The sequence below is a fragment of the Amblyraja radiata genome, chromosome 13 (assembly GCF_010909765.2).
Source record: "Amblyraja radiata isolate CabotCenter1 chromosome 13, sAmbRad1.1.pri, whole genome shotgun sequence".
NCBI lineage: Eukaryota > Metazoa > Chordata > Chondrichthyes > Rajiformes > Rajidae > Amblyraja > Amblyraja radiata.
The window spans coordinates 13,214,649-14,368,081 of NC_045968.1; the positions used below are offsets into that span (position 1 = coordinate 13,214,649).

Below are 1,153,433 nucleotides of genomic sequence, written 5' to 3' on the forward strand. Positions count from 1 at the left end.
TTGGGTTGAGGACCTATCAATCTGAAGAAGGGACGCGACCCAAAGCGTCACCAAGTGTTCTCCAGAGATGTTGCCTGACCTGCTGAGTTACTCCAGCACTTTGTGCCCTTTCTCGGACAAATATTCACTATGTTGACTTTAAAATTTTTCGCGTTTACTCTTAAATTTCCCTGCTTCTGCTTTGTTGCCACAGGATTCCTGAGCACTGGGGACCAAGCCGCGAAAGGAAACTATGGGCTTCTTGATCAAATACAAGCTTTACGATGGATTAGTGAAAATATAGCTTTCTTCAGCGGCGATCCATTAAGAATAACTGTTTTTGGATCTGGTGCTGGGGGCTCTTGCGTCAATTTGTTGACTTTGTCCCATTATTCTGAAGGTAACCGTTGGAGCAATTCAACCAAAGGTATTAAGCAGGTTGAAAATTTTGACAATTTTGGTGTCTGCATGCCACCGCCATTAGTATCCTGTGACACTCTGTATATATTTATATATAATTGTTGACCGAAACTCAGAAAAGAGCAATCTTTTTGGCTGTATTAGATGTTTTTTTTATTCTGAGTCAATTCTTATGTGCATGCTCACATTTTGAGTGACACATTTTCTCTAGCCTATTGATCTTAATAAATAACAGCAAAATAAATTTTCCAGTGGACTTCTGAACAGCACACCAGCACATCAAAGTAGCTGATGCTTTTGGTTATTTCCCCTTCTTATAAAGTGGTTGTTTGTCAAAATAAACCCACTCTTGAAATATATGCTGCCAATGATATTACTAATGATGGCAGATATATTAAAGTCCTTTTGTCATGCCACTCCACTCTCTACTTTCATTCTTCCATCAGTGATGTTATTGGATTGTAGAATTTCAAATAAAATGAAGGAAAAAAAATTTTCAGTGCCTGGTTCAGAAATCTTTTGTTTGAGAATGCATGACCCGCTTGCTGTCATTTGAAAAATGTTTGAATGTTTTGCATGCATGATCCAAAATTGTCAAAGCATCGAGGTCACAAGCAGATGTTTATGTGCGTGAGTATCTGTTTACCCCATTAGCCTACCACTACAAGAGAAGATTAGTTCTGAGGTAGAAGCTAGTCAACCTGGTCATCCATTCATTCATAAGATTTCTATTCTGCATCTTGCTCCACATACATCTCTCACTCTTTTGCATGCTCATTGCCTGCCAATCAGTTCTGTTTGTTCACTGTCATTAATGTTGTGCGATTTCTTTACATTTTAAATTTGAACAACAAACTTAATTAGGAGACAATCTCCTGAAAGAGTCACGCAAATGCAAATTTGTGGCTTTCACCAATAATTACCTGGCAAATTTACTCCTTGCTTTTTCATATTTTACTATCTATGGAATACACCATATCAAAAGAGGCAAGGCACAAGCCTGTTGTGCTGAGGCTTACATGTTTCAAAATATATGGGAACATTTGAAAGGAGTCTCCTGTCTCAAAATCCTTGCTGTCTATTTCAACAATCTTCCTGCACAGTGCTGAAAGTGCTGCAAAAATGATCAGATAAAATGTTTTATGATCACATTTTTGTTGACATTGAAAGCTATTTTATGAATTGAACCCCACCTTAAACCATTGTAAAGGGAGTCCATCGATGTCCTAATCAATTTGTGTATTTTAAGTTTTGAATACTTCATCTTTCTTCAGTTATCATCTGTCATGCAGATGCACAGAACCATTGTCACACAATGCAAAAGTTGAGTCAAAAGATCTGAAGCTGCTTTTCATTTTATCCTAATGTGTAGATTGCAGTTTAGTGCTAATTGTTTTTCAGCAATTGAAATACTTTTATCATGTGTGTATATTAGAGATACTATGTAGTTTAGCAAATGTAAATAATTTATTATGGACAAAGTCAAACTGAACGTTTCTGAAATGTTTTCTTCTTTCGTGTGTTTAACTTGATGGTGGCTTACAAGGTTCAAAATAATTCTCTTGGTTTCCTCTTTGTTTAAACATATTCTCAATGAATGAAATATGTTCTTTAAAGTGCAACAGATTTTTGTGTTTTAAAACTAATCTCAAGTATATTTTACACTTGAAACATTTTGAGTTAAAGAGAACTTCATTTAGTTTTTCAGAAATCCATTTTAATTGGTGTTTCAGTGGATCCTCCTGTGAAGATTTTTTAAAACCATACTGTGCACTTATTTGCTGAAAAATGTGCAATACTTCTCTTCTGCAGCAAACTGGCACTGAGTAATTGCCTTAACCTGAGGTTTTGCTAAAACTCAAGAGTAGTCAACATATACCTGTAGTTTAAAACCTATTTGGGACTAGTGTAGATGAGACATGTTGGTCAGTGTGGGCACATTGGGCCGAAGGGTCAGTTGCCTCTGTAAAATACTGTTTATTTTTTACCATTGCTCACTCTGAAGCATAATACCCCAATACATTTTCTTTGGTATAGAAGTTGGGAGGTTATGTTGCAGTTGTGTAAGACTTTGGTGAGACCGCATTTAGAGTATTGTGTTCAGTTCTGGGCACCATGTTATAGAAAATATATTGTCAAGCTTGAAAGGATTCAGAGAAGATTTACGAGGATGTTGCCAGGACTAGAGGGTCTGAGTTATAGGGAGAGGTTGAGTAGGCTGGGTCTCTATTCCTTGGAGCGCAGGAGGATGAGGGATGATCTTCTTGAGGTGTATAAAATCATGAGAGGAATAGATCGGGTAGATGCACAGAATCTCTTGCCTAGAGTAGGGGGATCGAGGACCAGAGAACATAGGTTCAAGGTGAGTGGGAAAAGATTTAATAGGAATCTGAGGGGTAACTTTTTCACACAAAGGGTGATGGGTGTATGGAACAAGCTGCCAGAGGAGGTAGTTGAGGCTGGGATTATCCCAACGTTTAAGAAACAGGTGGACAGGTACATGGATAGGACAGGTTTGGAGGGATATGGACCAAGCGCAGACAGGTGGGACTAGTGTAGCTGGGACATGTTGGCCAGTGTGGGCAAGTTGGGCCGAAGGGCCTGTTTCCACACTGTATCACTCTATGATTCTATTTTATAGACAATTTTTCCTTTTTCCTATAATATACTTTTCAGCAGTTGTTGGAGCTGGTGAACAACGATGAGTACGTTAAGTACTCTTTTCAATTATTATTACTGTATATCATTTATAACGCTTTAAATAATCTTGTAACAGGCACTAAAACAGTGAAAATAATCATGACATTTTACAGAACACTTCTGTCATTGTTTACGACAAAGGATTAGGTGATGATGAGTTTGTTAATGTGGTAGGTTATAGATCTTGCTAGTTCTTAATATGCTGATACATAATATAATGTTCTTAACATTGTTATATTGGACAGCATATTCTTAATATGCTGTCCAAAATATAAAGTAAGAAAATAATGAAGAGATAAATGCTTCAACACCTGCAAAGAGAAAAGACAGGTGATAAAATTTCAGCAGAATTCATGGATGAAAAATGTTGTGCATTTTAAATATGTTACGATATAATTCAAAGCTATGTCCTCTGGTAAAATAGAATGCTTATGTGTGTGATAATGTCAGAATTCTATTATAACATGTGACCATAAATATATTGTAGTAGCATATGGAACTTTTTGCTTAACAATTCCTAGCTATGCCAATTCAACTGTGATGGGATTAGCAACTCCAAAACTGACAGGAAATTTGATAGTCACCATCAAACATTAAATGAATGCACCAAATAATCCAAAAATTGAATGTGAAATTAAGTGTAAAGTATTGTAAAGTATAAATAACTATAAATCCTTTAATTTTCCTGATTTACCTCAATTTTATCTCAATTTTAGTGTCCTCAAGTGCTGTGGATTGGAGTGTTCTCAAGTGCAGTTAATTAAATCACTATGCAATTTTGTGTTTTAAAGGGAATAATACAATTGAAGCTACACAAAGAACACAACGTGCTGGAGTAACTCAGCGGTTCAGGCAGCATCTCTGGAGAACATGAATAGGTGACGTTTCGGGACGGAAACCTTCTTCAGACTGATTCAGACAGTCTGACCTGAAACGTCACCTCTGCATGTTCTCCAGAGATGTTGCCTTACCTGCTGAGTTACTCCAGCACCTGTGTCCCTGTGCGTGTAAACCAGCATCTGCAGTTCCTTGTTTCAACAATACTATTGAACCACTTTGATGATCAAGTGCCACCACTAGTTCTGATTAAAGTGTGACAATTAAATGTTATCATAAACTTTGATGACTTTCTTAGTACCTTTTGTGATATCTATCCACAGGCCTTTTTCAGAGAGCAATAGCACAAAGTGGTACTGCTTTGTCCAGCTGGGCAGTCAGCTATCAGCCAGCAAAGTTCGCAAGGCAGTTGGCCACAAAAGTTGGCTGCAACATGATAGATACCATTGAGTTGATTGAATGTTTACGTTCTAAACAGTACAAGGAACTTGTTGAACAAGACATACAACCTGCAAGATACCATATTGCCTTTGGACCAGTCATTGACGGAGATGTTATACCAGATGATCCTCAGATTCTCATGGAACAGGGGGAATTCCTTAATTACGACATCATGCTGGGAGTAAATCAAGGTGAGGGATATAAATTTGTTGAAAGCATAGTGGACAACGAGGATGGAGTATCAGCCAGTGATTTCGACTTTGCTGTGTCTAATTTTGTGGATAACTTGTATGGTTATCCTGAAGGCAAGGATGTCCTGAGGGAGACCATCAAATTCATGTACACAGATTGGGCGGACCGGCATAATCCCGAAACACGGAGGAAAACATTGCTGGCTTTGTTTACTGACCATCAGTGGGTGGCACCAGCAGTGGCTACAGCTGACCTACATTCAGGGTTTGGTTCACCCACTTTCTTCTATGCCTTTTATCATCACTGCCAGAGTGACATGATGCCAGCTTGGGCTGATGCATCTCACGGAGATGAAATTCCTTATGTCTTTGGGGTCCCAATGATTGGTGCAACTGAACTTTTCCCTTGTAATTTCTCCAAAAATGATGTCATGCTAAGTGCTGTTGTGATGACCTACTGGACTAACTTTGCAAAAACAGGGTAAGTCAAGGGTAAGAACTATTCTACTACTACAAATGCTACCAAAAATTGTTCATTCATAAATGTTGATATTAAACGCAGTATTTCTAAGATTAACTATTATCTGTATCTATGCTCTGTCTAGTTATATTGCTTTCTAATCCAGAGACGATAGCAATGATGTTTTCATTTCATTCAGATATGTAACTTATTGTTGATGTGATTTACTTTTACTGAAATAACCACTTTTTCCCCAGTGCAGTACTTTGGCTCAAGCCTTACATTTGGGTTTATAAAGAGTCATCATACCTCCTTTTCTTTAGGCTACTCTACAAAGCAAAGGATTTGTTTGTCTTTACTAACTCTTTAGTGTACAGGCAACTCCCGCAACAAGATGGCATTGCATTCCATATCGCAATTTTCCCCAATGCAAATAAATATCATCTGCACATATGTCAAGAAATAGGAGTCGGAAATTTTTTTTGTGTTTATATATTTACCCTTTTCACATAAATTTTGCAAGAGCAAATTTTGGGAGTTTTGACATGGACAAATTTCCACGACCCAAGTTGGCTTAATGTAGGGATTGCTTGCACACAGGACCAGACATCACTGTTCCTGGACCCCCTTCAAAATTACATGAACTGTGCAGGCTGCTACACCTTGCGTTTCCTCACAAAACATATCACTCTGCATCAGATTTCAAATCAGTCTATCCGATGTATCCAGTCTGAAAAAGGGTCTCGACCCCAAACGTCACCCATTCCTGTCCCACTGAGTTACTCCAGCATTTATGTCTATCTTCGATTTAAACCAGCATCTGCAGTTCTTTCCTACACGTATCCATGTATTACCCAGTTTATTCGTTTGTTAAATTTTTAAATGTTGTATAATTTGCACTTGAAGTACAGGTGCAAGATGCTAATGAAGAATAGCAATTATTCTAAAGATAGACACACAATACTGAAGTAAATCAACGGGTCAAGCAGCATCTCTGGAGAAAATCTCTGGAGAGCATTTATTCTAACACGGCTCAGTGAAATACTGTTTATACTTCCCTCTACTGAGGAATAAAATCATTCACCTCTGCTTTGCAATCCTTAATTACCTTTACACCTTGGGGGTATAATTTTGTTAAAATCCTATTGCGTTAGTTTTCAAATTTCATTTGAAGATCCAGGTTAACCACATTTCCGCTTTTCACTGTACCTTAATTGGTACATGTGACAATAAAATACCTTTGAACTTTTGATCCTTCTTTGTTACATGAACACATCTGTGCAGACTTTAATTTATAACCCGTACCTTTGTAAACGACACTTAATATTGTCCTGGATTATTGCCCCAAAGTTTTCCACAAAACGGATGATCTCTTAATAGGCCCTTAGTTGGCATGGTTACATTTCTGTGCTTTCTTCAAACAAAAATATACCACTTGATCCTCTGATGTCACCTCCATATCCAAGGACAGTTGATACAGTATGGTCCCTGGATCGGGAGATTCCATACTTCCCACAAAAATCAAATTTTCATGCAATCCCATCAGGTGCCTTTTCGCCCTCAAGGACTACAATCTTTAAACTACTACCTCTTTATTCATATCCAATTAGAAATCATTCTTGTCTTATTTACTGTTCCAGTAGATTCTGTATTCTGGAGATACTGTAGATGCAAAATATTCGCTACTTCCTCAAATTTATTTTATTTTACCTTCCAAGGATCTTTTCTGTGGTGATGGGGGATTTCAATATGCAGGTAGACTGGGAAAATCAGGTTGGTTCAGGACCCCAAGAAAGAGAGTTTGTAGAGTGCCTCCGAGATGGATTCTTAGAGCAGCTTGTAATGGAGCCGACCAGAGAAAAGGCAATTCTGGATTTAGTGTTGTCCAATGAACCAAATTTGATAAGAGAACTCGAGGTAAAGGAACAGCTTGGAGGTAGTGATCATAATATGATTAGTTTTAATCTGCAATTTGAGAAGGAGAAGGTTAAATCGGAAGTGTCAGTGATGCAGTTGAACAAAGGGGACTTTGAAGGCAGGAGCTGGCCAAGGTTGACTGGAAAGGGATTCTAGCAGGAATGACGGTGGAACAGCAATGGCAGGAATTTCTGGGCATAATCCGGAAGACGCAGGATCATTTCATTCCAAAAAGGAAGAAAGAATCTAAGGGGAGTAGGAGGCAACCGTGGCTGACAAGAGAAGTTAGGGATAGAATAAAACTAAAAGAAAAGATGTATAATACAGCAAAGAGTAGCCGGAAGCCAGAGGATTGGGAAACTTTCATAGGACAACAGAAGGAAATAAAACGGGCATTACGGGCTGAAAAGATGAAGTACGAGGAGAAGCTGACCAGGAATATAAAGATTGACAGTAAAAGCTTCTTTAGATATGTTAAGGGTAAAAGAGTAGCAAAGTCAAATGTGGGTCCCTTGAAGGCAGACACGGGTGAAATTATTATGGGTAACAAGGAAATGGCAGAAGAGTTGAACAGGTACTTCGGATCTGTCTTCACTGAGGAAGACACAAACAATCTCCCAGATGTACTGGAGGACAGAGGATCTAAGGGGGTAGAGGAACTGAAATAAATGTTCATTAGGCGAGAAATAGTATTAGGTAGGCTAATGGGACTGAAGGATGATAAATCCCCTGGGCCTGATGGTCTGCATCCCAGGGTCCTCAGGGAGGTGGCTCTAGAAATAGTGGACGCATTGGTGATCATTTTCCAATGTTCAATAGATTCAGGATCAGTTACTGTGGATTGGAGGATAGCTAATGTTATCCCATTTTTCAAGAAAGGAGTGAGAGAGAAAACGGGGAATTACAGACCAGTTAGCCTGACTCTTGGTGGTGGGAAAGATGCTGGAGTCAATTATTAAAGAGGTAATAATGGGGCATGATAGCAATAAAAGGATTAGTCCAATTCAACATGGATTTATGGAAAGGAAATCATGCTTGACTAATCTTCTGGAATTTTTTGAGGATGTGACAAGTAAAATGGATGAAGGGGAGCCAGTGGATGTAGTGTATCTAGACTTTCAGAAAGCCTTTGATAAGATCCCGCATGGGAGACAGTCCCATTAGCCTACCCAATACTATTAATTAAAAATTAGAGCCCATGGTATTGGGGATAGGGTGTTGACATATTGAAAATTAGAAAATAGAAAATTGGTAGGCAGACAGGAAGCAAAGAGTAGAAGTGAACGGGTCCTTTTCAGAATGGCAGGCAGTGGCGAGTGGAGTGCCGCAAGGCTCGGTGTTGGGACCGCAACTGTTTACCATATATATTAATAATTTGGAAGAGGGAATTAGGAGCAACACTAGCAAGTTGGTGGATGACACAAAGCTGGGTGGCAGCGTGAACTGTGAAGAGGATGTTAGGGGGTTGCAGGGTGACCTGGACAGGTTGAGTGAGTGGGCAGATGCGTGGCAGATGCAGTATAATATAGATAAATGTGAGGTTATCCACTTTGGCAGCAAAAACAAGGGGGCAGATTATTATCTCAATGGGGTTAGGTTAGGTATGGGGGAGGTACAGTGAGACCTGGGCGTCGTTGTACACCGGTCAATGAAAGTTGGCGTGCAGGTACAGCAGGCAGTGAAGAAAGCTAATGGAATGTTGTCCTTCATAACAAGAGCATTTCAGTATAGGAGTAAAGAGGTTCTTCTGCAGTTGTATAGGGCTCAGGTAAGACCACATCTGGAGTATTGTGTACAGTTTTGGTCTCCTAATTTGAGGAAGGACATCCTTGTGATTGAGGCAGTGCAGCGTAGGTTCACGAGATTGATCCCTGGGATGGCGGGACTGTCATATGAGGAAAGATTGAAAAGACTAGGCTTGTATTCACTGGAGCTTAGAAGGATGAGGGGGTATCTTATAGAAACATATAAAATTATAAAAGGACTGTTCAAGCTAGATGCAGGAAAAATGTTCCCAATGTTGGGCGAGTCCAGAACCAGGAGCCACAGTCTTAGAATAAAGGAGAGCCCATTTAAGACTGAGGTAAGAAAAAACTTTTTCACCCAGAGAGTTGTGAATTAGTGGTATTCCCTGCCACAGAGGGCAGTGGAGGCCAAATCACTGGATGGATTTATGAAAGAGTTTGATAGAGCTCTAGGGGCTAGTGGAATCAAGGGGTATTGGGAGAAGGCAGGCACGGGTTATTGATTGGGGACGATCAGCCATGATCACAATGAATGGCGGTGCTGGCTCGAAGGGCCGAATGGCCTCCTCCTGCACCTATTTTCTATATTTCTATGTTTCTATGTTTTCTTGCATTCCTTCACAGTAATTACCTAGAATCTGTTCCTGTACTGTTTTCTTGTTAATTGACCAAGAATGTTCCCTGCCATGTTCAGGAATTCTCCCATTCTCTCCTTCTCTTCAAGTTTATATTAGAGTCAGAGCAATGCAGCCGAAAACTGGCCCTTTGGCTCAACTTGTCCATACCCGACCACGATGCCCCATCTAAGCCAGTCCCATTTGCCTGCATTTGGCCCGTGTCCCTCTGCACCTTTCCCATCCATGTACCTGTGTAAATATATTTTAAATGTTGTCATTGAACCTGCCTCAACTAGTTTCTTATAGTGTGAATTCTGTGCATCTTTCTGTAATTTTCCAACGTGCTTGTTCATCAATATTCTGCTCACTATTTGGTGGCCATTGATACACAAGCAACGTAGTAACTGAAGAAGGGTCCTGACCCAAAACGTTTCTTATCCATGTTCTCCTGAAATGCTGCTTGACGCGCTGAGTTACTCAAGCACTTAGTGTTTCTTTTTTGGTAAACCAGCATCAGCAAATCCTGGTTTCTACATAATGTAGTAGCCTCTCACTTGGTCCCTAGTTTAAATGCTATTCAAATCTCTCTTTAACTCTTTAATTGCCAAATCTTTCATTGCCTTCATAATTTCTTTACTTTATTCCCTCTATTTCTTTCCTTGCACCCAGAATTGTTAGATTACCAGTCCTTGTTTGTGCTGTATTTCCATTCTTACCACCATATCATTCATTGCACCATGTACTGTATAGCATATTGTGCTTGCAGCTCTGTGATCTTGTTTGACATATTACTTATATTTACATGTGAGCACTGCAACACTTGAATTGGTTTGTTTTTGCCCATTCACTGATCCCAGTTTAAAACTACAGAGGGAATTTTACATATGAGCGTGAACAAAAATGAAAATTATTTCTGGGAAAATATGATTGTAAATAAATTTCCACAAAGTGCCGACTTACTTTCAGCATTGCTGTTCACTTCATTAACAATCATTTCTCCAAAAAAGCATCAGTGATATTTATTTCCAAGTCCACGCAGGGAAGATTAATTAGTAAAACAACAGAATATCTGGAAAATGTATGATTCTTTTGTTGCTTTTTTGTGCGATTCCATCATGATCTGTTAAATCCAAATGTATTCCCCTCTGCAGTGACCCAAATCAACCGGTCCCTCAGGATACCAAATTTATCCACACCAAACCAAACCGCTTTGAAGAGGTTGCCTGGTCAAGATATACTCAGAAAGATCAACTCTACCTGCACATTGGACTGAAACCGCGCGTTAAAGAGCATTACAGAGCCAATAAAGTCAACTTATGGTTAGAGCTGGTTCCTCACTTACATAGTTTGAATGACATTTCCCAGTATACGTCTACAACTACTAAAGTCCCGTCTGAAATTACAAACAGACCATCAAAGAAGTGGTCTGTCACCACGAAACGTCCTGTGACCTCGGTCTTTCCCACTGTCAAGCAAGACGACCAGAAGCATTCTGCGGGCCCTTTCTTGGTTGATCAAAGGGACTACTCAACGGAGTTAAGTGTTACCATTGCGGTTGGAGCTTCCCTTTTGTTCTTAAATATCCTTGCCTTTGCAGCGTTGTATTATAAGAAGGATAAAAGGAGGCACGATGTTCACAGAAGATGCAGCCCTCAACGCAACACCGCCAATGACCTAACTCATGCACAAGAAGAAGAAATTATGTCCCTGCAGATGAAGCACACTGATCTTGATCACGAATGTGACTCCATCCATCCACACGAGGTTGTTCTGCGGACAGCCTGCCCTCCGGATTACACATTAGCAATGAGGCGATCCCCAGACGATATACCTTTAATGACACCGAAGACCATTACTATGATTCCAAATACTATACCTGGTATGCAGCCGCTCCACACGTTCAACACATTTACAGGAGGACAAAACAACACTCTTCCTCATCCTCATCCCCACTCACATTCAACAACTAGGGTATAGCCAGGCAAGATCTGAAGATAACAACAACTCAAAAAGTGTGAGATTGCGAGTGAAGATCATATTTGAATTGGTGTTCATGGTGCATGACCATTACTAAATATTAAGAGGAAACAATCTGTGGTAATTGTCTTTAATACAGTTGGATAAATTCCTAAAAGGCAAGTAAGTTTGGACCCGTCTGATCAATTAAACAAATTCTAGTAGATGGCAATATTTTGCAGTTCTCTTGGGAAAGGAGAAGTATTTTTCTCTGAAGACTTTGAACTACATGTTCTGCTTTGGTGCCAAAGCAATGTTGTCCCGTTAGGCATGTGTTGCACTAATGAAGAAGGATTTAAAACAATAACTTTGAAGACTGCACAAATGCACAAGGAGCAAGTTCCTAGAATGAAACAAATTCTGTCTATTTTCTTTTTGGAACAATGCCATTGTTCAAATTTGCTAATGAAATGTACATTCAGTACATGCTGTTAAGTTTTGTGTAGAGTATTCATGCACAAGGATATGACTGCTTTCTTTCAATGAGACAGAAGAATAGACCAATTACTGCCATGAACAGCTTTTTGCAAAGTGCTTTCAACACAATTTCGGCAAACATGCGACAGGACATTTTTAGCACGATGCGCATGATTATTTATCTGCTTTGTGACTGTGCTGCTCAATAAGCTGTGATAAGAACATACTTTGCTTCCCCATAAAAATTAGTATTAAAAACACTTCCTTCACCAGATGACAACCTGAGGAAGAGTTTGATGCAAATCCAATCAATAAGTTCTTGGTAGTTTCAATAAACAGATCAAAGAAAGTAGTTTTGTACAAAAATGTGCTAGAATAATTGTTGACGTAAACACAGTCATAAATTCTAGAAAAGGGAATTTTCGGTGTTGTAATTTTTCTTCATCAAATTCCAGTCCTTTTCTAATTATTTAGTGCCAGCTTATCAAACAGCAGTAAAAGGAATCTAGTTTGCTCTCGTTCGCAAGTATCATTGACAGTGTGGTTGACAGCAGTATGTTCATTCTAACAATGTGCTATTGAGAAATGAGACCCTATGCCAAAATAAATAAAGATTTAAGTAAAGTTAAAGTTAGTTTTATTAAATAACAAGTTGATCAGAAATTCTCAGAATGCGAATGCATTGGGAAGGATATTGAATTCAGATTATTTTGCAATAACATTGGCATAAAATGTATAACAAAATAGCAGAATGTGATTAACCATCCTTCTTTCAATTAGTTATGTGAATTGAAAAGTTTACAACCTGCTTAATGTCATGTTACCATTGATTGGATATAACACCACTGCCACTTTTAGGAGGACATCAAAATTGCCAGACGAACTTTCGCCAAATTATTTTTATTTTCTGTTGTATAAATGACTCACAACATTTGATTTTGTTATGCATGCCCCAAAACACTTTTCGTTTATCTGAAAGCATGTTAAAAATTCATAGTTTTTCCCTTTAAAAAAAAATATTTGTTGCGGGCATCTTTATATGACAGCCATTGAATTACTCCTGATCATCTGCTCCACGTATACAAGCAGTGTGTAACAGATTTCATATGGTTCATCGTAAATCATGCAAACCTAAATGAAATCAATTAAATTAAATAACTTAGTGCTGCATAGATATTTGCTGTTTATTAAACTATTTCCTAATAAGCACGAGTATCAGAACTGATTTGGAATTGTTTTACTCAAGAAAGCTTTTGATTAATAATCTGGAAAAAAATGAGTAATAGGAAGAGATTTCTCCAAGTAGTTTTGCGACATGCGAGGCAATTTATGATGTGAATGGATAATGCTCATTAATTACTTAATGCAGTGTTAAAACTTAGAATAAAACTTTTGAGTTTTATGGTTTCCCTAGACTCCTAGCAATTAATTAATTCTCATATAAATGATTGTGGTTTGTAAAGCAGTTGTTTACTTAATTTCATTAAGTGATTTTTTTTTTTGGAAAGTCTGGACCTTTTTTGCATAAGTTTGCATTTGGTAACAACATGCTAATTTGATTTGAAATACATTAAAAATGAAGGAACAGAAATGTTCTTTATTGTGCTGTGCTTTCTGTAAATGATTTACCTTGGAATTGCTGTAATTTACATGCGCATTGCTTCTGTTGTGTTAAATATCGAAAAGATGCTGCGCAGTTACTATTCGCTAATAGACATTAGAACTGTAACCACCTGTAAAAACATTTTTTTTTATATTTTGTTCACAAAGAAAAGTCCGGTTCGGTTTATTCTCGAGGAACCTCAACATGAGAAATCTACATATTTTGTAAATATTTGCAAATGAGTATTCTGCTCTGAGAGCTCCTGGTGACATTATCTGTAAAATGTATGTAGAAGGTTTTAAAATTGTTCATAGTTGACGGCATGCAGTATAGCATCGGTTGTGATCCCTTATACATTCAGTATGGACATGCTATTTATGAAATCTGACAAGAAAGAAGGATTAGAATGGGAATGAATACTTAAAAACGTTTTACTCCAATTTTATAACTTCACAATTTTGCTAATTTGGATTTTTTTGAATTAAATTACAAGATATCATGAACTTAAACTGAATTTATGACATATTGCGGCTTTAATTGTTGTAAGAAGGCAGAACATGAGATTTATTGCGTGTATTTCACATGAATATTGTGACACAACTGGGGAAATTAAAATAATAAGGGCTGTCAAAAGTGCCCTGACAGTTTGTTGCTTGTAAATTGTTTCTCCTGTGCTGTTTGAGGTAATTTGCCCTTTTCATTTTCCAGTGATAAGTTGTATTTGAGTATTGCTACTTAACGTAAGCGACATTAGATAGTTTGAGTGAACATTTGCCAAAAACCATTTGATTGTTGAAGTGCACAAAAAGCATTTGTTCAGGATCGTTTCCCAAACAAAGTTCATGGTATATTGCACAGCCTGTATATGTTTCTAAGTTTTTGTTTTCACAAATCGAATGATTTTTGTCATCAAATATTTCCCTGCCATTTGTCACTTGCAGAAACAATCATTTAATTTTATTTGCAAAGGCATAATACCCTCAAATGACTGTGAAATTTATGTCTGAACAACCATGACTCAAACATTTCCTAATATCATTAATAAATATAATATTTTTTAACTTGTCCAGGCTGTTCCTCATTGTTATCTAGTTTCTTGTACTCTGTGACTGGAGTCCCTGTTAGATATTTTATCAAGCTAAATTTATTTCCAGAATTTTATGGAAGGATTTTTTTTACTTTAGAGTATATTTATTTTCCATTTAGTATGCAATAAATCCTTCCAATATTCTCTGTTTCTCCCAAAAATGGCAATTTGTAATAAAAGATTGTATAATGTATATCCTCACAACCTCCTGGCATTCTATACCAGATGGTGCGAAGTCATCTGCAAGTCCAGGTAGCAGCAGCCTGTTTGATTAAGGATATCAATCATAACTAACCCGAATACCTTTCTCATTCCATTCACATACATCCCTACTTACACACACATGCACTCAAACACATACTCACTAATATCATTTGCCAACAGCAGCCACTGGTTAGCAAGACCATCAACCCTGGTTAAGTTTACAGCACTTCCACTGTCAATAGGGACCATGAATCAAAACTCTACTTTTCCTGGTCTGTTTGATGCGCCACTGCAGTATAAATAGTAAACCATTACGACCTCAAAACATAACAGGCGGCTGCCATTATTGAATTGTGATTTTGCAGGAGACTCTCTCTCGCTCTCTTTCTCTCTCTATCTCTCTCTCCATCTTCCCTTTCTCTACCTGTCTGTCTGTCTCCCCTCTTAGAAAAGAGGAAGCGCTAGGGAGAGGTAGTATGGTGGGAGAGTACAGCGAGAGAGGAGTAGATGTAGAGAGAGTGAGAGAGAGAGAGAGAGAGAGAGAGGAGAGAGAGAGAGACAGAGAGAGAGAGAGAGAGTGGAGAGAGAAGGAGAGAGAGAGAGAGAGAGGAGAAGGAGAGAGCTCGAGCCTCTCCTTATATCTATCTCTCTCTACTCTTCTCTCTCTCTCTCTCTCTCACTCTCTCTCTCTCTCTCTCTCTCTCTCTCTCTATCTCTCTCTCTCTCTCTCTCTCTCTCTCTCTCTCTCTCTCTCTCTCGCTCTCTCTCTCTCTCTCTCTCTCTCTCTCTCTCCCTCTCTCCCACTCTCTCTGGTCCCAAACTGCAAAACTGACACGGGGTAAAATATAAAATATTAATTTTCGGAAGCAAGGGAATGGTCTTCTGATGTGGGATAAAAATGCAATATTGGAACGATATAGCAAATATTCTATTCTAACTTCCAGGTTGGCAATTAGTTCTGTAGTCTGGCCTGCTTGATTTTCCTTTCCATGGAAGCAGAAAGAAGTTCTTCGCATAGTACTTCTAACCTGAAGTGCATGTTGATTGAATCCAAACAGCAGATACAAAATGCACAATTTCCCAGTCCCACGTTGAACAACTCTCAACTATAAGAGCACATTATAAATCTAAAATTTTTTATGAAAAGATGTTATTGTGTATTCAGTTGTCCTACACGTTGATGTCTTTGCTAATGCTGCCGAGCCTGATAAACAGTGCAGTTTAAAACTCTGTACCGTATTATACTGTCAATTTACAGTGTTTATATCTGTATATAGTTTTATTATTGTATAAATAAAATTTCTAAAAACAATTTGAAGCTTCATCTTTTGATTAATATAGTATAGTATGTTGTTTTATTGGGTGTTAACCACAATCCTTCAAGGCAAGCTGTAGTAGAATTTGAAGAAAGGTCCCAACCCAAAACATCTTCTGTCCATTCCCTCCGCAGATACTGCCTGACCCGCTAAGGTCCACCAACACTTTCTGTTTTGCTCAAGATTCCAGCCTCTGTAGTTCGTTGTGTCTCCAAGTATTTATATAATGGGGATAAACACAAAAAGCTGGAATAACTCAAGGAGTCGGGCAGCATCTCTGGAGAAAAGGAATAGGTGACGTTTCAGGTCGAGACACTTCTTCAGACTCTATCTTTGGTGTAAATCATACTTTATATAATGGGTTTCTTTATTAAAATTAGATGTCTACTTGCGTTATACTTGTAAAACACTAACAAAACAATATAACATCAAATCACATTTTTCTTAGTTATCATTGCTCAGTATATATTTGAGTCATTTTGTGCCATTTAGTTTTATATTTATATAAGATGCTTAACATATTTAAATACTTCAACATTGTAATTAACATATTGTTTACAGAACAGAAGAAAATTAAGAAAACTGTCTAAAATCTAACCGAGGCATGGATTTTAAACTTGATGTTCATAGAAAAGAGGAAGGGTGAGAGACAGCAGTTTGAGATGGAACTCAAGAACTTGAGATCTGGCCAGGTGAAGCTGTCACTGTGAAGTCAAAGGAGAGGTTTGCATAGATTGCAAAGAAACTGAAGTCAGAAGTGTAGGAAATTCAGTGAGAAGATCACAACGTCTGGAGCAAATCACGGAGAAACTAAGGAGTGCAGTCATGGATTAAATGCAACAAAGAACGTTCAGACTAATTTAATTTAATAAGGACGGGAGTAATGGTAGGTTGGGACTGTAGTAACTAAGGCTTACAGAGCTCGAAGTCAATGGAACTGAGGTAATTCACCCTGGAGGTGACAACAACTCGAGTTTGGCAATAAACACAGAAGATGGATGGTCTCTGTGATAGAGGATGCAAATCAAAAATCTGATGCAAAGGCAGACAGTGCTGGAAATACTCTGTAAGTGTTAATATTTTAGGTCAAGACCCTTCATCAGATAGATAAGATGCTGTGTAGAGGAATTAGCGTCAGAAAATTAATTTATCGTTGAAACGGGCAAGTTAAACTTTGTGATTTTGTCTGAGATGGAGGATATGGAGGTGAAGGTATAAATACTGGGGAACCAAAGAAATTGTTTTTTGTGAGTTGTAGGAGCAGAATTAGGCCTTTCGGCCCATCAATTCTATACCGCCATTTAATCATGGCAGATCTATCGTTCTCTCTCAACCCCATTCTCCTGCCTTCTCCCTGCAACCCCTGACACCCATACTAATCAAGAATCTATTAATCTCCCCTTTAAACATATCCATTGACTTGGCCTCCACAACGTTCAGTGGCAAAGAATTCCACAGATTGACCACCCTCTGACTGAAGAAATTCCTCCTCATCTCCTTTCTAAAGGTAAAGATATTTGTCTGCCCAATGTTTAAAAAGATTCAAGGTTTCTCTGGGAATTGGTCAGAGACAGATCACAACAGGACATATAATATCAGAGACTCTGGCCTGTAACATAATCATAATTCACATTTTTTTGTTATTTAAAAAATATATTTTTGGCTTTTTGAGGGGAAATGATTAATAGACAGCCAGGAACACATGGATGTGTCCAGTGTTTTGATTTGGGGGGTCAGTATTTTCCCAAAAATCCAAGGTATAATTGCTGACCATCATATGCCAACACACATTCTATGCTATCCCATTTTCTCAACTATATTCCCCATATACTGAGGGCAATTTACAGAGGTCCAATTAACCTACAAACCTCCACATCTTTGGGATGTGGGATAAATCAAAACACCCGGAGGAAACCCATGTAGGCACACAAAGAATGTGCAAACTCCACATAGATAGCATCCGAGGTCAGGATCAAACCCAGTTCTCTGCCACTGTGAGGCAGTGACTCTACCAAGTACGCCACTGTGCCGCCCCTGCACGGATGTATAAATACTTCACAGAACTGAATATTCTAAGCTTGTGTAAATACTATAGAAATATCTTTTGTGAGGGATGAGTTTCTGAAGCTCACCTGCATGTTTAGTAAGTACAGACCAAAGAATATTCCTCAGCCTTCCAAAAAAAAATGAAGACTCATTTTTTTCATTTGTGGTGGCACAGTGGCGCATCAGTAAACCTGCTGCCTTACAGCGCCAGAGACACGGGATCTCTGGTGCTGTCTGTGCAGAGTTTGCACATTCCCGCTATGACCGTGTGGGTTTTCTCCGGGTACTCTGGTTTCCTCCCGCCTCCAAAGATGTACAGGTTTGTAGGTGAAATGGCTTCTGTAAATTGTACATTTTTCCCTAGTATGTAGGATAGCGCTAGTGTACTGGGTCGGCACAGATTCGGTGGGTCGAAGGGCCTGTTTTCCTGTTGTATCTCTAAAGTCCACTTCCAATTCACTTGCATCAGATAACATCAGTTAACAACAGTTGACAGCAATCAGGTACATTTGATGATCTGATCAATGTATCTCACATAGCAGCAGAAGGGCAAATTACTTAGCATTTCCTGGAAGAATGCCATGGTACAATAACTAATAACTTCCCACTGGATGCCAGCAGAGTGCAGATCTCCAGACTGCTTACAATCTCCATCCCCCTTACACAACTATTCTCGGTTCACAATGCAAGTTTCGTTGGCCACCTGTTCTGTCAACGTTTGCCCACCTGATGTGTGACTTTGATGCCTGATAGCAGCACGTACAATTCTCTGTCAAAGGTCAACGCTGTTGCAGATGTTGCAAATGTTGTAGATATTCTCTGGTGGCCTATTTCTGTAATGCATCAATGACGAAGTGTGGACGGCAATTTACCATGTCGAGCAGTGACCCGGATTTTCAGTCTTCGCAATGAATTGTTAATTCAGCTTAACTATAGGGTTTTTTTAAGTTACAAAGTGGTGGAGTAAATCAGTGGGTGATTGTGGAAGGGGGGGGAGAAAGCTGGAAAAGAGATGTGGGACATTTCTGTGTCTTTACTGTAAATTGGCATCTGCAGATTTTTTATGTCTATGGTTTGGTTTTTTCATTGTAGTTTAACTTAGCTTATTGTTACATGTACCGAGGTACAGTAAAAAGCTGCTGTGACTTGCTAACTGCACTCTAGTGTGACAGGATGGTTCAGTTGCCTGATAACAGCTGGGAAGAAACTGTCCCTGAATCTGGAGGTGTGCGTTTTCTGATCTAAAATCGATGTGAATATAGCACCTCAGGACATCACAAATCATTTCACATCAAGAGAAGTGCACATGAGGTGTATTCACTTTGTCTGTGGAGCCAGCAGATAGAACATAGAATGTGGAACAGTACAACATAGGAACTGACCCTTTGACTCACAATGTCCATGCCGAACAAGATGCCAAGTTAAGCTAATCTCCGCCGTCTGCATGTGATCCATATCCCTCCACTCCCTACATATCCATGTGTCCATCTACAACCCTCTTGATTTCCAAACACAGAGGGGTTTTTTTTATAAATTGAAAAAAATGACCAGAGAAATAAGTGTAAGAAGTGCTGGACAAAACTCCTGGTGTACAGAGTGAAGACAGTAAATTGGTGAATATGTTGCTAAGAATTTACCTGCGAACTGTGGGGAAATAGCTCAGATGGTCTCAGTTTTCAAACTGAATCTTAATCATGTTTCCCTGCCATAAAGTTTCATTTTAAACCTGCAAATTGGTGCAGGTGGCAATCCATCAGCTCAGTGAGCCTCAGACAAATTATGAATTAAATTGTTTTCAGTTCTGGTGTTAGTACATTCACTTGAAGCATAACTTTTTCTCTATTAATGTTTGCCCATCTGATATTTTCTTTAGAAATGCAGCATGGAAACAGGCCCTTCGGCCTATAGAGTCGACCATCGATCACTTGTTCACACTAGTTCTATGTTATTCCACTCTCTACACACTAGGGGCAATTTACAGTGGCCTAACAGCCTACAAACCCGGACATCTTTGGGATGTGGAGGAAACCGGAGCACCCGGAGGAAACCCACTTGATCACAGGCAGAACATGCAAACTCCACACAGACAGCATCCAAGATCATGATCAAACCTGGGCCTCTGGGGCTATGAAATAGCAGCATTAACATTGAACGCTTCCAATCCTCTGTCAAAGATCTGCAGATGTTACAATCGGTGGATGTCAGCTATGCCTTTTCTCCAGAGATGCTGTTTGACCCACTGAGTTACTCCAGCTTTTTGTGCCTATCTTCTCTGGAGTAAGCTTGTAGATATTCATTGGTGGACTAACGGATATCTGGCCTACAATGTCTGTTCCAGCATGGGCCCAGCTAGAGATGCGGACTCCAGGCACCGGGCACCTGTTTGATTCTGCAGCAAACTAGGCCCAGCCTCTGCACTCACCTGGGGAGGGAGTGTTTTGGGTGAGAAGGGATGAGTGAATTGAGGAGTTGGATCACTCACACATGTCTCCTCTATGTCCTGTAGTTCTGCTCTTGCTTCCCCTCGCCCCCAGACAGAACAAGGATAGAGTTACCCTGGTCCCAACCCACCAGCCTCCGCATCCAACACATCATTCTCCGTCATCTCTGTCATCTTCAATGAGATCCTGCCACCAGTCACATTTTCACATCCTCACCCCTTTCCATCTTCTTCCTTTCCAAAGTTTCAGTGAATAACACTTAGCTCCTGTTAAACAATAATAGTTTAAATATTTCAAATTGGTAATTACATTTTAAACACTGCAATGCTAAATTAACCCGAGTAAGTAATATTGAAAATGAACAGCATGGATCTTGTCTGGCATTCATTTGACTGATGACCTCCCTTACTTGAGCCAGGTCATACCTACAGCACAACAGGCCAACAGAGGTCCTATTGCCTTGGTGTCTTTCTGAGCCTCAGCTGAGCTGCACTTGGTGCCAACACTGGGATCATGATTGAAGATCTTTCCCACTCAAGATAAACACACAGTCATAGAATCATACAGCAGAGTAACATGCCATTCTGCCCAAAATGTCCCATCTAAGCTGGTCCCGTTTGCCTGAATTTGGCACATATCCCTCTAAATCTTTCCTACCTATGTACCTGTCCAAGTGACTGCTAAACTCTGTTTCATACCTGTCTCAACTATCACCTACGGCATCTTGCCTAAGCAACAGAATATCCCTCGTCTGTCCAACCAGTTCAGAAGGTTCCAGGTAGCTCCATCCATCAAGCTCACTCACTCGTAGAGTCATACAGCATGGAAAAAGGCCCTTTAGCCCGACTCATCCATGCTGACCAAGATGCCCCATCTAAGTGGGTCACATTTGCCCCTTTTTTGTCCACATCACTCTAAACCTGTCCCATGCATGTACCTGTCCATATATAGTACCTGCCTCAACTATATTCTCTGCCAGCTCGTTCCATATACCCACCCCTCTATTTGTGAAAACGTTGCCCCTCAGGTTCCAATCTTTCCTCTTTCACCTAAATCCTATGCTCGATAGTTCTTGATTCCCCTACCCTGTGAAAAAGACTGTCCATTCACCCTATCTGTTCCCCTCATGTCTGTGATATGTTTACAAGTTCACAAGCGACAGGAGCAGAATTAGGCCATTCGGCCCTTCAAGTCCACCACACCATTCAATCATGGCTAATCTATCTTTCCCTCACAACCCCATTCTCCTGCCATCTCCCCATAACCCCTGACACCCTCACTAATCAAGAATTTGTCAAACTGCGCCTTAAAAATACCCACTGCATTGGCCTCCACAGCCGTCTGTGGCAATGAATTCCACAGATTCACCACCATCTGACTAACAAAATTCCTCATCTCCTTTCTAATGGTATGTCCTTTTATTTTGAGACTATAGCCTCTGGTCCTAGACTCTTCCACAAATGTAAAGTGGTAGTCCACCAACGATATGTGTGACAACTCTTCATCATTTAGCATCAGGAATATACAGATGCAACAACACAGCATCATTAACTGCAAGATATTGCAAAAGCAAAGGCAATGAATTCAATGTCAATGCCAGCATTCAGATAGTCAGAAAGCTGTATTTTTTGAGGATGGTGATCAAACTTCCACCCGAAACCGTTTCCTTGTTACAATTGAACCAATGAAGAAATAAAATCTTCCAGCAAAATGTCAATAAAAATCAGATTTTCAGATTGTAGTTAGAGAACTGCAAGTTCTCAGGAATAATGCATAAACTAAATGGTACCATTAAGATGACCAAAAGCAAAAATAAAAAATAACTAGATGATAGAGTCATACAGAACTGAACCAGACCCTTCGGTTCTCGATAAGCATCGAACACCCATTTCTGCTAATTCCATTTTAATCTTGCCACATTCACGAACAAGGTAGAGGCAAGTTACAGAGGCCAAGTAACCTACCAATTTTGGGGTGTGGAAGTAAACCAGAGCACCCTGATGAGCCCACACAGTCATTCAATATTGTGAAAACTCCACACACATAGCACTGTGGGTCAGGATTGAACCAGGGTCTGCTCGCTACACAATTGCACCACCTCTGCATTTAATTGGATTTTTGGTGAACTTTAGCTGTAGTCACTTTCACCTGATTTTTTTAATATAGAATCGATCTTGACGAACAATATGTGGAAATTCCCAATGTATCCGTGGACAGTGCAGAATATTGATGATGGCCAGAAGGAAATTTGTAAGTTGGAATTCTCTGCATGTGTTTCAACAAATCAGGTAAAGGACTGGGTTGTGAGTTCTGTCCCTCAACATATATTATCTTTGAATGATCTTGAATTAGATTCTTCGGGATGTCTTCAATGTTTAATCTGATGAATAATAAAATGTTAATATCCTTTTGATCACAGCTTTTAATGCACCTATTCTTACAAAATCTGCTTCATCTCCATTCTCTCTATTATAGACCTATTTATCCACATACAATTACAGTGCATTCCATAATGTTTGGGAATTTAGAAACTCATTTAACTTTTCAATATTTCACATGAAGTAGAATAGAAGATGGAGAATCAAAAGTTATTTGTCTTGAAAACAATAGAATTCTCATTGTTTCTCAAATTAATTGGTATTCCATTTACATGTAGTTGTTATGCTTTGAATTGCCTACACCCACCTCTCTCCATATAAAAACCGTGTCCTGTACATCACCTTTAAGCTTTGCCCCCTCATCTTAAAGATATATTCTTTAATCTTTGACATTTCTACTCCGGGAAAAAATATTCTGACTGTCTACCCTATCTATGCCTCTCATAATTTTATATACATTTATCAGCACGGCCATCTGCTGATTATAGGATCCACCCACTGGGAGTTTGTTTTATAACCAATAAACCCGTGTTATAATGGACTATGAGGGGGGGGGGGGGAGAGAAGGAAGGGATGGTGTCCGATGTTGCCGATTGTCTGCTATAACCGAATATGATAATTGTTCCTACTTTGTAGGATAGTGCTAGTGTACGGGGGTCGCTGGTCGGTGCAGACTCGCTGGGCTGAAGGGCCTATTTCCATGCTGTATCTCTAAAACTAAAATACTAAATCTAAAATCTTCATGCTTCTTCCTAAATAAATCTCTTGGAGATTTTGCCAGAGACAAAATGTTTAGGTTTTATACAATGGGAAGTTAAAAGTAGTGGGACAATATTATCAGAACCTGTGAATAAAGAAGGTATTTCTAAGTCTGGAGTTCAGATATCGGCTGTTTGATAAAACACTCTTGGTAGTCTACTGCCAAGACATTAATTGGCCCTTAACATCCAAAATAATATAACGTGTGTGGTGATTCACTTAATGCTACCAACAGGTACAAAATGGAAAGTCCTAAAAATATTTTGTATTTCCAGAGAATTTTTATAAAGAAAGGATAACACGTTAACAATTTAAGAATCACCCTTCAATAGAATGCCTCACCTGACCTGCTGAGTGCTTTACCTTTTTTTTTCTTCTTTGAGAACTCCTGTTTTAGCATTAATGAGACTTTTGTCAAAGTACTGGGTCTTGGTCAAGCATGAAAAGTCTCGTTTTCAGTATTCTAGTAACTGGATCATATTTAAATCTCAGATGTATTCTATTCATTGACATTAATGCATCAGCTATTCCCAGAACTCCAAGTCTGCCAGAGACTTACTTAACCCAACATAATGACCCTCGAATACACTTCATTGCGCGAGTTATTAGGTAACATTAATATTCTGTCGATGAAAGCAGATTCTGGCTCATTGAAACTGGAAAGTTTGCAAAATGGATACATCAGTATCTGATACACCAAAGCCTACTTAAATACTTATTTGATAATTATTTTGATGAAACAAACATTAGCAGTTTGAACTGAAGCTAATAAACGAAAATAAGATTTAAGGCGAAGTTGGGTGGAGGAGAAGATTCCGAATTTGAAGTCACATATGACGAGTGAAAACGTTTCATGAAAAATATTTAGAGCGGCCATTCAGCCCATCTAGTCAATGCTGATTCTGGCTCGTCCCATTCCCTCACCCTCTCTCCAAAACCCTGCAAATCCATTCATTTCTGATGCATATCCAGCTGCCTTTTGAGTGCCACAGTTGAACTGCACCATTCCTACACCTGGGCGGGCATATCAGATCTTGATTAGTAACTGAATATAATAGTTTTTTTTCCTTTATCCTTTATTCCTTTATTTGTGTCAAGTGGAAAACTTTCACTGTTTGCATCTTCATGATTTTAAATATCTCTATTAGAGCCACTTGTAACCTTCGCTGTGCCAAGGAGAGCAAATTCATCTTCGCCATTCTATCACCATAACTAAATACTGGAATAATTTTTAGTAAATCTTAGTACCCTCTCTAAAGCCTTTATAAATTAGAACTTTCCAACTGAACACATTCTGTACCTCCATTTGTGGTGAAATAATTGCATTGTAGAGGTTCACAGGGGCTTATTGCTTGAATTCCCTGTCACTACTTATAAACTCATCAAGATTCCACCTGTTCATTTTACCACTTTCCTTGTCTCAACAAAAGATGCATACATTCCCACATATGCACATAAAATTTGAATTAGTCTGAAGATGGATCCTGACCCAAGGCGTTGCCTGTCCATGTTCTCCAGAGATGTTGCCTGACCCGCTGAGTTACTCCAGCACTTTGTGTCCTTTTGTGTTTTAACCAGCATCTGCAGTTCCTTATTTCTACAACATAAAAGATTCATTTGGTCCCTCAGCCATGCCCTCTCACTCGATGAGCAGATTTTTGTTTTTAGTCTCTTATGACTTTTGCTGTTCACATGCTTTTGGAAAATCTATTGTTTTGACAATCCATAAAGTATAAAGTATCTCTGACCCGAAACGTGAAGTAATTTTCTCTTCCCTCAGATACTGCTCGAGCTACTGGGTGTTTTCAGCATGTTGGAGTCATACAGCATGGAAACAGGCCCTTCGGCCCACTGAGTTTATGCCAATAGTCAATAGTCAATAGACAATAGACAATAGGTGCAGGAGTAGGCCATTCAATGTGATCATGGCTGATCATCCCCAATCAGTACCCCGTTCCTACCTTCTCCCCATATCCCTTGACTCCGCTATCTTTAAGAGCCCTATCTAGCTCTCTCTTGAAAGTATCCAAAGAACCGGCCTCCACCGCCCTCTGAGGCAGAGAATTCCACAGACTCACAACTCTCTGTGAGAAAAAGTGTTTCCTCATCTCCGTTCTAAATGGCTTATTCTTAAACTGTGATCCCTGGTTCTGGACCCCCCCCCCCCCAACATTGGGAACATGTTTCCTGCCTCTAGCGTGTCCAAACCCTTAATAATCTTATATGTTTCAATAAGATCGCCTCTCATCCTTCTAAACTCCAGAGTATACAAGCCCAGCCGCTCCATTCTCTAAGCATATGACAGTCCTGCCATCCTGGGAATTAACCTTGTAAACCTATGTTGCACTCCCTCAATAGCAAGAATGTCCTTCCTCAAATTAGGGGATCAAAATTGCACACAATACTCCAGGTACCACCCATTCCCACACCACGATGCCCAGGATCACCCATTGATCACTAGGTAATTGTGATGCCACTTTCTCATCAACTCCCCACTCACTAGGGGCAATTTACAATGGCTAAATAACATACTAACATTTTCTGTTTTTATTTCAAACCTTAGTGTACTCTCTCTTGTTAAACAAAACATGCTATTTCTTGTTCTGATGGCATTTCTTTCTCCTATTCCATGTCCTAACGTTTTGCTTCTTTCTGATACAACTCTTGTGCACAGTTGGTTTAAACCTCCTCTCCCTGCACCACAATGGCAAACCTCTCCTCAGGAACATTGGCTTTAGCTTCCTTTCCCATAAGTGAAAACAGTGCCCCAGCAAGCTAACATTCCCCTTCCCACGTCATGTCTTAAGCCATGCAATTACCTGTATTTCCTCCAATTCCCGCATTCATTGGTGCATGGCCCAGGGACTAATCTGGGAATAACCACCTTTGAGGTTCTGCTCCTTACTCTCTTTCCTAACTCCTTTCAATCTGCCCACAGAATTTGAACCCTTTTTCCACCTGTCACTGGTGTTGGCACGGCCCATGACCACTGGCTATTTACTGGCTTTCCAAAGCTCTCTGCAGTTACTCCATAATATCCTTAGGCTGCCTCCTCGAACCAGGTTTAAAATGCTACTAAATTACTGCCTTCCTTCCAGTATATAAAACGACTCTGGGTATATCAATATCTTACTGTAACTGCTTGCAATAGAAACATCCATATGTATGTCGTTCTGTTAAAAGAGAATACAAGATTTCAGCACATTGAATGTTAGAGTATTTTAAAGTAACCTTTAAGGATATCTTAAATTGATTTATTTTTCTACTGCAGCTCTATCCCTGCATTTTGAATTGTACTTTGGTTGTGACTTATAATGCTTCCCCTTTTATCTCTCCCCCCACTGCCTGTCTTTATTCAGGTTATTTGATCTTTTTCCCTGCTGTATCGATGCAACCACAGTTCCTCTATCTCTTTACTTGCGGTTTTATTCTGTCCATCGTTCTAATTCATGTCCTGGATGTCTCCAGCAGCTTTCAACATTATCATTTCTATTTTAGGTTTGCCAAACCCCTGATACTTTTGCTGCAAGGATGCCGGTGATAGCAAGTGGTTCAATGTCAGCACTCCAGATCATTTGAGAAAAAAAATCAAAGAGGTGTAAGGGAGTGGAGGAGACAAAGGAAATTGAGGAAGAATGTAGAAACAAGGAACTGCTGACATTGGTTAATAGACAAAAATAAATAAAGTGCTAGAGTAACTCAGCAGGCCAGGCAGCATTTTTGGAGAACATAGGTGATGTTTTGGGTCAAGACCCTTCTTCAGACTGATTGTGGGGGGGGGGGGGGGATACTAGGAAATTGACATTTTTTATGAAAGCTAAAGTAGCAAACCCCATTATCAGAATCATTCAGTTGCTATCAATGAGTAGATACAACCCTGGTACCTATTTGCCAGTTTGTATAAAAAAAAGACACAAAGTGCTGGAGTAATTCAATGTGTCTGGCAGCATCTCTGGAGAACATGAATAGGTGACGTTTCGGGTCGGGACCTTTCTTCAGACTGATTGTGATGGGGGAAGAAAAAGCTGGAAGAGAAATGGGGTCCAGGAATAAGCCTTGTGGGTGATAGATGGATACAGGTGATGGGGTGAGGTTTGGTGGAAAGCTGAAAAGAAGATAAGCATCGAAGAGGTGTGAAATGTGAAGCCAGAGGAAGGTATCTCGGTGGAAGGGGACTTTGTTGTCATGCTGTAAAAACTGCTATAACCCTGGTGAAGAGAGGTTATCTTTAAGAGAACATTCCAATGGCCTGTTCATTCTTTAATTGTGCTGTTTTCTAGCTCAGCTGCAGAGAATAAGGATGATATTAGGGGACAGAACTGACTTTATCTGTCAATATATTTTTTCATTATGATATGCAAGCTAACTTTACACATCACTACAGTGAGTATGATTTTAATTGAAGATTCTGTCATAAGATAAAGATATAAGCAGATCTTTGGATATTTATCTTCAGCAGTTTATCTGACAACCAGTATGGAATCCAGTCATCTCAGAATGAGGAATTAATGGGAATCCAAATTTAGGTCACAGCCTAACAATGTCTACGTGATAAGTGTTGGGTGTGGTGTTCAAATAACAAAATGCAGAAGAGCAGAATAGATTCTGATTCTGGTGAAGCTTCCAGGCCAGAGGTGGGGAACCTTTTCATGTTGGAATGCCGCATTAAGTTAGCTGTGATCTAATAAGGCCGCATCCAAGAAACTTCAATTAGATATACTTCAAAATGTACATTATTTTGTTAAAATAGCCCTCATGACTTACTAATGTTTTAATTGTGGCCGTCAGTCGGGGAGGATCATTTCGTTGAATCTTCTTTTACTCTTTGGTATTTTAAATATGTTCATTTTAAGATTAAAATAAAAAAAATAAAAAAACGAACAAAAACATATTAATGAAAATAAAAGGATTTGTTCTACAAAATTTGGATTAATTCAAAGGGCTGCACATAATGGCCTAGAAGGCCGCATACGGCCTTAGGGGGCCGCAAGTTCCCCACCCCTGATCCAAGCAATGAGGGTAAGACGGTTCACTGCTTTCCATGTAACCTATGAATGGGCAATCCACTGAAGGGCACGGCGAGAAGTTCAAATATAAAGTAATTAATATGATAACGCAGGGTTTTATCCCTTGGCGTTAACATCTAGAATGACCTGTCCTGGCCCCAGCATATAGATGGATAGGAAAGGTTTAGAGGGACATGGGCCAAATGTGGGCAGCTGGGACTAGTGTAGATGGAGCATTGATCAGCATGGGCAAGTTGGGCCGAAGAGCCTATTTCCGTGCTGTAAGACTCTACGCCTCCATATAATCACAGAGAAAGTGAATTGCACCTCTATTTTCTGAGACGTTTAAAGAGATTCGACACATCACTGAAACTCTACAGATGCATTATAGAAAGTATCCTGACTGGATACATCGTGGCCTGTTACGACACACAGGAATGCGAGAGTCTGCAGACAGTAGTGGACACAGCCCAACTCATCGCGGGCACACCCTCGCCACTATTGAAAGCTTCTGCATGAGGCACTGTCTCAAGGAGTTGGCACCTATCATCAAGGCTTCCCAATATTTGGGCCATACCCTCTTCTCACTGCTACCATCAGGCAGGAGATGCAGATTGGGGAGGAAAATGCTTTATCTTCATCCTATGTTGCATGTTCACTGAAGGATCGGATGAAGGAAATAAAGATACCAAAATGGGACGTTTGGAGATTCGGGCTCGGAAGGTTTGAAACCAGACAGAGTTATGGAGATGCTAGAAACTGTAGATACTAGAATATTGTGGGGGGAAAAAGCAAAGTGCTTGAGGATCTCAGTAGGTCAGGCACCAACTGTGGAAGGAGTGGACTGATGACAATTTGGGAAGGGACATCTCTTCAGACTGATCAGTCATGTATCCATCCCTCCACAGACACTGCCTGACGTTCTGAGTTTCACCAGCGTTTTTCTTCTTTTGCATCAGAGTTACATTTATCGTACAGATTATCATGACACCTGCCTTCATTGCATGATAGGCCAATTCATGTTTTGCCAGTTGTAGTCAATAATCAGTGGATTAGGATATTTGTACACTTCAACTGTGAAGAAGATGCGTATGTTTCCAAAAATGAACTAATATTTTCTCTGCATTTAGAGTGGTATTCATAGATATGTGTCGCAACGTCGGTGGCTTGATGCGGTAGATGCAATAAGCAATGAGTAGTGAAGTTTCCACATTGTAAGTTAAACAGAAACTGAATTTGTTATAAAAACTACTTATTCATGAAGATTTGATGACTTTGTAGGTCAACATCTAGCAGGACATATCCCTGGCATTATTATATTTTGCAGTGTAATATTGCTGAAGAAGTTCTTCTTGTACTAAGATTGTCATCAGCTGTCCAACTGTTCCACATTATGAGATTATAGACGGAACATTCAGTGGGAAAATGGACTCGGATGTTGGATCTGAAACTATCTGCCAAAATCAACTCTAAATATTGAAACTGTAAGCACAAATTCCCTAATGCAGATAGTCCTGGGGATTTTTTTGAAAAAATATTAAAATCCTCCAATCTCGAGCACCTGGCAGCACAAATTAAATCGACTGAACATCTGGTTTGTGTTTTGTTAGCAACTGAATATGAAATATGATTAGTTATTCAAGTAATTCAAACAAAGTAAAAGAGGACCTTTCATCGTATTGACATTTTATTAAACGCAGAAGTAAAGAAGGTTGACTGAATCAAATCAATGACACAGTTTGTGGCCTCCCTGCCGCTTGATTTATAGTGAACGTAACAGGGTGAAAACCGTGCAGGAAATTAAACATCAACCTCTGAATATACAGCCAGTCAGTTCCTCTGGCAGGTGGTTAGTTTATCAACTGTTGGACATTTAGCTTTTCCACTTCTGGAATGGACGGATGTGTGGGTGGTCGGTGTTACTGCTGATGGTGCAAAGGGCCTTGATAACATAAGCAAGACAGGGTCATGCAATGTTACTGCAACTCAGTGCAATTTTCATTTCCACCCACATTGCTACCTCAGCTATGGACCACCTCATACAAACATTGAACATAGAACAGTACTGCACAAAAACAGGGCCTTTGGCTCACAAAATCTGAACATGATGCCAAGACCAACTCTTATCTGCCAGCTCATAATCCATATCCCTCCATTTCCTGCATACCTACAGTATATCCATGTCTCCTAAATGCCACTATTGCATCTGCCTCGACCACCGCACCCGGGCCACACGTTCCAGGCACTCACCAACTTTTTGTGTAAATAACTCATTAGACAATAGACAATGGGTGCAGGAGTAGGCCATTTGGCTCTTCGAGCCAGCACCGCCATTCAATGTGATCATGGCTGATCATCCCCAATCAGTACCCCGTTCCTGCCTTCTCCCCATAGCCCCTGACCCCGCTATCTTTAAGAGCCCTATCTAGCTCTCTCTTGAAAGCATCCAGAGAACCGGCCTCCACCGCCCTCTGAGGCAGAAAATGCCACAGACTCACAACTCTCTGTGAGAAAAAGTGTTTCCTCGTCTCTGTTCTAAATGGCCTACCCCTTATTCAGAGATTGTGGCCCCTGGTCTGGACTCCCCCAACATCGGGAAAATGTTTCCTGCCTCTAGCATGTCCAAGCCCTTAACAATCTTATATGTCTCAATAAAATCCACACATCTCCTTTAATTCAACTCTCCCCACACATCTCCTTTAATCTTTGCCCCTCTCACCTTAAAGCTACGTTCCCTAGTATTTGTTTTTTTTTATCCTGGGAAAAAAGGTTCTGACTGTCTACCTTATTTATGCCTCTCATAATTTTAGATACTTCTATCAGGTCTCCCAACAACCTTTGTCGTTCCAAAGAAAACAATCCAAGTCTGTCCAACCTCTCCCTGCATCATTCTGGTAAAGGGCGTGTTGTTTGCCATAAAGGCAGGGCCACATAACTGGGAAAAGACCATCTCCATTGTATTTTTTCAGGGATTCTCACCAGCTTTCAGATAAAATGTTGCAAAAGTTTGCAAGACATTCTGTGTCAGAGAAGACATCATTTGCACTCGGACAAATTTAAATTGGTTGGTATTACCGTATAACATACTGCCCATCTAAGAATCATACGATAATCAAATGTCTTGTTCAGATGGATGATGTGGACTGAGTTCAGTTCAGTTTAGTTTATTGTCACGTGTACTGAGGTACAGCGAAAAGCCGTTGTTGCGTGCTAACCAGTCAGCAGAAAGACAATATATGATTACAACTGAGCCATTTACAGTATGCAGATACATGATAAAGGAATACCGTTTAGTGCAAGGTAAATCCAGAAACGTCCGATCAAAGATAGTCTGAGGGTCATCAAACAGGTGGACCCCTGGTTGTGATAGGATGATTCAGTTACCTGCTAATTGCTGGGAATAAACTATCCCTGAATCTGGTGGTGCGTGTTTTCACACCTTTTGCCTGATGGGTGTGGGGAGAAGAGGGAGTGGCCAGGGTACGCCTCGTCCTTGATAATGCTGCTGGCTTTGCCGAGGTTAGCATGAGGTGTAAATTGAGTCAATTGAAGGGAGGTTGGTTTATGTGATGGTCTGGGCTGCAAACAATTTGCTGCAATTTCTTGCTGTCTTGGATGGATCTGTTCCCAAATCAAGCTGTGACGCATCCCGATAAAATGCTTTCTGTGGTAGAAGTTGGTGAACGTTGTAGGGGACATGCCAAACTTCCTAAGCCTTCTCATGAAGTAGAGGCGCTGAACAAGAACGTAAGCAATAGAAACAAGAGTAACTCCGGGAGTCCAGGACTTAAAAATACATCTAAAACAATACTCCACAGGGGACCCACCAATTCATGTTACACCAGGAAAGAATTTTCATTTGTGCTAGGAATGTGCTTAAGCAGTATGCGTCATGATAATTCAGCTGCTAATTTTGACAGTCACTATATTCATTCATAGCTTGAGTTCATAAGTGGTCGTTTTCAACTGGAATTGGAAATTGTGACATCAGAAATAAGCACAGAGGACAGATTGGAGCTGTTCTCTGAGGTGTTGAGGTGTTTTAGTTTTAGAGATACAGCATAGAAACATGCCCTTCGGGCCACTGAGTCCATTGATCACCAATTCACGCTGTTTCTATATTATCCCACTTTCTCGTCGACTCCCTATTGACAGAGGCTAACTAATTTACAAACCCACATGTCTTTGGGATGTGGGAGGAAACTGGAGCAATCCACGCGGTCACAGGGAGAACGTGTTATCACCACACAGACAGCACCCAAGGTCAAGATGGAACCAGGGTATCTGGTGCTGTGGGACAGCAGCTCTAGCAGCTGTGCCACTGCACCATTCCCACCACAAGTATAAAACAAACTCACCTAATTAATGCTCAGAGCACATTGCATCCAAGATTTCTGTACTGAGCTTATCAACAAAAGTTACCAGTAAATCTCTCAATTACAGTCTCTCCAAGGGCAACGTATTCTTCATAGAACATGTACAACATTTGGAGATGAGTTGCTATTCCCACCTTAACTTCATCTGATGCCTTACACTGTGACATTTATGTTGATTCTGTATCACCACTGATCTACAGGAATGGAGACTTAATGATATTAATAGATTCAGTAAAGCCCTTGTCAGCAACTAACCTATTTAATTCCGAAGTGACAGCACTTTACATTATCCCCAGGACTCCAGTACTAATTCTGAACAGTCATGGACAAAGTGTTGACTTTTATTTGGGTTCTAATGCAAAGAGCTCCTAGAACTAGCTCACAACACAGTAGATGATATTGGTATTACATTGTCCTCCAATGTCCTGGTCAAGCTTTTGATGTATTCAAGCTTTCAACATGATTAATTATTTAATATGCTCAAGGTACAATAAAATAGTCTGCATTATGAGTATGTGCAGGGAAAATGCTAAAGAGGCTCGTGATCAACAATCAAATAGAACTTGGAATTGAATTGGCATCTGACCAACATGCAAATGATTAAGTAACTATACTATATTTAGATGTAAATTACACGAGTGGCATTAGTTTTAATTGCAGGAAATATGCATGATTTGTGGAATCAGGTTCAGAGTCATTGAAAGAATTTGCAGTGCCTTGCAATTATGACCTTTCGTTAGGAATCATCGGCTGTGGAGGCCAAGTCAATGGATATTTTTAAGGCAGAGATAGATAGATCTTGATTTGTCTGGGTGTCAGGGGTTATGGGGAGGGGGCAGGGGAATGGGGTTGAGAGAGAAAAATAGATCAGCCATGATTGAATGGTGGAGTAGACAATGGGCCGAATGGCCTAATTCTGCTTCTATCACTAACAAAATTTATGACCACTTAACACATAGGATAATTTATTTTTGCTGCTGGATTGAGCTCTACATATTCATGCAGGCCATTTTGTTTAAAGTTTGCAGAACACATACGGTATTCACAGTTAATATTGCATTGCAGTCGGATAAGACTGGATTTATGTTATATTGGAGAAGGAGTACAGACATTGCAAGTGAAAATAATGCGTCTTGTGAATTTCGTGAGTCATGAAATTCTCCAGTAATTCAGAGTTGATTGCTATGAATTTGCATTGTACATTCTGCACACTCAGTAGATTCCAGCTTTGGAATTTATCACATTCATATATTCAATACAGTGAGTGGTTTACAGTGTTTTGTCACAATGGCAGATAGGAATAAATATTCACAAAACTAAATGTTGGAAATATTATTTTTCAGCCTTCTTCATTTCGGGCTCCAGGTTAAGTTAATGAGATCATTAAACTTACTATCTTCTGGTGTCTTAGAAACAGAACTCAAACTAACATTCAGCTTCTTGGGATACACAGGGGCTCCTTGGGTTATGAGTCACATGGCTTACAGAAATCCAAATTTGTGCAATTTTTTCTACACGTTTTTGAAGCTAATAATAATATAATGTTTCATGGTATTCATTAATGAGAAGATGCGGTACATATTCCATTTGTTTAATTATGGTGAACATTAGGGTGATTATTCAATGTAGTGAAAGAATTATAACAAGTGTGGGTAGAACGATGCAGTTTGGGTAGTTATGGAAAATGGATGCTTCCGGTTTACGGAAAAAAAACGTAGTTCTCACAGTCCTCAGTTGAAGGAGAGTCTTGTTCCGAAACGCCACCTATCCCTGTTCGCCGGAGATGCTGCCTGACCCGCTGAGTTACTCCAACACTGTGTCCTTTTGTGTATAAACCAGAATCTGCTGTTCCTTGTTTATGCCTCAAGAACAAAACCATATGTAACCCGTATGACATGTGCTTGCTTTCCATAAGCTGTGTTAAACCAATTAGTATTGTTGCTGCTATCATTTGTTTCAACTGCCGAATTCTGACAATTGCATGCTTTAAAATCCTCACTTATTCATTGCAGTGTGTTGACAGAACCACAGAACTGCCAGGGTTTTAAGCCACTAGCACATACAGCAAGAATGTTATTGATCTTCCCCCTTCATTACACCCTAATCATTCCCTCTCTGTGCAGGTACCAAGGCTCTGAAGACTATTCTGAATGATTCCAATTGAGAACAAATATTGAATTTTATAAAGTGAGGTCTCTATGGTGCTGTGCTTTCACTTGTTCAAACACCCTGTACTGTTCAGGATGAACAGTCAGTTTATGTGTGGCAAGTAAGTGGATATGTCTTCTTCCTGCATTAAGTTAATTTGGATGAAATGGTCTAAGTGTTGAAAGAAGCTCATACAAGATGGCATCAGAGCCAAGTGACTCTTTGTGCTGGTCTCAGAAGTGGAACTGCTGTCAATCATAACAGTTGCTCCACTCTTGTAGTCTTTATCTGTACAATGTGGGCCAGTTGATTGGGTCTGAAGAAGGGTCTCGACCCGAAATGTCACCTATCCTTTCTCTCCAGAGATGCTGCCGGTCCCGCTCAGTTACTCCAGCGTTTTGTGTCTATCCTCGGCTTGATTGTAATCATGTACACTTTTCTTTGACTGAATAACGCGCGACAAAAAGCTTTTCACTGTACCTCAGTACACATGACAATAATAAACAATAATAAAGTGCCAGAGGCCCGGGTTCGATCCTGACTATGGGTGTTTGTCTGTACGGAGTTTGTACGCACTCCCCGTAATCTGCGTGGGTTTTCTCAGAGATCTTTGGTTTCCTCCCACACTCCAAAGACGTACAGGTTTGTAGGTTAATTGGCTTGGTGTAAATGTAAATTGTCCCTAGTGTGTAGGATAGTGTTAGTGTGCAGGGGGATCCCTGGTCGGTGCGGACTCGGTGGGCTAAAGGGCCTGTTTCCATGTTGTATCTCTAAACTAAACTAAACTAAACTAAACTAAACTATAAGTAAAACCTTAATGAGGAAATGGACAGAAAGTGTTCTGAAGTAGGAAGGAAGCAAGGGTTAGGAGGGTGGTTTGGAGTGAACAACAGAAGATGGAAAATGGGGCTGAAGAGGAGAGGCAAGAGTTATGAGAGGACATCAGGTCAGATTTTATCACACTCAGCTGGGGATACAACCCATGGCTCTGAGATCTCTTTTCAATAACACATCATACAACATTAAAGACAAAAAAGAGGCAAGGGGGAGCAAATTAGAGAGAGTGGATTTAAACAGAAAGATAACAAAATTGACCATTCTATATGCCACAAAGTTCTACTATTCTTTTAGATTACGCCCAATCTTTTTCTCATCGTCACCTAATTGCCTTTTGATTTCTATTGATACTTACAACAGCAAAAATCTGAGCCTCAAATTTAACATCAACGGAAAGCAGGTTCCTGTTTCCCTTGTAAAAAACAATGCCACCTCTTCCTAATCCTTCTTGATTTGGGCATCATGCTCCTCCAATTTGCTGTCAACTTTCCACAAAACAGCAGTTGTGCTGTGACTTTTCACACGGTTAGTCGGTGGTATACATTGTGTCGTGAAGCCTTGATTTTCTTTGCATTTCTGATGAACCTGAAAATGAAGAAGAATAAATCTTTTCCGCAACAAGATAAAATAATGTCCTTTGCTAAAAGAATGATACATCATTATTTTTCACGATAGGCTTAATTTACTTTAGTTTAAGCATTCAGCATTAAAAGAAGCCCTTTGGCTCACCGAGACTGCGCCGACCAGCGATCCCCATACACTAGTTCTACCCGATACACCAAGGACAATTTACAGAAGCCAATTAACCTACATACCTGCACGTCTTTGGAATGTGAGAGGAAACTGGAGCACCCGGAAGAAACCCACGTGGTCACAAGGAGAATGTACAACCTCCATACAGACAGCACCCATTGTCAGGATCGAACCCTTGTCTCTGGTGCTGTAAGGCAGCAAGTCTATCATTGCACCACGGTGCTGCCCACAGCATCATGCAACATGGAAGGCCCAACTCATCCATGCCGACCAAGATTCCCCATCTAAGCCGGTCCCACCTGCCCACATTTGGTCCATCTAAACATTTCCTATCCCTGTAAAGGATAGATTTATTGGATGGCATTGGGAGTATCAAGTTCAAGTGAGTTTATTGTCATGTGCCCCTGTATAGGACAATGAAATACTTGCTTTGCTTAAGCACACAGAAAATAGTAGGCATTTACTACAGGTGATATCAGCCTTCCCAACTTTGCAGTCACCTACTTCCTCAATACTTTCTCTGCCCTGAATCTGCAATGAAGTCTCCTGAAATATAATAAGCGCAGAGTGACTGCAACAATCATTTCCCCCTGTGGCCTTTCTCCCCGATTGTTATGCACAGCATGGTGCTACAAAAACCATAGGAGGGATTGCTTAATTGAGTTTGCCTTAAGGACATGCATGGAAGCCCATCTATCAGAGTACTACCCACAGGGAGTATGCTACCAGGATCATGCATCACGTAAGTACAATACATGGAAGGAATTGACAGAAGGAACAGCAGTTAAGGATGTTAAAAAAAGTGCTATTAGTGGGGAAAGAACTGATGAGAAATGTGCCTATGCATGAAATGGGCAATCATGAGAAGCTAACTATCAGACTGTGTGGATGGGAGGAAGCAATTCATGCATGCATATTTAATACAGGCCATTAATGTAATGTTATGGACAAATCTCTTCGCTCTAACGAAGACAGTAAGCTTCCTATAGCATTTTAACCAGGGTCACTGAATAGGATTGTTTGTGTTGGAATGTCAAACATCATTCACCCGATCTTCTGACCATCTAGGAAAAGAAATAATATCTCCATTCTGAAGAATAATTCATCGTACCATTTCTACAGCTCCAGCTGAAATTAGTAACATTTATATTTGTATTTGATATCATTATAGATATGTCCATTCAGAAAATAAATGAGATTTTATGCAACATGACAAAAAAGCTGAGCCATTACTGAATCTCTATATGTACAGCAGCACCTAAGTGCATTAAAATAAAATGTTGCCTTGCTTCATTCAAATTAACGAGATCTATAAAATATAAATCAAATACTGCGGGGCATAGCAGTAAGGTGAGTGGGGGATAGTTTATAGAAAATGTGTAGGGCAAGTGATTTACACAGAGGGTGGTGAGTGCTTAGAATGCGCTGCCAGGGATGGTGGTGGAGGCAGATATGATAATGGCATTTAAGAGGCTTTTAGATAGGCACATGGATATACAGGGAATGGGTTATGTGCAGATAGATAAGAGATGGTTTTGGCATCATGTTTGCCACAGGCAATGTGGGGTGAGGGGCCTGTATTTGTGCTGTACTGTTCCATGTTCTATATGTTCTATAAAGTTACTGGTAGCAGGAACGTGGTTTAACAATGACCATAGTTCCTCATGATGGACAAAAATTCCAGAGTAGAAACAGAAGGTTTTCAATTTCCTGTCTAAATTTGGTCTTTTTCGGTGTGTGAGCTGTAATTGCAGATTATATTCATGTAGCAGATGTTCTAAATGTATTTAAGATGTTTCATTACATTCAGAAGTCTCAATTGAATAGATGTGGAGCAATGCTTCTTGCATAAAACAGAAATAGTCAGCAGGTCGGGCATCATCTGTAGAGAGTAAGGTACACAAAAAAAGCTGGAGAAACTCAGCGGGTGCAGCAGCATCTATGGAGCGAAGGAAATAGGCAACGTTTCGGGCCGAAACGTTGCCTATTTCCTTCGCTCCATAGATGCTGCTGCACCCACTGAGTTTCTCCAGCTTTTTTGTGTACCTTCGATTTTCCAGCATCTGCAGTTCCTTCTTAAACAACCTGTAGAGAGTAAAACAGTTAACAATTCGGCTCAATACCATTGACATTTTCTGTATGTATTTCAGCTTCCCAATAACTGCTACTTTTGATTATCAGCAAAGGAATTATTATTCATTGAATACGTTCGGGACCACTCAATGGATGAGTCTTTATTCTAAGTAATTCACTGCATCTTGTTGCAAGTGTCCATGTTTGCTAAAATGTTTCCTGTCTCCCACTGTAGGAAAATATAACTATTGCTTTCTGACTCAGATGTAATCCCATATTTATGTGAGATTGTAATACCAGAGCAATTCAACTTTGTATTGCAGTGAGGCTTATTTAATGGACGCTGCCTTAAGGGACTGTCCCATTTGGGCGACCTAATTGGCGAGTTTAGAAGAGTTTCAAAAAATGACATGTTGAAGACCTCCTTCGACTATGTAGAAGACCTCCTTCGACTATGTTGAAGACCAGCTTCGACTAACTACGAATAGCTATGACTAACTTCGGGAAAATTGGACCCTGAATAGTGGAGAGTGAAGACGACCTCCTTCAATCTCCTTCGACCTCCCTTCGACTATGATGAAGACTATCTACGACTACCTTCGACTACCCTCGATTACCTACGACTAACATGCCGACCTACTACGACTAAACCTATGAGTAAAAAAAGTATCGATTTTTTTCCATGGCACCGTGTTTTATTCGCAGGTATTTTGTTAACATATTGAAAAAAACGGCACGACCTAGCTGAGGCCTCGAGTACGCGGAGACCACTCTCGAGCATGAAGAAGAGTTACGAAGACCTCCTACGACCTCCTCGAGGGCAAACTCGCCAGAACTTGCGGATTAGGTCGCCCAAGTGGGACAGGCCCTTTAGATTTTAAATTAAAGTACCAGAGAGTTTTTGAAGCCACTTGGACTGTTGCAGTTGTGCTGGTTTAGAGTTATCAAGTCAAACAGCAGAGAAACCTGCCCTGCAGCCCATCTCGTCCATGCTGACCAGGATGCCCTGACTAAGCAAGTCCCATTTACCCGTGTTTGGCCCATATCCCTCAAAAACCCTTCTTATTCTAACTAGCCTTTCTGCATTATTCATCTGCTGGAAAGCATACAAAAATCTTGGGAATATCTCTGCACTGAAAACATAGAATTAGTGTCAATTTATCTTTATCCCAACTTCAAGTAAGTACCATATTTATATATACACTATATCTTGATATTCGCTGGATGATATTGTGAGTTGGTACAGTGATAAACTAACAGACTTCATGGCAAAGAATGTGTTGTTTGTAGACAGAAGGATAGTATTGTTCTTCAACTAACTGAGAAAACCGGTTTGCTTAATAGTTTGGCTCTTTCAGACTTCTGACTTGATTCCATAGATTTGTTTCCATCTCCCTGGCGTGGAGATTTGGTTTCAAAACGAATTTACAAAGTCAATTATCTCAGAATATAATGTACCATCTGAAAAAAAGAACAGCAGAAAATGTTCTTAGTTAATTCAGTTCTTAGTTAATGGAGCAATTACATTACTCATTCATTTTATTCCATGAGGGATTGTTTTCCCCTTGTTTATGCAACTGTGTTCTGGAACTTGTCTTTAGAGATACTGCACGGAAACAGGCCCTTCGGCCCACTGATTCTGTGCTGACAAGCGATCGCTCTGTACACTAATGCCCCTGTCCCACTTAGGAAACCTGAACGGAAGCCTCTGGAGACTTTGCGCCCCACCCAAGGTTTCCGTGCGGTTCCCGGAGGTTCCCAGAGTTTTTTGTCAGTCTCCCTACCTGCTTCCACTACCTACAACCTCCGGCAACCACCTGCAACCTCCGGGAACCGCACGGAAACCTTGGGTGGGACGCAAAGTCTCCAGAGGTTTCCGTTCAGGTTTCCTAAGTGGGACAGGGGCTTAACACTTTCCTACACACTAGGGACAATTTACAATTTTACCGAAGCCAATTAACCTACATGTGTAGGAAAAAACTGCAGATGCTGGTTTAAATCGAAGGTGGACACAAAATGCTGGAGTAACTCAGCGGGACAGGCAGCATCTCTGGAGAGAAGGAATGGGTCACCCACCCGAAACATCACCCATTCCTTCTCTCCAGAGATGCTGCCTGACCCACTGAGTTACTCCAGCATTTTGTGCCTACCTCCAATTAACCTACAGACCTGCATGTCTTTAGAGTGTGAGAAAACCCTTGTGCTCACAGGGAGAACATACAAACTCCATATAGACAGCACCCATTGTCAAGATCAAACCAGTGCTGTAAGGCAGCAACTCTACCACTGTGCAGCCCCCTATGCAAAAACCTTACAAACAGCATCCATAAAGATACAGTGGACTCCAGCATTGGAAACTCTGATGCTGATATGATTTTCACTCTGACACCATCTACATGAGAATTTGTGGCATCTAGAAATGACGAGGTTAACAAGCAGGCTATCCAATAAATCAGATAGAAGAATTCTCACAGGGAATGAATTGATAAGGAAAAGGCTAGGATTACTGTTAACCTTTTACTCAAGTTATCAAAACGAAATGAAAATTGGCAAGAGCAATTGGGTTCACGATAGAAACTGAAATATCATAAATTTGACAAAAAAAGTAAATTTCATGCCTCTGAAAATTAATATATTTATGGTTTAGAGATAAGGATAAACTATTTTTTTTACAAAACAAGGAGGTTCTTGCGCGGTAATAATGAGATAGGACACCATTTTAAATCGCAGTTACAATTTATCCACAAGATTTAGCTTTCTCAATGGATTTTACGAAGAGAAAATGGGAAAAACGTTAACATCTGCATCACAACACTGTCTCTAAGACAGCATCTGAAAAAAAAACTTCAACAAATTCTACAAGAGCAGCATTTCACTAACAAAATTATCCGGACTTCCAAACTTGTATGTGTGTGGATGGCAGAAGTTGTCAGTTATACGCTGTAATGATGGCGAACAGTGACAGTTCCACAGTGATCACCACCTCAAATTCTGAGACAATGTACCAAAGGTTATGCCGGCTGCAGTTTCAGAGCTTGTGCAGAGGACCAGTTAGTAGTCGAGTTGCATGTGTGCCTGCAAGACAAGACAGCTGTCAGCCTCTTTCACAGTGAAACATCTTCTATTGTCTCCCAGATTTGGTAGCTATCCATCTATTCAGTTGCTTAATCCATCTTGTTAGATGAGAAATGCTATTTTGCTCACTATCTCATTATATGCATTGTGCACTGAGGAAAATAAATCTTCGGCATCTCTTGCACAATAAATGATTTGTAACTTACTTTATCAAATGCACTGGAATTTATTTTTTAAATAAAACAGGCTATAAAATCATTATAGAACAGGAGGCCACTCAGCCACTCTAGGCTGTGCTGGCAATCTTCAAGAGTATTCGAGTCAATCATATTGTCTGTATCCCTGCAAATATCGCTACCTCGTGATTTATCCAGTTTGCTGTTGAAAGTGACAATCGAATATGATTCTACCATCCATTTGGCAGTGAATTCAATAAGTGAGAAAAAAATCCTCGACTCAACCTCAGCTCTGTGGCCAATCACTTAAATCCATGCTCTCACTATTTTCTCTAATGGGAACATTTTCCCATTTTTTCATTCTGTCTGAGTCCTTCGTGACTTTGAACAACTAAATCAAATGACCCTTCAGCCTTCTCTGCTCTAAAGAGAAGTGCAATTTCTCAAACTTGGAACCAATTCTCTCTCTCTCATTCTCTCTCTCTCTCTCTCTCTCTCTCTCTCTCTCTCTCTCTCTCTCTCTCTCTCTCTCTCTCTCTCTCTCTCTCTCTCTCTCTCTCTCTCTCTCTCTCCCTCCCTCTCTCCCCTGTAGTGTGGTGACCGCAGCCAAATGTTGATCTGTAGTTGCAATCAAACCAATGTTTTACAGCTGTTCAGAATAACCTTCTTGCTATAATCACGTATGTCTACCTATAAAGTACAGGATTCGAATGCTTTTTCAATCTTTCTCAACCTGTCCTGTCATATTCAATAATTTTGATATACGTACGAGACTTTCTCTGACTCCGCATCCCCTTTAGAACTAATTCACTTTTAGATTACATTGCTTTAACTCAGTCCTCCAAGCAAGATATATCACTTCATGCTTCCCTGTATTACATTTTATCTGCTGTGCATTATTCTATTTCACAGGTTTTCTGCATCCTCATAAATTCCACTATTTCCCTCTTTTCCCTTTTCCCTTTTCCCAGATTTCTAGGTTTTGTGCCATCTCCAGATTTTGAAAAAATTCCCTGTGCAACTGAGTCAATGACATTATGTTCCACTTCTTGAGAAATGTGGCAAGTTTAAGGATGGCATAGTTGATCGGGCTGCCGCATCACAGCTTCAGAGACCCAGGTTCAATCCTGACCACGGGTGCTGTCTAGGTGGAGTTTGTACGTTCTCCCTGTGACCGCATGGGCTTCCTCCAGGTTCTCCGTTTTCCTCCCACATCCCAAAGACGTGTGGGTTTGTAGGTTAATTTGGCTCTGTAAATTGTCCTCTATGTGTATGGAGTGGATGATAATGTGGAATAACATAGAACAAGTGTGAACGGGTGATCGATGGTCTGTGTGGTCTCGGTGATATCCATGTGGTGTCACTAACCTAAACCAAACTATACCAAACTAAACTAAACTTAATTAAACCAAACTAACCTAAACTAATCTAAACTAAACTAAACCAAACTAAACCAAACTAAACTAAACTAACCTAAACTAAACTAAACTAAACTAAACTAAACTAAACTAAACTAACCTAAACTAAACTAAACTAAACTAAACTAACCTAAACTAAACTAAACTAAACTAAACTAATCTAAACTAAACTAATCTAAACTAAACTAAACTAAACTAAACTTAATTAAACCAAACTAACCTAAACTAATCTAAACCAAACTAAACTAAACTAACCTAACCTAAACTAAACTAAACTAAACTAAACTAACCTACACTAACCTACACTAATGAACACTCTGTCGGACTGTTACTTGAGTGTCTCAACGACATAAAGGCCTGGATGGCTCTGAACTTTTTAAAATGTAATGATAAAAAGACGGACGTAATGGTTTTTGGTGGCACCACTGGGGCCCCCCCTGTAGATCTGGGCTCCCTGGCCCAGTATATCAAACCAAGCATCACAAACCTAGGGGTTAAAATGGACCATGAGCTTAAATTTGACAGTCAGATCAAGGCTGTTGTTAAATCAAGCTTTTTCCATTTGAGGCAGCTGGCCAAAATAAAGCCAATTCTGTCAAGGCAGCACTTTGAGACGGTAATCCACGCCTTCGTTACCACTCGGCTGGATTACTGCAACGCACTGTATGTGGGGGTTAGTGGGTCCTCCATCGCCCGTCTCCAGATGGTACAGAATGCAGCTGTACGTCTTTTAACTGGCACACGTAAACATGAGCACATTTCGCACATTTTAGCCTCACTCCACTGGTTGCCTATTCAGTTTAGGATCGATTTTACAATTATTTTATTTGCTTTTAAATCCCTGAATGGTCTTGCCCCGCCCTACCTATCTGAGCTTCTACACCCTTATACACCCGCCTGCTCTCTCAGGTCAGATAATCAGCTGCTCCTGAGTGGGCCTAAAACTAAGCGGAAGCTCAGAGGGGACCGTGCCTTTGCTGTGTCGGCACTCAAATTATGGAACGATCTGCCTCTCCACATTAAACAGGCCTCTTCTCTGTCTGTTTTTAAATCACTTCTTAAAACCCATCTCTTCTCCGTGGCCTTTGATACCCAGTAAGATGTCGACTTTATTTACTTGATTTAATTTCTTATTTTGATTGTTTTTATTGCGTGGCTATTATTTTTACTCATGTTTTATGTCTTTTAATTTATTGTTGTATTTCATATGTAATTTTTGCGCCTTATGTGAGCTGTTATGTTATGTTCTGTTATGTTGCCTGTTTATGATGTCTTGTTTATTCTTCTGTACAGCACTTTGGTCAACATTGGTTGTTTTAAAGTGTTTAACAAATAAAGTTGGATTGGATTGGATAAACTAAACTAAACTAAACTAAACTAAACTAAACGAAACTAAACTAACCTAAACTAACCTAAACTAAACTAAACTAACCTAAACTAAACTAAACTAACCTAAACTAAACTAAACTAACCTAAACTAACCTAAACTAAACTAAACTAACCTAAACTAACCTAAACTAAACTAAACTAAAATCTGGATATCTAACTTTACCCTCTGCAATGCGCTCATGAAGCAAGGGTTTCCCACAAAGGCAAGGGTGAAAGAGGAAAGCTCGGACTTCCTCATACCTGACTGTTGGTGATTTCCACACAGCTCTCCGATGTTGGGCTTTTCATGGATTGTGGGGGTAACACACCAGCTTTCCAGCAATTACAATGAGAAATCAATCTAGTGAACTTCCAGCACATCAAACTTTGCATACGATCACTATCTTCATTCTTTCAAAGCAGTGAATATAGAGAGGTAAGGTTTAATGATTTCGATTTTTTTTGAATGAATAAAGTATACTTACATCTTTTATCCTTTAAAAAAATATATATTTTAATATTTAACAGTGTGTTGATTTTTTGTTGGTTTTTAAATGTCTATGAATACTAGAGAAATAATCAATTTGACTGCTGGTTCAACGCAAGGATATGACTTGAGCAATCACTGTCACATTTCTGTGAGTGATATCTGTTATGAATGCAGTGGATCTCAATGGCAAGTTCAGTAGTAACTTCCTGGACTATTTTCCACTTAAAGTCTGCACAATGTAACCTTCTTTCAGACTGAGAAATGACCATTCACCGTGACTTTGCTTCTAGCCCAGTTGTCGCCAGGCTGCATCTTTCCCCATGTTCTTCAATCTTGCAGATAGCTTATTATACGGCACCTTATCAAAATCTCTTTTGAAAGTCCATCCATAGTATCACTTTCAACAGTTCTGTATTAGCTCATCAAAACACTAAATGAAGTTAGTGAAGCAGAATTTAATCTTAAAAAATTATGCTGGCTATGTTTTCTTAATCTGTACATATCCATGTGGCTATTTACTTTATTCTTGTTTATGGTAGCCATGGTTGTCAAGTCTAGTCAAGTCAAGTTTATTTGTCACATACACATACAAGATGTGCAGTGAAATGAAAAGTGGCAATGCTCGCGGACTTTGTGCAAAAAGACAAACAAACAAACAACCAAACAAACTACAAACAGAATGGAACAGAATCACATATTCTTTTACATATTAAATATTGTGGGCGGAAGGAAAAAGGAAAAAAAAACACAAAAAACCCCAGCAATTTTAAAAGCAAAAGCAGTAGAGTGGCACAGTAAAGTTAGTCCCTGGTGAGATAGGAGTTTACAGTCCTAATGGCCTCTGGGAAGAAACTCCTTCTCAACCTCTCCGTTCTCACAGCATGGCAACGGAGGCGTTTGCCTGACCGTAGCCGCTGGAACAGTCCGTTGCCGGGGTGGAAGGGGTCTCCCATGATCTTATTGGCTCTGGAGTTGCACCTCCTGATGTATAGTTCCTGCAGATGGGCGAGTGAAGTTCCCATAGTGCGTTCGGCCGAACGCACTTCTCTCTGCAGAGCCTACTTATCCTGGGCAGAGCAATTCCCAAACCAGATTGTAATATTTCCGGACAAGATGCTTTCAACAGCCGCTGAGTAGAAGCACTGAGTCCAACACGAAGGTTAAACTGACTGCCCTACTGTGGCTGGGTTTATCTTCATGTCCTTTGTTTTACATGTAATGTTTGCATTATACTAGCCCTGTGGTCTTAATACTCAGGGAGAATTGAAAGAAGACAACTCCTCTGCAATTTCAAAGCTTCAGCAACATAGGATGTTGTAATACATCCACATATTATCACTTGAAACTGTCAGCTTCTTGCAATGACTCCTTTATCAAATCCAGTTTCCCAATTACCTAACAACATTTAAAAGACATGTGGACAGGTATAGTCAAGTCAAGTTTATTTGTCACATACACATACCAGATGTGCAGTGAAATGAAAGTGGCAATGTCTGCGGATTGTGCAAAAACAGCAGAACAACAGAACAGAGCAGAACCAGTATTTACATTTCAGAATTATTTTTTTTAAAAGACACAACACAACAGTAAATTAGTCCCTGGTCAGATTAGAGTTTACAGTCCTGATGGCCTGTGGGAAGAAACTCCGTCTCATCTTCTCTGTTTTCACAGAGTGACAGCGGAGGCGCTTGCCTGACCAAAGCAGCTGGAACAGTCCATTGCTGGGGTGGTAGGGGTCCCCCATTATGTGGCTGGCTCTGGATCTGCACCTCCTGGTGTATAGGTCCTGCAGGGGGGTGAGTGTAGTTCCCATAGTGCATTCGGCTGAACGCAGTACTCTCTGCAGAGCCTTCCTGTCCTGGGCAGAGCAGTTCTCAAACCAGATTGACATGTTGCCGGACAAGATGCTTTCTACAACCCCAGAGTAGAAGCACTGTTTGGTTGTTTGTTCGTTTGTCTTTTTGCACAAAGTCCGCGAGCATTGCCACTTTTCATTTCACTGCACATCTCGTATGTGTATGTGACGAATAAACTTGACTTGACTTGACTTGACTTGAAGGATCCTCAGAGAGACTCTGAATTTTCTCAGCTGCCTGAGGTGGTAAAGGCGCTGCCTTGCCTTTATCACCAGTGCGGCAGTGTGTGTTGTCCATGTCAGATCCTCTGTGATGTGGACTCCCGGGTATTTAAAAGGTTTGGAGGGATATGGGCCAGGTGCGGGCCTAATGGGACTCACTTACATGGAGCATCTTGGTCAGCATAGATAGGTTGGGCCAAGGGCCTGTTTATGTATGGTTTGATTCAATAATTCTATGGCGTTACCTCCTCATTTACTAGAAGTGTCATCTTCTCTATCAGTAACAGATGAAAAGTCATCTTACTTATAACCATCCCAAATGTCTCTGGAATCCAAAGCCCTCCTTCCTGCACCATTTTCTCAGACAAGTATTCACCTGAATTAAACTCTTATTCTAATACAACTTCATGTCTGGAAACATGGTAAGCCTGAGATTGCTACCTTCTGTGGCCGCAATTTTGTAACCTGTGTCTTGTGTCCTAAATTCCGACTGTAGAATCTCATTGTCCTTTCTACATTCATGAATGGTTCCGATACTCCATGTCTCAGAATTTACAGTGTTAATTTGGTTATATTTTATCTGTACCAGAATTTTTGTTTTAACTTAGAATTGTACCTACATTCACAGGATGAACTTTCACTATAGCTTTTCTGACCTCCCACCTCCGCTGCTGTTCCCTCTACCTTTGCACCCCCCGGTACAGCGAAACCACTCAAGCTTCCTTGTACTGTCTGAAGAATTCCTAGCTGATTGTAGAGGAGTTGAAACTACTGCAATACATGCTTGCTCGGTTTTGATTATCAAGCAATCACCCTTTCCCTATCTGCTAGTAGACACTTAACATAAGGGAGAGCCAGCTCTGAAAAGATGCTATCCATGTAGCTCTCAAACTTGTTACGTTGCCAACTGCTGCTCAAAGCTCAAGCAGCATTTCTCACTTGGTTCATGGATCATTATATGAGAGGCTCCATGGATTGCCAACGTCTTAAGATGTGTGTTCACTGAGAATGATTTGCCCAGTCATGCCTCTGTTAAATAAAATAAAAATAAAAAATCTAACATCTGTTCTGACACCAGCTTGACATAGAGTCATACAGCGCAGAAACGGGCTCTTCAGCTCAATTCCTCCATGCCAACCTACAAGCCCAATCAAAGCCAGCCCCACCTGCCCACATTTGGCCCATATCCATCTTAACCTCTCCTGTCCATGTACCTGTTCAAGTATTTTTTAAATGTCGTTATAGTACCTGCTTCAACTACCTCCTCTGGCAGCTCGTTCCATACGCCCACCACCTTCTGAGTGAACAAGTTGCCCCTCAGGTTCCTATTAAATTTTACCCCTCTCACCTTAAACTTCTGTCCTTTGGTTCTTGATTTCCTTACCCTGGGTGAAACTGTTTTATTTATTTAAGAAGAATTATATTCTTAATTTATCTCAATTAATGTTACTTTATTTTTAATTTTTATCAGTTCTCATTTTCCATCTTCATAACTTGAACCACGGCATTTCTCTCGCTGGATTCTAGAAGGATGAAGGGGATGTAATTGAAACCTAGCAAATAATGAAGTGCCTAGATAGAGTGGATGTGGAGAGGATATTTCCAGTTGTGGGAGAGTCTTGGACCAGAGGACACAGTCTCAGAATAAATGGGCGTACCTTTAGAATAGAAATAAGGAGGAATTTCTTTAGTCAGAGGGTGGTGAGTCTGTGGAATTCATTGTCACAAATGGCTGTGGAGCGCAGGTCATTGGGTGTTTTTTAAAGTGGAGATTAATATATTCTTAAGTAGTAAGGGTGTCAAAGGTTTTGGGGAGAAGGGAGGAGAATGGGGTTGAGAGGGAAAGATAGATCAGCCATGATTAAATGGCATAGCAGTCTTGATGGGCCATATGGTCTAATTCTGTTTCTATGACATATGGGCTTATGGTCTTTCATTGAAAACCAGAAAACCCTGTGGTGCACACATACGTTTAGTTTAGTTTAATTTAACAATACCGCGCAGAAACAGGCCCTCCGGCCCACCGAGTCCGCACCGACCAGCGATCCCCGCACATTAACACCAGCCTACACACACTAGGGACAATTTACACTTATACCAAGCCAATTAGCCTACAAACCTGTACGTCTTTGGAGTGTGGGAGGAAACCGAAGATCTCGGAGATCTCGGAGAAAACCCACGCAAGTCACGGGGAGAACGTACAGTACAAACTCCGTACAGACAGCGCCCGTAGCCAGGATCGAACCCGGGTCTCCGGTGCTGTAAGCGCTGTAAGGCGGCAACCGCGCTGTAAGGCGGCAACCGCTGTGCCATCGTGCTGATGCAAACGAATAATTTTTATTCAAACTATTTTACAGTGACAGAATAAATAGACCTGCAGGGTCCATTTTGGCTCCTGCCCTCAGCAAGTTCGTGAAAAGTATTGAGCCATTTGCTTCATTAATGTTCTCCAATCCCAATTGTTCCTATCCATGCCCTCACTCCCAGTATATGTGTTCAGGAAGGTCAGTCCAGCTCTTAGAGTTAATTTAACAAATTTCAAGGGAACTGTACGACGTTCTGCATCCCTTTTAAAAGATTCTAGTTGCTTGAGGAAGTACAAGTACATAAACCTCCCCTTGACCTGGAAAACCAACATGGAGGATCCCAATTGAAAAAAGCACTGGGCCTTAGCTCCAATGTATTCATGGATATCTTGAAATGCTTTCTAAATCCTTCACCAACATATGTGAATGGAGAGCAATTAAAACATGGTAATGAGTATAACCTTTTTGTCACTTGCCCTACTGAAGAAACTGCAACTACCTAATCTCTCTGCTCTGTACCGGTGATTCAATCTTCTTCAGTCAGATTTGGAGACAGCAATTTTCAAGATACCAATAATTCCACAGCTAGCAAGACCCCCAGAATGCATTAAAAATTAATCATCATAAAAATGTATAATTTCAACTGGAGGTCTGACATCATATAACTGTTAAAAGTACTTTATTTTTACATGTTTTCGGAGATGTCTGGCGTCTTTGTTCATTTCATTTCAAGCCTACGCAATAGTAATGCATAATGATCTGGAGGCTTTCTACAGGTATACAATTGTGACACAGTTGCACAGCTGGTAGAACCACTGCCTCGCAGTGCCAGAGACCCCGGGTCTATCCTGACCTCGGGTGGTGTCTGTGTGGGTTTTGCATGTTCTCCCGTGGGTTTCCTCTGGGTGCTCCAGTTTCCTCCCACATCCCAAAGACATGCGGGTCTGAAAGTTAATTGACCTCTGTAAAATTGCCCCAAGAGAGTGGATGAAAAAGTGAGATAACCTGGAACTAGTATAGATAGACACAAAAAATGCTAGAGTAACTCAGCGGGATGAGCAGCTCATTCATTCTCTCCAGAGATGCTGCCTGTCTTGCTGCGTTACTCCAGCATTTTGTATCTATCTTTGGAATAAAAGCATCTGCAGTTCCTTCCTACATAGAACTAGTGCGGTGTGGAGTTGGTGGGCCAAACGTTTCCATGTTTCCAAGCTGCATCTTTCAATTAATCAACAATACAGACCTGTAACACTGTGCTCTTGCTGCCCAGAAGTGAGAAACAAGGCCAAGAACTCTGTTCATTCAAAACAAGTGAATCACAGAAGTGATAACAAGCAGATATTTTTCCACCATGTTAAAAGGAACATTGCGATGGAAATGCAACCACCGAGGTACATTCAATTATTAAAACTTACAACCAAACTGAAAATAATTGCATTTGTTGCAGTGGGTGTGTTTTAAGGCACAATAGGCTTTATTTGTTTAAAAAACAATTGCGCCTACAGGAACACTAAGTCAGCATTGTAGCATATTACCAATAAAACAACAGTTTGAGACAGAGTGAAAGGAGTTTAGAGACAAAAGAGGCTGTAGATTCTGGGACCTTGAGCAAAACACACCCATGGAGAAATTCAATGAAGGTACACAAAATTGCTGGGGAAACTCAGCGGGTGCAGCAAGGCAGGCATCATCTTGGGAGAGAATGGACAGACAACTTCTTCAGATGGGTACCCCGATGTCTTTACCATCATAGCTGGGGACTTCAACAAAGTCAACTTGATAAAATCACTCCCGAACTACCACCACCAACATGTCTCCTGCAGCACCAGAGGATTAAACGCCCTCGATCACTGCTTTACGACCATCAGAGATGCCCATCGCTCCATCCCTCGCCCTCACTTCGATAAATCCGACCATTCAGCGGTGCTGCTTCTTCCTGCATACACGCAGCAACTGAAGAGCGCACACCCAGAGGTGAGGACTGCACAGGTCAGGGGAGGCAGAGGAACAACTGTGGCACCCCTTGGAGCCAGTAAGCTAGGCAATGTTCAAAGACTCGGCAACGGACCTGAATGAATACGCCACAGTCGTTACAGACTTCATAAGGAAATGTGTGGGGGACTGTGTTCCTCCAAAAAAATATCTGAGTGTTTCCTAACCAGAAGCCTTGGATGAACCAGGAGACCCACATTTTTCTGAGGACAAGACCCCGGGCATTCATGTCTGGTAACGCACAGGTGTACAAGAAGTCCAGATTTGATCTTGACAAGTCCATCAAAAATGCCAAAGGGGACTTTCTCTCTAAACTGGAGGATGAGAGAGAAAGTGGCAGGGCTTGAATGCCATCACTTCCTACAAGGAGAAATCAGGAGGCAGCTCATGTGACAGCGAAGCATCACTCCCTGACGAGCTCAATGCGTTCTGTGCACGCTTTGATAGGGAGAACACTGATGTGCCTTCCTGAGCGCCCATACGCCCTGATGGTATTACAGTCACAGTTACAGAGGCCGACGTCAGAAGATCCTTCAGGGGTGTGAACCCTTGGAAAGTGTCTGGATCTGATGGTATACCCGGTCAAGTTCTCAAAACCTGTGCAGACCAACTGGCTGGAGTTTTTGTGGACATTTTGAACCTCTCATGGCTGAGGTCTGAGGTTCCCATCTGCTTTAAGAGGGCATCAAGAAGAGTAAGGTGACGTGCCTCAATAACTATCGACCGGTGGTACTAACGTCCGTGGTGATGAAGTGCTTTGAGAGGTTGGTTATGGCGCATATCAACTCCTAGCTCAACAAGAACCTCAACCCAATACAATTTGCCTACCGCCACAAAAGGTCAACGTAGGATGCAATCTCACTGGCCCTCCACTCTGCTCTGGACCACTTGGACAATAAAAACACATAAGTCATGCTGTTGCATATAGACTACAGCTCGGCGTTCAATACCATCATCCCCAAGCTGGTTACCCAGCTCACGGACCTGGGTCTCTGCACATCCCTCTGCAACTGGATCCGCGACTTCATCATCAACAGACCACAGTCTGTTATAATTGACAGAAACACTTATTCCTCAATAACAATCAGTACGGGGGCACCTCAAGGCTGCTCTACTCACTCTATACTCATAACTGTATAGCCGGACATAGTGCGAACTTCATCTTCAAGTTCTCCAATGACACTATCATTGTTGGACGAATTACAGATGGTGATGAGTCATTTGTCAATCGACCGATTGACAAAATGGTGCCAGCACAACAACCTGGCTCTCAATACCAGTAAGACCCATGAACTGATTGTGGACTTTGGAAGAGGAAGGACCAGGACCAGGACCTATTTACATCAATGGGATGATGGTGGAGAGTCAAAAACTTCAAATTCCTGGGTGTGCATATTTCCGAAGATCTTTCTTGGACCCAGCACTGATGCAATTATAAAGAAAGCACATCAACGCACCTACTTCCTGTGAGTATTACGGAGATTCAGTATGTCTGAGAGGATTCTCATGAACTTCTACAGGTGTACAGTAGAGAGCATACTGACTGGTTGCATCGGAGGGAGCGAAGAAGACTGCAAAAGGTTGTGAACACTGTCCAGTCCATCAACGGTTCTAACCTCCCCACCATCAAAGGGATTTACCTAAATGTGTAGGAAGGAACTGCAGATGCTGGTTTAAACGGAAGATAGACACAAAAAGCCGGAGTAACTCAGTGGGACAGGCAGCATCTCTGAAGAGGAATGGGTGACATTTTGGGTCAAAACCCTTCTTCAGACTAGTTAGGGAAAAGGGAACCGAGAGATATAGACGGTGATGTAGAGAGATAAGGAACAATGAATGAAAGATATGCAAAAAAGTAACGATGATAAAAGAAACAGTCCATTGTTAACTGTTTGCCGGATGGAAACATGAAGCTGGTGTGACTTGGGGAGGGATAGAGAGAGAGGGAATGCCGAGGTTACTTGGTTAGAAAAATCTATATTCATACCACTGGGCTGCAAGCTGCCCGAGCGAAATATGAGATGCTGTTCCTTCAATTTGCATTTATCCTCACTCTGACAGTGGAGGAGACCTAGGTCAGCGTGGGAATGGGAAGGACTATTAAAGTGTTCAGCAACTGAGATATTAATATTTTTACTGCAGAAAATGCAAATATTCTGCAAGTAGAATGGTTGTAATAAATTAAGATGATTGCAATTGGATAATGCAAATCATATAATTAGCTTTCCAAAGACATAGAACAAAAATAAACAGGCACAAGTCAAGCAATAACCTTCTCAAACCAGGTTAAAATATAGACAAGGTAATTACTGTTCTGTTTCAATGGAAATTTTCCAAATTCAATTTGCTTTTCAATCGAAAAAAACGTATTGGAAGAAGGTATACTAGGATAATAAACACAAATATATCACTAAAGAGATTAAATGTGTTTCTCCAGTAACCATCATAGAGGTCCTCTCTCTCTCTCTCTCTCTCTCTCTCTCTCTCTTAGAATGTGGATGTTTTTTCACTGGAGTTTCCACAATTCTCCTGTTCGTTTAGGTTCAGAAGATCAGCAAGAAGGGTGGCATAGTGGCGTGTCAGGTAGATCTGCAGCCTCATAGTACCAGAGACCAGGGTTCGATCCTGACCTTGGGTGCTGCCTGTGTGGAGTTTGTACGTTTTCCCTGTGACAGTGTTGGTTTCCTCCGGGTGCTCTGGTTTCCCCCCACACTCCAAAGCCATGCGGGTTTGTAGGTTAATTGGCCTCTGTAAATTGCTGTTAATGTATAAGGAGTACATGAGAAAGTGGGATAACATAGAACTAGAGTGAACAGGTGATCGATGGTCAGCTTGGACTGTTTCAATTAGGTCCCCCCTAGTTCAAAGCAACAGCATGAAGCCAAGCTCACCAAGTCCAAGCTGACCATCGATCACCTGTTCACTCTGGTTCTGGTTCTAGTGAAAGGCTTGGATAGAGTGGATGTGGAGAGGATGTTTCCACTTGTGGGAGAGTCTAGGACTGGAGGTCGTAGCCTCAGAATTACAGGACATTATTTTAGGAAGGAAATTAGGAGAAATTTCTTTAGTCAGAGGGTGGTGAATTTGTGGAATTCTTTGCCACAGAAAGCTGTGGAGGCCAAGTCAGTGGATATTTTTTAGGCAGATATAGATAGATTCTTGATTTGTACAAGTGTCAGAGGTTACGGGGAAAAGGCAGGAGAATGGGGTTAGGAGGGAGAGATAGATCTGCCATGATTAAATGGCAGAGTAGACTCGATGAGCCAAATGGTCTAACTCTACTCCTATCCCTTATGACCTTATAACTAAACCTATTCCACCTAGTTTACAGTATTGGAAATGCACGGGTCCTCCTCCGTCTCAAGACCTTGAACGCAGCCACAGCTCCGCCGACGAGTATGTCCAAATAATCCAGCGAGTGAGAGAAATCCGGAACGATGTTTGGAGGTACTGTATGTCCGATGTTTATGAGAACCTCTCTTGTAAAACCTAGAGCTCAATGCTCTTAAGACAGTGGAATTGATTGTAGACTTTAAGAGAGCTCCCCCTCCCCTCACCCCACTCACCATCAACAACACCACAGTCATATCTGTGGAGTCTTTTAGGTTTCTGGGAACCATCGACAAAAATGTACAACAGAGGATGTACTTCCTACGGCAGCTGAGGAAGCACAATCTGCCACAGGCAATGATGGTCCAATTCTACACGGCCTTCATAGAGTCTGTCCTCACCTTCTCCATCATGGTCTGGTTTGGCTCAGCCACCAAGCACGACACCTGGAGGCTGCAGCGAATCGTCCGATCAGCAGAGAAGGTTATTGGCTGCAACCTTCCCTCCATTGATGAACTGTACACTGCAAGGGCCAGGAAGCAAGCGGGCAAGATCATCTCTGACCCCTCTCACCCTGGCCACAGACTCTTTGAATCACTTCCCTCTGGAAGGCGACTTTGGATTGTCAAAGCTGCCACAGTCAGACATAAAAACAGTTTTTATCTACGAGTAGTTGCTCTACTCAACAGCCAAAAATCTGAGCCTCCCTTTGATCTGGTATTTTGTTGGTTCACATGCTTGATCAACGGTGTTTTATCATTAATGTTTTATTATTATTAATGTTTAGTGTTTTCTGAGTCATTCGTAACTGTCACTGTATGTCATGATGTTACTTGTGGGCGGAGCACCAAGGCAAATTCCTTGTATGTGAATACTTGGCCAATAAACTTACTTACTTACTTATTTACTTACAATGCTATTCCCTTATTGCAACGTCAATGTCATCCCATAACTCCCAAACTAACAGAAACATGAATGTATATTCAGCTCAGATACTGCACAGTTCGAAAACATGACTTATCAAGATCTTCTCCTGGATAATTAAGCATAGGTATGTATACAACATATTGTTAACAATGACCATATCTCGTGAAAGAATGAAAATACATCCTTTCCTTATTTAAAACCTAATTATTTGGCAGTGGTTTGAATGGGAATGCTTATCTAAATGTAATGTTTAAAGACTTTCAAGTCGGGAATGTTATTGAATGTTCTCTGACAGGAGATATTTATTGCTTGCCACTTGTAGGCAGCGAATATATTATTTTTTAGCTCAAGTCAAAATGTTATCCAAATCTTCCTTTACGAATTGTTTTATTCACTCAGTCATGTGGGTGCTGCTTAGGTTCAATGTCAAGAAAGCTGAATGCTGGGGCCGTCTACTGCTCTTGACCCAAGGAGAAAGGAAATTAATTTCTAATGTACAAATTCTCTGGCACCTTACCAGCAACGTGTTGCAACTTAAGAGATGTGGCTGGCATTGTGACAGCTTTGTGGAATGGTCTGGGGGAAAAGTGAGAGGCATAGGCGTCTTTCTCATGGTAAACTCTTTGTGGTGGTCCTGTCCCAATTCCTGCCCTTCGCGCCTGGAACATCTGGCGGTCAAGTGCCGACCCTTCTGCCTCTCAAGGTAATTCACTTCCATCATCGTGCCCATGGTCTACCACCCATCACAGACAGGCATTCATGTAGCGCTAGAGGGGCTGCAGGCCGTGGTCAACAAAAACCAGACAGCGCACCCCAACACCTTTCCCATCATAACTAGGGATAATGACATAATAAGGCCAATTTGAAGATGTCTCTTCCAAACTACCACCAGCAAGTGTCCTGCAGCACCAGAGCATCGGACACCCTTGATCATTGCTATTCCGCCATCAAAGATGCCTATCGCTCCATCTCTCACCATCACTTTGGGAAATCAGAACACCTGGCTTTGGTCCTTCTTCCTGCATGTAGGCAGCGACTGTAGAGACCAGCTCTTGAAATGACAACTGCACAGAGCTGGTCAGGGAAGGCAGAGGAACAACTCCGAGATAGGGCTCTTAAAGAAAGCGGAGTCAGGGGATATGGGGAGAAGGCAGGAACGGGGTATTGATTGGGGATGATCAGCCATGATCACATTGAATGGCGGTGCTGGCTTGAAGGGCCGAATGGCCTACTCCTGCACCTATTGTTGATTGTCTATTGTCTATTGTATGGAGTTACGAATACTTGACTTAACGATAGCCTGCACATATAAATAAGTGTTTTGGGAATAAGTTATAAATTTGAAGATTATGCCGAAACAAATGCTCACCCTAACAACATTTTAGATGCAATAGGTACTTTGGTCTTACTTAGCTTTTCAGGAAGTGGCTTCCAGACCCCTACCATTAAACATTTTCTCCGCATTACTCCTTTTACCAATAACGTCAAGTCCATGGTTATTGATCCGTGAGAAATAGTTTTTCATATTTGTTTTTTTCTGGTTCTCTTCTTATTGACTGTTCATGACAACCAAATTGACCATTCACCCTCTGTCCAAAGTGAGGCAATGTCAACTTAGCCAAATTTTACTTATAACTTAATGAATGCACTGACAGAGGTCCACAGATGTTCTAAACCACTGGAAGTCTTCATCTTCTTTATATGGTCATGCATGGGATAGATTTTGCCATTGCCATTTTTGGTTTTCCCTGCAGTAAACAACGACAGCAATAAAAGCAATGGGCCAATTGTTCCAAAATTTCAAGTTTGGAGTTTCCTACTTTCTTGGGAGGAGTTGGTTATTGATTAATGTGAACCTTTTCCTAGGCATCCAATTCTATCACTCCGTTGTCCAGGCCAATGCTGGAGAAACACTGTGCTTATTCCTGTCACAACTTGGTATTTTTCACAGCTGGTTACCAATTGCATCCATTCTAGCATCAAATCCAGTAACTGACTCATGTTTATGAAAATGGAACAGTTTCCAGCTAAGCTTGTGCTTAGTATAACTTCAAATTTACAAAAGGTGAGAAAAGGCAGATGATGGAAATGCGAAATAAACCAGAGAATGTTGGAAATACTCAGCAGGTTAGGCAATGCAATTTTTTTACTTTTTAGTTTTAGAGACTACTGTCCGCACTGACCAGTGATCCCCACACATTAACACTATCCTACACACACTAGAGACGATTTACATATACACCAAGCCATTTAACCTACAAACCTGTATGTGTTTGGAGTGTGGGATGAAATCGAAGATCTCGGAGAAAACCAATGTGGCCATGGGGAGACCGTACAAACTCTGTAGTCAGGATCAAAGCTGGGTCTCCAGCACTACAAGCACTGTAACATAGAAACATAGAAAATAGGTGAATGGAGTAGGCCATTCGGCCCTTCGAGACAGCACCGCCATTCAATATGATCATGGCTGATCATTCAAAATCAGTACCCCATACTGGCTTTTTTCCCCATATCCCTTGATTCCCTTAACCATAAGAGTTAAATCTAACTCTCTCTTGAAAACATCTAGTGAATCGGCCTCCACTGCCTACAGAGAATTCCACAGATTCACAACTCTCTGGGTGAAAATTACAACTCTCTGGGTGAAAAGGCGTAAGGCTGCAACTCAACCGCTGTACCCTCTGTTTTATTTCTTCAAAAATCACATACTCAAAAAAGGCCCACAAATCACCACTAAAGTTTATTGCTTTTGACACATTGTTTGCATACTAAAATCACTCCATGTGGCTGTAAGTGAAATTGTGGGGTGTAACCAACGGGATCTGTGCTCTGCTAATCACTGACCCACATATTAGCTATCAGTTCAAATCTGGTGAAGTTCTGATGTAGAGATCAGGCATGTATATATTTAAAATGGGAATAAGTCAGTGCCTGGGAATTCTAGACTAATTACTTTGATATAATTTTGGTCAGAATTAAAAGAGAGGCTCTTTAAAATCATTTGCGAAGGTTATTATGGAATCCCAACATAGCTTTTGGAAATGGGGTCTTGTCTCATCAGTTTAGTTTAATTGATAGATGATGTTAGTGTAGCGGATATTATACATCCTGATACCCAAAAAGCCTTCAATAATATGGCAATTGGAAAACTGTTAGGTGAGGTGGCTTTCAACGTGACAGGCAGTCAAGTTTTAAGCTTGGCAATAAATTGGTAGGATTGGTGTAAGGTGATTATAGGTAATAGGACATGGTGTTAAAATGGATGTACAGTAATGAGGAGTTCCATGATAAAAGCACATACAAGAAATAGGTGTTTACATAAAATGAACATAGTCCAATCTGATTTCCTTTGGATTCCACATGACAAATATTTTTTTATGGGGAATAACTGTAATATGATGTGTGTATAATGAAGGGTTATTTGGTTAAGCCTGCAAAGCGGGTGAGGATTATGAGGTTATAAATGATGATACATTGAAAATTGATAACCAATTTTGCAAGGCTTTAGAAAAAGCCTGCTTTTCTACTGAAGGTATAAAATGTACTCTTTCTGTTACGTGGGTGGCCCTTAAAGATAAGCACTTGAGAGTGTCTGAGAAGTTTCTTGATCGACCGTAGGCAAACTGTTGAAGCTATTTCTATATTAATGATCAGTAGGGAGTTCCAGTATTTTAACCTTTTAAAATCATGATGGAGGAATTCCCTTCTCATTAGAGAAGATCTTGCAAGTGGTGATTTTACCCATGTACAGTACCTGCTTTCTTCAAGGTGATGGTGTTGTGAAATGCTGGCAACAAATTCCTTGCAGAGCTGCTGCAATGTCCTTTGGACACTCTCCATCCATTGGTGAAGGAAGTGAATGTTTAGAATAATGGATCAAATGGGGTGTTTTGTTGTTGGTGAAACGTTGGTTCCTTAAGTGTTTTTGGAACGGAAGTCACCCAAGCAAGTGAAGGGTATTCCATCATATTCTTATTGAGCATTATAGATGGTGAACTGACTTTGGGCACTTGGAAGATAAATTGTTCATCACAAAATAGCTGGCATCTGACCAGTAAGAACCCAAGCCTTTGGTCAATGCTATAACCACCTACATACACCCTGCAATCATCCATCTTCCTGGGATTGCCATGGTTAGGCTTCAATAATGATTATGCTGTTTAATTGCATCTCATGTATTGCATGCAGTGCACACAATAAAACTTTAGTTTGGTCACAGCTGGAATGTTACATGCAGTTCTGGTTAGCATACGGTAGCGGGGGCAAGGGGGGGGGGCAGGAATACCCTCGAGAGGATACAGAGGGTTGTTCACAAGGTTGTTGTGTCACTAAAGATGGATTGTCAGAGCTTTGAGGAAAGACTGGAGAGGCTAAGGGTGTTTCCCTTGGGATACAGGAGATAGATGGAGGACTTGAAAGAAGCAACAAGATAACGAGGCCTTCGGTAAGATGGCTGGTGGGAAGCCTATCTGCAGGATGGAGATGTCTAAAACTAGGGGCGTATGTTTATGGTGAGGGGTAAGAGGGATTGAGGAGTCCAAATACTTTTTCTCTGCCCCTAAAGGTGACAGTTGTCTGTAACGCACTGCCTGAGAAGGTGATGTAGGCAAGTACTCTTACAACGTTGAAGAAGTATCTGGATGTGCACTTGAATCGCCGAAGCATAGAAGGCTATGGTTAATGGGATTAGTAAAAATGGGAAGGATGACAGCATGAACATGATGGACTAAAGGTCTTGTTTCTCTGCTACATGCATCTACTTCAGGTGGTCTCCTCTTGTCACTGGAGAAAACAAATACAGATTGTGTGATTGCTTTGTGGATCACCTGCATTCAGCTCAAAGGGCCAAATGACCTAATCCTGCAACTGTATGTTATGTTCTTATGACTGTATCTCTCTGTGTTTTTTTCTTTCTCCCAGTTCTGATGCAGAATCTTCAACCTGAAACGTTAAATCTGGTTGAGATGCAAGGAACTGCAGATGCTGGAATCTAGATTAAAATGAACACGGTGTGATGGAGTAACTCAGCAGGTCAGGCAGCATTGGTGGATGGAATGGATACATGACATTTCAGGCTAGGACACTTCTACTGATGCTGAGTGTTTGCAGTAATTTCTGTTCTTAGGGTATAGTCTGAATGAAGGTCTGCACAATTTGATCATTATTTGCTCTGAATTGTGTGCCGTTTTGGTAGTGCGGTTGAAGATTTGTCGCTGTTGGCCGCGTTTTCTGACAGATGACACATCTGAGTTCAGAAGTCAGAGAAGAATTTCCCAGCAAGTCTTGCATGAATGTTCTGCCTGTCCCAGAAGGTTACAGGATGTGTTAAATCTGCACACAAACAGCTCCATGCCTGAATGAAACACAGTGGAAAATAAATTGTCATTTCTTTTCTTGTGTGTTGTAATATTCCTGACTAAATTAGAAACCGGTGTTCAACCACAGAAGTGATCTCAATACTCGTAGCTGCTTAAAATTTACACTCCAAGTCAGATTAGGTTCTGTTACCATAGCAACGTGCATTGTTATCCTTTGGCATTGGATTTAAAGACATACATTTTACTTTGCAAAATTGAGTCTAATGTTTTGAAATTTATGATATGATTGTTTTCCTGAATTTTTGTTACATATTGTATACTATAATTGCAATTTACCAGGAATTAAATTAGTAAGAAAGATTGGAAAACATAATTAGAAATAAATGCCTAATCTGCAATGAAATTGCATGAGGCAAATGGTAGATAATACTCACGTACAATAAACGACAAAACAAAAATTAAAGAGTTAAACATATCTTGACAAATATTACAATCCAAACTGAATTGTATCTAATTGTGTTTTGAAGCCTTATGAGGAATAGTCACAGAATAATCATATAGCACAGAAACAGGCCATCCTGCCCAACTTGTCAATAGAAAATAGGTACAGGTGTCGTCCATGCCAACCAGGATGCCCCATCTAAGTTAGTCCCATTTGCCAGTGTTTGAAATACTTTGTCCAAACCTGCTTTCAAATGGAGTCCTATTGTGACTTAAATGCTAAATTATGCACTTGATTTTACAACATATGTTCATTCTTAATATTGTTCATCACCAGCAATTCAGCCTTCCAAAGCAGACCTCTCAGTCCTGGCAATATTTTCTTTGAGTTTATATTTGAAGGTTTAGAAAGTTCATTGACCTGCCAGTGATAATGTGAAATTGCAGGTGTACCACTATGATATTCCACTCAGATAGTAATTGGTTCAGGGACATGTTTACAGTCATCTGAGTGGGTATTATTGAGGTTTAGAAACAGCATTGCCTGAGGGAGAGAATTTATGTTATTCCATTTCCTTTCAGTTCTACAATATTTTGTATTGCTTTTTCACAGCTTCAGAAATGATAGAAACACGTTTAATTCGGGGTTACCTTCCGATATTCCAAAAATGATCCATTCTGCTTTTGGTACAAGTTTTATTTTAAATAATTTTGTGAAGATTTCAAATATTTTGCTCCAGAATTTTTGGATTTTTATACAAAAAACATAAGAGTGCGCTATGGTAGCTTCTTGTGACTGACATTTATCACAAATGGGTGAGACATTGGGGAAAAGTTTATTTATTTTAGTTTTTGAATAATATAGTCTATGTAATGTTTTATATTGAATTAGAGTATGTCGTACGTTGATCGAGCATTTATGCACATATAGTAAGTGTTTATCCCAACTCTCTTTTGAAATTTTTATAGCTAGTTCTTGTTCCCAGTCTCTTCTAATACCATCGGTTGTATTTCTATATTTAAAATAATGTTGTATAAGTATGATATTAGATTTGCTGATTCAGCCTTTGTCTTCATGGCTTCATCCAATAAGTCTGGGGACATGTTATGATAGTCTTTTGTGTATTTTTTCAGATAGTCACGGATTTGAAGATATTTAAAATATTGATTATTTTTCAAATTATATTTCAGTTGTAATTGTTGAAATGATAATAATTTTCCTAATTCATATAAGTCTCCGAGCGTTTTGATTCCCATTCTTTCCCATTGTGTAAATGATTTATCTATAATTGAAGGTTTAAACGACGGGTTATTGACTATTGGCATTAAAAGAGATTGATTTCTTAATTTTAGATTCTGTTTTATTTGTTTCCAAGTTCTAATTGTACTATGTATCATTGGATTTTTATTATAATTTTTGTTATTCAGATTCATTGGTGAGAGGAGAGTCGCTCCTGTATTACACGGAGAGCAGTCCTCTCTCTCCATTACAATCCAGTCCACCTGCTGGGCAGAGTTGTCCAGCAGGTGAATCATATTTTTAATATTTACTGCCCAATTATAGTACATAAAGTTAGGGAGCCCGAATTAAACGTGTTTCAAAAGAACTTACTTAATTACGGGCTAATAATGGGAAAAAAGCTTATACTCAAATTTTGGAAAAATGCTCCAATACCAACAATAAAAATGTGGATTTCAAACATGTTCGAAACACTACACTTGGAAGAGATGAGACTCCTCCTAGCAGGCAAAGCAGACCACTTCCAAAAGACGTGGTCTGCATTTATGGAACTATTACAAGCATAAGGTGCAATAGTAATTTAAAATATAAATGGTACCAGGATCTGGTAACGGGGGGTATAAAATATATATTTTTTTTAAACACGGTTGGTATATCCTTTTTTGCGAGTTTTGTGTTACAATAGAGCGATTGTTTTTCCTTTTTTTTCTTTTCTTTCTAGGGTCTTATTTTCTTTCTTTACTTCCTTCTCTAACTTCTTCCCTAAGGGGCTTTCTTTTCCCAACACTTTCCTGCACCTTCACGATTCTTGCTCACTTTCCTTACTTCTTTTATTTCTGTCTTTTTTAAAGCTCGAAAAATGAAGTGGTACAACAAATGTAATAAGATATATCTGATGTGTATTATTGTAATTTACTGTACTTCTAATAAAAAAAATAAAATTAAAAAAAAAGAAACGATAGAAACTTGCTTTTTGCAAATGTCAGGTCTTTCCTGGATATTTTCTCAGATTTAGTCTTATCCATGCACAGATCTAATGTCATTTATTATTAGGATGTACTTTCACTATTCAATCACCAAATGTGTGGCAATATGATCCTGGGGTGTAATAGTGAAACTTGACTCCTTCTAGAATACAGATTGATTTGTATTATAGTGAGTTAAAATCAAATACAAACCATCAAGCTGCCTTATTTTACAATTAGCAAACAAATATCTGAAGGAACAAATCAGCAAATTCTTGTACTTTGGAGAGAAAAAAAATCTTCACACTGATGCTACTTGATGGTGAAGTCTTTCAGTCTTATAGTAAGATAGCACAGAAACAGACCCTTATACTCTTTGGTCAAATTTATGAATGGAATCTGATGGTATCCCTGTGCTCAATCTCCTTGCTAGGTTTCTGAATGGTCCTTTCATAACCAAGGGTACTGTCTGATTTACCTCTACCCCATTGTGAACGTCAATGCAACTGCTGCACAACAATGCTGAGAACTAAATACTGCACTCTGTATCTTCCCCTTTGCTCTATCTATTTTACTTGAGTTTGACTTGATTGCATTTATGTATCATATTATCTGATCTGATTCAACAGTATTGCAAATCAAGTTTCCAATTTGCTATCACTCGTAATGCATGATCAGTATTATCCCTCCCCACTCCCCTTCCACAAGTCTGATGGAACTATGCGAACAATGTTACTATGTGCTTTAATTTCACTCTGTTCAGTCTAAATAAATAGGAAGTTGTTTGTAAAATCAAGAGTATCCGTGATAAATGATAGTGACAACCACCTTTCAATAGCAATGAACGTTAGAACTCATTAAATTGGATCGGTGACCATTTTTCAGCACAAAATGACCTTCTATGCTTATGTACATCATTATTAGTACATTGCCAAGGAATTTATTTCTGTTATTAAACAGGGGCCAAATCTAATAAGTTTTAAATGGCAAGTAATCCCTACCCTCTGTGAACTAATGTTCTCCCCTGTTTGACTGCAAATCATTTCAAACTAATAAGCCCATTGCTGGATGATATTCTGCGTAGCGTTAAACCTGTAAGCTTGAAAATGATAATACTCTTCTCTGGCTGATACACTTCATGAATAATTGGACCAGCTTCAAAATAGACCCTTGACTATTGTGGAATGGTGTTATATGGCTGTATAAAAATATATTTTAATTTAAGATGCCATAGATGGAAGTCACAAAGGGAGATAGTGGAAAATGCATGTGGTGAGATCTACCATAGCCACCGGCTGGAAGTTTTCCTCCCCTCCCCCACCGCCCCTAACCTATTATTGCTACTGGTTAAATCTTCCTCAACCACAACCACTGGTTACACCTTCCTCAACCTTCCTGCAAACCTGTACGGTCCCTGCCCTGCTTTAAAGTCTACACTATTGTCCCTGTACCCAAAAAGACAACTATTACTGGTCTTAATGAATACAGGCCTGTCACACTGACCTCTGTAGTCATGAAGACCCTTGAAAGGCTTGTGCTGGCCAAGCTGAAAAATATCGCAAACCCCCTGCTGGACCCTCTGCAGTTTGCATACCGGACCAATAGATCAGTGGATGATGCAGTCAACCTAGGCGTGCACTTCATCCTCCAGCACCTAGACCGCCAGGGAATTATTTGTGGATTTTAGCTCTGTATTCAACACCATTGTGCCAGAGCTACTACACTCCAAACTCTCCCAGTTGACTGTTTCTGAACCCCTCTGTCAGTGTGGATCACCAACTTCCTGACAGACAGGAAGCAGCATGTGAGGCTGGGAAAGCACATCTCGGACCCGCAGACCCTCATCATAGGAGCACAGTAAGGCTGCGTACTCTCCCCTCTCCTTTACTCTCTCTACACCAATGACAGGTGTAGATGGATAGAAAATAGGTTGGCAGACAGGAAACAAAGTGTAGGGATTAACGGGTCCCTTTCAGAATGACAGGCAGTGATTAATGGGGTACCACAAGGCTCGGTGCTGGGACCGCAGCTATTTACAATGTACATCAATGATTTGGATGAAGGGATTCAAAGTAACATTAGCAAATTTGCAGATGACACAGGGTGGCAGTGTGAACTGTGAGGAGGATGCTATGAGAATGCAGGGTGACTTGGACAGGTTGGGGGAGTGGGCAGATGCATGGCAGATGAAGTTTAATGTGGATAAATGTGAGGTTATCCACTTTGGTAGCAAAAACAGGAAGGCAGATTACTATCTAAATGGTGTCAAGTTGGGAAAAGGGGAAGTACAACGGGATCTGGGGGTCCTTGTTCATCAGTCTATGAAAGTAGGCCTGCAGGTACAGCAGGCAGTGAAGAAAGTGAATGGCATGTTGGCCTTTATAACAAGAGTAGTTGAGTATAGGAGCAAAGAGGTCCTTCTGCAGTTGTACAGAGCCCTAGCGAGACCACGCCTGAAGTATTGTGTGCAGTTTTGGTCCCTTAATTTGAGGAAGGACATTCTTGCTATTGAGGGAGTGCAGCGTAAGTTTACAAGGTAAATTCCCGGGATGGCGGGACTGTCATATGCTGAGAGAATGGAGCTGCTGTGCTTGTACACTCTGGAGTTTAGAAGGATGAGAGGATATCTTATTGATACATATAAGATTTTTATGGATAATTTTATGGTTCTCTGGATACTTTCAAGTGTGAGCTAGATAGGGCTCTTAAAGATAGCGGAGTCAGGGGATATGGGGAGAAGGCAGGAACGGGGTACTGATTGGGGATGATCAGCCATGATCACATTGAATGGCGGTGCTGGCTCGAAGGGCCAAATGGCCTACTCCTGCACCTATTGTCTATTGACTTCTCTGTCAAGCTTCTCAAATTTGCGGACGCCACAGCCATTGTAGAGTTTGACTTACCTTCTCCATCATGGTCTGGTTTCGCTCAGCCCCCAAGCACGACATCCGGAGGCTGCAGCGAATTGTCCGATCAGCTGAGAAGGTTATTGGCTGAAATCTTCCCCTCCCCCATTGACGAACTGTACACTGCAAGGGCCAGGAAGCGAGCGGGTAAGATCATCTCTGACCCCTCTCGCCCTGGCCACAGACTCTATGAAGCACTTCCCTCTGGAAGGCGACTCCGGTCTGTCATAGCTGCCACAGCCAGACATATAAACAGCTTTTTTTCCATGAGCAGTAGCTCTACTCAATAATCAAAAGTCTGAAGCCTCCTTTTGCTCTGGTATTTTATGTCATTCACATGTTTAAACTATAATGTTTTGTTCTTAATGTTTTAATGTTTTATGTTTTATTCTTAATTATTTACTGTATATCGTGTTGTTACTTGCGAGCGGAGCACCAAGGCAAATTCCTTGTATGTGTACATACTTGGCCAATAAACGTATTCAACTTATTCTTTCATCTTCCTCAACCACAAGACGCTAATGGAGCCACATAATCTGTGAGGCTGGAGTGATGAAGTAGAGTAGAGGGACCACAGCAGTCCTTCCAGGTGACACAGAGGTTCACGTGCACCATCTCTGACCTCATCTACTGTGCCTGATGTTCCCAATGTACATCAGCGAGACCAAGCGTAGACTCGGCGACCGTTTCTCCATCCGCCAAGGCCTACTGGATCTCCCAGTTACCGACCATTTTAACTTCTACCCATTACTTTACTGACCTTTCAGTCCTGGGCAGTGCACTCCATAGCCCTACATACCTTTGGACTTTTTAACACTATTCTTGACTGTTCAATTTTGCAGAGGTTTAGAAATTATTTTGATTGGGGTATGAACTAGACCGGTGTTCACTGCGCAAAGAGAAACACCGACAGAAGATAAAATATATGTGGGGGAATTGTAAACAGAACTCGAATTTCAATGAGCCAGGAGAAATGTACAGATTTTGTCTTATAGTCAGCAACAGATTCCCTCTGTTCCTTCAAGTATATGTTCCTCTTTTGACTGATCCTCCATTGACTTTGTCCTTCCACTTCTGCCTTACAGCACCAGAGACTTGGATTCGATCCTGACTTCGGGTGCTGTCTCTATGGAGTTTGTACGTTCTTCCTGTGACTCCATGGGTCTCCTCTGGGTGCTCAGGTTTCCTCCCATATTCCAAAGATTGGCTTCTGTATGTTGTCCCTAGTGTGCGTAGGATAGAACTAGTGTACAGGTGATCGTGGTCGGCACAGACTCGATGGGCCGAAGGACCCGTTTCCACGTCATATCTCTCAAACTAAAACTAAAGTTGTACAGGGTCTTGGTGAGACCACACCTGAAGTATTGCGTACAGTTTTGGTCTCCTAATCTGAGGAAAGACATTCTTACCATAGAGGGAGTGCAGAGAAGGTTCACCAGACTGATTCCTGGGATGTCAGGATTTTCATATGAAGAAAGACTGGATAGACTCGGCTTGTACTCGCTAGAATTTAGAAGATTGAGGGGGGATCTTATAGAAACTTACAAAATTCTTAAGTGGTTGGACAGGCTAGATGCAGGAAGATTGTTCCCGATGTTGGGAAAGTCCAGAACAAGGGGTCACAGTTTAAGGATAAGGGGGAACTCTTTTAGGACCGAGATGAGAAAAACCTTTTTCACACAGAGAATGGTGAATCTGTGGAATTCTCTACCACAGAAGGTAGTTGAGGCCAGTACATTGGCTATATTTTAGAGGGAGTTAGATGTGGCCCTTGTGGCTAAAGGGATCAGGGGATATGGAGAGAAGGCAGGTACAGGATACTGAGTTGGATGATCAGCCATGATCATATTGAATGGCGGTGCAGGCTCGAAGGGCCGAATGGCCTACTCCTATTTTTCTATGTAAAAACTTCTGCGAATTACTGCATCGGGCAGTTTCATAACCTGGAGATTTTGGCAAATGGACCTTGACTATTTTTCAAGATTTAGGTAAATGAAGCATGATTTGAGAATATCAGTGTTGCATCCTCTGAGTGTTGTACACATCTCATTATACCAACACGTAGGTTGTGTCCTGGACCACCACATTGGTGTCATTAGCTGTGATCTCCTGAGTTCCCAGGAGCCACTCCAATGCTTTCTTCATGGTGAGATTGAGATGTGGCAGCTGACAAAGAAGTGAGTGTAAATATGCAGGTTTTGATGCTGATGGTGAGAAACAAATGGGCAATTTGATATGGGAATAATTCCTTGTTGATACTAGCGTTTTTAATTAAGCAAAGGATGTAGACAAAACCTATGTAGCCTTGGCAATCCCATGAGTGTACGCAGTTCATTGACTTCTCCTGCTGCTGCCAGCTGAAGTGAATTAAATGGCTTGCTTACACAAATTGTAATTGTGACATTAGATATCTCCGCACACCTGTTTGGCTCATGTTATAGATATCATCAACAGTAACCTTAAAACATTAGAAACATTAAGAGCACTTCCAGTCTCTACATTTTCTTCTTCTCCGGGCAAGCAAGTTGTGCAATTTCCACAGGGTAACCCCTTCTTCTCTATGTGGGATGGGATGAGACAATGGAAACTCCTCACTTTGGGAAAATGGGATTATTTTAGATTAGACATTTTAGGTAACATGGATTACTTGGGCCAAAGGACCTGTGTCCCTCCAATATGATTATATGATTCATCGAAAAGACCAAAAGCAAATCCTGAAGGCACCTAAAAGGACTTTGTATCCATTGCTCTCTCTAGATACATTTTTCTCTTTGGTAATTCATAACTTTGGACACTTTCTCCTTTTCTTATCCTGCTACTTCTTCGAGCTCCTTCCTCACCAACCTCAATGTAAATTTAAGGCTATTGTAGTTCACGACAAAGATCGTGAATTGATCATCATCACCATGAAGGAGCTCAAATTCAAGAGGATCCTGCCACACATTGCAGCAATCATACTTCCTGGATAGTCTTGGACAACTGTTTTACTGGCCTAGGCATGAATAGGCTGACTGAATGTCACCCTGAGAAAATTGGATTGGTTTCCTTTATTGTCATTCAGACCTTTCGGTCTGAACGAAATTTCGTTGCCTGCAGTCATACATATAATAATAAATAACAAAACATACAATAAACACAAATTAACATCCACCACAGTGAGTTCACCAGGCACCTCCTCACTGTGATGGAGGCAAAAGTCTTAAAGTCTCTGTCTCTTCCCTTTTTATTCTCCCTCTGCGCCGAGGCGATCCAGGCTTCCGTTGTTGTGACCCCGCCGGATGATGGTGAGTAAGTCCCGCGGCTCAACCGAACTCCGCGAACGACAACGTGTCCATGTTCATTGAAGTGATGTTCCTGTTAAAAGACGGTGGCTGAGGATTTCCTCACCAGTTCTTAGTTTCCCTTTGAAGGCTTTTGAAGATATTTGCGGCAGCTTACATTGTGTGCAGCATTTGTTCATGAGAGTAAGTGTGAGAATAGCAGCAGATGGTAAGTGGGAGTGTGCAGTCAGAAATAGTGTGGTGAAATCTCTTGGAGTTGAAACTGAACTCAAAGAAAAATGTAAGAAGCTGCACATCGGCCCACATGCAGTTATAGAACTGTACATCAGAGAAACTGGCCCTTCATCCTAGTGTGTACTCCTTTTTGTCCATCTGCACGGTTGCTATTTGCCAACATTAGGATGTATCTGCAGATGCTGGTTTAAATCAAAGCGAGACAGTTAATTGAGGACTTTGGATCCTTCTCAGGATATAGAATAAACTGGAACAAAAGTGAAATTATGTCGATAAAACCAAAAGACTCAACACACCTCCAGAAATTCCCCTTTAAAATAGCCACAGAAAAATTCAAATATTTGGGAATTGAAATTACTAGAAACTACCATGATATGTTTAAAGCCAATTATAATCCCTTACTTAAGAAACTAAATAATTTGATTAAATTCTGGAAAACACTTCCGATGTCCCTAATAGGCAGAATAAACGCTATAAAAATGATATTTTTACCACAAATCCTATACCTATTTCAATCAATACCTATATATCTCCCAAAAAAGTTTTTCAAAAAATTGGACTCAGACATTACAAATTTTATATGGGATTATAAATCCCATAGAATACAAAGAGCACACCTTAATAAATGAAAAGAGTTGGGTGGTCTAGCGCTCCCTAACTTTATGTATTATAATTGGGCAGTAAATATTAAAAATATGATTCACCTGCTGGACAATTCTGCCCAGCAGGTGGACTGGATTGTAATGGAAAGAGAGGACTGCTCTCCGTGTAATATAGGAGCGACTCTCCTCTCACCAATACATCTGAATAACAAAAATTATAATAAATATCCAATTATACATAGCACAATTAGAACATGGAAACAAATAAAACAGAATCTAAAATTAAGAAACCTATCTCTTTTAATACCAATAGTTAATAATCCATCGTTTAAACCATCAATTATAGACAAATCATTTATACAATGGGAAAGAATGGGAATCAAAACACTCGGAGATCTGTATGAATTGGGAAAATTACTATCATTTCAACAACTACAACTGAAATATAATTTGAAAAATAATCAATATTTTAAATATCTTTAAATTCGTGATTATCTGAAAAAATACACAAAAGACTATCATAATATGCCTACAGACTTACTGGATGAAGCAATGAAGACAAAGGCGGAATCAGCGAATCTAATATCGCACTTATATAACATCATCTTAAACATAGAAATACCCACAACTGATGGAATTAGAAGAGACTGGGAACAAGAATTAGCTATAAAAATTTCAAAAGAGAGCTGGGATAATCACTTACTACAGGTGCATAAATGTTCGATCAACGTACGACATACTCTCATCCAATTCAAAACATTACATAGACTATATTATTCAAAAACTAAAATAAATAAACTCTTCCCTAATGTCTCACCCATCTGTGATAAATGTCTGTGTCAAGAAGCTACCATAGCGCATTCTTTTGTTTTTTGTACAAAAATCCAAAAATTCTGGAATGAAATATTTGACATCTTTACAAAATTAATTAAAATAAAACTGGTACCAAAACCAGAATGGATCATTTTTGGAATATCGGAAGGTAACCCTGAACTAAACGTGTTTCAGAAGAATTTACTCAATTACGGGCTAATAATGGGAAAAAAGCTCATACATAAATTCTGGAAAAATGCGCCTACACCAACAATAAAAATGTGGATATCAAATATGTTTGAAACACTACATCTGGAAGAGATGAGATTCCTCTTAGCAGGCAAAGCAGACCACTTCCAAAAGACGTGGTCTACGTTTTTGGAACTATTACAAGCATAAGGTGCAATAGTAATCCAAAAAAATAAATAAATAAATAAATAAATAAAAGGCACCAGGATCTGGCAACGGGGGGTAAAACCCCGCCCAACAAAAACAGACTTGGTTGGTAGTCCCCTTTCTGCGGAGTTTAATGTTATAATAGAGCGATTGTTTCTCCTTTCTTTTTCCTTCTTTTCTAGGGTCTACTTTCTTTCTTTACTTCCTTCTCTAACTTCTTTTCTAAGGGGCTTTCTTTTCTCAACACTCTCCTGCACCTTCACGACTCTTGCGCACTTTCCTTACTTCCTTTACTTCTATCTTTTTTTTAAAGCTCAAAAAATGAAGCGGTACAAAAAATGTATTAAGACATATGTGTTGTGTATTATTGTAACTTACCGTACTTCTAATAAAAATAAAATAAAAAAAACAATTTTTTTTTAAATAAATAAATAAATAAATCAAAGCGAGACAGAAAATGCTGGAGTAACTCAGCAGGTGAGGCAGCATCTCTGGTGAGAAGGAATGTATACTTTTTTTTGTCTTGTAGACGTAAAGAACTGCAGGTGCTGGTATACAAAAAGAGATAAAAAAGTGCTGGAGTAACTCTACTGATCAGGTAGCATCCCTGGAGATGCTGTGCAAATCAGTGCAAATAGGTGAAGTTTTGGATCGGGACCCTTCTTCCGACATATTCACCTATTCATGTGTGAGAAAGAACTGCAGATGCTGGTTTAAATCAAAGCGAGACAGAAAATGCTGGAGTAACTCAGCGGGTGAGGCAGCATCTCTGGTGAGAAGGAATGAGCGACGTTTCGGGTCGGGTCTGAAGAAGGGTCTCGACCCGTAAAATGTCGCCCATTCCTTCCTGCCTCACCCGCTGAGTTACTCCAGCATTTTGTGTTCACCTCTCCATGTTCTCCAGAGAGGCTGCCGGACCAACTAAGTCAATCCATCACTTTATGTCCTTATTTGTCTTGCCTTTTTGAACATCTCTTAAACATAGGGATTGTATCTGATTCCACCACCTCCACTTGCATCAAATCCAGATATTAACTACTCCGTGTAAAAAAACTTACCCTTCAGATATCCTTTAAAAGTTCTTTCTCTCACTTTAAACCTACACCCTCTTGTTTTTGATACCTCTATCATGGAAAAAAAAGATTTTGATTATCTGCTCTATTTATGCCTCATAATTTTCTATGTATCCATCAGGTCCTCCCACAACTTTATTGACTTGGTCTTTCTGACCTTGCAAAGGCATTCACCTCTGTCAACTGAGCAGAATCTTTCCTAAATTTAACTATCATCAGAAATTCACCTCTGTCTTACTTCTGTGTAGGAAGGAACTGCAGATGCTGGTTTAAACCAAAGATAGACATAAAAAGCTGGAGTGACAGTGGGACAGGCAGCATCTATGGAGAGAAGGAATGGGTGACGTTTAAGTAACCCCGGCATTCCCTCTCTCTCCATCCCTCCCCCACCCAAGTCGCACCAGCTTCTCGTTTTCACCCAACAAACAGCTAACAATGGCCTGTTTCCTTTACCATCGTTACTTTTTTGCATATCTTTCATTCATTGTTCTTTATCTCTCTATATCATCGCCTATATATCTCGTTTCCCTTTCCCGTGACTTTCAGTCTGAAGAAGGGGCTTGACCGGGAAAAAACGTCACTTCTCTCCAGAGATGCTGCATGTCCCATTGTTACTCCAGTTTTTTGTGTCTATCTTCTGATCTATGATGACCTGATAACCTCTACAACCTATCCTCATGGCAAACCCATACCACACACTATCAGAGATGTTTCATTTTTCTTACATTTCCCTTCCCCACATCTTTCTACTTCAACCTACCTTGATTTCTCTCTTCCCCTGTTCACTTGAAGAATCTTATTTTCTCTGGTGCTGCCTAACTTGCTGAGTGTTTCCAGCATTTTCTGTTGTTATTACAGCTAACAGTTAAATGCCACAAACATATCATTGCTTCATTTCACATATCTGCACCGATTTTTACAACACATATTTTTCACAACCAGTGCCATCTCCTCATTGCTATTTTCAGCCTTGAATTTCTGCAGTGATTAAAAAACATTAGCTACAAAATATTACGACAGCATCCGCGAGTGAGAATTAAGACACCAAATGGAATTAGATTTTGTTTCTACAGATTCCATATGCAGTGAAGAATTTAACTGTGTTTCTACATGCCCACTTTTCCAAAGAGTGAAAATTAATTACAATTCTATTTTTGCAATCCCCATTAGTCTGAAGGGCCAAAGACAGTTCCAATTAAATTGAAAGAGGTATCTTCAACCAGTCTTATTTAAATTGGGTAGTCAGTCTGAGACCATTGGGGAGAAAAAGAAAGGCCAGAAAGAGACTTCATGAATGGTCGAAGATTTTTAATGTGCTCCAATTTGCATCACACTTGAGTGCAGAAAATGCAGCATTTATGATCTTTTGCCCAAGGAATGATTCTTTAGCCTGAACTCACACACAAAAAAAAGATAAAGGCTTCAAAAGCTTGGCTGAACAGGAGTAATAGTATCCTTGTTATAGTATCTTCCTGGCCATTTAACTGCGAAAGAACTTGGGACATTAAGAAGGCTGTATTTCTAATACATTAAAACCCATGCCAAGACATAGTGCAGCAAAATAATTATTTAAGAAGCCAAAATAAATGAGACAAATCAACAAATATAATGAAGTGATTACTGGACCAAAGCAGCTTGAGTATTGGAATGGAGCAATTAGAATCTGTGAACCAAAAGGGACTTTGTAGGATATCTATGAGACGCCACTAAATTATAGAAAGGTGATTAATTTGTTATTCAATTTAGATTGCTGAACCAAAATTTGAGAGAAATTTAATTTGTTATCCTTACAAAATTACTAAATTGGAGTCTGAGGTGAGCTTGATGAATTCTTCAGTATTGACTGGGATTGAAAAAAAATGAGTTAGCTCCACAGAAGTAACTTATCAAGGGGAGCAGAGAACTAACAATTATTTTGTTCAAGACTGAGTTATTACTAAGATTGTAGCAGAAGGGCTAGTGGGTGCAATGTAATTTGGTGAGAGCAAATGGTAAATTGATTTAAGGAGAGGGGTGAGCGTGAGGCATGAGAATGAGTAAATAAGGTGAGCATGAGAATGGATGAAACAAAATCAGGTGACTGCATTCAACCTGCATTTCTGTCTAAGCAATGACGGCATGCAATTTAAAATTATTTATGAAATAAACAATTTGTTGCTATGGCAGCACCGTTCAACAAATTAATTTCTGAGAATCTAATCATGGGGGTATAAATTATTCTGGGAATGTGATATTAGTGGAATTGAGAATCATGAAAATGTTGATTTATCTAGTTATTTATTTACTCCGTCGAGCAATAAAAGGAATATGCTTTGATTTGTTCCAGTCATAGTGGCAGGATGAAAGCAATGACATGTAGAACTTCATACGTCATCAGCATTGGTGGCAGGTTCAACTGAAGACACAAACATGTATTGCAGAGAGTTGTAGATGCATCCCAGTCCATCACCCAAACCAACCTCCCTTCCACTGACTCCATCTACACTTCACGCTGCCTCGGCAAGGCCACCAGCATAATCAAAGATCAGTGGCACCCTGGTCACTCCCTCTTCTCCCCTTTTAAAACTGTGAATTTATTTTTCTGATGAGTCCTTGGACAGTAGCTTTTAGTTGCCTGAAATAAGCTGCCAGACTTTACTCCTGCCCTTCCTCTCTTCCAGCAGTCAGCCTGAAGATGGATCCTGACCCGAAATGTTTCCACGCCATGTTCTCCAGAGATGCTGCCTGATCTGCTGAGTTACTCCAGCACTTTGTGTCTCTTTTGAATTATCGTGACATTGCCTGACTGTCTAAAAGCAAAATAATGATCATAACCAAATCATGATCTAAATTTTCATTTAACATATGCTGACTGACAGACTGATTATTTTTCATGTTTTCTATTTTATTATTTCATTACTATATATGCCTAGAAAAAAACTTGAATTTGGGTTTAGTTATGAAATTACATTGCTTTCCTTTCACTAAGCTTGTTAAGTTACAGTTTAAAGCTATCATGAAAACTGTGTTAGTTTGATCCTATAACAATGGTTTTCAATCACACATGATCCATTGCTTTCAAGTTTCTTGTTAGTTAAATAGAAAACCCAGGAACAATATTAGCAGATTAAATAAGTACAGCGTGTTGCAACCATCGTACTGTGTTTTGTGTTAACCTATAATTCTGCTCCTTTAACAGTTTTGCTTTAAGAAGATGGGAACAGGAAAACTCACTTAGTTCCTCAAACTTGTTCTGTCATTTAATTAAAGGTGGTTGACTTGTATCTCAGCTCATTTTACCCATCATTATTTCATATCCATTACACATATACCTATCAAAATATATCTCCAGTTTGATTAAAAGAAAGATATCTCAATAGCTTGGAGCCACAAGAAACTGCAGATAATAGACAATAGACAATATGTTCAGGAGTAGGCCATTCGGCCCTTGGAGCCAGCACCATTCAGCCATTCAATGTGATCATGGCTGATCATCCACAATCAGTACTCCGTTCCTGCCTTCTCCCCATATCCCCTGACTCTGCTATCTTTAAGAGCCCTATCTAGCTCTTTCTTGAAAGTATCCAGAGAAACGGCCTCCACCGCCCTCTGAGGCACAGAATTCCACAGACTCACAACTCTCTGTGTGAAAAAATGTTTCCTCATCTCCGTTCTAAATGGCTTACCCCTTATTCTTAACCTGTGGCCCCTGGTTCTGGACTCCCCCAACACCGGGAACATGTTTCCTGCCTCTAGCGTGTCCAAACCCTTAATAATCTTATATGATTCAATAAGATTCCCTCTCATCCCTCTAAATTCCAGAGTATACAAGCCCAGCCACTCCATTCTCTCAGCATTTGACAATCCCGCCGTCCCGGGAATTAACCTCGTGAACCTACGCTGCACTCCCTCCATAGCAAGAATGTCCGTCCTCAAATTTGGTGATCAAAACTGCACACAATACTTCAGGTGTGGTCTCACTAAGGCCCTGTACAACTGCTGAAGAACCTCTTTGCTCCTATACTCAACTCCTCTTGCAATGAAGGCCAACATGCCATTTGCTTTCTTCACTGCCTGCTGTACCTGCTGCTTAGTTTCATTGACTGATGAACAAGGACCCCTAGATCCCATTGTACTTCCCCTTTTCCCAACTTGACACCATTTAGATAATAATCTTCCTTCCTGATTTTGCTGGAATAAAAGATCCAGATATTTTTTTAATCTAGGAGGAACTCAGCAGGTCATGCAGCATCTGAGGAGAGAATAGACAAACAGCGTTTCAGATCAGGATCCTTCTTCATACTCCATTAGATGCAATGTCCCAAACTGAATGTATTACATGAGATGTGATCTAAAAGGAGCTTTATACAGCTGGTGGCATCTATCTATATTCCAGCCTTCGTAAAGTAATATCTCAAATTCCATTAGTCCTTTTAATTACTTTTGTTCCTGGCCACTGGGTTTTAGTGATTTCTGCTCCTCCACAGTTTTTAGTTTCTTCCCATTAATAAAATATTTTAATCTAACTTTCCTCCCTCCAATGTGGATGAAATCACATTACCTCACATTGAACTCTCAAGTGCTGCTGAGGTTTTTGGTCTATGTTTAACCTAGCAATGTTCCTTTGCAATATTCTGTTCCCGTCAATGCTATTTATTGTGCTGACATTATGCCACCAGGAAACATGAATAAAGCACAAAGGTAGATAGTTATGATTTTTATTTCATCAGCACGTTGTCCAATGCAGTGTCCTAGGCTATACTATTTTCAACGACTTAATCACTGAATTTACTCTGCACAGTGGCGCAGCAGTAGTGTTGTTGCCTCACAGCGCCAGAGACCCTGGTTCAATGCTAACTATGGGTGCTGTCTGTACGGAATATGTACATTCTCCCTGTGACCGCGTGGATTTTCTATGGATGCTCCAGTTTCATAGAAACATAGAAAACTGGTACAGGAGGAGGCCATTTGGTCCTTCGAGCCAGCACCGCCATTCACAGTGATCGTGGCTGATCATCCACAATCATTAACCCGTGCGTGCCTTCTCCCCATATCCCTTGATTACGCTAGCCCCTAGAGCTCTATTTAACTCTCTTTTAAATTCATCAAGTGAATTGGCCTCTACTGCCTTCTGTGATAGAAAATACCACAAATTCACAACTCTCTGGGTTAAAATGTTTTTTCTCATCTCGGTGTTAAATGGCCTCCCCTTTATTCTTAGAATGTGGCCCCTGGTTCTGAACTCCCCCAACATTGGGAACATTTTTCCTGCATCTAGCTTGTTCAGTCCTTTTATAATGTTATATGTTTCTATAAGATTCCCTCTCATCCTTCTAAATTACAGTGAATACAAGCCCAGTCTTTCCAATCTTTCCTCATATGACAGTCCCACCATCCCGGGGATTAACTTTGTGAACCTACGCTGCACTGCCTCAATAACAAGGATGTCCTTCCTCAAATTAGGAGACCAAAACTGCACACAATACTCCAGATGTGGTCTCACCAGGGCCCTGTACAACTGCAGAAGGATCTCTTTACTCCTATACTCAAATCCTCTTGTTTTGAAAGCCAACATGCCATTAGCTTTCTTCACTGCCTGCTGCACCTGCATGTTTACTTTCAGTGACTGGTGTACCCAGGTCTCATTGCACTTCCCTTTTTCCTAATCTGACACCATTGAGATATTAATCTGCCTCCTTGTTCTTGTCTCCCAAACTCCCAAGACATGCAGGTTTGTAGGTTAATTGGCTTCTGTTAATTTTCACCAGTGCGCAGGATAGAACTAGTGTACAGGTGATATCTGGTCGGAATGGACTCGGTGAGCCAAAGGGTCTGTTTCCACGCTGCATAACTAAAACTAAAACTAAAACCGTAAGCTGGAAAGAGAGGATATTCATGGATGATAAAACTGTACTCAACCCCTTTCCAATTCCTCAGGTAATGAGGCAGTACTGCCTGCATGGATGATATATTGAAATGACTCGATAAATCACAAGCAATATTCATGCATTACAAGTGAAAGCATTGATCATCTCAAACAAGGGAGAGACTAGCCATCTATTCCTGAGATGTAACAGCATATCCATTACAAAATCTTCCACCATCAATATCCTGAAAGATGTCTTGACAGGCACATAATAACTGTGGTTAAAGATGCACTGCAACAATTAGCCAAATTTGTGATCCCTACCACATAATAGAGACATTACTGCTTTATAGTAGTGTTGTCTGTTCATTGTTGGGCACTGTCCTTCTCTCAACAGTGGCCCAACCAGTTCCCTTTCACTAATATACCCTTTGTATGACTGAACGTGTTCTTATATTGAGGAACAACAAATGTACAATCCCCCTATAACTCTAGTCTGCAGCAGGGTCACCCTCCAATCTTCTTTCCTCAAGGAGTGAACCAACCAGTTCTTCTCCACCAACCCACGCATTTGTCTGCCGAACCTGTTCTCGATTTGAACAACTTTCTTTAGGCAGCACAGGAATATCTTTAGCCAGAGAGTGGCAAATCTATGGAATTCATTGCCATGGTGGACTGTGGAGGTGAAATCTTTCGGCATTTTTAAAACAGAGAATGAAAGGTACTTGATTAGTAAGGGTGTCAAAGGTTATGGGGAGAAGGCAGGAGAATGAAAGTTGAAAGGGAAAGATAGATTGGCCATGATTGAATAGTAGAGTAGACTCGATGTGCTGAATAGCCTAATTCTGCTCCTATGAAGTATGAACATAGAACTCTGCGACTCTTTATCTAACAGGATCACCATAGCAAGTCAACCTCCATGTGGTCTGCCCTGTTTCGACGAATGCAATCAACCCGGCGTGCACAATCAAATAAGATAAAATAGAACTTTGTCAAATTGAACTTTAGGCTGTGCACGCCATACGCAAGAAGAAGACCATAGCAGGTTAAAGAGGGGATTCGTAATCAAGTGCTTTGCAAAGTAAAAGATGGATAATAAATGCTGGCCTTGTCAGAGCCGCCCACGTTGTATGAAATAATTCATATTATAGGAACTTGATTTAATGTAGCCGAGTCCATAAGTCAGGTGCCCATAACCTGCAGCAGCCTGTACCCACTATTTGTATTAATTTTGACAATATCTGAGAACACTATTAATGCCTCACACCAGTCCAAAACAAAGCACAATATATTGAGTGTGGGGAGAAACTGCAGATGCTGGAGTTACTCAGCAGGTCAGGCAGCATCTCTGGAGAAAAGGAATAGGTAACGTTTCGGATCTGAAGAAGGATCTCGACCCGAAACATCAACTATTCCTTTTCTCCAGAGACGCTGAGTTAGTCCAGTTATATGTGTCTGTCTTCACTATGTATTGAGGTGCTTGCACCCACTAAGTATGTACATCAATGCAGACTACAGCTCTATATCACTTTCTTTTTAGCAAATCTACAGGTGGTCCTGCTAAAACACGTGTTTCCCGAATGCTAATTGGATGGAACGATAGTGATGCATTGTGGAATGATATCCGCATTATGCGGGCCACATTTATTATATCTCAATTTCGAGCGGGAACGGGAGATCCACTCAAAAGTTACTTTAGAATTGACAAAGCAGAAAAAAATGCTGCCAATCTCTCCCTGTAATTTCCCCGGAGTAATCAGACACAATTGTCCCCTAAGAACACAGCTGCTACTTTAACCACGGGTGGCCACTGAAATTGACGAGCAAACTCAAGAATTTCCAGTTGATTAACATGGGTCTTGTTTGCAACCATTTGCACAACTAAACTTCTGCTTTCCAGGTGGCAAATTAAGCTTCCTTTCCATGACAATTTATTGTGATCACAATCTTTGCAGGGGAAAATAATCTTTCAAGGTGTAATTAGGAGAGGATTCCCTGAGTCAGTCTGAAAACTTCAGAAACGAAGAAATGCAGATGTTGGTTTACAAACAAAGACACAAATAGACAATAGGTGCAGGAGTAGGCCATTCGGCCCTTCGAGCAAGGACCGCCATTCAATATGACCATGGCTGATCATCCCCAATCAGTACCCGTTCTTTACTTCTCGCCATATCCCCTGATTCCGCTATCTTTAAGGGTTCTATCTAACTCGTTCTTGAAAGCATCCAGAGAATTGGCCTCCATTGCCTGAGACAGAGAATTCCACAGATTCACAACTCTCTGGGTGAAAAAGTTTTTTTTCCTCTCCGTTGATCCGGGGGGGGGGGGGGGAGGCTTTCTGGAGCGCTAGTATGGGTGTTGTGGGCCGAAGGGACTGGTTTCCAGAGGGCTAGTATGGACATTGTGGGCTGAATATGGCTTGGACCGATCCTGTTACTGCGATCCAAATGTGCCATCTTTTATAATTGACTCTAGCATCTTCCCCACCATCATTAGTGGAAAAATCTAGAGCACACTAGACTAAGTGGGACCTGTTGGGTCCCAGTCACATGGGGGGGCAGGACTTAAAGCCCCTGTCCCACTTAGGAAACCTGAATGGAAACCTCTGGTGACCTTGCGTCCCACCCAAGGTTTCCATGAGTCGCCAGAGGTTTTGGTCACTCGCCTGGAAAGCCTCGACCGAAGCGTGAGCTGCATCTACTGACCAAAGATCCTACAGGATCTTTGCTACCGACCACACACACACGTCGTGAAGGTGGGGGCCAAGGATAGCAGAGGAGCACTGTCTGTGCGATGAAGAGGAAGGTAAACGGCTGCCAGAGCACGGTAAGTCCTTTAGAGAGCGCGGGAGGGAGGGAGAGAAGGGGAGAGAAGGACAGAGAAGGGGAGCGAGAAGGGGGGGAGAAGGGGAGAGAGAAGGGGGGAGAGAAGGGGAGAGATAAGGGGATAGAAGGTGGAGAGAAGGGAAGAGATAAGGGGATAGAAGGGGGGGGGTGGGAGAAGGAGTGGAGATAGTTTTAAGAAGTTTAATAAAGTTAGCGGGTATTTTACCTTCCGGCGGATCTTCTAGGTCCTGAAAACCAAAGGATCTTTGCTGAAAACTCCAATGAGCCAATCAAAATGGCCGGTCAGCGAAGGAGATTGCCTTCGACTGCCTGTAAGTAAATAGCAACCCCACTCCACTGGCTTCGACGAAACGGCAACCTATTTTTAGTTGAGGCCGGTTTTGGTTTTGTTTAAATAATCGCAGGAACATAGAAGAAGCCTCGCCTACGCGGAAACCACTTTCGACCTTTAGGGAGAGTGACCAAAACCTCCAGGAACCTCACGGAAACCTTGGGTGGTGCGCAAGGGGCATAAGTGTGACAGGGGCTTAACTCAGCAGGTCAGACAGCATCTCTGGAGAACATGGATAGGTGACGCTATGGGTCGGGACCCTTCTTCAGACTGGTCAGAAAGGAATCAGTCTGAAGAAGGGTCCCGACCCGAAACGCCACCTCTCCATGTTTTCCAGAGATGCTGCCTAACCTGCTGAGTAATTTTAGCATATCTTTTTTAGAACTTCAAGGGTTAGCCATTAAACACGTTTCATGTGTGGATTGAGGCTGTCTTGAAATTATCAGCTTATTTTTTTATAACCTGCTTCCTAACAATTTTCACATATTCAGTAACATGATTTTATCAGCGGAATTAGAAATTCACTTTCAAAGACACACTACTTTTACCATCTACCAATAACTTGCACATTAGATACTGAAGTACTGTATTGTGGGTAAAGTAATTCTAATTCTCTCAAAAGCTCTTTATTTATGAGGTTATTTCCGATAGTAAATTGCCACCAGTATTTCTTCATTCCTTCTGTAGAACGTAATTATAATTAATCGGTGCAATACAACATAAATGCCAATGGGGAATCTGAAATTAACAATGCTATCGAGGATTCACTGCACGGTGGCTCTATCTGCTTAAAAATTGAAGATTACTGTATTTAGGTGCTTGGATTGTACTTTTGTTGCATATTTGCGACGCGATATATTGATGATTATTTTTGTAATTAACAGATAATCTAACTTTCTCAAAGAATACACAATTGATTATATTTTTTACGTTGTGATTTAGAGCCATCTTTGGTAATAATTTAGAGTTTCTATAATATGAATTCGTTGCTAAAACTGGAGCTGGAGTAATTCCTGCAACTTCTTAGAAGTTAGAGCGCTAGAAGTTTGTTGCATGCGTGTGCGCTGCCACTCCTGTTGTTAACAAGTGAGGTAGGAGGGGAGCGAGTTTGGGAACCTGCTGCAGGGAATGAAGCAAATTGAAGGGGTGTGTCGGACTGTAACCGAGAGAAAGGCGGAAAATAAAAGAAATGGCATCGGCACTTTGTTGCAAGGCAGAAGGTGGGTGATTGTTTCTTACAAACAAACAAGCAAGCAAGCAAGCGGGTGGGTGGGTGCAGAGTGGGAGCTGGGGCTGGGCGGGCGCCCGGTCCAGGCGCGACCTCTCCCGTCCCCGGGGGCTCGCGGGGATGGAGGGAGCCCCTCTGTTGCCCCGGGATACGGCGGCCGTGTTCTCCGCCCCCCTCCCTTCAGTTCCCGCTCTCGGCGCGAGCCTCCTGCCCGGCCGGCGTTGCCCCGGTGACCACCAACGGTCCCCCGGGCGCAGTCAGCGCGGCGGCGCGGGGCTCGCCTCGGACGGAGGGGAGTCAGGCCGCCGGCCTGCGCTAGGCCCGGCACGGCGTTCCAGCTCAGTCAGTCAGTCAGTCACCCGGCGTTGTCAGGAGACTGCTGCCGGAAAAGAATGAAGCCCCTTGAAGAGAGAGTGTGTGTTTGATCATGGTGAGACAATGTCAACAAGTAAAACAGCTTTAAATCACAAGGAGTCAGGTAGCTTTCGCTGGGCACTGAAATACTTTCTGCAAACTGTGAAAACTTGCACCTCAGCATAACTTTATGTTTCAGCAAGGGTATTGTGGGGACCGTTCACAATGCCAGAGGCATTTTCACTGATACTCTGTGATCTCACGCGTGGGAAATAAAAGTTGTTGAAAATCTAAAGCTGTTTACTGGATGGGGTTTCTTAAAATAAAAATATTTTTCCTTTAGGGCCATCAATTAAGCATTCCACAGTTAAATCTCTGCCTTGTGACTTCTTACTTTCTTCTAATCTGTTTACAGATCAATTTTGACTCGCAATATCTCTTCACTGTCTCATATTATCAAGTCCCAAAACTAGTTTAAATAGTATTAGCAAGGAAATCTGCAAAAAAACAGTATTGTTGACATTTGTCATTCCCAGTTATACGTTTAGACTTTTTGGGCTTTTACTTTGGTTGCTGTGGTGATTTGTTGGCAGTGGTGATTGAAAATAATTTGAAAGTGCTCAAATTTTTATACTTCAACAGAGAGACCAATACCAAGGGTAAGGAATTGCTGATAAGGAAACCACAAATTGAGTCTGCTCTGTCAACAATAATCTACTGCTGTCTCATAACAAATGTACTGAAGCAAAATAATGTTTCTTTCCTTCTCTCCAGAGATGTTGCCTGTTACTCCAGATTTTTGTGTCCATCTAATGTTTCATAATTTTCTGTTGTTGAAAGATGGTGGAATGTTTGTATGTTCATGATAGTCAAGTCAAGTCAAGTTAAGTTTATTTGTCACATACACATACGAGATGTGCAGTGAAATGAAAGTGGCAATGCTCGCGGACTTTTGTGCAAAAGACAAACAACCAAACAAACTATAAACACAATCATAACACACATATTCTTTTACATAATAAATAATGGAAGGAAAAACGTTCAGTAGAGTTAGTCCCTGGTGAGATAGGCGTTTACAGTCCGAATGGCCTCTGGGAAGAAACTCCTTCTCAACCTCTCCGTTCTCACCGCATGGCAACGGAGGCGTTTGCCTGACCGTAGCAGCTGGAACAGTTCGTTGCAGGGGTGGAAGGGGTCTCTCATGATATTGTTGGCTCTGGAGTTGCACCTCCTGATGTATAGCTCCTGCAGGGGAGCAAGTGAAGTTCCCATAGTGCGTTCGGCCGAACGCACTACTCTCTGCAGAGCCTTCTTGTCCTTGGCAGAGCAATTCCCAAACCAGATGGTAATGTTCCCGGACAAGATGCTTTCCACCGCCGCTGCGTAGAAGCACTGGAGGATCCTCGGAGACACTCTGAATTTCCTCAATTGCCTGAGGTGGTAAAGGCGCTGCCTTGCCTTACTCACGAGTGCTGTGGCGTGTGATGCCCATGTCATATCCTCGGAGATGTGGACTCCCAGATATTTAAAACAGTTCACCCTATCCACACCATCCCCATTTATCCTCAATGGAGTGTACGTCCTCGGATGATGTGCCCTCCTAAAGTCCATGATCAGCTCCTTCGTTTTTTTGATGTTCAAGAGGAGGCTGTTATCCTGGTACCAGAGTGCTAGACCAGCCACCTCCTCCCGGTAGGCCTTCTCGTCGTTGTCTGAGATCAGGCCCACCACCACAGTGTCATCAGCAAACTTAATTATTGAGTTGGAGCTGAACCTAGCCACACAGTCATGTGTGTACAGGGAGTACAATAGGGGGCTGAGGACGCAACCCTGGGGCGATCCTGTGCTCAGGGTGAGGGACTTCGATGTATTCCCTCCCATCTTGACTACCTGGGGCCTGGCGGTGAGCAAGTCCAGGACCCAGTCACACAGGGAGGTGTTGAGCCCCAATTCTATTAGCTTCCCGGCCAGTCTGGTGGGGACTATCGTGTTGAAGGCTGAACTGTAGTCTATGAACAGCATCCTCACGTAGCCCCCCCTTCTGGCTGTCCAGATGGGAGAGAGCGGTGTGCAAGACCTGGGAGACCGCATCGTCCGTGGATCTGTTCGGACGGTATGCGAACTGCAACGGGTCCATGTTCCGAGGGAGGAAGGCACAGATGTGTTTCTTCACCAGCCTCTCAAAGCATTTCATGACTACCGAGGTAAGGGCCACCGGACGGTAGCCATTCAGACAGGCTGGGGAGGCATTTTTTGGTACCGGTACAATGATGGATTTTTTGAAGCAGGCAGGGACCACGGACTTGTCCACGGAGAGGTTGAATAATGTAGTGAGCACTGGAGCTAGCTGCGTAGCACAGGACTTAAGTACTCGCCCCGAGATGCCATCGGGGCCTGCAGCTTTTCTCGTGTTCACCCGTGTCAGAGCCCTCCTCACGTCGTGCTCGGACAGCGAGAATGTGCACATTCCTCCCTTCAGCTTCGGTAGCCAGCCCGCTGGCGGTATTGTCGATAGTCGGCAGACCTGGAGTGGTGTTGCCCCTCTCGAAACGAGTGTAAAAGGAGTTCAGGTCATCAGCTAGGGAGGTGCCGGCACTTGCGGATGAGGGAGGGGTGCTCCGGTAGTTGGTTACAATCCGTAGCCCCTGCCACAGGCTTCTGGTGTCCTGCTGCTCCATCTGTAACTCCATCTTGTCTCTGTACCTTCTCTTTGCGTCCTTCACCGCTCTTCGCAGTCGGTAGGACTCTGCCTTGTAGACGTCCATGTTTCCTGATGCCAGGCCTGAGTTGTAGGCAGCGGTGCGAGCATTCAGGGCCACACGAACAGACCTGTCTACCCAGGGTTTTTGGTTCGGAAAGGTGCTTACCCTTACCGTGGGGACGATGTTGTCGGTTACTGTTGCGATGAAGTCCGTGACTGCTTCCGCGAACTCACTGACGTCACTGGAACTTGCTTCGAACATATTCCAGTCGACATCACTCAATGCATCTTGCAGCATGGCCTCTGACTGGTTGGACCACCGCTTTACGTCCCTCGTCTCTACCGCTTCCCGAACTATCCTCGATAAACGATATTTACTAAATACAAAACTGTAGTGTATTTTGGGTACTTGGATCTGACTCAGAAGAACTCTCAGATACAGGAGTAAACTAGCAAGCTTCTTTATTACAGGACGCCACCATGAGTCTCCCCCAGCGCATGCGTCCCCTCGCACAAGACATAACATATGCTAATTACATTATATACATTACACTGCTCCCCCTTTTACTTGGAGGCAGGTAACACCATTTACATTATATACATTACACTGCTCCCCCTTTAGCTTGGAGGCGAATAACACCATTTCTACTACATTAAATATAATTGATTAACACACAGTTGCAAAATTATATTATTACAGTCATCTGACATTACATCATAACTGTAAACTGTATCTAAACTTAGCACTTATAATGGTTCATTCCACTCATCTTTCTAATCACTCTAGCTCTACCTGTATCTCTGCCTCTTCCCTTTTTACATATCCTAATGTAATTTGCAGATTTCTTCCTGTTCTTGATATTCTGCTAAAGTTAACATTTCCTCTGTTTCTGTTCCTTATTTGTAGGTGGGATCTGACACATGACTGCAGGTTTTCGTTTTTCAGTCGCTCTCTGTCGCTCAATTTCCTGGCGCTACGTATTTATCTGCTCTTGTTGTATAATGACATTCTGCAATGCATAAACATTTGTCCATTGCTCAGTGAAGGAAGCTCCATGCTGGACTATACTGAAGTGTCCTAATCGCAATCGGTCCTGCATACTTTGGTCTCGACCGACAAGCCTCTCTTCTTTAGACTTTTCTGTTAACAGCTTTTTGCTCATCGTCACACATTTGTTTAACCGTTCTTTGCAACGTTTAAGCCTTTTCTGCTGTTCGTCTATTTGTCTTCTTAAATCACCTTTCTGGTTATTCATCAAGAAGTAGGATCAATACTGTCCTTGCAATACAGCAGTGGCTTTGATTTGCACTCTGTATATTTCTCTTACTACATAAGCACGGTAGTGATACTGCACTACAACTGCTGTATAAATCGGTTTGAGGAAGTCTTTCCTATATCGTTTAAGCCTTTTGTATCGTTTGAGCCTTTTCTGTTGTGCGTCTATTTGTCTCCTTAGGTCTTTCCTATACCAACTCATACGGAGTACTGACTGCACTTTTACAGTAGCTCTCTTTTGCATAACCACCATACTCTTGTAGGCAGTTTGAATGGTAATAGTTGCATCCCTCATTGACTGATATTGCACAAACGGGGAATGCCCTATTTTACATGCTTTGTACCATCTCTGGATCGAAATGACTGCTTGTCGCATAGCTCTGTACTGTACCCTTAATCGGTAACCACGGTATGCAGCTTGCAGAGTGACTACAGCCGCCTTTTGCATCAAGAAATGCTTTCTTGTAATGCACATTCTTATGAATGACTTAATACAGCGTGCTGCCTTGGTTTTCTCTACCAATACTCTGGCTTTGATCCCGCGGTATAAGGCCTGAATACACACCACTGCTTCTCTCAAACTCTTATACTGTCTCACTTGGACATCTCTTATCTGGCATGCTCTGTATCGTTGCTGTACCGCAATGGCAGACCAGCGTAGTTTCTTAAAATACTGACGCTGTTTATACATCTGATAATAAGTCTGTATGACCGTGACAGATTTATGCATGCCCCGCAGTTGCCTTCGAACAAGCATTCCACGGTAGGCTGAAGAAGGGTTTCGGCCTGAAACGTCGCCTATCTCCTTCGCTCCATAGATGCTGCTGCACCCGCTGAGTTTCTCCAGCATTTTGTGTACCTTCCACGGTAGGCTGCCTGAAGCAGTACAACGCTTCTGCGTACCTTCATGTAAGTTTTGCGATCACTTTCCATTTGAAGGTGTGTCCTATACTGGGTTTGTACTATTATAGCTGCCAATCTCATTGCCTTGTATTGACGGTATACTCTGTGCCTTCTAAATGCTGCTTGTATTACCGTTGCTGCCTTCTGTTTGTTCCGGATTTCTCTCCATACCTTCATACCCCTGAATGCAGCTTGAATAGCTAGGGTTAGGCTGCAGAGCGACCGGAGATACGATCTGGAAAACAATCGCATCTCCGGCAAGGTAAGAGACTGAAAAAAGTTTTCCCCGACTCCCTCCCCCACCCCCCATCCCCCACATAAAACAAACCAGAGAACATTAACACAAACTTTTAAAACACACTTAAAACAACAACAAAAAAGAAAAAACAGACAGACTGTTGGCAAGGCTGCCATTGTGCAGCACCCCTTGGCCCTTTGTACTCAGCTTTGTGTTTATTGTTGTATTTATCAATGCCATATAAATGTTTACATTCTGATCTTCATGTGAATGAGGAATTTCATCATATCCTGGTGTATATGACAATAAACAAATTTGAATCTGATACCCCCTCCCCTCCCTCCTCCTTTTAATTACCACAACAATTTTTGGATCTACAGACTTCTGTTATAATAGAATCTATCCGTTACCATGAATTTTGACCTTTTACCATGCGGACCACAGCCCTAAGTGAAACGTAACTGTTTCTCTCAAGCTTTGACCTCAATGGGCTCCCAAAAACCAAAAGCAAGCCTAATAATTTCAAATCTGGACACAGTAGTTAAAACTTCATGTTTTATTTTTGCACACTTGAAGTTCTGAACAGTTCAGGCTATTATAGGGTAGCGTACTGATAGATATGCTGTCTTAGACTCTAATGACTCAAGTTCAATCTTTACCTCTGTGTTTTCATATTCTCCCCCAGTTCCAGTTTTCTTTCACATAAAAAGATGTGCTGGTTAATTGACAGTTGTAAATTGCCCCTAGGGTAAATGGATGAGAAATTAATGTGGGTGTATGTTTAGTGAAAATAAATGTGGGAATGGGGTTTCTGTGAAAGCCAACATAGACTTGATGGGTCACCTATTTCATAGAGGTCATAAGGATTTTACAGCATAATTGGTGGTGAATAGTTGGTCTAGAATTGATGGATGGAAAAGCCTGTATCCATGCCGTGACTATGTGAGGTTCACCTCTTATCTTAAAACTACTGTCTCTTGTTTTTGATGCCACTACCACGGGAAAAGGGTTTTTGGCTAGCCATACCTCATAATGGGACTTTATTACTCCAGGGAACCATGAAGTATCATTACCCCAGATTCGGACTCTCCATGACCAATGATAGCTTGCTCTCACGTTGATGTGTTAGAATGGATTATTTTCCAAATTAGCTACATGAGTATAGTAATATAGATTGTCATGTTACTCAGTAATTCAGACACACCATAGATGGTGTGCGTAAGAAGGAACTGCAGATGCTGGTTTCAACTAAAGATAGACTGAAGAAGGGTCTCGACCTGAAATGTCACCCATTCCTTCTCTTCAGAGATGCTGCCTGGCTCGCTGAGTTACTCCAGCTTTTTGTGTCTATCTACGCATATTGATACAATTGATTGGGAAATGGTCTGGAAATCCTTAACTATGAAAGTCGTAGATTTTCATAAAACACATTCACTAATGTAATTTAAAGAAGTGTATTTGCCATTTGTCTTCCTTTTGGCTAATGTGATTGGAGTAATACAAGAATATGTTCATCTTTTAACAGCTCTGACTCCTGACAAAGTAAAATAAAAGATGAATTAGGGCTTTGATTTAATATGGTTCTGATGTCAGCTTTTGAAATTGGCCTTGCTCCAAATGTTACTCTGCTCTTATTCCTGCTTTCATCAGGTTTAGACACTGGCCAATGGTTCTTTGTATGTTTTCAATATTTAAAAAAAAAGGACTTTAAAATAGACGGAAAGGAGGCCTTTGCCAATTTGCGTGATTTAACAATAGCTTGTAATACAGCTTTGTAATCATGATGTCAGGGTTATGGAGAGAAGGCAGAAGAATAGGGTTAAGAGGGAAAGATAGATCCACCTCCAGTTTAAATTCCATTTGGAATATTTTGTAGGACCAAGAAACCATGAACCGAGCCATGATTGAATGGCGGAGTAGATTTGATGGGCCGAATGGCCTCATACTGCTCTTATCACTTTTGAACATGAATATTTAGTTATCATCAAGGCTATTGCTATACAAAACTAATACATCCAAACCTGAATTCTGTTTATAACACATGACTACTCTGACTTTGTTAACTGGCACTTGTCATGTCATAGTACACAAAAACATAAAGAAACAAGGCAACACTTCAGGATCATATAATTTGTAAATCACATTGCCTAAGTGCCTTGGTGCAATTTGAATAAACTTGCATTCTTAAAGATTATTAAACTTTGTAGCCTTAAAGTCCTGTCCCATTGTACGAGTTCATTCAAGAGCTCTCCCGAGTTTAAAAAAAAAATCAAACTCGTGGAAGCACGTAGAATGTACGTCGGAGCTCGGGGATGTCTCTTAACGGCTCGTAACACTAACGGTTGGTACTCGGGAAACGCGGTAAGCTCGGGAAGACTCGTGAACATTTTACAACATGTTGAAAAATGGTCACGAGAGCCCCGAGTACCTGTGAGCGGCCATTACTGTAATTCTCCGAGTTCGAATCAGGGCAAACTCAGGAGAATGAACTTGTACAGTAGGACAGGGCTTTTAAGGTAATGGTCATTGACTTGGGTCACCTGTACTGATCTATCCTTTATATTCTGATCTTAGAAAGCAGCAGTCTGATTTACTTGTCACACCAGAGAGGGTTTGCGAACCCTTGTATGTACAAGAAACCTTGCGTTTAGGAGGGTTTCTTATAAAAGTCCTACTTTCTACTTGAGATATCACATTTTATTGACCGTTCTTTATTACGAAGGAAGACAGCAGTAAATTATTCTCCGTATAAGTAGGAGTTATGGAGCAAAGCATGTGGAAGAAAAGTTCAAAGACTCCGTGTCATTTGTGACAACCAACAGTCAAGAACAAAAAATTAAACCAAATGAATCATTTTAAGCACTTCGAATGCTGCATATCTTGCTTTTCTTAAGAAAGTGTATTTTTTTTTAAATTGGCTGTGTAACACAATATGTTATAATGCTCCACTTAACAATAATTTCGTGAATTTAACTCTCTGATTATTTGTGTCTTTCGGTCTTTTTATTTTTGATTTTGCTTGGCAATTTTAGCTTTTACAAAATTGCCCTGAACTTGGTTTTGAGTTTTGTGTCAGAATGTGACTTTCTGGGTTAAGTCAGACCCTGCAGTCAGAGCAAGTGTAATTTGTTTAATTTCTGTTGATCCAATGGAATGTTGTTATTGAAATTGTTAAATCACTTTCTCTTTGACTTTTTAATGGTATCTGGTTGGTTGGGTTTCCAGAATTATTGTCTCCTGCTAATGGTTTTACATTGAGTTCTTGCAATTTAACTAGCACTCTGTGTTCTGGAAGAAGGCTATCCACTTAGCAATGAATAGATCTAATCATATCCCGGTGTACCTTTATAATTTGGATGAAAAAAATCATTTGCGAGTGATTTAAATGCTAACAGTAAATTTTGGAAGCTGTATGAATTTTTTAAAAATATTCATTTTTAATCCAAAATTTGTTCAATTTATTCAGAGTGGGGAAAAAAACAAGTTAATTTTTGACGGTTTTACGATGGATTGAGTGAAGCGTGCCTATTTGGTTGCATGATGTACATTTGTCTTGCATGAGTTACAAAGTCATCCCAGTTTTGCAGAATAACTGCAAATATTACTCAAGTAATATGTTTTCAAGAGAGGGTTATATTTAGCTCTAGGGGCTAAATGAATCAGGGGACACGGGAAAAAGCAGCAATGGTGTACTGATTTTGCATGATCAGCCATGATCATATTGAATGGCGGTGCAGGCTCGAAGGGCCGAATGGTCTACTCCAGCACCTATGTTTCTAAGTAGATAATGAGTTCACTTCGCATTCTTCATTTTCTCATAACCATGGTATCCTCTCCAGGAATTGCAAGTTCTTGGAGTACACTTTTTTAAATGAACACTGAAAGAGTGTAATCATACCCTTGGCTTCTCTTTGCTAGCAAGTCCTATTTCCGGCAAATTAGGGTCCCTGGTAATAATTACAGGCAAAACCTCTGATTCACCCCAAGCAAGACTATTAAAAATATGCATAATTTAAAATACTGTATATTGTAATTTTTCAAAAATGTGTAATATTTACCCATTTTTCATTTTGTATAGAATTTGCTGAATAGAAACCGAGTTAACGTAAGTTGCTAACTAAGTAAATCAGGAAATGTTGATAGGAAGTGTGTAAATTATTCAGTTTTACAGCTTTTCCCTACTTGAATACGTTTCAGTGCTAATAATAGATTTTATGGATTCACTTTTAAATGCAGGGATATGTTAATGAATTAAAAAAAATGCAAGCTCAATTGAAATAATGACTAAAGTACTGATCAGCAAACCTATTGTCTCAACCGACATGTCACCTGTTCCTTTTCTCCAGAAATGCTGCCTGACCCACTGTGACTGCAGCATTTTGTGCCTCTCTTGAATGTAAACAAGTTTTGAGCAGTTTGACGATTTGTCCTTGAAGTCAGTTACTAACAGAAATGTAAAGAGCTGATAACATCATAGATTGGACAAAATAAAGTTGGTGACGGCCTGAGAAGTTGGAACTGCTCCCAAATCAGGCATGGTTTAATCAATCTTAGGCATTTTCCCTCGCTGTTTGCAGAGCTTTCTGCTTGCATGGTGCTTTCTAAATGTTATTAGCTGACCCAACACTGAATGTTCACTTGAATAATTTTCAGTATTGGCATAAATTCCGAGCTGAAAGAAAATAGGCTGATCTTTCTGTTGCATAGAATTTATTTGGATCGGAACTGAGAGACGGTTGCAGATGGATTTACATAATGTGGAGAATTTTGCATAAAGAAGCTTATTGTCATTCTACTAATTTGCATTAAATAGGTTAGTGTATCCTTTTTGACTTCTTGTAATGTTTGCAGACTAGGTACATAAATATTGATCCTACTTTAAAAAGCAAAAATTTCAACCCTAATTTAAGTTACTGAATTTAATTTAAAAGCATATTTGAAACTTAAGATGGAATATATTGAAATCTTTACTTTAGATTGCATTAAAATAACTTCATGCTCTCCTGAAAGTGGGATTGTGCATTCTAGTGGATAAAGCAGTTTTATGAATATGTACAAAAGCAAAATACTTAAGATTTCAGATCTAAAATAGACAGAAAATGCTGAAAAAAATCATGCAAGCAGCACCTTTGGAGAGAGAAATGGTGTTAATATTTCAGATTGAGGCTTTTTTAGAATCTTGTTTTCCCTCTTGTGAATAAACGGCTGAGGTTGATGGGATAGAAGTACTTTAGGAAAAGGATTAGTAAAAGGACAGGTAGTGTAGATGGTCAACTTATTTTCCAATAGAGATATCCAAAACAAAAGAGCATAGGTTTAAGATGAGAGAAATACGTTTTAAAGAGGATTTGAGGGATGGGTCTTTTCACAGAGAGTGGTTGATATTTGGAATATGCCACCAGAAGAAGTGGTGGCATTGGATACAATTACTGTAGTAGGTTTAGAGGCATTTAGAGAGATACTTAAATTGGCAAGCATAAAAGGACACAGCGGTTAATGCAGGCAAATGGGATAAATGTGGACAGGCAGAACGGTCGACGTGGAACTGATGGCGAAATACATTGTTTGTGCTGTACGACTCAGACTTTAAAAGAAGGAATGGTTGTTGTGCCAGTCAGATAAGAAGAGTTTCTGTGAACTGAGGAATTTTATTGTTTTGAACTAATTCCCATACAAAGATAATTTGATCAAAAATGATTGAAAACATTTATTAAGATGCCCAAACTTTCTTAACAATGCAGTAGGTGGTCAAAAGATGAAGTTCAAGTAAATGTATTGGAGGAATTGCACTATTTCAGTTCTTAATTGCACTATTTCAGTCTGAAGAAGAGTCTCGACCTGAAACGTCACCAATTCCTTATCTCCAGAGATGCTGCCTGTCCCGCTGAGTTACTCCAGCATTTTGTGTCCATCTTCAGTTCTTAAAAGGTTTGTTAGATGTTAGACTATCTGGAAAACCTATGGTCTCATGTGGAATTATCTAATGTGAAGCCTGCAGTTTGCATCTCGTTACATTAAATATATTTAAAGTTATGTAATATATATACGGTAATTAGAATTTGAACAAGTGGACCAATTCCTTAATTTTCCTGACATTTCTGAGCAGAAACTGATTGTCAAAAATTAACTGCAGGGCATTACTAATACCCACATCTCAAGGATATGACTGACCATTTGACTATTAATATACAGCATCTAAAGACAACACTGACATTTTTAGGAGGTTTGTTCCTATTGTAATGCAGAATTTGAAATGAAAAAAACATTTGCAGCATTTTTCCCTGTTTGCTGAAATACTTTCTGACCTTGATGAATCTGTTTTCTGTCTTAAAGGAAGTTCATGTATATTGGTGCAATCATGTCTTTCAAGAAAGCAAATTACTTAAGTTATGTGTAGACGGATGATTGCATTTTAATGTTGAATTGGGAGCTACATATGTTCAGAAACATGAGATATAGTATCAGTCTGAAAAGGTTGCTGAGAAATAGTTTTTACTTTGTGGATTACTTTATGAATGAAAGCATATGCCTAGATGCCAGCAGCATTAGCAAATGTTAACAATTGTATTTAAGTGTGTGTGCAGTGGAGGGGGTGTATGTCAGAGGCGGGAGGGGTGTGGGTGGTAGGGGGTAGTGTGGTGGATGGGGGTGTGTGGGGGAGAGGGTGTGGGTTGTATGTGTGGTAGGGGGGGTTGTGGGGGTAGGGGAGGGCGTGTATGTGGGAGGGGGGAGGGGTGTTGGTGGTAGGTGGGAGTGTGGGGAAGGGGGGTGTGGGTGTGTGGGCTCACCGCTTGCCGGTCCCAGCTCAAACCGCACTGCTGGCTCCAGGACCCGGCTCCGGACTCACTCAGCTGCTCCCATCCCCAGCGCCTGTCGCACTCACTGCCCCCGCCCGCGAACACAGCCCGCCCCCGCCCGCAAACACAGCCTGCCCCCACGAGCCTGGATAGAAATTGGCCAAAGGACTAAAGAACAGAAAAATAAAATTATTATTATTTTCCTGAATAGCAGACGATCAATAATGATGATCCACAAGAATCAAATGCTAGATTCTCAGTTATTTAAAATCCAGGCATTGCAGTATCTATAAAGGGATATAGACTTAAAACTATGTTTAAGAAGGAACTGCAGATGCTGGACAATCGAAGGTAGACAAAAATGCTGGAGAAACTCAGCCAGTGTGGCAGCATCTATGGAGCGAAGGAAATAGGCGACGTTTCGGGTCGAGACCCTTCTTCAGACTCATGTGAGAGTGGGGGGGGGGGGGGGGGGGGCAGGAGGAAGAAAGGAAGAGGCGGAAACAGTGGGCTGAGGAAGAGCTGCGAAGGGGAGGGGAAAGAAGGAGTAAGCAGGGACTACCTGAAATAGGAAAAGTCAATGTTCATACCGCTGGGTGTAAACTACCCAAGCAAAATATAAGGTGCTTCTCCTCCAATTTACGGTGGTCCTCACTCTGGCCATGGAGGAGGCACAGGACAGAAAGGTCGGATTTGGAATGGGAGGGGGAGTTGAAGTGCTGAGCCACCGGGAGATCAGGTTGGTTATTGCGAACCGAGCGTAGGTGTTGGGTGAAGCAATCGCCAAGCCTACGCTCTGTCTCACCTATGTAGAGCAGCTGACATCTAGAGCAGCGGATGCAATAGATGAGGTTGGAGGAGGTGCAGGTGAACCTGTGCCGCAACTGGAAAGACTGCTTGGATACTTGATGAATGGAGTCAAGGGGGGAGGTAAAACACCTCCACTCGGTTCGCAATAACCAACCTGATCTCCCGGTGGCTCAGCACTTCAACTCCCCCTCCCATTCCGAATCCGATTTAAGACTATGGGTAAGTTATTTAACACCTCTTTGTATTGGAGACCAGGGTTTATTTTTTTTAGTTTACCCCTGCTTCTTAGATGGATGAAAGGTGGAGAAAGACAAAAAAAATCCACCTGGCTCAATCATCCATATCCCCTCCTCAACCTGGCGCCATCTGCCTATTCTCCTTCACCCCTTCTCGGTCCAGCAGTCACCTAATGGTACCTGTCGCACAATTACCTTTTTTTATACTGGGTGTTTCCCCACTCTTTCTCAGTCCTGATGCAGGGATTCAGTCCAAAACATCATCAATTCCTTTTTCCGCCCATCAATATGATTCTAGATCTGCTGATTTCCTCCGGCAAGTTGTTGCTCCAGATTCCAACATCTGCAGTCTCTTGTGTCTCTAATGAATGGGAGTAGTTTATCTGTAGCTATCACAATTTTTAGTTGTTGAAACTTCAGTCAATGCACCTTAATTTTCAAAGCTCCATGGAATATATGCCTAGATTATATAATCCTTCCTCATAATTTATTCCTGCCCAAGTAATTAAAAAAACAATGAGAAACTGCTAATTATTATTCTGAGGGATTTGGATATTACAATAGACAAAAGAACTTGACTTAAAGGTGCTGCAAGCAAGTAGGATGGCAAATGACAAGATAGTTTGGGTACTTGAGGGAAGTCTCACAAAAAATTGTGCAGGGCATTGGTGAGACCACACCTGGACTACTGCATGTGACTTTGGCTTCTCTACTGAATGAAGAAACGCATGTCCCAGAGGATCTGTAATGAATGCTCACTGTCCGAGATGGAGTTATTGATGATTTCAGGAGTTTAGAGCAATGTGACATGATCTCATTAAAACTTGTATGTCTAGAAATCAAAAGATACTGCTTAGGCACTTTAAACAGCTTGTGGTCAATGTTACACTTGAGGGCCAGATGCTGGGAATTTGTAGCAAACAAGGCACACAGTTTTAAACTGCACTTAATTGATTTAATATAGTGAAAGGCCTTTCTTTTGCATGGTCTGCCATTATGAAGCACAGGAAAGGAGTCAGATGGGGTTGGATCTGAGGGTGGCAGAGATATGGAAAGGGAATGGAGGGAAGGGCTAAGAATATGAGGTGGCAGAGGGTTGGTCAGTAGGTAGTAGAGTCAGGCCTAATTGGTGGTAAAGGTTTTGGAGCTGGGTTAAGTAATTAGTTGTGGCAAATGGTTGACAAAAGGATTGCGTTGAAGGTTGGCTGCTGGAGATTTTGGTTGTTGGGATGGTTTGGATAGTTAGGAGGGAATGAGAATCAGTTTGGGAGGTGGTGCTGATTTTGAGGGTGAGGCTGATATTCGAGTGAAGGTTGGTAATTCAGCATTTGGTGGTATGTGAGATAGCAGAACGTTGTTAGGTTTTTGGTGTCTGGTCAGCAGATTGATGGTGGGGGTGCAGTTTCCGACAGTTTCAGATAAGAGTTACCATCTCAGGAAGGGGTGTGGGAGGCCACTGGCAGACAGGCATCAAATCGTGAATGCCATTATGTTAATCCCTTTGTTCAGATGGATGGAGATCCTGTAAGGAAAATCATGGATTGCTGCTTGATGTCCTGTTTTATTTTTCATTGTGATTGTGTCCAGTGTAACACAGAAACATGGCACGACAGTTGAATTTCTAAGTAGTCAAATTCTAAGATAATTTCACAAGGACGAGGTGAGAAAGCTGTTTCTTCTGGCTCAAGACCAGAACAAAGATCTTCAGGAACGGAAAATACATGCATATAAATGCCTGAAAGCAGAAATTAGCCAAGGGAATCTTTTTGTTGTAATCCAGATGAATTATAGTGGAGTTCTGGAGAGAGTACTTTAGATGTGTTTCTGAAATTAATTATTTGAAATATGTATGACATCTGAACTAGCAATGTCTTCTTTAAATACAGTCAAGAAAATTATTATTGTCTCTTTTTATTAACGCAAGGATAATAGTCTGAAATAAATGTTGAATATGGGAAATACTATTGCTCACAATTTGTCATTTATTACATGTATAACTTTTCATAAAGGGTACAATGAATTTTGTTCATGTTGACAGGTTTATCGCTTGAGCATTAAATGCCCCAAGCTGATGAGAATCAAAGCGTAAAATTAATTCTCTCTTTGAGTGAAGTTTGCCTCTGCCAGCAGAGATGTTTGTGGTTATTTAAGGTCCATCGTCAGCTTCAGGACGTTGCTGCTGAAGTTTCTCAAAGCATTTGCTTAGCTCCAACCACCTTCAAGTAGTTTGCTTTGTTCTGAATGCAGTTGTATCTGAGGATTATTGGAACTGCTCATATCCAACATGTGAAGGGTTTTCTGTCACACTTTCATTTCCACAAATGAAACTTCTGGGTATGCATGCTGAAAGTTCTGGATAATATTTAAGTAAGTGGCAGATAACATTCAATGAAAAGCAATGATCATCTCCTGAAAGGTGGAATGTGACGTTAGTATTAGTTGTCAAGGGCTTAATTGGCTGTCAAGGGCTTAATTGTGTTCCATCTATCAACATTAAGTGGGCTGCCACGAATCTGTAACTTGGTTATACATGTATAAAAGTACCTGTATTGAGTAACTCAATTCCTGATTCCTCCAAATAGAGAGAGAGAGAGAGTCGTAGTCAGTGTGGAAACATGCCCTATGGGAAACTTGCCCACACAGGCAAACATGTCCTAGCTACACTAGTCCCATCTGACTGCGTTTGGCCCGTATCCCTCAAAACCTGTCCTATCCATGTACCTGTCTAAATTATTCTTAAATTTTGGGATAGTCCCTGCCTCAACTTCCTCCTCTGGCAGCTTGTTCCATACTCCCGCCGCCCTCTGTGTGAAAATATTTCCATTGTTTATTTCCAAGGCAAACCTGAGCTGTGACAGAATATGCTCCACTAGCTGAATAAGAGCAGTGCCAATAACCCTCGCATCCAACCGCTTTCAGAATAAGATAACATGTTTAATTCTCATTCTTCATATTAGTTTTGTAAAACACTTTGTTTGTAGATCTTCAGTTTAGTGCCAACCATTTGCCAAGGCTAGTGTATTAAGAACAACCCCATTGAAATGAATGAGGTCACCAACCTGAATGGGGAAAACAAATTTTTTTGCTCTATTTGTATTCATTGTAATGTTTTAAATTAATTCTGTCGGTTTAAAGTTATCTTTAAATTCATTTTTAATTATTTAATTCTATTTAATCTGTTTTTAATTGTCTCTGATAGCAGACATCTGGAAACATTTGAAAAGGCCTTTGACAGCATAAGCTGAGGCCTATTTGCTGCTAGTGGTTGTTTGTTTTTTTTTTCAATTTTCTGTTTTTTTTCAGTTGTGTTTGTTGGTTAATCAACTAATTAACTATCTCACATTCACATAACTTACTATGGTTATTTTATTTTCTCTTGCTCTAAGCTGCATCAATACCAATTTTGAGATTTGATGCTGAAGGAGGGCATGCTTGTTTTTCAGTTCAAATAATGGACTTTTATTTTAATTAATCTTTTCATCAGTTGGATGTGAACATCTAATTTCTAGCATTTCTGTCCTGGTTTCATATGACCAAAATTTGAATCAACTAAAATGTGTCCTGGATGTAGGAAATTATTTGAATGTGTTCTTTCTGACACTCCAAGGAACAGTAACCTCAGGGCACCAAAACAAATGCAATGCATTTGCAGCATGAAATGTTAGAACCTCAGATTGGAGGGGAGGCAACGTGGCAGGTGGTGGATGTATATGAAGAATCTAAGTGGTAGAGTCAAAATACAACAAAATACAAGGCTGTGAATCAAGGTTTTCCTTTGCTATGTGCTCTTTGGCCAAGAAGACAATGGATAGGTCAGGTATGTTTTCACATGACTTATGAAGTGTGATTTTTAGGAAATGTACAAGAGCTACAATGGATTTTCCTCCAATTCATAACTCTCAATGTCATGTTTCTACCTCCTGTAGATGACTCAACTGAGAGCAGTTAGACTGATAATGCATCTGAAGTTTGATCGAATTTGTAGCTGTAAACAGATTTATAAAGTTCAGAAGTAATACATAATCTGCTTGAAAGCAAACTCCTTTACTTTAGTTGATTACACAATACATTAACTTCACTACATCGAGATATATTTTCAGTGTAACATTAAAATGCTCTACATTGGTTTTGTCTTTTTAGCCATAGAGCCATTGAGTTGTATAGCACAGGTGTGCCCTTCGTCCAGGCTGACCTTTTGCCATTCTACACTAATTTGCTGATATCCCGCCAGCCTTGCCTATTTGAACGTCTATCGCAAGGTGCTTCACCAGCACCTCTGGCAGCATTTTTTATACCTCTCATATCACTCTTAAAAGTCCAAACAAAACTCTGCCCTCTTGTTTTCATAGACTGAGCATTGGAAAAATATTTTGACTCTTTCCTAATACTTCTCTTTCCTTATACTTCTTTCACTTCGAAGGTAGACAAAAGTGCTGGAGAAACTCAGCGGGTGAGGCAGCATCGATGGAGCAAAGGAATAGGTGACTTTTGGGTCGAGACCCTTCTTCGGACTGGTGTGGGGGTGGGGGGGGGGGGAGGGAAGAGGAAAGAGGAAGGAGAGGCGGAGACAGTGGGCTGTGGGAGAGCTGGGAAGGGGAGGAGAAAGAGGGAGAACGCAAAGACTACCTGAAATTGGAGAAGTCGATGTTCATACCGCTGGGGTGTAAACTACCCAATCGAAATATGAGGTGCTGCTCCTCCAATTTGTAGTGGGAGTCACTCTGGCCGTTGAGGAGACCCAGGACAGAAAGGTCGGATTCGGAATGGGAGGGTAAGTTGAAGTGCTGAGCCACGGGGAGATCAGGTTGGTTATTGCGAACTGAGTGGAGGTGTTAGGCGAAGCGATCGCCAAGCCTACGCTTGGTCTCACCGATGTAGAGCAGCAGACACCTAGAGCAGCGGATGCAATAGATGAGGGTGGAGGAGGTGCAGGTGAACCTCTGTCGCACCTGGAAAGACTGCTTAGGTCCTTGGATGGAGTCAAGGGGGGAGATAAAGCGACAAGTGTAGCATTTCCTGCGGTTGCAAGGGAAAGTACCAGGGGAGGGGGTGGTTTGGGTGGGAAGGGGCGAATTGACCAGGGAGTTACTGATGGAGCGGTCTCTGCGGAAAGCCGAAAGGGGAGGAGATGGGAAGATGTGGCCAGAGGTGGGATCCCGTTGGATTATCTGTTGTATGTGATGGTTGGTAGGGTGCAAGGTGAGGACAAGGGGGACTCTGCCCTTGTTAGCCTCATCTATAGTCGAAGAGGTGAACCCCCGTTCCCTAAAGAATGAGGACATCTGCGATGCCCTGGTTTGGAACACCTCATCTTGGGTGCAGATGCGGCGTAGACGGAAAACCTTCTTTGCTTCAGGGAAAACAAACTCAGATTATCCAATCTCTTCTCATTGCTAACGTCCTCCAATCCAGGCATCATTTTGTTTAATCCCCTCTGCACTTTATCCACTGCAACTACATCCTTCATATACTGTGGCTGTCAAAACTTGTCTAAATGTTCCACAAGTGGTCGACCCAGTGTTTTGTAAAGTTGTAATATAACATCCTGATTTTTATGATCTGTGTCCTTAACTATGAGGGCAAGCATGAGGTTCAAAGGTTCAAAGATTATTTATTAGTCACATACACCTAGGTGTAGTGAAATGCTTTTTGCCAATGCAGCACATGAAGAAGGAATACAGACATAACATCAATAAGCGTTTTAAACACAAAGAACATCCCCCACAATGGCTCCCACCATGAGGGAAGGCACAATGTCCAGTCTCCAACCCCAGTTCACCCATAGTCGGGCCTATTGAGGCCTCCACAGTTGCCTCTACGGAGGCCCGATGTTCCTGGCCGTTCTCGCCGGGTGATGTTGCTCTGGCGTCGGGAGAATCCTCGCAGCGGCTTGGGAACCCTGGAACGGCCGCTTCCGTACTGGAGGCCGCGGCTTCCGAAGCCAACAAGGCCGCGCCGGTTGGAGCTCCACAACTGGCGATCTCATCGAGAGATCCCAGGCTCCCGGTGTAAAGTTCAGCGCCGCCGCCCGCAGCTGGTCGCTCCACAGTCCCGCAGCTCCGTGATGTTGTTCCCGGCGGTCTCAGCTCACCGGAGCTCCAGCGCGGCGACCCGGACAAGGCATCGCCCGCTCCACGATAGCGCTCCAGCGCTGTGCCGCTGCCGAAGCCGTGGTTCTGGGCAGTGCCCGACAGGAAACGCCGCTCCAGGCCCGCTGGTAGGCCGCGAGGACGGGTCGAAGCTGCAGCCCGGAGAAAAGCTGCCTCTCCGACCAGGTAGGGACCCTGAAAGATAGTTTCCCCCTTCCCCCCCCCCCCCCCACATAAAAAAAGTCTAGAACTCCAGAAACAAAAACACTTTAACTAACTAAAAATAAAAAAAAAGATGACATATGCCTTCTTCACCACTATATCATAGAAACCTAGAAAATAGGTGCAGGAGGAGGCTATTCGGCCCTTCGAGCCATCACCGCCATTCATTGTGATAACCCGTGCCTGCCTTGTCCCCATATCCCTTGACTGCACTAGCCCCTAGAGCTCTATCTAACTCTCTCTTAAATCCATCCAGTGATTTGGCATCCACTGCCCCCTGTGGCAGGGAATTCCATAAATTCACAACTCTCTGGGTGAAAAAGTTTTTTCTCACCTCAGTCTTAAATGACCTCCCCTTTATTCTAAGACTGGCCCCTGGTTCTGGACTCGCCCAACATTGGGAACATTTTTCCTGCATCTAGCTTGTCCAGTCCTTATATAATTTTATATGTTTCTATAAGATTTCCCCTCATCCTTCGAAACTCCAGTGAATACAAGCCTAGCCTTTTCAATCTTTCCTCATATGACAGTCCAGCCATCCCAGGGATCAATCTCGTGAACCTACGCTGCACTGCCTCTATCACAAATTAGGAGACCAAAACTGTATGCAATACTCCAGATGTGGTCCCACCAGAGCCCAATACAACTGCAGAAGAACCTCTTTACTCCTATACTGAAGGCCAACATTCCATTAGCTTTCTTCACTGCCTGCTGTACCTGCTCGCCAACTTTCAGTGACCGGTGTACAAGGGCACCCAGGTCTTGCTGTACCTCCCCCTTACCAGCCTAACCCCATTGAGATAATAATCTGCCCCCTTGTTTTTTCCGCCAAAGTGGATAACCTCACATTTATCTATATTATACTGCATCTGCCACGCATCTGCCCACACACTCAACCTGTCCAGGTCACTCTGCAACCTCCTAACATCCTCTTCACAATTCTCACTGCCACCCAGCTTTGTGTCATCCGCAAACTTGCTAGTGTTGCTCCTAATTCCCTCTTCCAAATCATTAATATATATGGTAAACAGTTGCGGCCCCAACACTGCGCCTTGCGGCATTCCACTCGCCACTGCCTGCCATTCTGAAAAGGACTCGTTTACTCCTACTCTTTGCTTCCGGTCTGCCAAACAATTTTTTATCCTTGTCAACACCCTACCCCCAATACCATGTGCTCTAATTTTAGTCACCAGTCTCCCGTGCGGGACCTTATCAAATGCTTTCTGAAAGTCTAGATACACTACATCCACTGGCACCCCTTCATCCATTTTACTTGTCACATCCTCAAATAATTCCAGATGTCAAGCATGATTTCCCTTTCATAAATCCATGTTGACTTGGACTAATCCTTTTACTGCTATCCAAATGCCCCATTATTACCTCTTTAATAATTGACTCCAGCATCTTTCACACCACCGAAGTCAGGCTAACTGGTCTGTAATTCCCCGTTTTCTCTCTCGCTCCTTTCTTGAAAAGTGGGATAATATTAGCTATCCTCCAATCCACAGGAACTGATCCTGAATCTATTGAACATTGGAAAATGATCACCAATGCATCCACTATTTCTAGAACCACCTCCCTGAGGACCCTGGGATGCAGACCATCAGGCCCAGGGGATTTATCATCCTTCAGCCCCATTAGCCTACCCAATACTATTTCTCGCCTAATGAACATTTCCTCTACCCCCTTAGATCCTCTGTCCTCCAGTACATCTGGGAGATTGTTTGTGTCTTCCTGTTGCCCATAATAATTTCACCCGTGTCTACCTTCAAGGGACCCACATTTGACTTTGCTACTCTTTTTCCCTTAACATATCTAAAGAAGCTTTTACTGTCCTTCTTTATATTCCTGGCCAGCTTCCCCTCGTACTTCATCTCGCAGCCCGTATTGCCCGTTTTGTTTCCTTCTGTTGTCCTATCAACTCGACTTAGCACTCTACCATTAACTGTACATACCAAACGCTGTTTGATATCCACAAATCTATCACCACACATTTGTTGGGATTAAATTCAGTTGTCAATTTTCCAGTTGATCTAACTCCTGCTGACTCCTGTACCAGACCGAAATGACCTTCATCACTATTCACAACACCAGCACTTTAGTTTTTAAATATATTTACATTTGTTCTGAATTTAGTATTTACGAATGCATATCAAATTTAAACCAAATTAAAACCTTGTCATCTTTGTCCAGGACGCAATCCTGCTCCTGTTGAACCCACAGGTCTCGGGACATATCCTGAGAACAGGAGCAGCCTGTTGGCTCTTGGTCCCGGTTAAGGGACGAGTGATCTCCTTAGCCAGGCCTAATGGTAGAGGACTTTTATAACAGTGACCTCTTCTCTTTCTCTTGTTGAAATATAATATCTCAATTGTTCCTTTGTGTTTGAAACAAAATATGTTGCCTACTTGGAAATTGTGGTTCAATGGCCAAACTTGCACTGTTCACTGTCATTGCTCTGTGAAGCTGACAGCAACTTTGGCAACTGTCAATGTGCAGTTAAAATTAGAAATTCAAGTTTTACTATCAGTGATATCCTGATGCATTCATCAGCAGATACCGTTGACACAGAATCAGGGATTTATGTTTCCGTGCAATACCCAGTTTACATATATTCAAAGCGTTAATGATGTATAGACCAAAATGGTTCTGTGGTCCTTTATTGTCACGTGTACCAAGGTACAGTGAAATTTGATTTACCATACAGTCATACAAAAAAGCAACAAGATACAAAATGACATAAAGATTAAACATAACCAGACACCCCAGCGGCGTGTGAGAATCCCCAGGGCACACAGCATAAGCGGAGACCCAGAGCCATCAGTTCAATGTCCGGGTCACACACATGCTCCTTCACCGTGATGTGACTAGATTTGTACCGACCTCTGTCACTCTCTCTGCAGTCTGTCCGCCCGAACAGTCAGAATGCCGTCCACACTCACACCAGACTCCAGCATGTTCTCATGGCGCGATGTCTCCCCAAACACCGAGATCACTGCACTCATGGCACTCCCTCTGAGTCCCCACCAGCGCAGGCAGCACTTCCATTTTGTTTTCGACGACCTCACATTCCCCATTGTGATGGAAGTCAAATAATGTTTACCTTCTTTCCTCCTTTTCTCCCGCGGTCGGGGCAATCGAAATATCCGCAGTCGGGGGCGATCGAAGCTCCTGCAATCGGCGATCGAAGCCCCTGCATCAGGGCAAACAAAGCTCCTGTGATCGGGGTGGTCGAAGCTCCTGCGGTTGGAGTTCCCGAAGTCGATCCCTAACAAAGGGACAGCCAGCTCCACGATGTTAAGGCCGCAGTGCGGACGGAGATACGATACGGAAAAAGTTGCATCTCCATCGAGGGAAGGGATAAAAACAGTTTGCTCAACCCTTCCACACCCCCACTGGGGCCCCACATAATACAAAAATTAAAGATACACTAAAACATACAAGTAAAAACAGACTAAAACCATCAAAAGAGGAAAGGGACGAGATAGGCTGTGGAAAGGTTGCCTCGTAGTGGCATTCTAAGACATTGTTGCCTGTTAACTTCTCTGACAATAGACAATAGGTGCAGGAGTAGGCCATTCGGCCCTTCGAGCCCCGGACTCTGCTATTTTTAAGAGCCCTATCTAGCTCTCTCTTGAAAGCATCCAGAGAACCTGCCTTTTATGTGTGTAATTAGTGAGTAAAATTAGAGCACACTGTATTGGGGGTATTGACATGGATAGAGAATTGGTTGGCACAGGAAACAAAGAGTAGGAATAAACTGGTCCCTGTCAGAATGCCAGGCAGTGGCGAGTGGAGTTCCGCAAGGTTCGGTGCTGGCGCCGTAACTATTTACGATATATATTAATGATTTATGACGGAATTAAAAGTAACACTAGCAAATTTTCAGATGACACAAAGATGGGTGGCAGTGTGAACTGCAATGAGGATGCTAGGAGGTTGCAGGGTGACTTGGACAGGTTGGGTGAGTGGGCAGATGCATGGCAGATGCAGTATAATGTAAATAAATGTGAGGCTATCCATTTTGGCGGAAAGAACAAGGAGGCAGATTATTATCTCAGTGGTGTCAGATTAGGAAAAAGGGAAATGCAACGGGACCTGAGTGTCCTTGTACACCAGTCACTGAAAGTAAACATGCAGGCACAGCAGGCAGTGAAGAAATCTAATGGCATGTTGGCCTTCATAACGAGAGGATTTGAGTATGGGAGTAAAGAGGTCCTTCTGCAGTTGTACAGGGCCCTGGTGAGACCATATCTGGAGTATTGTGTACAGTTTTGGTCTCCTAATTTGAGGAAGGACATCCTTACTATTGAGGCAGTGCGGCGTAGGTTCACGGGGTCAATCCCTGGGATGGCGGGACTGTCATATGAGGAAAGATTGGGCTCGTATTCACTGGAATTTAGGAAGAGAGGGTATCTTATAGAAACGTGTAAAATTATAAAAGGACTGGATAAGCTGGATGCAGGAAAAATGTTATGAAGGGGAGGCCATTTAAAAGTGAGATGAGAACCCAGACAGTTGTGAATTTGTGGAATTCTCTGCCACAGAAAGCATTAGAGGCCAATTCACTGGATGAATTTAAAAGAGAAAAGATGAATTTAGATAGAGCTCCAGGGGCTAGCTGAATCATGGGATATGGGGAGATGGCAGGCACTGGTTACTGATTGTGGATAATCAACCATGATCACAATGATCTCGAAGGGCCAAATGGCCTCCTCCTGCACCTATTTCTCTGTTTATTGCATTTAGTTCATTTCAGTATAGTTTATTGTCACGTGTACCGGGGTACAGTAAAAAGCTTTTGCTGATAAAATGCATTAAATTATTTAAATAACATTTAATGGTTAAAGCTATAAGGATTTAATTCTCTGAATAACTGCATCAAAATGATAGAAAATAAACATAGAAACATAGAAAATAGGTGCAGGAGGAGGCCATTCGGCCCTTCGAGCCAGCACCACCATTCATTGTGATCAAGGCTGATCGTCCCCAATCAATAAATAGAAACATAAAAAATAGGAATGAAGCCAGTACTCAATGGGTTAATTTGGCTTTGTCTGGTGATAATCCTTGCTGAATTATCAGGTTATACGGGTGAAAGTGAAGGCTTTGATTTTTGTTGGTAGAAAGTATTAGATGGTGGTCCTAATGCAGAATCTCATTAAAGAACCTGTCAGGACTTGTCCACTTCGTCATCACCTGGGTTATCCTGCAAGAGGCAACTGTCGCTTCTTGTCAGTGCGTTATAAAAGAGGCATTTACAAATAAATGAAAAATGTCACATTTGATATCAGTCTTTAAAGCTTATCGTATGTCAACTTTGCCACAAACTGCCCCTGTTGCTCTATTACAGGTTTTGCCGTCTTCAGCAGTCAATAGTTTTAGGATGGGTGGAGTCTCCTCCATTTTATTAGAGGTAAGCACTATAAGAATTGCCTATATTGAAATACCAGAATTGTTTGGATTGCTGCTTCTATTGCCAACAAAAAACAGTAGGAGCTTCGTGCGGATGGTATGGTAATGCTAAAATCTGAAAGAAGTTACGGAAAGATGTGTTTTTTTAAATGGATTCAATTCCAAAAAGTAATCTATAAAAGTAATTTATAAACAAGTACAATGGTGGACTTGATTGCTTGTACAGTATTGTTCTACTTTAACATAGCTTTTCCTTTATATTCATCCCTTCCAAAAGCAGAGCTTCCAAAGGCACTTCACTAATTTCTCTTTTCAAGTGCCTTAGACCGATATGTTTGAGATCTCACATGCCTATTAGTTACGCAGAAAATAACGGCTTTTATTGAATATGTTGATCTGAAGAAGGGTTTAAATTCTCAGTCACAATATTTTCTGGCATGGTTAATTTGCACCAATTTCAGTAACTATTGATTTGCACATAGTGAGCTTTATGTATATTTATACATGTGAGTACTAGGCGGTGTGATGAGAGTAGGGCAACGTATCCAGTTTTTATTTGAAAATAATGTGGTTCATCCCCTTGCATTTATGTGGACTGTGGAAATACCATTCTTGTAAATTGTACCTCAGTCTTCTGTAATAAATAAGGCAATATTCCAAATCATTGCAATTATCACAAACAATGATGCTTAAATATTTGCTTTTCTTTAGTTGCATTCTTAAAATATTACTGTTTCCCAGGCTTAAGCATTATGTTTGCCTTGGTTCAGATTTGCTTGTGGTGTCCAATGAAACATTATCTAAATTCAAATTGAACTCCAAAATGCCTTTAAATGGATTTTACTTCCCACACTAGAGAATTTAATTTTAAGGAGGTTCCCAAAATTGAGGGATGACCATCAGTTTGGTTGAATCATCCGTCTTCTCCAGAGATGATGCCTGAACTGCAGAGTTACTGCTGCGCGTAGTGGCTTTTTTTGGTTGAATCGTACGTTGGTATTGACCAAAGAACAATGATGAGCAGAACATGGTGCAATAAATAATACAGCAACATTTTGCCGGTACCTGTAATGATAAAATGGTTTAGAAAGAGTAGGCAATATGGACATTTTGGATACACATATTGTGCTGATAGTTGAAAAGTGACCATCAAATATATCTATATTATTAAAAGTCTCATCTTTACCACTTCCTGTCTGCGCTGTATATTAATTTTAGAAAAATGCTACCATATATCGCTATGATTTTTGGCCATCTTACAGTCCTTCTCTGCTGAGCGGGTCCCGAGGATTTTTCCCATCGATGAAAAATAAAAAAGTTATGAGTGTTTAAAAAACCTTGAGATCCTCTCGCCTGTCAATCACTGTAATGTAGGTAACGCCGCTTCCCGTGGCGGGGAGGGGGGGGGAAGGACTATAAAACCCCGGATGCCTGAACATGACTCAGTCACTCTGCAAGATCGCGAGAGAGAGGCCACGACTCAATCTAGGCTGTGAATCAACTGAACTGTGAGTCTGCAATGTACTTGCAATAAATGATTTGTCAGCCCTTAATGAAAATGAAATGAGTTGTTTGGCCTGCCTGTGCTTGAAACTGCAATTGAATAGAAATGAAAATGCAATGAGCTGTTGTATAATATGCTATACGTCCGTAACAGATAGGTAAATAAATTACAATTTCTAGCAATAGACCTTTATGGAGAAGATCAGTTGCTAGCTGGTACATTGGCATATCATAATCAGTAGCATCATCATACTCCTCAGATTGTAATCAATAAGCAACTCTGTACACCTTGTTTTTCCTCAACGTTACAATTTTGGCATTGTAAACTACGAGTTTTTGCTCTTCAAACCACACATGACATGCCTTTCTGCCCACTAATTTCCCATTAACAATGTCCTGTAGCTTCCATTTCTTAAGAAAAGGATTAAAAAAAAAAAATAGCCGGTATCCAAATAACAAACTAATCCCATTCACACAAGAATTCACAATATAACATGATTTTTAAATCTCACTGTCATGAATTTATATCCCAGGTGGAAGGAATTTAATGTTTAATTCCCATAAATTAATCTAGAAACATCCACCCAAAATATAATCAAATTATTGTTTTTTGCACAATACATGCGACTCAAACTGTTGTGAATATTTAGTTTAAAAATAATGATCATGGAGATAGAGAATAAGACAAAATATAGACTATTTGGATGGCTAATCTCCCCAAAAAATGGGCATTTTAATCATCTTGCTTCTGGAACGCGATCGATTGGAACATTGCATTTGCGGTGAAATTGAACCCCATATCGGCAGGAAAAACACTGCTGGTTCGTATGGGGCCCAAATCACATTTTCGCAACGTAAAATTAGATTAAAGCCATCCCAAGAAGCAAGATTATATGTAAAATATCCGACTTACACTTTGTTTCGTCCCGTTCTTGCGATCCATCACGTTGTAGGCGTTGAGGGCATTCAAAGTCACTTTTTATTTTAATCCAAATATTAAATTGTCCAGCGTTTAAATTGTTTTTTTTAAAAATATAGCGCGAACGGGAGGCGAATCGATTATTCTTCAGCAGCTAGCAGCCCGAGGAAGTCTGCCTCCGATGGGCAGTACAAAACGGCATTGTAACATCGCTACTAATATTTGTAGGTTCTGATGGTCTTACTTACTTAGACTTCGTTCCTCCCACTGTTGAGTGCATAGGGCAGCAAGCTTTTGCCATTCTGTTCGGTCATGTGCGACGTGATGGTCAGGGCACACAATTCACATACCTGATATCAGACCTTTGAAACTGATACAATGCTGAGGTCTGCAATGAGAAGTGATCATAGGATGGACTAGGTTACAAAGTTAGAGAGACAAAATAAGTTGATAATATCATGTTGATAATTTAGAGTTGTGATGATTGGGATTTCTAATAGGCTGTGGGCCGAGCATCGAAAATGTGTCAAGAAATCAACTTTCGTGACCCATGTCTCGGAGCTACATGAAATTTTGCACAGATTTAGATCAAATATAATTGAGAAGGAAGTCATAACTCGTCAATGCCAAAAGCTGCACATTAATTAATTAAACTAATTAGAAAATGAGATTGAAAAAGTAAACGCCATCTTGTGTCCAATGCCCATATTACACCATGGGGAGCCTATTTCTGTTGCCGTCTATTTAAACCAAATATTATTATCCCATATATATATAATGTGTATATGACTGTAATCATGTATGATTATGTATAATTATATTATATAAAAATAATATCAATATTAAAAAAAAAATGTTTTAATTGTTTTTTGTAGAAGCGTAAACACATAATAGCAACACGGTTTGTTTATCAATTACATTCATACAAAGCTTCTGTTCTTTATAGATTTAAAAAAAAGATAGAACTGAAAAGAAAGATCTATAAACTAATAGAAGGGAAGAGATAAAGAGAAAAAAAAGGAGAGAAAGAAAAAACAAAAAAAACAAACAAAGAAAATTACCAATAACAGTTTTGGAGATATTGTGGCATCAGCCTATACACGAGCCACTTATGCTCGAACCCTCGACAGGAGGTATGAGGGCGGGCATGTGACGTCATGGGCTAGAGGGAGTGTCCTGGTACTTAAGGTCATCTCACCTCGAGACCTTAAGGAGTCAACCGGTAGCTGAGCCCAAGTGAACAACCTCGCTCAGCTACAGCAACACTGTTATTATAGTTAGCGCACCAACCTAACGTGTCACCACTGAATAAACGACTGTTTGAACCGGCCTGACGTCTCACCTTTATTCACCACGTTTGGTGCCGCTACAATATGTCCATAGATTGTAAGGCGTAGTTATTCATCCAATCCTGAGCTTGGGTTTCAGTCCAGCTTCTGTGTTGAACCAGTTTACCTCTTTAAAAAATCAATAAATGGAGACCATATTCTAACAAATAATTCTGGTTTGTCAATTAAAACAAATCTAATTTTTTCCAAGTGTAAAGTCTCAGACATTTCTGTAATCCACATTTTAATTGTGGGGTTTGTTGGATTTTTCTGAAATCTTAGTATTCAATTTTCCCCAGTAATTATACTGTAATCAAGAAAATTTCTTTGATTTGTTGTAAGTTTTATACTTTGTTCTGATATTCCCAATATTATTAACTTTGGATTGGAATCCAGTTGAATTGGTCGGGTGGCCAGACGGCCCGACAGCCCGACCGATCCTCCACAGCACCCATCGGCCTACCGACTAGCCCGAATGACAGACTGACCAACTGACCCTAACCCTAGCCCTAGCTCTACATTTGTTATATATCATTTTTATTTAACAGTTCACATCATAAACTGCGTAGCGAACCACAGTGCGAACTCCATCATCAAGTTCGCTGACGACACCACTATTGTGGGGCGTATCACTGATGGGGATGAGTCAGAGTACAGAAGAGAGATCGAGCAACTGTCCATATGGTGCCAGCGCAATAACCTGGCCCTCAACACCAGCAAAACCAAGGAACTGATTGTGGACTTTGGAAGGAGTAGGAGGGGGACCCACAGCCCCATTTATAGCAACGGGTCGATGGTTGAAAGGGTCAAGAGCTTCAAATTCCTGGGCGTGCACATCTCTGAAGATCTTTCCTGGTCCGAGAACACTAATGCAATCATCAAAAAAGCACATCAGCGCCTCTACTTTCTGAGAAGATTACGGAGAGTCGGATTGTCAAGGAAGACTCTCTCTAACTTCTACAGGTGCACAGTCGAGAGCATGCTGACCGGTTGCATCGTGGCTTGGTTCGGCAATTTGAGCGCCCTGGAGAGGAAAAGACTACAAAAAGTAGTAAACACTGCCCAGTCCATCATTGGCTCTGACCTTCCTTCCATCGAGGGGATTTATCGCAGTCGCTGCCTCAAAAAGGCTGGCAGTATCATCAAAGACCCACACCATCCTGGCCACACACTCATCTCCCTGCTACCTTCAGGTAGAAGGTACACGAGCCTGAAGACTGCAACAACCAGGTTCAGGAATAGTTACTTCCCCTCAGCCATCAGGCTATTAAACCTGGCTCGGACAAAACTCTGATTATTACCAACCACTTTCTGTTATTTGCACTATCAGTTTATTTATTCATGTGTGTATATATTTATATCATGGTATATGGACACATTTATCTGTTTTGTAGTAAATGCCTACTATTTTCTGTGTGCTTAAGCAAAGCAAGAATTTCATTGTCCTATACAGGGACACATGACAATAAACTCACTTGAACTTGAACTTAAATTTATAAATATAAATCAATTGAAAAACAAAATGATCAGCAAGGTTAGCATTACCTTTATTCCTTGGAAACCTTGCTATTGTTTTGATGTAATGTAGAGGCAGCCATGATCCCAGGGTCCTCGCTGCCTAGCGACCATAAAACAAAGCGCGGGATTGGTCAATTTGTGTCCGACCTCAATGTCAAACGTGCATTGATTGGACAATTACTACTCTGAAAATTGGAAGCTTTTGTCATATTTTTAAAAAATGTGCAGGTTTTGTTCTTGACGAGTTTCAGGTATGATTTATATAATATGATTTATATAATATTTTCGAACCTGAATGAAAAAGCTCCTCGGCCCACAGCCTATAATAGAAAATAAATAGTAAACTTTGTTGCATCTGTTCTTATGAAAAAAAGACTATCTTTTAATTGTAGTCAGTTGATGTGAAAGGCGGAATATTTATCTCTCATTCTATAGTTTATACAATAATTAGTGGTGCAACTAAGATATGCAGATATGCATCATCATTGACTCCAGCCATTAAACATAAATAATGAGATTAACACAATACAATTATATTGAAGCCCTATTGTTTCCAACCCATTCTGAGATGCTTTGCACAAAATTTGTTGATTTTTCTTTTCAACGCCTAATTATATTTTAATTTAATGAAGATTTATTTTCAGTTTCAAACTAAGCAATAATTAGTACCACTGGCAAATCATCTCTGTAAATTAATTTATGCAGCCAAATTTTAATGGAAAATATTCAGGCTATTCTCTAAATGGGGAAAGGATTCAGAAATCTGAGGTGCAGAGGGACTTGGGAGTGCTGGTGCAAAATTCCTAAAAGGGTAATTTGCAGGTTGAATCGGTAGTAGGGAAGGCAAATGCAATGTTAGCATTCATTTTGAAAGCACTAGAATAAAAAAAACAGGGATGTAATGCTGAGGCTTAATAAAACACTGGTCAGACCACATTTGGGGTATTGTGAGCAGTTTATGGGCCCCATATCTGAGGAGGGATGTGCTGGCATTGGAGAGGGTTCAGCTGAATTGAAAATATCACTCCACCATAACCAAAATCATAATTGATTGGTATGTGGACTATATTTCTAGTGGCTGACATGATCTTCTAATCTGTGGTGGTCGTCTAAGACCATCTGAGTGGGAAGGCAGAGGTTTCAATAGTGCAGTAGTCCTTCAATATTTCAATGTTAGCTGAAATTTTGTGGTTAACTCGCAAGTTAACTTGGGCTTTGCATCACATTTTTAAAGTGAAAATTAGCACGTAGCCATGACTAAGAGATGTTATGTTTTAATTACTGTTGCCATTGCATGTGACTGCAATTGAGTCATTGTTCAAACAACTATCGTGTCAACTCAGTGGGACTTTCATACTTGCTGAAATTTAGTATTCAATTGAAAATATTCTGAGAAGTTTTATCAAAGTGACAAGATACGTTCCCCCATTCTGTTTGTGGACTGTGTAGAAATAAATGATCCTAATTTAAAATTGTGATATTAATGCTGAAATTGGTCTGGGGTGAGCAACAAGTGTGATAGAGGAAGATTCGGGTAGGATTTCGGTTTTGTGTTATTATCCAGTGATATTGGTTGGAAGATGACCGTGTATAAAGTGAGAATGGAATGGGGATTGGCTAAGTTCTCCCTCCATTTAAATAACATACTATTGTTTTCTCTTTAATAATAAAAATGGAAACTGATGTTTTGGGCCATTTTGATGGAGTTAGCAGAGCAAAGTAGTTGGTGCAGCAGTGGTCAGTGCCCATTATCAGCCCAGGTTACATGGGCTTCCTTGCAGTTGCACAATTGGACAGTAAAATGATCTACCAAGTGGCAGTGCTTGGACCAGGGTGTTGCTTGTCCCTCTGATGCACCAGTGTGTTTGTTATGATGCACATGAATAATTTTGTCGGGCGAAGACTGCATTGGCGTTAGCTTTCCCCATATCTTGTAATCACACCTTATCTCGGGTGCTATTTCTTCTCCAGAATATAGTTGTTCAGGAGGATCAATTTATCTTACTTTAGTGATAGGGAGTAGAATTTTGTTTTCATTCTTGGCCTCGCCTAAAGTTTCTAGGGTTGGGATATATGCACTGATAACTGCAATGTTTTGATTCTGTTTAGAATGAACCAAAGGTTTAGTTTTGTGGGAGAGTTGCTCATTTTGAGAAGGTGGAATTCTGATTCTGGTTTGCCTCACTTGGAGAAGGAGTTCTTTAAAATTGCTCTCTCCTGCCTATCATGTCTCGCTTATTATGGCGATGTTCTTGTTTGAAATCCCTACCCATGAGAAAAGAGCGTTCATGACTCGAGTTATTGGGATTGTTAAGGATCCAGTTGAAGATCTAAAAGTGGTGAAGAGCTTCTGCAACTTTAGATACTTCATATGGATAGAGGGTGACGATCCAGACACCTTCTTCAAAAAAGGAGTATTCAAAAGACTGACTCAAAATTATGAGTAGAATACAAAGTACTGGAGTAACTCAGTGGATCAGACTGCTTATCTAGGGGACATGGACAGGTGATGTTTCGAGTCGGGACCGTCTGATTGTAGATGCCTGACCCGCTAAGTTACTCAAGCAATTTGTGTTAGAACATAGAATAAAGAACTTAGAACAATACAGCACAAGAACAGGCCCTTTACTGTGAGAGAATGATGCCAAGACCAATTCTTATTTGCCTGAACATAATCTATATCCCTCCATTCACAACATGTTCATATGCCTATTAAAAGGTCTCTTAAATGCCACTATTGTATCTGCCTCAGCCACCTCCCCCGATAGCGTGTTCCAGGCGCTCGCCACCCTCTGTAAAAAAAAAAAAACTTGTCCCGCGCATCTCCTTTAAACTTTGCTCCTCTCACGTTAAAGCTATGTCCTCTAGGATGGATGAATCCATCCTGCGAAAAAGGGTCTGACATCATGCCTATGTTCTGCACCTGCAGTTCCTTGTGTCTCAAAACTATGAGTACTGTTCTTTCCGCAATCAGCGTGACCTCTGCACTTACCGGAAATTATGCAATCAGCGTGACCTCTGCACTCACCGGAATTTACGCGATAATCGCGACCTGTCCACTAAGCGGAAGTCACAAAATGAGCGGGACTTTTGGACTAAACACAGTCGCACGTAATAAAGTATTTATTCCTTCCAAACACAGTCGGACCCAATAAAGCATTTATTCCTTCCAAACACAGTCGGACCTATTAAAGCATTTATTCCTTCCAAACACAGTCGGACCTAATAAAACATTGCAGTTTCAAGCACAGGCAGGGCAGCAGGCCAAACAACTCATGGCATTGTCATTAAGGGCTGACAAATCATTTATTGCAAATACATTGTTGATTCACTGCTTAGAATGACAGTCAGTTGGTTCACAGCTTAGAATGACAGTCATGGCCTCTCCCTCGCGATTTTGCAGAGTGACTGACTCACATCCAGACATCTGGGGTTTTATAGTCCTGTCCCCCCCGGAAGGGGCGTTACCTTCATCACGGTGATTGACAAGCGAGAGGACCAATCAGCTGATCTCAAGGTTTTTTAAACACTCATAACTTTTTTATTTTTCATCGATGGGAAAAATCCTCAAGGCTGGCTCAGCGGAGGTGGACTGTGAGTAAGATGGCCAAAAATCACAGCAATACAGGGTAGCGTTTTTTCTAAAATCAATATACAGCGCAGACAGGAAGTGGTCAAGATGAGACATTTAATTATATAGATGATGAAATGACTAGTGGAACAAGAAAAAGAATCAGGAGTGAGGTTTTAGGGCCATCCAGTTTCCTCCATCATTCAATAACATCATAGCCAATTTGGTTAATTCTAATAGATAAACTAATTAGTCGGAGTTTCGATCATCCCGGCGAGAGGGCCTGAACATTGGGCCGCCGTGGCATCGACTGCGGAGGGCTCGAGGCCCCGACCACGGGTGAACAACGAGGAAGGAAGATGACTGAACTTTATTGCCTTCCCTCATAGTGGAAACGCTGATTCAGCTGTGTGGGGATGTTCATGTTAAATTCTATTGTGTGTTGTGTTCTTTTTATTCGTATGGCTGTATGGTAACCCAAATTTCACTGTACCAATTGGTTCAGTGACAATAAATGAAAACTTGAACTTGAACTAGTTGAAAACTAGTTAAATATCAAATGAATAGAGATTTTCAACGAATTGGATATATAAAACAAAAATGCTTAACGATGGCATGGCAAGTGATGTGTTATAATAGCTGCAGAGATGGCCGATGCTTCACTGTTGGAGAAGGAATCAATCAAGAAATGAGATCTTAGCAAAGTTAATACAATCTTTTTAGAATCTTTCATCTTCAAATAGACTGCGCAAATCAAATTAGTGAAGATAATTTGAAGTATAAATTCATTCAGAATAGCTTCCTGGATCAGTACATTTATTGAAATAACAAGAGAGCAGGCAAGTTTGGACTTTGTTTTTTATGGTGAGACAGGATTAGTTAATAATCCCAAAGAAATGAATCTATTGCAGAAAAGTGAGCACATTTAGAGAAGTTAATTGCCATTAAAGTATATAATTAAAATTAATGTAAATGGAAAAAATCAATCAGGTACATTATTGGGAGCCAATTGTAACAATTGCCAAAAAACCTTCCCCCCTGCCTCGTGGACACAGCTGTCACTGTGGTAACTAGCATAAGATTCAGGAGTGAAACTGACAAAGTATCTCATCTCCTACCTGTCCGGCAGGTACTGAACTCCAGGTAATGGGTGTTTGGGTCTTATCCCTGCTACCGTAGAATCAATTGGGCATTAGGGATCTCTGTGTGAGAGAAGGGCGATGGAAGGGTATGGAGAGATGAAGATGAGTTGGAGAGCATTGGGGAGGGGTGAGAATAATGGAAAGGTAATCCATGAGGCTTGCAAATGAGAAAGGACAACACTGGGTTCAATAGCAAACGTTGGAAGCAATTAAAGTTGCAGTCCTACAACCAAAATGATTATTTGAATTTGTAAAGGCAATCTGCAAGTATGCTTATTTTAACCTGTCTCCCAGGAATCGTGGAAGTTAAAATGTAATGATCGAGCAGACCAGGTAGATTTTAATGTCTCACTACTTTGTAACAGTGATGTACCATTATATTTAATGTCTCTTGTTCTTAAAAATGTGAAATGACGATTCATGTGGAGCAATTCTTTATTTTATCCTTCATTAGTTAAGTCTGGGTATAAAACTTAATGTGGCAGATTTCTCAATTACTGTTTATGATAATTTAATTAGCAGTTTTTGATTTAATCAATTGATATTTGTGTGTACAGGCAAGCTGTGATTCCAATCATTCAATCCAATATTTCTGAGTCTTGCAGTATGATTTCACAACACAACTGGTATTATGCTGTATAATTGTACAAGATCCGGTTAGCTAGCCTAACATGACAAATAATTTGACAAATTCTGTCAAAGATGACAGCTAAGGCTTTTCCTTCAGTACCTTGATGTTGTCTGCATTAAATAGCTAGAGCATTGTGCTCCATTAAACTTTCCAACATGAACTGCCAGCCACTTGCTGTCTTAGTGGTACTGAATGGCATTTCCAGTTAACATCAAAACATGTGTTTCTTCTGAGCATGTACACTCAACAGGTGGTTACAAATTATTGATGTGAAGCTGAGTTTCTTTGGTCAGGCTAACATGTTCTGGAAAATTAAGCCTACCATTTATTGCTGGATTGTTTAAATATGTATGTAAATCAGCATCTGCAGTTCCATGTGTCGATGTTTAAATATGCTGTTTGACTGTGTTGAAAGAAATCTGCTGATAGGAATCACTGTTAATGATTGTGCTTTGGATCTGCACAATTTGTGTTGATGCACCTGACAAATTCTGCAGGAATTGATGTGATAAACATGAAATTTCAATCCTGCAATTAATTCTGCACATCATCATCAAAGGCCCCCCTCGGTCATGACTGACCATGGGTGATGCATCCTAGTTGTTGGCACCTCGGCTGGAGCAGCGTCGCTTGTGGCTGAAGAGACCAATGTGGGAGTGGCAGTCTCTGTCGCAACGGTCACATTCGTGTGTGATCTCTGGTTTGTTAAAGTTGCTGCGCACCTTTCTGTGTGCCCGCTTGTCTGCCGCTGCGTTCAACAGTTTCTCTTCCCCCGTTTTGAGATGTTGGTTCAGGGTACCTCTCCACCTCGTGCGGTCAGCTGCAAGGCTCTCCCAGGATTCCACATCGATGTCGAGGGCCTTCATATCTCTCTTGCAGACATCCTTGTAACGTAGCTGGGGGCGGCCGATGGTTCTCCTCCCAGATGTCGGCTCCCCACAGAGGATGTCTTTTGGAATACGGCCATCCTCCATGCGGTGTACATGGCCCAGCCACCGCAGTCTGCGCTGCCTGAGTAGAGTGTACATACTGGGAAGGCCAGCACGAGACAGGATCTCGGCGTTGACACTCTGTCTTGCCAGGATATGGCGGATGCTTCTCAGGTGGAAGGTGTTGAGTCTTCTCTCCTGCCTGGCATATGTAGTCCATGTCTCACAGCCGTACAGCAGCATGCTGTTGACACAGGCGTTGTAGAATGCTATCTATGTCTTCACTGTCGGCTTTGGGTTGGTCCACACTCGAGTTGTGAGGCGAGTGAGGGTTGTAGCTGCCTTCCTGATCCTCTTATCAATCTCTGTGTCCAAGGAGAGGTTGTCGGTGATGGTGGAGCCGAGGTACGTGAACTGATGGACGGCATCAAGTTTGTAGTAGTCTTCTTCAGGCTGATGGTCAGCCCGAAGTCCTTGCATGCCCGATAGAAGCGATCCATCAGTGTCTAGTTCCTGCAGGGTGTGGGACACAACTGCGGCGTCCTCGGCAAACAACATGTCTCTGATGAGAGCTTCACGTACTTTTGTCTTTGCTCTGAGGCGGGTGAGGTTGAAAAGCCTGCCATCTGATCCAGTACACAGGTAGATCCCCTCTGTTGCAGTGCCGAAGGCATGTTTCAGGAGCAGAGCGAAGAAAATCCCAAAGAGTGTGGGAGCGAGGACACAGCCTTGTTTGACGCCACTGCGGAAGGATTCTATCATGCTCTGCCAAAGATCGGCTGCCCACCAAAACTGCAGAGCCTTAAATAGGCCATCTCTGCTGAAGAGGTCGAAAGCCTTGGTGACGTCAATGAAAGCAACATACAGGGGCATCCGCTGCTCTCTGCACTTCTCCTGGAGCTGGCGAAGGGAGAAGACCATGTCTACTGTTGACCTTCCAGCTCGGAAACTGCACTGTGACTCTGCACGTTCTGCCAGCTTCTGCATGCGGATCAAGATGACCCGAGCAAAGACCTTGCCGACGATGTTGAGGAGGGAGATGCCTCTGTAGTTGTTGCAGTCACTTCTCTCGCCCTTGTTCTTGTAGAGGGTAATGATCGTGGCATCCTTCATGTCCTGCAGCACAACTCCTTCTTGCCAGCTCTGGCAGAGGACTTAATACAAAGGAAGCAGTAAGGTAGTCTTGCAATGCTTGATCGGGTCAGGGGGACTCCCGTCGCTGCCTGGGGCCTTGCTTGGGGCCTTGCCTGGGGCCAGGCTGTCAATGGCCTTGCTGAGCTCTTCCACTGTCGGCTCTGCGTCTAACTCATCCATGGTCGGCAGGCACTCGATGGCATCAAGGGCTGAGGGGGACACAGTGTTCTCTCTCGAGTAGAGGTCGGAGTAGTGTTCCACCCATTTCTCCATCTGCTGGCATTCGTCTGTGATTACTTCCCCAGTGAAGGATTTGAGGGGGGCTGTCTTGCTCTGGACTGGTCCTAATGCCTTCTTAATGCCATCGTACATTCCCCTGATGTTCCCTGTTATGGCGGCCGTCTGGATGTCCTCACTATGGTACTGTGGTAGGAGCGTGCGTGGAGAACGTTCTTGATGGCGGCACGACTGACTAGGATCAGATCCAGTTGATGCCAATGCTTTGAGCGTGGGTATCTCCAAGAAACCTTGTGCTGGAGCTTTGTCTGGAAATACGAGTTGGCGATGCAGAGGTCATGGTTAGTGCACAGCTCAAGCAGCCACTGTCCGTTCTCATTCATTTTGCCCACACCAAATTGCCCAAGGCAGGAAGACCCACTGGCGTTGAAGTCGCCCAGGAGTACAAGTTCTTCCTTACAATACAATACAATTTATTGTCATTTGAGCCTCAGTGAGGCTCAAACGAAATTCCGTTTCCACAGCCATACAAACAAAGACAATTCCTAGACATACACACAATTTAGTTCACACAAACATCCATCACAGTGAACCTACTGTGATGGAAGGCAAAGTCTTTTCTCTCCCCTGTTCTCCATGTCTCTCTCGATGTCCAAGCCCCAGGCGAGCGATGATAAGTCCCACGGCCATTTTAGGCCGTTCCGGGCGATTTACGGCCCCGCTCCCGGTCCAAATGTCACAAAGTTGGAGCCCCCGGCGGGCGCTGGAATGTCCCACGGCCATGAAGCCGTGCTGGGCGATGTACGACCCCGCTCCAGGTCGTTCCAACCCCACGACACCGGCTGGAGAAGTCGCGTTGCGGGAGCTCCGGGAAGCGGTCTCTCTCTCCCCCCGGACCCGTGAGCTCCCGATGTCCCGACAGTCCACCGGACCTGCAGCTGCGTTGCTGGAGCCTCCGAGCCCCAGGAGTCGAGTCGCAGCAGCGAGTCACCACCGCTCCGCACGCCCCGAGGCCGGCCAGCCCCACGATGGTGAGTAGTCCGCAGCTCCGCAGTCTCCCGAGCCCCCGGGTCGTTCAGGTTGGAGGCCGCTCCACGGTGCTAGGCCCCAACGACAACGGAGACCCGACAGGGAAAAGGTCGGGTCTCCCGGACAGGGAGATGGGGATGCTGCTGATGATGAATGCGAGATTCTCATAAAACCCGTCCTTTGTGCGTGATGTGGAGGACAGTGGCGGGGCATACACGCTGACAAGAGTGACTGGGCCTGCGGTGGTGTTCAGGCGGAGAGTCAGGAGTCGCTCTGAGCCATTACTGCCTGGTTCCACCGTATTCAACAGGCTGTTCCTTACTGTGAAGGCTACTCCGTGCTCTCTGGGCTTCTCAGGAGTCCTTCCCCTGCCAGTAAAACGTGTATTCCTTCTTCAGTGTGCCCCAGTCTGCCAGCCTTGTTTCCTGAAGGGTGGCTATGTCTACGTTGAGTCTCTCGAGCTCGTCGTTTATGACAGATGTTTTCCTGCAATCGCTGATGTCCTGTAGGTTTTCAGAGAGGCCGGACATTCCTAGTTCCCAGTTTTAGAGCTGGTCTCTTTTGATGTGTTCTTTTGTTGTTAGGTGCGAAGGTTGCGATCTGCTGTTCGGATGGTTCCTAATCCCCATGCACCCAGTGAGGATAGCAGACCGTGGCGGGACAGCACCTTATTGGCTGGTGGCTGGCCAGCTTGAGGCGGGCAGTAGCTGTCCAGTGAGATCCGAAAATGCCTCCCACCGTTGGGAGCAATCCCTGGCGCCTCACTTTACGCCAATTTAGCGATGACTTATAACCGGTAACTGTTGCTCCCCGTGTTGTGTCGATGCTGCAGGCGAAGCTGGAGTGTCCTCTCCAGATTGTAGGTGTAGGTTTGCAGGTGATGTATGGTCGGATGCAAGCCTGGGCGATGTCATATGGAGGACAGGCTGTTGCCCAAGCAGCACGTCCCCCCTCTCCACGTTGCTGATCGATCCAAAGGAACAGCAGGGCCGTTACAGTTTGGCACCAGCGCCGTCGCCAGAGCGAGGTTGTGGCCAACGACAAACTGCCTTAGGGGCTCCGACTCCGGATTTTCTTGAGGTTTACTCCCCAGCCTTTTCCATGACTGGATATAGCCATAAGGCAGTGGAGGTTTTAAATCAGAGTTTTCCCTCTCCTAGATGGACTGCCTTTCCCTTGGCTGACGAGCCCCATCTGCCCGAGACTCATGGGGGTGGGAGCGTCTACCTTCCTGTGCAGGCCTATAGCACCTGCCCACTGCCCTAATTCTGCACAACTGTGGTGTAAATTGGGGTAGATTCTACCTGACTGACAAGTTCATACTCTTGAATTTTTAACCAGAAATTGCCTTTCCTTTTATTGCTACTAAGGATCTCTTGTGGCTTTGCTCACACTGTTTTGGAGGCCAAGCTGTAACAAGAAAGAAGGGCTGGATAAGAGAGGGTTATTCTTGTGAATTAAAGATGAAGGTAAAATTGTATGGAACATTGCATAGACAAAAAAAGCAGTTGTTTTTCATTGTTTCCTAAAACAAATATACCCTGTTGCTCATTTATCAAAGTTGCATTGAATAAATCTATGTTTAGTATAGTTTAGTTTAGTTTAGAGATGCAGCGCGGAAACAGGCCCTTCGGCTCACCAGGTCCGCGCCGACCAGTGATCCCCGCACAATAACACTGCGCCACCGTGACCGTATGATGGATGAGAAACTTCCACACACAAAACAAGACTGTCTTCATCCTGCCTCAGTCTTGCAGTAATCTAATTTATTTATTTTCAGTTTTTAACATGTAGTATTCAGTGATTGGAATTGGCCTGTGGTTTCTCAATTTTTCTATTTTTATTCAGCCTCAAAGGTGTTTTCATCTCTGCCAGCTGGATTAGCAAATGGGCCATTGCCCAGAAAATTAGCATTTTTTTTCATAAATGCCTTAAGTCACATGTATATCTATTTCACGGTTTCAGATTCTTCCTTTCTCAGCCAAAAAGACCAATCTATCCAGTATTTCCTCAAAACCAAGGCAGCTGACATTCTTTCTGCAATGCCTGAAAATATCTGTAATGTAGACCTACATATCATCGCACTGTTTGAGATGCTGGTTTTGGATGAAATATTAACTGAAGCTCCCATCTGCTCTAGATTGTCATTTGAGATTCCATGAAACAATTTGAAGAATAGGGTATTCTTCAGCCTGGGCAACATTTATCTCTCAACCAACAATATAAAAAATTACTGTTAGACATTTTTCTTTATCTTTTCTTGTTATCTCATTATAGGAACATTATCCACTTACTCTTCACTGTAATATATACCACATTTCAACATGTACAATTGGCTGGGATGTGCTTTGGTGTATTCAGTGATAGTGTACCTGGCCACCTTCTTAAAACCTGCACAGACTAACTGGCTGATGTTTTTGTGGATATCTTCAACCTATCACTACTATGGTCCGAACATCTACAGGGGACGAAGAAGGCGTTGTGCCCAGAAGAGGGTGGAACAAGGACGGTCCCTCTGACAACAACTCCAGCGACACCAGAGGAGACCCTCCTCCTTGAGGATGCCGGCACCCAGTACCTGAGCCCCGAAACGGTGCTGCAATTCACCAAAGCGGTGGGCATGAGAGGACAAGATGACGGTCAGTGACATTTTAAGGACAATGGAGCTAAAACTGGTATCGCTAAACTTGCGCAGTGAAGAACACTGCACGATGTGTAAACGCCTTGCAGTACTTGGCCAAGGTCAAGGCGGATTTGACTTTTCTGCAGGAGTGCGGGCTGCCGCACCTCCGCGGCTATCGGAGGTGGGCACGATGGTGGCCCCTTCGGACTGTCACATCAAATCAAATCAAATTTATTTATAAAGCACATTTAAAAACAATCCACGTTGACCAAAGTGCTGTACAGACCAGAGCAGGTAGCTAAAATCACAAAAAGAAACGGACATACACAGGAATGCGCACAGCACATAGGTACAAATAATCAGCTCAAAGACCCAAAACAAAGATCAGCCTGTTGGTTTGGTCTGGGGGCAATAACTGTCGCGCTTCCAGTCGGGATCTTGCTGCGTGGAAGGAGCTTCGCCATCACTGAGGGTGAACCGGCGGAGAAGCGAGGCCATGCTCTTTGGCTACTGGCCCGACTGATCTTCCGTCCCCTTCACCATCAAGCCTGACTCCTTGAAGGTACTGAGGATCTGGTTCAGGGGGGCTGAGGCGTGTGACAAGAATTGGCTGGAGCGGATAGCCAAGGTGGGGAAGAAACTGGAGCTGTGGAAGCAGTGTTCCCTCTCTATAACTTGGCGCAAGTGTGGCCTGTCCCTCCCTCCTATGCTACAGGGATCACCCGGGCCGACTTCCAGTTCATCTGGGGGTCGAGGATGGACCGGGAGCGACAGGCCACAATGCACAAGTCGGCAGACAACGGGGGTAAAAGCGTCCCCAACGTCGCCCTCACCATGATGGCCACCTTCGTGTGTGGCTGCATCAGGCGGAGCGTAGGGCCAAGGCACGTGGGCACCAAGTGTCACTACCTGCTGCGGTTCTACCTGTCCCCGATGTTGCGAAGGATGGGCCTGGTGCAGATGCCACGCAATGCGCCAGTCAGCTGGACATTGCCGTATCATCTGTCATTCGTGGAAAGGTTCTTCTGGCCCAACACCTTTGACCACGTACATTGGGGAGTGATCAGCACGGAACGTACTGCAGGGAAAGGACTCGATGGATCAGGTGGCGTGGCTCCCAGAGCAGACTGCCTAGCTTGTCTAACTCAGACCCTCGTATCCTGGCAACATCCTCATGAATCCACTATGCATCCTTTCCAGCTTAATAACATCTTTCCTATAACAGGATGACCAAAACTGAACCCAATAGTCCAAATATGCCCTCACCATTGTCTTGTTCAAGCCTAACCATCTTCACGCATCTGCAAGACGCAAGTAATTCTGAACAGTTTTAAGTATTTTGTATTAAGTATTGCTTCATATAACTTTCTTTTGTCATCATTTTGATTAATACTTTTTATGTAAACACTTGCATTTCAACATAAATGATTACCTATACTCCGTCCATCATCAGGGGTGTGGTGAAACCCCTCAATTTATATTTATGAATTCCATCCCTTTTTGCCTCAATTTTGGACCCTGTTCCGTGGCCTAATGTTCTGGTCACAACCCTGCTTTTCTGCACTACACTTTTTCGACATGGTGTTGGCCATCTGGGTGTAGGTCCAATACAGATCATCAGAGAAGCACAACCAAAATCTTGAAGTTGTTGAATATAATTATAATTCGTAAGGCTCAAAAAAAAGTAACAACTTGAAAGTTCATCAATTTAAATTTTAAATTGCCTCCCTTTATATTGTAATGTTTTTTTTACAAAGATATGTTTTGGATATCCTATACACTGTATTTGGTTTATGACAGCATGATTTAATGATATAAATAGCTTAACAAATTAGTGGGGAGCTTTTTAATTTTCTTTCCTATCACAGTCGAGTCTTCTGCCTGATTATTCCAGTGAAGCTCTCTTTACCAGAAAATCTTACAGTTAATGTACAATGTGCAGAGTAGATTAACAGGATTCAAATTAACCTCTTTACTGAGCGATCATTTGGAATTGAGCATCTTGGACAGTTCCATTTTGGATCAGTTGTACAACACAGCATGGCTGCAATGCGCAGTCTTGTTAATGATTTTTAAGCAAATTTTTGTGGAAAAGCTGGGAGTAATGGATGTTTTAATTAAAATATCTGGGAGAATAGGCAGTCAATCTTTGGCAAATAGGTTGTTTAAACAAAACACTTTCCATTCGTGTTGGTTAAACTCATTCTGTCCATTTGCGTACTTGCTTGAGGATATTTTTGTTTGGATCAATCTTTTTTTAATTTCAAATGTTTAAGAAAGAACTGCAGATGCTGGAAAAATCAAAGTAGACAAAAATGCTGGAGAAACTCAGCGGGTAAGGCAGCATCTATGGAGCGAAGGAATTAAAACAATTTCAGCTAAATTTAGGCAGGAGGCTGTGTTAAGTAATGGGAGTGAATGAGCAGAAATTCTGCAAATCACTTTAAAACAGCATGCCTTTGAGCAATTGGAATTGATGCTTCTTTAACTTCTTTGGGGATTGATGTCCTTGAAATGTCCTTGTTTTGATTCTGTTATGGATCAAATGATTGAAGGTAAGGAACAATATTGTCATGTGAGATATATTTTAAAGTTAATAAGAACATGCAGATGTTACTTTCAATTCCTATACTGAAATCGTAGAAAAGAATTGGAGGTGAATACTCCTATTTTACCATTTTATGGCCCTTGGCAAGTCTTATTCATTGATGGTCCCTTGAGTTTAAGCATAACGTGTTTCCATTTGATTTTTATGGGTTCTGAAGGTGCCCTATGAACAGAGCTAAAGAGTGTTCCACAGCAAGGGCATGAGGTGCGTGGGACGATGGACTGTGAAATGATTTAAACTACTCAACATTGCTTCATTGTTTCTGTTTGGTTTCTGTGCAGTTTCATTGAAGCAGTCTCAGTGCTCAAATATATCTCTCCTAGTTTAAGTAGTTTTTGGCATGGGTCCTGCGTGGATTTGTGTTGATGATGTACTTTTCAGAGGTTCTCTGAACTTCTTTGAAGCATTCTGAAGATCACTTGCTGTGGTAGAATTCTGATGAAGTATCTTTGACCTGAAACAAAAACTCTTGTGCCATTTTCTTGAGATGCTGCCTGACATATTGAATGTTTCCAGCTTTTTCCATTTTGGTTTTGAATAGAATGTTTGCTTCACAGTCTAGTATCATGTTTATGGACAACGTGGCCTGCTCAACAGAGGTGTTTAATCACGGCCTCCTTGTGTGCATTGTCTGTCTAAGGGAGGACACTAACATTGGTTACCTGTTCTCCAACTACATTAGGAGGATTTTTATGAGATTGAGTTAGTTGTGTCTCCCAAATATTTTCTGCCTGGTACTGTAAGTTGTTCACATCTGAAGCATGCAGCAGTTTGGGTTTGCTGCTGCTGTGGAAATTGTAAGATTGGCTATAGTTTGAGGTCTTGGTCTTTGAACATTGTCTGACATCAGATAGCTGAAAGCTACCCCAGCTCACTGGAAACTAGCAATTTTCACCATCAGTGTCATCATCAGCATCGTTCATGCTGAGGAATGGCTTCTGAGATTTGGAAACTGCTCTTCATTTTCCAAAGATTTGTCATGGATCTTTAACAGAGGTGTGGGTTTGATGTGAGGTGGTTAGTGAAGGACTTTTGTCTTCTGGGTGATTTGTGTGTGACACTTCAGTAAAGATGCAGACAATGCCGACGAGACTCTGGCTGAATGTGCGCACTAATGTCATTTGGGTAATCTTGGCTCTGGAGGTGGTAATGGAAGTTGAAGAGTCTTCTGTTTAATCTCAAGATCAACTCCTCCAGAAAGAAGCTTGTTCATGGTGATATGAAGTGTTGTGGCAATGAACATTAGAAAAAGATTCATGCAATAACACTGGCTTGCTCTACCCTAGTCTTAAAAGGCATTATGTCTTTGGGGGGAGTCACTGGCCTTATGAAGAATAAAAATGAATTTTTGATCATCTTGATAATACACATTAGGCTGTGGGCTAAGCATCAAAAATGTGTCTAGAAATCAACTTCCGTGACCCATGTCTCGGAACTACACAACATTTTGCACAGATTTAGATAAAATATAATTGAGAAGGAAGTCATAACTCGTCAATGCCAAAAGTTGCACATTAATTAATTAAACTAATTAGAAAATGGGATTGAAAATGTAAGCGCCATCTAGTGTCCAATGCCCATATTACACTATGGGGAGCGTATTTCCGTATTGCAGTCTCTTTAAACCATATATCATTATACCATCTATATGTATATATATATGACTTGTGAATATGACTGTAATCATATATAATTATGTATAATTATATTATATAAAAATAATATAATGAATATAATTGTGAGGTTTTTTTTAATGAGACTGCTGCAGAGGTCCTCTTGAACCAGCCTGATTAATGGGTGAGTGCAGTTCCTGTGGGTTCCCCCGTTTACTGAACCCACTGACTGCCAGTGTGCAAAGTGGGGGACATGATCATAGTGGGACTGGGGCAGTGCCAGGCTTGGGGAAGGCTAAGGCAGGAAAATGCCTAACCTTAACTCGCCCCCCATCCAGAGCTGCCCAAGGCTGGAGCTGGAGCCGTTTTGGGACCGGCTGTGGGGTCCATACATGCGGCCCCCCAGCTCGTCCACCTCGGCCAGCATGCCCTTCTGGATCATCATGATGATGGTGGGGAGCAGCACTGTCCTGCACGCCGCCCTGGCCGCCTTCAGCACCCCATAGCGCCAGCTCCGTCAGACCGCCCGCTCGCTTGCTGCAACACCGGTAGCCTGACAGCCCGACTGACTGCTCGCCGCACCCACTGGAGGCCCGGCCAGACGCTCACCAACCCGACGGAGGCCTGGCCCAACGCTCACCAACCCGGCGGAGGCCCGGCCCAACTCTCACCAACCCGGCGGAGGCCCGGCCCAACTCTCACCACCCACCGACGTCCCGACAGCCCGACTGTTCCACGACAGCATCCATCGGCCTACCGACAAGCCCGACTGACTGACTGCCCCTAACCCTAACCCTAGCTGTACATTTGTTATATATCATTTTTATTTAAGAGTTTACATTATAACTTTATAAAGATAAATCAATTGAGAAACAAAATGAACAGCAAGGTGAGCATTATCTTTATTCCTTGGAAACCTTGCTATTGCTATTGATGTAATGAGGAGGCAGCCATGATCCCAGGGTCCTCGCTACCTAGCGACCATAAAACAACGCGTGGGATTGGTCAATTTGCGTCCGACCTCAATGTCAAATGTGCATGGATTGGGCAATTACCACTCAGAAAATACGAGGTTTTTCTCATATTTCTTAAAAATGTGCAGGTTTTGTTCTTGACGAGTTTCAGGTATGATTTACATAATATTTTTACACAATATGTTATAAATTTAGGTAGTTCCGTGAGTTGGGTCACGAATCTGAACGAAAAAGCTCCTCGGCCCACAGCCTACATTTGCTGACGAAGTTTGAATGCCTTTGTGAGGTCAAAAATTGGCCAAGTATGGTGTTATTTTTTGTTCTTCATATTTTTCTTGGATTATTTATGCTATTTAGATTAAGCTGCTGGATGTGATTCTAGGTGGTGTCCTTCACCCACTGGGAAGAGTCCTTAGAGTGGGATTCTTGTAGCTTTTCCCCGATGCCTTTTTTTAAAAGAAAGTCATAATCACAGGTTTTTTTGAGAGACCCCTTGCATGGTCTCTCTCCACTTCTCAGATGATGGAAGTAATATTATGGATTTATTCAAGGATAATATTACGATGTGTTTTCATGGACAATCGACAATAAGGGCCATTCGGCCCTTCGAGCCAGCACCGCCATTCACTGTCTTCTTCTTGCGTATGGCATGCAGAGCCTAAAGTTGTAGGTCAACTTGTTCTATTTGATCTTGTTTGTGCATGTCGGGTCGAAACAGTGTGGACCATGTGAAGGTTGCAATCACCCACCCCGCCATTCACTGTGATCATGGCTGATCACCCCCAATCAGTACCCCGTTCCTGCTTTTCCCAATATCCCTTGACTCCGCTATCTTTAGGAGCTCTATCTAACTCTCTCTTGAAAGCATCCAGAGAATTGTCCTCCACAGCCTTCTGAGGCAAAGAATTCCACAGATTCACAACTATCTGGGTGAAAATGTTTTTCCTCATCTCTGTTTTAAATGGTCTACTTATTCTTAAACTGTGGCCCCTGGTTCTGTACTTCCCCAACATCGGGAACATGTTTCCAGTGTATACAAGCCCAGTCACTGCATTCTTTCAACATATGACAGTCCCGCCTTCCCGGGAATTAACCTTGTGAACCTACGCTACACTCCCTCAATAGCAAGAATGTCCTTCCTCAAATTTGGAGACCAAAACTGCACACAGTACTCCAGGTGTGGTCTCACAAGGGTCCTGTACAACTGCATAAGGACCTCTTTGCTCCTATACTAAACTCCTCTTGTTATGAAGGCCAACATGCCATTTGCTTTCTTCACTGCCTGCTGTACTTGCATGCTTAATTTCAGTGACTGATGAACCCAGATCTCATTGAACTTTCCCTTTTCCTAACTAGACACCATTCAGATAATAATCTGCCTTCCAGTTTTTGATACCTAAGTGGATAACCTCACATTTATCCTCATTAAACTGCATCTTTTATGCATCTGCCCACTCACCCAACCTGTCCAAGTCACCCTGCATCCTCCTCACAGTTCACACTGCCACCCAGTTTTGTGTCATCTGCAAATTTGGTAGTTACTTTTAATCCCTTGATCTAAATCATTAATGTATATTGTAAATAGCTGCAGACCCAATCCCTACTCTTTGTTTCCTGTCTGCCAACCAATTTTCTATCCATGACAGTACCCTACCCCAATACCATGTGCTCTAATTTTGCCCACTAATCTCCTATGTGGGACCTTATCAAAGGCAAGGCCATAAGGATAGTAGAATTAGGCCATTCGGCCCATCAAGTCTACTCCGCCATTCAATCATGGCTGATCTATCTCTCCCTCCTAATCCCATTCTCCTGCTTTCTCCCCATAACCTCTGATACCTGTACTAATCAAGAATCTATCTATCTCTGCCTTTAAAAATATCCACCGATGACCTCTACAGCCTTCTGTGGCAAAGAATTCCAAAGATTCACCACCCTCTGACTGAAGAAATGTATCATCATCTCCTTCGTAAAAGAATGTCCTTTATTTCTGAGACTATGACCATCTCTGTCTAGACTCTTCCACTCATGGAAAGGTCCCACTAATGGAAGCATTTTCATACTCCATGGATTAAATCTGTTCCAAAGGTTTGGGAGTATGGAGAGAGAGTTTTGAGAGACACAGTATGGAAACAGCCTCTTAAGGCCACTTAATCTACATCAACCATCAACCTTTCACTTTAAACTAATCCTACCCAAACCCTTTTTATTCTCTCCCCAGAATCTGTCATTAGCCTACACACTGGGGGCAATTTACAGTGACCAATTAATCAACCAGTCCACAAACCATTTGGGACATGGGGAACCAAAGCACCTGGTGGGCACCCATGTGGCTAGGATTGAGCCCAGGCATCTTCAGCTGTGAGGCACGGGTTTTACCACAGCACCACTGTGCTACCCTTTGTTGACTTTTAGTTTTTGAGAGATGAGTTGAGAGCACTGATCAGTACCTTACAGCAAATGCTCAACCAACAGCACTTGTCCACAATATCAGTTCTGTCTTGAAGTCCATCATAATCAACACTTGTGAAGAAATGCTTGTTTCTCCACCAGAGAATGCGGAGGGTTATTTGGTGGAAACAACCAAAATATCCAGCAACTAATAAATTGTAAATGCAAGGCTATCGTGAAGCACCGTTATTAATCAAGGAACGACCCTGCTTAGAGCCAAGAATGGAAGGAAGTTCATCTGTCCTGAAGCAGTCACTGCACGCTGGCAGGAGCCTCCAAAAGTAAGACTGATAAAAACATTACATTTGTTTTAGCAACACAACAACTATTGTGTAAAATTGATGGGCTATAATTTCAATGACAAGGAAGATTAAAAATCAGCAGAGACTTATTTTCACCACCTGCCATTTTCAGTCATCCAATATCACAGAAGGGGTTATTAATGTCCTGATATACATTTGAGAATTCTAATTTATTGTATCTGAAAATCAGATGCTGCTTGCTGCATCTGTAAATTGCATAATTCCTGTACAGCTCTGATAATTTATTGAGAATCCCTCTGCTTTTTAAATCATATTGTAATAAACCATGTGGATGCCAATCTTTTGTCATGAAGCACTCGTTAAAAAGCATGTAGATTTGCCGAGAGACAGTAGGCTCTTTGCTCTTTGACAGGGACATCATTCCTTTCTCCATTTTATTTTCATATGATTTGATGTAAATATTCAAACAAAAATGTAATTAATCTGTGTTTTAAAAAAATGTAGTTTAAAAGTTCTAAGGTGATAGTTTTAACAGAGCATTTTGTTTGCAATTATTGTACTTGCATTTGTGAAAGGTCAAGTCGGGGGGAGTTCCCCCCCGCCACGGGTATGATGTAATCCCATGCTACCAGCTCCATGGTTGGATAGTCGGCGACTAAACCGTCTCCCCCACCTGGTTTGCCAGGTGAGGAGGGGCCTGTGGACCCCTGCAGGACCAAAAACAAGACCTGTCAAAGGGCGGATGAGCTTCCAGCGAGCCAACGGCCACCCACACTTCAGTAGAACATAGAAACATAAAAAATAGGTGCAGGAGGAGGCCATTCGCCCCCTCGAGCCAGCACCGCAATTCATTGTGATCATGGCTGATCGTCCCCATTCAATAACCCATGCCTGCCTTCTCCCCATATCCCTTGATTCCACTAGCCTATCTAACTCTCTCTTAAATCCATCCAGTGACTTGGCCTCCACTGCCCTCTGTGGCAGGGAATTCCACAAATTCACAACTCTCTGGGTGAAAACGTTTTTTCTCGCAGTCTTAAATGGCTTCCCATTTATTCTAAGACTGTGGCCCCTGGTTCTGGACTCTGAAGTTGCGATTACTGTCGTACATAGCATTGCAGGTAATAATGATAAAGCACACACGCCAAAATACTATACTTCTAGCGGCGGAAGTCCGCAGGAGCTAGAGGACAGAGATGTGTGGTGCGTCCATCACCGTTCCTGTCGGAAGCCAGCACTATTGTGTCGCTAATGTTTTCAACGATGATAAATTTGTAAAAAGTTTGTTTGCTGCTCTAGCTATTTCTTGGCTACAATCACTCCTCATTGAAACAGAGTAAAAGGGCAAAAAACCTGGTTTGGTATAAGACACAAAACTAAGAAAGATGATTAGTGGCAGTCAGAAACAATTTGGAACAGAAGATCAGAGCTCGAAAACAATTTATCATCTGCACTAAACTCAATTTTCAGCATTTTTTGTACAATAAGCATACTTGGCATAAAATCAACTTCAAGAAAGCATAAAATAGAGGGTAACAGATGGGCTGACTATTTTATACACTTGTCAAATCCATGGGGATTTTCTTTCCATTCATTTAAATAGTTAACTAGGCATAATTTTCACCAGTCTCTCATCTTCATCATATTCATCTTTGACTCAAATTCTCCTTCATTCCGATTCTGTTGATGGGTCTTATGCATTAATTTAATGCAACTCCCGCAAGCACCTAAATCATTCCCCTCCACCTCCTCCAGATCATTGTTCACTCGTAGCTGCAGTCCTTCTGTTTCTGAATGACAAATGCCGTAAGAAAATCGAAGTTTCCTTCCATCATGGTTAAAAGAACACAGTTTCAGCAGTTTAATTTTAGCTTTTTGTACATCTTGGGAAAGACTTCTAAGATTTTACCATGTTTCGAAGGTCAGGAGAAAATGATGCAACCGAGTAGAGAACCACGGAGACTCCATTCAGGGGAAAACAATTATGTTAGAAATAAGATTTAAGGGTCAAAGATGTGAGTTGGGGCAAGCTAGATTTTTCTTCTGAGAACAAAGAATGAGAATCAAATAAAATTATACTTGGGTCATGCATTTCAAGATTAAATAAATTATTAGAGGCTCTTCAGCTTGAAAATTTTGAATTTGTTGAACATGCTTGGTAGCATATTGTTTAATGATTTATGAATAATGTACTGATTGGATGTGTGTTTGGGAAGTATGTGCAAGAAGTAGCAAATTTCCAGAGTAAGTGGTCTTTAACACTGAAAATATAGATCCGTCCAGACGATCATAAAGTAATATAACAGAGGTCATTCAGCCATTATGCCTAACATCAATCTCTTTGTAAGGCTCCTGCACTTGCCCTGTACATGCGTATATGTTTTTTATACTTTCAATAATTTACCTGTTTCTGACTGGAAAGGTATACTAAATCTGCTTCTACCAATAACCTACTTGGGGTGTTGCAAATCATATAAATTCATCGTTTTTCAAAAAGACATCTGGTTCTTTTGCTATATTCCTCTTAATTCTCTGTAGCCATCTGCCACTGGAGAGTTCCTCCTCATTTACTTTATCAAAAACATATTTGTTTTTGAAAATTTCCATAACATTTCTTAATTGTCTCTCAACAAATATTCCATGCACCTGAATAATTTTTACTGTACCTCCACCATTTAAAAAATGGAACCACTTAGTTTGTGTTTCAGCATCCCTATTAACTGAATCTCTTCTTGATCATGTGGTAAATTCTATCTGCTGTTTGTCATTCCTTTTCATTAATCTGTCTGTGCGCTCCTGAAGTTCTTCACTATACTTCCTCAAAACTTTGAAGAAATTTGGCATGTCACCGAATATTTCATCTAAGTTCTTCATGTGCCACTGCATCACATCAAGCATCCTGACCATGCTTTCTTCTCAATGTCTCCATTGAGAAGGAAGCATAGGAGTCTTTGAGTACCTTTACCTCCAGGTTCAAGGACAACTTCCTTCAACTACAGACTCTACACCACTATGTGTTTGTACTTCAGTTTTTGCATTATCATGATCTCGTTTACTTAAAATATTTGTTAATTTATTGTATATTTCAAGATTCAAGATTCAATTTAATTGTCACATGTACCAATTAAGGTACAGTGAAATTTGATGTATTTGAAATATTTATTTTTGTTGCTGCATCAAATGTATTTGTAAAGTTGCAGCAAGTGAGAATTTCATTGTTCTTGTTCACATCTGGTGCAAGTGACAAATGGACACTCGGGGCTCTTGACTATTCACTTCACTGTTTATTAGTTTGTTGTGATCTGATCACATTGAAATTATATCTGTATGCTCAAACCGAGATCAGTGTGGTTAATATATTTCTATCTTTTCTTCAAGCTTTAATGCCAACCTCGGGGGATATCACTGCATACTTTCTTGAAATCTGAAACCAACTGTTCTATACTTGTTATTTCCCCGAGCTAATCTTTCCATGCAGCCACTGCACGTTTAATCTTGGGGTCAATCAATTTTGATACCGATAATGTAACATTTTAGCAACTGCAATTAGAAAGTCAATGCCATATAACTTTAACTACTAAACCGCAACAAAAGTCTCTGTAATTTTTGTTGTTGCATTATTAATGAAAAATAGCCACCAAATCAAAGAGGAGCCTTAGTTTCTTGATAGCTAAAGTTATTCGTACTTGGGAACCTTACTGCCCTAATCTCCACATTATGTATAAAATAAACCATGCATCCTTTGAATTTGATCCATACAGATTAGTGTTCAGTGTCCTTAATTCCTATTTCCCTGATTAAACTCGTATTAATCATATGAATATTGAAAATCTGAATTAAAACCAGATGCTTTAAACACATCAACGGGGAAAACAATCGAGTTAATGTGTCAAGTTGATGACCTGGGAAAAGTTAAGCAGATCCTCAACTCCGTGGCATATGACTCACTTCTAAGCTTCCAACATCATATGAGATTTACAAAATAGAAATAAGCTATTTGGCCCATTGATTCTATACCACCTCTTACGTAGAGCAATATAATCAGTTCCATTATCCTGCTTATTTCTTCTTGACCTACAAACTGGAAGAACTAGGGGGAGGTGGTTGAGGCAGATATGATAGTAGCAATTAGAGAGACTTTTGGATAGGCATATATAGATATGCAGTAAATGGAGGGATCTGAATTATGAGCAGGCAGTTAAGAGTTGGTCTCAGCATCATGTTTGGCACAGACATTGTGGGCCGAGGGACTTGTACTTGTGCTAGACTTATCTATATTTGATTTCCCCTTAATTGCCTACCAGTTACTTTATAAAAGGCCTGTTATGACTGTGTCCTTCCTCCTTATTAGCAGTAAGCTCCATGTCATTGGCTTTCTGCTCCCCAAAATGTTTTTACTAATTTCCAACTCTGCCCTGAATCTATAGCTCATCACTTATTATTCCGTGTCTCATGTTCCTATTAAATATTCATTAATTAGAAGAAATTCTATCCATCCCATCGAAACACCACTATCAAAACTTCTTTGAACTTTTTTGCTTAATGGAAAACAACTCGAGCTTCTCCAGTTAAACCTTGTAGTTAAAAATTACAGTAATCCTTCTCTGTGCACTTTAGGATTCCCACACTCCTCCTAGTGTGGTGTACAGAATGGGACACTGTTTTCAAGCTGGAGCCTAACTTGTATTGAATCAAAGTTCAACATAACCTTAAACCTTTTGTTCTCTTGCCTATGTAAAGCCCATCATTCCCTTTGTGTTAACAGTGAGACAAAAGGAACGGCAGATGCTAGAATTTGTGTAGAGTATACGTGCAAAAGTTTATCAAGCATGCCCTTATCTAAATCATCAACATAAACAAAAAATACCTTGGTTTGGGTTCACCATAGTGCACCATTCATATACCATTTCTGATGACACTACCTGATTTTTGTCCATATTCCAGTGATTATTTTATTCTATGGACTCAATTTTGCTATTGCACATTCTTTCTCCTCAGCTAGGTGCCAGTGCAGACTCATTGAGAAGAAGTAATCTCCATCCATGCCGTAGGTAGACAAAAATGCTGGATAAACTCAGCGGGTGAGGCAGCATCTATGGAGAGAAGGTATAGACGACGTTTCGGGTCGAGATCCTTCTTCAGACTGATGTCGGTGGAGGGGGGCGGGAAAAAGAAAGGAAAAGGCCGAGGTAGTAGGCTTGTGGGAGAGCTGGGAAGGGGAGGGGAAGGAGGGAGAAAGCAAGGACTACCTGAAATTGGAGAAGTCAATGTTCATACTGCTGGAGTGTAAATTACCCAAGCGAAATATGAGGTGCTGTTCCTCCAATTTGCGCTGTGCCTCACTCTGGCAATGGAGGAGGCCCAGGACAGAAAGGTCGTAATGGTTTTGAAATTCTGTATTTCTTTCCATTGTGATGAGATAATATCCCCGGGGTGGGAGATTGCAACCTTCACGTGGTCCGCCCTGTTTCGACAAATGCAATCAACCCGGCGTGCACAATCAAATAAGATCAAATAGAACAAGTTGTCCGACAACCTTAGGCTGTACACGCCATTCGCAAGAAGAAGAAGAAGAAGAAGATAATATCCCCCATTTCCTCAACTTCCATGCAAAGAACCACCATTTGTAACAAATCACTTATTGAACAGCACTCTGATAATCCGATAGCCTCAGAACTTTCTTGGTGCCAAATAGTTTTTTTTAGATTATTGAATATTACTTCTATTAATAGCTGCAATGCACTTTTAATTCACCTTTTTTGCATATTACACTTTAGTGTGCAAATTTTCCAGTGAACCGTGAGTTTACATAGAAACATAGAAACATAGAAAATAGGTGCAGGAGTAGGCCATTCGGCCCTTTGAGCCTGCACCGCCATTCAATATGATCATGGTTGATCATCCAACTCAATATCCTGTACCTGCCTTCTCTCCATACCCCCTGATCCCTTTAGCTACAAGGGTCACATCTACCTCCCTCTTAAATATAGTCAATGAACTGGCCTCAACTACCTTCTGTGGCAGAGAATTCCACAGATTCACCACTCTCTGTGTAAAAAATGTTTTTCTCATCTCTTAGATTTAGTTTAGAGAAGCAGCGTGGAAACAGGCCCTTCGGCCCACCGAGTCCAGGCCGACCACCAATCCCCGCAAACTAACATTAGGGTTAATTTTACATTTTTATACCAAGCCAATTAACAGACAAACCTGTACGTCTTTGGAGTGTGGGAGGAAACCGGAGCAACCGGGGAAAACCCACACGCTCACAGGGAGAGCGTACAAACTCCGTACAGTCAGCACCCATGGTCAGGATCGAACCTGCGTTCCTGGCGCTATGAGGCAGTGACTCTACCACTGCGCCACCGTGCCAGTAATGGGAATGGAGCCCCTATGAGCATGGGGAAAAAATGATGCAGTGAATTTCTGATTTGCTTGGGATTAACTTTCTTCATCAGATGAGTACATGTTTAAAAAAAATTGAAGCTCTCTTGCATGCGAGTTTTACCTGTCTTTTCCGATTGTGGTCATTATTTTAATGTGTAACTGGGTACTATTGTTCTAATCTCCTGGATGCTGATGTTGGAGGTGTTCGTGTGAAGAAAATCAGGTAAAGCTCTGTGCTTGGGTATAGGTAATGAATTTTGCAGCCATTAAATGAAATTAATTCAGACAAGTTGTTTAATATAGATGGCCCTACTGGTTGGCCAAGGCGCATTGGGACAACGGGCCTGTTTCTAGGCTGTGCAAGTGTAATTCGAACCATCTGGCAATGGCTTGTTGAAGTGCGAAGTTTTCACCAATACTGGTGGTGAGCGACTCCAGGAGGTCTCCAAAGGTCTCCAGGAGGGAGATAACTTTAAAAAAATCTTTCTCTGGCAGCAGATTTTCATATAATTATTACTTACGCATTTTAACTAAGCAGGGAATGCTGAATGGCAGAAAAGATTTTCAGAGGGCAAATCTGCAAACTATTTTTTAAATTGACCAATAAAGGTCAATCTGGAAAAAAAATGGCTAATTGATATTCCCATATCTGGTAAATTCTTCGCCCGTAGTTGAATGTTCCCAATGAGGTGCTGAAATCATTCTTATCTGTGAAACTTGAAAATCACTTCAAACAGATCTATGCATTCTACAGCCTGCCAATCATTGTAAACCAAGATATTTGCACTGAGACAAATAGGAATTGGATTTGAACTAAGATTTGATTTCTATTTAATGCTCATTCCACGTATTGCCATGTAAAGTCAAATTCCGTAATATCAAAAATGATTTATACCTTAAGGCTTTAATGCTTCCTTCCTCCAAAGTTGCTAAAAGTACAGACTGATAGTACACTATTAGTAGATTATATGTATGGCCTAACTCTGATCCTCCAAGACTTCAATGCCATGACCCACCAAATAGCTCCTGACTTTGTTATTTTATTTTACTTATCCAACACTCCTCTAAATCCCAGGTACTGTACTTTGGTGTCTGGCTGGTGACTCTCCTGAACCTGAAATAAATTCATAATTTGAATGATGAAAGACTTCTGAGAATTTTTGCACTGTTTTATTATCAACTAGACCAAGTGTGACCCGTTGGGTCGCTAGTCACACGGGAGGCCTGATCCCTCAACGCAACCCCGTTCCCCCAACGCAATATTCCACCACTCACCCATAGCCTCCACGGGAGTCGTGGTCCCCCAACGCAGCCCGTTCCCCAACACAATATTCCACCACTCACCCGTACCCCAACGTAACCCGTTCCCTCAACACAATATTCCACCACTCACCCATAGCTCAGGGGCAGCTCATTTCCCCTCATCTCCCAGCACTCCCTCTCCTCCTCTTAAAAATCCAATTGCACTTGCTGCCCTTGCCCTTTACAAAGTTACAAATGACAGGACTCGGTGTCCTGTAATTTGCAACATTGTGATGGGCTGGGGCAGCAATTGGATTTGGCTTTTTTACAGTGAGAAGTTAAGTGAAAAGTTAAATCTGTAAAGTTTAAAATGAGAATAACTTGTAAAATATACCATCAATTTGAATCCCTCTGCTTTTTAAATCATATTGTAATAAACCATGTGGATGCCAATCTTTTGTCATGAAGCACTCGTTAAAAAGCATGTAGATTTGCCGAGAGACAGTAGGCTCTTTGCTCTTTGACAGGGACATCATTCCTTTCTCCATTTTATTTTCATATGATTTGATGTAAATATTCAAACAAAAATGTAATTAATCTGTGTTTTAAAAAAATGTAGTTTAAAAGTTCTAAGGTGATAGTTTTAACAGAGCATTTTGTTTGCAATTATTGTACTTGCATTTGTGAAAGGTCAAGTCGGGGGGAGTTCCCCCCCGCCACGGGTATGATGTAATCCCATGCTACCAGCTCCATGGTTGGATAGTCGGCGACTAAACCGTCTCCCCCACCTGGTTTGCCAGGTGAGGAGGGGCCTGTGGACCCCTGCAGGACCAAAAACAAGACCTGTCAAAGGGCGGATGAGCTTCCAGCGAGCCAACGGCCACCCACACTTCAGTAGAACATAGAAACATAAAAAATAGGTGCAGGAGGAGGCCATTCGCCCCCTCGAGCCAGCACCGCAATTCATTGTGATCATGGCTGATCGTCCCCATTCAATAACCCATGCCTGCCTTCTCCCCATATCCCTTGATTCCACTAGCCTATCTAACTCTCTCTTAAATCCATCCAGTGACTTGGCCTCCACTGCCCTCTGTGGCAGGGAATTCCACAAATTCACAACTCTCTGGGTGAAAACGTTTTTTCTCGCAGTCTTAAATGGCTTCCCATTTATTCTAAGACTGTGGCCCCTGGTTCTGGACTCTGAAGTTGCGATTACTGTCGTACATAGCATTGCAGGTAATAATGATAAAGCACACACGCCAAAATACTATACTTCTAGCGGCGGAAGTCCGCAGGAGCTAGAGGACAGAGATGTGTGGTGCGTCCATCACCGTTCCTGTCGGAAGCCAGCACTATTGTGTCGCTAATGTTTTCAACGATGATAAATTTGTAAAAAGTTTGTTTGCTGCTCTAGCTATTTCTTGGCTACAATCACTCCTCATTGAAACAGAGTAAAAGGGCAAAAAACCTGGTTTGGTATAAGACACAAAACTAAGAAAGATGATTAGTGGCAGTCAGAAACAATTTGGAACAGAAGATCAGAGCTCGAAAACAATTTATCATCTGCACTAAACTCAATTTTCAGCATTTTTTGTACAATAAGCATACTTGGCATAAAATCAACTTCAAGAAAGCATAAAATAGAGGGTAACAGATGGGCTGACTATTTTATACACTTGTCAAATCCATGGGGATTTTCTTTCCATTCATTTAAATAGTTAACTAGGCATAATTTTCACCAGTCTCTCATCTTCATCATATTCATCTTTGACTCAAATTCTCCTTCATTCCGATTCTGTTGATGGGTCTTATGCATTAATTTAATGCAACTCCCGCAAGCACCTAAATCATTCCCCTCCACCTCCTCCAGATCATTGTTCACTCGTAGCTGCAGTCCTTCTGTTTCTGAATGACAAATGCCGTAAGAAAATCGAAGTTTCCTTCCATCATGGTTAAAAGAACACAGTTTCAGCAGTTTAATTTTAGCTTTTTGTACATCTTGGGAAAGACTTCTAAGATTTTACCATGTTTCGAAGGTCAGGAGAAAATGATGCAACCGAGTAGAGAACCACGGAGACTCCATTCAGGGGAAAACAATTATGTTAGAAATAAGATTTAAGGGTCAAAGATGTGAGTTGGGGCAAGCTAGATTTTTCTTCTGAGAACAAAGAATGAGAATCAAATAAAATTATACTTGGGTCATGCATTTCAAGATTAAATAAATTATTAGAGGCTCTTCAGCTTGAAAATTTTGAATTTGTTGAACATGCTTGGTAGCATATTGTTTAATGATTTATGAATAATGTACTGATTGGATGTGTGTTTGGGAAGTATGTGCAAGAAGTAGCAAATTTCCAGAGTAAGTGGTCTTTAACACTGAAAATATAGATCCGTCCAGACGATCATAAAGTAATATAACAGAGGTCATTCAGCCATTATGCCTAACATCAATCTCTTTGTAAGGCTCCTGCACTTGCCCTGTACATGCGTATATGTTTTTTATACTTTCAATAATTTACCTGTTTCTGACTGGAAAGGTATACTAAATCTGCTTCTACCAATAACCTACTTGGGGTGTTGCAAATCATATAAATTCATCGTTTTTCAAAAAGACATCTGGTTCTTTTGCTATATTCCTCTTAATTCTCTGTAGCCATCTGCCACTGGAGAGTTCCTCCTCATTTACTTTATCAAAAACATATTTGTTTTTGAAAATTTCCATAACATTTCTTAATTGTCTCTCAACAAATATTCCATGCACCTGAATAATTTTTACTGTACCTCCACCATTTAAAAAATGGAACCACTTAGTTTGTGTTTCAGCATCCCTATTAACTGAATCTCTTCTTGATCATGTGGTAAATTCTATCTGCTGTTTGTCATTCCTTTTCATTAATCTGTCTGTGCGCTCCTGAAGTTCTTCACTATACTTCCTCAAAACTTTGAAGAAATTTGGCATGTCACCGAATATTTCATCTAAGTTCTTCATGTGCCACTGCATCACATCAAGCATCCTGACCATGCTTTCTTCTCAATGTCTCCATTGAGAAGGAAGCATAGGAGTCTTTGAGTACCTTTACCTCCAGGTTCAAGGACAACTTCCTTCAACTACAGACTCTACACCACTATGTGTTTGTACTTCAGTTTTTGCATTATCATGATCTCGTTTACTTAAAATATTTGTTAATTTATTGTATATTTCAAGATTCAAGATTCAATTTAATTGTCACATGTACCAATTAAGGTACAGTGAAATTTGATGTATTTGAAATATTTATTTTTGTTGCTGCATCAAATGTATTTGTAAAGTTGCAGCAAGTGAGAATTTCATTGTTCTTGTTCACATCTGGTGCAAGTGACAAATGGGCACTCGGGGCTCTTGACTATTCACTTCACTGTTTATTAGTTTGTTGTGATCTGATCACATTGAAATTATATCTGTATGCTCAAACCGAGATCAGTGTGGTTAATATATTTCTATCTTTTCTTCAAGCTTTAATGCCAACCTCGGGGGATATCACTGCATACTTTCTTGAAATCTGAAACCAACTGTTCTATACTTGTTATTTCCCCGAGCTAATCTTTCCATGCAGCCACTGCACGTTTAATCTTGGGGTCAATCAATTTTGATACCGATAATGTAACATTTTAGCAACTGCAATTAGAAAGTCAATGCCATATAACTTTAACTACTAAACCGCAACAAAAGTCTCTGTAATTTTTGTTGTTGCATTATTAATGAAAAATAGCCACCAAATCAAAGAGGAGCCTTAGTTTCTTGATAGCTAAAGTTATTCGTACTTGGGAACCTTACTGCCCTAATCTCCACATTATGTATAAAATAAACCATGCATCCTTTGAATTTGATCCATACAGATTAGTGTTCAGTGTCCTTAATTCCTATTTCCCTGATTAAACTCGTATTAATCATATGAATATTGAAAATCTGAATTAAAACCAGATGCTTTAAACACATCAACGGGGAAAACAATCGAGTTAATGTGTCAAGTTGATGACCTGGGAAAAGTTAAGCAGATCCTCAACTCCGTGGCATATGACTCACTTCTAAGCTTCCAACATCATATGAGATTTACAAAATAGAAATAAGCTATTTGGCCCATTGATTCTATACCACCTCTTACGTAGAGCAATATAATCAGTTCCATTATCCTGCTTATTTCTTCTTGACCTACAAACTGGAAGAACTAGGGGGAGGTGGTTGAGGCAGATATGATAGTAGCAATTAGAGAGACTTTTGGATAGGCATATATAGATATGCAGTAAATGGAGGGATCTGAATTATGAGCAGGCAGTTAAGAGTTGGTCTCAGCATCATGTTTGGCACAGACATTGTGGGCCGAGGGACTTGTACTTGTGCTAGACTTATCTATATTTGATTTCCCCTTAATTGCCTACCAGTTACTTTATAAAAGGCCTGTTATGACTGTGTCCTTCCTCCTTATTAGCAGTAAGCTCCATGTCATTGGCTTTCTGCTCCCCAAAATGTTTTTACTAATTTCCAACTCTGCCCTGAATCTATAGCTCATCACTTATTATTCCGTGTCTCATGTTCCTATTAAATATTCATTAATTAGAAGAAATTCTATCCATCCCATCGAAACACCACTATCAAAACTTCTTTGAACTTTTTTGCTTAATGGAAAACAACTCGAGCTTCTCCAGTTAAACCTTGTAGTTAAAAATTACAGTAATCCTTCTCTGTGCACTTTAGGATTCCCACACTCCTCCTAGTGTGGTGTACAGAATGGGACACTGTTTTCAAGCTGGAGCCTAACTTGTATTGAATCAAAGTTCAACATAACCTTAAACCTTTTGTTCTCTTGCCTATGTAAAGCCCATCATTCCCTTTGTGTTAACAGTGAGACAAAAGGAACGGCAGATGCTAGAATTTGTGTAGAGTATACGTGCAAAAGTTTATCAAGCATGCCCTTATCTAAATCATCAACATAAACAAAAAATACCTTGGTTTGGGTTCACCATAGTGCACCATTCATATACCATTTCTGATGACACTACCTGATTTTTGTCCATATTCCAGTGATTATTTTATTCTATGGACTCAATTTTGCTATTGCACATTCTTTCTCCTCAGCTAGGTGCCAGTGCAGACTCATTGAGAAGAAGTAATCTCCATCCATGCCGTAGGTAGACAAAAATGCTGGATAAACTCAGCGGGTGAGGCAGCATCTATGGAGAGAAGGTATAGACGACGTTTCGGGTCGAGATCCTTCTTCAGACTGATGTCGGTGGAGGGGGGCGGGAAAAAGAAAGGAAAAGGCCGAGGTAGTAGGCTTGTGGGAGAGCTGGGAAGGGGAGGGGAAGGAGGGAGAAAGCAAGGACTACCTGAAATTGGAGAAGTCAATGTTCATACTGCTGGAGTGTAAATTACCCAAGCGAAATATGAGGTGCTGTTCCTCCAATTTGCGCTGTGCCTCACTCTGGCAATGGAGGAGGCCCAGGACAGAAAGGTCGTAATGGTTTTGAAATTCTGTATTTCTTTCCATTGTGATGAGATAATATCCCCGGGGTGGGAGATTGCAACCTTCACGTGGTCCGCCCTGTTTCGACAAATGCAATCAACCCGGCGTGCACAATCAAATAAGATCAAATAGAACAAGTTGTCCGACAACCTTAGGCTGTACACGCCATTCGCAAGAAGAAGAAGAAGAAGAAGATAATATCCCCCATTTCCTCAACTTCCATGCAAAGAACCACCATTTGTAACAAATCACTTATTGAACAGCACTCTGATAATCCGATAGCCTCAGAACTTTCTTGGTGCCAAATAGTTTTTTTTAGATTATTGAATATTACTTCTATTAATAGCTGCAATGCACTTTTAATTCACCTTTTTTGCATATTACACTTTAGTGTGCAAATTTTCCAGTGAACCGTGAGTTTACATAGAAACATAGAAACATAGAAAATAGGTGCAGGAGTAGGCCATTCGGCCCTTTGAGCCTGCACCGCCATTCAATATGATCATGGTTGATCATCCAACTCAATATCCTGTACCTGCCTTCTCTCCATACCCCCTGATCCCTTTAGCTACAAGGGTCACATCTACCTCCCTCTTAAATATAGTCAATGAACTGGCCTCAACTACCTTCTGTGGCAGAGAATTCCACAGATTCACCACTCTCTGTGTAAAAAATGTTTTTCTCATCTCTTAGATTTAGTTTAGAGAAGCAGCGTGGAAACAGGCCCTTCGGCCCACCGAGTCCAGGCCGACCACCAATCCCCGCAAACTAACATTAGGGTTAATTTTACATTTTTATACCAAGCCAATTAACAGACAAACCTGTACGTCTTTGGAGTGTGGGAGGAAACCGGAGCAACCGGGGAAAACCCACACGCTCACAGGGAGAGCGTACAAACTCCGTACAGTCAGCACCCATGGTCAGGATCGAACCTGCGTTCCTGGCGCTATGAGGCAGTGACTCTACCACTGCGCCACCGTGCCAGTAATGGGAATGGAGCCCCTATGAGCATGGGGAAAAAATGATGCAGTGAATTTCTGATTTGCTTGGGATTAACTTTCTTCATCAGATGAGTACATGTTTAAAAAAAATTGAAGCTCTCTTGCATGCGAGTTTTACCTGTCTTTTCCGATTGTGGTCATTATTTTAATGTGTAACTGGGTACTATTGTTCTAATCTCCTGGATGCTGATGTTGGAGGTGTTCGTGTGAAGAAAATCAGGTAAAGCTCTGTGCTTGGGTATAGGTAATGAATTTTGCAGCCATTAAATGAAATTAATTCAGACAAGTTGTTTAATATAGATGGCCCTACTGGTTGGCCAAGGCGCATTGGGACAACGGGCCTGTTTCTAGGCTGTGCAAGTGTAATTCGAACCATCTGGCAATGGCTTGTTGAAGTGCGAAGTTTTCACCAATACTGGTGGTGAGCGACTCCAGGAGGTCTCCAAAGGTCTCCAGGAGGGAGATAACTTTAAAAAAATCTTTCTCTGGCAGCAGATTTTCATATAATTATTACTTACGCATTTTAACTAAGCAGGGAATGCTGAATGGCAGAAAAGATTTTCAGAGGGCAAATCTGCAAACTATTTTTTAAATTGACCAATAAAGGTCAATCTGGAAAAAAAATGGCTAATTGATATTCCCATATCTGGTAAATTCTTCGCCCGTAGTTGAATGTTCCCAATGAGGTGCTGAAATCATTCTTATCTGTGAAACTTGAAAATCACTTCAAACAGATCTATGCATTCTACAGCCTGCCAATCATTGTAAACCAAGATATTTGCACTGAGACAAATAGGAATTGGATTTGAACTAAGATTTGATTTCTATTTAATGCTCATTCCACGTATTGCCATGTAAAGTCAAATTCCGTAATATCAAAAATGATTTATACCTTAAGGCTTTAATGCTTCCTTCCTCCAAAGTTGCTAAAAGTACAGACTGATAGTACACTATTAGTAGATTATATGTATGGCCTAACTCTGATCCTCCAAGACTTCAATGCCATGACCCACCAAATAGCTCCTGACTTTGTTATTTTATTTTACTTATCCAACACTCCTCTAAATCCCAGGTACTGTACTTTGGTGTCTGGCTGGTGACTCTCCTGAACCTGAAATAAATTCATAATTTGAATGATGAAAGACTTCTGAGAATTTTTGCACTGTTTTATTATCAACTAGACCAAGTGTGACCCGTTGGGTCGCTAGTCACACGGGAGGCCTGATCCCTCAACGCAACCCCGTTCCCCCAACGCAATATTCCACCACTCACCCATAGCCTCCACGGGAGTCGTGGTCCCCCAACGCAGCCCGTTCCCCAACACAATATTCCACCACTCACCCGTACCCCAACGTAACCCGTTCCCTCAACACAATATTCCACCACTCACCCATAGCTCAGGGGCAGCTCATTTCCCCTCATCTCCCAGCACTCCCTCTCCTCCTCTTAAAAATCCAATTGCACTTGCTGCCCTTGCCCTTTACAAAGTTACAAATGACAGGACTCGGTGTCCTGTAATTTGCAACATTGTGATGGGCTGGGGCAGCAATTGGATTTGGCTTTTTTACAGTGAGAAGTTAAGTGAAAAGTTAAATCTGTAAAGTTTAAAATGAGAATAACTTGTAAAATATACCATCAATTTGAATGAAACTTGATGCACCACACACAGGTAAATGGTGAGTAAGGTGGTCCAAATGGGAGGCCTGCTCCCCCAACGCAACCTGTTCCCCCAATGCAATATTCGACCACTCACCCATAGCCCCATGGGAGGCCTGGTCCCCCATTGCAACCTGTTCCCCAACGCAATATTCCACCACTCACCCGTTCCCCCAACACAATACTCCACCACTCACCCGTTCCCCCAACGCAACCCTTTCCCCCAAAGCAATATTCCACCACTCATCCATAGCCCCCAACTGCGCAGGGGTGGCTCATTTCCCCCACGGGAGTTGGCGCGGAAATGTGAAATTTTCAGATAAGGTGTTTTTGGACTCGACGGGAAAAATGTCAATCGGAATATGTAAATATTTTATCGTTACCGCATAGATTTTTCACAAAGATGTAATCACACACACACACACACACACACACACACACACACACACACACACACACACACACACACACACACACACACACACACACACAAGATCAGAGTTTTAATCGTTACTAGACCCTCCTCCAAAGCACCCGTCCCTTACACGTAGCCCCCACGGGAGGCGTGGTCCTCCAACTCAACCCGTTGCCGAAAGTAAGATTCGAGCACTCCTCAACAAAGATCATAGCTCCTGAGCCTCCCCCAGCACTGGAGTTGACAAAAAAATCCCAATTGCACTTCCCCAATTGCAATACCAATTGACCCTCCCCCTCTTGTCCTGCCAGGAGCTATGATGGCAACATTGTTGCAAATGTCGGGTGCATTTGCTGTGAGATGCCATTGAGCTGAAAAGTTCAGAGTGTTCCTGCCAGTGTTCCTGTCTTGCAACTTTGTATCGAAGTGTGTTGGAAGCTGTGAGGAATGATTGTAACAGTAAAAACCATTTTAAATTCAAAGTATTTTTGAACATTTTCAGTAATAAGTTGAGAAATAAAGCATGACATTTTTAGATAAGGAGTTTGGACATGACGGAAAAAATGTCAACCGGAATATGTAAATATTTCATCGTTATCACATAGATTTTTTGCTAAGATGTGATAACACACACACACACACACACACACACACACACACACACACACACACACACACACACACACACACACACACACACACATCCACATACATGACCAGACTTTAAATAGTTACTAGACCAAGTGGGACCCGTTGGATCCCATCCCCGCAGGGGGAAGGGGGGGGGGGGCTGCTGCGTCACTCCCCACACACACACACTAACCACGCCCCTTGATATTATATCAATATTATTCCTTCGCTCCTTTTACCCAATCACCCGCCCTATCCCCAACTCGCAGGCATGGCTAGGGAGGGAGGGGGGTAGAGAGAGAGGGCAGAGGCACAGAGAGGGCAGAGGCACATAGAGGGACACAGAGGCAGGCGTCGACCCGAGGGAACGACTCGAGAGAGCGACCCCAGTACAGGGCCCAACTTGCTCGTTCTTTCTGTGTCTTTTGAATAATGGGGGGGGGGGAGGAAAACGGACGTGACATCACTCGCAGCGCGGAGCAGACCCATTGTGACGTCATCAGCAAAAGGCGGTCGTTTTTAAATTCAAAGTTTTGTCATTTTTAAACATTTTCAGTAATAAGTCTGGAAATAGAGCATGTCATTTTCAGATAAGTAGCTTTTGGACTCGATAGGAAAAATGTCAACCGAAATTTTATCGTTACCGCGTCGTTTCTTCGCGAAGACGTGATAACACACAAACACACATCCAAGATCAGACTTTTAATAGTTACTAGACCAAGTGCAGACCCGTTGGGTCTGTTTCCCCAACGGCGTTTGCGGAGGGGTGGGGGGGGGGGGGGAGTGAGAAGAGGGGAGGGAGGGGAGAGGAGGAGGAGGAAACGGGATAGATTTGGTAGGGAAAGGAGAGCAGGGTAGGGGGTGAGAGATGGGGAGAGAGATGGGGAGAGAGATGTGGGGGAGGGGGGATGGGGAGGGAGGGGAGGAGGGAGGGATGGGGAGAGGGGTGGGGGGAGAGAGGGGAAAGAGTGGGGAGGGAGAGTGGAGGGGAGAGAAGTGGAAGAGTGGGGAGGGAGGAGGAGAGGGGTAGCGGGAGTGATGGAAGAGGGACAGAGGGATAGGGGGAAGGGGGTGGGGGGAGAGAGGGAAGGGGGTGGGGGAGAGAGGGATGGGAGAGGGGTGAGGAGAGAGTGGGAGAGAAGTGGAAGAGTGGGGAGGGAGGGAGGGGTAGAGGGGTAGCGGGAGTGGTAGAAGAGGGACGGGGAGTGGTTGGAAAAGGGACAGAGGGGAAGGGGTGGGGGAGATGTCTACCTTCGATTTTCCAGCATCTGTAGTTCCTTCTTAAAGACAGAGACTGCACGGTAAGGGAATTAGGAGGGAGAGGGGGAAGAGTGTGGAGGGAGGGGGAGAGTGGGATGGGAGGGGGAGAGGGGTGGGGGGAGAGAGAAGTGGAAGAGGGGGGAGGGAGCGAGGGAGGGGGAGAGGGGTAGCAGGAGTGGTGGAAGAGGGACAGGGGGAGTGGTGGACCCCTAAAGAATTTTGTAAGTTTCTATAAGTTACCCCCTCAATCTTCGAAAATCTAGCCAGTACAAACCGAGTCTGGGGCTGATTCTATGGGTGAGATGCCAGTATTTTTTTTAATATTTGGTGTGGGGGGGGGGGGGGGGGGGGGGGTTTTGATTAAAAATGTGTACATAAACACGACGAAATGTAATCAGGAGTTTCTATAAGATCCCCCCCCCCCCAATCTTGTGAAATCTGGCGAGTACAAGCCGAGTCTATCCAGTCTTTCTTCATATGAAAGTCCTGACATCCCAGTAATCAGTCTGGTGAACCTTCTCTGTACTCCCTCTATGGCAACAATGTATTTGAGCATTGGGCATTGTGACATCACACAATGGAACGTTCACCATGGGCTGGGGCTCCTGCAAAGGCATATGTAAATGGATCCATTCCGATTGGACATCTGTGAGCATCGGGCATTGTGACATCACACGATGGAACGTTCAGCAGGTGCTGGGGCTGGTGCTGAGTCTATGGGTGTGAAGCCAGTTTATTTTTGAAATATTGGGGGGGGGGGAGGATTTGATTAAAAACGTGTACTTAAACACGACGAAATGTAATGATGAGCGGATACTTAGAAAGAAAAGTGAAATCTCTACCGAAATGGAAAAGATGTCGGCGATTCTGCTTTCCCCCTTATCCTTAAACTTTGACCCCTTGTTCTGGTCTTCTCCAACATCCGGAACAATTTTTTTTGCATCTAGCCCATCCAACCCCTTAAGAATGTTATACGTTTCTATAAGATACCACCTTAATCTTCTAAAATCTAGCGAGTACAAGGCGAGTCTATTCAGTTTTTCTTCATATGAAAGTTCTGACATCCCAGGAATCAGTCTGGTGAACCTTCTCTGTACTCCCTCTCTATGGCAACGATGTCTTTGAGCATTGGGCATTGTGACATAACACGATGGAACGTTCACCATTGGCTGGGGCTCCTGCATAGGCATATGTAAATGAATCCATTCCGATTGGACATATGTGAACATTGGGCATTGTGACATCACACGATGGAACGTTCAGCTGGGGCTGGTGCAGCTTCTGTGGGTGAAAAGCCAGTTTAGTTTTGAAATTTTGGGGGGGGGGGGGGGGAAGGATTTGATTAAAAACGTGTACTTAAACACGACGAAATGTAATGAGGAGCGGATACTTAGAAAGAAAAGTGAAATCTCTACCGAAATGGAAAAGACGTCGGCGAATCTGCGTCTGGTTTCGGAGTTGCAGGGAATCAAAGGAAGAAATGCGGCCGGAAGCCATACATGTAAATGATCCATTCCGATTGGACGTCTGCGAGCGTAGGGCATCGCGATTGGACGTCTGCGAGCATCGGGCATTGTGACATCGCACGGCGGGAACGAATCGGAAGGCAGAAAGGTAGCCGGACGGATGTCGGACGGCTGGGGCGAGAGTTTTATATAATAACTAGACCAAGTGCAGACCCGATGGGTCTGCTCCCCCAATGGTCTGATCCCCCAACCCAATATTCCACCATGCAACCGTCTCCTCCAATGGAACTGAAGCCGTTCCCAAATGTAAGATTCCAGCACTCCCCTGCCTCCCTCAGCAGTGGATTTAAAAAAAAATCAAATTGCACCTCCCCTGCCTGCTGCAGCAGTGAAAAGTTCAAAGTGTTCCTGTCTAGCAACTTTGTTTCGAAGTGTGTTGGAAGCTGAAATGGCTGCTTGTGTGAGAAGCCAGTTTATTTGTGAAATACTGGGGGGGGGGGGGGGAGAAGAATGTGATTAAAAACGTGTACTTAAAGACGACGAAATATAATGAGGAGCGGATACTTAGAAAGAAAAGCGAAATCTCTACCGAAATGGAAAAGATCTCGGAGATTGAGCGTCTGGATCCGGCGTGGCAAGGAATCAAAGGAAGAAATGCAGCTGGCAGCCGTACATGTAAATGGATCCATTCCGATTGGACATCTGCGAGCATCGGCCATTCCGATTGGACTTCTGCGAGTATCGGGCACGAATCGAAAGGCAGGCAGGCAGCCGGACGGATGTCGGACGGATGGGGCGAGAGTTTTATAGAATAATAGATAGATAGATAGATAGATAGACTAGACCAAGTGGGACCCGTTGGGTCCCGTCCCCTCAACACACGGTTGCGGGGGGGGGGGGGGGGGGGGGGCCTGTGGCGTCACACACACACTGACCATCCCACACACACACACACACACACACTAACCACCCCCCACACAGACACACTATCCACCCCCCTTGATATTGTATTAATATTATTCATTCGCTCCTTTTACCCCATCATCCGCCCTATCCGCTGGCCAAAATAAAGCCAATTCTGTCAAGGTAGAACTTTGAGACGATAATCCACGCCTTTGTTACCACTCGGCTGGATTACTGCAATGCACTGTATGTGGGGGTTAGTGGGTCCTCCATCGCCCGTCTCCAGATGGTACAGAATGCAGCTGTACGTCTTTTAACTGGCACACGTAAACATGAGCACATTTCGCACATTTTAGCCTCACTCCACTGGTTGCCTATTCAGTTTAGGATCCATTTAAAAATTCTTTTATTTGCTTTTAAATCCCTGAATGGTCTTGCCCCGCCCTACCTATCTGAGCTTCTACACCCTTATACACCCGCCCGCTCTCTCAGGTCAGATAATCAGCTGCTCCTGAGTGGGCCTAAAACTAAGCGGAAGCTCAGAGGGGACCGTGCCTTTGCTGTGTCGGCACCCAAATTATGGAACGATCTGCCTCTCCACATTAAACAGGCCTCTTCTCTGGTACACAAAATTGCTGGGGAAACTCAGCGGGTGCAGTAGCATCTATGGAGCGAAGGAAATAGGCGACGTTTCGGGCCGAAACCCTTCTTCAGACCTCTTCTCTGTCTGTTTTTAAATCACTTCTTAAAACCCATCTCTTCTCCGTGGCCTTTGATACCCAGTAAGATGTCGACTTTATTTATTTACTTGATTTAATTTCTTATTTTGATTGCTTTTATTGCGTGGCTATTATTTTTACTCATGTTTTATGTCTTTTAATTTATTGTTGTATTTCATATGTAATTTTTGCGCCTTATGTGAGCTGTTATGTTATGTTATGTTCTGTTATGTTGTCTGTTTATGATGTCTTGTTTATTCTTCTGTACAGCACTTTGGTCAACATTGGTTGTTTTAAAGTGCTTAACAAATAAAGTTGGATTGGATTGGATCCATTCACGCATAGCCCCCAACTCGCAGGCGCTGCTAGAGAGGGAGGGGGGGTAGAGAGAGAGGGCAGAGAAAGGGGCAGAGAGAGAGAAGGAGAGGGCAGAGAGAGAGAGAGGGGGGGGCAGAGAGAGAGAGGGGCAGAGGGAGAGAGATAGGGGCAGAGAGAGAGAGGGGCTGAGAGAGAGAGAGAGTGAGGGGCAGAGAGAGCGAGAGGGGCAGAGAGGGAGAGAGAGAGTGGGGCAGAGGGAGAGAGGGGCAGAGAGAGTCTAAGAGTCCAGAGATCTTTGGACCAGTGCACAACAAAATCTTGCTAGTCTTTGGATAAAGCAAGACATTTGTTCAAAACAAACTATGTTCCTTGTTCTATTTGCTAGATTTCAAGAGTCAAGTCAAGTCAAGAGAGTTTATTGTCATGTGACCCTGATAGGACAATGAAATTCTTGCTTTGCTTCAGCACAACAGAACATAGTAGGCATTGACTACAAAACAGATCAGTGTGTCCATATACCATTATATACGTAAATACACACATGAATAAATAAACTGATAAAGTGCAAATAACAGATAATGGGCTATTAATGTTCAGAGTTTTGTCCGAGCCAAGTTTAATAGCCTGATGGCTGTGGGGAAGTAGCTATTCCTGAACCTGGTGTTTCCTTAAACTACTGAATTAACATATTTTTAATAGAAAGTAATTGATGCAAATTACTTTTTTTATTGGAAAGACTGGAAGAACATGTATTAAATTTGGTCTGGGTTTATGATTGCATTCATTCATTTGGTGATAGTTAATTTAACAGCTGTGCTGACCTTAAGCCATAATATCGTGAGTGCAGGTGGCTTCCTTAAGAGAAATTTAAAGAGGAAAAATAATCATAAAGAAAGAGTGCAACAAATATTTCAAATGGCTCAGTGTTAATTTAATCTTATACATGTTTTTATAGACACAAAAAGAAACAAAAAGCTGGTGTATCTCAGCGGGACAGGCAGCATCTCTGGAGAGTAGCAACGGGTGATGTTTCGTGCCGAGGCCCTTAGAAGGGTCTCGACCCAAAACATCACACATTCTTCTTCAGAAGAATGGGCTCGACCTGAAACGTCACCCAGTCCTACTGCTGCCTGTCATAGATGCTGCCTGTTCCGATGAGTTACTCCAGTATTATGTGTCTATCTTTGGTTTAAGCCAGCATCTGCAGTTCCTTCCTACCCATGTTTTAATTATATTGGTTGTTTTTGTTCTACAATGTTGTTGTCTTCACAAAAGCTTTTTTAGACTGACGCTGTTAGCCATAGTTACAGTCACATCATCAGAGCTGGCAGAATTTTGTATAATTTACAAGTTGTCGCCTTTAGGCACACAGAAGACTGATGAACCGCTGCTGATCTTGTGTTCTGTGTGAAATGCAAAAATGGATGTGAGTTTGCCAAGTAATTTTAAGTTTCTCCCATCTTAGTAGCAGCAGGAGTGCAGCCATTTGATCATATCCCCTTGGATTTTCATAATTTTAATAAACCTTTAGTGACTAACTGCTTGTAGCCCCTCATTTGAAAATTGCTCCAAAAGGGAAAACTATGTTGACCATGTCAAATAGTTTAGGAATCCTATCAGATCACCTCACAGCGTTCATGTTATTCAAAGAGACCCAGCCTATTCAACTTTCTGTGAAAGGAAATATCTGTCGGGTATTGTTTTGGAAAATCTTATTTATTTTTTCTACTGCTTACATATCTTTTTTGTATTGTTGGAAGCATAAATATATGAGCCATATGAGCTGAAGTAAATTGAGTCTACTCTGCCATTCAATCATGGCTGTTCTATCTTTCCATCTCAACCCCAATCTCCTGCTTTCTTCCCATAACCCTTGAAACCGTGGCCAATAAAGTATGTGTCAATCTCTGCTTTAAAAATACCCGATGACATTGTCACCACAGCCATTTGTCGCAATGAATTCCACAAATTCGCCACCTCCTGACTAAAGAAATTCCTTCTCATCTCCTTTCTAAAGGTGTGTCCATTTATTCTGAGGCTATGGCTTCTGGTCCTAGACTCTCCCACTAGTGAAAACATCCTCTCCACATCCACTCTATCCAGACCTCTCACTATCAGGTAAGCGACAATGAGGTCCCCCCTGATCATTGCCGAATGGCCTACTCCTGCACTTATTTTTCTATGTTTCTATTTGTTTTCCTTACTACCGATTTAGCTTGCAAATTAACCTTTTGGGAATCCTGCACCAGCACTCCCAAGCCCATTTGCACCTCCAATTTCTGAATCCCCTCCCTATTTAGAAAATAGTCTATGCCTTTATTCCTATCACTGACAATGCATGACAGCACATTTTTCTATATTCCATCTTCTACTTCTTTGCCCATTCTCCCAACTTGTCCAAGTCCTTCTGCAGAGTCCCTGTATTCTCCACAGTAACTGCCCCTCCAACTATCTTCATATCATCCGGAAACATGGTCACAAAACCTTCAATTCCCGCATCCAAATCATTGATACACAATGTGAAGAGTAACGGCCCCAGCACCGACCTTTGCGGGACAACGATAGTCACTGGAAGCCCCGACCCTTGCAGTACACTCCTACTCACTCGCAGCCAACCAGAAAAAACATAGAAAATAGGTGCAGGCGTAGGCCACTTGGCCCTTCGAGCCAGCATCGCCATTCAATATCATGGCTGATCATCCAAAATCAGTACCCCGTTCCTGCTTTCCCCCCAATATCCCTTGATTCCATTAGCCCTAAGAGCTAAATGTAACATTGTCTTGAAAACATCCAGTGAATTGGCCTCCACTACCTTTTGTGGCAGAGAATCCCACAGATTCACAACTCTCTGTGTGAAAAAGTTTTTTTCTCATCTCAGTCCTAAATGGCCAACCCCTTATTCTTAAACTGTGACCCCTAGTTCTGGACTCCTCCAACATCAGGGAACATTTTTCCTGCATCTAGCCTGACCAATCCCTTAAGAATTTTATGTTTCTATAAGATATCCTCTCATCCTTCTAAATTCCTGTGAATACGAGCCCAGTTGACCCATTCTTTCATCATATGTCAGTCCCGCCATCCTGGGAATTAACCTGGTGAACCAACTCTGCACTCCCTCAATAGCAAGAATGTCCTTCCTCAAATTAGAAGAGCAAAACTGCACAACTGTGTGGTCTCACCAGAGGCCTGTACAACTGCAGTAGGACCTCCTTGCTCTGATACTCAAATCCTCTCGCTATGAAGGCCAACATGCCATTTGCTTTCTTCCCTGCCTGCTGTACCTGCATGCTTACTTTCAGTGACTGATGTACAAGGACACCCAGGTCTCCCCCCCCCCCCCCCCCCTTTTCCTGATCTGACACAATTCAGATAATAATCTGCCTTCTTGTTCTTGCCACCAAAGTGGATAACCTCACATTTATCCACATTATACTGCATCTGCCATGCATCTTCCCATTCACTCAACCTATCCAAGTCATCCTGCAGCCTCATAGCATCCTCCTCGCAGGTCACACTGCCACCCAGCTTTGTGCCATCCGCGAACTTGGAGGTGTTACATTTAATTCCCTCATCTAAATCGTTAATATATATTGTAAATAACTGGGGACCCAGCACTGAGCCTTGCGGCACTCCACTAGTCACTGCCTGCCATTCGGAAAATAACCTGTTAATTCCTACTCTTTGCTTCCTGTCTCCCAATCTGTTCTCTATCCATGTCAATACCCTACCCCCAATACCACGTGCTCTAATTTTGCACACTAATCTCTTGTGTGGGACCTAGCCAAAGGCTTTTTAAAAGTCCAGATACACCACATTCACTGGGTCTCCCTTATCCATTCTACTTGTTACATCGTCAAAAAATCCAGAAGATTAGCCAAGCATGATTTCCTCTTCATAGATCCATCCTGTCATTGCTTTCCAAATGCGCTGCTATTATATTTTAATAATCGATTCAAGCATCTTCTCCATTACCGATGTAAGGTTAACTGGTCTTTAATTCCCCGCTTTTTCTCTCCCTCTCTTTCATTAGTTACCCTCCAGTCCACAGGAACTGATGCAGAGTCGAGAGAACATTGGAAAATGATCACCAATGCATCCACGATTTCTAGGGCCACCTCCTTGAGTACTCTGGGATGCAGAACATCAGGCCCTGGGGATTTACCTGTCTTCAGTCCCAACAGTTTACCTATCACCATTTCCTGACTAATGTGGATACCCTTCAGCTCCTCCCTCTCACTAGAACCTCAGTCGCCAAGTATTTCTGGGAGATTGTTTGTGTCATCCTTAGTGAAGACAGAACCAAAATACTGTCTGCATTTCCTTGTTTCCCATTATGAATTCACCTGTTTCTGACATTAAGGGACCAACATTTGTCTTCACTGATCTTTTCCTCTTCACATATCTAAAGAAGCTTTTACAGTCAGTTTTAATAGTCCCTGCAAGCTTTCTTTCATGCTCTATTTTCCTCCCTTTAATTAACCCCTTTGTCCTCCTCTGTTGAATTCAAAATTTCTCCCAGTCCTCCGGTTTGCTGCATCCTCTGGCCAATTTATTTGCCTTTTCTTGGATTTAACACTATCCTTAATTTCCCTCATTAGCCACGGTTGAATCGCCTTCCCCGTTTTATTTTATAGTCCAGACGGGGATCAACAATTGTAGTTCATCCATGCGATCTTTAAATCTCTGCCATTGCATCTCCACCGTCAACCGTTTATGTATCATTTGCCAGTCTATCCTAGACAATTCCCATCTCATACCATCAAAATCTCCTTTCTTTAAGTTCACGATCCTTGTCTCTGAATTAATCGTGTCACTCCATCTTAATGCTGAATTCCACTATATTATGGTCACTGTTGCCCAAGGGGCTTTGCACAACAAGATTGCTATCTAATCCTTTCTCATTGCACAATACCCAGTCTAGGATGGCCTGCCCTCTAGTCGGTTCCTTTACATATTGGCTTAGAAAACCATCCCATATACACTGCAGGAAATCCTCCTCCTCAGCGTTGTTACCAATTTGGTTAGCCCAATCTATACGTAGTTTAAAGTCACCCATGATAACTGCTGTACCTTTGCTACACACATCCCTAATTTCCTGTTTGATGCTATCCCCAACCTCCTTGCTGCTGTTTGGTGGCCTGTACTCAACCTTGCGGTAATCTATCCATTCTTGTATTTGTTGCTGATTCCATGTGCTTTGAAAGTTACATGCATAGTTTTATGTGGGGGAGGGGGGTGCATTTTCAACCAGACTCAAGTAATTTGGGAAATCCACTGGCCTGATGTTTCACATCCTGCCTAATTTGCTTTCTGTTCATTTCAATGGAGAATGAATCGACCAGGCAGTACAGACAGCACCATAACCCTTCATTTTTCTGCCGAGTGAGGCGGAGAAACATTTTGCCCCAAATCAATATAAATCTTTAGAGAGATGAAAAAGCAACAATGGTCAAAAAGTGAACGGACTGTCTTAAAACATAGGGCATATGGATAGCAGTAAAAGGATTAGTCCAAGTCAACATGGATTTATGAAAGGGAAATCATGCTTGACTAATCTTCTGGAATTTTTTGAGGATGTGACAAGTAAAATGGATGAAGGGGTGCCAGTGGATGTTGTGTATCTAGACTTTCAGAAAGCCTTTGATAAGGTCCCGCACGGGAGACTGGTGACTAAAATTAGAGCACATGGTATTGGGGGTAGGGTGTTGACATGGATAGAAAATTGGTTGGCAGACCGGAAGCAAAGAGTAGGAGTGAACAGGTCCTTTTCAGAATGGCAGGCAGTGGCGAGTGGAGTGCCGCAAGGCTCGGTGTTGGGGCCGCAACAGTTTACCATATATATTAATGATTTGGAAGAGGGAATTAGGAGCAACACTAGCAAGTTTGCGGATGACACAAGGCTGGATGGCAGTGTGAACTGTGAAGATGATGCTAGGAGGTTGCAGGGTGACCTGGACAGGTTGAGTGAGTGGGCAGATGCGTGGCAGATGCAGTATAATATATATAAATGTGAGGTTATCCACTTTGGTGGCAAAAACAAGGTGGCAGATTATTATCTCAATGGGGTTAGGTTAGGTAAGGGGGAGGTGCAGCGAGACCTGGCTGTCCTTGTACACCAGTCACTGAAAGTTGGCGTGCAGGTACAGCAGGCAGTGAAGAAAGCTAATGGAATGTTAGCCTTCATTACAAGAGGATTTCAGTATAGGAGTAAAGAGGTTCTTCTGCAGTTGTATAAGGCTCTGGTGAGACCACATCTGGAGTATTGTGTACAATTTTGGTCTCCTAATTTGAGGAAGGACATTTTGTTCAGTTTTAGTCCATACTGCTTGGCCCTTCATCACTTGCCTATGGGAATATTAAATAAAACTGAAAATATTGAGAATACTCATTCGGTCAAGTAACATGTGTAACAAATGCAGAAGTCACTTACATTAGTGCTGCCCAGTCTGACATCCAGTAACACTTGGCAATTTAGTTCCTTTCATTTCAAGTTTCTTTCCTCTTTCCTCCTTCTGACATTTTCCACAACTTTGAACAGCTGAAAGCAGGCAGTAGTTGTTATCAACTTAGGTTAAGGTAGAGGAATGGATTTGGAGGGAAGGGCTATGGAAGAATGTATAAGGAATGTGTGTTACCTTGTTTGTGTGTGTGCACCTGTACAGATCCGGTGCATCAGTGTGCAGAAAATGTGTGTCATATCTGTATGCTCATGTACGTGTAACACTACAACAGAACATGAAGTCCAATCATCTTGGACTTCATTGACAATGGACCATCCTTTGCAATGACTAGAGCGAATAAAGAATTCATGCTCTGGCTTGTTACACTCTGGCTTAAGTGTCTTTTATTTGTGTGTGGAACAACATTCCTAGAGTTTAATGTTTGTATGTCGTTGGGTAAGTCGTTTGTCGTTGTATGTCGTTTGTTAGAGTTACTCTTAAACGACATACAATGTTTGTATGTCGTTTAAGAGTATATTTTGTTGTTTAATCCTCCTTCACCCTACATTTGCAAGAGTTTGTTATGCCATTTTTATATTAAGTGCTTGGAGCATGTTTTTCTGTTTGGATTATTTTCAGAGGATGGAAGATGTCAGCTTTTTTTTGCAGCCTTTCTTGTTATGAGTGCCATTCAAGTGGTATGCTGGAGATGAAACATCAAGTAAAGATATTCTGGTCAAGAGAGCAACTTGCTTCAATGTGATGCCATATGAGCATCTTTCTGCTGCTTATTATCTTCATAAGATATTCGCACATGACATATTGGAAGTTATAAATGGTACAATAGATGAAGGAATGAAAGTAGCAGCAGAATTCTATCTTTGGGCCCACCAGCCTGTGACTTTTCTGTCTTTTAAAATGAATGGGTGAAAAATCATGGCTGGTGATCCCAGAAGTGAAAAAACCTAACCAATGCCTTCAAGAGAAAAGAGGAAATTCCATTTGCAATAAATTAACCTGAAAGAATTCAGATCAGTACCTTTCTCTGCAAGTTCCATTAACGTATGTCTTGATCCATGACCAGTAGTTATTGTAGATCTCTGTAGGTGGAACAGGTATATGAAGAAATGATGCAGTGCATTGTAGATAATTTATATTTCTCAATGCCAAGGCCAACCTGGAGTTCAATTTGAAATGTAATTTGATGGCTATGGCCTTTAACCTGCCGGTAGTTGGTTATGTGGATAGTCAATGAATACTTCTCCAACCACTGACTTTTCTCTACACTCATTTTTGTTTTTCTAATTTCAACTTTCTGTTTTTTCTTTTTGTTCTTTTACTGATTTATTTATTTTTCTCCACAATTTCTCCATGTATGTGTCTCTTTCTCATATTTATTTTCATTATTCCCTCTCACCATTCCTAATTTCCTGTCATCTCTTGCCCTCTGCACTTATTTCCTCTCCATCTCTTTTTCTCCTTTGTTTACTGCTCCTTTTTTCAAATGGTTTCATTTGTTAATTCTTCTTCTTCTTGCGTATGGCGTGCACAGCCGAAAGTTGTCGGACAACTTGTTCTATTTGATCTTATTTGATTGTGCATGCCGGGTTGATTGCATTCGTTGAAACAGGGCGGACCACGTGAAGGTTGCAATCTCCCACGCCATTTGTTTATCCAAAGTCCTCAAACTTGTGGCTCTTTATGTGCAAGTTTTGAAGGAGTAATATTGCTCCATCATAGGTTGCTGGTTACTTTGACATCAGTGCTTTTGTACTGTATGTCATGAAACAAAAACAATTATTTGATTTATTTAATAAGCCATTTGTTTTTTTTTCCTGTAACCACTGGTGCTTTTGAATCATTACTTACTGAGATGCCAGGCATTCCACATAGTGTTATAAATGTCATGGGTTTAACATTTTTCAGTGATGCAAAGAATTATTATTTTCTTCTTATGGATTTTCATTGAAGGAAGAATAAGTTATGGTTTTTGTACTAATCTCATTCAGACTGAGTTTAATTATTTTCTGAGCATTCTGATTATCAGATTTTGTATGGTTTTTTTTAATTTTGTGTTGAGTTTGCATGCAATGTCTGCTAGCATTTATTCCTTTTAAATAGATATGTGGTGAAATATTTATTGAATATCCCATTCTCAACACCGGTTCCCCGCAAAAATGCGTTCTCAGTCTTCTTCTATATCCCCTATACACTCATGACTGTGCAGCCAAATTCAACCCCAATTCCAACTATAAGTTTGTAGACAGCAACAGTGAGGTGGGTCGAATCATGAACATTGACGAGGAGTACAGGAAGGAGGTAGAGAACTTTGAACTTAAAACTCACTGCCATACAAAGAATGCGATGAGTGTAACACACTTAGGAATGCTACTTCAGGGACAGAGTATGACAGAAAATGTTCATCTTAAATTCCTCAATCGATTGATTTTCTGTGGAAAATATGATATTGGTACTGCATTTGAAGGTCATAATGCTCTCATTTATTATCTATTAACTGGAAGCATATTGGACTTAATATGTATCACTGAATCATTACAATTCAAGGCACCTGAAAACATTTCCATGAATGTAATATGTTTTTGGATATGATGAGAATTTCAACAATCCAGCATGGACTTATAAAATGTGAACTGTTGATGCAAATTTGCATTCTAGACTCATTTTTATGGCATGTAATGAATTCATTCAGCCCTGAAGTTGATGTCATAGATTGATAAAGTAATGAATTTATTTTTGAATTTTCATTGAAGGAGGAAAGTTCGATAACTAAAGTAATGAACTGCATAGATTCAATATTTTATACCTGGGGAAATGTTATTGTTAAAACTAGACCTTAAAGCTCAGTGCAGTTCTGTGATATATTTGACAATCATTTTGCTATCCATGTTTCTCTTAAAAGTTGTCAGAAGCTCAATTTTTACAATACATTCTAGGAAGCTAGATTATTGTTTTAGTTTAGTTTAGAGATACATGCCCTTAGAGGACCTGTTATATAGGTGCAGTCCTGGGGAATAGTCTCTCATTCCTATGGGCCATTCTTTGGAAAGTGAACCAAAATGTCACACACGTTACCTTGTGTCACATAAAGTAATACATAAAAAAATTATTGTAAGAGATTAATCTTATTCATTGTTATTTTCCTACCTACAGAACTATAATGCATGTCTGCTAAAGATATGAACATTCTAGCTTTTTTTTAAATTCGCAAGTTTGTAAGACACGTGACCAGTCATATTTGACCTCTGACCATTAAACAAACATTGTCAGCATAACATAAATATTTCACTTGATGAAACTTAAAGAAAATATGAATCATATATACAGTACGAATCAATATACATGTAATGCTTTCAGAATTGGAAGAGTTGTATTCCACAACTTTTCATATGTTTGGTCACTAAGAATTTTTTTGGGGGGGGGGGGGCTGTTGTGCTGTCATAGTGAACAGGACAATTGTGCTGTACTGGCAGCTTTTGCCACAAATCTGGCAATTTATTTTATGAAGGCATAATTGAAAATACTCTCAGCAAACATTTTTTTTATTTGTAAGCATTTAATATGCTAATGGATAAAAAGAGCACAAAAAATCTAGTTTTTTAATCATTGCAGACAATAAACTTGATTATCAAACTACGATAATGCTAAAGTAGTATTGCCATTTCTGAATCAGCGCAAAATCATTTTGGGAAGTATCAGCTCAAATATAATGGGAATATGTGGTTATTGATTTGTTATGAAACTGCACTTAAGTGGGTGGTAAGACTGATTCCAGATACTCATCATATATATTTGGTTGATACCAAGCACATTACAAACAATATAAAACTGCTAGGTGAATTTGTTAGAGGACCTGAATATTTAAAAAATGTGTAGGATCATTTCATTGCTGACAGAAGACCAAAATATCCACCTTCCTTTTTTAAACAGTAATTAGTTAACCGAGGAACAACGCTGTGCAAATATATGTAACTGTACAAATGTAGGGCTCCTTTGTGGTTATCAATCTTGTGACTTTCAGTCAGGTGCAGTTAGCTGTCTAAGTCTTTTCTATCTTTTCAACACTTGATTGGAAGCTGAAGTATAATTGGAGCTTTAAAGTTGAGACCACCAAATGTAATCTTACCAAATCCCCTCTGCTTAATCCATTTATTCCTACTGAACGGATCTCAGAGAATACGAGGCATGAATGCATTTTCATCATTAAATGTTCACTATGATGGCATGTACTACAATTATATGCATAAAAATAACTTGCTTTAATCCTAGTGATTGCACTTATTTATTTGAGGATTTTGTTCAAGCAAGTATGAATTTTTACCATTTATATTTTATTAAGGGTCTACAAACATTTTTTAAATCCTTATCGGGGTAATTAATATTCCATGATTGTTGAATGAGTTGAGAGCGTGTGCCATTTCAGTCCTATTTCAATATTCTCTCTATAGTAAAGAAGGCAGTTACTTTCAAGGTTTTATTCATTCCTTCTTTGGAAAATGAAATTTTAAATCATTACTGACATTTGTTATATGTTTCTATTTGGAATCTTGAAATTGATGGAAGTTTTTCATGAAACATAGTGTTTGGCTTGCATGATGTATGAAATCTTAATAGTGATCATGAGGTTAAAGGGAAATTCAGATAAAACTTCTTTACCTAAAGAATGATCAACAATATAAATTGCTTCAGAAGGAACTGCGGATGCTGAAAAATGGAAGGTAGACGAAAATGCTGGAGAAACTCGGCGGGTGAGGCAGCATCAATGGAGCGAAGGAAATAGGCAACGTTTTGGGTGGAGACCCTTCTTCAGACTGATGTGGGGGTGGGGGGGGGGGGGGGGGGGGGGGGGGAGGGAATGTAGAGTTATGGTTATAAAGTTCAGAAAAAATGATGGGAGGAGGCTCAAATTTGGTGTAAATGTCAACCTGGATTAGTTGGGCAGAATGATCCATTTTACTTTGAAAAGTAAATACTGGAGTAAGTCAGCGGATCTGGCAACATCTCTGGAGGAAATAGATTGGTGACATTTTGGTTTGTTTCAGGCTACTACATTTTGTATTTCTAATTGGTCACCTTCTGAACTCAGCACCCACTGTAGGAGGAAACACATTTCCGATTAACCTGTGCATCACACTTCATAATTGGCAAACGTATGGTTACATTGGTATATTTTGTTTGCCATCAGTTGAAAGTTTGGGCTGATAACCATACCAAATAACTTGGATGTTCTGTGTGGAGGCACTACATCAGGATTTAAGTCCCCCAAACTATGTAGATACATTGTTGTAATGCAACGACAATAGTTTATAGAAGAAATACTGAACAGAGAATCAGCTTTGCTTGCTCAATTGAATTGCATGATGTATAACATCACTTGAGATGAGCAGAGATGTTCCTTTACTATAATCAAAATTCACACTTTGGCCAAAAACTACTTATGGTCAATGTACTCCTTGAACTGTTCCTAAGATTTGGTTGCAGGAGAGCAAGTGGAAGGTGTGATTGTCACTGCTATTATAGACAATAGGTGCAGGTGTTAAACTGAGTTATTTTGTCAATCTAAATTCAAGAAAACTTGAATCAAACACTTGTTGCTGTCGAAACCGATTCTTTATTCAGCGCTGAGACATTTCTTTGAACCTTCCAACACAGAGCGGAAAGCTCCGGGGCAGGTCCAAAGAATTAGTGACTTTGGTACAAACTCAAGGCATTATATAGGCATTAGACATTTCTGATACAGAGGGTATGACAAACTAGTAACCAATCATCTGAGTCCTTCTGGTGATTTACAACAGCAGTCACATGACTCCCCTTCTCTGGCCTCATTTTACAACCTTCATTTGCCTGTGGTTTAACTTTGTTTAGAATTATTTTATTTCAACAAAGCAAACCCCTCCATTATCGAAGACCACTCCTCAAAATATAAGATACACATATAATACAATGATCACACAAGTCATACAAACAAAACACATTTTCCATACCAAGAAGAAAGATATCTTTATAAATCTAAACAAGGTCTAATGTTTACAATCTTACTTAGACACAATACATTTCATAAATGGTTTCACTACAATTTCACACAGTTTAAAATACTATTACCTATGTATTACAAACATTAATTGTATGAGTTTGCCGAATTACACAGCTTGTAAGTTAAATTCCAAACCCTCACACACCTCCCAACTCCAAGCATACATGGGTCGTAAATCTGTCAACTTAATTGATGATAAGTGTTTTGTGCCAGGATACAGCTTCATTCAACTTACAGCATCACCTTTTCCTGCTATCTCTGGGAAATGGAATTTCAATCTCATCTGCAAGGCCTCTTACAAATATTACAGAACTAAGGGTAAATTTACAACTTTAGACCATTGCCTCAAAAGTACAGCCGCTTCTTCTACTTTCTATAAACATAGGAAGGTCACAAATCCATCAATCTGATTCTTCCCTTTCCAAATGTACTCCTCTTCACACACACATCCTACCCCTTATCTCAATCTCGTTATAATTTAACATAGCCAAAGCTAAACTACAGAGTCTATTGTATTTCAGCCTTGAAGTCTGTCTCGAACTCAGCATAAACAGCAATAAACCTCCATCTATATGTCACACCCGGAGCTCAGGAATGTGCCATAGAGAAAGAGCAAATGACCTCTGGCCTGAGAAGAGGCCCCATTCAACAAGCCACTCTTCAACACAAAATTATACCAAATACAATTTCCTACAGTGTTATAATTGCCTCAAAATAATAAACAAAGCTCTGCAGGTTCAGATTAGAGTTTCTATGTTTTGATTCATCTGTTCCCTGTATGTGTTTCTTTGTACTTTATTTCTTGCAGAGACATGTGTTTCTTTTTTTTTTTCACTTAAATTTTTATTGATTTTTAAGAGATATTTTCAAACCAGTGCAACACCATCACCATAAATAAAACAAAGTAAGAAAAACATAATCAAAATTAAAAAATAAGTAGATGGAGGAAAAAAAAAAAAAGAAGTAAATTAAAAAAAAATTTGGAATAAGACCGTGTGGTTCACTTACCAAATTAAAATAAGAAAAAACATTACATTGATTAGTTATCTGGAGATAATTCAACATTCATACAAACATACCATCTAGTTCTATATAAAGCAATCTTCCCATATCTAGCTCGGAATTTATCTAATTGGTGTCATGGCTCAAATAAACAGTTCATTTTTCCCAGATCTTCTCAAATGAATTCTCCTTGACTCTCAAGGAATATGTCAATTTCTTCATATTAAAGATGTCTCGCACAATTTCTAACCACTGTTCCTGTTTTGGACTTTTCTCATTAAGCCACTGCCTGGTAATGGCCTTCTTACTTGCTGCAAGCAAAACTTTAATCAAATATGTATCTTCTATTTTTACACTATCTTTAATACGCCCCAGATACATCACAGGGCAGGTATTTGGGATTTTATAACCCAAGATATTATTTACAGCTGCATTAACATTTTCCCAGTATGGCCTTATCTTTACACAGTTCCAGAAAATATGCGAGTGGTCTGCCTCCGTACTCCCACACAAAACCTTAAGCTTTTCTCTTACAAATTACCTAGCTTATATAAAAGTCACTATCCGAGCGGTTCTATTTTATAATATTTCCCCACAGGAGTAGGCTATTCTGTGGTAGCAATGCAGGTGGACTGTTTTATCAACTTTACAATGTATTTCAGTATGCGCTATATATGTATTAAATATCTAATTTCAAGGCTGTAACATTAATTCTAACCAATTCAAAGCCATTTCAAAAATCAAAATCTTGTGTGAATCTATATTTTGTGTGAAAAGGCTTAAAATGTTAATCAGGTCAAGAGAGGAACAATGTTCCTCCTACACTCATTCCTTTGCCATCCTCTTTCAGCTGGCATTGCTGACATCTGTCATTGATTCTTTCCTGGCTTCCATCCCATCTCAAACCTTCTCATTTGTGAAGGTCACCCCCTTTCTGCATATTTAAAAATTGTTTTTAATACTGACTTTTATCAGTTCTGATTTAAAAAAAAGCTATTGACCTGAAATGGTACTTCTGTTCCTAACTCCACAAATGCAAAATGACCTCCTGAATACTTCCAGCATTTCTGTTTTTATTTCAGATTTTCAACATTTGTAGCAGTTTATCTAAACATATTACAATACTTAATACCTAAATCCTGGACGATTGTGTCTACCAAGTATGAATGTATGGGTTTTGTTTTCCTTGGAGCAGAGAAGGCTGAGAGAGATCTTGAGAGAAATCTCCAAAATTGTGAGCAGTGTAGTGAGTAGAAATCTTCCTCAAAGCAGAGGTGTCTGTAACCAGAGGGCATAGGTTTGTGGTAAGGCATAAGGGTTTCAGAGGGGATAGATGGAAAAGTATTTCACTAATTTGGTGGTTGGAGTTTAGAATGTACAATCGAAGAGGGCGGTTGAGAAAGAGATTTTCATACTAACAAGTATCTAGATGAGGTCAAAGCATGCAAAGCTACTGACCAATGGTAAATCCAATTGGCGGGGTGGGCTGAAGGTCCTGGTTCTGAGCTGTATGACTCAATGGGAACACGTCTAATTGCAAATAGTGAACAGACAAAGTTATACTGAAGTACCAGTTAATTGCAACAAATCAGGGAACTCATTTTCGAATGTTCAGAAATGTATATTCGATATCTATGCATAGGACAAGGTGTAATACAAATACAGGGCGGCACAGTAATGTAGCGGTAGAGCCCAGGTTTGATCCTGACTATGGGTGCTGTCTGTATGGAGTTTGCATGTTCTCCCTGTGACCGCATGGGTTTCCTCTGGGTGTTCTGGTTTAAACCCACATTCCAAAGACATGGAGGTCTGTAGGTTGATTCACTTCTGTAAATTGTCCCTGGTGTGTAGGAAAGAACAAGTGTATGGGTGATTGCTGGTCGGTGTGGGCTAAAGCGCCTGTTTCCAAGCTGTATCTCTGAACTAAAGTAAACAAGAGCAATCATTTGAATATATCAGAATGCACAGCCTGTTATTTTTAAATTCCACTGTACAAATGCTGAATATTTTCTCGTGATGTAATTATGTGTTAGCTTAATAGGGATTATATTACACAGAATTTTGCTTTGTATACACAGAAGCGTTGCCCAAATGTAATAGGAATTAGTTCAATTACAAACTGTAGCATTAGTCCTGCAGTCCTTAAAACCGTAACAAGCACTTCCCTCGTGTGGTGAGACGAGCAGGAGAAGGGACTTGGATATGGTGAGGGAGGCCATTGAAGGAGGAGTAATAGTTACTAGGGTTGATAGCAATTGAGGGTGTGGACAGCAACAAGAGATGGAGGTAGCAGCAGCAGTAGCAGAGTCCGTGTAGAAAAAAACTATAAGGAAATGAGTTGATTCAAATTCAATGTAGAAATATCCAGGTAAATATTTACATTACAGAATCATTCTCTTGCGATAACACGTTAGTAAGAAACAGGAAGCAAGTCGAGAGGGCTCCTTGGCACACATTAAGGTATGATTTTCGAACAATTCATTTTAATTGTGGACATTTATTTCTTAACTGAAATAATTAGATTACATTGGGAAAATTGCAAATTATATTAAAAATACAGATTCATTAAAGGAAAGTGAGATGGTATATTTACACACATTTTTGAAGGCTGAATGTTGATTTGAAAATATTTGAAGTGAGTTGATCCAATTATGTAATTGGTGTGGGAATACACCATTCAGTTCCTTGAGTTGTGAAACATTCATCACATTTTCATTTCCTTTAGACTTGACTTTTTCAACCCTATCCTGACTGACCACTCATCTACTTACTAACGTAACATGAGATCATGCAAAACTGTACTGATGGTATCTTTACATGCATCATCCAGCTTTATCCTATCACCATTGTACTTGCAGGCATATTGGATCTCAGTTAAATTTTAAAAATCTCATCCTTGTTCAGATCCTTCCAAGGCCTTCCCTTCCCAATCTTCACAGTCTCTTCCAATCCATAACCCTCGCTACGTTAAATTATGCATCCATAAATTTAAATAAAATTCTATTCTCCTACAGATTACGATAAATTGTGACCTGATAACATTCTGTGAAATTTTTATTTAAATAAGATATTTATTTATTCAGACTCATGGAAAAACTTGATCAGCACCAATATCTCATATTATTAAAAAGGATTTCGGCCCGAAACGTTGCCTTTTTCCTTCGCTCCATAGATGCTGCTGCACCCGCTGAGTTTCTCCAGCTTTTTTGTGTTCCTCCCATATTATTAATTTCATTTTGACTACTGCCACGAAGGGGGAATCCTACAGGAATTAATATTTTGATATTTAGAAAAAAAATATTACATGAATATACCTTTCATAGCCGTGAAATATCTTAAAGGACACCAGTTAAATATTTTTGTGGTGTAATTACTTATACAATGTAGGTAATTGTCACCCGTATAGAAACATAGAAACATAGAAACATAGAAATTAGGTGCAGGAGTAGGCCATTCGGCCCTTCGCGCCTGCACCGCCATTCAATATGATCATGGCTGATCATCCAAATCAGTATCCCGTACCTGCCTTCTCTCCATACCCTCTGATCCCCTTAGCCACAAGGGCCACATCTAACTCCCTCTTAAATATAGCCAATGAACTGGCCTCGACTACCCTCTGTGGCAGGGAGTTCCAGAGATTCACCACTCTCTGTGTGAAAAAAGTTCTTCTCATCTCGGTTTTAAAGGATTTCCCCCTTATCCTTAAGCTGTGACCCCTTGTCCTGGACTTCACCAACATCGGGAGCAATCTTCCTGCATCTAGCCTGTCCAACCCCTTAAGAATTTTGTAAGTTTCTATAAGATCCCCTCTCAATCTCCTAAATTCTAGAGAGTATAAACCAAGTCTATCCAGTCTTTCTTCATAAGACAGTCCTGACATCCCAGGAATCAGTCTGGTGAACCTTCTCTGCACTCCCTCTATGGCAATAATGTCCTTCCTCAGATTTGGAGACCAAAATTGTACGCAATACTCCAGGTGTGGTCTCACCAAGACCCTGTACAACTGCAGTAGAACCTCCCTGCTCCTATACTCAAATCCTTTTGCTATGAAAGCTAACATACCATTCGCTTTCTTCACTGCCTGCTGCACCTGCATGCCCACTTTCAATGACTGGTGTACCATGACACCCAGGTCTCGCTGCATCTCCCCTTTTCCTAGTCGGCCACCATTTAGATAATAGTCTGCTTTCCTGTTTTTGCCACCAAAATGGATAACCTCACATTTATCCACATTATACTGCATCTGCCAAACATTTGCCCATTCACCCAGCCTATCCAAGTCACCTTGCAGTCTCCTAGCATCCTCCTCACAGCTAACACTGCCCCCCAGCTTAGTGTCATCCGCAAACTTGGAGATATTGCCTTCAATTCCCTCATCCATATCATTAATATATATTGTAAATAGCTGGGGTCCCAGCACTGAGCCTTGCGGTACCCCACTAGTCACTGCCTGCCATTGTGAAAAGGACCCGTTTACTCCTACTCTTTGCTTCCTGTTTGCCAGCCAGTTCTCTATCCACATCAATACTGAACCCCCAATGCCGTGTGCTTTAAGTTTGTAAACTAATCTCTTATGTGGGACCTTGTCGAAAGCCTTCTGGAAGTCCAGATACACCACATCCACTGGTTCTCCCCTATCCACGCTACTAGTTACATCCTCGAAAAATTCTATAAGATTCGTCAGACATGATTTACCTTTTGTAAATCCATGCTGACTTTGTCCAATGATTTCACCACTTTCCAAATGTGCTGCTATCCCATCTTTAATAACTGACTCTAGCAGTTTCCCCACTACCGATGTTAGACTAACTGGTCTGTAATTCCCCGTTTTCTCTCTCCCTCCCTTCTTAAAAAGTGGGGTTACGTTTGCTACCCGCCCTTGTATCTTGCACGCCGTGATCTCAAACATCAATGGAAAAAGTGACTAAATAACTAGATAACTTGTTCCCAGTGACATTGGCTGAATGAATAATTCTCACTCAGAATTAACTCTCCTATTGCTTTTCAAATTAAAATGATACTTTCCACGCAACAGTGGGTCTCGATTTAATGTGGCTTTTGAAGAATGTCGACATAGCTGTTGAAACACCCTATTAGCACTTGACCAAAATATTGACCAAAAGTTTGAACACGTGATCTTCTTATCAGAAGTAGAATATAACCTTGTTCCAGTCTTGATCAATTATTTTATTTAAATATGTCCAAACTCAGTTATTTATTTTCCAAATGTTATTGTTTTTGTGGAAAACAGAAAACGTGCATTCATACGAAATGGGTTATGACAATTTACTTTCCCAAATGGGTGTACTTTATCTCAATTATGTCAGAATGATTATTTGTTAAATTTTTGCTAGTTTTCTCTGAATCCAACTTTGAAATAATGAGATTGTTTGCCCGAGGAAGCGATAGTTTTCATTCTGTTAATGGAACATTTAGTTATTTTTCCCAACTGGCTTTCAGCCAGGGGCTACTTCGTCACCAATTTAATGGATGGATGCAACCAATTGCAATGTTGCATACATAAAGCCACCATCTTGACCTGTCTCTGGGAAATTATTATTCTGGTAGCCTTTACATTCTTGCCAAATATGAACGTAGTGGTAAACCATATAAATATGGGGAATGTATGATTGTATTTGTTACACAGAGGATATACTCTGCTGTAGTTGTAAAAAAGGCGCAACAGAGACTTTACTTCCTCAGAACACTGAGGAAGGCCCATCTGTCTGCTAAACTGCTGGAGTCTTTCTACCGCTGTTCGGTAGAAAGCATACTGACTTACTGCATAACTGCCTTGTTTGGGAACTGTTCAGCAGCTGACAGAGCAGCTCTCCAGAGGGTGATAAAAATTGCCCAGGGTATCATTGGACTCCCCCTGCCCCCTCTGGAGGACATTTACCACTCCAGATGCCGCAGCAGGACCTGTAATATTGTGAAAGACATTACACATCCTTGTCACCACCTTTTCACACTGCTGCCCTCAGGAAAAAGGTACAGGTCGCTAAAGTCACGCACTGCCAGACTCAAGAACAGCTTTTACCCATCAGCAATCTTGGAACTGAACTCTGTCTCGGGAGCGGGTTATGGGGAAGGAGGGGGGGGGGGGGGGTGGGGGTGGGAGACAGTGTTAATTTATGTAAATGTGAATCCATGGGTGGATTTGGGGAGGGAGGGAGTGTAAAAAGTATGAGTATGTGAATGTTTGAAGTTCTTTTAAATGGAGAGACACAATAATCTCGTTGTATGTGACACATGCAATGACAATAAAGCATTCTGATTCTGATTCTGATGGTGAGTGCCTGGAACACTCTGCCAAGAGGGTGGTGGGGGAGGGGGGATTGATAGCAGCGGGGGATTGATAGCGGCACTGGGCATGTATTCGCTGGTTTAGAAGGATGATGGGGTAAACCTCATTGGAACTTACCGAACAAGGTCATAAGTGATAGGAGTAAAATTAGGCTATTTGGCGCATCAAGTCTACTCCGCCATTCAATCATGACTGATCTATCTCTCTCTCCTAACCTCATTCTCCTGCCTTCTCCCCATAACTCACACCTGTACTAATCAAGAATCTATCTATGTCTGCCTCAGAAATATCCACTGACTTGGGCTCCACAGCTTTTTGTGGCAAAGAATTCCACAAATTCACCACCCTATGACTAAAGAATAGTGAAAATGTTCAAGACGGAACTGCAGATGCTGGAAAATCGAAGGTAAAGTGCTGAAGTGGTGAAGTGCACCCGCTGAGTTTCTCCAGCACTTTTGTCTACCTAAAGAATAGTGAAAGGCCTGGATAGAGTGGATGTGAAGAGTATGTTTCCACTGGTGGGAGAGTCTACGACCAGAGGCCATAGCCTCAGAATAAAAGGACGTACCTTTAGGAAGATGAGGAATTTCTTTAGTCAGAGGGTGGTGAATCTGTGAAATTAATTGCCACAGAACGTTGTGGAGGCCATTAATGGATATTTTTAAGGCAGAGATTGATAGATTCTTGATTAGTACGGGTGTCAGGGCTTATGGGGAGAAGGCACGAGAATGAGGTTGAGAGGGAAAGATATATAAGCCATGATTGAATGGTGACGTAGACTTGATGGGACAAATGACCTAATTCTGCATCGAATTGATAAGCCAAATGACCTAATTCTGCTCCTGTCACATGAATTTATTAACATGAATTGGAGGACTTACTGTGTTGTCAATAAAAGGGAGTCCAGGAAATTGTTCAAATGATATTCTCATCAAATACACTGCTCCGAACATGTTGGTCAGAATTTAACAACTTTTTAAAATAGAATCTCAAATCTTTTTGCACCTCCATTTCTTTTAATTTAAAAGTTGTTTTAAGAACAGTGCAAAGAGCATGAAAAATGGAAGGGGTGCAAAAAATTGAGAGGTAACTTGATTGAAACATATTAGATATATTGGATGTAGAAAAGAGAATTTAGAATCCAAGGCCCCTTGTTTTAAAAAAATGTGTTGGCATTTGAGACAGAAATGAGGCGTATTCTTTTCTAACAGCAAGTGTTTGGAATTCTCTTCCTCAAAGTACAATTGAAGCAGACTTTCAAAAAAATAGATAAGTAAGTAATTTTATTGGCCAAGTATTCACATACAAGGAATTTGCCTTGTTGCTCTGCCCACAAGTAACAACATGACATACAGTGACAGTTACGAATGACTTGGAAAACACTAAATATTAATAATAAAACATTAATGATAAAACACCATTGATCAAGCATGTGAACCAACAAAATACCAGATCAAAGGGAGGCTACAGATTTTTGGCTGTTGAGTAGAGCAACTACTCGTGGATAAAAACTGTTTTTATGTCTGGCTGTGGCAGCTTTGACAATCCGGAGTCGCCTTCCAGAGGGAAGTGATTCAAAGAGTTTGTGGCCAGGGTGAGATGGGTCAGAGATGATCTTGCCCGCTCGCTTCCTGGCCCTTGCAGTGTACAGTTCATCAATGGAGGGAAGGTTGCAGCCAATAATCTTATCAGCTGATCGGACAATTCGCTGCAGCCTCCAGGTGTCGTGCTTGGTGGCTGAGCCAAACCAGACCATGATGGAGAAGGTGAGAACAGACTCTACGATGGCCGTGTAGAATTAGACCATCATTGCCTGTGGCAGATTGTGCTTCCTCAGCTGCCGTAGGAAGTACATCCTCTGTTGTGCCTTTTTGACTGTGGAGTCAATGGTAGCCCCCCACTTAAGGTCCTTGGAGATGATGGTTCCCAAGAACATATAAGACTCCACAGATGTGACTGTAGTGTTGTTGATGGTGAGTGGGGTGAGGGGAGGGGGAGATCTCCTAAAGTCTACAATCAATTCCACTGTCTTAAGAACATTGAGCTCTAGGTTGTTGCGATGGCACCAGGACGCCAGCTGTGACACTTCCTGTCTGTAGGCAGATTCCTCCCCATCCTGGATCAGTCCAATCAGGGATGTGTCATCCGCAAACTTGAGAAGCTTGACAGAGGTGTCTGTGGAGGTGCAGTCGTTGGTGTAGAGAGAGTAGAGGAGAGGAGAGAGTACGCAGCCTTGTGGTGCTCCTATGCTGAGCATTTGCGGGTCCGATATGTGCTTTCCCAGCCTCACATACTTGGTAAGCAAGGACATAAAAGGTTATTGTAGATGGATAGGAATGTAGAATTAAGGTTGCAATCAGATTAGCCGTGTTGTTCTTGAATAGCAGAACAGGCTCAGGGGGTCAAGTGGTCTACTCCTGTGCCAAATTGCTTTGATCAAAATCTTGGTAGTTTAGGTTACTAGAATTGACTGTTAATTGGTTTATATCCAAGATTCGAAAGACTGAAACAATATACCTAATGTTCTGAAGACTTTATAGTCTTACAAACTTTAGCTTTTGGTAATGTGAGAATGTTTCTTTTTAATGCTTTTGCTAATTTAATATATACATTCTGAATAACTATTATAGGCCTTGGAAATGAGTATGTCAGGTCATTGTTGATTCGGTTGTTAGCTGACCAATATAGACTTCATTGGCAACTTAAGTAAGATCTGAGATTTGGGACTGAGGATGGAGGCCAGGAAATGAGTTGGTGAATAATGGTGGTATGTGGATGTCCAAGAGACAGCTGGGACTGGGTGTTGAGGTTATTGACATGAAAGGTTGAATACGGGATTGGGCTGGCATTGGGGGTTGAGATCAGGTAAGTGGCCATCACAGCAGGTCTGGAGATTGAGTACATAGTAGAGGGCTTGGGCCTGAATTTGACATTGGGATCAGATACGTGGCTGATGATTTGTTTTGTAGTCATATGTGATTAGATGATTGTTAAAGAATTGGTGTATATGGTTGGTGATGTTGATCTGACAAGTGGCTAAGGATTTGGGTTCTGGATCTTGGGAGATTAGAGGGTTGGGAGATGAGGAACATTTTGGTTTTGTGAGTTCAAACCCAGGCGTTGTGAGGTTGGGAAAGAGATTGGAGAATATAATAGTGTTGGGTGGTTTATGCAGCTGGCCTATTGAATTAAAGGAAAGTAGGAAATTTAGCTGACAAGCATTCCAATTGCATTGCCAGTCCCCGTCCCAGTTGCATGACTTGAGAGTGCATATTGATGATCACTCACAAGACAAAGTGGACTAATACAATCAAACTAAGCACTGCAGGGAAAATAACAACGTCCCGTTCACAACTGATGTGGAAATCGGGCCAAGAATACAAAACCAAGGATGTAATGCTGAAGCTCTATAAGGTGCTGGTCAGTCTGCATTTGGAGTATTGTGAGCAATTTTGGAACCATATCTACTGGCTCTGGAAAGGGTCCAGATGAGTTTTACAAGAATGAGTTTACATTAATGAGTGGGTTAACATATGAGTGTTTCACGGCACTTGGCATGTACTCGCTGGAGTTTAGAAGGATGAGGGGGACCTCATTGAAACTTACCGAATAGTAAAAGGCTTGGATAGAGTGGATGTGGAGAGGATGTTTCCATGAGTGGGAGAGTCTAGGACCAGAGGTCATGGTCTCAGATTTAAAGGACGTTCCTTTAGGAAGGAGATGAGGAATTTCTTGAGTAAGAGGGAGATGAATCTGTGGAATTATTTGCCGCAGAGACTGTGGAGGCCGTCAATGTATATATTTAGGCAGAGTTAGATAGATTCTTGATTAGTATGGGTGTCAAGGGTTATGGGGATAAGGCAGGAGAATGGGGTTAGGAGGGAGAGATAGATCAGCCATGATTTAATGATGGACATGATGGGCTGAATGGCCTAATTCTGCTCCTATCACTTATGACCTTATGATCCAAGAATTCCAATCAAAAATCTAGTGACTAAAAATGATTTAGAAAAAGTTGTAATCACATTTGCCTAACAGTGAAAAAAAAAATCAATATCATATTAATGAATTGTTTGGCAGTATTGTTTCATCAAGGTCAATGTAGATTTACATAATAAATATCACAGCTTGTCACATTCTTTTACCCTGAGAAAGTACAGTCGGCGAATATCCTATGCTTTTAAGGATTACAAATGGTGTATAACATCGTCTTGTATTCAACCAACCTAAGTATCTTCTGGTCTGAAATTATTCCACGTAATTTTGTGTTTGAATTGCTTTGCATTTATGCATTTCTTTTCCTCATTTCCAAAACACTCTTTTTTTGCGAAAAACATTTAATGACTTCCAAATTATCATATTCCATGTAATACGTAATCTTCAATTTTTCTTTCAAACATTGTTTGTTTACCTTGCTTTTTTACCTTGTTGAATCTAGGGTTATTTTTGAAAAGCGGGCTAAATTTCATGTAACAGACTTCAATAAATATCAGTTGATTGTTTATGCATTTTGGTAAATTTCAATGATAAATTAATTACTTTTGTTTTCTGGTGCTGGCCAGCAGAATTGAATTTACAATCCACGCTCCTTATAATATATTTTTTCTCCAGCAAATTTAATTATTTTAGTTCCAATATACTGTGCATTGCTGAAGGGAAAGAAAACTAGAACATAATTCACCAATATCAGAAAATAATATTTGGTAAATAAATATTTTGGAGCTTCACATTTATGGCTTTAAAAAAAAAGTCACACCTGAAGGTTAGTTTGTCCACTTTTATGGAGTGAAATATGTTTCTAAATATCTTGTTTATAATTCATTGCATATCACATTCCAAATAACTTTTCTCTGACTGTGTACATAAATTTGAAATGATTACCTGTATTACCAATTTTTGCTGTTTGCCATTCTGAATAAACTTTGATGACATAAGTTATAATTTGTAAATCTATATACTTTGAGTGTGCAAATGGTTTCCAATAGAGTGTAATGCAGTAACATTTAGTTTATTTTCTAAAAGCTCCCTATTTGATCAGCACTGTGGAATGATCCTTATTGATACTTCTGCCTTGCTCCTTTTTCCTTATCTCTCAACAGGCGGATTAAAACCAATTTATTTTGATCTTGTCTATTGACACGGACCTTTTTGATTGTAGTTCTATGACCACTTATTGTAACCTTGTTGCAATAATTTTAGACATTAAATTAAACAATGAGCTACTATTTTGATGGCATCTAATCCTGACCTGAAGACATTGAAAGCATATTAGTGTTTGCTAATATAACTATATTTTACATCATTGGTGAACCAATTGATTAAAGCAATTCTATATATAAAATGCATTTAATTGCAATTATACTTTGCTGCACATTTGTGTTCTGCACCAGTGAAGTATGTTGGAAAGAAAAAGCTGAGAATCTGAGGTATATCTTGCTATTTCTTTGTAGCTAGTTCAGCAAATTATCTTATGAATAGAGGGTCATTGATGAATAATGATTTAGTCAGGCCATTGTAAACAATTATAAATTAATGATGGTTGAGCAAGATTGACACTTACAGCAGGATTGAACTATTGAATGTGGCACTGCTTGGAACATACTTGGTTATGGCCATTTTGCAGTGCAGTATATCTTTTTTCTCCTCCTTTTCTTCTAATATTCAGAATTTCTCTGTGCATTTTTCATTGTTCTCTTTATTTCTCTCTTAGCCCCCACATTTCTCAAGCTCACTTGTTAGAAATGCTCTTAATCTCTCTCACTTTTACCATTATTTAATGTAATTTCTAGTACATTTAATTTTACAGACTTTAATGCACTTGTGCATAATTGTGGATACGTTAAAAAGTCGGATATTTTATCAAATTGAAATATTCTGCGTACATCATGGAAATAATGATTGATTTTCTTTATTTACAGAACAGTGTGTATGATAATTTTGTTGTTACTTCTCCTGAGCTAAGCATCGTATTTAATTTTGGAGTTCAGCACATTAAATATTTTCTAGTTTTAGGAATTTAGGTTGGCTGTGCTTAGAATAAAGGTGGAGTGCAGGTTCCAAAAACCATTTGCTGCCTCTGTCAGAAAACCTGTGAATATTTGGTATATTAGTTTTCAGTTGAATGTTATGAAAATGATCCTCTAATGCACATTTATGAAATATAAGAATGTTGGAACCTAAAATCTATATATATAACTAAAACTCTCATCTTGTTGGCTTGTGAGTCTGTCTGTGTGTCTGTCTGTCTGTCTGTCTGTCTGTGAGCCATGCCCTGAATTACGCCAAAATGGTACACGATAGCGCTATTGGATTTTTTTTTTTAAGTTTAAAAAAGGGAGGGTGAATAAGGGGAAATGAGCCGTCTCTATGCAGTTGGGGACTATGGGTGAGTGGTGCAATATTGTGTTGGGGGAACGGGTTGCGTTGGGGGAACGGGTGAGTGGTGGAGTATTGCGTTGGGGAATGGGTTGCGTTTGAAGACCCGGCCCCCCGTGGGAGCTATGGGTGAGTGGTCGAATATTGCGTTGGGGGAACGGGCTGCGTTGGGGGACCAGGCCTCCCGTGTGACAGGTTGGTCTAGTATAATTTTAAAATACTAGTTTTAAAGACATTTCTTTGATGAGGGGAAGTAAAAACAGGATTAAGATTTGCTTTCACAACTATAGCTACACATTTTTTAATCCTGACTAGGATCTCAACATTTCCCCCTAATCTCTTGATTCCCAAAGAGACTCATTAGAGAAATACGACTGAAATAATTAATTAGTGCATTCAGATTGGTTATCGTATTGATGCACCAGAGACCGAATGTTGGTCCATTGGAGCATGAAGAATAATGCGGTGTGTTTCAGATCTAAAGGACATAGTGACAGGGATGTGGTGGGAGCTGTGTTTTATTTTGCAAGTCCAATCCATTTTTTTAAATCTGTTGGTATATCTTATGCATATATAGGTTGATTGTTCCGAATTATTCATCCTTCATTGTTCAAATAACCCAGGTAACTATTTGAGAAAAAAATATTTTGTCATTAGATACACTCTTCCATAACATTATCTTTCATTTTTTGTTGTCCAGCAGAAATTTGCCATTATCTTTGAAATGCTTGACAGGAAGAGTCTTTCTGTCGTTTACAGTTTTCTCAACACTACTAGTACCAGAATTTTTTTAAATAAAAGCAACTTCAGCCCAAGGGAGCTAAGGAAGATGGTTGGACAAACTTTTGGTTTGAGGCAATGTGTAGCATATGAAAAGTTTGTCATGTTGTCTGCATGCAGAATCTTGAAAATAAAGGATATGTGTGTTTGCTGCGGAGCTCTGTACTGAGGTAGAATGTAAAATCTTCAATGGTTTTTATTTGGCAGATGATAGTTAGTTTACGCAATGAATCTAAATGGGACTTTGCAAGTGAACATATTTATATGTTAAAACACTTGATCGAGTTCTATTTATACATCTGAAGAGTTGAACTTTTACCAGACCATAATTTAAAAATGGCAAAGACTGAAAACGATATAGAATTAGTTAATCCAATTTGGTAACATTCCTGAATCTTCTAAAATTTGAAACTTGGGTCAAGATGTAGAACTAATTTGAAATACTTAATATGCCTAGCATGAATGCTGCTTTTAAAACAACTTATCTATACATAACTAAAACTCTGATCTTGTGCTCTTCTGGTTTGCGCGGTTTTTCTATTTGCGCAAAAACGGTAGGCGATAGCGCTATGATTTTCCGTCAGCTCACTCACCGTTCCCATGTGCTGCGAGTGCAACAGATTTCGTTCTGATCGGTAGTATAATGTAAAAGTTAGCAAGGTTTAAAAATCGTAAAAACCGCGCATGCGCAGATCGATGTCTCCTGCCAGTAAGCGCCGCGCGGATTGGTCTCATCTCCTGTCACACCCAGGGACGATCCTCCCCTTCCTGCGCCATCACGTCTTTACTGGAGATGTATACTGCGGGTGGCCGGTAGCGGTCTCCAACCGGACACAATTTTCGGAGGGACAGGAAGCGGCCCAGCCCAGCGCGGGAGATGTCACCAAACGGAAAGCAGAGAATTTGATCCCAGCGGAGGAGAGCGCCTAGCGCCCGCTGTGAGTCCCAAATGCACCGCCATCGCAACGCCCTGCAGCTCCAGCCATATAACCATATAACCATATAACAATTACAGCACGGAAACAGGCCATCTCGGCCCTACAAGTCCGCGCCGAACAATTTTTTTCCCTTAGTCCCACCTGCCTGCACTCATACCATAACCCTCCATTCCCTTCTCATCCATATGCCTATCCAATTTATTCTTAAATGATACCAACGAACCTGCCGCCACCACTTCCACTGGAAGCTCATTCCACACCGCTACCACTCTCTGAGTAAAGAAATTCCCCCTCATGTTACCCCTAAACTTCTGTCCCTTAATTCTGAAGTCATGTCCTCTTGTTTGAATCTTCCCTATTCTCAAATGGAAAAGCTTGATCACATCAACTCTGTCTATCCCTCTCATCATTTTAAAGACCTCTATCAAGTCCCCCCTTAACCTTCTGCGCTCCAGAGAATAAAGACCTAACTTATTCAACCTATCTCTGTAACTTAGTTGTTGAAACCCAGGCAACATTCTAGTAAATCTCCTCTGTACTCTCTCTATTTTGTTGACATCCTTCCTATAATTGGGCGACCAAAATTGTACACCATACTCCAGATTTGGTCTCACCAATGCCTTGTACAATTTTAACATTACATCCCAGCTTCTATACTCAATGCTCTGATTTATAAAGGCTAGCATACCAAAAGCTTTCTTTACTACCCTATCTATATGAGATTCCACCTTCAAGGAACTATGCACGGTTATTCCCAGATCCCTCTGTTCAACTGTATTCTTCAATTCCCTACCATTTATCATGTACGTCCTATTTTGATTTGTCCTGCCAAGGTGTAACACCTCACATTTATCAGCATTAAACTCCATCTGCCATCTTTCAGCCCATTTTTCCAAATGGCCTAAATCACTCTGTAGACTTTGGAAATCCTCTTCATTATCCACAACACCCCCTATCTTGGTATCATCTGCATACTTACTAATCCAATTTACCACCCCTTCATCCAGATCATTGATGTACATGACAAACAACAAAGGACCCAACACAGATCCCTGAGGCACCCCACTAGTCACCTGCCTCCAACCCGACAAACAGCCATCCACCATTACCCTCTGGCTTCTCCCATTCAGCCACTGCTGAATCCATCTTGCTATTCCTGCATTTATACCCAACAGTTTAACCTTCTTAACCAACCTTCCATGAGGAACCTTGTCAAAGGCCTTACTAAAGTCCATATAGACAACATCCACTGCTTTACCCTCGTCAATTTCCCTAGTAACCTCTTCAATAAATTCAAGAAGATTAGTCAAACATGACCTTCCAGGCACAAATCCATGTTGACTGTTCCTAATCAGACCCTGTTTATCCAGATGCTTATATATATTATCTCTAAGTATCTTTTCCATTAATTTGCCCACCACTGAAGTCAAACTAACAGGTCTATAATTGCTAGGTTTACTCTTAGAACCCTTTTTAAACAATGGAACAACATGCGCAGTACGCCAATCTTCCTCTTCCTCTCTGGTCCCCCTCGCTGGTTCCTGTCCCCCTCCTCCGTGATACCCCCCTCTCCCCCATGGCTCTTCCGCTGTCTTTTCTCCGAGCTCGCCCACACGCCAGCGGGCCCTCGCTGCTGGTGCTTCCGGGCCGAGCCGAGGACCCGAGGCCTGGCTCTAAGGGATCAGACGGCTGATGCTCCTCCTGGGCACGTAGGAAGGGAGAGGAGCAGCAACCTCGAGAATCTGGGGAGGGGAGAGGAGTTATGGAGGGAGGGAGTGTGACTGAGGGTAGGGGAAAGGAGAGGGAGAGAGAGATTGGGGAGGGGAGAAGGAGAGGGGAAATAAGAGGGAGGGTGAAGAGGAGGGGGAGAGAGTGCTAGGGATGAGGGGAAATGAGCTGCATCTGTGCAGTTGGGGGCTATGGGTGAGTTGTGGAATATTGCCTTTAGGGACCAAGCCTCCTGTGTGACAGGGCCCACTTAGTCTAGTTTCCTATTATACAGGGGAAAATTCTAAATTTCCTCAGTAAGTTAATATCAAAGTTTTAAAAGACTTAGGATTTAATCAATAATGTTTTATATCTCCTTGAGCATGCAATGTATAACGATGTAAATTTAAGTTAATTTTAATTGAGGGCGTCTTTTAAATCTCATCAGTATGGTTAGCTTTTCCGAGCTGCTTTCTTCCTCGGGCATTTATATTTTACACCAGCACAAAAGACAGTTACCCCCTGTGTGATAAACAACCCTAAAGATCATTCTTTTAGCAACTTTGTACTGAGAATTTTCAGATTTTTGTTTTAATCTCACTGTGCTTGGAAATAATTCAACCCATTGTTGATCCTTCCAGTTATCCTTTCCTTCACCAGCATTGCTGACCTATTTATTTGAAAAAAAAAGTGAACAGTAAAAGCTATGGATGGACATTTGCAAATTGCACATTTATTTTGGTTGGTTTGCATTGCAATTTGGTTTCAAAACAGCACCTGATCCCCAAGCCCTTTGATGGTGAAGGCATGCTAGATGTTTTATTGTTGGAGTTAGTACGCATATGCTGCTAACTGGTAGGTGGAGTGGTCAGATCAATAATACACTTAAATATAAATATTGTGTTACGATAAAAAGGTAATTAATAATATAGAAATTAAGGAGGTTTTAGGACAGCTTAAATTGATAGCTTTCAAATGTTATTTAGTTCAACCTCAAAGCAAGATTGGAACAAAGCAAATGCTGCAGCTATGAAATATGGGTTGGTTTTAATAAATCGCAAAACTACATAAAAAGGCATGACAGTAACTGAGCAAAGGTCAACACAAAGAATGGCTTTATACAGTGATTTACAGAATAATTAATACATGGTTTTTCTAAATTCAATCGAGAAAATGGTCTAACAGTAGATATCAAAAGAAGTTAAAGATAACATGAGATTGAAGGAAAAGGTACATAATGTCACCACAAAAAACATTAAACTTGAGGAAAAGGAAAATTAAAGAAATTAGCAAAGGAGGTCCAAAACCTTGACAATGTATGGGAAAGTAGAATTTGAGGGTGAACTTGAAAAAGTATAAGAAACGATCATGTAAATACGTGAACGGGAAACTATTAGCCATACCTAAAGTGGGTACATTATAGAGTGAAACAGGTGAAAATATTTTGATCAGTCTAAAGAAGGGTCTCGACCCGAAATGTCACCAATTCCTTTGCTCCATAGATGCTGCCTCACCCGCTGAGTTTCTCCAGCATTTTTTTCTACCTTCAAAACATTTTGAGAAGTAAGGCAATGGTAGTATTAAAGCATTAATAAAAAGATTAGTATTGGAGAAATTATAGGGACAGAAAAGCCCAGGAATTACTGGTCTGCATCCTAGTGTTTGGATAGCTTTAATCCCATTGTTTTGGCCGTTAATCCCATTGTTTTGGCCTTTAATCCAATTGTCTTGGCCTTTAATCCCATTGCCTTGGCTTTTAAAGGATGGTTACAACCAATCTCGGTGAGTGTAGCAATCATTACAGCTCAATTGAAATGAGTATTCACTTGCAGAGATAGATGTGGCATAGCTGCCGCAAACTAATTTTCAATTGTGCCATTGATTTATGCACGGGCACCATATGGCTCCTTGTATTGTAATAGTTTGCTTGATATTACCTGGAGTGATTATCTTGCATGCAGATATTTAAGCTACAATTTATTTCTCTCTAGCGGCATCTAGATTTACTGCCATCACATGGCCTATTCTCTTTTCTACGTTATTTGAGTATTCACTCTCTTATGCTTTACTACTCTGGGATGCTCCTTTGCATTAAATATCCCTCTGTTACTCACTTGATGTATTTTGAATTCCTCTGATGTTACTGGTTAAGATTTGCTAATATGCATTCAAATTCTTGATAACCATGTGCATTACTTAAATTTAATTATTCTCTCTTGTTTGGGACTCTTTAAGTTTACTCAATGCTCAGGTATCCTTTGGAATTAGCTGAAGATTTAGGTTGTTTGAAGGGCACGGGAGGATAGAGCTATTGCACTCTACCCAGTTCATACTCATAGCTTCTAATGCAATCTAACACTCGCGTATCTCCCTTTGCCAATTATGTGCCGTTATTTTTGTGTCCCCATTTGCTTCTAGATATATTTGCAGATCACAGGAGATCTCCAGAACAGATGTCATAATAATTTATCAATTAGCTCTCAATCAACAGCACCTTGGAATTCTGCATCACATTGTTCAAGTTCAAATCTGTGCAAGGTATTCATTACATTTAGTATATGTGAGCTTACATCTGCAACATTCATCATGCAAGCTGCTGGATTGTCATAAAATCCCAGCAGGCTGGCTGAAGCTTTTAAAATACATTGATAATAGTAGGACGGTGTATTCCTTTGTCCAAATAAATCAATGCAAACAGAGTAGGTACACAAAATTGCTGGAGGAACTCAGCGGGTGCAGCAGCATCTATGGAGCGAAGGAAATAGGCGACGTTTCGGGCCGAAACCCTTCTTCAGACAATGCAAACTAATGCAAACAGTCTTCAGACTAATGCAAACAGAGTAGTTTGCTCATTGAGCGCTCTCGGCTAGGTTTGGAGTGTTATTTACTTCTTAATTGCTTTATTTGCAACTTGAATTTTGAGATCACGTTGTTCATATTTAATTCTTGGACTTGGAGGTGAATGGAGATAGCGACAACTGCTTTGCAGAGCTTAAACTTTGACGGGTTGGGACTGTTTTGGGAATGAAAGAGCATGTGATGGCAGAGACAGCAACAGCAGTAACTGGGAAAGTGATAAATGCAAGCAATAGTATGTAAAAAAAAGTTTATTAAAGTTACAAATTGAAATAAGCATGAATGGATGAATGAATGAATTAATTAATACGTTTATTGGCCAAGTATTCACATACAAGGAATTTGCCTTGGTGCTCTGCCCGCAAGTGACAACATGATATACAGTGACAGTAAGGAATGACACATAAAACATTAAACATTAATAATAAAACATTATCGATTAAACATGTGAATTAAATCAAATACCAGAGCAAAAGGAGGCTACGGATTTTTGGTTATTGAGTAGAGATACTACTCGTGAAAAAAAGCTGTTTTTATGTCTGGCTGTGGCGGCTTTGACAGTCCGGAGTCGCCTTCCAGAAGGAAGTGATTCAAAGAGTTGTGGCCAGGGTGAGAAGGGTCAGAGATGGCTCATTCTTAAATTTTAATTTCACTTTTTTACATATTTTCAAACTCTTCTTTTAATGTTAACTTTTAACCTTTCCCATAACTAATTCAAACAACCTGATCTCCCGGTTGCTGGACAGTTTAATTCTCCTTCCCATTCCCACACTGACCTTTCTGTCCTGGGTCTCCTCCATTGTCAGAGTGAGGCTAAACGCAAATTGGAGGAACAGCATCTCATATTTTGCTTGGGCAGCTTACAGCCCAGTGGTATGAATATTGATTTTTCTCACTTCATGTAGCCCTGGCATTCTCTCTCTCTCTCTCTCTCTCTCTCTACTCTCTCTCTCTACTCCAGCGCCCCGCGGGCTTCAACCAGCAACTCCGCCGACCCTTGCCTCTCAATCTCCCACCGGAGGGCCAGAGCCGTCGTCTCACCTGAGTTCCAGGCTCAGCACCAGGCCCACAGCCTCCACGATGCAGACTCCCACGCCACGTGGTCTGACTCTGCTGGGCCCTATTGCTCCCACCCCTCTCCCACAGGGGACCTCTGTAGTGATGGGTCTTCCCCTTCCCCTTCCCCGTCTTTTAACCAGGTTACCCCGACCACACCCCACCCATACAATAGTGCTCTCTGAACACCCACCATCCCCCCCCCCCCCCACCAGATCTCGCCTCTGCCTTTGTCCACTCCTCAGCCCTCCTCCACCACAACCCCCACCTTTGTCGTGCCTTCACCATCCAAACTGACCTTCCCCTTTCTGATACGGAACGATCTGCCCTCAACAGAGGCCTCACCTTCGCTCCCCTCCGCCCCGACCTCAACGCCTTCCGGGTCTGCCACAATGTAGAGCTCTTCTTCCGTCGCCTCCACCTCTGTGCCTTTTCCTATGAGAAGGTGAACTCACCACCCAGGCTGACTGACCCCCTTCTCCCGTCTTCACCAGGGTCCCTCTTGGACTTCCCAGAACGGCCTTCTACTCTCTAGACCTCTTTACTTGTACATGCCTTTATTACTAGTAGGCTAGATTATTGTAACGGTCTCCTTGCAGGTCTTCCAAAAAAAACTGTCAGGCAGCTACAGCTTGTTCAGAACGCTGTTGCTAGAGTTCTAACAAAGACCAAAAAATTTGAACACATTACACCAATTCTTAAATCCTTACATTGGCTCCCTGTATGTCAGAGAATTGATTTCAAAATCCTGCTGCTCACCTATAAATCACTACATGGTTTAGGACCAAAGTATATCACTGACATGCTTCCACTATATAAGCCTTCTAGACCGCTAAGATCTTCTGAAACCAATCTGTTAGTGATTCCCAGAGTAAATACAAAACATGGGAAAGCAGGATTTAGTTACTATGCAACAAATAGCTGGAATAAACTTCCTGAAGATTTAAGACTTGCCTCAACTTTGACCACTTTTAAAACAAGACTGAAAACTTTTATGTTTACTTTAGCTTTCAGCTAAATCTTAACTACATTGCACTTTTAACTTTTGCACTTTTTATAATGCATTTTTAATTTTGCTTTACTTTTCTTTTAATTCTTCTATTTTATTTAATTTTATTATTTCATTTTATTGTATGACATGTTTTTATGTGAAGCACTTTGACTGCCTCGTGTATGAAATGTGCTATATAAATAAAGTTGCCTTGCCTTGCCTTTATTTCTAACTACCGGTGTGACATCAACCGTCTCAACTTTTTCTCTCCCGTTAGCTACTCTATCCTCACCCCCTGTGAATGTACAGCCCTTAACTCATTCTGCAGCAACCCTGACATTATAATCAAGCCCGCCGACAAGGGAGGTGCTGTGGTAGTCTGGCGCGCTGACCTCTTTCGGCTGAGGCCAGGCGACAACTCTCAGACATCTTCTACCTATCCTTGGACCATGATCCCACAGATCACTTTAATCTCCTTCCCATTCCCAGACTCCGCCCCTCCCTCTTCAAAGACAATACAAAAGTCCTCATCCACGCTCTGGTCACATCCCGCATCGATTACTGCAACGCCCTCCTCACTTGCACCTCCAATAAACTTCTTCATCGCCTCCAATGCATTCAGAACTCTGCAGCCCGGATCATCACCCGCACCAGATCATCGGACCACATCACACCCATCCTCACTCAGCTCCACTGGCTCCCTGTGCACCACCGGATTAACTACAAGATTTTACTGCTGACCTTCAAAGTCCTACACCACCTTGCTCCCCAATACCTCTCTGACCTGCTGCTACCATACACTCCTTCCCGGTCACTTCGTTCCTCCTCAGCTGCAATTTTAACTGTCCCCACATTTAGACTCAGCATCATGGGTGCCAGAGCCTTCAGCTGCTCTGCCCCACGTTTCTGGAACACTCTTCCACCTCCCATCCGTCACCTGGACACTATCGATCAATTCAAATCACAACTCAAAACACACCTGTTTAGATTAGCATACCCGACATAACTTCCACCATGTTCACCCTGATTTTAATGACTTAAAATGTTTTGTGTATTTTTTGTTGTTTTTTGTTGTTTTTGTTTTTAATCAACTTGATTTTAATATTGATAAATGTATTGTGATTTTATGTCCTGTAAGGTGTCCTTGGGTGTCCAGAAAGGCGCCAGCAAATAAAATGCATTCTTATTCCTACACAGACCTTTCTGTCCTAGGTCTCCTCCATTGTCAGTGAGGCTAAACGCAAATTGGAGGCACAGCATCTTATATTTCGCTTCAGCAGCTTGCAGCCCAGTGGTATGAATATTGATTTTTCTCTCTTCAGGCAGTCCACCCCCACCCAAGCCGCACTAGCATATCATTTTCATCCAACAAACAGCTCACAATGGCCTGTTTCCTTTATCATCGTAACTTTTTTGCATATCTTTCATTCATTGTTTAGTTTAGTTTAGAGATACAACGCGGAAACAGGCCCTTCGGCCCACCGGGTCCGCGCCGATCAATGATCCCCGCAAACTAACACTATCCTACTTCCACTAGGGACAATTTTTACATTCACCAAGCCAATTAACCCACATATCTGTACGTCTTTGGAATGTGGAAGGAAACAAAAGATCCTGGAGAAAACCCACGCAGGTCCACGTACAAACTCCGTCCAGACAGCACCCGTAGTCGGGATCGAACCCGGGTCTCCAGTGCTGCATTCGCTGTGGGGCAGCAACTCCACTGCTGCGCCACCGTGCCCATTGTTCTTTATCTATCCACATCACACCGAGAAGATGATGTGGGTCATTGATGATAGATGCCGTCTTCTTGAAGCAGAGCCTCGAGTAGACGCTCAGGCGGTCATGTTTACGCAAAAGCAGAGATCTTTGTGTGAGAAGAGTTCTTGGGCTGTTTATCACAGTTAGTGAAGGGAAGATCATGAAGGGAATGATTATGATCATGTAACTATGGAGTAGGTAGGACCACTAAAAGGATAAAGATAATTTATGTAGAAACCAGGAACTGCAGATGCTGGTTGGCACAAAAGGATGCAAAGTGCGAGACTAACTTAGTGGGTCAGGGATCATCTCTGGAGAATATGGATAGGTGATGTATTAGTTTGGCAGCATCAGGAGTCTGTAGGAGGGTCTGACCCGGAATATCGTCTGTCTATGTTCTCTAGAGATGCTGCCTGACCTGTTGCATTACTTCAGCATGTTCTGTCCATTAGAGAGAATCTATGTTTGGAGTCAGCGGACTCCTAAACGTACGAAATGAGTACTTTAATTTTGATTTCACAAAGGAAATCTATGCCTCCCCCCCCCCCCCAGCTTCCTTTGTTCCTGGAACAAGGGCAGGCTTTCCAATCTCTCCCCTTTAACTGATGTTTTCCAAACTGGGCAGCATCCTGGTAAATTTAATTTGTCTTCAGCACTACTGCATTGTGGAGACAAATATAAGAAAAATGATAAAGTGGTGCCGTGATCATTGGAGCAGGGGCTGCTAAATAAATAGATGTATTTAAAAATGGAGAGCTAAAAATAATATTTTGCTGTGGTGGGCTCAGTGTGTTTGGTGCAAGCTCTTGTGATCCAGCTTTGAAATATGATTATATTTTTTTGCAGCTTTGTTAGGATTTTTCACAGCAAGGTGTAATGGGCATAAGGTGCAACTTGTGAAACTGCTAGATGTTTAAATGTTGGTTTATTTTAACAGTAACAATACCAATCCTTGTATCATGATATTGAACTTCAGATGGGCTTAAAAATGTTTGTAAAATTTGAAATTAAAATGATCATCATACACCATTTTGACAAAGAACAAAGCAAGATTTTGGTAGGTTAAACAACACTCCAATATATAACAATATCTGTTTTAGATTATTTAAGCGTTTGTCTAACCACTCCTGACTCTACAAATATTGTAAAACTTCCATAGCCTAGAAATGTATAAAGCAAATATTTGGAGGTAGACAAAAATGCTGGAGAAACTCAGCGGGTGAGGCAGCATCTATGGAGCGAAGGAACAGGTGACGTTTCGGGTCGAAACCCTTCTTCAGACTGATGTGGGGGTGGGTCTCGACCTGAAACGTCACCTATTCCTTCGCTCCATAGATGCTGCCTCACCCGCTGAGTGTCTCCAGCAATTTTGTCTACCTTCGATTTTTCCAGCTTCTACAGTTCTTCTTTAAGTAAATATTTGGAATGATTTTACACTTTAGCCTTGTTTTGCAATGCAAAAACTGGGTGGGTGGGATTGAGTTGATAATTTATGCATTTTATTACAACACTACAGTTATTTATTATATGATAGATAATTGCCACTTCTCATTTTGGACAAATGTAGTTTTATTTCTGAACTGTTCGTATTCACACTTCCATCTGCTGTTATATTTTTCTTGTATATTTTTTAAACTGTGTTATAAAATGCCTTTGTTTATAAAAGTCAAAAAGTGTATTGATTGCATTATCAGAATGAGAAGCCATCTATCACCATGGTTCCAAACCTATGAAAGCTTAGTTTATTCCATCACTGTAAACTGTATAGATTAGCTGGATAAATAGACGATATCTGTTGAAATTGATATATGAGTGACAATACAAGCATGGGGGAAGATCAAGTCATGAAACGGTACATGAAATGGATTCTTCAGAATGTTCATCAATCGCATTACAACAGTCTGTAATGACAGGATTTTTAAAAGATGAAGGGATTTACCAGAGTCAATGCAGAGAGATTATTGCCTCTCAAGAGTAATCCCAAACAAAGGGATCTCAGTTTTTATGTTTAGTTACTTAGGAATGAAAGTGGGAGTCACTTTTTTGATACAATAGATATTGAAAATCTTGGATATTCTCTGCGAAAGGCTGAGTTGATAGAAATTTAGAAGAATGAAGCCAGTAGATTTTTATTGGGTAAACATGGAACAAAGTGGGAAATTGGAACTAAACCACATATCAACCATGATCTGATTGACTGGGGACCAGTCTGCAATTAGCAGAAGTGGCTTAATGTTATCCATGATGTTCAGATAGATTATGGATATACACTGATAACAAGAACATCTATGAAGCAGGAAATGTACCACAAGTGAAAAATGTACATTAACATTGTGGTACTCTTGTTGTAGGGTTTCATGAAATGCCTTTTGGGCAGCAATATTCTATCACTCATGAGGTCCAAGGGCTAAAATGTACATCTATGCTTCTCTTCTTTCAACTCTGCCACGGTTCATGGCGAAATTGCTGATATGGGTGAGACATGGGAAGAATTGTTGAGCTGTTGACTAGTTGTTTGAAAGCAGCATGTTCCAGGTGAAGTTGATCAGAGGTTGGAGAGAATAGGAAAACTCAGCAGGTGAGGCAGCATCTATGGAGCGAAGGAATAGGTGACGTCACTCTTCTTCAGACTGATGTGGGGGTGAGGGGGCTGGAAGAAGATAGGAAGAGGCGGAGACAGTGGGCTGTGGGAGATCTGGGAAGGGGAGGGATGGGAGGGAGAAATCAAGGACTACCTGAAATTGGAGAAGTCAATGTTCATACCGCTGGGGTGTAAACTACCCAAGCGAAATATGAGGTGCAGCTCCTCCAATTTGCAGTGGGACTCGCTCTGGCCATGGAGGAGGCCCAGGACATATAGGTCGGATACAGAATGGGAGGAGGAGTTGAAGTGCTGAGCCACCGGATCGGGTTGGTTAATGCAAACTGTGCGGAGGTGTTAGGCGAAGCGATCGCCAAGCCTGCGCTTGGTCTCACCGATGTACAGCAGTTGACACCTAGAGCATCGGATGCAATAGATGAGGTTGGAGAAGGTGCAGGTGAACCTCTGCCTCACCTGGAAAGACTGTTTGGGTTCTTGGATGGAGTCGAGGGAGGAGGTAAAGCGACAAGTGTAGCATTTCCTGCGGTTTCAAGGGAAAGTACCAGGGGAGGGGGTGGTTTGGGTGGGAAGGGACAAATTGACCAGGGAGTTATGGAGGGAGCGGTCTCTACGGAAAGCCGAAAGGGGAGGAGATGGGAAGATGTGGCCAGTGGTGGGATCCCGTTGGAGGTGGCGAAAATGTTGGAGGATTATCTGTTGTATGTGACGGCTGGTAGGGTGGAAGGTGAGGACAAGGGGGACTCTGTCCTTGTTATGAGTGGGGGGACGGGGCGTGAGAGCGGAGCTACAGGATTTAGAGGAGACCCTGGTGAGAGCCTCATCTATAGTCGAAAAGGGGAACCCCCGTTCCCTAAAGAATGAGGACTTCTCCGATGCCCTGGCTTGGAACACTTCATCCTGAGTGCAGATGCGGCACAGACGGAGGAATTGGGAGTAGGGGGATAGAGTCCTTACAGGAAGCAGGGTGGGAAGAAGCGTAGTCCAGATAGCCATGGGAGTGGGTTTGTAGTAGATGTTGGTTAGTAGTCTGTTACCTGCGATGGAGATACTGAGGTCAAGAACCGGTAGGGAGATGTCCGAAATGGTCCAGGTGAATTTTAGTGCCGGATGGAAGTTAGTGGTGAATTGGATGAAGTCAGTGAGTTCTGCATGGGTGCAGGAGGTAGCACCAATGCAGTCGTCAATGTAACAGAGGTAGAATTCGGGGATAGGGCCATGGTACGCCTTGGACAAAGATTGTTCGACGTACCCTACAAAGAGGCAGGCATTGCTGGGGCCCATGCATGTGCCCATAGCTATGCCTTGGATTTAGAGGAAATGGGAGGAGTCAAAGGGAAAGTTGTTGAGGGTAAGGACCAGCTCCGCTAGGCGGAGGAGAGTATCTGTAGATAGTGATTGGTTGGTTCTGCGCTCGAGGAAGAAACGGAGGGCTTTAAGACCCTGCTGGTGGGGGATGGAGGTGTAGAGTGACTGGACATCCATGGTGAAGATGAGGGAATGGGGGCCTAGAGAACGGAAGTCATGGAGGAGACGAAGAGCGTGTGAGGTGTCTTGGACATAGGTGGGGAGGGTTTTGACCAGGAGGGATAGGATGGAGTCGAGGTATGTGGAAATAAGTTCGGTGGGACAAGAACACGCAGAAACAATGGATCTGCCAGGACAGTCAGGCTTATGGATTTTGGGGAGAACGATGAGGTTGGAGGCTTGGGAGGGCAGGGAGCCGGACGTGATGATGCCAGTGATAGTGTTTGAGATAATGGCCTGGTGCTCGTCTGTGGGGTCATGGTCCAAGGATAAGTAGGAGGAGGTGTCTGAGAGTTAGCGCCTGGCCTCAGACCGGTAGAGATCAGCGCACCAGACTACCAGGGCACCTCCCTTGTCGCCAAGTTTGATCACCCAGTCTGGGTTGTTGCAGAGTGAGCGGAGGGATGTACATTCAGGGGGGGAGAGGTTAGAGTGAGAAAGGGGAGTGGAAAAATTGAGGCGGTTGATGTCCCGCTGACAGTTTAAAATAAAAATGTCCAAAGCAGGTAGATGGCCATGAGGGGGAGTCCAAGAGGAAGGGGTTTGTTGCAGACGGGAGAAAGGGTCCTCTCTATGGGGTGAGAGGACGCACAAAAGCGGTTGGTATTAGTTTTGAGATTCTCGTTATCCCTATTTTTGACCTGGCTCGGAGACCGGACAGTGAGGGGACCAGCTCAAGAGCAAAGATCATAGAGCGGAGCGGGTCAGCGGGCGATGGATAACAAGACTGCGGGTGGTGGAGCTTACTCCTGTGTCGGCGCGAGTAACCTCAATTGGTCCCTTGAACTAGTATTGTCATTCAATAAGATCACAACTGATTCAACTTGTCCTGGTGTGCTCCCGTTTTTCCCACCATCTCTCCACCTGCTGTCTAAATGTCTTTAAAACATCGTGATTGTATCTGACTCTTCTGCAAAACATGTTCCAGATATGAAACACTCTCTCCCTTTAAAATTCCTATGTTCTCTTGATTTTTTAATGTCCCCTGGTGAAAAGATTCAATTTACCCTATCTACGTCTCTTACAATTTTTTTATATACCTCTATCATGTTATCCCTCAGCCCCCCATTGTTCCAGGAAAAACAAACTCCATCCAATCTCTCTCCATAACTAAAGTTCTCCAATCCAGGCAACAATCTCCTCTGTACTCTACCTAGCGCTACTACATCCTTCTTGTGTGTTGACCAGAATACTCCAAGTTCAGTCTAATCAGTGTGTGTAAAGTTACAACATAACATCTCCACTTTTATATCCTGTGCCCCAATCTATGAAGACGAGCAAACCATATGTCCATTGACATAATCTTTAATTATATATCACAAACCGCAAGGCTTCCAGCACTGATCCCTCTGGTACACCACTACTTCTGACTTCTAGTCAAGAAAACATCCTTCCACAACTATCTGCCTCCTATCACCAAGCCAGTTTTGAGTTCAATTAGCTAACAGGCCTAGGATCCCATGGGTCTTAACCTCCAGCTCTCGTCTGCTATCTGAGACCTTACTTAAATCCACATCGGCAATGTCCAATCTTCAAAATATTTGCAGTGAGAGAGGCTGTCCCGAACCGAGTCAGCAGTGCTGGCTTGAAGGTCCGAATGGCCTCCTCCTGCACCTATTTTCTATGTTTTATTTTCTATGAACCATCACCTATCCATGTTCCTGACCGACTGCCTGACCCGCTGAGTTACTCCAGCACTTTGTGTTCAATCTTCTTCGTTATCTCTATCAAATTACTGAGGCAGGATTTTCCATGAGCCATGCTGACTATCCCTGATCAGTTCCTTTTTTCCAAATAATCGTAAGTCTTATGCCGTTGGATTTTCTTCATTAATTTCTCTACCAGTGGCATATGGCTTATTGGTTTGCAATTACCTCGCTTATTCTTGCTGCCCACCCTAATTGAAGGATTAATATTAGCTATCCTCCATTCATCTGGCACCCAACATTTGGCCAATAAAGATACAAAATTCTCTGTCAGGACAACACTTGTCTCCTCCCTTACTTGTCATAGCATAAGAGACTGATCTGGGATAAATCTCTTCCTCCTTACAACTGATTTGATCCAGGTGGTCTTCCTTGCCGTTTTCTGTGGTGAATACAGATAAAGTGTTCATTTAAATTCTTGTCCCATGTATTCTCCATTTCACACAATTCATGCCTTGGCTCACACCTCCATGCCTCCCTCCCTAGACAGAATATGGATAGAAATCTCTGATCCTTACCTTTGATCCAACCAATCTCTTCATCCAGTACCTCTGATATTTTTGCCAGTTTCAATGGGATCCCACAACCAGTCTCATCTTCCATTCTCCACCCCTTTCTGATTTTCAAGATTCAAGATTCAAGAGAGTTTATTGTCATGTGTCCCTGATAGAACAATTAAATTCTTGCTTTGCTTCAGCACAACAGAACATAGTAGGCATGACTCAGAGAGAGCATTCTCTTTGTGATTCCTTCCTATCCACTCTTAGAGTCATAGAGTGATAGTGTGGAAACAGGCCCTTAGGCCCAACTTACCCACACTGGCCAACATGTCCCAGCTGCACTACTCCCACCTGTCCACGTTTGATCCATATCCCTCCAAACCTGTCCTATCCTTGTACCCGTCTAACTGTTTCTTAAATTTTGGGATAGTCCCTGCCTTAACTACCTCCTCTGGCAGCTTGTTCCATACACCTTTAATACGAAAAACACCTAAAATACAAAAAACACTTGTTGCATTTTGTGTTTTCAATTTAGCATAAAGCTACAGCTGATGCATAATTTTGTTTTTAGTTTAATGCTGTCTTACACTTTTTCCCCATGACTTGAATATATTTTTAACTTCTGCTTTTCAAGCTTGCAGAAGAACTGGCATGAGCTGAATATTATTTATTGTGTACAAACCGTGACATTTTCTTCAAGACAATGGCCATGAAACAAATCAGATTTTATAGACTAAAGCAACAACCACTGTATACGTAATATGCAGCACAAAGGGACATTACTAATGAAGTATAATTGTATTATTTAAATGCAATGACAAAGCATTTATTGTTTCAATTATCTCCATGCTTTTCTAACTTTGTGTTACAGCTATTTGTATTGCTTGTGACATGAAGAACATTGAAGGACCATTTTTGATCCATTCAATAATCCGTAGCTAATGAAGTGTCAACAAAAGACCATGTGTTTGTTACAGGACTGTGTCTATTTGTTGGGATCAGTTTAGAGTCACTCAGTTCACCACTGATGGTTACCACATTTTGCAGGTTTTATGGTATTGTTAGGTCCTTAAATCACGGTGATTGACTGCTCAAGGTCCCGTTATGCCTACTTTGAAACCAGTAGCCTATATTTAATTCTAACTTTGTGCTACATTAGGTTTTTAAAATTGGTTTCTTTGAGGGATTTAGTACAGGTTGAAAAAACCTTATCAGAGATATAAAATCAGAAGATACTTACAAATTTTGCTTTTCACTTAAAATCTTAAATATTTTCTGGCAAATTGTATGCAATTGTCTAACTTTCTTGTGAGTTAATGTAGTTAAATCTGTGTATAAAACAATGTACATAATTAAGGGAAGCAGGAAATGGCATTTCAGTTTTGAAAATGTAAAAGCTGCATTGATCTCAAAGGCAAGTATTTTATATGTCATCCATCAACATTTTGAACACCAATCCAGTTGCTCTTGGCTGTGAAGGTGCATGATTGCCATTTAATATGCATATAACATTTCTACAAAAGGTCATTCCACTTCACTATGGTACTCTTTTTCTTGTGGAATGCATTACGTTGCAGAAGGAGGTCTGGGGAGGTTTTATTATCCCATGGTATTTCTATGAAGCACACAGTTACATTTCCAGTTGAATTTTATTAACTTGAAGAACAGATTGAATGTAGTGATGTTCCTAAAGCACTGCATAAAATGTTTAAATTGATATATTTTCCATGAGGAAAAGTGCTTTCTGTTCAAATATTGTAAAGCCACTTGTAAGGGACTGTTGCAGATAAATATGGTTCCGTTTACAGTAAGCAAAAGGCTTTGTTGAACTTTCATCCTTGTGGGAATCTGCTATTGCATTTTGAAGTTGTGTTTGTTTAATGCAACTATTAAACATCCAGCTGGCATAGTCGTCTCATGTGTAAGGAACCAATGGCAAAGCCAGCAATCGGAATGAGGATTCACAAGAGCAAAGATCAAATGAATAAGCAAATTACTCTAGATTACCATTAAATGTCTGAAGAAGGGTTTCCACCCGAAACGTTGCCTATTTCCTTCGCTCCATAGATGCTGCTGCACACGCTGAGTTTCTCCAGCAATTTTGTCTACATTAAATTACCATGGTTATTTGATGTAGTATTAGGTGGATAAGGCATTTGAAAGAATGGCTCTGTATAGAATACATAATATTAGTTTATGAACTGTTAGCAAAGATGGTTTCCCACTGGAATAGAGTGCAGTTATTTCAGGCCTGGATCTGGGTCTTGGATAAATGAATAACAAGGGCTTTAAAAGGGCTGAGATAAAACAGAAGGGGGAGAATGAAAGGGCATTTATAAATCTGACGAGGAAGCAAATGAGAAATAGTGATTTTGGTATACGGAGTGATGAATGTCTATTTAGTTGCAAAACACTGTACAAAGCAGCATACCAATAAATTGATATGATGGGCCTATGATTATTATGGTTGTGCAGCCATGTTGGGTGGCACTGAAAGTTTCATGTCTTTGGTTTGACCCATAAGAAATTGAATACATTTGGGGTGGCGATAATACGAGAATTAATACGTCCAGGCGCATCACTATTTGAGATAAGTGGTGGCGGTAGTGGGTTTGACAGATGTGGGAAAAGTGATTGGAGGTTCAGGAGGTACTGAAAGTAGATGAGATAAGGTTTTGTTGACATTGAGGGCTTTGAGTGGGGTTGTATGTGCCATGGGGGCTTTGAGTGATGAAGGTGCGGATATAATTGATTGGCTTTTATGATAAAAATCTCTGGAGTGTCAGTATAAGTTGGAACGGAGTGTTCAAGGCTGTGCAGTAGGACTACGGATGGAGCTGGGGGTGAGATTCTGAATTGGAGAGGTTTGGGGAAAGTTATTGAAGTAGCGATAGTGACCATGATTTAGAATGCTGATCAGATCTTAATAAAATATAAGTATAGACTCTTAAATATAGCATTACTTAAATGTGGATGCTCTGGGGTGATATTATACTTTAATTAACAATCATATTAGCCAAAACGATTACATGAGATAACATCATCAAACCATGCCGATGATATATGATTGGTGCAAGGTTTGTATGATGATTGGAAATGCTCAGACAGATTTCTGTCACAGTGTTTGAGAGTGATAATAAATGTTGCAGCTGCCTTTTTATGACATCGCCTATATAGGATTTCATAGCCCTGAAAGAAACAGCCTGCCAGGCAGGCTCCAATATCTAAGCCGTAGTACAATAATTAATGGGAGTTCGATGAAACTCTCAAATCAGGAAAAAATATTTAAAAAGTTACAACTGTCAAGAAATATTTCCTGAATGTTTGATGCATTTGTAACAAATGAAATGAATTAATTACACAAATGCAAATATATGAGTGCTCTATTGTACAGATGTGGTTGCATGATCACCATGTTGAATAACCGTCAATAGTAAAAGAATAGGTAACTGATAACTGAGATGATTATGTTTGCAGTAAAGACCCTTAACTTAACTTAGAAAGGATGGAAAGTTGGTATGGATGGAGATATGAAATGTTAAGGGATAGCGAACACGATTGGAAGCAATTTGTAGTCCCCTAATAGTTGCAGTTGTACAAATAATTAATCAAAAATAAGTGGAGGATGTCATTAAGGATAGTGTAATAATCATGCAAAACTTTAAACTTGGACTGGATAAATTAGATTGATGGTAGTAGTTTGGAGGATGAGTTCATGGAATAAATTTGAGACAATTAATACTCCACATTGTGGAGCCAACCAGGGAACAACTCTTTATCATCTTGAATCGTCTAATCTGACAGGGTTAATTAGTAATCTAATAGTAAGCGACCCTCCAGGGAAGAATGGTCATAATATTACATTAACTTAAAATCGACCTGAGTGTGAAACCAGTGTCTTCAATTTAAATAAAGCCAGTGTGTAGGAATGAAGAATGAGTAGAAGTAAGATGTTGGAAAGGCAACAGAAAATATTAAAAGAGTATTTCATAGTTTATAATGGATATGCATTCCATAGGGAAATAAAGGCAATCTATTGGAGATATAAACCCATCTGCAACTAACTGAGGAGATTTAAGGATGCCACTAGATTTAATATGCTACTGGACCAAGTGGGACCCGTTGTGCCCCGTCCCCCAACGCAGATTGTGGGGGGGAGGCGCGGTGTCACATGGTAGGGCTGGCCCCCAAAAGTGGCGCGTTGCTCACCCCGGTGACAGGCGCCCCCCGGAGCCAATAACCCCATCACCCGTTCCCCCGACGAAACCAGTTCGCCCAACGCAATATTCCACCACTCACCCATAAGCCCCAACTGCGCAGGCGCGGCTCATTTCCCCTCATCCCCTAACACTCCCTCCCCCTCCTCTTCACCCTCCCTCTTCTCCCCTTTACCTACTCCCCTCCTCCACTCACCTCCTCCATTCCTTACTTCACCTTTCCCTCCCTCCCTTTTCCCCTACCCTCAGTCACTCCCTACCCTCAGTCACTCCCTCCCCTCAGTCACTCCCTCCCACCCTCCATAACCCCTCTCCCCTCCCTACCCCCCTATCCTGTTGGGCCTCGTTTCCCCAATGCAATATTCCACTACTCACCCGTTCCCCCAAAGCAATCAATCCTTCCCATGTATCGGGGGGGGGGGGGGGGGGGGGGGTAGTCGGCGCTTCCCGGAACCAATTAATGGACTCGACTTTTAGGTCAGCATCGGCGATCCCTTGAGCCAATCAATCCTTCCCACCTGGGGGGGGGGGGGGAAATCACACTCTCTTCTTAATCCCCTTGAAGCTGCTGATCCCGTTGTCCCTCTGTCACCATCTCCCTCTCTCTCCTTTTCCCTACCCTCAGTCACTCCGTCCCTCACCTCTCCCCTTTTGCGCTCCCCCATGTTTAAATAACATTTCTTCTCCTCCCATTCCCCACTCCGTCTACTCTCATAGCTTCTGTATTGGCAGCAGAGATCACATTATGATGTCATTTTCGGTTGTCGAAATGTTCACTGCCACGTGTGTAAATGAGATCCCATGGTGATTGGACGACTGTGAGATGCCATTGTGACATCATCACTGGAAGCTGCTAGAAATGTTTCACCCTCACAGGCAGTTATAATTTTGAAAGTTGGCTTTTTTTAAACTTTAAATATCAATAACTTGTGAAATATAACATCAAGTGTGAAGAAACTGGATACTAACGACGACGGGAAAAAGTTGAGTAAGATTTTGCAAACATTTTTCGCGCTATTGTGTATCATTTTGGCATAGTTCCTTGATCTCACAGACAGACAGACAAACAAGACGAGACCTTTAGTACAATATACTAGACTAAGTGCAGACCCCCTAACGCAATATTCCACCATTCACCCGTTCCCCCAACACAACCCATTCCTCCAACGCAATATTCCACCACTCACTCACTGCACAGGCGCGGCTCATTTCCCCTCATCCCCCCCGTGCTCCCACCCCCTCTTCATCCTCCATCTTCTTTCCCCACTCCTCCTCCCCTCCCCAATCCATCCCTCACCTCCCCTTTCCCCTACCCTCAGTCACTCTCTGCCTCCATAACTACTCTCCCTTCCCTACCCCTCCTATCCCTCTATCCTCCATTCCTCACCTCCCTCTATCCCCCCAATATCCTTCCTGACCTCCCCCACCGCTTTCCTCTCCCTCTATTCCCCACTACCTACCTCCCCCACTCCCCCCTCCTTTCCCTCTATTCCTCTTCCTCCCCCACTCTCCCACCTCATCTCGCCCACTTTCCCCCCTCTCCCTCCCTATCCCCTCTTCTCCCTCAATCCTCCATGCTCCCTCCTCACCTCCCCTCACTTTCCCTTGTCCTCCCCTCCTCCAATCCCTCCCTCACCTCTCTCTCCCTCTCCTTTCCTCTACCACCGCCGCGGGCTCATCGTCGCGAGGCCTCACTGCCGCCGAGCCCCCTCAGCTCTCTGATCTCGATGCCTCCTGGATTGCCGTGTAGAACTCCATCGGGGCCTCGCGGGTAGAAGCCCGGGTCAGACGAAGTGGCCGACAGCGCCCGCAGCTGGGCACCACAATACAAAATACAAAGGAAAAAGCACTTTCTTGCTTGCAAAAGGACATTAAAAATAAAAGCTAAGAACTTGAGCTATTTAAATCAAATGCATAGAAATTCCAATTTTGTAAAGCGGCAACAAAATGCCCCATAAAAATCAAAGAGAATATTGAACGGTGATAGGTTATTTTAGAATGCGCATCTGTAGAGGTTTGAGGGAATCCTCATGGACAAGCCAAACATTCACAGGTACCTAGTAAAGTAAATACTCTGTGTTTACTTGATCACTGCATCAGGGTGAGGGGACCAGGTTAGGATGCTGGTAAAGTGGATGCTCTGGAACTTGAAGCATGCAACCATCTCTATAGCAGCTCCATTGCTGAGGATTGGATTGTGTTCACTCTCTTTGCTTTCTTGACATTTTTCTGTACTCCGTCTCATTGATTTTGATCTGGTCGATGATAGTGGCATCACAGGCAAAATTAAAGATTGAGTTGGCACTACATTTGGCCACACAGCCATGGGAGTAGAGCACACAATCCCAAGGGGCACCTGCATTGAGGGTCAGGTTGGGGGAATTGTTATGATCAATTCTAACTGACTCAGGGAGTCCAAAAGACAGCTGCAGATCGAAGCCCAGAGTTCCGGGAGGTGAGAATGAGCTGTTCAGTATTATGGTGTTGAAGGCTGAGCTGTTGTCAATGAATAACATTGTGACTTAGGTGTTTTTGTTGTCATGGTCATTCAGAGTTGAATGTAGTGCAAGGGAAATGGCGTTCTCGGTAGACCTATTTTTGCTGTATGCAAATTGCTTTGGCATTGTTAGGATTTTCAGGAGAAAACTGGGATGATTCTTCTCATTGGAATTTGTAATTGAACATAGTTATAAATGGTGTATGCTTTGGGGAATCCAGTGGCAACGTTTTGTGGCAGATTTGGCTCCAAAAAAACACAGCAAATTACAACATGAAATAATACAAGTAAAATATGTAATGTCATGAGCGTTACCTTAAAAAATAGTTTAAAATCAATATATATTCAATCTGAAATGAAAACCATAATTTCTGAGAGATTAATAAAGATGTGATTGAATACTTTCTCTACCCATAATGGCTTATGGACATAATGGCCTAAGGAGCACAATTTTTAAACCTCTTTCTTGGGTTCTGGTCAATATTAGTAAGGTCAAGATTTCAAGATGTTGAATTCCTCTTGAAATGAGTGTATTTCAGAGGATCATTCATAGTCAGGTGACTTGCTGTGAATCTGGAGTTGCATGCTGGCAGTCCAATTAAAATAAACTAAGTTAACGAATCAGATGTGTTTTTAATGTCAATTTGGATGCTTCATTTCCAGCACTTAATTCCAGACGTATTCAATTACCTGAATTCAATTCTCCAGATGTGTGGTGAGATTTCAACTTGTTTCCTTGGTTTGTTACTTTTCAGGCCCAGGGATTATTATCCCAGTAATAAAGTCACAGTGCTACTGTAATGCACTTGATGCAGCCCAGGGTCAATGTTGGAACTGTGCAAGCAAAGCAGTAAGCTTGTTTCAGCTACGTTTATATTGCTTTCTGTGCCCCTGCAGATTCGTTCTTCACTGATCAGTTCAGACTTTACTTTAGACTTTAGAGATACAACGGAAACAGGCCCTTCAGCCCATCAAGTCCGCGCTGACCAGTGATCATCCTGTAGACGAGAGCTATCCTACACACTAGGGACAAATTACAGTATTTACTGAAGTCAATTATTGTATGGCTTTGGAGTGTGGGAAGAAATCGGATCACCCAGAGAAAACCCATGTACATACAAACTCTATACAGTCAGCACCCATTGTCATGATCAAACCCTGGTCTCTGTTGGCCACAGCTCTACCGTTGGCCACTGTGCTGGCATGATACATTTATAGAAACATAGAAACATAGAAATTAGGTGCAGGAGTAGGCCATTCGGCCCTTCGAGCCTGCACCGCCATTCAATATGATCATGGCTGATCATCCAACTCAGTATCCCGTACCTGCCTTCTCTCCATACCCTCTGACCCCCTTAGCCACAAGGGCCACATCTAACTCCCTCTTAAATATAGCCAATGAACTGGCCTCGACTACCCTCTGTGGCAGGGAGTTCCAGAGATTCACCACTCTCTGTGTGAAAAAAGTTCTTCTCATCTCGGTTTTAAAGGATTTCCCCCTTATCCTTAAGCTGTCACCCCTTGTCCTGGACTTCCCCAACATCGGGAGCAATCTTCCTGCATCTAGCCTGTCCAACCCCTTAAGAATTTTGTAAGTTTCTATAAGATCCCCTCTCAATCTCCTAAATTCTAGAGAGTATAAACCAAGTCTATCCAGTCTTTCTTCATAAGACAGTCCTGACATCCCAGGAATCAGTCTGGTGAACCTCCTCTGCACTCCCTCTATGGCAATAATGTCCTTCCTCAGATTTGGAGACCAAAACTGTACGCAATACTCCAGGTGTGGTCTCACCAAGACCCTGTACAACTGCAGTAGAACCTCCCTGCTCCTATACTCAAATCCCTTTGCTATGAAAGCTAACATACCATTCGCTTTCTTATGAATCTTGGAAAATGTAAATTACTGGATTTCAGTGTCTGGTTTTCGACCAAAGTTGTTATTTTTGATTGGGTTAAAATGTATTTCCTGTTAAACCCTTTCAAACGAAAATAGCATTAGCTGCTGGAAGCAGCACACCAATTCTGCTCAGCTTTATGGGTCTGGTCGGACTTGCCTTGCATATGAACAGCATGCAAGCTAGTTTCACTCTTGGCATTTATTGATCTTGCAAGTTTGTACAGTTTAAATGATTTACACTTATCTTTCCCTGAATGCCATATGAGAAATTCTTTAATATAGGCCCTACCTTTCTAAATGGAAGTATTTCATATTTGTAATCATCCTTTATATCAAATAAGTGGAACGTATAGTAGAAATGTCATAATTTAACAGCTAGTACAGTATCCTCCATAATGTTTGAGAGAAAGATCCATCATTTATTTATTTGCCTCTGCACTCCACAATTTGAGATTTGTAATAGAAAAAAAATCACATGTGGTTAAAGTGCACAATGTCAGATTTTATTAAAGGCTATTTTTATACATATTGATTTCACCATGTAGAAATTACAGCTGTCCCCCCATTTCAGGGCACCATAATGTTTGGGACACATTGGTTCACAGGTGTTTGTAATTGCTCAGGTGTGTTTAATTGCCCCTTTAATGCAGGTACAAGAGAGCTCTCAGCACCTGGTTTTCCTCCAACCTTTCCATCACCTTTGGACACTTTTATTGCTGTTTATAAACATGAGGACCAAAGTTGTACCAATGAAAGTCAAATAAGCCATTATGAGACAGAGAAACAAGAATAAAACTGTTAGAGACATCAGCCAGACCTTAGGCTAAAAGGGCTGTCCCACTTGGGCGACCTAATCTGCGAGTTTAGAAGAGTATCTTTGACCTTCAAACTCGCAGCATGGTCGACACGTGGTCCTAGGAGGTCGCTGGAACTCTCCTTCATGCTCGAGGGAAGTTCCCGAATACTCGTGGCCTCAGCTAGGTCGCGGAACATTTTACAGCATGTTGAAAAATTTTCCGCGAGTAAAATTTGGTCGGCATGGCTCTTTTGAATTCGTAGTGCAGTGGAGTGGGGTCGCTATTTAGTTACAGGCAGTCGAGGGCAGCCGTAGGCAATCTCCTTCGCTGACCGGGCATTTTGATTGGCTCATTGAAGTTTGCAGTACCAAGGAAAACCTGGTAGGTAAAATGCTTGCTAAACGTTTTAAATTATTTTTAAAAAAAATTTTTTTATTAGAAGCAATTGTACAAGGATAAAACACTTGGCATCTACAATTATACAATTATTGTACAACTTCATTTTTAACCTTATAACCTAAATTTAAAAAAAAGGAAAAAAAGGGAAAGCAAGAAAAGAAGAAATGAAAATATGAAGAGATGAAATAGAAAAGAACAAGAAAAAGACCCGAAAGCTACCAAAGCAGTGCAGCGCAAAGAAAAAAAGATGGAGATATACCTTCCCCCCCCCCTCATCCTCCTCGTAGCATCGGATTTAAATTTAAATTTGTGTTTCACAATACTTTTGTTGTAAAAATTCAGTAAAGGGTATCCATGTCTTAAGAAATTGATCTGTTTTTTTCCACCGACAAGCCTAATGTTTTCCAAGTGTAGTGTCTCGGACATATCTGTAATCCACATTTTCACTGTGGGGACTGTTGTCTGTTTCTAAAATGTAAGTATTAATTTTTTCGCCATTATTAGGCCGTAATTGAGGAATATCGTTAGCTTAGAACAGGCCTCTGACATACCTAATGTAATCAGTTTTATATCTGAGTCCAATTTAGTTTTAAGTATTTTGGAAAAGGTATCAAATATTCCCCTCCAGAAGTTTTGTAACTTTGTGCAGGAAGCAAAAGAATGGGTTGTAGTCGCTTCTTGGAGAAGACATTTAACACAAATAGGAGAGACATTTGGGAAGATCTTGTTCAATTTGGACTTTGAGTAATAGAGTCTGTGCAGTATTTTAAATTGTATCAGGGATTGCCTAACATTAAGAGAGCAGTAATGTATGTATAAAAGGCTTTACTCCCAACTATCCTTTGAGATTAGTAAACCCAATTCATCTTCCCATGCTCGCCTAATCATTTCAGAAGATGGGATGTGTGCAGTTAAAAGGGTGTTGTAAATGTAGGATATTAACTTACTTGTATCTGCCTTTCTATTCATGCATTCATCTAATATATCTGGGCCCATAGAATGACAGTCTTGTGTGTGTAGTTGGAACATAATATATGTCATGTCTCATGACCGTGTCCGACACAGACATTATGGGCCGAATGGCCTGTTCTTGTGCTGCAGTGACTTATGTTCTAAAATATCTTCTTTATGATTTTTTAAGGATACATATTGCACAAATAAAAGAGCTGTCATGATTGGGAACATTGTTCACTTTCTACATCTCTGAATTGAAAACATAGAGGGAGAATTGTTGTGTTCTTACTGGAATCTGAACTTTGTTTAAAAAATTGTTTTTACCTCGTTGAGCAATTATTTTGGTTGCTTGTGGATTGCTATTATTCTGAGGTTTTTAGGTCAATTGCAGAATGCAACATCTTTCTGAACATCAAACATACAAAACGAGATGTCAAACTGTTTGATATTTCATTATGTCATTGTATGTAGCACCATTTGCAGCAACAGAGAAGCAGTGTTAGAATGGTCCCAGAGAGATCTATATATTTTTTTTAAATCCACATCCCGTTGCATGCATGGCTGATAAATTGGGTTTTACAATACTGTAAATGTTGAACTTGGCGTACCGCAGATGTTTTGTGAGTGGGGAAGCAGAATAAAAGATTTCCCAACCCAGCCTTCATTGTGGAATTTTAGTGGAAGCCTACATAATTTATTGGTACAGGTATTATTTAGGAAAATTGTCTGAATACTACCAATAAATTATATAGGTTCCGATAAAAATATTTTTTGTTTGAATGAAAATTTTCATAACTTCTCTTTTCATAGCTATGATTTTATAAATCGGTTTAGTTTTAATAATGCCTTTTTCCAAAATGCTCATTAACATAAAAGCTTCTGCCAAAACAAATAAAAAATGTTGCATTAATACATTTTATTCCTGGGAAAGATAAAATGAGCGAAGTTAAAGGCAGCTCTATATAAAGTTGTGATATGATGGATGTGATTTTTTGATGTATTTTCGATGGACATTTTTGCTAGTGCTTAAAAACTTATTTCAGCGGGCTTAGAGCGGTGACACTCTCGTCTGTGATGGGCGGAAAGGTCATCAGGTACTGTACATGTGGACACAAAGAACTGCAAATGCTGGAATCTTGTGTAGAACATAAAGTGATGGAGTAACTCATCGGGTCAATCAGCATCTCTGGAGGACAAAGGCAACATATCGTGTCAGGATCTTTCTCCGGTCTCTGGTCCCTTCTATGGTTTGAAGAAGGGTCCTGTCACCTATCCATGACCTCCAAAGAAGCTTCTTGACCCGCCGAGTTACTCCAGCTCATTGCGTTTAGTTTAGTTTAGAGATACAGCGCGGAAACGGGCCCTTCGGCCCACCGAGTCCGCACCGGCCAGCGATCCCCACACGTTAACATAAGCCTACAGACACTAGGGACAATATGCACTTATACCAAGTGTACAAACCCAAGCCAATTAACCTAAAATCTTGTACTTCTTTGGAGTGTGGGAGGAAACAGAAGATCTCGGCGAAATCCCACGTGGTCACGGGGAGAACATACAAACTTCGTACAGACAGCACCCGCAGTCTAGATCGAATCCGGATCTCTGGTGCTGCAAGCGGTGTAAAGCAGCAACTCTACCGCTGCGCACTGTGTTGCGTTCTGCATGAGATTTCAGCCTTTAGTTCTTTGTATCTGCTTTTCGGAAAATAAATTCCATCCATTTGCTACATAATGCATGCAAGCCTTGGCTCTGACCAGAGCGTCCATAGAAGATGCATATTTTTTGAGATTCCATAGATAGCTGAAACATCTTAATTCTTAGTGAATAAGGTATTTTAATGTTAAATTTTAAAACATCTTGAGTTATTAGCAAGTGAATATGTTTCATTTCTGGAAAAATTGCATCAGATCTACGATTATCATTTTTCTTCATTGCTTTTTTTCCGGAGGATAGAATTGATGGACCTTTGGAAAGATACCTTGAAAGAGTGGCCAGAAGGCATCTTATTACTGATGCTTACTAATTCAACTTAAATTATACAGCTGAATTTTCTCAACACTTTTTTTAATCATCTTTAGCGCTCTGCTGTCTTGGCAGAATTTCAAGTAGCAGTAATTACTTGTAGTGTCGTTCTTTGCTACAATTCCGATTTTGACAGTTTCACTCAACACAATAACTTGCATTTACATGCATCAAAATTAACTAAGAATTTCAAATTTGAAGTAGCACTCTAATTTTTACAGGGGTTAAATGTGTATATTTTATAGAATCATCATAAGAAGCTATTGACCTTTCTATATCTGCGCGTTCTTTTTTTGCGGAATCCCAATTATATCATGTTACTTTGCCCACCCCTGTAGAACTACATTTTTTCCCGATTGTTCCGATATAATGTTAAGTGAGCACTGACTAATTTATATCCATTGCCAAGGCCTTCCGTACTTCCTTGATTGTATATGTCACATTTTTCTCCTTAAATTGGTCAATTATTCCATAACTAGGTAATCTCCTCCAACCTAATAAAACAACTAGTGACATGCAAACAAAAAATTGCAGATGCTGAAGATAAAAAATAAAAATGTAAAATGCCACACTTATTCATCATGTCAGGCAGCTTCGGTGGAGAAACAAATCAAATTTTCAGGTCAATAAAGCATTTAGATTCTACTCCGGTTTGGGCTCTTGACCATATACATACCTGTATATTTGTGAACAGTTGTGCTTTCCTGAATATTACACTGCTCCTACACTCCAATCTCATTGAAACGTGAACAGTGGCACATTTTCTGCCAATGTCCATGTTTGCACAGGACTGGTAGCTGTTGACATTGAAATAATACAGACGGCAACTTAATTACTTCAGTTATCAGGTTTCTGAACGGTCTTTCCATTAGCTAGAGTACTGCCTGATTTCCTCAATCCCAAAATGGACGTTGGATTTTGTCTATGGAACTGAAGAAATGGGAGACGTTTTGAGTCGAGACCCTTCTTCAGACTGACTGAAGAAGGGTCTCGACTCGAAACGTCACCCATTCCTTTTCTCCAGAGATGCTGCCTGTCCCGCTGAGTTACTCCAGCGTTTTGTGTCTATCCATAGAGTCTAGCTACTTTCCATTTAGGCTGAAGTCTGTAGAAGTATGCATCAAAGAAACCCTATCAAAATAAAATAAGCACACTGACTTTTACTGCTAATTTGCTGAAGAATAATATATATTTTTCTTGATAAGGTCAAGGTGTAGATGAAATTGAATTGTTTTAATAATACTCATTTTCTATGTTTATCATTGGTGTTAACATTTGGAGCAATGTGAGAATGAAATCTGCCATATCCCTCTGAAGAACAACATTTCAATGGCGACAGTAAGGCTGGCAATGATACTGTGGAAGCAAAATCTGGGTGATACAGGAAAGGCTCTTTCAAGCTATCCAGGAAGGGAAATTGTTGCTTATGTTTCCAGTGGCACCATAACTTTTGTGTGTTTACTGCAGTGGTCAGTTTCCTGACTGGAACCGTAGTCCTTTGACATCCCATAAGCATCTAATGACCTGACAATTACATTTGAATAAAGTTAACACAGTGGATTGCAAAGTTGAATGAATCCTGTTCAGTGGAAGGAGGTGGTGATGCTGCTTTTTTTTTTTTTTTTTTTAAATGTTTTTAATTTTTAATTTTAATTTTTAACTTAACTTGACTCTCTGAATAGCCGCACAAGAGTTCCTATGTGTGTAATCACAAATGGCAAATAAAGTTTTTGACCTTTGACCTTTGACCTTGATTCACTGCCTTTATTTGCAAATTAACTGCATTTTAGGCGAATGCCATACTGGTAATGGAAGATGATGTTTGACAAATTTATTGCCCAGTTGCCAGCAAATCATCTGAAATGACTGCTGTCTTTGCTGCCACAACATTAGCGTTTGTTCCCACATATATGGTTTTGGGCCCTTCGTATTGTCACCTACATATTGCCTCTGTTTCTAGATGTTGTCACTAAGTGTCAGATTTGGTATTGTTCACATAATCCATCCAGGTCACATGACACGACCTCTGTTGGTACCTTAACTACTTTAACATTTTCAAACATTTATTCAACATCCAGAACAAATTAGCATCAATTTTATGCAATTAAATATTGGGAAGAAAGAAAGATATGTCTTCTGTCTCCACAAATTCTCACCTAATGGCCCCATCCCGTTATTTTTGAAATTATGAGAAATGTAGGAATAGGTCTTTTCAGTTTGCATTACTATTTAAAAATGATCATGGCTGATCATTTAAATTCCGTCCTCTGTTCCTGCTTTCTCGTCATATCCATTGTTTTCCTTCGGCATAAGAACTGTATATAATAATTTTCTTAAATATATTTAAATATATGGCCTCAATTATCTTCTGTATCAAATAATTCCACAGGCTCACCATCATTTGGAAAAAATAAATCTTCTCATCTCAATCCTGAATGGCTTACCCTGTATCCTGATTATAGATGGACTTCCCCATCATTCCACAATCTTATCTGTCAGGATTTAGATTCATAAAGTTATACAGTATGAAAATAGGTTATTTGGCCCAACTCCTCTGTACTACCAAGTTGCTGATCTAAACAACTCCCATTTGCCTAATGGGACTAATAGGTTGATAATTTACTCTTTTTTTCTTTCTCCCTCATTTTTTAAAAAATAGTGCAGTTACACCAGCTACCCTTCAGTGTGCAGCATCTGATTCAGAATAAAAGAAAATGTCAGGAAAAAGAATCACCAATTCTTTCACTATTTCCAGGGCCACTTCTTTAAATACTCTGGGATGCAGGCTAACAGGCCATGGAGATTAATTGGCATCATTTTCTCACTGATACTAATTATCTTCAGTTCTTACATCTCACATGATCCAAAGTTCCATAACATCTCTGGTAGGTTATTTCCCTCCTTGTGAATGCAGACCAAACAATTCATGCAATTAATATAACTTTTTTTTGTTTTCCATAAAAACTCCTCTGTTTCTTAATGTAAAGGGTTGAATTTGATTTTGATCTTTTTCTTTACATTTATAGAAACATTTACAGTCAATTTGTATGTTTCCTGCAAGCTTACTTTCATATCATATCCCCACTCCCACCCACAATTTCTTGGTTCTCAGCTGTCAGGATTGCTGGGGATTTTTTGGGATCACTGTATATGTCTCCTTCCTGGATCTAAGATCAATCCTTTTTCCCCATGTTAACCATATTAACTACTCTTCCTGCTTTATTTTTGTGCCGGACAGGAATGAACTACCGCAGTTCATCCATACTCAAATGTTTGTTGATCCAAAATAAACCCCATTGGTATTGTTCCTCGTTGGATTCTGCTCAACTATTGTCTCAAACAATTGTTGTTTCCATTATTTAGATTCAGGACCCTACCACCAGTTGCAACTATGTTACTCTCTACATTCACAAACTTTCTAATTAATCCCTTCTAATTACACAATACCCAGTAAATGATGCCTGCTCTCCATTTAGTATGTTTCGCAATGTATTTGAGAAACATCCCACATGCGTTATATGGTTATATGCATTCTTGGAATACCTCCTTGTGATTTGAACAACAAATAGATGTGTCAATTAAATTTGCCTTTATTGTACCTACCTTTAATTTCCTGTTTAATGATTTTTGTGCACATTACCAATTTTTGGAGGGATGTGCAGTTTCTGCTTTGAGCTATTTATTTGCTCTACCCAAGCATATTTCACCTGTATCTATGCTCATTTTCTTCCTCACTATTGTATTGATCTCTTTAACCAGCAGTGCTACCCCACCTCCTTTTTGTTTTTTGTCTGCTAGTTTGAAATTGAACCAAACGTTTGTGATTTTAGTGCTGCACTTGACCCCGAGAATAGCCTCCCAACTAAACTGTACTGTTACTAAAATCCCATACCTCTATCTCTGCAACTCTGCCTCGAGTATAGTTTGTCTCCAGATGAAGCCTCATCTGTACATTTGTTACTTCCAGAGGTAACTATTTTCCTGCCTTCCTGGCTGACCTTAATAAACCTGAGGTTATATAACGCACTGCTGCCTGTCTACTTCTCACCATTTTCTCCACTATGTTTTTGTGAACCTATGCTGGGTCCTGGTTTCAATGTTTTAAATTGTCATCCTTGTTTTCAGATACCTAGCCTATCTCTATCTCTACAATCACCTCTCCCCAATAATGATCTGCATTCTTCTAATTCAGGCAATTTAAGAATCTCTGGTTTTATTTACCCTGTGTTGGTGGCAGCAGGGCTTTGAATTTCCAAGGCCTCCTGGTCTGCAATTCCCTTATTAAACAAATCTGTCTCTCTTTAAGATTGAATCTTAAAACCTGCCTCTTTAATCAAGCCAGTTATCTGCCATGATTACTTATTATATGCCTTGAGTTGCATTCTATTTAATAACACTTCTGTGAGGTGCCAATGATAACATTTCTGCTCTAATGGTATTGTATGAATATAAGTTCGCACAATTAGCATGGACTTGAGCAGTTTGCTTGTATTTCATGTTTGTAAGTGTTAACTCTTCTGCAACGACAATATTTGCAGTGACAGCTACATGTCTGGAGGCCAAAGGTATCTCATTCTTGGATGTAGCTTCAGCTGAACTGATTTCTGTTCACATGTTTCATCTTATCTTTGAAGCTTTGCTTGTCAGAGAGTAGAACAAAGGGATTATTTTTCACATTTCAGCAATAGGAGACCTTTGAATTAATTTAACAATTTGAAGTAAGTAGCTATCTTTATTCGAACTTTAAAGGGGAAATTATGTTATTTTTATTATGCAATTCAAAAATATTGTGAATAAAATTTAAATTGACAGATTATTTTCCACTTCCCCTTGCCATTAAAATAATTGAGCCAAATTGTGAAGATGTGAAACTGGTTTCTCCCTATTTTAAATCCCTGTGAAGTACATTTTTTCTTGAAGGCAAAGAGTTTCATTAGTATTATTGTGTCAAACGGGGATGAATGGTGCTTTGAGCATACTGATCAACAGAAGCTCTGTCTGACATGGAGAAAATGAATTGGATATTCTTTAAAGGTCATTGACAGTATCTAGATTATTTTCAGTGCAGAAGAATACAGATAGAATTGTATGTCATGTATTCTCCAGAGCAGAAATTTTAATTCTGTAATGATAATTGTAAAGTTCAAAGAGAATGAGGACAAAGTGAAATAAGCTTAAATGCTCCTATAATGGTGTGAGCAATATTAGTTTAGTGTAGAGATACAGCATTGAAACAGGTCCTTCGAATCCCTAAGTCCACACTGACCATCAATGTCATGCTCACTCTTGTTCATAGCTATCCCATTTTCTCATTCACTCCCTGCACACAAGGGGCAATTTACAGAGGCCAATTAACATACAATGTCTGGGATGTGGGAGGAAACCCGAGCTCTCAGAGGAATCCCACATGGTCACAGGCAAAATGTGCAAACTCCCCATAGACAGCACCCGAGGTCAGGATCAAACTTCGATCTCTGTTACTGAGGAGGAGCAGCTCAACAAAGTGTGCCTCTGTGAAGCCTAATGGTAAGCATTGTGGCTGTGAGGTAACATGAGGCAGGAAATAGTTATGAATCCCTTTGTTATCTCTGTAACTTCATATATTTAAGAAAACATCCCAACCACAAAATAATCCCAGATTGATGTACTCCTCTGTGTTGGTTGGAAAACAAACTACTTTGCATAGCCTTGTTTGCACGCGTTACATATGAGAGTTTTGAACTGAATGAAACAGATTAGCTAATTCACCAGTTGGAAGTTTTGTTTACCACTGGTGGTGACTTGATGGTCTTTGTTAAAGCTAAAACACAGATTTTATTTCAAGGCCTATGGAACCATCCTAAGCCTGGGCCTGGAAATGGATAGAGAAGCAATGAAAAGATGTATGCACAGTTGGATAAGTGTTTTTAAATGGATGTGGTCACAAAATAATTGAACAATCGGGATAATACAGTCATAGCATTTGTAAAATGAATGGAGATGTTTTGCACTGCAAACTACATTGTTCATGGTGGCCCAGAGCTCTGTGGATAAATATTGGGCAATCTTTTTGACAAAAGCAGTCCTTAAAATTTATGAAGATACCAGAGACTGCAGATGCTGGAATATAGTACAATAGTCAGCTGTGAAACTCAGCAGCTCAATCAGCATCTGTGAGCGGAAGGCAATTGCCGTGATTTGGGGTAAAAACCCGACATCTGAGAGTAGAGAGGAGAGACGGCCAGTATAAAGAGAAGAGGAAGAGTGGTGAGATGGAGCCAGAGGTAATTGGTGAACTGAGGAAGGGTAATGGATGATGGGCATATGGAGTTAGGTACGGGGAGGTAATTATGAAGTTGGAGACAGCTTCTGGAGGGTAATAAGCAGCAAAAGAAGGTTACCAGTGCTGAAATATAGTACGTAAGGATGGTGATAATCGAATCGTTAGGGGAAAGGTGAATGGCATCATCCACCAATTCATCTTCCAACCTTTCCCTGATGTTACCTTGATCCATCTGCTTGTCACCCTTCACATTCCTCCAATCACTTCCAGCTCGTATCTCACACTTTCCCTCTCCTCTTTACAATGGTTGTCCCCCTCTGTCTCCCGAGACCCTCTGAAGAGTAATTCTAGGTCTCTATTCGTATGGATGGTAAAATGTTAGGAGCAACATATTAAAATAAGAACATTCATGTTAACCATCAATGGTTTTGTGGAGCAGGCAGATCAAAGTAGTTTATTGTAAATGACATAATTAAAAAAGACACACGGATGTATCCCTGTTAGTTTTGTACTTCCAGCAGTTTCTTGTATTTTTCATATGCACTCTTTTCACGAGCGTTTAATGTACTCTCCTGAATAAAAATGCTTTTGAATTGGTTTCAAAAATAGTAATGAACATTACATCGTGCCAAATAAATTACTGAAATTATAAAAACTAAAATAACAGGACAGTTACAGATTTTATCCATGGGTTTCTTTGTGTGGTAGCTGATTGCATGCCAGTCAGTACGAAGATTTAGATCCATAGCTGCTGTGTTTTGCAGTTTACACTTAGGGTGTCAGCAGCACATCAATTGGGGCCAGAGGTGATGCAGCACTTAATATGTTCAGTCAACCGCAGGCATGAATGAAGGAAGGATGGATGCCAGATTTGAGCTGAAGATCATGCAGAATTGTCCCATAAATGGGCCATATACAGAACTGCAATATCCTATCTATAGTTTCAGTTCTTCTATTTTACCATCTGTAATTCATGTTTGGTCGTGTTTCCTTCTCCAGAATCAAATGTTAACAATGGAGTCAACATTAACATCTCTGCATTGAGAACAACTGAAGGAGGAGTCAAAGTGCAAATAACTTCTTAGAAGTAAGAACTGACTTTCTTTTTTTACCATTTTTCTTTAAATAGTGGAGTATTCAATGAATCAATCAAATATGATATATTCATATTGGAAGTAGTTGTTAGAAAGAACATTCTCAATATATGTATCCTGCGTCAATGATTGTATTTTAAATCTGCCATGCTGAAATATAAATCTTAAGAAAATTAATCTCTGGTTATTCACATCCTGCTGAAAGTTTGGTGAGGGAAAAAAATAATTGTCAGCTGTACTGGAGACATGTTTGACAGAAAATGCACTTTGTGGGTTACACAATTTGCCCCACTACTCTATTATAGTTATGAACTTATTGGTCCATGTAATATTTACAAAACCTGCTAATTTTCGCTGTTGGCTTGTCCAATCCAAGTTTTTTCGTTTGTTTTTTTGCATGTATACCCTGACATGCATATTTTTCTCAGTAATTTATATTTTACATATTTATAGTTACATTGATCTCTCAATTTATAATCTGTAGCATTCGCTTTTGTCATCTGTGATTTGCTGGGTCAAATTTTATCTTCTCAGATATAAATTGTAATTGATATTGAGAAGCAATATATTTAAAAAATATGTGTTGCATCCTAAATGTGATTTAGGCAAATCAGCATGGTTCATCGAGATTTCCTCTCACCAATCAATCTGACAACTGACATTTGGCTCGTGTGTTATAATATATTTATTATGATTATGATGGTGGCATAATAATAAAAAGTGTAATCAAATTTGGTTTGAACATTTGCATGTAATCAACATTTTGAGCATTTGTATCAGATTTGTACCAGATTGTCAGTGGATGGCTCTTCTGGAGACTGCTGGATTCTTGCCAATAGTGTCTTAGCATGTTTCAGACTTAAATACATGCTCTTCAAATGTACGTGTCTGAGGTGAGCTGTATATAAATGCTGATGCATTTAGACTCTTGATGTGCCAACAGACCTGCTTTTGGCTCAAGCATGGAGCACCACTGTACTGATGGGAAGAGTAGGGTGCCCTTTGTGTTGCGTCCCCTCAGCTTCCACAAGTTGGGCAGGGTTTATTGGCCCTATGCGTAAAGGAAGTCTTGTTTAGTTTATTTTTTAACAGATGCAGCATGGAATCTGGCCCTTCGGCCCACCAATTCCACACTGATCATCGATCACCCATTCGCACACTAGTTCTATGTTATCCCACTTTCTCATCCACTACCGACCCACTAGGAGCAATTTACAGAGGCCAATTAGCATGGAATCCGGAGCACCTAGAGGAAATCCACGTGCACACAGGGAGAAGATAGGCAGTTGAGGCAGCGGCTCTACCAGCTGCGCTATTGTGCCAGAAATCATGCTGGATATTACGTCCAACTTAGTATTTGTTATATTTTTTGTGTTATTCATTATTTAATAGGCAATACTTTTTAAAGTTTTATTTATTTAACACTTGAAAGGTAGTAGATTTAATAGTTGGAATGAGCCGAACGTACCTCTAATCTGTTCTTTCATATGAAGAAAGACTGGAAAGACTCGGCTTGTACTCGCTAGAATTTAGAAGATTGAGGGGGGATCTTATAGAAACTTACAAAATGCTTAAGGGGTTGGACAGGCTAGATGCAGGAAGATTGTTCCCGATGTTGGGGAAGTCCAGAACAAGGGGTCACAGTTTAAGGATAAAGGGGAAATCTTTTAGGACCGAGATGAGAAAAACATTTTTTACACAGAGTGTGGTGAATCTCTGGAATTCTCTGCCACAGAATGTAGTTGAGGCCAGTTCATTGGCTATATTTAAAATGGAGTTAGATGTGGCCCTTGTGGCTAAGGGGATCAGGGGGTATGGAGAGAAAGCAGGTACAGGGTACTAAGTTGGATGATCAGCAATGATCATATTGAACGGCGGTGCAGTCTCGAAGGGCCGAATGGCCTACTCCTGCACCTATTTTCTATGTTTCTATGTTCCATTATTCAAAGGATGATCTTGGGCCATTTTCTTGCCTGATACCCATATCTTCTGATTCGCTCGGTGCTCAAAAATATGCCCTTCATCTTCAATGTACTCGATCATTATAACCTATAGTTCTCTGAGGTAGGTGCAACTAATATTTAAGATCTCTGTGCAAGGTTATTTTCCTCCCCTTACAGGTCTAACTGCAGCTGTGAAACATAACTTGCAAGGCAGTTCTCAAGATCAAAGCAATGCTGAAATTGGAAGAAACTGCTTTTGCCTTTTCACTTTTGTTCAGAAGAATTTGAGATTGTTAATTATTAATTTATGATGCCCAGTGAAATGAATCTGAGCAAATTCAACTATTCCCAGTTGGATAAGGGAGAAGTGGGGGTCACAGCCTGGACATATCTCAAAACTATGAATTTCACTTAATGATGTTTGAGAAACTGAAGGTGGCTGTGCTATAGTGTCACAGTCAAACAGCATGAAAACGGCCTCTTGGGCCCAATTTGTCCAAGTTTTCTACCTGTGCTAGTCCCATTTGTGTATGTTTGGCCCAAATCCCTCTCAACCTTTTCTATGCATGTACCAATCTAAATGTCTTTTAACCTTGATCGTTCCCACCTCCAGCACTCCATCTGGCAGCTCATGCTACAAACCCACTGCCCTACACGTGAAAAAATGCCCTTCGTACTCCATTTAGATCTTGCCCCTCTCACATATCTATGCCCTCTAATCTTCGACTTCCTATCGAGGGAAAAATACAGTGACCATTCATTCACCTGAGCTATGATGTTCATTATTTTTTATACCTTCATATGGTCACCCCTCAGCCGCCTACGCTCCAGGCAAAACGGACTCCACCTATCCAGTTTCTTATAATTCAAGCCCTCCACTCCTGATATAATCCTTGTGAATCTTTACTGCTCCATTTCAAGTTTAGACTATCCTTCCCATAGCATGACAACCAGAACTGCACACAATACTCTAGTGTGGCCAAACTCACAATTTCTAAAAGTGTAACATGACGTCCTATATTCAGAATAGTATATTCCTATACTCATTATCTTGACTCATAAAGGCAAACATATACCTTCTTCATCATCCTGTCTACCTTTGTGGCCATTTTCAGGCAACCATGTACTTGTACCCCAAGGCCTCCCTGTTCTACAACACTCTTAAAGGCCCTGTCATTTATTGTGCAAGTCCTGCCTTGGTTTAACCTCCCAATGTGCAATACTTTATACTTGTCCAAGTTAAATTCCATCAACCAATTCTTGGTCCACTTTCCCAGTTCATTTAGATCCTTTTGTAATCTTTATTACAGTCTACAATACCATCAATTTTAGTTTCACCTGCAAACTTGCTAATCATGCCAATACATGGTTATCCTAATCATAAATATAGATGATGAGCAACAGTGGGCCCAACACTGATCCGTGCGGCACATCACTGGTCAGATTAGATTATTCCTTTTGTTGAAGTTTATACCCTTCATTTTGAGCACTGCCTTTTTCAGAGTATCGACAGTACTTTAATTTTGCATTTGAATTAAAAAAAAAAAAAATTATAAATCTATTTTTGTCATGTAAATGTTGTTTAAAGTAGGCTGACAATATCAGTAATTTTTGTAGATAGTGGTGAATAATTATGCACAGTTAGTTGATGATTAAGGGAGCACTGAGCTTGCTTTCCATGTGCACAGCATTAAAGCTGTGTTTTTGTCCTTGTCTCAAAAGTGTGATCACAATTCTATTTCACCTTTCAAGGACGTTTTGATAGTAGGTCAGAAATGGAAGGTACAGGCCTGTGCATGTCAAGGACATGCCACAATTGCAACAGAAAGTTATAGCAGCCATCAATCAGACACAGTTTTTTTCCTTAAATAGTCGGGCTAGAGCAGGAATTGTGCACATTTGGTGAACTGTGGAAGTAATTACTGCTGCCCTGCTTAACCAACTTTCTGAGCTATCTTTGGACTTACAAGCCATTTCAAAACTGATGACATGCTGGCTTTGAAAGATGATTTGCTTTCTTTGGGTTCTCTCACATAAGTGAAGTGCCTGGGCATTTCACAGAGATGAAATAAAATTTTAGAAATTTCAGTGTGACTGATAAAAGTGACTGTGGGAGCAATTATTAGTGTTCACATTGGGGATTAATTAACCTTGGGTATTTTGACTTTTTTGACACTTCAGTCATTTAGAAATATTGTTCATTAATTTTGAATTTTGCAAAGCATGTGGCAATTGATGCTCTGTAGTCCTTATAGTAAAATGATATGAAATAGCAAATGAAAAAGTAAAAGCTTTATTTTTGAGCTTTGAATCTTAATCAAATGCCAACGCTGAAAATGTGGAATATTGTCTTGGAACTACATTATTCAGGGTGTATTTCCAAGATGTAGAATTCATGTTGGGCTATTTCCATATTTCCAATGAATCCTCGCTGTTCTTCAGACCTCATGCTGTTATCACTCCATAGAAAGACATTTTAGATTATTTTACAAAGCAGTTCTCAAGCAGTCTTCAACAGATAGCATTTCCACCTTCATCAAAAGTTGGAAGTGAATGGACCTTAGAGATCAGAGGACAGTGGCATGATGCGCTTCACTTTCCTATTGGTGAGTATTTGGATTGTAAAAATATTCTACATTTGTAAAAGAGATTTGCATAAAACAAGCAGGGATGGGCCAAACAATCCTTTGGGGTTACAGTCCATGACTTACCCTCAGCTCCATTCGTATTTCATTACCCAGAGTTTCAATTCCCATTTTGTCTAAAAATCTTTCTCAGCCCTTGATATCCTTAAGATGCTTTGACATCAAACTTCTGTAGTTCTTTAATTTTCCTTTTACATCCAACATCCTAAGATAGAGAATTTTTAAATTTCACAACTTTTGAACAAAGAAATTCAAAGGTTTCAAAAGTATTTTATTGTCACGTGTACCAATTAAGGTACAGTAATATGCAAATTACCATACAGCCCTATGAAACAAAAGGGGAAAAAAAGGAAAATAACTTGCCCGCACCAGCCAACAATGTCCCAGCTACACCAGTCCCACTTGCCTGCGCTTGGTTCATATCCCTCCAAACCTGTCGATGGGATAGTCCCAGCCACAACTACCCCCTCTGGCAGCTTGCCCCATACACCCACCACCCTTTGTGTGGAAAAAGTTCATAATCATCATAATCATAATCATACAGTATTAGCCAAGAATGTTTTGCAACATACGAGGAATTTGATTTGTCATACAGTCATACCAATGAAAAGCAACAAGACACACAAAATACATTTTAACATGAACATCCACCACAGTGATTCCTCCACATTCCTCACTGTGATGGAAGGCAAAAAAAAAGTTCAATTTCTTCCCTTCTTCGTTCCCCCGCGGTCGGGGGCCTCAAGCCTTCCATTGACCGGACGATCTTGGCTCCCGTAGCCGGCGGTCAGGCCCTCCGCGTCGGGGCCATCAAGCTCTTGCATCAGGGAGATGTCAGCTCCCCGCGCCGGGCGATCGACCCCAGATAGGGGCTGGTCGAACATCTTACGACTTTGGAGCTTCCCGACATCTGTCTCTACCCGAGACTGCGAGCTCCTCGATGTTGAGATCCACAGGCCGTGGTTGGAGCGTTACTACCAGGCAAGGGATCGGTTCCGATGGTAAGTCCACGTCCCCGCGGTGGGGCTCAAAGTCAGTCCCAAGCAAGGCCTCCAGCTCCATGATGTTAGGCCACAAAGCGACCGGAGATACAATCCGGAAAACAATTGCATCTCCAGCAAGGTCAGAGAATGAAAAAAAGTTTCCCCCCCGACTCCCTCCCCCACCCCCCCATATAAAACAAACCAGAGAACAAACTTTCAAAACATACTAAAAATAACAGAAAAGACAAAAAGACAGACAGACCGTTGGCAAGGCTGCCATCGCTGACCAGGTGGAATAATACCCCTTTACCTTGAACCTATGTCCTCTGGTCCTCGATACCCCTACTCTATCGAAGACCAAGAGACGTGCAAGAAACTGCATTTACTCGATCTATTCCTCTCATGATTTTGTACACCTCTATAAGATCACCATGAGATCCCTCCCTTATCAAACAAAAAGGATATCTGTATCATTGCATTGTAAACTGAACATTCCAACACCATTTAGGATTCGTTACATTGATTATGCATCATTTTCACATATCAATACATCTCATAGTCCTCATATCTCTTGGTTGGTCTTCCCTGACGTTTTGGTCTGACCGCTGCCTCTGTCTGCACCGGTACTGGATTCTGATCTATCATGTCTTGTTCCACCAGTTCATCATCTCGATTCTGGTTTTGCATGGGGCAGGTGGGGTTGTGGGGGGGAGGGAGGGGCGGTTTTGTGGAAGGGAGCGGCGTGGAGGCTGAGAAGAGTGTTGGGGTTGTGGGGGTGGGAGGGTTTGTGGGGAAGGGGGGGTGTGTGGGCAGGGGGGGGGGGGTTGTGGGGTGAGGGGGTGTATGGGCGGGGAGCGTTGTGGGGAACGGGGTGGTTGTGGGAGGGGAGAGGAGTGTGTGGGAGGGGGCTGTGGGGGTGGGGGGTTGGTTATGGGGTGAGGAAGGGGGGGTGGGGCAGGTGGGAGGGGAGTGTGTGGGTGGGGGGAGGGGGTGTGTTCGCGGGAGGGAGCGGGGGTGTTGTGGGGAGGGAGTAGGGCAGAGGGGTTGTGGGGTGAGGGGTTGTGGGGTGAGGGGGTGTGTGGGCGGGAGGTGTGTGTGAGTGGGGATTTAGGGTAGGGGAGGGGGTTGTGGGGGGGGATTTAGGGGAGGGGCGGGGTTGTGGGGGGAGGGGAGTTTGGGGGCTGGGGGAGGGGGGTGTGTAGGCGGGGATGATTGTGGGGGGAAGGAATGTGGGGGTGGGGGAGGGAAGGGAGTGTGTGGGGGGGTGGGGGTGGTTGTTGGGGAGGGGGTGTGTGAGCGGGAGAGGTTTTGGGGGGAGGGGAGTGTGGGGGAGGGGGGTGTGTTGGCGGGAGGTGGTTGTGGGGGGGCAAGTTTGTGGGGGAGGGGGGTGTGAGCGGGGAGGGTTGTGGGGGAGAGAGGTGTGCAGGGGGGAGGAGGGAGAGCTCGGAACAAAGACGGGGAAGAGCTATGGGGAAGAGGGGGGCAGGAGCCAGCGAGGAGAACCAGAGGGGAAGGGGCTGGAGCTGGAGGTGCAATGGGGTCTCACAGCGGGCACTGGTCGCTGGTCGTTCTCCGCCGGGATCATAGTCTCCGCTTTCTTTTGGCGACATCTCTGACTCCGCGCCGCTTCCGGTCCCTCTGAAAATTTGTATCCGGTTATAGACCTCCGCTGGCCATCCACAGCGTCCCTCATTGAAGATGAGATGGTGCATGAAGGGCCAGACCAACCCGGGGAGTGACAGGAGAAAAGACTAATCCACATGGCGCTGACTGGCAGGAGAGGATATCGATCTGCGCACAAACGGTTTTTAAGATTTTTAAACCTCGCTAACTTTTACAATATACCACCGATCTGAATGAAACTTGTTGCACTTGCAGCACAGGAGAACGGTGAGTGAGCTGGCGAAAAATCGCAGCGCTATCGCGTACCGTTTTTGCACAAACCAGAAGAACACAAGATCAGAGTTTTAGTTATGTATATAGATACATAGATATATAGATATAGAGATATAGAGATAGAGATATAGATATAGTTATAGATAGATAGGCAGATAGATGTAGCACACCTAATGCTTGAGCAGTCTCTCTACTCATGAGTGGCTCTCCTTTCTTCTCTATGACCGCAAATTCTGCCATAGTGTGCTTATCACCTGTTTGGACACCTGCCGTGAAACATCCAACCGTCAGAAGTGGTTTTGATGATGTATCAGGATACAATTCCTTCTCACACTTTAAGTTCATTTTATCTTATTCCATTTTAAGTCTTCCCACAGTGCTCTCTCAATAACATTGCTGTCACTTCCCGAGTCAACTATAATGTCTACTTCCACACCTCCAATTCCCCCTGGCACCTTTGCATGCTTATTATTGATAGCAAAAGCATATCCTGCATCTATCCTTGTTTCGTCAAGTTTACATTCACTTGAACATTCATCAACGGCGTAAATTTTGATAGTATCCATCTCTCAGCACCTCTTCCTCCAAATGTATTTGTTTTTCCATCATCTCTTTTTGGTTTGCCTGGGGTTCGACGCTTCTTTGCAAAATTGTACTTTTTTCCCCACTCCTTCTGCACGTTTGACACCTGGCAGGGCAACATGAATCCTTGGCAAAATGGCCAAAATTCCCACATCGAAAACACTCACAGTCATCTTCAGCTTTGGAATGACCCTTACCATGTCCATGTCCCTTGCGACTGCCAGTAGATGTGATCTTGGCTTCCTCCATCCAATCTCATGGTCTTAAACTGGGTTTTTAAGGCTTCAAATGAACATGCAATTTTTAGTGTTTCCCCTAATGTTAGCGTGTCATCTTTCTCCAACAACTTGCGCCTTAAGCCATTTGATTTGCGACTTTGTGCAACCTGATCCCTGATTTGATTCTCCAGCTCAGCTCCATAGTTGCAGCCCTCAGAAACTTGACATAATTTTGTGACAAACTGAGCAATGCTTTCCTCCTCTCTCTGGGTTGATTGCCAGAATACATGTCATTGAAATGTAGCATTTGTTTGCACTACATAATACTTCTTCAAAGCAGCAACTGCCATCACATAATCTGCTTTTCCACCCGTCTCTGAAAGTGTTTTGAGAGTCTCTCGGTGAAGCTCCAGCATTGTACAATAACAATGCTCTCCGTCATGTGAGCTCCGGCTTTGCTCCTTCAACAAGCAGACCTCAGACCTTGGCGTCAAGTTGGGAAAAGGGGAAGTATAACGGGATCTGGCGGTTCTTGTACATCAGTCTATGAAAGTAAGCATGCAGGTACAGCAGGCAGTGAAGAAAGCGAATGGCATGTTGGCCTTTATAACAAGAGGAATCGAATATAGGAGCAAAGAGGTCCTTCTGCAGTTGTACAGAGCCCAAGTGAGACCACACCTGGAGTATTGTGTTCAGTTTTGGTCCCCTAATTTGAGGAAGGACATTCTTGCTATTGAGGGAGTGCAGCGTAGGTTTACAAGGTTAATTCCCGGGATGGCGGGACTGTCATATGCTGAGTGAATGGAGCAGCTGGGTTTGTACACTCTAGAGTTTAGAAGGAGGGAGTCTCATTGAAACGTATAAGATTGTTACGGGCTTGGACACGCTAGAGGCAGGAAACATTTTCCCGATGTTGGGGGAGTCCAGTACCAGGGGCCACAGTTTAAGAATAAGGAGTAAGCCATTTAGAACGGAGACGAGGAAACAATTTTTCTCACAGAGAGTGGCGAGTCTGTGGAATTCTCTGCCTCAGAGGGTGTTGGAGGCCGGTTCTCTGGATGCTTTCAAGAGACAGCTAGATAGGGCTCTTAAAAATAGCGGAGTCAGGGGATATGGGGAGAAGGCAGGAACGGGGTACTGATTGGGGATGATCAGCCATGACCACATTGAATGGCTCGAAGTGTCAAATGGCCTCCTCCTGCACCTATTGTCTATTATCTATTGTCTATTGACCTAAGCTATCTGCTTTGAGTAAAATTCCTCTAGCCATGCCTCAAAATATGCACTCACAACACTCGCCTCCCCATTTGGGTCGAATGAATTCAAACTTCTAATCCAGATGCTTCGATAAATGCCATATCTGCTTCAAAAGTTGAACTAAACATCACTAGTTCATCCTCGTCGCCAATGTCAGATCCTCGCCTGATTCCGAATGTAATAAACATGCATCAAGGACACTGAACATAAATGCTTTGTTTTATTCATCTGCCATTCATTTACATCCCGGCAACATGTGTCCTCTGACCTATCTGACTCATAGTAAGACGTGATACATTTAAATGCAACATCCGTTACCATGACAAACAAGTGTGCCACTTCAGGGTTAAACAGTGCATCAGCGAGAAGAGCCACTGCTCACAACATCTGAAATGCCCTAGTTTTTCAGGAAATGGGTTCTCCCTCTGCTGCGGTTGATGGAGCCTGACCTGCATCTCCTCCATTTCTTGCACTTCTGCTTTCTCTCCAACTCCCGTCAGGCAGAATTTCCTTTGTGCTTGCTTTTCATCCTACCTGCCTCTACTTCCAGCACTCTTTCTTTGTAATTTCTGCCAGATGCTCTTCATTCCCACACCAGTCGCATCTTTCCCTCTCTCACCCCTTTCTGGTTTCTGCTAGGACTAATCAAAGATTCCCAGGCTCACATATGTCTCTCCACCCACTTTTCCCTCACAACTGTAGATGGTGCAACAGTTGTCCCTGCACCTCCTCCTTCAACACCATCCAGTGACCTAAATTACTCTTCCATGTGTGAAGAGATCCACATACATCTCCTGTTCATACTTCTTCTGTTACATTCACTGAATCACAGTTCCAGATGGAGAACTCTATTGTAACTTGATTCCACCACTTGATGCCATGTGGGGTAGCTGAGACAGCTAATTGATTCAATCTTCCAAATCAGTTAGTAAACCCTGGATTTCACATTTTGTAATATGTCGTGGAAGTCCAGGACTGATTCCCGGTCAAGTCGGGGGGGAGTTCCTGCCCGCCACGGTTACCATGTAATCCCGTGCTACTTGCTCCATGGTCGGATAGTCGGCGACTAAACTGTCTCCCCCACCTGGTTTGCAAGGTGAGGAGGGGGCTGTGGACCCCCAGCAGGACCAAAAACAAGACCTGTCAAAGAGCGGATGAGCTTCTAGCGAGCCAACGGCCATCCACACTTCGGTAGAAGTTGCGATCACTGTTGTACATGGCATTGTAAGGAATGATGTGAAAGCACGCACACCAAAATCCGATACTTCCAGCGGCGGAAGTCCACAGGAACTGGAGGACAGAGATGGGTGGTGCGTCCATCACTATTCCCATCGGAAACCAGCACCACTGTCGCTAATGTTTTCAACAATGATGAATGAAGAACTGATTTCAGTTTGCAGTTGCTGTTAAATCTAAGACTAAACATGAAATAAATCTAAGACTAAACATGAAATAGATTTAATTTGCAAATTTGTGTGCACTTTAGATCATTTTCACTTCCCTTGACAACTGAGTGCACTCATGCACTCTATTTTATTGGATTGTTATATTCCTTTTAATCATCTTGATTTCAATGGGAGTTCGATAGAGTAAAATCAACATCTCATTGTGAAGAGTATCTTAAATGAGATTTGTAATCAAGGAATCGTTATCAATAGATTGTGGCGCCTTGAGTCTGTCACCGCTGGTGACTTGCCAGCAACCACACGAGAAGGTCACCCACAAGAGCTCAATAACAACTCCAAGGTCAGATGCACTAATTGGCCTTTTCTTCACACTGGTTATGATTGGTGAGAATGTTGGTAAAAAGGGCTATAACCGTGACACAAGGTTTCTGGCTCATCTAAACGTCGTTTGTTCTTTGCTTTCTGTCTGGGATTTAGTACATCCTACAACTGGTGACCCCGGCCGTGGGCGGAAATCCCGGAGGGGATGGAGGACACGTCCCCCCCATGGTTTGAGAGATGGGGGACGATCCCCCCCCCCCCCCCCATGTTTTTTAATCCGGATTTTAAAACTCGTTAATAAAAAAAGCTATTCAAAATCTCCGCTTTCCGCGTGACAGTGGGGGTGGGACTGATGATCGAGGGCGCCGATTGGACAAGAGAGACGTCGGTCAGAGGCGGAAGTAGGGGGGTGGGACTGAAGATATAGCGCGATGATTGGAGGAGGGAGACGTCCTGGTGGAGCAAAGATCATAGAGCAGAGCTAGAATCGGCCCGTTCGCGGGGCTTTTCATCGCCCGGCCTTAAAATCAGCCGCGGGATCTTCCACCGCCCCGCGGTCAAATTGCTGCATCGAGGCTCCTGATGTTGAAGCCCCCACCGGGCGATGAAAGACCCCGCGAACGGGCCGATTGAAGCCCCACGATTTGGGGCGGACGAAGCTGCTGTTGCTGGAGTTCGGAGTCAGTCACCAACCAGGTCAGCTTCCGATGTTACCGTCCAACCTTGTGTCACGGTTATAGCCCTTTTTACCAACATTCTCACCAATCATAACCGTTCACAGGGCCCACGGCTGAAACCTCGCGTGTGTGCGCGCACGCGGCCGCCAAGAAATTGTGCCCCCCCCATGTTTTGATAGCGATTTACGTGCCTGCCCTTTGCTACACGCATCCTTCCACTTACGAAATGCATGACGATAAAAGTGACACGGTGGCAGGCGATCAAGTAAAATTCGGGTTCCTAGCAGCTCGTCTTCCAAAGCAGATCGCATGGGAAGTAGAGGACGTGCTTAATCCTGAAGAAATTACGCCATACAACGTGCTTAAATCTGCTATCTTGGAGCGAATGCAGCCCTCGAAGCAAGCCCGCATTTCGGAGCTGCTGGGAGATGATAATCTCGGCGATAGGATGCCATCACAAATGCTGTGGAGATGACGCAGGCTGGCGGGAGACGAAAAGATTGACGGCGATGTCTGGAAACAGAAGTTTCTCCGCTGCATGCCGACTCAGGTGCAGGGGCACTTGATAGGTATGTTTCAATTGGCCAGCATAGATGAGCTCGCAAAACAGGCCAACGTAGTCGTGGAGACAACCAATGCGCTGCAGGTGACTGTGGTTAATGCAACACCAGTAAAGCCCGAAAATGCACAGCAGGAACAGCAAATTGCAGCGCTCACTGCGCAAGTTGAGGCTCTGGCAGCCCAGCAGAACCATCCCCGTTCAGCGCAAACCTTGCGGGTCAGGGACGGGGCCAAGGCGACGCCCAATGCATTTGCTGGAAACACAGGAAATATGGTGTAGCGTCCTGGTCGTGTCAACCTCCTTGCTCTTTCCACAAACATCAACACCCGGGAAACGACAAGGCCCAGCAGTAGAAGCGACTGCTGTCCATGGGCAAACTAGCCACCACCTTTTTCCCAGCAACCGCCTCTTGGGTATGCAACATCTCATTGACTCCTGTGCCGAGTTATCAATCGTTCCGACCAGTTCCCAAGAGCGTTTTCACCCTAACCCCGGATGTGTTCTCACTGCCGCCAACAATTCTAGCATACAGGCATTTGGTCAGAAATCAATCACACTCGACTTCGGTCTGCAGAAAACGTTTTGTTGGATTTTCACAATCACTAACGTATCAAAAACCAGTATCGGAGCGGATATTCTTTCACACTTTTCTTTGCTAGTGGATTTTAAAATTTGACGCTTAAGTGATTATTGCACCCGTGCACAGGTGAACTGCATCTGCTGTCCGGCAATGACCAGCCTCCAACCCAGCACCGGCCCATATCAGGAGTTACTTAAACAATTTCCATGACTAATAACTCCATCTTACTGACACAACGATATCAAACACTCTGTCATGCATCATATTCAGTCCCCCGGCCCTCTATTTTCGGCAAGAGCGCGCAGGTTACCCGTAGATCGCGTCAAAGTCGCAAAGGCCAAATTTGACCATAATGTTGGAGCTGGGGATCATCCACAGGTCTAATAGGCATCACCTCTTCACATCTGATAGGCATCACCTCTTCACATGATTCCGAAGAAGTCTCCCCGAGATTGGCGACCCTGCGGCGACTACCGTTCACTAAACAATGCCACTATTCCAGATCGATACAGCATCCCGCATTTGCAGGATTTCTCTGCAAGCCTACAGGGCAAGCGGGTGTTCGCAAGAATCTATCTCATGTGCGCGTATTATCACATTTCCGGTCGAGCCTGCCGATATACCCAAGATAGCCGTGGTCACTCCATTCAAGACGTTCGAATTTCTACGGATGCCGTTTGGTTTACGGAACTCACCACAATCGTTCCAGCGTTTCATGGATCACGTACTCTCCGGCCTCGATTTTGTCTATGTATACATCGACAACATGTTGATAGAGAGTTCCAGCGAAGACGAACACAAGAAACACCTCGGATTACTGTTCCAGCGTCTCGACAAATATGGTATTGTCCTTAACACAAACAAATGCTTGTGAACTCACTTTCCTCGGGTATCAAGTGACGGAGAACGGCATCCTGCCCGGCGAAGCAAAGGTGCAGGAAATCCGAAACTACCCAGTGCCAAATTCGTTAAATCAATTACGGTGATTTTTGGGGATGATGAATTTCTACTGAACACTGCAGGTTCGTTGTTATGATGCAGTTCAAGCCTTCAACGCCGTTAAGAGGATTTTCGCTGTCGCAACTATGCTGGTCCATCAGAAGCCCAATGCCATATTTTCACTCAGCACTGATGCCTCTGTCATTGTCGTGGGAGCCGTCGTGGAGAAGTGAGTCAATGGCAGGTGGGAGCCTCTCGCATTCTTTTCGACAAAATTATCACCCACTCAGATGAGGTACAGTACTTTTGGGAGAGAACTTTTCGCTATGTACCTCGCCATTAAGCATTTCCACCATCTGATGGAAGGCCGTCCCTTCACTATTTGTACGGATCACCAACCGCTCACATGCACTACTCGTACAAGTGCGGGGGGCTATTCACCGCGGGAAATCCGGCACTTGGATTTCGTTCTGCAATTCTCCAGTGACATCAGGCACATTCAAGGAAAAGCAAATCTGGTTGCCGACGCCCTATCAAGACTGGAGGTGGATGCTCTGAATGCGGCCACACTCATCGATTTTTATGCCATGGCTCGTGCGCAGCATACTGATCACGATCTTATCCATTACCACCGGACACATACAGCCCTAAAATTGTACCTATGTTGCACTTCCACTGGCAAACCAAGGCCATTTGTGTCTAGGACGATGCGTCGAGAAGCTTTCAGCAAGAAGGCTAATCTAATCTCCGAACGTTTCATCTGGCCTTTCATCAAACGTGACGTTGGATTATAGGCAAAGACTTGTCTACCGTGTCAACAATCCAAGATCTCCAGGCACACTAGGACCCCTTTCGGTGAGTTTCCTGTACCGAACACCCGTTTCGAGCACGTGCACCTGGACTTGGTCGGCCCACTCCCACTGTCAAGAATATCTGCTCACTTGTGAAGACCGGTTCACAAGATGACAAGATGCCAGCCCAGTCATCAACATTTCAGCGGAAACAATAGTCGGCGCTTTTGTTGACCGATGGGTTTGAGACTTTGGGGTCCCAAGTATGATCACAACGGACTGAGGACCGTAATTCGAGTCTGCGCTGTTTCAAACACCTCTTGGGTATGAACCTGATCCAAACGACTGCGTACACGAGCGAACGGCCTGAATGAACGGTTCCATCGCCAGTTGAAAGCCACTCTGGCAGCCGGAAGAGACGCTTCGCACTGAGTGAATGGTTGCCTCTGGTTCTGCTGGCATTCGTACGGTGGTGAAAGCAGACCTAGGATGTTCGTCGGTGGAAATGGTTTACGGCACAACTCTGAATCTGCCCGGTGAATTTGTCGAACCAATCCCCATAGACAGATCCTATGACCCAAACAGAACATACGGCGAACTATGCAGCGACTCAGGCTGACACTGACGCAGCGAACACCTGCAGTGGTATACGTGCCTGCTGACCTCCAATGTTGCACACATGTTTTGGTTTGATACAACGCCATCTGCCGACCTCTTCAGCAAGCATACGATGGCCCTTACCAAGTCATCCAACGCCTACCCAAAAGTTTTGTGATCTATCGGAACGGAAAAACGGACACCGAATCCATCGACCAGTTAAAGCCAGCATACGTCGAGAACCAACCGACTGCCTCACCCAGCGAACCGGCGAAGTCACAGGACACGAATGCTTCCTGTCAAAGACATCGCATACTGCAGTATGATCAGGCCGTAAAATCAACCCGCCAGACCGGTACGGGGAAGGGCAAAGCCAGGCAGTCGCCACCTTGTAGGACTCAGTGGCTGAGGGGAGAGCAGTGGCGCCTTCACGCCCACGTTGGTTTTGCATATAGTCTGTCACTGCTGGCGACTTGCCAGCAGCCACACGAGAAGGTCCAGCCACAAGAGCTCAATAACAACTCCAAGGTCAGATGCACGAATTGGCCTTATAGGCACGCTGGTTGTGATTGGTGAGAATGTAGGTAAAAGGGGCTTCCAGAATAAACGTGATACAAGGTGTCTGGCTCAACTAAACATCGTTTGTTCTTTGCTTTCTGCGTGGGATTTAGTAGATCCCACAAGATAAAGATAAATCCATTAAATAAGTAAATTGTTGATTTTAAAGCATAAAGTGTTCAGCAGAAATGACATTTTTGCACTACATGAGTGGGAGCTGAAGATTCTTGTCAAAAGTTAATCTAAAGTATTTCAAATATAATTGTCTTCCTGTTTTTAGTTCAATTAAAAAGACAAGTGAAAAATTATAACCATTGAAAGCATTTATTTAAAAATATTGGGGAATGTAAGAATGTTGAAGTGCCAGAGTGCAAAGTTCTAGACGTTTATTAACCAATTGAGCCTCTTCCAAATGTGTGTCAAATTCCCTTTACAATTGCTGGTGTTATCATCTCAACATAACATTTCAAACATTTATATTTTATCATCAACATATATTGTCTATACTTATTGTTTTCAAGCTTTATAATAGATAGTTCATTAGTTTTCAACGTTGCAGGATCTTGAAAAATTCTGTTAGTTTGTATTGATTTCTCTGGTGCTTCTTCCTTAAACTCTCACCGTTATGGAAGCCAGTCTCAAACCAATTTGATTTATTCCTGAGAGAACTGGATAGAACAAAGGCCACATGATGGGACCACCAGCTGACAGTGCTACTTAATATTGGATTGACCATCACAGCATGGTTTAACCACAGAACCAAGAGCGCTAATTCAGTAGTGAGATAAGAGTGATAGAAACAAAAAAACAATAGGTGCAGGAGAAGGCCATTCGGCCCTTCGAACCAGCAACGCCATTCACTGTGATCATGGCAGATCATCCACAATCAGTACCCCGTTCATGCCTTCTCACTATATCCCCATGACTCCACTATCTTTAAGAGCCCTATCTAAAGGGCCTGTCCCACTTACGCGACCTTTACAGGCGACTGCCGGTACCCATGATAGGTTGCCGAAATTTTCAACATGTTGAAAATTCGGTGGCGACCAGAAAGACGCTACGACTCTTTGGAGACCTCTCAACCATAGGAGACCTCTCACGACCGTACAGCCTAACATTTTGGTTAGATTTCTTTTGGCTAGAATTCACCTTTTTTTTTTTTTTGGAGTAATGAACAGGAGGAAGGTATCTAATCTTGATTTGGTTTAAGTGTTCTGTTGCACAGTTAACAAAACATTAATACTGCTATTCGGTTTACTATATCTTGCTGAATAGGAACATTAATCTCCAAGAGATTACTATAAAACACATGTTCAGGTTGAGCAGTTTATATCATCAGATGTGTTTGAATTGAATAGTGAAATAAGATTTCATTTGAATAATTTTTGTTTGTTCCCAATAACATGTGATCCTGCAAGATTTGATTTACAGCAATATGTATTTCAATTTGTCTGTTATGTTGGTTATTTTTTTCATGCGGTTCAGTCAGTGTATGTTCTGTTATCTTTCAAAAGCATTAGTCATTGTAGATAGGGGTGTTTGTAATAAGTAGTTAAATATTCTATGGGTCATTCAGCAAGTTGATATGACCTTGGAATAAAGTATGTTAAATTATTTTGGAGAGTGCATTATAATTTTAAGATCTAACCTACATTTCACTGTTTTATAATATGCCACTGGTGAATTTGTAAAACCACAAGGAACTTGATCTTATATACGTTAGTCATTAATTAATACGCTTTGTTATTCCTGGATGGCCCACGGTGTCTCATTAACTTACTGCTCCAATTACAAATGAGTTCGGGAATTTTGTCAGCTAGTGACCCATAGCTTGGACGGTCTGATGAACATATGTATGCAAAATTAGCACTAGCTAAAACAAAGAATTATTCACACTTCACCCCTGAATGCTGCAGATGCACACTAAAAAAACTATGCATTGGAAAAAGTAATCACAGCAGTCATATTCTCAGTTCCTGAAATATTGTGGGACCTTCAATATCCCAGTGGGTACTAACATTGGATGAGATTTCCAGTGAAGAATACCCATTATGTAAACCAGGACATGTATACACCTATAGTTCAAAATCCCTTTAGTATCATCATATCTTATGCAATTGTCTATAAAACATTGGTGACACTTACTTAGCTTAGATAATTACAGTAATAGCATCAACCAAACTGAATCAGAAATTCCCACAAAACCAATAAAGGCCCAGATGGTGTGATACAAATTTTTGCAAGACCACAAAATTTTCTTAACTGTTGACAGATCCAAACTCATCTCTCATTAAACACCCTCTATATGAGAACTATCAAGGTTTGTTGCCCCAGGCTCACCGCACATTATGTTCATGGGTCTATCTCATTAGAGCTGCTGCTTATTATCTATGCATCATATCCTGGGCACAACTTCTTGCACTTTCTTTTGCATCATCCTTTTGTTCCAATCTTTGCTTCTCGTTTGCAGTTGTCCTCATACAACGCTGAATTCAAGCTCTGTGTGTCCTAATATTCACTCTTAGTTTACATTGATAACGAGAGATTTCAGAAATGTTGAGTATCATTGCGGATCCTTTAGAGTCATACAGCATGGAAACAGGCTTGCCCATGCCGTCCAAGATGCCCCATCTACATATCCCTCTAAACATTTCCTATCCATGTACCTGTCCAAACATCTTTTATATGTTGTTATAGTACTTGCCTCAACTACCTCCACTGGCAGTTCCTATTAAATTTTTCCCTTCTCACTTTAAACGTTAAAAAATCTGCAGATTGGCTGAATGTTGCTAGGGACAGATGTGAGCTGTTAACTAACTTTTAGTGGAGGATGGGGAGGAGGGAGGGGTTGTGGGGTGGGGGAAGACGTAAGGGGGGGGGGGGGGGTGAGACATGTTTGTAATCGTTACCTAACATTGGAGAATTCAACGTTCATGCTGCTGGTTTGCAAGCTACCCATGCGGTATATAAGTGCTATTCCTCCAATTTATGTGGACTTCACTCTGGCAGTGGAGGAGGCCCAGGACAGAAATATCAGTTTGGGACTGGGAAGGGGAGTGGTTAGCAACTGGGAGATCTTGTAGACATTGGCGGACCGAGAGCAAGAGTTAAGCGAAACCATCACAGAGTCTATGCTTAGTCCCACTGATGCACAGGGGTTTCTATGCTTGGTCTTGCTGATGTGCAGGCGTAAACTTCCCCTCTCTACCCCTTCCTCCACTATAAGTCGGTTAACTAGTTCCACATTTTGCAAGTATGCATCCCTTGGTTCTTGATTCACCTACTCTGGGTCAAAGATTCTGTGCATTTGCTCTATCTATTCCAAGATAGGGTAAATGGAAAGAGGACCTGTACATTGTACAGTGATAATGTGAACTGCAGAAAAGGAAATAAAAGATTGAGAAAGGTGGATATGGTTTAATATGAAGGAAAATGTATCAAGCTGAGAAATCTTTGTGATCTGCCTGTAATTCAAGAGGGAGAGAAGGAATGGAACTGAACACAATCAGACAGAATATCACAATGAATTAGAAGTATCAAGGCAACAGGAAAATAGTTGAAGAAACTAACACAATGGTTTTAATAACCATTTGAAAAGAGACTTTATTTTTGGTATTTGATAACCAGGCTATGGGCTGTGCATCTGGCACTCAATAGCCTGGATTTCGTAAGAAATTCTAGCAACATAATGTTACAATGATTTATTATTGTTCCTGTCAAAATAAGTGGTTTTCCTGTGCAGCAAATGATTTGACCATCTTGCCACCTTTGACAATTTTTTTCTAAACATACATACTTCTTGAAGTGATGTATTTATTCAAAAAGGGATTTCTCAAGTGCTTTTTTCTCTGGTGACTGTCTTTTTAATATCTTAGTTATTTATTTTAGTACTTGGTATCTTTTTTGTACAGGAAATATGAATAAATGTTACATTTTGTAGTGTCCTTATCGAAAAGAACTGCTGCAATGGAAAATACTATTTTTTAAAGTTTTAAAATATCAAAGCATGTTCTGCTTTAAGTGACATGATAGAGGTGACCTGTTCAGCATTATGAATTACTTTGTTAAAAGTACGTGAGAAACTGTAATTACCGAAGAGTTAAATTGATTTCACAAAAAATACTCTCAATTATATCTTCACTCCTTTTACCTCACCACTGCATAAATTATTAAAGAGAATCCAACCCTCTTAAATTTCAAGGGCACAACGGCTTTGTTCTTCAATGATTGACGGGCGGCTGGAGCGTGCTTTGTATGTCCCAGTACAAGGTTCCAAAATATTCATCTCTTTACAGATAGTTGTCCTTTCCTTTTATTTATGTACTTGGCTGCAAATGTATTTAAAATCAGATTTGAGGAATTTAAAATAAAAGCAACTCCAAAAAAGTTGTTGTTATTCAGGGAGAGACTGACCTGGTTTGGTATTGTAGTCAGTTCTATTATGTTTCCCAGTCAGTCATGACCATTTAACTTTGATAAAACTGTGATGCAATGCATAATATGCAATTCCTATTCTACTACATAATGTTGATGTTATATTCAGGTGCTCTGCATTGCTGAATTCTCCTTCATTTTCTGTGCACATTTAATTTATATTTCACTAGATTTCAGAATACGTTAATGCAGTATATATCAATCTTTATTATTGACACAACCTTATAATCACACAATAAAAAGGTGAAGGAGACTGACTTTATGTGGCTTAGAGTTTTGAAAATAGCTTTGAGGGAGGAGAGAAGCCCAACAGTGGAACTGCCGTTGGTTTTCCACCAAGCTGATCTTAAACAAAATGGTTAATTGAAAGAGTTTTGCAGTCTATTACATTTGATACTCAAACGACAAAAAACAAGAAATTCCCCCCTCATACTTGAAAGTAAGTGAACTTATTATTGGCTTTTTAAAATTTAAATATCAGTTTGAAACTAATATATGAATGGTAATGCATCGCTTCTCGTAATTATCATTTGTGCAGTCTAGTTAACAGAACTTTATTATTGTTGGTGAGAATAATGTGGTTACATTCTTACAGTGATATGTTTGCTTATTAAAAAAGCTTTCATACAGGAAGTTAAGCAGAAAATGCTGGAAACCAGCAACAGGTCAGGCAGCTCCTGTAGAAAAAACATAGTTTCAGGTCAAAGGCACTTCGATAGAACTAAGTTAGCAGTGCACAGGTCAAAAGAGGATATGGAGTGAAAGGTAGGCTGTTCAATGGAGCTGTACTTCTGAAAATTAGAAAAAAAGTTCACAATCTTGCTTTGTAAATGTTCATTCAGAAAATTGTTCGTTTAAAAGATCCATTATTTAGCTTGGCCTTTGAATCTTGACTCTTCATCCATTTTATTTTGGAGATGCTTTCCTTTTTGGCTTCTGATAAGCTATTGAATTTCAAAAAACATAGAGGGATATATGTGAGTTCCTACTGAGAGTGCATATTTCATCTTTCAAAATCACTTCTGTCCAGAGGATGTGACTTTAAAAGAAGACAACATATTTAATTATTAAATATAAAAGCAAATTACCAAAACTACTGATCTACAGAGGGTGCAGTAATGAAAAACTGTTAATTCCTGGTTGGCCCTTTGCAGTCTTTTGCCAGTCAGCTAGGTTTAATTATGGTTCATTTAGAAGAGAAGAAATAATTATGGCACTGGTACATTTGGGCTGCTTCACAAGCTTGGTCCAGGAATCTGTGTTGGGGTAGATTGTAGATGTCCGTTTTGCATAAAACTAACCTGGTCAGTTTTAGATGCTGTCATAGTGGTGTAAGTTATAGATTTTATTTCTACTGGTTCACAGATATAACTTGAACGCATTTATGGAAATTTGTTAGCTTCATCTTTTCTGGCTGTAACATCCTGTGGGTACTTGGCAAAGCAGAAATTAGTACTAGGGTCTTGCTTGATGTAGTACGAGCCTGCCCACAAAACTGTTTTGAAATCTTGACTGAATGTTCCTGATGTTCAGAAATATTTGTGAAGTATTATAAAGTAAGTTAAAAATGTGAAATAAAATTAGCTGAATGGACTTAAAAACATACTACAAACACAAATAAATAAATGTAATATCTTATTCTTACTTTTCTTCCTTATAGCTATAAAATTTAAATGAATGAGCCTGGAAACTCCATGCTTGTTACAGATCCAGATTTGATGCAGGTTTTGGGAGATCATTTAACGTGTTGTGGGCAATTCTAGCAAGTTCCTACTCCGCTGTTGAACTCTGCAAAGTCAAGTTTGGAGCACAGCTGAAAGTCACAGACAAAGCCGGGCTTTCTTCTCAATTCTGGATGTCCTTCTCAATTTATGCAGGCATCCCACTCTTGCAAGCATCCAGAAGGCTAAATTTTGGAAGATCTTTTGTAGAAAGGTCTGCGAAAGGTCTGCACAACCCAGCAAAATCCAGGCCATTGTGTGACAGATGGTAGACACAAAATGCTGGAGTAACTCAGCGGGACAGGCAGCATCGACCCGAAACGTCACCCATTCCTTCTAACCAGAGATGCCGCCTATCCCGCTGTGTCTACCTTTGATTAAACCTACATCTACAGTTCTTTCCTACACGTGTAACAGATGGTTGTGGACTTTGCAAAAAAAGCTAAGGGTACATATGTTGATAGCCATATTACTTTAATGTATAGGAAAATGAACGTCTGCCTCTTACACCTGCAATACTCTATAACAATATATTAATACTCTGTAATAGGCCTTTAGGTTTGAGATTAAAACATCTGTAAATTACATTTCTCAGAAATCATGTGTAAATCTATCATAGAATGTTCCTGTATTGATTAATTATTAAACCAAAATATTCAACTAAGTATGTGTGCTAACTTTATCGTAGATATTGACTTTATTAATAGCGATTTGTAAGCAACAGTACGATGTAGGTCATTCACAATTAATATTCCATAATTTTTAATTGCATAGAAATCTCAACACAAAACATGGATTTTCATCATGACCATTCCCTTTGTCAAATCTTGTTGCAACACTTATTTTAGTCACCCTTGTTTGCTCCTAGCTGATTCACAGTCTGGTTCAATACTCTTAATGTATTTTACAAGTTGGAGTTAACTGAGTGAGATGGCTTGTGAGTGACATAATTGTGAACAAAATGCATTTCTTGTATTAAATTTGTTTTGTAGTTCAGTATACAGCCTGTATTTTGGTGCTCTTATCATGAATGCCGACGAAAGTATAATTCATCATATATTCATGGATGTCTTTGCTCTCTGGCCTTTTTCACAGTGTCTCATCATTTGTCGTTTAATAGGCATTATTTACCCTCTTGCATTTGGAGTAGGTGGCTGAGATTCACGTAAGAGTCTTAACATTAAGTGTTGACATGCTGTTCACAAATAGTCGACATAAAGGCCATATTATAAATAGACACAAAATGCTGGAGTAACTCAACGGGTCAGGCAGCATAGCATATCTGGAGAAAATGGATAGTTGACACTTCGGGTCAGGACACTTCATCAGATTCCTGAAGAAGGGTTCTGATCCGAAACGTCACCTGTCCAATTTCTCCAGAGATTGAGTCTGAAGAAGGGTCTCAACCCGAAACGTTACCCATTCTTTTTCTCCAGAGATGCTGACTGTCCCACTGAGTTACTCCAGCATTTTGTGTCTATCTCCAGAGATTCTGCCTGATTCGCTATTACTCCAGCATTTAGTGTCTATCTGTAGTATAAACCAGCACCTGCAGTTCCTTTTTATCACATTAATGCAATGTTAGCTCTTGCTATCTTTTGCCATTGGTATACATTTTAGAGTTTTGGAATTGATTATTATACCTGATTATTAACCCAGCTAATATCAAATAACTCTGCATAGACAGTGAATTTGACACATATGTATAATTCTCCTACTGGTATATCTAAATATATTGACTTAATGGGAAATAAACCTTTGTTTTCTTATTCCTATTGGAATTAAATTTATAACATAATTTACCACAACAAATAAATGTATCTCTGGCATAAGCTGCTTTTCTCATCACCTCACTGTCTCCTCAAGAAATCACTAAGGATTTATCTTTGGAATACAACTTGTTATCTGGATAAGCTCTTGAAGAGATCGTTGAAATGAAATTGCTTAACCTGCTTTCTTCCATGAAAATGGATGTACTTCTATTGATCTTTTTGTAGTTCAGTGAGATGGTTCATTACTGGATCCCCCACTCTCGTCTTACAATTTGTAGATTATACCATGCTGGGGTATGTATGTTATCTTGAAACATAAAGTCACACTAAGTGATTGGGCACAACTGAGATGAACAGAGTGGAAGGGAAAGATCTCCACCTTGCACATGTTAAGTTTCTGAATTGCAGGAAACCAAGGGGATAGGCTATGACTCTTATTCTAGATCCCCCAAAGTTGACACACCAACAGCTTAACTTTGTGAGCTGGGGCCACAAACTAATGATTCAGACACAAACTGAAGGGTGTCAATGCTCAATGTAAGGGAACTGTCCACATGAAACCGATGGCCAGTCTTTTGTACTAGCCTAGGATTGATCACGACAAGGGAGATAGAGGGAAGGACAGGAAGGTCTCCTCACAAATCCCATCCCTGCTGAAATGAATGTCGTAAAGGCATATCCAAAGGAAGATTGTTACTGGAGACTCTGGCAATCTCTTTGACTGTCATTGGAACATCATCATCAACGACTGAAGACCAGCCACCATTTGATACATTCCCAATCAACCATTGCCTCTTCCTAAGTCTTCTGTGATAGCACTTTCTACCTAAGTGCGATGCAAGGCCAGCCTAACCTTGTAGTTTTATCATCCCTGTTATGGAATGACCAATATTGTTCTAATGATTAGCAATACTTTATGGTGCACAGTCAGAAGATTGTGATACCTGACCAGAAACATCTGAGATAATTTTTCTAATTGGAGGCTAGGGTGCCTGAAGCATATGTGACTGGTAGCTTGTGGCCATATTCAATAATATGGATCATGACTGTACTCATCCCTTAGCTGGAGGCATCACGTATGTGCCAGGATGGTTTTCACAGGAAATAATGGACTAGGCAAGTTTCACAAATTTTGGATAAAGCTTATATGTTTTCCATTGCTCTTCAGTCCAGAGCCAGGGCTCGTCTTTATGTTTTAACGTGAAGAAGACTCGGTGTAGTTCTTCTCCTAGACCACCCATATTGAAACAACAACCAAGAAAGCACACCAACGCCTCTACGTAGAAGGCTTAGGAAGTTCAGCATGTTCCCAACAACTCTTACCAACTTCCGCAGATGCACCATAGAAAGCATGCTATCAGGATGTATCACAGCTTGGTTTGGAAACAGCTCCATCCAAGACCGCAAGAAATTGCAGCGAATTGTGGATGCAGCCCAGACCATCACACAAACCAACCTCCCTTCCATTGACTCAATTTATATCTCATGCTGCCTTGGCAAGGCCAGCCGCATAATCAAGAACGAGTCACACCCTGCCCACTCCCTCTTCTCCCCTCTTCCATCTGGCAAAAACGCATACCTCCAGATTCAGGGACAGTTTCTTCCAAGCTGTAATCGAGATTGCTTGATGCACCAATGTATTTTGTGTTTCAAGACCTAGTAGAGCAATAATTTATTACCCCTTGTATAACTCTGTGTCTCTAATATGACTTATTTCCCTCAACTTTGACAAATTATTCATCCTCGGGAACATTTTTACTTGTTGAACATGCAGTTCAAATGACTGTAACTCATCTCCTGATGAGCATCATTCGTTACCTGCCATAATTATTATTCTGGTTCGAGAATCATGTTCTTTCTTTGCTCTGAATAATTTTCCAGCCACTGCCTAATGATGTCAACTCAAAGCCAGTACTGTGCTGTTGGTTCTTTCGTGTTGCCGCTTGAGAAGGAAAATGACTGAAGTAAAGCGTTCAACAGGTCATCCTGTATTCAAAAATTTCAACTAAACAGCAGAGACCTGAACAATTACATATGTTTTTTCCCCCAAAACGCGGATTAATTTATTACTAACTAGACTAAATGGGATCCCATGTTCACACGGGTGGTTGGTCCCCCAACGTAATATTCCACCAATTCCAATATTGGTGGCCAGTGGGGGAGGGGGGGGGGGGCTTTCTGGAGCGCTAGTACGGGTGTTGTGGGCCGAATGCACTGGTTTCCAGAGGGCTAGTATGGACATTGTGGGCCGAATGGATTCTTGGGCTGGCAGCTCAGTCACTCAGGCCTGGTGGGCTGGCAGCTCAGTCACTCAGACCTGGTGGCTGGCAGCTCAGTCACTCAGGCCTGGTGGGCTGGCAGCTCAGTCACTCAAGCCTGGTGGGCTGGCAGCTCAGTCACTCAGGCCTGGTGGGCTGGCAGCTCAGTCACTCAGGCCTGGTTGTCTGGCAGCTCAGTCACTCGGGCCTGGTGGGCTGGAAGCTCAGTCACTTTTCCTGGCCTGGCATGTGTCTTTTGGGCAAAAATGCTCCTCCTAGGCTAATATGGGCATTTTGGGCAAATGGGACTGGTTTCTCAGCTAATTGGGGCCTCATGGGCCGAAATTAGTGGTTTCAGGCAGGCCAAACAACTCATTTCATTTCCATTTTAATTTCAAGCACAGGGCAGGCCAAACAACTCATTTCATTTCCATTTCCATTTCAATTTCAAGCACGGGGCAGGCCAAACAGCTCATCGTATTTTCATTTCCATTTCTATTGCAGTTTCAAGTACGGGGCAGGCCAAACAGCACATTGTATTTTCATTTCATTTCATTTCCATTTCTACTGCAGTTTCAAGCACGGGGCAGGCCAAACAGCTCATTGAATTTTCATTTCATTTTCATTTCCATTGCAGTTTCAAGCACGAGGCAGGCCAAACAACTCATTGCATTTTCATTTCATTTCCTTTGCGGTTTCATGCACAGGGCAGGCCAAACAATTCATTGAATTTTCATTTCCATTTCCATTGCAGTTTCAAGCTGGGCAGGCCAAACAACTCATTGCATTTTCATTTCATTTCCATTCCATTTTCAAGCACAGGGTAGGCCAAACAACTAATTGAATTTTTATTTCATTGCCATTTCCATTCCAGTTTCAAGCACAGGGCAGGCGAAACAACTCATTGCATTTTCATTTCAATTTCCATTGCCGTTTCAAGCACAGGGCAGGCCAAACAGCTCATTACATTTTCATTTCATTTCCATTTCCATTGCAGTTTCAAGCACTGGGCAGGCCAAACAGCTCATTGCATTTTCATTTCCATTTCCATTGCAGTTTCAAGCTGGGCAGGCCAAACAACTCATTGCATTTTCATTTCATTTCCATTCCATTTTCAAGCACAGGGTAGGCCAAACAACTCATTGAATTTTCATTTCATTGCCATTTCCATTCCAGTTTCAAGCACAGGGCAGGCGAAACAACTCATTGCATTTTCATTTCAATTTCCATTGCAGTTTCAAGCACAGGGCAGGCCAAACAGCTCATTGCATTTTCATTTCCATTGCAGTTTCAAGCACAGGGCAGGCCAAACAGCTCATTGCATTTTCATTTCCATTTCAATCAACCTTTATTGTCATCTTGCAAGCAACAGTTGTACAGTGCAAAATGAAAAGACGTTTCCCAGGGAATAGCGGAGCATCGCACATGAAATTTAAAACATTTCACACATAATAACACTAAAAACAATCCAGTCCCTGATGGAACAGTATAAATAGTTAAAAGCAGGTAAAACACAACGTTAACATACAATAAACCAATCATAAAAATGTCCGGGGCAGCTGATTTGAGTGGCCAGTGCCAGTTATTAAAGTGGCCAGTGCCAGTTATTAAAGTGGCCAGTGCCAGTTATTAAAGTGTCCGTGCCAGCCGCAGAATCAAGTGACTGTGTGTACAGAGTGACTGTTTAGCAGCCTCACAGCCTGTGGTAGGAAGCTGTTTAGCAGTCTTGTAGTCCGGGCTTTGATGCTTCGATATCTCTTGCCTGATGGCAGGAGATCCAGGTGTATGTGGAGGGGGTGCAGTTTGTCCTTAGCAATTCTCTGAGCTTTTTTCAGACAGCGGCTCTGGAACAGTTCTTGTACCGAGGGTAGGAAGACGCCAATGATCCTCTCTGCTCCCCTCACTACCCTCTGCAGAGCCTTCCTGTCCGAGCAGTTGCAGGTGGAGTACCACGTATCTATGCAGTACGTGAGTACAGACTCCACCGTACCCCTGTAGAAAGTCCTGAGGATGTTGGTGGGGAGTGAGGCCTGTTTTAGTTTCCTCAGGAAGTGCAGTCGCTGATGGGCCCGTTTGACGGTCCCAGTGGTGTTCCTGGACCAGGTGAGGCTGTCTGTAATTTGCACACCGAGGAACTTTATGCTCTCCACTCTCTCCACTGTGGTGCCACTGATGTTGAGGGGTGTTCATTTCCATTGCAGTTTCAAGCACTGGGCAGGCCAAACAGCTCATTGCATTTTCATTTCCATTTCCATTGCAGATTCAAGCACTGGGCAGGCCAAACAGCTCATTGCATTTTCATTTCCATTTCCATTGCAGATTCAAGTACAGGGCAGGCCAAACAGCTCATTACATTTTCATTTCATTTCCATTTCCATTGCATTTTCAAGCACGGGGCAGGCCAAACAGCTCATTGCATTTTCATTTCATTTCCATTTCTATTGCAGCTTCAAGCATGGGGCGGGCCAGACAACTCATTTCATTTTCATTTAGGGCTAACAAATTGTTTATTGCAAGTACGTTGCAGACTCACAGTTCAGTTGATTCACAGCTTATAATCACATTTGTGGCCATCGCGATCTTCCAGAGTGACTGACTCATGTCCAGGCATCCTGGGTTTTATAGTCCTGCCCCCACCCCCCCCAGAAGGGGCGTTACCTTCATCATGGTGATTGACAGGCGAAAGGACCAATCAGCTGATCTCAAGATTTTTTAAACACTCATAACTTTTTTATTTTTCATCGATCAGAAAAATCCTCAGGGCTGCCTCAGCAGAGGAGGGCTGTGAGTAAGATGGCCAAAAATCATAACGATAGTTTTTTCTAAAATCAATATACAGCGCAGCCAGGAAGTGGTCAGGATGAGACTTTTAGTTATATAGATGCCATTGACAGAAAACTAATTTAAAATCTCCTGCCACTCTTTAAATCTTGCAACTTCATTTGCTGACTGTCAGTTCTCTGCTCTAAGAGTTAAATACCTACACAGCCCAACCTATTTTGCATGTATCATCTTGCCCAGTCACACAGGAATTCTGTTTGACCTAATACACCCTGATACAACCATTAACCGGTTTTAATCCAGTAGCTTTTTACATTTCTTCCATTTCCACATATGCTCCATGAAGGAATTATGCTTGATGCCTGAACATTTGGCTTTGTTTATTGTGATAGCTTGTTATTTTCAGATTTTCCACGTAATTTCATTAAACTCCCTCGTATGATATTCTGAAACAACTTGCATACTGTCTGAACATTTTATTAACATTTAATGTTAAACTGTATTTGAGATTCACCGTGTTACAAATCTACCTATGTTCACAAAACTATTATGAACATTGCAATGATGTGATTTTTAAATTTGATCAAGAATATTAGATATTGGAGTAGGTGCTGCTAAGTTAATCAGATTTGAAAATTGACACAATTTCAAACTCTGTATTAAAAATGTGTTCTGTATTCTGCTGCAGCTGTTTTTGTGGAACCAAGTATAGCCTTCTTGTGCTGGCGTCTATCTTTAATGTTGAGGGAATACAAACTAAAAATAAACTTGTTGATTAAAATTGATGCAAAACCTGCATGCATATGATTAGCCAGACACAGAATTAAATGAAGGTTAAGGGTGCCATCTTGAAAGTAGAATTTTTGAATTTTGAGTGTCCAGTAGGCTTAAGTGAGCCCTTCTGACTTTAGTTCATAATGTGCAATGAACAGGCCTTCATACTAATTCCTGCACTTGCACCATCTTTATTACTGCAATTCCTCATTTAGGAAAGGGGCTGGACTAAAACCTGAAAGTACATTTCTTTTGCCAAATTAACACATGACTGATGTTGCTAAGTAGCAGTGAGAGCGATGCCTACTTTAACGAATAGAATAACTTGGGTAAAATTTTATGTACGTTGTTTTTTTTTTAAATGTGCAATCGAAAATTACGTTTATTTTTCTAAAAACGGAACCATAATCACAATGATTGTAAGATTCAAATTCCAGCATGGCAACTGGAGAATTTCAGTTTGAGTAATGAAGTAAAAGTAGCTGAGTACTAAACTACCATCTGTTGACTCTGAGATCCACCATCATGAAATGCCTTGAGTGGCTGGTCATGGCGCACATCAACTCCAGCCTCCCAGAAAGTCTTGATCCACTGCAGTTTCCCTACTGCTGCAGCAGGTCCATGGCAGATACTATATCCATGGTCCAACAACACTCATACCTGGAATATCTGATAACAAGGACACCTTTTATTGACTCTGCCTTCATCAGCATAATTCCAATCTCTAATCCTCTTTTTCACAATCCCACACCTCTTACCCCAATTCCCTTAACCATTCATGCCCTTTTTTTTTCCCCTTCCATCAAGATATCGTTGGCCCCTCAGATCACACATAACTGACTAGAAGCATTAATCTTTATCCAGAAGAATTGCTGAAGAAGAAAATGTTAGCACCCAAACCATATTCAACTTACCGTGCCTCTTCACACAGTTTTAATCCCACTTCTCTGCTCTTACCCCAAAGAGTTAAACATTTCCCTTTCCAATTGTACAACACCAAACATGTGCGGGAACCTCTTCATTACTTCTCAGGATTGATGTAACAAGTTTCAGAAAACAAAATATTGCAGAAAGGTTACTTTTGAATGTATTCTATTGCAGGATAATCTCAGTTTTTAAACTGAAAACATACAATTTGTTTCAGTACACAAATTAAATTAAGGAGCACTTTAATTATGTTATAATTGCTACATTACTGTTAGTTGTGTCAGAAGTTGAAAGAGTAGGCCATTCAGCCCTTCGAGCCTGCACCGCCATTCAATGTGATCCTGGCTGATCATCCACAATCAGTACCCCATTCCTGCCTTCTCCCCTTACAAGAGGATCTAGAAAATTATTTCACTGGACAGCTGTATCTATCAGGATTGTTTGGGAGCTGTTCTTTAATTAGAATCTCAACGTGGAATCAAGCATAATGGCAGTAAGCATGTCTTTAGTGAAACATGCCTCTAGTGAAACATGCCTCAATTCCAACAATAAATAAAACCTCAAAATGTGAATAAGATTGTTCTGCCATAGCTGTCAAGGTCATTGTGGCTAATTACCAACAGAGAGGTCTGCCATATACCAGCTAGAGCTGGAAATATGTTGCAGTTGCTATCCATGGTTGCTTCAGGGTGCTCTCAGTAACAAGAAGACTGAATAGATTTAATTTTGTCCTGCCAGAAAGCTGCAGGTGAAACATTTATAAAGCTTTATAAATATAGTAGGCATCTCTATGGCATAGATGCCATAATGAGTGGCCACACCATGCTGTGGCACCATATATCAACTCAGAGGTGCATTGTGATCATAAAAGGAGTTTCCTCTCTGCACAGCACATCATGCAATTCAATTCCAATATCCTGACATCAAATACAATAACTTAATTCTGTGACATTCTGTTGTGCAGTCTGTGTTAAGCCAGCATGATAAAGAAAAGGAAGCCACTGAGAAACAAGGACTTTCAGTTAAGAAGGAGCCTCAACACCGAATGAGCCACCAAATCAGTTAAGATTGAGCAAGGAAGTGGTAGAGTGTGAAGAGGCACATTGGCACAACGGTAGAGTCGGCGCCTTAAGGGCCTGTCCCACTCGGCGATTTTTTTCGGCGACTGCCGGCATCATATCAGTGTTGCGAAAAGATTTTGAACATTTCAAAATCCAGCGGCGACAAAAAAATGTTGCGACACTTGAAAAAACACCGCGCGTCGTATGTCATCACGCCGTGTCACACTGCATCACGCCGCAAATTCTTCGGTGACCTGATACGTCGGTCAATGATGCCGGCAGTTGCCGAAAAAATCGCCAAGTGGGACAGGCCCTTTACAGTGCCAGAGACCCTGGTTTCGATCTTGACTATGGGTGCTGTCTGTACAGAGATTACACATTCTCCCTGTGACTGTGTGGGTTTTCTCCAGGTGCTCCGGTTTCTTCCCACATTCCAAAAGGTGTGCAGACATTCAACAATTAAAACGTTACTTGTCTTTCTGTATATTGTCCTTTTCTGTAAAGTGTTAGATAGAACTAGTGCACGGGGTGATTGTTTGTTGGCACGGACTCGGTGGGCAGAAGGGCCTGTTTCTAGGCTGTGTCTCTAAAAACAGTGTGGAGGTCATGTGCACTTGGATAGTGTGTATGTAACAAATCCATTTTGACATGTAATTTTTTAAAGCTGGCATTGAACAAATAGAGAAATATCTTTGATCTCTCTCAAAGAACCTGTAGCAGTCAGTCATTTCAGATTCCAAAACATCTCCAAGTTGATATATAATGCCTGTAACGGTTGGTTTATTGCATTTTCTTTTCATCAGTCACTATCTGTGTGGCAAATAAGTGCTGAGTAAAAGGAACGAGGGAGGAAATAACCTTGGCAGCCACTGTTCTGTCAGGTTTTCCATGACTGATTCATCCATTTTGTGTTATCAAAAAATGCAAACCCAATTTCTCATTTTATCTCTGCTGTTTTCCTTCACTGGGTCACTAGCGCAATAAAAGCCATCAAGAAAGTCAACATTCCAAACTAAACTTCTAAATCAGTATATATGAAAATGTGGACCATTGTCAACTTATTATCGGTGGGGATTCCTTTAGTGCCAGTTTTCCCACTTGACTTTGCCTGTCCAAGAGCTTCTATACATACATTAGCAACCAAGTATTTTCAGTGCAGCTGGTGAGTTGTGACCTTCAGACGAGGGGACTACAGATGAACAGTGTTGCACCCAGAAGATGGAAGAAATATAGCATGGAAGAAGTATGGGTGTCTTCAGTCTGGGTTGGCAGGGTGCTCAACGGGCAAGGACACCTGGTAAGTAAAAGTGGTGGAGTTAATTTTAATTATATGCTGGATTGTCTTTGAACACTGGTGTCAACAAGTGTGAGAAATGCAAGGTGTGTTGGCATGACAGAACAGCCAGATGTCGGAATACTTCTGTTTGTGTTGCAATTGAAGATAAGGCATCAGTCATCACATGTCATTTGATCCTGCAAGTGACCACATGGCATGCCCACTTTTTCCCACATGTTCCTGGCAGATCTGCCAATACATCAAGCCTGTGGCTGCCAAATGTTGTGATAGTTTCTTTTTTCCAGTGGTGTTTGAAGAATCCCTGAACTGCTGCCAGCTTTGGTTAGTATTTTCTTTTTGGTCCACTTCCGCAGAGCCAAAACTCCTCGATAGAAACACAATATTTGCAGTGAAACTACTTTGTAAAGTGCAATCACATGCACAAGTTCTGATAATGGAGCAATAAGAATTTTATTTGAAACACATTAATACTTTAAAGCAGACAAAATACCTTTTGGCAGCACAATTGAACATAGTTCATTATTGTTAAAGAGGAAAGAAAGACACAAAATGCTGGAGTAACTGAGCGGATTAGGTAGCATCTCCGGACAACAGGGACAGGTAACATGTTTAAGAAGGAACTGCAGATGCTGGAAAATCGAAGGTACACAAAAATGCTGGAGAAACTCAGCGGGTGCAGCAGCATCTATGGAGCGAAGGAAATGTCTGAGGAAGGGATTCGGCCCGAAACGTTGCCTATTTCAGTCTGAAGAAGGGTTTTGGCCCGAAACGTTGCCTATTTCAGTCTGAAGAAGGGTTTCGGCCTGAAACGTTGTCTATTTCCTTCTCTCCATAGATGCTGCTGCACCCGCTGAGTTGCTCCAGCATTTTTGTGTACCTAGTGGCAGGTAACATTTTGGGCCGGGACCCTTCTTTGGTAAACCAGCACCTGCGATTCCTTGTTATTTCAATTATGTTATATTTTAATAAAACTTGAAATTAGAATAAATTCGAAAACTTATTGCAGTTTTAATTGGGTCAAAATACTTGATATTAACAAGGATCTCCCATTTTGATTTGTTTTTATTGTAGCTGGACTGATTGTATTACAGGTCCCATGTTGATATATTGCTGCAATAATTAGCTGACAAAAATACGAGCTCTGCCAAGGTGTTTCATGCTTTACTGTGTGCATAGTTAACAATAATTATTCAAGCTGGTACTTTGATGAAGGTTTGTTAAACATTCTGAGTGCAAGGGGAAAGTGTAACGTGATTGTTATTTATAGTTATAGAGAAATTCAATTTCACAAAATCACGGCAGCAATTCTTCATGATGGTGTTTTATATTTTTATTGGAAGAAGAAAATAGCTTTTTTCAGTCAGTATAACCACTTCCATTTCAGTTCTGGCAGTAGATTTATGAAAGGTTATATTTACTCAACTTATTGGACAATATATGTAACTTATTGTGCAATAAATGTGTGGTTTTAAACGCATAAAACAAAGGAATTTACTTTATTCAAGCATGGAGAATTCATAACTGCAGAGATGTTGAAACTCCAAGGCAGTTTTATCACCAAATATTTTCTTTTATTCAGCAGATGTTCAATTGTCTTGTTGAAATCAGACATTAATATTGATTATTCTGTCAAATTGGGAGATAAAAATGATAGTTTTAATAATGGTTCTGTATGAACAATATTCAGGGAATAGTCAAACTGATGTTCTGCTCAGTTGTATTGTCTTGTTAATTATACCTGTACTGTGTGTCTGGATTGGAACAAGGCAATTGTTAACTCCAAGAGAGTGATTTAGGTTTTTAGCATTCTTCTGAGAGCTACTTGGAATACTTGACCAAGAACTTACCTTTTTGTCTCAAATGTTGGATAAATACAAGTTCATGTCATTTGTAATCATTTGATTAGAGAGAAGGAATTGTTTTTCAAATTTGAAATATCAGTAAAACATTAATTGGAACCAACAATTCAAATCTATTTGGGTTTAAAGTTGTTAGTCTCTGTTGGTAGTATTTTTTTTATCTGCATAGAACAATGATTTGGAATACACAATGGGAGGTTATTAAAATCTTTGAGTACTTTGCAGTACAGTCTCCTGATCGTTCATTTTCCTGAATTTATATGATGTTTAATTGGCGTGCACAAGTTAGAGTATTGGGATCAGACAAGTAGTTCATTTAACAATATCATAAACAATAGTTTCACAGCCATAGATATTGCACCTCCAGGCGGTATTGTGAGCATAAATTACATCATGGCTCTTAAAGCAGAAATAATTAGTCCGTGTTTGGAATTACACAGGGGAGAAAAAAAAGGTTTAAAACGGAAAAGATCGTTTGAAGGAGCAAAGAATATAATAATATATTTTATATCTATTTTTTTTAATACAAATTCAGTGCTTTGCAGAGAATATGTTGAGCTGCTTAAAGAAAAAACAAAAATAAGTTGCAACTCAAAATAGTGTAATGCTTTTATGGCTGTAATTGGGCAACAACAAATATACAGTAAATGTGCTATAGATCTTATTTTTGTTTTCCGTTTTGCGCAAAAGTTGAACAGGGAGTCCCAACTCAATGTTTTTATAAGACTATTTCAGAAATCTATAACTAGCTATTACCACCACTTTAGTCCATCTCTTTTACATTTCTAAGTCTATGTACCAGACTTTCTCTTCTCCTCCTATCCACTTGGTTCCCTCTTTTCCCCTTCAGCTGACCCGCTTCTTTCCTCCCGAGTAGCCCAGAGAAAAACATTAAGTCCATCAAAATCAAGCTGGCCACAAATGAAAGCAGTTTTTCCCATTTGCCAGCTCTTGATCCATAGCCTTGGAGTTGCTCCACCAGATCCTTTTCAAGGCAGTGAGGATTTCTGCCTGCATCACCCTTTCAGGCATCGAGTTCTAAGTCCTCACCAAGTGAAATAACATTTTTCTCAGCTCCCTGTAATTCTTCTATCAATTATATTAAATCTATGCTCTCTGGTTACTGTTCTCTCTGCTAAGAGTTACTTCCTATCTGTTTACCTTGTTCAGTCCTCTCATCCCTGTATACATGTGCAATGCAACATGCAGCACTAACTCTAGGTCTTTAGACGGCGACTATTTTGTTTCAGAATTAGAGACCACACAGGCACGGTATTAATCAATGCAAGCTTTATTGTGGACAAAACATCTATACATACCAACTTATACTTAACAATGTCTGGTGGACCCCCAGTCAGTGGCAGGCGGCTCCAACTATAGCATAGCTCGCAGTTTCCATTGGTACAGTCTGAGGACTGTCCCAACCACAGAGCGCCACCTCCAAATTATTTAGACATGTTAATAAAATGGAAGGGCCCAGCACTAAGGATGGAACCCGACTTGATGTGGGTCTCGGTAACTAAAAATTTGAATGACATTACCTTTTTGCATTCTGGCATTAAAGTAATTTTCAATCCAACTTGTCACTTCCTTTTGAATGTCAAAGAGTTTTTATTTTCTTATCAATCTGCCAAATAGGGCTTTGTCAGAGACCTTGCTCAAATCAATGTTCACTGCATTAAATATTTTGTCCCCATCAACACACCTTGTTATTTAAACAGAAAATTGGATACTAACTTCTAAAAACTGCATGCTTATTGACTATATTTTAAAATGTAAGGGGAATTTTAACAAGATTTCAGCATTAAAGACTTATCCCTTTGTAGTATGTGTTTTTTTTAAACCAAATGATTTTCTGTGAATTCATGATTGTAGAAACAGTTATTGAACCAACGTACCTGGTGTTACTTTTTTTTATTTGTTTTTTTATACTGCACTAATATTTTGTGCTTTGCCATCAGAAATAGGAAGTTATCATTCTTAATTTTCATAGACAATAATTTTAGAAATAAAAATGATCTAATACATGCGCTGACTTTTAGCCCTGTCCCACGGTACGAATTCATTCCAAGAGCTCTCCCGAGTTTAAAAAAAAAATCAAACTCGTGGTAAGCACGGAGAATGAACGTAGCGGGTACATCGGAGCTCGGGGACGTCTCTTAGCGCTAAAGGCAGGTACTCGGGAAGACTCACCAACGGCAGGTAAGCACGGGAAGACTCGTGAAGATTTTTCAACATGATGAAAAATGTCCACGAGAGCCCCGGGTACCGACGAGTAGCCATTACCATAAATTTCCGAGTTCGGTACAGTTTGAAAATTATTAGTGTCCCGAATGGCCCTTTGAAGCTGTTGCACATGGAATAGTTGAATCTGTGGTAAATAAAATTATCCTGTAGTATTTAAGTAACATCCATGTGCCTGTACAGTACAAGACATTGATTTTATATGATGGATGGTTATTTATCCATACAGATAAATTGCTGCAATTTTATGAACAATACAATTTAAAATTTCTGTAAGATGCATTTTTGATCTAAAAGATTTATGTACATAATTTATGTATAGGAAAGAACTGAAGATGCTGGTTTAAATCGAAGGTAGACATAAAATGCTGGAGTAACTCAGCGGGACAGGCAGTATCTCTGGAGAGAAGGAATGGGTGACTATTCAGGTCGAGACCCTTCTTCAGACTGGTGTCAAGGGAGTGGGTGGGACAAAGCTAGAATGTAGTCGGAGACAGTAAGACTGGTGGGAGAACTGGAAAGGGGGAGGGGATGGAGAGAGAGGGAAAGCAAGGGCTATTTGAAGTTAGAGAAGTCAATGTTCATACCTCTGGGGTGTAAGCTACCCAAGCGAAATATGAGGTGCTATTCCTCCAATTTGCGTTGGGCCTCACTCTGACAATGGAGGAGGCCCAGGACAGAAAAGTCAGATTGGGAATGGGAGGGGGAGTTAAATTGCTGAGCAACAGGGAGATCAGGTAGGTTAAGACGGACTGAACGGAGGTGTTCAGCGAAACGATCACCTAGCCTCCGATCCAGTAGATGAGTTTGGAGGAGGTGCAAGTGAACCTCTGCCTCACCTGAAAAGACTGTCGGGGTCCTTGGATGAAGTAGAGGGAGGAGCATTATGTGCATCAACAACTTCTCATTTGACTCCTCCCATTTCTTCCAAATCCAAGGCATAGTTATAGGCACTCGCTTGAGCCCCAGCTATGCCTGCCTCTTTGTATGGTACCTCGAACAATCACTGTTCCAGGCATACACTGGCCCTATCCTCGAACTCTACCTCCGCTACATTCACGACTGCATCGGTGCTACCTCCTGCACCCATGCAGAACTCACTGACTTCATCAACTTCACCACTAATTTCCATCCTGCACATAAATTCACTTGGACCATCTCAGACATCTCTGACCGTTTCTGGATCGCACGAACTTGCTGTAATAACTGGATGTCATTGGAGACAGAATATTGACCAACATCTACTACAAACCTACTAACTCCCATAGCTATCTAGACTACACTTCTTCACACCCTGTTTCCTGTAAAGACTCCATCCCCTACTCCCAATTCCTCCGTCCACGTCGCATTTGCACCCAGGATGAGGTTTTCCATACTAGATCATCGGACATGTCCTCATTCTTTAGGAAACGGGGATTCCCCTCTTCCATTATAGATGAGGCTCTCTCTAGGGTCTCCTCGAAATCCCGCAGTTCCACTCTTGCTCCCTCTTCCCCATTCTCAGCTAGGACAGAGTCCTCCTTGTCCTCACCTTCCACCCCATCAGCCATCGCATACACCATCACTTTCGCCACCAACGGCATACCACTACTGGCCACATCTTCCCATCTCCACCCCTTTCTGCTTTCCGCAGAGACCGTTCCCTATATAAAAGTATATATATATATAAAAGTGTAAATGTGTGTATATATATATATAAAAGTGTATATATATATATATATTAAAAAGGGTTCAGTATATATATATATATATATATATATATATATACACTGAACTTTTTTTTTCCTCGTTTATTATATTGTTTACAGTGTACTGTTCACATATTCTGCAAGTAAGAATTTCATTGTTCTATCTGGGACGTGACAATAAAACACTCTTGACTATTGACTAAACAATGTATTTCAATCATTAAGAGAGGGTTTAAACACTCTTCATTGGCATTGAATGGAAAAACCTCCCCCATCAAAATTCTCAGGATCATGGTCAACCAGACCAGCCACACAGTTACATTAGCTACAAAAGCAGAACAGGAGTTATGTGGAGGTACGCCACAATCAGCAATTTGCTTTTAATGACCCAAAGCCTTCGTACTATCTATAAGACATGCGGTGGTGATGGGGAAGGGGATGAGAGAGATTGAATGCTATGCATTTGATTGATGCTGGACTCCAATCAAACTGTGTGCATTAGCTTTCCACTCTCAAATTTTTATCATTTAATTAAGGTGTGGATAGACCCCTATTTGGTCCAAAATCGATGTCCTCACATTTTCCAGGGTTGAAATTCATTGCATGTTTGCCATTCACATCATCTCTCACCGTCTCTTTATAATCTTATACTTCTGTCTACAATATTTACTATACCCATCAATCTGTGTCATTGGCAAGCTTGGACACATAATTCTATAGCTAAGTTATTAATAAAGTATATGAATGATTGAGTTCCCTGTAAAGGTTCTTTTGGAATGCTATAAGATTCCTTCCTTCCTTCCAATTTAAATGTATGCCAATAATTTGTATACTCTGTATCCATTCACCTAAGATTTATTTTTCCCTTTTTACAATTTTTTTCCATTCCATTAGAATTATTCGAGCATTCTCATTTTTGGAACATCATGGACTACTTTCCTCACCTCGGAGGATTATGTATGGAATGCTGAACTTCTTGACAGGATTAGACAATAGACAATAGGTGCAGGAATAGGCCATTCGGCCTATCGAGCCAGCACCGCCATTCAATGTGATCATGGCTGATCACCACTATCAGTACCCCGTTTCTGCCTTCTCCCCATATCCCCTGACTGCTGTCGTTGAGCCCTATCAAGCTCTCTCTTGAAAGTATCCAGAGAACCGGCCTCCACCACCCTCTGAGGCAGAGAATTCCAGACTCACAACTCTTTGTGTGAAAGATTCTGTCAGAGTTTTGGCAATTTATCTCCCTCACTGCACTCGTGAAACATTCACTGGCAAGATTCAGTGCAATTTGCAATCAGTTATACTGGCCACTGAACTTACACTAGGACAGACCCACTTCAGAAGCAGCAACTCCATTCACCCAACTCAATCAAGGGAATGTGACTATACCAGTGAGAGTGCAGAGGAGATTAACCAGGATGTTGCCTGAGTTTAGTTATGTGTAGCAGTTGGATAGGCTTGTTTTCTCTGAAGAAAAGGCCGAGGGGTGACCGCACAGAAGTATATAAAATGATGAGAGACAAAGAGAGAATAGATAGTCAAATTTTTTCCCATGGTAGGGGTCATCGGCGGCCAATCGAAACGAGTATGACTGTCCTCTCCTATCCACAGGGTCGTCTACTTGTGGGTCTGCAGATGTCTGTAGAGTCCGATCCGCGATCTACACACCTTGATGCAATGTGGGCAGTGGAGACTGGCGGTGGTTGGTAGTCATTGAGCCCCCTTCTCTCTCTCCTTACGGTGCTATCGCTTTGTCTCTGCGACATGGCGTAGTTCCATTTTGTGAATGGTAGCCGATTAGGAAAAGGGGAGAGGCAACGAGACCTGGGTGTCATGGTACACCAGTCATTGAAAGTAGGCATGCAGGTGCAGCAGGCAGTGAAGAAAGCGAATGGTATGTTAGCATTCATAGCAAAAGGATTTGAGTATAGGAGCAGGGAGGTTCTACTGCAGTTGTACAGTGTCTTGGTGAGACCACACCTGGAGTATTGCGTACAGTTTTGGTCTCCTAATCTGAGGAAAGACATTCTTGCCATAGAGGGAGTACAGAGAAGGTTCACCAGACTGATTCCTGGGATGTCAGGACTTTCATATGAAGAAAGACAGTGGAGGTCTTCACTGGATGCATTCAAAAGTGAGTTAGATAGAACTCTTAGGGCTAGCGCAATCAAAGGGTATGGGGAGATGGCAGGAACGGGGTACTGATTGTGGATGATCAGCTATGATGTCATTGAATGGCGGTGCTGGCTCAAAGGGCCGAATGGCCTCCTCCTGCACCTATTGTCTATGTATCTATACAGAACAGATTACAGGTTCATGGTACATCCTTTCAAATGACAGTGGAAAATTCCTGAATATAAAGGACAATCTATCCTAATTTGTGTGTGTTCCTTTGTGGAATGCTTTAGTGCGAGATGGATTTCTGGATGCTGTATTGCTTTGCACTTATTGCAACATTTGTGCAACGGTGAATTACTGAACTGTCGAAAAATGTTAAAAGAGAAACTCGAGACTGCAGATTCTGGGACCTGGAACTAAATGCAAACTGCTGAAGGCACTCAACTGGTCGAGCAGCATCTGTGGGGAGGAATGGAATCATCAATATTTCAGATCAAGACCCTGCATGAGGACTGCTTTTGAAAGAATTCGATACAGGGCAGACTATTATACAGTAATGGTCTCTGCTTCATAAGAACCTTTCTCTGTATCTGTTGATATGTATGTTTTATTTCTCCTTTCCTACATCTATGGCAATTACTGCCAGTTCCCATTCTTCCTTCTGAATTTCAATAGGTAAGATCGTTCACAGCACTTAACTCTTGCCCTTGATGCCCATAAGATCTAAAAGTCTGTCAATCTCTGTCTTGAATGTACTCAGCGACTGAGCTGCCATTTTGGGTAACAAATTGTAAAGATTTGCCACTTTTTGGATGAAGTCACTTCCTCTCATCGCTTGAAGGAGCTCTTGATACGAGACTGATCCCTGGTAGTAGACATCCCCAGCTGCATTAAACATCAAGTCTGTATTACCCTGGCAAGCTTGGAAGAAATTTGCACATAGCCATGCCATTCTAAGCTTAAATCCCCATAAAGTGACACTTTGGAAGAGCTAGTGTGGTATTTGTTGTTACATTCTTATGAGCAGCCTTGTCAGTTCCTCCATCATCCTTTCTTGTTGATTTGCCAACCAGCCTTTGAACGTAAGAAACTTCTCATCCCTTTCATGATACACATTCGTATTATCTCAGTTTCATCAGGGGGGTCAGTTTCTGTTCTTCTCCCACTCCTGTCTAGAATGTTTGTTTACTTGTGAATAAGGCTTTGCCATCCAAGACTTAAAATGGATGATTACATTAATATCTTACATACAACTTTATTACAATCGTGAGAGAAAGTGTTACATTCTTTCTGGTTTTTCGTTTATCAATACCGCCACCATATCCTTTTGATAAAGCATATTACATTCTTAATCCTGTACATAAGGTGGCATGCTCAATCTAAGGTGTGAGCTAACTTATTTTATTAGGTTGACAAGAGGCACGCTGAAAAAATACACAAAGTGCTGGATTAACATAGAAACATAGAAACATAGAAATTAGGTGCAGGAGTAGGCCATTCGGCCCTTCGAGCCTGCACCGCCATTCAATATGATCATGGCTGATCATCCAACTCAGTATCCCGTACCTGCCTTCTCTCCATACCCTCTGATCCCCTTAGCCACAAGGGCCACATCTAACTCCCTCTTAAATATAGCCAATGAACTGGCCTCGACTACCCTCTGTGGCAGGGAGTTCCAGAGATTCACCACTCTCTGTGTGAAAAAGGTTCTTCTCATCTCAGTTTTAAACTCACCTGTCAGGCAGTATCTCTGGAGAACATGAATAGGTAATGTTTTGGGTCGAAATCCTTCTTCAGACTGATTGTGGTAGGAGGGGAGAAAGCTGGGAGAGAATTGAGGACAAAGCCTGTGAAGTGATAGGTGGATCCAGGTGGTGGTGGGGGGGGGGGGGGAGGTTGATTGACAGATTGTTGGACAAAGGCCAGAAATGAAAAAGCAAAGTGAGGTAAGAATAGAAGAACTGCAAATTGTGAAAGGATGTGGAAAAAATGGGTGTGAATCCAGGTGGACACTGGGAAGAGAAGAGGAGGGGCGGGGACATTATTTGTAGGTTTGTTACCTAAAATTGGAGAATTCAATGTTCATACCAAGCTACCCAAGCAGAATACGAGGGACTGTTCCTCTAATTTGCATGTGGCCTCAGTCTGGTAATAGAGGATTCCAGCTTTCTCTCCCCCCTACTCTCCACTGCAACCAGACTGGTGAAAGGTCCCGACCTTAAACGTCACATACTCATGTTTTCCAGAGACTAGCTCTTTGTATCTTTCTTTGTAAACTAGCATTTGCAGTTCATTGTGTCTCCAATGTTAACTTAGGTTTCCCAGTTAATGAAAAGAGATAGATTGTAGTTGTGATCAATTTTCATTAAACCCCGCCAGAAATCCAGATGTGAACATTGGATGCAAACAGATTAAGATAGCACTCTGATGTTTCTAAAAAGAGATCTCAGAGTTCATAAATGAAGGACTTGTGCAAGCAGTTGGAAAGCACTGAATTGCAGCTCAGCAAGTAGCCAATAGTTGCAGTGGGAAAGGAGATAAAGCTAAAGAAGCAGCAATGCGTCTGCTGTTAGCTTATTGGAGGCCCTTTGTCATAAATGTAGCGCTTCTTTGCCCTCTACATGAGCTGCGCCCCAAGTTCGTAAACTTTAATTCCCTTATAGGTGTTTTACTGGTGTTTCTCACACAGATATTAAAAAAAACCCAACACTCAATAAATCAATCTTTTATAGTACCTTTAAGTATTAATTACTATGTGGGCCCACACATTCACTCACACAAGCCGGCAACATTAAAAACAAAACAAGAATAACCCCACGTTGCAGGCCTGGTCGAAGCTGGAGAGCGTCGCGGCCAAATACAGTGGAAGCCGACAAGTGCACAGTGCAGAAGCTCACAAGATGGCGGGGAGTTGGCTGACCAGAGAGGACCCCATGTGGCAGAAATCTTCCTTCTCCCTCGTTGTCTCCAGGGCTCAGCTAACCGCTGCTCTCACTCTCCTCGTAATCACAAAGTCCAAACAGCGACAGTCTTTAATCCACACCTCCGAGCTGAAGGGGTAGCAGTTAGCCTAGGCTTCTTCTGTCTTCTTCTGGACTTCCCTCTCTCTCTCCTGGACTTCGATTACCCACAATTCCCAGCTCCCGCCCCCAAACCAATCACCACACAGGAAAAATGATCTAACTCATTAACAACAAATCAAAATGCAGAACACATATTCACAGCAAAACTTATATACATTTCTTAATAAGAAAAACTAATATGAAGTTACACAGGGCTACATAAATGTTAATCCCATTTTATGCCCTGCTTTTCCAACTGTTCAAATAGTAGAAACTGAATTGACAAGCGGGAAGGTAAGGAAGTCTTCAAAGTGAAAATAACTAATGGCTAGAAGGAAAAACATGAAGTGATTTTCAGTTGGTGGAATCCACCGGAGGAGAATAAGTCTATGAAGGCATTTTAGCAAATGTAACTAGCATTCACATTGTAAATGTCGAACTAAAGGTCTGCAGTTTAGCTCGAGATGCATTAAATCCTGAAATACCTTTATGGATATTTGCATTAAGAATTTACATATCCTTTATGATTCAGTATTCCTGTCGTGCAACATGCAAACATTTTCACGTTGACAAATTATTTATAGATTAGTTAAGCTATTAGTGTTCTGATTGAAATTCTGAGTTCCTATTAACAACTAATTAGTCTACAGAAGCATGTATACTGTTTATCAAACTTATTGGAGCCACTGACAAGAGTGTTTTATCAAAATGTTAGGATAATTAGCCAGGGGATAATTACAACTTTTCAGTGTGAATATACAGAGCCCTCCAGAATGTTTGGTACAAAGACCCATAATTTATTTATTTGCCTCTGTACTCCACAATTTGAGATTTGTAATAGAAAAAAAAAATCACATGTGGTTAAAGTGCACATTGTCAGATTTTAATGAAGGCCATTTTTATACATTTTGGTTTCACCATGTAGAAATTACAGCAGTGTTTATACATATTTCCCCCCCCCCCCCCCCCCCACATTTCAGGGCACCTTATTGGGACACAGCAATGTCATGTAAATGAAAGTAATCATGTTTTGTATTTTGTTACATATCCTTTGCGTGCAATGATTTCTTGAAGTCTGCGATTCATGGACATCACCAGTTGCTGGATGTCTTCTCTGGTGATGTTCTGCCAGGCCTGTATTGCAGCCATCTTTAGCTTATGCTTGTTTTGGGGGCTAGTCCCCTTCAATTTTGTCTTCAGCATATAAAAGGCATGCTCAATTGGGTTCAAGAAAGAACTGTAGATGCTGGAAAAATCGAAGGTAGTCAAAAATGCTGGAGAAACTCAGCAGGTGAGGCAGCATCTATGGAGCGAAAGAATAGGTGACGTTTCGAATCGAGACCCCCTCTTCAGACTAATGTGTGGGGGGGGGGGGGGGTAGGGGGAGGGGTGGAAAGAAGAAAGGAAGAGGCGGAGACAGTAGGGTGTGGGAGAGCTGTGAAGGGGAAGGGAAGGAGGGAGAAATCAAGGACTACCTGAAATTGGAGAAGTCAATGTTCATACTGCTTTGGTGTAAACTACCAAAGCAAAATATGAGGTGCCGTTCCTCCAATTTGTGGTGGGACTCATTCTGGCCATGGAGGGGGCCCAGGACAGAAAGGTTGGATTCGGAATGGGAGGGGGAGTTGAAGTGCTGAGCGACCGGGAGATCAGGTAGGGTAAGGCGGACCGAGCGGACGTGTTCAGCGAAACGATGGCCGAGCCTACCTTTGGTCTCGCCGATGTACAAAAGTTGACATCTGGAACCGCGGATACAGTAGATGAGGTTGGAGGAGGTGCAAGTGAACCTCTGCCTCACCGGAAAAGACTGTAGGGGTCCTTGGATGGAGTCGAGGGGGGAAGTAAAGGGACAGGTGTTGCATTTCCTGGGGTTGCAGGGGAAAGTACCTGGGGTGGGGGTGGGGGGGGCGGATGATTGGCAGACAGTTCTGGCTATTGGGATAAAAATTCAACATAAATGATAAGCTTTAATTTCATAGTTGCAGACTGAATTGCCGATTGGATTGCAAATTAATCAAGGCAGTGCGCACACCCATTCTGTGTTTAACTTTTCATTGACTATATGTTGCCTAATTAACATAATAATTATATGTTTCAATGGAAACATGTATAATTGCAAATAGTGAACAGATAATGTAACACTGAAGTACCAGTTAGTTGCTACAAATTAGGGAACTAGTTTTCCAATGTGCCTAAATGTACATTCGATATCTGTGCAAAGGATAAATTGTAATCCAAATTGTAATCGGTGGAGCAGCGGTAGAGTTGCTGTCTTACAGCGCCAGAGACCCGGGTTCGATCCTGACTACGGGTGCTGTCTGTATGGAGTTTGTATGTTCTCCCTGTGACCCGTGTGGGTTTTCTCCGGGATCTCCAGTTTCCTCCCATACTCCAAAGACATACAGGTTTGTAGGCTAATTGACTTTGGCAAAAATTGTAAATTGGCCCTACAGCGTAGGACCGTTTTAGTGTGCAGGGATCGCTGGTCGGCGTCAACTCGGTGGGCCAAATGGGCTGTTTCTGCGCTGTATCTCTAAACTAATTATCTTTTTTAATTTTGATTTGAAGTCCTATAGTTTTAGTTACAGTAAATATTATTGGAACAGATAGCAAGCATTTTCACAGGAACATGAACGCTTATCACGATATATCCAAAAGGCCTTTACATTTCTGACAAGGTAAAGGAAATTATGGAGGCAGAAGGAACTGCAGATGTTGGAAACTTGAGCAAAGTGCAAAGTGCTGAAGAACTCTGGGGCAGGCAGCATCTATGGAGGGAATGGACAGACAATGTTTCGGGTTTTGGACCCTTCACCATATAAAATAAGTTGTGGACTCAATTAATTATGCTATCATTTACCGTGATCCAGATTTTCTGAAAGCATTTGCATTGAAGCAGTTACCTATGCAAGGAGCATTCGTAATAAGGTGGATGAGTTGAATGTGCAGATAGCTATTAATGACTATGATATAGTTGGGATCACGGAGACATGGCTCCAGGGTGACCAAGGCTGGGAGCTGAACATCCAGGGATATTCAATATTCAGGAGGGATAGAGAGAAAGGAAAAGGAGGAGATTAACGCAATGGAAAGGAAGGACATTAGTTTGGAGGATGTGGAATCGGTATGGGTAGAGCTGCGAAACACTAAGGGGCAGAAAACGCTGGTGGGTGTTGTGTACAGGCCACCTAACAGTAGTAGTGAAGTTGGAGATGGTATCAAACAGGAAATTAGAAATGCGTGCGACAAAGGCAAAACCGTTATAATGGGTGACTTCAATCTACATATAGATTGGGTGAATCAAATTGGCTGGGGTGCTGAGGAAGAGGATTTCTTGGAATGTATGCGGGATAGTTATCTAAATCAACATGTAGAGGAACCAACGAGAGAGCAGGCTATTTTAGACTGGGTATTGAGTAATGAGGAAGGGTTAGTTAGCAGTCTTGTTGTACGTGCCCCCTTGGGCAAGAGTGACCATAATATGGTTGAGTTCTTCATTAGGATGGAGAGTGACATTGTTAATTCAGAAACAATGGTTCTGAACTTAAAGAAAGGTAACTTTGAGGGTATGAGACGTGAATTGGCCAAGATTGACTGGCAATTAATTCTAAAAGGGTTGACGGTGGATATGCAATGGAAGACATTTAAAGACTGCATGGATGAACTACAAAAATTGTTCATCCCAGTTTGGCAAAATAATAAATCAGGGAAGGTAGTACATCTGTGGATAACAAGGGAAATCAGGGATAGTATCAAAGCGAAGGATGATGCGTACAAATTAGCCAGAAAAAGCAGCATACCGGAGGACTGGGAGAAATTCAGAGACCAGCAGAGGAGGACAAAGGACTTAATTAGGAAACGAAAAATAGATTATGAAAGAAAACTGGCAGGGAACATAAAAACTGACTGCAAAAGTTTTTATAGATATGTGAAAAGAAAGAGATTAGTTAAAACAAATGTAGGTCCCTTGCAGTCAGAAACAGGTGAGTTGATCATGGGGAACAAGGATATGGCGGACCAATTGAATAACTACTTTGGTTCCGTCTTCACTAAGGAAGACATAAATAATCTGCCGGAAATAGTAGGGGTCAAAGGAGTTGGAGGAATTGAGTGAAATCCAGGTTAGCCGGGAAGTGGTGTTGGGTAAATTGAATGGATTAAAGGCCGATAAATCCCCAGGGCCAGATAGGCTGCATCCCAGAGTACTTAAGGAAGTAGCTCCAGAAATAGTGGATGCATTAGTAATAATCTTTCAAAACTCTTTAGATTCTGGAGTAGTTCCTGAGGATTGGCGGGTAGCAAACGTAACCCCACTTTTTAAGAAGGGAGGGAGAGAGAAAACGGGGAATTACAGACCAGTTAGTCTAACATCGGTAGTGGGGAAACTGCTAGAGTCAGTTATTAAAGATGGGATAGCATCACATTTGGAAAGTGGTGAAATCATTGGACAAAGTCAGCATGGATTTACAAAAGGTAAATCATGTCTGACGAATCTTATAGAATTCTTCGAGGATGTAACTAGTAGCGTGGATAGGGGAGAACCAGTGGATGTGGTGTATCTGGACTTCCAGAAGGCTTTCGACAAGGTCCCACATAAGAGATTAGTATACAAACTTAAAGCACACGGCATTGGGGGTTCAGTATTGATGTGGATAGAGAACTGGCTGGCAAACAGGAAGCAAAGAGTAGGAGTAAACGGGTCCTTTTCACAATGGCAGGCAGTGACTAGTGGGGTACCGCAAGGCTCAGTGCTGGGACCCCAGCTATTTACAATATATATTAATGATCTGGATGAGGGAATTGAAGGCAATATCTCCAAGTTTGCGGATGACACTAAGCTGGGGGGCAGTGTTAGCTGTGAGGAGGATGCTAGGAGACTGCAAGGTGACTTGGATAGGCTGGGTGAGTGGGCAAATGTTTGGCAGATGCAGTATAATGTGGATAAATGTGAGGTTATCCATTTTGGTGGCAAAAACAGGAAAGCAGACTATTATCTAAATGGTGGCCGACTAGGAAAAGGTGAGATGCAGCGAGACCTGGGTGTCATGGTACACCAGTCATTGAAAGTAGGCATGCAGGTGCAGCAGGCAGTGAAGAAAGCGAATGGTATGTTAGCTTTCATAGCAAAAGGATTTGAGTATAGGAGCAGGGAGGTTCTACTGCAGTTGTACAGGGTCTTGGTGAGACCACATCTGGAGTATTGCGGACAGTTTTGGTCTCCAAATCTGAGGAAGGACATTATTGCCATAGAGGGAGTGCAGAGAAGGTTCACCAGACTGATTCCTGGGATGTCAGGACTGTCTTATGAAGAAAGACTGGAGAGACTTGATTTATACTCTCTAGAATTTAGGAGATTGAGAGGGGATCTTATAGAAACTTATAAAATTCTTAAGGGGTTGGACAGGCTAGATGCAGGAAGATTGCTCCCGATGTTGGGGAAGTCCAGGACAAGGGGTCACAGCTTTAGGATAAGGGGGAAATCCTTTAAAACCGAGATGAGAAGAACTTTTTTCACACAGAGAGTGGTGAATCTTTGGAACTCTCTGCCACAGAGGGTAGACGAGGCCAGTTCATTGGCTATATTTAAGAGGGAGTTAGATGTGGCCCTTGTGGCTAAGGGGATCAGAGGGTATGGAGAGAAGGCAGGTACGGGATACTGAGTTGGATGATCAGCCATGATCATATTGAATGGCGGTGCAGGCTCGAAGGGCCGAATGGCCTACTCCTGCACCTAATTTCTATGTTTCTATGTTTCTATTGCCAAAAATAGTGAAAAGAATAATTTTCATAAGATTGGCCTCTGTGAAAAACGATGGGAATTATTGTTTTGCTAGATAATTGATGCTACTCACAATGCTGCCACGTAGGCAAAGTGGTCTTTATAATTTTCTTTGTAAGTTGCTCACACTATTGGAATATGACATTGCATGAGCTGCACTGTAGTCAGAAGCCATATTTACAGATTTTATAGGATTTCTCTACTCAAGTATTGAACAGTTAAACAATGCAATCTAAATAGTAGCAAGCCCACCAATTCCATCAATAGAAGGTTACATTTTCACATTGCTAATATTTTGAATGTGTTAACTGAATTTTGGGGGGAAGAAATGGCAACCCATCTTCCAATTTATATGGACTCTAATTGTACAGAACAGCTTCTTCCCCTTTTCCCCTCTGCTCTCCAGTTTCTGAACGGTCCTTCCATATGCTAGGATACCGTCCAATTCGCCTCTACCCCATTGCAGAACTTGGACATTGTCTATGGAACTGACCTGCCACAATGCTGAGAACTATATTCTGCAATCTGTATCTTAGCCTTTACTCCATCTATGTTGTTGAGTTTGACTTGATTATATTTGTCTATAGTGTATCTGATCTGTTTAGAAAACAGAGTATTAAATGTTAACTTCGATGACATTGTTGCAAAATTGTGAACAGTATTGGCCAGATTAAATAAATGCCAGGAGACTGATCTATGACAATGTATACTTGGATAATTGATTGTTTATAACATTCTAAAATATCTGTGATCTCCAACGTTTAGTTTAGTTTAGAGATACATCTCGGAAACATGCCCTTCGACCCACCGAGTCCGCACAGACCAGTGATCCCCGCACTTTAATATTATCCTACACACCAGGGACAATTTACACACACACACACCAGCCAATTAACCTACATACTTGTACGTCTTTGGAGTGTGGGAGGAAACCGAAGATCTCTGAGAAAACCCACGCGCACGGTGAGAATGTACAAACTCCATACAGACAGCACCCGTAGTTGGGTCACTGGCGCTGCAAGTGCTGTAAGGCAGCAACTCTACTGCTGCGCCATCGTGGCCACCTACAACTTTGAACAAAGGAAATGAGGGATTTGTGAGCTGCGCTTTCAGCCATCATCATAGAGTCACAAGTTCCAAGGAGGAAGGTGTTTGGCTTCTCACACTTATACAGGACCCTACATGTTCGGCTGTAGCTAACTTGTATCAGCTGCCTGCCCCTTTTTCCTTTTTGTATGAATTTTCAATTGCATCCAAATCTCTCTCACCTGCTATCAGTCTGTCCCAGTAGCGGCTGGTGAAAATCTGAATAAGAATTGCTTTTGTAACTTCCAATTTGATGCTGGATTGTGGCCAAGTGGTGCTAACTAACTGGAAGAAACTGTCTTGCGATTTAGTCTTTATAAACCAGCTGAAAAGCCAGTGATAAATAATTGTGTGGTCAAGGATGAGTACAATTAATTTAAGGCATATTGTGGACTTGATTTACATGGTGTGGGGATATGCAGTGGTTGTAATATTCCTGGTCCCATTGCAGTGTTTAAAGGTTAGCAGGTTTATAGTTTATGTGTAGGAAGGAACTGCAGATGCTGGTTTAAACCGAAGATAGACACAAAAAGCTGGAGTAACTCAGCAGGACAGGCAGCATCTCTGGAGAGAACGTTTTGGGTCGTGACTCATCTTCAGACAGTTTATGCTATTTCCGGAATGTCATTAATCTAATGACTCTTCATTTTGTTTTATTTTTCTTTATTATTCTAATTATAATGCCATGCATGAGTCAGTATATACTCTTAGACTGTGGCTACATTATCCAATTAAAGTTTAAAAAATAATCAGCTGGCAGAACTCAGTGGGTCATGCAGCATTTATAAAGGCAGAGAATAGTCACTGCCTCGTGTCCACAAATGGTGTCTGACCAACTGAGTCCCCCCTAAAAGTTTTTATTTCCCTCCAGATTCCAGTATCTGCAGAATCCTGTGTCACCCAAAGTTGAAGGATATAATTCATGTAAATGGCACAAGCCTGCATCTAATGCTGTTTGGATCAGTCTTAAAATGTAGCTCACCAAATTACAGTATATTTATTGTGTACTGTTTTGAAAATTATTCAGTAAGTCTGTCTACCGGAAGTGGTGGCGCTGCCCTGGCAGCAGCGGCTCACCTGCAGTCCGTTTGTTTTTGCTTTTTTTGTGTTGTTTATTTCGTTTTGGCTAGTCCAGTTTTTGGTTTTTTAGTTTGTGTTTTGGGGGGGGGGGGGGGGGGTTGAAACGGGGCTTGCTGTCTCTCCCTGCGGGGGAATGCGACTTTTTTGTCGTATTCCCCTTCTCTGCCTCCGTCTGTGCTGAGGCCTAATGGCGGAGCTGGCGACCTCGAGGCTCAGGAGGCAGAGCCCGTCAGGACTTGCACTGAGCTCGCTCTCGTGAGGGCGGCCCGGCTCGGGGCTGGAACAGGGCTTCCGTGAGGGGCTGTGACGCTCCCGTGAGGACGGCCGACCCGAGGAAGAAACGGTGCTCCCGTCGGAGTGGCCGAGCTCGGGGAGGTACGGCGTTCCCAGCCCGAGGGAGGAGCGGCGCCCAGTCGGGGCGGCCCAGCCCGAGGGAGGAGCGGTGCCCAGTCGGGGCGGCCCAGCCTGAGGGAGGAGCGGTGCCCAGTCGGGGCGGCCCAGCCCGAGGGAGGAGCGGTGCCCAGTCGGGGCGGCCCAGCCCGAGGGAGGAGCGGCGCCCAGTCGGGGCGGCCCAGCCCAAGGGAGAAGCAGCGGCCTGGCGCGAGGCTGAGACAGTAACGGCACTCACGTGAGGGCGATCCGGCTCGGGGCTGGAACGATGCTCCGGTGGCTGGGACTGTGTTCTGGCGGCGGTGACCTGAGTCCGGGGTTCGGCCGCGGGCCAGCGGCTGTGTCAGCAGGACTGGTGGACGGCAGCTTCGACCACCCCGGGGCCGCGGTGTTTGAGCCGCGGGACTGTTTGCTACATCGCCCGGTGGGGTATCGCCTCAGCGCAGAGAGAGAAGAGGAGGGGAGAGACTGCAGCCCTAAGACTTTTGCCTCCATCACAGTGAGAAGGTGCTATGTGGACTCACTGTGGTGGATGTTAATATGTGTTTATTGTTGTTTTTTTTATTGTATTGTATGTATGTATGACTGCAGGCACGAAATTTCGTTCAGACTTCGGTCTGAATGACAATAAAGGAAACCCTGTAACCCTGTACCTTGAGATATATTGCCAGATGATTACAATAAAGAGGAACATGAGGTTGAAAATTTGAAATACAACCTTTGGTATTATTGGTTTTGCTAATGACATATTAACGATGTTCAAACCTTCAAAACTCAACAGTCCTCCAATTACACGTGCAGTCGATGCTAACAAAAAATAAATAATATTTGAAGACATTGATTATATTTTTTTGCTACTTGATAGCCATACTTGCCATATTTGAAAGAACAGCAAATGCTGGTGAATAATGAAGCAATAAAGTCACATGTTTAAACTTTAAATATTAAAATAAAATGTTTTTGTGTATTTTATTGGACATTCCAGCATTCTCTCAATGCAATTTCAGATGAGATCATTCTGGGAAATTATGGGGTCTTTGTTGTCCATCACTTCTAACCTTTGGATGAGTTTATGTATGGACAAGTGTATTTTTCCCAGTTTCTTACAAGGTGACTATTAGCAGACAGGCAAACACACCCACTGGAGAAGTTACCTTCCGAATTTGTTCAAGGGGGGATGTCAAGATTATGCAACATATCCTTTCGATTTAATCTTTTTAAAATTCAGTATTTTTTCTGGCAAGTCTGTGCCATATCCTCCATAAGGTCACTGCATTTTCCTTTGGATGCTAGAAGCATATGTGGCTTTTTACAATACTAGAGAGTTTTTGATGAACAAGATTAATATTCAAAGGTACACAAAAATGCTGGAGAAACTCAGCGGGTGCAGCAGTATCTATGGTGTGAAGGAAATAGGCAACGTTTTGGGCCGAAACCCTTCTTCAGACTAATTATTTTTAATTATTAATTATTAAATAATAATTAAGATTAATATTCACTTTTTTACACCAATACACTGTTCTTATCAAAAATCTACCCATCATATGAAACCTAAGGGCCTGACCCACGAGCATGCGACTGCATGCGGCAAGCAAGACCAAACCGGAAGCGGGGGCCGCGCGGGAGCCATGCGGAGGTCGAGTGATCCCCGTACAGGGCCGGTCCCACCAGCATGCGACTGCACGCGGCGAGCGTGACCAAACCAGAAGCGGGGGCCGCGTGGAGGTCGAGTGAGTGACGTGAAGTTCGAGCGAAGTCCGCGGGAAGTTTGAGCGTGACGTACGGCGCCAAGACGGTGCGTATAGCGTCAAGACGCTGCATATGCCCGTCGAGGCGGTGCGTATGGCGTCGAGGCAGCTGCGGGCCGGCAGGCCGTTGCCGTGCGGAAAATTTGAACACTGTCAGTTTTCCGGAGCCCCGCGCGATGTCGGGACCAGCTCCGCACAACTCCATACGGCTCCGGCGATCGAAGTGGGACCGGCCCCGCGAAGCCGTACGGCTCAAGCGACCACGTTAGGTCGCACTTGCCGCATGCAGTCGCATGCTCGTGGGACAGGCCGTTTATAAATAGCAGATATAAATTAGATAACTTCAAGGCCAAAAGTCAAAAAAATTTCATTAAAAATTCTCATCGTTTTCCCACCATTTTGGACATTAAAAGTTTGACATTAAAAACTCTGCCACATTTAGTCAAGAATATTTAATTCATAAATAAACTTCATATGGCTCCTCATACATCTACGTTTTGATAATGATCCAGGGAAATATCTTCATCAATAGGAGAAAAATACAGTAACATAAAGGTAATACAGTACAGTAACGATCCCGTAACGGTCATTGTGCTTAGTGTCCATTGTCTCAACGGCCATTATCGGGGTCAGTGCGTCCGCAAGTTAAACCATGGACTCTCCAAACCTCTAATGCTTTTCAAACAACCAACGAGGTATCCTATGGTACTAGCGATCTTTGGATGAGTTCATTATTTTTTCTTATTTTCCAATTTAATGTATCGTAAACATTGTGTCAAAAACACAACGACCGTTTACGATATATTTTCCGACTTTTTAAAATCAATAAAAACATTTTTTTTTACTTAAATCGGTCGGTCATCAAAACTAAGAAACTTCTTCAAGCCAATCTTCAATTTGGCAACACACTGTCCCTTGTTTACCTGTCGTACGGACCAAGTCGCCAACTTCATTCCTTCGTGTCAACTTCGGGAAGCTCCGCAACCACCGTTACGGAGACATTATACTTACATAAAAATCAGAGAGAGAGGGACAGAGAGAGAGAGACACACAAAGTTTTGTCAGAATTCTGGTTACACTTGCACCAATGCATTCGCATTTAGCCATTGTGCATGGACTGCCAAATCCATTTACTGCTCCACAGTTCCAAGTCTTGGCTGTTTGCAACATTATTTTTTAGATATGAAGTTGATAACTTCACAAATTAAACCCCATCTGCCTGTTGTGACGTGAACTAAGCCAATCGGAGGCTGAAGCCAGTTGATATAAAAGCCTTAATTCACCTGGAGAAGCAGACATTCTCTTGGAGACTCTTGGAGCATTTCAAAACCTCAAAATACGTAAAGTTTTTATATTCCTAAGATTAAAGATAACAACAGGTGATTTAATGTGATTTCAATAGCTACAATGAAATTGTTTACTTTGATATTTTGAGTCTGAAATAAGGTTCCATTAAATTACACATTTACAATGTGAGCACGCTGCAACCGACACGACAGCTCTGAATGTTCAAACACCTCTACCTGAACAAAGTAATTCACATAGATGGTCTAAAAGATTCTGGAGGCAGGTTCTGTAACCAATCACCCCACATAAGTGTTGTGAAAACTGACTCTCTTGAGCACACAAACACCCCAAATGTTGATAGACAGAACAATATGCTTATGGTCATGTTTGATGTGCCAAGTGTCAGGTGAGTTTAGTTTAGAGATACAGCACGAAAACAGACCCTTAGGCCCACCGGGTCTGCGCCGACCAGCGATCCCCGCACATTAACGCTATCCTACAAACACTAGGAACTATTTTTACAATTTTACCAGGCCAATTAACCTGCAAACCTATACTTCTTTGGAATGTGGGAGGAAGCCAAAGCTCCCGGGGAAAACTAGGGCAGGCCATGGGGAGAGCATGCAAACACTGTCCAGATAGCACCCATAGTCAGGATTGAACCCAGGCCTCTAGCGCTGTAAGGCAACAAATCTACCGCTGCGCCATCGTGCTGCCCAAGTCTGGTCTGGAAGTTTCCTTCATTTCTATCATAATGGTGTGGGGATGGGGAGATTGACTGGTGTAGGGGGTCACATTTAAAATGGTGGAAATGTTGGAGAATGAGATGTTCAATGGGGTGAATGTCGAAGACCCCAGGAGCACTCTATCCTTGCTCCGTCTAGGGAGAGAGGGTAGTGAGAGCAGACATGCAGTATACAAGGGAGGCACAGGTGAGGGTTCCATCAACAACAATGGGTGGGAGGGGAATTAGCGATCTGAAGAATGAGGAAATCTCAAATGTCCTAGAGTGGAAAGTCTAATCTTGGGAGCAGATGTGGCGTAGACGGAAAATTGAGAGTCAGAGCTGATGTCCTTGCAGGAGGCAGGATGGGAGGATGTGTAGTCAAGTTAACTGGGAAACTGTGGGTTTGTAGAAGATGTCAGTATGTTAAAGGTAGACAAAAGTGCTGGAGAAACTCAGCGGGTGAGGCAGCATCTATGTTTCGTGTCGAGACCCTTCTTCAGACTGTCCACAGTGTGTTCTACATGATCCCACCAGCAGTCCCATCTTCTGCCCCCACCCCTTTCTGCTTTGCATTCAGACCACTCACACCGCAACTCTTTCGTTCTCTTACCCCTTCCCACCCAGCTTGTTCCCTCCCTGGATACTTACCCCTGCAACTGCAGGAAATCTAGCACCTGTCCCTCCACCTCCTCTCTCACTTCCATCCAAGGATCCCAGTAGCCCTTCTGGCATTTTGTATTTTTCTCATAATTTAGCACCTGCAGTTTCTTGTGTCCCGATTAAGATGAAGATTATTGGTTTGATGTAAGCCATAAACATAACCCTTTGCCTTATTAGCTGATGTATATGAGAACGTGTCATGGTCATATCAGTAGACAGCCTGTAATGTAGAAACAAAGAACTGTAGATGCTGGTTTATACCAAAGACAAACACTAAAAGTGCTGGAGTAACTCAACGGGTCATGCAGCATCACTGGAGAAAAATGATGGGTGATGTTTCTGGTTGGGACCTTTCTTCAGACTGAAGGTAGGGGGGGGGGGGGGGGGGTGAGGTGAAGAGCTGGGGTGAAGTCCTTATTCCAGGCATACATTGGCCCTATCCCCCAAATCTTTCTTCGCTACATTGACGACTGGATCAAGGGTACCTCCAGTACCCGTACAAATATAATGGACTTTGCTAACTTTACCATTAAATTTCACCTTGTCTTTAAATTCTCCTGGACTATCTCAGACACTTCTCTCCCCTTTCTCAATTTCTGTTTCTATCACAGGGGACAGACTGTTGACAGACATCAATTACAAACCTATTGACTCCCATAGCTATCTAAGCTGTTTAGTTTATTGTCACGTATACTGAGGCACAGTGAAAAGCTTTTTGTTGCGTGCTATCCGGTCAGAGGCAAGACTATACATGATTACAATCAAGCCGTCCACAGTGTACAGATACAGGATAAAGGTAATAACGTTTTGTGTGAGATAAGGTCCAGTATAGTCTGATTAAGTATAGATCGAGGGGCTATGTTCCCTTCATTATGAACATAGTCATGAGGTATATGGTAGCTCAAGACCTCTCTCTAGTAGGTGAGGTGGTAGGAAAGTCAGGAAGGAGTTAATGGGCCTGTGTGAGAGAATCACTTGTAAGGAAACAGGTGGGAGAATGAGACTAAAGGGGATGTTTCTGAGAGCTAGCATTGACTTGATATGCCAAATGGCCTCAATATATATTGTAAGGAAATATGAGAAATAATTGTCAATCCTGTAATCCCGTGGTAACAATTCTGTAGTTCCTTCTTAAACAGGTTAATCAGATCTGATGTTCAAGGCGGATTAAGGCGAGGACCTGACAGGGCTGTTGCTATATTTCTTATGATGCTGCATCATTATCTTCAGGTTTCTTAAATATGCTGAATCATATTTTTTCAGTTAATTTCCATCAGTCTTTGGAAAACATCCAACATGTTATTCTCAGAACGATATTTTAGAGTAAAACCCTGGATAAGTAGTTCATCCTTTCATTATCTCTCTCAGAAAGCAGCAGGGGCCGAAATATAATATTGTTCCTCTCTTTTTTTAAACATTCATTTATCATCCAATATGTGTCTTTTGAGCATGGGGATTTAAGAACAGAAAAAACGCCACAAGAAATGGAATAGAAATAGGCCACTCAGGCTCTCAAACACAGTTTCCCGTCTTCATCCTCAAAGAGCACTTTATGTGGCAGGCACGGTTTACTGATTGTGGATGATCAGCCATGATCACATTGAATGGCAGTGCAGGCTCGAAGGGCCAAATGTCTTCTTCCTGCATCTATTTTCTATGTTTATGCCTTATCCTCATGATCCAGAAATCTATCATTCCCTGCTTTGAACACCATCAATGACTGGGCCTCCACACCCGTTGGGTGAAGAGAATTTGAAAGACTCAACACCCTTTGAGTTTCTCCTTTCAGTCCAAAATGGCCGACCCATTATTTTGCATCTGTGATGGCTAGTTTAAACTTTTTAGCCAGAAGAAACATCCTCACAGTGTCTATTCTATTGAGTGCTACAACATTTTATATTTTTGAATTTAGTCACTACTTGTAAGAAAGGTGAGGGAAAGAGGAAGAAATGGTAGACCATATCAGAATATGCTGCAAGATTGTGAACAAGGATGAGTGATAATTCCTTATGGTTATAGAGTATACTCTCTGTATTGCCTTTGATGATGATACTGCAACATAAATTTGATGTTCAATGTGTTAATACATGGACGATTGAGATCAACAATTGGTTCCCTTCATTATGAAAGTGATTTTGTCGAATTGGTAGTGTTCTCCTCTTTTTTCGTTTAAGTATTTCTAATCTATGAGCAGGAGCTAGGAGTGAGGAAAAACATTTTGGGCTTAATGCTGCGAGACTGACAGTGACTTTGAAAATATTAACTATGAATATCTCCCATTGATTTCTTTTTAATTTAAGACAGTTTCACTGGGCTTAAGTCTGTATTTTTTTTGTGTTATAAGTCAACTGAGTGACATTTTAAACTAAAATGAGAAGTAAAATCTGATGGTATAAATAATTTATTTTCAAGTCACAACAGTGGGTGTATATCGGATAGGAAGTTCAGGAAGTAATCTGATGTGAAGTTTTTTTACTGAGAATGGGTCTGGATATATAGTAATAGACCACTTTTTAACAGTACTTTTTGAATCATTTAAATGCATTCGTGAGGCAGCAGGGAACAGTTCTTTATAAAATATTTGTTACATATAGCAGGCTTCGTGCTACCTTGAATTTATTGAGTTTGACGAAGCACAAGAGGCAGTGGAGACAATTTTTATGCCTTGTCGCTTACAGGTAGCCTTATGAGCCTGATAGAAATCATGACTTTTAAAAACCTCTGATTCAGCCCAACGGAAGTTTAAAAAGAACATCTTTCATTGGCTTGTGACATTGGACACTATCATATGTCCATCATTCAGTGTGGTCTTTACTCATAGGATTGAAATCCTTGTGTTATTTCAACTAATCAATGCAGAGAATGTTCTTTTTAATTTTATTTTGCATTGATTTAAAGTTGCAAAGGTTAAATCAATATAGTGATAAATATGGTTGGAAATCTTTTGCAATTAACATCTGCCAGTCTGTTGCACAGTAAGCTTATTTATCTTTATTCATTTAAGTGGGAGCAAAAAGAATGCACTGTCATATATTATGCCACTTTGTGGGAATTTTGGTTTAGTTTGATAGCCTGAGATAGCCCCCCAAAAATCTGATGAATTAAAAGAATTTCCCTCCAATAATTACATTGAAAACAGGCCATATATATTTGAAATACTGTGACCTACTCTTGGATAAGTCTCTTGGGAATATCTTATATAAACATAATAATCCTATTTACATATTTTTTCGATGGAGCTAATCTTCAATTGATTTAGTAAAGCAAACATTAAATGATCCATTCCAACATGTTTACTAAATAACTCGCATGATATATATTTTTAATTTGGTTATCTTGATAACATTAAAATGGATAAATCCCCAGGATTTGATTAAATTTGTCCTTGGGAGCCAAGGAAATTAAGGGATGATATTGTTTGGGCCTTAACATAGATATTTGAATCCTCTTTAGCCACAGGAATGGACCTATTAGATCACAATCAATAACAATAATACTTTATTAGCCAATCATGTTTTGCAACATACGAGGAATTTAATTTGCCAGTCATACAAATTAAAAGCAACGGAACACACAAAATACATTTTATACATCCACCACAATAACTTCTCCACATTCCTCACTGTGATGGAAGGCGAAAAAAAGTTAAAATCTCTTCCCTTCTTTGCTCTCCCGCGGTCGGGGGCCTCGAGCCCTCCGTTGACGGGACGATCTTGACTCCCCTAGCCGGCGGCGTTTTGGCCCTCCGCATCTGGGTGATCAGCTCCTGCATCGGGGGGCTGTCAGCTCCCCCGCGCCGGCGATCGGACCCCGGGTCGGGGCTGGTCGAGCCTCTGCGTCGTTGGAGCTTCCCGACTCTGCCTCTCCTGAGACTGCGAGCTCTTGATGGTATGTCCGCAAGCTGCGGTTGGAGCGATCCCAGGCAAGGGATCAAGCTTTGACATTAAGTCCACGCCCCGCCGTGGGGCTCAAGTTAGTCCGAGGAGGCATACAGCTCCATCGATGGTAGGCTGCAGAGCGACCGGAGATGCGACCCGGAAAATAATCGCATCTCCGGCAAGGTAAGAAACTGAAAAAAAAGCTTCCCCCGACACCCTCCCCCTCCCCCTAGATAAAACAAACCAGAGAACATTTACACGAACTTTTAACACACACTAAAAATTAAAAAAGATGAAAAAAGACAGACTATTGGCGAGGCTTCCAATCGTGCGGCGCCCCTGGTGGTTGGAGAATTGCCAATGTTGCTACTTTATTTAAGAAGGGTATTGGCATAACACAGGAAATTATAGGCCAGTGAGCCTTACACCAGTGGTAAGGAAATTATTGGGGAATTATTTGGACAAGATTTAGTCGTATTTGAAAAAGCATGGACTTAACAGGACAGTCAAACTTGCTTGCACTCCCGGAATGTAAAAATGATCGTTATGGCCAATTGCATCATTCATTCAATTTTCACCCACAAATTGTTGTTGGGGAGGTTACAAACACCAGTAGTGACAGCAGCTGCCCAAGTCAACTGAACAGCAACACTCCAAAATTTTGTGTAAATTATTTTGTTTGTCTCCTTATAATGCCATATTGAAAGAAAAGTGATAAGCTTTGAAACATTTGTATGTACAGTGCCCTCCATAATGTTTGGGACAAAGACTCATCATTTATTTATTTGCCTCTGTACTCCACAATTTCAGATTTGTAATAGAAAAAAATCACATGTGGTTCAAGTGCACATTGTCAGGTTTTATTAAAGGGTATTTTTATACATTTTTGGTTTCACCATGTACAAAATTACAACTGTGTTTATACATAGTCCCACATTTCAGCGCACCATAATGTTTGGGACACATGGCTTCACAGGTGTTTGTAATTGCTCAGGTGTGTTTAAATACCTCCTTAATACAGGTATAAGAGAGCACCTAGTCTCTCTATAATAAAGAAAAATCCCTAAACACCTGTCCAACAGACCAGAAACACTCTTCAGGAGTCAGGTGTGGATTTGTCAATGACCACTGTCCGCAGAAGACTTCATGTACAGAAATACAGAGACTACACTGCAAGATGCAAACCACTGGTTAGCCACAAAAATAGGATGGCCAGGTTACAGTTTGCCAAGAAGTACTTAAAAAGCAACCACAGTTCTGGAAAAAGGTCTCACGGACAGATAAGACGAAGATTAACTTATATCAGAGTGATGGCAAAAGCAAAGTATGGAGTAGAGAAGGAACTGCCCAAGATCCAAAGCATGCCACCTCATCTGTGAAACACGGTGATGGGGGTGTTATGGCCTGGGCATGTATGGCTGCTGAAGGTACTGACTCACTTATCTTCATTGGTGATACAACTGCTGATGCTCATAGCATAATGAATTCTGAAATGTATAGACACATCCTATCTGCTCAAGTTCAAACAAATGCCTCAAAACTCATTGGCCAGCAGTTCATTCTCCAGCAAAACAATGATCCCAAACATGCTGCTACGAAGGAGTTTTTCAAAGCTAAAAAATGGTAAATTCTTGAGTGGCCAAGTCAATCACCCAATCTGTACCCAATTGAGCATGCCTTTTATATGCTGAAGAAAAAACTGAGGGTGACTAGCCCCCAAAACAAGCATAAGCTAAAGATGACTGCAATACAGGCCTGGCAGAGCATCACCAGAGAAGACACCCAGCAACTGCTGATGTCCATGAATCGCAGACTTTGCATGCAAAGGATATGCAACAAAATACCAAACATGACTACTTTCATTTACATGACATAGCTGTGTCCCAAATATTATGATGCCCTGAAATGGGGCTCTATGTATAAACACTGTTGTAATTTCTACATGGTGAAACCAAAATGTATAAAGATACACAAAATTGCTGGAGAAACTCAGCGGGTGCAGCAGCATCTATGGAGCGAAGGAAATAGGCGACGTTTCGGGCCGAAACCCTTCTTCAGACTCTGAATAAAGATAGCCTTTATTAAAATCTGACATTGTGCACTTTAACCGCATGTGAATTTCTATTACAAATCCCAAATTGGGGAGTACAGAGGCAAATAAATAAATGATGGGTCTTTGTCCCAAACATTATGCAGGGCACTCTATGAATACAGCTTGCTTGTTGATATTTATTGAATGCCACTACCATCTTTGTGATCCAATAGCAGCTATTTTTAGCCACGACCTTCACATTTTATATCCACAAACAAGAACTACTAACTATACCAAATATGAAAGAGATACATTCTTGCTTCACTATTGCTCTCAAAAGTGATTGTTCAGCCTAACTACCCAGTAATTTAGCTTGGCTGGAAGCTCGAAGAGAATAAAGCATGAAAATACATAAATAGCTAAACGTAGCAAGCGGTCTCTACCATCAAGCAGTGACGGGCATCCCCAATGGTCCATGGACCCCAGCCTACCTGCCATTAATACACCCTGGGGGGTTCTGTGTTCCTTGTATATATGGAACGGGAGAGGTTACAATCCCATTTGAGTATCTGAGGGGGTAGCTTCTCCTGTTCTGGCTGCAATTTAGCCCACTCTCCTGACCCTTGTGACCTGGGGAGTAGATGGGTGAGCCAGTCAGAGGCCTCCTCCTTGATCTGCTCCTGGATCTGGCTAAGGTGGGCAATCACAGCTCCTGGCAGCAGGCCTTCAAGGGTTCCACCGAAGGCAACTGTTTTATCCCACCCATCCGAACATACATCCTTGTCCTGGTGTCTCAGGAGAGAGAGCATGTGGCGTCCATTCACTCTCTGAGAGCTTTTTAGGACCAAAGGGCACATGCAGGGCTGGAATGTTTCCTCAACATGAATGATCATACTTAAATTTGAATCTTGTGTATATTCTAATGGCAATGTATATATGGACATGTACATAAGGACATGAGCTTTTTTACGTATAAAAAGAACAAAAATTGATATAGCCATAAGGAGTGTAAAGAAAGAAACATGGTTGAACTGTAGTGAAATAGAATACAAGTGCTGGGAGATAATTTTAAAGGTAAGAATTTAGATATTTTCTGGTGGTACTGCCCTTGGAGAAAGTATGGATAATCTGTCCTGATATTAAAGGGAGTCTGCTTTCTGCAATCATTGAGCAAGTAGGACTCTCCACTGAAAATAAAAGACAGAAAGAAGATATAAGAGAGATCTTGAAAACCATGGATGGTAGACAAAAATGCTGGAGAAACTCAGCGGGTGAGGCAGCATCTATGGAGCGAAGAAATAGGTGACGTTTCGGGTCGAGACCCTTCTTCAGACTGATGTGAGGTTGGCGGGGGGGGCGGGAAGAAGAAAGGAAGAGGCGGAGACAGTGGGCTGTGGGAGAGCTGGGAAGGGGAGGGGAAAGAGGGAGAAAGCAAGGACTACCTGAAATTGGAGAAGTCAATGTTCATACCGCTGGGGGTGTAAACTACCCAAACAAAATATGATGTGCTGCTCCTCCAATTTGCGGTAGGACTCACTCTGGCCATCGAGGAGGCCCAGGACAGAAAGGGCGGATTCGGAAGTGGAGGGGGAGTTGAACTGCTGAGCCACCGGGAGATCAGGTTGGTTATTGCGAACTGAGCGGAGGTGTTGGGCGAAATGATCGCCAAGCCCACGCTTGGTCTCACCGATGTAGAACAGCTGACACATAGAGCAATAGGTGAGGTTGGAGGAGGTGCAGGTGAACCTCTGCCGCACCTGGAAAGAATGCTTGGATCCTTGGATGGAGTCAAGGGGGGGGGGGGGGTAAAGCGACAAGTGTAGCATTTCCTGCGGTTGCAAGGGAAAGGACCAGGGGAGGGGGTGGTTTTGGTGGGAAGGGACGAATTGACCAGGGAGTTACGGAGGGAGCGGCCTCTGCGGAAAGTCGAAAGGGAAGGAGATGGGAAGATGTGGCCAGTGGTGGGATCCCGTTGGAGGTGGCAAAAATGTTGGAGGATTATCTGTTGTGTGTGACGACTGGTAGGGTGGAAGGTGAGGACAACGGAGACTGGTGCACAGACAGCCACCACACAGTTCCTGACAGATCTGCCCTTGTTACGAGTGGGGGGATGGGGAGTGATAGCGGAGCTACGGGGTATAGAAGAGATCCAGGTGAGAGCCTCATCTATAGTCGAAGAGGGGAACCCCCGATCCCTAAAGAATGAGGACATCTCTGATGCCCTGGTTTGGAACACCTCATCCTGGGTGCAGATGCGGCATAGACGGAGGAATTGGGAGTAGGGGATAGAGTCCTTACAGGAACCAGGGTGGTAAGAAGTGTAGTCCAGATAGCCATGGGAGTCAGTGGGTTCGTAGTAGACAAACAATGGAAACCATGGAGGTTTGATAAGGTGTTTGAGGAGAAATTGTTTATAATTGTTTTGCTGGGTAGGGGGAGGCAAACAAATATAATATAACCATTAACAAATCAAATGCAGGTAACCCCAACGTTACTGTCCTTATGGAATTCGTCCTTATGGAATTCACAGATTGCTGATCAAAAGTTTTAGATACGGAAAAAAATTCACTCTATGTGAAGATAGTAAAAAAGCACCAAATGTTTTTTTTTACCTTGTGTTTCTTGACGCATGTGCCAATGGTGCAGTTTTACGTTACGGCAAATCGCGCTACAGACTGTTGTCTAGGGATTCAAACCCCCTGCACACTCCACCCTTAACGTGGTGGGGAGGGGTGGGAGTGGTGGGGTTACCTGTGTTGAATTAGTTAGGGTTAAGCTTGTTGCCACATGGAATGGCGAAGCAGAAACAATCCATGCATGTTAGAGAAAGCCTAGGAAATAAATATAGAGAGCAGGGGAATCATGCTGCATCTTTATAAAACTTTGGTTTGGCCATTATTTTGTGCACTTCTTCTTAGGCCCCCTTCGGTCGTGGCTGACCATGGGTGTCCCCAGGGTTGGAGGACGCACGTGCGTGACTTTGTTTAACGTGGGGAGACTGATGCACAGACAGCCACAGTTCGTGACAGATCTGGGTCAGGATCCAGTGTCATGGAGTCCAAGACGACCGGAGACCCTTTTCTGCTGCAGCCTTCATCCGCCTTCCCAGCCGTTGTGATGCTCCACTAAGGTCAGCCATGTTCCACCGTTGAGGTCTTGGTTGGATTGCTCTTTGTCAGAGTCCTCCCCCACAACCTTACCGCCATGGGTGGCCCTACCAGGAGCATAGCTCCAGATGGCATCGCTCTCAGGATCTCAGGACCACACAAGCTTCTCCACCACGACAAGGTGACAATCCACGGAGAACTGGGCACTTCACTTGAGAAAAGATACAAATGTCTGTGTGTTAGTGCAAAAGACATTTTCTGGAATGATGCCAGCAATGGGAAACATTAGTTGGGTAGATGGATTGTAGGACCTGCACTTTTTCTTTATTGAATAAGGTTGAGAGGGTATCTGACACGGAGGATGTTGAATGAAGGTAATCAACCAAAACAATGACACGGGGATAAACATTTAACAGAGCAAGCGATAGGGATCTGGAATGCACTGCCAAACAGAGCAGTGACAAAAAAATTAAAAGTGGTTTTCAAGAGTGAACTGGACATGTACTTGAAATGGAAAAAATATGTACGACACTGGGGAGAGGCTGATGGAATGAGACCAGCTAGATTTTTTTTAAACCTAGCAAGCATTGACACAAAGGGCTGAATGACCTAATTTCACACTGCAATTTTTCAGTGAATATGTAGAGAGGATTGAAAGAGAGAAGGATAGATTATGGTTGAAGGAGGCTCATTTTGCATGTGGTCATCAACGCAGTCCATAAGAGCAGATCAAGATTTGTGCGATAGATTTTATATAATACTATGTAAATTGCGAGTAGCGATCCTTTAAAAATTATTTTAGGTTTCAAATGTTTGTAATCTTTCTTTTGTGGAACCCAATGGGTATTTCATATATAGATTTTGATAATGCTTCCCAAGTGATATGAGGTGAGTGCAAATCTACTAATGTTTTGAAGAATTATATCTAAAATTGTACAGTCAGCAGAAAAGAGATCTTTCTGATCTTTGACAGATATCTTTGTTGAATTTCAAAAGTGTGACGTTTAAATAAAAAAATTCAAGCAAAGCTCTCAATCATAGAATTTTCAGAAACATCTCTGTTTTAAAGTCACTTGAGAATTGTAGATTTTTCTTTAGTAGAAACTTGTGACAATGGATTGGCGCAGCACTTGAGCAAGATTCTTTTCATGTGTTTCAGTTTTCTTATGCAGATATATATTTATTTTTTTGAGCTGCATTTGTTACACAGCTTACTTTTGGATACTTACTTCTTAAGAACTATTGATCTAGAAATTCATTAGTGCCATACCTACTATGCAGGTGTGAAATAATATGCTTCAGATTCATTCCATATTCAAAATGACTTCCTACTCACCCCCCGCTTTCAGCCAATCGGGCACATTTTAAAAACTGGCTTTGATATTGGTTTGACCCTCCTTGGAGGGCAAAAATGGGGCAGGTGATAGTTTTGACAGATGATTATCGAGAATCCATTGAGATTTTACGTATCTTAAGAGATATGGTGCAAATTGCCCAAATAGGTGGTAGAGACAGGTACAATAACAATGTTTAAACAACGTTTGGACAGGTAAGAAAGGTTTAAAGGAATGTAGGTCCATGGTTGGATAAGTTCAAGTTCAAGTTCAATTGAGTTTATTGTCATGTGTCCCTGTATAGGACAATGAAATTCTTGCTTTGCTTAAGCACACAGAAAATAGTAGGCATTTACTACAAAACAGATAAATGTGTCCATATACCATGATATAAATATATACACACATGAATAAATAAACTGATAGTGCAAATAACAGAAAGTGGTTGGTAATAATCAGAGTTTTGTCCGAGCCAGGTTTAATAGCCTGATGGCTGAGGGGAAGTAACTATTCCTGAACCTGGTTGTTGCAGTCTTCAGGCTCCTGTACCTTCTACCCGAAGGTAGCATGGAGATGAGTGTGTGGCCAGGATGGTGTGGGTCTTTGATGATACTGCCAGCCTTTTTGAGGCAGCGATAATGGGACTAGTTTAGATGCGCACCTTGTTTGGCTTGGCTGAGTTGGGCCACAGGGCCTATTTCTACGCTGTATAATTCTGTGACTCAACTATTTGCTATTTGTTTCAGAACTGGTCAGTTCTGCTGTAAAACTATCGATCTGTAATATTAATTCAGCTTTTCTCTTTCTGCAGAAGAGCAACCATAGCCCGCCCTATCAGAAATATTATTTTTTTCCAGTCCATTCACCCACCCTCCAATCATTCTGCAACTTAATAACTTCAACTTCTCAGTTCAAATGAGGGGTCTGTAACCTGAACATTAACTGTTTCTTTTTCCATTGATGAATTCTAAACTCTTGATTATTACCAGCATTTTTTCAATTTTATTTCTGACATGTAAAAACGACAATGTTATTTTCCCTTTTGGATATTGGCATGCTAAATAGGGGGGTTGCACGTAAGATTGTAAGGTGGACGTGATGCATGGAGCAGCTCAAGCCTTCTGGATTAAGCAGCTGACGGAGCGGATCCCTCGGGACAGCCCCCACTCTCCCCCCGGGGTCAGCACTGTCTGGCCATGGCCGCCCTCCGCCCTGTCTCCCCCTGTGTGGCCGCACTGTCACGGGCTGTGGGTCGGCAGCGCCCACATACACAGGGCCAGGTGGAGCGGGGCCGTGGCTCCGGGCAACGGACACACGGGGCTATAAACCTAGCAACACCGCCGTCAGCTGCAGCAGAGTTGGGGACAGTCTGGTCCCTCCGCCCACCCAGAGTCACTGCACCGGACCCCGACCCCCACACCAGGGTGATTCAACCCTCCGACCCTGACCCACACACGACACACGGGGTGATTCACCCCCCCTGACCCCCACCACCACACGGGGTGATACAAGCCCACCGTCACCCACCACCACATGGGTAATTTACCCCCCCGACACCCACACCGCGTAATTCAACCCGCCCGACCCCCAGACTCCAACCCACACATGACACATGGGGTGATTCACCCCCGCGTCCCCCACCACCACATGGGTGATTCTATCCCCCGACCCCAGACTGGGTGATTCACCTCCTATAACCCATACACCGATTCACCGGGGGGGGGGGGGTGGGGGGCCTCGACCCCCACATGGGAGGGACAGACGGCCCGGGGTCCGCGAGTGTTGAACCAGTCAGCGTGGAGTCCGGATGCAGGGACAGAAGACGGGCTCGCTGTACTGGCAGCCATATTAAGTGTTTTCCTGATGTTCACCGCTTGTACTCCAGAAGGCGTTGCGTGGCAACAGTACGGGTCATGGGTCGTGACCTCGACTGCCCTGCAACCTCCCTATAACAACATTTAACGTGATAAATCATCACTGTGTACACGGTTTGCCTATTCTTCTGTCAAAGAACCCTTATGTAAGTTCATACTGTTTAATGTGAGCTATTTCAAGGCAGTGTTTTACATAAACTAGTATGTTCCTGTTGATTCCAACAACGTGTCTGTACCTAATTCTTCAGGTGAACAGCTGCTGTTTGCTCGTGTGTCATGGCATGGCACAATTTGTGTTTAACTCCTTCATAGAAAACAAACTCACTGAAACAAAACATTGATTCTGGTGAACATTGACTGCATCAATGTGGTGCTGGTTCATGGAACTGCCACTAATTTGAATATGGTGATGTGACATTAAACCTCCCTGTTTCACAATGTTTAACAAGTTGGGAGACATAATCACTATTACATTAGAAGTCAGATTGTTGGATAGTTCTTTTCCCTGAAGGTGTACTGGTCATTTGATTTTTTTTTGTTAACATCTTTTTCTGTGCAAACTAGTTTTTGGTAAACCTGCCGCAAGTGAAAGTGCCCTAAAGGGCCTGTCCCAATTTCACGACTTAATTCAAAACCTCTGCCGAGTTTAAAGGACCTAAAAAAAAATCAAGATCGTGGTAATCTACGAACTCCTACGACCTTCCACGACTATGTTCACCAACTTCTACGAACTCTTACTAGTATGTCTACGAATTCCCACGACTATTTCTAATTTATGCATGCCAGAAGTAATTGATATTCATCCTTGTCCTGCCAAAATTAAACAATGTTACATGTACCAGATTTTGTTTTACTGTATGAATTATTAGCATAGAGTTTCTTGTGTGCTCAGAAGAGGTCAGTAAATATGTTTTGTGATCTATTGAGATCTTCTTCTTCTTGCGAATGAAACATAAACCAAAGCAATAGTTAGATCTCAAGCCGGGTGTTGAGCAGCCAGGTTGTTATCTCTGTTGGCGTCAATGTCTGCCAGGCCCTGAGCTCCATTTGGAGGGTGGTAGAGCGGGCACCCAGAGATGACATGGTTGGCTGTCTGTTGTTCTGCTCCGCATTCACAGCCTGGGCTCTGGCGGAGCCCCCATCTCCACATGCTGGCATTGAAACGCCCAACTCCAGTACCAAGTCTGTTGAGCTTCACCCACGCTCCTCTGGGGAGGTCAGACCCTGGACAGCTTTTATCTGGTGAAGAAATGTAGCTGTGTAATGGAGATGAGGTTGTCTCCCACTCATGTGACCTCTTGGTGGCTATCCAGTGTGCTTTTGATGATGGTAGATCAGAATATGAGAGGAAGAACGATCAGAACTGAACCTTGATCCACAGATGGGGGTGGAAGGGTTGAAAGGGATTTGAGTTTTTTGCGTTACTTCCGAGAGGTTGAGAGTAGGGAAAGGAATCAGATCTTTGTTCTGTGGCAGGGAAAAGTAGTGAGAATGGAGATTTATACCTTGGATCAGAGGAGACAAGAATCTGTGAGATTGGTAATGAGATAATTGAGAGCCCAAACCTTGGGGATCGTAGAGTCAGGACACTGAAGGAATAGGCCTTTGGGCTGATGGGTTGGTAAGTTGGGGTTTGGGGATAATAGTGTAGGGGGTTGGAGGATAGGACAGTGAGCATATCAGGAGTGGAAGCGCAGCTAGTAGGATTATTGATGCAATATAAGGGAAGGGAATGGGCGGTACCAGAAAGGCTAAAGTAAGTAAGGACTAGCCTAATCTCAGTCCAGCATATAATGGGAAGGTCTATTTGCTCCAATTTAGGCCCCCTTCGGTCATGTCTGACCATGGGTATCTCCAGGGTGCTATTCCCTGTATGGAGGACGCCTGTGCATGACTTTATTTAACGTGGGGAGACTGGTGCACAGACAGCCACCCCATGGTCCTTGACAGATCTGGGTCAGGATCCAGTGGCGTGGAGTCCAAGACAACCGGAGACCCTTTTCTGCTGCAGCCTTCATCCGCCTTCCCAGCCGTTGTGATGCTCCACTAAGGTCAGCCATCGTCCTCCGCCTGTTCCACCGTTGAGGTCTTGCTCCAATATTGGTTGTTTAAGGGTGACATAGCCCAACTGCCCTTGTAGTAAAAAAATGCTGCACAGTGCATGTTTTTACCCCCAGCATCCCTGATATAGAAATTTTCAGGAAAATAGGTCATTTGTGCTCTTCTGTCTATTTAAATTTATGGAGTGACCCAGAAATGATCTTTACCTATCACACCAGAAAACATTGATTTTCAAATCCTGACAAAAATATTGCTGTGCTATCAAAGTTGGAAGTAATTTTTTTAACATGTCTCACGATTCACCTTCATTTGCCCAAACTTGTATGAAATATTGGAGGGAACTGTCAAGTTAGTTCCCTGTCAAGTGTCTCTGAAGTAGAATGACATAACAAGACAAGAAAAAAATAGTTTGATAACTTTGCTTTATAGTTGAGCTAAGAGCACTGGAGAATACAAGTTAAAAGAAAGTCCAGAGGCATTAAAATCGATTTTATCTTTTAGTAAGATCATCAACTTTGAATCAAAATCTAGTAGCTGTATGTATGATCTCCTAAATTACTCTAAAATAAATAGGAAGAATGAAATTGCAGGCATGAATATGGATACCTGTAAACGTGTTAATAATAATAATTTATTCTCTTTTAGGAGATGAACTGAGATCCATAGAAATAAAGAATTGCAGATGCTGGTGAATACACAAAAGGACACAAAGTGCTGGAGTAACTCAGCAGGTTAGGCTGTAACCCTGGAGAACTTAGATAGGTGATGTTTTGCATCAAGACTGTCTGAAGTAGGGTCTCGACCCGAAACATCACCTATCCATGTTCTGCAGGGATGCTGCCTGACCTGCTGCGTTACTCCAGCACTTTGTGCCCTGTTCCCAGATCCCTTTGCTTTGAGGTGGTTTCATTTAAAGATCATATCATTCTCATGGCTTGGTCAATGTAATGAATAATGCTTGAGCATTACAAATATATTTTTCTGTGTGCTGCTTATCAATTATTAGTCAGCTTGGGTCGCATGGAAATATGGGGAGAGAGGCCTGCCAATTCTTGAAAGCTGTGATTCTTTTCACTTGCCTTGAGATGTCCCTACAAACTAGCAAGTTAATATGTAGTGACATCCTAGCTTGACAAATACTGAGCAGCGTGCCTTTATCCTGCTTTCACAGGATTTAGGATTTTAATTATTCAAAAATAATGCCACTGCCAGAATTTCCAAACAGAACGATCTTCCTTCACTTGTAAGGATATCTCTTCAGAACCATTGTAATGATTGTCAAGAACAAAAGGACAAACCAAACAGCTATGCTTTGTGTGAGCACAATTTTTGAAGCTCTGGGATTCCATGAATAGTGGAACCACACGTAGTCCGGGCGCTGATGGAAGTGTTACACATGCTTGTCTTTATTGATCACGGTATTGAGCTCATGTTACAGCTGTCCAAGAAATTGGTAAGGCCACATCTCGAGTGCTGATTGCAGCTTTGGTCGTCGTGACGTAGGAAAGATGTAATTAAATTGGAAAGGGTGCAAAAGAATTTACGAAGATAACTTGAGGCCTAATCCTGTGCTCTGGTCGAACTCTCAGCGCATGGTGTATTTTGTGGAGCTCACAGTCCCTTGGGAGGATGCTGTGCAGGAAGCCTTCGAAAGAAAGAAACTGCGATATACAGAGCTTGCAGCGGAGGCAGAACAGCGGGGCTAGAGAGCTGAGATCTGCCCGGTAAAAGTTGGATGTCGAGAATTCGTGGCAACATCTACCTTAAGACTGATGAAGGACCTGGGGATCAGCGGACAAGCCCTACGCCAGGCCATCAAAGAAACATCACGGGTGGCAGAGCAGAGTAGCCAGTGGCTTTGGCTGAAGAGGAAAGCCCCATTTGGTCTCCCAAATAACCGACTGTACAGATGCAGAGGGGGGTGGTTCTGGGACGGCAGAATGCACCACTGAGCCTACTGGAGACGTCTTGGGTTCAATCAGCGAAACGTCGATGAAAGTAGGTGCCCACTTGATAACCCCAATAACGTGTCTGCCTAGCCTTTCTCAACATCGGAGGAGCATAGGTGAGTGCAGAAAGCTCCCATCAGCACCGGGAGCAAGTTGATATTTGGCACTTTGGACTTTTAACATCTAGTCCTGTGTATTTGTAAACAAACCTGGACTGCAGGGACTGATTTACAAGGAGAGTTCGGGCAGGATGTTACTTCATTCCTTGGATTGTAAGAGATGAGGGGGGATCTCAGAGGTTCACAAAATCATGAGGGTCAGAGGTAAGGTCAGTCCTTTTCCCAGGGTTAGGGGAATCTAAAACTAGACGGCATAGGTTTATGGTGAGAGGCGAAAGATTTAAAAGGGACCTGTGGGGCAACAGTTTCACAAGAGGATGGTGGGTATATGGAGTAAGGTGCCAGAGGAAGTGGAAGAGGTGGGTACAATTATGACATTTAGAAGACAGTTAGATATGAAGCGACAAGTGGGACAAGCTTGGTTAGTCAGCATGGAACAGTTGGACTGAAGTGCCTCTCTGTGCTGTATGACTTTATTAATAGGTTTAGACATTCACGTGTACTGAATTGTAAATGAGCATTGAAAAGGTGATCATTGTTAGTTTGGATCTCCAAAATGGAGAACTAAGGTCCCCAGGAGAAATTATGAAATAAATCAGTAGAAACGAAGAACTACAGATGCTGATTTATTCCAAAAAAATAGACTCATGGTGTTGGAGTAACTCCATGGGTCAGGCAGCAACTCTGGAGAAAAATATAGGTGACATTTCAGGTCGGGACCCTTCTTCAGACTGCAAATAAGTAAGAATAAATAAGACTGTATCCGGTTTTTTTTAAACTACCAGATAAGTTAAAGTCTGAAAAATCATGATGATCAGAATATGATGAATCAGAAAATCAGAATATGATGATCTATATCTGAGAAGTGGTTAAAAAGATAATGAATGGATACACTGGTTAACACATTTCAAAATTAGATTCTGGAAAGTTTCCTGCAGATCAGATGATTAAGAACATTTAGCAAATAATAATAGGTTGAGCAAGGTCAACGGGGATTTATCAAACACAAATCATGTTTGGTCATTCTGTTGGAGTTCTTTCAGAATGTACCAAGTGGGTAGACTGGAAAGACCAGTAGATTTAGTGTATTTATATTTAGTTTAGTTTAGTTTAATTTAGAGATACAGTGCGAAAACAGGCCCTTCGGCCTACCGAGTCCGCACCGACCAGCGATCCCCGCACATTAACACTATCCTACTCACAATAGGGACAATTCACACTTATACCAAGCCAATTTACCTACATACCTGCACGTCTTTGGAGTGTGGGAGGAAACCGAAGATGTCGGAGAAAACCCACGCGGTCATGGGGATAACGTACCAACTCCATACATAGAGCACCTGTGGTCGGGATCGAACCCGGGTCTCCCTACAAATTTTGATAATGTTCCACTAAACAGATTGATGAACCGGATTAGAGTATACGGAATAGGAAATGATACACTCGTATGGATTGAGAGCTAACAGAGAGAAAGCTCTATGAAAATGTTTCTGTCGCACTGCAAGTTAGAGCATTAGATACTACTATGTATAAACCTTGCTGGCTGATAGGAGATGGCTTTGTTCCAGAATCTGCCACCAGACAAGTCTGTGATGAGAGCTGAGCTAGCAGCTGAGGGAATTCCAGAATGAAAGTAAATTCTAGTTTTATATTCATTTATACTTGCATCATTTCAAAAGGAGCCCGCCAAAATCATGCATCCAAAAGATGCAAATTATTTTTTGGAATCACTTGCTAAGTTTGTGTGATGTTTTGCAATGTCAAGCAAATTACGCTGACATAAATGAAATTGAGTAGAAACTGCTTGACAGATATGGCTGAAGAAAGTGGTTAACATTGTTTTGATAAACAGTAGACACAGAATCCAAGGTAATGGAATCACATTTCACTTCAAATATGAGTATACTGTATAGATTTTTTAACATATGTTTGCTTTCTCACTGCGTATTTAAATTTCTGAAGCCCAGTCATTTTTTATAAATATGTATCTCAGCCTATCTTGCTGTCTGTGAATACAGTTAATATTTCATTCACATTTCAGTATAATGTAGCAGGTGTGACCTACTTTTTTTCCGACCTTCTGAGAAGGAATAGTTGAGCCCTTAGCTACAGTTTGTCAATGCTAGGTTCACCTAGCATATATAATTTAATAAATTAGCTTGGAATATGTCATGCCAGGAACTGATCATTTAGGACTGTCTTTTCTATTGTTTAAATTGAGCATTGAATATCTTTATTTACCCACCTTTTCTTCATGGTCCTGATACCAGGACAAGATTAAAGCATCAATCTGTCTCTAAAATTCTATCTGCAAATTTCCACATCATGCCACCTCTCCCTAATTCCAAACGTCCTCAAAACATTTTAATTCCCAAATTCATATTTGATTTTACACTTTTTTCTCTTGATGTTTACTTCCACTGAAATGTTCTTCTGTTCATATGTCATGGAGCCATAAAGCCATAGAATTATCCAGTGGGAGAGTCTAGAACTCATAGCCTCAGAATTAACGGACGTTCTTTTTGTAAAGGGCCTGTCCCACTTGGGGGACCTAATCTGCGAATTCTGGCGAGTTTGCCTTCGACTCGTACTCGCAGCATGGTCGACACGAGGTCGTAGGAGGTCTTCGTAACTCTCCATCATGCTCGAGAGTGGTCTCCGCGTACTCGAGGCCTCAGCTAGGTCGCAGCGTTTTTTTCAATATGTTAAAAAATGCCCGCGAGTAAAAAAAGGTCGCCATGGAAAAAATCGATACTTTTTTTACTTGTAGGTTTAGTCGTAGTAGGTCGTAGTAGGTTGGCATGTTAGTCGTAGGTAATCAAGGGTAGTCGAAGGTAGTCGAAGATATTCATCAAAGTCGAAGGGAGGTCGAAGGAGACCGAAGGAGACTATTCGGTGTCCAATTTTCCCGAAGTTAGTCGTAGCTAGTCATAGCTAGTCGAAGCTGGTCTTCAACATAGTTGAAGGAGGTCTTCTACATAGTCGAAGGAGGTCTTCTACATAGTCGAATGAGGTCTTCAACATGTCATTTTTTCAAACTCTTCTAAACTCGCCAATTAGGTCGCCCAAGTGGGACAGCCCCTTAAGGACATTCCTTTAGTCAGAGGGTGGCGAACCTGTGGAATTCTATGCCACAGAAGGCTGTGGAGGCCAAGTCAGTGGATATTTGTAAGGCAATTAGTAAAGGTGTCAGTGGTTATGGGGAGAAGGCAGGATAATGGGATTAGGAGGGAGAGATAGATCAACCATGATTGAATGGTGGAGTAGACTTGATGAGCCGAATGACCTAATTCTACTCCGATCCTTTATGACCTTTTGAGCATGGAAACAGATCCTTTGGCCCAACTTGTTCCTGCCAACCGAGATGTTCATATGAGCGAGTTCCATTCACCTACGTTTAACCCATATCCCCCTATTCTATTCATGTATCTACCCTAATTATATATGATTAAATACATTGGGAGTTAAGTGCTTTAATATAAGAACACCATTTTTTGCTATCATGTGGCTCATACCATGTGGCCATGGTCGTTTATTGATGGAAAACAACAGCAGTATTGGAGGATCAGGATGCCTATGTAATTTAACAGAATGAGAGTTTTCCAATAAGGAGCGATAACTCATGAGGCAATGTCGAAATTCATTGTGTAGTCCAGCTTCATCTGAAACAAGTTTAGGTGGCATTATTTTTCCTTCAAGATGTTTCTATTTACATGTATCGTATTAAAATGTTTATTCATAACTAAGAGCAGAATACACAGCAGTATCATTATTTCTACATTTAAAGATGCAGAGGTAATATACCATAGCGTAAGAAAGGAAATAAGAACTATAGACAGTAATTGCTGTGGGCCCATGAAGTGCAAAATTGCGCAGGTTGCCATGGCAATGCAGGATAGTTCCCTGAGCAATGAGTAGTGGATTGATCCATGGAGATTTGTTTGTGATGGGAAAGAAAGGGGAATTAAAACCAACTCTGGAGGCACAGTACAGTATCAGTGAAGGTTTGCCAACATCAAAGAATGTACAGCTGCTTTCCTTGGCTGATAAGCTGGTTGATCTAAAAATAATTAAACTAGAATCTTAAAGTTCATTTTTATAAGCATTGTCATTTTTATTGAAAAATTATTTGGCTTTTCAAAATAGTCATTTAAAAACAGAAGACATTTTTATTTTTTAAACTGAGAATTCCTGATTAAAATTCATGCACAGGGTATACATCGTGTTATTAAATAAAGAAAGGAGGAATTAAAAAAGATATATTCATCTTCCATTCCTGTTTCCAACCTAATTAGGGTAGCGGAGGACCATATGTATCAGTACAGCCCTCCTCCCTTCAGCTACGAAGGGCAATTTTCCAGGAATGACAGCTCTTTAAATCAGTAACTGCCCTGTATTCCCGTTTCTTTCTGACAGTCTAATCAGTACGGAAAGATCATTAATTGGTTTCAGGAATTGAGTGCAGTAGTTGAGGGATGTTATTGAGGGCACAACCTCGATGGGTGGGCTGAAGTAAAAGTACAACGATTTTCACTTTTTAGTTTATCAATTTTACAATCAATTAGCTTTGTTCAAAGGCATTTTTCACAGGGATTATTTCTTTCACCTTTTCAATTCAATCTCATACTTAGTCTTCAGTGAAGCTCTTAAGGGCCTGTCCCACTTAGGCGATTTTTAAAGCGACTACAGGCAACTAGGCTGTCGCCGGGATGTGTCGCCTGTATGGCCGTGAGTCGTCTCCTCAGTCGCCCAAAGAGTCGTAGCGTCTTTCTGGTGGCCGCTGGATTTTCAACATGTTCAAAAAATTTTGGCGACAGTGGGTATGACACCAATGAGCGTAGCTTGACTCTCCTGACGTAGGTGCTGTCGTAGGTTGTCGCCAGGTGACATAGGTTGTCGCCGGTGCTGACTTCGGTGAATTCCATTGGCGACTACCTACGTCAACCGGCGACAGGTACCGCCGACTGAATTGTCTTCAGTTGTCACTGACAGGGTGGACGTAGGTTGTCGTAGGTTGCCTGTGTGGTCGTAGGTTGTCGTAGGTGGACGTCCCAATGGGTCACCGGTTGTCGGTAGCTTGACGTCGACTAAGTGGTAGGTTGTTGTAGCTTGTCGTAGACATTGTCGTAGAGGGGGTCCAGGCTCCGGGTTTTCGGCGACCTGCTACGACTGTGACAGTCGCCGGCAGTCGCCTAAAAAATCACCTAAGTGGGACAGGCCCTTTATTAAGTACTTTACATAAGCATTTGTAGCAACCTTATAGAAAATGATACAGCCAGATATCTACTCCAAGAAATAAACGGTTCAAGGTCTGTTCTTACTGCCAAGCTTTGACGGACGTTGCAACTGATTTGATTTTCATGGGGGCATTATATTCACTGCTAGAAATAGATAAAATCTTATGAATATATTCAACGTGGTCACTTATAACGTTATTAAAAGCCCCAAACCATTTTATAACCTCACACCCTGTCAAAGGCTACTTCCTGTTCCCTGGTCATCAAGCATTGGAAAGACATGTCTTTAGGCAGAAATTTAAAACATCAATTTAAAAAGACCTTGAGCTGAATTCCAGTAAAGTTAACAGAGTTTTGGACAGTTTCAGCACAGTTAGCGGTGGTCTCACTTTTAGGTTAGGAAAGTGTCGAAGATTCAGATTTGTTGAACCACTTCGGGCATTGTATTCATTTTGGAAAGAAATTCCTTCCAAGCACATCTTCTTTAATGGAGAAAGAAGAGCTGTATTTGAACATGACAAAAACGAATGCCTCAACATTAACTGGCACTCATAGAGCCAAGTTAATTAGTTTAAGATTGAAGTTCATCAGTCTGACGAAGGGTTTTGGTCCGAAACGTTGCCTATTTCCTTCGCTCCATAGATGCTGCCTCACCCGCTGAGTTTCTCCAGCATTTTTGTCTACCTTAGTTTAAGATTAACTTGGTCATGGACCTCCCACATGAAAATTTAACAGAACACGAGTCAAAGTATTGGGCACTACCGAATCAACCAAATGCACAGATGCATTTTCTTCATTCTTGGTATCAGTGCAGGCCATGAAAGGAAAACAGTAAATGTCATGGGGTCATGGAGAAAAAAGGCTTGAGTTTGCCTGGGATTAGAATCGTGAATGTGAAGGGGAGTGGGTCAAACAGTGGATATTGCAAAGCAATGTCAGCAATTTGCGATTGTCCATTAAAACTAGGTTTGTGGAGGGAAAGGTCAGGGCTGGGGCATTGTGAGATTAGGATATCAGACATGAACCCTGAATCTGTTGTGGTGTGGGTACCGATGCTGCCTAAAACAAAACAAGTAAGTCAATAAATTGAATGGGACCAACTTGAGTCACATTCCCAGTACTGGCTTCGTGACCGCCCCCTATAAATCACGTTGCTGCATTGATGATCTTGTCCATTAGATGAACCATTCCATCTTCATTACAATCAATAGTTCATGACAAAAAGTGCATGGTTGAATTTCTAGAGTCCCACAGTTTGATCTCGTAATCATCTTATGACAATCTATTCCACACACACACACACACACACACACAACATTTGGATATTAGCACTGAAAAATCTCTGCAATCAAAATTCTACACTCTAGTATTTTCAAAAATGCTTTCCCTTCCTACAGAGTTTAGAGCTGTGAAACAACAAAATGGCAATTATCAGAGAAACATTGTTCAGGGAATCTTTATTCTCCAAGGGAAACAATCGCAAGATTGTCACACCCTACGGTGTTTTCTGCTTCTAGTATCAATAGTTTATACGGCATTGCTTGGTACACTTCATGTTCCTGCTTTCCAGAAATATTTTGCCTTCAGCTCAGTCAGTCTGCTAACTGTACATATGTTCATCAGCTTACTGGTGTCTTGTTTGCTGGAGTAGGCACATCCGTCATTTTCCACTGAGCATTTGAAATAAGAATAAAACTATGGTATTCACATAGTTTGCAGGAATTCTTAAAGTGTCAGGCATCATTGACTGCTCTTCAATGTCTATGAGAGGCTTGCCTCAAGGTGATAATCTCCATAACTTGCAATCATTAGCATTCTATCAATGGGCATTTGGTGTGTGCCGAGCTGATTTTAATGCTGCATCAATTGACCCATTGTTGCAAATCGAGGACTGAATTATTTTGAGACATAGTCTATTGCTTACATGGCTTGGGAAACAGACTTGTAATTGAACAAAATATTGGAATTTTTCAGAAAAAGATAGCTGTATCGAGAATGGTTTCCTGCAAAACAATGGAGAAAGTGGTGTGCTGTATGCTCCATTAAGGGCCTGTCATACTTAGGCTATTTGTAGACGACTGCCGGCGACTGTCATAGTCGTAGCAGGTCGCCGATAAAAACAGCGACAGGACCCCCCCTTCGACATAAAATTTGAAATTGAATCATTACTTTAACAAAAAAAAAAACGAAGTCAGCACCAGCGACAACCTACGTTAACCTGGCAACAACCTACGTTAACCTGGCAACAAGTACGACAGCAGCTACGTCAGGAGAAGTCAAGCTACGCTCATTGGTGTCAAACCCACTGTCGCCGACTGTGAAAAATGTTGAACATGTTGAAAATCCAGCGGTGACCAGAAAGACACTACAATTCTTTGGGCGACTGAGGAGACTACTCACGACCAAACAGGTGACCATGTGGCGACAGCCTAGTCGCCTGTAGTTGCCTAAAAAATTGCCTAAGTGGGACAGGCCTTTAATTTGTTTTAGTACATGTACACATGACATGACTAGTAGAGGTAAAGAAAGGATCTTGAAGACCATGGATGGCCTAGTTGCAAATGCCTCAGTGCAAGCAGCTGGCATTTTTGTGGGCAACTCATTGAAAAACTCTTGAGTTGAATAAGCCATGCTTCCCTACTTTCATAGTTGTGTCTATTATATGGGAACTACAATCAATAGCAATTTCCAAATATCACTACAGGTGCACAACCTTTTATCCGAAAGCCTTGGGACCAGACACTTTTCGTAATTCGGAATTTGTCGGTCTTCGGAATGGAAATTTTTTAGCGTAGATTTTAATGGCTATCTCAGTGGTAGTGCTCGGCTCATATCCGCAAGGTCGCGAGTTTGCGCCTTGATCCCGGCAGTTCCTCGGTCGCAAGTTTGAGTCTTCAATGTAGTTTTTTCTTGCAGAATAAATGTCTGTATGAAATGCAGTGTGTTGAATGAATTCCTGAATTTATAAATGTGACCGCAGCATTGAATCACCTCTCGCACTCATGTCACCCTAGCGGGGCTACATGCCCTTAGGCGGCCTAAGGCGACATTTTCACACTCTTATATCCGTGTGCAGCAGAGGCGACGTGCGTTTGACGCCAAACGTGAGCTTTGGTGAGCTTTGGTGTGCAGACGACATCCTGGAAAAAAATGTCCGGTTTCTTCCAGGTAGGCGATATACCCTCCCGGGCAATATACCCTCCACTTCTCTTTTATGAAGGGGATTTAGTTCCCCTTTCTTCCAGGACCGACCGGAGGTTCCGCTGTCACCTCTGCGGGCCACCCTCGGTGAACGCTCACTCAACTTTGTCTTGGGATTCCTACTCTCCCGCGCAATGTATCCTCACCTTCTCTTTTATGAATGGGGATTTAGTTCCCCTTTCTTCGAGGACCGACCGGAGGTTCCGCTGTCACCTCTGCGGGCCGCCCTCGGTGAACGTCCTGTCTCCCTGTCCCTGGGATAGCAGGGGGCGATCAAACAGCACAATACCCCCCTCCCCCTCCAACTCCAGAGGAATCCGCTCCCCGATGGGCCGCTACGGCGACAAGTGGCAGTTCGCCCACAGCCCGAGCTGCGCGACCCCAAGAACAAGACGTACCTTGCACACCATCAGCTTCTGCCCATACGGGGAGCGTGTTCCTCTGGAGTTGGAGCGGGGCTGGGCTGGAGTTGCTGATCTGGGATCTCCGTGCTTGCAATGGGCCTGGGGGTCGGTGTCCTGATGAGGGGGCTGTGGGCGAACTGCCACTTGTCGCCGTAGCCGTCCATCGGGGAGCGGCTTCTGGTGGTCCTGATGTCTCTGGCCAGTTTGCAGTTTTCCTCTGGAGTTGGAACGGGGCTGGGCTGCTGGTGGCTGTGAGTCTCTGCGATCTCCGTGCTTGCAGTGGGCCTGGGGGTCGGTGTCCCGTTGGTCCTGACGTCTCCGGTGACTGGCACTGACCTGCTAGCATCGCCGACATGAAGACAGTGCAAAGCCCCCGCGGCGGTGCAATGGGCGGGGAGCTGGAGAGGGGAGGGAAGGGGGCACACACATGGCCGGGAAGCAGAGGGGTGTAGGTGGGGTGAAACTGAAGGCAGCGACAATCTGCTGCTGCTGCCTGCCCGCTGAGTTAAAAAGTTCCCACGCAAGACTCGCGATACACTATGTATCGTGCTACCGTGGGAACTTTTTAACTCAGCGGGCAGGCAGCAGCATATTGTCAATTATTAACCCTCCCGCGCAATATACCCTCACCTTCTCTTTTATGAATGGGGATTTAGTTCCCCTTTCTTCGAGGACCGACCGGAGGTTCCGCTGTTAACTCTGCGGGCCGCCCTCGGTGAACGTTTTCAAGGACCTTTCTTCAAGGACCGAAAAAATGTCCGCTATTCGGAGGTTTTCGTTATTTGGATCTTCGGATAAAAGGTTGTGCACCTGTATTGATAATATACCACTTATTATAACATTACTACTTGTTATAGGAACATTCCCTGCATAAAACGATTTCAAACAGTATTTTTTTCTGGCTTACAACAGTTCCTACCATGGCCTGTAGAAATTGTGCTTCCCTGAGGCTATAACATTGCAGAAAGGAGACTACTGTGGTATAATAAAGAGCTTAAAAGAGATGCTTGCTGTTGGAGATCAAAAGCTCAGAACTAAGTGGGTCCAACAGCAGATTGTAACAACTTTGCCTGCATAATCTGGTCAAGCTTTCCTTTTGGCACTGCAGAGGACATTGATTTAGAAGTTCACTAGTATACAAAGATCTGGTGGTTGACACTCCAAATACTGGAATCTTAAGCAAAGTACAAACTGATGGAGGAACTCAGTGGGCCAAGCAGCATCTGTGGAGGGAAAATAGGCAGATTACATTTTCGGTTGGGATCCTTCTTCGTTCATCGACTGGAGTAATGCGGCTTTTTCACGGGGCGACTTGACGCAAGAGTTAACCAGAGTGTAACATCGTGGGAACCTCGTGCGATAACAGTACGGCATTCGTGGACCACCGTGGACCACCGTGGCGCTAACGGCAGGTAATCGTGTAACTTGGTGACTCGGGAGAAAATTCAAGAAAGTTTGAATTTCTCCAAGAGTGACTTGTACACTTGTGGTTGAGTATTGCAACATTATATGAACGTAGTGGCCAGTGCGATATCCGTGCGATATCCGTATTAACTCTTGCGTTTACCGTGGGAACTCCTGCGAACGGTGAACCCGGAAGCTGGACAGAGGGGACAGAAGGTGAGTAAAAATTGTCTTCTGTGGGATTGAATTTAAAAAATAAAGATTTGCATCCGCATATGGACATCAACTTATTCATGAATTATGTTAATGAGATTCAAGAAAATAACTATAATCTTTAAAAGGGACTTTAAAAGGGACTTTACTGAAAGGTCCCGCATTTTTATGGTCCGTGAGAAATTTTTCACATGTACTTCTTTGAGAGATACAGCTCGGAGTCCTCGCCGACTAGCGAACGATGCCTTTCCGAAGCAGGGTCCGGAACGCTACCAATCAATGTCCTCCAGAGACCCGTGTAAGGAATGAACTGCACATGCTGGTTTAAACCGAAGACAGACACAAAAAGCTGGAATAACTCAGCGAGTCAAGCAGCATCTCTGGAGCAAAATAGCTGATGTTTCGGGACGAGACACATCTTCAGACTCAATTCCGATTAGGCTGTCTGAAGAAGGGTTCCGATTCGAATCACCACCTATTCTTTTTCTCCAGAGATGCTGCCTGACCCGCTGACTTACTCCAGCTTTTTATGTTTTTCTTCCCAGATCTGAATTACCTGCTGAGTTACACCAACATTTTGTGTCCTTTTGTGCGTATTAACCAGCATCTGCAGTTCCTTTAGACATTACCTAACTTCAGATTTTAGAGATATAGCGCGAAAACAGGCCCTTCGGCCCACCGAGTCCGCCCCGACCACCTATTCTTATCCGGCTTCAGAACGGTTCTTCCTTCCATTCGTTTGGGCACTGACCCGACCTACCAACCTACCTCAATGCGGACATTGGACTTTTTCCCCCTGGAACTGTCCTGAAAACATATATTCTGAACTCTGGTATTTTCCTCTTCGCTCTACCTGGTGTTCTTGTGCATGTGTCGGAAGGAACAGCAGATGCCGGTTTAAAGAGAATGCTGGAGTAACTCGACGGTTCAAAATGCTGGAGTAACTCAACGGGACATGCAGCATCTCTAAAGAGAAGGAACGGGTGACGTTTCGGGTCGAGGCCCTTCTTCAGACTGTACGTGGCTTGGTTATATTCATGTATAGCATTATCTGATATGATTGTATAGCACGCAAACAAAAGTTTATTCCCTGCATAGAATCATACAGCGTAGAAACAGGCCCTTCGACCCAACTTGCCCACACCGACCAATATGTCCCATCTACACTAGTCCCACTTGCCCGCGTTTGGCCCATAACCATCTAAACCTATCCTATCCATGCTTCAGTCTAATGCGTCTTAAACATTGCGACAGTACCTGCCTCAACTACCTTAACGGATTGCTCATTCCATACACCCACCACCCTTTGCGTAAAATAGTTACCCCTTAGGCTCTCATTAAATCATTCCCCCCGAACCTAAACCTGTATCTGCTGGTTCTCGATATGAGACAATAATAACAAACCAAAGCGAGTTAGGACATCAACGGGGAGATCCTGGATAAACCCAAGGTAGCCACAAAATGGAGGAACTCAGCGCAACAGGCAGCATCTCTGGCGAGAAGGAATAGGTGACATTTCGGGTCGAGACCCTTCTGATATGCTGCCTGTCCCGCTGAGCTACAGGTTGTGTCTATCTTCGTTTTAATCCGGCATCTGCAGTTCCTTCCTGGCCGAGCCCGATTGAAAGATGAGAGGCTGGGCGATAGAGCACTGGGTGTGACAAGGATCAGGCTTCAGTAAGCAAAGTAAAGAGAGGTGGCAACGTTATGGAAATGAAGCGGGTAATCCGAGTGATGAGACGGTATCCTCTAATGTGTCGGAAAGAACTGTAGATGTTGGTTTGCGCCGATGATAGACACAGTAATACTGGAGACAGACATAAAATACTGGACGGGCAGCATCTGGATAAAAGGAATGGGTGACGTTTCGGGACGAGACTCTGAAGAAGGGTCTCGAACCGAAACGTCACACATTCCTTCTCTCCAGAGATGCTGCCCGTCCCGCTGTGTTACTCCAGCATTTCGTGTCTATCTTCCGTATGCTCTGTGATGGTCATCTCGGAGTCAAGTGGCAACTCTGGTCTGTAGACACGAGGAACTGCAGATGCAGGAATCACGAGCAAAACACAGAGCGTTGGACGAGCCTGACCCTTTGAGTTCCTCCATCACTTTGTGTGGAAGTCAGGTCTGGACATTGCTTGGCTCAGTCTCAGGCGCCGGCTAACTAGGAAGGTCGAGTCAAAGTCCAGCACTAACACTCAAGAAATAACGTTTGCGGCCTGATGTTCCCAATAATTAATTGAAATCATTAATAAAGTAAATAAATAGATACCGGTCTAATCAGTATCTACGGGATTGGACAGGCTAGATGCAGGAAGAATGTTCCCGATGTTGGGGGAGTCCAGAACCAGGGTCCCAGTTTTACAGTCTACCGTGGGAACTCTTTAACTCAGTAAAGTAAAGTAAAGTAAAGTAAAGTAAAGTAGCCTTTATTGTCATATCAGCGCACAGGCAGCAGTTGATTGTTGCTCTATTCAGTTTCCCAGGGGGTCGGGATGGGACTGGAGTTGGGAGGGAAAGGTGGGGGAGTCGAGGGAGAGGAGGGGGAGACAGATGGGGGTGTCTTCATTTACTGGCGGCGGGTGTCTGTCACTGAAACAGGCAGGTGAGATTTCACATCCACCTTGTGTGTGCCTCTCTCTCTCTCTCCCTCCCTCCCTCTTACACAGGCTGAGAGACTCTGCCTCTGTGAGTGTACGTCTCTTTCTCCCCCTCTCCCACACACAGTAAGACCGAGGTGCTGTGCTCAGTCCATCTGTGTCTCCCACATACACAGTAAAACATGTCTCCAAATGAGCCAATTCAACCATTTATAGTGTGTGAAAAAAAAGTGACATCATTTGTGCCACGTGATGATTTAACAACACTTCACAATGTTCATTCAAGATTTAACGGGAAAGCTCGGGAGACGGACAAGTCACTCGCACAAATAACAGAAATGCCGAGTACCGTGGGAACTCTTTATCTACCCCCCGTTATATCGTGTGATATCGTGCTAGACCACGACCACTTCACTCTGGTTATATCTTGCGTCAAGTCGCCCCGTGAAAAAGCCGCTTAAAGGGTTAGCTGTTATAATGAGATGAAAGGAAGAGGTGCAACAAAAGCCGGTAAATGATAGGTGGATCGAGGTAAGAAAGGGCTGATTGGCAGATGAGTCAGGTGGGGGAAGATTGGGTAGAGGTAGTCAAAGGCTTGAGGTGATGTGGAGAAGACAAAGGGCTGTAGGAATCTGATAAGAAAGGAAGGGAGGAGTGAAATATAGAACAAGAGGGAGGGATGATTGGTAAATGAGAGCATGGGTGTATATGTGGATGGGGTCATGTGGAAATCATCTCTACATCGGTGAGACCAAGCGCAAGCTTGGCGATCGCTTCGCCCCGCACCTCCACTCAGTTCGCAATAACCAACCCGGATCTCCTGGTGGCTCAGCACTTCAACCCCCCCCCCTCCCATTCCGAATCTGTCCTGGGCCTCTGTCATTGCCAGAGTGAGGCCCAGTGCAAATTGGAGGAGCAGCACCTCATATTTCACTTGGGTAGTTTACACCCTGGCGGTATGAACATTGACCTCCAATTTCAGGTAGTCCTTACTTTCTCCCTCCTTATCCTCCCCTTCCCAGCTCTCCCACAAGCCTGCTGTCTCCGCTTCCTTTCTTTTTCCCGCCATCGACATCAGTCTGAAGAAGGGTTTCGACCCGAAACATCGCCTAGTCCTTCTCTCCATAGATGCTGCCTCACTCGCGGGAGTGGGTTTCTCCAGCATTTTTGTCTACCTAGGAAGAACAGCACCTTTTATTCCACCTTGGTAGCCTACAACATATTCGAGTTTGATGCATTGGTTGCATTGAAGCGTACTGTATATAATATTATCAGATTTTGAGATTTGATAATTTTTGTAAATAATCTGTTAAAAGAGGCGTTAAAAAAGGCACATATTTCAAAAATGAATTTGGCACATTAACTAATACAAATCTAGTATCGCTCATGAAGGTCATAAGTGGTAGGAGCCAAGTAGGCCATTCGGCCCATCAAGTCTACCCCGCCAGTCAATCATGGCTGATCTATGTCACCCATTCCTGTTCTCCAGAGATGCTGCTTGTCCCGCTGAGTTACTCTAGCTTTTTGTATCCATCTGCCATCTTCTCCCCATAACCTCTGACATCCGTACTAATCAAGAATCTATCTATCTCTGCCTTAAGAAAAATATCCATTGACTTGGCCTTCATAGCCTTCAGTGCAAAGAATTCCACAGATTCACCACCCTCTGACTAAAGAAATTCCTCCTTATCTCCTTCCTTAAGGAACATCCTTTAATTCTGAGGCTATTATCTCTAGTCCTAGACTCTTCCCACGAGTGGAAACATCCTCTCCACGTCCACTCTTTCCAAGCCTTTCAATATTCGCTACGTTTCAATGAGGTCCCCCCTCACTCTTCTGAACATCAGTGAGTAAAGGTCCAGTGCTGTCAAATGAAATGTGATATAATGTAACTCTCTTGCTGAAAGAAGTGTCCAGGTATATGATTTTCCCAATATTCTGAACTTCAGATCTGGATAATATGAGGACCTTTAGCAGAGGGCCAATATTCAGTTTTCAGTTAAGAAATTGTTTTCTTTCTTTTGCAAAATACCTTTTAATTACAAAACACAAAGGGTTGGAATAACTCAGTAGGCCAGGCAGCATCTGTACATAGAAACATAGAAAATAGGTGTAGGAGGAGGCCATTCGGTCCTTCGAGCCAGCACCGCCATAAATTGTGATCATGGCTGATCGTCCCCAATCAATAACCCGTGCCTGCCTTCTCCCCATATCCCTTGATTCCACTAACCCCTAGAGCTCTATCTAACTCTCTCTTAAATCCATCCAGTGACTTGGCCTCCACTGCCTTCTGTGGCAGGGAATTCCACAAATTCACAACTCTCTGGGTGAAAATGTTTTTTCTCACCTCAGTCTTAAATGGCTTCCCCTTTATTCTAAGACTGTGGCCCCTGGTTCTGGACTCGCCCAACATTGGGAACATTTTTCCTGCATCTAACTTGTCCAGTCATTTTATAATTTTATATGTTTCTATAAGATCCCCCCTCACCCTTCTAAGCTCCAGTGAATACAAGCCTAGTCTTTTCAATCTTTCCTCATATGACAGTCCTGCCATCCTAGCGATCAATCTCATGAACCTACGCTGCACGGCCTCAATCACAAGGATGTCCTTCTTCAAATTCGGAGACCAAAACTGGACACAATACTCCAGATGTGGTCTTACCAGAGCCCTATACAACAGCAGCTATTTACTCCTATACTGAAATCCTCTTGTTATGAAGGCAGTAGAGGAAGTGTGCCCTCCATTTCCTCCATGGTTTCTGCCTGACCTGCTGAGTTGCTCCAGCATTTGGTGTTTTACTCAAGATTCCAGTATCTGCAGTCTCCTTTGGCTCTTAGTTGCAGGTGACCCGTGCTCTCACTCCTGGATATATTCACTCATATATTCACAATTTATACACTCATGTGCCAAAGTCTGAGGTTTTCATGCATTAACCATGTGTAAGATCTTGATTCTTATTGCTATTCTTCTGGCACACTTCTGTTCATGTAGATTTTGATGAATTCAAATCATCATAGTTATAATAAAATTACTTAAATTCATTACTCTGTAATTACACAACCTGGCCACTAAGTGGCTTTCTTTACAAATCGCTTAACTATTTCCTGAAATTGTATTTTGCCATCTCAAATACCATTGGCCGGTATACAAATTTGAATCCAGATTTTACAGCCCAAACACGAGTAATGTACCCAATTATCGTGAATATAGATGGAATATTTTTTGTTGATAAGTTATTTCTAAAGTTAGAGAACAAATTTCAAAAAGGTTTGTGTGCAAACAGATCCTACTCAAATTATACCTAAATAGAGTTATTGTAACAAGCTTATTGATAACAACTTAAGAAAAACGAGCATACTGCTGCAAGAAGAAAAATTAACATTAAAATTAGAACTTTGGAGCAGATGATAACGTGTTCCATGGAATCAGAGAATGGTTATATCAGAGAAAGAAGCTTTTCAGCCCATCTTATCTGCTCACTTCACTACCAACTCAACTCTTGAATTCCATCCCCAACGTTTTGCATTTTTTCTATCACCATATCCTACTTTGGCCAAAGGAAATCTTCCTCCCCTGTATCTGCACACAGTTATTTCAGATTTTAACCAAAAGCTGTGTGAAAAAAAACCTCACTCTTAATTTTCTTTCCCTTTAATTAATTGCTGTGACTTCTGGTCCTTGATCCCAAAGGGACGGTTTCCAATTGTCCAATCTGTCCATTCCCTTCTTTATTTTATCTATGCATTTGAAATATCATCTTGGCTTTTTCTTGGAAATCACTGCCATCCCCTTTGTAATTTTTTGACACTCATCTCAGGAAGCATTCTCATAAATCTTTTCTGGACCTTTTCTAACACCTTTGAATTCTTACTACAAAGTAATGCAACAATATTGTGCACAGTTTTCCGTGTGAAGCCAGCCAAGTGTTTTATGAAGCATCAGCATGACATCTCTTTATACTCTGTGCCTCTGTCAATAAAGCCAGGATTGTGGTTGCTGGTTTCTCAACCTGCCCCGCCACTTTCAGTGATTTGTGCATGAATAGCCCAGGGTCTGAAGAACGGTCTTGACCGGAAATGTCACCCATTCCTTGTCTCCAGAGATGCTGCCTGATCTGCTGAGTTATTCCAACATTTAGTGTCTATTCAAGGTTCCCACTGCTCCTTTGTTCTATTTGGCTCACTGCATTCTTCCTACCAAAGTCAGCTATTGGGAGAAGGCAGGAGAATGGGGTTAGGAGGGAGATATAGATCATCCAGGATTGAATGGCACAGTAGACTTGATGGGCCGAATGGCCTACTGCCACTTCTATCTCTTATGATCTTATGCAAGTCTGTCACCTGACATTTCTCCGCATTAAGTTTCATTTGCCATGCGTCAACCCATTGCAACAAACTATTTTATATTTGCTCAAGTCTATCACTATCCTCTTTGCAGAAGACAAGACTGCCATGCTTAATGTCATCTGCAAACTTAGAAATTGTGCCTTGCAATCCCAAGTCTAGATTGTTAATATCGATCGAATAAAGCAATGTGCCTACCATTGTTCCTTGGGGAACGCCATGATTCACATTCCTCCAGTGTGAAAAATTATTCACCAGTACTCTCTGGTACTGTCTGCTGCTTTGCCTAGTTAGTATCCATGTTATTGCCTTGTTTGCATCACACGTTTCAATGTTACTGGTAGGTCTGCTATGTATCAACTTATGTAAAGCCTTCTGAAAGTCCACAGGTTGATCACGTTATCTTTATCAATTCTATCTGCTCTTTCATCAGAAAATTCCGTTGTGGAATGAGAGGATTTCTTCAAGTACCTTCCGGTAGATTTAAGAATGTGGAAGACATTTGAAATGGCTAAATTGTGCCAGATTCCTCTATAGATGATAAGGAGGAATGACAAACCTCATGGGGTTTTTGCTAAAGTTGAAACTGTCAAATTGGATCTGATTAAATTCCTGGCTGGAATAACAAATCAGGCTGCTGACTGGCTTTCATTCAAAGGTGCTCAAAGAAATGATGTCTCTGCTTTGTGAATCTCTCTCTGGTACATGCACTTTGAAAAAGAAAAATATCTGCAAATTTGCTGTTTTCATTGCTATTATCAACTTCAGTAATTTCTAATCTATGTTGCTCTTCTAAAACTGTCAGATTGACAATGCAATCATTATAATGGAATCATTTGCAAAATAATATCTTAAAATGCCTGAAAGTATAATTTCAAGGAACAAAGAGAGGCAGCATAAGGAATGAACATGACAAACGACTTTAGAAGTGAGATCTATTATGAATTTTTATTTCATTCCTTATATTCAATTGTGGATGTTAATTATTGTAGATAGATTTTTTTTTTCTTTTGTTGGCACTTGGTAAAAAGCAAATGTAAAAACATATTATAAATAGTCCACAAATTTACACAATTGAACCAGGTGCAGCACCTGCACACAATAAACTCAGTGGTCTAGACCATGGTAATAACAAGATAATTACCAATGAGATGTACCATCTGGCTCACGGTTCACCCATTTGGAGAGATTCTAATATCCCACCATTGTAACATCTAATTGTTTTTTAAATGATTCCAAGGTTTCTAGCTGCATTACACCACAAGGAATCACCGTCAGAAAATGCTGGAAGCATTCAGCGGTTAAAATGCGTGTCTGCCCTGGATTACGAATGCCCGATTTACGGACACCGCATGCATACAGTGAGCGATTAGGAAACTGCATAGGGTAGATAGTCAAAAGATTTCACCCTGGGGTGGAAATGTCATAGACCACAGGGCTATTAAGAAGATGTGCGGGGCAAGGTATTTTTACATAGGGGATGCTGGGTGCCTGGAAGGCGCTGCCAGGGATGGTGGTGGAATCAATAATGTTAATGGATTTTAAGAGACTTTTAAATAGACACGTGAAACATAGAAACATAGAAAATAGGTGCAGCAGTAGGCCATTCGGCCCTTTGAGCCTGCACCGCCATTCAATATGATCATGGCTGATCATCAATATGATCATGGCTGAACATACAGGGAATGGAGGAATATGGATGATGTGCAGAGATGATTTGTTTAATTTGGCATTATTTTTGACACAGACATCCTGGGTCGAGGAGCCTATTCCTATGTTGTTCTATATCATTACGTAAAATGCTGGCTAGGAAAAGCATGGGTATCAGCATGGCATGGGTTCAGCATTCAATCAGCATGGGTATCTACGGATGGAGCCGCAGGGATGGGTGAAATTTTAAATGTATATTCTTGTTTGATTTTACTGTGGCGAATGTCATGGAAGCTGAGAAATTCAGGTAAATGGATTGTGCCCTCTTGGACCATATGCAAGTTTAAAAAAAGGTGGTGTTTGCGGTCGTAAAACACATTAAGGTAGATAAGAACCCAGGCCTGAACAAGGGCATCCTTGATCCTTGTGGGAAGCTTGGGAAGAAATTGCAGACGCTCTTGCAGATATATTTGCATCATTTATAGCATCTGGAAGACGGGAGGTTGCCGAATGTGGTATCATTGTTTAAGGAGGGCAGCCAAGACAAGCCAGAGTAATGCAGGCTGGTGAGCCTGACAGCAGTGGAGGGGATTGTGTGGGACAGGATCTATCAGTAGTTCAATAAGTATGTACTGGTTGGGGATAATCAGCATTGCTTTGTGAAATAAGAAACTGTGCCTCACAAATCTGTCTGAGATATTTGACGAGGTCACCAAGCAAAACTTTAAAATTAGCTCTTTAAAAATCATAATGTATAATTCTGTCCTTAACCACAGCACATTTTGTATTGTTTCTTGTTCAAAACAAGGTATTTTGAAGCAATTAATCAGACAGGATTAATACAATGTGAAATAGAGGAATGAAGAATGGAACGGCAGTAACATATGTCTGCTTTGCCAGTCTCTTTGAGTGTTGACAGATTATACTGTGTAGAATCAATTGGTACCTGCCCATTTTGCATTGACTCTCACAATTCTCCTCCCTGAATTCTCCAGTACTCTGGGATTTATGTCATTTATTCCAAGTGGCATTTTAAAAAGCCCCATTGAGCTTGTTGAAGAGTTTTATTTGTTAAACTTGGGAGAGTAAGTTGGGAGAATATTTTCCTCATATCATTTCTTGGAAATAATGAATAAGCTTGGATAAATGGTATTTTCAATGAAATGAATTATGTTATTCTACGGTAGACAAAAATGCTGGAGAAACTCAGCAGGTGAGGCAGCATCTATAGAGCGAAGGAATAGGTGACGTTTCGGGTCGAGACCCTTCTTCAGCCATTTGGTTTCTAAGTAATTCCATTATCAGATACAATTAAAAATCCCAAATTTAAAAAAAATGTTAATTATCTATAAAGTAGGTAAATCGTCAAATAATATAACAAATGGGCATAGTTAAAATCACAAAATGCTCTATTTTGTTAGGCTACAACATTTATTCTATTGTGCTCTGAAATGCTGTCTCATGATAACAAACTGGAGATAGAAGTTGATGCCTTAGACTCCACATTCCTTTTGGCCTTCTGAACAAGGGATCTTGCCAATTAGAGCACTTTGAAAATAAATTTCTCTTCAGATTCCAGCAAATCCTCTGGGCTGGAACATACTACAACGGGCCATAATTGTCAAGTAGTAAGTCTTGCCTGTTGGGAATACCTGTCTCCATTGATGCACTAGACCTTGACTTAGGCATTGAAGTGAGAATGCTCAAATCGTGGGAACTTGCTCATCTCTCCCTGAGACTGAAGATATTTTGCTTCTAAACAAAGATCAAGACAAATTGAGGATGCTAAAAATGACAGATAGCTAACCTAGTTGAGGAAAGAGACTGGCAGAACACTTAAACAATTTCCACATCAAGACCATAAAAATTATTGTTAATCCAATTGTCGTGCAATTTTTGTGTGTAATTTATGCTCTCACTATTTTTTACCATGAAGGCATCAAAGATCCTTCCTGGTATTCTGTATTTATTACAGACTGTGGTTTATTCACAACCACACTGCCCTCAAATATCCAACACAAACTCCAGCAATTAATTAATCCAACCTTGAATACAAGGCAGAAATTAGCAATTCATGTATTATTTAAAAAATGGCATTGAATGTAATTCAGGAGGCTCATTTATATATTCAACTATCACCAAATATTTGACAGTACTGTAACGGGAGGCCCTTGGGATATGCGAGTATGTTGGTTTTGCCAGTCAACTGGTTTCGAACTGGCAGGCGGATTTCCTTTCTGTTTTTGACTGCGAGATAATTAATCTGCCCTGGAGACTTTTGTTTCTTTCCTTGTTAATGAGATGTTTACAGCTAAGCCTGCTTTTGACAAATGGATCTCTGCAGGGCTCCATTCCTGCCATAGATGACAAAAGGAAAGTCTTATATTTGTCAGTTGATTGTAACATGTACAGGTTTATTGAAACTGATGGTATTTCAGTTTGAAAAATGTGATGACATTTTTATATATCGTTTTATATATTGTCGTGCTAAACAAAAAAAGGTCCCGACACGAAACATCCCCTCCAGGGATGCTGCCGGACTTGCTCAGTTACTACAGCACTTTGTATCTTTTTTTTGTATACCAGCATTTGAGTGAGAGCACTATTACAAACCAGTGCTAAGAGGTTGGCTATTTTCATGAGGAATGGTTTTCTGTAACACGGCATCATCTGAGTGGAATATTCATTAATTCATTTAGCTGATGTGCATGCTGCAAACAATGGCAACCAAAAGTAGAAAATGTACACAATCCAGCATTCCTAAGGTTCACAAAAATGGATTGGAAAAAAGTGATGACATTGAAATGACAATGAAAATATGATCAATTTCCAGAGATGAGATAAGCTTAAAAAGCTGTAAGTGAGGAATTAATACAACTGTGTGTGTTGTGGTCATATCTTCAAGTCTATGCTGCCTTTGAGTGCAGAATTGCTGAGTTTTCCCTCTGGTGTTTATTGCTGCATTTTCCCATTTCAATCAATGGAAACTTGAGAGTAGCCTCTCGAGGTAGTCATAACTGTCGTATCATTATATCAACTACATTATAATGGTCATTCTAAAAAGACAGAAATAGTAATATCAGATAATACTTTTGCATTCTCCAGATCAACAATTAGCCACTTGCATTCAGAAAAAAATAGGTCTATGGAGGATACCATCCCCCTTCAAACTACATTCTGTGCTGGATTACCTTAACAATAAAACCACCTATGTCACGGTGCTATTCATTGACTACAACTCAACCTTCAACACCATAATACCGAATAAGCTCATCTGTAAACTCCTGGACCTTGGCAACTCCATCTTCAACTGGCTTCAGTCCTTGTTGATTGGCATATCTCAGTCAATTCGAATTGGTCTCAACATTTTCTCCACACTGACCCTCTTCACTGGTGCTAATCAGGGTTGTGTGCTCAGTCCCTTGCTCTTCTCAATATATATTTATGATTGTACGACCAAGTACAGTGACAACTCAATCTTTAAGTTCGCTGATAATGCCACTTCAACACTTCAGCCAAATCAACAACTATGATGAGATGGAGTAGAGGCATGGTATCATGAACCTTGAGTCATGGTGACAGAAAAATAGCCTTTAAACCTAGCAAGACAAAAGAGTTGGCTGTTGACTTAAAGAAGCGGAGACATGACCTTTCCTTTTCAACAAAGCAGCCATAGAGATGGTTGACAGTATCAGGTTGCTGGGCATCCATATTACCAGCAACTTAACCTTGCCGTATTTACTTTCTTAGGCGTCAGAGAAGATTCAGCATGCCCACGAGGATTCCACGGATGCACATTAGAATAAATTCTGATGGGTTGCATCTTAACCTTTTATGGAAACGTCTCATCTCTTGATCAGCTGAACACAGCCCAGTCCATCACAGGCTCGTCACTTCCTTCCACCCAGTCCATCTTAAAGTTGTGTTGCATCAATAAGGCTGGAAGCATCATCAAGCATGCCTGCCACTTTTCGCCATTCTGCCTTCAGAGAGAAGGTCATCAACTCAGTGAAAGATGCTCTTTGGTCTGCCCGAGCGTTGTTGACCACCCAGTGGAGCGAGATGTCCATCAGGGACTGTTGCCGACTGGCTCGCTACAGACTGCAGCAGTACGTGCTGAGGGACGCACTGGTACAGCCAACGCCAAGGCTGGGTGGGGGAGGACCACAGTTTAGGGTCCTTCCGCTGCTGGACATGGGGGGCCGGGTGTGGTGGAGACGCCCCTCAAAATAAGGGAAGGGATTCCACGCCAGTGGGCGACATGAGTGGCAAGGGTTGGGGGGATACATTTGTGATTTGGGGAAACTGTATCGTATGTATGTATAGCCTCCGAGAATGTCGGATGGAGTTTTGTTAGGATCATGTATTGTATATATTTATTTCTCAAATAAAGTCTACTTTGAAATAAAAAACAAGATGGAGAGCTCAGGCATCCAGACTGATGAACTTCCCCACTGATATCAGACTTCATAACCACTCATCTCATCCACATTTCCCCTCCTGGATACTATTAATACTATTAATCTCAACCTCATTCGGTTATTCCATTGTTGCACTGTAGATTTTTTTTGGAGTACTTCTGATTGCATTACAATCTTTGCACCATTCTGCTGCTTCTTCTTTCGTGTGGCGTGCACAGCCTAAAGTCGTTGGACAACTTGTTCTCTTTGATCTTCCGTTTGTGCACGTCGAGTTGATTGCATTAGTCGAAACAGGGCGGACCATGTGAAGGTTGCAATCTTCCACCCCACTATTCTGTTGTTTTGTACCTGTTTTTATTGTATTTATTATTACTGTGAGTATGCTGTATAATCTGATAGCTTCACGTGAACAAGGTATAGAGGTCCAGCAGGGGCTCCGCACCATTGAAATGAATAAAGTTATTAAACATACACTACATTTTCCAGGTCATTTTCCCTATTTAACAATGATCAACTGTGAGGAAGTCTGCCATTTCCAATTGATGGAATTGATCACACATTTTATGATTTCCACTGTGAAAATGAAGCCGGCGGTTCAGAAATGTGTATTTGCATATATTTTGGAATTAAGGGTTTTTTAACTGTCAGTGGGTTAGGTGTGTCAGTAGTCAACTCCCTGAACATTAGTAGGTAAACATGGGATTGTCCTGATATTTCGTGGTTTCATTCAACACTAAATTCTGCATTTAATAATGTTGCATGGTATGAATAAAAGCACTTTACTGATTGCTGCTACAGAAAAAATGATTGGCATTCTGCATTGCCCCGAGATTAATGTGGAGATTGGTTGCTGATGGAGGTAAATGGTGACAGCTGTGTTCTGTTCTAGGTTGCTATCCATTTAACCTGCAGTATATTACTGGAAAATCATAATTAGTCTTAAACCTGAAATTGAATTCTATTTAACTATGACTGTTGTATTGACCTCTATCATCCACCATATCATTTTTCATCATTTACTGTTATTTCAACATTAAATGGAATATATTCAGTAGAATGTTCGTTTGAGGATTTGTCAGTCATTCTTGTTTAGATTTTTGTATTGCTGTCTCTTTACTTTTTCTTTCATTTCTGATATCACCTGATTTCTACTTTACCTCAATTTGTGTCCCATTTATCATGTAGTTAAACACAGTCCTCTGCAATTATCATCTAATTTACTGCAAGAGCTGTGTAATGTTGGAGTGCATTGAACTGCAGAGCCATGGGTGCAACCAATATCTTTGTGATTAGTGGAGAATGCATTTCTAGAATCAGCAGAATATTATACCAAGAAGCATATCTTCCTACAAACAGTACATAAATTAATAGTGTGTTGTTTTGCAGCAACCATTTGCCCTATTTAGTGGGCCAATAATAAAGATGAAAGCTTCAAAGAAACATATTGACAGTTTGAACTAATGTATGGTAAAGCCCCGTCCCACTTTCACGACCTAATTGGCGACCTCTGCCGAGTTTGCCCTTGACTCATACTCGCAGCATGGTCGCCACGAGGTCGTAGGAGGTCGTAACTCTTCCTCATGCTCATGAGTGGTCTACGCATACTCGTGGCCTCAAGTAGGTCGCGGCGTTTTTTCCAGCCTGATAAAAAATGCCCACGAGTAAAAACAAGGTCGGCATGGAAAAAATCGATACTTTTTACTCGTAGGTAGGTCGTAGTAGGTCGTGGTGGTAGTCGTAGGTAGTCGCAGGTAGTCGTAGGTCGGTAACTGGCCCGAGAAAAAAATTGCAAACATGACATCATTTTATCATGTGATCATTTTCCACTCGTAGCTAGTCGTAGTTGGTCTTAGGTGTGGAAGACTGAGGTCGAGGGGGGTTGTAGGAGGCCAGAGACATAGTCGTAGGAGGTCGTGGACATAATCATAGGAGGTTGTAGACATAGTTGTAGGAGGTCTTAGACATAGTCATAGGAGGTCTTTTACTTTGGCGAGTCAACACGACCTTGACATTTTTTTCAACTCGTCCAGGGTCTTCTAAACTCGTGGATTAGGTCGTCCAAGTGGGACAGGCCCTTTACAGTACTTCAGGGAGCATGAAATCAGCACTAGTCATATTTTCAAAATGGCGAAACCAAGATAAAATTTCAAATTTTGAGTTGTTGGCAATATCATAACTATCTTGACAAAACACAGCGCTGGAGTAATTCAGCGGATTAGGCAGTATCCAGGCATATTGTGTCTTTTTTTTGTAAACACATGCAGTTTCTTGTTTCTTCATAAATAATAGCCCTGGATTTTGTTGGTAAATGCCAGCATATGCAGAAATTCCATGTCTTTCTAACATACATGGGAATGATTGGCTCAGAATGTATGAGCTCTATCACTGAACTCCCCATATGGTCCAGCAATGGGGCTGTATCTTACTGAGTTTCTTTTGCATTTATACTGGGGAATTAGTGCTTAGATCTTGTGTCAAGTTGTCCTTGGCTCAGCAATCATGAGCTCATTGATTTTATTGAGGATTGTAGAGCTGGGGAAGAAAGTTAAAAGTTCCTATTTAAAATTTTGTGGTCGTATTTTATATGTTCAATTATGTAAGTTTTCTTTACGTTAGATCGATAGTTTTTAAAAGGTACCATTTAAATATTTCTTTTTAAAATACATGTCAAAGACATTTGGAAACATTTAAAATCCATAGCATTGATAGCCAGCAAAGGTGGATGTCGGCCTTGAATGACAAAACTGAAATTCTCAACAAAAACAGAAACCTAATTTGAAGGAAACAGTAACTCTGCTTGTCTTTGGTTTAAACCATTTAATCTGCCTCACTCTCTTAATGCTACCGTTTTAACCTGAAGTTTCAGATTTCTAATATCCTATATCATTTTATTTTTGTCAATTTGAAATTCTTGCCCTGGTTAATGGTTTGGTAGTGAAGGGCCTGTCACACTTTCACGACCTAATTCACGACCTCTGCCGAGTTTTCCCTCGACTCATACTCGCAGCATGGTCGTCACAAGGTCGTAGGAGGTCTTAGGTAGGTCGTAGCAGGCCGTGATGCTAGTTGTGGGTACTCGTGGCATCAAGTAGGTTGGGGCGTTTTTCTAGCATGATGAAAAATGTCCACGAGTAAAAAAGGTCATGAATTAGGTCGTGAAAGTGGGACAGGCCCTTAACAGTTTGCAAGGGTCTTCTTGTACCAGGACGACTTGAATTAATAATGTGTGTGGATATAATATGAAATTGAAACATTGTTTTGAATGGCTGAATCCTATTTTGTAGATGTAATTTCTAGTCATATACACTCTAGACAGGGGAAACATCAATTTTATTCCATAGTTGCCTGCATCTTGAGAAATTTGTAGTTAGTGTTCGTCTTGGTATATAATAATATGTTGACTTTGCAGCGAAGTGAAAAAAATTATGGATTATTTGCATTCTAATTGTGTATCCTCTTAGCTGTTGCCAAGACCTGCAGGTTGAAAATTCTGCAGATTTTTTTCAACAGTTCTGATACCTGCAGGTGTTTTAAACAATTTTGTCCCCAATGTTTGCATTGGTGGAAGTGCAATTAAGCAAGAAACCTACATTCAGCTTCCTTGGTGCAGATAGTTTCCTCAAAGCTCTAACAGTGATTTAATTGCACCGAGGAAATTCTAGGCCAAGCTGAGGACTAATTAATTAGACTATTAAAACAAATGTACATTTGTCTGCCTAGAATTTTCTCTATCCATGCATTTCAGCAGGAGTACATGAAGAACAAATGTAAAGAGATAATTCATTCCATTCATTCATGCTAAAGCCCCTGTCCCACTGTGCGAGGTAATTCACGAGTTCTCCCGAGTTTTCCTCTGATTCAAACTCGGAGAATGTCCGTAGCGGGTCCGTAGGAGTTCATGGATGTCTCGTAGCAGCTCGTAATGCTAACGGTAGGTATTCTGGACATCCAGTAACTTATGTTTTTTCATCCCTGCAAAAAATGTCCACAAGTAAAAAAATACTCGTGATGAAAAAATTGTTACTTTTTATACCTACCGTTAGCATTATGAGCCGCTATAACCATATAACCATATAACAATTACAGCACGGAAACAGGCCATCTCGGCCCTACAAGTCCGTGCCGAACAACATTTTTCCCTTAGTCCCACCTGCCTGCACTCATACCATAACCCTCCATTCCCTTCTCATCCATATGCCTATCCAATTTATTTTTAAATGATACCAACGAACCTGCCTCCACCACTTCCACTGGAAGCTCATTCCACACCGCTACCACTCTCTGAGTAAAGAAGTTCCACCTCATGTTACCCCTAAACTTCTGTCCCTTAATTCTGAAGTCATGTCCTCTTGTTTGAATCTTCCCTATTCTCAAAGGGAAAAGCTTGTCCACATCAACTCTGTCTATCCCTCTCATCATTTTAAAGACCTCTATCAAGTCCCCCCTTAACCTTCTGCGCTCCAGAGAATAAAGACCTAACTTATTCAACCTTTCTCTGTAACTTAGTTGCTGAAACCCAGGCAACATTCTAGTAAATCTCCTCTCTACCCTCTCTATTTTGTTGACATCCTTCCTATAATTAGGCGACCAAAATTGTACCCCATACTCCAGAATTGGCCTCACCAATGCCTTGTACAATTTTAACATTACATCCCAACTTCTATACTCAATGCTCTGATTTATAAAGGCCAGCACACCAAAAGCTTTCTTTACCACCCTATCTACATGAGATTCCACTTTCAGGGAACTGTGCACAGTTATTCCCAGATCCCTCTGTTCACCTGCATTCTTCAATTCCCTACCATTTACCATGTACGTCCTATTTTGATTTGTCCTGCCAAGGTGTAGCACCTCACATTTATCAGCATTAAACTCCATCTGCCATCTTTCAGCCCATTCTTCCAAATGGCCTAAATCACTCTGACATCCACGAACTCCCCCGCTACGGACATTCTCCAAGTTCGAATCAGGGGAAAACGCGGAAGAACTCGTGAATGACCTCGTACAGTGGGACAGAGGCTTAATGCATTTTCACTTTTAATGTATGCTAGACCATGCGTGGACCCGTTGGGTCCTGTTCCCCCAACGCAAAATTCCACCAAACGGCGCATGTGTGGCGCAGGCACGACTGCTGCATTCAAAGTTGTGGCATTGACGGCATAAATTAAGTTAAAGTTAATAAAGTGAATAGAGGACCCATGGAGCCGTTTGTAAAATAGAAGGAAACTTACCTGTGGAGCCGTGGGGTACCCGTTGTGAGGCCAGGCATGTACACGCGCAAAAAAAAAGGTGATCTGAAAATTGGCAAAGGTCCCAACTGCGCACGCGCGGATACCGGACCCACCGCGCACGTGCAGGGAGACGGTGTAATTTTGCGTCACTGCTGTGCCACCAGCGCCATTTTCAATTGTGACGCGGTTGACGGGCCTCCCCCAACTGTGCAGGTGCGGCTGGCAAGTGATGGCGTTGTATAAAGTTAATTTAAGTTTTAAATGTCAATAACTTGTAAAATATAACATCAATCTGAATGAAACTTGCTACTGCACACCGCGGGACAATAGTGAGTAAGGTGGGCCTAAAATTGTGGCGCTATCGTGTACCATTTTGGCAGGGTTTAGAACTAAAATAGAATATATTTATTGTAAGTTTCTCTATGGGCATGAGCACTATCCTAGTGCCTGCAAACTAACCTCTTTAATAGTACAGATTTGCAGATGCTCAGTGTTCGGGGGAAATAGGGGGCTGTTTGGCTCATCAAATACATTTGAGTTGAACGTAAGGGCCAGCCTCTCCCCTAAGCCTGGAAAATTATTTTCTTAAGAGCATTTGTGTCAGTACAGATGCAACAACCTCCCTGTATGTTTCACTGGAAACATTGCACAATTGTAACTGAGCTGTTAATCTTTTGCCTTTAAATTTTGTGCAGTAACCTACTTCAGAGAGACTCTATTGAATTAATATGGTTTTGTGATGGTGCCCAGGTATAAAATGAAAAACCTGGATTGGATTATGCAGAGTAATGTGAAGATCTATTTTAAAAGTGTTCTATAAAAGGTAAATTATTAATAAAGGTAACCATTGGAGAATTGATTCACTGAGACTGCAATGTTGCGTTTGAAAGAAACAGTTTATGTTTCAGGTCCGGGATCTTTAATTAGAAAAATATACCTTTTTGATCGCATTTGCTGCCAACGGGAGTAACTTTCAACTCCCTGCACCAGGTAATGAGATGGCTCTTTATGAGAAATGGAGGAAAGGAAAAGTCCAATTTAGTTCATTTGCTTTCTGTGAGTAAACCAATAATCCGTCATGGGGCGGGTTCCTAGAGGAATGGAATCTAATAGCTATATGTGACCTTGACAATGTGCAAGAATTTGCTAACAAAGCAGTACAGTCAGACAAAGCAGCAGCAGCACATGAACAGGCAGGTAATCGAGGGATTTCGACCATGTGCAGGCAGATGGAATTACTATCGATTGGCATCATGGTCGGCACAGACATCATTGGCCAAGGTTCCTGTGCTGTACTGTTATATATTCTGCGATCTATCAATCGCAGGCTGTTCCACTCCCTCATGGGGCTGGTGGCTATTCACACTATACGCTCACTCGCTGAAACGCTATTTTAGGCAGACACTGTACTGGACAGTAATTGAAATTGTTGCAATCTGAATTATGCACTTTTTTCAGTAAGAGCTTGCTGCCTGTAAGAGTTGCAATCCTTGCTAATAATATTTGGAACACTGGGAGCAAGGGTTCCCAACCTGGGGTAAATTCCATATCATTAATAGGAATGATGCTTTATGTCAATACATTTGGTGTGTCAAAATCCAAGCCCAAGTTGATACTGGGTTGTCAGTCTAATTTTAAACAGAAGATAGACACAAATTGCTAAAGTAACTCAGCAGGACACGCAGCATCTCTGGAGAGACGGAATGGGTGACGCTTCGGGTCGAGTCCATTTTGTGCAGCATTTTGTGTCTATCTTCGGTGTAAACCAGCATCTACAGTTGCAACATGCATTTGGCATTCATATTCCCAATAACTCTGCAGTTACCAAAAACTTGAACCTGCTGTTTGAAAGCATTCTGAAACTGATCGGCGAGACTTTTCACATGTCAGGCGTTGAGTGAGGTGATCGTCAGATGACTTGTTCATAACAAAATCTTGTCCACTGAGAATATAGTTAACAGAAAGCAGAGACACATTGCAATCTTTGTTCTCTGCTAAAAATGTCAAGCTTTAAAAGAGTGATTTATTGTCATATGTACCAAAACAGAACAATGAAATTCTTGCAGCAGCAAAACTCAAAGTACTCAGAAAATGCCGTAATAAACAACAAAAAAGTTCAGTATATAAAAACCAAACAAACAATGATAGTGCAAAACCAAAAACAATAAAAGCAATGCCCCCCAAGTCTGTGTAGTTCGGTGCTTAATGGAGGTGGTTGTGTTTAAAAGCCTGATAGGTGTTGGGAAGAAGCTGGTACTGAAGCTGGACATTCGGTTTTCAAGTTCCTATACCTTCTTTCCAATGACAGGAGTGAAATGTGTGCGTGGCCAGGGTGGTGTAGGTCCGTGAGGCAGCGACTCCTGTAGCTCCCTTAAAAGACGGTGGAGAGCTCAGTCCTCATGATGGACTGGGCAGTATTCACCACTTTTGACAATCTTCTGTGTTCCTTTTCAAATTCAAACACAATTCTTTCTAAAAATACTCCTCACACAAATAATTAATGACAATTCTGCTCACCTTATCTCTTTCTTCCCTGCAGTATTTCAATCTTTGTTGAAAAAATTGGCTTCTGGGATCCTGCGCTATATTAGATCTGGTGCAAGATTAGAGAACAGTGTTAAGTGGTGGAGAGTTATAGCAAGTTTGTAGCCCACCAGCAGACTCCCAAGTGGAGTCTATTACTGAAGTGTGCCGTGTAGCGGTGGATTGTACTGACAGATTTATCATCTACAATAAATTCATCTGTTATGAAATTCAGAATTTCTGCCTTTAGGAATTTAGGAATGTGCTGAAGTACTAGTCTTGTTTACATTTCCATGTGGAACTATTGACATTTACCAGTGCAGTTTAGGCCAATGTCTTGGTCTTAAGACCTCCAAGGCTGTGGCAGAAGTTAATTAAGATTTAACCACACTGTTGTGCTGTTGATGTCACATTTCGGGCAGACTGATAAAGGACAACAGATTTCCTTCCTAAAGGAAAGAGATTACCTCTCCTAAAGGGCAGGAGCAAATTATTTTTGTGAGGCAGTCCAATTGATATGTGGCCCTGTTGCAGGCATAGGCTTTGTTGCAGATTATTTCATTAAAATGTTCAATTCCACAACTGCAATCATGGGATTTGATCTCTTGCTTCCAGATCATTATTAGTTTATTAACATCGCTGCATTCAATTGAAGACGTGATGCCCCGTCAAATAGCCAAACCATTGCTTTTGTTTTCTTCTGGAGGTATTGAGGTACAAAATGGTGTAATTTCTCTTCCATTCTCCAGCAACTATCCTCTGTTGTGTATAAGTAATTAGTTTGACCTTGGAAAAACCCTTGAGATTTCAGTGAATGATACGTTCAATACCACATTACAATTTGAGTTTATTGCCCAAAGCAACTAATTTATTTATATGTTTCAAGCCTAACCAATTGTATCAACTGGTCATTAGCACAATTGGAAATATCTACTCTGCACCTCATTATCAGAAAATTGACAACATACCAAGAGTAACAATACATCTATGAAATAGTGCAATATATTGCAATTTACCCATTTTAAGAGACTCACTTGATTTTAAAGCCAATTGCACCAAGATAACATTAAAAGTAATCATTATTTTCCTTTTCCCTTATCCTGTTCTCACACAAGAAAAGTACCTTAATTTCTTTTCCTTTTTACCTGTGCTCCATTGCATTGTAGGCACCGTGTGGTGAGAGATATGGTTAATATAATACATGTTCATCTTAAGTGATGGATTAACTACTCATAGGAAGTCACTTCTCAGGAAGAGTAGCTATGTGCACCAAATAGGGCTAGATTTCTGTATGAAAGATGTGTTCAAGAAATCCAGAAATTACCCAAAAAGTGTGAATACTGCATCCCATGATAGAACATAGACTCTGTAAATGTACAAGTAGTGAGAAGAGACGCAGAGGGTAGGTTAATGTGTATTTGATGACATTCAACTATCTCCTTTCTTCTCTGAATCCGTTTCTTTTTCATTTGTTACGTAGTATATTCACAATACTTTCATTAGTGGGGGGTGTTTCATAGCCAGAGGCTATTTTGTTGAAAAGTAAAGCCTTCAGAAAGTGTGACCCGGTGAAGCAAACAGGCTGCAATTGAAACCCATTTGTTTCTGCCTGAAGGACATTTTTAATTCAAAAAGGCACAAAGTGCTGGAGTAACACAGTAGATCAGGCAGCATCACTGGAGAACCTGAATAGGTGATATTTTTGGGTTGGTACCCTTCTTCATACTGATTGCAGGGTCCCAACCCGAAACCTCACTTATCCATGTTTCCCAAAGTTGCTTCCTGACCAGCTGAGTTACTCTGTTTAAGTAAGAACTGCAGATGCTGGAAAAATTGAAGGTAGACAAAAATGCTGGAGAAACTCAGCGGGTGAGGCAGCATCTATGAAACGAAGGTGGACTTTTCATAGGCGGCATTTCGGGTCAAGACCCTTCTTCAGACCTGAAACGTTTTGATTTTGATGGTTTTGATGCGTTGGGGGGGGGGGGGGGGGGGGGGGGACCAGGCCTCCTGTGCGACTGGGACCCAACGTGTCCACTTAGTGTCGTAATATATTAAAATTATATCAAAGAGCAGATACAAACCAGGTAGGATGAGGGGAAGAGGGATGAAGATGTATTTCTTCAGGTCAGAATGGGATGAGGAAGCGAAAAACTTAGTGTTAGATCAAAGTGGAAGTTACAATTTCAGCTTTTAATGACCAACCTTAAAAGTAAGACCTCACAACTGTGTGGGTACTGCTGGTGAGGAAGGGGGATATACCAGAAGCTGTACCTCATTGGAGTGTCAGAGGATTGATTCTTGGATGATCATACACATTAGGAGCACAGTTAATAAGGCAGAGGGGGTAGCAACAAAAGCATAAGGGATCATGGTGGTGGCTGGAACATTAAGATTGCTGTAATCGCTCACCTTCCGATAAATGTATTTCATCGTAGTGTACGAAATTCTAGTCATGGAGGCATACAACATGTTAACAGGCCCTTTGGCCCAACTTGCCCATGTCAGCCAAGATGCCCCATCTACACTAGTCCAACCTGCCTGCGTTTGGTCTATATCGCTCTAAACCTTTCCAATCCATGTCCTAGTCTTTTATTATTTATTAAAATCTGCACCAAATGAATAATTAATGATAATTGGCTCAGTGTAAACATAGACCAGCTTGGCGGGATGCAATTCCAACATCTTGTAGGTATTTCGAGACCTGGGAAGTTTAATTGATCACTGTAAATTTCCTCTTTCTCCAGAGATGCTGCCTGACCACTGAGTTATTCCAGCACTTTGTATATATCTTCACTGTAAATTCCCCTCGGTGTGTAGGTGACTCATACAGTTTGGGAGAGTTGGCTGGAATATGGGGAGAATACAATCAAAATGATGTAGGATTCATGTAAAAGGCTGATTGACAGTCAGTACAGTGTGGGTAGGACGAAGAGACTGTTACAAAGTAAAATAGTTTAGCACTGTGATACTGCTGGAGTTGATGGGAATTTGGGGAGAGCAAAATGGGATTAATATTACTGCGTACTTGATAATTCAGTTTCGAAGGATCTATTTCTATGATGTATCTCCCTAGGACTCAGTGACTCCACATCCAAGTAATTGTAACATCCATTCTTTAAAGAAAAAATGGCTTTGTTAATAGGTGATTTCAAATGGAGTTTGTGATTTGAAATCGAGCTGCCAGGTAATTTCTTGCTATGTGGTAGAATTTCTGCTCTTGTTTTACTCGTTGTTTGAAGAATTGTAATGCTGAACATGAGAAATATGCAAATAGGTCCAAGTTAACTGATATGTCAAAACAGCTGTTGCTGCGCAGTTGAGTTTTCTACATTTGACCGAATTAGTTTTGCATTAACCTCAGACTGGCATGATGGCCAAAAACAAGCAATTTGTTGAGATTTGTGTAGAATATGACACAATTAAACAACAGTTACTCATATTTGTGCCATTGACCTTTGAGATTCAGCTGCTTGCATTCTGTTGGATCTGCCGATTGGCAGATAAGTGCCGTTTTACTCATTCTGAGCATGTCCAATGCATCTCTTGACAGAGTAATGAAACCCTAGATTATTGTGTGCAAGATGGGGGCATTTTTAGATTGAGTGATTCCTTTGAGTGGGAAAAAGATTGAAATCTGGATGAATTTTGACATTTGTTGTGTATACTTAGGTGTGTTATTTGATCAATGTGGAGAGCTGCAATAGAAAATAGATTTAGTTGCTGAAAATGAATACCTGCCTCGATGACATCATCATATTGCAGTGAAGGAACTCCATTCACAGAACTATGGTTAACCATTTGAAATATTTCATTTTCAATTTGGTATCAGAATACAGTTCAATCTATCTATAGTATTTATGCTGCAAAATTGTTTTTTTAAATGCTTCAGTACATTGTTGTCCAGGACGATTAAATCATTAAAGGAAAGCTCAAATGATTCTTGATACATTCATAACTTGATTTTCTCCAGGTTCCCTGTACACTCCATTTGCCCATGAGATTTGGCTTAATCCATTCTCACTAAATTGCTTTTCCAGTCCCAGACTTGCCAACTTTATTCTCTTGTTTTGCTATCCCCATCTCTTTAAAAGTCATCATTCTAATCCCATCCCATTCCTCAAACACCCAAGATTTTACTATTCGTTTTTACCCCCTCAAGTCCTTGAATGCATTGTTATACGACCAATCCAGGGCCATCCCGTGAACCGTCACCATTATTCTAACTGATTTTCTCCAATCAGAATGATGACACAGCACCATAATGGTCTTAACTAAAATCATCAGTGGCATCCATTATGAATATGACCATGAACCACATAGAGTCTTTGACATGATCTAACAAACCATAGCATAAAGACACAGTTTTGTTATCCAACTCTTTCCACTCTTAGTCAACTGACAATCTCTATCTAAACATTCGAAACGTTGATGTGTAGGAAGGGACTGCAGATGCTGGTTTAAACTGAAGATAGACACAAAATGCTGGAGTAACTCAGCAGGGCAGGCAGCATTTATGGAGAGAAGGAATGGGTGACGTTTTGGGTCGAGACCCTTCTTAAGGGGTCTAGACCCAAAACGTCACCCATACCTTCTCTCCAGAGATGCTGCCTGTCCTACTGAGATACACCAGCATTTTGTGTCTATCTTCTATTAGAAACACTGAATTCATTAAACTCTGTCCTATTACTTATTCTGTATTCTCACCATCAGCTCCATCTTCTCCACATATATATCATAATTGTCTTTGGATGATATATATTTTTGCATCCTCAGCACCTCTTCACCAGGTGGAACTGTGTTTATTATAGAAACAAAAGAATGGGGCACAGTTAATAACATTCTTACCCAGTTTCTATGAGAGGTTATGAACTAAAAATGTTATCACTGTATTTTACTCTACATGACCTGCTGAGTAAGTTTTTAAATTTCAACTTCTTCCACTATTTTGTCAATCACAACATTTATGCTGAATCTGACAGAACCATCATCATTATCTCAAAAGCACCTTCCATCTATGTGTTTTTATTCTTTAAAATTAAATACAGAATTGCATCTCTCTTGTTGGGCTTCCAGCATACTGGCTAAAAAGCATTCCCATGAATGTCATTTTGTTTTTAACAGTTTTCTGTCCTCTGAATTGATTTGTTAATATTGGGACAGTTGAAATCTTGCACTGTTACAGCTCTTTTTTTTCATTCTCATTCCAATTGCTCGCAGGCCTATAATACACTCTGAGCTATGTGATCATTCCGTTTTTGTTCTTTAGTTCAATCCCTAGCAGCCTCATTTGCTGATCCTCCAAACACATCATCCCTTTTCACAGCTGTAATTGTTTCTTTAACCAATATATTGCCACCGCTTTCATATATGAAAACCCTGAACAGTAAAGGGCCTGTCCCACGAGCATGCGACTCCATGCGGCAAGCGCGACCTAAAGGGCCTGTCACACGAGCATGCGACTCCATGCGGCAAGCGCGACGTAACGTGGTCGCTAGAGCTGTACGGCCTCACGGGGCCGGTCCCACTTCGATCGCCGGAGCCGCATGGAGTTGTGTGGTGCTGGTCCCGACATCGCGCGGGGCTCCGAAAAACTGACCGTGTTCAAAAATTCCGCGCGGCAACGGCCTGCCGGCCCGCAGCCATCTCGACGCCGTACGCACCGTCTCGACGCCATACGTCACGCGCGAACCTCCCGCGGACTTCAAACAAACTTCTTGTCACTCACTCAACCTCCTCGCGGCCCCCACTTCTGGTTTGGCCATTTCAGGGCTTGCCGGGTGATGTTTGTGGCAGGTTTCCTGAGGGTGTCCAATCCAACTCCATTTTCTCCTTTGAATTTGTAAGTCAATGGGCTCCTGGCTTGTACTTTTCCACAGGTCCACATTCCTTACTTTGTCTCTCCACCAAATGTTAAGTATTCTCCTAAGGCAGGTGTTAATGAATGTTTGCAGCCTGTTTGTAGTGTGTTTTGTTGTTTTCCATGTCTCTGATCCATACAGCATCACCTGTTTCACATTTGAGTTAAATATGCGTATTGTTTGTTGATTGACACGTGTTTCGAGTTCCAGATCTTCCTGAGCATGTTAAACACCACCTTAGCCTTATTGATTCTACTTGTTTTACTTTTTTTGTACATTTTCTGTCTGCCTCTGCCCCTCCGGTGATGTCCACAACACTGCCTAGGTATGTGAATGTTTCTACCTCCTCTAGAGCAGTGCTGTGCATAAGGATAGGGTTGCTGGTTTTGGAGTGGATCCTCATCACCTGTGTCTTTGCTGTATTGGGTTTTGTTGCAGCTTGTGAGAGTCTGTCTGTCTTCTCCTGCATTTGTATCTGTGTGTGTGAAAGGACAGCTATGTCATCTGCAAAGTCAAGATCATCTTGCTGCTCCCACATTGTCCACTGAATTCCATTTATTTTCCCTTCCGTTGTTTCCATCATGATCCATTCAATTGCCAGGAGGAACAGGAATGGTGACAATAGACATCCGTGCTTGACGCCCATCCTGACTAAAGCTCTGAGAGAGCTGGCCTGCATGCATAACTTTGCATGAGGTTCCATCATACGAGTTCTTGATTAAGTTTATGATCTTGGTGGGAATTCCATAGTGGTCCATTAGGCGCCATAGTGTTGTTCTGTCTAAGCTGTTAAACGCTTTCTCAAAGTCGATGAAGTTGATGTGCAGGGACGTGTTCCATTCAATAGAGTGCTCAATGATGATGTGTAATGTTGCTATGTGGTCTGTGCATGAGCGATCCTTCCTGAATCCTGCTTGCTGGTCCAGTAGCCTCTTGTCTACAGCTTCCTGAAGACGGTTGAGTATGACCCGGTTGAGAATTTTACTGGGTACAGAAAGTAGGGTGATCCCTCGGTAGTTGTCACATTTTCTTAGGTCACCTTTTTTTGGCAGTTTCACGATGTATCCCTCTGCCCATTCTGTGGGTGTCTTTTCCTCTTCCCAAATTCTCCCAATGAAGCCATAGAGCTTGTCTGTTGATGAGTCTATATCTACTTTCAGGGCTTCAGGTGGAATATTGTCAGGGCCAGCAACCTTGCCAGTTTTCTGTTGCTTGATTGCAGCCTGTATTTCTGATTTTGTTGGCCTGTCACACTTAATTTGTAGTGGTATCTTGGCTTTGGGAATGTGTGTCTGTACTGCTGGTGGTGGCCTCTTTAGGACTTCTTCGAAATGTTCTACCCATCTGTTGAGCTGCGCCTCCTGGGTTGAAAGCAGTTGTCTGTTCTTGTCTGTAATTGGTTTATTACTGTGCAGATATGTCCCGGACAATTTCCTTGTGATGGTATATAACTCCCTCATGTTCATTTGAGTCGCCGCAATTTCTGTCTCTTTGGCTAGCTAGTTGTGACCTTATGACATAACTTTATTATTTGCCCAATTTCTCTGCTCTGTTTTAATTACTTTTCTGCCTTCCATTTCTAGTCCTGCTTTCTCTCCCATATAGATGTTTATACGGCTTTGCATCCTCATGCCATGCTACCTTAACCCCTTTTCAACAGTAGCATATCTGTGAGGATATTGTTTGCAGCCTTGTTGACTTCCAATTTACCTAGTCTGCAGAGTCCAAGCTTTCCCAGTATAGTTCAAAACGCTCCAAGAACCTAGTTTTCATTTGCCAGCTCTCCAGCCAATGCATGGATCTGCACTGTTCTGTTTCTGTACTCACCGGCACATGGCAGCAGAAGTAAATCAAAAATGAAAACCTTTGAGACCTTAATCCTTAATCTCCTTGCTAAATCTTCCATATCTGTCTGCAGGACGTCAACTCTTTTATATCCTTTGTAGAACACAAAGTGCTGGAGTAACTCAGCAGGTCAGGCAGCATCTCTGGAGGGCATGAATAGGTGATGTTTCGGGTCGGTTCCTTTTATATTCTTGTTGTTGGTACTAATGTGGAAGATGACTTCTGGCTGTTTAAGATATAAAAACATGAAAAAACATAGGAGTTTTTAGCCCTTCAAGGCTGCTCTTCCAGACCTCATAACAAAAATATATTTTTAAGATACTTCACCAATAGTCATCTAATTTAGAAGAAGAAAGTGATCTTATTTTGTGATAATCTCCCACTTTCTTACCATGCACCACTGAGCAAAATATGTACAATGATGTTCATTATTACATGTAGAAATATGAAAATGTGGTCTGAAATGTTCTCCAGGAAAGAGATCTTGTTGAGAATTCTGAGGAAGTCTATATCTATATATCTTAGGTTTAGGTTTATTATTAACACGCATAACACGTGTTGTTTTCATGCTATCTAATCAAATCAGATATTACTTTACATTAATACAATTAGGCCAAAATCAAGTATCAATTTTGAGATATTTTAGGGCCAGATTGCAATCATCCTTTTAGGTTCAGGTTTAGGTTCATTGTTGATACGTGAACCCTGGAACCTTGAGCAAAACACACAGTACCGGAGAAACTCAGTGGGCCAGGCAGCATCTGAGGAGGGAATGGATAGACGGGGAGGTACTGTGAAAAGTTTTGAGTTGCATGCACAATTTCAAGAGATTTCCTTGATGGGTTCCTTCAATGGGTATATTTAAGGCAGAGACCGATAGATTCTTGATTAGTACGGGTGTCAAGGGTTATGGGGAGCAGGCAGGGAGATGAGGAAGAATCTCTTGTCAGAGGGTGGTGAATCTGTGGAATTCTTTGCCACAGAAGGCTGTGGAGGTCGTCAGTGGATATATTTAAGGCAGAGATAGCCAAATTCTTGATTAGTACAGGTCAGGGGTTATGGGGAGAAGGCAGGAGAACGGGGTTAGGAGGGAGAGATAGATCAGCCATGAGTGAATGGCAGAGTAGACTTGATGGGACGAATGGCCTAATTCTGCTCCTATCACTTATGACCTTATGGCATGATTTCACTGGAGGCTTTTCACTGTGCCTCGGTACATATGTCAAGAATAAACTAAACATCAGAGACTTTGTAAAATAAAACATTCGGACTAAAACAAATGATTTTTCTTCATTAAAAAATAAATTTAGTTAAAAGTACTTTAAAAAACTAAAAAACTTAATCTACAGCAAAATTACCTTTTTTAAAAAAATGTAACCATGGTCAAACCCTCTACTGAAATCAATGGAGCCTCAGACCTTTGGCCGGTTCATTATTCAAGCATCTCTCTGTCGTTTGGTTTCACCTTTCCATATTCTGTGGCATTTAAGTAGCTTGATCTTGGTTGGTCCTTTTGAATCTTCGGTCGGCTCCCATATCAAGCATCTCTGTCATTTGGCCACCATTCTTTATTTTTTCTGTAAGGCAATTGTTGCCATGGTTTCTAGTCTTATGCCTTTATAGTTGCTTTTTTTCGGAAGAGAAAACCTACACAACTCAGTGGCATTGGCCTGTGCATTAATGTTGACAGTGTAGTGGCCATTTTGCTTGTTTTGTGTGTCATTAATTATGGCATGTGTCTTTAAATTTTAGACTGCCCGTTATTATGTGGGTGGGATTTATGATGTATTTTAGGGCGTGTTTGGAGCTAGGTTTCTGGCGCAGAAGCTTAGGTTTTAGTTTAGTTTTGCACTTGCATGAGGAAGGCATACCCTTTAGACCATGCGAAGCGTAACGGAGACACGAGGAGTTTTCTTACCTTTAAAGCGATATGCTGGAGTTCGATGAAGATTATAGTGTACGAGTCGGAAGAAGGTTGGATGTACCTTATTGTTATACATCAACAATAAAGAATCTATGAATCAAAAGACTATGCTATGAAGATTTATCTGTGAAGAAGCTCTGAAGGTCTCTGACGGAGAGCTCACATGCGTATTACGACATTCTCCTTAATCATGTAGTCCACTTAGTGGCTAGAGGGAGTAATCTCTTGAACGATATAAAAATCAGCCGCTACATTAAGTCAAAGGTTACCTCTGAAACCCAGTCCCAGAGAGTGAGACAGAAGATTTGGCTAAGATCTCGATTGAGGTTTTGGCCAGAAAACTGGTTTCAGCCGAGGAACTGAGGATAATAGATCTCGGCCAGAGATTGCTTCGAGGTTTATCGACAATGGCACTTCTTATCTGAAGATCTGGACATTTTAACGAACGTGAGTAGATATCAATAGACAATAGACAATAGGTGCAGGAGGAGGCCATTCGCCCCTTCAAGCCAGCACCGCCATTCAATGTGATCATGGCTGATCATCCCCAATCAGTACCCCGTTCCTGCCTTCGCCCCATATCCCCTGACTCCGCTATCTTTAAGAGCCCTATCTAGCTCTCTCTTGAAAGCATCCAGAGAACCTGCCTCCATCGCCCTCTGAGGCAGATAATTCCACAGACTCACAACTCTCTGTGTGAAAAAGGGTTTCCTCATCTTCGTTCTAAATGGCTTACCCCTTATTCTTAAACTGTGGCCCCTGGATGGAGTCGAGGGGGGAGGTAAAGCGATAAGTGTAACATTTCCTGTGGTTGCAAGGGAAAGTACCCGAGTAGGGACTAATTGACCAGGGAGTTATGGAGGGAACGGCCTCTGCGGAAAGCAGAAAGGGGAGGAGATGGGAAGATGGGAGGAGGTGGGATCCCATTGGAGGCTGCAAAAATGTTGGAGGATTATATGTTGTATGCGACGGCTGATGGGGTGGAAGGCGAGGACAAGGGGGACTGTCCTTGTTACAAGTAGGGGATGGGGAGTAAGAGCGGAGCTGCAGGATATAGAGGAGATCCTGGTGAGAGCCTCATCTATAATAGAAGATGGGAAACCCCCGTTCCCTAGAAAATTAGGACATGGTCTGGAACACCTGCAGGGTGGGAAGAAGTGCAATCCAGATAGCTATGGGAGTCAGTGGGTTTGTAGTAGATGTCGGTCAGTAGTGTTCACCACTAATTTCCATCTGCCTCTCAATTTCACCTGGACCATTTCCGACATCTCCTTACTGTTTCTAGATCTCACCATCTCCATCGCAGGCAACAGACTACTGACCGACATCAACTACAAACCCACGACAAACTACAATCCACTACAAACTACAAATCTTCAGTTCCTTCCTACACATTAGATCAGCTTGGTTATGCTGTTGGTATTCTGTTTTGGTATACAATCTAAACGTTTCACGTTCAAAATGTAATGTGTAACTGTATCGTTAATAGATTAGATACCTATATCAACATGCCTTGGATTGGAATAGAGTTTCAGTGGAAGTATCGAGTTTTGCATTATTTACTTATCATGTTGTGTGGGTAACATGAATCCAGAAGGGTTAATATTGATTCTTAGTCACTGAATTAACCATGTGCAGTTTCCTGGGGCGAATATGCCAGTTGTCTGGACCATTTGTGGGAAGAGAGGAAATGTTGGAAAGATTTATTCTTGAATTATAAATGATTATCCTGAAAGCTATGGAGTAGTGTTTAGATATGTTTTGTTTATCTTTTGCATATAAATTGAATGCCAGGAGATGAATATTTAAAACAAACAAGGCAAGCTCTTGTGATGATATTCATGCGGTGTTTGTGTTCAGGAATGCAGGATTCCGTTTTATCTTTTAAGGCAGCACACATTCTGTGCAACAAAATGGCGCATACAAAGGAGATTTGGTGTGCGGTTGCTTTTCTTTCCTTAAGGGAAGGCCAGGTTTACCTTGAAACACTATGGATTTTTTTTTGTTTTCATTGTATTTTTCTATAACTATTTAAGAGATAGATACCATTGTTCCTTCCATTCTATGTGGCAATGGAATATCAATAAAAAATATATAATTCCCAGCCCTCAAATTCCAAAGAGTTCTATGTTATTTTTTTCTAAATACGTCACAACTGCATTGTAAGAAATTACATTGAAAGGCTGCTTATTATTTAAATTCCACCATCTGCAGTTTCTTGAGGTCTGTCCATTACCTCCATAGATGCTGCCTAAACCTCTGAGTTCCTCCCGCACTTAGCGTTTTACACAAAATTCCAGTATCCGCAGTTCCTTGAGTTTAGTTTAGTTTAGAAATACAGCATGGAAACAGGGCCTTCGGCCCATTGAGTCCTTTCTAACCAACGATCATTCGTACATTAGTCCTATCCTACACATTAGAGATAATTTATACATGCTAATTAACCTACAAACCTGCACATCTTTCGCCGTTATTTGTTATGATAGATTGAGAATTGTTGATGTATAATGAGATCTCAGCATCTTTGCGTATCTGTCACTGAAAGCAAATGTTCAGGTACAGTTAGCAGCTAACAAGGTAAATGGTAAATTACAAGACGTTTTGAGAACAGGCGACAAGGATTTTTCATTGAAAACTCCCAGTCTGGAGGACCTGCTGAATTTCCTGCCACGGAAGGCTGCAGAGGTCAAGTTATTGATTACGTTTGGGAAGGAATGGGATTTATCAATGTAAAAGACATCAAAGGTTATAGGGAGAGAAATTGGAATATGGTATAATAGTGTGTCGTGGTGAAGCATTCTCAAAGGCCCTTCTACTGCAATTTTTCTGTTGATGCATTATGATGCCAGTTGATGAAAGCCATCGTAGCATGTGCACACACTATTTTCCAATATAAAAGCTGGCAGGCTAAGAGCCTTTCCTATATGAACATTTCTAAAGTCTCTATTCATATAACCCGATTTGTCAGTAAAACAAATGACATGGTAGCAATATGAAACCATTGGACTAAAGATTAGTGGCCTGCACTCTTGCACTGGAGAAATTGGTTTGAATCACATGAAGAAGTAAACAAAACAGATTGGAAACGATCATTTAGGAAAGAACTGCAGATGCTGGTAAAATCGAAGGTAGACACAAAATGCTGGAGTAACTCAGCGGATGAGGCAGCATCTATGGAGATAAGGAATTCCTCTAAACGTGACACCAAGATCAAATATTGCAAAACTGAAATAGCACAGTCAAGCCAGTAAAATGAACTTTGATATTATATGGTCTAGTCTTCCTTAGTCTTAAGATTTAGTGCATGCTACATACAAATGGTATTTAAGAAGAATAATTTGTTTGGAATTTGCAGAGAATTGGTTGGCAGGACATGTAGCAAACATAGTTGGAAAGCATTTGCAAGTGATGCTCCATGACAGGTTTTACCATGAGAATTACAAATGATATAGGCTGTGTCAATTTGGTCTGGAATGTAAACTGTCCATCATTGTTGAACATGTACTGAATACATTTTCAGCACGTGGCCTTGAATGAGCAAGTGATCAGCCACAGCAGATTAGATAATTGATTCACTCCAATCGTGAACACTCAGCAAACTACTACACAGCTTGCACTGGGAAAGGTCAAGAATTGAGGTACCACAAACATTAGCACTTTAGAACTACGGACTAAGAAATTACCTAGAACTACTTTAATTTGCCTCTCGCCACAACAGGTCAAGAGCAGATGCTATCTCATTGGCTCGCCAATCTGCTCTGTTCAATCTGGATAATAAAATAGATATGTCAGGCTGCTGTATACCATTCAACACTATCATCCCCTCTAAAATCCTCACTGATCTTCAAGACCTGAGCTTCTTTATCTCCCTTTACAAATGGATGCTTGACTTCCCATCGGTAGACCTCAATCAGTGTCTACTTTAACTCACTGACCATCTACACAGGTGCACCTCAATACCACGTGCTCTACTCTCTTTACACCCACGACTGTGTACACAGCTCCAATGCCATCTGTAAATTCGCTGATGTCAGCACCATTGTCGGCCAAATCATGGGCGGCGATGAGTCAAGTGAATAAGAGAGAAAGGACACCTGGTTAAGTGTAGCCACAACAACGTCTTGTTTGATGTCAACAAACCTAAGGAACTGATTGTTGGCTTCAGAAAGGGGAGATTAGTAGACCAAGTGCCAATTTTCATTGGTGGGTTGGTGGTGGAGAGAGATAGTATCTTCATATTTCTGGGTGTTAACATTTTAGATTGCCTGTCCAGTGCTCAGCACATAGACGTAATCACAAAGAAGCAATGTCAGCACATCTACTTTCTTGGAAGTTTCTAGAGATTTAGCATATTTCGAATACTTTCACAAACCTCTACAGGTGCAATACAGAAAATATTCTGAGAGGTTGCAAAATGATAATTCCACACACAGGAGTGTAAGAGGCAGCAGAGAGTGATGGATCTAGCCCATGCTGCCTCAAGAAGTTGGCATCTATCATCAATGATCCCCATCATCTGGTCCATGCCCTCGTCTCGCTGCTACCATGGGCTGAAGGTCCAGAAACCTGAAATCACACACCACCAGATTCAGGATCAGCTTCTTTCCCACAATTATCCGGTTCTTGAACCGATAACTTGGTGGTTTTATATTCCATAATCACAAAATAATGTAATCCATATTCAAAATATAAATAAAATATCTTGTCATCTTTCCTATTTATCTCTTGACCGTATTTTATTATTAACTCTCTTTTATTTTTCATCCCATGGTGCATTCTTGGGTTTTTTTATTTTTTTTAATTCAGTTCCTCAGGGAACTTTGCTGAACCCAAATTTGAATAAAAACCTGGCCTGTTATCCCAAGTCTTCAGTCCTGGGAAATATGGCTACATTAAATTTGAAGTAAGCACCATCTGGTGCTTGTTCTTAGGAGAACTGATAGAAATGGCAGGGGACATAGATACATGGACAATAGGTGCATATGTTGGCCATTCAATGTGATCATGGCTGATCATCCACGATCAGTACCCCGTTCCTGCCTTCTCCCCATACCCCTTGTTTCTGCTAGCCCCAAGAGCTCTATCTAACTCTTTCTTGAATGCATCCAGTGAATCGGCCTCAACTGCCTTCTGAGACAAATTCACAACTGAGATGAGAAAAAGTTTTTCCTCATCTCAGTTCTAAATGGCCTACCCCTTATTCTTAAACTGTGGCCCCTGGTTCTGGACTCCCCCAACATCGGGAACATGTTTCCTGCATCTAGCCTATCCAATCCCTTAATAATTTTATATATTTCTATAATCCTAAATTCCTGTGAATACAAGCCCAGTCGCTCCATTCTTTCATCATATGACAGTCTCGCCATCCTGGGAATTAACCTCGTGAACCTACGCTGTACTCCCTCAATAGCAAGAATATCCTTCCTCAAATTAGGAGACCAAAACTGCACACAATAATCCAGGTGTGGTCTCACCAGGGCCCTGTACAAATGCAGAAGGACCTCTTTGCTCCTATACTCAACTCCTCTTGTTATGAAGGCCACATACCATTAGCTTTCTTCACTGCTTGCTGTACCTACATGCTTACTGTATGGAGAATAGGTGAAACTTACAGAACTGGGAGAAAGATGATCCCAAGTGAAGAGATGTGAAAATGAATCAAAAGCAATTAAGGAACGTAAGGATGAAAAGCCAGGACAAAAAAACCCACTGAGATGTACAAGCATAGATGTCAGAGTAAGCTTATGTTTAGGTGCGTTAGGACGGAGAAGTAAATAAATATAGAGAAGTCACGGCAACAAAAAAAGGGTAAACCTTAAGGGCCTGTCCCACCAGCATGCGATTGCATGCGTCTAGTGCGACCAAACGTGGTGGCTTGAAGCGTACGGTCTCGCGGGGCCGGGCCACATTTGAACAGCGGAGGCGTCTGGAGTTGTGTGGGGCCCGTCCCGACATCATACTCACCAATCAGCTGGGCAGGAGGCGGGCCGACTGAATTTGGACGTCGTACGGCGTCGGGCGGTGACGTCATCACGCAATGGCACGCCGGGCGGTGACGTCATCGCGCAACGCCACGCGCTAGGCGTAGGACGTCAAGACGCTGCGTACGACGTCGAGACGCTGTGTACGCCTGTCGAGGCGCTGCGTTCGGCCTCAATGTGGCTGCGGGCCGACAGGCCGTTGTCGCGCGGGATTTTCGGACTGTGCAAGATTATTGGAGCCCCGTGCGATGTTGGAACCAGCCCCGCACAACTCCATACGCCTCCGCCGATCGAAGTGGGACCGGCCCCACGAGGCCGTACACCTCAAGCGACCACATTTGCTATCGCATGCTAGTGGGGCAGGCCCTTTATGGTCAAGTACAGAATGGACTCAAGCTATGCAGGGCCAGCTTTTATTCCCCTCCCCAAACCCTCATTACTGCTGAACTTGATTGGGTATTTAGAGGCAAATTATAAATGAATCATATTGCTGAGGATCTTGAGTCACATTTAAGAAGGGATAGGTAAGAATAGTATTAGAGATTCAAATAGATTTTGAAATAATCTATCGCAGTGGATTGCTGATGTTAACTTCTTAACCCAGTGGTATTTCATTACTTCAGTTCTCTTTCCCAGCTCCCATAGCGCAGTTCACACCAATGTGCCCAGAACATAGTAATGCAGCTAATGGAGTTGTTACCTTATAGTTGGTGAAATCTGGGCTCAATCCTGAACTCTGGCACAGTTTGTGTGGAGTGCACACATTCTCCCCATGCCCATCTGGGTTTCCTCTGTGTGTTCTGGTTTCCTCCCATATTCTAAAGCCATGCAGGTTGGTAAATAAAATGTCCTATGTAAGTTAAGTGATGGGAGAATAAAATGAGAGTAGTGTAAGTAGGCACTTGACGGTCATTGCAAACCTGGTGGGCCAAAGGTCTGTTTCTGGTCTACGTAGACTACTCATTTCAATAATGTTGTTCAGGAAAGGAAGCCTGTCATCCCATCTTGGTCTGGCCTGTCATGTGATAGCATTGTGGTTGACATTTCAAATTTCCTTTGGAATGGTTACCAACTTCTTCTCAACAGGCTATAAATGCTGCACTCGCCTGTGACATCCAGATGAACTAATTAACACTATGACAGCTTTTGATTTGCTTGTACTGGCTAACTAATTGTAACACCAAGTAAAGCTGAAATCTAGTGCACCGAAAAGGATTTGTGCAAGACTTTTTCTGATCATAAGAAAACAAGAAATGTTTGTTACAGAGTGTTGCAGAAGCAGCAGAACGTGAATGTTCTTCTTGGCTGTTTTTGTTTTGAACAACCTATCAAGAGTGTACAACTGCAACATTGGAAATGATACTTCACTTGGCTTCATAGGAAGGTCTTTTTAAAGCTTTATGGTCCTTTCTGCCTTATCAACCTATAAGTTGAACTAGAAATACAAAAAGGTGTACGAAGATTATGAACTATTTGATGTTTTACTTTTTAACATGTAATCTTCTGACTGGCTGGCATGATGCCACTGAACATTATTTTGATTTCAAATTGTCTCAAATTTTCAAATGACCATAGTCTTAAATTGCACAGTGTGCTTATTGCATCTTGTTCACAATTGTGGTTGATTTCTGGAGATTCTATTTCAATTTGGTCCAACAAATCATTAAGGAGAGCAGAACAGATGAATCGTGTTGTTAAGATGAAGTTTGATGTGGTTTCCTCTCTAAGCTGAGGCATAAATTATAAAAGCAGAGAATTTCTGCTGAAACTTGTAGATGGTCCACAGCTTGGACACTGTGTACTGTTCAGGTGAAGATGCAGAGAATTTTCAAAGGAAGTTACCAAGACTGGAAATGTGTAACTATCAGAACGATTAGATAAGCAGAGTTTGATTCTTTTAGAACAGAGGAAATTGAGGGCAGAATTAGTCGAGGAGCATCAAGCTATGAGGGATTCATACAGATGAAATAGCCTGAAATGGGTCAAAACATTATGGTGAATGAACATCTAACTCTTGGAGCGAGCAAGCAGTTGGCATCTAATGAGTGGGAGAGGCAAGGAGAGGCAACAGTGGTGAGGGTGAAGCAGGTAAATCGAGAGGGACAGGAGGGGGTTAAGTGAAGACGAAGGATTCAAGGAGAGTGTGGATGGTGGGAGGGAATGGGAGTGGATTCTGAGGAGGATTTGACACAAAGGAAGTAGGGAGACTGAAGGAATTGGTCAGTGGAATGTTTGCAGAGGTTTGGAAAGAGGGAGGAAATTGGGAGGGGGATGCTGTAAGAGATGGGCGGTCAAGGAACTGAGCTAGTAGATGAAGTCCTCCCTTTGTCAAATCTGCATAGTTGCTCATGCACATTGATCATCCCACCTAAAAAGGAATTCACACATTGGTGGATTCTATTTCTCAGAACTGGAACACAAGCAAGTCACCTGAGAGCCCGATGTGAATCAAAAAGAAGAGTAATTGTGAAACTGTTCTTTATAATGGGCTCTATAACATGTTTTAGTTTGAAACCTGAAAGTATAATTTTGACTGAATTGTGGCAAAATATTATTAAAGTCTGTGTCATGACAACCTTATTTGCAAGGTTTAGTGAGAGAGTAGTTGATGCTACTTTGCTAACATGCTATTTTGTTGGAATGAATTATATTTATATATTCTAAGTACAGATGTGTATGTCAAATAGATGACAAATCAGACATATATGCCACATGCTGTGCCGTCACACTATAATTAATGTCTAAAGCTTCATTTGATGTTGTTTAAAAAAATGTCATAATAATTTCAATTTTAATCTTTTGAATGCAGGTGGAGAAATGGCTTATCGGAAAGTAGGTCAGAGATTTCCAGTACATAGTCAGGATCTGGATACTGAAGAACTTCCAGTCACTGCTCTGGAATTAGAATGGGACATGGAAAAGGAGTTGGAAGAACATGAATTTGAAGGCTTTGAGCCAGATGATTCTAGGCAACACCATTTGGGGAACTCGACTGGAAATACTGATCTTGATATGGAATTTGTACAACCTTCAGCATCACCACGGGGGAGATTTGAACGTCTGGAAGAAGAGTGTGATTACGTGGCACAAGCAAGAGCAGCACCAAAAAATCAGCAGAGCAACTTTCCAACAAAGGCAAAACTCTTTGCTGCAGGGATTATTATATTTATTAGTGGTCTTCTAATAGGTTACTATGGGCGGAAAGGCACCTCAAAAAATGTATTGGAAAACAATGTAACAACACCAACACCACCTGCATCCTCAGCTGCTGCACCTGATGACAGCAAAATCTTTCAGGATGTCCTTCAGGCAATCGAGGGTGACAGTATCAGAAACTTTTCTAGGTGAGTGTAATTGTGATGCAAAATATTAGGCATGATAACCTTGAAGCCAACGTAAAGACAAGAAAAAGTAGCCATATTTCTCTGAACATTTTCCAAGAATAGCAGAGTCATTGATGAATTATTATTTTCCTTATATTTGCAAGTTGTGCTCGAGATTAAAACTGAAGGTTTTTTTAAGATTAAGAAATGACATTTAAACGTACTACATTTAATTCAGAAATGCATTTAGCATTACATTATAACATTTGGAATTATAAATAAAGATTGCACCAATAATTTTCAGACCAGAGCAAGAGCTACTATGTCACCATTTCATTTGCAGGTTCCCAGTAAATTCATGGTGAGAAACACTTGAGCTGCATGATTAATTCATGCCTGTGACGAGAAGTGACCATGAAATTTTCTTCTCATTTTTAAACAGGTTTTATGTATGTGATCTTGGGAAGTAGGTGTTACTGACAACTTGGATTTATTGCACATTTCATAATTGCCCTGAAAGCAGATGTAAGTTTACCTTTGGGAATGGTTGGAGGATTTTAACCATGCAGTAATAAAGGAATGGCATTATATATCCATGTTTGTGTTTAACGGAAAAAAGCTTGAAGATTATGCTATTGCCATGACCTTGTTGCTCTTATATTCCTCAATGATGCACATCTAGCAGGTATGATCTCGTATATCTCGTATAAAGTACACAAACAACATCAACCATGGTAGTGGGCTTGGATATAAGGGGCCATTACTGTTCTGTCATTTGTTTTGGTGAGTTCAATGAATATGTTGCAGATTCACCACTCTCTAGAGGTGCATTGAGTTTTCATCTCCTTATTTAGCCCTGAAATTATTGGTGTTTAGCAATTACCTACACATTGGCAACCAATGCCCTAACTTTAATTAATTATTGATTACTCCCTACTGCAACCAGGATGTCAATGGCAGGAATTTGATGATGGTAATGCTGTTGTAAGGCCCAGAGGAGTGAGTTGCACATGGATTTGTTCTTGTCTTTTCCTGAAGATGTGACAATATATCATGGCAGAGCAACTCTGATGGAAAGTTGGCATTTATTAATGTATTTATTAATGTAATAAAAGATTAGCATTAAAACGAAAATGTAAATGCATGTCTGCTATATTAACAGTTGCTGATATTTGCCCACTATTGTCTGAATGTGCCAAAGCAATATGAGGATCCATTGGTCTAAAGCAACAATACACTTGACTTCATACAATGCTTGTGATATTTGAAAGACTTTAGAGTAGAAGCCTAAAATATTATGCATGGATTCTAGATTTTTTAAATACTCTTTGTATGGCTGCAAAGTAGTGGTGTAGTTACAGTTCCGAAGGTTGAAGCATAGAATTTGATTACACAAAGGAAGCAGTTCAGCCATTTTGCTACTCTAAAGTTATCTGACTTCACAATTTACACTTCTATCCTTGTCTCCCACCTTGTGTCTGTTCATCTCCTGCCTTTGTCCAACCATCTGCTTATCAAAGACCCTCCTCGCCTGTATCTACACATCACTCACCAGACTTTGTCTTCCCCCTCCTTGTTCTCTTCCTCCCCCCCCCCCCCCTTCTCCCCCACAACAATCAATCTGAAGAAGGGTCCCAACCTGAAACATCACCAATCAATGTTCTCCAGAGGTGCTGCCTGACCCGCTGTTTCTCCAGCACTTTTTTGAAGTCTGTCACCTTGCCCTGAAACAGTTGATAGTAATTTCAAAGGCATAACATCCAGTCGTGGACTATTTAAAAAAATGTGCCTTCTCATAATTTCTAATATCAATTAGGAGTTATCATAGAACATAGAACAGCTCAACACAAGAACAAGCCCTTTGGCATTCAGTATCTGTGCTGAACATGATGTCAAGATAAATTATTCTCATCTGTCTACACATGATCTATACCCCTCCATTCTCAGCATATCCATGTGCCTATCTAATAGTCTCTTAAATGCCACTATTGTATTTGCCCCAATCACCAACCCTGGCAGCATGTTCGAGGCATTCATCATCCTCAATGTAAAGACTTTGCTGTATATATCCTTTCGGAACACATGTTCTGAACCTCAGTTTCTTTTTCTAATGACAGAAATAAGGTTTTGTTTATTTTTCATCCTCGTTACTACAGTGAAGTTCTTTAGGTCCCTCCATTTATTCTTCCAAAAAGAAAGCACTCAATCTGGGCAGAATAATCTATCTGCAGCACATCCATTGATCTATGTAATCTTTTCATGCTCGTGCTTAATTCATGTGTTTACAATACCTAGCTTATTCCACCTTATTTTGTATTTGCGAATCCCCAGTGCACTTCTGCTGTAATGTACTTTATAATATGTTGTCATAAATTGATGGCTTCATCCCCTCATAAATTTTACTTCTTGTCATGTAAAAGATCTGAAGTCACCAGGCTCTGACTGCTAATCGGATTGCATCCACCTGAAGTTGTTTACAGTTTCAAATGACACCTGATAGTTTTGTACCATTTCGAGATGCTGCAATTGTATTATAACATCCCTAGATGATGTTGGATAACAATGATCCTGGATACTGATCTGCAAAGAATACTGTTGTTCACATCTATCAGTTTAACCAGGGACGCCGAATGATTGGCAGCCCCGCCAACAGTCTATTTTTCGTCTTTTTTTCTTTTTGTCTTTTTTTACATTTTTAATGTGTGTTATAAGCTGGTGTAAATGTTCTCTGGTTTGTTTGATGTGGGGGGAGGGGGAGGGGGAAACTTATTTTTCAGTTTCCTATCTTGCCGGAGATGCGATTAATTTTCGGATCGCAATCTCCGGTCGCTCTGCAGCCTACCATCGATGGAGCTGGAGGCCTCCTCGGACTGACCTTGGGCCCCACCGCGGGGCGTGGACTTACATTGAAGTCGATCCCTTGCATGGGATTGCTCCGACCTCGGCCTGTGGCCTTTACATCGGGAGCTCGCAGTCTCGGGAGAGGCCGTGGATGTTGGGAGCTCCAATGTCGCGGAAGGTTCGACCAGCCCCGACGCAAGGTTCGATTGTCCAGTGCGGGGGAGCTGACATCGATGCAGGAGCAGATCGCCTCGACACGGAGGGTCCACTGTCAGCTACGGGAGTCAAGATAATAATAATAATAATAATAATATCTTTTATTGTCATTGCACGTCAGTGCAACGAGATTTAGTATGCAGCTCCAACCGATGAAAAAGAAAAGTAAAATAAATAAATAAGCTGTGTGTCGTGACGATCCGAGGGAGACAGTCCAGGGGGGGTGGGGGGCACTCAGCAGGGCCAGTTCAGAGCCGCTATAGCTCTTGGAATAAAGCTGTTTCTGAGTCTGGAGGTACGGGCGTACCATCAGTACGGGCAGATGATCCCGTCAGCGGAGGGCTCGAGGGTGGTGGGTGTATGGAACAAGCTGCCAGAGGAGGTAGTTGAGGCTGGGACTATCCCAACGTTTAAGAAACGTAGACAGCTACATGGATAGGACAAGCTTGGAGGAATATGGACCAAGTGCAGACAAGTGGGACTAGTGTCGCTGGGACATTCCTCAATTCACCAATTCCCACGCCCTGCCCGACCAAGCTTCCAACCTCATCGTTCCCCAGCCCCGCACGGCCCGTTTTTACCTTCTCCCCAAAATCCACAAACCCGGCTCTCCCGGCAGACCCATTGTCTCTGCTTGTTCGTGCCCCACCGAACTCATCTCCACATACCTTGACTCCATACTATCCCCCTTGGTCAAATCCCTTCCCACCTATGTTCTAGACACCTCAGACACTCTCCGCCACCTCCGCGCATTCCACTCTCTAGGCCCTCACCCCCTCATCTTCACCATGGACGTCCAGTCACTCTACACCTCCATCCCCCACCAGGATGGCCTCAAAGCCCTCCGGTTCTTCCTCAACCAGAGGAGCAACCTATACCCAGCCACTGACACTCTCCTCCGCCTAGCGGAGTTGGTCCTCACCCTCAACAACTTTACGTTTGACTCCTCCCATTTCCTCCAAACACAAGGCGTAGCTATGGGCACACGCATGGGCCCCAGCTACGCCTGCCTCTTTGTCGGGTACGTTGAACAATCCTTGTTCAATACGTACCAGGGCCCCATCCCCGACCTCAACCTCTGCTACATTGATAATTGCTTTGGTGCTACCTCCTGCACCCACACACAACTGACTGACTTCATCCACTTCACCACCAACTTCCATCCGGCACTCAAATACACCTTGATCATTTCCAACACTTCCCTACCATTTCTTAACCTCACTATCTCCATTGCAGGTGATAGACTTCTGACCGACATCCACTATAAACCCACTGACTCCCATGGCTATCTTGACTACTCTTCTTCCCACCCTGCCCCCTGTAAAGACTCCATCCCCTACTCCCAATTCCTCCGTCTACGCTGCATCTGCTCCCAGGATGAGGTGTTTCACACCAGGGCATCGGAAATGTCCTCATTCTTCAGGGAACGGGGATTCCCCTCTCCTACTATAGATGAGGCTCTCACCAGGGTCTCTTCCATACCCCGTAACACTGCTCTCTCTCCCCATCCCCCCACTCGTAACAAGGGCAGAGTCCCCCTAGTTCTCACCTTTCACCCCACTAACAGTCACATACAACAAATAGTCCTCCGTCATTTTCGCCAGCTCCAACATGACCCCACCATTCGCCACATCTTCCCATCTCCCCCCCTGTCTGCTTTCCGCAAAGACCGCTCCCTCCGTAACTCCCTGGTCAATTCTTCCCTTCCCTCCCGCACCACCCCCTCCCCGGGCACTTTCCCTTGTAACCGCAAGAGATGCTACACTTGTCGCTGTACCTCCCCCCTTGAATTGAATTGAATTGATTTTATTAGGGACAGTGCATATTAATAAACATTTGCATGTAACATGCAAGATTGTAGCCAGTAGCTAATTTCCATCTTTAGTCTCACACTAGGTAAACACATCCCAAACAAGGTAAAAACAAAAGACAAAAACAAAACAAAACAAACAATAAAGTAAAAAAGTAGCAATAAAAGAGTACCATAGGATAATTTTAAGGTAGATTATGATTGCAATTTTGATTTTGCAGTAACCATGTTTTTAGATGTTTGGTAAATGAGGTAAGGGTTGGCAGATCCCGTATGACGCATGGTATCGCGTTCCAGGTCTGCGACGCTCGATATGAAAATACTGACTGCCCAAAGACACTTTTCCTAAACGGGACTATACAATCACCCCTGGAGGCTACTCTTGTCGACCTATTTGTGTTTTTCTTTATGAAGTCCTTTAACGGAGGTGGGGCTAGTCCACGGAAGATTTTGTAAACCAAAATCGAGTCCGAATATTTTATTACGTTTTCCCAGCTCAGCAGATCAAATTTCTTCAGGATGCTACAGTGATGGTACATTCTGGGCTTTTTGTCAAGAGTTTTTAGGGCTTGTTTATAAGCAATTTCAACAGGCTTTAGTGTGGACTTACATGCCAGTGACCAAGTTGTTATACAGTAGGTCATGTATGGCACAATCATTGCATTAAAGTATAGTTTGGCTGAATCAATAGTTAAATTATTTCTAATATATCTAAAGTTGGACAAATTAAAGGACGCAAGCAGTCGTTCCAGGTGCGACAGAGGTCCAACCTCATCTATTGCATCCGCTGCTCTAGATGTCAGCTGATCTACATCGGTGAGACCAAGCGTAGGCTTGACGATCGTTTTGCCGAACACCTCCGCCCGGTCCGCCTTAACCAACCTGATCTCCTGGAGGCTCAGCACTTCAACTCTCCCTCCCATTCCGAATCCGACCTCTCTATCCTGGGCGTCCTCCATGGCCAGAGTGAGCACCACCAGAAATTGGAGGAGCAGCACCTCATATTCCGTTTGGGCAGTCTGCACCCTAGCAGCATAAACATTGAATTCGCCAATTTCCGGTAGCCCTTGCTGTCTCCTCCCCTTCTCAGCTCTCCTTCAGCCCTCGGGCTCCTCCTCTTCCTTTTTCCTTTCTTCTCCCCCCCCCCTCCCCCCCACCCTACATCAGTCTGAAGAAGGGTTTCGGCCCAAAACGTTGCCTATTTCCTTCGCTCCATACATGCTGCTGCACCCGCTGAGTTTCTACAGCACTTTTATCTACGTTGTGAAGTTTTCCTTCTGTATGAGTTATCCAAACAGAACAGATGTGCAAGTGAGATCCAGACTTAAGTATATTTTAGGACCTTTCTGCAGTTGTAAAACTACTGTGAAATAGCATATATTAGCACCAATACTACTGGAGAATAGCAGATAACTTCCTGTCTTCAAACAGGAAAAGTTTAAGCAGTTAGGGATATGCAGATTTAGTCCGATTTTGGAGCTAGGGTGCATGGGCAAATTGTTGGAGGCTATTTTGTTCCAAGGAAGAAATAAAAGCTGAGATTGTTTTTATTTATTTATTCATTTGTGGAATGTCTGCATCATGGGGAAGGCCATCTTCCATTGTTCCTTCCTCAACCCCCTTGAGAAGTTGGTCGTGAGCTGCCACTTTGAACGTGTTTGATGAAGAAACTCTCAGCGTTATTGGGGTTGGGTTGGTCATGATAATGTCATTGATAAGAGATTCTCAGGGCAATGGTCTTCCCATGCAAACTGTGCCCTTGTCCTCCATGTTGGTTTGTAGCTGTTGGAGGTGCTGTTGGGATAGCCTTGCTGAGTAATTGCATTATATTTTGTAGGTTAACCAGACTTAAGCCAATGTACGTTAATAATGAGGGGGTAAATATGTATGGTAGGGAGTGAGATATCATTTAAGTGAACTACTTTGTCCTGAATAGTGCATCTTGTTCTGGCTGCACTCATCAAAATAAAGAGTGTGCTGTCATATCTGTGTATTGGCTATGGAAAAGCATTGAGGTATCTGGAGGTGAATTCCTGTCTGCAGAATACCCAGCCTCCCGAGCTGGTTTATCTATTGTATTAGCTGACATTTGCATGGCACACATAATAATTGTCACTTATTTGACCAGTAATATGCCTGAATGTTATCCAGGTCTTGCTGCTTGCCGTCATGCTTGGTTCACTTTTGGAGGAGGTGAAAATTGAATTGAAGTTTTTGCAAAGAGAGAACATCTAATTCTGACCTCGGATCAGAAGAAGGGAATGAACACTATTTTGATCTTTAATCTGTATCAAAATGTCATTGTAAACTGTGCCAATGGTCATAGCTTAGGCGAGGCAACAACGGTCTCCTTTAACCTCGAAGAAAGTTGCCATGAAATATCTATTGAGTCTGTAGAAAAATTCTGCTCTTGTCTAATATCAGCTACAGTTAGATGTTAATTCAAGGATCTCTGGTGCCAGGGCCCGCAGCAAATCGGCCATCCAGCCTCTCAAGTTAAAGAGTTTTTACGCAAAACAAACCAGGAGAAAAATAGTTTTCAGCAAATATTTAAATAAAACAGCATGGAGCATAAATAAATGTTGGAATGCCCACACATGATTCAGATAGAAACTGAAATACAACATTTATTTCTAAATTAAAGTCATTGCATTAAAAGACATGTTGAATTAATTGCCTTAAATGCACAATAGTACGGAATGCCTTTGATTCATTGCATTACAGAATTTTCCAGTGGTAGACTCTTGAATGAAAGCTTATTTGAAGCACCTTGTGGGAGATGGGGGGAACGTGGGGGGAAGGTGAGGAGGGAGAGTGGGGGAGGAGGGGGAATGGAAGGAGAGGGGGGGAGTGAGGGAGGTAGGGAGTGTGGAATAGAGGGAGAGGAGGGCAGTGGGGGAGATAGAGGGATAGTGGGGGGGGGGGATAGGGGGAGGTGAGGAGTGGGGGAGATGGGGGATAGAGGGATACGAGGGGGGTAGGGAGGGGAGAGGAGTGACTGAGGGTAGGGAAAAAAAGGAGGAAGAGGTGAGGGAGAGATTTGGGGAGGGGAGGAGGAGAGGGGAAAGAAGAGGGTGTGCTGGTTGATGAGGGGAAATGAGCCGCGCGTGAGCAGTTAGGGGCTATGGGTGAGTGGTGGAATATTGCATTGGGGGAACGGGTTGCGTTGGGGGACCAGGCCTCCCGTGTGACAGGGACCCAATGGGTCCCACTTAGTCTAGTAATCTGATAAAGGGCTTGTTCCACTTAGGTGATTTTTCAGCGGACTCCCAGCGAATGTCAAGTTCCTGGCAGTCGCTTGAAAAGCCGGGAACTGGAACAGCGATTGTCAGAGTGGAACACACACACACACACACACACACACACACACACACACACACACACACACACACACACACACACACACACACACACACACACACTCACGCGCACACACACACACACACGGAAAAGCAAGGGAGCACTGTCTGAAATTCACACGGTGCAAAGCCAAGGTGATACAGACACACACCGCGATGAACAGGAAGGTTAAGACGGCTAGCACAGTGGTAAGTCCTTTAAAAGAAGGGGGGGGGGGGAAGGATGGAGAAGGAGTGGAGACACTTTTAAGAAGCCAGACAACTTTTAATAAGCCAGAGATACACAGCTGTGAAGTTTGGCGGACATTGAACATTACCGGTCGGTTATCCTTGGTTCTGAAAACGCGTGCTTACTTTTTTTCCCCTCGATAAGCCAATGAAAATGACCGGTCAGCAAAGGCGATTAACTAAAAATAACTACGACTTCCTCGACTACCCATAACTACATGGCGACCCCACTACAACTGCACCTACGAATACAGGATTATCGATTTTCTCTGTGGCGACCAATTTCTGGTCACAGAAAATGTTTCAACATGTTGAAAAATTTGCGGCGACCATACTGGGGCCGCGACTAGTTCCCAGAATGCGGGAACTCCTCACGACCATGAAGGAGACTCACCAGAGACCACCAGCGAACATGTGGCGAGCGCAGAGTCTCCTGCACGCGCCTAAAAAGTCGCCTAAGTGGGACAAGCCCTTAAAGTTCACAGATAATGAAGGATATTTGGAGAAATGCTGAAGGTGAATTGTGTCAGTGGAGCGGGGCCTATGGGTGAGTGGTCCAATATTGCGTCGGGGGAACGGGTTGCGTTGGGGGGGGGGGGGGGGCAAGGTCTCCTATGTGACAGGAACCCAACGGGTCCCACTTGGTCTAGTGTCCTCTTAAACATACTGTAAAAAAGTAAGGTTTCTAATTTTCTATTTTCATTTTGTGAATAATTTGTTCCACGTACATTTATTAAATTTAATTAAGGAGCTTCATGCAAGGCTACAGTTGAAGGGTAATTCATTATTCTGTTGATGAGAAAATATTTTCTCTCTTATGTACACATTTAAAGAATCCTGGGGTGAATGTTTGTACAATTCTGTCACTAGAAAGATATTGCTAATCCGGAGATCTTTGCATCTTTTTTTAACAATTAAGGCAAATAAAGTCATAACATAACTAAATAGTCATAATTTATTTAGTGATTTATTTAGTTATTAATATTATTAACAAATAATTATTTAGTTATTATTGATTCTAAAGAAATCTGTACAAAACAAAAAAAAAAGATCTTGTGCTCTTCTGGTTTGCGCGTTTTTTCTATTTGCGCAAAAACGGAATGCGATAGCGCTATGATTTTTCGCCAGCTCACTCACCGTTCACCTGCGCTACGAGTGCAATACGTTTTGTTCCGATTGGTGGTATATTGTAAAAGTTAGCGATGTTTAAAAATCGTAAAAACCGCGCATGCACAGATCGATCTCTCCTGCCAGACAGCGCCGCACGGATTAGTCTCTTCTGTCAATCCCCGGGACGGTCCTCCCCTTCCTGCGCCATCGCATCTTTACTGGAGCTGAGGGAGGCCGGCGGAGGTCACCAACCGGACCCAATTTTCGGAGGGACCGGAAGCAGCGCGGTCCGGCCCGGCGATGTCGCCAAACGGAAATCAGTGAATCTGATCCTGGTGGAGAAGAGCGTTCAACGCTGGCTCCTGCCCCCTCGTGCTACCCCACTCTCCCCATGGCTCTTTCCCCGTCTTTTCTCCGAACACTCCCCCCCCCCCCCCACGCCCACAAACCGGCATGGCCGCAGCTGCTGTTTTTTCCGGGCCGAGCCGAGCTGAGGACCAGCGCCGACTGCTGACGCTCCTCCGCGGCATGCAAGAACAGAGAGGAGCAGCAAACTTGTGATCCTGGGGAGGGAGAGTAGGGGATGAAAGGGGATAGACGGAGAGGAGGGGGGAGTAGAGGAGGAGTTGTGTGGGGGAGGCAGGGAGTGGGGAATGGAGGTAGAGGAGGGCAGTGGGGGAGGTGAGGAGTGATATGGGGGGGGCTAGGGGGAGGTGAGGAGTGGGGAGGTGGGGGTTAGAGGGATAGGAGGGGGGTAGGGAGGGGAGAGGAGTTATGGACGGATGGAGGGAGTGACTGAGGATAGGGGAAAGGAGAGGGAGAGAGGTGAGGGAGGGATTGGGAGGGGAGAAGAAGAGGAGAGGGAGAGTGTTAGGGATGAGGGGAAATGAGCTGCACCTGTGTAGTTGGAGGCTATGGATTAGTGGTGGAATATTGCGTTGGGAAGACCAAGCCTCCAGTGTGACAGGGATCCAATGGGTCCCACTTAGTCCAGTAGTTCTTTGAAATCTGGATTACATTTAGTATTGATTTTGGATTAATGTGTTATAGACAATAGACAATATGTGCAGGAGTAGGCCATTCGGCCCTTCGAGCCAGCACCGCCATTCAATGTGATCATGGCTGATCATCCCCAATCAGTACCCCGTTCCTGCTTTCTCCCCTTATCCCTGACTCCACTACTTTCGATTCGATTCGATTCGATCCGATTCGATTAGATTCGATTCGATTCCTTTATTTGTCATTCAGACCTTTTGGTCTGAACAAAATTTCGTTGCCTGCAGTCATACATACAATAATAAATAACAAAACACACAATAAACACAAATTAACATCCACCACAGTGAGTTCACCAGGCACCTCCTCACTGTGATGGAGGCAAAAGTCTTAAAGTCACTGTCTCTTCCCTCCTTATTCTCCCTCTGCGCTGAGGCAATCCAGGCTTCCGATGTTGTTACCCCACCGGGCGATGGTAAGTCAATCCCGCGGCTCAACCGAGCTCCGCGAACGGGCCGGTTCAAGCTCCGCGGCCCGGGGTGGTCGAAGCTGCCGAAGATGCCGCCCTCCAGTCCAGCGGATGAAGCTGTTGCCGCGGGAGCTCCCTAAAAACAGGTCGCCAACCTGTAACCTGCGAGCTCCCGACGATGTCATCCACTGGCCCGCGGCTGGGCCCCGGACTCAGGTCCTGGCTGGCTCTGCTTTCGGAGCTCGAGGTCGGTCGCCAGCTCCGCCATTAGGCCTCAGCGCAGACGGAGGCAGAGAAGGGGGGATACGACAAAAAGAGTCGCATTCCCCCGAACGAAGAGACAGAAAAACATGTTTCACCCCCCCCCCCCACACACACAACATAACCTAATAAACAAAAATTTAACTAAAACAAGACAGAAAAAAACAACAAAAAAAGTAAAAACAGACAGACTGCAGCTGTTCAACAGCGCCGCCACTTCCGGTAGACTGATGTACAAGGACCCCTAGATCCCGTTGTACTTCCACTTTTCCCAACTTGATGCCATTTAGATAGTAATCTGCCTTTGTGTTTTCGCTACCAAAGTGGATAACCTCACATTTATCCGCATTAAACTTCATCTGCCATGCATCTGCCCCACTCCCCCAACCTGTCCAAGTCACCCTGCATTCTCATAGCATCCTCAATTATTGTTGTTATTTTGTTTTATTTTTTATTAACTTCATTAGTTTCTATTTGTTATTCACATATGTCAACTTGGCTACCATGTAAAGACAGTTTGCAATATATGACACTCAGTTAAGTTACTGTAAAACCCATTGCAATCTTCTTCCATGTCTTCCCATACTGATGGCTAAATAAATGATTGCAATTGCTCATTGGTTTGCAGTAGTACACAAGACAACCGGAAGCTCTCTCCGCAACTGAGATTTTAAAAAACTTTGTTGGACGCAAGTAAGATGAAATGGGAGGACAGTAAACATTTCAAGAAAGACCCCAAGATAAAGCCATGTAATCATGGACCTGTGAGCCTGAAATAGATGGTTGGGAAAATACTTGAGGGAGATGATTAATGATCACTTGGAAAGAGAGGGATTAATTGGAGATTTCCAACATGGCTTTGTCAGGGGCAGATCTTGTCTGACTAATTTGATTGAATTGGTTGTAAAGGTAACCGTTGTGATGTGATTTAGATGGCTTTTAATAAGGCATTCAACAAGGTCCCTCGTGGGAGATTGGTTTAAAAGGGTCATGGGATTCAAAGGTTCATGGTTACATTGGCTCAGGGGATCTAGGGCAAGTTGGCAACTGGATCCTAACTTGGCTTGGTAAAGGAGACAGAGGGAATGGTTGAAGACTATTTTTGCAATAGCATGTGATGTCCCACAACATTTGGTGTTGCGACCGTTGTAGTTTTAAATATATGTGAATTATTTGTATGTGGGGTACATGCTCAGGACGTTTGTGAATGAGACGAAGATTGGTGGAGTTGTTGATGGTGCTGAAATAAATCTTGGGCGGCAGAAAGATATTCATGTTTTTGAAATGGGTTAAAAAATGGCAGATGGATGTCATTCCAGCCGATATGGGGTGATGAATTTTGGGAGCATAACTCTTTCCTATTGGCGATGCCTGTCTTTCATGAAATTAGATACCGCCTACTCACAACATTGATTGGGTGGAAGATTGCAACCTTCACGTGGTCCGCCCTGTTTCGACGAATGCAATCAACCCGGCGTGCACAATCAAATAAGATCAAATAGAACAAGTTGTCTAGGACAACTTTAGGCTGTGAAGACAACATTGATTCAGTGTTCACTCTCCTATCTCCATATCATCACTATTTAGTTGATCAGTGTAGTGATCAGTTCACCCAAATCTCACAAAGCCGTATGCTTAAAGTAGGTATGTTACAATACTTACCTTCAGCGGCGCTGCAGTTCTGCCACTGGCCGTGCACGCGACTTTGGTGCCTTTGAGGGGGTGGTGGGGGGGCGGGATTAAAATGCCGTTTTCTCCTGCCTGTCCGAGATATATTTTCTCGGGCTACTACCTGATGCTGAAAAATCATTCCGACTTCTGTTCTCGGAGGTTTTTGAAAAGAAACGCTGGGCAATTTAATCACCGGAGTAAAATAAAAAAGCGACTTCTAATGCCGTCAACGCCGACAACAGGACGGATCTCACGTAGGGGACAAAACATAAGGTAAGTCGTGTATTTTACAGATAAACTTGCTTTTTAGGATTACTTTAATCAAAGTTTCATCGGCGAAAATGGGATTAAGGCCCCATACGAACCAGCAGTGACTTTCCTGCCGATATGGGGTTTAAATTCACTGCAACCGCAACGTTCCACAAAATCTCACTCACAAGATGATTTAAATGCCCATTAATTTACGGGAATTAAACACTAAATTCCTTCCATTTGGCCTATAAATTCATGACAATGAGATTTTAAAATCATGTTATATTTTGAATTCTTGTGTGAATGTTATTTGGATGCTTAGGCTATTTAAAAATGTTAACCTTTTATTAAGAAATGGATAGATGTTTAGATCGAGCAATTGTATTTTGTAATTAGCTACAATTAGGTAAGTAACTAATTATATGCTTTCATTTCAGGTCAACCAAGTAAGATTGTTTCATATTTGTTAGAGAATGCTTCAATCTATAATAACTGAAAATTTCATTCAGTTCTCTTAATTTTTAAGAAAGTTATGGGCTTTTGACTGTCCTCAATCACAGCCTTTGAGTTAAGGCAATGGAAAAGCAATAGGGAACACGATGCTAAGTTCAGAGTATGAAAATTGGCATAACTTTTTTAATACTGAAGATATGAAAGTGAATTAGGTGTCAAATTAAACTTCTTTTTATGCTTTATCTGATGGGATAAATTGCAGACTTGATTTTAAAAATCTCAAAATTTTGTGACTGTGCTTTTGTGAATACAGGGTACAACTTTTGAAACTGACAGGTTACCACTACGCTATTGTTTTCTAACCACAATACTAAGGTACTACTTACACACTATGTACTTACATTGAGTGCTGCTGCTTTGTACTTTTCAAACAAAAATAAGCTAGGTTAATTTTCAGCAAAATAAAAATCTACTGTTTATTCAGCTCACCCATTACTAGAACATCTCCTCCCTGCTTCACAGATCCCCATGACTCCCACCCCTTGACTTGTGCTTAAAGCTTTCTGCATGAAAGGATTGCATGATAATTGCGTTTTTCTGGTGTCGGCACAGATAAGTGATTTGTTTGCAAATAAAAATATTTGTTTTGACTTTTGCAATTATATTTATGGAAACTTATTAATAACTTACATGCGAAGCTCTGACTAAATCTATTTACAACAAAGAATGTGATGTATGGGAATTGAGCTGTTACTGTGTAATCATGGCAACATTGTGAATTCACAGTTTATATCATACGGTGGACCACTAAATCATAGGTTGTGGGATCAGTAAATACTGGGAAAGTTGCAAGTTGTGATGATAATCTTTAGGCTGATCAAACCCTTTTATAAGTTTTATGGCTGGATTGTATGACCCTGTGCACTGAGAAGATTAAGAACTTCAGTCTAGCAACAGTTCTGCAGATGAGATGAAATGGTTTGTGCACCCTAAATACTGCTGCATGTTACAAATCTATCTGATGACCATGACTACTTCACAGCCTTTATTGTGCTTCATCATTGATGGATTTTAAATAAAAATGAATGAAGATAGCCATAGTAACAAAACTATACGGAGTGGAGTGTTGTTATGCTAATTGGGTACATTTTTAAAAGCAACGGGGAAATGATGTAGAAATAATCAAAAAAAAAGAAGCTGCTCTTGAAGTTGCTGAGATGCATTGCAAATGAAAACAGTAAATTTGTTGCTGGACCAAATTGATGGTTCCCAAGGGAAGTGATTTCAAATGAAAATCTCTTGCTTTGCCAGATAGATTGCCACGACCGAGGTCCAGTAACGTGAAAATTTACTATTTGGGCATAATTTCTGTTCACCTTAGTACAGGTGCACAACCTTTTATCCGAAGGTCCAAATAACGAAAACCTCCGAATAGCGGACACTTTTTTGGTCCTTGAAGAAAGGTCCTTGAAAACGTTCACCGAGGGCGGCCCGCAGAGGTGACAGCGGAACCTCCGGTCGGTCCTCGAAGAAAGGGGAACTAAATCCCCATTCATAAAAGAGAAGGTGAGGGTATATTGCGCGGGAGGGTTAATAATTGACAATATGCTGCTGCCTGCCTGCTGAGTTAAAAAGTTCCCATGGTAGACTCACGATACACAGTGTATCGTGAGTCTTGCGTGGGAACTTTTTAACTCAGCGGGCAGGCAGCAGCAGATTGTCGCTCCCTTCAGTTTCACCCCACCTACACCCCTCTGCTTCCCGGCCATGTGTGTGACCCCTTCCCTCCCCTCTCCAGCTCCCCGCTCATTGCACCGGCGCGGGGGCTTTGCACTGTCTTCACGTCGGCGATGCCAGCAGGTCAGTGCCAGTCACCGGAGACGTCAGGACCAACGGGACACCGACCCCCAGGCCCACTGCAAGCACGGAGATCCCAGAGACCTACAGCCAGCAGCAGCCCAGCCCCGTTCCAACTCCAGAGGAAAACTGCAAACTGGCCGGAGACGTCAGGACCACCAGAAGCCGTTCCCCGAGCTGCGCCCCCTCATCGGGACACCGACCCCCAGGCCCACTGCAAGCACGGAGATCCCAGAGACCCACAGCCAACAGCAGCCCAGCCCAGCCCCGCTCCAACTACAGAGGAACCTGGGTTGCGGATGACGGGGCGCAGCTCGGGGCGTCGTAGGGGCCCATCGGGGAGCGGGTTCCTGTTGGTCCTGACGTCTCCGGCCACCTGCCATCCTCCGGGAACTGCAGGAGAGTGGGGTTGTTTGCAGTTGCAGAGGGAGGGGGCAAGGGCGGTACAGTTCCCAGTCTCAGCTCCAGTCCAGGGGGGTGGCCGGAGACGTCTGGACCAACGGGACACCGACCCCCAGGCCCACTGCAAGCACGGAGATCCCAGAGACCCACAGCCAGCAACAACTCCAGCCCAGCCCCGCTCCAACTCCAGAGGAACATGTAGGGGCAGAAGCTGATGGTGTGCAAGGTACGTCTAGTTCTTGGGAAGGCGGATGAGGGGGCGCAGCTCGGGCTGTGGCAAGTGGGCAAACTGCCACTTGTCGCCGTAGCGGCCCATCGGGGAGCGGATTCCTCTGGAGTTGGAGGGGGGTATATACGCTAATAAATTTCCATTCCGAAGGCCGACAAATTCTGAATTACGAAAAGTGTCTGGTCCCAAGGCTTTCGGATAAAAGGTTGTGCACCTGTAGTATATTTGCTTCAACACAACACGTGCTTATGAAATAATTAAATAATTGTAATGTGGTTATAAATTGCACTTTAAATTGCATACTTGATTAATGCAATAGTATATTAAATGGTTTTAGAGGTGTACTTTAGGGTAACGGCGTTGATTTATTTCAGACTAAAATGGATTACCTTTAAACTAACTGGTGTTTCATGATATGACATGTGATTTAATTATTGTGGGTTCCACTATCAACTCTGTATACAGCCAATGGCCATTGCTATTTTTTATATTATAGATTGCCTCGAGTTTATCTGTTATAATATCCAACTGGAATATCGCTGCGGTGCTAATGCATTCAAAAGGATAGACACTATTTTATTAATACACACACAAGCTGTGAATGCATCATTGTGAATGCCACATTTGCTTTCTTATCAGATTGCTTCACCACTCACTAGCTTTGAGTAGCCAAAGCCATTGTGACATTAGAATTGGCCTTCTGTAGGATTTCCCAGTCTATTTCTGACTTGGGAATTGCTTTGGAAGTCATCTATTTTAATTTATTGTAATCAATAAAGATTTGGATATTGACTACAGAAAATATCCATATTTGAGAACATTCTCTAAATACAGCAGGTCAGGCAGCATCTGTGGAAAGGGAAACAGAGTTAACATTACAGGTTGAAGATCCATCATCACACCAAACGAAACATTAGCTCCATTCCCTCCGCAATTCCCTGGTTCTTTCTCCCTTCCCACCCAAACCACCCCCTCCCCCGGTACCTTCCTCTGCAACCGCAGAAGATGCAACATCTGTCGCTATTCCTCCTCCCATGACTCTGTCTAGGGACCCCGACAGTCCTTTCAGGTTCGGCAGAGGTTCACTTGCACCTCCTCCGACCTCATCTACTGTATCCATTGTTCAAGATGTGGACTCTTATACATAGGTGAAACCAAATGCAGACTGGGCGATCGTTTCGCGGAACACCTTTGCTCAGCCCGCCTTAACCTACCCGATCTCCCGGTTGCTGGACACTTTATGTCTTCTTCCCATTCCTCCACAGACCTTTCTGTCCTCGGTCTCCTCCATTGTCAGTGAGGCTAAATGCAAATTGGAGGAGCAGCATCTCATATTTTGCTTGGGCAGCTTGCAGCCCAGTGGTATGAATATTGATTTCTCCCACTTCAGGTAGCCCCGGCATTCCCTCTCTCTCTATCCCTCCCCCACCCAAGTCGCACTAGCTTCACATTTTCACCCTAACAAACAGCTCACAATGGCCTGTTTCCTTTATCATCGTTACTTTTTTGTTTATAACCACATAACAATTACAGCACGGAAACAGGCCATCTCGACCCTTCTAGTCCGTGCCAAACACGTATTCTCCCCTAGTCCCATATACCTGCGCTCAGACCATAACCCTCCATTCCTTTCCCGTCCATATAACTATCCAATTTATTTTTAAATGATAAAAACGAACCTGCCTCCACCACCTTCACTGGAAGCTCATTCCACACAGCCACCACTCTCTGAGTAAAGAAGTTCCCCCTCATGTTACCCCTAAACTTCTGTCCCTTAATTCTCAAGTCATGTCCCCTTGTTTGAATCTTCCCTACTCTCAGTGGGAAAAGCTTATCCACGTCAACTCTGTCTATCCCTCTCATCATTTTAAAGACCTCTATCAAGTCCCCCCTTAACCTTCTGCGCTCCAAAGAATAAAGCCCTAACTTGTTCAACCTTTCTCTGTAACTTAGTTGCTGAAACCCAGGCAACATTCTAGTAAATCTCCTCTGTACTCTCTCTATTTTGTTGACATCCTTCCTATAATTAGGCGACCAAAATTGTACACCATACTCCAGAATTGGCCTCACCAATGCCTTGTACAATTTTAACATTACATCCCAACTTCTATACGTTTATCTTTCATTCATTGTTCTTTATCTCTCCACATCGTCGTCTATATCTCTTGTTTCCCTTATCCCTAAACAGTCTGAAGAAGGGTTTCAACCTGAAACGTCACCCATTCCTTCTCTCCAGGGATGTTGCCTGTCCCACTGAGGTCCTCCAGTTTTTGTGCCTACCTTTCTCTCCCGTTTCTCTTTCCACAGACATTGCCTGACCTGCTGAGTGTTTCTAGTATTTTGCATTTTTATTTTAGCTTTGGAACCTGCAGTTCTTTGATTCTATCCATAGGTCTGAGATAGACTCAGTCGTATTATGTTAGTGTGCTCCAGATGTTGATGCTGGAATTTTTGAAATATCCAGTTGTAATTAGTTGTAACCTATTTGCAATAACATTATTTTTTAAAAAGCAGGAGTAGGCCACTTGGTCTCTCCAGCCTGCGGCTTAACTAATGTCTTATGGAGTTACATTATGATTTCCTAACACTAATACTCAACACCCCAACCAAGGAAGGCCAGCATACCATGTGCCTTCTTTAGCACTCCATCTTCTTGTGATGACACCTTCAGGCGGCTATGGACTTGGACCCCCATGGAAAATGCAGAAAGTATCATTTAGATTCCAGACCCAAATCAATTTCAGGGGAATGGCAGAGCAGAGAGGATTGTTTAAGAAAGGACTGCAGATGCTGGAAAAATCAAAGGTAGACAAAAATGCTGGAAAAACTCAGCGGGTGAGGCAGCATCTATGGAGAGAAGGAATAGGCGACGTTTCGGGTCCAGACCTTTCTTCAGACTGATGGTGGGTGGGGGGCGCGGGAAAAAGAAAGGAAGAAGCGGAGACAGCGGGCTCCTGGGAGAGGGGAAGGGGGAGGGTAAGGAGGGAGAAAGCAAGGACTATCTGAAATTGGAGAAGTCAATGTTCATACCGCTGTGGTGTAAACTACCCAAGCGAAATATGAGGTGCTGTTCCTCCAATTTCCACTGGACCTCACTCTGGCAATGGAGGAGGCCCAGGACAAAAAGGTCGGATTCGAATGGGAGGGGGAGTTGAAGTGCTGAACCACCGGGAGATCAGGTTGGTTATTGCGAACTGAGCAGAGGTGTTGGGCGAAGTGATCGCCAAGCCTGAGCTTGGTCTTGCTGATGTAGAGAAGTTGACACCTGAAACAGCGGATGCAGTAGATGAGGTTGGAGGAGGTGCAGGTGAACCTCTGCTGCACCTGGAAAGACTGCTTGGGTCCTTGGATGGAGTCGAGGGGGGAGGTAAATTGTGGTTTGGGTGCTTCTCCGGTCGAGGAAGAAACAGAGGGCTTAGAGACCCTCCTGGTGGGGGTGAAGGTGTAGAGTGACTGGACATCCATGGTGAAGATGAGGGAATGGGGGCTTGGAAAACGGAAGTCATGAAGAAGACGAAGAGCGTGTGAGGTGTCTTGGACATAGGTGGGGAGGGATTTGACTAGGAGGGATAGGATGGAGTCGAGGTATGTGGAAATAGGTTCTGTGGGACAAGAACACGCAGAAACAATGGATCTGCCAGGACAGTCAGGTTTGTGCATTTTAGGGAGAAGATAAAATCGGGCCATGCGGGGCTGGGGAACGATGAGGTTGGAGGCTTGGGAGGGCAGGGAGCCGGAAGTGATGAAGCCAGTGATAGTGTTTGAGATAATGGCCTGGTGCTCGTCTGTGGGGTCATGGTCCAAGGATAAGTAGGAGGAGGTGTCTGAGAGTTGGCGCCTGGCCTCAGGCTCATAGGGGTCAGCGCGCCAGACTACCACCGCACCTCTCTTGTCGGCAAGTTTGATCACCCAGTCGGGATTGTTGCAGAGTGAGCAAAGGGCTGTACATTAGGGGGGGGAGAGGTTAGAGTGAGTAAGGGAAGTGGAGAAGTTGAGCGGTTGATGTCCCACTGGCAGTTTAAAATGAAAAAGTGCAAAGCAGGTAAATGGCCATGAGGGGGAGTCCAAGAGGAGGGGGTCCGTTGGAGACGGGAGAAGCGGCCATCACTAGGGGGTGAGGACTCCTTCCCATGCAAAAAAGCTTGGATGCAGAGGCGACGGAAAAATAGCTCCATATTGTGGCGGACAAGGAACTCATTGAGGTGGGGAAGGAGGGGAACAAAGGTGAGGCCTCTGCTGAGGACAGACTGTTCGGTATCGGAAAGGGGGAGGTCAAGGGGTTTGGTGAACACACGGCGCCGCAGGAAGGCAGGCGAGTAGACAGAGGTCGAGGCGATGTCTGGTAAAGGGGTGGTGGGTGTTCAGGGAGGAGGGGGGTATGAGGACTATAGTGTGGGTGGAGAGTAACTGGGGTCACATGGTACAATGGGGAAAGGAAAGACCCGGTGGAACCCCCACTGCGGTTCCCTGTGTGTGTGTGGGTGGGGGGGGGGGGGAGCATTAGGACCCAGCACAGTCAGACCACGTGTTGTGAGAGTCTGCAGTGTGGAGGCTTCAGGCCCGGTGCTGAGCCTGGGACTCAGGTAAGGCGACGGCTGTGGCCTGCTGGTGGGCGGTGGAGTGGCGAGGGTCAGTAGAGTCACTGATGGAGGCCCGCGGGGAGTGGAGTCCAGGTCAGCTGGCGAAGGGTTGGAAGTCCCGGTCAGCGGATGGCCAGGGAGGCAGCGATCAGACATCAGCAGTCAGACATCAAGTTGGATCAGAAGCGGAGTCTTTAAATACAGCATGTTTGGTACTCATCGTTCTTCATCGTACTCATCGGCCTCAACTTCAATCACCCACTTGGATCTCAGAATGTAACTTTCTCTCCCAAACCTATCTATGCATCCTTTTCTTCAAAGAGTGTCCAAAATACCCATCTTTTCAAAATATTTTCTTACCCTGGCCAACCATGTGGATTATATCAGAATAATCACCACACCAACATCTACATGACAAATTGGAAAACATTCTGAGATATGTCTCCTCCACAAAAGGCAGGATAAATCCAACCGTGCTTGTTGACAAGACTCTTGACAATCAATAAAGTGGGAGAAAGTGCTGTCAACAGTTTTTTTCTCCCTCTCTCTTTTATCAAATGGCACTTGCTCATTAAAAAATATGTTAATTGAAGCTCTGTTTCAATTTTGCCAGGAGTGCTCAGCTCGAGAGCTTTTTTCAAACATTGGCAAATGAGCTGAAATCCAAGGATGAAGTGAGATAATCTGCCCTTGATGTAAAGAGCATTTAACAGAATGTAATATTAATGTCCTTGGTAAAACTGAACAGTGCGAATCAAGGAGATATTTCATTGTTAGCCAAATCCCTGCATCATACAAAGATATGTGATTGTGGTTGTTCAAGATTAGTAATCCCATTTTAGGCAGAGTTCATGAGCTGTACCCAGAACACCTCAGATGGTTGATCATTTCAGCCATCTTCATCTGTTTCATCAATTTCTTCCTGACTATCATAAAATCAGACATGTCTCTCCTGAAAATAAGGATATTTGATCATCATTCTGCTCACACTTCATATGCTATAATTTTTCTACTTTAATGAAGCACTTTGCGATTACATAATGTTTCCGATTATTTACTTCTGAATAAATGTGAGATCAATTGCCATGGCCTACGTCCTAAATAACAAACACATTTTTGACAGATTTATTTGGCATTATGGCACATTTATACCAAAACATTACTCTAATGTTTAAGACCACTTTAAAAGACTTTGCAAGATCAACCAAAGCATGAAGATGCATCTGCCATTCCCATGATTAGCTACATTTGAGATACTGAAGGTCAATTGTCTAGCTCATTGCGTATCAGAATTATAACTAGAGTTAAATAAAATCTAGTAGTAATAGTAATTTTCTTCAAATTCATTTAAATTCTACGTGCATGTAACATTGATAATTGTCCTCTTATATTTTTGAGCCAGTTCTGAGTTACAAATTTCTGTTAGACAAGTGGCGTGGCGAACAATGTTCATCCACTGTTGTTAGGAGGAATAAGATCAGATCGCTGTATGTTCTCCGGTGTTGCTGTCAGGAGGAGTAGTTATGGCCCCTCATCATTCTGGAGCACTGAAGCGTGTGGGCCTCACTCCAAACATGTTCACTTGAGTGTGGTTCTGGTGGCAATGAAATTATACCCTTGCATAAGTCAGTGCTTTTTGGAGAAGTAAGAAAAATTGGCCATGGATACCAAAGAGAAAAGGTTATTAATCTCATACTAAGTTGGAATGCATGAACACACAAGGCATGTAGTCAGCATTTGCAGCAAAGTATTCGATGAAAAATAAGGTGCAGAGCCCACAAGCCACAAAATAATTGGTTAAGAGAAAATGATATAAATGGAAGCAAATATATAAATCATCTCATCAAAAATTTGCCAGAAATTAAGTCGTACAAATGCAAGATAAAAGTTAAATGCAGGATTAATCATTTGTATCTTTTGATAGTAATGTACTACACAGTTCCTGAGCAGTTTCTAATTATGTTGGTTTTATCTCATGACAAAGATTCACATCCCACATGACAAATAAAACCACAGTGCTGGAGGAACTCAGTATCTCAGGCAACATCACTGGAGAACGCAGACCCCTCCTCACACAGCATTTGGAAATGGGAATGAAGACATATTAAAATAAAGAATATCGAAACAAAGCACTGCCAATGCTGGTTCATACACAAAAGGGCACAAAGTCCCTTTGGATCTTATAGAAACATATAAAATTATAAAAAGGACTGGACAAGCTAGATGCAGGAAAAATGTTCCCAATGTTGGGCGAGTCCAGAACCAGGGGCCACAGTCTAATGCCCCTGTCCCACTTAGGAAACCTGAACGGAAACCACTGGAGACTTTGCGGCCCACACAAGGTTTCCGTGCAGTTCCCGGAGGTTGCAGGTAGTGGAAGCAGGTAGGGAGACTGACAAAAACCTCCGGGAACCGCACGGAAACCTCGGGTGTGGCGCAAAGTCTCCAGTGGTTTCTGTTCAGGTTTCCTAAGTGGGACATGGGGCATTAGTATAAAGGGGAGGCCATTTAAGACTGAGGTGAGAAAAAACTTTTTCACCCAGAGAGTTGTGAATTTGTGGAATTCCCTGCCACAGATGGCAGTGGAGGCTAAATCAATGGATGGATTTAAGAGAGAGTTAGATAGAGCTCTTGGGGCTGGTGGGATCAAGGGATATGGGTAGAAGGCAGGCACGGGTTATTGATTGGGGACGATCAGCCATGATCACAATGAATGGCGGTGCTAGCTCGAATGGCCGAATGGCCTCCTCCTGCACCTATTTTCTATGTTTCTAAAGTGTTGGAGTAACTCAGTGGGTCAGGTAGCATCTCTGCAGAAAATGGATAGATTACGTTTTAGGTCGAGATCCTTATAGGCCATTCTCACGTTACGAGCTGACACAAGAGGTAACCCGAGTTAAACCTCGTGGTAATAACGTACGATTAACGTACGGCATTCGTGGACGCAACGTATTGCATCGTGGCGCTAACGGCAGGTTCTCGTGTAACTTGTCTACTCTTGCAAAAAATCAAACATGTATGAAATTTTCCATGAGTTAATTTTACGCTTGTGGTTAATAATTGAAACATTTTAACTCGAATTAAGAACGTAGTGGCCCGTGCGTTTACCTTAGTGTATCGTGAGTCTACCGTGGGAACTCTTTAACACAGCGGGCAGGCAGCAGCAGATTGTCGCTCCCTTCAGTTTCCCAGCGACAGTCACCTGCCACGCGAGAGAGATCATGCACTGTTGTAGGTCTCCTTTGCACGTCGGTGTTTCTGTCTTTCTCCACTCATTGTTGGCCCCATCTGTCACCACCCCCACCTACACCCCTCTGCTTCCCGGCCATGTGTGTGACCCCTTCCCTCCCCTCTCCAGCTCCCCGCCCATTGCACCGGCGCGGGGGCTTTGCACTGTCTTCACGTCGGCGATGCCAGCAGGGCCGTGCCAGTCACCGGAGACGTCAGGACCAATGGGACATCGACCCCCAAGCCCACTGCAAGCACGGAGAACCCAGAGACCCACAGCCAACAGCAACTCCAGCCCAGCCCCGCTCCAACTCCAGAGGAACCCGGGTTGCGGATGAGGGGGCGCAGCTCGGGCTGTGGGCGAACTGCCATTTGTCGCCGTAGCGGCCCATCGGGGAGCGGGTTCCTGTTGGTCCTGACGTCTCCGGCCACCCCCCTGTACAGGAGCTGAGACTGGGAACTGTACCGCCCTTACAGGTGAGCAGGAGAGTGTGGTTGTTTGCAGTTGCAGAGGGAGGGGGCAAGGGCGGTACAGTTCCCAGTCTCAGCTCCTGTCCAGGGGGGTGGCCGGAGACGTCAGGACCAACGGGACACCGACCCCCAGGCCCACTGCAAGCACGGAGATCCCAGAGACCCACAGCCAGCAGCAACTCCAGCCCAGCCCCGCTCCAACTCCAGAGGAACACGCTCCCCGTAGGGGCAGAAGCTGATGGTGTGCAACGTACGTCTTGTTCTTGGGATGGCGGATGAGGGGGCGCAGCTCGGGCTGTGGGCGAACTGCCACTTGTCGCCGTAGCGGCCCATCGGGGAGCGGATTCCTCTGGAGTTGGAGGGGGAGGGGGGTATTGTGCTGTTTGATCGCCCCCTGCTATCCCAGGGACAGGGAGACACAGCGGCTTTTGAGACTGGTGGGCAATCACTTCCAAAGTTCTGCCCACACAGTCAGTACACCTCTCCTACACTTGTCTCCCGCACTAAGATCACCCCGCAGAGAATGATCCCAGCCTAACCCAAGAGCCATGTCACCCCAGACAGATTAATGACCCCCCCCCCCCCCCCCCCCCCCCACAACCTCTCTCCATCTCAACTCACGCCTGGGCACCAAAGCAACTCAGGAGGCGAACCTTGAGCTCCGTCTCACAACAATCTGATGTGCACATCCGTCCACATTCAAAGATTTAATCTCCCGTCTCCCCGCAGTGTGTAGACATGGCAGTAAATTCAATTAAAACATATCAAACCTGTGTGTTTCAAACAAATCATATATAACTGCTCTGGTACTGGATGGTGCGCATTTTCCCTTTGTAGGTCACATCAATAGATGCGGCCGCTCTGAATTATATCTTTAAAACAAAGCCACAGGATGGAGAGGTCTTCTTTAACACTGTTGCTTATTAAAACATAACACTTGCTTATTAAAACAAAACTTCAATCAGGATTGGCTCAAGAGTAACTCGGGTGACGAACTGGGAACATCGCAGAAATGACAAGTAAACGGGAAACTGCCGTCTACCCGTGGGAACTCGGTTAACCTCTTGATCTTTCACTTGTTATATCGCGCTCAACCACGACCCCTTCACTCGGGTTACCTCTTGCGTCAGCTCGTAACGTGAGAATGGCCTATTATTCACTCTCAACCCAAAATGTCACCCACCCAGGTTCTCCAACGATGTTGCCTGACCTGCTGAGTTACTCCAGCACTTATTTAAATAAACTCACTGTTCCAGTGAAATCAACATTGCAGTTTAATCTTTAATTTTAAACGACTGCATTTTAGTATTTGTGGGTTCTGGTGAATAACTTGGTCTTGTTTTGATATTACCTCCAACAACAGAACAAAATAAATCATCGGCCTGGATTGAATTCTTCTGTTTTACACTAAAATTTGACATGGCCGCAGTTTATCTTTGTCAGTAGTTGTGGTCACAGGCGGCACAAATTCTTCTGCAGAAAGAAGTTATTGTAAAAAGTAATTGAGACAGCAAGTGGACAAATATGACTCCTGTGCGGTGGATGTCTGTACTTTTGGCACCAACCTGTGATTCTGACAGGAGAAGCTAGACCATGAAAGTGATAATGTCTTCGGCAGCCTTTGCTAAAATTCTGAGTTTGCATGTGCAATTATGCACAACAAATTGACATTAATGCTGTGAGCCATTGCAATAGGTGAGCTGTGTAGAACAGTGTGCTGACAGTGCTGGTTGCACAGATATTTGCAATGTCACAATAATTTAATTAATTTTAATATGTTATGAGGATGAATTTCCTTTTCATTTTACTGTGGAGAAATGGGTTAGAACTGTTCTATGTGGTATATGTCAGCATAATTCCCCTGTCCCACTTAGGAAACCTGAATGGAAACCTCTGGAGACTTTGCGTCCCACCCAAGGTTTCCGTGTGGTTCCCGGAGGTTGCAGGTGGTTGCCGGAGGTTGCAGGAAGTGGAAACAGGTAGGGAGACTGGCAAAAACCTCCGGGGACCTCTGGGAACCGCACGGAAACCTTGGGTGGGGCGCAAAGTATCCAGAGGTTTCCGTTCAGGTTTTCTAAGTGGGACAGGGGCATAATGATTCTCTTAAACTGCTTCCTCAAAGTTGACCATTGGATTATAAACTATGTGTTTAGGCCTTGAGAATACAGCAAATTGTATTTGCCCACAGGTTTTGTGCATCAAAAGATCGGAAGCCCTACTGGCATTCACTGTTGGAATATATTTCCTCCTTAATCCTATGAGACCTACAAAGACATATAATTATAGCATTTAAATCAGAGATACGTCAAAGTTACCACAATGTTTATAGAGTAGAGTGAAAACAATATTCATTGGTGTCTCAATGTTTAAAAATCTGTTATCTGTGTGTGCTGTAGGACAGCTTTGTCCAAACCCATGCTAAGTATTTTTTTTTTAATTTAAAATGAATTATTGCTTAAAATCAAATCAACAAAGATTTGGGAAATGTTTATATTGATAGCATATTAATATGTACCTCAACACAAGGTTCTTCATACACAAATTTCTGTGCTAATAATATTTTGGAAAAAGCAATAAAAAATGCCCCAAATATAAGTTCTTATCACGTCTGTGCAACCTATATATTTTCAGATTCTCCATGATGTGTTTCAATCCTCTTTGGAGATGGCATATTTTCCAGTGCATAGTTGATTCAGTCAAGGACTTTTGAAGATGCCCCCAACATAATGAATGCCTAATGTCCAATGAAAAGTCCACTGAAGAGAAAAGTTACAAATATCAATCATTATTATCTGAATGGTGGCCGATTAGGAAAAGGGGAGATGCAACGAGACCTGGGTGTCATGGTACACCAGTCATTGAAAGTAGGCATGCAGGTGCAACAGGCAGTGAAGAAAGCGAATGGTATGTTAGCATTCATAGCAAAAGGATTTGAGTATAGGAGCAGGGAGATTCTACTGCAGTTGTACAGGATCTTGGTGAGACCACACCGGGAGCGAGCGTACAGTTTTGGTCTCCTAATCTGAGGAAAGACATTCTTGCCATAGATGGAGTACAGAGAAGGTTCACCAGACTGGGATGTCAGGACTTTCATATGAAGAAAGACTGGATAGACTCGGCTTGTACTCGCTAGAATTTAGAAGATTGAGGGGGGATCTTATAGAAACTTACAAAATTCTTAAGGGGTTGGACAGGCTAGATGCAGGAAAATTGTTCCCGATGTTGGGGAAGTCCAGAACAAGGGGTCACAGTTAAAGGATAAAGGGGAAATCTTTTAGGACTGAGATGAGAAAAACATTTTTTACACAGAGAGTGGTGAATCTCTGGAATTCTCTGCCACAGAATGTAGTTGAGGCCTATATTTAAGAGGGAGTTAGATGTGGCCCTTGTGGCTAAAGGGATCAGGGGGTATGGAGAGAAGGCAGGCACATGATACCGAGTTGGATGATCAGCCATGATCATATTGAATGGTGGTGCAGGCTCGAAGGGCCGAATGGCCTACTCCTGCACCTATTTTCTATGTTTCTATGTCACACAATACACAATAAATAATATTCCTGTTCAATAATGCCGGGTTTCACTCATTACAACTGCATATACTCACTACATGGCGCATAATATAAATGTCAGTGGGCTCAACTAAAATTTTTCATTGTTAGCAATCATTCTAAACTTGGGCATGGTTTGTTGTTTCTCATTTTGTACTAGTTTTGAGAACTTTTTTCCTAAATTTCTGTTCTGGAAAAAAGCTTATTTGTATTACCACCAAATATAAAATTGTCTTGAGAGCATAACAAAAAAAAGGAATACATTTTGCTTCTCCCAAGTGCCTGTTATTCAATATAGGTGCCTTAAAGACTCTTTACTGTACCAGCCCCTTACCGCTAGATCTCTTCTAATACCTAAGAAAACGATCAACTTTATCTTTAATATACTAAAAAAACTGAGCTTTCACTGCCCTATTTAGGCAGATGGCTTCAAAGATTCATCCACTGTGGGTGAAGACATTTCTCCTTCTTGCTAGATGGCGAACTAGTTGTTTTGTAGCTGTTGAACCACAGTATAAAACACCACAATTAGCAGAAACATCATTCTGCTCTCAACCCTTTTAAGCCCCACAAGTATGTGTGTTTTGATGAGGTCTGGAGAGTGGAGGCCTGGTCTGTCAAAGGACAATCCCACCATCCCAGGAACAGTCTAGTGAAAGTACACAGTTCAATTGGCCAGCACTTCAGAATGTAATTTTTATTAGCAATATGCTTAAAAAAATATTTGATAAATTTGTGAGTGGTAATCAAATTTGAAGGTAATTTGAGTGAAATGGTAATTTTCCTGGAAAAATGCAACAAAAAAAAAATTCAAAATACTTTAAAACTGTGTACATTAGTGCCCTGATGCCAAAAGTAGCTAAATTTGTAAGGCTTTCTAAAAAGCCAGCAAGTGATTCAATTAGCTGACACACATAATGGTAATTATATTGATTTGGAGTTGTGCCAGTTGCCAACAAAAACGGATATATTTTCACAAGATTCGGGAAACTGGAGGTATGCTGAATATAATTTGCACGATAAATTCAACGTTATTTTGTGATGCATTTGACAGTTTTGGCATGCACAATGTTGGCAAGATGAATCTTTTATGTAAAGCTTTCTTGGTCTCAGAAATGTAAGACAAGTGAAATCAGAACGTGCAATTTATTCATGTCCATGACTTACTCGAAACCTGCTGATACAAAATGCCAGCATCGATTGAAGCAAGCTACATAATCATCACATCAAATAGCGATGAATGTTCTTATTCAATAAGATCAGTTGCTTTCTTTCTGCAAGTAACTAATGACATTTTTTGACAAAATGAAATTCATGGCATGAAATAGGTGAGATCTTGCATCAGGTGAAGTAGTAAAAAAAAAGACAACTTTTAGAACATTTGAGACTACCCACTCTATATATTTATGTGTTTTTTTTTTAAACCCTGTGTTCCTATATTAATCTTTAGTTCATGCCAACATTCTGCATGTATGAAAGTATGCCAATGGGAAAAAGAATCCTTTGTTTCCTTTGCATGGAATGCTTGGAGACGGTATGCCATAGTTAAGTTGTCATGAACAGTTGCCTGGTGCGAGTGATGGAAGCTCCGACAAGATGTGATTTGCAATTTCCCAATGTTTATTTGTTTTGTTCAAATCCAACTGAGATACAAAGTACTTTGCACATGGCAGGAAGATAACTGAAGGAGGAAACATATGGAGATTGTCAGCATTATGTGTAGCAAGCAGGGACTTGAGAACAAGAGAAAAATAGAATGTCAGTTATGTTGCTGCATTCTTTTTAAACTTGTGACATTGTAGGTTTACTGCTGCTGAAAATAGGTTGCCAAATTTATGGCATCCATCAGTGAGATCGGGACTGTGTTCCATCAGCTTACACTTCTTTTTTTGATGATCATGGATTACGTTTTACAGTTATTAGATCATCATTATATGAATCCTTTTAAATAAAGAAATGCGTATATATATATAGCCTCTGTAAGCATTGTTGCCCATTGATACAACACTAATTTATTTTAGACAGGAACACAGAAGAGGAATTTGCCGTTTGCCTTACTATAGTTTTAAAACATTTAGCATAATGGAAGGGAACATTTCTTCAGTAAAATGTGATTTTCTGCGGCATAGCATAGTTATGTTGCAGGATATCAGCTTATTTTTAAATTGTAAACATGCACTTCATTCAATTTCGGGATTTATAGAATGTCTGACAAGAACAGCATTTAATGCACATCCCTTATTATCCTTGAAAACATATAGCATAGCACAGGAACAGGCCTTTGGCCCAGGGTGACTATACTGAATATGATGCCTACTTAATCTGATCCCATTTGCCCACATGTGCTCCTTATCCATCCATTCCCTGCGTATGCATGTGTCTGTGTGAAAGCCTCGTTAACACCACTATCATATCTGCTTCCACCGCCATCCTTGGCAGTGTATTCCAGGCACCTGTCAGTCTGAGTGTACAAAAAAACTTATCTTTTAAACTTTCCCCTCTGACCTTAAAGCTATGCCCCCCCCCAGGTTCTGACTGTCCAATTAATATGATTATACTTGTCAGTAAAGAGAACCATTTCATTCTTCTGTTCACAAAACTGCAATCCAGGCTGAAACGAAATCTACAGCCAATGAAAGCAAAATAAATAAGTAATATGTGATAGCTACTTGATAGACACCGCATGCTCTCGTGACCTTGTATAATAATAGGACGTTTCTCATAAATGTTTAAGGCATAGTCCATGATAAACGGAACACTGTGAGGTCAGAGGGTATCAGCAGCTATAACAAAACTCCGAATCATCCTCAAAACTGTCTTGTTCAATAGATTATATTGTGACTGGTTTTGTTAGAAACAGCAGAAACATTGCTCTTTTGTGTTTGGAAGACTTACAGAGAAAAGTGTATCATTTTGAAATGAGGCAAGACTGTAATGAAAGTCAGCACTAGGGCAGTATGGATGAGCTTATAAATCCTGTTTCTCTGTTGCCTGAGCCTGAGGTGATGTACAAGGTTTGTAAAGTAACTGTTACAATTTATAGCTTCATTTTGGGATTGTTTCAACAAACTGAATACAAGTGTGAAAACTTTGTTTCCCATGTATCTTTCTCTTCCATTTTTAGACTTTGGCCATAGTTAAATAGAGATTTAAGGTGACACCAAACCTATTCCCAGTGAGTTCATTGAATTAAACCCAACACAACATGTGCAGAATTGATCAGGAGATAACAGAATCAAAGTTTATTCGCATTTTACCCTCAAGGTTAGACAGACAGGAGATGTCAAATATTGTGCAATGCTTCATCCATCTCTGATCAGAATTTCTCAGATCTGTGTTTGTGGACAGAAATATCTCTACTTTTAATTAACACTCAGTTATCTGGTTATGGGGGAATCTGTACAAAGGCAGACCATTAACTGAGATTCTGGCTTGGAAACATATCCATCCCCATATATCCTGGGTGCCCCCGTGCATTATTTTATAATACCCCAGCCCTGAAGCTCTTGTGAATTAATTGCTATGTTTTAGCTATTGTGTTTCCTGATATTTTCCAAGGCAGTAGCAGTTGATGCAGTTTCAAGGAAACAAACTGTTGCAATTTCTTGTACATTCTGAGTTTAGGGCAAGTAGAGGGATTTGTGGGGATTGGGTGGAGAGAGTGCAATGGTCATGTGGTCCAATAAAGGCTCAATAGGTTTGGCCGGGAGCAATTAAGCCTGAGATTTATGTGATCAATATTTGGGGCATCTTGATGGAGAATGCTTAAGATTAGGGCCTCTGGGAAGGTTGGAATGTGCCTGACAACCCTTGCTCAGGCTTAACATTTCATTCTTCTCTCATTATTTCACAGCCTTTTCACTTATTTTCATCTCTGGCCTTTGTCCACCAATCTTTGTCTGCCATTCAAATCCCCCTCGCGTGTCACTTGCCAGGCTTTGTTCCGCCCCAAATCTGAAGCTTCTCTAGCTTTCTTTCCCCTTCTACAATCAATCTGAAGAAGGTTCTGACCCGAAACGTCACCTACCATGTCCTCCAGAGATGCTGCCTGAGCCACTGAGTTACTCTAGCACTTTCTGTCTCATTTTGTAAAGCAGCAACCCAGCAGTTCTTTGTGTCTCAAGTTTTTTTCTTTCTGTTGCTGCCCAGAGTACAGTTCCTTATTTCAATCCAGAGAGTTATAATCTCTTGCCATGTATGGATGTATCCAAAGGCATCTTACTCTCAGCACAATACAAAGATTTTTGTTTAATTCTTTGTAATTATAAAAATCTTCTGAATTCTGCAATTTTGATAAAAAAAACATTTGTTATTCCGATAAATTAAAAATGTCTTCAATTTTAGTGTTATACCCACTAAAGTCACTTTCGGGAAGCATTTGCAAACTTTAACAGTTCAAGTTTCTCCATAACCAAAGGTGACATGAACTTAGATTTGAATTTAACACTAAACCTAAATATTGAAATGTTACTGTGCAGTATTTCAGAAAGTATATTTTCAGCTAATTATGACATTGATGTTGGAATTTCATTCATGGACACAGTGAAACAACCAATTTAAAATGGCAGTTATGTCACAGCAATATCTCTACTTTTCCCATATTTGTCAAGCTGTCAAATATTAAATATGTGTGCCAACTATTTGCCAGGTATTTGATATAATATGTATTATTGAGGATTATTTTGATGCTTCTGGGAGGATCTTCTTTCATTGGGAGTACTATTAATTCTCGATATACCTGCAATCTGTTCTTTTCTATTTTTTACTGAGAAAATAAAGTAACTGGACAATAACTCAAGTTTAACAAATTTATTCAGGGCCTCAAACAATGTCAATTAATGATTTTTTTTTATTGGGCACGATAGATTAAGAGATTCTGAAAGGCTGTGGAAGCCAAGTCAGTGGATATTTTTAAGGCAGAGATAGATAAATTCTTGATTAGTATGCGTGTACTTAGTACAATTAGTATGGGAGTGGGGAGAAAGTTGTGCCGAGTTGACCATCATTAAGATGAAACTCTGTGGAGGCAGCGGGTGCCTCGATGATATTGGGAGCCTCGGCTGTAGTGGGACCTCAGTGGCAACGGGAGCCTCGGTGACTGTGGGGCCTCCTTGTTGATGAGCATGAGGGGGGAGGAGAAGACAATGAGGACCTGGTGCTGGGGGATCGCCGTGAGCGACGGTGGGAGAACAAAGGGGGACTCGGTGTGGGGGAGGGGGGACACTAGGTTAGAATCCTCTGCCCAGGGGATAGTCTGTGTTTGTTTGTTCATTTGTTCTGGTGAAGGCGCTGTGACCACAGTCGCTTGTCTTTTTCTTTTTGTTTTCACTTTTAATTTCAGGTTTCTCGTGTACCTTATTGTGTGTTATGACTGTCGGCAGACCAATTTCCCTCTGAGGATGAGTAAAGTTGTATTGTATCGTGTCGGGGATAATCGGGAGAAGGCAGGAGAATGGAGTTAGGAGGGAGAGATAGATCAGCCATGATTGAATGGCGAAGTACACTCAGTTATAGAGTGATACCATGTGGAAATAGGCACCAGCCCCACTCGCCCACACTGGCCAACAATGTCCCATCTATACTTGTCCCACTTGCCTACGCTTGGTCCATTTCCCTCCAAACCTGTCCTACCCATGTACCTGTCTAACTAGTTTCTTAAACGATGGGATAGTCTCAGCCTCAACTACCTCCTCTGGCAGCTTGTTCCATACACCCACCACCCTTTGTGTGAAAATGTTACCTCTCGGATTCCTATTAAATCTTTTCCCCTTCACCTTCATCCAATGTGTTCTGGTCTTCGATTCCTCTACTCTGGGCAAAAGACTCTGTCCATCTACCCAATCCATTCCTCTCATGATTTTGTGTACCACTATAAGATCTCCCCTCATCCTCCTGTGCTCCATGGAATAGAAACCCAGCCTACTCAACCTCTTCCTATAGCTCACACCCTTTAGTCCTGGCAACATCCTCGTAAAGCTTTTCTGAACCAAACTTTCCTATAACATGGTGCCGAGAACTGAACACAATATCCTAAATGTGGTCTCACCAAAGTCTTATACAACTGCAACATGACCTCTCAGATTCTATACTCAATTGACTGATGAAGGCCAAAGTGCCAAAAGCCTTTTTGACCACCTTATCTACATGGTCGACCTTCAAGGAACCATGCACCTGTACTCCTAGATCCCTCTGCTCTATAACAGAGGTCTACCATTCACTGTGTAGGTCCTGCCCTTGTTCTATGCCCCAAAATGCAACCCTCACACTTTTCTGTATTAAATTCCATCAACCATTCCTCCGCCCACCTGGGCAATCGATCCAGATCCTGCTACAATCTTTCACAACTATCTTCGCTATCTGCAAAACCACTCACTTTTGTATCATCAGCAAACTTGCTAATGTTGCCCTGTATGTTCTCATCCAAATCATTGATGTGGATGACAAACAGTAACGGGTCCAGCACCGAATCCTGAGGCATACCACTGGTCACAGGCCTCCAGTCCGAGACGCAACCTTCCACCGTCACCCTCTGCTTCCTTTTATCCTATCCATTCAGCTATCTCTCCTTGGATCCCATGCAATCTAACCTACCTTGTCGAATGCCTTACTGAAGTCCACGTACACAACATCTGCAGCTCTGCCCTCATCAACCGTTTTGGTTACGTCTTCAAGAAAATCAATCAGATTTGTGAGACATGACCTCCCACGAAGAAAACCATGCTGATTATCCCTAATCAGCCCTTGCCCATCCAAATGCCTGTATAACCTATCCCTCAGAAAACTCTCTAGTAATGTTCCAACTACTAATATGGTTGGATGGTTTGCCCTGTCCACCCGCAGACTCCATCATTGGCATATCCTTATTTATAAGACTATCCTCGGTGTTCTTCCTTCATACCTGCAGAAGTATGTAATTCGAAAAAGCACAGGAACTTATCAGCTCCGCTCTGAGGACTTGTTCTTACTAACTGTACCTAAAGTCCGTACTGAACTGGGGAAAAGGGCATTTAGTTATGCTGCTCCCTTCGCATGGAACCAGCTGCAGAATGAACTGAAACTTAAGGAGCTGGTTTCTATAAACAGATTTAAATCCCTTCTTAATGATGTTGAAGCAGGCTCTTCTGTCTGTACATGCTTTGTTTGATGATGTTCTGACTGTGACTCTATTTATATGTTCTCTGTTGTTTTTAAATTATTGTCTGTAACTGTGGAACTGTGCTGCTGCCTGTCTTGGCCAGGACTCTCTTGTAAAAGAGATTTTTAATCTCAATGAGACTTCTGGTTAAATAAAGGTTAAAAAAAATTAAAAAAAATAAAAATATTAAGCTCACCGGCCTATAGTTCCCAGCATTTTCCCTGCAGCCCTTCTTGAAAAAAGGCACAACATTTGTCACCCTCCAGTCTACCGGCACCTCTCCTGTATTTGACTCGTAAATTTCAACCAGGGCTCCCGCAATTTCCTCCCCAGTTTCCCGCAATGCCCTCGGATGGACCGAATGGCTTAATTCTGCTCCAATCACTTACGACCTTAAGATACCTGGTTCTCAGTAGTGTAATTTACTATTTATTCAATTGCACCACATAAGGCCTGATTCTTAATTTTGAGTTATTTATCGATGCAACTGTTTGTGTGGTCATTTGGTGAAGGTGAATGAATTTACTTGGACCCAAGGGTCAATTTAAACAATATTAAATCTACTTTAACTTACACCTTCGTATGAAATCCTCTGAAAAACTAAGATATCCTTCATGTACGACATTGCAAATTAATGTATTTTAAACACATGTTTACTGTACCTACATATAATTATAGTTGAGATGCAATCTCTGATATTTTAACACTATGAAGATTTTTTAAATATATATAGACACTATTTTAATAGTTCCTGTAAAATTTCTCTCATTCTTGCATGTAACTTGTTATTGGCAAAGATGCACCAAGAATCCTGTGAAAAGGTAGCTTGAAGATGTTTTCATCCTTGCTTCCACTTTGGATTTCCATCTGTTTTTGTTGAATGTGCTGACAGCTTCTTATTGATGCATAATGTCTTTGGGATTGACTGACATTCTAAACTGCTTAATATTTGTAGTAGGCTCTTCAACCCGACAATTGCAACTAAATGCACAAAACCTCTGATAGCATTTTGGATTCTGCTGCCTTTTAATGGCATTTTCAGTACAACATCTGGATTAATTTTATAGGTAGGCAAAAAAGCAATTGAATTTAATTATTCTGAAATAGATCTACAGAACAGAAAGTATGTGCAACCTGCAATTGGTTATCTAAATTAGTTTATTAACCTAACAAATAAGTTTGTATATGTAATATATAGTGAATATGTTGATGAGTATGTTTGCATTTTGTGTCTATCTTTGGTTTAAACCAGCATCTGCAGTTCCTTCCTACACATGCGGTAGAATACAAGTTGTCAGTCACTCCAGAGAACTGACAGGACATTCTCTTTCACATGGTCCTAAATTCTTAAAATTATAATCTGCAGTTATTGCCGACTGACCGGTGATAGAATGTGGCACCTTGTGGCCTCAGGCCTGGAGAGGGGTGAACAGTTTTATCTGACTGCGTGATTTAGAATTTTAAAAAACTGAACAGTTTTGTGAATGTGTTAAAATGCTGCCTGAAGGTTTCCTTGTCCTTGAGACTACTCAATATTAAATTGCATTATTTTGATTCTTTCTAGCCTAGTCCAAGTAAAAATCTCTCCATATTGTTGGCCAATGTCAATGTCAATGAAAGGAATTCGATGTTGATGTTAGGTGGCAGAAGGCTTGTATGGAACATAAACACCTGAAAAGATATATTTCTATAATACAATATCTCAGGATGGGCTTTTTTTTACTTAAGACTGCCTTATGCCTTTGGCTGTTATAACAAGTCTCATCTTTACATCATCTTAAAATCCATTTTTTCAGGCTGAATTTCATTTCTATTTCCCAATCTATTTATTATTTAAAATCAATTTCCATTTGTAGCTAGAATAAAAATAGAGTATATATCAGTTCCCCATGCCTTTTGATGAATAGAAGATCTTGGTTGTATTTACGAATGAGTTGATCTTATAAATTGGAATGAAAATATAGAGAAAGCATTTATGTTATGTTTATCATAGCCTCAGTATCTCAACATTCTTTATAGTCTTTTGATATGCAATCATTCTTATATTACTTGTAGTGTTTATAGTCTATCCAATTCTATTTGAGGCAAATATAAATATGAATCTCGATACTTGTACTCGTGTATGAATGTGTGCCTACACACATTCATGAACTGAACATGAGCACATATGTGTGTGTGTGCGTGTGCACGCACGCGGGTGTGCACACGGTGGTGAATCTGGAATTCATTGTCGCAGAAAGCTGTGGAGGCCGTCAATGGATATTTTTAAGGCAGAGATAGATAGATTCTTGATAAGTACGGCTGTCAGAGAACATGGGGAGAAGGAAGGAGGTTAGGGTTGAGAGGGAAAGATAGATCAGCCATCTCTCACACACGCACACACACTAATAGGATTTATTATATTACCACAAGGAAATCTGCACTTTGTACAGATGTTTGAGGATGCTTCAGTTTTACTTCCCAAACAATGAAACAAAGGCAAAGTATAATTCAGAACATTTTAAACATTTTATTTTCAGAATCTACTCTTTTTTGCAGAGCTAAGCATTTGATTTAGTTAAGAACAACAAGCAAAACAAAAGACAATGTATATAAATAATAACTTTCTTAAGTTGAGTATATATGCATATATCCCAGTATTATTGCCTGCAAAGCACTTAATTTAAATTCTACCGCTCACTAGCGTAAATGAACATTCAGCTTTTTTACGATTGGGATAGCCTAAAATTGATTATGTCACTTAGAGTGTCATAGTTCCCAACTGAGAGTCGATTCTAATTCGATACACGTGAGACTGCAGGAGAGCCTTTATATATTATAGAAAAGCTAACATTAAATACAAGATATAAAGGAAGCAAAGTGATAGGATTGATTAATGTATTGCATTGAAAATAATGCAGATCAGATATGAGAAAGACGAAGAAGGCTATGAGAAATTCATGATCTCCTTATGCCTGTTCACTATTTATTACTGCACCTGTCCATCTTAGATTTTGCTACCGTCTACAATGCACAGGAGCTACGGTAATTTAATTTCTGCTTTAAGTTCATAATGAGCACACACACACACACGCAAATGCACACGCACATGCACACGCACACACTTTTGTTTATAATCAGACACATTTTCAGTTCCCCATTCTGGTGATTTAATTACCACATGTGTTGTGTGGAAAGGAGAGCCAGGCAAGATCAGCAACAGATTAACCCAAGTGTGTCCAAGACACTCTACAATGGGTGATGCATAGTTTGGAGAGAAACAATAGTGATACGATGCTATTTATTATAGCATAGATATATAAGTATCATTTGAAAGCATTGATGGATTTAGATTTATGATACAGTTGTTGTTGTTGTTCATCACCCATTTTCAAGTTAGACCGTGACATCCAGTCTATCCTGTTGTCGTGTGTATGAGATGACTGATTAGATTTATTTGGGCTTCAAAGTTCCCTCTACATAGAAGATAAAGGTGCAGGGATGCTGGAGCATCGGTGATCCTTAATTTTTTAGATTCTCTTGTCCTCTTTGCATCTCCATTCTGGCTTCCTCAAATGAACAAGATTGCTTTTTATGCGTTGTGACAGTGCCCCCTCCTTTCGATGCTGCTCTGATCCACATCACTGGCTGACAGGCCAGGAGATGCCAATCCCCAGAATCACTGGTAAACGGCTGGATCCAATTAGCTGACATTGGGTTGGCCACATGAACCTCCATGTGTTTCTCTGGCAGAGGTTTGTGGAAGACTGAGCCACTGAGACAAATCTGAGTCTGTGGTTAAGACCGGGCTGCCGTGACGATTTCCTAGACTGCCAGGGCCTCCACTGAGGCAGACTGAGTGGCCGGGGCAAGCCTGAGCCACCAGTGTCTCTTTCTGCCCACAGATAACGAGGCAAAGATGGAGCAGCCAGGATAAGCCAGAGACCACGAGTGTCGCCTATTCAAGCCCAAAGCTAAGCCTCCAGGATATGCCTGAGATCGCTGGTGCCTCCTTTCAAGGCAATGTTGAACTGTAGGGAGAAGCCTGAGATCGCAACGCCTCCTCGTTTGAGACGAGGACTGAGCTGCTGTGACACCCCGCGATCGCCAGGGAAACCGCACAACGACAAGGGACAGCGCCGCCATGCAGTCCTGGACTTTCTTATCACTGTAATTAAAACATATCATGTGAGTTCACCCTACTGTGAGTGTTGGCGTGGTGACTGCCAAACCCGGTATCATCTCTGATGGCACAGAGGTTACACCAAACAAGATGATATAGTGCTTGTTGTTCCAATGGTATGTGTCAATGTTAAAACTCTTCAGAGATATTCCAAGAGAGTCTTTGAATCTCTTTTTCTATTCACCTCATGGTCGTTTGCCCTCAGTTAATTCACCAAAATGTAGCTGCTCTGGTATTCTTCTGACATGTCCTGCACACCTGATTTGTAATCCTTTCTGCTGGGGAGGTTTGTCTAAGACAGAATTGGCATGTCTGGAATCTTATCTTGGCACTTGATGTGAAGTGTTATGTGCACATAGTTTCTATGGAAGTGGTTAAGCAGTCTGGCATGTCTGTGGTACACTGTCCATGTCTCGTAAACATAGAGTAAGGAGGGTATAAGAACACCTTGAGCTTGGTCTTTAGGATGATTCCACTTCCTTCCATCACTTTACTTCACTGTCTTCCAAAAGCAGAGCTTTTGCCATTTTGTTGACTTCACCATCAATGTTGACTGATCTTGAAAGAGTGCTCCAAGGTATCTCATAAGGTCATAAGGAATAGGAGTAGAATTAGGCCATTTGTCCCATCAAGTCTACTCTGCCATCAATCCTGGCTGATCTATCTCTCCCTACTAACCCCATTCTCCTGCCTTCTCCCCGTCACCTCTGACACCTGTACTAATCAAGAATCTATATCTCTGGCTTAAAAATAACCACTGACTTGACCTCTACAGCCTTGTGTGGCAAAGAATTCCACATACTCATCACTCTCTGACTAAAGACATTTCTCCTCATCTCCTTCCAAAAAGAACGTCCTTTAATTCTAAGGCTATGACCTCTAGTTCTAGTGGAACAAATGGAAACATCCTCTCCACATCCACTCTATCCAAGCCTTTTACTGTTTCAAAGAGGTCCCTCCTCATTCTTCTAAACTCCAGCGAGTACAGGCTCAGTGCCGACAAACTCTCATCGTAGGTTAACCCACTCATTCCTGGGATAATTCTTGGAAACCTCATCTGGACCCTCTCCAGAGCCAGCACATCCTTCCTCAGATATTGTGCCCAAAATTGCTCACAATATTCCAAATGCAGCCTTACCAGCGCCTTATAGAGCCTCAACATTACATCCCTGTTTTTATATACAAGACCTCTTGAAATAAATGCCAGCATTAATTTTGCTTTCTTCACTGCCAATTCAACTTGCATATTAACTTTTTGGAAATCCTGCACTCCCAAGTCCCTTTGCACCTCCAATTTCTGGATTCTCACATCATTTAGAAAATAGTCTACGCCTTTATTCCTACTACCTAAATGCATGACTCCACACTTTGTTACGCTATATTCCATCTGCCACTTCTCTGCCCACTCTTCCAACCTGCCGAAGTCCTTCTGCAGACTCCCTGATTTCTCTACACTACCTGCCCCTCCACCTATTTTCGTATCATCCGCAAATTTTGCCACAAAGCCTTCAATCCCCTCGTCCAAATTATTAATATATAATGTGAAGCGTAGTAGCCCCAGCACCGACCCTTATGGAACTCCACTAGTCACTGGCAGCCAACCAGAAAAAGCCCCCTTTATTGCCACTCTTTGTCTTCTGCATCCAGCCAACCTGCTATGTATGCTAATATCTGCCCTTTGATACCGTGGCTCTCATCTTCCTAAGAAGCCTAATGTGTGGCACCTTATCAAAGGCTTTCTGAAAGATCTAAATAAACAACATCTACTGACTCTCCTTTGTCTGTCCTGCTATTTACTTCATCAAAGAATTCCAGCAAATTTGTCAAGCAAGATCTCCACTTCACAAAGCCATGCTGACTGGCCTATTTAATCGTGAACTTCTAAGTACTCCATAACCTCATCTTTAAAATGGACTCTAAAATCTTAACAACCACTGAAGTCAGACTAACCGGCCTATAGTTTCCACTATTCTGCCTTGCTCCCTTTTTGTTCAGCAGGGTAATATTGGCAATTTTATTAATTTAATATTGGCAACTCCTGACTCCAGTGATTCCCGAAATATCACTATCAATGCCTCCACAATCTCTTTGTCTTCTTCTTGTGTATGGCGTGCACAGCCTAAAGTTGTAGGACTACTTGCTCTATTTGATCTTATTTGATTGTGCATACCAGGTTGATTGCATTCGTCGAAACAGGGTTAACCACGTGAAGGTTGCAATCTCCTACCCTCCCACAATCTCTAAAGCCACCTCTTGCAGAACCCTAGTGTGCAGTCCATCTGGCCTAGGTGACATATCCACCTTCAGCCCTTTCAGCTTCCCAAGCACCTTCTCCCTGGTAATAGCCACTCCACTAACTTCCACCCCCTGACTCTCTTGAATTTCAGGCGTGTTGCTGGTGTCTTCCACTGTGAAGACTGATACAAAAAATTTATTCAACTTCTCTGCCATTTCTTAATTCCCCATTATCACTTCTCCTGCATCATTCTCCAGCGGTCCAATGCCCATTCTTGCCTCTTTCTTGCTCTTTATATAACTGAATAACCTCTTGCTATCCTCTTTTCTATTATTGGCTAGCTTACCTTCGTATTTCATCTTTTCTCCCCGTATTTTCTCTTTAGTTACCCTCTGTTGTTCTTTAAAAGCTCTGTAAATGTATGTGAACTTGTCCACCATTGAAAGCCTCTATACTTACCATCTAACTGCCTCTGAACTGATGATTTTGTAAGCTGAATTCCACCATAATTACTCCAGATTGTTGTTCTATATGTAGGTTTGAAATGTATAGTTTATTGTCCATTGTGTTGTATATCAATTAATTTTCTCAGCGCCATTGCCAGGTTAGATTTGTATGGTGTCAGGGGATATGGCGAGAAGACAGGAACGGAGTATGATCATATCAGCCATGATCATATGGAATGGCGGTGCTGGCTCGAAGGGCCGAATGGCCTACTCCTGCACCTATTGTCTATTGTCTATTGTGTATTGGATTGTGTCTTTAGCAACAAATTTGGGTTGCATGTTCATGAGGATAATACACCAATTTTTGTGTAGATATTGCACTCCTAGGGTGGGATTATGTAGTTTGTAGTAGAAATGTCTGCAGGATTACGGGAGCCCCCCCCCCCCCCCCCCCCCCCCCCCCCCGGCTGTTGTGACATGTGTGGATAGTAACATTGGCTTTGTAGAAAACCAACAACAAATATGATTTTTTTTTACAATAGACCACTAATTACCATAAATGATTATGTAAGTTCAGGATTTATCAGCATCCTTAAAAAGTAGTGAACAGTTCACTTGATAATCAGGGATTTGGTAATGTTGGGAAAACTATTATGAATGGCAATAAGGGGAATAATGATGATATAAGAATTTGGGAACTTAAGGTTGGTTACCAACTGTGATATTGCCATCTGAATACACAATGCAAAAGTTTATATTCAACGTTATGCAGATTTTCATATTCCACACATTGCAAAAAATTCATAATACATGAAAATAATTCCATTTATTCATTAATATTGATTTGCTGAAGAACTATTTCAAGGATGAAATCCTTTTTTTAATTTTGAGGCAATGTTCTGAAAATGAGATTTGTTCACCGTTGAAGGGCCATCCCCGCCCCCATCCTATTGATGCCTCATTGCACTTGATCTTTGGGGCACAAACTCTAAAAATTGAATCCAGTATTTAAAGGTCAATAATCTAAGTATAGAATGTATCTCACCTTGCTGATATCACAAAATATATAGTGAAAGAAACTGTAGTTTCTTGCAGTATATATTTGAACTCTGAAACGTCCCGACCCTAATCGTCACCTATCCAATAGACAATACAAAATAGACAATAGGTGCAGGAGTAGGCCATTCAGCCCTTCGAGCCAGCACCGCCATTCAATGTGATCATGGCTGATCATACACAATCAGTACCCCGTTCCTGCCTTCTCCCCATATCCCTTGACTCTGCTATCTTTAAGAGCTCTATCTAACTCTCCTTTGAAAGCATCCAGAGAACCGGCCTCACCGCCCTCTGAATTCCACAGACTCACAACTCTCTGTGTGAAAAAGTATTTCCTCATCTCCGTTCTAAATGGCTTACCACTTATTCTTAAACTGTGGCCCCTGGTTCTGGACTTCCCCAACATCGGGAACATGTTTCCTGCCTCTAGCATGTCCAAACCCTGAATAATCTTATATGTTTCAATAAGATCCCCTCTCATACTTATAAATTCCAGAGTATACAAGCCCAGTCGCTCCATTCTATCAACATATGACAGTCCCGCCATCCCGGGAATTAACCTTGTGAACCTACGCTGCACTCCCTCAATAGCAAGAATGTTCTTCCTCAAATTTGGAGACCAAAGCTGCACACAATACTCCAGTGTGGTCTCACCAGGGTCCTGTACAACTGCAGAAGGACCCCTTTGCTCCTATTCTCAACTCCTCTTGTTATGAAGGCGAACATGCCATTCACTTTCTTCACTGCCTGCTGTACCTGCATGCTTACTTTCAGTAACTGGTGAACAAGGACCCCCCAGATCCCGTTGTACTTCCCCTTTTTCCAAATTGACACCATTTAGATAATAATCTGCCTTCCTGTTTTGCCACCAAAGTGGATAACCTCACATTTATCCACATTAAACTGCATCTGCCATGCATCTGCCCACTCACCCAACCTGTCCAAGTCACCCTGCATCCATGTTCTCCAGAGATGCTGCCTGACCTACTGAGTTACTCCAGCACGTTGTTTTTTGTTGTGTGATTTCCTGCACATTATTTTGCATCAATTTTTTTTTTTTGTTTTGTTTTTTTTTTTTGTTTATTTTATTAGAAGTTAATACAATACAAAACAATACAGTGGCACCTAATTTTAGGTGCCAACTATGTCATACCGTAATCCATTCTATGTACAACCTCTAGTTTTATGTTATGAGTAGGTATTTTGCATCAATTTGAGTACTGAAATTAAAAGATGTATCAGATGTAATGTGTTCCTGAAACATTGTTATGAAGTAAGCCAACCATAGCCTGTGGGGTCCAAGTAGACATGCAAGGGAAACTGTGATAGTAGTGGCTGAACTGATCACCCTATGTTGACCAAGTAATTCCTGAGTGGCTAAGTGTACATAATTACTCCAAGCTTTACCAGGCGTACCTTTGCAACAGCTTCACTAGAGATTTATAGCAGGTGACAAATTGAACCATGCGAATAGTGTGAAGGGAAGAAGTTGACAATGTATTCATTTATGTTTCACAGTAATGTAACACAGTGAGCTTTCAGAAAAAAATTACCTTGTATTCCAAATGTGTTGAATCAGTGTTTTTGTCATGGGAATGACAAAGAAGACTTTGTTACCTTCTCTGCCTTTTGGCATAACTGTCCTGGAAAAGCAGCGTTTAAAATGTTATTCATTTTTCATATTAATGACTTTTTTATATTCCCAATTCCTTTCTGCAGGATCTCTCCATTGCAAAATTTCATTTGTATGCTGTACATTCCTCATTCTGGTGGCTGTTTGAGGTTGAAGAGTAAATCTTTGACTCCATTCATGTTTTCGCATGCCATGGTCTGGTCTGTACAATTGTTTGATCTTTTGAAGAAAGACTACTTGGTCTTTGAATTTTATTTTGTATGTTCAAGGTTGCTGTGCTTTTAAGATCTTCTAAATGACTTATCTGCAAAAAAAAGTCATTAACCATTGTTTTTTTCTTTCCTCATTCATAAATAGATCCTCTAAGCAATCAATGCCAGTTAAACAAAATAATAATAATAAACAAGAGAGAAAAATAGGTTCAGTGTGTGTATATACACATACTCACAAGCACACACACACACACACACACACACACACACACACACACACACACACACACACACACAAACTATAGTAGTGCAATAATAGCAATAATAGTCTATCGTAGTTCAGAGCTTATATGAGGTTGTAGTGTTTAGTAGCCTAATGGCTGTAGGGAAGAAGCTGATCCTGAACCTGGACATTACAGTTTTCAGGCTCCTGTACCTTCTTCCCAATGGCAGGGGTGAAATGAATGTGTGCCCAGGGTGGTGTAGCTCTCTGATGGTGCTGGCTGCCTTTTTGAGGCAGCGACTCCGGTAAATCCCTTCGATGGTGGGGAGGTGAGAGCCGGTGATGGACTGGACAGTGTTCACAACTTTTTGCAGTCTTTTTCACTCCTGGGCGTTCAAATTGCCGAACCAGGCCGTGATGCAACCAGTCAATATGCTCTCGACTGTACACCTGTTGAAGTTCAAGAGAATCCTCTCTGACATACCAAATCTCTGTAATCTTCTCAGGAAGTAGGGGCGTGATGTGCTTTATTTATAATTGCATCTGTGTGCCGGGTCCAGGAAAGATTTTCGGAAATATGCACGTCCAGGAGATGTACCTAAAATATGACGGAAGTCTAATTGTTGGTCGATATTTAATTGAATGGAATCCATACCCCAGGCATAAGATGACTTTGTAAGTTTACACTGCATGGACAATCAGTGGGATAAGTTAGGCATATAAGCCAATCAATTTGAACCAAGTGAATCCAATTCATTACAGTGCTGCTACTAATACTGAATATTATATTGCCATTGTGCACACTACAAGAAAATATGGGTTGCTTTTGAGCCAAAATGTATATGAGGTTCCTGGTACACAATAGTTAAACCCTGCTATTAATTATAAGTAAATTCGTAAGTGAACCAAAATTAATCACAGTTTTATCTCTGCAAAAGAGTGTGGGGTAAGTCAAATAAACATCTCAATCTGGAACTTGGCATGAACTGTAAGGGAGTGCTGTGATGATAATGTCATACATTTGAATAGTTCAACAAACCTGAACACTAGTTTATATACAGTGCCCTCCATAATGTTTGGGACAAAGACCCATCATTTATTTATTTGCCTCTGTACTCCACAATTTGAGATTTGTAATAGAAAAATGCAACAAAATACTAAACATGACTACTTTTATTTACATTACATTGCTGTGTCCCAAACATTTTTGGTGCCCTGAAACGGGGGGACTATGTATAAACACTGCTGTAATTTCTACATGGTGAAACCAAAATGTATAAAAATGGCCTTTATTAAAATCTGACAATGTGCACTTTAACCACATGTGATTTTTCTATTACAAATCTCAAATTGTGGAGTACAGAGGCAAATAAATAAATGATGGGTCTTAGTCCCAAACATTATGGAGGGCACTATCTGTAATGTATTTCAAACAAACTGATGTTGTTGTTATTCATAAGTTCGAGGAGCAGATGGTCATTCTGCGCATCGAGTCTACTCCACTATTCAATCATGGCTGATCTACCTTTCCTTCTCTACCCCATTCTCCTGCCTTCGCCCCATAACCCCTGACACCCTTCTTAATCAAGAATCTGTCAATCTCCGCTTTAAAAATATCTATTGGCTTGGCCTCCACAGCCGTCTGTGGAATGAATTCCACAGATTCACCACCCTCTGAATAAAGGGCCTGTCCCACCTTTACAGGCAACTGCTGGCACCCGTGATAGGTCGCCGAAATTTTCAACACGTTGAAAATTCAGCGGTGACCAGAAAGACGCTACGACTCTTTGGAGACCTCTCATGACCATAGTTGACTTCTCACGACCATACAGGTTGTATGGTCATGAAAGGTCTCCTATGGTCGTGAGAGGTCATCCGCAACATGTCGCCAGGGGTCGCCTATCTGGTTGTGAGAGGTCTCCTATTTCGGCGACCTATCACGGGTGCCGGCAGTTGCCTGTAAAGGTCGCGTAAGTGGGACAGGTCCTTAAAGAAATTCCTCCTCATCTCCTTTCTAAAGAGACATCCTTTTATTCTGAGCCCATGACCTCTGTTCCTAGACTCTCCCACTAGTGGAAACATCCTCTCCACATTCACTCTATCCGGGCCTTGCATTATTCGGCAAGTTTCAATGTGGTCCTCCCTCAGCCTTCTAAACTTGATACTTTACTTAATTTGATAATCAGCATTATAATTATATGATTATGCATTTAATAAATGTATAAATACTTGACCGTAACAATTTAAATACCATATTAATTTTAAGGGATAAAATAATCTTTCATTGTAAATTTAAAAATAAACCCTCTGATAGGTGTATTTCTAGAGGGAGATTGTGAGAAATCTGAAGCTAAAGGGTGCAGAAAGCAAGGAGCTAAGACTCCAAAAGGTTAGTACGAATAAGATAATTAAAAATGCATTGACCAAAGGTGAGTGAGGAGACCAATTGTGTGAAGATGTTGGACTGGAGAATGACGGTGGAAATGATGGCATCATTTCATTCATTGCACATTTGCAACATATAATTAATTGTATTTAAATGTTTATTGATGAAGGCTTCGAAACTTGGAAATATATCAGGAATCTGCAAAAGATCCACACTGTTGTCCTCCACAATGTAAAATGGAAATTCCCAGCAGACACCATTTGTGAAAAGGGGAACAGAATCAACATTTAGATTCGGTGATGAATTGTCTTGGTCTGCAGTGTTTTGTTTATTACTTTCTCCAGAATAACTGATCAGTCTATGAAAAAATTCCAGTATTTTTTCAGCCCTTCTGTTGTTTTTTGCTTTTTTATTACTCTATTCCTCACTTTGCTTAGGCATAATATGCTGATACATGTTTTAGCTTTTAATCTTATGGTAGGGTGCCAGTCAGAACAGGTTCTACTTTTTTCAAGAGAGATAAGGGCTGTCATGCCCAGAAATTAATTTAGCTGCTGCATCTGCTATACCAAGGTGCATCGATCATGTCTCAGAAAGTTTCAAGTTGTGTGTAAGTGCATTTTAATGCGCTGCATGCCATATAGATGTGGTGGTAAAATGATCAATTAAATGCTGGCAGAGGCATGGATTTATAATCCAGATACCCAAGTCAAAGCAGTTGTCAAATTCAAATGTCACTAATAAATTAGAATTTAAATAAACGTAATGATAATCACATGACCACCTGGTTTTTGGAATAAGTGTTGTTCAGCAGAGAGAGTCTGCCATCCTTACCCAGTCTAGACATTGATGATTCCAGATCCACCAATGTTGTTGTCATTTTTGGGGGCTAGCTAGCCACATGGTTATACTTCAACAGCTGACCACTGATATTTAGATGCTGACTCTCCATTACCTTCTCCAGGGTTATTAAGAATAGGCATTTAATCTTGGGCAGTGTCACATAGATCTTGAATAAAGAATATTTTTAGAAGAAAAAAATCTCCATTAATGTCCAAACGTTGCTCAGAAATCTTCTTCTTCTTGCGTATGGCGTGCACAGCCTAAAGTTGTAGGACAACTTGTTCTATTTGATCTTATTTGATTGTGCACGCCGGGTTGATTGCATTCGTCGAAACAGGGCGGACCACGTGAAGGTTGCAATCTTCCACCTGCTCAGAAATGATTGGATATGAATGTTGCAGTTTAAAGCTTTTTATGTGATGATCACAAATTGGTGTGGAATAGTGTTGCATTACTGTAAATGTTATATTCTTCCAAGTGTGATATTTCTGTGAGCTGAGTGAGGAACGATATTGCTAGGTGCAAATATACCATTATCTAATCCTCGTATATTCTGTGCACTGAGAATATATTACATCGCTCAGCCAGCGCATAGCCGGATGCTGAAACAATGAGCAGGTTGGCTAGACACAGATTTTTGTTTAGAAAGCTAATTAAAAAACAGTGTACCAGTAAACAAGGCAAAACATGGTATTAGCAATGAGATGTTAGGAGGAAAAATGTATATTACATGATAGTGAAATCCAAATAAAATTAATTCCAGTTTATGACAATTGTTGTTATAATAATCAATCAATCAATCAATCAAGAACAGTGCCGTTTGACGGCACTGGGCCTATACACGCTGGTGTTTTGAAGAATGAAGGGGGACCTCGTTGAAATGTACAGAATAGTTAAAGGCTTGGATAGAGTGGATGTGGAGAGGATTCATGTCTTCTGCATGAATGATGGAGGAAATGTATTTTGTGGATAGAAAAGAAAATATTGTATGTTTTTAACAAATGGGAAATAAGTGAGTCAAAGAGCAATGATCCTGATAAGATCTTTGAAAAGTTCAGCTAAGATCGAATCATGGGATCTATAGATATGAATTTCAAAGCCTCAGGCAAGAAACAAATGAGGATGTTAGTAATTTATTTAAACCTGCTTAGTACAGCCAATAAATATAAAATTAAGGAAATGGCTGAAAGATAAGTAGGCCAACTTATTTGTGGCACAATGAATAGAAAGCTTTAATTGGGAAGGTGGGATTTAATAGAGCATAAATTGTAGATACAACCAGTGAAAGCTGGAAGTAGGAAGATGAAACCCGCCACAAATTATGTTCAAACAGCCAACTTTCAGATTAGTGTTGGACAGTGACCAGGTGCATAACTGAATCAAAAGATTGAAAGATTAAAAGTAGGTCATCCAGCAATTGTGGATAACTACTCAAATTCACAGCAAGCATATGATGTCCTGAATACAGATCAAAATTGCAGCTTATGTTGTAAATTTAAGAATCGGGAAAAAATGTGCAAAGCAAAAATAAAGATAAAAGGAAAATGCCGGTGGAAGTCTGAAAAGACCAATATAAAATAATTGAAATCTGAACATCCACTTTAAGGGAGATTTCAGCATTTGATGACATATGAAGTAGTATAATCATACATCTGCATAACTTGATGTGAAAGTGATTAGCAGAATGAAATTCACACCAGCATCCAGATCAAGAACATTTCCAAACTATAAACTTGAAGATAAAATTGGGTTGAGCAGCATATCTATCTATATAACTAAAAGTCTCATCTTGATCACTTCCTGTCTGCGCTGTATATTGATTTTAGAAAAATCACTACCCTATATCGCTATGATTTTTTGGCCATCTTACTCGAAGTCCTCCTCTGCTGAGGCAGCCCCGAGGATGCTTCCGATCGATGAAAATTAAAAAAGTTATGAGTGTTTAAAAAATCTTGAGATCAGCTGATTGGTCCTCTCGCCTGTCAATCACCATGATGAAGGTAACGCCCCTTCTGTGGGGGGCAGGACTATAAAACCCGGATGCCTGGACGTGAGTCAGTCACTCTGGAAGATCGCGAGGGAGAGGCCACAACTCTGATTATAAGCTGTGAATCAACTGAACTGTGAGTCTGCAATGTACTTGCAATATATGATTTGTAAGCCCTTAATGAAAATGAAATGAGTTGTTTGGATTGCCCTGTGCTTGAAACTGCAATGGAAATGGAAATGAAATGAAAATGCAATGAGCTGTTTGGCCTGCCCTGTGGTTGAAACTGAAATGGAAATGGAAATGAAATGAAAATGCAATGAGCTGTTTGGCCTGCCCTGTGCTTGAAATTGCCATGGAAATGAAAATAAATGAAAATGCAATGAGCTGTTTGGCCTGCACTGTTCTTGAAACTGCAATGGAAATGGAAATGAAATTAAAATGCAATGAGCTGTTTGGCCTGCCCTGTGCTTGAAACTGCGATGGAAATGGAAATGAAATGAAAATGCAATGAGCTGTTTAGCCTGCCCTGTGCTTGAAACTGCAATGGAAATGAAATGAAAATGCAATGAGCTGTTTGGCCTGCCCTGTGCTTGAAACGGCAATAGAAATGGAAATTAAATGAAAATGCAACTAGCTGTTTGGCCTGCCCTGTGCTTGAAACTGCAATGAAAATGTAAATTAAATGAAAATGAAATGAGTTGTTTGGAATTTCGGCCCACGAGACCCCTATTAGCCGAGAAACCAGTCGCTTTTGCCCAAAATGCTCGTATTAGCCCAGGAGGATCATTTTGGCCCGTACCAGGCCAGGAAAAGTCCAGAAAAGGTGCCTTTCACTCAGATTTTTTTTTAAAGAGCCCCTTCTTCCCATCAGGCCTGTACTAACCCAGGACGAGTCCCTTCAGCCCATCAGTAAGTATTCCCCCTGCAAGTATTAAACCTCACCCCAGTATTTTTTTCCCTCCCTTCATTTGCTCCCTGTGAGATCCAGGCCAGGATAGACTTTCCTCCTTCATTGCGGTGATCTGCAGAAAAAGATGAAAAAAGTCTAAAATTGATTCTCCATCCACTCCCCCTTCTCTCTCACAGAGCCTCACCTGTTTTGGGCGGAATTTCTGCCAGTTTCTGAGCAACAGCCCACCAGCCCTGAGTGACTGAGCTGCCAGCCCACCAGGCCCTAGTGACTGAGCTGCCAGCCCACCAGGCCTGAGTGACTGAGCTGCTAGCCCACCAGGCCTGAGTATCTGAGCTGCCAGCCCACCAGGCCTGAGTGAATGAGCTGCCAGCCCACCAGCCTTGAATGACTGAGCTGCCAGCCCACCAGGCCTGAGTGACTGAGCTGCCAGCCCACCAGGCCTGAGTGACTGAGCTGCCAGCCCACCAGGCCTGAGTGACTGAGCTGCCAGCCCACCAGGCCTGAGTGACTGAGCTGCCAGCCCACCAGGCTTGAATGACTGAGCTGCCAGCCCACCAGGCCTGAGTATCTGAGCTGCCAGCCCACCAGGCCTGAGTGAATGAGCTGACAGCCCACCAGGCCTGAGTGACTGAGCTGCCAGCCCAAGAATCCTTTCGGCTCACAATGTCCATACTAGCCCTCTGTAAACCAGTCCCTTCGGCCCACAACACACATACTAACACTCCAGAAAGCCCCCCCCCCCCTCCACTGGCTACCAGTATTGGAATTGGTGGAGAGGTGGAATATTGCGTTGGGGGACCAGCCCTCCCCTGCGAACAAGAGCCCACATAGTCTAGTATAGCATAATACTAATCTGTTTATATAGAGAAGAGAAAATTCCACAACTTGGAACTAACTAAATCGCACAATCTGAAGAAGTTCTGTGCCACCAAAAAATAAACTTGCTTTGCTAGATTTGAGAGGTTAGGACAAAATACATTTGATCTCAATAAACCACAATGAATTTGTGTTTGAGTTTACCTTATTGTCACATGTACCGAAGCACTGTGAAAAGCTTTTGTTGCATGCTAACCAGTTAGTGGAAAGACAATAAATGATTACAATTGAGCCATACACAATGTACGAATACTCGATAAAGGGAATAAATGCTTGAGATGCAATGAAGAAAAGTGTCACGGTGTCACAGCGGGTTGTGCTGCTACCTTACAGCACCAGAGACCAGGGTTCGATCCTGACCTCCGGTGCTGTCTGTGTGGAGTTTGCACTTACTCCTAGTGACCGTAGGGGTTCTGGGTGCTCTGGTTTCACCCCACATCCCAAAGATGTGTGGATTTGTAGGTTGATTGACCTCTAAATTGCCCGATGTGTGTATGGAGTGGGTGACAACGTGGTATAACGTAGAACTATTGTGAACGGGTGATCATTGGTCAGCGTGTTTCCATGCTGTATCTTTCAGTCAATAAACCTTTGATCAATAAATCTTTCAATCAATACACCCTTAAATCAAAATGTCAAACTAATGTACTGAATGAAAAGCATTTTGTAATAAGAAAGGTCAAATAGAGCTAACCCTGGTGTAGTGAAAATAGTTTAATGAAATAAAGCTTTATAGATTTTAAATGGCTTATCACCAATCATCCCCATGTAAAACCCCAATGTGCCAAATGAACAAAAGAGGAAGATTGAAAGGAGCTTCAAGAGATAAAGATATTCTTGAATATCAGAGAGAATAATCAAATCATTAAAAATATCACATCTCAATCCTGGAAAAAGGTTGCACAAGGACAAGCAGAGGTCAATGTTTTCAACAAACCTGACACCTGGAATGGAGACTAGAATGTAGTCGCATGAGAAATGTTAACGGTTGAAATATTCAAGTAACCTTTTCAACCATATCTAAAACCCCTACTTTATGTTATTTGAGTAAGCCAAAACTATCAGCTGAAAATAGATGCAAGCTGATGAGTAGCAGGCAAGGCAAGTGAGGTCCAGATCCATGGTTAAATGACAAAACATTTGTATCTATGGAGATATCTTGAATGATTAAGGTCAAGCAGACAACTGATGGATGCATTATCAAAGAGAAAGGGTGATGATTTTTGGATTGGCATGCATGCATTTGAGGTCAAGCCCTGAAAATATCATAGCTATCACTGAGAGGGAATTTGCAACTTAACTCCACAATTTGAGATTTGTAATATGAAAAATTACATGTGGTTAAAGTGCACATTGTCAGATTTGAATAAAGGCCATTTTTATACATTCTGCTTTCACCTTGTAGAAATTACAGCAGTGTTTATACAAAGCACCCCCCCCCCCCCCCCCCCCCCCCCCCATTTTCAGGGCACCATAATGTTTGGGACACAGCAATGTCATGTAAATAAAAGTTGTCATGTTTACTATTTTGTTGCATATCCATTGCATGCAATGACTGCTTGAAGTCTGCGATTCATGGACATCACCAGTTGCTGGGTGTCTTCTCTGGTGATGCTCTGCCAGACCTGTATTGCAGCCATCTTTAGCTTATGCTTGTTTTGCTTGTACCCTTCAGTTTCCCTTATGCCCAATTGGGTTCAGATCAGTGGACTTGGTCACTCAAGAAGTGACCATTATTTAGCTTTGAAAAACTCCTTTGTTGCTTGTTGCAGAATGAACCGCCCGCCAATGCTTTGAGGCATTTGTTTGAACTTGAGCAGATAGGATGTGTCTAAACACTTCAGAATTCATTATGCTACCGCCATCAGCAGTTGAATCATCAATGAAGATAAGTGACCCAGTACCTTCAGCAGCCATACATGCCCAGACCATAACACCCCCCACCACGGTTTCACAGATGAGGTGCTATGCTTTGGATCTTGGGCAGTTCCTTCTCTCCACCATACTTTGCTCTAGCCATCACTCTGATATAAGGTAATCTTCGTCTCATCTGTCCACAAGACCTTTTTCCAGAACTGTGGTTGCTCTTTTAAGTACTTCTTGGTAAACTGTAACCTGGCCATCCTAGTTTTGCAGCTAACCAGTGGTTTGCATCTTGCAGTGTAGCCTCTGTATTTCTGTTCATGAAGTCTTCTGCGGACAGTGGTCATTGACAAATCCACACCTGATTCCTGAAGAGAGTTTCTGATCTGTCGGACAGGTGTTTGGGGATTTTTCTTTATTATAGAGATAATTCTTCTGTCATCAGCTGTGGAGGTCTTCCTTGGCCTGCCAGTCCCTTTGCGATTAGTAAGCTCACCAGTGCTCGCTTTCTTCTTAATGATGTTCCAAACAGTTGATTTTGGTAAGCCTAGGGTTTGGCTGATGTCTCTAACATTTTTATTCTTGTTTCTCAGTCTCATAAAGGCTTCTTTGACTTTCATTGGCACAACCTTGGTCCTCATGTTGCTAAATAGCAATAAAAGTTTCCAAAGGTGATGGAAAGACTGGAGGAAAGACTAGGTGCTGAGAGCTCTCTTCTACCTGCATTAAAGAGGCATTTAAACACACCTGAGCAATTACTAACACCTGTGAAGCTATGTGTCCCAAACATTATGGAGGGAAATGGGGGGACTATGTATAAACACAGCTGTAATTTCTAAATGGTGAAACTATAATGTACAGTATAAAAATACCCTTTAATGAAATCTGACAATGTGCACTTTAACCACATGTGATTATTTTTCTATTACAAATCTCAAATTGTGGAGTACAGAGACAAATAAATAAATGATGGGTCCAACATTATGGAGGGCACTGTAGATGCTTTTATTAGAGGCCGTGTAATAGTTTTACTACAAGATGTCAAGCTGACAGTATTTGCATTTAAAACACTTGTCAGCTTCTGTCAGCTGAAAAGGTGATATGCTAACTGGAAGAGAACTATTAGCAGTGGTACAGTTAGAAGAAATTCCTCACCTCTCTGTATGCAAGGAAGTTTGTGGTAGAAATTGATTATTGATCTCGATAGTAAATCTACATGGAAAACATATGCAGAGCACCAGGGAAAGTGCTAGGATTATGCCTGAGGCTTGAGACTCAAAAAAAACAAAAAAAAGGTTGGTGATGTTGACACAGGAGAATCATAATTTGGGATTTCAAGGCATGAGAATGTATACCTGGTTAAAAGTGACACCAATGACGTCAAATCAGAGATGAGAAAGATGGGGGAGTTACAGTTGCTTTGTCAACCAGTGAATCAGAGATCGATTGAAAAGATGAAATGACCAGAACCAAGAAAATACGCTGTTGTCAATTAAAGTTGGTGTCTCATTGATAAATTAATTCCATTGTTGTGACTTAAAATTACCTAAAGATGCAAGGATATTTACCACATAAATTATAAGTTGATGACATGGGTAGTGGGAAATGCAGGCGGAGGGAGAGCTTAGTCAGCTGTCTACTCATCGACATGTACAGAAGATATAGCTAGTGTTACATACTGTCTATAAAGTATAGAGGTACATAATGAAAAATGATGAAGGCTGAGGGAGACCATCTGGACTGCAGTGTAGCATGAGAGCTGATATGTTCACACAATGAAGAATGATACTTCCTGGCTTCACACAATGAAGAATGATACTTCCTGGCAGTAAACTTGTAGTTCCCATTAATCAAAAGGATGAAAGATGAGAGCTACAAGAATAATCACTGCAGTCTGCAAACTAATGGGAGCAATATAATGCAGGCGTTGAAAATCCTAAGGAAAAACAGAAAATCCCAGAAAATGCTACAGATCAGACATGATTGATCCTCTTGTGATTTTCTCTCTCCACATGTGCTGAATGGCCTGTTGAAAAACTTCTGGTACTTTCTGTTTTTTATTGCAATTTAACAAGGGATTTGGAGAAGCGTCTTTATCTCATCTCCCTGAATAAATATTGTATCTAAGTTCCTTTGGCACCATCAACGGTTTCTATTCATCAACAAACACTTTGAATATTTTCAAAGCAGATTCTTGATAAGCGAGGTTTTGAAAGAATACATTGGCCAACTTGACTGTTAAGTTATGGTTACTGTCAGATCAGCCAATTTTATTAAATGGTGCAGCAAGTTTGAGGGGTCCACAACTGCTTTTCATTTGGATATTTGTATTAAATAATTTTCCAGGTGGAGTAAAAAAATATTGATAACAGCTCTTTCATCATCAAAATTACCACAGTACTGAATGAAAAAGCTGCCTTTCAGAATTTTCAGGCAGTAAATTAAGACATTCAACCTCACGAAATAGTGCCTGTGTTTTAAGAAATCAATTTTCATTATTACAGTAGATGATGGAAAATCTCAAACTAACACTAATCTTTCTACATGCCCATCCATGGACATTTAATATTGGAATTCAACAATATATTGTGTGACAGTAGAAGCTAAATTTGCGCCAAGTTTCATAGCCTATTATTTTCCCAATTAGGCAACATTTGCTGTTGTTGGGCATGCTTTGACATTGTAAGCTGGAATGGAAGTGCAAACTACAGGGCTGCCACCATTGGGTGAGAGTTGGGAGTGAAAAATTGTGAGAGACCAAGCCCGAGGGAACATAGCGACTGGGGGGGGGGTCCTCCCTCCCATGATACGGAGCTTTTGCATTTTTCAGCTTGAAATTGTGCAATCTGGTGCAGACTGTAGCAAGTCTTTTAACTTACACTTGAATGCAATATTTATGCTTTAAAATGGATTAGCTATGAATAAATTACATTCCTAATTACATTCCACAGTGGAGCCAGGCTCTGATCAACAGGTGCAGCACATGAATGATCTTAGTGTATTCATGTATGGAAATCAAATTATAATCAAGCACTTGGCCCATGTTGACCAACTTGGGTCTCACTGCACACCTGGTACTACACCTGACCCAGACTCCAGTTGCATACCTTCTCTCAATCCTGATCCTGAGTCCAGCTTAAACCTGGCCCCCTATTCTACCCTGATCATAGCTGCTTACCTGCTTAGGTTCCCAGTGCTGAACACTCCCATTGTCCCAGCTTTGACTGCACACCCAGTACTATTCCAGACCTTGACTCGGGATGCACACTTGGCATTGCTCCTAGCCCGTCTGTACTGACAATATATCTGGCCCACACATATCTGACCCTCTGGACTTAACCTATTATGTTCAAGTCCACAGGTGCTTATTTAATGCAGTAACCTTTTATGGGGCACTTCATGGACCAAATTATGTATCACAGAATTTTGCTACATCCATTGGCTTCCTTGTCATCTAACATGCTAGTTACTTTGACAAAGAGGTCATCAATTGATTGAACACAATTTATCATCCATAAAATTATACTCACGCAGCTGTATAAGTATTCTGTTACCATTTCCTTCATTTTCCTAACAAACTGTCCTGAAGTCATTTTCACCCCCAATATTTTCAGTATTTTGCTGTCTCCTCTCAGCTGGGACTTTTCCAAAACGCAAAGTCCAATAACAATATATATTGAAGCAATAATATTCTATTTAATGTAATCTTGAGAGTACATAATGTTTTCTGTGGTATTCATAACACAACAATGATAAAAATATCTTTGTTTTGATTGCACCCAGCAACATACATACATTATTATATTATAGTTAATATGTACCAAGGGCAAATTTTTGTTCCAATGCTCCCCATTCCCAATTACTTTTACATTGAAGTGATTGAAATCCAAGTGAAGTTTAAATGGCATCAGAAAAATAAAACTTCCAGAATGGATGATATTCATTACATGGTTGGTTGGTGTCAGCATCTGCACAATTACTATATTAAACTTTGAATCTTCAGATGTCCTGGTTCAAGCTAATACTAAAGACAAATATTAACCTCCTCACACATTCCCCTGCAAGTATCTCTGTCACACCTTTAAAATATGCCCCTTCTCTGAACAAGCTCTTAAACATTGCATCTGAATCAGTTTCCATCTGATTACACTCCTTGAGGATGTTCATCTACGTGTTCAATTAATAAAACGAGATTGGGGACATTTCTATTCAACCTGTCAAAGGAATTTGTGGGGGGTGGGATTTAGAAATAGTCAGTGAGGTAAACAACCATAATAGATGAGTGGCAAATGACAATAGTGCTATCTTCCCAATATTTAACTGAAGTAAATAATGGGTTATTGGGGCTGTTTGATGTGATAGACAGCCTGACACCTTGCATGTCATTTTAATATTATACTTATCCCATCCCACTGGATATTCCAGATTAATAAACTATGACTACATTATGCCTCCATCATACATGAAGGGTTCAAAATCAAGTGGTTGAGTTTTATTGCCATGTACTCAAGCATAGAAACATAGAAAATAGGTACAGGAATAGGCCATTCGGCCCTTCGAGCCAGCACTGCCATTCAATATGATCATGGCTTTTCATCTAAAATCAGTACCTCTTTCCTGTTTTTTCCCCATATCCCTTGATTTCTCTTGCCCCAAGAGCAAAATGTAACTCTCTCTTGAAAACATCCAATGAATTGGTCTCCACTGCCTCTGTGGCAGAGAATTCCACAGATTCACAACCCTCTGGGTGAAGAAAGTTTGTCCTCATCTCAGTCCGAAATGGCCTACCCCTTGTTGTTAAACTGTGACTCCTGGTTCTGAACTCCCCCAACATCGGAAACATTTTTCCTGCAGTTACAGTAAGTGAAAATCTAGCAGGCAAGCAGGATGCTTTCTCCAACCACCACCATTTGAAGGCCACTATCTTCCACCGCTTCTACCCAGTGCTTGGTACTTACGTCCTGCAGCCGCAGCCTGGTCCATGCCGGTCACCTGGGCGAATTCGGCGCAGAGACTCTCACGGCCGCGGCGCAATGCTTCCGACGCGTCCAACCGCCCGGGACTCTTGCACTGAGGCTGCTCCATGGCCGGAGCTGCAGCGATTGACTCGCCAGCCTGGCAAACACTTGCCAGCCCTGGCTCCCCATGCGCATCTGCCCCCGCCGCTGCTTCTGCTTCCATCCTTCCCTCCGTCCCGGCTCTCCAACATCCACGACCAGGTTGTTCAGAGCACAGCAGCGCCTCGTCGAAAGCCAGAAACATTGCAACATGTCTAGCCAAAAAAGTGGGGGGGCTGTAGCCTCCCCGGTTTCACAGCCTATGTACCTCTCTCCTGCTGCTCGCCGGCCTCGCTCATGTCAGTCGCTTCCCACAAATCCTTAATTTTCCAACTGCTGCCGGGAGCAGGACATGGCCTCACTTGCTGCGCTGGGTGACACTCATTCACTGCCAGGTCCGTGTCTTTCAATGTAAATTTGCATTGGGACATGGTTTGGAGGTGTGTGACGGTTCGGTCAAGTGAGAATACCAGAGAATAAGAATGCTGCTGTCTTGTCAACAGACGCGCAAACAAGCAGTTGATATTAGTTTTGAAATTCTCGTTGATCACAGAATTTCTCACGACAAAGCGTGAGAAATTCTGTGATCAGCGTGAGAAATTCTGTGATCAGCGTGAGAATTGGGCGAATTGCGTGATTCTCACGCTCAATGCGTGAGAGTTGGCAGTTCTGAAACTAAATACATTATCTGTGATTCCCAAAATACCGATGGGTTTGATTGACTTACTCTTTAACACTTAAGGGCCTGTCCCACTTACGTGTCCTTGGCACGCAAATTATGTGACCTCGTTGTCGTGTTGAGGCGCACGGGCATCGTATGGCCGCGCAGGGCCGGTCCCACTGAGAAGCGCGGAGGGGTATGTAGTTGTGCGTGACATCGCGCGGGGCTCCAAAATTTTTGTAGCGAACAAAATCTTCGCGCGCCAACGGCCTGTCGCGTAACTGACGGCTAAAGTGGGACAGGCCCAAGACCCTGGTGCGACGCAACGTCTCACCTCCAACAGCAGCAGAAGCAGGCAAACGATCGCCGAACTCGGCCTGGGGCTCACGGCCGTTGCGGTCCGAACCCGCCCCCCACTTCTACTCCCAGAGCGGGGCCAAGAAAATTGAAGATAGACACAAAATGCTGGAGTAACTCAGCGGGACCGGCAGCATCTCTGGCGAGAAGCAATGGGTGACGTTTCGGGTCAAGATCCTTCTTTCAGACTGAAGAAGAGTCTCGACCCTAAACATTATCCATTTCTTCTCCCCAGAGATGCTGCCGGTCCCGCTGAGTTACTCCGGCATTTTGCGTCCATCTTCAAATGACGTCACGCGCTCCAGATGGCTGTGGATAATTGGCTAAAAGGTGATGATATTCAAAGTGGTGGGAGAAATAACTATTGAAAATTAAATGAAGTATTTTTGTTTCCATGAAGTACTTTGCAGATTTACCTAAATTCCACCTTAATGGATTATTTAGCCAGATAATACGAGGTCGCGTATTAGCATGCCAGGGACACGTAAGTGGGACAGGGGCTTTACTCTGGAGGTGGATCTTATATTTCTGTGCTCTTATCTATTTGAATGAATGCATAATTAAAGACAAAAGAACCAGAAGTTTTGGAGCACAGAAGCAGAAATTCCAGGTGTCATATTTAGTCCAACATTGAAAACAAACATTAAATGTTATCCTTCCAGAAAGTATGATGAAGCCGCTGCTGCCAGCGGGTGGCTGGGTGCCATTAGCGTGAGTGATATGTATTTGTATGTCTCAGCAGGATTAATACTCTGAGTGCAACAGACTCTTAGGTACTCTGTGGCAGCCAGCCAAATAATCCATTAAGGTGGAATTTAGGTAAATCTGCAAAGTAATTCATGGAAACAAAAATACTTCATTTAATTTTCAATAGTTATTTTTCCCACTACTTTGAATATCATCACCTTTTAGCCAATTTCCTCAATGGCAGAAGATTGATTTATTGCCAAATAATAAATATGCCAATGAAGTTATTATTAACTCGGGCAACGTGTGATTTGGCATCAAATGAATTTTCACCCTTTGTGCAGAACTACTGATTTACATCGGTGAGACCAAGCAGCGTAGGTTGGGCGATCGTTTCACCGAACACCTCCGCTCAGTCCGCAATAACCTACCTGACCTCCCGGTGGCTCAGCACTTCAACTCCCCCTCCCATTCCCAAACCGACCTCTCTGTCCTGGGTCTCCTCCATTGCCAGAGTGAGCAACAGCGGAAATTGGAGGAACAGCACCTCATATTCCGTCTGGGGACCTTGCGTCCTTATGGTATTACCATAGAATTCTCCCAATTTGGCTAGCCCTTGCTGTCTCCTCCCCTTCCTTAACCCTCTAGCTGTCTCCTCCCACCCTCCCATCCGCCCGCCCTCGGGCTCCTCCTCCTCCTCCCCTTTTCCTTCTTTCTTTCCCCACCCCCCATCAGTCTGAAGAAGGGTTTCGGCCCGAAACGTCGCCTATTTCCTTCGCTCCATAGATGCTGCTGCACCCGCTGAGTTTCCCCAGCAATTTTGTGTACCTTCGATATTCCAGCATCTGCAGTTCCCTTTTGAATACATTTGTACATGTGTCTGCTATTGTTCATTTAAGCATTTTTGGCTGTCAAATTGTAAGAGGGATTCACACTACCTGGGAGTAACATTATCTCAGTTTCTTTTAATATTTATTCACTCACAGTCGGTAGGAATCACTGGTAATGCCAGCAAGTATTATCCATGCTTACTTGTCAAGGTAATGGTGATTTGTGTGTTTTTGAAGATCAACAGCTTTTGTATAACCTTACTGTGGTATTGAGAAGAGGATTCCAGTCATTTGATCCTCGTAACAATGATGCACGTCCAATGCCAGATGTGGTCGAAGTTAGAGCAGTACTTGCAGCCGCATATGTTTACATACTTGAGTTCCTCTGCGTGGTAGACATTAAATATTCAGAGCTGCAGAATGGAAACACAGAATGATTGCAGCCTAGAAGTTGTCCAGTTGTCTATCCAATAGGTCTCACTGATCCATCTGCTCCCCCATAACCATAAGATTTTTTTTGTTTGCATCTGGTTACCCAACAATTACTTTTGCCATTATTACTTTTCTGGCCAGTACAATTTTGATCGCAAGTTTGACAGCATTTTATAATTAATTCCTGGAAACTGACAGTGTTATACGAGAATTTTGCCCGAACAGTCTGTGACCCGAAGTGCTATGTTTAAACCCCATAGCGCTGTGGCCAGTAGCGCTATTTTTAAACCCCATAGCGCTGTGGCCAATAGCGCTATATTTAAACCCCATAGCGCTGTGGCCAGTAGCGCTATGTTTAAACCCCGTAGCGCTGTGGCCAGTAGCGCTATGTTTAAACCCCATAGCGCTGTGGCCAGTAGCGCTATATTTAAACCCCATAGCGCTGTGGCCAGTAGCGCTATATTTAAACCCCATAGTGCTGTGGCCAGTAGTGCTATATTTAAACCCCATAGCGCTGTGGCCAGTAGCGCTATATTTAAACCCCATAGCGCTGCTGGCGCTCGTTAAACCTTTAGCGACAAACCGGCAGGGTTGTGTGTATTACCTTTATGTGCCAAGTCTGTAGCGCTGTGTATTGCTTTATGCGCCAGTCTACGGCTGATAGATCTTTGTTCCCAAACGGGGGAGGGGGAGGTTCGCTCGGATGCAGTCCCCTGCTATTGTTTATAGTTTGAATTTGGGAGCAGCGCTATTGGCCAGGACTTACTGCCGGTTATTTCAACAGCTGATTTCTTACTTGTGTAAAGGCAGGCAACAGCCAGTAAGCCAGAAGTTAGTTCATGTACGAGAGGGGTTCACCGATGGGCTGAGTTGCGATCAGCACCGCGGACGGAGGCAGAGAGAGAGAGAGGGAGGGAGGTGTGCTGCTGTAAAACGGACCCTGCGCATACCAAGACAAGTATTGTTTTTGTTCTCTCTCTTGCCAATAAATCTGATTTGTAACCAAACACACGAGTACACCTTTTTCTGTTCTACTAGTCACTACTCTATTTCCCTCCCCATTTATTGGCAGTCCCTTCAATTTACCGTGATGTGCATTACCCTCCGATGTATTGGCTTTAATCGTGAAATGCCAGAATGCATATCCCATGAGGAAAGTGTACTTTAAGCAGTAAGCAGAGTTCTTCAAGAGAGATGTCATTTATCAGTAAATTCAGATTTGTTGAGCCCTTTATATAACTGGATTGGGGATTAATTCACTGAAGTGCTGTGGACTGTGCATCAGAATCTGAGAAAATATTATGCATCACCTGGCCTCTCCAAACTGATTATCAGTGTACGGCGCTGCTGATATCACTAGGTGTAAAGAGGGCCATTTGAATTCTACTGGGATGAAGGGGGTGGGGAGGTGGTCAATGAGTTTTCAGGCATTCTGCGTGAAGTATCTCTCTTACATGAAGTTCTTCACATCCTCTGTGGACAAAACCTTCTTCTTTCATTTATGGGAAGAAGAGGAAATTGATAAGGATATCCCCGGGCAGTTGTCTCAGCTGCTACTTATCTTCAGGTTTAATCTCCTGGTTATCAGCCTCTAACTCTTGTTGTGCAAAGCCAGGAATCTCCGCTCAGTCCGCCTAAACCTACCTGATGTCCCGGTTGCCAAACACTTTAACTCCCCCTCCCTTTCCCACACTGACCTTTCTGTCCTGGGCCTCCTCCATTGTAAGAGTGATGCCCAGTGCAAATTGGAGGAACAGCACCTCATATTTTGCTTGGGCAGTTTACACCCCAGCAGTATGAACATTGACTTCTCTAACTTCAAGTAACCTTTGCTTTCCGTCTCTCACCATCTCTTCCCAGTTCTCCAACCAGTCTGACTGTCTCCGACTACATTTTATCTGTGTGCTTTGTTGTTACCTTCTCCCAGCTAACAATGATCTATTCTATATTTTCCTTGATATCCATCCCCTTTGTCCTGTTTTCACACCTTACATTTCCTTATCTATGTATCGCCCTCTTCCCTGACATTAGCCTCGACTTAAAACGTCACCTATTCCTTCTCTCCAGAGATCCTGCCTGTCCCGCTGAGTAACTCCAGCATTTTGTGTCTATCTTCAGTAATCTTGGATGATCTTTCTGCCTAAAATGCTATCCTTTTTTAAATAAAAAATGGAAATTAACAAAAAACATTACTGTCCACGGCCTCTATATTACGAGTCAACATCACTCGGATATCTTCCTTGATTAATGACGCAATGGCATCTCTTAATGTGGTAGTAATTGGTTACGATTCTTGGGACGATTCACATAATAGCAGTGTGTTCAGATTAGGTATGTTGCAAAGCCTACCTGAAGCGTCTTTGAAAATCTGTCGCTGCGGGTGTGCGCGATTTTGGCGCCGTTTAGAGGGGGCGGGTTTAAAACGCGATTTTCTCTAGGCTGTTCAAATCGAAGATGTTCAGCCTAGTTAATTATTAACGAAAAATCGCTGGAAGACCCCGTCGCAAAAGCTATTATTAGGTTTAAAGGCCTCGTATAATAGTTATAGTAGTTTAAAAATCAATCTCTAAACCCGCGACCGTCAGCAACCGCAGGGTCGCATAAAGCAAATAGCAGATGTTAGGTTGTATATTTTTACATTAAAAAGGGCTTCTAAAGATCCCTTTATACAAAATTTAATATTGCGAGTAGCTCAATTTGGCCCCATTATATCGCGCAGTATTTTTCTGGGCATTTGGGGCACAAATCTACCGCAATGTGAACGTTCTAAACCAGCGCGTTCACAGGGACCCACTAGAAAGCTGATTTAAATGGGCATTTATTTACAGCAATTGAACACTGAATTCCTTCCATTTGGTCTATAAATTAATGTAAATGAGATTTAAAACTCATGTTTTATTGTGAATTATTTGTGAATATTATTTGGACATTTAGGCTATTTAAAAATGTTAATAATTTATTAAGAAATGGATAGATGTTTAGATCTAGTAATTGAAGTCTGAAATTAGCTACAATTAGGTAACTAACTAATTATATGCTTTAATTTCAGGTCATCCAAGTAAGATTATTTTATATTTGTTTCAGAATGCTTCAATCTATGATAACTGAAAATTTCATTCAGTTCTCTTAATTTTTAAGAAAGTTATGGGCTTTTGACTGTTCACGATCACAGCTTTTTTGTTATGTCCATAGAAAATCAATAGGGAACAAGATGCTCATTTCCGAGTATGAAAATGGCCATAACTTTTTTAATACTTGAGATATGAAAGTGAATTAGGTGTCAAATTAAACTTATTTTTATGCTTTATCTGATGGGATAAATTACAGACTTGATTTTTAAAATCTCAAAATTTTGTAACATTGCTATTCAGATGGCCTTATTAATTGGATACTATGTAATTGGAGATTAAATAAATGGTATACACCAGTTGTGAGTTTGAAACAATTGTCCAATGTGGTGTCATGAGGAAAAACAGAAGCTGAAAAATATTTCTCAATACTAAAAGTGTCAGCAATATTGTAAAAATACTGTGGCAGCTGGATTATTCACTTATTAATTCAGGGTTTTTTTCACAGAGGGCTGTGGAAAAATGTCAGTTATTTATTCAGAAATGAAAACCGCCATTAGTTTCTTGTATTTGATTCATGCTTTTATTCTTTAAAAGCAGTCATTAGCTTTTGTGAAGAGACGTACAAATTTTTGAAGAAAATTGGTTGAAATCTGTCAGCTTTTTTACATCTAACAATCATCTTGCTGTGATTGGTTCAGTCCAATTGAAACTCTTTTGTTTTATTTGACTTCCAGCTTTGTTTCTCTGTTCTATAAGGTTCAGTACAAAATATGTTGCAGTACCATCTATATAACTAAAAGTCTCATCTTGACCACTTCCTGTCTGTACTGTATATTGATTTTAGTAAAAAACGCCACCCTAAATTGCTATGATTTTTGGCCGCTGAGGCAGCCCTGATGATTTTTCCGATCGATGAAAAATAAAAAGTTATGAGTGTTTAAAAAATCTTGAGATCAGCTGATTGGTCCTCTCGCCTGTCAATCACCATGATTAATGTAACGCCCCTTCTGGGGTGGGGGGGGGGGGGGGGCAGGACTAGAAAACCCCAGATGCCTGGACGTGAGTCAGTCACTCTGAAAGATCATGAGGGAGAGGCCACATCTGTGATTCTAAGCTGTGAATCAACTGAACTATGAGTGCAATGTACTTGCAATAAATGATTTGTTAGCCCTTAATGAAAATGAAATGAGTTGTTTGGCCTGCCCTGTGCTTGAAACTGCAATGGAAATGGAAATTAAATGAAAATTCAATTAGCTGTTTGGCCTGCCCTGTGCTTGAAACTGCAATGGAAATGGAAATGAAAAGAAAATGCAATGAGCTGTTTGGCCTGCCCTGTGCTTGAAGCTGCAATGGAAATGGAAATGAAATGAAAATGCAATGAGCTGCTTGGCCTGTCCTGTGCTTGAAGCTGCAATGGAAATGGAAATGAAATGAAAATGCAATGAGCTGTTTGGCCTGCCCTGTGCTTGAAGCTGCAATGGAAATGGAAATGAAATGAAAATGCAATGAGTTTTCTGGCCTGCCCTGTGCTTGAAGCTGCAATGTAAATGGAAATGAAATGAAAATGCAATTAGCTGTTTGGCCTGCCCTGTGCTTGAAACTGAAATGGAAATGGAAATGAAATGAAATTGCACTGAGCTGTTTGGCCTGCTCTGTGCTTGAAACTGCAATGGAAACGAAATGAAAATGCAATGAGTTGTTTGGCCTGCCCCGTGCTTGAAACTGCAATGGAAATGGAAATGAAATGAAATAAATGAAATGAGTTGTTTGGCCTGCCCTGTGCTTGAAATTGAAATGGTAATGAAATGAAATGAGTTGTTTGGCCTGCCTGAAGCACATATTTTGGCCCACAATACCCCTATTAGCCAGCCCACCAGGTCTGAGTGACTGAACTGCCAGCCCACCAGCCCCGAGTGACTGAGCTGCCAGCCCAAGAATCCATTCGGCCCACAGTGTCCATACTAGGTCTCTGGCAACCAGTCCCTTTGGCCCACAACACCCATACTAGCGCTCCAGAAAGCCCCCCTCCACTGGCCACTAATATTAGAATTGGTGTATAGGTGGAATATTGGGATGGGGACCAGCCCTCCTGTGTGAACATGGGACCCAACGGGTCCCTCTTAGTCTAGTCACTTATTAAAAGTTGTGTAACATTAAGTGATATCTTATTTCAATTTGTTTGAACCATGGTCAAATAATTCTGCGTTCATTAAAAATGTTAGTTTTTCTAAATGAGTTACTGATAACTGCATTTAATGCATTGAGATAAACTTGGTAAGTTTAACTATTCTGTACACATTTACAATGGGAAATGGAAAAAGTTTACAAAATCTGCATTTTTTATTTATTGAGGAGGTGACAAAGATGATCGATGAGCATAGGTCAGTGAATAGATTTTAGTAAGGCATTTGATAGGCTGATTTAGAAGATTAAGATGCATTGTGTTAACAGTGATTTGGTCATATGGTTTCCTAACTGGTTTACTGATTGAAGACAGCGGGTTGTGGTAGAAGGACAATGTTCAGGCTGGAGGTCTGTGACAGTGGAGTTCTGCAGGGATCTGTGCGGAGACCTCTGCTATTTGTGATAAATGAGTTGGACATAAATATGAATGGGTTGGTTAGTAAGTTTGCAGATGGTACCGAGATTGCAGGGCTGTGAACAAAAAAGTTGTGTATTTTATTAAAAAAAACATTGCCGGATTAGAACATTAGATTATATGTTTTGTTAAATTTTATAATTCAAGATTGATTGGATGTCTGGCACACACTGCCAGGGGTGATGATGGAGGCAGATAGTGGGATTTAAGAGCATGATTGAAATATAGGGAATGGAGGAATATACATGTGTGCAGGTAGATAAGAGATGGTCTTGGCATCATGCTCGGCACAAACATTGTGGCTGTTCATGTGCTATACCGTTCTATGTTTCATATTACAATTGTGATAATTTAAAAATAAATTTGTGAAATATAAAATGATAGAACTGTGAAAACATGGAAACAGGCCACTTATCCCATTCAATCCAAACCAGCTGTATATAAGAGTAATGTGGGTGCTGCTACTAACCTTCCCTATCCCCATAGCCCAGTCTGAAGAAGGGTCTTGACCTGAAACGTCACCTATTCCTTCTCTCCAGAGATGCTGTCTGTCCCGCTGAGTCATTCCTGCTTTTTGTGTCTATCTTTGCCCTAAATTTCTTTCCTTGTAGAGACTTAGAGCTTCCTTGTGCACACCACAGTTGAACCTGACAATCCTACTTCTGCTGATGGTGCATTGCAAACTCATATTAACTCATATAAAACATATTACATGCCTTTTACAAAACCTTTCTTGGCATACCGTTACTTGACCTACTCCCAAAACATGGACATGTATGCAAGAAGAAGAAGCTACTTGAGGTCCAGTTTGAACTTTATAGATCACATAGATCACAAGAGGTTGAGTAGGCTGGGACTCTATTCCTTGGAGCGCAGGGGGATGAGGGGTGATCTTATAGAGATGTATAAAATCATGAGAGGAATAGATCGGGTAGATGCACAGAGTCTCTTGCCCAGAGTAGATGAATCGAGGACCAGAGGACATAGGTTTAAGGTGAAGGGGAAAAGATTTAATAGGAACCTGAGGGGTAACGTTTTCACACAAAGAGTGGTGGGTGCATGGAACACGTTGCCAGCAGAGGTAGTTGAGGCAGGGACTATCCCAACATTTAAGAAACAGTTAGACAGGCACATGGATAGGACAGGTTTGGAGGGGTATATGGACTAAATGCTGGACTAGTGTAGCTGGGTCATGGTGGCTGGTGTGGGCAAATTGGGCTGAAGGGCCTGTTTCTACTCTATGAATCAGCACATTGACGCTCACAATCTTGGCTATTGGGAGAGGTGCTACTTTACTGTTGGCCTCTGAACATGCACAGCACAAGGCACTACTTTTGTAAAATGAGGGAAAGAAAGCTATGTAAAACTTAACAAACAGAATACCACAGGAACAAGGTATTTTATATTTTGCACTCAATATTGAGTGGATATTTAGCAGATAAATGTAACAGCCAGAAAGAACCAGTGCTTTTCTACTGTACTCTGTGGAAGAGGCACCATTTTTATGAAAGGGCAATTACATGTGAAATGTAGAATTGTTTTAGTTCCAAATAATTCACTTTTTTAGTGAAAATTCATTTTTATTGGCTATGTAAGCAAGAATTATGTTCAGACTTTCTCAAAGAATGTCTTTATCGGGGTTTTCTTTTCAAAAGCCTACCAATCTTAGAAGGACATATTTATTTATTTGGACAGATTTGGACAAATTGTAATATGATGCAAATTTTCTCTTACGTTGTCCCCCTATTGTCTGACGTAAAATGTGATATACATTGGGATTGACTTATAATGCACATCATTATGTGCATTATAAACTAAAGTGTAAACTAAAGTGATAACTGCATGGTATCAATCAAAAATGGAAGCAATACTTAGTCGCATCAACTTAAGCAACCTTTGTATTTTGGAACAAATTGCTCTCATTTTATCTGGGCCAGTGCAGACAGTCTTTTCTCTGCATAAGATATCCATTTAGCCACAATGAGTATTCCTTGCAGCTTCACATATATTCTAATATCAGCTAGTACTGCTCTTTGTTTCTACCCTTATCATCCTGTCACAAAGTCTGTTGTAGTGCGATTACACACACTTACTGCATACTGCTTCAACAGTCTGTTTTACAACTATCTGGATTGCATCAGTCTCTGTATCTACTTCGTTCAGAGTGTCAGATAGATATCGTGGTGACGAATTGCATATTTAAGAGATGATTGAATGCATGCGTTGTTTCTGACAGTGAAAAAGCAGCACTAACTAACAACTCCATCTTAATTCAAAATAAAATATTAACTGACCAGACACCGTTTAAATTTACGGCAGTTTGCCAGTCACTATTGAATATAGGTGAAGTTATCTTTTGTATACAGCTGTTGAGGTAAAAGAATGTTGTTCATGTTGGTTCAGCATGTTCATTGCATTCATTTTATGTCATTTTTAATGTATTCTGGGAAGTGGCCACTCCATCAAAGTGTTTTACTCACACAAAAATTATGGTGATTTTGTTTCATATCTTTATTTGTAACTTCAACAGATTTTTGGAAATAAACATTTCAATTTGCAAAGGTGCCCTCTGCAATAAATATGAGTTTAAAGATTGGTAGACAAAAAGTGCTGGAGAAACTCAACCGGGTGAGGCAGCATCTATGGAGCGAAGGAAATAGGCAACGTTTTGGGTCGAACCCTTCTTCAGACTCTTTAAAGATTCTTCAGACAGTTTAAAGATTGACCAGTTAGGTCGAGTAATGTGTGAAAATGATTATGAATTTGATTAGGGGATAATATCATTTTTGGATTTCACTTTGGATTTTGACACATATTCTGATATTGAATCTTGAAGTGATTTTTGACGAATTGAAGTAACTTGCAGAATTATTTGTAAAAGAACATTCAAACCATGCACACATTGGTGACCCTGGTGAAGTGAAATTAGTTTGTATAAAAGTTGATATAAGACCATTAAAACATATTTGGAGTTCTTCACTTCAGTCAACGTTCAGTCAATCCTACACAACGAATCGTACATTTAGAAGCTGGAAGAATTCCATGTTGCCATTATTTATAGCTGGAATCTTCAACTAATTTCAGTTTGTTGTTGAATAGTTTTTATTGGGTGGTGCTATGATTTTGCAAGTGTTTGGTCCCTTCTATAAATCTCTCAGTACATTGTAGGAGCAATCCTTTTACCTAAGACTGTGCAGGCAAAGCTGTATTTCGTTTTGAAATACAATATAATAGACCGTTGATGTTATGTAAAGGGTAATAATGTTAAAATGGTGGAAAATTTCCATTGAAATTGGACCCAGTACTACTACAGATTATCAAACAGAGAAAAGATGATGGAGGAGGAAATATTAAGCAGGTGTGTGTTGAGTGAAGAATGTAGAATAATAATTGTAGGATACATTGTGTGTGTCCTCCCCCCCCACCCAAAAAAACAAAAAACAAAACAAAAGCTGCATTAAAAAGTCATCAAAATAACCCAGGTAGTCTGGCTTCAGATTTTGTACAAAGAATTACCAATTCTACGCAGTACAGGTGCACAACCTTTTATCCGAAAGCCTTGGGACCAGACACTTGTCGGATTTCGGAATTTTTCAGATTTCCGAACGGAAGGTTTTGAGCGTAGATTAGGTAGGTAGCGCGGGCGGCTTGAAAAGTCTGGAGCGGCTGCCTCCTCCCCGGAGAATCATTGCATAAATGTTAGTCAGTTAGTTTGGAGGGATTTTATGTGGTGGGGGGGGTGAAGGGGGAAACTTTAATTCTTAGTCCCCTACCTGGTCGGAGAGGCGGGGAGCGGGCAATGCCTTACCGGGTTGCCGTGCAGTAAGCTCCGGAGCGCTGTGGCCGCCGACTCCCAACATCGCGGAGCTGGGGGCTGCGGGCGTCCGGCCGCGGGCGGCGCCGGTTGGAGCTCCGACCCCGGCAACTCTACCCCTGGCTGCGCGGCGCTCCAAATCCAGCGCGGCCCGCGGCCGGACGCCCGCAGCCCCATCGCCGCAATGTTGGGAGTCGGCGGCGTCGCAGCGCTGGGATACCAGCGGGGAGCGGGCAATGCCTTACCGGGTCGCCGAGCGGTAAGCTCTGGAGCGCTGTGGCCGCCGACACACATGTCGGCGGCCACAGCGGTGCTGGGGCTGCGGGCGTCCGGCCGCGGGCCGCGCTGGATTTGGAGCGCCGCGCAGCCAGGGGCAGAGTTGCTGGGGTCGGAGCTACAACCGGCGCCGCCCGCGGTCGGACGCCCACAGCCCCAGCTGGGAGTCGGCGGCCACAGCGCTCCGGAGCTTACTGCACGGCGACCCAGTAAGGCATTGACCGCTCCCCGCCTCTCCGACCAGGTAGGGGACTAAGAATTAAAGTTTCCCCCTTCACCCCCCCTCCCCCCCTTCACATAAAAGCCCTCCAAACTAACTGACTAACATTTAAGCAATGATTTACAGATGTTTAAGTGTCTCCCCGGTCTCCGGGGAGGAGGCAGCCGCTACAGTAGTACAGACCTGGGTTGACCGTGGGTAGTTTCGGGTCAAGTTTGGCGCCAAACGCGAGCTTTGGTGTGCAGACGACATCCTGGAAAAAATGGCCGGTTTTCGGAGTTTTTCGGTTTCCGGAACTCCGGATAAAAGGTTGTGCACCTGTAATAGGAAATGGACCAACATATATAAGAAAAGCAAACCGTGGGGAGCATCTGGCCAATAGCGGTCGCAAAATAATGTTTAAGATGAAGACCGAGCAGGTCACATATGCAGCAAAATACAAAGTAACACATGAAGAAAGAGCCAATGCTCAGGGAAAAAATGCAGCAAGGAAAATAAACGGGAATTAATGCTGACAACTAAAGAAATAGAACAGCGGTGGAAATATTTAAAAGAGTAATCTACAGTGTCTAGGGCAAATATATTGAGGCTTGGCACAATGCAGTTTTTATTAGTAAAAGCCAATGAATGTTATTTCACCTCGTGCACACAGAACAACAAAACCATTTCTATTTGTAATAGTCAGAATACATTAATATATAGATCAGCCAACCTTTTTAAAATGAGCATACAGCCTGAGGAGGTAACATTTGTATTTGTCTTTCTTATAAATGTATCTCAACTGCCAAATGAACATGCTGCTTTAAACAGAAAAAAAAATTACAATATTCAGAATGCAAGAAAACAACAGAAGCTGGAAATCTGAAATAAAAACTGAGAGTGCTGGAGATGCCATATAAATATTACAGCACAGGAACAGGGCTTGGATCCTATGCGACTTCAGAATCCCTAAAGTCTATCTGCTAAGGTCTAAGGCACATGAGGAGCATGATGGAGTAATCTTCCCTTGCCTGGATCAGCGCAGTTCCAACACACTCGAGATGTTCAAACCATCGAGGATAAAGCAGCCTCCTCGATTCCCAACCTGCCAACTTCCCTAAACATTTTATGGAATAGTATACATTCTGTTGCATTGGAGCCTTTTCTGGAGTCTGCTTGAGCCATTTTTCATGTGGAGAGCACTGTTAATGATGAAGAGCTTCACTTAGGAAACTGACCATTTCATGAACCAAGGCTCTTCTTCTGCTTCTGCCTCTTTTTTGATTCTTTTGTCAGTGATCTCCGCAGAGTTAAAAATATGACCTCCTCATTGGTAGTCAAAAGCATGTCCTCCACATCTGACTGCCTTTTCTTATAATATTAGCTATCAGTTCCTGAAATGAGAATGCAGATAATGTGAGAACCATTAAAGTATTTGAGACATTTACTTCAGTGGTGTCATTGTCTCAAATATTAATGGTAAAAAATTATGATGTCTGCAATCTGAAATGATGAAGTACAAACGTTGCCAAATAATGGGTATGAATTGAAGGGAACACTTTGAGTGTGAAGCGAAGCCACTATCTTCAGTTCCAACTCGGGAGAAGTATATTAATGTGTTAAGCATTTCATTGACTGAACTTGACCTGTAGTGTACAGATTGCTAATGTATGCCAGAGTAATAAATTAACTTGTAATGTAAATATTCTTCTCTATATATTATGAAATAATGCTTACACGTTACGTGGGTGAACTTAGAACCAATGGCTGCCGTGAACCTCCCTTTGTTGACTTGGGTCCACTGGCATTGTCCGTAAAGCCAACAGTTTTAAACCTGGGTTTTAGGATGGACGGTGATTTTAAACTAGATAAACAAATAGGCGCGGTGGTTAAGTCCAGCTTCTTTCACCTAAGGAAGCTGGCAAAGGTGAAGCCCATCCTCGAGCGGCAGCATTTTGAAACAGTAATCCATGCCTTTATTACATCTAGGCTGGATTACTGTAACGCACTCTACTCTGGAGTCGCACGAGCTTCATTGGCTCGTCTCCAGCTGGTTCAAAATGCTGCCGCTCGCCTTTTGACCGGAACTCGAAAGAGGGAGCACATTACGCCAATTTTGGCCTCCCTTCACTGGCTCCCAGTGCACTTTCGAGTTCATTTTAAAATTATTTTATTTGTTTTCAAATCGTTGAATGGGCTCGCCCCGCCTTACCTCTCTGAGCTGCTCCACCTATATGCTCCTGCCCGGTGCCTCAGGTCAGCTGATCAGCTGCTCCTTGAGGTACCACGGTCTAAGCGGAAACTCAGAGGGGATAGAGCCTTTTCTGTTGCTGCTCCGGCACTTTGGAACACCTTGCCGTTGCACATCAGACAGGCCCCCTCACTGTCCATCTTCAAATCCTCCCTAAAAACTCATTTTTATTCTCTGGCTTTCGACACTGGCTGAGACATTGCTCCTGTTCTTAGTGCTTTTAATGTCTTTTAATTTTTACTGTTTTTAGTCCTTCGTTTTACGGTTTTTAATGGTTTGTAATAACTTTTTGTCCATGAGTTCTCATGTACAGCACTTTGTGGCAACTGCGGTTGCTTAAAGCGCTTTATAAATAAAGTTTATTATTAATATTATTATAATGATCATTTTCACAGTGGATTTTGTGGTAGAAAAATGAAGGCAAGGTAATTTTATTTTCAAAGGTTTCAAAGGTCTTTTATTGTCACATGTACCAATTAAGGTACTGTGATATGTGAATTATCATAGAACCATACGGAAAAAAAGCAACAAGACACACAACTGCATAAAAGTTAACATAAACATCCACCACAGTGGATTCCCCACATTCCTCACTATGATGGAAGGCAAAAAGGTCCAATTTTAACTGTGATTCTTCAGTTTCTGAAATCTGAATCTACACTATATTTATTTTACTGCCATATAACCCAAAGGGATTAGAATCTATTTTGTCTATCATAATGTTATTTTCCTTTTGATTATTTATGTTGAAAGAACAAGAATAAATGGATTTCTTTCTAAAAGAGAGCGAGAGGTCATTTTGAAGGGTATCTTGCGTCTCGCTCTGCATTCTGTAGTAAACAATAGACAATAGATAATAGGTGCAGGAGTAGGCCATTCAGCCCTTCGAGCCAGCACCGTCATTCAATGTGATCATGGCTGATCATTCCCAATCAGTACCCCGTTCCTGCCTTCTCCCCATATCCCTTGACTCCGCTATCTTTAAGAGCCCTATCTAGCCCTCTCTTGAACGTATCCAGAGAACCAGCCTCCACTGCCCTCTGAGGCAGAGAATTCCACAGACTCACAACTCTCTGCATGAAAAAGTATTTTCTCGTCTCCCTTCTAAATAAACTTTTATCTCCTGTTCTGGATTATGTTTACATATTCTGTTGTGCTGCAGCAAGCAAGAATTTAATTGTCCTATCTGGGGCACATGACAATAAAACTCTCTTGACTCTTGGACTTTAAAAAAAAAAGGGTTCTTGGGGAAAAAAAGAGCTAGCATATTTAATTGCTTCTAGTTGGGTACCTATAGTAGGGTGAAGACTATTCCATGCTTTAATTGTGCGGCGGAACTCCATGGAGCAGCCAGCATCTCTGGATAGAAGAAATTGGGTGACGTTTCGGGTAGAGTCCCTTCTTTAGATTTCCTCTGGTTTTAGTGTTTTAGTTTAATTTAAACAACAGCGTGGAAACAGGCCCTTCGGCCCACTGAGTCCATGCCTACCACCGATCACCCGTACACTAGTTCTATCCCACACATTAGCGACGTAAGTCAAGAGTCAAGAGGTTTTATTCTCTCATGTCCCAATTAAAACCTTACTTGCAGCAGCACAACAGAATATGTAAACATAGTACTCTGTAAACAATGTTATAAGCGAGAAAACAAAACAGTGTATATTTATATATGAATATATAACTATACACATACACACACAATTTCCCTCCTGGGATTAATAAAGTTCTATCATATAGTATCGCGTGTGCAGGAAAGAACTGCAGATGCTGGTTTAAACTGAAGACAGACGCAAAAAGCTGGAGTAACTCAACAGGTCAAACAGAATCTCTGGTCAAAAGGAAAATATTACGTTTTGGGTTGGGTCTGAAAAAGGTTCCTGCACACCTTTGGAATGTGGAAGGGAACAAGAGTACCCGGAGAAAACCCATGCTATCAAAGGGAAAAGGAGCAAACTCCAGACAGACAGCACCCATATTCAGGATCAATTCCGGGTCTCTGGCAATTTAGGCAGCAACATTATGGCCAATGCACTGTCCCATAGTCTTGAACTGAATTAAAACACAGCAGCCGTAAAGGGGGACATAGCATCACTTAGAGATTTAAGACTGAAAATGGATAGTTTCTTTTTTTTTAGTAACCAAAGTTATCAACGTATAATTTTTTGTGTGTTGGAAAATAAAATATAGTGGCACAGCTGGTGGACTTGCTGCCTCACACGCCAGGGATCTGTGTTCGATCCTGTCCTCGGGCACTGTCTGTGTTGAATTTGCACATTCTCCCTGCAAGCATGTAGGTTTCCTCCCACATCCCAAAGATACGTTGGCTTTGTAGGTTAACTTGTCTCTGTAAAATTGCCCCTAATGTGCTGGGAGTGGGTGAGGAAAGTGGGATAACAGAACTTGTGTGCATGGGGAGACAAAAATGCTGGAGAAACTCAGCAGGTGAGGCAGCATCTATGGAGCAAAGGAAATAGGTGACGTTTTGGGTCGAGACCCTTCTTCAAACTGATGTGAGGGTGCAGTGGGTGCGAAGAAGAAAGGAAGAGGCGGAGACAGTGGGCTGAGGGAGAGCTGGGAAGCGGAGGAGAAAGCAGGGACTACCTGAAATTGGAGGTCAATTTTCATACCGCTGGGGTGTAAACTGCCTAAGCATAATATGAGGTGCTGCTCCTCCAATTTATGGTGGGCCTCACTCTGGCCATGGAGGAGGCCCAGGACAGAAAAGTCGGATTCGGAATGGGAGGGAGAGTTGAAGTGTTGAGCCACCGGGAGATCAGGTTGGTTGTTGCGAACCGAGCGGAGGTATTGGGCAAAGCAATTTTCTACGCTTGGTCTCACCGATGTAGAGCAGCTGACACCTAGAGCAGCGGATGCAATAGATGAGGTTGGAGGAGTACGTGGAAAGACTGCTTGGGTCCTTGAATGGAGTCAAGGGGGGAGGTAAAGCGGCAAGCATGGCATTTCCTGCGGTTGCAAGGGAAAGTGCCAGGAGAGGGGGTGGTTTGGGTGGGAAGGGACGAAATGACCAGGGAGATACGGAAGGAGCGGTCTCTGTAGAAAGCCGACAGGGGAGGAGATGGGAAGATGTGGCCAGTGGTGGGATCCCGTTGGTAGACAAAGCTGGAGAAAATTAGCGGATGAGGCAGCATTTATGGAGCAAAGGAATAGGCGACGTTTCGGGTCGAGACCCTTCTTCAGATTGATGTCGGGTGAGGGGGGGGAGAGAAAAGAAAGGAAGAGGCTTGGGGACAGTAGGCTGTGGGAGAGCTGGGAATGGGAGGGGAAGAAGGGAGAAAGCAAGGACTACCTGAAATTAGAGAAGCCAATGTTCATACCGCTGGGGTGTAAACTACCCAAGCATATATGAGGTGCTACTCCTCCAATATGCGGTGGGCCTCACTCTTGCCATGGAGGAGGCCCAAGACAGAAAGGTCGGATTCGGAATGGGAGGGGGAGTTGAAGTGTTGAGCCACCGGGAGATCAGTTTGGTTATTGCGAACTGAGTGGATTTTGTGCGAAGCGATTGCCATTCCTGCGCTTGGTCTCACCGAGGTTGATCATATGCTGAATAATCCAACCACATTTTTGTTTGGAAGTGGAAAGTGGCATCTCTGTGTGGTATCTCAGCTGCACGGAGGCAGAGAGGAGAGCTCTTCAGCGCGTCGTCCACAGAGCGCAGAGGATTATTGGGACACAGCTACCAGCCTTGGAGGGCATCTACCACACCCGGTGCCTCAGGAAGGCCGTCAGCATCCATAGAGACTCCTCACACCCTTGTAACGGACTTTTCGAACTACTTCCCTCCGGCAGACATTACAAGGCCTTCTACGCCCGAACCTCCAGACTCAGAAACAGCTTTATTCCCAGAGCTATAGCGGCTCTGAACCGGCCCTGCTGAGTGCCCCCCATCCCCCCTGGACTGTCTCCCTCGGATGGTCACGTTACAAGGCTTATTTATTCATTTTACTTTTCTTTACATCGGTTGGAAGCTGCATACTAAACCTCGTTGCACTGATGTGCAATGACAATAAAAGATATTATTATTATTATTAAAAACTAATAGAAATTGCATTAATTGCAATGTGTAAAAAGAGTTGAGATATTGTATTATAAGTTTGCTGCATGTCATTGTGGTATATATCATGTCTTGATTGGTGAATATGTTTCGTTTGTGAGTTATTTGAAGCAGAAATAATATGTGAATGTGGACAAAAGTGCTGGAGAAACTCAGCGGATGTGGCAGCATCTATGGAGCGAAGGAAATAGGCAACGTTTCGGGCCGAAACCCTTCTTCAGACTGATGGGTTTCTGCCTGAAACGTTGCCTATTTCTTTCATTCCATAGATGCCGCTGCACCCGCTGAGTTTCTCCAGCGATTTTCCAGCATCTGCAGTTCCTTCTTGAACATAATATGTGAATGCTTCATTGAGCATAATTCCGACTGGTAACTACGCAATTCGTCCGAGCACATTATCGCGCGCTTCATGCAAACCGTCTTAAATGACCACCTAAACTGTCATTTGGCAACCTAAAAAGCTGTCAAGGTTGCCCGGCTGGCAACAGGGAAAAAAAGTTAAGTGAGAGCCCTGTTAAGTACCCTGGGATGCAGACCATCAGGCCCTGGGGATTTATCAGCCTTCAGTCCCATTAGTCTACCCAACACCATTTCCTGCCTAATGTGGATTTCCTTCAGTTTCTCCATCACCCCAGTTCCTCTGGCCACTACTATATCAGGAAGATTGTTTGTGTCCTCTTGAGTGAAGACGGATCCAAAGTACCTGTTCACCTGATCTGCCATTTCCTTGTTCCCCATAATAAATTCATATTTTTCGGTCTTCAAGGGTCCAACTTTGGTCTTAACTAATTTTTTCCTCTTCACATGCCTAAAGAAGCTTTTACTATCCTCCTTTATAGTCTTGGCTAACTTACCTTCGTACCTCTTTTTTTCTCCCCGTATTGTCTTTTTAGTTATCTTCTGTTGCTCTTTAAACATTACCCAATCCTCTTGCTTCCCACTCATCTTTGCTACGTTGTATTTCTTCGCTTTTATTGTTATACTGTCCATGATGTTCCTTGTCAGCCACGGTCACCCCCACTCCCCTTGGAATCTTTCTTCTTCTTTGGAATGAGCTGATCCTGCACCTTCTGTATTATTCCTAGAAATACCTGCCATTGTTGTTCCACTGTCATCCCTGCTAGGGTATCTTTCCAGACAACTTTGGCCAGCTCCTCCCTCATGGCCCCCATAGTCCCCTTTATTCAGCTGTAACACTGACACCTCCAATTTACCCGTCTCCCTCTCCAATTGTAGATTAAACCTGACCACATTATGGTCACTACCTCCTAATGGCTCCTTAACCTCAAGTTCCTTTATCAAATCCGGTTCATTACATAACACTAATCCAGAATTGCCTTCTCCCTGGTAGGCTCCAATACAAGCTGCTTTAAGAATCCATCACAAAGGCACTCTACAAACTCCCTTTCTTGGGGTCCAGTACGAACCTGATTTTCCCAATCTACCCTCATGTTGAAATTTCCCATAACAACCACAGCATTACCTTTACTACATGCCAATTTTAACTCTTGATTCAACTTGCACCCTATATCCAGGCTACTGTTTGGGGACCTGTAGGTAAGTCCCATTAGGGTCTTTTTACCCTTACAATTCATTTGTTCTATCCATACTGACTCCACATCTCCTGTTTCAATGTCACCCCTTGCAAGGGACTGAATTTCATTCCTCACCAACAGAGCTACCCCACCCCCTCTGCCCACCTGTCTGTCTTTTTGATAGGAGGTGTATATATATTCAGTTCCCAGCCCTGGCCCTCTTGCAGCCATGTCTCTGTAATTCCCACAACATCAAACTTGCCAATTTCTAACTGAGCCTCAAGCTCGTTCACGTTATTTCTTTCCTTTAGAGACAATGGCATGAAAGAAAATGAGGCAATAAAAATCCAAATGCTCCATCAGTAATGTACTACCTGCAATAATAATACTTGCTACTCAATACCCATTTACACGTCTTATAGCAAATATCATGAGCTTCTCAAAATTCAGTGTTGATGTTCATTTCCCCCTCGAGAGAAAATACCTGCTATTAATCACCACAATTTCATTGTTAATTAAGGTAGCTGTTCATCATTTTGAGAAAAAAATTACACTTTCTGAAGAAAGAAACCGTCTTTCTTCTTTCAAGCGTATTCAGCACTTCAAAGAAAGTGTTGTTTTACTTATGTGACCCCAATTTCTTGAATCATTATTGTGCATGGATGAGTCGAACATCACATCACTGCACATCTTGCTTGTGTATGTGACAAATAAATCTGACTTGACTTGACAATTGGGCAAGAAGTTAATTTCACAAATTAATATGGACTGACTGTTATGATGTTTATTTGAATACTGAGACCTGAATATATTTTTACTTTCTCACAGAACATGGAGAACATACTTTGACTTTGCCGGCTTTACCTTGCACTAAACATTATTCCCTTATCATGTATCTACACTGTAAATGGATCGATTGTAATCATGTATTGTCTTTCTGCCGACTGATTAGCACGCAACAAAATCTTTTCACTGTACCTTGGTACACGTGACAATAAACTAAACTGAAAGCAATATACAAAGATGTTTTGAACGAACATTTAAAGTTCTTTCAGAAAATAATGAACTCCAAAAGACAAATTCTTCATACAATTTATATAAAGCACATTTTAATTATGTGGCACTGTGCTAATGTATCTCTGTTAAATTTTTATCTCAGTAAATCATATCCGCATGTAGATCAGATTAAATTGTCTGACTTTATTCATGAGCCCTTTTGTATTATGAAATGTTTCCAAAATATTTTTTGACTTCTCCACTAATTATTGCGATTATTGTGTGCAGTTTTGGTCCCCTAATTTGAGGAAGGACATTCTTGCTATTGAGGGAGTGCAGCGTAAGTTCACAAGGTTAATTCCCGGGATGGCAGGACTGTCATATGCTGAGAGAATGGAGCGGCTGAGCTTCTATACTCTGGAATTTAGAAGGATGAGAGGGAATCTTATTGAAACATATAAGATTATTAACGGTTTGGACACGCTAGAGGCAGTAAACATGTTCCCGATGTTGGGGGAGTCTAGAACCAGGGGCCACAGTTTAAGAATAAGGAGTAAGCCATTTAGAACGGAGACAAGGAAACACTTTTTCACACAGAGAGTTGTGAGTCTGTGGAATTCTCTGCCTCAGAGGGCGGTGGAGGCCGGTTCTCTGGATACTTTCAAGAGAGAGCTAGATAGGGCTCTTAAAGATAGCGGAGTCAGGGGATATGGGGAGAAGGCAGGAACGGGGTACTGATTGTGGATGATCAGCCATGCTCACATTGAATGGTGGTGCTGGTTTGAAGGCCGAAAGGCCTACTCCTGCACCTATTGTCTGTTGTCCATTGTCTATTAATTCTGTTTTAACAACTGTCCTGCTACAGGGAGGAATGCCTATTTATATTTTTAGCAAAGTTAAAGGAAAGGGGACACTATGATGCTGGGATTACTAAATCTGCACTGAAAACAGGTTGCAGGATAAGGATCCATGACCAACCTGTCCACTTTCAACTTGGTGCAGACCGTGCAATACATATTCATGCTTCTTGCTCAGGATCATGATTTTAATCAGTGATTCCCAATCTGGGGCCATATGCAAATTTCAGGGGAGCCACAGAAAAAAATTGGGATTTAGGGGGCCACAGGTTCAATGAAGGGGGCCACAGAGCTACCACCCTGTTGCCTCCTAAATTTCACTTCTAATAAATTTAAATCTATGTAGTTGAAATATTTATGATGTTTGTGGAATAAAATCAAAGAGAATAGACACTGATATTTTTATGGAAGGTATTATAATATTGAAGTACTTTTTTTCCGCTAATAATGTCAGGGGGGGCCACAGAAAAATTAAAAGATCCCAAGGGGGCCATGAGCTTAAAAAGGTTGGGAACCACTGATTTAAATGTCCAGCTGGCTGCTGATTCTCTTCATACATGTTTATAGGGTCCAATTTAGTAAGAGGATGGCTCGTTCAATGTGTCTCAATGAAACAGGAGCTGCATTGTCAAAGTCTTTCCAGAGCACCAAATATCCTTCAAAAGACTTGGAAGAGGCAGCACGTAAGCAAAGGCTGAGGGATGTACAAAACAAAATGCTGGGTGTGATAGCAGCCCTGGAAGCATACCAGTAATGCTTCAAAGGAATACATGAGGCCACGGAGCCCATCCTTTCCTATATGGGAGTGGAAGCCAACTCCATTTCAACACATGCAGATCCAATCATCAAAGAGAGCTTCTCATGTTGATACTTTAGCATACACATTGTGGGCCGAAGGGCCTGTTCTTGTGCTGAACTGTTGTATGTTCTATAATGCAGCACGTTAAAATCAGCCAATGTTTGACAGACTTTGTGGAACAGGATATCAGTGTTCTAAAGGGTCTAAATACTTTAGCAATCCCATCCTTCATATGACAAGAATCATTAAGGCGCCACCTGAGGGGAGTGGTGCTGCGGTGTTTTCCATGGAGCATGAAATTACTATCATGTCTCAGCTTCTTGATCTTGTTGTTCAATCTCTGCCCGTAGGTTTGCTGTTGCTTGCAAGGCACTCTGTGAATCCCGATTGCTGCAACTCATGCAGTGTGAAACTTGATTCAGGTCATTGTCCAAATATATGAGCATCCTCAGTAATTGGAGGAAACTGGCTCAGAGCATAAGAACAGAAGAATTCAGGCGTTGCGGAAACACATGATGTTAATCATTTTGATAAATCTCTTTGTCACAGTTGGATATGTAGATGTGTTTTGAAATATCCTGATGCTCTGAGCCAGTTTTTTGACGACGTGACAAAAAAGATCGATGAGGGCAGTGCTGTAGATGTTGTATACATGGATTTCAGTAAGGCATTTGACAAGGTTCCACATGGTAGGCTGCTCTGGAGGGTTAGATCGCATGGCATCCAAGGAAAGATAGCTGAATGGATATAAAATTGGCTTCATGGAAGGAAGCAGAGGTGGGCGGTTGCTCTTGAACTGGAGGCCTGTGACCAGTGGTGCGCCTCAGAGTTCGGTGCTGGACCTGTTACTGTTTGTCATCCACATCAATGATTTGGATGAGAACATACAGGGCAAGATTAGCAAGTATGCTGATGTTACAAAAGTGGGAGGTTTTGCTGATAGTGAAGAAGGTTGTGAAAAATTGCAGCAGGTGGGCTGAGGAATGGTTGATGGAATTTAATACAGAGAAATGGGAGGTGTTGAATTTTGGGACGTCTAAGTGGAGCAGAGGGATCTAGGAGTGCAGGTGCATGGCTCCTTGAAGGGCAAGTCGCAGGTAAATCAGGTGGTCAAAAAGGCTTTTGGTACATTGGCCTTCATCAGTCCGAGCATTGTGTCATGTTGCAGTTGTATAAGATGTTGGTGAGGCCGCATTTAGAGTATTGTGTTTAGTTCTGGGCACCATGTTATAGGAAAGATGGTGTCAAGCTGGAAGGGGTACAGAGAAGATTTACGAGGATGTTGCCTGGACTAGAGGGTGTTGTTAAAAGGGAGAGGTTGGATAGGCTGGGACTCTATTCCTTGGAGGATGAGGGTTGATCTTATAGAGGTGTATAAAATCATGAGAGGAATAGATCGGGTAGATGCACAGAGTCTCTTCCCAGAGAAGGTGAATCGAGGACCAGAGTACATAGGTTTAAGGTGAAGGGGAAAAGATTTAATAGAAATTTGAGTGGTAACTTTTTCACACAAAGGGTGGTGGGTGTATGGAACAAGCTGCCAGAGGAGGTTATAGAGGCAGGGACTATCCCAACATTTAAGAAGCAGTTAGACATGTACATGGATAGAACAGGTTTGGAGGGATATGGACCAAACGCAGGTAGCTGGGACATGTTGGCCGGTGTGGGCAAGTTGGGCCGAAGGGCGTGTTTCCACATTGTATCACTCTATGACTCTATGATGAAGTGAACACTGTGATGGTCATCAAAAGAAAGAAGCAGAAATTATGTGGAATGAGAATTGGGATTGTATTCATTAAAAGCACAGTCTGATTAGTTGCTCTTTGTATTCCTCCCATTCTCCTCATCCTCCTCCAACATCTGCTTCACAGCAGTAAGGAAGAGCTGAGCCTGCATTATATCACAGATGACATTGAATATTGTGATTTGCTTTGTAGCATGCTACAAGCCTTCTCCAGAGGGTCCATGGTATGGTTTCATACTAGCTGGACATTCAGAAAGTGTCAGCCTAAATGGATGTGAAACATCTGTATTGACATATGGCGCCTTCAAAATGAAATGAATGCCGTATGTGTCACTCGGTATCTTGTTAAGAACTGCTTACTGAAGCTGATTCTCCTGATGTATAATCCCTTGCTGAGGTAAACATTGGACTTCTGAGTGAGCACCCAGAATGGTATGGCACTCTTGTCCCCTCTCTGTCAATCGCTGGCCCTTCTCTCTTGATTATTTCCATGTCAGATTCTTAAGGGCCTGTCCCACTGCGGGGAACTAATTTGCGAGTTTAGAAGAGTTTAGGAGAGTATAAAAAAGTGTCATGGTCTTGTAGAATTACAGACCAGTTAGCCTGACTTTGGTGGTGGGAAAGATGCTGGAGTCAATTATTAAAGAGGTAATAATGGGGCATTTTGATACCAGCAAAAGGATTAGTCCAAGTTAGCATGGATTTATGAAAGGGAAATCATGCTTGACTAATCTTCTGGAATTCTTTGAGGATGTGATAAGTAAAATGGATGAAGGGGAGCCAGTGGATGTAGTGTATCTAGACTTTCAGAAAGCCTTTGATAAGGTCCCGCACGGGAGACTGGTAACTAAAATTAGAGCACATGGTATTGGTGGTAGGGTGTTGACATGGATAGAAAATTGGTTGGCAGACAGGAAGCAAAGAGTAGAAGTGAACGGGTCCTTTTCAAAATTGCAGACAGTGGCGAGTGGAGTGCCGCAAGGCTCGGTGTTGGGGCTGCATCTGTTTACCATATATATTAATGATTTGGAAGAGGGAATTAGGAGCAACACTAGCACGTTTGCAGATGACACAAAGCTGGGTGGCAGTGTGAACTGTGAACTGGGGTTAGGTTAAGTAAGGGGGAGGTGCAGCGAGACCTCACTGTCCTTGTACACCAGTCACTGAAAGTTGGCGTGCAGGTACAGCAGGCAGTGAAGAAAGCTAATGGAATGTTAGCCTTCATTACAAGAGGATTTCAGTATAGGAGTAGAGAGGTTCTTCTGCAGTTGTATAGGGCTCTGGTAAGACCACATCTGGAGTATTGCGAACAGTTTTGGTCTCCTAATTTGAGGAAGGACATCCTTGTGATTGAGGCCATGCAGCGTAGGTTCTCGAGATTGATCCCTGGGATGGCGGACTGTCATATGAGGAAAGATTGAAAAGACTAGGCTTGTATTCACTGGAGTTTAGAAGGATGAGGGGAATTCTTATAGAAACATATAAAATTATAAAAGGACTGGACAAGCTAGATGCAGGAAAAATGTTTCCAATGTTGGGCGAGTCCAGGACCAGGGGCCGACCGACTACGATCTACTTCGACTAAACCTTTGAGTAAAAAAAATGTTGTTTTTTTCCATGCCGACCAATTTTTACTCGCGGACAATTTTCAGCGTGCTAAAAAATACTCCTCGGCCAAACTGAGGCCTTGAGTAAGCGGGAACTTCTCTCGAGCATGAAGGAGAGTTACATAGACCTCCTAGGACCACGTGTCGACCATGCTGTGAGTTTGAGTCGAGCGCAAACTCTTCTAAACTTGCAAATTAGGTCCCCGCAGTGGGACAGGCCCTTTAGGAGAATTGTAAACATGGATGCAATGGCTGGGGACACACTCCCTATAGTTAAGCCATCTGCAACATTATCTTCTCCCTTTGAAACGCCATATGTCGCAGAAGATTTGTCATTCCTTCATTTCTTTATTTTCCCTAAATTGACCTTAAATCATGAATTTGATACTTATTTTGCTAGTGATTCTAATTTAATAGTATTAGTGCATGGTTATATCAGCAGGTTTCACAATCACAAGAATGAAGATTGTGCCATTTACTGTACAAATTCCCTCTGAATGTGTCACATTTTGCATTTTAATGAATCAGCATGTTACATTAAAAATATTGCTTACAAATACGCAGCATTGTCATATGTTGGGATCGGTCGGGAGCACAAAACAACGTGCACTTTATTGAGCTTTTAAACAATTGCACACCAGAACTGTTGACTGTTTCTCATTCCGTATTTGTTGCCTGACCTGCTGAGTTTATCTGGCATTTTCTGTTTTTGTGTACATTTTTATTAAGCCACGAACAAAGTCCGTAGTTTCTTTCAGAATTTGCTTCATCTTACCATTGGAATGTTGTATTCAAAGCTCAGGCACAATTTTCTATAATTCTCATCTTCACATTATTTAATTTTAATATTTCCAACTACCTGGTATAATAGCTACAAATAACAGACTTCAATTTGCAGAAAAGTGAGATTGTATTCATTGAAAGCGCAGTCTGATTAGTTGCTCTTTGTTTTCCTCTCATTCACCCTCTCATCCTCCTCCACCATCTGCTTCAAGAATAGAAAAGTACAGCACAGGAACAAGTCCTTTGGCCCACAATGTCTGTGCCATACATGATGCAAAGAAGAACTAATATAATTTGCACATGATCCATATCCCATTACATTTTCCTAAAGCACACTTTATCTATTACTGAACCAAGTTCTTATTTGCTGTTACGGGAAATATCTCTAAGCTTTGCAGCATTTTATGAACTTCCATTGTTCAATCATTCTTGACTGCAAATTGTTTTTGCCATTAATCAATTATTTGTGGCTGATTTCTTTGGCATACTGCAGCATGGAAATTTCCATTTGGTTTATTTGTCCTTCAGTTGCTTGCATATCTCCTTTGGTTTTTGCTCTGACATGCACTGTCGACTGTGGGACCTTATATAGACAGGTGTGTGCTTTTTCAAATCATGTACAATCAATTTAATTTACCACTGGTAGACTCCAATAAATTTGTAGAAACATCTCAAGGATAATCAATGGAAACAGGATGAACCTAAATTCAATTTTGAGTGGCACAGCAAAGGGTCTGAATACTTGTGTCAATGTGATATGTTAATTATTATTTTTTCATTACTTTGTCGCTTTTTTTATTATGGAGTATTGTGTGTAGAATGATGATTAAAAAAAATAATTGAATAAAGCTGTGCACTTTCTGAATGCACTGTACATCAATGACACAGAGAGGGCATTTCATGTGGCCATGGGCGGATATCCTGGGGGGCACGGGGGACACACGTCTCCCCCATGCTTTGAGAGACAATGTTTTGTAATCCGGACTTTATCAGACGCTTTCTAAGGGCTGAATCGGCCCGTTTGCGGGGCCTTTCAGCGTCCGGCACGGCTTAAAATCAAACTGCTGCATCGAGGCAATCGAGACTCCCGATATTGACGCCCCCGCCGGCCGATGAAAGGCCATGTGAACGGGTCGATTCAAGCCCCACGATTCGGGGCGGACGAAGTTGCTGTTGCTGGAGTTTGGAGTCGGTCACCAACCAGGTTAGCTCCCGATGTTATCGTCCACAGGGCCCACGGCTGAAGCCTCGCGTGTGTGCGCATGTGCGACCGCCAAGATATTGTCCCCCCTCGTCCCCCCATGTTTTGATAGCGATTTCCGTGCCTGCATGTGGCTAAGGAGTCTGGAACCAAGGGTTACAATCTCAGCCTGTTTTTGCGCTCTATGATTTTCTGAATAAGGGGTAGGCATGTTAAGACTGAGGTGAGAGAAATTAATTCATGCACAGTGTGGTAAGTCTTTATCACAATCGGCTGTGAAAGCTCAGTCAATGAATACGTTCAAAATTCGGATCAATAGGTTTCAAGTCATGAGAGGAATCAGAAGTTGTGAAGCTGGAAAATATTTTTGGGTCAGAAAATTAGCTATTATGTTATTGAATGGCACAGCAGGCTTAAGGGGCTGAATTGCTTCTCCAGCTCCTATTTTATTTCCTATTTGTTTTATGTTGTGGAGACTATTTTTCAATTTGCAAATGTCTTAATAGCACAAAAAACTGCTTTCAGCAGGTCCTTTTAAAAATTTAATTCCCTCTCTGAACAAATGTCCGAAAGTGAATAAAATTGGTCTTTCAAACTTAAATTTCAAATGTGTTATTTATTAGTGATTGTGTTAACAGATTGTGTGAATGACTCGTCCCTTTGGGTTCTCCTCTTGGATAATAAAAGCTGATTAAATCTGACCTTTGAAATGCCATCATTTCCAACAAAGCAAATTTACGGCTGCAAGGGTTTGAATCTCATTTTTTATTTATTAGGTTACACCATGCTCAGAAATATAAGCACTTTTTGCTTCGGCTTCTATTTTGCTATATCCAGTAATGATTTTATTTTATTTTCCACTTTTGCATTTCATCATCTGGCGAGCTCCTTCCATGTTGCTTAAAGGAATCCTGCATCACAGGTTGGATGAAAGTATCCTTAACTGTGTTTTTTTTTTTTTTTTTTGTACATATTTCTCTCAGACAATGCAGGGATAGGTAACTGTGTAGGAAAGAACTGCAGATGCTGGTTTAAATCAATAGACACAAAATGCTGGAGTAACTCAGCAGGACAGGCAGCATCTCTGAAGAGAAGGAATGGGTGACGTTTCGGGTCGAGAGTGAAGAAGGGTCAGAAAAATGGGTCAGAAGGGTCAGAAAAAGGCCAAGCTGTAGTCAATGAATAACAGCCTGACATAGGAGTTTTTGTTGTCCAAGTGGCCCAGAGTGGAGTGGAGGGCCAGTGAGATCGTATCCACTGTTGATCTGTTGTGGCGGTAAGCGAACTGCACTGGGTCGAGGTTCTTGTCGAGGTAGGAGTTGATTTGCGCCATAATCAACCTCTCAAAGTACTTCAACACCACAGACGTTAGTGCCACTGGTCGATAGTCATTGAGGCACGTCACCTTGCTCTACTTGGGCACCGGTATTATTGATACTCTTTTAAAGCATGTGGGAACCTCAGACCTCAGAAGTGAGAGGTTGAAAATGTCCGTAAAAACTCCAACCAGTTGGTTCGCACAGGTTTTTAGAACATGACCGGGTATACCACCAGGTCCAGGCGCTTTCCGAGGGTTCACCCCCCTGAAGGATCTTTTGACGTCGGCCTCTGTGACTGTGACTGAAATACCATCACCCTATCAAAGCGAAGTAGAACGCGTTGAGCTCGTCAGGGAGTGATGTTTCGCCGACATTCGAGCTGCCACCTGATTTCGCCTTGTAGGAGGTGATGGCATTCAAGCCCCGCCACAGTTGACGAACATCTGTCTCATCCTCCAGCTTGGAGCAGGTCCCTTTTGGCCTTTTTGATGGCCTTACCAAGGTCGTGTCTGGACTTCTTGTAGACCTCTGGATCTCCTGACCTGAATGCCCAGGATCTGGTCTTCAGAAGAATGCGGATCTCATGAATCATCCAAAGCTTCTGGGATGCAGTCCTCCACACATTTCTTTATGAAGTCTGTAATGACTGTGGCGTATTCATTCAGGTCTGTTGCCGAGTCCCTGAACATTGTCCAGTCTACAGACTCCAAGCAGTGCTGGAGTTGTTCCCCTGCCTCCCTTGACCAGCTCTGTGTGGAAGTGTTGTGCAATAATTATGGCTTAATAATATCTTGGATTTAATTCACCAAGATATAACACTATTGAGGATTTTATAGCAGACTGTTCATAAAAATGTTGAAATTCTTGTCAATGCAGTAACGTCAGAAAGGATTTCCATTATACACAGGCTTTAATGCAAAGAAGTAGGCGAGAACTGACAACAACTTCTGGATTTTGTACATTCATTACATCGACAAGAAATTAGGTTCATTGTGCAATGAAAGTGAGCATTGACAGTTTTGATAAGATTACAACTGCAATCTTGAGCTTTAAATGTTATCATTCCCGTCTTTCTAAGCTCAAGGGATTGCTTGGTCGAAGGCCAAGTTTATTGAATTAGGTCTTGTGATACAATCCTTTAATCTCTAGCATTATTCTCTGATGTCCGTATTCCCAAGTTTACATATATTTCTAGATATTCAATGCACAAAACTCCACTGCACAGACAAAACATTGCTTCCTCACTTTTGGATTCCAGCCTTCTTGGGACAGAGAGCAAATACTCCAAAAACATTTTAAAGTTAATTCCTGCAGCCCAGATGTACGATATGATAAACTTTGTTCATCCCAGGAGGGAAATTGATCTGCCAACAGTCATAAAACACAAGGTACATGAAACATGAAATTAAAGTGATGTGGGAAGGATTGGGGATGTGCAAAGATTGGTGGGTGGGGGGGGGAAAGGGGTCAGTCTACCCCATGACAGAAGGGGGTGGGTGGGGGGGGGGGGGAGGGGTCAGTCTACCCCATGACAGAAGGGGGTGGGTGGGGGGGGGGGGAAAGGGGTCAGTCTACCTCATGACAGAAGGGGGTGGGTGGGGGGGGGGGGGAAAGGGGTCAGTCTACCCCATGACAGAAGGGGGGGGGGGGGGGGGGGGGGGGCAAAGGGGTCAGTCTACCCCATGACAGAAGGGGGTGGGTGGGGGGAGGGGGGAAAGGGGTCAGTCTACCCCATGACAGAAGGGGTGGGTGGGGGGAGGGGGGAAAGGGGTCAGTCTACCTCATGACAGAAGGGGGTGGGTGGGGGGGGGGAAAGGGGTCAGTCTACCCCATGACAGAAGGGGGTGGGTGGGGGGGGGGGGGAAAGGGGTCAGTCTACCCCATGACAGAAGGGGGTGGGTGGGGGGAGGGGGGAAAGGGGTCAGTCTACCCCATGACAGAAGGGGGTGGGTGGGGGGGGGGAAGGGGTCAGTCTACCCCATGACAGAAGGGGGTGGGTGGGGGGGGGGAAGGGGTCAGTCTACCCCATGACAGAAGGGGGTGGGTGGGGGGGGGGAAGGGGTCAGTCTACCCCATGACAGAAGGGGGTGGGTGGGGGGGAAAGGGGTCAGTCTACCTCATGACAGAAGGGGGTGGGTGGGGGGGGGGGAAGGGGTCAGTCTACCCCATGACAGAAGGGGGTGGGTGGGGGGGGGGAAGGGGTCAGTCTACCCCATGACAGAAGGGGGTGGGTGGGGGGAAAGGGGTCAGTCTACCTCATGACAGAAGGGGGTGGGTGGGGGGGGGGAAGGGGTCAGTCTACCCCATGACAGAAGGGGGTGGGTGGGGGGAGGGGGGAAAGGGGTCAGTCTACCTCATGACAGAAGGGGGTGGGTGGGGGGGGGGAAGGGGTCAGTCTACCCATGACAGAAGGGGGTGGGTGGGGGGAGGGGGGAAAGGGGTCAGTCTACCCCATGACAGAAGGGGGTGGGTGGGGGGAGGGGGGAAAGGGGTCAGTCTACCTCATGACAGAAGGGGGTGGGTGGGGGGGGGGAAGGGGTCAGTCTACCCCATGACAGAAGGGGGTGGGTGGGGGGAGGGGGGAAAGGGGTCAGTCTACCCCATGACAGAAGGGGTGGGTGGGGGGGGGGGAAGGGGTCAGTCTACCCCATGACAGAAGGGGGTGGGTGGGGGGAGGGGGGAAAGGAGTCAGTCTACCCCATGACAGAAGGGGGTGGGTGGGGGGGGGGGGGGTTGTATAGTTTTGGTAGCCACAGGGAAGAAGGATCTCCTGTGGCATTCTGTACTGCATCTTGGTGGAACCAATCTGTTGCTGAAGGTATTCCTCAGATTGACCAGTGTGTCAACATTAATGTATACGTTAAACTAAGACTATTCTAAATAACATTTGGATAATTACATAAATCATAAAATCAAAATGTGAGCAAACATCTGAGCCCAATGTGTGTGCGTGAGTATGTTTTATGCAGCCTTTGATATTATTTTAAAAACCTGCTTGCTTGGAAGCTCTGCTGTTTTAAACATGGCTGTGCTGGCTTCCGCAGATCCAACTTCTTTTGTCAACTGAGCTGTTATTTTGATCTATTGTTCTCACGGCAATTGTTGAACAGCTCCGACGAGGTCACAAACTGAAAAGTGACAATAGTGGTAAATCTTAAGAGAGTGTGTGAAGAGCTGTCTGAGATAGTGTGCGCTTTCTTACAGAACTACTGACCTTACATTGTTAATTCTCACTGCAGAACTGGAAGCACAATAGTTTTGTTTCCTAAAGCTGATCAAATTGAACCCTGCCACAAGGAAAACATGTTAACCAATCAGGAGATGGTAAACTGAGTTAGCTGAGATTCTTGTGCTGTGCTTTGTACTACAGTTGTATTAGAAGAATAAAATATTGTTTCTTTGTCACTGAGTTTGTACGGTTAAAATCTAGTCATTCATCTTGACCATTACTCTTTGGTTAACCAATACATTATTTGTATTAAATTTGGAAACTTTAATAAAAGCTCTGCTTTTAAGTATATCTAGCAGGCTTTATGGAACACTCTACTTGCTTATGAAACCATACCCTGCTTAAGAAACCACAATTTCCTACAAAATCATGCCCTGGGTGACTAGGCTCCGAAAACTCCCAATGCTTTGTTGATTGTAGCAACTAGTTGGTGAGTATTGTCTGTGTATAGGGTCTGCTCAGCTACATAAAATGATGTTCATATGCTTCCTGAATTTATTTGTTATTTGTCAATTACCACTAATTTGAACTCTGAACTCTGAAAGCAACAAAGTCTTGGGCAGAGTGAGAACCGTATTGATCTGCAAAAGAATGGGATAGTTCCAGGAACATGATCTTTATTTATAAAGGATAAAATACTTAATATCCCATAGTTGGATACACGCTCAACAAATTAGTAATGCTGAAAATTCAATATAAAGGTGTCCTTTTTACTGTAATGTGCTTTGCTCTTGTAAATAGTGATATGCTGGGATTTTTCAGTGTAATCAAGTCGTCAATTTTCTTTCTATAGCACATTTATAAACAACTCTCGTTGACCAAAGTGCTTTACATCAGTGCTGGTACTAACATGCTATATACAGTGGTACATAGATCTAACAATACATACATGAATACAAACATACAGCGCTCCCTCAGAGGACCTCAAGAAATGCTTGTGAGTAGAAATAGGTTTTAAGTCTAGACTTAAAGGAGTCGATGGAGGGGGCAGTTTCGATGAGAAGAGGGATGCTGATCCACAGTTTAGGTGCTGCAACCGTAAAAGCGCGGTCGCCCCTGAGCTTAAACCTGGACTGCGGGATAGTCAGTAGCCCCAAGTCGGCCGATCTGAGGGACCTGGGGGTAGAATGGTGTGTTAGCAGATTTTTGATATAGGTAATGGAATGTACTGATATCAAGCACTGTATAATATTGATGCAAGAGTGAGATATTGTATACACCATAGTCACCAACTTGCATTCAGGCCATTTGTTTGCACCTGCCATGAAGATCATTAGGTCATTGATTTCTAAGTTGCTTGTAAATTTTAAATGAGAACATACCTAACAATGGGCTTGTCCTAATCAAGGTAAACCTCACTGCAATCAGCAATGTTGCATTGGTTTACTTCCTTTACTGTATAATACGTCTATCTCTTTTCAATCTTAACTGCTACTCCTGTCTGATGATATGGTATTTTCATAGATACACATTTTCATTTTCATATCAAGACATTGATTGTGAAAATGTTAGAACATAGAAACATAGAAAATAGGCGCAGGAGAAGGCCATTCGGCCCTTCAAGCCACCACCGCCATTCAATATGATCATAGTTGATCATCCAAAGTCAGTACTCTGTTCCTGCTTTCTCCCCATATCCCTTGTTTCCGTTAGCCCTAAGAGCTTGATCTAACTCGAACAGTTGGGAAAGTTCACACTGTGGCATGTTTGGCGTTTCAGAACTCTGGCCATGAACCTGTAAGCTTGGTCTTATCTGCCACCATCCATAAAAAAAATGTTATCAAGTTTGATCCTACAACTGACTCAAACTCTGTTGCCCCACCTTGCTTCTTCCCACATTAAGTATGTTGGTGCTCTTCCTTACTGCTGAAATAATTTGACAATCATAACTCCCCAGTTGAGGTTACTTTCCATTTTATGTTTATTTCACTTCTGTCCTCTCTATTTCCCTTGCTTAGTCATACAGTGTGAAAATAGGCTCTTCGGCTCCAATTGCCCCTGCTGACCAACATGCCCCATCTACACTAGCCCCACCTATCTGTGTTTGGCCCATATCCCTCTAAACCTATCCTATCCACGTACCTGTGTAAATGTCTCTTAAATGTGGTGATAGTACCTGATTCAACTACCTCCTCCGGCAACTTGTTCCATACATCTACCACCCTTTGTGTAAAACCAGTTGACCCTCAGGTTCCTATTAAATCTTTCCTCCCTCATCTTAAACCTATGTCCTTTGGTTCTCAATTCCCCTCCTCTGGGTAAAAGGCTGTGCATTTATCCTGCCTATTCCTCTCAAGACTTGTACACCTCTATTAGATCATTCTGCTTTACAAGGAATAAAGTCCTAGTCTGCTCAACCTCTCCCTCTCGGCGGAGGTGTCCCGGGGAGCAGCACAGGCCTGATCCGCCCACCGAACAACCGCGCCGCCGACTACCAGAACGATGACCGGACTGGAACGCGCTCCGGTAGGCCCGACTCGCCCCACAGGCCTCCCAGGCGACAGCGGTGAAGCCGGGCGGCGAGGCCTGTGTGGGCCGAAGGAGCCTCAGCGATGGGAGCCTCGGTGGCGGCAGCGGGAGACAGCAGCAGTGGGACCTCAGCGGCAGTGTGGGCCTCGGTGGCGGTGGGGCTTCGCAGTCAATGAGCGTGAGGGGGGAGGGGAAGACTGGGGACCCGGCGGGGGGGGACCACCACGAGGGATGGTGGGAGAACAAAGGGGGACCCGGTGTGGGGGAGGGGGGGGGACTCTAGTTTAGAATCCTCTGCCCAGGGGATAGTCTGTGCTTGTTCATTTGTTCCGGTGAAGGCGCTGTGTACACGGCAGCCAGACCACAGTCGATTGTCTTTTTCTTTTTGTTTTCACTTTTAATTTCACGTTTTTGTGTCCCTTGTGCATTGTGACTGTCGGCAGACCAATTTCCCTCCGGGGATGAATAAAGTTTATCATATCGTAGCTCAGGTCCTCGAGTCAAGTGCTTCTTTCCATTCGATTGTTTTTATCTACATTCCCCTTTTCAATCCTCAATTCTCCTTTCCGTCTGAACCTCCAACCTTTGTCTTCACTCTGATCTCACTCCTCCACTAAATTATCCTCTTTCCTTTTCTTTTCCCAAATCTCCTATTCATTTTCCTCTTTATTCCTTTCAACATTTTTTTCCAGTATGACTTCTGCTTGAGTATCATACAGTACATTGGTTTCACTTTCTCCTTGTATCATGAGAAATTGACCTGCTATATTTAAAAATGAGCAGGTCTGGTATTGCAACATAAAATTCAAAAACAATGGTAGTGCATTATCATATTTATTTGATGAAACTGTTGGTTTCCATGTGTATTAATCTCAACATATTTATTCGTGTTTGTAGTATTTCAATGTAATTGTGATAAATGTGATGAGCATTGGAAGTAAATATTCTCCTTCTACTTCTATTTAGGGATTTTGCATTATTTGCTGCTGAGTCAGGCCAGGGGAGTTCTGCGGCACACATAATGGAGCAGTGGACTGCATCTGGTTTAACAGAAATCCGCTTGGTAAATTACACAGTTCTTCTCAGCTTGCCCGATACAGACCAAAACAAAATCATTCTCACGAACAGCAGCCAGTGCTTTTATCCAAGTGGACAGCAATGCAGTACTCTCCCCTCAGCCCTGCTTGGGAGAAAGGAGAAGAATGACCTTCTTTATTCCTATGCAGCATATTCTGCCAAAGGATCTCTGGAGGTAATGAAAGTGTTAGAAACCAATTCTGCCTGTCATCTTAGGCTATTTCATTTGCTTGGTAAAATCAGAATTGCTCCAAATATTTTGACAAGGTTATTTGTTCTGCATAGTGGAGCTGCTCTGTCTTATTTTGCAGTCCAGTCATGTACATCTATCATAAGTCAGCCTTTGTGAGCGATCCAATTTGTGGTCCCTGGTAACAGTCTAAATAGTATTCATATAATCCCTAAAATCCACCTCGAAAACCTACTTAGTGCCATCAAGATAAATGGTATACACTGAAACTTAGTTATAATTTGTCGTGCAAAGTAAGATGACATTTATCTTAAGTTCAGTGTTATGTAGGTCAGCAGCCTTTTCCTTGTAACCCATTGCGCCGACTTATTAGAACTAAAACACCAAACCTCTGTATACAATTGCACAAGAAGCGATCAGTCTTTGGTTTTCAATGAACTCCAGGGGGTCGGGGTCAGTAAAGGTTCAAAAGGTTAAAGGTTATTTATTAGTCACATACACCTAGGTGTAGTGAAATGCTTCTTGCCAATGCAGCACATGAAGAAGGAATACAGACATAACATTAATAATAATTAATAAGCCCTTTGCATTTGGCCCAGGATCGTAGGGATGTGGGGTTACGTAGACAGTGGGGTGAGGTAGATGAAGTATGAGCAGCACAACCAAGCCCAATCACCACTTGTGGGCATAACGTATATATAATGTGGCCAAAAGGAACTGCAGATGCTGGTTTACAATAAAAGACACAAAGTGCTGGACACAAGCTAGGTGGATCAGGCAGATCTCTGCAAAACATGGATTGGTGACGTTTTAGGTCAGGACCTTCTATTGATTCATGACAAATAATTAAATGTCAGTAATTAAATATAATTGTAGTTTAGTTTAGAGAGACACAGGCCCTTCGGCTCACCGAGACCGTGACAACCAGCGATCCCCGCACACTAGCACAATCTTACACATACTGGGGACAATTTACAATCATATCAAGCCAATTAGCTTACAAACCTGCATGTCTTTGGAGTGTAGGAGGAAACCAGAGATCCCAGAGAGCGTACAAACTCCATATAGATAGCACCCGTGGTCAGGATCTCTAGCGCTACGCCACCGTGCCTGTGTAATGTTCAAAATGTAAAATTAACATTTATAGGGGACAGTGTAACTCGCTGCCATAATTTATTTTCAACTTAAAACAAAAGTAAACAGGTTTGAAAACCTTTATGAATAATTAGCACATGCTTTGCAGGGAATTTGTCAACTCTGAAATATTTGGTCTTTTATTTTTGTCTTTATCTAAAAATACTATGTGACGCTCCTCTTTTTCTTATTTGAAAAATGTCATTGTATTCCTTGCTGCAGTTTTCTGGCTGTGATGACTGGCCTTTAAGTACTGCAATCACTTTTGATTTATTGAAACATAAAAAGAACTGCTGGAAAACTGAAATGAGACGAAAAATGTTGCAAACACTCAAGTCTGGCAGGATCCATGGAGAGAGAAAAGGAGTTAATGTCACAGGTCTGTGACCTTTCATTAGCAAGAGGAAGCAGTAGAAATCAAGTTTTTTAAATATTGCGGGTAGGTTGGAGCGAACAAAGGGAATGTGTGTGATAGTATGGAGATGGGTTAGTTTAGGTGTTTGATTAGTATGGGTGTCATGAGTTATGGGGAGAAGGCAGGAGAATGGGGTTAAGAAGGAAAGAGAGATCAGTCATGATTGAATGGCGTAGACTTGATGGGCCAAATGGCCTAATTCTGCTCCTATCACTTATGAATTAATGAGACCCGAGGGAGTAAATTATGCAAAAGGTGACCATGCAGGTTGAGACAGGGTGGTGAAAAGGCACAAAGTGTTGCAGTAACTTGTTACAAAATGAGTGATATCTTTTTCTTGCCTCCTCTGACCTCAAAGAGAAACAATACTGGAACTTAGAAATACAGAACGCTGCAGTTGCTGCAAATGCTGCACAAATGCAGCAGGTCAGTAAGCATCTGTGAAGAGAGAAAAACAAATTTTACATTACAGCTTTAAAATCTTTCATCAGAACTCAACATTTCTGATACAAACTGCAGAGACTAGCAATCTGAAATGGTTGAATTCAATGTTGTTCCGATGGTTCTAATGTGCCTTGTGGGAAGACGCAATGTTGTTCCTCGGGTTTACCATTGCTTCTCCTTAGAGAAATGTCTAGTTCTCTAGATGCTGGTTCGACAGAGGGGCATGTTTCTCTGCTGTGATTTGCTGCACCTCATTGCATGAGGCCATGCTTTGAGTATTGTCTTCACTTTGGTCACCCTGCTGTAGGATGCCATTAAGCTGGAAAGAATGCAGAAAATATGTACAAGGATGTTGCCACAACTTGAGGGCCTGAGCTAAAGGGAGCGATCAGAAAGGCTAGGACTGTAATCCTTGGATTCCAGGAGGCTGAAGGATGATCTTATAGGGATGGATAAAATGGTGACAGGAATAGATGGGGTTTTTTCCTAGGGTTGGGGAAACAAGAACTAGATGGCATTGGTTTAAGGTGAGAGGGGAAAGATGTAATAGAAACCTGAGGGGCAACTTTTTCACACACTTATGTGTGAATATATGGATATATGGAATGAGCTGCCAGAGGAGGTAGTTGAGGCAGGTACAATGACATGTAGAAAACATTTGGAGAGGTACATGGATGGGAAAGATTTAGAGGGAGATGATATATGTGTGCAAATGAGACTAACTTAGAAGAAGGGGCATTTGGTTGGCATGGATGTGTTGAGCTGAAGGGCCAGTTTCTGTGCTGTTTGACTCAATGGTTCCAAAGGCAGGAACTGAATCTGCAGTCTGTGTATCTCTTAGTTGCTTATTCCTGGAAATAAGCCGTCTGAACTCTGTGCCAGGCACAATTACCGAGGTGGTGTGAAAGGTCTTACACAAGAAAAGGAAAATAACAGTATTTATTGATATCATGAACCATCCATCAAATTGGAGACGTGTGACTTACAGCAAGCATTGTGTAAAGCAAGAAAAAATATAGTTTTAGGAAAGAGAAACTTCTGCAATTTCCTCCATAAAGACTCCAGAAAATGCGATGTGGAGATGGGTTAGTGCATAAATCATCCCGCATTCTCAAAACCGTCACCAACCTTCATTGACAAGGGAATATCCATCCGTACAGCAATATGCAGCTAATAAGGTAAACCTGTAATGCTGAAACTTTTAATCAAATCCATGAGGATGCGGTTTTAAAAAGAATGTTAGCCAATGTGGTTTAGTTATCTTGTATTTTGCCCTTTAAAATTATGTAGAAATACTTGAAATGTTGGGAATCCATCTGCAATCCAATTTGATCACACTTGTATTAGATTGGCTGTGGTTTTAGCTATATTTTTCAGTTGTAAAATTGGTTAATCAGTCATTTTAAGAATGCATGCATTTAGAACAAAGTAATGAGTTAAACCCAAAACACCATTAATTGCAAACTTAATGCCAAATCATTGTATTTCAAAAGCCAAAAGGACTCGAGTTTTGCATCCTATCTTAAATCACTGCTCCCACTGGACCACCTTGCAAACAGTTTCATTTGTGTTTCATTTGTTGTGCTGGGAGTCCATACAAACCCCTTGTGCAGTTAGGAAGATTTATTACCAAGGAATGTGGCACAATTACGATTTGAGTGCCTTGTGACCACTATCTATAGGTTCTGTTTGATTGGCCAACAATTGTATTGCACTCCTTCATAATGTAGATGGGATTACACAGATAATTTGTGAAAATATAGCCTTAACTGAGAAATGAGGATGATTCATTAGTGCTCAGTAATTTATTTATTATTGTTCTCAAAACAACGTTAAGGGGCACATTTCACTTATCTATTTAATGCTGCTGCCAATTAAAAAAAATAATAATAATAGTGTTACTGTCACTAGGAAACAATGATCGAGATTGTTACCAAAGTTTTTTTGCACATGAAATTGTGAAACCGTATATGGCAGGGTTAATTAAAACTATTCTACATTTTTATTTTGGTAAGGTATTCTTCCCAATTTGTTAATTGTTTGGAATTGAGCTGCTGACAATTTATTATTTCCAATCATTTGTTGTTAAAACAAATTGTCTGATATTTCCCATTTTTGATTTGGAAACAACGGGTTAAATTGAGCAGGTAGTTTGTAATGGGACTGTTCGCATTCCACCCTTCATGGACTTGGATTTACCTCTTGTAAGTTCCAAATTTACTAAATGGCAGATGCTACTGGATCTAGAATGCCACATCCAAATTATCTTTTTCACATATATGATGAAAACCTCTCCCTAACGCACTCCTTTCCTCATCACTCCTGAATTTATATCTATTCACCATAATGTTTGTTAAATAATTATTGTAAAACCACTGTTTCCTAATGTTTATATTCACTCTGGTAGTTCCTCAATCAGTGTTTAGGATCTGGGCATAAAACTAATTGCTTTACTATTAATTAAGGCACATAATTTGAGTCAATTTTTAAGTCTAATTTGATATATTCAATGCATAAAGGAACTTGTACGGCAGAGATGGCTATTACACTTGACATTGGGCTGAGTCACATTGGATTCAGCCTGCAATCTGGACACACCACATGCAGCCCCCCCCACCTGTCTGCACTTGCCAGGGCTGGATGCAGAAGGTTAACTCTGCACAACTGGCAAGCATCCAGATAGGCATGGTGAGCAGCTAATAATATTGTGCTTAGGTTAGCTGTGGGCAGCCTTTGACAACTCTGGAGCATCATCTCATTTCAAAACATATGAGCTTTTTAACAATTTACAAATATCTTCAATATTTATAGAGATATTTAAAGCTATTTTAAAACATCTAATTGAAAGAAATATTTAGAAAGTGAATTAAAAACTAAAACATTTGCACGTCAATAAAAACATCAAAGTAAAAACAGAAAATGCTGGAATAACTCAGCACGTCAGGCAACATCAGTGGAAAGAGAAACTTCATCAGAGGTTCTCACCTGGAGTCCAGGACCTGAAATGTTAATTGTTTCACTTTCCATAGAGGCTGCCTGATCAATGGAGTTTTCTGTTTTTCTTTTAGATTTCCAGCATCTGTAGTTTTCTTTATTGTTATTAAACAAAAATAACTATTTTTAATTAAAGTTCATTCCCTTTCCAATACTGCAGGCTGAGTTTCACTGCCTATGCATTGTTGCCTATCTGGTATAGGATCAGAGAGATCCCACAGAGTAATGCTTGGGAATCCCAGCAAGACCAGACTTGAACTCCATATGGAGTCCCACATTTGAGGGCATTCACAACCACAGCACCATCTGTCTCTAATGAAAGTGCAGGCCTGTATTGGGTCGACATAAATGGTGTACTTACATGTCTGGGAACAGCGGAACACTATGGTTCCAGCACGATTTGACCCATTATCATGCAACTGATCAATTGGTATTGATTTTGTAAGCTTCCTGTGCAATGGGTTAAACTGTGGATGCAGCATGGCAAAAGTGCCAATAGCCGAGACAAGAATGAACCGTGCAAATGATGGAGTCGTTTGAAGTGAATTTGTCAAGTATCTCGCAACTTAACCTGTGCCAATACCATCTGTGCCCTGTACAAAATTGAACATCTTAAGTGGTGTAATGTCAGGAATTTCCCTTTGCCATTAACAAATGCTTCTTAAAATGTCAGCAAGACCTTTCTCTACATGATAAAACTCTTAGTTAAGATTTTTAATACATTTTTAAAATAGTGCCAATTTTTATATTAGGTTTGTGTATATCATTTCAATTAAATAAACTAATTGATTTTTTTTCAAATTCAATGGAGCAGATTTCAGCTAAATTAATAATTTTTTTTAACATTAAAAGTCTCAAATTCGAACATTAGTGCAATTTTTCTTAAATTGGCCTTTGAATGGAATTACAGACAGTCCAGATAATAAACCTAATTAAAAAATCAAAGTTTCAAACAGCCTCAGTTTCATGTTATGAAAGTATGCTGCTGAATGTAAAGATTTATATTTCCTCAAAACTATTAGTGACATTCCAGAGCAATGTCACAAAGTTAATTATTATAATATTCAGCAGTATAAGACATTAATCCACAGCATAGATCAAGATCTGTACCAAAGGGATTTAAAATATACTTGTGAATCATTTGAACATTATGTTGATAGCCAATTTTTGAAAGGTTGAAATGATGTCTATTTTTTTTTTGCAAGATCACTGACTGAGATCAGTCACCAGCGCTAACTAAAATATGACCAGTCACATTTTTATTTTGTTTTCTTTCCAGTTGACCAATCACACCATAATAGCCTTAAACTCTTCATGACCCTCCCACACATTGGAAACCTAGCATGAGGCAGTTAATCGAGAGATGAAGATCATCACTGACATTCCGAGCCTTTTTTGAAAGGGCTCTGTTTTACAACAAGTGCAATTGGGCTTCAGTAATATGACTGCAATGTAACCAGAGGCACAAACAGATGAGCAGTTGGAGCAAAGTTGGCAAACCAATGCTGTCAGGGAGTCAATATACAGTTGGGCTGCTAAAGACCCACTAAAGGATTTTATTTATCAAAAATATGTTAAAATTTCCTTATAGGTCAGGAAAACACACATAATTTACATGTTGCACAGAAAACCTTGAGCCATCCTGCCTGAGGTTGCTGCCTCCGACTGTGGTCCCTTTAAATTACCTGAGGCTTAGTTTAGTGCTGGAGATGATTCCCTTTGGCTCCAGATTGCGGCTCCTCTGTTCCGCTTTATTGAATAGATAGCTGCTTCCTGACAATTTCAAGCATATTTTGGTCGGGAAGTCAGCCAGCAGCATATTAATAAGGTCCAATTGCAACAGCGAGCCAGAAGTCCATTCTGCTTATTCTGGATAGTTATTTCCCCTCTCACAGTTATTATTTGCGTTTCGGTGTTGGTGTGTCCAGCAGTATTTGTACAATATTTGAAAATGATTAAATTACAAAACTATGCAAAAGTGTCAAAATAGTGAAGTTCTGCCTTTCATTTGGCTACAGAATCTATTTTACTCATTTATTTGTGCCTGATCTGAAATCATTTGTCTTGAAATATTGAGGCTGTAGGAAGCATCTATTGTGTTTTTGCCTCCATGAGAAAAGCTAGTGAATTAACACGATTACAATATTACTTTAACATTATAAGAAATAGATGTAGTGGTATGGCATTTGGCGCCCTCTGCCACTTCCACCAATCAATTAGATCATTTCCTGCAGTAACTACATGCAGTGCCCTCCATAATGTTTGGGACAAATCCCATCATTTATTTATTTGCCTCTGTACTCCACAATTTGAGATTGCCTCTGTACTCCCTCTTAAATATAGCCAATGAACTGGCCTCAACTACCTTCTGTGGCAGAGAATTCCACAGATTCACCACTCTCTGTATAAAAAATGATTTTCTCATCTCGGTCCTAAAAGACTTCCCTCTTATCCTTATTACGTGACCTCGTGGTTGCGTTGAGGCGCGACTGTCCTGCGAAGGTCGCGCGCGACGTCATGCGCCCGCACAGCCGTATGGATCGCGTGACGTCATTTGAAGATGGACACAAAATGCAGGAGTAACTCAGCGGGACCGGCAGCATCTCTGGAGAGAAGCAATGGGTGATGTTTCAGGTCAAGACTCTTCTTCAGTCTAAAAGAAGGGCCTTGACCCGAAACGTCATCCATTCCTTCTCTCCAGAGATGCTGCCGGTCCCGCTGAGTTACTCCAGCATTTTGTGTCTATCTCCAATCGTCTTGGCCCCGCTCTGGGAGTAGAAGTGGGGGCGGATCTGGATCTGCAATGGCCGTGAACTCCAGGCCGAGCTCGGCGATCGTTTGCCTGCTTCTGCTGCTGTTGGAGGTGAGATGTTGCGTCGCGCCAGGGTCTTGGGCCTGTCCCACTATAGCCGTCAGTTCCGCGACAGGCCGGTGGCGCGCGAAGATTTTGTTCGCTACAAAATTTCGGAGCGCTGCGCGATACTGCGCACAACTGCACACCCCTCTGCGCTTCTCTGTGGGACCGGCCCCGCGCGGCCACACGATGCCCACGTACCTTAATGCGACGACGAGGTCGCGTAATTTGCGTGCCAAGGACACGTAAGTGGGACAGGGCCTTTACTGAAATCCATGCGCATCACATCTACAGCTCTGCCCTCATCGACCTTTTTGGTCACGTCTTCAAAAAATCAATCAGATTTGTGAGACATGACCTCCCACGTACAAAACCATGCTGATTATCTCTAATCAGCCCCTGCCCATCCACGTGCCTGTATAGCCTATCCCTCAGAATACTCTCTAGTAACTTTCCAACTCCAGATATTAAGCTCACCGGCCTATAGTTCCCAGCATTTTCCCTGCAGCTCTTATTGAAAAGATGCACAACATTTGCCACCCTCCAGTCTTTCGGCACCTCTCCTGTATTTAAGGACGACTTGTAAATTTCAACCAGGGCTCCCACAATTTCCTCTCTAGTTTCCCGCAATGTCCTCAGATATATCTGATCAAGTCCTGGAGATTTGTCTACCTTCATACACGGTAGTACCTTCAGTACTTCTTTGACGGTAGCACTGACTGCTCTCCAGACACTTCCATTGACTGCCCCAAGTTCCTCCGTCCTACTGTCTTTCTCCTCGGTAAATACAGATGAGAAATACTTATTGACGTCCTTGCTCATCTCATGTGGCTCCACACAGAGGTGACCGCTTTGATTCCTGAGAGATCCCACTCTCTAGTTACCCTTTTCTCCCTTATGTACTTCTAAAATCTTTTGGGATTGTCCTTAATGCTACCCACTAGAGCTATCTCCTATCTTCCACCCCACTTACATTTCCATACCCTTTTTGCCCTTCTGATCTCCTTTTTCAGTTTACTCATTAGTTCCTGAAACGCCTCCAGGGATGCACTTGATCCCAGCTGCCTATACCTGTCCCCTGCATCCTTCTTGTTTTTGATCTCCTCACAACTCACGTGGCCATCAAGAGCAAAAAGCAAACTGATAGGACAAAGTTAGGTGGCCATGTGAGACACAAGGGATTACAGATGCTGGACTCCGGAGCCAAAAACAAACTGTTGGAGGATATCAGCAAGTAAGGCAAGATCAGTGGAGGCAAAGGGATAGTCATTGTTTTGCCTCCACAGATTCTGCTTGACCTGCCCCTGTCGTGGTTACCAATATTCGAGATTAAGTCAGGCGACGCGGAGAATTCTTCAAGAAGTTCAAACCTTTATTTGCAAATCAAGGCTGGGACAATCAAAGAGTTAATCACTTGACTGCCCACCCCACACAATGAGTCGCTTCTTTTTATGGCATGTTTCCACCCCACTTACATTTCCATACCCAATCACTTGTAGGCATTCCCTTGGCAATAACCAATCACTTGCAACCACATCTCCCCTCCTGCCACAGTTATTTTCCATCTCTTAGCCCATCCTTGTTTCAAATCACTTGACTTCTCCTATCTTGCCACCCTTATCTCTTGCTCATCCAACTAGGGTATGTTACAAAGGTCATCTAACGGTCACCACCAGTCACAATGATTTACACAGTTTACACAAGTTACAAAGCAAGCAAAGGATACAACGTTACAAAAGTTGAAATGACTGATGTCTGTACTTCCATACCCCTTGTGTCTCACATAGACACCTAGCTTTGTATTATCAGCAAACTTGGATATGTTGCACTTGGTCCCCTCAGTTAAATCATTGATAAAGATTGTAAACATTTGAAGGCCAGTACCCATCTCTGTAGCACCTCACTGGTCACAGTTCTCCAATCTAAAAATGACCTATCCCTACTTTCTGTTTTATTACGAGAACAAGCATGATATTTAATCTGAACAATGTTTGATCCATGAAGCTATAAACAATTTGCACCAATAAATAATAATTTGGTTGACTGCATATGCCTTTAATAGTTATACGATTCCATGGTAACTGATAATACTTGCCACATCCACACTCAATTATCAACCTCCTGATCTCATTCTTGTTGTGAAATTAATGTCTCCCTCTGTTCATTGTCAAGATCAGATTTATTTAATTAAGTTGCATGAATCAGATTTTGTATTCATTTATAATAATAGCAAACTAACAGAAAAAGGCAAATTATATTTACTTAGTGGCCTTCCGGACCCCAGGATTTTCCAATTCACAGTCAATTATGTAGTATAGATAACGTTAAAAAGTGTGCAAACTTAACAATTAATTTGTGCACAGCAATTTTGAAAAGAACAGAGAGCTGAATGTTCTTCTTATTTCTGACCCGAAACATCTCTGCTCATCCACTTAGCCTCCTCCGTTCATTTCCCCATACACGTGTGTTCCACTCACAATTCCCTACCCCAGGCCAGTGCAACACCTTGACCTTTTTGTTCCCCTGCTACTATTCCCAATTGTTCCCCTCTTGCATAAACCTGACACATGCACTTCGTGCCTTTATAGTATTCTCTAAAAGGCTCAACAAAACACTTGTTTCTTCCTCCTTTTGTACAAATGCACCACCCCAATTGCTTGTCGATCGTATTCATCAAAATTATCTCTTATTCGCATCTTGCCTGTCACCTTGGTACAGATCTCTCTTCAGCTCTTTCAAATCAAAGGGATGCAAATGAATGGATGTGGCAGAAAACTGCTATTTGATGCCAGACTTGGGAGGACCATGTTCGTATGTAAAACTTCCTTACTCTAATAGCGCCCTTTAGGAATACAAGAATAACCCCATGGCTCCTTTCCTCCGCTGCAGACGTTTTGTTAAAAGCTTCTATCCAATTCCCCATCCCTACATATAAGATATGTAGATATGTACTCCACAATAAGTGTAGGGAATTCATGAAAATCGAGATCACTCCCAGTCTGCTATCTCGGTGTGTTCCCTCCCATCCACAACAAATTTACCCAAAGATTCCTCCCATCCCTAATCCTGAATTCACAGCTTTTTTTCTGGTTTCTCCTATTTATTCCCATGCTCTCCTAATATTTTTGAGCCCCACTTTCTGTCTCTCATCTCTATTCCATGAAACCTAATTTCCCTTCCTGGCTGCCATGTTAGCAGATAAGTGCAAGCGTTTGGTCAGCTGCCCCAAATATCTCTGTACGTTGCTAATTTAATTATGTTCTTCTGAAGCACCAAAGGACATTTTAGTATGTTAAGTGCACAGTCGTAGAATGGTTGAAACCTACTACACAGGAAGCTACTGCGTGTATTCAAGTAGGAAAAACATAACACTTGATTCTAACACCGCAGTGCATTACTTTTTAAGTACACAAGCAAGTACTTTTTCAGGGTTTGTGAGCTGATATCAGCCTCCCAGTTATTGAGTTGCACAACCCTGTCAACTACTGGTTGAAGAAATGGTGTTCTCCATCTTCTCTGTATTCCTTCCATCTGTTATTTAAAGATCATTAACTTAAGTTTGTTGACCCTGTAACTCAGGGAAATACAGTAGATATTTCCTATTTACACACTTCACTCTCCTCATCTATATTACTAAAAGTCTGATCTTGACCGCTTTTGGCTCATTGTGCTGTGATTTCCGAGAGAATGCCGCCACCTACGGCCGTCATTTTTGGCCACCTCGCTCAGAGCCCCCCTCCGCCTTCCTGGACTGGAGGATTTTTCCCATCGATGAAAAATCAGAGATATATTAATGTTTTAAAAAATGTTGCCATTCTCTCTGCTGCCCCTTCTGGTGGGAGGGGGGAGGGACTATAAAACCCGGAAGTGGTGTGCCTCACTCAGTCTCTGCAAGATGGAGAAAGCGAGAGGTTCACGTCTCTCTGAGCTCTGAATAACACTGAACATATGTCTACTCAACTGTGAGTGCCCTTAATGTGGGTTGAAAATGAAAATAGGTTGATTTGAAGTACAAAAGGCAGTGCAAATGGTTGTTTGGGGGATTTTGGGGTTGAAGTAAAAAGGCAGTGCAAATGGTTGTTTGGGGGAGTTTTGGGTTGAAGTAAAAAGGCAGTGCAAATGGTTGTTTGGCTAAACTTGACAACTTCCTGTTTGCACTACATTGATTTTAGATGAATGTATTTGGTGGCCTTGCACCCTGCTTGAAATGGTAGGAAAATGGATTTGAATTTGGTGGCCTTGCACTCTGCTTGAAATGGAATTTCAAGGAATAACCACGAGTCAACTGCCAGCCCACCAGCCGTGAGTGAGCTGCCAGCACATCAGGCTTGAGGGACTGAGCTGCCACCCCAACAATCCATTTAACCCACAATGTCCATACTGGCCCTAGGAGACCAGTAGTCCCTGCAGCCAACAACACCCATACCAGCACTCCAGAAAGCCCCCCCCCCCCCACTGGCCACCAATATTGGAATTGGTGGAGAGGTGGAATATTGCGTTGGGGGACCAACCCTCCCATGTGAACATGGGACCCAACGGGTCCCACTTAGTCTAGTAATTCTATATACCTCAGTTAAGTCTCCCATTCTGCTTCCTCTTTTCCTAGTTTTTCCTGTCATTCCTCATGGCTAAAGTTTTCCAGTAATGGTAGTATTCCTGCAAATCTCATCTGCTCTATCTCCAGAGCATTCACTTCTTTCCTGTAATATGTGACCAGAATAATTTTTTAGTAGTCAAGCTGTTCTCGAACATGTGTGTATGTAGTTCTAGAATAATTTCCCTGCTCTTATATTCTAAACTCCATTTCATGAAATAAAGCATCTATGCTTTTTTAAGCATTTCATCTATATATCATGCTATCATTAAGGATCTGTGGACATATCAGCTGTACCTTCATATTTCTCAACGCCTTTTATTTTGTATCTTCCCTTGTCTGCCTAAATGACCAGATCATCCATGTCCTCCTGAAGTCAGAAACTTTCTTCCTCTTTGCCCATCAACAACCATTTTTCTGTGTCATTTCAAAATTTCCCTTTAATTCATTGAAACATACAACAAACTGCAAGGGAAATAGTTTAAGAAGGAACTGCAGATGCTGGAAAATCGAAGTTAGACAAAAGTGCTGCAGAAACTCAGCAGATGCGGCAGCATCTATGGAACGAAGGAAATAGACAACGTTTCGGGCCGAAACCCTTCTTCAGACTGATGTAGGTGGGGGGGGGGGGGAGAAGAAAGGAAGAGGAGGAGCCAGAGGGCTGAGGGAGAGCTGAGAAGGGGAGGAGACAATAAGGGCTACCGGAAGTTGGAGAAGTCAATGTTCATGCCGCTGGGGTATAAACTGCCCAAGCGAAATATGAGGTGCTGCTCTTCCAATTTCTGGTGGTGCTCATTTTGGCCATGGAGGAGGCCCAGGACAGAAAGGTCGGATTCGGAATGGGAGGGGGTTTGAAGTGCTGAGCCACCGGGAGATCAGGTAGGTTATTGCGGACCGTGCGGAGATGTTCGGCGAAACGATCGCCCAGCCTCCGCTTAGTCTCACCGATGTAGATCAGATGACATCTACAGCAGCAGATGCATTAGATGAGGTTGGAGGAGATGCAGGTGAACCTCTGTCGCACCTGGAACGACTGCTTGGGTCCTTAAATGGAGTCGAGGGGGGAGGTAAAGCGACAAGCGTAGCATTTCTTGCGGGGAAAGTGCCCGGGGAGGGGTGGTACGGGTGGGAAGGGAAGAATTGACCAGGGAGTTACGGAGGGAGCGGCAAGAGAAATAGTACTGAGTCTTCTCGAACAACATAAGTAAGAGCTGTCATAGATGAAAGACCAATTGAATTGTTTTGTGGTTTGGAAAAATCACCTATTGAATTGCATCATGGGCTTATTCATATCCAGAAGACAGCGTAAACCTCGATATATAATTGCTCAAACAAAAGGTGACCTCTTGTCAGCTCAGTACTTACTGCAGTGAAAGCTTGTAATTTGTTCCTAAATCTTATGGAAAGACATCCTTCTCGCTAAAGATGTGTCTTGCACTTAGCCAAGGCTGCTATGTTCTGCTTTTTGTTTTCCCCTTTTAAAAGTTTAACTCTGATGAGCTTTGAATTAATTGAATCATCAATCTTTTCAGCAGAGATTCCACAACCTTTTCAGCTAATACTGTATGTGTTCCTGTTTTGATGCAGATGCAATTAATGGGGTGCGTGAGCAAATGCAACAGCTGAAACTGTTGACTGTTTACTGAATGTTAAAAACACAACTTGCTCTTTGCACTTTTTCAGGCGGAGATCATAGATGTACAGTATGGAACAATTGATGATTTGCTCCGACTTCAATCAAGTACCAATGTAACGAAAAAAATTGCACTAATTAAACTTGGACAGGCACCTTTACTGTACAAGGTAGGGTTAAGTAAAGCTATTTTAGATGTTTTTGATGAACATTTTCCCAATATTTTAATGGTTTGGTTTTATTCGTCATGCAAAATGACAATTAATTTTATTAAATTATTCAGCAGATTAAAGGTGCTGGATGACCTTCATTGCTCTGCATTTGCACGTGCTGTTTATCAAATGAAAGGAAATGCAATCACAAAGGGACGTTGTTAGTGAGCATAGTTGGAAGGTTTCAAGTAACATATAGTGGAACGGGACCCAGTATTTTCCTCCACATGTACGAGGTGCTCCATCGCAGGGGCTCCCTTCCATCTGGCAGACCTTAACCCCCCTTTTTTCAGTGGCCTGAGCCTAAGTAGAGAAAATAAACGACCTTGTGTATTATCAACCCTCTATAGGCCTGACCTCTGAGCGTACGCTGGATGATGTAGATGCATTGTCCATGTTGAGGGATAGTGATGGAGTTACAGTTTGCTTGGTTAATGATGGCCTCAAACATGTGGAGGAAAATATTGGGTCCCGTTCCACTATATGTTACCTGAAACCTTCCAGGTATGCTCACTAACAATGTCTCTTTGTGCAATTAATTGATGATTGAGGATGGCTTTGTCTGTCTGTGTGTGTGTGTGCGTATCTATGTACACCTAATTAAATTTCAAAAGTCAAGAATGTTTAATGATCCTGTGCACTGGGAATGAAACCATGGAATTCATGCTTGATGCACTCTACAGGCATATTAACATCAACAAAAAATGTAGAATAATTAATAATATGATCTGTGGAATTCTCTGCCTCAGAGGGCGGTGGAGGCCGGTTCTCTGGATGCTTTCAAGAGAGAGCTGGATAGGGCTCTTAAATATAGTGGAGTCAGGGGATATGGGGAAAAGGCAGGAATGGGGTACTGATTGTAGCAATGTTATAAAATTTTGAGATTTTAAAAATCAAGTCTGCAATTTATCCCATCAGATAAAGCATAAAAAGAAGTTTAATTTGACACCTAATTCTCTTTCATATCTCCAGTAGTAAAAATGTTATGGCTATTTTCATACTCGGAAATTAGCATCTTGTTCCCTATTGCTTTTCCATTGACTTAACACAAAAGCTGTGATCGAGGACAGTCAAAAGCCCAAAACCTTCTTAATAATGAAGAGAACTGAATGAAATTTTCAGTTATTATAGATTGAAGCATTCTGAAATAAATATAAAACATCTTACATGGTTGACCTGAAATTAAAGCATATAATTAGTTAATTACCTAATTGTAGTTAATTACAAAATTGACCGTTGTGACGGAAATAGTAATAAACACCCAGACTGCCTTGAAAATTCAATAATGTGATATTCTCAAGATCAGAACTTTATTATTATTGTATTATATGCTGTAAGTCCGTAACAGATTGGAAAATAAATTTCAATTTCTAGCAATAGACCAAGTCTCTATGGAGAAGATCAGTTGCTAGCTGGTACATTGGCATATCATAATCAGCAGCATCATCATACTCCTCAGATTGTAACCAATAAGCAACTCTGTACACCTTGTTTTTCCTCAACTTTTCAATTTTGGCATTGTAAACTACAAGTGTTTGCTCTTCAAACCACGCATGACATGCCTTTCTACCCACTACTTTCCCATTAAGAATGTCCTGTAGATTCCATTTCTTAAGAAAAAAAAATATTTTTTAAATAGCCTAAGTATCCAATTAACAAACTAATCCCATTCACACAAGAATTCACAATATAACATGATTTTTAAATCTCACTGTCATGAATTTACATGCCAGATGGAAGGAATTTAATGTTTAATTCCCATAAATTAATCTAGAAATCTCAATATCATCAACATTTTAATTTTTTTGCACAATACATGGGACTAAAACTGATATTTAGTATAAACATATTGACTATGGGTAGACAATAACACAAAATATAGACGATTTAGATGCTCTTATGACAAAAAGAAAAGAGCAAAAAGAAAGAGCATTTAAATCAACTTGCGAGTGGGTTTTTCTGGAGCGCGATCGATTGGAATGTTGCATTTGCGGTGAATTTGAACCCCATATCGGCAGGAAAAACACTGCCGGTTCGTATGGGGCACAAATCACATTTTCGCAACGTAAAATTAGATTAAAGCCATCCCAAGAAGCAAGATTATATGTCAAATACACGACTTACCCTTTGTTTTGTCCCACTCTTGAGATCCGTTACGTTGTAGGCGTTGAGGGCTTACAAGTTGCCTTTTATTTTAATCAAATTATTAAATTGTCTCGCGATTAAAAAAATAAATAAATCGGGAACGGAAGTCGGATCGATTATTCTTCAGCAGCTAGCGGCCCGAGGAAACCCGACTACCGAGACCCGACTCGGCCTCGGAACCGTGGCGGCGGCAGCGGAGATCCGACTCGGCCTCGGAGCTGTGGCGGCGGCAGCGACCACCCACGGAGTTTGAACCGGCCCGTTCGCGGAGCACGGTTGAGCCGCGGGATTTACCATCACCCGGTGGGGTCACAACATCTGGAGCCTGGATCGCCTCGGCGCAGAGGGAGAACAAAGAGGGAAGAGACAGAAACTTTAAGATTTTGCCTTCCACCACAGTGAGGAGGTGTTTGGTGAACTCACTGTGGTGGATGTTGGATTTGTGTTTATTGTGTGTTTTTGTCATTTTTTAATATATGTATGACTGCAGGGAAACGAAATTTCGTTCAGACCGAAAGGTCTGAATGACAATAAAGGAATCTAATCTAATTTAATCTAATCTAAATCCACTGCCGACAGGCATTAGAAAACTGCATTTTAATTCCCCCCCCCCCCCCCCCCTCAAAGGCGCCAAAGTCGCGCACACGGCCAGTGGCAGAACTGCAGTGCCGCTGAAGGCAAGTTTTGTAACATCGCTACTGATTGTGGATGATCAGCCATGATCACATTGAATGGCGGTGCTGGCTCAAAGGGCCGAATGGCCTACTCCTGCACCTATTGTCTATTGTCTATTATCAGTCATGCAATGTAATTATGCTGGGCATCATAGTACAAAATGCAACCATAGTCCATATTAGTCCGTTGTTGAGGTGGATTTGCGGTTAGGGTTTTGCAGTGTGGTTTAAGAACCTGATAGTTGATGGGAAGAAGCTGTTCTTGAACCTGAAGGTCATGGTTCTCAGGAGCCTATGCTTTCTTCCCAATGGTACCAGTGAGATGAGGCTATGGCCAGGGTGATATGTGTCTTTGTTGATAGTAGCTGCTGCCTTCAGGCAGTACTTTCTGTAGATCCCTTTGATGGTTGAGAGGTCAATACCTGTAGAAATAAAGAACTGCAGATGCTGGTTAATGCACAAAAGTACACAAAGTGCTGGAGCAACTCACCAGGTCAGGCAACATCTCTGGAGAACATGGATAGTATCGGGTCGAGACCCTTCTTCATATCATTAACTGTGCTGATCCTGTCAACGTTGTCCTCTTTGAATGTTCTGTGCTTAGGATGGGTCTTCAGGGATGTGCATGCCAGGAATTTGAAGCTGTTAATTCTCTTGCTGCCATACTGTGGTTCATGGATTCTTGACTTTTCCTTCCTGAAGTCAACAACCAACTCCTTAGACTCAAGAACAAGATTATTGTTCTGGCACCAATCAACCAGATTATCGATCTCCTTCCTGTACTCTGACCCGACATTAACTATTTATTCATTTGACAGTAGTGGTATCATCAGCCAAATGAATGATGATGTTGCAGCTGGCTACACTGTCATGGGTGTTAGGAGATGAGCGGAGACTGAGCACATAGACTTGAAGTGCCCCTGTGCTGATTGTCAGTAAGGTAGAAGCGTTATTACCAATTCATACGGAGTGAGGTCTGCGGATGAGGAAATCCAATTTCATAGGGACAAGCAGAGATCCAGTTCCCTGAGCTTGACAATAGGTTTAGGGAGAATGATTGTGTTGAACGCCAAGCTGTATCCGTCTTGCAGGGCCTTGACCCAAAATGTTGACAATTCTTTTCTCTTCACACATGCTTCTTGACGAGCTGAGTTCTTCCAGTGGTTTGTTTGTTTGCAGTACCTGGATGTTCAGACAACCAGGCATTTTTTTTTTCAGTATCTGCAATCTCCTGAGCCTCTAAAGTCATCAATAGATATGTTTTAACACACAGTCATTAATTCAATTATAACAGGTTAGAAGGAATGATTTTCATGAAATCTCTTTATTTGATCTGAGCTAAATGTTTGATTAATCGAATTATTGTCACAAAACGTCGAAGTGTTCCTGAATTATTATTTCTAAAGATTAGAAGGTTTGCGTAAATTGGATGTTAATTTACAAAAGAACATTGTTGTTATCAATGTAATGAATAAGCTGGCTTGTTTCTGTATTGCTTGACCTCGATCATCAACCAATAATGAACATTGCTCGAGTGTGGCGCCAGTTCATAAAAAAGACAAATCAAGCTCTTGAGGCAGATAGGTCACCTATCTTTTTTACCCTAATATGATTAAGTCAAAAGATAATTTGTCACCATGACATCTAATGGTTGTTGAGGAATAAAAACACTCATAAATTAGCACAAATTAGCACTAAAACTGACATTCAGAAGCCATATGTTACAGCTGCTGCAAGAAATCGAAACAAATGCAGTTGCAATGATAGGTCTGAACAATAACGTCAAATCCAATGGAAACGCATGTTGCTGATGAAGAATGTTAGAAGTACCTCTTGCCTGAACAACCAGATGCTACATTTTTACCATTGTGAAAAAAGCAAATGTATTGTGGTCTGTGAGTGAGAATATACTATCTTGGATAGCAGGATGTGAGCGCACGCTTTTGGCAATAGAACATTGAATGGAATGTGATCTCGAGCGGGAGCCTGAAGGTTTAATATTGGTTAAGTGTTCTATCTTGTTAGTAAATCACTAACTTCTTTGGATGCCAAATATGTTTACACAACTGTCTATCTTTTAGTTATAAATGATAAAGGCAGATAAGTATTTTTATTGCGGACAGGATGTTGTTTCAATTAAAACTAAATAATAGGATAATTATCATGATAATTAGAATAGAATTAATGAGCATTTGGTGCACTATTAATCAATGGTAAACTTGAGCATATGGTATTCTGATTGGATTCAATCAGACTGAATTGATTTGCCACCAGCTAAGGAATCAATATGTAATATTTGGAATTTTTGCAGGAATATAAATTCTAAGGTCATAAAAAATTTGTGGGCATACGCATGATCATTTATTGTTTGCAAAAATTAGATATTATATATAATTTAAAAATTAATAGTTGGTCTTAAAATGTCACCTTAATAAACGTTTCAGAAGGCATAAAAACATTATTTACAGTAGAATTGGGAATAAAAGCTTGTGAAGAATTTCGTCTTCATTCTGATGAAGATTTCTATGCACTTGCAAAAGATAGTTCTCACAGTCAAACATAATACATGATCTTATCACAATCAATGAGCATGCAGTGCTGGTCACCCCATTACAGGAAGGATGCGGAGGCTTTGGAAAGGGTGCAGAGGAGGTTTACCAGAATTATTTCTGGATTAGCTACAGGGAGAGTTTCGACAGCCTTGGAAAGCCGGAGGTTGAGGGGAGACCCCATTGAAGGATATAAAACTGTAAGAGGCATAGATAGGGTAGACAGTCAGTACCTTTTTCCCTAGATAAAAATCTCAAATACTAGAGGGCATAGCTTTCAGGTGCGAGGGGCAAGCTTAAAGGAGATTTGCATGGCAAATTTGAGGCACAGAGAGTGGTGAGTGTTTAGTCATTTTAGTTTAGTTTAGAGTGCCTGGAATGCGCTGCCGGGGGTGGTGGTTGAGGCGGATACGATAGTGACATTTAAGAGACATTTGGATATGCACATGGACATGCAGGGAGTGGAGGGATATGGATTATATGCAAACAGATAAGAGTAGTTCTGGGCATCATGCTCAGCACAGATACTGTGGGCTGAAGGGCATGTTGTGGTGTACTGTTCAATGTTCCATAATTTGTAATAGTACACAGTCTCACAAATTTATCAAAACCAAAAAAAAACCAGTAAAAGTTTAAAGTTAATTGGAACATGGTTACTCAATTATTATTTTTGAAGTTAATGCCTATTTGAAATGTAATTTTAGCAGATGAGAGATATTTACTCCATAAAATTCAAGTATCAAGGCGTTTTATACGACATACAAATATTTGGAATGAGGATAAGCAAACTCACCATTAAGCCTGGGCACAAAAACATTGATATTCCTTTGCATAGTGTGCAGGAACTTGTAAGTGAGTTTTAAACTGTCGCCTAAACAGGGCATGAAAGAGTAGAATCCAAATATTAAAGTCACTGTGCCTTTTTTTAAATTATTTTAGATTTACAATGGGCATAATTATGGCATATGAATTCTAACATAAGCAAATGTGGAATCTTGCGGATTGGGATCTGTGGAATCCGCATTCCAGTGAGTCAGTGTCTGAGTCTGATGAAGAGCACCGACGCAAAACGTCATCCGTTCACTTCCTCCACAGATGCTGTCTGGCCTGCTGTGTTCCTCCAGCACTTTTTCGTGCTCAAGATTACAACATCTGCAGTCCCTAGTGCCTACATATAACAAGGCATGTTATATCGATATTCCACTTTATGATGAATAATATTATGAATAATCCTTTATATTATTATCAAAGGTATCAAAGGTATTTTATTGGTCACATTCACATATACCTAGGTGTAGTGAAGTGAAATGCTTCTTGCCATTTTGCAGCACATAAAGAAGGAATACAGACATAACATTAATAAGAGTTTTAAACATAAAGAACATCCCCCCACAATGGTTCCCATTATGAGGGAAGGCACAAAGTCCAATCCCCAACCCCAGTTCACCCATAGTCGGGCCCATTGAGGCCTCCACAGTTGCCTCTACGGAGGCCCGATGTTCCAGGCCGTTCTCGCAGGGTGATGTTGCTCCGGCGTCGGGAGAGTCCTCTCAGCGGCTTGGGAACCCTGGAACGGCCGCTTCCATACTGGAGGCCGCGGCTTCCGAAGCCAACAAGGCCGCGCCGGTTGGAGCTCCACAACTGGCGATCTCGTCTAGAGATCCCAGGCTCCCGGTGTAAAGTTCAGCGCCGCCGCCCGCAGCTGGTCGCTCCACAGTCCCGCAGCTCCACGATGTTTTCCTCAGCGACCTTCAGCTCACCGGAGCTCCAGCGCGGCGACCCGGGCAAGGCATCGCCCGCTCCGCGATAGCGCTCCAGCGCTGTGCCGCCGCCGAAGCCGAGGTTCTGGGCGGTCCCCGACAGGAAATGCCGCTCCAGGCCCACTGGTAGGCCGCGAGGACGGGTCGAAGCTGCAGCCCGGAGAAAAGCTGCCTCTCCGACCAGGTAGGGACCCTGAAAGGTAGTTTCCCCCTTCCCCCAGAAATGAAATATTAAATATTTAAGCAAAAAGTTTACAATACAAATTTTTTTTTAAATAGTGCTGGGTAGTTTGAAAAGCAGGAATAATGCATTGAAGAGTTAATGTGGACCATATATAACAAAGTGTATGATTTTTAGTTCAATTTACAGGTTGGCTTGACTGTAAGTGACTTGCAGGTCAGTTCAACTAATTTCCCTCAGTTGTGATGGTGAAGGCTGAAAATCATGCAGCTTATGATGAATTACATATAGACACATTGAGGTCGCAAACCACACAAGGATGGCAATCCCAGAAATTGCTGTCCATTTCACAGAGCTCTGATGGTGAATGGCAATAATCTTGCTTCTGTTACTCTCAAAAATCCTATGCAATGGGTAACATCAGACAGTGGATTTACAGTCACTGAATATTTGCTCATGCTTTGGATATTAGATGGCCCAGTTGGTGTCATCTGAGAATTTTGAAAATGTAAATGAGTGATCTCTAATTAATATATATGTAAGTGCTGATGATTTGCACTGAGATAGTATACAAAAGTACATGGATTTTTTGTTAAGTGAAGGGCAGTGCTGATGGGCATGGTGAACATTTTGAGGAGGTGACAAGGAGGCAGGGTTAGGGTAGTTTATTTTAGTCTGTAGATTTTAGAAAATCTTTGATAGGGTTCCCCATGTCGGCTGATCAAGAAAGTATAAGCCAATGGGATCTCACAACGGTGGCAAATCGGATCTAGTCATTGATGGATGTCTTTGCTTCAGAAAGGCTGGTTCCAATGAGGTTCCAGAAGTTTCAGTCTTTGTTGTTTTTTGAATAGATTAATGAAAGTGGGTGAGGCGGCACTTTCATGACAGGCATGGATGTGATGGGCCAAATGGCCTCATTCCCTGTGGTCATTTTTCTGTGTTTCTGTAACACATCTTTTGGATTTGAGTGTGGTTTAATTTATGTGAAGTTGCTGGAAACACTACATTAAACAATATAAACAGCCATTTGCACAATTTTCCAGAGCTTTCCCCAATGCCTATATGCACAGTTTAACAGGCATTCATGAACATCTTGCACAGTGAATAGAAAAGGGAGGAAATTAATATAAAACATGACAAAACTGCAATGGGAATTGTCTGTGCAGTAGTAAACCAGCAACGTTGCTGCTGATCAATTTGATGAAAAATTGCTTTTTGAGGATTACAGTGTTATACCATGTAATCCACAATGTATTTCTCGACTGATGAGATAGAGCAGTGATCATTGAAAAAGAAAAGTTATAATTATTAAGTGAATAAAAATTCCGGGTCAATCAGAATGTAGTTGCTGTGTGGTAGGGGAATAGTGAAAATTGGAAAACGTTTGCAACTTGCAGGCTCTAGGAAGAAGCATTCAGCAGTAAGTACGTGACGTGTTTTTTTAATGTGAAAAAAAGTTTTGCTCCTTGAATATCCTTGTGATGTAAAGCTGTGGTGCTGGAAATTGGTGCTACATAACTTTTGGAAAGGAATTCTACATAACCTTTGGAAAGGAATTTTTGACATTTTCTCAAAGACATTAAAAACAAAACTGGACCCCCATACGGAACTGATTATTTTCGGAACATCAGAAGCCTGCCCTGAGATATCAATATTTCAAAGACGTTTCCTTAATTATGGCCTGATAACGGCAACATTTTTTGGAAAAATACATCTGCCCATGAAATGTGGATTACAGATGTGTCTGAGACGCTGCATCTTGAAAATATGAGTCTTGTCTTAGCAGAAAAACCAGAGCAATTTTCGAAGACATGGACTCCATTCATTGATTAATTACAAGGATAGTATGGTGCAACACAACTTTGGAATTAAACCGATTTACGGGTTGGGTGATGGGTGGGGAGAGATATGAAGCAGGTATATCATCACTTTTTGTTTTTCTTTCTGTTTTTGTCTTTTTATTTCTTTATGTTCTTCTCATTTATTTTACTTACTCACTGTTCAACTACAGCTATTTGGTAGTCTAGGGGTTCTATTCTTACACATTCACTTTCTCTTTCACTTTCTCTCTTTCTTGCTTTCTCTTTCTTTTTCTTTTTCATCTTAGCTAAAAATTAAAATTGATGCTGTACAATAAATGTATTATGTCATATGCCGCGGTTTATATTTTTGTACACTGCTTCTAGTAAAAATTTAAAAAAAATTTAAAAAGAAGAAATTGTCTTTTCCTAATTATATTTAAATTGTTGCCTGTCCTTCAGCGTGTGTTGCTGAGTCATCTCTCACGTCTCTGCAATCAAATTATTTTCTACAGCATCGTTTCTGATGCTTGTGTTTAATTGTATTTAATTTAATTTAAAAAAAAACAAATGTTCAGGCATTTTGCCACCATAATTTCATACTCATTCTAAACAGGTATACTGAATAAACATTTAGAAAAAGAACAGAAGTGCATTAAAATGTAAAATTTACCGCTGCATTTCTCTTTGTTCCCACAACTACTTGCTCTCCGCATTGCATTAGATGAGACTTTGGCAGCTAATGTTTGCAAATAGTGATGTCCTCATTCTTTAGGATTCCCCTCTTCCATTATAGATGAGACTCTCACTAGGGTCTCCTCGATATCCTGCAGCTCCACTCTTGCTACCTCTCCCCCCATTCGTAACGAGGACAGTCCCCCTTGTCCTCACCTTCCACCCCATCAGCCGTCGCATAAGCATATAATCCTCCAACATTTTCGCCACCTCCAAAGGGATGCCACTACTGGCCACATCTTCCCATCTCCACCCCTTTCTGCTTTCCGCAGAGACCGTTCCCTCCAAAACTCCTTGGTCAACTCGGCCCTTCCCACCCAAACCACCCCCTCCCCAGGTACTTTCCCCTGCAACCGCAGGAGATGCAACACCTCTCCTTTTACCTCCCCCCTCGACTCCATCCAAGGACTCTGACAGTCTTTTCGGGTTCACTTGCGCCTCCTCCAACCTCATCTACTATATTCGCTGTTCCAGGTGTCAACTCCTGTATATCGGCCAGACCAAGTGCAGGCACGGCGATCGTTTCGCTGAACACCTCCGCTCTGTCAGCCTTAACCTACCTGATCTCCCAGTTGTTCAGTACTATAACTCCCCTTCCCATTCCCAATCTGACCTTTCTGTCCTGGGCCTCCTTCATTGTCAGAGTGAGGCCCAGCGCAAATTGGAGGAACACCACCTCATATTTCGCTTGGGTAGCTTGCTCCCCAGCAGTATGAACATTGACTTCTCTAACTTCAAGTAGCCCTTGCCCTCTCTCTCCATCACCTCCCCTTCCCAGTTCTCCCGCCAGTCTTACTGTCTCCGACTACATTCTATCTCTGTAACGCCCACTCCCCTGACATCAGTCTGAAGAAGGGTTTTGACCCGAAACGTCACCCATTCCTTCTCTCCAGAGATGCTGCCTGTCCCGCTGAGTTACTCCACGATTTTGTGTCTACCTTTTGCAAGGAATGGCACTGATATGGTCTCAGATCCATTGCAAACCAATGCAGATTTTAGTGAGACTTAAAATCCACATGGCAATGTCAGATGAGTACAAAGTCACTCCAAAAAGTGAAAACATTAAACCACGCCTTTACAGGAATTATAATTGGCAGATTCACATTTATTTTTATTTTTATAGTACCTTAGAGTAATGAAACTTGGCATGCCACATAGTAAGGCACTTTCATGTTTAAAGTGTTATTCATACTCATAGAGTAATCTTAACGTCTTGCACCTAATTCATTATTTATGAAACATTGTAGCTGGTATATAGGCGAGCACAGCAACATCATAATAAGAATGATAATTCTCTTTCGATAGGGGGATTTTGGAGACAACTCTTTCTTAGCTTTTCATTACGGTACTGAGATTACAATAATTATTAACAATGCTGAGGGATACAGGGAGAATCTGCCGACTGTCCATGGAGGGATATTATATATCCATCTATATAGAGAGATTACCATTTGGTTTAACAGCGCATCTGAAATAATGGCATGGAATTTGTATTGATAATCACAGTTATTATGCAATAAATTGGTTCATAACTTCTAATGTTTGCCATGAAAATCTAAATATAAAAGTGTGGAAGTTGCTATTCCTCAAGATTCTGGGTTGAGTGCATCTGCCGAGAGGCTATTAAATATAAATCGTACAATGACATGAAACGGGTGCCTTTTCTCACTATTTCCACCAAATATTTTGTGCTGTTCCATTACTCTGCTCAAAGATGCCCTGTAGAGGCTGTCACTGGAAGAAGCCCCGGAGCAAGTCTCTACTCCCGAAGGTCCATTCAAACTTTGTGTCCGAATGTTAAAGGGAAAACACCATTGCTTTACAGTTGGCAGCAATATTTGCTGTAGTAGAAAAATGCATGGGCTTATAACATGGTTGTTGGAAAATAGTCATCTTGACATGCATTCTACCTTGCATATGCAATGGCCTGCAATCCAGGAAAGTGCATCAGGTTTCTTCAAGGGTGCCAGTGATGAAACAGGATGCTGCCTCTGTAAGTTCGATACTACCGAAAGGGAAATATTACGAGGTGAAGTTCAGATTCATCAGAATAGTTGAATCGCACAGATAGAAGTTTGGGATAATTGAGGGCTTTGTGGGCAACCATTACATCAAAAAGTCTTGTGGAGCAAATTTTCATTTTGCTTTTAGTTATCTGCACACTTTGACTATGAAATTATATTTTCAAACTTGTGATAATTGCATGAAAAGTGTTTCCCTTCTCATCGTACCAAAGCAGATACACATTCTCTGACCTACTTGACTTAAGAACTGGAGACTTTCTTGTCTTTCTCTTCACCAAGTCATGTTTGTTTGAGAGCTATTATATCACAGGATTAAAATGGTAAAATCTCATTAATTGATTTTGGATGTATTCACTTCTAATCCAAGCATGTACAGTAAATGGATTTCATGAAAAATAAGTGTTTTTAGTTACTTAATCCATTTTTATGGATTTTCTTGTGTACAGAAAATCTATTACAAGAATACAATTAAAGTTACTTTCAATTTAATCTTGGTATTGATCACAATAAGCCTTTCAGCCTTACCTCAAATTTTGATCATTGTTGCATTTTCAAAATGTCATGAACGAAATGTAATTATTCTGTTTTGTATCAATAGTGATAAAGTAAGACCATATTCCAGAATTCAGTGAAACCTTTTCAAAGTTTTTAAATTAAAATATTGTTTAACTCACAAATAAATATTATTGTTGTTAACCTTTTCTTTTGCAACTTGTTAAATGTTGTGTTCCAGTCATTTTAGTTACATATATTATTCTGGAATGATAGAATTCAAATCCAGCTTGGTTTTGGTACTGGCTTCTTATTGTCACGTGGATCGTGATATAGTGATAAATCTTGTTTTGAATGCAATTCATACCATTTGTAAGTAAGTCAGGTGGTGCAAATGAGAAAACAAACAAAGTGCAGTAGATAGTGTTACAGCTACGGAGAAAGTGCAGGGGCTACAACAAGGTAGGTTGGAAGATCAAAAATTGTTCCCTTGCACATGAGAGATCCTTTCAAGAGTCTGGTAATATCTGTTCTTGAATCTAATGATGTATGCTTTCAAGTTGGTATCTTCAACCTGATGGGAAAGGGAAGAAGAGAGAATGACTGGGGTGTGAATGGTCCTTGTTAGCTGTTTTTCTGAGTCAGTATGACGTTTACATGGAGTTGAGGAGGCTTGTTTTACGTGATTTTCCGGGATGCGTCCACAACTCTATAATTTCTTGTGGTGTTCGGGCAGTTGCCAAGCCAAGTTTGGTTGTAAGCAAACAGGATGGCTCTCTACGGTACATCTAGGGAAATTGGTAAGAGTCATTGAACACACACTGGATTTCTTTATTTTTCGGAGGAAAGAGAGGTTTTGGTGTTCTTTCTTGGTTAAGGCATCAATGTGGTTGGACTGGGATAAATTGTTGGTGATATTTTCACCAAGGAACTTGCAGCTCTCGACCATCTCCAATTCAGCACCATTGATACAGACTGGGGCATGTACCTCAATGACCAGCTCCTTTGTTTACCTGACACCATCCAACAAAACTCTTGATCATCTTCCTATACGTCATATTATCATTGTTTGTTGTCTAGCTTACGGCAGTGGTGACTTCTGCAAACTTGTAAATGGAGTTAGAATTAAATTTGGCCACACACTTGTGAGTGTATAGTGAGTATATTAAGGGGCTGAGAACACAGCCTGGCGGGGCACTGGTATTGAGAAATATTATGGAAGGTGTTTTGTAGTTCAGCCTTACTCTGCAGGTCTGTGTGGTTTCTGAGAACATGGCCAGGGAGTTGCTTCCCGCACATTCACTCTCAGGAAAGCCGATCTGATGATGCGGATACAGGTGCATCCGAGGCTATTGGGGCAGGTGATCTCATTTCACTGAACTTCTCTTCAAAATGAGGATGAAATGCAACAAGAGAATTGGTGAGGGATGCGTTGTGGCCAGCGACATTGCTTTTTAGCCTGTGCAGCATGCAAGTCTTGCCACAATCCACGAGTGTCGATGTGGTTAGCCTGGTTGATTCTGGCTTGGCCTGGAACTTTTTCTTGCCATCCTTTTGGCTTTGTGAAGGTTGTACCTAGCTATATAGTGCAGGTCAAGATCACTTTATTTGAGCGTTTCAGACTTGGTCTTTAGTCAGGAGTGGATCTCATAGTTCATCCATGGATTCTTGTTGGTGAACACTTACATTGACTTATTTGGCTTGCAGTCCTCCACACACTTACTGACAAAGTCTCTGATGCCAGCAGTGTATTCATTTAGCTTGGCTGTTGAGTTCTTGAAAATGACGTCGACCAACTCAAAACAATCAAGTAGGAGCTCATTTGTTTCCTCAGACCAGCATCATATGACATAACAAGTGTTAACTAGATTTCATATTATTATCATTGTCATGATTAAAACAGATATATAAAATTTAACAAATGTTTTAAGTGCTCCATATGCCAGGAATAATACTGAAAGTGTGCGCAGCTGTCATAGCTAAGAGCTCAGACATAGGCTCAGTATGCACTGCAATCTTACGTGTAATTATTTTCATAGGCAGCTAACTCCAAGTGAAGTATGTTTCATTAGAACTGTCTCGATGTGGCAAGCAATTTTGAATGTATTAAATGGGCAGTTAGTATTTGAGCTTTATGACCCCATCTTCTTTACTAATCACATACTGTCTGCCAAAGTGACACTAAAAAAGTAAATAAACGGTGAATATAGTGAATATTTTTGCAAATTGGTTTGCGTATTTCCATAGTAAGATTAAAACAAAATCCATAACAATGGCCACAGAATATGTGGTTGGAGGTGACTCGAATGTCCAAGATTATAATGTATTGAATGTCAATTTAGGAATCTGCAGGATGCCAGCAAATAGTAACAATTATGTTTTTAACTCCACTACGCTAACTGGAGGATTTTAAATCTTTATTAACCAAATTGTACTTTCTGATATTTGCAGCTCTCTTTACTATTGGAGGCTGGTTTTGGAGGAGCTTTAGTCTACATCGATCCCTGTGATTTACCCCCAAGGGAGAAGATAGGCAACGAAACATTTTGGCTTTCTTTAAACCCTGGAGGAGATCCATCTACACCAGGATATCCCAGTGTTGGTGAGTAAGAGAGGTTTCCTAACATTAGTTGCCAAAATATCGTAGCTGTAGGGAAAACGGGCGTGCCAGATGTCTTTTGACAAATATTTTGATTTTCTGTAAGTGATTTGCTAACGAGCTATCTGCAATTTTGCATAAAAGCCCCAGAAGCAATAGAGAGGGCAGGACCTGAATCATGGCAAGTCACTTGCAGCAGCAAATCCTTTGCCCTGGTCATAACGACAGGAAAAAATAATTTGCATTGGTTTATTTGTACTGTTGAATGTCTGCTCATTTGTGTCAGCTAAAAACATGTGCTACTGACGCAGGCAGAAGCTTTCTCTCTAAACTGGATTGTTGTACTAATACCAGCTTTAATACACAACTGTATTGAATCATGATGTCATTTCCCAAGCTGAACTATTTGAGTAAGACACCATGCAGCCAATTATTTCATTCTGTTCTCTGTTCTTACATAAAGTAGGGGAAGACTCTCCAAACTGCTCATTTCTTACCCCTGTAAGTTGACACCTATTTCGGGTGAATTACATTTAAATCATTTTCCTAGAAGTGCAAGAACAGCACAATATGTTCCTGAATAATTGTACTGAATATTTTAATATTCTGACTGATCAACCTTCTTCATATGTAAATTGTACAATACTACTTTGATGATTTATTAGGAAGCGGCCTTGCCTCAAATGATTTGTAAAGTAACCTGACGTGGCTGATACTCTAATTTAATTTCTACGATTTGTAAAAACCCAATGGTCAATATAAGAGATTTATTCAAATATATATTTTGAAATATTTGACTGATTGCACAGTTTAAGGAGCTTTTATAGACTTGGCTTCAAGGTACGGGATTAACAGTTGATTTTGTGTCATCCTTTGGCATCTGATTGATCTCATTAAATTCTCAAGTATTATTCTAAGAGAACGCAAAGATAATTACCAGGGACAGTTTAGACTTACACAGCACAGAGTGTTCTGGTGGTTGAAGTACAATCTCCAGGAATTTTCTCTGACATCTACTTTCATTATCTCAAAGCACCTTTCATGTGCTGAAGTTTTGAGGATGATCCTAGCAATTATTTCAGTGGAGCATATTGTACTTTAATCACGATAGGGTGTATATATGTTACATAATATGTGGGATTAAATTTTCAAATGCAGAAACGGTGGGGTAGGCAGATCTAACTGCATTTCTCAAATATGAATAGATTGAATAAACTAGGGAATGGGGTGAGCTAGATTCTACTCTGAAAAACAGTCTGGAGAGCAAATTATCTTGTTATGTGCTGTGATAATTCTAAGAACTTGTCAACGGCGTGCATCTATCCAAAAAGCAAGGATGAAATTATTTATTCAGCATCTTAGGCAAGTAGGTGTAAAGGAGAAAAGTTCCTCTCTGGAAATCCAAGCAATATTGGGGCAGAGAACATTGCAGCAAAGCTTCATCAGACAGGTGGGGTCTGTTCATATGGTCTGTGCTCTGGCCTCTGGAGGAAAGAGAGGTGATCTCATTGATATGGGGAAGATGCAGATAGGATACTATCCCTGAGCAAGGAATCTAGAAGCATAGGTCCCTATGGCAAAATAGGAAATAGGCAGCATCTCCGGAGGGAAGGAATGGGTGACGTTTTGGGCCAAAACCTTCTGGCTCAATCCTTGGAGTTCTCTTCTGAGGGCCATGGAGACCCGGCTATTGATTGGATTCATAACCAAGATGCAATATAGAAATGGGGCAGAAAAATTATTTTGACACAGAACATGATCTTGTGAAAGGGAATGCACGAAAGGCTTTACCTTCCCATTTCTGCTGCAATTCTTCATGTAACTTCAAAAAAATATATAAACACGCTTCTTGAAAACCTGCCCTTTCTGTTCCCATTGCTTCCATATTTTCACATTGTTCCATATTTTTACGGAGATTCGGCTTGTCGAATAGGATTCTCCTAAACCTCTACAGGTGCATGGTAGAGAGCATACTGACTGGTTGCATCGTGGCCTGGTTCAGTAACTTGAACGTCCAGGAGCAGAAAAGACTACAAAAGGTTGTGACCACTGCCCAGTCCATCACCGGATATTTCTGTACTATAATACCTGAGCACAACTTTGAAGCAACGTGCTTTCACACCTTCTGTTAAATTTATAGTCTTGTTGATTAATATCAACCGAAGGAGGCCTCAAAATGATTATTGGGGTATTTGGGTTGTAGGTGACAAAAGCATGTGTAGAGATTACAGAGGATGCACAAGGGATTTACTGAGATGATACCAGGAAATAAAGGCTCTATTCCAGGAGATCAGTGAACCAGTGTACACCTTCTTAAAAGAAAGAAACTTTAAAACTGTTGTTCAAATTACAAAGCAAGCAAGCAAGTTTATTTATATTGCACATTTCAACAACAAGGTAATTCAAAGTGCTTTACACAAAGCATTAAAGAGCAATCAAGGCAATTAAAAACAGTCATTAAAAAGAATAGAGAATAAAAACGAGCTAAATAGAATAAGACAAGTATAAAAAACACGAGTAAAAGTTACAGTGCTATGTAAGAAATTAATAATTATTTAATTTAATTAAAGGCAACGTCAAACAGAAAAGTCTTCAGCCCCGATGTAAAAGAACTGAGAATTGGAGCAAACCTGCATTTTTCTGGAAGTTTGTTCCATATATGTAGTGGTTTATATATAAAGGGTTTTAATGAGATAGTTAGGGAAAAAGTAGTATATATATAGTTCATAATTATTCATTGATTATATTCAAAATCATATTATTTATAATAATATTATTGATGTGATTTATGAATATAATTTGCAGTTATAGTTGATACGATGCGATATAATATGATACAAAACGATAAAACTTTATGTTTTATAGATAAAACTTTTGATGTTTGTGTGTGTGTATGTGTGTGTGCACATGTATGTTTATGTGGCATTTTATTTGTGCACATGTGCACATGTGCACATCCATGGCCTTTTCTGTATAACTTTTACTAAATTCAATTTTTTCCCGCTTAAGTAAGATATCAGTACAAGCAAAACTATAATGAATGAATGACATTGTTAAATCAATCCTTCACAATCTTAACAGGCTTCATTTAAATCAATTAAAAGCAGTTGTTTTTACAATTGTTTTTGTCTGGGTGAATAGCTCCTTCATGATATCATGCTGTTCGTGTAATGTTTAAAGAAAATTAAGTAGTTCATTTGAAAAATGACTAATCACAGCCTCATTGTTACACCATCTCCAGCAATTTAACTGTAATTACATTTTGTGCTTAAAATCCCAGTTAGTATTCCTAATCATCAGTTGAATCTGTGTTCCCCGATATTCATGCTACATTAATTTTTTGTTGCCTCTCCTGATTTGCTGGACTACCCCATTGCATACATTCTTGCTTTGTGACCAATCCACCGGGTGCCTGCTACCCTCACTTTAGTTGGTTCAACCAGATCCAGTATTCCTTGTTTTTATTGCGTTGTCTCGATATTCCAGTGTTTAACATGCCCAGTACTGTCCAGGACGGACAAAGCCATATGACTATTGTGAGTACACAAATACACAGATTTTAGGCTTACTTTTCTCTTTTTTTATTTCCTAAATTGCAATGGCAGCACTATTGCACCCTCTTCATTCTTCTTCCTCGTGTTCGGCCATCTTCTAAATCACGTCTTTCCGGTCGGTCAGTGACAGTTGTCAGTTGGTGGTTGCAGAATTGGCTATTTCAGTCAGTCACTGTGGTACAGTTCCTGTCGTCAGCATTGCCCGGGATGCGCCAGGTGGAGGCTTCTGCTTGCATCCCACACTCTTCATTCAAATTGCGTGACGTGCAAATGACGCTCAAGTGGGACAGGCCCTTTAGAAATCTTCCTTTTCCTTTGTGTGAGTGACTCGCTGTGTTGGTAATGCTCCACAAAGACAACTTCAAATTTCCCTCACAATAGGAGAGTCTCTTGTCATCAGACACAATGTCAAATATGGCTTTGTGTCAAACACTGACTTCCCAAGGACACTCAACACTCACAACTGATTTGGATAAAGAAAAACTCAATTGCGCACAATGCATTCACTTTGCGTTCCTTCTGTTACTCATCATCTCAGGGTTTTTTTCCACACAAATCATGAGAGCCGGAGCTTTTCAGGATGTGAACTATTTTTATACATCCAATCATAAGTAAATCTATATAATTATTGACAAATCAGCCTTGTGCATGCCATTAAGTGCCTGTTTGCTGCCAACTCAGACTGCTGCTATCATCTGGTGGCAGAAATTTCAACGCTGTTACAGACTGCTGTGATTCAGCAGCATGCGAGCTTTCTACTGACTCCACTAATTCTACAAATCCTGTCACAGGGCCAGAGCCAGCATGTTGTTGTTCTCTGAGAGGCTGGGATGCAGATTCATGATCAACTGATATTAAGGTCTGTAAGGGCAGTTAGTTGAAGAAAGTGACATTGAGAAAAGACCAACTATGTTCTTATAGGGCAGATATGAGGCTTGTCGTGGATGACTCCTACATCTTTTTCTCATGTTATCTGGACAGAGATGATCCTGACGGGCATTGTTTCACGCCTGGCTTCAATCTGAAGAGTTTGGCTCACTGGCCACTACAAGTTGGTGGTGGTGGGAATACAGCACTGTCATGTCATGGACTCATTGATGTCCCAGCGGTTCTTCTGCTAAAGGGCAGATTGCTGAATTGTTATCACTACTTTGAAACTCTTGCAGTTCCCAAGATCAGAGCCAGCAGGCTGAGCTTCCACTGTAGATCTTGCAAGTTGAAAGGCATCAGCCATTGAAAGGCTTCCACTTCTATACTGGGGTGTGATTTTGATTTGGAGCCCTCGGATGAGCTCATGTGGTCACAGGGAGAACTTGTAAGCTTTGCACAACCACCACCATCAGACGCCAGGATTGAATGGTGGAGCTGAGAGGCAATAGCTCTACTAGCTGTATCTATGTGTGCTGGAACAGATGGGCTGCAGGCCCTGCAAAGCCAATGCTAGAACTGAACCGCTAAATATCTCTCACTGTTTTCCAGGCAGGTTAGACAATGCCCCAAACATTTTTAAATGTCTGTTCAGCAATTTTCATTTGCAGCCTAAAAATGTGAATAAAGCTTGGAAAAGAAAAATGTTCATTCAAAAATTTATAATTAAACTTGAGAATGGGTGAAAAAAAGCAAACCTCTGAAGCTTGGCACCTCGTTAAAAATGTTGAGAACATGTGTCGAGATGCTCTTTTGTTGCAGTCGATATCTACATCTTTCAGGAGAAAACTGGTTTGCAATATCACACAAATTTATTTTTGTCTGGCCACCGTCTACGATGTCGTCTCATAATTCACCAGTAACAGGTCCCAAATTTACCTTCTCAATGTTCTAAGATCTAACGTAGAACACAAGTAACTCAGCGGGTTAGACGATACCTCTGGAGGAGATGGATAGGCGATGGGACTCTTTTTCAGACTGGTAGAATCATGGCCGGCTTTACAGCACAGAAGCATTTCTTTGGCTCATCATACCCATCTAATCTTTTTGCCTGCCTACATTAATTCCATTTACCCAGATTACTACCATCTTAGTCAGATGGTATTTCTTGTGTATTTCAAATGGAGAGAGAGGGAGGCGAGAAAGAGGAATACATGAAAACTGGATGCTACCAGGCAAAAGGGTATATAGGATGAGGGAGAAATGAGATGTGGCAGAGAGGATTGAATATGAACATATCATCATCTTCGGTGATGTTTATTTGTGTGTGCGCGCATGTGTATGCACAGATTTTTGTGGCAATAATTTGCTGCCACCATGCAACACCAGAACCCGCATCCTGAACAAAACACAAAGTGCTGATGTATTTCAGCAGGTCAGGCAGCATCGATGGAAGAAATGGATAAGTGATATTTCAAGTCAGCGGCCTGCTTCAGACGGATTGTAGTAGTGGGGAGAAAGCTGGAAAAAAGGTGGGGGTTGGACAAAGCCTGGAAATGTTGGTAACTCTGAAGTAGCCACATCTCAAAGTAGCTATGTTTGAGGAGATTCTGCAGCTAACCAGTAAAATGGAGACACTAGGAACTGCAGATGCTGGAATCTTGAGCAAAACTCAAAGTGTTGGAGTAACTTCCTGTTGTTCTAACCAGCAGTTTAATGAGGACAATGCTTTCCATTTATAAATGGTACGAACATTTAAATTCAATTCTGCCAATTAATGACAACTCTTCCAGCTGAATAAAAATGACAAACACTAATTGTGTTTACTCCAAGGTGTTGAAATTATTATATTCAGTTTCTGAATTATTTTATTGTTAGTTCATTTTAGAATGTAATTTAAATTTCCCAAAGATTTTCTTGTCTTTAATTGCATGTATACCTTTTAACGGTTGTGATGTCAGAATGGAAAGTAACCTCAAGATGAAACATTTTAATTGGCTTTCTACTTGATATCCTCGGGTAGAAATACAGTGCACCATCTTTTAGTTGTTCCAGTTCAGTCATTATTTGGACTAAGATGAAAACTAATCCTGATTTGCTTTAACAAATAAAAAGCTTCTTTATTCAGAAGGAAGAGAAATTGAGTGAAAAGCAAGAAAGACTCTTGGGCCCAGACATTGGCTCACCTTGTCCTTTGTTGGCACAAGCCCCGTCCCTGGAGCACACTTGAAAAGCAAGGCAGCTTCCCATGGATGTTCTGCCAGCTATCCAGAATTGGTAAGCTTTTAAAGTAACGATCAAAATAAAAGTATTTAAAATCCCTCACTACAAAGTCTTCAGTTTTGCATCCCGCTGAGCTTCTTTGCCAGTCTTTATCGCTCTTTTTACAAATGGATGCTTTTCTTTTTTACTCTCTTCTGCTTTGTTTATTTGAATTTTTATTCAGGCTATTAGTTATTAATACTAACTGTGTCCAAAAATGGTGGTCGTTCTGCAGATTTGAACAATTTAAACATCACATTTTCTAGCTTGGTTTGTTTGTGAGCTGCAAGGCAGCAGTTTTAATATTTTACAGCTCATGAATGTGGATTGGGCCACATACATAAGATCGATAGAATTGTAAATGTCATCATAATCATCATAATCATACTTTATTAGCCAAGTATGTTTTGCAACATACGAGAAATTTGATTTGCCATACAGTCATACCAATAAAGAGCAAAAAACACACAAAATACAGTTTAACATAAACATCCACCACAGTGATTCCTACACATTCCTCACTGTGATGGAAGGCAAAAAAAAAAGTTCAATCTCTTCCCTTCTTTGTTCTCCCTCGGTCTGGGGCCTTGAGCCTTCCGTTGTCGGGGCGATCTTGGCTCCCGTAGCCGACGGTTGGGACCTCCACATCGAGGCGATCAAGCTCTCGCATCAGGGGGGATCTCAGCTCCCCCGTGCCGGGCGATCAGACCCCGGATCGGGGCTAGTCGAACCTCCTGCGACTTTGGAGCTTCCTGACATCAGTCTCTACCCGAGACTGCGAGCTCCTCGATGGTGAAATCCGCAGGCCGCGGTTGGAACGTCGATCCCAGGCTCGATATTTAAATATCATAAACAGACTTTAAAGAAATAAGATGTTTTTGTTGCATTAAACATCAGGGATTTCTAAATCCCTTTGGCTTGTATTCATTAGACCTCCACTTTTTTACCAAGTTACCTAAACTTTCTTTTGCCTAGTTCTTTAACGCAAGTGGAAGAGATGGAGACTTAGAGTAGATTGGTTTTGTATCTGTCCTGACATGAAAGTCTGTGGCATCTACATAGTATTCTGAAACGTTTCTGGATGTTTTCCCAATAGTTTGGCAAAGTCGTTTTTTGAACTATAGATCCTGAACATGACACTCCAAATCCCTGAACAGATCTTTGCCCATCAATGTTGACCAATTAGTATGCACAGCTACAATTGTCGGTTGTTCTACTTGCTAACAGTTGGGACTCGCTGAACATGTTATTTAGTTTTCAGAGATTTGTTTGCATCTATTTTTAAGTTCACTGTTCTCATTGTCAAGCATACTCAGCTGAAGTTACTTAAAGATGTGTCTTTTATCCAATTTCAAATAATTTGTGACTATCAATGCCCTTGAAGGTGCACTGGACGCTTTCAGGGGAAAGGCGGATCTGAGGGGAAGATGAGATTGGAGGACAATCTACAGATGAATGGATCCATGCAGGTGGGGGGTTCCAAATGATCTGGACTGACAGCAAGTTCGGCTCTAGGGATCGTGGCATTTTATGGTGGATTGAGGGATGGAGAGTTCAGGCTCAAAGCCTGAGCCACGTAGATTAAGATCAAGATTTCAGAATGGGAGATGATTAAACTGAAGATCAGATGTTAGTCTGAGACTTAATTTACAGCGATGCATTGCCATGATAGTAAAATGTGGTTGTTTTATGAGTGCCCAATGATGTGTACTCCTGGGCCAAGTCTGGGCATATTCCACACCATGCTTCAGAAAGAGTGTTCCCTGGGGATTGACATCATCCTTTGCCCATGAAATTGTAGTTGGCAAACCAGAATGAATGGTGATGGGAACCAGAAGTTGCCAAGATGAATTGATGTATTGCTTAATGTTATACACTTCACTCCAGGTTAAGTCAATACACCAAGCAATGCGTTCAGAAAAGCAATGAAATACAATTGAATTTCCCAGCAATTTTGTTCTTACATGGTTTGTATTTTCTAGATTTCTTCAGAATGAATCGTGTTTGCAGTACAGTACAGTTTTTAAAAGAATGCTACATTGAGCTTATTAGTATGCCTGTCCCACTGACGCGACCTTTCAGAGACTGTCTTCGACCTTCGAGCACACGGCTAGAAATCCGCGAGCTGGATCGACCGTCAGCTAACAAACCACGAGCCGGATCGGCCATCAGCCCACACACACACACACACACACACACACACACACACTCAAACACATCGCAAAGGCAGGGGCCAGGGAAAGCGGGGGGAGCGCTGTCTGAAATTGCGGGTCTGAAATCGCGGGTATCACCTTGGCAAAAGTAAGAGGGGGGGAGGGGGGAAAGGGGAGAGAAGGTGAGAGAACGGGGGAAGAAAGAGTGGAGACACTTTTAAGAAGCCAGACAACATTTAATAACGTTTAGCGGGCATTTAACGTTACCGGTCCGTTCTACTTGGTTCTGAAAACTTGTGCTTACGTTTTTTTCCCCAATGAGCCAATTAAAATGCCCGGTCAGCAAAGGAGATTGCCTACGGCTACCTCGACTACCTATAACTACATGGTGACCCCACTACCACTGCACTACGACTTCAAAATACCATGCCGACCAATTTTTACTCGAGGAAAATTTTTCAGCATGTTGAAAAATGTTCCTCGACCAAACTGAGGCCGTGAGTATGCAGGAACTTCTCTTGAGCATGAAGGAGAGTTACAGTGACCTCCTAGGACCACGATGTCGACCATGCTGCGAGTTTGTGGCGAGCGCAAACTCTTCTAAACTCGCAAATTAGGTCGCATTAGTGGGACAGGCACTTTATAACATGTTGTGTTTCTGTTTCCTTTGTGGTTTTGAGCTTTTACAGGATTGAAACTTTGCTGTTACAATATCTGGTGATTTCATGTTTGGTGGGTGGCCCTCAGTTAAGTAAATAAACAGCTGATTGGTGACTGAATATGAATGATGATTTGTAGTTATAGACAGAATAAACTTAAATACATTTGAAATGCCAGGGTATTTAACATGACAAATAAAAATCAACAAATATCTTTTAAAATATGCATTATTTCTCAATGTAAAATAACGTTCTCTCTACTGTTTTTTAGTTGGATTTGTCAGTAGCCTCGGTAGCCATAAGATAACAATCTGTAAAACCTATTTAATTGTAATTTAGCTTTGCAAACAATGTCACTTTCTTCCAAAATTATTTAATTTCTCGCACGATATGAGCAATTGAAATTGACTTTCATTTTAATTTAATACAATGGATAGGTATGAATACGTTGTAAGAGAGAGAAAATGATATCTCTTGGCTTTTAAATGTATCTTGTTAAATCTTTCAAATTTGCATTATTTTGGGTCTATACATTTGAGAATTGCTATTCAAACTGCTTTTGTTTGACATGTGGCTGCTTTGTCTGCCTTATTAAAATATATAAATAACCATTGTAATTTATATTAAATTAATATGTTGATAAATCCAGATCAACAGGCACTTATGTTTATGGATTTCCCTGCTTTTCCTGTGCCCAGCCTATCAGACCTAGTTAACAATGCTTTCTCAAGCACCAATATTTATTGCATTGTTTTCTTGAAGCTGCTCTGTTAGATGAGATTATAAGGCAAATAATTGTAAATCAGCACCATTCAAATACATAGTAAGGTCCTTGCAATTCTACTATCACAGCTCCTAATGGCAAATAAATATTTCCTCACGTGAATCATATTAGGAAAAAATTAGTTAAGACCAAAGTTGGACCCTTGAAGACCGAAAAAGGTGAATTTATTATGAGGAACAAGGAAATGGCAGATGAGTTGAACAGGTACTTTGGATCCGTCTTCACTCAGGAGGACACAAACAATCTTCCCAATATAGGAGTGGCCAGAGCATCTGGGGTGACGGAGGAACTGAAGGACATCCACATTAGGCAGGAAATGGTGTTGGGTAGACTGATGGGTCTGAAGGCTGATAAATCCCCAGGGCCTGATGGTCTGCATCCCAGGGTACTTAAGGAAGTGGCTCTAGAAATTGTGGATGCATTGGTGATAATTTTCCAATGTTCTATAGACTCAGGATCAGTTCCTGTAGATTGGAGGGTAGCTAATGTTATCCCACTTTTTAAGAAAGGCGGAAGAGAGAAAACAGGAAATTATAGACCAGTTAGCCTGACGTCGGTGATGGGGAAGATGCTGGAGTCAATTATAAAAGATGAAATAGCTGCATATTTGGATAGCAGTAACAGGATCGGTCCAAGTCAGCATGGATTTACGAAGGGGAAATCATGCTTGACTAATCTTCTGGAATTTTTTGAGGATGTAACTAGGAAATGGACAAGGGAGAGTCAGTGGATATAGTGTACCTGGACTTTCAGAAAGCATTTGATAAGGACCCAAATAGGAGATTAGTGGGCAAAATTAGGGCACATGGTATTGGGGGTAGAGTGCTGACATAGATAGAAAATTGGTTGGCAGACAGGTAACAAAGAGTAAGGATTAACGGGTCCCTTTCAGAATGGCAGGCAGTGACTAGTGGGGTACCGCAAGGCTCGGTGCTGGAACCGCAGCTATTTACAATATACATCAATGATTTGGATGAAGGGATTCAAAGTAACATGAGCAAATTTGCAGATGATACAAAGCTGGGTGGCAGTGTGAACTGTGAGGAGGATGCTATGAGAATGCAGGGTGACTTGGACAGGTTGGGGGAGTGGGCAGATGCATGGCAGATGAAGTTTAATGTGGATAAATGTGAGATTATCCACTTTGGTATAAAAAACAGGAAAGCAGATTACTATCTAAATGGCGTCATGGGGAAAAGGGGAAGTACAACGGGATCTGGGGGTCCTTGTTCATCAGTCTATGAAAGTAAGCATGCAACTACAGCAGGCAGTGAAGAAAGCGAATGGCATGTTGGCCTTTATAACAAGAGGAGTCGAGTATAGGAGCAAAGAGGTCCTTCTGCAGTTGTACAGAGCCCGAGTGAGACCACACCTGGAGTATTGTGTTCAGTTTTGGTCCCCTAATTTGAGGAAGGACATTTTTGCTATTGAGGGAATGCAGCGTAGGTTTACAAGGTTAATTCCCGGGATGGCGGGACTGTCATATGCTGAGAGAATGGAGCGGTTGGGCTTCTACACACTGGAGAGGGGATCTTATTGAAACGTATAAGATTGTTAAGGGTTTGGACAAGCTAGAGGCAGGAAACATGTTCCCGATGTTAGGGGAGTCAGAACCAGGAACCAGTTTAAGAATAAGGGGTAAGCCATTTAGAACGGAGACAAGGAAACACTTTTTCTCACAGAGAGTTGTGAGTCTGTGGAATTCTCTGCCTCAGAGGGCGGTAGAGGCCGGTGCTCTGGATACTTTCAAGAGAGAGCTTGATAGGGCTCTTAAAGATAGTGGAGTCAGGGGATATAGGGAGAAGGCAGGAACGGGGTACTGATTGGGGATGATCAGCCATGATCACATTGAATGGTGGTGCTGGCTCGAAGGGCCGAATGGCCTACTCCTGCACCTATTGTCTATTGTCTATTATGCAGCATTATAGACTTGGAAACTACGTAGGCTATTAATATCCGGATTTAATTTAAGTTTGATGTAAGGCTGTGAGATTAATGAATTAGTGCCCTTTCCCTTCTCTCCCATCTCCCCTTGGGCAGAAGATAGAAAAGCTTCAGATTCATTAACAGCTTCTTTCCTGCTATTATTAGACTCACGGACGGACCTTTCATATGCAAAGGATGCTTTACCGATTTCCAAATCTACCTTGTGGCAACGCTTGCCCTTTTTAATCTGCACTTTATCCCCAGTATTTACCTGGATAGCACGTGAAATAAAGTTTTTCACCGTATCTTGATACGTGACAATAATCCACTGATACCCATTGATTGGATGGATAGAGATAGGATGAACCATCCTATCGCCAACTTGAGAGTGGTTCTAAGCTACCATCTACCTAATTGGAGACCCTCGGACAATTTTAATCAGACTTTTCTGGACTTTACCTTGCACTAAACATTATTTCCTTTATCCTGTATCTGTACACTGTGGGCAGCTTGATTGTAATCAGGTATAGTCTTTCCGCTGATTGGATAGCACGCAACAAAAAAGCTTTACACTCTACTTGGTGCACATGACAATAAACTAAACTGAATTAGTGTTTCAAAAAAGAATGACACCATCCAGGACAATGAAGCCTGCGCTTTGTTACCCACCCTAAATGTTCATTGACTCCACCACCAGTGTACCAGGGTTGCAGGATACATCCAACCATAGTCCACCGCAGTAACCTCCCAATGTTTCATTTAGAGCCTCTTCCCAATGCAAAATTTCTGTAGTCATGATGTACAAGGTCAGTAGAAACATGGCAACAGGCTGGTTTCCACCCAGATCATGCCTCACCTTGAGCTGTTCCTTAATAATCGCATGTTCACAATCACCAACACCACTGTGATAGCACATTCTGCATGTGGACTGCAGCAGCTTATGGGCCTGTCCCACTGAGACGATTTTTTGGGCGACTGCCGCAAAATTTTCAACATGTTGCTGTCGTAGTTTGTCGTAGGTTGTCGCTTGGTGTCACAGGTGAATTCCATTAAAACTAGTCCCTTGCAGTCGCTGAAAGAGTCGTCTAAGTGGGACAGGCCCATAAGTGAGGAACTGCCTCTTCAAAGACTATTTGATGTAGTTGAGTCTGCAATGGCCACAGCCCGTAAATCAACAGAAAGATACTACATTCCGTTTACTTTTATTGTTCAAACCTATAAAACTGCAAGGGACTACAAAGCTGTATCTTTATCAAAATCTTTACATTTCTAAATTCGGTAAAATAAAGGAGACACATTTCCTAATTGTATATAATTTCAGTCATAATAGTTGGTGATGAATTGTTAAATTAACATTGCAAGATAAAGCTGCAGCATCTATGGAGCGAAGGAAATAGGCAACGTTTCGGGCCGAAATCCTTCTTCAGACTGTCTACTCCAAAACTCTTATGTGATGGTTTCATCAGAAATGTTTTTTTTTGTCCTTGAACTAAATACATACCTGTACAAGAGACCTATATTTATAATCCATTGCATCGCAGTGTAATAGTTTTTGATTTACACATCATTGCAAATAAATTATTTTTTAATGAGGTTGCTTTTGATCTAAAACCTGAATGCCCAAGGAAGTCCACTGTCTCTGATTGTGGCAAGTTGCAGACAGGTATTTCACCTGTATAGGTAGTACCTTACTGAATCAGAGTCAGAGCTATAAACATGGAAACAGGCCCTTCAGCCCAACTCATCCATGCCGACTGAGCTAGTCGCACTTCCCTGCACCTGGCCCATATCTCTCCAAACCTTTCCTATCCATGCCTCTGTCCAAGAGTCATTTAAATGTCGTAATTCTACACCCCCTCTGCCACTTATTCTGGCAGCTCTTTCTATGTACACATCACCCTCTGTGTTGAAATGTTGATTCTCGGGTTCCTTTTAAATATTTTCCCTCTCATCTTAACCCAGTCTGAAGAAGGGCCTCAATCCAAAATATCGCCTATCCAAGTTCTCCAGAGAAGCTGCCTGACCTCCAGCACTTTGTGTTCTTATGTGTATTAATCAGTATCTGCAGGTAGACACAAAATGCTGGAGAGGCAGCATCTTCAGTCTGAAGAAGGGTCTCGACCCGAAACATCGCCCATTCCTTCTCTCCAGAGATGCTGCCTGACCCGCTGAGTTACTCCAACATTTTATGCCTCCCTTCAATTTAAACCAGCATCTGCAGTTCTTTCCTACACAATCAGTATCTGCAGTTCTATGTTTTGACATCTTAAACCTATGTGCTCTGGTTTTACAGTCCCCTACTCTAGGGAAGAAACTGTTGCTATTCATCCAATATGTGCCCCTACAGTTTTGTGGGCCCTTACAGTTTTATAGGTTTGAACAATAAAAGTAAATGGAATATAGTATCTTCCTATTGATTTATTGCTGACTACACCATATCAAATTGTCTTTGAAGAGGCTGTTTTGAGCTTCCTTGCTGAGCTGCTGCAGTCCATATGCAGAAGGTGCTCTCACATGGTGATGGGGATGGAGATACAGGATTGTGAACACATGATTTTACTTCAGAGTCACGTGAGTGACTACGTGAAGAACCCGTCCAGCACGCATGCGCGACATAAGCGTTCACGCAGATGCAACAGCAATGAACGGAAGTACGGGCGCTCCCGCTACAAGCCTGAAAGAACGGACTGTTAGGGAAGTACTTACCCACAGGTTCGAGTTTACAAACTTTGCTCCTCTTTGTTGCTCCAGGGGAAACTGGAGAGAGCAAAGCAGAACAGAGGGAAGCGGCCCTCGTTCGACTTCAGGGAAGGAGCGTTCCGTCAGTGGAGGGGGGAGAGGCGGCACCGGGACCTCACACGCTGCGGTCCACAGTCAGGGTACTGAGCCGATGCCCAGTCCGCTAACAGCTGTCTGACCAACAGCAGCGGACTGGAGGGAAATTCAAAAACCGGCCGGTAATCCCTGCATTCTCCCGACAAAGAGACTCGCCGCCCGAGAACCGCAGATGCCGCCCGAAAACGGCAGCCTCTAGCAGCAAAGTCAGAACCATACCTCGGGCTGGAGACAGACACGGAAGATGGAACCGGCACTTCAAACTACCGCCCGAGAGCAAGTAAGTGTCTGTTCTCCAAGCCTAGAGTAAGGTCATGGAGTAAAAAACTCCAGCGAGACTTGCCTCGGGAGCAGGGGCAAGCTCGCCAAGGGAGCATAACACTCCTGCTCCAGTGCACTAACAGCACTGGCCATCTCCCTTATCGAGGGATCGATGGCGACCAGGGCTGGGCTGGTCAAGAAGAGGGGTCACTGGCTGAACAACATCGGGAGTATGCTTGAGGTACAGGATCAGAAAGAGCTGCTGGGTGTGGCCGCTATGTGGCTATACCACTAGCGAGATGGCTTTTTCAGTCTCAACTGGCGGCCAGCTTACTACCTGTTCTTTCCAAAAAACCTCTCCAAGACAGGTAGTCATGAGGCGTTGGATTTCATCACGCCTCCCCAAAATTGCATTTACTTAAAGTGCCCACCATTATTGGGGGGTACATTGAGCAGGGCATTTTAAAAACCCAAATATCTTAAATTGCATTTGATACCCCTGACGTCAGCTATCATTTTCGCATGCTCATTCCAGAGGGGCAGGGTAGTATGGCAAAACACCTGACCCTACTGTTCACTGTATGCTCCGCAACTTCTCGAGGGAAGTCATAAAATCTGCCCTCAACCTAAAAAATTCACAGGACTGTGAGAACGCCGACCTCACAACCACAGATCCTGCTATCTGGCAAAGTTACCAAACCAAGCCTAAAAAACTGGACGAAGTGTCCAAGATATTCGGCATCAAGAGGGCAGGGCCTGGAATGAGCACCACACAAAACCAGACAGCAGTACCTCCACGCGTCCACCAGTAGGCGTCTACTTAATGGTACTGGTGAACACTCGGGGCCCGCATGCCAACCCCCGTAAGCCTTTTCAGGCCAGGGTCCAGAGCGGGCACCATGGCAAATGCACCACCCCCCAACAACACCATCCCTACAGACAAGGAACCAGAAACCGAAGAAATGAACACACCACTAAACAACAGTTAAGACAGATAAGTTTGGTTCTTACCATTACATAAAAGGTGAAGGGTTTGTACTAGGGGGGAGGGGGGGGGGGGGGGGGTCACACCTGGGTTGGAAACATGAAGAACTATCACACTTGGTAGTTATATACCAAAAGTATTCAAGTATAAAAATTGAATTAAGAAACTTACTACCAGTTCAGCATGCACCCCAAAGGGGTCTACCCTCCCACTAAAAAAGAACATGAGGGACTAGCTAACTGGAGAAGATATACAAGGGGTCATAAAGAAGCCTAATATGAACCTTTGGTACCAAAAAACCCAAAGATGGTGAATGTCGCACCATCATTGACTTAACCACTTGAGTATTTTCACCAGGTATACACACTTTATGGAAACTTGTAACTACTAACCATGGATTTCCTAGAATACTTTATGGTAGACATCGACTTAAAAGATGCATACTATTCAGTACCCATTCATAAAGATTTTCGGAGATACCACAATTTACCTGGATGGGGTAACAATGGCAGTATAAATTATTGACAATGGCTAATATGAGCCAAAACTGTTTCCAGATATTCAAACCAGCCCTGACACTATTAAGGAACATATCGTCATGGCATGTCTCTATGACATTAACGACAGACAAATCCATGGAAATAGCTAAATCAGCAGCATTAGCTACTAAAACTTATTTAGCCTGGGCTCTGTCATACAATCCAGAAAAATCTACGTTGACACCATCCACAACTATTGACTATCTGGTATTCAATTAACTATACCCACTCATCTATAACATTGCCAAAAGGAGAGTCAGCGTATGGCACAACCTGTAACAATTAATGGTAACAATCAACCAACCATTCAACAAAGTGGCAAGAGTAATTGGGAGTTAGTAGCAGCATTACCAGCTACTTAACTTGAACCTTTCCATTAGAGCTAAGGTGCTAGTGTTTAAACTAAATAACCCATACCCAGAACATGGTGGCAAATGGACTAATCTGGAGTCGTCATCACTATAGACACTGGTCATAAAACCTAGTTGGAAATATTGAGTACGTTCTATTGGTAAAAGCATATTGTTCAGTAGTGCACCATTTTTGCATGTTCGTTTATAAATTAACAACATCACAGTGGTGGCATATACCAAACCACTTGGGCGGAATAAAATCGATATCATGTGACAATTTATTTAACAATTGGTAAACGTATGTCGTCAAACATATTTGACCATCAGCAACTTACCTACCAGGTGAGCTAAATACTGTAAACAGACATATTAAACCAAAGTATTTGCTGAAATTACAAAGCAATATGGAACACCAGATATCGATTTCCTTGTATTTCAATTGAATCACCACGTACCGATGTATGTCGCATGAAACCAAACTTTGAGGCAGCGGGAATGTATTCATTGCTGGGGGGGGGGGGGGGGGGGGGGGATCTAATCTCTATGTTCTCCCCTTTTTCTACCTCATCAGTCAGGTACTACGGCCTCATCAGTCGGGTACTACACAAAATACAGATGGACTCTGCTTCAGGTATTTTGATAGTACCCGACTAAACTCACAGTCATGGTTCCCAGTGGTCCTCGACATGGTCATCAAAATCCTAATGATTTTCCCAGTAGCCCAGACTTATCAACTCACCCAGTTTCAGGCATAAGCCACCCATGCCATGATAAATTAAACTACTGGGTTGCAGATTTGAAAAGACCACTGCTGGGCCTGGGTTGCAGAATTGGGAAGATCACTGCTGGGCCTGGATTGTCAAACAGCACTATCGACATGATGACAGCATCCCATCGCATATCCACTAGGGAACATACTTGGCGAACATTAAGAAGTGAGAAGATACTGTTCAAATACAGGAACTACATATTCAACTACAACAAAACCTGTACTGGAGTTCCTGGCAGGTCTTCACCACAATGAAGGACTCAGCTACTGCGCCATCAATACAGCCAGAAGTGCTCTGTCAGCCTACTTAACTCAGGCACCAGGACAACAGGCCATAGGGTACCACCCACTGGTGATCAAATTCAGGAGAGGCATATTCAACTCTAATCCCCCAGACCTAGGTCCACACAAATCTGGGATGTCAGTGTGGTCCTGACGTACCTTAGGGGATGGTCACCAGCCAGGTCCCTCACCCTGGAACAGCCTACCCTGAAGACGGTCATGCTGATGGCCTTGTCTCAGCACAAAGAGTCCAGTTCCTCCATCTACTACGATTGGACAATATGGTTATAACACCAGACCGTGTCACATTTACCATTCAGGGGCTGGTCAAACAGAGCAGACCAGGAACATCAGGTCCAGTCATGAAATTCCGGGCATACCCACCTGAACCACGGTTATGTGTCATGACCCACTTATTGAACTACATCGACACAATAAGAAATCCTCGAGGGAGAGAAAAAGCCTTATGGGTCAGCCACATGAAACCTCATGGTCGGGTGACGAGCCAAACTATCTCAAGTGGCTCAAGCAGGTACTGGGAGTTGCTGGAGTAAATACTAACGTGTATAAATCTAACTCCACCAGGGCAGCATCCACATCGGTGACTAAGAGGATGGACGTGCCTATGGACCACATCCTGGCTACAGCGGGGTGGTCTAGGGTCTAAGTTCCAAACTTTTATAACAAGCCGCTGACAGAACCTGTATCGTTTGCAGAAAAAGTATTAGAATCTGCAAAAATATATAATTTAAGGCCGATGAGGGATTACGTGCCCTCCGCTCCCACCCTCAATTATAGAGATCAACTGGTAACTTAGTTCTCCTTGTCTTTACTATGTTTATTTCAATTATTGTGTTGTTTCTGTGATTCCACACCGCTGCTTTGAAGTATGTCGCGCATGCGTGCTGGACGGGTTCTTCACGTAATCCCTCATCGTAACTCCTCATAAAATACAGATCAAACTTCAAACTGGTAAGTTCTCGTTTAATCTTACTATTTTATATACCTCTATATAGCTCAATGGTACTTTATTTGTCACATGTACGGAAGTTACAGTGAAATTAATTTTTGTACACAGTTCAGTATCAATATCACTACACATAAGATCTCAGATACATCTTAGAAAAACATTTCGTATACATTACAAATGACCTACCTGGTCGGTGTGGCAGCCTTTTCTCCGGGCTGCCCGTCGACCCGTCCTCGTGGCCTACCAGCGGGCTTGGAGCGCCGTTTCCTGGCGGGGACAGCCCAGCACCTCGGCCTCGGTGGCGGCACAGCGCTGGAGCGCTGGAGCGGAGCGGAGTGGAGCGGGCGATGCCTTGCCTGGGTCGCCGCGCTGGAGCGACGCGCTGGAGCTCTGGCGAGCTGGACCGCCGAGAGCAACATCTCCGGGCTGCGGGTCTGCGGAGCAGAGAGGCGGCGTGCGGAGAGGCGGCAGTGCGGAGAGGCGGCGCCGACTTTATCATCGGGAGCCTGGGAGGGGGATGATTTTTTTGTCTAATTGTAGTCCTGTATGTCTGTGTCCAAGATGGCTGCCGTGAAGAGAGAGTGGACGCTAGCGCGCTTTGGCTGCCGCTGCTCCCTCTTCACACTGTGTTTTTGATTTTCTGTTTTTGGATTGAATTCTGTTTTTAATTTGTGTCTCTGTGATGTCTTTTTTACCTGTTCTATTCCAATTATATGTTTTTATTCCGATTACTATGTAAGGTGTCCTTGAGATGTCTGAAAGGCGCCCATTAAAATTTATTATTGTTATTATTATTATTATTACACTGAGACAGTACACAGAGTCACCAGATTTTGCGCCATTTTCAAGTCCCAGTTGTTATAGGTGTAGAATTTTTAACCTGACCGTGAAGGCATGTTGTCCTGGTGGCATTGCAGGGTCTACGTGGCCAAGCATTGCTGGTGGCGTCCTCCACTGCTGCTCCACCATTTGCTGGTCATCCTACAGCCACCTATGTTCCAGCAGAAACAAGACCCAGCCAATTCAGTCTCTTTTTGCAATGCAACCCCACCAGGCTCAATATCATACTGATCTTACCACTTGACTCACTAAGCAAGTTAGATAAAATGAAGACAAGTCATTTTCTGTGCAGGTTCTTTGTCAGATACAGGAGTAGGAAAGGGAATAGAAAATAACTAGAGGCAGCATAATACCTGATCTGAAGAGGAGACAATGAGTGGAGCCCTTTTTTGCCTTATACCCATCTCAAGAGTAATTGGGAGTAGGGCACAAGCACAAAGGCAAACTATCTTGATTTTAAAGTGTGTATTTATGTTAATTTGCGCTGACGCTCTTTGAAAAAATTGTAATTTACCATAGATTCACACAACATGGAAGCAGGCCATTCAGCCCAACTTGCCCATGCCGACCAGTGTTCCAACGGCCAGCGACCCATCCATGTACACTATTCCCACCGCCCGTGTTTCGTCCATATCATTCTCAGCCTTTCCTATCCAGGTAGCTGTACTTATCCGTGTCTTATAATTGTTGTTGTAGTACCTGCCTCATCTACCTCCTCTGGCAGCTTGTTCCATGTACCCAGCATCCTCTGCGTCACAAAGTTGCCTCTTAGGTTCCCATTAAATCTTTCTCCTCTCATCTTAAACCTATGTCCTTTGGTTCTTCATTCCCTCACTCTGGGTAGAAGATTCAGCACATTTACAACATCGATTTCCCTCATGGATTTCCTCTATGAATGAGTGGTGAAACCTGAGAACATTTCATGGGAATATGGGGAAAATAAATATGGAATTAGTGTAAATGGACATCAGTCTCAGTACACCAAAGGCCTGTTTCCGTGCTGTATGACGCTTAACATCAACAGAAATATATGACAAATACCCTATTGTACACCTTGTTGCCTCTCTATCAGTTTGCTTTTAACATGCACCTTGAAATCTATGTCTTTAATGGTATGTGTTTAATTATATAGATTTTTTTTCTTGGATGTTTCTTCCCCTCTTGAATTAAGTGCATATTGATGCAATACCATTGACTGGACGCTAGTAACTCATTGGGACTTTTCCCAAGTGCTAATGCTTTAATCTGACTAGTGCACTGTTCAGCTGCGGAGGCGTGCAGATTTTACCAATGCCTCACACACGTATCTCAGCAATGTTGATAGATGAAGGCTAAGTTAACAAAAAAATGGTAAATTTTTGTCCATCCCCAAATTTAGGAATACTTTGGACTCCTTAAATGAAATACATTAACTTAGTAGAAATCCCCAAATTTCCAATCTGCATGGCAAGACATTAGTTATTTAATGTACAGCGTAGTTCTCTTATCCATACATACTTATCCTTATGCTCCTGTCCCACTACAGCTCAAATATAAGATCAAGGGAAATGTTTAACTTTTCAGAGAGAAAATTGTCGAGGCATTAGAAAATATATCGACTTCATTATTTGCGATTGTTGAAATGACGCTGTGAAATTCCATATGGCCAATTCTTTGTAGAATCAAGGATCTGCAGATGCTACTCTGCATAAAAGGAAACGGAGTGCTGGAGTAACACAGCGGGTCAGACAGTGTCTCACCAGAATGTGGATATGTGACATTTTGGGACGGGACCCTTATTCAGACCCGTTGTAGACCCTTTCCCTCCTGGGATAAATAAAGTTATATCGTATCGTATAGTTTCTGGATCATTTTTTGACCTCCCCTGTTTTAATGATCTTGATAATTCAAAAAGTTGCGTAGCCATTTGATGAAAATATCAAATTAGTTTCGTTTTAATTCAGTTTCGTTTAATGTCACGTACTGAGGTACAATGAAAAACTTTTGTTGCGTGCTAACCAGTCAGCGCCAAGACAGACACAGAATTGTGTAAATAAGATAGGGTGCACTATTAACATAGAAATCATTCATGTAGATTTTCAAAGAGTGTGTTTGCAGCAAAGCAGTTGCAAATAGCCTTCAGCATTAAAAGTTCATGATGTTGCATCCTTGGGAACCAATGGTACAGAGGGGGAAAGCAGGGAGTTTTGTGTTCAAATGTTGAATTGCTTCTCATCAAAAGAAGTTTGGAAAGTTTAAGGCTTTACCTTGAATAACTTCTTTGATTCCTCCCATTTTCTATAAATCAGAGGTGTAGCCATAGGCACTTTCATCGCCCCGAGCTATGCCTGCCATTTCATTGGATATGTGGAGCAGTCTTTGTTCCAAACCTATTGTGGCAACATTCCTCAACTCTTCCTCTGCAACATCGGCAACTGCATTAATAATAATAATAATAATAAATGTATATGTATAGCACATTTAAAAACAACTCACGTTGACCAAAGTGCTTCACATCAGTGCAGGTACTAATTTGATACATACAACGGTAGACATACCTAACAATACATACAGAAACTGTTTACAGCGCCCCCTCAGAGGGGCTCAAAAACGCTAGGGAGTAGAAATACGTTTTGAGTCGTGTCTTAAAGGAGCCGATGGAGGGGGCAGTTCTGATGAGGAGAGGGATGCTGTTCCACAGTCTAGGTGCTGCAACCGCAAAAGCGCGGTCACCCCAGAGTTTAAACATAGACCGCGGGATGGTCAGTAGCCCCAAGTCGGCCGACCTGAGGGACCTGGAGGTAGAATGGTTAGCAGATTTTTGATATAAGGGGGGGGGGGGGCAAGCCCATTAAAGGCTTTGTATACGTATAGGAGGAGCTTGAAGTTGATTCTGTACTGTACTGGGAGCCAGTGGAGAGAGGCCAGGATCGGGGTGATGACTGGTCCCTTTTACGGGTACCCGTCAGAAGTCTGGCTGCGGCGTTTTGGACCAATTGCAGGCGGGACAGGGATGATGGGCTGATGCCAGTGTATAGGGAGTTGCAGTAGTCAAGACAGGAGGAGATGAATGCGTGGATGATTTTTTTCAAGGTTGTCGAATTTGAGGAATGTTTTGATTTTAGCTATTGTGCGAAGCTGGAAGAAACCAGCATTAACCAGAGTTGACTTGCTTGTCAAACTTTAATGCGGAGTCAAGATTTTTGACGTGCAGTTTCACTAAGGAGGTTAGGCTTCCAAGGCTGCCTGTTATTGTTTTGATGGAGTCGGAGGAGCCGAGTAGGATGACCTCAGACTTGCTCTTGTTAAGTTGGAGGTAGTTCTGAGCCATCCAACATTTTAGGTCATCGAGGCAGTGCTGTTTAAATTAGACCAGTTGTTGGGTTTCAGGAGGAGATAGAGCTGTGTATCATCTACATTACAATGGAAAGAAATGCCGTGCCTTTGGATGACTTGGCCGATGGGGAGCATGTACAGAGAGAAGAGAATGGGGCCTAGGATGGAGCCTTGTGGAACCCCGTAGAAAAGGCTAGCTGGGGAAGAGAAAGAATTGCCTTTGTTGGTAGGAAACGAACCAGCTCAGGGCAGTGCCATCAACACCGACCCCGTACCGGAGACGGTCAATTAGGATGATATGGTCCACTGAATCAAACGCTGCGCTGAGGTCGAGAAGGAGCAGGATTGCACAGTCGCCGGAGTCGATGGTGAGAAGGAGGTCGTTGTGTACCTTCAACAAGGCAGACTCTGTGCTGTGGTGGGCCCTGAAACCTGATTGGAATTTTGGTGTAGGTAAGGCATTAGTTGGTTTAGAATTACCTATTCAAGGACTTTTGAGAGGAAAGGCAGTTTGGAAATAGGTCTGTAGTTACTAGGCAAGGTGGGGTCTAGTTTAGGTTTTTTGAGGAGGGGCTGGACCACCGCGTGCTTGAAACAGGTTGGAACAGAGCCAGTAGCCAGAGAACTGTTGATGATAGAGAGGATGCAGGGACCGGCTATTGCAAAGACATCCTTCAGAAGGGGAGTGGGAACAGCATCAAGGGGGCAGTTTGCAGGTATCATAGTGGAGACAAGCTTTATAAGGGAGGATAGAGTAACGGGTTGGAAGTAGTCTAATTTAGAAGAACAGACCAGAGAGACAGCTAGGTCACGGGTGGGAGGGGAAATGTTTGTTCTAATGTTCTCAACTTTACTGGTGAAAAATGTAGAGAATTCTTCGCACTTGGCAGGGGACCCAGCTAAGCTGGTACTGGGGACTGGACAAGAGAGAGGTAATAGTACTGAATAGGACCTTGGAATTTTGAACGATTTTGGAAATAAGTTTGGAAAAGTATTGTGTTCCTGCAGACTTTACTGCTTCCTGGTATTTGAGAAGATTGTTTCTCAAAAATTCGAAGGAAATTTGAAGCTTATCACATTTATACTTCCGTTCTGATTTTCTGCACTCTCTAAGGGCTCTGGCGGTGTCATTGAGCCAGGGCCAACCTTTAGGCTTAGGCTTTTTCATTTTAAGAGGAGCAACAGAATCCTGGATGGAAGAGCAAGTGGTATTGAATAAAACAGTGCTGAGATTGGGGGGTGGGGAGAAGCCTCGATGGTGCAGATGTCGGGAGCAGCTGTGAGAGCCTCAGAGAACTTACTGGCAGTCAATGAGTTTATGTAGCGGGAGTAGCGAACAGGGAGATGAGATTTTGAGGGAGAGAAAGGCAGTGATGCATCGAATATAATTGCACTATGATCTGACAGGCAGGTATCAATAATTTCTATATTACAAATTGGAGACCGGACGATAGCACCAGGTCCAGTGTATGGCCAAGCTTGTGAGTGGGTCCAGTGGTAAGTAGAGTCAGATTGAAGGACACAACCAGGTGCATAAATTCACTCACCAGAGGCTTAGTAGGACAACAGACATGAATGTTAAAATCAACAAGAATCAAGACTCGGTCAAAAGGCTGGAGATAAGATCAGCAAATTGGGTGATAAAGTCCTTATGCATTTTTGGTGGTCGATACACAAGAACAATTAAGAGGGGACAGACTAGACCTACTATAATTAGTTGCACTTCGAAACTGGAGAAATGATCAGCGTTCAGGAGGCGGCAGTTGAAGTGTTAAACACAGTGGCTAGGCCCCCACCGCATCCGGAGAGCCTGGGCCAGCTGAAAAGGTTATAGTTATCAGGACAGAGTTCCACGAGTGGAGCAAGCTCACCAGGATTAAGCCAGGTTTCCGTGACCAGCAAAAAGTCCAATCCACAGGCGGTGAAGAAATCGTTGAGGATGAAGGTTTTGTTCGACAAGGATCTTGCGTTGATCAGGGCCACTTTAGCAGGGACAGCAGGTGAGTTGTGGTCTGGTAGTGGCTCCCAAGCCAGCGGGCGGAGGTTCAGGGAGACCACGCCGCTGCGTTTCACAGATGGCTTTGCTGGGACCCTGCAGGCCGACAGACCGAGGACCGGAGTAATCAAGGGAAGAAAGACATACCTGGGCTCGAGGGACCGCCGATGGATGGTTGTCTACTGGCATTGATGTTGTCTACTGGTATTATGTGGAACTCGTTCATTTCATCAACTTCACCACTAACAGGGTATTTCCAGTCAATTGCAACTCCATGAAGTCTGACAGCTTAGAGCCACACAATGAAATGGTGAGCAAAACTCAGCGGGCTGCCAGCATCTCTGTCGGTTATGAATATGCAACGTTTTGGGTCAGGACCCTTCTGCAGACTTTTCTTCATTTTGTTTCCCGTCCTGAAACGTGGCATATCCATGTCCTCCAGAGATGCTGCCTGATCTTCTGATTTTGCTCAAGATGCCAGCATCTGCCATTTTGTGCTTCGGCAATGAAATAGTGGAAGGTTAGGTCAGTGATACAGGACTTCTGGACTTCTCTGGATGCATTGATTGCAGAGAGGATCTCTCACTTTCTGCTGTCTTGCTGCATCCTGCACTGCCATAACACAAAGAAGAGAGGGGATTGTGTGAGCGGAGGAGGAGGAAACAGTGATGAGCCATATTGTGGAGAGCCAACCTGAGTTGATGACAGCTCCTCAAAACCACTTATGGTTCATGGAACGTGTGGTGTGCAAATGCAAGCTTTTTTATTTTTACCCGGATCACTACAGACTGCTGGTGTGTCAAGTGATGGTTCAATAGTAGAGCTGTCAATTAAACACTTCTGTCGCCTTTAGGAATGAGTCAAAAGGAAACATTCCCTGCAGTCATCAAAATGAATAAAGCAGATAATGGTTTAACGATCTAGGATGAGACAAGTGATCCTCATTTTTTTCAGGTTGAAATAAATTGTGGTGCCTGACATTCCACAATTTGCCTCACTGACTTTAATGCATATCTTTAATGTTTCACTGCAGTCTTTTCAAACTATTTTGTACATTGACTTCACTCTTAAGGCACATTTTAAACTCATTTCCATATTTCTTGTGTGAAAACAACAAACGTTCCAAAATAAGATGACAGCCTTCATTTTGAATTAATGTTTTATTTTCACATGCAGCCTCTTGTTGCCCTGCATTTCCTGGCTCAGTGTAATGAGCTGAGCTACAGTCTGTTCACAATGTGTGTAATGATGAGTGCAAGGTCTGACCAAAAACTGACATCAATCCTCACATTTTCCATATCCCAGCTAATTTTTTAATTTGTGACTGAAAAGACAAAGTCTTAAAAAAATACTTTAGTTCTTCTCCTGTGTGCGTGATGGGTTTCTTTTCAACACAGAGTGTTTTTGGTTCAGAGCAATGGATTAAATAGTGTTGTTCACAGAAATGCAAAGACACTCTGTGGTGCAGATTTATCTGTAAAATCTGTCATTCTTGTCTCCTGTCTGAGGACTCTGCGGTGTGAGATTTCCACTGGGAGTAGCAGTTGACAAAAAAGGGAGATCAGAGGCACCATTTTCTAATGGAAGGTCATTTTCTAGATTCCCTTCAATTCACACCCTATTCTCGGAGGTCCTGACACATACTCTTACTCTCAACTCTAGCTCGTTCATTTATTCTATTATTGTACTGCAAAATTATTTTGTTCCAATTAGATTTTGCTCCTAACTACTGTTTTGCACTCGTCCATGTTATGCTGTTGCATTTATCATTACTATATGTATACTGTTTACTCTGAACAAGATATCTCACAGTACCCAGGTGTATATGACAATAAACAAATTTAATCTAATTTTGCAACAATATCCTATGGTAAATTTTCATCAGCTTATAAGGTGTGAACAATTTAACAAAATGCTATTTTTTCTCTTTGAAAATGCCCTTTGCATTTTCAAATATTTAAACCATTCCATCATTCCATTTAATTTCTGATGAACAAGGAGTCTTGTTATCTACATCTTGCTCATAATTTTGAAATAGAATTCCTCACCTCTTTTATGAATTTGATGCCTCATTATCACAGCTTTCAGAATATTTCCAGCTAGAATCTGAGCATTGGTAAATGCCAGTTCAGGATTTAACAACTTCAGTTCACAATATTTAGCATGTGTTTGCATAGTAATTCTATTTTGAATGCAGTATTTATAGATATTCCTGGCATATATGTGAGAGATGTTTCAGTAAAAGTTAAAGACAATTGTGGCAAAAAAATGGTGTGTATTTGCTTTGTATTTAATTGCAAATAGCTAACTTCAGGGAATGCATTTGGAACAGCTCCCAGAAGGTTCAAGATTCAAGATTCAAGAGAGTTTATTGTCATGTGTCCCAGATAGGACAATGTAATTCTTACTTTGCTTCAGCACAATAGAATATAGTAGGCATAAATACTGGTGAGGAGCATACAAGATAGAAGCAGCAGTAAGAGCCTCAGGTGCTGAACTAACTCAGCCTAGTGAAAGGTAAAGGTGGAGCACTGAAGGATGAGTGTAGTTTTTGGTAGGAAGGAACTGCAGATGCTGGTTTACACCGAAGATAGACACAAAATGCAGGGGCAACTCAGCGGGACAGGCAGCATTACTAGATAGAAGGAATGGGTGAGACCCTTCTTCCGGTCGAGACCCTTCTTCAGTCTGATGCACGCATCTCATGCATAAACTTTAAACAGAACTGTGTGGGTGTACAGGGGGTGGGGGGGTTGCCACCAAGAACAAAGAGGGACCCGGCATGGGGGGCCGCAGAGAGAATAAAGAGTGACTCATTGTAGGGGGGTGTTGGGGCTGAGGCCTAAGAGGGATCATTGGGGACTATAATCCTCTAACTTTGTTGGTGGTCTATATGTGGCGACTCTTTGGTAACTTTGTGTATGACATGCAAAACAAATAATTTCACAATAACATGTGATAATAATGTAGCATTCATTCATTCATTCATTCATTCATTCATTCATTCATTCATTCATTCATTCACTCATTCATTCAAATTCTTGTGAATTTCGTAAATTGTCCCAGATTTTTTTCCAAAGAAGTTGATTTTAGAATATATGTAAATTACATTTTCAAATTAGCAGAGGACTTAAGATTACAACACGTTAATGAAATTTCCTCTGATTGTCCAACAGGAATTGTGGTGATTTTCTCTATCACAGTCCCTGTTCCTTGCATGACCTGATCACTGGCTGAGAGTGAACCAGATTTTCCATCAACTTTATAGACAATAGGTGTAGGAGTAGGCCATTTGGCCCTTCGAGCCAGCACCACCATTCACTGTGATCATGGCTGATCATCCATACAGTTCCCTGTATCTGCCTTTTCCTCATATCCCCTATCAGTAAAATCTCTATCCAACTCTCTTGAAAGCATACAGAGAATTGGCGGTAGACAAAAATGCTGGAGAAACTCAGCGGGTGCGGAAGCATCTATGGAGCGAAGGAAATAGGCAACGTTTCAGGCCGAAATCCTACTTCAGACTTCAGAATTGGCCTCCACTGCCTTCTGAGGCAGAGAATTTCACAGTCACAACCTTCTGTGTGAAAACGTTTTTCCTCATCTCCGTACTAAATGGGTTACCCCTTATTTTTAAACTGTGCCCCCTGGTTCTGGACTCCCCCAACATCAGGAACATCTTTCCTGCATCTAGCGTGTCCAAACTCTTAATAATCTTATATGTTTCAATCAGATCCCCCCTCACAGGGGTGGAAATCACTATTAAAACATGGGGGGTGGGGACACAATTTATTGGTAGCCGCATGCGCACACACACGCGTGAGGCTTCGAAGGCTTCGGCCGTGGGCCCTGTGGACGATAACATCGGGAGTTGACCTGGTTGGTGACCGACTCTGAACTCCAGCAACAGCAGCTTCGTCCACCCCGAATCATGGGGCTTGAATCGGCCCGTTCACAGGGCCTTTCATCGCCCGGCGTGGCTTAAAACCGGCCGCAGGATCTTCCATCACCCGGCGGGGGCGTCAACATCGGGAGCCTCGATTGCCTCGACGCAACAATTTGACCGCGGGGCGATGGAAGATCCCACGGCCGATTTTAAGCTGCGCCGGGCCGGGCGATGAAAGACCCCGCAAACGGGACGATTCAAGCTCCGCTCTATGATCCACCAGGATGTCCCCCTCCTCCAATCACCGCGCTCTATCCTCTGTCCCACCCCCCTACATCCGCCTCTGACCGACACCTCTCTTCTCCAATCATCGAGCTGAATCATCATGTCCCGGCCCCCCATTGCCTGCTGACCGACGTCTCTCTCGTCCAATCGGCGCCCTCAACCATCAGTCCCACCCCCATTGTCTTGCGGAAAGCGGAGATTTTTAATAGAATTTTTTTCACCGAATTTTAAAATCCGGATTACAAAACATGGGGGGGGGGGGGGGGGGTGGGTGTTGTCCCCCACCTCTCAAAACATGGGGGGAACACCTGTCCCCCCCGGGATTTCCACACATCTCATAGTTCTACATTCCAGAGTATACAAGCCCAGCTACTCCATTCTATCAACATATGACAGCCCCACCATCCCGGGAATTAACCTTGTGAACCTCACTGCACTCCCTCAATAGCAAGAATAACATGCCATTCGCTTTCTTAACTGCCTGCCGTACCAGCATGCTTACTTTCAGTGACTGATGAACAAGGACCCACAGATCTCATTGTACATCCCCTTTTCCCAACTTGGCACCATTCAGATAATAATCTGCCTTCCTGTTTTTGCCACCAAAGTGGATAACCTCACATTTATTCACATTCGTACCCTACTTGATCATGAGCTGAGCTTCAAACTCTAAATCCTGCCCAATATTAAGAGACCAGTTTCCAAACCTGAGAGCTTAAACATTAAGGTAACTCTGAGAACCTCCTTGCTGAAAGATCCAACTGGTTGCTCATAACATTGCACTTTGGTGCATTTGTGCCTCTGCTGATCTTAAGTTCACGCCAAAGATCCTGGGACCGCAGTAATTAATAAATTATCCGGACTCAAGCCAAATCTTGAACACCCTCCTTTTATGCCTCAGGTTGTCTGCTCCTGCAAAATCCATCCATTCTTTAGTCACCTCCTGACTTAATTATTTCGGTGCTCTCCTATCAGGCTTGCAACCCTCCATAAACTTGAGCTTATCCAAAATCTTACTGCCTGCAATCTATCTTGTAACTAATCATGCCACCATTGCTTCTTTGCTCATTGAATAAATGGTGGTTGTCAACTGGGATCACATCAATTTGAAAATGTTCATGTTCTTTTTCTTCTTCTCGTGTCCATCTTGTTACAAATGTTGACCTCGCTGTCATCGTCCGCCCTGAAAAGGATGCAAACTTCCGGCGACAATCAGTGGAAGCCATCACTTGTCTCAATAGATGATGGTGGCAGCAGAATTAGCTCGGGATACTTCCAATTTCCAGCCCCGTGACGTGGATGCTTCTGCTATGGGGCCTGTAAACATAAGCCAAAGTCATTGTGTGATTTAAACACATCTTTAATGAGCTCTTAGCAGCACTTAGGACAACAGGTTATCAATACCTGGCTGCTCGAACGAAGTGCCGGGAATGGGGCGTTAATATAAGTGTTATGGAGGGGTGGATTTAGTGGCTTGTGTGTGATTGGCTCACATGCACCATCAATCTACATCTACAGGGCCAAATATTCATGTTGACTTCATATTATTCCAAAGTTTCATCATTTCTCTGTAACTTCCTTCAATAACTACCACGTCCTTCAATATAATTTATTTCAGTTTGAAATAAATTGTGGCCTCTGATATTTCACGATTGATATCTTCCAATGCACTTCCCTAATTATCATGACTACATGGTCATGGATATGCCACAGGTCCTCAGTTCTAGAATTTCCTGTTTGAAACTCTCCAACTCCACGCTGCTCTCTCCTCCTTTAAGATGCTCCTTTTTGGTCCTGTGTTTGTACATTTGACCTAACATTTAGCTCAGCTGCAGGTTCTGATAACATTCTGTAGAGTGTAATACAATGGTTTGCTTTTTCAAGAATACTGTGTAGGCTTAGTTTACTGACAAATTGCAGAATGGCCTTTTATTTCTTTGTACATATCATATGGAATTTTCAGCAAATGAAGATGCTGAGAATCACCCAAGATGAATGCCCTCAGCTCTTCACCTTTGTTTTAGGATTCACCTATCCTCTCATCGAAGTGTTCCCGGACTACTCCTCTTCAAATGAACACTCAAACCTCCATGCACTTTTGCAAGTTAATTGTCACAACTGAATTTAATATTTTATTCTTCGTAACTTTAAAATGTAGCCATTGAAATTTTGCTAATCAGGCGGTGCATTTATTTGCATGCATGTAACTTTGTCAGCCCCCTTTGTATGCCTAGTTATGCAAAACAAAGCGTCTCACTGTGACTTGTCATACGTGACAATAAAAGTATCTCATCTCATTATTACATTGTGCTGTGCTACAGAAATCTGGTTCCATGCATCTCAGTGGAAGTGTTTTATGAAAGCTGTGGGCTTTCATTTTGTATAGAATGTTTTATATTCTGTTGCAAGTATGACAAAGAGCTTATTCAGAAATGCTGGATCAAGGTTACTGTAACTGCATGAAATGTATATTATTTGTGCCCATATTATAGACTTGTAGCATTGTATCCTGGTGTTTCTATTCTAAACTATTCTTTTTTTCCTTCTCCTTTCCTGCTTATCTATCGTTTGTGTGGGCACCCTTCCATACTAATCCTACCTGAACTGGATCTCCATTCTGAGTGTCTATTTCTTTCTAAATCAGTCCTGTCTTGGCAGTATGATCACACTTGTGACGTCAGAGGGTACTTGCAGTAACTAACGCTGCTTGATGTAAGTACACCAGTGTCTGTAAGTAGAATGCATTCATTTGATCAATATGGGAAATTATTTGTAGCAAAACGTATAGAAAGTATTGTTGAACTATTCATGTGCATCCAAGTATTTTGTTACAGGATACTTATGGAAGTCACTGTGCGTAAAGGATTGCAATATGATGAGATTGATTACTGGTCACAGAGATTTTTAACCAGTAAATTATAGAAACATAGAAAATAGGTGCAGGAGTAGGCCATTCGGCCCTTCGAGCCTGCACCACCATTCAATATGATCATGACTGATCATCCAACTCAGCATCCTGTACCTGCCTTCTCTCCATACCCCCTGATCCCTTTAGCCACAAGGGCCACATCTAACTCCCTCTTAAATATTGCCAATGAACTGGCCTCAACTACCTTCTGTGGCAGAGAATTCCAGAGATTCACCACTTATGTCTTAGCATGAGATTAAAACTCACACATTTCAATTCACATGATATAAAATGTCCGATGTTCAGTCACAACAAATGTTGTATAATAGTTGAAATCATTGGGAATCCTTATAAATTCACTAATTATGCCAAATAAGACTACTCCAACACATCCTGAGAGAAGCAGGGCTGCTGAGTGCTTCCAGTATTGTCAGCCCTGCACCAGGTTTATGGAGATGTCTAGCTTTCACAAGTAGTTGTTTGGAGCTGAGAGTCTTTGACCTCCACCATAAAGTTGATGCAAACCTAGCCATAGAGTCAGTCATACAGCGTGGAAACAGGCCCTCCGGTCTAACTTGACCAACACGGACCAACATGTCCCATCTACACTAATCCCACCTGCCTGCTATTGCCCCACATCCCTCTAAACCTGTCTCAGTTTTAGTTTTAAAGATACAGCATGGAAACAAGCCATTTGGCCCAATGAGTCCACACCATCAATCGCCCATTCGGACAAGTTTTATGTTATCCCACTTTCTCATCCACTCCCTACACACCAGGGGCAATATTACTGAAGCTAATTAACCTACAAACCCGCGCGTCTTTGGGATGTTGGAGGAGACCAGAGAAAACCCACACGGTCACAGGGAGAATGTGCGAACTCCACAAGGACAACACCCGAGGTCTGAATCAAAACTGGATCTCTGGCGCTGTGGAGCTGCAACTCTATCAATGCATCACCGTGCCACCCATGTTGTGAGAGTACCAATCCCCACCATCTCCTCAGAAAGCATTTTCCACATTACAACCACTAACCTGAGGAAAAACCTTTTCACCCAGAGTTGTGGATCTGTGGAATTCACCCAGAGAGTTGTGGATCTGTGGAATTCTCTGCCTCAGTAGGCAGTGGAGGCCAATTCACTGGATGTTTTCAAGAGAGAGTTAGATTTAGCTCTTGGGGCTAACAGAATCAAGGGATGTGGGGAGCAAGCAGGAACAGGGTACTGATTCTAGATTATCAGCCATGATCATATTGAATGCCGATGCCGGCTCAAAGGGCCGAATGACCTACTCCTGCACCTATTTTCTATGTTTCTATGAAACCATTCCACCTCAGTTCCCCAAGAAACCTTATACCACTTGCCTTATATCTGTGCCCTCTTGTTTTAGACACTCCCGCCTAGGGATACAGTACTTGGGTGAAGTCTTCTCTATAGTTACTGGTATATTCCATGCCAGTGATTTTTTAAATGACGTGAAAAGAATGTGCACATTTGCCATGAATTCTTTCAGATTAAATTGCGGCATGCAATTCTTCTTCTTATGACTTAATGTAGAAATGCCACACTTAATAATCTTCCATTTACTGTTGAACTCACTGTTTGGGCAACGGAGATGTCCTCCAACACATCCTGAGAGAAGCAGTAAATCACTTTGGATAGACTCTTGATTTCCATGTATTAACGTGCATTTATATGCTCTGGAAGTTGCTATCAGATTTTCCTCATTAAAATGATGTGCGCAGATGCTACGTATTTGAAAATAACACTTAAAATACCAAAAATGAGGGAGACCACACTGTATAAAAAATTGAGTTTAGGAAAGAGCAGTGGTCGTATTCTGAGTACAGCAGAGACTTTTATCTTGTTATTATATACTACCGGGAAGCATTTGGTTATGAAGAAAGGAAGTTTTTTTAATTTGGAATGTTAGTTCTAAGTTAACATTGGTTTTCTGCAGTTGAATTCTAGAATGGCAGTAGAATTGCGAGGTTTAAGGGGGTGAGAAGGCAGCCTTGCAGGGCAACGGTTATCATGGGGAATGTTCTGTCGCCTTTTAGTGTGTCGGTCTAAATTGTAGATTTTCTGAAGTACAAAAGGACGCAGATATTCCCTTGTGATTATGTTCGCAGATAATGACAGATCATATGATTTTGAATGATTAATTAAAGACCAATTAATTCTCCAGAGAAATATTTCAATGGTATGACTGTCCCAGTTTTATATTGTATTGTGTGTATTTTTTAACCTTTCATTTAAAATATCTCATTCATATCTGGAATGCCTCAGAAGATGATGGTACATGAGAATAAATCCTATTAAAACAAGTAATGCAATAGCCAAATGCTCTGCTGGGAAATATTGATGTGGAAGCAGCAACTATAAACCTTTTGAAGTGAATGTATATGTAAGTTGAAAGGTAGCTACTCCTTATCATTGCGGGTTGCAAGAATATGTGGAACAAAGGGGCCTCGTCTGTTTAGAGTTGCAAGTTTTCATGAAGGCTGAGTAAATAAAAATAAGTTCTGTTTATGTAACAGCGATAAAATAATCGAATTGTGGATGTATTCTAAGAGTGGGGCCAATGTAGAATAATTCAATGAAGTTCAAGAACAGATAATTACGGTGTTCTTTAGATTAGATTAGATTAGATTATTTAATGACCACACAGTCAAACTGGTGGAATTCAGGTTCAGTACAGGATGTTACAAGGTAGGCTGATTCCCGTCAAACATAACATAAAACACAACATCATACAATATACAGTACATGCATGGGGAGGATATGTGCTGTTATCATAGTGTGTTCAGAATTCGGATTGCGTGTGGGTAAAAACTGTTTTTAAATCGAGATGTCTTGGCGGGCAGTGAGCTGTAGCGCCTTCCTGATGGCAGCAGGTGGAAGATGTGGTGAGCTGGGTGGGAGGGATCAGAGATGATTTTCTTCACCCTTGACACAGACCGTTTGTGATGGAGTGATTCTATTGATGGAAGGGGAGTGCTGATGATTTTGGATGCTTTGTTAACTATGCGTTGTAATTTATTACGGGAGTGAGTGTCTAAACTGCTGAACCAGACTGTAATTGATGAAGTGAGCATGCTTTGGATGATGGCTGTGTAGAATTTGAATAGGAGGTGTTTCCTTACTCTAAACTTCTTGAGCTGGCGGAGGAAGAAGAGTCTATGGTTGGCTTTTTTGTAGATGTGATTTGAATTGATTTTCCATTTGAGGTTATTGCTTATGTGAGTGCCAAGAAATTTGAATGAGTCAGTGGTGAATATGGGTTCGCCTGAGATGAGTAGGGGGGTCTTGGGTTGTGCCTTGGGTTATGGTAGATGCAGTCTGTTCTTCAAGGCTATCTCCATTCCTGAATGATTATGTCAAATATCTAGCTGCTCTTTGGGCTGCAATCATGTGTAAAGAAAGTTCCAGAATACATGAATCTTGTTTGAGCTGTCCATGTCCCACATGTAAACGTCTATAAACTCTGCAGTGGACTTTGTTAAGAGCCGAGTATGAGTTCTTTACACCATAATTCCTATCTATATAGACTTGCTAAATTATCATGTGATTAGGTCATTCATAAGTCCTGCCTTAGATGCTTATTTCCAAGTTAGACAAACCCATAAGATAGACACAAAATGCTGGAGTAACTCAGCGGGACAGGCAGCATCTCTGGAGAGAAAGAACGGGTATTCTTTCAAGTCGAGAGACTCATGTGTCATTCCTAATGTTCGGTGTTATTCAGCCGAATGATCCTGTTATTGGGGTTCTGGATTTTGCCCATTCATGGGTTTATTGTTCAAAAGTAGATGTTTACGATGATTTTACATGGCTCCTTGGATCTACTATTGTTCTTCTAAACCACAAATCTGTTGAGATGGATATAAATTATTTTTGTTAATTCTAACATATGGTTAGATTAATAATTGACTGATGTGCTGTGTTAAATGCAAATGTTATTCCAAGGGGAGAAGGATGCCTAGTGCCAATAGCAAGGATATTAATGCAGAAAAAGTGGCATTGCGAGATCAAATATTTGGAATTACATGTTACAGGATCCAATATGATGGAAGTACAAAATTATTCACAAGTTTGTTTATACAGTTAGCAACACAACACTAATTTAATTCCAATTGCCATCAATTTGGTCTTCTGTTGTACTGTGATTTTTTTTACTCTCTCCAGTAATGCAAGATGAAACATCACATTAGTATTCTGAACCGTGAACAAAAAACCTTGAAAATATTGAGCAAGACAGGGAGCATGTGTGTAGAGACAAAATTGTGTCAATTTACATTTTGCGCAATCTAGCAAAAGTTGTAGGTTTCACACGTTTTAAGCAGGTTGAGAAATTGAGACAATGAAAGGAGTGTAAAGAACACAAGGGAAGGAAAAGTCTAAAGTTTATAGACAATAGACAATAGGTGCAGGAGTAGACCATTTGGCCCTTCGAGCCAGCATCGCAGACACAAAGAACTGCAGATCTTGTTTACAAAAAAAGACACAAACTGCCAGAGTAACTCAGTGGGTCAGGTAGCATCTCTGGCGAACATGGATACGTGACATTCCGTTCGTTGCGACCTTTCTTTAGATTGATTATGGTGGGGGGGAAAAAGCTGGAAGAGAGGAGGGGCAGGACAAACCCTGGCAGTAACTGGTAGGATATAGGTGAGGGTGGTTTTAGATAACACGTTTTTTAAATATTTTCAAAATAAGCCCCCTCTCACCAGTATCACCTGTAATTTGCCAGGCTTTGTTATGCCCTTCCTCTCTTCCAGCTTTCTCCCCCCCCCCCCCCCCCCCCCCCCCCCTCCACCCCTAGCAGCCTAAAGATGGGTCCTGACATGAAACACCACCTATCCCTGTTCTCCAGAGACCTGCCTGACCTGCTAAGTTACACTGACTTTGGGTCTTTTTAAGAAAAAGTCCACGATGGATCATTATTTAACACAATGCATAATGTGGGTTTTCACAACAAGCAATACAACACTTGATTAATTTGAGGATCTGTGAAATAAGGAATTTGGAATTAAGTGAACACAATGGATCCATTTGTGTACTGGCCCTGCAGTACGTAACAGAGGGTGCATTTCAAATGTGTTTATTGTGTGATCCACAATCTTACCTTCATATAAAGTTATCTCCTAATTGCAGAATAGGTGGTAGTGGATGATCAGTCAAGGTTGAGGAGCCAATGGAAGCAGAGGAAGGGAAGAGAATATACTGATGGCAGTAACCATAAACGTGGTCTCAATCATATGACAAAACCCGTTTTATCTTTCTTCTGGTCCTCATTATTACAGCATCGCTTGACTGCAACAAGCAAATAAAAGCTAACAGGAAATCAATGTCCCACATCATACGAAGATCAGTTATTCACCACGTGAAATACATCAGTAACTGTCTCTTGCATGCAAGTGCTGAGCCTGGTATCGTAATCCTGACAGGGTATCATTTATTTTGTTGCTGAATCGCTGGCGAGAGTACAGGTTGAAGTGCTTGGCTATCTGAAATTAGAGTGGCACAAGGTTGTGGTTATATCGGTAAAGAAGGGCGGGGAGGTAAGCAGGAAAGGTCGTGCACCACCTACAGCTTGCAATCCAATGTGAACGTGTGAATGGTTAGGAAGTGGAATGTGAGAAAGGGATTTTGATATGATAACATAATATTATAATACAATGATTGTCACTAGTGTTTGTACGTGGCTTCCACTGATCCTGGAAATTAATTTTGATGTGTGCCAGGGCAGGTTGGGGTGATCTTCTCAAGGTTGTGGTCTTTCGGTGGGCTTCCAAAATGTGAGAACATTGACCATATGTATGCTGAAGGTTCTCTAATCATGCCATTGTCATTCCTTGTGATGCTAGTTAGGTGGATGAGAGGTATATGATGTTGATCAATTGGCTGCCATTCACTTTTAGGCATGTTGATGATTGATATGATGAAGACTGCAAGGAGGCAATTTGTGCAATAGTAATAGTTGCTGGGAAGATCACAGTTGCTGAGGTTAGTGTTGTGCAGTGTTTAAGAGCTGATGGTTGCTGGGAAGAAGTTGTTCTTGAATCTAGAGGCCCCAGTTTTCAGGATATTGGAGATTTATAGATATTCTTGTGTTATGTTATACAACTGGAATAAAAATGAAGGGGAGAGATTTGCCTTGATCATCATCATGAAATGTGCAAGAGTTTTAGCATTTGGTTGTATTCACCTCCACACACTTGTACTGGTATCTGTACATATCTGAATGCACAAATATGAGTGAATCTGAAGTACTTGTACAAGTATTTAGTGATACATCATATTTATCTGTCCTTAATTAATAAACTGGACTTTTAGTTAAAATGTATGAGAAAAATAAAAAGTCCAATCAATAATGCAAAATAACAGATAACAAACTGGAAGATTTTACTGAAGGGGGATTGTAAGAGGTTGTATTTTGGACATCTTCCCAAGTCGTTTCAAGAGAAAATGATGCAGTTTACCCCTCAAAACACAAGTATATCATTGAGTGATGTTTCAGACTTGATTCTCATTTCTCTCACGGAATGCTGGATACATATCTTGTAGGTAGATCGTGCTGTAGTTTTCTTTTGTTTGGATGTCAAACTCATTTTAACTTATTCTAGGTCACAGGCAAAATGTGACTTCATGCGCGCCGGATCGTGCCGTGCTCACGCGTACGCAGCCTGATCCGGCACCACGGACAGCTGCAGCCTGCTCTGGTACCGGGGAAATCATACCGCGGGCCAGATTGGACCCCTTCGCGGGTCGCATCCGGCCCGCGGGCCGTGAGTTTGACATCCCTGGAACACTGAAGTAGATTACTGACTGAGGAATAGATATCCTGCTTGCCTCATTCATTGGGCAGCTTTTTTTCCACCGTTTTTGCACTGTTTCAAATGTTAAGTAATTCTTATTTCTTTTATTATTTCCTATTCCTTCGTAAAGAGGTTGTCCCACTTGGGCGAACTAATCCGCGAGTCCAGAAGAGTGTCTTCGACCTTCAAGCTCGAGGGCACTCACCTGGAAAGCCTCGAGTTTGATCGACCGTCCGCGTTGAAACCGCGAGCTGGATCGACCGACTGCGCACACACACACACACACACACACACACACACACACACACACACACACACACACACACACACACACACACGCACACACACACACACATCGCAAAGGCGGGGGCCAGGGAAAGCGGGGGAGCGCTGTCTGCGCGATGAAGAGGAAGGTAAACGGCTGCCACAGGAGAGAGAAGGGGGGAAGAAGGGGGGGAGAAGGGAAGAGAAGGCGAGAGAAGGGGGGGGGGGGGGGAGAAGAAGTGGAGACACTTTTAAGAAGTATAATAAAGTTTAGCGGGCATTTTACCTAGTGGGTCTTCCCAGGTCCTGAAACTCCAATGAGCCAAACAAAATGCCTGGTCAGGGAAGTGGATTGCCTACGGCTGCCCTCGACTGCCTGTAACCAAATAGCGACCCCACTCCACTGCACTATGAGTTAAAAAAACCACGCCGACCAAATTTTACTTGCGGAAATGTTTTCAACATGCTGAAAATTTTTCCGAGACCTAGCTGAGGCCACGAGTATTCGGGAACTTCCCTCGAGCATGAAGGAGAGTTCCAGCGACCTCCTAGGACCTTGTGTCGACCATGCTGTGTGTTTGAAGGTCGAAGACACTCTTCTAAACTCGCAGATTAGGTCGCCCAAGTGGGACAGCCCCTTTACTGTTTCCCCTTCCAAATTTAAACTCAGAAAAATTGTTCAATGATTTTTCAGTAATTTTTTAATAATATTTTCAAGCTTCAGTGCCTATTGTAATTATCTGTATTTCATAGGAAATACCTTGTCCTCAAGTTGATTGTATTATTAATGAGCACAAATTCATCATATCATAATAATAGTAATTGATTTCTTTAGGAACATTTAATTCTAGTTACCATAGCAGCAGGAATAAAATGGATGTGAATGAACCATAATAGATTCAATGAAAAACTGGCTGAAGTGTAACTAATTGTATGTCGAGATATTCACTTCGCAGTTCAAAAATTTAAAAAATGAGGTATCTACATCGGGAACAATCATATGCTTCCATTAAATAGGCAGTAATGTATTCTGATGACATGAACCTGAGTACACTGGAGTTAATTGTGTAATGAAGCCATATTTGTTTGTGTCAGCATAAAATATTGTTTGCATCACTTTCTCCAGAAGGTATATTATCAGAATAACATTGGAAAGTTGAAGAGGATTTGTGTCAATTTAGGATTCAATGCACTAAAGTGTTTTTAAAAAATGGAAGTCTGGAATATCAGATTGTATAATGACAGCATATTTTATTTGATATGGAAGATTTCCTATCTAATGCATTATTGATAAATGATTCTACAGCATTGACTTAATGCAATGAATATAAATATTCTGGATGAGTACTCATTTCTAATGCATTTTTATGTTGTGCTCAGACCTAATCTGATAGTCCCAGTTAAAAGCCATGGCCTGTTTCGTACTGGCCATTTAGAAAAAAGTTGTAGAATCCTTAAGAAGCATCATGATCCTATGCAACTGTGAGTGCTTTTTAATTAATGGCCATTGTGTTTTAATGCAAAATCTTCAATTAGATCACTGTGTTTGGTTTGTCTAGGTTGTGAGCTTGCACCAAATTATGAATAAACAAGGCATAACTCAGGTGTCATTTTGAAGGAGAGAATTGTTGAAGAGGTCCTCTTCACAGGTCCGTTCATTCCTGACCACTGCCAAAGAGAACTTGCGCCCTTCAGATGACTGTGCACTCATTTGGTTAAAGAATGAAATTGGTGACAGATCAGATTGCTTGACTGCTGAAGATAAAATTGCAACATCTCTAACCTCTAACATATCTGTTTTAGCCACTTGGCTCCCACCAGTTTTGAGGCTACAAGGCCAGGCATTCTGCAAACAATGCCGAGGCCTTAAATCAATACCATATGGAACAACCCATCCATTCAATGCTGAAGCAAAGATGAACAGTAAGAGTTCAGATACACCCGTATTTGACTTTCAGCATATTCCAGCCTTCCTTGCTAATGTACGCAGATTGGAAATAAGGAACATGCTGACACTGGAGCTAGCTGACACTTCTGTATAGAATGGTTGGCTGGCCAGCATTATAAACAACCAATTTTCTTTATGCTTTCTCTTGACCAAGCCTAGGCAGCAATTTCTAAACTTGAATTATTGACGGTTATATAATTTTTTTATCAAATCCATATAGTAAGTGGAAGCTGTGTGGTTGCTTTGTAAAGGGAGAGTATGCTGTTTACATCGGATTTTAAAGATAAACCTTAATGAAGCAAACTCAGTGCTTGTGAAGCATTTGTGCAAGCACGGTTCGCAGTCATTAGTGATCCACTTTGCAGCTCATGAAGTAGTAATAGAGGAACCCACAAACACTGACGCTTCGACAAAGAATGGCAGTTTGCAGCTATTTAAATCTGGAAGATAACATTGATTTGTGAACAGCATTAATGCACACTGTTGGAAACAGTTTACAGTCAAATACGCTATCATTCAGATTAATTAATTAATCAATAACACTTCATTGGTTTCTTCTTTCCATCTTGGAATCATATTATAGATGCAACATCCAGCTTTGTAAACCAAAGTACAATTTCTCAATGTAACATTTTAACAGCACTGCGGTCAGGATCTAACCTGGTTATTCTGTGTTGTGAGACAGCAGGCCTACCAGCTGCACCATTGTGCTGCCATTAAAGGCATATCACATTTGACAGCTTTGCTTGAGTATTTTGAGGATGCAACAAGCCGAGTGGACAGAGTGGAACCTTTGATGTGTTATTTGGCCTGCAGTTCGCATAAGAGGCAGGTTAACATTAAAAGCCCATGGTATTAGAGCAAGTGTGTTAGACTACATTAACAACTTGTGATTACATAAAAACAAAGAGTATTTTTCAAGTTGGAGGGTTGTGACTAATGGAGTATTCCAGGGATCTATTCCTGGTCTAGAGGTGGCAGCAAAATGTCAGGTATTCGAGCTTGTCAATGATATGAAAATACGTGTACAGAGACAAGTCAAGATTGTTTAATTGTCATATGTACCGACAACGGAACAATGAAATTCGGACTTGCTGCCTCTTAACACGATACACGTTGATAATATATAAAAATCAAAACTACAATAAATTAATAACTGTAATACTAGATAACAGTAATAGTGCAAAAAACGGAAATCCGTGGTACAACCAAAGGCAGTCCAAATACGATCATAGTTGTAGTTCATAGTTGAGGGCAATGTAGTGCAGTATTCAAGCACCTAATGGTTGCTTGGATGAAGCTATTCTTGAACATGGTGGTGATGGTTTTCAGGCTCCTGTACCTTCTTTCTGATGGGCGTATCGAAATGACAGTGTGGTCAAGGTGATGAATGTCTTTGATGTGATTGGCTGCCTTTTTGAGGCTGCACCTCCTATAGATCCCTTCGATGATGGAGAAGTCAGCACTCATGATGGGCCTATCACTCTCTGAGGTCTCCTTCATTCCTGGGCATTCCATTTGCTGAACTAGGCGAGATGCTGCCAGTCCAGAAGCTCTATATCGTACACCTGTAGAAATTCAATTAAAGACAACAGAGTATTTGTCAACGTACCAAATCTCCTCAATCTTCTCAGGAAGTAGTTATGTTGTTGATTGCATCGCTGTGGAGGACCCAGAACGGTGCTTCAGAGAATGGGCACCCAAGAACGTGAAGCTGTTGAAGAAGGGTCTTGACCCGAAACATCACCTTTCCATGTTCACTAGAGATGCCTGATTTGCTGAGTTACTCCAGCACTTTATGTCCTTTTGTGTATTAACCAGCATCTGCAGTTCATTGGTTCAACAATTTAAATATGTCATTGGCACAGTGTCTGGCAACACAGTCCTCTGGCTGCAGGCCATTCATGCCTGTTAACAGCACTCTGTGATCACGTCTCTAAGCTCACCTCCAACAGTATGGCAAAATGACTCCATTTACATTTTTGGCTGTGGCAAATCAAGTGATGATGTACTTTATATTCATTTCCTTCTGTTACCGCCAGCATTGACTATGGTGCAGCAAGATACGATAGAAAAAGCAAGAGAAAGGTGTTCACACCATCAGCGAGAGAATGTTATTTGAACAACAATAGGATAGACACAAAAAGCTGGAGTAACCTGGCCCGTCAGGCAGCATCTCTGGAGAAAAAGAATCTGAAGATGACTCTCAACCCGAAACGTCACCTATTGCTATTCTCCAGAGATGCTGCCTGTCCCGCTGAGTTACTTCAGCTTTTTGAGTCAGTGTAAACCACCATCTGCTGTTCATTCCTACACCAAGAAATAAGATTGATTAAAACAATCTTTAATTGATATTGATCATTATTCAAATCAACTTGAGGATCAGTCGCTCTGCTTTGAATCCAACTAATGCCCAGTATTTGTGATGATCAGAATCACACAACACTCGCCCATCAGCTTACGCACAGCATCCGTTGTCATTCACTTCCAGACGGATGTACAAAATAAAATATGAACGGAACAAAAAGGTAATGAACCTCCTCCAAAAGAAGAGATTTTCTTCTCACCAGGAAAGTTCTTTCGATAACCACAAAGTTACATGAAATGGTTTTTCATCTGAGAGCCCATTTGTCTATAAAGACATTGGTACATTACTGAAATTGTACGGGTGTACAATGATAAAAATGACACAGATGACAAACTGTCTGACAACATCATTCAATGAGTGCATGAAAAGTAACTCATGGGGCGCATATCATTATAAATTTATTGCATTTGGCTTAAAATGAAAACTTAGCATGAATAGAGAAACAACTTAAAGTGAAGAGGTAACATCCTTCCAAATGGAAGCAGATGAACACAGGACATTGTATAAAGTTCTAAACACCCAAAGGTATGAAAGATGTGAATTCATATTTCAGAATAAATGTTCTAAACCTGAAATAAAAAGAGAAACACAAGAAACTGCATATGCTGGAATCTTGAGCCAAAACTAAGTGCCGGAGGATTTTAGTTTTGTGAGTATTTGTGGAGGGAATGGACAGACGACGTTTCGAGTTGTGGCCCTTCTTCAGACTGAAACATCGTCTAACCATTCCCTCCACATGTATACTTTCCAAAACTGGTCCTGAGTTCAGTCTGATCATAACATTGCTATTTTTGGTTGTGGCTGCTCATAGAATGGCAAGCTAACATCCATTGTGAGATATATTTTATAATTCAACTTATTTGAAGGGTCTATTAACATAGAATATTAGGCTTGATCCTTGCTCTAAACTATTATTACATTCTGAGTCACATATTGAAATCAAACATAGAGGTCAAAGCACATACTGAGACTATCGTTGTTTATAATGAGATTCATTACAGTTCAATTTTCTACTCAGAGATTATCGCACAAAAACCCGCTGAGAAAAATATGCCAGTTGAACAAAAGCCTCTATAAATGTTTACATACTGTCATTTGGTCTGCTGTCTTAATAAACTAATTGCTTTTGTTCCTACAGATATGAAATGAGTTCCTTCTTTTATTATCATGCACAGGCAAATAATCTGATTTCACTGAATAAATATTTGTATCTCATTTGTACAATATCAATGTGTTGCAAATACAATTTGAGCCTTGAATTTCAACTTGCTGGTTGGGGCCTGGCCATTGTGGCTGACTCCAGGCCTTCTGGATACAAAGACATTGCTTGCTTCCAATTTAGTATAGTATATCTTTATTGTCATTTTCCTGAGTACTCACATACCCAGAGGAAACAAAAAAAACGTTGCTCAACCAGTGTCCATTCAGTGTGCAGTAAAAAATAAATAGAAATAAAAATACATATATCATGAACAAATTTAAACACTCTACTCTCTACTAAACATCAACAGGCATTCCGATCGGCAGCGGCACGACAGTGGCTCTGCTGCAGTGTGTCCAGGTTGGTGGTTGGTGCGCGATACTTTGGCAGGGGGCAAAGTCCGTTTATCAGTCTTATAGCCTGCGGGAAGAAGCTGAGGAGCATCCTGCTGGTTTTGCAGCTAATGCTCCTGTACCTCTTCCCAGATGGCAGGATGGAGAATATGTGATGCGATGGGTGGTAGGGGTCTTTGATGATGGAGATGGCTCTGCTGATACATCTCTTCCCATATATGTCCAGCAGGAAAGGGAGTGGAGCACCAATAATCCTGCTGGCGGTCTTCACAATCTTGTCTAGTTGGTGCCGTTCGTACGCCTTGCAGCTCCCGAACCAGGAAGTGATGCCGTAGGTTAATGTGCTCTCGATTGTCCCCCTATAAAAAGTTCGTAGGTGTGTAGTGGGGAGACCTGCTTTTCGTAGTCTTCGGAGAGGGTGTAGTCGCTGCTGGGCTCTCTTGACCAGTGCTGTGGTGTTGGTCGTGGACGTCAGGTCATCTGGGTTTGGTTTCTTCGGGACAGGGACGATGGTGGCACTCTTAAGACAGTTGGGCACTACTGCCTGGCTGAGTGAGATGTTAAAAATGTCGGTGAAGACATCTTTCAGTTGCTCGGCGCAGTCTCTTAAAACGCATCCAGGAATGTTGTCCGGCCCTGCAGCTTTGCGTGGATTGATGCTGGCAAAGGCCTTTTTAACTCCGGCTGCGGACAGCCTGAGCGACTGGTCACTGGGAGATGGCAGTAGTGCACGTGTCTGGGTGCTGTTTTTAACCTCAAACCGTGCATAGAACTCGTTCAGTTCATCTGGTAGAGAGGGATCGTTTTGGCATATCCGCAGCGGGGGGGGCTTGTAGTCAGTGATGGTATGAAATCCCTGCCACAAGCGACGTGTGTCTTTGTCATTTGCGAAGTGGCTATTAAGTTTTTGTCCATACAGCCTCTTCGCTTCCCTGATCTCCCGGGATAGGTTACTCCTTGCCAGTTTGTATGCTGCGTTGTCCCCAGATTTAAATGCAGCATTCCGGATTCTCAGTAGGGAACACACTTCCCCAGTTTGCCAAGGTTTCTGATTGGCATGCCACCTGACGGTTTTGACCACCGTTACATCATCAATGCATTTATTGATGTATCCGATGACGGATTCTGTGTATTCTTGGAGGTTGATGCCACTGTCATCTGTTGCTGCCTCTCTGAAAATGGCCCACTGTGTGGTTTCGAAACAGTCTTGTAGTGCTGCGGTAGCTCCCTGTGGCCATGTTCTGACTTCTTTGACCGTTGGCCTGTCCTGTTTCACCCTGGGTCTGTATACAGGTTTGAGCATAACCGCTAGGTGGTCAGAGTTGCCGATATGGGGGAGGGGGGCTGCTTTATATGCATCTTTAATGTTTGACAGTCACCTCATTTCTTGTGGAGTTTATAGCATACATAGGCTGGTAGAGCTGCTGCCTCACAGCACCAGAGTCCCAGGTTCGAGATTGTCCTCTGGGCAGTCTGTGTGGAGTTTAGACATCTAGAGCATCCGCTGCTCTAGATGTCAGCTGATCTACATCGGTGAAACCAAGCGTAGGCTTGGCGATCATTTCGCCGAACATCTCCGCTCAGTCCGCATTTACCAACCTGATCTCCCAGTGGCTCAGCACTTCAACTCCCCCTCCCATTCCGAATACGACCTTTCCGTCCTGGGCCTCTTCCATGGCCAGAGTGAGCACCACCGGAAATTGGAGGAGCAGCACCTCATATTCCGTTTGGGCAGTTTGCACCCTAGCGGCATAAACATTGACTTCTCCAATTTCCGGTAGCCCTTGCTGTCTCCTCCTCTTCTCCTCAGCTCTCTCTCAGCCCTCTGGCTCCTCCTCTTCCTTTCTCCTTTCTTCCTCCCCCCCCCCCCCCCACCCTACATCAGTCTGAAGAAGGGTTTCGGCCCGAAACGTTGCCTATTTCCTTCGCTCCATAGATGCTGCTGCACCCGCTGAGTTTCTCCAGCACTTTTGTCTACCTGTGTGGAGTTTGCCCGCTCTCCCTGACACTGTGTGGGTTTCCTCTGGGTGCTCCAGTTTCTTACCACACCCCAAAGACATGTGGGTTTGAAAGTTAATTAGCCTCTGTAAATTGATCCCTGGCGTATAATAAATGGATGAGAAAATGGTATAACGTGTTTTGTTTAGTTTAGAGATACAGTGCGTAAACAGGCCCTTCGGCCCACCAAGTCCGCACCGACCAATGATCCCCGCACATTAACATTACCCTACACACTAGGGAGAATTTTACATTTACACCAAGCCAATTGACCTGCAAACCTGTACGTCTGTGGAGTATGGAAGGAAACTGAAGATCTCGGAGAAAACCCACACAGGTCATGGGGAGCAAGTGCCTGTCGTCAGGATCGAACCCGGGTCTCTGGCACTGTAAGGCAGTAGTTCTACCGCTACGCCCCCACTATGCCGCTCCTGGAACTAGTCTGGACAAGTGGTTGTCGGTGTGGGCCATAGGGCCTGTTTCCATGCTGTATCTCTAACCCAAACAATTGGTCGCTCAATATGCCAATACTAAATTGTCAATCCCAAAAATGTAGGTAGGGGAGGTAACTGCTGCTAAAGTTCAGGCCTGTGAGAATTTACATGATGCCCTTCACTCACTGTACACTATTATTTTCAGTACGTTCCTTCTGTATACAAGAATATGAACCATCATTGATGATGATTCTAAAATCTCTACCTGGCCTTGACCTGTGTGTCCACAACTTAAAACTCACTTTTTTTTAAATGTCTTATATAATTCTTCTAATAATTAAAAGTACAACTATTTTTTTCAAACAGTAGAGGCATTCAGTGCATGTAAAGTATAAATAGAGTGACATGGATTAGACTATATATTTTGATTAATTTTCTCAAATTAACAGTTTGCTGCACAACTTAAATCTTATATTGCAAATAAAAATACACGAATATCTGAATTTTTGGCTGTGAGTAATGTAGTAATATATAATATTATGATCAGCATGCCATCCCATGTAGTATTACGATCTTATCCATCGTGTACTATTTGTATTGTGAGGTATTCATGATTTATTCAACTATGTAAATAAAGTAGGCATGAAAGACGACAGATGGCACAATGGGCTAAGTGTTCGGCTGGCAACCTGAAGGTGGCCGGTTCGAATCCTGCTTGGAGTGTGTACTGTCGTTAGAAACATAGAAACATAGAAAGTAGGTGCGAGAGTAGACCACCAGGTCCGTCGAGCCCACACCGCCATTCGCTCATGGCTGAACACTAAACAGACACACTTACCCACAAACAGTAGACACAAGACACAGAACACAAGACACTACCCTCCCCTTTATACCGCTATCACCCCTCTCCACCCCAAGAACCGCGTGATCTCCTGGGGGAGGCAAAAAAACGGATAAAAACCCAGGTCCAATTCGGGAAAAAAATCCGGGAAATTCCTCTCCGACCCCAATCCAGGCGATCGACACTTGTCCAGGAGATCACTCAGGTCTTACTATACTAACCATACCTAGGTCCATATCCCTGCCCTCTCCCCGTAGCCCCTTATCCCCTTGGCAGCTAAAAAACCATCTATTTTAGACTTAAATATATTTAACGTTTCTGCTTCCACTGCTCCCTGGGGCAGTGAATTCCATAAATTAACCACCCTCTGGGTGAAGAAGTTCTTCCTCATCTCAGTTTTAAAAGAGCCCCCCCTTATTCTGCGCCTATGTCCCCTAGTTCTAGTTTCCCCGATCATTGGGAACATCCTCGGTGCATCCACCCGATCAAGGCCCCTCACGATCTTATATGTTTCAATTAGATCGCCTCTCATTCTTCTAAACTCCAAAGAGTAGAGTTCCAGCCTACTTAACCTTTCCTCATATGTCAATCCCCTCATTGCAGGAATTAATCTTGTAAACCTTCGCTGCACTGCCTCCAGGGCTAGTACATCCTTTCTTAAGTATGGACCCCAGAACTGTACACAGTATTCCAAATGTGGTCTCACTAATACTGTGTACAGCTGCAGCAAGACCTCCGTGTTTTTATACTCAATCCCCCTAGCAATAAAGGCCAAAACTCCATTGGCCTTCCTGATTGCTTGCTGCACCTGCATACTAACTTTTAGTGATTTATGTACTAATACCCCTAGATCCCTTTGCGTTGCATTACAACGCAGCTCCTCCTCATTTAGAAAATAACTTGCCCTATCATTTTTTTCCCAAAGTGAATGACTTCACATTTATTAGTATTAAATTTCATCTGCCAAGTTGTTGCCCACTCACCTAGCTTATCTATATCCTTTTGCAGACTCTTCCTATCCTCCTCATCCCCTACTTTTCCTCCCATTTTTGTATCGTCCGCAAATTTTGATATATTACACTTGGTTCCCTCCTCCAAATCATTTATATAAATTGTGAACAACTGGGGTCCCAGCACTGACCCTTGCGGAACCCCGCTAGTTACCGGTTGCCATCCCGAGTATGAACCATTTATCCCCACTCTCTGCTTCCTATTTGTTAGCCAATCCTCTACCCATGCTAATATATTACCCCCAATCCCATAATTTTTTATTTTTAGCAATAGTCTCTTATGTGGCACCTTGTCAAAAGCCTTTTGGAAGTCCAAGTATACCACATCCACCGGTTCCCCTTTATCCACCCGGGTTGTTACTTCCTCAAAGAATTCGAGCAGATTCGTTAAACAGGACTTCCCCTTCACAAAACCATGCTGGTTCTGTCCGATGAAGTCATGTTTATCCAAGTGCCCCGTTAGTGTTTCTTTAATAATTGTCTCTAACATTTTACCCACCACCGATGTTAGACTAACCGGTCTATAGTTACCCGCCTTCTGTTTACTTCCTTTTTTAAATATAGGTGTTACATTGGCCATTTTCCAATCCACTGGGACCGTTCCTGCCTCCAGGGAGTTTTGGAAAATTATCACCAATGCATCCACAATCCCCACCGCTATCTCCCTCAAGACCCTTGGATGTAATCCATCAGGCCCAGGGGATTTATCCTCCTTCAGTCTCATTAATTTCCCTAATACCACCTCCTTGGTGATCTTAATAGTATTTAGCTCCTCCATTCCTACCGCCCCCTGTTTATCCAGCGTTGGAATATTTTTTGTGTCTTCTATGGTGAAGACTGATACAAAATACTCGTTTAATGCCTTTGCCATTTCCATGTTCCCCACCAACAACTCTCCAGTCTCACCCTCCAATGGACCAACGTTCACCTTAGCCACCCTTTTTCTTTTTATATAGCTATAAAAACTCTTACTATTAGTTTTTATGTTGTTCGCTAAATTCCTTTCATAGTCTATTTTCCCCGTCTTAATTAATCTCTTAGTTATTTTTTGCTGACCTTTAAATGCTTCCCAATCCTCTGCCCTCCCACTATCTCTGGCTACCTTATATGCCCTTGCCTTCAGCCGAATACTATCCTTTATAGTTTTACTGAGCCATGGCTGACTGTTCTTACCCTTACCCCTTTTTTTCTTCATAGGAATAAATTTTTCTTGAAGGTTATACAGTAGATCCTTAAACGTACACCACTGCTCATGTACCGTCTTATTCTTGAGTCTGCTATCCCAGTCAACTTTGATCAGCTCAGTCCTCATACCTTCATAATCCCCCTTATTTAGACTAAGCACCCTAGCCTGAGTTTCAACCTGCTCCCCTTCTATTTGAATATGGAATTCGACCATATTGTGGTCACTTGTTCCCAACGAGTCCCTAACTATGACATTTTTAATTAATCCTGCTTCATTACACAGGACCAGATCCAAGATTGCCTCCCCCCTTGTCGGTTCTGCGACATACTGTTCTAGGAACCCGTCTCTAATACATTCTATAAACTCTTCCTCTAGTCTACCCTGCCCAGTTTGGTTTGCCCAATTAATATGAAAATTGAAGTCCCCCATAATTACAGCAGTTCCCTTTTTACATGCGTCAACTATTTGCAGATTTATGTTCTGACTAACAGCGTCACAGCTATTTGGAGGTCTATAAATTACACCCACTAGTGTTTTTTTCCCCTTGTTATTCTCTATCTGTACCCAAGCTGTTTCACTATCCTGATCCTTCAACGCAATATCCTTCCTCTCTATTGCTGTTATTCCCTCCCTTATTAAAAGGGCCACCCCTCCTCCCTTTCTTTCCTGTCTATCTTTTCTAATTGTCGAGTACCCCTCTATATTTAACTCCCAGTCCTGATCCCCTTGCAGCCATGTCTCCGTAATGGCCACGATATCATAACTATATATACTTAATTGCACCGTTAATTCATTTATCTTATTTCGAATACTCCGTGCATTTAGATAAAGGACTTTCAGGTGATTTTTACTACCCTTCCTTTCCGTTTTTGCCCCTTTTACATCTAGAGCTTTATCTTCACACATTCTGGATCCTCCTGTCACATTTTGATTTTCCGCTTCCCCACTGATACCCTGCTCTATTTCCTCTACCCCTGCCGTTATTACCCCCCTTGATACCTCCCCCCCGCTACTTAGTTTAAAGACCTCTCTACTGCCCTAGTTATATGATTTGCCAGGACCCCAGTCCCAGCACCGTTCAGGCGAAGTCCGTCCTTACAGAACAGATCCCCCCTGTCCCAGTACTGGTGCCAGTGGCCCAAGAAACCAAACCCATTTTTCCCACACCAGTCTTTGAGCCACGCATTCAGCTTTTTAATTTTACGTACCCTCGCCGATTTGGCCCGTGGCTCAGGTAGCAATCCGGAAATTAGTACCCTCGAGGTTCTGCTTTTTAATTTATTCCCTAACTGCTCAAACTCCTTCAGCAGATCCTCCTTCCTCGTCCTTCCTATGTCATTGGTCCCCACATGGACCACGACCACTGGATCCTCCCCCTCCCTCTGCAAATTTCTCTCCAGCACCGCAGAGATATCCTTAACCCTAGCACCGGGTAGGCAACACAGCCTTCGGGACATGTTCTGCTGGCCGCAGAGAACCTTATCTACCCCCCGAATAATACTATCCCCTATCACAACGGCATTTCTTCTAACTCCCCCCTCTTGAATGACCCCCTGATCCACGGTGCTGCAGCCAGGTTGCTCATCCCTCCCACAGCCCCTGATCCCGTCCTCACATTGAGTAAGAGCCTCGGTCATGCTCGTCAGGGACAAGGGCTGTGGCTCCTGCCGCATCTCCTCCTGGTTCCCCCTACCTGCCTCGCTTATGGCCACACCTTCCATTCCTTGCTCACTAACTACTGAATTAGTTAAACTGGTCGGTGTGACCATCCCCTGGCACAAAACATCCAGGTAATACTCCCCCTCCCTGATGTTCCGCAGCGTATGAAGTTGGGTCTCCAGCTCATCAATGCGGAGCTCGAGTTCCGCTAGCCTCAAACACTTACTGCAGCTGTAGGGATCATCTACATCAATGGTGTCGACAAATTCCCACATCTCACAGTATTGGCACATCTCCTGGCCGCCCATTTTGATTGAATAAGATTGAAAAAACATGTATTTTGGGGAGATGGTAGAATTTTTACACCTGTGGTTCCCGAAAACGGAAAGGAAGGGGAACGGCTTCTTAAACCCCGCTATTGTACAGTATAGTCTCCTCTCCTCAGCCTCCTCTCCGAAGACTCTCGAGCCAAAGACTCACACTTTTCTCACAGGGCACTTCCCTCACCTTTGTGTCGTTGTGTCCTTGGGCAAGACACTTCACCTACCTTTGCCTGGGACTAGAGACGGAAATTAGCTACTGATTGGCTACAATCTCGCATATTTTACATGCAAATGTTCATTAATATGCACTGTCCCTATAAACAAATTATTATTATTATTATTAATATATCTATGAATGAAATAAATAGATAGGAAGGAAATAATTGAATGTGGTGTAATAATAGTTGATGTGTATTGACATATAATTGATTAATCATAATGTCCACTGAACTGGCTAATTTTGTAGAAAATGTATTGTACACTGTTTGAAAACTTACTAATTTCCTGTAGTGATTGTTGTGTGAATTGCAAGCATTGTAATTAAGCAACTTATATTGAAATTTCTTTAAATGAAACTGTAATAGAGCAACTGTTTTTCTCCTGAAATACATGAAACATTGTCAAAAATGTGTAATCATAGTCCTATTTATAGGAAGCATTGAAGCAAAATTGTTGCTTTGAAAGCAGTGTGCAAAACAAGAACTCTCCATATTAGTGCCACATCCTCTGCACTTAACATTGAAAACAGATTTAAAGCAGTTGGAACGCAGGCGTTTGCCTTAAAATTTCAGGAAATGTTTCAGCCAGAGCCAATCTATTCGTAGTACCAACTGTTGGGAAACGTTGCACTAGAGTACCTAGCCCCTTTGGTGGTTAACAGCTTCACAGCTAAAGATGCAAAAGATTCATCTCGAACCAAGATTTTGGTTAAAGTATTAGTATTCCTTCTTTAGCTGGAAGCTCATTTTATCATTGAAGGATACTTGCCCCAAAATATTGACTCGCACCACTATCCAGGGTGCTGTAGTAATGGGTGATACAGAATATTAATTAACTGCATGTCTCTTGTCTCCAATCTGCCACTCGAGTAATGCCCAAAATGTTGACTATGTGCCTCTCCCCACTGAGTTTGCCTGATCTAAGCCCTTCTAGTGGTCTGGTTTTGTTTCAAATTTCCAGCATCTGCAGTTTTCTGTTCAAGTTCAAGTTCAAGTTCAAGTTCAAGTGAGTTTATTGTCATGTGTCCCTGTATAGGACAATGAAATTCTTGCTTTGCTTAAGCACACAGAAAATAGTAGGCATTTACTACAAAACAGATAAATGTGTCCATATACCATGATATAAATATATACACACATGAATAAATAAACTGGTAGTGCAAATAACAGAAAGCGGTTGCTAATAATCAGAGTTTTGTCCGAGCCAGGTTTAATAGCCTGACGGCTGAGGGGAAGTAGCTATTCCTGAACCTGGTTGTTGCAGTCTTCAGGCTCCTGTACCTTCTACCTGAAGGTAGCAGGGAGATGAGTGTGTGGCCAGGATGGTGAGGGTCTTTGATGATACTGCCAGCCTTTTTGAGGCAGCGACTGCGATAAATCCCCTCGATGGAAGGAAGGTCAGAGCCGATGATGGACTGGGCAGTGTTTACGACTTTTTGTAGTCTTTTCCTCTCCAGGGCGCTCAAATTTCCGAACCAAGCCACGATGCAACCGGTCAGCATGCTCTCGACTGTGCACCTGTAGAAGTTAGAGAGAGTCTTCCTGGACAATCCGACTCTCCGTAATCTTCTCAGGAAGTAGAGGCGCTGATGAGCTTTTTTGATAATTGCGTTAGTGTTCTCGGACCAGGAAAGATCTTCAGAGATGTGCACCCCCAGGAATTTGAAGTTCTGAAGTTAATGAAGTTTATAATAGTTTCTTGTATCTCCGTCAACTATTTATTGAGAATTAATCTGTACTACACACTACTAGAAAAATTGCATGGTTATCTTTTTGAGTATTTGGTAAAATATGATGGGCGTCGTGTTTGGTAATTTATCTGTACAGTTCCAAGTAACAAAATCTCAACATTATGTAATTCTGTTCATTATAACCGTTCCGTGTGCCTCAAATGCAAAGCTTCCATCATTGCTTTAATATGGAGACGCAAGGAACTGCAGATGCTGGAGTCTTGTGTGGAATGCTGGAGTCAGTCAGCAAGTCGGGTAGCATCTCTGGGGAACATGAATAGGCGATGTTTTAGATCAAGGCTTTATTCTGTAGAAGGCTCCCAATCCGAAACGTCGCTATCCATGTCATCCCGAGATTCTGCCTAACCCGCTGAGTTCCTCCAGCAGTATGTGTTAACAATGTTTTTAATACATCTTTTTACTATCTCAGATAGTTTTCTGAGGCTGATCGATTCAAGTTTGGTCTAAGTAATGCGACATTTGATCAGACATTTGCTGCACATAGACTTGTGATTGAATCCTTGGCTCCGATTTTGAACAGATTGTTCTGCATCTAAATGGTTCATACTTTGTGGCTTGTGAAGTAGCTGGCACAGACCTGATTTCCCTGAACTTAAAGGAGAGTGGCAATCACAGATAAATAGTAGAAGGTTTTAGTGCACCAATACAAGATACATTCTTTGATAAACACATTTTTGATGTTACGTTTTCAAAGGTGCAGTTGTGCAAAGACTGCTTAATCCATAAGCAACGGGTTTCTGGCATTTTGTGCAATGTAAATATTGTTATCCATTTGTACCAGAAAAGGGTATTGACTTGGTGCTAAGGTAGTTGATCTGAAATGGTATATCCTGTTTTTCCAGTTCATAAAAGAAAATACAAATATCTAATATTATGTTCCATGTTTAACCAAAAATATAATTTTGTCTGGGGTTATTTCTCCTTAGCATTCCATTTTCCAATTAATAAGATTTCATTTGGGTTCAATTTCTATTTTGTTAACACAGCGCTGCTACAATGGCCTGTACAGGTATATCTTTCATTTTATCTCTTTTACATATCCAGTCGTATAACAACTAAGTACAGATAATAACAATGAAACAATGATGAATAGCTCACACATTGTCCTAGTGGTTTCGACTTACTCTGAAGCTATTATTAATATTGTTGGAAGGACTAGTGTGCATTTTGATGGTATATAATTATGTCAAAACAAGGTATTTTAAACTTGTAGATAATTGGTGTTACTTTGAATTATCTGCGCAGTTTGACAACCTATCTTTAAAAGGAGAGTTATAGAAGCTTTAAGTAAAATTATTAGAAATGATTCTGAGTAATAGTTTATGAGAAGGATTTTTAAATGCTTATTTCCTTAAATAAATGTAGTAAGTGAGTTTTTTTTGGAAATACCTAATGATGTAGATTAAATCGCGGGCCGCGCGGCAGAAGGCTTACTGCCGGCACATGGTTCCGGACTGGGAACACGGCCGGAGGCCTTTATCGAAGCGCTGTGGTCCCGATGCCTCGCGGGTCTGTCGGAGGAGCCTCGCCTCTCGGGTCGGAGCCAGGGCCGTCGGAGCCCGGGGCAGCGGAGCGGCCGATGGAGCACCGCGGCTGGGGCTCAGGTCGGCACCACGTAGGCCTCAGGAGAGGACGCGGCAGCATTGTGGAGAGGTCGGTGCAGCGGCCGATGATGGTGCCGACTGACGGACGAGGCGGACACGTGAAGTGGGGCATCGGCAGTGGTGGGGCCTCACCGGTGGCAGCGATGCAGCCCATGATCGATGGTTGATGAGAGAGTGGGGGACCGCTGTGAGGGAGGAAGGGAAGAACAATGGAGGAGCCGGCATGGGGGAACTGCTGTGGGGTAGGGGGGAGAGAAGAGAACAAAAGAGGAGCCGGCATACGTTGTAACTGTCTGCGCCATAGGTGGCTGCTATTTGTACACATTGGGTATTCTCACTGTGCCTTGTCACATGTGACAATAAAATATTCCATTCCATTTTTCACAATACATTTATCCAAATAATTTGGCAGACTTGGTTCTCAGCAAGTGATGTCCGGTTGTTCAATCTTGTGCTGTGAGCAGTGGCTGCTTTACGGCCAAGTGGTGAAGGTAAAATCTACCCCGTTCACTTCAAACAGCAGCGATCGGGAATGGGAGCCCATCAATTTTCTTGTCTTTCACCCAATCCGGTTGAACCAAAGGTAATGTTGCTACCTAAACAGGAATAGCTTGGATGGAGCATCTTGGTTGGCATGGTCATGAGCCTGTTTCTGTGCTGCTTAACTCTATGACTCTAGCATGTTGAAATTGATGGGATTGCTGTGAGAATGGAGGTGAAATGGCCTGATGTGTTGTGAGAATCAGGTAATTGGAGGGTATTGAGACTTTCACTCAACTAGCATTAGTGGAAGTCAAGGGAGAACTTACCTTCAATTGCTTTCCCTTAGAAATATAAACAGTTGCTGTAAAAACCCATAAAGGATAGCTTGTAAATATTCTACGGAAGTGGCTGGCCTATTGAACTAAATGGCCTCATCTTGTTCAATACTTTTCTGCATACAGATTTTTCACAGCCTAAGAATTGTTTTAGTTCAGAAACATCGAGTCCAGCGATCTCCGCATACTAACACTATCCTACACATGCTAGGGACAATTTACAAATTTACCAAACCAATTAGCCCACAAACCTGTACATCTTTGAATGAATTAATTAATACTTTATTGCATACCCAAGGTATGCAAAGAGTCGCCACATAAAGGGTGCTGAATGTTACAAAGTATCCCGCGTCAGGTCCTCTTTTGTACTTCCCCCACCCCTCACTCCGGTTCCTGCATGCTGGGTCCTCCTTCGTTCTTGAAGGTGCGCCCGCCAGCTTCCACGTGGCCCGCCCTCGACCGCAACCGTTGACCTCGACCGCCGGCGCCCTCATCGGCCATCGGACCGACTTCCTCGTCGATGACCGACCCGACCTCGTTGAGGAGCTCCACAGTCCCAGAGACCGGCCACAGGGCTTCATAGACCCAGGGACCAGGCACAGGGATCCACTGACCCATTGACCGGCCACAGGGCTCCATAGACCCAGGAACCGGCCACAGCGATCTGCCGCACTGCTTCTTCATGGTCTTCTGAGAGTCATGGGAGGAAACCGGAGCACCCGGAGCAAACCCATGCAGGCCACGAGGGGAACATACAAACTCCGTACAGACAGCACTTGGAATCAGGATCGAATCTGGTCTCTGGCATTGTAAAGCAGCAACTCTACCGCTGTACTACCATGCCGTCCCCAGGAATGTTCACGAAATTAGCCGAAAGCAACTGTGCATCACTGTGGCTGACTTTGCAGCAAGAGAAACAGAGCAAGCGAGCTGCAACTCCTCTTTATAGTTTTTTAGATTAATAATATTGATGCAGATTTACTGGTTTCTTGTATTAATAGAGAGGTCAAGATAAGTGCAGACAGCACTTTGTGGTGCTTCTCCAATCATAATCTTGTCGGGGACTAACAACCGAGTCAAACCTGTCCCATGATGATGAATGTTCAATCTGACATGGGAGTGGCAATCTACATCCACTCCACTGGTCTTTGTGACATTTTCACTGTATTGAATCGAGGAGCAAGCAATCTAATTCCCAATGCAATGCAAAGCAGGCCAGATCAAATGTTATTTTATTTAGACTAAAATTGAATGCATCAGTCTCAGAAAGCGATCAATACTGCACTAAAACAATGACAGGATCTGCATTGCAGTCACTTGAGATGTTTAAAATAAACAGAAATACACAATGATGAGACATTCACTGTGATCATGGATCATCCACAAATGGAGTACTGATTGTGGATGATCAGCCATGATCACAGTGAATAGGGTGGGAGATTGCAACCTTCACGTGGTCCACCCCGTTTCAACGAATGCAATCAACCTGGCGTGCACAAACAGAAGATCAAACAGAACAAGTTGTTTTACAACTTTAGGCTGTGCACGCCATACACCTGAAGAAGAAGAAGTTCACAGTGATCGAAGGGCCGAATGGCCTACTCCTGCACCTATTGTCTATTTTTACATGCAGATAGATTACCATGTATGCAGCTCTCCACTTTTAAAACAATAATCAAAGATATAGCAAAGCAAAATAGTATACTAAAATACCGTTGAGATTAATTCTGTACGTAGCTATCTGATACATTCGAAAACTCGTGTCTACTTCTTGAAGATTGGACTCCATGAAGAATCTTTTGTTGCTTTCTTCGCAGATGTGGCTTTAGCTATCAGTTTAAATTTGGTTCTATTTACCCAACACGAACATCCATGAGTGAGTTCCAGGTTTTATCTCCCCTCTTGTCAAGAAGTACTCCTTATTATTACACACCTGAATGGCCCAGCTGTAATTTTACAAAGATGTCCCCTTGTTTCCCTCAACAAAATAAATGGTTTATTTTCATCTGTACAACCACCTTGTTGTTTAAAAACCTCGATCAGACCCCACAGCCTTTTATATTCAAGGGAATACAAATCTTGACATGATCTCTTTATATTCCATTTCTCTGCCTAAAGCCCAGAACATTACTCACGCCAATTGTCCTTCTTGGCTTCCAGACTTCCTAGGGTGGTCCCGTGGCCTAGCTGGTAGAGCTGCTGCCTCACAGCGCCAGAGACCCAGGTTCCATCCTGACCTTGGATGCTATCTGTGTGGACTTTGCACATTCTCCCTATGACCACATAGGTTTCTCTGAACGCTTCAGTCTCCTCCTACATACCAAAGATATGTGGTTGTAGGTTCATTGGTTGCTGTAAATATCCCCTAGTGTGTAGGAAATGGATGCAAAATTGAGATGATATATAAAAGTAGTGGGAAAAGTAGCATTCTTACTTACGTAAGAATGCTGTTCATCGATTACAGCTCAGCATTCAACACCATTATACCATCAAAACTGATCACCAAACTCGGTAACCTGGGCATCGACCCCTCCCTCTGCAACTGGATACTGGACTTTCTAACCAACAGACCCCAGTCTGTTAGGTTAGACAAGCACACCTCTTCAACCCTCACCCTGAACACCGGCGTTCCACAGGGCTGTGTGCTGAGCCCCCTCCTCTACTCCCTCTTCACCTATGACTGCACACCTGTACATGGTACTAACCCCATCATCAAGTATGCAGATGATACAACGGTGATTGGCCTCATCAGCAACAACAATGAGTCGGCCTACAGGGAGGAGGTCCAGCACTTAGCAGCATGGTGCGCTGACAACAACCTGGCCCTTAACTCCAAGAAGACCAAGGAGCTCATTGTAGACTTCAGGAAGTCCAGGGGCGGCACGCACACCCCCATCCACATTAACGGGACGGAGGTGGAACGTGTTTCTAGCTTCAGGTTCCTGGGAGTCAACATCTCCGATGACCTCTCTTGGACCCACAATACCTCAACTCTGATCAAGAAGGCTCACCAGCGTCTCTTCTTCCTGAGGAGACTGAAGAAGGTCCATCTGTCTCCTCAGATCCTGGTGAACTTCTACCGCTGCACCATCGAGAGCATCCTTACCAACTGCATCACAGTATGGTATGGCAACTGCTCTGTCTCCGACCGGAAGGCATTGCAGAGGGTGGTGAAAATTGCCCAACGCATCACCGGTTCCTCGCTCCCCTCCATTGAGTCTGTCCAAAGCAAGCGTTGTCTGCGGAGGGCGCTCAGCATCGCCAAGGACTGCTCTCACCCCAACCATGGACTGTTTACCCTCCTACCATCCGGGAGGCGCTACAGGTCTCTCCGTTGCCGAACCAGCAGGTCCAGGAACAGCTTCTTCCCGGCGGCTGTCACTCTACTCAACAACGTACCTCGGTGACTGCCAATCACCCCCCCACCCCCCGGACACTTATTATCACTTATTATTATTTATTCAAATCATTTGCTATGTCGCTCTTCCAGGGAGATGCTAAATGCATTTCGTTGTCTCTGTATTGTACACTGACAATGACAATTAAAATTGAATCTGAATCTGAATCTGAATCTGAATCTGAATGGGTGATCATTGGTCGGTGTGGACTCGGTGGGCCGAAGGGCCTATTTCCATGCTTTATTTCTAAACTAAACTAGACTTCACTTTTCCATTAGCTCTTCATTAGTCTTCCAATTTCAGCCTTACATATAATCTATTTTCTCAAGAATTGTTTTGCCCTTATCAGCCGGATTGTTGGCAGTTCCACTCCATCTTCATAAGTTATTATCAGCTGCAAAATCTTTGACATTCCTCTTAAAACCTGTTTACAATCTCATTGTTTCTGCCAACCTATCCTTCCCTACTGCCCTATCCATATAATTACTTATGGTCCAAAGTGCTTGTTTTTTTCCCCACTCCTGTAGTTTCACCAATCTTGCCCCCATAGTCTGGAATTCTATTTCCATATTCTTTTAATGGTGTTTATATATTCCCTCACCTATACTTTAGAATTTAGAGATACAACATGGAAACAGGCCCTTCGGCCCACCGAGTCTGCTCCAACCAACCATCACCCTCTACATTAGCACTGTCATACACATCAAGGACAATTTACAATTTACAGAAGACAATTAACTTACAAACCTGTACGTCTTTGGAGTGTGGAAGGAAACCGGGGCACCTGGAGAAAATCCACTTGGTCACAGGGAGAACGTACATATTCCGTAAAGACAACACCCAGAGACAGGATCGAACCTGGGTCTCTGGCACTGTAAGGCAGACTCTACAGCTGCGCCACTGTGCCGACCCTTTATACTGTCTTAAGAAATTGGGGATCAGAGTCAAATCAAGTTGTGCATGTTTTTAGGAGAAATTCAATTTAGTGTAAAATCAATTAGGGTCAATCAAAACAATTGCAAAGGGTGATCAGTGATTCCAAGCATGCATCTTCCAATGGTGCATTCTGTGTGTGGATACGCCTACACAGTGGTTGCCGGGCAAGCAGCAGTGACATAAATCAAAACGATGACAATGAAATAGTGTAGTGTGGGCCTTGACTAGTGTGGCAGCACCTTTCAGAAGGAAGAAGGAGTCACCAGGAACTGCAGATGCCAATTTACAAAAAAAAAAGGCAGAAAGTGCTGGAGTAACTCAGAGGGGAAAGCCAGTACTTCTGGATAAAAAGGATAGGCGACGTTTCAGGCCGCGATCCTTCTAAAGATCACAGTGATTGAAGAAAGAGAGCAATAGGTTATTCCGTGATATATTGATGGTCAAGTTTGTTGTTGTGCATTAGCGGGTTGGAGCTGTTTTCTTTGGGGGATGTGGGACAAGTCCTGATCATTTTGATCCTCTATTCAGTGTCCACTTTCTCTTCCATGATGTTTGTCCAGTGGCATGCCTGTCCTTGTGTCTGTCACAGCATTCATCGTAAATGATCAACGGAATCTGCTCAGAAACATCCAGTAGCAGTTCCATTTGGGATTTGCCACTTTAAAGTAATTTTGTATTTTGAGGAAATATGCATGAAAGTTTGTGCCACATTGCATAATGATAAATGGCAGAGTTCATGCAGATTGTTTGTGCAAAGAAATCACTCCCTCACAACTCCATGGAATTGGTGGGGATCTCTTGACAGTCCCATATGGCAGTGGGGCAATTTCTATGCCTGACTTTCTAGCAATTAACTTTGTCCATCTTTGCAATTACTAATAATTATGACTCGACAATGACCCTACACTTCTTCAGCTGTAAACACTTTCGGTAGGAACCATTATTTTCTTATAGTCTTTTAATTCTTTGTATCAAACGACTGCAGGATTATTCATGCACCTCAGCATTCAATTATTTTTTCTTTGGAACATTTCTACTTATCTTATTATGATCTGAGTGTTTCTCTTCGCTGGATCTGTCTTTACTTTAGACTTTAGATTTTATGGATGCAGCGCAGAAGCAGGCCCTTCAGCCCATCGAGTTCGCCCCATCCAGCGATCCACCCATACACTAGCACTATCCTACACACTCAGGCCAATTTTACCAAAGCCTATTAATCTACAAACCCGCACATCTTTGGAGTTTGGGAGGAAACCGGATCACACGGAGAAAACCCACGCGATTAAGTCAAGTCAAGAGAGTTTATTGTCATGTGTCCCAGATAGGACAATGAAATTCTTGCTTGCTGCAGCACAACAGAATATGTAAACATAATACAGAACAGGAGATAAAAGTTCAGTGTGTCTATATACCATAGATCATATGTGTACACAATAGGTAAACAGATAAAATGCAATAGACTGTTATTGTTCAGAGCTGGTTGATGTCGTATTTAGTAACCTGATGGTTATGGGGAAGAAGCTGTTCTTGAACCTGAATGTTCCAGATTTCAAGCTCCTGTACCTTCTTCCCGATGGCAGTGGGGAGATGAGTGTGTGGCCAGGATGGTGTGGGTCTTTGATGATGCTTGCTGCCTTTTTGAGGCAGCGACTGCGATAGATCCCTTCGATGGTGGGGAGGTCAGAGCCGATGATGGACTGGGCAGTGGTTACAACTCTCTGCATTCTTTTCCGCTCCTGGACATTCAAGTTTCCGAACCAAGCCACGATGCAGCCAGTCAGAATGCTCTCTACTGTGCACCTGTAGAAGTTCGAGAGAGTCCTCCTTGACATACCGACTCTCCGTAATCTTCTCAGGAACTGGAGGCGCTGATGTGCCTTCTTGATAACTGCATCAGTGTGCTGGGACCAGGAAAGATCTTCGGGAATATGTACGTCCAGGAATTTGAAGTTCTTGACCCTTTCCATCATTGTAACGTTGATATAAACGGGATTGTGGGTCCCCATCCTACCCCTTCCAAAGTCCACAATCAGTTCCTTGGTTTTGCTGGTGTTAAAAGCTAGGTTGTTGTGCTGGCACCATTTGGACAATCGGTCGATCTCACTTCTATACTCTGACAAAGGGAGAACACATAGACTCCGTACAGACAGCACCCGTACTCAGGATCGAATCTAGATCTCTGCCGCTGTAGGGCAGCTATTCTACCGCTACGCCACTGTGCCACCCCACTGTCAATTCACACAATAATTGTTTTTATTGAAATAATTTGACATTAGAACTCTTGGATTTTGCAGAAATGATTATTACTGGTATATTAATACTTTTGACCTGCTTAACAAGCTACATTTCAATGTTGTTTTGTAGAGCATAGACTTTAAATGTGGAAATCCAATCATAAGACAAAAGTGATTCTTTTAAAATTCACCATCAGTCAAATACTATTACTCATTATGGTTTTATGTAGCAAACTTTCTCAAGATTTGTGACAAATTTTCAGTATCTATAGAATATAATTAGTTCCCTGTGGATTACAGAATTTCTCATCAAAGACACGAGCCTTTCAGTTTCAAAGTAAGTCTCCAAAGCATTGGCCTGCCATTACACTGGGTTAAGGGTGTACAAGAGGTGCCCGTTGCCCCAGTGACACAGATATACTCGCCCGAGGCTGTCAGTTGTGTTGTTTCTATCAAAGTTATTCATCAGATTATCGGAGTCTTTCTGATTTATTCAAACTTTTTTGAGGCGCTAAATAAAAACTGGTACATTCAAGGAATTTGAAAGCTTCACACTCACTGTTAAAATCATTTGTATACAGTGCTTGAAATCGGCCAATTATATCCTGTCAGTGGTGTCCTTCGCAAAAAGAACTGAGAACACGAGAATTTTCTCGAGACATGGAGAGAAAAGAGGTTCAGCACTGACCATTGATCACTCATTTACACAATAATCCTACATTAAATCTGTTTTCAGTCTTTCCACTTTTTCACCAACTACTAGATTCTGCCATTTACCTACACGGTGAGGCAATTTACAATAGCCAATTAACACACCAACTTGTGTAGGAAGGAGGTGAATAGGCTGGTTCCAAAGATAGATGCAAAATGCTGGAGTAATCCAGCGGGACAGGCAGCATCTCTGGAGAGAAGGAATGGGTGACGTTTCAGCCCGAAATGTCAGCCATTCCACACCAACTTGCCTGTCTTTAGGATATGGGATGAAACTGGAGCATCCAGTGGAAAGCCACATTGTCACAGGGAGAACATCCAAACTCCACACAGCCAGCTTCCATAGCCTGGATTGAATCCGAGTCCTGGGCAACAGGTCCATGAGGCAGCAGCTTTATTAACTGTGCCACAATGTGCCAAAATATTTAATCTAATTATGAGACAGCAATGTATATATGTTTTTGTTACTTTTCTAAAAACGCTAGACTAAGTGGGACCCGTTGGGTCCCAGTCACACGAGAGGCCTGGTCCCCCAACGCAACCCATTCCCCAACGCATTGTAGGGGGGTGGGTGTGTGGGCAGGGGATGTTGTGGGGGAGGGGAGTGTGGGCGGTGGGGGGGTTTGTGGGGGAGAGGGATGTGTGGGCGGGGGGGAGGGGGGGAGGGGGGAAGAGAGCTCGGAGAAAAGACGGGGAAGAGCCATGGGGAGAGGGGCAGTATCAAGGGGGAGGGGGGCAGGAGCCAGCAAGGGGGAACAGAGAGGAAGGGGCAGGTGCTGGTGGTGCGATGGGGACTCACAGCGGGCGCTGGTCGTCCTCCTCTGGGATCAGTGTCTCCGCATTCCGTTTGATGATATCGGTGACATCTCCGACTCCGCGCCAGGCCAGGCTGGGCCGCTTCCGGTCCCTCCAAAAATTGTGTCCGGTTGGAGATCTCCGCCGGCCATCCAGAGCGTCCCTCAGCACCAGTAAAGGCGCGATGGCGCAGGAAGGGGCAGACCGTCCTGCGGAGTGACAGGAGAAGGGACTAATCCACATGGCCCTGACTGGCAGGAGAGGAGTTCGATCTGCGCACGCGCGGTAAGATTTCTAAACCTCGCTAACTTTTACAATATGCCACCGATCGGAAACTTGTTGCACTCGTAGCACAGGGGAACGGTGAGTGAGGTGGTAAAAAAAATCGTAGCGCTATCGCGTACCGTTTTTCCGCAAATAGAAGAAACGCGCAAACAGGAAGATAACAAGATCAGAGTTTTAGTTATGTATAGATAGATAGATAGATATAGATATTTTAAGATGTACAATCCAAACACAAAAATAGATTAATGTGTCAATGTATTGGAATAAGAATAAAAATAATGATATATCTCCTTTTAAAGTTGCAAAATAATTTATATTTATTTTTTCTCCTTGCAATAGATGGAAAGAAATGTAATTTGTGTAAATTAAACTTTTTTTGGTGTATTGATTAACAAGCAGATTGAAGTAGCCAGTTCTACAGGAACCTCTGAAAATGGAATTATGTTGAGAACATACAGAATTGCCTGATACATCACTTAAGTCTCAATGAAGTAATATAATCTTAGATTGCAAAACAAACTTTACGAAATATACACAGGAAGAATCATGCTAATCCCTGACAAATCCCAATTCTCAAATAAAAGATTATTATTTTCAAAATAGATGTGAGACCTTTTCTAAATGTCACCTTCTTTGCTAGACACATTGCAATTATATTGACAGTCAGTGCACAATATGCATGGAATTTGATCTGTTACTATTTTAAGAAATATACTGAGCACATTTATGGAGCATATTTTGTTTTCTTATGCGTTTTCAAAGATCTCTATTTCAAAATTATTTAAATATAAAAAGCATTATCAAATATTAAAATAAAAGCTGTTATGTTTATAAAATTAGTGAAAATGGGCAATACATTTTATTAAAACAAATCTACATTTTAGTGAAAACATACAAGTATTGGTTGTTTACAATTTTTTTTAATGTACATTAGATTTGTTAGGTTTTGAAAGAAATTCTGAATAATACTGATAATAACAGAAAAGCTTGATGATTGCAGATCGTGTAATAGTTGACCACAAACTATTTTTCTGTTGTATGACATGTTTTTTATACACCAGTTTTCTTGGTTTGTAAAATATCTTTGTGTAGAAATGACAGCCTATCATTATATGGCTGCTATCTATTTTTTTTAGTATGCATTTTCTATAATGTTCCAGTTATTTTTTCTCTTAAGGGCAAATGTGTAAAGGTGCTATGTCATGTAAAGCTAGCTACTTCAGACTGTTTATTCTAACATGCACTATATTTAAATGGGAGCTTGGTAAATTTGTATCAGTAATAAATATCAGCAGTAAAAATAGGAGTATTTTATATTTGAAAAAGAAACAGCATTTTGTCAGGAAAGTATATTTGTTAATCATATCAGACTGTGATGCTCCTTTTCGCTAGGTACACGTCTAAGCTTGTTTTGTGGAAGCTTGTATTTGTAATACAAGTGTTCTTTTATGGTGCAACCAAGAATATATATTCTTATTCTAATCTTCATCAATCGTCTAAGTTAGTTCAACAACAGGTCATTTTATCTGTAGAGTAAAGGCCACTTTTCTGAACTGCAAAACAGGGTTTCCTTGGGAACCTATTTCTCATCTTACGCAATGGTTGACTAGTGGTCAGGTTAAAAAAACATACAGATATTAAGACATCCTAACAAATGGATTTTTTTCATGACGAGGAAGACCAGGTGGAAGCTAAATGTAGCTTGAGCAATGCTTTAGGGTTGTACAGACATATAATTCATTCAGTTCATGCAGCATTGGCTTGAGTGACAGCAGGGCAGGGTTAGCTGATCTATGTAAGACGCGTCCAACCAATTACTTTTTTTAGCTCAAATCTCCAATAAGCCCTTATTTCCACCACGATCCAGATTTAGAGTAGCGAAATGAGGTAAATTTGTTGTTGAAAGAATAAATGCAAAATGAAGTATATCTCAAGCTTCAAATCATCTATCAATTCCATAGAGGGGAATTCACATCCAAAATGAATGTAGTTTAGTTTAATTTATTGTCACGTGCACCGAGTTACAGTGAAAAGCTTTTGTTGCATATATTCAATAAGCAGAAAGACAATACATGATTACAATCGAGCCATTTACAGTGTACAGATACATGATAAGGGAAAACGTTTAGTGCAGGGTAAAGCCTGTAAAATCTGATCAAGGATAGTCCGAGAGACATCAGAGAGTTGGGTAGTAGTTCAGCACTGCTCTCTGATCGTGCTAAGATGATTCAGTTGCCAGATAACAGCTGGGAAGAAACTGCCCCTAAATCTGGAGGAGTGCGTTTTAACATTTCTATACCTTTTGCCTGATGGGAGAGGGGAGATAAGGAAGTGGCCAGGGTGCGACTCGTCCTTGATTATGCTGTTGGCCTTGCCGAGGCAGCGTGAGGTATAAATTGAGTCAATAGAAGGGAGATTGGCTTGTGTGATGGTCTGGGCTGCGTCCACAATTTGCTGCAATTTCTTGCGGTCTTGGATGTGTAGAAGTTGGGGAGAGTTGTAGGGCACATGCCAAACCTCCTAAGCCTTCTAAGGAAGTAGAGGCGTTGGTGTGATTTCTTGGTCATTGCTTCAATATGGGTGGTCCAGGAGAAGTTGTTGGTGATATTGGCTCCTAGGAATTTGAAGTTTTCAACCATCTCTTCTTCGTCACTGTCAATGCAAACTGGGATATGTGGACCTCTTTGCTTCCTGATGTCGATCACTATCTCCTTTGTCTTGCTGCCATTGATAGAAAGGTTGTTGTTTCGACAACAGGACACAAGGTTCCCAATCTCCTTCCTGTACTCCGTCTCATCATTCATCATCATAGTCATACAATGTGGAAACAGGCCCTTTGGCCCAACTTGCCCACACCGGCCAACATGTCCCAGCTACACTAGACCCACCTGCCCGCATTTGGTCCATATCCCTCCAAACGTGTCCTATACATGTATATGTCAAACTGTTTCTTAAACATAGTCCCAGCATCAACTACCTCCTCTGGCAGATTGTTCCATACACCCACCACCCATGTGAAAAAGTTACCCCTCAGATTCCTATTAAATCTTTTCCCCTTCACCTTGAGCCTATGTCCTCTGGTCCTCGATTCCCCTACTCTGGGTAAAAGACTCTGTGCATCTATCCGATCTATTCATCTCATGATTTTATACACCTCTATAAGATCATCCCTCATGCTCCTGCATTCCAAGGAATAAAGTCCCAGCCTACTTAACCTCTCCCTATAGCTCAGACCCTCTAGACCTGGCAACATCCTCGTAAATCTTTTCTCTACCCTTTCTAGCTTGACAACATCTTTCCTATAACATGGTGCCCGGAACTGAACACAATAGTCTAAATGTAGTCTCACTTACATCTTATACAACGGCATCATGACCTCCCAACTTGTATATTCAATACTCTGACTGATGAAGGCCAATATGTTAAAAGCCTTTTTGACCACCCATCTACCTGCGACTCCACCTTCAAGTAACCATGCACCAGCACTCCTATATCCCTCTGCTCTACAATACTCCCCAGAGCTCTACCGCTAAGTAGGTCCTGCCTATGTTAGACTACCCAAAATACAACACCTCACATTTCTCTGTATTCAATTCCATCAATCATTCTTCAGCCCAACTGGCCAATCGATCCAGATCCTGCTGCAGATGGATAGCGATGGCGATATATCGGGTCAAAGCTGCATTAGCAGGGATCAGCGTCTTTTTTCTATATGTACCACTCATCAGAGAAGTTATTTGGACTTTTCTGCTGTCAATTCAAACTTAACCTCTTTCCTCAGCCACGAAAAGGAATATTTCAGTGAAAAATAATGAATTAGATGAAGTACAGATGGGGTCGATGGTGGGAAGATAGGACTGTGTGATGGACTGGGTCACACCCAAAACTCCTGCAATTTCCTGCGGCCTTGGGCCGAGCTGTTCCCAAACCAAGCTGTGATGCAAACCAACAGTATGCTTTCTATGGTGCATCTGTAAGGGTTTGTAAAAGCCCTGTCCCACGGTACGAGTTCATTCCAAGAACTCTCCCGAGTTTGCCCTGATTCGAACTCGGAGATTTACGGTAATGGCCACTCGTCGGTACTCGGGGCTCTCGTGGACAGTTTTCAACATGTTGAAAAATCTTCACGAGTCTTCCCGTGCTTACCTGCCGTTAGCGAGTCTTCCCGAGTACCTGCTGTTAGCGAGTCTTCCCGAGTACCTGCTGTTAGCGTTACGAGCTGCTAAGAGACGTCCCCGAGCTCCAACGTACCCGCTACGTTCAATCTCCGTGCTTACCACAAGTTTGATTTTTTTAAACTCGCGATAGCTCTTAGAATGAACTCGTACCATGGGACAGGGCTATAAGAGTGATTGGAGACATGCCGAACTTCCTTCATATGCTGCTTTCTAGAACATCACAGCCCACAGAATCATACAAAGATTATAGCATGGATAGTATGCAAGCACAATCCAGTGTCTTTTATGAAGGGGGTAGTGACCATGTTGAGCTAATATATGTTTGTTTCACTTTAAAAGGTGGAAGCTTCAGAGAGCATCGCACAAACCTTACATCTTTGCTGGTCCAGCCAGTGGCTGCATCCTTGGCCAAATCACTTCTTTCTTCCACTGAGGAGCCAAACAGAAATGGATGTTTTCACCTCACAAATTCAAGTCGAGGTAACTGATGTAGTTTCACGTACTTTTATGTGGCTAATAATTTTTTTATTGCAACATGTTTTTCCATGCACAATTTTGAAAACATTTCAGTGCAAATGAACTATGCAAAAAATGGTGACATGATTCATGCCAGTTTGGTTAGGAGAAGCAACAAATCGTACATTTGTGTTCTTGTCACGCATGAGGAATCTCCCAACGTTGAATTCCTGTTTTGATTTGCATAACACCTCATCTTCTTGTTGCAACTCTGAAGTAATGAGAATTTGTTACAAATTGTTGTTGATAAAAATGTTTAACATAATTTATTTGTTTATTTGTGTAAGTCTGCTTAATTAACATTTCATGTAACTACAGTGTAAAGATAAGTTGTATAAAGTTAAAAGATAATTCTGTCCAAAAAAAGCACTTTTTGAAACAAGTTTTTTTTTGTGTGCTCTGGTACTGATTGGGAAAATATAAACTGTGGTCAGACAGACGAACCAGAACAGAAACATTTCTGGGTCACATTCCATCACCTTCCCACCTCTGTTGTACACTGCTGCCTTCTACCAAGTGGGGTTGCAATTGAGAGAGTTGGCTGCAGGGCAATGGTGAATGAATGGCTGGAGCCAGCGATGGTAGAAGAAATGCTGGCATCTTGAGGGGCAAAGGCAGTTCCAAGGGCAGGAAAGACAAAGGGTGCAGATCATCTGCACACAATAGGCATTTGTATACTTTCTGCATCTGATATGGAACCAGACTGATTCCTGGGATGTCAGGACTTTCATATGAAGAAAGACTGGATAGACTCGGCTTGTACTAGCTAGATTTAGAAGATTGAGGGGGGATCTTATAGAAACTTACAAAATTCTTAAGGGGTTGGACAGGCTAGATGCAGGAAGATTGTTCCCGATGTTGGGGAAGTCCAGGACAAGGGGTCACAGTTTAAGGATAAAGGGGAATCCTTTAGGACTGAGATGAGAAAAACATTTTTCACACAGAGAGTGGTGAATCTCTGGAGCTCTCTGCCACAGAAGGTAGTTGAGGCCAGTTCATTGGCTATATTTAAGAGGGAGTTAGATGTGGCCCTTGTGGCTAAAGGGATCAGGGGGTATGGAGAGAAGGCAGGTACAGGATACTGGGTTGGATGATCAGCCATGATCATATTGAATGGCGGTGCAGGCTCGAAGGGCCGAATGGCCTACTCCTGCACCTATTTTCTATGTTTTCTATGGACTGAAGAAGCCAAACAATATTTTATGCCATTTTAGAATGTTGCCAGTAGAAATTAGAGTGAGCCACAACAGACTGCAGATGTTAGAATCTTGAGCAAAAAACAGACATGTTGTCAGTCCACTTCCCTCCACAGATGCTGCCTGGCCTACAGAGTTCCTCCAGCACTTTGCTTTTTGCACAAATTAGATGGTGCTGCCAGATCAAATAGACTGTAGGAAGGAACTGCAGATGCTGGTTAACACCAAAGATAGACACAAAATGCTGGAGTAACTCAGCGGGACAGGCAGCAAGCATCTCTGGAGAGAAGGAATGGGTGACATTTCAGGTTGACCTGGTCTCAACCCAAATCGTCACCCCTTCTCTCCAGAGATGCTGCCTCTCCCGCTGAGTTACTCGAGCATTTTATGTCTATCTTCTATATATCGCTTTTGTTGGGTGGCCATCTTTGAATTTGGTGGCTTCAGTTAATTCCAGCTTAATGGATAATGCTTTATCTAGTTAAACACCAGCCATAGCAATTTATCCACATCTGTTTTACACCAATTCAGTGGAACACAAAACTGTGCCATGGCTGATTGTCTCTGCATTTCTCCATTCTTCTTCCGATGTTTCAGAGCACCACGCAGAGGTACTGTGCTCCCTCTTGAACTGTTCAAGTGGGAAATAAGACCTGTGTTCATCAAGCCTTTATCACAGCATGCAGGCTCCTTGCTAACAACATCACTAATACATAGCCTTTAAAGTGCTTTGAGAAAGACAGCATTATCTCTTCTGCTATATCTAACTATAGTGAAGTGAAAGCGTTACCAGTGGTTCATCAGACTTTGGATCTAAAATGTGATAACATTATCAGTGTTGATTGTATGGGATGACATTCTGAATGGGATGTAATCTCTTCTGGAGACTTACTGTGAGTAATTCCATCAACTATTTGGATTCATTCATTACTGATGATACTCCAAATCATGTTGGCTCTGGAGGTCAGTAAATAGGGACAGCTGTTGCAACAAAGCCTGGCATTGCGACGGGTGGATAAAAGTAGGGGGCTGGCCGGCAGAGGAGTGGTGTAAGGGACAAAGGCTAGAGGTGAAAAGAGACGAAAAGGTGTCAGATAGGGAAAGAAGATGTGAAATCCAAAGCCGTAGGGAGGAATTTGGGTGATAATAAACAATAGGTGCAGGAGTAGGCCATTCGGCCTTTCGAGCCAGTACCATCATTCAATGTGATCATGGCTGATCATCCACAATCAGTACCCCGTTCCTGCCTTCACCCCATATCCCCTGACTCCGCTATCTTTAAGAGTCCTATCTAGCTCTCTCTTGAAAGTATCCAGAGAACCGTCCTCCACCGCCCTCTGAGGCAGAGAGTTCCACAGACAGGATGAGGTGGATGGGGATATGGGGGGAATAAACGAGAAATATGGGACTTTGGAATAGGAGATGAGCATATGGATGAGGGTAAAGAATTATGGTAAGTGGGCTGCTGGATATGTGGATACAGGTGAGCTAGAGTTGTGTGGTTGACGGGTGAACCCGTTTCTTAGTTTGCTGAAGGTGCTTGAGCGTTGGAAATGGTGGTGAATTTCTTCATGAATGCCTGCCTTCGTTGGGAGATGGCTCCTGAGATCTGAATTGTGTTCCCCTTTTTCCAGGTTACCTTGATTGTCAGGGGATGGTGCTGTGTATTATGGGCTGGTTAGTAGGTTAACTTTGAACTCCAGATGTTTAGCATAAGCCGTATCCCCTCTTCAGTGAAGGAGCTGGCAGGGTTTTGGCAGTATTTTGCAGCTAAAACCTCTGAATGTATATTGATGACTAAAGCTTCAGTGATCTTGATTCAAGACTCGAGACAATGAAGAGTGAACAGTTTTTTCATCTCCATTGACATTGTATCACAGTGAAAGATCCCTCAAGCTGTTTTACTTTCTTTCAATTACTCTTTTTCTTTCATTCCTTCTAATTATCCTGGAGCTTTTATATCTATGAGACATCTATGTCCACTTTCTTGGCTATTTCTTACCCTTCTATTGACTAGTCAATCTTGTTTCTGATAGATTTGTGTCCCATCATTAGTTTTAACTGTTAATTACAATGTGTTGGAGTTTGCAGCAGAATTAACAATGTGACCATCAGGACTATCAATATTATTTCAAAGTGACTCAGCCAGCAACTTCTGGAGACGAATTGTTGTCTGACAAGTCCTAGTTCTCTACAAGTTACAGCTATAGAGTCAGACAGCACAGAAACTGGCCCTTTGCCTTCTCATTTCCTAATGTCCATACTGACAATTATGTATCCATAGACCATAACACTTCAGCCATTTAGTCCATCGAGTCTGTTACGCCAGGCAATCATGGCTGATCTATTTTTTCCCTTTCAAACCCATTCTCCTGCCTTCTCCCTGTAACCTCAACACCCTTACTAATAAAGAACCTATCAATCTCCCCTTTAAAAATACCTAATGACTTGCCATCCATCGGTAATTAATTCCACAGATTCGCCACCCTTTGGCTAAAGATATTGCTCCTCATCTCCATTCTGAAGGTACGTCCATTTATTTCAAACCTGTGCCCATTCATCCTAGACTCTCACACTACTGAAAACATCCTCACCACATCCACTCTATCTAGGCCTTTCCTTATTCAGTAGATTTCAATGAGATTGTCCCTCATCCATCTAAACTAATCCCACTTACCAGCATTTGGTATTTTGCTTTCCATGTTTTGTTGATTCAAATGAATGTCCCGATACTTTTTAAGAGCAACCATCTCCACCAAATAATTGTCCGGGTGAAAATATATTTATTCAGCTTCTTTCTAAACCTCTTACTCCCAACCCAAAACCTATGGTCTCTAATTTTAGATATCTTTGCCAAGGGGAAAATATTCCTACTACCTTGCCTATCTGGGACCCTCATAATTGTTTATAACTCGACCAAATATTGTCACGCGTATATCTCAAAGAAAAAATGTCCTATTCACATGTATGGAGATGTGAATCTGCAGTTTTTATCTGTTCAATATAGAAAAGTTGGACCTTGTATAAGTTTTGTTTTAACATCATAGTAAGTCCATGTTGGGTTTTTCATTTGATTCAGAATGGCCAGAAAATAAAGTAATGCCAATCATTTAAGAATCTCCATAGCTTTTACAAAGGAAATTGTAATTAGAGCCATGGAGTGATACAGTGTGGAAACAGGCCCTTCAGCCCAACTCGCCCAGTCAGGCCAACAATGTCCCAGCTACCCTAGACCCACTTGCCTGCGCTTGGTCCACAACCCTCCAAACCTGTCCTATCCATGTACTTGTCTAACTTTTTATTAAACGATGGGATAGTCCCAGCCTCAACTACCTCCTCTGGCAGCTTGTTCCATACACCCACCACCCTCTGTGTGAAAAAGTTACCCCTCAGATTCCTATTAAATCTTTTCCCCTTCTTGAACCTATGTCCTCTGGTCCTCGATTCCCCTACTCTGGGTAAAAGACCATGGAGGTGTCTATTCAACCGCTCCCTATAGCTCACACCCTCTAGTCCTGGCAACAATTGAAATGTTATAGTGGCAGAGTGAAAACTTTCAATTTGTAGGAGTTTAAGAAGGAACTGCAGATGCTGGAAAATCGAAGGTAGACAAAAATGCTAGAGAGACTCAGCGGGTGAGGCAGCATCTATGGAGCGAAGGAAATAGGTGACGTTTTGGGTCGAGACCCTTCTTCAGACTGAAGTGGGGGTGGGGCGGGAAGAACAGCCCACTGTCTCCGCCTCTTCCTTTCTTCGTCCCGCCACCCCCCATCCCCACATCAGTCTGAAGAAGGGTCTTGTCCCAAAACGTCGCCTATTTCCTTCGCTACATAGATGCTGCCTCACCCGCTGAATTTGTAGGAGTTATTCTGCTTATGTTACACAATGCATAGAAGTGACATGGCTTAAATATCATTTTCACGTTGTTATGTAGAGCTGAATTGCATTGAATGATAATCAAACCAAATCTTGCTTCATCTAACATTCATTAAAGATCGAAGAAATGCAAATGTAAAAACAATTGACAATACAATTCAAATCACACTGGGGCTTCCACTGTTAAAGCGTGACTTGCATTATAATGTAAGTAGATAAAAGCTAACATGAATAAACAACCACAAAAAAATAGAGACACAAATCCTTCATGTGAGCCATTATGCAGTTGAACTTAAGTAGATGGCGAAGATCATAGAGCGGAATTTGTATCCAGATATTGACCCAGGCAGGTTGGCAAAGATGATGCTGTTTATAAAGAAAACTTGCAGGAAGTGAAGTTTAACAATTTGTGATTCCCGACGGTGGGGCCGCGGCTGTGGATTGGGAATGCAGCCGGAGGCCTTTATCGAGGCGCAGCCGGTCTCGATGCCTCCCGGATCGCCGCGTAGAAGCCCGGGTCGGGGCCCGGCCTCGTGGATAGAAGCCTGGCTGGGGCCTTGTGGGTAGCAGCCCGGGTCGGGCGAATCGGCCGACGGAAGCCGCGGCTGGAGCCCAGGTCGGCACCACGGAGGCGTGAAGTGGGGCGTCAACAGGGGTGATGTGTCGGCAGCGGTGAAGCCTTGCGACAATGGGGCTTCAGCAGTGGTGAAGCCTCGCGGCGGCGGCGATGCCTCGCGGGTCAACCCGCGGTCGACAGTCAATGGGAGCGTGGAGAACCACCGTGAGGGGAGAGGGGAAGAACAATGGACAATGGGGACCTGGCTTGGGGGAACTGCTGTGGTGGGGGAAGGGGGGACAAAAGGGTATGCCGGTGTGTTTGGTAACTTTGTCAGCACCGTAGGTGGCTGCTATCTGTATACATTGTGTATGCAAACAAAGAATCTCACTGTGCCTAGTCACATGTGACAATAAAGTATTCCTTCCTTCCTAATAATTCTGCCTCTGAAAACAATGTTGTACCAGTCAATTGTGACAGCAATCCCATCAGTTGGTGACGTTTACATACCAAATCTACCAATTACCACTGATGTTTCTGAGACTGTCGTGTGATACAAATATCACAGAGGGACCTGGCTAATACTGGAGAAGTGCAAGACTGAACACCATTTGTCACTCAGAACCAAGACGTTATTTTGTTTTGATTAAATTAAATAAAGAAACAAACAAACTAAAATGAAGCTCCAAGGAGAAACACATGCAGAATATAAACTGTTTTCTTATGTTGAACATGTAGAATATATTGCTATTAACAATTTTCTTGAAAATTCAGATGATTTGTGAACTGCAAAACATTTGGGGGGGGATGAGATAATACTGAAAAAAATATTCTGCAATAAGTAATGATTGTCGTCAAGTCTTTCTGATTTTTGGATGTAAGCTTCAGTTTTATATCTAATTAGTGAATGTGCTGGTGAATTGCGCTTCTGAGAATGAGACAGTCTGGAGAGGGGATACAGGAAGGGCAGTGGGTGCAGGAGGTGAGGGGGAGGCACCAACCAGGTATGTTGTATCAAATAGCAGATAAAAATGCAGTTTGGAAACGTTGCACATCAAATAATTTGATAGCAGATCAGTGTGAAGCTGGGGGTATTTCAGGGGAAAAACTAAAAGAAAAATGATCTGTAATGACAAAATCTAGAATAAATGCTGTGAAAAACACTGAGCAACATTGCCAAAAAAAGTGATTGAAAAAACAGAAAAATCATTTTGAAATGGATCAAATTAATAAATAATCATAAATATGTTGCATGTTTTTGATTTATTCTAGAAAACTGGGGAATCATTCAATTGGCCTAATACAAGGGTTCCCAACCTGGGGTAAATTTACCCCCAGGGGGTAAATTTCGCCTACCCAGGGGGTGAATTTGTTGATTCTGGATTTGTACATATTTTTTCTCATTGACTGATTGTGTTTGGTTCTGGTATCTGTTCATCATTAGTTGTTCATAAATAAGTGAAATAACATTATTATGTGCTATTAAAGTAGCCGGGGGTAAACGGGACCGAGAAAGGTTGGGAACCCCTGGGCTAATATCTATGAATTACAGGGCAAACAGAATCTATTATTGCCTTTCAATCCAATTTTGTGGTAATTTGACAGATCACATTTAATTTCATGGGCAGCGTTATTGAGCCAACAAGATATTCCCTGCAAGGCATGCGTGCTACAAAATACTTTCACTCCTTATGGTGGCACAGCACAGCGTGTTTAATACTTAAACTCTTAACAGCTGTGTTCTCTTCACACCCACGCACCACACAGATATTCCCTTAGCAACCATTCCATTACCAATGAACAGGACAGTTATGCTAAAGAATTAAAGTGGTTCTGCATTCATAGCCATAGCAACAACCATGGAACCAATTTAGATTTTTTTTCTTTAAAAATGCATTATAACTTCTTTGATGCCCGGGCAATTGTAACCACAGTATCATTAGAACCTTTGGTAAATGTTCCTTTTCCCCTATTTACTCTTTTACACCCACTCCTTCCCAAGTTTTCTTGCTGTTGTTGAAAATGCCCAGGTTTTTGTGTCCATCTAAAGCTAAGATATCCTTTCATATTATACCTCAGGCGAAATATCTACAAGGCTTAATGGAAAGTAATTGGCTGTCAGACTCCTGATAACAATTTCCCTTCTGGATTCTTAGTTTGAGTTCTTTTAAACAATTGATGCGCCACCACCTTATAATTATCAATGTAACCGAACAAAAAGCAGTAATTGCTACATTGCTTTTCTGATCTGCAGGGATTATTGCCAATCATAATGAACAATTTCTAATGGACCTTCTAATAACATGTGTTATTAGAGTAATCTTAGTCAAATCACTTGTCCTCTTCTTCTTGCATATGGCGTACACAGCCTAAAGTTGTAGATCAAGGGTAGACATCCAGACCAGGACAGCATCAGTTACTGTGGGGTCTGTGATGACCTCTCCGTTGTTGGTGTTGGCATCTTTCCAGGCTCTGCGCCACTCAGTCTTGGAGTCAAAGTCTTCCAGAGATTTAACGGAAGACCAGAAGGGTTTGCGGGACTTCAGGCGCATGGAGGAGGGTTGGGAGATTGCAACCTTCACGTGGTCCACCCGGTTTCAACTAATACAATCAACCCGACGTACACAAACTTGTCTTCTGATCCAATTATGATTAATTAATTTGAAATACCATTAGCTTGTAAGTGCAAAATATCCCTTTAGAAACAGAAAATAGGTGCAGGAATATGCCATTCGGCCCTTCGAGCCAGCATCGCCATTCAATATGATCATGGCTGATCATCCAGAATCAGTACCCTGCTCCTGCTTTCTCCCCATATCCCTTGATTCCTAGCCCGAAGAGCTATATCTAACTCTCTCTTGCATACATCCAGTGAATTGACCTCCACTGACTTCTGCGCAGAGAATTCCACAGATTCACAACTCTCTGGCTGAAAATGTTTTTCCTCATCTCAGTCCTAAATGGCCTACCCCTTATTCTTAAACTGTGACCTCTGGTTCTGGACTCCCCCAACATCGGGAAAATTGTTCCTGCATCTAGCCTGTCCAATCCCTTAAGAATTTTATAATGTTTATATAAGATCCCTTCTCATCCATTTAAATTCCAGTGAATATAAGCCCAGTGGATCCATTCTTTCATCATATGTCGGTGTCGCCATCCCGGGAATTGACCTGTTGAACCTGCACTGCACTCCATCAATAGCAAGAATGTCTTTCCTCAGGTTAGGAGACCAAAACTGCACACAATAGTCCAGGTGTGGTCTCACCAGGACCCTGTACAACTGCAGTAGGCCCACCTTGCTCCTATACTCAATCCTCTCGCTATGAAGGCCAACATGCCATTAACTTTCTTCACTGCCTGCTGTACATGCATGCTTACTTTCAGTGACTGATGTACAAGGACACCTAGGTCTCGTTGCACCTCCCCTTTTTGTAATCTGACACCATTCAGATAATAATCTGCCTTCTTGTTCTTGCCACCAAAGTGGATAACCTCACATTTATCCACATTATACTGCATCTACCATGCATCTGCCCACTCACCCAACCTATCCAAGCCACCCTGCAGCCTCATAGCATCCTCCTCGCAGCTCACACTGCCACCCAGCTTTGTGTCATCTGCAAACTTGGAGATGTTTTAAAGATTTATTCTGTTTCTTTAACCACAGATGCTGTATTTTAGCTTTTTTTAATTTCAGGTGTACAGTGTAGTTACTATTCTGTTTTTGTTTTATCAATCATATCAGATTTATGATATTTACTGCATCATTGAATTTCACTGCGAACCAGAATGCGCAGCTTGTACATCAGCATCTGAACTTCAAAATTGTTTTCCCATTCTCTGGACCGACATGTATATGTTTCACCTTTGTTTTCGTGCCCATTTTGTTGCTTCACACGGAGCGAAGCACCAGAACCACCATTAATTGTTCATAAATCTGTCTTTCCATTGTCCTGGTAAATATTGAATTATGCTCAACAGTTTGACCGATGCTGCTGCGAACTCTAATAATGGAAGACTTCCCTTGTTGGGTTTCTTAGAATCAACAACCCCACCAAGAATACATTTTGCACGACTACATTGCTTTGTTAGGATAAATTGACACTCATGAAATATGCCCTGCTTGGCAGGCTGTGCAGGTTTTAATATTGCACAGAGCTTGACCAAAATGTGCTAATGAATTATTCTTTCTCATTCCAATCAGAATTCTTCTGTTCAAACTCTCCTAATCCTTTACATTAAATCTTAATTTTCAGTATTGATTGCTAAAATCTCATTTGTCTCCCTTGCTTAATGTCTGAGAGTCAATGCTGACATTGCACAGGAATTGTTTGTTCTTATTTCAGGCGATTGATATGGTTGACCAATTTAATTTTACTTCTGGTGCCCTGAGCTGTTGTGCTGCATTCAGCAGTCCTCGCTTTTATCAACAACGTGCCTTCCTGTTGTCAAAAATGATAAGTGGGAATCCTCTTTGATGGTGAAGCACTGCATCTCCCTATAGTGCAAATGCATCTAGGCTATTGCGGCTGGAATACAACATTTATATTTGATTTGCATTTTAGAGCCAGCACACAACTTTTAACTCTTCAAATTTCAGGGGATTGTTTAATCATAATCATAATCAAAATCAAAATCATACTTTTTTTAGCCAAGTATGTTTTGCAACATTCAAGGAATTTGATTTGCCATACAGTCATATCAATAAAAAGCAACAAAACACACAAAATACATTTTAACATAAACATCCACTATAGTGAGTCCGCCACATTCCTCACTCTGATGGAAGACGGAGACAAAGTTCTTCTCTTCTTTGTCCTCCCGCGGTCGGGGGCCTCGAGCTTTCCGTTGATGGGACAATCTTGGCCCCCGTAGCCGGTGGTCGGACCCTCCGCATCGGGGCCATCATGCTCCCGCATGTAATATGAAGTATAGAAAAATAGTTGTACAGAAAAACAACTCAGCGGGTCATGCAACATCTCTGGAGAACATGGATAGGTGGCGTTTTTGAAGTTTGAAGATGGTGCATGGGTGGCGTTTTTGAAGTTTGAAGATGGTGCATGGGTGGCCTAGAAACTGCTGATACACATGGGTTCATGAATGCTGTCAAAGTTACTCAACATCCCCAGTGGTGAGGACTGCACGGAGCTGGTCGGGGGAGGCAGAGGAACAACTCCGGGACTTCTTGGAGTCAGTAGACTTGACAATGTTCAAGCAGTCGGCAGCGGACCTGAATGAATACGCCACAGTCGTACAGACTTCATAAGGAAATGTGTGGAGGACTGTGTTCCTACAAAAACCATTCGAGTGTTTCCTAACCAGAAGCCTTGGATGAACCAGAAGATCCGCATTCTTCTGAGGACAAGAGGGCATTCTTCTGACGGCATTCAGGTCTGGTGACGCAGAGGTCTATAAGAAGTCCATATACGACATTGACAAGGCCATCAAAAATGCCAAAAGGGACTTTCTCTCTAAGCTGGAGGATGAGGTGGATGTTCGGCAACTGTGGCAGGGTTTGAATGCCATCACCTCATACAAGGCAAAATCAGGAGGCAGCTGAAGCGACAACGAAGCAGCACTCCCGACGAGCACAATGCGTTCTACGCACACTTTGATAGGGAGAACACTGATGTACCTTCCTGAGCCCCACACGCCCTGATGGTATTACAGTCACAATCGCAGAGGCCGACGTCACAAGATCCTTTAAGGGGGGAACGTTTAGACCTGATGGTATACCCGGTCGAGTTTTCAAAACGTGTGCAGACCAACTGGCTGGAGATTTTGTGGACATTTTCAACTGCTCATTACTGAGGTCTGCTTTAAGAGGGCATCAATAATACCGGTGCCCAAGAAGAGTAAGGTGACATGCCTCAATGACTATCGACTGGTGGCACTAACTTATGTGGTGATGAAGTGCTTTATGGTACATGTCAACTCCTACCTCAACAAGAACCTCGGCCCACTACAGATCGCCTACCGTCACAACAGGTCAACGGAGGATGCAATCTCACTGGCTCTCCACTCTGCACTGGACCACTTGGACAATAAAAACACTTAAGTCATGCTGTTGCTTATAGACTACAGGTCGGCGTTCAATACCATCATCCCCTCCAAGCTGGTTACTAACCTACCATCCTCACCTTCGGACCCCCTGTGCATAGGGGAGAGGGTAGGGCTGAGGATATCCTGGTTGGTTTGCTCCTGGGCTTGGCCAAGCTGGCCATCCGCGAGTCATGGAGCCAGGCGGAAGAGGGCTCTGCCTGAGCCGGCTGCCTGTCCCTTTTCTGGGCTTATGTGCGGGTCCGGGTGGTGTTAGAGAGGGACTACACGCTGTCTACGGGCACCCTGGGGGATTTCCGGGAACGCTGGGCTCCGCTGGCGGTTGAATGCATCCATGACAAGGAGTTGTATAATAGTTTAGCATTTGACGTGTATTATGGTGGTGGGTTCTGTCTTGTTTTTTACTGTACTGCATATATTATTTTAATATTTGAATAAATATTTTGGATTACATTTTTAAAAAACTGGTTAACAAGCTCACAGAATTGGGTCTCTGCACATCCCTCTGTAATTGGATCCTCGACTTCCTCATCCACAGACTACAGTCTGGTCGAATTGGCAGAAACACTTCTTCCTCAATAACAATCAGTACGGGAGCACCTCAAGGCTGTGTGCTCAGCCCCCTGCTCTACTCACTCTATACTCATGACTGTGTAGCCGGACACAGTGCGAACTTCATCTTCAAGTTAGCCGACGACACCACCGTTGTTGGACGAATTACAGATGGTGATGAGTCAGAGTATAGAAGTGAGATCGACTGATTGACCAAATGGTGCCAGCACAACAACCTGGCTCTCAATATCAGTAAAACCAATGAACTGATTGTGGACTTTGGAAGAGGAAGGATGAGGACCCACAATCCTGTTAAGATTGGAGAGTCAAAAACTTCAAATTCCATGGCATGCATATTTCTGAAGATCTTTCCTGGACCCAGCACACAGATGCAAATATAAATAAAGCACATCAACGCCTCTACTTCCTGAGAAGATTAAGGAGATTCGGTATGTCAAAGAGGATCCTCTTGAACTTCTACATGTGTACAGTAGAGAGCATACTGACTGGTTGCATCACGGCCTGGTTCGACAACTTGAACGCCCAGGAGCGAAAAAGACTACAAAAAAGTTGTGACCACTGCCCAGTCCATCACCGACTCTGACCACCCACCATCGAAGGGATTTACCGGAGTCGCTGCCTCAAAAAGGCAGCCAGCCTTATCATAGACCCACACCACCTTGACCACACACTCATTTCACCCCTGCCATTGGGAAGAAGGTACAGGAACCTGAAAACTGTAAAGTCCTGGTTCAGGATCAGCTTCTTCCCTACAGGCATCAGGATGAACTACATAAACTATTATTTTTATTATTGCACTACTATTGTTTGTTTTTTTGTGTGTATGTATGTGGATGTAAACAACAAGATCTTGAGATGGTATCTCAATCAGAGTGCCATATCTTAGCAGTAAAGAGGTTGAGTTACAAATTCACAATCTTATTTCCAATGTCCAGGAGAGAAGATCATGCCAAGAAACCACTGAGAGCTAAAATTATGACTTTCTTGAAGAAAGGAGCTAAATAAGAACATGTTTTCCATGGACTCTCGTGACTGCTGCAGGAAAAGTCATTGGCAACTTGACAGCTACCCCCATTCAGAAGTTGATAAGTTGCTGCCTCTATTGTAGTGTGGATTGTATCCAGGGGCCGCGGAACATTTTTGAAAGCGGGGGGGCTGAGCAATCACTGATCACCAGCCTCAGGGGTACCTGGTGAGGGAGCGGAGCGGCCGAGCGGTGGGAGGGGGGCACAATTATTAATTTTTGTTGTTGCTCGACCTCCAAAAACTGGGGGATAATACAGGCCATCCCCCAACTCAAAAAGTGGGGGGAGATATCACCCCTCCTCTCTCTCTCTCCCTCTCGGGGCCAACTCTCTCTCTCGGGGCCGACCCCCTCTCTCTCTTTCTCGGGGCCAACTCCCTCTCTCTCTCTCGGGACATTCTCTCTCTCTCTCGAGACCGTCTCTCTCTCTCTCAGGACCGTCGACTCTCTCTTTCTCTCTCTCTCTCGGGGCCGACTCTCTCTCTCTCTCTCTCTCTCTCTCTCTCTCTCTCTCTCTCTCTCTCCCCTCCTCTCCCCCTCCCTTCCACTCAGCGGCTAATCACAGCGCTTCGTTAACTGCCCCATATCTCGACTGTGAACCGCGCTGTGATTGGCCGTTGAGCGGAGGGGAGGGAGGGTTTTGGTCGGTTTCCGCCGCGGCTGGTCGTGGTTTTGCCACGCTCACCGTGCGCTTGTTCTGAGGTTCTGGATGTCGGAGGTCCTCAGAAGAAGAGAAAAATATGCCTGCGGGCCGGATAATTTCGGGTTATGAAGCATGTGGGAGGTCATGGAGTCTGAGTGCCCTCCAGACGTCCACATCTGCGCCAGGTGCGTCGAGATGGGGCTCCTAAGGGACCGTGTTAGGAACCTGGAACAGCAACTCGATGACCTCTGTCTGCTCAGGGAGAGCGAGGAGGTCATAGATAGGAGTTACAGGGAGGTGCTCACTCCAAGACCACGGGAGACAGAAAACTGGGTCACAGTTAGGAAGGGCAACGGGCAGAGGCAGGGACTGGTGAGTACCCCGGTGGCTGTACACCTTGAAAATAAGTACTCATGTTTGAGTAAGGGTGGGGGAGACAGCCTACCTGGGGGCAGCGACAGCGGCCGGGCCTCTGGCATAAAGACCGGTCCTGTTGCTCAGAAGGGTAAGGAAAAGAAGAGGAGGGCAATTGTAATAGGGGACTCTATAGTCAGGGGGTCAGATAGGCGATTCGGTGGACGCAGACAAGAGACCCGGATGGTAGTTTGCCTCCCTGGTGCCAGGGTCAGGGATGTGTCTGAACGGGTCCAAGAAATCCTGAAATGGGAGGGAGAGGAGCCTGAAGTTGTGGTACATATAGGTACCAACGACATAGGTAAAAAAAGAGAAGAGGTCCTGAAAGAAGAATTTAGGGAGTTAGGTAGAGAGTTAAGGAGAAGGACTGCAAAGGTAACAATCTCAGGATTACTGCCTGTGCCACGCGACAGTGAGAGTAGGAATGGAGCGAGGTGGAGGATAAATGAGTGAATGAGGGACAGGTGCAGTGGGTATGGATTCAAGTTTCTGGATCATTGGGACCTCTTTTGGGGAAGGTGCGACCTGTACAGAAAGGACGGGTTGCACTTGAACTCGAGGGGGACCAATATCCTGGCGGGGAGATTTGCAAAGGCTACTGGGGAGACTTTAAACTAGTATGGTTGGGGGGAGGGACTCAAATTGGGAAAGCTAGCAGTCAGTGTGTGAGGCAGGAGGCAGAGAATGGTAGCACTCTGACCCAAAATGTAGGGGAGAGAGAAGAAAAAGACAATAAACAGAGAATAAGAGAGGGTGGGTTTCTTAAATGTGTATATTTTAATGCTAGGAGCATTGTAAGAAAGGTGGATGAACTTAGAGCCTGGATTGACACCTGGAAGTATGATGTTGTGGCGATCAGTGAAACATGGTTGCAGGAGGGCTGTGATTGGAAACTAAATATTCCAGGATTTTGTTGCTTCAGGTGTGATAGAATTGGAGGGGCAAGAGGTGGAGGTGTTGCATTGCTTATCAGGGAAGATATTACAGCAGTGCTTTGGCAGGATAGATTAGAGGGCTCGTCTAGGGAGGCTATTTGGGTGGAACTGAGAAATGGGAAAGGGGTAGCAACACTTATAGGGGTGTATTATAGACCGCCAAATGGGGAGCGAGAATTGGAAGAGCAAATATGTAAGGAGATTGCAGATATTAGTAGTAAGCACAAGGTAGTGATTGTGGGAGATTTCAATTTTCCACACATAGACTGGGAAACTCATTCTGTAAATGGGCTGGATGGGTTGGAGTTTGTAAAATGTGTGCAGGATAGTTTTTTGCAGCAATACATAGAAGTACCTACTAGAGAAGGGGCGGTGCTGGACCTCCTGTTAGGAAATGAGACGGGTCAGGTGGCAGAGGTATGCGTTGGGGAACAGTTCGGGACCAGTGATCACAATACCATTAGTTTCAATATAATTATGGAGAGGGTCAGAACTGGACCTAGGGTTGAGATTTTTGATTGGAGAAAGGCTAACTTTGAGGAGATGCGAAAGGATTTAAAAGGAGTAAATTGGGACATTTTGTTTTATGGGAAAGATGTGGAAGAGAAATGGAGTACATTTAAAGGTGAAATTTTAAGTACAGAATCTTTATGTCCGTGTTCGGTTGAAAGGAAATAGTAAAAATCGGAAAGAGCCATGGTTTTCAATGGAAATTGGACACTTGGTTCGGAAAAAGAGGGAGATCTACAATAATTATAGGCAGCATGGAGTAAATGAGGGGCTTGAGGAGTATAAAGAATGTAAAAAGAATCTTAAGAAAGAAATTAGAAAAGCTAAAAGAAGATATGAGGTTGCTTTGGCAAGTAAGGTGAAAGTAAACCCAAAGGTTTACAGCTATATTAATAGCAAAAGGATAACGAGGGATAAAATTGGTCCATTAGAGAGTCAGAGTGGACAGCTATCTGCAGAGCCAAAAGAGATGGGGGAGATATTGAACAATTTCTTTTCTTCGGTATTCACCAAGGAGAAGGATATTGAATTATGTGAGGTAAGGGAAACAAGTAGAGTAGCTATGGAAACTATGAGATTCAAAGAAGAGGAAGTACTGACACTTTTGAGAAATATAAAAGTGGATAAGTCTCCAGGTCCGGACAGGATATTCCCTAGGACATTGAGGGAAGTTAGTGTAGAAATAGCAGGGGCTATGACAGAAATATTTCAAATGTCATTAGAAACGGGAATAGTGCCGAAGGATTGGCGTACTGCGCATGTTGTTCCATTGTTTAAAAAGGGGTCTAAGAGTAAACCTAGCAATTATAGACCTGTTAGTTTGACGTCAGTGGTGGGCAAATTAATGGAAAGGATACTTAGAGATAATATATATAAGCATCTGGATAAACAGGGTCTGATTAGGAACAGTCAACATGGATTTGTGCCTGGAAGGTCATGTTTGACTAATCTTCTTGAATTTTTTGAAGAGGTTACTCGGGAAATTGATGAGGGTAAAGCAGTGGATGTTGTATATATGGACTTCAGTAAAACCTTTGACTAGGTTCCTCATGGAAGGTTGGTTAAGAAGGTTCAATGGTTGGGTATTAATAGTGGAGTAGCAAGATGGATTCAACAGTGGTTGTTTGTCAGGTTGGAGGCCAGTGACTAGTGGGGTGCCACAGGGATCTGTGTTGGGTCCACTGTTGTTTGTCATGTACATCAATGATCTGGATGATGGTGTGGTAAATTGGATTAGTAAGTATGCAGATGATACTAAGATAGGTGGGGTTGTGGATAATGAAGTAGATTTTCAAAGTCTACAGAGAGATTTATGCCAGTTGGAAGAGTGGACTGAAAGATGGCAGATGGAGTTTAATGCTGATAAGTGTGAGGTGCTACATCTTGGCAGGACAAATCAAAATAGGACGTACATGGTAAATGGTAGGGAATTGAAGAATGCAGGTGAACAGAGGGATCTGGGAATAACTGTGCACAGTTCCCTGAAAGTGGAATCTCATGTAGATAGGGTGGTAAAGAAAGCTTTTGGTGTGCTGGCCTTTATAAATCAGAGCATTGAGTATAGAAGTTGGGATGTAATGTTAAAATTGTACAAGGCATTGGTGAGGCCAATTCTGGAGTATGGGGTACAATTTTGGTCGCCTAATTATAGGAAGGATGTCAACAAAATAGAGAGAGTAGAGAGGAGATTTACTAGAATGTTGCCTGGGTTTCAGCAACTAAGTTACAGAGAAAGGTTGAACAAGTTAGGGCTTTATTCTTTGGAGCGCAGAAGGTTAAGGGGGGACTTGATAGAGGTCTTTAAAATGATGAGAGGGATAGACTGAGTTGACGTGGATAAGCTTTTCCCACTGAGAGTAGGGAAGATTCAAACAAGGGGACATGACTTGAGAATTAAGGGACAGAAGTTTAGGGGTAACATGAGGGGGAACTTCTTTACTCAGAGAGTGGTGGCTGTGTGGAATGAGCTTCCAGTGAAGGTGGTGGAGGCAGGTTCGTTTTTATCATTTAAAAATAAATTGGATAGTTATATGGACGGGAAAGGAATGGAGGGTTATGGTCTGAGCGCAGGTATATGGGACTAGGGGAGAATACGTGTTCGGCACGGACTAGAAGGGTCGAGATGGCTTGTTTCCGTGCTGTAAATTGTTATATGGTTATATGGTCTCACCAAAATAGTGGAGGGGCTGCAGCCCCCAGCCCCCCGGGTTCCGCTGCCCATGGTATCTGCCTAGATCAGATATAGTCTTCAGTGCATGTTAGTCCTTAACGATATGCAGGGTACATAACTCTGCCTGGCCTCATATGACCTGGCAAGTCTTTGACTCTATGTCAGTTAAGATGAAATGTTGTGTATAATCCAGGGAGCTACTGACACTCAATGCTTCCCCTGGCTGCTCATCTCCCTTCATGTACGCTTTCTTGTTCTGCCACAATTTCCATAGTTCCTTGTAACCATCTCAATTTCCACTATCCTGTAAATCTGCCTTTTAACCTGCTGATTCTGCTTCATGCAGCAGTGTTGAGGCAAATTTATGTCTGAACCTAAATTGTACTGAATGCTGAATTAAAGAATACCATTGTGTGACTGGCTTTGCTCAGCCATCTGCAGGCAGGCAAATGCCTCAGGTACCAGTGATTCTTTTCATTAACTTAGGCACTGGGCTGTGTAAAAACTGGCAGCAATTCTCAATGAAGGGCCACCTGTTTCTTTTAAGAGATATTTAATCACCTCTACCAATTCTTCAACAAATTTCACAATGTATTTAATAGTGACGGTAACATTCATGAAGTATAAGGTTTCTATTTTTATTTTAGAAGGATAATGAAATGTCATTTTCTTGAGTTTAATGTCAACGTTTAAATTGGATTTGTTGTTTAATATTCAGATTCCGTTTAATCCCAATTTATTTGCTGTTTAATATTCAGTTTGATCTCAGTTGCAAGGTTAGCCTTTATAATATCAAGAAGAATTCCAGCTACTAGTTTTTATTGACCAAATCAGGTATTATAGTGTAGGAAGGAACTGCAGATGCTGGTTTAAACCAAATATAGACACAAAATGCTGGAGTAACTCAGCGGGACAGGCAGCATCTCTGGAGAGAAGGAATGGGTGACTTTCCGGGTTGAGACCCTTCTTCAGACCAGATCAGGTGGGTGGGGGGGGGGGAGTTGTGGGCGGGAGGTAGACTGGGTTAAGAGGAAAGGTAAAAATGACAGAAAGAAAAATACCAACATTTCGATTTAGGTTTATTATTATCATTTGTCCTGAGATAGAGCAAAAAAGGTTTTTGCATGTTATCGGATCAGTTCAGTTAATACTATGCACAATTACAATCAAGTCAAACTCGAGTACAGTAGGTCAAGCAAAGGGGATGATACAGAGTGCAGAATATAGTTCTTAGTATTGTAATGCACCTGCTCCATAGACAAAGTCTAATGCCTACAACGAGGCAGGTGTGGATCAGACAGTACCCTAGATTATGGAAGGACTGTTCAGAAGACTAGTAACAGAGGGGAAGAAGCTGTTCTGGTGGTGCTGGCTTTCAAGCTTCTGTATCTTACACCGGATGGGCAGAAGGAATAACTAGTCTGAGGAAGGGTCTTGACAATAGATAATAGGTGCAGGAGTAGGCCATTCGGCCCTTTGAGCCAGCACCGCCATTCAATGTGATCACGGCTGATCATCCACAATCAGTACCCCGTTCCTGCCTTCTCCCCATATCCCTTGACTCCGTTATCTTTAAGAGCTCTGTCTAGCTCTCTCTTGGAAGCATCCAGAGAACCAGCCTCCACCGCCCTCTGAGGCAGAGAATCCCACATACTCACAACTCTCTGTGTGAAAAAGTTTTTCCTCATCTCCGTTCTAAATGGCTTACCCCTTATTCTTAAACTGTGACCCCTGGTTCTGGACTCCCCCAACATCAGGAAAATGTTTCCTGCCTCTAGCGTGTCCAAACCCTTAATAATCTTGTATGTTTCAATAAGATCCCCTCTCATACTTCTAAATTCCAGAGTATACAAGCCCAGCCGCTCCATTCTATCAACATATGACAGTCCTGCTATCCCGGGAATTAACCCTACACTGCACTCCCTCAATAGCAAGAATGTCCTCCTCAAATTTGGAGACCAAAACTGCACAGAATAATCCAGGTGTGGTCTCACTAGGGCCCTGTACAAATGCAGAAGGACCTCTTTGCTCCGATGCTCAACTCCTCTTGTTATGAAGGCCAACATGCCATTTGCTCTCTTCACTGCCTGCTGTACCTGCATGCTTACTTTCATTGACTGATGGTCAAGGACCCCCAGATCCCGTTGTACTTCCCCTTTTCCCAACTTGACAACATTTAGATAATAATCTGCCTTCCTGTTTTTGCCACCAAAGTGGATAACGTCACCCATTCCTTCTCTCCAGAGATGCTGCCTGTCCCCATGAGTTACACCAGCATTTTGTGTCCATTTTAGGAATAATTGGGGTGGGAATGTCTTTGATCATGTTGGCTTTGTGTAGTTGGAATTTAACTTAAAGTAGTTAAGTACAACTATTTGAAACTGTTCAATTTCAATAGGAAGTGTCTTGACAAGATAGCATTAACACAAAACCTCTAGAGATGGAACGCAGCTCCAACTGCAGTTTTTATGTTTGCACATTTAACTGTAAGTGCGATTGCTGGAAGTTGCTGCCTGATTCACATGTTGATGATAAAAGCATTGTCCACCTTCACGATTGATTCTACAGCAAAATGTGCCCTATTGTTCTGTCTTCTCTTGCAGAAAGCTGGAACCTTAATCTAACGTGGTTAAACAAAGAGATGTTTTTTTTAATTCGGGTTCTCATTATTTTTCTGTCATTGTTGATAATTGAATTTGAGCGAATGTTACAATTTTACTCTCATGCTAATATTTGCAGACAGTCTTTAGTTATCCTGAGAGAAGTTTAACATGCACGAGAAAAGTCATCAGATAATATTGTGATTAACTTGTTTTAATTTTGGTGCCATAATACCATTTAAAAGACATTTGGACAGTGCATGGATAGGAAAGATTTAGAGGGATACTAGACGTGCTGTTGCGGGGGGGCGCCTGTGGCGTCACCCAGACACTAACCGCCCCCCACACACACAGGGGGGGATGGGGGTTAGAGAGGGAGGGAGGGGGGATAGGGAGGGTGATGGGGGAGAGGAGAGGGGGAGGGGGGGCAGAGGGGGAGGGGGGCAGAGGAGGAAGGGGGAGAGAGAGGAGGGGGGAGTGAGGGAGGGAGGGGGAGTGAGAGGCGGGGGGAGAGAGGGGAGAGGAGGAAGGGAGTGGGGTGGGGGGAGGGAGGGCAGAGGGGTAAAGGAGAAGAGAGGGGAAGGGGGGAGAGAGGAGGGAGGGAGAGGGGGTGGAGAGGAGAGGGGAGAGGATGGGGGGAGAGGCGGGAGTGGGAGAAGAGGGGGGGCAAAGGGAGGAGAGGGAGGTGGAGAGAGAGGGAAGTGGGGGAGGAGGGAGGGGAAGAGAGAGGAGGAGCGGGGGAGAGTAGGGGGAGAGTTGGGGAAGGAAGCGGGAGGGAGGTGGAGGGGGGAGGGGAGAGTGGCGAGGTGGAGGGAGGGCAGAGGGGGAGAGGGGGGAAGGGGGGAGAGAGAGGAGGGGGAGAGGAGGGGAAGGGATGTGGAGGGAGGGGGAGGGGGGAGGTGCGGGGCGCTGCGCCGTGGACTGCCGGCGAGTGCGAGTATTGACACAATCAATTTTGACATTTTAGAAACATAGAAAATAGGTGCAGGAATAGGCCATTCGGCCCTTCGAGCCTGCCCCGCCATTCAATATGATCATATCAGTATCCTGATCACTAAGTATCCCGTACCTGCCTTCTCTGCATACCCCCTGATCCCTTTAGCCACAAGGGCCACATCTAACTCCCTCTTAAATATAGCCAATTAACTGGCCTCAACTACCTTCTGTGGCAGAGAATTCCACAAGATTCACCACTCTCTGTGTGAAAAATGTCTTTCTCATCTCGGTCCTAAAAGATTTCCCCTTTATCCTTAAACTGTGACCCCTTGTTCTGGACTTCCCCAACATCAGGAACAATCTTCCTGCATCTAGCCTGTCCAACCCCTTAAGAATTTTGTAAGTTTCTATACGATCCCCCCTCAATCTTCTAAATTCTAGCGAGTACAAGCCGAGTATATCCAGTCTTTCTTCATATGAAAGTCCTGACATCCCAGGAATCAGTCTGGTGAACCTTCTCTGTACTCCCTCTATAGCAAGAATGTCTTTCCTCAGATTAGGAGACCAAAACTGTACGCAATACAACTGCAGTAGAACCTCCCTGCTCCTCTGCTCAAATCCTTTTGCTATGAATGCTAACATACCATTCGCTTTCTTCACTGCCTGCTGCACCTGCATGCCTACTTTCAATGACTGGTTTGCAGGCAGGCGATCATCGAGTTGATGTATCGCCAACTTTATCATCGGAGCGCTCGACCTCTTGCGGTGACCAGTGTTCGCGGAGGGCCTCCGGGGTCCCCGCGGACACCACGTATTCCCTCTCCAGGGACGCCCAGCCTAGGCCCGGAGGAGGGGCGGGCGGCCGGGCCCAGGAGCAGACAGACGGGGAGTACCCCCCCCAATCCCTCCCCCCTCTGTACCGGGTGACCAGGTGTCGTGAGTGTGGGGCTGGAAGTGGCCGGGGCTTGGGGAGCGGCCCCTTCGGAAGGTTGATCGGGGGCTGCGGCCTCGTAACTCGCAGCTCGTGGAAATATGTGCCCAGCAGGCTGCGCGCGCAGCTGGCCGTGAGTAGCAGAGGCAGCTCGTTTAATTCAGTGCCCCTGCGCGTTGAAAATTCTGCCCAGCTGGCCGCGAGGAGCAAAGGCATTGTGACGTCATCCAGCTCGTTAGATTTTTAAAAGATGTCAGATTGGTGAACAAATTTGGTAAAAAAACTCAGGAAATAGTGAATCAAATTTACAGATGAGGGGATTTTTGAAATCATGAGGTAAATCTCGACCGGAATATGTAACAATTTCACCATTACCGCATCGGGTTTTGGAGAAGATGCGAATCAAAGGAAAAGTTCAAACAAGCAAGCACCTCCACAACCGAACATCCAAGATCAGTTTTATAAGCTACTAGACTAAGTGGGACCCGTTGGATCCCATATCCCAGCTTCATATGGTGGGGCTGGTCCACCAAGGCAATATTCCACCTCTCCACCAATTCCAATATTGCTGGCCAGTGGTGAGGGGGGTGGGGGGCTTTCTGGAGCGTTAGCATGGTGTTGTAGGCCGAAGGGACTGGTTTCCAGAGGGCTAGTATGGACATTGTGGGCTGAATGGATTCTTGGGCTGGCAGCTCAGTCACTGAGACCACTCACACACTCACAAACACACACTCACTCTCACACACATACACTCACACATACACAGACATTCACACACACACACACACACACTCCCACTCACACACACTCACTCACACTCACTCACACACACACTCACACACACACTCACACACTTCGAGTCACATCCAGGCATCCGGGGTTTTATAGTTCTGCCCCCACCCCCCGGAAGGGGCGTTACCTTCATCGTGGTGATTGACAGGCGAGAGGATCTCAAGGTTTTTTAAACATTCATAACTTTTCTATTTTTCATCGATGGGAAAAATCCTCTGGGCCTGCTCAGCGGAGGAGGACTATGAGTAAGATGTTCAAAAATCATAGCGATATACGGTAGCGTTTTTTCTAAAATCAATATACAGCGCAGACAGGAAATGGTCAAGATGACACTTTTAATTATATAGGTATGATGGAACTTGCATATGTGGCCATTTTGCTCGGCAAGGACAAGTGGGGCCGAAGGGCCTGTTTCCTGCTCTATCACTCCATGACTAGTGAAAATCAACTATTTTTCATAGTTTCCAATGAACTAATTTTTCCTGCACCTTAATTCCTCATATTTAAGGAATTATTAAATAAATAACTATTGTAGAAATGCTCATATTAAACTACGCCACATCCAATTCCCAGTGGTATAATTTGAGTAATGCAACAATTTATTTTGACATTTAGAATTCGGTAGCATTTTATATTATACATTAGAATATTTAGGTTACCATCACTTTTTAATTAAAAAAAAAACTTTATTTATAATAAATACAGCAAATGCATTCATTCTTATGCATTAATTATACCCTTAGTCTTTTTTTTTTTTTAATGCACCAACACCACGTTTCACCGTCCAGTGGAGTTGAATAAAGCATTCTGATTCTGAATGTGGACCAACCCCGTAAAGCCTTGCATTGTTTGCGCAAGGTTTAGTGTGCTAGCAGGCCAGACATCATCTGTGGAGCAAGGGGCAGATGAAATTTGGACCCGAAATGTGGTTTGTCTTTTCTATCCACAGATGCTGCTTTACCCACTGAGTTCCTCCAGCACCTTGTGTTTTGCTCAAAATACAAGCATCTCCAGTTTCTTGTATCTTCAGTGTCTGTCAGCACATACCCCTGTACTCTGTAATGCACCAGTCGGAGACATCTCCTTGCCCTGGGAGGCCAACAATTTTCACGCTGACCAAAGTATGTCTTTCAACAGGTTTATCATCATCCATTTGCATTTGATGTTTGTCTCAGTATGCATTCCTGTGATTAGTCCATAGATCAAAGTCCTCTGTTACACAACCGCTCAGGGCAAACCAAAACAAGCAATTATTTCCAGACGTTCTTGGAAATAAAGAGGCTGCCGATCATCTCATCCTCACCGCAGTCATTCTCAAAGGCAGCATGTGCCGACAGCGAGACTCTGGCTATATCAGGAAGGACGTGATAGAGAGGGCCCTCCTCGCTGCCGGCAAAGCAAGGTCTTGGTGCTTGTTTGTGAGTTCTGATGACGAGCCATTCTGTCAAATATCTATGATATTTGGCCGGGAATCCACACCACAGGATCCACCTTGCCATCCATTGCATGATGAACCTGTGGTCAAAGGTGCTTTTTTGCAGAAACCTTTCCATGAAGGACATGAAGGTAGTCTGGCATGGTGCACCTCTTTCAATCTCCCAACTGTCCAGTATAGCAGTGTGTGGAACTGTGTAGACACAAGGGACCGCAGCTGCAGGGTTTACAAATAAAGACACAAAGTGTTGGAGTAACTCAGCGGGTCAGGCAGCATCTCTGGTAAACAGGGATAGTTGATGTTTTTGGTTGGGACACTTCTTCAGACTGATTTTGGTTGGGGGATGGGGCAAGTAAGCTGGAGGAGAGGAGGAGCAGGATAAAGCCTGGTAAGTGACAGCTGGATACAGATGTGAGGGTATCGGGCGATAGGGGCTGCTCAAGATGGGGGATGGGATGGAATCAAAGTATTTGGAGACGAATTTTGTATGGCTGGAGAAGGCAGAAACAATGGGTCTGCCAGGGCAGTTGTCTGTGGGTTTTGGGAAGGAGATAAAAGTGGGCAGGCAGTGCAGGGTTGGAGAACAATGAGGTTGGAGGCTGTGGAAGAGAGATCGCCAGAGGTGATGAGTTGGTAACAGTCTGGGAGGTGATGGCTTTGGTCGGAAGGGATGGACAAGGGAGGCCAGGCTTTGTTGTGCCCCTCCTCTCTTTCAACCTTTTTACTCTCACCAAAATCAGTCTGAAGAAGCCGCCTACTGGAAACGTTACCTATCCATGTTCTCCAGAGCTGCTGCGTGACTGTTGTTACTCCAGCACTTTGTGACTTTTGTTGAAATTATATTATGTATTATTCATTATTCAAATTCTGCAGTGAGATGCTGCAGATGTTCTACCAATCAGTGGTAGCCAGTGCCAACTTCTTCGCTGCCGTGTGCTGGGGCAGCAGGGCGAAGGCCGCGGACGCCAACAGGATTAACAACTCATCAGGAAGGGGGGCAGAGTTGAATTCATGGGAGGTTGGTCTTGCAGGGAAGATGCTCCTCAAAGTGCGGAGCATCTTGGACAATACAGCTCACCCTCTCCATGACACACTGGTCAACCTGAGGAGTACCTTCAGCAACAGACTGGTTCCACCAAGATTTAGTATCAGTTCTCAGCAGTCATTGCTTAAGTACATGAACGTTTTAAAAAATTAAATAAGCAGATTGGGATAATACTGCAATTCTCCAGAGAAATCAAGTGAGAAAGTTGCTGAGTAAGCTCTCCTGCGTTTTTGAAGTGGTGAATATTTTCAGTGAAGACTGAATTTCTGTGCATAATAATCCCTTGTAGGAGGTGAGTAAATCAAATAGCATTTTGTTTTGTGTATATCTCAAGCAAGCTTGGAACTCTCAAAAAGTAAAGGATTCTGACCCAATTTACCACTTGCCTGAATGGCTTCCCACACTTTAGTTTAGTTTAGAGATACAGCGAGGATACAGGCCCTTCGGCCCACCGAGTCCAGCGATCCCCGCTCACCAACGCTTTCCTACACACACTAGGGTCAATTTACATTTATGCCAAGCCAATTAACCAACAAACCTGTGCGGCGTGGGAGGAAACCGGAGCACCCGGAGAAAACCCACCCGGTCACGGGGAGAACATACAAACTCTGTACAGACAGCACCCGTGGTCAGGATCGAACCCGGGTCTCTGACGCTGCAAGCGCTGTAAGGCAGCAACCTTACTGCTGCGCCACCGCGCCACACTGCCACACTTTAATTCATGTCAGTAATAAACTTTATTTTAAACTGTTGAAGGATGTTTCTTTTCAAAGTCAAAGGCCCAGGTTTGGCCAATCTTCATAATTCAGATTGCTCCAGCACTCTAGGAGAAACTTTTATGTATTTCACAAACATACTAATGTCCCTGATTTTTCTGACTTTTCACCACCTTTAACTAAACTAAACTAAACTAATCTAGAAGGCTGACCTTTTTTGTCACTGAGGTGGTCTCGGTGTCAACTCGTAAGGTTCTGACACTGTGCAGTACCTCCCAGAAGGGGATGTGAAAGAAATGACTGGTTCAGGAATCTGATAGCTTTGCAGTAGAAGCTGTTCTTAAATCGGGATGTCTGACCTTTCAAGCTCCCCTATTTACAAGAAAGGCGAAGAGAGAAAAGGGAGTGCCCAGTGCGATAGTACTTCCAGCCTTCCCGATGTAACACACTATAAAAATGGATTTGGAATAAACAAGATGTGCCCACACAACACCTTTGGAAGTCTTTAAAAGCTAACTAGGTCCTGCCCACAGCTTTACCATCTGTCAGAGTTATGAACGTTAATCAATCCTTATGTATGTCTCAGATGCAAATGAGTGTAATATAATCAACAAGTATAAATAAATGTGAAAATACATATAACAGTAATATCAACAAAGAACATTCAACCTTGATGGCTGTTTCTCAACTTAATTTGTTTTATCTGAGCTTACTTTTTTAATTACTAGTGATTTGTTTTGCCAATTTATTCCATTTGCATTGAGTTTCTATAGCCAAGTCAAGGATATAAATTGGAAAATATAGGTTTTAACATGAATCCCTACTCAGAACTACCACCTGAATTTTATATAATTCAACAAACCAATCCTGTTTGTTTACTCATGGACACAGCCCAGTCCACAAAAAGTTTGTAACTTCCTTCCATCCAGTCCATCTTCACAATGTGTGACATCGGGAAGGCTGGGAAAATCATCATTCTGGACATTCCCTTTTCTCTCCTCCCCCCTACTGGGAGAAGATACTGGAGCTTGAAACCTTGAGCATCCAGATTTGAGTACAGCTTCTTCTCCACTGCTATCAGAATCCTCAACCAATTCTTCCCCCTCTCCCTCCCAGAGATGTTGCCACAAGCTCTTACTCTTAGCTCTCCCCTCACTCGATTATTCCGTCATTTTACTTTGATTTTGTTTGCTTTTATTCTAACTAGACAACGATCTTTGCACCTTTCAACTGGTTTGCCGTTTTAGTTAGTGGCATTGTTTCTATTAACAATCCTTTCTTCACAAGACCTTGCTGGGGAGCAGCCATGCCGTGAGGGTGAACTAATATTGTAGGTTCAATGCAGAGTACAAGTTTTGATTCAGCCGGGTTTTCACAAGTCAAGCACATCTTGGAAATGGTGCTGGTCCTGGTGCAGGTAGGGATTGCAAGGAGGGAAGGATAGATTGAAGGGTATAGGAAAGCTATCGGTTGTTTAAATTTAAAAGAAAGACACAAAGTACTGGAGTAACTCAGTGAGTCAGGCAGAATCTCTGGAGGACCTTGTTAGATGTTTTGGGTCTGGACCCTTCTTCAGACTGTGGTGGGGGGAGGGAGGAAGCTGGAAGCAAGGAGGGGCAGGACAGAGATGGGTGGATACAGATAGAGTCTCAGTTTTCTGCCAAGTTTCATTGGTGCCTATATATGAGTAGAATATTTTCAGAGCATTCAATATTTGGATTGCAAAGACTCTTGGGGAAATACTTGCATTGTGTATTTTCTGCAGTGTCCTGGACTGCATTTTTAACATTTTATATTTAATTATATATGTATAACTGGCAGAAATTGTTGATTTTGTATATTAACAATGGTGAGATTTAGATCACATTATTTATTTTCTATTCCAAGATCTGAATCATTGTTTAGTTAGTACCTAGTTTGTATCGGAAGGAACTGCAGATGCTGGTTTAAACTGAATATCGACACAAAATGCTAGAGTAACTCAGCGGGACAGGCAGCGTCTCTGGAGAGAAGGAATGGGTGACATTTCGGGTCGAGACCCTTCTTCAGACTAGTCAGGGGAAAGGGAAATGTGAGATGTTGAGAGATATAGAACAAATGAATGGAAGATATGCAAAATAAAAAGTTTGTTTATGTATATAGTTGATGAATTTATGTTGTCAAGGTGATTCTGTACATTAAACGTTATAGCAGATGGCAGATTTGCTCTTTAAACATCCATGAGCAGTCACTGAGGTGCATCTTTCTGTTTGTGACCACCAATGAGCCGTCAATCAGTCAGTATTCTTCCGAGTGAAATGGTGAGTGATTGACAGCTACTTAAAGAGCAGAAATGAGACTGCAATTAAACGAGCTGATTGCCACTGTCTGAAAATGTTAAACGCTAGACATTTTGTATATTAGGGACCTGTGATGCTCTGTGAAAACGTCATTGTGCATCAGCAGCATGTTAACTGTTCAGCTGCAAAACCCATTTGAATTATGTGAACTATCATTTAGAAAATTGCTGTACTAACAGGGCAGTGGAACTTCAAACCAAATTATTTATGTATAATGAACTTTTAGAATGACACAAAAGGTAATTCGAGTTTCACTGTACCTTAATTGGTACATGTGACAGTAAATTGACCTTGAAACCTTGATGTATAAATATATCGTGAGGATGTGTATATATACATACACACTGAACTTTTCTTTTCTCTCTCGTTTTTCATATTATATTATGTTTACATATTCTGTTGTGCTGCAGCAATAAGAATTTCATTGTTCTATCTGGGACATATGACAATAAAACACTCTTGACTCTAATGTTTTAAATACATCAAATAAGTTAAAATAAAGGGGAGGTCATTTAAGACTGAGGTAAGAAAAAATGTTTTCACCCAGAGAGTTGTGAATTTATGGAATTCCCTGCCACAGAGGGCAGTGGAGGTCAGGTCACTGGATGGATTTAAGAGAGAGTTAGATAGAGCTCTAGGGGCTAGTGGAGTCAAGGGATATGGGGAGAAGGCAGGCACGGGTTATTGATAGGGGACGATCAGCCATGATCACAATGAATGGCGGTGCTGGCTCGAAGGGCCGAATGGCCTCCTCCTGCACCTATTTTCTGTTTCTAAGTGTTATGTGCTTTAAAGTAAATAAACACAAAGCTGGACTCTGTAAAAATAAATAAAAATCATTCAACAAAGAATTAATTTCAATTGACTAATGCTATTCCTGTGCTTTTGTACAGATAGCTTGTCAGATTCATTGATGTGCTAGATCTGATTTAATAATTGTTTTAGAAGTTAGTAATGCAGAGGATGAAAATTAGCTTGCAGAAATTTGTAAATTATTTAGTTGGACTATTATAATTTGTCATAATCTCCCAAATCTGCAACCACTATCAACACACAAGGAGAAAATCAGTCAACACCTCTGAATCCCACTATCTGTACATTATCCAAATTTGCAAATGGATCACTGTTGTTTCTGACTCGAAATCCTGAAACTCCTTCACAATTGCTTCATAGCAAAAGGATTTGAGTATAGGAGCAGGGAGGTTCTACTGCAGTTGTACAGGGTCTTGGTGAGACCACACCTGGAGTATTGCGTACAGTTTTGGTCTCCTAATCTGAGGAAGGACATTCTTGCCATAGAGGGAGTACAGAGAAGGTTCACCAGACTGATTCCTGGGATGTCAGGACTTTCATATGAAGAAAGACTGGATAGACTCGGTTTGTACTCGCTAGAATTTAGAAGATTGAGGGGGGATCTTATAGAAACTTACAAAATTCTTAAGGGGTTGGACAGGCTAGATGCAGGAAGATTGTTCCCGATGTTGGGGAAGTCCAGAACAAGGGGTCACAGTTTAAGGATCAGGCGGAAATCTTTTAGGACCGAGATGAGGAAAACATTTTTCACACAGAGAGTGGTGAATCTCTGGAATTCTCTGCCACAGAAGGTAGTTGAGGCCAGTTCATTGGCTATATTTAAGAGGGAGTTAGATGTGGCCCTTGTGGCTAAAGGGATCAGGGGGTATGGAGAGAAGGCAGGTACAGGATACTGAGTCGGATGATCAGCCATGATCAGCCTCGAAGGGCCGAATGGCCTACTCCTGCACCTATTTTCTATGTTTCTAATATGAAGGTGCCTTTCTTAGGAAGAAACAGCAGTTCGAAAAGAGGACTCTCCAAGATCATCTCCAGGATGGGGTGGGGAATAATTACTGGGCTTGTCAACAATCTCCACATCCAGTAACTGGATAACGGCATGAATGAATGGTTAAACAGATTGAGCGTTCTGTGCAAGTGTGTTTCTTACCTTTACTCCAGATCTTTTGTTTAGTCTCCACTTGTTTTTTTTATTACAGTCAGGAAAACCATCAGGCTGGAGGTGGGAAAAATCTCAGAATATAAGACGATTCAGAATGTAATAGGCTTCCTCAAAGGATCTATCAACCCAGGTAACTAAATTTTTTATGCTTGTAAACTATTTTCATTTTTGGTATAACACATATTGAGGTGCTACAACAGTGAAAGTGATTGCACACATATTCGGTAATGTTAGAGTTGCTTTTCTGGTTAAATTCCTTATTTATTTATCTAATTATGTGGTACTTTCTGTTGTATTCCTTGATAGCTTGGCCAGCATTTCTCAATTCAATGAACGATGACAGATTGAGGCGAAACATACAGTGTCCTCCAGAATGTTTGGGACAAAGACCCATCATTTATTTATTTGCTTCTGTATTCCGCAATATGAGATTTGCAATAGAAAAAAATCACATATGGTTAAAGTGCGCATTATCAGATTTTAATAAAGGTGATTTTTATACATTTTGATTTCACCATGTAGAAATTACAGCAGTGTTTTTACATAGTCCCCCCATTTCAGGGCACCATAATGTTTGGGACAGAGCAATGTCATGCAAATTAATGTAGTCATGTTTAGTATTTTGTTGCATATTCTTTGCATGCAATGACTGCTTGAAGTCTGCGATTCATGGACATCACCAGTTGCTGGGTGTCTTCTCTGGTGATGCTCTGCCAGGCCTGTATTGCAGCCATCTTTAACTTATGCTTGTTTTGGGGACTAGTCCCCTTCAATTTTCTCTTCAGCATATAAAGGGCATGCTCAATTGGGTTCAGATCGGGTGACTGACTTGGCCACTCAAGAATTGACCATTTTTTAGCTTTGAAAAATTCCTTTGTTGCTTTAGCAATATGTTTGGGATCATTGTCTTGCTGTAGAATGAACTGCCGGCCAATGGGTTTTGAGGCATTTGTTTGAACCTGAGCAGATAGATTGTGTCTATGCACTTCTGAATTCATTATGCTACGACCATCAGCAGTTGTATCATCAATGAAGATAAGTGAGTCAGTACCTTCAGCAGCCATACATACCCAGGCCATAACACCCCCACCACCATGTTTCACAGATGAGGTGGTATGCTTTGGATCTTGGGCAGTTCCTTCTCTCCTCCACACTTTGCTCTTGCCAACACTCTGATATAAGTTAATCTTCGTCTCATCTGTCATTTTTCCAGAACTGTGGTTGCTCTTTTAAGTACTTCTTGGCAAACTGTAACCTGGCCATCCTATTTTTGCGGCTAACCAGTGGTTTGGATCTTGCAGTGTAGCCTCTGTATTTATGTTCATGAAATCTTCTGCGGACAGTGGTCATTGACAAATCCACACCTGACTCCTGAAGAGTGTTTCTGATCTGTTGGACAGGTGTTTAGGGGTTTTTCTTTATTATAGAGAGAATTCTTCTGTCATCAGCTGTGGAGGTCTTCCTTGGCCTGCCAGTCCCTTTGTGATTAGTAAGCTCACCAATGCTCTCTTTCTTCTTAATGATGTTCCAAACAGTTGATTTTGGTGAGCCTAAGGTTTGGCTGATGTCTCTAATAGTTTTATTCTTGTTTCTCATTCTCATAATGGCTTCTTTGACTTTCATTGGCACAACTTTGGTCCTCATGTTGATAAACAGCAATAAAAGTTTCCAAAGGTGATGCAAAGACTGGAGGAAAGACTAGCTGCTGAGAGCTCTCTTATACCTGCATTAAGGAGGCATTTAAACACACCTGAGCAATTCCAAACACCTGTGAAGCCATGTGTCCCAAACATTATGGTGCCCTGAAATGGGGGGACTATCAATAAACACTGCTGTAATTTCTACATGGTGAAATCAAAATACATAAAAATGGCCTGTCAATGTACACTTTAACCACATGTGTTTTTTTTTCTATTACAAATCTCAAATTGTGGAGTATAGAGGCAAATAAATAAATGATGGGTCTTTGTCCCAAACATTATGGAGGGCACTGTAGTTTCCAGAAAACCTATGAAATTCAGATATGCACATCCAGCTTTAGGATGTGGGACCGTAATTAGTGCTGCATTTTAGTGCTTTACTGCATCTCTTTTCAGATGAGATTTTCATTGCAAGTGTGGAATGATTTTTCCTACTTTTCATTGCTTTCATTTTTGCTGTGGTATGTGTTACCAAGTGCAGCATTTAGACCAAATGTAATTACAGAGAGACTGAACACTGCTGGTGACCTTTGAAAATACTGTATATTCTACCTTGACCATTAAATTAAAATTGAATTGGTCATGCAATTGAAATGCTTTGTCCACTTTATTTTTTCCCCATGAATAACCAGCTGTTCCAGAAGGTCACAGCTATGTTATTTCATTACCTCTGGAACTGGTGCACCGTTCCTCCCTTGTTCCAGTGAGTGGATGGCCAATCTGTGGACAAAATCCACAGGGAAGGAACAGAAATAGTTGGTATTGATTCACTTAAATGCAAATGAGATAAAAAATCCTCCTGAAAATAACATTTTTGGGATCAGGTGATTAGTTAATTGAACCATTCAATGTGTTATGCGAAGCATGACTGCTGCACATAACCTTGGTAACCTTGCACCTCTGATTTTGAAAGTTCTTCAATGTACGAGTCTTTGTCACATTGCATTTGGCTCAAACATAGGGTCATTAATGGTAGATGGACACAAAAAGCTGGAGTAGCTCAGCGGGACAGGCAGCATCTCTGGAGAGAAGGAATGGCTGACGTTTCGGGTCAAGACGCTTCTTCAGGCTAGTCAGGAGAAAGGGAAACAAGAGATATAGACAATGATGTAGAGAGATAAAGAACAATGAATGAAAGATATGCAAAGAAGTAACGATGATAAAGAAAACAGGCCAATGTTATCTGTTTGTTGGGTGAAAACTAGAAGCTGGTGCAACTTGAGTGGGGGAGGGATGGAGAGAGAGGGAATGCCGGGGTTACTTGAAGTTAGAGAATTCAATATTCATACCACTGGGCTGTAACCTGCCCAAGGAAAATATGAGATGCTGAACCAATTTGGCCTTCTCTAAGTTTTACTGCAGTCAGTTTGATCTGGTCTAAGGAAGCAATACTGCTTAAAGGAAGGAATCGTCCTATGAGGTAACATTGAGTCGGCCAAATCCATCTTTTTTGCCTTCTATATCCTGACAGTAAATGCTTATTCTCATAACTTCAATGAATAATGATAACAAATAATCACCATTCGCCCAGTCCGCCAGGACCTACCTGCACCTCCTCCAGCCTCATCTACTGTATCCGTTATTCAAGATGTGGACTCATACATTGGCAAGACCAAATATAGACTGGGCGATCGTTTTGCTGAGCACCTTCACTCACCTGGACACCTGGACCTACCTGATCTCCCAGTTGCCAAACATTTCAATTCCCCTTCCCATTCCCTCACTGACCTTTCTGTCCTAGGCCTCCTCCATTGTCGGGTTGAGGCTAATCGCAAATTGGAGGAACAGCATCTCATGTTTTGCTTGAGCAGCTTACAACCCAGTGGTATGAACATTGGTTTCTCTAACTTCAAGTAACCCCTGCACTCCCTCTCTCTCCATCGCTCCCCTACCCAAATCTCACCAGCTTCTTGTTCTCACCTAGCAAGCAGCTAACAATTACCTGTTTCCTTTATAATTGTAACTTTTTTGCATATCCTTTGTTCTATATCTCTCCACATCACTAACTATCTCTCGTTTCCCTTTCCCCAGCCTAGTCTGAAGAAGGGTCTCGACCCGAAACGTCACCTATTCCTTCTCACCAGATATGCTGCCTATCCCGCTGAGTTATTCCAGCATTTTGTGTCTATCTTCGCTATAAATTTGTATGTATATGGTAGATAGATAAGGATGTTCTGTCTCACCTTCATGGGCAGTAATTTTATTTAATCCCAAACCCCTCATAGGGCACCTGGTGCCATAGTCCATTGCTTAAGGTCGAATGTTGTTCAGTAACAATCCAACACCTTGCAATTCCTCCTATTTCCTCCAAATACAAGGCGTAGCTATGGACACGCGCATGGGCCCTACCTATGCCTGCCTCTTTGTAGGGTATGTTGAACAATCCTTGTTCGAGGCGTACCGTGGCCCTACCCCCGAACTCTACCTCCGCTACATTTACGACTGCATTGGTCCTACCTCCTGCACCCACACAAAACTCACTGACTTCATCCATTTCACCACTATCTTCCATCCGGCACTCAAATACACCTGGACCATTTCCGACATTTCCATACCATTTATTGACCTCACTATCTCCATCGCAGGTGATAGACTGCTGACCGACATCCACTATAAACCCACTGACTCCCAAGGCTATCTGGTCTACACTTCTTCCCACCCTGCTTCCAGTAAGGACTCCATCCCCATCTCCCAATTCCTCCGTCTACGCTGCATCTGCACCCAGGATGAGGTGTTCCACACCAGGGCATTGGGATTTCCTCATTCTTCAGGGAACGGGGGTTCGCCTCTTCTACTATAGATGAGGCTCTCACCAGGGTCTCTTCTATACCCCGTGACTCTGCTCTCACTCCCCATCCCCCACTCATAACAAGGGCAGAGTCCTCCTTGTCCTCACCTTCCACCTTATCAGCCGTCACATACAAAAAATAATCCTCCGACATTTTTGCCACCTCCAACATGATCCCACCACTTGCCACATCTTCCCATTTCCTCCCCTGTCTGCTTTCCGCAGAGACCGCTCCCTCCGTAACTCCCTGGTCAATTTGTCCCTTCCCACCCGAACCACCCCCTCTCCGGGCCCTTTCCCTTGCAACCACAAGAAATACTACACTTGTCGCTTTATCTCCCCCCTTGACTACATTTGAGGATCCAATCAGTCTTTCCAGGTGCGGCAGAGGTTCACCTGCACCTCCTCCAACCTCATCTATTGCATCCGCTGCTCTAGATGTCAGCTGCTCTACATCGGTGAGACCAAGCGTAGGCTTGGCGACTGCTTTGCCGAACACCTCCGCTCGGTTCACAATAACCAACCTGATCTCCCGGTGGCTCAGCACTTCAACTTCCCCTCCCGTTCCGAATCCGACATTTCTGTCCTGGGCCTCCTCCATGGCCAAAGTGAGGACCACTGTAAATTGGAGGAGCAGCACCTCATATTTCGCTTGGGCAGTTTGCACCCCAGCGGTATGAATATTGACTTCTCCAATTTCAGTAGTCCCTACTTTCTCCTCCCCTTCTCATCTCTCCCTCAGCCCACTGGCTCCACCTCTTCATTTCTTCTTTCCCCCCCCCCACATCAGTCTGAAGAAGGGTTTTGACCCGTAACGTTGCCCATTTCCTTCGCTCCATAGATGTTGTCTCAACCGCTGAGTTTCTCCAGCATTTTTGTCTACCTTTGATTTTCCAGCATCTGCAGTTCCTTCTTAAACACCTTGCAATTTATTGTTTTCATTACAAAATAAGTTATATATGTTTAATTCTGTAAGTAAAGGAAATGAATAAAGATTTGGGTATCTGAGGAAGAAATGTCACATTTGTTGCTTAGAGGAGATCCTTGACTTTATTTTTCCTCTGAAGGCAGACACAAAAAACTGGAGTAACTCAGCGGGACAGGCAGCATCTCTGGAGAGAAGGAATGGGTGACGTTTCGGGTCGAGACCTCCTTATTTAGCTGAAAGAGAAAGACATGTAGAATAGTTATTGTGATTCAAACAGATTTCTGAATTGGACAACTCAGTGGGACAGGCAACATCTCTGATGAGAAGGAATGGGCGACATGCAGGGAAATGATCATGTGAGGGCAGAGGAGATGAACTAGGCATCATGACATCGAGACCCTTCTTCAGAGTCTGAAGAATAAAGTTGCTGTAGAATAAAATAATTATGCTTTAGATGAGAAACACATTACAAAAGACAAGAACACAATAATTCAGTGCAAATCAAATTTTGTCTGAAAAAAATTGTTTTAACTTTATCTTTAACACTAAAATCTTTCTAGCTAGACACAAAATGTTGGAGTAATTTAGCGGGACAGACATGCATCTCTGGAGAGACAATAGACAATAGGTGCAGGAGTAGGCCATTTGGCCCTTCGAGCCAGCACCACCATTCCATGTGATCATGGCTGATCATCCACAATCAGTACCCCGTTCCTGCCTTCTCCCCATATACATTGACTCCACTATTTTTAAGAGCCCTATCTAGCTCTCTCTTGAAAGCATCCAGAGAACCTGCCTCCACCGCCCTCTGAGGCAGAGAATTCCACAGACCTACTCTCTGTGAGAAAAAGTGTTTCCTCCTCTCCTTTCGAAATAGCTTACTCCTTATTCTTAAACTGTGGCCCCTGGTTCTGGACTCCCCCAACATCGGGAACATGTTTCCTGACTCTAGTGTGTCCAAGCCCTTAAGAATCTTATATGTTTCAATTAGATTTCCTCTCATCCTTCTAAACTCCAGATTGTACAAGCCCAGCTGCTCCATTCTCTCAGCATATGATAGTCCTGCCATCCCAGGAATTAACCTTGTAAACCTACGCTGCACTCCCTCAATAGCAAGAATGTCCTTCCTCAAATTAGGGGACCAAAACTGCACACAATACTCCAGGTGTGGTCTCACTAGGGCTCTATACAACTGCAGAAGGACCTCTTTGCTCCTATATTTGATTCCACTTGTTATGAAGGCCAACATGCCATTTGTTTTCTTCACTGCCTGCTGTACCTGAGAAGAATGGGTGGCGTTTTGGGTCGAGCCAATTCATAAGGGTCTCGACCCGAAATGTCACCCACATCTTCTCTCCAGAGATGCTGCCAGTCCAGCTGAGTTACAGTACTCCAGCATTTTGTGTCTACGGTTTAAACCAGCATCTGCAGGTCCTTCCTACATTAAAATCTACCTTTCAGGCTACTAACCTTCCACTTCCACTGGAGTCTACCATGATTACAGCACTGAAACAGAGCTTAATTAAATTACTGTCCAACTGCAAAACCATTTCCTTCTGTTACTTTCATGGTTCAATCCCAATGAACATTTGGTCCACTAAATGGGCTAAGACTAAACCTTTTGCAAATAACTACTGATAATAGATAACCATATGCTTTATGTGTGAGCTGCAGATTTATTTGGACAGAAGTCTGTTTAGCAGGTGGCACAGATTTTTTTTTTTAATTCAATTCGCTGTTTTAATCTGATATTTTTTTCTTTGTCATTTTCAATTTATAATCCTAATTAATATTGGTTTTATTTATATTTCCTAATCGCATGTTGGCTGATTCCTAAATGCAACTGAATTTCTAAATAGTTGTGCTTGCTGATCAACAAAATACACTTCTTCGAAAAAATATTTTCATTGCCATTCAAGAAGTTTATATTTATGGTTAATAAAGTTTATGTCCTGCATGATTGAATTTTACACAATAATATTGTGCTGTCATGTGAATTGAACACAGAATATACAATATAGAACAGTACAGCAGAAGACCCACTATGCCTGTGACGAGCATAGTGCCGATTTAATCTCCTCTGCCCTCACATCATCATATGCCTCCATCCCCTGCATATCCATGAACCTATCTCAATGTCACTATTGTATCTGCTTCCACCACCACTCCTGGCAGCTTGTTCCAGGCACCTACCACCCTTTGTGTCACTAAAGATTGTTTTATCCTGGCACCTGCTGATGACTCTGTAGACCTTGAGGGTTTTCAACCACTTCGGAGATGACTTCATGAGGATGTGTTTAAGAAGGAACTGCAGATGCTGGAAAATCGAAGGTAGACAAAAATGCTGGAGAAACTCAGCGGGTGAGGCAGCATCTATGGAGCAAAGGAAATAGGTGACGTTTCGGGTCGAGACCCTTCTTCAGACTGATGTGGGTGTGGGGGGCGGGGCGAAGAAAGGAAGATGCGGAGACAGTGGGCTGTGGGAGAGCTGGGAAGGGAAGGGGAAAGAGGGAGAAAGCAGGGACTACCTGAAATTGGAGAATGGATGGTTCGGCCTGTCCCCTGCCCACTTCTTCCTTCTAGTCTTCTCTCCTTTCTCTTTCATTTCAATCATTACATTACTTCAACCCCTTCAGTTTTCCAGTCAGAGAAAAGGGACTCAAGACAGGTTCCTTCTAGCTTGGGCTTCAGCCCCGTGCACTCATTATTTTCCTTATCTCCTGTACACACGTTGTTAGTGTCCCATTCAGTTCCCTCGAGAAAATGCCCTCAGGGTCCTTGCTCCGATTCTTATCAGGTGCAGCTTAAGCTAGACAAAGGGCTGCTTCTAGGCTGACTAGGCATAGTGCCCTTGGCAATTAATGATCTGTGTGAGAGGTTTTTTGTCTGTGGAAATATTACCTCCTCCTTATCCAGGTTTTATACACCAAAGAGCTAACCTGACCTTGTTCTGTCCTTAGAATAATCAAGCATAAAACTTACAAATACACCATGGGCATGTATAACTCCCCTAACACTAAAGCTGTATATGTATACATGTACAAATTAACTGCTTAAATTTGCACTAAGGACAGAAAAATAGGTAATTTATTTTAGTCTATTTCATGTAGCCAATCATGCCATATGACTACGGTCATTGGCAATGGAACAGCAGATGCTGATTTTTTTTTTTTAAATAGGACACAAAGTGCTGGAGTAACTCAGCAAGGCAGGCAGAACATGGACAGGTGACGTTTTGGGTTGGGAAAAGCTGTACTCATTCTGTTTGTTGTGTGAGGGAAAGGGAAACTGATTTGCCATCAGCTCTCTTGGAATAAATGTATCTGTCCTACCTTAGGCAATGCTATCTGTGATATTTTACAGATACCTCCAGTTCCAGCCTGGGACCAGCCCAGCCATAGCATCTGAGAGGTGCTAAGACTTTAATAACCATTAGCAGAGCGACTCTTGCATAGCAGCACGGCTAAATTTCTGGCGGGTGCATGTGGGAACATTCCAGAGAATGAGTTTGAAAAAGCGCCCTGACCTGAACATTTCCCTCTAAAGTTACCGACTGCTCAAGATTCCAGCATCTGTGTTTTCTTTGTCGCCAACGAGCATAGTGATAGGCTTTTTATAGAGCTTGGATAGATATAGCCTCCAGCTGAAAGGCAACTTTCCCTTAGCACTGGTAGATAAAAATGCTGGAGAAACTCAGCGGGTGAGGCAGCATCTCTGCAGCGAAGGAAATAGGCAACGTTTAGGGTCGAGACCCTTCTTCAGATTGCCCTTCTCTACACATCCTATTTCCCCGTTTACCAGCAGGCTGTCCAGTTCTCCAGGAGTTTGTACTCACTTGGGGTCTGCCTAGGGTTGCCAACTTTCTCACTCCCAAATAAGGGACGAATTCCCGATGGCAATTTGTTGATCGACTCGGCCGTGGCAGGGTGAATGATGAGTTGGCCCGGGTGCTGGACTGCACACAAAGCCCAGATAGCGGGCCAGCTGAGTAGTTTTGGCCTGGGCGGCGGACTTTGCGCGCGACATCGCGCACAAAGTCCGGCGCCCCGACCAACTCATGAACCGATGATCGGCCATGAGAAGGAGGGGTGGTGGTGTCGGCGGTAAGCGAAGGTCCGAAGGTCGGACAGCTGGCCGGGCTGCCGATCGACGGGGCTACGGGCGAGGCGCGGCGGCTGCTGCTGCACTCCATGGGCTGCACTACGTCAGGACGGGTGAGGCGGGGTCGGACGCGGCGCTCCGACCCAACAGTCCCCTTGACCCGAGTAGTAACAGTCGAATACGGGACAAGGGCGGTCCCGTACGGGACAAACCAATTTAGATAGATCGATAGATAGATCCTTTTCGGTTTGAACGAAATTATGTTGCCTGCAGTCATACACAGAATCAATAATAACAAAACATACAATAAACACAAATTAAACCTCCACCACAGTGAGTTCACCAAGCACATCCTCACTGTGATGGAGGCAAAGTCTTAGTCTCCGTCTCTTCCCTCCTTGTTCTCCCTCTGCGCTGAGGCGATCGATCCAGGCCGAAGATGCCGCTCTCCAGTCCAGTGGACCTCCGTGGTGATGTCGCCGCCGCCGAAAGCCGGAACGCCGTCTCCGCCACAGCATCAGCTCCGGGCCGCCGCCCCAGCTCCAGGTCCCGCAGTCTCCGCTCCAGGCCACCGCCCCAGCTCCGGGTCCCGCAGTCTCCGCTCCAGGTCCCGCAGTCTCCGCTCCAGGCCGCCGCCCCAGCTCCAGGTCCCACAGTCTCCGCTCCGGGCCGCCGCCCCAGCTCCGGGCAGCTGCCCCAGCTCCAGGCCGCTGCCCCAGCTCCGGGTCCCGCAGTCTCAGCTCCGAGCCCCGCTGCATCAGCTCCAGGCCGCCGCCGAAAGCCAGAACGCCGCACCAGCAAGTCGAGCCACCGCTGCCTTAGCCCCGAAGACGGCCAGCCCAATATACGGGATGTCCCAGCTAATACCGGACAGTTGTCAATCCTAGGTCTGCCTGATCTAGCGGCCTACGGAATGTAATGCAAGTACAAAGAAGATGTGTGCGCAAATCTTTACACTCACTGGATGGATGACTCAAACGTGTTGCCAGAAATGGTGGTGGAGGCAGATACCATGGTGGCATTTTAAGAGGCTACTAGATCGGCGCACGTATATACAGAGAATGGTGGGATATGGATCGCTTGCAGGCAGTGGAGATTAGTTTATCTAAGCATCATGTTCAGCACAAACATTGTTCAACACCCATGGTAACAAATTGTCATCGGTAGTCATCAAACAACAGGTGCTAATTGATCATATTCCACAACTGTGGCATTGTTACACAAACTTTCTTGGTTCCGATCCCATTATACTTACCCCTGGCAATGAGAATAGCTGAATAGCTGGAAGAGTGTCAGGATTCAAGCACTGAATTGAATTGCACCCATATACAGTAACTAGAGTAGTGCCCAAAAGCAAATCACCAAGATATAGTCGTAGAGAATAGAATGTGTAAGAAGGAACTGCAGATGCTGGTTTAAACCGAAGATAGACACAGAATGCTGGAGTAACTCAGCGGGACAGGTAGCATCTCTGGAGAGAAGGAATGAGTGACGTTTCGGGTCGAGACTCTCGATCCGAAATGTCACCCATTCCTTCTCTTCGGAGATGCTGCCTGTCCCACTGAGTTACTCCAGCATTTTGTGTCTATCTTCATAGAACATAGACATGGAACAGTACAGCAAAAGAACAGACCATGCGGCCTACAATGTCTGTGGCAGACATACTGCCAAGAACAACTTTTATCTGTCTGCAGAGGATTCATATCCTTCCATTCCCAGCATATCCATGTGGCTATCCAAAAATACCATTGTCATATCTGCCTCAACTACCATTCCTGGCACCGTGTTCCAGGCACTCACCACCCTTCAAGATTCCAGCAACTGCATTTCCTTGTGTTTCCAACAAGAATACTGATTTTTTTTAACAGATCTTTGATAGATCTCGCCTCCAGCTGAAAGGTAACTTTCCTCTTGTCCTTCTGGCAAAAAAACTTGCTCCGAGTCATAGTTAGTCAAGCAGTATGGAAACAAACCTCCCCACCCAACTCCCCATGCCAACCAAAATTCCCCATCCAAACACACCCCATTGCCCAGGCCTAGCTCTCTCTAAACCTTAGTTTAGTTTATTATTGTCACAAGTACTGAGGTACAGTGAAAAGCCTTTTGTTGCATGCTCTCCATTCAACGAAAGACTATACATGATTATTATCAATGCTGTGGTGTATGTTTGTGTTAAATTTTTTGATTGTGTATTGTGTGTTCTTTTTTTATTGCACCGCTGCTGGCAAATTCATTTCTCTGCACTTTATGTGCAAGTGACGAATAAAACTTGACTTGACTTGACAATGTACAAATGGCGGATAAAGAGTATAACATTTGGTGCGAGATAGTCAGATTAAAGATAGTTCAAAAGTCTCCAATGGTAGACGGGGGGGGGGGGAGGGGGTGTGCTCAGGACCGCATTTTGGCAGATAAAAGGACCGTTTAGTTGTCCGATAACTGCTGAGAAGAAACAGTGCCTGACACTGGAGGTATGCGTTTCCAAACTTCTGTACCTCTTGCCTTATGGATGAGAGGAGAAAAGGGAGTGGCCCGGGTAAGTATGCCTCGTCAAATCAAGGCAAGGAGAGAATTAGTACATTATAAAATTTAACACAATAGGAGCCTATTCGTTTAAGAAAGAACTGCAGATGCTGGTAAAATCGAAGTTAGACACAAAATGCTGGAGAAACTCAGTGGGTGAGGCAGCACTTATGGAGAGAAGGAATTGGCGACGTTTCGTGCCGAGATTCGTTTGGTTGTTGGAACTTTGAAAACATTATTCATTGCCTAACAAACTTGCAGTTTCCTCAAAAGTATTTTAATTGTCTCTCCAAGTATTTATTCACTCTTCCTGTGACTTGAATCTTTTTTACCACTCAGTGTTCTAACAACCCATGGACAAAACATATTCAGTGTTTCTGTTGCTGCCGCTGAGTTTCTCCAGCATTTTTGTCTACCAGTATTTCTGTTTGTTCTTTTGAGAACGAGGTGTTAATCTCATACTGCTTCATTCATCACCATCTGTTGTTTAAATGCAGTATAGCATCAATCCTGGTTCACAAAATCGTACTCATGATCTTTGCTTTGAACCAAGCCACCGCCAGCAAATGTAACTGAAGTTTAATTGAACATAGAACAGTACAACACAGGAACAGGCCTTCTCTGCCGAACTGATAAACTAATCCTTTCTGCCTGCACATGATCCATAGTCCGGCTTGTAGAAATCTACGATTTTAAATATATCTAGATTTCATTTGGGGGAAAAAAAATTAAACTACGTTAGACAGTTTATTGTTTATATATATAGACTTATATGATGCAATTTGAAACTAGCCATCTTGTTAATTTAGTACTCCTAATTATAATATATTGTCAATACCTGGAGTATCAGCACTGAAGTTTTATGATCTTACTTTGTATTTGACTTTCATTAAAATAAAGTTTGTTTTAAATGTAATTAGTGCACACTAATTTGTAATATAGCATGCATACACATTTGAATAATAGCTATAAAACTAATGACATTATTATACAGTTTAATTTAGACATTGTTAACATTAGTGATTTTCGGTGGCAATGGATTGTTTTAGATGTAATGCTTAAGACGGCACATTTTCTTGAAGATGACTTGATATGCTGCACCAAAGAGAAATTTGAAAGACTTAAAATTGCTGTTGTGAAGGTAATAGGTCTGCAGGGGCCTTGTTTTATTCTTAGTACAGTACATTGCTTGAGCTAATAAAATGTTCGCACTGTCGGGATGAAACTACTTAGCATTCAGCATCATTTGGTGTGTTTTAAATGGGCTGCACAGTTTAGTGTGTTAAGCAGCATGCTAATGAGATTTTTTTAGGATGAAGGTCAAAGCACTGGCAGTAAAACAATAATGCTCTGTATTTTGTGGAAAATTGAGTTGGATTATGCAATGGTGATAAGCTTGATTGTTATTGTCTTGAGCATTATTAGTCACTAAGATAGAAATTTGTCCTCAATCATTTGTGCTAAGTGTGCGTTATAAGAGCAGCTGAAGTCCATGGAGCTGAATTGCAGAAATAATTATAATGTGCAGCTGTATTGATGGAGAATGGACTTCTATGCTCAGTTTCTCTGGATTTATTTGCTTCTTCTGCAGTCCACACGACCTTATGATCTATACGATTAGTTGCATCGAGATGCATCACCACTACCACCCCCTTCCAACCTGATAGAGATATTGATAAACACAAAACACATGTAATATATGTAATATATGAGGGTAGATGAAAATATGTGCATTTAAATAGCACCTTTAATGTCTTGAAGACATGTCAAAGTGAATAATAGCCAATAGATTACCACTCAGAAGCAGTTACAGTTGATAAGCAGAAAAACCATTGATGAGTGCTTTTGTCCAATTACTCTGCTTTACTGGATAATTGTAAATTGATAGCTTGGATCCACAAGTACTGTTATTGCTTGCCGTAGATTACAGCCAGACCAGCAAGCACAATGAATCTAGGAATGACATATTTCCTTGCAAGTAGGAAGAGTAGTTGGCAAGAACACTGAAGGCTTCAGCCGTAAGTGTGGGATGTGTGGGCTTCCATGACAGAATGCCGTGAATTTACAGATGTTCACATTGTTCACAACCTAACATCATTTTAGGATTTAGAACAGTTCACTTCCTAACTGCATTTTCATTTCCAGTTGCCATCAAGAAAGAGTTTATGTTTTAGATAAGTAAATGTCAGACAGCTGTGCAGAAGTATTTTGAAAATCATTATGTTTCAAACTGCTAAAGCAATTTAGATTTTATTTTCTGATGTCTCCAAATGCGTTTTGAATAATTAGGAGATTTTTGCAAGATATTTTACATCACCTTAGATTAACTGTGTATATGTGCTTGGATTTCTGCACTGTCTGCATTTCTGACTGCTCTGCATTTCTGCACTGTCTGCATTTCTGACTGCACTGCATTTCTGACTGCACTTCTGCATTCTGACTGTACTGTCCTGCCATGACAATTGTGTGGAAAGTGGCATCACCAGAGCAGCAAAGCCAGAAGTGAAAAATGACCAAAAAAATAGAATGGAGTCCTTCCAGGAATCAGGGTGGGAGGATGTATAGTCAAGGTAGCTGTGGGTCCCTGAGCTTCTAATGGATGTTGGCTACTAATCCAGCCATTTAGTTGAATGACCATAATGGGCCCGTGACGATCCCTGGACACAGGCTGCCAGTGGGAGAAACAACCTTCCATCATTACCCTCTGCTTCATATCTTCAAACCAATTATGTATCCAATTAACTAGCTCTCCCATGCGATCTAACCTTCCAGGCAAGCCTACCATACAAGACCCTGTCAAAGACATTTCTGAATAGATTCCGTATAGATAATGTCCATTGCCCTGATCTTATCAATCCTCTAGGTTACCACTTCAAAGAAATTCCTAACGGATTTGTGAGCGACAGTTTCCGCATGCTTGACTATCTTTTCAAACAATGAGTTGTGATTGCTGCAGCTCCATGATGATCCTCGGGGAAGTGTCTCAACTCAATAGCTGTTTCACCAGTGACATCCCTGCATTATAATGTCCGAAGTGGGGAAATTGACCGATGATTGCACAATGTTCACTTCCTCTGCTCCTCGTGTGATCAACCTGTGCAGACTGACAGAAAGTAAAGGACAATGTTCCACCGTGGGCTGGTTAATGCCAAATAACATTCAGACCATGCAGTTGCCAGGACATACACGTCTCCAGCAAGAAAAAAGTCTAGTCACCTCCACTTGACATCCACCAGCATTACTCTCGGCATCACCAGCATTCACGCTATCAATATTTTGGGGGTCACTATTGACCAGAGACATAACAGGAACACCCCTTAAATGCTGTGGCTGTAAAAGGGATTGGAGTTGAATATTCTGTTGTGAGTGCTACTCCTTTTGACTTCCCCAAACCTTTTCACTATTCTCCAGTTTGGATTGTAATGGATTGGGCCATTCTTAATGGTCCCCTGATGAATGCAGCAGCAACGTTTTACTTCACAGGTTTGGAACAGGTTTGTGGAGAGTAGCTTACACATCCCATTTTCTTTTAATCTTTTAGTTGTTAAAAATGTATTGAACTAAGTCCAGTATATACTGAGAGACTGAGCAACCACAGCCCATTGGCTGGAGAATTCCACAGATTCACCACCCTCCTTGTGAAGAATTTCACCAAATATCAATCCTGAATAGCTGAGCCTTATTTTGGGACACTGACCCCTTAGTTCCAGTTGACTTGTCCAGAGGAATAATAACCGTGTACAGTACCAGCAATGTCCATAAGAATCCTCTAATATGTTTTTAAAAGATTTCATTCTGCAAGGAAGTATAGGGCCAGTCTCCTTTATCTCTCATTGTATGGCCATCTCTGGAATGAAACTGGTGAATTTTCACTGCAGTCCCTCAATGGCAGGTATATCCTTCCCCAAGAAGGGAGATCAGATCTGTCGACAACATTCCACATGAGGCCGCACCAGGGCTCTACATAATTGTATTCTGTTATTAAACCCCACCGACCATCATCAATCATCACTTGTGTTCCAGAACACTGCAGACCCGTCTGACCCTGGAGTTTAATTACCTTATCCATCACAGAGGTATGATGTAGTTACAAATTTCCATAGCCTGGCATGCCACCTTGGACTTTGAGCAATTTGGACACTGTTGTCATTGAAGAAACAGAACAACTTAAATCCAGAAAGAAACCTTGGGTTAATATACTACCTTAGTGTAATGAAGCGAAGACAACATCCATCCCCTATCAACAGTGCTAAATGTGCTGCAGAGTAGAAGCAGCACTTTCTAATGTGCCTCCATCATTCATATTAATTAAAGTTAATAGAACCGAATTTCAGAGATAGAATACTGCGCAATAATTTAAAAAGATATTTGGACAGGTAGATGGATAGGAACGATGAACGATGAAGAAGGCTGATAGCCACATACAGTTAAAGTAGTACTAAGTACATACTAGCCCAGTATGCCAACTTGGTCAGCATGACCAAGACGGCTGAAGGGCTTGTTTATATGTTGTTTATATGTTGTATATGACTATGACTCGGCCATGTGCAAAGCATATTTGGCACTCACGACTGGGGATGAATTTCATGACAAATGAGATCAGGGTGCTCATTCCACTTTTGATCAAGTGTGGTACTTGCATAATAAAATCATATCCAACACTCTCCGAAGCCAACATGAGCTGCAACAGACATTGCAATCATAGGACTTCTTATATGGTCTTGTGGAATCATGACTGCATGCAGACTGCATAATTCTAACTCTGAGCCATTTAATCAAAATTCTCTTGGATGGTAGCTTGTACCACTGGCTCCTCAGCCATGTACCTTCACTAACTGTTTGAACTTGCGGTTCTTCTCTGATTCTTCAGATTGTAGATATTTAGATGAGGCTATTATCAACCAAAACGTGATCAAAAAGCATTGTCACTGTGTAGATTATGAAATGTAACATTTGAAGATTGACATCAGTGGTAGTTATGCTGTTAGTGAATCAACAACACCGATTTAATTTGGCTGAGTTATACAAGTCTCCTTGTGTGCACTTGCAATCATAAATGTACAATATCTGCCAGTTTTAATAACTGAATGGATTTTCCCCCTCCCTTGAATGAGAGCTTTCACCCCAGTAGTGGTTCCCATAGGCAAATAGCTGGACCACATTGAATGAGCGGAAATACAAGAGGAGCAATTTTTACCCTTAATTTATTTACCCTATCTTGCTTTTCTCTCCAAAATTGGACCACATTGGGCATCGTTTGGACATCAATTCAAAGTGAACATCATTCTAATAGTGTTCTTCTTTAACTTTCCAAATGAATAGAGGGACCATGACAGACATATGGTGTGATTTCCAGGATGTGATACAATAAAAGTCAGTTTTTATCTTTATTCAGGAAATGGCACATGTTTGAATGAACAAGTGAATCAATGAAATGTCTTTTTGCTACAATTAAAGACAAAAGTACAGAGAGAAAACCTGAACTATTGCAGGCAGCAATCTTATTACTTGGAGCTTTATTGCTGTGCATCCATAGACCATTCACTTCTGCAGAAATTAAACATAGATTCATTTGTTAAATACCTAAATTACTGAATGTAGTTCTTGCTTTAATTTCTGTGGCTTCTTTGTGAAAAAGTCCAACGAACAAAATATATATTTTTGTTTCCAGATAAGTATGTTGTTGTTGGTAGTCACCATGGCAACAAGGAAGAACCCTGGACCAGCAGTACTTCCATCATTACAGAGATAATCAAAGCGATAATGTCCCAGGTTCAGAAGAGACATTGGCGGCCAAACCGCAGCATTTTATTCTGTTGCTGGGGAGGAACTACGTTTGGCAACATTGGCTCATACGAGTGGGCAGAGGTACGGGCTGTGATTTACTTCAAAAATGTTTCTGTGAAGAACCTTGTTTGTTAGTTCAAAATATATGCACATAAGTTTTATCTGTGATATGATGGCAGACTTTGAACCATGTTCATTCATATGCGTCTTCACTTTAACAGCGTATCCTTTAAATTCCTTGCACTGCAAGTAAATCTTCTGAATTAACATTTTACATAAAATAACCCAATTGTTGCACACCAACAGCTATTTGTTGAAGAAAATATAATTTGAGATTCTATTAACTTTAAATTGATGCATTTTGATTTTTAATTATTCTGCTGTGTCAAGATGAATAATGTCAAAGCTGAAAAATAGTAATGCTTCAGATACCTGATTTTAGTATAAAACACTCCCAATTTGGGTGCAGCACAACAAATAGATAAATGAATGACCATACACCTTCACAGAAATGTCCTGTTTTGATTTTCTCTACAATATTTTCATGCGTCTTCTGAAGAAAATGGATATTTTATGCTGTCGTTGAGAGCTTGTGATGAAACTTTGGTTCTTATCTAATGCATGCATTCCCATATAACGTGATGAAAACTGCTGTGATTTGGTAAACAACAAAGAGAAGAGGAAGGAGATTTTTAAAAATGGATTAAAGTAAAGGTCTATCTTCGATTTAAACCAGTATCTGCATTTCCTTCCTTGACATTTTAAACAGGTGGTGTTGGGGGGCACACTTGGTAAATGAGGAAAATATGAGCCTGGTATAAGTAGGAAAACACATTCCAACGCAATGTGGACCAAATAATGGAGCATTGGGAAAATTCATAGAGGAGAGTAGGTAAGTCAGGAATTGGAGGAAACTGGTCACTGCAAGGGGAATGGAAGAACGGAGACACTGGATAATAGAAAATGGAAGAATATTGAAACACAACAATGAGGAAGACTATTACATTCTGGGGGAAATACGAACACTAGAGGAAACAAAAATGGGGTCAAAATATGACGAGTTTTTTTTCAATTAGGAATTAATTAGGAATGCGGCCTCCATTTGCTCTGGTATTTTATTTTATTCTTCACATGTTTAAATTATAATGTTTTATTTTTACTTGTCTACTGTATATTGTGTTGTTATCCTTGCGAGCAAAGCACCAAGGGCAAATTCCTTGCATGTATACATACTTGGCTATAAATTTTATTCAATTCAATTCAATTATGCTCAGAGAGAATCATGGAATGATACAGCAAAGTTGTTTATATCACCCTTCACTCCTGCACCAGCTTATTTCTAAAACTGTCCAATTAATTACATTCTACAGCAGTTTTTCCATGCGCCTGTATTTTAATTCCCTCCATGTGTGCATGATGAATTTAAGTGCACACGATCCATTTAGCTCGTTGTGGCCACTATTCTCCAATTCACACGTGCATCGCAAGGCGATCTTCTGCCTGGCATGTGAATGACCCTGCATTCATTCCTTCGTTTTTGCTATTTCACCACATTTTCAATGGCTTATTATTTCTACCTTCCATTTGTGCTTCTACATAACCCCAAGATTGTATTACCTCCAAAACGCCACATTTTCTGACATCAGTGAGAGATAATCATAAAATGCTGGAGTAACTCAGCGGGACAGGCAGCATCTCTGGATAGAAGGAATGGATGCCGTTTCGGGTCGAGACCCTTCTTCAGACTTGGGCTTATATTGGGTAAGAGAAGGAGACATGTCAGTAGTTTATCTGACCCTTGCTTACACCATCTCAAGTGTAATCCTTTGGTAGAAATCAGATTGTGGCTTTGAGGCAGAATGCAATCAGCATGAGGGCAAAGGCACCTCGTGTGCTTGCTCACTAGTGAGTGAGGAAGCACAACTGCTCTTCACCAGTTGACAGCAAATTTCACAATGCATTCCCCTCAGCAACTATGAAGTTACAATAGAACAGATCTGAAGAAGGGTCTCGACCCAAAACTACGCCTATTTCATTCACTCCATAGATGCTGCCTCAACCGCTTAGTTTCTCCAGCATTTTTGTCTACCTTCGATTTTTCCACTATCTGCAGTTCCTTCTCAAACATAGAACAGATCATGTACTTTATTAAATGCAAATGTGTCCTTAATATGTGGCACATGGGAAAGGGGTCCTCATTCTGTTTGTCACACCAGTGATTATGTGTACATCAAAATTGAGTCGCACACATAAAGTGCAAGAATGTACTAAAAATGCAAAGGCATAGTCACCACAAATAAGAGAAAGCTCCATCACATGCCATTTCATCACAAGATGATACAAAAAAGGCATCAAAGAGGGGAGAAAAAAAACTGGTATGAAATATGATTTTAACTTTCAGCCACTGAAGGACGTAAAAACATCAACACCTAACTATAGGGAGCAAAAATGTCCAGCATGTATTCCAAATAATAATAGATAGGGAGACTAAATTTGTGGCTGTGATCTAATTACAGAATCCTGATGAGTTTCATTAAACTCCTTGAGTTCTGCACTTGAGGTTTATGGTGCCTTCTGTTCCTTTGATTGGATTATGGCCATGTAATTACTTTCTGCTGCCTTTTGTTTTTAAATATACAATTTATATTATTGTGTTGTAAATAATGTCTTTCTTTTACTGTTTGAGAGCATCAATTTGCATTAATGACAAGTTGGAAATATTTCATTCGTTAATTCAGATTCAGTGTCAGTGCCACCTTTAATTAACATTACAATGAAGTGCAAGCTGATTATCCTGTTCAGGATGTTGCGTAAATTTGAAAACAAAAATGTATTAGGGTGAGATGAGCAAGTGAGACATGGGATTTGTCGCTGCCTGAAAAATAAGTTAATAGTTGCTTTTGCAGTTTCAATTTTGATCTGCTTTTAAATTAAAGTTGGATGATCAGCCATGATCATATTGAATGGCAGTGCAGGCTCAAAAGGGCCGAATGGCCTACTCCTGCACCTATTTTTTATGTCTATGTCTATGGCTCTTTTGCCATCCTTTGCTGTATCCTGAGATCAAGAGTGGAGATTCACATGAACACACGGTGCAAAAAATTGGAAGGAGCATTGTCTTCCGACATCATATTCATTCATATTTTCTTGCTTTTATGCATATTCTCTCCTCCGATTACCATAAATATGCATGTCTGAAGGGAACGTTGATGGTTTTGAACTAAGAAGTTATATGGAAGGCTTTCAAAGATCAAAGATTGATGATAAAGATTGAAAGAGATGGTGCAAAGGCTTCTTTTTTTAAAGAAATAGTTTTTAATGACTATATTCTTTTCAGCGATGACCCTATTAGATCTTAGCAGTTTAGAAGCCGAGAGACATAGGTTACCTATTTAAATCAAAAATGATTGTACAGCCTCACTTCATTCTTGACAACAAGCCACAGCTGTTGGATTTTAAGGATATATTCCTGCCTGCTGCAAGATTATGTTCATAATGAGTTTTATAACTTTGCAATGGAAATTAAATCCATTCTAGTAAATACCCAGCCGTTGTGTTTTTGGTCAAAACTGTAGTAGTTTCATCGGAAAAAAAGGAGACATGGTCGGTGCAAGCATCTGGGATCAAGTGAATCCCTGGAATGGGGAATACAGAATGTAGGAATATATTTAAGAAGGACATCAAGAGGGCAAAAAGAGGGGCAAGAGATGGCTCTGGCTATCTAATTGTTCTAATGAACCCAAATACATTTTCATGGGTTATTACCAATGCAATCTAACATCTTTTTATCTTAATCTGCTGTACTTTCAGCAGAAAAGTTAAACACATATTTCCAATCCTATAGCATATTAATTGATCCACATCGGCACAAATTTCCCAAGTTATTTTTAACAGTGAACAACTCTCCCAGCCCTGATTGTCACTTTTTTTTGCATTTTGACCTAGTTGAGATGTGGTGTTCTTGTTCTGCAGCAGATATTATGGTGCAGCCTTTGTTAGCTTTCCTTTGGTTTCCTGAAAGTAGACAAAAATGCTGGGGCGAAGGAATAGGTGACGTTCCGGTTCAAGACGTTGGTTTCCTGAATTACTTCAATAGATTATGCCTGTTCCTCACTCTTCAACTCGTGGGATTTGGATTGTGATCCCTATTTATCATTGTAACTTTCCACTACCTTTATTGTTGGTGTGAAAGGGAGCTTCCTTTCCCTTCAATTGGAAAGTTAGACTTGACCAACCTTGAAGTATATTTCTGGTTCATCAGGCTCAGGGCTAGACTGAAGTGTTCCCGGAGGACGAGAAACTGAAGTATATATCTGTGAGAAGTAACTCGGCTGTTTTTACAGCATCCTCTGTTTTTTCACAAACGTTACCATGTCATCTGCATCAAATGTGTGACAATGTTGGGTACAACTTTATCTGAGATGCTCTATGTTCAAACATGCGTGCAAACATGAGTTCCTGAGCAAACTCAGGTTTTATTCGAGACCTCACTTTTTACACACAAGCCTCCATAGATCTACATTTTCAAGTAATACCTTTCTGCGTTCTGCATTCATTATTTCCTCCCAGGTTTGATGAGTGTTATGGACTCATATTTCTCACTCGTAGATTTGGTGAAGCAATCCATTAAAAATCCTGAATTTATCTTTGAATGTTCAAGTACGGACAGAACTTAGTGGGAGCCCCTGCTGATTCTTTGACAATCATATCAACCCTTGCAGCATTGTATCAACTGGAGTATCTCATCATTGGCTCTGCTACAGGCAGATCCTTCAATATATTCACTTGCTCAAATTCTGTGCGGAGGGAGATACACACAGTCCAGTGTGTCTGTACATCTTACTGGCTGGGAGGTAACATTTTCTGAATTGTATATCTGTAACTGTATTTGGGCGTATTGTCCCTTTCATGCTTGCAGAAGTTTCTTCATCACAGTCATTCAAGAAGGTTGTGACCTGTCTCTGCCATGTAGCAGGTATCTGCCTCTCTTGGGTAGTTCATGGAGCACTCAACTCAAGTCCAGTTCTCAAAATGGAGAGTCCTCCTTTACAAATTCAGTGTGGGGTGACACAGCATCTGGTAGAACTCTGCTTTGCATGCACAACTCGTTGGCCGTTTTTGATCCCAATCTCAGCACTCTGCTTGAAGTGTTGGCATTTTCCTGTCATCTGCTGCGAATAGTACTTTGATTTATTGGTTTGTTTTCTGTTGAATGTCCTTCCAACGACACTTAATATCTTTCCTTGTCAGTTATCTCCATGGTTCACATTTCTCATGCAAATCGGAGAGGGATTTCTTAAGTAGTTCACAAATCCTCTGAAACTCAGTTCTATCTGTTGGACTTGGCAGTCGCTTCACTGTGCTCACCTTGACTGGTCTGCTTTGAGCCCTCTCTGGCAATCAGTGATCACATGGCCCGTCCAGTGAAAACCTCATTCGGTTTGACCTTTAGTTGTTACACCATCTTACACCAAAGCTGAAACTCTTGAAATCTGTTCCTTCAGACCCTCGCCTTTCTGTCACGGTCCATTAAAGCCTCTGCTTCACCCTCCACGTCTCCAAAAACAATATAAGCCTCTGCGCACTTTCTGTTGGCAAGTCCCTCAAGAGTCTGATCCAGCCATTGCCGAAACTCTTCAAGTGGGGAGTCTGACCTGGAGGTGCAGCCCAGAGACTGGCAGAAACATGAGCAATCAGTGGAGGGGGTGCAAGGGTGAAGGGAAGGGAGGGGACGGGAAGAAGGGGGTCACAAATGTGAAGGAAGGAACTGCAGATGCTGATTTACACCGAAGATAAACACTAAATGCTGGATTAATTCAGATGGATAGGCAGCATCTCTGGAGAGAAGGAATGGGCGACATTTAGGGTCGAGAAGAAGTCTGAAGAAGGGTCTCGAACCAAAACGTTACACAATCCTTCTCGCCAGAGATGCTACCTGTCCCGCTGAGTTACTCCAGTATTTTGTGTCTGTCTGAGGAGGTCACAAAGCAAAGAAGAGGAAACTAAGAAAAGTGGTTCCGGGACAAAGAAGATTTTGAGTATTAGGGGTTAAAGGGAGTATGGGTGAGGGAATAGGTGGGATGGTAAAGGGGGGCTCTAAGCAAGGGTCCCCATACTATGCACCACATTGAACTACACTGAAGTACATCTATTGATAATAACATGTTTTCTTGCATGTATCTTTAATTTCATTTTTTCTGTTGTTATTGTACGTGGTCTTTGTTAAAGTTACAAAAATTCCTTTGTAAAGTCACATCATGAACGAGCGGCAAGCAACATGTTAATGTAACAGTTAATGCCGCGCTCATATTGAAAGTTTTCAGCCAAGTAGCCATGACTTAGAAGCTAGAGTAGGTCACTGCTCAATAGTACTTTTTCTTCAGCTTTTCAGTTCCAAACGCATCTGCAAGTTCATCTCACACCTTTTTGAGTGCAAGGACTTAAATCTGTTGTACCTCTTCTTTGTAATATTATCAGTGTTATTTGCTTGGCTACCAAGGAATGGCATACTGTGCTCTTCATTTGCAACTAACTACCAAGTATTTCTTCCTGTTCTGTTTTAATTCTGTTTGCTTTTGCCAATAGCATTGTGGTGTGAGGGTGTACATTCTTAGCACTAGCTTGCGACCGAAGAATGGTGCAGCATGTTACCTCTCTGCCCTTTACATGTACGGGAGTAAAGAGTTGGCCTCGTCATTCTCTGTCTACTTATGATCAGCCATGAATGGCGGTGCTGGCTCGAAGGGCCGAATGGCCTACTCCTGCACCTATTGTCTATTGTCTATTGTCTTCCAGATCCTCTCTGCCTGGACTCATTGCTATCACTTTCATCATCTTCTGTTCTCACTCAAACGTGTCATAGCAACTGTGGTCAACTCTCCTGGCATTGTGAACTGAACCTTTGTTCCCTGTCTGAAACACGTTTTGCCACCAGTCGTCTTGTGTCTGCGCTGGAATAAAAAAAGATTGACGTTATTACATTTGGCACATTCCTTACAGAGGTGAACATCTCTCCTTCCACTGTTTGTGTTGTTTGCCCAATATTTCTCAACTCCTGCTGAGTCTCTGTACGTCCACATGGATATAACTATGTTGTCCATCATCAGACTCTTCAACTCCGGCTTTTGACAGCTCTGAGGCGCTGCAATATTTGACACACTTAGCCAGGTCTGTGTCTGCTCTCCTCAAATCTACATTCAGAATTCTGCATGCAATTCTGTCATGGATCAACGAGTTCCTCCGTTCTCTGGATGTACAAATTGCAGCCAATCCCTTCAGTTAAGTCAAGATGATATTAAATCGTAACTTTTTTTCTTCCATTTCGATATGGGTCGTTGCAACTCAGTATTGAAAATAAAATCTCTCAAGTGCAGCTCCTGTGGCAGCTATATCTGGTTTATCTTCTAACACACGTCAATGGCATACCATCTAATGGAAGAACTTACTTACCTGTATGTCTTCTGCGTAGTCTTACAGTGTGGTTACATTGGCCTTGAATCCAATGGCACCCTGCTCCCGCAAATTAACCTAACAAGCTCTCTCAAACTTCACCATGCACGTTCACCTACAGCAATCCACATAGCATTCTTCAGAAGCTGTATTTTGAGTAAAACCCTACTTAAAGTTGATATAAAGTGCTCAAGCCCATCTCTGAGATGGAGACTCGTTCTTTCTTTTAATAAGATATTCTTTGTCACAGTCCACGGGTTCTCAGTGATGCATGTTAACCTACTTACAAGGCTTTAATAGGCTCATCTTCCAATTTAGCAACGTCTGCTGACCTTTGATGCCATCAGTTTCTGTATGACCATAAAATAATATCAGATGATATTACTTCTCTGATATAAAAGTACACGATTCATTAAGGGGTCCAAAACACGTCTGCTTCTTTTGATTCACCTGAAAAACAGAAATTATTCCATATTCCTGTCACCACTGCAAGCCCATTCATGGTTCAGATTAAAATCATCGATTATAGAGAACCCCATTGGCCGCCAGTAGTACCCCACCAATCCCCACCACTGCAAACAGCCTGAAGAAGGGTCCCGACCTGAAACGTCATCTATCCATGTTCTCTAGAGGTGCTGCCTGACCCGTTGAGTTATTCCAGCACTCTGTGAAACGTCATCTATCCATGTTCTTCAGAGATGTTGCCTGACCCGCTGAGTTACTACAGCACTCCGTGAAACGTCACCTATCCATGTTCTCCACAGATGCTACCTGACGTGCAGCACTTTATACCCTTTATTGTATTAAACCAGCATCTGCAGTTCTTTGTATCTCCTGGTATCCCGTAAATATTTGATTTGCTTATTTAAAACAGCACCCACTAGTCATTGGTTAATATCCTATCAATGTTCAATCCTAACAGAAAAGAGCTTGTCAAATATGAAAGTAGACACAAAGAGCTGGAGTAACTCAGCAGGACAGGCAGCATCTCTGGCGAGAAGGAAGGGGTGACGTTTCAGGTCGAGACCCTTCTTCTTTGTGTCAAATATGAAGTTGGCATCAAGTTTGTTCCGATTGGCCAGCAATCAGCCTGTTACTCAGTAAAATTCACTAATTAAAACCTGTGCTTTTTTACTATATATTTGATTTTTTTTCAAGTGATGAGGGGTTTGGCTGGTGTAAATGTAAGAAGATGTTTTAAAGTTGAATTCTGAATAATAAAACATTGGTAAATGATTCTATTTAAAAAATATATATTTTTATTAGAAGCATGTATACAATTAATAGAAAGCAACAATTTAATTACAGATTTCTTACATAGCTTCAGTTTTTTTTAAAGAATAAAGATAAAGGGGGAAAAAGATGAGAGAAAGTAATAGAGAGAGAGAAAAAAGGAGACGCAAAAAGAAACTACCAATAACAAGATTATGGAGATAGATCCAGGAAATGTTGAGTATAACTATCCAATATATCCAATATAACATCCAATCCCAAACTCAGGTTTCAACCCTGATTTTGTGTTAAACCAATTTACTTTTTTTTTTAAATCAATAAATGGAGACCATATTCTAACAAAAAATTCTGGTTTGTCAATTAAGACAAATCTTATTTTTTCCAAATGCAAGGTCTCGGTCATTTCCGTAATCCACATTTTAATTGTGGGGGTTGCTGGTTTTTCCAAAATTTTAGTATTAATTTTTTCGCAGTTATTAGACTGTAATCAAGAAATTGTCTCTGACCTATCGTAAAGTTTGTGGTATGTTCTGATAATCCTAATATTATTAATTTTGGCTCTGGGTCCAGTTGGATATTGATAACTTCAGAAATAATTTTTAAAATGTCCACACAAAAATGGATTTTTATACGTTACCAAGGTATGCGTTAAGTTGGCTTCTTGAAATGGACATCTATCACAGAGTGGGGAAATATTTGGGAAAATCCTATTTAATTTTGCCTTCGAATAATATAGTCTATAGTATTTTGAATTGTATCAAGGAGTGCCTAGCATTTAACGAACAGTGATTTATATATTGTAAGCTTTCATCCCATGTGTCTTTTATTATGAGTTGAGCCAACTCGTCTTCCCATGCTCGTCTATATGATTCTGAAGACGGAACCTCAGTATCTAAGAGGATATTATAAATATAAGATATTAATTTATTTGTATTGGGATGTCTAGTCAAACATTCATCAAGGGTTTCTGGACCCCTAAATCTATAGCCTTGCGTATGTAGTTTTACATAGTCTCTGAGTTGCAGATATTTTTTTAAATTATTATCGTGTAACTCGTATTTCTGCTGTAGTTCCTGAAATGAGAGAAAAATGCCTTTTTGGTAAAGGTCTCCCACCGTTTTAATTCCACGGGTTTTCCATTGAACAAATCCTCTATCTAAAACAGACAGTTTAAAAGAAGGGTTATTTACAATCGGGAGAAAAGGCGATAAATTACCCAATTTTAGAGTGGGTTTTAATTGTTTCCACATACGTATAGCACTATGTATAATCGGATTTCCTCCGTATGTTTTTTTATTCAAATGAATCAGAGCTAGAAGAATCGAGCCTATTTCAAATGGTAAGCAGTCCTCCCTCTCCATCTTTAGCCAGTCTAGCTGTCGATCAATGTCATCCAGCCAGAAGGTAATATTTTTAATATTAACTGCCCAGTAATATAATAGAAAGTTTGGTAAAGCTAATCCTCCATTAACTTTGGACTTGCATACATTCTTTTAATTTATTCTGTGGCTCTTATAGTCCCAGATAAAATTTGTAACAGTTGAATCAATTATTTTGGGAGATATATCGGAATTGATTGGAATAAGTATAATAATTGTGGGAGAAAAATCATCTTTATAGCATTAATTCTACCAACTAAAGAGATGGGAAGTGTTTTCCAATATTGGATATTTCTGTGTAAATTAGTAAAGGAGGAAAATTTGATTTGAATAAAGAAGTATATTTCTTGGTCACATAGATTCCAAGGTATTTAAACTTTTCATAGGCAATTTTAAAAGGATAGTGTTGAAGTATAAGCGGGTTTTGTTCCATTATTGGCATAATTGGTAAATGATTCTAGTTGGACACATGTTTGTTATTAAACATGTTATTAAATGGTGAGCCCATGAATTAGGCTGTCAAATTAAGACACAACGTGCTGGAGTAACTCAGCAAGTCAGGCAGCATCTCTGGAAGACATGGGTAGGTGATGTTTCGGGTCAGGATCCTTCAAGTGATTGTAGTAGGGTTGTGAACATTGGAAAAAAGGTGGGGGCAGGACAAATACTCCGGATGCTTTCAAGAGAGAGCTAGATAGGGCTCTTAAAGATAGCAGAGTCAGGTGATATGGGGAGAAGGCAGGAACGGGGTACTGATTGGGGACGATCAGCCATGATCACATTGAATGGAGGTGCTGGCTCGAAGGGCCGAATGGCCTACTCCTGTACCTATTGTCTATTGTCAAATCCTGGCAAGCATTAGTGGATATAGGTGAGGTGGATTTTGATAGGCAGATGGGTGAACAAAGGCAAGAGATGAAAAAGAGACAAAAGGGCGCAAGTTAAGGAGCAAAGGAGTGAAATGTGAAGCAAGATGGAGGGCTAGAGGTGGAGGGGGAGGGAAAGAAGGGTAAAGAGGGGCAGTGTAATGGGAGATAGGCTGTCAATAGTAGTTGATGAACAATTGTGTATTTTCTGACAGCTGTTAAATTAATAAAATAAAGTGGCCCTACCTTCGTTAGATAACAACGGATGGGCAAAAAGGTCAGGCTTCGCATCCAAACTCATTTAACAGGAATTAACTTTTAAACAGCAATGCACAATTTTAAATTACAGAAAGGAACATTATTGAATATTTGACTGAGAGAATGGCAAAACAAAATCTTATTAATAGACCACAGATTACCAGCATTGAGCATGGGACACCGAAGGTCATGGAGCTTTATTTGATTATCTCAGTGCTTTTGTGCTGAATCTTTTCTCAAGCGATTCAGTGGGTGGAATAAGTTTTACACATCAGAGAAAGTGAACATGATAGCCAAATAGCCCCTTTAATGTTCCCATGCACAATTCTCATGAAAGTGAATATTTATGCATATGGATGATCCATGGAGTCAAAAAATTGTTTTACATTTATTTCTGCTGAAAAAATTATAGGGAGACACAAAATGCTGGAGCAACTCAGCGAGCTAAAGCAGCATCTCTGGAGAGAAGGAATAGGCGATGTTTCGGGTCGAGGTATCGACTCTAAACATCGCCCATTCCTTCTCTCCAGAGATGCTGCCTCACCCGCGGGTTGCTCCAGCATTTTGTGTCTAACTTCGATTTAAACCAGCATCTGCAGTTCTATCTTACAGGAAAAATGTATAACTTCATTCAGGTTTGAAGAGAATTAATTAAGCTCATGACTTATCCAGCAGTCAGTTTCTTTTGAATTCTGCATGATTGAGGTTTATCCCTCAGAGCATTCACTGCCCTTTGCAGATTTCCAAGTGTCAAGTCAAGTCAAGTCAAGTTTATTTGTCACATACACATACGAGATGTGCAGTGAAATGAAAGTGGCAATGCTCGCGGACTTTTGTGCAAAAGACAAACAACCAAACAAACTATAAACACAATCATAACACACATATTCTTTTACATAATAAATAATGGAAGGAAAAACATTCAGTAGAGTTAGTCCCTGGTAAGATAGGCGTTTACAGTCCGAATGGCCTCTGGGAAGAAACTCCTTCTCAACCTCTCCGTTCTCACCGTATGGCAACGGAGGCGTTTGCCTGACCGTAGCAGCTGGAACAGTCCGTTGCAGGGGTGGAAGGGGTCTCTCATGATATTGTTGGCTCTGTAGTTGCACCTCCTGATGTATAGTTCCTGCAGGGGGGAAAGTGAAGTTCCCATAGTGCGTTCGGCTGAACGCACTACTCTCTACAGAGCCTTCTTGTCCTTGGCAGAGCAATTCCCAAACCAGATGGTTATGTTCCCGGACAAGATGCTTTCCACCGCCGCTGCGTAGAAGCACTGGAGGATGCGTATCCTTCCTGTCATATATAATAAACCCTGAAAAATTGTTTTTTCTGTAGACTTTTAGAATTCAATATTGTCGGTAGTAAAATTACCTCAAGATATTTGTCAAATTGGCTAAGAAGAACAAAGATACGCTCTTTAATAAGGGCTGCAACCGTCCCATGTTGGTGTGACTGGACCCTGTACATAGGCTGACAGGTCATTACCAGTTTGTATTTGACTGAACATTGGAATTTCAACCCCTGCCTGTTTATTCAGTGAGTTCCGTTAAAGGGAGCATCTCAAAGATTTAAAACATGATAAAGCAGGATCACCTCTTAACATCCAGCAGTGAAGAAAAGTGAAAAACATATTTTGGTTGAATGAGCTTGAAGAGAGAAGATTTTGCAGCATGCATGATATTATCCAGACACTTTCAATGGAGATTCCTGCAGTTTCTCAATGCAGTTAATGAAAATAATTTTGTACAACAGAGATAAGTCAAAGCATGGAAATTCATGTAATATTTTCAAGAAAATAGTCAAATTGGAAAAGGAAGCAAGTAGCCATGATACTAAAGGATAGGATAAAAAAACTGTAGAGTGTAAGGAACTTAGCTTGGAAAAACAAGTCAAATCAGTTTAGGTGGAGTTAAGTACATCGGTGGAAATTGTCTCAAACCACGCAAATAATGGGGGTAATTCAGCATGTGGTTCTCATGAAGACAGTATAGCATATTATGTAGGGGTCTTCAATCTTCATAGAACGGGCAAAGAATTTTAATAGTAAAAATGTAGAGGACGAATACACTCTGGTATTCCAGAACTGTATGTTAAGAAATCAACCAGGAGATACAATTTAATTTGGATCTATGAACATTTTAAAAGACTGCAGACGCTGGTAATCGCAAATAAAAACAGGAAATGGTGGAAACACTCAGCAGGTCTGACAGCATCTGTGGAAAGAGGAACAGTTGGGATTTCCAGTCAAAGACTCTTAAACTTGTTTTCTGATATATTGATGCTGCCTCGCGCACACATACAGCATGATCAAATATAATTGCTTTTGCTGTCAGTTCTCACCCTGCTCTCACCTTCATATGGTCCATCTCTGACACATCCCTGTGTGGATTGCTCTCCATCCAGAGGATAGGTTTGTGACAAATATCCTTCACAAACCAGGAGACTCCCACCGTTATCTCAACAATACTTCCCAAAATCATTTCCTCTGTAGGATTGCATTACCTTCTCCCATTTACTCTGATTCCATCAAATGTTCTCCAGTTACCAAATCTTTCTGCACAGGTGCCTCCGAGATGTCTTCCTATCTCTTAAATGGCTTCTCTGCCAACACAGGAGCGGGAGCCCTCAAAAAAGTCTCATTTGCTCCTTTGTGCTCGCCCATTTGTAGATTGAGCAAGAACAAGAGTGACATCTGTGCCGAACATGATGCCAAATTAACTTCCTTCTACCTATACATGATCCTTATCCCTCCATTCCTTACATGACAATGTGCTTGTCTAAAAGCCCTCTTGAACATCACTATCATGTCTGCTTCCACCACACTCCTGGCAACGCATTCCACGAACGCACCACGCTCTTCATTCATTCGCACTAACTTTGATCGGACTTTACTGGCTTTACCTTGCACTAAACGTTATTCCCTTATCATATAAGTACACACTATAAATGGCTCGATTGTAATCATGTGTTGTCTTTCCGCTGACTGGTTTACATGCCCTAACCCTAACCCTAACCCTAACCCTAACGCAACAAAAGCTTTTCACGTGACAATAAACTAAATGGAAACTAAAAGGTTGTCCTGCACATTTTAAATTTTCTCCCTCTCATTTTAAAGCTAAGACCTCCAGTAGTTGATATTTCCACCCCTTGGAGAAAAGATTCTGACCATCCATCCTATCTACGCCCCTTCAAAGAAAACAATCTAAGTGTACAGCTTCATCCTCTAATTGAGAGAAATAGGGTTCTGTTTTGAACGTCAAGCATATGAACAATATAACCTGCTGAAGTGAGTGTAAGTAGGCTCTCATCACCAGGAATGTTGGGCTGAAAGAGGACACGGATATTGGTTTGTTTCTCCTTACGGAGAATATGGGGGATTTTGTAGACATTGGTTTGTAGTGATTTGCCTGCTGAAACTAATGCATCTTTCTTGTGTGTAATGAGATGACCAGAACTGTACACAGTAAAAGAGGTATGGTTTAACTATATTCAGTTGATAGAGGAAAGCATCCCACATGCCCTTTTAACCGCTTTATTGACCTCCCCTGCTACCTTCAACTATCTATTCTGATCTGCTTTCCGAAGACCCTCAGGTCCTCTCATTTATTGTGTATTCCATTGCCTTGTTCCACTCCCCACATAAAATCACCTTACACTCCCCCGGGTTAAACACTAGTTGCAGACATCCACATGTCCATACAGCCTGAAGCTTTCCTCTTCGCTGTCAACCACACGGCAATTACCACCGTCATGGTGAGCACTTCAGCAGAGCTCTTCACAAAATAACAGATACACAGTCTGGCAAAAACTCCCAAATCACTTGAAACTGCACAATGGACAGTTGACTGTATAGGACCGTAAAGGACAGTATAGAACAAGGGTTCCCAACAGGGAGCACATTTCGCCTACCCAGGGGGTAAATTTGTTGATTCTGGATTTTTACATATTTTTTCTCATTGACTGACTGTGTTTGGTTCTGATATACCGGTATATCTGTTCATCACTAGTTGTTCATAAATAAGTGAAATAACATTGCTATGTGCTATTAAAATTGACGGGTAAATGGGACGGAAAAGGTTGGGAACCCCTGCTATAGAAGTTGGGAGGTCATGTTGCACTTGTGTAAGATGTTGGTGAGACCGTATTTAGAATATTGTGTTCAGTTCTGGGCACCATGTTATAGGAAAGGTATTGTCCAGCTTGAAAGGGTTCAGTAAAGATTTACGAGGATGTTGCTAGAACTAGAGGGTGTGAGCTATAGGGAGAGGTTGAGCAGTCTGGGTCTCTATTCCATGGAGTGCAGGAGGATGAGGGGTGATCTTATAGAGGTGTACAAAATCATGAGAGGAATAGATGCACAGAGTCTCTTGCCCAGAGTAGGGTAATCAAGGACCAGAGGACAAGGGGTAAAGATTTAATATGAATCCGAGGGGCAACAATGTAGTCCCTCAACATTGGAGAAACCAAATGGAGATTGGAGAACTGTTTTGAAGTGCACATTACTTTCTAGTCCATAGAGTTGACCCTGAGCTTCAAGTAGGCTGTAACTTTATTTCTCCACCCCTTTCCCACTCGGAATGAGCTACCTGCGGATTCCTGCGCTAATTAATAATGTACAAGGAAATCAAAGGATAAATGGTTAGTCCTAGAAAGTGTAACTAAAGTTAAAAAATGAGCCATGATTTTATTGAGTGGTGGATCAGGAAAGAGGGGTCATATGGGATACTCTAACATCTATATCTTACATTCTTTGCCAAGTTCTTGAGGCTTTCTCTTTATGCCGACTATTGTTTTTCTTTGCTAACGTAAATCAGAAGGGCAACTCTGAGCTTAAAGTTACATACCCTGGTAGATATTGAATTCAATTCCTTGTATATAACTGATTTATTCTATAACACAGCATGAAAGAAAGTTGTTTGGCCCAAGTTACTGTTCTGGCTCTGTGAGATATTTCTTATTCATGTCTCTCCCTTGTCCTGCACCCCAGGGTCTGCAAATCTTTCTCCATCAACTATCCACGCAATTCCCTTCTGATTGTTAATGTTGAATAGGCTTCCCCAAACATTTTACTTACATTTTATGAATGCCCACTTCAATAGTTTTAATTGGTAAAATACTCTATGAAATCTGCTTTAAATCAGCAAAATCTTTAAGAAATTTAAAACATGTTTGAAACAAATTTGCAGCCATTAGTGACAATAATGCAGTAATAATTTGCCAATTTTGTTTCACCAAAGACCAGAGTAGCTGATGAGCTACTGAAAGCTATTTTTGGAGACAGGAGGGAAATATATTTTGATGCGAGCAATATTAACACTTTCAATTATTTGAATTAATAACCATTCAAGCTTTGCAATGCTGCCAACATTAACGTGATCGACCAATAACTCAAATTAACTGCAGTGAGTTTTCCTATTTTGTGAATAATTATTTTTTTAAATATGACCACCATCCAGTTTGTGTTGATATAAATTGGAATGTAGCTGAATGATTCCAAAATGTTTCTTCCAATCTGGTGTTTTGCATCTGATTTCACAGTCCTTTCTGTTTAATCTATGAATCTTTCATTTAAACAAAGTATGGAGCGATGGGCTCAAGGACACCATTGAGTCGGCAAAGGGAAATATATTTCTCACTAAATCTCTACCAGTAGTCAGTCTAAGCTCAAGATACCAGCAAAGCCCTTCTGCCAGCAGGTTCTTGACCAATCTTCCATGCCCACACTTGCTGCTAAATTGCATTATCTGGCATGACTTAACTTCTACGCTGCTCAGTCACAGGCACCAGGGAAGCATGTTGTCGGAGAATTGCTGGTGTTCAAGTTTTAATGGGTAACCTGCCAAAGTCTCATAGCCCAGAGGCCTAAACTCAATCTGACAGGGATTTTTTTAGACGAGAGGAGATTTAATTCCTTAAGGGTTTCAGTTGCATTTCTGTTAAAAAATAGAATGCTACATAAATTTTACAGTTGTTTACTATTTTAGAAACACTGTGACTAGAAGTGTAGTCAATAGCCTTGATGTTTTTTTACTTCTACTTTACAATGCAGTTTAGATGTAGAGAGGAGTTTCAGAGCAATGCACTTCACATCAAATAGTTTCATTTTAACAATGCTGTACTTAAAATTATTTTGAAAATCCCCAAAGGTTTTTTTCTTGCCTTATGAGCAACTCGGTGACAATACTGACAGGGAGAGACATCTGCAGTCTTACATAGATCCAATTACTTTATTTTATTTTTACACCATGCAAAACAGAAAATATATTAACCAGTATGTGATGGACAAGATGTTTGTGCACATTAACTTAATATATCCTGTTACAGCAAAACCAATAGGTATTAGTTTTAGAGGACAACACAGTGGCACAGCTGGTAGAGCTGCTGCCTCACAGTGTCACTCAGTTTTGATTCTGACCTCAGATGTTGTCTGTGTGGAGTTCGCACGTTCACTCTGTGGAGCCATGGGTGCTTCCATTTCCTCCTACATCCCAAAACGTGCAGTTTGCAGGTTAATTGATCTCCGTAAATTGCCCCATGTGTGTAGGGAGCGGATGAGAAATTGGGATAACATAGAACTTGTGTCAACAGGTCGGCGTGGACTCGGTGGGCTGCAGAAATCCAAAACCTGGGCATCACTGAAAATCCAAGTACATGACAAGACTTGATTCCTTTGCCCAGTTGTGCTTGTGATTGTAATCTCCCCAACCACGAGCTCGCATGTTGCATTTTAGCGGATTCCTTTTTTTAAAAGTTACAGGTCTTTAAGTGTAGTCCAGTCTAACTGTGTAAATTGTTAATTACATGTCAGTGATTGAACATTAAAAAAATTAATATTCTTGCATTTTCTTTCTCATTCTACCAAGTGAAATTATCTTGCTCAGTCATCTTGCTTCATCATGTAGGCATTTATTAATCTTTTGAATATCCAACAAAATAATTAACCTCAGCCCATTTTCTCTAAAGGCATGTGTTGATTGCTGTGGAACCCACTGAGATGAGACTGACTGACAGTTTTAATATGGTAGACACAAAATGCTGGAGTAACTCAGCGGGTGAGCAGCATCTAGGGAGAGAAGGAATTGGCGACGTTTTGGGTCGAGACCCTTCTTCAGACTAATTATTCATACAATATATAACATGCATTAGAAAAATAAAGCACCAAGAAAATATTCCATTCAATGTTTACAATAGAGAGAGGGTATTGCAATATCCTAGTGTGTATCTTATGTTATGTCTGATGTCTACATTAGCGGTCTTGTTTGGAGTAAGGGAACAACGTGAATACTTTCAGCAATGGTATCCCCTAGTAAAAGAAAATGTACTGTAACTGATGCCCCATCGGCCCTCTCAGGTCGATGTACATGATTTCAGGAAAACAAACAGGTTATTCGTTATGTACAAAAAAATGCTGGAGAAACTCAGCGGGTGCAGCAGCATCTATGGAGCAAAGGAAATAGGCAACGTTTCGGGCCAAAACCCTTCTTCAGACTGATGGGGTGGGGGGGGGGGGGGGCGGGGAGAAGCTTATTAAGAAGGTTATTCGTTATTCTTTGGCCAAAATATTTATCCCTCAATCACAGCAGGGAGGCAGGGATGGGCTGAGGATGGACACAAAGTGTTGGAGTAACTCAGTGGGTCAGGCAGCATCACATGGATAGGTGATGTTTCGGGTCAGCATCCTTCTTCAGACCAAGCATTTGCTCCATAAGTGTTGGTAAGTGAGGGACCTCCAAGCAAATGCAAAGGCCCAACTTTATAGATTGCTCTTTGGTGAAATGTTGCTGATCGCACCACAGTCTCGGACAACACACGGGCTTCACAGTTTAACCCCAGGCACGACAGTGGGCGGTCAACTTGCTGAAGTTCAAGTTCAAGTGAGTTTATTGTCATGTGTCCCTGTATAGGACAATGAAATTCTTGCTTTGCTTAAGCACACAGAAAATAGTAGGCATTTACTACAAAACAGATAAATGTGTCCATATCCCATGATATAAATATATACGCACATGAATAAATAAACTGGTAAAGTGCAAATAACAGAAAGTGCTTATTAATAATCAGAGTTTTGTCCGAACCAGGTTTAATAGCCTGATGGCTGTGGGGAAGTAGCTATTCCTGAACCTGGTTGTTGCAGTCTTCAGGCTCCTGTACCTTCTACCTGAAGGTAGCAGGGAGATGAGTGTGTGGCCAGGATGGTGTGGGTCTTTGATGATACTGCCAGCCTTTTTGAGGCAGCGACTGCGATAAATCCCCTCGATGGAAGGAAGGTCAGAGCCGATGATGGACTGGGCAGTGTTTACTACTTTTTGTAGTCTTTTCCTCTCCAGGGCGCTCAAATTGCCGAACCAAGCCACAATGCAACCGGTCAGTATGCTCTCGACTGTGCACCTGTAGAAGTTAGAGAGAGTCTTCCTTGACAATCCGACTCTCCGTAATCTTCTCAGGAAGTAGAGGCGCTGATGAGCTTTTTTGATAATTGCGTTAGTGTTCTCGGACCAGGAAAGATCTTCAGAGATGTGCACGCCCAGGAATTTGAAGTTCTTGACCCTTTCAACCATCGACCCGTTGATATAAATGGGGCTGTGGGTCCCCCTCCTACTCCTTCCAAAGTCCACAATCAGTTTCTTGGTTTTGCTGGTGTTGAGGGCCAGGTTATTGCGCTGGCACCATATGGACAGTTGCTCGATCTCTCTTCTGTATTCTGACTCATCCCCATCAGTGATACGCCCCACAATAGTGGTGTCGTCAGCGAACTTGATGATGGAGTTCGCACTGTGGTTCGCTACGCAGTCATGGGTATAGAGTGAGTACAGCAGGGGGCTGAGCACGCAGCCTTGAGGTGCTCCCGTGCTGATTGTTATCGAGGCTGACACATTTCCACCAATACAAACAGACTGTGGTCTGAGGATGAGGAAGTCGAGGATCCAGTTGCAGAGGGATGCGCAGAGACCCAGTTCTGCGAGTTTGGTAACCAGTTTGGAGGGGATGATTGTGTTAAATGCCGAGCTGTAATCAATGAATAACAGCCTGACATATGAGTTTTTGCTGTCCAAGTGGTCCAGTGCGGAGTGGAGGGCCAGCGAGATCGCATCCACCGTTGATCTGTTGTGGCGGTACGCGAACTGCAGTGGGTCCAGGTTTTTGTCGAGGTAGGAGTTGATTTGCTCCATGATCAACCTCTCAAAGCACTTCATCACCACCGGCGTTAGTGCCACTGGTCGATAGTCATTGAGGCACGTCACCTTACTCTTCTTGGGCACCGGTATAATTGATGCCCTTTTAAAGCAGGTGGGGACCTCAGACCTCAGAAGTGAGAGGTTGAAAATGTCCGTAAAAACTCCCGCCAGTTGGTCCGCACAGGTTTTTAGAACACGGCCGGGTATACCATCAGGACCAGGTGCTTTTCGGGGGTTCACCCCTCTGAAGGATTTCCTGACATCGGCCTCTGTGACTGAGACTGAAATGCCATCACAGCGAATGGGGGATCGGGAAGGCACATCAGTATTCTCCCTGTCAAAGCGTGCGTAAAACGCATTGAGCTCGTCAGGGAGTGATGTTACACCGACATTCGAGCTGCCTCCTGGTTTTGCCTTGTAGGAGGTGATTGCATTCAGGACCTGCCACAGCTGCCGAACATCTGTCTCGTCCTCCAGTTTGGAGCAGAAATCCCTTTTGGCCTTTTTGATGGCCTTACCAAGGTCGTATCTGGTCTTCATGTAGGCAGGGTCACCGATAAGGAGCAGGGATAAATTGTTGGCCAATTATATTGTTTATTTCATTGAGGGTGATTAAATATTTTTATTATTAGGAAGTTTTTTAGTTTAAAAACGTTACAACATACGTTACAAAGTCGTCTTTTTGAGTCTCATTGTCTGTACTCGCTCTCACCTCGCACACAGCTAACAATGGCCTATTTTATCATTACTCTTTCATTCATTTGTTCCATATTTTTCTACATCACCGTCTATATCCCTCGTTTCCTTTCCCAAGACTCTCAGTCTAAAGAAGGGTCTTGACCCGAAGCGTCATCTATTCCTTTTCTCTAGAGATGCTGTCTGACCTGCTGAGTTACTCCAACTGTTTGTGTCTAACAACACTGTTTTAAAATAGTTTAATATCCCCATAGATTTTAGATGAGTTCTGGGACATTTAAAAATAATGAAAGGTCTTGAGATGTTTGACAGCCAACCAAGTGTGGCCATTGGAAAGACACAAAGGGCCATGGAGCAACTCAGCGGGTCAGGAAGCATCCCTGGAGAACATGGATATGTGACGTTTCGAGTCGGGACCCTTCATCGGATAACTTGGCTTAACTGGCTGTCAATTCATTATTATAGATATTTTTCAGACACTTATGGCTATCCAGGTGAAGGTATTCCATTGTGTGAAGCCTACCTGTAGCTGTTAAGTAAATGTATGTGAATTTAGTTTGGAGGTACAGTGCGAAAACAGGCCCTTCGGCCCACCAAGTCCATGCAGACCAGCGATCCCTGCACACGAACGCTTTCCTACAACACTAGGAACAATTTACAATTATGCCAAGCCAATTGACTTACAAACCTGTTCGTCTTTGGAGTGTGGGAGGAAACCGGAGATCCCGGAGAAAACCCACCAAGGTCACGGGGAGAACATACAAATTCCGTACAGGCAATCACCTATAATATAGTCAGGATCGAACCCGGGTCTCTGGCGCTGTAATGCAGCAACTCTACCGCTGCGCAAACATGCTGTCCACGCGCGCGTGTGTGTAAGTACTATGAAAGCTATGAATGAGAACATGTGGCATGCTACGATCAGCAAGGCCTGACCCTTTATTTGGACCATGCCAGATAGATATTTAAGGAAGACCCATTTGAATAAATTGTGTGCTGTTTCCTATATTAGGTCAGTGACTATCGTCCAGAATTACTCCATTGTCAACAGAGCACAATGGGATAATCTGGCAGCATCATAGAAGCTGCAGCGTAAATGTATGTCTTTTTCTTTTGGTAGAAACACGGAAATAAAATGATCATTATTTATTTATCCGTTACCCTACATTCACTATCTTCCGCTGCTCGCTATCTGGTTTACTTGAGTTTAACTTGATTGTATTTTTGCATAGCATATCAGATCTGATTGGATAGCACGCAAAACAAAGTATTGCATTGTGCTTCTGTACACAAGACGATAACCAACCTAATCCTAATGCAACCGGCATATTACTGTTTTTCAGGAGATGGAACCTGTTCTGCAGAATAATGCTGTGGCTTATATCAACATATTCAAACCTGTTATGGGAAATGGAAGCCTGCATACTGTAGCATCTCCATCGCTTTGGCAACTCGCAACGGATGTTATAAACATGGTATGTCCCTTTATTGAGGTGTCCAACATGATATGTATATTAATTTATGGATGACCTGTTTGTTTTGATCAGTAAATATTGTCGAATAGTAACATTATGGCAGATATTTTGTGAAAGTGGTCAAACTGCAAGGAGAGCTATTTCATATATTTCTCTCTTTTACGTATTTACAATTTTATTAGGCATTCGCTTATTTCCTTCATCCATTTATCTGCTTTTCCATTATTGTTTCGTTTCCTGGATGGTTTTTAAAGTACCAATTTCACTAATTTTTCCTTTGCTTGCGTTCTTATTAATATCGATTTCCTTTTTTTAAATTGCTGTCATTTCAGCTGCACAAAAATGACCTGGATAATAAAAGTATATAAACTACCAGTTGCAGAAAATAGGGGGAAACAAACGTGATGCGAGGAGATGCAAAGGACATGCGGAGGCTAATGGACTGGCCAAGCCATCCAGCAGCCAAAAACAAATAAAATGCAATCCGAATAATTGTAATATACTCCATATATTTCAACCAAATGTGGGAGATAATCATACAAAACAAATTGAATTAACATAGGCAGATCTTAAAAGAAACCTGAAATTACTGTTAATCGATTTCAGTCTTCTTACAATGAGGCTAATTTTAAAAGGTAATAGCTTGTTAAGATATAATGCTGGAATATGTGAATATAAATGTAAGGAGTTCTTCTGTGGCTTTATAATATACCGATGATACTTCTTTTGAGATTATTTATGCTAATTTGATTGCTATGTTACAAGAGAAACTTGCATTAGAAAGGGTTCATAAATGATCAACAAGACTAATCCCAGTGTGAAGTGGATAAACTCTGCAGAATGACTGGAGAAACACGTATCACAAACTGCAAAAAAAAAAACGTCTTTTGGAACTGGGCTCGTTGGTTAATATATGAGGGAGTGTTTTCATTTTCAGTACTATCATCGATAAGGACACAGATTATGCTTATTTTGAGTGGTATTGATCAGTTTCAGCATTTAACTCAAATTCATTTGCAAATGGTTGAATGAAATATCAGTCACAAGCCAGTACAACTGAGCAGTTAAACATTTTTTTTAAATACTTTGGCGCAGCATACCATTCACAGAGGAATTTATCACAAAAAATGCATTTTTAATTGACTGTCTTCTTTGAATAACTACATTTTAAATAGCTGGAAATTACTGCAAAATTTTGAGGAACTATTTACTGGCTCATTAGGTCTGTGAGACATCAGTGTCCATAGAACAGTACAGCATAGAAACAGGCCTTTCAGCCCATAGAATCCATGCCGACTATGATGCCAATTTAAACTAATCTCTACTGCCTGGACATGATCCATATTCCCCCACATGTTTTTTTTAAACTTTGCGCCTCTCATCTTAAAGCTATGCCCTTTAGTTTTTGACATTTCAATCCTGTGATAAATGTTCTGACTGTCTAGCCCACCTCTGCCTCATTAGAAACATAGAAAACATACAAAAATAGGTGTAGGAGTAGACCATTCGGCCCTTCGAGCCATTCCGTATGATCATGGCTGATCATCTAAAATCAGTACCCCGTTCCTGCTGTTTCCCATATCCCTTGATTCCTTTAGCCCTAAGAGCTGAATCTAACTCTCTCTTGAAAACATCCAGTGAATTGGCCTCCACTGGCCTCTGTGGCACAGAATTCCACAGATTCACAACCCTCTGGGTGAAAACATGTTTCCTCATCTCAGTCCTAAATGGCCTACCTCTTATTCTTATACTGTGACCCCTGATTCTGGACTCCCCCAACACCGGGAACATTTTTCCTGCATCTAGCCTGTTCAATCCTTTCAGAATTTTATATGTTTCCATGAGATCCCCTCTCCTTCTAATTTCCAGTGAATATAAGCCCAGTCGAACCATTCGTTCATCGTCCCGCCACCCCGGGAATTAACGTGATGAACCTACGCTTCACTCCCTCAATAGCAATAATGTCCTTTCTCAAATTAGGGGACCAAAATTGCACACAATACTCCAGCTGTGGTCTCACCTGTACAACTGCAGTAGGCCCTCCTTGCTCCTAAACTCAAATCCTCTTGCAATGAAGGCCAACATGCTATTAGCTTTCTTCACTTCCTGCTGTACCTGTATGCTTACTTTCAGTGACTGATGTACAAGCACACCCAGGTTTCGTTGCATCTCCCCTTTTCTTAATCTGACACCATTCAGATAATAATCTGCTTTCCTGTTCTTGCCACCAAAGTCGACAACCTCACATTTATCCACATTATACAGCATCTGCCATGCATCTGCCCACTCACCCAACCTACCCAAGTCACCTTGCAGCCTCAGAGCATCTGCATCGCAGCTCACACTGCCACCCAGCTTTGTGCCATCTGCAAACTTGGAGTTGTTATTTAATTCCCTCGTCTAAATCGTTAATATATATTGTAAATAACTGGGGTCCTAGCACCAAGCTTTGCGGCACCCCACTAGTCACTGCCTGTCATTCTGAAAATGACCCGTTAATTCCTACTCTTTGCTTCATGTCTGCCAACCAGTTTTCTATCCATGTCAATACCCTACCCCTAATACCATGTGTTCTAATTTTGCACACTATGTGGGACTTTCTCGAAGGCTTTTTGTAAGTCCAGATACACCACATCCATTTGCTCTCTCTTATCCATTTTACTTGTTATATCCTCAAGAAATTCCAGAAAATTAATCAAGCATGATTTCCCCTTCATAAATCCATGCCGATCCTGTCACTGCGTTCCAAATGCACAGCGATAACATCTTTAACAATCGACTCAAGCATCTTCCCCACTACCGATGTAAGGCTAACTGGTCTATAATTCCCCATTTTCTCTCTCCCTCCTTTCTCAAAAAGTGGGGTTATATTAGCTACCCTCCAGTTCACAGGAACTGATCCAGAAGTCGAGAGAACATTGGAAAATTATCACCAATGCATCCATGATTTCTAGGGCCACCTCCTTGAGTATTCTGGGATGCAGACCATCAGGCCCTGGGGATTTATCTGCCTTCAGTCCAAACTGTTTACCCAACACCATTTCCTGACTAATGTGGATTCCCTTCAGTTCCTCCCTCCCACTAGATCCTTGGTCTCCTAGTACTTCTGGGAGATTGTTTGTATCTTCCTTAGTGAAGACAGAACCAAAGTGCTCATTTTAATTATTACCTATCACCTATTAATCTTATATGCTACGATTAGTGTTCCTCTCAGCCTCTGTCGCTCCAGAAAAAAACAATCCATGTTTAACCAAGCTCTCCGTATTGCTAATACCATCTAATCTGGCAACATTCTGGTTATCCTCTTCTACACCCTCTCCCAAAACATCAACAATAGTGTAATAGGGCGAGCCGATAGAATGCCACTCAATACTCCAAAAGCGGACTAATCAAAGTCCTATAAAGTTTTTGCATGACTTCCAGACTCTGATAATCAATGCACTGACTGATGAGTGTGAAGAATGGTCCCGATCAAATATGCCACCTATTCATGCTCTTCAGAGATGTTGCCGGACCCACTGAGTTACTTCAGCATTTTGTCTCTTTTTTTGTAAACCAGCACCTACGGATACTGGTGACTCCAAGGCAATTTGATAGTGTGCCTTGCTGACAGGTCTTTTCTGCATCTTGGTCTTAGCTTTGAGTTTTTAAAGATCTACGAGGAAACCACAAGATGTCCTGTTTGTAGATTTCTTGCCTCTCGTAGAATGACAGAGCTTGTAAAAAGAATAGGACGAGGAGCAATTGCTCAAATTCCCAAACTTATTTCACTCCATTTGAAATCATAAAAGCAGAGCAGAGTGTTTAAGTAGTCGTCACTTGTGAAGCTTCCTTGATTGCTCCAATTCAATTTGAATCAGTTAGTTTCTTTATAAAATAAATATAAGTTTGTAACTTTAAATATGCTCTCCAATTGTTGTTGAATAAAAGATGCAATTCTAGGACACATCAAAGGCTTCGTGCTTTCAACGTTTCCTGTGCAATACTCTGCATGTTACTTCATTACAGTCTAGGAACCTGCAGGGATGTATATATTACACTGATAATAAGTTACAAACAGTAGCTACTTGATACAATTAAGTCATGGGACTGTGTAGCCATGCCAGAATAAATCTGTAATTTCACAATAAACATACTGTGCAGACTTAAACTGACAAGACTGAAGATCAGAGAAGTAAAAGCTGGTATGTGGAATATTGGAAAGAGTCATGCAGACTGAAAATAAGGCCCTTTGGCCCAACTTGGCTATGCTGACCAAATGTTCCATCTACATTGTCCCACCTGCCTGAGTTTGGCCCGTATCCCTTTAAATCGTGTCATGTGCCTATACAAATGCCTTTTAAATGTTGTTATAGTACCTGCCTCAACTACCACCTCTGGCATCTCGTTCCGTACACCCACCATCCTCTCTGTGAAAAAGGTTTTCTCCGCATGTTCCAATTAAATCTTTCCCATCTTACTTCAAACCTCTGTCTCAGCCTGCACAACCTCTCCCGATAGCTCAGGCCCTCAAGTCCTGCCAGCATCCTCGTAAATCCAAGCCACATCCTCTTAAAATTATAACGACTAAAGAAAGAATAGGGCAGAATAGTACCTCAGATCCAATCTAGCTACGTCAGGAGCTCGGGCTTATTCGATAAAACACAGGAATTGCTCTGTAGAATTGATGGAATTGTTCTTCAGGGAAAACAATTTTCAGAAATTCAGGGCAATGTGAAGAGCGTTTAATTGTCATATTGACTGAGAACGGAACAATAAAATTCTTACTTGTAGGAGTATTTCAGGCTTGCACACACAATACATGCAGATATTATATAATAAACAAAATAGATCATGGACTTAAGTGGGAAGAAGCTATTCTACACACAGGCGGTCACAGTTTTCAGACTTCTATAGCTTCTTCCCGATGGCAGGAGTGAAATGGGAGTGTGGCCAGGATGGTGTGGGTTCCTGATGAAAATGTACCTGTTCAAGACAAAACCCGCTTGAAAAGTTAGAAAGTAGTCTCATGAATGGAGAGATGCTTGATTACGTGTCCCACTTTGGTGTAGCTCTTGGCACGACACAAGACAAATGACATTTTTGTCAAAGAGTTAATAGAAAGATTGACACAGCAGTTTCATCTAGCAATTTTGGAGATTGTGAAAAGTTACACATTTTGAACCAGAAACCAAAGGTCATGCAAGACCATTAATGATTAAAGTTGGGTTACAGTATCTATCTCAACTGCATAATGTTGGTGCCCTTCTGAATCGACCTCTGTAGGACATGTTTATGTGCAGTTAATGAACAAGCAAATTCATTTTAAAAGAACAATTAAATATTGAGCATCCAAGACTATCAGACCAGATGTATTATCAGGATCGCCATTAAGAAGACACTTAGTGACAAAGGGAATTCAATATTCACACTACAGGCAAGGGAGGAGGAATTTTCTTTTATCAGTTGTGAAGGTAGTGTAATTGGTGCAGAAAGATTTAGTTTTCTATGTATACTTTTTGGCTGCTTGACTTCAGAGACATGCTTGAATGAGAACTTACAAATTTTCAATCAGAGATGTTACACAAACCATCAGGGCCTCATCAACGTACACCACCAGGATTTTCATTGCACTGGGCCTCATTGTACGCATGCCAGCTTTATTGCCATGTAATTACATTTTGCAACAGAAATTGCATGTTTTGCAATTTGTTCTATAAGGATAACGCTAGTTGCAATTCCTGGTCAATAAAACCGAAATAAATTAGGGCGTCACAGTGGTAGAGTTGCTGCCTTACAGCACCAGTACCCGGATGCAATCCTGACTATGAGTGCTGTCTGTATGGAGTTTGTCCGTTCTCCATGTGATCACATGGGTTTTCCCTGGGTACTCTCACATTCCAAAGATGAGCAAGTTTGTGGGTAAATTGTCTTCTGTAAATTGTCCCTAGTATGCAGGATAGAACCAGGGTATGGGTGATCGATGGTTGGCCAAAGGGCCTGTTTTCATGCTCTATTTCCAAATTAAACTGAATTAAATTACTTTGATTTTATCAAACAACCTTCTTCTTCTTGCGTATGGCGTGCACAGCCTAAAGTTGCAGATCAAGGGTAGACATCCATATCAGGACAGCATCAGTTACTGGGTGCATGGCTTTGATACCACCAGGGAAAAGCCTCAGTGGGCAGTCATTCACGATGTGTGGGATGGTCTGGTCTGGATGTCCACAGTCGCAAGCAGAGCTGTCTGTCATCCCCACTTATGCAGGTGATGGGCTGTTCTTGCATGGAGGGTGCGGATGGGTCAAAACCCGGTGTGATCAATGTCATAGATTATGAATAATGTCATAGATTTTTAAAATATATTCTTGTCATTATTATGATTTATGATGGAATTAAAGACATTTATTTATTTGAAAGAATCATTTCTTTTCAAGAAGTTGCATCTATCCATTCCTTTTAGAGATTGAAATCCCTCATTTTGTCAATTGTCTGTAAATTGGGGGAAATGCAATATATGGGATGAATTGCATACAAAACAATTTGCTAACCAGAATGCATCAGCAACATTGATGTTAAACCACTTACCAAATATTTAGCAAAGTACTTAATGAGATTAAAAAATCTTTAAAACGTTATTACTGCAGTTGTGTTTAATGATTCAGCTGAAACTGTGAAAATACAGGCATACTCGCAAATTCACGAATGCCTATAATCTTGTACAGTTTACTCCTCACAATATGAGGTTGTCATTTTGGTCTGAAAAAATGCCTGGTGTTCAGTCGTTTTACTAGATTTAAATAACAGAAAAATCTTTTTACGGCAATGTGAATTATGCAATAATTCAAAAAACCCATTTAGAATTAACTTGAATAGAATGCATTGGTAGACATTTTGCTTGGTGTTCATGGTAGTGCAGCCTAGGTTCACAAGGTTAATTCCCGGGATGGCGGGACTGTCATATGTTGATAGAATGGAATGGCTGGGCTTGTATACTCTGGAATTTAGAAGGATGAGAGCGGACCTTATTGAAACAAGATGATTAAAGATAAGATTTGGACACGCTGGAGGCAGGAAACATGTTCCCAATGTTGGGGGAGTCCAGAACCAGGAGCCACAGTTTAAGAATAAGGGGAAGCCATTTAGAACAGAGATGAGGAGGAGCTTTTTCACACAGAGAGTTGTGAGTCTGCGGAATTCATTGCCTCAGAAGGGGGTGGAGGCCGGTTCTCTGGATGCTTTCAAGAGAGAGTTAGATATAGCTCTTAAAGATAGTGGAGTCAGGGGATATGGGGAGAAGGCAGGAACGGGGTACCGATTGTGGATGATCACCCATGATCACATTGAATGGCGGTGCTGGCTCGAAGGGCCGAATGGCCTGCTCCTGCACCTATTGTCTATTGATTCCACGATACATTGATGTTATTATTGATGGAACCATGACAATCTGCACATCCTTTAAACCACCCCCACCCCTATCACATTGTTGCTGCTGGTTTAAGTCTCTAAGTCCCTATTATTTTCGGCAACCAACTATCACATAAACCCATTCAGTCGCCCAATGAGAGATATTCCCTTTGTTCTTTCCATCCTTCATCCACCTTTTCTGCAACCTCAACCGAACACGTTTTCTCTCTTTTCCAGTTCTAACGAAGGTCTCAGACTTGAAATGTTATCTGTTTCTCTTTTCCACAGACGCTGACTGACCCGAATGTATGCAACATTTTCTAGATTAAGTTCAGGTTTCCAGCATCTGCACTTGCTTGGATTTTCCTACCTAAGAGCTTTAACTTTTGACTGAAGCGCATATTTAAAAGTTAAAATATAGGATTACTGCAAAATAAAAGCTGGTTTGTGGAACCAACTCTTATCTTAGACAGAGTATTTGACATATCTTAGACTGTAAAGTGATTTGATCCTAGGATAGAGATAAAAAGCTGGAGTAACTCAGTGGAGAGAAGGAATGGTTGACGTTTCGGCTTGTGACCGTAGGAAACTGATTTTGGCTTCAGAAAGCAGTATCTGACAATATTTTGGAGTAGGAAGAAACTGCAGATGCTGGTTTAAACCGAAGAAAGACACAAAAAGCTGGAGTACTCGACCCGAAACGTCACCCATTCCTTCTCTACAGAGATGCTGCCTGTCCCGCTGAATAACTCTAGCTTTTTGTGTCTATCTAAAATATTTTGGAGGGTTCATTGGGTTTTGGAAAAAGCATTATTGAATGCACATATTTAATTATATTCCATCATTTTTTTAACACAACAATCATTTCCACCTTTTCATAAAGACTTATTGTCCTTGAAATGCTATCATGGAACATAAAGGTTTCAAAGGTCTTTTATTGTCACGTGTACCAATTAAGGTACAGTGATATTTGTATTACCATTCATCCATACTAAAAAAAGCAACAAGACACACAACTACATAAATGTTAATATAAACATCCATCACAGCAGATTCCACATTCCTCACTGTGATGGAAGGCAATAAAGTCCAACCTTCTTCCCTCATTTTTATCTCGAGGTCAGGGCAGTCGAACCATTCGTCGGGGCAATCGAAGCTCCCGCGTCGGAACGATCCAAGATCCCGCGTCGGGGCGGTTGAAGCTCCTGCAGTCGGCGATCGAAGCTCCTGCGTCGGAACGATCGAAAACCCCGCGTTGGGGTGCTCGAAGCCCACCGCGTCGGGGGCGGTTGAAGCTCCTGGACCTCCCTAGTTGGTCTCTCAGTCCGTTAAAGTCCGCAGGCTCCCACAGTCGGAGCTCAAAGATCGATCCCTGACCAAGGGATCGCCAGCTCACGATGTTAAAGTCCCGCAAGCTCCCACGGCTGGAGCTCCCGAAGTCGGTCTCCAGCAGAGGCCTCCAGCTACTCGATGTTAGGCCGCAGTTTAGATGGGAGATACGATACAGGAAAAAAATCGCATCTCCGTCGAGGTAAGAGATTAAAACTAAGTTTCCCCTAACCCCTCTACCACCCCCCACATAAAACAAGCTAAAGAACACTAAAAATATACATTTAACACATCCTAAAGAAACAACAGAGAAGGAAGGGACAGACAGACTGTTGGCGAGGCAGCCATTGCTGGCGCCACCTGGTGGAATCACTTCCACACAAAATATTTCCATGACATTCTATCGTGGAAGCTGGAAGTTGATACCGTGATCAACAACAACAGGTGGTATGGACATGACAGGCAGGAGCCTGGTTGAGAATGAGGAAAGATTGTTGGATCAAATTGCATTTATTTCAATGTTAGAAGCCTGGCAGGTAAGGCAGGTGAATGCAGGAAATGGATAGGTACCTTAGAATATTAAGGCCATGGCTTAATATTCCAAGAAACATGGCTAAGGGAAGGACAGGATTGGCAGCTTAATGCTTCATGATACAGGTGCTACTGGCAGTAGGGAGGTGGAGGAAAGAGAGGAGGGGGAGTTGCACTTTGTAACCAAGGAAACTATGATGAGATTAAATTACGGAGGGATCATCTAGTGATGATTTTAAGTGGAGCTGAGAAATATGAAGGGTATGATGAACTCATTGGGATTGTAGTGTAGTCCCCCAAATGATCAACAGAAAGTAGAGGGACAAAAATGCAAGAATATTTCGCTTGGGCAGCTTACAACCATCACGGGCCTAGTATTATTGATCATTAATTTATTATATTACTGATTATGTTATATTTATTGTGGGTTATTACATTAATTGGCATGTTAAACTGCAGCAAGAAATAATTTAATTATTCTGTAGCACTTACATAATATGACAATTAAATTATTTTGACTCTTGGCTAACAGTCCGATGCAAACCTCGATCAAGCACAATAATGCACATTTTATACAAAAAGCGTAATTTTGAAGGAAATTCTTTGAATTGTATCTCAACAGTATTTAGTAACGTAAAATATATATTTTTTATTAAATATTCATCACCTGCTTTACATTAGCTTTTGCCGGAGGAATTTTAGAAAAGGGTAAATATTTCTGTGCTGAATCAGCAAATTCCTTCATTTTTTTCCTAATAATTTGCAGCAGTGAATGAACATACATGAAGAAGTTTCCTTTGCTCTGCATAAATTTAAAAGTTAGCACCTGGCTTTGGGGTACGATGAATTGTAATTGTGAGCAAAGCTTGCAGACAGTTTAAAGATCACACAGCTGTATGCTGAAAGCAATGGGGAGTGGAAATTGCATGCACCACTTTCACTTCAATAGCTGAAGTCTTTTGGAATCAATTAAACCACAGTCTTTTTACTCAGCATCAATTTAAATTAACTGTCACTGCAAATAAATTGATGGTGGTAAGACTATTGGGGGCAATGGCTGGATTCCATTTAATTTACTTGGCTCTAATTATACCAGCAGATGTCACTTGTTGGACCCACTGCATTCCAAGCCTGCATTTCTTGCTTGTTCCAATTAAAAGATTTAGTGCTGAATTAGGCAATTGAGCAAGGATTTAAAAAAAAAAGTACAGATCATTTTACTTCCAATTTCTGTGGTGTTAAAGAACAGACAGACAAAATTAAAATAATTCAATTGTTTTGATTACTTTCAATGAAGGATATAATAGACTGGGGATATATCTATCCTTTGCTATTCTTTTAGTTTTACATTGAACATAATTGAGGTTTAGTCAGAAGAGTTATTAAAATGGGATATTATTAAAGTAATACCTAGACTATGTGGATCACTAATTTGGTTATAGCTGATCATGCACTGTAGTAGCTAATCTATCTTAGGGTCTTAACTATTATGTCATAAATCCGATGAATATGGTGATGCTAACATAGGGGACTACTTACAGTTGAAGAGGAAGAAAGTAAAATCTATGTTGCTATAAAAATTTGGAATTTGTCTAATCTTGTCAATAATTTTCTATGACTTCTCACATTTACAGTGAAAGTAATGTGCTAAAAGGTGTTAAATAAACTGATTCAAAGCTACGAAGCCATTTAGTGCCATTAAGGGTGTTAAGAAGATGTCAGATGGCATTTTACATTTTGCCGGAAATCTGTGCTGACATATTATAAATAGCAGATTTTGAAATTAGTTCAAAAGAGCTGCTCTGTAGATCACACGTTCAGCAAGTCTGTTCCAAGTTCTGGTTACGACTAAGTGGTTAATCACCATTTCATTGCAGACAGATATAGACAGAATTGGACAGCGAGTTGACAAATGGTGTGTTATCTTTAGCGCCGGGAAGACTAAGTCAATAACTTTACTGAGAAAGCTTGCCCACCCAGCACTCTATAAAAGTACGAAGACTTGGTATGTACATCTGAGTTACGCTTGGACAAGTAGTTGATGATAATGGTTGCAAAATCGATAGGTTAACTTCAAGTACTTTAATCGAGAGCCAGTTCAAGCCTAATGTCATCCCATGGTGATCCATTTGTCAAATGGAATATTTATCTTTTCCTTGCAGACAAAACAATTATTTTAAATATTTCAGTTCCCCATTTCTCAAGACTAAAGAAGAAAAGAACGATTGCGTTTTACACAAAAGTCCTAAGCACTCCGGCTTTACTGGAATTCAGCGTATTCGTGTTAAGTAATGACTACCCTAACCTGATTGAAGTAGAGCATGTCATGTTCACAGGGATATAGAATAAAATGTAATTATACTTTAAACCATGATAATCTACATTACTAATATTTATAATATGGAAACATGGAAACAACAGCAAAATACTGCAGATTTTGGACATCTAGCATCAATACAGATATTCTTGGAAATGCATGCAAGGCCAGACGCCATTGATGGAAGCAGAATCAGTTAATGTTTCAGGTTGATTAATTTTCTAATGAATGGTCATGAACCTGAAACATTTGCCCAGATTTTTGTACCAACAGACGAAGCTGTTAACATTTTCCTACAGAACTGTCAGTTACTTCCCGATTACCGTACAAATATTGAAGTTTGGGAGTATTTTCTCCAGCGTGCTGTGTTACTAGACTCCGCGTGGGGGGAGTGCGAAGTTGCTGCTACTCCAATCCACACAAGCTGTGATACAATTGTCCCTGGCACTGGGAATGCTTTCTGATCCATTTAATGGCAGGGAATCAGCTACCAAAGGCACAGAGAGATATACATATATATTTCTAATGGCATAATTAGTTTCTGCCCTTCTTTGAAGCAGATGCATAGAATAAAACAATTTACTGAAGTTTACACTTGAAAATAATTATAATAGCCTAACTATGCCTAATGACAATAAAGGGACAATAGAAATGTTTGGCACAAAATAGGGGGTTGATGTCTTCTTCTCCCTCAATCAAACATCCCCACCTGGATTTAATCACATTTCCAAGCCCCGCCCCTCCCGCCATGGAGGTGGCCTCGCTGTTATTTTCAACCAGAATTTTCGTATCACTGAACTCACCCTCCCCCCAGTAGCATCATTTGAATTCCTCGCCTTCAAAGCCCTTTCCTCCATGACAGTCATCCTCATTTACCGGCCACCTAAACCAAACCCCTCCTTCCTATCTGACTTCACTGAACTCCTCACACTTGCCTCATCCCTCTCCCCACGTCTGCTGCTACTTGGTGACTTAAATATTCACATGGACTCCCCCACCTGCAAGCTGGCATCTGAATTCGCCTTTTTACTGGACAACTTCTCTCACTCAGCACGTCACCTTTCCCACCCATGACAAAGGTCACATCCTTGACCTGGTCTGCTCCACAAATCAACCGGTACTCGACCTCCATCCTTGCCTCTTCCCCCTCTCTGATCATAAGCTTATACGGTTCACCATCCCTTCTCCGACACCTCGCCCCCGCTTCCTCCGAGAAATCACCTTCCGTAATCTAAAATCCATTGATCCCCACCATCTCTCTGACCTGCTCTCCACCACTCTCCCCCTGGACTCATCCCCCATCTCACCTGATGATCTCACAAACCATCTCAACTCCACCTTGTCTACCTCCCTTAACACTATGGCCCCCCTCAAAACAAGAACCGTAACTTTCAACACATCTTCACCCTGGTACACACCTGCACTTCGTAAACTGAAACAGACTGGTCGCCGACTTGAACGACTCACAAATAAATCATCTCTCACAGTCCACCTTGAAGCTTACAAACTCCACCTCACTGACTACAAAGATGCCCTCATTGCTGCAAAATCTGCCTACCTCTCCTCCATATTCACCGATCCCTGCCTAAACCACAGAACCCTCTTCTCCACAGTGGGCAACCTCCTCAAGCCTCGAGCCAACACTCTCCCTACCTTTACTCCGGATCTCTGCAACTCATTCCTCCACGTTTTCGCTGATAAAATCAGCACCATCTATCAATCTTTATCCCCTGTACCCGACTCCCCAGCATCTACTCCACCACCTACCAAGGCCCCTCCTTTCAACATCTCCACTGACCTCCTTACCCCTCCTCCACACTGCTTCCTCTCCCAGTTTGACCTGGTCACCCCTATTGAAATCTCCAAACTCATCAGCTCTTCCAAACCCACTACCTGCTCCCTCGACCCTCTCCCCACTCCCCTGCTGAAGTCCTGCCTCCCCGTTCTCTGCCCCTACCTCACTAATCTCTTCAACTCCTCATTGTCCCAAGGAATTGTCCCCTCCGCTTTCAAAACTGCTGCTGTTACACCAATCTTAAAGAAATCTGGTCTTGATCCCTCCTCTCTCATTAACTTCCGCCCAATCTCAAACCTCCCCTTTCTTTCAAAAACCCTGGAGCGTATCGTTGTGTCGCAACTTCATTCCCACCTCCTTGCGTATAACCTACTTGAGCCCCTCCAATCTGGCTTTCGCCCCCTCCATAGCACAGAAACTGCTCTCCTCAAAGTCCTCAACGACCTCCTCACCTCTGCTGACACTGGTTCCCTCAACATCCCATCTGAGCGCAGCCTTCTATACAGTGAACCATAACATCCTGCTCACCAGACTCAAAGACCTCGGCATTGAAGGCTCTGCACTCAGCTGGCTCCGTTCCTACCTTTCCAACAGATCCCACTTCATCTCTCTCCACAACCACACCTCTGCTACAGCCACAGTCACTCAAGGCGTTCCCCAAGGCTCCGTACTCATCATCTACATCCTCCCCCTTGGTCAGATACTCCGCCACTTCAACCTGGACTTCCACTGTTACGCTGATGACACCCAGATCTACCTCGGCACCAAATCCCCCCACACCCCCCCCCCCCCCCCCCCCCTCTCCCATATCAACTCCTGTTTGTCAGCTATAAAAACCTGGATGCAACATAATTTCCTCAAACTCAACAGCGATAAGACAGAATTCCTCCTCATAGGCTCCAAAGCCACACTCAGCAAAATCAATAACCCCACTCTCACCATCGACGGCACCACTGTCTCCCCATCTCCCCAGGCCCGCAACCTTGGCGTGATCTTTGATTCCACCCTCTCCCTTGAGCTTCACATCCGCCATGTCATTAAAACCTCCTTCTTTCATCTCCGCAACATCGCCAAACTCAGACCCTCTCTAACACCTCCCGCTGCTGAAAGACTCATCCATGCCTTCATCTCCTCCCGACTGGACTACTGCAACTCACTTCTCCTTGGCATCAGCTCCACCTACATCAACCGACTCCAACTGGTCCAGAACGCAGCCGCCCGACTCATCACCCACACCAAATCCTGGCATCACATCACTCCAGTCCTCAAGCAACTTCACTGGCTTCCCATCTCCCACCGGATCAACTACAAAATCCTGATCCTCACCTACAAAGCCCTCCACCATCTGGCCCCCCCCATATCTCACTGACCTCCTCTCCCCCTACCAACCCTCACGGTCCCTCAGATCCACATCAGCCAGTCTCCTCTCCATCCACAAGTCCAACCTCCGCAGTTTTGGGGACAGAGCCTTCTCCAGGGCAGCTCCCAGGCTCTGGAACTCCCTCCCCCAACTGATCCGCAATTCCGTGTCCCTCACCATCTTCCAGTCCCGCCTCAAGACCCATCTCTTCACCTCTGCCTATCCTTAGCCCCACGTCCCCCTCCCTTTTCATCTGTGCATTAATTGCCTCATATTGTGTTTAGTATTGAATTCTGTCTTTACTTTGTGTACTAGTCATGTCTCTACTATTTATTTCATTCCCCTTACATGTTTTTCCTCTACCTGCTAAAATTTTGTAAGGTGTCCTTGAGACTCTTGAAAGGCGCCCATAAATAAAATTTATTATTATTATTATTATTATTATTATGTCTGATTAAAAGAATAATTGAGAAAAATCCCAGTTCCTACGTCAGCGTATAGCCTTGTAGGTACAGTTCATCAAAGTTCATCCAGGTACTAATTAAATACGATGGATTGCCATCAATTAAATACGATGGATTGCCATCATCATTTCAGATAGCAAATTTTGGACCTCTCCCGACTGTCAGATATCCGTACAATTCCTCTCAGCCTTCCTCCAATAATCCTAAATCCGTGTCCCCTCGTTATCGATCTCTCTGCTGACAGCAATGCATCCATCCTGTTCAACCTATTTGGATTCTTACAGTGTTATGCACCTTAATTGCATCTTCCTTCATGGCTCAAAGTAAAATAAAAAATATAATAATCATCATAAAAAAGAGGAAAAGGGGTGAATACTCCTAGAGGTGGGAGGGTAGGTGAAGCATTAAAATGAGTGGATGATAATTCACAAGCATGAGCATAACATAGGGGCTTGAGTGATGAAGACTGGTTGTGTACAGTGCTTGCTCCACTCTAAGTTAATTAAGTAAGGCTCACATTCAAATAGAGGTTCCTTATGTCCCGAGTGTCTGAGTGACAGAGCAGGCTAAACTGGCTTCTCACTCACTCGTGAAGATTAGTCACCTGGGACTGGTACAAGTGGGAAAATATGCTCCCATGAAACTATACCTTGATGTGAGTCACCAGCTGCAATAAAGCAAATACTTTGGGGAATATTGACAGGCTTAAATAAAAATGAAAGATGTACTGACGTACAGTTCATCCAATATTAAATGACGATGGCCGGTGATGAAAGTCATGATTTAATTTAAACTTAATGCAACAGTGTTTTGGACTCAGACATAATCAGCAATCTGGGTTAGAATTGATCTTGAAATTGTGCTGTTTTCTAAAGCAAAGGTCAAGCTTCTGTTCAAATTAATTTCCTAAATCACAGAATCATCATCCAAAATCATGGAATTTAATTACTATTTTTCCCCTTGTCCATTAAAAAAAATGTGTGCTTGATGAAGGAAGATTTTACTTATGTGTTCATACGATTTATTATAGTTTTGGCTGAAAATTGATGAATCTTATTAAAAGATACCTTTCATTTTAAATATTATGTGAGCTGTTTTACCAAGTTGAATGATTGTCAAACAGTCAGTGTCATTCATACACTCCATCAATGAAACAACTGATTCTTTCCTCTATTTCTTGGACAGACTTGGATTGTTTTCTCCGGAACGCCAGAGGTTGCAGGGAGACCTGAAAGAAGTATGTAACATTATGGGAGGCATAGGTAGAGTAGACAATCCGAACCTTTTTCCCAGGATGGAAAAATCAAATACAAGAGGGTATAGGTTTGTGAGAGGGGCACGTTTAAAAGAAGAAGTGCGGGGCAAGTTTTTTAACAGAAAGGGTGATGAGTCCCTGGGACCCACTACCAGGGATGGATGTGGAGGCAGGCACATTTAAGAGACTTTTCGGAAAGGCTCGTGGATATGCAGTGAATGGAGGGTTATGAAATATGTGCATGCAGATAAGAATTGGTCATGACATTATGTTCGGCACAGATGTTGTGGGCCGAATGGCCTGTTCTTTTGCTGCACTGTTCTATTTACAACTAAACTTATAACCGCCATAAATGGAAGGCTTATGTACAATTGCATACAATCTTCTCTATTGATGATGATTGGTCTGAAACAACAAATTCTGCATTCTGTTGTTGAAGGCATTGGCTTATTGAAAGGTAAATAGAAACAACTGTTTTCTATTTTCATAAAACTGGTTGCTCTGGCGAGTTCCATTGCTGCTCCAATATTTATTGCTACCTCATAACAAGCTGATTGCTCTAAACTACTTTCGGTATCTTTAATAACCAAAGATCATTATGAATAGTGGCTAACATTGCTCGTCATGTTTTCTGTTCTATATTACATTATCTCATTGATATGAATAACTTCTACTCTAACATTTTAATTTTAAATTGAAATGAAAGATGAAACCTAATGCCATTATAGTAAGAATCACATATTCGTGGTAGGGTATACGTTTTTTTTCTTTCTTTCTCATTGCTATTTGACAGGTTTACATTAATTTTGCAACTTTTCATATTAAAGCCCAGATTTCTCAGACAGGCATAAAGTTGTAATTTTGCTGTTGTTAAATTTGGGTGATTTTAGGTTTTCTGAAATCGCCAGAATGCCCTCTGTAATTATACGAATGAATCAATATTTTAAATCTATAATCACAAAGCATTTCAATTTAAATAAACCAGCCAACAATGTTTTCCTTATCATTGCAATCACTTTGAGTTTTCAGCATATTACGCACTGCCTTTTTGCCCAAATCGCCAATTTCAGTGACAACTTCCATCAGTATAAGGAAGCCAAGGTCGATGGAACAGAGGCAGCAGCAACTGACAGAGATGGCTGTATACTCAAGAGAGGCAACCATATTACTGACAGTGGCTTTATTCATTCACATCATTCATAATTTCTGATTTCTGCTGTTTAGAACATGAATCAAATGACACTTTACATAGTTATACAGCATGGAAACAGGCCCTTTGGCCCAACTTGCCCATGCCGACCAGGATGCCCATCTACACTAGTCTCACCTGCCCCTATTTGGCCCATGTCCCTCTAAACATTTCCTATCCATGTACCTGTCCAAATGTCTTTCAAATGGTGTTATAGTACCTGCCTCAACTACCTCCTCAGGCAACTCGTTGGTTTTTTGAGATGCACAATAAAAATTGGCAGGTGTAATGAATGAGAGAAACACAACCATACATTAAACTAAATAATTAGAGGAACTTCTGGATATGATCAGCAAGAGGCATCATCTGTGAATAGAGATACAGAGTTAACTACTCACGTTAATGAGGGGTCGTCGACTTGAACTTGCATCTCTTTCCACAGATGCTGCCAGACCTGTTGAGTAGTTACAATATTTTCTATTTTTGTTTCAATTTTGCAGCATCTGCAACTTCTGCACAGATCTAATTAGTGGTGGTAAATGACTAACAGAGAACTGAATGGTTATATTGAACAATGAAATAGGGTTGAAAAGTATTACGTCATGATTAGAGCAAAGCCATGCTGCCATGGTAAGCATCCACCATTTATTTTCTCTGTGTGGATAATGTCCTTCATCGGCAGCAGATGAAGTATTTAGGGTAAGGTATGGATGCAGGTGCACAGGTTTTATGGAGACATGAAATAACTGTTTTTCTTTAAAATACTGCAATAAGGCAGCAAAGGAAAATATTGTTTTGAGCAGAAAATTAAATTCAATAAATATTCACCATCAAGTAGGAAATCTAAAATGTCATCAGGAGGTATATTGAGGCTACGTTTGGCTTTGTTGAATCTTGATCGCTTTACAGAAAGAGGTAGTTTCCTAAGTTCCTCTCCACAGCACTCTTGAAAATGTACCTTCCCACATTTCAGTGCCAACTACATGCATCTCCCAAGTAGCCATTATTAATAGGTACACAAAAATGCTGGAGAAACTCAGCGGGTGCAGCAGCATCTAAGGAGCGAAGGAAATAGGCGACGTTTCGGGCCGAAACCCTTCTTCAGACTGATGGGGGGTGGGGGGGAGAAGGAAGGAAAAAGGGAGGAGGAGGAGCCCGAGGGCGGGGGGATGGGAGGAGACAGCTCGAGGGTTAAGGAAGGGGAGGAGACAGCAAGGGCTAGCAAAATTGGGAGAATTCAATGTTCATGCCACTCGGACGCAAGCAACCCAGGCGGAATATGAGGTGCTGTTCCTCCAATTTCCGGTGTTGCTCACTCTGGCAATGGAGGAGACCCAGGACAGAGAGGTCGGATTGGGAATGGGAGGGGGAGTTGAAGTGCTGAGCCACCGGGAGTTCAGGTAGGTTATTGCGGACTGAGCGGAGGTGTTCGGCGAAACGATAGCCCAACCTCCGCTTAGTCTCGCCGATGTAAATCAGCTGACATCTAGAGCAGCGGATGCAGTAGATGAGGTTGGAGGAGATACAGGTGAACCTTTGTCGCACCTGGAACGACTGCTTGGGTCCTTGAATGGAGTCGAGGGGGGAGGCGAAGGGACAGGTGTTGCATTTCTTGCGGTTGCAACGGAAAGTGCCCGGGGAGGGGGTGGTACGGGAGGGAAGGGAAGAATTGACAAGGGAGTTGCAGAGGGAGCAGTCTTTGCGGAAGGCAGACATAGGGGGAGATGGGAAGATGTGGCGAGTGGTGGGGTCACGTTGGAGGTGGCGGAAATGGCGGAGGATTATTTATTGTATTTGCCGGCTGGTGGGGTGAAAGGTGAGGACTAGGGGGACTCTGCCCTTGGTGCGAGTGCGGGGATGGGGAGAGAGAGAGCAGTGTTGCGGGGTATGGATGAGACCCTGGTGCGAAGCCTCATCTATGGTGGCGGAGGGGAATCCCCGTTCCCTGAAGAACGAGGACATTTCGTTAATGTCCATTATTAATGTCTGCCCATTCACAGTGATGTTAGCAAGATACTCAATCATGTGAGACATCAGAACCAAGTGGGATTTTCTCTTCAGGTACATTTTCAGTAAAGGTCAGTGTATGGCAATCAATAGCATGAACCATGACTATTAATTTTTCTCTACTTGAGGGACTTCGAGTCCTACATTCACCTAAGCTTAATTCATCCAACTCTATGGATTGAGCCTGGGACGTTTCAATCTCTATGCAGCTTAGGTCTTTCACTGCCTAAACCTGCTGAGCTGTCACAGAAATCCAGCGAGGAGACTCAGAAATTGTAAATGCAGCAGTTCCTTTATTCTTCAGTGGATTATCTGGAATAAGTAAGCGAGCCAAGGGAAGATATCCTCTGTGTAACAACAGAAGCAAAATCATAACCACTTTTTTTATAACAGAAAACCCACAAAGGATTTTTTCCTGCTTCTCAGCAATCCTCTTGTGTTCTTAAAGCAAATTCAGTTTAGTTCCTGTTTAGAGAATTAGTAGAAAGTTGCATTTGACTAAACCATTGTATTGTTACTTATATAAATTGTCTGTACAATTCAGACTGGAGGCCTGTGACTAGTGGTGTGCCTCAGGGATCAGTGCTGGATCAATGGGTCAGATCCATTGCTGTTTGTGCTTTATATTAACAATTTGGATGAGAATGTACCAGGCATGAGTACCAATTTGCAGATGACACTAAAGTAGGTGGGAATGTAAATGATGACGATGGTTATCCTCATGGATTTTGATCAGGTATGCTGAGGAATGGCTAATGGTGTTCAATGTAGATAAGTGTGAGGCGTTACATTTGTGGAAATAAAACCAGGGTGTGGGGCTTCACAGTGAATGGCAGGTCCCTGTGCAGTGTTGTAGAGCAGAAGGATCTCTGAGTACAGATGCATAGTCCCCCAAAAGTGGCATCACAGGCCAACCGGGTGGTAAAGAAGGCTTTTGGTACATTGGCTTTCACCAATCAGGGTACTGATTATAGAAGTTGGGACACTATGTTACGGATGTACATGAAGTTGGGAAGGCCACGTTTGGAGTATTGTTTTCGGTTTTGGTCACCCCACTATAGGAAGGATGTCATTAAACTAAAAAGAGTGTAGAAGGTTTGGTTAGTCAAGGACTTTATTCCTTGGAGCACAGGAGGCTGAGGGGTGATCTTATAGAGGTGTATAAAATCAGGACGGGGGTAGATAAGATGAATGCACAGTCTTTTTACCTAGAGGAGGGGAATCAAGAACCAGAAGATATAGGTTTGAGGTGAGAGGGGCAGGATTTAATAGGAACCTGTGGAGCAACTTGTTCATTCAGAGGTTGGTGGGTGTATGGAATTAGTTTAGGAAGGTACAATAATAACATTTAAAAGACCCTTGGACAAATACATGGATAGGAATGGTTTAGAGAGATATAGCCCAAACGTGGGGAAATTGGAGTAGCTTAGACAGGCCCTGTTTCAGTGCTGTTTGACTCTATGACAGAGATAGTCAGAACCTTTTTCCAAGGATGGAAATGTCAAAAACTAGAGGGAATATGTTCAAGATGAAAGCCACAAAGTTTAATGGAGATGTGTTGGGCAAGTTGTTTCCATAGAGAGTGGTGGGTGCCTGGAACACAGTGGCGTTGGAAGCAGATATGAGAGTGGCCTTTAAGAAGCTTTTCAATAGGCACATAGATGTGGAGGGATATGGATCACGTGCAGGCTGAGGGGATTCGTTTAACTTGGCGTTGTATTTGGCATGGATTTCGTGGGCTGAAGGGCCTGTGCTATGCAAAACTTTGATGTAAAACTTAACAGTACGACGTCTTGACATGGTAATTCTCTGACTATTGAGTTTTCGCTATACCTCGGTACATGTGACAATAAACTAAACTGAACTGGACTTTGTAACATTGACAGTTGATGCCTTGGTGGTTATGGAGCTTCACTGGGCAACACCCATGTCATTGCTACCTGTAGTATCCCTTAGGGCAAGACACTTCACCCACCTTTGCCTGTGTGTGAATGTGTGTGAATGTGTGTGAGTGATTGGTGGTGGTCGGAGGGGCCGTAGGCGCAGATTGGCAGCCACGCTTCCGTCAGTCTGCCCCAGGGCAGCTGTGGCTACAGAAGTAGCTTACCACCACCGAGTGTGACTGAGGAGTGAATGAATAATGCGATGTAAAGCGCCTTGAGTATTAGAAAGGAGCTATATAAATCCCATCCATTATTACCCAGGGAAATACCAAAAATCAGTTTCACATTCTGTGCAGGAAGGAACTGCAGATGTTGGTTTACCCCAAAAGTAAAACAAAATGCTGGAGTAACTCAGCGGGACAGGCAGAATCTCTGGAGGGAAGGAATGGTTGATATTTTGGGTCAAGACCCTTCTTCGGACTCTTTCACATTCTGTGCCCTGTGTATGGGAATGTCAATAACCCTTTTGTGATCAATCTTGCACTTCCTTTCAATGGTTTATTGCGTAGTAAACGTTTGCTGCATGGTTGAACTGTGAGGATTGGTCTAAATTGGTGAGGAGGTAAGGTTAAAATAGGCAGCATTGATGTGCTGGGCATTGGTTTTAGGCTGCCATTAGATGGGGGGGGAAAGGCAGGGAACACAATGGCATTGAAGTGGAGGCAGAACTGTTGGAACATATTGCAATAGACCATGAGAGGAGAAGTAGGAAGAATTATGATGTGTTGAAAGCATAAAAAGGTCAAAAAGAATATATAATGCACAGCAGTTAAACATCAAATAAATCACTGTTGCATGATGATAGTAAATGTATGTATGGAAAAACCCGCTAGAGTATAGTGTTGGGCCAATAAAAATCAATCAATGTTTCAACATGACTGTTTAAAACAGCGGCAGTCCCAGCTGCAGAGTCCTGTAGTCAGTCACGTCGCACTGATGCCCTGAAAGTGCTGAGGAAATCTTTGGGAGGAGTGCGACTTGCCACTCTATTTTTCAATGTTGTCTGGAGCTGATAGGTTTTTAAGCTTGTCGTGTTGACTTATTATTAGTTATAGAACAGGAAATCTCAGCAGGTGCACACTTAAATGTAAAGTAACAGCTCCTAGTTGCCTTGTATAAAATGTTAACAGATGCACTCCACAGGAATTCCTTGCTTTGACAATATTGGAATATATATGCCTCATTCAACCGACTGACTCCGGAATTGCCCAATGACATCTCCACAATTATCTGCTGTGTGCTTTTACACAGTAGATTTTTCTTTTAAGCAATCATAAGATGGCCAAATGTGATTTGATACAACCTCCTCCCCCCCTCCAAATCCCTCTTCAATTCATATTTGTCAGACCAATCTTTGATCTAGATCAATCTTTCTAGCTTCATACTGTGAAAAAAGACTGATTTGCATTCCACTTGCTGCGTGACATGGCCTGTGCGATTATTCATAGGAGTGTGAAACATAGTAATAATCTAACTGAACAATTCAGAGGCTAATGCAAAGTGCTAGACTCCACTGATTAGACCATTAAGGAATCAAATCACAACTCCTCAATGTAAAATCATTTGAGGATATAGTGGGGAAATTTTAACTTAACATCTGGAGGAAAATTAATGGAATAAGGAATAATTCAAGATTTAAAACTGTTCAGCTTTTTACCACTAACTTAAATGGATTGTGATCAATTCAGTCATATTTAGTAAAGATTAAATTCCTCCCAATGGCTTTGACAGTGTTTAGATGTGGCAGTTTGGGGAGGGCCTTCTGCTGCTGGACATTGAGGGGCTGAGACCTGTGGGGGCACCCATCAAACAAAGGAAGGGAGATCACTACAGGAGCGCTAGTAAAGGTGTTGTGGGCCAAAGGGACTGGTTTCCAGAGGGCTAGCAGCTCAGTCACTCAGGCCTGGTGGGCTGGCAGCTCAGTCACTCAGGCCTGGTGGGCTGGCAGCTCAGTCACTCAGGCTGGTGGGCTGGCCTGAGTTTTCACTTAATTTCCATTGCCATTGCACTTTCAAGCACAGGGCAGGCTCAAGCCAAACAGCTGATTGCATTTTCACTTCATTTCCATTGCCATTGCACTTTCAAGCACAGGGCAGGCTCAAGTCAGACAACTGATTGCATTTTCATTTCAGTTCCATTGCCATTGCAGTTTCAAGCACATGGCAGGCTCAAGCCAAACAGCTGATTGCATTTTCACTTCATTTCCATTGCCATTGCAGTTTCAAGCACAGGGCAGGCCAAACGACTCATTATATTTTCATTAAGGGCTAACAAATCATTTATTCAAGTACATTGCATACTCACAGTGTTCTGTAGTTTCCCAGCTCAGACAGAGAATCGTGACCTCTCCCTCACCATCACAGACTGAGCCAGGCTCACACTTCCGGGTTTTATTGTCCTTCCCCCCTCCCACCGGAAGGGGCGTGGCCTTCATGGCGGTGATTGACAGGAGAGAGAATCTCAAGATTTTTTAAACAATAATAAGTATTTTATTTTTCATTGATAGGAAAAACCCTCGATGGCCATAAAACCGCAGCGTTTTTTTCTAAAATCAAAGCACAGTGCAAACAGGAAGTGGTCAAGATGAGACTTTTAATTATATAGATATTTTTTTATGTTGAATAGAGTTTATTTTGGGCCAGGAGTTCGACTGCTCACTGGGAAGCAAGAACAGCCTATTGAACTTTGTTAAACATCACTGGTCGATACCTGAAACATTCAAAGATGTGGAGGCAGGTGATACAGGGAACATACTAGAATCTGGCACATCTTGAGTGGTGTAAGAAACATAGAAACATAGAAAATAGGTGCAGGAGTAGGCCATTCAGCCCTTCGAGCCTGCACCGCCATTCAATATGATCATGGCTGATCATCCAATTCAGTATCCTGTACCTGCCTTCTCTCCATACCCCCTGATCCCTTAAGCCACAAGGGCCACATCTCACTCCCTCTTAAATATAGCCAATGAACAGCCCTCAACTACCTTCTGTGGCAGAGAATTCCAGAGATTCACCACTCTCTGTGTGAAAAATGTTTTTCTCATCTCGGTCCTAAAGGATTTCCCCTTTATCCTTAAACTGTGACCCCTTGTCCTGGACTTCCCCAACAAAGAAATGCAGATGCTGGTTTAAATCGAAGGTAGACACAAAATGCTGGAATAACTCAGCAGATGAGACAGCATCTCTGGAGAGAAGGAATGGGCGACGTTTCAGGTCGAGACCCTTCTTCAGATTTCAAACTTGAGTGGTCGTCTTCATGCCTTGGTTTTAGTTTTTCTAGTTTTATAGATACAGCATGGAAACAGACCATTCAGTCCACTGAGTCCATGCTGACCATCATTTATGACTATCGACTGTCTCATCCACTCCCTACGCACTGGGGCAATTTACAAATGCCAACTAATCAACAAACCCACATGACTTTTGAGATGTGGGAGAACTTAGAGGGAACTCACTCGGTCACAGGGAGGACATGCAGACTCCACACTGACAGCACCCGAGGTCAGGATTGAACCTGGATTTCTGGTGCTGCAAGGCAGCAACTCTACCAGCTTTGCCCTGTGCCACTGAAAATTAGGAAATTAAAACATAGAAACATGGAAAATAGGTGCAGGAGTAGGTCATTCGGCCAATCGAGCCATCCAATATCAGTACCCCGTTCCTGCTTTTATCCTTTGATTCCGTTAGCCCTAAGAGCTAAATCTAACTCTCTCTTGAAAACATCCTGTGAATTAGCCTCCACTGCCTTCTGTGGCAGATAATTCCACAGATTCACAACTCTCTGGGTGAAAACGTTTTTGCTCATCTTAGGAGGAACATCTCAAAACAGTTTTATATAAAGTTTGGATAAATTTGTGTGCTTGGCAAAAGAAGCAGGGTGGGGTGGGGGGGGGGGGGGGGGGGGGGGGGGGGAGTTGGATTCTTCAAATCTTTAAGTTTATTTGGCTGCAAGCGTTTTCACGTTACCCTTCACTGACTTGTCCACTACAGGCTAAAGGGAATTAAATCAAAAATTTGTGCAATCTGAATATATGTCAGAAGAGGAAAATGCAAAAATGAATAAAATTGGGCAATGGGATTTCAATGCTATTTTTAACATCATCAATGTTGAAATAAATAAATTCTAATCTTCATTTATGCTCCAATGAAGTGTGAATTTTACCACAAATAAAGATTTGTAGACCTGTACTTGTCTCAAGCTTTTAAGTGAGATGAGATTAGAATTCAAGAAATAGCAGGCAGTTTCACCAAAGCATAGAAAGCTGTGGAAACTGAGCAGAAATCTTGCAAGGAAGACACAAAGTGCTGGAGTAACTCAATGGGCCAGGCAGCATTCCCGGAGAACATGGATAGGTGACGTTTCGAGTCGGGAAACCCCTTCAATCCTGACCTGAAACAACACCTACCCATGTTCTCCAGAGATGCTGCCTGACCCGCTGAGTTACTTCAGCAATTTTTGTCTTTTGTAAACCAGCATCAGCAGTTCCTTGTTCCTGCAAATTAGAATAGGTTTGGTCAAACAGAATCAGGTCATTCCAGGTGTCTGTAAAGTTGAAATATACATGTGTGGCTGAGATTTGGCCCCAGTTATAATGGAATGGACCTTGTTGGAAGTTAATTACCTGAGGTATTTTAATTGCTGATGTTTTAATTGCCAGTGTCTTGAAAGAAACAAAGAAAATCAAAAACAAATGACTGATTGGATCGGTTGGTTCATAGCTGTTGACAACTATTCATTGGAGATTTCCTGCGTCTTTTCTGTGTTCATTTCTGTTTTGTTTGCGGGTAGTTTCCTACCGGAGTTTGTACGGCAGACAATCAATCAGATTGGATGACAGTGATTTATGCTTTATTTATCTGAGCCTTGGTATACAACAGCTTAAGTCTAACAGAAAGCAGAGCCAGGGGAAATTTGATATGTTATGTTGTGCCTGGTGAATATTTTGAACTTAAGATTCTTTCGCATGCCTTGCAAATGTGACAGAAAAAGGTCTATCAAAAACTGTTACATTATTAAGATTGTGATGTTTTAGAGCAGAGTAGGAAAATTCCAATGAATTATTTCCAGTGGGAAAATAATATGAATTATGTTTTAATTGACCAACCTGGTTGTTAGTATCTACGTTGAAATACAATTTTTTTGTAACAAATGATTGGGACATAGGTTTGAGAAGCTAGTTTCATCTCTAATTCTGCTCTCAAATTTGATCATGGCTGATCTATATCTGAACCACATCTACCTGCCAGTGTTCTCTGCTTTTTACCATGGCCAACAAATGTTTGTCAAGCAGTTCTAACATTTTCTTGTAAGTGTTTTAGAGTGGTAGAGTCACACAGATGGAAATAGGTTCTTCGGCCCAACTTGCCCATGCCGACCAAGTTGCCCCATCTACATTTGTCCTACCTGCCCGCGTTTGGCCCATACCCATCTAAACCTCTCCTATCTATGTACCTGTCCAAAACTCTTTTAAATGTTGTTATAGTATCTGCCTCAACTACCTCCTCAGGCAGCTCGTTCCGTATACCCGCCACCCTTGTTTTGGTGGAATGAGTTCCATATGTTTTCCCTAGGAGTTCTCAATACCCCATTTCTAATCTTAAAGGCATAGGCGGTACTCTCTTAACAGAGGACATTGTTTTTCTCCCTTCATTCTTTTAAATCCCTTAAGCACTTTAAACACGTCTATTGTTCATATCTTAATCTTTTATAAGGTTTAACAAAATGTCATATTTTACAGTATCCATGAGACACCACTTAATTGTGTTAAATCTTTTATGTGTTGCCAACAATACTGGTAACCCCATCCTTCAATAAATGGTTGTTTGTTTATATAATCCATGATGATCTTTTGAAAAGGAAAGATGAAATTGTCATTACACAGTTGCAATTCCATATGCAATAGATTATGAGTTCAGCAATTAGGGGCTGTCTGTGCAGTATGACATTTGGAAAATAATCCATGAGTTAAAATGTTATTTTTAGATCCATCTTTGGCACAGTTGAGAAAGGACAATAAACAGTACAGGCATTTTGAAAATTATTGGAATGTTGGCTATGGTGATTGGTTGTTCATTGACAGTTTTTTTACTCTGCCATTTCACTTAAATGAATTGGCACAAGTTAATTACAGTAATTTATCCTCATGAATATGATATTGGAGCCAACCAGGCACTTTAGTGCAGCTGGCATGTTCTTCCACTGCAGAGGTGTGATCAATGAGGAATTATCCAATCTTAGTGCCACACTGCAATATACAGGATTTCAAGATGCATTTGCACTTTAATAAAAAAGCTGAACAAAGCTGCAGATGATGGAAATCTGCAATAAAATCAGAATTTGGAGATATAGACAGAATTTGGTTTTTATTTCAGGCAACATCTGAACTGAAGAGTCCCAGACTTGCCTTCGTATGGCCAGTAGCATTGAGATTAGTCCTACTTTAAGAAATTTCCTCAGTGTCCCCATTGCTATTTATATTACTTTTGCCCCTGACCAATTTTCATCACCACCCTTCCATCCTACCAAACGCACACCTCATTATTTTCCCAATCCACAAAATCTTGTTGTGATTGTTTATGCTCCCCCATGCAACCTCCCCGCCAGACCAACTCTCTCAGCAAACTCCCTGTGCCCACTTCAACTGGCATGATCCATAACCGATCTTATAGTACAACAGGAATAGCCTTGTGTTGCAATTTTGTTATGGCCTTGTATTGATTTGTCTCTTTTGACACCAAATTATTTCTAACTAAACATCTTTTCCCTTCACTTAGTGTGCATTGTATAATTTTAGCAGTACAATCCCATAATACATCCAAGCTAGAAGAACATGGAGCAGTACAGTCCCATAATACATCCAAGCTAGAAGAACATGGAGCAGTACAGTCCCATAATACATCCAAGCTAGAAGAACATGGAAAATTCAGTGACATTTATGAGAGATGAATTTCTTCAGATACATTGTGAAATTTTTCAACAGTGTAAAAGATTGGTACAGTTGCCATTTTACGTGGAATAGTGTGATTTGCAACTGGAACAGTGCAGGACTTACTTCTACAAATTATTTTAAACATTGGATACTGACCCATGTTGATAAATGTATTGTTAATTGTAAATAATTCAAATGTATCCTTTGAATAATGGAAGAGAAGCACCTTACAGATGCCTTATTTATTCTTCTGTTGAGTCTGTTTGCAATTGAACTCATAATTAGACATGGTTTAGCATCAAATATCTTCCAGTCATGATACAGGCTTTTCATGAAATGGAATTGTCAAGTATTTTCAGCTTCTTGGAATCCACATTGTAAGCACCATTTAACATTGAGGGGGCAACAGATTACCAATGCCAGGGTCTAATTGGGCTGAAAGCAACTTTACAATTGAAATTACTTTGTTGCCTACATTAGGAAATGGGTAAATGTGTGCCCTTAGGAATTGCAAAAGGGATAAAACTGCTGCTTTCTCTCTTTTCCTGTTGTTTCTCTTGTTTCCTGTACAGTATATCGTTCCCTAGGTATACAAATCAATAAATGGATGGGACTTGCTCGATTGGTCCATTTTGATGCCTCTACAGCTAACCACCCCCACCGGCAGGCCACCTAATGTGATTTTTTACAAAATACAGGAATAAATAGGTGACCATGTCAATATTTTAGTATTACTCATTGGATGTGAATGTTGTCCAGCTCTGTACCAGTAGTGTACAATTTTCCAACATTTGGGAGCTAATACAATACATTTAGTTAAGAGATACAACATGGAAACCGGCCCTTTGGCCAACCAAGTCCACTCCAACCATCAAGCGTCCGTTCACACTAGTTCTATGTTATCCGACTTTCACATCCACTCCCTACACATTCCGGAGAGCAGCTGCAATTTTCTTGTATTTCTGTATCATGAATGTATGCTTATTTCGAAATGCATTGAAAAGAAAAGTTATTTTCAGTTACAGCTCAACATAATAGTTAGGCACAAGCAGGGATGAATTTGATCATTTTTAAACAAAGGGACACAAAATACTGGAGTAACTCAGCATAGACAAAAAATGCTGGAGAAACTCAGCAGGTGAGACAGCATCTATGGAGAAAAGGAGGAAGCGACGTTTCGGGTCGAGACCCTTCTTCAGACAAAAAATGCTGGAGTAACTCAGCGGGTCAAGCACCATCCCTGGAGAATATGGATGGTCGATAGTAGGTGACCCATCCATGTTCTCCAGAGTTGCTGTCGGATATTCCGAGTTAGTCCAGCACTTTGTGTCAAAATGACCAGAACAAGTTAATTACTAAAACTTCTTGTTTTTAGATCTGTGTTGAAAAATATACATTAGTGATTAGCTAAATAGAGGTACAGAGTTACACAGCATGGAAACTGATTCTTTAGCCCACCAAGACCACGTCAGCTGTCAAGCACCCATTTCTACTAATCCAACACTATTCCTGTTTTATACTCCAGACATTCTCACAAACTTCCATCAGTTTCGACCATCCACCCCCATTCAAGCAGCAATGTACATTAGTAAATGAGCTTCCCAACATGCCCATCTCTAGGATGTGGACAGAAATGGGAATACGCTGGGGGGGGTGGTGGGGAGCGGGGAATCTTACCTGGTTAAAGGGAGAACATACAAATTCTACATTAACAGTGCCAGAGGCCAGGATTGAACCGGGATCGCTGAATGTTTGAGGTAGCAGCACCGCCCGCTGTGCCAATGTGGGGCAACGTTTGAGCATAGGGCACTGTGTAGAGGAACTGAGATAACATGCTGGTGCAGTGCTGTTGACCTTTCAATATTGTGCTGATCTCCCTTTCTGCAAGAGATGTTTCACCTCGACTTGGGTTTTCCCAGGGCCTCTTGCTGGTGCTCGTGGCCAGATGCTGCTTTGACGTCAAGGACAGTCTCTCTCACCTCAAGCTACTGAAACATTAATCAAAAGACATCTTGGTCTACCTACTCATAAATATATGCATAGTAGGAAGTCCCTATTGTATCATAATTAATTGGTAGGTACTTACGCGTAAGTACGCTGGATTAGAGTGTTTTTCGTGTAAAATTATCAATTTTTTTGTGGAGTCTTGGCAAATTCCCAGAATTTGCAATTGTTAGAGCAGGCAAGTTTTGGTCGCCTTTTCAGCGTCACGTGACATAAAGCTATATTCCTCGACCAGCCATGCATTTTATCAAATAATATATCTGTGGCCTTGAAAGATGTGTCGTTTGAATTGTGAGCATAAAATTAGCTAGTGCTCACACTGCTTTAGTGTAATTTACTAGAATTACCATTGATAGATTTTACGATCTAAATCTAACACATTTTGCTTCTGCTTTCTTGTTTTGCAGAGATTTTCTTTAAACTGCACAAATCAAGAACGGTGTCCGGGAAGAAAGGTCAACTCAATTCAGGTGGAAGGGAACAGTGATTTCTTCATCAATCATCTCGGCGTGCCAACTGTTCAATTTGCATATCAAGGGACAAGTGCGTCAATGGTAATTGCACTTTTGCGGTTTGATATCTGATGTTATTTCAAAGTCATTTTATGTCAATTCACATTTTTTGCAAATTGTGCAGCAGGAAATCAATTTTGTTTTGCACAAATACATGTTGGATAAACGAACAATTAGATATTTTATTATCTTAATAATGAGGGAAACCAACTGCAGTGTAATGTTGAGAATACAGAGCTTAATGTTTATTGTTTTAATAACTATATTAAATTAGCTGTAATTGAATTTGATAATAGACACATGCATGGATGTAATATTGTAGAAGCAAGGAACTGCAGATGCTAGTTTACAAAAAAAGGCACAAAGTGCTGCATTAACTCAACAGGTCAGGCAGCATCCGTGGAGAGCATGGATTGGTGACGTTTCGTGTCTGAAGAATGGTTGTAACTTGAAACATCTCTTATCCGTGTTCTCCAGAGATGCCATCCAACCCGCTGAATTAGTTCAGCACTTTGTCTCTTTTTATTGGATCCAATGTTAATTTGACCTAATTGTGAGTTGCTTTGCTTTTATAATCCTGATCAAGTTTCCTTTCATGACTTTGTAATATCTTAGTGGAAGATTGTAGCTTCCTCTTATCTAATAACAGATACAACATGAATCATGCCTGATTGTTCACCACCCAACCTGCTCCCTGCATTGATCACGTGTAGTGCCTGCTTGTCTGCCCAGGTGCAGAGGCCAATCAGGGTGAGATCGTACTGCTGAGAGGCGTCCTGTGGAGCAGTGCAGGCCCTGAATATCCAGTGGAATTTGAGAGCTTGCTGCTGTCAATAGTCTCTGAACTGCTTTTAATTGTCTCTGATTGTTTTATTTTAATGATTATCTGAATAGATTTAAATAATCAAAAATGTATACATTAATTACCTTTAAACAATATAAAAAGATGAAATATACCTTACATACATTCAAACAAATAATTAAAATCATTAACGTAGCTCAATCTCTTCTCTCCACTTAGCATTTTGCACGAGGTCACTGATTAGACCGAGTGGTTGCAGGAGTGTGAGAAGTGCTTCTGAACAGCTGGCTAATCGCTACTGGTTTCCAATGTAACCACCAGCCGTTACTCAGCTTGATTTAGCTTGTTAAGTTTAACTGTTGGATGTACCACGTGTCATAATATGCTGTACAGGAAAAGGTACATGAAAATAATTAGTAGAGATCTTGAGAAGTCGCCAAGCTCCGCTTCTCTCTTCACTAACAACAGATTCTAATCCCTGTTCTCCACATTCAAATACATCAAATCCTGTTTACTCCAGTTATTATTGGGTGATGCTAGTGCTATTTTCCAAGTGGTGAGACAACGTAGTCTGCCCTTTGCTCTTGGGGGCGATTGGTTTGTAAAAGTGGAGGTTTGTAAAACATGAGCAGACTTGGAATGACATTACCGAGTCCTGAACTACAAAAATACAAAGGTTCAAATACTTGCTCCTATAAGTGTTGGGCTGAGTGTCCTCATCCAAAGAATCTCAAACGTGTGGTCTGTAACATTCAGTCATTCCAACTCATGAACCACATTCCCACACATAGTCAACTCAACATTGTTAATTAATGTAGATCCGCTGTAGCAGCACTTTTCACGGTGATCCTGTCATGTCACTTTTAGTTGTCTTGCCTTTGAAATGTGTCACCAACTCTGCCTTTTCCACGTGCTATCTCAGAAGCATTGCAATATACATTGCCATGAAACTTGCAAGATCTACAGAACGTGGTGAAACATTAAGTGTGCAGTTCAACTTTGTCATTCAAATAGAGGGTCAAATCTTAAATCAGTTTTGCTACCTCTAAAACCTTACGTTATGTTAGACTTAATTAAATGTGAGTAAGATATTATCTGTTCTAAGTCTATCACTCTCCTCAATAAAAGAGATGTTACAGTATTCTCTACTGTTTTAATAAGTTCAGATTTATATGCCTTCAAGGCCGTCTATGTCTGTTTGCCTATGGGCTACAGTAATAGTATTATCAAAATCAAGCAACAAAAACATGCACTTACAAAGTTTTTTTAAATACCAATTAATACCCATCTATATATGACCACCGGGTGGCGCTCGTAATGGCCGCCTTATCAATAGTCTGTCGCGTCCCTGCTCTGTTTTAATTATTTTAAGTATGTCTTAAATGTATGTTTCAATGTTTCTTGGTTAGTTTATGTGGGGAGGGGGGGGGGGAATAGGGGGAAACTTTTATTCAGTCACTTACCTCGATGGAGATGCGATTTTCTCCATTTCGCATCTCCGCCCTCCCTGCGGGCTAACAACTTGGATTGGTGCGGCCTTTCCTGGAGATCCGCCCGGAGCTTGAAGCCGTGGGCACGGCGAGGACTTACCATCGCGGAGCCGAGGATCCTTTGCCGAGGATCGCCAGAAGAAGAACTCCGACCGCGGGGCCTGTGGATTTTAACACCGTGAAGCCCGCGGTCTCCGGTACGAAGTGGCCGACTTGGGAGCTCCATGTCACGGAGTGTTCCAATCCGTCTCGATGCCGGAGTTTCGATCATAATGACGAGAGGGCCTGGGCATTGGAGCGTTGGTAACGGCAATTGCAGAGGATTCAAGGCCCCGACCACAGTGAACAAAGAGGAAGCTGACTGAACTTTATTGCCTTTCATCACAGTGAGGAATGTTGATTCCACTGTGGTGGATGTTTATGTTAAACTTTATCTTATGTGTGTATTATGTTCTTTTTACTTGGTATGCTGTAAGGTAACTCAAATATTACTGTACCTTAACTGGTGCATGTGACAATAAATGTGAACTTGAACATGTTGGAGCAGGTGACTGAAGCTTGATTCAAAGGTAGATTTTAGAGAAGAGGAAAAGAGAGGCCAGCTTTGAGAAAGCACGGGGATCTCTGGGAGATGTGGTTATGGAGAAGGAAGGTGAAGGGCATGGTGGCAGATTGACTGAGACAGGGTGGAGATTAGTGATGTTAGTATAGTGGAAATTGTTGGTAAAGGAGTGGATAAGGTATTGATGGATCATCTGCTGACCATAGGATATAGATGTTTTGGACTTGGGCTTTGAACCGTCTAACTGATGTTTTCTGCAGAGGGGTGAATGATCTCATGATCACATTGAATGGCGGTGCTGGCTCGAAGGGCCGAATGGCCTACTCCGGCACCTATTGTCCATTGTCTATTGTCTATGGAAAGTTGGACGTTTCCAAGCCATCATTTAAAAAGAGAAGATACACAAAAATGCTGGAGAAACTCAGCGGGTGCAGCAGCATCTACGGAGCGAAGGAAATAGGCAACGTTTCGGGCCGAAACCCTTCTTCAGAGTAACAAGAGTATACTAACTGGGTTACCATATTTTCTCCAGTTATTAGAATTCCAGCATATTTCCATCATGTTAAGGTCTGATGCCAGCTACAGAAAGGGTCAGTATTCCATTGCCTTAAATCATCGTTTCTCAACTGGGGTTCCCCGGAACGCTAGGGTTCCGCGAGAGGTTGCTAGGGGTTCTGAGAGAAATAGTGATAAACTAGACCAAGCGTGGACCCGTTGGGTCCCACTCCACCAATATTCCCCCAGTAGCACTCACCTATACACGATGCTGGATGTTAAAATGGCGATCCCGGCCCGGCAATCCTCCCCCAACTGTGCTGGCGAGGCTGACGACCTCAAAATGACGGCAGGCCTGGCAATCCCCAACTCAGGGGTTGGCTGAGACATGAAAATTATTTCAAGGGTTCTGCAAGGGTAAAAAGGTTGAGAAACGCTGCCTTAAATGATTATTAACCAGGCCTGCAGTTAAGCAAGAGCTTGCAACAACACTGGCTTAACCGTTGGTACTTTGGTGGCTTTGTTCACCCCGTTTGTGTGTTATTCACAAACTTGCAGACTGCCAAAATCCAGGCTGTAGATTTGAATCTCCATTGTTGATTATCAACACACTGGAAGCCAGATGGAGGTAAGTTATTTGCACAGGAATTCATGGCAGAATTGTGCACATACTGGGAAAGCAAGGGCTTTTGAGATAAGGGCTTGTGTTCTTATTTCAGATAGAAGGCACAGAAAATGGCTCTCATCAAATGATAGTCAATGAATCAACATGTGCGCAGCAGGGAAAGCGATTACAGTCACTACCCACATGTTCAGCATCACCACAGATCACCCCTGAGAGGCACAAAACCACCTTTGGTAGGAGAAAGAATGGAAATGAAAATGTCAAACAACTTGCTTACTATCCTGAGAGGCAGAGTGCAACTATCCTAGAGCAAGCACAACAATCACTGGCACCTAACCAGTAAATAGAAGGGAATTACTGAATGATTTGATATTGATTGAACAGAAAGATTCCCTTTAGATGACAGAATAAGGTGATAGAAGGGAATGGAGTGGTGGCCAAGTGATTTAATACTGAGAGCAATATTGTGCCTCTTTCACATTATGCACGTGCAGAGGGAACTGTCTATGGATTAAGTAGTTATTTAAGGGAAGGTCTTGTGAATGAGAGCCGGGCATGTGTCTCCTGCAACTGCAACATTATTTCAACAATATCTGTGAATTATCCTTATCTTTGCCCTCATTCACTTTTGCTGGAAAATGTTTATCCGTCTTCATATACCCTCTATTTATGCTTCTTTGAATGTCAAAGTTGAGGAGTATGATCATCTACTAACACATTGCATTGTAAGCCCACTCATTGATCTGTAATCCATTGAAGTGCAGCTTCAAGAATCCAATAATGTGTTCATTATAATCCTGACAGCTGCATGCATCCTGTGTAACACTGCTCTGCTACAGCTGTTTATGGTTCACACATTGCTATTATGGAGTCAGACCAGCATTTTTTTAAATTAAATAATCATGGCAGTGACTTAAACAAAGGCACCTTAACCTCTGTCTGGGAAGTCATAATTGTTTTACAAGATCCTATTTTTATGTCAGTATGGAGTGATTTGGTTTCTGTCATTAAACCTACAGTGCCCTCCGCTCAGTCCGTCGTAACCTACCTGATCTCCCGGTTGCTCAGCACTTCACTCCTCCTCCCATTCCGAATCTGACCTTTCTGTACTGGGCTTCCTCCATTGTCAGAGTAGAGCCCAGCGCAAATTGGAGGAACAGCACCTCATATTTCGCTTGGGTAGTTTACACCCCAGCGGTATGAACGTTGACTTCTCTAACCTCAGATAGCCCTTGCTTTCTCTCTCCATCCCCTCCCCCTTCCCAGTTCTCCCACCAGTCATACTGTCTCCGACTACATTCTATCTTTGTTCCGCACCCTCCCCCGATATCAGTCTGAAGAAGGGTCTCGACCCGAAACGTCGGCCATTCCTTCTCTCCAGAAATGCTGCCTGTCCCGCTGAGTTTCTCCAGCATTTTGTGTCTATCTTCGATTTATAACCAGCATCTGTAGTTCTATCTTACACATTGTGCCCTCCATAATGTTTGGGACAAAGACTCATCATTTATTTATTTGTGTCTGTACTCCACAATTTGAGATTTGTAATAGAAAAAATCACATGTGGTTAAAGTGCACATTAACCATATAACCATATAACAATTACAGCACGGAAACAGGCCATCTCGGCCCTACAAGTCCGTGCCGAACAACTTTTTTCCCTTAGTCCCACCTGCCTGCACTCATACCATAACCCTCCATTCCCTTCTCATCCATATGCCTATCCAATTTATTTTTAAATGATACCAACGAACCTGCCGCCACCACTTCCACTGGAAGCTCATTCCACACCGCTACCACTCTCTGAGTAAAGAAGTTCCCCCTCATGTTACCCCTAAACTTCTGTCCCTTAATTCTGAAGTCATGTCCTCTTGTTTGAATCTTCCCTATTCTCAAAGGGAAAAGCTTGTCCACATCAACTCTGTCTATCCCTCTCATCATTTTAAAGACCTCTATCAAGTCCCCCCTTAACCTTCTGCGCTCCAGAGAATAAAGACCTAACTTATTCAACCTATCTCTGTAACTTAGTTGTTGAAACCCAGGCAACATTCTAGTAAATCTCCTCTGTACTCTCTCTATTTTGTTGACATCCTTCCTATAATTGGGCGACCAAAATTGTACACCATACTCCAGATTTGGTCTCACCAATGCCTTGTACAATTTTAACATTACATCCCAGCTTCTATACTCAATGCTCTGATTTATAAAGGCTAGCATACCAAAAGCTTTCTTTACCACCCTATCTATATGAGATTCCACCTTCAAGGAACTATGCACGGTTATTCCCAGATCCCTCTGTTCAACTGTATTCTTCAATTCCCTACCATTTACCATGTACGTCCTATTTTGATTTGTCCTGCCAAGGTGTAGCACCTCACATTTATCAGCATTAAACTCCATCTGCCATCTTTCAGCCCATTTTTCCAAATGGCCTAAATCACTCTGTAGACTTTGGAAATCCTCTTCATTATCCACAACACCCCCTATCTTGGTATCATCTGCATACTTACTAATCCAATTTACCACCCCTTCATCCAGATCATTGATGTACATGACAAACAACAAAGGACCCAACACAGATCCCTGAGGCACCCCACTAGTCACCTGCCTCCAACCCGACAAACAGCCATCCACCATTACCCTCTGGCTTCTCCCATTCAGTCACTGTTGAATCCATCTTGCTATTCCTGCATTTATACCCAACAGTTGAACCTTCTTAACCAACCTTCCATGAGGAACCTTGTCAAAGGCCTTACTAAAGTCCATATAGACAACATCCACTGCTTTACCCTCGTCAATTTCCCTAGTAACCTCTTCAAAAAATTCAAGAAGATTAGTCAAACATGACCTTCCAGGCACAATTCCATGTTGACTGTTCCTAATCAGACCCTGTTTATCCAGATGCTTATATATATTATCTCTAAGTATCTTTTCCATTAATTTGCCCACCACTGAAGTCAAACTAACAGGCCTATAATTGCTAGGTTTACTCTTAGAACCCTTTTTAAACAATGGAACAACATGCGCAGTACGCCAATCCTCGGGGACTATTCCCGTTTCTAATGACATTTGAAATATTTCTGTCATAGCCCCGGCTATTTCTACACTAACTTCCCTCAATGTCCTAGGGAATATCCTGTCAGGACCTGGAGACTTATCCACTTTTATATTTTTCAAAAGTGCCAGTACTTCTTTTACTTTGAAACTCATAGTATCCATAGCTACTATACTAGTTTCCCTTACCTCACATAATTCAATATCCTTCTCCTTGGTGAATACCGAAGAAAATAAATTGTTCAATATCTCCCCCATCTCTTTTGGCTCTGCAGATAGCTGTCCACTCTGTCTCTCCAATGGACCAATTTTATCCCTCGTTATCCTTTTGCTATTAATATAGCTGTAGAAACCCTTTGGATTTACTTTCACCTTACTTGCCAAAGCAACCTCATATCTTCTTTTAGCTTTTCTAATTTCTTTCTTAAGATTCTTTTTACATTCCTTATACTCCTCAAGCACCTCATTTACTTCATGCTGCCTATAATTATTGTAGATCTCCCTCTTTTTCCGAACAAGATGTCCAATTTCCCTTGAAAACCAGGGCTCTTTCCAATTTTTACTGTTTCCTTTCAACCGAACAGGAACATAAAGATTCTGTACTCTTAAAATTTCCCCTTTAAATGTCCATTTCTCTTCTACATCTTTCCCATAAAACAAAATGTCCCAGTTCACTCCTTTTAAATCATCTCACATCTCATCAAAGTTAGCCTTTCTCCAATCAAAAATCTCAACCCTAGGTCCAGTTCTGACCTTCTCCATAATTATATTGAAACTAATGGTATTGTGATCACTGGACCCGAAGTGCTCCCCAACGCATACCTCCGCCACCTGTCCCATCTCATTTCCTAACAGGAGGTCCAGCACTGCCCCTCCTCTAGTAGGTACCTCTATGTATTGCTGCAAAAAACTATCCTGCACACATTTTACAAACTCCAAACCATCCAGCCCATTTACAGAATGTGTTTCCCAGTCTATGTGTGGAAAGTTGAAATCTCCCACAATCACTACCTTGTGCTTACTACTAATATCTGCTATCTCCTTACATATTTGCTCTTCCAATTCTCGTTCCCCATTTGGCGGTCTATAATACACCCCTATAAGTGTTGCTACACCTTTCCCACTTCTCAGTTCCACCCAAATAGCCTCCCTAGATGAGCCCTCCAATCTATCCTGCCAAAGCACTGCTGTAATATCTTCCCTGACTAGCAATGCAACACCTCCACCTCTTGCCCCTCCAATTCTATCACACCTGAAGCAACGAAATCCTGGAATATTTAGTTTCCAATCACAGCCCTCCTGCAACCATGTTTCACTGATCGCCACAACATCATACTTCCAGGTGTCTATCCAGACTCTAAGCTCATCCACCTTTCTTACAATGCTCATAGCATTAAAATATGCACATTTAAGAAACCCCCCGTCTCTTATTCTCTGTTTATTTCCTTTTTTTTCTTTCTCCTCTTGTGTCCGAGTGCTTCCCTTTTCTGCTTCCTGCCTCCCATTCTGTCTACTAGCTTTCTCTATTTGATTGTCAGATTTTATTAAATTTTATTAAAGGGTGTTTTTATACTGTACATTTTGGTTTCCTCATATAGAAATTACAGCTATGTTTATGCATAGACCCCCGTTTCAGAGCACCATAACGTTTGGGACACATGGCTTCACATGCATTTGGAATTGCTCAGGTGTGTTTAAATGCCTCCTTAATGCGGGTATAAGAGAGCTCGCAGCACCTGGTCTTTCCTCCATTCTTTCCATCACCTTTGGGAACTTTTATTGCTGTTTATCAACATGAGGAACAAAGTTGTGCCAATGAAAGTCAAATAAGCCATTATGAGACTGGGAAACAAGAATAAAACTGTTAGAGACATCAGACAAACCTTAGGCTTACCAAAATCAACTGTTTGGAACATGATTGAGAAGAAAGAGAGCACTGGGGAGCTTACTAATTGCAAAGGGACTGGCAGGCCAAGGAAGACCTCCACAGCTGATGACAGGAATTCTCTCTTTAATAAAGAAAAATCCCCCAAACAGATCAGACACACTCTTCAGGGTCAGGTGTGGATTTGTCAATGACTCCTGTCCACGGAAGCCTTCATGAACATAATACAGAGGCTACACTGCAAGATGCAAACCACTGGTTAGACGCAAAAATAGGATGGCCAGGTTACAGTTTGCCAAGAAGTACTTAAAAGACCAATCACACTTCTGGAAAAAGGTCTTGTGGACAGATGAGACGAAGATCAGAGGGATGGCAAAAGCAAAATATAGACGAGAGAAGGAACTGCCCAAGATCCAAAGCATACCACCTCATCTGTGAAACCGTGGTGGGGGTGTTATGGCCTGAGCATGTATGGCTGCTGAAGGTACTGACTCACTTATCTTCATTGGTGATACAACTGCTGATGGTAGTAGCATAATGAATTCTAAAGTGTATAGAAAGTGTATAATGTATAACAAATACCTCAAAACTCAATGTCTGGCGGTACATTCTACCGCAAGACAATGATCCTAAACTTACTGCTAAAGCAACAACTGAGTTTTTCAAAGCTAAAAAATGCTCAATTCTTGAATGACCAAGTCAGTCACCCGATCTGAACCCAATTGAGCATGCCTTTTATCTGCTGAAGAGAAAACTGAAGGGGACTAGCCCCCAAAACAAGCATAAGCTAAAGATGACTGCAATACAGGCCTGGCAGAGCATCACCAGAGAAGACACCCAGCAACTGCTGATGTCCATGAATCGCAGACTTCAAGCAGTCATTGCATGTAAAGGATATGCAACAAAATACTAAACATGACTACTTTCATTTACATGACATTGCTGTGTCCTAAACATTATGGTGCCCTGAAATGGGGGGACTGTGTATAAACACTGCTGTAATTTCTACATGTTGAAACCAAAATGTATAAAAATGGCCTTAATTAAAATCTGACAATGTGCACTTTAACGAAATTTGATTTTTTTCTATTACAAATCTCAAATGGTGAAGTAAAGAGGCAAGTAAATAAATTTTATGGAGGGCACTGTAACTCAATGAATGTATTCTTAACTTTCAAAAGTCATTTTTCATCCTTATTGGGTTTTCCCACTTCTATATGATTTTAATTTTGTAATTCCCTATCTCTGTTTGAAATGTTATCCCTTTCTGTCCCTTCATTGATTTAAATCTTTCAACACCTTTTCTATTTTCTTGTGATTGGGAGGTCAAAGAAAATTTTAAAAAGTAGGTTGACATTTGGTGATTTCAATGAACCATCTGACTAAAGGGGCTGTCCCACTTGGGCGACCTAAATGGCGAGTTTAGAAAAGTTTGAAAAAATGACATGTTGAAGACCTTCTTCGACTATGTAGAAGACGTCCTTCGACTTCCTTCGACTATGTTGAGGACCAGCTTAGACTAGCTACGTCTAACTTCGGGAAAATTGGGCACCGAATAGTGGAGAGTGAAGACGACCTCCTTCGATCTCCTTCTACCTCCCTTCGACTATGATGAAGACTATCTACGACTACCTTAGACTACCCTCGATTACCTACGACTAACATGCCGACCTACTACGACTAAACCTACGAGTAAAAAAAGTATCAATTTTCTCCATGGCGAGCATCTTTTAACATATCGGAAAAAAAATGCCGCGACCTAGCTGAGGCCTCGAGTTCACAGAGACCACTCTCGAGCATGAAGGAGAGTTACGAAGACCTCCTACGACCTCGTATCGACCATGCTACGAGTATGAGTTGAGGGCAAACTCGCCAGAACTCGTGGATTAGGTCGCCCAAGTGGGACAGGCCCTTAAATGTTTCTTTGCTTTACTTTCAGTGTGTTAATATCAATATGATCACTTTGCTTGTCAACACTGATGGATCACTCTCTTATCTGCAGTCTCAAACCTGCCTAAAAGGACCAGTTATACCTGCAGGTGGCACTGTGATAAAGGTTTTCACTGTCTAAGATATCATGCCTATTATATTATTTAGGCTTGTTCAAATTCTAATAGGGTTAAAAATATTTTCCTCTTTAATACTTGATGCAGTTTTAAAGAAAAAATATTTAGAAATGTCAGCAGCTAAGTAGAAACTTAACAATTGTTTTGCAGCTGTCATCTAAAGCTGAACAAATGGACGCTATCTTTCTTTCCATCTTCTCCATGTGTCCAGTAAGGCCTCCAACTTATATATTTGAGTATGAAATGCTAAATGCAGCTACAGGTTTTATCAAATGCAAATACAATTATGACTCTCAAAAGCTATTTGGACAGGTAAACGGATAGGAAGGATTTAGAGGGATTTGGGACAAATGTGGCCAAATGGGACTAACCCACAATGGCAGCATGGTTGGCCTGGACAAGTGGGCCAAAGGGCCGGGTGCCATGTTGTAGGGCCTTATTCCTCTGGGACTCGATAATGAAAACATTAAAACATGAGACGCAGATGAGGTACAGGAAGACCAGATGGTAGCTCATTTGGTGCCTTTAATTGTGAAGGGTAACAAGAATAAGACAGAACACGACAGGCCAGTGAACCAATGGTGGGAAAGTTAATGGAGGAAATTCTGAAGGACAGGATTTGGTTATGTTTGTTGGGGCATGGACTGATTAAGGATAATCAACATGTTTGTGTGCGTGGGAAATCCGGAAGTGGCGGCGCTGCACAAGCAGCTGCAGCTCGCCTACAGTCCATCTGTCTTTCCTTTTTTTGTTTTCTTTTTGTCTTGTTAGATGTATGTTTTAGTCTATTTTTAGTTGTGTATATGTGGGGGGGGGTGGGGGAAACTTTAAAAAAATCTCTTCCTTCAATGGGGATGCAACCTTTTCTTTGTCGTATCTCCGTCTCCGTCTGCGCTGAGGCCTAATATCGTGGAGCTGGCGGCTTCCAACTGGAATCGACCTTGGGGGCTCCGGTGGCAGAGCCTGTGGACTTACCATCGCAGAGCTGGCTGAGTTCGGAGGCTGTAGTGGCGATGTGGCTGCGACCTGACTTCGGAACTTCGGAGGCATCGGCCGCGAGCCCTGTGGACAGTAACATCGGGAGCTCGCAGGTCTCTGGTTGGTGACCGAGTTTCGGGAGCTCCCGCAACAGCAGCTTCGTCCTCCCCAAATCGCGGAGTTTGAATCGGCCCGTTCGCGGAGCTTAAAATCGGCCGCGGGACTTGCCATCACCCGGCGGTGGCTTCAACTTCGAGAGCCTCGATCGCCTCGAGAACAAGCAAGGAAGAGATAAGACTTTTTGCCTTCCATCACGGCGAGGAGGTGCCTGGAGATTCACTGTGATGGATGTTTGCGTTAAATTGTGTTCATTGTGTGTTTTGTTGCTTTTTTTCTGTCATGACTGCATGGTACGAAATCTCGTTCATACTTGTTTGAATGACAATAAAGGAAATCCAATTCAATTCAATGCCTCATAATTTGATTGAGTGTTATGAAGAACAGAGGAAGAGAATTTCCATGGTCTGAAGGGTAGATGTTGCCTACATGGATTTTATCGAGGCTTTCGACAAGGACTCATGTGGTAGGCTGATATGGAAGCTTGGATCTCATGGGATCGAGGATGAGCAGACAAAGATTCAAACTTAGCTTGGTGGTCAGAGGCAGAAAGTCGTGGAGGAAGGTTGGAGACCTGTTTGCCACAGGGATTTCAGGGCTTTTACATGCAGTGCCACAAGAGGTTGACTGATTCTTGCATGAATGCACACAGGACTCTACATATAAGGAAACTCTCCACCATTTCTGTAACTTGAAAATGAACATATCCCATGTGCTATAAAGGTTTAGAATTTATTTTCAATGTAATGAAAGTACTTTAAGCCTATTTTACTGTAGGGAAATTGATCTATTACACATAATGCTGTTTTCTTGATATCTTCAATACAACTATTTGTGTGAAATGTAGAATTTTAAAGTAAAGCACTGACTGAAGTAATACTGATTTAGTGGTTCTGGTATTGCATCAGGCTAATCTTTTGTAAGCACTTCAGTGAAACCTATTCAATATCTGACTTCAGGAACTGACAGCAAACATAAAAAGCAAATCTTTTTTATTCATTGAATTGCCATTGAAGATATGGAAAACTAATTTGTCGTTCTTATCTGTTAGCAAAACCTCACGATCAAATCACATAGTTTAGAAAGAGATTTGTCCCCTTCTCTTCCCTGTACCCTATCTGAATTCACACCCATTTTCCCCCTTCACCCTCCCCGGTCCCCTTCAACCTATATTCCTTCCTCTGGCTTTGTAATTCTCACCTCTTCTATCGTTTTCTCACACTTTTTGTATTTTTATTTCTACTCCTTGTCCAACCATCTTCCAATCAACCCCCCCCCCCCCCCCACCCTCCTCACGTGTATCCACCTATCACTTGCCTGACTTTGTCCTGCCCCTACCACTCTTCCAGCTTTTTCCCACTACCAACAGTCTGAAGAATGGTCCCGACCCAAAACATCACCTATCCATGCTCTCCAGAGATGATGCCTGACCCGCTGAGTTACTCCAGCACATTGTGTCCTTTTTGAGAAAGGGTTTAGTCAGTCCCCGCTCAGATTCTCCAGCTGCACACCCGGAGCAACTTTCAATGATCAATGATCAACGTTCAATGATCAGATAATCACCCCATGCTTCTCCACTTTTGCTCCCTGGTTAATCCCAAACTCCATCAGTGCACAATACACGTTTATGCTTTGGCTGTCAGGCCTTAAACTCAGCAATTCCCACCCGCAACCTCTGTCTTTAGAAAAAGCATGGATGCTAACGATGCACAGATTCATCGACTGAATTCACATAATCCTGAGGCTTTTATAGAACAGTATAGTATAGATCCACTGGGCCATGTTGAACATGATGCCAAATTAAACTAATCTCTTCTGCCTGCACATGATCCATATCCTCCCATTCCCAGCATACTTATAAGCCTGTCCAAAAGGCACTTAAAAACCACTATCATATCTGCTTCTACCAGATACGTCATAATCACGAGCATTTTCAAGAAAACATTGTTTGATTTCAGACAGATCACCCTGCTGTCTGCCAAAGAAAAAGTCACAACAAGAATCCTCCTCAAACAGCTCCTCCTAGTCATACTGCGATACTGAGGTCTACCCTCAGAATCGCAGTATGGATGGTGCATGACAAGTCCAACGGAAATGTAGAGAGTATCCCTAAACACTATCTCTGCCACATTACCTTTCTTTCCTCCTTTAAACCTAACTGTGGTTTCCTGTCCTCTTAGCAATTTATGGGGCACCGTATCAAATTCTGTCAGGTGGTGCTTTTGTAAAGCTTCTTTGATTGTTCTGATTACGTTAAAGAGACTATTTGAATGCAAGTTGGTGCTGTGACTGATATTTGAAGTAATAAATGTAACCGCGAGTGGTCATTATTTGATGCTAGACTCAGAATAGCACATTTTCTGCTTGAGTGAAAATTAATATGGCAACAAATTCAGTTTTCAATTTAGATTCCGAATGTAAAAAAATTTTCTGTAAAGCATCTGTTTCGCATCAGAAGCAGCAAAATGTTTAATATTCATGAAAATAAAACAAAAGAAAACAGATGCTTCTTGATTAAGGCCGTAGTCGGGTTGACAGGATGACACTTAGTCAAACAATAGCTCTGCTAATGCCAGCCAGTCATCCCAGCTACAGGAGACTTTCAAAGCGAAAATTGCACTCATTTACTGACATTCTGCAAAGAAACAATGTAAATCGGACTACAATTAAAGTTAATTACTATAAACAAACATTGTGTAATCAAATCATATAATCAAACAGACGTAAAAAACAAATTTAACGCTCATGAGTTTGAGGTTTTTTAACACCTAAAAATATTAATAGCATGATGATAATGCAAACCATTACTAAAGGCCATTCAACACAATGAACTTATTTTTCCCATGGGTGTTAACTATTTCTTGCCTGTGTAACATGGATATTTACAGAATTATTTGAATTAATGTTTTCTGTCCTGTTTCTTCCTGATGGTGGTGAGGGGGGGGGGGGGGGGGGGGGGGGTGGGGGGTGTTGATGCATTATCTTTGAAAAAGGAATGTAGGATCTTAGTAATGTAGGCGCATAATGTTGGCACACATTCACTGCTTGGCAAAAAATGGAAATAACAGCAATCACCCATTTGGCAACACAGTTTTAGTGTAGATATGAGGAACTGCGGATGCTGGTTTACAAAGTGCTGGAGTGACTCAGTGGGTTAGGCAATTCTCTGGAAAACATAGATAGATGACATTTCGGGTCGGGAACCAATTTCAGACTGATTGTGGTGATGGTGGAGAGAGCTGGGAGCAAGGAGGGGCTGGACAAAGCTTGGCAAGTGATAGGTGGACACAGGTGAGGGGGCTTTGATAGGCAGATAGATGGACATAGGCCAGAGATGAAAAAACAAAAGGTGTGAGATATTGGAGGAAGAGATGCAAATTATGAAAGCAGAGGAAGGAAGTTTAAATGGATGGGGAGTCCCTTGAACACCTACTAGCTCCATACCAATATTGAGCCCATCCACTTAAGTCTCAAATTGTGGCAAAGTATAATGCTTGAAGCAAAGTGCTGGAATAACTCAGTGGGTAAGAAGCATCTGTGGAAACAAATGGACAGACAATGTTTCGGGAGAAGACCCTTCTTCAGATTTGAAGCGTCGTTTGTCCATTTCCCGATGTCTGACTTGCTGAGTTCCTCCAGCATTTTGTTCTTTGCTCAAGATTCCCGCATCTGCAGTGTCTTGTTTCTCCGTTGAGCTTGAAGCCCTGACATGGACCCATCATGTCCATCAGAGTGATAAACTTTTAAGGTGAATGTACCACAAGATATATTTTGCAGGTGTCAGTAGACTATATGTGCAGTAATTAGAATATTTAATAGAAAATCTCTGCTTAAATGTGTAAGCTCCCCAGTTGGTCTATTTGACTATTCTTTGTAAAGAATATTCTTTACCTACATTTTGCTCTTTTAAATCTTTGACATTCTATTCTGTGAAAACATAGAGAAACATTTTTGTTGTTAGTTATGAGTAGGATGGATCTGGTTTAAACTGAAGAAAGACACAAAAAGCTGAAGTAGCTCAGTGGGTCAGACAGCATCTCCGGAGACAAGGAATAAGTGATGTTTCGGGTCGAAGAGGGTCTTGACCCGAAACGTCACCTATTCCTTGTCTAGGAAGGAAATGCAGATGCTGGTTTAAACCGAAGATAGACACAAAATGCTGGAGTAACTCAGTGGGCCAGGCAGCATCTCTGGAGAGAAGGAATGGGTGATGTTTCCGGTCGAGACCCTTCATCAATCTGAAGAACTCAACCCGAAACGTCACCCATTCCTTTTCTCCAGAGATGCTGCCTGTCCTGCTGAGTTACTCCAGCTTTTTGTGTCCAACTTTTGTTGTTAGTTATATTGTTTGATGTTATCTTGATGGCCATTGTAAGGCGCAGATCATATGCAAATGAAGGTAGTGCAGAAACATAATCAAAACACAAAACTGAAAGGTTGGGAAGCTTAGAACAACTTCATTTAGCGTTATACATCTCGTGGAGTCCTATAGGAAAACAAAAATGTTTGCAGATCTTGCAGTTAAGTGGGAAATCTGCCAGCTGAACCTGTGCCAAAGTAACCTGGTTCAAATCCAGCAGGCATCTTCACTTCAATTAAAAATAACAGCTGTGAAGGGAGGGGTATGCAAGGTTTTTTTGTTTAACTTAATGCAGTTAATTTAAAAGCTATTAATTGTATCATACATTTTAAAGTCTTTATTATAATTCAGATTAATATTTTCAGAAATAACTTTGGATGTTTTTGTCAAGACAAGAGTCCAGATAGTTTAATTGTTGTAATGTAAATGTAATGTAAATGCCAGCGCCCCTTGAGGCCAGGAGTACAAGCTGGCGAGTTGGCCAGTGCCTTGTTACTGAGGTCAAGTGACCTTCTAGAAGTTTCTGTTAGTTGTTGGTAATAAACTCTTCTTACAAGACGTTGGACGTGTATTCATTGTGCTAGTCACAACAAGGTTATATACACACATTACATGGTGTCAGAAGTGAAGATGGATGGACTCAAGCCACTGGGACCACTATCCATGCAAGTAGTAGAAGAATGAGTGTTAAATGTACTGGCAATGGAACAATGAGATTGTTACTTGCTGCAGCTTTACAGCTCCAGCAATGCAGTAACAAATAAGATACAATAGTCAATAATACAAAAAATAATAATCAGTAAAACTAGGTAGTGCATAATAGTGCAACTATAACTATAATAGTGCAAACCGAAGTACGAACCAAAAAAAGCCCAAAGTTGGCCATAGGTACACAAAAATGCTGGAGAAACTCAGCGGGTGCAGCAGCATCTATGGAGCGAAGGAAATAGGCAACGTTTCGGGCCGAAACGTTGCCTATTTCCTTCGCTCCATAGATGCTGCTGCACCCGCTGAGTTTCTCCAGCATTTTTGTGTATCTTCGATTTTCCAGCATCTGCAGTTCCTTCATAAACATAGTTGGCCATAGTTGCTCTAGTAGGGTAATGGTTAGTCTTGTGCAGTGTTCAAGAGCCTGATGGTTGATGGCAAGAAGCTGTTCTTGAACCTGGAGGTCATAGTACTCAGTATAGCATCTTCCTGATGGTAGTAGCAAGATGAAAGGGTGGCCATGGTGTGTGGCCTTTGATGATATTGGCTGCCATTTTGATGCAGCACTTCCTCTAGATCCTTCCGATGGTGGAGAGGTCAGTACTAGTGATGGATCAGGTAATGTCGACCACTCTCTGCAGCCTCTATCGTTCCTAGGTGTTCAAGTTACCAAGGCAGGCCATGATGTTTAGAAATCTTCACAGACGTCAATATCCTTGACTGCAAGTGGGGCGTAATTGGCTCTCAAAGTATTTTGTGGGGTGGGAACGCTAGTTTTAAATGGAAAGTCTAGCACTTGCTAACCTAAATTGATAAGCCTCTGGACGTGTGGGAGATTGTGCTCAGTCAGCCACTGGAAGTAAGAGTTGCCCGCAAGAGCAAGTCCATGAGCGATCCAGACTTTTATTTATATCCTCAGTTGCTATCAGAAGAAAACATTACATTGAGAATTGCTTTTTCAAAATGAAAGCCTCTTTTGCATTCAGTCATATGAAATAATTTTGTTTCTAATTTCTCCAAACTGTGCGAAGAATATGTGACATGAAAGACGGAAACATAATACACAACATTGGTATGCAATGACACACTAAGTGGATATTTGAGGCAGTTTCATTTTCAGTTGCGCATTATGTTACAGAAGCAAAGCTCCACATGCTTTTGAACGTATAATGTGTGCATTATATCTTCCTGTAAAATCTTAGGTTATTGTGTTATAAATTTATATTAACTTCTGGGTGTGCATTTCACTTGTTTGGGCAATAGGCCTTGAATGCAAACTGATCAAATTATTGATCCTTTTAAGAGCAGTGGGTTTTATACCATCCACTATAAATCAAGGAATATTTCAGTGGGTGGATAGAAATGAAAAAAATATGAGAGAACTGATTTAATTTTCTCCAGTTGCTAAGTCATTGAAATGTGCATTGAACAATGTTCAACTATTTTTTTAATTAAATAGTAAGATTGTCAGTTATATGTTGAGGTGGTATTTGAGCACTTTGCCATTGTACCGCATTGATCTGGTTTAGCATCTCTATATCCAGAGTTTTGTCAAAAGGAAACCAGCATGCAATTTTTCTGCTATCATCATCGAAACGTGTATGACTGTCCTCTCACGGCCTGTGCGTGACTTTGTTTAACGTGGGGAGACTGGTGCACAGACAGCCACCACACGGTTCCTGACAGATCTGGGTCAGAACCCAGTGGCATGGAGTCCAAGACGACCGGAGACCCTTTTCTGCTGCAGCCTTCATCCGCCTTCCCAGCCGTTGTGACGCTCCTGTAAGGTCAGCCATCGTCCTCCACCTGTTCCACCGTTGAGATCTTGGTTGGATTGCTCTTTGTCAGGGACCTTCTCCTCGACCTTACCGCCATGGGTGGCCCTGCCAGGAGCATAGCTCCAGACGGCATCGCTCTCAGGATCTCAGGACCACACAAACTTCTCCACCACGACAAGGTGACAATCCACGGATTCTGATGTAGCATAATTTTGTCAGCCTTTGTATCCAAATGGAATGTATTTATACATTTGTGAAAAACTGACACAACCTGCAGTTTATGAGATGTAAGACAATGATGCAGTGCAAGATTATTTTTAATATATTTAATGGACTGATTTCACCCATTTACAAATTAATAGTGTAAAGGGCCTGTCCCACTTTCACGACCTAATTCACGGCCTTTTTTACTCGTGGACATTTTTCGTCATGCTAGAAAAACGCCCCGACCTACTTGATGCCGCGAGTACTTACGACTAGCATCACGGCCTGCTACGACCTACCTACGACTTACTACGACCTCCTACGACCTCGTGATGACCATGCTGCGAGTATGAGTCTAGGTCGTGAATTAGGTCGTGAAAGTGGGACAGGCCCTTTAATTTCTTGGTTTACGTTACGCTAATATATAATCATATCTCACCATTTCTAAATAAATCCAATCGGTAATTTTAAGCTCAAAGAAATAGTGTGAGTGAGCACAGAGCTCTTTAGAAAAAGCATGGATGCTAATGATGTGACGATTCATCGACTGAACTTGCATCACCCTGAGGCATTTGTAGAACAGAAGAGTATGACACAGGACAGATCTTTCGCCCCATGATGTTGAGCATCATGTTGAGCATGATGCCAAATTAAACTAATCTCCTCTGCCTGCACATGGACCATATCCCCCCCATTACCTGCATATTCATGTACCTGTCCAAAAGCCACTATCATATCTGCTTCTGCCAGATATGTTATAATCACGAGTGTCTTCAAGACAAAGGATGTTTGATTGCAATAGTTCCAGACAGGTCACCCTGCTGTTTGTGAAAGAAAAAGTCATAGCAAGAATCCTCCCCAACCAGCTCCTCCTGGCGGCCAGAGGTCTACCCTCAGAATTGCATTATGGATGATGCAAGCGAAATTTAGAGAGTATCCCTAAACACTATACACGAGTTTTCTACATCACACAGAAGACTTAGACTTAATTGAATGAAAAGGGGAAATAATCAAATCTAGTTGTCCCCTAAAATTCATTAGAATTCTACATCTATGACACGCAACCCATGTTCTGATCAATGGGTCCACCACACCTAATCCCTGACCACAAAGCTCACCCATGCATGGACTGTACTCAAGCATGGCTGCACCATTCTTAACCCTGCTCATTGTTGCAAAGCACCTCTTCTCCAGCAAGTTTCCTGCTGGAAGGAGAGGTGAGAAATTGTTCAACCTTTGTGTCTCCAATCCTAAATTAAACCTGGTCATCATTTGAACATTTTGTGTATAGCCTTCTTCAACACTACTAGTTTTGAAGAGCAATCCAGTGATTCAAGTTGAGTACTAAATGCTTTTGCATATTGACATATTTACCAATTTCAGTTGTATCCAATTTCTGCCAGTTTGCTGCTTTTCCACATGGTCTAGTCAAGTTGAGTTTATTATCATGTGCATAAGTACAATGCGAAACAATGAAGCTCAAGTTTAAGTTCAAGGTCACATTTATTGTCACTTGCACCAATTGGTACAGTGAAATTTGAGTTATCACACAGCCTTACAAATAAAAAGAACACAATACACGATAGAGTTTAACATAAACATCCACCACAGTGGAATCAATGTTTCCCACTGTGATGGAAGGCAATAAAGTTCAGTCATCTTCCTCTTTGTTCACCCGTGGTCGGGGCCTTTGAACCCTCCGCAGTCGCTGCTACGGATGGCCCGAAGTACATGCTCTCTTGCCGGGATGATCGAAACTCCGCCGTTGGGACGGATCGGAACACACTTGCGGCTTGGAGTTCCAGAATCGGCTGCTTCCTGCTGGAGGTGCGTCTTCTGAAGTCAACAGGCCGAGCCTGGGCAGAGCTCCAACACTGGCGATCCCCGGCAAAAGATCCCAGGCCTCCGCGATGTTAAAGTCAGCGCCGCCCGCGGCTAGAAGCTCCGCAAACCACAGCTCCACGGCGTTAAAGTCAGCAGGCCCAACACTCCGGAGCTCCAACGCAGGTGAACCCCGGCAAGGCATCGCCACGCTCCGCGATGATAATTTAGCGCTACGCCACTGCTGAAACTCTGGCCTGTCTCCGGCAGGAAAGGCCGTGACAATCAGTTGGTAGGTGCGAGGGGGGGTGGGGGGCGAAGATGCGACTCGGAGAAAAAATGCATCTCCGTCCAGGTAAATGACTGAGAAACGGTTTCCCCCATTCCCCCCCTAACAACCCCCACATAAGACACACTAAGAAACATTTAAAACATACATTTAGACACACTAAAAATAACAAAAAGGATTAAAGAACCAACAGCTACCCCGGTGGCGCCACCTGATGGACTTGCAGATTTCACAGGAACATAGAACTAGACCAGCACATAAAATCAAATTACACATAAAATACACAACATTTCTAAAAGAAAGACTGTGCAAAAATAGGAAATTAGTGCAAAAACATAATTAATGGAAAAAAACCAAGCAGTGCAAGAGATAGTCACGTGCAGGTTAGCTGTTCCTGGACAATGTGCTGTGGGATCTCAAGCTTCTGTACCTCCTGCCCATTAGTATGAGAGAGAAGAGAGCATTGCCCAGATGATTGGGATTCTTGATTGTGTTCTTTGCTGAAATATTGAGGTCACAGAATGATCACTCTCACTCTCCCAAAATAGGTAAAGCATCAAGTTGCTTGGATTTGGTGTATCACGGGAATACACCTTTTTTGTGCCATTAACTCACTGAGTTGAAGTGAAGCATTTTTTGCTGTCACCATAGAACACAGTTTCTTAAAACGAAAGCAATCTGCCCATTTCAGCTCATTAGCCAGTGCACTCGGACTACAGACCAGAACATGTATAACTCATTCCCCAACTATGACACCATCAAAACATGAGAGTAGTGGCAAAGGAACAGGTGGAATTTATCATTAGCATTATATTCCTGTGCCTTTTGATGTGCCATTTCAATATTTATTTTATATTTTATTTAGAATGTTGATTATTTTACTTATTTATGTTCTTGCATTATTTAAATGTACTTCATATTTCCTGGTTTGCTTTATCTCGATTATTTTCCCTGATGCGTTGCATATTTTATGTCAGGTTTCTGATTATACTGATTTATTTTTATTTTTGATATATTGCTTTTTATAAATTTATGCTTCAAACTCAAAGAAACAAGAAATCTCCTTGATGCCAATTTCCATTCATTTGACGGTGGTAATATCTTTTTATTTTTTTGTAAAGCTGCGAAAATCATGGTTGAAGTTTCTCATCCTACCCACTTTCTGCAAGTAAAAAAGTGGCCAGTTGAAAGGTGCATTGTAGTTGTTAGAAACATACTTTCTCTTTGTAGTTTAAGGCATAGATAGATTCTCGATTAGTACGTGTGTCAGGGGTTATGGGGAGAAGGCAGGAGAATGAGGTTGTGAGGGAAAGATAGATCAGCCATGATTGAATGGCGGAGTAGATCTGATAGAGCGAATGGCCAAATTCTGCTCCTATCACTTATGAACTTATGAACAGATTTAAGCAGGCGGCAAGATCTGTCATCCTAAGGAAACACCCTATTTTTCCCCAGCTGTTGGAGTGAAACATGGAATAAATTATCCACCAGGCTCATCTCTCTCAGTGTAGATACGAGAGTGTAGACTTCCAAGCAAACAAATGCTGGTCTCGGACCCAATAACATATCTTCACAGGACATCCCACCAGCTGATGCTGCCTGCAATTCCAGGCAGATTGTCTTCCACCCCCATGCATTTCTCAACAAATCTTGGAACGTTTCCATGCGAAAGGTGACCATTTGGCCCATCATGCCTGTACTTGCTGTCAACCAGCAAAACCCAGAACACAGAACAGTGTAGCACAGGAACAGACGCGTCAGCCCACAATGCCTGTGCTAACCAAGTTAAACCATTCTTCTCTGCCTGCACATGATCCACATCCCTCCATTTCCTGCATATTCATGTGTCTTTCTAAAATTATCTTAAATACAACTATTGTATCTGCTTCCACCACCACCCCTGACGGTGATTTCAATAGACAATAGAAAAAAGGCGCAGGAGTAGGCCATTCAGCCCTTCGAGCCAGCACCGCCATTCACTGTAATCATGGCTGACCATCCGCAATCAGTACCCCGTTCCTGTCTTCTCCCCATATCCCCTGATTCCGCTATCTTTAAGAGCTCTATCTTATGCCCCTGTCCCACTTAGGAAACCTGAACGGAAACCTCTGGAGACTTTGCGCCCCACCCAAGGTTTCCGTGCGGTTCCCGGAGGTTGCAGGTGGTTGCCGGAGGTTGCAGGTAGTGGAAGCAGGCAGGGAGACTGACAAAAACCTCCGGCACAAAGTCTCCAGAGGTTTCCGTTCAGGTTTCCTAAGTGGGACAGGGGCATAACTATCTTGAAAGCATTCAGAGAATTGGCCTCCACTGCCTTCTGAGGCAGAGTATTCCACAGATTCACAACCCTCTGGGTGAAAAAGTTTTTCCTCATCTCCGTTCTAAATGGCCTACCCTTTATTCTTAAACTGTTCTGGACTCCCCCAACATTGGGAAAATGTTTCCTGCCTCGAGCGTGTCCAATCCCTTAATAATCTTATGTTTCAATAATATATTTCCAGGCACCTACCACTGGTGTTTAAGATAAAGCTATATATTCATGTCATGGAAAGTGCAGACAGGCTAATTGAATACCAGTACATGCAATTAAATCTCCAATGTGAAGTATTTCTTGTTTGAACAAATTATTCAGATGGTTCTTGCCAATAATAGTTAAGAAATTAAGCTTAGGGATTTCAATAAAGTCTTGCCGTTAAACAGCTTGAAATTGCTCACCCATTGGAAACTAACCTGGAGTTAAAATCACATCAGTTGCTGCAGTGAAGTACAATAAAACACTCTCGCTGGCAACATTAAAAAGATGAGTTGCTTGGAAATCTTCGCGAGTGCCATAGTAACCTGCCATAGAGTTGCTATCATTATCTCAATGACTGATATCTCTAAACAGCTGATTATTCCTGTTGGTTGCCACAGTAATGCATTGATGTAGCTGTCACTGCCTCCAAGCTCAAAAGTGTCAGGACAAGAAATAGAAACATATGAGTGAACGACAAGCTGTGGTAGTGTTACCACATTTAGCAAACTCACAATTGACCAGCGGCGACAAGTGCAATTGGCCATGCAGTTTGAAAGACCAATTGGATCTCTTTACTAATGTTGATGATGTTTGGTATTGCATGCTCAACATGAGACAAAGTCAAACAGATAATCAAGGATTGGCTTGTTGCAACCTCTTTTAATTAGCTTCCTATTTCACATTTCAGTGTTGGACTATAATGTATTTTTGCATTAATGTTGTTGGCTTTATTTCACTGGTGTCATTAGACTCAACAATTATATTATGCTAACATTTTTTGTTTGAATTGGAAGGTCTCTCAGATCTTCAAGAAAAAAGGGCACTTTTTATAGAATAACAAAAAGTAATTTATTTTTTGTCCACATGAATAATTTACTGTGTGATTCTATCTATTGTATTAAATTTGAACCCCCATCTCTCCATGACAAACACAAACTTCACTGAGTTCACGGTTCTATGTTTCCATGTAATGTAATGACTTATGCTTCAGGTGTAAATAGAAAAATATTTGAAAGTCTTTATGATCTACCAATCTACCGTTGCAATGAATATGAAGCAGCACTGGAGAATCAATAATCTCGACCAGTTGCTACTCCACAATCAGAGATGCCTTTTGTTTCATCCCCCGTCTACACTGGAAAATCAGACGACTGGCTGAGCTTCTTCTCGGCAGTGACTGAAGGGCACAGCTCTGTTGGTGAGGAAATCAGGGAAGGCCGAGGGGCGACTTTGTGGCCTCTTGAGTTCGGCAGGTGATACAAAAGCTTGAAAGCACCTGCCACCAGATTTAGGAACAGCTTCTTCCCTGCTGTTACTAGACCACTGAACAGACCTTTTATGAGCTAAATGTGCAGTCCCAATCTCTTAACACATCTCATCGCAACCCTCTAACTTCATGCACTTTCTTTGTAGCTGTAACATTATATTCTGCACTCTGGTTATTTCTCTCTTTTATTTGTTTTACCTGTTCTCACTTTTGCCCACTACTTGTTGTTCTTGTTTATGATTTATGACTGATTGTGGAGTTGCAGTGCTCGTGTTGTATAATTTGACTGGATAGCAAGCAAACAAAGATTTTAACTGGTACACAAAAATGCTGGAGAAACTCAGCGGGTGCAGCAGCATCTATGGAGCGAAGGAAATAGGCAACGTTTCGTGCCGAAACGTTGCCTATTTCCTTCACTCCATAGATGCTGCTGCACCCGCTGAGTTTCTCCAGCATTTTTGAGTACCTTCGATTTTCCAGCATCTGCAGTTCCTTCTTAAAGATTTTAACCGAATCTCTGTACATGTGACAGTAATAAACCAATAGCAATCCCAATATCTAGTTTAAGTTTATGCAAGTTTGGAACCGAGAACATAGAACATAGTACGACACAGGAATGGTGCACAATATTTGTGCCGAACAGGATGCCAGCTTAAACTGATCGCATCTGCCTGTACATGATCGACCTCCCTCGATTCCCTGCACTTCCATGTGCCTCTCCCAAAGCCTCTTTAACGCCACTAGACCAAGAATGGTGAGCAAGATGTCAATTAAGTGTTTTTTTGATGTAAAGACAATAACACAAGAAGAAAAAGGTTCAGTTTAGTTTAGAGATACAGCGCGGTAACAGGCCCTTCGGCCCACCGGGTCCGCGCCGACCAGCGATCCCCGCACACTAACACTATCTTACACCCACTAGGGACAATTTTTACATTTACCAAGCCAATTAACCTACAAACCTGTACGTCTTTGGAGTGTGGGAGGAAACCGAAGGTCTCGGAGAAAACCCACGCAGGTCACGGGGAGAAGGTACACACTCCGTATAGACAGCACCCGTAGTCGGCTTCGAACCCGGGTCTCCGGCGCTGCATTCGCTGCAAGGCAGCAACTCTACCGCTGCGCCATCGTGACCGCTGTTTATTCAATACTGAAGCTGAGAAACACCATGAAGGATGAATCTCAAACAGTTTTAAAGGCACCAGCGGCAACAATGAAAAATGCATCAATTTCAAAATTATAAGTAATGATCAGTTTCTTGGACTGAGCTGCTGACTGCTCAATTATGGGCAGAGATATGTACATCAAGAGATTCAGCAATGTGCCAAAAGCTACAACCACACCAAACCAGAAGGCGGTCAGGTGCAATACTCAGAATGCTAAAAAAAATGAAGCTGTTAACCTCAAACTTCTCAAATAGACTAATTCTATTAGGAAAGATTGATTCAAATAATTAAAAATGGATTAGAAGAATATATTTCATGTGAAAGCTACTGCTCAGCTCATACTATTGCTCATATTGACTGGATAAGCTTCTCAAACAATATCTGTTGACTGGGGTTAAGACTCATAAGCCTTAAAGCCCTGTCCCACTGTACAAGTTCATTCAAGAGCCCTCCTGAGTTAAAAAAAAAATCAAACTCATGGTAACCACGTAGAATGTACGTAGCGGGTACGTCGGAGCTCGGGGACGTCTCTTAGCGGCTCTTAACGCTAACGGCAGGTACCCGGGAAACGCGGTAAGCTCGGGAAGACTCATGAAGATTTTTTAACATGTTGAAAAATGTCCACGAGAGCCCCAAGTATTCACGAGCGGCGATTATTGTAAATCTCCGAGTTTGAATCAGGGAAAACTCTGGAGAACTCTTGAATGAACTCGTACAGTGGTACAGGGGTTTTACATGTTCATTACGCCTAATATGAACCAGGCTGGGATTCACACCATGTGTAATGATGTTCAAGAGGTGGAGGAGGAGGGGGCGTTACAGATTTCAAACAACACAATGTATTCATTAGAAATGCATGTGCTGTTTAGGCACCATTCCTTGTTGGGGAGTTCAAAGCAAACACAACTGTCTGGCCTTATAAGCCGACCCACAAATGATCCATGAAAGGTAAGCAATACCATTTATCCGCATCAATGGAATTGTATGCATTGCAACCTTCACGTGGTCTGCCCTGTTTCGACGAATGCAATCAACCCGGCGTGCACAATCAAATAAAATCAAATAGAACAAGTTGTCCAACAACTTTAGGCTGTGCACGCCATAGGCAAGAAGAAGACTCGTACCTTTATCTGTTGGTCCAGCAAAGAAATTTGTAGGAACGGACAGCAAAACGCCTGCGGGTGTTGGAAATGAACTAAAAATAGCAAGTTCTCAACAGATCAGGTAGCAGGAGAGAGAAGCAGAACTAGTGTTTCGGTTTGATGACGTGCCAACATAGCTGGAAAAGTGAGAAATAAAAGCATGTTTGAAGCTTCAAAGAGGTGTAGAGATCAAAGGGTATGTTTACAACCGTGTAGAGGCCAAGAATGTCCTTGTGACTCAAATGCTGTCATTGATGTGGTCAAAGAGAGGATGATGATTGTTTGTCATAGTTGAACCAGTCTGGTGCAGTGCAAACAGGGGTGATGGTTGAGAGCGTTTGACAAGAAAAAAAAACTAAGGCTGGAATTGTGTGATGCAGATAGTTTCTGGTAATTTGAAATGAAAATGAATACTGAAAATATTCAGCAGTTCATTGAGCATCTATATGAAGAGATGAAAATGAGTTATTGTAACAGGAAGATGGTTTTACATCAGAACTGAGTTGAGCCGCGATGATCCCGCGAAGGTCGGGCGCGATTCCATGCGTACGCACAGCCGTCTGGAGCGCGTGACGTCATTTGAAGATGGACACAAAGCTGGGGTAACTCAGCGGGACCGGCAGCATCTCTGGAGAGAAGCAATGGGTGACGTTTCGTGTTGAGACTCTTCTTCAGTCTGAAAGAAGGGTCTTGACCTGAAACATCACCCATTCCTTCTCTCCAGAGATGCTGCTGGTTCCGCTGATTTACTTCTGCATTTTGTGTCTATCTTCAATTTTCTTCGCCCTGCTCTGGGAGTAGAAGTGGGGGCGGATCCGCACCGCAACAGCCGTGAGCCCTAGGCTGAGTTCGGCGATCGTTTGCCTGCTTCTGCTGCTGTTGAAGGTGAGACTTTGCGTCGCGCCAGGGTCTTGGGCCTGTCCCACTTTGGCCGTCAGTTCCGCGACAGGACGCTGGCGCGTGAAGATTTTGTTCAGTATAAAAATTTCGGAGCTCCGCGCGATGTTGCTCACAACTACATACCCCTCCGCGCTTCTAAGTGGGACCGGCCCCGCACGGCCATACGATGCCCGGGCGCCTCAACGCGGCCACAATGTCGCATAATTTGCGTGCCAAAGACACGTAAGTGGGACAGGCCCTTAAGAAACCTCCGAAAACATACTTTTAGACAAAAAATAGCAAAAAGGGCGAAAGAACGGACGAACTGCTAACAAGACTGCCGCGCATGGCGCCACTCGATGACGTACTTTTCTATTGTGTATTATGTTATTTTTACTTGTATGGCTGTATGGTAACTCAAATATCACTGTTGGTGCATGTGACAATTAATGTGAACTTGAACTTGAAGAGACCATGTCATGAAGACCATATGCAATCCATTAAATTGGAAGAAGAGCAAGTGAAATGCTCCTTCAGCTGGAAGGATTGTTTTAATTTCTGAATGAAGAGGAAAGAGATAAAAGGACAGATGTTGCACCTCCTGCATTTGCATGGCAAAGTGTTGAGAGAAGGAGGGGGGTTTGAGAGGATGGAAGAGAGAAGGAGGGAGTCAAGGAGGAAGTGATCTATTGAGAACGAATAAAGGGAAATGGGGCGATTTGCAGTGGAGCAGTCAAAATGTAGAAGTCTGTCTTACGGCAGAATATCCTTGAAGATGGTGGAAATTGATGAAGATTGTGGAGGATGTTGGGGTGGAATGTAAGGACTATTTTTGCTCTGGATGGCAGGAAAGGGGCTGAGATCAGTAGTGCTGAAAGCAAGCAAATGCGACTGTCAAGATTGGAGAATGCGGCCACAGAATGAACCACGACAAACGTGGAATTGTCATTTGAAACAGATCGAATAAAGAATTGAGAGTCGTGAACCACCATGCCACCATGGAAGGACTCACATTCATTTTCACAAGTTCTTCCTGAGGAGGCTGTACTGAATAGTGATCAGAACAATTTGTGGAATGAACAGGAATCGTACGTCACTTCATATCTCCTTATGATCTGGCCTCAAACAGAGAAACTGAGAAATCAATGTATATGGTGACAGAAGCGACTACAGTGAAACATCAACTGAGATATGGGCGGACCTCATACTCCTCGACAGGACACACTGCTGATGAACAGACGGCTTCAGTCATCTGATGAACAGAAGACTGATAGGGTCTCTGAGTCTGGTTCATCTGAATTTGGAGGGTGAAATAGAAGGAGAGTTGAAATAATGTTGTGAAGAGATTTGTATTACGCCATAATATTCATGTGCTGAGAACAGCTGTCAGGTTGCAGAGGAGGAAATAAGCCATCAGATTGTGGAAAGACACCGCTCCAAGAAAGATCTCATAAGAGTTAATGAGGGACCCAGCGATTTATGTGGACCACTTTATCTCAGCACAAGATAGACGGATGAATAGAGGAGGATTGGCAGTGCGAATGGCCTCCTGAAATGAATCCTGCAGTTATTGAAGAAGAATTGAAACAACATGAATGAAAGCAGAGTTTCAGAGAGTCGGCAGCTGCATGCTACATCAGCAGATGTTGAGTCTCCAGGATAAAGAAAATAACATCAGTACAGTCATGAAAACTGGAGAGAAAATGAAACCCAGCGAACCAGTCAAAGTTATAAATGTTACAGTTATAAATGTTATTAAATTAATTTAATTCCTCATCCTTCTTGTGGAAGAAAATAGTGAAGAATGTGTAAATGAGTGAGACATTGCTGCAGGTCTTGTTGGTTCATGTGTATATTGTTTGGTGCTGCCTGAAAATATCTCAGAAAAATGACACATCTTTTAGAGCTGGAAACCATGAGCTGTAGATGCTGATTTATAAAAAGGGACACAGTATCTCTCGAGAACATGGATAGGTGATGTTTTAGACCGGGACTCTTCTTCATGCTCCAGAGCTATCTGTGCTTCCCATATAGTTATCTACATGTTTTTGTATTTAAGACTCAAAAAACTTTGTGATGTTTCAACCTCTATAACCAAAATCGCTTGATATCATTGACTGATTGCCATTTTTGTTTTTTGTTTTTTGTTGTTTATTTTATTAGAAGTTAATACAGTACAAAACAGTACAGTGGAACCTAATTTTAGGTGCCAACTATGTCATACCGTAATCCATTCTATGTACAACCTCTAGTTTTATGTTTTGAGAAGGAAGTAAGCAAGACAAGAAAAAGAAAACAATAGAAAGGGGAAAAAGAGGAAAAATAGATGGTAGAGAATAGAAAAACATGAAGTGTGTATATAAAAAAAAGAAAAAGTGGAAAGTAGAAATAGGAGAGAAGGCCCCTTAAAAGAGAAATTTTCAAATCTATATTCGGAGATGTAGATCTATCCGCGGCATGAACTGAAATCAGCAATCTTTACGGTACCGCTGCATCACATGATTCCAAAAAGTCGATGAAAGGAGACCAACTCCTTAAGAATTGGTCATATTTATCTATTAGTCGGAGTCTCATTTCTTCAAGGCGTGCTATGTCCATCATATTCCTAATCCGCATTTTAACAGTTGGTATGGTTGTATTTTTCCAAAATTTAAGTATCAATTTCTTTCCAATTATTAACCCATAATTAAAAAAAACGTTTTAGTCTTTATTTAAATTGATATCTTCTACTATTATTCCAAATATAATCCATTCCGTTTTAGGTTCTATTGTGGACTTGAAAAGCTTTGTAAATATATCAAATATATCGCTCCAAAATGTATTCAACTTTGTGTACATCCTACAAATGAATGTGTTATATTAGCGTTTTGAAACAAACATTTATCGCATCTGGGAGAGACGTTTGGATAAAATTTATTCAACCTCGTTTTTGAATAATATAGTCTATGTAATAATTTGAATTGAATTAAATTATGTCTTGCATTAATAGAACAATTATGTGTGTTCATCAGATACTTTTCCCATCTATCCTTCGAGATCTTTATCATTAGCTCATGTTCCCAATCTTCTCTTAGTGCTTCTGTTGAGGGTAATTCTCTATTTAATATCTATTAATATATAAAACTCTCGCCCAAGATTCCGAAACGGAACTCCGTCCGGCTGCCACATTTCTTCCATTGATTCCCTGCAACTCCGAAACTGGACGCAGAATCGCCGACATCTTTTCCATTTCGGTAGAGATTTCACTTTTCTTTCTAAGTATCCGCTCCTCATTACATTCCGTCGTGTTTAAGTACACGTTTTTAATCAAATCCTTCCCCCCCCCCCCCCCAATATTTCAAAACTAAACTGGCTTCACACCCACAGAACCTTCACCAGCCCCAGCCCCTGCTGAACGTTCCATCGTGTGATGTCACAATGCCCAATGCTCACAGATGTCCAATCGGAATGGATTCATTTACATATGCCTATGCAGGAGCCCAAACCCATGGTGAACGTTCCATCGTGTGATGTCACAATGCCCAATGCTCAAATACATCGTTGCCATAGAGAGGGATTACAGAGAAGGTTCACCAGACTGATTCCTGGAATGTCAGAACTTTCAAATGAAGAAAGACTGGATAGACTCGCCTTGTACTCACTAGATTTTAGAAGATTGAGGGTGTATCTTATAGAAACGTTTAAAATTCTTAAGGGGTTGGACAGGCTAGATGCAGGAAGATTGTTCCGGATGTTGGGGAAGACCAGAACAAGGGGTCAAAGTTTAAGGATAAGGGGGAACGCTGAATCGCCGACATCTTTTCCATTTTGGTAGAGATTTCACTTTTCTTTCTAAGTATCCGTTCCTCACTACATTTCGACGTGTTTAAGTGTACGTTTTTAATCAAATCCTAACCCCCCCCCCCCCCCCCCCAATATTTCAAAACTAAACTGGCTTCTCACCCACAGAACCTTCACCAGCCCCAGCCCCTGCTGAACGTTCCATCGTGTGATGTCACAATGCCCAATCTTCACATATGTCCAATCGGAATGGAGCCATTTACATATGCCTATGCAGGAGCCCCAGCCAATGGTGAACGTTCCATTGTGTGATGTCACAATGCCCAATGCTCAAAGACATCGTTGCCATAGAGAGGGATTACAGAGAAGGTTCACCAGACTGATTCCTGTTATGTCAGAACTTTCACCACTTAAAAGTGTAATGCCCCAACGCAAAAGTGTAATGCCTCCTCCCCCCCCCCCCCCCCCCCCCCCCCAGTTTTTCAAAAATAAACTGGCTTCACAACCATACAAGCAGCCACTTCGGTAGACATTTCACTTTCCCTTCCAGCTATCCACTCCTCATTACATTTCGTTATGTTTATGTCCATTTTTTCCATTAAAACCTTCTCCTCCCCCCCCCCCCCTTAAACTCATTTTGTCGCCTCCTGCTGGCCAGCGACCATAACAGCTGCTGGCGCCCGCAGCACAACCTCACGCGACGCCATTTAAAAACGGCCTTTCGGGAACGGCTCTACTTCGAGGACCACGTCTCCCGTGAGGGCTGCGGGTAGGCAACGGCTGCGTTGGGGCATTACACTTTTAAGGCTCTGTGTGTGGGGATGCTTCGTGTGTGTGATGCCGCCCCGCCACCCCCCCCCCCCCCCGCGTTGCCGAGACGGACCCGACTTCGACGACTTCAAGATACGCTATTTTAAGACGGCCGGAACCCGACTTCGACGACCACGTCTCCCCTGGGGGCTACAGGTAGGGAACGGTCTTTATACACTTTTCCAACTCTGTGTGTGGGGGTGGTTAGTGTGTGTGATGCCGCCCCCCCCCCCCCCAGTGGGGGCTACGGGTAGGGAACGGCTGCGTTGGGGGATCAGACCCAACGGGTTTGCCATTGGTCGTCGTGTTTAAGTGCACGTTTTTAATCAAATCCTTCAACCCCCCCCCCCCAATATTTCAAAAATAAACTGACTTCTCACCCATAGAAGCAGCACCAGCCCCAGCCCATGGTGAACGTTCCATCGTGTGATGTCACAATGCCCGATGCTCACAGATGTCCAATCGGAATGGATCCATTTACATATGCCTTTGCAGGAGCACAAGCACTTGGTGAACGTTCCATTGTGTGATGTCACAATGCCCAATGTTCAAATACATTGTTGCCATAGAGGGAGTACAGAGAAGGTTCACCAGACTGATTCCAGGGATGTCAGGACTTTCATATGACGAAAGACTGGATAGACTCGGCTTGTACATGCTAGAATTTAGAAGATTGAGGGGGTAGCTTATAGAAACTTACAAAATTCTTAAGGGGTTGGACAGGCTAGATGCAGGAAGATTGTTCCAGATGTTGGGGAAGTCCACAACAAGGGGTCACAGTTTAAGGATAAGAGGTAAATCTTTTAGGTCCGAGATGAGAAAAACATTTTTCACACAGAGAGTGGCGAATCTCTGGAATTCACTGGCACAGAAGGTAGTTGAGGCCTGTTCATTGGCTGTATTTAAGAGGGAGTTAGATGTGGTCCTTGTGGCTAAAGGGATCAGGGGGTATGGAGAGAAGGCAGGTACAGGATACTGAGTTGGATGATCAGCCACGATCATATTGAATGGTGGTGCAGGCTCGAAGGGCCGAATGGCCTACTCCTGCACTTAATTTCAATGGTTCTATGTTTCCCTCTACGCACCCCTCTCCCACCCATCCCTCTCTCCCCCACCCCCCTTCCCTCTCTACGCCACCCCCTTCCTCCTACCCCTCTGTCCCTCTTCCATCACTCCCCCTACCCCTCTCCACCTCCCTCCCCACTCTTCCACCTCTCCCCCTTCCCCCTCCACTCTCCCTCCCCACTCTTTCCCCTCTCTCACCACCCCTCTCCCCCTCCCTCCCTCCTCCCCTACCTCCCCATCCTCCCCCTCCCCCACATCTCTCTTCCCATCCCCCTCTCTCACCCCCTACCCTGCTCTCCTTTCCCTCCCAAATCTGTCCCATTTCCTCCACCTCTTCACATCCCCCCCCCTCCCCCCACCTGTGTGTTTGGGGGTTGGTTAATATGAGTTTGATGCCGCAGCCCCCCCTCCCCCCCCCCCCTGCAAAACGCTGTTGGGGAAACAGACCCAACGGGTCTGCACTTGGTCTAGTATTATTATAAAAGTATGATATTAGTTTTTGTGAATCAGCCTTAATATTCATTGCTTCTTCTAAAGGGTCTAAAAATATAGTTTGAAATCTATGTGTATATATATTTCGCATCTCTTTAAAGTGTTTGATCCATCCACATTTTCACGGACAAATTGGTTATGAAAGTCATGAAAGAAACAAATACCAACTGTATTGATAGGTTAAAATGCACTCTTGTCAAGGTACAAGTGAATGGGGAAAAAAAGTATTTTCACCAGAAAGGTGAGAAAGATGCAAATCAATTCTAAGTCATCATCACAAAATTTGTTTGTTAAAATGTGTCTATTGTTTCTTAACGTCTCACTCACAAATCAGAAATAGAAAACCAACCAATTAAAGAACACAATTAAAAATAAATGTCCATAATGTAATTTCACAGATGAAGGGAAATGTATGCAAAAATTAGGTAGAACAAAATATGTTTTTATACTCCATTTCACTCAAAATGGATTATGTAGTTTAGAAAATTAAACATGTGCTTGCATCATTAAGCAAGTTTTGCAATGCAATATTAACATAATATAAAAATATTGTAAATATTGTTTTAGTAATCCCAACATGTTATTCTTTATCTCTTAGTATTGTGCATTATTGCTGAAAAATATTTGCTGTGCTTGAATAATGGGCCAATCAGTGGCAGATGTAGGCTTCAGATAGACAAACCTCAGAAACTGCATTGTAGGATTTCTTCTGAACATTCACACAGGGATTGTATATAAAATCTAAAACAGTATTTTGGAATAAATTGGCAATGAGATTATACAAAAGAACCAATTCTCAATAGGATGTATCAAACAGTAATTACAGAGGATCAACATATTTAGCTTGCAGATAAATGCATCAATTAATTAACAGTGTGGGACTAACAGAGACAAAGAATGTTGGTCCAAGTTTAAAATAGAGCCTACATTTTTTTTTTCTGAACAAGAATCTTGGCACAAAATCAAAGTATACTGAGCTTCAATCCAGTGTTTGAACAGGATAAACCATTAAAGTTCCAACTGAATTGAGCAAGAATGAAGACCGACCTGGAGTTGTTAAAATGCAGATATGCTCTGATCCAAATCATTTTTAATATTCACCAGTGAAAAGCTGCACCCACGTCTCAGCTTTATTTTTTGTCATTGTTAAGAGGGTCACCGACTGGAAAAACTATAGAGAACACATTTGTCAAGCTAATACTCTACCGTGATGATAGATGTTTGCAGTTTAGTTCCTGCAGAAAAATGAAAAATGTGGCAAGATCCCCGTTTTATATTGCCAGCAGTAAACAGTATTACCTCCGTGTCTCCTGGGACTCTGTTTTAGCAGCACATTTGCTGCAAAGCTGAACCCATGCCATATTGCAGGGATTACCTGCCCGGGAGAGTTGTGTGCATGCAGGTGTTACGGTGGCACCCATCCACATCATCAATCATCATGGCAGTGGGCACCATGACGTTGCCACAGAGATGGAGCCTGGCACGGCTGCTGTTCCAGATGAACACAGCGCATCTCCGGGTGAAGGAGCAACCAGCACGAGTGCCTCTGAGGCCATTAAATAAAGAGTCATTTCTCCATGAATGATAAGTGTCTCTGGGTCATTGCCTGAAACTCGAGAGCACCACGACATGCACAGCTTGGTTGTTTTGGTTATGCCCATCAGTTATCAATATGCCAGGTTTTCTCAATAACTATGGATATACATAGATGTACCATCAACTACTGCCAACATGTATCAGTTACGCTGTACACTGAATTACTCTGTACACTGTGGATGGCTCGATTGTAATCATGTGTTATCTTTCCGCTGACTGGTTAACACGCAACAAAAGTGTGCAGCGGCAAGGTGGCGCTGCGGTAGAGTTGCTGCCTTTCAGTGCTGGAAACCCAGGTTCGATCCCGACTACGGGTGCTGTCTGTACGGTGTTTGTACGTCCTCCCCGTGACCGCATAGGTTTTCCCTGGGTGCTCTAGTTTCCTCCCACGCTCCAAAGCCGTACAGGTTTGCAGATTAATTGACATCGGTAAGGATTGTAAATTGTCCCTAGTGTATAGGATAAATTGTCCCTAGTGTATAGGATAGAGCTAGTGTGCGGGAATTGCTGGTCGGCACAGATTCGGTGGGACGAAGAGCATGTTTCCACGCTGTATCTCTAAACTAAAAAGCTTTTCACTTTACCCCCGGTACATGTGAGAATAAACTAAACTAAACTATGAGTTACTGATATGCCAGGTTTACTACAGAAGTTATGTCCACAGATGCACCATTAACTGTTGTGATCATGTATGGTGCAGTGTGCATGACTGATATTTCTGACCATTTGGGTTTTGATTTTGGAGTTAATCAGCTGGGTAAATAGCACTACAGAATTTGTCAATTTTCTGCAAAGGTTGGTTAAGGATATACAATTATTTGCTGAAAGTTACTAATTATTTTCTATTGGTGAGGCCATTTCAGTTGGATGTGCAGATGAAAGCAATAATGACATTATTAAAGCCACCATTCCTGCCAAAAGCCTGGGCTTTTGAGTGTGATCAGAGTCCAAATCAGCCTGCAGGTATAAAAGTCTGCCTGAGCTTTCTCTAGAATCTTTCACTGGAACTCAGTCCAAACCGGAAAGCTTAGCATTCATTGCTTATTGCAAGCAAACATACCTTTGGTAAGGTACACAAAATTGCTGGGGAAACTGAGCGGGTACAGCAGCATCTATGGAGCGAAGGAAATAGGCGACGTTTCGGGCCGAAACCCTTCTTCAGTGTATTTAATGGGATTTCAAGACTCGTGGGAAAACCCACAACACACCATATAACTCCTTGGGGATACCCACAGACATGCCATCTACCCCCTACCTAGTCTATGTGTGGCAGGCAGAAGAAGCAATATTCATGCAACATAAACATGATGGATTTGTGTTCCACTCTGAATTACTATCACAAACATGTCTGCTGAGGAATTCCACCTCACGAAAGTGTAAAATCTCTAGCCTCTGCTCTTCAAATAAAGCTTATTTAATTCTGGGCCACATCTGTTCAAATGTCCTTCATTCCAGGTTGTAGACTATATTTATAAATACAAACACAATTTCATTACTTTGCTGATTAATTGGTTCTGCTTCAAATATAGTTTGTTAACATCTTAAGCCGTGTTATTCTTTGTAAATGAACATATAACTATGTGGTGTACCCGCAACTAAAATGGTGAACTCTACTCAACTGATAGTTGACTGATTCCATTTCAATTTCCTTTAGTTGTTTAATAACTCATCATTTAAAAATACAGTTAAGAACAGATGGGCTGTCACGGTGGCGCAGCGGTAGAGTTGCTGCCTTACAGCGAATGCAGCGCCGGAGACCCGGGTTCGATCCCGACTACGGGTGCTGTCTGTACGGAGTTTGTACGTTCTCCATGTGACCTGCGTGGGTTTTCTCCGGGATATTCGGTTTCCTCCCACACTCCAAAGACGTACAGGTTTGTAGGTTAATTGGCTTGGTAAATGTAAAAATTGTCCCTAGTGGGAGTAGGATAGTGCTAATGTGCGGGGATCGCTGGTCGGCTCGGACCCGGTGGGCTGAAGGGCCTGTTTCCGTGCTGTATCTCGAAACTAAAATAAACTAAACAGATGTTATTATCATCAATTATAAGAAAACAGACTAAAGTAACTAATCCGAGGGCTAACAATGTCTTTCAGAACTCACTGAGTCAAATTGAAGTTAAAGGCAATTCATCTTATACATGTGTAAAAATTACTTTAAGGTTACTATAAAATGTAATTCAAAAGCCCTCAGAGAATTTCGGCAAATTCCATCCATTAGTTGTGCTCTTCTGCAGCAAGGGCACACATTAACAAGGGTTCCTCAGCAGTGTTCGGTATGATGATGAATTAGATACAAAGAAAGACTGTATGTGCATGCCAAGTCCCAGATGAAAAGGAGATTGAACCAAAGGGAGGCATTTGTAAAACTGCTGAATGTAGTCAGATTTCAAGTCAAAATACTTGCACAATGGAATGCTGAGAAAGTGGAAGCAAAAATATAGCTTGCACTAAGGTTTTAAATATATACTAGACAAAGTGAGACCCGTTGGGTCCCATGTTCACACGGGAGGGCTGGTCCCCCAGCGCAATGTTCCACCTCTCTACCAATTCCAATATTGGTGGCCAGTGGTGGGGGGGGGGGGGGGGGGGCTTTCTGGAGCACGAGTATGGGTGTTTTGGGCCAAAGGGACTGGTTTCCAGAGGGCTAATTTGGACATTGTGGGCTGAATGGATTATTTGGCTGGCAGCTCAGTCACTCAGGCCTGGTGGGCTGGCAGCTCAGACCTGGTGGGCTGGCAGCTCAGGCCTGGTGGGCTGGCAGCTCAGTCACTCAGGCCTGGTGGGCTGGCAGCTCAGAAACTGCCAGAAATTCTGCCCAAAACAAGGGGGAGAATCAATTTTAGACATTTTTCATCTTATTCGGCAGATTGTATTGTATTGTATTGTATTGTATACAAATTTATTGTCATTGTCTCAATTAGAGACAACAAAATGAATTTTCCTTACAGGCAGTATCATAAAAATAAATAAATAATAAAACATATTAAAAATAAAATTGAATTAAAAAAAGAAAAGCACAAGCACAGAAAGTCCACGACACAACATAACACAGTGGCACCAAGGTGAGGAAGGCACCATAGTCCAGCCAGCCTCCCCTCCGATCTTCCCAGATGTTCATCCATGGTCTGGGCCTTCCGAGCACCTGCAGTCGCCGCACCGGGCGGCCCGAGGTTCAGGCCCTCACGCCGGGCTGGTGGAACGCCGACGCCGAACCCCGACGGTGAACATCCTCCTCCTCAGCGGCCCGGACCTCCCGATCAGCCAGCTCCCGAGTCCGCAGCTCCCGAGTCCGCAGCTCCCGAGTCCGCAGCTCCCGAGTCCGCAGCACCCGAGTCCGCAGGCCGAGCCGGGCAGAGTCGCAGGACCCCGCGTTGTTGATCAGCGCCACCCGCGTTGGGAGCCCGCAAACCGCAGCTCCACGACGTCGGTGCAGCAGGTCCAGCACTCCGGGCTCCAGACGGCGATCCCCGGTAAGGCATCGCCAGACCCGCGATGTTACAGCGCTGTCCCGCCGCTGCTGGAGCTCTGGTCGGTCCAGGCAGGAAAGGCCGCGCGCCAATCCAGTAGGTAGGCCGCTGGGGGGGTGAGGACGCGACTCGAATAATAGTCGCGTCCTCTCCAGGAAGCGACCGAAGGACGGTATCCCCATTACCGTGCCCTCTTCCCCCACATTAAAACATTAAAAAAAACATAAAAAACACACTTTAACATAACTAAAAAAACAAAAAAACAAAAAGATATCGGGCATTGAAAGGCACTTGTCCTGGTCTGGCACGGGCCTTTTTGGCCAAAATGCTCATCCTGGGCTAATACGGGCAATTTGGGCAAAAGGGACTGGTTTCTTGGCTAATAGGGGCCATGTGGGCCAACATTAGTGGTTACAGGCAGGACAAACAACTCATTTCATTTCATTTCCATTTCCATTTTGCTTTTCCGTTTCAAGCACAGGGCAGGCCAAACAACATTTCATTTCATTTCCATTTTGCATTGCAGTCTCAAGCACAGGGTAGGCCAAACAACTTATGGCATTGTCATTTCATTTCCATTTTGCATTGCAGTCTCAAGCACAGGGAAGGCCAAACAACTCATGGCATTGTCAATTCATTCCCATTTTGCATTGCAGTCTCAAGAACAGGGCAGGCCAAACAACTCATTGCATTGTCATTAAGGGCTAACAAATTTATTGCAAGTACATTGCAGAATCACAGTTCAGTTGATTCACAGCTTGGAATGAGTCGTGGCCTCTCCCTTGCGATCTTGCAGAGTGACTGACTCATGACCAGGCATCCAGGGTTTTATAGGGGCTGGCTCAGCGGAGGAGGACTGTGAGTAAGATGGCCAAAAATCACAGCGATACAGGGTAGGGTTTTTTCTAAAATCAATATACAACGCAGACAGGAAGTGGTCAATATGAGACTTTAATTATATAGATATTTCACTATTGACAGTAGAAAACTGTGCAGTGGCTCATCAATGCAAATAAACAGAAGGCAACTCAGTTGATTTTTAGCTCATGCATTCGACTTAATAAACACCAAAGCTTGATTCTCCTTTTAAAATATCAATGTAAGAAACCGAAGGAGAAGGGTACACAGGGCTATAACCAGGAGGGCATATTCTCCCAAGATGTATGGCAGCGATAGACTTCACAGGTCTGATCTTCAGAGCTCCCCATGCCAAGCCAGGCTTCTCGTCATCTGGAAGCGACTGTGAATGTTCAGATATTGTGTAATTACTTGCAATATCTCCTGATGGCACTACATACGAAGAAAAGTACCAGCGAGCACAATGAAAGCCACTGTGGAGTGTGTCAAGGGATAATTCATTGCTGCGAGATTTGTGGACATCCTGCAGTGCTGTCTGGAGAGTTTGTGTTTAATAATGTTTTCCATTGTTTATCCCGTAACATTAATACATCCGACTGTTGTATATATAATACTTGAAATAACACAAGGCGTTGTGATCAATCTTGTTGATAAATTCCAGGACACTTTTCATTTACACGGTAGTTAATACATTTCTTTACTATCGTATCAGTAAACAAGAGAATATATGGTCATCCCGTGTAAAATGAGAAATTTAACATGTAGTCGTAGATCACAAACATATAAACTGAACTAATGTTTTGCGTATGCAATGTTAGTTGATCTTACAGACGTTAAATCATAGAATCAATTCAACATTTCAGTTGGCCAACGCTTCAATCTGGATGTCTTATGGATAGAACATGTTGTGCATGGTGATAAGGCTACAAGGTTAATTCCCGGGATGACGGGACTGTCATATGCTGAGAGAATGGAGCAGCTGGGCTTGTACACTCTGGAGTTTAGATGGATGAGAGGGGATCTCATTGAAACATGTAAGATTGTTAAGGGCTTGGACACACTAGAGGCAAGAAACATGTTCCTGATGTTGGGGGAGTTCAGAACCAGGGGCCACAGTTTAAGAATAAGGAGTAAGCCATTTAGAACGGAGACGAGGAAACACTTTTTCTCACAGAGAGTTGTGAGTCTGTGGAATTCTCTGCCTCAGAGGGCGGTGGAGGCAGGTTCTCTGGATGCTTTCAAGAGAGAGCTAGGTAGGGCTCTTATAAATAGCAGAGTCAGGGGATATGGGGAGAAGGCAGGAACGGGGTACTGATTGGGGATGATCAGCCATGATCACATTGAATGGGGGTGCTGGCTCGAAGGGCCGAATGGCCTACTCCTGCACCTATTGTCTATTGTCTAAATCACATCCAGATATTTAATTGTTAACGATCCACAAAATAAAATATATGCTTAGAAATTCATCACATTATACCCTCCCAATATCATCTTCAGATGTCTCATAGAGTAGTGCAAGAATGCTTTCCTCTGCCTCAAACTCCTCACATGGAAGTCAAAGGAATGAAATATATGGAGAGTGAACAACTCAAAAAGGATTTTGGCCAGATTCTGGAATCTAAAGCCAATCCATTTTAAGTCACTATTTTCCAGCTGAACAGTTAGGAGAAGTTAGTGACGGGTCATCTTGATTATCTGTCTGAGAGGACGATACAATCTATACTGGAGCATTTAATTGTTCCGAAAAGATTCCTTTTGTTTCATCACTTTAAATGGAAATCCATTCTGTGAACAACACCTTCATGTCAATCCTTAATAAATCTTAAACAAACATGAATCTATGTTCTTTTGTCATATTCTAGTAATTGTGATAAATATTTCAGGTTAACTTTTTCATGCATTTAACTATCTTGTACGGTCATGTAGGACATGTTTGGATACCAGGCTAAAAAGTTTAATTTGTTTTTAGTTGCCAATATGAAATGCTAGTGAGAGTATTGGACACCAGATGCACTTATCTGTACACATTTGGTTCTAGTGGACTTAAATACATTACTGACAGATGATAGTGCATAATACCATTAGTCAAGAGGGGAATCCTTCTCCTTCGTTTATTGGGCTGGAAATGCCCTGCTTAGCTTCTAGCATGACAAGAAAAGAATGCACACTCGTTATGAGCAAGATACCCTCAGTTGCCATATTAATGCAATAAAATAAGTTTCCGGTCCCATTGCTGAACTAGTTCCTTTGTGTTCAAATGTGGGGTATTGAATTCCTGCAAAGCATTGGAGAACACGTTCGGCAAAACTAATCTTGCAAGGAGGAAGTCCATGATGGATCTACTTCTACATCCATGATGTAATTAAACTATACTGACCAGAATATGGACCCAGGGGGTGTGTTGTGGCACTTAAATTGTATTGATTGATGCCAGCCAGCTACAGCTCCCACCATCCTGACATCATCCCCAAAATAACTTCACCAGTGCCAAATGGTCACCACCCACGGCTCCCACAATAAGTGGCAAACAATGTCCATCCTTCCCGACCCCACTTTTCCCCTCTGCTATTCCCAGTCTATTTTAAGAAGTAATTGAGGTCTTCTGCTGGTGTCTTATCTTTTGTTTATGTTTATTCCACAAGCTCCGTAATGGCATTGAAGCCAAACACCCAGTCGTTCAAGTACCGCACGACCCTTTGTGCTGATATTCCTTGTACTGACAAAGACGCCATTTGTTTCTGCTTTCTCACAGGGACCAGGATTTCTGTCTGAAGCTCTTGGAGTTCATGATGCGTCGGCAGCCGAGGCTTTGGATCCATTTTTTAATCTTCATGAAACTGTCGCTAAGGTATGATTTCTTGCATTCTGAAAGCCAAGGGACCTGGGGTCTGAATTTGACACACAGTATGTCAACATGTAAAACATTTGTGTCTTTAATGTAGCACAATATGATCATGTAAGTCATTGAGCGTACTAATAATGGGTGGCTCATTGGCGCTTCATACATTGCTGCTGCCTGACCCGTGATGTTGGGGGGTCCTCAACCATGGGTAACAGTATACGAATAAGGGGTAAGCCATTTAGAATGGAGATGAGGAAATACTTTTTCACACAGAGAGTTGTGAGTCTGTGGAAATCTCTGCCTCAGAGGGTGATGGAGGCCAGTTCTCGGGATGCTTTCAAGAGAGAGTTAGATAGAGCTCTTAAAGATAGCGGAGTCAAGAGATATGGGGAGAGGGCAGGAACGGGGTACTGAGTGTGGATGATCAGCCATTATCACATTGAATGGCGATGCTGGCTCGAAGGGCAAAATGGCCTACTCCTGCACCTATTGTCTATTGTCAATCCTGACATCTGCTACTATCTGTTTGCAGTCTGCATGCCCCCCCTGTGATTGCATGGGTTTCCCCTGGGCACTCCTATTTCCTACCACATCCCAAAGGATGTGCTGGTTGTTAAGTTAATTGAATTACAGGTGTAGGCAGGAAGGTGGTGGGTGGATCAGAGTAGCGTTAACAGGCATATGTAAGACAGTAGATCACAGGGGAATAAATGTGGCAGTGGGATTGATGAGATTTCTCTTTGTGCTGATATAGACTCGATGGGTCGAATAGCCTCCTCTTCTGTCATAAGAAAATATTAAGAATATTAATGAATATTTAAAGAAGATTCAGTTCCATTTTCAGGCTTCTTCATTAATATATTTAATGTTCCAGGATTTGAATTTGGTCTTTTGCAAATTCCCCACTGTATCACACAGTTATGGCGTTTCTCAGGGGCATAATCATTATATCTCCTACTAATTTGGACCAGGTGCTTTGGCTCGATATCTCTTCTATTTTTACCAAGCCAATTGAAGCAGATGTTTGGTGAGATTAAACATGTTTGGAAACATTGAGCTGATTGGCTTCCCCTTGGTTAAGCATATGTAACAAAAGTTACAACCACCTTCCGTTAATTTTCACTAACGAAGCATCTAGTTCTGCAATAGTGTTAAAGTAATGAAATTACTATCCAAAAATATGTGGTTTTCATTGGTTCATAAGTGATAGGAGCAGAATTAGGCCATTCGGCCCATCAAGTCCATTCCGCCATTCAATCATGGCTGATCTATCTCTCCACCTCCTAACCCCATTCTCCTGCCATCTCCCCATAATCCCTGACACCCGTACTAATCAAGAATTTATCTATCTCTGCCTTAAAAATACCCATTGACTTGGCCTCCCCAGCCTCCTGTGGCAATGAATTCCACAGATTCACCACCGTTTTGATGGACGGAGCTAATTTTCCTACTTATCTCTCCAGTAATCCACCCTCTGCTCAGCCTTTTGCTGCCTCGTCACCTTGTTTCAGAGATTTTTTTGTGTCCCTGAAAAAATGCAACTTTATTATTAGCTGCTACATTAGTATAGAGTGTGAACAATAATTAGAATGTTAAATTATCTGTTGGTTGCACCAAACTGCCTGAGACGTTCCATCTGAAATCTACACCTGTCATCCAATTATTCTGTAAATTTAATCAATGGATTTAATCAAGCACTAAATTTCACTCAGTAGGTTACATTTTTTAACAACTGCAATCCATCACGGCAGCATAGTCTGAAGTCTTAAAATGTGATATTGATGCTGCTGAATGTTTACATCTTAAAGCTCTGATGTACCTTCCTCAGATTAACAGTATGAGTGGGTGTCCAAAGCCTATGATGCATGGATTGATGGGTATTTTGTTTAAGGTAAGCACATGGTTCATGTGCAGGCAGAGGGGATTAGTTTATCTCGGCATCATGTTTTTTGGAGCATGGAGCATTTGCAGGGAAAGGGATTAGTTTAAGTAGGCCGAAGGGCTTGTTCCTCTGTTGTGGCTTTGCTATGTTCAATGTTCTCCTATTTTCTGCCATTTATCAGTTCCTGGAATTCTACAATGTTGTTACTAGTCGGGTAAATTGATCTTTCAGCAGCATCAATATTGCATTTCAGGACTTCGGACTATGATGTTATCACTTTGTTAATCCGTTTATGTCACTACAATTGGTCTTCCATGAAGTGCGTTTCATGAGGTGTGTGGAAATACAGAACTTCAATGTTTTCCTTGTGATGCACAAAAATACTGATTGCTGAGATATTCCTTCATTTTGCTTCGAAACAAAATCGAGTGCGTGCCACAAACAGATGCACGGTATGGTATTGGTAGGCAAGAAAGAAAAGCTTATGCTCTAATGAAGCCCTATGGATCACAATCCTGACATGGTAGAGGACTTGCATTGTGCCAATGAAAACATAGCAACATAGAAACATAGAAAATAGGTGCAGGAGTAGGCCATTCGGCCCTTCGAGCCTGCACCGTCATTCAATATGATCATGGCTGATCATCCAACTCAGTATCCTGTACCTGCCTTCTCTCCATAACCCCCTGATCCCTTTAGCCACAAGGGCCACATCTAACTCCCTCTTAAATATAGCCAATGAACTGGTCTCAACTACCTTCTGTGGCAGAAAATTCCAGAGATTCACCAAAATGAGACTGGTGCTGGCTGCAGTCCAGCTCTCCTGGTATCTCATCCATCAAAGGTGAAGTACAATTAATAGAACTGTACAGCAAAGGACCAGGCTCTTCACCCTGTGCCAAACATGCCACACCTTCTGTCGACTTAGACGCATCCTTCTGCTTGCCCATGCTGCATATCCCTCCATTCCTGCATATTCATGTCTTTATCTAAAAGCCTGTTAGACACACTGTCATATCTGCTTCCATCACCACCCTTGGTAGAGCATACTAGGTATCACACACTGTTTAAAAAAACTTGTCAGACAATATGTTTGAATCCTAGCCCCATCAAATTTCAATTATCAAATGGAAAACTTGCATGGACAACAATATAACAGTGAGCAAATAACTTTTTTTTCAAAATTTTGATTGAGGGATCAATATTGGCTAGGCTAAGTGGGCTACCTACCCTTATTGTGGGATCTCCTACATTGACATAAGATCTATTTTAGAGCATAACACCTCATGTTCAGATGTGTTTATTCTCATATACATCAGGGGCAATTACATTTCTTGTTCACACAAAGCTCTCATAGTAAACAATCTATGTGGCAATGATAAACATAACACCAAATACAATAATGAGTGCAAAACGGCAGGCAGACTGATACAAGATTGTAACACAATTTGAAGTAGTTTAGTTTAGTTTAGAGATACAGCATGGAAACAGGCCCTTCAGCCCACCGGGTCCATGCCGACCAACGATACCCGCACATTAACACTATCCAACACCCACTAGGGACAATCTTTACATTTACCAAGCCAACTACCTACAAACCTGTACGTCTTTGGAGTGTGGGAAGAAACCGAAGATCTCGGAGAAAACCCACGCAGGTCACAGGGAGAACGTATCAACTCCGTACAGACAGCACCCGTAGTCGGGATCGAACCTGGGTCTCCGGCGCTGCATTTGCTGTGAGGCAGCAACTCTCCCGCTGCGCCATCGTGACCGTCCTAATTACAAAATATAAAATGTACAAAATATATTTTAAAATCACAATAATGGAATCATTGAATGAGGCGGAGGTGGAGTTGCAAGAGTAAGAGTATGTAGCAGCATGTGTGGCGATGGGTTATGAAAGAGGTTTAGTTCAAGGGACAGATAGTAATGGGGAAGAAGCTGGTAAATCTGCACATCCACGTTCAAACTCTCGAAAGATACCTGCCTGATGATACCTCCAGCCTTCCTGATGCAACAGCACATCATGAAGTTCCACCATACGGAGGTGACCAAGTCTGTGATGGGCTGGGCTGTGTTCACCACTCTCTGCAGATTCATGAAGTCAAGAGCAGGAGCAGTTGTCACACCAGGCTGAAACAAATCCCATCAGAATATTTTCTAAAGCACACATGTATAAGTTTGAGAAAATCCTCACAGACATGCCAAACCTTCTTGAAGAAAGTAACTAGACTGACTTGCTCTCTTGATCACTGCATCCGTGTGAAGGGGCCAGATTAGGTTGCTAGTGATGGGATTGCCTGATTTACCATAATACCTTTCTAAAATTTTACCACAGGATTTTAGGCTTAGAATTTCTGAAGTATGACAAACTCATTTTTGTGGGGCTTTTTGAGAGGGGAAAAATGCTCTTTGAAATCCTGAACCAACCCATGCAATTTAGCAGCTGTGTGGATTAACAAACACTTAGGAAATGTGGAATTCCTGTTAAGCAGTTGATAATGCACATATTACCACAGATTTCACATTTGATATTGCATTTAGTACTCGCATTGAAGTAATAATTTTAACTATCATTTAATATTTTTCTGATGCGCAGAATTGATAGTCTATGAGAGTGTCAGTAACAGAGGGAGATAGCTCCCAGTTTATTGGATAAGTATTTTTACTTTATATAGAACCAAGGAACTACAGATGCTAATTTACCAAAGTCAGTCACAAAGTGCTGGAGTAGCTCAGTGGGTCAGGCAGCATGCCTGGAAATCATGGAAAGGTGGTGTTTCGGGTTGGGACCCTTCTTCAGTCTCTTTCTTGAAGAAGGGTCCCGACCTAAAAAATCTCGTATCCATGTTCACCAGAGTTGCTGCCTGACCTGCTGAGTTACTCCAGCATTTTGAGTCGTTGTTTTCAATGATGTAGGGTTGAGCCAAGAAACCTGTCCAATCTGGGGTTCAATCACAGTCCTTTGTTCTTTGTATATGGGTGTTTCCATAAATAAGTACCAACCGGTGACATGGGTGGCCAAATTTGAAAGTTATTAAATCATAATGAAATACCGCAGGATTAAAAATGCGCCGGCCTATGATCCTTTTGAGCTAATTTGTGATCAAAATGACCAAGATTTGACCAAAATGTAATACTTTCAAAATTTGGGGGGGAAAAACGAGAAATAAAAATGATTTATAAAACTCACTGATTTCGAAGCTCCCTTACAAAATGTCAGCACCTAACCCCACCACGTGGCCCGTGGTTCACGCCAGGGTCATTATAATCACGTTGTTTGAATTGTCTTTTGAATCGTGCAAAATAAACCCCGTTGGGGCGCTATAAATAGCGTTGATGACGGGAGGGACTACAGAATGAGACATCGCTAAAATAGGTGAGCAAACTAGATTTTTATTTCATGATTTTAAGTTCTAATCATTATTAAGTATTTCAATGGAAAGCTTAAACACAAAATATAAACAATAAAAAAAAGAAACAGTAAATATAAAAACGGTTGACACATGACACAATTCACACACGTGACAATTCACACGCGACCACACGTACTCACGTTCTGCTGCAAAAACTTGGTCCATCAGAAAACCATCTAATCGGGTGATAAATGATAAAAATCCGATAAAAGTATAATCCGAATTTGGTTTGTATAGAGTTATTAGATTGCAAAATTAATGTAATCTTTCTGGTATAAATTAGCCAAAGGATTTGATAAAATCCTGGTTGAAAAATGTCAACAAAAAAAGCAAGAAATCACAGGGGCATATCTGATAATTTGTATTTGTAAAAACAGATTTATTTATTTTTGCTTCATCTCATTATTTTGGCTATACACCATGCTCTATACTAGTTAAAATACAGGACATGAAACAATGGGAATATTACGTAAAAAACAGGAAAATAACCCAGAAGTTCGGAGACCCTCAATTTCACTACCGAGTGCTGTATTTCCAGAAACACCCAAATCTAAATGGGATTGTATCAGTGGGGACACTCACATGTAGAAACATTGCGTCTAAGTAATCTTAGTGATGACAGAAAATTATTACTAGAATTGCAAGCAACAAGCAATAAAATACAGAATTAAGTCATTGATACTAATAGTAAATCATGTTGAAGCGCCTTAAAAGCCATTTCTAGTCATTGTAAAATAATTCCAGCCACTAATAATGAGTTGTCAATAAAATGTAGGTATTAATATCATGACTATATATCCACAATAGTTCTTTACCATATGAAACTTGCGGATATTACTTCATCATTCTTATGTCTGTGATAACCTATAGGGTTCATTACATTTATTTATGTGAATTCCAAATACTTTCACAAATAAATCAAATATGTTGACCTTATTATTAACAAATAAATATCTAATTAATGAGTGGTGAAAATCTTTCAGTACGAATGTCATTGAGCCTATCGGCACTAGTTTATCTTTGGAATGGATTAAGCAGCAACCTTTGCCATCTAGACATGCACAAATAAATGGAGAAACTAGGAAATCACAATTCAAACAGCTTCAGAATTGTGACTAATAGTTTTGCGCTGTGAGTGTTGGTATTCAGCCACATGTGGTACTTTTTAATGGCTTAATACATCTTAATTATTGCAAATCAATCTCCCGGGCTCTGTAAATTCATGTTTGAAAGTCGAGTATCACATTTTTCATAATTAAACTATTATTTGAAATTTGATTAAATACATTTTTTTTTACACTTTATTTTTCTTTTATCTCCCCCGTAATGTTATCCTTCCCTCACTTTGCTCTCTGTAATTGACTCTGGCTTTTAACTACATATTCCTAACATGTTTGTTTTGCTTTACCCTCTGCTGGGTAGAGATTTAATTGTGTCATGCAAGATTTTATGTGCCATAGGTCTCCATTTATGCACAGTTTTGCATTTGTAATTTGAAAATGTCACATACTATTTGTAACAATAAATCCCCCAGTTCCATTCCTGACACTTGCTTACCCTTTGAAGGAGGCAGAGTAAACAGTGGTGATGCCAGTCTCGGAGAAACATTAATTCCCACCGATACACAATGTGTACCTGCATGCTGTAAATCTTGCCACCAACCTTAGTGATGCATGCAGGTACAGCAGGCAGTGAAGAAAGCGAATGGCATGTTGGCCTTCATAACAAGAGGAGTTGAGTATAGGAGCAAAGAGGTTGTACAGGGCCCTAGTGAGACCATACCTGGAGTATTGTGTGCAGTTTGGGTCCGCAGATTTGAGGAAGGACATTTTTGCTATTGAGGGAGTGCAGCGTAGGTTCACAAGGTTAATTCCCGGTATGGCGGGACTGTCATATGCTGAGAGAATGGAGCGGCTAGAATTTAGGATGAGAGGGCATCTTATTGAAACATATAAGATCATTAACGTAGACAAAAATGTTGGAGAATCTCAGCGGGCGAGGCAGCATCTATGGAGCGAAGGAAATAGGCAACATTTCGGGTCGAAACCCTTCTTCAACCCTTCTCCAGCATTTTTGTCTACCTTCAATTTTCCAGCATTTGCGGTTCCTTCTTAAACAAAGATTATTAAGGGTTTGGACACGCTAGAGGTAGGAAACATACTCCCGATGTTGGAGGAGTCCAGAACCAGGGGCCATAGTTTAAGAATAAGGGGTAAGCCATTTAGAAGAAAAACTTTTTCTCACAGAGATTTGTGTCGGCCTCCGTCAGCCTCAGAGGGCGGTGGAGGCCGGTTCTCTGGACACTTTCAAGAGAGAGCTAGATAGTGCTCTTAAAGATAGCAGAGTCAGGGGATATGAGGAGAAGGCAGGAACGGGGTACTGATTGTGGATGATCAGCCATGATCACATTGAATTGCGGTGCTGCCTCGAAGGGCCGAATGGCCTGCTCCTACACCTATTGTCTATTGTCTATTGCAGTGGTGAAAAATAAACCAAATCTAAAGCCCAATCAGGCAATAGTGTTGACACAAGTGACTGCAGGTGCTGTTTTTCAAAAAATGACATAATGTGCTGGAGTAACTCAGCGTGTCCAGCAGCATCTCTGGTGAACTGGGATTGGTGACGTTGTCAGGTCGGGACCCGTCTTTCTATCTGTGCCCCATCTGGATGTGCACCCATTTCTTCCGCGATCCCGCCTCCCATTCCTCTTCTTTCCACATCTCACACCCTTTTGTCCTTTCTTCTCTGACCTTTTTTCAACCATTTGCCAATTAAACCCCTCCTCCCGGTATCCATTTATCAGTTTGCAAGGCTTTGTCCCTCTCCCATCTCTCTTGCAGCTTATTCCCCCTTTCTACAATCACTCATGAAGAGTCCCGACCCAAAGCGTCACCCATCCATATTCTTCAGAGATTCTGTCTGACCAGCCGAGTTACTCCAGCACTTTGTGTCCGTTAATAATGTTGCCCATCTTCACCTGGAGGAAGTCCAATGACTTCTTTCCATGCCACGGACAATCCCTCCTGCTAGCAACAAATGGTTCAACATTACCCAGGAATTGGTCACACATTTCATTACTGTAGCTACAAGAACATGTTGAATTCTGTGAATGGCATGGAGTGATGGTCAGGTGGGGGGGGTGGAATTCTCCCCGCCACGGGTACCATGTAATCCCGTGCTACCTGCTCCATGGTCGGATGGTCATGGAGCATAAGCCATCTCCCCCACCTGGTTTGCCAGGTGAGGAGGGGGCTGTAGACCAAAAACACGACCTGTCAAAGGGCGGATGAGCTTCTAGCGAGCCAACGGCCATCCACACTTCAGTAGAAGTTGCGATCACTGTCGTACATAGAATTGTAAGGAACGATGATAAAGAACACACACCAAAATCCTATACTTCCAGCGGCGGAAGTCCGCAGGAACTGGAGGACCGAGATGTGTGTTGCGTTCGTCACCGTTCCCGTCGGAAACCAGCACCGCTGCGTCGCTAATGTTTTCAACGATGATGAATGAATGAATGAATGGAGAAATGACCTTCATCTGACAAAACTTTCCATCGTCTGTAAGCACACGCCAGAATTGCGAAGATTTCTCTACAGCTCTCCATGAACACAGTTCCAAAGGCTGCAAAGAAGATTGAATTCATTCTGGACAAATCAGTGTCTTACCCATCAACCCACGCACTTCCATCACTGCTGCTTGTCATTAATCTATTGGGTGCACCATGTTATGAGCAGCTTGTAAACACTTCCACAGCATCGCACTGAAACCTCTCAAACCCTATTAGCTGGAGGGACAGGGATAGCAATCATTTGATAATCTATTCCCTGCAAGGTCATTTCTGAAGCGTACACCATCCTTATCTGGAAGTATACCTGTCTTCCACTGTGGTGTTTTATTACTGGTGCTAGAGCAAAACAGTGGGTCTGGAATATATATTCTGGAATAATCATTCAATGCTGACCTGAAACAATGTCCATTTCTCCGAATGCCATTAACATTTTTTAGTAATCTCATTACCTCACTATCTGCCTGCGTGCAAATCACGGCAGAGATATATGTTCATTGACTACGCATCTTTATTTATTTTGTCAGAGCCCATACTCTGTATATCTTCACCTGCTCCACTCCTGCCACACTGCACTCCTTCAATGGCTGGAGCCAAGCTGATGTATGGTTGCTCCTTGCACTGGATGAAACATTCATACATTGTTACAAGGTAGATATATACACATTTTGTCCACTCCACTGCAAAATCTCCTCAAGGTATGTCTACTTTGAAGAAGTTCTCCTCTCTCCGACGAGAGTTCAGCAAGGGAAGAAGGATCTCGAAACGTTGCCCATTCCTCTCCTGAGATGCTGCCTCACCTGCTGAGTTACTCCTGCATTTTGTGTCTATCACATGATTGCTGTGTACAATTAGAATCAAAGTACGAACATGCGCTTAGATGCACAAACAAATGACAAGCTCACGGACGACACCACCACAGTGGGCCGGATATCAAATACTAACGAGACGGAGTGCAGGAAGGTGATTGGGAACCTTGTACCCTGGTGTCAAGAAAACAACCTTTCTCTCAATGTCAGCAAGACAAAGGAGATATTGATCGACTTCAGGAAGCACATACCCTTGTTTGTATTGACAGCGCCGAAGTAGAGATGGTTGAAAGCTTCAAGTTCCTAGGAGTAAATATCACCAGCAACTTGCCCTGGACTAACGCTATCGAATCAAAGGCGAAGAAAGCATTCCAATGCCTCTACACCCTAGGGGGCTTAGGAAGTTCGCCATGTCCCCAACAACTCTCACCGACTTCTACAGATGCGCCATAGGAAGCATTTTATTGGGATGCATGGTTGGGAACAGCTCCATCCAACACCGCAAGAAACTGCAGAGAATTGTGGACGCAGCCCAGACCATCACACAAACCAATCAATGAACAGTATCATTCTTCTACATCCTGCCAGGTCTGTGCATCTTCCAGTAATAGTTGTTGTCAATGTGCTCCTCCCTTTTGGCAGTGTAGCCATGACTTCAATCAGTACTGATTTCATACAGCCACAGCACAAGCCTCCTCAAATTAGTCCCAGTTTTTCTCTGCTAATACAAAATATGCAGAAAATAACTGGATAAATCACTGCACAAAGTGCATGGCCGAGTGACACCAAGACCGTTAGCATGAGTTCCCTTCCTTGGCTATTTTCCAGCAAGGTCATATCTTCATACTGGTCTCCAATCCAATTGCTGCTCTATTCCTGTTTGCACAGATCTTAAATCACTTGTAAAGGGTTTTGCAGTGGTTCCTGATAACCACAAATCTGAAGAAGTGGATCGACCCGAAACATTACCCATTCCTTCTCTCCGGAGATGCTGCCTGTCCCGCTGAGTTACTCCAGTTTTTTGTGTCTATCTACCACAAATTGTAGTGCCCTCTAGAAAGTCTGAACAAACATGATTCTAATAAATAATGACCATGTCCGACACTAGCTGCAACATTTTTGTTACTGTATCCAGTGGCAAATATTTATTCACATAAGTTTTCGCAAATTAATGAGCAGTTGCACACAGTCATCTGCTCCTGCATTAATTTTTGATACGTTTCCAACATCGGAACTGAATAATATTTTGAATATGTTATTTACCTTTATTTTTAATTAAACAGTATATTGGCCTAGAAATCCAGCCAAGGTTTGTTTTCTTAGTGCTTCACCAATGAGTTGATACATTTAGTTCGGTGATACAGCATGGAGCCCTCTGGCACACCTTGTACATGCCGACCATCGATCACACATTCATGCTGGTTCTATCTTATCCCACTTTCACATCCACTCTCCACACACTAGGGGTAATTTACAGAGGGCCAATTAACCTACAAACCCGCACGTCTTTGGGATGTGGGACCGGCGCACACGGAGGAAACCCACGCGGTCACAGGGAGGACGTGAACTCCACGCAGACATCATCCGAGGTCAGATCGAACCCGGGACTCTAGCACTGTGAGACAGTGGCTCTAGATGATGTGCTGCCCACAGTGAGCATTAATGAAGAGGATTGATTGATGAGGAGGATTGTAACTTCAAAGCATCCACGGCAGTTATTTGATCAAAGTGCCTGTTTGCAAAGGAGACTAGCCATGCATTAGTAATATCTGTGGCTGATATAACATTGTGACGTAGATATGATGAAGAAATGTGAAACAATGCAGAAAACCACCTATACAAGGGTGTTATGATTGCTCAGGTAAGTTCAGGATTCATGTCTGTCTCCCAAAATGACACAAGGTCAATGTACACAAATGGATAAAAGAAGCACACATTGTATGCATGTATAAATCACTTGCTGAGACCCAGCTCACATTGCACAACCCAGGAGGAGTGCCATTTCAGTGCGTATTTTTATGCTCAGTTGAATTTCTCAGCCATTAGATTTTTGCTAAGCTAAACATAAAAATTGGATAATGTACAAATGTGTCAGTTGATATTACTGCACACACACATCTACTTACCATTGCAGAAAAGCAAATGAACAAAACAATCTGAAAAGTCGTTCTTGCAGATGAATTTCCTCTGAGAGCTATTTTAATGGTATCGCTAATCCTGTGTGGTTGAATGGGACGTGGCATGAAGTCTGAAAGTGTTACTGTGGGAATTAATGGATAATATTTTGACAACAAGTCTGTGGTAAATCTCTAATTAGAAGTTTAAATATTCATGTCTCACTGGTGGCGGTTACAAAGAACGATGATATGCTGTTTGAAACTTTATCCAGGAATGAGAAAAAGGAAAAGTTTGGAAATCTTCTTCTCCTTGTCGAGTCCACACACAAGATTAGAAATTGTTCAGCCAGAGCTGGACACACTTCTCGATATCTGCACAATGGTGGCTGTCTTGTCTCTTCTTGTGCTTCTTGAGCGTTGCGGTGGAAAGATTGGCGGAAACAGGGCCGCGACGTGAACGCTCTTTCCTTGACCCCAGTTTGGAAGTGGAAGACTTTAAAAAAAAATAAAAGGCTACAAATGGTGAAAATGTGAAACGTAAATAGAAAAAGTCGCAGAGGGAACTATCCATATTTGAAGACCATACATTATAGTCTTATCTCTCATATGGAAACAGAACTAGAAAGAGATTTTTTTAAAACTTGAACAGAGGAAATATGAATTGAAAATGTGAAAAAAAAGGTGTAATGAAACGTATTTTATTGAAAGTAGAAATGAGGTACAGATAAATAAACAGTGAGAAAGCTAAACTCACGATCGATGATTCTAATGTTGAGATAGTATGACTAATTTTCATCAAACAGGCTAACAGAGAAAGATACAGTAGAGCAGTCATGGAATTGATATTAGAACAGGAAAATAAAGTAATGGTAGACAAACAAGGCAAACCGAAGAAGAAAAGACTCTTGGACCGATAGCTTGCATTTGGAGCCACATAAAATAACTAATGAATAGATATGGAAAACCAATGGTGCATAGTATTGCTGAACATGAATTGTGATCAGGCTGTGGAAATCAGACTAGTTAACTGTACTGTTGTGGAAGAAAGATTTAAGAAGCTTTGCTGAAAATGAGGAAAAGAATTACAATGTCACTATTGATTTCTAAATAAATATGGCATGCTCACCAAACTTTACTGGATTCTTTGAAGATAAAAGCCGAATTATTAAGAAACCTTAATGGAGTGGATGCAATAAGTGAAAGTTTGGAAATTCATTTAAGCAGCAGCATATTCCTTAGGTGCTGTGATTGATTTGTGTTGCAAAATCATTTGCTAAATGCAAACGAGAACTAATAGTGTTTAGAGACCATAATGAAAGCTTTTGGCACTTACTTAGGTGCTACACTTATGCACAATGCCTGTGGCATCAATGCACATGCAGATTTCAGGCTTCTCAATGCACTGCTAGTAACTATCTCCACCATCATCACACGCAATGTATTCCAGATGTAATCCTATGGGTGAAAAATGTCTTCCCTGAATAATAGCTTGGATTTGGGACAGCGTAGACTTCCTAGATTGATGCCAGGATAAGGAAAGTATGCCAAAGCGAAAATATGGGAGAAAGGTCCTGTATTCTGCTGAATTTCGGAGAATGTGAAATGATGTTATTGAAACACATGGTGTTGGAAAGTATTAATTGCGTTGATGTTAAAATGCTGTAAACTTTGGCTAGTGATTCTCGAATTAGAGTGCTTAAGATAAGATAAGATAAGATAGCCTTTTATTGTCATCCAGACCGAAGTCTGAACGAAATTTAAGCAGTCATACATACAATACAATACAATAAAAAAACAACAATAAACACATATTAACATCCACCACAGTGAGTCCACCCAACATCTCCTCACTGTGATGGAGGCAAAAGTCTTAGGTCTCCAGTCTCTTCCCTCCTCTTCTCCCTCTGCGCTGAGGCGATACCCCCCGGGCGATGTTAAAACCTGTCCCGCGGCTCAAACACCGCGGCCCGGGGTGGTCGAAGCTGCCGCCCACCAGTCCTGCTGACGCAGCCGCTGGCCCGCGGCCGAACCCCGGACTCAGGCCACCACCGCCAGAACACCGTCCAAGCCACCGGAGCATCGTTCCAGCCCCGGGCCGGATCGCCCTCACGTGAGTACTGCCACCGTCTCAGCCTCGCGCCAGGCCGCCCCGACTGGGCGCCGCTCCTCCCTCGGGCTGGGCCGCCCCGACCGGGCGCCGCTCCTCCCTCGGGCTGGGCCGCCCCGACTGGGCACCGCTCCTCCCTCGGGCTGGGCCGCCCCGACTGGGCACCACTCCTCCCTCGGGCTGGGCCGCCCCGACTGGGCGCCGCTCCTCCCTCGGGCTGGGCCGCCCCGACTGGGCACCGCTCCTCCCTCGGGCTGGGCCGCCCCGACTGGGCACCGCTCCTCCCTCGGGCTGGGCCGCCCCGACTGGGCGCCGCTCCTCCCTCGGGCTGGGCCGCCCCGACCGGGCGCCGCTCCTCCCTCGGGCTGGGCCGCCCCGACTGGGCGCCGCTCCTCCCTCGGGCTGGGCCGCCCCGACCGGGCGCCGCTCCTCCCTCGGGCTGGGCCGCCCTGACTGGGCGCCGCTCCTCCCTCGGGCTGGGCCACCCCGACTGGGTCATTCATTTAGGACTGAGATGAGAAGAAATGTCTTTACTCTCATATTGTCGAGTGGTGGCGCTATAGAGTGTGGCAGCCTCGCCTGCAGCTGTTCTTTCTTCACACTTTTTTTAATTTTTAGTTTGTTAAAGAGTTATGTTCTGGAGGCCTTTTAGTCTTTTTATGTAGGGGATGGGGGGGGGGAAGGGGGAACCGTTTTTCCCAGTCCCTACCTGGGCGAGGATGCGTCCTTCCTCCGAGCCGCATCTTCGCCCCTTCCTCGCGGCTTATCTTTCCTGTCGGAGCTTCGAGCCGCAGCTTCAGCACTGAGATACCATCGCAGAGCCGGGCGATGCCTTACCCGGGTCGCCGAGTTGGAGCCCCGGAGTGCTGGGTCTGCCGACTTCAACATCGTGGAGCTGTGGTCTGCGGAACTTCCAGCCACGGCGGCGCTGACTTTAACAAAGCGGAGCCTGGGATCTATCGCCGAGGTCGCCAGAGTTGGAGCTCCGCCCAGCGCGGCCTGTGGACTTCGGGAGCCGCGGTCTCCGGGAGGAAGCGGCCGTTTCAGAACTCCAAGCCGCTGAGAGTGTTCTTCTGTTCCGACGCCGGAGTTCCATCATCCCGGCGAGAGGGCCTGAAACATTGGGCCGCTGTAGCAGCGACTGCGAAGGCCTCAATAGGCCCCGACCACGGGTGAACATCGAGGAAGTGGACTGAACTTTGCTGCCTTCTCTCACAGTGGGAAACGTTGATCCCGCTGTGGGGGGTGTTTTTTATGTTTAATGTTAAATTCTATAATGTTGTGTTTATTTTATTTGTGTGCTGCAGTGGCAACTCAAATTTCACTGCACCAATTGGTGTATGTGACGATAAACGTCCTTTGTCCTTTGATCTTTGTACTCGAGGGATGGACGATTTTACGAATTCTCTATTCCAGAGAGCTGCGGAGGCTTAGTTATAGAATTTCAATTGATTTTTAGACTCGGGGGACAGAGCAGTGTGAAGACAAAATGTAAAATCAGCAATGATCGTATTGGAAGGTACGATGAATGTTGAAGTTCCACCTGTCCAACTCATGTTTCCTCAATTCTAACATTCTTTAGTTAGAAATGACAAATGAAGAATCACGATGAAAGTGCTGGGGTTACTTTCTAAAGAAATATAATTTAGATGCAAGGAAGAAATTCTACATTTATGCAGAATTGGTGATTAGACCAGATGCAATTTTGTGAGCATTCTTAGATTTAATAGAGCACGAAGGATTCTGAGCCAATGTAGGAAATAACAAAATATTCACCTCATATCACAAAATTTGCAGAATAATAAATTCTATCCAACGATGAAATTTATTCTGTGTGCAAATATTCTTATAAATGAAATTGTTATAGCTAACAGCATTGAATTTAGCAGGTGAAATGAAATCAAAGTAGAGAGACAGACTGAAATGACTTAATTGATTACCATTGATAAAAGCATATAAGCCAGTATGATCGGACGTAAAGTGGGCCAGAATAACATAGAAAATGGAGGTGTCATTCCTTATCTTCAGATCAATATCCTGCATGATTTTGTCCTATTGCAGAATTAATTGTAAATATAAACGTTAATAGTCATACAGCATGGAAACAGGCACTTCAGCCCAGCCATTACAACCAAGATGCCCCATCTAAGCTTGTTCCATTTACCCCCGATGCCCGATATCCCTCTAAACCTTCCTATCTATGTACCTGTCCAAGTGCCTTTTTAATGCTGCCTCAACTACATCTTCTGGCAGCTTGTTCATATACACACCATCCTCTGAGTGAAAAATAGGGTTCCTATTAAATCTTTCATCTCCTCTTAAACCTAGAGCTTCTAATTCTTGATTTTCCTACCTGTGCATTCACCCTATTTATTTCCCTCATGATTTGATACACTTCTGTAAAATCACCCCTTAGCCTCCTGCACTCCAAGGATTAAAGTCCCAGCCTGCCCAATCTCTGCCTATATCTCAGGCCCTCTAGACCTGGCAACATTCTCCGAAATCTTCTGTGCATTTTTTGTGCGAAAAAGTTACACCTCAGCTCCCTTTTAAATCTTTTTCCCTTCATCTTAAACCTATGTCCTCTGGTCCTCGATTCGCCTACTCTGGGCAAGAGACTCTGTGCGTCTATCCAATCTATTCCTCTCATGATTTGAAGTTGAAAATGAAGGGAAAAAATCTAAATGCCTGAACATTTGCTGCAGCTTCTTTCCCTTAAGATATCAGCACTATCTGTGAACGATTAATGCGGCACAAGAAAATACATGGGGTCACTTCTTCAATTCTTTTTATGGTGGTTTAAAAATGGTGATGTTATCCCTTCAGGCTTTCTGGTATAGATCACTCGCTGTCTCAGGGGACAATTGCTATAGTCTAGATCAGTAATAAATACCACGGCAAAGGTCACAAGGAATTCATGCCGTGTACGTTTATTTATATACGTAAAATATGATTTAAGATGATGGAATAGTGGATGAAGATTCTTTTGTTCCCAGGTATTATCTAACTCAGCAGAGTAGCTGGTTAATTCTGTCGGCTGATGTGTTTCAAGCTGTGTGTAATGGGATTTTGTTTTTGGCATTCTGTATAAGCACAACAAAATGTTGCGAATGATTAAATGTGAGGTGGCTGCATTGTTATACAGTCTGAGTCGCATGACTCCACGTTCTTCAATGTTTACGTCGCTCTGAAGGTTAAATATGATTGACCCCAGACAAATAGAGGCTACCAATACCTGTTATTAATGTCAAGCACCATGGAGCCATGCAGTCAGCTCAATCTGCCCATCTGGGACCAACAGCAACCAAGATTATGCAGCAAAACTGAACAGACGTATTTTTCAAGTCCTTATTGAATTATTTTTTTTCTGCTTAGTATCTTAACGTGATTAGAATTATATCTGTGTCATTAAAGGAAATAATTATTCTGAAAAAAAACTACTTATAGAAACATATATGTATAACATTACCACAAAATGAGATTCAGTGTGTAAACCAGAGCACTACCTCTAATTGCAGGAGGAGAAAATTGCTGAAAAATCTCAGCTGGGAACCATTCCTCTGAGTGAATCCAATACAGACTGTTTATCCTGAGAAAGAAGAAAATGCATTTTAAGGCACTAACACTTCATTTGCAAGAGTTTGACAATACCTGGTAACAAAAGAAACTTCATGCCACCAGCAATGTAACAATGACATTCTTACCATCTGCAGCTTAACAGGCTCATTAACGCAAATACGTATAAATAAATATAAAGTAATAACACTAATGGTAAGTAACCATTGTGGAACCGAAAATCATGGTCCGTAGCAGATTGTGTGTAGGTCATTGATTCTAATCGTTTATTTCACATTTTCCCAGGATATAGATCGTAAAGGCGTGGTCCTTAGTTCCGAACTCCCACATTCCCCATTCTTCCTTCATCGAGTGTGCCCAAACCCGTCAAGATTGTATGAATTTCAGCACGATCTCCTCAAGATCCCCTGCATTAATCCATTAATCAGTCCTAAATATGAATCCAGTAATCAGTCCTGCCAGCCCAGGTATCAGTGGGGTGAGCTGTTACTGCACTTTTCCCATTGCAGGAACATCCTTCCTCAGATAAGGAAACCAAAGCTGCATACAGTACCCAAGGTCTGATGTCACCATTGAATAATGTCTCAGCAACATGCAAGCTTTTCTGTTTGCCTTTGTTAACTCACACAGTTGTGCTTGAGAAAGGAAAATGGTGGCTTGCACTTTATATTGAAATGACTGGTTACTCACTGTCCAATGGTTATAAAGAATGGGACAACTAGGACTTGGGTTGATCCATCAATTGTCATCAGTGATGGTGGATTTATTACTTCTGTAGATCAGAGTGGCTAAATGAGCAGATGGTGAATGAGAATTGTATTTAAAAAAATCAGTCTTTTGAGTAGCTGGGATCTGAATTGTAGCTCCCCAGAAAGCTTATAATGATAGAGGTAGATTTACATGGGTGAAATTGAAATTCCTGTGCAAGTGAGAAAGTTGTAACTCACTGTAAAATCTTGGAAGAAAACATTATTTTAACTTGCCAGCCTAGAAGTAATTCAATTATGCATTTTTTAAACGTTTACAATTGTGATAAAATGTTGAGCAAATGCGAAACAAAGCCCTCCTATGAGTTAAAAAAGAACTGCTAATTTGGTGAAGGGGACGGGGCGGTGTTCCCAGGATGAATGAAGCCACTTCAAATGCAAGTTGCAGGAATTTTCCAGTTTGATGTTTTCCTCTACGTGCAGAGGTTCCATGATAGACTATGACTTGAGTTGTGTTGAATATGAATGCTTGGCGTCCTTGCTTTTGCACAATGCAGATGGATCAAATAAAAGAAAACTCTTTCAAATGTTCTGAAGTGTGATCAAGCGCAACTTTTTATAATATGCAGAATAGCTCAGAAATGTTCCATCATTTGTCATATAAATGATTTACAAAGGTCACATCTATCTATCTATACATAATTAAAACTCTGATCTTGTTATCTTCCAGTTTGCGCGGTTTATCTATTTGCGTAAAAACGGTACGCGATACCGCTACGATTTTCCGCCAGCTCACTCACCGCTCTCCTGTGCTGTGAGTGCACAAAGTTTTGTTCCTATCGGTGGTCTATTGTAAATGTTAGCGAGGTTTAAAAATCTTAAAAACTGCGCATGTGCAGATCGATCTCCTCTCCTGCCAGTCAGTGCCGCGCGAATTAGTCTCTTCTCCTGTCACTCCGCGGGACGGTCCGCCCCTTCCTGCACCATCATGTCTTTACTGGAGCTGAGGGACGCTCTGGATGGAGGCGGAGGTCTCCAACCGGACACAATTTCGGAGGGACCGGACGCGGCCCAGCCCAGCGCGAAGTCGGAGATGTCGCCGATGTCGTCAAATGGAAAGCGGAGACTCTGATCCCGGCAGAGGAGAACGACCAGCGACCAGCGTCCGCTGTGAGTCCCCATCGCACCGGCCGGCCCCAGCCCCTTCCCCTCTGGTCTTCCTCGCTGGCTCCTGCCCCCCTCCCCCGTGTACCCCCCTCTCCCCCATGGCTCTCCCCCCATCATTTCTCCGAGCTCTCTCACCCCTCCCCACACAGCTCCCTCCCCCCACACACCCCCCCGCCCACAAACCTAAAATATTATCTGTCCATTCCTTCCACAGATGCTACCTGACCCGCTGAGTTACTCCAGCACTTTGTGTTGTACATGAAATCAGGTTTGCTCCAAGCTCCCATATTGATCCTGTCAGTAGCAGCACGTATGCATGGGCAGGTTGTGTAGCTAGTCTGCATCTCACAGTTAGAAACAATTTATCCTTCCTTTACTTTCTCTCAATTACCTGATCTATATGGAAAATTTGAATTGTGGAAAGTATATATGTAAAATGATCCTTAACTATGCTGTCACATAACTAATTCACCGAACCAAGGTGTCCTTCAGACACTACAGTATAGTTTTTATAAGTTCATCACTTAATCAAAAGTGAAGGGAAAATAAAATTTTCATCACACTAAACTGTATTTTTATATTCTTGAATGGTTCTTGTTAATTTTTTTTGTCAAGCATTCTGGTTACCAGTTTTCTACCTTATTGCCCTCTAGGTTCTGCTAATGGGCCTGTCCCACTTAGGCGACATTTCCGGCGACTGCAGGAGACTATGCAGTCGCCACATGTTCGCGGGTGGTTGCCGGGGAGTCGCCTTCATAGTCTTGAGGAGTTCCCGCATTCTGGGAACTAATCGCGGTCTCATTATGGTCGCCGCATATTTTTCAACATGTTGAAACATTAGCATTGACTCGAATGAAGCCGCCATGGAGGTAAGCGAGAATTCTCGTGCCGTAGGTGGTCACCAGGAGGTCCTAGTGGGTCGCCAGGAGGTTGAAGGTTCTCTTAGGTTCTCGTAGATTGTAACCGGTGCTGATCGGTGAATTTCATTGGCTCATTGGGGGAAAAATACGTAAGCAGTAGTTTTCAGAACCAAGGATAACCGATCGGTAATGTTAAATGTCCGCCGAGCTTCACAGCCGTGTATATCTGGCTTCTTAAATGTTGTCCCCACTTCTTCTCTCCCCTCTCTCCCCCCCTCTTTTAAAGGACTTACGTACACTGTGCTTTTTAGCTTCTTAATTACAGCGCCAATCTTCCTGTTCATCGCGGTGTGTGTCTGCATCACATTGGCTTTGCACCGTGTGAATTTCACTCAGACAGCGTTCCCCCCACTTGCCCTGTCCCACACCTGCATAACGGGCTGGTCTTGGAAGCGATGTGTTTGTGTGTGTGTAGGCAAATTAACAGTCACCGGCAGTCGCCTGAAAGATCGCCTAAGTGGGACAGGCCCATAACTTATCTGCCATGTTCTTTTGTTTCTTTTGGACAAAGCTCTAAGATAGAGCGAAACTCAACTGCTCCCCCATCAGGTGATTATCCAAAGAGCAGTGCATCTTGAAACTCTATTGTTAACACACAAGTCAGATTTTGAGGATCTAATTCTAGTGGCAGGATGGAGCAGTACTGGCAACATAGATTCAAGATTCAAGATTCAAGATTCAAGATAGATTTAATTGTCACATGTGCCAGATGGCACAGTGAAATGAAATTCCCATACAGCCATACAATAAAAATAAAAATAAAGGACACAACACACTATAGAATTTAACACAAAACATCCCCACACAGCAGAATCTAAGTTTCCCACTGTGTGGGAAGGCACCAAAGTCAATAGCTCGTTACTGTTGATGAGACTAACCAGTGTGCGATAATTGCACACTGATTTTGTTGTCAGGAATTGTACTGTGTAAAGCTTACTGAAACAAGGAACTGCAGATAGACACAAAAAGCAAGAGTAACTCAGCGGGACAGGCAGCATCTCTGGAGAGAAGGAATGGGTGACGTTTCAGGTCGGGACCCTTCTTCAGACAGATGCTGATTTGCAAAAAAAGATACAAAGTGCAAGAGTAACTCAGCGGGTCAGGCAGCATCTCTGCAGAACATGGACAGGTGATGTTTCAAGTCGGGACCCTTTTTCAGACCGATTGTGGTGGGATTGAAGAAAGCTGGAGGGAAGAGAAGCAGGACAAAGCTTTGCAGGTGATACAGTGATGAAGGAGTTTGGATAGGCAGATGGTTGGACAAAGGCCAGAGATGAAAAGATTAAAGATGTGAGATAAGGATAGAAGATTATTCTTCTATCCTCTGGCTTCACAATTCATAATTGTGAAGCCAGAGGAAGAAATATAGATAGAAGGGGAGGGAGAGGGAAGAATTTGGTAAGAATCCAGGTGGGGCACAGGGAAGAGCGAGGGAAAGAAGCATAGGGTGTTTATAGTTTCCAAAAAGTGGATAATTCAATGTGCATACCATTGGGTCGTAAGCGATCCAAGTGGAATGTGAGGTGTTGTTCCTCCAGTTTACATGTGGCCTCACTCTGGCAATGGAGGAGGCCCAGGACAGGAAGGTCAGTATGGGAAGAGGAGTTTGCAACCGTGAGATCCAGTAGGCCATGGTGGACTGAGTGCAAGTGTTCAGTGAAAGGGTCTTCAAGTGTTCACTTGGCCTGGCCAATGTAAAGGAGGTCACATCAGAAACATTGCATGCAGTAGGTGAGGGTAGAGGAGGTGAACATGAAACTCTGGAAGGACTGCTGGTGTCCCTGGATGGATTTGACAAAGGAGGTTCCCTATATGTCCCTATACCTATTACCTCACATTTCTAGGCTGCACAGTGGCGCAGTTGTAGAGCCGCTGCTTCACAGTGCCAGAGACACAGGTTCGATCCTGACTTTGGGTGCTGTCTGTGTGGAGTTTGCACGTTCTCTCTGTGATCGTGTGTATTTCCTCCAAGTACTCTGGTTTCCTCCCACATCCCCAAGACGTGCGGGTTTGTAGTTAATCGGCCTCTGTAAATCTGTAAAGTGGGATGACATAAAGCTAGTGTGACCGGTGGTCGACATGGACTCGGGGGGCCGGAGGGCTTGTTTCCAGATGTAGAAAAAAATGCCGATGCTGTAAATAGCTGAAGCAAATGGAATACATTTTTGTGGCATTGATTTAAAGGAGAAACAGAAAATAGGAACACAAGCAGGTCAACAAATTAGAGGAATCTCTTCCAATTTCCAGTTTGTAAGTAAGATGTTCCAGGTAAATAAACATCACAGCAATATTTCCCAAAGTAGAATACTACAAATGATTTAATTTCCCTTTAGATAAGATAATATGTTAAAAAAAAGGTAGATGAAAAGAGATCAAAGTCTGTAAAATATACTAAAATGTGCAGGTGAACCATTGTACTGGACAAAGACATTCAGAGCGAAAACCTGAGGAAAATGCAATCTCCAGACAGCTAAAACAATGTAAGAATTTAAAAAAATATATACTGTTTTATTCAATATTATTCACGCTGCAAATAATTGGTTTCAATGCACTATATTCACTGCATGACATTTGCAGAAAAATAATTTTGCTTCATGTGTACTTCCATTACAAAAGTTTATTCCAAAAAAAAAACACTTGGGCGAGATTACCTCTTTCATCACTGAGACAATAATCTGATGGAGTGGATCCATCCAGTTGGAAACTGTCCACTTTGCAATGCTTGATTTTAATGAAATAAAAAGTGGGTAGGTTCTATAATAGACTGACATTCCACTCCACCAGATTACAACCTAGGCAGTTGAGATGAAAACCCTGTCCATTATGTAAAGAGCATAAGGTGAAATAATATAGAAGAGCAATCATGTAGAACATTTTTACTCGGAATGAAAGTGAGTTATGAAATAATTTGGCAGAATGGTCATTAAAGAAGAATGGATCTGAGGGAACATTTCTAATACATTTCTGGGGAGAAGGGATTGAAAGATATGGTGAAATGATAAGCAAACGCAGTTGACCTCATTGTTCGATCTTTCTAGTTCCTAAAAATGCCTCCAATCAAATTGAAAATTGTTTTTTCTTGTTGTTATCTTCCAACTTGCAAGCTAACTTATAACACTGCATCTTACACATGAAGTGCTGAAATAATCTTGTTCGTTCGACAAGCAGACTCCTGGAATTGAAACTGAACCTTTTCTAATCTCAGTACATTTAATTGCATTTGTCACTGCATCCGTCAGATACAGAAATCAGAATTCTGCATTAATAATGCAAAATAACAACATTTGAATTACTCGGGGAATGCTTGCCTTTTCAAAATTAAACGTACTTGCCCTAATTGGGTACTTTTGCACACAGGTCATGTGCATTTCAGCTTGATCAGTTTGCTTCAATGTCAAAATTGTTGAAACAATCATCCCTGTTTTTGTTACTCACAAACTCAATTCTTCACTGCTCTCTGAGCAATGTTCCTTCCATAATTTTGGACTCACCCAAATTCAGAAGGTTGTTGCCTAACCCACGACAAATGTTATTAACTCATCCCTCCCTGTTTGATGATCGACCTTGACTCATTCAAGGTCTGCCTCAGAGGGCGGTGGAGGCAGGTTCTCTGGATGCTTTCAAGAGAGAGCTAGATAGGGCTCTTAAAAATAGCAGAGTCAGGAGATATGGGGAGAAGGCAGGAACGGGGTACTGATTGGGGATGATCAGCCATGATCCCATTGAATGGCGGTGCTGGCTCGAATGGGCCAAATGGCCTACTCTGCACCTATTGTCTAATGTCTATTGTCTATTGTCATTTTGACTTACATTTTCATCTTTTTTTTAAACCATTTAGCTTCCCATTTGTAGGGAGAAACTGTTGGTTTAAACTGAAGATAGACGCAAAATGCTGGAGTAACTCAGCGGGACACACAGGATCTCTGGAGAGAAGGAATGGGTGACGTTTTGGGTCGATTCAGGGGAGGGGGGGGGGGGGGAGATACAGATTAAGGACGTGTGAGGTATGAGAACAAAGTGGGTAGAGACCAAGGAAAATGTAGGATAAATCATTTTGTCTGAAGAAGGGTTTCGGCCCGAAACGTCGCCTATTTCCTTCGCTCCATAGATGCTGCTACACCCGCTGAGTTCCTCCAGCAATTTTGTGTACCTAGGATAAATCATTGTTAGCTAGGTGAAGGTAACAACAAAGCAAACAGATAAAATATAACCAGGGACAGTCAGACTGGTCGGAGAACTGGGAAGGGAGAGAGAAGGAAAGCAAGGGTTACTTAGAGGGTAAGTTAGAGAAGTCAATATTCATGGCGCTGCCCAACCTGCCTCCCCAAGCGAAATATGAGGTGCTGTTCCTGCGGTTTGCACTGGGCCTCACTCTGACAATGGAGGAGGCCCAGGACAGAAAGATCAGTGTGGGAATGGGAAGGGGAGGTAAAGTGTTTAGCAAAACCTTTCTGTCCTGGGCCTCCTCTACTGCCAGAGAGTGAGTCCCAGTGCTAACTGGAGGAACAGTGTCTGATCATCAGCTTCTCATTTGCTTCAGCCCTATAAATCTTTAGGCTCACTGACCATTTCTGACTCTGTGTATGTCCCTTCCCTCTATCAATGATGGCTGTGCAATCAGCAGTTTACGCACTGTGTTCTGGAGTTTTTTTCCCTTAATTGCTTTGTCTTTTTACCAGACCACAATCTTATATATTGTACTCTTTATTCTTTATCTGTCCACTGTGAACAGTTTGATTGTATTAATGTATAGACTTTTGTTTGACTGGATAGCATGCAACAAAAGGTTTTTCATTGTACCTTGGTGCACGTGGCAATAAACCAAACTACCTCTCTTCCCTCGTGTAAGGTACTCAAGTTCTGAGCTTCAGTTCACATGATAATCGCTCTTTAAATGGATTGTGTCTAATGTCATTTAGTAATGTTCTTCTGAAGTTACCTTTGGGGATTTTGCCATGTTGACGTGGCTATCTCAACGCAAGCTGTAGGCATTGAATCAATTATTTTCTCTACTTGGTCAGTCTGAGGCATAACTACTCAACAAAAAGCTTATGCGTACTTCAACCTAACCTGTGGTGCAGCCAACATTATCATGTCAGCATTTAGTTAAATTGCTAATGTTCCTTTAATCATACTTTTTTGAAAGGCCTATTCATCCGTATGTCAAAATGAATTAGATATCCACTGCAGGCATCAGTGTTTCTATTACTCACTACGAGAATAAATAAAATTACATGAAAATATATACTGTTTAATTCATCGATGCAATTACTGTTTCGTAACCGGCTGAGCTAAACAGTTCCCAACATTTTGCCACTTTGAACACATCCTCAGTAGTCCCATTTATGATTTACTAAAATTAATTACTAAAATTCATGTCATATGACCAAATATACAGTAAGTATATATATATTTAATACAGTTCATTAAGGAAGCTAAAAACGATTCATATAATCCTGTGCAGTAGGCAACTATTACAATTTGCATCTTCTATAAAAATTAAGTGCTGCCACAGTTGCTGGGGTTTGGTGCGATGGGACTAACATTGCTCTATTTTGCGTGTAAGATAGTGTGACTTCAGGAGGGATAGTGGTGACATCTAGTGAGTTGACACAAAATAGTGCCCTTTGTTGATCTTGTCTAAAGTGACCCGCGCTAAATGCTTCAGATAAAATCTTGAAATGCTTTACTTGGAGTCGTAGAATCCTACAGCGTGGGAACAGGCCCTTCTGCCCAACTTGCCCATGCCGACCAACATGCCCTATCTACACTAGTCGCACCTGCCTGTATTTGGACCAAATCCCTCTCAACCTATCATTTCCATTTACCTGTCCTATTATTTCTTAAATATTGTGATAGTACCTACCTCCACTACTTCCACTGGCAGCTCGTTCCATATACCCACCACCTTTGTGTACAAAGATTGCCCCTCAGGTGTCTGCACTCAGGCCGTTATTGAATAGATAGCTCTGCTGAGTGATCTGGGAAACAATCCTACAAACAATCTAGCACACATGATGAGTATTTGATCGGTCTTCATATTGAAGCTGCTCAATCAGTTTTATCAATGTCATCAGTGTATCCCTTTAAATAGTAGGAAATGTAAGATCATAATGTGCTTCTTGTTGAAGGTGAGACTGTTGGTGAATAGACCTTTGAGCTCCATTTGTTGTTGGTGTCAGCAGAAAATGGCTCTGACCTTATTAGGATGTTTGTCTGATTCTGGGCAAATGTCAGGTGTGCTAATGTGGTTTGCATTTGACGCAGTTTCACCAAGAAAATATCATTTGCGATATTTATATATTGGTTATTCCTTCAGAATTAAAGGATGTTCCTTTAGGAAGGGGATGAGGGGAAATTTATTTAGTCAGAGGGTGGTGAATCTGTGGAATTATTTGCCACAGAAGGCTGTAGAGGCCAAGTCAGTGGATATAGGTAGATTCTTGATTAGTACGGGTGTCAGAGGTTATGGGGAGAAGGCAGGAGAATGGGGTAAGGAGGGAGAGATAGATCAGCCATGATTGAATGGCGGAGTAGACTTGATGGGCTGAATGGCCTAATTCTACTATTACTTATCTTATAATAATTACGTCGGGGAAAATTGATATTGGATTGCCCTGTGTGATTTTGTCTAGGATCTATGATCTAGTTTCTAGGGCATGTGTGCTGACATTTTTCTGATTCAGAGATGATAGTGTTAACCAGCTGAGCACTAACTGACTCAAAGATGTGTGATCAATTTTACTCTTCTGATTGTTACATTTGCCCACTATTAGTATTTTGCAAATGGAACCCTATGAATTTGAATCATGCAAGAAAAAAGCTAAAATGTTGAAATCCTCCGTTATTGTAAATCCTCTGCTGAAAGAAGTAGATAAGCATATGCACCGAGCTATAAAGTAGCCGAACCAGGACAAAATGTATTTATTTCTGATGACAATTGCAGTGCAGTATGAGTGGAATATTTGGTACATTTAACTAGTGAGCGTGTGGCTCGGATGCTTACAGAGCAAGGTGGTAGTGCAGTCATAGTAACCTCTCGTTGCACTTCATAAAAATGATTTGGTGATACTGCCTGACCACTGGACTGTGCTGAATGCAGGCAGACTTGGAAGTGAATCAATTTGCCTTTGACATTTGCCCTCAAACATTTCCAAGCAATTACTTTGCAATCTCAGTAACACACATAACTTATATCTTCCAATCATTGACACAATAACGCACGACAGGGCCCTTACAAACATCCATCTTTATCAAGAAAAGCCAGAGGCTGTTTTTATGTTGTTGGATTGTTTTTATTTTTCTTCATTTTTGGTTTCTGTGTTTCAGATGGCCGCTGCATGTAGGCTATTTTCCAGGCTCAATTTTCACCTATAAAATTATCATAAACTAGAACATTCCTCACGACCCCACCATTCCCTTTCTGCCCACCACCCCCACCATCAAGAACCCCTCTCATCAAAGACGCATAGAAACACAGAAACATAGAAAAATAGGTGCAGGAGTAGGCCATTTAGCCCTTCAAGCCAGCTGATCATCTAAAATCAGTACCCCGTTCCTGCTTTTTCCTCATATCCCCTGACTCCACTATCTTTAAGAGCTCTATCTAACTCTCTCTTGAAAGCATCCAGAGAATTGTCCTCCACTGCCTTCTGAGGCAGAGGCTTCCACCGATTCACAACTCTCTGGGTGAAAACCTTTTTACTCATCTCAGTCCTAAATGTCCTACCCCTTATTCTTAAACTGTGACCCCTGGTTCTGGACTCCCCCAACACCGGAAACATTTTTCCTGCATCTAAACTGTCCAATCCTTTATGAATTTTATATGTATCTATAAGATCCCCTCTTATCCTTCTAAATTCCAGTGAATACAAGCCCAGTCGACTCATTCTTTCATCGTATGTCATTTCCCGCCATCCCGGGAATTAACCTGGTGAAACTAAGCTGCACTCCCTCAATAGCAATAATGTCCTTCCTCAAATGAGGAGACCAAAATTTCACACAATACGCCAGGTGCGGTCTCACCAGGGCGTTGTGCAACTGCAGTAGGACCTCCTTGCTCCTAAACTCAAATCAACATGCCATTAGCTTTCTTCACTGCCTGCTGTACCTGCATGCTTACTTTAATTGACTGATGTACAAGAACACCCAGGTCTCGTTGCACCTCCGCTTTTCCTAATCTGACACCATTCAAAATAATAATCTGCCTTCCTGTTCTTGCCACCAAAGTGGATAACTTCACATTTATCCATATTATACTGCATCTGCCATGTATCTGCTCATTCACCTAACCTATCCAATTCAGCCTGCAACCTCATAGCATCCTCCTCGCAGCTCACACTGCCACCCAGCTTTGTGTCATCTGCAAACTTGGAGATGTTATATTTAATTCCCTCGTCTAATTTGTTAATATGTATTGTAAATAACTACGGTACCAGCACTGAACCTTGCGGCACTCCACTAGTCACCGGCTGCCATTCTGAAAAGGACCTGTTAATTCCCACTCTTTGCTTCCTGTATGCCAACCAGTTCGCTACCCATGTCAATACCCTACCCCCAATACCATGTGCTCTAATTTTGCACACTAATCGCTTGTGCAGGACCTTGTCAAAGGTTTTTTGAAAGTCCAGATACACCACATCCACTGGCTCTCCCTTAGCCATTCTACTTGTTACATCCTCAAAAAATTCCAGATGATTAGTCAAGCATGATTTCCCCTTCATAAATCCATGCTGACTTTGACCGATCCTGTCACTGCTATCCAAATGAGCTGCTATTACATCTTTAATAATCAACTCAAGCATCTTCCCCACTACCGATGTCAGGCTAACTGGTCTATAATTCCCTGTTTTTTTCTCTCCCTCCTTTCTTAAAAAGTGGAATTACATTAGCTACCCTCCAGTCCACAGGAACTGATTCAGAGTCGAGAGAACTGGTAAATGATCACAAATGCATCCACGATTTCTAGGGCTACCTCCTTGAATACTCTGGGATACAGACCATCAGGCCTCCTGGGATTTTTCTGCCTTTAGTCCCAACAGTTTACCCAATACCATTTACTGACTAATGTGGATTCCCTTCAGTTCCTCCCTAGTATTTCTGGGAGATTGTTTGTGTCTTCCTTAATGAAGCCAGAACCAAAGTACTCGTTTAACTGTTCTGCCATTTCACTGTTTCCCATTATAAATTCACCTGTCTCTGATTGTAAGGGACAAGGGACAAGAGGATTTCAGTTTAGGAGTAGAGAGGTTCTTCTGCAGTTGTATAGGGCTCTGGTAAGACCACATCTGGAGTATTGTGTACAGTTTTGGTCTCCTAATTTGAGGAAGGACATCCTTGTGATTGAGGCAGTGCAACGTAGGTTCACGAGATTGATCCCTGGGATGGCGGGACTGTCATATGAAGAAAGATTGAAAAGACTAGGCTTGTCTTCACTGGAGTTTAGAAGGATGAGGGGGATCTTATAGAAACATATACAATTATAAAAGGACTGGACAAGCTAGATGCAGGAAAAATGTTCCCAATGTTGGGCGAGTCCAGAACCAGGAGCCACAGTCTTAGAATAAAGGGGAGGCCATTTAAGACTGAGGTGAGAAAAAAAGTTTTCACCCAGAGAGTTGTGAATTTGTGGAATTCCCTGCCACAGAGGGCAGTGGAGGCCAAATCACTGGATGGATTTAAGAGAGAGTTAGATAGAGCTCTATGGGCTAGTATAATCAAGGGATATGGGGAGAAGGTAGACAAAAGTGCTGGAGAAACTCAGCGGGTGCGGCAGCAGTTATGGAGCGAAGGAAATAGGCAACGTTTCGGGCCAAAACCCTTCTTCAGACTCGCCCTTCGAGCTAGCACCGCCATTCATTGTGATCATGGCTGATCGTCCCCAATCAATTACCCGTGCCCGTTCTTTCAGTTGTCCCTTTAGGTGGACATCTTTTAAAGTGAGGAAACTGGTGCACGGACAGTCACCACACGGTCCTTGTCAGAGACCTGGGCGCAACTGCGTGGAGCTCACCACGGTTTGGAGTCTCCCTGCTTGTCTGATGAATATTGGTTTGGATGTCAGGCTCACCTGCTGTTCTTTGATATATTACCATGTGAAATATTATCATGGCCCACCTGAGAACAGAGGCTCTGGTTAATGTCTCCTCGAAGAGACAGCAACTCTAAGTGTACTGGAATGTCAGCTAGAAACATTGTGCTGTAGTTTCTGGAGGACAATTTAAACCAGAAAATTACTGATTTAGAGATGATAGCGCCAACCTGCTGAGCACTGACTGACTCAAAGATGTATGATTTGCAGACTTCTTCCACCTTCTCAGCTGTTGTGGTGTTGCACCCACTGGCCATCACCATCCTCCATACAACACATAGGTTAACGCCATGTTGTTAGAAACTAATCAGGAGACATCTTTTTACTTAGAAGGCATAAATCTAGGTAGGATGGAGAAACAAAGGAATTGCAGAATAGAAACCATTAAACTTACATCACAGGTCAGCAAGCCCACAAATTAAACTCTGGGGGTCGTTTCGAAGGGTAAGTAAATTGAAAAGTAAAGAAATTGTGGTCAAACAGCATTAAACCTGGATTAGATACATTTGGAAGATAGACAAAAAATGCTGGAGTAACTCAGCGGGACAGATAGCATCTCTGGAGAGAAGGAATCGGTGAGGTTTCAGGTCGAGACATTTCTTCAGATGAAGGGTCTCGACCCAAAACGTCACCTATTCTTTCTCTCCAGAGAAGCTGCCTGTCCCGCTGAGCTACTCCAGCATTCTGTGTCTATCTTCGATTTAAACCAGCATCTGCAGTTCTTTCCTACATGCTTAGATACATATGGAGTTCTGCATAGACTCATGGTCACCATTATCATAAAAAGATACTGAGGAGATTGAGAGGGTATAGAGAAGATTTATAAGGGTGATGCCAAACATGTAGGAGCAGACATACAAGAAGAGGATAGTCATCGGTCAGCCTTTATTCCTTGATCAAAGGCTGGCTGATGACCAATTAGATGTCTTTACATTCTGGTGAGACAGTGGGGAATCTGAAAGGATGTTTCCATACGTGAGGAAGTGTGTAACTGAAGGCTGTCAAGAAATCCAGCGGGGAATTCAGAAGAAACCTCTCTACCCAAAGACGTACCTAAAGCTGTGAAATTCACAACCACAGAGAACAGAAGGGGCAAATAGAATTGATGCATTTAGGAGGCTGGAGGTGAGGATGATGGAGGCTGGGGAAATGGAGAATGGAGCGCAGGCCCCAATGTGGACTGCTTGTAATGTTATCCTTTTAAAATACAGCTTTCACAACCTGAGTTTGATCTCCTTCTGAAGTCCCTGCTTTCCACCCCAGATGTGCATTGGTGAGACCACCATTCAGCAAAGACATAATCAAAGATATAAAATATGATTTAACACTTATAAACCTTACATTTTAAGACTTCTTGCATAAGGTTTTGAGAATATATAAACAAAGTATTTTAATGTCCACCTTAGCTTGCCATTGTGGGCAACTTATTCACGATGTTGCCCAATTTCTCAACTCTTCCATTTGATTTGTGGTGGATTTATGTACTGGTTCTACAATGCTTTTGTAAAGCAGGGAAGTTTAAATCGTTCAAGACTAACCATGTATGTGGAACATAGAAATGCTTTCATGTTGGGACTGAGCTGTTATGTAAACAACACTTGTTAATAGCTGTCAAACAGAAGCTATGTGTTTCTGTGCTTTTACAGCTAACGGGATCAATTTATTGCACTTTTCCATTCATTTTCCACCAATCTCCCATTTTGACATTGTTTTTGTAGACAAAATTAATATCCCAACAATTGAACATGTGTATGTACTTCACCATTTCCCAAGCAAAGATCTAGGTTGTTAAGGAGTAGTCTAGTGGTACAACCAGTAGAGGCTTTGACTCACAACTCCAGTGACCTTGGTTCAATCCTGATGTCCATTGGGCATTCTCCCTTTGACGATGTTAGTTTACTCTGAATCCTCCAATTTGTTTTCAATAGTTTAATGGTTCCTTTCTTATCACATGTACCAAGGTACAGTGAGATTCTTTTCTTGCATACAGATCAGTAAGATTATCAGAGGTAGACAAAATTGCTGGAGAAACTCAGTGGGTGAGGCAGCATCTATGGAGTGAAGGAAATAGGCGAAAGAAGGGTCTTGACCCAGAATCGTCGCCTATTTCCTTCGCTCCAAATATGCTGTCTCACCCGCTGAGTTCCTCCAGCAATTTTGTCTACCTTCGATTTTCCCAATATTGGGGGAGTCAGGAACCAGGGGCCACAATCTAAGAATAAAGGGGTGGCCATGATTTAAAATGGAGATGAGAAAAAACCTTTTCACCCAGAGAGTTGTGAATTTGTGGAATTCTCTGCCACAGAGGGCAGTGGAGGCCAATTCACTGGATGAATTTAAAATAGAGTTAGATAGAGCCACGTAGTTTTCTCTATGAAACTGTTCACCACGTAGTTTTCTCTACGACACTGTGCACATTTTTAAATCGCGCGCGCTTATATCTATGATGCGTAAAAGGCGGGCCAACTGCGTATGGGCGGCGTGCGGCGGCGCATGGTTACGCACGGTGACGTAATCATGCGTCACCACGCACTACACGTACGAGGTCAGGATGTCAGCGTGCAACCGCAGAACATCCGCGTGCGTAAGCGATACGCCACGCCGGTGGCGCGCGAAGATTTAGTGCAGCACAAAATACTGGAGTGCCGCGCGATACCGCGCGCAACTCCACACTCCTCCACGCCTCTCCATGCGCCCGTCCCGCACCACCCACACGCTACCCATGCGTCACAATGCGACGACCACATTTTTGGAGGTCGCGTAAATGGCGCGCAAGTGACGGCCAAGTGGGACAGGCCCTTAAGGAGAATATAAAAAATAGGTTTAGTGTAAATGGCGCTTGTTAGCCTGTGCTGACTTGCTGGACCAAAGGCCCTGTTTGATGCTGTGTGACTCTTCGAGGCAGAACACTACAACAATGAATGCCACCTATAGGTTATCTTCACTGCAACATCTATTTTCAATCAAAAATTAATCCCCAATTACACACATTTTATCTAATATAATCCGCAAAACAAATGAAAAAACACATTCTAACTTTGTCTCCCTCATCAATCAATTGTCAAGCACAATAATAATCTAAGTTGTGATTTCAGTAGGTGAAATTATTCAATTATTTTTTAGCCGTTAAAGAACTAAAGAATCCAAGAGATTTTAAAAGTTTCATTTGTATTGCAGCACTCATCAAATTATTAAAATTTTGGTCACAAACTTTTGCTCCAAAGTTTGTTTAAATTCCCCAACTAGCTTAATATGAATATTGTTTACCTGGTTCCTGATATTCCTTTATTGCCTGGTAATATATTTTTTTAAATAATGCATGAATTTAAAACACATTAAAGGGAAAAAAATGAAGCACACATCTAATATATTTACAATTTTGACCACAACAAATGAATCAGTAACTAATCATCTTTTATTAATGATTGAATGCTTCCCATTGATCATTGTAAAATGTAATGTTACGTTGCACTATGTATATTATGCAGATACCTCATTTTATACTTTTGTGTCATGGGACACAGAATACAAATCTAGATGAATCTAGTTCTACTCAAAAGTATTCATTATTTTTTCCCTATGTAAAAATATTCACATCCACTGATGTAAAGATTTTGCTTGGCCTTTAATCATTGAGCAATATACAGTAGATCATTTAACTGGCAGTCCTGCATGGCTTGTGAAAGCTTTCATCTAAAATCTACACACTTGTGATCTTCAATGTTCCAGTTTTGAAATGAAAGTCGCAATGAGTTGTGAATTACATACTAATAGGCGAGTCACAGTTACTCAATTCCCTTAAATAAAATGCATACTGACTTAAATGGCATGGTGAATTTATCAATTAGAACAGTAATGAATAAATAAGTCTCGCACATTTGAATCAAATCAGCCTGAATAAATCTTCAGTCAAAAGCAATAGTATGTGGATTTTCTGGTAAATTTTAGCAGAAAGTGCAATTTCATTTTACATATTGCAATTGCTGCAGGATAATGGATCAGCAGTTGGATTTGTGCAGCTTTGTACTGAACAGCATGAGCACCACATATTTCACCGGGCAGGCATAACCAAGCTCCCTGCAATATCTGATTTCCGTCCTCAGCTTGTCAACATAAATGCGGCCCACCCTTTGTGACCCAGCCCACCGTGTCCGCACTGACCAGTGATATACGCACATTTAAACTATCCTACACGCACTAGGGACAATTTACACTTATACCCAGCCAATTTACCTACATACTTGTATGTCTTTGGAGTGTGGGAGGAAACCGAAGATCTCCCCATTGCAATGATTGGATGGCCCGCCAACATATTCACCACAAGCAAAACACTGAGTGCTGGAGGAACTCAGCGGTTCAGGCGGCATCTGTGGAGGGAATGGACAGGCGGGGCCCTCCCAGTCTGAAGAAATATCCTGACCCGAATTGTTACCCGTCCATATCCTCCACAGACGCGGCCTGATCCATTGAGTTCCTCCAGCACTTTGTGTTTTCCTTATAATTCCAGCTTCTGCAGTTCATTATTTCAACATATTCCACAACCACTTGTTCAAAATCAGCTTGGAGAACTTTAAAGGGCCTGTCCCACTTGGGAATTTGCCGGCGTCATATCAGGGTCGCCAAAAGATTTTGAACATTTCAAAATCCAGCAGCGACAAAAAAAAATGTTGCGACACTTGAAAAAACACAGCGCGTCAATACGTCATCACGCCGCGTCATACGTCATTACGCCGCGTATTTTTCGGTGACCTGATTAGTCAGTCAATGATGCCAGCAGTCGCAGAAAAAATCACCAAGTGGGACAGGCCCTTAACTCTCTTTTAGTTTAGGTTCATTTTGTTTAGAGTTAGAGTGCGGAAACAGGCCCTTCGGCCCACCGGGTCCGCACTGACCAGTGATATACGCACATTTATACTATCCTACACACACTAGGGACAATTTACACTTATACCAAGCCAATTTACCTACATACCTGTATGTCTTTGGTGTGTGGAAGGAAACTGAAGATCTCAGAGAAAACCCACGTGGTCATGAGGAAAACGTACAAACTCCGTACAGACAGCACCCTTAATTGGGATCGAACCCGGGTCTCCGGCGCTGCATTCGCTGTAAGGCAGCAACTCTACCGCTGTGCCACCGTGACCCATTGTTCCAGTTTAATGACATCTTTCGTATATCAGGGAGACAAAACTGAACACAAGACAGTAGTTTTACTCAGTATTTAATTAGAATAAGTTCGGCAACCAAAGTTGCTAAGCATCTAAAGGGCCTGTCCCACCAGCATGCGATTGCATGCGTCTAGCGCGACCAAACATGGTGGCTTGAGGCGTACGGCCTCGCGGGGCCGGTCCCACTTCCAACCGTGGAGCCGTCTGGAGTTGTGCGGATCTGGTCCCGACGTCATACTCACCAATCAGCTGGGCAGGAGGCAGGCCGACTGAATTTGGACGTTGCACGGCATTGAGCAGTTACGTCATCGCGCAACGGCACGCCGGGCGGTGACATCATCGCGCAACGCCACGCGCTTGGCATACGCCATCATGACACTGCGTGCGGCGTCGAGACGGTGCGTACGGCGTCGAGACGGTGCGTACGGCGTTGAGACGGTGCCTCAATGCGGCTGTGGGCTGACTGGCCGTTGCCGCGCGGAATTTGTGGACAGTGTCAGTTTTTCGGAGCCCCGCGCGATGTTGGGGCATACGCCTCGCACAACTCCATACGGCTCCGGCGATCGAAGTGGGACCGGCACCGCGAGGCCATACGGCTCAAGCGACCACGTTAGGTCACGCTAGCCGCATGCAGTCGCATGCTAGTGGACAGGCCCTTTAGTTTCTCACGTGAATTAACAGGTCTTCTGAATAAATCATTGTCATTATGCTTTGCTGACTGATAATGATGCAAGTGACAGAAAGTGACTTTTTTTGGCTTAAATATTTGACTTCGTATGTTCCTGCAGGAGTGAATCTATTAGTTAGATTTCTCTTGTCTGTTTAATCTCAACAAGAGTTTGCACAGTTAATTATGGAAAGAGCAAGATGATAATATCACAGCAAATGCAGCTGCACCTGTGGGACCTGGGTGTGAACAGGACAAGCAACTAAGCAGACTGCAGGCTAAATAAACCAAGAAGGAAAATATACAATTAGTATAGGCAAATTCAATGTCAAACCAGGCACAGAAAGATAAATGGAGGTCAGTAGCTAATCAATAAAGAGAAAGGAAAATAGGAATACAATTTAGTTGCTAATTTAGCAAGTTTACAATAAGCCACAATTAAACCCTGACAGTAACCTCCAGAGTTAAGTGTTTATTTGTGATATTCACCAGAACAATGACATTCTTCCTTCACATGCACAATTGACACAACGACATACAATAAATATACATTACATTATCAGTTATTCTAATTAAACCAGTCCGTGATAGTGCAAGAACCAAAGTATAAAGAGCAACCGTAGCGGTACAAATTTGGTTGTAGTTTGGTGCTGATGTAAGATTGTAGCTCGTGTTATGCGGTGTGGCTCAAGAACCTGATGGCTGATAGGAAGAAGCTGTTCATGAACCTGGACATAACAGTTGTCAGGCTCCTGTACCTTTTTTTCCAATGGCAGCAGTGAGAAAAAAGAACGACAGCCTTAAAAGTAAAATAATTTCAGAGCCAGAGATATTCCGTAAACATAATCAATAATTGGCACAAAATGCTGGAGTAAGTCAGCGGGTCAGGCAGCATCTCTGGAGAACATGAATAGGTGACGTTTCGAGTCGAGACCCTTCATCAGACTGTACAGATTACTCTGTCTAATGAAGGATATCCACCCGAGATGTCACCTATTTCTTTTCTCCAGAGATGCTGCCTGACCCAGTGAGTTACTCCAGCATTTTGTGTCTATCTTCGGTGTAAACCAGCATCTGCAGTTCCTTCCTACACATTAACAATTGGCACTTTGATTAAAAACATCAGAGCTCTTCCTGAAATCTTAAATGGCTCCAAACCAGCCTTACAAACCTATTCTGTGAAGTTTGAAGATTTTCACCAGGCATATTTAATGCACGTGTAATAACAGCATGCTATTCAATGGTGAGCCAGGCAGGCTGAAGCCTCTTCACAAACCAAGCATCAGAATGGCTCACGTTGAACAACGACCTATTCTATTAATTTGTATCTGGCTTTCTCTAAAATTGCTGTAAGTGCTTTCATATTAATTATGGTCAGGTCTAATAACTTTATAGTTACTTTTATTACATGTTATGGACCAACACATCATAAGTGAGATACTCTGCACAATTACGCTGTGACCTGCCGGTATAGTTGATCCCATTCAGATTCTTCCAATTACTGCCATCCTCAAAATGACGGCTATAAAATGGATTGGTAGTTTTAAAGTCCATTCGAACCATTCCTGAGCATCTCACCTCGCAGTTTATGCAATGAAAAATGCGAATAGGTTGATGTAAATTACAATTTTGAAAATAAACCTTGCTCGCTCAACCACCATTAGCACGCGTCACACGCACACGTGTTTGCACGGGTGCGTACACGCAAAATCAGGGGTAAATTTATTGATGCAGTCTTTTTCACCGTGAATATCTTTCCTTGCCTTGGCAGCACATTTACATCTGAACTATGTTCAGAGGCAACATTTTACTGCAGTGTGCATAAATCTACTGAATTACAATTAACTTGGTGCTTAGAAACTGCAAATAAAACCTCTGTTCATTATAACGGAACTTTATTTTTCACAGCAATATTATTACCGGTTATTAGATAGTGGAAGAAAATCACCAATGGTACTGCGTTTGAAAAAGAACTTAAATAAACAAAGTGCTAATAAGTATGACAGAGCAATAAGATCGCTCAAATTTATTTATTTGCAATGTATTGCTAAATTAGATTGTGATTGAAAATTCAGGCTTCATGTTTTAACACAAAATTATAAGCTTCTGAAGAACTGTTATTCAGTGCTGACACATGCAGATACAATTTATAGCCCTGAAAATGGTTGAACTTAAAATAACTCTTTGTAATGTAGCTTAAATTATGTTCATGCAATACTCCTTCATGGCTAGTATGAAATACCTCCATCGTCTGTGCATATTGCACTTGGAATTAAATTATGACAAGGTGTGGAAGAGTTGTGCAGTTACTGTATCCAGTATAGTGATCAGAAAGCACCTATTCATTATGGTTATATGTTATGGCATTTGCATTGGGCTTCTCTACGGACATCTTTCGGACATTTGAACTATCAAAAATACTAAATAATATAATCAAGTTAAAGTTCAATTTTTCTTAAACTTTTGTTTTAGAATGTTTAGGCTCGAAGGGCTGAATGGCCTACTTCCGCACCTATTTTTCTATGTTTTCTATGTTAATTTTGTCCCTGGCTTGTGCTAAATGTGTCCAGCAACACATAGCATTTTACTTCGGAGTCACGTGAGTGACTACGTGAAGAACCCCGCCAGGACGCATGCGTGTCATATCGCTTTCACGCTTGCGAAACGACAGGCGGGGTGGAGCGTTCCCCCGCAGCGGTAAGTTTGAAACCGCGACCTGCAGGTAAGTGATTTACTCTGCGGTAGTTTTTGTCCCCGCGCTGTTTTTACACAGGGGGGGAAGCTGGACAAAATAGTGTCCACAAGTGCTGCGAGTAAAGCTGGCTGGGGAGGACCGCGAAGTTGCGGGAGCCAGCAGCAGCTGAAGGCACAAGCCCCGTAAGTGGGATCAGCTGTGCCGACTTTTGGTCCCGCGCCGGCCAGAACACCACGGCCAGGCGGGAGACTATTCAGAATGGGGTCGTCGACTTTGACAAGTCGAAAACGGCAGGAGGCGGGGTGGAACGACGTTCCCCCGTAGCGACAATTTAAACCAGGACCTGCAGGTAAGAGTACTCTGCGGTCTTTTTGTGTTTTCCCATGCTGATTACAGGTGGAGAAACCAACGAGGGCTGCGACAAAGCTGGTGGGCCAGCAGCGGCCAGCGGCACTTGAATCACCTATAATGGGATCAGCTGTGCCCGATGTCGCCTCCGCACCGGCCAGATCCACTCCGCGGCCGGGCGGTAAGGCAAAATAAAAAACCATCAAAGTCGTGGACTCAGATGAGTCCGACTTTGAGCAGCTGCGGGCGGCCAGCGACCGTGAGCGCTGGAGCCGGATGGAGCGGTGTGTGGAGCATTTGCTCCAACGTGACAGGCTCCGGGAGATGGAGTCGAGTCACTGTGGGCTCTATGTAAAACCCACAGCAGCACCTCTTGTAGGACTGCACAGTGCTTCTCCCTCATCAGAGGGGAGTACTGGGGGTCAGTTCTGGGCTGATCCTGAAGAGGGGTTTGCAGAACAGAAATCAAGTGTGCAGGGGGTGCAGGAACGTGAAAATCTACTGGACATGGTGTCCAACTTCATACAGCCAGACTAGACTGGCCAAAACCTGGAGGACACCTGACACCGGGTAACTGTATATCCCTGAATGTTCCTGTAGTAAATAATTGTATATGGAAACTCCTAAACAGCGGGGATAACAGCTTTCACCCGCACAGTGGATGAGAAGGACATGTCGCAGGACCAACAGGGTGCACTGGCACTGCTTTGCAACACACGGCCATAGACAGCACCCTTACGCACCCACCAGTAGAACAAGACCAACTGGTGAAAGCGCGAAGGTCCGGTACACCAAACATGAGTCTTTCTTAGGCCATGGCCCAGACCGGCCTTCTTGGAAGATATACGCAAACCTCCAACATCAACCAAACCACAAACCCAGACACCGACGCCTCAACATCAACGAAGGATTTACAAAAAGAAGTAAACCTGCCACTGGTAACTATGGAGGTAGGTAGGTCTGGTTCCCTACAAATTGCAGGGAGCATGGAGGTTGGGGGGAGATTACTCTCCTTTCTGGATGCATGGAGTATGTTAACTACCGATACTTATATTTTAAGCAGTACCCAGGGATATACAATAGAATTATACACAAGTACAGCCCTCCAGTTCAACATATACCGAACCGAATGTTCGTACTTTCCGGTAAAGAAAAATCAGAAGCGCATGCTGAACTGGAGCGGCCTTACGCAAAAGGGGTAATTGAAAAATCCCAACACGAACCGCTAGAATTCGTGTCCAATATCTTTACCAAAAACAAAAAAGATGGTAGTTGTCGCATCATCATAGATCTGACCAAATTGAATACATTTGTACAATATATTCATTTTAAAATGGAAACTTTTGTTACTGCTAAACAATTGATTTCCAAAGGTTACTTCATGGCTAGCATTGATTAAAAAATGCTTACTATTCAGTGCCTATACGAGATGACCACAGATGTTACTTAAAATTCAACTGGATGGGACAGCGTTGGCAGTATAGAGCCCTGCCAAATGGGTTAACATCAGCCCCTAGGCTGTTCACTAAAATTTTGAAACCAGCCCTAGCATTTCTACGGAAACGAAAACACATGGTCATGGCATATCTAGATGACATACTTATTGTGGGCAAAACTTTGGAATTGGCCAAACAAACTGTAACAGCCACAAAACGGTTATTTGAAAAACTGGGGTTTATTATCCATCCAGTTAAATCTAAATTAACGCCTTCCACTACTATGGACTATTTGGGGTTCACCATTGACTCAGTTCACATGTCGGTGACTTTGCCAAAGGGAAAGGCTATAGACTTAATAGAGGCTTGCAATAACCTAATTGACATCAGTAACCGTCCATCAGATTGGTAGCAAAAGTAATTGGCAAAATGGTGGCTGCTTTTCCAGCCACACAATTTGGGCCTTTACATTACCAAAATTTACAGAGAGCAAAAATACAAGCACTCAAAATCAATGCTGGTCATTTTGACAGACCAATGAAGCTACCAATCAAACCTATAATGGAACTAATGGTGGATAGATAACATTTGGCTTTGTTTCAATCCAATCATTATCAGCAACCCTTCTATGGTGCTACAAACTGATGCCAGTGCACTTGGTTGGGGTGCCACCAATTCCATCTCAAGCTGTGGAGGTAGATGGACTGCTCAGGAGGCATCATTATTACTTACACTGGGCATAAACTACCTGGAAATGTTGGGTGCATTCTATGGCCTAAAGTCATATTGTACTGGGTCATATCACCAGCATGTTAGACTACAGATTGACAATACCACCGTGGTAGCATATATCAACCACATGGGTGGAAACAAATCGACATCATGTGACAATCTGGCTAATACAATTTGGCAGTGGTGTATCCAGAGAGATATTTGGATATCAGCTACTTACCTACCAGGTAAACTAAATTTAGTGGCAGACACCAGGTCACGCAAATTTAATTAAAACACCGAATGGATGTTGAATAAAAAGTATTTGCTGATATTACAGCACGATATGGAACACCAGATATCGATCTATTCGCATCCAGGCTTAATCACCAGTTATCAAACTATGTTTCGTGGGAACCAGACCCTGGGGCAGCGGCGACAGATGCATTTTCGGTGCATTGGGGGGGGAAATTGTTTATTTATGCATTCCCTCCTTTCTGCCTCATCAGTCGGGTATTAAGGAAAATACAGCAAGACTCTGCGTCTGGTATTTTGGTAGTACCCGATTGGCCTACTCAACCATGGTTCCCAGTGATACTGAACATGGTATTAGAACCATGTATCACCATCCCGAATAGACCAGACTTATTGGTTCATCCCGTAACAAGGGATAGCCACCCATGCCATAACTATTTGAATTTATTAATTTGTAGAGTTTAAAAATACCACTACTACAGCTGGGACTGACGGACCGAACAGTGAACATGATTTCGGCGAACCACAGACAGTCCACCAAAAAACAGTATCTGGTCTATATCAGGAAGTGGGAGATGTATTGTCACAAAAACAGCATCACCTACAGAGATATGAACATCCCGTCTGTTCTGGAATACCTGGCAGGCCTCCATTATGATGAGGGGCTCAGTTATAGTGCCATCAACTGCACCAGAAGTGCCCTATCAACTTATCTATGGCAAGGAACAGAGCGTCACTCAGCTGGGACTCACCCACTGGTAACAAAACTTATGAGGGGAATTTTTAATACCAATCCCTCAAGAACCAGGTACTCCCAAATATGGGATGTGAGTATTGTCCTGAAGATGCTCAGGAATTGGTCTCCAGCAACAGCTCTGTCCCTACATAGACTGACATTAAAAACAGTCATGCTAATGGCATTGGTCACGGCACAAAGGGTACAGTCATTACATAAATTAAGACTGGACAACATGACTTCTTCATCTGAAAATATTATGTTTCATATTTATGAATTAGTAAAGCAGAACAGACAGGGATCAGCAGGCCTCAATATAGAATTTAGGTCTTACCCAACAGATGATCGTCTCTGTATAGTAAGACATTTGTCGTTATACATGGAGAACACGAAAATCATCAGAGGCAATGAGAAGGCACTTTTAGTCAGCCACAAGCAACCACACAAAAGAGTGACGGTCCAGACCATCTCAAGATGGTTGAAACAGGTTCTAATACAGGCTGGGATGGATACTAATATTTTAAAATCTCATTCCACCAGGGCTGCAGCTACATCGGCAGCTATGCAGTTGGATGTACCAATGGACCAAATCCTCAAGGCAGCAGGATGGTCAGGGGAAAAACATTCCAACTATTTTATCATAAACCAGTCATTAAACCTGGAACATTTGCAGAAACAATTTAAGTTCTGTAATTTAATTACCCCATAAATAGAGGCTATAATTTGTGTTAATCAATTCATGGATTTCAATATCGGATTCATGTCTAAAATATGTTGACACAATTCCTCCTACAGTCATTAAGGCAGATGTGATGCATGGACTCGTTTCCACGGCATGAAATCACAGAGCTTTGAAATCTTCACGTAGTCACTCACGTGACTCCGAAGTAAAATAGTAAGATTAAACGAGAACTTACCAGTTCGAAGTTTGATCGTTATTTTATGAGGAGTACGTTGAGGGAATACGTGCCCTCCGCTCCCACCCATGATCATATACTCAACTGGTATTTCTTCTCTAATCTTACTATGTTTAAGTCATTACAGTTATCTGTGATTTCACACCGCTGCTTTGAAGAATGACACGCATGCGTCCTGGCGGGGTTCTTCACGTATTCCCTCAACGTACTCCTCATAAAATAACGATCAAACTTCGAACTGGTAAGTTCTCGTTTAATCTTACTATTTATTCTGGTTGAGAAAGCTGTCAAGCCCAATCCTACTCCTCAGCGCTGGCCTGTGTCTTTGTCGCCTGCAGCTCGGACTGCTCACTCAAGCATGTCTGGAGCAGCATTCTACAGATTAGATCTATTGGAAGCGCTGCCTCAAAAAGTCAGCCAGCATTGTCAAAGACCCACGCCATCCTGCCCATGCTCTCATTCCACCCCTACCATCAGGAAGAAGGTCGAGGAGCCTAAAAATCATGACCTCCAGGTTCAGGAATAGCTGCTTCCCAAAAATCATCAGGCTCATGAACACTAAAAAACATCATCTGAATGACAAACTATGAACTGTCCAGGTGGCAGGAGGAACGTTGTGCTTTTGTTTTGCACTAATTGGTTTTTTTTTTAATTTATTGTACTTTTTATTGTTTATTATGTTATCTATGAGCGTACAAACCTGTTAGGCTACTGCAAGTAAGAATTTCATTGTGTGGGAAAGAATTGCTGATGCTGGTTAAATCGAAGGTAGACACAAAATGCTGGAGTACCTCAGCGGGACATGCAGCCTCTCTGGAGAGAAGGAATGGGTGACGTTTCGGGTCGAGACCCTTCTTCAGACTGAATTTCATTGTTCTGTTTTCGTTACACATGACAATGAAACACTCTTAGCCTTCTGAATGCGATGTGTTTGTGCCTTTGCCAGCCTTTTGAACACTGAGTTCCAGCCTTCCCATTCACTAATGGGTTAAAATATTAATGTAATTCTTTTACCATTTAACTTAATTCTATATCTCCTTGTTATCGATCGTTCTATAAATGGTGTTCAAGCAGCACATCAAATTTTTCAAAAAGCTAAGCTGGTAATGTTTTGTTCATAAGTAAGATTGTCACTAAGCCTTGACACCTTGATACCAGTGGCAAGGTAACTTGTTAATGTTGTTAGTTTACTTTTTTAGTTTAGTTCAGTTCAGAGATTAGTTTAATTGTTCCGTCCCTGTTCAGAAAAACTCAGCAAACTCCCTTAAAGAACAGTGGTGTATATATACTGGGAACATTATTTTCCTCACCTGCAAAACACAATGGGATATGAGAACATGAAACATTAGTTGTATTGGAGCTACTCTAGAGAGCAGAATTTGGAGGACCATTCAGGGAAGGTAGCTGTGAATCTGGTGATTCGTGCTTTCAAGCAAAAGTATCTACTGCCCGGCAGAAGAGGGGGAAAAAAGGAATAACTGGGGTGCAAAAAGACTTTGAATATGTTGGCTGGATTCCCGAGGCAGCGTGAAGTGCAGACGGAGAGTATGGTGGGGAGGTTAGTCTGCATGATGGACTGGGCAGCATCCACAACACTGCAATTTCTTGTGACCTTGGGCAGAGCTGTTCCCAGACTGTGATGCAACCTGAGAGCATGCTTTCTAAGGTGTATCTGTAGAGGTTGGTAGGAGATAGTGGACACATGCTGAACTTCCTTATGCCCCTGTCCCACTTAGGAAACCTGAACGGAAACCTCTGGAGACTTTGCACCCCACCCAAAGTTTCCGTGCGGTTCCCGGAGGTTGCAGGTGGTTGCCGGAGGTTGCAGGTAGTGGAAGCAGGTAGGGAGACTGACAAAAACCTCCGGGAACCTCACGGAAACCTTGGGCGGGGCGCAAAGTCTCCAGAGGTTTCCGTTCAGGTTTCCTAAGTGGGACAGGGGCATTAGTCTCCTGAGGAAGTCGAAGTGTTGGGGTGCGTACTTGGCCGTAGCTTCGATGTGGTTGGTCCATGACAAATTGTTGGTGATATTTGAAATACAAACAATAGTAACAAGAAGTGTAACTTTGAGAGATAAAGTGATGATGTTTGACATGAATACTGAAATAAATGTCAACTAGGACTATAGCTTATCCCAGAAGCACAAATCTTCTATCTGTCTATTTCAGCGCACCCATCCAAATACTATCACCCATCATTAATCATGATTCAAGGTAGAAACTAAATGGACTTTAGGATGTAGTATGACATTTGAAATTGGAAAAAAAGTGTAATTAAGTATGAATGAATAATCACAGACTTAAAAATATATTTCCAAAAATCATTGATATGTTTTAAAATCATTAAAAAAAACATTGTGCAGCAAAATCATTTTTTCATGCATTATTCTCTCTGTCTTTTTGCTTGAGTGTTTTCTGTGCTTAGATTTCACTTACTGTGATATATTGGGCCTACTCTGGCTGGCCGTTCACAAGTGGTTGCCTCGTTATCAACGGGCAGAGTCATTTTCTCTGGTCATCTGAGCTCTGACAACTGCAGTACACATCTTCTCCAGGGATTTGCTCTCAGGCCAATAAAAACCCTCCTTGTGATGCTAGGAAGGAAAAGAAAAATCTCATCCTGTATTGAAAAAGACTTGAGTGTGATACCATGCTTGCCTTCTTTGCAAAAGTAATTATTATGAACAAGCGTAAGTGTATTTGCGACTCACTGGATCAGTTCCATTTTGATTGTCATGTATAAGTGCAGTGAGTTACAGGTACAGTCTTGTTATCCGTTTCACAGAGTAATGATGAAGAATACAAGTGGTTTTGCTGTCATTACTCCAGCAAAATCTAGAGTATGATTTCTTTTCCATTTTTATGAGTTCTGCTCCAAAATTCTGTTTAACCTAATGCACCTTTATAAAACGTATCCTTTACATCAAGATTGGTTATGATATAAATTTGTTCAACTGCTCCGAGAAGCAAATTAATTGAAAAGTATCTTCTAATGGACAAGATTACGTAGTTCCGTATGCATCTTGACACATACAATCCAAGGGCTGGTAAGCTTCTCATTCACCATGCCTGCATGAATCAAAATACGGATAATTAAACTGTGAGAGCATTAGCTTTGAACTGCATCATTAAGTGTGGACCTAAGACTCGTATCCAATTTGAAAAATAAATTAAAGAGATTATGATAAGGTGACGAATCATGTTCGAATAAGTATTCCAAAAATTTCCCTTCCCAGAATATTTCCAGCTCACAGTTGTACTTACAGCATAATGCTGACTCGATCTAAAGATTTAAGGTAGATAAAAATGCTGGAGAAACTCAGCGGGTGAGGCAGCATCTATGGAGCGAAGGAATTTGGTCTGAAGCAAAGGAAAACTACTTGTACAATTAATTAATCTTGATAAAACAACAGTTGTGCTAGAATGAAGTGGTTTGTGGAAATAAGGAACCGCAGGTGCTGGTGTAACCAAGGAAAGACACAAAATGCTGGAGTTACTCAACGGGTCACGCAGCGTCCCTGGAGAACATAGATGGGTGACGTTTCGGTTTAACTGTGTTTGGTGGGCTCTTTCAACCTCCAGTACAGTGCGTTTGATGCATGCAATGTGTTAAATTTGCAAACAGCAGCAATCTTTTCTCTTATTTCATCCAGAATTCGCTGGCAGCAATAAGGCGTAAAGCTTAAACCAGCCGTTCCTCAGAAATGCTTTGATACTCAAAAGCCACTCCAAACTGAACTAACAGTGAACGCTGTGGAACTATTTGAATGTTTTTAGCTATGCAATGAACGGTCAAAAATGACTAGAATCAATACAACGTTTAAAAAAAAAATTTGATTATTTTTTATAATTGCAAAAAGAAATATATACATTTAAACTGTTAGAGAATGCTTAAAGCAGCCTTCCTTTGGACACAAAAGATCAATTTGCTGTATTTCCAGCTATTCCCGGAGATCTAGCTTTACTTTTCCTTTATGTAAACACATTGCTCAGGAATATAGATTGATCTGACTGATAGCAGGACAAGAGCACGAATAGCTGTTGTCACATTGAATCACTTCAGAAACCCCACAGCTGGTTTTAATTTTTTCACCCCTGTCTTTTCTAGCCGTGTTTCGGTCATCAACACTGCAGAATAGTCCGTTTGTAATTTAAGTAATATAACCTGCCGAGTGGTACTGATTACCAAGCAGTGAATAGACAGGTTTATGAGCACCAGTCATACATTGCCACCTGTTCATCTAAACAAAAAAAAAACAGACCATCGGTGCTACCAACAGAAAATACACTGCTGAATGTCTTGTAGAAATGGCAAGATAAATCTCTTCACAGCCTGATAACCCGTTGAAGCTGATAACCCCTTGAAATCCACAGAATGAAAACTGGACTGGTTCTAAAATGGGTTGAAGATCTGATCTGTTGGATTACCATCAGGGTGGTGAAAAATACCCACAAGAAGTGATTTTTATGGCTGTAAAGATCTCACAAATCTATTTCAAAACTTAGACAATAGGTGCAGGAGTAGGCCATTCAGCCCTTCGAGACAGCACCGCCATTCAATGTGATCATGGCTGATCATCCCTAATCAGCACCCCGTTGCTGCCTTCTCCCCATTTCCCCTGACTCCGCTATCTTTCAGGTTGTGAGTCTGTGGAATTCTCTGCCCTAGAAGGCAGCAGAGGCCAATTCTCTGGATGCTTTCAAGAGAGAGTTAGATAGAGCTCTTAAAGATAGCAGAGTCAGGGGATATGGGGAGAAGGCAGGAACGGGGTACTGATTGTGGATGATCAACCATGATCACAGTGAATGGCAGTGCTGGCTCAAGAGGCCTAATGGCCTGCTCCTGCACCTATTGTCTATTGTCTATTGAACGAGCCATTTGGCCCCTTGCATCTGTTCTGCCATTTAATAAGATCGTGCTACTTCTCTGCCTCAGTGCTACTGCCTGCACCAACCATTTTTCTCTTGATTCTGCCGAACACACGAAAGAACAGTACCTGCTGAACCCGTGACAGTATTTCTGACACCACCAATATCTGTGGCATGGTTAACTTATGCCTCTGGACTTGGTGATGTCAGCTGTATGCCTGCAGGAAGAATTGTCATTACTGCTTCAGGCAAACATATCTGATTTGGAGAGTTCCAAGCACAAAGCTTAGTTTTACATCTATAGTTAAACGATAGAGGAAATACTAGCAACTGAATTCATGTAAATCATCATTGCTGGACATTTATCGTTTTGATGTAAATATAGCTCTACTTAGATTTATGCATGTTTAATTCTGAAATTAATTCAAGTGGCATTGAAACGTGACACTTGTATCAGTGATTCACAGTTTAGCTCGTACTCTCAAAATCCCATTGTTTTGAATTATTCAGTAGCCATCTAATTACTTTGGTGAGGGTGGATGTGAGGTGGTTGTTGTTTCAATGCTATCACTCTGTGAAGAGTGTATTTTAACTTTTATTGGAAAAAGTCACACTAAAGGGCCTGTCCCACTTACGTGATTTTTTCGGCGACTTGCCGGCACCCGTCATAGTCACAGCAGGTGGCCGAAAATGTTCAACATGTTGAAAATCCAGTGGCGACCAGAAAAAGGTGCGACTCTTTGGGCGACTACTCACGACCATACAGGCGTCATGTCGCGGGGTGACGCCCATATGGTCGTGAGTAGTCGCTCAAAGAGTCGTACCTTTTTCTGGTCGCCGCTGGATTTTCAACGTTGAAAATTTTCGGCCACCTGCTGCGACTATGACGGGTGCCGGCAAGTCGCCGAAAAAGTTGTGTAAGTGGGACAGGCCCTTAAGGTTTTATGAGCAAGAAAAAAATGGGTGTGTTGATTTTCTGTAGCTGTTTATTAATGGAGGTGGAATGAGCAGAGAGGTAGTGTTATTATTCTGTTTAAGATATTTATGCTTCGACTTTGCTGTGCACAATAGAATGATTTTCTGCTTAAGTAAAGAAAAGTACTTAAGTACTGCACCTCTTGTTTATTACAGTTGACAGCTGAAATGATTCTGCACATAGCCAATGATCCAGTTCTACCTTTCAGTGTTTTGGATGTAGCCCTGGAGGTTCAAGAACAGCTCACAGGTAATGTGACTACATTAGTAATTGAACTCTTGAAATATTATTCATTTAAATTTGAAGAGAATATTGTACATTCAAGTTCATTTCTTTCTAACCACAAATCATAGATGACCAGGCTTTCCAAAGCCCTGCATACCTCACATTCTGACATTAGAATTGATTGATATCATCTAAATAATTGCTCTTGTGATACATATTCATATCATGCAGCTATTTTTGTGCTTAACCATCTTTTCTGTGCATAATAATCATCCATTTTTTACAAAGACCTTGATATAATATTATGAAAGATCATAGAACATTGAAAATACAGCACTAAAACAGGCCCTTCAGTGCATAATGTCCGTGTTGAACATGCTTCCAGGATAAACTAATCTCATCAATTTGCACATGATCCAGGTCCATCCATTCCCATCCAGGTGCCCATGGGCCTATCTAAAAGCCTCTTAAATGCCACATCGCATCTGCCTCCACACCACCCCTGGCATCACATTCCAGGCACCAACCACCCTCTATATAAAATATTCTTTAAACATTGCCCCCATTATCTTAAAGCCATGCTCTCTAGTCTTACACATTTTTGACCTGTGAAAAATGTTCTGAGTGTCTGCTCTATCTGTGCCTCTCATAATTTTATATGTCTATCAGGTCACCCCTCAAAGTCTGGCTCCCCAGAGAGATGTTTATCCAACCTCTCCTTGTAGCTAATAGTCCCTCATCCAGGCAGCATCCTGGCAGATTGTTTAGGTTTAGGTTTAGGTTCAATATTGTCACGTGCACCGAGGTCCAGTGAAAAGCTTTGTTTTCCAGACTATCCACAGATCAGATATATTATTATACATAAATGTAATTAATCAAATTCAAGTAGAGCAAAGGGGAAGATACAGATCGCAGAATATAGTTCTCAGCTATGTTCCATATTCAAAATCCAATGTTCACCATGGGATGGAGACGAATCGGACAGCACCCTAGCTTGTGGAAGGACCGTTCAGAAGCCAGAAAACAGAAGGGAAGAAGCTGTTCCTGAGTCTAGGATATTTATCACACAAAGGGCAGTGGATGTATGAAACGAGCTGACCCAGGAGGTAGTTGAGGCACGTACAATTGCAACATGTAAGAAACATTTATACAGGTACTGGATAGGACAGGTTCAGAGGGATATGGGCCAAATGTAGGCAGGTGGGACTAGTGTAGACGGGACATGTTGGCCGGTGTGGGCAAGCTAGGTCAAAGGGCCTGTCTCCACGCTTTAAGACTGTAAGACTATTTGTTTGTATGTATTTCTCTTTGATGCTACTTCAGTGCATTTCTTCATTATATACTGTACTTTTTTTAAGATAAAAGTGTCGCTACTGATCAAATTCTGACACTCGCCAACGCACTGAGGGAAACTGCACAACTTTTTCAGTCAGATGAAATGCGACCAGCTAATAATCCAAAAGAACAAGACCCTGCGCATCTGAGAATGTTGAATGACGTGCTGCAACATGTGGAGAAAATCTTCCTCGTTGAACAGGCTCCTCCGGGTTATTATAGGTACAGAAAAAATCTTGTTGTCATATTTATCATTCAAATACTTTTAAATATGAAGTAATTTTGAAAGAGAAATATTAATGTCTCTTGAGAAATAATGACATATAATATTTGTACCTTACCTGATGTTTAAATCAAAAATTTAATACTTCATTCAGAAGCTCAATTTTAATATTTTGTAGGGAACATAAACACCTCACATCTTGGAATCTAAAGCAACCATAATTAACATATCTTAGAAGTCTGAAGATACAAACAAAAAAATATTCTGGTTATTGATACTGCTACATCCATCCTCCTTCCCCTCGGTCCATAAGTTCTAGGAGCAGAATTAGGACATTCGGCCCATCGAGTGTCTGCAATCCATTTGTGGCTGTTCAAAAATGCTATCATAAAGAAAGCACATCAGCGCCTCTACTTCCTGAGAAGATTATGGAGAGTCGGTTTGTCAAGGAGGATTCTCTCGAACTTCTACAGGTCCACAGTAGAGAGCATGCTGACCGGTTGCATCACGGCTTGGTACGGCAACCTGAGCTTCCAGGAGCGGAAAAGGCTGCAAAAGGTTGTAAACGTTGCCCAGTCCATCATCGGCTCTGACCTCCCTACCATCGAGGGGATCTATCGCAGGCGCTGCCTCAAAAAGGCTGCCAGCATCATTCTTGTTCTTCTTGCGTATGGCGTGCATAGCCTAAAGTTGTGGGACAACTTGTTCTATTTTGATTGTGCACGTCAGGTTGATTGCATTCGTTGAAACAGGGCGGACCACGTGAAGGTTGCAAACACCCGCCCCGCCAGCATCATCAAGGACCCACACCATTCTGGCCACTCACTCATCTCTCTGCTGCCATCAAGTAGAAGGTACAGGAGCCTGAAATCTGCAACATCCAGGTTCAGGAACAGCTACTTCCCCACAGCCATCAGACTATTAAACACAACTTCAAACAAACTCTGAACTATACCAGCCTATTGCACTTTATCCGTTTTTTTATGTGTGTATATATATATTCTATGGTACATGGTCACACTGATCTGATCTGTATTTATGCCTACAATATTCTGTTGTGCTGCAGCAAGCATGAATTTCATTGTCCTATCTAGGACACATGACAATAAACTCTCTTGACTCTTGATCTATCCTTCCCTCTCAACCCCATTCACCTGCCTTCGCCCCGTAACCCCTGGCATCTGTACTAATCAAGAATCTGCTAATCTCCGCCTTAAAAATATCCATTGACTTGGCCTCCACAGCCAGGTAAAATATAGATGACATTTTTCTTTATTCATTTGCTGGAAAGAGAAAAATGACCACAGCTTCCTCTGATTCACCCCAATGCTGGTAAATTTAGTTTAGTTTAGTTTTAAAGATACAGCACGGAAACAGGCCCTTCAGCCCACCGAGTCCGCACCGACCAGTGATCCCCGTACATTAACACTATCCTACACACTAGGGACAATTATTTTTACATTTACCAAGCCAATTTACCTACATACCTGTACATCTTTGGAGTGTGGGGGGAAACCGAAGATCTCAGAGAAAATCCATGCAGGTCACAGGGAGAACGTACAAACTCTGTACAGACAGCACCCATAGTCGGGATCGAACCTGAGTCTCCGGCGCTGTAAGCGCTGTATGACAGCAACTCTACAGCTGCACCACCATGCCAGTGCAAATTCATTCTTCAGTTATTCCCTCTACTTCCTACACTCAACTTCATTCAGCACAATTACGTGAATCATATGATCAACATAGTCCATGTTTTGATCTCATTTTAACCGTTTGGTCATCTAGATCACTGCCCTTACATGCCTTTGCTTTCCGTCTAAGGAGCATATATTCATCGCCATTACTTGATTCACAATGCATTCAAGAAAAATATTTCATAAAAGTACAATTTTATATCTTGATAAAGCTGTCCAAAATGTATTATGGGCATTTTGGTACAGTGTATTCTCATATGTATGGAGTAGAACACTGTTCATTATAGCAAAGAATAGCCAGCTGAGTTAAAGATATATCCCCAAGGGGCCAACAGTGCTACAGTAATATTTCACAAATCAAATATTTGTAAATCTACTCTTTAAAGGTCACGGATTTTTTGTAATGTTTATTCAAAGTTGTGGGGATCGCCAGCAAGCCTAGTATTTAAGATGATGATGCATCACTTTTGTGAACTGCTGCAGTCCTCATAACGTACTTCTGTTCTTGACTTAGGAAGGGACTTCTAGTTCTTCAAACCATCAGGGGTGAAACATTTGCAATATATTACTAGTATGAGGATGATATGTGATTTGGATGTAGAGAGAGACAAGAAACTGCAGATGCTGGTTTACAAAATAAAGACACAACGTGCTGGAATAAATCAGCAGGTCAGGCAGCATCCCTGGAAAACGTGGATAGGTGGTGTTTTGGGCCGGGACCCTTCTTTGGTAATGGTTGGGGGAGGGGAGGGGGGGGGGGGGGAGATTGAAGCTGGAAGAAGGAGGGACAGGACAAAACCTGGCAAGTGACAGGTGGATACACGTGAGGTGGGTTTTGGATGGGCAGATTATTGGACAAATGCCAGAGATGAACAAAAAAGGATTGAGTCAAAGGATTGAAGAGTTGCAAATTGTGAAGCCAGAGGAAGGAATGTAGGGCAGGGGGAGGGGAGAAATAGGTGTGAGTTCCGGTGTGGTACAGGTGAGGGAATGGGGGTGGGTGTTGTTAAAGGTTACCTAAAATTGGAGAATTCAATATTTGTTCCTTTGTTACCCATGGAATATGAGGTGCATGGTAACTGTAAATGACTTAATTGACACCAGTCTGAAGTTAAAATCATCTTTAATCATAACATATAGTAGAGCGGTACAGTAGGTTGTTAGTCCATCACTACCGCTTCTAAGACTACCTAATGTAGGAAAATGGGTGTTAATATGAAGTGTACAGTAAGGTGGTGTTAGCGATGCTACACTACTCTGATTGGTTCACATGCAATAACCAATCTACAGTAACTTTTAGGTAAGTGTTCCCATTCACCCGCTGACCTTATTTAAGGTGGAAAATATTATGAGATGATAGGTGCGGTTGAAGAATTGCTCCATTTTTATTTAGCCCCCTAATTTTGATTCCCTTGCTCCTGGGCCAGAGAACCTTTCCGTTCACTGAAGCTAACAGTTCCATGGGCGGAAATCCTGGTGGGGATGGGTGGGCCACTTCCCCCCCCCCCCCCCCCCCACCATGTTTTGTAATCCGGATTATGAAATTTGGTGGGGAAAAAATCTATTAAATTCTCCGCTTTCCACGAGACAGTGGGGGTGTCACTATTAAGCGCTTGTTAAATGCCTCTATTAACATCGTATTAACATGATGTGTCACCAATTAGGTTTTGACCTTCAAGTATTACTGAAGATATTCACGGAGAATTTCTTAAAGCTGTCTGATGCAGGTACAATTACTATTTGAACTAATTGGATGTATTGGTGGATAGGAAAGATTTAAACGGGTATCGGATTTAAACGGGTCAGGTCATTAAGGGCTCTGGTCGAACGGGTTTCCTGGCTGGCTTGCAGGTAAGTCCCTCTTTCACGGTCACTCACGTTATTTAGTATTTTTTTCCTATCTCTCTCTCTCCCCCCCACTTTCCAAGGTTGGTTCTGTTTGCCTTTATTTGCTTCAGTTTTATTTGTTTAAGTGTTATTTATCACATTGTAGTTTTTGAAAGACTCAAGCGGGTATCAGACGCTTTCTAAGGGCTGAATCGCCCTGTTTGTGGGGCTTTCATCACCCAGCGCGGCTTAAAATCAACCGCAGAATCGTCCATCGCCCCGCGATCAGGCAATCAAACTGCCACGTCAAGGAAATCGAGGCTCCCGGTGTTGAAGCCCCTGCCGGCCGATTTTAAGCTGCGCCAGGCGATGAAAGGCTCCGCAAATGGCCGATTCAAGCCCCACAATTCGGGGCGGACGAAGCTGCTGTTGCTAGAGTTCGGAGTTGGTCACCAACCACGTCAGCTCCCGATGTTACCGTCCACAGGGCCCACGGCCGAAGCCTCCAAGCCTCACGTGTGTGTGTGGTGCGCATGCGGCCACCAAGAAAATGTGTCCCCCCCATGTTTTCATAGCAATTTCATTTTGATAGCATTTAAAGGGCTTCTCCATGATGATTCTACGTGTTGATACCATGATTGCTGTTCCTAGGACACATTCTTCATCTACCCACTGTATTCCCAGAACTAGATACAGCATCCATTCTGTCTTTGTGTAACTAAAAAATTATCTGTGCTCTTATCAGGATTTCTGTCTCTTGTCAATGTTCTTACATTTGTGTTGGCCCAGCTATGGTAAAGAGAATCAGCCACCCCCCCCCCACCCCCCCCCCCCCCCCCGGGATTGTTGCCCTTGTTTATTTCACCTTTCCTCAATTTATGCCTCTCCTTATCCCTATTTAGTTGTCTGCTGTACATACCCAGAAAAGCCCTGTATTGTTCTTCAGTTTTAACCAAACTAAGCTGTTGTTTAAGAAAGAACTGCAGATGCTGGTTTAAATCGAAGGTAGACACAAAATGCTGGAGTAACTCAGTGGGACAGGCAGCATCTCTGGAGAGAAGGAATGGGTGACATTTTGGGCCGAGACCCTTCTTCAGTCTGAAGACGGATCTCGACCCAAAACGTCACCCATTCCTTCTCTCTGGAGATGCTGCCTGTCCCACTGAGTTACTCCAGCATTTTGTGTCTATCCCAACTCCTATGCTCAGTGCCCTGACCGATGAAGGCAACCATGCTAAACACCTTCTCCAACTCCTCGTCTACCTGTGTTGCCTCTTTCGTGGACCTATGAACCTGTACTCCCATGTCTCTCCGTCCTACACTACTTTCCAGGGCTCTGGCATTTACTGTTTCAGTCCTGTCCAGGTTTAACTGACCAAAATTCAACACGTCGCACTTATCCAAGTTAAATTCCATCTGCAATTTCTTGGCCCGCTTCCCCTGTTCAGCTACATCGCGATAAAGTTTCTTCACTGTCCGTTGCTCCACCAGTTTTGGTATAATCAGCAAACTTGCTCGCCATATTAACAATGTTGTTATCTAAATAGTTAATATAGATGACAAGCAACAGTGGACCCAGCAATGATCACAACGCCAGGTCACAGGGCTCCAATCCAAATGACAACAACCCAGTATCACCATTGGAATCCTTCCACCAAGCCAATTGTGCCTACAATTGTATCCCATGTGATCTAACCTTACAGACTCCATCCACCCCACTTATCCGATAGTTAAGTTTAGTTGCTTAAAATTCTCATGCCAATTTATGGGTTTCCTAGTAACCAACATAAATCAGCATCAATATAATTCAAAGCTATGATGATAATCTATGAATTCCAAAGTGCCATCATTCCATGGTGAAGCACAGTAGATAGCTAATTCTAGGATTCTTTTAACTTTGTGAGCATTAAATTTAAATTTAAATTTCTTTATTTATATAGCACATTTTTAGTCAACTTGCATTGGCCCCAAAGTGCTTCACATAATTACATTTACACACACAGGCAAAGGTGGGTGAAGTGTCTTGCCCAAGGACACACACAGGCAAAAGTGGGTGAAGTGTCTTGCCCAAGGACACAACGACAGTATGCACTCCAAGCGGGATTCGAACCAGCTACCTTCCAGTTGCCAGCCGAACACTTAGCCCATTGTGCCATCTGTCGTCCACAATTATTGAAAGAAAGGTCCAAGTGCTCTTTTAAAAATAATAACGAGGCTCAAGGTCCCAGAATCTGCACTTCCTTGTGTCTCCTTAAGAACTAGGTTCACTTGATGACACAATCATCTTCAATCTGGCCACCATGGGGCCACTGATTATAGGTCATGAGCCGATGAAACTAGGCTGACACACTGGTGTAATGTTGACGCTAAGCTCTGGTCCTAGCTTGGATGAGTGGCATCTCTACTTTTGTACTTCATAAGGAAGAGCAATGGTCTCATTGTTGACTAACCAATATTTACAATCTGTAGCCAATACCATTACTTACTGACTTACTTACTGCCTATTATGCCTCCTGGCATGTAGGGCAGTAACGAAGATCCTCCACTCCTGTCTGTTCTGGGCACGCCCAGTAGTGTTGATTCCTTCAGTTGCTGTTTCCGTAACACATTTGTTTTACGAGACAGGGTTGTTAGCCCTGTGCTCAACCTCCAACCTGGAGGACCAGTGGATCGCTCTTCGTCTCGCCTCTACCCTTCGACCTGCCCAGCATGGGAGACCCTAACAGGAGACGAATCTCCCGCTGGCATAGCTCTAGGGGTCACTGAGACACACAAGCTCCCCGACCACGACAAGGTTGCAATCCAACGGGGAGCAATACCATTAGAAAGAGATGAAATAGTTTTTGATTCGACTGCTGTTTGCAGGAGCTACTTATGTGTAAAATCATTAGTATATTCATCTGCGGTAGTTAATGGCATTTCAGGGCAATTCATTGTATGTCAAGCATTTCACAATATATCCCAAAAGACATGAAAAATCATTACGTTTAATCTTTTTCCACAAAATAAAGTCACCTTGTTAAGGTTTTTATAGTAATGGAATTATATGAACAATCAGCAAGTTGGTCTGTTCCGTTGTGGGATGTGAAATAAGGCTGTAAATAGCTTTGATTACAGCTTCTGTTAGTGGGATTTGGCAAAAGTGGCAACATTTTCTATGAATCAATATCCTCTTTTGATGAATAGTCCTACTTTCTGGGAAATTGATTTTTTTATGCATTTTACAAATTATAATATTTTAAAACAAGAATAGATTGTAGGTCAAAAGAAATAGGCTTTTGAATCAATCTTGATATCTCAACAAAGGTGTGCATGCAAGGAAGCTTCCAAATGTGTCCAAACTAGTCCCCATTGTAGCGATAATGTCATTTGTGGGGTAAAAAACAAAGAAGCTTTGGGAGCTTTTTGTTCACGGTACCACAGCGAGTATTGATTTGGTTAAACCAGATCTGTCAACTGGGGCTTTATAAATAAGGCAATTCTTCATCTGTAACCAGCGAGGATCAGATATAATTTACAGCTGGTGACCTTCAGACAATAAGGAAAGACCAGATCACAAAGGTACGTCTATGATTTAAATTGCCTCTAATTAGAATCAAAATTTTCTTTCCCTTTAGACCTCCTGATTTATCAGGGTTGAGAGCTCGCTGATTATATGTCAATGACATTGACTGCTTTACGGAGTCAGAAAGTTGTGCAGCACAGAAACAAGCCCCATGGGTGCTACATGTCCAAGCTGTGCATTTTGACCATTTATCCCAACACCATTTGCCTTTCTAGTTCCATATCCTCGTATGCATTGCGATATCTAAATGTTTCTTAAATGTGGCGCTTATATCTGACTCCACCACCTTCCCTGACAGTAGGCTCCAGATATCATCCACTCTATGCCTAAAAATTATTTCCTTCAGATCCCCTTTAAAACTCCTTCTTCTCACCTTGAACCCTATGCCCTTTTGCTTTTTGATACCCCCAGCATATGAAAATGTTTCTCAATATCTACCTTGTCTCAGCCTACAATAATTGTATTTACTTCTACTCGTCCTCCTCCCCTCATGGGAAAACAACCCCAATCCATTTAAGAATGCATCTATAGATGGGAAAGCAGAATCAAGAGGGCAGATTTTTTACTTCCTCCATTGCATGGAAACCAGAAATGTTAGAAGAGCATAAATCAGAAACTGATCCTTGTGCTGTTCTCACAGTTATGAGTTAGTACAGGGACAATGGCAGGAAGAACGTGGGCTCTGTTTTTGATATACTGATCAGGTACGGCGCTCCCTTGCAAAACGGAGACTGATCAATTGAGGGAAACTTGCTTGGGCTATAACCCAGAGGGAACCCAAAATAGAATTCAAAATGTTCTTTTGGAATGAACATGCTTTGCTGGGTCACTCAATCTCGCCTCTGCTTTCATTACATCTATCTGTCATTCCTTTTGTTCATTTGCAGCCAATGCTCTGATCCTTGCAGAGGTCTGACTACTTTGGCATCCTCTTAATAGCACCAGATCAAAGGAAAGAAGGCGTTGAACTAGAACATAGGAAACACGCTACTGAAAGGGTTAAATTATGGCAAACATTTCCATAGTGGTAGTGACAGCAAATGAAACAGGTGGAACCATGTAATAAAGAGAATCCTTGACAAGCTAGCATTTCTGTGAATAAGATATGCATGTACCTGCTTGTGAATGATTTATAAAGAAAGGATCTATTTATTCGATTTGTTTTCAATTCATGGGTCGGTTGGCGAGGAAAGATTGATCAGTCATACAGTATGTTACTTTCTACTGTATCTCCTTTAGGAATGTCGACTTACTAAGCAAATTTGAAAGTTCAGTACATGACCCTTCTGTGTCACTGTGAAGGTTTCATCAAAATGACGTGTTCTAATATCATTAACATGCAATTAACAATGTATTTGTTTCCTTTTGCTACCTCATTAACACGACGGTGTGTCGTGGTAAGTCTACAGTATCTCCAAGTCTGGAGTTAGGAATGTCTTCCTTTGACGGACTTGCCTTCATTGGGAAGAGTATTGAGTACAAAAGTTGGGGCATCATGATGCAGCTGTACAAATCACTGGTGAGACCACATTTGGAGAACTGTGTGCAGTTCTGGTCATCCAGCAACAGGAAGGATGTCATTAAGTTGGATAGGGTGCAGAGGAAATTGCCCAGGATGTTACCTGGGCTTATGGGCTTGAGTTACGGGATGAGGTTGGATAGGCTGAGCCTATGAGGCTGAGGAATGACCTTATTGAGATGTACAAGATCATGAGGGTTATGCATAAAGTGAATCCTTTAATGGAAATCCACTCTTTCTCCCCAGCGAAGAGGATTTTAAATCGAGAGAGCACAGGCTTACTGTAAGAGGGCAGAGATTCATTCGGGACCAAGGGGGCAACTTTTTCACTGAGCTTGTATGAGCTGCCAGAGGATACCATAGCAGCGGATACAATTAGGATTTTGAAAAGAGATTTGGACAGATATAGGGATTGGAAGAGTTTAGAAGACTGGGACCAAATGCAGGCAAATGGGACTAGCCCAGTATGCCACCTTGATTGACATGGGCAAGGTCAATTAAGGGCCTGTTTCCGTGCTGTGTAGTTCTATGATTCGATGACACTGGAACTGAGAAAACCCAAAGAACGTATTATGGATATTAAATAAAATTACTGAGGCATTTCATTGATAAAAAATAAAGAAAATGACCTTATCATTCGTGCATGGAAGCATGCTGAAGAGGTACTGTGTAAGCCACAGTAGTTTATCACAGTGTTGTTCGTTTCTCGTATGCATACCCTTTGCAGTTCTAGAGTGCCAAGTAGGACCAAAATCTATAATCAGACAGTAAACAATAACAATTTCAATGTTCTTGCACCACAGTTGTACTTATAAAGGGGATGCTGGAATTGAATCCACTATGCTTAGATATTGACAGCAGCATTGTTGACAGTAATGGCAGCTCACAGGGATGTGATGGAACATTCTCCGCTTCACAATTTCACAAGTTATAGGAGTAGAATTAGGCCATTCAGCCCGTCAAGTCCACTCCGCCATTTAATCATGGCCGATCTCTGCCTCCTAATCCCATCTTCCTGCCTTCTCCCCATAACCCATGATACCCATTCGAATCAATAATTTGTCTATCTCTGCCTTAAAAAAATTCACTGACTTGGCCTCCACGGCCCTCTGTGGCAATGAGTTCCACAGATTAATTACCCTCTGCCTAAGGAAGTTCCTCCTCACCTCCTTTCTAAAAAAGTGCCCTTTGATTTTGAGCCTATGACCTCTGGTCCTAGACTCTCCCACCAGTGGAAACATCCTTTCCACATACATCTATCTATGCCTTTCATTACTGTAAGTTTCAATGAGGTTTTCAATGAATCCCCTTAACCATCTAAACTTCAGCAAATAGAGGCCCAGTGCTGTCAAACGCTCATCATATGCTAACCCACTCATTCCTGGAATCATTCTTGTAAACCTCGTCTGGGCCCTCCCCAGAGCCAGCACATCCTTCCTCAGATATGGGGCCCAAATTTGCTCACAATACTCCAAATGTGGCCTGACCAGCGCCTTATAGAGCCTCAGCATTACATCTCCATTTTTGTATTCCAGTCCCTTCGAAACAAATGCTAGCATTGAATTTGCCTTTCTTACTACCGATTCAACTTGCAAATTAACATTAACAAATTAATGTCCCTATGCACCTCTGATTTCTGGATTCACTCTCCCTTTAGAAAATAATCTGTGCCTTTATTCTTATTACCAAAATGCACGACTCTGCACACTTTGCTATTCTGAATTTCATCTGCCACTTCTCTGCCCACTCTCCTTCTGCAGAGTCCTTACTTCCTCTACATTGCCCGGCCCTCCACCTATCCTTGTATCATCTGCAAACTTGGCCACAAAGTCTTCAATCCCCTTGTCCAAATCAACAACCCACTTGCCCGGATGAGTGCAGCATCAACAACACTCAAGACGTTCCACAGCAGCCAGAGTACAGCAGATATCCCCTCCATCCACAACCATTCACTCACTCCACCACTGACACATGGCAGCAGCAGTTTGTACCATCCACAGGATTTAGTGCAGCAACTCACTGAAGAAAGTTGAGCAACGGAACACCTGGAAGTTGCTCAATCTAAACACCATCCTGACCTGAAAATGTATTGCTGTTCCTTGACCATCTCCGGATCGTAATCCTGGAACTCTCCGTAGCTTCATTGCGTGCAAACACACACCACGAGGTCTGCAGCAGAGCAAGAAGGCAGCTCACCACTATTGTGGCAATTAGGAATGGCTAATTACGTGCTGGCTCAGCCTGCCAAGCCCAAATCCCTTAAAATAAAATAAAATAATCATGCATAGTCACAAAAGAGTTTCTTAATGTCTATAGTTACATCAAGATCTTGGGTATCATCGAGCCCAGTATCATCTACCCAATCAAGATTGATAGTCTAAACGTTCACCATTATGATTCTGACAAATTTATCTAAGGGTAAATTTAAGGGGTAATTAATCTAAACTTAAGTTCCAGCTTTAGGTTACCTGATACAAATATTAATGAACATGAAGACAACTTTCAAGACAACTCTATACCATTGAAGGGTTGTTCTCTGAAAGTGTTGACATTCACGGAAATTCACTCTTGATCTTCCCATTACTTTTGTTGAAAAATTCACCGTATTGGCAAATGTTCTCCGCAGCCAATATATAAAATAGTTTAGAGTATGACAACAATAGCAAACATTTCATTCTTGTCTATGTTTTAATTGTAATTATATTGTTTTGTCTTTCAGAAATATTCTGTATCGCCTCGAAGAATCGTCAGATCAGTTTTCTATTTTAAAAGAAGCTTTTAACCACTCCAGACTTCAACAGTCAAACCAAACTCTATCTACAGTTCTATCGGAAGTGATGAACTGCATTAGGTCTGCTCAGGTGTATTTAAAAACAGGTTTGGATGTGTTTGAGAACATTCAAAACACAAAAAAGCAAACCAGTGTTTAGAAAATGTGCAATGGTGCATAGGTTAACAATTTCCTTTTTTGGAATATATTCCTTAAAAAAGGAATCTAATTTTGCCAAAGGATAAATGCGTGGTTACTTACAACAGGAATTGAATATGGTGCCCATTACAATTGATCAAAGTACCATTTGATGGTGATCTTTATTGATAAGTGGCAATTATTATTAACAACCCAATTGAGTCAGACTCAGTAATTGCAGTCATGGGTTAAGAAAATATGGCGTAGATAATATTGATGTCGATACCAGGTCATAGAATGGCCCGACAGTTCCAGTCTTAAAAGGCTGTTAACTTCCAGGTTGGAAAGTTGTGGAAAAAGAGATTTACATTGCCTGAAATAATCATTCAGTCCATTTTCAAAATGAACGCTGGAACCAATGAATGTTGTATAAATGCTTAATTATTTCCATTATAAGATACCTCAAAATGGGCAATTAGTGACGTTGACAAAGTCTCGTGAGAATTTTATTTGGTTATAAATCATAATGTGCCTTCCAGATTGAAGTGTATGTTATGTTTATGAGGAGAATTATTCATTGTAACCTGTGGTATGTTGCCATAAAGTGGCACAGATTTGTAAAGTCAATGCCTTGTATAAAACAGAGACCACTTATTTTTAACAACAAATAATACAGGAAACAAATCTATATTTTTTTCAGATTAATCTGCAAAAGTGCATTATTGTGATAATATCTGCTGTACCTGATCCATTATATTTTGACGATTGAATGCTTGTCGACAAGCTGAACATTTGGTACCTATTTAATTTTGTTAATATCAGTAAGTACATTCTCAACCAAGATAGAAAACATGAGATGTTTTTACTTAATAGTGTGGCAGATGGATGGCTAGTTTTCAGAGTATTTGTTAAACACTTCAATATTAGCCGTGTTAAAAACAGTTTCAAAGTTGTATTGTTACTTTCCATATGTTAAGTTAAATTTGAAGTCGATTATTTTCCTATTGTGAATAAGTTGGAAAGTCACAAAATGTTCTTTCTTAACTCCAACTGAGATCCAGTGTAATGGAGACACAAGGAACTGCAGATGCTGGTTTTTCAAAAAAAGGCACAGTATTGGAGTAATTCTCCAAGTCAGGCAGCATCTCTGGTTAATGAGTGACTTGCTGTTTCAGAGTCTTAAGAAGGGTGCCAAACCAAAATGTCACCTATCCATGTTCTCCACAGATGCTGCCTGACCCGCTAAGTTACTCCAGCACTCTGAAATGTCACCTATCCGTGTTCTCCAGAGATGCTGCCTGACCCGCTGAGTTACTCCAGCACTCTGTGTCTTTTTTAGAGAACCAGTGTAAATTGGAAATGCAATCCTAGCAATCTTCAAAACTGTGGAAAATATCTGCGGATCACCTCGTACTCCGGCAAATATTTTTCGTCTCCCCTTTAAAAACAAAATCACATCAGGGTGACAATGAGAGATATGAGCTTGAATTAATTGTCACCATTGCTGCTAATTGGGCATTAACAGAAACTGGTTACTGATCGGAATTTATGATTCTTTCAATACTTCCTGATCACCTCAGGAAGTTATGCACCTTATGTACATAATGAAAGAATAAAGAATCAAATGAAGGTGTATATTTTTTGGAAAATGTCTGAACAAGAAGTTCAAAAGGCATATTTTTTCCATTGACCACATTTTGCATATTCATAGAGATACAAGGAACTGCAGATGCAAGAGTTTTGCGCAAAACACAACATACTGGAGGAAGTCAGTGGGTCAGGCAGCATGTGTGTAGGGAATGGAGAGAAGACTTTTCGCGTCAGGATCCTTCTTCAGACTCTGAAGAGCCCCGACCTGATACGTCGTGTGTCCCTTCCCCCCAACGTGCTGCCTGACCTGTTGAGTTCCTCCAGCACTTGTGTTTTGCATATTCATATCTGTGTTCACACAATGTATTTCTAAGTGAAATATTTATTTAATGTTTTCCAATTCTCATATTATTTCTGGTTATTGACCATTTTCTTCCGAAAAGAATCCCGATTAGCAATGCCCTCCCCTCAGCCACAGTCTGCATTTCATGTTGCAATATGTGATGTAGATAATTTAAATTGAAGACAATTTAAATATCAGATACAATATTGAAATAAGATAAAATCAAATTGAAAAAGGATTGCCGAAGGAATGTAATTTAGATGAAATACAGAATCATTCCATGTGCGTGGATGATTTCCAGCAGCAAAACATACAGCTCCTCTCTATACCGCTACAAAGCACCCGATAAGCAAATGGAGAATGAGAGTGAATAATTATATGGGGTAAATACAATAAAGTATAAGTTATGACCTCTACATTACAATTCAGCACAAGGAGAATATCAAAAATAAAGTACATACTGCATAATTTAACTTCATAATATTATTACCTGTCTAATCTAATGCACATAATGATAAAAGATAAACAATTTCCCTCTTTGAAAGCTTAGAATGTACTTTCATGCACATGTAATAAAATGATTTGTTTATTTTGAAAGATTGGATTTCTAGGAAATGGACTGCATCTGACCACTTGAGGGCCTACCCCACTTACGCAATTTTTTCGGCGACTAGGCTGTCGCCACATAGTCGCGGGGCGTTGCCTGTATGGTCGTGAGTAGTCGTACCTTTTTCTGGTCGCCACTGGGTTTTCAACATGTTGAACATTTTCGGCGACTGCCGGCACCCGTCATAGTCGCAGCAGGTCACCGAAAATGTTCAACATGTTGAAAATCCAGCAGCGACCAGAAAAAGGACTCTTTGGGCGACTACTCACGACCATACAGGCAACACCCCGCGACCATGTGGCCACAGCCTAGTCGCCTGTAGTCGCCGAAAAAATCGCATAAGTGGGAATGGATCTTATCTCACTTAAATCCTGAATCCACCTTGTTTTTAAATAGGGGGATGCAAATCAGGAATGAACATGTGTTGCAGATGACAATTGTGGGTAAATGCCAGGACCAAGTTATTAGAGTGGTCTTCATCCACTTGTTAGCAAGATTAAGGAATTATCAAAAGATCATAAGTGATAGGAGGAGAATTAGGCCATTCAGCCTATAAATCTACCATTTAAATCATGGCTGATATATCTCTCCCTCCTAACCCCATTCTCCTGCCTTCTCCCCATAACCTCTGACACTTGTACTAATCAAGAATCTATCTATCTCTGCCTTAAAAATATCCACTGACTTGGCCTCCACAGCCTTCTGGGGCAATGAATTCCACAGAGTCACCACCCTCTGACAAAAAAAAATCCTAATCTCATTCCTAAATGAACGTCTTTTAATTGCCTCTGGTCCTAGACTTTCCAACTTGTGGGAACATCCTCTCCACATCCACTCTATCCAAGCATTTCATATTCTGTATGTTTCAATGAGGTCCCCCCTCATTCTTCTAAACTCCAGCGAGTACAAGCCCAGTGCCGACAGATGCTCATCATAGGTTAACCTACTCATTCCTGGGATCACTCTTATAAATCTCCTCTGGACCCTCTCCAGAACCAGCACATCCTTCCTCAGATATGGTGCCCAAAATTACTCACAATATTCCAAATTCGGCCTGACCAGCGCCTTATAGAGCCTCAGCATTACATCCCTGTTTTTGTATACAAGCCCTCTCGAAATAAAAGCTAGCATTGAGTTTGCTTTCTTTACTACTGATTCGACTTGCAGATTAACTTTTAGGGAATCCTGCACCAATACTCCCAAGTCCCTTTGCACCTCCCATTTCTGCATTCTCTCCCCAATTAGAAAATAGTCAAAATGCATGACTCCACACTTTGCAACTCTATATTCCAAGTGCCACTTCTCTGCACACTCTCCCAACCTGTCCAGGTCCTTCTGCAGAATCTCTGCTTTCTCTACATTACCTGCCCCCCTTGTCAGAAGGTTATTAAATACATTTACTTCTCCCTGTAACTAGGGACTCAATATTGTTCAGCTGCAGGGTGAAGGCGGTGGAGTGGACATCTCCCATACTAGGTCTTCCCTCACTGTGGTAGACACAAAATGCTGGAGTAACTCAGCGGGTGAGGCGGCATCTATGGAGAGAAGGACTTTGGGGTCCAGACCCTTCTTCCTTCACTGCATTGCTCCAGGATTCCCAGGCTATCTGATAATTAAACCAATCCTTTGTACAAATGCAGGATCAGGAGGAAATGCTCCAGACCTCATTCACCAGTCAGCATTCTGGCACTGGTGATCGACAGCGATTATGCGTACATCCAAGTGCATATCCCCATCTTTCTCTACTCACCACGATTGACATTTTGGGGATCATAATTAAGATATTTTAGCCCTTTCTCTGCCTCCCAAATCATGTAAATTCCGGATGATGCATAGAGACCAGGGTGCCCTGATTTTGTTTGCTGTTTCCCTCCATCAGGCAGCTGCCAACCTGAATCTAGATCTCTGTTTATCTCATGCTTATCCTTAAAAAAGGATTTTGGATGAAATTATGGATAATCAACTCCTCCCTAATCAATGTTTTGCTGCCAGAGAATCTCCATGTAGCATTAGATATTTGTTAGTGTTCAGTCCTTTTGGAAACAAGTTGTGTACATGGCGGAACTACCAGATTGCAGATTTCAGGAGACTTATAGATGAATATGCAATCAATAATAAGATTAAATTATGAAGAGGCAATAAGCAAGAATATAACAGTAAGAAAAAATTACAAGCTACAATTTTGGTTTGGTTATTCCAAAACCAGTGAACAGTGCAAATATATACTGTGGCTGACATTCTAAAATGTGAAAAAATGTGACAATGGTATGATTTTCAGAAATAGTATTGTGCTTTGTGCAAATAATTAAATCTTCAAACCGACCTACTCCAAAAAGAAGCAATTGCAGTATCAATATACGATCTCTCAACTTATTCACAATTTGAAAAATGTTGACTCTTAAGTTACTGTGTTGTTGCCATCATGCAACGGTAAATGGAGATGCTGACCACAACATTGAAACCAAACAAGAGACTGGAAGAATTCCTGAAAACTGTAATAAGTATTTGCATATCAGTATACGATATATCAATATTTCAGGTTTTTGGTTATATTTTTCTCAATTTCATTTTAAGAAAATGATTTCCACTTATTTATTTTGTTTATAAAGTATGACTGGAGTTAGTCGGAATCCTCTAACAGAATGGAATGAAATTGTGATTTTTTTTTTGTAATGCCAATAGCGATGTTATGAAATAATTCTTGAAATTGGGGTCTGAAAAGTGATGCAGCACTTTTGTGAGCAAATGCTCAATTATGAGTAGTCATTTCACCTGTGATGAGAGAGTTTTAAACCAAATTTATTTGTAGAAATAACTGGGTAAAAAATAATTATCTAAGTATAACAATTAATATTGGGGATATCATGATAAAATTGGCTCATTTCTGTATATAGTACCTGAATGGGGCCAGGTCCAATCAGTACATTTATCTTATGTAGAGGTTAAAGGCTTTGGTTTGGGATACGTGGTGATGTGCGGACATTTGTTACAGACCAGACTCCTTCATGTGAGATTACTCTAAGTGTAATAGAAGGCAAAAAAACAAGGGAGATTCAATTTTAAATCTTCAAATTTCATTCTGATTGCATGCAAAATGGATTAAGGAAATACTAAAAATTAAACTCAGAAGATACTATAAACACTCAGCACGTCTGGTAGCGTGAGTAGAGAGAGAGAGAGAGAGAAACAGAATGAACATTTTTGGTCTGAGACCCTTTGTCAGAAATTAAAGATAAAACAAGGATATTCATCCCACAGGAAAGCTTGGAATTCCTGGAAGACAAGGATTCAACAGCAAATGAAAGTCGGAAAAGTGAAGGTGTTAGAAATCTGAAATGAAACAGAAAATGGTGGAAAGATTTAGCAGTTCTGATAGCATATGTGGAAATAGAATGTCTATTATGTCTAAAATTCTTTGTTAATCCTCTTTCACTGACACTGCCACACCAGCATTTTCTGTTTTTATTCAATATTTCCAGCATCTGCAGTTTTTTGCTTTGAGCTTCACTGCAAGTACTTAATACCAGATTAGGTCACTAAGAAAGTATTTTCATTGTCAGACCTTATTGTCAAAGACAAATTGAGTTACCCAATGGTCACTGAGAACCAAGAGGCAACTTGGGTGAAATTTGGAACAACAGGAAGTTGAGGGGCGATCTTATAGAGGTATATAAAAGCACAAGGGGAATTGATAAGGTCAATGGAGTATTTTACCCAGAATCAAGATCGGAGGACAAACATTTAAGATGAGAGGGGAAATACTTAATAAAACCTGGGGATCAACATTTTCACTCAGAGGATGGTGGATATATGGAATGAACTATCAGAGGAGGTAGTTGAGACAGATACAAGGACATTTGGCCAGGTACATGGATAGGAATGCTTTAGTGGGTTATGGGACAAACACGGCAAATGGCACTAGCTTAGATGGAGCATTGTGGACAGCATGGGCTAGTTGGGCCGAAGGGCCTGTTTCTGTGCTGTACGACTCTATGAAAATTCTTGAATCAGCACAGAAAGATAGATGCACTCAGTTTGGGGAGTGTGGGTGAAGAGAGAATGTTTTGTTTCCTGGGACAAATGTTGGCCACAATGTTTGTTTCTGAGGTCATGAGGATCATCACTGATAATGTGCATCGTGTTGGGCAGAAATGTTTAGCCTGGTGCTAGTTTAAATCTCCCTTGAGGCACTGAGCCAGCCTCATTCACCAAAAAGCATGAGGGGTTCTCTCTCAACAGGTGCATTCACACAGAGAATCCACACAATTCTGGAGTTAATGTATACTATAATTTAATGGAAATTAATTGTTTCAGTTATTTGGTGTTTGATTTCTTCTAGAAGCTTGTTACCGTTCATATGTATCCCATTATACACTCCAAAAAAAAATCTATGTATATGTTTGATCAAAGTCATCAATGAAAGATTTGCTCTGCCATTTTTTACTGTATATTAAGTGGCAAATGGGTTTGATTTTCTAAATTATTTTTATGGAAAAGTACTGTTAAATGACCAAAAATCTTTTTTTCACTTCCAATAAGGTAATCATACTCTTGGTTAAGCAATGTTTGATTGATTGATTAAATATTTACAGAAATCTGTTTAAAATGCAATATATGGGTGCTTTCAGGAAATATGCAGTTTATACTCATAAAAATGTATTACAAGGTACTATGGGCTTCTATTTTTAATTAAACAATTTTTTGCAAAATTTTGTGTAGTTATCATACTTGTGTTTTTATTGTAATTCCTCAAATCTGTTGAATCTCAAAGGCTAGCTGAAGAATTGAACATTTTATTAATCATTTTCTCAGAAAATAGAACCACAAAAAGAATTGTTTCATGATAAACACATCATGTCATCCACTGATCTGGAGATTGTAATTGCAACTATTTACAAAAATTACAATTTGAAGATTGAAGTGGATGTGTTTAAAATGCCTTTTGCATAGTTTTGTCAAAAATGTTTGTGAAACCAGATTTCAACCAAAGAGAAGTTACTTTGGTAGAAAATCATTGATCCAAAGTCAACTTAGATATTCTTAAGATAGACACAAACTGCTGGAGTAACTCAGCGGGTCAGGCAGCATCTCTGGAGAACATGGATAGGTGATGTTTCACAGAGTGCTGGAGTAACTCAGAGGGTCAGGCAGCAACTGTGGAGAACATGGATAGGTGAGGTTTCACAGAGTGCTGGAGTAACTCAGCGACTCAGGCAGCATCTCTGGAGAACACGGAGAGGCAGATGTTTCGGGTCGGGACCCTTCTTCAGACTGATGTGGGGGGGGGGGGGGTAGGGGGGCGGGAAGAAGAAAGTAAGAGGTGGAGACAGTGGGCAGTGGGAGAGTTGGGAAGGGGAGGGGAAGGGAAGGAGGGAGAAAGCAATGACTACCTGAAATTGGAGAATGTTCATACTGCTGAGGTGTAAACTGCCCAAGCAAAATATGAGGTGCTGCTCCTCCAATTTGCGGTGGGACTCACTCTGGCCATGGAGGAGGCCTAGGACAGAAAGGTCGGATACGGAATGGGAGGGGGAGGTGAAGTGCTGAGCCACCGGGAGATCAGGTTTGTTAACGCGAACTGAACGGAGGTGTTGGGCGAAGCGATCGCCAAGCCTGCGCTTGGTCTCACCGATGTAAAGCAGAAGCCTGCACTTGGTCTCACCGATGTAGAGCAGAAGCCTGCGCTTGGTCTCACCGATGCAGAGCAGTATCAGCAGTATTTCGTGTACACCAGGTTAGGCAGTATCTGTGGAGAAAGAAATAGGGACAATGTTTAATGACCTTTCATCAGAACATTATTGACTCTGTTTGTCTCTTCACAGATGCTGCCTGGCCACCTCGATATTTCCAGCATATTCTGGTTTTGTTAGATATTATTTGATATTTTTTAATGCACGACAGTTTACAGATAATTTTGTTTACTGTTGGTGATAGTTGAATAATCCTGCACAACTTTAGGGCAGATTTTACTTTGCTGGCCACTTGTCCTTGTTCTCTGTGGTTGTTCCACATGGTCTCCAGTCCAAGCTTCCTCTGGGAACCTGGTTCCCAGCAATTCAGCCTGGTTGAGTCTGACATGCACACGAAAATCAGCCACTCACCTGCAATTGTTTGCAGGATTGAGGTACGTCATGCATGTATGTATCTATTATGTAATTGTGACTTGCGTGAATATGTTTGGTGCAATCACTGCATTGACTTTTGTGAATTCTTTAGTGTTTGCATCGTTAAGGGCGGCACAGTGGTGCAGCGGTACAGCTGTTGCCTTCCAGCTCCAGAAACCCGAGTTTGATCCTGACTATGGACGTTGTCTGAACGGACTTTGTACACGCTCCCTGTGACCGTGTGGGTTTTCTCCGGGTGCTGCAGTTTCCTCCCACACTCCAAAGGCTTGTAGGTTAATTGGCTTTGGTAAAATAGTAAATTGTCCCTATTGTGTAGGATAGTGCTGGTGTACGGGGTGATCACTGGTCGGCGCGGACTCAGTGGGCAGCAGGGCCTGCTTCCACACTGTATCTATAAAGTCTAAAGTCTTAAATGTTATACTTTAAGTTTGTGCATGGACCTTGAATGTCACAAGTAAAAAAAACATTTTCTGAAGTGCAGTGTTGTTCGAACATAAGGTTTTACCATGACATATCAGATAAAGTCATGAGATTTCTTTCATCTTTGTTCCATAGTGTAATGGATTAGGCAGTACACTAAGTTCACTTGCCACATCATCTCAACCCTTCTGGAGATGGCCCTGGCGGGTCACCCCCATGTCCATTCCCCTCCCCCCTTCCAAATCCCCTGAACAAAGCAGATGTATTTATTTATTTTACTTTCATGGGGCACGTTCCCTCAGACCAGTTTCCCTTCTGTATTGCCCCTGTCAATGCTGCATCGCTTGCTGCAGTGCGTTTGGTGAAGTTGCAACAGTTTCCTGCAGGGCTGCAACTTCCCCTGTTATGTAGGCTGCTGGACAAGCAACCCTTTTCATTCAGAATGAGAATACCGTTTCTGGCCTCGATTTGCTGCATAGGTCAATTTGAAACCTGACACTGCTATATTTAACTGTAGGCAATTACATTTCAGGTGGAATCACTACCTCCATAATCAGCAAACATTAAGTACACTTTGATATTTTAACTATTATTTTCAGTTGGAACCACATAATTTTTTGGGACAAAGACCCATCATTTATTTATTTGCCTCTGTACTCCACACTTTGAGATTTGTAATAGAAAATAGAAAAAACATCACATGTGGTTAAAGTGCACATTGTCAGATTTTAATAAAAGCCATTTTTACACATTTGGTTTCACCATGTAGAAATTACAGCAGTGTTTATACATAGTCCCCCCATTTCAAGACACCATAATGTTTGGGACACAGCAATGTCATGTAAATGAAAGTAGTCATGTTTAGTATTTTGTTGCATATCCTTTGCATGCAAATGACTGCTTGAAGTTTGCGATTCATGGACATCACCAGTTGCTGGGTGTCTTCTCTGGTGATGCTCTGCCTGGCCTGTATTGCAGCCATCTTTAGCTTACAGTGGCTTGCAAAAGTATTCATACCCCTTGAACTTTTCCACATTTTGTCACGTTACAACCACAAACGTAAATGTATTTTATTAGGATTTTATGTGATAGACCAACACAAAGTGGTGCATAATTGTGAAGTGGAAGGAAAATGATACATGATTTTCACATTTTTTTACAAATAAAAAACTGAAAAGTGTGGTGTGCAAAAGTATTCAGCCCCCCCTGAGTAAATACTTTGTAGAACCACCTTTCGCTGCAATTACAGCTGCAAGTCTTTTGGGGTATGTCTCTACCAACTTTGCACATCTAGAGACTGAAATGTTTGCCCATTCTTCTTTGCAAAATAGCTCAAGCTCAATCAGATTGGATGGAGAGCGTCTGTGAACAGCAATTTTCAAGTCTTGCCAGAGATTCTCAATTGGATTTAGGTCTGGACTTTGACTGGGCCATTCTAACACATGAATATGCTTTGATCTAAACCATTCCATTGTAGCTCTGGTCGTTGTCCTGCTGGAAGGTGAACCTCCGCCCCAGTCTCAAGTCTTTTGCAGACTCTAACAGGTTTTCTTCCAAGATTGCCCTGTATTTGGCACCATCCATCTTCCCATCAACTCTGACCAGCTTCCCTGTCCCTGCTGAAGAAAAGCATCCCCACAGCATGATGCTGCCACCACCATGTTTCACAGTGGGGATGGTGTGTTCAGGGTGATGTGCAGTGTTAGTTTTCCGCCACACATAGCGTTTTGCATTTAGGCCAAAAACTTCAATTTTGGTCTCATCTGACCAGAGCACCTTCCACCACATGTTTGCTGTGTCCCCCACATGGCTTGTGGCAAACTGCAAACGGGACTTCTTATGGCTTTTTTTCAACAATGGCTTTCTTCTTGCCACTCTTCCATAAAGGCCCGATTTGTGGAGTGCACGACTAATAGTTGTCCTGTGGACAGATTCTCCCACCTGAGCTGTGGATCTCTGCAGCTCCTCCAGAGTTACCATTGGCTGCTTCTCTGATCAATGCTCTCCTTGCCCGGCCTGTCAGTTTAGGTGGACGGCCATGTCTTGGTAGGTTTGCAGTTGTGCCATACTCTTTCCATTTTCGGATGATGGATTGAACAGTGCTCCGTGAGATGTTCAAAGCTTGGGATATTTTTTTATAACCTAACCCTGCTTTAAACTTCTCCACAACTTTATCCCTGACCTGTCTGGTGTGTTCCTTGGGCTTCATGATGCTGTTTGTTCACTAATGTTCTCTAACAAACCTCTGAGCCCTTCACAGAACAGCTGTATTTATACTGAGATTAGATTACACACAAGTGGACTCTATTTACTAATTAGGTAACTTCTGAAGGCAATTGGTTGTACTAGATTTTATTTAGGGGTGTCAGAGTAAAGGGGGCTGAATACTTTTGCACATCACACTTTTCAGTTTTTTATTTGTAAAAAAATTTGAAAACCATGTATCATTTTCCTTCCACTTCACAATTATGCGCCACTTTGTGTTGGTCTATCACATAAGATCCCAATAAAATACATTTACGTTTGTGGTTGTAACGTGATAAAATGTGGAAAAGTTCAAGGGGTATGAATACTTTTGCAAGCCACTGTAAGCTAAAGATGGCTGCAATACAGGCCTGGCAGAGCATCACCAGAGAAGACACCCAGCAACTGGTGATGTCCATGAATCGCATGGAAAAGTTCAAGGGGTATGAAAACTTTTGCAAGCCACTGTATGTTTGTTTTGAGGGCTAGTCCTCTTCAGTTTTCTCTTCAGTTTATAAAAGGCATGCTCAATTGGGTACAGATTGGGTGATTGACTTGGCCACTCAAGAATTTACTATTTTTATCTTTGGAAAACTCCTTTGTTGCTTTAGCAATGTGTTTGGGATCATTGTCTTGCTGTAGAATGAACCGCTGGCCAATGAGTTTTGAGGCATTTGTTTGAACTTGAGCAGATAGGATGTGTCTATGCACTTCAGAATTCATTATGCTATGACCATCAGCAGTTGTATCACCAATGAAGATAAATGAGCCAGTACCTTCAGCAGCCATACATGCCCAGGCCATAACACCCCACCACCGTGTTTCACAGATGAGGTGGTATGCTTTGGATCTTGGGCAGTTCCTTCTCTCCATAGATGTCTGAAGAAGGGTTTCGGCCCGAAACGTTGCCCATTTCCTTCGCTCCATAGATGCTGCCGCACCCGCTGAGTTTCTCCAGCACTTTTGTCTACCTCCTTCTCTCCTCCATACTTTGCTCTTGCCATCCCTCTGATATGTTAATCTTCGTCTCATCTGTCCACAAGACCTTTTTCCAGAACTATGGTTGCTCTTTTAAGTTTGGCTGATGTCTCTAACTGTTTTATTCTAGTTTCCCAGTCTCATAATGGCTTCTTTGACTTTCATTGGCACAACTTTGGTCCTCATGTTGATAAACAGCAATAAAAGTTTCCAAAGATGATGAAAAGACTGAGGGAATAACTAGGTGCTGAGAGCTCTCTTATACCTGCATTAAGGAGGCAATTAAACACCCCAGAACAATTACAAACGCTTGTGAAGCCATTTGTCTCCAACATTATGGTGCCCTGAAATTGAGAGATTTTGTATAAACATGTGCACTTTAACCACATGTGATTTTTTTCTATTGCAAATTTTCTAGTACAGAGGCAAATAAATAAATGATGGGTCTTTGTCCCAAACATTATGGAGGGCTCTGTAGACTGTCCTGTTCATTTATGTTCAAACAGCAGTTGTGTACATTGATAAAGATGCGTCTTGGGTGGAGCCAAGTGATGGATTAAAATGTTTTTAACACTGTTATGACCTATTGGTCTTAAAGGGAACATTGACCAATCTTTATATCTTGTGGTTACAATCTCTTGAGCATTAGCTTCTGCATTAAGAATAGTTTCTCAGCCCTTGTTCTTATCAATGTCACACTGAGTTAAGGTCCAGTACTTATTGTTTGAAATTACTTCAATACTTTTGGAAATGTTTACTCATTTGGGAACGGATTGGTTACATTGAGTGTCAAGTCAATTAGCAATCTGGCTAACATTCAACATTCTTCAATTTACTTTTTAGCCACTTTCTCCTCTTTATATAAAATATGTAAATTTATTCTGAAATAACTATGTTTGCCATCTTTTTGCTCATTTACAATTTTGACCAATTTATTTTCTATTTTCTAAACCTTCTCCACAAAATGTATTATCCTCCCCTGTTTGGTTTCACTGGTTGCTTGGACTAATTGCAATAATGGTGTCAAAATACAGGATATCATTTCCAATGTTTCCCACAACTTTAATATTTATGCAGGATAGAACATAGAACAGTAGGGTACAAGTCCAGTGCAGCACAAGAACAGGCCCTTCGGCCCACAATGTCTGTGCTGAACATGATGCTAAGATCATATCTACCTGCACATAACCCATATCCCTCCATTCCCCGCATATCCATATACCTAACTAAAGTATTTTAAATGCCACAAACATATCTGCTTCAACCACCATCCCCGGCAGTGCGTTCCAGCCACTTCTCACCCAATGTGTAAAAAAATTGCCTCACACATCTCCTTAAAGATATACTTCCAGATTACTATTCTTCACAAACATTGTATATTTATTATACAAATAGAATTTTGTGCAGCATCTTGCTCAGATTCATTGGACGTTGAGGGATATCAATGACTTTGTTCCTTGGTGCGCAGGAGGTTGGGGGATGATCTTATAGAGGTGTACAAAATCATGAGAGGAATAGATCAGATAAATGCACAGAGCCTTTTGCCCAGAGTAGGGAAATAGAGAACCAGAGGACATAGGTTTAAGATGAGGGGGGGAAGATTTAATAAGAATCTGTTGTGTAATGAAACCCATACACAGGAGTAACAAATTTTGAAGTAACCCAGAATAAGATAGATGTGAAAATCACATACAAAATATATGTTCCACTGATTACATCTGGTATGTATAAGTAAGCTGAAGGGAATAACACCAAAGGCAGTTCAAACATAATCCTGGTACTTTGGGTTAGGCTTGCATTTGCAACCTGCACATGTACAGTACAGTCCTGCATTTCCTCCCTTCACCGGAGATGAAATGGGTGGTAGAACAGCAGCAGGAGAATGAAGCAGCATCGCCGGCGACGAAACTGGAGACCTTGGCAGGGGTCGAGGTGGCGTGGGCGTGGACGTGGGCGAGACGATCAGATCAGGAGTGGCAGGCAATGATGCGCACCATCTCCCGTGACCCTGTACTGTGTTCACCCGCCCAGCACCTGATGCCAAGACAGACCCGAGCCACACTACCTGTAGCAAAACAGACATTGGAGCCGCAAGTTCGCACACCATTCTAAATCCAGTCCAAGCGACAACAAAAACGCAACGTTCAAAAAAGACGGTATGACAAAACGAGTAGACGACTTCCACCACTGGCCAAGGGACAAGTAGTCCGTCTGCAAACAGCAAAGGGCCATGACCGCCTCAATCAATCAATCAATCAATCAAGTTTTATTCGAAATGAATTTGCCAGCAGCGGTACAATAAAAAAGAACACACAATACACAACAAAAATTTACACAAACATCCACCACAGCATTCTACACTGTGGTGGAAGGCACAAGATTTGGCCAGTCCTCCTCCATTTCCCCCCGTGGTCGGGACCCCAACCCTCCACAGTCGCCGCTGCGGGCGTCCAGATGTACAGACAAGGTAAGTCCAAGTGTAATCCAAGCCTCGGTGTAATATCTGGAACTGTTCTCGAACCACGTTCATACCTGGTCAGTGCCGACGGCGGCACCTACAGACATAATAGACAGCACATCCTGCCTGTGAATGAACCAGCACCACCTCTCTACCACCCCGACCGCACCAGCAAACTTCCATCCCACTTCTGACACCATGTTGTGTAATGAGACCCATACACAGGAGTAAAAACTCATGGTCTTTATTGTAACACAAGCGGAGGAAACATTACATGTTATCGTCTCTGTAGTCAGCATCAAGTCTGACTGTGAGATGGTGAAGTGCTGTTATCAATAGTCCGGGGTAGGTCTGACGCAGCGTCCGCAGCCTGGGATCCCTCGTGGGGGACCCGGGAGAAGAAGAAGCTTCCACCGCCGGCCAGCGGCAAACTTCTACCGCGGTCCCGGATCAGGAGCGGGGTCCCTCGCCGGGGACCCCTGGAGGGGAGTTTCGACCGGTCTGCGGTGCTTCTGGCTGCGGCGGGGACTTTAAATCTTCGACCGCCGACCTGCGGCCTACAGCAACCTGAAGCCACGGTCTCCGGTGGGGGAGGCACCGTTTCAGGACTTACCTGGACTTTTTACCTTATCTGCACACCTGGACGCCCGCAGCGGCGGCTGCGGAGGGTTGTGGTCCCGACCACGGGGGGAAATGGAGGAGGACTGGCCAATTTTTGTGCCTTCCACCAATGATGAATGCTGTGGTGGATGTTTGTGTTAAATTTTGAGTGTGTTTTTGTGTGTTCTTTATCATTGTACCGCTGCTGGCAAATTCATTTCACTTGCACTTTATGTGCAATGTGACGAATAAAACTGATTGTTGATTGTTGATGTGTGCGTAGGAAAGAACTGCAGATGCTGGTTTAAATCGAAGGTAGACACAAAATGCTGGAGTAGCTCAGCGGGACAGGCAGCTTCTAGAATGGGTGACGTTTCGGGTCGATACCCTTCTTCAGAGAGATGCATGGATAGGTTAGGTTTAGAAGGATATGGGGCAAACAGTCAGGTGGGACTCATGTAGATGGGGGCATGTTGGTCGGTGCAGGCAAGTTGGGCACATCATTTCTGTGCTGAATTACTGTGAACCATTGGCTGTGTTCTGCAAGGTTAGACACACAAGTCTATGCAAAAAGTATGCTCACGGGACGTTAGTTAATGCAGCTGATGAACAAAATGTGTGCCCTTACTAATTAGTTTAGCAGTAATTGCATAACGATTTGAGTCCTTGCAGCTCGCGTACGGACTTGCAATCTTAGCTAAATGCAAAATGAAAACAAGGTTTTCAACCTCAATTTTACATTTAGCTAAGATTGCAAATCCGTTGGCATCTCCAGTGCGGCGGCGCTGCCCCGTTTGCTGCTCCCTCCCTCCTTTGCATCCCCCGCCTCCCACCCGTGGCCGCGCCGAGCAGCAGCGATGGCAGCTGAGCCGGAGAGCAGCTCCTCCCCGCGGGTCACCTACAGACCTCTCTCCATGGCATCCAGCAGCAGCAGGAAGAACCGCGACAGCCCGTGGAAGCTGCGGCTGGTTTACCTGCAGTGCTGTGAGTTCAGCATCTTGTGCAAGGGAGGGGGCTGCGGCGAGAGGGAGGGAGGGAGAGACGGCGGCGCCTCTTTAAACCCCTGAGCTTCACTAGCTCCATGGTTTAAACATAAATAACAAATATCTCAGCCGCAATTGGCGACGCATTTTTCCACACGCATTACGTGATATTCGTGGCATTAGTTGTGTATTCTGGGAACTGCAGACTGATTCTGTTTTCTGAATTATCCTCAGTGTAATTGCATTAATTTGTGCTCTTATTTTATGGGTGGCAACTTGACCTAATGTTTACCACAGTTTGGTAACTTGCATTTGTTGTTTTTGTAGTTTGTGCCGCAGTTTGATAAAATTTGGTGCGTGTTGTTAAAATATTCCTTTTGAAAATGTACAATGAAAGATCTGTTTGTAGGGGGCAGTAACTTTTGATGAAGGTTCCCCCCCCCCAAAAAACTCCCCAAATCCCCATCTAGCGAAATGATGTTTACAGAGTACTGTACATTACCCAATGAATGTATGGCTTAGAGCCAGATGGTGACTCTCCTCCAAAACGTGGAGGCAGCAGGAACTGCAGATGTTGCAATCTCCAAAGTATTGGCTTTCCACATCAGATTATTTTTTGTAAAGATCTTAAAGTTTAAGTTTATTGTAGTCAGACATTATAGTCAGTGGAAAGAGCGGGCATCTTTCTGCAGTTGCTCAGTTCAATGTTGTCAGTATGATAAGTACATTTTTAACATGGCTCCAGGCAAAAGTTAAATCCGTGAACATAGACCCTCCACTGCCCTTGTGACCCATGCATTGAGGATTCTGTCAGACTTTCAACACATAGTTGGGGTACACTGTGCCCCTCGCTGCTGCTTTAAGGGTTTTTCCTGCCAATATTGAATTGAATTTCCTTTATTGTCATTCAAACAATAGTTTGAACGAAATTGTGTACCTTGCAGTCAGTGGCGGACTGGCCAGGGTGTCAGCTTGCCTGATGGCAAGTGGGCCCCTGATGAAGTGGGCCCCCGATATCAAGTGGGCCCCCGATATCAAGTGGGCCCCCGATATCAAGTGGGCACCCTGATGAAGTGGGCCCCCTTTGTCTCCTGGCAACCAATATTTTTAGACCCAGTCCGCCACTGCTTTCAGTCATGGCAGGAAAAAAAGCAACAGAACACACAATGAACACAATTTAACACAAACATCCATCACAGTGAATCTCCAGGCACCTCCTCACTGTGATGGAAGGCAAAAAGTCTTATGTCTTCCTTGCTTGTTCTCTCGCTGCGTCGAGGCGATCGAGGCTCTCGATGTTGAAGCCCCCGCCGGATGATGGTAAATCCCACGGCCGATTCCAAGCTCCGCGAACGGGCCGATTCAACTCCGTGACTCGCACATTAATATCACACATGATACAAATGTGTCATATATTACGACATTCATTGTCAGTGAAAGGGAAGTGAATTTCACTTCAGAACAATTTAATTTTAGTCCATTTAAAAGAAAAGTATATTCCAGTGAAGAAGGGTCTTAACCCAAAACATCACCTATTCCTTCTCTCCAGAGATGCTGCCTGACCCGCTTTTTGTGTCTGTCTTCGGTTTAAACCAGCATCTGCAGTTTCCCCCCCTACACAATACATTTAATATGATTTAATATTTGTTCAGTTTGGCCTCTTTGGTTTTGATGCGCTTGGCAAGAACCATTGCTATCTGTCATGAACACAGGGCATAGCTTCATCCAGCAAGGAAACGGGTCCTACGGCCCATTGAGTCCACGCCGACCGTCGATCACCCATTCACACTCGTTCTATGTTTCTCATCCACTCCCTACACACTAGGGGGCAATTTACAGAGATCAATTAAACAACAAACCCGCACATCTTTGGGATGTGGGAGGAAACCGGAGCACCCGGAGGGAACAAGCGCGGTTACAGGGAGAACGTGCAAACTCCACATGGGCAGCACCCGAGTTCAGCATCGAACCTGGGTTTTCGGCGCTGTACAGTAAATATAAGTGTACTGAGAATGGGAAAGAAACGGTGCCTACATCTATATGGGGCTCAGTTTGATCCTGACAAGATCTTCAGCAGGCTTTCCTTTAACCTGATGCCGTTGGAGATGATGATTGATCCAAGCCGAGCTTCGTAGTTGTGATCAGTGACACGAGGAAAAAGTTCAGGATAAATGATAAAGGCAAAATGGAGACACATGTGTCTTCGTTTGATGAATGGATTTGATGCTCTGAGCGGATAGATGGAACTGTGGATGCTGCTGTTCAGGCTTTGACTCCTGACAATCGATCTGTGTGATTAAATTGCTCCATAATGGAATGCCTTGTAGATTGATGACTATTGAATTGCTGTATGATACTTTTCCATCATGCAAGCATAAGCTCTGACCTATTTAGCTTCTTACTCCTTGCCAAACTGAAGAGATTTCTCTCACAAATACTGTATACTCGCTCAGATCTTACAAGCCGGTTTAATCTCCAGGGCTACAAATAGTGGCCTGAAGATAAATAGTGTTGCACAAATCTCAGCTAACCTGCAAATCTATAAAGGTTTACCCCGTTGGATCCTTACGAAGGGTTTTTTTTCCTTGCATCTGCTGATAATCGTGGAAACCTGCAGGAGAAAACCATGGTTTCTGCCATTTTGCAAGGAATAAAAGGATATGATCTACCTGTTGCTTGATTGGCAGTGTCTTTGGCTGCAAAATAGTGAGCCTTCTGCACAGTATTCAGGTGGAGATGAAGAGTGGTTCCCCCGTCTAGTCTTTGGTATTTCCACCTGGGGGGGAAAAAAGGTTCTGACTGTCTACCCTATCTATGCCTCTCATAGTTTTATTTATGAGATTGCTTGAGGCTGAGGTGCTAATTATTTTCTAGGAGGTTCAAATGCAAGAGGGGAGAAGGCAGGAGGATGGGGTTGAGAGGGAAAGATAGATCAGCCATGATTGAATGGTGAAGTAGACTCGATGGGCTGAATGGCCTAATTCTACTCCTATGTTTTCTGAACACGAACTTGCTGGCAGAATGATTTAGCATTTTTGGTGATCTGTCTTACTGTGCTTAAAGAAAAATAGTTTCTCTTCAGTTTTAATAGCTTTTTATTTCAACGTGGTAGGTATAGTATAGTATAGTAGGCCCCTCTCGGTCATGACTGACCATGGGTGATGCATCCTGGTCGGATGCAAGTCTATGTGATGTCATATGGGTGTTGCCCCAAGCTTGGAGATGACAAAAGTAAGAACACGGCATCAGCAATTGGCGTGCTGAGGCACGGATGGAAGAACATGATTTTATTCTAAAGGAAGCAAACTACGCAACCAGATAGTGGTGTAGAAGGCCTAAGGGATGCTTGCCTTCAATGGTCGGGGCATTGCATATAAGAGTCGTGAAGTCGTGTTGCAGCTTTAGAGGACTTCGCTTCAGCTGTATTTGGAGAATTGTGTGCAGTTCTGGTCACCCCATTACAGGAAGGATGTGGAGGCTTCAGAAAGGGTGTAGAGGAGGTTTACCAGAATGATGCCTGGATTGGGGGGGTATTCACAATGTAAGGTTGGACAAACCGGGATTGTTTTTACTGGAACATGAGATTGAGAGGGGACCTGGTGGAACAGTTCTCTCAGGATGGAAGTTTCAACAATGAGAGGCCATAGCTTTAAAGGTGAGAGTGGCAACGTTTAAATGAAATGTGCACGGCAAGTTATTTTTACACTGGTGGGTGTTTGGAAGGCGCTGTCAGGAATGGTGGTGGTGGAGGAAGATGCAATTGTTACATGTAACAGGATCTTGGACAGGTGCATGGATATGCAGGGAATGGAGGGACATGAATCGGGTGCAGGCAGAGGAGATTAGTTAGCATCCTGTTTGGCACAGGTATTGTTGGCCGATGATGATGCTGTGTTCCTGTACTGCGCTGCTCTGTGTTCACTGTTCAATTTCATATATGGAAAAATATATGTGATTTAAAAAATCTAATTTTGGTAGATCTCAAGATGACAAAATCCAAATTAATCTTGTTCAATCTGAGGATTGAGATGAGCAAGGATGTGGAATTTGTAGCACAATACACCAGCAATTGATTTGATGATCATCTCTAGGGCGGCACAGCGGTGCAGAGGTAGATTTGTTACCTTACGGCGCCAGAGACCTGGGTTCAATCCTGATGATGGGTGCTGTCCGTAAGGAGTTTGTGCATTCTCCCTGTGACCGCGTGGGTTTTCTCCGGGTGCTCCGGTTTCCTCCCACATCCCAAAGACGTACAGGTTTACCGGTTAATTGGCTTCTCTAGATTGTCTGCAGAGTGTAGGATTGACGGTGCGGACTCCATGGAACGAAGAGCCTGTTTCCATGCTGTATCTGTGATACTAAAACGACATCTCATTGTTGAACAAAAGTAAACTGGGAGTTTGCCAGGAGCATGTTGGGGAGAAAACATGTTGGTTGATACAAAGGCCATTGTAAAGCTGCTCATGGTCAGGATATCACTTGACTAGTCTGCTGGATAATTCCTCCAATTCGAACACCAATCTCCAGATGTTAGAGAGGAAGAGTTTGCAGGTGGTTTGGATAGACTGGCAGAGACCTTGTTGTCGATGTTGGACTTTTACTCTTGTTGAAGCAAGGAACTGCAGACACTGGTTTACTCAAATGGATGCAAACTGCTGGAGTGACTCAGTGGGTCAGGCAGCATTACTGGAGACTTTTTGAGTTGGGACCCTCTTCAGACTGATTTATTATTTTTTGTCTGTGTCTGTCTGTGTGTCTGTCTGTCGATCGGTTTCTGGTTGGAACAAAGGGCACACATTAACCTGTTCAGTGCCACCCCTGAGTATACCCTGCTCATGGCCAATAGTGAAAAAAAGAACTTGATAGTGAACAGGGGGGGAGAGAGAGAGAGAGAGAGAGAGCATGTCCAGTTGGGTTACTCCATGATTTGAATATAGGAGCAAGGAGGTCCTACTGCAGTTGTAAAGGGCCCTGGTGAGACCACACCTGGAGAATTGTGTGCAGATTTAGTCTCAAACCTCAAACTTGAGTAACTCAGCGGCTCAGGCAACATCTGTGCTGCTGCTGCGGAATAACATACAAGATCTTCTGCTCAAATCCTCAACAAACCACAATGGGGAAGGTTTGAGTCTAATCCACTGCCACTCAATCAGTTCACCTTAAACCTGGAACTGGAACCTCAGACGGCCCTTACTTTCTCTCTCCATCCCCTTCACAGTTCTCCCACTGCAGGGGGACACTACTGTCTCCGCCTGCATTCTCTCTTTGTCCCGCCCCCCCCCCCCCTGATCAGTCTGAAGAAGGATTTCAAACCGAAACGTCGTCCATCCCTTCTCTCCAGAGATGCTGCCTGTCCCGCTGAGTTACTCCAGCATTTTGTGTCTATCTTCACTTTAAATCTGATTCTGTTTCTGGATTGGGGCAAGATACTTCACAGCATATAGGGCAGGCAGACAAACTAAGTCTGAAGAAGGGTCTCGAACCGAAACATCACCCATTCCTTCGCTCCATAGGTGCTGCCTCACCCGCTGAGTTTCTCCAGCATTTTTGTCTACCTAAAATATAGTATCTCAGGAGAACATGGATAGGAGGAGACATTTCGGGTCTGGATCCGTCTTCACAATGGCTATGATGTTAGCTGAACTCTATTTGATGTCCGTGCTTTGAAACCTAAAAAAAATCTCAAATCAGAAAGGCCGTTTGACTTGAAACATTTCTGTTTGTTTCTCTGCAAAAGGTGTCTGACCTGCTGAGTGTTCCCATCTTGCCCGTATTTTCCCATGTCCAGATGCTGCAGATTTGGATGTTTAGTCAACACAAATTTAAGAGTGCCTTTTGTCACAGTCACATGGCACAAGGTGCCCTGGGCAGTGTTAGCATTTAGTTTGACATTGAGACACAAAAATGGGAGAAGACAAAAGATTTAGTATCTTTTAAGAGCTTTTAACATGGAGAGAAAGATCACAGCCATAGAGTGAAACTGCAGAGAAACAGGCCCTTCAGCACACCGAGTCCATGCTGACCATCGATCACCTATTTACACTAATCCTATATTAAACCAGTGTTATTGTCCCCCCTTCCAAGGTATTTTAATGTCACGTGTACCATTTATGGTAGAATGAAACTCCATTTACCATACAGCCATACTAAAAAAAGTAATAAGATGGACAACTACATAAAAGTTAACATAAACATCCACCACAGCGGATTCCCCTCATTCCTCACTGTGATGGAAGGCAATAAATCCTAATTTTCTTCACTCTTTACTCTCCTGTGGTCGGGGCAGTCGAACCACCCGCAGTTCGGGTGATCGAAGCTCCCGCGATTGGGGCTGTCAAAGCCCTCGCGTTGGGGTGGTCAAAGCTCCTGCAGCCTGGAGCTCCAGAAGTCGGTCCCTAACCAAGGGACCGTGAGCTCCACAATGTTAAAGTCCGCAGGCTCCCGTTGTTGGAGCTCCGACGGCAATCCCCGACAGGGACCACCAGCTCCACGATGTTACGTCCTGCAGGCTCCCGTGGTTAGAGCTCCCAAAGTTAATCCCCAGCAAGAGGCTGCCAGCTCCTCGATGTTTGGCCGCAGTGCGGACGGAGTTACGATACGGAAAAAAATCGCATCTCCGTCGAGGTAAGAGATTTAAAAAAGTTTCCCCTACCCCATCCCCGCAAAAAAACAAAGCTGAAGAACACTAAAATATACATTTAGCACTAACTGGAAAACAACAAAAAGAGAAAAGGGCGAGACAGGCTGTTGGTGAAGCAGCCATTCCGGCGCCACCTGGTGGTCAGGTTCCCACCAACTCTCCTTCGATTCTACCACTCGGAGAGAGGAGTAGACGAGGACAGCTCTCGAGAAGCAGATCCAATAACTACCATGTTAGTAGCTGACGTGTTAAACGCCGTTGATGGCGTCATTAAGTTTGGGAATGAGACAGAGTGGCGGTTTTGGAAGGGTTGGTAGGAGTTGAGATCATGAGAAAATGATGAATGAACATTGGAATTTTAATTGAAAATCCAAGAATTGCAGGCGCTGGAAATCTGAAAGTAAATGGGCAGATTGTGAATGTGATCAGGAGTTCTGGAACGGGAAACGGATTCCAAATGGGTGGGGAAAAAAGAGAAAACAGGACAGTTTGAAGTTGTGGAGAGAATGGTGAACATGTCCGAGGGTGAGACTGAGGTTACGCTGCTCTAAACCTGAACGCTAAAGAGTTGCTGAACCGGACACAGGCTTTACCCTGTGAGGAATGAGTGATCAAGGAATGGGCCCCAATGTCAGTTCAGAGGGGAACTGGCAACGTTTAAAGAGCAGAGAAGCAAGAAAAGTTTGTGTGAGTGAATATCTAGAGGCAAGGTTGTGCTGTTACAGATGTAATTTAAAAATAAATAAATAAACATAAAATAAAAAATGTTATTGACAAAAGTTGTCCAAGGCTCTTCACAGCACCATAGGCGAATAAACATAGTGGCGAGGTTGCAAACAGACTAATTGCCAAATGTTCAGGCAAGAGATGGAGTAGGTGGATACGGAATGGGTTTGGGGGGGGGTGGGGGTGGTGGGGGTGGGGGTGGGGGGAGACGGCATAGTTAGGGCGCACAATTTTGGAAAGAATTGGAGCGATGGCAAATGGTCGTTCACATGAGTGAATGCCTGAGGGGAAGGACATCTGAATAGTGAAAACTGATCAAATGTATACCTTCTTCCAACCCCCTTGTTCAAAAGTACTTACCGGGGGTCATCTCATGGGTGAAATGGAACACGTTTGGTGTGTCTGTAGCCCTCCTGGGTTTATTTGGGGAAGATTTGTAGGTTTTTTTGCACAATCTGCAAGCATTGCCTCTTTTCATTTCACTGCACATCTTGTATGTGTATGTGACGAATAAACTTGACTTGATTTAAAAGTTTGTTTTTAAAGTTAAACAGTTCTGTTGTATCCATTGTCTGGTTTCTGAAAACCTAGAGCAGAGCAAAGTGCTGGGGGGACTCGGTGGGTCGGGCAGCATTTGTGGAATTCATTGCCACAGACGGCTGTGGAGGCCAAGTCAATGGAACTTTTTAAGGCGGAGATTTTGTTTAACTTTACTATATTCCCTCAGCATATTGTTTAAAGCAATGCATTTCATTTTCTACGAGAAGAGATGTAGATTGGCTATTGCATGTTAGTCAATCAGAATGCTTATTAGTAATAACCCCGCCTAGTGCATGCTTTATAGTGTTCATTGCATTTAGTAGATGCAGCAGCCTGGACCAGCCAGCAACTAAGTTACAGAGAAAGGTTGAACAAGTTAAGTCTTTATTCTTTGGATCGCAGAAGGTTAAGGGGGGACTTGATAGAGGTCTTTAAAATGATGAGAGGGATAGACAGAGTTGACGTGGATAAGCTTTTCCCATTGAGAGTAGGGAAGATTCAAACAAGAGGCCATGACTTCAGAATTAAGGGACAGAAGTTTAGGGGTAACATGAGGGGGAACTCCTTTACTCAGAGAGTGGTAGCTGTGTGGAATGAGCTGCCAGTGGAAGTGGTGGAGGCAGGTTAGTTTTTATAATTTAAAAATAAATTGGATAGGTATATGGACGGGAAAGGAATGGAGGGTTATGGTCTGAGGGCAGGTAGATGGGACTAGGGGAGAATAAGTGTTCGGCACGGACTTGAAGGGCCGAGATGGCCTGTTTCCGTGCTGTAATGGTTATATGGTTATATGGTATAATGTACTGCATATCTGACACGGAGCAGTCTATTAAAGATGCTTATACCTTTACCTGTGTACGAGTCGAGTAATTACACCCAGGATTCCATCGTCTGCCATCCGTTGTGTCTCCGAATGCCTGGAGTTCGTAAAAGTACGAATAAACCGCAGTAGCTTCTATTGAGGAAGCATCAGTTGCAAAACCACACGTGTCTGCTGTTAATTTGCACTGACCATTCCCGTGGGCACGGCTGTGTGTGTGCAGTGGCGAGAGATGGGTGGAAACCCGCCAACACTGAGCAACCTGACAAATGTTCCAGCTTCTGCAGCTATTGTTCTCTTCAAGTGTACCGTCCTGGGAACTGGCTCAATAATGACCTGGCCCTGGTAGTAGATCATCACCAATACAGGCCAAGGGCAAACTGCTGAAACGCGTTCATATTTATTTCGAAACAAAGAACTACAAATGCTGGATAATACCAAAAGATAGAAAGTGCTGGAGTAACTCAGCGGGTCAGGCAGCATCTGTGGAGAACATGGGGAAGTGCTGTTCTGTGTTCAGACTGAATAGTGAACACTCCTCCCTGTTCACCAGCAATGCTGCCTGCCTGACCTGCTGAGTTACTCCAGCACTTTGTGTCCTTTTTAATATTCATGTATGATGTTCCAGTGAGAGATCATGTAAAATGTAGTTAGACAACAACATTTTCCAGATTAAAAGCAGTGTTTTCTTGCATTAAAATTGAAATTCCCCGACTATAGCCTCCAGCATTGGAATCTGGCGGGCAGTTCACCATGACATCTCAACACTGGGCTCTTCCCACTGGCAAATCCTGCTCTTAAAGATAGCAGAGTCATGGGATCTGGGGAGAAGGCAGGAACGGGGTACTGATTGTGGATGATCAGCCATGATCACTGTGAATGGCAGTGCTGGCTCGAAGGGCCGAATGGCCTCGTCCTGCAACTATTGTCGTGGTGCTGTGTTAAATTCACAGTGGTGAAGGGAAGGAAAATAATTCTCACTCCTCCCTCCCAAAATCTGCACTCCCTCGTCCTCCACCGGCTTCCCCACTCACCCCCAAACATTACAACAAAATAAATTTGTCGTAACGTTCTTTTCCGCATATAATGTAAGCATTCAAGGAAGAGGAAATTAAGAAGGAAATGCACGAGAATGAAAAGAGGAAATTAAACAAAAATGCAATTAGGGTTATTAATAAAACCTTTAGATTGCACAAATACAAGGGGCATTTTCTTTTTTTTTTAAACCCCCAAATGGTCACGGTGGCGCAATGGTAGAGTTGCTGCCTTACAGCGAATGCAGCGCCGGAGACCCGGGTTAGATCCCGTCTACGGGTGCTGTATGTTCGGAGTTTGTACATTCTCCCCGCGACCTGCGTGGGTTTTCTCCGAGATCTTCGGTTTCCTCCCACATTCCAAAGTGTAGGTTTGTAGGTTAATTGGCTTGGCAAATGTAACAATTGTCCCTAGTGGGTGTAGGATGGTGTTAATATGAGGGGATCGCTGGTTGGCGCGGGCCCGGTGGGCCGAATGGCCTGTTTCCGCGCTGTATCTCTAAACCAAACTAAAATAAACAAAATGACAGTCAATCACACTGTTGTGTCTGGATACCAAAAGAAAACAAGTCCAAACTCCCGCTAGTAACAGCGTTCACCTCAGCATTCCAAACTCTTTGTCCAAGAATAGACGGGGAACTGAGAAAGTGAGAATGAGTTGAGTTTAGTTTATTGTCACGTGTACCGTGAAAAGCTTTTGTTGAGTACTAACCAGTCAGCGGAAAGACTATACATGATTACAATCGAGCCGTCCACAGTGTACAGATACAGGATAAAGGGAATAATGCCAATAACATTTAATGCAAGATGGAGCCAGAGAGTCAAAGTTGAATCAAATTTAGCTGTAATTGTTATATACAAGGTAACAGCCGCCTGCAATATCTCCTCGTACCTGTTACATTTGTGCATAGCTTGTAATTTCTGACTGATTTTCATCTGATTATAATGTTTATGTGGAAATAATCATATTAAAAGACTCGGTTAATTCATGGTTTTTTTAAATTCTCTTTCTTCAGATTTCCTTACAATTGCCTTCATTTTAGGAACTGGAATATTAGGTAAGTCTATTTCATTTACACCAAACAGGTTGCGCAAGTTACCCCTGTAAGTAATACTGAGTTGTATATTTGTCTTGCATTTCAAACAAAAATGATCAAACTTTAGGGATTTCAGTTCAGTTTCAGTTTAGTCTGTTGTCACCTGTACCGAGGTACAGTGAAAAATCTTTGTTGCGTGCTAGCCAGTCAGCGGAAAGACTACACATGATTACAATCAATCAATTTACTGTGCAGATACATGATAACGTTTAGTGCAAGGTAAAGCCAGCAAAATCCGATCAAAGATACTCTGAGCGTCACCAAAGAGGAAGATTGTAGTTCAGGACTGCTCTCTGGTTGTGGTAGGATGATTCAGTTGCCTGATAACAGCTGCGAAGAAACTGTCCCCGAATCTGGAGGTGTGTGTTTTCACACTTCCATACATTTTGTCTGATGGGAGAGGGGGGGGAAAGAGACAGTGGCCAGGGTGCGACTGTTCCTTGATTATGCTGCTGGCCTTGCAGAGGCAGCGTGAGGTATAAATGGAGTCATTAGATGGGAGGTTTATTTCCGTTCTGCTCTGTTCACGTTAGCGTGGCGATACTTTGTATAAATATTCATATCTTGGCTTGATGACTAGAAATGTTCACTCATGGCTTGTAAACCAACTGAATTACCCCGGGGGATGTCACTAAACACTTTTTAACATTTGCATCCTTTTCTGATTGTATTCAATATTAACGAAGTGAGTAGAGAAGATGCTAGGATTATTTGCCGTGACTTATGACAATTGGGTATGTATGTAAAAGGTACAAAGATTGGTCAGGGTCGACATGAAATTCTGGAGAAACTCAGCGGGTGAGGCAGCATGTATAGAGAGAAGGAATAGGTGATGTTTCCGGTCTATTCCTTCGCTCCATAGATGCTGCCTCACCCACTGAGTTTCTCCAGCATTTTTTGTCTACCTTTTTTTTCCCAGCATCTGCAGTTCTTTCTTAAAGATTGGTTTTTGATTTAAGTTTCCATTCACTCTGGGAATTAATCAGAGCTCATGAATAAGCTACAAGTTCCCCGTCTCCCATGTATTTGTTTTGGTGACACTTCTGAAGTACTGGTGCCGCAGTTTGAAGAAGGGTCTCGACCAGAAACGTCACCCATTCCTTCTCTCCAGAGATTACTGCCTGTCCTGCTGAGTTACTCCAGAATTTGGTGTCTATCTTTGGTGTAAACCAGCATCTGCCGTTCCTTCCTACACAGTTTGCCATTTTTGTTGGCCGATTCTCGTGTCCTCATAGTTTGTAGCGAATTAAAAAGTTAATTGGATACATGTATTTGTTCCACTACATGGTATTTTCATTTTAGCATCTAAGAAGTTGTGAAATCTATTCAGCGCATTCAAATATCTAATTGATTTTATACTTAAATGTTACCCATCAACCAGAAGCTATTTATTTATTTATTGAATCCAATTTAGAATTTATTTCATTCAGTCACTGAATTAATTGTGTATCAAAATCAAGAGATAACTGATTTATTTACCTGGTGTCATTAATTATTTAATAGTCTGGCAGAATATATTTTGAGTAATTGCTTTAACAAAGATAATTTCACGAGGTTAGTGTGGGCTGGTAACTAACCATGTGTTTATTGGGGGAAGTCAAAGTAAGGAATAATTATTGTCGCTGAAGTTCTGGTGTTGATGCAGAACACAAGTGCGAACTGAATGATGTCTTGATGGATGGTTGATGGATAAAACTGTCAACGTGTATTCAGGTTGCTAATAAAAAAGCAGAAATTGGTTTACAGCGAGTGATGCTTTGAAAAATCTTCTGGTTTAGTTTAGAGATGCAGTGTGGAACAAGCCCTTTGGCCCACCAAGTCCGCACCAGCCAGCGATCCCCGCACATCAACACTACCCTACACACGCTAGGGACATTTTTACATTTTATACATTCCCGCCGAGCCAATTAACTTACAAACCTGTACGTCTTTGGAGTGTGGGAGGACACCAAAGAGCTCGGAGAAAACCCTCGGAGAAAAATCAGGGGGAGATCGTACAAACTCTGGCGCTGTGAGGCAGCAACTCTACCGCTGGGCCACCATGCCTTCTTAATTTCTGTAGATCTGCTCTACTGAATACTAATACACACATGCTACACGCCATTCGGATATATAATCCAGTCCGGGTTTTACTGTATATTACTAACCATATTACTAACGATTCCAGACACTAGCGGTTAGTCGGGATTTAGTCACAGTGGTGACAACTTGTAGTGTGACTTTATTATATGCAAATAAACTTGTTGGATTGCTACTTGGAGTATTTGTTAATAGCTCTACAATTTATCTTCCAATTCTACGCTCAGCCTTATGAAATGTTTGTACTCATCGATTATATTTGATTATTATTAAGCTTGCAGATGATCTGTAAATTGGCAGAGTTGTGGATGGCAAGGAGACGGGAGCATGTCCATCAGTTGTAAATACGGGCAGAGAAATGGCAAATGGAGTTTAAGCCTGAAAAATGGGAGGTGTGGCATTTTGGCAGGTAAAATGTAAGAGGAAAGTATTATAGTAAATGGCAAGACCCTTGGGAGCATTGAGGTTTAATTTATTTTTGTAACATGTACAGTAGGCATACAGTTGGGAGACTAGAGCCCTGTGTAGAGAGGGATCTTGGGGTGTAGGTCCATGGCTCTCTGCAAGTGGGGGACACAAGTGGATGGGGTGGTGAAGAAGGTGTATGTCATGTTTACCTTCATCATTCGGGGCGCTGACTAGAAACTTTGTCATTAACCTAACTAGCAATTCAGAGTGCCACACTGTGGGACAGGTGTGGAGACTTTGGGGAGAGTACTGAATTAGTTTGTCGGGACATTCCATGGTTTCGAAAGTTTTCACTATCGGTCGGGCAAACTTGGATCACTTTCACTCAAGTTTGAAGGGCAACCTGATAGAAATATATAAAAATTATGAGAGGCACAGGTAGTCAGAACCTTTATCCCCCAAGGTGGAAATATCGAATGTTAGAGGACGTTAGTTGAGGGGGAGAGTTTATACGTAATTTGAGGCAGATTGGTCAGTGCCTGGAATGTGTTATGCGAGCAGGTGATAGAAGCAGATACGACAGCGGTTTTAGGGGCATTTAGGCAGCGTGTGAAAGGGAAAGGAAGAGTGGGGTCCAGATGGTTTGATTTGGCATCATGTTAGCATGGTAGGCCAGAGGGCCTGTACGTGTACGCCACTGTTCTACCCTCTGTGTTCTTCTGTTCTAGGACTGCCAGGAACAGTGGCACATGCCGGCCTGCAACCTTTTTTGGTCTCGTTTATAACGGGATTTTTTATGCAGGTAAGTAAATACAAAATTCTGTCTGAAGAAAGGTCCCGAGCCGAAACATTGTCTGGTCATTTCCCTCTGCAGATGCTGCCTGACCTGCTGAGTTCCTCTAGTAGATTTTTGCTCAAGTCATCCAGAAAGTGTGTAGCAAATAACTTGCTTGACTTTGTGGACCTAATATCTCATCAGCTGAATTGCAAAAGGAAACACTATACTTTCTATACTACATTATCTTGATCATCTGGTAATGTTACCATACCTGCCTAAACCATGCTGATACAATTGGCTTGACTGAGGTATTTTTATGAAGAACACTTATGCCCCTGTCCCACTTAGGAAACCTGAACGGAAACCACTGGAGATTTTGCGCCCCACCCAAGGTTTCCGTGCGGTTCCCGGAGGTTTTTGTCAGTCTCCCTACCTGCTTCCACTACCTGCAACCTCCGGGAACCGCACGGAAACCTTGGCTGGGGCGCAAAGTCTCCAGAGGTTTCCGTTCAGGTTTCCTAAGTGGGACAGGGGCATTAGTGGGTGGCACGGTGGCGCAGCGGTAGAGTTGCTGCCTTCCAGCGCTTGCAGCCCCAGAGACCCGGGTTCGATCCCGACTACGGGTGCTGTCTGTACGGAGTTTACACGTTCTCCCCGTGTCCTGCGCAGGTTTTCTCCGAGATCTTCAGTTTCCTCCCACACTCCAAAGACGTGCGGGTTTGTAGGTTAATTGGCTTGAGTATAATTGTAAATTATTCATAGTCTGTGTAGGATAGTGTTAATGTGCGGGGGTCGCTGGTCGGCACTCACTCGAAGGGCATGTATCTATAAACTAAACTCAAAGTATGTTGCAAATAACTTGCTTGACATTGAGGAGTTAAAAGCTAATATATCATAACCTAAATATTATTAATTGCAAAAGGGAATGCTATATTTTGTTGATCATGTCAGTGGCCTCTGGTAATGTTACTGTTGACATTTTCCATTCCTGCCTAAACCATGCTGATAAAATTGGTTTGACTGAGCAAATTTTATGAAGAACATTTAGGACAATTGATCATTAGACAATTGGCATAGATAGAGTTCAAAGATACTGTACACTCTGAAACTTTCTTGACATAGAAATCATTACCAGATGTGGCATTGTTTTTCTGGTTGATGGTAGTAACCGCTATGGATTGAATTTTGGAATCGCTGACAAAGTACAATCCCTCGTACACCCAGTTCCAAATGTCTGATGTCACCATCAAACTCTGCCCTGATGATCAACACCCAGTTACATCCCCCCCCCCCCCCCCTCCAAAGCCTTGTTCAATGACCAGCCTTTCCTGTCCAAAATCTGCCCTCAGGCACGGTGGCGAAGCGGGTAGAGCCGCTGCCTCACAGCACCGGAGACCCGGGTTCGATCCCAACCTCGGGTGCTTTGTGGAGTTTGCACGTTCCCCGTGTGACTGCGTGCATTTCCTCCGGGTGCTCCGGTTTCCTCCCACATCCCAAAGACGCGCGGGTTTGTAGGATAATTGGTCCTCTGTAAATTGTTCCCTCGTGTATCAGGAGTGGATGGAAAAAGTGGAGCAACATACTGTAGAACTAGTGTGAATGGGTAGTCAATGGACTCGATGGGCTGAAGGGTCTGTTTCGATGCTGTATCTTTTAACTAAACTAAACTCCCCTCCCAGTATCTGGCCCCACTCCTTCATATGTTGTGGAGATACCATTGGGTTTTCGCTAAGAGTTTAAGAAAGAACGGCAGTTGCTGGAAAAGAGTCTGTGGAAGGGTCTCGACCCGAAACTTCACCGATTCCTTTGCTCCATAGATGCTGCCTCGCACGCTGAGTTTCTCCAGCTTTTTTGTCCACATTGGGTCTTAGCTTTTAGGTTGAGCCATTATTTTGTTAATTGATTGTTTACCAAGATATTTCTTTAGGATATTCACATTGCTAATGTATTTATTGTTGAGATGAACATTCAATAGTGCAGGAACATTAGCGTCATTGGTTCCATTCTTAAGGGCCTGTCCCACGAGCATGCGACTGCATGCGGCTAGCACGACCTAACGTGGTCGCTTGAGCTTTACGGCCTCGCGGGGCCAGTCCCACTTCGATCGCCGGAGCCGTATGGAGTTGTGCGGGGCTGGTCCCGACATCGCGCGAGGCTCCAAAAAACTGACACTGTCCAAAAATTCCGCGCGAGAACGGCCAGCCGGCCCGCAGCCGCATTGAGGCCGTGCACAGCGTCTCGACGGGCGTACGCAGCGTCTTGATGGCGTAAGCCTAGCGCGTGGCGTTGCGCAATGATGTCACTGCCCAGCGTGCCGTTGCGCGATTGCGTAACCGCTCGACGACGTGCGACGTCCATATTCAGTCGGCCCGCTTCCTGCCCAGCTGATTGGTGAGTATGATGTCGGGACCAGCCCCGCACAACTCCAGACGGCTCCGCGGTTGGAAGTGGGACGGGCCCCGCAAGGCCGTACGCCGCAAACCACCACGTTTGGTCGCGCTAGACGCATGCAATCGCATGTTGGTGGGACAGGCCCTTTATTGTGTCTGACTTGAAATTCCTTCATTAACCACGAGTGTGGCTTTAACCTTAGTTTTGTGTTTTCTCAGGTGCTGTTGATTTATCTTTTTGTGGACTTATTGCAACGATGTCACGCAGCTCAGCTGGAGGCTGTGAAGGTAAGCAAGTGTGCTCTGACCTATAGTCCCAGAGGCCCTTCGACCCTCCTCGCCCATGCCCACTTGTACAGTGCATTCCACTAGAAAGAATTCACTTCATGAAATATGTTTACGTGTTCTACTTCCATTGCTGCTTTTATTTCCAGCAAACTGAATGGCAGTTCAAAGCTGTCAAAGGTTATTTGCACCTTTCTACACGGTCAAATTAACTTTCTAAAAAACATCACTATTAACGCACATTTATAGACGAAAGGCTGATAAAATGCTGCTGTTCACGTTCAATACATTGAGAATTTGAGCAGCTCATGTTTCAGTTTTTATTTACCATCAATTTAATTTCCTGATCATGTTTGTTGGCAATATTTTTGAGTTTAGTTTAGAGATACAGCCCACCGAGTCTGTGCCAACCAGCGATCCCCGCACACTAACGTGATCCTACACACACTAGGGACAGTTTACAATTGACCTGCAAACCCGTTCGTCTTTGGAGTGTGGGAGGAAACCGAAGATCTCGGATAAAACCCACGCAGGTCACGGGAAGAACATGCTAACCCCATACAGACAGCACCCGTAGTCTGGATCGAACCTGGGTCCCTGGCGCCTTAGGGCAGCAACTCTACCGCTGCGCCACCGTGCCGCACATTATGTTTATGCATCTGCTGTCAGTCACGGTAGTACTTGCATTTTCATTAAAATGTTAGTTTCACGGTTCACATTATGGAAAATTTAGACCAACCAAAATATTTAGATGAGGACAATTTTATTTAATTTTATTTAACTCAATGGTGCCTTAAGGAGGCAGATATGAAAGTAATGGTGCAACATTCAGGGAGCACAGCGCATGAAAGCTAATGTGCATGGTTCACTAATGCAGGCAGGCACAGGAGTCCGCCTGGCTGTTGCCATGGCAACAGAGGCTCAGCTATTGTACACCGCAGCAAGGTGAAATCTCTATTGTCAAATTCACAATACTATCTGTAATACAGAGACACGGAGTATCAACAGTGATGACTTCATGATTTTTATCCTCTTGCAAAGTTCAGCTCTGCCAAACCATTCTTCTGATGATTAATTCCCCTGCTGCAATGTTCAGTAACAAATGAAAATTATAAAATTGTTTTAAGTTTCACTGATGCGTTGAATTTTCTCTTGGAGAAAACAAAATTAAACAAAGCTAAGAGAATATTCTCCATGTATATTCTGACGTTCTAATTATTCAAGAACCTTTTCTGTCTGCATCATAACTTTTCCTTCATCTCAGCATCTTGCCTTTTTGGAACTTACTACAATATTCAGTACATTGAAAGATAGAAAATAGGTGCAGGAGTAGGCCATTCGGCCCTTCGAGCCAGCACCGCCATTAAATACGATCATGGCTGGTCATCCAACTCAGTACCGCGTTCTGGCTTTTTCCCCATATCCCTTGATTCCCTTAGCACTAAGAGCTAAATCTAACTCGCTTGAAAACATCCAGTGGATCGGCCTCCACTGCCTTCTGTGGCAGAGAATTCCACAGATTCACAACTCTCTGGGTGAAAAAGTTTTTCCCCGTCTCAGTCCGAAATGGCCTACCCCTTATTCTTAAACTGTGACCCCTGGTTCTGTACTCCCCCAACATCAGGAACATTTTTCCTGCATCTAGCCTGTCCAATCCTTTAAGATCCCCTCCATCCTTCTAAATTCCTGGTGAACCTGCGCTGCACTCCCTCAATAGCAATAATGTCCTTCCTCAAATTAGGAAACCTAAACTGCACATAATACTCCAGGTGCGGTTTCACCAGGACCCTGTACAACTGCAGAAGGACCTCCTTGCTCCTATACTCAAATCCTCTCACTATGAAGGCCAACACGCCATTAGCTTTCTTCACTGCCTGCTGTAGCTGCATGCTTACTTTCAGTGACTGATGTACAAGGACACCCAGGTCTCGTTGCACCTGCCCATTTCCTAATCTGACACCTTTCAGATAATAATCTTCCGCCTTGTTCTTGCCACCAAAGTGGATAACCTCACATTTATACACCTTATACTACATCTGTCATGCATCTGCCCACTCACCCAACCTATCCAAGTCACCCTGCAGCCTCATAGCATCCTCCTCGCAGCTCACACTGCCACCCAGCTTTGTGTCATCTGCAAACTTGGAGATGGTACATTTAATTCCCTCGTCTGAATCGTTAATATATATTGTAAATAACTGGGGTCCTAGCACTAAGCCTTGCGGCACCCTGTTTAAAGTGCCTGTTTAAAACGGTGTAGGAAAGGCACTTTCAAAATTGAACATGATGTACATTCCAAAAATAATTTGTGCCATTTTCAAACCATCAAAATCAACATAGCCGTTCAAAATATTACATTCTACAGATGATTAGTTGAGAAAGAGACAATCTAAATGCATTGTTCCAACATCTTGGGGAAAAAGTAGAATTTGATAAGCCAAGGGTGTCGCTGAAAACAGACACAAAACGCCATCTATTGTCACATTCAGAGCCACCACTCGATGCTGTGAGACGTGTGACAATTATTTGTTGTTTGTCGACACAAGGAACTGTAGGCGCTGGTTTATGAAAAAAGATAAAGTGCTGGTGTAATTCAACGAGTCGGGCAGCATCTCTGGAGGAAGTGTCTAGGCGACGTTCTGGGTCGGGATACTTCTCAAGTCGGGACAGCAAGAAGGTTTCGCGGTGAGAAACATCACCTTTCCGTGTCCTCCGGAGCTGCTGCCTGACCCGCTGAGTTGCTCCAGTACTTTTTTTTTTTTTGCCATTTGTTCTTTGTGTCGGTCACCACAGGGCAGTTTTAATGGATGTGTTCGTTATTTTCTAGCAGTTTGTGGTGGAAATGCAGGATGTTGGTGACCAAGGTCCTGTTCCAGGTTCCACAGTAGATGAAGGAGAAGAAGAAGATGATGCCGAGGATGCAGGTAGGGGCTGCTGTTGGAATGTTGTGGCGTTAGGCTGGGAGATGTTGATATATTGAGGCATGATATTGTGTGTGTTGACCAAATGATACTGGTACTCAAACCACAAAGTATATGTAGGTATTATATATTATATTAAATATATATTATATTAAATATATATGATATATAGCATTATATTGTGCTATATATCTTAATTATGTGAAATCTATACAATATTTTATCAACTATATTATATACTATATTATATGTGTGTGTATATATGTGTGTGTGTGTGTGTATATATACATATATGCATGCGCGCACACACACACACGTGTATTTGATTTAAAGACTATATTTAACACATAATTTTATATTTTTAATATATAATTCCTGTATATGTGTGTGTATATGTGTATACTTTGTGATTAAAGCACCAATATAACTTGCACAACACAATATATATATATATATATATATATATATATATATATATATATATATATATATATATATATATAGATATACATACATATATATATACATATATATATATATATATATATATATATATATATATATATACATATACATATATATATATATATATATATATATATATATATATATATATATACATATACACACACACATATACACACACACACATATTATATCTTGGTATGGCCACATTTGGAGTATTGCGTGTCGTTCTGGTCACTGCTTGACAGGAAGGACGTGGATGCTTTGGACGGAGAGCAGAGGAGGTTTACCACGATGATATCTGGATTAGAGGGGGTATTAGCTCACGGGATTGTTTTCCCTGGAATGCCAGAGGTTAAGATGATATCTGACAGGTGTATCAAATTATGAGCGGCATTGCTGGAACATCTTCTGAGGAAGTACTACTTAAGTGCAATAGTTGTTTTGTGTCGTATGCTATTATCTTCAGTTTCTTTCAACACTGAAGGAGAAAAGCAACTTGTTTTATAAAGAGCCACAAGTCAGTGGTACAGTGAGCTTAATGCTTGGATTAAAGGAGAACAAGTGCACAGGAACCTGGATTTAGTTGATGGAATCTGTCAGATATCAGCGAGGCTGCAGGGTCACCTGTAGTGCCTCACCTGTATCGGGAGATTGTTTATGAGTAAAGTCTTCCTCAATCTGAGATGGTCATTGCCAAGTGGGTTGGAGGCAGATATTGATTCCCAGCGCATATTTGCTTTGCTCTGAAGCAGTCTCATTTTCATGGTGGCACGGTGGCACAGCAGTAGAGTTGCTGCCTTGCAGCGCTTGCAGTGCCAGTGACCAGCTTTCGAACCCAACTACGGGTGCTTTCTGTGTGGAGTTTGTACGTTCTCCCCATGACCGTGTGAGTTTTCTCTGAGATCTTCGGCTTTCCTCCCACACTCCAAAGACGTACAGGTTTGTACATGAATTGGCTCGGTATCATTGTAAATTGTCCCTAGTATGTGTGTGTGTGTGTGTGTGTGTAGGAGATCGCTGGTCAGCGAGGACTCGGTGGGCCCAAGTCAAGTCAAGTCACATTTATTTATATAACACATTTAAAAAACAACTCTCGTTGACCAAAGTGCTTTACATTTGTTATAAGAATAGTATACACAAGCAAACTACATGCATATATAAAAATAGCCCTCGCTCAGAGGAAGTCAGGAATGGCTTGGGAGTACAGATAAGTTTTTAGTCTAGACTTAAAGGAGTCAATGGAGGGGGCAGTTCTGATGGGGAAGGGGGATACTGTTCTACAGTCTAGGAGCTGCAACCGCAAAGGCGTCGTCGCCCCTTAGCTTATGCCTAGACCGCGGGACGTTCAGCAACCCCAAGTCGGCCGATCTGCGGGACCTGGAGGTGGTGCAGTGGGTGAGAAGACTTTTAATGTAAGTGGGTGCAAGCCCATTGAGGGCTTTGTAGACAAAGAGGAGGGTCTTGAAATTTATTCGGAACTGCATAGGGACCCAGTGGAGAGAGGCCAGGATCGGGGGGAAGTGGTCCCTTTTTCGGGTGCCCGTCAGGAGTCTCGCTGCGATGTTTTGGACCAGTTGCAGGCGGGACAGGGAAGATTGGCTGATGCCAGTGTAGAGGGAGTTGCAGTAATCTAGGCGGGAGGAGATAAATGTGTGGATGATCTTTTCGAGGTCATCAAACTGGAGGAATTGTTTTATTTTAGCTATCATCCGAAGGGCCTGATTCCGTGCTCTATCTCTAAACTAAACAAAATTTGCATTTGAGTGAGGCTGCAGGGAATGGGTTCTCAGGCAAGGGCTTCACATTCCCTGTACCTGCAGATATTCCGTTGCAGATCCTACTTAGACCTTTAATGGTTGTTCTCAGATAACACTTAACCCAAGCACTGGGTTCTTGAACCCTTCACTGCACCACTAGTGTATGGATTTCCCTTAAAAGCTTTTCTTTCAGTTAGTTCAAGTTCAAGTGAGTTTATTGTCATGTGTCCCTGATAGGACAATGAAATTCTTGCTTTGCTTCAGCACACAGAACATAGTTGGCATTTACTACAAAACAGATCAGTGTGTCCATATACCATTATATACGTAAATACACACATGAATAAATAAACTGGTAAAGTGCAAATAACAAACAGTGGGTTATTAATGATCAGAGTTTTGTCCGAGCCAGGTTTAATAGACTGATACCTGTGGGGAAGTAGCTATTCCTGAACCTGGTTGTTGCAGTCTTCAGGCTCCTGTACCTTCTACCTGAAGGTAGCAGGGAGATGAGTGTGTGGCCAGGATGGTGTGGGTCTTTGATGATACTGCCAGCCTTTTTGTGGCAGCGACTGCGATAAATCCCCTCGATGGAAGGAAGGTCAGAGCCGATGATGGGCTGGGCAGTGTTTACTACTTTTTTTAGTCTTTTCCTCTCCAGGGCGCTCAAGTTGCCGAACCAAGCCACATGCAACCAGTCAGCATGCTCTCTACTCTGCCAGTTAGCCAGTGTTCATAAGTTTCCCGAGTGAACTATATCCAACATCCTTTTGTCTCCTTTTCAAGTCGAGCCTTTGGCATTAGTCCACCCATCAGCCAATCGCACCCCCTCTCGCCTGTACCCACGTATCACTTCCTGAGCTCTGTCCCACCCCCACCTCTCTTTTCCAGCCTTTTCATCCCGATTGCAGTCAGTCTGAAGAAGTGTCCCAGCCCGAAACGTCACCTGTCCATTCTCTCCACAGATGTAGACAGCGAACTGGAGTAACTCAGCGGGTCAGGCAGCATCTGTGGAGAACATGGATAGGTGACGTTTCTCAGAGTGCTGAGTAACTCAGCGGGTCAGGCAGCATCTGTGGAGAACATGGATAGGTGACGTTTCTCAGAGTGCTGGAGTAACTCAGCGGGTCAGACAGTATCTCTGGAGAACATGGATAGTTGACGTTCAAGTTCAAGTTTAAGTCGTGAGTTTATTGTCATGTGTCCCTGTATAGGACAATGAAATTCTTGCTTTGCTTCAGCACAACAGAACATAGTAGGCATATACTACAAAACAGATAAGTGTGTCCATATACCATTATATAAATCTATACACACATGAATAAATAAACTGATAAAGTGCAAATAACAGGTAATAGGTTATTAATAATCAGAGTTTTGTCCGAGCCAGATTTAATAGTCCGATGGCTGTGGGGAAGTAGCTATTCCTGAACCTGGTTGTTGCAGTCTTCAGGCTCCTGTACCTTCTACCTGAAGGTAGCAGGGATCTGAGTGTGTGGCCAGGATGGTGTGGGTCTTTGATGATACTGCCAGCCTTTTTGAGGCAGCGACTGATAAATCCCCTCGATGGAAGGAAGGTCAGAGTCGATGATGGACTGGGCAGTGTTTACTACTTTTTGTAGTCTTTTCCTCTCCAGGGCGCTCAAATTGCCGAACCAAGCCACGATGCAACCGGTCAGTATGCTCTCGACTCTGCAGCTGTAGAAGTTAGAGAGAGTCCTCCTTGACAATCCGACTCTCCGTAATCTTCTCAGGAAGTAGAGGCACTGATGAGTAACTCAGCGAGTCAGACAGGAACTCGGGAGAACATGGATGGAAGACCTTTTGGGTCGGGACCCTTCTTCTGAAGACCCAAAATGTCACCTGTTCATGTTCTCCTGAGATGCTACTTGACCCACTAAGCAACTCCAGCAGTAAACCAGCATCTGCAGTTCCTTGTTTCTACCCATCACAGATGTGCATGACCCGCTGTGATCTTGCCGCACGCTGTGTTTTGCTTCCATTGGTCGTGTAGAAGAATGTCCACAGACCATGCTGGTGTTTAGCTCCACCAGAGAAGAGTGTTGACCATTGCAAGAATGAAGTTCTCCCATTTCTACTTTACTGTAGCCCTTTGCCAATTTCCACAGAGTTGCCACAATTTACTGCTTGAATGATAAAATGAAGGGTGGTCTCCTGCCAATCACTGCATTTGTTATCCATAATGATTTGGCTGATGTTTAAGAAAGAACTGCAGATGCTGGTAAAATCAAAGGTAGACACAAAATGCTGGAGAGACTCGGCGGGTGAGGCCGCCTTTCTGGAGAGAAGGAATTGGCGACATTTCGGGTCGAGACCCTTCTTCAGACTGTCGGGGGAGGGGGTAGGACAAAGAAAGAATGTAGGCGGAGACAGTGGGAATAGTGGGAGAACTGGGAAGGGGGTGGAGGGAAGGATGGAGAGGGCAAGCAAGGGCTACCTGAAGTTAGAGAAGTCAATGTTCATGCCGCTGGGCTGTAAACTACCCAAGCAAAATATGAGGTGCTGTTCCTTCAATTTGCGCTGGGCCTCACTCTGACAATGGAGGAGGCCCTGGACAGAAAGGTCAGAGTGGGAATGGGAGGGGGAGTTGAAGTGTTGGGCCACCGGGAGATCAGCTTGGTTAAGACGGACTGAGCGGAGGTGTTCAGCGAAACGATCGCCGAGCCTGCGCTTGGTCTCGCCAATGTGGAGAAGTGGACACCTGGAACAGCGGATGCCGTAGATGAGGTTGGCGGAGGTGCAAGTGAACCTCTGCCTCACCTGGAAAGACTGTTTGGATCCTTGGGTGTAGTCGAGAGGGGAGGTAAAGGGACAGGTGTTGCATCTCCTGCGGTTGCAGGGGAAAGTACCTGGGGAGGGGGTGGGAAGGGTTGGAAGGGCCGAGTTGACCAGGGAGTTACGGAGGGAACGATCTCGGCAGAAAGCAGAAAAGGGGTGGAGATGGGAAGACGTGGCCAGTGGTGTGATCCTGCTGGAGGTGGCGAATGTGTTGGAGGATTATATGTTGTGTGCGATGGCTGATGGGGTGGAAGGTGAGGACAGGGGGACTCTGTCCTTGTTATGAGAGGGGGGGGGGGGGGGGAGTGAAAGCAGAGCTGCGGAATATTGAGGAGACCTTAGTGAGAGCATCATCTATAATGGAAGATGGGAACCCCCGTTCCCGAAAGAATGAGGGCATCTCCAATGGCCTGGAATGGAAAACCTCATCCTGGGCGCAGATGCGAAGGACAAAAGGACAAAGGACATTTATTGTCACATACACCATTTCTGGTGTAGTGAAATATGAGTTGCCATTTGCAGCACACCAATAAAAGTAAGACACCATATGAAATAAGAATTTAACATAAAACATAAAAACATCCCCCCACAATGGTGCCCACTGTGAGGGAAGGCAGCAAAGTCAGTCCTCTCCCTTTATGTTCACCCCGTGGTTGGGGCCTATTTGAGGCCTCCGCAGTTGCCACAATCGAGGCCCGATATTTCAGGCCCTCTCGCCGGATGATGGAGCTCCGGCGTCGGGAGAAACACTCTTCGGCGGCTTGGAGTGTCTGGAACGGCCGCTTGCTGCCAGAGACCGCGGCTCCCGAAGTCCACAGGCCGCGCTGGTAGGAGCTCCGACACTGGCGATCTCGGCGAGAGATCCCAGGTTCAAAGTCAGCGCCGCTGCAGCTGGACGCTCCGCAATGACAGCCCCGCGATGCCGGGATTCGGCGGTCTCAGCACTCCGGAGCTTACCACACGGCGACCCGGGTAACGCATCGCCGCTCCGCGATGGTGCTTCAGCGCTGCACCGCCGCCGAAGTTCTGGCCGGTCCCGGCAGGAAACGCCGCTCCAGACCCGCGAGGAAGGGGCGAAAATATGGCTCAGAGAAAAGACGCATCTCCGACCAGATAGGGACTGAGAAATGCAGTTCCCCCCCCCCCCACCACCCACATTAAAAAGATTAGACCTCCAAATGAAACTTTTTAACATACTAAAAAAAATTTTAAAGGGTGAAAGTTCTTTAGTAACTTGTCAGTTTCTTTGTTGAACTAAATTAAGGCGCATGTTGCAATCAAAAGCGTTGAACAATTGGTTGGGAAGAAAGCTGCAGGCTGGGCAGCCGTACTCGATGGCTCCCCCTCTACTCCTAGGGCATAGACGGAGGAATTGGGAGTCTTTACAAGAAGAAGGGTGGGAAGATAGCTATGGGAGTCAGTAGGTTTGTAGTAGATGTCGGTCAATAGTCTGTCACCTGCGATGGAGACGGTGAGATCTAGGAACAGCCAGGAGATGTTGGAGATGTTCCACGTGAATTTGAATGCAGAATGGAAATTTGTGGAGAAGTTGATGAAGTCAGTGAGTTCTGCATGGGTGCAAGAGGTAGCACCACTGCAGTCGTCAATGTAGCGGAGGTAGAGTTCGGGGACAGGGCCAGTGTATGCCTGGAATTTGGCTGATGTTGCTCGAGCTCGGTCGGAGCTGGGCAGAGATGTGGTGCTTTCACTGCACGGGATGAGAATGAATAGATCTTGTAGGTAAATCCATGTCAACAATTTTGCCTCAAGCCTTTCACTTTGCAAATGTTCTAAAACCAGTTGAGTCAGAGGAACTCTGAGATTGTTCGATTGGCAGCAGTCAAGTTGCTTAACGCCATTGTCCACTTGAAATAAGGTTTACCCACCTGGGAAGAAGACACATACCATGTGGCTCTGTCTGAATCTCTACCCGTGTGCTATAATTTATTATTATACCACCAATTTATTGTACCAAAAATTAATTTATTAAGGTCAACAATACAATCCAAGACTCGTCCCACCCTGGTCATTCCTTCTTCTCCCTGCTCCTATCATACAGAAGCTTGAAAGCGTGCACTGCCACAGCTTCTTGCCCTCTGTTATCAGGCTTCTGAACGGTCCTTCCATAAGCAAGAGTACTGTCCGGACATTGAACTTTGTCTCTGGAACTGATGCGCTACAATGCTGAGAACTATATTCTGCACTTTGTATCTTCCCCTTTGCTCTACCTATTATAATATAATAGTATTATAGCATTATATTGTATAATATAGCAGAGAGAGAGAAGGTCTTATGCTACTCAAGACATCAAGAGCCGATTGGCAACCTTGCGAAAAGCAGAGAACTTGAGGAAACTTCGCAAGAAGAAAGAACACACAAGAACACGGTTCTACAAGGACCCTTTCAAGTTCATCAAAGACCTCTTCGCAAAGGAAAAAAGTGGAACTTTGAAAACATCAAAACGGGAATTGGAGGAACACCTGGAAAACGCCCACCAAGACACGAAAAGGCATGAGCAGTTAGTCATCCCACATGACATCCCGCCTATTCAACCACCTGAATTCAACCTGGACACCAGCCCTCCGAGATGGAAAGAGGTAGAGAACACTGTCCGGCGAGCAAGAGCAGCATCAGCTCCGGGGCCAAACGGAGTACCATACAAGCTCTACAAGAATGCACCGGATGTGTTACGCTTTCTATGGAAGCTCATGAGGGTGGTGTGGAAGAAGCAAACAATACCTAAAGCGTGGCGAAGGGCCGGCTGGTGCTAATACCTAAAGAAAAGGATGCATCAGACATCAGCCAATTCCGGCCAATATGTCTCCTCAACGTCGAGGGAAAAATCTTTTTCAGCATTGTATCACAAAAGCTGTCCACCTATCTGGTAACAAACAAGTACATTGATACATCTGTACAGAAAGCAGGAATTCCAGGATTTTCAGGCTGCTTGGAGCGTACAAGCATGATCTGGCACCAGATCCAAGCAGCTAAGAAGGAGAAGAGAGACCTACATGTGATCTTCCTCGATCTGGCCAATGCATTTGGTTCAGTTCCCCATGAACTCCTTTGGGAATCTTTTGCCTTTTTCCATGTACCAGAGCTCATCACCACACTGGTCAAGAGCTATTTCCAAGACCTGCAGCTGTGCTTCACAACAGCTGACTTCAGTACAACATGGCAACGTTTGGAAGTAGGCATTATGGCAGGCTGCACAGTCTCACCCTTGGCCTTTACAATGGCCATGGAAGTCATCATCAGGGCCTCAAAATGGGTGGTGGGCGGTGAACGAACCAGGGCTGGGCTCCGTCTGCCACCCATCAGGGCATACATGGACGACATGACAACACTAACCACTACTGCAGCATGCACCAAGCGGCTACTTGGAAAGCTGCAGGAGAACATCAAGTGGGCCCGAATGAAAATCAAACCAAGTAAATCTCGAAGCATCTCCATAGTCAAGGGGGTGCTTAGAGACACAAGGTTCTGCATCGGTGACGACCCAATACCAACAGTGTCTGAGCAGCCAGTTAAAAGCCTGGGCAGATGGTACAACGCAAGTCTCAAGGACAAAGAGCAGGTGCAACAACTAAGGCAAGAAATTGTCAACGGCCTGGAGAACATCAATCAGACCCTACTGCCTGGGAAACTGAAGCTCTGGTGCCTACAGTTTGGACTCCTTCCTCGGACAATGTGGCCACTGACCGTTTATGAAGCCCCAATAACAACTGTGGAGAAGATGGAGCGAACCATAACTTCATACGCGAAGAAATGGCTCGGGGTCCCACGATGTCTAATTAACATCGGCCTATATGGCAAAGGGGTCCTGGAACTACCTCTCACTAGTCTAACAGAGGAATACAAGTGTTCTAAAGTAAGACTCCAGATGACACTGAGGGACTCTAGAGACAAGACCATCAGTGCTGTTGCGCCGCCCGTAGTAACTGGCCGGATGTGGACACCATCTGATGCAGTACAGCAAGCTTCATCAGCCCTGAGACACAAAGACATCGTGGGGCAAGTCCAGCAGGGAAGAGGAGGCTTTGGCCTTATGACAAGTAAACCAACTTGGCGAAAGGCCACAACATCAGAGCGGAGAACATTGGTGGTCGAGGAGGTGCGGCGACAGGAGGAGGCCGCAAGAAGTGCAAAGGCGGTCTCTCTTGCCAAACAGGGGCAATGGATGCAGTGGGAAGGTGTGGAGCGGAGGAAGATCAGCTGGAAAGAACTATGGGAAATGGAAGCCAGCAAGATCAGCTTCATCATCAGAGCGACTTATGACGTGCTTCCATCACCAAAGAACCTCCATCAGTGGTACGGCGAGGATCCAACCTGTGCCCTCTGCCCAACTCCAGCGACCCTCAAACACATCATGGTAGGCTGCAAGACCAGCCTCACGCAAGGGAGATACACGTGGCGGCATAATCAGGTACTAAAAAGCCTGGCATCAGCCCTTGAGAACAGGCGGTGTGCGACCAACTCCTTGCCTCCGAGAGCAAGCAACCCCCCCCCCCCCCTAAGGGCAACAACCTTTGTCCGAGAAGGACAGAAAACATCTAAACATCCTTCCACCAGATCAGAAGAAGGAAACCTATGCAGGGCCCGTGACTGGAGGATGCTGGCGGACATCGGCCGACAACTAATTTTTCCACCTGAAATTGCTTCCACCAACCTCAGGCCAGACTTGGTGTTCTGGTCCCCTTCACAGAAGACTGCTTACATCATAGAGCTCACAGTTCCATGGGAGAACTCTGTCGAGGAGGCCTATGAGCGTAAGAAGCTGCGCTACGCAGAGCTTGCAGCAGAGGCAACGCAGTGTGGCTGGAACACCAAAGTCTATCCAGTTGAAGTGGGATGCAGAGGATTTGTTGCGTCATCTACCATCAGACTGCTGAAGGAGCTTGGAATCCACGGTCAGGCTCTGCGGAAGACCATAAGATCACTCTCAGAGGCGGCTGAAAGAAGCAGCCGGTGGATTTGGCTCAAGCGGAACGACCCATGCTGGGCCCCAAGTACGTCAGGGTAAATCTTTGGGACTGTTTGACACGGGACACGCGCTGAGGGCTGATCATCCTGCAGCGGGCCGCCCTTGTGGAGGGTGTATAGTGTTAAAAGGCCGAAACACCCAGTGATGCAAGGGTACACTACTGATGATGTGTCCTGTGCCCAACTGTCCTGAAGGTTACCCAGGCCAAGATATACATATCCCCCCCCCGCCCCCGCCCCCCACCGATGTTGAGCGTCTACCACTCACAACAATCAACGAATGTCGTGAAATGCTCCCCACCTATTGGCACAAGGGACTTCTTAACATCTTGTCCTGTGTACTTGATTCTGTACTGCTACATTACTGTATAGTATAGTATTATAATGCTATAATATCTATATATTGTTTTATCTGATTGGGTATCCTGCAAGCCAAAGTGTTTTATTATTCCTCAGAAGTGACAATAATTAACCTAAGGTAGTTCGACTCTTTAATGGCTTTTGGTTTCCAGGGCACCGTTCCCTCGTCTATACAATGGACATTGAAGGCTCCCGACCTGAATCATCACCTGTTCCTTTTCTCCCGAGATGCCGCCTGACCCGCTGAGTTACTCCAGCACTTTGTGTGTCTCTCTGAGGCACTTGTTGCTGGTCAAGGGGCTGTCCCTAATTGGCGAGTTTAGAAGAGTTTAGGAGAGTTTGATAAAGTGTCATTGCGAAGACCTCCATCGACTATGTAGAAGACCTCCTTCAACCTCCTTTGACTATGTTGAAGACTAGCTTCGACTAGCTTCGGGAAAATTGGACACCGAATAGTGGAGAGTGTAGATGACCTCTTTCGACCTCCCTTCGACTATGTTGAAGACTATCTACGACTACCTTTGACTACCCTTGACTACCCTCGATTACCTACGAATAACATGCCAACCTACTTCGACTAAACCTACGACTAAACAAAATATCGATTTGTTTCCATGGCGACCTTTTTTTACTTGCGGGCATTTTTCAGCATGTTGAAAAATACGCCGCATCCTAGCTGATGCCTCGAGTACGCGGGGACTACTCTTGAGCATGAAGGAGAGTTACAAAGTCCTCCTAGCACCTCGTGTCGACCATGCTGCGAGTATGAGTCGAGGGCAAACTCTTCTAAACTCACCAATTAGGTCGCCGCAGTGGGACAGCCCCTTTACGGTCTGTGCAACATGTCGGTCTTTAGACGAGAGGTGAAAATGCAGATCTCAAGCGGGAGAGTCCAAGTGAAATGTGCTCGTAGTAAATCTGTGTGAGAGAATATAAAAGGTGCATTAAACTTTTTTTAAGTCTGGCAGAAATGATTTGCAACGGTTTCTCTTGGGGAAAGTTAATTTTTCCAACCCTGAGGAGCAGCTGAACTGGAAAATTAGATGGAGATACTGCTGTATAATGTCAGTACTTGATGACACACAATGAACTGTGCTGATTTGCTGCTGGAATGATAAAGCAGAGGACCGCTCTCTTATCATTCACTGTGACAGAGGATGCGAATGGAAAACATGTCACACTGTTCAGGAACTTGATGGACATTTCACCTGCAGAATGAGATGATTAATGAAAGGGATTATTCTATAAAATAACTCAGCAACGCACAGCTTGCAAAGGCCTTCCTAATTGATCTTCACAGAGGAGCTAGACATTAACATTGGATGAGTTATGTGCTGAGAAATAATCTTGGATAAGCAGCGGTTTTTACACTGGATGATGCTTGGCTGAATATTCTGAGTCCGGGGCATTTCTTTCTGCAGCGCCAGACACCCGGGTTCGATCCTGACCGCACGTGCTTGCCTGTACGCAGTTTGCACGTTCTCCCCGTGACCTGCGTGGGTTTTTTCCCGGGAGCTCCGCTTTCCTCCCACACTCCAAAGACGTACAGGTTTGCAGGTGAATTGGCTTGGGGAAATTGTGAATTGTCCCTAGTTCGTGTAGGATAGTGTTAATGTGCGGGGATCGCTGGTCAGAGCGGACCCGGTGGGCCGAAGGGCCTGTTTCTGTGCTGTATCTCTTAACTGCTGTGTGATGTATAGTGGTGCTGATGCAGGGAAGCATTCAAGTCAAACAAAGTGCTGGAAAGTTGGGCAGCATCTGGGGAGAGAATGGACAGGTGATATTTTGCGCCGGGACCCTTCAAACAATGAATTATTGAGGTTGCTATTTCGTTGCCATTGTGAAATTTACCATTGTAGAAGGGCAGAAGAGGCGAGTGGGTGCAAAGGTGGATAACTGCCTACTACCAGTTTGTTAGTCTGGTATCAGCTACCTTTTGCAACCTTCCATCTAATATTGCACCATAAACAGGCAACACAGTGGCAAATCTGGTACCGTTGAGGCTTCACGGCATCAAGGAGCCGGGTTCTGTCCTGACCTCGCGTGCTGTCTGTGTGGAGTTTGCACGTTCTCCCTGTGGCCGCATGGGTTTTCTCCGGGCGCTCCGGTTTCCTCCCACATCCCAAAGATGTGCGTGCTGTAGGGATAATTGGCCCTCTGTAAATTGCTCAGTGTGTAGGGATGAGAAAGTGGGATAACATGGGACTAGATACTGTACGTGTGAATATCACGCTGGTCTAAGGGGTTGGAAAAAAATTGTAATATATGCTGAGTATCGGAGACATTGGACAGTAAGCATTTGTCCTGAGCTATTGTTTAACAAAGAATTGCAGATGCTGGTAAAATCGAAGGTAGACACAAAATGCTGGAGTAACGCAGTGGGTGAGGCAGCATCTATGGAGAGAAGGTATTCGCCAGACGAGGAAGGGTCTCGACCCAAGGCGTTGCCAATTCCTTCTCTCCAGAGATGCTGCCTCACCCGCTGAGTTATTCTAGCATTCTGTGTCCCGAGCTATTGGCAGGTCTGGGGGCAGGGCTACCAGATCCACTTCCAAGGGCTCACGGCTTGCTCGTTCCCCCTCGCTGGGGCTCGCACGTGGACGACGGGCTGAGCCAGAGTTTCACAGCAAGACCAAGTTACAACTGGTGGACGAAGACTGTGGAAAGGCCGAGTCCATCCAGTGTGACCTGCCCCACAAATAGTACCCACTCCACCCATGATCTACAATCCGTTTGAAGATGGGTCCCAACTCAAAACTTCACCCCTCCATGTTCTCCAGCGATGCTGCCTGACCCGCTGAGTTACTCCAGCACCTGGTCTCTTTTTGGTGTAAACCAGCATCTGCAGCTCCTCCTGCCTACGTTCTATTACCCAGATAGTTTTGGTCTACATCTTATTGCAGGTACAGTCTATGTTCTCTGCACCCTGCCACCTCTACAACTTAAACAACACTCATTTCTTTTCTCACAGAGAGTTGTGAGTCTGTGGAATTCTCTGCCTCAGAGGGCGGTGGAGGCCGGTTCTCTGGATACTTTCATGAGAGAGCTTGATAGGGCTCTTAAAGATAGCGGGATATGGGGAGAAGGCAGGAACGGGGCACTAATTGTGGATGATCAGCCATGATCACATTGAATGGCGGTGCTGGCTTGAAGGGTCGAATGGCCTACTCCTGCACCTATTGTCTATTATTGTCTCATTTGTTCACATCCAGTTTGGATGAAAGACCATTGATCTTAAGCATGAATGTTTCTCCCGCCACAGATGCTACCTGACCAGTTATGTATCTCTGCATTTTTTTAACAATTTTTTTTACAGCATTTAACTTTAACTTCCCATGTTCTACACGGAGTGCATATTAATTTGCAAGGGAATATTTTAAAAATGTTGTCAACAATACTAAATTGGTAAATCAATAGACACTATAAAATTTTCAGCTGTATTGCTGGCACTATCAGAATTTTTATTGGCGACTCAGTAAAGAAAATATTTAAGTTGTAGATTAATTTATGAACAATGATACTTTGTAGTTTTTTAACTGTTATTATCTATTGAAATACCGCATTAATAAATTTTACATAAGCCAAATAACGGTCACTAACAACTAATCAATATTCATTTAACCAACAAAAATCCATTAGCAGTCATGTCCATAAAATATTCTGTTTGACTTTGTGTAAAACTTCCTGGCTATTATCATTTATGTATTACTCTTCCAAACACTTTCCTGAAGTCCAATAATTTCTGGTAATGTACAGTTTAATGTAGTTAAAAGCCTTAACATGTATCAATGTTCCTGGAGGAGTGGAAAGAACAGGATAAATTATTGAAAGGGACGATTGCTTTTTCATTTCCATTCAGTTGTCATAAATATTGTAACGTTAAAGTGGGTAACAATCTAAGCTGGACTGAGGGAAGCACCTGGCAACTAGCACACAGGTCACTTCAATTAATGGTGGTGAAACAGTTCGACAGGTACGTGGATAGGACAGGTTTGGAGGGATATGGACCAAATGCGGGCGGGTGGGATCAAAGATCATAGAGCGGAGCAAGATACTCCACTCCTGCGTAATCCAATGCACTGAGGTGTAGTGCGATACGGAGCGTAACGGCTGCCATCTTAGAATGCTCAACCTGACTTTGGGACTAGTGTGGCTGGGACATGTTGGCCGGTGTGGGCAAGTTGGGCTGAAGGGCCTGTTTCCACGCTGTATCACTCAATGACTATGACTAAGTCCCTTTTAAATCTTTATTACTCGAGTTATATTTGCTGGTTATTCTCTCCATGTGGTTATGAAGAGATTGGAACTGAAATAACTTTGTTTATGACTTTGTCATTTTTGCTCATGACTACGTTGAATGTTAAATTCAAAAATAGTGCATAATAAATTTATGATATTAATAACCAACTGTTTGAAATAATTTATTATTGATATAATTAATACTGCAGCGTGAGCATCACCCTAGTGTTTGCCTCTGCGCCTGTGTTTTCGTGCTGCACAGTGTGTGCCCAGTTAATCAGTGTGAATAATAAGAAAGAAAATCTGTCAAAAGTAAAAGCCAAAGAAGGCACTTGTGGCAAACATGAAATAAAAGCAGAAAATACTGGAAAACCTTCCACAATTTGGGCAGCATCTGTGGAGGTCAGGTCGGGGGGAGCTCCCCCCGCCACGGGTACCATGTAATCCCGTGCTACCTGCTCCACGATCGGATAGTCGGCAACTAAACGGTCTCCCCCACCTGGTTTGCCAGGTGAGGAGGGGGCTGTGGACCCCCAGCAGGACCAAAAACAAGACCTGTCAGGGCGGATGAGCTTCTAGCGAGCCGACAGCCATCTACACTTCAGTAGAAGTTGCGATCACTGTCGTAAGGAACGATGATAAAGCACACACACTAAAATCCTATACTTCCAGCGGCAGAAGTCCGCAGGAACTGGAGGACAGATATGTGTGGTGCGTCCATCACCGTTCCCATTGGAAACCAGCGCACTGCGTCGCTAATGTTTTCAACGATGATGATGATGATGATGAATGAATGAATGTGTGGATGGAGAAACCAGAAGAACCAAAGATAAAGGGCAGCATTTGCTGTCCGTACCCACTTGTCATTGCGAGGTTGGTGATGAACAAACTCCTGTAGTGCCGTTATGGAGGGAACTCCAGGGTTTAGATTAGGTGATAATAACGGCCAGTGATGTAGTTTTGAGGGGCAGCACGGTGGCGCAGCGGTAGAGTTCCTGTCTTACAGCGCTTGCAGCACCAGAAACCCTGGTTCGATCCCGACTACGGGTGCTGTCTGCACGGAGTTTGTACGTTCTCCCCATGACCGCGTGGGTTTTCTCCGAGATCTTCGGTTTCTTCCCACACTCCAAAGACGTTCAGTTTTGTAGGTTAATTGGCTTGGTGTAAATTGTCACTATCCACTGTAGGATAGTGTTAATGTGCGGGGATCGCTGGTCGGTGCGGACTCGGTGGGCTGAAGGGCCTGTTTCCTTGCTGTATCTCTAAACTAAACTAAATGGAGAGAGGATGTTGTGCGACTCGGAGGGGAACTTGCTGGTGGTGCTGAGCTCCTGTGCTTCTGCCCTTGTTCTTTGTCAGTTTCAGTTTCGTTTATTGTCACGTGTGCTGAGGTACAGTGAAAGCTTTTGTTGCGTGCTAACCAGTCGGCGGAAACATGATTACAATCGAGCCGTTGCAGATACATGATAAGGGAGTAACGTTTAGTTTAAGGTAAAGCCAGCAAAGTCCGATCACGGATAGTTCGAGGGTCACGAATGAGGTAGATAGTAGTTCAGCACTGCTCTCTGGTAGTGGTAGGATGGCTCAGTTACCTGATAACAGCTGGGAAGAAACTGTGCTAAAGATCAGGGGGTTGGGAAATTCTGGGGGATGAGCTGGGACAGAGAAGTGAAGTACGTTACGTGGATGGTACACGCCGTGTCCACTGGGTACTCCTGGGGAAGCAAATTAATGATTTGGGTTGTGGATGCTCGCTCTGTCCAGGGTTAGTCCTAAAATGTCTAGGAAGGAACTGCAGACGCTGGTTTACACGGAAGATAGACACAAAATACTGGAGTAACTCAGCGAAACGGGCAGCATCTCTGGAGTTGACGTTTTGGGTCAACACCCTTCTTCAGACTGACGACTCCCCTGACTCTGTCTGAAGAAGGGTCTCAACCTGAAACGTCACCCATTCCGTCTATTCATAGATGCTTCCCCTTCCGCTGAGTTACTCCAGCATTTTGTCTAGAAATAATTAAATATTTACTATTTTGGTCTTTTAAATTTTTTTTATTGTTGCTTGTAGTTTGCAGTTTTGATTATTATTATTATTATTAATATTATTAATATTATTATTATAATTATTATTATTATGATTATTATTATTATTATTTAAGACTAAATCATTTGGAATAAACTCTAAATTATTGCTTCTCTGGTTGTTTTTAACTGAACGTTATTCCTTTTTGTTCCAGATCATGTTTTATTGCAACAGACTGTTGAAGTGGATCGTTCTGTAAAGGATCATTCACCGAACCTGCACATGCTGGGGGTCCTCTTCCTCAACAAGTATCTGAGTAGCTTTTTCAGCATTCTCCTCATCCTGCAGTTGTAAGCAATACTTTTCCTTTTGAAATTTATTTTCCTACTCAGCCACGGGTGGCACGGTGGCGCAGCGGTAGTGTTGCTGTCTCACAGCGCCAGAGACCCAGGTTCAATCAACAATAGGTGCAGGAGTTGGCCATTCGGCCCTTCGAGCCAGCACCGCCATTCAGTGTGATCATGGCTGATCATCCACAATCAATACCCCGTTCCTGTATTCTCTCCATATCCCTTAACTCTGCTATCCCTAAGAGCTCAATCTGACTCTCTCTTGAAAGCATCCAGAGAACCAGCCTCCACTTGTGGCAGAGAATTCCACACACTCACAACTCTCTGTGTGAAAATCCTGACAACGGGTGCTGTCTGTACGGAGTTTGTACGTTCGCCCCGTGACCTGCGTGAGTTTTCTCCGGGATCTCCGGTTTCCTCCCACGCTCCAAAGATGTAAAGGTTTGTAGGCCAATTTGACTTGGTATCATTATAAATTGTCCCTAGTGTATGTGCGGTAGTGTTGGTGTGCGGGGTGATTGGTGGGCCAAAGGGCCTGTTTTTGCACTGTATCTAAACTAAACAGAAGCATGAACTTTTAAAATAATAATGCGAATGAATCATACATTCAAGTACAGTGCTTAGTTTAGTATGTTATTGTCATGTGTTCAGAGGTACCGTGAAAGGTTTTGTTTACTACCCAGTCAAAGAATAGATGATTCATGAATGCAATCAACGCATGCACAGATAAGGGATAGAGGATACAACATTCAGTGCAATAAATAACATTGAAGTCCGATCAGGTCTGTTTAAAGATCGTTCAAAGGACTCCATTGAGATGGATGGGAGGTCAGGACCGCTCGCTTAATGCAGAGCTCAACAGCTAACTAAGCCATGTCTATTGTCTATTGCTTTCAAGAGAGAGCTAGATAGGGCTCTTAAAAATAGCGGAGTCAGGAACGGAGTACTGATTGGGGATGATCAGCCATGATCACATTGAATGGCAGTGCTGGCTCGAAGGGCCGAATGGCCTACTCCTGCACCTATTGTCTATTGTCTATAAAATTGTTAGCTGATTGAGAAATGTTGTTGAATCTTTAGGTCTGTTTGAAGCTGACCTGAAATAGAGTTTGGAAGTTGCATTTCAGAACCTGTGCCTCAACTTCTCAATTTAATTTGTTACCTGGGTTCGAGTTCATGGTTCCACTTAACTGCATTTGTGCTATTATTAGGATTGGTGAATTAATAATTTTGAACCTAATTGTGATTTATCGTGTTATTAAATCTTATTCCAGAGTTAATGATGGTTTAATCACAATATGCAAAACCGTAATGGAATAACCAATAGTTTTGAATGGTTCATTGCTTTCATAGAATCGTGCATCACGGAAACAGGCCCTTCGGCCCATCTTGTCCATGCTGACCAAGATGTCCCATCTACATTAGTCCCACCTGCCTGCAGGAAGCCCATGTTCCTCTTTTCTATCCATGTACTCATTCAAATATCTTTTAAATATTATGATAGTACTTGCCTCAATGACCTCCTATGGCAGCTCATTGGATAAACCCACCCCTCGGGTTCCTATTAAATCTTTCTCCTCTCACCTTAAGCCTCTGTCCTATGGTTCCTGATTCCCTTACACTGAGATTGTACGTTCTGCCTGTGACTAAGTGGGTTTTCTCCGGGTGCTCCAGATTCCTCCCACATTCGTCGGTGCGGGTTTGTAGGTTAATTGGCTTCTGTAAATTGAAGCCCCGCGTGTGTAGGATGCGACACTAGGAATAACATTTATATATGATGAGGCAAAGGTTTTGTCCTTGGTTGCATCAGGTACAATGTATTTGCATGTTTTGATATGAATCTTCTGAAGGAATCGTACCAGCATCTATCTGCCTTTATCAGGAGCAGACAGGCTGGACTTGTTACTTAATATGCTAATAAATATTCAGTTATATTTCATTCAACAATATTTTAAGTTCTAACAGGAAAAATAATACCCAAGAAGTTGAAATTCTCGAGTTCATTCAAACATCCTCGGATTTTTTCACACAGAGGGTGGTGGGTGTATAAAACAAGTTGCCAGAGGAGGTAGTTGAGGCTGGGACTATCCCAACATTTAAGAAACAGTTAGACGGGTACATGGAGAGGATGATTTGGAGGGGTAAGGACCAAACGCGGGCAACTAGGACAAGTGTTGCTGGGACATTTTGGCTGGTGTGGGCAAGTTGGGGTGAAGGGCCTGTTTCCACACTGTATCACTCTGAGTCTACTTCCAAAGCAAGTCCTCTTGCATGGCTGGAACCTCCCGTGTAGATGAGCTGAACGTCACTAACAGCAAACTGTTATTTCCATAACTACTCATGAAGACTCCAGAATTGGCATTTAAAACATTTATTTCCAGAGTCCCCTAAAACAATTTATGGTTGTAGTTGGGTATCGAACTCTGCATTACGTGTGCAGTCCTGACCACCCATCTACCTCGTTGGAGATAGACACAAAATGCTGGAGTAACTCAGCGGGACGGGCAGCATCTCTGGAGAGAAGGAATGGGTGACGTTTCGTGTCGAGACCCTTCTTCAGGTCCAAGATCTCATTGGAGATCTTTGAACTATATTTTATCGGACTTCATTGGTATATCTTGCACTAAATGTGCAAGATACCCTTTGTGTTCTGTGGATGCCTTGATTGTGTTCATGGATCTATCTGGCCAGTTGGGGGCGCTGCGAGTCGGCTGCCCTGCCAGCAATGTGTTTGTTATTTTGACTTTTTTTGGCGTGTCTAAATGCTAGTTTAGGTGTCTCTTGGTGTGTCTTGTGTGGTGGGTGGTGGGCGGGGGAAAAGGGGGAAACCGCTTTTGGTCGCCTCCTCAACGGAGAGGCGACTTTTTTCAATGTCGCTTCCCTAACAGCTTGGATTGGAGCGGCCTTTCCCGGAGTCGGGCCCGGAGCTTCAGCAGCAGGCGCGGCGTGGACTTTTCCATCGCGGAGCGGACGAACCCTTGCCGGGGTCGCCAGAGAGGAGTGTTCCGATCGCTGGCCTGTTGACTTTGGCATCATGGGGCTACGGATCTTCTAGCCGCGGGCGTGGCGTGGGCTTACCATCCGGAGTCTGGGATCCCTTGCCGGAGATCGCCGGAGAAGAGCTCCGACTGCCGGCCTGTGGCCTATAACACCCTGAACCCACGGTGTCCGGTAGGAAAGTGCCGATTCGGGACCTCCATTCGACACTTAAAGCAGAGTTTTCTGTAAATTCACTTTGTACTTTGTCATTTTGGCGTGTGGGAGGTGGGAAGTACAAAGTGAATTTACAGAAAACTCTGCTTTAAGTGTCGAATAGGTCAGGAGGACACATTATTGGCAACAATGCTGAATACAAGATTCAACTGTCAGTGTGTCGATCAGTGTATTTTACCACAGTCTGTCTGCTCAATGTTTGTATGTTCTCCCCGTGATCTGCTTGGGTTTTCTCCGAGATCTTCCCTTTCCTCCCACACGCCAAAATGACAAACGGGTTTGTGGGTTGACACAGAAATTTGAATATATGTAAAACTGCTTTTAAATTTGACAGTGTGTAAAAAATATTTGGTCATCTAATTCCTGATCGACATTTGCATTAATTTGCCTGCAACATCCAAGCCTCGATGTAATGTCATAAAAAATAATGTCAAAATCAATATTTAATTTAAAAATGCATCCAATTTGGTTAGCAGAGGATTGAATGCTGCATCTACATGAGATATGGGTGATTATTCACAGGTTAATTGCTGCTAAATAATATATTGCAGGATCGAACAACTATTGTGCTGTATCCTATTTGCATTTTGTTAACAACCGCACATGTTGTGAAGAGTTGGAATACTTTCCACGCCCAATTAAACTTCTGTGTGTAGAAAGGAACTGCAGGTGCTGGTTTATACCAAAGATAGACACAAAATGTTGTGGTAACTCAGCAGGTCAGGCAGCATCCCTGGAGAAAAAGGATGGGTGATGTTTCGGGTTGGGACAACTTCTTCAGATTGAAAGTAGAGGGGTGGGAACTGGTGGTAAATAAAGGCCCGAACAAAGTAAGTCCGGCAACAGCTGACCATGAACGCGGTGGGGCCCACAATGGCCCATTGTTTTATATTAATCAAAAAAATTATTTACACTACAATAAAACAAACCAGAACCCACCACCATAATACATTACAAACCAATATCCTAACTAAACTGCTATACAACGATGTTACAATCCTTATTGAGGATGCATTCAACACCCTGCGGTGCCCAGCGGTCCCAGAAATCCCCCAGGGTGCCCGCGGTCAGTGTGTAATCCCTTTCTAACCCCACCCGGGTGCGGACGTAACCCGGGAAAAGGGGCAGGCAGCCGGCTCGGGCGGAGCCCTCTTCAGCCTGGCGCCGTGACTCGCGGATGGCCAGCTTGGCCAGGCCCAGGAGCAACCCAACCAGTACATCTTCAGCCCTACGCGCAGGGTGTCCAAAGATGAGGATGGTGGGTGAAAAATGCAGCCAGAACAATGGCCCATTGTTGGCTGGGGAAGTGGTGATGATGAAGGGATGCAGGGGTGTGGAACTAGTCGGAGGCCAGTGGGGTGAGGAGGGGGGTGGAGAGGGAAGTTGGGTTATATCAAGTTACCGAAATGAACATCCATACAGCTTTGTTGTAAGCTGCCCAACCTTCTAACAGACTTAGTTGTGATGTAACCTGGCTGAATCTCCACCTCCCCCTCACCTATCACCCTAGTTCATCCTTACTAGTTCCAGCTGCCTCCCTGTCCTGAAACCCTTTGGAACCCAAACTACCACTGCTCTTCCTCCATACAATGTGGACCATTTCCCAACACCAATGCCTCTATTTCCTTTGAAGGCTTAGGAAGTTCGCCATGTCCCCTACAACTCTCCCCAACTTCTACAGATGCACCATAGAAAGCATTTTATCGGGATGTATCACAGCTTGGTTTGGGAACAGCTCCATCCAAGACCGCAAGAAATTGCAGTGAATTGTGGACGCAGCCCAGACCATCACCAAACCAATCTCCCTTCCATTGACTCCATTTATACCTCACGCTGCCTCAGCAAGGGCAGCAATATTCAAGGACCAGTCGCACCCCCCGGTCATTCCCTCATCTCCCCTCTTCCATCAGGCAAAAGGTACAGAAGTGTGAAAACGCACACCTCCAGATTCAGGGACAGTTTCTTCCAGGCTGTTGTCAGGCAACTGAACCATCCTACCACAACCAGGGAGCAGTCCTGAACTACTATCTACCTCTTTGGTGACCCTTGGACTATCCCTGATTGGAGTTTGCTGGCTCTACCTTGCACTAAACGTTATTCCCATATCGCGTATCTGTACACTGTAAATGGATCGATTGAAATCATGGATTGTCTTTCTGCTGACTGGTTAGCATGCAACAAAAGCTTTTCACTGTACCTCGGTACACGTGACAATAAACTAAACTGAAACGCTCTCCATCACATCACATTTCCATGGTGTTGGCTCCAGAGCTCGACACGAACATTCAGCTGTTGCCCAATCAATGTTTTATAAAATTGTAGCATAATCTTATTGCTCTAGTATCTGATGCCCAGCCAAATGAAGGCAAGTATTTTGTTTGTTATATACATTAATCATTTGGATATGAACGTCGGAGGTATGAGCAGTAAGTTTGCAGATGACGTGAAAACTCGTGCCTGGTAATCTGCCCGTCTGGGATGTGGGAGGAAACTGGAGCATCCCCAGGAAACCCACGCAGTCACTGGGAGAACGAGCAAACTCCAGTGCCCGAGACCAGGCTGGAACCGGGGTCTCTGGTGCTGTGAGGCAGCAGCTCTACCAGCTGCGCTACTGTGCCGACCCATAATTATGGATCCAAATTGCTAACTTGCCTTGGATCTCGGGGGCTGGAACCTTTTCGCCCAGTCCCCCCTGTCAAGGGAGTTTTATTGTCATATGTTCCGGATGGGACAATGAAATTCTTACGTGTTGCAGCACAACGGAATATGTGAATATGTAAACATTGTACATAATGGGGGAAGAGAAAAAAAGAGAAAGTTCAATAAATAACAAATATGGTGCAATAATAATATAATCTTTTGCAGCTCAGAGCTTATTAGTTGTTGTGTTTAATAGCCTGATGGCAGTGGGGAAGGAGCTGTTCCTGAACCTGGACGTTACAGTTTTCAGGCTCCTTGTACCTTCTTCCTGATGGCAATGGTGAGATGAGTGTGTGGCCAGGATGGTGTGGGTCCTTGATAATTTTGGCAGCCTTTTTGAGGCAGCGACTACGATAGATCCCTTCGATGGTGGGGGTGGGGGGGGGGGGTCATAGCTGGTGCGATGTTATCGGCGGCCTTACTGACGGACGTTGGGCGACACGGCTCTGGAGGTCATTGTTTGAAAGATTTGCACAGGGAAAATCTCGAGGCATTTGCGAAGCAGTTGGATGTTTCTTGAAGATCCGCGGTCCGCAGGGTGTGACTAAATGGGGACTAAATTATTGCTTGATTCTAACTCATCACCTAGTCTACACGCCACGCACATTGTAGTATCTGTCAGTGTGTGTTTTTGTTTTTTTTAGGAGAATATTCCGTTAGCACCACTACTATTAAACCTAATTAAATTCCTGCTGTTCCTGATTAGCTGGCTTTCTGTTTTGGCTTCTGGATATGAAATCCTGCCTTAAGTGGAATTGCTGGCTGTGATAGTCTCAGATATCAAGTGAGGAAAAACAGCTGAAATTGCCAGTTGTTTTGTTAATAATCTTCTCCGAGACGTCTGTCCTGCTGATCACACAGCCTGTAATTAATAAATGGATTGATCTCATCACTGGCTGAATAATTTGAGTAAGCGGTCACGACTTCGCACACAGGGTGGTGGGTGTATGGAACGAGCTGCCAGAGGAGGTAGTCGAGGCTAGGACTCACACACCGTTTAAGAAACAGTTAGGCAGGCACATGGATAGGGCAGCTTTGGAGGGATATGGACCAAACGCGGGCAGGTGCGACCAGTGTAGCTGGGACATGTTGGCCGGTGTGGGCAAGTTGGGCCGAAGGACCTGTTTCCACACTGTATCATTCAATGACTCTGTGTATCTGTGCACTTTGTATAGAGGAACAGTATTTGCTCAGTAGAACTGGATATAGAAGTGGAGAGGCTCTTGATCCGTCTATTGTACTTGAGTTTGCATCTATGTATAATATATCTTATCGATTTGGATAGCATGCCAAACAATGCTCTTTCACCGTACCGCGGTAGACTTGATGATAATAATAAACCTAAATTTGAAACAGAATTAATTGGTGCTGATGAAGAGGCCCCTGTGAAAGAACATTGGTGTTTTATTAAATGCAACATTGAGGATCTTCCTGCATATACATGTGCAAATCTAAAGGGTCTTAAAAGCCACGATCATATCTGCTTCCACCACCAACTCCAGTAGTACATTCCCGACACCCACCCGTGCGTGTGTGTGTGCTTCCAATTTTTTTTTAAATTCCATCCTTCACATCTCCTTGAAACTATCTCCCCTCCACCCTCCCCCCCAATCTAAAAGTTTAAAGGTTATCCACTTAAACTGGAAGGCAGAATCTATATAATTAAAAGTCTCATCTTGACGACTTCCTGTGTGCACTGTATATTGATTTTAGAAACAAACGCATGCCCCGAGGATTTTTCCCATCGATGAAAAATAAAAACGTTATGAGTGTTTAAAAAAACCTTGAGATCCTCTTACCTGTTAATCACCACGATGAAGGTAACGCCGCCTCCGGGGCGGGTGGGGGGCAGGTCTATAAAACCCCGGATGCCTGAACATGACTCAGTCACTCGGCAAGATCGCAATGGAGAGGCCACGACTCTCATTTTAGGCTGTGAACTGTGAGTCTGCAATGTACTTGCAATAAATGATTTGTTAGCCCTTAATGAAAATGCAATCAGCAGTTTGGCTTGGCCTGCCCTGTGCTTGAAACTGCAATGGCAATGAAAGTGAAATGAAAATGCCATCAGCTGTTCAGCCTGTCCTGTGCTTGAAACTGCAATGGAAGTGAAATGAAAATGCAATGAGCTGTTTGGCCTGCCCTGTGCCTGAAACTGCAATGGCAATGGAAGTGAAATGAAAATGCAATGAGCTGTTCGGCCTGCCCTGTGCTTGAAACTGCAATGGCAATGAAAGCAAAATGAAAATGCAATGAGCTGTTCGGCCTGCCCTGTGCACGAAACGGCAATGGCAATGGAAGTGAAATGAAAATGCAATGAGCTGTTCGGCCTGCCCTGTGCTTGAAACTGAAATGACAATGGAAATGAAATGAGCTGTTTGGTCTGCCCTGTGCCTGAAATGAAATAGAAATGAAATGAAATGAGTTGTTTGGCCTGCCTGAAACCACTAATTTCCCTCCAAAAGCCCCCTATTAGCCGAGAATCCTGTCCCTTTTGCCCGTATTAGCCCAGGAGAAGCCTTTTGGCCCTAAAGGCCCATGCCAGGCCAGGAAAAGTCCAGAAAAAGTACAGAAAAAGTGCCTTTCACTGAGATTTCATTCAGATTTGTTTTAAAGGAGCCCCTTCGGCCCATCAGGCCTGTACTAACCCAGGAGTGCCTTCGGCCCATCAGTAAGTATTCCCCCTGCAAGTATTAAACCTGACCCCAGTATTTTTCACCCTCCCTTCATTGGCTCCCTGTGAGATCCAGGCCAGGATAGACTTTCCTCCTTCATAGCTGTGATCTGCAGAAAAAAATTTAAAATGTCTAAAATTGATTCGCCACCCTCTCCCCCTTCTCTCTCACAGTCTCTCACCTGTTTTGGGCAGAATTTCTGGCAGTTTCTGAGCTGCCAGCCCGCCAGGCCTGAGTGACAGAACTGCCAGCCCACCAGGCCTGAGTGACTGAGCTGCCAGCCCACCAGGCCTGAGTGACAGAACTGCCAGCCCACCAGGCCTGAGTGACTGAGCTGCCAGCCCACCCGTCCTACTCGTTGTCTATTGTCTATGCCCCCTGGTATCTAACATTTGCACCCTGGGTATAAGGTTTTGATTGTCTATCCTATCTACGTCACTCACAATTGGCAACACTCCCTCGGCAGACTCCAATACACTGGAGAAAACAATCCAAATTCATCCAATCTCTCCTTGCACCTAATAAATGAATGAATGAATAAGTTTATTGGCCAAGTATTCACATACAAGGAATTTGCCTTGGTGCTCCGACCGCAAGTGACAACGACATACAGTAACTCGTGCCCTCTAATCCAGGCAGCAGTCTGGTAAACCTCTGCTGCACCGTCTCCAACGCCTCCTCACCCCCTCCTGTAACAAGGTGGTCAGACTGCACGCAATATCCGAGATGATAAACTGGAACTGTGCATTGAGTTCTTCGATCCTGGGAAATAAATGTCAGGTTGATGTATCTGTCTGAGCCCCTGTATAACTCGACAATCCTTTGTTAATTCTGATTAAGGATCTTAACTTGAAATGTTAAGTTGTTTACTTTTCCAGAGATGGTAAATCAGAGGTGTGTTTCATCTTTATTTGAATATATCAGGGGAGTTCTAGCTTTAATTCGAGCTGCATCTCTCAGCAAGAAATTTGATGGAAATTCCATCAGCACAGTGAATTTCCCAGGAGTACATATTTAATTGCTTAATGTAACTCTTTAATGAGTTGTCTCAGTGTGACCTGTAAGCCTTGCATTGACTGGAAAGGGAATAATAAGGATTAAAATTGTACAAAGGCTCCACCTACAAGTATATTGATTATTCTGAGAAGAATGAGCACATTATTTATTTGCTTATTACAGCAGTGAAGCTAGAAGGCAACTATAAATGGTCATGTTTGCAGTAAATTGAGGCTTCAAATGGAATGATTATGTAAATAATGTGTCACAGAATGTCATCCCTGATCATGGTCCTGAATCGTTGGGTCGGTTGGTGGCACTGAGCCACCATTGATCTAAGTGGATGGAATTAATTCACCAGGCAGAGTTCAAGGTGCTGATATGACAATTTAGTTAGTGCATTACTAAGCAAGCTGACTTTGTAGACCGTCAGAGGCCACTCCCATCACTGCAAGGGATGATAGGTCAGAAGAAGGATCTCAACCCAAACGTCACCTGTTCCTTCTCTCCAGAGATGCTGCCTGACCCACTGAGTTACTCCAGCATCCCGTGTCCATCTGACGAGAATGATCTTTGCTTTGTTAATATTTCGAAGCTCAAAAGCTGTGAAAATGCTACAAACTATAAAAACAAAATTTGTAGGCTTATTAATATTTTCACCAACGCATGGTGGATTTAACAAGATTACTCTATAAACTTCTTTGACACTTGCCAGAGAAATACGACATCTGGAGATGCTGGGAACTGCAGATGCTGCAATCTTTAGCAAAGCACAAAGTGCTGGAGGAACTCAATGGGGCAATAGACAATTGGTGCAGGAGTAGGCCATTTGCCCCTTTGAGCCAGCATCGCCATTCACTGTGATCGTGGATGATCATCTACAATCAGGATACAAGGCTACAAAGGACATTTATTATCACATACACCAATGGTGTAGTGAAATTTGACTTGTCATTGCAGTACATCAATAAAGATAAGACACAACATTAAAGAATTTAACAATAAACATAAAAAACATCTCCCACAATGGTTCCCACTGTGGGGGAAGGCAGCAAAGTCCAGTCCTCTTCCTCTTGTTCACCCATAGTCGAGCCTATTGTGGCCTCCGCAGTCGCCGCTATGGCAGCCCCGATGCTTCAGGCCCTCTTGCTAGGAAGATGGAACTCAGGTGAACATTCCTCAGCGGCTTGGAATGTCTGGAGCGGCCGCTTCCTCCCCGGAGACCGTGGCTCCCAAAGTCGTCAGGCCGCACTGGTTGGAGCTCCGACTCTGGCGATCCCGATCCCAGGCTCCGCGGTGTTTTAAATCCAGCGCCGCCTGCTCCTCGGTGTTGGAGTAGGTGGTCACAGCACTCTGGGGCTTACCACACGGCGACCCGGGTAAGGCATCACTCTCTCCGTGATGGTGTCCCAGCGCTGCGCCGCCACCAAAGCTGGGGTTCCGGCCGGTCCCGACAGGAACCACCGCTCCAGTCCGATGGTAGGCTGCGAGGAAGGGACGAAGAGGCAGCTCGGAGGGAAGGCGCCTCTCCGACCAGGTAGGGACTAGGAAATAAAGTTTCCCCCTTCCCCTCCCCCCCCACCCACCACATAAAATACTAGAAGACCTCCAAAACAAACACTTCTAACTCACTAAAAATAAGAAAAAGGGTGAAAGGACTAACAGCTGCTGGCAGGGCAGCCATACTCGACAGCGCCCCCTTCAGTAGTGCCCCGTTCCTGCCTTCTCCCCATATCCCTTGACTCTGCTCTTTAAGAGCTCTGCTGAACTCTCTCTTGAAATCATCAGGCAAGGGTCAGGCAACATCTGTAGAGAGAATGGAGAGCAACGTTCGGGGCCCTTCAACTGAAATATAATCACCTCTGCAGCCAACAATGGACCATTGTGAGCTCCACCTTTCCTTGATCATCATTGCTGGGTTTTTGTCCTTTAGCCTACCTTTTTATTTGTTCTTTGTACCTCTTTATATCTCTAATTTCCTCTCCCCTGACTCTTTGAAGAAGAGTCTCAACCTGAAATGTCACCTATTCCTTCTCTCCAGAGATGCTGCCTGACCTGCTGAATTACTCCAGCATTTTGTGTCTATCCAACAATCTTTGATTGAAACTGCTTTCAGAAAAGGGGTGGCACAGTGACGCAGCAGTAGAGCTGCTGCCTTACAGCACCGGAGATCTGGGTTCGATCCTGACCTCGGATGCTCTCTGTGCAGAGTTTGTACGTTATTCATCATAAAAGAATGGAGCGGCTGGGCTTGTATACACTGGAATTTAGAAGGATGAGAGGATATCTTATTGAAATATATAAGATTATTAAGGGTTTGGACATGCTAGATACAGGAAACATGTTCTCGATGTTGGGGGAGTCCAGAACCAGGGGACACAGTTTAAGAATAAGGGGTAGGCCATTTAGAATGGAGATGAGGAAAAACTTTTTCACCCAGAGAGTTGTGAATCTGTCGAATTCTCTGCCTCAGAAGGCAGTGGAGGCCAATTCTCTGGATGCTTTCAAGAGAGTTGGACAGAGCTCTTAATGGTGGCGAAGTCAAGGGATATGGGGAGAAGGCAGGAACGGGGTACTGATTGTGGATGATCTGACATGATCACAGTGAATGGCGGTGCTGGCTCAAAGGGCCGAATGGCCTACTCCTGCACCTATTGACTATAATGCAGCAAGAGATGGTTACTGAAAAAGAGAATTAGTGGGGTAAAACATCTCGGACAAATCACAATTAAGTCTTCTGACCTTTGCAAATTACCATGACTAATAAAAGCAAGTCTATTTTTCTGCAATTTGATATCTTCTCTGTGACTAAGCCAAAAGTCTCTCATCAGCTTACAATTTCAGGAAGGCTTTACTAATAAACTCAATCTGTGGTTGAACGTTAAGAAAGGAAGGCGAGGAAAGCGGAAAATGTTTTCATGCAAGTATCTTTATTAATATCTTTGCTTGAAGGCTGCACGTTCCTTCAAGGTGTGGGCGGCAGTTCTGCCTGATTTCACTCGGTGACTATAGTTGAGTGAACAAAGATCAAAGAATTTCACAGTGAGCATCTAGATGATTACTTGTACTGCTTTAAAGATCTCATCTGTGAATTTATTGTTCAACGTTCATGAATCGTCTGTAGAATGTATGTTCACTGTGAAAGTTTAAAGAGCATTTAAACAATTGGCAACTTTTACATCAGAAATAAGCTGTGTGTCTAATTGGGTCGTACAAACTTTATAAATTAGGTAAACCTTTGGTGGCACAGCTGATAGAGCTGTTGCCTCACAGCACCAGAGACCCAGGTTTGATCCTGATCTTGGGTGCTGTCTGTGCGGAGTTTCCATGTTCTCCCTGTGACCAAATGGATTTCCTCCCACATCCTAAAGACGTGCGGGTTTGTAGGTTAATTGGCCCTCTGTAAATTACCTCTAGTGTGTAGGGAGTGGATGAGAAAGTGGGATAACATAGAACTGGTGTGAGCAGGTGATCGATGGCCGGCGTGAGCTCGGTAGGCCGTAAGGCCCATTTCCATGCTGCACCTTTCAATCAATTGATCCTTAGTTTCACAGTTTAATCCAAGGTAGATAATGTTTAATAGAGAAACAAATCAGAATAATTTTACGTTAATTCATCCATTTTGACATGGGCATCAAAACATTTTGTGTGAAGGACTTTTGATGCATTTTCTTGCTTGGTATCAGTTAGTAAAGTTTAACCTTAGAACGTGGAACAGTACAGCACAGGAACAGGTCCTTCGGCCCACAATGTGTGTACCGAACATCATGCCAAGACCAACTCTTATCTACCTGCACATGATCCATATCCCTCCATTCCCTGCATATCCATGCGCCTATCCAAAGGTCTCTTAAACACCACTATCGTGTTAACCTCCAACACCAGAGAAGACACCCAGCAACTGGTGATGTCCATGAATCGCTGACTTCAAGCAGTCATTTGCATGCAAAGGATATGCAACAAAATACTAAACATGACTACTTTCATTTACATGACATTGCTGTGTCCCAAACATTACGGTGCCCTGAAATGGGGGGACTATGTATAAACGCAGCTGTAATTTCTACATGGTGAAACCACAAAGTATAAAAATGGCGTTTAATAAAATCTGACTATGTGCACTTTAACCACATGTGATTTTTTCCATTACAAATCTCAAATTGTGGAGTACAGAGGCAAATAAATAAATGATGGGTCTTTGTCCCAAACATTATAGAGGGCTCTGTATATTAGCAGCCAAGACAGGCCAGTTATTAAGAGTTGGTGTCTGTCATTTCCATAAGTTTCTCACAAAACATAACTACCATTCTTGTTGCTTGCTACACCTGATTTGCTATAGCGCACAATTTCCACATTAAACATAAATTTCGTTCAAATACATAATTCTTTGAAGTCTCAGATATTTGGAAAGTATTCATGTCAGTGTAAAATATTACTTTAATTTAACTATTACTGTTCCTTAGTTTATCTTTATACGTTGACTGCCGTGGCTGCCGCAGCTGAAGAATTGGACTCTGGTGTCAATTATTTCAGGATTATGTATCAGTGGAGCTTCTGATTTGACCGGAGGATTTGTGTTTTATGATGGGTGCTTTTTGTCTGCCATTTATAGAGGAGATTTATTTACACTTCGCTGCCGGTGCAGGATCTGACAGTCCCATTGCAATGTTTACACTGTGAAGGGAAATGGGTTTGACACCAATCAGAATGGTTAAGTAACCATGTATATTATGATTTTAAAAATGCATAAATCATGAGTCACATTTGACCATGATTGAAATTGCAAAACTAAGGCAATACGCATGGAGGCACAAGGAACTGCAGGCGCTGGAATCTTCGGCAAACACAAAGTGCTGGAGGATATCGGTGGGTTAGGCTGCATCAGTGGAGGGACTGAAGAGTTTACCTTAGAGATACTGCGCAGAAACGGGGACTCTTCCGCCCACTGAGTCCGCGCCGAACAGCGATCCTCGCATATCAGCACTATCCTACACACACACTAGGGACAATTTACATTTACACCAAGCCAATTAACCTGCAAACTTGCACGTTTTTTATCGTGTGGGAGGAAGCCGGAGGCCTCGGAGAAATCTCACATGGTCACGGGGAGAACGTAAAACTCCGTACAGACAGCACCCGTAGTCGGGATCGAACCTGGGTCTCCGGCGCTGTAAACATCTCTACTGTGCCACAACATAGATGACGTTTCAGGCCAAGACCCTTCTTTAGTCTCTCAACAAATGTTATCTTTGTTTAAAACGTGATGATGATGATAACTGCTAACTTATCTGTGCTGTAAATGTTAACTACCCAAAGGATAAAAGAATGTGTTAAATTGTACCCAAAATCTTTAGCATTGAACAGGTGAAGATAAATGGCTAACATACTGCATGTTCCTGATCCGTAATGATTATTTAAGCTTTGATTGTGCAACCAATAATGGTGGTCATTTTCTCCATTTAAAGCCTCTTGTGACAAAATGTACTACCTATGACATTACTATTTCATCCCATGAAATTAATTTTAGTTTTAGTTTTCAGTGTTAGAGTTACAGTGTGGAAAAATGCCCTTCTGCCCACCAAGTCCCTGCTGTCCATTGATCACCCCATCACTGGTTCTATGTTATCCCACTTTCTCATCCACTCCCTACACACGAGGGACAATTTACAGAGGGCCAATTAACCTACAAACCCGCACGTCTATGGGATGTGGGAGGAAACCGGAGCACCTGGACAAAACCCGCACAGTCAGATGGAGAACGAGCAAACTCCACACAGACAGCACCCGAGGTCGGGATCGAATCTGGGTCTCTGGTGCTGTGATGCAGCAGATCTACCAACCGAGCCTCAGAGTCTCACAATTTTAGACTTTAGAGATACAGTGTGGAAACTAGGTTACTTTCTGTCTATGTTCCCAAACACACCTGAGTTATTTGCACTGGGTTTTTTTGTGGGCACTAGGTGCCAGTATACACACAATTTATAAACATACCTGTCACATAGCTGTAAAATGAAATAATGATGATTAACTTTTTAAGAGGTAGACAAAAATGCTGGAGAAACTCAGCGGGTGAGGCAGCATCTATGGAGCGAAGGAATAGGCGACGTTTTGGGTCGAGACCCTTCTTCAGTCTGAAGAAGGGTCTCGACCCAAAGCACTAGTCTGAAGAAGGGTCTCGATCCGAAACGTCACAGATTCCTTCGCTCCATAGATGCTGCCTCACCCGCCGAGTTTCTCCAGCATTTTTGTCTACCTTCGATTTTTCCAGCACCTGCAGTTCTTTCTTAAACATTTTAAGAGGTGACGGCATGCATGCCATCACGAAAAATGCACTGATTATACATATGAAATCTTCCACACAAAGCAGCTGTGATTATTGTGAAGATTGGGAGGCTGATAATAATTGCATGAAATATCTAAGCAGAGTTTTATTTTTCTACAGCGTTTCCATTGGAATCAGTTATGTCTTGGCCGGCAGTGAAGCCTTTGGTGAACTTTTACACATCAGGTGAGTATCCAATTATTTTTCATTAATCTGTGTACAAATTTGTTCAAAAGGCTCCTGAACAAACTTTTTAGAAATCATCATCAATGAAAACACCGATTTTGTTTTGCAATTAAAGGCTTTTAATTGAGTTACATCACCTAGATTAAAATGTGTATGATATTTATCTGCTCATAATTGATGTCAGTGTCGTTTTAGGTTGAGGTTTATTATTCTTGTGTACTGAGGTACAGTGAAAAGCTTTGTTTTGCGTGCTATCCAGTCAGATCAGATAATACCACACATAAATACAATCAAGTCAAACTCGAGCACAACAGGTAGAGCAAAGGGGAAGATACAGAATGTAGAATATAGTTCTCAGCATTGTAGCGCATCAGTTCCAGAGACAAAGTCCAATGTCCGCAATGGGGTAGAGGTGAATCGGACAGGGCCCTAGCTTATGGAAGGACCATTCAGAAGCCTGATAACAGAGGGGAAGAAGCTGTTCCTGAGTCTGGCGTGTTTGTAGTGGGATCTCCTCACAGTCCCGGTGACAAAGCACAATAGCTCTCGGTCTGTGTGTGACCTGATTCCAAAAACATTCCAGAAAGGCATGAAGAGTCAGGGATAGAAACATGGAGCTGGTCAGCATTTTGTGTCCATCTTCAGTGTAAACCAGCATCTGTAGTTCGGACCCTATCATACAGCATCTGTAGTTCCATCTTAACCTGCCTGATCTCCTGGTGTCTCAGCACTTCAACTCCCCCTCCCAGTTCCTCCTTTTCTGTACTGGGCCTCCTGCATTGTCAGAGTGAGGCCCAACGCAAATTGGAGGAACAGCACCTCCTATTTCGCTTGGGTAGTTTACAGCCCAGCGGTATGAACATTGACTTCTCTAACTTCAGATAGCCCTTGCTTTCTCTCTCCATCCCCTTCCCCTTCCCAGTTCTCCCTCTAGTCTTACTGTCTCCGCCCACATTCTATCTTTGTCCCGCTCCCTCCCCCGACATCTGTCTGAAGAAGGGTCTCGACCCGAAACGTCGCCCATTCCTTCTCTCCAGAGATACTGCATGTCCCGCTGAGTTACTCCAGCATTTTGTGTCCACCTTCTGTAGTTCCCTTCTACACGACATAGAAACAGACCCTTCAGCCCATCACGTACATGCCAACCCATTTACTGATTTACAGGAGTCCTATTTAACTGCATGGAGTTCACTTGGAATGAGGATGAGGGGGGGGGGGGGGGGGGATGCAGAAAACCAGAAGGAATGGACTTCAGGGATTGACTGACCTTTATGTTATAGCACATCCAATATTCAATTTCTGAAGTCCACTAATAGTGGAAGATACTGATGAGACAAATTGTATAATTTTGCTGTAATCAGTGCGTATTCTGAGTTGTATAATTATTTGGGCATAGTTAAGTAGGAAAATAATTGCACTGGTTTATTGCTGAAGGCGATGTGACATTGAATACTGATGCTGATGCTGCAGGAGCCGCTAATTTGAAAGCTGGAAAATGCTGGAAATACTTAGCGGTTCAGGCAACCGCTCTGGAGAAAGAAAGAGTTAAGGGCCTGTCCCACTTACACGATTTTTTCCGCGACTTGCCGGCACCCGTCCTAGTCGCAGCAGGTCTCCGAAAATGTTCAACATGTTGAAAATCCAGCGGCGACCAGAAATCGGAGGTGCAAAGGGACTTGGGATTAATCGCTGGTGCAGGATTCCCATAAAGTTCATCTGCAAGTCGAATCGGTAGTAAGGAAGGCAAACACAATGCTGGCATTTATTTCAAGCGGGCTAGGATACAGAAAACAGGGATGTAATGCTGAGGCTCTATAAGGCGCTGGTCAGGCCGCATTTGGAGTATTGTGAGCAATTTTAGGACAATATTTGAGGAAGGATGTGCTGGCTCTGGAGAGGGTCCAGAGGAGGTTTACAAGAATGATCCCAGGAATGAATGGGTTAACATTTGATGAGCGTTTGACAGCGCTGGGCCTGTACTCGCTGGAGTTTAGAAGAATGAGGGGGACACCTCATTGAAACTTGCCAAATAGTGAAAGGCCTGGATAGAGTGGATGTGAAGAGGATGTTTCCACAAGTGGGAGAATCTAGGACTAGAGGTCATAGCCTCAGAATTAAAGGACGTTGCTTTAGGAAGGAGATGAGGAGGAATTTCTTTAGTCAGAAGGTGATGAGTCTGTGGAATTATTTGCCACAGAAGGCTGTAGAGGTCAAGTCAGTGGATATTTTTACGGTGGATAGATAGATTCTTGATTAGTACGGGTGTCAAGGGTGATGGGGAGAAGGCAGGAGAATGGAGTTAGGAGAGAGAGAGATAGATCAGCCATGAGTGAATGGCAGAATGGGCCGAATGGCCTAATTCTGCTCCTGTCACTTATGACCTCATCTAGTTCCTTGAACATTGCGTCACTGGTAGACTGGGTGGTCAAGGAGGCTTTTGATACATTTTCCTTCATTAGTCAATGTTTTGACTTTAGAAGTCAGGATGCTGTGTTACAGTTACACAAAACATTAGTGAGGCTGCATTTGGGGCATTAATGTACAGTTTTAGTCACGCTGGGAGGATGTTGTTACGCTGGCAAAGAGTGCAGAGAAGATTAAAGAGAATGTTTCCAGGAATCGAGGGTCTGAGGTAGAGGTTGGGCGGGCTAGGACTTTATTCCTCGGAGCACGGGAGGATGAGGGGTATTATTTTAGTTTTAGAGATGCAGTGTGGAAACGGGCCCTTCGGCCCATCGAGTCCGCACCGACAACGATCACCCGGGCACTAGTTCTATCCTACACACTGGGGACAATTTACAATACAATACAATACAATTCAATTTATTGTCATTTGGACCCCTTGAGGTCCAAACGAAATGCCGTTTCTGCAGCCATACATTACAAACAAATAGACCCAAGACACAACATAATTTACATAAACATCCATCACATTGCTGTGATGGAAGGCCAAAAAAACCTGCACGCCTTTGGAGTGTGGGAGGAAACCGGAGCACCCGGAGAAAACCCACACGTTCACGGGAAGAACGTGCAATCTCCGTAGAGACAGCACTGAGTGTCGAGATCAAACCCGGCTCTCTGGTGTTGTAAGGCAGTCGCTTTACCACTGCGCCACCGTGCCGCTGATCATATGGAACATGTGATCATATAGAGATGTATAATATCATGAAGGATTAGGTAGGGTAGATGCACAGTCTTTTACCCAGAGTAGGGGAATCAAGAACCAGATGACATGGGTTTAAGGTGAGAGGGGAAAGATTTAATGGGAACCTGAGGGGTAACCTTTACACACACAGGGTGGTGGGTATATGGAGCGAGCTGTCAGAGGAGGTAGTTCCAGCAGGTACTATGACAACATTTTAAGAGACATTTGGACAGGTGCATTTGGACAGGTTTAGAAGGATATGGGCCAAAGTGGGCAGGTGGGACTGATCTTCATGAAGCACCTTGGTCAGCATGGGCAAGTTGGGCTGAAGGGCCAGTTTCCGTGCTGCATTAATAGGTGCAGTGCCCTCTATAATGTTTGGGATAAAGACCCATCATTTATTTATTTGCCTCTGTACTCCACAATTTGAGATTTGTAATAGAAAAAAAATCACATGTGGTTAAAGTGCACATTGTCAGATTTTAATAAAGGCCATTTTTATACATTTTGGTTTCACCATGTAGAAATTACAGCTGTGTTTATATATAGTCCCCAACATCTTTGTTGCTTGACCATTTCCATTTAAACATAAATTTAAAGAGATTTATGTTAATAAATCGGCAAGATAGGTAATTTGAGATATCCTCTCATCCTTCTAAACTCCAGAGTGTACCAGCCCTGCCGCTCCATTCTCTCTGCATATGGCAGTCCTGCCATAGAAACACAGAAACATAGAAAATAGGTGCAGGAGTAGGCCATTCGGCCCTTCGAGCCTGCACCGCCATTCAATATGATCATGGCTGATCATCCAACTCAGTATCCTGTACCTGCCTTCTCTCCATACCCCATGATCCCTTTAGCCACAAGGGCCACATCTAACTCCCTCTTAAATATAGCCAATGAACTGGCCTCAACTACCTTCTGTGGCAGAGAATTCCAGAGATTCACCACTCTCTGTGTGAAAAATGTTTTCCTCATCTCGGTCCTAAAAGATTTCCCCCTTATCCTTAAACTGTGACCCCTTGTTCTGGACTTCCCCAACATCGGGAACAATCTTCCTGCATCTAGCCTGTCCAACCCCTTAAGAATTTTGTACGTTTCTATAAGATCCCCCCTCAATCTTCTAAATTCTAGCGAGTACAAACCGAGCCATCCCGGGAATTAACCTTGTGAACCTACGCTGCACTCCCTCAATAGCAAGAATGTCCTTCCTCAAATTAGGGGACCAAAACTGCACACAATACTCCAGGTGTGGTCTCACTAGGGCTCTGTACAACTGCAGAAGGAGTTGTATCTAGCCGATCCATTATTATCATGCCAAGAGAAGGTCTCTCTTATTAGAACATAAGGGTCTATTAACAAGCAGAGCTATCTTTCATGGGATTTGTGACATGTGCCAAATTGTTACTATATGCACAGCTCAGGGAATTTCACACTGCTCAATGTTGAGACAGTGATAGATGGCTCTTGTCTCTCTCAATTGCGAGGATTTAAAGCTTGCATTAATAAACAGCATCAGAAGTGAGAACTATCATGTATTGCAAAAATCTGTGACACAGCACAAAACTTGTCTTAGATTCTCAGTCTCAAATTATGTAGCATATCTTATTGTTTAGAATGGTTTAGAGACACAACATGGAAACAGGACCTTTCGGCCCGCTGAGACCACAGCGACCAGCGATCACCCATACGCTAGTTCTACCCTGCACACCGAGGACGGGTTACAAAAAGCCAATGAACCTGCTCCTGCGTATTGCAAGGTGGTGCAGATGAACAGCGATGACCAGCGATTACCCCGTATACTGGCACTATCCTACACACTAGGATGACCAGCGATTACCCCGTATACTGGCACTATCCTACACACTAGGGTGACCAGCGATTACCCCGTATACTGGCACTATCCTACACACTTGGGACAATTTTACTGAAGCCAATTAACCTGCAAACCTGCACGTCTTTGGAGTGCAGGAGGAAAAGTGAGCATCTGGAGAAAGCCCACGCAGGTCACGGGGGGAGAACGTGCAAACTCCGTGCAGACAGCACCCGTAGTCAGGATCAAACCACGGTCTCTGGCGCTGTGAAGCAACAACTCTACCGCTGCGCCACAGTGCCGCCCCAGTCATAGAGTGATGGAATCAGATTCATTGTTTAAGAAGGAACTGCAGATGTTTGAAAAATCGAAGGGAGATAAAAATGCTGGAAAAACTCAGCGGGTGAGGCAGCATCTATGGAGCGAAGGAATAGGTGATGTTTCGGGTCGAGACCCTTCTTCAGATTCATTAGTAGCTTGCGAATAGAAATTGTTTTTTTTGTTATAAAGAGGAAAGTTATTGTTGAGAAGGAGTTGATAAAGAGACCCGCTCTTGTAACAAATATCAGCACATCCTCCGATCCAGATAGGCTGCTGCCCCGATGGGTTATGTTGACGAAAATTCGGGAATTTGAGGTGATGTTTTGTGGTAAAAATGTCAACAGTGATGTTGATAAAACCATGGAGTCTGATCTGCAAAATTCAGTCATCTCCATTCTGGGAATTTTCTGCAAGATCACTGGAAAGTGATTGGAAAATTATTTCCAGGAGTTGTAATGAATACCGGAGAAGTGTCCATCTCGGAAAAGGTTTGCAACACAAATCTTCAATGTAATTTAGAAGATAACAAGGCATATCATTGCAAACTGGATTCTCATTCTGGTGAGCAAATCAATTTGAAAAAGAAGCCTCTTGAGAACATCGGCAGGACCTCAATCAGTAATGCTCCCATTGTCTTATATAGCTTTAGTTATCGTCACTAAACAAAAAATGACAGTGCTGCCATTTCTTGAAAAAAAACTTTTTGTTTTGGTCTGCGTTCACTTTTGCTCCTAGTTTTTGAACCTGCTTGTAGAGACCTTGAATTAAAATAGGGCTCGAAGGGCTGAATGGCCGACTCTTGCACCTATTGTCCATTGTCTATTGAGAGCCTGAAACTAGAGGTCATAGCCTCAGAATTAAAGGACGTTCTTTTAGGAAGGAGATGAGGAGAAATTACTTTAGCCAGAGGGTGGTGAATCTGTGGAATTCTTTGCCACAGAAGGCAGTGGAGGCCAAGTCAGTGTATATTTTTAAGGCAGAGATAGATCGATGGCTGCTATCTGTGAAGTTTGTACGTACTCCCCATGACCTCGTGAGTTTTCTCCGGGTGCTCTGGTTTCCTCCCACACTCCAAAGTCAAGCAGGTTTGTAGGTTAATTGGCTTTGGTGAAAAATGTAAAATAATCCCTGGTGTGTTGGATAGTGTTGGTGTACAGGGTGGTGGCTGGCGTGGACTCGGTGGGCCATGGGGTTTCTGCGCTGTATCTCTAAACCAAAACTAAACTAGGTTGCTTGGAGCTGAAGAGCAACAATGGAGTGTCTAGGTTCATTTGACCCTGAATAACGGTCCCAACCAGAAACGTCACCTATCCATGTTCTCCAGAGATGCTGCCTGTCCCGCTGTGTTACTCCAGCACTTTGTGCCCTTTTCTGTAAACCAGCATCTGCAATTTCCTGTTTCCACACGAATAGATTGTGGAATATAACCGAGTTAATCAACATAATCCGAATTATCTGGCCACAGAAGACTGGTATCTGAGAATGATAGCATTGTGCCGTCACCTGATGGTCAGACCACTTACTGTCGAACCCTCGTCAGTGGTTACGAGGACAGTCACGTGACGTCATGGGTTAAGGGGAGTGTCCTGCTACATCAGCAGATCTTACCTTGAGATCATGAGTCAGCAGGTAGCGGAGCTCGAGTCAACACCCTCTCTCAGCAGCAATGGCTCAATATGTTAGAGTCCCAAACGCACATGTATGTCAAACATATCTCACCAGATAAAGTAACCGTTTGATCACAAAGTCGCTACATTGGTGACCCGCGACATTCCAAATTGGGATTTTGGCTTTCTCCTGAGGCACGCAGCCGACCACCCACCTCCACAGTGTAACGGAGGATTATATTGTACCAATCACTCCAAACATCAGTTATTGAATTATTAACAAGGACAATCGTTTAAAATATTAGGACAATTCCGACCGTTCGGGTGCAATCACGGCAGAGATATTTTTGTTTTTATTTTGCGGGAAGATTGCAAGATATTTGGCTTCCTAAACATCGGTTTATGTGTCTGTATTGATGTCAAACTTTGCCAGTCTACACCAACCTTTATTAAATGTTGTATATTTTTATTACTGCAACAATAATTAAGTTCTATAACTGAAGAGTTGAATAAATGAAGTCATCAGACAAAGTTTAATGTGAGAATGAATTGCACAAAGTGTGATTAATCATTCTGTTTATGCAATATTGCACTTTTTATTAATTCTATCATATTAATCACATTGTATTTTTTCATACCGATGAGAGATGTTTAATATTTAGGCACTCTTCAGAGAGAAAATCTGCTATGTTTAGTCGGATTTAAGTTGGTCTGCTCTATTGTGGAAAACTACCTTTGCTTTTTGCATGGACTGCATGGCAGCGCAGCAGTAGAGCTACTTCCTTACAGCACCAGAGACCCGGGCGGATAAGGCAATCCTGACCTATCAGTTCTTGTCCGTACGGAGTTTGTACGTTCTCCCCGTGACCTGGGTGGGTTTTCTCCGAGATCTTCGGTTCCCTCCCACAGAGGTTTGTTGGTTAATTGGCTTGGTATAAATGTAAATTTGTCCCAAGTGTGTGCAGGGCAGTGTGCAGGGCAGTTGGGACGACAGATGGCACAATGGGCTAAGTGTTCGGCTGGCAACCGGAAGGTGGCCGGTTCGAATCCCGCTTGGAGTGCATACTGTCGTTGTGTCCTTGGGCAAGACACTTCACCCACCTTTGCCTGTGTGTGAATGTGTGTGAGTGATTGGTGGTGGTCGGAGGGGCCGTAGGCGCAGATTGGCAGCCACGCTTCCGTCAGTCTGCCCCAGGGCAGCTGTGGCTACAGAAGTAGCTTACCACCACCGAGTGTGACTGAGGAGTGAATGAATAATGCGATGTAAAGCGCCTTGAGTATTAGAAAGGCGCTATATAAATCCCATCCATTATTATTATTATTATTACGTGTGCAGGCAACGTTGGTCGGTGCAGACTCAGTGGGCCAAAGGGCCTGTTTCGCCCTGTATCTTTAAAAACTAAAAAAAAAGCTACTGGGTACACAAGCATAAATTACTGGGAGGCATCTTGGGCTATGATACTTTCTTTGACGATTAAAAACCATTATCTAAATCTGTGCCATACTACCCTCATGAATCCTTGACTGTGTTATTAGGTTCTAATATAATGTTAATTTGAACTTTAAAAAAAATGCCCAATGAAAAAAAAAGTGGTGGCTTTTTGACGCCCCTACTGAACTGTCTGTGGGACCAAGTAAGGAAAAAATAGAAATGTTATTATTTTTGCAACATCCTGTTAATAAATAGGATGGAAATAGAGTTTGGGTGAGACTTGGTGGGCCGAAGGGCCTGTTTCCGCACTGTAACTCTGAACTAAAGTAAAATCTGAGTCCTTGTAACTTCAAAATTCTAATAGTAAGATGGATGTCTGCAATTCTGATTAGTGCTATGAAACATGCATGTTTTATTATTAGGCTGCCGTATGGTAGTGTGAAGATCACGGTGACATCCAGCGATTAGAACGTCTTTCTTTGTGGTCTTTCCGCTGTTTTATTTGTATATATCGAAGATCAAACTCCCAATGCTAGTTCCATGTAGACATTATCTCGGCTGCTGCAATAGGAATTACTTTATTATCTCTTCCACCGAGGCAAAGTTTTTTTTTTGTCCTCATTAAAATTAGATACACTTATTCCGTGGAGTAGAATTTTATGAACAATATGTTCAATATGAACAAAATGTTCTTCATTCTAATGAGTGCAAATATGCTCCCTTTCCCTTCATTTTATTCTATATTTTAATAATCTTGCCTTGAATGAGGATAGCAACATCTTTTCCCTCAGAGTGCATGCAACTTAATTAACCTGCTCCCTGTTACCTTGGGAACGTCATCATGGCATAACCACTAACTTTACATTATAAAATATTACAATACATTATCCTGGATCTGGCAGAAGTATTTAAGAAAAAAACATTCCAGCACGTTAAATAATTTTTTTTTCATCTTTTAATTTTAAAATTTAAAATATCACTTTGCAATGAACCAAAACAATTAAAAATATTAAAATTGGATAAATAAACCATGTGTATTCACTCCCAAATTCCAAAGATGTACAGGTTTGTAGGTTAATTGGCTTGGTAAAACTGTAAATTCCCTAGTGTGTGTATTAGAGATTTAGTGTGCGGGGATCGCAAGTCGGCATGGTTTCGGTCGGCCAAAGTGCCTGTTTCTGCGCTCTATCTCCTAACTAAACTATTGAAGCAACTAATATTAATGGATAAAAACGGTATTGAGGACACAGTCACGGCTGGCTTATGGGTCTGTCGAATGCCTTTAAGTACCTGCACTGAAAAAGGTAATTGCACCAGGACGAGGGGAAGACTTACAATCAGTTATGTTTCAAAAGGCAATATTCAAGGCAAGCGGGTAGCAGTGAATAGCATGAGAAAAGGTTTTGCTTGGACACTAAATGGTGCTTGCAACTTGTATTGTCCACGAGCTACTGTTGGTAAGAGACATCTTTCTATGGTCTTTGTAAAACATTTTTGAACGAGTTGAACATAAATTCTAAAGGTACACAAAAATGCTGGAGAAACTCAGCGGGTGCAGCAGCATCTATGGAGCGAAGGAAATAGGCAACGTTTCGGGCCGAAACCCTTCTTCAGACTGATTCTAAAGGGCCTGTCCCACTTACACAATTTGTTTTTGGTGACTTGCCGGTGCCCATCATAATCGCAGCAGGTTGCTGTAAATTTTCAAAATGTTGAAAATCCAGCGGGGACCAGAAAAAGATACGACTCTTTGGGCGACTACTCACGACCAAACAGGCATCACGTGTCGACATGTCGCCTGTGAGGTGGCGAGTAGCCGCCCAAAGAGTCGCACCTTGTTCTGGTCGCCACTGGATTTTCAACATGTTGAACATTTTCGGCGACCTGCTGTGACTATGACGGGTGCCCGGCAAGTTGCCGAAAAAATCGCAGAAGTGGGACAGGCCCTTTAATCTTTATATTCGATCACCAAGAGTGGGAGTAAATAAATGAGCATACAGATGGATGTATCGAAAGTCAAGAAGCTGCAAGTTGGCTTGCATAGCTCGCAGAGCACGTTGTCCTAGTGACGACTCACATAATGTAAAAGTACAACATCTTCGTGCCCAATAACAAATTCAACTCCAAGGTTGCAGCAGTGTTAGACATACACCAAACGCTGGAGTAACTCAGCGGGACAGGCAGTGTTAGCCTGGGTGCTAATTTTCTGGTGTAAAACAACACAAAATGATTGCAACTAATCTAGGAGACAAAGTTGATCTGCTGTGGGATTTTCAAATTCACCAGTCTGAAAACAAGCAGATTTTCTCAGCCAGTTCCCCTGAAGTCTGCTCTCAACATCCACGAGGTGCCGGCTTTGATTTGTTCTGTATCTCTTCATATCTCTCCCCTGAGTCTCAGTCTGAAGAAGAATCTCGACCTAAAATGTCACTTGCTCCTTTTCTCCAGTGATGCTGCCTGGCCTGCCGAGTTACTCCAGCATTTAGTGTCTATCCCCTGAAACGTTGTTCTCTCAAGGGCAACATTGAGACTGCATTCCATGTCCTTCCTGAGATCTGTGACTTCCTGCAATGTCAAGTGCAGGCTCGTTATAGATTGAATTGAAACAGGGCGTGGAATCGAGTCCTCATCGACAATTCATCACCCGTTCACACTAGTTCCACGTTTTCCCACTTTATCATCCACTCCCGACACACTCGGGACAATTTAACAGAGGGCCAATTAACCTGCAAACCCGCACGTCTTTGGGATGTGGGAGGAAATCGGAGCACCACTGGGAGAACATGCAAACTCTACACAGACAGCACCTGAGATCAGGATCGGACATGGGTCTCTGGTGCTGTGAGGCAGCAGCTCTAACAGCTGCGGCATTGTGCCTCAGGCCAATGCAAGATTTTGACAATGTGGCAGCCTTTCCCAAAATACAGGCATAAGAGTGCTGGTATAGAAACCCCCTTTACGTACACTACAAAGATGCACCTGGGAGATCTCACCTTGCTGATCTGTGAATCTCTCAGTTGGATACAATAATTCTTTATGCAATAATTATAAATAACATTAACATTGAATGGCGGTGCTGGCTCGAAGGGCCAATTGGCCTATTCCTGCACCAACAGTGCTCTCCATAATGTTTGGGACAAAGACCCATCATTTATTTATTTGCCTCTGTACTCCACAATTTGAGATTTGTAATAGAAAAAATCACATGTGGTTAAAGCGCACATTGTCAGATTTTAATAAAGGCCATTTTTATACATTTTGGTTTCACCATGCAGAAATTACAGCAGTGTTTACACATAATGCCCTGTCCCACGGGCTTCATTTGCGCGTCACGCAGATGGCGCACAAAGATTTTGTACATCCCAAAATTCTGGGACGTCACTGCCTACGTCACCACGCACCATGCACGCATAATGCACACCAGGCGCGCATCACGTGCACATCACGACGCTTGCGTCATGACGCGTAAATGATGTCACGTAAAAGACGCGCAAATTACGCCCAAGTGGGACGGGCCCTATGGTCCTCCCATTTCAGGGCACTGTAATGTTTGGGGCACAGCAATGTCATGTCAATGAAAGTAGTCATGTTTAGTATTTTGTTGCATATCCTTTGCATGCAATGACTGCTTGAAGTCTGCGATTCATGGACATCACCAGTTGCTGGGTGTCTTCTATGGTGATGCTCTGCCAGGCCTGTATTGCAGCCATCTTTAGCTTATGCTTGTTTTGGGGGCTAGTCCCCTTCAGCAGATAAAAGGCGCTCAATTGGGTACAGATTGGGTGATTGACATGGCCACTCAAGAATTGACCATTTTTCAGCTTTGAAAAACTCTTTTGTTGCTTTAGCAGTATGTTTGGGAGCATTGCTGTAGACTGAACCACCAGCCAATTCGTTTAATTTGAACTTGAGCAGATGGGATGTGTCTACACTTCAGAATTCATTATGCTACTACCATCAGCAGTTGTATCATCAATGAAGATAAGTGAGTCAGTACCTTCAGCAGCCATACATACCCAGGCCATAACCACCCCCACCACAGTGTTTCACAGATGACGTGGTATGCTTTGGATCTTGGGCAGTTCCTTCTCTCCTCCATACTTTGCTCTTGCCATCACTCTGATATAAGTTAATCTTCGTCTCATCTGTCCACAAGACCTTTTTCCAGAACTGTGGTTGCTCTTTTAAGTACTTCTTGACAAACTGTAACCTGGTCATCCTATTTTTGTGGCTAACCAGTGGTTTGCATCTTGCAGTGTGGCCTCTATTTCTGTTCATGAAGTATTCTGCAGACAGTGGTCATTGATAGATCCACACCTGTCTCCTGAAGAGTGTTTCTGATCTGTCGGACAGGTGTTTGGAGATTTTTCTTTTTTATAGAGAGAATTCTTCTGTCATCAGCTGTCCCTTTGCGATTAGTAAGCTCACCAGTGCTCTCTTTCTTCTTAATGATGTTCCAAACAGTTGATTTTGGTAAGCCTAACGTCTGGCTGATGTCTCTAATAGTGTTATTCGTGTTTCTCAGTCTCATAATGGCTTCTATGACTTTCATAGGCACAACTTTAGTCCTCATGTTAGCAATAAATGTTTCTAAAGGTGATGGAAAGACTGGAGGAAAGACTAGGTGCTGAGAGCTCTCTTATACCTGCATTAAGGAGGCAAGTAAACACACCCAATTCCAAATGCATGTGAAGCCATGTGCCCAAACATTATGGTGCCCTGAAATGGGGGGACTATGTGTAAATTTAGTTACATATTTAGTTATGTAAAAGTGTGTTTTTTTGTGGTTTTTTTGTGTTTTGATGTGGGGGAAGAAGGTACGGTGCGGGGGATACCGTCCTTCAGCCGCTTCCTGGTGAAGACGCGACTATTATTCGAGTCTTTTTTATGATACTGCCTGTAAGGGAAATTCATTTAGTTGTCTCTAACTGAGACAATGACAATAAATTTGAATACAATACAATACAATACAATACAAGAATACAAAAAACACTGCTGAAATTTCTACACGGTGAACCAAAATGTATAAAAATGGCTTTTAATATAATCTGACAATAGACAATAGACAATAGGTGCACGAGTAGGCCATTCGGCCCTTTGAGCCAGCACCACCATTCAATGTGATCGTGGCTGATCATCCCCAATCAGTACCCCGTTCCTGCCTTCTCCCCATATCCCCTGACTGCTATTTTTTAAGAGTCCTATCTAGCTCGCTCTTGAAAGTATCCAGAGAACCTGCCTCCACCGCCCTTTGAGGCAGAGAATTCCACAGACTCACCACTCTCTGTGAGAAAAAGTGTTTCCTCGTCAATGTGCACTTTAACCACATGTGATTTTTTCTATTACAAATCTCAAATTGTGGAGTACAGAGGCAAATAAATAAATGATGGGTCTTTGTCCCAAACATCATGGAGGGCACTGTAATTTTTCTATGTAAGCCATTCAGCCCATCGAGTCTTTACCGACCAGGAATCCCCACACACTAACCCAATCCTACATACACTTGGGTCAAGTTACAATTTTCCGAAGCCAATTAACCTCCAAACTTGTACATCTTTAGAGTGGGGGGGGAGGGAAACTGTGGATCCACACTGGTCAAGAGGAGAACCTACAAACTCTGTACAGACAGCACCCGTAGTCAGGATCGAACCCGGGTCTCTGGCGTTGTAAGACAGCAACTCTACCCCTGCACCACCGTGCCACCCAATTGTAACAATACTTGCAATGATCTAACTGGTAAAACCTTGACTCCTATTTCCATCATATAATTTTGTCTGGTTTCTGGAAACCTTTTTTCAAGGTTCATCTGAAGTTTGCAAAATTTACCGCCAAATAATTACTTATACATTTTGAGCATCAAAGGGATAAAGAAAAGCAGAGTAAACAGAGCCCGAGGAATGGCTGCATCCACATTAATCTGTTCCTTTGAGCCTGAAAATTTAAATTGGAGCATATTTAACCATTATTCATGCATATCAGGCTGAGCATGTTTAACAGCCTGCAGTCAAGGAGCTTTTGAATATTTGATGCGATTTATACTTGTGCCGTAAAAAAAAGCATTGAACAGATCTGAAAATACAGAGGTAGTCTCATTGAAGATAATATTTAATTTTTGAAATACGGTACAGAAGTGGGTCCATTGGCCCGCCGAGCCCACGCCGACCATCGATCACAGGTTCGCATCAGTTCTACATCATTGCGCGTTTGCATCCATCTCTACACACGAGGGGGAATTTACACAGGCCAATTAGTGTACAAACCCGCACGTCTTTGGGATGTGGGAAGACACCGGAGCAAACCCATGCTGTCACAGGGAGAACAAACACATGTTATTCACGCTAAGCCCTTTATCATGTATCTGTACACTGTGGATGGCTCGACTGTAATCATGTATTGTCATTCCGCTGACTGCTAGGCCCGCAGGCAGTGGAAGGCAGTGGAGGCCAATTCCCTGGAGGCTTTCAAGAGAGAGTTAGATAGATCTCTTGAAGGTAGCGGAGAGAAAGGATATGGGAAGAAGGTGGGAACGGGTTGCTGATTGTGGATGATCAGCCATGATTATAGTGAATGGCGGTGCGGGCTCGAAGGGCCGAACGACCTACTCCTGCACCTATTGTTTATTGCAACAAAACATTTTCACTGTACCTCGGTACTTGTGACCATTAACTAAATGCAAGTCAAACTCGACTCGGATTGCACCCAAGGTCAGGATCGAACTTGCGTTTCTGTCGCTGTGAGGTGACAGCTCTTCCAGCTGCACCACTGTACCGCCCATTTTCTTCGTCTTCAAAACTTGTGACTAACAGGGTAATGTGCAACTTTGTTTTCTGCTGCATCTGAATGTGTGGTAGGAGTTGGAGAATAGTCATTCATTCATCATCGTTGAAAACATTAGCGACGCAGTGGTGCTGGTTTCCGACGGGAACGGTGACGGACGCACCACACATCTCGGTCCTCCAGTTCCTGCGGACTTCCGCCGCTGGAAGTATAGGATTTTGGTGTGTGTGTGCTTTATCATCGTTCCTTACAATGCTGCGTACGACAATGATCGCAACTTCTACTGAAGTGTGGATGGCCGTCAGCTCGCTAGAGGCTCATTCGCCCTTTGACAGGTGTTGTTTTTGGTCCTGCTGGGGGTCCACAACCCCCTCCTCACCTGGCAAACCAGGTGGGGGAGACGGTTTAGTCGCCGACTATCCGACCATGGAGCAGGTGCATGGGATTAGTGAATGGCTCCCTCCCCCCCCCCCCCCCCCCCCCCCCCCCCCCCGACCTGACCTGACCTGACCTAGAGAAGCTTGTTCCATATTCATTCTTTTCTGGAGAATAGTTTCGGAGATGAGGCCAAAGACTATTTTTTGGGCAAATATTTAAAGGTTTGGCGGACTTGATGAGACCACAGTGAATTAGAGTTGATTATAGTTCTGTAGATGTGGCTTGTTTACACACAGGGCCCCAGTAATGAAAGACTAAAACATTTACTCAGAATAAGCTCTGGTGTTTTCCACTGGCACTATTTATGTGTCTGCTTCCTGCTTCCAACGTCTGGAAAATTACTCCCACTAGATTTATGCACAAGCAGGAAAGTTAAAAAAAACTAAAAATGTTTCTGTAATTCACCAGTATTCTGGCTAGTATTCACACGCTGCTTTTAACAGGTTGGGGGTTATTATTGACACCTGTACTGAGGTATAGTGAAAAGATTTGTTTTGCATCTTATCTAATCAGATAATGCTATTATCTGGAAAGGATACAGAGAGGATGTTGCCAGGACTAGAGGGTCTGAGCTTCTGGGAGAGGTTGAGTCGGCTGGGTCTCTATTCCATGGAGCGCAGGAGGATGAGGGGGTTCTTACAGAGGTGTATAAAATCATGAGAGGAATAGATCGGGTAGATGCACAGAGTCTCTTGCCCAGAGTAGGGGAATCGAGGACCAGAGGACATAGGTTTAAGGTGAAGGGGAAAAGATTTAATAGGAATCTGAGAGGTAACGTTTTCACACAAAGGGTGGTGGGTGCATGGAACAAGCTGCCAGAGGAGGTGTAATTTTAATAGAAGCCAATTAACCAACAAATCTGCACGTCTTTCGGCTGCGGGAGGAATGCGGAACACCCGGAGGAAACCCATGAAATCACTGGGAGAACGTGCAAACTCCACACAGACAGCACCCGACATCAGGATCGAACCTGGGCCCTTGGCACAGTGAGGCAGCAGCTGTGTCACCGAATGTATTTCATTGGCTTTGGAAGTCGCCTGCAAGGATCTCAAGGAAGCGGTGTGTGCCATTCTGACCTTTTTGGAGGTGCTGTTCAAAGAATCCACTGGGCACAAGAAAAGTCAACCTGCTCTGTTTGATCAACAAACACGGCTTGTCGGAAGCACGAACCTCAAGCAATTCTCGAGCTAGCGTGTCTCTGCAGTGGTGGGAAACATTAAAGTCCCTTACAGAGTTGGTGAGGAGCACAATCCACTCCATATGCCCGAGTGACAATTTACAGAGGACCAATTAACCTACAAACCCCGACGTCTTTGGGATGTGGGAGGAAACTGGAGCACCCGGAGGAAACCCACGCGGTGACGGAGAGAACGTGCCATCTCCGCATGGACAGGTCAGGCTCGATCCCCGAGGCAGTGAGGTGGCAGCTCTAACAGCTGCTCCACTGTGCCGTCACTTGGTTTTACTTCCTTTCAGTCACAGGACATCACAAAGCACTTCACGGCCATGTAGGTTCTTTTAAAGCTTTTTCTAATGGAAACAGGGCAACCATGATCTGGACTAGGAGTTTCAAGGAGTAATACTGAGGCGATGATTAATTAAACTGTGTTGGGGATTTTGGTGAAATAATCCATTTTAGCGAGGGCATTGGAATGAACTCACGCTCTCTTTTGAAGTAACGGACCATTTCCGACATCTCCCTACCGTTTCTAGACCTCACTATCTCCATCGCAGGTGACAGACTACTGTAAAACTATAAACCCACCGACTCCCATGGCTATCTGGTCTACACTTCTTCCCACCCTGCTTCCTGTAAGGACTCTAACCCCTACTCCAAATTCCTCCGTCTACGCCGCATCTGCACCCAGGATGAGGTGTTCCAAACCAGAGCATCGGAAATGTCCTCATTCTTTAGGGAACAGGGATTTCCCTCTTCTACTACAGATGAGGCTCTCACCAGGGTCTCTTCTATATCCCGTAGCTCTGCTACTCACTCCCCATCCCCCTACTCGTAACAAGGGCAGAGTCCCCCTTGTCCTCACCTTCCACCCTTCCAGCCGTCACATACAACATATATTCCTCTGACATTTTCGCCACCTCCAACGGGATCCCACCACTGGTCGCATCTTCCCATCTCCTCCCCTTTCGGCTTTCCGCAGAGACCACTCCCTCCGTAACTCCCTGGTCAATTTGTCCCTTCCCACCCAAACCACCCCCTCCCCTGGTACTTTCCCTTGCAACCGCAGGAAATGCTACACTCTACCTCCCCCCTCGACTCCATCCAAGGACCCAAGCAGTCTTTCCAGGTGAGGCAGAGGTTCACCTGCACCTCCTCCAACCTCATCTATTGCATCCGCTGCTCTAGGTATCAGCTCCTCTACATCGGCGAGACCAAGCACGAGATCGCTTCGCCGAACACCTCTCGCAATAATCAACCTGATCTCCCGGTAGCTCAGCACGTCAACTCCCCCTCCCATTCCGAATCCGACCTTTCTGTCCTGGGCCTCCTCCATGGCCAGAGTGAGGCCCACTGTAAATTGGAGGAGCAGCACCTCATATTTTGCTTGGGTAGTTTACACCCCAGCGGTATGAACATCGACTTCTCCAATTTAAGGTAGTCCCTGCTTACTCCTTCTTTACCCTCCCCTCCCCAGCTCTCCCACAGCCCACTGTCTCTGCCTCTATCTTTCTTCTTCCCGCGCCCCCCCCACCCCCACATCAGTGTGAAGAAGGGTCTCGACCCGAAACGTTGCCTATTTCCTTCGCTCCATAGATGCTGCCTCACCTGCTGAGTTTCTCCAGCATTTTTGTCTACCCTCTCTTTTGAAGAGTGCACTGACATTGATTTTAGGTCTGGTCTGTCATGGAAAGTAATAAGAGGCTATTGATAGGCAGGCATTAAAATCAGTTGGTAGACACAAAATGCTGGAGTAACTCAGCAGGTCAGGCAGCACTCATTCCTTCTCTCCAGAGATGCTGCCTGACCTGCTGAGTTACTCCAACATTTTGTGTCTACCTTTGATTTAAACCAGCATCTGCAGTTCCTTCTTACACTCAAAGTCAGCAGGACATTTACGGTAACTTAGGTTATGCTTGAAGCCTTGTTCACTCTGGTGGCATCGCTTAGGAACGGATAATAGTGCAAGCATGGTATTTATATTTAATTAAAGCTTTTTTTTCTCATTTTCCAATTTTTATATTTATAACTAAGTATCGCAAAATTCTCACTGTGCTAGAGATAAAACCAGGGATGCAGAAACGGATAAAAATTGGGGTGGCCTTATTAGAAAAATAATTGTACAAGCATGTAAATCAGGGATTTGGCTTATTGGCAAATTCAGTAATCGGGTTGGATTGTTGAAAAGGCTACATTGAATTTAATTTCAAGCAGATGAATAGGAAACCAATGAGCTTTTAAATCTTGCTAAGGCAAGCAGAAGTACAAATTCATTATACTTCATCAAGGTACTTCTTCATTATAAGATAAATGTGTTGTCATGCTTTCTGGCTTTTCATCCTCTTAAAGATTAGCATGCACAATGACGTTTTTCAAAAATATGTATTCAACTCAAATGCATTGTGTTTGAATATTTATGGAAAAATTGTGGTTTTTATTTGCTACTGCGCCACATTAATAAAACATTTCTTCATTTTGAAACCTCTCATCCATTGACCTGACGTGGTCCAAATGAATTTTGCGCGAATCTGATTTTAATTGTGTTTCTTAAACACTTGCCACTTTTCGAGCTTTCGGTGGTGAGAAAGGAAAAGAAGGCCTCCATAAGCAACTTTATTAAACTACTTTGTAAAATTGAATGGTCCTTTCATGATGAAGAAATCTGTTTTACAGAAAAAGATGCAAGTATATATCGTTGAATGACAACCGTTGAATGGGCCTGTCCCACTTAGGCGGCTTTTCAGCGGACTGCCGGCGACTGTCAAGTTGACAGTAGTCGCCTGAATAACCGGGAACTGGAATGGCGACTGTTAGAGTGGAACACACACACACACACACACACACACACACACACACACACACACACACACACACACACACACACACACACACACACACACACACACACACACACACACACACACACACACACACACTGCAAAGCCAAGGTGTAATGTTTGTTGTGTTTCGGTCGGGTTGTGCAGAGTGATCTGTGGGATCACTGGTTGAATATGTTTGTTCCAGTTTCAAGAGCCTACGTTACGTAGAACATAGAATAGTGCACCTCAGGAACAGGCCCATCGGCTCACAATGTCCACGCTCATCATGATCAAAAATTAAAAACTCATCTCTGCCCGCGTGTAGTCCATGTCCCTCCATTCCCTGCATAGCCATGTGCCTATCTACAAGCCTCTTAAGCACCACTTTTGTTAAATACCTGAGTTTAGTTCACTGGGGGCACTGCACTGGGGGCGCTGCACTGGGGGCGCTGCACTGGGGGCGCTGCACTGGCAGGGGGCGCTGCACTGGGGGCGCTGCACTGGGGCGCTGCATTGGGGGCGTTGCACTGGGGGGGCGCTGCACTGGGGGCGCTGCATTGGGGGGTGCTGCACTGGGGGCGCTGCACTGGGGGCGCTGCACTGGGGGCGCTGCACTGGGGGTGCTGCACTGGGGCGCTGCACTGGCAGCAGCCTCTGCCTACAGCCTGTCTGTTATTTCTATCTTTTTTAAATTATTTTTAGTTAGTCTAAAGTCTTGTGTTGGGGGAAACGTTTACTTTTCTATGTGGGGGAGGGGGGCAGGGTAAGGGGGAAACCGTCTCCTAGTCTCTTCCTGGCGGGGACGCGACTATTTCTCCGAGTCGCGTCCTCGCCCCCCACCTCGCGGCCTACCAGCTGGATCGGAGCGGCCTTTCCTGCCGGGGACCGGGAACCGGACCAGGGCTGCTACAGTGGCGGCGCAGCGCTGGAGTCACCGCAGAGCGGGCGATGCCTACCTGGGTCGCCGGTTGGAGCTCCGGAGCATTGGGCCGCTGCTCCAACATCGTGGAGCTCTGGTTTGGAAGAGCTTCCAACGCGGGCGGCGCTGATCGCCAACACGGAGTCCTGGGGCAGCGGGTCTCCACCCGGAGTGGCCTGCGGACTTTGGGAGCCGCCGACTCCGGTAGGAGGGGGCCGACTCTGGTGTCCACGCCGCTGAGGACGTCCCGCAGCCCCGACGTCGGACTTACAACACCCCGGCGAGCGGTCCTGAACATCGGGCCGCCCGTAGCGGCAACTGCGGAGGGCTTGGGGAGGCCCTGACCACGGGGAACAATGGAGGAAGAGACTGACTTTGGTGCCTTCCCACACAGTGGGAAACTCTGATTCTGCTGTGCGGGGATGTTTTATGTCAAACTCTATAGTGTGTTGTGTCCCTTATTTTTATTGTATGGCTGTATGGGAATTTCATTTCACTGTGCCATCTGTTTGTAGGCTGTATGGGAATTGTATTTATAAATGTATCTTGTATCTTGTATTGCACATTTAGTTTAATTTTGTTTAGAGATACAGTGAGGAAACAGGCCCTTCGGCCCACCGGGTCCGCGCCGACCAGCGATCCCCGCACACTAGCACTATCCTGCACACACTAGGGACATTTTTTACATTAACAAGCCAATTAACCTACAAACTGTACGTCTTTAGATTGCGGGAGGAAACCAAAGATCTCGGAGAAAACCCACGCAGGTCACGGGGAGGACGTTCAAACACCATACAGACAGCACCCGTAGTCGGGATCGAACCCGGGTCTCCGGCGCTGCATTCGATGCAAGGCAGCAACTCTACCGCTGCGCCACCGTGGCCGCCCTCGCTCCATTACATAGAACATAGAATAGTGGACCTCAGGACCAGGCACTATTCTATGTACTATGTAGTGTACAGTGAAAAGCTTTTGTTGTGTGCTAACCAGTCAGCGGAAAGACAATACATGATTACAATCGAGCCGGGCGGAAAACCCGGGGGGGACAGAGGGGACAATCCGGTGAAATCTCCGCTTTTCGCGAGACAGTAGGGGTGGGACTGATGATCGAGTGCGCCGATTGGAGGATAGAGACGTCGGTCAGCAGGCAATGGGGGCGGGACATGATTCAGCGCGATGATTGGAGGAGGGAGGAGTGGGGGGGGGGGACGAGGATAGAGTGCGGTGATTGGAGGGGGAGACGTGGCACAGACCTGCGCTTCATCCGCAGCCAGGATGATCCCGGCCGGCTCTCCGTCGCTGTCCCGTCCCCACCCGAGTACCCCCCCCCCCCCCCCCACGGGTGGCCAGAGAGGTCGGCAGCAAAGATCCTCCGCTATAGGATCTTTGGTCGGCAGGCGGGCCAGCGCAGAGAAACAGCGCTAAACCCAGCTAACTCTGCCTGTCACGCCAAGTGAGCTTACAACCCTTCATGTTCAAGAAGGAACTGCAGATGCTGGAAGATTGAAGGTACACAAAAATGCTGGAGAAACTCAGCGGGTGCAGCAGCATCTATGGAGCGAAGGAAATAGGCGACGTTTCGGGCCGAAACCCTTCTTCAGACTGATGGGGGGTGGGGGTGGGGGGGGGGGGGGGTGGAGAAGGAAGGAAAAGGGAGGAGGAGGAGCCCGAGGGCGGGGGGATGGGAGGAGACAGCTCGAGGGTTAAGGAAGGGGAGGAGACAGCAAGGGCTAGCAAAATTGGGAGAATTCAACGTTCATGCCATCCGGACGCAAGCAACCCAGGCGGAATATGAGGTGCTGTTCCTCCAATTTCCGGTGTTGCTCACTCTGGCAATGGAGGAGACCCAGGACAGAGAGGTCGGATTGGGAATGAGAGGGGGAGTTGAAGTGCTGAGCCGCCGGGAGTTCAGCTTGGTTAGTGCGGACTGAGCGGAGGTGTTCGGCGAAACGATCGCCCAACCTCCGCTTCGTCTCGCCGATGTAAATCAGCTGACATCTAGAGCAGCGGATGCAGTAGATGAGGTTGGAGGAGATACAGGTGAACCTTTGTCGCACCTGGAACGACTGCTTGGGTCCTTGAATGGAGTCGAGGGGGGAGGTGAAGGGATAGGTGTTGCATTTCTTGCGGTTGCAACGGAAAGTGCCCGGGGAGGGGGTAGTACGGGAGGGAAGGGAAGAATTGACAAGGGAGTTGCGGAGGGAGCGGTCTTTGCGGAAGGCAGACATGGGGGGAGATGGGAAGATGTGGCGAGTGGTGGGGTCACGTTGGAGGTGGCGAAAATGGCGGAGGATGATTTGTTGTATTTGCCGGCTGGTGGGGTGAAAGGTGAGGACTAGGGGGACTCTGCCCTTGTTGCGAGTGCGGGGATGGGGAGAGAGAGCATTGTTGCGGGGTATGGATGAGACCCTGGTGCGAGCCTCATCTATGGTGGCGGAGGGGAATCCCCGTTCCCTGAAGAACGAGGACATTTCCGATGCCCTGGTGTGGAACGTCTCATCCTGGGAACAGATGCGGCGTAGGCGGAGGAATTGGGAGTAGGGGATGGAGTCTTTAAAGGGGGCAGGGTGGGAAGACGTGTAGTCCAGATAGCCACGTGAGTCAGTGGGTTTGTAGTGTATGTCGGTCAGAAGTCTGTCCCCTGCGATGGAGATGGTGAGATCAAGGAATGGTAGGGAAGTGTCGGAAATGGTCCAGGTGTATTGGAGTGCCGGATGGAAGTTGGTGGTGAAGTGGATGAAGTCAGTCAGTTGTGTGTGGGTGCAGGAGGTGGCCCCAAAGCAGTCGTCAATATAACGGAGGTAGAGGTCGGGGATGGGGCCCTGGTACGTATTGAACAAGGATTGTTCAACGTACCCGACAAAGAGGCAGGCGTAGCTGGGGCCCATGCGTGTGCCCATAGCTACGCCTTGTGTTTGGAGGAAATGGGAGGAGTCAAACGTAAAGTTGTTGAGGGTGAGGACCAACTCCGCTAGGCGGAGGAGAGTGTCAGTGGCTGGGTATAGGTTGCTCCTCTGGTCGAGGAAGAACCGGAGGGCTTTGAGGCCATCCTGGTGGGGGATGGAGGTGTAGAGTGACTGGACATCCATGGTGAAGATGAGGGGGTGAGGGCCTAGAGAGTGGAATGCGCGGAGGCGGCGGAGAGAAACTTACAACCCTTTCTGGACTTGCGGAAAATATGGCCAGCGCGGAGAAGCAGCGCTGGTATCTCGTCAGTCCAGACAGGGCTGTAGTTAACCCGGTGAGACAGGCAGAGTTAAGCTGCATTTAGCGCTGAATTGAGCCTCCGAAGCCTCGCGCGCTTGTGTGTGTGCGCATGCGCGCGCGGCCGCCAAGAAATTGTGTCCCCCGGTCCCCTCCATGTTTTGACAGCGGTTTCTGTCTCTGGATACATGATAAAGGAATAATGTTCAGTGCAAGGTAAAGACAGCAATGTCCGATCAAGGATAGTCCGAGGGTCACAAAGGAGGTAGATAGTAGTTCAGCACTGCCCTCTAATTCTGGTAGGATGATTCAGTTGCCTAATAACAGCTGGGAAGAAACTGTCCCTGAATCTGGAGGTGTGTGCGTTTTCACACTTCTGTACCCCTTGCCTGATGGGAGAGGGGAGAAGAGGGAGCGGCCGGGGTGCGACTGGTCCTTGATTATGCTGCTGGCCTTGCCGAGGCAGCGTGAGGTATAAATGGAGTCAATGGAAGGGAGGTTGGTTGGTGCGACGGTCTGGGGGCTGCGTCCACAATTCACTGGTTCTCTCGTAACATTTGAGCATTTAGACAAACATTTGACATGGCGTAGAAGGCTGAATGCTAGAACGTGAGATAAACTATGCATCTTGTGAAGAATTGTTGCAACTTGACGTATATTTTGACATTTTGTTCACTTTAGGCATGTATACATCATTCCTTTCTTCACGTGGATTTTGTCTTTGGGAATCATTTTGGCTCAAGTGATCATACAACCAATCACATCCATTTTGACCATAGCAAAAGGAACCCTGTTGGTGATCACAGTGAGTTTAATTTTCTATCATCTATTTCATTTTGTTCTAAATGTGTACACTGGACAATGTTTATCAATAGTCTTGATATGAATCACCTTCATAGTCTCCCATCTCCCTCAATCTCCTCTGCATTATTTATAGAGTGGCACGGTGGCGCAGCTGGTAGAACAGCTGCCTCACAGCGCCAGAGACCTGGGTTCGATCCTGACTTCGGGTGCTGCCTGTGTAGAGTTTGCATGTATTCCCTGTGACCGCATTAGGTACTCTGGTTTCCACCCTCATACCAAAGATGTGCGGGTTTATAGGTTAATTGGCCTCTAAATTGTGTAGGGGTTGGATGTGAAAGTGGGATAGCATAGAACCTGTTAATCAACCTTCCCCCTTCTTCTTGCGAATGAAACATAAACCAAAGGAACAGTTAGATCTCAAGCCGGGTGTTGAGCTGCCAGGTTGTTGTCTCTGTTGGCGTCAATGTCTGCCAGGCCCTGAGCTCCATTTGGTGGGTGGTAGAGCGGGCACCCAGAGATGACATGGTTGGCTGTCTGTTGTTCTGCTCCGCATTCACAGGCTGGGCTCTGGCGGAGCCCCCATCTCCACACGCTGGCATCGAAACGCCCAACTCCAGTACCAAATCTGTCAATGGTCAGCATGGACCCGGTGGGCCGAAGGGCCTGTTTCCATCCTGTATCTCTCTCAACATTTAAAATCCATCTGTTTTATTTTGTAGCAACTTCTTCTGTTTCTCTCGCGCTATACGTCATTTTAACATGTAAAGTGGGGATTTTTTTTTAATACTCTGGTTATCACAGCATGGTAAGTGAAATGTTATTTTAGTTGGTGTTAAATATCACCATAAAAGATGGTGCACTTTCATTTCTACCAGGATTCTTTGATAACCCACAGTGTCTGTGGTGGAAAATCAATAGAAATCCATTAACTAAACAAGTCAATTGAAATAAAAATGGAAAGAGGTGTTAAACAAGCTGCCAGTGAACTGTTGCTCTTACACCGAGGTAACGTCCACCCAACTGTGTTCGTTTCTTCCACTGTTTAAGGATATCCTGAGTGTGTCTAACGTGATCACCAAAGATAGACACAAAAGGCTGGAGTAACTCAGTGGGACAGGCTGCATCTCTGGAGAGAAGGAATGGGTGACGTTTCAGGTCGAAGCCCTTCTTCAGACTGGGAGTTATGGGGGGGGGGGAGACACAGAGATTTGGAAGGGTAAGGTGAGAAGGTTGTGGCAGAATTCTCATCGGAGAGAGGAGGAGAACTTCTTCAAGTTATATGTCTTGAGGAGATTTCGCAGTGGAGCAGACAAAGTCCGCTCAGAGGTGAGCAGTGTTGCGTCTGATGTAAATATAAATCCGGTTAATACCAGCGATTTAAAACGCGCAACGCAAACATTAACAATATGATTGAAGAAATGGAGGATGGTTTATATGCTTCCAGGTGAATCAGACTGTCATTAGTCCAGCGTTTTCCATCTGTTAACCAATGTTAACGCTTCTGGTAACAGCACTATGGACATATGCTGCTCTATTATAAAGGCACTTACCCTGAACTGTGTAAGGAAAATGCCAGGGCCTAGTATGTCAACGCAGTTCTGTGTAAACTGGCCAATTGCCATCACTGAAAGTCATAGCACTGCCAATTAGTGTGATGCTGCTGATCCTTAGTTTAAAGCTGATTTTAAAATCCGCTCTCACTGGTTTATCCCCATAACGTCGCAAAACCCTCGGCAATGCCAGCAGAATAGTCAAGGGCCGGACTCACCCTGGTCACATCCCCTCTTCCATCAGGCAAGAGTTGCAGACGTGTGAAAACGCAACACCTCCAGATTCAGGGGCCGTTTCTTCCCAGCTGTCATCAGGCAACTGAGCCGTCCTCTCACCAGCGAGAATTTGGTCCTAACCTACCATCTACCTCATTGGAGACCTTTAAACTATCTTTAATTGGACTGTACAGGACTTTATCTTGCATGAAGTGTTGTACCTTTTATCCTCATTCTGTGGACAGCTTGACTGTAAACATCTTTTCTTTGGGTAACACGCAAACAAAAGCTTTTCACTGTACCTCGGTAGACATGACAACAATAAACTAAACTAAACTAAAAACTGGTATGATGTGTCAATAGACAACAGGTGCAGGAGTAGGCCATTCAGCCCCTCGAGCCTGCACCGCCATTCACTGTGATCATGGCTGATCATCCACAATGAGTACCCCGTTCCTGCCTTCTCCCCATATCCCCTGACTCCGCTATTTTTAAGAGCTCTATCTAACTCTCTCTTGAAAGTATCCAGAGAACCGGCCTCCACCGCCCTCTGAGGCAGAGAATTCCACAGATTCACAACTCTCTGGGTGAAAAAGTTTTTCCTCACCTCCGTTCTAAATGGCCAACCCCTTATTCTTAAACTGTGGCCCCTGGTTCTGGGCTCCCCCAACATCGGGAACATGTTTCCTGCATCTAGCGTGTCCAATCCCTTAATAATCTTTTATGTTTCAATACGATATCCCTCTCATCCTTCTAAATTTGAGAGTATACAAGCCCAGCCGCTCCATTCGTTCAACATATGATAATCCCGCCATCCCGGGAATTAACCTCGTGAACATACGCTGCACTCCCTCAATAGCAGGAATGTCCTTCCTCAAAAATGTCTTTAAAAGATGTGCGAGTGAACTTTGTGGCATTACTCTAACAATCGCTGTCCAACTCGTACGCTTTACATGAGAAAAACATTGTGAGGGGACCAAAATACCGGATAATTTGCAGATGGCCTGAAACTACTTTGAAAATGGAGTCAAAACACGGTGCCTCATGCTCGTGAGACCAGTAGACTATTTCTGTACAATTTACTAATCGGGGATGTGCTTTGGGATAGCAATCATCTACTGGACTGTTTTGTAAGAAAAGGAATTCTCTGTGCACGTGTAACAGTAAAAGCACTGTTGAAGAAAGCACCATCGGTGTCCTTGAGAGCTGGCAGGACCGTGTGTAAAGAGCATTGGGTCACCGTGCCATCTGCTGCAGGGATTCTGGGGCCATCGTACATCACAACGTTGGCACACTCAGAGCCAGTCAAAGCCAACTTAGTCCAAAGCCTGGCAGCCCTTCCTCGCTGTGGACATGACCTCATTAGACGGAGAGAGAATCATGGAAAAATAGAAAATAAGTCGTGATCATATTGAATGGTGGCGCTGGCTCGAAGGGCCGAATGGCCATTCAGCCCTGCGATTCCAGCACCGCCATTCAATGTGATCATGGCTGATCATCCACAATCAGTACCCCGTTCCTGCCTTCTTTCCATATCCCCTGACTCCGCTAATTTTAAGAGCCCTATCTAGCTCTCTCTTGAAAGTATCCAGAGAACCGGCCTCCACCGCCCTCTGAGGCAGAGAATTCCACAGACTCACAACTCTCTCAATATCACAACTCATTCAATATGATTGATCACGACTGATCATCCAAAATCAGTATCCCCGTTCCTGCTTTCTCCCCATGTCCCATGAGTCCGTGAGACCTGAAGATCTGGACTTCCTCTCTCATAAGCAATATCAGAATTAGGCCAATCGGCCCGTCAAGGCTACTCCATGGCTGATCTATCTCTCCCTCCTAACCCCATTCTCCTGCCTTCTCCACATCACCCCTGACACAAGTACTGATCAAATTAACACAAAAAGCTCGATGGCCCCATCTCGCTGCTATGCTGAAAGGACCCACGCTGGTAATTGTTCTCGTGCCGAACACACGCAGCTCGTCGGCGCAATGACCTTTGAAGCCTCGTCACACCAACCTAATGCAATTCACCGGCTTTTCACAGCTGAAAAGAAATGCAGAGATGATAAAACGTTCCTTGAGATGCCTCCTACCGTTCCCCCGGGGGCTGTTAGTTACATTGCTCGAGGCCTTTCCAACTCGGCAGGCCTGAAACTGGCAACAGCTATTTTTTATGCCCAAAAAAAAAAAGACAAAATGGAATGACTTTTTCTCTGGCAGCTCCTTCCCACACCCACCCCCACTGTGTTTCCAACAGTGAGCTTGTGATATTTTCTGTACACATGTGAAAATATAACACCCAGATTTAATGTCAAAACTCTGAGGAAAGGTGTTGAACTAATATCGGCACTTCTCCTGATTTATAAATAGGTCCTGTCTGCAAAATGCCCCCAGTCAAATTCTAAATACTTTCAAGAGAGAGCTAGAAAGGGCTCTTAAAGATAGCGGAGTCAGGGGATATGGGGAGAAGGCAGGATCAGGGTACTACTGATTGGGGATGATCAGCCATGATCACGTTGAATAGCGGTGCTGGCTCGAAGGGCCGAATGGCCTACTCCTACACCTATTGTCTATTGTCTATTGTCTATAAATAATGTACTGATTAATATCAAATTCAGCTGCATCCTCCCAACAGGCCATTTATCAAATGTGTGTGTTTGAAGACTCCTTAAAGTTGTGCTGCCCAGGTGTGTGCATTCGGTCTGAAGAAGGGTCCCAACACAAAACATCATGGCCTCCAGAGATGCTGTTTAACCTGCCGAGTTACTCCAGTATTTTGTGTTGTTCCTTGAGTGTGGGGTGTTTGGTTGCATTCAAGGTGACCTTGTTCAGATATGACCTGATATGGGGCCCTGCAAATGTTTATTATGAAAGCATGTTTATCTGATCATAGTCATAGAGTGATACAGCGTGGAAACAAGCCCTTCAGCCCAACTTGCCCACCCCGGCCTACTCAACCTCTCCCTGTAGCTCACAGTCTCTAGTCCTGGCAACATCCTCGTAAATCGTCTTTGAACCCTTTCCAGCTTGACAATATCTTTCCTATAACTTGGTGCCCAGAACTGAACACATTACTCTAAAGTAGACAAAAATGCTGGAGAAACTCAGCGGGTGAGGCAGCATCTATGGAGCGAAGGAAATAAACGACGTTTCGGGTCGAGACCCTTCTTCAGAGACAGTGGGATGTGGGAGAGCTGGGAAGGAGAGGGGAAAGAAGGAGAAAGCAGGGACTACCTAAAATTGGAGAAGTCAATGTTCATACCGCTGGGGTGTAAACTACCCAAGCGAAATATGAGGTGCTGCTCCTTCAATTTATGGTGGGACTCACTCTGGCCATTGAGGAGGCCCAGGTCAGAAAGGTCGGATTTAGAATGGGAAGGGGGAGTTGAAGCGCTGAGCCACCAAGCGATCAGGTTGGTTATTGCGAACCGAGCGGAGGTGTTGGGCGAAGCGATCGCCAAGCCGACGCTTGGTCTAATGCGGCCTCACCAACGTGTTATACAACTGTGACATGACCTCCCAACTTCATGTTGCTGTGAGCTGCGTCTTTGCTTCTCCTCCCTCCCTCTTGATTGCCCCTCTCACAATCCCCTTGCCTCCGGCGTCCCCACTGTTAGTTGGTATCTGTATCCCCGAGAAGCAATGTGTAAAGCCTGTGACCAGCCATGCAAAATTCCAAATGTTCTCCCATGTCCCCGATACCCGTTCCTGTAACGTCTTTAGCAGCACGGTGGCGCAGCGGTAGAACTGCTGCTTTACAGCGCCAGAGACCCGGGTTCGATCCTGACTACGGGAGCTGTCTGTGTGGAGTTTGTACGTTCTCCCCGTGACCTGCGTGGGTTTTCTCCGGGAGCTCCGGTTTCCTTCAACACGCCAAAGACGTACAGGCTTGTCGGCTAATTGGCTTCGGTAAAATTGTAGATTGTCCCTAGTGTGTGTAGGCTAGTGTTAGTGTGCGGGGATCGCTGGCCGGCACGGACTCAGTGGGCAGGAAGGGCCTGTTTCCGCGCTGCATCTCTAAACTAAAACTAAACGAAACAATGTTAATAATTTACTGTTACAAACATCAAACTTTCTCCAGTGAAATGAACCAAATGTGTGATGTTAGTGGCGGTTGTGGAGGTCAACGTGTAGAGTTGCTGCTTCACAGCGCCAGAGACCCGGGTTCGATCCTGACTACGGTTGCTGTCTGTACAGAGTTTGTACGTTCTCCCCGTGACCACGTGGGCTTTCTCTGAGATCCTTGGTTTCCTTCCACACTCCAAAGACGTGCAGGTTTGTAGGTTAATTGGCTTGGTGTAAATTGTCCTCAGTGTGTATAGGATAGTGTTAATGTGCGGGGATCGTTGGTCAGCGTGGACTTGGTGGGCTGAAAGGGCCTGAATCCGTGCTGTATTTCTAAACTAATCTAAACTAATCTCAGACGTTTCACAGAGTGCTGGAGTAACTCAGTGGGTCAGGCAGCATCTGTGGAGAACATGGATAGGTGACGTTTCACAGAGTGCTGGAGTAACTCAGCGGGCCAGGCAGCATCTGTGGAGAACATGGATAGGTGACGTTTCACAGAGTGCTGGAGTAACACAGCGGGTCAGGCAGCATCTGTGGAGAACATGGATAGGTGATGTTTCAGGTCAAAGTCGGGATGGGAGACTGCAACCTTCACGTGGTAAAACCTTATTTCGACAACTGCAATCAATCCGACGTGCACAAACAAAAGATCAAATAGAACAAGTTGAGCTACAACTTTAGGCTGTGCATGCCATACATCAACGTCACCTATTCCTTTTCTCCAGAGATGCTGCCTGACCCACTGAGTTACTCCAGCATTTTGAGTCTATCGTCGGTGTGAACCAGCATCTGCAGTTCCTTCCTGCACACAATGGCTGTATCAATATTTATTTGAAAGTCTTGATTATTGATCCATCCTTTAGTAGAGAAGTGGCTGTTGTTATTAACCCTCCAGCACGTACTGTCTTCACACTTGTATGTCTACTGCGTTTCCGTGGTGTAAACCTCCTTGCTCCCGTGACTTGCCTTCCTTGGGGACTGTGCCTGACGGCCTCTATGTTGGGTGGCTACGCTCTCGGCAGTTTTCACACACAGACGGTGTGCGCGCTTGTTTGTGGCAACAAAACATTTCACAGCTCAAATCCAAACTGAGTGGTTCCCATAGTAACAGTGGCAAGGTTTCCCATCATAACTGTTGTGTTTGTGCCTCTCAAACTCGCATCATCTGAACATTGGAGCTGTCCACGTTTGACCCATTGGTGGATCGCGAGCAGTGCTTGCATTAAAAATGCTGCTACTGCTGCAACTCCCTCCTTCCTATTTAATTGGATGAGACACCCCTCAATGCCAGTGTTGCACGTTAAATTCCATATGTTTAGTGACCTGGACTGTAGACTCACGTAGACCCGCTCATGGGGGGGATCGCCGTGGGGGTTGGGGTAGGACAATGGGGACCCGGAATTTGGGGGGGGGGGCACCATGAGGGACGGGGATAATAAAAAGGGGGACCCGGTGGCGATACTGTGTATATGTTTTAACTTTGTCAGCGCCCTTTATGTGGCGACTATTGACATACCGTGGGTACACAAGCAGAGAATTTCACTGTGACTTATCACATGGGACAATATTCATTCATTCATTCACCTGTCCCACTTGCCGATTTTTTTCGGCGGCTGCCGGTGTCATATCAGTGTCGCCAAAAGATTTTGAACATTTCAACGTCCAGCGGCAACAAAAAAAAATGTTGCGACACTTGATAAAACAGTATGTCATCACTCCGCAAATTTCTCGGTGACCTGATACGTCAGTCAATGATGCCGGCAGTCGCCGAAAAAAAAACGCCAAGTGGGACAGGCGGTTAAGTCTCACCTCTAAACCAATCCAAAAACACATCAGTACCACGTACCTCTAGTTGTGGCCTCCAAGCAGGTTCTGAACTTGTAACACCGTTCCCTGAGTTGTGTTGTCTCCTCCGCAGGTGATGGTGATCTTTGTCGTGGGCTCCGAGATCCACCAAGAAATAAGCAATGATTTCTCCAGCATTGGCACGCCGTTCCTGATGGGCACTGTTGCACTCGGTACGTTATTCTTGTGTTGTGTCGGAAGGAACTGCAGATGCTAAACCGAAGATAGACACAAAAAGTACACTCTCGACAACTTCTCCTTTGACTCCTCCCACTTCCTCCAAGTCCAAGGCGTATCTCTGGGCACCCACATGGACCCCAGCTATGCCTGCCTCTTTGTAGGGTACATCAAACAATCCCTGTTCCAGGCGTACACTGGCCCTGAATATTTTCCAATGTTCTATAGATTCAGGATCAGTTCCTGTGGATTGGAGGGGAGCTAATGTTATCCCACTTTTCAAGAAAGGAGGGGGAGAGAAAGCAGGGAATTATAGACCAGTTAGCCTGACATCAGTGGAGGGGAAGATGCTGGAGTCGATTATTAAAGATGTAATAGCAGCGCATTTGGATAGCAGTGACAGGATCGGTCAAAGTCAGCATGGATTCACGAAGGGAAAATCATGCTTGACAAACCTTCTGGAATTTTTTGAGGATGTAATGTAAAATAGACAAGGGAGAGCCAGTGGACTTTCAGAAAGCCTTTGATAAGGTCCCACACAGGAGATTAGTGGGCAAAATTAGAGCACATGGGGATAGGGTATTGACATGGATAGAAAATTGGTTGGCAGACAGGAAACAAAGAGTATGGATTAACGGGTCCATTTCAGAATGGCAGGCAGTGACTAGTGGGGTACTGCAAAGCTCGCTGCTGGGACTGCAGCTATTTACAATATACATTAATGATTTAGATTAAGGAATTGAAAGTAACATTAGCAAATTTGCAGATGATACAAAGCTGGGTGGCATTGTGAAGAGGATGCTATGAGGATGCAGGGTGACTTGGACAGGTTGGGCGAGTGAGCAGATGCATGGCAGATGCAGGATAATGTGGATAAATGTGAGGATATCCACTTTGGTGGCAAGAACGGGAAGACAGATTATTATCTGAATGATATCAGGTTAGGAAAAGGGGAAGTACAACGAGACCTGGGTGTCCTTGTACATCAGTGACTGGAAGGAGGCATACAGGTGCAGCAGGCAGTGAAGAAAGCTAATGCCATGTTGGCCTTCATAACGAGAGGAGTTGGATATAGGGGTAAAGAGGTCCTTCTGCAGTTGTACAGGGTGAGACCACACCTGGAGTATTGTGTGCAGTTTTGGTCTCCTAATTTGAAGAAGGACATTCTTGCTATTGAGGGAGTGTAGTGTAGGTTCACGAGGTTAATTCACAGGATGGCGGGACTGTCATATGATGAAAGAATGAAACGACTGGGTTTGTATTCACTGGAATTTAGATGAGAGGGGATCTTATAGAAATATATAAAATTATTAAGGGATTGGACGCTAGATGCAGGAATCATGTTCCCGATGTTGGGGGAGTCTAGAACCAGGGGCCGCAGTTTAAGAATAAGGGGTAGGCCATTTAGAATGGAGATGAGGAAAAGCTTTTTCACACAGAGAGTTGGGAATTTGTGGAATTCTCTGCCTCAGAAGGCAGTGGAGACCAATTCATTGGATGCATTTAAAATAGAGTTAGATAGAGCTCTTAGGGCTAGCAGAATCAAGGGTTATGGGGAGAAGGCAGGAACTAATTGCTAATTAGGGGTGCTGATTATGAATGATCAGCCATGATCACATTGGATGATGGTGCTGGCTCGAAGGGCCGAATGGCCTACTCCTGCATCTATTGTCTATTGTCTATACTTCCCCGAACTCCATCTACTCTACGTTAAGGACCACCTCATGCACCCATGCAGAACCATATTCTCCAGCTTTTTGTGTCTGTGTATTTTCCTGTACGCTTACACTCAGAATGGAATATGTTTTTTTGAACGTTTTTGTACTTAGAAAATTATGATTGCATCGTGTCGAAGGAGTTACTTAAACATAATTTATTTTGCAAAATCAAATTGCCAGTTGAAATATCATTGTAATGATCTTTCTTAATGTCGTTAAGTGACTGGATAAATATATTAGCTGCAGTATAAGGAGTTTCAAGGTTGAAGATATCTTAGATAGACACAAAATGCTGGAGTAACTCAGCGGAACAGGCAGCATCTCTGGAGAGAAGGAATGGGTGACGTTTCAGGTCGAGACCCTTCTTCAGACTAGAGTCAGGGGAAAGGGAAACGAGGGATATGGATGATGATGATGTAGGGAGATAGAGAACCAATGAATGAAAGATGTGCAAAAAAAGTCAAGATGATAAATGAAACAGGCCATTGTTAGCTGTTTGCTAGGTGAGAACAAGAAGCTGGTGCAACATGGGTGGGGGAGGGATGGAGAGAGGGGGGTTGCAGGGGTTACTTGAAGTTAGATAAATCAAAATTCATACCACTGGGCTGTAAGCTGCCCAAGCAAAATATGAGATGCTGTTCCTCCAATTTGCGTTTAGCCTCACTCTGACAATGGAGGGGGCCTAGGTCAGAAAGGTCAGTGTGGGAATGGGAAAGGGAATTAAAGTATTTGGCAACCGGGAGATCAGGTAGGTCCAGGCGGACTGAGTGAAGGTGTTCAGCGAAACGATCGCCCAGTCTGCGTTTTCCTCATGAATAGCTGGAGAATATGAAACAAAAAGCTGCAGAATATAGTTCTGCATGGGTGCATGAGGTGGTCCTCAATGTAGAGGAGATGGAGTTCGGGGATGTATAGACATTAGACAATAGTTCCCTGTTCCGCTGAGTTACTCCAGCATTTTGTGTCTATCTAAGATATCTTCAACCTTGAAACTCCTTATACTGCAGCTAATATATTTATCCAGTCACTTAACGACTTTAAGAAAGATCATTACAATGATATTTCAACTGGCAATTTGATTATGCAAAATAAATTATGTTTAAGAAACTGCTTCGACACGATGCAATCACATAATTTTCTAAGTACAAAAACGTTCAAAAAAACATATTCCATTCTGAGGAAAAGTTCTTGATTCAGTTCACAACAATTAGTTTAGTCTCTGAGTGACACGAGTGCTAACATCGTGAGCAAAACACAAAGTGCTTGAGGAACTCAGAGGGTCAGGGTAGCATCTGGGGGGAGAGTGGACAGACAACGTTTCGGGTCGAGGCCCTTCTTCAGTCCGAATGATTATTGAATATTTAGTGCATATGATCATTAGTCAAAGCAGAGTTAACAGTGATTTTCTAATGAACGGAATATGTTTGAACGGGAACAATCTTCCAGGGCAATGGAGAAAGAAAAGTTCCAATCTTTCAAGAGCTACGTTGGGCTGCATGACTCTAACGGATGGGTTAAAATGAAATTGAGTCTAGGATCTTGCCCAATCTATGGCAAATGCATTACTCTTGCTATAACAGCAGAGTCAGACTTCAGAGATACAGCGTGGAAACAGGTCCTTCAGCCCACCGAGTCGGTGCCGACCAGTACACCACCCTACCCTACACACTAGGGACAATGTACAATTTTACTGAGGCTAATTAACCTGCAAACCTGTATGTCTTTGGAGTGTGGGAGAAAACCTACGCAGTCACGGGGAGAGCATGCAAACTCCGTGCAGACAGCGCCTGTTGTAAGGATCGAACCTGGGTCTCTGGAGCTGTAAGGCAGCAACTCTACCGCTGAGCCACCCTGTCTCCACCTTGTCATTGGTGATAACAAAGAACCATGAGACCATTTTACAGTGAAGCTTCCGTTACCCAGATATTCCCTTCCTTTTTAACTTGAGAATAAATGTATTCCCCTGCCCTCTGGCTGCTTGATGCACGCAAGCATTTGGAAAGGGCGCAGAGAAGATTTACCAAGATGTTGCCATCAGCTGGAGCCAAAGGGAGAGGTTGGGGCAGGCGAGGACTTTATTCCTTGGAGTACAGGAAGTTGAGGAGAGATCTTGCAGAAGTGTCCAAGACCACGAGGGGAATAGATTGAGGGAATTCGCAGTCCTTTACCCAGAGTGGGGAAATCAAGAACCACAGGACAGAGGTTTGAGGTGAAAGGGGAGAGTTTTAATAGGAACCTGAGGGACAATGTTTCCCACAAAGAGGGTGATGGGCATATGGAATGAGTTGCCAGAGGAGGTAGTTGAGGCAGGTACTATAACAAGATTTAAGAGACATTTGGATAAGAATGTGGTTGGGAAAGGTTTAGAGGGATATGGGCCAAACACAGGCAGGTAGGACTAGTGTAGATGGGACATGTTGGTCAGTGTGAGCAAGTTGGGCCGAAGGGCCTGTTTCCATGCTTCTTCTTCTTGCGAATGAAATAAGCTAAAGGAATATTTAGATCTCAAGCCGGGTGTTGAGCAGCCAAGTCGTTGTCTCTGTTGGCGTCAATGTCCGCCAGGCCCTGAGCTCCATTTTGGAGGGTGGTAGAGCGGGCACCCAGAGATGACATGGTTGGCTGTCTGTTGTTCTGCTCCACATTCACAGGCTGGGCTCTGGCGGAGCCCCCATCTCCACACGCTGGCATTGAAACGCCCAACTCCAGTACCAAGTCTGTTGAGCTTCACCCATGCTCCTCTGGGGAGGTCAGACCCTGGACAGCTTTTATCTGGTGAAGAGATGTCGCTGTGTAATGGAGATGAGGTTGCCTTCCACTCCTGTGACCACTTGATGGCTATCCAGTGTGCTTTTGTCTCAGTTGGCTGGATGGATGGATGGTAGGAGTTGTATAACTCCATGCTGTATAAATCTATGAAGGCAGGTGGGACGTGGTGTAAATGGGGCATCTTTGTGTGCATGGGCAAGTTGGGCCGAAGGGCCTGTTTCCATGCTCTAAGACTCTATATCCTTACCAGCGGCCAAGTCATAATGCTGCTGTTTCACTCCCCCTCCCCCCCCCCCCCCCCCCTACCCTCCATCGATGAGTTCAAATTTCCTCTGTGCATAGTTTAAAATCTGTTGGGTGTAAATCTGTTCACATTTAACAGCTTTTAAAATACACAGATAAATCAATATGTTGAAATGAAGCTGGAGAGCACTCTAAACAGTGGGCTGAAAATAGCATTGTGAACAAATTAAACCCTGAAGACTATGAGATTGGATATCATAAGTTGCTGCACCTTGGCGACCAAATTGGATAAAGATGTGCAGATGAATGTAAAATTGTCCTGCTGAATTGAAAATTGCCGTGGCAACAGGAAGCAGAGGATAATGATGAATGGACAGGTTTTATCTGTAAAAAGCACTCGGGGCCAGTCCAGCTTTTACAAGGATATGATTTTCACAATCATATCATCAGGTGCCATTAAATATTATCAAGAATACAAATAACATTAACCTCTGGGGCAGACACAAGATATTACATGGAAAGTAATCTCGACAAATTAACAAAATGCTTCGCATTGCACCAGGAAACTTAACTCATTGACCCGTGGCGTGAAGAAAGATTATAATCACATCATTTACATGAACGAAAGACTTGCCTTTATACTAGACCACCTTGTAACCAGCGCTGAGAGATCTCTATAGAATTATTGTTTTATATACAGTGCCAGTTTAGACAATAGACAATAGGTGCAGGAGTAGGCCATTCGGCCCTTCAAGCCAGCACCGCCATTCAATGTGATCATGGCTGATCATCCCCAATCAGTACCCCGTTCCTGCCTTCTCCCCATATCCCCTGACTCCGCTATCTGTAAGAGCACTATCTAGCTCTCTCTTGAAAGTATCCAGAGAACTGGCCTCCACCGCCCTCTGAGGCAGAGAATTCCACAGACTCACAACTCTCTGTGTGAAAAAGTGTTTCCTCATCTCCGTTCTAAATGGCTCACCCCTTATGCTTAAGCAGTGACCCCCGGTTCTGGACTCCACCAACATTGGGAACATTTCCTGCCTCTAGCTTGTCCAATCCCTTAATAATCTTATATGTTTCAATAAGATATCCTCTCATCCTTCTAAACTCCAGAGTATTCGAGCCCAGCTACTCCATTCTCTCAGCATATGACAGTCCCGCCATCCCGGAAATGAACCTCATGAACCTACGCTGCACTCCCTCAATAGCAAGAATGTCTTTCCACAAATTAGGGGACCAAAACTGCACACAATACTCCAGGTGTGGTCTTATTAGGGCCCTGTACAACTGCAGAAGGACCTCTTTGCTCCTCTTGTTATGAAGGCCAACATGCCATTCGCTGTCTTCACTGCCTTACACAGGAATGCATTGCAACTATTTTGTGCAAAGCAAGATCTTGCAAACAGCACAGTAATGGTTGATTTATTTTTGTTGCTGGGCTGGACTAGTTGAACTCCATCGACAGTAGACATCATGCTGACTGTATCGCCCTGGAGAAACAAGGAGCTGCAGGTGCTGGTTTACAAAAAAAAGACACAAACTGCTGGAGTAACTCAGCAGGTCGGGAGAACGTGAGTAGGTGATGTTTCAGGTCTGGACCCATCTAAAGAAGGGTCCCGTCCTGAAACGTCACCTATCCATGTTCTCCAGAGACGGTGCCTGACCCATTGAGTTATTCCAATACTTTGTGTCCTGTTTCTGTATTGCCCTATTGGTCTGAGGTTCACTTTGTTCCTATTGCATTTCTTAAATTTTGTTTTTCTGAACCTAGTTTTTGATACGTCCTTGAATCACTTTTTCATTTGGAGATTTTCCTACTTTTTTTAATGAATGGTGAATTTGATTATATATGCAATGATTTCTTCTGACAGTTGAGGCAATTTTGCTCAAATTCTCCAGAAGGCCTGATAATTTGCTAATTTTCTGCACTGCTGGAGAGACTCTGGAAACACCACTGCTCTTATTCAAATGCTTCATTTTAAATAATTTATTTCCCATTTGTTACAGGATGAAATAAAATAAACTTAGTCACAGAGGCAAATATGGTTGGTTTAATGAAATGCTGGAAGTACAGTAGATAATTTAATTTTAGTTGCATATCTGGCCCAGCTGAGGGAGCACCTTCAGCAACAGACTGGTTCCACCAAGATGGAGCACAGAACGCCACAGGAGATCCTTCTTCCCTGTGGCTGTCAAACTTTACAACTCCTCCCCCTCCTGTCGTGGGGTAGACTGACTCCCCCATGTAAAGGTTTAAGAAAGAACTGCAGATGCTGGAAAAATCGACGCATGTCTGAAGAAAGGTCTCGACCCGAAACGTCGTCTATTCCTTAGCTCCCCAGACGCTGCCTCGCCTGCTGAGTTTCTCCACCAATTTTGTCTACCCCCATGATAGGTGACGTTTCACAGACCGCTGAAGTTAAGGGCCTGTCCCACTGTAAGAGGTAATTAGAAACATAGAAAATAGGTGCAGGAGTAGGCCATTCGGCCCTTCAAGCCTGCACCGCCATTCAATATGATCATGGCTGATCATCCAACTCAGTATCCTGTACCTGCCTTCTCTCCATACCCCATGATCCCTTTAGCCACAAGGGCCACATCTAACTCCCTCTTAAATATAGCCAATGAACTGGCCTCAACTACCTTCTGTGGCAGAGAATTCCAGAGATTCACTACTCTCTGTGTGAAAAATGTTTTCCTCATCTCGGTCCTAAAAGATTTCCCCCTTATCCTTAAACTGTGACCCCTTGTTCTGGACTTCCCCAACATCGGGAACAATCTTCCTGCATCTAGCCTGTCCAACCCCTTAAGAATTTTGTACGTTTCTATAAGTTCCCCCCTCAATCTTCTAAATTCTAGCGAGTACAATTCAAGAGTTCTCCCAACTTTTCCCCTGATTCAAATTCGGAGAATGTCCGTAGCGGGTCCGTTGGAGTTTGTGGATGTCTCGTAGCGGCTCGTACGAGTAAAAAGTAACAATTTTTTTCATCACGAGTATTTTTTACTCGTGATGAAAAAACGTCACGAGTTTACCGGATTTCCCTAGTACCTACCGTTACTCGTACGAGCCGCTACGAGACATCCACGAACTTGAAATTGTTGTGCTTGCAACACTTTGAACTTTGGCCAAATACAAAATACCAAAACCAGTTTTTAATTGGCTGGGTAAGTTAAGAGCCTGTCCCACTTGGCCGTCATTTGCGCCTCATTTACGCGTTATATGTAAATTAGGTCGACGCGTCGTGAGGCATGGAATCGTATGCGGTGGCGCACGGTATCGCACGGATCTCCAGGATTTAGTACAAGAACGAAATCCTCGCGCGCCACCTGCGTGACGTATCGCGTATGCACGCTGACACATTGGTGTCGTACGCTGGCGTCCCGACGTCTCACATGTATCGCGTGGTGGCGCATGGTTACGTTACCGTGCGTCAACGTCCTTGCATCAACGTCCAGCCGCGCGCCGCAGGGTATTTTAATGGCGTCAGGTGCACCAGACGGCTATGCTGACGCGTGATTTGCGCACAACGTCGCACATCACGACACGTCGACCTATTTTACATATGATGCGTAAATGAGGCGCAAATGACGGCCAATTGGGGCAGGTCCTTTATTAAATGGCACCAGAGGACACAACAATGTTATTGTTGGGGGCTTAAAAGGTAGCCGAGTGCCTTTATGCGTTTTAATTTGAGTTTTTGAATTCAATTGAATAAATTAGGTGAATTTTGAATAAATATCTAATTATGTCTACTTATCACCATGTTATTTTGACTTTTTTGACTATTCAAACTAAAGGGCCTGTCCCGCTTACGCAATTTTTTTCGCCAACTGCCGGCGCCCGTCATAGTCGCAGCAGGTCGCTGAAAATTTTCAAAATGTTGAAAATCCAGCGGCGACCAGAAAAAGGTACGACTCTTTGGGCGACTACTCACGACCATACAGGCGTAAGCCATTTAGAACGGAGATGAGGAAACAGTTTTTCTCACAGTGAGTGTGAAATTCTCTGCCTCAGAGGGTGGTGGAGGCCGGTTCTCTGGATACTTTCAAGAGAGAGCTAGATAGGGCTCTTAAAGATAGCGGAGTCAGGGGATATGGGGAGAAGGCAGGAACGGGTGCTGATTGGGGATGATCAGCCATGATCACATTGAATGGGGGTGCTGGCTCGAAGGGCCGAATGGCCTACTCCTGCACCTATTGTCTATTGAAACGTTACGTTTTCAAATTAGCTTTCACAACCTAAGGAACTTCCTACAACTTTAGGCTGTGCACGTCATACGTCAGAAGAAGACCTAAGAAACTTGCTCCATATAGCTTAGGCTGGGGATTTGAGAAAAACACTTCCATGGCGAACTCAAATTTCCCCATTTCAAAAGCAAGGGATATTATGCGCAAAACATATGATTAAGCGTGAACATGTTTTGATTTGAAATTAAATATGTTGAAATCTTTTAATGTTAATTACCTATTCAAACATCTGTGTTTCATTAATTTTGCTGGGTCGTTTTGTTGGCATTAATTAGGCCTAAAGAAAGTTTCACACAAGCAATTTGATTTGCTAATTATATCATTAAAATGGCAAAAACAGTCAGTGGATCACATTGGCTTAGGCCAGTGTAGCCAGTACATTCAGTATTGTCTCAGCTATGCCCTGTCTCTGTCCATGGACGAAACCTGCCTCCTACCATTTGTGTGGGCGGGCTGGTGCCTGTACCTCTGAAGTTGGCACCCTTCTCCTGAAGGTCAATGGCAGAATAGCAATCTTAATGGAACAGTGGGCAGCTCAGTGCTCTTTATACAGCTGGACTCAAGGAACTAATGTTGCTAGTGTACAGAAAAAGACACAAAGCAGGCCGGGCAATATCTGTAGTAGCCATTTACCTGAACTCAGTATGTTATAGCTGTAACCAGTTATAACCTTCACAGCTATAACCAGTTACCTTTAAATTTTATCTGCCTGTAATTATGTGGATGGGATTTATACGTAGTCTGAAGCGTGCTTGCGGCTGGGATTCAAGCGCAGACTCCCTAGTAGTTAGTTTAGTTTGAAGAAGCACGGGGGAGAGGTCACAGCTTTCGACCATGCACGAGCAAGATTAAAATACAAGAAGAAGTTTGGATGAACATCTTACTGTATTTACTGCTACAACAAAGAAACTATTCATCAAGAGACTGTTTGGAAGATTTATCTTTTGACGGCATTGAATGTCTCGTTGAGAGCTTGTGGGTGCGTATCGATTATCTTCTGATCCCCTGTCTTCAATTAGAGACTCGAGGACTAAATCCTTGGAGTCACTACAGTATCTCTGGAGGACATGCATCAGCGGCGTTTCAGGTCGGGACCCTTCTTCAGGCAGATTGTAGTAGGGGGAGAAAGCTGGAGGAGAGGTGGGGGAGAGGTGAGAGGGGGGAACAAATCCCCGTGAGTGATAGGTGGATGCAGGTGAGGGGGGTGGGGGTGGGTTCACTGGCAGATGGTTGGACAAAGGCCAGAGAGGAAAAAGCAAAAGATTGTAAGATATGGAGAGAAGAGGCGTGGAATGCGGATGGGATATAGGTGTAAGGCACTCGTTAAGGGGGAAAGGAAACGGAGAAATGGGTGATATCCAGGTGGGGCCGCATCGAAGAGAAAGGGAGGGGGGGGGGGGGGAGTTTCTATGTTAGTTAGTTACCTGAACTTGGAGAATTCAATGCTCATACCGTTGGCTTGTAAGCTACCCAAGCAGAATATAAGGTGCTGTTCCTCCAGTTTGTGTGTGGCCTTCCCCGGCAATGGGCGATGTCCAGGACAGAAGGGTCAGAATGGGAATGGGAAGTGGAGTTACAATGGTCGGCAACCAATTTGAGGCTGTCCCTAGCAACTCATAGACAAGATGGAGATATCTACATTTAATAAGAATGAGATAATCTCCCACTGCAGGTTAGAGTATTACAGCAATGCTAAAGGGCCTGTCCCACGAGCATGCGACTGCATGCGGCAAGCGCGACCTAACGTGGTCGCTTGAGCCATACGGCCTCGCGGGGCCGGTCCCACTTCAATCGCCGGAGCCGTATGGAGTTGTGCGGAGCTGGTCCCGACATCTGACACTGACTCCGAAAAACTGACACTGTTCAAAAATTCCGCGCGGGCGTACACACCGTCTCGACACCGTACGCAGCGTCTTGACGGCGTACACCTAGCGCGAACTTCCTGCGGACTTCGCTCGAACTTCACGTCAACTCGTACAGGATCACTCGACCTCCGCGCGGCCCCCGCTGCCGGTTTGGTCGCGCTCGCTGCATGCAGTCGCATGCTCGTGAGACAGGCCCTTTATTGTTGATCTTTGATGGATATCTTTAGTTTTGGCTCATAATTGTATTACCCTATCAAATATGAATTAATCTAATAGCTTTTCCTGCTTTGTTCCAGGGGGCGTTGTAAATGTGATGCCAATGCTATTTTCAGATATTTCACCAAACAGATCTCAGGTGGGTGTGTAAACATTCTCACGGCAGAATATTGCCATTCTTTTCAATTATTTGTTATCGAACATATGCTTCCTTGTCACCTTCCCCTCAGCTAACAATGAACCATTTTAAGGTAGACACAAAATGCTGGAGTAACTCAGCGGGACAGGCAGCATCTCTGGAGAGAAGGAAGGAATCAGAGATGCCGGCTGTCCCACTGAGTTGCTCCAGCATTTTGTGTCTACCTTCCATTTAAACCAGTGATCTGCAGTTCTTTCGTACACTGTGAACCATTCTGCATCTCTTTATCATCACTTGCTTTGATCTGTCGTTTTCACACTCTACCCTTCCAGATCTCTAGGCTCCCTCACCCCTGACTCTCTGTCTGAAGAAGGGTCTCGACCCGAAACATCACCCATTCCTTCTCTCCAGAGATGCTGCCTGTCCCGCTGAGTTACTCCGGCATTTTGTGTCTATCTTTGGTTTAATAAACTTTTTTTTTACTCCATTAATAATTATTTTCCTGTCATTTGGACAAATTTGGACATCTTGAACGAACCCCTTTGGTTTCCTCTTAACATAATAGATATTCACCTTCTCCAGAATAGTGCGGGTAACATCCGAAAATAGAACGTAAAAATCTACAACAAAATCACTTGTGAATATGAAATGGCAAGTCTCATCGTAAACAATATTAACATTCTGGACAAACCACACTTCCCTCCCTGCTGGATGAATGAAATAAATAGACTCGGTACATAATATTTTTTCTTTATTCATATTAAAATTGCATCTTGTGCAGCTATTTAATCCAGTCAATCTTATCGTCATGGGGATGTGAATCGAAGATGTGCGGGGTGAAATTTCTTACACAGAGGGTGGTGGATGCCTGGGGTGGTGGTGGAGGCAGCTACAATCGTAGCATTTAATAATTTAAATCATTAAATTAATGATTTAATGGCACATTTTATCTGAAAGTGGCATTTATTCATATATACAGTATATATATATATATGTGTATATACATATATATATATGTGTATATATATATATGTATATATACATATATGTATGTATGTTTGTATGTATATATGTGTGTGTGTACATATATATATGTGTGTGTTTGTATGCATGTGTGTGTGTGTAGAAATATATGTATATAGATATGCAGGGAATGGAGAGATATGGATGATGTGCACGTAGATAAGATAATAATTGATCAATTATTTTAAGACCGATTTTGCTTATTCAGTTAGTGTCGTGCGCTCGTCTTATGGTTGAACTATTTCATGTTCTTGCTTGCGGAAGGTCCTGTGGTTTCGGAGGGCGGTCATCGGAGGCCTCGCTACTTGTGCTGTGCTGAATATTTTCTGGTAGGTGACACATGCATGGAGGTTCCGTTGAAAGTCAGCTTGTTTCTGGAGCGACGGCCTGCTTCATTAACCCCTGAAATGCCAGATAATGACACCAGCTATAAATATTGAACTTGATACGGCGTCGATGGTTATTATAAAAAGATAAAGGAGGTGCGATGACTTAACTGCAAGGATGGGAAAGGATGCGCTTGGTAGATTGGTTTTCATCGGTAAAGGGCCTTGGAGAGGTTTTCCTGGATCCTGGCCGGATTTCACCCTTAAGAAGAGTTTGGACAAACCTTGTATTGTTTTCTCGGGAATGCCGGAGGTTGAGAGGAGACCTGAGAGAAGTATATAAAATGATGAGAGGCATAGATAGGGTAGACAGTCAGAACCTTCTGTCCAGAATGGAAATGTTAAAGACTAGAGGGCATAACTTTAAGGTGAAAGGGGCAACGATTATTGGAGGTGTGCAGAGTAGGGGTTTTTTACGCGGTGGGTGCCTGGAACGTGCTGCCAGGGGTGGTGGTGGAGGCAGATATGAGAGGCTTTAGAAGGCCTTGAAGAAAGGTGTGTAAGAGGCGTTTAGACAGATGGAGAGGAAGGATATGGATCACATGCAAGCGGAGAAGATTAGTTTATCTTGGTATCGTGCTCGGCACAGGCACGATGGGCTGAAGGGCCTGTTCCTGTGCTGTACTGTTTTGTGTTCTATGTATTTAATAAATGTTTTTGTTTGGTGTATCAAGCAATTAGCCTGACGTAGATCCTTTTAGCTCCCTGTTGTCTTAAGATACTGGATTGGCCCACCTTGCCCACTCTCTTGTCCATTCTAGACACACACAGTTTCCATCATCTGATTTGTGACTTACACTGGCTCTGAGAATGACGTGTTTTCCGTAGTTATCAGGCATTGATTTTATTTTAATAGGTTCCCTTTTTTAGACAAACACAATCAAATTCTCATGTGCAGGAAGCGACTGCAGATGCTGGCTTACACCTAAGAAAGACACAAAATGCTGGAGTAACTCAGCGGGACAGGCAGCATCTCTGGAGAAAAGGAATGGATGACAATAGACAATAGGTGCAGGAGTAGGCCATTCGGCCCTTCAAGCCAACACCGCCATTCAATGTGATCATGGCTGATCATCCCCAATCAGTACCCCGTTCCTGCCTTCTCCCCATATCCCCTGACCGCTATTTTTAAGAGCCCTATCTAGCTCTATCTTGAAAGCATCCAGAGAACCTGCCTCCACCGCCCTCTGAGGCAGAGAATTCCACAGACTCACCATTCTCTGTGAGAAAAAGTGTTTCCTCGTCTCCGTTCTAAATGGCTTACTCCTTATTCTTAAACTGTAGTCCCTGGTTCTGGACTCCCCCAATATCGGGAACATGTTTCCTGCCTTAACAATCTTATATGTTTCAATGAGATCCCCTCTCATCCTTCTAAACTCTAGAGTGTACAAGCCCAGCTGCTCCATTCTCTCAGCATATGACAGTCCCGCCATCCCGGGAATTAACCTTGTAAACCTACGCTGCACTCCCTCAATACAAGAATGTCCTTCCTCAAATTAGGGGACCAAAACTGCACACAATACTCCAGGTGTGGTCTCACTAGGGCTCTGTACAACTGCAGAAGGACCTCTTTGTTCCTATATTCGATTCCTCTTGTTATAAAGGCCAACACGCCATTCGCTTTCTTCACTGCCTGCTGTACCTGCATGCTTACTTTCATAGACTGATGAACAAGGACCCCCAGATCCCGTTATACTTCCCCTTTTCCCAACTTGACGCCATTTAGATAGTAATCTGCCTTCCTGTTTTTGCTACCAAAGTGGATAACCTCACATTTATCCGCTTTAAACTTCATCTGCCATGCATCTGCCCACTCCCCCAACCTGTCCAAGTCACCCTGCATTCTCATAGCATCCTCCTCACAGCTCACACTGCCACCCAGCTCTGTGTCATCTGCAAATTTGCTAATGTTACTTTGAATCCCTTCATCCAAATCATTGATGTATATTGTAAATAGCTGCGTTCCCAGCACCGAGCCTTGCGGTACCCCACTAGTCACTGCCTGCCATTCTGAAAAAGACCTGTTAATCCCTACTCTCTGTTTCCTGTCTGCCAACCACTTCTCTATCCATGTCAGCACTCTACCCCCAATACCATGTGCCCTAATTTTGCCCACTAATCTCCTATGTGGGACCTTATCAAATGCTTTCTGAAAGTCTGACGTTCTGACGTTCCGGGTTTTTCAGGGGAGTGGGAGTTTACATAGATAAGGTTGAGTAAGAGATCAAAAGAGCTGCAGATCAAGGCAAATGTAGAATAGACCATTGTTAGCTGGGATAAGATGCAAACAGAGATACAATGTGATCAGAGGGACAGTCAGGCTGGTTGGAGAACTGGGACGGGGGAGGGATGGAGAGAGAGGGAAAGCAAGGGTTACTTGAAATTAGAGAAAATGTTGAAGGTACTGTTCTTGATTCAGTGTTGGTTCTCCACCTTTAAAGGTAATTAAAGTTCTTGTTTGCGCTGAGATGTGCCCTGAAGGTTGTTCTTGCCGAATGTCAGATTTAGCACCATAGCGTTCAGTGGCCTCTATAGAAGACCCTTTTCATCGCATCAGTACTGACCAGCAAATAGGCCACCACCAGATGTGTGTGCTTTGTTGGAGTCGAAGATCTCTGCAAGTGTTTCCAGATGTTGAAATATAGATTCCAAATTACCTCTGACACTGTTTTTGGTAATGGCCTTTAGTTTAGTTGAGTTTAGTTTGGAGATTCAGCATGGAAACGGGCACTTAACCCCACCGAGTCCGCACCGACCAGCGATCCCCGCACATTAACACCACCCTACACACACCAGGGACAATTATACTTTGATACATTTATACCAAGCCAATTAACTTACAAACCCGTACGTCTTTGGAGCGTGTGAGGAAACTGAAGATCTCGGAGAAAACCCATGCGGGTTATCGGGGAGCACGCACAAACTCGGTACAAACAAGCACCTGTAGTCGGGATCGAACCCGGGTCTCCGGCGCTGTAAGGCAGTAGCTCTACCGCTGCGCCACCGTTATTCGTGGTATGCATGGACCTATCTGAAAGGGTTGTCCGCTTGAAATATATCTAGATTAATGATTTACTTTGACTAAAAAGGCTTTTCCATGCAATCTTTCTCAGTTATTCTCAATGGTTTCTCATTGTGAAGTGGCTATTGGCTTCCATTAGGTCTGTGTTGTTACACACAATCAACACGCAACAGAATCAGAACAGATCTCTGGAAGATAATTACAGGTGTAGGACTTCAACTTCAATGAGTGAATTGGTGCTGCAACAACCCTTAAAATACATTTGGACAGGTACATGGATAGGAAAGGTTTCGAGGGATATGAGCCAAACATGGAGTAGTGTGGATGGGGCATGGGCAAGTTGGGCTGAAAGGCTTGTTTCCATGCTGTATGACACCATGTCTCTAGTATCTGGAGAAAAGTGATGTTATGCATCGTTCTAAATTAAATTCAAATTAAAATCATTCCAAAACAAAAACATTCAGAATATTTTATCAGCAGTCTCAGCAACTTTAGCCGTTCTGCCTTCAACACTGATGCCATCCAAACTCATCGCTGAACTCCTCAAGCTGGGAGTCAGCCTCTGGATGTCCTGACTGATAGACCACATTCAGTAAGGATAGGCGATACAACATCCTCCACGATCATTCTCTTACATTTCTGATGCTGTTCTGCACCAGTGATTCGGGGAATCAGAGTTACAATTTCTGCCTCGAATAAGACGAAAGACAGACACAAAGTGCTGGAGTAACTTAGCGGGTCAGGCAGCATCTGTCTGAAGAAGGGTCCCGACCTGAAACGTCACCCTTTCTCTCCAGAGATGCTGCCTGACCCGCTGAGTTATTTCAGCAGTTCGTGTCCATCTTTGGTTTAAATCAGCATCTGCAGTTCCTTGATGCTACATTGAATAAGAAGAATATATTTTACATGAACAATTTGATCTGATTTGCTTGCATTGCGGTTTTTCCCAAACTAACCATGACACCTTCCACAGTGGGGTTATTTCAGCTAGTCTGAAGAAGGGCCCCAACCCAAAATGTTGTCATTCCATTCACTCCCCATAGATGCTGCCCGACCCATTGAGATCCTCCAGCACTTTGTGTTTTTGATCATGGTTCCAGCATCTGCAGTTTGTTGTGTCTTTAGACTATTTCTGCTGCTTATTTTACTGCACCTTGTTTGAGAAACTCAGCGGGTGAGGCAGCATCTATGGAGCTAAGGAATCGGTGACGTTTTGGGTCGAGACCCTTCTTCACATGATCTCAATACCAAACTGTAGACCTGACCCTGGTTGACATTTCCATCCACTGCCACAAATCCTTTTACACCCCAAAACTGACCTTGCAACTCAGTTTGAAGAAGGGTCTCGACCTGAAACGTCACCTGTCCATTCCCTCCACACACGCTGCCTGACCCGTTGAGTTCCTCCAGCACTTTGTGTTTTATTCAAGGTTTCAATATCTGCAGATGAAATGTGTAGGAAGGAACTGCAGATGCTGGTTTAAACCGAAGATAGACACAAAAGGCTGGAGTAACTCAACGGGTTAGACAGCATCTCTGGAGAAAAGGAATAGGTGGCGTTTTGGGTCGAGATCCTTCTTCAGACTGAGAATCATAAATCCCCTGACTCTCAGTCTCGACCTGAAACGTCAACTATTCCTTTTCTCCAGAGATGCCAGCTTTTTGTGTCCAATGTCTGCAGTTCCTTGTGTCTTTCACCTGAGACACACTCGTATCACAAAAACATTTCATTTCCAAGTCGGTTGCCTTGTTTACCCCTTTCTTTGCTAAGAGCCCCTGTCACCAAAACCTTCACCTTTGAGGGAATCTGAGGGGTAACTTTTTCACACAGAGGATGGTAGGTGTATGGAACGAGCTGCTGGAGGAGGTAGTTGAGGCTGGGACTATCCCAACATTTAAGAAGCAGTTAGACAGGTACATGGATAGGACAGGTTTGGAGGGATATGGACCAAGCACAGGAAGGTGGGACTTGTGTAGCTGGGACATGTTGGCCGGTGTGGGCAAGTTGGGCCGAAGGGCCAGTTTCCACACTGTATCACTCTATGACCTCTGCCTTTATCCATTCCCCTATACATGACTATTCCTGGTTGGCCCCATTCCCCACCATCTGTACTACATTCATTTACATCCCTGCTGCCAATATCCCTGGACAAGTGTTCCAGGTACATTAACCTTCACTACCTCTGATTTTCAGGATCGGTTGCTTATGTTTAAATCTTTCCACGTCTTCTGATTTCCTGCTCTGTAGAACCTTCTGCAGTCTGAATAAATCCTCCTCTGAGCGCGTATTCCTCTGACCCTATCATTTTGTGCATCACATTATTTTCACGGAACTGTTCCTTTTGCACACACTGATTTACCATTCAGCTTTAGTGTTGGTCAGAGAAAAAAAAAAGATTAAATATACAGCTCAGGCTGACAGGACTTGGGCTCAACTGAAACACAGTTCTGCATCGAAGCTTGTTCGCCTCTTTATGAATGAATGAATACGTTTATTGGCCAAGTATTCACATACAAGGAATTTGCCTTGGTGCTCCGCCCGCAAGTGACAACGACATACAATGACAGTTAGGAATGACATATAAAACATTAAACATTAATAATAAAACATTATTGATTAAACAGGTGCATTAAATAAATTACCAGGGCACAAGGAGGCTACAGATGATTGGTTATTGAGTAGAGCAACTTCGTGGAAAAAAGCTGTGTTTATGTCTGGCTGTGGCAGCGTTGACAGTCCGGAGTCGCCTTCCAGAGGGAAGTGATTCAAAGAGTTTGTGGCCAACTCTTTCCCAACTTGTTAATGGTGGAGACTCTGCACCTTGTTTGAGAAACTCAGCGGGCGAGGCAGCATCTATGGGGCGAAGGAATAGGTGACGTTTTGGATCGAGACCCTTCTTCACATGATCTCAATGCCAAACTGTAGACCTGACTCCGGCTGACATTTCCATCCACTGCCACAAATCCTTTTACACCCCAAAACTGAACTTGCAACTCAGTTTGAAGAAGCGTCCCGACATGAAACGTCACCTGTCCATTCCCCCCAACTTGTTAATGGTGGCGACTCTGTCATTACTTCCAATTTAATGGGATCAAAATATATCTCCAGTGTAGGCCGGAGGCATGTGGAGGGACCCAGCGGTTATATCAGTGACTTAACCAAGCAACTGGAAAGCATGTGGGTTGGATTTGCCCTTCACTGTCTTTAAGACTCACCGTTGACAGTTTTGTTTGGTGAGATAATGAACACACAAGAACATGCAACAAGGCCCAATTGTTATGCAGGCTCTTGAATCAAATATAACTGTTCCATCTCCATCCAAAGACATCTGCAGAAATTCTCTGTCAAACCCATTGGCCCGTCTAGCATCAACTATTCGGCACGGTGGCGCAGCGGGTGGAGCTGCTGCCTCACACGACGGAGATCCGGGTTCGATCCTGGCCTCGGGTGCTGTCTGTGTGTGTGGAGTTTGCACGTTCTCCCTGTGACCGCGTGGGTTTCCTCCGGGTGCTCCGGCCATTTCCTCCCACATCCCAAAAGTGTGCGGGTTTGTAGGTTAATTGGCCTCGGGTGATGCTTTGGGTCGAGACCCATCTCCAGACGTCTGAAGAAGGGTCTCGACCCGGAACGTCATCCATTCCTTCTCTCCACTCCCGCTGAGTTACTCCAGCATTTTGTGTCCATCTTGGATTTAAACCAGCATCTGCAGTTCTTTCCTACACATAGAATTAGTATTGGCGTAGACTCGGTGGGCCGAAGGGCCTGTTTCCATGCTATGCCTTTAATCCAAGCTAAAGACGATGCCTCCAGGAGCTGAAACAACAGTCACTGATTAAACAGGCCAGTGCGTTGTTGCAGAATGTGAATCTGGGCTACCAACTGATGCAGTAAATCTGTCCAGCATCTGCCCACTGTTATCTGTGAAGTGGGGCTTTAATAGTGCTGCTATTAACATATTTGCTTAATAAATAACAAAAAACAACCACCAATTATACAGATATTGTAATGTCGCAAAATGTCTAAGGGCTCTTTGTAGCAAGGCAAAGATTTATTGTTCACCCTTAATTGGTTCCCTGACTTAAATGGCTTGCTTGGCCATTACAGAGAGCAGCTATGAATCAGGGGAGCACAGCTAGGCTGCTGGAGTTCCCATTTTGGGTAGCTCTTCTGCACAAGTTTGACAATTTATTAATATCAAGGTCATTGATACTGGGAGTGCATTCTTAGCCGAGAATCATGTAATTGATTTAAATTACCCTGAAGAAAATGTGCGATTCCAACTTGTATTGCAGTTTCAATGATCCAACCTTTGGAGACAGGTCTCGTAAATAAATACCAGCAGATACCTCAGAGTCCCCGAACCTTATCACCAGAGGAAGTTCTGGATGTTTCTCTGAATCAGCTGGGAGGATTGACACACTGACCTGAGTGAGCTCGGGGAGGGTGGTACTGACCAGAGGGTGGCGGGTGTATCGAACGAGCTGCCGGAGGAGGTAGTTGAGGCAGGGACTATCACAACATTTAAAAGACATTTGGATAGGTACATGGATAGGACAGGTTTAGAGGAATATGGGCCAAACCCGGGCAGGTGGGACTAGTGTAGATGAGGCATCTTGGTGGGCATGGGCAAGTTGGGCCGAAGGGCCCGTTTCTATGCTGTATGATTCTATGACTCCATCACCAGCTGAGGACCAACACCAGCTCAGATGTGTAGGAAGGAACTACAGATGCTGGTTTAAACCGAAGAGAGACACAAAATGCTGGAGTAACTCAGTGGGACAGGCAGCATCTCTGGAGAGAAGGGATGGGTGAAGTTTCGGGTCGAGACCCTTCTTCAGACAGGTTGGGGATAAGGGAAACGAGAGATCTGGATGGTGATGTAGAGACATGAAGAACAACGAATGAAAGATATGCAAAAATGTTACGATGATAAAGGAAACAGGCCATTGTTGGCTGTTTGTCAGATGTCCTGGCCTAATTGCCAAGATGCCTGACTTCCCCTTAGTTTCTCTAATGTTCAACGCAGACACGGTCCATACTCAACATGTTTAAGAAGGAACTGCAGATGCTGGAAAATCGAAGGTACACAAAAAAGCTGGAGAAAATCAGCGGGTGCAGCAGCATCTATGGAGCGAAGGAAATAGGCAATGTTTCGGCCCGAAACGTTGCCTATTTCCTTCGCTCCATAGATGCTGCTGCACCCGCTGAGTTTCTCCAGCTTTTTTGTGTACCGTCCATACTCAATACCCTGACTGGTGAAGGCCAGTGTAGGCGACGTTTCGGGTTGGAATCCATCTTTGTTACATTCTTTATAATCTTGTACAGTTCCTGTCTACTTTTGATGCCATCGTTTCTCAAGTTCTCTCATTTCCTTCAAAATTATACATGCTAATTATCTATTTACCCACCAATTAAATGTCATTATCTTATTCAAGTGGCAAGATTAAAACGAGATTAAGTGCATTTCATTTTTCAAAACTAAAGCTCGGTGCATTATCTGGCATTATTTATTCTGCAGTTCCACAAAGATAATAGGCTGACCCTAATTAACAATGCCGTGAAAAAATCAGTACTAGCCAGACGACTAAGATTGGTTCTTTTGTTTAATCATCACTGATCAACAAACATGGTAAAAAAGATGGCGGCCCAGTGGCGCAGCGGTAGAGTCGTTGCCTCACAGCGGCAGAGACCCGGGTTCGATCCTGACTACGGGTGCTGCCTGTACGGAGTTTGTACATTCTCCCCATTACCTGCGTGGGTTTCCTCCAGGATCACTGGTTTCCTCCCACACTCCAAAGACGTGCAGGTTTGTAGGTTAATTGGCTTGGTATAATTGTAAATTGTCCCTAATGTGTGTGTAGGATAGTGTTAGTGTGCGGGGATCGCTGGTCGGTGTAGACTCAGTGGGCCGAAGGGCCTGTTTCCACGCTGTATCTCTAAACTAAACTAAAAAAAAATGTTATCTTCAGAAATAATTTCAATGAGCAAGGGGATAAAATAGTTTCATCTTCATGAGGGAAGTTCTGTTCGCCTTTCCTGTCGCTTCAGGCGTGCTCATGAATTTAAAGAATTTTATTACAATTCAGTCCAGTTAATTACCATTTGGTGGCAATGAATAAAGTCTTGTAAAATTGCAGTTTATTGATTTAACAAGAGGAATTTGCAGCTTTTACCACTTTTTACCAAGTTAAATATTACAATCATAGAAATAGGCTGGTGAGTATTTCAATCCTGCGCATCGACCTGTGTTCCTGTCCATGGAAACCGTCAACACTCTATCCGACCGCACAATTCTGCCATAATAATATTTGGAAGATAGACACAAAATGCTGGAGTAACTCAGCGGGACAGGCAGCATCTCTGGTGAAAGGAATTGGTGACATTTCGGGCCGAGGCCCTTCTTCAGACTGAGATTCAGGGGAGATGGAGACGCAGAGATAAGGAAGGCTGAGGTGTGAAAACGAGACATCAGAAGAGACGGAGCTCAAGGAAATATAGAATAGATCATTGTTAGCCAGGAGAAGGTGACAAAGAAGCATACAGAGATACAATTTAATCAGGGGGACAGTCAGACTGGTCGGAGAACTAGGAAGGGGGAGGAATGGAGAGAGAGGGAAAGCAAGGGTTACTTGAAGTTAGAGAAGACAATATTCATAAGCTGCAATAGCGAAATATGAGGTGCTGTTCCTCCAATTTGCGCTGGGCCTCACTCTGACAGTGGAGGAAGTCCAGGACAGAAAGGTCAGTGTGGGAATGGGAGGGGCAGTTAAAGTAATTCAGTCTCTGCTCCGACCACCCTTCGAGGAAGAGAGTTCCAAACCCTTCAAAAGAATAAATAATTGTACAGGGCCCTAGTGAGACCACACCTGCAGTATTGTGTGCAGTTTTAGTCTCCAAATTTGAGGAAGGACATCCTTGCTATTGAGGGAGTGCAGCGTAGGTTCACCAGGTTAATTCCCGGGATGGCAGGATTGTCATATGCTGAGAGAATGAAGTGGCTGGGCTTGTATACTCTGGAATTTAGAAGGGTGAGGGGGATCTTATTGAAACGTGTAAGATTATTAAGGGTTTAGACACGCTAGAGGCAGAAAACATGTTCCCGATGTTGGGGGAAGTCCAGAACCAGGGCCCACAGTTTAAGAATAAGGGGTAAGCCATTTAGAACGGAGATGAGGAAACACTTTTTCACACAGAGAGTTGTGAGTGTGGAATTCTCTGCCTCAGAGGGCGGCTCTCTGGATACATTCAAGAGAGAGTTGGATAGGGCTCTTAAAGATAGCGGAGTCAGAGGATATGTGGAGAAGACAGGAACGGGGTACTGATTGTGGATGATCAGCCATGATCACATTGAATGGCGGTGCTGGTTCGAAGGGCTGAATGGCCTACTCCTGTACCTATTGTCTATTGTCTTCTCCCAAAAGGTCACCAGGAGAATGTGCAGCTTTTCTCCAGCACTCTGTATTTTGCTGAAGATTCCTGATTTGTAGTTCCTGGTGTCTGTGCAATATCTATTGGGTTTATATACCTCAGCATCATGTAACCTTTCAACCCAGTCTGAAGAAGGTTGCTGTCCTGAATCATCATTTGTCCATTTACCTCCACGGATGCTGCCTGACCCGCTGGGCTCCTCTAGCACGTTGTGTTTTGCTCAAGATGATTGTGATGTTCTTGGTCTAGGAGTTTAAAAAATATACAGTTTGAGCTTTTCAGTGGGAGCTTAGCTTGTGTTCGACAATTGCCACGTACAAATGAACTATTACTCTGTACAACATGTTCCTGGCATCACTACGAGTGTGATCATGTTACAATATCCGGACTGTAATTATTCATGTTAATTTGTAAAACGATCCAGAATTTGGAGAACTGGAAACCAAATAATAAAAGAGAAAAATAATTAATCTTTGACCATCCAGATTTTCCATTGGACAAACCTTGAATAGACACAGAGTGCTGGAGTAACTCAGCGGGTCAGGCAGCATCTGTGGAGAACACGGATAGGTGACGTTTCACAGAGTGCTGGAGTAACTCAGCGGGTCAGGCAGCATCTGTGGAGAACATGGATAGGTGACGTTTCACAGAGTGCTGGAGTAACTCAGCGGGTCAGGCAGCATCTGTGGAGAACATGGATAGGTTTCAGGTTGCGACCCTTCTTCAGACTGCATGACCTGCTGAATTACTCCAGCACTTTGTATTTTTTTCTGTAAATCTGCAGTTCCTTGCGTCTCCACCTTATACTTTAGTTTTAGAGATACAGCATGCAATCAGGCCCTTCAGCCCACTGAGTCCACGCCACCCAGCGATCGCCCCAGACACTAGCATTATGCTGCACATCAGTGACAATATACAATCACTTTTTTCCGAAGCCAATTAGCCGACAAATCTGTACGTCTTTGGAGTGTGGGGGGAAACCAGAGCACCCGGAGAAAACCCACGCCGGACACGGGGAGAAGGTACAAACTCCAATGGAAGCTGTGTCTCTGGCACTGTACGGCAACAACTCTAACACTGCGCCACCGTGCTGCCTTGAACCATGAAGTTGCTGCATTTGACATTTGAGGTAATCCTGGCAGATCCATAGTGTTAAACCTTCTCTTGCAGGTGTTGGGCCGTATTGAATATTGTTCCCCAGACATCTGTCCGCAAAATCCCCCACGATGACCATTTGAACCCGAATTTCCCCGCTGTACACGAGACGGGAATAGACTACGTTATCGTCTACTCCAACATCTCTTTGGAAGCGTGAGTAACCCGCAGTTGTTGTCTCGTATGAATAATCATCGCTCAGCAGAGTGTATTCTTCAACAGAGCCTTTCGTCTCTATTTTCTGGGAGATGTGTATTAAATGTAATATTAGATTATTACAGCAAGAAAGTAAAGCTAAGACACCTTCAAATAAAGACACAAAGTGCTGGAGTAACTCAGCGGGTCAGGCAGCATCTGTGTTGTGGTGGATGGTAGTGTTAAATTCTATTGTGTATTGTATGTTCTTTTTAAGTGTATCGCTGCTGGCAAATTCATTTCACTGCACCTTCGGGTGTATGTGAGGAAAAAAATTGACAGTGACTGTGACATCTCTAGGGAACATCTACGTTGACTTTAGTGATACATTGTGGAAACCGGTCCTTCGGCCCACCGAGTCCGCACCGACCAGTGATCACCTCGTACACTAGCACTATCCTACACACTAGGGACAATTTGCAATCAGACGGGACCCGTTAACCTACAAACCTGTACGTCTTTCGAGTGTGGGAGGAAACAGGAGCACCCAGAGAAAACCCACACGCTCACAGGGAGAACTTACAAACTCCGCACAGACAGTGCTGGTACTCAGGATCGAATCGGGGTCTCTGCTACTGTGAGGCAGCAACTCTACCGCTGTGTGTCCCACTGTGCCGCCCACTGTGTGTATCTATCTCTGAGATGACACCTATCATGACCTCCACAGATGCTGCCTGGCCCGTTGAGTTACTCCAGCACTCTGTGTCTTTTCTTTGCTAACCAGCATCTGCAGTTCTTTGTTTCTACTAAGATGCCATGAGTTGGACATTGATATTAAATATTAAGTAAAGATTGTTGTGTGTGCCTTTTTATCTGACAAGGTTCAATGGGAGCATTTTCTCTTCGTTTAAAAAAAGGTCTCACTGAAAGAAATTGTCGATCTTGGAATGTAGACATTTCGTGTCAGAATGGCTGGCAGTGACAAGTGGGGTACCGCAAGGCTCGGTGCTGGGACTGCAGCTATTTACAATATACATCAATGATTTTGCAGATGACACAAAGCTGGGTGGCAGTGTGAACTGTGAGGAGGAAGTTATGAGAATGCAAGGTGACTTGGACAGGTTGGGTGAGTGGACAGATGCATGGCAGATGCAGTTTAATGTGGATAAATGTGAGGTTATCCATTTTGGTAGCAAAAACAGGAGGGCCGATTATTATCTAAATGGAGTCGTTAGGAAAAGGGGAAGTACAATGGGATCTGGGAGTCCTTGTTCATCAGTCAATAAAGGTAAGCATGCAGGTACAGCAGGCAGTGAAGAAAGCGAATGGCATGTTGGCCTTTATAACAAGAGGAGTTGAATATAGGTGCAAAGAGGTCCTTCTGCAGTTGTACAGGGCCCTAGTGAGACCACACCTGGAGTATTGTGTGCGGGTTTTGGTCCCCTAATTTGAGGAAGGGCATTCTTGCTATTGCGGGAGTGCAGCGTAGGGTTACAAGGTTAATTCCCGGGATTTCGGGACTATCATTGGCGGGACAGAGTCTGGTTCTCTGGATACTTTCAAGAGAGCGCTAGATAGGGCGAGAAGGCAGGAACGGGGTACTGATTGTGGATGATCAGCCATGATCACATTGAAAGGTGGTGCTGGCTCGAAGGGCTGAATGCCTACTCCTGCACCTATTGTCTTTTGTCTATTGTTTATTATATTTGAGGCAGAGGTAGATAGATTCTTGATCAGTACGGGTGTCAGAGGTTATGGGGAGAATGCAGGAGAATGTGGTTAGGAGGGAGAGATAGATCAGCCACGATTGAATGGCGGAGTAGACTCGATGGGCGTATGTGATTAAAATTAATTTACGTTTCTTAACATTTGTAAAAGTGTAGCATTTCCAGTGTAACAAACGGTGCAGAGTATTTACTGCTTGATCCCCCGTGATTACAGTCTGTTTTCTTTGGTGTAAAAGGTTCCTTTGTAAATTTGGATCTGGTAATGAAGGTGTGACTGGAATTGTATTGGCCAGTCCGGCCAGTCCCCGTTCCACTCAATGCAGTGCCACACTGCCACCTGCAGGACGTTTCAGGAACACGCTGCAAATAACCAATCACTCATATATATATATACATGTGTATCATTGAGTTATGCATTGTGATGAGCGTATATCAGTGTGAGATGGAGGTTTGTGTTACGCCTGCTGGGGTTGTTTTGGCATTAAAGCATCGTGTCACTCGGTGAAGTACTGCGGCGGGCGCCCCATGCCTCATGCAGTGGAGGGCGGACACATGCTATAAATATCCTTCCCTGGCGCTCCCGGTCTGTGACTTATGTGATGCTCCCACTGTACCATCCAAAGCTGGCGATGAGACTGGATAACCCCTGAGCTAGTCTGTATTACTGGAGCAAGAGGGGGTACTCTGTTACATTAACCCTTTGTTGATGTTGTCAAGCTAGAAAGGGTAGAGAGAAGATTTACGAGGATGTTACCGAGAAACATAGAAAATAGGTGTAGGAGGAGGCCATTCGGCCCTTCGAGCCTGCACTGCCATTCGTTGTGATCATGGCTGATCATCCACAATTGGTAACCCGTGCCTGCGTTCTCCCCATATTCCTTGATTCCGCGAGTCCTTAGAGCTCTATCTAACTCAGGGAGATCAGGACATCGGTCAGACCAAGCGTAGGCTTGGCGATCGTTTCACCCAACACCTCCGCGCTCGGTCCGCATTAACCAACCTGATCTCCCGGTGGCTCAGCACTTCAACTCCCCCTCCCATTCCAAATCCGACCTTTCTGCCCTGGGCCTCCTCCATGGCCAGAGTGAGCACCACTGGAAACTGGAGGAGCAGCACCTCATATTCCGCTTGGGCAGTCTGCACCCCAGTGGCCTGAAGATTGACTTCTTTAATTTCCGGTAGCCCTTGCTGTCTCCTCCCCTTCTCAGCTCTCCCTCAGCCCTCTGGCTCCTCCTCTTCCTTTCTTCTTCCCCCCCCACCCTGCATCAGTCTGAAGAAGGGTTTTGTTCCGAAACGTTGCCTATTTCCTTCGCTCCATACATGCTGCCGCACCCGCTGAGTTTCTCCAGCTTTTTTGTCTACGCTCGTTTCCAGTGCTCCCTTTCATCTCACCAAAGCCCTGTGCCCTGCCTGTCTCTCTCTCTCTCTGTCTCTCTCTCTGTCTGTCTCTCTCTCTCTCTCTGTCTATCTCTCCCAACTCTGACACACCGGTCTCCACGAGCGTGCGTGATTGTCATTGCTTTCACACTTGCCGTGTGCATCTAGCAGATGCACTGCAGTGGTTTGCCTTGCTCCTGTGCCAGCACTCTACAAGCCTGCCTACCTGCCTGCCCCCTCAGTCACTATGACTGGTGGAGGAGCAGGTGGGTCAGGAACGTGATCAGCTGCAAGTCCCATCGAGTGTCGCCGGCCCACTGTTGGGTCAAATGTCCGACACTCCCTTTCCTTTCCCCGGGTGATCTCTCAAACTCCATCGCTTTGCCTTAGAGCAGAAACGCACAAGTCCCTGTCAGCATCAGACACAGCTGCACTGACAGCTTGCACAGAAAGGAACTCGGACATGGTCAACTTGTTCTCACTTCAATTAATATTCACCAGGGATTATAATGGAAACATTGCCCTGTCTGTTATTGCTGCTCAACAATAAAACATGGAACAGAACAGCGCAGGAACAGGCCCTTCGGCCCATAATCTCCATACCGAACATGATGCCAAGAGCAACTCTTGTCTACCTTCCCATAATCCATATCCCTCCATTCATGCACATCCATGTGCCTATCCAAGTGTCCAGAGTCTCTTGAACACCACTATCGTATCTGTCTCCACCACCACCCCAGCAGCGCGTTCCAGGCACCCACCACCCTCTGTGTGAAAGAACACTTGCCCCGCACATCTCCTTTAGACTTTGCCCCTCTTACCTTAAAGCTACGCTCTCGACTATTTGACGTTTCCATTCTGGGACAAAGGGTTCTGACTGTCCTTAGTCGAGGGTCCTTATCTATGCCTCTCATACTTATCCTTGGGTGCAGTGATAGAGCTGCTGCCTTACAGGGCCAGAGACCCGGGTTCGATCCTGACTACAGACTGTAGTCAGTTTGCAGTTGTCCCTGTGATATTGGGTTTTCTCCGGGATCGCCGGTTTCCTCCCACGCTCTAAAGAAGCACAGGTTTGTAGGTTAACTGGCTTGGCATCATTGTAAATTGTCTCTAATGGGCGTAGGATAGTGCTCGTTTACGGGGATCGCTGGCCGGCACGGACTCGGTGGGCCGAAGGGCCTGCTTATGCGCTGTACCTCTACAAACTCCAGAGAAAACAATCCAACTCTGCCAGGCAGCTAATGCCCCTGTCCCACTTAGGAAACCTGAATGGAAACCTCTGGAGACTTTGTGCCCCACCGAAGATTTCCGTGCGGTTCCCGGAGGTTTTTGTCAGTCTCCCTACCTGCTTCCACTACCTGCAACCTCCGGCAACCACCTGCAACCTCCGGGAACCGCACGGAAACCTTGGGTGGGGCGCAAAGTCTCCAGAGGTTTCCGTTCAGGTTTCCTAAGTGGGACAGGGGCATAACACTCCCCTAATCTCGGCACCATTCTAGTAAACCAGATCTGCGTCCTTCCCGAAGCAATGTGACTGTTCCTGCCGCCACCCCACCTGCTCGAGCTCCAAATTGACTCTTCCTGCGGAGTGGCAGGTGAGTGCGTGGTGTGTCAGCCCGGTGGAGGTTTCGGCAATTGAAACGTCCTACAGAGAAAGGCACTGCCTCTCCAGGGAAACCTTCCATAAACCACTGTCTTGCATTGACAGCCAACGAGAAATCCAGGTCACAATACGAAAGGCCCTGCACAAAACTGAGGAAAAATTAATAGATTGAATAGATTGTGGTTTTCCAGGCGATAAAAAATTACAAGCAAAGACGGAGCTCGCTGAGTGCTAAAATCTCATTAGGTAGGCAATAAAAGAATAATTAATTTGCAATTTTAAGAATAAGCCACCGAATGTTGTTCAACAAAGTTGATGTATTCATTAAAATATTAACTTCACCCGCATTTCTGAAAATTTAGTGCATCAATTTGTGCAGCTTGCTTGCAAAAAGATATCATAAACAATATCTGCTATTTCTAAAAATAAGCAAAAATATATATAATCATGATGAAGAAAGAGCAATGGAAAATAGAGACAATATATTCAAACCAGCACCTGCAGTTCTTTCCTACACAATATATTCAAATGTTGTGTTTTTAAAATACATTTTTAAGCAATTTTTTAAAAATGAATTAAAAGCCACATTTGCCGTGTTGCACTTTTCAACTATTGCCAGATTTTTGAATACATGAGCTTAATATTTATACAAGGAACTGCAGATGCTGGTTTACAAAAAAAAAGATATAAAGTGCAGGAGGGTCAGGCAGCATCTGTGGAGAACATGGATATGTGACGTTTCACAAAGTGCTGGAGTAACTCAGCGGGTCAGGCAGCATCTGTGGGGAACATGGATAGGTGACGTTTCACATCGAGACCCTTCAGACTGTCTGAAGAAGAGTCCCGACACAAAACGTCACCCATCCATAGTCCCCAGAGATGCTGCCTGACCTGCTGAGTTACTCCAGCACTTTGTGTCTTTTTGTGTATTATTCAGCATCTGCAGTTCTTTGTTTCTACTCTCTTATTGCGATTTCTTGACATGACTTTCTTGGCAAGACTGCCGTACATACTTCTGGCTCAAGTTTAGACACAATATGACAGAAAATATTCAATTGGAGGAGTATGAAAGAACTGCAGATGCTGGTTCATATCGAAGGTAAAAACAAAATGCTGGAGTAAGTCAGCGGGTCAGGCAGCATCTCTGGAGAGAAGGAATGGGAGACTGAAGAAGGGTCTCGACCCGAAACGTCACCCATTCCTTCTCTCCAGAGATGCTGCCTGTCCCCGCTGAGTTACTCCAGCATTTTGTGTCTATATTCAGTTGGAGGTTGGTAATGATATTACTCATGATACTTCTGCCATATAATTAGCTGCACTGCCATTATTTCACAGTGGCCATGCTGATTGGATTTGTGGCCTTAATTCTCCATTTAATTAGACACATTCTCATTTCTCTCCATGATTTAATAAAAGAAGCGCTCTGATTATTTTTTCTCTCTCTCTTTCTCTCTCACACTTTCTCGTTCACTTTCTTTCTTTCTCTCTCTCTCTCTCTCTCTCTCACTCACACACACACACACACACACACACACACACACACACACACACACACACACCAGCAAGAATGTTATTTCCCTGTGAATATTCACACCTCTTCAAATATTGCCCCAGATATCAGCCAGCTCTGGCTTGTCCCAGGGATTAACTACAGTGCACCTGTTTCCCTTGAAGAAGTTGCGACACCAAACGTCACGTATTCCATGTTCTCCACAGATGCTGCCTGACCCGCTGAGTTACTCCAGCACTCTGTGTCCTCTCAGTGACCCGCTCTGCTTTGTTCCTGCAGTTCACTGATTATTTCTTGGATGACACCATTATGACACGTTGACATTCATTTTTGCTGTGTCATTTCTGTTCAGAAGAACATTTTATTTTTACAGACATTGACTGCGTACCATTTGTTCCTCATGGCAGTTTCCCAATGTCCTTGTTTTTTTAGGACATCACAGCCAGGATCGATCCTGACTGTGGACGAGGCGCAGGTCTGTGCCGCCCCCATTGCCTGCTGATCGACGTCCCTCTTGTCCAATCGGCGCCCTCGACCAGTCCCACTACCACTGTCTCGCTGAAAGCGGAGATTTCACCGGGTTTTAAAATCCAGATTACAAAAAATGGGGGGGGGGACTGTCCCCCCACCTCTCAAAATAGGGGGGGCACGTGTTCCACCTGTCCCCCCCCCCCCCCCCCCGCATGACTCCGCACTTTGCTGCACTATATTCCATCTGCCACTTCTCTGACAATTTTCCCTGGTGGTGCGCACTTTCAAGCTTCAGTTCCTTCTGCCGGACAGCAGCTGGGAAAAGGATACACCATTACATAGATACATAGACAACAGGTGCAGGAGTAGGCCATTCAGCCCTTCGAGCCAGCACTGCCATTCACTGTGATCACGGCTGATCATCCCCAATCAGTACCCCTTTCCTGCCTTCTCCTCATATCCCCTGACTCCGCTATCTTTAAGAGCCCTATCTAACTCTCTCGTGAAAGCATCCAGAGAATTGGCCTCCACTGCCTTTTGAGGCAGAGAATTCCACAGATTCACAGCTCACTGGGTGAAAAAGTTTTTCCTCATCTCCGTTCTAAATGGCCTACCCCTTATTCTTAAACTGTGGCCCCTGGTTCTTGACTCCCCCAACATCGGGAACATGGTTCCTGCCTCTAGCGTGTCCAAACCCTTAATAATCTTATACGTTTCAATCAGATCCCCTCTCATCCTTCTAAATTCCAGTGAATACAAGCGCAGCCGTTCCATTCTTTCAACATACGAGAGTCCTGCCATCCCGGGGATCAACCTGGTGAGCCTACGCTGCACTCCCTCAATAGGGAAGAATGTCCTTCTTCAGGAGGAGTAACACTTTGGCCAGGCATGCTCATACACAGCGTGAGTGTTCTCTTGCTGTTTGGAACCGATAGTCAGCCATCACTGAAGTGGATGAGACGTTTTAAAACAGCTTGTTTGTAAATCATTTCAGAATAGTCCTTATTTTGAAATTGGTGAGAAACTATGATCGGTAAAAAGCTTTTCATTATTTCTGTAATATTGAGCACATTTTACAAATGAGCAGTTGATTTTCGTGAGGAGATTTAATGGAATTAACGTTGATGGTAGATTGATGTGACTGTGTGTTGTTCTATCTGTTTCGGAGATGGGAATTGCTTGTGAAAAGATAAACTTCCCCGATGTAATGTTTTACATGAACAAGCTGGCGTGTAAATTATTAATAGCTTTGCGACTGGTATGCGAAGCTTCGAGTAGAACACTGGAAATGTTGTGTTTTCCACTCCATTGATCTCACGTGAGTTTGTCATCAGCTGAGATGTGGTGTCACCAGCAGTAGGGAATCCCCATCCTGAGAAGGTGACTTTTGCCGTGTATCCTGCTACGGTAGCCATCGTCACTTCTTGAAACCCAGGGATGAGTGGGTTAGAAACATATGATGAGCTTTTGACGGCACTGGGCCTCTACTCGCTGGAGTTCAGAAGGATGAGGGGGGGCGAACCTCGGTGAAACATTGAATAGTGAAAGGGCTAGATAGAGAGGATGTTTCCACCAGTGGGAGAGTCTAGGATCAGAGGCCACAGCCTCAGAATTAGAGGACGTACCTTAAGAAAGGAGATGAGAAGGAATTTATTTCGTCAAAGGGTGGTGAATTTGTGGAATTCATTGCCACAGACGGCTGTGGAGGCCAAGTCAATGGATATTTTTATGGCGGAGATTGGCAGATTCTTGATTAGTACGGGTGTCAAGGGTTACGGGGAGAAGTCAGGAGAATGGGGTTGGGAGGGTGAGATAGAGCAGCGGAGTAGACGTGATGGGCCGAATGGCCTAATTCTGCTCCTATCACTTATGAGTGGAATGATTTGGCCCCTCGGGTTCCTATTAAATCTTTCCTCCCTCAACTTAAATGTCAGGTGTGTTCTCTAAAGAGTGGTCTCTCTCCCCCCCCCCCCCCCCCCCAGAGACCTCCACGAGAGTAAAGGGCCTGTCCCACAATGCGAGTTCACCCAAGAGCTCTTAAAAAAAAATCAAACTCGTGGTAAGTACGTAGAATGTGCGCAGCGGGTACGTCGGAGCTCGTGGACGGCTCGTAACGCTAACGGCAGGTACTCGGGAAAAGCGGAAACTCGTGAAATTTTTTCAACAGTGTGAAAAATTTCTAGGCGTAAAAAAATACTCGTGATGAGGTACCACGAGTTAGATTTCTTTTTTAGCGTGGGAGAGCTCTTGGGTGAACTTCGTGGGACAGGCCCTATATGCTGTTTAATCTGAGCTGGAAATCTAATCTACACTAGGCTGTGCATTGCCTAGCATTCTACATTGTCAGATCTTCATGTACTATTTGTATATTTCACATCCAGGAAAAATGCTTCATCTTTTTTTCTTTCAGATCAGAAAAGGCAGGAGAAATAGCCACAGTTCCTCTCACAAAGGTAAGAAATCGTTTGCGTCTTTCCTGTTTAATTTTAGGTACTCATGCAAGCCAAGATGTATCGGATAAGATTCAGACATTGAATCGGCGGTAATGGTGCTGACAGTATCAGTCTCATAAGGTCATAAATGATAGGAGCAGAATTAGGCCATTCGGCCCATCAAGTTTACTCTGCCATTCAATCGTGGCTGATCTATCTCTCCCTCCTAACCCCATTCTCCTGCCTTCTCCCCATAACCTCTGACACCTGTACTAATCAAGAATCTATCTATCTCTGCCTTAAATATATCCACTGACCTGGCCTCCACAACCTTCTGTGGCAAATAATTCCACAGATTCATTGAAAAAAAATAGGGCTCTGAAAAAAAAATTCTTCCTCATCTTCTTCCTAAAAGAACATCCTTTAATTCTGAGGCTGTGACCTCTAGTCCTAGACTCTCCCACTAGTGGAAACATCCTCTCCACACCCACTCTATCCAGGCCTTTCACTGTTCTGTATGTTTCAATGAGGTCCCCCCTCATTCTTCTAAACTACAGCAAGTACAGGCCCAGTGCCATCAAACGCTCATCATAGGTTAGCCTACACTCCTGGGATCATTCATGTAAACCTCCTCTGGACTCTCTCCAGAGCCAGCACATCCTTCCTCAGATGTGGTGTCCAAAGTTGCTCACAATATTCCAAATGTGGCCTGACCAGCGCCTTATAGAGCCTCAGCATTACATCCCTGGTTTTTGTATACGCCCTCTCAAAATAAATGCTAGCAGATGCTGGAATCTTGAGCAAAACTCAAAGTGCTGGAGGAACTCAGTCAGGCAGCATCTGCGGAGGGAAAAGACAGGCGACGTTTTGGGTCAGGACCCATCTCCGCGCAGAACTCATTGATTTCATCAATTTTATTCTTCATGTCCACCCTACTGTCAAATTCACTCGGACTCTCTCTGATACCTTTCTCAATCCCTCTGCTCTATCACAGGGGACAGACCATGTACTGTTGTGCTCCAAACCCCCTCCCCAGATTCTGCCTGACCCACTGAGTCAGTTCCCGATGTTGGGGGAGTCCAGAACCAGGGGCCACAGTTTAAGAATAAGGGGTAAGCTATTTAGAACGGAGACGAGAAAACACTTTTTCCCCACAGAGAGTGGTGAGTCTGTGGAATTCTCTGCCTCGGAGGGCGGTGGAGGCCGGTTCTCTGGATACTTTCAAGAGAGAGCTCGATAGAGCTCTTAAAGATAGCGGAGTCAGGGGATATGGGGCGAAGGCAGGAATTGAGGATGATCAACCATGATCACATTGAATGGCGGTGCTGGCTCGAAGGGCCGAATGGCCTACTCCTGCACCTATTGTCTATTGTCTATTGAGTTCCTCCAGCACTTTGTGCTTTGCTCAGGGTGCCAGCATCTGCAGTTCCTGTGCCTCCAGAAACCGTGACTGAATGTCACGGAGATGTAACAATCTGCTCCAGCAGTGTTTGTGTTTCTGAGGCTGGTGACGGATCTGGTATTTTGCAATACCAGACCTGTACATACAATGTCTAAAACCGGGGTCAGTATGGACAGAATCATAGTGTCATACAATGTGGAAACAGGCCCTTCGGCCCTACTTGCCCACGCCGACCAACATGCCCCAAATACACTATTCCCACCTGCCTGCGTTTGGTCCATATCCCTCGAACCCTGTCCTATCCATGTACCTGTCTAACTGTTTCTTAAACATTGCGATCGCCCCTGCCTCAACTCCCTCCTCTGGCAGCTCGTTCCATACACCCACCACCCTCAGATTTAATTCACAATATTTGTAGCAATCTGCTGCAAAACGTAATCAAGAAGTAATAGCTTGATTCATTTATAATAACGAGGAACTACCAAAGAAAGACACGGCATGCTGCTGCTTCTCAGTGGGCCAGGCAGCATCTCTGGAGAACGTGGAACAATGATTCATTCCCTTTTATATTTGCTTCTAAACATTGATTCTTCCCCATGCACCGCTAAATCACAATAGCAGTCACAATCTATATTAACTACTTAACATGTTACTATCCCCACATCAGTGGGATCATTAAGCTACCGGCTTGCAACCACTGCCAGTTAATAGATGTCAATTATTGAGTTATGATTTGTTTACAAATAATTCATTCTTTAAGTAACCATGACATCAAATATTCAAAAGTCTTTCTTAAAAGCTTCATTTCATTATCATGATCTGATGGTAAGGAATATATCAGTGTTGATTTTAAAATGGACTTTCAATAATAACAAAATGCTGGAGTAACTCAGCGGGACGGGCAGCATCCCTAGAGAGAAGGAGTGGGTGACGTTAAGGGCTCGAGACCCTTCTTCAGACTGATCTGCTTCATGCAATTAGTGTTGAGTTTCCAAATGTCTTTGTTTTCACATAGTAAAGCAGGGCTAAAGGGCCTGTCCCACGGGCGATTTTTCAGCGGACTGCCACAGAACTGGAATGGCGACTGTCAGAGTGGAACACACACACACGCGCGCGCACACACACACACACACACACACACACACACACACACACACAAGACAGTTAGCGCAGTGTACGGTAAGTCCTTTAAAGGAGGGGGGAGGGGAGAAGGGGGGGAGAAGGAGTGGAGTCACTTTTAAGAAGCCAGAGATACACAGCTGTGAAGTTCGGCGGACATTTAACATTACCGGTCGGTTATCCTTGGTTCTCAAAACTCGTGCTTATGTTTTTTCCCCAATGAGCTAATGAAAATGCCCGGTCAGCAAAGGCGATTAACTAAAACTACCTACGACTACCTCGACTACCCATAACTACATGGCCACCCCACTACAACTGCACTGAATTTATGGTGAATATTGTATATAAAGAAGAATTGTCCTTGGGGACCTGACTTTACTCAAAGTATAAACCAAAATATCATGGCCCTATATTCTACTACCATCAGCTTGCCAGCCAGATTTGTGCATAGTCTTTAACGTTCATTGCTTATAAAATTAAGCATAAGTTAACGTCATAAAATGAGAGTATGAGATTTCTGATGGGAAGTAAAATAACAGTGCTGATTTCAATCCTCTTGCCCAGGACAAAGGGATGGAGCTGTTACTTTGATCTTTTTTACTGATCAACCTGTCTGTGAAATCTAGCTGGCTCCCAGTTTAATTTCTTTAGAGACACAGTGCGGAAACAGGCCCTTCGGCCCACTGAGTCCGCGGCGACCAGCGATTGATTACAGCAGCACTGTTCTAAACACTAGGGACGATTTACAATTTTTTTTTACCAAAGCCAATCAACTTCCAAATCTGTATTTTTTGGAGTGTGGGAGGAAACCGGAGCACCCGGAGAAAACCCACGCAGTCACAGAGAGAGCGTATAAACTCCGTACTGACCGCACCCGTAGTCAGGATTGAACCCAGGTCTGGCGCTGGGCTTGGTGTGTTTATTCATACCTTAGTCAGCAGGAATAAAGCTTTGCCATTAATCTAGAGCAAGGGGTGTCAAACTACCGGCCCACGTCCGCATCCGGTCCGCGAAGGGGTCCAATCCGGCCCGCAGGATGATTTGGGGGGGAAAAAAAGTATATTCACGACCATTTATTATGTATCTGTACGGCAGCCGCTCTCTCTCTCTCTCTCTCATTCTCTCTCTCTTTCTCTCTCTCTCTCTCGCTCTCTCTCTCTCTCTCTCTCTCTCTCTCTCTCTCTCTCTCTCTCTCTCTCTCACCGCTGTCTGTGCCGCCTGCTGCGCCGGCAGGGGGCGCTCCCGTCCTCCGCTCCGTGATTGGCCCGCGGTTGCCATGGGGACAGTTGCCCCCCCCGGCAACCGCTGTCAAACAGACAAGATGGCGGCGATGAGCTCCCCTTGGCCTCGGGCTGGCTGACTAACGTTCTTGCGTGCGCAACTGATCCGGCCCGCACTAAGTCACATTTTGCCCAATCCGGCCCGTGGCCTAAAGTGAGTTTGACACCCCTGATCCAGAGTGTTATATTTGCTTGGTATTTGAGGGACAAACGTTCATAACTTGAAGGTCACAGGAGATTAGTAGAGTGATCCACACCGATCTCATAGCCCAGTACAGCACAAGAACAGGCCCTTCGGCCCATAATGTCTGTGCCAAACATGATGCCAAGACCAACTCTTATGTGCCAGCCCATAATCCATATCCCTCCATTCCCTGCTAAATCGCAAAAGAAGTCTTTCAGGGTGGACAAAAATGCTGCAGTAACTCAGCAGGACAGGCAGCATCTCTGGAGAGAAGGAATGAGTGACGTTTCGGATTCGAGTCTGAGTTTTGTGTCTACCTTCCTACACATCTTACAGGGTGTTCCTTTGCCTAGAAAGTTGCAAGTGACCTATTCCTGTATCTCCCACTTTGCCCTATCTTGAGTTTGGTTTGATTATTTCTCGAGAGGTAATATTTCGGGATTGGATTAGATAGCAGAAAACTATTTGAAGGGCATTAGTTAAAGCCCTGGGAAGTCAAACTCATTGAATTGAATAGTTCAAAGATGGGTGCAGACTTACACAGAACAGTACAGTACAGGAACAGGCCCTTCGGCCCACGATGTCTGTGCTGGACATTGATGCCAAGCCTGCGGTTTGGTTTAGTTTCGTTCAGTTTAGAGATACAGTGCGGAAACAGGCCCTGCGGCCCACCAAGCCCTCACCGACCAGCGATCCCCGCCCAATAACACTATCCTACACACACTCGGGACAATTTTTACGTTTATACCAAGCCAATTAACCTGCAAACCTGTACGTCTTTGGAATGTGGGAGGAAACCGAACATCTTCAGAGAAATCCCATGCGGTCGCGGGGAGAACGTACAAACTCTGTACAGACAGCACCCATAGTCGGGATCGAACTCTGGTCTCTGGCGCTGTGAGCGCTGTAAGGCAGCAACTCTACCGCTGCGCCACCGTGCCGCCCAATTATAATTGGTCATGATTATTGTTTTTGTCAGGAACATTTTGAATGCACATTGTGTTGTGTCTTTACTCTAATGACATAGAAACATAGGTGCAGGAGTAGGCCATTCGGCCCTTCAAGCCAGCACCGTCATTCAATATGATCATGGCTGATCTGCTAAAATCAGTACACCGTTCCTACTTTTTCCCCATATCCCTTAATTCCTTTAGTCCTAAGAGCTAAATCTAACTCTGTTGAAAACATCCAGTGAATTGGCCTCCACTGCCTTCTGTGGCAGAGAATTCCACAGACTCACAACTCTCTGGGTGAAAATGGTTTTTCCTCATATCAGTCCTAAATGGCCTACCCCTTATTCTTAAACTGTGACCCCTGTTTCTGGACTCCCCCATTTCACTCTATGCCTCTCCTGCTTTCATTAGCATTTGTTGTCATTACTTTAACCAGTATTGGTTTACATTTATTATTGCCACCGGTACTGAGTTACAGCTTTGTTTCGGGCGCTATCCAGAGATCTGATGTAGCCCATGTGGATATAATCAGTTCAAACTCGTCAACTAGATAGAGTGTGTAGGAAGGAATTGCAGATGCTGGTTTAAACCAAAGATGGACACAAAAAGGTGGAGTAACTCAATGGGTCAGACAGCATCTCTCGAGGAATAGGTGACCTTTCGGGTCGAGTCTGAAGAAGGGTGTCGACCACAAACGTCACCTATTCCTTCTCTCCAGAGGTGCTGCCTGACCCGCTGAGTTACTCAAGCTTTATGTGCCCAAAATAGATCGAGGTCAAAGGTTGTTGTGAAAGTGATGTGGAAGCTGTGAAAGCTGCTTTGTAAACATAATGTTCAGAAAGTCATCTCCAGTCACTGGTTCCGCACATTGACTTGTCGAATGTACATCACAGGGTTACTGATACCCACAGGAGATTATGGAACAAGCTGCCGGAGCAGGTGAGAAATGTGGGAACAATTACATTGAAAAGACGTCGGGACAGTTGCAACAATAGGAATGGTTTGGACGGATATGTACTGAACGCAAGCAAATGGGACTAGTAGGCAACTTGATCGTTGCCATAGAGGGAGTACAGAGAAGGTTCACCAGACTGATTCCTGGGATGTCAGGACTTTCATATGAAGAAAGACTGGATAGACTCGGCTTGTACTCGCTAGAATTTAGAAGATTGAGGGGGGATCTTATAGAAACGTACAAAATTCTTAAGGGGTTGGACAAGCTAGATGCAGGAAGATTGTTCCCGATGTTGGGGAAGTCCTGAACAAGGGGTCACAGTTTAAGGATAAGGGGGAAATCTTTTAGGACCGAGATGAGGAAAACATTTTTCACACAGAGAGTGGTGAATCTCTGGAATTCTCTGCCACAGAAGGTAGTTGAGGCCAGTTCATTGGCTATATTTGTGGCCCTTGTGGCTAAAGGGATCAGGGGGTATGGAGAGAAGGCAGGTACAGGATTCTGAGTTGGATGATCAGCCATGATCACATTGAATGGCGGTGCAGGCTCGAAGGGCCGAATGGCCTACTCCTGCACCTATTTCTATGTTTCTATGATCGGAATGAACAAGTTGGGCAGAAGGGCCTTACTCCCAGCTGCATAACTATATGACTCTAACTCTATAAATCTTTGAGCAAATGTCTCTAATATTCTTCAACTTTAAATCAAGGGATAGCTTTATCTCCTATCCCTTAACAAGTATTGAATCTGCAATTGTAAAGATTATTTATATTAACCTGGTACAGAAATGTGTTTAATGGACTGGGTTAGAACTGTATTTTTGAACCGTTCATGTTTGAATCTGGTGATGGAACTTGTTGGTAGATTAGCCTGGCTCAACTCTGCTGTCGGGTATAAAGGTGGCGGCCAGCTCAATTAGTCTCCCTGCTCTCAAGAATCTTGTCCATTACAGCTACAGCTCAGCACTCTCATATAGAAATGAGAATTAGTGACACATCACTGGCATATTTAAATGCCACAAAGGTTGTCTGATGATAAATGGCACTGGCAAAAAGCTTGACTGCAAATGTCATCAGGTCAAGTTGCGAACATCTTTTATCTATCGCTTAGTTATTGAAGAACATGATAGCTTTTCAAACCATTGGTCAAATCAATCTCTCTTCTGGTCACCCAGATCATAATTGTTGGGTGTTTTCAATGACCTTTCCGGAAAAGAGAATGTTTTTGAGCAATTTTGAGCAAATTATACTAATTCTCTGCAATAGATTGGTGCACTATAATTCCGTAAGCTATTATGTTGCAGTTGATAAATTACTTTAATGTCCCTGATTATTATTCCGTGCATTATCACTCGGTAATGGGATATGCAACCTCACTAAAGAGTGGAGCCAATGGCAAGTGAATTTTAATGTTCTTGCCAACAGGCTCAGCGCAGGTTGTCACAAAGCCATTGCTGTGGTTTGGATGTCACTTTTCAAAACGTTTGGCTGCTGGTTTATTGGTGATAGCAGGAATTCAGTACTGTATACCTTCGTAACATATTAGCAGCTCTACGCATGCACATACGCGTACAGGCTATTAAACACTACAACCTCCAAATAGACTCCAAACTATATAGACTTGGGTATTATGTGTCTGCACTGGGTAGAATTGCAGAATGAATGTGATGTAGACTGATTCCTCAGGACAAGGGTTAATCTATGATGAGAGATTTGTGCACCATCAGCCAATACTCGGGGCACGGGGGCACCCATTTAGCTCTGAGATGAGGAGACATTTCTTCACTTTAGAGATACAGTGCTGGAACAGGCCATTCGTCCCACCGAGTGCATGCCGACCAGTGATCACCCCGTACGTACACTAGTTCTATCCTACACGCTAGGGACAACTTTACAGAAGCCAAATAGCCGACAAATCTGCACATCTTTGGAATTTGGGAAGAAACCGGAGCAAACCCACACGGTCACGGGGAGAACGTGCATACTTCGTACAGACAGCATCCGTGGTCAGAATCGAACCTGGACCTCTGGTGCTGTGAAGCAGCGACTCTACCGCTGCGCCACCATCCCGTAGGTGGTGAGGAGGGGTTTTTCAGAGGTGGTGTTCAGCAGGATGGCAAGAGGGATGGGAGTGCCTGGATCGTGTTTACATCAGGCAAGTGTCCGCGTTAACGTTTAGGAAGGAACTGCAGATGCCGGTTTACACCGAAGATAGACGCAAAAAGCTGGAGTAACCCAGCGGGCCAGGCAGCGGCTCTGGAGAGAAGGAATGGGTGACGTTTCGGGTCGAGACCCTTCTCCAGACAGACGGGTCACCCACTCCTTCTCTCCAGAGACGCTGCCTGTCCCGCTGAGTTACTCCAGCATATCTTCCACGCTAATGTTGATGAGACTGGAAGTACATTTCGGGTGAAAGCTGAAAATGCAAGGAAAGATAGAGCCTTTGCTCAGAGTGTCCCACAACGGCGTCTGGTGGGAGGGGTTAATGGGAGGCTAAAGGGCCTGTCCCACTTGGCAAATTTTTTTCGCCGACTGCCGGCGTCATATCAGTGTCACCAAAAGAATTTGAACATTTCAAAATCTAGCGGCGACAAAAAAAACATCATACATCATCACGCTGCAAATTTTTCGGTGGCCTGATACATTAGTCAATGATGCCGACAGTCGCCGAAAAAATCGCCAAGTGGGACAGGCCCTTAAAGCTGTCCGGAGACAAACCACAGTGATTTGAGCTGCAGTCCCTGTTCTCGTTGGTGAAGAACAATGCTTTGCAATGCTATGGCAACCACAGCTTCAACCTTGAACATGGACACTTATTACTGAGGCTGCTGAGATTGACTGCAGTGCGGAAATCCCACCAATTATCCTCCTCATTGGTAGATTCTGCCTCGCTGGCTGGCTTCAACAGCGGGGGGGGGGGGGGGGGGGGGGGGGGGGGGGGAAGATAAATGTCATAACATAACAAACAACTGTTCAGTGACGTTCCCTGTCACAACGGCATTTTGTAACTCCTACGTTTCAAATGTGAAAGAAGTGGTAAGAGTGATTGAGAAGAAAAATCCTCAATTCCCCAATTATATAAAAGAATGAATCTGAAGATTGCAGCAGCTACATGGACATGTTCCATCATGTGTGCAGTCGGACACAGTCGAAAAGATGTCAGGGAGAGTGCGAAATTCAACAGGGAACAGATACAAGATAATAGCGAATAAATGATTAATGCACGCCGCTAACCCTCTCCCTGTTAAAGAGAGAGTGCAATGAAATTATCAGAGGCACAAGGACAACATTTCCCAGATGCATAAAAATGAAACACGGTGTCTGAACAACAATGCCATCAAATATTCAGGCACGAGACGACTATTGTTACAGAATGATTTAGCGGAATCCGCTTTGCATAACTCAAGATACAGAAGTACATTGATTTTATTTTCAAATGTAATAATTTGGGGGAATCCCAGGGCGGCACGGTGGCGCAGCAGTTGAGTTGCTGCCTCACAGCGCCAGAGACCAGGGTTCGATCCTGACCACGGGTGTTGTCTGTACGGTCATTGTACGTTCTCCCCGTGACCTGCGTGGGTTTTCTCCGGTTTTCTCCCACACACACCAAACACGTACGGGTTTGCAGGCTAATTGGTTTGGTGTAATTGTAAATTGTCCCTAGTGTGTGTAGAACATTTCGTTTGAACGTCATTGGGGCTCAAATGACAAATAAATTGTATTGTATTGTATTGTAGGATAGTGTTAATGGGGGGGGGTGATCGCTGGGCGGCACGGTCTCTGTGGCTGAAGGGCCACGCGATCACGTGGCCGGATGCGAGCTGCGGCTCGCTGCCGTTGCCCAGTCGAGAAGTCGAAATATCGTAAGTTGAAGCATCGTAAATCGGGGAGCATCTGTATGTAGAGATTTACAGCTTGCAAACAGCGGGACAGGCAGCATCTCTGGAGAGAAGGAATGGGTGAGGTTTCGAGTCTAGGCTGAAGAAGGGTCTCGGCCCGAAACGTCACACATTCCTTCTCTCCAGAGATGCTGCCTGTCCCGCTGAGTTACTCCAGCATTTTGTGTCTATCTTCGGTTTAAACCAGAATCTGCAGTTCCTCCCTCCACATTATTTAAGTGTAGCTGGTTTGTGCAGAACAGTGTTTGCGATGTCAGAATTGAGCAATGGGATGGTAGTGTTATTTTTGGTGTGAGTGTGTGTCAGTATCACTCATGCATACATCGCATCAGAGCAGCTTGTCACTGCAAAGTGTTACTGTTTTTTTTTTATTCTCCCACCAAACATCATTGAGATGGATCTCCGGACTGAAGCTAGTTGTTTAGAATCTCGGCAGAACACATTTGGTTAATTCGAATGCCTTGGATTTTTTTAGGGTAATAGACATAGACAATAGGTGCAGGATTAGGCCATTCGGCCCTTCAAGCCAGCACCGCCATTCAATGTGATCATGGCTGATCATCCACAATCAGTAGCCCGTTCCTGCCTTCTCTCCATATCCCCTGACTCCACTATCTTCAGGAGCCCTATCTAGCTCTCGCTTGAAAGTACACCACAAGGCAAAGAATTCCACAGACTCACAACTCTCTGTGTGAAAAAGTGTTTCCTCATCTCCGTTCTAAATGGCTTACCCCTTATTTTTAAACTGTGGCCCCTGGTTCTGGACTCCCCCAACATCGGGAACATGTTTCCTGCCTCTAGTATGTCCAAACCCTTAATAATCTTATATGTTTCAATAAAATTCGGTCTCATCCTTCTAAATTCCAAAGTATACAAGCCCAGCCGCTCCATTCTCAGCATATGACAGTCCCGCCATCCCTGGAATTAACCTTGTGAACCTCAGATGTGATGCTTGCGATGCCTCAAATGTGCATCCTTTTACTGACACAGTTTAGCTCAGCTTAGAGACCAGCGCAGAAACAGGCCCTTTGCCCACTGAATCCGCGTCGACCAGTGATCTCCGCACATGAACACTACCCTACACGCACCAGGAACAATTTACATTCTTTATCAAAGCCAATTAACCTACAAACCTGCACATCTTTGGAGTGTGGGAGGAAACCGGAGCACTCGAAGAAAACCCACGCAGTCACGGGGAGACCGTACAAACTCCGTACAGACTGTCGTCAGGATTGAACCCGGGTCTCTGGCGCTGTAATGGGGCTTTTTCACGGGGCGAGTTGACGCAAGATGTCACCAGAGTGAAGTGGTCGTGGTCCAGCACGAGTCTCGCACGATATAACGGGGGGTAGATAAAGAGTTCCCACGGTACTCGGCATTTCTGTTATTTGTGCGAGTGACTTGTCCGTCTCCCGAGCTTTCGCGTTAAATCTTGAATGAACATCGTGAACTACACGTGACACAAATGATGTAACTTTTTCTTTCACACACTATAAATATCCTCCCTTGGTTGAATTGGCTCATTTGGAGACATGTTTTACTGTGTATGTGGGAGACACAGACAGGGCCGGTGCTAGGAATTGCGGGGCCCAATTAGAAAATTGATGGCGGGGCCCTTACTCTAGAAAAGTAAAAATTTATGTATGTTTATATTTCGTGTAGTATGCTCGTCTTTAACCAAAAAAAACATTAAATGCTTGATATACTAAAATTTTGAAAAACTATATGAAAGTGTCACACATCTAATAAAATGAGCGGCACTTTGAAAGATTGAATGTGTGTGTGTGTTTGTGTGTTTATGAGTGTATGCGATTGTGTCTCTGTGTCTGTGTGCCTGAGTGTGTGTGTTTGTGTGTATGCGTCTGTGTGTGTGCGTGCATGGCCGGCCTTAGGGGGTTTAAACGGTTTAGAGATGTTTAGAGGGCTTCAGATGGGTTCAGGTGTGTTTACAATTGTTTAGAGGGGAATAGAGGGAAATAGGGGGGCTAGAGGGGGTTTAGAGGTGTTCAGAGGGTCCCAGAGGGGTTTAGAGACGTTATAAGCCACCCGTGAGAAATTGTATTTCTCTGAAATTGAAAATAGACATAAAGCTGGAGTAACTCAGCAGACAGGCAGCGCAGCGACTCTGGAGAGAAGACCCTTCTTCAGACCGAACTGAACTCACGTCGGTGAGAGTACTTGTGATTGTCTGAAGAAGGGTCTCGACCAGAAACACAACCCGCTCCCCAGAGCCGCTGCCCGTCCCGCTGAGCCACCTTCAACTTCAGAGCCAAACAAAAAACACAGAGTGCTGGAGGAACTCAGCGGGCCAGGCGAATGCCTCACCAGCTGAGTTTCTCCAGCATTTTTGTCTACCGCTAAACATCAATGATTCCGGGAATGCTGAGGGGACAGGGTGATAGAGAGGGAGTAGGAGAGCTAGAGAGAGACGAGACGGGGAGCGGGAGAGAGAGCGCGAGAGAAAGAGGGAGGGAGGGAGTGAGCAAAAGACAGAGACACAACGTGGGTCGGTAAGTGAATGACTAACCTGCACACCAGGAAGAAGCCCCTTCTCGCGGTCCGGGGCCCTCACTCATGATGGTGAGTTAAATGAAATTCTCAACGTGTCATCGATCTACATTCCTCAGTAAATGTAATTGTGTTTTAAACAAGTATTAATGACGCCGCGTGAATTTTATTCAAAGGAACACGGCGTCATTAAATGAGTCTGAAGAAGGGTTTCGGCCCGAAACATCGCCTATTTCCTTCGCTCCATAGATGCTGCTGCACCCGCTGAGTTTCCCCAGCAATTTTGTGTACCTTCGATATTCCAGCATCTGCAGTTCCCTTTTGAACACGGCGTCATTAATACTTGTTCAAAACACTATAACATTTACTGAGGAATGTGGATAGATGCAGATTCATGACATCGCATAACAAGGTGTTAACTACTTACCGTTAAGTGCTAACAGCACTAGTTAACAAATCTTTTGTGTATGATGGCCGTGCAGCGGTTGTTATGCATGTTCGTTTAAAAAAAATCCGGATGGCGAATTAAAAAAAATCTTTATTTAACAAAGAGAATTCGTATTTCCGTACGAAATACTGAACATTAGTGCGGGGCCCCCATTAGGCGCGGGGCCCAATTGGGAGCAATCGGTCAAATCGGCTTAACGCCGGCCCTGGACACAGATGGACTGAGCACAGTACCTCGGTCTTACTGTGTGTGGGAGAGGGGGAGAAAGAGACGTACACTCACAGAGGCAGAGTCTCTCAGCCTGTGTAAGAGGGAGGGGAGAGAGAGAGAGGCACACACAAGGTGGATGTAAAACCTCACCTGCCTGTTTCAGTGACAGACACCCGCCGCCAGTAAATGAAGACACCCCCTCTTACGTTCGGCAACAGGTTGAGTTGGGAACCACGCCTCCCGTGGGGACTAAGGGTTAGTGGTGCAATATTGCGTTGGGGAATGGGTTGTGTTGGGGAATGGGTTGTGTTGGGAGACTTGGCCTCCTCCCGTGCGACAGGGACCCAACAGGTCCCAGTTGGTCTAGTATATTACTAAAACTCTCATCTTGTTTGTTTCTATGTCTGTCTGTCCGGATGATCCTGAAATTACGCCAACATGGTACACGATAGCGCTACAATGGCCCACCTTACTCACCATTGTCCTGGGGTGTGGTGTATCAAGTTTTGTTCAGATTGATGGTATATTTTACGTTATTCACATTTTAAACTTTACAAAATCCAGTTTGACAAAAATCACTTGCACTGGCAGTTAGCAGCTTATGATGTCACAATAGGATCTAATTTACATAAACTGCCCGTCAGCAGTTACACCCCACAATGACATCACAATGGTATCTCATTTACATAAAAGAAAAAAAAATTCTAAAACAGAGCAGCGTTCCATCAAGTTCCGTTCAGATTGATGTTATATTTTACAAGTTATTCACATTTAAACTTTAAAAAATTCACTTTTCACAAAAAAAATAACTTTTCATTTTAAAACTTGCCCTGCCCATTACAATGTTAACAAATGATAGGACTCTCAGTGCAATGAGAGAAGTGTTACATTGTTGTAAAGAGAGGGAGGGAGTGGGGGAGGGGAGGAGGAGAAATTTTATTTAAACATTGTATTTAGTGGGGGAGTGGGATGGGGAGAGGTGAGGAGTGGGGGAGCAGGGACATAGAGGGAGAAGAGGCGGGTAGGGAGGGGAGAGGGGTGAGGGAAGGAGGGAGTGACTGAGGGTAGGGGAAAGGAGAGGGAGGGAGAGGTGAGGAAGGGAGTGGGGGAGGAGGAGAGGGGCAAGAAGAGGGTGGGTGAAGAGAAGGGATAGAAACATAGAAATTAGGTGCAGGAGTAGGCCATTCGGCCCTTCGAGCCTGCACCGCCATTCAATATGATCATGGCTGATCATCCAACTCAGTATCCCGTACCTGCCTTCTCTCCATACCCTCTGATCCCCCTAGCCACAAGGGCCACATCTAACTCCCTCTTAAATATAGCCAATGAACTGGCCTCGACTACCCTCTGTGGCAGGGAGTTCCAGAGATTCACCACTCTCTGTGTGAAAAAAGTTCTCATCTCGGTTTTAAAGGATTTCCCCCTTATCCTTAAGCTGTGACCCCTTGTCCTGGACTTCCCCAACATCGGGAGCAATCTTCCTGCATCTAGCCTGTCCAACCCCTTAAGATGGGGAGTGCTGTGGGGTGAGGGGAAACGAGCCGCGCCTGCGCAGTTGAGGGCTATGGGTTAGTGGTGGAATATTGCGTTCGGGAGCGGGTTGCGTTGGGGGAATGGGTGAGAGGCGGAATAATGCGTTGGGGTACGGGGCCCAACGGGTCCCACATGGTCTAGTATATACGCTGTGCTGCAGCAAGTAAGAATGTCACTGTTCTATCTGACTTCACAACAGCATGGACTGTAAATGCTCGTCGTTTTAGCACCAACGTGTTATAATTTGCTTCCAAACTGTGCAGTGAGTTTCAACATGAAATGTTTAAATTAAATGAAGACGGTATCAACCTTTATCAGCAGAGGAACAGGAGGCTGTGCCACGATAAGGAAATTAATGTCATTTCCTCCACTGCTGCCCATTTAATTAACTTTAGTGATTTTCATTAGCTAAATTTCATTAACTAAGGCAGAGATGGCCAATTGTACAAACATCTCACTCCCCTTTCCACTATGGGGACTAGTTCCTTTAAGTGACCTCTTAGTCTAGAATGTTCAAAAGGGAACTGCAGATGCTGGAATATTGAAGGTACACAAAATTGCTGGGGAAACTCAGCGGGTGCAGCAGCATCTATGGAGCGAAGGAAATAGGCGACGTTTCGGGCCGAAACCCTTCTTCAGACTGATGGGGGGTGGGGGGGGGGGAGAAAGAAGGAAAAGGGGAGGAGGAGGAGGAGCCCGAGGGCGGGCGGATGGGAGGGTGGGAGGAGACAACTAGAGGGTTAAGGAAGGGGAGGAGACAGCAATGGCTAGCAAAATTGGGAGAATTCAATGTTAATGCCATACGGACGCTAGGTCCCCAGACGGAATATGAGGTGCTGTTCCTCCAATTTCCGCTGTTGCTCACTCTGGCAATGGAGGAGACCCAGGACAGAGAGGCTGGATTGGGAATGGGAGGGGGAGTTGAAGTGCTGAGCCACCGGGAGTTCAGGTAGGTTATTGCGGACTGAGACGAAGTGTTCGGCGAAACGATCGCCCAACCTACGCTTGGTCTCCCCGATGTAAATCAGCTGACATCTAGAGCAGCGGATGCAGTAGATGAGGTTGGAGGAGATACAGGTGAACCTTTGTCGCACCTGGAACGACTGCTTGGGTCCTTGAATGGAGTCGAGGGGGGAGGTGAAGGGACAGGTGTTGCATTTCTTGCGGTTAAAGGGGACCTTGCGTCCGTATGGCATTAACATTGAATTCTCCCAATTTTGCTAGCCCTTGCTGTCTCCTCCCCTTCCTTAACCCTCTAGCTGTCTCCTCCCACCCTCCCATCCGCCCGCCCTAGGGCTCCTCCTCCTCCTCCCCTTTTCCTTCTTTCTCCCCCCCCCACCCCCCATCAGTCTGAAGAAGGGTTTCGGCCCGAAACGTCGCCTATTTCCTTCGCTCCATAGATGCTGCTGCACCCGCTGAGTTTCCCCAGAAATTTTGTGTACCTTAGTCTAGAATATCAGCAGTAGTTAGCTGTGAGTTTTTCAATACAGGTGAATGAGGATCTTGGGGCTCAGCTCAATTGATTAATGTGAGGCAGCTGTCTCAGAACCCTGGCCCAAAACATATCTGAGGAAGGATGTGCTGGCACTGGAGAGGGTCCAGAGGTGGTTTACAAGAATGAATCCAGGAATGAGTGGGTTAACATATGATGAGCGTTTGTCGGCACTGGGCCTGTACTTGCTTGAAAGGCTTGGATAGAGTGGATGTGGAGAGGATGTTTCCACATGTGGGAGAGTCTAGGACTAGAGGTCATAACCCCAGAATTAAAGGACGTTCCTTTCGGAAGGAGATGAGGAGGTGCTTTAGTCAGAGGGTGGTGAATCTGTGGAATTCTTTGCACAGAAGGCTGTAGAGGCCAAGTCAATGGATATTTTTAAGGAAGAGGTAGATAGAATCTTGATCAGGAAAGGTGTCAGAGGTTATGGGGAGAAGGCAGGAGAATGGGGTTAGGAAAGAGAGATAGATCAGCCATGATTGAATGGCGGAGTAGACTTGATGGGCCTAATGGCATAATTCTGCTCTTATCACTTTGACCTTATGAAACGTCACTTCTCCACATTCTCAACAGATGCTGCCTGATGCACTGAGTTACTCCAGCATTTGTGACTATTTGAGACGGCTGTCTGTCTGTTTGAGTGACACGGTTAAATGTAGAAGAGGAGAGTGAAGGTGAAAGCAAGCGAGTGGTGAGAGAGATACAGCGTGGAAACAGGCCCCGCGGCCCAGCTTGCAAATGACCCGTAGTCTGGATCAAACCCGGGTCTCTGGCGCTGTGAGGCTGCAACTGTGCCACTGTGCTGCCCGAATATATTATCATGAGCAATGGTCTGACTATAACACCACTGCCTGATATGCTGACAGACTGTTTCGGTGCTGTAACTCTGGCTGGGCAGATTCAGCAATGGAGTCTAACTCTGGGATCGGACATCTCGTTCAATCAACACAAGATGAACATAAAATTTGTAAAATGCAATTTGCCCAGGCCCTCTGCCTCCAGCCTCCACACCCGACATCTCCATGGCTCAGGAAACGTGCAGTTTAATGTTGAGGCAGCGAAGCGTGCTGGTGTTCCTCCAGAGAGCTGCCAGCACTCATCTTAGCGCCCGCTCCCTCACACGGTGAATCCACTCTACGCTTTGACAACTTCTGAAATTGGTTTGTTTGGCTTCTTTTGGGTGCAAATGTGCTGTTTTCTATTCAGAGCAACATTTCATTGCCCCAAATCAAGCCAAGCTCCAAACTTTACTTCGAATGTTACAGTTCGTGCTTGCAGTATCCCCCCCCCCCCCCCCCAAGACCCATCCAGGGACCACTTTTAAACTTCTGCGATTTGATCAGTACAGATTAGTGTGGGTGTCAGAGGTTATGGGGAGAAGACAGGAGAATGGGGTTAGGTGGGAGAGATAGATAGAACAGTGACTAGCAAGGCTCGGTGCTGGAACCCCAGTTATTTACAATATATATTAATGATTTAGACGAGGGAATTAAATGTTACATCTTCAAGTTTGCAGATGACACAAAGCTGGGTGGCCGTGTGAGCTGCGAGGAGGATGCTATGAGGCTGCAGTGTGACTTGGATAGGTTGGATGAGTGGGCAGCTGCATGGCAGATGCAGTATAATGTGGATAAATGTGAGGTTGTCTGCTTTGGTGGCAAGAACAAGGCGGCAGATTACTGTCTGAATGGTGTCAGATTAGGAAAAGGGGATGTGCAACGAAACCTGGGTGTGCTTGTACATCAGTCACTGAAAGTAAGCATGCAGGTACGGCAGGCAGTGAAGAAATCTAATGGCATGTTGGCCTTCATTGCGAGAGGATTTGAGTTTAGGAGCAAGGAGGTCCTACTGCAGTTGTCCAGGGCCCTGGTGAGACTGCACCTGGAGTATTGTGTGCAATTTTGGTCTCCTAATTTGAGGAAGGACATTATTGCTATTGAGGGAGTGCAGCGTAGGTTCACCAGGTTAATTCCCGGGATGGCGGGACTGACATGATGAAAGAATGGGTCGACTGGGCATCTAATCACTGGAATTTAGAAGGATGAGAGGGTATCTTATAGAAACGTATAAAATTCTTAAAGGATTGGACAGGGTAGATGCAGGATAATTGTTCCCGATGTTGGGGGAGTCCAAAACCAGGGGTCACAGTTTAAGAATAAGGGTTAGGCCATTTAGGGCTGAGATGAGGAAAAACCTCTTCACCCAGAGAGTTGTGAATCTGTGGAATTCTCTGCCACAGAAGGCAGTGGAGGCCAATTCACTGGATGTTTTCAAGAGAGAGTTAGATTTAGCTCTTAGGGCTAATGGAATCAAGGGATATGGGGGGAAATGCAGGAATGGGGTACTGATTTTAGATGATCAGCCATGATCATATTGAATGGCGGTGCTGGCTTCGAAGGGCCAAATGGCCTACTCCTGCACCTATTTTTTCTATGTTTCTATCAGCCATGATTGAATGGCGGAGTAGACTGGATGGGCCGAATGGCTCCTATTCCTGATGACCTCATGATCTTCTATTATATTCTTTTAACGCTGAAATAACTATTCTAAATGTGCAGTCCTTCCGAACTTGGAGTCTATTAGGACGCAAAATGCTTTCCAACGTGCTTGCTGCGGTAGAAGGCAAGGTCAAATGCAGAGTGAATGATAAATCAGACAGCATGGCTCTGCAGAGTGTGGATCTTCACTGCTTGGTGAAAGTTGACACACTTGCAGCCAACGTGCCGAGTCAGAGCAGCACCTTGCATCCCGAGATCTGCAGGTGGCGCAACGGTAGAATTGATGCCTCACAGCGCCAGAGACCCGGGTTCGATCCTGACTACGGACGCTGTCTGTACGGAGTTTGTATGTTCTCCCCGTGACCTGCGTGGGTTTTCCTCGGGAGCTCCGGTTTTCTCCCCCACTCCAAAGACGTGCAGATTAGTAAGTTAATTGGCTGTGGTAAAATTGTAAATTGTCACTAGTGTATGTAGGATCGTGCTAGTGTGCAGGGATCGCCGATCAGCGTGGGCTGAAGGGCCTGTTTCTGCTCTAATGAAAAGCTAACTGGTCCCTGAGAGCGGTTGCAACCTGCAAGTGAAGCCTGTTCGCGTGTGAGGCGGGATTAGCGGCAGGTCGACCAATCCAATCCCCTCCTGAACTGCTACAGGTGTACGGTCGAGAGCACACTGACCATTTGCATCACAGCCTGGTTCAGCCCAGGAGCGAAGGAGATTACAAAACATGGCGGACTCAGTAACTCAGTCGGTCAGGCGGCAACTCTGGAGATTGACGACTTTTTGGCCGCGACTGAGGAGGAGTTCCGATCCGAAACGTCGCATGTCTCCAGAGACTTGCAATTACAGTTACTGTGCAGTTTATTGTCACGTGTACCGAGGTACAGTGAAAAGCTTTTGTTGCGTGCTAACCAGTCAGCGGAAAGACTACACATGATTACAATCGAGCCATTTACAGTGTACAGATACATGTATACATAATATAGATACATAATACAGATACATAATGGAATAAGGTTTAGTGCAGGGTAAAGCCAGCAAAGTCCGATCAAGGATAGTCCAAGGGTCACCAATGAGGTAGATAGTAGTTCAGCAGTAGACAGTAATTCAAGTTGGGGTCGGATGGATCAGTTGCCTGATAAGAGCTGGGAAGAAGCTGCCTTGCTGAGCTTTGTCTGCTCTGCCGGCCCTGTTGCTGAGTTACCAAGTGCTGTTTCTAGATCCGTTTAATCCATTCTATGGACCCTTTGTAGGAATGATCGACAGAAGTGATCTCAAACATGGCTTGTTTCTCTGGAGCATTGGAGATTGAGGGGAGACCTGGTAAAACTATAATGGGTAATTCTGAGAGGCATTGACAGAGCAGACAGTCAGAACCTTTCACCCAGGGATGAAATATCAAAGACCAGAAGGCATCAGGTGAGAAGGACAAAATTAAATGGAGATGTGCGGGGCAAGTTTTTGTTTTTCACACAGAGGGTGGTGGGTGCCTGGAGCATGCTGCTGGGGGTGGTGGTGGCAGATACGATCGTGGCATTTAACGCACATGGATGTGCAGGCTATGAAAGAATGTGGATTATGTGTAGGCAGAGGAAATAAGTTTATTTTGGCATCGTGTTCAGCACAGACATTGTGGGCCGAAGGGCCTGTTCCTGTGCTGTACTGTTCTAAGTGTAAGACAAGAGAGTTTAGAACTTTGATTGAATGGCGGAGCAGACTTGGTGGCCTAATTCTACTCCTATCACTTATGACCTTATGATAACTCTGTTAATCACGAGAACTGATTAGTGCAATCATCATCTTGTATAATTAGCGTTGTTTATGCACAGGCATTCATTATCCTGGAAATCCGAGTGATCTAATATTTTTGGTGCTGTTTTGTCAAACACAGCTTTTGATCTTCACATTCCTGTTATTTCCTCAATTAAATCAATTGAGTCGTTGAGCCAAGCATTAAATTCCCCGGCGTAAGACCGAGTATTCTTCATAACGCCAGCTCCCTCTCAAGTGATTATTTCTGACATTCAGTAAATTGCATTCTAATATTTACTTCTTATTGAAGTCAAACTCTGGAGCTGGTAACTTCCACAGTTTGATTACATCCACTCCTTAATGAGACACTTGAGTGGCATATCTGGGCCTGAGTGAACCACCAGCTGTGTGAGTAGTGGCTCGTGTCACGGCCTCTGTGTCTCCGACCGACTTTTCTCACAAGTGCCGCAACAGCCCAGGGCACGAGCATGAGTGTCAACTGGAAGAGTGAGGCACAAAGGAACTATGCACTATTATTTACACTATTATTGGTTGCTTGTTTATGTGCGTGCGTGTATATATATACATATATATATATATATATATATATATATGTGTGTGTGTGTGTGTGTGTGTGTGTATATACGTGTGTGTGTATATGCGTGGGTATATATATATGTGTGTGTGTGTGTATATATATATATATACGTATGTGTGTATATATAGACAATAATAATAATATAATAATAAACTTTATTTATAAAGCGCTTTAAACAACTGCAGTTGCCACAAAGTGCTGTACATGAGAACTCATGGACAAAAAGTTATTACAAACCATTAAAAACCGTAAAACGAAGGACTAAAAACAGTAAAAATTAAAAGACATTAAAAGCACTAAGAACAGGAGCAATGTCTCAGCCAGTGTCGAAAGCCAGAGAATAAAAATGAGTTTTTAGGGAGGATTTGAAGATGGACAGTGAGGGGGCCTGTCTGATGTGCAACGGCAAGGTGTTCCAAAGTGCCGGAGCAGCAACAGAAAAGGCTCTATCCCCTCTGAGCTTCCGCTTAGACCTCGGTACCTCAAGGAGCAGCTGATCAGCTGACCTGAGGCACCGGGCAGGAGCATATAGGTGGAGCAGCTCAGATAGGTAAGGCGGGGCGAGCCCATTCAACGATTTGAAAACAAATAAAAGAATTTTAAAATGAACTCGAAAGTGCACTGGGAGCCAGTGAAGGGAGGCCAAAATTGGCGTAATGTGCTCCCTCTTTCGAGTTCCGGTCAAAAGACGAGCGGCAGCATTTTGAACCAGCTGGAGACGAGCCAATGAAGCTCGTGCGACTCCAGAGTAGAGTGCGTTACAGTAATCCAGCCTAGATGTAATAAAGGCATGGATTACTGTTTCAAAATGCTGCCGCTCGAGGATGGGCTTCACCTTTGCCAGCTTCCTTAGGTGAAAGAAGCTGGACTTAACCACCGCGCCTATTTGTTTATCTAGTTTAAAATCACCGTCCATCCTAAAACCCAGGTTTAAAACTGTTGGCTTTACAGACAATGCCAGTGGACCCAAGTCAACAAAGGGAGGTTCACGGCAGCCATTGGGGCCAAACAAAATCACCTCTGTCTTTTTTTCATTAAGTCCCAGAAAGTTTAAGGCCATCCAGGACTTAATGTCCTCAAGACAAGACAGAAGTGATTTTAGAGAATAGTCGTCTTCTTTCCTGAGTGGCATATATAACTGGCTATCATCTGCGTAAAAGTGAAAGGAGATGCCATGCCTTCTTAAAATTGAGCCCAGAGGAAGTAGGTATAGAGAGAAGAGCAGGGGCCCTAAAATTGAGCCCTGTGGAACCCCATATACCAAGGGAGTAGAGGAGGATTCAAAGCCAGCAAGGCTTACACGCATGGTTCTGTCTGCCAGATAGGACCTGAACCATCCCAGGGCACTGCCACAAATGCCCACTTGGTGCTGTAATCGGGAAATTAAAATTCCATGGTCCACTGTATCGAAGGCGGCAGATAGGTCCAGCAAGACAAGAACCACATAATTACCGGAGTCGTTTGCCAGGAGGATGTCGTTAAAAACCCTTAGCAGAGCCGACTCTGTGCTATGCATAGCTTTGAATCCAGACTGGAAAACCTCCCGAATATTGTGCTCATCCAGGAAGAGTTTCAGCTGAGCATAAACTACTTTCTCCATGATTTTAGAGATAAATGGCAACTTGGAGATCGGCCTAAAATTGGCCAGAACAGTTTGGTCCAGGCCAGGCTTCTTAAGTAGTGGTTGCACTACTGCATGTTTAAAATTTACAACCCCAGAACACAAGCTACTGTTTATGATGGCGAGAATCGACTGCCCTATACTCGGGAAAACCTCTTTAAAAAGAAGAGGAGGGACAGCATCACAAGGGGAACCCGACGGCTTAATATGCCTAACCACATCCTCTAGACCCGACAATGTCAGAGGCACAAATTTATCGAATGCCACCAGGCATGGGGCCGGAACAGAGGGGTCAGAGGCAGGAGCTGAGATGAGAGCCCTTATAGAAACAACCTTATTGATAAAGAAGTGCAGGAAGTCATTGCACAATTCGGACGATGCTTCCAGGCAGACAGGCTGTGGGGCATTTAAAACAGAATCAATGGTTTTGAATAACACACGTGGGTCGTGACGCTTAGACACTATTATATTAGACAGGTAATATCTTTTGGCCTCTTTAACAGTATTTTGGTAATTTCGTCAGCTGTCCTTTAGAATTTGCGATGAAACCTGCAGCCTGTCCTTCTTCCACTTTCGTTCAGCTCTGCGACACTCCCGTCGAGCTGTACGAGTTGCGTCACTGAACCAGGGCTCGGGTTTAGCTCTGGGCTGCAAAGTTTTTAGCGGAGCCACAGAGTCCAGTATAGTTCTGCAGGAGGAGTGGAACCAAGAACTAATCTCCTCCGTACCAAGGGAAGTGGAGGTGCAGGAGTAGGCCATTCGGCCCTTCGAGCCAGCACCGCCATTCAATGTGATCATGGCTGATCATCCCCAATCAGTACCCCGTTCCTGCCTTCTCCCCATATCCCCTGACTCCGCTATCTTTAAGAGCCCTATCTAGCTCTCTCTTGAAAGTATCCAGAGAACCGGCCTTCACCGCACTCTGAGGCAGAGAATTCCACAGACTCACAACTCTCTGTGAGAAAAAGTGTTTCCCCGTCTCTGTTCTAAATGGCTTTCCCCTTATTCTTAAACTGTGACCCCTGGTTCTGGACTCCCCCAACATCGGGAACATGTTTCCTGCCACTAGCGTGTCCAAACCCTTAACAATCTTATATGTTTCAATAAGAGTCCCTCTCATCCTTCTAAACTCCAGTTTACAAGCCGAGCCGCTCCATTCTCTCAGCATATGACAGTCCTGCCATCCCGGGAATTAACCTTGTAAACCTACGCTGCACTCCCTCAATAGCAAGAATGTCCTTCCTCAAATTAGGGGACCAAAACTGCACACAATACTCCAGGTGTGGTCTCACTAGGGCCCTGTACAACTGCAGAAGGACCTCTTTGCTCCAATACTCGACTCCTCTTGTTATAAAGGCCAACATGCCATTCGCTTTCTTCACTGCCTGCTGTGCCTGCATGCTTGCTTTCATAGACTGATAAACAAGGACCCCCAGATCACGTTGTACTTCTCCTTTTCCCAACTTGACGCCATTTAGATAGTAATCTGCCTTCCTGTCTTTGCTACCAAAGTGGATAACCTCACATTTATCCACATTTTACTTCGGAGTCACGTGAGTGACTACGTGAAGAAGGGCCGTCCGTCTGCGTGCGCGTCATTACGTCTGAACGCAACACGCACGATGGACTGGCAGGCATTGAGCCTCCCAGGCCGTCGGGATGAGCAGGTAAGGAAAGTTGAATCACTTACCTGCGTTCTTTCGGGCTTGAAGTTTTTTTCAGAGCCCAGATGTCGAGGAGACGGCCCGCGGGGATGTCGGCTGCCGAAGACCACAGCTTCAGATGAGTCCGGGGAAGAGGGATACCCTCCCTCAACGGAGAGCGTCTGAGGACGACTTCTCCCATATGGAGCAACTTATGGAGAAGTTGCTCCAACAATGATCTGCTCCAAGGGAGGGAGCAGTATCAGCACGGCCTACAGCAGTTCCGGTGCCGGGAGCCTCGCTTCCCGACATTAGCGCCGACAGCAAAATCGGCAGGAGACTTTGCGCGGGAGCAGGAGCTCCGTGGTTGACCTGCGGGACGTAATACCACCCGCAAGTCTAAACGAACCCGTTGACTCAGATGATACCCTCCCTCAACGGAGAGCATCTGAGGACGACTTCTCCCACATGGAGCAACATATGGAGAAGTTGCTCCAACAATGATCTGCTCCAAGGGAGGGAGCAGTATCAGCACGGCCTACAGCAGTGCCGGTGCCAGGAGCCTCGCACATGGCGCAGCCCAATGTCTTCCCCATTGGAGGGGGAACTACATGTGGAAGAAACCACTCTGAATCAGAGTACAAAGAAGAGGGGGGGGGAAACCTTCCCAGGGACAAGCAGAAGAAAGGAAGTAAGTAAGTAAGTTTTACTTATATTGCACTGTTTAAGTCAACACCAAAATGCTTTACATAAAAGGAATAATAAGCTTCCATACAAACAAACAGAAAATAAGTGCTTCTGCAATCATCCAGGTTCCACTGGGTGCTTCCCTGGATGGAATCTAGCTCTTGACAGCCCGGGTATTATGGAGAACCCGCAGGCAGCAGCACCTGTTTTCAGGGCTGCACAAATGTCTCCTGCTCTGAGGAGAGGAGCATTCATGGTCCATTTCAGTCTGACCAAAGTTAGAATCTCATTTAGGTCCACTGGAAGGGCCATGTCAGCACAGGTATCCTCAGGGGCCTGCGGCAGCACCTGTTTTCAGGGCTGCCTACGAACCTCACTCTCAGTGGAGGGGAGTGTGAATGATCAGTAGGTAACTGATCTCGAATTTAAAGTATGAACATACTGAAGCACATGCATATGGCCTCAAGAGCCAGCAGTTGGCAGAATATCCGCACAACAATAAGCAAATCATCAGTAGGCGACAACACACCCCACACCTCCATAGGGGGTAAGCGGTTCACTGAATCCGGTAGTAGCTTGAAAGCTGGGCACGGAAATACGATCAGAGTCGTCTTTCAAGGCAGACTCAGTATGATGAGGTTTTCAGACCAGACCCAAGCAGAGGTCGGGAGAAACATGGAATCCACACTCCTTACCAGTCCTACTCCCAATCAAGGAGAGAAAAGGAATCCGCATCAGGGGCCTTTGGGCTTACCACAAGACCACCGGTAGCCATGGAGGTAGGTGGGTCTGGGTTTACTGAAACAAGGGATTGTGGAGCAGTTACATGTTGGTAATTTACTCTTGTGTTCTTGTTCAAAATGACAATAACATGAAATTTCAGAACTGGTTTAAAAAATTTTATTTTTTTAAAAAAACAGATAATAACATGATAATTTTACTGCACAACATACACAGGTTCCAAGCAGACTTGGAACTCGGACTGGAATTGTCTTCGAGGCAGGCCCAGTAATTTTGGGCAGGATTGCCATTCAGGACATGTGACAGATGGAGGATGTCACTTCATCCAGGTTTAACTCATTTGTGCAGTATAGACTTTTATAAACAGTAATTTTGTTACAGTCTAACTACTGTTTTATAGGAGCTTCCTATAAAATGGTCACATGGCATGCATCGACCTCAAAGATGCATACTATTCGGTGTCTATTCACTAAGAACAGGAGATATTTGAAGTTTAACTGGATGGTATGGATCTGCCAAATGGGTTGACATCAGCTCCTAGACTATTGACAAAACTACGGAAACCAATTCTGGGTCTACAAAGGTCTCAGAACCACATAGTAATGGCATATTTGGACAATTTCATTTTGGAGGCACCAAGAATTGGCAGAAGCATCAGTCAAAGCAAACCAAAACCCTGTTTGATAGAATTGGTTACCTCATCCATCCAGTTAAATCAAAATTGACACCTACAAGGGTAATTGATTACCTAGAATTTACTATCAAAAACAGTAAATATGTTGGTGACTTTGCCTAGGGGCAAACGACTATATTAATCAAGCCTGCTATGACCTGATAGTCAAATACTAGCCATCTATCAGGTAAACAGCGAGTGTAATTGGCAAATAGTAGCCGCATTTCCAGCAGTACGTACGGGCCTTTGCATTACCAGAATTACAGCGAGCAAAGGAACGAACACTCAGATTCCATGCAGGCAAAATTGGCAAAACTATGGATTGCCAGCAGAGGCCTTTGTTGAATAACTACGGTGGATAACGAACGAGAGAAAGCTCAAAGTAAATTTGCTTGAAAGCCATCAAGGGTTCTTCAGACCTATGCTAGCGGCTAAGGATGGGGAGCCACTAACACAGTCTAGAGCTGTGGGGGCAGATGGAAGGAGTCTGTAATTCCCCAACACATGGAATCAATTACCCAGAATTGTTGGGGGCACAATTTGGACTCAAGGGGTTCTGTAGCAATATGCAACCGGTGCTTGTTCAAATTCAGATTGATAACACCACTGCGGTGGCACATATCCACTAACAAGGGTGGTGTAAAATCTGTATCTTACGATAGATTGTCGAACCTCATTTGGCACTGGTGTATCAAGAGAAATATTTGGGAAATCTACGAGGTAGCTATAACACGTTGACAGATGCTGGATCACGGATGTTTAATAACAACACAGAATGGATGTTGAATCAGTTTCAATTCAATTCAATTCAATTTATTGTCATTTGGACCCCTTGAGGTCCAAACGAAATGTCGTTTCTGCAGCCATACATTACAAACAAATAAACCCAAGACACAACATAATTTACATAAACATCCATCACATTGCTGTGATGGAAGGCCAACAAAAACTTATCTCTCCACTGCACTCTCCCCCCCGATGTCAGAGTCAAAGTCAAAGCCCCCGGCGGGCGATGGCGATTGTCCCGTGGCCATTAAAGCCACGCCGGGTGATGCAAGGTCGCGCACCGGGTCTTGATGTTAGAGCACCCGGCGTGCGCTCGCAAACTCCCGTGGCCATTCCAAGCCGCGCGGGGCGGTGATGTAGGCCCCGCTCCAGGAGCTCTTCAACCCCGCAACTCGGGCGGGAGAAGTCGCCGTTGCGGAAGCCCCGAAAAGCGGTCTCCCTCCAGGGACCCGCGGGCTCCCGGTGTCGCCGTCCGCCAAACCCGCAGTTGCAGCCTCCGAATCTCCGGGGGTCGGGCCGCAGCAGCGTCCACCACAGCTCCACCCGCTCCGGACTCGGCCAGCTCCGCGACGGTGAGGTGAGTAGTCGGCACCACAGCCCCCGGTCTTCCTGTTGGAGGCCGCTCCTCGTTGCAGCCCGAACGACAACGGAGACCCGGTAAAGAAAAGGTCGGGTCTCCCGTGTAGGGAGAGATTTAAAAGTTACCCCCAACCCCCCCACACCACCCCCACCACCCCACACACATACCCCAACAAAAAATAACAAAAACTACATAAAAACATAGACATAAAATAATAAAAACGCAGACGGACTGCAGAGGCCGCTGCTGACGAGAGTTGCGCCGCCACACGAATCAGGCAGTATTTAACAAAATAACTACACGATTTGGCATACCAGATTTGATCTATTTGCATCTAGACTAAACCATCAGTTACCCAGATATGTGTCCTGCAAGCAGGATCCAGGAACAAAGGCAGTGGATGCTTTCTCCCTCAATTGGGGAGGATTGTTTATGCATGCTTTCCGCAAAATTGTCTCACAAACCGATGCTTGACCAAAATCAAGCAAGACTAAGCCACAGGCATATTGGTAGTGCCAGATTGGCCTACTCAAGCCTGGTCCCCAAAAATTTTGGGAACTATAGTCCAGCCAGTTATGGCTGTACCCAAGAGCAGGGACCTCCTAGTGAACCCAGTTACAGGGAGTAATCATCCACTACACGAACGTATTAACTTGTTGGTCTGCAGATTCTGAGGAGGCCATTTCAAGACATAGGACTGTCCGAACAAATACAACACAGTTCGGATAACAGATGTCTTGGATTTTCCTATCAACTCAGTACTATAACTATAAACAAAGTTATAGTGCAATCAATCGTGCCAGAGGCGCACTTTCCTCCTATCTGATGCTGCAAGCAGGGCACAGGTCGATAGGAACGCACCCCTTTACAACAAAATTCATGAAGATAATTTACAATCTAATACCTCTAAGACCAAGGTACACAGACATGGGATGTGAGCGTGGTACTAACCCTACTTTGACAGTGGGGACCGCCTATAACTAACCCTGAAGGTGGTATGCTGACAAAGAGTCCAGACACTGCAAAAGCTACGGTTGGACCACATGACCACAAATATGAACAACATAACATTCGTAATCAGGAACCTGATATAAACATAGCAGGCCAGGGATGCCAGGGATGGAGATCCAGTTCTTGGCATATCCAGAGGACCTACGGTTGTGTGTGTGGTAACATACTAACACCACTATCTGAGAGTTACGGAGAACCACAGAGGCTCAGAACAGACCAGAAGGTGTCAACACAAACCATCTCCAGATGGTCAAAGGGGGTAATGGCGGTAACAGAGTGAACGTTCATATGGTTAAATCTCACTCCACCAGGGCTGCATCTACGTCGGCAGCAAGAGCAATGGACGTGCCTCTTGACAACATCCTAGTGGCTGCAGGATGGACGAATGAAATAACGGTCCACCGGTTTTATAACAAACCTATTACCGGACCCTATTACCTGGGGGTGTTTGCACGTACCATTTTAAGTTCTGTCCCATAGTTTACCCCCAAGGTTGGGAGGGGAAACTAGTTTTTAAAAACTTTTCTTTCATTTAAAGCATCAGTGTCCTTACTTAACTACGTAATGTCTGAATGCTTTAATGATTACACGCATCCATGGTCAATACATTCAGTGTGTGACGCCTGGATTCGTAACCGGCGTAAAATCACAGAGCTTTGAAATCTTCACGTAGTCACTCACGTGACTCCGAAGTAAAATAGTAAGATTAAACGAGAACTTACCAGTTTGAAGTTTGATCTTGATTTTATGAGGAGTTACGATGAGCAATTACGTGCCCACCGCTCCCACCCTCATACTATCAAGGTCACATGGAAGTTTTAGTTTCTTCAATCTTACTATTCTCAGGTCTTTTTATCTGTGATTTAACACCGCTGCTTTGAAGATTGACGCGCACGCAGACGGATGGCCCTTCTTCACGTAATCGCTCATCGTAACTCCTCATAAAATCAAGATCAAACTTCAAACTGGTAAGTTCTCGTTTAATCTTACTATTAAACTTCATCTGCCATGCATCTGCCCACTCCTCCAACCTGCCCAAGTCACCCTGCATTCTCATAGCATATATATATATATGTGTGTGTGTGTGTATATATATATATGTGTGTGTGTGTGTGTGTGCGTGCGTGTGTATAGATATATGTGTGTGTATATATACGTGTATGTGTGTATATACGTGTGTGTGTATATATGTGTGTGTGTATATATACTTGTGTGTGTGTATATATACGTGTGTGTGTGTGTACATATGTGTGTCCGAGAAACTTATTTATTCAAATACTGCGACATGGTAACTTCAGCTTCAGCAATCTTAAGTCAGGAGTGCTGCCACATTTAAAGGATGCGTGGAATATAGAACTGGCAATAAATTGAATGATAATGGCCCAGCAACTTGTGCTGGCGTTTACAAATCACTTGTGTTTGTGATTCACAAGGCTTTGTGTTGGGAATCACTGTTCCCCGCCGCATGTATTTTTGCAGTGGGATGCCTCATGCGTGACGTTCAGTCTTTTGCGACGCGCATCATTTCAGGATCTGCTCGTGAATTGCGAATGTATCTGTTTAACCTGCATTGTAACTTACAGCAGCAATGCTGAACTGCAATTGCTGCTGGGAGCGATGGGATGGCCTGGGATAAACCTTTGTGAAATACAGAGCATAGAACAGTGGCAGGGGGGGGGGGCAGCGGTAGAGTTGCTGCCTCACGGCGCCGGAGACCCGGGTTCGATCCCGACTACGGGTGCTGTCTGCACGGAGTTTGTACGTTCTCCCCTTAACCGCATGGGTTTTCTCCGAGATCTTCGGTTTCCTCCCGTACAGGTTTGTAGGTTAATTGGCTTGGTTTAAATGTAAATTGTCACTAGAGTGTGTAGGATAGTGTTAATGTGCAGGGATTGCAGGCTCGGTGGGCTGAAGGGCCTATTTCTGAGCTGTGTCTCTAAACAACACTACAGTGGACAGCATAGGAACAGGCCCTTTGGCCCACAATGTCTGTGCTGATCATGGTACTAGGATTTGGATCTAGCGTAGGTAGAGTAGACTAGATTATCTTGCCATTATGTTCAATACACATAGTGTGTGCTGAAGGGACTGTTCCTGTGCTGTACTCTATGTTGTTTAGTCACCTCTGCCTGCATGTGATCCACATCCCTCCATTCCCTGCATATCCACAGCCACAGCCAGACATAAAAACTGCTTTTATCCCTCAAGTAGTATCTCTACTCAATAACCAAAAATCTGTAGCCTCCTTTTGCCCTGGTATTTTCTTTAATTCACATGTTTAATCGATAATGCTTTATTATTAATGTTTTATGTGTCATTCCTAACTGTCACTGTATGTCATGTTGTCACTTGCGGGCAGAGCACCAAGGCAAATTCCTTGTATGTGAATACTTGGCCAATAAACTTATTCATTCATTCATCCATGTGCCTTTCTAAAAAGCCTCTTAAACACCACTATCGTATCTGCCTCCATCTGCCCGTATCTGTGTACAAAAAACATCGTGCCCTGCACATATTGTGTCTTGTAGCCCTCACCATCTTGCTGCTGTTTCATCCAAATAAATGTCCGTATATTCAGCCATTTGTGGTATTCATGATATTCTATCAACAGCCGTCATTTTAATACACTTCCGTAAACCATTGGATTTAAAAAATAAATGTATTTGTCATAAATGTAAAACAAAATTCTCTTAATGTTAATATTGGACTTTCAACACTCTTAAAATTAACTCATAACATGATACTTTATAAGTTCTCGTAGCAGAATTAGGCCATTTGGCCCATCAAGCCCGCCCACCGAGACCGGGCCGACCAGCGATCCCCGCACACTACACACTAGCGACAATTTACACTTGTACCAAGCAATTAACCCACAAACCTGTTCCGTCTTTGACGTGGGAGTGTGGGAGGAAACTGAAGGTCTCAGTAAAAACCCACGCGATCACAGGGAGAACGTGCAAACTCCGTACAGACAGCACCCGTGGTCGGGATCGAACCCTGGTCTCTGGCGCGGTGAGGCAGCAGCTCTACCGCGGCGCCACCCTTTTAAACGCCACTATCATATCTGCCTCCACCACCACCACCACCCTCGGCAGCACGTTCCAGGCACCCACCGTGCCCTGTGTAAAAATAAAACCTGCCCCGCACATCTCCTTTAAACTTTAACTTTACCCCTCTCCAAATGATTTATATATCAGTCTATACTAATCCATTTGTGACGTGTTATTTAGAGTGATTTATTTTTCTTTGCGTGTATCATTATTAACAGAAATCTTGCATCTGACCTTATGGATCAACTCAGTGAAAATACCTGACCACCTTGTGGATCTGATTGTTGTCTGAAACCCAGTACGTGAAGATGTACAGTCTGTGACTGCCCCCTACTGTAGAGCTGCAGTACTGGTCCGAAAGTGCTTGGGCTGAAACTAATACAGGAATACTTCAGGGAAACATGGGGTTTAAAATGAGAGGAGGTCAACAGAGAACGGTGAGGACAATTTCCGGTCAGTCTGAAGAAGGGCCCCAATCAGAAAGGTCACCTATCCATGTTCTGCACAGGTGCTGCCTGACCCGCTGAGTTACTCCAGCACTTTGAATCCTTTTTTTGTAAACTAGCATCTGCAGTTCCTTGTTTCTCTGGTATTTTTCACTTTGCACTACCTGTTGTACCTCTGCATGTCTTGATGATACTCGTGTCTGGTTTGATGTTCACACATGGATCTGCAGATTTGCAGATTGGAGTAACTCTTGATTAGTACAGGTGTCAGAGGTTATGGGGAAAAGGCAGGAGAATGGGGTTAGTATGGAGAGATAGATCAGCCATGATTGAATGGCGGAGTAGATTTATTGGGCCGAATGGCCTAATTCTACTCCTATCAGTTATGACTTTATGACCTTATCTCAGTGGGTCAGGCAGCATCTCTGAAAAACAAGAAACTGAAGAAGGATCTCGACCTGAAACATCACCTATCCATGTTCTCCACAGATGCTGCCTGACCCACTGAGTTACTCCAGCACTCTGTGAAACGTCACCTATCCATGTTCTCCACAGATGCTGCCTGACCCACTGAGTTACTCCAGCACTCTGTGAAACGTCACCTATCCATGTTCTCCACAGATGCTGCCTGACCCGCTGAGTTACTCCAGCACACTGTGTCTTTTTAAACAAAACCCAGCATTGACGCTTTGTGTTTTGTTCAGGAATCCAGCACCTGCTGTTTCTTGTGTCTTAAAATCTACCTTTTATTTTTTCTTGATAGATTATAATGGAACGGTACAGAAGATTTGCCTGGGTGGCCTGGTTTACGGAGATTTTTATCACTATCAGCATTACAGTTTCATTTTTAGTCCTTGGATCAGCAATGAAGCATACATGTAGGTAGACCTTCCATGATATGTTTTAAACTTTAATGTCGAGCAGTTCATCATGTGTCTATCTATGATACTTTTAAATTCTTAGTGGAGTACATTAAATCTTCAATTGGATCGTTTTGAAAGTTTTTTTTTACTGTAACTTTTAGCATGGTTTGGCTGTAAGGTGTTGTGCAGTGGAGGTGGAGCTGCTCCCAACCCCAGCACCCACATTTGTTCCTGACCTCTGGGCAGTTTGAATTTACTGAGTTGAGCTTATTTTGACATGTGTACCGAGGTACAGTGAAAAGCTTTTGTTGCCTGCTAACCAGCCAGTGGAAAGACAACACATGATTACAATTGAGCCTTCCATAGTGTAGATACATGATCAAGGGAATAACATGAATAAGGTCAAGTGCAGGACAAAGTCCAGTAAAGCCCCATCAAAGACAGTGCGGAGTTTGCAGGGTGTGGGATTCCCCAGCTTCCGGCCAAATCCCAAAGGTCGTACGGGTTTGCTGGTGACTGAATTACCCGGAGTGTAGGTGGGTAGCAGAATAATTAGAACATAGAACAGTACAGGAACAGACCCTTCAGCCCACGTCTGTGCCGAACATGAAGCCCAGTTCTGAAGGAAGGGCTCGACGTGAAACATCACCTATTCCTTTTCTCCACGGATGCTGCCTGGCCCACTTGAGTTACCACTCCAGCATTTTGTGTCTGTCTATGATGCCAGGACCAACTCATGAATAAGTTTATTGGCCAAGTATTCACATACAAGGAATTTGCCTTGGTGCTCCGCCAGCAAGTGACAACATGACATACAGTGATAGTTAAGAATGACACATAAAACATTAATAATAAAACATTATTGATTAAATACTGCCTGTACTTAATTTCCTTCCATTCCCTGCATATCCATGTGCCTTGCCAAAAGTCTCTTGAATGCCTTTACCGTATCTTGTTATATTGCTATATTTAAGAGGGAGTTAGATGTGGCCCTTCTGGCTAAAGGGATTAGGGGATATGGAGAGAAGGCAGGTACAGGATACTGAGTTGGATGATCAGCCATAATCATATTGAATGGCCGTGCAGGCTCGAAGGGCCGAATGGCCTACTCCTGCACTTATTTTCTATGTTTCTATCTGCCTCCACCACCATCCCTGGCAGCATGTTCCAGGCACCCACCAGCCTCTGTGTAAAAAACCCTGCACATTTCCTTTAAGGTTTGCCCTTTCACCATAAATCTATGCCCTCTAGAATTTAATATTTCCCCCTGTGAGGGAAAAAGATTCTGACTGTCTACCCTATCTGTGCCTCTCATAATATTAGATACATCTATCAGGTCTCCCCTCAATCCCCAGCATTGCAGAGAAAACAATCCAAGGGCGACCAGGTGGGACTAGTGTAGATGTAGATGGGGCATGTGGGTCAGCATGGGTGGGTTGGGCCGAAGAGTCTGTTTCCACACTGGATGACTCCGTGACTCTAATCCAAGTCTGTCCAACCTCTCTCTTAAGCTGATGGATGGATACCCGGTGTCGACAGTCAGGGAGAGAGAACCGGTCACCAAGAGGCCAGTGGTGGGCTAGGAGTGATGGAACTACTCGGAGAGCTAGCATAGCATTGATGGGCCAAATCACCATTTCCTGGGTCACTATCAAATAGGAATGGCAGCACGTTAGCGAGAGAGCCCAGAAAAATAAATGTCAGACTCTAAATACATTCTTTACATTTTTTTTAATTTAATGAACATTTAGCTGTGCACAGGTTTTCCTCTAAAATTTATAGTGGTAATTACTCTCAAAGTCCCAGCAGGATGTACATGCTCAAAACTCGGTGTCAGAATTTAATTAGGCTCTATTTACTTGTATAATTACACGATTTGCTGCTGAAATAACAGTAACGTCATTTATCCACTCCTTAAAATAGATCTGTATTGACCAAGTATTAGATGCTAACAGTTCATTAAATGGAAGAAACTGCACTGCTTGTTGGTTTGAGTAGAAGTGATGCCTCGGGTAAGAACTTGATAGCAATCTATCCTTATCTGTGATGGAAGTCATCATTTATCAGCCTTCACAGCTGACATTGGCCGATTAATATCTCAAAACAGACACAGAGTGCTGGAGTAACTCAGCGGGTCAGGCAGCATCTGTGGAGAACATGGATAGGTGATGTTTCACAGAGTGCTGGAGTAATTCAGCGGGTCAAGCAGCATCTCTCGAGAAAAAGAATAGGTGACATTTTGGGTCGGAACCCTTCTTCAGTCTGAAGAAAGATTCCAACCTGAAATATCATCTAAGGTCATAAGGAATAGAAGAATTAGGCCATTCGGCCCATCGTCTACTCCGCCATTCAATCATGGCTGATCTATCTCTCCCTCTCAACCCCATTCTCCTGCTTTCTCCCCATAACCTCTGACACCCGTACTAATCAAGAATCTATCTATCTCAGCCTTAAAAATACCCACTGACTTGGCCTTCACAGCCTTCTGTGGCAAAGAATTCCACAGATCAACCACCCTCCGACTAAAGAAATTTCCCATGTCCTTCCTAAAAGAACGTCCTTTAATTCTGAGGTTATGACCTCTAATCCTAGACCTTCCCTCTAGTGGAAACATCCTCTTCCCATCTATTCTTCTTCTCCAGAGGAGTTGCCTGACCCACTGAGTTGCTCCAGCATTTTGTGTCCATCTTCGGTATAAACCAGCATCTGCGGTTCCTTCCTGCACATTTTGTCTGATTCATATCTGAAGTGGCCCAACTTAAACCATGCCAGGATTTTCCACAGAAATGGCGGCACTTTTCCATTCAACCAGCAGCAAGTTTGAGATTCCCACAGAAACATCAAACCCAGCAGGATCTTGATCAGCTGGGCGAGTGGGCTGAGGAATGGCTAATGAAGTTTAATGCAGATAAGTGTCAGGCGTTTGCTTTTACCAAGTCAAACCAGGACCTTCACAGTGAATGGCAGGGCCCTGGGGACTGTTGTAGAGCAGAGAGATGTAGGAATGCAGGTACAGGTCCCTGAAAATGGCATCACAGATAGCTACGGTAGACAAAAATGCTGGAGAAACTCAGCGGGTGAGGCAGCATCTATGGAGCGAAGGAATAGATGACGTTTTAGGTTGAGACCCTTCTTCAGACTGATGTGAGGGTGGGGGGGGAAGAAGAAAGGAAGAGGTGGAGACAGTGGGCTGCGGGAGAGCTGGGAAGAGGAGGGGAAAGAGGGAGAAAGCAAGGACTACCTGAAATTGGAGAAGTCAATGTTCATGGGCCTCCTCCGTGGCCAGAGTGAGGCCCACCGTAAATTGGAGGAGCAGCACCTCATATTTCGCTTGGGTAGTTGGCACCCCAGCGGTATGAACATTAACTTCTCCAATTTCAGGTAGTCCATGTTTTCTCCCAATTCCCCTCCCCTTCCCAGCTCTCCCACAGCCCACTGTCTCCACCTCTTCCTTTCTTCCTCCCGCCCATCACCCCCACATCAGTCTGAAGAAGAGTCTCGATCCGTAACGACACCTATTCCTTTGCTCCATAGATGCTGCCCCACCCGCAGAGTTTCTCCAGCATTTTTGTCTACCTTCGATTTTTCCTGCATCTGCAGTTCCTTCTTAAACATAGAGTTGGGATGACACGTTACAGTTGTGACTTACGTTGTGTGTTCAGCTTCGGTTAGCATGTTATAGGAAGGATGTCATTAAGTTGGAAAGATTGCAGAGAAGATTTACGAGGATGTTACCAGGATTCATAGTGAGAGGTTGGGCAGGCTAGGACTTTATTTCTTCGAGCGCTGGAGGATGAGGGGGTGATCTTATATTGGTATAGAAAATCACAAGGGAAATTGATTGGGAGAATGAATGCGCAGTCTTTTACCCAGTACAGGAGAATCAAGAGCCACAGGACACAGCATTGAGGAGATTGGGATAAGATTTAATAAGAACCTGAGACAGCCTTTTCATTCAATGGGTGGGGGGTAAGTGGAAGGAAGAGGTAGTTAAGGCGGGTACTATAACATTGTGTGGGTGTGGGGGGTGGTTAGTGTGTGTGTGACGCCGCAGGACGCCCCCCCCCCCCCCCCCCCCCCCCCGTTACCGCGCATTGAGGGGACGGGACCCAACGGGTCCCACTTGGTCTAGTAACATTTAAAAGACACTTGGACGGTACATGGATAGGAAAGGGTTAGATTGGGACTAGCATAAAGGGGGTATCTTGGTTAGCATGGACGAGTTGGGCTGAAGGGCCTGTATGAACCTATAGTTGCAGTGTGTGTTCCTCCACTTTGTCCGTGTGTAGTTGCCACTTTGAGGTAAGTCCAACTGAATGTATTTCCCTCCCTGCTTGCAAAATGCCACATCTGAACATGAGGCCTTTTAAATAAGTCGTTGCATTCAATGTTTCAACGAAATGCCTTGCGTCGGAGTATTAGTGTCCAGAATTTAAAGGACAAATTGGAAATTTGGACTCTGTTTACTTGTTAGTTCTACTCCGTTCCTGCACTGTAATTACTGGATTAGATAAAGTCAGTACAGCCTGCACTTTTCATGAAACGTCCAATTAATTTCAAGAAACTTTGAATCTCATTGTAATCAGTGGGTGTGCAGACATCTCTTGGTGTGAAGTGATGTACAATCATTTATCTATGTTAGGGACAGGGATTAGCTGCAACAAGTAGCAGTGGGAATCCTCCAGGACATCTTTATTATAACAATTAATGAAGGAGAATAAATAACCTTGAATTGAAGCAGGTTGGATCTGCAATTTAATTTATAACCATTTTTAACGTTGAGCAAAGATGAAGCAAATTTTATTAGATTAATTGGTCCATTAAATTGACAAGTCAAACTGATGGTGAATAATGTTTCCTGAATATGAGTGAACGAGAGACCATTGTCATCCAAGGGTCCTTCAATTTTATGACTGTAGGGATGGGTTTTCATGATAAAATCTTTTGCTGCTCAGCTTATGTAAAGATTTACTACACCTATTACTATATGGAATTGTTGCATGATCTTTTTCAGCACTGACTTCAGTCGAACTATACTTGGTTAGTTGTCAAAAAAGGAATAGTTTAAAAACAATGTTAATAATGCATAAGAATCTGTCTGAATAGATAACCAAAAATCAAACAGAAATGCATGGCATTTCATCCAAAAAAAATTATTTGGAGTCAACAATTCATGGTGCTGTCAGGTCTGCACTATCATTACTCTTCAGATGAAGCAGTGGGAGTAAAAAGCAGATGTTAGTTTAGGAAATTCAGAATCACTGTTGACTTTAACGGTAGTTTGCGCTTTATGAATTAATTTGTCACCATTTCAGTGAGGACCTGGAAAAATGTTTCATAAAATGAATGAATGATGTAAATAATTATCATTTACACCAACATTGTTATGGTGTAGCTTTCAGCTACACTATTGCACTTACAGGTGTACAAGGCATTCACTATTGTACACATGTTACAGGTGTACAAGGCGTTCACTATTGCACGCAGGTTACAGGTGTACAAGGTGTTCACTATTGCACACACGTTACAGGTGTACAAGGTGTTCACTATTGCACACACGTTACAGGTGTACAAAGTGTTCACTATTGCACGCAGGTTACAGGTGTACAAGGTGTTCACTATTGCACACACGTTACAGGTGTACAAGGTGTTCACTATTGCACACACACGTTACAGGTTTACAAAGTGTTCACTATTGCACACACGTTACAGGTGTACAAGGTGTTCACTATTGCACACACGCGTTACAGGTGTACAAGGCATTCATTATTGCACACACGTTACAGGTGTACAAGGCGTTCACTATTGCACACACACGTTACAGGTGTACAAGGTGTTCACTATTGCACACACACGTTACAGGTGTACAAGGCATTCACTATTGCACACACGTTACAGGTGTACAAGGCGTTCACTATTGCACGCAGGTTACAGGTGTACAAGGTGTTCACTATTGAGCACACACAGGTTACAGGTGTACAAAGTGTTCACTATTGCACGCAGGTTACAGGTGTACAAGGCGTGGCTGACGACACACCTGGAACACTCTGTGCTGGAAAGAACTGCAGATTCTGGTTTACACCAAAGCTAGACACAAAATGCTGGAGTACCTCAGTGGGGTCAGGCAACATCTCCAGAGATCCTACCTGACCCGCTGAGTTACTCCTGCATTTTGTGTCTATCTTTGGAATTACTCTGTGCCATTTTGGTACCAGGCTACACGAAGAATGTCATTATGCTTAGAGAGGGGACAGTAAGGATTCATGAGGACATTGTCTGGAGTGCACGTCTTGAGGGACTAGACAGGCTGGGGCTGTTTGCCTTGGAGAAGAAGAGGCTGAGGGCTGCACTTCCAGAGGTTTATAAAATCCCGAGGGGCATAGATAAGATGGATGGTCACAGCCTTTTTCCCAGCGTAGAGGAGTTTAAAATTAAACGGCATGGATTTAAGGTGAGAAGGGACGGATTTGAAAGGGGCAGGTGGGGAGTATTCATACAAAGGTGGTAGATATTTGAAACAACTGCCAAAGGAGATAGTTGAGGCAGGGACCATAACATCATTTAAGAGACATTCTGACAGGGATTATGGATAGGAAAGGTTTAGAAAGGTCTGAAGAAGGGTGTCGACCTGAAACGTCACCCATTCCTTCCCTCCAGAGTTACCAGCATTTTGTGTCGACCTAAGGTTTAGAAGGATATGGGCCAAACGCAGGCAGGTGGGATTTACTTAGGTAGGTGCTTTGGTTGGCATGGACATGTTGGGCCGAAGGGCCAGTTTCAATGACTATAACTCTTGATTATAAATGTCTCCCCTCACAAATGCTTTAGGCCAATAATTTATCTGCAAAGTAGATGCAAGGGCACTATAGCCAGATGCTTAAAGTTTTTGTAAACAGGGAACTGCAGATGCTGGTATACAGAAGACGACACAAAAACGTGCTGGAGTAACTCAGCGGGTGAGCCAGCACTCCAGAGATACTGTCTGACCCGCTGAGTTACTCCAGCACTTTGTGTCGCCTTCTGCAAAACCTTTCTCTGTATAACAACTCACTTAAGGAAATTGCAAGCTTTTCTTACAGTGTAGATTACCGATTTGTTACAGTGCATGGGCGAACATGAAACAATATTAGAGTCATACTGTCTTACAGCATAGAAACAGGCCCTTTGGCCCAACTTGCCCACACCTGCCAACATGTCCCATCTACACTAGTCCCACCTGCCAGTGTTATCCCTCTAAACCTGTCCTATCCATGTACCTGTCTAAATGTTTCTTAAATGTTGCAGAAGTACCTGGCTCAACTACCTCCTGCGGCAGCTCGTTCCATACACCCACCAGCTTTTGTGTGAAAAAGTTACCCCCAGATTCCTATTAAATCTCCCCTCACCACCCCACCCCCCCTCAACCTTAAAAGGAGGTTTAAGAACATTATCCAAAACAAAATGTTTAAGCCAATCTTTGAAATAGTCAGTGTGAAGATATCTTTGTAAACACAAATTGCAAAGTTTAAAGCTAGGCGAGCAGTTGAGGAAGCTCAGGGCATTTCTGAGCAAAACAGAATAAGACAACAGCGATTTTTCTCTTGAATTAACTTGGATAAGAGTTAAATCTGGTTTAATTTTATGCAGCTAAGTCTTGACCCAAGAACCCTGGTGCATGTTCACCATCTCTGCAAATGTCCATGCACTGCTTGGTTTTAGCAAGGAATCTTTCAAATACCACTGGCAACAGGACTATCATTAACTTGTAATTGAAAACATGCTGTGATTTTAAAATGTACCTCAGCTCACTCGTACCATAATCCCCGAGCTCCTAAGCCGAGATAGTATCCCTTTAATCAAAAAATAATCAATTTCTTCTTTCCCTCAGACATCTGGGCCACATTCTCCTACATTCTGCTGCATTAGTCCAGATCGGCCCCGATCCGAAACATCGCCTGTCCATTCCCTCCTCAGATGCTGCCTGACCTGCTGTGTTCCTCCAGCACTTTGTGTTCTGCTGAAGATTCCAGCATCTGGGTGTCAGGGGTTATGGGGAGAAGGCAGGAGAATGGGGTTCGGAGGGAGGTATGGATCAGCCATGATTGAATGGCGGAGTAGATTTGATGGGCCGAATGTCCTAATTCTACCCCTATTATGATCTGCGGTTCCTTATTTCTGCATTAGAAATGTTCATTCGTTTTACTTCTATTAACATCAAACTGAAGTAATAAAGCAATTGAAGGATTGATTAAATGCTGAGATTTGTGACTCACAGCAGTTGTCTCCGCACTCGCCGTTTATGCTTTTACACCTTTATTTCAGTGGAAGGCTGGGTGGATTCTTTCTGGAACAGAAGATGTGAAGATGCTTCTGAACAGTGCGAGAAGTCCTGTTCACATCTTACCAAGATTAAAGATTTAAAAAGGTAACGCCACAGTTCAATCTCAACTTACTATTTATTGTAAGTCGGTTGTTGAGTATCTGCTGGGGATGTTGATGAAACATTATCTGATTGTGCTTCACAAAATATCAGAGAAGGGGGAAAGTGACGATGTTCCGAGACTCGTGTAAATGACAGCGTGCGTGAGTACATCCAGTAGTGCAAAAGAGAAAATAACCAGGGTGCAGAGTACAGTGCTGCAACTGCAGAGAAAGTGCAGAGAAAAAAATGCAAGGGCTGCAATGAAGTAGGTTGGAAGATGAGGCATTCAGCAATCCCCAGCTTATGGGAGGATCGTTCAGTAGTCTGGTACCAGCGGGGAAGAAGCTGCTCCTGAATCGGGCGGTACATGCCTTCAACTTATGTATTTTCTGCCCTAATGAAGAGGGAAGATGATGGAATGATCTTCTACGGTGTGAGCAGCTCTTAGAACAAAATCATGTGTTGGAAGTAGTTTTAAAACACCACAAACAGAAAATTTACGAAAAGCATTGATTGATAGCCATCAGGCCATTAAACACTACAACCTACAAATAAGCTCTGAACTATAGACTTAGGGGTTTAAGAAGTAACTGCTCTATAGATGCTGCTGCACCCGCTAAGTTTCTCCAGCATTTTTGTCTACCTATAGACTTAGTGGCATTGGTTTGGTCTTTTTGCGATAGATAGATAGATAGATAGATAGATAGATAGATAGATAGATAGATAGATAGATAGATAGATAGATAGATAGATAGATATAGACAGACAGACAGACAGACAGACAGACAGACAGACAGACAGACAGACACAGACAGACAGACAGACAGGCAGCCTTTATTGTCATTCAGACCGAAGTCTGAACGAAATTGCAGCAGTCATACATTCAATACAATACAATACAATAAAAAACAACAATAAACACATATTAACATCCACCACAGTGAGTCCACCCAGCATCTCCTCACTGTGATGGAGGCAAAAGTCTTAGGGCTGCAGTCTCTTCCCTCCTCTTCTCCCACTGCGCTGAGGCGATACCCACCGGGCGATGTTAAAAACTGTCCCGCGGCTCAATCACCGCGCCCCGGGGTGGTCGAAGCTGCCGCCCACCAGTCCTGCTGACGCACCCGCTGGCCCGCGGCCGAACCCCGGACTCAGGCCACCACTATGTTTGTTTTTATGTGTGTGTGTATATGTATATACACACACTGAACTTTATTTTTCTTGTTTACTATAATGTTTACAGTGTACTATGTTTACATATTCTGTTGTGCTGCTGCGAGTAAGAATTTCATTGTTCTATCTAGGACATATGACAATAAACCGTTCTTGGACTCTTGAAAGTTGAGCTTATTCCACGATAGAAAAAAAGGCCAGAATTAATTTGGTGATTATTAAAATAAAACTGAAATTCACAGCACAGAAGTACTGCCAATTCGACTTGTTTGTGTGCCTTCTAACGCTTTCTATTTCAAACTTCATTTTCCATTTTCTGAAAATGGGACTAAGGCTCATTACTGTGGACTCCATCTGTTCAATTATGAAACATTATGGCAATAAGATATTTTTAAACCCGTAGAGACTGATGAACACAGTAATGTTATCAATCCTGGAATGAGAAAACGTTTCCATTGGGTCTAGAATAAACTACTAGCAGCTTTTTGTCGTGAAGGGAAGTTACTTGAAATATGTGTAGGAAAGAACTGCAGATGCTGGTTTAAATCGAAGGTAGACATAAAATGCTGGAGTAACTCAGCGCGACAGGCAGCATCTCTGGAGAGGAATGGGTGACGTTTCGGGTCGAGACCCTTCTTCAGTTTTGACCCGAAACGTCACCCATTCCTTCTCTCCAGAGATGCTGCCTGTCCCGCTGAGTTACTCCAGCATTTTGTGTCCTACTTGAAATATGCTCGGGAGTACTGAGGCAAGGAATATTGTGGATTTGAACTTTGAACATACTTTGAAAGTCTCTTGCCTGCCTCATGCTTTGATCTGTCACTATCATGATCATGTTCACCATTTCTTAATCTTTGGTTTGGTGATGTATTGTAATGGTCATATTCAAGCTGATAAAAGTCAGCTGCTTTTACAGTGTCCGTTCTATTTCATTTCTTATACGTTCATAAGTTCTAGGAGCAGAATTAGGCCATTCGGCCCATTGTCCGCACTGCCATTTAATCCATGGTTGGTCCATCTTTCCCTCTCAACCGCATTCTCCTGCTTTTGCCCCATAACCTCTGACACCCGTACTAATCAATTTCTGCCTTAAAAATATAAATTGACTTGCCTCCACAACCTTCTGTGACAATGAATTCCACAGATTCACCACCCTATATATATATATATGTAGTCTATATCTCAATGGTTAATACAATTGCTGTCTTTGTGGTTTTTTTTATAGTGTCACTCAAGGATTAGTTTGTCTTCTGGGATTCAGTATTATTTTTGTGGTGTCTCTGTCTAATCCAAAGGTAAGTTAATGATGAAACCCAACCTATCCAATCCTTCCTTTTAAATAAGAGCCTCCATTGCAGGCAACATCTTGGTAAATTCCCTCTGCCCTATTTCTAATGTTAGCACATCTTTCCTGTAGCGTGATGACCAGAGCAATATAGAATACCCCTTGGTGTGGTATCAGTGGTACGTTATTGCCATGTGTACCCATGTACAGTGCAATTATTTTTTTCAGCACATAGTTCATTGACAGACCTACTGTTTGTTAGGTACAAGATAGTAGACTCTGTACACAAGAGTTGCTATGTTTTAGGTGCCTTCCTGTACTCATGTCTGAAATCGGTTTGCAAAATGTTAGCCATAAAGGCTCATTGTCCTGGCCAGCCCATGTGTCAATATCCTCCATGGCTGCTCCCTGCAGTTGTGATGTTTACTGTAACATGTCGTTCCAACTCCTGTACTCGTAATCTTCTTCAATGTCCATTATTTTGTGTTGTGAACAACCTTACGGATAAGTCCATGTACATTCTCATCCAAATTATTTATAGATACACTGTGCAGCACAAAGGGTGACACAGTGGTGCAGCAGGTAGAGCTGCAACCTCACAGCACCAGGGACCCAGGTTCACTCCTGATTTCAGATGCTGTCCGTGTAGAGTTTGCACATGCTCCCTGTTACAGTCCGGGTTTCCTCCCACATCCCAAAAACGTGTGGGTTTGTAGGTTAATTGCCCTCTGTAAATTGCCCCCTAGTTGGTAGGGTAGGGGTGGGATTAACATAGAACTAGTGTGATCGATGGTCGGCTTCCATGCTTTATCTCTAAACTAAACAATGGTACAACACAGTACGTGGTGTTTGAATATATCATTATTGTTGTCTACAGGGATTTGTCATTGTGCTTGACAAAGTGGCCTCATTTACTTTAAATCTTGAAGCTGGTCTATTCATTTTTCTAATGGTGCGCAGCGCTCACTCAGAGCCCTATAAGTAAGTACATAAATGTTTCATCACGGGTGCCTGAGTACGTTAATTCATACAGATTTAAACATGTTGTAGTTTATTCATTTTTAATTGAACATTGTTATAACGTTATATGTTATCAATTAGACAGGTACATGGATAAGAACGGTTTAGAAGGACATGGACCAAACACAGGCAAATGTGTAGGAAGGAACTGCAGATGCTGGTTTATACTGGATAGGCACAAAATGCTGGAGTAACTCAGCCGGGTCAGGCAGCATCTCTGGCGAAAAGGAATAGGTGACATTCCAGGTTGAAAGCCTTCAGTCTGAAGGAGGTCCTCAACCCGAAACGTCATCTATTCTTTTGCTCCAGAGATGTTGCCTGACCTGCTGAGCTACTCCAGCATTTTGTGTCTATCTCACGGGCAAATGGGACTAGTTTACATGTGGCACCTTGGCCGGCATGAATGAGTTGGGCTGAAGTTTCCATGCTGTATGACTCTAAGTTGAAGCATTAAAATTATTTCTCCAAAACCAATACGAATCAAAGCCTGGTCAGAATTGGACCCGTCAAAATGCACAGGTAATACTGTGTGAGTTTATTTATTTTAGAGAGAATAGTTTGTTACAGGTGACAATCCATGTAATGTACAATGTGTATCAATGATTTAGAACTGTTAACCACCTATGTTACTTTTCTAGACATTTAACGGTCCCTTTGCCTGTGAGCCGAAGGATCTTGATGTTACACTGGCTTCTCCCAGTGTACTTCCTGTTTGCTGTGGCGTACGACATTTGTCAGTCATTGACTTTGCTCGCAGCTGGGTGGCATCCAATGGATTTGTTGTCAAGGAACGGCACAGTGTGAAACACCAACCCAAAGCCTGAAAATGGAAACGTATACGTTAGCTCTGGGTATGTAGGAAGGAACTGCAGATACTGGTTTAAACCGAAGATAGACACAAAATGCTGGAGTAACTCAAGGAATGGGTGACGTTTCGGATCGAGACCCTTCTTCAGATTAGTCTGAATGGTCGAGACCCGAAACATCGCGTATTCCTTTTCCCCAGAGATGCTGCCTGTCCCGCTGAGTAATGCCCCTGTCCCACTTAGGAAACCTGAACGGAAACCTGTAGAGACTTTGCGCCCCACCCAAGGTTTCCGTGCGATTCCCGGAGGTTTTTGTCAGTCTCCCTACCTGCACCCTCCGGCAACCACCTGCAACCTCCGGGAACCGCACGGAAACCTTGGGTGGGGCGCAGTCTCCAGAGGTTTCCGTTCAGGTTTCCTAAGTGGGACAGGAGCATTACTTATCATTAGCTTTGGATGCCTAGATTTGGAAAAGGAAAAACTGTTGTATGGAGAGAATCAGCATCTCAGGCTGTAGAGAGAATATGTAATAATAATTTACTCCAATAGTGCTCAGTTATATTTTCTATTCTGAAATAATATAATTCTAGCAATTTGCTTTAAATATTGTCTTCACTGCATTATTTGTAAAATTACAATTACTGGTATAACAACATTCCAGCCCTATTGAGGAAAATGTCAGATTTTAAAGCAGCTTTCATTCAGGGAAGAAAGATTTCCTGGAGCCTGATATATGAATGTTATTTAAGTTAAACGCTGGAAAATAGTTCTCCGCAACTTCTTGGTTCACTCATCCCAAACCACTCCCTCCAACCGCAAGAGATGTAACACCTACCCCTGTACTTTCTCCCTCACCGCCATCCAGGCACTCCAACATCTTTCCAGATGAGACAGGTGTTCACGTGCACCTCCTCCAGTGCCTGAGTTACCTAATAAAGACATTAATTCTTAGATAACAATTTCTATATCAGTGGCTATCTTTGGAAAAGGATGTCACTTTAGAGGCTGACCTGTTCAGTTTTCATTGATTTATTAATCCATAGTTATGAAATGCTGTATGCTAAAATTCCTATTTCAAACCTAAAAATATTATTAAGTCAGAGCAGGCATGGCAGTATTAAATATTCTATCACTGTTCAGATCATTTATTTTGGTCACCTACAAATTAAGTTCAGATGACAGTAGGTTTGAGGAACTGTCCCTAAGCTCACCGCCTTCTTAACAAGAGCAAAGTGCTAAAATAACTAGTGTACGATATCTTTCATTCATTTGTTCTACATCTCTCTCACAGTCTATATCTCTCGTTTCCCTTTCCCCTGACTCTGTCTGAAGAACTCTGTCTGAAGAAGGTTCTTATTGACACCTATTTCTTTTCTCCAGAGATGCTGCGACCCACTCTACCTTCTGCTAAAATAATTTAATGGTTAGAGACAACATTCAAGATCCAGGTCTTAATGTTATGTCTTCACATGCGAAAGGCAACAAAATGTTGTCATTCTGCACACATTTATATATTTAACAAAAAGGCTACACATCCTGGACAGTGTGGATTGAGACCTTCCAATAACTATGACCTTTATTTGTTAACTAACCATCTTTCCAAGCATACTTGCCTGCAGTCAAATACAAATCAGCACTCACCAGATTAACTCCATTCATTTTTCCTCCTTTTCATTAGTTTTACACCTGATAAAGTGAAATAGCTAGGGCATTAAAAAGGATGATTTCATCATAAGATTGTGCGTAGCAGTATCTTGGACAGCTAACCTTACCTCTTTTCGAAGTCTTATTTAAGTGTGAGAAAACATTAACAGTAAAACTCCAATAATCTGCTAGACACTGTTGGGAAATCATGAAAGTACATCATCCATCTCACTGGAAATTTCATTATACAACTGTACAACATCTCAAAAGTGAATTAACTTAATTTTTAATTATGTATTACTGTAATACTTCATTTTATTGCAGCCTTAATAATACATTAAGTATTACCTAACTTAATAATATGGTATCAATAAGAGTAATATTTTATGTAATCGAGAGTCCAGTTCTTTATCACTGCATGTCCTTCCTTAAAATATTTGGTTACATACAGATTTCACATGGTGTCATTTCTTACTTTGACGATTTTTATTTGTGTGTTATGTCCTCATTATTTATGGGATGGTTAAAAATTATTTGTGCACCAGAGATGGATCTCAAATTTGACTGTTATCCAATACATTGTATATTGTACACTTACTGAATGACATTTTGTTTCTTAGCTATCTCAAGGAGTCATTAAGGGCCTGTCCCACTTTCACGACCTCTGCCGAGTTTGCCCTTGACTCATACTCGCAGCATGGTCGTCACGAGGTCGTAGGTACTCGTGGCATCAAGTAGGTCGGGGCGTTTTTCTAGCATGAGTAAAAAAAGGTTGAGAATTAGGTCGTAAAAGTGGGACAGGCCCTTTACTTGTCCAGTGAAAAGTATTGTGATACTGAATTAATGTCAACGGTTCGTCATTGCTACAGTACTGTATTATTTGTGTTAAGTTTAAAAATGCACTATTTATTATAAATTAATGGCTGCAAACAAAGAATATTTTAAAACAAGAGTATGTGTTGTGATTGGTATTTTGAAAATTGTTGACCTGCTATGTGTAGATCAGTAATTGTGACCTATGACTTTCATTTTGCTTCCTGGCACCATCTCCTTAAATTCATAACTCTCTCCTTCAACTATACATGGACATTGATCACAGTTATAACCCTACTCCATTGACTGGATACTAAATGAACCCAACAGCCATCATCATTAAAAAAGCATCACAATACTTTGCTAAATTCCTATTTAAAAACATTAATTCCAAGGACAGCCCTTAAAACCCTGAATTGCGATACATCATGTTGATTTTATAATGGGATTGTACTAAATACTGCGAGTATCAGTGAAAAGGCTGTGGGTTTCCATAGCTAAGGATGCACTACAATCTTGCCTATCCTGTGGATTTCCTCAAGTGGAAAATAATCCGCATTTTTCTGATTCAAAGCACGTTTCTGTCCATTGACATAAAGTCAGTGCAAACAGGATTTATTAAATCCTTGCAGAGAACTACACCTAGGATCGCGCATTAGCCGGCTCCAAGCACGATCTCAAAAAACAACTTCAAGGCACAGGAGGGTCCCACCCCGAAACGCTGCCTGTCCATTCCCTCCACAGATACTGCCTGACCCACTAAGTTCCTCCAGCATTGTGTTGTTCAATCAATGCCACTGCAACCCTGCTGCGTGTGTTCCTTCACAATAGCATCCCCTCTAAAACAACACTTGGGAACTTAGCTGCTGCACCACCTGAATGTTAAGCAGAATGATGATTTTGCTAGAGTGGAGGCTATTTCTGGATTATAGTAATTGGATTTACATCTTCCCGAGAGATTTGCCTGGTAACCACATACATTTTGATCCAAGGCCTCCAAGACTCACAACACATCTCATTTGTTCATCTCTCCTGTGACTTTAAGCAAAGTCTTGGTTAAATGTTGGCCCTCTAACCAGGTGATGAGCTTGTATGGAATTGATACTGTGTTGTTCTGTGTATATAGCACATCACCACATCTAATTTAAACGCAAGGCACATTGTGAAAATGAGCTTACAGCCACTGAAGAACTACAACATGCACAATTTGGAGAAAAAAAGCTGGATAGAAATGGTCGGTATTAGTGTATAGAATAAACCTCACCAAATGGGGAGATACTTGTCATAACTTTTAGTTTAGTTTAGAGGTACAGTGCGGAAATAGGCCCTTCGGCCCACGCCGACCAGCGATCCCCGCACATTAACACAATCCTGCACCCACTAGGGACAATTTTTTACATTTACCAAACCAATAAACCTACAAACCTGTACGTGTTTGGAGTGTGGGAGGAAACCGAAGATCTCGGAGAAAACCCACGCAGATCACAGGGAGAACGTACAAACTCCGTACAGACAGCACCCGTAGTCGGGATCGAACCCGGGTCTCCGGCACTGCATTCGCTGTAAGGCAGCAACGCCACCGTCAGGGCAAAACAAAAAAAGACAACTTTACCTTAAATTCTGTGCCGAATCCCCGATGCTTTGTTTTTGAAAGTTGAGAAACTGGGCAGGTTCTTAAAATTCCTTGACAAGTCACTGAAGCCAGGATCCCCTTCACATATCAAAAGTTCAATGCATTTTGTGCATTATGCTGCAATGTCAATAAATTGCTGAAGAAGGGATGTTGGATCAGAGAGCAGCAAACAAATCAGGGAAACAAACACAAATAATTAGGAAAACTCCAGCTGATAGCCAAAACTGGTTGGCTTTGGGACGAGGACAAGGGGGGGGGAAAGGTGCGGCGTTTGAACTAAATCAAACGGCATCATTATGGAGGGTAGATCCACCCGCAATTCAGATAATAGATCATGGATAGAGGTAGACACTGAAGTTCAGAGCAGCATGGGAGGCAAACCAACCAATTCCATAGAATAGAATGCCTTTTACTGTCATTCAAACAGCTTGGTTTGTACAAAATTGCATTTTCTAGTCTTAACAATTACAAAAAAAAACAAGACCCACACTTAACAGTTTACACAAACATCCATCACAGTGAATCTCCAACACCTCCTCACTGTGATGGAAGGCAAAAGTCCTATCTCTTCCCCTTTGTTCGTCTCCCGCGGTCCAGCAGTCCAACTGTAACGTCGAGGCGACTGGGGCTCCCGATGTTAAAGCCCCGGTGGGCGATGGCAAGTCCCGCGGCCGTTTAAGCCGTGCCGGGCGATGTTAGACCCCGCTCCAAGTCATTTCACCCCGCGATTCCAGTGGGAGAAGTTGCCGTTGCACGAGCTCCGAAAAGTGGCCTCCCATCAGGGACCTGCGAGCTCCCGATGTTACCGTCTACAGGGCCTGCGGCCGGAGCTTCCGAAGTCGGGTTGCAGCCGCGCACCACCACAGCTTCTCCCGCTCCGAAGTCGGCCAGCTCCGCGATGGTATGTCCGTAGGCTCCACTACTGGAGCCCTCAGGTTAGTTCTGGTTGGAGGCCGCCGCCAGTTCCCCGATGTTAGGCCCAACGACACCGGAGACCCGACAGGGATAAAGTCGGGTCCCCGAACGGGGGAAGAGATTAACGGTTTCCCCCACATATACACAGCTAAAAAATAATAAAACTTGAATCAAACATACATTTAACAAGACAAAAGTTTAAAAAAACAGACGGACTGCAGTTGAGCCTCTGCCATTAGGCACCGCCACGCCACAAACCATCACAGTAATCAAATGTTTATGATGTATAAGCCACTCAAATAATTGCCAAAATTACGTGGAGTAAGAAGCTGACTTCCATAGCAATATTAACGTTAGCTGTAAACATTTAATTATTCTTGATCATCATGATTAACCTATCCACTACTGAGAACAATGTCTACCCTGAATTAACAATTAATGTTACATTATTTCCAGTTCTTTAATTAGAATACAAAAGTTGTGCCAATAGTGTCAAGCAGCTGCATTTCAATACTTTACAGAACACCAATTTTGTAGAACGATGCAGTCTACATGAATATCCTACAGTGTAGACATTGATTCCTTCAGTCATTATTACATCTCTGTAATTGGCAACATTTCCATTATTCAGAATATTTCCATCCAATTCTGGAAACTGCATCTCAGACTTCACAATATGGATGAATATAATGTCGCTTGTCAGTTAAGAGGCAAGGTTAGCTGTTGTCAAAGTGGAAGACATGAGAAAACCTGGAGACAGGATCGTGGGTAATCAATTTTAACAAGGTGGCACGATGCTCTTGGTTATGAAAGGCAGAGACATCATCATCTTATAACAAGATGAGGCAAGCACACAAAGCGATCCAGATCATTAAGCAACAGTGGAACGGGTCGTTAAACGCAACACAGCAAACAAAATTCTGCAAATGCATCAGAGGTCAGACAACATCACCCACATCTCTTCAAATGAAAACCTGCTCATCCCAGGGACTCAAGAGATTTCGCTGCGGTTATTCTCGAAGCGGAGACCAACATTATATCAAACATTTACTAATTAAAGTTCTTTCTAAAGGCTGATACAATTTAGGCAAGACTTTCTTCACTGTATTCCAACACTTGCAATGAACTCACTCCACTATTAATGGATAGGACCAGTTTGGAGGGATATGGGCAGGCAGGTGGGACTAGTGTGGCTGGGACATGTTGGCCGGTGTGGGCAAGTTGGGCCGAAGGGCCTGTTACCACGCTGTATCACTCTATAATGTCCTCATTGATTGTTGCACCTAGATTTTGCTTTGGGTGTCTCATGAACAGGTACATGAGTGGGTGAGCAGTGGCTTGATTCCATACTGAATGTCTCATTGACTGTTATTAATGCAGGCAAAAAAAATATGGTTCAGAGAATCCTCTTTTGCAAAATCAAGAAGTAAGAAATTGGGACTGAAAGTTAAAATAAAGGAGAGTACACAGTCAGGAAGCGAGTACACAGTCAGGAAGCAACTGCAGAGAGAGAAAATGAGTCAACCCTGAAGGACCATTCATTTACTATCGCTGAACTAGTACCGAGATCATATTTTCTGCATAACTTAATTTCTGAGAAACTGATTGAATCAAACATAACTGGGTTTTCAGAAGGCATTTAAAATAAAGGGAAAAAAGCGACATGCAATGAATGAAAAGTAGCTGAAAGCTGACCAATAAAACTAAAAGCAAAGTAATAACTGGATGTGTGCGTTTGATCTGTGGGAAGTGGTGGGTGGGAAAACAGATGTGGATAAGTAATTTCATTGTTCAAGGACTCTTTTGGTGCCGTCTGGTGTTAACATTTAAGTGATAATGTTATAAATGGAAAAAACACGTCCTGCTGTGCTAAAACACAAGGAATCAAGCGCAGAAAAATGGTTTGTCATCAGAAATGATTTTTTAAAAAGGACAATGCATTTGTGATCATAAACAAAGAAAGACAAATACATGTAATTATTAATCTTGCGGTAAAATAATACAATTATCACCTATAGGCAATGAAGATATCCAACAGCAAGTGGGCATCTGAACATTTTAAACTAAATATTGAGACCTCTTATGCATAAATGTAGCTTAAAAGTCAAAGAAGAAAAATGGCAACAAACATATAGATTGTCTAAAATATCAATTGAGCTAAATACAGGTGATTTTCCAGCACCCTCGCTTCCAGAGGCTTTCCGGATTATCTGGTTTGGCCGGACCAACAGAGGTCACGGCCTCCGGGAGTCCAATGTTACCGGAACGTTCCGTCCAGCCCGCTGAGAGGCCGAGATAGCGGCCCGCAAAATCGGCCTCGGAAGTCGACTGTGGGAACGGATCTGCCGGTTCTGCCACGGGACAAATTCGTCTCACCGTGGAAGTCCCGATGAGGTCGAGATTGGCCGCCTCACCCAGCCTGGGCGCCACATTGTCGGGGGTACTTCCGGGAGGGGAGGTAGGGGGGAGGTTCAGGTGCACTGTCGTAATTTTGTCTGGATTAAAGGAGGTGCTGAACCACCAGTTGCTGGAAAATCAGTGGTGGGTCTGTAATAAATTGGACCAGAACAAGAATCCGCTACAAATAGGTAGGAAATTGTGAAATCTTTCAAATAATCACAAATGTGCAGATTTGAGTAATTAATCAGATATACTCCACTGATTGGATTGCCCGACTTAGGCAAGACGTATAAATTTAAGAATGTTCACAATAAACACACCTCTCTATTGCTTCAATTACTGTAATTAGATTGTGCCCATTAAAATTATATTTGTTGCTTTACTTCCAAACTCTGTCTCCAAGTGGTGAAAGTTCCAATAGTTGTTTTATGTATAACACTAATAAAATGAGTACAATCTTTCTGTTGGTACATGCATCGTTTGTGAATGATGTTGAGGTAAACAACCCAATAGGTGTTAAAGCCATTTACTATAAGTGGGATGAATCTATAAATGCTAAAAATGCTCTGCAGGAACTTCCATTGTTCCGGCTGGCAGCTGTCTGCCGGAGCGGCACGATGGCACAGCGGTAGAGTCACTGCCTTACTGTGCTTACAGCACCAGAGACGCAGGTTAGGTCCTGACGACGGGCGCTGTCTGTACAGAGTTTGTACGTTCTCCCCGTGACCGCGTGGGTTTTCTCGGAGATCTTCGGTTTCCACCCACACTCCAAAGATGTACAGGTTTGTAGGTTAATTGGCTTTGTATAAATGTAAATTGTCCCTAGTGTGTGTAGCATAGTGTTAATGTGCAGGGATCGCTGGGTTGTGCGGACTCGGTGGGCCGAAGGCTGTATCTCTAAACTAAACTAAGTTGAGAGCTGCCACATCTTTGCTACTACAGATTAAGAGAAGTGGGCTCACCACAAGAGTAGTGACAAGGCGGTCACATAAGCTGCATGTAGGTTAGTGTGAAGGCCATCAGCACCCTTTCCCCCTCAACCATCATCACATACACACGGCTCACCACTGCCGAGCACACTATATCTGCTGTACATTTCACATTGATGTCCAAGTGGGGACGCTTTAATTCACATTTCCTTCGTTTGATTTCTATCGGGAATTGAATTGTGATGTTTAGATTTAATACAGGCACAATTATTCATTAAGATACGTAGTCCAAAAATCTTCACTGAAAAATATATTGCAGTGATTTAAACTAATGGCTGCAAAAGCAATCGAATTTCTGCAACATTAGGTAGCGATGTTACAATACCTACCTTCAGCGGCGCTGCAGTTCTGCCACTGGTCGTGTGCGCAACTTTGGCGCCTTTGGGAGGGGGGGGGGGGCGGGGGATTAAAATGCCGTTTTCTCCTGCCTGTCCAAGGCGGATTTCCTCAGGCTGCCAGCTGATGCAGAAAAATCGTTCCGACTTCTCGGAAGTTAAAAAAATTAAATAGATAAATAAATAAATATTAAAAAAGAAATCGCTGGACAATTTAATCGCTGGAGTAAAATAAAAAGCTACTTCTAACGCCCTCAACGCCTACAATTGGATAGGTCTCAAGTAGGGGACAAAACACGGGGTAAATCGTTTATTTTACATATAAACTTGCTTCTTAGGATGACTTCAATCAAAATTTCCTTGGCGAAAATGTGACCCCATATGAACCGGCAGTGTTTTTCCTGCCGATATGGGGTTCAAATTCACCGCAACCGCAACGTTCCAATTGATCACGTTCCACATAAACCCACTCGCAAGATTATTTAAATGCCCATTAATTTACGGGAATTAAACATTAAATTCCTTCCATTTAGCCTATAAATTCATGATAATGAGATTGTAAAATCATGTTATATTGTGAATTATTGTGTGAATGTTATTTGAACAGTTAGGCCATTTAAAAATGTTAACCTCTTCTTAAGAAATGGATAGATATTTAGATCTAGTAATTGAATTTTGTAATTAGGTAACTAACTAATTATATGCTTTAATTTCAGGTCATCCAAGTAAGATTGGTTCATATTTGTTTCCGAATGTTTCAATCTATAATAATTGAAAATTTCATTCAGTTCTCTTAATTTTTAAGTAAGTTATGGGCTTTTGACTGTCCTTGATCACAACTTTTGAGTTAAGTCAATGGAAAAGCAATAGGGAACAAGATGCTAATTTCCGAGTATGAAAATGGCCATAACCTTTTAAATACTGAAGATATGAAAGTGAATTAGGTGTCAAATTAAACTTCTTTTTATGCTTGATCTGATGGGATAAATAGCAAACTTGATTTTTTAAATCTCAACATTTTGTAACATTGCTACATTATGTTTGCTGCAGAGACTTAACACTTAATTTTCATACCATGGTTACCTTCTGGAAAATTCTCTTGTGCACAGAATAGTGTAAATGCTTTTCAATTGCATGCTGTTGTTCCAATCTCGATGGGTAAGGTGACGTGGATATTATCACATGCGCGAGGAACGCCAGCACAATCATCAACCATGCGAACGTGGACCATGCCTGCCGTATCTCTAGTCCACTCACGTATGGACATGAGGAAATGGCCACTACAACATTAGAAGATGCGTTAAATGGATTTTGTGCATCGCTTTGCGTAATAACTAAAACCAGTCCATTTCTAAAGTTTAACCACTGTAATATTGAAGCTTATTACAATAAATATTCCAAAATTGTTGATAATTTCTTACCTGGAAGCAGCACCATTAGCATGTCAATGCACCGTGCAATCAGCCCTGTCCAGGTAATGCCTGTGAGAAAGTGCTTTCAATCAATGCTTTGGCTGACTGTTGTTTCTGGATTTTCCCGTTGCTCAGAGAAGAGGCCAGAAAAAAACCCATCAAGAATTGACTGAACCATGTTTTTTTAATTTTTTTTTTCTCTCCAAAATAGATTTCCTCAGTTGTCACTTCACACAATGTGGGTTGTCGTGAGTCATATAGAATTTTTCAAAATTGCTTACGTGGGTATAAAGAATCACTTTACACCATGCTTACTTACACAAAATGTTTTTCTATTGGTTTAAGTATTTGGTTGATAGCATAAAAGGTGCGCAGCAGGCTGGTTGACATTTCACGGGTCCTCATACTAATCTGTCAGCACATTTAGAGCCTCAAATTAAAATTCACACATCTTCTATAATTCCTTAGGGGGGGGCTAGGAATACAGTCAACAATTAAATTACTGTAATTAACTTTTAACATACAAGAGTTGACTTTAATTATGCTAAATGTGAAGCCAGACATACAAAGTCCAAAACAACAACAATAATGTAATATCAAAATATATTTTATTCTGGACCTAATTTGGATCTGATGCAAATTATGGTTGTCAGATCAATACGATGCAAAGGGAAGCTGAAACAGAAGATGTGCCTTGGCGGTGACAGTGGGGGGTGTGGAGAGGCTGGAGGAGTGGGAAGGTGAGAGGGAAAATCATTGATGTAATGGTGGAACCTAAGTACATCATCAGGTGATATTTACATGGTCCAGGACAGTATGGTACATCAAAAAATCAGTCTTTTTTTTTTAAAACAGGTACAAATAAAAACAGAACAATAAAGAGTCCAAAGAGTAGAAAAAAACTTTCATGGCCTGGTTTACAGGTTCACAATTTTTTTTTAAATTTGAATTTGTGAGATCTGTAGAAATGATGCAGACGTGTAAATCCAGTGCTTGAGTCTCAGCATTATCCCCTGAAATCATGACCTAAGTTCGCCACTCTTAAAGCACTGAATGCATCGAATGCTGTCTTTACCGACCTAAACACCGCACTTGCTTCAACTATCTAGTCTCATTTGCAGCCCATCCTAAAACAGCACTTGCAAAAAGATACAAATGAGCAACAGTTATAACAGTATATGTTGGTTTGACAAAGGGGAGCCATTTTTAATTCATAGCAAATGTACGATAATTTCCAATAGTACGTATCTTATGTGTGATGATTACTAGTTTTAGGTAGTTCAAACAACACTGTACGCTAAACTGTCATTATTTTGGTGCCTTGAGTTTCCCCAAAGTCGTAGATATAGATCGGACCCTTAAATCAGTGAAGTCTGTATACCACAACAAATCGTAATAACAAATGTGCGTGTCAAAATTAAAAATGCTGCCATCTATTCAACAGCCAACTAATGACAAATACCAATTCTGATAAACCCCCATCGTCAGATGACTGCTGTCCCATTTTGTTTAATGGCCAAACCTGACTAGCTAACTACCAAGCTTTTTGGACTTTCCAATCAGTTAGGTTTTAAAAACAAACAGAACTAAACTTACAAATCCACCCTCAATTGAATTATTAAACTGTAACCAGAAAGCTACCTGTCCGTTTAAAAACAAACGCGTCAGGCCTGTTTACCACCGTACTTGTCAGCCCTCAATGAATGATGAATGCTCTTTAAAACATTTAGATGAGAGCTTTTAACTTCTTAATTAAGAGACCAGGGCAGGATCATTCAAGTATATTTGCTTTCAATTATCAATTGTAAATGCCTCATGCATTATGTTTAGTGGAAGGAGGGAAATACAAAAACATGGTAATTTAACTACGACTTTGCAATAAACCGACAAAAGGAGTTTGCGAGAATGATAAAACCAGTCTTCATTCATCATCTAAATGTGAAGCAACCTACAAAAAAGGCCAGTAAATAAAAGAAACAATGGGCTTCTGTGTTACAAATGTGTAAAGCTGCCTAATCATTTATCTACCTTTGATAAATCAACTGATAAATGTCTGAGCCATTCTGAAGATACTGGCCATTTTTAGAAGTGCACAGATACTTATAAATTTCCGCATGAACACCAGCTATGTGATTTTTCCAAGTCAGCTATGATCAATTGTATCGACAGACGTCTTCAATGTCAAACAAAATCTACCATTGCTGTAAAAATTCTTCTTTGTCACGTTTCATCTTTCAAAAAAAAAAGTAACTAGCCTTGCACTTTTATTGAGCAGGAAACCAAACCAAGTTTGAAGAGGTGTTATAAAGCCTTTGCAACAGTGTTCACTGACCTGTTGCTGCATGGGATATGGGGAAATAGAAGAATACGTTTGTTAAACTAACATCTTACAATGCATTAAATCCAAGAATTTGAAACCTCAAACGTCTTTTCTTCATGTGAAAAAGTAATTGGGCGTCTTGTAGCAGAAATATTTATTTAACCACTTCATCATCTGAAGAAGGGTCCCTGAGGTTTAAAAGCTCAGATATGCTTTACTTTATAGTATAATATACTTTTATTCTAAAAAGAAGCTATTGCAACTATATTACCTGTACTTCACTGAATAACCCAGCAAGTGCAAGTACTTTAGAGGGCTGATCCGAGATTAACAACCCATGTGTAAAACATGAGCACCAAGAAAAGAGAATTAAAGCAAAGTCAACCCTTACCTTAGCAATAACATAAAAATTATGCCTGCTCGATTTCTGCTCGGTGACAGAGGGGCTTACCACCTCATTGCACTGGATACATTTTAAAAACATTGCTTACGAGATATCAGTCTTAATACTGGAACCTTGCTGTGAAATTTGTGCCTGTAGTTCTACCAAAGAATAAGTAGACCGACAGCAATAATTCTCTATCCAGAAAAGTTATCTTCCAAAATTCTATAAGCTGCTCTATCAATAGTGCACAATCCAACCATATACAAACTATGGTCTTAAAGCAAATGGATGCATTCCTGCATCAATTCTTTCTTTGTGCCCATTTGTTTAATTCTCATAAATCGGCAGAAAAACGTCCCCATTGAGAAACTACTACATTTAGCCACATCACCTGTATAAACCACTGCTTGTTATCTATGACTGATGTACAATGAAACTAAGTTTAGACTGAGTTTTGGAGCGGTTTTACATTTCCCCACGTTAGTTTGTGAGCCACAAAATGTACCAAAAAACATACTAAATACACTGTCATTCTGTTTATAGTATCCATAAAAAAGTTTTTTTCTAAGTGTGTTAAGTGTCAGTAGGAAAAAAAATAAACAAGATACAGTCACTCTTACATCATGCAACTGTAAACTAAAGTGAAAAAACAATGTTTAAAACAAGGGAACAAAGTATTTGCTGCTGATTTCAAGAAGCTGACATGTCTGCACACAAATCTGCTGAACTGCTGACAAGATAACTCATTCTGCTTAGACTCTGGACCAAAAAATAACATTTTTGTCCTTGGATATTATCTTCCCATTTTGGTACACGTATGGTCTCATGTCAAGTCTGTTTCAAGTTGTTTTAACTCTTCAAGAAAGATTGCCTTTCCTTTGTGGGTGGAACTTCCAGCATTAAGCAGTCAGGGTACTCTTTACATCAGGGCTCCGTTGTCCTGGCTTTTGCATTCTGACTTGTTTTGGCTGTAGTGGACTGGCCATGGTTCAAGTGAGACTGTAGCAGTGCATGGGGCAGGGACAGTCATTTTGGCTATGTACACATTCATTGTCGGTCCATGGCTTCCAGCTAGCAGCGCTATTTCCGCAGATCTAACACACAAACCTTGGAGAGAGAGAAAAATGAAACATCACTTGGCTGTATTTATTAAATTTTCCATGTTTGCTATTTAGTTTAGTTTGGAGATACAGCATTGAAACAAACCCTTTGGCCCACCAAGTGCACGCCGACCATTGATCACCCGATCACACAAGTTCTATGTTATCCCACTTCCACTCCCTACACACCAGGGGCAACTTACAGAGGACAATTATCTACAAACCCAAACCACCTAAAGTATTGCTCTAAATCATTGTGATGACTACTTAAAGGTTATCTTGAGCGCATTGTTCAGAATTTTCTTTTGCACAAATGCACTTGCTTGCAAAGTTTAGGAAGGCAATGAAATTGTGTAGGAATTAGTTGAATGGAGAATTAGCGACGGCTTGCAAGGATTCAGTTACATGGGTAAGCTATTACATTTAAGGCAGGAGGGAATTGCTTGCTATTGCAGATCAGCAGGATCAGATGTAATCAGTGAGTTCAGCATGGTGTTGGATAGCATAAATGTCAGCAATGGTTTGCAGCATACAATGCTGGCTAGCCTAAAAAGTAAACAAGTCTGGAGCAGATTTTGGCGAGAATGAGTCTCAGAGGCAGACAGATTGAAAGCGCCCAGTTTATGTCATATGCATGTTGTATGGACAGTGTCTATCTTTGGTGTGGACAGGCATCTGCAGTTCCTTCCTACGCTGTATAATAGCAATGTTGAATTTAGTTTATTGAGATACATACTCTATGTTAGCTTTAGTCACAGGCAGCATAGTATACTGCCTCTGTCAAGAAGGGGGAGGGGAACACCGTCGATCCTCACTACGGGTGCTGTTTGTACTTTCTCCCTGTAACGCCGTGGTTTTTCACGGACTCGGTGGGCCGAAGGGCCTGTTTCCGCGCTGTATCTCTAAGCTGAACTAAACCAGGCACTTGTTTAATGGTTAATGCAATCCCTCCACTTCCAAACAGCAAGGAGCTGTTGAAAATTAGCCAGGGCAACAAAATTGTCCCGATGACATAGCTGGTTCTCAACTTTGATGGAATAGCTCAGAAATTAAATATTTTATTTATTTAATGCAAACGAAAGACTTTTCAAAGTAATCAGAAAAGACCACAGGTGGTGATAATTTGTGCATCGGGTTCTTGTGTGGTTTACATAACATCTTGTTCAGATCCAGAGTATGTGCCCGTAATGATTTAAGTATCTAACCTTGATCCCCAAGGTTAGACACTTTTGATTTCCCACGATGGATTGTAGCTTTAGTTGAGCAAGTCATTAGAAGTTTCAACAGTTTGCTACACATGTAATTAAAATGCCTCTGAACCCAGAGCCACTTCGCTGATTAAATTGCCAGCAAAATCAGTGCCGCACTCAGGGCTCGATGATTCATCTTTGACGCAGCTTTGCTTGTCACTGCCATTCCAATCGACTTAATGTAACATTTGCTGCAAATTTTGTATTGAACAGTTAAGCTAGCAAATTGGTTAAATACAAATCATTAAATTATCTGCAGCTCAGAGAGGGAGTTAACACTTACAAGCCCATTTTTGTTTAGCCAACAGGGTGGCCCAGCAGTAGGGTTGCTGCCTTACAGAGCCAGAGACTCGGGTTCGATCCTAACCACGGGTGCTGTGTGTACGGAGTTTGTACGTTCTCCCCGTGACCTGCGTGGGTTTTCTCCGGTATCTCCAGTTTCCTCCCACATTGCAAAGATGTACGGGTTTGTAGGCTAATTAAGTTGGTAAAATTGTAAATTGTCCCTGGTGTGTGTAGGATAGCATTATTGTACGGGGAGCGCTGGCCAGCAAGGACTCAGTGGACCAAAATGCTCGTTTCTGTGCTGTCTCTCTAAACTAAGCTAAACAGAAAATATGCTTAACATCTCTGTAAGTTATTTAGTTTAGTTTAAAAATGCAGCAAGGAAGCGGCTCTGCAGCCCACCGAATCCGTGCCAACCATTGATCACCCGATCTCGGCAGTTGTCCAACTTTTTCATCCACTCCCCACATACTAGGGCCAATTAACCTACAAACTCGCACGTCCCTGGTACATGGGAGGAAGCCAGAGGGCAGATTCGAACCCGATACTCTGGTGCTAAGAGGCATTGTGCCACCCTTAGGCAGCATCTGTTCAATAAGAATTTTGCACCAAATGTTACATTGATTGAATTGGTAGGGCAGTGAGAAGAGGGAGAAGAATCATCTATCCCTGAGATCTGCACTGATTTCACTTTAACACAAGGATAGAGTAACGGACAAGAGTCTTGCACCAGCTTGTAAGTTTACAAATGATTAGACACAGGGATTTGCAGATGCTGGAATTGTGGCCAAAAGAACACAAAGTGCTGGAGTGACTCAGCGGGTCAGGCAGCATCTCGGGAGAACATGGAGAGGCAACGTTTCACAGAGTGCTGGAGTAACTCAGCGGGTCAGGCAGCATCTCGGGAGAACATGGAGAGGCGACAGTTTCAAGTTGAGACCCTACTTCAGACTGGCGACGTTTCGGGATGGGAGACTTTTCCAGACTGTTCCCCAGATGTACTTCCTGACCCGCTGAGTTGCTTTAGCTCCTCACGTTTTTTTTAACACAATTCTTTACTTATGTCCAATAGTTTTGGAAGAAAGTGGCATAACAGAAATAATTATTGGCATTGCAGGCAAGCATGGAGGACAGAAATAGTAATCCAGCAAACAAATAGAATTGAGTTTGAAGCATCTCCAGATGGACCCCATGGGTAAGATGAATTCCAAAGGAGAGCACAATGCTTGCGTTGTTAGAGCCACATGTTCATGGTTAGGCAGAGGGTAATTCATCTGTGGGCCAATGTTGCTTGGCAAATTGCAAAGCAGAAAGAGCTTAAAGGTGGACAAAAATGCTGGACAAACTGAAATGCTGGAGAAATGTCTACCTTCGATTTTCCAGCATCTGCAGTTCCTTCATAAACAAAGAGTTTAAAGGAATCATTTTAATCTTACTGACAAAATGGATCGGGACCTCCCGTGCTAAAGTGGCAGCAGAGAGGCCTGGACAGAGCAACTGGGAGACAAGAATCATACAGCACAGAAACAGGACCTTCAGCCCAGCTCAACTCTGCCGACCAAAACATCCCATCTAAGCTAGTCTAACTTGCCTAGGTTTGGCCCATAGAAAGCAAGGCTTACCAGGGAATTATGCAAAACTAGCTTATATTAATTTGCACTAGCTTGACCGGCACGGTGGCGCAGCGGTAGAGTTGCTGCCTCACAGCGCCAGAGACCCGGGTTCGATCCTGACTACGGGTGCTGTCTGTACAGAGTTTGTACGTTTTCTGTGTGCTCTGGTTTTCTCCCACACTCCAAAGATGTACAGGTTTGTAGGTTAATTGGCTTTGGTATAATTGTAAATTGTTCCTAGTGTGTGTAGGATAGTGTTAGTGTGCGGTCGGCACGGACTCGGTGGGCCGAAAGGCCTGCTTTCGCGCTGCATCTCTAAACTAAACTATATTTAAACAAGTTTGCAAAAGAAAAAAAATACCGGACATTAAGTCAATAGGTGGAGACACGAGAGTGAACGTAAACATTCTCTGGTATTGCAACTGTGAGAAGGACTTTGACAGAGTTTACAATCTGTCCTCACTGGTGCACGATACTAAAGCACAGTGGAGCTGATTTGGAAAGCGGTGTTGAACTTCAGATGCAACAGTGACGATCACACTAGCTGGAGGGCAACATTACAGCTTGTCATATTACAGAAGCAATTCCCAGCGTGGACCAGAAATAGAAATCTGGGTTTGGAAGTAGTTGACAGAGGAATGCACAGAGGTATCGAAAGCTCATTATGAAGCTGATCTTAAAATTGTACGAGCACACAATTCTGCATCGAGAAAATGCATCCCCATTTTGGATTGATGTTTCAACAGTATATATTGAAAGTGAATTCTATATGAATTCAGCCAGCAGGCTTTCATGCCGTTTGTGATACTTACTGAACCATCCGATGCACTCGCACCCACTTTATCACCAGCTGCATTCCAACACACTTCAAAGATTCCTCCCGTTCCCCTGTAGCTATGGACAAGAGAGCCTGTCTGTAAACAAACACAAACATCTTCAATTACCAAAGGTGAGGCGACATCACAAATCTGAATAACATGCATTCGAACAGAGAACAGTACAGCACAGGAACAGGCCGTTCGGCCAATGTCCGTGCCGAACATGACGCCAAGACCAACTAATCTCCTCTGCCTCCACACCTCAGTTCTCTGCACATCCATGCCTACCTGTCTCTTCAATGCCACTATTCTAATTTTGTATTAACAGTTACAAATGTATTGTATGTACAAAATAGTACCCTGCATTCAGAGATATAATGAACCTGCACTGTAAAAGGAACGGTGAAAATATCCACGTTAATGGAAGCACAATAACCATCAACACTGAGGTAAATAATGCAGACATACACACATACGGGGGGGGGGGGGGGCGCTGAGAACTGAGGGGGGAAGGTGTCCATTGGGGGAAAAATGGTTCTTTGTAACTTTGTTGGCACCCTCTACCTGGTGACTCTTTGTATGCCTAGATATGCAAAACAAAGCTGCTCACTGGGATTTGTCATATGTGATAATAAAAGTATCTCAATCAATGTCAATCTCATACGTGAATGAATGAATGGATAAGTTTATGAATGAATAAGTTTATTGGCCAAGTATTCACATACAAGGAATTTGCCTTGGTGCTCTGCCCGCAAGTGACAACATGATATACAGTGACAGTTAGGAAGTGATTATTATTCTGCTATAAGAGCTTTCTGTGTTTCTATTCTGTACACAATGGGTGAGATTTTGTTAAAGATGGAATTTGACGACAGTAAATACCTGTGTATTCCAGATGTGAACACACTTGTCAAAGGAGCCGCTGGCCAGGTATCTTCCATCTGGGCTGAACGCTACACTGTATACAGGTTCCTGATGTTTGGTCAAAGTGTGGATGCAGATGCCCCGGTCCACGTCCCATAATCGTACAGTAGAATCAAACGATGCACTGTGGACAAATATCCCAAGTTGTTAGAGCACACGAAGACCACATCAGCAGCACCTATGACTCAGAGTCATCCAGCACAGAAACAGGCCCAGCTTACCCACATCGATCAAAGTGCCCCATCCACACTAATCCCACCTGCCCGCATTTGTCCCATATCCCTCTAAACCTTTCCTGCCCATGTACCTGTCCAAATGTCTTTTAAATGTTGTTATTGTACCTGCCTCAATGACCTCCTCTTACTTGTTCCACATACCCATCACCTTCTGTGTGAAAATATTGCCCCCCATGTCCCTATTAAATCTTCCTCCTTATCACCTTAATCTGTCTCCGCCAGTTCGTGAATTCTCCACTCTGGGTAAAAGGCTGTGCATATGCTCTATCTATTCCCCTCCCGACTTCTTTGGTCTTATGTCTGAAGATACCTCCGTTATAGTCTTCCCGTACTTCCTTTCATATTTGAAAAGCAATGGACAGATTTAAATAGTTTCACTTTTAATAAAACCCTCCATCTCTTGTTATCTCCAGCCGAGGATCAGAACGTCTCCAAAAGTAGCCACCCCCTCATCCCTCTACCCTGCAGCCAATGCCTCATATCTGGCACCCCAACCTCTGTTTCTGCACCTATCATTCCTCCGTTAAGATGCCCCCAAGTCCTCCCTCTTTGACTAATCTTTTTCTCGTCTATTCTAATGATTTCTTGTATAATTCAACATCAAATTTTGTTTGTCAATGCTCCGGTCTAGCACTATATCAGATTTTTCAATCTAAAAGGCATTGTGTACATGCAGATACAAGGAACTGCAGATGCGTGAATTTGGAGCAAAATACAAAGGTGCTGGAGGAACTCAATGGGTCAAGTAGGATCTGTGGAGGGAACAGCAACGTTTCAGGTAGGAACCTTATTCCATCCGTCTGCCAGTCAAATCCCTTTACCTGTATCCACTTGTCACTGAAGAGTCCCGGCCCGAAACATTGCCTGTCCATTCTCTCCAGAGATGCTGCCTGACCAGCTACGTTCCTCTAGCACTGTGATTTTCTCAAGATTCCAGCATCTTGTCTCCACCCATCAGCTGCCAGGTTTAGTCCCACCCCCACCTCTCTTCTCCAGCTTTACTTCCCCCGTCCTACAATCAGTGTGAAGAAGGGTCCCGACCTGACGTGTCATCTGTCCATTCCCACCAGGTGCTGCCTGACCCGCTGGGTTCCTCCAGCACTGTGTGTTTGGCACTATATTGATGCAAGTTATTTTTGCTCATCTGATAGCTTTGGATGCCCTTTGAGATGGAACATCAGAGAAATAGACCTACTTGGGTTTCTACTGACACTGGTTGTTTTCTCATACCTTGCTAACATAAGGTTGGCATTTGGATTGTTAGTACCAGGTCCTGTTGGACTCCACTTGATGGTGTAGATTTCCTTGTTGTGCGCTTGCAAATCATGGACACATGCATCCTGCTTCATGCTCCAAATCTAGACGACAACAGCATTGCATGAAAACATAGAACACTCCTCGCAAAATGTTTCCATGTGCTGCACTAAAGGGCCTGTCCCACTTACGTGACCTTTACAGGCGACTGCCGGCACCCGGCGACCACAAAGACGTTAGACTCTTTGGAGACCTATCACGACCATAGGAGACCTCTCACGACCATACTGTATGGTCGTGTGAGGTCTCCTATGGTCATGAGAGGTCACCTGCGACATGTCGCCAGGGGTCACCTGTATAGTCGCGAGAGGTCTCCTATGGTCTTGAGAAGTCCCCAAAGAGTCTTAGCGTCTTTCTCGTCGCCGCTGAATTTTCAACGTTGAAAATTTCGGCGACCTATGACGGGTGCCGGCAGTGGCCTGTAAAGATCGAGTAAGCGGGACAGGCCCATTACATGCTCAACACTGCAGTTAGATCTTTTATTCCATTTCTTTAAAAAGAGGAAAATCTACTGTAATAATTTGGACACATGTTTGTCCACTGGGTCTGACTCAAAGATGGTGCCGAGAATACAAGCACTAGTTTACAAAGGATAAATGCTTTGTGCATCAAATTTATCAGCATTGTGTAACAATGGGGTTCACTGCCAGACCCCGGTCAATAAAATGGCAAAGCAGTTGTCCATTATCCTAAGTGCTGGCATCCATTCAAAAAACTACTTTAAAAGATATTTTATGATAATTCTTACCAGCAATTACTTGGCTCTGGAAATTGCAACTGCAGAGGCATATATCAAGGCAGGACCTTTCACAGATCTTTAATGGATACACTTGATTGATCTCAAAGGATCATCACTAAAAATAACTGATTGCTATGACATAATGTTCCTCATTTGTTGTGGGGGTGACTTTAGCCAACGTTGCAATCTGACAATGGACCATGAAGAGCAGTTACTGGGCACGATGCTTCAACTCCAGGGAAGTCCATCTCCAGAAGCCGATGGGAGCCGTACGGTAAATCCGCAGCCAAGAACCCACAAGGGTGGACATGGAGCTCCATTGCTGGATGTCGTGCTGTTGCAGCTTTGACGCAATGATAGCACAAATATAATGTTTTTTTATGTGCACAACCCGTTTGTTCTGCACGAGTAGATGCAAAGGTAGATTCCAGAAAAATGAGGGCAGAATGGGGTAGTCTCTGATAACACGTCTGAGAAGCTCTTTTCTGCACAATATTCCCAGCTCCTCGAGTGTGGTCTCCAACGGCTGAACTGCACCTACAACGTATGCAGCTCACCTCCAACTGCAAGATGTTTAGGTGTAGAAATGGCAGCCGATCTCCCCAAATACAAGCATAGTTCAGACTAGAAGTCAGCCTCCAGAACAGACTCTTTAATTGCCTACACTGCACAGCAAATGTTGCTATCAAAAACCCCTTCCTCTGTGACTAACCAACAACTGAACCAATGTGGATGAATGTTGGCAATGTCTCCCAGCAAAACTCCAACAAGCACTGTGCAAGGATTGAAATCACTGCAGATGTAACGAGGGAATGGATTATTTGCTGTAGTTGCTTGGTTTTATTTCCAATGGGGCTAAAATGTTGCCAGAAAGCATCAACCTTCCATCACTCAACACTGAAAAGCACTTGCTAATTTGGCCCTTTACTGTTCTGCCACTTAAGATAATAAATAATAGTATATCTTCATTAAAATCATTCCACAAAATCATACAGCACGGAAGGAAGCAAGTTCTTCATCCCACCGTGTATGTGTCAGCCAAGTGCTGATCGATATTAACCCCATTTTCCAGCGTTCACCTTCTATGCCACGATGCCTCAAGTATTCGCCCAAATGCTTCTCAAATGTTGTTGGAATGCCAGCCTCCACAACCACCTCAGGCAGTGTGCTCCAGATCTCAACCGCACACCAGGTGAAGAAAATTCTTCCTCAAGTCTCCTTTAAATCACCAACCTCTCAACTTAACCTCACCCCACTGGTTACAGGTCCTAGCTCAAGGTCACCACCTTCATTGGCATTGTGACATTCTTCCCAAAGCATGGACGAGAAGTGGGTGCAATAGTCCACTTGCAGCCTAACAGGTTATGAACTAGCACAGTGTGCGTGTTCCTGGTATGTGGCAGGCTTATCTGGAGAACAATTTGCTTCAGGATTTTCAACATGAATCAAGCAAATAAGCCTTACATAATCAATAAAGCTGTTCATGGAAGAAATTAGCAAAGTGATCACTACAATTGTCTGAAAAAGGGTCTCGACCCAAAACGTCGCCTACTCCTTTTCTCCATAGATGCTGCCTCACCCGCTGAGTTTCTCCAGCATTTTTTGTCTACTACAAATACACAGTTCAATACCTGCTTACAACTTCCCTTTTTACATTTGTTCTGAACGTGGACAACAGTGGCAAGTCCAGCATTTACTTCCCATCTCGAACGGCTCTTGACAGGATGGTGATAAGTGACATTCATGAAGTGCAGTCCTTCTAGTAAAAATACTCCTGCAATGCTGTATGATGGTATGTGCCAGAACGTGGGTCCAGCAGCAAGGATGAGCAACCATATATTCCTAACTCAGGATGATTTTTGTGACAAGGTGAACGTGTTGGTGTTCTTCTGCACTCGCTGCTGGCTGGTCACTGCCTATAAGATGCATTCCCTGCACCACTGCCACGCCATCATTTAATGCCACACTTCTGACTCGGTGATCGCAACACCTCATGGATGTAATGTTTTCATGGCACCACTTTCCTTGTTTTTTAAACCAGCTCAGACAAGATCAATGCCTGAAATTCTTTTGACAAACATGCATAAGTCCAACTGCAGATATTAATCACCAAATTAAACAGAATGGTTAGAGGTGTTAGGCTTAAACATTTGAGAATTTTCCAGTTCATCCATAACACCTGATTTAATCTGTGCTGTCCCAAAATCAGTTTGACCAGGCACCAGGGTCAACCTGAATGATGAGATTGTTCAGACCTTTTTTCACATGATTCACGTCTTTAAAACATTATAACATTATAACAGCATTTCATTCACAGCAAACTATATGAATTAAAAAGTTAGCTACCTTCAAGGTCATGTCATCAGAACAAGATGCAAGTAGAGTCCCAGTTGGATCCCACTTGATTGCATTCACTTCATTCTAAAAACAGAGCCAGGTTATTGGTTATTAAAAATAAAAAGGTGCTCCCTTTATGTTGACAGCAAGATAAAGAGCGTTAAATTAATTTGTTTGCCCATATTAGCGGAAGGTCAATAGAAAATAGACGACGTTGATAATTTATTTTTTTCTTTTGCTCGCTAAACGTACAATATTGTGTTAGTGTCCAGGTAAATGGACAAGGATACTAATATCCTGGTAAAATCTTAGCTAAATGAAAAAATCAATAAAGCAGATGATAAAACAAAATCCTTTTAATTTGAAGAACCAGCATCGTTTGCAATTCTTTTTCATAAAAAAAGGCCGGGATCAATATCCGGAAGTTATATTTTTTTTAAAACATTAATTACCGTATTTCCCGGCAACGAAGCCGCACCTGCGTCGAAGACACACCCCCATTTTGAGTCGCTAAATTTTGAAAAAAGGCTGGCGGGACAGGATCAAGGGTTTGGTTTAGTCCAGGGGACGGCAACCTATTTTGCATTGGGACCAGGACCCATGTTTGTGAGCGGATGGCGGGCCACATCTATCGCCATAGTTAATAAATGGAGGTAATAATACATACTAACTAAATTAATAATTAGTAATAATACATACAAATAATACATAAATTAGTAATACATACTAATAACTAGTTTCCAGGTCGCCTGCAAGCCCCGGAATAGCTGCAGTTCCCAGGTCGCCTGCGAGCCCCGGGGTGTAGCTGCAGTTCCGCTGTCCAGTCCCGGCGGCTGCTCACAGCCACCCGAGCTACTGAGTGAGTTGCTGGCATGATCCCCGATCCCCGACCCCCTCCTTCTCAACGCTTTGCCCTCCCTGCAACTTCACCCTTGACGGCCCAGCATGCTGACCCGGGCCAGACTCCCCATACGTTGCGGAAGGAACAAATTTTTGGGCCTTATTTTAGGGTAAAAAATTGCATCTTCATTGCTGGGAAATACGGTATATAAATTGTATGAACAAGCAAATATCAAAGGAGTAAAGAATCTATATTTAGTAAGGTCATGGCTGGTATAGAAAAGGCGAATGAAAGGTTGTCGTTCATATTAGCACATAGTTCAAGACTGGGGTCACATATTTAAAGTTTTGGATGAAACAATTTCATGCAGGGGGTGCAGGATAAAACACTCTTGTCGTGATTTGGACATAATGCGTGGACAGAAGAAACAGCATTCAACCGGACTTTGAAATAGAATTGAACACATAATTGACAAGAAATATTTAGCTTGGCTCTAAGGGCAGACTGAGGATATAGGTCTGACGGGACCATTCCACCAAGGCTGGTACAGACGTTATTGGCCAAATGACATGCTTCTATCTGTACATAATTCCATGTTGTTAGAAGTGAATTGTAGTAGTTAAATAAGGTGAAAATAAATAATTTGAGTTACAAATGTTCATATTTGGAAAAAGGAACCTGATACGGTTTGCTGGAGAAACTCAGCGGGTGAGGCAGCATCTATGGAGAGAAGGAATAGGCGACGTTTCGGATCGAGACCCTTCTTCAGATTGATGTCGGGCGGGGTGGGGGGGACGGGAAAAAGAAAGGAAGAGGCGGAGACAGTAGGTTTGTGGCAGAGCTGGGAATGGGAGGGGGAGGAGGAGGAGAGCTGGGAAGGGGAGGGGGAGGAGGAGGAGAGCTGGGAAGGGGAGGGGGAGGAGGGAGAAAGCAAGGACTACCTGAAATTGGAGAAGTCAATGTTCATACCGCTGGGGTGTAAACTGCAGTTTGAGGTCATCTGGTCTTACAGAGATCATGGCATAATGTTAACTATTGAATACATTTCCACCTTCTTTTCCACCAACCGTCAATAAATAGGTTAGAGATTAACCTAGAATTACCCAACCTAATTAATCATTATCACTTTATTAATTCGGTGCTATCAGAGAAAGAACAACTGCTGCAAAAATAGAGGCTGTCTTATTGTAGACAGTCATTACCGTGTGTCCCTGGAATGTCTTGATGGGCCTATCTGCACCTAGTTTACAGGCGTGGATGCACATGTCTGTGCTGCAAGAAGCAAATGTGGTGTTGTTCTGCCAGTCAACATCTAGTGCTGGGGCTGTAAACGCAAAGTAGAGAAGAGAAACATATTGGTAAACAGTACAGAGAGCAGCCCTAATGGAAATAATATTTGGCCCAATCCTACAACCTTTAAACAAAATTTTAAAACATCTGCTTTCAAATTATAAAAGGAAAAATATTCAGGGGTATTTGGTAAGAGAGAAAACAGCTGGGCAGAAAAACTTTTCAGCCAACTGGCTCTCCCAAATCAAGGTCTCTCAATTACACAGCTATTCCACCTGTCCCTCCAAATTCTCTTGTGAGATTTGAAAGTATTGTTCATAAACAATTCTACATTGTTAAAATGTGAAATACAATCCAAATAGCTTAACATTAAAAAATACCGTAAGATTCTACCACTTAAAATCAAAGTCAATTTTACTCGATACATGCACATTACATGCAGTGAAATGAATGTTTCATTCATTAAGATTTGTACATACTCTTTATCAAATAACTTGATTGCAATAACTCTTGATAAATCAGGATTAGTTAAAAATTAAAAGATACATCCGCTAGTTCTGCTTCCAAGAACAGCCTCACGTCTAGCTCACACACTGATGAAAAACCACGTTACATTCCCCATTACTTTAGCTGAGTCCAACATTCATTACCAAACCTCTTGGGCAGAATTGATCACCACCACACCATTTACCCTCATCTTGCTGGGAAAACGATGATCAATAAGTGAAACTCTCCCATACCGGACAGTAATTAACCAATGCTTCTGGATACACATCTGTATTGCAACTGTTACAATGTAACGGCAAAATTAAAATTAACAACCAGGTCAAATATGTGTTGGGAAATAATCAAACTAATTTATATCAAACTAATTTACCAACAGTCTGCAGTAACTGCTGTAGAAATTCACACAAATCTACTATAATAATAGTTTTGATTAGGGGCCAACTCCTCTGCATTTTAGAACATAACACATCAAGACCTTTGGCCCTTGTGTTAGTGCCGACTATGATGCCAATTTGAAAGGCCCATGTGCCTACACATGGTCAATATGAGTCAATTTCCTGCCTGATCATGTCTGTCTAAATTCCTCTCAAACATTGCTATCGTATCTGCTTCCATTACTTATTTTGGTAGCGTGTTTCAGACTCCCACCATTTTCTGTATAATGTAATTCTCCTTTAAACTTTTCCCATCTCACCTTAAATCTATGTCTTCCAGAATGTGATATTTCTTGCCTCGGAAAAGGCCACTGGCTATCTACCCTGTCCGTGCATCTCAAAATTTTACACACAGTAAACCTCTGTTATAACGGACCGCTTTATGACGGGTTTCGGTTATAGCGGGCAGACCTGCCAACACCACCCCCGGCTTGCAGCGACCGCCTCCCCGGCCACTTACAGCCCCGACATGCGATGCCTTAATTAACCTGCCGAATGCCTGTATAAATTGACCTACTCTCTGTTTCACTTTGTGCGTCTGAATTTTCAATTACAGAATAATTCACTGACTTTTTAACCTCTTAAAGTTCCAAAAATCATAATTGCTCCTAGTCATGTAACCATTAGATATAAAGTCCAGGAACTTCATAGACCTTTCACTTTTTGAAAGACAAAGTATGTAACTTGAGACCATGTGCAATGTTGGTTATTTAGTCCTTCAATTTGTCTTCATTGGATTGTTGTCATCAACAAAAGGTAATAATCATCCCTAGCACTCCATTAAACAGCTAGAAATGAAACCACTCATCGGGGGGAAAGGATTAAGTAGCTATGACAAATATTCTGTGCTTACCAGAGTGAAAAGGAAACTGCTGTTTGGCCTCTCCAGTATGAGCATCCCAAATAATTGTTGTCTGTAAACATCAGAATTCAAGTATTAGTCCAGAGATGTTTGGGACTTTTTCTTATTGAGAGGGCCAGACTGTGAATCCAAATCACTTTTAAGGGCACTTGAGAGGAGTACATTTTATTGTAAAATCACACTTATCAAGTCACCAGCATAAGGCACAAATTTTAGTTTATTAATGACTGGTTCACCTTCAGATTCAGTGTTCATCTTTTAAATTCATCTTTTACGCCCTCAAGGCACAACAGCAGACTGAGTTAGTTACAAACTCTTCATCGTGGAATTTATTGTATCTACTATTTTACGAAATTCAGCAATTTACAAAGAATATTTCAAAATTGGCATTGTTTATTTCCACTTTTAAAACAAAATCCTCTTGTTTTCTCATCTTGACTCCTCTCCAAGTTGAACTCAGCCAAATACACTCGTGTCTATTTTACACTGAATCATTTTTGATAGATTCAAGATCAGTTCATGAAAATGTCACCTTTTCATAACTATAAATTGAAACAATATTCATGTTGTTCTAGTGCCCGTGGAATCTGAAGCTTCAAATATAAAGTTATTTTTTGCCAGAACTCAAAATTAGTGGAGTTATGGCCAGCTACAACCTCCAACCTTTATTGGAAAAATACAAAATTAAGTTAATGTTAAATTTATGCTGCTAATTCAGAAAGTTAATGTTCATTAAGGCTCAGATAGAAAATGCCATGAGAAAAATATTTAAGGCTTGAAAAATCCCCCACCCTCCTGTGCTCAATGTGAAATTGTTTTGATTTTGATTTGTTTAGTTTAGTTTAGTTTAGAGATGCTGCACGGAAACAGGCCTGTCGGCCCACCGAGTCTGTGCTGATCAGTGATCACCGCACACTAACACTGTCCTAAACACTAGGGACAAATTACAATTTTTACGCCTTTGGAGTGAGGGAGGAACCGGAGCACCCGGAGAAAACCCACGCGGGTCACAGGGTGGACGTACAAACTCTGTACAGGCAGCACCCGTAGTCAGGATCAAACCCAGGTCTCTGGTGCTGTGAGGCAGCAACGCTACTGCTACGCCACCGTTGATTTCCTCACCTCAAATAAACCACAATCATTCGTGCGAGTTTCTGTTTCAAGCCACTGATCACGTGAGATCTTACACCTTTTGTTTCACCAAACATAGTGTGCATACATTCACCATGTAGGCCTAAATTATGTCAATTTGCAGGTGTGTTTTCTAAATTTAGCCCAGTGACAGACAAGTTAGTGGCACAATTGTTACTGGAGATTTTTATTTTATTTATTTATTTATTTTTAAGATTTTATTAGAAGCAAGTACAATCATATAGCACCAAAGTGCCTAATATATATTTTCATAATACATTTTATGTACAGCTTCTTTTTTTTAATATATTAAAGAAAGATTAGAATAAGAAAAAGAGATTAGATACTAAAGGATAGAAAGACGTGAGATATATAGTGTGTGAAGAAAAAGAAAAAAGACGAATGAGTGAAGAAAGTTGAGAAAAAGAAAATAGAAAAAAGAGAATAAAACATTAAAAAAAAAAAAAGTAAGATCATTGTTTATAATCTTGACCAACCCTCGTCCGGTCCTGAAACAGTTATTTTTTACAATTGTGTTGCACCATATGATTCCAAAAAGACAACAAATGGAGACCAACTCGTTATGAATTGGTCTGATTTATCCATTAGGAGGAATCGCATTTCCTCAAGATGTGCGGTGTCCAACATACTTGCAATCCACATTTTAAGCGTTGGTATTGATGTATTTTTCCAAAATTTAGGTATTGATTTTTTTGCTATTATTAAACCATAGTTAAAAAATAAATTTTGAGATGTGTTCAATTTATTCCCATCTTCCATTACGCCAAATATAATCATTTCAGTATTAGGTTCCATTCTTATCTTAAATAATTTTGTAAATATTTCGAAAATATCACTCCAAAATCTATAAAGTTTTATGCAGGAAACTAAGGAGTGTGTTATAGTTGCATTTTGGGATAGAAATTTATCACAAATGGCGGATATATTTGGATAAAATTTGTTCAATCTTGTTTTTGAATAATATAATCTATGTAAAATTTTAAATTGAATTAGATTATGTCTTACATTAATCGAACATTTGTGAATATATATCAAGTACTTTTCCCATGTAACCTTCGTAATTTTTATCATTAGTTCCCGTTCCCACTCTTCTCTAAGTATCTCTGTCAATGGTAGGTCTATATTTAAAATACTATTATATAGATATGTTATTAATTTTTGTGAGTCAGCTTCAATATTCATTGCTTCTTCCAATAATTCAGGAGTTATTTTTTGATATCCTTGTATATATTTTTTCATGAAATCGCAAATCTGAAGATATTTAAAATATTGGTTGTTTTTCAGTTTAAATTTTAATTGTAATTGTTGGAATGATAGTAGGTTTCCCATTTCGTACATATCCCCGATCCTTCTAATTCCGAGACTTTCCCATTGGTTATATGTCTTATCAATAAGAGATGGTTTAAATAAAGGGTTATTCGCTATTGGCATTAACAATGATAAATTTCTTAATTTTAAAGATAATTTTATTTGTTTCCAAATTCTTATTGTACCATATATAATTGGGTTCTTCTTATATATACTGGAGTTTACTGACATAAAATTAAACAGCTTAATTCAGCAATGCAACAGTGATCTGCACTTGCAGGCCAATGAGATCAGCAGTTTACCCAGTCCATTCAGGCATATCCAATGCTCTTGTGAAGACCAGTAAGAAACATCTGGGCCTCACAAGTTGTGTATCCGTATTAATACCCCGAACATCATGTATCTCTAAATATGCACTTGAAATGACGTATCATAAGACATAGCAGAATTAGCTCATTTGGCCCATCAAGTCTGCTCCACCATTCGATCGTGGCTGATATACTTTTCCCTCTCAACCCCGTTCTTCTGCCTTCTCCCGTATCCCTTGACACCCTTACTAATCAAGAAGTTACCCATCTCCACTTTAAAGATACCCAATGATCCGGCCTCCACAGCTATCTGTGGCAACGAATTCCAGTTTCATCATCCTCTGGCTGAATAAATTCCTGCTCATCCCATTATAAAGGAATATCCTTTTAATTGGAGGCTGTCCTCCGCGGTTCCTAGACACTACCACTAGTGGAAACATCCTCTCCACATCCACTTGCACTTAAGTCATGAACATGCTTTAGAATCTTACCTTGTCCACTCCCGCACTAAGGATAAAATTTCCTTTCTTGTTCCATTTTAATGCAAATATAGGTCCTTTATGTTGGCCTAAGGTACTAGCAAGATTACCTTGAGAAAAAAGAAAAAGTTATTATTAAGAATGGAAGCAGACCAATGATTACACAATGTTCGTTACCATTTACAGTGAAGCAGTACATACACCTCATGCAAAAATATATTGATAACATTCAGGCGTGGGCACACAATTTACTACACATCAAAAATTGAGAGGTGGGGGACGATTCCCCCCAACTTTTTGGTAATCTGGATTTTAAATCCCGGTAAAATCGCCGCTTTCCCCGAGACTGTGGAGGTGGGACCGCTGAACGAGGGCGCAGATTGGACGAGAGAGACGTCAATCAACAGGCAATGGGGGCGGGACATGGTAATTCAGTGCGATGATTGGAGGAGAGAGGTGTCGGTCAGAGGCGGAAGTGGGGGGGGGGGTGGGACTGAGGATAGAACGCGGTGATTGGAGGAGGGAGACCTGCCAAAACACTCTCGGCAGCCCTGGACACAGACCTGCGCCTCATCCGCAGCCAGGATTGATCCCGGCTCTCCGGCGCTGCAATCGCTGCCGAACCCCCACTGGACCATCCCCGTCCCCACCCGGGTGCCCCCCCCCGGGGGCGGCCAGAGACATCGGGAGTCAGACGGGAGCTGTGCCCCCAGGCCCACAGCCAGCGCAGAGAAGCAGCGCTAAACCCAGCTCAACTCTGCCTGTCCCGCCAGGTTAACCTACAGCCCTGCCTGGACCTACGGGAAATATGGCCCAAGTTTACAGCCAGCGCGGAGAGGCAGCGCTAGCTCCACGACTCCAGGCTGGTGTCCCATCAGTCCAGGCAGGGCTGTAGGTTAACCCGGCGAGACAGGCAGAGTTGAGCTGCATTTAGCACTGGATTGAGCCTCCGAAGCCTCGCGTGTGTGTGCGCGAGTGTGCGGATGCGTGCTCTGCCGCCAAGAAATTGTGTGCCTGCTGTCCTCCCCATACTTTGATAGCGATTTCCGTGCATGCTCCTGCCTTCCCATAAACCTCTGGCACCCATACTAATCAAGAATCTATCTATATCTGCCTTAAATATATCCACTGACTTTGCCTCCATAGCCTTCTGTGGCAAAGAATTCCACAGATTCACCACCCTCTGACTAAAGAAATTCCTCCTCATCTCTTTCCAAACGTACACCTTCAAAACTCTCCGAGTTATTGTTGGCCAGCAGAGCATTTTGTGGATAGCTAATGGCTCCCCACATCCCTTACATCATCTCTAATGCACAAGAGAGCACACGGTGAAATATAATCTAGACGTATGCAGCGCAACAATATTTGTGCAGCTCGACACCGTCCAGGCAAGGAGTCTAAATCAAAAGGTTAACAGGCACTCCCTCCAACATCAGTGCCCCCTTGACGGTACAATATACAAGATGCTCTGTATAGACAACGCAAAGTTTCTTTTAATAGCCCTTCTTAAACAGTGCAAGATCCCAAAGGACATGGGGAACAGACAAATGGGAACACCATCGCCTGCCACTTTTCCTAAAGTTAAGAGAAAGAAGCAAAGTCTTTTGTCTCCAGAAGCTTGAAAGAAATGGCCACCAGAGTCAAGAATGCTTCTTCTCCTTGGTTATCAGACTTCTGACCGATCCTTACATAAGCCAGGGTGCAGTCCCAATATTCCAACCTTCCTCAGTGGGGAAAATTTGATTTTTTTCTCTGGAACTGTTATGTTAAAATGTTGGAAAATTATATTCTGCATTTGTACTTGTATTTTGCTTGATTGAACCCATGTATAGTATTGTCTGTTTTTGACTTCAGTACATGCAACAATAATACAGCTTTTCACTGTACCGCAGTACATGCGACAATGATAACCCTAAACCCAATGAAGACTGGATAACTACATACTCTGGTCAAAGTATGGAGTAATTACCAATCCAGATTAAATGGCCAATGATGGCAGATGAGATCAAACTCGCATGGGTCATGGGCTTTTCCATAGTATAACCCAATAGTCAAAGATAGAATTGCAGCAGGTCTTAAAGAGAAAGAGGTTCCACACTGGACATGAAAACAACAACAATATTGCAAGTATTTGGACTGCTTTTGTACCTTTTTCGTGAATCAGCTCACAATATTAATGTCCTCCCTTATTAGACAACACCCGAAGGAAACAAATGGGGATGTGAAGGCCCGGAATGCTCTGAGAGCCGGCACAGAGTCTCCCTCTCATTTGACACTCACCAATATGAACATCTCAGACATCAGTAGATGGTTTAATGCAAGGGAGGGAATGGGGACAGGAATTGGATCAAATGAATCTTGAACAAGTAAATGCAGTTTACTCACCATCTTTTGTCCATATTCTTGCAAATCCATCATACGAGCCTGTGGCCAGAAGTGTGCCTTCACTCTATGGCAATGGAGATCAACAAGAATTCCAATCAACAAAACTAGGAAATGTGTACACATGCAGCAAGCAGCTGAGCTACAATTAACTGTGATATGTTCAATTCAATCCTTCGTCAATTTTACAAGTTGGTGTTCGCAAGACCAACACATAATCTATGTGCTTGCTATAGTGATCAAAGCTGCACACGTTACTCCGTGCACTCCAGCCAGCATTTTGTAAAGCCGCAACATGACATCCCAACTTTTATACTATGTCTCTCTCTACGAAGATAAGCAGGTCATTCGCCACTTCATCTACATTCTTAGCACCCGAGCATCTTAGCCTTATTTGTCTACCCAAGATACATCATCGTGCATTGTCAGGATCAAATTTTATTTATTAATGCTGTGCCAACTTTATATCTGATCTACATCCTGCTGTGTCATAGACAGTCACAACATGATATTTGTGTCATTGGTAAACTTACTACTCGTTCTGCCTACATTCAATCCATGTTGGTGATATACATCCCAAACGAGGACCCCAGCACCGATCCCTGCAGTACACCACCGGTCAAGACTTAAGGAATGGCATCTTTCCACCGCTATCCTCTACTCTGTCTCCAATCACCAAGCTGATTTTGGATTCAATTAGCAAGCAGGCCTTGAATCCAATGGACCTTAACCCTCCAAGTGGGACCTTGGCAAATGCCAGACTGAAGTCCATATTGCTCTTTGTGATAAAGACCTGGATTATGTATTACAGAAACTAATGTGCACAAATGTTGCAATGAGCATTTGTAGATATTTTCAAGGATCAAATTAAATATAACTAAAATGTTAGCAATTGTCAAATCTTGTACACATTGCATTTAGTACCGATTTTGATAGATTCATTACTTACATTCCAGTCTAACGACGTGACATCTTTGTTGCTTGGCACATCTTGACCGCCTTCCCTTATGCAATGTCTGAGTACCAGCTGAGTGGGACCACCACTACTGTTTTCGCTAAGGTTCCAAATACGTGCTGTTGAATCTCCTGACCTGAAGGATTAAAGTTACAAATGAATTTTAAAACTTAGGTCACAAATCTCTGCTGAATACTTCATGTTTTGGGTAAGTTCAATGAATAATTATTTTTTAATAATACAAAGATCAGTTAATAACCTAAGTATTTTATGAAATTAGATGCACGTTAAGATGGCTGACAATAGATCAGTCAGCTTATTTAATCAAACTGCATCAATTTTTTTTTAATTGGCCAAATGATTTTACCGGATAGTATTTTATATTGTGGTTGCTATTGGCGGAAACAGCTTACCCAGACGCCAAGAGGTCGCTGACTGGATTCCAAGCACAAATGAAAACTTCTGACTCATGGCCACGTAATACCATCGCTTTATTGGATGGAATATCCACGTCTACATCAACTTCCATCATATCTGCATGGTTATCTGTTTGTTTTAAAAAATAAAATAATTTACAAATGTTAAGTTACTACTAAACAAAGAAATGGCTAGAAAGTTGATGCAAAAAAATTTTTAGAGAGAATATCTTTGGCACACATTGCTCAATGTATGAAATGGTAACCAATTGAACTAATGGGAACCTCGGTTTTGTTAAAACAGTGGCTGCATTCCAAAGCTCCAAACATTCAGTCAAAAAGTTTAAATACAGTAAACCCTCTTTATTACAGACCTCTTCAAAAGGGTTTTGATTATCTATATAACACAGGTTGCTAGTTACACTGTGGAGGCTATTAAAATTGACAATGCATTGAAATTGACTTGGCATTGAAATTGACAAACAATTGCATCGATCGTCACTTAACTCTGTTAAACAAACAGTATTTTTAGCTTGCATTAACAAAGATATATTTTTGGCTGTTAAGAACTATGTACACCCAGCAGCTTAATGTCTTTGGCAGGAGAAGCAGAGTTAATGCTTAAGGTTAAGGTCCTTTCACCCTGAACTCCAGACTCCAAGTTGATGGTGGGAACATCACTTGCAGCGGGACAGGGTTTCCACACTGCGTGCCGTGCCCAACCTCCCATTTTGCTGTCAATCTCTGAATCGGCAGCAGAGGCAGTGGTCATCGCTGTTCCCCACCTGCGCTGGACAAGGTATGTGCTGGGCTCTCGGATTCCGACCCGGCACCGAGGCAGTGATGGCAATAGGGGGTCAAAACTATACTCAGTTCTAGACGATAATCGGCAATGACAGACACCATTCCCTTCCCTACCCCCACCCCCCATCCCCCCACTCCCACAATAGTCCACGGTAACAAGGGTTTACTGTACTTAAAAATATTCTAATAGAAGTATCTGAATTAATACATGCTAATTTATTAGCAATGAAACCCACACATAATGTACTCGTGCGAAAGGTCCCAAGGTGTATTGACTAGGGGGTATGTCAAGAGGATATTTCTTCTTAGGGACAAATCTAGAGTTGGAAACCACCTTCAGCCCCTCAGCCATGCTGACCAGATTTTTCTACTGAGCTAGTCACGCCTGCCTACGTTTGGTTGATATCCCTCTAATCATTTCCTATTTACGTATCTGTCTACGCTTCTTTTAAATGTCATCATTGTACCTGCGTCTGCAACTTCCTAGAATTAGAGATCACTATCTCAACAAAGAAGCCACTCATTTAATGCACAATTTGAGACAATCTCACGAATCTCTTCTTCAAACACTGGTGAAAACTGAGGCTTTTGAGGTAGATTCCTGATAAGCAAGACAGTGAAAAGAGAGAGCAAAGTAGTGCAGATGATGGTGCTACTGCCTCGCAATCTCATCAATTCAGCTTTGATCCTGAACTAAGATGTCATCAGTGTGGAGTTAGCACAATCTCAATGCAAAACCTGTAAAAATATATGGAAATGTTCATGTCACGCCGCCCTGCAGGAACAGCAGCAGTCAGGTTTTGGATACAAAATGCCAGTTTGCTTTTGTGCTGCCTCAAGCTTCAAAATTACCCTTGTGCATTGAACAGTAATCATGTGGGTTTCCACTGGGTGCTCCGGTTTCCTCCCATATTCCCAAGACATGCTGCTTTGTAGGTTACTTGTAAATTGCCCCAAGTGTGTTGGGAGAGGGTGCAGAAGTGGAATAACATAGAACTAGTGTGAACAGGTGGTCAACGGTCAACATGGGACCAAGGGCCTGTCTCCATGCTGTAACGTTTACTACACTAAACTTTCATTCAAAGTGTACTCTTTATTTACATTAAATTCCAAGAAATCTCATAAAGATTCAATGATGGTATTGCATGGAGAGTAGATTTTATTCCTATTTATACTTACTTGTAACCGTGTGCCCTCCATTTTCTTCTCCGTTTGCGGTGTTCTCCCCATTCTTCGTTGCTCCCTGTTGATTGACCGCAGCAGTGGCGGCGGCGGCGGCAGCAGCTACAGCAGCTGCCTGTTGCTGCTGCAATTTGTCCCTGTAAGCTTGCTGCCTTGTCTGCACCACATCAGGCATAACAGCATCAATTAAAGAAAGGGACTCAATTGGCCTCCCATCAAATAGTGTGCCATCCTAGAGCAGAAAGCTATGGCTCAGAATAATGACATTGTTGTATTTGCTTAACATTAAAAATTACATTTCAGCAATTCTGCTTTAAAACGGAAATCAGATATTTTGGTTACAAATAGATGTTGATGATCCTACTGCTATTAAGTACACTGCTGACACCATCATTTCATGTTATTGGCTCTTATGCAAACCCAAATTAAAACCTTTCAATTTCTCCTTCCTTTAAGATGCCCCTTAAACCTTCTTTGGCAGTTTCAGCTTTATTTGCACTAGTATTTCCTAATGTATATCTTCTATTTTTTGTTTGAGTATGCTTCAATTAGATGTTTTGGGATATTTTGGTCTATTAAAGTAACCAGTTAGGTCTCATTGTTCCAGTCAAGAGTTATAGTGACGTATTTACCTTCAGCTCTGAACATTTGGACAGAAAAATCTTAATTAACATTGACTTTCATTTTCCCCCCAAAACCTAACATTTACCATGATGATAAAAAAGTTAAATTATTCAAAATAAATGAGAAAAAAAGCTGCTAATGGAGTTTTGAGATAACAAAATGAATAAAATCAAGGTATTTGGGCAAAAACCAATTGCTTTTTTGAATCAAGCTTAAGTTTTGGGTTATATTATGATGCAATAATAGAACATAGAACAGGTCGTTCGGCCCAAAATATCATGATGAAAAGACCATCTCTTATCTACCTGCACAAAACCATATTCCTGGTGTAGATCAGTAGGTATAACATAAAGAGTGAACAGAATTTGTCACAAAATCTAGTTGGATCGAGTAACAACACCCATTTCTTTAATTATGGAAAGATAATCCAAAACAGTTAACTAACGCCCCCCCTTCCCCCCCCCCCATAAATAAGATTTATATTGTCTATTTCCAACAGCACTTGCACACACACACGCACGCATCTAGAAGTCTTATCTATACCAGTGCATCTCTTTCATTTGTTATGCTCCAAGTCAGTTACATTTAATTTCACGTTTATGCAAAGTTTAAGCCAAAATATATCTATGAGATAAATTATGTTAATTTGCATGAACATGTTCAGAAAGAATAAAATATATTCAGAAATAACAATTACATTAAGGTATGCCCGGATTTACAACCTATGCAAACTTTAACCCCAGTAATGTTCTCTGAAGTATGCAAGATACTAACCTCGTTGATACTGACTTCTGCTTCCACATATTGCAAACCTTTCTGTATGATGGAGATGAGAGCTGCTGGTGGCACCAGAGCTCCGTTAATATTAGACTGGCTGATGTGACTCTCTATACCAAATGTGAATGCTGAATGGGAAAAACCTTTGATAAAACAGAAGGGGGGGGGAAAAGCATTTTAATAACTTAAACATACAAACATGTGCAAATAGGCTTACAGAAAGTAGGTCACTAAGAAAACACACTTCCTTGACATAAAGAACATAAAAAGAATGAGGATAAATAAACCAGAAGTTAGACAACTCCGGATATCAGGTAACTTCAACTTTCATCATGAAGTTAGACAACTTCAGATCTGAGACCTCACGATGTACTACAAAATCTTGAGCACACCTCCTTCCGTTAATGTTAACTGCTGTTATGCCTACCAATTATAATTGATGAAAAAAGTGAAAAATATTACAATTTTTTTTTTTTTTTTAATTTTTTTAAATCAGTTATCTGTCCAATTGAAAAATAATACTAGCTTTTTCCTAATTCCCCATTCCCACAAAAATCCTAATGAAATGTAGGCAATGCGATAGTGAATAACTTATTTTAAAGCCTTAACCTCAACATCTTGGTCTATTTCAAAAACTAGGTTCTGGTTAAAATTCTTTAACCATATCTGTGGACTGGAATTTCCAACATGTGCATGCTGAGCGTGCAGTTTGTAGAAGATAGACACAAAATGCTGGAGTTAATCAGCGGGACAGGCAGCATTTCTGGAGAGAAGGAATGGGTGATGTTTTGGGTCGAGACCCTTCTTCAGACTAGTCAGGGGAAAGGGAAACGAGAGATATAGGCAGTGATGTAGGGAGATATAGAACAAATGAATGAAAGATAAGCAAAAAAGTAACGATGATAAAGGAAACGGGCCATTGTTGGCTGTTTGCTAGGTGAGAACGAGAAGTTGGTGTGACTTGGGTGGGGGAGGGATGGAGAGAGAAGGAATGCAGGGATTACTTGAAGTTAGAGAAATCAATATTCATACCACTGGGTTGTAAGCTGCCCAAGCGAAATATGAGATGCTGTTCCTCCAACTTGCGTTTAGAATCACTCTGACAATGGAGGAGGCCTAGGACAGAAAGGTCAGTGTGGGAATGGGAGGGGCAAATAAAGTGTTTGGCAACTGGGAGATCAGGTAGGTCCAGGCGGGCTGAGCAAAGGTGTTCAGCGAAATGATCGCCAATCTACATTTGGTCTCGCCGATATATAAAAGAGTCCACATCTTGAACGACGGATACAATGGATGAGGTTGGAGTAGGTGCAAGTGATCCAATAACCTAACCTGAAAGGGCTATTGTGGTCCCTGGACAGAGTTAAGGAAGGAGGTATAGGTGTTGCATCTCCTGCGGTTGCAGGGGAAGGTACCTAGGGATGGGGTGGTTTGGATGGGAAGGGATGAGTTTACCAGGGAGTTGCGGAGGGAACGGTATCTGCCGAAGGCGGAAAGGGGTGGAGTTGGGAAGATGTGACATGGTGGGATCCCGTTGAACGTGGCGAAAATTTCAGAGAATTATGTGTTGAATGCGACAGCTGATGGGGTGAAAGATAAGGACGAGGGGAACAGTTCCTATTGTGACGCGGGGGGGGGGGAGCAAAGTCAGAGCTGTGGGGAAGACACGTGTGAGAGCCTCATTTAGGATGGAAGAGAGAACCCCCATTCCCTAAAGAATTAGGACATCTCAGATGTCCTAGTATGGAAGACCTCATCTTGGGCGCAGATGCAGTGTAGACAGAGGAACTGGGAGTTGGGGATAGAGTTTTTGAAGGAAGCAGGGTGGGAAGAAGTGTTGTTGTGATAGTTGTGGGAGTCAGCGGGTTTGGAATAGACGTCAGTCGATAGTCTATCTCCTGTGATGGAGACGGTGTGACCAAGAAAGGGGAGGGAGGTGTCAGAGATGGTCCAAATGAATTTGAGTTCTTGTAGAATTCCCTAAAATGCAAATTGCACATTAAGGAAGGAAAGTTGTGTCCATTAATCACATGATATTTCAAAACCTTTTTGTAATTAGATTGAACGAATAAAGTAGATCGCATTCTGAAAGCTTTCCTCTGGACAAATAGTTTAGCAAATAATGATTTCTTAATGAATCATTGAAATTGGCAAAATCTGTTTGTGCAAAGTGGGTGTAACAAAACCTTTACAATCCTCAATCAGTGGCATTTTACTGAGCTTCACACGTGTTTCCCCATCAAATTTTGCCTAATTCTACTCTCCTCATACAATTGTTACACAACTGCACACTCCTTGCTGTTCCCAGGTCCCAAAGCCTCATTCTCCGACTGCTGTGGCATTAATTAGAAACAGCATCTACATATAATTATAAGCAGTGAAATATACCAAATGGGGACGGCAGTGTGGGCAAACATGACCAGCGAAATAAGGTAATTGTGAAATCACCGCTGATCCTGGCATTGTTTGTCCTATTTCAAAAGTATACGTGAAAAGTAATATACTGGCGTGGAAACAGGACCATACATGGCTGGACATGACAGTAATTAGATGGCGCTGACAGGAAATGTGCTGCACACCCCCACTCCTTACTCTGCCCTGCCACCACCACTCTTGTAGCTCCCACCCCCACAATCCCCGTTTTCCCAACCACCTCAGCCAGAAGCGCTGACGCTGGGGGGAAATAGTTCAAATCTTTCAAACCCAACTTTTGATAATTGACATTCTTACCAGACTCCTGCAGATATCTATAAACCAGAAAGTTGACCTCATCACTGCTTATACTCATCTTCAGTCCCACTTAAACCATGAGGTCATTCCAGGGTAAGCCTATGTATTAAAAACAAAATAAAATCATTTGGCACTCATTCATTTCCTGCCCAGAAAATGCAACTTAAAAATCCATTTTGTGGTTATTTTTCACCCTAATGATGTGCAGTAAGTTGCTCTTTAAATGTCCACTGATGTCTATAATGAGAATTGAAACCCATTTTCACTTCACTTGCTCCAGGATCCTTACTAGCGTTTGTTCAGTGTATCTTAATTTCACTTCATTTTTCTTGGCCAACCATTTGAATGCACCGGATCCAAAATTTTTAACTCATTAAAACATCTAATAAAATCACACCATACAATTCATTTGTGGAGCATTTTGGGCAAATATACTATGATTTATAAATAGGATTCAGCAATGTTCAACCATAATATTTAAGATGCACAAGGGGGCATTTTGTTGTGGCAAAGTCATTTAAGGTCATAAAAACAATCTCTATTCAAAATGCTGCAATCCACAAAAATCAAAATTGTAGTGCCCAGTCTACGGGCATAGGTTATTACAGCACAGTGACAAAGCAATAGAGCAATAGCACAAAGACTCAGGTTTGATCCTGACTACGGGTGCTGTCTGTATGGAATTTGTACTTTCTCCCTGTGACCTTGTGGGTTTTTTCTAGGTGCTCTGGTTTCCTCCCACGCTCCCAAGGCATACAGGTTTGTAGGTAATTGACTTTGGTGAAATAAAATTGTAAACTGGCCCTAGTGTGTAGGATAGTGCTAGCGTACGGGGTGATCGCTGCTCGGCGCAGACTTGGTGGGCCAAAGGGCCTGTTTCCACACTGTATCTCTAAAGTCAAAATGACAGGGCCCTAATCCTGAGAACATGGAAATGAACAAAAACGGTGTGAGGGAGAGGGTCGCAGAAACAGCTGGTACAGTAAGCGAGCCGGCATGGGAAGAGCGGCTGCCAGCCAGTCTCAATGATTCAGCAAGAGAGGGGGCGAGTCTGTTCAACCTTCCTAGCTCTGCTCAATGCCCCTGTTAGTTGCAGCTCTGGGGAAATGGGGAGAAAAAGCACGTGAAAATACCCCTCTCCCACCCAACAGAAGATGCCTGCAGCCACATGTTCCCGATGTTGGGGGAGTCCAGAGCCAGGGGCCACAGTTTAAGAATAAGGAGTAGGCCATTTAGAACGGAGACTTTTTCTCAGAGAGTGGTGAGTCTGTGGAATTCTCTGCCTCAGAGGGCGGTGGAGGCAGGTTCTCTGGATGCTTTCAAGAGAGAGCTAGATAGGGCTCTTAAAAATAGCGGAGTCAGGGGATATGGGGAGAAGGCAGGAACGGGGTACTGATTTGGGATGATCAGCTATGATCATATTGAATGGCGGTGCTGGCTTGAAGGGCTGAATGGCCTACTCCTGCACCTATTGTCTATTGTCTATTGTCACAGACAAATAGATTCCCATCCATCCTGCAAGCTTACAATTGCACAAATGTTAGTGTAAAACGGACATTTGTAATCTGCGGAGAATCAGTATTTTATTTTTAAGTATTGGAAATTATAGTTGTTAACAATATAATAATTTTAAAGCATGAAAGCATCCAGCATTAATATTGGCAATAGCAATCTCTCTCATCCATATCCTTCCCCAAAAGCACCTCCAACCCCCGAACAAATGTACTTGCATCTTGGCAATTATACGCCTAAGTAAACTATAACAAGATTCCTGCTTTCATTAGTTGAGCGGTCAAAGTATGCTTTGCTTTTGAAAAGCCAGTCAGACATGAATTGCAGCAGATTGAGAAGACCTGGAGCCCAGTAAATGTATCTGAGCACCTGTGCTGGAAGAACAATGACAAGGTATAAAATGTACTGAATATCATGTTGAACTTGAGACTTTAGAGAATACCGCGTGGACACAGGCCCTTCGGCCCACCTAGCCCACGTCGATCAGTGATCACCCCATACATGAGCACTATCCCACACCATAGGGACAATTTACAATTTTACCAAAGCCAATTAACCTACAAACCTGTAAGTCTTGGGAGTGTGGGATGAAACCAGAGCATCCGGAGAAAACTCACGTTGTCAGAGGGAGAACGTATAAACTCCGTATAGATAGCACCCATAGTCAGGATCGAACCTGGGTTTCTGACACTAAGACAGCAGCTCTACCACCGAGTCACTGCAAAAATGGCAGATGATTCATTCAACAAGTGTTTAATACAACTCTACTCTTCTTATGATGAAAAATGTGAATTTCCTTCTACAACATTGTGATTTTAAAAACAAAGACTTTGGCTGAAAGCAGAGATACTGCAACACCACACCAGGAAGGTGCGAGGACTTTTCTGTGAGAAAAGTAGCATTTTCACAATATCTTTCCACTGAAGTCATATACTTGTTAATTTTCATCGTTCACAAGTTTTATTGTTTTTAAATTGTTTTGGTGAGATATCAAATTTGCTGTTACTGCGCAGTCTGTTCATTTGTTACTTTGCTGTGTCATTTCAAGTGCTCCATTAAACCTTATTACTTTTCTGCGTGAATCAATACGAGTAAATTTCTGCAATTTGGAGCTGAAGAAAACTAAGAGGCAGACACAAGGAACTGCAGATGCAGCTTTACAAAAATAAGACACAAACTGCTAGAGTAACTCAGCAGGGCAGGCAACATCTCTAGAGAACATGGATAGGTGACGTTTTGGGTTGGAATCCTTCTTGGTGGATTTGGCTTTCTTTTACTGGGGAAAAAAAACACTTAATACTTTATGCACAAGATGACATTTCAATTTAGAAAAGGTAGACACAATATGCTGGAGTAACTCAGCGGATGTGACAGCATCCATGGAGAGAAAGAATTGACACAGTTTGTGTCTTATTTTCATAAACCTGCATCTGCAGTTTCTGGTCCTGACCCTTCTTCAGACTGATGTCAGGGGAGGGGGCAGGGCAGAGAAAGAATGTAGTCGGAGACAGTAAGACTAGTGGGAGAACTGGGAAGGGGGAGGGGATGGAGAGAGAAAGCAAGGGCTACCTGAAGTTAGAGAAGTCAATGTTCATACTGCTGGGGTGTAAACTACCCAAGCAAAATGAAAGATGCTGTTCCTCCAATTTGCGTTGGGCCTCACTCTGACAATGGAGGAGGCCCAGGACAGAAAGGTCAGACTGGGAATGGGAGGGGGAGTTGAAGAGAAGTGTTCTATGGGAGTTTTTTACCTTGAGGATGGACAAAATAAAGAGTGGAAGAAAAATAAAATTGTCTGAATTTTAACTGGACTAAATTTCCATTAGTCTTCACTTGATTTTACAACATTTGATATTAGGTTTATACTTTTTTTGTGACAGTGCATGCTATTTAGTTTCATCTTGCATCAATTGATTTTCTCATTGCCACTGCTTAAAGTTGCTTTTATCCAAATACAACCTCAAATAAGCTCTGAACTACAATAGAGTATTATTGTTATTATCGCACTACTATTGTTTGTTTGTTTGTGTGCACGTATGTGTGCGTGTATATATGTGTGTATATGTGTGTGTATATGTGTGCGTGTATACATGCATGTGTGTATGTGACTATATATACACACTGAATTTTTTTTTCTCTCTCGTTTACTACATTGCTTACAGTGTACTATGTTTACATATTCTGTTGTGCTGCAGCAAGTAAGAATTTCATTGTTCTCTCTGGAACATATGACAATAAAACACTCGACTTGAAAAAATCTTTTTCAGCAACGATTCACCTTTGTTAATTGATCCCAAATTAAGCATAAACACGGATATTAATAATATTGCTTACTCTAAAACAGTATCCATTAAATGGAAATCATGTGTAAAAAGGAACTGCAGATTCTCCATTGGATGTCCATTTAAGGATAAAGGGGAATGAGATGAGAAAAACATTTTTCACAGAGAGTGGTGAGTCTCTGGAATTCTCTGCCACAGAAGGTAGTTGAGGCCAGTTCATTGGCTATATTTAAGAGGGAGTTAGATGTGGCCCTTGTGGCTAAAGGGATCAGGGGGTATGGAGAGAAGGCAGGTACAGGATACTGAGTTGGATGATCAGCCATGATCATATTGAATGGCGGTGAAGGCTCGAAGGGCCGAATGGCCTACTACTGCACCTATTTTCTATGTTTCTATGTTTCTATGCTGGTTTACACCGAAGATAAACACAAAATGCTGGAGTAACTCAGTGGGTCAGGTCGCATCTCACGAAAAGGAATGGCTAAGTTTTGGGTCGAGACCCTTCATCAAACTAATGAAGGTCTAAATCTGAAGAAGGATCTCAACCCGAAAAGTGACCTATTCCTTTTCTCAAGATGCTGCCTGACCCACTGTGTTACTCCAGCCTTTTGTGTTTATCTTCACATGGAAATCATATCAAGTAAGAATGTTATTGTTCCGTCCTTAGTACATATGACAATTAGTTCAAGTTCGCATTTATTGTCACATGCACCAATTGGTACAGTGAAATTTGAGTGACCATATTAAACACTCTATCTTTGAGAAAATCAATGGCTTCATGTAGAACGAATGAATGAATACGTTTATTGGCCAAGTATTCACATACAAGGAATTTGCCTTGGTGCTCCGCATGAACACATGAAAACATGAAAACTTACCTTTCATGAATAGGCTATCAATGCATTCCCAACGTTTATTTAGGAAAGGTTTAAGGTTGGAGGTTTCGTGTCACCTTAGATCACTGGACATGTAGCAAAGCTGGAAAATAAAATAAAAAGGAAATTACTTACAAAATTTGTCGTGAAAAAATGGTGAGAAATACAAAGTCTGTATGTGTTTTAATTGCCGACATGGCCACGTGTGTGATTATTTTTGTTATGTGGTAGTTTTTGAAGTTTGATTTTCAGTGAGTATTGCAAGCATCTCCCTTGAAAATCCAGGCCTTTTGGCAGCAGTAAAATGAGACAAGACATTTCAAAAGTGGGGAGGGGAGGGGGAGAGAGATCTCAGTGCAAGCAAAAGTATTCGTCTATTTAATTTTTTTTATAACTTCTTAAGCAAATAATAGTAATAATAACTATTGTAACATCATTTAAAAGATACTTGAAAAAAGTAAATGGGATATTGACAAAGCGCAGGCAAATGGGACTGACTTAGATGGGGCATCTTGGACACAATGGACGAATTGCGCCGTGGGTCCTTTTTCCATGCTGTATGACTATCTGTAATAAAAGGTAATAATAGAATGATAGACATAAAATGCTGGAGTAACTCAGCGAGACCTAACAATAGTATGATTCAGCTTCCTATGAATGACGATTGCCCAGGCACAATCATGCTGCCGTTTATCTCACAACAGTCCCATATTACGTAAGCGGGTTAACCAGACAACTGTAAACCCCAATTTGTCGGCAGCAACTCATGAACCACACCACAGATTAAAATGGCAACAAACTCTAACACTGCCAATGCCAGAAATTGAACTTACTGCAGCTGAAGAAAACAAAGAGCACAAACATTGCAAGGAAATGGATGTCACGTGTACAAAGCTGTATAGGGAGCCAAAGATGTTCAAATTTCCAAAAATCATAAGTCCATTGTTGTGGGGCGTATAATAGAAAATGCTGAGTATACATAGTATTTGGTTTAAAAGTCAGAATCTCACTTGTTTGTTACTGATTATACAAGACGACAAATCATATCTTCTGTGCTGTATTGACTTGACTCTCTGATTATATTTCAAACCTGCCAATTCCAACCAGGACCACAGTGTTTCTCAGCCCAGTCATTCCCAAAGTCCCCATATTTACACTTACAACTAAGGCTAACCAAGGTGGTGCAGCTGGTAGAGCTGTTGCCTCACAGTGCCTGAGACATGGGTTCAACCCTGACCTTGGGTGCTATCTGTGTGGAGTCCACATGTTCTCCCAGTGACCGTATGGGTTTCCTAAAGGTGCTCCTCACCTTCCACCCCATCAGCCGTCACCTACAGCACATAATCCTCCCACATTTTCACCACCTCCAACGGGATCCCACCACGAACCACATCTTCCCATCTCCACCCCTTTAGTAGAGACCATTCCCTCCGCAACTCCCTGGTTAACTCATCCAGTACTTTCCCCTGCAACCGCAGGAGATGCAACACCTGTCCCTTTACCTCTCCTTCAACTCCATCCAAGGACTCTGATAGTCTTTTCAGGCGAGGTAGAGGTTCACTTGCACCTCCTCCAACCTCATCTACTGTTTCCGTTGTTCCAGGTGTGGACTCCTATATATCGGCGAGAACAAGCGCAGGCTCGGCGATCGTTTTGTTGAACACCTCTGCTCAGTTTGCCTAAACCAACCTGATTTCCCAGTTGCTAAACACTAACTCCTCCTCCCATTCCCACACTGACCTTTCTGTCCTGGACATCCTCCATTATCAGAGTGAGGCCCAGTGCAATTTGGAGGAACAGCACCTCATATTTCGCTAGGGTAGCTTACACCCCAGCCGTATGGACATTGACTTCTCTAACTTCAAGTAACCCTTGCTTACCCTCTCTCTCCATCACTCCCCCTTCCCAGTTCTCCGACCTGTCTGACTGTCCCTCAGATTACATTGTATCTGTTTGCTTTTTGCACCTTCTCATAGCTAACAATTGTCTAATCTACATTTTCCGTGACCAGCATCTCTTACGCTTCTTTATCTCTGTAACTCCCTCTCCCCTGACGCTCAGTCTGAAGAAGGGACTTGACCCGAAAGGTTACCTATTCCTTCTATCCCGAGATGCTGCCCGTCCCACTGAGTTACTCCAGCATTTTGTGTCTATCTTCGGTGTAAACCAGCATCTGTAGTTCCCTCCTCCACTTTAAACACGTTATTTGAAAGATAAATTGACTGTTTAGTTTAGAAATACAGCGCGGAAACAAGCCCTTTCGGACCAGCGATCCACTATCCTACTAGGGACAATTTTTACATTTACCAAGCCAATTAACCTACAAACCTGTACCTCTTTGGAGTGTGAGAGGAAACTGAAGATATCGGAGAAAATCCACGCAGATCACAGGCAGAACTTACAAACTCCGTGCAGACAGGGTCTCCGGCGCTGCATTCGCTGTAAGGCAGCAACTCTACCGCTGCGCCACCATGCTGATACTATGAATCATATGCCCATTCGACTGACTGACTGGCAATGGAACGGATGTAAATGAAGTGGAGGTCCAGCTGCGCTGGCATGAGATGTAGGATTCACTGCAGCCACAAGCAGCTCACTGAGCCAGATTCCATTAACAATAACATTCTTTAACCTCGAGTGTTAACCAAACATCAGCGTTCAGTTCATTCCTGGGATGGTGTTACAAGATCTCCATCTAGCCATCCCCATCAGCTGAGATAATGTGAACCATAGGATTCGTACAAATATCCAAAACCAAGAAAATTGTGTCCCTGAAATTGAGCAAGTTATCACATACATAAACATCAACATTCATGTAAATGCAAGATTTGGAATGAGAGACAGGATAACAAAATAGTATACATTCAAACACAAATAAATAAGGTGTAAACAAATGCACAAAGAGGCAAAAAATAATGAGACATAGGAAAATCCAGTTGTTGGTGAAAGGAAAAAATAAATTCTAGATTAATAGCATTGTTCTCTTACCCATGTGCATTAATTACCCCAAAATGCTGAAATACAATTCATGTTTTGTTAAAAAGTTGACGTTCACTTTGATGTGTTCATGCTTTCATAACTTCTGGCAAAGAAAACCATTCACACACAATAAACAATTATTACAATGTGTTGAACATATTGGTATCAGTCTTTGAAAGAACATAATGTACATAATATTAGAAAATAGGTTCAGGAGGAGGCCATTCGGCCCTTCGAGCCAGCATTGTAAAATGATTTTAATTCACAATATTGCAGCCTTTTACACACTCCCAGCTACTACGTTAATGCATAATAAGCAGAATCATGCAGGCTGTGGCATTCAGCCACGCACTGTACCAAGCCCTGGAGCGACTGATTGCAAGTCAGAGACTTGCCGACTGACAAACATCACCACATCCACGCTGGGCTCAGAGTAAAATACAACAGCAGACAGAGCACATTTAAATGATGCTCGCTGGGCTGAGATGCAGCAAGTGCACAAACGACTGTTACTTGAATGCTATTCTTAGGCAAAAGGTCAGATTGAGAGATTCCAGTCAATGGGAATCAGGTAGAGAGAAGGGGTTAGAGCACCCATGATCATGTTAATGTTAGTGTAGTCTGCAGTGTCCTCTCCTGCCACTGTACTCTTTTGCTGCAAAGACAGTTCGAGACTAATAACATCCAGAATTCAATGAGAGATAATAAGCTCTTACATTTTCCATTAAGTAGCCCACAACCAATTACAGAACTCCCAGTCATTATCTGGTCACTTTGTACCAATAAATATCCAGAGTCATGGCCACAATGTATAAATGGTTACATTTAAAAAAATGCTTTTCTGTGTATTGGTGATGCTGATCGGCAAGAGCTGGTACGTGGATCCAGATGAAGAGGGCTGGATTGGTGGATGGGGAAGGGATTGGTTATGTCATGACCAATTAATTTTCTCTTTGCCACATGGGGAGGGGGGAACGGATGGTGAATGCATCAGAGGTTGGATGTGATAGGTACAAGTAGCAAGGGTGATTGATAATGGAATCGGATGGGAAAGGAAGGGAGAACATGGGGCCAATTAAAGATAAAGTCTCCTTTTGTACATGCACTGTTTTCAACAGTTAGCCCAAGAAACGAGAAACTTCGATTGAGTTCACAATATAGTTACAAAAAATGAATTTATACTACAATATACTGAAAGGAGAAGTCATGTTAGCTATTAGAACAATCTGTCATCGGTTATTGCTATAAACTCTGGTGCTTGTGACAATACATAGCAATTACAAATGATGATCTGTGACTAGGAGTGAAACTCATGCATGTTGGGGAATACGGACAGAACATTTTAAGTTATAAATGCTCATTAATGATAATAGAAAGTGTTGGGGAAATGACTGAAAACTAAAATCATAGTAGATTCTGTAACCACAGACTTTGCCCATTTATGCCAATTTATTGGAATGACACACTGTTTAATGAAAGCATTAAAGGGTTATCCGAGGAAACCTTTGTTCTATTTGGCACGATGTTGTTCATTAAATCCAATGGTCAGGGAGAAAAACACAAGTTCAAAACAGATGAAAAGTGTCCTCAAATGTGCATATTGTTATTGTTCAAATAAGTACCGGCTCAAATGTTCACTTTCAAAAATGATATAAAAGAGTAATTTCTTGAACAGAATGCTATTTGAACTGGGCATTTAGAAAAAACGCAATGAAATACTATTTATGAAAATGTAATTAAATGAAATTAGTATTTATTTCCCAAATACCACGGCAATTTCTGATTGATCCTGATCTTCCATGTCATGACCAATTAATTTTCTCTTTGCCACATTGTTATTGAGCAGTGCCGGTGTAACTCATGTGACCCTTGATGGCACCCAACACAGCCCAAACCTCTTCCAAGTCTGATTTACTGGGATTTATTTGCTATTGCAATCATGTCAAAAATGCAGCAGTTAACCCTAAGGGCAGAACCACAAATGGAAACTTAATTTGTCCTCTGTTAAGTTCAAAGAAAAACTCATTTTCAAAGGATGATGTGTACATTGTCCAAAATCCAACTTCAAGCCCTGAGGGTGCCAGATTTTGGACATAGAACTTGCAGATGACTTCCAGAGTTACTGAAACAGTTGGTAGACAAAAGTGCTGGAGAAACTCAGCGGGTGCAGCAGCATCTATGGAGCGAAGGAAATAGGCAACGTTTCGGGCCGAAACCCTTCTTCTCTCTTACTGAAACAGTTCAATAGAGTGAAAGTGGAGTGAAGAGAAACCTATGAAAGGTCTCCCAGGAGAAAGCAGCAGGGTAGACATAAAACAACCAGCACAGAGAAAACATTGTTTTCACACATTTGTGTGTGATTCAATGTTAAATGCGGGAAAAGGCCACGGGCGCCAGCAGTCGAGGACGGGCCACGTGGGTGCCAGAGGTCGGACCCTCTGCTGAGAACAAAGGAGGACCCGGCATGGGGGCAACAGACAAGAACTAAGGGGGAACCACAAATGGAATGTGTTAAAAATGGTTTGAAGTAAATGGGATACTTGTAACTTTGTTACCGCCCTTTATTTGCCGATTCTTTGCATATCTTGGGTATGCAAACAAAGAATTTCATTGTGACTTGTCACGTGACAATAAAGTATCATTCATTCAACATTTCTTAAAACATCTGTAGCTCCCAAGCATTTAGTTCAAATTCATATGTGGCTGGTACAACATAGCGATACAGCATGTAAACAGCCCCCTTCGGCCCAATTCGTCCATGCCAATCAAGATCCTCATCCAAGTTAGCTCATATATTAGCCCAGATCCCACTAAACCTTTCCTATGATGCACAAGAGACAATTTGTGTAATTGCATGTGCATCTTTTCTACACAATGAGCCACAATTTGATCACAGTTACACACATGCACGCACATACACACTCAAAGCCCAATTTCAGATGCATCAAGGGAAATTTCTTTCATAAACATTTTTCTTTGCAATGAAGTGTGCATTTTCCTATCCAAATACCTTCCCAAATGTCGTTTAAATGAAGAGGGATCAATAGGCATTTGTCAAAATTGGCTACTTTTACCCTTGACATAAAAATCTGAAGGCACTCTAGCAAGTGGGAAAATATCAGGACTAAGCAGTAAATGGAAAGTTAAAAGATAACTCAATGCTTAGTGGATAATGGTTTCCATGAATGGAGGGCACCGAGATAATCTTACACAGGGTAAAACTGTACCAGTTAGCAGAGCTGACTGCTCCAGCAAGCTTCAGTGCTGTCTATTTGGAGTTTGCACGAGTTTCCATGCGACCATGCAAGTGGCCTCCAAATCCTCCAGGATCCTCCCGCACCTCAGGCAACAGGCTGCTATAAATTGCCCCAATACAGGTCCACCACCGATTTTCCAGCAGCCTGGGATCTAAAACCTTTCTGGATTATCTGTCTCAAACAGATAACCCAGAAAGTCTTTAGAGTGATAAGAGAGTGGAAACAGTGCCTTTGATCTAACTATCCCAACTGTTGAGATACACCCACCACCCTTTCTGTGAAAAAGCTACCCCCTCAGATTCCAATTAAATCTTTTTCCCTTCATCTTAAATCTATGCCCTCTGGACCTCTATTCACCGACTGAGCAAGAGACTCTGCATCTATTCGATCTATTCCTGTCATGGTTTTATTCACCTCTATAAGATCACCCCTCATCCTCCTGCGCTCCAAGGAATAGAGACCCAGCCTACTCAACCTTTCACTATAGCTCAGACCCTCTAGTCCTGGCAACATCCTCGTAAATCTTCTCTGTACCTTTTCCAGATTGACATCTTTCCTATAACATGGTCCCCAGAACTGAACACAATACCCTAAATGCGGCCGACCCAGCATCTTATTCTGACTCACTAAGGCCAATGTGCCAAAAGCCTTTTTGAACACCCTATCTGCCTGCAACTCCACCTTCAGGGAACCATGCACCTGCACTCCTAGATCCATTTGTTCTACAACACACCTCAGAGCCTTACCATTAACTGTGTTCCTGCCCATATTACGACTTCCCAAAATGCAACATCTCACATTTCTCTGTATTAATTCGATCAACCATTCCTCAGCCCACCTGGCCAATCGATCGAGATCCTGCTGCAATTAACTATCTGCAAAACTACCCATTTTTGTACCATTAAACTTGCTAATCCTGCGTGTGTGTTCTCATCCAAATCTATGATATAGATGACCGAACCAACAGAGGTCACTGCCTCCAAGAGACTGCACCTAGAATCTAGGGAAGTATGATGACCTTGTGGGGTAGATTCAAAGGTTAGTGCCATGTTTGATGTTTCTATGATTCATAGGAAATCAGGGCATCCTTGTCTTAATTTTGATAAAATTAATTCTAACTGCACCGTACATTAAATAATTAAGTTAGATTGAAAAAGAAACTTTAAAAAATCTTCCAAAATATAATAACACACATCATTACCAGCTTGGATTGGAGTAGCAGTGATGTGAGGTTTGAAGGGCACAATATCACCCAGCCAAAACTGAATAATTAAATAACCATTTTTATTTACACAGCATTTTTCACATTAACAAAATGCGTAGGGGCATTATAAAAACAAACTTGGCAAACCGCAAGGAAAGAAGGAAACGGGAAACCAAAAGCATGGTCAGAGGGGTAACTTTTTGTTTTAAATGGAATATCTAAAAGGTAGAGAGGCAGAGATGGGAGTTTTTAGACTCAAGTCATAGAGCTATCCAGCATGGAATCAGACCTTTCGGCCCGCCTAGCCCTTGCTGACCAAATAAGCATACTGGGTAAAGATCATTTTTCTACTTTTGATACATAAGATCTCTTAAGCCCTTCCTATCCATAAACCTATCCAAATGACTTGGTCTTGGTAGCTTATGGCATCACCACCGATAGATTAACTAAATTCAGGTATGATCAAGAATACGGAAATGGAATAATGAGGACATCCAAAGGGTGTAAGTTTGAGGGGATTATAAAGACAAGGGGAAATTTAGGTTTAGATAAAGGTAACAGGGATATTTCCACAAAAATTTTTTAAACCAAGGCACTTTCCAACTGGGAGCAAATACAATTAGTCGGGCTCTGGGCTACAGAACCACACAATACCTGTTTGGATATGGCAGAATTTTGTATGGCCAATTCACAGAAAGTAACACAAGGGAAGCTAGCCAGAAGTGCATAAAGAGTAAATGTCAAACAAAGACGTGGATTGGGTAACCGATGGATTGATACAGGATCTGAGTCGGATGATGTTACAACAGTGGAAAAAGATCATCCTAAATTATAGTGCAAAGATCATGATCAGATGGAGATTGTGCACTGCCAGTTTCAATTGCAGATGATTGTCAAGGAGAAAAGCTGATTCAGTGTCTAGGAGAGAAACTCTGTGCTGCAATAACTTCTGTAATCCCGACATCTATTTGGAAGCAATGCCTTTTTATTTGGTAAATGATGTCTCATTAGAAATATTAGTGGGATCAAGCGGTCATAATGGGCATTGTCAACAGATAAATCAAAATTGGCACCCTCTGTTTGGATGATTTACCAAAAGGTAATTTAGAAATTAGAAAGACCAAGACTTGATTCTTGGGGAATCACCACATGGAATGGCACGTGTGCAAAAAAAAGCACTTATTGCAAGTGAATTTCAGTCTGCAACTGGATTGAAATTCCAGTCTCGTCAGCTAAATGGCACAACTATTTCAAAAATTACAGTAATGTAACTTTACAAAATATTAAGTGATTCACATCATATCCACTGTGAATACCATGTCACTATTTCTAAGTTCTTTTTTACATCAAATGATCAGTTTTTAATAATGATGAAGTTCATCCCAAATGTTATAATCAGCAAAATTCTCTGTGTTGCCCTGCAACCCAAGAGCTGACATCTGCAATGCTGTTGCCCTGCCTTCTCCTGCCATCAGAAACGGTTCTGCTTCAGGGATATTGAGAAGCAAACACCATTAACACAGAACCATTTTGCATTTCTCTCCAGATTTACGCGAACTAGGGTTTTCTGGAGTATTTGCACAACCAAGGCAAAAGTTTTCCCCTCCACTAAGCAATAAGTAGGCCTGTTTAGTCAGGGACTGCCTCCACTCCAGCTTAAATACCACATTAAATTAACGTGGCTGTCTGTGAATAAAGAAACCATATTCGTGTAATTTAATAGCTCACCTTCAAAGGGGATGAGAAAAATAACTTTGTCGTCCTTCCAATTGCAATCTTTATATGAAAACCAAGTCTCATTCTTCTTTCATACACCTAATATTACCTCTATTTTGCTTTCTATACGCTTGCTGGTTTAACTGCAATCCATGAAGCAGCCTCAGCCAATTTAAGACCATGGCTTGCAATAACTGGCTGGAGATGCCAGAGTCACTGGAGCACCGGAACTGCCACCTAATCAAACTGAATTGCTTTTGAAATGATGCAACCAAGCATGAAGAAATGTTCTGACAGATAACCACGTACATGACTGGAAGCTGAGCTGTGACAGTATTATCTTTCCTTATACCAAAAAAGTCAAAGTCAAAGATGGTTTTAAAGTGTCAATTTAAAAAAAATGCATAATTTGCTTCCTTTGTTGAGATTTTGTTCGGATTTGGGAAAATAAGCACAGAGAAATAGACTGAAAACATTTTTTTTTTTTTTTTTTAAGTTTATTTTATCAAGACTTGTAGGAGTAGCCCCAAATCAGTCACCAATAATAAAAAAAATTTAAATGTCCTGCAATTTTATTAATAAGTACGACAGAGTATAGTTGCACAAGTTGTCATTACTGGATAAGCAGGAAGAATTCTCAACCACTGATCTGGAGACACGTGTTCAAATTTCATCTTCGTAGCTGGAGCAGTTAACTTCCAGCAATTAAACATCTGCATAAAAGCTAGTAGAAGGTTAATGGACCAAATGGACCTAACCCAGAAAGCTCTTACAAACATCTACAGGCGCATCATAGAAAGCATACTGTCGGGTTGCATCATAGCTTGGCCCAAGACCACAAGAAATTGCAGATAGTTATAAATGTAGCCCAGTCCATCACCGAGAGCAGCTCCTTCCCCCTTATTATCAGTCTTAGAAACATAGAAAATAGATGCAGGAGGAGGCCATTCGGCCTTTCTGGCCAGCACCACCATTCATTGTGATCATGGCTGATCGTCCCCAATCAATAACCCATAGAAACATAGAATAACCCATAGAAACAGTCCTTCCGTCACCTAGGGTACTGTTATAGAAACATATACAATTCATAAGGGATTAGACAGGAAAAGCCCCCCATGTTGGGGGAGTCCAGAACCGGGGATCACAGTTTAAGAATAAGGGATAGGCCATTTAGGACTGAGATGAGGAAAAACGTTTTCACCCAGAGAGTTGTGAATCTGTGGAATTCTCTGCCACAGAAGGGAGTGGAGGCCAATTCACTGGATGTTTTCAAGAGAGTTAGATTTAGCTCTTAGGAATCAAGGGATATGGGGAAAAAGCAGGAACAGGGTACTGATTTTGGATGACCAGCCATGATCATATTGAATGGCGGTGCTGGCTCAATGGGCCGAATAGACTACTCCTCTTCCTATGTTTCTATGTTCGATTCACCTCTACCCCATTACATTCATTGGCCTTTCTCTATGTAACTTTTTGTGCTGCAGAACTATGTTCTGCTCTCTGTATCTTTCAGTTTGCTCTACCTAATGATATGATTGGATAGCATGCAAAACAAAGCTTGGCTTTGTATCTTACTACCCGTGACAATAATAAACATGGTCAGTATGGACACGATGGGCTGATGAGGCTGTTCCTGTGCTGTACAGCTCCATGAACGAGAACACCAAGACATTTAGTGCTAAACAAGGTCATTGTAGAAGGATGACCCTGCCTGGTTCATTGCTAATGCAGCACGGTGGCTCAGCAGTAGAGTTGCTGTCTCACAGCGCCAGAGACCCGGATTCAATCCTGACTATGGGTGCTGTCTGTACGGAGTTTGTACGTTTTTTCCGTGACCTGCGTGGGTTTTCTCCGGGTGCTCCAGTTTCCTCCCACACTCCAAAGACGTACAGGTTTGTAGGTTAATTGGCCTCGGTAAAATTATAGATTGTCCCTGGTGTGTGTAGGATGATGTGTGTGTGCGGTGATCTCTGATCGGGGCGGAATCAATTCCGCGCTAATCTCTAAACTAAACTAAAAGTGCAGCGGCTGGTGCTCTTGCAACAATGAATCATCCACGGCTCACCTGTGAGGAGGCTGGTTTTGAGTGCGCCAGAGTGAGCGATGTGGCAACTCAGCAGAGGGATGTGGGGATTGGCACCACTACAATAGACAATAGCTGCAGGAGTAGGCCATTCGGCACTTTGAGCCAGCACCTTCATTCGATGTGATCATGGCTGATCATCCACAAACAGTACCCCATTCCTGCCTTCTCCCCATATACCCTGACTCCGCTATCTTTAAGAGCCCTATCTAGCTCTCTCTTGAAAGTATCCAGAGAACCGGCCTCTGTTGCCCTCTGAGGCAGAGAATTCCACAGACTCACAACTCTCTGGGTGAAAAAGGGCATTGTCATCACCGTTCTAAATGACTTACCCCTTATTCTTAAACTGTGGCCCCTGGTTCCGGACTCCCTCAACATCGGGAACATGTTTCCTGCATGTTTCCTAAACTCTTTGAGTGTGGCCCATTGTTGTGGAACAGTCTATTTCTAACAAATATAAAACTCATTTATCCATCTAGAAGAATGGAAACTTACCAAACAGTGAAAGGCCTGGATAGAGGGAACGTGGAGGGGTCGGGTACTTTTCGGCGCCGCCGTTTCGGCACCGTTGTTTCGGCGCCTCCGTTAATAATATCTGTACTCATCAGAACCCTAACCCTAAAACCCCAAAACCCTAACCCTAACCCCAAAACCCTAACCCTAACACCCCGAAACCCTAACCCTAACACCCCAAAACCCTAACCCTAACACTCCGAAAAGGCGAAACGGCAGTGCCTAAACGGCGGTGCCGAAATGGCGGCACCGAACCGGCGGCGCCGAATGGTACCATTCCGACGTGGAGAGGATGATTCCACTAGTGGGAGAATCTAGGACCAGAGGCTATGGCTCCAGAATTAAAGGATGCTCCTTTAGAAAGGAGATGAGGATCAATTTCTTTAGTCAAAGGGTGGTGAATCTGTGGAATTCTTTGCCACAGACGGCTGTGGTGGCCAGGTCAATGGATACTTTTAAGTCAGATTGACAAATTCGTGATTAGTACAGGTGTTAGAGGTTATGGTGAGAGGGCAGGAGAATGAGGTTGAGAGGAAAATGTAGATCAATGGCAGAGTAGACATGATGGGCTGAATGGCCTAATTGTGCTCCTATGGCTGATGAATAACTAAAGCTCTGATCTTGTGCTCTTCAGGTTTGCACGGTGTTTCTATTTGCGCAAAAACGGTACATGATAGCACTACGATTTTACGGCAGCTCACTCACCGTTCTCCTGTGCTGCGAGTGCAACAAATTTTGTTCCGATCGGTGGTATAGTGTAAAAATTAGCGAGGTTTAAAAATCGTAAAAAACACATGTGCGCAGATTGATCTCCTCTCCTGCCAGTCAGCGCCGCGCACATTAGTCTCTTCTCCTGTCACTCCGCGGGGCGGTCCGCCCCTTCCTGCGCCATCGCATCTTTACTGGAGCTGAGGGAGGCCGGTGGAAATCTCCAACCGCAACAATATTCGGAGGGACCAGAAACAGCCCGGCGATGTCGCAAAACGGAAAGCGGCGAATCTGATACCGGCGGAGGAGAGTGTCCAGCACCCGCTGTGAGTCACAAACGCACCTCCATCGCAACGCCCCTGCAGGTCCAGCCCCTTCCCCTCTAGGCCCCCTCGCTGGCTCCTGCCCCCTCCCCCATGAAACCCCCCTCTCCCCCATGGCTCTTCCCCCATCTTTTCTCCGAGCTCTGTCCCCAACCCCACACTCCTTTGCTTATGGAGGGAGGGAATGACTGAGGGTAGGGGAAAGGAGAGGGAGAGGTGAGGGAGGGATTGGGGGAGGGGAGGAGGAGAGGGGAAAGAAGAGGATGGGTGAAGAGGAGGGGAGAGAGTTCAAGGGATGAGGGGAAATGAGGTGCACCTGTGCAGTTGGGGGCTATGGGTGAGTGGTGGAATATTGCGTTGGGGGACCAACGAGTCCCACTTAGTCTAGTATGAGTTATGGACCTCAATACTGAAGCTATGGTTCCACAATGGGACTACCTTCAATAACGTAAATGGGAATTGGGCATGGATGTCAGAATTCAACAAGCATGCAAGCAAGAGCACAATTTATAGAATTCCATTCTCTTCCCTTGGGCAAATCTGTCAGCTACTCATACAAGAAAATCTATTATTCTGCGCGTTCTTTACTGCATTGAAATGAAGAACAGAAATCCACAGTACATCTCCACAATAAATATGGTACATCAAGATTCAATTTACAAAGGAAACACTTCTCAGAGAATCAATGAACACCAGAATTCAGAAAAATGTTTGTCATCCCTTTAAACTGTTAATGACTGGTGTTTTACTTTCATAGAATACAAGAGCAGGGGATAATAGGGTAGATATTAAGGATTATTTTCTCTGGAGTTGTCTAAAAGCAGAAGACATAATTACAAGGTGAGATGTTTAAGAAGGAACTGTAGATGTTGGAAAATTGAAGGTAGACAAAAATGCTGGAGAAACTCAGCAGGGTGAGGCAGCATCTATGGAGCGAAGGAAATAGGCAACGTTTCGGATCGAGGAAGGCTCGACCCGAAATGTTGCCCATTTCCTTCGTTCCATAGATGCTGCCTCACCCGCTGAGTTTCTCCAGCATTTTTGTCGACATTACAAGGTGAGAAGGTTTAGAGGGAATCTGTGGGACAAATTTCTCACACAGAATATGGTTGTAATCTAAAATGCACTGTCCGAGAAGACAGTGTGGAGACGAGTGCTCTCATAGCATTTGGAAGCATCTAAACAAGTAGGAATCACCAATGCACAGAAGGCTAGACTAAATGCAGATAAATAATAATAAGAGTATTGATACGTATAATATTTCACATGAACATGGTGGGCTAAAGGACCTGTTTCTGTGTGGTATGGACTTCGTAACAAATATAAAAGAGCAAGAAAATGAATAGATGACGTTTCGGGCTGAGACCCTTCTTCAGATTGAGAGTCAGGGAAAGGGAAACAAAAGATAAAACTGTACTCACCTGATGAGATATTCGTGCTAGAGTTGTTTTATAAACTACAGATAACTGATAAGGAGGTACACAAACCTCGCAAAAGACCGAAATCACCCATTCCTTCTCCCTAGAGATGCTGCCTGTCCCGCTGAGTTACTCCAGTATTTTTTGTCTATCTTCAGCAAAAATAATACTTTAACATGTCAAAAACGCAAAGATAAGTGCAATTGTGAAGTTGAATAAATTCCAGCTTAGTTGTTCAGGTAGTTTATGTTAACTGCAGAGCAATAAGGCATTTAGAAAAACCACGTGGTTTCAATATTGAAATGGTTGAGTAATTGTACATAACAGCACAACATGAGCTGGACACAAAATGCTGAGTAACTCAGCGGGACAGGCAGCATCTCTGGAGAAAAGGAATGGGTGGCGTTTTGGTTTGAGACACTTCTTCAGACTGAGAGTTTTGCTGGTTTTTCTGCTGGGCTTTTTTTTTAAATTTGATTTTACTGGTCTTGACCCAATACCTGGGCGTGCACATCTCTGAAGATCTCTCCTGGTCCAAGAACACTGATGCTATTATAAAGAAAGCACATCAGTGCCTCTACTTCCTGAGAAGATTACAGAGAGTCAGTTTGTCAAGGAGGACTCTCTCTAACTTCTACCTCCCTTCCATCGAGGGGATCTATCGCAGTCGCTGCCTCGAAAAGGCTGGCAGTATCATCAAGGACCCACACCATCCTGGCCACACACTCATCTCCCCGCTACCTTCAGGTAAAAGGTACAGGAGCCTGAAGACTGCAACAACCAGTTTCAGGAATGGCTACTTCCCCACAGCCATCAGGCTATTAAACTTGGCTCGGACAAATCTCTGAACTTTATCAGGAGCACATGACAATAAACTCTCTTGAATCTTGATATTCCTTCTCTCCAGAGATGCTGCCTGTCCTGCTGAATTACTACAACATTTTGTGTCTATCTTCGGATTAAACCAGCATCTGTAGGTCCTTCGTACACAGCACAACATGTGCTGCCTAACACTATGACCGCCAACTCACAGCTTCTATGTCCTTGCAGTTCTCAACATTCAACACATGATGGCGCTGTGGCTGCGCACGGAGATGATAAAACAGCCCGATGACAATAAAGGCAAGGAAGAGACTCGGCTCCTGGTGCAGTGAACATTTCATCTTTCCCTGCTCTCATTTCTTTCTTGATTCTCCTCCCAAATGTAATGTAGCTTCTACTTTGCGTGCCAGTCCTTGCCAAGAGCTGTTATTGATGTTAAACACAAGTGCTGCAGTAACTCAGCGGGTCAGGCGGCAGCTCTGGATTATGGATGGGCAACGTTACGGGTGTCGGGGGTAATGGGAGAAGCCAGGAGAATGGGGTTAGGAGGAAATATAGAACATTGGTGCAGGAATAGGCCATTCGGGTGATCATCCAAAATCAGTGTCCCGTTCCTGCTTCCTCCCCATTTGCCTTGATTCCATTAGGTCGGAGACATATATCGAACTCTCTCTTGAATACATCCAGTGAATTGACCTTCTGTAGCAGAGAATTCCACATATTCACAACTCTCTATCCAAGAGATAGATCAGCCATGGTTGAATGAAGGAGTAGACCTGATAGGCTGAATGGCCTAATTCTGCTCCCATCTCATGATCAAGTGGTAGGTGGATACAAGTGTGGGGGGGCACAAGATTGATAGATAGGTAGACAAAGGCTAGAGTTAAAAAGGAGAAGAAAAGGTGTCTGACATGGTGAGACAAGTGAACTGTGCAGACAGCGGAAGAGATATAGGTGGAAGGAGATGGGTTGAAATCGCTGTTCTCCCATTATTTAATGTGACGTTCTGCTTCGGTTTTGACTGCTCACTGACTGACCCATAATCCTCCAGCGCTGTAACCTGCATTCACCATACAGAGCCAATACTAACATTGGCCCTTGACAGTCATTGTCATGTTTGCCCCTCCTTGGCCTTGATCTTCACTTACACCCACATATGGTCAAATCTTTATTTAACCTCCACATGAAGCCAAGACCCACATCTGATTAATTAATCCTAATTAATACCTTTTCACATTATTATGTTTTTTAGTTTAATGATACAACATGAAAACAAGCCCTTCGGCCCACTGAATCCACTTCGACCATCATTCACACTTGTTCTTTGTTATCCCACCTTCTCACTCACTCATTTTACACAGACCAATTAATTTACAAACCCGCACGTGTTTGGGATGTGGGAGGAAACCGGAGGAAGAAACCCGTGTGGTCGCAGGAAGAATGTGCAAACTCCACAAAGACAGCACCCATGGTCAGGATTGAATTTGGTCGAGTCTCTGGTGCTCTGAAGCAGCAGCTCCACCATCTGTGCAACTGTGTCTATTTTTCATGATAATAATTGGGAATTTGACGAAACAAGAAACTTTTCGAATTAGTCCTGCAATATATAATCTTCTTGCTCTACTAATGCCTATTTTGTCAGTGATTCTATAAATCAATTTCCTCACCAATCTGAGGAAGCAGCTTAAATTCACGTTTAAATCAATTTCCTTGGTTCTACTTTTATTAGGAACTGTCCTGTCCCCATCACCTTTCCTTTCAGTCTCACATTTATCACCTCAGCATTCTATCCAAGTTTCCTTCCAGTCTCACAATGTTTGCTTACATTTCTCTCTTCCTAATTTTGCCTACCCAATTTACTAACATTTTTACTCCAACTTATTTTCTTTATCCACCAACTTCTTAATTTCTCTTCAACTTCTCCCACTCACAATTCATTCCCTCTACATTCTCTTTTCCAATCTAAAAACACCATGCAGGCATTGGTCAGCTGATCTTTTCAGAGTTTTACCAGTTTGAACTATTACGCATGGACCTCAATATTTCATTTACAATAATTCCCCGATAATGAAGAGCTTGTTACATCCTAATGATGTTAAAATAACATAGCACACAAATCAATTAGAAGATGTTCTACCGCTGCCTTACAGCGCCAGAGACCTGGGTTCAATTCTGATTACAGATGCTGTCTGTACAGTCTGCACTTTTTTCTCCTTGTGCTCCGGTTATCTCCCACACTCCAAAGACGTACAGGTTTGTAGGTTAATTGGCTTAAGTAAAGATTGCAAATTATCCCTAGTCTGTAGGATAGTGCTTGTTCACAGGGATCGCGGGCTGGCGAGCTCTCGGGGAGCCAATTTCCGTGTTGTATCTCTTAACTAAAATAGAGTTTGAAACCCGCTTCAGTTTTTTTTCCAAACGCAAAGTGGTGGAGTAACTCAGTGGGTCAGGCAGTATCTGTGGATGGAAAGTGTATGCAGTTTTGGTCCCCTATTTTCAGGAAGGACATTCTTGCTATTGAGGGAGTGCAGCGTAGGTTTACACGGTTAATTTCCGGGATGGCGGGACTGTCATATGCTGAGAGAATGGAGCAGCTGGGCTTGTACACTCTGGAGTTTAGAAGGATGAGAGGGTATCTCATTGAAACATAAGATTGTTAAGGGCTTGGACACACTACAGGCAGGAAACATGTTCCCGATGTTGGGGGAGTCCAGAACCAGGGGCCACGGTTTAAGAATAAGGGGTAAGCCATTTAGAACGGAAACGAGGAAACACTTTTTCATACAGAGTGGTGAGTCTGTGGAATTCTCTGCCTCAGAGGGCGGTGAAGTCAGGTTCTCTGGATGCTCTCAAGAGAGATCTAGATAGGGCTCTTAAAAATAGCGGAGTCAGGGGATATGGGGAGAAAGCAGGAATGGGGTACTGATTGGGGATGATCAGCCATGATCACATTGAATGATGGCTCGAAGGGCCAAATGGCCTGCTCCTGCACCTATTGTCTATTGTCTATTGAAAGGATGAGCAATATTTCTTTAAACTGAAGACGGGTCCTGACCAAAACATTATCTATCTGCTCTGTCCACATGTGCTGTCTGACCCGCTGAGTTACTCACACACTTTTGTGTTTGACTCAAGATTCTAGTCTCTTGGATCCTCACTTTTTTTTTTTTAAAACAGGTTGCATGTAAATGTTTGCTCTGACCTTGGGGTGCATGAGGGTTAGAAAAATCGTAAGTTTCTAAATGTTAAGAGGCACAGTCATATCAGACAGGAAAGGCAAATTTAAAAAAAAAGGAAATTGTATATTCCATCAAAACTATTCAGACATTTTCTATGGTACAAACATATTCTCTCATTTTCTACACGGTGAGTATGTGCTCTACAATTTCCCTAATTTGTACCTCGATAAATGGGGCTTGCTCAATTTCAGAAGAGCCTATTAGAATGGCATTCCTTCCTTCTCTAGCCCAGGCCCTAGCCAGTCAGGAAGCTCTTCCTCAACAGGAGCCTGATAGTTATTGCAAGCCATTACTGCGTGGAAATTAAATACCTTTTTATTTTTATTACCAGAGGATAAGATTGAGGTCACAAGGAACTGCAGATGCTGGAGCAAAAAAAGTGCTGGAGTAGCTCAGCAGGTCAGGACGCATTTCTGGAAGGAATAGAGTGTGAAGAAGGTTCCCACCCCGAAGCGCAATCTGTTCATTCCCTCCAGAGGCTATGAGGAACTGCCAGAGAAAATAAGTGAACCCAAGACAGATGAGTCATGATCACATTAAATGCAGGGCAATCTTGAGGGTTGAGCCCACTCCTGCCCCTAATTTCCTATGAATTTCAGTTATTCAGACATTGTTTGTGCGTGATGGCCTAAATTATTTTACTACCATGTGGGGGGAAATTATACTTCCGGACTAGGTATAAAGACAAAAACGTTTGAAGTAATTTATTGGCAATTTTACTGCCTCTTCAGGTATTTTAACTGTTAATGCATTACAGTAATGATGTGCATTCCTGGGAATCCATATTGAGGAGGACCTGACGTGGAGCGTGAACACCTCTGCGCTGCTGAAAAAGGTCCAGCAGAGACTGCACTTCCTGAGGGTGCTCAGGAAGAATAACATCACTCAGAGACTGCTGCTGTCCTTTTATCGGTGCTCCATTGAGAGCCTCCTAACATACTGTGTATGCGTATGGTACACCAGCTGCACAGCGGCTCAGAGGAAAGCGCTCCAGAGGGCCATTGACAACGCCCAGAGGATTGTCGGATGCCCTCTCCTTACCTTGGAGGACTTACACAGTTCCCGCTGCATCAAAAAATCCCAGAGTATTATAAAGGACATTTCCCACCCCGGACACTCCCTGTTTGAACTGTTACCGTCAGGCAGACGGTACAGATCTACAAGGACAAGGACAAACAGACTTAAAAACAGTTTTTACCCCACTGCTATAAAGGCACTAAATGTAGCCGCCAAGGAACGCAGGGGCGATACATACATACATGAAATCGACAGAAGGATGTAGGGCTGGGTGTTTATGCGTGCTATTTTTATGATATTTATTTTAGTTGTTTATCTTTTAAATATTTTACTTTGTATGTATCGTTAGCTTTAGAAATGTTTGAATGGTGCACTGACTGGCTGACATTTTACAATTTTGTTGTACATGGTTCATGTTACAATGACAATAAAGAAACTATTCTAACTAAAAAAAAAAAAAAATTCTAACAAATCAAGGCTGATTGCCTCGAGAAATATGCCTCTTAAGATCTTAACTGGTTTTGAAAATTCAGAATCACATCTACTTTGTGCATGAAAAATGTCTTTTTAGTCACTTACAAAAAATGTCAATGTTTTGTGTAAAACTACATTCAAGAGCCAACATTGACTGAAATGACCCAGGAACAAGAATTATACCAAAACATTATCCTCACTTCTTTTTCCATTGTCCCCGAGCATCTCCACATCTCATTCAAGATGTTATACGTCTGTTTCCTAATGCAGTACCAGACCATTTGGCAGTCATTTCTGAATTAACACTTGTATGGTCCAAATATGCATATGTATAATCCCACCATCAGCTCTCAACCCATGACTCAACCCAGGACCTCCCAGGTGACAAGAACAAGATGGAGCCTTTTTGTGTTACTGAGGATTACTTTAGTAGATTAGTGATTCATAAAGTAACCCTATAAATCTGTAGGAATCAGGAGGTACTGTAAAATACTGCAAAATACGCTGCAATCATTAGGCAAGGAATACGCTCTAGTAATAGTCTTTATATTAACTAAAACATCAAGATATTTAAATGCATTTGTAAAATCGATTAAGCATTCTGTATACAATTCAAATCAGCAGACACTAAAGGCCCCGTCCCACTTACGTGTCCTTGGCACGGATATTACGCGACCTCGTCGTCGCGTTGAGGCGCATGGGCATCGTGGCCGCGCGGGGCCGGTCCAACTGAGATGCGCAGAGGGGTATGGAGTTCTGCGCGGTATCGCGCGGCGCTCCGAAATTTTGTAGCGAACGAAATCTTCGCGTGCCACCGGCCTGTCGCGTAACTGACGGCCAAAAGTGGGACAGGCCCAAGACCCTGGCGCGACGCAACGTCTCACCTCCAACAGCAGCAGAAGCAGGCAAACGATCGTCAAACTCGGCCTGGGGGTCACGGCCGTTGTGGATTCAGATCCGCCCCCACTTCTAATCCCAGAGCAGGGCCAAGAAAATTGAAGATAGACACAAAATGCAGGAGTAACTCAGCGGGACCGGCAGCATCTCTGGAGAGAAGCAATAGATGACGTTTTGGGTCAAGACCCTTCTTTCAGACTGAAGAAGAGTCTCAACCCGAAACATCATCCATTCCTTCTCTCCAGAGATGCTGCCGGGCCCGCTGAGTTACTCCAGCATTTTGTGTCCATCTTCAAATGACATCACGCGCTCCAAACAGCTGTGTGGGCGCATGAGGACTCGCGGGATCTTTGCGGGTCGCGTAATTAGTGTGCCAAGGACACGTAAGTGGGACAGGGGCTTAAGCCAGGACAACCATAGTGGTGGTCCCTCTATTCTTTCATACGAGGTATCTCCAGGGCACAATCCTACTCCATTTTATTTTGACAACAGCATCTTAAATATCTGAAGAAGGGTCTCGACCCAAAACATCACCCATTCCCTCTCCAGAGATGCTGCCTGTCCCGCTGAGTTACTCCAGCATTTTGTGTCTAACTTTGTAGAAGTTTAAACTAGACCTGGAAACTAGATAACACCATTATTAAATCTATAATTTAATTAAGCTGCTTAAATATAACCATAAATGCTATTGAATAAAAACTTTACCGAATTAAATTAGTAAAAGCTGGCCTGGGATATGGCTCGGAACATTGTGCCTGTGGCCTGCCCTCTGTGGGAGGTTGTGGACAGTGTGTTTGAATCAATCTGTGGACCAGCTCAAATCCTCCAGCTCAGTCATTAAACTACAGTAAAATTCAGAGATACTCCAGTGCACAAGGGTGGGGTCCAAATCATTTGGTCCTCTAGGGTATAAACGTATTCTCAAAAGACTATGTTCTGGAGCAGTGCCACAAGATAGGACCTGCGTAAGGGTGCATTGGGAGGCGGCAAAGGCTCTAAATAAGGATGGGGATGTGGAGACCTATAATAATGATAAGTAGCCAAAAATAAACCAAACATGAAAAATCAAGAACCGGAGCCCTAAAAGCTAGTGATCCATACAGCGAGAGGGAGCCCTATTATAAATAAATCTGTCTGCACAAAATTCGCATGTACCGTTCACAATAAAAGAGGGGAGTTGAAAGAAATTTTGTATTGGAGGAATCAGACATGGCAACAATTATTGAAACAAGGCTGCAGAAAATCACAAATTAAACACTGCTAGATATAACGTATTTTGAAAAGATAAATTGAAAAAAATGGGGAGGTAGATTTAGTGGTGCTTATCATAACATGATGGCAATAGAAATAGGGGCATGGCTATTAAGGAAGACAAAAATGTTATCTTTTATCTTAATCCAAATGGATTCTAAAGAATTGATCACACTAACGGATGCACTCCACAGCTCACAGTGAAGCAGGCATGGAGGAGGAAATATGTAGACATACCATGAAAATGATTAAAACAGAACAATAATCATGTAGGATTTCAACCACTGGATATTAAGTGCACAAAGGAGATAGGTTAAAGAAGAAGGGTTTCGGCCCGAAACGTTGCCTATTTCCTTCCCTCCATAGATGCTGCCTCACCCACTGAGTTTCTCCAGCACTTTTGTCTACCTTAGGTTAAAGGGAAAATAGACTGCAATTCCTAAATGAAAGCATGACTCCTTTAAACCCAGTATGCCAACACCCAACAAAGAAGGATTCACTATTGGATCAGGCAATGGGTTAGGAGCTCAACGAGATTAAAGATAAAACACAAAAAGCTGGAGTAACTCAGCGGGACAGGCAACATCTCCGGAGAGAAGGAATGGGTGATGTTTCGTGTCGGGTCTGAAGAAGGGTGTCGACCCGAAACGTCACCCATTCCTTCTCTCCGGAGATACTGTCTGTCCCGCTGAGTTACTCCAGCTTTTTGTATCTACCTTTGGTTCAAACCAGCATCTGCTGTTCCTTCATACACTCAACGAGATTAAACTCAGCTTTTGTTTCTACAGAGAAGATACGTCGCATTTCGTCTCCAGGGATAGGTCAGTTAATCGATTGCAAGTCAGTCTCCCTCTGTAATATTGTCTGGATTTCCACCCACCCTGGTTCTCTGTTTTAACCAGCGCACACTGTTCCTGAACCTGGAGGTCATAGCTTTCAGACTCCTGTACCTTCTTCCCGATGGCAGGAGTGAAATGAAAGCATGGTCAGGGTGGTGTGAACAAAGAATAGTTGTTAAATTCCAGATTACTAGTTTCTCAAGTTTACAATAGACAACATGGCAAAGCAACATGCTGTAATGTAAAGTTACTGGCAACAAATTGTAGGTTTTGGAATTTATGCATATCTATGTGCCAGAGGCGCATCGTTTATTTGAGGTCATAGTGCTAAACATTGAACGTCAATGTAATTCCAACCGTAACAGAGGGACCAATACCACTGTGACAGGATTGTTTCAGGATTTTAGATTACACACCAGATGTCCAAGTTGATGGAAGTTATATTTGACTGCACTTTTGCTCCTATTCCTTCTCCTCCCACCCGGAGCATGGACAGGATTCCTCATATCCTTATTTCCTGTCCCATGGGCTTCACATTCAAGGGAATATCCTCAGATTTCAGCAAACATCAGCATGACGGTACCACTGGATACATAACCAACTCTCCCTTTCAACATTACAAATGAACTATTCCTTCCATGGCTCCCAGACTGACTGACAGGTGCAAAATATCACCCATTACTTCTCTCCAGAGATGCTGACTGCCCCGCTGAGATACTCCAGCATTTTGTGTCTATCTTTGGTGTAAACCAGCATCTGCAGTTCCTTCCTACACATACCTTTAAGCTCAACTGAATGGCAATTCCAAAACATATATGGTGTTCAATTCTAAATCGATAACTGATACTGGTCCTTAAACATTTCACTGACTAGATTTAAAAATTTAACTTCTCATAACAACTATTCAATTTTCCCTGGTGTCCATTTATTTTTGAAAGCATTCATTTCTTTCAAGAAAGTACTTAGCATGTCAAAAAGAAACTACACATTCCGTGTTCATTAATTAACTTATTTTTCAAACTTATTATGCAGAAATTAAAACCTATTATTTTGTGTCTTAAAGCAACACATTTACTAAAATTGGTGAAATGCTCAGGATCCCCTATCAGTAAGCATAGGGGCCCAGATAAAGGCAGTAACAAATATAGTAGTGTTTAAATTTTTGTTTAAAATACAAAGGATATCTAAATACATCAATTAAAAACCCATAGGTTTCAATCTAACCATTTCAAAAGCTGAACTGTTGAAAGCAGGACTGGACTCCCAATAAATCTGTTTGGTCAAGACATTTCCATGGTGGACAACCCAATCAAAGTGCATGTCAACACACACCAACCAGCTTGTGGTACAAAACCAAGTAACTTCAATGTCTTGAAATAAGTTCACATGTCTTCAAATTATCACATTACGAGACACAGTGCACTCTAAGTAGCTATTGAGAGGAAATCATGCAAATGACCAACTTACCAGTTTCAATTCCTAATAGTGAAAAATTCCAGGTCCAGCAAATGGTGAATTATGTCAGCACTCCAAAAATGTTGTAGCACCTGTGTGAAGTAAAATAAATGTGATAAATATGATTTACACTAAAGATTATAAAGATAATCCCAAATAGTTATTGTTTGCTTGATTGAAAGATACAGCACGGAAACAGGCCCATCAGCCCACTGAGTCCACTCCCTACACCCTCAGGGCAATTTGCAAAGAGCAATTAACCTATAAACCCGCACATCTTGGGATGTGGGAGGAAACCGGACCCCCGGAGAAAACCCAGACGGTCACAGGGAAAACGTGCAAACTCCACACAGACAGCACCCGAGGTCAGGATTGAACCTGGTTCTCTGGCGCTGTGAGGCAGCAGCTCTACCACTGTGCCAAAAACAATGAATCTCATCCATTACCAGTGCAATCAGTATCCATGGGATTATATTGCAGAAAATCACAGTGTGTTCATAATGGGAAAAAATCAAGGACGGAATATGGAGTTTAAAAAGAATACTGCCTAAAACTGCTCCCTAGACATAAACAACACATATAAGCTGGAGGGCAAAAGGAAAATAAACCTGAGCACATTTTTAACGCAATAGAAAATGAACCCATTATTGGTATAAAACAGATTTACTCTAATTAAGACATAAATTTCGTCCTGTGTTCTACTTTTATTCTTAATAATATTTTCAAACTTCAAACAGGTGAACAAAGAGTAGGGATTAACGGGTCCCTTTCAGAATGGCAGGCAGTGACTAGTGGGGTACTGCAAGGCTCGGTGCTGGAACCGCAGCTATTTACAATATACATCAATGATTCAATGAAGGGATTCAAAGTAACATTAGCAAATTTGCAGATGACACAAAGCTGGGTGGCAGTGTGAACTGTGAGGAGGATGCTATGAGAATGCAGGGTGACTTGGGCAGGTTGGGGGAGTGGGCAGATGCATGGCAGATGAAGTTTAATGCGGATAAATGTGAGGTTATCCACTTTGGTAGCAAAAACAGGAAGGTAGATTACTATCTAAATGGCGTCAAATTGCGAATAGGGGAAGTACAACGGGATTAAGGGGGGCCTTGTGCATCAGTCTATGAAAGTAAGCATGCAGGTACAGCAGGCAGTGAAGAAAGCGAATGGCATGTTGGCCTTTATAACAAGAGGAATCGAATATAGGAGCAAAGAGGTCCTTCTGCAGTCGTACAGAGCCCTAGTGAGACCACACCTGGAGTATTGTGTGCAGTTTTGGTCCCCTAATTTGAGGAAGAATATTCTTGCTATTGAGGGAGTGCAGCTTAGGTTTACAAGGTTAATTTCCGGGATGGGGGGGACTGTCATATGCTGAGAGAATGGAGCGGCTGGGCCTGTACACTCTGGAGTTTAGAAGGATGAGAGGAGATCTCATTGAAGCATATAAGATTGTTACGGGCTTGGACACACTAGAGGCAAGAAACATGTTCCCGATGTTGGGGGAGTCCAGAACCAGGGGCCACAGTTTAAGAATAAGGAGTAAGCCATTTAGAACGGAGACGAGGAAACACTTTTTCTCACAGAGAGTGGTGAGTCTATGGAATTCTCTGCCTCAGAGGGCGGTGGAGGCAGGTTCTCTGGATGCTTTCAAGAGAGAGCTGGATAGGGCTCTTAAAAATAGCGGTGTCAGGGGATATGGGGAGAAGGCAGGAACGGGGTACGGATTGTGGATGATCAGCCATGATTACATTGAATGGCGGTGCTGGCTCGAAGGGCCGAATGGCCTACTCCTGCATCTATTGTCTATTGAACAGGAAGCATGGAAGAGTTGGGCTCTTGGTACCATTTCCAAGCTGTATGATTCTAAATCATGCAATTCTACCGTGTTTGAATTTAAGCATCCGGAACAAAACGTGTACTGAAGTTAAACTTGCAGTCTGCAGATACTTCCTGACTTTACTTCCTATAATTGTTATTGTCATACATTTTTCAGATTTCCCCAGTATGAATGTTTTGTTCATAATGACAGTAGAATCCACTTTTACAAACACTGTCATCCTACTTCAAAAGATTACATGAAATGTTTATCACCTACTCAGCCTGGGACATCGACCCCTCGTTTCCCTCTCGCCCAAGAGCCTATAAAGAACTACACTATCAAAACAACACAAAACGTTGTATCCAATGACCGGGATCAGTATAGACAGGTGTTTAATAGCTGGAATAATGGATCATGTTTCCATGCTGTCCTATTCTGCTCGGGGAAAGCTGTAGTAAAGGGCTTGCATGGGTATACAAGTTTATGGAGTTAGGTATCATCTTATACAGCAGGACATGGGGGAACCATGGGTGAGCTGGTGAACCCTACACATGCATTCCATGTTGAGAGGATGGCAACTTCATAAAGATTTAACCTGAACATGTCAAGATCAGTTGGATAAAAATATATTGAGAAAGCTCAATCAGGAGTTTAATAGCCAACCTACTCAAACATATATCAGCTAGCGACAAAGTTCCCGGAAATTTAAATTCAGCAACTATTAATGGATATGTTCCCTCTGTTATCAGGCTTCTGAACTGTCATTCCACAAGCTATGGCATTGTCTGATTCACCTCCACAATTGGACTTTGTCTCTGAAAATGTTGCACTACTACAATGCTGAGAACTATATTTATTCACTATGTATCTTTCCCTTTGTTCTACCTATTGTACTTGAGTTGGCTTGATTATTATTATCTGATTTGATTGGACAGCATGCAAAATAAGGCTTCTCACTGTATCTTGGTATACTTGACAATAATAAACTTAAACTTGACCTGGGTACTGAGTGTGCAGAGTGCGCATGTTCCCACTGTGAACACGTGCGTTTGCTCCACGTGCTTCAGTTTCTTCTCACATCCAAAAGACGTGTGGGTTTGTAGGTTAATTGCCCTCTGCAAAGTTGCCCCTAATGTGTAGGGAGTGGTTGAGAAAGTGGGATAACATCGAACAAGTATGAACGGATGATTGATGGTCAGAGTGGACTCGGTGGGCTGAGAGGCCCGTTTCCATTCTGTATCTCTATACTATACTAAATGTAACACTTTATAACCGTTGCTGAGTGTGGTCCACAAATTAATAAATGTTCCACTTATTCTTCTTATCGAGTCCACACACAAGATTAGAAGTTGTTCAGCCAGAGCTTCTCGGCATCTGCATAAAATGATGTCTGTCTTGTTGCTTCTTGTGCGTTGTGGTGGAAAGATTGGTGGAAAGAGGGCTGCGACGTGAACGCTCTTTCCTTGACCCCAATGTTCCACTTGATAGAAAGAGTCAAGGACAGGGGCCTGAGCAGGTTGATGAAGAACAGAACGCGCAAGAAGTATGTATCGTAAATAGGGAGGGGGATGGCAGATACAGAGACCTCCACATGGCTATAACTAGGTGTTCATAGCAGGAATTTGCCAGGGAGGTCTCTAAAAGGACATCAAATGCCTGTGTTGATGGTAAATAATTGTGCTAGTTTCTGTCAGCTGAGGGAAGTGTACACGAAGGCTTCTCTCCTTCCGTGGCCTAGGAAGCAATAAACAGAAAACTGCGAGACATGGCATATTAGCAGCAATGCTTAGCAACCGTGGCCCTGAGCTCCATGAGCAAAACAATCAAGGCACACATGGTTGTATTTGAAATTGTAATGAAACACAAATCTCAGCATGAAGAAACATGCTGAACTGGCCCTTCCAAAAAACATGGTTTCAGGAAAATCGGGGCTAGTAAAGCTTAGTTGGGCCAAAGGCCCTGTATCCATGCTGTATCTCTAAACTAAACTACTGATTTTCCACGTCAGTGCAAAAGTTTTTCACTGTACCTCGGTACACGTGACAATAAACTAAACTGAACGTAATGCTGTACATTGCACTCCTGTTTACATTATTTGGAGAGAAGGAATGGGTGACGGTTCGAGTTGAGAACCTTCCTCAGACCCGAAATGTCACCCATTTCTTCTCTCCAGAGATGCTGCCTGTCCCACTTAGTTACTCCAGCATTTTGTATCTACCTTCGATTTAAACCAGCATCTGCAGTTCTTCCCTATACATTAGATGGACCTCTACCATAAAATGTATGGAGGAGAACAACCTCTTCCACAAAAATGAGATTAATTTTCCAACAGCACTAAGATGTCGTGAAAAATGCTAAATTGTTGTCAAGTTTTAACAGCACCATAATATTCAGAGTTTTGTGAATACATTTCTTGCCAGATGTCTCCATTGGTTTGTATTTTAGGGCTATAAATTTGACTCAATATCTCATCTCATGAAGGCATATCGCAGTGCAGTTTTGAAATCAAAGATTTAGATCTTTGACATCCAAAATTATTTCCCTCAATCTCCAAATCTGCAACACCAGCCGGTTGAAATGGACGTGAAATCTCTTGGTTAAGAGACTGCTGTCGTTCCAATTTCTTTGGAAGACAAGATTCAATAGTCATAGTATAATTCCGTACGGTATTGGCACCAGGTATAGAAAATGCTCCACACCGTAGATGCAAACTAGAATTCCTTTCCAAAAAGGGTCAAAATCTAAAATCAGAATCTCAACATTGGTGGCTGGCACTTAGCCTTTCATATTTTGGAAGATCTTCAACTTCCAACTTTGCTCGGAGCTATCGTCCCCAGTAAAGTTAGGCAGATTTTATAGAGGAAAAAAATATCAAGATGCTTTTAATAAGCAATCCCAAACTACATCTGATTCAGAACTGAAATAATAGTTTAAATCCTAAAAATAAAAACTCTGAAACTCTTATTGTAATTGAGAAGATCAATGCTGGTAACAAAACATTGAAAGCAGTCCTGTTGCTTCAGGGTGCCAATAAAAAGGACAAATTCATGACCATGATGGTGAGCTCAATAAATGAGGGAAATGGCGGATACAACATAATGTGGGAAAATGCATGGTCCATGAGGATATCTGTTTAAAAGCACAGAAATTACGGCTCTAATGAACTGTTCAGGCTATTCAAACAACAGACGTTAGGATGCATTTGGCAAGTGCTGACAAGAGAAGTCATTTAAAACGATACTTGGCCCTAATACAACCACTGTGCAGTCTTCCTTTGAAGAGTAAAATGATAGAAAACAGAACATATGGAAATGTTTGTAAAACTGTAGAATAATATCCCTGGCATTGGAGGAGACGGGATATAGCGGAAAGAGGATGTAATGGAAAAGTATGTTATGAAAGGGTTTGGATAAATTAGATCCATACAACTTCTCTTGATGTGTATAGATTTCAAGCACGAGATATCATGTTTGTTCTGAGCAGTGGTGAAAGAGAATTAGGAAGAGTAAACAGAAGGCTGCCACTCACAGTGTGACGCAACCTGTCCAGCATTAGCTTATCCAGGGTGGTGGATTCACAATGTTCTGTTAACATGCTCATTTAATTTTGGACTTTTGGAACTGCTAATCTTTCCTTGTCTATTCTCTCAACTTTCCTTTATACTTGTTTGAACTTTATCTTATCATGATCCTAACTATTTCCTTAAACATATTTCCATTACCTCACCAATATAATCGTTTAAGTAGTCCAACATTTTCCAGCATTTTTTCTCATTGAGGAAAGAAATAGTTTGCACATCAATCCAATTTCAATAATTATTTAATCCTCCCACCCTAGCTATCCTTTCTTCCCACAATGCTGCTAAAAGGATTACATTGGTTAAGCAAAAACAAAATTAAACTATCTTTTCTCTTTATTGTTGTTGATATTGAGTAAACTTTGTTTTCCTGCACTCAGCTCCATTTCAGCCCATCATTTGGATAACTGAAGGCAAATAGTTTGATAAGCACAATTAATGTGAGACAAATCATACAAAAGCCACTGCAAATTCTTAAAGCAAATTTATACAAACAAGTACAATGATCTAAAGACCCCAGTAATCTGGCATCTTCTTGACTTTGATGGTGCCAGATAAGCACACTTTTTCTTGCTTACTGGCTATTACTTTCATTATACACCAACACACTTTTTCCCCCTTGCTTGTCTAGCTGTTGCTGTAGAACATGTATTGCACTGAACCAGGTGGATTTAAAGGGGAGCAGGGGATGGGGTTCCCAAAAAATGTAAAGGGAATGCAAAACAGGGCCTCAATGAGTTTAAAAGTCAGAAAGACAAGCACCAGGCCTCAAGGTGTCATTTTGCAACAGTGGTAGCATCACCAGTCCAGACCGACCTCAGCAACTCCAACCTACTGCTGCTGCCAGGTTTACGAGCCTTTCTGGCCACATTAGTCTAACAGTTTTAACAACTCTGAACTTCAAAGGTACAAGATGGCACTTGAAACGTGGCGATTCATGCATACAGCCTCAGGTGTAATCTACTATTCTTATACTCATTGTAGTCAAGCATGATCATGCTTACGTATAGTAAGATTTTTTTATGAATTGTATGCAAAAAATAGAATTTCCCTGTATACAGTATAAAATGTCTAAAAACACCCTTTAATAAAATCTGACAATGTGCACTTTAACCACATGTAATTTTTTTTCTATTACAAATCTCAAATTGTGGAGTACAGAGGCAAATAAATAAATGATGGGTGTTTGTCCCAAACATTATGGAGGGCACTGTATCATGAGCAGGCAGATGAGGCTAGATTAACTTGGCTTCATGTTGTTAGGCACGGACATATAGAGCCAAAGGGCCTGTTCCTGTGCTGTACCTTTCCATGTTCTATTTCACTTATATACAGCTGTATCTTTCATTACTAGTTTATTTGATCCTATTGAAATTAAGTGCAAGCAAAGAACATCAAAATAGCTCATATTTTCTTTCATAAAATTAAATGTTTTTGGAATTTCTCTGAAGTTGGGACATTGCTTCATTTCGTTTGTGTCTTTAATATTGTTTGACATCAAATTATCTGTAATTCCAAATTACTTTTGTTCGTCCCTAATAGAATGAGATGGTAATTAGATGAAGGGAGATTAGAATACTTTAAAAGGAACACATAGATTTTAATTCAAAGATATAGATTTCAGTTCCAAATATCCTAAAGTAAGCAAACTCTACCTCAAAGGGTTTATGAAATATATTCAATTTCAGAACTATACATGAAATGCAACATAGGGTGATATTCATTGTTATTTTCAGAATAATGGCCGTGCCATTCAATGAAACACGAGTACAAAGGCAGCAAATGTTAAAAACTAAAAACACTAAATGCATTGAAATAACGTTGTTTATGCAAAGTCCCAGTGTTATCACAAGATCAAATTCACAGAGTACAAGATTTCAGGATATAATTATCAAACACATTAATAACACACATTGAAGCACACAGGGCAGCACGGTGGCGCAGTGGTAGAGTTGCTGCCTTACAGCGCTCGCAGGGCCGGTGACCCGGGTTTGATCCCTACTACGGGTGCTGTCTGTACGGAGTTTGTACATTCTCCCGTGACCGCGTGGGTTTTCACCGAGATCTTCGGCTTCCTCACACACTCCAAAGGCGTACAGGTTTGGAGGTTAACTGGCTTGATACAAGTGTAAATTGACCCTAGTGTGTGTACGATAGCGTTAATGTGCGGGGATCGCTGGTCGATGCGGACTCCATGGGCCGATGGGCCTGTTTCCATGCAGTATCTCTAAACTAAACATTCTCGACCCAAAACGTCACCCATTCCTTCTCTCCAGAGATGCTGCATGTCCCGCTAAGTTGCTCCAGCATTTTGTCTATCTTTAAACTAAACATTGTTTGGAGATCTTGATTTAATCAAAATAAATCACACTATGAAGCTATAGATATCTGTAACAATTATCCGCAATAAAGTTTGCAACTTTATGATTTTTATTTATTCAGTTTGTAACATCTGAGTAACAACAGCATTTATTATTATTCATCCCCAAATGCTCTCGAGGTGATAATGAATTGTCTCGGTAAGTGGCCCATGAAAAAGTCAAGGAGCATTTCACCACCATCTTGACGCAAATGAGTCCACAGACTTGCTGCTCACGGAACAATCGTGTTAGGAAGGGTTCCAGATTTTAGACCTCACAATGTTGAAGGAACTGTGATATATTTTCAAGTCATGGTGTGTGCACAATTTGAAAGAAGAACATGCAATCTCGTTACCGTACAGCTAATAGCTTTGTCCTTGGAAGTAGAGGGCATGGTTTTGGAAAACGCTGTCAGAGTTGATTTTAAAATATAAACTCTAGAGCAGTGTTTCTCAACCGGGGTTCCCCGGAACTCTAGGGTTCCGCGAGAGTTCGCTAGGGGTTGCGAGAGAAATAGCGATAAATAGGCTAATCATATGTAAATGCATTTTTGAGTCATTTTTGTGTTTAATTTCACATTCGTAACTTTAATACACACGTACGGCATGTTTAGCGACATTTATTAAGCATATTTAGCGACGTCATATTTAGCGATGTCTATACGGCGCCAGTGTGAAACGGCCTTTAGTGGTCAGTGGACAGAAGCTGTACGTGACAGATTTGTGTATCATCAAGTGACTCACTCGAGTACAGACGCATGCACGGTCTCCATCAGTCCTGTCTGTGCTTCCTGGCGTGCATTCACCCGTTATTTAGTAATTTTTACACATCATTTAGGGATGTTATATGAATTATGTTTATTTTTGTTAATTTATCAAAAGGTTATTTATGTTTTTTTTTGTTAGTTTATGAAAAGTTTGTGTTGTTCTCTCTCTCTCTCTCTCTCTCTCCACTCCTCCTCCAAGGTTAGTAATTCTGTTTGCCTTTATTTGCTTCAGTTTTGAACAAGGAGTTTGATTTCAGTTTTGTTTTTTTGCATTGTCAATAAACTTGAGAAAACTGTAAGTTATTTTTTGCTTAAACCAGTTATCAGAAAAATATATTATGTTTGCCTTATGAAGTTTATGAAAGAGAAAGAGATTAATAAAGATATATAATAATTTTTATGTAGGGGTTCCCTGAGACATTACTTCAAGGGTTCCACAAGGGTAAAAAGGTTGCGAAGCGCTCCTCAAGAGGCTACTCATAAACATTAAGGTCAGCTCGGTGGCGCATGGGTAGTTGCTGCCTTACAGTGCCAGAGCCCAGGTTCAATCCCAACTACAGGTGCTGTCTGTATGGAGCTTGTAAATTCTCCCCGTGACCGCATGGATTTTCTCCGGGTACTCCAGTTTCCTCCCACATTCCAAAGACGTGCAGGTTTGTAGGTTAATTGGTTTCGGTGAAATTGTAAGTTGTCCCTAGTGTGTAGGATAGTGCTAGCGTGCGGAGATATGATGTCATCTGCTTCAGCACCATTATGAAACCCGCAAAATGCACTCCAATTAGGACACTAAATAGCTTCCAGCTTTGTCTCCAAAAAATCCTGGGAGTCACTTTAAATCAATAGACAATCGATAAACTACTTGAAAGAGCTAGCCTATAGTCAAACTGACCGTGCTGTATGCTCAGTCTTGGCTGAGGCATGACTGCATGACTCCATGGCTAACTCAAGAACTTCCCAAAATAGAGAACTTACAGAGGCATAATCATGGAGTCATACAGCACAGAAACAGATCCTTCAGCCCAACTAGCCCATGCATGCCGACCAAGATGCCCCATCTACACTAGTCCCACCTGGCTGCATTTGGCCCATATCCCACTAAACCTTTCCTATCCAAGTGCTTGCTAAATGTCTTTTAAATGCTGTTATCGTACCTGCCTCAACTACATCCTCTGCCAACTCATTCCATATTACCCCGCCAAGTTCTGATTAATTCTGCCAGAAAGATTATACAAGGTTTTAAGATTGAGGGTTGTGTTTACAGGCCAGTTATGCTGCTGCAAGTACACATTTTATTTTTCTGTTGTTGGTACATATTACAATTAAAACACTCTTGACTTGAAGATGCAAGAAATTCAGGAATCTCGCTGACAACCATGCAAGAACCAGTGAGTGGACGTTAGCCCAAGTGATTACAGGAATCAAGGATAGTCACTTGAAAGTCCAAAACAAGGTGCATAAGAAAGTCATGGAGCATTTTACAACCATCTTAAAGCAAATGAGTCTGGTAACATTTGCTGCTCATGAAACATTGTGGTAACATTTGCTGCTCATGAAAAGGGCTCTCCTGCCCTTCTGCCAAAAGCTGCTGACTGATCAACACTGTCATATTTTCTACCAAGGGAGCTGCCATGGGGCCACGTATTGTCTGGTTAGCAAGGCCATGATCTAAGCATTATATCAGGAGTTGGATTTGTTTGGAATCAGCCATTCCCTATGACCCGTCAATCACACTTTTCAAAGATTCATGAACTTATCAACTATTACTGAAAGTAGACAAAAATGCTAGAGAACTCAGCGGGTGAGGCAGCATCTATGGAACGAAGGAAATAGGTGACGTTTCGGGTCGAGGCCCTTCTTCAGACTGATGTGGGGGTGGGGGGTTGGGAAGAAGAAAGGAAGAGGCAGAGACAGCGGGCTGTGGGAGAGCTGGGAAGGGGAGGAAGGAGAAAGCAGGGACTACCTAAAAAAGTCAATGTTCATACCGCTGGGGTGTAAACTACCCAAGCAAAATATGAAGTGCTGCTCCTCCAATTTACGGTGGGCCTCACTCTGGCCAAGGAGGAGGCCCAGGACAGAAAGGTCGGTTTCTGAACTATTACCGATATCTCCAGTCTGGCGAGAGGTTAGAAAGACCATCAAACAGCAGAAAATCTGTAAGATCTCTGGAGCAAAACAAAAGAGCACAGCAGAGCAGTACTCCTGGCCCAGCTCTGGCCTCATCTGGGAACAAGAGACATGCCAAAAGGTGCTCAGAGACATTGCAGGCTTCCAATAGTGGCAATTACAGAGGAATCACTCTGCCATCAATAAACTATTACACAAATCTTCCTTAACTGCCTACGCCCCCACCCAACAGCCAATGGGTAAAGTGTTGTGAAGAACTGCAGATGCTTGTTTAAACTGAAGACAGACACAAAAGGCTGGAGTAACTCACCAGGTCAGGCAGCATCTCTGGAAAAAAGTAACGTCACCGTTTCCTTTTCTCCAGTGATGCTGCCTAACCTGCTGAGTTACTCCAGCCTTTTATGTCTGTCATAGACAATGGGTATTAATGGATGTGATCTACAACAAACAATAAATCAAAAAAAAATGTAAGCAGCAGCATCAAACATTGTATATGGACTTTTTAGACATCGCAATCAAAACAAGAGTATAAATATCCAGTCCCTCACACCCAATCTGTCATTCCATGGGATATCTTTCACATAATTCATCACTGCCTTGAAACTATTCAGCAGCCTTCAATGGACACCACAGCCAATAAAATTCTTAACTGCATCGCGATCATCCAATAATAGATACCAATATTTTCTCTATTACTGATATGTTACATTTCTCACAACACAGGAGACCACTCAGCTCACTGTCAATGTCAACTCAGAGCAAAGTCATCAATCCCTTCAACCCCCTCCATCTTTTCGCTGTAACCCATTTCTTCTCACATGACCACCAATTCTGTTCCTATTCTACGGCACAGTGCTGATAATTTACAATAGCAAATTAACCTATCAAGCAATATCATGTGAACTTCACACACAGAGCATCGAGGTCAGGACTGAACCTGGGTCACTGAAGCTCTCACATCCCAACATTCGCACTGTGTGGCCTGTCTGGTTAACATCCTATCGTTTCCTGCTTTCTCTCCCCCTCCTTTTGTGAAAAGTGAGTATATATATATATACACACTAGCTTCCCACCATTGTGGAACCAATGTTACGGTCCTTCCAGATGAGACAGAGGTTCATGTGCACCTCCTTTAACCACATCCACTACATCCGGTGTTCCTGGTGTGGCCTCCTGCACATCGGTGAGACCAAGCATAGACCCAGCGACGGTTTTGTCGAACACTTGCCCTTGGTCCACCATGTCCTGCTGGATCTCCCGGTTGTTAACCATTTTAAATCCTCTTCCCATTCCCACAATGACCTTTGTCCTGGACCTCCTCCATTGCCAGAGTGAGGCCACAAGCAAACTGGAAGAACACCGCTCATAATCTGCTTGGGTAGCTTACAACCCAATGATATGAACACTGAATTCTCCTATTTTAAATAATTATAAAACCCTCCCCCTCATCTTTCTTCCCCCACAACCCCCCACCCCCCCATTTCCCACCCCTCTCTTCCTTGTGCTCCACCTGAACTCGCACTTTTTCCATCCCTCCCCTTCCACCTCCATTCCATCCTCTAATTGCACAATTTGCAGTTAATTGTTTCTATCATGTTTTTCCCACATTAAGCTAAAATTAAATGCCACAGAATTGCAGGTGAAACACATCATCCCCATCCTCAAGGGACTAAGAATGCAGAGGAGGAGGAGGAGGAGGAGAATTAGAATTGGATATTAATAAACCGAAGAAAGGTGCATTTTTTGATCATTCAGCAAAGATTACGGAAATTTTTAATTCTAGCATTTATATCAATGCTATTTCTATATTTAAACACATCATTCTTTTTTCAAGTCCCTAATGTTTAACCACTGTATTATAAAAAGAATCACTGTGTTTCTACATTTGCTTCTTGAAAGATAAAGCCAACGCAATGTACTACCCAAATTCTATGAATTGATGCTTTAGTTTTTTTTTTGGATGAATCTCATTAATCTCTCTCACAAATTAATTTACAGCATCTGAAGACATGGGGCTTTCAAATTAGGTTATCCTTTAATAGATTCTTGGTTACATAACCAAACTGAAACATCAGCTTCCACCAGAAGTAAATGCAACAATATTCACTGGGGCTTTTAGGTTACTTATTGTTTGCCCTGTGGCATAGATTTTCCAAGCAGTTCGAGTTCTTTTAAAAAAAATAATTGAAATAGAATATCAAAAGTCATGTTATGCAACACTAATATCATGCATAGAGCGAACTGTGTGTTCTGCGAGCATATTTTCAAAAAACATAATATATGCAAGCAACAAGACTGGAAATTCAACACACATGCATGAAAGGTATATGGACAGGTACTTGGTTGGACATGGCTAGGAGACTACATTCAGAAAGTATTCAGACCCCTTCACCAATTCCACATTTTGGTGCGTTACAGCCTTATTCTAAAATGGATTAGATTCTTTTTTTTTTTAATTATCAATCTACACATATATACCCCATAATAAAAAAGCGAAAACGGGTGTTTAGAAATTTTTGCAAAGTAATTAAAAAGAAATAACTGAAACCACATTTACATAAGTATTCAGACCATTTACTCAGTACTTTGTTGAGGCACCTTTGGCAGTGATTACAGCCTCAAGTCTTCTTGGGTAGGACGCTACAAGCTTGGCATACCTGTATTTGGGTAATTTCGCCCATTCTTCTCTGCAGATACTCTCAAGCTCTGTCAGGTTAGATGGGGAGCACAGCTATTTTCAGGTCCCTCCAGAGATGTTCGATCGGGTTCAAGTCCAGGCTCTGGCTGTGCTACTCAAGGACATTCACAGACTTGTCACAAAGCCACTCCTGCATTGTCTTGGCTGTGTGCTTAGGGTCTTTGTCCTGTTGGAAGGTGAACCTCCGCCCCAGTCTGAGGTCCAGTGTGCTCTGGAGCAGGTTTTCATCAAGGATCTCTCTGTACTTTGCTCCGTTCATCTTTCCCTCGATCCTGACTAGTCTCCCAGTTCCTGCCACTGAAAAAATTCCCACATAATGATGCTGCCACCAGCATGTTTCACCATAGGTATGATATGGCCAGGTGATGAGCAGTGCCTGGTTTGCTCCAGACGTGACGCTTGGCATTCAGGCCAAAGAGTTCAATCTTGGTTTCATCAGACCAGGGAATCTTGTTTCTCATAGTCTGGGAGTCCTTTAGGTGCCTTTTGGCAGACTCCAAGCGGGCTGTCATGTGCCTTTTACTGAGGAGTGGCTTCCGTCTGGCCACTCCACCATAAAGGCCTGATTGGTGGAGTGTTGCTTATATAGTTGTCCTTCTGGAAGATTCTCCCATCTCCACAGAGGAATTCTGGAGCTCTGCAGAGTGACTATCGGGTTCTTGGTCACCTCCATGAACAAGGCCCTTCTCCCCCGATTACTCAGTTTTGCCGGGCGGCCAGCTCTATGAAGAGTCCTGGTGGTTCCAAAGTTCTTCCATTTAAGAATGATAGAGGCCTCTGTGCTCTTCGGGACCTGCAATGCTGCAGAAATTGTTTTATACCCTTCCCCAGATCTGTGTCTCGACACAATCCTGTCTCGGAGGTCTACGGACAATTCCTTCATCTGCATGGCTTGGTTTTTGCTCTGACATGCACTGTCAACTGTGGGACCTTATATAGACAGGTGTGTGCCTTTCCAAATCATGTGCAATCAATTTAATTTACCACTGGTGGACTACAATCAAGTTGTAGAAACATCTCAAGGATAATCAATGGAATCCGGATGAACCAAGCTCAATTTTGAGCACCATAGCAAAAGGTCTGAATACTTATGTAAATGTGATATTTCAGTTATTTCTTTTTAATCACTTTGCAAAAATTTCTAAACACCTGTTTTCGCTTCTTCATTCCGGGGTATTGTGTGTAGATTGGTAATAAAAAATGAATTGAATCCAATTTAAAATAAGGCTGTAATGTAACAAAATGTGGAAAAAGTGAAGGGGTCTGAATACTTTCTGAATGCACTGTAGTCCTAATACAGGCAAATGGGATTAGCATAGATAAGCATCATGGTTGGCATTGATGAATAGGATGCAAGGCTCTTTTTCTGTGCTGATGTTTCTGTGATTCTATGAACTGTTCAATCGCCATAACAAACACATTAGTGAGACTCCTTTGAGGAGTCAGGTTTTAGTGTGTTGGGTGGGGGGGGAGGGGGGGGGGGAGGCAGGGCTGATAAAGGGGGGAAGGAGAGAGTTACATCTCCGAGTGGCACACATCAAGTTTTCTCTGTGATCACGACAGTGCATTAGGAGGATGAGTGAAGATCAAATTGGCATCAAATCAGTTCTGCGCATTTCCGGCATACATTTTAAACAATACAATTCAAGTTAAAGATTGACGGCAAGTATGTTGTAATTCTTCTGGACATGAATTCCATGGTATTAAAATGGTGCTGGAGTGTGGTGACATTTTGTTAGCACCTATGTAGAATAATCTTAAATACACCCATCTTAAACTAAGAAACACGGCATAAATCGATCCGTCATTGAAATAATTTAGTGATTCTATGATACAATATACAATATTTATTCATTGTCATTTGAACCTCAATGAGGCTCAAACGAAACTCTGTTTCCACAGCCATACAAAAAGAAACACAAGACACAGACAATTCAATTCACACAAACATCCATCACAGTGAATTTCCTCCTCACTGTGATGGAAGGCGAAGTCTTTTCTCTCCCATGTTCCATTTTTTCTCCCGATTTTAAAGCCCCCAGGTGGGTGATGTTCAGTCCCACGGCCGTTAAGGCTGCGCCGGGCGATGTACGGCCCTGCTGCAGGTCTTAATGTCGCAATGGGGAGCCCCCGGCGGGCGTTGGCAAGTCCCGCAGCCATTTAAGCCGCGCCGGGCGATGTACGGCCCCGCTCTGGGTCGTTCCAACCCCGCGACACGGGCGGGAGAAGTTGCGTTGTGGAGCTCTGAAAAGCGGTCTCCCACCAGGGACTCGCGAGCTTCCGATGTCCCATCCACCGGACCTGCGGCTGGAGCCTCCGATCTCCGGAGTCGGGCCGCAGCAGTGCGTCACCACAGCTCCCCACGCTCCGAGGCTGGCCAGCCCCACGATGGTGAGTAGTCCCTTCTACCTCTAAAGGGAATTTGCCCCTATTGGCAAGACTGCAGTCTACAATCCCCCCCAAGCAGACATATGGCTAGCATTAGAACAGCCGCATGAGGTGGTCAAGAAACACCAGAAGGTGCATCATTACGACTTCGCCATCATGGTCAGGAACTTGAAGAATAGCTTGAAGACGCTTCCTGACTACCAACAGCCTATTTCCTGCAGCACCATAGCATCAAACACACAACCACTGCTACTCCATCCCTCACCTTGGAAAAAAAATACAGACTACCTGACTATGCTCCTTCTTCTTGCGTATAGGCAGAGACCTAAGAGCACGGCTCAGGCGAGAAAGATTATAAAGTGATGGGTGGTCAGGGGAGGCAGAGGAGTGACTTTAAGAGTACTTGGACCCGGTCGACTATGCTATGGTAACAGAAATATGCCACTGTCGTTTTGACTTCATAAGGAAACGTGTGGAGGAGTGTGTTCCCACCAAAACCATTTGGGGGTTCCCTAACCAGCAGCCTGTACTGAACCAGGATATCCAGAATCTACTGAGGAGCAGTCAGTCTGCCGTTTCAGAGTGATACAGGAAATCCAGGCACAATGTCCAGAAGGCCAATGAGAATGCAAGACATTTCGAGACCAAACTGGGGGCTCAGACGGACGTTGGAAACTGGCAGGGCTTGCATGCCATCATTTTCTACAAGGTGAAACCGAGATGATCAATGGACAGCAACACTCACAGGCAAGCTCAATCCTTTCCACTTCAAAAGGGAGAACAACGATTAACCTCATGGGCCCCCTCAGTCTTTGATGACTGTGCGACCTCAGTCTCCAAGGCCAAAAGATCTTTCTTAATGGTGAACCCTCTGAAAGCATCTGGCCCTGATGATATACCTGGCCACGTTCTCAGAACCTGCACTGATCAATTGGCTGGAGCTTTTGTAGACACCTTCAACCTCTCACTACTATGATCTGAGTTTTCCACCTGCTATAAAAGGACATTCATAACGTCACCATAAGAAGAACAAGATGACATGTCGCAACGACTATCGACCAGTGGCACTCATTTCTATTACGATTAAGTGCTTTGAGAGATTGATAATGATGCACATCAACTCCTGCCTCAATAATGACCTGGACTCACTTCAATTCGGCTATGACCACAACAGATCGACAGTGGGTGAAAATCTCTTGTTCTCTACTCTGTGCCGTATCATAGGAACATGTACATCAAGCTATTGTTCATCGACTATAGCCTGGCATTCAACACCATCCAACGTATCTCTTCCAAACATCAAACTCGGGGAACTAAATCTCTGCTCCTCACCACACAACTACATCAACCTCCTCATTAGCCCCATTGTGAATATTGAACTATTCTGCACTCTATACCTTCCACTTTGCTCTACCTATTGTACTTGAGTTTGGCTTGATTTTATTTATGTTTAGTATGATCTGTTTGCCAAACCTAGTTTTTTTACTGTACCTCGGAACACATGACAATAATATACCAAACCCCAAGTGACAATTTAATTGTATCAGTTCATATGACAAATAAACGCTCTGATGCTTGATCCAGGTTAAATTCTCTACTGCAAGATGACATAAAAGATGCTGAGTGATCAAACTAGCAGCTGGAATAATTACTTTAAATGACCTGGTTCAACTAGTTCAACTGGATTGATGACAGATGCTAATATGTCTATTAAATGAGCACAAATTATAATAAAGAAACAACACGTCGAAATTTAAGAGGGCAAAAACAAATACTGCAACTGTCATAGTAACTATGCATAGTACATAGTTTATAGTAACTGCATAAACAATAAGCTGCTCCGGAAAATCAAGGCTACATTGACTCTTCGTGTGATTTTCCACAGGATTTCACCGGCCCTACCTGCTGCCCGTGCTCAATGCCTTTGGTCCCCACCCACCCAGGCCCATCTTTTCCAGATTTAGAGAGTCAAATAAGCCGAGCTTTCATACCAGAGGCATCATGCATGACAAAGCAGGTACCACAAATCTGCTGGCCCTTAATGCAATGTATCTCCAAGCTCTTGGCTTGATTATATTCATTTACAGCTATTCACTGTACCTAAGTACATGTGACAATAGACGTAAACCTGGTACTCATTGTATGGCCTTTGACTCATCGCTGACAGAAGTTTTGCACTAAATTCAAGGTGCCAGAGAAATAACCAAAGGTAGCTAGATAGGAGTGCATTGGCAAATGAAGACTCGGTGCAACAAGATAATTGATTTGAGCAGCAGAACTGCAACACCAGAAACTGAAACGTGCTTTTGTTGTTGGAAGGACAAGTGGTCTGACACATATATGGGATTATGCCAGAGCACATGAGTGAGAGAGAGCAACCCAGAAAGAACAATAATAATAACATGAGCAAAGCACAAAGTGCTGGAGTAACTCAGCGAGTCAGGTAGCATCTGTAGAAAAAAAGGCTGGGCAACATTTTGTGTTGGGATTCTTCTTCAGAGCCGGAACCCTTCTTCAGACCTGAAACGTCGCTATCAATTCCCTCCACAGATGCTGCCTGACCTGATGAGTTACTCCAACATTTTGCGTTTTGTTCAAGTTTCCATCCAGCATCTACAGTTTCTTGTATCTCCAATAATAAAAACACACTGTCCATGCAAGTTACCTGAAGTTGCTGATTTTGACATGAACAATGTGCCCAGATGATAAACAAAATGCTGTTCCTCAAGCTTAGGTTTGGCTTCGATATAACAATGCAGGGGACCGGACAAAGAGATCAGAGTGAACGTGGGATATAGATCATAGTGACAGGCAACTGGAGTTGCTCATGTGAACAAAACCAGATTGATCTGCAAAGCACTCAACCATCTGCACTTTCCTCTGTTCATCTCTACACACGTACCGTATCATCTGCCAAGCGATTTGAGCATATTCAAGTTGATCATCAGTATTTTTTTTTTTTCAAAAATAAATGGAGATGTTTTATTGTTTTAATTAAATATTTTAAATTTAATTTTTCTTTGATTATTTGACAATTTCGATACTTAGTGAAAGCTGTCATTGACAGGAGACAACAATCTCGTAAGATACATGGATAGGAAAGATTTAGAGGCATATGGCGGGCAAACAGGACTAGCATAGATGGGGCATCTTGGACGGCATGGACGTTGAGCCAAAGGGCCTGTTTCCACGCTGTGACCCTATGACTCTAATTAGCTCAGCCTTCCATCAAACTTGTCAGGGGCATTCCGAGAGTAGGATCTCAGGGTGGCTGTTGAAGGAAGCAAGAGGAAAACTCACCAACTCTGCTCACAATCTTCCCAGTTTTTGTAGACCTGGAAGTGGTGTAATTGGGACTGGAGTCATGTATCACTTACAAAGAGCAAAGAGAAAGGTGATAATTATAGGATGATAAAACGCTGACGATGGGAATCTTTTAGAGATTATCATCCAAAATAATCTAATTGACGTTTGGTGAAGTATGAGCTCATTGAAGTAGCCACAGATGTATTGAAGATAAATTCCATTCAACCACAGAGCTCTTTGATAACGTAACAAAATATGGGATTAGAGAGGAAATAGGTACAGATAGAAAACTGACCAAGAGAAAGAAAAGAACATGCAAAGGTATGAGTCTTTTCATTCCTCCTCCACCCCCACCTTCCATCGCCCCCAAAGACAGCTAGGTAGTGGTGTTCCCCAGTAATCGGCACAAAGAACATTGTTCTTTCTGATATCATTAACGATACAGATTTGCAAGTGACATGTTCAAAGTTTTCAATAAGTAACAAGCATTGAGACAGCAGGACTGTGCACCAGCACTGCTGTCCCACAGTTCACAGTGGAGATCAATCCAAAACTTGGCCCTGTCCATGTGGAATCTGCACGTTTAGTTTAAAGATACAGCGTGGAAATAGGCCCTTCGGCTCACCGACTATCAATCACCCGTTCACACTCATTCTACGTTATCTCATTTTTTCATCCACTTCCTACACACTATGGGCAATTTACAGAGTGACAATTAACAGACAGCCCTGCCCGTCTTTGGGATGTGAGAGGAAACCAGATCACATAAACTCACACGACCACCAGGAAAACATATAAATTCCAGATAGGGAGCACCCGAAATCAGGATCGAACCCTGGTCTCTGGCACTGCGAGGCAGCAGCTCAACCGCTGCACAATTGTACCGCCCTTGTATTTTCCTTACCACTATGTGATTTTCCCTTGTGTTCCAATTTATTCCCACATCTCAAAAGACGTAATGGCTGGCAAGTGAATTAACAACTGTAATTTGGCCTTGTGTAACCCTGTGGTGAAAGAACCAGACTGTGGGAGGCATTGGCTGATGGGGATAAGCAGTGCCTTTTTTTGTGACAGTACCGTGGCGTACTTCCAAAAAGTTAAAAACAACATTTTCAAAGTTTGAGAATTTTTAATATTACAAAAATATTACATTTAGAAGCAAGGTGCTTGGCAAAAGATCCAGATATCATAAGGATTTCCATTTTGAAAACACAGAACGTCGTTATCCTCGGAAATTCACTGCCTTGAAGCATTATAAAGGACACAAATGCAAAATATTTAAATGATAGGTAAAGAGCACAAGAATTAAATTAACTGAAGACCAATCAAAAAGCCAACAGCTCCTTCTGTGCTGTTGTCTACTTTCTAATATTTTGAGACCTTGCAGCCTTTCAGGTAAGTCTTTGGATCTAAATACAGAAATGACAAGAGCACAGGAATTCTTCTCTCACTATCATGAAAATAAATTGTGGTCTCAGTAACTCAGCTGGCTCGAAGGGCCGAATGGCCTACTCCTGCACCTATTGTCTATTGTCTTGTTTGTAAAAAAGGTCAAATTAATCAAATGTTCTGCAGTCTATATCTGGCATTCAATGCTACATCCTTCTGTAACAGCAGCTTGGAGATTAATCAATTGAAATGTTGATATTTGGTCAACTCAATATAAATCAGACCTAATAGAATACATTAAATTCAGAGTTGCAAAGACCAGGAAATGTGTCCAATTCAGTGACCGCAATCTATTTACAGTTCTTATAACATGTAAACAAGTCATGAAGGCTCTTCTCATTCCATAAAGCAGCATCTGACCATTACCTGGCTTAACCTTCATTCCCTGTTTCAAACTCACCGTCCCCACCACTGCTACTTTACCAATTACTAAATATAAAGATGCACATTTGATACTGTACAACAATAGGTTCAGTTCAGTTTATTGTCACGTGTACCGAGGTACAGTGAAAAGCTTTAGTTGCGCGCTAACCATAATTGTGACAATACATAATCACAATTGATCCATTTACAGTGTATAGATACATAAGGGAATAATGTTTAGTGCAAGATAAAGCCAGCAAAGTTTGATCAAGGATAGTCCGAGGGTCTTCAAAGAGGTAGATAGTAGTTCAGCACTGCTCTCTGGTTGTAGTAGGATGATTCAGTTGGCTGATAACAGCTGGGAAGAAACTGTCCCTGAATCTGGTGGTGTGCGCTTTCACACTTCTATACCTTTTGCCTGATGAGAGAGGGCAGAAGAGAGTGGCCAGGGTTGTCCTTGATAGAAACATAGAAATTAGGTGCAGGAGTAGGCCATTCGGCCCTTTGAGCCTGCACCGCCATTCAATATGATCATGGCTGATCATCCAACTCAGTATCCCGTACCTGCCTTCTCTCCATACCCTCTGATCCCCTTAGCCACAAGGGCCACATCTAACTCCCTCTTAAATATAGCCAATGAACTGGCCTCGACTACCCTCTGTGGCAGGGAGTTCCAGAGATTCACCACTCTGATTATGCTGCTGGTCTTGCCGAGGCAGCATGGGGTAGAAATTGAGTCAATAGAAGGGAAATCCATCAACCAGGATTTTACAAGATCACATTAGAGGTATTTCCGAGTCATTATTTAAGTGGGTAGCCTTACGAAGACTCACTCAACTGGTTCTTTGAATGAAATAATCAGTTTTCAAGGTAGGATTAAGAACATAGGCCTGTACTTTCTGTGATTTTAAAAAAAGAGGCAAGATCTTTTTGAAACACAAGGAACTGCAGATGCTGGAATCTTGCATGTAAAACAAAGCGTTTAAGAAAGAACTGCAGATGTTGGAAAAATCCGAAGGTAGACAAAAAATGCTGGCGAAACTCAGCAGGTGAGGCAGCATCTATGGAGAGAAGGAATTGGCAACGTTTCGGGTCGAGACCCTTCTTCAGACTGATGTCGGGGGAAAGAAAGGAAGGAGGTGGAGACAGTAGTACTTGTGGGAGAACTGGGAAGGGGGACGGGAAGGAGGGATAAAGCAATGGCTATCTAAAATTAGAGAAGTCAATGTTCATACTGCTGGGGTGTAAACTACCCAAGCGAAATATGAGGTCCTGTTCCTCCAATTTGCTCTGGGCCTCACTCTGGCAATGGAGGAGGCTCAGGACGGAAAGGTCAGAGTGGGAATGGGAGGCGGAGTTGAAGTGCTGAGCAACCGGGCGATCAGGTTGGTTTAGACGGACTGAGCGGAGGTGTTCAGCGAAGTGATTGACAAGCCTGCGCTTGGTCTCGACAATGTAGAGAAGTTGACACCTGGAACAGCGGATGCCATAGATGAGGTTGGAGGAGGTGCAGGTGAACCTTTGCCTCACCTGGAAAGACTGATCTGATCCTTGGAGGGAGTCGAGGAGGAAGGTAAAGGGACAAGTGTTGCATTTCCTGCGGTTGCAGGGGAAAGTACCCGGGGAGGGAGTGGTTTGGGAAAGGAGTTACGGAGGGAACGGTCTCTGCGGAAAGCAGAAAGGGGAGGAGATGGGAAGATGTGGCCAGTAGCGGGATCCAATTGGAGGTGGCAAAAATGTCGGAGGATTATATGTTGTATGCGACGGCTGATGGGGTGGAAGGTGAGGGCACTGTCCTTGTTACGAATGCCATTGTTAAAACAAAGTGCTGGAGTAATTCAATAGGTCTCTGGAGAACCTGGACAGGCAATGTTTCAGGTGGTGTAGGAAGAAACTGCAGATGCTGTTTACACTGAAGATAGACATACAATTCTGGGGTAACTCGGCAGGTCAGACAGCATCTCTGGAGAAAAGGAATAGGTGATGTTTCAGATCGAGATCCTTCTTCAGACAGAGTGGTTCTTCAAGAAGCATCCCGTCCTGAAACGGTGCCTATCCATGTCCTCTGGGTGTGAAGAAGGGTCTCGACCCGAAACATCACCCATTCATTCTCTCCAGAGATGCTGACTGTCCCGCTGAGTTACTCAGGCTTTTTGTGTCTATCCTCTGGAGATGTTGTCTGACCTCAGTTCAGTTCAGTTTGCTTCTGAGTTCTTCCAGCACTTTATGTTCTTTTTCATACTTACATGATTATGAGCAGTCTGGCCAGACTGATACAGTTAGGTTGTTTTCCCACGTGGGGGAACTTGGAACTAGGACATAAAATAAAGAAGCACTCATTTAACATTGTAATGAGGAAGCATTTTATTTTGCCTGAATCTTGGGAATATTCTACCTAGAAATAGATGTGGCTGGGGAGAATTAAGTATACTCAACGCTGTGAAAGATATATTTTTTACTTCAATAGCATGAAGTTACAGTGATCAGACAGGAAGTAGAATTGAGGCTAATTACCATATCAGCTAAAAACATATTGAAGAGATTCAAAGTATTGTTTGGTTTACACCTGCCTCTGATTCTTGATGAGATACTTCATTAAGAATTAATTTTAAGATAGTGAAAATTCCACAAATTTTTGCAGAATTAAAAAAATGTAAATGATGGAAAGAAAACAACGATTAAGACGAACAATATCTTCTTCTAAATCATAAAACTGACCGTTATTGCTAGCAGAGGATTCTTTTAAATTATTATAACCAGCATATGTGTTACAATGTCCCCATTCACTTTACAACAATACCAGATAGCAGTTCTTCCATAAGCCACATTCCAATGTAAATAAAACAGCAATGAGAAGCAGTAAGAACCATTTTAAGAGACTGCATTTAGCTGCTCTCCAAAAATAGTAATACCTCTGACTTGAAATGTAAATACTAGCGCATGCCACCATTTTTTTCCTGTTTTCACACCTGGCTTATAAGGATCTTCCACAGCCAATGGCGAAGTCTGCTGCCAGGAATTATAGTAAACACTTTCACACTGTGAATCAGCAGTTTGTGCACTCTTGCCACGCAATGGAATTTATTCTCCAGAATAAAGCACTCATATTTGCAATGTCGGCACACAAGTACAGAGCTTAAACTGGAATTCAAATTACCAGGCTACTTGCATTGAACTCTCTCCGAGATTCGGTCATGACAGATAGTCGTTTAAGCCCACGCAAAATGGAGGACAGGGAGAAAGAAAATGGGAGAGGGAGGAAGACAAAATGTGGGAAAACATATCCAGGTTCAATTCTGCCAGCATTTTGTTTTCAACACAAGTCATACAACACAGAAACAAGCCGCTTAGCCCACTGCGTCTAAGTGAATCGGTGGGCACCCATTCTACTAATTTCACCTTCCAGTATGCTTTCTATGCCGATTATTAAATGATTTAAGTGCTCATCCAAACAATAGACCATAGGTGCAGAAGCCAATCAATGTGATCATGGTTGATCATCCGTAACAGCGACACTGCTTCCACCATTCTCTCCGACAGTACATTCCAGGTACTCACCTCACTTTGGGCGAGAAAGATCCTCCTCAGATCCCCTTTAAATCTCTTGCCCCTCATCCTAAATCTCTCTGCTTTGTTTTTAGTCACCAGAGGAAATGTTTCCTGTGGTCCACCCTATCTACAACCCTCAGTTTTACTTAACTCAATCATGACCCGCCTTTGTCTCCTCTATTCCAGGAAAAATAAGACCTGGCCACTCTAGTCTCTCCTTATAACTGAAAAGCTGAATCCAAGGCAACATCCTTGTGAATCTCCACTGCACCCTCTCCATCGCCATCATATCTTTTCGGTGACCTGAACTGCATGCAATACCTCAGTTGAGGTCTGACCAATGTTTTATAATAGAACCTTCCTGCTTGTGTTAGTGTTCACTTCCTCTTCTAATAAAGGCCAGTATCCCATATGCCTCCAAACCACATTATCAACCTCCACTGCCATCTTCAAAAGCCTTTGGACTTGCATCCTACATTCCCTCTGTTCCTCAATACTCCCAAAGGTTTTACGTCATTAGTATGACCAAAAATGCTTCAACTCCCACTTATTAGGATTAAACCCCATCAGCCCATTTCACCAACACAACATAATTCAGAACTCTCGCTTAACTTTTTTTCCCTGTTGCCAGCTAGGCAGCTTTTTAGGTTGCCAAATGACAGTTTAGGTGGTCATTTAAGACGGCTTGCATGACACGTGCGATAATGTGCTCGGACGAAGTGCGTAGTTACCAGTCGGAATTATGCTCAATGAAGCATTCACATATTATTTCTGCTTCAAATAAAGTCACAAACTAAACATATTGACCAATCAAGACATGATATATACCACAATGACATGCAGCAAAATTACAATACAGTATCTCATCTCCTTTTACAAGTTGCAATGAATGCAATTTCTATTATTTCTTTCCACTTCTGGTTGGATTATTCAGCGTATGATCAACCTCAGTGAGACCAAGTGCAGGCTTGGCGATCGCTTCACACAGCACCTACACTCAGTTCGCAATAACCAACCTGATCTCCCGGTGGCTCAGCACTTCACCCCCCCTCCCATTCCGATTCGGACCTTTCTGTCCTGGGCCAGAGAGAGGCCCACCGCAAATTGGAGGAACAGCACCTCATATTTCGCTTGGGCAGTTTACACCCCAGCCGTATGAACATTGGCTTCTCCAATTTCAGGCAGTCCTTGCTTTCTCCCTTCTTCCCCTCCCATTCCCAGCTCTCCCACAGCCTACTATCTCCGCCTCTTCCTTTCTTTTTCCCGACACCCCCTTCCCGACATCAGTCTGAAGAAGGGTCTCGACCTTGAAACGTCGCCTATTCCTTCACTCCATAGATGCTGCCTCACCCGCTGAATTTCTCCAGCTTTGTCTACCAACGGGATCCCACCAATGGCCACATCTTCCCATCTCGAAGGGCCGAATGGCCTACTTCTGCACCTATTTTCTATCTCCTCCCCTGTCGGCTTTCTAGAGACCTTCCGTAACTCCCTGGTCATTTTGTCTCTTCCCACCCAAACCACCCCCTCTCCTGGCACTTTCCCTTGCAACCGCAGGAAATGCTACACTTGTCACTTTACCTCCCCCCTTGACTCCATTCAAGGACCCAAGCCGTCTTTCCAGGTGCGGCAGAGGTTCACCTGCATCTCCTCCAACCTCATCTATTGCATCCGCTGCTCTAGGTGTCAGCTGCTCTACATCGGTGAGACCAAGCATAGGCTTGGCGATCGCTTTGCCCAATACCTCCGCTCGGTTCGCAATAACCAACCTGATCTCCCGGTGGCTCAGCACTTCAACTCCCCCTCCCATTCCGAATCGGACTTTTCTGTCCTGGGCCTCCTCCATGGCCAGAGTGAGGCCCACCGTAAATTGGAGGAGCAGCACCTCATATTTTGCTGTGGCAGTTTCCACCCCAGCTGTATGAAAATTGACCTCCAATTTCAGGTAGTCCCTGCTTTCTCCTCCGCTTCCCAGCTCTCCCTCAGCCCACTGTCTCCGCCTCTTCCTTTCTTCTTCCCACCCCTGCACCCTCACATCAGTTTGAAGAAGGGTCTCGACCCAAAACGGCCTATTTCCTTGGCTCCATAGATGCTGCCTCACCCGCTGAGTTTCTCCAGCATTTTTGTCTCCCCATGCACACAAGTTCAGTTATCCCACTTTCCTCACCCATTCCCTACACATTAGGGGCAATTTTACAGAGACAAGTTAACCTACAAAGCCAATGCATCTTGGGATGTGGGAGGAAACCTACATGCTTGCAGGGAGAATGTGAAAATTCAACACAGAAAGTGCCTGAGGACAGGATCGAACACAGATCCCTGGCGTGTGAGGCAGCAAGTCCACCAGCTGTGCCACTATATTTTATTTTCCACACACAAAAAATCCTACGTTGATAACTTTTGGTTATTAAAAAAAAAGAAACTGTCCATTTTCAGTTTTTAATCTCTAAGTGATGCTATGTCCCCCTTTACGGCTGCTATGTTTTAATTAAGTTCAAGACTATGGGACAGTACATTGCCATAATGTTGCTGCCTAAAATTGCCAGAGACCCGGAATTGATCCTGAATATGGGTGCTGTCTGTATGGCGTTTGCTCCATTTCCCTTTGATAGCATGGGTTTTCTCCGGGTGCTCGTTTCCTTCCACATTCCAAAGGTGTGCAGGAACCTTTTTCAGACCCAACCCAAAACGTAATATTTTCCTTTTGTCCAGAGATTCTGTCTGACCTGTTGAGTTACTCCAGCTTTTTGTGTCTATCTTCAGTTTAAACCAGCATCTGCAGTTCTTTCCTACGCACACAATACTATACGATATAACTTTATTAATCCCAGGAGGGAAATTGTGTGTGTATGTGTATAGTTATATATTCATATATAAATATACACTGTTTTGTTTTCTCATTTATAGCATTGTTTACAGAGTACTATGTTTACATATTCTATTGTGCTGCTACAAGTCAGGATTTCATTGGGACATGAGAGAATAAAACACTCTTGACTTACGTCGCTAATATGTGGGATAGAACTAGCGTACGGGTGATCGGTGGTAGGCATGGACTCGGTGGGCCGAAGGGCCTGTTTCCACGCTGTATCTTTAAATTAAACTAAAAACACTAAAACCAGAGGAAATCTAAAGAAGGGTCTCTACCCGAAACGTCACCCAATTTCTTCTTTCCAGAGATGCTGGCTGCTCCATGGAGTTCCGCCGCACAATTAAAGCATGGAATAGTCTTCACCCTACTATAGGTACCCAACCAGAAGCAATTAAATTTAAGGTAGCTCTTTTTTCCCCCCAAGAACCCTTTTTTGTTTAAGTCCAAGTCAAGAGAGTTTTATTGTCATGTGTCCCAGATAGCACAATGAAATTCTTGCTTGCTGCAGCACAACAGAATATGTAAACATAATACAGAACAGGACCAGGAAACCAAGAAGCAAGAGTTACTCCAGCTCCAGCGAGTGAGTCTGTGTTGGTTTTCAGCGGTCGTGGCGAGTGGACAGCAATGGCAGCCAGATCTCCCACCATGCAAAGGGAGGGAGAAAGTGGCCAACGCCGACCAGTTGCAGTGGCAGTGCGCATATGCAGGGCGGCACATGCGCACAACCACGGCCGATGATGTGCTGGCCAAAGATCCTCGCTATAGGATCTTTGGTGCTGGCCGTGGTTGTGCGCATGTGTAAGGCGGCCGGCCGTGCCGGCAGACGAGGAGCGGGCGGAGACCCGAGACACGGACAGCGGGCGGAGACCCGAGACATGGACACGGATAGTGGGCGGAGACGGAGAGTGACAGAGAGAGAGAGAAAGATAGAGAGGGGGCCCGCTCAGAATTAAACGATAGGTGTCCCGGGTGCTTGCCAAGCCGGGCAAAATGCCTTGGTGGAACTTTGGGTTGCCATTGCCAACCGGGCAACCGCTAATTTCGAGCCCTGTAATCCCAATACCATCTCTCAATACCACCACTCTGTGTCATGTGTGAATTTACTGATCATGACTTACACATTCACATCCATATCATTCTTGTATATTACAAACAGCAAGGATCCCATCACACATCCTGTGGTGCACCATGAGTTACTGCATCTAATCACAAAAACAGCTCTCCACTATCGTCTTCGGTCTCCTAGAGCCAAGCCAATTGATTCCAATTTGCAAACGTGCTCAGCAACATATTCTCTTACCTATGGAACCTTGTCAAAGACCTTACTGACGCCACTTAATCATCGTCTACTCCAACGCCCTATCAATACACTTTGTTACCTCCTCAAAACAATTAAAAGCTATACTTTATAACCTACGAACCTATCTCCATTGACGTATTACAGGTAACCCATTCCACCTCCCTTGTTTTTCTGTTGTTTTTTTTCTTTCTTTTTTATTTGTAACTTTCTACCCTCTCTTTCTCCCTCTTTCTATAAAAAATAAAAACACTAGAAGCAGAAGTAATTGATAATGGAAAATTTTAATAATGTATGACTGATGTATATGAAAAGTGTTTTTACTATAATATGTAACTACATTTTATAATATGTCTACTTCTAATAAATAAATTTAAAAAAAACAAAACAAAAAAAAACAATTAATCAGATGGCTCCGACAAGATCTTCCCGTAACATAGCCATGCTGGCCATCTCTGGTCAGTCCCTGCCTTTATAACTGATCATTAATCCTTACCCTCAGAAGTTCTTCCAATAACCTCCATCCCCCTGATATTAGGCTCACACGTCTATAATGACAGGGCTTTTTCACTGGTGCCCTTCTTGACAATGGAGCCAACATTTGCTGACCTCCAATCATCTGGTAGTTCACTTACGTCAACTAAGATTTAAAAATCTCAGCCAGAGCCACAGCAACCTCCCTTGCCTCCCCTAGCAGCCAGGGATAAACCTGGGGATTTAATCATCTAACCTTGGAGATTTAACCACCTTTAAGCCCACTAAAACATCAAGTAAGTCATATTTATTTACAGCGACTGGTTCTAGTTTTTCATCTTCCCCTTCGCCAAGATCTCCAACTGCAAATGCCGTTTCCTTTGTGAATACCGATGTTAAGAATTCATTTTAGGACCTCATCGATGTCTTCCTCTTCCATGAACAGATTGCCCCCAATGTCCCTAATGGATCAGACCCTACTCTTTCCTTGGTAGACAAAAATGCTGGAGAAACTCAGCGGGTGAGGCAGATCTATGTCGAAACCCTTCTTCAGACTTCATTCCTTGGTATTCTTTCACTCTTAATATACATAAAAAGCCTACAGATTTGCCTTAACACCGTCCTCCAGTGACATTTCAAGAACCGTCTTTGCCTACCTAATTTATTTTCAAAGCGACACTCTACTCATTATACCCTAGACAGGCATACCCAGTATTAATTCTCAATATCTGCCATATGCTTCCTTTTTTGTATCTTTAACCTACCCATGATATCTCTCACTCACTAAAACATAAAATAGTACAGGAACATAGCCCTTCGGCCCACAATGTTTGCACTGAACATGATGCCAAGATAAACTAATCCCTTCTACTTGCACGTGATTAGTTGTGTTGAACATTAGTTCTTGAGCAAAGCACAAAGTGTTGGAGTAACTCAGTGGGTCAGGCAGTATCTATGGACGACAGGGATAGGCGACGTTTCGGATCAGGATTCTCCTTAGTTCTTGTTGCACTTGATTAGCTCTAGTTCGTACCTGTTAAGCATGGTTTCACTCTTATTGGAACATGCTGGCCCAGAACTCTCACTATTTCTCCTATGTATGCTTCCAACCAGGAAACAAGCCTACCTGCAAAAAGATGCTCTCACACTCCTTTTGCCAAACCCTGTCTTATAGTGAAATTGGCCATTCCCAATTCAAGTAAATGTGAAGATATTAGGATTAGTTTATCTTGTCATTTAAATATTATGTCATTTTAATATTAGTCTAAAAAGGCATTATGTTAGCTGCTGTATTTGCATAGTACAGAACCAGTCAAAACCATTTTAAAAAAAACAGGCTATTCAGGTTGACAAATTTAGGAATAAGTGATCAGAAATAAGCAATAATTTGAGAGATATTCAAACTTAAACAATCTCTTCTCCATTTAACTTCAAGCTTAAATCAAACAGAAAGCGAGATGAACCATTTGGTGCAGGCTTGCATTTTAATACAAACAAATGTCAATGGGCCAAATGGCCTAATTCTACTCCTATGTCTTATAGTCTATTGAATCCTTTGGGAGAGATATTAGGGCAAGTTGTTCGCTTCGATGTTAAAAAAAATGTGCCTTGCCAACATTCCATTTTGAATGTATCTCACCAAATGTACGTCAATAAGCAAGTTCGGTATTCCGAAAAACACAAGGAATCATGGGATTTGTCAAAGGTCGAACGCTACAAATAAAAATCGAACGGAGCGCTGTAGATTCAGTGAGTATTCAGTAGTTTGGATCAGATTTTTTGTCTTTTTTCAGTGGGAATGTGACGGTGGGGGGGGGGGGGGGAAGACAAGACTGGACTGGCTCTCGGCAGCTGCACACCTCACCCGCAGCCAGGATCGAACCCGCCACTGGACTGTCCCCGGTCCCCCCCACCCCCCCCCGAGGCCCACCGCCAGCGCGGAGAAGCGCCAACCCCAGCTCACCTCTGCCTCTCCTCCGGGCCATCCCACTGCCCCATCCGATGACACCAGCGGCCCCAGGCCCACAGTCAGCACGGAGAACCCACAGACCCACAGCCAGCGCCAACTTCAGCCCAACCCCACTCCAACTCCAGAGGAACCCGCTCCCCGATGGGCCGCTACGGCGACAAGTGCCAGTTCACCCACGGCCTGGCCGAGCTACGCTCCCTCAGCCGCCACCCCAAGTACAAGACGTACTGACTTGTGCCCCTGAGGTACCCGCTGCCACTTCATCCGCAACCCCGAGGAGGAGCGAGGGCCCCGGCCTCGCCTGCACCAGAGCACCAGCCTGGGCTCGGCCTCCTCCGGCTCGGTGCTCGACTGGGCGGCCTTCAACCCCGACCTGGAGCTGGCCAGGACTCTGGGCTTGGGGCTGGGCATGGGAGGAGGAGAAAGTTTCTGCTGCCGCCAGTACCACCAACAGCACCAACAGGCGCCCGGCCTGCCCATGGCCGGGAGGAACCCGTCCGCAGAATCTCTCTCCGACCAGGATGACTCCAACAGCAGTGGCTCCGAGTCCCCCATCTACGAGCAGGGCCGGCGGCTGCCCATCTTCAGCAGGATCCCGGTCGGACTGAGGGGAGGGGGATGGAGGTGGAGGGCTGCCGGCCAACCCGACAGGCAGTGCCGAGCTGGAGCCAGCAGCTGGAGCCAGCAGCTGCAGTCCAGGGCTGCCTTCGCCAGCCCAGGGCCACCCCGGACAGGGAGGGAACAAGAACAGCCCATCCGCAATTCAACAGCGCCCGCAGCGACGGAGAACCAGGACTGACCCCGACCACGGACAAAACGCAAGCCAGCACACAATGCAGCACCACCGTTGCCGAGTGTTTATAGCTAGTGACCTATGACCTGGGCATGCGCAGTCGGAATATTTTCAGTGTTTGTTAGATAGCAGTGCAGGAAGAATATTGGACCAGAACCTGGGCAGTCCTTTGCAGGCAATAACACAGATTAACAATGTATTTTTCCAATATTCATGTCCTGATCAGCAGCAGGACTTTGCACAGTTATTGTGACCTGCTGAGACTGCACAGGTTCTTCTCACGAAGCTGCTGAAATAAAAAATGGTCCCCACTCTTTCTGGTTTAGCTTGTTGACATTCCAGCTGACACTATGAAGCATTCAAAAACTGTTGTCATTCTTTTTAATTAACAGTATAAATAAACTAAATGGAAATCCTTAAATATTTCAGAAAACAAGCAATCATAGCATCAACTAAATTTCAAATATTTATGAAATAGATCCAGTGAAGCCACCTCCTCCATTTACATTAACAGACACTATTCCTGCGCCAGGTGCAATTGGAATAGGTTTTTCAGACAGAGTTCCCACTATCACTGCCGTTGACCTACCAACACACGGTTGGACGCTTCTTGGATATAGTGCATTGGGATGCAGACAGGGAAAGACTCACTACAAAGGTTGACATCAACAAGCTCTGGTTTTATATTGGAATCTCAGACATGGTGGCATTTACATGCTGAAATGACAGTGGCTCTGCTTGACACTGCTTGGGTTTCACTGCAATATTGAACCACCATATTTACCTATAAACAACACCCCACTCCAGAGTGCAACATGTGCTTTAATATAGTCAAACATGAAATAGCGTGCAATTTTAACGAAATAATCCAACTCATGTTTAACATGGACTGCAGAGGAATAATATCTGAGATGACAAATCAATTCGCTCATGCAACACACAGAATCAACACAACATTAAAGAGACTGACCACTTGTTGAAAGATAGCTAATTGACAGATCTAACGAAAGACAACAACTAATGCTGAGGCTACATATCGAATTTAAAAAAATTGAACCATACTGATATCAATTTTCAAATTACCCAGGAGAAAGAGATGGAAAATCAGGAACACAAATAAAACAGATAGACAGCTGATATATGGATATGATAATGTTTAAGATGGAACTGCAGATGCTGGGAACTCAAAGGTAGAAAAAAATGCTGGGGAAGCTCAGTGGGTGAGGCAACATCTATGGAGAGATGGAAATGGGCAATGTTTCGGGTCGACACCCTTCTTCAGACTGATGTGAGCGTGGGGGGGGGGGGGGGGGGCGGGGAAGAAGAAAGGAAGGGGCGGAGACAGTGGGCTCCAGGAGAGCTAAGAACGGGAGGAGAAAGCAGGGACTACCTGAAATTAAAGAAGTTAATGATCATACCATAAGGGTGCAAACTGCCCAAGCGAAATATGAGGTGCTGCTCCTCCAATTTACGGTGGGCCTCACTCTGGCCATTGAAGAGGCCCAGGACAGAAAGGTCAGATTCGGAATGGGAGAGGGAGTTGAAGTGCTGAGCCACCGGGAGATCAGGTAGGTTAATGGATATGATAATGGAAGTCTATCCAAGGGGAAAGAGGATGAAAGTGGGATAGGTAAACATTCTCGTCGACAGAACAAAGTTATCTCACAAAATGACCACCATATCTGTTATTTCCCCAATGTAGTTTGCAGTAAGCAATAAAAACAATTTGTAAGGAGAAAACGTCATATCTAATGTCATATTTAAAATGATTAAAGTCAGCATGATCATCCACACCAATTTACTTAAAAGCAATGAAATGGTTAGATAAAACATTCCATAACAACTACTGAATCAATGAGTCAATTCAACTGTGGTTGTGTAACATCTGCAGACGTTACACTGCCCGTGATGACACAGCAGCTGGCTTTTAACAGCATTAGATTCAACCGTTTGTCAGAACTGCTGCAAGGAATTTAAAGCAACTTCATTAAGGACTCCATTGAATGTGTGTACTGAAAATGATGTCTTGACTTATTCCCTTCATCTCAGACTGTAAGTCTTTTTCTAATCCTACACGATATTAAAGCGCACAACCTTCCAAGGTTTAGTTTAGTTTAGAGATACAGCGTGGAAACAGGCCTTTCAGGCCACCAAGACTGCGCCGACCAGCGATCCCCACACACCAACACTATCCTACACACACTAGGGACAATTTATAATTTTACTAAGCCAATTAGTCTATAAGCCTGTACACACTTTGAAGTGTGGGCTGAAATCGAAGCACCCGGAGGAAACCCACTCGGGTCACTTTGAGAACGTACAAACTCCGTAGAGACAGCACCCGCAGTCAGGATTGAACCCGGGTCTCTGGCCACAGTACCGTCTTTTTCTGAATGGTAGAACGATTTACACGCAACATTCTTTTATAGGTTTAGTTATAATTTCTCAAAGTTAATAAACAATTGAAACGTAATATAAATTGCTTTGACCTAAAAAATTCAAATAATTCATACTGATAGAAAATTTGTACTGACGGAAAGTTCACTGAAACCAGCTGCACAGGGTTCATTGCTGACAATTTGGTTGCATAAAAGAGACATAGAATTCAGGTCAGGAGACAATAAACAGAGTTACAACCATACCTGCCATACTGCGCACAATTCAGGAGGCAAAATGCCAATAACAAGTCAGAACAAAAAAAAAAATAACCAGCAAAATATTTACTTCAAAGATTCATAAGGGATGAAGAATTTTGGACAGTTTATGCTACCTGGTGGATTCTAGGGAAACATCAAAGCAGATCTGGAGAAATAAAAATGCACGGTAAGAGAGGAAGTAAAAGGTGCATTGAATAGGTTGGTGGGTAAATAGACATAGAGAGGAGGAAGTGAATGTCATTGAAAGGGAAGCTTTTCTGCCCTGTGCCATGTGTAATATGCTCTAAACTCCTTAATGTCTATTTCTGACAGCTGCTGCGGACATCTGATAGGTAATGCACCAAATCCATTCCTACTCCTCAAATCATTGAGTCATACATCACGGAAGCAGGCCCTTCGGCCCAACTTGTCCAAGCCTACCAAGACGCCCCATCTACACTAGTCCCACATGCCCGTGTTTGGCCCATATCCCTCGAACCTTAAACTGTTCTAAACTATTCCTATCCATGCTAAAGGCCAGAACGGTAACCTATATGTCAAACAGACATTTCTGCCAAGAGTTCTGCCGAAGTAATGATACAGGTTATTGGAAAGTTATTGGGAGGGTGGGGAGTGCAAACGCGAGTAAGATTTGTCCAAAGCAACAGCCTCATGTCTTAGAAACTGAAGGTGCCAGAGTCGGTTCTTGTGCTACTTTCTTCCAAAAAAAAAACATCACTCGGCCCTTTAAAATGATAATGGACAGCATGATTGACATCTAATACACTATGCGAGTATCATGGCCATTCCCAATTGTACCCATAATTTGGCGACTTGGAGAGGTGTTGAAGGAGGGCAGTGACTTGCTATCCTCAGTTGCTATTCTCTGGTCAAGCAACACTCCTGCCTAACTTCCATGTCCACAGCTCATCACAACCAGTCCAGCATTTGCTTCAGTATTTATTGTATTGGCAACTGCATCATGCACGTTTCCACCAGCAGTGTCACAACCTTTAATATTTATTGAACTGTGCCTCTAATATCTGACCTCGATATATTTCAGCATTGCAACTCTTCAATTCAACCAGATATTAAATGTGAAGAGGCTTCATTCACACTTTTGTGCTCAGCAGGAGTTCTGCAAATAACAATCAGTATGTAACACCAACAGCCTGCATGTATATGATGTATTGTACATCACAGGGGAGTAATGAGACAAAATAGGATCTGAGAGGGAAGGTATTCGGATGTGGATTTTATTAAAGTGGCATAAAAGAAAGACAAATAGGATAGGGATGGAGGGGTTGGACAAAGCTAATTCTGGAATTGAAGCCAGCAGCTAATGCTGGAACACTTAAATCAGGTTATGTATAATGGTGTAAATTGGAATTAGGAACCCATTAAGTTTTACATGGTTGTAGAATTGGAAGGACAAGGATGAAAATCTTTAGATTTTAACTGTGATTTACTGTAGTCGAGCAGCACAGTGGTAGAGGTGTAGCCTCACAACAACCCGGATTCAAACCTGACCTCTGGTGCTATCTGTGTGAATTTGCAGGATCAGATGGGTTTTGTCTAGGTGTTCCAGTTTCCTCCCAAATCCCAAAGAAAGGCAGATTGGTAGCTTCATTGGCTACTGTAAATAGCCCCAATGTGTAGGTAAATGGCAGAATCAGGGGGGAGGGGGGGGGGGGAAGCTGACAGGAACTTGGGAGAGATTAAAATGGGATCAGTGTATGCAAGTGCGAGATTGACAGCATGGACTGAGAGGAACAAGCGACCTGTTTCCATCTGTGCAACTCTCTGATACTGGGCCAGCAAGCCCAGGACGACTGGGGGTACGGGGACAGTGGGAATTCACTAAATATCCATAGAATATTTGTCAAGGAGACTGAGAATATGAAACTGCATTTGCATTGTGATGTGAACATTTAAAATTGAAACAAGTATCAAACCTTGTACAGAGATATACAGAAATTTACCAAGTTCAAGTTTATAGTGTGACTGTGTGTGTTCCTTCTGGTCCCCCACCACCACCACCACCTTAAAGACGTGCACATTTGTAGGTTAATCGACATCTTTAAAAGTGCCTCTAGTGTGTAGGGAGTGGATGAGTAAAAGGAATAACATGGAACTGAATTCATAGTATGAATGAGCAATTGATTGGTTGGACTTGGTGGGCCGAAGGACCTGTTTCCGATGCTGTTTCTTTCAATCAATTTGTGAATGACATTCACAAACATCTAATTTTAAATTGCAACTCTGACAGCCCATGAACCTGGGAGCTTTACCAGCTGTCAAGGCCTTTCTGCAAGTGCGGTCTGCTATTCACACTGGAGAAGGCCTGGTGATGTAGTACACAATGCACTCGACCGACATTAAGGGCAGCACAGTGGCACAACGGTAGAGTTGTTGGCTTACACCACCAAAGATGCATGTTCTACCTGTAATTGCAAGACCTTTCTCCGGGTGCTCTGGTTTCCACCCACACTCCAAAGACATACAGGTTTGTAAGTTAATTGGCTTCGGCAAGTTTGGAAAATTGTCTCTAATGTGTGTAGTGTACTGTACGGTGTGATCATTGACCGGTGCGGACTCGGTGGGCAGAAGGGCCTTTTCACGCTGTATCTCTAAAGTCTTTAACCTCCCAAAGGAAGAGTGCATGCTAGACCATGCGACAAGGAAGCAACTAACGAGCAGGTCCTAACAACTCCATTTCACTAACTTCTCTAACTTCAGGCAGCCCTTGCTTTCTCTCTCCATGCCCTCCCCCTTCCCAGTTCTCCTACTAGTCTTAATGTCTCCGACTACATTCTATCAACGTCCCGCCCCTTCCCTTGACATCAGTCTGAAGAAGGGTCTCGACCCGAAACGTTACCCATTCCTTCTTCCAGAGATGCTGCCAGACGCGCTGAGTTACGCCAGCATTTTGTGTCTAACTCCATTTCACTGCTCCACTGCAAAATCTCCTCAAGGTACGCAGACTTTGATTAAGTTCTCCTCCTCTCTCCAACATGAGTTCTTTGAAACCCTCTCTGTAATTCCTGCTGCTCTTTGACTATGTTCTGCTGCCAATCGATCCCCTTCATCGGTATCCACCCATCACTAGGCAGGCTTTGACCCCACCTCTTTTCCAGCATTCTCCTCCACCACACTACAGTCTGAAGAAAGCTCCCCACCCTAATACAGGGCCACAAAGGATGACATTGTGCCATGAGGGGTCCCAACGTTTATATTTCATGCTTTAATTTTGGTTTCAATGTTTTAATTTGATATGTGATGCTTTCATTTTGTGATTAATTAACTGCAAAGTCAATATAAAAAATGTTTCAAAAACAAATCATTTTAACAGAATTTTCAATTTAATATGCTATCCTAAAGCATGGGCCATAAGTCTAAATGTTTGATCACTTTTGGCCACAGATGAAAAAGGTTGGGAGGCACTACTCTAAACCAATATATGCTAATCCTTGAATCTAAAACGCTTTCCCCTGTTTCAACATCATCTGTTGTAACTCAGGGTTTTCTCAGAGTGAGTTGAACGGCACTGTATGTCGACTTTCAGATTTATTTGTTTGCAAGATGGCGCCCAAACCAGGTGACTATTTGTGTGCTAGCCACAATCTGAAATCACATATTACAATCGCCCCACACTTTTAAATCTCTACCTGTACACTGTGTATGGCTCAATTGAAATCATGTATTGTCTTTCCGCTTACTGGATAGCACACAGGAAAAGCTTTTCACTGTACCTCGGTACACATGACAATAAACTAAAACTGAACTGAAACTAACTTGCTTTGGATGTATCTGGAACTTAACATCCTCACTCCTGCTTTACATGGAAACCAGGTTTATATTAATAAAAAATCAAAGAGCTGGAAGAAGTAAGCGAATCAAGCAGCATCTGTGGAGAGAAATGAACAGATGTTTTTTTGGGGTCAAGACCCTACCTCTGGCCTCGGCCTGAAAATGTTAACTGTTCATTTATCTGTCCACTGTCCACCTGACCCGCCGAGCTCCTCCAGCACGTTATTTTAACCCACATGTAAAGGACTTGCGGAGTTGTAGGTTAATTGGCCTCTGTAAGTTGTCCCTAGTGCGTAGGGAGTAGATGAGAAAATGGGATAACATAGAACTAGTGTAAACGGGCAATCAATGGTTGGCAAAGATTCGGTGGGTTGAATGTCCTATCTCTAAACTAAACTAAGCAGGCAGCACCATGTAACTGGGTGACTTAAACTTGCCAGAACAAGGTAGGAGAGGCATTGCCGGAGAGTTGGGAAAGGTAATCTGAAGAGTAGATGGTTGGAGTTTACTGAGGCAGAGAACTTGGAGTCTGGTAACCACTGGAAGGTCATCATCCACTGCATCTACCTCCCAGGTCAAGAATACAAAGGCTACGAGGACACCACCAATCCATTGAAAGCAGCAGAGGAATGATTCACAGGCTATTTCAGACTTTGATCAAAGGGCGGCACAGTGGCGCAGCTGATAAAATCACTGCCTCACAGACCCGGGTTCCATCCTGATCTCATGTGCTGTCTGTGTGGAGTTTGCACATTTTCCCTGTCACCATATGGGTTTCATCCTCGTGCTCCAGTTTCCTCCCACATCTCAAAGCAGTGCAGACTCATAGGTTAGTTGGCCTCTGCAAAAATCGCACCTTGGTGTGTAAGGAGTGGATGCGAAAGTGGGATAACGTAGAACTTGTGTGAACGGGCGATCGGTGGGCCAAAGGGCCCATTTCCACGCTGTAGCTTTCAATCAAAGGCAAAAAAAGTTCAAACTACATTAAAAGAAGGCAGATTTTTAAAAGTCCATTGGCTTAGCTAGACTAGCACAATTAGAAAAGCATCATTGAAACATCACTAAAACATTAACTAGCAGTAAACCATGGCACAATCGCGTGATCATTGCAAGGGATAAAAGTTCCATTGTAGGCTGCTTCAGAATGTTAACTCAAAAAAACAATGCATTTTGTCTGCTTGTCAAAGAGGGGAGAGAGGTGTAGAGAGGGAGAAATAAAGGGGGGTGAGGGGGGATGTAGAGAGGGGAGAGAGAGGGAAGATGGATGAGAGGGATGGGAGGAGAGAGAGATGTAGAGAGGGGAAGAGAGGTAGAAAGAGAGAGGGGTGAGGGGTGTAGAGAGAGGGGTGAGGGGGAGAGAGGTGTAGAGAAGGGGGAGAGGGAGAGGAGTGTAGAGAGGGGGGAGGGGGAGAGGGGAAAGAGGGAAGAAATGGGGGAGAGGGGGTGAGAGGGAGGGAAGGAGGGAGAGATGGGGGGGAGAGGGGGCGGGGAATATCCAACATCCATTCAGACTGCCATGTGAAGTGGTTTAATGTGTTGGGAGCCATGAGAATGGGCCTACAACATACAAGTTGTAGCACTGCAGCTAGCTCTTCCAACTGATTAAATCTAAACAAGTGTGTTTGGATAATGGAAAGTTCACTTTACAAGAGTGTGAAAAAAGTTCCTATCAAATCGTCTCCCATCTTGTGCGCACTTCTGATTCTGTGGCAGTACAATAACAAGTTCCGCTTGTACAGCATCTTAAATGTTGCAAACACAGTAAGATATTCCAATTCCTGTGCACCGCTCTGCAGCAAGACAATTCACAATGGGAAAAATTGTACATTCCACAATCACCAAAAATGCATGTGCTACAGTTTAGAATCTAACCACAGTGCAGCAAATGACAAAAATCAGCAGAGCTGGGATTTTGGCTAACACCAACACTCTAGCTTCCAAAAGTCTCAAGACTGAAATAGTAATCAACTAAATTCACCACATTAAATCACAGATGTTGCCTGACCCGCTGCGTTACACCAGCACTTTATATCCTTTTTTGTTAGCCAGCATCTCGTTTATAGACTATATCACTGTATTGATTTAACCCAGAAATTCCCTTAGTTAATGATTACTTTTACAAAGGCTTAAAAAAGATCATATTGCACAGAAGAGCCACCAATTTACATGCATTCGCGTGCATCATTTGTCTAATCAGAAACAATATCCTCCATTTATGACCCGATTTCATCATTGCATGCATGTTCAAGTCCAATATGAATCAAATTTATTTGGCAACACAATCAATTGATGGTATACTTTGTAGCAACCCAGATTTGTTAACTATTAAGAGTTCAACAGCAGATGATGCTCCAATTATAAGCTGTGTTCAAAACATAAATTGTAATGTTACAGTTTTACAGCAGAGCAATTTACAGAGTCTGCAAAAGGAATTCAGTGTTGTTGGATCTCAAGTTGTCTGGGAGTGCTTAGGTATAGTCACTATTATAAAACCTAATTTTTAAATTCAGGTCTGTACATCGCTTTACAGTAAATGATAATCAGAATCATACAGCGAAGAAACAGGTCCTTCGGCCCAACTCATCCATGCTCCATCTCCACCAAGATGCTCCATCTATACTACTCCCGTTTGCCCGTGTTTGGCCTATATGAGTGGAGGGGGGAATAATTGGGGGGTGAGCGAAGGGGTGGGAGAGCAGTGGAGGGAGGGGAGGAGGAGCGCAGGGGGAGCGGAGAGCGGGGAACACAAGGGGGGAGAGGGGCAGAGTGTGGGGAACACAGGGGGGGAGGGGAGCGGAGGATGGGAGGGGGAGGGGAACGGAGGGGGGAGGGGAGCGGAGGGAGGAGGGGAGGGGAGCGGAGGGAGGCAGGGGGGAGCGGAGGGAGGGAGGGGAGCGCGGGGGAGGGGAGGGGAGCGGAGCAGAGGGAAGGGGGAACTGAGGGGCGAGGAGTGAAGGGGAGGGGGAGTGAGTTGGGGCGGGGAGGGGAGGGGAGGGGGAGTGAGTTGGGGAGGGGAGTGAAGGGGGAGAGTTGGGGGAGCCGGAGTGAGGGGGAGGGGAGTGTTGAAGGGGGGAGTGAAGTGGGAGGGGAGTGAAGGGGGGGGGAAGCAAATCTCGTTGCACATATGTGCAATGACAATAAAACATATTATTATTATAAGGGATGGGAGGAAATGGGGGAGGGTAGTGAATGGGGGTAGTGAGGTGGTGGGCTAGGAGGGGGGGTAGTGAGGGGTAGGTGAGTAAATGTGGGAGGGGAGGGAGTGAGGGACGGAGGGTAGCGAGGGGGGAGGGTGGCGTGGGGGAGGGATGGGAGTGAATGGGGGATGGTAGTGGGGGGGTGGTGGGAGTGAATGGGGGAGGGTAGTGGGGGGAGGGTAATGAGGGGGTGGTGGGAGTGAATGGGGGAGGGTAGTGGGGGGAGGGTAGTGAGGGGGTGAATGGGGGGAGATAAGAGTGCGCTCTCCTCCTCCCCTCCCCCCGCGCTCGGGCCTACCCCCACAGCCCACAGGCCTCGGCCTCTCCCCGTCCCCCCCGCCCGCCCCCGCTCTGGGCCGCGGCCGCTGCACTCACCGAGGCCCGAGGCCTCCTCTTCTTCGTCCTCCTCCTCCTCCTCCCCGCCGCTCCCGGCCCGGCCCGGCCCAGCTCTCCCCGGCGCCGCCTCGCACTCGAGGCCCAGGCTCCCGGCCGCTGGTTGGCTGGCGCCCCGCAGGCGGGCAGGAGGCAGTGGAGGAGACCGGCGGGGGGGAGGGGAGGGGGTGGGGACAGAGGCTGGGCTGGGGTTTAATGTCCGTCCTCGGGGCTGGTTGCGAGGCGAATGTCAGGCTGAGCGCGGCCCAGTGTTCGCTGCCATCCGCCGCCGTCTTCTGCCGCCGCCGCCGCCGCCCGGCGCTGTGACCCGGCCCGCGAAAATGGCCCGCTCGCCCGCCCCGCTCACTCACTCACTCACTCTCTTACTCGCTCGCTGCAGCGCGGCTCGTGCACAGGGGAGGGGGAGGGGAGCAGCAACTCACACTCACTCACTCACAGCTCTGCAAACCCTCGCCAACACTCACACTCACTCACAGCTCTGCAAACCCTCGCCAACACACACAGTGTGGGGCTGCTGCAATCAATCCCATGCATTAATGCAACTGAGAGGGGAAAAAATAGTTGTTTGTTCTGGTGCAAATAATAATATCCAGTGTGGTGCACATAATAATATCCAGTGTGGTGCAAATAATAATATCCAGTGTGGTGCAAAAAATTATATCCAGTGTGGTGCAAAAAATTATATCCAGTGGTGCAAAAAACTATGTCCAGTGTAGTGCAAAAAACTATGTCCAGTGTAGTGCAAAAAACTATGTCCAGTGTAGTGCAAAAAATTATATCCATCCAGTGTAGTGGAAACTGATATCCAGTGTAGTGTAAAAAATTATATCCAGTGTAGTGAAAACTAATATCCAGTGCAGTGTAAAAAATTATATCCAGTGTGGTACAAAAAATTATATCCAGTGATGCAAAAAATATATATCCAGTGTAGTGCAGAAAATTATATCCAGTGTAGTGCAGAAAATTATATCCAGTGTAGTGCAAAAAAAATCTTATCCAGTGTGGTGCCCCCAAAAGATCCAGTGGAGTGCAAAAAAAAATATGTCCAATGTAGTGCAAACTAATATCCAGTGGAGCAGATTGTTTACATTGTGGTGCAAATAATATCTAGTTTTGTGCAAATAACATTCAGTCTATTACAAATAATTTCCCATGTAGTGCAAATAATTTACATTGTGGTGCAAATAATTTATAGAGTAGTGCAAATGATTTCCAGTTTGTGCATTTGAGACGCTGAGAGAAAAATATTATTTGTTCTGGTACAAATAATATCTAGTATGGTGCAAATAATTTACAGAATAGTGCAAATAATTTACAATGTGGTGCCAATACGTTCCCGTATGATGCCAAATAATTTACACAGTAGTGCAAATGATTTCCAGTTTGTGCATTTGAGAGTGATAGAAAATAGTTCTGGTGCACATAGTATTCAATAAGGTTCCAATAATTTACAGTTTAGTGCAAATACGTTCCAGTGTAGTACAAATTATTTCCAGTGTGTGCATTTTTCAAAGCTGAGAGCAAATAATTATTTTTTCAGGAGCAAATAATATCTAGTATGATGCGAATAATTTACCGTGTAATGCAAATAAATTCCTGTGTGGTATAAATCATTTCCAATGTACTGCAAATAATTTACAGTTTGTGCATTTGAGAAGCTGAGAGAAAATAATAATTTGTTCTGGTGCAAATAATTTCTAGTATGGTGCCAATAATTGATAGTGTAGTGCAAATACGTTCCAGTATGATACCATTGTAGTGCAAATAATTTCCAGTTTGTGCATTTGAGAATCTGATAGAAAATAGTTATTTGTTCTGCTGCAAGTTATTTCCAGTAAGATGCAAACAATTGCCAGTGCAGTGCATAAAAATTGCAGTTTGTGCATCAGGGCTGATAGGAAAATTGTTCTGGAGCAAGTAATTTCCAGTTTGTGCATTTCATAAGATCGTAGTTAATTGCTACAGTGCAAATAATTTCCAATGTGGTGTGAATCCTTTCCACTTTATGCATTTGAGAGGCCAATAGAAGATGGTTGTTTGTTCTGGTCCAAATAATATCCAGACTGATTTTTAGTTGAGTTTAATTTAGATACAGCGCAGAACACAGGCCTTTTGGCCCATCGAGTCCGCACCGACCAGCGATCCCCGCACACTAGGGACAATTTACATTTATACCAAGCCAATGAACCTACAAGCCTGTACAGGCTTGGTATAAATGTAGATTGTGGGAGGAAACCGAAGAACCCGGTAGGAATGTGGGAGGAAACCGAAGAATCCGGAGAAAACCCACGCGGGACACGGGGAGAAGGTACAAACTCGGTAATGACTGCACTTATAGTCATGGTCGAACCCGGGTCTCTGGCGCTGTCAGGCAGTAGCTCTGCCCCTTCGCCACCATGCCGCCCTCTAGTACTGATAGATAATGGTCATTTGTTATGGGGGCAAATTATTCCCAGTTTGTGCATTTGAGAGGCTAGTAGCGAATGGTTATTTGTTATGGTTCAAATTATTTTCAACTTATACATTTGAGAGGCTCATAGAAAATTGTTACTTGTTTTGCAAATAATTACTAGTTTATGCATTTGAGAGTCTCGAAGAAAATTATTAAACAAGGGACCACAGATGCTGAAACCTTGAGCAAAACACCAAGTGCTGGAGAACTCAATTGGTCAGGCAGCATGCGTGGAAGGAAAGGGATAGGTGATGTTTTGGGTTGAGATCCTTCTTCAGATTTCAGATGGTTATTTCAAGTCAAGTCAAGTTTATTTGTCACATACACATACGAGATGTGCAGTGAAATGAAAGTGGCAATGCTCGCGGACTTTTGTGCAAAAGACAAACAACCAAACAACCAAACAAACTATAACACAATCATAACACACATATTCTTTTACATAATAAATAATGGAAGGAAAAACGTTCAGTAGAGTTAGTCCCTGGTGAGATAGGCGTTTACAGTCCGAATGGCCTCTGGGAAGAAACTCCTTCTCAACCTCTCCGTTCTCACCGCATGGCAACGGAGGCGTTTGCCTGACCGTAGCAGCTGGAACAGTCCGGTGCAATTGATTTGTTCTGGTGCAATTGATTTCCAGTTTGTGCGTTTGAGAAGCTGTTGGAAAATGGTATTTGTTTCAGTGCAATAGATTTCCAGTGCATGCAACGTCTTGACATTTGATACCTGGTAGAAAATAATAAATTGTGTTCCACGAGAGATAGAGAGAGAGCCACCATCCGGAAAAGGAACTTCTGCCATTTGCTATGTGCTCATATTTGGGAGGAAGAGGTTACGAGTTTCAATTCAACTAAAGACCGTTTCTTTCCAAAAGAGGAAATCCTTCAATGACAACTTTAATACCAATAGAGCTACTAAAAGTGACCATACGTTTGAAGAGAAATCCAATAACCAAAAGTCCGTAGCTTCCTTTTGCTCTGGTATTTTATTTCATTCACATGTTTAAACTATAATGTTTTATTATTCATGTTTAATGTTTTATGTGTCATTCTTAATTGTTACTGTATGTCGTGTTGTTACTTGTGAGCGAAGCACCAAGGCAAATTCCTTGCATGTGTACATACTTGGCCAATAAACTTATTCATTCATTCGTGAACGGTGGTACATTCCATGATGTTAATAAACTTCAGATTTTCTTTGCAACAAGGATTATTGTCCGATAATCCCACAAACAAGGGCTCAATTTTGGCGTAGAAAGGAACTGCAGATGCTGGTATATATCAAAGATTGACACAAAGTGCTGGTGTAACTCAGCAGGTCAGGCAGCTTCTCTGGACAAAAAGGATGGGTGATGTTTTGGGTCTGGACCCTTCTTCAGACTTATACAATTTTGGTATAAATTTAGGTTTATTATTGTCAAGTGTACCGAGGTATAGTGAAAAGCTTTGTTTTGCAAGCTATCCAAACAAATCAGACTATACCATACATAAGATAGACACAAAAAGCTGGAGTAACTCAGCGGGACAGGCAGCATCTCTGGAGAGAAGGAATGAGTGACGTTTCGGGTCGAGACCGTTAATATATAAACAATCAAGTCAAACTCAAGTACAATAGATAGAGCAAAGTGCAAGGTACAGAGTGCGGAAAATTGTGAGCCATTGACTGGTATAATAAATATTAGAATCATACAACGTGGGAATATGCTCTTTGGCCCAACGTGCCCACACTGACCAACATGTCCCATCTACACTAGTCCAACCTGCCTGCGTTTGGCCCATATCCCTCTAAACTAACCCTATACATGTACCTGCCTAAATGTTTCTTAAATATTGCGATAGTCCCTGCCTCAACTACCTCCTCCAGCAGCTCGTTCCATACACCCACCACCCGTAGATCAGAATAATACATGGTCAATAATAGAAAAGTTACTGGAATAAATTGCACAAACTATCTTCTTTGGAATTTAGCTTATGTGATATTTGTTTAAAATGAGGTGAAATAACTATGTTATGTTAGATAAAAGAAATAATATTTTTGCTGGTTTGGGTATCTCAGACCAAGACGTGTAGTTGAAACGTTTGGAACTCCCTCCAACAAACTGTTGCAGATCAGTTGTCGGCTTGAAGTTCTGGTCGCCCTGTTACAGGAAGAGTGTGGGAACTTTGGAGAGGGTGCAGGCGAGGTTTACCGGCAGTAGGAGTAATTCTCCGTGAGGAGAGGTTGGGCAAACGTTGATTGCTTTATCCAGAGTGTCGGAGGTTGAGCTGAGACCTGATAGATGATCATAAAATGATGAGAGGATAAGATTAGAGGGCACAGCTTGTGTGAGTTACACAGAGAGTTACACAGAGAGTGGTGGGTGCCTGGAACACGCCATCAGGGTGGTGTGGAGGCAGACACAGCAGTGCTGTTTAAGATGCTTTCAGATAGCAGGGAATGGAGGGGCATGGATTACATACAGGCAGAGGAGATTACTTTAACTTGGTGTCATACTCAGCATGGACATTGTGGGCCGAAGGGTCTGTTCCTGTACTGTTCTATGTTCTATGTTCTAACTCTGAGAATGTTAAAGTAAAGGTATATGATCGACACGATATGGTACGATACGATGGAACTTTATTTATCCCAGGAGGGAAATGGATCTGCCAACAGTCATAAAACACAAAATACATGAAACATGAAATTAAAGTGATGAGTGGAAAGGATTGGGGATGTGCAAAGATTGGGGGGGGGGGGGGGGGGGGGGGGAGTCAGTCGACCCCACGACAGAAGGGGGAGGAGTTGTACAGTTTGATAGCCACAGGGAAGAAGGATCTCCTGTGGCGTTCTGTGCTGCATCTTGGTGGAACCAGTCTGTTACTGAAGGTGCTCCTCAGGTTGACCAGTGTGTCATGGAGGGGGTGAGGTGAGCTGCATTGTCCAGGATGCTCCGCAGTTTGAGGAGCATCCTCCCCTCCAAGACCAACCTCCCATGAATCATTGTGTGATGTGCAGCAAATATATCTACCCTCACTAGTTCTCTGTCAGGAGATGTTCCCCACAACATGTCTGCCTCAGCAAAATGGTTTGAATTAACACGTCAGTGAGTACTGACAACTTGCTGGCTCTGTAACAGGATGTTTCCAGCAGGCCAAAAAAAGTCCATTGGAAAAATATCTTAACTTGTGCAGTAAGCATGATGCAATCATTGTTTGTGAATACCAGTGAGTCCATTAAAATTAAGCCTGACAGAAACTGTATTGATCAGAAGGATTGTGTCGGAAGGAACTGCAGGTGCTGGTTTATACCGAAGATAGACAACAAACTTCCGGTGGCTCAGCACTTCAACTCCCTCTCCCATTCCCAATCCGACCTCTCTGTCCTGGGTCTCCTCCATTGCCAGAGTGAGCAACACCGGAAATTGGAGGAACAACACCTCATATTCCGCCTGGGTAGGCTGCGTCCGCTGGGCTTGAACATTGAATTCTCCCAATTTTGCTAGCCCTTACTGTCTCTTCCCCTTCCTTAACCCTCGAGCTGTCTCCTCCCATCCCCCCGCCCTCGGGCTCCTCCTCCTCCCTTTTTCCTTCCTTCTCCCCCCCCCCCCCCCACCCCCTATCAGTCTGAAGAAGGGTTTCGGCCCGAAACGTCACCTATTTCCTTCGCTCCATAGATGCTGCTGCACCCGCTGAGTTTCTCCTGCATTTTTGTGTACCTTTGATTTTCCAGCATCTGCAGTTCCTTCTTGAAAACAAAGTGCTGGAGTAACTCAGCCGGCCAGGCAGCACCTCCAGAGAAAAAGTCTGAAGAAGGGATCCGACCCGAAACATCACCTGATCCTTTTCTCCAGAGGGTCTGCCTGATCCGCTGAGTTACTCCAGCACTTTGTGCCTATCTTTGGACAGAAGGTAGTTGGAGTCATATTGTGTGGAAACGGGCCCTTCGGCCTAACTTGCCCACACTGTCCAACATGTCCCAGCTACATTAGTCCCACCTGCCTGCGTTTGGCCCATATCCCTCTAAATTTGTCCTTTCCATGTACCTGTCCAATTGTTTCTTAAATGTTGCGATAGCTCCTGCCTCAACTACCTCTCCTGGCAGCTCGTTCCATACACCCATCACCCTTTGGGTGAAAAAGTTACCTCTCAGATTCCTATTATATCTTTTCCCCTTCACCTTAAACCTATGTCCTCTGGTCCTTGATTTCCCAACTCTGGGCATGAGACTCTGTGAATCTACCCGATCTATTCCTCTCATGATTTTATACAGCTCTTTCAGATCACTCCTCATCATCCTGCGCTCCAAGGAATAGTCCTAGCCTACTCAACCTCTCCCTATAGCTCAGACCTTTGAGTCTTGCAAACATCCTCATAAATCTTCTCTGTACCCTTTCCAGCTTGACAACATCTTTCCTATAACACGGTGCCCAGAACTGAACACATTACTCTAAATGCGGCCTGACCAACGTCTTATACAACTGCAACATGACCTCCAAACTTCTATACTTAACACTCTGACTGTTGATGGCCATGGGCCAAAAGCCTTAATGTTTAGGAAGGAACTGCAGATGCTGGTTTGAACCGAAAGTAAGACACAAAAAGCTGGAGTAACTCAGCAGGACAGGCAACATCTCTGGAAAGAAGGAATGGGTGGTATTTCAGATCGAGAAGGGTCTCGAGCCAAAACGTCAGCCATTCCTTCTTTCCAAAGATGCTGCCTGTCCCGCTGAGTTACTCCAGCTTTTTGTGCCAAAAGCCTTTTTGAATTACTCTCCTCTGGCAGTTTATTCTCAAGGTCAGTGGTGTGCACTTTGCTTTTGTTACAACCAACAATATCCAGGCGTGTATCTGTTGGCCTGGTACCAACCTGATGTACTTGGCCCAGTTACCAACATCTGATCTACCGGGTTTTGTTGTTAGGAAGATCTTTCAGTCTGTTCAGTGATTAATAGAGGGCTATTGTATTTCTAATCTTTCAACTTGCCTTCTGTTTCTTCACAACTTTGTTTGCACATAGGCAACATGGTAAACAAACCCTACTGTTTTAATTATAGTTGTAAATTCATAAAAGATAAATTCCTCTTTGACCCACCTCAGTGAAGTGAAATCAAAAGCAAATTACTTGCCAAATATTAATTTGGGTGTGGAACAATGGATTGCTTATGAAAATGAGGAAAGGAAAATATATAATAGATTCAGACACAAAGTGCTGGAGTAACTCAGCGGGTCAGGCAGCATCTGTGGAGAACATGGATAGATGACGTTTCACAGAGTGCTGGAGTAACTCAGCGGGTCAGGCAGCATCTGTGGAGAACATGGATAGGCGACGTTTTGGGTCTGACATTGGGACCCTTCTTCAGACTCCTTCTGAAGAAGGGTCATGACTAGATACGTCGCCTATCAATTTTCAACGGAGATGCTGCCTGACCCGCTGAGTTACTCCAGCACTTTGTGTCTTTTTTTCTTAACCAGCATCTGCAGTTCCTTACGTCTCCATATAAAATAGGTTTTCAGCTTTACGTTTACCATGTCAGAAGACTGTCCATGAGATTGGGTTCTTTTTAGTGGGGTTTCCTGCTTGCGATTATTACCAATTGTGCAATGGTGGGTTTTTTTCTCATTGTCATGAAATCACCAAGCTGTACAGCACAGAAATAGACCCTTCGCCCCCAACTCTTCGCAGTCAATAGTGCTAAGTATATTTGTTACATATGTAGCTACAAAGTGAAATTCACTTTGCATATTTACACTTACGGGCGCTGCCATTATTGGCGCCATTGTTCAAAGTCCCGTGGGCCCGTGCACTCGATGTACTGGAGCAATTCGTGCAAATCGACGTCTCCTCTCCTCTCCTCTCCTCTTCTCTCCAAAAGGGTTGCCGTACCAAAGTTGTCCCACTTGCCCTGCCTGACCCATATCACTCCAAATAAATATTTGATTCTCAGACACAGATGCTGATTTACAAAAAAAAGACACAAAGTGCTGGAGTGACTCAGCGGATCAGGCAGCATCTCTGGAAAAAATGGATAGGCGACTTTTCGGATCAGGACCCTTTTTCAGAATGATTGCGGTGGAGGGTGGGGGGAAAGCTGGAAGAGAGATGGGGACGGGAATAGGTCTCGACTTGAACTATCACCTGTTCCTTTTCTACCGAGATCCTGCCTAAAGAGCCTGTCCCACTTGGGCGACTCTTTTAGGCGACTGCCAGGGAAGAGTTTGCCAGTGGCGACAACCTACGACAGCACCTATGACAACCTATGACAACCTACAACAGCAAAAATTGTCGCCACTGTCGCCGAAAAAATGTCAACATGTTGAAAATTTTGGGGCAGTTGCCTGTAGTTGCCCAAAAAATCACCTAAGTGGGACAGGCCCAGAACATGCTGAGTTACTCCAGCATTTTGTGTCTATCTTCATCAGGTCAAAGCCTGGTGAGCGTTACAAAATGTGTAAGAAGGAACTGCAAATGCCGGTTTTATCTGAAGATAGATGCTGGAGTAACTCAGCGGGACAAGCAGTATCTCTGGAGAGAAGGAATGGTTTCGGGTCGAGACCCTACTTCAGTTTGAAGAACACGAAATGTCGCCCCTTCCTTTTCTCCAGAGGTGCTGCCTGTCCCGCTGAGTTACTCCAGCATTTTGTGTCTATCCTGGCGAGTGATAGGTGGACTGTGGTGGGGAGAAAGCTAGGAGAGATTTCTCCCCTGCTGGGAGGCTTCAACATGCGTTCAATATTTGCCGAGGGCTGCTCATTTACAGTTCACACGAGGGCTTGTACCTGCTTTCACTTTCATTCCGTAAAGTTCATGCTGTAAATATGCACGGGTCACAAAGAGAAAGAAAACTGGTTTATCCAGCTTGCTGCTGGAGGTGAGGTAAATGCAAGTGATATGCTGAAACCATGTGTAAGAAAGAACTGCAGTCTGAAGTTGACTGAAGAACTGCAGTCTCCCGAGATGCTGCCTGTCCCGCTGAGTTACTCCAGCATTTTGTGTCGATCTTTGCTGAAACCATGGCTTAACTAGAACAGTAGACACTGAAAGAGGAACCCGCGAATACTGGCGGGCACACAACACTGATTATGTAAGGATAGAATTAACTGCTGCCTTTCCTGACACACATATGCTTCAAAATGAGGAAGTTATCTTTGAGGTCACAATGTAGAAATCTCTACTGTAAAGGGCCTGTCCCACTGTACGAGGTAATTCAAGAGTTCTCCTGAGTTTCCCCTGTTTCGAACTCGGAGAATTACGGTAATGGCCGCTCGTAGGTACTCGTGGCTCTTGTGGACATTTTTCAACATGTTGAAAAAAACTTCACGAGCTTACCGCATTTCCCGAGTACCTGCCATTAGCGTTACGAGCCGCTAAGAGACGTCCCGAGCTCCGACGTACCCGCTACGTACATTCTACGTACTTACCACGAGTTTGATTTTTTTTTAAACTCGGGAGAGCTCTTGGGTAAACTCGTATAGTGGGACAGGCCCTTAAGCTATTCAAGGAAGACCCAGGTGCTATTTTAAAGCTTGTTGGATCTCCCAGTTGCTAATCATTTTTTAACTCCCCTTCCCATTCCCACACTGACCTCTCTGTCCTGGGCCTCCTCCATTGCCAGAGTGAGGCCACACACTCTCTCCTCCCCCCACCACCCATATCCCACCCTTTGGCTTTGCGTATCATTCCTCCTCTTCTCTCTGAATCTGAGACCATTTTGTCCCCATTTCACCTCCAGCCTTTGTCACTTACTCCACCCCTCTGCCTATGAAACCTCCCTCACCCGTATCCACCTATCACTCGCCAGACTTTACCCTGCCCCCACCTCCTTTCCAGATCCCCCCCCCACTACGATCAGTGACGAAGGGTCCCGACCCAAAAAACATCGTCTGTCCATTCCCCCCTCATGTACTGCCTGACCTGCTGAGTTGCCCCAGTACTTTGCATTTTGCTGTTAGTTTAAATAACAACCTGCGACAGAAGATTGTAAATGAGCAAGAGGAGTGAGTGATAGCGCAATTAAGTCCATTAAAGAAAATTAAAGAGGAATTAAAGAAAATTACCACGTGAAACACAAGGCACACATGACCTGTTCCTGTGTGTTAGCATTCAAAAAATGGTGCACTCTGCCCACTGAGTTACTCCAGCTCTTTGTGTCTTTCTTTCCAGGTGTGCCCTGGGCTGCAAGCTCTAATGTTTTGTTCATGTGGCAGAACCACTGGGCCCAAGTGCAAATGAATTGCAAATAGTGAGACCACACCTGGAGTATTGTGTGCAGTTTTGGTCCCCTAATTTGAGGAAGGACATTCTTGCTATTGAGGGAGTGCAGCTTAGGTTCACAAGGTTAATTCCCGGGATGGCGGGACTGTCATATGCTGAGAGAATGGAGCCGCTGGGCTTGTATACTCTGGAATTTAGAAGGATGAGAGGATATCTTTTTGAAACATATAAGATTATTAAGGGTTTGAACATGCTAGAGTCAGGAAACATGTTCCTGATGTTGGGGGAGTCCAGAACCAGGGGCCACAGTTTAAGTATAAGGGATAAGCCATTTAGAACGGAGACGAGGAAACCTTTTTCTCACAGAGAGTTGTGAGTCTGTGGAATTCTCTGCCTCAGAGGGTGGTGGAGGCGGGTTCTCTGGATACTTTCAAGAGAGAGCTAGATAGGACTCTTAAAGATAGCGGAGTCAGGGGATATGGGGAGAAGGCAGGAACGGGGTACTGATTGCGGATGATCAGCCATGATCACATTGAATGGCGGACGGTGCTGGCTCGAATTGCCAAATGGCCTACTCCTGCACCTATTGTCTATTGTCTATAATTTTAAAGAGTGACTTCACCTCATCAGCAAAATCCAAATTTCAGTTGGCCATAAATAGAACCATAAAAATGTTAGTGCAGAGGGAACCTTTTGGCTGCCTGTGCCTGTTCAGGTGCAAGTTCCAGCCTGAAGCTGCCCGCATTCATCCCGATTAGATGGTCTTTCTCTGCCAGATTTCATTGATTCCTTGATTGAAAGAAGCAGCATGGAAACAGACCCTTCGGCCCACCGAGTCCACGCCGACCATCCATCACCCGTTCACACTAGTTCTATGTTATCCCACTTTCTCATCCACTCCCTACACACTAGGGGGCAATTTACAGTGGGCCGATTAACCTACAAACCCGCACGTTTTTGGGATGTGGGAGGAAGCCCGAAGCGCCCGGAGGAAACCCATGCGGTCACAGGGAGAACGTGCAAGCTCCACACAGACAGCACCCGAGGTCAGGGTTGAACCCGGGTCTCTGGCGCTGTGAGGCAGCGGCACTACCAGCTGCGCCACCGTGCGCAGGATGCTGGTGGAAACACCTGAACCAGTAGATACATTCTTGAAGCGGTAGATAAAGTGCTGAAAGGTTTGGGGGGCTGTGGGATATTGACACGGGCAAGGAGCTGCTTGTGGTGCAAGCTGCAAGGTGCAAAAATAAATGTGTAGGAAGGAACTGCAGATGCTGGCGCACACCGAAGATAGACACAAAGTGCTGGAGTAACTCAGCGGGAACAGGCAGCATCTCTGGAGAGAAGCAATGAGTGACGTTTCGGGTCGAGGCCCTCCTTCAGAAATAAATGATTTGTTGCAAAACAACATGTTGGCTGTTGGAAACATCGCTGGAAGATTACCCACTCGCTAACACAGACACATGGAAATCAGGTGCAGGAGTAGGCCATTTGGCCCTTCGAGCCAGCACCGCCATTCAATATGATCATGGCTGATCATACAAAATCAGTATCCCTTTCCTCCTTTCTCCCGATATCCCTTGATTCCATTAGCCCTAAGAGTTAATTCTAACTCTCTCTTGAAAACATTCAGTGAATTGGCCTCCACTGCCTTCTGTAGCAGAGAATTCCACAGATTCACAACTCTCTGGGTGAAAACGTTTTTCCTCCTCAGTCCTAAACGGCCTTACCCCTTATTCTTTAAACTGTGACCCCTGGTTCTGTATGTCCCGTAACATGGGGAACATTCTGACACCCCTAACATGGGGAGCATTTCGCCTGCATCTTGCGTGTCCAATAATCCCTTTAAGAATTGTCTATGTTTCTATAAGATCCCCTGATCACAATAACTATGTATTTCCCAATGTCACAATTCTGTCCTCCCCCCTCCCCCCCAGACATGTTAACAATTCACAAGTTACATGAAGCCGTGGCGACCGCATTTGCAGAGAGGGCTGAGTCGCCCCTTTAAGCGGGCGAGCTCTCGGAAGCATTAGGTTGCATTGGTCTACAAGTCTGCGTGTAGAAGTATTCCTTTGTTCCCTTTCTCTCGTCCCTTCCCCCCGCCGCGACTCAAGCCTGCCAACACTGCACGGGTCAAGTTGCAGAACCCCAGTTAATGGCTGCTTTCATTCTTTTTTTCAAAAAGCGGCGAAGGAAAATAACTGGGGATTCTCATTGCATTTGTGCTCGAAGGCGGAGACAGTATTATTTTTACACCGCTGTACCCAGAGGAGAATTCAGTTTCAGGCTCCAGATAGAGACAGTGCCCTTCCCCCATCATAGCAAGAGCACTCATTTTTGTCTGGCAGGCCTCCTCTTTTGAATGGATCCATTCCAGCCCACCCCCTCTCGCAGCTCAGTCATTCAGACTTGGACAGCCAACAACAAGCTGACATCATCAGCCGCTGCTATATTACACGGCTAGTTTCCAGCTACCAATAACCCTCTAAGTGAGGAGCACGCAATTCATCAAGCAAGAAAATGCATCTTCCTGCATGACTAGGAATCCGTGGCTCTTAAAATAACAAAGAAAGGCAATAAAATATTATTCCAAAATTTGCATGAGACTAAGCACAATCTGATTGTAAACAACCACATAGTTCAAGTTCAAGTGAGTTTATTGTCATATAAACAACATATAAACGCTGAAGAAGGGTCTCGAACCGAAACGTCACCTATTCCTTTGCTCCATAGATGCTGCCTCACCTGCTGAGTTTCTCCAGCATTTTTGTCTGCCTTCGATTTTTCCAGCATCTGCAGTTCCTTCTTAAACATATAAAGCTACCATAACATACACTTAAAGGTCCCGTAACAGCATTTAAAGGAAGATAGACACAAAATGCTGGACCTACTCAGCGGGACAGGAAGCATCTCTGGAGAGAAGGAATGGGTGACGTTTCGGGTCGAGACCCTTCTTCACACTGAGAGTCAAGAGAGGGAGAGACGCACACACACAGATAAGGGTCTCAACCCGAAATGTCACCCATGTCTTCCCTCTAGAGATGCTGCCTGTCTCGCTGAGTTATTCCAGCATTTTGTGTCTATCTTCAGTGTAAACCAGCATCTGCAGTTCCTTCCTGCACATTTAAAGAATACTTGGATAGGGACATGCATAGGAAAGGTGTAGGAATGGGCCAAACAAGGGTAGGTGGGACGCCAGAGACCCAGGTTCGATCCTGACCTTGGGTGCTGCCTGTGTGGAGTTTGCTCACTCTCCCTGTGAACGCTTGGGTTTCCTCCCACACCCCAAAGATGTGCGGGTTTGTAGGTCAATTGCCTCTAAATTGCCCCTAGTGTGTAGAGATGAAAAACTGGAATAACAGAGCTAGTGTGAATGGGTGATCGATGGCCGGCAGGGACTCGGTGGGCCGAAGGGCCTGTTTCCAAGCAAAATCTCACCTATCCATGTTCTCCACAGATGCTGCCTGACCCGCTGAGTTACTCCAGCACTCTGTGAAACGTCACCTATCCATGTTCTCCACAGATGCTGCCCGACCCGCTGAGTTACTCCAGCACTCTGTGCCTTTTTTCTATTAATGAACAGACACATTTTACAACAGGTGTTTAAGAAGGAACTGCAGATGCTGGAAAAATCAAAGGTGGACAAAAATGCTGGAGTAACTCAGCTGGTGAGGCAGCATCTGTGGAGCGAAGGAATAGGCGACGTTTCGGGTCTAGACCCGAAACGTCGCCTATTCCTTCGCTCCATAGATGCTGCCTCACCTGCTGAGTTTTTACAACGGGTGAGTAATTTGATGGTTATTGTTATTTGATTGTTTAAATTACGTACGTTTATATTGCACAGCTGTATGGGTGGGATTTGTGCACAATGATCCACAACCATCACGTTGTGGATCAGTAACGTGCCCGCTCACCACCCACGGACAAACTCTGATGGCTGAAGGCTAATCAGATCACTTGCATCTTATCAAAGCATGATATAAGCTTCTTCTGTATACTCTGCTTGTCAATCTGATTGAGTTGAGAGGGATACGGGCCAAACACCGGGAAATACGATCAACTCAGTGTGTCTTATACACCTGGGACAATTTTTCCCAAAGCCATTTAACCTACAGACTTGTACGTCTTTGGAGTGTGGGAGGAAACCTTGCACTGAACGTTATTCCCGTATCATGTATCTGTACACTGTAAATGTTTAAGAAAGAACTGCAGATGCTGGAAAAATTGAAGGTGGATAAAAATGCGAAGGAATAGGCGGCGCTCCATAGATGCTGCCTCCCCCGCTGAGTTTCTCCAGCATATATGTCTACCTTTGTACACTGTAAATGGCTCGATTGTAATCATGTATTGTCTTTCCGCTGACTGGTTAGCACGCAGCAATAGCTTTTCACTGTACCTGAGTACACGTGACAATAAACTAAACTCTTAAAACCTGATTGTTAGGTTTAATTTAGTGTAGATGGAGCATGGAAACAGGCCCTTCGGCCCATCGCGTCCACGCCGACCATCGATCATCCATTTGCACAAGCTCTATGTTGTCCCACTTTCTCATCCACTCCCTACAGACTGGGAGCAAATTTTTCAGAGGGCCAATTAACCTACAAACCCCGTGCGTCTTTGAGGAATGGGAGGTAACCCACACGGTCACAGGGAGAACGTGCGAACTCCACACTGTCAGCACCCGAGGTCAGGATTGAATCTGGTGCTGTTAGGCAACTGCTCCACCCGCTGCACCACTGGGGCTAGTATGGGCGAGTTGGGCCAAAGGGCCTGCTTCCACGCAGTGTGACACTGGGACTCTCAGGTCCTGAGAAGGGTTCGATGAAATGTAAAACATTTTATCCCCCCGGCGACATAACAAGGCTGTGTTTCTTTCAGGCCCTTCTTCGATTGTCCTTGTCATGCCTGAGGGAGATTAAAGATATTCGACTGAGAATTGAGGATTTAGACGAGGGTCAATGAAATGAAAATAGTGAAACACATTAAAGTCAGGATGCAATCTGACTGAAAGAGAAATTTTCATCTATTCATTCTGACGAAGTGGTAGGCAGAACAGACATGACATGATGACCAATATTACTGTAAAAGCTTTGCAGTGTAATAGATTGCATGGGGAAGCGTGACTCAGGATTTACTATTGTAACGGGAAAGATTCAATCTCATCCATTTCCAATCCTCTCATCCCTTTATCCGGAGCTCATCTCTACTGCAACACAAGAAAATGCAGATGCTGGAATCTTGAGCAAAGCACAAAGTGCTGGAGGAACTCAGCGGGCCAGGCAGCATCTGTGGAAGTGATAGACAGACGATGTTTCAGGGCAGGAGTCTTCAACAGACTGATTGGAGTAGTTTAGTTTAGTTTAGTGATACAAAACTAAACCCACCGAGTCTGCACCGACCAGGGCATTAACACTATCCTGAACACACCAGCGACAATTGTTTGACATTTGTACCAAGGCAATTAACCTACAAACCTGTACGTCTTTGGAGTGTGGGAGGAAACCGGAGCACCTGGAGAAAACCCACACGGTCACGGGGAGAACGTACAAACTCCGTACAGACAGCACCCATAGTCGGGATCGAACCCGGGTCTCTGGTGCTGTGAGGCAGCAACTACCGCTGTGCCACCGTGCCGCCCTCAAAATACAAAATTAAATATATTTTTTATATTAAAAATATTAATAAAATGGGAGAAACCTGGAATAGAGAGATGGGAACGGGACAAAACATGGTAAGCAGTAGATGGAAACAAAGGTCGCAAGAAGCAAACCAACCCAAAATGTCACCTATCCATGTTCTCCACAGATGCTGCCTGACCCGCTGAGTTACTCCAGCACTCTGTGTCTCTGTGTCTCTGTGTCTGTTTAAGTGAAAGGTGGATGTAGAAGAGGGAGGGAGATGATTGGCTGATGAGTGGAGCAAGAGACAAAGGCTGGAAGATTGAGGGGGGATCTTATAGAAACTTACAAAATTCTTAAGGGGTTGGACAGGCTAGATGCAGGAAGATTGTTCCCGATGTTGGGGAAGTCCAGAACTAGGGGTCACAGTTTAAGGATAAGGGGGAAATCTTTTAGGACTGAGATGAGAAAAACATTTTTCACACAGAGAGTGGTGAATCTGTGGAATTCTCTGCCACAGAAGGTAGTTGAGGCCAGTTCATTGGCTATATTTAAGAGGGAGTTAGATGTGGCCCTTGTGGCTAAAGGGATCAGGGGGTATGGAGAGAAGGCAGGTACAGGATACTGAGTTGGATGATCAGCCATGATCATATTGAATGGCGGTGAAGGCTCGAAGGGCCGAATGGCCTACTACTGCACCTATTTTCTATGTTTCTATGTTTCTATGCTGGTTTACACCGAAGATAAACACAAAATGCTGGAGTAACTCAGTGGGTCAGGTCGCATCTCATGAAAAGGAATGGCTAAGTTTTGGGTCTCACCCAGAAGAGCGAACATAGAATATGAGCAATAAATATATTTACGTACATACAGTCGTAGTAGTGCAATTTGTAGTGGAAGGAGTGTCCTGGGGGGGGGGGGGGGGGGTTGACTGGCAATCACCAAGGTGCAGAGTTAAGTAGTGTAACAGCCGCCAGGAAGAAGCTGTTTCTGGACTTGCTGGTCCGGCAACGGAGAGACCTGCAGCGCCTCCTGGATGGTAGGAGGGTAAACAGTCTGTGGCTGGGGTGAGAGCAGTCCTTGACGATGCTGCGCGCCCTTCGCAGACATCGCTTGCTTTGGACAGACTCAATGGAGGGGAGCGAGGAACCGGTGATGCGTTGGGCAATTTTCACCACCCTCTGCAGTGCCTTCCGGTCGGAGACAGAGCAGTTGCCATACCATACTGTGATGCAGTTGGTAAGGATGCCCTCGATGGTGCAGCGGTAGAAGTTCACCAGAATCTGAGGAGACAGATGGACCTTCTTTAGCCTCCTCAGGAAGAAGAGACGCTGGTGAGCCTTCTTGACCAGAGTTGAGGTATTGTGGGTCCACGAGAGGTCATCGGAGATGTTGACTCCCAGAAACCTGAAGCTGGAAACACGTTCCACCTCCGTCCCGGAGTTTTAGTTTTGCATCCAATTTTCTTCCATTTCTCCCAGGAAACAATTTGATTTCACTGTCCTTCTTCTTGCATTTGGCGTGCACAGCCTAAAGTTGTAGGACAACTTGTTCTATTTGATCTCATTTGATTGTGCACGCCGGGTTGATTGCATTCCTTGAAACAGGGCGGACCGTGTGAAGGTTGCAATCTCCCACCCCCCGATTTTACTGTTGATTTTACGATTCTATTCCTCTAATAATGGCAGGAATTAGGAATGCTTCAAGTGGTCGTATTTCAAATGTATCCTAGAACACAGCTTTACAAACTAGAGGATTACACCCCTGGGGTACAGTGTCCTGAGAAGTGTCATTATAAAAGACCATTTTTAATTCATGTTTGTAACTTGAGTGAAGAAAGATGGCGGCAGGAAACAGACCTGTGTGCGGCACGGTGGAATTGCTGCCTCACAGCGCCGGAGACCCGGGTTCGACCCTGACTACGGGTGGTGGCTGTAGGGAGTTTGTACGTTCTCTCCGTGACCTGTGTTCAAGAAGGAACTGCAGATGCTGGAAGATCGAAGGATGACAAAAATGCTGGAGAAACTCAGCGGGTGCAGCAGCATCTATGGAGCGAAGGAAATAGGCGACGTTTCGGGCCGAAACCCTTCTTCAGACCTGTGACCTCTTCGTGACCTGCGTGGGTTTTCTCCGGGTGCTCCGGTTTCCTCCCACACTCCAAAGACAAGCAGATTTGTAGGTTAATTGGCTTCTGTAAATAGTTCCCTCGTGTGTAGCATAATGCTAGTGTACGGGGTGATCGCTGGCAGGCATGGCCTCGGTGGGCCGATGGGCCTGTTTCCACGCTGTGTCTCCAAACTAAAGTCTGAAAAAAACCAAATCGCTCCATAGTTGGAAAGCTAAAAGCTGCAGATGTGGTAAATCTGAAACACTTTATTGAAAGTGGGTGCAGCAACATGTAATTTGGGAACCTTTGGCCTAGATTTGATATCTTTGACCAAACATGCACACTTGCTGCAGAGTTCTCTAGATAGTGATCTGAACTATGATTACTGATTAATTCTTTGTCCAGATACCTTATAACATCACTTTATCAAAACCACAGTGAACACCAGCCAACTTCTCCATGCAGAGTTGCTGCCTCATAGCGCCAGAGACCAGGGTTCGATCCTGACCTCGGGTGCTGCCTGTGTGGAGTTTGCACCTTCTCCCGGTGACCACGTGGGTTTCCCCTCACATCCCAAAGACGTGCGGGTTTGTAGGTTAATTAGCCCCTGTTGATGGCATCTAGTGTGTAGGGAGTGGATGAGAATGTGGGACAACATAGAACGTGTGTCAGTTTAGTTTCCTTTATCATTTGTCACGTGTACCGAGGTAATGTTCAAAGCTTTTTTGTTGCATGTTATCCAGTTAACGAGAAGACTATACATGATTACAACCAAACCGTCCACAGTATAGCGATACAGGATAAAGGGAATATTATTCAGTGCAAGATAAAGTCCGATTGAAGGTAGTTCGAAGATCTTCAATTACATAGATGATAGTTCAGGACCGCTCTCTAATTGTTGGTAGGATGGTTCAGTTGCCTGATAACAGCTGGGAAGAAACCGTCCGTGAATCTGGAGGCGTGCGTTCGTTTTCACACTTCTGTACCTCTTGCCTGATGGGAGAGGGGAGAAGAGGGAGTGAGGCTGGTCCTTGATGATGCTGCTGGACTTGGCGAGGTGAAGTGAAGTGTAGATGGAGTCGCTGGAAGGGATGCGTGATGGTCTGGGCCGCGATTGAACCTGGTCTGCGTTGGCGCCGTGAGGCAGCAGCTCAACCAGCGCAGGCCAAATAAACTCCTTCCCTCTGGTAAACTTTCCGCCGTTCCACAAACCTCTTAGTTTAGTTTAGGCATACAGCGCGGAAACAGGCCCTTCAGCCCAAGGTATCCATGCCGACCAGCGATCCCTGCACATTAACACTAACCTCCACCATCTGTGGACAGTTTAACATTTTATACCAAGGCCAATTAACCTACAAACCTTGGGAGTGTGGGATGAAACCGAAGATCTTTGAGAGAACCCACGCAGGCCACGGGGAGAACGCACAAACTCCACACAGACAGCACCCGTGGTCAGGATCCAACCTGGGTCTCTTGCGCTGTGAGGCAGCGACTCTACAGCTGCACCACTTCCCGCTTTTCCCCCCACCATTGCAAATTGATTCAGCGTACATTTCAGAAATTCGTGATAACGAATGTAATTTTAATGTCCGCTTATAATTTTACTGTTCAATCAAATGTACAACATTGCCGATCCCATTAGTGCGGCATCGTGAATTATGGATTGACAGAGTTTGCCGAGACAGACACTAAATGAACCAGCTAATAGCTGTTTGTTATATTTCTCTTCCTTTGCGGGGAGATGGTAGCAAGGATTCTTTCATTAAATATTCATTATTTCATTTTGTCTATCCGATTCTTTCTTTTTTTTCCCCTGAAACAAAATTCATGCAACTCAAAACATTTATAAAAAACTGAGTTCCACCCTCGCCTGTCAAGCAAGATGCTTTTCAAAGTGCTTTTCTCTCAAGATTGGGACACTTCTTTTCAACTCCTGGCAATCTCCGGCTGCTAATAAAGGAAGATAAGAATGAGCAGAGAATTCTACAGAGTGGGGAAGTGTAAAATGTACATTACATAAGAGAGCAAAGATGTCTGGAGAAGCGGCAGAATACATTTGGCGACAAACTCCCACATGCAAACAAGGTCGCCTTTAAAAGAAGAATTAAATAGCAGATTTCTCTGCTGATACTGTAGAACAAAAACTAACCACTAATTTGTCATTTTTTCCTACCATAACCCCATCATTTCTCCCCAGTTCATCCCCATCCCAGTTACATCAATGACCAAAATGGCCAATTCCGCCATAATCCGATGCCACCGATCCTTGATCAGTTTTTCCCTTTCCTATAGGATGGCACAGTGGCGCAGCGGGTAGAGCTGCTGCCCCACAGCGCCAGAGATCCAGGTCCTCGGGTGCTGTCAGTGCGGAGTTTGCACGTTCTCCCTGTGACCACGTGGCTCTCCTCCGGGTGTTCTGGTTTCCTCCCACACAGCAAAGACGTTGAAGGTTAATTGGCCCTCTGTAAATTGTCCCTAGTGTGGAGGGAGTGGATGTGAAAATGGGATAACATAGAACTAGTGTGAATGGGTGATCGATGGTCGGCATGGGCTCGCTGGGCCGAAGGGCCTGTTTCCACGCTGTATATTTCAATATGCAGTGAAAAGGGGAATCCCTCTGGTTTTCCATCTTTTAGACAATAGACAATAGGTGCAGGAGTATTCTCACAGCCTTCTGTGCCAAAAAACTCCACAGATTCACCACCCTCTGAGTAAAGAAATTCCTCCTCTTCTCCTTCCTAAAGATAAGTCCTTTAATTCTGAGGCTGTGCCCTCTGGTCCTAGACTCTCCCACTCGTGGAAGCGTCCACTCTATCCAGGCCTTATAACTTATGAACTTACGAATTCTCTGGAATTACAATACAATACATGTAATGCATGAAATATTTAAATTAGGTTCGGCACATTGTGTGTCTGTCCGTTGGCTACTGACACCAGGAGTGGCATTAAAATCACTTATTGGAAATTACAGAAAATGGCCATTCATTTACAATGAGATAATTCTGTTGAGGTTAAAACTTCGGCAAATACAAGACAATAGACAATAGACAATAGGTGCAGGAGTAGGCCATTCGGCCCTTCGAGCCAGCACCGCCATTCAATGTGATCATGGCTGATCATCCCCAATCAGTACCCCGTTCCTGCCTTCTCCCCATATCCCCTGACTCCGCTATCTTTAAGAGCCCTATCTAGCTCTCTCTTGAAAGTATCCAGAGAACTGGCCTCTACCGCCCTCTGAGGCAGAGAATTCCACAGGCTCACAACTCTCTGTGTTAAACAGTGTTTCCTCGTCTCCGTTCTAAGTGGCTTACCCACTATTCTTAAACTGTGACCCCTGGTTATGGACTCCCCCAACATCAGGAACATGTTTCCTGCCTCTAGCGTGTCCAAACCCTTAATAATCTTATATGTTTCAATAAGATAACCTCTCATCCTTCTAGATTCCAGAGTATACAAGGTCCGATGAGTTTGCTGAACACCTAACCATTCCTATTGACGATGTCTCATTTTGACAAAATGTTAATGAGAAGTTGTTCTTAATGGCTCCCTTCCCATGGGATGTTGGCAAAGCGATTTGCATTGAAACAGTGGCTCAGGCTGAATCTCCGAGTCAAATGTCAGAACCCTGCATCTTGTTTGAGTTTTTCAGTAGCAACCTCCAGCGTACATTTGGGATTGGCAAATCATATCCAATTATAATAAGTTGGAAGGAACTGCCGATGCTGGTTTAAACCGAAGACAGACACAAAATGCTGGAGTAACTCAGCGGGACGGACAACATCTCCGGAGAGAAGGAATGGGCGATGTTTCGGGTCGAGGCCCTTCTTCGGACGTTTCCGGTCGAGACCCTTCTTCGGACTGAGGAGTCTTCTTCAGTCTGAAGAACGGTCTCGACCCAAGACATCACCCATTCCTTCTCTCCAGAGATGCTGCCTATCCCGCTGAGTGACTCCAGCATTTTGTGTCAGTCTTCCATTTATAATAACTTAGGTATGTTATTTAAACTATCATAGAGGTGAAGAGCTCAGTTTTACAAGGATAAGACATAGTGTGCGCGAAACTAATTTAAATACATATATGTAAATGTATTCAGATTATAAACCTGCATTAATATCAGTAGAGTGACACCATAATTCGTAATGAGGTCCATAATTTGCATCTGTGCATAGGGCTTTGCTTGAAAAGGTTGCTGTCACAGTTCAAGATTTTGCCTCACTAAGACAGTCGTGATCATATGGTCAACTATTATTATGCTGCTGTTATGAAATTGTAGATTCAGTTTCAGGCAGCCAGCAGGTTAATTATGAGAAAATATCAATCTCATTGCTCTGTTGATCAAACCTGTTAGCTGGCCTATTGGATGAAGTCATTCGCAGATTAAATTATACTCATTCTCATTATTAATCATATGGCTCTAGCCTTCAGACATCACAGAACATGGGCCAGAACGGCACAAGAACAGGCCCTTCGGCCCAGCCGTAGGTACTCGGGGCTATTTTTTTACTTGTGGACATTTTTCAAAAAATGTCCCGACTTACCTGGTGCCCCGAGTACCTACGGCTGGCATAACGAGCCGCTACGATATATCCACGGACTCCCACGGCCTCCTACGGACTCGTTACGAACATACTGCGAGTTTGAATCAAGAGGAAAACGCGGGAGAATTCGTGAATAACTCGGGAAAGTGGGACAGGCCCTTTAGAGGGATCTGGGCCAAATGCAAGCAGGTGGGACTAATGTAGACGGGGCATGTCGGGCCGAATGGCCTGTTTCCATGCTGCATGACTGCATGACTCTATTCTCTGCGATGGTAAGTAAGGAAGACTGAACCAAAAGGTTTTTTTTTCTCTGGATAATATATGGTGCTGTAGAGGCTGCAAACACACGGGGAATGTAATTGATTTTGTGCTGGCAGAAAGAGAATCCTTTACCATGAACAAGATAAAGATAAATGAAACGGGGCAGATCAATAAATATTCAAGAAATTGGCCAATTTGTCAATAAGTATCCAGACAAACATGAAATGAAAGCAAAACCACGGCAGCACGGTGATCCGTCCCGAAGATTTTTCCATTTTGATTTTTTACAAATGGAAAGAAATGAAAATGTATTTATTGAATATTTTTGGATCGATATTTGGTGTCACGGGTCAGCTTTCTCTCCCACACAGCACGGGGCATAAAGAGCCTGTCCCACGTGCGATTTTTTTAGGCGACAGCGGAAACATTTTCAAGGGCGGCAATTTGGGCTGTCATAGGTTGTCGCCGGGTTAACGTAGGCTGTCGCCAGGTGACGTAGGTTGTCGCCAGTGCTGACTTCGGTGAATTCCGTTGTCCTGGTCGCTGGCAGTCACCTGAAAAATCGCCTAAGTGGGACAGGCCCATAATGGGCCTGTCCCACTTAGGCGATTTTTCAGGCGACTGCCAGCGACAGAGTGGAACACACCGCGCGCGCACACACACACACACACACACACACACACACACACACACACACACACACACACACACACACACACACACACACACACACACACATCGTAAAGGCGGGGTCCAGGGCAAGCGCTGTCTGAAATTCACACGGTGCAAAGCCAAGGTGACACAGACACACACCGCGATGAACAGCCAGGTTGGCGCTGTAATTAAAAGACAGCTAAAGCACAGTGTACGGTAAGTCCTTTAAAAGAGGGGGGGAGAAGGAGTGGAGACAACTTTTAAGAAGCCAGAGATACACGGCTGTGAAGCTCGGCGGACATTTAACACTACCGGTCGGTTATCCTTGGTTCTGAAAACTACTGCTTACGGTTTTTTTTCCCCCCCAATGAGCCAATGAAATTCACCGGTCAGCACCGGCTACAACCTACGGGAACCTAAGAGAACCTTCGACCTCCTGGCGACCCCCACTAGGACCTCCTGGCGACCCACCCACGGCACGAGAATTCTCGCTACTCTCCATGGCGGCTTCATTCTAGTCGCCGCTAATTTTGCAACATGTTGAAAAATTAGCGGCGACCATAATGAGGCCGGCGACTAGTTCCCAAAATGCGGGAACTCCTCACGACCATGAAGGCGACTCCCCGGCAACCGCCATGTGGGCGACCATGTGGCGACTGCAGTCGCCGAAAAAGTTGCCTAAGTGGGACAGGCCCATTAGTGATTGAAACATCTGTGTTGGTGGTGGAATACCTTTACGTGCCTGATATTTTATCTGCATTAAAGTAGAGATAATCTCTCTGAGCCAGCAAACAGTATGGTTCTCCCTTACGTAAACAGAACACTTTTTCCCCTAGACTTCCATTTTCAGTTCCTGAAACTGTGTGTCTGTTTTGTAAGAAGATTGCTTTCTGATTTATGTGCATCTAAAAGTGGCTTGAAGTAATTTATGCTCCCGCAGAAGATGAAAGAGATCCAATTGTGAAATCTCTTGTAGTCTTAAATCAAGGAATCAAAAAAGCAAAAATAAGGCTATTTCCACACTATAACTGGAGCGTCAATATAAAACCAGTCACACGTGAAGAGATGAATCCAAATTGATACTACAGTATGTGACGTGTCAAAGGACGTGTAAAATTGCTCACAGTAACTTAGAAATTCACATAGGTCAGAGTGAGCCAGCATGTTTTATAGACAATAGACAATAGGTGCAGGAGTAGGCCATTCCGCCCTTCGAGCCAGCACCGCCATTCAATGTGATCATGGCTGATCATCACAAATCAGTACCCGTTCCTGCCTTCTCGTTTAGAGTCCTGCCGTTTAGTTCAGAGTTCTAGCGTGGAAACAGGCCCTTCAGCCCACCGAGACCGCGCTGACCAGCGATTCCCGCACACCAACGCTATCCAACGCACTAGGCACAATTTACAATTTTACCGAGCCAATTAGCCGACAAACCTGCACGCCTTTGGAGTGTGGGAGGAAACCGCAGATCTCGGGAAAAAACCCAGGCAGGTCACGGGGAGAACGTGCAAACTCCGTACATAGTTAGGATAGACCCCGGGTCTCTGACGCTGTGAGGCCGCAACTCTACCGCTGCGCCACCGTGCTGACACGACAGCATTCTGGGTGTGAATCACAATGAGATCACACAGAGTAATAATGGCGGTAGAGTTGCTGCCTCACAGCGCCAGAGATCCAGGTTCGATCCTGACTACGGGTGCTGTCTGTACGGAATTTGTACGTTCTCCCCGTGACCTGCGTGGGTTTTCTCAGAGTTCTTTGGTTTCTTCCCACAACCCAAAGACATGCAGGTTTGGAGGTTATTTGGCCTTGGTGTAAATGTAAATTGTCACTAGTGTGTGTAGGATAGTGTTAGTGTGCGGACTCGGTGGGCCGAAGGGCCTGCTTCCGTGCTGACTCTCTGAAGTCCAAACGTCTAAATTCTAATGAAGGAAGAGACAATGGGGCGAAATTGCCGAGAGATTCTCCCAATTGCCGGACATAAGGGCAGAGTAAACTTTGCAGAAAACTTGGAGAAAAGCCAAGAAAGGCATTAATGTGAAATATTATGGATATAAAGGGTGGTGAATCTGTGGAATTCATTGCCACTGACAGTGGTGGAGGCCATTTTAAGTGGAGATTGACAGATTCTTGATTGGTAAGGTCGTCAAACGTAATGGGGGGGAAGGCAGGAGAATGAGGTTGAGAGGAAAAGATGGTTTGTTTACAAATGGTGGAACAGACCCGATGGGCCGAATGGCCTAATTCTGCTGCTATGTCTGATGACCTCTTTTGGAGGGGGGGGGGGGGGGGTCATTAGGGAGAGCATTTGAGCAAATATCTTTTTTACATTTTAAAGATAAACTTTATTCAGACGAAAAATTATATATAAAAAACTGTACAAAAAGTTTCAGTTTCGGTACATTCAATAGTTTGATAGACAATAGTGTTCACACCTGTCTTTAAGCATCCAACATTGGCACTCATGTGAGCAAACTAATAGCAGATATGAACTATTAGGAACATATTTGAGGGGATCGCTGGTCAGTACAGACTCTGTGGGCCGAAGGGCCTGCTTCTGCGCTGTATCTCTAAACTAAACTAAACATTACCTGCCTAGATTGATTCCAATGACATTCGGGAACTTTCATGATTACCATTAATGAGACGAGTTTTATTTAAATTCCATATCTATTTAATAAACTGAAATGAAATGGAGAATCAGAAGTGGTGTCCGTGCCAAATGTGGTCTGGAATGCAACTAGCGGGACAATTCACAATGAACCTACAAACCTGTACATAATTGGAGTGTGGGAGGAAACCGGAGCACCCGGAAAAAACCCGCGCAGGTCATGGGGTGAACGTACAAACAGGCAGCACCCGTGGTCAGGATCGAACCCGGGACTCTGGCGCTGTGAGGCAGCAACTCTACCGCTCCACCACCGTACCGCCCATGTGAAAAAACGCCATTGTCTTTTAGGACACTGTAAGCCACTTAGAAACTGCCTCATATTGTGATGATGAGGCAATGCAACTAATAGACTTGTAGCGACATTTATGTACAGAGGCCCAGACATGTAGAATGAAGGATACAAGCTCTGGGAACATTGAGGCTGTGGTAGAACGTAGTCAGGGAAAGATTCATCAGTCAATTTACACTTTAATTTCTGAAGTGACACATTTTAGGCCCCATTTGGCAGGTAATAATTGTAAAAAAACTGCTAACACACAGAGATTTAACCTTTCAACTATAGAGATTGAACGATCAAAACTTTACGTTTCCTTGTAAAAACTATGATTGCAATTAATATTCATCACAACGGCTGCAATAAATCAACATCACAAACAGCTGTCAGATTGTGATTTTTAATTAAAATCTAACAGATGTTCTCTCTTGACTGCAGCTTTACTTTACTTTAGATAACAGCGCTGAAACAGGCCCTTCGGCCCGTTGAGTCCGCACTGACCAGCGATCCCCGCACACCAACACCATCCTACACACACTAGGGACAATTTCCAATTTTACCAAAGCCAATTAACCTATAAATCTGTACGTCTTTGGAGTGTGGGAGGAGACCCGAGCAGCCGGAGAAAACCCACGCAGGTCACGGGGAGAACGTACAAACTCCGTACTGACAGCACCCGGGTTGAACCCGGGTCTCTGGCGCTGTGAGGCAGCAACTCTAGCGCTGAGCAACCATGCCGCCCCTAATCTTTTGATTTTGGGACGCGGGTCTATCTGGAGTGGACTTGTTTATTAGGGTGCGGAGGTGTAGGGACTCCCGCAGTGATGGACGTGTTTAACAGGGTGCGGAGGTGTAGGGACTCCCGCAGTGATGGTGTGGAGTCAGATCCAGGATTTTGACCATGTCAGGATGATGGACAAGTCCACGCCAGAGGCAAAACGGCACCTCGTGCTTCTGGGCTCGGTGGGCTGCTTGGCATATGGTGCACTACCTGGCAATAGACAATAGACAATAGGTGCAGGAGTAGGCCATTCGGCCCTTCGAGCCAGCACCGCCATTCAATGTGATCATGGCTGATCATCCCCAATCAGTACCCCGTTCCTGCCTTCTCCCCATATCCCCTGACTACGCTATCTTTAAGAGCCCTATCTAGCTCTCTCTTTAAAGTATCCAGAGAACCGGCCTCCACCGCCCTCTGAGGCAGAGAATTCCACAGACTCACAACTCTCTGTGTGAAAAAGTGTTTCCTCGTCTCCGTTCCAAATGGCTTACCCCTTATTCTTAAACTGTGGCCCCTGGTTCTGGACTCCCCCAATTGGGGCGATTGTGTTCATTTACAGGGATAGTCTTGCCGAGCTGTATGCAAAAAATTAAAATGTATTTCGCTGTACCTGGTACGCATGGCAATAAAGAAACCATGAAACCATTGATTGGCGGCGAGACTCACCCGTTGCAGCGCCCCCTACAGCCTGTCTGTCTTTTTTTTATTTTTTGTCTAGTTAAATGTAGTGTTGGTGTTTTTTTAATACTGGTTTTAAATGTGTATATGTGGGGGGGGAGGGGGAAACTGTTTAAAATCTCTTCCCTGTCCGGGAGACCCGACCTTTTGCCTGTCGGGTCTCCGTTGTCATTGGGGCCTAGCACCGTGGAACGGCCTCCAACCTGAATGACCCGGGGGCTCGGGAGACTGCGGAGCTGCGGACTACTCACCATCGTGAGGCTGGCCGGCCTCGGAGCGTGGGGAGCGGTGGTGACTCGCTGCTGCGACTCGACTCCTGGGGCTCGGAGGCTCCAGCAACGCAGCCGCAGGTCCGGTGGACTGGGACATCGGGAGCTCGCGGGTCCGGGGGGAGAGAGAGACCGCTTCCCGGAGCTCCCGCAACACGACTTCTCCAGCCCGTGTCGCGGGGTTGGAACGACCCGGAGCGGGGACGTACATCGCCCGGCGCGGCTTCATGGCCGTGGGACATTCCAGCGCCCGCCGGGGGCTCCAACACTGTGACTTTTAGACCGGGAGCGGGGCCGTAAATCGCTGAAAGTGGCCGTGGGACTTATCATCGCCCGCCTGGGGCTTGGACATCGGGAGAGAAATGGAGAACAGGGGAGAGAAAAGACTTTGCCTTACATCACAGTGGGTTCACTGTGATGGATGTTTGTGTGAATTAAATTGTGTGTATGTCTGTAGGAATTGTCTTGGTTTGTATGGCTGTGGAAACGGAATTTCGTTTGAGCCTCACTGAGGCTCAAATGACAATAAATTGTATTGTATTGTATTGTATTGTATTGTATTGATGTATCCACATCCATAAATCAAAAGATTAGGACTGCACAGTGGCTCAAGGGTGCAGCTGTAGAGCTGCTGACTCACAGCGCTAGAGACTCAGGTTCGATCCTGACCTTGGGTGTTGTCTGAGTGTGTGGAGTTTATGCCAGTTCTCCCTGTGACAGCGTGGGTTACCTCCAGGTGCACCGGTTTCCTCCCACACCCCAAACAGGTGCGGGTTTGTAGGTTAACCGGCCCTCTGTAAATTGCCCCCTGAGTGTGTAGGGAGTGGATGAGAAAGTGGGATAACATAGAACCAGTGTGACCGGGTGATCGATGGTCAGCGCGGACTCAGTGGGCCGAAGGGCCTGATTCCACGCTGTATCTCTAAACTAAACTAAGATAATGAAAAATGTTTTCAGTCATCAAACGCTGAGAAATGATTCACGTCTGGAAGTCTTTGTGTTTATCGTTTACACGGTTGCAAAATGACATTCCACTGCGTGATAAAATGTTGTCTAAGAGTTGGAATTCATGACTGAAGGTGCGGAAGCTGAAACAAATATCAATAAACATCACAATGTGAAGGTTTGCCTGGATTGGGGATCACAATGGTAGCAAACACAGCCAGACAGCTCCGGAAATAACTTCTTTGTTATAAGAATTTATCGTATTTATAATCATAATAATCATAATCATAATCATACTTCATTAGCCAAGAATGTTTTGCAACATACGAGGAATTTGATTTGCCATACAGTCATACCAATAAAAAGCAACAAAACACACAAAATACATTTTAACATAAACATCCACCACAGTGACTCCTCCACATTCCCCACTGTGATGGAAGGCGAAAACAAAGTTCAATCTCTTCCCTTCTTTGTCCTCCAGCGGTCGTGGGCCTAGAGCCTTCCGTTGTCGGAGCGATCTTGGCTCATGTAGCCGGCGGTTGGGCCCACCGCATCGTGGTGATCAAGCTCCCATATCGGGGGGGAATCTCAGCTCCCCCACGCCCGGTGATCGACCCCCGGGTCAGGGATGGTCGAACCTCCTGCGACTTTGGAGCTTCCCGACATCAGCCTCTTTTCCCGAGACTGCGAGCTCCTAGATGGTGAAATATGCAGGCCGTGGTTGGAGCGTTGATCCCAGGCAGGGAGTCGCAGGCTTTGATGGTATGTCCACGTCCCCGCGGTGGGGCTCAAAGTCAGTCCCGAGCAAGGCCGCCAGCTCCATGTTGTTAGGCTGCAGAGCGACCGGAGATACGATCCAGAAAACAATCGCACCTCCGGCAAGGTAAGAGATTGAACAAAAAGTTTCCCCCGACCCCCTCCCCCTGCCCCCCACATAAAAAAAATTAACACAAACTTTTAAAACACACTAAAAATAACAAAAATTACAAATAGACAGACAGACTGTTGGCGAGGCTGCCATCGCTGACGGCGCCCCCTGGTGGAAATATAGCTTTCCCCTCCAATTATATTTCACTTGCCTTGTTTTGTTTACACAAAGCGGTAAATCCGTGGGCAGCACTGAACTGTATTTTTGTCAAAGTTTTGACAGCCGGGTTTGATCCTACTAGGGGTGCTGTCTGTACGGAGTTTGTATGTTCTCCTCGTGACCTGCGTGGGTTTTCTCCGGGTGCTCCGGTTTCCTCCCTGTTCCAAAGACGTGCAGGTTTGTCGGTTAATTGGGCTTTGGTTGCAAAGTGTCCCCGGTGTGTAGCATAGTGCCCGTGTGCGGGGATCGCTGGTAGGCTCGGTGGGCCGAAGGGCCTGTTTCCGCGCTGTATCTCTCAACTAAACTGAAAGGTCTCCCAGCAAGTGGAGGGAGGATGATTAATTCCACGTCATCACCATATTTACACTAGCCGTGGGGCCAGGCAGTGAGGAGGGAGGCAAGCCAAACCACTTTCTCATGACCACATGTTTGTTTCATGGGAATGTCCCTCTTGGTTACAAAGGGGAAGTGAAATGTAATGAATAGTGTAATTATTACATGTAGCAAGGAACAGCAGATGCTGGATTAAACCGGAGATAGACACAAATGGCTGGAGTAACTCAGCGGGTCTGGCAGCACCTTAGTCTGAAGAAGGGTCTCCACCGGAAACGTCACCCATTCCTTCTCTCCAGAGTTGCTGCCTGTCCCGCAGAGTTACTCCAGCCTTTCATGTCTATCTTTGGTGTAATTATTATGCTTTATTCATTGTTTAAGAAGGTACTGCAGATACTGGACAATTGAAGGTACACAAAAATGCTGGAGAAACTCAGCGGGTGAGGCAGCATCTATGGAGCGAAGGAAATAGGCGATGTTTCGGATCAAGCCCCTTCATCAGACTGATTTATTAATTGGTAGCTTATCTTTCTGCTGACTTACGCAATGTCCGGACAGAATGATTCTCGTTTTATTTCATGCTTTTGCTTTGCCATGTGCTGGGTACTGTGGAGTAGAGAGAACAATAATATTCTATTTATGTTTAAATCATAACTACGTTTTTTAAAATATAACAATCTGGAGAGAGACACACGTGAGGAACTGCAGGCGCTGGAATTTTAAGTAAAACACAAAGTGCTGGAGGAACTGGACGGGTCGGGCGGCATCTGTGGAGGGAATGAATAGGCAACGTTTTGGGTTGGGACCCTACTTAAAACTGTTGGTGGAGGGGGGAGAAAGCTGGAAAGGAGAGGTGGGGGCAGGGTAAAGCTTGGCAAGTGATAGGTGGATACAGTTGCTTGGCCAAAGTCTAGAGATGCAAAGAATACCGTAGGGTGTCAGATAAGGAGAGAAGGAGAGGAGTGAAATGTCTCGCTAGAGGTAGGGAATATCTGAAGAAGAACCCTAGCCCGGAATGGTGCTGACCAAAACGTTGCCTATCCAAGTTCCCTGAGATGCTGCCAGACCCGCTGAGTTCCTCCAGCACACTGTGCCTTTCTTTGGTATAAACCAGCGTCTGCAGTTCCTTGTTATTACATTTATTGCTCTTGTGTTTATCGCGGGACAGAACGGGCGGGCAGCATGGTGGCGCAGCGGTAGAGTTGCTGCCTTACAGCGCTTGCAGCGCCGGAGACCCGGGTTCGATCCTGACTACAGGTGCTGTCTGTAGTCAGTTTGTGCGTGGGTTTTCTCTGAGATCTTCGATTTCCACCCACACTCCAAAGACGTGCAGGTTTGTAGGTAAATTGGCTTGGTATAAATGTAAGAATTGTCCCCAGTGTGTGTTGGGTAGTGTTAGCGCACAGGGATCGCTGGTCGGCACGGTTCCAGTTGGGCTGAAGGGCCTGTTTCGCGCTGTATCTCTAAACTAAACAAAACTAAACAGAGAGAACTATCGTTTTGAGACAGCACGGAAACAGACCCTTCTGGCCACCCAGTCCATGCGATAGGATTAGTTCTAATTCCTACTTCCCAATTCACTCCCTACACATTAGGGGGCAATATCCACCGGGCCTATTAGCCAACAAACCTGCACGCCTTTGGGATGCGGAAGGAAACGGGAGCACTCGGAGGAAACCCACGCGGTCACAGGGATAATTCTGAAGAAGGGTCTCGACCCGAGACATCGCATCAATCTGAAGAAGGGTCTCGAACCGAAATGTCACCCATTCCTTCTCTCCGGAGGTGTTGCCTGCCCCACTGAGTTACTCCAGCATTTTGTGTCTGCAATACCTTTGGTCACAGGGAGAATGTGCAAACTCCACGCAGACAGCACCCGAGTTCGGGATTGAACCCGGGTCTCTGGCGCTGTGAGGCAGCAACTCTACCGCCTGTGCCACTGTGTTGCTCTGAGAATTTTAATAATAAAAGGACTAATTTAGTAGCAGTTACTAAACGACCCCTGTGGAAATACAGCTTACAGAAAAAAAAAATCAGAAAATAAAAGTATTTTCAATATAACTCCAGATATGTTATTGCCCTGTCCTCCAGCACCAAGGTCTGGAGGAGTTAAAACGCCCAGCTGAACGTTGATAAAACACTGAAGTCATTCTCATTGGCTCTCGTTATTATCTAAACATTTCTGGACTGAACTGAATCAAATTCCCTAGTTGCGATCTCACACTAAAGCAGCAGCTGTGAAATCTTGGCACCCAGTTCCACCACAGCTGCATATACACCCCTCCCGTTCACTCCACAGGCAGGAACATTTTTATCACCGCAGTGTGATTCTTCTTATCTCTTCTCTCTTCCCTTCAAATTTGGAAACCAAGAAGCATCTCCTCACCTGAGCAAAACACACAGCACTAGAGGCAGGGAAAGGCGATGTTTCATTCGCAGTAAAGATGGGCACCAAAATGCTGGAGTAACTCACCGGGTCAGGCAGCAGCTCTGGAGAAAAGAGGTTGGGTGACGTTTCGTGACGGGACCCTTCTTCGTTAGAAGTCTCAGGCGGCATGGATGAGCGATAGTAGACAAAAAGCGGGTGAGGCAGCATCTATAGATCAGTCCAGGGCATCTCTTGTGCAAGGTTCCACACATTTAATTCTTATGTTGTCGCTAAAATTTCAGCTGCAAAGCTCCATTTTCTGGAACTTCCACCCAAAACCCCCTTGCTGCCTGATTAGAGCCTCCTACACCCAGACCATGCTCCCACCCAGTCTCTGCTCTTTGCTTGGAAACAAGCAGGTATGTAAGTAAATTGGCTTGGTAAATGTAAAAATTGTCCCTAGCGTGTGTAGGATGGTGTTAATTTTTGGGGACCGCTGGTCGGCATGGACCCGGTGGGCCGAAGGGCCTGTTTCTGCGCTGTATCTCTAAACTAAACTAAATCAAAAAAATCTCAGAGCAAGAATTCTTCCAAATAACGCAGGTCCTTAAAGTGTAACACATCAGAGCCATTCACCAAGTTCGATGTCAGGCCACACTGGCATCTTCAGTATGATGCGACGTCTAAAGCAGTGCATTGCAGGATCATAACATTCACTCTGAATCCTTAAAGCTAGTGGGAATAAACATCCCAGTGCAGACTACGGCCTCAGTTCAACACAGCGTTTTACACAGGGTGGCATAGGAGAGTTGCTGCCTGACAGCGCCAGAGACCCGGGTTCCATCCTAATTATGGGTGCTGTCTAGGGTTTGCCAACTTTCTCACTACCAAATAAGGGACAAACGGTCAAAATACGGGACAAATTCCCCACGGCAATTTGTTGACCAACTCGGCCGTGGCTGGGTAAATAATGAGTTGGCCCGGGTGCTGGACTGCACTCAAAGCCCAGCCGGCGGGGCCAGCTGAGGAATTTTGACCCAGGCCGCGCGACGTTGAACGCAAAGTCCGGTGCCCCGTCCAACTCGTGAACCGATGATCGGCCATGAGAAGGACAGCTGGCTGGGCTGCCGACCGACAGGGCCACGGGCGAGGTGCTGCTGCTGCACTCCATGGTTCTCCACCCGAAACGTCACCCGTTCTTTCTCTCCAGAGATGCTGCCTGTCCTGTTGAGTTAACAGCCTGTCCCACTTAGGCGACTGTTTAGGCGACGGCCAAAGACTAGTTTTAATGGAATTCACCTATGACACCCGGCGACAACCTACGACAGCACCTTCGACAACTCAAAGGCCTGTCCCACTTGGCGATTTTGTTCGGCGACTTATCAGTGTCGCCAAAGGATTTTGAACATTTCAAAATCCAGCGGCGACGAAAAAAAATGTTGCAACACTTGAGGAGACACCGCGCGTGAATACGTCATCACGCCGAGTCACCGCCGCATCACGCCGCAAATTTTTCGGTGACCTGATACGTCAGTCAATGACGCCGGCAGTCGCCGAAAGAATCGCCAAGTGGGACAGGCCCTTTACCATCTGCGACAGCAAAAATTGTCGCCGAAAATGTTGAAAGTTTTACTGCAGTCGCCTGTGGTTGCCCCAAAAAATCGCTTAAGTGGGACAGGCTCTTAACATTCCAGCATTTTGTGCCCATATTCAGCCATGCAGTTGTGCATGTGCCTGAGTTCCTGACTGAGGTAATGCAGGCTGCTTGGATGTAATGGAAATATAATCAGTGGAGCACCGAATGAGTTAAAGAAAAGGGAGCGCTATAACCAGATTACAAGCACCAGGCGTATAAACAGCAACATATACAAGGTTAATTCAACCATCCCCCATTGAAGAGAAAGCCAGACACACAACATAACACACAGGCTCAGAACACATCCTTTATTTCTGCTGCTGAATGACCTATTAAGTAATACATATTTCCCCAAGGTTGCGAATGCTGAGCTGCTGTGACTATAGGTTTGGCGGAAAGCCAGACGAGCTTCTAGATACTGTGGCGTGCGAGACCTTCAGGTCGGGCGCAGTATGCCTGCGGTGTGGGGGAGGGGGAGCGAGCAAGGGAAATTACAAAGATCATTATCTTGCGCAAAGTGAAGCAGTTTGTTATTAATATGGACCATAAATGGCCATCTCGTTGTAACTAAACTTGAGAGAGGCGTACATCTCTCCAAATGACAAAGCACAGTGGCGGAGAGGGAGAGGGAGAGAGAGAGAGACTGTGTCGGTGTAGACTACACTGCCCTTCCCCCATACACTACAGCAGAGCTGTTTCTGCAAGGCTGCCAAGAGTCCTGTGCGGTCAAATGAGACGTAGCTTGGTTGCTTCAGCTAATGAATAACACTTCCGAGATGAATCTGTCTCCACTCCCCTGTCAGCACCTGTCATTCCAGGTGGCCGCTTCCTCTCTCGCTCGCTCGCAGAACACTTCTGCAAGAGCTCCTGATTACCTCGGAGTAACCAGTAAACGCATGGCCTCGTTTTTTCTTTCACTTATCCCGCAAAATAAAAATGATCCTTGTTGGCAGACAGCAGCATTTCCTTGGCATTGAGCGAGGCACTAAAGAGCGGGGGTCAGCGGCGTGGAACATCATGAGAGGAGTACGTCGGGGGGGAGATGCGCGGAGTCTCTTGGCCAGAGGAGGTGAGCCGAGGACAAGACGACACACGACAGGACAGCACAGGAACAGGCCATTCGGCCCACACTGCCCGTGTCGGACACACGATGCCGAAATCACCACGGTGATTCCAGTCCAAAGCCCACCCTACATTTCAAGTCAAGTCAAGTTTATTCGTCACATACACATACGAGATGTGCAGTGAAATGAAAATCAGTGAAATGCAGTAACATTTGCAATCAATCCAGCAACCTCTCTCACCCCTGTGGTCATTCTAGTTGTACTGCAGAGTTTTTGACCATCTCACCTGGACAGCATCAATCGGGCAGTTTATGATCAGGTTAGAATACAGTGGGTTTGGCTTAGTTTAGTTTAGCAATACAGCTCGGAAACAGGCCCTTCGGACCACCGGGTCTGCGCCGACTAGCAATCCCTGTGCACTAAACACTACCCTACACACTCTAGGAGTCAATTTTACATTGATACCAAGCCAATTAGCCTACAAACCTGTAGGTCTTTGGGGTGTGGGAGAAAACTGAAGGCCTCGGAGGAAACGCACGCGGTCACAGGGAGAACGTACAAACTCCGTACAGACAGCACCCATAGTCAGGAACGAACCCGGGTCTCTGGCGCTGTGAGGCAGCGACTCTACGGCTGTGCCGCCGTGACGCCCCTAACAATTCTTTCAGACAGCAAGTAGGGCGGAAGTTAATGAATATTAAACCTATATATTCTTTAGCACAAGAAGGCACAGAGTGCTGGAGTAACTCAGCGGGTCGGGCAGCATCTGTGGAGAACATGGATAGGTGACATTTCACAAAGTGCTGGAGTAACTCAGCGGGTCAGGCAGCATCTGTGGAGAACATGGATAGGTGACGTTTTGGGTCAGGACTCTCCCTCAGACCCGAAACGTCACCTATCCATATTCTCCATAGGTGATGCTGGAACTGCTGAGTTACTCCAGCACTTTGTGTCTTTCCTTGGTAAACCGGCATCTGCAGTTCCTTGTTTCTACATTTCCTCTAGCCCTGTGTCCTTCAAAATTCAAACAGGTATCTAAATAATCACCGAAACCAAAGAGGCAATTTGCTCAGACACACAATGTTAATAACCTTTTACAGCAAACATTCTTCTCTTCCATTAATTTGTTAAAGAAAATGTCAGGTATGCTTCTCCACATTTTAAAATATCCAGGTGGAGAATTGTTATGTATCGGACATATGGATGTATCAGAATTGGTACATATGGGACATGGTCAAGATTCGTTCCCAGTAAAGGGGCCGTCCCACTGCGGCGACCTAATTGGCGAGTTTAGCAGAGTTTAGGAGAGTTTGAAAAAGTGTCATGTTGAAGACCTCCTTCGACTATGTAGAAGACCTACTTCAACCTCCTTCAACTATGTTGAAGACTATCTACGACTACCGTCGACTACCTTCGATTACCTTCGACTACCCTTGATTACCTACGACTAACATGCCGACCTACTATGACCTACTTCGACTAAACCTACGAGGAAAAAAAATATCGATTTTTTCCATGGCGACCTTTTTTTACTCGCGGGCATTTTGCAGCATGTTGAAAAGTATGCCGCGACCTAGCTGAGGCCTCGAGTACGCGGGGACTACTCTCGAGCATGAAGGAGAGTTACAAAGACCTCATAGGACCTCGTGTCGACCATGCTGCGAGTATGAGTCGAGGGCAAACTCTTCTAAACTCACCAATTAGGTCGCCGCAGTGGGACACACCAAAACTCAGCAAACCTCCGCCATTGTATAGGAAACAACTGCAGATGCTGGTTTAAACCGACGATAGACACAAATAGCTGGAGTAACTCAACGGGACAGGCAGCATTTCTGGAGAGAAGGACTGTGTGACATTTCGGGTCGAGACCCTTCTTCAAATCTCTACCATTCATTTGTTAACCACCCACAGCGAGGAAATAGTGTTGCAGAGAGACAGACAGACAAAGAAAAAGATAATTAATGTGAGGCACCATTTAAAGATGAGTTTAGCTCTCTGAGGTTTTACCTTTGAGAGGTCACCATATGGACAGTGACCTTTTAAACACTGCACTCAGCATAGCTGATGCATCTCACCGACCCGGCACGCCTGGAGACACAAGGAACTGCTGACGGTGGAAAGTGCTGGAGTAACTCAGCGGGTCAGGCAGCAACTCTGGAGAACGTGGATAGGTGATGTTTCTGGTTTGGACCATCCTTCAGATCTGAAAGGTTGCTTATCCATGTCAATAGACAATAGACAATCGACATTAGACAATAGATGCAGGAGTAGGCCATTCGGCCCTTCTAGCCAGCACCGCCAATCACTGTGATCATGGCTGATCATCCTCCAGAGATGCGGCCTGCCCATTGACTTAGTTCAATTCAGTTTAGTTTATTGTCACGTGTACCGAATTACAGTGAAAAACCTTTGTTGCGTGCTAACCAGTCAGCGGAAAGACAATACATGATTACAATCGAGCCGTTTACACTGTGCAGATACATGATAAGGAAATAACGTTTAGTGCAAGGTAAAGCCTGCAAGGTCACAGAGTCATAGAGTAATCCCCCAACTGATCCGCAATTCCGTGTCCCTCACCATCTTCCAGTCCCGCCTCAAGACCCATCTCTTCACCTCTGCCTATCCTTAGCCCCACGTCCCCCTCCCTTTTCATCTGTGCTTGAATTGCCTCATATTGTGTTTTGAATTGAATTCTGTCTTTAATTTGTGTACTAGTCATATCTCTACTATTTATTTCATTCCCCTTACATGTTTTTCCTCTACTTGCTAAATTTTTGTAAGGTGTCCTTGAGACTCTTGAAAGGCGCCCATAAATAACATTTATTATTATTATTATTATTATAGAGTGATACAGTGTGGAAACAGGTCCTTCAGCCCAACTTGCCCACACCGACCAACAATGTCCCAGCTACCCTAGTCCCACTTGCCTGCGCTTGGTCCATATCCCTCCAAACCTATCCATGTACCTGTCTAATTGTTTCTTAAATGATGGGATAGTCCCAGCCTCAACTAACTCCTCCGGCAGCTTGTTCCATACACCCACCATCCTTTGTGTGAAAAGGTTACCCCTCAGATTCCTATTAAATCTTTTCCCCTTCACCTCGGGGGGTGCCGTCCAGTTGGGTATGGCATGACCCTTCTTCAGATTGATGTGGGGGTGGGGGGGGGGCGGGCTGAAGAAGGGTCTCGACCCAAAACGTCACCTATTCCTTCGCTCCATAGATGCCGCCTCACCCGCTGAGTTTCTCCAGCATTTTTTGTCTACCTTTTACTGTAGCCTATGAACCCACAAACCTGCACGTCTTTGGAGCGTGGGAAGAAACCGCCGCACCCGGGTTAAACCCACGCAGGTCACGGGGGGAGAACGTAGAAACTGCGTACAGACAGCACCCTGTGGTCAGGATCAAAGCCGGGGATCTGACGCTGTGAGGCAGCAACTCTACCGCTGCGCCACCGTGCCTCCCCCGCACAGTTACGTGGGAGACTGTGCGTGTCACAGTTAGACTGTGCTGAGTAGTGGAAAGAGTTAGGTTGATCGATGTGTTGCAATCAAAGGGACGGCTTAGTGCCGAATGACGTTGACCTTTCTAAATGCTGTTGCAGCTGCGGCCAGCTGGCAACATTGAAAGTGGTTCATCATAGGGCTGACGTGTGGATAAGGAAAACAGAGGTTGTTTGGAGAATCAGGCAGCAGTGTACTCATCACAGAATAATCCCTAGGTACACAGGAATGTGTACATCTTCGATTTTCCAGCATCTGCAGTTCCTTCTTAAACACAGAATAATGCCTTCTGTGGCTCGACAACCACTGTCCTGGTCCAGTTATAAAATCTAATTTGCCTCTCCTAATTAGTAAAATGATGAAACCAGCGAACCAATAACCAGAGTTTAAACTGAAGATGGACACAAAGTGCTGGAGTCAAGGGCCTGGGCGTCATTTGCGCGTCACGCAGATGGCGTGCGAAGATTTTGTACATCCCGAAATCCTGGGACATAGATACATAGATACATAGAAAATAGGTGCAGGAGTAGGCCATTCGGCCCTTCGAGCCTGCACCACCATTCGATATGATCATGGGTGATCATCCAACTCAGTATTCCGTACCTGCCTTCTCTCCATACCCCCTGATCCCTTTAGCCACAAGGGCCGCATCTAACTCCCTCTTAAATATAGCCAATGAACTGGCCTCAACTACTAGCAATGTTACAAAATTTTGAGATTTTAAAAATCAAGTCTGTAATTTATCCCATCAGATAAAGCATAAAAATAAGTTTAATTTGACACCTAATTCACTTTCATATCTCAAGTATTTAAAAAGTTATGGCCATTTTCATACTCGGAAATGAGCATCTTGTTCCCTATTGATTTTCTATGGACATAACAAAAAAGTTGTGATCGTGAACAGTCAAAAGCCCATAACTTTCTTAAAAATTAAGAGAACTGAATGAAATTTCAGTTATCATAGATTGAAGCATTCTGAAACAAATATAAAATAATCTTACTTGGATGACCTGAAATTAAAGCATATAATTAGTTAGTTACCTAATTGTAGCTAATTTCAGACTTCAATTACTAGATCTAAACATCTATCCATTTCTTAATAAATGATTAACATTTTTAAATAGCCTAAATGTCCAAATAATATTCACAAATAATTCACAATAAAACATGATTTTTAAATCTCATTTACATTAATTTATAGGCCAAATGGAAGGAATTCAGTGTTCAATTGCTGTAAATAAATGCCCATTTAAATCAGCTTTCCAGTGGGTCCCTGTGGAACGCGCTGGTTTAGAACGTTCACATTGCGGTAGATTTGTGCCCCAAATGCCCAGAAAAATACTGCGCGATATAATGGGCCCAAATTGAGCTACTCGCAATATTAAACTTTGTATAAAGGGATCTTTAGAAGCCCTTTTTAATGTAAAAATATACAACCTACCTTCAGCTGTCTGCTTTATAAGACCCTGCGGTTGCTGGCGGTCGCGGGTTTAGAGATTGATTTTTAAACTACTATAACTATTATTCAAGGCCTTTAAACCTAATAATAGCTTTTGCGACGGGGTCTTCCAGCGATTTTTCGTTAATAATTAACTAGGCTGAACATCTTCGATTTGAACAGCCTAGAGAAAATCGCGTTTTAAACCCGCCCCCTCTAAACGGCGCCAAAATCGCGCACACTTGCCGCGGCAGATTTTCAAAGACGCTTCAGGTAGGCTTTGCAACATACCTACAACTACCCTCTGTGGCAGAGAGTTCCAGAGATTCACCACTCTCTGTGTGAAAAATGTTTTTCTCAAATGGGACGCTATGCGCGGCCGCGCGTCACTGCCTACGTCACCACGCACCATGCGCGCGTAATGCACGCCATGCACGCGTAATGCACGCCATGCGCGCGTAATGCACGCCATGCGCGGGTAATGCACGCCATGCGCGCGTCGTGACGCGTAAATGATGTCTCGTAAATGACGCGCAAATGACGCCCAAGTGGTACAGGCCCTTACCTCAGCGGGACAGGCAGCATCTCTGGAGGGAAGCAATGGGCGACGTTTCGGGTCGAGAAACGTCAGAGTTTAAAGAACGTTGTGTGGAAAAAAAGTAGAGTGAAAAGAGTTAAAAAATAATGACCGTAAATGTATATTGCATCTTATAACGCCAGCAGCTGAAGTATATTGCATCTTATAACGCCAGCAGCTGAAGTATAGTCCTCTGATGTGCAGCGGGGTTTAATTATACTAATTCACACGTTGACAATACAAAGCTGGAATTTCGACCTTGAGTTCTGTTGGAGTCAGCATTCCGAGAGGAAGAACTGAGGTCAAAGGTCATTAATCAAACTCTGCTAAAAAGCAGTGTCAGAAGATTCAAGATTAATTACGGCACATTCGTGCCTCCTCTGTCCAAGTGTTTCACTTTATTTTTAATCCTGATAGCGGGTTTAGATGTAACCTTGGCGCCAGAAGTATTTCCCTCGAGATGATACGCTGTAATTAGCAAGGGAGATAGAGTTGAAATCTTTACTCTGTTCCCACCTCAGACTACAAGACACATTCAATATGCAAAACTCCAGTAAATATTTGGCATAGAATTGCGGATCTTTTAGTGGCTTCGTAACATTGTCGGTATTGGGTGCAGTGATTTTTGCCAACGTCAGTATCCCAACCTGTTTTAATTAGTTGGAACGCACACAATAGCAGCCCAAGATGAACTGAACCACCTGAGGCAATGCTGCTGTGGTAGTTTGAGGGCCGAGGATGAACTATTCTGAGCCAATTCAGCACACTGAAACGCACTGTAGTGCTCGAGGCATGTGCACCATTCTTGGTTCTCTTCCTGCTTTGAAATGCGGTCATGAAATGCTTTGAGAGGCTGGTGAAGAAACACATCTGCGCCTTCCTCCCTCGCAACATGGACCCGTTACAATTCGCATACCGTCCGAACAGATCCACGGACGATGCGGTCTCCCAGGTTCTGCACACCGCTCTCTCTCATCTTGACAGCCAGAAGGGGGGCTACGTGAGGATGCTGTTCATAGACTTCAGTTCAGCCTTCAACACGATAGTCCCCACCAGACTTGCCGAGAAGCTACTGGATTTGGGGCTCAACATCCCCATGTGTGCCTGGGTCCTGGACTTTCTCACCGCCAGGCCCCAGGTAGTCAAGATGAGGGGAAATACATTGAAGTCCATCACCCTGAGCACAGGATCGCCCCAGGGTTGCGTCCTCAGCCCCCTATTGTACTCCCTGTACACACATGAATGTGTGGCTAGGTTCAGCTCCAACTCTATAATCAAGTTTGCTGATGACACTGTGGTGGTGGGCCTGATCTCAGACAATGATGAGAAGGCCTACCGGGAGGAGGTGGCTGATCTGGCACTCTGGTGTCAGGACAACAGCCTCCTCCTGAACATCAAATAAACTAAGGAGCTGATCGTGGACTTTAGGAGGGCACATCATCCGAGGACGTACACACCATTGAGGATAAATGGGGATACTGTGGATCAGGAACGGGGTACTGATTGGGGATGATCAGCCATGATCACGGTGAATGGCGGTGCTGGCTCGAAGCGCCGAATGGCCTGCTCCTGCACCTATTGTCTATTGTACAACACCAATTTTCCGACAACTGATGGTCCAGCCTCGCCGGTATTCCAGACAAAATCCCCTCCACTCGGAAGTCCCCCTAAAAATGTGCCCCCGGGCCAGTTGAGGCGGCCGATCTTGACCTCATCGCGGGACCTCATCAGAACTAATCTTCCTCCCTGCGGCCGGGGCTCTGGAACTCCGGTCTGGTCGGAGCCGGCAGATCCGTTCCCATATCCCCAGTCGCCACAACGGCGGCACGATGTTTCAGGCCCTCGAACGGAAGAACACTCTCAGCGGCCCGGAGCCGCCGAATCGGCCGCTTCCTCCTCCGGGAAGTCCACTGCTCCCGAAGTCCACAGGCCGAGCTGGGCAGAGATTAAACGCTGGTGACCCAGGCAAGGATCCCAGGGCTCCGCGATGTCAAAGTCAGCGCCGCCAGCGGCTGGAAGCGCCACAAGCCACAGCTCCACGGTGTCAAAGTTGGCAGCCCCAGCACTCCAGAGCTCCAACACGGCGATTCCCGGTAAGGCATCGCCCGCTCCGCGATGGTAACTCAGTGCTGCGCCGCTGCTGAAGCTGAAGCTCTGGCCGGTCTCCAGCAGGAAAGGCCGCGCCAATCCAGATGGTAGGCCACAAGGAGGGGGGCGAAGATGCGCCTAGGAGAAAAGACCAGGTAGTGACTGGGAAAAACAGTTTCCCCCTTCCCCTCCCCCCCACACATAAAAAAAGAGTAAAGGACCTCCAAAAACAAACTTTAAGACAGACTAAAAATAACAAGAAGGATGAAAGGACAGACAGCTGCTGGCGAGGTTGCCGCACTAGATGGCGCCACCACTCGCACTGAACCGCACAAACACCGCTTGATCAATATCCTGGTTTTTCAACCCAGAGCTTTCATCTGAACTTTCATTCAATATCTGGATGTTGGATGAAGTTAATTGGATGTTTTGCAAAATATCTTGTGCATATTCTCATGAAACTGCCGCTACAAAACATCTGTACCCCGGACAATGAATGGACCACATGTTTCTATTTGTCATTTAAAAAAAATGTCCTTGCTATCATAAATTATCGGAAAATACTTAGAGGCAGATTAAGTTGGATTTCTGCCAAGGTTATTTTACTGGATTTATTTTGGTAAAGGGCCACTTTCACGGCCTCATTCACGACCTCTGCTGAGTTTGCCCTTGACTCATACTCGCAGCATGGTCGTCCCGAGGTCGTAGGAGGTTGTAGGTAGGTCGTGATGCTAGTCGTAGGTACTCGTGGCATCAAGTAGGTCGGGGCGTTTTTCTTAACTGATGAAAAATGTCCACGAGTAAAAAAGGTCATGAATTAGGTCGTGAAAGTGGGACAGGCCCTTAAGTCAGCGTGGAATGACTCAGACGCAACAAGCTGGAGTAACTCAGAGGGACAGGCAGCATCTCTGGAGGGAAAGAATAGGTGACGTTTCGGGTTGAGATCCGTCTCCAGACTGCACCTCTCTTTTCCAGCTTTCTACAATCAGTCTGAAGAAGGGTCCTGACCCAAAACATCGTCTGTCCATTCCCTCCACTGATGCTGCCTGGCCCGCTGAGTCCCTTCAGTTTTAGTAAAAACTTTGAGTTTACTAAATGATGCTCACTCACGGGACCATTTTGATCGAAGGACAAGTCAAAGCCAGAGAGTTTCACGCTCACCAATGGATAAATTGATAGGTGCAAAAAAACGGCGAGAGTTTCAAATAACTGCAATTACATTAGCTGACATTGTAGATCGGTTACTGGTGCAACGTGCAAACTCCACGCAGACAGCAGCGGAGGGGAGGTCAGGATCGATCCGGGGTCTCTGGCCCTGTTTATCTGCTGAGCTCCTGCAAGATCTTAAATACCTGCCGTTGTCGACTTGCAGAGGGTAGTGTGTCTCCTCAACAGACACTGACGTTTTCACTGTACCTCGGTACACCTGACAATAAATTAAACTAAACTGAAGTGCACTAAACTCCCAGTCTCCGTGCCAGTTGGATCTTGCCGATTTCTGTAAAAATCTACTCTCCTGTGACAGGGAATAAATAAACCACTGTCATTACAATGACTGTATGGAACAACAAAAAAAACCTGCACTAGATCTTAAAGCCAGAGGGGAAAAAAATAAATCAAAAACATTTCTGGTAAGAAATATACAAAGTCTACATCAAATGAGGATGCCTGAATCTGTTTAAGAAGGTATTTTAGTTGTTATATAAAATCTTTGAAGCTCTGCTGTTTTGAATTTTATAGACCTTTTAGTCAATAACTCGTGAACATCTAGATTACAGTCGCACACTCTTGGCAATCTTGCTTTCAAATGTCAAGGCCAACATCTCCTCAGCTCCCTTGCTGGCTTTGTCTTTAAGATGCTCCTTCAAATCAACGTTTCAGACCCTGCTTTTGCCAGTATGCACAATATTCCCTTGAGTGTATTTTTAAGTTTAGTTTAGTTTTAGTTTCAGAGATGCACGTGGAAACAGGCCCCCACTACCCACTCAGTCCACGCCGACCATCGATCACCCGTTCACAATAGTAAAACGTTATCCCACTTTCCCATCCACTCATAGAAACATAGAAAATACGTGCAGAAGGAGGCCATTCGGCCCTTCGAGCCAGCACCTCCATTCATTGTGATCACGGCTGATCGTCCCAAATCAATAACCCGTGCCTGCCTTCTCCCAATATCCCTTGATTCCACTAGCCCCTAGAGCTCTATCTAACTCTCTCTTATATCCATCCAGTGATTTGGCCTCCACTGCCCTCTGTGGCAGGGAATTCCACAAATTCACAACTCTCTGGGTGAGAAAGTTTTTTCTCATCTCAGTCTTAAATGACCTCCCCTTTATTCTAAGACTGTGGCCCCTGGTTCTGGACTTGCCCAACATTGGGAACATTTTTCATGCATCTAGCTTGTCCAGTCCTTTTATAATTTTATATGTTTCTATAAGATACCCTCTCATCCTTCTAAACTCCAGTGAATACACACTCCCTACACACTAGGGGTCAGCGTACAGAGGGGCCGATTAACCTACAAACCCGCACGGGCACGTCTTTGGGGATACGGGAGGAAACCGGAGCACCCGGAGTAAACCCATGCGGTCACAGGGAGAACGTGCAAACTCCACCCGCAGTAGGGATCGAACCCGGGTCTCCGGTGCTGTGAGGAAGCAGCTCTACCCGCTGCACCGTAGGGGTGTCAATGTTTTAGATGAAACGTCTGTAAAACACTTTGAGATGACTGGGCACGATTTACGGCCCTGTTATAAACTACAGCTGCTGATGAATCTATCTGCTCTCTTTCTTCCTCCATTACGAATCTTCAGAAAAAAATTCCTCCCGTCTGGAATCTGTGGTTTAATTTGAATCCCGGGCAAGTGTTCTATTTCCAGCAATTTTATATTTCACTTTAATTGATTATTTTAATCTTCCCACATTAACGCGGATAGAATGCAAAAGCTTTGCATCTTAACACAGGAAAAACTATTAGAAGGGGGCTAATTGGTCCCCTGGGCCTGTTGAACTATTAAATAAAGATTAGGAGTGATCTAATCTTGGCCTCAACATTATTTCCCCCGTTCTGTCTTCATATAAGTGTGTTTTTTTAGAGATACAGAGCCCTTTGGCCCACTGAGTCCGCGGCGACCAGCGATCCCCGAACATTAACACTACCCTACGCACACTAGGGACAATTTTACATTTTATACAAAGCCAATTAACCTACAAACCTGCACGTCTTTGGAGTGTGGGAGGAAACCGAAGAACTCTGAGAAAACCCACGCAGGTCACGGGGAGAACGGACAAACTCCGTACAGACGGCACCCGTGGTCAGGATGGAACCCGGGTCTCTGGCAACTCTACCGCTGCGCCACCGTGCCGTGCATTTAAGGCCCTTCTAATCCAAATGTCTGTTAAACTCAATCTTTTCAGCGATTCCATCTCCATCTCTCCAGGGAAAGAGTTTCAAAATGAATGACTGCAAAGAGAGATTTCTTCTCATCTCTAACTTGATAGGGTGAGCCCTTTACGTAGAACATAGAACACTCCAGCACAAGGACAGGCCCTTCGGCCCACAATGTCAGTGCTGAACATGATGCCAAGGCCAACTCTTATCTGCCTGCACGTGATCCATATCCCTCCATTCCCTGCATATCCATGCACTTATCCAAAATGCCCCTGTTGTATCTGCTACCACCCCACCACCCCCGGCAGCACGTCCCAGGAACCCACCATACTCTGCGTATTAATGCCTGCAAACCGTGTAACGCACGGAGCTGGTAGAGCCGCTGCCTCACAGCGCCAGAGACCCAGGTTCGATCCGGACCTCAGGAGCTGTCTGCGTGGAGTTTGCACGCTCTCCCCGTGACCGCGTGGGTTTCCTCCAGGGGTATCGGGCCTGTTCCCGAGCTGTACAGATTGATTGATTGAAACAACCACATGCAGTCAAGCCCTTCGGCCCATCGAGCCCAAGCCGATCCTTTACTAGCCCTATCTAATCGCACGTTTGTATCCATTTCCTAAACACCACGGAGTATTTACAGAGGCCCAATGAAACCACAAAATCATTAGGATGTGGGAGGCAACCGGAGCACCCGGAGGAAACCCACACGTTCACAGGGAGAACGTACAAACTCCACATAGACAGCACCAGAGGTCGGAGACTCTACATCCCAAGATGGCGTCAGGTATCCAGAAACAGGAGAGGTTTGATAGCAGTGGTCTGATTGAGTTTGAGGGCAGGGAGGAAGTTGATTCCTGCATCTCCAGGAATATACTTGGTGTTGTTTATTGCCATAGCAACAATTACAAGGCGCTAATTAAAAATTAAAACAGTTTGAGTCCTGTAAGGTGTTTCAGCATCTGGAGACGTCTCTCTGATCTTTGGTCTCGTCCTCAAAAACTGTAATCAAAAACTGTAATCGGACCTTTTTAAATCCCCCATGGACACAAAAAGCTGGAGTAACTCAGCGGGACAGGCAGCATCTCTGGAGAGAAGGGATGGGTGACGTTTTGGGTCGAGACCCTTCATCTCTCTCCAGTTAAAAATGTGAACTGGTTCAGAAAAATATTTTAAAACTTCATACTGCCTATCTATATATTTTTTTTTTTGGATAAAGTGTGGAAGCAGGCCCTTCGGCCCACCGGGCCTGCATCGACCAACAATCCCCGCACACTTACACTATCCTACACACACTAGGGACAATTTACACTTATACCAAGCCAATTAACCTACAAACCTGTACTTCTTTGGAGTGTGGGGGGAAGATCTCGGAGAAAACCCACGCAGGTCATGGGGAGAACGTGCAAACTCCGTACAGACAGCACCCGTAGTCGGGATTGAACCTGTGTCTCTGGCCCTATGAGGCAGTAGCTCTACTATTGCGCCACCGTGCTGCCCCAAACAATGTAGAGAAAGACACAAAGTGCTAGAGTAACTCAGCAGGTCAGGCAGCATCTCTAGAGGGCACGGACAGGGAACATTTCAGGTCGGGACTCTTCTTCAGATAAAGAAAATTTAATTTTCTCTCCAATGACAAAAATCCTGTAATTGTTTTATTTTCTCTTTCAATCCCCGCATTAATTTATTTGTTATTTCAATGTGTAAGTGGACCACCAATCCCTGTAGAGAACTGACCAGTAGAACCACTGCCACACAACACCAGAGACCCGGGTTCGATCCTGACTACGGGTGCTGGCTGTGCGGAGTTTGCACGTTCTCAATTTCCTTTATCAAATCGCCCCTTACTCCCCTTGGAATCTTTCTTCCTCTTTGGAATGAACTGATCCTGCACCTTCTGTATTATTCCCAGAAATACCTGCCATTGTTGTTCCACTGTCATCCCTGCTAGGGAATCTTTCCAGGCAACTTTGGCCAGCTCCTCCCTCATGGCTCCATAGTCCCCTTTATTCAACTGTAACACTGACACCTCCGATTTACCCTTCTGCCTCCCCAATTGTAGATTAAACCTGACCATATTATGGTCACTACCTCACTACATGCGTGGGTTTTCTCTGGGTGCTCCGGTTTCCTCCCACATTCCAAAGACGTACAGGTTTGTAGGTTAATTGGCTTCGGTAAAAATTGTAAATTGTCCCCAGTGTGTGTGTAGGATAGTGTTAGTGTGTGTGTAGGATAGTGTTAGTGTGCGGGGAGGATAGCGTTAGTGTGCGGGGAGGATAGTGTTAGTGTGCGGGGAGGATAGTGTTAGTGTGCGGGGAGGATAGTGTTAGTGTGCGGGGAGGATAGTGTTAGTGTGTGGGGAGGATAGTGTTAGTGTGCGGGGATCGCTGGTCGGCGCGGACTCGGCGGGCCGAAAAGCCTGTTTCCGCGCTGTATCTCTGAACTAAACTAAACTAGCAATTTGAGGGACAGTCTTGAATTCTGCCCGGTGACAAGCTGAAGAGATGAAGATAATTGGTTGGCAAAGGCAGCTGCAGATATTTTCTGTTAGGTGGATATTCGTAGCCGCAGCATGTGTCCTGCTTGTTGTTTGTAGAAGGTACAAACCCTGTCCGCACGTCACATTGTTCAACGCCCCTCTAATAACGATTCACCATCTCAGGCACATTGGTAATCAAGCAGCAATTAGTTGCTTACAAGTTAATTGCAGAATGGTACTGCATTGAAAATAAACGACCAAATTATTTCTGATATATAGCTCTTGGAAAAAGCAAGGATTTAGATGAAATGTACCTGAAGAAGAGTCTCGACCTGAAACGTCACCTCTAGTCCTTCTGTCCCGCTGAGTTACTTCAGCATTTTGCGTCTATCTTCAGTTTAAACCAACATCTGCAGTTCATTCCTACACTGAAACGTCACCTCTATTCCTTCTCTCCAGAGATGCTGCCTGACCTGCTGTGTTACTCCATCATTTTGCGTCTGTCTAAGAATTTAGATGAGTTTAGATTGGTTTATTATCACGTGTACCGAGTTAGAGTGAAAAGCTTTTTTGTTGCGTGCTAACCAGTCAGTGGAAAGACAATACACGATTACAATCGAGCCGTTCACAGTGTAGAGATACATGATAAGGGAATAACGTTTAGTGCAAGGTAAAGCCAGCAAAGTCCAATCAAAGATAGTCTGAGGGTTTCCTATGAGGTTGATAGTAGCTCAGGACTGCTCTCTAGTTGTTGGTAGGATGGTTCAGTTGCCTGATAACGGCTGGGAAGAAACTGTCCCTGAATCTGGAGGTACCTCTTGCCAGATGGGAGGGGGAAAAGAGGGAGTGACCAGGGTGCGACTTGTCCATTATTATGCCGCTAGCCTTGCCGAGGCAGCGTGAGGTTTTTATTCAAGTCAATGGAAGGGAAGATGGTTTGTGAAAGATGAGAAAAGCACAAAGTCCTGGAGTAAATCAGCGGGTCAGGCAACATCTCTGGAAAACACGGACAGGTGACGTTTCAGCTCTCTGCAAATTCTGAAGAAGGGTCCTGACCCAAAACATCACCAATCCACGTTCTCCAGAAATGCTGCCTGACCCGCTGAGTTACTCCAGCACTTTGTGAAACGTCACCTATCCATGTTCTCCAGAGATGCTGCCTGACCCGCTGAGTTATGCCCCTGTCCCACTTAGGAAACCTGAACGGAAACTTCTGGAGACTTTGCGCCCCACCCAAGGTTTCCGTGCGGTTCCCGGAGGTTGCAGGTGGTTGCCGGAGGTTGCAGGTAGTGGAAGCAGGTAGGGAGACTGACAAAAACCTCCGGGAACCGCACGGAAACCTTGGGTGGGGCGTAAAGTCTCCAGAGGTTTCCGTTCAGGTTTCCTAAGTGGGACAGGGGCATTACTCCAGCACTCTGTGAAAAGTCGCCTATCCATGTTCTCCAGAGATGCTGCCTGACCCGCTAAGTTACTCCAGCACTTAGTGAAACGTCACCTATCCATGTTCTCCACAGATGCTGCCTGACCCGCTGAGTTACTCCAGCACTTTGTGCCTTTCTTTTGTAAGCCAGCATCTGCAGCTCCTCGTTTCTACAAGGATTTGGATGGCGCTTCGGACAGGAGTCGGCTAATGTCGCCACTTTTAGAGTTATCTATAATTTAAGTCGCAGAAAGATGACATGATTTTGAGACACTATCAAATAGCAGCTATTCATTGCGAGCAGGGAAAGGTCGTGCTTTCTGTTAGATGATCTCTGATTAAAGATTGAATGAAAACAATTATACAAGTGTTTTTTCCGTATAGTGACTTGTAAGAAAATACTCAGCAAAAAACTACTTACTTTAATTAAGTGGGACATTTATCCTCAGCAGATTGGGTTGCACCATCTGAACAAGACAGCCTTTGTGTTTGTGCTTTCTGGTATATTTGTTTTACAGTTTTACATTTATTTTTATCCATTTCCCCAAGTTAAAGTCACACATGATCCTTTTAACCTTAGTAATTTGAGTTGGTAAAGATGTCAGTAGATCGTCTATTTTCTAAATTAAGTAGCATAATAATTAATTCTGATTTTAAGACTTAGTATGTGTTAATGGGCGCGGCGGTAGAGTTGCTGCCTCATAACGCCAGAGACCCGGGTTCGATTCTGACCTCGGGTGCTGTCTGTGTGGAGTTTGCACCATCTCCCTGTGGGACCGTGTGGGTTTTCCTCTTGCTGCTCCGGTTTCCCCCAATAACCCAATATCCCTAATTGGCCACTGTAAATTGTCCCCCAGTTTGTGCGGGATGGGATAACACAGAACGAGTTTGAATGGGTGACCAATGGACAGTTTGGACTTGATGGGCCGAAGGGTCTGTTTCCATGTTGTATCTCTAAACTAAAAGAAGCAAAATGCAAGGTAAACACATTTTTTTTAAATGAGGATGGTTTAAGGATATGTCTGGTCGTGTATAATTGTATCCTGATAAATATAAGGCATGCTGAATAATTTATATGTTGTAAAATTACTGTAAATCACTTCACAGCTTGACGTAAATGGTGTTTCAATGTACTGCTAGCTTCCAACATATATGAACACATTTCATTTTACATTTTAACTTATGAATTAACATAAATGACGATGGCAGGGGAATCCCATCAAAGTTTGCAGTTCTCATCCAAGCCTGTGAATCTCATCACAGTCGGCTACAACAATTCGCAGTCGGATCTGATGGCCTAGATGTGGAACTCTGGGAGGTAAATCATCAAAGCATTAGACAGACGGTTCATCTGGGATTTCAACACAGAACAGTCGGACACTTACTCATCTTGCCTTCCTGAAATTAACACCAAGAAGATGGCGGTGGCGCAGCGGTAGAGTTGCTGCCTCACAGCGCTTGGAGGTCCGGGTACGATCCTGTCTACGGGTGCTGTCTGTACGGAGTTTGCATGTACACTCCGTGACCCGCGTGGGTTTTCTTCAAGATTTTCGGTTTCCTCCCACACTCCAAAGACGTATAGGTTTGTAGGTTAATTGGCTTGGTGTATGTGTAAAATGTCCCTAGGATAGTGTTAGTGTGGCCGGGATCGCTGGACGGCACGGACCCGGTGGGCCGAAGGGCCTGTTTCCGCTCCGTATCTCTAAAGGAAACTTCTACCCCATTGCGGGCATTGGACTTTGTCTCTAAAGAACGAGGTCCTTGTACACACATCGGGTGATGTCAGCAAAGCAAGCAGATACTCGCTGGTGTTTAGAAGAATGAGGGGGGGACCTCATTGAAACATACAGAATAGTGAAAGGCTTGGATAGAATGGATGTGGAGAGGATGTTTCCACTAGTGGGTGAGTCTAGGACTAGAGGTCACAGCCTCAGAATTAAAGGACGTTCTTTTAGGAAGGAGATGAGGAAGAATTTCTTTGGTCAGAGGGAGGTGAATCGGTGGATATTTTTGCCACAGAATGCTGTGGAGGCCAAGTCAGTGGATATTTTTAAGGCAGAGATAGATCCAAACTGTTTAAGAAAGAACTGCAGATGCTGGAAAAATCGAAGGTAGACAAAAATGCTGGAAAAACTCAGCGGGTGAGGCAGCATCTATGGAGCGAAGGAATAGGTGACGTTTCGGGTCTCGACCCGAAGCGGCTGGGCTTGTACACTCTGGAGTTTAGAAGGATGAGAGGGAATCTTATTGAAACACATAAGATTGTTAAGGGTTAAGACACGCTAGAGGCAGGAAACATGTTCCCGATGTTGGGGGAGTCCAGAACCAGGGGCCACAGTTTAAGAATAAGGGGTAAGCCATTTAGAACAGAGACGAGGAAACATTTTTGCACAGAGAGTTGTGAGTCTGTGGAATTCTCTGCCTCAGAGGGCAGTGGAGGCCGGTTCTCTGGATACTTTCAAGAGAGAGCTAGATAGGGCTCTTAAAGATAGCGAAGTCAGGGGATATGGGGAGAAGGTATTGATTGTGGATGATCAGCCATGATGACATTGAATGGTGGTGCTGGCTCGAAGGGCCGAATGGTCTACTCTTGCGCCTATTGTCTATTGTCTATTGTACCTCAGTAAACGTGACGATAAAAAGCCTAAACCTAAATTACACCACTCAATTTAAAATCCTGTGTACTTTAAAAAACACACGACCCTCTGTGAAAAGATAAATCAAATATAAAGACACAAAGTTCAAGTTCAAGTTCAAGTTCAAGTGAGTTTATTGTCATGTGTCCCTGTATAGGACAATGAAATTCTTGCTTTGCTTCAGCACACAGAACATAGTAGGCATTTACTACAAAACAGATAAGTGTGTCCATATACCATAATATAAATATATACACACATGAATAAATAGACTGATAAAGTGCAAATAACTGAAAATGGGTTATCAATAATCAGAGTTTTGTCCGAGCCAGGTTTAATAGCCTGATGGCTGTGGGGAAGTAGCTATTCCTGAACCTGGTTGTTGCAGTCTTCAGGCTCCTGTACCTTCTACCTGAAGGTAGCAGGGAGATGAGTGTGTGGCCAGGATGGTGTGGGTCTTTGATGATACTGCCAGCCTTTTTGAGGCAGCGACTGCGATAAATCCCCTCGATGGAAGGAAGGTCACAGCCGATTATGGACTGGGCAGTGTTTACTACTTTTGTAACATGTCTGTAACATGTGATAGAAATTAAATGAGCAGGTGTTTTTTTCAATTGATCAGACGATTAAATTAGCCAAAGTTTGATACTCAGTAGTCCAACATTAATTGAAACTATATTTTAATGGAATGTCAAAGCATGTCAAAGTACACAGAAAAGTCCCACAAACACAGCGGAAACATTTGACCAGATCTAAATGTATAAGTTACTTGCAGATTGTCAGTATTGCAATAATCAGAATATCCTATGCAGCAGCGTGGCTAACAATACAAACATTGGCGGCAGTCCAGAAACACGGCAGCAAGAAAACAGGAGGTTTTTTTTTTAGTTTGAAGATAGACACAAAATGCTGGAGTAACTCAGTGTTTAAGAAGGAACTGCAGATGCTGGAATAATCGAAGGTAGACAAAAATGCTGGAGAAACTCAGCGGATGAGGCAGCATCTATGGAGCGAAGGAATAGGTAACGTTTCGGGTCTTGACTCTTCTGCAGACTGATGTGGGGATGGGGGGGCGAGAAGAAGAAAGGAAGAGGCGGAGACAGTGGGCTGAGCGAGAGCTGGGAAGGGGAGGAGAAGGAGGGAGAAAGCAAGGACTACCTGAAATTGGAGAAGTCAATGTTCATACCGCTGGGGTGTAAACTACCCAAGCAAATCTTCTCTACACTCTTTCCACATTACCGACATTTTTCCTTTAGCAACTGAATATAATGCTCCAAATGCAGCCACGCTGGCAACGTCTTGTACAAATTATATTCTTACAAATTATAAACCATATTCATAACCTCAATCATTAAAAAATTACATGTGGAAAATCTGACAGACTTTCACCGTCCCCAGACATATCATCGTACTAACAGCACGGAATGGCTGACAGACATTTGTTAGAAAACTCTTAAGATCTCCGTGCAAATAAACATATTTTTAAAATGCAGAGAAAATCACTGACAACTCTCCAAGGAGCAGCCAGCTTGCAACACCTCACACTTGTCTGGATTAAACTCCATCTGCCATTTCCCCACCAACCTCCTTAGTTGATTGATATCCCACTGTCTACTGCGACAACATCAGTTTAGTTTAGAGATACAGCGCGGAAACAGGCCCTTTCGGCCCACCGGGTCCGCGCCGACCAGCGATCCCCGCACACTAACACTATCCTATACCCACTAGGGACAAGTGTTTTGTTTACATTTATACCAAATTAACCCACATACGCCTTTGCAGAGCGGGAGGAAACCGAAGATCTCGGAGAAAACCCACGCAGGTGACGGGGAGAACGTACAAACTCGTACAGACAGCACCCGTAGTCAGGATCGAACCCGGATCCCCGGCGCTGTTAGGCAGCAACTCTACCACTGCACAACCGTCCTTAATCAGAATTAAAGGACATTGTTTTTGGAAAGAGATGAGGAGGGATTTCTTTAGTCAGAGGGTGGTGAAGCTGTGGAATTCTTTGCCACAGAAGGCTGTGGAGGCCAAGTCAGTGGGTATTTTTAAGGCAGAGATAGATAGATTCTTGATTAGTACGGGTGTCAGAGGTTATGAGGAGAAGGCAGGAGAATGGAGTTATGAGGGAGAGATAGATCAGCCTGATTGAATGGCGGACTAGACTTGATGGGCCGAATGGCCTAATTTTCGCTCCTATCACATGATAACTTTCCTTACTGTTGCCAGTAAGGGGGATCGTCTGTGAAATTAATAACCAATCAATATACATTTGTGCTCAAATCAATTACATTTATCACAATAATCCTTATTAATGATGCAGATTCCTGGCAATGTCCATCATAATTATAGAGTGAGAACAGGCCCTTCGGCCCAACTTGCCCACACTGACCAAGTAACACTAATCCCACCTGCCTGCGTTTGGCAAAGTTCCTTCAATTCATGTCCTATCCATGTACCTGTCCAAATGTTTTTTTAAATGTTGTGATGGTGCCTGCCTCAACTACCTCCTCCGGCAGCTCGTTCCACACACCCGCCACCCTTTGTGTGAAATAAAAGTTACCCCTCAGGTTCCTATTAAATCTTCCCCATCTCACCTTCCCATCTCCAGCACTTACTAGTTGTGTGTCTCGACCCGAAACGCCGCCTATTCCTTCGCTTCATAGATGCTGCCTCACCCGCTGAGTTTCTCCAGCATTTTTTGTCTACCTTCGATTTTTCCAGCATCTGCAGTTCTTTCTCAAACATTATCAGTGTCTGGTGAACTGGTACATTTAAATATGGCAGCAAATGCAAAATTAATTAAAACTGCTCAGGGAGGTGATGGAAATCAGACTGAAGAAGGGTCTCCACTCGAAACATCGCCTATTCCTTCTCTCCAGAGATGCTGCCTCACCCGCTGAGTTACTGCAGCATTTTGTGTCTACCTTCAAATTAAACCAGCATCTGCAGTTCTTTCTTACGCACTTTTTACCAGAATGCTACCTGGATTGGAAGGTATTAGATAAAATGAACGGTTGGAAAAACGTGGATTGTTTTCTCTGGAGCGTCGGTGGTTGTGGGGATACCTGATAGAGGTTTATAAAACTGCAACAGGCGTAGATAGGGTAGAGAGTCAGAACTTTTTTTCCCCCTAGGATGGAAATGTCAAAGAGAAGAGAGCATTACTTTAAATTGAGAGGGACAAAGTTTAAAGGAGATGTATGTCTAGGGTTGCCAACTTTCTCATTCCCAAATAAGGGACAAAAGGTCAAAATACGAGGCAAGTTCCCGACGGCAATTCGTTGACCGACTCGGCCATGTCTGGGTGAATGATGAGTTGGCCCCGGGTGCTGAACTGCACACAAAGCCCAGCTGGTGGGCCAGCTGAGGAGTTTTGGCCCGAGTCGTGAGACGTCGCGCACAAAGTCCGGCGCCCAGTCCAACTCATGAATCGGCCGTGAGAAGGAGGGGTGTTGGTGGGGTCGGCGGTAAATGAAGGTCTGAAGGTCGGACAGCTGGCCGGGCTGCCGACCGACGTGGCCACAGGCGAGGCGCTGCTGCTGCTGCTGCACTCCATGGGCTGCACTACGTCGGGACGGGCGAGGCGGGGCCGTATGCGGCTCTCCGGGCCGACAGTCCCCTCGTACCCGAGTAGTAGCAGTCAAATACGGGACAAGGGCAGTCCCGTTCGGGACAAACCAATTTAACCCAATATACAGGATATCCCGGCTAATACGGGACAGTTGGCAAACCCTAGCACAAGGCAAGTATTTTTACAGAGAGAGTGGTGGGTGCCTGGAACGCGCTGCCAGGGGTGATGGCGGAACCAGTTACAATAGTGGCATTTCAAAGGCTTTCTGATGGGGATTTAATGGAGGTTCAATATGATCATGGCTGATCATCCAACTCAGTATCCCGTACCTGCCTTCTCTCCATACCGTCTGATCCCCTTAGCCACAAGGGCCACATCTAACTCCCTCTTAAATATAGCCAATGAACTGGCCTCGACTACCCTCTGTGGCAGGGAGTTCCAGAGATTCACCACTCTCTGTGTGAAAAAAGTTCTTCTCATCTCGGTTTTAAAGGATTTCCCCCTTATCCTTAAGCTGTGACCCCTTGTCCTGGACTTCCCCAACATCGGGAGCAATCTTCCTGCATCTAGCCTGTCCAACCCCTTAAGAATTTTGTAAGTTTCTATAAGATCCCCTCTCAATCTCCTAAATTCTAGAGAGTATAAACCAAGTCTATCCAGTCTTTCTTCATAAGACAGTCCTGACATCCCAGGAATCAGTCTGGTGAACCTTCTCTGCACTCCCTCTATGGCAATAATGTCCTTCCTCAGATTTGGAGACCAAAACTGTACGCAATACTCCAGGTGTGGTCTCACCAAGACCCTGTACAACTGCAGTAGAACCTCCCTGCTCCTATACTCAAATCCTTTTGCTATGAAAGCTAACATACCATTTGCTTTCTTTACTGCCTGCTGCACCTGCATGCCCACTTTCAATGACTGGTGTACCATGACACCCAGGTCTCGCTGCATCTCCCCTTTTCCTAGTCGGCCACCATTTAGATAATAGTCTGCTTTCCTGTTTTTGCCACCAAAATGGATAACCTCACATTTATCCACATTATACTGCATCTGCCAAACATTTGCCCACTCACCCAGCCTATCCAAGTCACCTTGCAGTCTCCTAGCATCCTCCTCACAGCTAACACTGCCCCCCAGCTTCGTGTCATCCGCAAACTTGGAGATATTGCCTTCAATTCCCTCATCCAGATCATTAATATATATTGTAAATAGCTGGGGTCCCAGCACTGAGCCTTGCGGTACCCCACTAGTCACTGCCTGCCATTGTGAAAAGGACCCGTTTACTCCTACTCTTTGCTTCCTGTTTGCCAGCCAGTTCTCTATCCACATCAATACTGAACCCCCAATGCCGTGTGCTTTAAGTTTGTAAACTAATCTCTTATGTGGGACCTTGTCGAAAGCCTTCTGGAAGTCCAGATACACCACATCCACTGGTTCTCCCCTATCCACGCTACTAGTTACTTCCTCGAAAAATTCTATAAGATTCGTCAGACATGATTTACCTTTTGTAAATCCATGCTGACTTTGTCCAATGATTTCACCACTTTCCAAATGTGCTGCTATCCCATCTTTAATAACTGACTCTAGCAGTTTCCCCACTACCGATGTTAGACTAACTGGTCTGTAATTCCCCGTTTTCTCTCTCCCTCCCTTCTTAAAAAGTGGGGTTACGTTTGCTACCCGCCAATCCTCAGGAACTACTCCAGAGTCTAAAGAGTTTTGAAAGATTATTACTAATGCATCCACTATTTCTGGAGCTACTTCCTTAAGTACTCTGGGATGCAGCCTATCTGGCCCTGGGGATTTATCGGCCTTTAATCCATTTAATTTACCCAACACCACTTCCCGGCTAACCTGGATTTCACTCAATTCCTCCAACTCCTTTGACCCGCGGTCCCCTGCTATCTCCGGCAGATTATTTATGTCTTCCTTAGTGAAGACGGAACCAAAGTAGTTATTCAATTGGTCCGCCATATCCTTGTTCCCCATGATCAACTCACCCGTTTCTGACTGCAAGGGACCTACATTTGTTTTAACTAATCTCTTTCTTTTCACATATCTATAAAAACTTTTGCAGTCAGTTTTTATGTTCCCTGCCAGTTTTCTTTCATAATCTATTTTTCCTTTCCTAATTAAGCCCTTTGTCCTCCTCTGCTGGTCTCTGAATTTCTCCCAGTCCTCCGGTATGCTGCTTTTTCTGGCTAATTTGTACGCATCATCCTTCGCTTTGATACTATCCCTGATTTCCCTTGTTATCCACGGATGCACTACCTTCCCTGATTTATTCTTTTGCCAAACTGGGATGAACAATTTTTGTAGTTCATCCATGCAGTCTTTAAATGTCTTCCATTGCATATCCACCGTCAACCCTTTTAGAATTAATTGCCAGTCAATCTTGGCCAATTCACGTCTCATGCCCTCAAAGTTACCTTTCTTTAAGTTCAGAACCATTGTTTCTGAATTAACAATGTCACTCTCCATCCTAATGAAGAACTCAACCATATTATGGTCACTCTTGCCCAAGGGGGCACGTACAACAAGACTGCTAACTAACCCTTCCTCATTACTCAATACCCAGTCTAAAATAGCCTGCTCTCTCGTTGGTTCCTCTACATGTTGATTTAGATAACTATCCCGCATACATTCCAAAAAATCCTCTTCCTCAGCACCCCTGCCAATTTGATTCACCCAATCTATATGTAGATTGAAGTCACCCATTATAACGGTTTTGCCTTTGTCGCACGCATTTCTAATTTCCTCTTTGATACCATCTCCAACTTCACTACGATACGGATCACGTGCAGGCAGAGGAGATTAATTTAACTCCGCATCAAGTTCAACACGGGCATTGTGGGCCGAAGGGCCTGTTGCTGTGCTGTACTGTTCTATGTTTTATGATTTCAGATTGCTGGTCAGGATAAAGCATGTGGGCAGGTGGGTTGGCAGATTGAAACTGGTGTAACCTTTTGGTTTAGTACTCTCGTTAGTCACATAAATTGAATTCTGAAGCTGGCAGTTGTTCAGAGAGTGAATGCCTCGGGCATTGTTCGTACAGATTCAGAGTGGATCCTTTCTAAGCCTGGAACGCATTTCCGTTCCCCTCTCCAGCTGTGCGTCAGCAGCTGAACTGGAAGAGATGGCTGCCACATCAACATGTAGTCAGGGCCTCCAGAGCATTTTCATACCTCCAGTTTTCCTCTCCACTGACTCCCAGTCTGCAGAAGGATTCCGACCCGAAATGCCATCCTGGATCAGGATCAGGATGTAGTACGCTGAAAAGCTCAAGGTAAAGCATCACTCAGTACTTTTTTTGAACATTAACACTATCCTACACCCACTAGGGACAATTTTTACATTTTTTACCAAGCCAATTAACCCACATACGGCTTTGGAGTGCGGGAGGAAACCGAAGATCTCGGAGAAAACCCACGCAGGTCACGGGGAGAACGTACAAACTCCGTACAGACAGCACCCGTAGTCGGGATCGAACCCGGGTCTCCGGCGCGGCATTGGACAGATAACACTTTTGCAGAGTCCCTCGATACCAACAAGTTAGGATGGTATGTAAACGTAAAGCTGTGCTCAATTCAAGGACTGATGGATGCAATTAGTGAACGATGAAAGAGATCTGTGTACAGTGATGCTGCCTGACCCGTTGAGTTCCTCCAGCACCTTGCCTTTTACTCAAGCTTCCAGCACCTGCAGTTCCCTTGTGTCTCTGTCATCCTGGATCAACTGAGGTGGTTGGGATAAGCTGCCAGAGGAGGTCCTGTGGTCACATCTCAAAGGCGTAAGAAGGGTCTCAACCCGAAACGTCACCCACTCCTTCTCTCCACAGATGCCGCCTGTCCCGCTGAGTTACTCCAGCTATTTGTGTCTATCGTCGACATCTAAGAGGCAATGAGGCAGGAACGTAGATAGGAAAGGCTTACAGGGATATGGGCCAAATGCAGACAGCTGGGACTAGCAGAGATGAGGCATCTTATTCCACCGGGTGGCGCTGCGATGGCAGCCTCCCCAACAGTCTGTCTGTCCTTTTCGTCTTTTTTTGTTGTTATTGTTAGTGTATTTTAAATGTGTATGTTAATGTTCTCTGGTTTGTTTTATGTGGGGGGTGGGGAAGGGAGTCGGGGGAAACTTTTTTTCACTCTTACCTTGCTAAAGATGCGATTGTTTTCCAGATCGTATCTCCGGTCGCTCTGCGGCCTAACATCGTGGAGCTGGAGGCCTCGTTCGGGACTGACTTTGAGCCCCACCGCGGGGCGCGGACTTACCATCGGAGCCGATTCCTTGCCTGGGATCGACGTTCCAACCACGGCCTACGGACTTTAACATCGAGGAGCTCGCAGTCTCGGGTTGAGACCGTAGATGTCAGGAGCTCCAAAAGCCGCACGACGTTCGACCAGCCCAGACCCGGGATAGATCGCCCGGCGTGAGGGAGCTTAGATTCCCCCCCATTGCAGGAGCCTGATCGACCCGACGAGGAGGCCCACCGCTGGCTACAGGAGTAAGATGGTCCTGTCAACGGAAGGTTCGAGGCCCCCGACCACTGGAGGACAAAGAAGGGAGAGATTGAACTTTTTTCCGCCTTCCATCACAGTGGAGTAAGTGTTCAGATTTGGTCTCCCAGCTACAGGAAGGATTTTGTTAAGCTGGAAAGGGTGCAGAGACGATTTGAGGATGTTGCCAGGACTTGAGGGCCTGAGACTAGGTATGTTGCAAAGCCTACCTGAAGCGTCGTTGAAAATCTGCCGCTGCGGGTGTGCGCGATTTTGGCGCCGTTTAGAGGGGGCGGGTTTAAAACGCGATTTTCTCTAGGCTGTTCAAATCGAAGATGTTCAGCCTAGTTAATTATTAACGAAAAATCGCTGAAAGACCCCGTCGCAAAAGCTATTATTAGTTTTAAAGGCCTCGTATAATAGTTATAGTAGTTTAAAAATCAATCTCTAAACCCGCGACCACCAGCAACCACAGGGTCTCATAGAGCTAATAATTGAAGGTAGGTTGTATATTTTTACATTAAAAAGTGCTTCTTAAGATCCCTTTATACAAAGTTTAATGTTGCGAGTAGCTCATTTTGGGCCCATTATATCCCGCAGTATTTTTCTCGGCATTTGGGGCACAAATCTACCGCAATGTGAACGTTCTAAACCAGCGCGTTCCACAGGGACCCACTGGAAAGCTGATTTAAATGGGCATTTATTTACAGCAATTGAACACTAAATTCCTTCCATTTGGTCTATAAATTAATGTAAATGAGATTTTAAAATCATGTTTTATTGTGAATTATTTGTGAATATTATTTGGACATTTAGGCTATTTAAAAATGTTAATCATTTATTAAGAAATGGATAGATATTTAGATCTAGTAATTGAAGTCTGAAATTAGTTACAATTAGGTAACTAACTAATTATATGCTTTAATTTCAGGTCATCCAAGTAAGATTATTTTATATTTGTTTCAGAATGCTTCAATCTATGATAACTGAAAATTTCATTCAGTTCTCTTAATTTTTAAGAAAGTTATGGGCTTTTGACTGTTCACGATCACAGCTTTTTTGTTATGTCCATAGAAAATCAATAGGGAACAAGATGCTAATTTCCGAGTATGAAAATGGCCATAACTTTTTAAATACTTGAGATATGAAAGTGAATTAGGTGTCAAATTAAACTTATTTTTATGCTTTATCTGATGGGATAAATTACAGACTTGATTTTTTAAATCTCAAAATTTTGTAACATTGCTACTGAGATACAGGGAGAGGTTGGGCAGGCTAGGACTTTAATCCTTGGAGCGCAGGAGGTTGAGGCGCGATCTTATAGAGGTGCATCAAATCATGAAGGGAATAGATCAGATGAATGCACCAGAATCTTTGACCCAGAGTAAGGGGAAACAAGAACTAGTGGATAGGTTTAAGGTGAGAGTGGAATGATTTAATAGGAACTTAAGGGGCAGCTTTTTCACACAGAAGGCAGTGGTTATGTGGAACGAGCTGCCAGAAGAGGTGGTTGAGGCAGGTACAACATGCAGGAGCTTGTGGGCCCGACAGCCGGGAGCCAAGATCGTCCCATCAACGGAGGGCGCAAGGCCCCCGACCGCAAGGAAGGAGAACAAGGAAGGAGATTGAACTTTGTTTTCGCATTCCATCACAGTGAGGAATGTGGAGGAGTCACTGTGGTGGATGTTTATGTTAAAATGTATTTTGTGTGTTCTGTTGCTTTTTATTGGTAAGACTGTATGGCAAATCAAATACCTTGTATGTGGCAAAACATACTTGGCTAATAAAGTATGATTACGATTATGATTCTGGTTATGATGGTGGTCGGCGTGGGCAAGTTGGGCCACGGGGCCTGTTTTCATGCTGGGTGACTATTTTATGATTACTCACTGTACTCTGAATGAGGAACATCGACATTTGCATACAACAATAGCCAATTTACTTTAAGGAAAATAATAAACCATTAGGAAGTTATGTATTAGTATCTGGCTTTGCATATACTTTTACTGGTGTCAAAGACCGTGGGAAATATTTTAATAGGTTTTCTTTTCTTTTCTAATAAGGCAAGTAGATTTTCTGAATTTAGGCCTTTTCTTATAGTGTTGGGAATGCAGTTCAAGTGGAGCAAGACGTCAGAGACAAGGAACCGCAGATGCTGGACTCTGGAGCCAATCACAAAGTGCTGGAGGAACTCAGTGGGTCAGGCAGCATCTGCGGAGGGAATGGACAGACGGCGTTTGGGGTCGGGACCCTTCGTCAGACTCTGACTGCTCTGTGGAGTGGTATCGTGCTGGCACAAACCTCTCAAGGTGGGCAACTGAGGACATTAGACAATAGGGACTTCAAGCACGCTCTCGTAATTATGTCCAGATTTAAGAAGGGGCCGGACCAATTCTCTGGATGCTTTCAAGAGAGAGTTATCGGCCTGTCCCACTTAGGCAAATTTTTAATCGACTACAGGCGACTGCCGAAAAGTTTCCAACGTGTTGAAAAATCTTCGGCAACAGTGGCGACAGTTTGGGCTGTCGTTGGTTGTCGTTGGTGCTGACTTCGGTGAATTCCATTGTCCTATTCACTGGCAGTCGCCTAAAAAAATCACCCAAGTGGGACAGACCCATAAGATAGAGCTCAAAAATATAGCGGAGTCTGGGGATATGGGGAGAAGGCAGGAACGGGGTACTGATTGGGGATGATCAGCAATGATCACATTGAATGGCGGTGCTGGCTCGAAGGGCCGAATGGCCTACTCCTGCACCTATTGTCTATGGTCTATTGTTGGTGGGCCTGTATCTGGAAGGATGATGGTGAATATTGCCACCAGGTTACTGTGTTCCTATTGCATGTTGCAGAGACAGAATGATGGCAGGATAATGGGAATTCCTCATGACCTCCAGAGATGATTCCACTTCCCTGAAAACAGCTTTGGCCGGAGTTGAGGCAAGGCTGGAATAACCATTTACATTGTTTCTCTGCAGATTCTGCCAATTGCTGCTCAGATCCAATTTAATTTCCTGTCATCTGATGTTTCCAAGATGGCGTCCGACCCAGGCGAGTATTTGCACGCTAGCCAGATCTACAATCCCGTCTTACAGGAACAGTTTCTGCCCAGCGGTTATCTCAACTGAATCATCCCCCCACAACTCGAGAGAACCACTATCTACCTCATTGGTGACCCTCGGACTATCCTTGATCGGACATTGCTGGCTTTACCTTGCACTAAACGTTATTCCCTTATCCTGTATCTGCAGATGTGGGCTGTTGGACTGTGATCGTGTGTATTGTCTTTCCGATGACTGGATAGCACGCAATAAAAGCTTTTCTCCGCACACGTAAATTAAACTGTAAACTGCAACTGAAAAACATTGCATTCTTGAAAGAGTTGTCAGCGGCCCAGATATAACATTCTTGTTGCCGTCCACATCATTTCTGTGGTTTAGCAGTTGAACAGTCAAGATTGTCAATAATTGGTGTCTTCTGTTCCAAATGATGTAACATTTTAAAGTGATGTATCTGGAAATATATCCAACACAGTCAGACAAATGCTTCGTTCTGTTCAATCGTTAGTTATTTTATCTTTTATAGTCATATTTTACGCTAAGAATTTTCAGTTAAGTAACCTGAGCAAATTTCTTTTGGAACAAAGGCCTGAACAAACCAGGGCAGCACGAACGCCAGAGACCCAGGTTCGATCCTGACCTCTTGTGCTGTCTGTGTGGAGTTTGCACGTTCTCCCCTGTGACCACGTGGGTTTCCTGCGGGTGCTCTGGTTTCCTCCCACATCTCAAAGACGTGCGGGTTTGTAGGTTAATCGGCCCCTCTGTAAATTGCCCCCTGGTGTGTAGGGAGTGGATGAGAAAGTGGGATAACGTGGAACTGGCGTGTAAGAAAGAACTGCAGATGCTGCTAAAATGGAAGGTAGACACAAAAAGCTGGAGTAACTCAGTGGGTGAGGCAGCATCTCCGGAGAGAAGGAATGGGCGACGTTTCGGGTCGAGACCCTCCTTCAGAACGAATGCGTACGGGTGTTCGATGGTCGGCGTGGACTCGGTGGGCCGAAGGGCCCGTTACCACTCTACATCTTTCCATCATTCAAAAGCAATGTTTCAAAATATGAGCCGACAGCTATTGCTTCTCTTGTCTTGCCTTTCATAAATCTTTGGCACCTTGAGGGAATCACACCAACAGCAGATTAAAATAGCCTGACCTACTTGTGTGCTCGGCTATTGGAAGCTGCCTGTGAAAGGCAGGAGAGTCAAAGAAACAAATTGTGAGAAGCAAGTCACTAGTTGTGAGATGAATCTACATTACATTGCGGTGAATGTAACAGCACTGTTCTTTCAACTCAGCCACTGCGCCTCCGTGCCACAAATAAATCAATGACTTATGGCACATTGGAGCAGCGGTAGAGTGTCAGAGACCCTGATTACGGATGCTCTCCACTCCCTACTAGTGTTGCCAACTGTCCCGTATTAGCCGGGACATCCCGTATATTGGGCTAAATTGGTTTGTCCCGTACAGGACCGCCCTTGTCCCGTATTTGACTGCTGCTATTCGGGTCGAGGGGACTGTCGGGTCGGAGCGCCACGTCCAGCCCCCGCCTCACCCGTCCCGACGTAGTGCAGCCCATGGAGTGCAGCAGCAGCAGCAGCAGCTGCGCCTCGCCCGTGGCCCCGTCGGTCGGCAGCCCGGCCAGCTGTCCAACCATCGGACCTTCGCTTACCGCCGACCCCACCACCACCCCTCCTTCTCATGGCTGATCATCGGCTCATGAGTTGGACGGGGCGCCGGACTTTGCGCGCGATGTCGCGTGGCCCGGGCCAAAACTCCTCAGCTGGCCCGCCGGCTGGGCTTTGTGTGCAGTCCAGCACCCGGGCCAACTCATCATTCACCCAGCTACGGCCGAGTCGGTCAACGGATTGCCGTCGGGAATTTGTCCCGTATTTTGACCTTTTGTCCCTTATTCAGGAGTGAGAAAGTTGGCAAACCCTATTCCCTACTGGAGCGTGGGAGGAAACCGGAGCACCCGGAGAAAACCCACGCGGGTCACGGGGAGACCGGACGAACTCCATACAGACAGCGCCCGTAGTCAGGATGGAACCCGAGTCTCTGGCGCTGTGAGGCAGCAACTCTACCGCTGCGCCACCGTTCTTATTACAGGAGTCGCAATGGGTTTGCGTTAGGGAGGACAATGCGTTCGGGAGAGGAGAGAGTCTGCACAGACAGACTGGAGCTGGATCACTCCTTGGCAGCAAAGCCACTGCAGCTGCCAGACCAAGCAGCAAGCATTACACCCGCTGATGATCACAACGCTGCAGGCTTTTAGTCGCGATGAATCCTCTCAGACGGGCTCAGGGGATGCAAGTGTGCAGGCCGTACATGCACAAACAGGTGGTTGATGTCCCTTCACTCGAGCAAGCAGCTTCATCAGTGATCCCAGGCAGCAGCGTAAGTGTTTGCAGATTTCACAGCTCCACGAACCAGGTCAACACATCACTCACAGCTTCACAAACCCAGGGCCAAAGCAAAACACACGCTCTCCTCTCAGCTCAATGTTACCCCACAAACACAACCTTCTGGGACCAGGTTTAGGTTGATTATGGTCATGTGCATCATCCAGGGACAGTGAACACAAGGGTCTCGACCCGAAACCTCACCTATTCCTTCTCTCCAGTCACGGTGGCGCAGCGGTAGTTGCTGCCTTACAGCGCTTGCAGCACCACAGACCCAGGTTTGATCCCGACTACGGGTGCTGTCTGTAGGGAGTTTGTACGTTCTCCCCGTGACTTGCGTAGGTTTTTTCCGAGATCTTCGCTTTCCTCCCACACTCCAAAGACATGCAGGTTTGTAGATTAATTGGCTTGGTGTAAGTGTGTAAATTGTCCCTAGTGTGTGTAGGGTAGTATTAGTGTGCGGGGATCGCTGGTCGGTGCGGACTCGATGGGCCAAAGGGCCTGTTTCCCCTCTGTATTTCTAAAATAAAAAAATAAAAAAATGTTGTCTGACCTGCTGATTTACTCCAGATTTTTGTGAGTCGACAAAAATGCTGGAGAAACTCAGCGGGTGAGGCAGTATTTATGGAGAGGTGGAATAGGCGTCGTTTCGGGTCGATTTTTGTGTCTGTCATTTGATTTTACATGTTGTTTTTAGCGGTACAGCATGAAAACAGGCCCATCAGCTCAGCTCACCAGCCCCCTCTACATTCAGTCTGAAGAAGGGTTTCAACCCAAAACACCACCCGTTCTCTGCTAAGTTGCTCCAGCACTTTGTGCCTTTCTTCAGTATAAACCAGCATCTGCAGTTCCTCCCTCCACAGTCTCTACCTTCAGCTCACCGAGTCCACGCCAACTGCTGTTCACAGCAGTTCCATGTTGTCCCACTTACTCATCCACTCCCTACACACTAGGGGGCAATTTACAAAGGGCCGATTAACCGACAATCCTGCACGTCTTTGGGATGTGGGAGGAAACCGGAGCACCCGGAGGAACCTATGTGGTCACAGGCAGAACGTACAAACTCCACACAGACAGCACCCGTAGTCAGGATCGATCCTGGGTCTCCTAAGCATGCAGGTACAGCAGGCAGTGAAGAAAGCGAATGGCATGTTGGCCTTCATAACAAGAGGAGTTGAGTATCGGAGCAAAGAGGTCCTACTGCAGTTGTACAGGGCCCTAGTGAGACCACTCCTGGAGTATTGTGTGCAGTTTTGGTCGCCAAATTTGAGGAAGGACATTCTTGCTATTGAGGGAGTGCAGCGTAGGTTCCCGTATGGCGGGACTGTTGTATGTTGATAGAATGGAGCGGCTGCACTTGTATACGCTGTAATTTAGAAGGATGAGAGGATTTCTTATTGAAGCATATTATTAAGGGATTGGACACGCTAGAGTCAGGAAACATGTTCCCGATGTTGGGGGAGTCACAGGGGCCACAGTTTAAGAATAAGGGGTAAGCCATTTAGAACGGAGATGAGGAAAAACTTTTTTACCCAGAGAGTTGTGGATCTGTGGAATTCTCTGCCTCAGAAGGCAGTGGAGGCCAATTCTCTGGAGGCTTTCAAGAGAGAGTTAGATAGAGCTCTTAAAGATAGCGGAGTCAGGGGATATGGGGAGAAGGCAGGAACGGAGTACTGATTGTGGATGATCGGCCATGATCACAGTGAATGGCAGTGCTGGCTCGAAGGGCCGAATGGTCTACTCCTGCACCTATTGTCTATTGTCTATTGTCTGGGACTCTGGTGCTGTGAGGCTGCAACTCTACCGCTGCGCCACCGTGCCATCCACTGTTCTGCATGCTACCCCAACAGATCAGTTAATGCTATACACAGCTGCTATTAGGTCAAACTCAAGTACAATAGGTGGAGCAAAGGGAATGATGGAGAGTTTATCGTGGCATCATGTTCGGCATAGACAGTGTAGGCCACAGGGCCGGTTCCTGTGCTGTACTGTTCAATGCTCTACGTTTATTTACTGACTTACCACACAGAGTCTTTGGCAATCTTACTTTTCTCCCTCATGGTGGGCGGCACGGTGGCGCAGCGGTAGAGTTGCTGCCTCACAGCGCCAGAGACCCGGGTTCCATCCTGACTACGGGTGCTGCCTGTACGGGGTTTGTACGTTCTCCCCGTGACCTGCGTGGGTTTTCTCAGAGTTCTTCGGTTTCCTCCCACACTCCAAAGACGTGCAGGTTTGTACGTTAATTGGCTTGGTAAATAATGTAAATTGTCTCTAGTGTGTGTAGGATAGTGTTAATATGCGGGGATCGCAGGTCGGCGCGGACTCAGTGGGCCGGAGTGCCTATTTCCGCGCTGTATCTCTAAACTAAAATCTCCAATGCAGCAAGACAAACTTCCATTTAATCAGGCATTTTGCCCAATAAATAATGACATTAAATCCCCAACATCAGATACAAGTCTTCTTGTAGGAACTTTCATTACGGGATGTGGCTTGTCTAATGATCTGCTTTAACATTAAACCGTGCATGTTATCAGTCTAATCACCATTAAATTGTGTTGTGAAATAATAATAATTTGATAATCATTCAGTCAGATCAATTTAAATTAAGCTTCTGTTTGCAGTAGACAAAAAAGCTGGAGAAACTCAGCGGGTGAGGCAGCATCTATGGAAGGAAGGAATTATTTGTTGTCTACCTTCGATTTTTCCAGCATCTGTAGTTCTTTCTCAAACATTCTCTTTGCAGTAAATCAATCAGTTTGCCGTAGTTCTTGGAGTTACATAGAAACCTAGAAAATAGGTGCAGGAGTAGGCAATTCGGCCCTTCGAGCCAGTACCGCCATTCAATACGATCATGGCTGATCATCCACAATCAGTACCCCGTTCCTGCTTTTTCCCCATATCCCTTGAGTCCGCGATCCCTAAGAGCTAAATCTAACTCTCTGTTGAAAACATCCAGTGAATCAGCCTCCACTACCTTCTACAGCAGAGAATTCCACAGATTCACAACTTTCTGGGTGAATCATCTCAGTCCTAAACGGCCTTACCCCTTATTCTTAAACTGTGACCCCGTGGTTCTGGACTCCCCCAACATTTTCCCTGCATCTATTTACTTTTATTTTAAGCTTTTAGATGCCGAGGATGCTTGGTATTTGTTGCCCACGCCGACACAGTCTGAGGAACTAATGGCTTTTGACGTTAGTCAGTCACTGAAGCAAAAGCAAAAATGAGATAAGTGCTTATAAATATTGCAGCAGGATGTAGTAACACTCAGACAAGGAGAAAAGGTCAGATGCAAATTTAGTACAGGGCGCAGCTCAAAATAAGAAGGTCTTTTTAAAAAGAGCAATGCATTCATATCAATTGTCCTTTTGAAAGAATTAGTTGCAGAGTTTTCCATTTTTTACTTCCCATTTCTTCCCCCTTTTCTCTTTCCTTTTGATCTCACAGAACAGGGTCTTGACTCGAAACATCACCTATTCCATGTTGTCCAGAAATGCTGCCTGACCTGCTGAGTTACTCCAGCACTCTGTGAAACGTCACCTATCCATGTTCTCCACAGATGCTGCCTGACCCGCTGAGTTACTCCCTCCGTAGCGGCAACTACCACCAATACCACCAAACTGATCAAAAAGGCGCAGCAGCGCCTTTACTTCCTGAGGAGGTTCAAGAAACCTCACCTGTCCCCCCAGATCCTGACCAACTTTTACCGCTGTACCATCGAAAGCATCCTGACCACCTGCTTCACGGTATGGTACAGCAGCTGCACCACAGCGGACAGGAAGACACTACAACGGGTGGTGAAAACCGCTCAGTACATCATCGGTGCCCCGCTCCCTGCCATGGATGCCCTCCACCGAAAACGGTGTCTGAGATGGGCCAGGAAGATCATCAAAGACCCCTCTCACCCTAACCATGGACTGTTTGCCCTCCTCCCATCAGGGAGGCGGTACAGGAGCCTCAGGTCTCGAACTAGCAGGATGAGGAGCAGCTTTTTCAACAACACACTTACATTGCTGAACTCGGAGTCCCGTCGCTAGATATCTTTGGTCTCTCCATCCACATTGTTAACCAATACTCTTCTTACTCTAATGTATGCTTGTTCTGTATTTTTTTTTTTTTTCCTATCTTGCACTATGACTATGACCAGACGCTAAACTGCATTTCGTTGTACCTATACTTGTATCTGTGCAATGACAATAAAGTTGAATTGAATTGAATTGAATTGAATTTATGGCCTCGACCACTGGTGAACAAGGATGCCTGGCTGAACTTTGTTGCCTTCCACCACAGTGATGAATGCTGTGGTGGATGTTTGTGTTAAATCCTATTGTGTATTGTGTGTTCTTTTTAAGTGTATCGCTGCTGGCAAATTCATTTCACTGCACCTTCGGGTGCATGTGAGGAATAAAATTGACTTTGACTTTGATTTCCTCTGTAATTGATTTTAGACTTTAGAGATACAGTGCGGACACAGGCCCTGAGGCCCACGGAGTCAGAGTCGACCAGCGATCCTCCCGTACACTAGCACTATCCTACAAACTAGGGAAGATTTACAGAAGCCAATTAACCTACAAACCTGTACGACTTGTTTCCGCGCTGTTTGACCAATTCCAGTAGTTCTAATTGTTTAATTACTAGACAATTACTGCACAGAGTCCCTTGCCCAGAGTAGGGGAATCGAGGACCAGAGGACATAGGTTTAAAGTGAAGGGGAAAAAGATTTGATAGGAATCTGAAGGGTAACTTTCTCACACAGAGGGTGGTGGGCGTATGGAACGAGCTGCCAGAGGAGGTAGTTGAGGCTGGGACTATCCCAACGTTTAAGAAACCGTTCAACAGGTACATGGATAGGACAGGTTTAGAGGGATGTGGGCCAAACGCAGGCAGGTGGGACTAGTGTACTGTAGACGGGCCATTTTGGCCGGTGTGGGCAAGTTGGGCCAAAGGGCCTGTTTCCACGCTGTATCATTCTATGACTCAATAATTCTCATTTTCAATTCCTTCTTTATATATATTGTTATTTTGGGTTTGTTGAGCAGAACGCTCCTGGAGGGAACAATATTTGGCTCGTTTCTCTACGTTAGTCTTCAGATCACTGTGAGCGGGCGGCTCTGTTCACCCACACTCACTTCATTGTCGTTTGGAGACCAGCGCATTCCTCACCATTACAACACGCCGCTCGAGTGAACAAATATCAATAGCTGTCGGCTGAGTGATATTTTATTTAATGCATGGGTTCACTTCCTAAGGTTTCAAGTGTTTCCTGTTAATGTCTCACAGATCAGCCTGCTAAATGATAATTGAATGCTGTAAATCATCATGTTTAATTTCCCTGCAATGGGTAATTACACTGCAGACGACAGAAATTAATATCAGCAGCCGCAGAGTAAAGTTACAGACCGACAGAGGCGGTGCAAGAACTGTCCATTTCATTTTGCCACACTTTCCTTATCAGCGCATTTTGAGTTATTCTCGGAGAATGGGCTCAGAGGTTCAGTTTAGTTTATTGCCACGTGTACCGAGGTACAGTGAAAAGCTTTTGTTAACATAGAAACATAGAAAATAGGTGCAGGAGTAGGCCATTCGGCCCTTCGAACCTGCGGTGCAGGTTCAAAGGGCCGAACGGCCTACTCCTGCACCTATTTTCTATGTATCTATGTATCTATGTCCCAGGATTTCGGGATGTACAAAATGTACAAATGACGCCCAGGCCCTTGACTCCAGCACTTTGTGTCCATCTTCAGTTTAAACTCTGGTTATTGTTTCGCAGGTTTCATCATTTTACTAATTAGGAGAGGCAAATTAGATTTTATAACTGGACCAGGACAGTGGTTGTCGAGCCACAGAAGGGATTATTCTGTGTTTAAGAAGGAACATCATAGGTCCTGGGACATAGATACATAGATACATAGAAAATAAGTGCAGGAGTAGGCCATTCGGCCCTTGGAGCCTGCACCGCCATTCAATATGAACATGGCTGATCATCCAAATCAATATCCCATACCTGCCTTCTCTCCATACCCCCTGATCCCTTTAGCAACAAGGGCCACATCTAACTCCCTCTTAAATCTAGCCAATGAACTGGCCTCAACTACCTTCTGTGGCAGAGAATTCCACAGATTCACCACTCTCTGTGTAAAAAATGATTTTCTCATCTCGGTCCTAAAAGACTTCCCTCTTGTCCTTAAACTGTGTCCCCTTGTTCTGGACTTCCCCAACATCGGGAATAATCTTCCTGCATCTAGCCTGTCCAACCCCTTGTTGCGTGCTATCCAGTCAACGGAAAGACAATATACATGATTACAATCGAGGCATCTACAGTGTACAGATACATGATAAGAGAATAACGTTTAGTGCAAGGTAAAGCCAGTAAAGTCCGATCAAAGATAATCCGAGGTCACCAATGAGGTAGATAGTAGTTCAGCTCTGCTCTCTAGTTAAATTGCAACATTCCTTTGGGAAGTGTTTATGTTCGGTTAAAGTTTAGTTTAGGTTTAATATTGTCACGTGTACCGAGGTACATGGGAAAACTTTGTATCGCATGTTGTCCGATCCAATCTGATAATACCAAGATTGATCCATTTTTGATTAGTAAAGGCGTCAAAGGTTATGGGGAGAAGGCAGGGGAATGGGGTCGAGAGGGAAAGATAGATCAGCATTGATTGAATGGCGGAGTAGACGCGATGGGCTGAATTCTGTTCCTACGTCTTATGGTCTTATAAATACAATCAAGTCAAACTTAAGAGCACAAATGCTGGAGTAACTCAGCGGGTCAGGCAGCATCAGTGGAGAACATGGATAGGTGACGATTCTGATCGGGACCCTTCTTCAGTCGCTGAGAAAGAGTCCCGAACCAAAACATAATTCCAGCACTTTGTGGATCTGCAATTCCTTGTTTCTACAAACCCGTGTATGATAGAGAAAAGGGGAAGATACAGAGGGCAGAATATAGTTCTCATTATTGCAGTGACATAGGTCCAAAGACTGTTTTCATAGTGTTTCCATGGTAACATTTCAGTTTTCAGGCATGCTGGATTTAATCAGGCTGGCCTAAAACCAGGATGGGTCGTTTGGCAGTAAATGGACTCGTACAGGTCAAGGGCAGAGCCCAAAGTGTTTAGTTTAGAGAAACAGCATGGAAACAGGTCCTTCGGCCTATGACTCCATGCCGACCAGCGATCACCCGTTCACACTAGTTCTATGTTATCCCACTTTCCACACACTAGGGGGCAAGTTACACAGAGGGGCCAATTACCCTACAAACCCGCACGTCTTTGGGATGTGGGAGGAAACCGGAGCACCCGGAGAAAACCCACGCGGTCACAGGGAGAACGTGCAAACTCCACACACACAGACAGCAGCCGAGTTCTGGATTGAACCTTGGTCTCTGGCACCGTGAGGCAGCGGCACTACCCGCTGCGTCACCGTGCCGCCCAAAGTTCTGTATTCCAGAGAAATATGTCCTGGTCGGAGGTTAAATGGGAGACCGGATAGACGTTTATGAAATAAGGCGAGGCTTGGATAGTGAAGGGGTGGGAATGGCAAGGACCAGACGGCGTAGCTTTGAGGTGAGACGGGCAAATTTTAAAGGAGATTGCCGGAGTTTTTTTTTAATAGAATGTTCAGGATGCCTGGACCCGAATTTATAACAGAGGGGAGGAAGCTGGTCCTGAGTCTGGCGACACATGCTTTCACGCTTCTGTACCTTGTGAAAGATGGGAGGGGGAGAAGGAGGAATGACTGGCAGGCTCTATCAGAGGGGGGGGGGGGGCAACAAGGGCCATTTGGCATGGGCCTCATGCTTGTCTGCATGAAAGGTATCCAGCGACCACAGTTTAAGAATAAGGGGTAAGCCATTTAGAACGGAGATGAGGAAACACTTTTTCTCACAGAGAGTTGTGAGTGTGGAATTCTCTGCCTCAAAGGGTGGTGGAGGCCGCTTCTCTGGATACGTTCAAGAGAGAGCTAGATAGGGCTCTTAAAGTTAGCGGAGTCAGGGGATATGGGGAGAAGGCAGGAACGGAGTACTGATTGTGGATGATCATCCATGATCACATTGAATGGCGGTGCTGGCTCGAAGGGCCGAATGGCCTACTCCTGCACCTATTGTCTATTGATTTGGGGGCCTCTGCTTGATCTTGGTTTGGGGGCCTCCTAAGTTGAAATTGTCCTGGGCCTCAGTTCATCTGTGAGAGGGCCCGATAACCGGGGCGGGACAAGTCTTTGATAATGTTTTTAAGAAGGAACTGCAGATGCTGGAAAATCGAAGGTACACAAAAAAGCTGGAGAAACTCAGCGGGTGCAGCAGCATCTATGGAGCGAAGGAAATAGGCGACGTTTCGCTCCATAGATGCTGCTGCACCCGCTGAGTTTCTCCAGCTTTTTTGTGTGCCTTCTTTGATAATGTTGCCTGTTTATCTGAGGCAGCGGGAAGTGTAGATGGAGTCGACGGCGCGGAGTCTGGTTTGAAGCACAAAATCCACAGATAAGGGCACCTCAGTTTCACTGAAGCTGAATGGAACATCAAACCAGGAAACAGCGAGCTTCGCCACTCACTGATAATCCAGCGCGAACACATTTTGCAGCAACATTTGCTGCTGTGTGATCCCAGCAAAGGGGTAATGCGAAAGGACATTGACACCAAAACACAGGCACTCCTCGTTAAAGCTTTATGGAATAATTTCTGTGGCTCACCGCATCAAATTCCCGCTTTATAACAGGAATGTCGGCGATCGCACACCAATCACAATGCTGATCATGTTTCACTGGTGCGGGAGGTAAGGTTGCCGTTTGCCTCCGCATTTCCTGCATACTTGGTTAGCGGACACAAACCATGCCAACAGGGTTACGTTCCAGACCATGAAGCTCGAGTGAGATTATGTGCTGAGTTTATTTCCTCCCGGCACGATGATGCAAACACTATTTACACCGACAGTCCCGCGGGTTCGTTGACCGTCACTGGCAAAGCCATCGCTAACGGCAGGAATCGGAAGTCTGAAGAAGGGTCTCGACCCCGAAACGTCGCCCACACATAGATACAGTGACACAGGCCCTTTGGCCCAACTTGCCCACACCGGCCAACATGTCCCTGCTACACTAGTCCCACCTGGACTCATTCGTAACTGTCACTGTATATCATGTTGTTACTTGTGCGCGGAGCACCAAGGCAAATTCCTTGTATGTGAATACTTGGCCAATAAACGTATTTACTTACTAACTTACTTACCTGCCTGTGCTTGGTCCAAGTCCCTCCAAACCTGTCCTATCCATGTACTTGTCTAACTGTTTCTTAAACGTTGGGATAGTCCCAGCCTCAACTACCTCCTCTGGCAGCTTGTTCCATATACCCACCACCATTTGTGTGAAATTCAAGATGGCGGGTGTATGGAACGAGCTGCCAGAGGAGGTAGTTGAGGCAGGTGGTACAACAGCTTTTAAAAGACATTTGGATGGGTACATGGATAGGAAAGGTTTAGTGGGATATTGGGCCGAACATGGACAGGTGGGACTAGCATAGATGGCGCATGTTGGTTGGTGTGGGCAAGTTGAGTTGGAGCTCGCGTTTAGTTTAGTTTATTGTCACGTGTTCTGAGGTACAGTGAAAACCTTTAACCAGTAGCGAGAAGACTATACATGAAGAAAGGCCTCGAGTGGGGCAGCTGTCCGTCCTTTCACCCTTTTAAACATTTTTTAGTATGCTAAAAAGTTTCGTTTTGGAGGTCTAATCGTTTTTATGTGGGGGGGGGGGAGGGGGAAACTGCTTTTCTCAGTCCCTACCTGGTCGGAGTTGCGTCTTTTCTCTGAGCCGCATCTTTGCCCTCTCCTCGCGGTCTACCGGCGGGTCTTGAGCGGCATTTCTTGCCGGGACCGGCCAGAACTTCATCTTCGGCGGCGGCGCAGCGCTGAAGCACCAGCGCAGAGCGGGCGATACGTTACCCGGGTCGCTGTGTGGTAAGCTCCAGAGTGCTGAGACCGCCGACTCCAACATCGCCGAGCTGTCGTTGCGGAGCGTCCAGCCGCGGGCGGCGCTGACTTTGAACACCACGGAGCCTGGGGTCTTTCGCCGAGATCGCCAGTGTCGGAGCTCCGACCAGCGCGGCCTGTGGACTTCGGGAGCCGCGGTCTCTGGCAGCAAGCGGCCGTTCCAGACACTCCAAGCTGCTGAGAGTGTTCACCCGACGCCGGAGCTCCATCATCCGGCGAGAGGGCCTGAAACATCGGGCCTCCGTTGTGGCGACTGCAGAGGGCGCAAATAGGCCCCGACCACGGGGTGAACATAAAGGGAGACGACTGGACTTTGTTGCCTTTCGATATAACCATATAACCATATAACAGCACGGAAACAGGCCATCTCGGCCCTACAAGTCCGTGCCGAACACTTTCCCCTAGTCCCATCTACCTGCACTCAGTCCCATCTACCTGCCCTCCATTCCTTTCCCATCCATATACCTATCCAATTTATTTTTAAATGATAAAATCGAACCTGCCTCCACCACTGGAAGCTCATTCCACACAGCTACCACTCTCTGAGTAAAGAAGTTCCCCCTCATGTTACCCCTAAACTTCTGTCCCTTAATTCTGAAGTCAGTGGGAACCATTGTGGGGGGATGTTTCTATGTTTGATGTTAAATTCTTCTTAAATGTGGTGTCTTACTTTTATTGGTGTGCAGCAAATAGCAAATATCACTACACTAATTCATCAACCTTTATTGTCATCGTGCAAAGCAACAATTGTACAGTGCAAAATGAGAAGACATTTCCCAGGGAATACCGGAGCATCACACATTAAATTGGTGTATGTGACAATAAATGTCCTTTGTCCTTTGACCCAAAACGTCACCCATTCCTTCTCCAGAGATGCTCCCTGTCCCGCTGAGTTACTCCAGCTTTTCGTGTCTATCTTCGGTTTAAACCAGCATCTGCAGCTCCTTCCTACATATGATTACCATCGAGCCGTCCACACCGTACAGATGCAGGATAAAGGGAATAACGTTTAGTGCAAGGTAAAGCCCGAATAATTCCGATGATCCATGCTGCATTATGTGTCTGTGACACTAAGATGAAGTGTATTCACTAAAGGAATGTGTGAGTTATGCTTTTGTCAAGGATGGATCAGTGCTGTCAAATAGCACTTTACATGTTAGTCAGCATCTCTCTGGCTACAGGGCAATCACAATGCTGGCAGCACAGTGCGGCAATACACTTACAACCAGCCTCCCGGAGACCTGTCACTGCTCACAGCGGCAGCTTGATCAAGCACAGGCTCAAAGCCCTGTGGAAATCTCTGCCCTGCCACTGCACGCTAGTCCCCCACACAATCCCGAAAATAAAGACCATGTCATAGATAAGCCATACTCAGCTCACTGAATTCAATGCTGAAAATCCTAATTGAAATAGAGGATAATATAATTTCATTCCCATTTCTCATCCTTGTGTGCTCTGAAGCTTCCTCTCTCAATACCAGCAGCCCATCTATAGTTTTCTCTAAAGTCACGCTATCAACCGCAAATAAATAGGATTGTTACCAAAATCATAGGCAACAGTTAGTGATCAATAGACAATAGACAATAGGCGCAGGAGGAGGCCATCCGGCCCTTCGAGCTAGCATTCGGCCCTTTGATCACAGTGAATGGCGGTGCTGGCTCGAATGGCCTATTCCTGCACCTATTGTCTATTGTTAACTTGTCACCATTTTTGTGTTACAGTTTTATTGTGGTTGTGTGTTCTTTATTATTGTATCGCTGCAGACAACCCAAATTTCCACCAGCCAGGCTGTGTGGCAATAAATTATATCTAATCTAATCTAATCTAATCTAATCTAACATGAAGGCCGTCTCACCTTCATTTCAATGTATATATAGTTCCACTGGTAGTTTGTAAGTAACCTGTCATTAATGATAGCCTGTGTAGGAAGGAACTGCAGATGCTAGTTTACACCCAATATAGACACAAAAGTTTGGAGTAACGCAGCGGGTCAGGCAGCGTTTCCGGAGAGAAATAATGGGTGACGTTTTGCGCGGGACCTTTCTTCAGATCCTAATTCAATACAAAGGCACAAGAAACTGCAGATGCCTGAATCTTGTGTTGGAGGTAGTGCTGGAGGATCTCACTGGGGGCAGGCTTCAGCTGTGGAGGGAATGGGCGGGCCATGCGTCTGGTCTTCTTCAGACTCAGCATTGACTGTTCTGAACTCATAAGCGATAGGAGCAGAATTAGCCCACTCAGCCCATTCAATCATGGCTGATCCATCCCACCCTCCAAACCCTATTCTCCTGCCTTCTCCCCATAACCTCTGACACCCGTACTAATCAAAAACCTATCTACCTCCGCCTTAAAAAATATCCATTGACTTGGCCTCCACAGCCTCCTGTGGCAATGAATCCCACAGATTCACCACCCTCTGACTAAAGAAATTCCCCCTCATCGCCTTCCTAAAGGAACGTCCTTTAATTCTGAGGCTGTGACCTCTAGTCCTAGACTCTCCCGTGAGTGGTAACATCCTCCCCACATCCACTCTATCCAGGCCTTTCACTACTCAGGATATACCCGCTCATCCTTCTACAGTATTCTCCAAGCGGTGTAAGTTGGCGAAGTGTTGGTTCACGAATCAAACAAAGATCCTACTGATCCTCAGTCGTTGGTTGACTGCTTCTCTGACATAAGTTGCCGGGAGCAATACAAACCTCTAATTACGTTTCCCTCAGAAAAAAAGTAAGCCAGAATTTCTGCGATTAAATAGAGGGCCTTTGAATGCGTTTCTCTTTACAAGGTCCAATTTCACAATAGTTCCTTGGCTCTTTATTACACTATCATTAGTTTAAATCTGATGAACGCAAACATAAGCCTTTTGTATTTGTATGTAGGCCACAAATCCCAAATTACACACCATTCCCCCCCCCCGTCCCCTTTCACCCATATCTCTTCTTCTGGCCACAATTCTCGCTTCTTCTCGCCTCATCTTGTAACCTTGTGTTTTCTTTTCATCTTTGGCCTTTGTCTGACTTCATCACTGAGGCAGGACTTAGTTTAGTTTAGAGGTACAGCGCGGAAACAGGCCCTTCAGCCCACCGAGTCCGCGCCGACCAGCGATCCCTTCACGCTAACACTATCCCACGCACAATGGGGACAATTTACAATCTTCTTCTTTCGTGCCCATCTTCCATGTTTCAAATGTTGGCCTCGCTGTCTTCGTCCGCCTGAAAAGGACGCAAGACTTCCGGCGACAATCAGTGGGAGCCGTCACTTGTCGCAATAGATGACGGTGGTAGCAGAATCAGCTCAGGATAAGGGGCCAGTTTACACTTATGCCAAGCCAATTAACCTACAAACCTGTACGGCTTTGGAGTGTGGGAGGAAACCAAAGATCTCGGATAAAACCCACGCGGGTCATGGTGCGAGAGCGTACAAACTCCGCACAGACAGCACCTGTAGTCAGGATGGAACCCGGGTCTCCGGCGCAGTGACGCAGCGACTCTACCGCTGCGCCATCGTGCCGCCCCTATATTGGGGGAGGATCGAGAGAGCTCTTTCTTTCCTACTGCTTTTAAGGAGAGACAGGTTTAACATTGATTGATATAACTGCTGAGAATATTAATGCGAGGATCAAGGCATGCGGTTAGATGACTTAGATTTTAATTTTATAGGTTTAATTTTTACTATTCGAGGGGCCACACGAGATGAATACAACAATCGGCTGGGCTGTTGAGGCAGCATAAAGTGAGCACCAAAAGAAAATGTTAGTGGTGTTAGTCGAGGACATAATAACTGTGTGGTGCGCAGGAGCAGGTGAGACAGGCAGTGGTGCTGCAAACATCGGCAGCATCTTGCATTCCCCTGTCCACTTCCACCTCCATTCCTTCCTCTGGCTTCACAATTCACTCCTCTCCTTCTGCTTGCTACACAACCGGCAACAGCCGGGCGATCTCGTGCAGGTTACGATCGCGTGGGCACTGGTTTTAAAAAGTGTTATTGAGATTTTTATGTGGGCAAGTTTGGTGTCTAAGTTGTCGGGCAGTCACTTGAAGAGTGACAAGGTTGGTGCACATCGGGAAGGATGTTCCACTCTGGCACTCTGGGATAGACCATGGATATAGTGACTGTAGATCGCTATTTGTGTTTGCTATAATTCTGAGTAGATAGAGTGACCTGAGGACTGTCTTGTAGGTTTCTGGGCATTGGATTGAATGAGGTGAGAGTATGTCACTGGGGATGAAGCCATGAGTCTCCTTGTGGACAGTACATGAGCGGGCGTTGGTGCGTCTAGACTCCAGCCACTCCCAGCCAGGGCGATCTAACATATCGCAAACACTTGACTGTCTTTAGTATTTGTTATAGACAAACCGGGCAGCACGCTGGCTCTGAACCTTGTCACAGGTGTCAATGTTATTTTTCTGGTGAGGGTCCCATATTTTCTGGCAATAGACAATAGACAATAGACAATAGACAATAGGTGCAGGAGTAGGCCATTCGGCACTTCGAGCCAGCACCGCCATTCAAAATGATCATGGCTGATCATCCCCAATCAGTACCCCGTTCCTGCCTTCTCCCCATATCCCCTGACTCCACTATCTTGACTCCCTCAATCCGCAAAGACCGCTCCCTCCGCAACTCCCTCGTCAATTCTTCCCTTCCCTCCCGCACCACCCCCTCCCCGGGCACTTTCCGTTGCAACCGCAAGAAATGCAACACCTGTCCCTTCACCTCCCCCCTCGACTCCATTCAAGGTCCCAAGCAGTCGTTCCAGGTGCGACAAAGGTTCACCTGTATCTCCTCCAACCTCATCTACTGCATCCGCTGCTCTAGATGTCAGCTTATTTACATCGGTGAGACCAAGCGTAGGTTGGGCGACCGTTTCGCCGAACACCTCCGCTCAGTCCGCCTTAACCTACTTGACCTCCCGGTGGCTCAGCACTTCAACTCCCCCTCCCATTCCCAATCCGACCTCTCTGTCCTGGGTCTCCTCCATTGCCAGAGTGAGCAACAGCGGAAATTGGAGGAACAGCACCTCATATTCCGTCTGGGGTCCTTGCGCCCTTATGGCATCAACATTGAGTTCCCCCAATTTGGCTAGCCTGTGCTGTCCCCTCCCCTTCCTTCACCCTCTAGCTGTCTCCTCCCACCCTCCTATCCGCCCGCCCTCGGGCTCCTCCTCCTCCCTTTTTCCTTCTTTCTTTCCCCACCCCCCATCAGTCTGAAGAAGGGTTTCGGCCCGAAACGTCGCCTATTTCCTTCGCTCCATAGATGCTGCTGCACCCGCTGAGTTCCTCCAGCAAGTTTGTGTACCTTCCACTATCTTTAAGAGCCCTATCTAGCTCTCTCCTGAAAGTATCCAGAGAACCGGTCTCCACCGCCCTCTGAGACAGAGAATTCCACAGACTCACAACTCTCTGTGGGAAAAATTGTTTCCTCGTCTCCATTCAAAATGACTTACCCCTTATTTTTAAACTGTGTGGCCCCTGGTTCTGGACTCCCCCAACATCGGGAACATGTTTCCTGCCTCTAGCGTGTCCAAACCCTTAATAATCTTATATGTTTCAATAAGATACCCTCTCATCCTTCTAAACTCCAGAGTGTACAAGCCCAGCCACTCCATTCTCTCAGCTTATGACAGTCCCGCCATCCCGGGAATTAACCTGGTGAACCTACGCTGCACTCCCTCAATAGCAAGAATGTCCTTCCTCACATTAGGGGACCAAAACTGCACACAATACGCGTGGTTTCACTAGGGCCCTGTACAACTGCAGAAAGACCTCTTTGCTCCTTTATGTTATATGTTATGTTATTCAACTCCTCTTGTTATAAAGGCCAACATGCCATTGGCTTTCTTCACTGCCTGCTGTACCTGCATGCTTACTTTCATTCTCTGAGCCATATTGCAACAGTGAGCGGACACGTGCTTTGTACGCTACCTCCTTAGTTGCTTTGTCACAACCGGATAAGTTTCTCCGGGGAAGGCCGATAGTTCTGTTTGCTTTTGTGGCAATCTGGTTGATGTGTTTGTTCCAGGCTAGTCCAGGTGTGAGCTCTCCCATTCTTATCTCACACCTTTTGTCTTTATCTCTGGCCTTTGTCCAACTATCTGTCTGGAGAAAACATAATCCGAGCACCTTCTTCAAATGTATTCTGCGCTTTTGAAAAGTGACAAAGAAATAGTTGTTAACACCAAAGATCTTATAGCGGAGCAAGATAGGCTACTCCTGCGAAATGCAATGGGCTGACGTGTAGTACGCTATGGAGGGGATCCTGGGCATTTTTCCCCGCCCATTTTAGTAACCTGAGCCTACCTGACCCGACCCGACTCGCAGTGTAATCAATGTTGCGGGGCAACAGTTTGTGTGGGTTAGATTCATAAATCTGTCAGTTCATACTTCTTGTCAAGAATAAAATTTGACTCTGGTAATTGTCTTTTTTAATGTTTTTTAAATCATTTCTTTGTAAATGGCTCACAAGCAGTGTTTGAGTTGATTTTGTAGTAACCGGAACCGACCCGACTCGCAGGGTAATTGACATTGCGGGGGAACTTTTTGTGTGTGATATAGGGTTAGATTCATAATTCTGTTAGTTCATAATTCTGTTAATTCTTGTTAAAGAATAAAAAATTTATAAAGACACATACATGAAAATTATATAAATGTATAGAATCATATAACACACACAATTATATTTCTTCTGATCCAAAAATGAACTTTATTTCAGACTAGACAAGGGACATTAAATAAGAAACATTGTAAATAAGAAACATTGTAAACCTCCCCGCAACTTCACACACACTAGGCCTTATCCCCCCCGGCACTCCCTCGCCTGCCCCCTCACTACAATGTCTCCCCCCCTCCTATGCCCCTCTCCCCTGGCCCCACACTCCCTCTCCCGCTGCCCCGGGCCGCGCACTCCCTCTCCCCGCTGCGGATCCAATCTTTGGCTGGAAGCAAGATGGCGGAACAAGATGGCGGGGTCTGGTAGCTAAAATGAGTCATATAATCACCCCTGAATCCGCCCATGAGCGTACTACACGTTTGCGTGAGAGTAACCCATCTTGCTTCGCTATAAGATCTTTGGTTAACACAGCAGAGTGGAGATGCTGGTTTTGCAACAAAAAAAAGACAGAGTGCTGGAGTAACTCAATGGGTCAGGCAGCATCTGTGGAGAACATGGATAGGTGACGTTTCACAGAGTGCTGGAGTAACTCAGCGGGTCAGGCAGCATCTGTGGAGAACATGGATGTTTTGGGTTGGGAGTGGGACCAATCTGAAGGGTCATAACCGGAAACGTTACCCGACCGTGTTCTCCAGAGATGCTGCCTGACCTGCTGAGCTACTCCGAGATATTGCCGCCATTGTTTTGGGTTTAAAATAATAGTTTCCCTGGGGGTAGCAAGTTTTTTTAATGAAGGCAGAACTGGGTTGTATGTCAACTATCTAGAAGAATTGCCTCAGGATGTATCTGCCTCATCGATGTATCAACTCCTCACAAGGTCATCCTCATTAACTGAAGCACGGGGAAAGAAATTCCTCCTTCCTGACTCGCAGGGCAATACCTTCACTCTCTTGGCCCTCTCAGAGTTATGGGCCTGTCCCACTTAGGCAATTTTTTCGGCAACTGCCGGCGACTGTCACAATCGTAGCAGGTCACCGAAAAACCGGTGACTGGACCGCCCCCCCCCCCCCCCCACGACAATGACTACGACAAACTACCACCTAGTCGACGTCCAGCTACGGCAAGCTGCCGACAACCGGCGACCCATTAGGACGTCCACCTACGACAACCTACGTCCACCGCGACAAGCTACGACAAGGTACGACAATTCAGTCGCCGGCACCTGTCGCCGGTTGACGGAGGTTGACGTAGGTAGTCGCCAATGGAATTCATCGAAGTCAGCACCCGGCGACAACCTACATCATCCTGGCGACAACCTACGTTAACCGGGCGACAACCTGCCATAGCACCTACGTCAGGAGAAGTCATGATACGCTCATATGCGTCAAACCCACTGTCACCGAAAGGTTTTAAACATGTTGAAAATTTTGCAGTGACCAGAAAGACTCTACGACTCTTTGTGCGACTGAGGAGACGACTCGCGACCATGCAGCCTAGTCGCATGTAGTCGCCTAAGAAACCGCCTAATTGGGACAAGGCCCATTAGCCAGTTCTCCAACTGCAGAACTGCAGATGCTGGTTTATACCGAAGGTAGACACAAACTGCTGTACCTGTTTCCACACTGTATCACTCTGTGACACCTCTTGCTTTCTCTGTAATCTTTCCCACTGCAATGTTTTTTAAAATTTAACAATAGGCTCTCTGCCAATACATGTACACTGGTGAAAACATTATATGCAGCATTTAAAAAATGACTTCCCACAAGGAATACAATGCATAAGGCACAATATATTTTTCTCAAACAAAACCGATTATGCATCACATTAATAATTCAACATGGTAAGGCAAATGCGAAGGCATATGTTGGTTATTAATCTGAATTAGCACCTGTTTGGGTTTCTAAAATACCATTATTATACAATATAGAGTGTAAATGATTGATTGAAAGATGTGGCATTGAAACAAGCCCCCTTCAGCCCACCAAGATCTTGACTGCTGTCTGTGTGGAGTTTGCACGTTCTCCCAGTGACCTTGTGGGGTTTCTCCGGGGTGCTCCGGTTTCCTCCCGCGTCCCAGAGAGGTGCAGGTCTGGAAGTTAATAGGCCTCTAAATTGTGTCGGGAATGGATGAGGAAGTGGGAAAACAGAACCAGTGGGAATGGTCGGACGGCATGTACTTGGTGGGCCGAAGGGCCTGTTTCTATGCAGCGTCATTCAATCCGTGGATGGACCACACTGGATCCAGGATTGAGCCTGAGGCAGGAGACAGACTTTAAAACAAGTACAGTGTCGAGTTGTGTGGGAAGGAACTGCAGATGCCAGTTTAAACCGGACAGACTCAAAATGTTGGAGTAACTCAGCTGGTCAGGCAGCGTCTCTGGACAAAAGGAATAGGTGACGTCTCGGTTCGAGACTCTTCTACAGACCAGTGTAGAGGTACTTGAATGGCAATTCAGGGTTACAGTTAGAGGGGAGATAACACAAACTAGGTGCGTAAGAAGGAACTGCAGATGCTGGTTTAAAATTGAAAGTAGACAAAAAATGCTAGAGTAACTCAGCGGGTCAGGCAGCATCTGTGGAGAACATGGATAGGTGACGTTTCACAGGGTGCTGGAGTAACTCAACGGGTCAGGCAGCATCTGTGGAGAACATGGATAGGTGACGTTTCACAGAGTGCTGGAGTAACTCAGCGGGTCAGGCAGCATCTGTGGAGAACATGGATAGGTGACATTTCACAGAGTGCTGGAGTAACTCAGCGGGTCTTGACCCGAAACATCACCCTTCCTTCTCTCCCGAGATGCTGCCTCACCCGCTGAGTTACTCCAGCCTTTGTGTCTACCTTCGATTAACACAAACTAGGATTGTATTTGCTACCATTTGGATGGTCAAATGAAGATTTGGCTATTTGTCAAGTTATTACAAAGAGATAATTTCTAAATGTCTCCACATACAGTAGCAGAATGGATGTGGAGGTTTATAGAGGATGCAGAGGTGGTCTACCAGAATGCTGCTTGGATTAGAGTGTATTGCCTACTAGGTGAGGTTGGATAAACTTGGATTATTTTCTCTGGAACGTCAGAGTTGAGACTTGATAGAAGTTCATAAAATTATGAGAGGCAATGGGATCAGCCATGATCACATTGAATGGTGGTGCTGGCTGGAAGGGCCGAATGGCCTACTCCTGCACCTATTGTCTATTGTCTATTGTCGTTGATAAGGGTAGACAGACAGAATCTTTTCCCCCCAGGGTGGAAATGTCAAAGTCCAGAGGGCACAGCTTTCAGGCACGATAGACAATAGAGAATATGTGCAGTAGGCCATTCAGCCCTTCGAGCCAGCACCGCCATTCAATGTGATCATGGCTGATCATCCCCAATCAGTACCCCGTTCCTGCCTTCTCCCCATATCCCCTGACTCCGCTATCTTTAAGAGCCCTATCTAGCTCTCTGTTTAAAGTATCCAGAGAACCCGCCTCCACCGCCCTCTGAGGCAGAGAATTCCACAGACTCACAACTCTCTGTGTGAAAAAGTGTTTCCTCGTCTAAGTTCTAAATGGCTTACCCCTTATTCTTAAACTGCGGCCCCTGGTTCTGGACTTCCCCAACATCGGGGATCATGTTTCGTGCCTCTAGCGTGTCCAAATCCTTAATAATCTTATATGTTTCAATAAGATGGGGCAGAGTTTAAAGGAGATGTGCGGGGCAAATTATTTTTATGTACAGAGGGTGGTGGGTGCCTGGAACGTGCTGCCAGGGGTGGTGTTAGAAGTACTGTCGATATGATAGGGGCATTTAAGGGGCTTTCAGACAGGCACAAAGGGATGGATTATTGTGCAGGCGAATAATCGCTCTTGGCATCATGTTCGACACAGACATTGTGTGCCAAAGGTTAGTGGGAGACCACATTGACACGGAGTGGGAGGTGATGATTTGGAACCACGACTGTGCCAGTTCCTGCCAGCTGCATCATGTTAAACGGGAGCGGCACGGTGGCGCAGCGGTAGAGTTGCTGCCTCACAGCGCCAGAGACCTGGGTTTGATCCTGACTACGGGCGCTGTCTGTACGGAGTTTGTACGTTCTCCCCGTGACCTGCGTGGGTTTTCTCCAAGATCTTCGGTTTCCTCCCACACTACAAAGACGGACTTGGTGTTAATTGGCTTGGTGTAAATGTAAATGAATGAATGAATTAATAAACACTCTATTGTCACAGGTGACAAGCCACTCTGAAATACTTTGTTTGCGTACCCAAGGTACAAAGCCCCCCCAGGCCGGGTCCCCATTGTCCACTGTCCTCCCCCCCCCCCCCATGCCAGGTCCCCATTTGTTCATTCCTCCGGCAGCGGTGGGGGGGGATGCTTTGGTAATGGGTATCGTTTTCTTTTGTAAAATATTTTTCATGTAAATAAAGGCCTGTTTCCACACTGTATAACTCAAACTCCCCTGGCTATAGCCCCTGCACTCGGGCTGGTCCTGGCTGGAGACATCACCATGTGCTACACCTTCAGGAAACACACCAGCCCGTTCTGCAACTGCCCGTTTACTGCCTGGATGCACTGATCATAGAAACTTAGAAAATAGGTGCAAGAGTAGGCCATTCGGCCCTTCGAGCCTGCACCACCATTCAAAGAGATCATGGCTGATCATCTAAAATCAGTACCCCGTTCCTGCTTTTTCCCACCATCCCTTGATTCCTTTAGCCCTAAAGGGCCTGTCCCATTTACGCGATTTTTTTTGGCGACTTGCCGGCACCCGTCATAGTCGCAGCAGGTCTCCGAAAATGTTCAACATGTTGAAAATCCAGCGGCGACCAGAACAAGGTACGACTCTTTGGGCGACTACTCACGGCCATACAGGCTTCACCCCGCGACATGTCGCCTGCATGGTCGTGAGCAGTCTCCTCAGTCGCCCAAAGAGTCGTAGCGTCTTTCTGGTCGCCGCTGAATTTTCAACATGTTGAAATTTTTCAGCGACCTACGACGGGTGCTGGCGATCACCGAAATAGTCGTGTAAGTGGGACAGGCCCATAACTCTCTCTCCAGTGAATTGGCCTCCACTGCCTTCTGTGGCAGAGAATTCCACAGATTCACAACTCACTGGGTGAATATCTTTGCAACTTGGAAGTTCCTAACGGTGTAACAGATGGCATGGAGAAAAGAAGAGAGATCAAGTATTTTGTGAAAATCAATAATCTCTCCCCTGACAGGCGATCAATAATTTCAAGCCCTGGAGCGGTGGAAGTAACATTGTTATTAAGAAAAACATTAAAGATTTGTGTTCGCTTGAAGCATTGCTTCTCTGTTGCTGACAGTCATTACTTTGATGTTCGAATATTAAAGCAAGGTCAAACTTTACAGCTTTTTTCCAACAAGTTATGTAGATAATATTTATTGCTCAGTACGATAAGACTTAGAAACATAGAAACATAGAAAATAGGTGCAGGAGGAGGCCATTCGGCCCTTCGACCCAGCACCGCCATTCATTGTGATCATGGCTGATCGTCCCATGTCAATAACCCGTGCCTGCCTTCTCCCCATATCCCTTGACTCCACTAGCCCCTAGAGCTCTATCTAACTCTCTCTTAAATCCATCCAGTGATTTGGCCTCCACTGCCCTCTGTGGCAGGGAATTCCATAAATTCACAACTCTCTGGGTGAAAATTTTTTTCTCACCTCAGTCTTAAATGACCTCCCCTTTATTCTAAGACTGTGGCCCCTGGTTCTGGACTCGCCCAACATTGGGAACATTTTTACTGCATCTAGCTTGTCCAGTCCTTTTATAATTTTATATGTTTCTATAAGATATATCCCCTCATCCTTCTAAACTCTAAGGTAATATAAATCTTTTTCTGGTACACCGAAGATTTGGGATGTTGATGGCTGCACCAACCACTTTCATATCTCTGGGCTATCCAATATATGGGCCTAGTATGGGCCTCCATATGGGCCTAGTATGGGCTATCCAATATATGGGCCTAGTATGGCCTAGTATGGGCCTCCATATGGGCCTAGTATGGGCTATCCAATATATGGGCCTAGTATGGGCCTCCATATGGGCCTAGTGTGGGCTATCCAATATATGGGCCTAGTATGGGCCTCCATATGGGCCTAGTATGGACTATCCAATATATGGGCCTAGTATGGGCCTCCATATGGGCCTAGTATGGGCTATCCAATATATGGGCCTAGTAATTTTTCCATTTTAAGTATGACTTATTTGAAGTTAATTGGGGAGATGAGTTAAACATTCAACATGACATTACATTTGGCACAGACACTGTGGGCTGAAGGGCCTGTCCTTGTGCTGTACTGTACATTGGGTAACGAGTGGAGGAGAAAGTTGGAAAATAGAACCAGTGGGGATAGGTGGATGCTGTGGGTGGACAGTGGGGGTATCGAGACTTTGTAGGCTGAAGGGCCTGTTCTGGTGTTGTACCATTCCTCACATCCTTTACCACTGTTCGAGCAGACAGTGACGAGGTTGCGAGTGCAATTGGAGTATCTATTTAAGAGTCAAGAGAGTTTTATTGTCATGTGTCTCAGATAGGACAATGAAATTCTTGCTTGCTGCAGCACAACAGAATATGTAAACATAATACAGAACAGGAGATAAAAGTTCAGTGTGTCTATATACCGTAGACCATATATATATACACAATAAATAAACAGATACAATACAATGCAATGAACTTTATTTTTCCGTTGGGAACTTTGGTTTCTGCAGCCATACAACAAAAATAAATAATTTTACAAGACACACAACCAACTCAATTCACACAGACATCCATCACAGTGAATCACCTCCTCACTGTGATGGAAGGCAAAGTCTTGTCTCTCCCCTGCTCTCCATCCTCTCCCGATGTTAAAGCCCCCGGCGGGTGATGGTAAGTCCCACGGCCGCTAAGGCCGCGCCGGCAATGTAAGGCCTTGCTCCGGGTCTCAATGTTGGAGCCCCCGGCGGGCGATGGCAACTCGGGCGGGAGAAGCTGCCGACGTGGGAGCTCCGAAAAGCGGTCTCCCACCAGGGACCCGCGAGCTCTCGATGTCACCGTCCACCTGCAGCTGGAGCCTCCGAAGCCCCAAAGTCTGGTCGCAGCCGCGCGCCACCACAGCTCCCCACGCTCCGAGGCAGGCCAGCCCCACGATGGTAAGTCCGTGGGCTCCGCGACTGGAGACCCCAGGTCGCTCCGGCTGGAGTTCCAGATAAAGGGCTGTTACTGTTCAGAGTTTGTTTGATGTCGTGTTTAATAGCTGATGGCTGTGGGGAAGTAGCTGTTCCTGAACCTGGATGTTCCAGATTTCCTGTACCTTCTTCCCGATGGCAACAGAGAGATGAGTGTGTGACCAGGATGGTGTGGGTCTTTGATGATGCTGGCAGCCTTTTTGAGGCAGCGACTGTGATAGATCCCCTCAATGGAAGGGAGGTCAGAGCCGATGATGGACTTTCAGTGGTCACGACTTTCTGCATTCTTTTCCGCTCCTGGACGTTCAAGTTGCCGAACCAAGCCACGATGCAACCGGTCAGCATTCTCTCTACTGTGCACCTGTAGAAGTTCCTGAGTCCTCCTTGACATACCGACTCTCCATAATCTTCCGTAATCTTATGGGAAAATAATAATTGTTTCAAAAAAGCTCACATATCCACCACTGTCAGAGCAGGATCACATTCACTGTTCCTCCAACATTATTTAAAAACTCGAAATTTATTTTTCATCTGGGACCCAGATAATGGTATCTGTGTAGCAAGGAAATGCAGATGCTGGTTTAGACAATAGACAATAGGTGCAGGAGTAGGCCATTCGGCCCTTCGAGCCATTACCGGCCATTCACTGTGATCATGGCTGATCATCCCCAATCAGTACCCCGTTCCTGCCTTCTCCCCACATCCCCTGTCTCCGCTATCTTTAAGAGCCCTATCTAGCTCTCTCTTGAAAGTATCCAGAGAACCGGCCTCCACCGCCCTCTGAGGCAGAGAATTCCACAGATTTCACAACTCTCTGTGTGAAAAAGTGTTTCCTCATCTCTGTTCTAAATGGCTTACCCCTTATTCTTAAACTGTGGCCCCTGGTTCTGGACTCCCCCAACATCGGGACCATGTTTCCTGCCTCTAGCGTGTCCAAACACTTAATAATCTTAATAATCTTGTATGTTTCACAGGTGTACAGGTAATAATAATAATAATAATAAATTTTATTTATGGGCGCCTTTCAAGAGTCTCAAGGACACCGTACAAAAATTTAGCAGGTAGAGGAAAAACATGTAAGGGGAATTAAATAAATAGTAAAGACATGACTAGTACACAAAGTAAAGACAGAATTTAATTCAAAACACAATATGAGGCAATTAATGCACAGATGAAAAGGGAGGGGGACGTGGGGCTAAGGATAGGCAGAGGTGAAGAGATGGGTCTTGAGGCGGGACTGGAAGATGGTGAGGGACACGGAATTGCGGATCAGTTGGGGGAGGGAGTTCCAGAGCCTGGGAGCTGCCCCGGAGAAGGCTCTGTCCCCAAAACTGCGGAGGTTGGACTTGTGGATGGAGAGGAGACCGGCTGATGTGGATCTGAGGGACCGTGAGGGTTGGTAGGGGGAGAGGAGGTCAGTGAGATATGGGGGGGGCCAGATGGTGGAGGTACATACCGTAGTTCTCAGAAAGTGGCATCACAGGTTGGTCGACGACTTTCAGACATTTCACCTTCATCAGTCAGGGTACTGAATGTGTAAATGAGGATGTTAAGTTGGGTTGTACAATGCAATTGGAGTAAGTGTTCAGATTTGGTCTCCCAGCTACAGGAAGGATTTTGTTAAGCCGGAAAGGGTGCAGAGACGATTTGAGGATGTTGCCAGGACTTGAGGGCCTGAGATCCAGGGAGAGGTTGGGCAGGCTAGGACTTTAATCCTTGGAGCGCAGGAGGTTGCGGCGCGATTTTATAGAGGTGTATCAAATCATGAAGGGAATAGATCAGGTGAATGCAGTCTTTTACCCAGAGTAAGGGGAAACAAGAACTAGTGGATAGGTTTAAGGTGAGATGGGATGATTTAATAGGAACTTAAGGGGCAACCTTTTCACACAGAAGGCAGTGGTTATGTGGAACGAGCTGCCAGAAGAGGTAGTTGAGGCAGGTACAACATGTAGGAGCTTGATCGCCCCAACGCGGTGGGCCCGACTGCCGTCTACGGGGGCCAAGATCGTCCCGTCAACGGAGGGCGCGAGGCCCCCGACCGCGGGAGAACAAGGAAGGGAAGAGATTGAACTTTTTTTTCCGCCTTCCATCACAGTGGGGAATGTGGAGGAGTCACTGTGGTGGATGTTTATGTTAAAATGTATTTTGTGTGTCCTGTTGCTTTTTATTGGAATGACTGTATGGCAAATCAAATTCCTCATATGTGGCAAAACATACTTGGCTAATAAAATATGATTATGATGCAAAATACATTTTGACAGGTACGTGGATACGATTTGGGCCAAAGACAGGCAGGTGGGACTTGCATGGACAAGTTGGGCTGAAGGGCCTGTTTCCATGCTGTATGCCTCTATGTGGGACATTGTCTGATATTAATCGTCTCTAGTTGGAACAATTTGGTCTATTGATCATCCTCTCACTGAATAAATAGACAATAAAAAATAGGAGCAGGAGTAGGCCATTCGTCCCTTCGAGCCAGCACCGCCATTCAATGTGATCATGGCTGATCATCCACAATCAGTACCCCGTTCCTGCCTTCCCCCCATATCCTCTGGCTCCGCTATCTTTAAGATGCCTATCTAGCTCTCTCTTGAAAGTATCCAGAGAGCTAGATATCCCTCTGAGGCGGAGAATTCCACTGACTCACAACTCTCTGTGTGATAAAGTGTTTCCTCGTCTCTGTTCTAAATGGCCTACCCCTAGTTCTTAAACTTTCTGATCTATTTGATGGGATTATGATTTAATGTTAATATCATTTATAGTAGCATCCATTTCCCAGAAATAAATTGAATCGATGTAGATTTTTAACTTGCTGACCAGATGATATTTTCGTCTGGCTGGCCATTATAGAAATCAATTGGCTTTCATTTGGTCGATTTGAACCTGCAAGAGCCAAGAGTTTCAGAGTGGCTTGTTGAAGTTTACCCCCAATGCACATTGCATAACACGCTGGTGACAGAATGCCACATCCTTCAACACCATCTCCCAAAACACGCATGCAATTTGTACCGCTAAAGCCACAATCTACTAAATAAAAACAGAATATCTTAAGAAAAAGTGCTCGATTCCTATGGTAGACAAAAATGCTGGAGAAACTCAGCGGGTGAGGCAGCATCTATGGAGCGAAGGAAATAGGCAACGTTTCAGGTTTGTACTGGCAGAGCCAGCCAATAATAGAAATGAAATTAATTTCCTAAAACAGTTATGTATCCAGCGAGGGTAGGAAATAGGCAACGTTTCGGGCCGAAACCCGAGGGTTTCGGCCCGAAACGTTGCCTATTTCCTTCGCTCCATAGATGCTGCCTCACCCGTTGAGTTTCTCCAGCATTTTTGTCTACCTTCGATTTTCCAGCATCTGCAGTTCCTTCTTAAACATGTTAGATACCTATCCTTATCCGACACACGTTATCGATACAACCTCCCTCTCATTGACTCCATTTATACCTCACGCTGCCTCGGCAAGGCCAGCAACATAATCAAGGACCAGTCGCACCCTGGCCACTCCCTCTTCCCCTCTCTCCCAGTGGGCAAAAGGTACAGAAGTGTGAAAACGTACACCTCCAGATTCGGGGACAGTTTTACCCCAGCTGTTATCAGGCGACTAAATCATCCTACCACAACCAGAGAGCTGTGCTGAACTACTATCCACCTCTTTGGTGACTCTCGGACTTGATCGGACCTTGCTGGTTTTACCTTGCACACTGAACGTTATTCCCTTATCATGTATCCATGGCTTGATTGTAATCATGTATTGTCTTTCCGCTGACTGGTTAGCACGCAACAAAAGCCTTTCACCGTACCTCGGTGCTAAACCAAACTGAACTAAAGCAATGGAGAAACATGAAGGCTGTAAAGAAATGGTTAAAAGTTAATTATTATAAACAATGCTCTATTTATACGAAATCTAGGATTGATAATCTGGGATCATTGTACCTTGGATTCTCTAGAAATCGTCTTGAGTCTATAATACCGTGGCTTAATTGCTCTAATTTGAGAACTCAGACTGATTTCTCACTCCCATGCACAATACACTTCATTCTGCAAAGAAGTCAATCACGGATCTATTTTTGCAACGGCATTAAACTACGATTGAAACTATTCTACATGTGCAATTATCCTCAAACTTGTAATGTTTAAGAAAGAACTGCAGATGCTGGAAAAATCGAAAGTAGACCAAAAATGCTGGAGAAACTCAGTGGGTGAGGCAGCATCTATGGAGCGAAGGAATAGGCGACGTTTCGGGTCGAGACCCTTGTTCAGATTGATGTCGGTGGGGGGAGGGGGGGGGGGGGGGAGGTCGTTTGCGTGCCCCGGGATTGGCTGCAGTTCCCAGGTCGCGTAAATTAATTGAGAAAAAATACACCTACGGGCCGGATGAGTTTGGGTTACGTGCCGGATCCGGGCCATAGGTTGCTGACCCCTGTGTTAGGCCTCATTGTGTCCCCCCCCCCCCCATCTTTTAAAAGCGATTTGGCCCAAGTCTATCTTTCTTAGCTAACAAGGCCTCAGGCCTTATTTTAGGGTAAAAAAATAGTGCCTTCGTTGCCAGGAAATACGGCAAGTGCTCAGCTTTGCTGGTGGCCTCCCACACTGCCTCTGTGGGAGTGTAACGATCGGGGCTGGCACTTGGCTGGGACCTTTCACCCAGAGAGTTGTGTAATCTGTGGAATTCTCTGCCACAGAAGGCAGTGGAGGCTGATTCACTGGATGTTTCCATGAGAGAGTTAGATTTAGCTCTTGGGGCTAACGGAATCAAGGGATATGGGGAGAAAGCAGGAACGGGGTACTGATTGAGGATGGTCAGCCATGGTCATATTGAATGGCGGTGCTGGCTTGAAGGGCCGAATGGTCTACTCCTGCACCTATTGCCTATGTTTTTATGACTCTGTATGCGGCATCTGGCAAACACTCGGAGATCCCATTAGAAGACCAACTCCAGGAGGCAGACCAGCGTTATAACAGAGTCGTCGTTCAGAGATTTATGAGTTAATCAATATTATTGCTTTGTTCAAGCTAAGACACATTGGGAATTTTTTTTTTTAAGACGACGTCAATTGGCGGGAAGTGACAAAGAGCTGGAGTAATTCAGCGGGTCAGGCAGTTCTGGGGGGAAAAGGCTCTGACTATCCATTTAATACACAGATCAGTTCTCCTCTCGGCCTCTGGCCTAAGAGAAATAGGACATATATGAGGAGTTAAGGGAAGGGATTATTGATCGATAGCTGCTGTTCTACACGTTATCTTTCCATCAATCAATAACATTAACTGCCTAAAGTGGAGCGATAAGGAACGCAATGGTCCAGGCCCATCCTGGACACCAGTGTGTAGAACAGAATTGTGGATGCAGCCCAGACCGTCGCACAAACCAACCTCCCTTCTATTGACTTCATTTACACGTGGCCTATTTCCTTCGCTCCATAGATGCTGCCTCACCCGCTGAGTTTCTCCAGCATTTTTGTCTACCCTCGATTTTCCAGCATCTGCAGTTCCTTCTTAAACATGTAACCAGTGAGGTTAGCTGTACTTATAAAACAAGTCCAATTAAGGGAATTTTTAAAGCTATACTCTAGCCCATTAAATTCACATGGACAACATGTACTGAACATAACATTAATGCTTTAAAGCAGATCCTCAACATATCTCTGTCAATTAAGATGTTGCAATGAAGTATTTTTAACATTCCCCCGAGGACGTCGGCTGAGGCTTTGTTGATTTGCTTGTTGAGACGGGAGATTTGCAATATGCAGAGATCAGTGGAGTGTAAATTACACTCACTTCACTGCCTTCTATTCACTTCACCTCCACAGTCACGTTAGTGTCTGACGTGCTCATGTCATTATTTGCCGATTCCCACTGCAGCAATCGTAATCGTTTCAACGAGAAAACCTGGAGAACAAAAACAGTGGCGAACATTTGGGAAGCTCGGGCATTTCAACCGGCTTGTCTAGTTTAGAGATACAGCGCAGAAACAGGCCCTTCGGCCCGACCGAGTCCGTGCCGACCAGCCATCACCCCGTACATTCGCACTATCCCACACACTTGGGGACAATTTATAGAAGCCAATTAACCTACAAACATCTTCGGAGTGTGGGAGGAAACCAGAGAAACTCCACGCGGGTCACGGGGAGAACGCACAAACTCTGTACGGACAGCACCCGTAGTCGGGATCGAACCTGGGTCTCTGGCGCTGTGAGGCAGCGACTCTACCACAGTGGCCCAAATTGTGTAATGTATATATCTGCAAGAAATCACCTAAAAAGACACAAAGTGCTGGAGAAACCTTCCCCTCGGCAGAGGAACACAAGACCAGAGGGTACACTTAATGAAGAGCCAAGGAACTGCAGATGCTGGTTTGCAAAAGATGACAAAGTGCTGGAGTAACTCAGCGGGTCAGGCAGCATCTGTGGAGAACATGGATAGGTGACGTTTCACAGAGTGCTGGAGTAACTCAACGGGTCAGGCAGCATCTGTGGAGAACATGGATAGGTGATGTTTCACAGAGTGCTGGAGTAACTCAACGGGTCAGGCAGCATCTGTGGAGAACATGGATAGGTGATGTTTTGGATCGGACCTTTCAGAGTAATTGTCATGTGGGGGTGGGGAGCGGGGGGGGGGGGGGGAACGGTGGGGGAGGGGGGGGCAGAAGGAGAAAGCATCCCCCCACTACAATCAGTCTGAAGATGGGTCCCAACCTGAGTCATCACCTATCCATGATCTCCACAGATGCTGCCTGACCCGCTGAGTTACTCCAGCACTTGTATCTTTTAAAAAATAAATCAGCATCTGCAGTTCCTTGAGTCTAGAAATCACCCAACGTTGGATCTGTTTTATATGTAAATCAGTGACACCACGTTTCCCATCGCATGAAATATTGTCTCCTGACAATTGTTGGCTGACGGCAGTAATGACACTGCAGTCAAACATCTGGAAACATCTGTTGAAAAGCCTGAGAAACCTCCAGAAGGCTGCGGAGGCCAAGTCAATGGATATTTTTAAGGCTGAGATAGATAGATTCTTGATTAGTACGGGTGTCAGAGGTTATGGGGAAAAGGCAGGAGAATGGGGTTAGGAGGGAGAGATAGATCAGCCATGATTGAATGGCGGAGCACACTTGATGGGCCGAATGGCCCAATTCTGCTCCTATCACTTATCACCTTATGACATATGACTTAATAGTTAAGTCTGTGACAATAGACAGTAAGTGCAGGAGTCGGCCATTCGGCCCTTCGAGCCAGGTGTGGGGTAACTGTGAGACGGGTCAAGATCACGCTGGGATTTACAAGTTTCTAGTTGAGATTTACTTCATCTTGGCCCGATCTTGTTGATGTATAACGTTATCTGATGTTAGTTTGCAGAGTGGCCTGATCAGCCCAGCCTCTCCACACTCTATAGTCCTCATTCTATCCCAAGAGAAAGGGGAATAATGCGATGGTAGCTGCTGGTATCTGACAATAGACAATAGACAATAGGTGCAGGAGGAGGCCATTTAGCCCTTCGGGCCAGCACCGCCATTCACTGTGACCATGGCTGATCATCCACATTCAGTACCCCGTTCCTGCCTTCTTCCCATATCCCCTGACTCCACTATATTTAAGAGCTCTATCTAGTTCTCTCTTGAAAGTATCCAGAGAGCCGGCCTCCACTGCCTACTGAGGCAGAGAATTCCACAGATTCACAACTCTCTGTGTGAAAAAGTGTTTCCTCATCTCTGTTCTAAATGGCCTATACCTTATTCTTAAACTGTGGCCCCTGGTTCTGGACTTCCCCAACATCAGGAACATGTTTCCTGCCTCTAGCATGTCCAATTCCTTAATAATCTTATATGTTTCAATAAGATCCCCTCTCACACTTCTAAACTCCAGAGTATACAAGCCCAGCCGCTCCATTCTATCAGCATATGACAGACCCGCCATCCCGGGAATTAACCTTGTGAACCTAAGCTGCACTCCCTCAATAGCAAGAATGTCCTTCCTCAAATTTGGAGACCAAAACTGCACACAATACTCCAGGTGTGGTCTCACTAGGGCCCTGTACAACTACAGAAGGACCTCTTTGCTCAACTCCTCTTGTTATGTTTGCCAACATCTGCTGTCGTATCTGCCTCCACCACCGCCCCAGGCAGCATGATCCAAACACCCACCAACCTCCTTTAACCTTTGCCCCTCTCTCCTTAAAACTATGCCCTCTAGAGCTGGACAATTCCACTCTGAGAAAGGAGTTCTGACTCAAACCTATCAATATCTCTCAATTTTTATACCCTTCGATCAGGGCTCCCCTTAGCCTACAGCATTCCAGAGCAGACAACCCACGTTTGTCCACCCTCCCCTCACCGCCAATACCTCCCCCCCCCCCCCCCCCCCCCCACCCCCCCCCCCCCCCCCCTGAACAAGACGACATTCTGGTGTACCTCCCCCCTCCAAAGCCTCCACATCCTTCCTGTAAAACGCCTGAAGAAGGATCTCGACCCGAAACGTCACCCATTCCTTCTCGCCAGAGAGAGCGGTCACGATGGCGCAGCGGTAGAGTTGCTGCCTTATGCCCCTGTCCCACTTAGGAAACCTGAACGGAAACCTCTGGAGACTTTGCGCCCCACCCAAGGTTTCCGTGCGGTTCCCGTAGGTTTCCGGATGTTTTTGTCAGTCTCCCTACCTGCTTCCACTACCTGCAACCTCCGGCAACCACCTGCAATCTCCGGGACCTGGACGGAAACCTTGGGTGGGGCGCAAAGTCTCCAGAGATTTCCGTTCAGGTTTCCTAAGTGGGACAGGGGCATTACAGCGAAAGCAGTGCCGGAGACCCGGGTTGGATCCCGACTACGGGTGCTGTCTGTACGGAGTTTGTACATTTCACCCCCGTGACCTGCGTGGGTTTTCCCCGAGATCTTCGGTTTCCTCCCTCACTCCAAAGGCGAGCAGGTTTGTCGGTTAATTGGCTTATTAAATGTAAAAATCGTCCCTAGTGTGTGTAGGACAGTGATAATGTGCTGGGATCGCTGATCGGCATGGACCCGCTGGGCCGAAGGGCCTGCTTCCGCGCTGTATCTCTAAACTGGATGCTGCCTGTCCCACCGAGTTACTCCAGCTTGTTTGAGTCCATTTCCTGTAATGAAGCCAAGTTATATCTAAAATACATCGCGGGCCTCACCTGAAAAGTGTCACCGTTTTCCGACTATTAATAGACCCGAAATGTTAACTGTTTCTCCCTCCACAAATGCAACCCGGCCTATTAAATACTTCCAGCATGTTCTGTGATTGACACTAAGATTCATCGGCAGAATTCAAGCTTTCAATTTGTGGCATATATCCTTCATTACACCCATTTATCAAGTTAGCCTAATTGAATCAAACTGGATCATTATCCACTCATCAGTAATGTGATGGTGGTGTCACTAGGCTATTATTCTTGTAATATTAGACTGTTTTGACTTACCATATTCCTGAGTTCATAATAAGCTTACTGTAAATAAGGACCACTCCCAAGCCATTAGTGAAGGCGTTCGACAGGGTGGAGCATGATTACCTTCTGGGGACTCTGCAGGCGTTCGGATTTGGACCACACTTTGTGGCCTGGGTTCGACTTTTATACACTGCTGCAGAATGCCTTGTTAAGGTCAACGGCTCTTTGTTGGCCCCCTTTCCCTTTGAGAGGGGGGTTCGTCAGGGATGTCCCATGTCCGGCCAGCTGTACTCCATCTGTGTTGAGCCTTTCCTGTGCCTTCTCCGGAGACGGTTGACAGGCCTGGCTTTACCAGGGCCGGGGATGGAGGTGGTCCTCTCGGCCTACGCCGACGATGTCATTCTGATGTTCACCGACCCTGTTGACCTGCGGAGGATGCGTGAGTGCCAGCAGGTTTTCTCAGCTGCTTCCTCCGCCAAGATCAACTGGGGGAAGTGTTCTGGTCTCTTGGTGGGTGGGTGGCAGGTGGACTCCCTGCCGGAGGAGATGGCAGGTTTTGCATGGAATACCACACACCTTCTCTATCTGGGGGTCTACCTGAGTCCCGATGAGAGGGGGTGGCTGGCGAACTGGCAGGAGCTGGAGGCGAAGGTGATCGCCCGGCTGGGACGTTGGTCCAGCCTACTTGGTGTGCTCTCTTACCGGGGCAGGGCTGTGGTTATAAACCAGCTGGTGGCCTCTCTGCTGTGGTACCGGATGGCCACTATGGTCCCGTCCTCTTATTTTATAACCATGTTACAGAGGAGATTGGTCAACCTCTTCTGGGGCGAGAGGAACCACTGGGTCTCTGCTGGGGTTCTGAGTCTCCCATTGGAGGAGGGCGGTCAGGCGCTGGTCTGTATTCGTACCCAGGTGGCGGCTCTCCGACTCAGGACCCTGCGGAGGTACATCTACTCGGACTACCCTCCTAAATGGCACGTGCTGGCGATGTATTTTTTACGCCAGGGGCGCTGCCTTCAGGAGGGCTCACAGCTCCCATTAGCGGGCATGAGTCGACGCGCTAGGTGGGATAGGCGGGAGTTGCCTGGCTTTTACCGTGATCTCTTGAAGGCCAGGAATTTGGTCACCTTCAGCCAGGGCCCTGCTCCTCAGGGGGAGGGGGGTGTCGTGGCTGTGATGGTGGGTGTTGAGGAGAGACGTGTGCATGGAACGATTCCGGACGAGCTTGCCCCCGTTCAGTCGGAATTGTTCATAGGGCCCAAGGCCCGGGTCCCTCCCCGAGAGCCGGCCCCATGCAACATGAGCCGCCTTTCCGAGATGCCCAGCGTACCGTTCTGTGACGCGGAGAGGCGCGTACTGTACAGGCTGCTCCTGCACACTCTCCACTTCCTCGTCCTCGTCTTTCGTCCAGACACACCCTGGCGGTCCGTGTTACCTCCTGACGAGGGGAGCGGTCCCCAGTGGAGGTCTCTCTACAAGGGAGTCCTCCCCCTTTACATCGGGGACCTGGGGTGGAGAGTGTTGCACAAAGCCGTGGCCTGTAATAGGTATTTGAGCCGGTTCATGGACTCCTCCCCTGCTTGTCATTTCTGCGGTGAGGAAGAGACCGTGTTCCATGTGTACATAGAGTGTGAGAGGTTGCAGCCACTGTTCGAGTATCTGAAAGGGCTGCTCCTCAAGTTTTGGCTACATTTTAGTCCAACATTATTAATTTATGGGCACCCGGTGCAGAGGGGGGAAGGATGGGAGGGAGGAGTGGGTCTCCCTGTCGGTCTGCTCCTGAGCCTGGCCAAGATGGCCATTCGCGGGTCCAGGCAGCGGGCAGTCGATGGCCGCACAGCGGTCGCCTGCCTGCCCCTTTTCCGGGGTTACGTCCGAGCTCGCGTGTCCCTAGAAAAGGAACACGCGGTGTCCATGGGGACTGTGGAGGTCTTCTGTGCACGCTGGTCACCACAGGAGGTTGAATACATTATCGATAAGAATGTTAATATTTTAATTTGATAATTTTGTTTAAATGTTAAGAGGGAACACGTGGTGTCCATGGGGACTTTGGAGGCTTTCCATGAATACTGGTCGCCGTTGAAGGTCGAGTGTTTTGTTGATAAACGGAACACTCGACCTTCAACGGCCATTTCGTGGATCCAGTTGACGTTGATGTTATTAATTTGACGATCATTTGTTTGTAAACTGTCAGCATAGGCAGTCTTTCATTGTGTTAATACTCTATGTTTATTTTAATTTTTTGAATAAAAGTAGTTTCATAATAAAAAAAATTTTTTTTTTTAAAAAGCCATCAGTGAAACAACTTCTCTACACTGACATGTAACCACTAAAGGGCCTGTCCCACGGGTGTCATTAGCGCGTCACGCAGATGGCCATGATCACGTTGAATGGCGATGCTGGCTCGAAGGTCCGAATGGCCTACTCCTGCACCGACTGTCTATTGTCTATGGTCTATAGAACGAGCTGCCAGAGGAGGTAGGTATGTGGCGGGTACCATCACGACATTTAAATCTGACTTGAATATCAAGAGAGGAAAATATTGTTTGACAAATTAGAATTCTTTTCACGCAGGTCACAGGGAGAACGTGCACACTCCACGCAGGCAGCACCCGAGGTCAGGATTGAACCGGGGCCTCTGGCGCTGTGAGGCGGTGGCTCTACCAGCCGCGCCACCGTGCTGCTCCAATGTTGATGCATCTCTGCCTGCAGTTTTAATGTTGCAGCTCGATGCAGTGGCTGCATTGTCGACAAATGCGATCAATGGTTTCGCTTACAGGGCAGACTGCTGCTGTAATTAAGACGAGCTATTTTCATAGATTGATCGATATTATTTCTGCCGCTCCAGAACGGGCCAAAAATAAACCAGCAGTAACCATTGGCCTAACAACCGACATGCATCGATCGTGAAAATACATGAATTTCAATGAGTAGGAGCAAGGAACTGCAGATGCTAGTTTACACACAAAAAAACCCAAAGTGCTGGAGTAACTCAGCAGGTCACACAGCGAGAGGGGAAGTTTACACTTAGCAGGCTGAAGACCGATGTCTGCAAAAAAATGGATTTTCCACAGATTTGAAATCCTCTATTTTTAGCATTAAGAAACATAAAATGACATGCAAATATTGTAGTCAAAAGGTCAGGAAATAATTCAACTATCTGTGTCAGAAGCAGAAGCACGTTCCTTTTTATTGCCCCATCTGAACGACCCAATTAGTGAACACAATCAACAGCCAAGCAAAAGGCTACAATATAAAAGCCTCACAGTTACAGCGCTAGGATTATCATCTCTCATCTAACACATCACGAGAATTCAATTAACTTGTTGATCAGTGTGCTTTTTATAGCTGATTGATAAAGCTAAATTGCCAGAGTAATGGAAGGTCACGTTTCAGTTTCATTAACAGGATCTATTTCATCCGCAGTCACGTCCAGTGTTGTCATAGTAATTGTGCAGGAAGGAACTGCAGATGCTAGTAGTTTAAACCGAAGATCCTATAGCGCTATAAGATCTTTGGTTTAAACCGAAGATAGACACAAAAATGCTGGAGCAGCATCACTGGAGAGAAGGAATGGGTGACGTTTTGGGTCGAGAGTAATTCATAGAAATTGGATATGTCTTTGGACAGAAGTTAGCAATGGGGTCATACGGTACAGAAACAGGCCCTTCGACCCACCTTACCTATGGCGCAGCGGTAGAGTTGCTGCCTTACAGTGCCAGAGACCCGGGTTCGATCCCGACTTCGGGTGCTGTCCGTACTGAGTTTGTACGTTCTCCCTGTGACTTGTGGGTGTTCTATGGATGCTCCAGTTTCCTCCCATATTCCAAAGAGATGTATGTAAATTGCCCCAAGGGTTCGGGATAGAACTATTCTATGTGCGGCTGTTGGTCGGTGTGGACTTGGTGGGCCGAAGGGCCTATTTCCACGCTGTAATGGTAAACAAAACTTGCCCACATTTGGCCCATATCCCTCAAATCCTTTGCTATCCATGTACCTCCTTGCAACCAAAAGCTTGGGTCTGAAGAAAGGTCTCACCCATTCCTTCTCTCCAGCGATGCTGCCTGTCCCACTGAGTTACTCCAGCTCTTTGTGTCTATCTTCAGCTTTTCACTGCTCCTTGGTACATGAGTTACAACAAACCTGTCCAAATACCTTTTACTTGTCGTTATAGTCCCTGCCTCAACCACCCTCCTCTTGTAACTCGTTCCATACACCCCCTACCCTCTGTGTGAAAAGGATGTTTCGCAGGTTCCAAGTAAATCTCCCCCCCCCCCCCCCCCCCCCCCTCCCCCTCACCTTAAACCTATGGTTTTAGATTCCCCCACCTTGTGTGAGAGACTGCATTCGCCATAACAAAAATATAAATGTTACCTGGTAAAAAGCATTAGCTTCTGCTACTTATTGACACATGCATAAAGGACACTTGGTGTTCATAATAATAGTAGAAAACCTTAACCTGATGAATTATATACAATTAGAGGCATAGATAGGGGAGACAGTCAGAACCTTTTTCCCCAGGGTGGAAATGTCAGGAGCTAGAGGGCATAGCTTACATAGAAACATAGAAAATAGGTGCAGGAGTAGACCATTCGGCCCTTCGAGCCTGCACCGCCATTCAATATGATCATGGCCGATCATCCAACTCAGTATCCCGTACCTGCCTTCTCTCCATACCCCATGATCCCTTTAGCCACAAGGGCCACATCTAACTCCCTCTTAAATATAGCCAATGAACTGGCCTCAACTACCTTCTGTGGCAGAGAATTCCAGAGATTCACCACTCTGTGTGAAAAATGTTTTCCTCATCTCGGTCTTAAAAGACTTCCCCCTTATCCTTAAACTGTGAACCCTTGTTCTGGACTTCCCCAACATCGGGAACAATCTTCCTGCATCTAGCCTGTCCAACCCCTTAAGGATTTTGAAAGTTTCTATAAGATCCCCCCTCAATCTTCTAAATTCTAGCGAATTCTAGTGCTTTAAGGTGAGAGGGCCACAGTTTTAAATGGATGCGCTGGACAAATTCTTAAACAAAAATAAAGAGTGGGGGGTGGGTGCCTAGAATCTCAGGGATGTTGGTGGATGCAGATTCAATCACGGCATTGACGAGACTTTTGGATGACCTCCGATATGCAGGAAATGGAAGAACATGGATCAAGAGCAGGCAGAGGAGAGCAATTTATATTGGTATTAAGTTCAGCACCAATATAGTGGGCTGAAGGGCCTGCTTCTGTGCTGTACTGTTCTATATTCTATTTCTACGTGGCCATTTCTGTCAGGTTTAGGGTAGAGATACAGGCCCTTCTGCCCACCGAGCAATACTATCCTACTACCCACCTACCAGGGACAATATACATTTACACCAAGCCTATTAACCTGCAAACCTGTACGTCTTTGGAGTGTGGGAGGAAACCGGAGCACCCGGGGAAAACCCACACAGTCACGGCCGGGGAGAACGTGCAAACAGCACCCATTGTCAGGATCGAACCCAGGTCTCTGGCGCTGTAAGGCTGCAACTCTACCGCTGCGCCACCGTGCCGCACATATAAAAGTACTTTGTTTCATTTTCCAAGACGGTTGCCAAGTTGAAGATTATTCGATAATCCAGACAAAAATCTTAGATTTTAGCACCACAGTAAAAAAAGACTAAAGTGGGAGACAAGATTCTATACAGTTAATGGCAGCTGCATTCAGCCTGAAGTGTCCGTGGGGATTAGCTGTAGCACACCAGTTTGTGTCTAGAATCCACATTCCACTAGAATCCACGCAGCCACATTCTTAAAGACAACTTCAAGCAAATGATAAACGTGCCTTTTGCTGCCGATATCCAAATCCTGTACATAAACTTCGAAAACAGGTCACCCTGGCTTGCAACACAGAAATCCAAGCTTAGGAGAAGCACGAGGCAGAGAGGAACAAGGATATTGGGGAGAAGCTTGCTAGTTCTCCATGTTCATTGCCAGACTTGAAGCAGAATGTCGGTGGAAACATTGTTTGCGCAGTATCTTAAGGATTCCTTTTGATCTTTCACAGAAAATACACAGCTGCTTGGAGAAAGGCCAAGGATATTCTGGGCGTTCCACTTTCAGATAAGGTTTCAAGTGAGACGAAACACAGTGGGGTTTTTTTAAGATACAAATCAATGATATTTTGTAGTAACTGCCTTTGTTGGTTTTAAACTATCTGCTAGATAAGTCTATCCTTAATCAAACTTGGATTTTACCCCGCATGTTTTCAATAAATAATGCAGAGGGAACATTGAGCAGAGGAACTCAGCGGGTCGGGCAGCATCTGTGGAAGGAATACACAGATGATATTTCGGGTCGGGACCCTTCGGACTGATTGTAGTTGAGGGGGGGGGGGGGTGGTGGGGGGGAGGTAGGGTTGACAACTTTCTCACTCCCAAATAAGGGACAAAAGGTCAAAATACGGGACAAATTCCCGACGGCAATTCGTTGACCGACTCGGCCGTGGCTGGGTGAATGATGAGTTGGCCCGGGTGCTGGACTGCACACCAAGCCCAGCCGGCGGGCCAGCTGAGGAGTTTTGGCCTGGGCGCCCGCGGAATGTTCAGCACCCCATCCAACTCATGAACCGATGATCGGCCATGAGAAGGAGGGGGGGGGGGGGTGGGGGTGGTGTCGGCGGTAAGCGAACCCCGCGCCGGGCGATCGACCCCCAGGTTCGGGGCTGGTCGAACCTTCTGCGACTTTGGAGCTTCCCGATATCAGTCCTCGATGTTGGAGGGTCGATCCCAGGCAAGGGAACGCAGGCTCTGATGGTGAGTCCACGTCCCAGTGTTGGTGCTCAAAGTCAGTCCAGAGCAAGGCCGCCGGCTCCAGGATGTTAGGCCGCAGAGCGACCGGAGATACGATCCGGAAAACAATCGCATCTCTGGCAAGGTCATGAACAAACAAACGCAGACCTATCCCCTGGGCAGAGGATTCTAAACTAGAGTGTCCCCCCCCTCCCCATCCCCCATACTGGGTCCCCCTTTGTTCTCCCACAGTCCCTCACAGCGGACCACACGCCGGGTCCTCCATTGTCTTCCCCTCCCCTCCCCGCTCATGCTACACCACCACCGAGGTTTCTGCTGCTGCCGCCGATGTTCCGTTGCTGCCAAGGCCCCACCACCACCGAGGCTCATGCTGTGGCCGAGGCTCCCGTCGCCGCTGCCGCTGAGGCTCCTTCGGCCCAGACAGGTTTCGCCACCCGGCTTCACCGCACTTCCCTGGGAGGCTGTGGGACGAGTCAGGTCAACCGGGGCGCGTTCGGGTCGTTGGCGGCGTGGTTGTTCGGCGGGTGGATCGGGCTCGCGCGGCTCCCCAGGACAATCATATCGGTTGAATATTTATGCCACAGATTATGAAGCACCTTACTATCAATATTATTCAAAATAAGGAAAATAACTTTGGGCAACTGATTAGTCAAATTAATTTCTCTGAAGTACATTGCAATTAGCTTTAAAAAGCTGGAGTAACTCAGCGGGACAGGCAGCATCTCTGGAGAAGAAGGAATGGGTGACGTTTCAGGTCGAGACCCTTCTTCAGATTTTAACATTGGATTGGGCTGGGTTGCGTTGGGCATCACAGTGGTAGAGTCACTGACTCAATGCCAGATACCCGGGTTCAATCCTGATCTCAGGTGCTGTCTGTGTGGAGTTTGCACGTTCTTGCTGTGACCGCAAGGGTTTCCTCCCACATCCCAAAGGCACGTGGGTTTGTAGGTTAATTGGCCTCCAACTTGCCCGTACAGTGTTCGGGGCGGATGAGAGAGTGGAATAACACAGAACCATCGTAAACGGACGATCAATGGTCGGCGTGCACTCGTGGTCTGAAGGGCCCCGTCTCCATGCTGTATTTCTCAACCAAACGGGCTGGAAGAACTCGGCAGGTCAGGCAGCATCTGGGAAGGGGATGGCCAGGTGATGTTTTGGGTCAGGACTAATCTTCAGACTGAGGAAGGAAAAATAAAGAAAATATCTTAGCACGTTTAGTTCAGTTTGGAGATGCAGCACGGACACAAGTGCCGACCATCGATCACCCGCTCACACTAGTTCGATGTTATCCCACTGTCTCACTCACTCCCTACACACTACGGGGCAATTTACAGAGGACCGATTAACTGACAAACCTGCACGTCTTTGGGATGTGGGTGGAAACCGGAGCATCCGGAGCATCTGTGGAGAACATGGATAGGTGATGTTTCACAGAGTGCTGGAGTAACTCAGCGGGTCAGGCAGCATCTCTTCTCACAGAGAGTTGTGAGTCTGTGGAATTCTCTGCCTCAGAGGGCGGTGGAGGCCGTTTCTCTGGATACTTTCAAGAGAGAGTTAGATAGGCCTCTTAAAGATAGCGGAGTCAGGGGATATGGGGAGAAGGCAGGAACTGGGTACTGATTGGGGATGATCAGCGATGATCACATTGAATGGCGGTACTGGTTTGAAGGGCTGAATGGCCTACTCCTGCACCTATTGTCTATTGTCTATTGAAGTAGAAGGCTGTGGAGGCCAAATCAGTGGATATTTTGAAGGCAGAGATAGATAGATTCTTGATTAGTGCAGGTGTTAGAGGTTATGGGGAGAAGGCAGGAGAATGGGGTTAGGAGGGAGAGATAGATCAGCCATAATTGAATGGCAGAGTAGACTTGATGGGCCGCATGGCCTAATTCTGCTCCTATTCCTTATGGCCTTATGAAACCGGAGCACCCGGACACGAGCTCTACACAGACAGGGCCCGAGGTCAGGATTGAACCCATGCTGTGAGGCTGCATATCCCTCGAAGCACTGTGCTGTGGAGAACACACTATTCCGATAACTATCATCTGTGTTACATGTTCTCGAACTTCGAGCTGCAATTCGATGACTTTTATAGGGAACAGAGACTTCTTATACTTGCAGAGATAAATTAATAACTTCATTGTGTTATTCCGCACAGTTAAAGGGCCAATCCCACTTACGCGATTTTTTTGGGCCACTTGCTGGAAAAAAAATGCGTAAGTTAGACAGGCCCTTTAAGGTCTCTCTTTATTTGGTTTTGATGAGTCATCGTTTCTCTGGGGAATTTGCCAGCTAACCTGCCACGTTAGAACTTGCTGGCTGAAAAATCACCTTTCACAGCGCATTCACCTTTATGTTGCGGAAGGTCACTCTACAGACATTTCACCCAACCAATTAAAAATGACGCACCAGGGAGCAAATTGTTAGCAGAGCAGTACTTAAATGAACAATAGATGCTGTGCTGTGTGTCTTGTATACTCTGGAGTTTAGAAGGATGACAGAGGATCTTATTGAAACATATAAGATTATTAAGGGTTTGGACACGTTGCAGGCAGGAAACATGTACCCGATGTTGGGGGAGTCCAGAACCAGGGCGCCACATTTTAAGTATAAGGTGTAAGCCATTTAGAACGTAGACGAGGAAACACTTTTTCACAGAGAGTTGTGAGTCTGTGGAATTCTCTGCCTCACAGGGCGGTGGAGGCCGGTTCTCTGGATACTTTCAAGAGAGAGCTAGATAGGGCTCTCAAAGGTCGCGGAGTCAGGGGATATGGGGAGAAGGCAGGAACGGGGTACTGATTGGGGATGATCAGCCATGATCACATGGAATGGCTGGTGCTGGCTCGAAGGGCTGAATGGCCTCCTCCTGCACCTATTGTCTACTGTGTCAAAGATAATTTTGGAGAGCTATATTTTTGAATATATATTTGTCATATTCAATGGGTAGGAAGGAACTGCAGATGCTGGTTTAAATCGAAGATAGACACAAAATGCTGGAGTAACTCAGCGGGACAGGCAGCAACTCTGGAGAGGCGGAATGGGAGAAATTTTGGGTTGTGACCCTTCTGTCTGAAGAAGGGGCTCGACCTGAAATGTCACCCATTCCTTCTCTCCAGAGATGCCGCCTGTCCCGCTGAGTTACTCCAGCATTTTGTGTCTATCTTTGTCATATTCATGAATACTTTCTTGCACATTGCATTATTACTTGAGATAGCTTTCTAAATAAAGATCATTAGTTTCAGTATGATGCTTTGTGTGTTAGCTCAGCAAAGGTGTATAAAAAGCCCTTTGAGACTAGCTGGAGGAATACAACTTTAATAATTTGTAAAAGGCAGCAACAATGGACAAACATCACGGCTTGGTTTGGGAACAGCTCTGCCCATCACACAGACCACACTCCCCACCATTGTAGATGTGGCCCAGTCCATCACACAGACCACTCCCCACCATTGTAGATGTGGCCCAGTCCATCACACAGACCACACTCCCCACCATTGTAGATGTGGCCCAGTCCATCACACAGACCACACTCCCCACCATTGTAGATGTGGCCCAGTCCATCACACAGACCACACTCCCCACCATTGTAGATGTGGCCCAGTCCATCACACAGACCACACTCCCCACCATTGTAGATGTAGCCCAGCCCATCACACAGACCACACTCCCCACCATTGTAGATGTGGCCCAGTCCATCACACAGACCCCACTCCCCACCATTGTAGATGTAGCCCAGTCCATCACACAGACCACACTCCCCACCATTGTAGATGTGGCCCAGTCCATCACACAGACCACACTCCCCACCATTGTAGATGTGGCCCAGTCCATCACACAGACCACACTCCCCACCATCGACCCCATCTGCATTTCATGCTGCCTCGGTAAAGCAGCCGACATGATCAAAGACTCGTCCCTCCAGCTCCCCGCTCCCGTCCGGCAGAAGGTACACCCGCTCCCGTCCGGCAGAAGGTGCAGGAGCTTGAAAGCGCACACCACCAGACTCAGGAACAGCTTCTTCCCCTCTGTTATCAGGCTTCTGAACGGTCCCTCCATAAGCGAGTGTACTGTCCGATTCACCTCTACCCCATTGCGGACATTGGACTTTGTCTCTGGAACTGATGCGCTATAATACTGAGAACTATATTCTGCATTCTTTCTTTTTGCTCTACCTGTTGCACTTGAGTTTCGACAATCGACAGTAGACAATAGACAATAGGTGCAGTTGCAGGCCATTCGGCCCTTCGAGCCAGCACCGCCATTCAATGTGATCATGGCTAATCATCCACAATCAGTACCCCGTTCCTGCCTTCTCCCCATATCCCCTGACTCTACTATCTTTAAGAGCCCTATCTAGCTCTCTCTTGAAAGTATCCAGAGAACCGGCTTCCACCGCCCTCTGAGGCAGAGAATTCCACAGACTCACAGCTCTCTGTGTGAAAAGGTGTTTCCTCATGTCCGTTCTAGATGGGTTGCCCCTTATTCTTAAACTGTGGCTCCAGGTTCTGGATTTATCTTGATTGTATTTATGGTATTACCTGATCCATTCGGATTGCACGCAAAACAAAGCTTCTCGCTGTGCCTCTGTACACGTGGTAATAATAAGCCTAGACATGTACTGTCTGTACCTCACCTGCCTGTGTTATAGCTCAAAGGGCTTGGTAAAACTCTGCTGCGACTGCTGCTCTGACCAGCAGAGTGAAATGTGGTTGTGAAATTTCCATTCCATATGAATACAAATAGTTTATGGGTTTCAAAGCAAACGCTGACATTTCCAATTGATTCTGGCAGATATATTTATGAATTTCTTGTTTTTCTGTCAAACCTCTATTGAAGTTAATGGAAATGAAAGTCGAGGGAGAGATATTATGGACATTGAATCAATATTGCCCATTTTGCACCATCAACCTAATGTCAAAAGCATCTTCAGCCAAGACTACGTGAAATTAAAATCATTATCAAAATTATATTGGATCTTCCTCGATGTTACTTCAGATTTATGTTTCCAATAGTGAACTTCATTTGGGATATCGATAATATCAATAATCACTAATAGTATGGAATATTAAAAATAGTGAAAATATGCTTCACTTATATTAATTGTTTTTTAAGGGCAGATAACCTTCTAGCGAGCCAATGGCCATCCACACTTCAATAGACAATAGATAATAGATGCAGGAGAAGGCCATTCGGCCCTTCGAGCCAGCACCGCCATGCAATGTGATCATGGCTGATCATCCCCAATCAGTACCCAGTCAGCGGAAAGAAAATACATGATTATAATCGAGCCATTCACTGTGTATAGATGCATGATAAGGGAATAACGTTTAGTGCAAGGTAAAGCCAGGGACATCCATGGGAGAAGGATAGAAACAAGGAACTGCAGATGCTGGTTTACAAAAAGAGAAAATGCTGGAGAAACTCAGCGGGCCAGGCAGTATCTCTGGAGAACATGGATAGGTGACGTTTCACAGAGTGCTGGAGAAACTCAGCGGGCCAGGCAGTATCTCTGGAGAACATGGATAGGTGACGTTTCACAGAGTGCTGGTGTAAAGGGGCTGTCCCACTTGGGCGACCTAATTGGCGAGTTTAGCAGAGTTTAGGAGAGTTTGAAAAAGTGTCATGTTGAAGACCTCCTTCGACTATGTAGAAGACCTCCTTCAACCTCCTTTGACTATGTTGAAGACCTCCTTCAACCTCCTTTGACTATGTTGAAGACCAGCTACGACTAGCTTCGGGAAAATTGGACACCGAATAGTGGAGAGTGAAGACGACCTCCTTCGACTATGATGAAGACTATCTACAACTACCTTCGACTATCCTCGATTACCTACGACTAACATGCCAACCTACTGTGACCTGCTACGACTAAACCTACGAGCAAAAAAAGTATCGATTTTTTTTTCCATGGTGACCTTTTTTTACTCGCGGGCATTTTTCAACATGTTGAAAAATAAGCCGCGACCTAGCTGAGGCCTCGAGTACGCGGGGGCTACTCCCGAGCATGAAGGGCCTGTCCCACTTTCACGCCCAAAGTCACGCTTTTTTACTCGTGGACATTTTTCATCATGCTAGAACCCCGACTTACTTGGTGCCACGAGTACCTACGACTAGCATCACGACCTGCCTACGACCTACCTACGACGTCCTACGACTTCCTAAGACCTCGAGACGACCATGCTGCGAGTATGAGTCGAGGGCAAACTCGCCAGAACTCGCGGATTAGGTCGCCCAAGTGGGACAGCCCCTTCACGCTGGAGGTTGAGGGGAGACCTGATAGAAATATACATATGATTATGAAACAGATAGGCCGGACAGTCAGAATGATTTTCCCAGGATAGAAAAATCATCTACTGAGGGGAAAGAAGATTTAAGGTAAAGGGCACACTTCTTTACGCCAAGGATGACAAATACCTGGAACTCGCTGCCAGGGGAGATAATGGAGGCAGATCCCTCTAAACCTGTCCAAATAGTCTTACAGTATCTGCCTCAACTACCTCCTCTGGCAGCTCGTTCCATGCACCCACCACCTGAGTGAAAAAGTTGCCCTTCATGTTCCCATTAAATCTTTCCCCACTCACATTAAACCGACCGTACGCCCTCTGGTTCTAGATTCCCCTACCCCGAGTGAAAGACTGCATTCCCTCACGGTTTTGTACATTTCTATAAGATCACGTGTCAGCCTCCAGCACACTGCAAGGAATGAAATCCCAGCCATGCCCAAACTCTCCCTCTAGTTCTGGCCTTCTCGTCTTGGCTTGTAGACAAGTCACTGCCTCAAAGAGGCAGCCAACATCATCAGAGACCCACACCATCCTGGCCACACACTCATCTCACCACTGCCATCAGGAAGAAGGTACAGGAGCCTGAAAACTGTAACGTCCAGGTTCAGGAACAGCTTCTTCCCCGCAGCCATCAGGCTATTAAACACAACATCGAATAAGCTCTGAACTACAACAGACTATTATTATTCTTATTGCACTATATTGGTTTATTTATTGAGTATGTGTGCATGTGTATATACATACACACTGAACTTATTTTTTGCTCCCGTTATGTATTATGTTTACATATTGTGTTGTGCTGCAGCAAGCAAGAATTTCATTGTCCTATCTGGGACACATGACAATAAAACTCTCTTGACTTGACTAAATCCTCAAAAAAACACTGCTTATTGTGACCAAACACGAGAATGGGAAAGTGATATCGCCTCAAGTTTGGTTCAGCAAAGAATCCATTCACGTTTTTGTGTCATTAACTTCCAGCACCTGTCTGCAGCCGATGATGTGTTTAGCATTTCTTACAATGAAGACTATTGTATGGATTAAAGTTTCTCTTTTTTCTCACTGTTTGCAAGTCGTCAGTGATTTCAGCTGTCAGACGCTTCAGATTCATTCACAGAGAGTGGGTGGGGGGGTGTGAGAGTGCGGATGTTACTCGATCTGCATCATCCTCTGCCACACTGCCTTCCAGGACCGTAACGAATTGCAGCGAATTGTGGACGCAGCCCAGACCATCGCACAAACCTCCCTTCTACTGAAGAAGGGTCTGAAAAAGGGTCTCGACCCGAAACATCGCCTATTTCCTTCGCTCCATAGATGCTGCCTCACTCGCTGAGTTTCTCCAGCACTTTGTCTACCTCCCTTCTATTGACTCCATTTACGCTGCCTCGGCAAGGCCAGCAGCATAATCAAAGAACAGTCGCACCCTGGCCACTCTCTCTTCTCCCCTTTCCCATCAGGCAAAAGGTACAAAAGTGTGAAAACGCACACCTCCAGATTCAGGGACAGTTTCTTCCCAGCTGTTATCAGGCAACTGAATCATCCTACCACAAGCAGAGAGCAGTGCTGAACTATTATCTACCTCTAAGCATGCAGGTACAACAGGCAGTGAAGAAAGCGAATGGCATGTTGGCCTTCATAACAAGAGGAGTTGAGTATAGGAGCAAAGAGGTCCTTCTGCAGTTGTACAGGGCCCTAGTGAGACCACACCTGGAGTATTGTGTGCAGTTCTGGTCCCCTAATTTGAGGAAGGACATTATTGCTATTGAGGGAGTGCAGCGTAGGTTCACAAGGTTAATTCTCGGGATGGCGGGACTGACATATGCTGAGAGAATGGAGCGGCTGGGTATGTATACTCTGGAGTTTAGAAGCATGAGAGGATATCTTGTTGAAACATATAAGATTATTAAGGGTTTGGACACGCTAGAGGCAGGAAACATGTTCCCGGTGTTGGGGGAGTCCTGGACCAGGGGCTACTGTTTAAGAATAAGGGGTAAGGCATTTAGAACGGAGACGAGGAAACAATTTTTCACACAGAGAGTTGTGAGTCTGTGGAATTCTCTGCCTCAGAGGGCGGTGGAGGCTGGTTCTCTGGATACTCTCAAGAGGGAGCTAGATAGGGCTCTTAAAGATAGCGGAGTCAGGGGATATGGGGAGAAGGCAGGAACGGGGTACTGATTGTGGATGATCAGCCATGATCACATTAAATGGCGGTGCTGGCTTGAAGGGCCGAATGGCTTATTCCTGCACCTATTGTCTATTGTCTATACAAGGCACATAGATGCGGTAGACAGCCAGGACCTTTTCCCCAGGTGGAAATATCAAAAAACCAGAGGACATAATTTGAAGGTGAGAGGGACACAATGCTGTGTGGTGCATGTTTTCTCCAGGGTGGTGGGTGCCTGGAACGCGCTTCCAGGGGTGGTGGTGGAGGCAGATACGATAGTGATGTTTAAGTGGCTTTTGGATAGGTGCATGGATATGCAGGGATTGGAGGGATTATTCGCAGACAGACAAGATCAGTTTAACTGGGCAACATCAACATGGGCAGTGGACCCTGAGGCCTGCTCCTGTGCTGTAATGTTCCATGTGCAGGAAGGAACTGCAGATGCTGGTTTAAACCGAAGTTAGACACAAAAAGCCGGAGTAACTCAGCGGGACAGGCAGCATCACTCCATAGAAGGAATAGGTGACATTTCTGGTCGAGACCATTCTTCCGAGACCTGAAGAAGGGTCTTACTGTCTCCGACTACATTCTATCTTTGTCCCACCCCCTCCCCTGACAAGAAGGGTCTCGACCTGAAACGTCACCCATTCCTTCTCTCCATAGATGTTGCCTGTCCGGCTGAGTTAAGGGCCTGTCCCACGACTGCATGCGGCAAGCGCGACCTAACTTGAGCCATACAGCCTCGCGGGGCCGGTCCCACCGATCGCCGGAGCCGTATGGAGTTGTGCGGAGCTGGTCCACGACATCGCGCGGGGCTCCGAAAAATTGACAGTGTTCAAAAATTCCGCGCGGCAATGGCCTGCTGGTCCGCAGCCGCCTCAACGCCGTACGCACCGCCTTGACGAGCATACGCAGCGTCTTGACGCCGGATGCAGCGTCTTGACGCCGTACGTCACGTGTGAACTTCCCGCGGACTTCGCTCGAACTTCACGTCACTCACTCGACCTCCGCGCGGCCCCCGCTCCAGTTTGGTCGCGCTCGCCGCATGCAGTCGCATGCTGGTGGGACCGGCCCTGTACGGGGATCACTCGACCTCCGCGCGACCCCCGCGCGGCCCCCGCTTCCGGTTTGGTCGCGCTTGCCGCATGCAGTCGCATGCTCGTGGGACAGGCCCTTTACTGCAGCACTTTGTGTCTATCTTCTGTATCGCTCCATGTTCCACGTTCATTGTTTGCAACGCTTCACTTTGTGTTAACCACAGCACAGTGTTCACCAAGTGTTTGACTGACCTCTAGTGAAATAAAGTTATCATCCCAAGTTCCAGTTCCAACATCAATTTGAGTAAAACCATTATTTATGGCAGAGTTAGCATCAGATAATTCAATTAATTTTGTTTTCTCAGATGCTGACCAGGCTGCGACTCATTCCCTGCACTGTCTAGTTTTTGCATCGATCAGATTTGGTCTCTTTCCCAAGTAGGCGCGCTGGCACAATTGCCGCCTTCTCGGTTAAACTCCGCATTCTGCATCAATAACGGAACCGTCCTTATTTATGAACGCCGTCCACAGCTCCATTTGTCCAGTGTGTCACCAATTTCCATTGTACGTTGTAGCCAGAGGGCGAGAGAATGGCTTCATGGTCAACTATGTTCCCCATGTTGGGGGAGTCCAGAACCAGGGGTCACTGTTTAAGAATAAGGGGTCAGCCATTTAGAACGGAGACGAGGAAACACTTTTTTTTTGTCAGTCTGTGGAATTCTCTGCCTCAGAGGGCGGTGGAGGCCGGTTCTCTGGATACTTTCAAGAGAGAGCTAGATAGAGCTCTTAAAGATAGCGGATGCTCTGTGGATGCTTTCAAGAGAGAGCTTGATGGGGCTCTTAAAGATAGCGTAGTCAGGGGATATGGGGAGAAGGCAGGAACGGGGTACTGATTGGGGATGATCAGCCATGCTGGCTCGAAGGGCCGAATGGCTTATTCCTGCACCTATTGTCTATTGTCTATACAAGGCACATAGATGCGGTAGACAGCCAGGACCTTTTCCCCAGGTGGAAATATCAAAAAACCAGAGGACATAATTTGAAGGTGAGAGGGACACAATGCTGTGTGGTGCGTGCTTATTCCTGCACCTATTGTCTATTGTCTATTGTCTAACTAACCAAGTAGCACAACCCAGCATCAATAACAAGGCTTAGATTTAATGACCAGCAATTTTGCCGTGAGTTACGCCACGATCGCCCTTGGATATCTCAGCTCAAATTCAATATGTTACAATGTTAACACAACATAATTATGACCAGCCTGCAGCCTCCATCGCTGAGAGAAGGCCGGGTAATTGCAGCACGTTACTAATCTGTTTATTTCAATTTTCAATTAACGGAGACACTTACACATTACACAACGTGCACTCAGTGGATGGCCAGGGTTCGGCTTTGGCCCACCAAGTTCAGCGACGTACATTGGTTCCGTTTAGTTTATTGTCACGTGTACCGAGGTACAGTGAAAAGCTTTTGTTGCGTGCTAACCAGTCAACGGAAAGACCATGCGTGATTACAATCGAGACATTTACAGTGTACAGATACATGATAAGGGAATAACGCTTAGTGCAAGGTAAGGGCAGCAAAGTCCGATCAAGGATAGTCCAAGGGTCACC

At 43.2% G+C, this 1,153,433-nt stretch overlaps 4 protein-coding genes across 15 annotated transcripts in view; 3 read left to right on the top strand and 1 right to left on the bottom strand.

Moving 5' to 3' along the window:
• nlgn1 (neuroligin 1) overlaps positions 1 to 13,976 on the top strand; it is a 397,825-nt gene extending 383,849 nt beyond the window's left edge. For all 5 annotated transcript variants that reach the window (XM_033031264.1, XM_033031262.1, XM_033031265.1 and 2 more), the window contains 3 exons: positions 194 to 406; positions 4,260 to 5,049; positions 10,459 to 13,976. In XM_033031264.1, coding sequence (XP_032887155.1) covers positions 194 to 406; positions 4,260 to 5,049; positions 10,459 to 11,284 — 1,829 coding nt within the window. In that variant the 3' untranslated portion in view covers positions 11,285 to 13,976. The remainder of the gene's footprint in view (positions 1 to 193; positions 407 to 4,259; positions 5,050 to 10,458) is intronic.
• Positions 13,977 to 83,275: 69,299 nt separating this feature from the next.
• On the top strand, positions 83,276 to 746,325 carry naaladl2 (N-acetylated alpha-linked acidic dipeptidase like 2). 4 transcript variants are annotated; one of them, XM_033031267.1, is made up of 16 exons: positions 83,277 to 83,437; positions 108,425 to 108,487; positions 217,096 to 217,183; positions 339,907 to 340,441; positions 436,190 to 436,475; positions 450,609 to 450,728; positions 465,584 to 465,734; positions 535,833 to 535,973; positions 566,773 to 566,865; positions 584,447 to 584,643; positions 606,963 to 607,094; positions 638,010 to 638,156; positions 681,129 to 681,224; positions 730,510 to 730,603; positions 731,938 to 732,136; positions 743,462 to 746,325. In XM_033031267.1, the coding sequence occupies exons 4-16, from the start codon at positions 339,915 to 339,917 to the stop codon at positions 743,670 to 743,672; spliced, it is 2,394 nt and encodes a 797-aa protein (XP_032887158.1). In that variant the 5' UTR covers positions 83,277 to 83,437; positions 108,425 to 108,487; positions 217,096 to 217,183; positions 339,907 to 339,914; the 3' UTR covers positions 743,673 to 746,325. The 4 variants fall into 4 exon arrangements, with proteins under 4 accessions (XP_032887160.1, XP_032887158.1, XP_032887159.1 ...); XM_033031268.1 differs by having other exon boundaries at positions 83,277 to 83,431; positions 108,422 to 108,487; XM_033031269.1 differs by lacking the exon at positions 217,096 to 217,183 and having other exon boundaries at positions 83,276 to 83,437.
• A 13,540-nt stretch (positions 746,326 to 759,865) lies between these two features.
• Positions 759,866 to 924,322, top strand: LOC116979633. 2 transcript variants are annotated; one of them, XM_033031272.1, is made up of 18 exons: positions 759,866 to 759,999; positions 770,775 to 770,816; positions 774,071 to 774,144; positions 776,730 to 776,798; positions 779,623 to 779,719; positions 796,560 to 796,695; positions 812,722 to 812,787; positions 837,121 to 837,244; positions 844,999 to 845,098; positions 856,242 to 856,300; positions 857,588 to 857,652; positions 869,331 to 869,471; positions 878,549 to 878,591; positions 911,402 to 911,516; positions 919,803 to 919,905; positions 922,301 to 922,370; positions 923,238 to 923,341; positions 924,019 to 924,322. In XM_033031272.1, the coding sequence occupies exons 1-18, from the start codon at positions 759,873 to 759,875 to the stop codon at positions 924,182 to 924,184; spliced, it is 1,701 nt and encodes a 566-aa protein (XP_032887163.1). In that variant the 5' UTR covers positions 759,866 to 759,872; the 3' UTR covers positions 924,185 to 924,322. The 2 variants fall into 2 exon arrangements, with proteins under 2 accessions (XP_032887163.1, XP_032887164.1); XM_033031273.1 differs by having other exon boundaries at positions 779,626 to 779,719.
• A 10,170-nt stretch (positions 924,323 to 934,492) lies between these two features.
• tbl1xr1 (TBL1X receptor 1) lies at positions 934,493 to 1,035,806 on the bottom strand. 4 transcript variants are annotated; one of them, XM_033031277.1, is made up of 18 exons: positions 1,035,386 to 1,035,806; positions 997,174 to 997,180; positions 993,573 to 993,652; positions 969,369 to 969,468; positions 964,697 to 964,795; positions 961,967 to 962,112; positions 960,566 to 960,725; positions 958,580 to 958,712; positions 958,161 to 958,302; positions 957,215 to 957,278; positions 954,842 to 954,939; positions 951,574 to 951,634; positions 949,692 to 949,813; positions 947,658 to 947,732; positions 944,489 to 944,616; positions 942,981 to 943,146; positions 942,093 to 942,194; positions 934,493 to 938,139 (listed from the first exon to the last, which is right to left on the bottom strand). In XM_033031277.1, exons 5-18 carry the CDS (start codon positions 964,752 to 964,754, stop codon positions 938,113 to 938,115), a joined length of 1,482 nt encoding a protein of 493 aa, XP_032887168.1. In that variant the 5' UTR covers positions 964,755 to 964,795; positions 969,369 to 969,468; positions 993,573 to 993,652; positions 997,174 to 997,180; positions 1,035,386 to 1,035,806; the 3' UTR covers positions 934,493 to 938,112. The 4 variants fall into 4 exon arrangements, with proteins under 4 accessions (XP_032887168.1, XP_032887166.1, XP_032887165.1 ...); XM_033031275.1 differs by having other exon boundaries at positions 960,566 to 960,800; positions 1,035,386 to 1,035,800; XM_033031274.1 differs by lacking the exon at positions 997,174 to 997,180 and having other exon boundaries at positions 960,566 to 960,800; positions 1,035,386 to 1,035,800.
• Positions 1,035,807 to 1,153,433: the final 117,627 nt, after the last annotated feature.

What these genes read in the sequence shown, in the direction of transcription:
- naaladl2 (XM_033031269.1), top strand. Translation starts at nt 339,915, where the DNA reads ATGGCTTATCGGAAAGTAGGTCAGAGATTTCCAGTACATAGTCAGGAT. An exon ending in CCTCACAAATTCAAGTCGAG is followed by an intron (nt 535,974 to 566,772) that starts GTAACTGATGTA and finishes TTTTTATTACAG; the next exon opens with TCAGGAAAACCATCAGGCTG. An exon ending in GCTCATACGAGTGGGCAGAG is followed by an intron (nt 584,644 to 606,962) that starts GTACGGGCTGTG and finishes ACTGTTTTTCAG; the next exon opens with GAGATGGAACCTGTTCTGCA.
- LOC116979633 (XM_033031272.1), top strand. Translation starts at nt 759,873, where the DNA reads ATGGCAGCTGAGCCGGAGAGCAGCTCCTCCCCGCGGGTCACCTACAGA. An exon ending in GGTGAACTTTTACACATCAG is followed by an intron (nt 812,788 to 837,120) that starts GTGAGTATCCAA and finishes TGTTCACTTTAG; the next exon opens with GCATGTATACATCATTCCTT. An exon ending in CCACAGTTCCTCTCACAAAG is followed by an intron (nt 878,592 to 911,401) that starts GTAAGAAATCGT and finishes TTTTCTTGATAG; the next exon opens with ATTATAATGGAACGGTACAG.
- tbl1xr1 (XM_033031274.1), bottom strand. Translation starts at nt 964,754, where the DNA reads ATGAGTATAAGCAGTGATGAGGTCAACTTTCTGGTTTATAGATATCTG. An exon ending in AAGAATATGGACAAAAGATG is followed by an intron (nt 954,940 to 957,214) that starts GTGAGTAAACTG and finishes TTTTTTCTCAAG; the next exon opens with GTAATCTTGCTAGTACCTTA. An exon ending in CTGATGACATGACCTTGAAG is followed by an intron (nt 944,617 to 947,657) that starts GTAGCTAACTTT and finishes GTTGTCGTCTAG; the next exon opens with ATTTGGAGCATGAAGCAGGA.